The sequence below is a fragment of the Bufo bufo genome, chromosome 10 (genome assembly GCF_905171765.1).
Source record: "Bufo bufo chromosome 10, aBufBuf1.1, whole genome shotgun sequence".
Lineage (NCBI taxonomy): Eukaryota > Metazoa > Chordata > Amphibia > Anura > Bufonidae > Bufo > Bufo bufo.
In genome coordinates, this window is record NC_053398.1 from 30,515,170 (window position 1) to 31,668,602 (window position 1,153,433).

Consider the following 1,153,433-nt stretch of genomic DNA (forward strand, 5'->3'; position numbering starts at 1 on the left):
TGCGCTAATCGGCACTAATGATGCAAATATTTTGGCGCAATACGTGCAACTTCACATTTTAGCAGGTCTGCATGTATGTATTGACAGCAGAACCTATTACACTACCTAACACCCTGCACTACAACAGCTACACTATATCAGGATATAACCTACACTGACTATCTCCCACTATCTGTATTATATATATATATATAAGCTATCTAACTATCTAATGTAGTGTGGAAAGCACAGAGCACAGCAATGACACTGCTCTCTCTCTCTCAGAACTTTAAAAAACTGTAGAAAATGGCAGATGAGGAGGTTCTTATATAGTAAGGGGTAGGCAACTTTCCTATTGGTTGCTAGGGATGTTGCTAAAGACATTGCAGCCTTCTCATTGGCCCACAAGCAAGAAGGGAGGTTACTGATGGAAAAAAAATCTAGAATATTCGAAATTACGAATATATATCACTATATTCTAAATATTAGTAAATTCTTGAAGTGCCGATATTCGTGATTAATATTTGCGATTCGAATATTCATGCCCAACACTATTGATGAACCCTGCAGTAATACCATCTTCTGATATGGTCAGCCTTTGCTGGAAGATTACTATTGTTACAATGTGTTGCATGTTTGGTTTTTACTTCAATTGTTTGTTAGCCCTTGCGTATAAAGGGTTGCTGGGCACTGGTCCCTTTAAGGTGTGTTGCCATAGGTCAAGCAGCTTAAAGAGGACCTTCAATCAGTCCAAACATTGCAAGATAATTATCAGGCTACATAGAGCGGCGCCCAGGGATCTCACTGCACTTACTATTATCCCTGGGCGCCGCTCCGTTTGCCCGCTGTGCCCTCCGGTATCTTCACTGAATTGGTTAGACTAGGTGGAGTCTGCCCTGTTTCACCCTGGGCGTTCCTTCTTTTTTTCTCCCGGGCTGTGAGAAACAGGGCAGACTCTGTCTAGTCGAACCAATTCAGTGAAGATACCGGAGGGCACAGCGGGCAAACGGAGCGACGCCCAGGGATAATAGTAAGTGCAGTGAGATCCCTGGGCGCCGCTCTATGTAGCCTGATAATTATCTTGCAATGTTTGGACTGATGAAAGTTCCTCTTTAAGAACTCCCCTTTCTCAGGATCATAGAGAGAACTGTGCAGCCCTACAGTTACAAATGCACTGACATCTCGATCTCCTCCCCTGCTTCTAGGTCTCCTCCTAGAACTGAGTGCAATAAGATAGAGAATGATCGGTGTTTAGCTTCCAGCAATGAATCAACTGGAAGGTAGTGCGCAAGGGGGCATACTATATGAAGAAGTCTGTGTGGAGGCAGAGCAGTCTGAGAGGAGGGCATAGGGAGCAGTCTGTGTGTCAGATCGGAGCATGTGGAGCAGTCTTTGAGAGAGGGGGCTGCAAGACCAATTTTAGTGGAGGGTCAGTCTGTGAGAGGAGGACATGGGGTATAATCTATATGAGATCGGTGGAATTTGGTGCAATCTGTCTTAACAGAGGGGGCACGTGGTGCAATCTGTCTAACAGAGGGGGCACGGGGAGCAATCTGTCTAACAGAGGGGGCACGGGGAGCAATCTGTCTAACAGAGGGGGCACGGGGAGCAATCTGTCTAACAGAGGGGCATGGAGAGCAGTGTGCTTAACAGAGAGGGAAATGAAGAGTAGTCTGTGTAAAAGAGCAGGCAGTGACCAGTGTGTGAATGGGGGGGGGGGGGGAGGCATGGGAAATAATCTGTGAGAGGAGTCATTGAAGCAGAATGTGAGAGTGTATACAGGGAGCAATCTGTGAGAGCAAATGGACCATGGAAGCAGTTTATGATAGAGGATGGGCATGGGAGCCACCTGTGTGTCTGAAGGGGGAATGGTAAGGAAGTCTGTGAGAGGCGTAGGGCACAGAGAACAGTCATGTAAGAGGGGGTGCATTAAGGAAGCAGTCTGTAAGACAGGGGTGACCAAGGGGAGCAGACTGGCTGAGAGGGGGCCATGGTGAGTGGTTTGTGAGAGAGGTGGATCATGAGAGTAATCTGCTTAACAGAGGTAACAAGGGGAGCAGTCTGAGTGTTTTTTTGTCAGAGAGGGGCCTTGGGGAGCAGACAGTGAAGTATGGGGAGCAGACGGTGGAGTATGGGGAGCAGACGGTGGAGTATGGGGAGCAGACGGTGGAGTATGGGGAGCAGACGGTGGAGTATGGGGAGCAGACGGTTGAGTATGGGGAGCAGGCGGTGGAGTATGGGGAGCAGGCGGTGGAGTATGGGGAGCAGACGGTGGAGTATGGGGAGCAGGCGGTGGAGTATGGGGAGCAGACGGTGGAGTATGGGGAGCAGACGGTGGAGTATGGGGAGCAGACGGTGGAGTAGGGGGAGCAAACGGTGGAGTAGGGGGAGCAGACGGTGGAGTATGGGGAGCAGACGGTGGAGTATGGGGAGCAGACTGTGCAGCAGAAAGGACATCAGGAACAGTATGTGTGATAAATACAGCACGAGGATCAGTCTATCTGAGAAAGAATAAATATGTAGAGCAAAGGGAGTAGAAAGGCAAAGGGACCTGTAGATGAGAGAAGTGGGGACATGGGAAATAGTCTGTATATTCGGGCATGAGATGCAGTTTGTGAGTGGGAGAGGTGCCTGAGAGAGAGAAAGGGGCATAGAGAGGTCTGTGTAACAGAGAGTGGCATAGGAAGCAGTCTGCGTGAGAGAGGATGGCATGACAGCAGTCTAGGTAACAGAGGGGGGAGCAGTCTGTGAAACAGAGGTTCACATCACATGAACCTTTTCCCTAGACCACCAGAATTTCAGACATTAACCCCATCACTGTCCTAGACTACCAGGATTTCAGATATTAATAAACCCATTAACTACTCTTGCTAATTATTTCCATGCAGTAATGTTTATTTGCCATCAGTTTGGGAACATGCGAAAGTCAATTTGGCTGCAACACGATTTTGTTGGACCTGTTGGAGCATTTTGTTAGCCCTGGTCAAGGACTGCTCACAAAGACGTCGTATATTCCTCAATACTGTGCCGCCATGTCTGTTCCTGTAATCACCAAGTATGCTATGGCACAAAGGGAGCTTCTGTGATCTTCAAGTGTATTGTGCCATTAAGTGTGTCTTGCAGCCATCAAATGTACTTCCCCACTGTTTCCCGCTTGAAACAAATGGCCAGGGGACCAAGAATGGTGTTAAAGTCCAGCGGGGACTGGAAGCGGCAAAGAAGGGAGCTCAATGCTGGACCTGGAATGCTCTGAACAGGTGATTCTTTTCTCAAAGGAGTTTTTCAAGATTTCAATATTGATGACCTATCCTCAGGATAGGTCATCAATACCAGATCGGTGTGGGTCCACACCTTCCACCCTTGCCTATCATCTGTTTGAAGAGACAGTGGACTCCGGTGAGCGCATTGGTCTCTTCCTAGGCCAGTTCGTCGGTCACTTGGTCTAGGCACAGCTCAGACCCATTGAGTTGAATGGGACTAAGCTGCAGTACCAAGCACAACTGCTATCCAAGGTGCTCTGCTTGTAAGCTGCAACCTCTTCAGTCAACTGATCGGCAGGACCCACACCAATCTAATATTGGTGACCTATCCTTAGGATAGGTCATCGATATTAAACACCCAGAAAACCCCTTTAACTCTTACACCGTGTCCAGCCCCCTGGACAGTTGTTCCCAGTCTCGGGCAACCCCTTTAAATAAATGCTGCTGCTGCAGTAATGGCTTTCATTGTAGACGAAACGGTGAATGTACTTCCCGGCCTTCACTGTAAAATTCTTTCTGATTCTGGTTTTCTGCATAACGTAAACAAATATAAAAAAGTGCATCTGAGGAATGGTTATATGACACTTCTGAGTGATAAGAAACCAAAGTCCAACCTCATATCAGTGCATACCAACCAAGCTGGTGAAATCTACTCAGAAGCAACTGTAAAACCTCATTATTTGGTTGACATGCTTTGAAAAAGGTTGTACCAGCAAAACGCTAGAATAACGATTTTCTTGCTTTCTATCAACTTTCGCCTTGGATGTGATTAAAATCTTTTTACAATTTCAAAACACAGAATAACTCATAAAACTCATAAAAATATCTACTAAAAAGAGGGAGGAAGTATATTTGGATGAATAACTAATGCAGGCCCCAGAAAATTGGCGCTCATAACACTATATTACTAAAAAGAGATACATAAAAATATAACTAGTAATGATGTAAATCTACCAACCGTGCAGGGTGTTTGATAAGTTTGCCGCATCTTTAGCCCCAAAAAGGACTGGGACAATTTTTGTTTTTGTGTTTTTGTTTCTTCATTTCTATGCCACAACTTTTGATATTTTTTTTGTTCACATTACCATATGAGGGCTCATTTTTTTGCGCGACAAGTTGAATTTTTTAATGGCATTATTGATTTACCATATTTTGTATTGGAAAACAGGAAATAAATTCTTTGGCGGGTGAAAAGAAACAACAGGATTCTGCCACGGTTCTTTGGGTATTGTTATTACGGCATTCACTATGCACTATGAATAACATGATAACCTTATTCTGCGGGTCCGTACAAATACAGTCATACCAGATATGAATATCTTTTATTTTGTTTTATTACTTAAAAAAATTAAAACTTTGAAAACATAAAATTTTTCTTTGCATAGCCATTTTCTGACACCTACAGAGTTGTAGATGGGAAATATACAGAGCTGCTTTTTGTGGGGCGAAGTGTAATTTTTATTGGTACCAATTTGAGGTACATACGACTTTTTGATCACTTTTTATAAAATTTTTAGCGGGGAGAAGGTAACCAAAAATAACGAATGTTATGACTATTTTTTATAATTTTTTTATGGGCATGGCTAAATGCGTCTTGGACGTGGGTAAGGCATGCCGAACCTGAACTATGGCTGAGTTGTGCCGGAAGCCACGGGCGTGGGTAAGCCTAGAGAGGGCGTACCCTATTGGAGTATGTGAAAAAAGGGGTGGGAGGGAGGGGCAAGTGAGACACACCACCTGAGGGAAGGAATTGGCAGGTATATATGGGGAGCAAACGCCCTGCCCACAAATACAGGCTGAAATCAGCCTTAATACTTATGGGCATGGCTAAATGCATCTTGGACGTGGGTAAGGCATGCCGAACCTGAACTATGGCTGAGTTGTGCCGGAAGCCACGGGCGTGGGTAAGCCTGGAGAGGGCAAAAAGACAAGTACACTATGTTGTCTACACTGGTTTATTCATATTCTTCCAGCCCGCATGACCTATAACGCCAACAACTGAAAAGCTTGAGAAATTTCCCGGTGTGGATTCGGAATGTATCTGTTGAAGCAAGATGACCTCCAGCGCCCCATCGATCGAAGAACGTGAGCGGGGACTTGGTGTTTCGAAGCTGACGATGCCGCCCCGATACGTAACGAGTGACCCGAAATGGCTCCTGGGTCGTACCCCAGACCTGCCGCCAGAGAGCGGATGTGGGACGTGAATTGGTTTGAAGTGAGGGGTTTGTTCTTGAAGGGCAGGAGCAGACTGTCAGGAGGCGCTGTGTGCAACAGGGACAATAATTTATTGAGGATCTGGACTGGACACCAATTATTCCGGGTAGGGAAATATTTAATTTCAGTGGATGGCCCTGTCTGGTTTGTTTTGGTTGACGGAATGCTGAGTACATAATAGTTATAGTGCCACGACAGTTGTTCTTTGCGAAGACCGCCGGGTCTCGGAGAGCTGCCAGTGAACTCTCCTGGCAGGAGGAAGCCGTAAAAACTTAGAAACATGGCCGCTTGGATGACCGTGCTGGTCAAGGGCCAAAAAGGATCGCCGTCCAGGGCAGAAGACAAATCCCTGAACAGCTTGCCGGACACCGGCTGTCTGCGGGTGGCAGCCTGTTTTGCATTTTCCTGTATTCCCCTGAGGGCAGCCTTGATGACCTGGTTGGACAAGATAGAAGAAGAACCCGGATTACTGAGCATAAAATGGAGTTGAAGGCCTGCTAGGTATAATTTGATAGTATTATATGAGAGCTTTTGTTGGGAATGGCAGAAGGCTATGAACGCCAGTAAGTAAGATATTTCGTCGCGGCCGCCCTGAGGATAGAGAAGTCTAAAACTCTCAAACGCTTTCAACGCTTTATAATTCCTGGACATATTTGGGGCTAATGATTGTGTTATCAGATGTGTTATGGATCAGAGATTCTAATCCATCACTGGGGTGTTGTATGCCGGGGTTGTGGCACCCGTGGGGTCCGCGTCGGGCATCTCCTTGCGGGGCTTTGCCTGTTTTTAGAATGATAATGACCGGAGACGCTTCTAGGAATCTGGGGAAAACAAAGTAAACTGAATAACGTACCCGTGGGGATAGGATAAGGACCGTGAGACCCCTTGACCATCCGTGAGGCTCCTAACTAAGAACCGAGCCCGGATGGCCTGGAGTGGGGTGTGGCGGACTCAATATGACATATGGCTTGGAAACAATAATGGCTAAATTGAAGGTCCAGATGTCGCCCAGCATTTGGCTCATCCTCATGATGTGACATGGTATCAGTGGTAGCTGAACCTGGACAATCTAGGTGACATGCAACATTAAAACTCGGCCTGTACGATCCAGGTGACATACAACATTAAAACTCGGCCTGGACGATCCAGGTGACATACAACACTGAACTCGGCCTGGACGATCCAGATGACATACAATGTTAAAGTTGGCCTGGACGATCCAGGTGACATACAACATTGAACTCGGCCTGGACGATCCAGGTGACATACAACATTAAAACTCGGCCTGGACGATCCAGGTGACATACAACGCTAAAGTTGGCCTGGACGATCCAGGTGACATACAACATTGAACTCGGCCTGGACGATCCAGGTGACATACAACATTAAAACTCGGCCTGGACGATCCAGGTGACATACAACATTAAAACTCGGCCTGGACGATCCAGGTGACATACAACGTTAAACTCGGCCTGGACGATCCAGGTGACATACAACATTGAACTCGGCCTGGACGATCCAGGTAACATACAACGCTAAAGTTGGCCTGGACGATCCAGGTGACATACAACATTGAACTCGGCCTGGACGATCCAGGTGACATACAACATTAAAACTCGGCCTGGACGATCCAGGTGACATACAACGTTAAACTCGGCCTGGACGATCCAGGTGACATACAACATTAAAACTCGGCCTGGACGATCCAGGTGACATACAACGCTAAAGTTGGCCTGGACGATCCAGGTGACATACAACATTGAACTCGGCCTGGACGATCCAGGTGACATACAACATTAAAACTCGGCCTGGACGATCCAGGTGACATACAACGTTAAACTCGGCCTGGACGATCCAGGTGACATACAACGTTAAACTCGGCCTGGACGATCCAGGTGACATACAACATTGAACTCGGCCCGGACGATCCAGGTGACATACAACGCTAAAGTTGGCCTGGACGATCCAGGTGACATACAACATTGAACTCGGCCTGGACGATCCAGGTGACATACAACGTTAAACTCGGCCTGGACGATCCAGGTGACATACAACGTTAAACTCGGCCTGGACGATCCAGGTGACATACAACGCTAAAGTTGGACTGGACGATCCAGATGACATACAACGCTAAAGTTGGCCTGGACGATCCAGGTGACATACAACATTAAACACGGCCTGGACGATCCAGGTGACGTACAATATTGATCTTGGCCTGAGTGGTCCAGGCGACAGATAATTTAAGTACGCGGTATATGTGGTAACTAAACTGATCGCGCGCCACTGACGAATCTTCCCAGCCAAACCTGCGTTTGGAAAACGGGGAACCTGCCACGCGCAATTTTGTACCCCTGACACCTGCTGGCAGAGTGAATCCCTGCCTCCATGCCGAGACACAATTCTGACCTGCAGGGACCAAGTAGCTTACTGGCCCATGTGCTGTTGATTAATATATGTAAATACGCACACCAAAATTGCCCCTGATACAGGCTGAAAGCTGGGCTGCCGCAGCTTGGCGTAACGCCGGCAACAATGCCCACTGCTTCCCACCTGTGCCGCCTCTGCTATATAGCGTCTCTGCTGGGGCAATGATTTTATTATCCCTTTTTTTTTTTTTTTTTAAACTGGGGCGGATATTTCCGAATGGACATGTGGCGCGCTCATGGCCGCTGCAGGGAGGGGAAGGGGAACCCCCGTGCCTGCGACCCTGCTAGGACTGGGATGTGCGGTCCCCCAGTGCGAGCCTGGAGTGGACGGACGTGTGTGCCTTTCAAGGGGAACCTAGACTTGTACTCTTTCCCTAACTAAACATAGCTACCCCCGACTGCCCATTTCCTGCCACCGTAGGAGCTCCAGAAAGCAGAGCGAGCGGTGGACGTGTACAGGAGGGTCATTTCTTCGGCGCTCGGCTGAACATGCCTGTGGAGGCCCGGCGGTGACGTGTGCGTTCCACCATGAACCGCACGCCATCCGCGAGAAGGGGAGCCCGACCCGTGGCCGCAAGTATACGGTACGCTCCATTGGACAAGTACTTACCTGGTGACGGACCGGAAAAACACTTTAAGTATTGCACTATACCGTGTAGCGAACCGAAACTTTTGAAACAACCGTGATGCTTTCACGTGTCGGCAGCTGGATGTGGCTCCTCTTGAGAACGAAAACTTCTCTCAGGAATGTCGCACTGTGCAGAGAATCGTACTGAAGAGAAAAAACAGACGTGAAGCTTGCTGGGCAGCTAGGTGTGGCTCTTCCTACAGATGCAAGTGAGACACACCACCTGAGGGAAGGAATTGGCAGGTATATATGGGGAGCAAACGCCCTGCCCACAAATACAGGCTGAAATCAGCCTTAATACTTATACGTAAAATTTGGAAATAAGTGTGATATGAATTTTCTATATATTTTTTATTTTTTTATTTTTTTTGCTGCAATTTTTAGTCCCTATGTGATCTTCTAATTGCTTGTGCCATAGACTGAAAGAATTCTATTGCATTATATAGTATTCTGGACAGGCTGTCTGTGGTGCTGTGAACCTTCACAAGGCCCCGGGTCATCATAAGTAGCTGATCGAAGCCCCATGATTTTGCTGCAGGGGCTCTGATTGGAAGACAGATGGATCCTCCTCTCTCTATCTAACCCCATAGATGCTGAAGTGGCTATTGCCAGCGGCATCTGAAGGGTTAAATGACTGCGATCGGAGTCATCGCTAATCCAGTTCACTGCAAGCAGATGTCAGCTGTATGGAGTGAGATCAGAGTGTGAGGCTGCTCCAAACATCGCCTGTAGGCTAATGCCGAACATATGATGCTAATGGATTGCAGGGTGGTCGTAACCATGGAAACGAACAGTGTTTAATGTGATGTAAAAATGAATCCAGCCAGCAAAGGAAGCAATGTGGACAATCACAATACATTACTAAGTGCCTTGTATTAACTTTCTCTACATGATAACTTCCACTTGCTGAAGTGAGACAACCCCTTTAAAAAGCTGGAAGGCACCCCTGCCAATCAGCTGTGTGAGGATAATGCAGCACACATACGAGTGATGGGTTTTTCTTACTGTTGACCTGCTTTCCGTGCAGAAGTTTCATTACAGATCCGCTGTCCCCATTCACTTCAATGGAATGGATCCTTCGTATTCACCTGAGTGTAGGTCATTAGTATAGCAAAAGCAGACAACCCCTGTAAGAATGGGCAATTTCCTTTTAGGGTTAATTTCAGATGAACCAGAGAGAGCCCCAAAGTGATATTCAACTGAAAGTGAGACAAGAGAACTAGAAAACTCCACCGAGCTTACACATCTCATGTGTATACAGTGCACGTGTACGGTATCTCACACCAAAAATCGGTATATGTCACCCAACAGACGAATTAACTATTATATTTTTGTGCCAGGGGTACAAAAATGGTGCATTGCACCCACAAAAAAAATCACTATAGGTCACCCACAGAATTAACAGCCAGATTTATTATTATATTTCTGTGTCAGGGGTGCAAAGTTGGCACAAAACAAATAGCCAGATTCCTATCACTCTCCCTCACTTCAGCTGCCTGCTTCCTGTCCCTGCACTACTCAGAGCTGATGGGCGGGGCTACACGTGATTCAGCTTGTATAGAGGCCGGGTCACATGATGCACAGTTCAGGTTCACTCAACACTACTACTAAGATGTCGCAGAAGGAATAGATAGTGAAGGCCATGAGGCAATGCAGTCTTATTATATTTTGTATCCTTGTGTGCACTGAGAAGCCTAGCGGTCAGTAGCTGGATTTTCTCTTGTACCTTCATTGCAAAAATGCTCACCTGCACAAATTGTAAAAACCTACTGTGGTTAACAGATTTACACACAAACAGTACCACATATTCACGACAGTATCCAGAATGAGGCTAAGTTGTTAACCAGTCCTGCGCAACAAGAACACTAAGCTACGGTTTGATGTTACTCATATTCTTGGAAGTCCAGTTTTCTAGTAGAAACTCTGAAGTAGAGCGTCACACCATTGAGATTATTCCTTGGTATTTAACCTTATGACTTTAAGTTGTAATTCTCCTTTTAAAAATGTGTACAGCAACTAATACCGGTGATTGTGTTAATTATCATTTAGGGTTTTACTATTAACAAGGATCAGGGTCCAAACTCTTTGCTGGAAGTGCTGATGGAAGTGCATTTCCAGAGACACAACTCTTACTATATTTGGAAAAAACTGGATAGTAAGTGGCTCACCTATTAAACCGGAGATGGAGACTCACCCTATGCCTGTATCACAAACAAACTATAATACAGTCCTGATCAAAAGTTTAAGACCACTTGAAAAATGGCAAAAAATTATATTTAGCATGGCTGGATCTTAACAAGGTTCCAAGTAGAGCTTCAACATGCAACAAGAAGAAATGGGAGTGAGACAAAACATTTTTTTAGCATTCAATTTAATAACGAATAAACTGAAACAGGCTGTTTTTCAGCTGATCAAAAGTTCAGGACCACACCTCCAAAAAAAAACGAAACCCCCCCAAAACAGAAATCCAACTTCCAAACATGAACTCAGTAATGAGTAGCTCCGCCGTTATTGTTTATCACTTCAAAAATTTCTTTCAGCATGCTTGATGCAAGCGTTTCCATGAGGTGAGTGGGAACATTTCTCTAAGTGGTGAAGAAGGCAATCTACTGTCTGGAACTGTTGTCCATTTTTGTAAACTTCCCTTGCCATCCATCCCCAAAGGTTCTCAATTGGATTTAGATCAGGGGAACACGCAGGATGGGCCAAAAGAGGGATGTTATTCTCCTGGAAGAAGTCCCTTGTCCTGCGGGCATTGTGTACTGTAGCATTGTCCTGTTGAAAAACCCAGTCGTTACCACACAGACGAGGGCCCTCAGTCATGAGGAATGCTCTCTGCAACATCTGGACATAGCCAGCGGCCGTATGACGCCCCTGCACTTCCTGAAGCTCCATTGTTCCACTGAAGGAAAAAGCACCCCAGACCATTATGGTGCCCCCTCCACTGTGGCGCGTAGAAAACATCTCAGGTGGGATCTGTTTGTCATGCCAGTAACGTTGGAAACCATCAGGACCATCAAGGTAAAAAAAATTCTCATCAGAGAATAAAACTTTCTTTCACCTTTGAATTTCCCTTGTTTGGTGCTCTCTTGCAAAGTCCAAACGAGCAGTCTTTGAAGACGTTGTTTTTGAAGCCCTTCAGTCTCAGATGCCGTCTGATGGTTATGGGGCTGCAGTCAGCACCAGTAAGGGCCTTAATTTGGGTCGAGGATCGTCCAGTGTCTTGACGGACAGCCAATTGGATCCTCCGGCTCAGTGCTGATGAAATTTTTTTGGGTCTTCCACTTGACTTTTTTGTTCCATAACCCTCAGGATCATTTAAGAAATTCCAAATGACTGTCTTACTGTGTCCCACCTCAGCAGCGATGGCGCGCTGTGAGAGACCCTGCTTATGCAGTTCAACAACCCTACCACATTCAAATGTGTACAATGTGTAACTACCTGACAGAAAATGACAATGAATCCACATCTTTGCACAGATTTGGCCTTTTAAAGGCATGTGGTCCTAAAATTTGGATCAGCTGAAAAACAGCCTGTTTCAGTTTAATCGTTATTTTCAATTAATTGAATGCTCAAAAAATGTTTTGTCTCACTCTCATTTCTTCTTGTTGCATGTTGAAGCTCTACTTGGAACCTTGTTAAGATCCAACCATGTAAAATAAGATTTTTTGCCATTTTTCAAGTGGTTTAAACTTTTGATCAGTACTGTATGAAAGCACGGGGGGGGCACTCAATATCTGACCATATGGACAACTAAATCCGTTGATTATAAACACATCATAAAACCCCTGGCTAAAATAAATGCATTAAATACAATAAATATGATGAATGCAATAAATACAATAAATACTGAAATAAATACTAGGCTAAAGTCCACTGCTATAATGTAGCTACTGCGACCAACAATATGTAAACACAATAGTTCACTGGTATATCTTTCGATAGTGATAATCTTGCACTTAATCAAAGTCCTCCTCCTTTCATTTCATTTCCAACCTGTGTTCACAATCTGAATGTTCAATCAATAGCGATGTGTATGCAGTCAATTTGCTGAATGCAACAAATAAATGACAGCGTAAGTGTTGGTACTTTACCATTCTCTGCTCGTGTTCGGTCTTATCGTCTCAAGACTGATTCTTTCTCTTGTGGCTTGCCAGGGCCTACGCGCATCCCACGTGATCCGGCCGTCTACTTGTTGCGTCCCACGTGACGGAAGCAGGTAGCAGAGCGTATCCTCTAGGTCCTAGCTTCTTCACCGCTTCGTTGCAATAGTAAATGTAATTGGTGTGCCGAACTTCTTAATTTCTGAAAATCCACACACTACCCCTATATTGGGGCCACGCAGGTGGGTCCAGGTTCTTTACTGTCTTTACTGGCCACAGGAAGACAACCCCACAGGACATCATAGAGTACAATGCTCTAGAAAAATTAGCATAATTTGCTCAATATGTTGCATTGTTGACCAGACCCAACCTTCCAATCTAAGGTGTGGTTGGCCATTCATCTCAATGGCTACCATATAATACTATTGTATATTTGTATGTATAACAACCTACATCTTCCATGAGTGATAACAGAGGGTGTTTGGGGCTTTCTAAAGCCAGACCCATGCAGATCAGCTGGTCAACAGGGTGCCTTCAGTTTAGAAAGCGGTTGGCTTCATAATCCTTTAACTTGTTCTGACTTGTTGTACCTAAATATAAAATGCCCACTTTGAAGTTTCACGAGCACCTACTATTCTAAATTCAAAGAGAGTAAGAAAAAGTGAATCAACGATTGTTCCCAGTTCTGGCTTTAGCAGGATTTTTTTCATTCTTACCAGGAGTTGGATCCATCAACATATCAGCTCATCAGCTCCTTAATCTCCATATAACTATGCTGTCCAAAGATTAAAACAAAATATGAGATTAGATAAATGTAGATAAGTCTTACTTCTTCAGCTGGATAAATAAAGTTCACCTCAGAATATAAAATTTCAAGAAGTGTACAATACAGGCAGTTCATACTAGAGATTGAGGACCCTGCCTTATAACCTTTTGTAATGAGTATTTAGGATCTGCACATGGTGTCCCTCTCAATGACTATGGTAAAATAAGCATACAAGATAATTGAAAGAAAGTGCCTGAAAAAAGTAGCGAAAGAAACAACTATAGAGGATGCAGAGGTTGCAGTTGCTCTTGGACCTTGGTTACTGATGAAATCCATTGACCATTGTACAGTCTCTTGGAACCCATTGACCACTGTACAGCTTGTTGGAACCCATTGGCCACTGTGCAGCCAGATGGAACTCATTGACCACTGTACAGACTAATGGTACCCATTGACCATTGTACAGCCTGATGGAACCCATTGACCATTTGCAGTACCCCAGATAGGAGGCACTACAAATGAATACCTTGTGATTGTTTCTTAAGACTAGCTTTCTATGTTCCTATTTAATAAATGTCCTCCTTACTAAGTATTGTATTTATGCAGCTCATAACTTCTATTGCATGTGATGCTATGTGCCTGGTTTCCAGCAAGTGGTGTAGGTCTGGCAGAGTCCTAGAGACAAGTATGGAACTAACCATTCCATTCTTTTCCCCCCTTTGGGCAGAATATGGCTTGCCTACTTCCCATCAAGGGAGTGGTTTTTCACGGGGGACAACGGCTTAAGGAAACCCCACTGTTTTGGGACACCACTCAGATTGAAGCCAGTTATAGGAGAAATAAGTAGTAGATTGGAAACCTGCCACCATATTACATCCTGCTGAAAGCAAGTAGAGGAGAATTGAAAAAAAACCTGCACATTGATTGTATTGATAAATTCAAGTTATTCAGGTAAACACTGTTGAAACGTTCCCAAGTCTGGACTTCCATTTATTCTCCAACTCAATCTCTGCAATAGAGGTCAACCCCAGGGAGTGACAGCCTGAAGGTAGGAGCACCATGACACAAATACTGGGACACTACCCCGGGGCTCACCTGGGTTTCCGCTTTTTGCAAAATGTGCATTCTGATGGAACCCATTGACCATTGTACAGTCTGATGGTCAATGGTCAATGGGTTCCATTGACCACTGACCATTGTACAGTCTGATGGAACCCATTGGTGTTACGGCGGACAGGATACAAGATACACAGAATATCAACAAACAAGTGTCTACGCAAGAAGTTGGTCACCTCTTGACAAATCCCTACCAGCTCTCCCTAGACTTCTATGCCCACGTTCAGACCCTGAAGGTGGGAAAAAACATGTCCTCATGCCTAGGCTTAAGATTCCCTAAAATCCCTAAGATGGTGAAAGGGGGAAAGAGGCAGCCTGCTCCCTCAGACCTGGAGGGGACAGGCGTCTCTCTAACAGCCTAGACAGACAACCACAAGAAAACAACACCAACTTATCTTTTACTGAGCAGGAACAGCAAATCCTTCATTCCTTCCTCTGAGCCAGACAGAAGCTATAACCCGCACAGGACACTGGGAGTGGGCGTAATTGAAACTCAAACCAACGACCCCACCCAGTGCACCTGAAGGGAGGCGGATATAGCTCAACTCCAAAACAAAAACAAAAGGCTACACACGTGCTGCTAACTTGGCAGACCTCTGCACATAGCCTGAGCAGGGCATGACAATTGGCCACTGTACAGCCTGATGGAACTCATTGACCACTATACAGCCTGATACAACCCACTGACCATTGAAAAATCAGTACTATAAAAGGTATATGATGGTTGGGCAGCCCTGGTACAAGTTTTGTATTGTGGAGCCTCTAGCACCAGAAATGAGGCCCAGGAAAAAAGAGAGATTTGTTGACTTAAAATAGTCCCAGAAAGGGTATTGTGAAATCAAAACTACATCCAAACCTTTTCTTCATCCAGATTTAGTCTATGTCTGTACTGCAATGTGCATATAACATTCTCTCCTTGGGTAATGAATCACATTGTTCTGCTAGAAATACAATATCATAGACATAGAGGTCATTTTCCAAGCCCAGCGTATGTTTCTTAGCTGGAAGTAGAAAAAAAATGGTTGTGTTTGTCATTGTAACACGGTGAAGAATGTAGTAACAAGAACAGACAAAACAGTCCTCTTATGTAACCAAGTTTAACTTGGCTTAAAGGTCGCAAGAAGCGGCCAATAGACTTTAATAGCACAGACCTGTCTTCAGGGCCAAATCAGCAGAACTTCCCCATAAATGGAATTGAAGAGTTGCCAATAATAAAAAAGGACATTACAGGGTTTTACTATGCTCCTTGGATGTCATTGGTTGGATTTTACTGCCTTGTACTCCATCCCAGTAAAATAAGATCCATAAAGAAAAACAAATGTTGGGTCCAGAAAAGCAACGTGTATGTGAATTACTGTTTTATTTTACTAGAGAATCTCTTTAAAACACTGTGAATGAGGAGGATAAATCTGTAACCTGTTGGAAAAATGGAAAGCAACATTTTGCAAATAAAATTGGACAGAATTAAAATCATACACACAGCTGCATATGTTTAATGGTAGTGATATGGGATTTTACGGTTATTGGATCGTAAGATTTACACAAGTAACAACATTGAATGCTTCACTTGGATCCCCCTGGCAATAAGCTAGTGATGCCCTAACCTGAGGATAGGCCAACGCTTAATAAAAAGCTGGACAGCCCCTTTAAATAGGTTGTAGCTGGCCAACTAAGACCTGTCCTAGGTTGCTAGTATAGCTTATATGTGTATATAGCTAGACCTGCCAATAGCCTTAATACAAAGACAAAAGCAGAGTTATTTACTGTGATATCATATTTTGGATATCATATAACTGTTATATTTTGTGTTCACAGAAGCAGAAAAAGATAATATGCCTTTAAGATTCATTTTGTAATGTAAGGTAAGCAGTGACACAGCAGAAACAACAGAATGCATAGTGTTAATCTGTTGTTGCTGGGCAGAAGTCTAGACCAATCACAGCTAGCTTCTCACACAGCAAGAGTTTTCACCAATCACAGTCAGCCTCACACACAGCCTGTCTTGGAATTCCTCTAGCAGGAGCTGCTAGAATCATTATTCACCAGAGACAGGAGCTGAAGAGACATTCACTTCACTGAGAGCTGAGTTTTATGGGAACAAGAGGCCAAAATAGTTCCACCAAATTCAATGGCAACCATACAATTGCAAATACAAATTGCAAGCTACAAATTGCAAGCATTCAGATTCCATATTGCAATCCAAATTGCATACAGTCATACCAGATCATACTCAACCAATCTGCATATAGTCACTGCCAACTGCATACTGCAAATAGAACTATTAGTTAGACCTCAGATATATCTCTCAGAGAGATCAGTTTCCATAGAACGGCGCTAGAGGAATTACAGAGTAATAGACAGTCTGGTTAGACTAAAAGTCAGAGATATCAAAACTCTTCTAATGCCACAGCGCAAAAGGCACTTCATAGTGCTGTGCCCGCCACATAGGTATTCAGAGATTTTTTTTATGTTTTCCCTCTTGATGTGAATAACAACTTTTCCACTGGTAATCTTTAAATTTTGCCTACCGGGCCAGCGCTGTGCTCCTCTGTCAAATGATGCCCCAGGCAGTTCCTGGAACACGTGTCGTACATTTTGCACATGATTCTAACTAGTTACAACCCACAATGAACGTGTCACTCATAGCCTGCCCCTGTGCTCCATCACAACAGCACATGCGTGAGAATAAATCTCTCACTAGCACTGTGAGAGTATAGAATATTTAATCCCGTCCATCCTAACCAGGCCAGCTGAATGTACTGGCCACCATAGATATACTGTATAACTGTATCGCCATCTTCAGCATGCCAATACAATTGAATCAATGTGGTTGGACATGAGAGCCAATTGCTCCCTGCCCTGCCGTTCTCTCTCGTAGGCCACAGGAAATTAGGTCCACTCAGAAGTAGTACGGTGCAGGCAGGTCTTGGGCTGTGCAATGGCGTCATCCCGCACCTGCGCCTAGATGCAGGTGGCATGTTGACTTCAATGCCAACACCAAAGAAGCTGGGGACTCATCGCTGCTTCACTGACAGTGGTTGGAGGTCCAGTGAGTATGTTGTTTTATTTTTTCCTTGTCTGTTGGGGAAAGTATTACTGGGCAGCATGAGGGAATTATATGTACAGGAGGCCACTATAAGGTCTGGGGGCAGTACAGGGGGCCACTTTAGGTCTGGGGGCACTAAGGGGGGCAATTTAAGGACTGGGGGCATTACAGGGGGACTTTATAAAGACTGGGGACACTACAGAGGGCGCTATAAGGACTGTGAGCACTACAGGAGGCACTAGAAGAACTGTTGGCACTACAGGGTAGCAGTATAAGCATTGTTGGCACTACAGGAGGCAGTTTAAGGACTGGAGGAACTACAGGGGAGCACTATAAAGACTGGTGACACTACTAGGGGCATTGTGAGGACTGTGGGCAATACATGGGGGGCAGTTTAAGGGCTGTTGGCACTACAGGGTGGCAGTTAAAGGACTGTGGGCACTATAGGGGGCACTATGGGGGAAGTTTAAGGGCTGTGGGCACTACAACAAGGCACTATAAGGACTGTGGGAACCACAGGGGGGTACTATGAGGTGTAGGGGCACTATAAGGTCTGCAGGGACTACGGGGCAGTTTAAAGACTGAGGGCACTACAGGGAGGCACTCTAAGGGCTGTGAGCACCACAGGCGGGGCACTATAAGGTTTTGGGACACTAGAGATTACCCTTGATTATCCTTGAGATAACATATTCACTTCATAGCAGCAGTAAGCTGACATGGATTACCTTTCTATAAAGCAATTTTGTCTCTCTGTGTTGATGGCTACAGAAGGACAACATTCAATTTGCTTAAATGGAAAAAAAAAAAACATTGAAATACAGCTATAAAAATGTGTTTTCTATTAATATTAAGTTTAAAAAATGGAAGTGTCCCTTTAAAGGATCTTTGTAGAGAGTGCTGCTTACATCTGCCCACTCTGTCTCCTGATCATGTCTTTTCCATGATGTCCAGTTATTTATTGCACAGATTTGCTGATCATTACCATAACAGTTATCAGCATCAGTGATTAATAGAATAGATAACAGAATGCTTCAGGTAAAAACCTCTCTCTGCAGATATAGGACAGTCTCACATTTCAGAAAAGCCTTTTTTGGAAGCAGGCTGGATTCACAAAGTTCTTTATGTCATTTTTTGCATCTTGACATTTTTTTTCTTGTGCATTTTTTTTTGGGAAAGAACACCCACTCTAGATGATATCTAAAAGAGTGTGGGGATTTTGAAACACAATATAAACATGCCGTATTTGCTAGTGGTCTAGTTTTTTTAATCAATCGGGGTGTGCTTTGTGAGCATGTTTTTTTTTTTTTTTTTTTAACTTTCATGTTGTAGCAATAGTGGGTTTTTCCCCAGTTATTTTTTCATCAATCTGTATTGATGGAAGTGCTCATTGCTTCTGGTCCTGCTGGCAGTTGTGATGCACTGTGCGTCCTGTCTCCTTTATGTCATAGCCGACATCAACTTTTTTAGCAGTTTTTGATACATTACTGTAACTCTTCCACAGGATCAACCAAGTGGGCTAGCTTTTGCTTTCTGTCATCATCAGAAAGTTCTGGATGCCCATGACCCTTTTTTGTTCACTAGTTCCTCTGACCTCTTTTGGTAGGTAATAACCACTACATACCCCAGACACCCTACAAAATCAGCCATTTGTAAAAAGGATCTGACCCCAGTCATCTAGCCATCACAATTTGCTCAGATGCTTACGCTGGACCATTTTTCCTGCAGTACATCCTCATCACTATTTGCCAGGCTGAATGCGGTTTTGGGTTTGATCACAGGCCACACTTTACACTGCTTTCAACACATCAACTTCAAGAACTGACTGTCCACTTGCTGCTTAATATATCCTACACCTTGACAGATGCCACAAAATAATTATGAGATAATCAATGGTATTCATTTCACCAGTTTTTTATGTTATGGTTTAGGGGTGAACATGGTATACGGTTGAGTTTGTCTGCTGTTGTCTTTTATTAATTTTTTTATTTTTTTTTGTGTTTTTATCACCTGGTAAAGCATTATTTCCTGGAGTGGTAGTGGTAGTGCACCAATGAGTCTTACACTTTATTCACTTCTATGGGACTGCTGAGTACAGCGTTCGCACCAGTACCATAGAAGTGAATGGTGTGTAAGATGCATAGGCACACTACTAGGGAGTAGAGTAGATTTTTAGATTATCACACGTCCTGCAGGAGGAAACAACAAAGTTATGTACAGTAGAGGGCTTGCGCCTCTACATAACTTTGATGCTTCCTCCACCAGCACAGGCACAATTAAATCTAAATTGCTGATCTTAATAAATGTGCCCCTAAGTGTTATTAGAGGTACAATCCCTTTTAGGCCCCCAATATACACGTTATACTATTGAAAGTCAAACCCCCTGTTTTCTACAAGACTGGACGAAAGTCCAATGTCTTATGGGAGGAGGGGGTCTCAACTCTTCTCCGACAGATGATGCAATGATGTGGGAGGAAAGATGATCCAGTTGAATATAATAAGTAAAACACAATATAATAAGAGTAATAACAATACTTTTTTTTTTCATTATTAATAACGTAATGTAATTTAACATATTTAGCGAAGAATTTCAATAAGATCTTTATTCCAGAAAGTCAACATGTAACAGATCCTACTGAATTAGAGGTGTAGAACTGCTGAGTACAAAATTAATGGTTAACTCAACCCAAAAACTGCATAAAAGCTTTGGTAAGCTCCTTGCTCATCCTAATGCCTTTTCTTCTCGGTGTCCACAGTGAAGATTTCTTTCCCTAGAATTAACCAATAATGCCCAAATTCCAGATTCCAGAAATCATCACATTTGTGATTTGGGACTACCTCGTTTTTGCAGCATTGTTTTTGATATCTGCAGGCATTGGGGTGTTTTTTGCTATAAAAGAAAGAAAAAAAACAACCTCATCTGACTTTCTTGTTGGCGGTAAACAGTTGTCATGTGGACCAGTAGCCTTATCCCTGACGGCCAGCTTCATGTCAGCGGTGACAGTGCTAGGGGCCCCAGCTGAAGTCTATCGTTTCGGGGCCTCCTTTGGTTTGTTCTTCATTGCCTACACCTTTGTTGTCATTTTTACAGCTGAGCTGTTTGTGCCCATGTTCTACAGGTCAGGAATCACCAGTACCTACGAGGTAAGGACATCTTTACTTAGTACCGCCTGTATGTACAGTACTAAGCATCTTTCTAACATTACCAACAATTACTGATCAGTGAGTATGGGAAATGTTTAGATGTATGTATGAGTTGTTTTCATTTTTAAACAGTCATAAAAAATGGATATGATATTTGCTATACACAAAATTTCAATGGGGACCAGTCATAGTGAAAAAGCAGTTCAACCTGTAGGTATCAGCTTGATATCTAATTTTGTGGTAAAAGATTCAGTAGAAATTTTTATTTATTGAGCTAAATCTCTGCAAAATCTAAGCTTAGTAGTCAAGTGGCTGGCCTACTGGACTCCTAAGACCAAAATGAAAAATACTAAGGGAGACATTTACTTATCTATTTATGGCAATTTTGTGGTGTAATTAGGTCTCACATTTTGTCGCACACCATGTGCGACGTTTCCCCTTTCACTACACTTTTCAGATGTGGTGAGAAAAGTGTTAGTGCCATGAATGGGGAGCAGGTGATGCAGCAAGCCTGTCACATTTATCTTTCATCATGCCAGTTTTCTGGCGTGAAGAAAGATTTAAATCTATTGCAGCTACTAGGCTGCGTTAAATTTAAGTGTGTCGCAGGGCTAGAAGATACGCCAAAAACATGAGATGTGTGGCCTATGCATATATTTGCCCAATCCTCCAGCAGCACAGGGGTAATCAAGTTTGGCGTACAATACCTCCTTCTTGATAAATGTCCCCAAAAATCTTTTCTTCTCTCTTTCTCTTTATACATATAGATGAACTTAAAGTAGGTTATGTAGTGGCCTAATATTGATGATCTTTCAAACAGCTGATTAGTAGGGGTGCCGATTGGACCCCTGCCGATCTGATACTAATGACCAGTTCTGAGGATAGATCATTAATATTAAGCCACTTCACAACCCCTTTAAGGTCATCTTTGGTTCCACACATGCTCAGATTCAAGTCTGGGGAATTAGAGGGCCAGGATAGTACTTGGAAGTCTTGGTCATTCACTTTCAACTAATGTCAGACATTTCTAGCCATGTGTAGTGTTTAATTTTCTTTTTGGAAGATCCCATCCACCCCTGGGAAAACAATTAGCATGTATGGGTGTATGTGGTTTGCAAGGAGGGATTTATACCCAAATCGGTTGAGAGTGCCCTATCTCCCGTGTGCCTCACAGCTTATATTTCTAACCTCCTCTGTTGGCCTTTTACAATTTTCTAACTCTCAGAATCGACTCTCTATAGTCATCTCTGTCCTGAATCTCTTCCTTCTCCTGTCCTGAACTGGATGCAAAACACTATAATGACGCCCTCAGAAGCACCCTGGATGAAGTAGAGCCCCCTACACTCAGAACCTCCAAACAGAGACAAAAGGAACCCTGGCACACACCTCAAACTCACTATCTTCAGCGATGCTCCAGAAGTGCTGAACGTCTATGAAGAAAGACTCACACACCACAAGATTTCCTTTATTACAAATTTATGCTAACAACTTATAACTCTGCTTTTCCCCTCACCAAATAGATCTATTTCATATCCGTCATCTCCTCACTAGCCAATAAAAAAAACACTCTTACACTCCCTCCTCAGTCCAAAATTGCAGACATCTATTACAGACCTCTGCACTGAAGATGTGAACACATACTTCAAAGAGAAAATTGAAAATATCTGGCAGGAAATTTGCTCACAGCCTCAAGGTGTCATTGATACCCCCCCTCCCATATAAGGTTCACTTTCCACATTTGACCCAGTCACCGAAGAAGAAGTCTCCAGGCTCCTCTATTCTTCTCACCCTACCAATGCACTACTGACCCTATTCCCTCACACCTCCTCCAGTCTCTCTCCCCATCTGTATCTTCCCCTCTTATTTTAAATATTGTTTGATAACCCATTATTAAAAAAAACCTTCTCCTGACACGTCCTATCCAACTAACTACAGACATATCTGTAATCTCCCCTTCATCTTTAAACTCTTGGAGCATCTGGTCTACTCTCGCCTCATCTGCCATCTCTCCACTAACTCTCTCCTTGATTTATTTCAATCTGATTTTCGTACCCTACATTCTACAGAACCTGCCCCTACCAAAGTTACAAACAACCTCCTGACAGCTAAATGTAATGGTGATTACTCTCTACTCATTCTCCTCGATATCTCTGCAGCACTGTAGACCATCATCTCCTTCTCACCATGCTCAAATCACCATTCTCACTTGGTTCTCTTCCTATCTTTCTGGCCGCTCCTTCAGTGTGTTATTTGCTGGTTCTACTTTTCTCACCCTCTTGCTGTTGGAGTTCCTCAGGGTTCAATCCTAGGCCCTCTCTTTTCTCTCAACACAGCCCCTGTTGAACAAACTATCAGGAAATGTGTTTCTTTAACCACCTCAGCCCCCAGTGCTTAAACACCCTGAAAGACCAGGCCACTTTTTACACTTCTGACCTACACTACTTTCACCGTTTATTGCTCGGTCATGCAACTTACCACCCAAATGAATTTTACCTCCTTTTCTTCTCACTAATAGAGCTTTCATTTGGTGGTATTTCATTGCTGCTGACATTTTTACTTTTTTTGTTATTAATCGAAATTTAACGATTTTTTTGCAAAAAAATGACATTTTTCACTTTCAGTTGTCAAATTTTGCAGAAAAAACGAGATCCATATATAAATTTTGCTCTAAATTTATTGTTCTACATGTCTTTGATAAAAAAAAAATGTTTGGGTAAAAAAAAAATGGTTTGGGTAAAAGTTATAGCGTTTACAAACTATGGTACAAAAATGTGAATTTCCGCTTTTTGAAGCAGCTCTGACTTTCTGAGCACCTGTCATGTTTCCTGAGGTTCTACAATGGCCAGACAGTACAAACACCCCACAAATGACCCCATTTCGGAAAGTACACACCCTAAGGTATTCGCTGATGGGCATAGTGAGTTCATAGAACTTTTTATTTTTTGTCACAAGTTAGCGGAAAATGATGATTTTTTTTTTCTTTTCTTACAAAGTCTCATATTCCACTAATTTGTGACAAAAAATAAAAAGTTCTATGAACTCACTATGCCCATCAGCGAATACCTTGGGGTCTCTTCTTTCCAAAATGGGGTCACTTGTGGGGTAGTTATACTGCCCTGGCATTCTAGGGGCCCAAATGTGTGGTAAGGAGTTTGAAATCAAATTCTGTAAAAAATGACCTGTGAAATCCGAAAGGTGCTCTTTGTAATATGGGCCCCTTTGCCCACCTAGGCTGCAAAAAAGTGTCACACATCTGGTATCTCCGTACTCAGGAGAAGGTGGGGAATGTGTTTTGGGGTGTCATTTTATATATACCCATGCTGGGTGAGAGAAATATCTTGGCAAAAGACAACTTTTCCCATTTTTTTATACAAAGTTGGCATTTGACCAAGATATTTATCTCACCCAGCATGGGTATATGTAAAAAGACACCCCAAAACACATTCCCCACCTTCTCCTGAGTACGGGGATACCAGATGTGTGACACTTTTTTGCAGCCTAGGTGGGCAAAGGGGCCCATATTCCAAAGAGCACCTTTCGGATTTCACAGGTCATTTTTTACAGAATTTGATTTCAAACTCCTTACCACACATTTGGGCCCCTAGAATGCCAGGGCAGTATAACTACCCCACAAGTGACCCTATTTTGGAAAGAAGACACCCCAAGGTATTTCGTGAGGGGCATGGCGAGTTCCTAGAATTTTTTATTTTTTGTCACAAGTTAGTGGAAAATGATGATTTTTTATTTTTTTTTTTTCCATACAAAGTCTCATATTCCACTAACTTGTGACAAAAAAATAAAACCTTCCATGAACTCATTATGCCCATCAGCGAATACCTTGGGGTCTCTTCTTTCCAAAATGGGGTCACTTGTGGGGGAGTTATACTTCCCTGGCATTCTAGGGGCCCAAATGTGTGGTAAGGAGTTTGAAATCAAATTCAGTAAAAAATGACCTGTGAAATCCGAAAGGTGCTCTTTGGAATATGGGCCCCTTTGCCCACCTAGGCTGCAAAAAAGTGTCACACATCTGGTATCCCCGTACTCAGGAGAAGTTGAGGAATGTGTTTTGGGGTGTCTTTTTACATATACCCATGCTGGGTGAGATAAATATCTTGGTCAAATGCCAACTTTGTATAAAAAAATGGGAAAAGTTGTCTTTTGCCAAGATATTTCTCTCACCCAGCATGGGTATATATAAAATGACACCCCAAAACACATTCCCCACCTTCTCCTGAGTACGGAGATACCAGATGTGTGACAGTTTTTTGCAGCCTAGGTGGGCAAAGGGGCCCATATTCCAAAGAGCACCTTTCGGATTTCACAGGTCATTTTTTACAGAATTTGATTTCAAACTCCTTACCACACATTTGGGCCCCTAGAATGCCAGGGCAGTATAACTACCCCACAAGTGACCCCATTTTGGAAAGAAGACACCCCAAGGTATTCCGTGAGGGGCATGGCGAGTTCCTAGAATTTTTTCTTTTTTGTCACAAGTTAGTGGAAAATGATGATTTTTTTTTTTTTTTTTTTCATACAAAGTCTCATATTCCACTAACTTGTGACAAAAAATAAAAACTTCCATGAACTCACTATGCCCATCAGCGAATACCTTGGGGTCTCTTCTTTCCAAAATGGGGTCACTTGTGGGGTAGTTATACTGCCCTGGCATTCTAGGGGCCCAAATGTGTGGTAAGGAGTTTGAAATCAAATTCAGTAAAAAATGACCTGTGAAATCCGAAAGGTGCTCTTTGGAATGTGGGCCCCTTTGCCCACCTAGGCTGCAAAAAAGTGTCACACATCTGGTATCCCCGTACTCAGGAGAAGGTGGGGAATGTGTTTTGGGGTGTCTTTTTACATATACCCATGCTGGGTGAGATAAATATCTTGGTCAAATGCCAACTTTGTATAAAAAAATGGGAAAAGTTGTCTTTTGCCAAGATATTTCTCTCACCCAGCATGGGTATATGTAAAATGACACCCCAAAACACATTCCCCACCTTCTCCTGAGTACGGAGATACCAGATGTGTGACAGTTTTTTGCAGCCTAGGTGGGCAAAGGGGCCCATATTCCAAAGAGCACCTTTCGGATTTCACAGGTCATTTTTTACAGAATTTGATTTCAAACTCCTTACCACACATTTGGGCCCCTAGAATGCCAGGGCAGTATAACTACCCCACAAGTGACCCCATTTTGGAAAGAAGACACCCCAAGGTATTCCGTGAGGGGCATGGCGAGTTCCTAGAATTTTTTCTTTTTTGTCACAAGTTAGTGGAAAATGATGATTTTTTTTTTTTTTTTTTTTCATACAAAGTCTCATATTCCACTAACTTGTGACAAAAAATAAAAACTTCCATGAACTCACTATGCCCATCAGCGAATACCTTGGGGTCTCTTCTTTCCAAAATGGGGTCACTTGTGGGGTAGTTATACTGCCCTGGCATTCTAGGGGCCCAAATGTGTGGTAAGGAGTTTGAAATCAAATTCAGTAAAAAATGACCTGTGAAATCCGAAAGGTGCTCTTTGGAATGTGGGCCCCTTTGCCCACCTAGGCTGCAAAAAAGTGTCACACATCTGGTATCCCCGTACTCAGGAGAAGGTGGGGAATGTGTTTTGGGGTGTCTTTTTACATATACCCATGCTGGGTGAGATAAATATCTTGGTCAAATGCCAACTTTGTATAAAAAAATGGGAAAAGTTGTCTTTTGCCAAGATATTTCTCTCACCCAGCATGGGTATATGTAAAATGACACCCCAAAACACATTCCCCACCTTCTCCTGAGTACGGAGATACCAGATGTGTGACACTTTTTTGCAGCCTAGGTGGGCAAAGGGGCCCATATTCCAAAGAGCACCTTTCGGATTTCACAGGTTATTTTTTACAGAATTTGATTTCAAACTCCTTACCACACATTTGGGCCCCTAGAATGCCAGGGCAGTATAACTACCCCACAAGTGACCCCATTTTGGAAAGAAGAGACCCCAAGGTATTCGCTGATGGGCATAGTGAGTTCATGGAAGTTTTTATTTTTTGTCACAAGTTAGTGTAATATGAGACTTTGTATGAAAAAAAATAAAAAAAAAATCATCATTTTCCACTAACTTGTGACAAAAAATAAAAAATTCTAGGAACTTGCCATGCCCCTCACGGAATACCTTGGGGTGTCTTCTTTCCAAAATGGGGTCACTTGTGGGGTAGTTATACTGCCCTGGCATTTTCCAGGGGCCCTAATGTGTGGTAAGTAGGTAAATGACCTGTGAAATCCGAAAGGTGCTCTTTGGAATGTGGGCCCCTTTGCCCACCTAGGCTGCAAAAAAGTGTCACACATCTGGTATCTCCGTACTCAGGAGAAGGTGGGGAATGTGTTTTGTGGTGTCATTTTACATATACCTATGCTGGGTGAGAGAAATATCTTGGCAAAAGACAACTTTTCCCATTTTTTTATACAAAGTTGGCATTTGACCAAGATATTTATCTCACCCAGCATGGGTATATGTAAAAAGACACCCCAAAACACATTCCTCAACTTCTCCTGAATACAGAGATACCAGATGTGTGACACTTTTTTGCAGCCTAGGTGGGCAAAGGGGCCCAAATTCCTTTTAGGAGGGCATTTTTAGACATTTGGATACCAGACTTCTTCTCACGCTTTGCGGCCCCTAAAATGCCAGGGCAGTATAAATACCCCACATGTGACCCCATTTTGGAAAGAAGACACCCCAAGGTATTCAATGAGGGGCATGGCGAGTTCATTGAAAAAAAAAAATTTTGGCACAAGTTAGCGGAAATTGATTTTTTTGATTTTGTTCTCACAAAGTCTCCCTTTCCGCTAACTTGGGACAAAAATTTCAATCTTTCATGGACTCAATATGCCCCTCAGCGAATACCTTGGGGTGTCTTCTTTCCAAAATGGTGTTATTTGTGGGGTGTTTGTACTGCCCTGGCATTTAAGGGTCTCCGCAATCATTACATGTATGCCCAGCATTAGGAGTTTCTGCTATTCTCCTTATATTGAGCATACGGGTAATGAGATTTTTTTTTTCCGTTCAGCCTCTGGGCTGAAAGAAAAAAATGAACGGCACAGATTTCTTCATTCGCATCGATCAATGTGGATGAAAAAATCTCTGCCAAAAAAAGAAAAAGGAGGGGAAAGGCGTCTGCCAGGACATAGGAGCTCCGCCCAACATCCATACCCACTTCAGCTCGTATGCCCTGGCAAACCAGATTTCTCCATTCACATCAATCGATGTGGATGAATAAATCATTGCCGGGATTTTTTTTTTTATATATACAAAGTGTTTGCCAAAGTATATGAACACCGCCACCTCCTCAGCTTATATGCCTCGGCAAACATATCTTTTACTGCAGAGGAGAAATCTCGTCTTGCAGCGCCGCATACACCGACTTGCGTGTAATCTGACAGCAGCGCAATGCTTCTGTCCGAATGCACATCAGTGCTGCAGCTGGTCGATCGGTTGGTCCACCTGGAAGGTAAAAAAAACAAAACAAAAAAGAAAAAACCAGGCCGCAAAGCAATAACTTTATTAACTTTAGAACAGAACATATTAACTTTTTTAAACTTTTTTAACTTTTTTACTTACCGGTAATTTTTTTTTTGTTTAGTTTTTTTTACTTTTATAGAACAAACCTCTCCTTCCCCATGGGACAATGTGCAAAGCGCAAATCGCCCAAAGATGTGGCGAAGTACGTTATGCACTTTATCCCAGGTGAAAGGAGAGGTTTGCAGCAGCTGTGAGAGAAAGGGCCCTAATAGCCCTGTGTGCCTGTCCTGGTGAGATGTGATCCCTATGCTAGGTGTACCTGTGTGTGGTACTTCCGGAAACACTCACCATAGCATAGGGCAGGGTGGTCCGGACAGTCAGGACAGAAATAGCGGGTGTCACGCCTTATTCCACTCCTGCTACAGACACAACATTTTTTTCGGGGTGGCGGTTGGGTTGAGGTACCAGCAACGACACTGGGGAAATGTCGCTCGTGTAGACGGCTAACTACACTGGTGGATGGGGCCACGGAACCTCCCGGATAAATGAGGTTCTCGATGATCTCTTCCTGGAATTTGAGGAAGGATCCTGTTCTCCCAGCCTTACTGTAGAGAACAAAACTATTATAGGCAGCCAATTGAATTAAATATACAGACACCTTCTTATACCAGCGTCTGGTTCTGCGGGAAACTAAATAGGGAGCCAACATCTGGTCATTGAAGTCCACCCCTCCCATGAGCGCATTATAGTCGTGGACTGAGAGGGGCTTTTCAATGACACGGGTTGCCCTTTCAATTTGGATTGTCGTGTCTGCGTGAATGGAGGAGAGCATGTAAACGTCACGCTTGTCTCTCCATTTCACCGCGAGCAGTTCTTCGTTACACAAGGCAGCCCTCTCCCCCCTTCCAAGACGGGTGGTTACAAGCCGTTGGGGGAAGCCCACGCGACTAGTTCGCGCGGTGCCACAGGCGCAAATCCGTTCTAGAAACAAATGCCTAAAGAGGGCCACACTTGTGTAAAAATTGTCCACATAAAGATGGTACCCCTTGCCGAATAAGGGTGACACCAAGTCCCAGACTGTCTTCCCACTGCTCCCCAGGTAGTCAGGGCAACCGACCGGCTCCAGGGTCTGATCTTTTCCCTCATAGATCTGAAATTTGTGGGTATAGCCTGTGGCCCTTTCACAGAGCTTATACAATTTGACCCCATACCGGGCACGCTTGCTTGGGATGTATTGTTTGAAGCCAAGGCGCCCGGTAAAATGTATTAGGGACTCGTCTACGCAGATGTTTTGCTCGGGGGTATACAAATCTGCAAATTTCTGGTTGAAATGGTCTATGAGGGGCCGAATTTTGTGGAGCCGGTCAAAAGCTGGGTGGCCTCTGGGACGGGAGGTGGTGTTGTCGCTAAAGTGCAGGAAACGCAGGATGGTCTCAAATCGTGTCCTGGACATAGCAGCAGAGAACATGGGCATGTGATGAATCGGGTTCGTGGACCAATATGACCGCAATTCATGCTTTTTAGTTAGACCCATGTTGAGGAGAAGGCCCAGAAAAATTTTAAGTTCGGAAACTTGGACTGGTTTCCACCGGAAAGACTGGGCATAAGAGCTTCCTGGGTTGGCGGATATAAATTGTGTGGCATATTGGTTGGTCTCTGCCACGACTAAGTCCAAGGGCTCCGCAGTCAAGAACAGCTCAAAAAAACCCAGGGCCGAACCGATTTGAGCCGTCTCAACCCGAACTCCAGACTGGGCGGTGAAAGGGGGAACTACAGGTGCGGCTGAAGTTGGTGACTGCCAATCAGGGTTTGCCAGCACCTCAGGGATTCTAGGGGCTCTACGGGCCTGTCTGCGCGGTGGCTGCGACGGGGTAACTAATGCACGTGCCACCGTACCAGCTTCAACTGCCCTTCTGGTGCTCGCCACGTCACCATGTTGTACGGCAGTGCTGGTACTAGGTCCAGGAAGGGCTGCACTGCTGGTGTATGCCTCACCACGTGATCCGGCAGCGACAGCCCCACTCTGCTGCTCTTGAAGCGGATCCTGCATAACCTGTGGTCTAGCGACACGGGGCCGGGTACGCCTGGTGCTGCCAGGGACCTCCACCTCCTCGTCCGAACTTTGGGTCAGAGAGCCACTGCTTTCCACAGGTTCATATTCTGACCCGCTAGATTCGTCAGATGAGGGTTCCCACTCCTCATCCGACTGGGTCAGAATCCTGTAGGCCTCTTCAGAAGAATACCCCCTGTTTGACATTTTGGACTACTAAATTTAGGGGTATTCCCTGAGACTACCCAAGAAAAAAAGCAAGCCTGTCTTACAAAGGGGAGGCTAGCGAAGTACCGGAGGCCGCTGCGGTTGATAAAAAATATCAAAACTGATTTTTTTATCGCCGCAGTGCGTGTAAAGTGAATGTGCAGTGATCAAAAAACAAATTTTTTTTTGTCACTGCGGTGGGGCGGGCGTGGGTGAACGCACGTGTGGGCGACCGATCAGGCCTGATCGGGCAAACACTGCGTTTTGAGTGGAGGGCGAGCTAAGGTGACACTAATACTATTATAGATCTGACCGTGATCAGTTTTGATCACTTACAGATACTATAAAAGTACAAATGCTGATTAGCGATACGCTAAACAGCGAATAAAAGTGACTGCGGTGGGCTGGGCGCTAACTGACGCTAACTACCTAACCAAGGGGCCTAAACTATCCCTAAAACCTAACAGCCAATACCAGTGAAAAAAAAAAAGTGACAGTTTACACTGATCACTTTTTGTCTTTCACTAAGTGATTGACAGGGGCGATCAAGGGGTTAATTAGGATGATGGGGGTGATGGAAGGTGATCAGGGGCTAAGGGTAGTGTTTGGTGGGTACTCACAGTGAAGTCTGCTCCTCTGCTGGATCCAACGGACGAAAAGGACCAGCAGAGGAGCAGAGAAGCCATATAACAGATCATATTTACTAATATGATCTGTTATCTGGCTTCTGATTTGATTTTTTGAAAATCGCCAGCCTGCCAGCCAATGATCGTGGCTGGCAGGCTGGTGACAAAATACTTCTTTAACTTTTGCCGGCCCGCGATGCGCATGCGCGGGCCGGCAATGCACGAAATCTCGCGTCTCGCGAGAGGACGCACCGGCGCGTCCACCCAGAACAACAGGACCGCCGCAAAGACGCAATCCTGCGTACGGCGGTCCTGAGGAGGTTAATACAATCTTTATGCCAATGACACCCAAAGATACACTTCAACCCGTGACATCACACCTGCTGTACTACAGAACAACAGTGACTGTCTCTCTGCTTCCTCTAACATCACAGCCTCTCTATATCTAAAACTGAGTCTTTAAAAAACTGAACTACTTGCGTTTTCTCCATCTACTAACCTTGATAACCCCGATATCTCCATCTCAGTGTGTGGCACTACTGTCACGCATAAGCAGCACGCCCACTGTCGCAGTGTTGTTTTACACTAATCTGTCCTTTAGCCCCTATATACAATCTCTTGCCTGCTCATGCCTCCTGCACCTCAAAAACTCTCTAGAATCCACACCTTTCTTACTGTGGAAACAATAAAAACCCTCATTATTGCCCTGATACATTCCTATCTTAATTACTGTAACTCATTCCTAATTGGTCTTCCCCACCCTTCATAGCTGATGTTCACCTCTCACATCAGTGGCACGTGGTGCTCCACAGTTTCCACGTTGCTTATTCGCAATGGTGGCATTTGCCCACTAACCATACACTTTCACCACAGCAGCATGAGAACAGTTCACAAACTGCAGAGGTTCAGAAATACTGCCACCCTTGGCCCGAAAGCCAATAATCATCTTTTTTGCAACTCTGATAAATTGTCCGTTTTACCCATGACAGCAACTAGGGATATGTGAACCGACAGTCTATTGCACACCTTATATACCCACCACGCCAGCTCAAGAAACGTGAATTTCATCATGAGCTACACACTGCCGACATTGGTCTTTCACAAGGCCAATCAGTGGACTCCTAAGCTATGATTAAGCATAGATTTAGTCTTCCACTGGCATCCCATGCCCACCGGTGCCTGACTTATCCCTGTAGGCACAGGCACCATACTTCTCACCCTGCTGCCTTCCCCTCCCATCTGGGGGTCCGATCAGCTCTTTGGTCTTTCCCAGTAGGCGGCAGTCCCAGCCACCAGAGTATTCAGTGAATGCTGCAGGCTGCGCCCTACATCCTGTCGTAAAGGCCTCCTGGCCTGTTCCTTAGGGCGTGTGTAAGCCGTGTACCGGGGTGGGCTCCCTAGGATACAGTGAAGTCACGAACGAGGAAAGCAACCCCAACACCAGCTTTTGCCAGAACAGTATTTTACTTAAACGTGGCAATTAGCACAACCACAAATGCTGGGAACACACAATAAATTTACATATACCCAGCCCGAAGGCTGACACCCTTGTGATGCACAGCGCAGAACCCTCTGATGGATGCCGGAGGAAAGTGCGGTAACTTACCAACTGGAGGGCACAATTAAACAGCCATGCCTTACCTGTTATTACCCTAAAACAGGGATGCTCAACCTGCAGCCCTCTAGCTGTAGGCTGTCCGGGAATGATGGGAGTTTTTGTTTTCCAACAGCTGGAGGGCCGCAGGTTGAGCATGCCTGCCCTAAAAGATCAAGAACAACTGTTTGGGTGTGTGGTACTGATTAGCCTGCGGTGTAGCACAACAGCTTAGAAACTTACAATGCTCTACAGAATTCCCCTTCAATAACTGGTCTTGTAGCACATGCCTGAGTATTCCATCTGAGCCAAAACACCAGCCTGCCTTGAGTTTGTGGGAAGTTTATCAGCTCTCCTGTGTGAAATGTCACTTTAAATTGTGGAGTCCTTGCAATAAACAGCCAGCAACACTTGTGGCCTGACACAAAGAGAAATCCTATCTAACTAACTACAGGCCTGGGCTCAGTCTCTAGGATTTTAGGCGCCAACACTGTGATGAGGTGTGTGCACGATCAGTCTTACCGACCCGGGTCTGCTTTGTCTCCACTGGTGGCTATGAACAGAACAAAAGCTTCCCCAACAAGCATGCAGTACCACAGTGTATGTTGCTTTGCTACTCAGCTCTCATCAGCGTTTCTGGAAGCAATCCTCGCTCCTCTGGGCAGGATCACGGCCTTGGACACACTAAGCTTCACTGGAATGTAGTTCTGGTCACTGAAGGGTGCTCCCACACCTGGATGTTGATGGATCCTACTCACACACACCTCCTGGATCCTCTTCCAAGCTCTCCCCAAGATGGCTGCTCTATCTCTTCCTCTCCAGTCTCTTGTAACTCCACCTCTTATGAATATGGAACAATATGTGGTCTGTAACTGTGTTTAGGAAACAGTGCCATCTTGTGGCCAAACAGCAGAATGTCAGTCCAGATATTTAATATTTAAATTAATTTACACAAACAGTGTTCAGACAATGAGAGCCGTTTCCCCATCTCACACGTGCGTTCTCTAACTCCTGACGAAGTAAAGGGCCAGCACGTGCACATCCAATTCCTCCCCTAGCCTACGAATGGCAGTCTTCAAGAGATACGGATGTAGTAGAGTTAACACTCATGATTTATGAGACGTGTTATCTAAACTAAATGCAGAATCATAAGTTAACATATTCCCAGTATCTTCCTGTCACTATAGTTTCCACACTAATTTTGTTTCTATTTTGGTGAAATAAACCATAGTTGTTATGACTCGTCATAAAACGTATATTTATGTTTGTTTAAACAAAGTTTACCAGAAATAAGACTGATTCGACGAGAGTGTTATTAATGCATTAAGCAATACTATTGGTTCCTTGTCAGCCCTTTTTTTCACCTTAGAATTTATGAAGATACAATTTGTTCAGCTATATGGCCGCTATCTTTTCACACCCTATAATTATATTCCTTATTTAAGTCAAGTTTTTATTGATTCTTGTTTACTGATTTCTGTTTACTTCATGGATGAATTACAGTAATAGAAAGCAAATTGTCAAAGATGTTGAAATGTGAAAAACCTGAGGTTATTAGTTCTGTGGTGCTCTGCTATCCATCTCAGCAGGTATTGGGGTCTTTTTTTTTGCAATTAAGGAAATGAAGACATTGATAACTAGTTTCAAGTCTGCAATTAGAGATGAGCGAAGTTTTGGAAAATTCTATTTGGCTGCTTCGCCAAATTGTGTAAAAAAATTTGTTTTGTGGCGAATCGAATTTATCCTGAAATTCAGATCGAATTCCACTTCGTTGAATTCGATTCGCTCATCTCTATCTGCAATCACAGTTTTGGGGAGTTGTGTGCAGGTTGTTTGCTTTGTAGCATGCCGTATATCTCCTATACAATTGTAATCATGCCGTCGGCAGAACTCTTTGTACCAGTGTTCTTCAGATCCGGTTTTACAAATGCATGAACAAATCGGAAGGTTCCATCATACCAATTCTCTGTATGTATAAAATGAGTTATTTATTCATTTATTTATATTCTTATATATGTTTTAGGGTTTTTTTTTCACCAAGGAAGGTGCAAAAAGTTTTTAAAACACATGATAAATTTGGCACACGTGATGTACTTTAATTTTCCACCAGAACTCTGCCACATTTTATATACATTTGCTCTAGATTTACAGTGTATCATGCCATGATGACAGGGCCTTGCAAATCAGAGTCCATCCTTACCTTTCCTATTAGACAAGATAGCCCAAGATGAGTGTTGCAAGATGACCTGCTTTAAGACAAAATTTTATGTTAGGTCTATTTAACAAGTCAGTGAATAGCAGATGTGTGCTGCCTGTGGTCTCTATGGACCGCTCACATTCCTATTGACTTTAACATGTGTCTTCAAACATCAATGGCCTTCCAATACTATTAAGCAATACTATTGGTTCCCTATCAGCCCTTTTGCCTTAAATGATACATCATCAATTTACTTCTTGGCACTTCACACTGATGCTGCTGTCACGTCATACTATATCATTTCTATTTCTTCTTAAAAGGTATGTACACCTTTGGGGACACATGCATTTTATTATTGCATTGTACTCATTTAGATATGAAAATAAAAAAATGTATTGGTCTTTATTAAAAGTATAGTGCCCTTTTTTCTGTACAGAGCTTACCTGCTCTTGCAACACCCTTTGGATTTCCTGTCTTTTCCGTCAGAACAGGAGCAGACGGACTCCTTATCTCTGCTCTCTGACATTATAAACACTCATTTTAGCTCAGTTCTTATCTTGCTGATAAGAATGTGGCTTAAGTAAGTGTTTATAACCTCTCAGTAATTTAGAGATAAGGGTTATTAGATGACGGGCACAAAGTGAAAGTGAAAGTACCAGTCACACAGCTAGAAAAACAGTTAACCCTTTGTGATAGAACAGCTCAATATTTTTTAATAAAGGCCAAATGAAAAAATGATTTTTAGCAAAAAATGAGTAAAATGTAATCATAAAACAATTGCCTCTGAAGGTATACATAGCCTTCATGGCAAGTTTTTATTGATTTTTGTGTTTACTTTAGGGATGAATTATGACCTGCATTGATTGAAAGCAAAGTGCCAAAGATGTCAAAATTTGAAAACCTGAGAGTATTGATTTTGTGGTGTGGGACTATGTTGTGTTGCCATTTCACAGCACTCAACTTGGCATACCTGGAGCCATGAGGAAACGTAAGGAAGGACATCTCTCGACTCTGACCTCACTTTCCTATCATACTAAAACGTGGATGTTTATGACTAAAGGTCCAGAAAATTTGAAGTCCTTGTTGTGAATGAAAGGCAGTTACTGTGGCAGATTACGGCTCATGATCTTGTGTGTGATCTGGAAATCAATAAAACTATGTCTATGTCTATTGGTGTTTCATTGCTTTTAAAGCGGTATTCTAGTTATATCATGTTATCTTCTATATGCAGAATAGGAAATAACTATTAGTTCAATGGGGATTTGACTGCTGAGACCCCTGACAATTACTAGAATGGGGGCCCCATACTTATATGAATGGAGCAGCAGGTCTAACATATGCCATGGAGCTCCATTCATCCTCTATGCAGAGGCCAGAGGCCTCTTGGATTACCCCTGCATTGTGAATGTCAGGAAATAGATCACAGAGCACCAAAGTATTCAGTAGGCTTTTCCTGGGCACAGAGTCTTTGAGTTCATGCTCCAGGGCATCTAACAGACCCAGTGAAAAGGGGCATTCTCAAAATCGGTGCAAAAATGTTTCCTCCATGAATGGGCACCTGGGGCAGTGGTGGATTTCGCCCAGGTTTCAGGCATTCATGAATGACCTAAGAGGCATGCCCCCTTGGATAGCTTTCCATGACAAGACTCTGTATCTGTTGGTCAATAGTGTTAAGCGCGAATATTCAAATAGCAAATTTTAATCGCGAATATCGGCACTTTGAGAATTTGAGAATATTTAGAATATAGCGCTATGTATTCGTAAAATCGAATATTCTTTTTTTTTTATTTTCTTAACAGTACACATGATCCCTCCCTGCTTCTAGCTTGTGGGCCAATGAGAAGGCTGCAGGAGCTTAGCAACTTCCCTAGCAACCAATAGGAAAGTTGCCTACCCCTTACTATATAAGAGAAACTCCACACAGCCATTTTGTGCTGTTTCATGCAGTTGTGAGAGAGGAGTGTGATCTTTGTGCTGTGCTGAATTCCTGTGACTTCTGATACCTCATATATATAATCCAGATAGTGTAGGTTAGTGAGTGAATAGTGTAGCTGATAGGGTCCAGTGTAGGGTGTTAGGGACATTATATAGTTACCTCATATATATAATCCAGATAGTTAGTGTTAGATAGTCAGTGTAGGTTAGTGAGTGAATAGTGTAGCTGATAGGGTCCAGTGCAGGGTGTAGTGTAGGTTAGATAGAGATAGTGTAGGCTTTTGCTGTCCGTGTGAAAAAAAAAGTTTGTTTCTGTGTATTAGTGTTTCGTGTGGGTAGTGATTAGTGTGAGCGTCATTTGTCTGTGAAAAAACAAACAAAAAAACCAAACAAAACTAATTTTTCTGTGTTTTAGGGTTAGTGTTTTAGGGTTTCGTGTGGGTAGTGATTAGTGTCAGCATCCTTTGTATGTGAAAAAAAGAAAATATTTTTCTGTGTTTTAGGGTTAGTCTTTTGGGGTTTTGTGTGGGTAGTGATTAGTGTCTTCGTCCTTTCTCTGTGAAAAAACAAACAAAAAAAACAAACAAAAAGTATTTTTCTGTGTTTTAGGGTTAGTGTTTTAGGGTTTCGTGTGGGTCGTGATTAGTGTCTGTGTCTTTGTCTGTGAAAAATAAAATAAAAATAATAATAATTTCTTTTTCTGTGTTTTAGGGTATCGTGTATATTTTATTTTACCTTTTTTGCCCCATGGTCCACAACCCAATAAAGTTTGCCCAAATTCCCTCATTATTTTCCTTATATTTTTTTTTGTATGTAAAAACACAAAATGAGTGCACGTGGGCATGCCGGCAGCCGTGGTCGTGGTAGGGGAGTTGGCTACAGTGCTGGAACGTTGCCAGCACGGGGCCGCTCCTCTACCCACGGAGGGGCGGTCGTAGGTGGCAGGGGCGTCCGCCTCATCCGTGATTTTTTTGGGCATGGGTGCCGCCCCATTTCATCTCAAGACGCCGAGGCAGTTGTGTCTTTTGTGACACAAGCTAGTGGCACAGAGTCCTCTTCCCTGGCTCTGATCAGCAGCAGCTCTCCGCCTCCTGCAGGCCCAGCCCCCAAGAATTGACCCTGATGCTGTTTGACAGCGACAGTGAGAGGAACATCTTGGGGGTGGTAATGCAGGAGAGTGAGATAGAGCTTGGTCCGGATGCTCAGGACCTTTTGGAAGGGAAGTAGGAAGGGGTACCGCCCGTCAGTAAACCAGTGACATCTCAGTAACCCAGTGACCTCCCTTCCAACTGGTGTGGGTGGTTTTAGCCACAGAACCCCCACACCTAGTCAGACCCAGGCATCAGCGAGGGGACAGCAGAGCCAGGTCGGGGGCTCCACGTCTGCTGTACCCCTCAGTCAACGACTGGTCGACCTTGGGTCTGACATTACAGGGGATAAGGAGGAGGGTGACTTAGAATGGGTGCCACCTCCCTTGTCAGGTGGCAGCAGCACTGATAAGGAAGGTAGGCACCCGAGGCAAATGGTGCGCCAGGTCACCAGGGAGCCCAGTGCAGGGGCTCCATTGGTAATGGCAGAAGGAGGCGGCGGCAGCACTAGCAGCAGCAGGTGCCGCCTTCACCTGTGCGCACCGAGCCCAAACAGGCGCAAGCCAGCACCACCCCATCTGACAGGAGGTCGGTGCGTAAGTCGCCTGTTTGGGCTTAATTCACCCTGGCAGCAGACGATGTGACAATTGCCATCTGTCAGCTGTGCCATGCCAGGGTGAGAAGAGGGAGGTCTGTTGCTCGGCTGGGTACCACTACCCTTACCCAGCACCTAAGAGTCAACTACTGGCGGGAGTTGGAACAGATGCAGGGTGGTCACAGCAGCGCCATCAGCAGTGCACAGGGGACAGCAGCTCCTGCCACTGTCCTGCAGCCACCCCACCCCCTTCCAACAATGCATTCCCAATCCCCCACTCCCTCTCCTAGAGGTACTGGTCCGGCGCCAGCCGTCGGTTGCCGATGCATTTGAACGCACCCCGGGGACCGACGCGTGCGTTCACTCAATGGGCTTCTGGCAAGGGTTATCGCCCAGCATCTGCTGCCCTTCAATATTGTGGACTGCAATCCATTCCGGCAGATGTTGGAGCAGGCCCAACCCAGATGGCGTGTCCCCAGCCGCCATTTCGTTGCCAGGACCGGCGTTCCTGCCCTACACCAGCACATTGTGCAGAATGTATCCCTGTCGCTGGATCATGCTTTCAGCGACAAGGTGCATCTGACAATGGATGCCTGGACCAGCAGACATGGGCAGGGACGATACATCAGTTTTACAGCCCATTGGGTGTCCCTCCGAGGTGCTGGGGAGGGATCATCAGATATGGCGGCATCTCAGTTTGTGGTGCTGCCCCAGGGTGTCCGGGGGAGAACTGCTGCTCACCCTCAAGCCACTATCTCCACCGCTGCTGAGCCCCCCAGCAAGCGTCGCCATAGCTACGCAAGTGTGGGGCACGTCCGCTGCCAGGCCGTGCTCCAGCTTGTGAGCTTAGGGGAACAGAGATACACTGGACCTGATGTTCTGGCCGCCCTTAAGGCTTGGATCCACAAGTGGCTGACGTCCCAAGGGCTCCAGGCAGGTATGGTTGTCTGTGACAATGGCAGCAACCTCCTCGCCGCCCTCAAGGCTGCCAGTCTAACACAGGTGCCCTGCATGGCACATGTCCTCAACCTTGTGGTACAGAAGTTCCTACGCACATACTGCAACATTGTGCAACGTGTACATAGGATTGCCAGCCACTTCCAACGCTCCCCAACCGCCACCGCGTCCCTGTCTAAACTGCAGCAGGACAACAGCCTGCCACCTCACAGGCTGATTGTTGACAGAGTGACGTGGTGGAACTCCACCCTCCACATGCTGGAGACATTGTGGGAGCAGCGATGGGCGGTGAAAGAATACCTGTTGGACCAAGACACTTCCGGGCCATCACACCCACTCCCCTACATCACCAATGCGGAGTGTGGGCAGATACACCAGGTCTGCCACTTGTTGGCCCCATTCGAGCAGGCAAACAAGATGGTCAGCAGGGAGCATGTCAGCCTCAATGACGTGCCCCCAATAGTGTTCCTGCTGGACAGGACACTAGATCGCCTGCTCGATGCTGTGGAGAGTGCCTTGGTGGAGCAAGAAGAGGCAATAATGCTCCACCAAGACCAGGCCCAGGATGAGGAGGAAGAATTTGTTGAGGAGTTTGCCGACGTCCAGGAGTCTAGGCCTGGTCAGAAGGGAGAGCCGTGCTGGGGGCACCGTTAGTCCGGGGGTGGGGCGGCTCCCACAGGACGCAGCAGCAAGAGGAGGAGGACCAAGATGTCATGGTCCCATGCAGCCAAGAAGAGTCACAGCGGGCCGTCCTCTTCCCCATGGCTGCCCACATGATAAAGAAAATTAAGGAGAGAGATGATTTTTGGTTGGCCACCCTTTTAGACCCTCGCTGCAAGGGAAAACTGGAGCAGTTTATCCCAGCTAGCCGGAGGAATGCCTGTATGAATAACCTGCGGGCCAGTCTGATTCTCCGGCTGGAGCAGGCAAACCCTCAGCCTCACGCTCCAGTTCTCCCCGCCCATCTCACCCAAGCAGCTGTCACGAGGGTGTCAAGAGCCACGTCTGACTCCGTTATACCCGGGGTCAGGAAGTCGCAGCGGGTGGCTGCGCGCTCTATGTATAAAGATAGTGCTGTTTCTTTATGGTAGCTTTCTGGGTTTGCCTTGCAACCCTTTTTGGCTCACTCAGGGATCCGTAGCTTCTTCTCCTCAGCTGTTTCTTGTCGAACACTCCCAACCTCCTTATATTCCCCTCTCCCACTTCTCTGGTTGCCAGATATAGAGCTTCCTGCCTGGACTTCTATACTGACCCACTGGAGCTGAGTAGCTGAGATCCCTGGTTGTTGTTCCAGAGCAATACCCTCCGGATCCCTGTTGTGCTTTTGTTGTCTGCTGTTGTAGCCCACCTGGGATTATATGTTTTGTCTGTATTGTCTGTCCTCTCCTTGGTGTTTTCCTTTAGTGTCAGTGGTGCGGACTAGTGATCCCACCGCCCTGTTCACTACGTAGGGCTCATCTTAGGGAAAGCCAGGGTTTAGGCACGTGATCGGCGTACGGGTAAGGAACCCGTCTAGGGACATCAGGGCAGTCAGGTGCCAGCCTCAAGGTGAGTCAGGGGTCACCACCTTTCCCTCTCCCTTGGACAGGGCCTTCCCATTTCCCTCCCTTCGCGTGACGCCGGTCATGACAGCAGCTCCAGCAGAGTAGGTGATCTAATGGGAGAGATGAGGTTGTTCTACCAGTCTCCGCGACCCAGCATCAGCAGCAGTCACCACCAGCAGCTGGCCCGCATGGTGGCAGACTACATAGATTCCGTCGGTGCTTCCGACAGCATGAGCACCGATGACCCCATGGAGTACTGGGTTGCCAGGCTGGACACCTGCCGTGATCTCGCTCAATATGCGCTGGAAGTACTGTCTTGCCCCACCTCCAGCGTACTGTCTGAGTGGACATTCAGCGCGGCAGGTGGGGTGGTCACCGACAAGCAGACCCATCTGTCTACTGACTCCGTGGACAGACTGACATTTGTCAAAATGAACGAGTCCTGGATCTGCAGCGACTTCTTGGCCCCCGTCATCGGTTCCGGGCGCTGAAGGGTCCCTTGTCAATCCCTCTCCTTGGCTTTCCCTCCCAAACTTTGTTGTTTTTTAACTTCTGTATATATTTCTGTATTGATGAATTTATTTATGTATGTATTAATGGGTTTATTTATGGATTTATTTATGGATTACATTTACTAATATATTTATTTATTTATTGATGACTTTTTATTTTTTATTTTTCAAAGCTGCATTCGTTTTGTCGGGTAAGTTTACCAGCTGTTCGATGTAACTCAAGACTCCAAACTCCGCTCTGCTGGATGACAGTGTAGGTGCTCCCTTGTGCCTGTCAGCCCCTTTCTGGTGAAGTCTGCCCTGTGCTATGTGACACTACCCCCCTTTGTTTAGCCAAGCCTTGCAGCTAAAGCTTATTCTGCAGCATGACCTGCGATCAATGATCTGGGCTGCGCACTGAAGGCAGCCACTGAGGACCCTGCCAGCAGCCGGGGACCGTGACAGAGTCATCACCGAGGGGAGGGAACTGATCCCGGCGGCACAGCCGGGACACTCTCACACCCGGGCTGAGGCAAGCTGGTTCCTCACTGGCTTCCATGCTCTAACGGGCAGAGGACGGCTGGGTGCTGCCGATGGATGGAGCATGGCATGTGTGTGGCGCTGATCATGTATGGGTCACGCGATCCGCGGTAACCATGCCTCATCACAGACAAAAGGAGGATGACAGAGCCGCTGCTAAACCCTGCCAGTCCTGCTGCCCTCTGGCTTGGAGGAATCAGCACACGGCGAGGCAGACTTCGTTACCGCAGTGTTCTTCTCCGGACTCGATGTGCCCGATATGGAAACCGAGAGCAGACCGTTGCAGGCAGCTTGTGGAGCTAATGTCGTACTAATTTATTGTGGACTGTACAAAATTAAAATACAATCGATAAAACGATTTTTTCAAAGGAAAATATTGCTTTTTGTATGCATGGGAGCACATTCCTGCTCTAGATGACAAACCTGCTGCTGTAAGAGGTGTCTAAGTTAATTTTTGGTGTTGTCCAGGTCTGGTGGGGTCCCATTCCTGGAAGCACATTCCTGCTGCAAACAAAGAACTTGCTGCTGTTATAGGTGTCTAACTTTATTTTTGTTGTTGCCCCGGTGTGGTGGGGGCACCTTTCCTGGGAACACATTCTTGCTCCAAACAAAGAACCTGCTGCTGTCCGCTCCTCCTGTGTTAGGCCAAGCTATGTGTAGGCCTTAGACTCGACCATTAACATGTACCTGCTGCTGCTGTCTGTCCTGATCATGTTAAGTTATGTGTAGGCCTTATACTACACCGTTACCTTTATCTGCTGCTGCTGTCTATCCTGATCTTGATGAGTTATGTGTCGGACTTGTCCTACAGTGTTACCATTTCCCTACTGCTGTCTGTCCTGATATTGCTGAGTTAGGCCCCGCTATGTGTATGTCCTACACTACATCGTTACCATTTCCCTGCTGCTGTCTGTCCTGTTCCTGCTGATTTACGCCCAAATATGTGTATGCCTGACACTACAGTGTTACCATTTTCCAGCTGCTGCTGTCTGTCCTGATATTACTGAGTTAGGCCCAGCTATGTGCATGACGTATACTACAGCGTTATCATTTACCAGCTGCTGCTGTCTGTCCTGATATTGCTGAGTTAGGCCCAGGTATTTGTATGCCCTATACTACAGAGTTACCATTTCTCTGCTGCTGTCTGTTCTGTTCCTGAAGCAATGCACCAACATGCGTTGTTACCCAAACGGGACGCTATATTGGATCCATGCTGGTTAGTTCTTGGCCCCCTCCATTATGTTTTTAATTGGTACATCGGATATTTTAATGACAAAATTGCTTTTTGACATATTTTTTTAATCTGGAATTGTGAGGAATGAAGGAGATAATATGAATTTACATACTTTAATGGCAGTTAATAATCTCTTAACAGTATGGATACTTGTATATTATTGAATTTTTTTTCATTATTTTTTATGTTTAGACACAATACGAATTAAACACATTAAATCTAATTCAATTATTAATAGTTTTCATTAAATAATCACCTGAGTTTGTATTTGTAATTGGCACCATTCACTTTTGTCACTGCTTGAGAAAGGTCCCATTGTGTGGACTGAAACGTAGCTTTTGGTTGAATAAACGCACATTTTATTGAGACTGTGCCATGTCATGAGTTTATATAAATTTATATATATATATACATATATATATATAGAATTTTTTATTTTTTTACATTTCTTGTGGCGGGCTTTACAATCTTAAAAATTGTCAAAGGAATATATTACAATTTGTATGCATGGGAACACTTTCCTGCTGCCAACAAAGAACATGCTGCTGTCAGAGGTGTATAAGTTTTTTTTGGGGTTGCTTGAGTCTGGCAGGGGCCCATTCCTGGAAACATATTCCTGCTACAAACAAAGAATCGGCTCCAGTCTGTTCTGACTGAGTTTGGCCTAGCTATGTGTAGGCCTTATACTACACCATTACCATTTACCTGCTGTTGTCTGTCCTGATGAATGTGGTGGAGCTATGTGTAGGTCTTATACTACACCATTACCATTTACCTGCTGATGTCTGTCTGGATGAGTTTGGGCGAGCTATGTATAGGCCTTATACTACACCATTACCATTTACCCGCTGCTGTCTGTTCTGATGAGTTTGGTTGAGCTATGTATAGGCCTTATACTACACCGTTACCATGTACCTGCTGCTGCTACTGTCTGTCCTGATCCTGCTGAGTTTTGTTTAGGCCGTTTACTCCACCATTACCTTTACCTGCTGCTGCTGTCTGTCCTGATCCAGATGAGTTTTTCCCAGTACTAAAGGGGCCTTCCTGCAACCTTATAGGTTAAAATGAATTTTTTTTTTCTTGAAAGAATTTTTTTTTTTTAAACCTATATTTTTTTTACCTTTTTTACAGTTAATTTTTTGTCCCCCTCTGGGACTTCTGTATTGTAGTGCATTGGCTGTTTTACCAGTGTAATACAACAGGCTGGATCTCACAGGTCCTCCCAGAAGGCAGCCACAATGCCTAAGGAAGGCATCGGGCTACCTTCCCTGCCATCGGGTCCCCGTCCCAGCATGGCGGGGACCCGATGGACACCCTGCACATGTCTGAAGCTCGCACGTGCCGGTGTTAATGCACTGTCATCTGTGATTTCAGGGTTGAAATAATTTTCATAACTGTATATATACATTACAGAGTGTTGGCGAGAGATACAAAAGTAATGTAAGCATTCTACTTGGCCATTTTCTGTCATGGATCTCTCTGATCTGCTGCAAATTCCTTCTCTTCAAATCCAACCATTTTTTTAAATATGGCCATCCTAGGGTGATTGCCCTTAAACTTCCTCTTGAGCTCGGAACGGATCTCCATCACAATGGCCTGCTTCTCAGCATGGACCCGGGTCCGGTCATAGCCCTGCTCTAACATGCACTGCAGGATAAAGATGCAAGCATATAATCCCAAGTATTGCAAATAATGTCCTCAGCAAAACATCAAAAAGTATTTTGTCTTCGAAGGGGAAATATTAGATTTAATGTTACTGTTATAAGATCGGATTGTATTGCGACTGTATGTGTGTGGGGTCTGAGCAATTGGATATTGGCCAGCTGACCAGAGATGTACCTGTCTAGTGAAGTGATGGTACGGTATGAGGTGTAAAGCTGGTTCGCCTCCCCGTGATGCACTCTGGGTAACTCTAAATGAACCAGAAAATATTGGTGGTAAGACAAAGAAAGCTTCTCCTGAGTCCTGACCAACAGGACACAAACTCTAATCTACAGACTGTGTTTTTGTGTGTGTGTGTGTGTGGGGGGAGGGGGGGTATGTAGTGTGCGGCAGGAAAATGGATGTGCAAAGTGCATGTGAGAGATATTTCTATGCTGTCCATACGTACATGCTACAGACATAGTGCTGTGATGTTACAACAATACTTAGTGCAGCAATCAGTAATATTCACTTAGACCTGATAAAAAGTGAAGTTATATGTATCGCAAAAAAAACATTCGGATCATAATTGGCGATTTTCACAATCAAAACACTCTATCTGCATATAAAGCTATTGGTCTGACATGCATGTGAAATGTAATCAAATACACTGCTGTAATGTCAAATTACTTATAGTGATCAGGAGTTCTTCCTCACTGTCTCGAAAATTGCTTCCGACCATCTTTTCCAATCGCCTCAAACTTTGGGTAGTTTGAAAACAGTTGCTAGGACACACCCCTTTTTGCGAATGCGCATAAAGCGAAGTTTGCATTGCGATTTTAGTCATAAAAAAATGTAAACGAAGATAGCAAATTCGCGAATTCACAAATACATGACGAATATTCGGCCATATATTCACGAAAAATGACAAAATCGAATATTGCCCCTGCCGCTCAACACTATGGTCAACCTATCTGAAGGCACATTAGGACATACAGTCTCTGAAAGTTTGTCAGGGATCCCTGGTATACAAATTGTTTGCTGTAATTAGCTTGAGTCTGGCTTTTCTCTGATGTTTCAGCTGCATTGATGAAGGTCTTGCAGGGACCGCAACTGGTGCTGCAGTCCTCTGAAGTCCTTCTTCTTCTTACATACCTTTTATTGACTCTTGGCCTGATAGAAAAGACAAAACTAGAAACAACTCCCACCAGTCACTTGTCTGCTCAAACACGCATTTGTCATCCCCCCAGACAATGTAAGCCAGTCTAAACTCTGCCAGCAGTTACTTCCCTTTTCAAAAGAGCACAATTCAACTTCCAGGTGCCTGGGTTGGATGGGCACACTGGACATGAATGGCTATGTGATCAGAGAATAAGCAGGGAACCATAGAGTGCGTACACTGCAGAAGAGATAAACACAAAGTCAATCCAAGAAAGTGGAGAACTTGGGATCTGCATGGCCAAACATAGGAGTCAGTGAGGTGACCTGATACTACAGCCATTCAGACTTTGCTGTAGTAAGAGACACTGTTAAGACACTCTACACACTTGGACATGGCCTGGATACATGTGCCTTTCAAACCCCGCATCCTGCAGTGGACACTGCAGCCATTATTGTTGCCAGCCATAGATTCTACTTTGAGAGACTTTAGCAAGATAGTGTACAAAGAGGGGCATACCTGCCAGCTTTGCCAGCCTCCATACCTTTCTATCTAGGGAAAGGATTTGTACTGTGCACATACTAAACTGTTCTTCATTGTCATTGGATGTACTACAACTCCCATTTTACATAGTAACATAGTTTATAAGCCTGCAAAAAGACATCTGTCCATCCAGTTCAGCCTGTTATCCTGCAAGTTGATCCAGGGAAAGGCAAAAAAATAAATAATGTGAGGTAGAAGCCAATTTTCCTCACTTTAGGGGAAAAAAAATTCTTCTCAACTCCAATCAGGCAATCAGAATAACTCCCTGGATCAACGACCCCTCTCTAGTAGCTATAGCCTGTAATATTATTACACTCCAGAAATACATCCAGGCCCCTCTTGAATTCCTTTATTGTACTCACCATCACCACCTCCTCAGGCAGTGAGTTCCATAGTCTCACTGCTCTTACCGTAAAGAATCCTCTTTTATCTTTGTGTACAAACCTTCTTTCGTCCAGATGCAGAGGATGTCCCCTCATCACAGTCACAGTCCTGGGGATAAATAGATGATGGGAGAGATCTCTGTACTGACCCCTGATATATTTATACATAGTAATTAGATCTCCCCTCAGTCGTCTTTTTTCTAAAGTGAATAACCCTAATTTTGATAAACTTTCAGGGTACTGTAGTCCACCCATTCCAGTTATTACTTTAGTGGTCTGACTAGTGATTTGTAAAGTGGTAGGACTATGTTCTCATCACGGACATCTATGCTCCTTTTGATGCAACCCATTATCTTATTGGCCTTGGCAGGAGCTGCCTGACACTGGTTTCTACAGCTTAGTTTGCTGTTCACTAAAGTTCCTAGGGCCTATTTTACACTTATGAATGGCTTTTATTCTTCTACTTTTGGCTTGGTTTTCTGACCCCTAAAATGCAGGTTGGCCATTACACCCTACACCTCCTGCCAGGCACCCACACCAAATCAACAACATCGAGGGCACCCGAACTACAGATAGGAGACCCAAGGGAAGAAAGAGCGTACTTTTCTATCACTGCCCTGGCCTTTAGGGAGCAAAGGCAAAATGATAGACACTGTGATACATTGTTGAGGTCAGAGCCACTATCACCCTCATCCTCTACTCTGACTACTCCCGGATTGCATCTGTCATAAAGCTGTGAAGATGGAAGAAATTATGACATATTATGATATATTTGGTTATCATGGAGTGGCAATGATCTGCATAGAAGCTGTATGAATAAATTATAGGAAATTTTTAATCCATACGGTGAAAATGCCCTCAAACTCTTACATCGGCGGAAAAATAAAAAAGTTATAGTTCTTGGAGTGAGACAAAGAAAATAAAAATTGCTTGGCCATTAAGGCCCAAAACAGGTTGATCACTAAGGGGTTAAATCTAAGATATTCCCTGTATCTTCCTGTCACTACAGTTTGCACACTTGCAGACTTTTTCTTCTATTTTGGTGCAATTAAACCCTAGACTGATTGCGTGTTAGCCCTCATAAAAGGAAAGTTTATGTTTGCTCAAGTAATGGTTAACCACATGAAAGACTGATTCGACAAGAGTGTCAGGTCATTAAGCAATACTATTGGTTCCCTATCAGCCCTTTTGCCTTAACTGATACGTCATCGATTTACTTCTTGGCACTTCACGCCGATGCTGCTGTCACTTCATACTATATCGTTTCTATTTCCTCTTAAGTCACGTTTTTGTTGATTTTCGAGTTTAGTTAATGGATGAATTATAGACAGTTGACCTGCATTGATTGCAAGCAAAGCGCCAAACATGTCAAATTTTGAAAAACCTGAGGTTATCAGTTTTGTGGTGTGGGACTATGTTGTGTTCGCCGCTCTGCTAGCCGTCTCGGCAGGCATTGGGGTCTTTTTCGCAATTAAGGAAAGGAGGAAGAAGACATCAAATGAATTTCTGGTCGGCGGAAGACAGATGACATGTGGTCCCGTGGCATTGTCATTGACAGCTAGTTTCATGTCTGCAATCACAGTTTTGGGGACTCCTTCTGAAGTTGTTCGCTTTGGAGCATACTATTTCTTTTTCTTTATCTCCTATACAATTGTAATCACGCTGTCCGCAGAACTCTTTGTACCTGTTTTCTACAGATCCGGTATTACAAGCACATATGAGGTGAGTGAACTAATTCGAAGGATCTGTCACATCAATTCTATATATATATATATATATATATATATATACATTTACATGTATTTATTTTTTTTTTTTTTTTTTTTTAGATATATATATACAGTATATAAGTCCAAGTATTGTGAACAGCACAGCAATGTAAATGCGGTGGGGTGCCAGCGGCTGTGGAGGCAATCCAACACCCAAAAGATAAACAAAAAAATTCCACAACTCTCCCAAGAAGTAATTAAAAAGAAGTGGTCTTTAATACCCAGACAGCGACGTTTCAGTCCTCTTACTGTCCCAGTAAGAGGACTGAAACGTCGCTGTCTAAATCCTAAATCCTAGCGATATGCCCCCATTGTCTGAGATGAGACAACCCCTTTAAATCACTGTGTAACATTAATATTGTAACATCAGTCATTTCCTTTGAATTTCATTTTAATGAGAAATTGTCTAGAGTTAGGTCTACAGATCAATGTCCTTTTTACTGACTTTATTGAATGTATAACTGTGTTTCTTCTATAGGCAAAGAAAACCCAACAATAGTCATTTTTCAGTAATATAAAGGGAATCTGCAACATTGTACATCTAGTCCTATGACAAGTGGTCAGCATGTTATAGAGCAGAAGGAGCTGAACAGATTGATACATTGTTTTGTGGGAAAAGATTCAGTGATTTATTCATGTAAATCTCTGCTCTGTCGATGATTAGGAGTCCAGTGGGCGGTCCTACACAGTGACTGGCAGCCATCTCACTGGTACCACCTTTTGGACATGGCTCCCTACTAGCGTTGATAGCGAATATTCTAATCGCAAATTTTTATCGCGAATATCGGCACTTCGAGAATTCACGAAGATGTAGAATATAGAGCTATATATTTGTAATTGCGAATATTCTAGATTTTTTTTTCATCAGTAACCTCCCTTCTTGCTTGTGGGCCAATGAGAAGGCTGCAATATTAGTGTTAAGCGAGCATGCTCGGCCGAATACCAGTTCGAGTACCGCATGTGCTCGAGCGAGATGCTCGAGTCTCCTCCCTGCACGTTTCACGGCTGCTAAGCAGACAATAAGGTAAGATGCAGGTACTGCCCTCACTGTAATGCCAGTGGCCATGTTGGCTACTGGCATTACAGTGATTGGCTGGCCGGAACGAGTCATCGGGTGCTATAGAGCACCCGATGACGCGTGTTCAGCTAATTCGAAGTCAGGGAGAGCTGAGCGTAGGAAGGGACAGAGAGTGTAGGGAGTGTAATTGAATATTATTTCTATACAAAAAAGATTCAGAGACCCAAAAGTCCTTTTAAGGATTATTGTGTGTGACAGCAGCAATATATATTTTTAGCGCATCCTGCGCAAAATACCGTGTAATAGGCCACTGCGGACAGTTAAATTATTGGCGCCACATCTCCTGTTTAAAGTGTGCGCATCCCTAAAATATCAGTGACATCCAGTGTACTTTTTCCATAGATGGTGTCCGCTGTGGACAGGTAAATTATCTGCGCCACATCTCCTGTTTAAAGTGTGTGCATCCCTAAAATATCAGTGATATCCAGGGCAGTTTTTCCGTAGATTTTTTCTGTGACATAAAATTTTATTTTTCAATAGATGGTGTCCGCCTCTGACAGTGACCTGACCAGGCCCACATCTGCTATGTAACGTGTGGGTTTCAAAATTTTTTCTGTCACATAAAATTTAATTTTTCAATAAACGGTGTCCTCTTCTGACAGTCGGGAGTGGGTAATTTGCGCGCCCCCCCGCTTGCCTTCCTTGGATGTGATAGCCGTTTTTTCAGGCTCCCTCTCCGGAATCGAACACTGATTCCCCGTTACCCGTGGTCACCATGTTAGACGCATTAAAGAACATCGAAAGTTGATAGGGCAGACATCCAAATGGATCATCGACATCACAGGGAGGTGCGATCAGGCAGACGTTATCTAGAGTCAACAAAGCGGCAGCAGGCCCTCGCTCATAATGTTTGCGATGGTCAGCTCACCTGCAGGCCCTCACATATCTGTGACATACAGTGTACTTTTTGCGTAGACGCTGCGAACAGTGACATTACCTGTGGTACCTCTCCTGTATAACGTTTCCTCATCCTAAATACCAGTGACATTTCCTGTAATTTATTACTCATTCCAATAACAGGGCCTCTTAAGAGTCCTGTATTGTTATTTATCGTCATTACCTCCCCGAGTCAGGAGTGGGTAATTTGCGCACCCCCCGCTTGCCCTCCTTGGATGTGGTAGCCGTTTCTTAGGCTCCCTCTCCGGAATCGTGGTCACCATGTTAGGCGCATAAAAGAGCAAATAGATCATCGATGACACGGGGACGGGGACGTGCGATCAGGCAGAAGTTATCTAGAGTCAACAAAGCGGCAGCAAGCCCTCGCCCATAATGTTTGCGATGGGCAGCTCACCTGCAGGTCCTCAACCATAATTTTTTCGATGGTCAGCTAAGCAGCAGGCACTCTCCCATAAGGGTCTGGTCAACACAATCCTCACCGCCGGGGGTCACGTAACTAATTAGCACGGAGGAGTCTCGTTGGTTATCGGAATTAACCAGACAAATCGCTCCACCAACTCAGAACGGCGATGCACCCCCACCCACAGAATCGAGAAAGAGCTATCAATCTGTTAATCCTTTCCGTTTCCGGGCCGTGTGAGGTTTCCCGTGTTGAGTCAAATTAAGCCGCAGGCTCCACTCCTGGTGGTGCCCTTCCGTCAATTCCTTTAAGTTTCAGCTTTGCAACCATACTCCCCCCCGGAACCCAAAGACTTTGGTTTCCCGGAAGCTGCTCGGCGGGTCATGGAAATAACGCTGCCAGATCGCCTGTCGGATCGTCTTTGAACCTCTGACTTTCGTTGTTAATTAATGAAAACATTCTTGGCAAATGCTTTCACTGTGGTTTGTCTTGCGCCGGTCCACGAATTTCACCTCTAGCGGCACAATACGGATGCCACCGGCCATCCCTCTTAATCATGGCCCCAGTTCCGAAAATCAACAACATTTTGGGCTGAACTTGCACTTTATATACAAGTAAATATACAGGAAAGAATGTTTCCTAACAATTTTTCCTCTAAAATCGATTTCATCTTCGGTTTTGTACGTATTATTGCCAGTCTGTAAAAGTGGCGTACTAATTGAACAACATCGTTCCCAGTAGCGACCCAGATGCATCCAAACATCCTCCCCATGCTGTTCCCGAACCATTTCGGTGGTGTTTCCATCAATTTCTGACATTTTCCTATGAACCAGGCACCCTCCCCTCTTCAGAGCAGGGGGTGCCTGGTTTAATGCTCGGGTTCTCCCATTGACTTCCATTATACTTGGGTGCTCGGTCAAGCACCCGAACATCCCGATGTGTTCAACCTGAGCCCCTGAGCATCCTAGCACTACGGTGCTCGATCAACACTATGCAATATCTTTGTCAGAGCTTAGCAACATCCCTAGTAACCAACAGGACAGTTGCCTACCCCTTACTATATAAGAACCTCCCCAGCAGCCATTTTCTGCAGTTTTTTTGCAGTTTTGAGAGAGAGCAGTGACATTGCTGTGCTCTGTGCTTTCATCTGGATCCTATTCCTTATCCAATTACATTAGATAGTTAGCTCATATACAGTCAGGTCCATAAATATTGGGACATCGAAACAATTGTAAAATTTTTGGCTCTATACACCACCACAATGGATTTGAAATGAAACAAACAAGATGTGCTTTAACTGCAGACAGATTCCAAATGCAAATACCACACTTGAAATGAACTCTGGACCTTTTATCTGCTCATTGTAATTGGGATAATGAGGGAATAACACACACCTGGCCATGGAACAGCAGAGAAGCCAATCGTCCTATTACTTTTGGTCCCTTAACAAGTGGGAGGCACATATGCAAACTGTTGTAATTCCTACACCGTTCACCTGATTTAGATGTAAATACCCTCAAATAAAAGCTGACAGTCTGCAGTTAAAGCACATATTGTTCGTTTCATTTCAAATCCATTGTGGTGGTGTATAGAGCCAAAAATGTTAGAATTGTGTCGATGTCCCAATATGTATGGACCTGACTGTATATAACACAGATAGTTAGTGGGAGATAGTCAGTGTAGGTTATATCCTGATTATAGTGTAGCTGATAGGTTCCAGTGCAGGGTGTTAGGTAGTGTGATAGGCTCCGCTGTCCATACATACATGCTACAGACATAGTGCTGTGATGTCACAACAATACTTAGTGCACCAATCAGTAATATCTACTCAGACCTGATAAAATGTGAAGTTGCATGTATTGCGCCAAAAATATGTGCATCCTTAGTGCCGATTTGCGCAATCGCGAAAATAATGACTGGAGATGACGAATTCTAGAATTCACGAATTTATTGCAAATATTATGCGAAAAATTTGCGAAATATCGCAAAAACGAATATTGCCTATGCCGCTCATCACTACTCCCTACGAGTCAAAGCCTGACTTTTTAACAAGCCTTAGGCAAGTCCATCCATAGACAGCTGTTATGAGCTATTTTCTTTGCTACCGGGCTGCAAGGACCTGTACACAAGTTCCTCTCCAGAGTAACTGCAATTTAGCAAGCAGGGAGGTTAGGGAATCAATGAACACAAGGAGGAAAGTCCAGCTGGCACAGATGGAAAGGAAGCAATCCCCAATGGATGGATCCCTGCAACAAAACTGATCCAGCTCCAAATGTTATTTCAGCAGTAGTTACCCTAACACTTACGATCTTAATTAGTATTGGGAATCAGCCCAAGGGTCTTGAAAAGGGCATGGTGGCCAAAACAAACATCAGTCATTTCTATCTTGGATGGAAAACTTGCAACCATAATGGAAGCCAATTGTGATCTTTGTTATAGGGCCACCTCTCTTCCATATATGCCACTGATTAGGGTTTTCCAGAGACTGGAACTGTTGATATCGGTTTTTGCTAAAGATTATCCTTGCCTAAATAATGTGTTAATAAATGAAACATGAGATTTAGAATTGTGATTAAGGCAGTGGGAATTTATTTTTAAAATGTCAATATTTTACTGTTTTCTTTCTGTCTGTCCTATAGTATCTAGAGCTCCGGTTTCACAGAAGTGTCCGATATGCGGCAACAATTATGTACATTATACAAACGGTAAGAACCATGGATCATAAGCTAAAAAACGTGTTCTTTGCATTTCTACCTCAATATAAATGCTAGTACCGTCATGTATTTTAGAAGTTCTGCATGGTATATGGTTTGGAAATGAGATCTTTCCATAGGGAGCACTGAATATAGACAGAAGTACAGACATGCCTGCAGAGGGAATATTATTTCACTTTTAGGGATTATAGATTTATAAAAAAAATAGCAAAAACCTGCTGGCATAGCACCAAACAATAATACCATAAAATAATACCAGTGGTAGTAACAGTGGCAGCCACCAGGTCTCTATTATAACATGTAACAGTATCAATAACTCAGTGATTTCATTGTTTCCTTAAGAAAGCTACCCATAGCACCCCATAAGAGTAAGACAGAGTTCCATAATAACAGTGTCATTGCCAATAAATGGGGTTTTCCTCAGCATATGCCATTATTTTGGCAGGCTGGCACCTGAAATCAACTGATTAAAGGGGTAGGGATCATTGTGTACCACCCCCAGCTCCATACTTTAAGTAGGGGCTGTGCTTGGCATTACAATTCTCTACACTTTTGTCACTACGCCATATTGAGCAATGCAAAGGTGCCATTGACCCTTTCAAGCAGATGACTGATGGGACTGGACATCTCACCAAACTTTATAGAACCGGAAAAAACACCCTTCAATCAGTAGCAGCTAACGTCTCTAACAGTTAGCCAGTGTTGTTATTACAGTGGCAACCCCAATGTCTCAATAACAGTGCCCCTATGACCAAAACAGTTATAGTAACCTCCTAACAATGACTTCAAAAATGCTCCCATAATAATGTCAGCCATAGTGCCCCATTATAGCACCAGTCATGATACCTAATTAAAAACACAATTCCTCCGGCCCAATGCTCGACCTTTTACTGGCCCAAAGTAACGTGTAGGTGGCCTAACAGGTGGAACCCACAGTAACCCAATACTGAGGCAGATGTGATAGGAACACTCATTGTCATGTCTAATTGCTCTTTTAAAGCATTAGTGGTCAATGCTATCATAAGAGTCATCCAGTGTCCTCCAGTGCCAACCACAATATCTCAATAACAGAGAAAGTGCAAATGTAACGGAGCCAGTTGTAGTAACTCCATAACAGTGATAGCCTAAATATCCCATAGCAGAGTCAAGGGACCCCATAATAATGTCAGCCATGGTGCCCTATTATAGTACCAGTCATGGTACTCGAATAATAAAATTCCTCCTGCTCACTGCTCTCTCCTACACTACTACAAAGTTACATGTAGGTGGCCTATCATCTGCAACTCACAGTACAACTTCCTATTAACCCAGTACTGAGAGAGGAGCATTCATTACCACATCTCCTCACTACAGGGAACTCAGTCATGCCAACCTTGTGGAATCAGGGAAGGACGTCTCCAGGATCAGTTACAAAAGGAATAAAAAAAATCTATTAGTTAGACCCATTAAACTCACTGTTCACACTATTGGAGGTGGAGTTCTTCTTAAAGTTGATAAAATATGTACACATGGGGTTGCCCCAAGTCACAAACTTACCAGCTATCCAGGGGATAAGTAATATGTATCTGATTGGTTAAGGACTGCAAGGTACTGCCATTTCTGGCAGTCCCATACAGAATGAATGGGGAGGCAGCAGGTACTCGTGAGCTTCCTCTCCATTCATATATTACCCTCGTTCTCAAGATCGTTGGGAATCCCAGTGGTTGGACCCCACCAATCAGATACTTAACCCCTGTTCTGTGGATAGGGTTTAAGTGTCTAACCTGGTGCAAACCAGTCATTAAACAATTTTGCTATGCTTCTGCAAATTTTAGCCAATTGTTGAAGGACTGTAGTAAGACCCAATGCAAAACCATTGTTGATCATATGGATAACCAGTTACACATCCCCAAAGGCTACATACTGAAGTTACTTTTTCTAATCTAAAGACTTCATTCTAATTTCCATTTACAGATCCTTTACACCGGAGTAGTTGTCTATGCACCAGCTTTGGCTTTGAATCAGGGTGAGTCAACATATGAGCTGTTCTTATTCTTCTTCCTTTATGGAACCTAAAAAACAGTATCTATTCAGTTTAATAATATAGCAGCTAAAATGGCCCAAAAAGAAGTTACAGAGCCACTAAACACATGTCTGCTCTGTAAGATTAATGTCCTTTTGTTACAAGCCGTCTGCCATAAGCAAAAACACCATAGGTCCAATTTAGGAGTCATCATTATTCTTAATTAGCTCCCTCAGCTGCCACATATGGGATCTTGACCTGTGCTCCTACTATAAGGTGATTATGAGATGAATCAATCCCTGACATAAATCATGGGCGTAATTACACCTCTTATTACCAGTCCTTGTGTTCGGAGACTGCTACCTGGACATATAGTCATTTCTAAAGAGGTGTGATAGATTTTATTTGTGTGGTTTGGGAATCTCGAACAATCCTTAAATTCTTACAGTTGGAAAACATCTATGTTTCCAAATGCCTTGATATGTAAAGGACAACTGACCATAGAGGTAAACCATACTACTACTAGGTGACACCTAAAGGAGTCGTCCAGGTTCAGAGCTGAACGCGGACATATCCGTTTCTTCTCCCACTCAACTGGGGCTCTCCATGGATAACCTAGGTTGAGGCTTGCGCCTAACAGTGTACCCAGTGATGTCACCGGCACTGATGGGTGTGCTTTATCGCTGCCCTAGCTGTTTTACAGGCTAGGGCAGTGCTGAAGCCCGCCCATTAGTGTCGGTGATGTCACTGGGCTCACTGCTAGGTGGAAGCCTCTGCCTAGCTTCAACAATGGACAGCCCGGTATGTCACTGGATCTCCATAAAAAGCCTGTGCCCTGCGCGATTTAGCGCAGGGCAAGCGAGAGCATTGAAGCATGAAATTCTCTGATGCTCATGTCAGAGGGGCTGAGTGGGGGAAGAAGGGGATATGTCCGGGTTCAGCTCTTAAACCGGACAACCCCTTTAAGGCAACTTATTGCCTCATATCAACAGGATAGGAAATAGGGTCTGATTGGTGAGGATCCGACTGCAGGGGCCCCTGCTGATCACTAGAGTGGGGGCCCATGTTCCCCGATTTGAATGAAGCGTTGGTTATGCATGCTTGATGCTTCTTCATACAGCTCTAAGGGGTTGCCAGAGACAGCCAGGTGTTTGTACTCAGCTATCTCCAGCAGTCCTGTAGAGTTGAATGGAGAAGTGGACACGCATGCAGGTCTGCCCATTTAAACAAGGAGCATGAGGTCCTGATGGTCAGAGTATAAACCTGTTAACCATTTTAACACAATATAGTTAATATATAGTTTAACAGTATACTATGTATCCAGAGCTCAGTAATTGTCTACTACCACATTGTGTCAAGTGACCTTGATACAGAACACTCCTGCTCTAGCTGTCAGTGCTAGTACTTCTATAGGGCTTGAGCAGGAGCCAGAAAAGCTCCTTGTGCCCAAGGCACAAGTTTTAGAATGCACCAATTTCCTGAAGAAAATTAAAAGCTGCTATATGGACAATCACTAAATGCCTCCAGTGGGCTTCCTTCTCCTTCACTCCCTAGTATCCACATGGATAATACATGCTCCACTTTTCACTCCAACTCTAGCCTGCTGATTTTAACAAAGTACTCTCAAGGCAGAGTATTGTTTTACAGTTTATTAATGTATAAAATCACACTGCCCCCTTCTTAATGGTGCCCTATGCAGCCAACTACTCTGCCTACCCCTCACACGGCATCCACACTTGGCTATTTAACTAAGCATTACTAAACTTCATCATTACACACCAAGTACTGCCGGTATATACGGAAAAACGTACTGTAATTCCATGACCAGATGTGCTGTGTGCTACAGACATAACATCCATGTATAAAAATCACATAACATAAGAGGAAAACATTTCGGCTGCCAAGGAAACGCTCGGCCATAAAGCACAATTTCTGTTATTCTTGTAAAATCTTTCACGGCAAACATTGTAAAATCATAAATCATGCGCGCCGGTGCTGAAATGACGATCATAAAAAATCTCCTTAAATAATATACCTGGAAATATGTCAACATGTTGATTGTATATATATATGTTTGTTACATCCAATGACCCTTTGAGAATCATTATGTGGTAAGTCATCAAATAAGGTGTGAACCGCAGGATCAGTCTGACTGAAAGTTATTTGATTCTGTATGACTTTTATAGACTCTTTGAAATACTACCATGGGGCGTAGCTAAAGACTCATGGGCCCTGGTTCAAGAGTTCAGCTTGGGCCCCCTTCCCTCAGTTCTTTGTGGCCAGGGGCAGGGAAGCACTTAGGAGGCAAAAATTGAAACTGCACTTCCCCCTCTCCCCCATGGCAAATTCTTGACCGACCCCCTTTCCTCCAGCCAGAGGTGTAACTTGACCTGCATGCACTTTCTCTATTACCGGAGTCTTCTTATGCACCACAAGGGTCTTTGGACCTCCTCAGGTTATTGTGCCCGATAGCAACTGCTACCTCTGCACCCCCTATAGCTAAGCCCCTGGCTTTAGCTAATCACAAAGGTGTTGATCTTCTTGAAACCCTTTGATCAGCCATTAGGGGGCACTGGTTAAGTGAAATGAAGGAAACATTGTATACAGATATTAAAGAGAACTACCACTTTCTAACCTGACCCATATTATGGCTTTTACTTTCCTCTATGCGTCCTGTGACATGTCTCTAGAGGTGAGTCTGCGAAAACTCGTTCCTGATGATCAGCCGGTGGATGAGTAAACAAAACGCTCGTTCATTGGGTGAAATGATCTGTCATGCAGCATAATAAAACATTGTTTCTGGGCAGCAGACCGTGCTATGTGAACAGCGACCAGAAACGACGAATCTATATGAGGATCAGCGATGGCAGTAGCCCTTTTTTCCGTCCTCATGGAGTGGAGGTGATCTACTGACGAACAGGCAGTTATAGGAAGGAATGGTCCCTTCCCGATAATTGCCTGCTCTGTCGAGCAGTGTAAATGTTGCATTAGAACAGAATTGTCCATCACTGTCTGCAGACGGTAGATCTTGTAACTACCACCCTACATGATCTCAGATAATGCCTTGTATAGGCCTCACAGAGGGACATGTGGGCAAATCACAGTTAGGAGACTATAATTAGGATATATTATGTTACAAATTGTGCATAGGTTATTGAGATAGATTACTGTCATCCATCTGGGTTTTTCTATGGAAACCAGGATGACTGAGAAATACATAGGCAGGCCTGATGGATTGAAAGAAAAAAAAAAAAACGCACACGAGAGGCTGCAGACTGTTCCCCGTGCAGCAGCATGCATGTCATAGGCAACGTGTACATTTTAGCTCACTTCGGGGGGAGGTAGGGATTATTAAATAGCAATAGCCTCTCTACAAGCTCCACAGAAAGAGGCAGAAGCGCAAGCAAAATGGTGAGGATGAAGTGGGCAAACAAGCAACATATCTAGACTTAGAGGTGTCCTCATACGGAGGGGTATTTCCGACTTGTCGCTATGGGGCCCATCACTTTTATACAACTCTTGCTCTGTTTGTAACTGTTTCAGACGCCTTTTCTAATTACTGTACATTTCTATATATTTTACAGTGACGGGATTCGATCTCTGGGGATCTGTTTTTGCCACTGGTATAGTTTGCACCTTTTACTGCACCTTGGTGAGTTGTCAATTAGAAAACATACAAAAACCATAATAAATTTCCCAGTCAGATTGGATAAAATATCTGCATTGTCAGGTAGACCCAGTATAGTTCACAATCCACAAGGTTATGAGGCCACGTTTTATTTACGTTAAAGGATGGCTTTATGAAGTTAGTGTAAAGGGTAGTGGGTGTGCACCCACTGTGCCAACAAACCAGTATGACTCAGAGCTGAACCTAAGGGCGTTGTCTTGGCGGTTCCCTGGTATTAACCCTTTAACCCCCTGTACAGGGATGTAGACTTTGCTGCAGGGAACCAACCAGACTGCTACTTCCTGGAGTAGTACAGGTGTAGTTGGCAACTGTCCCATAGGGGGTCAGAGACACTGGTGCGAAGCACCAAGGGATCATGCAAAAAGTGTCGTTTGAATACAGTCCAAGGTCAGGGCAGGCTGAATATGTGCGTATTCCAGATAGCAATTCCAAGCTCAGGGTTGGCTGAGTATGTGTGTATTTCAATTAGCAATTCTAAGGTCAGGGCCGACGGCAAGAGGTAAAATCAGCAATCAAGCAAGGTATGGTGCAAAGGTAGTCAGAGATCACACATTAGCTGGTGACTAGACACTATCAAACCTCAAAGCTTAGGCAAGGAGGTGGAAAATAGGAAGGCTGATCAGCACCATAGTCAGCAACTGGACAGCACGAAGAAAGAGGAAAGGATTAACTCCAGCAGTGCTGCAAGGAATTTCACTGAGCACTAGTCCCAATACACACAGGGTGAGTGGAGCAATGCGGCTCTGACCCAGGATAGCAGGACAGAAGAGCACATGGGCACCCAGCCTGTTGGAAGATTTGTATTTACAATAGGTAGGCTGACGTTCATGCTGTGCTGAGTATTTCTCATGATTGTGCTAAGAGTCTATATGGGAAATAATCCCACTGCAGAGTATCCTGCATGATCCACACTGCCAACAGATTCACAGCACAACTTACTGCAATGTTTCGATTTAATAGCATGTCTAGGGGTTGCCACGTTGCTCTTTATGTAGAAATCAATGAAGAGGCAAAACACAGATCATTATTAGAGATGAGCGAATTTTTTAAAAGTTTGACTAAATTATTTAGTCACGAAGCGCACTTTTTTGTAAATAGCGGGCCGGGTGCAATGACAGGAAGCTGTGATAGCGCCTCCCCCCGTCAATGTACCCCTCAGATGCCGCGTTCATACATGATCGCGGCATCTGAGTGTAAGAACAGTGTGAAATTAACATTAAAAAAATATGTAATCAAACTTACCACCTCCACCTTACCACCTCCTCGCGACGCACCAGCTGCCGCCATCTTGCTTGAAGATCTGGAGCGAAATCTCGCACGCACGGGATTTCGGCCGAGATCTTCAATCAAGATGGCGGCTGGAGGAGGTAAGTATGAATTTTTCTGTTTTTTACACTATTTCAGGTTAAATCGATTCACTAACACGAAGCATAAGGAAATTCGGCTTGGAGGCGAATAGAATTTATCCTGAAATTCGGATCTAATTCTACTTCGTGGGATTCGATTCGCTCATCTCTAATCATTATGAGCTGTAAATCCACGCTTTGATTTTTTGATTGCCCCTTACGCTAGTATGTATGAAACAACCATTATGCATTTTTTTTATATACCATATCATCATGTTTTCATCATTTGCAATAACTACCTGGAGGAAAGCATGTACCTGTTTAATCTGTATGATATCCCTAGGGAGGACTGAAGGCCGTTGTGTGGACAGATGCCTTTCAGATGGTGGTTATGGTTATCGGATTTTTGTCTGTTCTCATTGAAGGAACGATTCAGAATGGAGGGCCAAGCAATGTATGGCAGATCGCTATAAACGGATCACGTCTGGATATTGCTGAGTAATTATTCTATGAGTAGCATTTGTTTTGTTATGTTAAAGCAGGGGCATGACATGAAATCCCAATACTCCTCAAGCAGGCCAAAGTGGAAACAAGTTGTACGTGAAAAGCAGTTGAAGAGGAGTTAGTCAGTCCTAGGCAGAGCCCAGACCACTTTGTGAATCCTTCTCCTCCTTCTTCCTTCTTCATGATTGACAGGGTCAGGTGAAAGGACACTCCAGGAACATGGTCCTGTCAATCAAGAAAGGGCTGGAAGAGGAAGTCAGAGAAACAACGGTTCACATAGTGGTTTGGGCCCGCCCCTAGTGCCTTTAACTGCTCATTTGTATATGGATTAAGAGTATTTTTTCTCCAAAATGAAGCAAAGGATGACTAAGTGAAAGGTATTATTACATTTAGCTGAGCTAGCCCTACAAGCCATTGTGATGACAGATTCCCTTTGATTCATTTTCCCCCCAAAATGTTTACTCTAAAAGTGAAAGAAAAGGAGAAAGAGACGTTTTCCAGGCAATCAGAGCACTTTTGAGAATCAGTTCATACCGTAGTTATTCAGAGCCGAATAAAATTTTAAGAAATTCGCTCATCTCTAATACTGTATACCAATATGTACCTTATATGTCCAAATGTTAATGATTCTCATACATCTATCATAAATTTGTTTCTCTCTTTATAAAGCTTTAGTGTGGATCCATTAAGAAGACATACATTTTGGACAATAGCAGTTGGGGGAACATTTACATGGTTGGGAATCTATGGAGTCAACCAGTCTACAATACAGAGGTGCATTTCCTGCAAGTCAGAGAAACACGCAAAACTGTAAGTTCTGTTCAGTCATTCCATTTAGTAAAGAATGTTCCTTGTGCCACCAATTTTCCTTGTTCTAGCAGACATACTAAAGAATGTTCCTTGCGCCACCAATTTTCCTTGTTCTAGCAGACATACTAAAGAATATTCCTTGAGCCACCAACTTTCCTTGTTCTAGCGGATGCACTCAAGAATGTTCCTTTAGCCACCAACTTTCCTTGTTCTAGCAGATGTACTCAAATATTTTCCTTGAGCCACCAAATTTCCTTGTTCTGGCAGACGTACTAAGGAATGTTCCTTGAGCCACCAACTGTCCTTGTTCTAGCAGGCATATTGAAGGAGGAATCAAATACATTATGGTGAATTAAATAGTTTTAAGAGTAATTCCCAATTAGCTTCATAACAATTTTATATCTCCATTTTTAAAATAGGTATTGTCTTCCAAGATGAGCGACTCTTTACTAAAATAATCAATACAAATTTCCATGGAGATTTGGATTCAAGCGAATCCGAAACTTTTGCAATTCATTTTGGAGGGATCATTCAAAATGACAGCCATCATTTTACAGTTCAGAAGAAGGCATCTGCCACCAAAAAGGGATAATTATTTTAGACCAGATTTATATTAAAATAAAAAATCTAACAATGTAGTGTGCTATGAAGCCTTTCAGGACCTTGTGATTTTTATTTTTTACTTCCTGCCCTCATGGAGCCATAACAGTTTATTTTTACATTCACAAAGCCATACAAGAGCTTGTTTTTTGCAAAACCACTTGGATTTTCTAATGGCACCATTTATTATTACACACAATGTAGTGGGAAACTGGAATAAATTCCATTGAGGCACTAAGAGGTTAAAGGCACTGGTCGCATAGTGAGTGACTTGACCCAACTTATAATAATGGGGTCCTGACAAATCCAGTTGCATACATGATGTAGGAGGAAGAGCGGAGGAAATAAAATTTCTTCATGGGCTGGTTGAGCTGATAAGCACATCTAGCCTTTAAACTTAAATAGCAAACATAGGTGACATGGGTACAGACAGTTCAATGACTTGTTGTTGACCCTGGGCGCCAATCAATCCTTTTCAGCTGTTTTTCCAGGAAGAAACTGCCTCAAAATAGCTGGTAATTTCACCAGGAAAATTTCTTGCCTAAACCAAGTGGATCAACAATAGGGTGTTCATAATCCTGTATGGATTTCTCCAAAATTCCTACATTCTGCAGAAAATGTAGCACCAGGCACGCCACTTTCATTCACGAATACACATGTGTCACATGTTAAGTAACTTAAAGCAATTATGATGTGGGGCCATAATGGTCTTGCTAGAGACTTTGACCACAATGTTTTGGTGGGGTAAACCCAAAGGAACTGTGGGGTTGTCCTAATAATATACTATACATCTTGTGATCATCTGAGAATCTACAGGAAAATGCAAGTGGCAGTATAACCTGACCAACCGGTGTCTCCCTGGATCACATAACTATGGACTTTCCTCTCGAAGCCTTTCTACACAATATGATAACAGTCGAGCTACATCTTGATGGAAAAAAATTTGTTTAGCATACAATATGTTATCAAAGAAACAATTTATGCCTCAATTTAGATCACAGCTAATTAACTCTATGAACCATAAATTGTTTTACAGATACCAGATATCTCCATGATGACATCTGAGTTGTGTAGGCAATGATTAGCTTTGATCATCTGTACATACAATTCATTTAGACCTGTGTCCTCTGCATATTTTTACCTTAAGGATCTATTTGTCTGCAACTCTGCATGTTTTTGGGCCAATTATCTGGAATTCGAATGCTCATTCCCGATAATTGGCCCATACGTATAGCCAGTCAGTCGATGGATGAGCAAACGCTTTTTTCATCAACTGATGGGCATCTTTCATCAGGATGAAAGATGCCTGATTATTGGCAGGTCAGCTCCCTTTGTCATCAGGGATGTGGTGCTGATCATCTATAGAAGTGAATGAGGGAGGAATGACTGCAGTAGCAATCCTTCATCCTTTATTCGAAGTTTGCATCTGCCTGTGTAATCAGGCTGGTGGAAACGAGTGCCGATAGATGATTATCATTACTGTTGAACGAATCGAAATAAAAAAAGTGGACTTTGATCTGAATTTCAGGAAAAATTTGATTTGTCACGAAGCCAAATTTTCTCGTGCTTCATGGTAACGAATCAATTTTCCCTGAAATGGTGGTAAAAAAACAAAAAAATACATACTCACATCATCCATTTGCTTGCAGAGAGGCCGTTGCAGCCATCTTGATTGAAGAAAACGCACCGGCCAGCTTGATGATGTGGTGATGTCATCACGTCAGTGCGCAAGAGATTTGGCACGTTTTCTTCAATCAAGATGGCTGCAACGGCCTCTCCGCGAGCAAATGGATGAGGTGAGTATGTATTTTGTTTTGCTTTTAACTCCTGATTAATCTGATTAATGTGGCTGTCAGGTGCCACGGTCAGCATAGAACGATTGACGTTTACCATCATTGCACCTGCTACATGCAATTAAATGTGATTCATGACAAAGTAATTTGTAACTAATCGAATTTATTTTTTAAATTCGTCAAAGCAGAAAAATTTAATTTTTCATAACTTCGAAGATCGGGCAGGGTAATACCACCCTTAGAGTTCTCTTATATGAGTACTTTCACATGGCCAAAGTGAAAGGGGGGCAAATGATCATTATCATGAGTGTTCATTCCTCATTCACTGTCACAGTGTGGTTCACTGCGACACGGGTTGCCGTGTTCACGTTTGTGCTCTTCATACTGGCTATGGTGGATTATGTGTAGGCTGGTTGCCAGGGGCAAAGTGTAGTAACGGCAGCCTGTGTGTACTGTTCTCTGTTGATGCATGTTCCCCTCCCTGTTTGGTTCTGATGGGGTTAATGTTCGGTCTGGGTGTGTCTGCTAGGTGGTCAGATGACCTTGTTAAACTGCTATAATGTCTATTGAGCTGTAGGTTTGGGGGTCAGTCTGTCTCCAGCTTTTCTGGGTGCAGGAACTATGCACCTGACCTGGGGATATTCCATCTGACCTGTCTGTGTGGTCACCTAGTGAGACATCAAGGTCACTTTGTCTGGTTCTGTGTCTTCTGGTGCAGCTGTCTGTTCGCCCAGGAACTAACTCTGTGTGGGGATCAGGCATCTGCTAGTCCGGTTCTATGTCTTGTGAGCAGCTCTGTCTGTTCGCCCATGGACTAACTCTGCATGGGGAACAAGCATCTGCTAGTCCGGTTCTGTCTTGTTGTGCAGTTGTCTGTTAGCCCATGGAATACTCCTCGTGGGGAACAGGCATCTGCTAGTCCGAGTCTATGCTTTTGGAGAGAGGGTTCCTGGGTTCTCCAGAGGGAGGACATCTAGTCTATGTACAGCTCTGCCTGTGACCGCCATGTGTCGTTCGGCATGAGGTCCAGATATCTGTTTGTCTGACTGTTCATGTAGCTCTGTCTGTGAACGCCATGTATCGTTCTGCATGGGGTCCAGGCATCTACTTGTCTGCCTGTTTGGGCAGCTCTGCCTATGACATCCATGTATCTGTTCCATATGTGGCAAGGCATTTGCTTGTTCTTGCTCCCGTTGGTCTTGTCTGAACTGTGTCCTGTGTGGTTTTGTCTAGTTTTTTGTGAATAAAGAATTATTTGCTTGCCTTGTTTGTTTTGCCTGAGGTATGTTCTAGGGGTTGGTAGGACCCTCACTTCAACATGAAATTCACTTTACATATGGTCTGCAGCACATCCCTTTTCTACACAGGGCAATATGACTAGAGATGGCCTTGCGGTTCGCCCGGCGGTCATTTCGCAACGAACTTTGCTCGTTCGCGATTTGCCGAACAGGCGAACATATGGCGATGTCCGCCGGCGCCATATTCTTTTGCATTGTGCAGAACTTTGACCCATGACACATCCTGATCAGGTGGGATAGGACAGCCAATTAAGACATTTTAGCACATGGACACACCCCCTACCCTATAAATAAACCCGATCTGGCTGCCATTTTACATTCAGTCTTTTGCCAGTGTAGAGAGAGGTTGCTGTGTGGAGCAGGGACAGACTGTTAGGAACACCAAACGCTAGCTAATAGGGCCACAAAATCCTTTTAAGGACTGGTATAGGTGTGCTATCAATAGGTGTGACTTACTGAGGGGTGTAATATACTTATAATATACTTTCTAACATAGAAAGTATATTATAGTGATTTGTATTGTGCAGCAGTTGTGTGCGTTTCTGCTGCGATACTGCAGCTACACGGAGTACCAAGCGCTATTGAAACAACTAATTGCAACTGGTGTGATATACAAGTTGCCCCCCCCCCAAAAAAGCTGATTGAGGCAGGGGTGTGATATACCTATAATATACTTTCTATATAGTGCATTTGTATTGTGCAGCAGTTGTGTGCGGTTCTGCTGCGATACTGCAGCTACACAGAGGGACAGACGCTATTGGAATAACTAATTGCAACTGGTGTGATATACCAGTTGCCCCCCAAAAAACTGATTGAGGCAGGGGTGTGATATACCTATAATATACTTTCTATATAGTGTATTTGTATTTTGCAACAGTTGTGTGCGGTTCTGCTGCGATACCGCAGCTATACAGAGGAACAAACGCTATTGAAACAACTAATTGCAACTGGTGTGATATACAAGTTGCCTCCCCCAAAAAAAGCTGATTGAGGCAGGGGTGTGATATACCTATAATATAATTTCTATATAGTGATTTGTATTGTGCAGCAGTTGTGTGCGGTTCTGCTGCAATACTGCAGCTACACAGAGGGACAGACGCTATTGGAATAACTAATTGCAACTGGTGTGATATACCAGTTGCCCCCCAAAAAACTGATTGAGGCAGGGGTGTGATATACCTATAATATACTTTCTATATAGTGTATTTGTATTTTGCAACAGTTGTGTGCGGTTCTGCTGCGATACCGCAGCTATACAGAGGAACAAACGCTATTGAAACAACTAATTGCAACTGGTGTGATATACAAGTTGCCCCCCCCAAAAAAAGCTGATTGAGGCAGGGGTGTGATATACCTATAATATACTTTCTATATAGTGCATTTGTATTGTGCAGCAGTTGTGTGCGGTTCTGCTGAGATACCGCAGCTATACAGAGGGACAAACGCTATTGGAACAACTAATTGCAACTGCTGTGATATACCAGTTGCCCCCCCAAAAAAACTAATTGAGGCAGGGGTGTGATATACCTGTAATATACTTTCTATATAGTGCGTTTGTATTGTGCAGCAGTTGTGTGTGGTTCTGCTGAGATACCGCAGCTATACAGAGGGACAAACGCTATTGGAACAACTAATTGCAAATGGTGTGATATACCAGTTGCCCCCCAAAAAACTGATTGAGGCAGGGGTGTGATAGACCTATTATATTCTTTCTATATAGTGCATTTGTATTGTGCAGCAGTTGTGTGCGGTTCTGCTGCGATACCGCAGCTATACAGAGGGACAAACGCTATTGGAACAACTAATTGCAACTGGTGTGATATACCTGTTGCCCCCAAAAAAACTGATTAAAGGATTTGATATACCTGCTTCCAGCAAATAATTATTAAGGGATTCTATATACCTTCTTCCACAAATACTGCTCTTCTATAAGGACTTTTTCACAGGGTCATTTTGAAAATGACATGCAGAGGAAGAGGCAGGCCATTCCACAGGTGTGGTAGGGGTCTGGCAGATGCACCAGGCTGGAGCCTAAGTGGGAAGTTGGAGAAAGTGCGTGCGATTATGTCAAAGGACGTACCAGAGTTGGTTGAGTGCCTTCTGCACCCTCCTCAATCTCTGTATCAGCACCCTCCTCACTCTCTGCTGTGTGCACCCCAAAAGACACCACCACTACCACCATAGCCCCTCAACTCGAGTCAGAGAAATTATTTTTCCATCCATTTCCAGACCTTACCGATGCGCAGCCATTCTTGGCCTCGGATGAGGAAGAGGAAGTAGCAACGGCCACCACCCAGCGGTCTGACGACAGTACCCAGATCAGCCCAAGGAGGGTGGTCCCCGCTGTTGCTGCCTACTCCGAGATCTCTAAGGTCAGTGGTGGTGAAGGTGACGATGATGACGTGTCGATGGACGTCACGTGGGTGCCCACAAGAGAGGAAGAGAAGGGGAGTTTAGAGGGAGAGATGGAGCAGCATATAGGGAGGAGAAGGAGGAGAAGCAGGCAGAACTCGCAGTGCACAGGAGGCAAAAAGCAGACTGCAAATGTATCTGGAGCTAGCCATCCACCATGCATGGTCACATCTGGCACTCCCAGGACACCGGCATATGGCTCCGCAGTGTGTGTTTTTTTTTTTCATGTGTCAGCTGCTGACAATAGTGTTGCAATCTGCAGCCTGTGCTGTCAACGAATAAGTCACGGTAAGCCCAACACTCACCTAGGGACGACCGCCTTAAGAAGGCACCTGGCCTCCCATCACCGAGCCCAGTGGGAGCAACACCGTCAGAACTCACAAAGCCACACTCCCGGGGCTCCACGTCTTGCCTTTTCTCCTTCTCCTTTTCCTCTCTCCTCCCATTTGTCCTCCACTTCACCTTCCACTGTGCCGTCGTCACGTTCATCTGGCAAAAGGCAGGCTTCCGTGGCCCAAATGTTCGAACGTAAAAAGTTGATGACGCCGGATAACCCTCTTGCCCAACTGCTGATCGCCGGCTTGTCGGAACTGCTAGCCTGCCAACTACTGCCATATAAACTGGTGGACTCGGAGGCCTTAAGAAAATTTGTGGCCATTGGCACACCGCAATGGAAGGTCCCCGGAAGGAAATATTTCTCCCAGAAGGGCATCCCAGAGCTATATGGCCATGTTCAGCGGCAAGTGAATGTACAGTATCTCTGGCACACAGTGTCGGTGCCAAGATACATCTGACCACAGACATGTGGTCTAGCAAACACTGGCAGGGAAGGTACATAACTTTTACTGCCCACTGGGTAAACCCTCTGACGGCTGTCAAGCATGCAACCGTGGTACGGACGGTGAATGAATAATTTTTGGGGCCTGTAGTCCACTGGCCTGCAATAAAATTGATATTCAATGACCGTCTAATATATCTCCAGCCACATAATCACTTCATGTTTTTTGTTCGGTGAATGCCTAATGTTTGGGCCCTGTAGTCCACTGGCGTGCAATAAAATTGATATCCAATGACCGTCTAATATACCTCCAGCCACATAATCACTTGATGTTTTCTGTCCGGTGAATGCCTAATGTTTGGGGCCTGTACTCCCATGGCCTAAAATAAAAATTTCTTGACTCCAGCAGGGCACATTTTTGAGAGTTTCCATTTGAGATGCATAAAAATGGCCCCTGATTAAAATACATATTTTTTTTGTGGGAATTTTTGCAATTGATCCCCCTCTGGTATGTCACAGTCCATGTTGTGGGACGATTTGTGCACTTCTAGTAAGTATTTGGTGGTTGCAAATATGAACTGAAGGTTTTTTAGGTTCGCCTGCCATTAAAGTGAATGGGGCCCGCCACAAACTTGCGGTTCGCGAACATTTGATCGCTTTCGCAAATCGTCCCGGCTGATGTTCGTCCATCACTAAATGTGACAATAAAAAATTACGATTTTAGGTGCTACATAAAAGATATACAAAAAACTAGAAAGTGGTGTAATGGGTATGCGTCCTCTTACACAGTCAAATGAATATATATAGGGATAGGACGCTAAAATAAAATAACAAAATCTTTATTATGTTGTCTCAATAAAATATAGGGGTGTCTACCCACACTGCACGAAGCAGCAACTTGAACCGTAACTGATTTATGGGACCACCCTCATAGTAACCACATAGATGGTGGGACCATATCGGGATGAATGAAGGGTGGATCCCACAAACTAAAACCCACCAACACTCAGGGGGGCAAAACACCACAAGGTCCTAGATGTGTGACCTGGGTGGGGTACTATATAGCTGGATAACTGGTACCAGGTGTAACACCAGGTATCACTCCTAACAGTGAGTGTCATAGCACAGACATCCACTGCATTAACATAGTACAGGTGCAGGACTGTGGCAGGGTAAAACCTTTGACTCCGTCTTATATGACTGGAGCACCGATTCCCCTGACACTGTCCTCAATGGTAAGTGCTCAACGCGTTTACATGCACTAGACATGCATTTCATCAGGAGCAACGTGCACCACAAATAGTAAAGCCCAAAGCCTCTGACATAGATGTTTGACTGAGGCTATGAACAGAAGGCAGAGGTAGGGTGACCTGCCTATCACCGAGTTCCTCTAGTGTCAGGTACGGTATCGTCGCTGGAACCTATGCTCCTGCCTAAGCCTACCACCTCTAGGTTGAGGGGCAGCGTGCTGGTGTGCAAATCTTTGATTATAGCACTAAACATTCAGATGTACTTGAGCTAGATACAGAGATTTCATTCTCGGAGGGTAAACCTGAGGCGGAGACTGCTGGTGTGAAGAGAGCAGGTCCTCAGTCTAATAGAAGACCGTATGGTGGCAGAAATAGGGGCCAGGGCAGAAGGGGACGAGGCGGTAGAGGTTACAGTAGCAGGTTTTTTTTTTTAGACAATACCCCTCCGGTATCTCAATACCTGCTACGGAACAAACAATGACATCCTCCCAATCATCCCTAACGACACCAAATATCCCAGCCACCGCCAAGAAGGATGATTTACAGATCATCAACCTATCTTCCCGTGTTCTCACCACTATGGAAACTCAAGTTTTACAGAAGGGCCTCTCGTTTGTCCCTATGCGGAGGTTTGACTGTTTCGGCTGGGTGAAAGACCTAAATTTGTTTGCACGCAAACTAAAATGGCACAAGTTTTTTGTCACCCATGACCGCAGAAAGTGTGAAGAACTGGGGATGGAGACATCTGATCTGCCGGATGTCCAACTCTTGGCTGACCTGTTTGCCGAGGGACAACGTGTTCCAGGGGATGGTCCCTTCACTAATCTTAGACTGCCATCTACCAAAATGCCCCCCATCAGTGATTGTACTCCTATTGACACATTTGTGTCTGTGGTCTCTAGCAAGTTAAGTCAGCTTGATTTCCATGAGCATAGTATGGATAATCTGAATAAACAGGAGAGAGAGGCTCTCTGGATGCTCTAACAGGACAATGAGCTGGTGATCAAATCTTCAGACAAAGGTGGAAACGTTGTGATCCTTGGGCACGAGCAATACCGCAACATGTGCATGAGAGTGCTCAAGGATAAACTCACATATGAACAACTCCCGTCTGATCCCACATCAGCTTATAGGATGGAACTGTCCTATATTTTAAACAGAGCTCTAGAGCAAAAGCTTATTGAAAAAACTGAATTAGCTTTTCTTCTACCTGCGCACCCAGTCACAGCCGCCTTTTACTGTCTTCCCAAAGTTCACAAGGGGTATGAGCCTCTAAAGGGCAGGCCTATAGTGTCTGGGACCAATTGCCTCACAGCCAACATCAGTATGTACGTGGACACTGTTTTATGCCCATTTGTCAGCAGTTTACCCTCACATGTCAGGGACACCATGGAGGTACTGGGACGTCTGAACGATGTCCATTGTGACAAGGATACATTTTTCGCCAGTTTGGACGTGGAGGCGCTCTACAGCTCAATTCGTCATGATTTGGGCTGGAGAGCGGTCCTCACGTTCCTTCAGCAAAGAGGCGAACACTGTAGGAACCACAATACTTTTGTAATGGAACTTTTGGATTTCATTCTCAAACACAATGTGTTCTTGTTTGATGGGCGGATCGTCCACCAGCTCAGGGGGGTCGCAATGGGCAGTCCCTGTGCCGCGACTTTTGCGAATCTCTACCTGGGCTGGTGGGAGAGGGAGATGGTCTTCTCTGAGGACATGGAGCAATTCACATCTGTCATTCCCCTCTGCATCAGATACATCGATGATGTGCTAGTCCTGTGTGTGGGTGGGGGGGGGGGGGGGGGATAGGGTCTTGTTCCAGGAGTTTGTTTCAGCCCTTAGTACCAATGCATTTGGGCTATTTTTTACGTCGGAGATCGATTCCAACTGCATTTCCTTCTTGGATCTCACCATTTCACTGGATGCTGGTGGTCACATCAGTACCAATGTATTCAGGAAGCCCACAGCTACTAACAACTTGCTAAAATGGGAGAGTGGGCACCCTTTGGCCCTGAAAAGAGGGATCCCAAAGGGACAATATTTAAGGGTGAGGAGGACTTGTACTCAACTCAGTGACTTTAGGGTGGCTGCAAGAGATCTTCAAAAGAGGTTCCGGCGTCAGGGTTATCCCCAGCGATGCCTGAGACAGGCGTATCAACATTCATTAAGTACCAACAGGGACCTTCTGTTATCCCCCAAGAAGACGGATATCGGTGACAATATTGTCAGAATTATTGGCACGTATGACAGTTCCCAGGAGGCCGTGCGCCAGGTCCTCTCTGAACACTGGGACATTTGCGGCCATTACAGCTCCGATTTGTTTGCACACCAGCACGCTGCCCCTCAACCTAGAGGTGGTCGGCTTAGGCAGGAGCGTAGGTTCCAGTGACGATACCGTACCTGACACTACAAGAGGAACTCGGTGATAGGCAGGTCACCTTACCTCTCCCTTCTGTTCATAGTCTCAGTCAAACATTTATGTCAGAGGCTTTGGGTTTTACTATTTGTGGTGCACGTTGCTCCTGATGAAATGCATGTCTAGTGCATGTAAACGCGTTGAGCACTTACCATTGAGGACAGTGTCAGGGGAATCGGTGCGCCAGTCATATCAGACGGAGTCAAGGGTTTTCCCCTGCCACAGTCCTGCACCTGTACTATGTTAATGCAGTGGATGTCTGCGCGCTGACACTCACTGTTAGGAGTGATACCTGGTGTTACACCTGGTACCAGTTATCCAGCTATATAGTACCCCACCCAGGTCACACACCTAGGACCTTGTGGTGTTTTGCCCCCCTGAGTGTTGGTGGGTTTCAGTTTGTGGGATCCACCCTTCATTCATCCCGATATGGTCCCACCATCTATGTGGTTACTATGAGGGTGGTCCCATCAATCAGTTACGGTTCAAGTTGCTGCTTCGTGCAGTGTGGGTAGACACCCCTATATTTTATTGAGACAACATAATAAAGATTTTGTTATTTTATTTTAGCGTCCTATCCCTATATATATTCATGCAACATGTAAGATACACTTACCCCTTTACATTGACTAATTATGAGGATGAATGGTCAGTCCCAATAATTGGCTTGTTCCTTGGCAGGTGTAAAAGGATCTTTCATTTATACTGAGATCTGCTATTCATGCACCTATACCAATTGGCTGTAGTATTCATGTCAAACTGGCCATATGCTTTTGCTAGCTGTTACCCAAATATTCATTCAGCTAGCAACTATTCCTCTGAAACACCCCCATAGACATGCTGAGCCGAGCATGCATGTGTTGTGAATGGGGAGTAAAATGCTTTCAGACATCTGTGGTGGTATTCAATTTCCACTTAGAACAAAAGGCATTAGCATCAAGCAAGTTGAAATCCAATCCTTTCCACCAATATCTACCATTGGGGGAAAATTGGAACGCTCTTCAAAGCACATTAGATGGTTGACTGCTTCTCCAAAATTGGGGGCCCAGCCCTGAATTAATCTAATGTATATGGTTACCTTGACGGTAATCATCCTTTTAAACTTGATGATTCATGAATAACTTTTCGAAACTAACCACCCATTCTAGATAATTGCCTGATCGTTGAGCAGAGAGGAGAGCTGCATTTACTTCATCCAATGGTCACAACTCTGATTGTTCGTTCCCATACAGATCCATTGTTTGTGGGCAGCAAATTTTTTTTCTGCTCCGCAGAAACACAGATTTTAATTGCTGACTGATAGCTATTATAAGTGCTGAGCGAATTGAAGTCCACAAAGTGGACTTCGATCCGAATTTCAGGATAAATTCGAATTACCACGAAGCCGGATTTTCTAAGTGCTTCTTGGTAGAGAATCATACTTACATCATCCATTTGCTTGCGACGGCCGGCCACCACCATCTTGCTTGAAGAACTCACACAAAATGTGTGGTGATGTATGACGTCACCACACTGGCCAACGTGATGATGTCATCAAGGGCCGCGCGAGATTTCGCGGCAGATCTTTACTCAAGACTCAAGATGACAGCGGCCGGCCCGCTGTGAGCAAATGGATGCGGTAAGTACGATTTCATAATTTTTTTTAAAATTGTACACTCTCTTATTTATATCAGATGCTGCGATCATGTATGAATGCGGCATCAGAAGGGTACAATGACGGGGGCAGCACAATCGCCACTCCCTCTCATTGCACCCACTACTTACAAAAAAATGTGCTTTGTGACTAAGTAATTTGTCACAAAGCAAATTTTTGGGGGAAATTTGGCGAAGCAGCCAAATCGAATTTTTCAATACTTCGTTCATCACTAGTTACGATCATCTGATTAACAAGCATTTTGCTTGCATGTCGGGTGATTGGCAACACGTGGGTCAGTTATTGAGAATGACCATTTCTGAGAACAATTATCCCAATAATTGTCCTGATGATTGACCCGTGCAAAATAACCTTCAAAAACATAATGTATTAACACTTTCCTGTCAGCTAGGTGCTGGAAGCATGTTATAGATAGAGGAAGATGCTGGGCAGGAGCATGTACAAGCAGCTCTTGATATACTTGCATCAAGAGACCCTCCTTCGCCCCCACCCACATCCTTTTCTGTATCAATGTGAATAGAAATGGGTGCTGTCCATGCATCCTGGCTGTATGAACTGTTCAATCTCAAGCAGAATTTATCACCTGTTACCCAGGAAAGTTGACGAATATTTGACCACTAGGACCACCACTGATCACATGAATGGAGGTCCCAAGTCCCGGTTTGAACTGGAGCTGTGCTCTAGTCTCTGTCTATGGGACTGATGGAGATAGCCGAGCACTATACTCATGGTGGTGCCTTTACCAGAGAACTATCATTTGCAAAATTTGCAAAATTTTTTGTATGTTTGTATATCCTGGAAATATTGAACAACTTAAGTGACCATCACAGCTCAATTGACCATCACATCGAATATTACTTCTTTTTCTAAGGGAAAAGCCTGCTTATCTAGGGTAACTTAAATGGTTTTCTTTTTTCAGAGCCCTTTATCTTAACTTGATTGGTCTCTGGATTATCTTGACATGCGCCGTGTTCTCGGGTTTAGTCATGTACGCACACAATGAAGGCTGTGATCCTTGGACTGCTGGGTTTATAAAAGCTCCCGACCAGGTATGTAATCAGCAAAACTCAGCGTACTGATAGGAAAGCGGCTGGTAGTTAATTCTGATTACACTGATCAGAAGATGAAAGGAGCCTCCAACTCTGAAACAATGTGGATTTGCTGCCATGAATTTGTTTGCGCCCTCTAAACTATCACCTACGTGCTGTGAAAAAAAGTATAGAGTAAATTGATCTTGGGAGTCAATTTTTAATTCTGGGAAGGTCAATTTATGCTGCATATTTTTATTGCATATTTCACCCTTTGCAATTTATAGGGTGAATCTGCTGCTGCCAACCTGCAGGAAAATATGAGGCCGCAAGTAACTCATGCAGATATTGGTGTGGATGACATCCCGTGTACGCAGTGGTAATCGCATGGTTATTACTGCTAATCACTGGGCTACAACTGCAGGGGTTTAAAGGGGTTGTGTCACTTTAGTAAATGGCATTCATCATGTAGCGAAAGTTAATACAAGCCACTTCCTAATGTATTGTGATTGTCCATATTGCCTCCTTTGCTGGCTGGATTCATTTTTCCATCACATTATACACTGCTCGTATTCAGGGGTTATGACCACCGCTGCAGCGGAGATACGAGGTGGCTGTGACTGGGGCTGCTGCGCATGTGTGCCTATGTGCACTTCCACTGTCCTGGCCACTAGAGAGGCTGGGGCTTTTTCCTGTAGACGACAACCACGGCCACCGTTTCTGGATTGCAGGGTGGTCGTAACTAGTGTTTAGCGATTCAAATTCACCTCAAGAAGTTCCTTGTGTTTAGTAGTAGAGAATCGATTTTCCTTGAATGGCGGTAAAAAACAAAAAAAAAATCATACTTATCTCAACCATTTGGCTGGCCGCCGCCATCTTGATTTAAGATCTTGCACAAAATCCCATTCTTGGTTATGTATGACGTCATCAATGGCTGCCCGACGTGATGACGTCATCACTGGCTGCCCGAGATTTTCCGCTAGAAGTATGATTTTATTTATTTATTTATTTTATTTTACACTGTATTATTGCTGTCAGATACCGAGATCAGCTATGAACGCTGTATCTGAGGGGTACAATCACGGGGAGCGACGAAATCGCCACTCCCTGTTTTTGCACCCACTACTTACAAAGAAGTGAGCTTCATGACAAAGTAATTCATCACAAAGTGAATTTTTTTGTAAAATTTGCCGAAGCAACCGAATCGAATTTTTGAATACTTTGCTCATCTCTAGTCGTAACCCCTGGAAATGAACAGTGATGGAAAAATGTGATGGAAAAATGTGATGGAAAAATGAATCCAACTAACAAAGGAAGCAATATGGACAATCACAATACATTAGTAAGTGCCTTGTATTAACTTTCTCTACATGATAAATGTAATTTGCTGAAGTGAGACAACCCCTTTAAATTGCAGGTGCAGCCCAGTAATTATCAGTAATTTGGTTGTGGGTTTTGAGGCTGAGCCTCCCTATGTACAGACAAACTTAACTTCAGATATAATTTCTTGTATTTTATAATTCTTAAGTTCCTCGAAATACTGAAGAGACACTTTGGGATAAATGACATTCCATGTTGGTTCAGCGGTTAGCACAGTTGCGTTGCCTAAGGCCCTGGATTTGAATCCAAGGGCAATGTTAGAGTGATTTTCAATACCTAAAAAAATTGTGCTAAAAGTGGTGGATGGTATAAATTAAGACAAATAAGCAATGTTCCCCTAATCCCTCACTTCTTAAGTGCTCCCACTCTGGTGCTCCCAGTTGTCTATGAGCCAGATTTAGCATAGCCCAGAACCTTACACCAGGTTATGATAACCAGGCGCACTGCGCCTGATTTATGACAAGGCATACAAAGCATCCGGCAGTCCGTCCCCCTGAGGAGCACCTGGTTGGCGTAGATTTCAATGTTCTTCTATGCCCTTGCCACGCCCATCAGAAAAGTGGAGAGGACAGCAGAGTAATGGCACTTGCACAAAAAATGTTGCGCTAGTGCTATTCAAAAAGTCGCAAATGTGCAGTTTTTGCGACCAGAAACATAGGCAACTGGGAGCAGCAGAGGGGCACAACTGAAATGCTGGGTCACTGGACAGGTGAGTAAAGCTTTTTTGTATTTTATAACTTTGGGGTCTCGGAAAACCCATTAGGCAGGAACATGGCCAGAAGCATTCAGACAAATGTATTGATTCTAAATACAGAAAACTGTGCAAATTTAAGCACACATCTAAATCACATTTCATTTGTTTCTTTAGCACAGTCCTGATCAAAAGTTTAAGACCTCATATTTTACATTGTTGAATCTTAACAAGGTTCCAAGTGGAGCTTCAACATGCAACAAGAAGAAATGAGAGCGAGACAAAACATTTTTTGAGCATTCAATTTAATGAAAATAACAATTAAACGGAAACAGGCTGTTTTTCAGCGGATCCAAAGTTTAGGACCACATGCCTTTAAAAGGCCAAATCTGTGCAAAGATGTGGATTCATTGTCATTTTCTGTCAGGTAGTCACACGTTGTGATGGCAAAGGCAAAAAAACTCTCCCTTTTTGAACGTGGTCGGGTTGTTGAACTGCATAAGCAGGGTCTCTCACAGTGCACCATCGCTGCTGAGGTGGGACGCAGTAAGACAGTCATTTGGAATTTCTTAAATGATCCTGAGGGTTATGGAACAAAAAAGTCAAGTGGAAGACCCAAAAAAATTTCACCATCACTGAGCCGGAGGATCCAATTGGCTGTCCGTCAAGACACTGGACGATCCTCGACCCAAATTAAGGCCCTTACTGGTGCTGACTGCAGCCCCATAACCATCAGACGGCATCTGAGACTGAAGGGCTTCAAAAACAAAAAACATCTTCAAAGACCTCGTCTCCTTGAACGCCACAGAACTGCTCGTTTGGACTTTGCAAGAGAGCACCAAACATGGGACATTCAAAGGTGGAAGAAAGTTTTATTCTCTGATGAGAAAAAATTTAACCTTGATGGTCCTGATGGTTTCCAACGTTACTGGCATGACAAGCAGATCCCACCTGAGATGTTTTCTACACGCCACAGTGGAGGAGGCGCCATAGTGGTCTGGGGTGCTTTTTCCTTCAGTGGAACAATGGAGCTTCAGGAAGTGCAGGGACGTCAAACGGCCGCTGGCTATGTCCAGATGTTGCAGAGAGCATTCCTCATGACTGAGGGTCCTCGTCTGTGTGGTATCGACTGGGTTTTTCAACAGGACAACCCTACAGTACACAATGCTCGCAGGACAAGGGACTTCTTCCAGGGGAATAACATCACTCTTTTGGCCCATCCTGCGTGTTCCCCTGATCTAAATCCAATTGAGAACCTTTGGGGATGGATGGCAAGGGAAGTTTACAAAAATGGACAACAGTTCCAGACAGTAGATGGCCTTCGTGCGGCCGTCTTCACCACTTGGAGAAATGTTCCCACTCATCTCATAGAAACGCTTGCATCAAGCATGCCAAAACGAATTTTTGAAGTGATAAACAATAACGGCGGAGCTACTCATTACTGAGTTCATGTTTGGAAGTTGGATTTCTGTTTTGGGGGGGTTTAGCGGTTTTTTGGAGGTGTGGTCCTAAACTTTTGATCAGCTGAAAAACAGCCTGTTTCAGTTTATTTGTTGTTTTCATTAAATTGAACGCTCAAAAAATGTTTTCTCACTCCCATTTCTTCTTGTTGCATTTTGAAGCTCTACTTGGAACCTTGTTAAGATCCAGCCATGCTAAATAGGATTTTTTGCCATTTTCAAGTGGTCTTAAACTTTTGATCAGGACTGTATAATGCAATTTACACAATTTGGAGACTTTTATTTAAATTGGTCATTGTTAAACAAAAATGATTATATATTCATTGCGTTAATATCGATCCGGTCTTTCTATAACTATATAGGTCCAATATTCTGTGCTTTCTTTAGTAGTATATACTGTATCTCAATTGTGGCAAATGCTCAGCATTACTTCGACTGTAATAGCCTGAAGCTACCACTAGAGGGAGCCTAAGAGCTTACTGACTAGAGCTTCAACTGTGATTAAATAATTTCCTATGCAATAAGCCTATGCTCCCCCTAGTGGTGATTACTGCAGGCAGACAAATTAAATTTTAAAGGAAATGAAGCATTTGTTACTATGAAGTGCAGACCCTGTAAAAACATACGGTAAATTGCACAGATTTTTCTGCCTAGCTATGAAATAAAGTCAAATGCAGATACGGAAATTTAAATCTCATCCAATGCATTTACCTTAGATTAAGTACTTTATAACTTTCCTCACTGATTATGTTATAGTGTTTGCCAATAAAATGGAAATGAGTGATGGTAAGCAGCTAAAATATTCATATTTGTATTAATAGATGATGCCTTATTTTGTTATGGATATATTTTCAAAAATGCCAGGACTTCCGGGTCTCTTTGTAGCATGCGCCTTCAGTGGGACATTAAGGTAACAAGACATTGAATTTAAATAATATTAATTCGTAAATGTATTGCCTGGCTAGTCAATGGTAGTTAAAGGGGTTGCACCATATGGGCATTTACGGCATATCTATTAATGTCCGATAGGTGCAGTTCTGACCCCCCGGACATACTCCTATCTTGAGAACAGGGCCCCATCTTGCAGTGCTGTGAATGAAGAGATGGCTGCACATGTGCGGCTCTGTCCATTCACTTTTATGGTATTTACAAAAATAGCTGTGCATGCTGGCTCATATCAGTGAATGAAGAGCTGTGCACGCGAGGCCACCTCTCCTTTCACAGTGGCCCTTTTCTCAAGATAGGAGCAAGTCCTGTGGATATGCTATAAATGTGTAGAGGGGAATACATCTGTAACAAAAGAAGACTCCATTTAAAGGGAGTCTTTCACCTACGCATTTTAGACCGCTCATATCATGTTATAGCACAGTTGCCCAACATAAAAACAGTACCATTATTCTGTCTTTCCCACGTCCACAAGCTATAAAAAACACTTTATCAAGATATGCAGATTAGGTCCCGCAAGTGCCCAGGGGCGGCGTTATGGCCACAAGTGCCCAGGCCCCTCTCTGATGTGCCGGCATAACAGCTCCCCTTGGAGTCCTCTGGCCCGCCCTCCTCTCCTAATTCATCCTCCTCCTCTGGCTTAGATGTCGTGCGAGCCCGGGCATCACTAGGGGGAGCAAACTGAATGTGAATTTCTACAGCTAGTATTAAATTCAATAGAGGCTGTATAAATCTGTGTGTGGTGAGCTCCCCTTAGTGGCAGATAGTTACTATCACAGTGTCACAGCTGCATTGTGTCTTCATGTAGTAGCTATGTCACTGTTCGTCTTGCTGTAAATTACTTAATTAGAGTGGGAGCCTACAAAATTAATATCTGATAGATGGTTGGCCTTTAAGAATGTCTAGCTCCTGTTTGATATTTTATACTATATCACAGCACAGTGGCCGCCAGCATCAATGCTCTCGCTACTGTCACCTATGAAGACTTTGTTAAGAGCTTTTTCAAGAATTTATCAGACAGGAAGAGTACCTGGATTAGTAAAGGCTTATGTGAGTATTGGCTGTTACAAAATAAAATAAAAAATGTATAAATGTGTTATGAGCAGGGGCCTAACAAGTAAATCATGTGCATCTGTAGCAAAATTTGGAATGGTGCCGCCTTCTACTATGACAGTAACATCACAGTAGTGTGATAATGTGCAATATGATGTCACAGCACAGGAATAATAAATAGTGATGTCACAGTTCAGAGATAATAAACATGGTGATGTCACAATACAGGAATAATAAACACCAGGATGTGCAGCGTACTCAAGTTGTGTGTAAAGGTGTTCCTGGGTGTAGTAGTGCAATAGACACTAACCTGAGACGGCTGACTCTCTGCTTAGGCAGGTGATGGTAGAAATTGTTCGTGACGCCAGTGCCAATTAAACGGTGGCACGCCGTTTGCGGATAGCAGGAATAAATGAGGAACACCGTGAGGTTAAAACAGAACTCCAACTTTAGTAGGTTTCATGGAGACATTTACGGAATCGCAGTTCCTTGGCATACAGTCGATTTTTCAATACGGTTGATGCAGGCAATACAGATTAAGTAAGGTGATTACAGAGTGTTAAACACAGGTCTTGCAGTACAGGAGCTTGCACTCTATCTCTGACTGATCCTGGAATATAGCAAATCTTCACCAAGGCCCAATAACCTAGTTCTGGCTTTATATCCTTGGTTGTAGCTTTAGAAAGTACCTCCTCTGTTATTTTGAGTACCTCTTACTTCTCTGCACTTTGCCTCTGTCCCTCTCAGCTTTCTAAGGCTCTAGAAACCTCTGAGCTCTCCACTAGACTGACTTTTGCTTCCCTGTCTGGGCCTTATATAAACTAGGGCTCCCTAGCTCCCTCTAATGACTAAGAGCTGGAATGACACCCCTAGCAGGCCTGTACATGCAACTTTCACAGTAACAGGGAAACACATAGCATTGCATAACATGACATTTTATAAAACTGACATATACCAACTTCCCATGATTAAGGAGGGACGACAGCACACCAAGTGACACTTTTGTAGTGACGGGTATTACAGTCCCCGTACACTACATACCCCACTGCTTTAAGCTGAGTACGACCTCGTACTCCATCAGGGCTCGCCCAACTGGAATCTCTACCTGAAACAGAAAATAGAAACATGCAGGCATACATACATGTAATTCATCTGCATTTACATTCACATCAGGTCCAATTGGCAAAGGTGAAGGGTAGTGACAAGGGGCGTCGTTCTCTTCTCTCAGGATAGTGAATGGAACTGGGGCGCTGACCTGGCACAGCGTAACATTATAACCAGGATAGTCCATGACAATGAATAAGTCCATAATAGAACAGCAAAATAGATAAAACAGTATAAAAACGGAACTACCCAGGAGTTTCCTGTGGGTGTATCACAGGCAAGGGCTCACGTGGAGGAGTCCATTCTTGCGCACAAATGTCAAGTAAGGTATTGCCAGTGGCAACTGTTTGGGAGGAGACACCACCAGAATAGTCAAAGTCTCCTAAACGGACTGGCGGGCGTCCCCTGGTCATCCGGGTAGACCTTCTCAAAACAGGGGTCTCCTCTTCCCTTAGCAACGAGGTAGAAGGGAGAGGAACAACAGGAGGGTCTCCAACAGGGAGATCTTGGTCAGGAACAACTGGAACAACTGGAACAATTAGATCCACTAGAGGGGGAACTGGATCCGGGGCATCTTGAACCAGCTCTTCCGGAGGTGAAGTTACAGTAGGTGCCGGAGCAGGCACCAGCAAGTTCAACTAAGGTGTCAGAAGCCAATGCATGGGATCAGCGTCATACCTCAGATTACTAACAGCCTGCATAGGATCCTCGGGCTGTATTGCTGACTCTGACACAGGATATTCAGATCCAGAACTCTCAGCACTAGGTTCTGGTGTCAGGCAGAGCTTTAACCGGTTTCGGGGTACAATTTGGGATCCCTTGTCTTCCCGGGTGATCTCATAAGTGTGAGTTCCAACATTTGGGATTGCCGTGACAACATAGGGACTTCGCTCCCACTTACTGTCCAATTTACTGGTACAGCGGTTATTCTTTAACCATATCACGGCCCCTATTGTCAAGGGTTCTGCATGGGCTGCTTGATCATAGTCTCTCTGCTGTCGGTCCCTTGCATAGTCCATACGTTCCTGAACAATGGCGTTGGCTGTATTCAATCGCCTTTGATGTTCAGCAACCCAGTCGGTGTTAGGTAATGGGTTAATGCAATCAGGTACGTGTATGTCCAATGAATGATCAGCAGGCAATGTCCCTTGGCGCCCAAACATCAAGTAAAAAGGAGTATACCCGGTGGAACAATGTATGGTATGATTGTATGTGAACATGAGCTGTGGCAACAGACTGGGCCAATCTCCTCTACTCTCAGGAGGCACGGCCCTCAGCATCTCTATCAAGGTCTGATTCATTTTTTCACATAATCCGTTACCTTGAGGATGGTAGGCCATTGTCCGGATCTTCTTACAGTTGTGTAAGCAGCACAGTTCATGGAACAGATGGGACTCAAAAGCAGGTCCTTGATCGGTGAGGATCTTTTCTGGACATCCATAGGGCAGGAGAAAGTGCTTCCAGAACATTTCGGCTGTAGTCTTGGCTGTCTGGTCTCTCACAGGCACTGCTACAACAAACTTAGTGAAATGGTCAATAACAGTCATGGCATAAGCATACCCTGAGCGACTAGGCTCCAGTTTCACATGGTCGATGGCGACAAGTTCAAGAGGACGGGTACTTACAATGGGTCTCAGTGGTGCCCTCTGATCATGGTGCTCACTCCGTTTTAAGGCACAGGCTACACACTCTCGACACCACTTCTCCATGTCTTCTCTCATGCCCACCCAGTAAAACCGCTGGCGGATAGTAGCCTCAGTCTTTTGGACCCCAAAGTGACCGGATTGATTGTGGTACATCTCCAACACCATACCTGCATCTCGTCGGGGTATGAGAATCTGGTGTACTCTTTCGTTGGACACTGGGTCTAGGCTTCTCCGTAGCAATAGGCCCTTTTGTATGAAGAGTTGATGGCGCTGTCTCCACAGTTTGATGAGCTCAGGATCTGCACTCTTACGCCGAATCCTCTCAGGGCTCTGCCACTAGTAATGAAGTCCAACAACTCACCCAGCACTCTACTTTCAGACTGTAGTTTCACCCACCTTTCTTCTTTAGGATCAGGTCTACTGGGGGGTGAAGGAACTGCAGCTCTGTTATTGGTAGCTCGAGCCTGGTCCTGTTGAGCAAATTTGTTATAGAAAGCCGGCATCTCTACATCTTCCCAAGCATCTCGCACATCATCAGGAGCTGTCTCTGTGGGAAGCCTGGATAAAGCATCAGCATTATCATTAGTACGTCCAGCACGATACTTTACAGAGAAATTATAGTTGGCAAGGCGAGAGGCCCATCTCTGCTCCAAGGCTCCCAATTTAGCTGTATTTAGATGTGCCAGAGGGTTATTGTCAGTGAATGCAATGAACGGGGTGGCGGCTAGATAATCCTTGAATTTTTCTGTCACTGCCCACACTAATGCCAGGAACTCTAGTTTGAAGGAACTATAATTCTGGTCATTTTTCTCAGCTCCTTTCAGGGAGCGGCTTGCATATGCTATCACTCTCTCTTTTCCCTCTTGGATTTGGGCTAACACAGCTCCCAGGCCTCGCTTGCTAGCATCGGTATAAAGATGGAAAGGCTTGCTATAATCTGGATAACCTAACACTGGAGGTTCGGTCAGTTTCTTTTTTAGCAATTGGAACGCTATCTCTCTTTCCTCATTCCACTCAATGGGCACAGGAGTTCTAGGACTTTTCTTGGGTTGCCCCCTCAAGAGCTCCTGGATAGGATCAGCTATTTGAGCAAAATGGGGGATAAAACGTCTATAATAGCCGGCAAAACCAAGGAAACTCCTCACCTCTTTGACGGTAGTAGGAACCGGCCAATTACGGACAGCTGCTAATTTATCAGGGTCAGGTTGCACGCCCTCTCCACTTACCACATGCCCCAGGTATCTTACTGCAGGTTTGAGCAGGTGACACTTGGATGGCTTTACCTTCAAGCCATATTTGATAAGGATTTCAAATACTTCTGCCAAATGTTTCAGATGGTCTTCATATGTTTTTGAGTACACAATGACGTCATCTAGATACAGCAGCACTGTTTCGAAGTTTTTGTGACCCAAACACCGTTCCATTAGTCTCTGGAAAGTTCCTGGGGCATTACATAGCCCGAACGGCATACAATTGAATTCGAACAGGCCCATGGGAGTGGTGAAAGCAGTCTTTTCCCTATCTGCAGGGGCCATGGGTACTTGCCAGTAGCCACTGGTCAAGTCCAATGTGGAGAAATAGGCAGAGGAGCCCAGAGCAGTTAGTGACTCCTCAATGCGGGGCAGTGGGTATGCATCTTTGTGGGTTATTTGATTAATTTTCCTATAATCCACACAGAAACGGATACCACCATCCTTCTTCTTTACAAGGACCAGGGGTGCAGCCCACGGACTACGGCTGTCCCGGATTACATTAGAGTCTTTCATCTCTTGGATCATTTCTTTTACAGTCTGATATGAAGTAGGCGGTAAGGGTCTGTATCTCTCCTTGATAGGAGGATGAGAGCCAGTAGGTATGGTGTGTTGTATGGCACTCACCTCCCCATAATCAGTAGCATGCTTACTGAACGCCTGGTGGTACTCTTTGACCAGCTGTAGGATCCCTTCTTGTTGATGTTGGGGGGTAGTCTCGTCCCCCACATGGAGCTCTTCCCACCAGGGCACTTGTGGCTGGGTCACCGGCGAGCATCCGCTGACTGCGGCTGGCGGCTTTTCTGTCACTGGAAGACGAATGATGTCTTGGAAGGATACCTGAGAAAGCTGGGCAACACGGCAATGCTTATTAAGCGCCACAGGATGATCACTCAGGTTAATCAGACGGACAGGTACTTTACCTTGGGAGACATTCACCAGGGACTTGGCAGCTCTCACAAAAGGGTAATCCTCCATCTGGATTGGTTCCACCAGGGCTGGATAGTCTCGGCCTTGGACTCCCAGGACAGCACGACACCATAAAAGAGTTTGAGAATTAGGAGGCAAAGTCACAGGCTTAATATCACTAATCCTGGCAGTACAAATTTCTCCTCTCCCATTAGCAAACCTCTGTTGGGCACTTAACACAGTAATAGTCTTTTGAATCACCCTCCTGGATGCAGAGGAAGCTGTGGGCAAAGTCTGATGTAATACAGCAAGTATTTCTGAATAACAGTTTTTGAAGACATTGGTGCCTAGAATGACAGGATGTCCTCCTCTGTCACCGGCCTGTACTACGATCACTCCCTGTTGAGGCAGGGTTACTTCTCCCACCTGCAGGGTGGGTTCCCAGTATCCATGAACCTTTACTGGTTTGCCATTGCTGGCGATAATTTCCACCCAGGATTCAGGCGGTTGGGTCAACTGGTTGGTGTCCCAGAACTTTTCAAATGCAGGCAGCTGAATAGTAGTGACTTGAGACCCAGTATCTAATAGGGCTTCAAAGGGGACCCCGTTGATCTCTATATTGATTTTAGGATGGGATCCTACATACCGTGGCATCCAATTTGGATCCTCTGGACCTAGTGTTCTACCTCCCGAGGGGTGGTCCTCAGCCTCAGGGGTTGCCCGTTTAACTGCCAGCACGTGGATTCTGTGTGTCCCAGCTTTTTGCAGTATGTACACACGGGCCGCTTGCGATCTCTATTACGCCTCCCAGGATCCCTGGGGTGAGTCTCTTGGTAAGGAGGTGGGAACGGCCTAGGAGGTGACAGGAACTCTTCTTCTAGCATTATGGGTTTTTCCCATTCCTCTATTTTTCTGCACACTCTCTCTAGACTTTTAGTGAGGTGATTTACTTGCTCTGTCAGCATGGCGTTAGTCTCAGTAGCTGAAGCTTGAACAGCTTGACCGACCTGAGCTTGGTTAGGGACAAGCGGTTTCGGTATGCTGGCTGACGACTCAGGTGGGGTGTTCAACTCTTGAGATACTGCTGACCCCAGAATTTTTATAGCCAGTTCTTTAAAGTCCAGAAAGGTACTGTTAGGGTGCTGGGCGGACAGCATCTTTAATTGGGTCCTTATTTGTTCACTAGACACCCCGTTGATAAATTGTTCCCTCAGGGTCTGGTCCTGGTTATCAGCCTCTTTGGGATCTATCTGAATTACAGCCCCTAAAGCCTCCTGAAGTGATAGGGCATAGTCACGGAGGGACTCACCGGACTTCTGTTTCTTGCCAAAGAAGTGCATCTTTATCTCTGAGGCAGTCCTAGTTTCAAAAGTGGCCCTGAGGCGGGTGAATATCTGTTCTAGAGTACTCCGCTCAGTAGCAGGCCAGGATAATACCTCCCTGCGGGCAGCTCCCTCCAGCTGCGCTAGCAGGATTTCCATTTGCTGGTCGGCATTTATGGGGTACAGTTTGAATAATTCCAGCAACTTTTCTTTAAAGTCCCTTAGGGTATGGGTCTCTCCTCTGTAGCGGGGGAACCATGGGGCCCCGAAATAGTAAGGCATGGTAAAGGGCATCATGCTGGGGGCTGTAGGATGATTAGGAGCCGCAAGCTCTCCCGGGGCCGGCTGCTCAGGCACTCCCGGTTCTGACATGGTAGTCTATTGAGATATGGCCGCTGGCGACTAAAGGGGCCGGAACAATCCCCTTCCCTCCGGTTACAAGTTCTTACCGGTATCGCCGGGTTTGCGCAGACCAAGTCTCGAGAGATTCCGGACGTCCTGAGTACGCGGTGACGTAGAAGAAGCAGGGCCGCGGCGGTGCGATGATGACGAGGGGCGGGATTCTCTGTGTCTTTGCAGGGATCCACCCACGAAGGTCCTCAGCAGCGCGGGAAACTTTACTCCAGGCGGCCGGTGGCCATCTTTAGCAAAACGCTGTCCATTCACTGACAGCAAGCAGGATTGTAAAAAGTCCACAAAACCACACTCCAATGTGGCGATTTTCTTCCTCTTGGTAGCGCAACACTGCACAGCGCTTTTTAGAGGTTTTAGGAACACTTTTGGTATGATTTTCAGTCCACAAAGTCCACTTTAAATAAACAGGCAATTTGTCACTTTGGTCACAGGGCAACTGTATAACGCACAAAGTTCACGCTTCTTGCACTAGAAAGCGTGCGTATCCTGTTCGTGACGCCAAAAGAGAGGTGCAGCGTACTCAAGTTGTGTGTAAAGGTGTTCCTGGGTGTAGTAGTGCAATAGACACTAACCTGAGACGGCTGACTCTCTGCATAGGCAGGTGATGGTAGAAATTGTTCGTGACGCCAGTGCCAATTAAACGGTGGCACGCCGTTTGCGGATAGCAGGAATAAATGAGGAACACCGTGAGGTTAAAACAGAACTCCAACTTTAGTAGGTTTCATGGAGACATTTACGGAATCGCAGTTCCTTAGCATACAGTCGATTTTTCAATACGGTTGATGCAGGCAATACAGATTAAGTAAGGTGATTACAGAGTGTTAAACACAGGTCTTGCAGTACAGGAGCTTGCACTCTATCTCTGACTGATCCTGGAATATAGCAAATCTTCACCAAGGCCCAATAACCTAGTTCTGGCTTTATATCCCTGGTTGTAGCTTTAGAAAGTACCTCCTCTGTTATTTTGAGTACCTCTTACTTCTCTGCACTTTGCCTCTGTCCCTCTCAGCTTTCTTAGGCTCTAGAAACTTCTGAGCTCTCCACTAGACTGACTTTTGCTTCCCTGTCTGGGCCTTATATAAACTAGGGCTCCCTAGCTCCCTCTAATGACTAAGAGCTGGAATGACACCCCTAGCAGGCCTGTACATGCAACTTTCACAGTAACAGGGAAACACATAGCATTGCATAACATGACATTTTATAAAACTGACATACAGTGGCGGAAATAATTATTTGACCCCTCACTGATTTTGTAAGTTTGTCCAATGACAAAGAAATGAAAAGTCTCAGAACAGTATCATTTCAATGGTAGGTTTATTGTAACAGTGGCAGATAGCACATCAAAAGGAAAATCGAAAAAATAACTTTAAATAAAAGATAGCAACTGATTTGCATTTCATTGAGTGAAATAAGTATTTGAACCCTCTAACAAAAAAAGACTTAATACTTGGTGGAAAAACCCTTGTTTGCAAGCACAGAGGTCAAACGTTTCTTGTAATTGATGACCAAGTTTGCGCACATTTTAGGAGGAATGTTGGTCCACTCCTCTTTGCAGATCATCTCTAAATCCCTAAGGTTTCGAGGCTGTCTCTGTGCAACTCTGAGCTTGAGCTCCCTCCATAGGTTTTCGATTGGATTAAGGTCCGGAGACTGACTAGGCCACTCCATGACCTTAATGTGCTTCTTCTTGAGCCACTCCTTTGTTGCCTTTGCTGTATGTTTTGGGTCATTGTCGTGCTGGAACACCCATCCACGACCCATTTTCAGTTTCCTGGCAGAGGGAAGGAGGTTGTCGCTCAGGATTTCACGATACATGGCTCCGTCCATTTTCCCGTTTATGCGAATAAGTTGTCCTGTGCCCTTAGCAGAAAAACACCCCCAAAGCAAAATGTTTCCACCCCCATGCTTGACGGTGGGGACGGTGTTTTGGGGGTCATAGGCAGCATTTTTCTTCCTCCAAACACAGCGAGTTGAGTTAATGCCAAAGAGCTCTATTTTGGTCTCATCAGACCACAGCACCTTCTCCCAGTCACTCTCTGAATCATTCAGGTGTTCATTGGCAAACTTCAGACGGGCCTGCACATGTGCCTTCCTGAGCAGGGGGACCTTGCGAGCCCTGCAGGATTTTAATCCATTGCGGTGTAATGTGTTTCCAATGGTTTTCTTGGTGACTGTGGTCCCTGCTAATTTGAGGTCATTAACTAACTCCTCCCGTGTAGTTCTAGGATGCTTTTTCACCTTTCTCAGAACCATTGACACCCCACGAGGTGAGATCTTGCGTGGAGCCCCAGAGCGAGGTCGATTGATGGTCATTTTGTGCTCCTTCCATTTTCGAACAATCGCACCAACAGTTGTCACCTTCTCTCCCAGCTTCTTGCTAATGGTTTTGTAGCCCATTCCAGCCTTGTGCAGGTCTACAATTTTGTCTCTGACATCCTTGGACAGCTCTTTGGTCTTTCCCATGTTGGAGAGTTTGGAGTCTGCTTGATTGATTGATTCTGTGGACAGGTGTCTTTTATACAGGTGACTAGTTAAGACAGGTGTCCTTAATGAGGGTGACTAATTGAGTAGAAGTGTCTAACCACTCTGTGGGAGCCAGAACTCTTAATGGTTGGTAGGGGTTCAAATACTTATTTCACTCAATGAAATGCAAATCAGTTGCTATCTTTTATTTAAAGTTATTTTTTCGATTTTCCTTTTGATGTGCTATCTGCCACTGTTACAATAAACCTACCATTGAAATGATACTGTTCTGAGACTTTTCATTTCTTTGTCATTGGACAAACTTACAAAATCAGTGAGGGGTCAAATAATTATTTCCGCCACTGTATACCAACTTCCCATGATTAAGGAGGGACGACAGCACACCAAGTGACACTTTTGTAGTGACGGGTATTACAGTCCCCGTACACTACAGATGTCACAGCACAGGGATAATAAACAGCGATGTCACAGTACAGGGATAATCTACCCAGTGATGTCACAGTACAGAGATATCAAACAGAGTGATGTCACAGTACATTTATAATAAACACAGTGATGTCACAGTAAATTTATAATAAACACAGTAATGTCACAGTAAATTTATAATAAACACAGCGATATCACAGTGTAAGGCTACTTTCACACTAGCGTTCGGGGCTCCGCTTGTGAGTTCCGTTTGAAGGCTCTCACAAGCGGCCCCGAACGGATCCGTACTGCCCCAATGCATTCTGAGTGGATGCGGATCCGCTCAGAATGCATCAGTTTGGCACCGTTTGGCCTCCGCTCCGCTCAGCAGGCGGACACCCGAACGCAGCTTGCAGCGTTTTCGTGTCCGCCTGGCCGTGCGGAGCCAAACAGATCCGTCCAGACTTACAATGCAAGTCAATGGGGACGGATCCGTTTGACATTGACACAATATGGTGCAATTTCAAACGGATCCGTCCCCCATTGACTTTCAATGTAAAGTCAGGATTATACCATCAGATCGGAGTTTTCTCCAATCCGATGGTATATTTTAACTTGAAGCGTCCCCATCACCATGGGAACGCCTCTATGTTAGAATATACCATCGGATTTGAGTTACATCGTGAAACTCAAATCCGACAGTATATTCTAACACAGAGGCGTTCCCATGGTGATGGGGACGCTTCAAGTTAGAATATACTGAGAACTGTGTACATGACTGCCCCCTGCTGCCTGGCAGGTGCTGCCAGGCAGCAGGGGGCAGACCCCCCCTCCTGTATCTAACTTATTGGTGGCCAGTGCGGCCCCCCCTCCCTCCCCAGTATTAATTGTAACCAGTGCGGCCCCCCTCCCTCTATATTCATCGGTGGCCATTGCGGATATTAAATATGACCAGTGCGGTCTCCCCCTCCCTCCCTCCCTCCCTCCCTCCCCAGTATTAAATATGAGCAGTGCGGACTCCCCCTCCCTCTATTCATTGGTGGCCAGTGCGGATTCAAAGTATTGTGATCAGTGCGGCCTCTCCTCTCTCCCCCCCCCCCCCATCATTGGTGGCAGCGGAGAGTACCGATCGGAGTCCCAGTTTAAATCGCTGGGGCTCCGATCGGTTACCATGGCAGCCAAGACGCTATTGCAGTCTTGGCTGCCATGGTTACTTAGCAACAAATAGAATCATTATACTTACCTGAAGAGCTGCGATGTCTGTGTCCGGCCGGGAGCTCCTCCTACTGGTAAAGTGACAGGTCTGTGCGGCGCATTGCCTATAGACCTGTCACTTACCAGTAGGAGGAGCTCCCGGCCGGTCACATAGATCGCAGCTCTTCAGGTAAGTATAATGCTGCTATTTGTTGCTAAGTAACCATGGCAGCCAAGACTGCAATAGCGTCTTGGCTGCCATGGTAACCGATCGGAGCCCCAGCGATTTAAACTGGGACTCCGATCGGTACTCTCCGCTGCCACCAATGATGGGGGGGGTCGAGAGGAGAGGCCGCACTGATCACAATACTTTGAATCCGCACTGGCCACCAATGAATAGAGGGAGGGGGAGGCCGCACTGCTCATATTTAATACTGGGGAGGGAGGGAGGGGGAGACCGCACTGCTCATATTTAATACTGGGGAGGGAGGGGGAGACCGCACTGCTCATATTTAATACTGGGGAGGGAGGGAGGGAGGGGGAGACCGCACTGCTCATATTTAATACTGGGGAGGGAGGGGGAGACCGCACTGGTCATATTTAATATCCGCACTTGCCACCGATGAATATAGAGGGAGGGGGGCCGCACTGGTTACAATTAATACTGGGGAGGGAGGGGGGGCCCGCACTGGCCACCAATAAGTTAAATACAGGAGGGGGGGTCTGCCCCCTGCTGCCTGGCAGCACCTGCCAGGCAGCAGGGGGCAGTCATGTACACAGTTCTCAGTATATTCTAACTTGAAGCGTCCCCATCACCATGGGAACGCCTCTGTGTTAGAATATACTGTCGGATTTGAGTTTCACGATGTAACTCAAATCCGATGGTATATTCTAACATAGAGGCGTTCCCATGGTGATGGGGACGCTTCAAGTTAAAATATACCATCGGATTGGAGAAAACTCCGATCTGATGGTATAATCCTGACTTTACATTGAAAGTCAATAGGGGACGGATCCGTTTGAAATTGCACCATATTGTGTCAATGTCAAACGGATCCGTCCCCATTGACTTGCATTGTAAGTCTGGACGGATCCGTTTGGCTCCGCACGGCCAGGCGGACACGAAAACGCTGCAAGCTGCGTTCGGGTGTCCGCCTGCTGAGCGGAGCGGAGGCCAAACGGTGCCAAACTGATGCATTCTGAGCGGATCCGCATCCACTCAGAATGCATTGGGGCAGTACGGATCCGTTCGGGGCCGCTTGTGAGAGCCTTCAAACGGAACTCACAAGCGGAGCCCCGAATGCTAGTGTGAAAGTAGCCTAAAAAAGGCAAAGAAAATGATAAATAAGATGGGCCGACCGGCCCGCCCCCTTTCCCAATCTACTTTGTGACCAAATCTGTGACAGATATATGCCAAAAATTGGCATATATCTGATAATAAATGACCTCCAATGATGTCACAGTACAGAGATAATAAACACAGTGATGTCATAGTACAGAGATAATAAACACAGTGATGTCACAGTACAGATATAATAAACACAGTAATGTCACAGTACAGAGATAATAAACACAGTGATGTCACAGTACAGATATAATAAACACAGTAATGTCACAGTACAGAGATAATAAACACAGTGATGTCACAGTACAGAGAAAATAAACACAGTGATGTCACAGTACAAGAATAATAAACACAGTGATGTCATAGTACAAGAATAATAAACACAGTGATGTCACAGTACAGAGATAATAAGCACAGTGATGTCAGAGTACATGGATAATAAACACAGTGATGTCACAGTACAGAGATAATAAACACAGTGATGTCACAGTACAGAGATAATAAGGACAGTGATGTCAGAGTACATGGATAATAAACACAGTGATGTCACAGTACAGGGATAATAAACACAGTGATGTCATAGTACAGAGATAAAAAAACACAGTGATGTCACAGTACAGAGATAATAAACACAGTGATGTCACAGTACAGGGATAATAAACACAGTGATGTGACAGTACAGGGATAATAAACACAGTGATGTCACAGTACAGATATAATAAACACAGTGATGTCACTGTACAGGGGTAATAAACACAGTGATGTCACAGTACAGGGATAATAAACACAGTGATGTCACAGTACAGGGATAATAAACACAGTGATGTCACAGTAAAATAATAATAAACACAGTGATGTCACAGTACAAGAATAATAAACACAGTGATGTCACAGTACAGAGATAATAAACACAGTGATGTCACAGTACAGGGATAATAAACACAGTGATGTCACAGTACAGAGATAATAAACACAGTGATGTCAGAGTACAGGGATAATAAACACAGTGATGTGACAGTACAGAGAAAATAAACACAGTGATGTCACAGTATAGGCATAATAAACACAGTGATGTCACAGTAAAATAATAATAAACACAGTGATGTCACAGTACAAGAATAATAAACACAGTGATGTCACAGTACAGAGATAATAAACACAGTGATGTCACAGTACAGGGGTAATAAACACAGTGATGTCACAGTACAGGGGTAATAAACACAGTGATGTCACAGTACAGGGGTAATAAACACAGTGATGTCACAGTACAGGGGTAATAAACACAGTGATGTCACAGTACAGGGATAATAAATACAGTGATGTCACAGTACAGGGATAATAAACACAGTGATGTCACAGTACAGGGATAATAAACACAGTGATGTCACAGTAAAATAATAATAAACACAGTGATGTCACAGTACAAGAATAATAAACACAGTGATGTCACAGTACAGAGATAATAAACACAGTGATGTCACAGTACAGGGGTAATAAACACAGTGATGTCACAGTACAGGGGTAATAAACACAGTGATGTCACAGTACACGGGTAATAAACACAGTGATGTCACAGTACAGGGGTAATAAACACAGTGATGTCACAGTACAGGGATAATAAACACAGTGATGTGACAGTACAGGGATAATAAACACAGCGATGTCACAGTACAGGGATGATAAACACAGTGATGTCACAGTACAGAGATAATAAACACAGTGATGTCAGAGTACAGGGATAATAAACACAGTGATGTGACAGTACAGAGAAAATAAACACAGTGATGTCACAGTATAGGCATAATAAACACAGTGATGTCACAGTACAGGGACAATAAACACAGTGATGTCAGAGTATATGGATAATAAATAAACACAGTGATGTCATAGTACAGAGATAATAAACACAGTGATGTCACAGTACAGGCATAATAAACACAGTGATGTCACAGTACAGGGACAATAAACACAGTGATGTCAGAGTACATGGATAATAAATAAACACAGTGATGTCATAGTACAAGAATAATAAACACAGTGATGTCACAGTACAGGGATAATAAACACAGTGATGTCACAGTAAAGCGATAATAAACACAGTGATGTCACAGTACAGGAATAGTGTACATAGTAATCTGACCAGAATGGGATAATAAGCATAGAAAAAACTCATTGATGTCATATGCCAGTGTAATCAATACATAATATCACAATACAGTAATAGTCAAAAAGTAATGCTGCGGAAAAGGGATAATACACAATACGGGGATTCATAGTAAAACTTAGAATTGAGCAAAATTCAGTTTTCTATCATCTCAAGTAATCACTAACTGTACTTGAGTTGAAACCATTTTAGAACTCTTATTTATCAAAGATAAACATTAAATCGACTTTGAAAATAGCCTTTATTAAAAAATCGACCATTTTGTGTCTACAGTTCCTATGCATTTCCATGGTTACAGACTACATAACATACCCTGTGTATTCTGATCCTACAGTCATACTCCAATCCATCTCTCCCTTACTTCTTGATAACATACATTTGATAGTTTAGCAACAAGCAGGGGAGAGATGGAGGAGAGTAGGACTGCAGGGTCAGACTACACCATGTATGTTTTGTAGTCTGTTACCATAGAGATGCATAGATCTGCAAAGGAACTGTACGCCAAAAAATTAGATATTTGTAATGAGGCCTATGTGAAAACTAAGTTATTTTATTGTTTATTTCTGATGTATCAGATCAATACAATAAAACTTGTTGTAAAGGCTGACAGTTTCTTTGAAATTTTGTTTTTGGAGCTAAAATTATGAAATAGTTTTAAACCTTTGGAGGACTATGCTATTTCACCGCAAGGGATGAATATTTTTATATCTTAATAATATGGGAGTTTTGAGATGCAGTGATGCTTATGAACTTGTTTATTTTTTATTGTTTATTTTTATTTTGAGGAAAGGATATGAATTTATATGTATCTACTGTATATATATTTTTAATTTTTTTAAAACTTTTTTTCTCTCTCTTTTACACTTTTTAAAAGTTCTCCTAGGGAACTTGAACAAGCGATCATCATATTGCTTCTCTCATAGACTCCTATACATTAGTATTGAAGTCTAGTTTGCTACATTCCGACGGAGCCCTGCCACAGGAACATAGCTGTGTCTACCTCAGATCCTTCAGGAGGACAGTGACTGCCTCATGGAATAAACAGCTTCCCCTAGAGGGAGCCATTCCAGCCCCGGGAGTGCAGAGCTCCCGGGTTTTTAGCACTCAGATGCCGTGATCACATTTCACCACAGCATCTGGGGGGTTAAGTGTCTGCAATTGGCATTATCGCCTGGTGGCATTGGACTGTCACTCTGGTCCGGAGGGAGTTCTATCTTTAAAGAGACAACATCTGCCGTACATGTACAGTGGATTTTGTCAAGGCGTTAAAACTTAAAGGGGTTATACCATGATTAATGTAAAAAATGAAGATCAGACATCATACTGTATAATAAATGGCAACCCTTTTTCTAGCAAAGCTAAAACCAGCCCTATACCTCACATGGATCCAGAGATCTCTTCATTCATTGTTCCAATTGCCCTGCTAAATTTATTTTAATCTGGAAGCTCAAGTGGCATGTCCTTTCTCAAAGGGCATGTTCTTTCTGCTGCAGCTCTCTCCTAGTAACTGTTACAGCTTCTAGCAGAAGATAGTCAGATGATAGTGTTGGTGGCAGTTGATGAAACTGAGCATGTGTGACCACCCCAGTTATGTTACTGAGGTGGACAGAAAAATAAAGAAAATAACAAACAGCAGACGGCACTATACAGATAGGGTTTATTGAATAACTCAATGGCTACACAACATTTTTAATTGCATGTAATTATAAAAGTATTCAGATCCAGGAGCTGGTTTGTAAAATAAACAATATTTTTGTGGGCTAATGACTTTAATTATTATAATCCTTTGTAATGTTTTAGGTGTCCTGTTTGGTATTCTATGCACTGTGATGGCAGTGGTTGCATCACTAATGGGTGGAGTTGTACAGGTTAGTAAATATTTGCTTCTTGAAGGTTATAAGTGCAGTCAATTTTTTCTTTATTTTCATGACTATGAAGCCATCAAAACTATGAATTAACACATGTGGAATTATATACATAACAAACAAGTGTGAAACTACTGAAAATATGTCATATTCTAGGTTCTTCAAAGTAGCCACCTTTTGCTTTGATTACTGCTTTGCACACTCTTGGCATTCTCTTGATGAGCTTCAAGAGGTAGTCCCCTGAAATGGTCTTCCAACAGTCTTGAAGGAGTTCCCAGAGATGCTTAGCACTTGTTGGCCCTTTTGCCTTCCCTCTGCAGTCCAGCTCACCCCAAACTATCTCGATTGGGTTCAGGTCCGGTGACTGTGGAGGCCATGTCATCTGGCGCAGCACCCCATCACTCTCCTTCATGGTCAAATAGCCCTTACTTTCAACGTTTTCCCAATTTTTCGGCTGACTGACTGACCTTCATTTCTTAAAGTAATGATGGCCACTCGTTTTTCTTTACTTAGCTGCTTTTTTCTTGCCATAATACAAATTCTAACAGTCTATTCAGTAGGACTATCAGCTGTGTATCCACCTGACTTCTCCTCAACGCAACTGATGGTCCCAACCCCATTTATAAGGCAAGAAATCCCACTTATTAAACCTGACAGGGCACACCTGTGAAGTGAAAACCATTTCAGGGGACTACCTCTTGAAGCTCATCAAGAGAATGCCAAGAGTGTGCAAAGCAGTAATCAAAGCAAAAGGTGGCTACTTTGAAGAACCTAGAATATGACATATTTTCAGTTGTTTCACACTTGTTTGTTATGTATATAATTCCACATGTGTTAATTCATAGTTTTGATGCCTTCAGTGTGAATCTACAACTTTCATAGTCATGAAACTAAAGAAAACTCTTTGAATGAGAAGGTGTGTCCAAACTTCTGGTCTGTACTGTATATATATACACTCACCTAAAGAATTATTAGGAACACCTGTTCTATTTCTCATTAATGCAATTATCTAGTCAACCAATCACATGGCAGTTGCTTCAATGCATTTAGGGGGGTGGTCCTGGTCAAGACAATCTCCTGAACTCCAAACTGAATGTCAGAATGGGAAAGAAAGGTGATTTAAGCAATTTTGAGCGTGGCATGTTTGTTGGTGCCAGACGGGCCGGTCTGAGTATTTCACAATCTGCTCAGTTACTGGGATTTTCACGCACAACCATTTCTAGGGTTTACAAAGAATGGTGTGAAAAGGGAAAAACATCCAGTATGTGGCAGTCCTGTGGGCAAAAATGCCTTGTGGATGCTAGAGGTCAGAGGAGAATGGGCCGACTGATTCAAGCTGATAGAGGAGCAACGTTGACTGAAATAACCACTCGTTACAACCGAGGTATGCAGCAAAGCATTTGTGAAGCCACAACACGCACAACCTTGAGGCGGATGGGCTACAACAGCAGAAGACTCCACCGGGTACCACTCATCTCCACTACAAATAGGAAAAAGAGGCTACAATTTGCACGAGCTCACCAAAATTGGACTGTTGAAGACTGGAAAAATGTTGCCTGGTCTGATGAGTCTCGATTTCTGTTGAGACATTCAAATGGTAGAGTCCGAATTTGGCGTAAACAGAATGAGAACATGTATCCATCCTCTGATGGCTACTTCCAGCAGGATAATGCACCATGTCACAAAACTCGAATCATTTTAAATTGGTTTCTTGAACATGACAATGAGTTCACTGTACTAAAATGGCCCCCACAGTCACCAGATCTCAACCCAAAAGAGCATCTTTGGGATGCGGTGGAACGGGAGCTTCGTGCCCTGGATGTGCATCCCTCAAATCTCCATCAACTGCAAGATGCTATCCTATCAATATGGGCCAACATTTCTAAAGAATGCTATCAGCACCTTGTTGAATCAATGCCACGTAGAATTAAGGCAGTTCTGAAGGCAAAAGGGGGTCCAACACCGTATTAGTATGGTGTTCCTAATAATTCTTTAGGTGAGTGTGTATATATATATACAGTACATACTGCCTTGAAAAAGTACTCATACTCCTTGAACTTTTACACATTTTTTTACGTAACACCCACAAACTTAAATGTATTTTGTTTGGATTTTATGTGATAGACCAACACAAAGTAGCAAGTATGTGTGAAGTGAATTTGTATTCATTCCTCTGTATTCTGATGCCCCTAAATAAAATCCAATGCATCTAATTACCTCCAGAAGTTACCTAATTAGTACATATAGTCCACCTGTGTGTAATTGATTCTCAGTATAACTACAGCCGTTCTGTGAAAGCCTCAGGGGTTTGTTAGTGAACATTAGTGCTCAAAAACATAATGAAAACCAAGGAACCCACCAGGCAGGTCAGGGATAAAGTTATGGAGAAGTTAGGTTATATAGAAGTTAGGGTTAGGTTATATAAAAATATTCCAAGCTCTGAACATCTCACGGAGTGCTGTTCAATCCAGCATCCGAAAATGGAAGGGGTTTGGGACAACTGCAAACCCATCAAGTCATGGCCATCCATCTAAGCTGACAGCCCAGGCAAGGAAAGCACTAATTAGATAAGCAGCCAAAAGGCCCATGGTCACTCTGGAGGAGCTGCAAAGATCCACAGCTCAGGTGGGAAAATCTGGCCTTTATGGAAGAGTGGCAGAAAGAAAGACATTTTTGAAAGCAAGGTATATGAAGTCCCATTTGCACTTTGCCACAAGCCATGAAGGGAACACAGCAAACAAGTGGAAAAAAAGTGCATTGGTCAGATAAGACCAAAGTTTAACTTTTTAATCAAAGTTTTAACTAAATGCAAAACGCTATGTGTTTCGGAAAACTGACACTCCACATCACCCTGAACACACTATCCCCACTGTGAAACATGGTGGTGGCAGCATCATGCTGCGGGGATGACCTTCTTCTGCAGGGACTAGGAAGTTAGTCAGAGTTCATGGGAAGATAGATGGAGCTAAATACAGGGCAATACTGGAGGAAAACCTGTTAGAGGCTGCAAAAGACTTGAAACCGGGGTAGAGGTTCTCCTTCCAGCAGGACAACAACCGTAAACATACAGCCAGAGCTAGAATGGAATAATTTAGATCAAAGCATATTTATGTGTTAGAATGGCCCACTCATAGTCCAGACCTAAATCCCATTGAGAATCTGGGCAAGACTTGAAAATTGCTGTTCACAGACGCTCTCCATCCGATCTGACTGAGCTTGAGCTATTTCACAAACAAGAATGGGCAAACATTTCACCGTCTAGATGTGTAACGCTGGTAGAGGCATACCCCAAAAGACTTGCAGCTGTAATTGCAGCAAAAGGTGATTCTACAAAGTATTCACTCAGGGAGGCTGAATACAAATGCATGTCACGCTCTCCAGATTTTTTTTTATTTAAATTTTTGAAAACCATGCATAATTTTCTTTTCACTTAATACATACGTACTTGTTACTCTGTGTTGGTCTATCACATAAAATCCCAATAAAATACATTTAAGTTTATGGGTGTAACGTCAAAATGTGGAAAGGTTCAAGTGGTTGGAATACTTTTTCAAGGTGTATATACTGGTGAAACTCGAAAAATTAGAATATTGTGCAAAGTTCATTTATTTCAGTAATGCAACTTAAAAGGTGAAACTAATATATGAGATAGACTCATTACATGCAAAGCGAGATATTTCAAGCCTTTATTTGTTATAATTTGGATGATTATGGCTTACAGCTTATGAAACCCCAAAGTCACAATTTCGAGGTCCCCTTTGCTCAGGGGGTATGGATTAATTAGCTTTCTAGAGTGTGACACTTTGAGCCTAGAATATTGAACCTTTTTACAATATTCTAATTTTAAGCTGCATTAATGCAATTCCTTTTAATTTACATTACTGAAATAAATGGACTTTTGCACGATATTCTAATTTCTCGAGTTTTACCTGTATATATATATATATATATATATATATATATATATATAATTTTTTTTTTTAATAGTATGTAAACTTAAAAAAAAAGCACAGACTAGAAAAAAACCCTCTCTATAATATAATTCTAGAGTATAGATCTTTGTACTTTCTGTACTTAGCAAGAAAAGAAGGTAGACAGAAGTAACACATGAGAGCAGGATCAGACCACACACAGGAGTTGTTTGTAGTCTGTAGCCATGGAGACTTATAGTTCTGCACTGGAGCTTTATTATACCAGCATAATAGAATCTATTTTAAACAAAGTTGCTTAATTTTGTATTGGGGCAAAAATGAGCTGAAAAAGTGTATACACCCTAAGAAACTAGCGAGTGCTGCTATTTAGTCTACAGAATTATTGATGACTGCCCTTCATTCCTTTTGAATTGTCTTATATCCACAGGCTGCACTTAGCATCCATGGAATGGGTGGAGGCCCAATGTTAGGATTATTCACTTTGGGCATTTTGTTTCCATGGACCAACTGGAAGGTGAGGTCCATCATACATGTCACAATTAAGTTTGCTTTGTCATGCAGGATTGATTGCTATATCCATAGATGTGCAATGTTCTTCATGTTACCTGTTATCTGTTCCCTTATTTCCATATCTTTTGAGATTTTCTAATTGAATAGTAATAGATTTAAGGGATACTTTTGAATCCATCTCTCAAAACTTTCTGTCTGTATTGTCAGCCATCAACGCATAGTGTCCTCAAGGTTTTTATAAAAAAAAAAATGTTCAGGAAGTTTTGGAGTTGGGAAGCAATATTTTTTCCCTGAACATGGGGCAATTGGCATCCTTATTCTGGAACAAAATGGTAGGATTAATAGTTTGAATTGATGGACCTGTGTCTTTTTTCATCTTTATCTACTATGTAACTATGTAAGGCCAATTATTAGGAACAAAAGTTCTTATGAACGCTCGTTCCAGGTGTCTGACCTATGCAAAGAGTGGATGTGCTTTGGACAATATGGAAAGTGAATGGGGGGATGAATGATAGCAATATTGATCCTTTGCCCCTTCTGCTTTGCATTTGGCCATATGAAAAACCTTGTGCTGATTAACTTGTATATCACTGATTGGAGCTCGTTATTAGCCTGTCATCAGTCTATGTAATAGATCCGTAAGATATAAATGTGATATGGCTGCAACGTACCCTTCTGTCATTTATGAAATAGGGTGCAGCTAATCTTACTAGGATTCTGTCATGATTGTGAAGTATCTGTTAGTAAATCATGTTAGTGGGTACTACTGCACTGGCTGAGCAGCACCCACCAATGCTCCCAAGGTGAGCTCCTATACGAAAAATGTACGCAATTTGTGGACCGCACATGACCAGCGCTATATAGAGAATGCCTAAGCTTGTCCATGGTTGCGGACAAGAATAGGACATGCTCTATCTTTTTTGTGGGGCCACGGAACGGAACAACAGATGCGGACCGCAAATCCATGGTGCTCATCTTAAAAGGGTCGGACAGATTTCTTTAAAGAGGTTCTCTGCTTTGGAAAATTAGAGAAAATAAACTGATCACAAAGTTAATGTTCAAAGCGGTTAATGTACTGAACACGTTATGCAGTTAAAGGGTTATTCCCATCACAGACAATGGGGGTATATCGCTGGGGTATGACCCCATTGTCTGATAGGTGCGTTGTACCACCTCTGGGACCTTCACCTACGCTGAGAACGGAGTGGGGAGAATGGTGGCTGGAGGAAGTTGGGTTTCCCGGGATCCGGCCACCGCCAGGTGCTCTCCACATACACACCCTTGCGTGGCCACCGCTCCCATTCATTTCTGTGGGACCAATGGAAATAGCCGAGCCATGGAACTTGAATGGAGGATGGCTGCGCATGTGCACCCCCCATCACCCTTCCCCACTCCGTTCTGGGTGTAGGTAAGGGTCCCAGAGATGGGAACCGCAACTATCAGACATTGGGGGCATATCCTAGCGAGAAAACCCCTTTAATGCATTGCATAATGCCCATTAAACTCAATGGTCTGTCTGTGTAATGCAGTACATGTCAGGTCCTCCAGAGATGGAGATGTTCTTTGTAACTGCTCTCACTCTGGCCAAGAGACGAGTAGCCTGAACAGTACAACCCCTCCCAGAATTTCCTAACAGAATATATGCAAAATGGGCTCTCTGAACTGTAGAATCCCTTTAAGAATATATACGAAATGGAGCACACCCTATAACACCTGACTGGCTGTGTAGCATGGAGCATACCCTATTACCGCAGTCTGAGGGTGCTATTGAACATGCTGTCTTCATGCAGTTTTTGAAGACATGGTCAAGGGAGGTGAACGTCATTTTTTGACGATGCTGCTAGTTTTGGCTTTAAAAAAAGCTGCCTCAAAATGGCATGTGTACCGTAAAAGCAGCCGGACTGCAATCAATACCCTATAACAATAATCAGTCTATATAGTGTGGACCCCCTATAACAGTCGTCTCAATGTGTAGTCTGGAGCGCCCAATCGTCAGAAGGGTCGCCTGACAATAAACTGATCACAGAGGGTGTGCAAGAGCCCTCAGCACTAAGCCATCAGTTCCCCTTCAACACCACCACAGGAGGAATAAAGTATTACATTGGCCCCTTTAAAATCAATGGGGTTTCTGTCTAATGCATTCAATGCCCTGTTCTACCTGAATTTTGAATGCCCTCTATGTAAGGGCATCTGTCAGCAGTTTTGTCCCTTTGACACTGGCTGACCTGTTACATGTGCACTTGGCAGCTGAAGGCATCTGTGTTGGTCCCATCTTCATATGTGCCCGCATTGCTGAGAAAAATGATGTTTTAATATATGCAAATGAGCCTCTAGGAGCAACGGGGGCGATACCGTTACACCTAAAGGCTCTGCTCTTTCTGCAACTGCTATGCCCTCTGCACTTTGATTGATGGGGCCAGACGGATGTAATTATGTTTTCACTGCCTGGTCCTGTCAATCAAAGTGCAGAGAGAGCGGAGCCTCTAGGTGTAACGGCAACGCCCCCGTTGCTCTTAGAGGCTAATTTGCATAAAGTAAAACATAATTTTTCTCAGCAATGCGGGCACATATGAACATGGGACCAACACAGATGCCTTCAGCTGCCAAGCGCACGTGGAACAGGTCAGTCAGTGTCATAGGTACAAATCTGAAGAGAAATACCCATTAACTTGAGGCGACCCATTTAACTGTATCTGTGCAAAGTTGATCAAAGACCTGTGAGATATCACTTTCTGCAAAAATCCCCAATTCAACAAATCCATTCTGCCTCTTATATTGTAATAACAGAGTCCACATTTATCATTTATAACAAATATTTTAATCTTTGCAATCCCTATACCTTTCAGGGGGCTCTAGGAGGATTTTTGACGGGGATCACCTTGGCTTTTTGGGTTGCCATTGGAGGATTTATATATCCTGCTCCTACAACCAAGTCGCTTCCTCTAACTCTAAGGACAGATCAGTGTAAATTGCTTAATGAGACAATCAATGCCACATTGTCCACAGTCCTTCCTACAACTCTGGCTACCATTGATCCTCCAGTAAGGTATGTATCGTATGCCCTTAAAGAGAAAGTTCACATTGTACAGTTCAAATACATTATGTACATATCAAGTTGAGCATCTGCATAAATACACTGCATTACTCATTTTGAGTTCTAGCCCTATTATACAGTTGCAAGAAAAAGTATGTGAACCCTTTGGAATGATATGGATTTCTGCACAAATTGGTCATAAAATGTGATCTGATCTTCATCTAAGTCACAACAATAGACAATCACAGTCTGCTTAAACTAATAACACACAAATAATTAAATGTTTTTATTGAACACACCATGTAAACATTCACAGTGCAGGTGGAAAAAGTATGTGAACCCTTGGATTTAATAACTGGTTGAACCTCCTTTGGAGGCAATAACTTCAACCAAACGTTTCCTGTAGTTGCAGATCAGACGTGCACAACGGTCAGGAGTAATTCTTCACCATTCCTCTTTACAGAACTGTTTCAGTTCAGCAATATTCTTGGGATGTCTGGTGTGAATCGCTTTTTTGAGGTCATGCCACAGCATCTCAATCGGGTTGAGGTCAGGACTCTGACTGGGCCACTCCAGAAGCCGTATTTTCTTCTGTTTAAAGGGTTTCTATCACTTTGTTTCACATAATTAGCTGTCAGACACTAGCGATCCGCTAGTGTCTGCTCTGCCAAACCCTCCTAATATAATTGCTTTTGGGGCAGCCGTTTTGCTAAAAAAAGAACTTTTATTAATATGCTAATGAGCCTCTAGGTGCTATGGGGGCGTCATTAGCACCTAGAGGCTCCGTCTACCTTCACAAACTGCCGCCGCCCAGCGCGTCCCTCCAGCCCACCCATCTTCTCCTGAATGCGATCCTCCCTGTGAGCGCCTGTATTCGGCGCATGCGCAGTGAATGTCTGACCGCTTCCCTGCTCAGACATCTCCACTGCGCCTGTTCCTCGGAGCACTATGACGTCATCGCGCAGGCGCAGTGGAGATGTCGGAGCAGGGAAACGGTCAGACATTCACTGCGCATGCGCCGAATACATACGCTCACAGGGAGGATCGCATTCCGGAGGAGATGGGCGGGCTGGAGGGACGCGCTGGGCGGCGCAGTTTGTGAAGGTAGACGGAGCCTCTAGGTGCTAATGACGCCCCCATAGCACCTAGAGGCTCATTAGCATATTAATAAAAGTTCTTTTTTTAGCAAAACGGCTGCCCCAAAAGCAATTATATTAGGATGGTTTGGCAGAGCAGACACTAGTGGATCGCTAGTGTCTGACAGCTAATTATGTGAAACAAAGTGATAGAAACCCTTTAAGCCATTCTGTTGTTGATTCACTTCTATGCTTTGGGTCGTTGTCCTGCTGCAACACCCATCTTCTGTTGAGCTTAAGCTGGTGGACAGATGGCCTTAAGTTCTCCTGCAAAATGTCTTGATAAACTTGGGAATTCATTTTTCCTTCGATGATAGCAATCCGTCCAGGCCCTGAGGCAGCAAAGCAGCCCCAAACCATGATGCCCCCACCACCATACTTCACAGTTGGGATGAGGTTTTGATATTGGTGTGCTGTGCCTCTTTTTCTCCACACATAGTGTTGTGTGTTTCTTCCAAACAACTCAACTTTGGTTTCATCTGTCCACAGAATATTTTGCCAGTACTGCTGTGGAACATCCAGGTGCTCTTGTGCAAACTGTAAACGTGCATAAATGTTTTTTTTGGACAGCAGTGGCTTCCTCTGTGGTATCCTCCCATGAAATCCATTCTTGTTTAGTGTTTTACGTATCGTAGATTCGCTAACAGGGATGTTAGTATATGCCAGAGACTTTTGTAAGTCTTTAGCTGACACTCTAGGATTCTTCTTCACCTCATTGAGCAGTCTGTGCTGTGCTCTTGCAGTCATCTTTACAGGATGGCCACTCCTAGGGAGAGTAGCAGCAGTGCTGAACTTTCTCCATTTATAGACAATTTGTCTTACTGTGGACTGATGAACAGCAAGGCTTTTAGAGATACTTTTATAACCCTTTCCAGCTTTATGCAAGTCAACAATTCCCAATCGTAGGTCTTCTGAGAGCTCTTTTGTGCGAGGCATAATTCACATCAGGCAATGCTTCTTGTGAAGAGCAAACCCAGAACTGGTGTGTGTTTTTTATTGGGCAGGGCAGCTGTAACCAACACCTCCAATCTCATCTCATTGATTGGCCTCCAGTTGGCTGACACCTCACTCCAATTAACTCTTGGAGATGTCATTAGTCTAGGGGTTCACATACTTTTTTCAACTGCATTGTGAATGTTTACATGGTGTGTTCAATAAAAACATGGTAATATTTAATTATTTGTGTGTTATTAGTTTAAGCAGACTGTGATTGTCTATTGTGACTTAGATGAAGATCACATTTTATAACCAATTTGTGCAGAAATCCATATCATTCCAATAGGTTCACATGCTTTTTCTTGCAACTGTATACTTCAGAGCTGCAGTCGCAATTCTGCAGAACATAAATCTCTCAGTATTTCCTGCTGGGTTATTGTCTGTAAATATGTTTCTGGGAAATTTGATCTAGGAAAACTTACTTTCCCACCACTTTTTAGAGGGTTAGCTTAACCTTTAGGGATCTGTCTGACAATGCAGTGACCCAGTAGATAACTGCTAAAGAGTTAAATGTTGTGATTGATTGCCTAAGAACCGTAATGTTTGAGTATTCTCTTTTACTTGTGCACTGTGATTTCCTAATGGTTATGTATGGGAAATAAAAATTCAAATGGCAGCTTTTTAGTGAGGTTGCTAGGGTGATGGGCTGGCCACACTCCCTGCTTAGAGAGTCTTTGCTGAGCAGACCTAGACCGAGGATGTGTGTGTGAGCTACTGAAAAGTAGGCCTAGTCCAGGGGACATTTGTCCCTGAGACTGAAAGCTGCCAAAAAAGCAAGTGAACTGGGAGACCACCCCAGAGAGAAAGAGAACATACATTTCTAAATGGTTGAGAACCAAAACTGTGCTTGATAAAGACAGTAAGGTAATACTCATTTATGGAAAGAGACTTTACTGCACCTGGAAAGGGTTAATTGCCTCCAGCATTCGCCACACTTCGAGACTGAATGGACATCTGGATGTAAGCTCTGCAGCCCGCAGCCTGGGCATTGCAGAAGGTGTTAATGAGAATGGACTTGCAGGCCTATGGTGATTTTGGAAGTTTGCAAGGTTTATTTAGAGAACTGTGCCTATGTACTGCAACTCCCGTCATCTATTCAGTAAAGAGAGACCTTATTTATTGAAAGCAAACGGGCCAGGTCATTGAATTCACTATCCATCCACCGGTCCTACACCTGTCCTCCTGCCTTTCACTCTGCCAACCATCCACCATCAAAGGTACCCAACTACCACAAGGCAGAAGCCCCCAAAAAGCCCATGGTGTGCCCTGAGAGTAGAAAGTGCAGGGCCCAGAGAGTGCCAGGGTGACAACCAACTGCCACCATGAGAGCTACCAACCCCATCACTGTCACTCAACTACTCTCCTCCTCCTGCTCTGCCCTCCCGGGCTCACCGCAACAACAAGCTTGTTGACAACTTCTTCTAATAACCAAGCTGAATTGTGACTACAACTCTGGAGTATAATTTAGGCTGTAATTCAGCAAAGTAATCAGAAAAGTAATATCATGTATATGGAAATGTAATCAATTTCATGCAGATCATATATTGAGTAGAACACCTTCAAACGCCTGCTAAGATGCTAAGATGGATGTTGAGAGTTTCCACTCTAACTTATTGACAACTTCTTCTTTTCAATCAGGTCAGTGCTGGCGGATAACTGGTACAGTTTATCCTACCTCTACTATAGCGCTGTGGGCTGCCTTGGGTGCATTATAGCAGGGCTTGCAATAAGTTTTATAACAGGTTGGTGAACTCTTTCTGTTTCTACCAATACCTATGGGTCATTTATTTTGGGTGTTTGGTATATATCAGGCATCAGCAGATACCCCCTCCCAATGATTGTGCATGTTTATGATGGAGTGTGCAAAACTAGCTATTGGGCGAAGGAGCTGGCGACTATCTTGTGATTGGACAGCTTTGTAAATTATTTGCAGAAGTTTCAGCAGCTGCATCCATGATGATCAGATGACGTCCACGGGGTTCTGCATTTAGAAAGGTCTGAAGGATAAACCCTTTAAACCGCCCCCCTCTACATTCCACCCCCCTCTACATTCCACTGAGGCCTCTTGCACATGACCGTATGGCTTTTTCAGTATTTTGCGGTCCGCAAAAAAAGTATCTGAAAAAAATACGGATGACATCCGTGTGCATTCCGTTTTTTGCGGAACGGAACAGCTGGCCCCTGATAGAACAGTCCTATCCTTGTCCGTTATGCAGACAATATTAGGACATGTCTTTGGACGGAACGGAAAAACGGAAATACGGAAACGGAAGGAATAACGTTTTTTTGCGGATCCATTGAAATGAATGGTTCCGTATACGGTCCGTATACGGAACGCAAAAAAACGGAACGGAAACGGAAAAATAAATAAATTTGTGTGCAAGAGGCCATAGACTGATCTGGGTTTATTCAAACAAAGAAGGGCTAATGTTTTGCACACGTCTTGCTTGGTCTTTGTGGCTGCGGAGGAGGGACCATTTCTGAGAGTTCTTTCTCAAGCTAGAATGCAGCCCGGACAGCTTACACCTACCAGCCTACAGTAGGGCATGATGGGAGTTGTAGTTTTACAACAGCTGGAGGGCCTCGGGTTGAACATCCCTGGTTTAGATCGTCCCAGGGAAAAGAATGACATTAACCTGTCATGTTATCTGCTCATTTTTTCCGAAAAGTAGTGAGATGATGAGAGCTTGCTCATCTAAGGGTACGTCCACACGTTCAGGTTTCTGGATGCACTATTGAAAGCCAAAACCAGGAGTGAATTCAAAAAAGAGAAAGTCCTATCTCTCCTTGGATGATCCGCTCCTAATTTTGGCTTCCAAAGCTACATACAGAATCCTGATCGTTTGTCCGTACCCTATTCAGTCCTCTACTTCTACATCTAGGTGTGCAGCCACTCAGATGCTGCACCGCTGCAGCTATGTGGTTTTACAGAAAAAATAAATAAAAATAAACAAAACTTTCCCCAGTATGCAATGTTTTATTATGGAGAAAAATAAAAAAAAATGTGCCACATCAATAATGACCCATGCGATTAATTGAACACATTACTTCACAGTAAAAAAAAGTAAAATAGTTTTGTTAAAAAAGTGTTTTCATTGTGCAAGTAGTATAATAGAATAAAAACTATGTTTGATATCAATGTTATTGTATTAACCAACATAATAAAGATTAGTTGTTATTGATACCATACCTGCAAAAAACAAAAACAATGTTGAGACGATTGAGCTTTTATACCCCTTTCTAAATCGTTTGTTAAAAAAAAGTCATACCATTATGCTGCTATAGAGTCTGTGGAACTCCTTCATATAGCTGGTTGTGCTGCTTCAGACGTAAGTCAAACAGCATGCTGCTCCTGGCTCGGTGTGCTCTCTCTGCTCTCCCCCTCTCTTCTCTTAGAGATACCAGTGTGTGGGGTGGTTACAGACCACAATGTGGAAATGGGGGTAAACATCCAAGTCTTGAGTAGTGTTGATCACGAATATTCGAATTTCGAATTTTTATCGCGAATATAGGCACTTCGAAAATTCGCGAATATTTCGAATATAGTTATATATATTCGTAATTTCGAATATTCGAATTTATTTTCCGATTTCTTTTCGATTTTTTTTTTTTTATCAGTACACATGATCCCTCACTGCTTCTAGCTTGTGGGCCAATAAGAAGGCTGCAATATACTTGACTTTAGGAGTAGTAGTGTTTGCGAATTTTGCTCTATATTCGTTTTTTTTGAATATTCGCTATATTGCTATATATTCTTGTTTTAGAATTTTACGAATATTCGAAAAAACTAAGTTATAGCAATATAGAGAATATTCGAAAAAATCGAATATAGAGCAATTTAGCTAATATAGTGCTATAATCTTCTTTGTCTAGTAGTTGTAAGTTGAAAAATTCTCAATAAAAAAATTGAATCCGAAAATTCGAATTGCGAAAATTCGCATATTACACAATCATTACCTTTCCGATTTTTTCAAGAAAAAAAAATCGCGAATTTTCGACGAATATTCTACAAAATAGTCACGATATATCGCAAATTCGAATATGACCCCTGCCGCTCATCACTAGTCTTGAGGGGGGGCAAAATAAAAAAAGCTGCGCTGTGTCAGAGCTGTGCTGTGGCAGGGGGTGAATCAATAGGGGATGTATCTGTAGAGAGAAAAGAGAAAACTGATTCTACTGGGGGAGGTGAGGAGGCAATCGAACCCTCCTCGGCATCAGTGTGCGTCAGTAGAAGTGAGAGGAGATCTCCTTGTCACGCTCCTTTCCACAAATCCTCATCGCCTTGTTGGAAGAGGTGTGAAAAGGATAGAAATGTGTGTTAAACAGGTGATAAATGTGGTGCAATGAATTTCAGTTTTTGACGCAACTTGTGGCAAAGAAAAACTGGCATGTGGTCAATAGTAAATTTGCTCCACTGTGTTTTGTAAAAGTAAACGCTATATTAAAAGTGCACACTGATATGTCTTCTATCTGTTCTTTAGGTCATGAGCATGGAAAGAATGTTAAACCGCTATTTATTAGACCGATCTGCAATCTATTCTGCTTCTGGTCAGATAAGTACAAGAAGAAGTGTTGGTGTGGCGTCCGACACGATGAAGAGGATGAAGAGCTGGTAATGGCACCTTTAGTACTACCCACATAGATAGAGGGGGTATCCCGGTTTTGTGAGATTGATGACCTATCCTCAGGATGTTGTCAATATCAGATTGGTAGAGGTACACATTTTGGCACCCCTGTCTCTCAGCTGTGTGAAGGGGCTGTGGGGATGTTATTCTGATGCCTGATTGGAGTTGGGAAGGAATTTTTTATTCCTCTAAAGTGGGGAAAATTGGCTTCTACCCTACAGTTTTTTTTTTGCCTTCCTCTGGATCAACTTGCAGGATAACAGGCCGAATTGGATGGACAAATGTCTTTTTTCGGCCTTATGTACTATGTTACTATGTTACTAGTGCGAGAGATGCATTATATTTAATGTTTACCTGCACAGAGTCTACATTGTAGTGGTGATGCAGGGTGGAATGGTCATACGGAATGCACACGGAGAAACTTCAGTTTTGTTGCGCACCCATTGAAATGAATGGTTCCGCATACGGTACACCAAAAAAAAAAAATGGAACAGACACAGAAAGAAGATACATTCACGTGCATGAGGCCTAATCCTCAGTTGGAGAGTTTTTTAATGCATATCATAAGATAAGGGTTCCTGTATTACTTATCATAGAACTGGACTTTTCCTTTGTAAAACAATGATGCTCAAAAACAGACCCAAAATACGAAACATACCCTATTGTTTTTGCTCTAAAGGCCATGCGGAGTAATAGGGAAGTTATGAAGGATATTGTCAAAACGGGAAGGGCAGATAGCAGCGATTTTTCTTTTTAGATGCATACCTAGACACTTGATGAGGTTTGGACTAGACATGATTAATTTCCTGGTTACCATTGTTTCATATAAAGAAACAGTATTTTACCAAAAAAGACGGTGGAGTCTGAAATATGGATCAATATAACATCCTCCATGGCCTTAAAGGGGTTTTCCAGGATTTTACTACTGATGACTTGTCCTCTAGATACGTCATCAGTATCTGAACGGTGGGGGTCCAGGGAGGATATCTTGTCAAGTCCAAAGGGTTACTCAGGAGGCAGAGTTGGGTTACAAATCTAAGGTCAGAAATCCATCAGAATATAGAGACAGAGGCAAACTAATAAAAGAAAACCAATCACAGGCAACCTGTGGCCAGCAGGTTGCATGTTTAAATAGGCCGCGCTTCCAGGTCACATGATGCGTCTGATGTCATGTGACCTGTGACATCAGGTCTCCTAACGTACATGCGCCACAGGGAGACCCAGCCTATCTCCTGGCATCCACATGCCGGTGGTACTGCAGCAAAGCGCGCTTGCCGGCGAGGAATATTACAGGTGGTTTGGAAGAATGAGGGACTGGGGGCTGGGATCTTGGGGACATCAGTGGTGGGGTCCCCAGCGATAACACTATAGTTGATAGGTAATAAATGTTCTTTGTAGGAAAAACCCATTTAAGAGTTCATTGACTTTGAAGACAGTAGACATAAGTTATTCAATGCAGATTGCTATGGTATTCCAAAAAAAAATTTGAATCGGTGGTTGTGCGACCTCCATCACACGTGCCGATCTCTTGATCCCAATAATGAAAAGAACAGAAGTAGCTTCTGCGTTTTTCCTCCTGCACTGCAACATTGTTCCCTTTAGGGCGCATGCAGACAACTGTGCCGTATTTTGTAGTCTGCAAATTGCAGAACCGCAAAGCACGGATGCCGCCTGTGGCGGCCCATTATAGGAATGCTTATTCTTGTCCGCGATCAGAATTGGACGCGCTCTTTATTTTTTACGGAACAATGGGTGCAGGAAGCTGTCCGCATCTTTTGCGGCCCCATTGAACTTAATAGGTCTGCACCCGTTCATCAAAATTGCGGAACAGATGCAGATCCATTCATACGGCCATGTGAATAAGCCCTTACTGAAATTAGTTTTTTTTAAATCTTATTGCAATTCCCTGAAAAATGGATGCAGAGTACCACTGGACAAAAACATTTTGTAGATCAGTGAAGGTCCAGACAGTGGAAAGTGATGGCATATTCTTTGTACATTCAACCACTTCTGATGGTGAACCTGATATATCAGTTCCTATTGAGATATGTATTTATTTACACACGCCCCTGAGGAGCACCATTCATTTCTACGGTGGTCCTTGGCACTTAGGATACGTTCACACGGCAATGCAGAACCATTGAAGGCTATGGTTCTATTCACACAGCCAATTGTTTTAATGGATCATGAGTAGCTGCCGATATAAAATGGATATATACTATTTTCACGGACCGACAGCCAACATACAATTGAAGGGGACCGTTTTTAATGGCCATTATTTAGAAAGCATCTGTTAAAAAAACTGCTGTTAAACACAGGCCGTTTTGCGTTTTTTAATGGCCATTTTTCTTTTTATGGTCTTATCAATTTACCCTTACAATGTGTTTTAATATGTTTTTTTTTTTTTTAAAGGATGATGCTGCTTTGAAGAAAGACATTAAGATGACTCCAGTTCAAGAAAAGCAAATAGAAAGCTCATTCGATAGTGACTCCTTACAAAAACGACCACTTGGTTATAATCCTGAAGAAAAATCCTATACAAACACAGATTCAGAGAAAGAATGCCGAATGTAGATAAATTATTGGTTACTTAGTGTCTTGCAGCACTAAATGTACATACAACCACCATCATCGGAAATCATTATGGCTTGAGGATCTCATTTTGCTGTCTTCTAATTTTGCTCATACACTAGAGATATTGCACAGAATTGCTGTACAGTATTTATCCTTTTTTTTTTATTCATCATACGTTTGATAATGTAATATACAGGACATTGGACAAAATATGCCATACATGCCCTCATTATTGTAGGCCTTGGAGAGAATACAACTCATGATTAATAAAGATTTCTTGAAGACTCCATTTTCAATCCATTTGCATATAAATATGAAGTTCTTTCATATTTTGTTGAGAAAACTCTAGTGGAGATCTGTCTGTGTCACCCACCTTGACAGAAAATACCAGTGGCTCTTATAGATTTGATCGTTTACTTCCAATCCACAGAGCAGGCAAAATAGTGACTGCTTTCCAGCATTTGAGCCAAAAAATAAGGTACGTTTCCAATGTGTTAATATTTTTTTTTACGGAGATGAGGGGATCCAACAAAGGGAATGCTGCATCTTGTGTACACAACAGAATTAAAATATACTACTAGATTGCAGTGTACTAGCTGGATTGTTTAGGCAAAATGTCTAGAAACTATATTCATGGAGAATGACATTAGATAGTAGATTTAGAAAAGCTGTGCCCTAGTACCAAATGGAGCTTAAAAAGAAATGGCCTTGCAAATAATAGAGCTAGGGAGTGAGTGATTTGAATAAAGAGAAGTTGAGAAAGGTGTTGTCTAGCACATAGTAGAGTTTTGAGAAGGAGTGGTCTTGTGCATAATAGACTTGGAAAAGGAAGACGTGACTTGGCACATAGTAGAGTCTAGGAAAAAGTAGTCTCCACTTTGGAAAGAGTTTGGAAAGAAGGGGTCTGGCACATAGTACAGTCTTGGAAGGAGTGGTCTGGCACATAGTATTGTATGGTTAGGAGTGATCTGGCACATAGTACAGTCTGGGTAGAAGTGATCTGGCACATAGTAAAGTTTGGGAAGGAGTGATCTGGCAAATAGTAAAGTTTGGGAAGGAGTGATCTGGCACATAGTAGATGTCACGGATCAGCAGATGTGAACCCACTGTGCCACTGACTGGCTATACTCTGGAGGGGAGTGTCTAAGCAACTACCTGGTTTTCACTAGAGCCTCAGATGGTGAGGATAGACTTGAGCCGTTAGGGCAATTGCCAGGAGCTACTCCAGAGCAGTCCCAGAGTCAGAGGCAGCTAGTCTCGGCGGACCAGGAGATATCTGAGTAGGTACCAGCAGTACAGTGTAGTCAGGCAGGCATGGTCGTTACCAGGAGCAACAGTGCAGGATCAAGGATGAAGCAGAAGCGTAGTCAGACAGGCAAAAGATCAGGGCAGGCGGCACAGGTACAGGTCATGCAATCCGGATCAGCAACAGGAGAGTCAATGCAAATAGGCAGGGAACAGATGAGAAGCAGAGTCCAGGAACGAAGCGTAAATCAGGAACTAGCAAGCACAAGGACCTTGACACTGAGGCACCTGGGAAGGGGGCAGAGCCACCTTAATACTTGCTGGAGAGCCTGGGTTGGTCAGTGAAGTCACAGGACCCAACCCTGCAGCCCAGGGAGTGATGCGTGCCACCCCCAGGGCAATGAAACCAGACACCAGCAACAAGCATGCTGTGGACAGGGCTGAATGGAAACCGTGGAGCTGAATTCTCAGCACCATAGCACGTACAGGCGACAGAGTCCAGGACAGCAACGGTGAACAGAAGAATCATCACTGAGCACGGCGCCCATGACCACGTCTGTAAATGGGGGAACAGCAGTGTACTGCAGCCGCTGTTACAGTAGAGTCTGGGAAGAAGTGATCTGGCACATAGTAGAGATTGGCAAGGATTGATTTGGCATATACTGTAGTAGAGTTTGGGAAGGAGTGGTCTGGCATATAGTATTGTATGGTTAGGAGTGGCCTGGCACATAGTAAAGTCCTGGAAGAAGTGATCTGGCACATAGTAAAGTTTGGGAAGTAATGATCTGGCATATAGTACAGTCCGGGAAGAAGTGGTCTGGCACATAGCAGAGTTTGTGAATGAGTGGTCTGGTATATAGAAAAGTTTGGGAAGGAGTGATCTGGAACATAGAAGAGATTGGGAAGGAGTGCATTGGCATATACTGTAGTAGAGTTTGGGAAGGAGTGGCCTGACATATAGAAAAGTTTAGGAAAGATTTTCTCAAAAAATAAAATCACAAAATATTCAAACACACACATGTAAAATGATAATTTATTGATGCAATTTATTACAAATCTCAATGAATGACATTATAAAAAGTTTAGCAGCAATAGATGAGATGTCCTGACAAAGATACTCTCCCCGAGGCTATGGTCCCATGTTAACTATAACTCACACAAGTATAGACAAAAGTCAATTTATAGTGACCACTATAATCGGTAGTTTACCACACTTACATACTCCACCCTGATCCTACACAAGGCATTGGGACACACATTCAGAAAGCAGCCCAAATATTCAAGGCAAAAAAATTACCATAATACACCCCACTTGGGCACCAGGCTACTGCTACATATGTGATAAAATGCCATGAAAATAGCACCAGATCATTATGAGGAGTTTCCTATACAGACCAAGAACTTGGAGAGACCACCGAACCCCGACGTGCGTTTTGCTGACGCTTCCTCCTGGGGGCGTGCCCAACCATCCTCTCCACCTCCTATTTATACCCCATCACATGAGTAAATTTACTACACCTCCCATCCCGTCTACACACGTCGTTCTGCCGGGTCGCGCTGAAGGGCACCCACGTGATCCAGCTCCTGGCTGTATCTAAAAGATTGCGATATTTTAACTGTGTATCGGTCACGTGACCACCCGGTCATATGAGGGGCGCTAGCCGTGGCCTAAAACTGTCACCTGATCAAACAAACAAAGATTTTTTGTTTTCTAAATCAATTGCGTCAACATACCCTAATATTATTTCTATTGTGTGAGAGAATGAAAACAAAATGTGCTACTTGTCAATGTGAGGCTGAGAGAAGGGGATATACGGTGCACATTGGAATTTAAATATAGGACCCTCATCCAGTGGCCTACTTAAAGTAGCAGAAAAATGACCCCACAGCAAAAATCAAAATGACCCCTCCCCATTATCCTGTCAACATTTACTATGCAAGACAGAAGGACCTGTTTTTTGTGTTACTTTCCATAACCTTTCCACCCTCATTTATAAAAATACTGACAGCAGCATATGAGGGAAGGGCTCCCTTTGTTACCCCATTGGCAAAAGGATACAATTGCAATGGTGCCAGTGGGTTACCATGGCGGTTGTGGAATGAATGAAGGCTTGACATCTTTGTACTATGGCAGAGCCTAATTGGCTGCCTGTTAGTTGACCTGCAGAATAAAGCAAACATGTAACTTACTGTATTACCTCATGATGAACGCCGTAAGAATAAAAACCCAATAGAAAGTAAATAAAAAAAGTTTTCCAATACATTATGTACACCAAGATCTTGCCATTAAAAACAAACAAGCAAACAAACAAACAAACAAACAAACAAGTCTTCCCACAATAGACAAGCTCTCTTCTGGATATGTCCATGGAAAACTAAAAAGTTTCAGCTCTCAGAATGCTGTAAAGCAAAAACAGAAAAAAATGCTGCATCCTCAAAACCAACAATAACTGCATCCTTAAGACATTCTATTATATCAGAAGCTTGCACTCCCAGCTGCCCCACCTCCCTGGGTGTGCACAGGTGCTGCTTCACTCACTTTGCTGGTAGTCCAGCAGTCCCGACATGCTGCTCCTCCTCTGCCCTCCCGCAATGGGTCCAGCCACGGGAGCCCTGTCCTCTATCTTAAGCTGCAGGCTACATTTGCCAGCCAGGCCTCTCTCACTCTGCTCATCTTGAATAGTGAAGCTACCATTAATTTAGAATTCACTAAAAGGATATTCTAAAATATCTTTTTTTCTAAACCAGACAACAACTTTAAATGGGATGGCAACATATTAATATCATGGACTTTGCCCCAAATTTGGGCTCCCCCCTCTATGTTCCAGAGTGGAGAACTGTGTACATGCATTAAAGTGTTTTGCTTCATCATTTGTCACTATTAGTGTTGAGCGGATCAAAGTGGGAATTCGATCTGAATTTAATGGAAAATTCTATGAATTTCCTCGTGTTTCATGGTAACTAATCGATTTTCCCTGAATGGCGGTAAAAAAAAAAAAAAAAACATACTCACTTCATCCGTTTGAGCAAAGTATTGGAAAATTCCATTCGGCTGCTTCGCTGACTTTTAAAAAAATATTTGCTTTGTGCTGAATTACTTTGTCATGAAGCGCATTTCTTTGTAAGTAGCGGGTGCAATGACAGGGAGCGGTGATTGCACCGCTCCCCATCATTGTACCCCTCAGATGCCGCGTTCATGCAGCGTCCCACTCAGTACACGTCGGAACGGCAAAAGTACTGTGAAACGGCATTATCCTATTGCATGTCATTTTTGTATTGCAACACCTGTTGTATCCCTGTTCATAGGCTGGTCTGGTGTAATTTATACATCCCACCACTAGATGGGGATATCACTTAGGTGATATATATACCTAGGTCAGGCCTAGTGAGACGGATTAGTTGAGAGCTGGTTCTAAAGTCATTAGTAGGTTAGTGAGAGAGTAGCAGAGTCAGTGGTTACTCTGGGGCTACACACCACAGATTAGTGGGTGAAGCCAAATACAGAAATGAGGTAGAGCCAAGGTATGAGGCGCAGGAGAGCGTTTTCCTCCTGTGACCTTCTTAGATCCTAGATCCTATAACCAGAGGATAGCGTTTTCGTCCCTGGAAGAAGTTAACCAAGCTAAAGAGAGACATCGGTGATAACAGCCATTACTAAGGGCTTAATGGGCACCTTTGCACATGGTGGAGGACAATCTAGCTACAGGCAGCCTCACCATACTTTGAAGAATGCAGATTAGCTACCTGTTTAAGGGCTTGGAAGTTACAGAAACAAAAAGGACTAAGCATACCAAATAAGTATTACAGGCAGCCTCACCAGATAGCTCTGGTTCACTAGGGACCTGAAGCAGAGCCGCCTACCAGAACTACTTCTACAGAACCTACAAGCTAAGCTAAACCCAGCCGAACCTATTAACAGTGGACCAACAGGATTCTTCTAAACTGCAAAAGACTGTATTCCGTCTGGATGTAAATGCTGCAACTGGAACCAACATCAGTAAAAGTTGTGAGTTGTATCCTACCACTGTCTACTTCATTCTTACCATTGGTTGTACCACCATTAACGGTACTGGCGTCACGACAAATACCATCAAGGGACTCAGCCGCAACAAGCACCCTGAGCACCCCTGACACCAAGGGCACCTCAACCTCCATCATGGCCGATGCTTCCCTACCACAGAGCGTGCCCCGGAGGATTTCGTGCTGTCCACCTCAACACTGTGCTGCCAGCCCAGGGAGGCTTTCTGCTAACCGTGAGTAAACTGATGAACTGTGTGTTATTGTTTGGCCCCTCATCGGCCCAGCGTGCACCTCACGTGTCGCCCCTGCGGTACTGGCTGGCTGCATTCATACATGATCGCGGCATCTTAAATACATAACACGGTGTAAAATGAAATAAATAAATAAATAAATTATACTTACCTGCTTCATTTGCTTGCGACGGGCCGGCCGCCGCCATTTTGCTTGAAGATCTCACCGTGTACAGAATTTCGGCTGAGATCTTCAAGCAAGATGGCAGTGGCCGGTAAGTATGATTTTTTGGGGGTTTTTTTTATGCACTATTTCAGGTAAATCAATTTTATACCAGGAGGTGCGAGGAAATTCGGCTTCGCGGCGAAACAAATTTATCTTGAAATTCGGATCGAAGTCCATTTCGTGGATTGTAGGGGGCTTATGAAGCTGGGCCTGCACTGATGATTTGATCACAAGGCCAGTTGCGATATAGAAAGGGTTGTTGATACTGCCCCTTTAAATACCAAAATTAGCAAGAGTAAAGAATTACAAGCACTTTTTTAAAATTGCTCTTTGCAGAAGAAAATTGATTTCATGCCAAAAAGACTAAAATTATGCATATTTATTAAAGCTGGTATAAGTGTACACGAGCCATGAGGTTATGCAAGAAAAAAAAAAGTGCCCAAAGAATATTTGAAGATTCTGTGTGTCATACAATCTTTTGACCACTAGATGGAGCGTTTTAGCCAATTTCTATATTCCTATCCAAACTACTGCAATTTACAATATAGTTGGCAAGGAGTAAACAGCACAATATTTCAAGAGCCGCCTTGCATTATTTATGTCACATTCCTATAGCGTCGCTTGTTCTCCTGCTATAAAACTAGAACTGAATAATACCATTAAAATGTGTTGCTAAATTGTTTCATGTAAATGAAATCCAAACTGTTGGCATAAGAGTTAAAGTGTTATTCCATTTTCCTTAAGTGAAGCTTAATTATTGTATAATAACAAGTTTTGCAACTTTCTAATGTTCTTTGCGTTTTAATTTCTCCCCGTTTTTAGGATTCCTGCTTAGTGTCAGTGAATGGAAACATTATTATTGACATTCAGAAGCTCAAAAGCTGTAAATGAATGCAATTTTTAATGTGATACCTTTTCCCTGTTCTTGCTCATTCTCATGCCTCCATTCTGTTGATAGAGTTGTCCATACTGGTGACCTCGTGAACATAGTATGTAAAGCGGTTCTTCCATGATTAATATAAAAATGGAAAATCAGACATCATACAGTACATCAATCTATTTCTAAGAAAATTAGAACCAGCCCTGTACTTCACATGGATCCAGAGATCTCCCCATCCATGCTCCAATGGTTAGATTTATTTCAAGTTGACAGCTCAGTGGGTGTCAAGAGGTGTGTCCTTTCTCAGGGCTCATGTCCTTTATCTGGGGGGGTGCCCTTTCTGCTGCAGTTCTCGCCCTGTAACTGTTCCAACTTATCTGTTACAGTAGGTATGGCAGGTGGCAGTTGAAGGATGAAACTGAGCATGTGCAACCACTTTAGAAATGTTTCTGAGATGGACAGAGAAATGAGAAAAAGCACAAACAGCAGGTGGCATTATAGAGAGTGATTGTATTGTATAACTAAGTGATTGTACTAAATATTTAATTCAATTATATTACAAAAGTAGGTGTTGGTTTGAAAAATGTAGAATATTTTGCATCAGACAACTCCTTTACAGTGTAACTGTCATTCTTTTTTTTTTTTTTTTTTGATTTTTCGGGGCAGTGATACTGACCATTTTTGTAATATAATTTCATTACTAAAATCGTACATTTCTATTAGAAAAATAGCTCTAAAGTGGCCCATTTTGAGCCCTTGCAACGCTTCTCTGTCTTCTGTTTACATAACAGTGGAGACTTGCTCAACATTGACCGTGTTATGTAAACAGAGGACAGAGGAGCGTTGCTAAGGCTACTTTCACACTACCATTCAGAGCGGGTCCGTCTGATGTCTGCTCAGATGGATCCGCTCATATAATGCAGACTTGGGATCCGTTCAGAACGTATCCGTCTGCATTATATTGTAGAAAAAATTCTAAGTGTGAAAGTAGCTTCAGACGGATCCGTCCAGACTTTACATTGAAAGTCAATGGGGGACGGATCCGTTTGAAGATTGAGCCATATTGTGTCATCTTCAAACGGATCCGTCCCCATTGACTTACATTGTAAGTCTGGACGGATCCGCTTGCCTCCGCACGGCCAGGCGGACACCCGAACGCTGCAAGCAGCGTTCAGGTGTCCCCCTGCTGAGCGGAGCGGAGGCTGAACGCTGCCAGACTGATGCATTCTGAGCGGATCCGCGTCCACTCAGAATGCATTAGGGCTGGACGGATGCGTTCGGGGCCGCTTGTGAGCCCCTTCAAACGGAGCTCACAAGCGGACACCCGAACGCTAGTGTGAAAGTAGCCTAAGGCTCAAAATAGGCCACTTTAGAGCTATTTTTCTAATAGAAATGTACGATTTCAGTAATGAAAGTATTTTACAAAAATGGTCAGTATCACTGCCCCTAAACATTACACAAATAAAAAAAAGAATGACACTTACACTTTAATTGTGGCACATTAGCAAATGTTGGTAATTCCCCTCCTATTGATCATGTGCTTCATAAAAAAGAATCACAGGACGTTGGATCTCAGTGAAACACTGAAAACATTGACCAGCTTTAATCTGTTAGGGAACCCAGTAAAGAGGTTCTCTGGTTTCATGTTTACATACAGTATATTGTACCTGTTTTCCATGTCAGCAGTTTCCTTCCCTGTTCTCATCTCATGTTTACATTCAGAACTTCCTGTTTTCATGAGCTTCCTGTTGAATTTTCTAACCAATCCCAGAATTCATTGCTCTTTAATGTTTAACAGGGCTTCCTCCATCTACCACAATGTTCTCTCCATAGTAGTTCCACATTACACCTCCCATTTCCATATTTCCAAGGGGAGTAAGCCCTGTGAAACATATTGTGGCAAAGAATTCTGGGATTGGTTAGAAAACTCAGCGGGAAGCTGATGAGAACAGGAAGTTCTCCATGTAAACATCCTGCCAGGATGCAGTAATGCTGAAAACAGAGGACATGGAACACAGGTATATGGGTAAAGAAATATGAAACGTTTTGGATACTCTAGGCAGATAAGAAATTAGTTATGAAACTGGAGAACCCCTTTAAGAATTTATGTTTACTGCACAGTACAAATGAAGTATCGCCTATTGTAATTAATTGGCTGTGATTGACAGACATGATAGGTCCAGATCCAGAGATGTTCTTCAGCACAACGAGCTACTATTTTTCCCCCGAAAACTTCAAACTTTCCCTCTTGCAAAACTGTTTTAACATTCAGCAATACATTGTCCCATAATCTTCTTTGCCAAAGCCAGCACTGTGATTTATGACATGTGAAGAGGTCCATCTCTCATTACTAGCCGACCGTTTACTAAAGCACCATGATCAATCTCTGAAGACAAAATGCAGAACTCTCGGGTCCTTACATTAACAAACTACAAGTCATTTTAGTGATTGTAGCTGAAATGGAGCTAGAAATAACATAAACCAAAAGGATTGATGATATTACAACATAGATTTTTCTACTGAAAGTGTATGCGGCAAGTCACATTAAGAACAAGGATCTCGGGGCTTGCTCCTGCCTGCTGCAACCAGTTCATGGGAAACTCTGCTTTTTTAAAGTGATTTTTTTTGTGTGACAACTCCTTATTGAATGGAAGCTGACCTGGCAAACAGGTGATAGCTGTGGGTCTGGATTCTCAAGGTCAGCAATCAGTGGGGGCTAGCTACTCATTTTGCCTGCAAGGAAATGTAGCATTACACATTATTTTGTGAATATATCGGTGAATATTTGCCATATATTCACGAATTTGCGGTTATTTTCTTGATTGAGAAAATCGGCAATGAAATACTCGCGTAATGCGCGCCCAATACAGTTTTCAAGCTGCTAGAAGTTTACTGAGACTGGAGATAATGGTCGGCACGGCAGAACATTACAATAGCTTTATATGCAGGTAGAGGGCCCCAATACATCAATTAATGATGCGCATATTTTTGAGCAATACGTGCAACTGGGTGACATCACAGCACTATGTATGTATGGACAGCAGAACCTATCACACTACCTAACACCTGCACTCGAATCTATCAGCTACACTATAAATCAATGTAACCTACACTGACTATCTCCCCCTAACTATCTGAATTATACAGTATATCTAAGTTAACTGTCCAATGTATATACAGCAAAGCACAGAGCACAGCAATGACACTGCTGTCTCTCTCAGAACTCCATTACACTCACGAAAATGGCTGCTGGGGAGGTTCCTTATATAGTAAGGGGTAGGCAACTTTCCTATTGGTTGCTAGGGATGTTGCTAAGCTCTGACAAAGACATTGCAGCCTTCGTATTGGCCCCAGAAGCAAGAGGGAGGTTACTGATGAAAAAAAAAAAGTTGAATATTCGAATTTACCAATATATAGCAAATTCTTGAAGTGCTGATATTTGAATATTCGCACCCCACACTAGTGAATGATTGTCCATACACAGTATAAATGCATCTGAGCTGTGAAGGTGGGAGCCATCCTTACAGACCCACTCTAACTTCTTGCCCCAATGTGTGATGTTTATATGACTGATGAGACAACCCTGATGTTTTGGCTCATATTGTGGAATTTGGACATCTTGTTGAGATGGTGCAGTGAGACCCTGAGGAGCCAGAGAATAGGATAAGAGTGGTAGTGGCCCTGATGAGATGTTGTGTACAGTGTACTCCCTCAGGCCATCGAAGTAATCAAGCAGACGTAGAAGAACAACGTTGAGTGCAAAGGATGAGTCACAGTACATCCAGCCGTTATCTGTACAAGGTGCAATGTCTCTATTCCTAGCTGATGAGGTATGGTGGCAGGCAAAATGGTGACAGAAGAACATTAGGGTAGTCTCTCCTTTTCCCTTTGCTACAGCTATAAATTGACACTCGAGGCTGTAGATGTCATCTTGGGTAGATGAAGGCTTTTAGGTTTGCCTGAGCTGTGGTATGGTGCTGGGTGTCTTAATTTTTTATCCCCTCACCTACAGCAGGATCTGTAATGCTTTAGTTGCTGGTCATCCCACTGACTGTAGCGTTGGAACTTTAAAGTATCTCCATGGTCTTGGACCTTCAGTCTCCCTGGAGCAGTGTTCCTCAAGACCCTTGGGTTGGAAGCAGATTTTCATGATTCCTCATTCCTTACTAGTCTAGCAAGCTATCCAAGCTATAACTCTCTGGAACTTCCCCTCCTGGCAGGAAGTTGGACCACCCCACTCCTAACAAGAGGGGAGGAATGGGATGGTAAGTTCCATTCCTAATGCCAACCATACTTTATCATTGCTGATGTTATATCACTAGTGTTGGGTGATCTGAGTTTCATGGAAAATTTTAAGCCAAATTTACTCATACTTTTTGGTAACAAATTGATTTTCCCTGAATGGTGGTGAAAAAAAAAAATAAAATCATACTTACCTCATCCGTTTGAGCACGAAGAGCCGACCACCTCCATCTTGATTGAAGATCCCAAGCGAAATCCTATGTGCGGTGACGTATGATGTCATCATGGGCCACACAAGATTTTGTGCTGGATCTACAATCAAGACGGCGGCAGCCGGCTCATCGTAATCAAATGGATGAGGGTAAGTATGATTTTATAAATTTTTATTTAAATTTTACACTGTAATATTGATGTCAGATGCCACGATCAGCAATGAACGTGGCATCTGAAAGATACAATGACGGGGAGCGGCGCAATCATCGTTCCCTGGCATTGCACCCACTACTTACAAAGAAATGCGCTTTGTGACAAAGTATTTAGTATTAAGTCCCAAAGCAAATTGTTTTGTAAAATTCAGCAAAACAGGCAATCCTAATTTTCCAATACTTCGCTCATCACTATATATAACATCACAATATAAAATATAAATAACATACAATAACAATACATTACATAGAACAAATGCTGATACCCCCAGGTCTGGGGTACTGCAATGGATCACAATGATAGTGCAGTGACCCACTCAAGTAACCCTGGGCCCCGCAAAGTATTTTAATTATGTGTTAATATTATGGGATACGCCTGTATTTAGTATTTTATCTCCTGTCATATTCTCTATGTCACAATGTGATTCCACCTGCAAATATCCTTTATACAGGCCTAGTCAGGGTGCACTACACTCGTTTCTCCACAGGATGGAGCAGTGTCAGTGTGTATATATAGCTTAGCTCAGACCTAAGTTAGGCTGTGCTGTTCTGTGCAGTGCAGTTCAGTTCAGTTCCTGGTTGAGGTAAATCCAAACCAGTGCAGATGAACTCAGGTAAATGCAAGTGAGAGTTCAGTTCAATGCAGTTCTCTCATGAGCCTTCAAGAAGGCAACAGCCATGTAGCTAAATATCTGGAGGGAGGCATCTTCCTAGCCTCTCTACTCTGTCCCTGTCGGTTCCATAGCCCAGGGTTAAGGCCTGCAAGTACAGGGAGTGCAGAATTATTAGGCAAGTTGTATTTTTGAGGATTAATTTTATTATTGAACAACAACCATGTTCTCAATGAACCCCAAAAACTCATTAATATCAAAGCTGAATATTTTTGGAAGTAGTTTTTAGTTTGTTTTTAGTTTAGCTATTTTAGGGGGATATCTGTGTGTGCAGGTGACTATTACTGTGCATAATTATTAGGCAACTTAACAAAAAACAAATATATACCCATTTCAATTATTTATTTTTACCAGTGAAACCAATATAACATCTCAACATTCACAAATATACATTTCTGACATTCAAAAACAAAACAAAAACAAATCAGTGACCAATATAGCCACCTTTCTTTGCAAGGACACTCAAAAGCCTGCCATCCAGTCAGTGTTTTGATCTGTTCACCATCAACATTGCGTGCAGCAGCAACCACAGCCTCCCAGACACTGTTCAGAGAGGTGTACTGTTTTCCCTCCTTGTAAATCTCACATTTGATGATGGACCACAGGTTCTCAATGGGGTTCAGATCAGGTGAACAAGGATGCCATGTCATTAGATTTTCTTCTTTTATACCCTTTCTTGCCAGCCACGCTGTGGAGTACTTGGACGCGTGTGATGGAGCATTGTCCTGCATGAAAATCATGTTTTTCTTGAAGGATGCAGACTTCTTCCTGTACCACTGCTTGAAGAAGGTGTCTTCCAGAAACTGGCAGTAGGACTGGGAGTTGAGCTTGACTCCATCCTCAACCCGAAAAGGCCCCACAAGCTCATCTTTGATGATACCAGCCCAAACCAGTACTCCACCTCCACCTTGCTGGCGTCTGAGTCGGACTGGAGCTCTCTGCCCTTTACCAATCCAGCCACGGGCCCATCCATCTGGCCCATCAAGACTCACTCTCATTTCATCAGTCCATAAAACCTTAGAAAAATCAGTCTTGAGATATTTCTTGGCCCAGTCTTGACGTTTCAGCTTGTGTGTCTTGTTCAGTGGTGGTCGTCTTTCAGCCTTTCTTACCTTGGCCATGTCTCTGAGTATTGCACACCTTGTGCTTTTGGGCACTCCAGTGATGTTGCAGCTCTGAAATATGGCCAAACTGGTGGCAAGTGGCATCTTGGCAGCTGCACGCTTGACTTTTCTCAGTTCATGGGCAGTTATTTTGCGCCTTGGTTTTTCCACACGCTTCTTGCGACCCTGTTGACTATTTTGAATGAAACGCTTGATTGTTTGATGATCACACTTCAGAAGCTTTGCAATTTTAAGAGTGCTGCATCCCTCTGCAAGATATCTCACTATTTTTGACTTTTCTGAGCCTGTCAAGTCCTTCTTTTGACCCATTTTGCCAAAGGAAAGGAAGTTGCCTAATAATTATGCACACCTAATATAGGGTGTTGATGTCATTAGACCACACCCCTTCTCATTACAAAGATGCACATCACCTAATATGCTTAATTGGTAGTAGGCTTTCGAGCCTATACAGCTTGGAGTAAGACAACATGCATAAAGAGGATGATGTGGTCAAAATACTCATTTGCCTAATAATTCTGCACGCAGTGTATTCTTCCTAGAGGGGAGCAATCCACTGCTATAGATCGCTCTTCCAGGGTGACCAATGTCTAAACTGTATGCAGCCGTGTATATAAGGAATTATTGCATTTATGCAAGACAAAGGATTAGCAAAATAGTCATTACCTGAGTACTTATTGGGCACCTTTGTATTGGGTGTAGGAGATAGCTTGAGGCATCTACATCTCCAGTTTAAATCCTGAGGACAGTCAGGCCAACTGTCGGAACAACATCGGAATAGAAGTTCCATAGCCCAGGGTTAAGGCCTGCAAGTATTCTACCTAGAGGTGAGCAATCCAATACTATAGATCGCTCTTCCAGGGTGACCAATGTCTAAACTGTATGCAGCCGAGTATATAAGGAATTATCATGTTTATGCAAGACAAAGGATTAGCAAAATAGTCATTACCTGAGGACTTATTGGGCACCTTTGTAGTAGGTGTAGGAGACAGCTTGAAGCATCTACATCTCCAGTTTAAATCCTGAGGACAGTCAGGCCAACTGTCGGAACAACATTGGAATAGAAGTTCCAGGATTCAGAAAAGCACCTTTTTATTCAAGGATTAGAATCAGGCCGGAGTTGTTATCAGTGTAAGACTTTCATTATTACCAGTAGCTTTCTTAAGTATTACAAGAGCCTGTACTTCATTGAGGATTTGCATTTCCATTTCACCATATTCATAGGAGATTGTGCTTTATGCCGGATTGTGTCAAGAGACTGTTTTAATGCCATTGGATGTTTTATCAAAAATCACCTTCAGTAAAGTGCTATTTGGAGTTTCACCCTGCTTGCCTCAGACTCAGTTCCCCTATTAACACGATAGTAAATGGTTGTACCTCCATACAAAAGGTACTGGCGTCACGATTATAAGGGACCTTGCCACTGGCACATTAATACAGACCACCAAGGGCGCCTCAAACCAACATCTGGCCTGTGTCCCTTACACCAGAGCATGCCCCAGAGAATCCTTGTGCCGTTCTCCTTTTCACTTACGCGAGCCTGCCCAGGGACGACATAACCGTGAGTAACCAGGACTGTATTTACCTCGGCCCACCTATTGCTCACACCATGACCTCACGCGTAATTCCCCTGAAAGGTCTGGCATACCGCATTAGTCTTGCTCTTTTGTTCGACCTGCGACCTCATTGAAGAGAGGACTGGGGAAAAACTTTTCAGCTGAAAATTTCATTGAAAGAAAAGTTTTTTGTGTCAGCGATAATACAGTACTTATAAAGAGGAGGGTCACCTCTCCTGACATGTCTGTATTAGTAGCTACTTGCATTCCCCTTGTGATTAGTGTTGGGCGTGAATATTCGAATCACGAATATTAATCGCGAATATCGGCACTTCGAGAATTCGCGAATAATTAGAATATAGTGATATATATTTGTCATTTTGAATATTCTAGATTTTTTTTTCATCAGTAACCTCACTGCTTCTTGCTTGTGGGCCAATGAGAAGGCTGCAATGTCTTTGTCTGAGCTTAGCAACATCCCTAGCAACCAATAGGAAAGTTGCCTACCCCTTACTATATAAGAACCTCCCCAGCAGCCATTTTTTGCTGTTTTTTGCCGTTCTGAGAGAGAGAGCAGTGTCATTGCTGTGCTCTGTGCTTTGCTGTGTCATTACAATAGATAATTAGTTAGCTTATATATATATAATACAGATAGTGGGAGATAGTCAGTGTAGGTTAGATGCTGATACAGTGTAGCTGATAGATTCCAGTGCAGGGTGTTAGGTAGTGTGATAGGGATTACTGTTTCTCTGCTGTCCATACATACATGCTACAGACATAGTGCTGTGATGTCACAACAATACTTAGTGCACCAATCAGTAATATGTAGTCAGACCTGCTAAAATGTGAAGTTGCACATATTGCGCCAAAATATGCGCATATTTAATTGTCGATTTGCGCAATCGCGAATATATTGGAGCACTCTATCTGCATAAAAGCTATTCACGAATTTATGACGAATATTCGCCCAAATATTCGCGAAATATCGCAAATTTGAATATCGCCCCTGGAGCTTATGACAAATTACTAGCAGTTTGCAAAGAAGGTCCAGTTGAAGGTGGAGGGTGGGAGATGTGCAGTCAAAATTCTGTCATAATTCTGGGAAGCTGGAGCACACCCAGGTTGACAACAACATCTGAAGGTTTATAAGTCTGACACAAAGTCATGGACATTAGTGCCGGGTGCCTACCGGGTGCCTGCTCTTTAAAACAGCAGACACCATTTTTAAATGCCCGGCTGCCAATGTAAGTTTACTGTCGGCAGTCGGGAAAAGGGTTAACCTCCAAGCCTTCAGACGGAGATTACGCCACCAAATGGGAAGAATATGATTAGGCAGAGGGTATACCTGATTTATAGCAATTTGTGACAAATTAATTCAGAACAAATTAAATTTCATGGCGAACTTCGGTGAATCAAATTTTTCAAAACCTCGCTCCTCTCTAATTCCCATACAGAATTCTCAATCAAATATGTGACCATTGTCAAAGAGTATTTTTTTACGACTTACAAATATTCACTCACTTGGAAAATAATGTCCACAATATACAAAATGCTCTGGGACTGATATTGATTTTTCAATTTCCTTTAATCTTTTCCTTAAGATACTCGCTGTAGGAGGCTGTGGTCATTTCAATTACATGGGTATCTCAAAACGACAACATTAGGAAAGAAAATTGAGAATTGTTTTATTATCGCAGTATGAAGCAAAGGGAGGAAAATACATTAGTGCCAGTGGGAAAGCACTGCTGATGGAAACACAATCTATTTGTCTCCAAAATCAAAATCTCTTGGCTTTTTATACATTTGTGTCTATAGATTCTATTGATTTTCTTCCTTAAAACATACAGTATCCAATATCTGGCAATTTGTAATCTCGTCCCTAGTGGTTTGACTATAGTGGGAGATGAGTGAAGTTCTTGAAAATTCTATTCAGCTGCTTTGGCAAATTTTTCCCCAAAAATTTGCTTGGTAACGAATTACAGTACTTCGTCACGAAGCGCATTTCTTTTTAGGTAGTGGGTAAAATGACAGGCAACGGCGATTGCGCCGCCCCATGTGTATTGTATCCCTCAGATGCTGCATTTGTAGTACCCCAAAGTGGCACTAGCATTCCTACACCCTGCTACCGTCTCTAATAGGCTAACACTAACGTCATCTGTGTATTTATTCCAGGTCCACCTACTGTACACTGTGAATTAATAATATTGCTATGAAACTGTTAAGTTCATGTAATGTGCCTGTTTCACCAACAGGTGGCAGCGGATATGGCAGAGAGATCTTTAGTAGTGTTGAGCGAACTTCTGTTTTAAGTGTGGCGTCTAAAGTTCGGCTTCTGGTTAGCGGAGAATCCCGATATGGATTCCGAATTCCGTTGTGGTCCGTGGTAGCGGAATCAATAATCGGCCATTATTGATTCCGCTACCACGGACAACAACGGAATTCGGAATCGGGATTCTCCGCTAACTGGAAGCCGAACTTTAGACGCCGAACTTAAAACAGAAGTTCGCTCAACACTAATCTTTAGATAGAATTTAACTTACCATTCCATTCTCCCCCTTTTGGGTAGAAGTGGGCTAGTCCTGCTTCTTACCAAGGGAGGGGTTGCAGAAAGCGTTTAGTCATTCTTAGTCAGTCTTAGTGGATTCTACTGTTGGAAGCAGACAAGCCAAGACGTAGCAGCAAGGAGAAGGCCCCCTCTTTCACCAGGAGTCTCTCCAGAGGGAAGCAGCTCATAGAGCACCAAAGTCCTTATAGATTAAGAGTATCACAAGGGGTCAACAGCCAAAGGCACCCCACTCTAAAGGTATCAGACCAGTCCTAAAGTCCATCTACCAGACTTATTAAAGAGAGATTGGACGAGTGCATGGCTGTTCCTACTCATTGATCATACTTGCCTTAAAGAATCCGTGATCGAACTATATATGAAGGATTATCCTTAGATGTCATAGATTTATTTATGTACACTTGATCAGCACAACTACATTTTTTTATTTTTTATTTTATCATATTTACAGCATTTAGATGTAATATACAATATTTTTTCACTCATACGATATATGTATTTTTGGGAAAAAGTTTTTTTGGTTTATTTATTCACATTGGATTTCCTATTATATATTATATTTATAATCATGGATTTCCATCTATATTATGTACGAATCACTTTATTTATAATTGTGGTATTTATTGAGATTTCTGATTGTATTTTATCACGAATATATGTGTATGTGGTTTTTGCATGTTCACCATCACTGGCACTTTTTTAGCACTGTCACTTTAAAAAAAATTAAAACATTTTTTGTTATGTTGGGCACTTACCTCTTTGCACCTATATATTTATTATTTTTCTGGGATAATGAATTAAGACTAGGATTGCTTTTTAAATTTTCCTGATGGTCGCTATTATTATAATCTGTTGCTCTGAAAAGTCGCAGCACTTTGTGTTCCGGCCTGAGACACATGGGGTGTGATCTCGGACTAAGGAACCTTGGCTCTTGCGATATTTGGTGAGCACGACTGTGGTGCACGGACCCGAAGTTAGGGTGCGTTCCACAGCCGATGACGGTCCAGCGAGGGTTAGATAGACTTCTTTTTGTATATATATTTGTTACAGTCCCTGTGAGATATATGTCTATTACTGGATATTCCCATTACTTTGTTCGATTATATAAACAAAAATGGGCCAGTACAGTGCTTCCTAACAGGAAATATCACATGACAGTTTTACTAGTATCACATGATAGTATCACATGAGAGGATATCACATGATAGTACCAGATAGTATCACATGAGAGGATATCACATGATAGTACCAGATAGTATCACATGAGAGGATATCACATGATAGCAACACATGATATAACCGATTGAGGTTCAGCCCAATACTCCCATGTGTTTTTAATTTAATTAGATGTTATTAACAGGGTATAAATAGGCACAGGAATCAGTAGTATGGTATTGAGAAAGCTGCATAGTTAAACGTATGTTGGGATTGGAGGCACTTTGGTCTATATGCTTTTGATTATTACGGGTTATATTCTGGCTTGTTAGTATGTGATGTAATTCGCTTGTTTAGCTGTCCTTTTGTTCTATTCTCTTTTTGGGACACATTTTGTTTTTACTAAGTAGTTCAACTTGCACTATGCACTTTAGACGTATTTTTGTACACATTTTGTGACCCTAAGATAGACTGCGATGCTATATTGAGATGGATGTAGCTTATTGAATAGATATAACAATTTACTGCAGTACCAATGTATCCTCTTTGCTTGCACATGTATGCCGCTGTTGTGACTGTTTTTATATGTTTACAATTTGCATAATTTAATAAAGATATTGATTTTTGGTATTTGATTGTTCTTTATTAGTGGGGGGGGGACATTCGTTCTTTTTGGTGTATAGATTAGTCTGGCCCCAATGGATCCCACTGACAGCATTAGTTGTTGGGCTCCATCTTTTGGGGCAGACTTAAGCCGAGTTTAGCATAGCAGAGAAGGATAAAGTAGAATATTCAAGTTTGCCTTCCAGTTATCCCAAAACCTGCTGGAACCAAGAGAAAGACCGAATGCTGTCTGAATGCAAGTTTATTCAAGTAAAGCTGTTGAACTTTTACCAAAACTGGATTTGACTTATCCTCTACCTCCTACAACTCTCCCCTTTATTGCTGCAGAATCTAACCCGGGGGATTGACGGTATCCAGGTACGAGTACTGTGACACACAGAGACTATTAAGGCCGCACCACGCCACTTCGCATTCCTATAAACCTGGGACACAATAGGCCCTGGGGGGGTGGCACTTTGCACGTTCATAGCTGATCGAGGCATCTGACATTAATAATAAGGTCTATAATAAAAAATAAATAAAACCATACTCACCTCATCTGTTTGATCGCGAAGAACCGGCCACCACCATCTTGATTGAAGATCTAGCTCTAAATCTTGTGCTGCGTGTGATGATGTCTTTACTTTGGCTGGCGTAGTGATGTCATTTGTCACCGCACACGAGATTTCGCGCGGGATCTACAATTAAGATGGTGAGAGGTGGCTCTTCACACTCAAATGGATGAGGTGACTATGTTATTTTTTTTACCCCATTTCAGGGAAAATTGATTTGTTACCACACAGCATGAGGAAATTCGGCTTCATGGCGAATCAAATTCGGCGGTGTCACGCTGTTCTGCACCTGGCAAACGGAGTCATATAGGCAGGGCCGTCTTTAATATTGATTGGACCCTGGGCAAGAATTTGCTTGGGCCCTCTGGATCCCGTCATCCCACACCCTAGCATGCAATCACGCCCTCCACCAAAACACACACACAAAAAAATCTACACACCTTGTAGAGTAGTAAACTTTAATAATGATGAGTGGTCACTAGAGGTGTTCCTTGGCAGCAGGGGCGTAGCTATAGGGGGTGCAGAGGTAGCAGTCGCTACCGGACCCAGGAGCCTGAGGGGGCCCAAAAACCCTGGCATTATAGACACTGGCATTATAGAAAGTGCATGCTGGTCTATTTACACCTCTGGCTGGAGGGAAGGGGTTAGGTCAAGAATTTGGCATGATGGGGTGCCCTTCCAATGTTTGCCTCTGGCAGCAGGAAGGTTATGTGCTACCCTGCCCCTTGCCAACAAGCACTAAGGGAATGGGGGCCCAAGCTGAACTCTTGCACCAGGGCCCGTGAGCCTTTAGCTACGCCCCTGCTTGGCAGTAATGTAAATACTGCCTTATTTTCCTGAAAAGGCAGTGTTTACATTAAAAAGCTTGCAGAGACATGCTATAGACACCAGAACTACTATGTTTAGCTGTTGTAGTTCTGGTGACTATAGTGTCCCTTAATATAGAGAAGAAAAAAAGAATCAGCACAAAAGTATCAAATAAAACGGCTGCTTCATTATTCTAAAAATTCAAAAAGCACAACTTGTGACACAAATATATAGTATTTTGCAGATTACTTTATTTTTTATTTTTACAATGAGCAGATAGTACTGTACTACTAACCCCTCCATCCACCCCTACATACAGGGTAATACAGCGATACATACTGTATTTTTCGCCCTATAAGACGCACCGGCCCATAAGAAGCACCAAATTTTTGGTGAGGAAAATAATAAAAAATATATTTTTAACCAAAAGGTGTGCTTTTGGTGGGTTTGGAACTAATGGTGGTCTGTGGATGGCACTATTACTGGGGATCTGTGGATGGCCCTGTTATGGGGGGATTTGTGAAGGACATTGTTATGGGGGGATCTGGGGATGGCACTGTTATGGGGGATCTGTGGATGACGCACTGTTATGGGGGGATCTGTGGATGATGCACTGTTATGGGGGATCTGTGGATGACGCACTGTTATGGGGGGATCTGTGGATAGCACTGTTACAGGGGGGATCTGTGGATGGAACTGTTACAGGGGGGATCTGTCGGTGGCACTGTTACAGGGGGGATCTGTGGGTGGCACTGTTATGGGGGATCTGTGGGTGGCACTGTTATGGGGGATCTGTGGGTGGCACTGTTATATATGTGCCATCCACAGACCCCCCCCACCCCATAACAGTGCCATCCACAGACCCCCCCAGCCCATAACGGTGCCATCCACAGACCCCCCACCCCTTAACAGTACCATCCACAGATGTTCCCCATAAAACTGTCATCCACAGATCCCCCCCCGCCGCTCCAGTGCTGCAGTATACAAATATAAAATGTCTCATTCAATTAAAAGTGATTACACATGCCCCCTCACTCCTAATATTACCTTACATCCTAACAGCTTCTGTACAACCCAGGGAGGCAGGCCGGGTGGCCGGCGCGTCACTCACTGACGTCACTTGTCTGCGCCGCCTACTTCATTCATAAAGTAGGCGGCGCTGGCACCTGTCATCAGGGAGTTACGCTGCCGCCCGCCCGGCCTGCCTGCCTGCATTCTACAGAAGCTGTTAGGATGTACGGTAATATTAGGAGTGGGGGGGCATGTGTAATCACTTTAAATTGAATAAGAGATTTTATATTTGTACAGTGCAGCACTGGAGCGGCGGGGCCGGACTACAGTCATTGCACCGCCCCGCCGCAATTGCCGGCCCCCAGCTCCTCCTCCCAGTCCCTCCCCGCTCTCGCATACATCGCAGCCAGCGATGTAAAAATGTCAGCATTCGCCCCATAAGACGCAGGGGCATTTTCCCCCCATTTTGGTGGGGGGAAAGTGCGTCTTATGGGGCGAAAAATACGGTACCTCTTACATCCAGTGATGTCTCTTTGATGCAGATGTTCTCTTTCCTCATCTTCGACTTTCAGACCTTCAGACCAGACCACCATTTTTCAGCTATTTCTCGTCTCTGCAGTTTGACAATCTTAGTTTACTACTTTTGCATCATCCTCCCGTCTTCTGGACAAATCATCCTACCACCCCTAATACTGTGCCACTGTGCTCCCCAATACTATACTGCAGAAACAGATAAACCCCCTGATAATAGTAGTACCATGCAAATAGTGCCCTTCAATAATTATTGGCACACAGTGCCATAAAATTTGTGCGCCCAGCAAATAGTGCCCCTGACACTAATAGTGCAAACATAACATCCCCCAAAAATAGTTGTGGTAAGCTGATACTGTGCCAAGGTGCCCCCACAGTAATAGTGCTCAAAAGTCCCACCAATAGGAATAATTCTCTACTAGAGCACACATGGTAGTATTAGTGCTCCCACAGTGCCCCCAATATGTCCCCACTGTGCCCCAGAAGTAATAATGCTCCCATAGTGTCCGTACTAGTAATCATGTTCCACATAGACCCCCAGTAGTAATAAAGCCCATCATAATGCCCTCATAATGTGCCAGTGCAAAAAATCCCCCTTTTAATGCCCCCAGTTGAGCTAATGCCCCATAGTACCCCCATAATTTTCCAGTATAAAATACCCCTATATAGTGGCCCCAGTAAATTTCCCCATAGTGCTCCTCTCCCCCCTTCTTCCTAGTGCCCCCCATAATGTACAAGTATAATATACCCCATATATAGTGCCCCAGTAGATGCCCTAGTGTCCCCCATAATTTGCAAGTATAAAATACCCCTTCTTAGTGCCCCCCATAGATGAGCCAATAGTACTCCTCTCTCCCCTTCCCCATAGTACCCACCATAATGTGCCCTGGTATAAAATGCCCCATATACAGAGCCCCCCATATAAAATGCCCCTTTTTTGTGGCCTCAGTAGAAGCCCCTATCGTGTTCCTCTCCCCTCTTCCCCCATATAAAATACCCCTTCTTTGTGGCCTCAGTAGATGCCCCCCTAGTGCCCCAATAATGTGTCAATAAAAAGGACCCCCATAGATGCTCCCATAGTGCCACCCAATAATGTGCCACTAAAAAGTGCCACCAATAATGTGCCAGTAAGAAGTGCACCCATAGATGCCCCCACAGTGCACCCCAATAATTTGCCAGTAAGATGTGCCCCCATAGATGCCCCCCAATAATGTGCCAGTAACAAGTGCCCCCATAAATGCCCCCCAATCATGTGCCAGTAACAAGTACCCCCATAGATGCCCCACAATCATGTGCCAATAACAAGTGCTGCCATAGATGCCCCCCAACCATGTGCCAATAACAAGTGCCCCCATAGATGGCATAGAGGCCCCCAAATCATGTGCCAGTAACAAGTACCCCCATAGATGCCCCCAATCATGTGCCAGTAACAAGTACCCCATAGATACCCACCAATCATCTGCCAGTAACAAGTGCCCCCATAGATGCCCCCCAATCATGTGCCAGTAACAAGTGCCCCATAGATGCCCCCCAATCATTTGTCAGTAACAATTGCCCCCATAGAACCCCCCTAATCATGTGCCAGTAAATAGTACCATATAAAAAAAATAAACAATTATACTTACCTCCATCAGGCTGGCAGCGATGCAATGCAGGCCTCTTCGGGCCGGTGTCCCTCGCTGTACGGCTCAGGTGGCGCGATGACATCATCACGCCATCTACACTGGCCTCTGATAGGCTGCAGGCCTAGTGCCTCCAGCCTATTAGATGAATGGGAAGGGAGATGCCTCTCCCTCCCCTGCCCCACCGCAGCACATCTATCTGTATCTCTGTCCTACAGATGACTATGGAGACGAGCGCTTCCATAATGGAAGCGCTGATCTCCCTGTACCCTGCCGCCGCCCCCCACTTTTTACCAGGGCCATCGCCTCACTTTGCCTAATTGGAGGTGCGGCCCTGCTAGCGCCCCCTGGAATTTTGCCCCCCCCCCCCCCACGCTACACCAATGGCCAGCGGGGCTCAAAAGGCAGCTGCCTTGGATCCCCCAGGAGCAACTGGGCCCGGAGCAGCAGCCCCTTTTGCCCCGCATTAAAAATGGCCCTGCACACAGAAATCGAATCCTGAAAATCTGAACCATGCTGACCTACAATAGGAAGAACATGGTGTCGGCGCTGCGTCAAGGAAGGCTGAGCCATGCGCCCTGCATGGTACACGTGTTCAATCTGGTTGTCAAGCAGTTTCTGAAGTCTTCCACCCATCTGCAAGATATCCTAAAAATGGCCAGGAAACTTTGCATGCACTTCAGCCACTCGTATAACCGCAAAGCACACCCTCCTTGAACTGCAGCGGCAGAATGGCATCCTCCAACATAGTCCAAATTGTCACCATTCGGCAGAAGGATGACTTCTGGCTCATCACCTTGTTGGACCCTCTCTACCGGTCCAGAATGGGGGCCTTTTTTAAACCCACCGAGAAGGAGGACAAACTGAACTACTACAGAGACATCCTATGTAGTCATTTGGCTGCTGCCTATCTGCGCCATCGTCCATTCTCTCGCAGGTCTGAGCAGGGGGCCCTCTGCGCTCACGTTCCACTGCCATGGCTGCTGGGGAGGGGTGGGGTGGCAGGAGCAGTACCAGCTCCATCAGCAGCAGCCTGAGTCTACAGTTGCTGATGAGTAGCTTTCTTCACCCGCATAGTGAAGAAACTACTCACCAGCAGCAGCAGGTAGACCTGGAGCAGGACCTGAACCAGCAGATGGTGGCATACTTGGACAGCACCCTGCCACCCCACATTGAAGATCCGCTGGACTACTGGGTAGCCAAACTGAATTTGTGGCCTCAACTAGCAGAGTTTGCCTTGGAAATGCTGTCCTGCCCGGCCAGTAGTGTGGCATCAGAGCAGGTGTTTAGTGCAGCGGGAGCCATAGTTACCCCAAGGAGAACTCGCCTGTCCACCCAAAATGTGGAGAGACGGACCTTTGTACAGATGAATCAGGCGTGGCTCAGCCAGGATTTTCAACCACCAATTCCTGATGCATCAGACTAGATCATCCATACAACACTTTGATAAAAGAGACCGGTTTCTTCTGACTACCTGCCTCAGCTACTTCTCTGATGCTGCAACCCGCCTGATGCCACACATCTGATGCAAAGTGCTCCTTCTTGCACCCACCTTCTTCAGCAGGTACTCATATTGCCACGCACCGCCCCACTCTGTTACCGGGTCACTTTGTGGTCTCCTGATGCAGCTGCTGCTGCCATCACCAAACTTTGTCACCTTGCCACTGTGCGGCCTCCTTATGCTGCTGCCATATCGACACTATGTCACCTTACCACCCTGTGGTCTCCTGATGCTGATGCTGCTGTTACTGCCATCTCCATATTATGTCACCTTGCCACTCTGTGGTCTCCTGATACTGCTGCTGCTGCCATCTCCATATTATGTCACCTTGCCATTCTCTGGTCTACTCATGCTGCTGCCATCTCCAAACTATTTCACCTTGCCACTCTTTGGTATCATGCTCCTGCGATATCCACACTATGTCACCTTGCCACTCTGTGGCCTCCTGCTGCTGCCATCTCCACACTATGTCACCTTGCATCTCTGTGGTCTCCTCATGCTGCTGCCATCTACAGACTCTTTCAATGTGTTTTTTTTTCCCAGTAAAAATGATTGGTGACTGAAAAACTCAGTTTGCTGTATGGACCGAATGACGTTGTGTGACATCTGAAAGTGTGAGGAAAATATATATTATGAAACAACAAATATACAAAAAGTACATGAAAACAATGGTAACCTCCTGATGCTGCCGCCACCTCCAGACTCTGTCATTGTTCCACTCGGTGGCCTTTTCATGATGCTGCTGCTGCTGCATCCGCCACCTCCAGACTCTGTCATTTTGCCACTCTGTACCCTTCTTCTGGTGCTGTGGCTGCATCTGCCACCTCCAGACTCGGTCATTGTGCCACTCGGGGGCCTCTTCATACTGCTGCCAACTCCAGAATCTGTCATTGTGCTACTTGGTGGCCTCCTCTTCTGCTGCCAACTCCAGACTCTGTCATTGTGCTGCTCGGTGGCCTCCTCATACTGCTGCCAAATCCAGACCCTGTCATTGGGCCACTCTGTGATCTCCTCATACTGCTTCCACCTCACCACTATGTCATAGGTCCCCTCTGTGGACTTCTCATGCTGTGCCCACCCTCCCTACTTCATGACTGGGCCACTATTTTGCCTTTCGGCCTGGCTGACATCATCATTTCTTTGACCTTTTATCTGATCTGTCAGAAGGAAGGAAAAATGAGACGCACAACGGATCCTGGCTGTGTAGCAGCTGTAAGGCCTGTATGGTCCCATCAGGATTATCTTATGATTTGGTAGCCAAAAGCAGGAGTGGGTACAAAACAGAGAAGACATGCAAATATTACATTCACGTGTCATCTCTGTTTTACATCCACTCCTGTTTTTTTTTGGCATTAGGAATACTGATGAATTATTGGGCAAATGCTGACTGAGTGAAGGCGTATGCTCCACAGACAGGATCCGTTTTTTGTCGGTTATTTTTCTGATGGATCAGAGGAAGGGCAAAATAATCAGTTGCGTCAACCCAAATTTACTGCTGATACCCTCTCCACTCTGTTAGGGGGACTCTACTTGTATAAGCGTTTAATAGAACAGGTTCTGTAGACATCTATGTGGAATCAGCTGACGACGGTGTAAAAGAAGTGCGCTCTTTCACGCTATAGTAGGATCTTGGGCCTCTGCACGGTTCTTTATAACTGCCGTTAACATCTACCTGTGAGGCTGAGTTCATACTTGAGTTATTTGGTCAGTTTTGGCCCCGTGACTGCCCTAATAAGTGAAGTGTGCAGTGATTCTAAGAGCGACGCCTGTCATCTGCATGTCATACTGACTCACAGTATTGTTTCACTACCAAAGCAGACTCATTATGCGTGTTACTACAAGGCACAGTGTTCTAACGCGATTCGCTGCAAATAGAGTTGGAAAGGTAATTGTCTTTGGTTATTGCCAAGAACCTGTTTCCATTATGAGATGTACAGGTTTCAGTTTCCCAGTCTATATCTGGGTAGTTGAAGTCCCCCATAATAACGACCTCATATGATTTGCGGCCTCGTCTATTTCGTTTAGAAGTAGATTTTCTGTGGACTCTGGTATATTAGGCGGCTTATAATAAACTCCTATTAGTATTTTATTATAGTTTTTTCCTCCATGTATTTCTACCCACAGTGACTCGACATGTTCATGTCCCTCTATTTGAATAGTTAGGCTGAGTTCACACAAGCGTGTCCGGATAAGGTCCGGATGCGTTGCGGCAAACCCGCGCGAGAAGGTACCCAATTGCAGTCAGTTTTGACTGCGATTGCGTTCCGTTGTTCAGTTTTGCAAACGTCCAGGGTCGTGGGCATGGAGGTTCACCTTGCCACCATCACATATGCACATATGTGATGGTGGCAAGGTGAACCTCCATGCCCATGACCCTGGACGTTTGCAATACGCCGCTCCAGTAGGACTGTGTATTATACTACATGCCTCACTCTATCACTTTTCTACCTTGCATTGAGGGGCTTTTGTTATAAGACCCCTTTTTTCTGTGATTGATAATAGGTACATAAGTAGGAGCCATACAATACTAGGCCCCGTGTCCTCTGATGTTTCATGGGGTCTTATGTTTATGAATAGCGGCCTTAGGATATGTTGGGCTGATGAAACGCGTTGGTACACGCTAACATATTGCGGGACGCGCAATCAAATTTACGGTTTGTCCTCCATGGGCTTTTATGACTTAGTTCACAGGCCTAGGGAGGACGACACCTGACAATTGTTGCCGCACCAATTTAGGTCCCACATATTTTTCTGTGTATATTCATGTTTGTAAGGGGTCTTTTATTCCCTGTCTAGGGAGAATTGACATATTAAAAGCTAAGTTTTACTTGTTACTGCTCCCCTTCTTCTAGTTGTGCTTCATTTTTTGAGCGGTATCCAGGAGAACTGCATACGCAGTCATCTATCCTGGAAAGACATTATATATTTTTTCTTTACTTTTCTGCAAAGTACCTTTATTAAATTGTTTTCAAAATTTCTGCAGTTTTGGGGACATAAATGGAAAATTGGGTCCTATAGCAAAGTTTGGAAAGTCTCCTTCCCCCAAGTGTACAGTCTGCTATATAGTAGCCAGTGCTTCAATAATGATCTAATTCATTCTGTCAGAGGGTTACCATATCCGGCATAGTCAAGATGCAGCCGTACACTGACAGGCACCACCAGATTCCTAATGACTATAATGGGATCCAACGGGAATCCGGCAGCTTTCCTGTGTAAATGCTGGCTTTCGGACAGAGGACGCAATGCTGCATGCAAAGCTGGCATTTATACTGGAAAGCCGCCGGTTCCACGTTGGATCCCATTATAGTCAATAGGTGGTATCAGGCTATGTCTTTACCTTTAGCAGAGATTTGAACATAGCCTAAGTACAGGCTCGGACTGGCCCACAGGGGTACAGGGGAATCCCCCGGTGGGCCTCTGAGCAAGGTGGGCCCCTAGTTTCCCACCACCTGCACAAGTGGCACATAACACAGTAGACTTACTGCACTACATACATATATTCAATGTACAGCACCTCAACCAGCCTATGTTCATATAAAAAAAAATAATGTTAAATTATTTATTATATTCGAATGTATCCGTAATAAATTTTACTGGTGGGCCCTAGGTACCCCAGTCCGACACTGCCTAAGTAATCCTACTCTTTTGCATCCTGTTTTCTAATGTGTATATTAAAAATAGGACAAAAACGTGATGTGAACACAGCCTAACAAAAACATGACAAGAGGCTTCATCCTATAGAAAATCCCTTCTACAATGTAAGTCACATCTCACCTGTCATTAGCCGCCCTTAGGTTGTGGTCTGGAAAATGTTGCACAAGCTTTCCACGTGAGGCACATTGTGTAACGGCAAGAGAAGAGAAGGGCGCTCATAGTACGTCATGGTAATGTATGCTCATGGGATTAAATGGATTGTCTCAAATCAGCAAATGGCATTTATAAATGAGAGAAAGTTAATATAAGGCACTTACTAATGTATTGTGATTGTCCATATTGCTTCCATTGTTGGTTTGATTCATTTTTCCATCGCACTATACACTGCTCATTTCCAGGGGTTATGGCCACTGCTGCAGAGCAGATACAAGGTGGACGGGACAGGAGCTTCTGAACATTTGTGCATGTGCATGCTCCCATAGTCCTGGCCACCAAAGAGGGCATCACTTTTTCCTGGAGTGTGCAAGTACGACCATATGAATACATTTTCTTCCAGAACACATTGTATTACTTCTCAGACATATTGATGCTGGATGATTATCTGAGCTCATACTCAGACATACAACACTATGCAACCGGATAGATCAGATCCAACATCTGATCACCACATGCGGTCACGAAGGAGTTATTTTTTCTACAATAAGAAGTTCTGCAGCGTTCTTCTTTGCATTCCTCTGGATCAGGGATGGCCAACCTGAGGCTCTCCAGATGTTGCAAAACTACAACTCCCATCATGCCCGGACAGTCTACAGCTATCAGCCTACAGCAGGGCATGGTGGGAGTTGTAGTTTTACAACAGCTGGAGAGCCGCAGGTTGGCCATGCCTGCTCTGGATCATAGGGCTTTGGCACTTACCTCAGAAGATAAGAACAATGGCGATGATCATTAATGACACATGAAGAGCAGGTTAGTGTAAACCCAACAGGGAGGGTGGTCTCCACCGGGTCTGACGTAAGAGCCACAACAATTATTATGCTTATTGTTCAGAAAATAGATAAAAACAACAAATGTTGTGTTGTCTTCTTCTGGAATTATTTGATGATGCTTGCTAAGATGGAGACTAATGATAACACCCAATGTCCAATGGAGCAAAATCTTTGTAGCCAACAACCCTTGTACAGAGCTGTTACCACCTGTCTACATTGGAACTTAATGCCACCAGAGAAGAATGAAGATTGTTGTGAAGACTTGAATTATCATAGATAGATACCTGACAGATTTTCATGACTTCAGAGTGACGACCACAGGATTAGCCTGAAATATTCAAATTATGTCTGTGACAGGTGGATCTAAAGTCCACCAAGGATTCACAACTCAGTTGCGATACCCCTGAAAGTATACCTGGCATTTAAGAAAATGACAAAGGAACGAGTAATAGTGGTTGAATAGTGAGGGTCCAGTGCTTTGACACATACACGCACCTAAAGAATTATTAGGAACACCTGTTCTATTTCTCATTAATGCAATTATCTAGTCAACCAATCACATGGCAGTTGCTTCAATGCATTTAGGGGGGTGGTCCTGGTCAAGACAATCTCCTGAACTCCAAACTGAATGTGAGAATGGGAAAGAAAGGTGATTTAAGCAATTTTGAGCGTGGCATGGTTGTTGGTGCCAGACGGGCCGGTCTGAGTATTTCACAATCTGCTCAGTTACTGGGATTTTCACGCACAACCATTTCTAGGGTTTACAAAGAATGGTGTGAAAAGGGAAAAACATCCAGTATGCGGCAGTCCTGTGGGCAAAAATGCCTTGTGGATGCTAGAGGTCAGAGGAGAATGGGCCGACTGATTCAAGCTGATAGAAGAGCAACGTTGACTGAAATAACCACTCGTTACAACCGAGGTCTGCAGCAAAGCATTTGTGAAGCCACAACACTCACAACCTTGAGGCGGATGGGCTACAACAGCAGAAGACCCCACCGGGTACCACTCATCTCCACTACAAATAGGAAAAAGAGGCTACAATTTGCACAAGCTCACCAAAATTGGACTGTTGAAGACTGGAAAAATGTTGCCTGGTCTGATGAGTCTCGATTTCTGTTGAGACATTCAAATGGTAGAGTCCGAATTTGGCGTAAACAGAATGAGAACATGTATCCATCCTCTGATGGCTACTTCCAGCAGGATAATGCACCATGTCACAAAGCTCGAATCATTTCAAATTGGTTTCTTGAACATGACAATGAGTTCACTGTACTAAAATGGCCCCCACAGTCACCAGATCTCAACCCAATAGAGCATCTTTGGGATGTGGTGGAACAGGAGCTTCGTGCCCTGGATGTGCATCTCTCAAATCTCCATCAACTGCAAGATGCTATCCTATCAATATGGGCCAACATTTCTAAAGAATGCTATCAGCACTTTGTTGAATCAATGCCACGTAAAATTAAGGCAGTTCTGAAGGCAAAAGGGGGTCCAACATCGTATTAGTATGGTGTTCCTAATAATTCTTTAGGTGAGTGTAGGTCTTCAATATTGTCCCTAATGCTCTGTTCAGTCCATGGCCCGTACACTGGCAGCCTCAACTCTCCGAGGATCAGCCAAATGAAACTCAGATGAGCCCTTCTATCCTTTTGTTGGAGTGGTTGGTGGGAGTCCCAGCACCAGACTTCTACGGATGTTGCCTCGTCCCAATAGGTGCATTTATTTATTAACATTTATTTGCTGGACCTGCAAAAAAAAGTGATACACGTGCCCCAATTTATTTACCCAAACAAGTGTATTTCATCTACGTTGGTTAGTACGTGGTCCATGATCTTTTTATTTTTGAGGACCCATACCAATCCAGTCCTGGCTGAGGTGTATTTTTAAGCTCCATATCTGCTTTACTACAAGCTTTTGTTACTATCAGTATCTCCTCCCCGTCTGTTCAGATGTCTTTATAAATATTTTCATTTCCTTTTATGATTGCCAAATGATGGATTCACTAATGACCTTTATTACTATTATTATACATGACTGAGTGATGAAAATATTAAATGAAGAAATACTTGGGGCTCAGAAGGAGAACGTGACTACGGGAATGAGTAATCAGCTCAACCGCTGCCATAATGTGCCCGGTAATTATTTCCGATGTTGCTTTAATAATGAAAAGGCTATTTTTAATTTATACTAGATCTGTGAGCAGTAGCTAAAATGGGAGGAGAAAAAAAAACTTTTTTGCTACTAGCACTGAAAGAATACACCGATCTCGTATACCCGGGATACTAAACTAGCGGACCGTGGTCCGATTCCGCTTTCAACTGTATGTATCTACGACCTCAGGATCCAGATACAGTTGAGTGCCATGGAGAAGCAGGGAAGCGTTAGCTCCCTACTTCACCTCCACTCTGTCACCCTGCAGTGACATCATCATGCCCGCCACTCAGAGCCACAGACAGCACAGCACAGAGACTAGCGGGTCTTTCTGCTTTGCGCAGTCTGTAGCTCAGCATGGTAGACACAATGACGTTACATCATCGCACTAAAGTGCAAAGATGTAGTTTGTGTTCATTGAAATTCCATTTTGTTTATGACTAGAGATGAACGTATTATTCAGAAATTTGAATCAACTGCTTCCCCGAATTTTACAAAAAAAATTGCTTCATGACGAATTACTTCATCACGAAGTGCATTTCTTTGTAAGGCCAAGTTTACACTTTAGTTATTTGGTCAGTTATTTGCATCAGTTAGGCCTCATGCACATGACGCAAACCGCGGATCTGCAAAAAACGGAAGCCGCCCGTGTGCCTTCTGCAATTTGCAGAACGGAACGGGCAGCCCATTGTAGAAATGCATATTCTTATGCGCAAAACTGACAAGAATAGGACATGCTATATTTTTTTTGCGGGGCCACGGAACGGAGTAACGGATGCGGACAACACACGCAGTGCTGTCCGCATCTTTTGCGGCCCCATTAAAGTGAATGGGTCCGCACCTGAGCCGCTCAGATGGGGACCACAACAACGGTCGTGTGCATGAGGCCTTATTGTGACCCAAAATCAGGAGTGAAGCCTACACAGGGATAAGGTATAATGAAAAGATGTTCCATTTCTTATCTGCACCTGGTTTTGACTCACAGTAACTGATGGAAATACTCGGCCAAATAACTGAAGTGTGAACTCAGCCTCAGTAGTGGGTGCAATGACAGGGCGATTGCACCACTCCCCGTCATTGTACCCCTCAGATATCGCGTTCATACATCTGATATAAATGTAAAATAAAAAAATAAAAAAATAAATAAATCATACTTACTTGATCCATTTGCTCGCAATGGGCTAGCTGCCACCATCTTGCTTGAAGATCTGGCGCAAAATCTTTGGCGGCCTGTGATGATGTCATCACACCGGGCTGCGTGGAGACGTCATATGTCACCACGCACGGGATTTTGTGAAAGATCTTCAAGGTCTCAAGGTTGTTTTGGGATTCTGATGCACTGCGGACCTGGGAACTGGCAGGTCCATGGGTCTGGAATGCTAACAGTGATGACAAAAGGTTCGGGTTTGGGTTCGGTGTTCTGTATATTTTATTATTTTCCCTTATAACATGGTTAATAATAGCATTCTTAATACAGAATGCTTACTAAAATGTGGCTTTAGGGGTTAAAAAAAATTAAATAATTAACTCACCTTATCCACTTGTTCGCGCAGCTGGCATCATCTTCTTCATTCAGCAGGACCTGCTCTGATGTCACTGTGCTCACCACGTGGTGAGAGCAATTACGTCATCAAAGGTCCTTTTGCAGGTCCTGAAACAACAGGATGAGGTGAGTTAATTTATTTTTAATTTTTAACCCCTAAATCCACAGTTCAATAAGCATTCTGTATTGAGAATGCTATTATTTTCCCTTATAACCATGTTTGAAGGGAAAATAATACAGTAGATTGACTTTTATCAATTTACTTACATCATCTCCTAGCAACCATGCGTGAAAATCGCACCACATCCACACTTGCTTGCGGATGCTTGCGATTTTCATTCAGACCCATTCATTTCTATGGTGCCTGCGGTGCGTGAAAAAAGCAGAATATAGGACATGCTGCGATTTGCACGCAATGCACAAGTGATGCGTGAAAATCCCTGCTCATCTGCAAAGCCCCATTGAAGCGAATGGCTCCGGATTCACTGTGAGTGAAATGCGTTCACCTCACGCATTGCACCCAAACTGAATTCTCACCCGTGTGAAAGGGGCCTTATAGTGTGCATGTCCTGGTTATATTCTACTAGGGAATAAAGCTTTTTGTTTAAACGGTATAAAGCTGTAAGTCTATAGGAAAGAAGTCAGAAGCTCATCCTACGAGGGGACGCCTCGCATAGGGACCTAATCAATGTTTTTCCTATCAAGACTCTGAATGCTTTTGCTGAAAAGGTCTTCCCAGATGATGTGTCGCTGTCAGATGATGTTAACTCAGTCGGTGATGCATGTACCTTCCTTCTGGATGTAGTCAGGACTCCAGATGAAGTGTTGATGTAATTGTGTATTATGTTCTTTATCCTTTGTATATACAGTACAGACCAAAAGTTTGGACACACCTTCTCATTCAAAGAGTTTTCTTTATTTTCATGACTATGAAAATTGTAGATTCACACTGAAGGCATCAAAACTATGAATTAACACATGTGGAATTATATACATAACAAACGAATGTGAAACAACTGAAAATATGTCATATTCTAGGTTCTTCAAAGTAGCCACCTTTTGCTTGGATTACTGCTTTGCACACTCTTGGCATTCTCTTGATGAGTTTCAAGAGGTAGTCCCCTGAAATGGTTTTCACTTCACAGGTGTGCCCTGTCAGGTTTAATAAGTGGGATTTCTTGCCTTATAAATGGGGTTGGGACCATCAGTGGCGTTGAGGGGAAGTCAGGTGGATACACAGCTGATAGTCCTACTGAATAGAATGTTAGAATTTGTATTATGGCAAGAAAAAAGCAGCTAAGTAAAGAAAAACGAGTGGCCATCATTACTTTAAGAAATTAAGGTCAGTCAGTCAGCCGAAAAATTGGGAAAACTTTGAAAGTAAGGGCTATTTGACCATGAAGGAGAGTGATGGGGTGCTGCGCCAGATGACCTGGCCTCCACAGTCACCGGACCTGAACCCAATCCAGATGGTTTGGGGTGAGCTGGACCGCAGAGTGAAGGCAAAAGGGCCAACAAGTGCTAAGCATCTCTGGGAACTCCTTCAAGACTGTTGGAAGACCATTTCAGGGGACTACCTCTTGAAGCTCATCAAGAGAATGCCAAGAGTGTGCAAAGCAGTAATCAAAGCAAAAGGTGGCTACTTTGAAGAATCTAGAATATGACATATTTTCAGTTGTTTCACACTTGTTTGTTATGTATATAATTCCACATGTGTTAATTCATAGTTTTGATGCCTTCATAGTCATGAAAATAAAGAAAACTCTTTGAATGAGAAGGTGTGTACAAACTTTTGGTCTGTACTGTAGATAAGTGCAAAAGAATGACATTATATCGTTATATGTATATACTGCTTATTATATTTAATAAAATCATATTATAAACCTTCCTTTAAAGTGCAGCTGTAGTTTCAGTTAAGAGTCTCTCATTTACAGAGTTTCCGAGCCTGAAGTCTTGCTCTTATCAGCAAAACACGCACCTGCTTGCATTGAACCACTAATGGCGAATGGTGAAGAAGGGAGCTGACAGAGGAGGAATGTGGGGCATCACTTTGCACTCTTTGTGTGGACACTTAAAGGGGCATCACTGTGTGGGTGTCACTTAAGGGGACATCATACTATGTGGGGAACACTTAAGGGGGCATCAGTGTGAGGGGGGACACTTTAGGGTGCATTACACTGTGTGGGAGCCACTTAAACTGACACAATTCTGTGGCTGAAGGAACTTATAGGGTTATGTGGAGGACACTAAGAGATCATAACTGTGTGGGGGGCACTTAATAGGGCATCATTCTGTTTGGGTGGCTGTGATTGGGGTATCTAGGGTTCATCCTACTTCAAGAGGGTCACTTTGGAATATCATACTGCATGAGGGGTCCAAACGGTCATCACACTGTCTGAGGAGCACTAAGGGACATTACCAGAGGGAATTCAGTGGAAAATCCGTCTCATTTCCAGTTATGCAGGACTCCCCTGCTTAACGAAACCCGTTATGCAGCCCATAGACTTCTATTATGACGGAATGAATAACAGAATGCCTCTAAAGGCATTCCGTTAAGCATTCCATCATAGAATTGCGTTATGGTCAGTGGTAATGGAATCCATAAAGCAATTCACCTTTTACCAGGAAACGAAGCGTGAACGAATTTCAAAATATGAAATTCACTCATCTCTAACTACCAGAAAAGGAGATATGGCAGTTTGGTAGGAACAGGGTTAATCAGCCTGTTCCTCCCCACTTTGGTCGGTAGTACTCATTGCCAAGAAGGGGGAGTACATTCTTGGCTGAACTGTGCAAGGAGGAGTAAGAAGGGTTCTGGAAAAGATAGCTGTATGCTGAATGATGGCTTGGCCAACAACTACAGTATTGGATGGTCTACTGTAGTCAATTACCCCCTGCTCAAATAAACTCAAGTTACCCTTCTTCCCCATGGCTATGATCACACAATGGGCACACATACTACAAATTGAGAACCAACACAAGTTCTTCCATACATAACATTTTTCAGGATGAATTTTGGATTAATATACAGAAGTAGCTCTAACTTATGCCCATGAAAACTTTAGAGGAAATGATCTGTATCTGGGTACTAACAAAGCCTGTGTGTTTAAACAACTTTCTTCAAATCCCAGTCTTTTGTTGGACTGACAGGTCAAAGAAGCGGAAGTTATGAAACCGGAGACCTTCAAGTCTCGGTTCAGTGAAATGACAAGTGTAAAGGGGAACACTTGCAAAATCTCTTGAGAGTTCTGTGATGCTTTTGACATTTAGAAGCTGTTTGTCCTCAAGAAACCTGAGATTCTTCTTGTAGATGATGCAACTTTAGTTTTTCTTTTCAATAGCATAGATACATAATGGATCAAAGAAAGTCACAAAAATTGTTTGCTCTGTATGAAACTGAGGCCAAAACAATCCCTTGATATGCCTCCAGTTTTATATATTTTTCCCCATGACTACATACCATACAGAATCTGTGAAAAAAATTGGGAAATATTCTATTGCATTTAATATTACAACACATGAGATCCTACAGATCCATAATATGAAGCCATAGAGGCTCCAGGTTCTACTGTCCAGGATGTATTCAGATGGTTTTGCTGCTGTAGATGCGTAAGAATTATTCTCCTGCATTTAGAAGGTTGAATGATGCACATGATTATGTAAAATTAAGGAAGTAGAATATATAAACCACCCCACTGTGTTCTTCTAGAGAAGTAAGGGCCCCGTAGCAAGGATCAAACCAGACCCCCCACACAGGACAGAAGGGTTTCTGCCTAAACCCCTTTCAGTGACCCTTTTGCCATTTTTTCCACTGCCTCATTTGCTAAAAGTTATTCTTTAGAGCAGGGGTGGGGAACCTCTCGCCCGCGGGCCACATACGGCCTATGGGGTCATTTCATCTGGCTCCCGACCTCCTGTCAGAGAATATAGTGAAAATGCCAATGACCGCTTCCTTTATGCTTGTGGTCATTAGCATGTGGGACGCACAGGAAGATGAGAACAGTGTTGCGCTGGCTGTACTCACCTTTCCTGGTCTTCTTCCAGCCCCGCTCTGTGTCCTGACACATATAGTGTCAGGATGTAGTGCATGTAGGCCCTCACTATGACCCGATGCTGTGCGCTGTCAGGTCACAGTACAGCGTGGCGGGAAGAAGACCAGGGAGGGTGAGTGAATCTGCCAAGTGGCAACATCGTCCGGAGCTGGAGAGGTAAGTTTATTTGTTTTTTTTTTTTAAACGTCTGATCTGAGGTCTGATTGGAGGCTAATAAAGGGTGGGGAGGGTCTGATTGGGGTCTGATCTGAGGCTGGGGGGTCTGATGGGGTCTGATCTGAGGCTGGGGGGTCTGATGGGGTCTGATCTGAGGCTGGGAGGTCTTATGGGGCTGATCTAAGGCTGGGAGGTCTGATGGGGCTGATCTGAGGCTGAGGGGTGTAATAGGGGTCTGATCTGAGGCTGGGGGTCTGATGGGGTCTGATCTGAGGCTGGGGGGTCTGATGGGGTCTGATCTGAGGCTGGAGGGTCTGATGGGGTCTGATCTGAGGCTGGGAGGTCTTATGGGGCTGATCTGAGGCTGGGAGGTCTGATGGGGCTGATCTGAGGCTGAGGGGTGTAATAGGGGTCTGATCTGAGGCTGGGGGGTTTGATGGGGTCTGATCTGAGGCTAGGGAGGGTATGCTGGGAGTCTGATCTGAGGCTGATGTAGGATGGGGGTCTGATAGGAGGCTAATGGAGGTGGAGGAGGGCAGATCTGAGTCAGTAATTAACTGTCATTATCTTGTGCCTTTAGAGGACAAGCCCTTGGCATCTCTTCTGATTGGGTTTAACATTCTGAACTTAAAAATGTGAATGCTATGTGTGGTCAAAATGGCACCTGTACTACATGTAATATATAGGGTGCAGGCACCATTTTGTGCTGCAAAAAAACAGTGCTCTTGATTTTTTTTTTATTGAACCGCAATTTATGTAACTTACCCCTAAGTCAATTATATGTTTGACCAACTATAGTAGTCAAATTTTTAAGATGAGAATTTTGTATGCCCCGCAAACGATGTTACAAAAATCCAAATGGCCCTCGGCAGCAAAAAGATTCCCCACCCCTGCTTTAGAGGGTAGAGTTCTGACCAAGTTTTTACTCCCAGTAGAAGAGGAGAGGATCCTAACTGGGCCCCCTCTTGCCCTGGACCCCATAGCAGTCGCATGGTCTGCCGATATGGTAGTTATGCCCCTGACTACAATATTGTGCTCAATGTTATGCATGAACACATTGAAAACCCATACACGTGTAGTACTTAATGGTATTGCAAGCAAAACTTATGAAGGATGTCAAATACAAAAAAATGCAGAGATTTCAACAAATGACATAATATATATATTTTTTTTACTATTTCTACATTCTTGTCTTAAAGGGGTTTCATTGATTTTGTATTAGAGTCACCAGCACACACGAAGTACTGTACTTTAGTAATTTTTTGGTGGGACAAAGAATGATGACTCTCAAGCAGTATTCTGGCGGCGCCATTTGCCTTAGCCCAGCAATGAAGCATCCATACGTACATTATGGTCCTTTCATTATAAATAGCCGTGTCATGTGTTCCCCAGTCTGACCAATAGTCAGAGTTTGCTCTCCTGTGTGGCTGACTTCATGTGAATTACAGTATTACACCAAAATCTATCAAATCCGTCCTGAGAACTCTGAGACATCTTCCCTGTGCCCTTCTTGTTTCTTCATGTATCCCCTGCTGAAGATATAATTTCTGCCTTATCTAAGAGACCAGGAGTGCAGTAATACTGTAGGTGAGTCCCTACAATGATTACCTACAGGCTAAACTCCCCTGACTCGCACTGCTCTCTATACTCTGAGTGCTGTGTGCAGAATCGCTGGTGCATTTCTGTGAGTTGCTTCACACTGCTGTTTGTTTTTAAGGCAGGGAGAACGCTATCACAGGTAGGAGACAGGAGAAACAGGCTGAAGTCGCAATATATAGAATACAATGAAACTCTGTGTTGTGAGTTAGAAGACAGTAGTTCTATGTCACTGATCTATCACTTGCCACCTTTAGGTAGTACTCCGAGCAGAGCAAGTGTAGTGTCATGAAGACTCTGCTTCTTTAGTCTCTGAATAGCGAGATGCATCATGTGAAAGGAAGGCTGCATTAGGGGAACCATATCAGAGAAGAAGAAACAATCCAAATGACAGACAAGCCATAAATGGCATATCAAGTTAAACAGATATATACAGAAAAATGAAAAAAAAAAATGCCGGAGTGCTTCCTTAAGGGCTCATGTAAACGACCATATGTTTAGTCTGCTTCTGATCCGCATTTTTGCAGATCGGATGTGGACCCATTCATTTAAAAAGAGGCTGCAAAAGATGTGCTGACCGCATTCGCACGTCCGTTCTGTGGCCCCGCAAAAAAGACAGAACATGCCCTACTCTTGTCCATTTGCAGACAAGGATAGGACATTTCTTAAAAGAAAATGGCAGCACACACAACAGCTGGGATCCATGTTTTGTGGATCCGCGATTTGCACATACACGGTCATGTGCATGAGCTCTTATTCTGACGGGTAAGCTATTGATTTGCACTTTTTCCCTGTACTGACCTCCGCTGGAGACATGTAGTACGCTATTACATGGTGGCCACTGAGTCTAATGAGCCCAGTGATCCTTAACAGAAAATAACTGTAACTTTAGGATTACAGTTTTTCCAGTTGTCATGAGATATCATGAGGTGGCCTGTGACCAAGGCAGCCAATCTATGAGTTGTCATTATAGATGGCGTTGAGAAAATCTTGTAAAAATTTGATTTGGCTGCTTCTGTAATGCCCCACTAGGGGGCATTACCACTCTTTTTTCCCTATCACTATCTCCTATGGTTGATCTAATGTCATCTTGTGTCATCTTACATATTTATTTTGATGTCCTGCATAATGTGTATATGTATTTCCTATTTTGCAACTGTTGAAGTGTGCCTGGTTTACCAGCAGATGGCGGCACCTATGGCAGTGCTAGTTTACATAGAGTGGAACTTCCAATACACTCTAGCCCTCTATAGAGAGGGAGGAGTTTTAATTAGTGAGGAGCAGTTTGTAGTAGCCCCTGTATGGGGAAGCAGCAGGCCCTCGTCCCTCCTGGACGAGACTGCAGAAGTTAGTTCAGAGCAGCCCCTGCTTGGGGAAGGCTGTGTGCCAGCCAGCAGAGCACATTCTGATAGGCAAAGCCCAAAGAAAGAGAAGTAAAGAGCTTCAGAACAATGAGGATTCATTCCCTGGATAAGCCTAAGATAAAGATAAAGACAGAGTCAGACAAAAAAAGAAGTTGCAGCAGAAAGAAGCAAAAGAAAAACTATTTAATTTAGTCAACATAGCAGAGCTGAAGAGTTCAGATGTAGCAGAGCCGAGAGGGTTTGCCTGCCATTTTCATGCTAAAGCTGCTGGTAACCAAGATAAAGTTTAGAAGAGTGTTCTTTGTTGAAACTTTATGCTAAGTAAAGCTGCAGTTGAACTTCAAACAAAGTCTGTACTCTCAGTTGCACCGCTGCGGATGACTACGCCCGGGGTTCAGGATATCCAGGTAGGAGCACGTGACAAGTGCAAAAGCCGCACTTAAGGGAACACTATAGGCAACCCTTACACCACTCCTACACCTGGGTACCACCAGTGTCAACTACTTAGGGGGACCTAGTCGCTCGTTGCTGAAATGCAACTGGCGTCATGACGAAAAAAAACTTTTAAGCACTGATAACATCTTAAAGGGACACACTGGCTGACGTCTCACCCGTGGCGCGCTGCACTTTGTCAAATTTCACAAAGAAATTTGATTTGTGACGAATTACTTAGTCACTAGGTGCATTTCTTTGTATGTAGCGGGCATAATGACGGGGACGAGCGATTGTGCCGCCCTCCATCATTGAATCCCTCATATGCCGTGTTCATCACTGATCACAGCATCTGAGAATAATAGTGAGGGCTTTCAGGGGTTACTCTGTTAATAAAAAAGAAAAATAATAATACTCACCTTATCAATTTGAGCGTGAAGCCATCTTGATTAAAGATCCCGTGTGAACTCTTGAGCGGTGCGTGATGACGTCATCATGCTGACCGGAGTGGTGACGTCGTGCAACATCATGCAGGAGATTCCGCTCGAGTTCTTCAATCAAGATGGACGTGGCAGTCTCTTCGCACTCAATTGGATGAGGTGAGCAGGCCCGGTGCTACCATAAGGCAGGCCAAGCGGGAGGGGTGGGCAGAAAAAAATGAAAAAATTTTTTTTTCTAAATAAATCAATTCACTTGCGTGCGACGGTGTGAGTACTCCGAATCCGATTAGTTCTTGCACCACAGTGCCGCTGGGCGCCCGCCCCACCCTACGCAGCTGTGCTGCATGCATGTGTGCGGCTCCGGCGGCAGCTCACTCACAGAGCAGCACGTGAGTGAGCACGGCCGGTCACGGGGTCAGGGGTGTGACTGGCGTGGCCCGCTGCGGCAGGCAGCAGCAGGGACTGGAGGGAACTGGTGGTTACTCATGCTGTGAGTCACACACAGCCAGACTGCCGACTGGAGTGGAAGGTGAGCGCCGGAGGGGGATGGTGTGCCATGGAAGGGGGGAGAAATGTGACACAATTGGGGTCATGGGGGTGATGTAAAAAGGATGGGGTGATGTGCCATGGAGGTGGAGAAGTGTGACATGAGGGGGAGAAGTGTGACATGGGGGGGGGGGAATATGACATGAGGTGGGGGGAGAAATGTGACATGGGGGGAGAAATGTGACATGGGGGGGCAATGTGACATGGAGGGCTGATGTGACACAGGGGGGTGATTTGACATGGAGGGGTTGAAATGTGACATGGGGGGCTGATGGCTGACATGGGGGCATGATGGTTGACATGGGGGGCTGATGGATGGGGGCTGATGGCTGACATGGGGGGGCTAATGGCTGACATGGGGGGCTAATGGCTGACATGGGGGGCTGATGGCTGACATGGGGGGCTGATCTGAGGCATTGGGGGTCTGATCTGAGGTCTGATTAACATTGGGGGTCTGATTGCTGGTCTGACCTGAGGTGTAATAGAAAATATTTTTTTCTTATTATCCTCCTCTAAAACCTAGGTGCATCTTATGGGCCGGTGCGTCTTAGAGGGCGAAAAATACGGTCCTCAAGCCAGCGATTGTCTGAAGCAGAGAGAAGATACCTGGGCCACGCAGAGGAGAAGCCATGCAGACGAGACCAGGGCCTGGTGAGCTGCCAGGGGGAGGGGGAAGGGGAAGGGGGGGGCAAAATGTAGCTTTGCTTGTGTTGGCAAAAATCCTTGCACCGGCCCTGGAGGTGAGTATGCCATTTCAGGGAAATTTGATTCATTACCACGAAGCATGAGGACATTCAGCTTTGCGGTGAAGTCTACGATTAGCGGATACTTTGATTAGCTCAACATTAATTATACTTTATTGTTGCAGTCAGTAATTAACTGTCATTATCTTGTGTCCTGCTTTATGAATGGGAAGCAGCTGGGAATCCTGGTGACCAAAGGTGTGGGAATGGAGGGACATTCACTTATTTTCATCCTTAGCATCTCAGCTGATTGGGTTCATTAAATCTTACACACACTACGACATAACTACATGTTGGAGCACTGTAAGTGTATGGTGCAGGTTCACACGCTGAGCTCGCTCCATACGACTGTGTAATACAGTCGGCACCGGAGCGCAAAGACCAGGATCAGAGATATCTCCGATCCCGGTCATTTAAGTTGCCTTGGTCAATAGCGATTGCAGCATGCCTGTACAACCTACAGCTATTAGGGCATGCTGGGACTTAGAATTCTGCAACAGCTGGAGGGCCGCATGTGAAGTCTCTCAGTGCTGTCGTAGCAAGCTGCCTGAAAAGCTATGCTCGAGGTACGGCTTCACAGGCAGAAAGTGAAAATTCCATAGACCGCACATTGAAGCCCCCAGAGGAGACTAAATATTCCATTTAAAAAGGTGTTCAAAAATGCAAAAAAGTATAACAAATTTAAATCACTCCCATTTTACATATCAAAATACATATACAATAAAAAATCCAAAAATGTCCGAACTATGAAAATATAGAAAATATTTTCCTCCGTGGTGAATGTTGTAACAGAAAAAAAATGTAACCTTGAGCACAGGTACTGAATGACTCTGATCCTGGCAGTTTAACCCCTCAGATGCAGCAGTCAATAATAGTCACATTATTTGAGAGGTTAGACAGAGAGAGGGGACGCTATCATGGGGCGTCCAGTACTTGTCATGTCAGCTGGGGCCCTTCTGAAGGACTCTAGGACTGACTTTGTTATATTCTGCCTCTGGCAGGGTATAATAGGCAACTTGTCACTTGTCACCCTGCTCTGTAATGCAGAAGTATTACTGTGTATAGTCCCATAAAGAGAATAAAAAATGTGAATATAAAAGCAGGTCCTTTTTTCTTGCCTCAGACAATCCCTTTAAACGTGTAGCCTGCAGAGTTCACACAACAAACCCAGACAACACGACTGTTCTTTCCAGTGTCCTGTTTATTTAGTAATTTGTATTTTCCATTTAAAATATACACAAATGCAAATATTTTGTATCCAAGAAATAATTTAAGCAAGTGTTTTTTTCAGAGTTTTTTTTTACATTTTATAATTTAATGCACAAAGTATGTAAATATTAATAATAATTAAAAATATTGTACATGAAATAGTATGAGTAACTATTGATAAATATGACCAATGCATTGCATACAGTAGATTAAACTGAAGACACGTAAATGTACACGATATAAGGAAGAAGTTATGCCACACTGCATCACTCTGTGCAACCACGTGTGCACATTTACAAACTTTGGGTCTTTTCTAGCACTTAGAAAGATATGGAACTTGGGGTACGACCACGCGGCGCAGTCGTGGCGTGTCCGGGACGTGGCCATGTTGCTACTCTAAATAAACTAAAAAGACTGCACTGTTCAGTGGGTTTGTATTGGTACGGCCTCCTGCACACAAACGTGTGCGCCCTGTGGCCATGCTGCAGCCCACAAATTGCGGGCAGCAATGCACGAACACCGACCATGGGGCAGCCGCAGCCCAATCCACCCATTCCGCAAAAAGATAGGACATGTTCTATCATTTTGCGGAACGGTAGTATGGGACGGAACCCCAGGGAAGCACTCCGTAGTGCTTAAGTAGGGTTCCGTTCCGTGCTTCCGTTCCGCACCATTCCGCATCTCCGAATTTGCGGACCCATTGAAGCGGATGGGTCCGCATCCGTGATGCGGAATGCCCACGGAACAGCGCCCGTGTATTGCGTCTCCGCAAATGCGGTCTGCAATACAGCACCGGGCAGCACACGTTTGTGTGCAGGAGGCCTAATGGCTGTGCGGTGTTGATGGGGCCGCGTGGCCACTAACAATGCAGACAGACTATAAAGTGAAGTCTTCATTAGTTAAATAAGAGCCAGCTGCGGCCTAACTGGCAGCGTGGTACTCGACAGCCGCACGGCGCCGTCATGAACACCTCACGACTGTGCTGTGCATTCGCACCCTAAGTGTTCATTACCTGATTACATTTGAGGGTGTCGTTAAAATACTGAAATAGCTCATTGTAGTTAAAACATCCCCATTTAAAATATAGTTTTTACTTTGTAATGCTTTGCTAATGACTTCTGATATGGAATGTTAAAGGGATTTTCGATAAAATGAATGACCTAACCTCAGGATAGGTCATCAATATCAGATTGGGGGAGGGGGGGGGCCTCATGCTTGAAGAGGCCACAGCGCCATCCATTTGAAAGTGGCTTTGCTTGGTATAGCAGCTCAGCCCCATTCATTTGAAAGTGTTGGTGTATGCCCTATGTAGGCATGGACATACAGATCCAAGAAAACCTTCAATAATGATCCGAAATGTCTTTTTCAGCCCCACAGCTTGGATTGGATATAAGCATAGAATCCCTTCTAAATCTAAAGCACAAAAAATTTGTAGTGTGGCCTGAAAAAGGTACTATGACCATAGAGCCTATAGTACATTATAGTGGCAATGGTCCGGTTGAGTAACAGCTTATACCCTCTATGCAAATCTTTATAGAGGTTTTTTCAAGACCTCAGGATCCCACTGATGAGCTGTTTGAGGAGGCACCAGCACTCGCAGTCCTGCCACAACTTTCGCGCAGTTTAGCCTAGGCCATGTGACGTCACATTCATCTGTCACCTGGCCTAGGTCCAGCTCAGCCCTATTGAAATGAATAGATGTTGCTATGCTTGATGAGCAGGGAGAAGCCCACAGTGCCTTCTCAAACAGCTGAACAATGCGGATCCAGGGGATAGTGCTTCAGTAGTAAATTTACTACTTGCTTCAGTAGTAAATTGGGTGCAATGCCACATTTCCCCTGTAGTGGCCACTGCAGTGGGAGTGTATAGTTGAGGCTCTCATATCAAAGGGTCGTCTGTGATGGAAACCCGCTTTAATAAAGTCAGACATTGTGCAAAAAGACAACACTACGGGGCTTATTTATCAAGACTGGCAATGTCTAAATTAAGGTGCTATGATGTTTTAAAAAAATATCTGAAACTTGTGACTTTTTTATACCAGTTTTGGGCACAGAGGATCAGAGCCAATGACTCTCTTTGTGTATAACCAAAACAGGTGATCCCAGGAATGGAGTTATGTAGATAACACTAACACACCTCCCAACTTTTTGGATGTTCAAAGGGGGACATTGGTTCATTATGTGAAAGATCCATTTTTCTTGCATAGCTATACACTTCTATAGTTTTCTCTTACGAAATAGTGCAACATTATATGATTATAGAAATTTCTAAAATTCTAATTGCATCAAATGTAATCATTTGAAATAATATACAAGGCGAGCTCTAATATGCACATAGGAACCGGCCAAAACTTTCTGGATCAATATTGTAATTGTAATATTGAAAATCTCAGTTCAAAAAGAGGGACATTTATGGAGCAAAGAGGGACAGAGGGACTTGGGTCAAAAATAGGGACTGTCCTTCCAAAAGAGGGACACTTGGGAGCTCCGTACTAATATATACTTGTGTAAGTCCTGGCTCAATTAATATTACTATCGTTTGGAGAGGTTTCACTCTGTTCTGCTGATTTGCATATTTCAGTCAGGGCTTAATGCCCAGGGGTCAATACAGAGAAAATGGGCCGAAATCTTGATATTAAGATTGTTTGTGCTATTTTGAAACATCATAAATATATATATATATATATATATATATATATATTAAAGATATATTATTACATATTTTAAAAAATGAGACATGAAATTTTTTTGGGGGGGATGAACAAAAATATTTAATTAACTCATAATTATATGGCATTAAACCCATTCAGGGTCATTATTATTAAGCAGCATTTCACTGGGAAGACATTTTTTTCTATGTGTGATGACCAGTGAACAATGCAGTTGCAGCAGCCTTAGGCTACGTCTACACAACGACATTTGTCGCGCGACAATAAGTTGCGCGACAGATAGGGCACAACTACACTGCAACATTTGTAGTGCAACATTTTGCTGCACTAATGTCGCGCGACAATTTTTTAGAATGGCAGACCATGGTGTCGCACTGCAACATGCAACAAATGGATTTTCGCCGACTGTTGCGTTGCAGTCGCAGTATGTTGCATGTTGCAGTGCGACACCATAGACTGCCATTCTAAAAATTGTCGCGCGACAAATGTCGTCATGTACACGTAGCCCAACATGGGGCTTATCGAGACTTTTATATACATGACCTGTCCTCTGCATAGATCATCAGTATCTGGTTCATTGGATCAGCTGTTTGAGAAGGCACCAAATAACAAAGGCTGTAAAACTAACCATATATGCCATGTGTGGAACCATAGTAACTCTATATACCAACCCAACTAAACCACACATGTAGTATAGAAAAATAAGCTTTATTGAACATAATCATATCAAGACAAAATATCACAAAAGCACATCATAAAATCAGCGTGTGAGAACTATGAAACCAACATCACCCCCTACACAGATGCTGTCAGCATGGATTACAAGTGCAAATAGCATATAAAGAAAGGTAGTTGTATATACCTGACAACAAAGAAACCCATGTTAAAGTGCTAATAGTATTACATACAGTGCAATCATCTGTGATGGGTCAGTAATGGAATAATATGTGAGTCTAATACCTATCCCACAGATTGCCAATTTGCATATAAAAGTCCAAAACACAATTTGGTCCAAAATTGGGGCTCCAACTTGGGAATATCTTAATAAATATCATTAATGGCAATCAAAGTGGTATCCATAACCAGATATTACCAAACCCAGACACATAACAAACTGAACCTGGTATCCGTGGAGGGGGGAAAGAGAGAACAACTCCCTGACGTACGTTTCGCCTTAGCTTTATCCAAGGGAATGCATTCAGTATTCAGGGTCGGTATGTTATATGTCTGGGTTTGGTAATATCTAGTTTATACTCCGCCCCCGCCCCCATTATAGTCAATGGGGACGGAGCGGCAGTCCGGGGGCACATGTTCACTAGCGGCAGGACGGATCCGACAGGCTGTTCACCCGACGGAACAGCCTGCCGGAGGTCCGTGCCGCTAGTGTGAAAGCAGCCTTAGCACTTTTAGGGTACTTTCACACTAGCGTTATTCTTTTCCGGCATTGAGTTCCGTCCTCGGGGCTCTATACCTGAAAAGAACTGATCAGTTTTATCCCCATGCATTCTGAATTGAGAGCAATCCATTCAGGATGCATCAGGATGTCTTCAGTTCAGTCTTTTTGACTTTTCAGGACGGAGATAATACCGCAGCATGCTACGGTTTTATCTCTGGCCAAAATTCGGGAACACTTGCCGGAATGCCGGATCTGGCTTTTTTTCCCATTGACATGCATTAATGCCAGATCCGTCCCCGAGTGTTCCCAGCAAAACAGATCCGGCATTGCGGTCTGCGCATGGTCAAACCGCAAAAAATGCATTTGTCATACGGATCAGGATCCTGATCCGTATGACAAATGCCATCAGTTTGCATGTGTTTTTACGGATCCGGCAGGCAGTTCCAGCGACGGAACTGCCTGCCGGAATCCTCTGCCGCAAGTGTGAAAGTAGCCTAACATGGGTTTCTTTGTTGTCAGGTATATACAACTACCTTTATTTATACGCTATTTACACTTGTAATACATGCTGACAGCATCTGTGTAGGGGGAGATGTTGGTTTCATAGTTCTCACCCGCTGATTTAATGATGTGCTTTTGTGATATTTTGTCTGGATATGATTATGTTCAATGAAGCTTATTTTTCTCTATTACATGTGTGGTTTAGTTTGAGAAGGCACCAACGTCGCAGTAGCACCGCGACCTTCTCGCAGCTCACCAAGCCCAGCGCTCTACTTAGTATAGTGTCTTTGGCCCCATTCACTTCAATGGGGCTGAGCTGCGCCTAGGCCATGTGACCAATGAATGGTCACGAGAAGGTTGTGGAGCTACTGCAAGTGCCGATGCCAGCTGTGTCGGACCCCCACGGTCAGTATAAAAGTTTTAAGGCCCGTTTAAATGGGCTGATGATCAGGGCAATGTAGTTGAATCTGTGCCCAGCTCCTTAGAGCAAGTTAGCACAAAACCTTACAATAAAGTCTGCTCCACCTGTATGTTTTTACCACATAGTGAAAAATACATTTAAGATGTAGCCTCTGTCCGTGACTCTATGACACTTGACCATCTTAAATTTTGAAGAAGACACATTGAACAGGACAGGGAGACTCTTTAAACCTATACTAGCTCAAGGAAACAGTCAGGCACTTTTTCCATCACTTTAGCACTTTAAAGTGCTCATCCTACACCTTAATGAGTTAATTCAGCTGAAAACAATTTTTTTCCCAAATTCCCCAAACACATGCACACTTGGTTTGGCCCAGCGTTTATGTGTTTTCAATAGGAAAACAAGAAGGTATCTGTTGCCAGACACCTCTGGCAATGATTTATCTCCCAGAAGAACAAAAAGGTCAGTCGATGAAATTCAATTCACCAAATCCTTCTCTCCCCAATATCTTCTGTCAGGTAATAGCCAGGATCCCCCATAAGACTGGTAACTGGTCCCAACAAAAACAGCAGATCCTGATGACAATGGTCTCATATTTGTGACCAGTTTTAGTAATAGTGATTATCTATTAGTAGGACTGGCTGACCATCTAATTAAGTGATCGCCAACCTATGGCTCTCCAGCTGTTACAACTTTCTTCATGCTCTGATAGGTGCGGGCAGTCAGGACATGATGGAAGTTGTAGTTTTGTAACAGCTAGAGAGCCGCAGGTTGGGGAACATTAATCTAATCTGTGTGGGGCCTCCTGACTCTTCCCTGGTGGTAGATGTTGGGGAAGAGAAGAACTGAGCAGTTGGATGTCATCATGCCTGGTCCTTTTGTTCTTGAGTGATAAGCCATGGCCAGAAGAGTGTGGCAATGGTTTCTCCACTCACCCTGCTGAGAACAGGTAAGTGCACGGAGGAGTCAGTAGAGATGACTATCAGCTGAACTAGTGTTCATCTGACAGCTAATTAATAATGGGGCTTAATACTACTATTAGGGTTTCCCCCCAACAGTACAATGCAGACTTATACTCCACCGCTCTGTGAAGTCAAACTATGTTTGTTCGTTCATTCATCCATTCAAGCCAGTCCCTGCCAAAATGGAGCTTACAATCTGGCCTCAAAGTGAACTGTACACTTACTAACTGAGAGCGACCATAGACACATAGATTTTCTGCCAAACTATAAAATTCTAAGCATTTAGTCAATAATACAATACATACATACATATTTTCCACAAATTTGAATTATTATCCTATAGAACTTGTTATAAAAATTCAAAAATGTAATATTTGGAATAAACCACATAGCAAATTATTGGCCCATTGTTGCTACCATTGTAAATTGGCAAATAATTACTGGCAGGGTTGGACTGGCCCATTATAGTACCAGAGGATCCTCTGGAGGCCCAGTCTATGAAGTCATTGTTGGTACCAGGGTCCAGGAGAAACATTTTATTTAGAGCTGCCTTTGGAATCAATCACTGGCCAATAGGGTCTATTTCGTTTCTTCAAATCCTATTAGATTTTATTGACAATATAAAAGTTTGACCCCAAAATTAATTTTATCTGGTTGGCCCAACGAACCCCAGTACAAGACTGATTATTGGGCAGCCAAGAACAATTTTGGTTCAGTTGAACGGATTGCCACCAATTTGACATAATATTCAATCAGTGCTGCCAGTGTCCGACTGTGCATGGACACCCCCCCAACTAGTAACACCTATCTGGACCATCAATGCAAACTTTCGTAAACTTTTAACAGGAATAATAAAGAAATGGCACAACATAGAGTCCTAAGAACAGATGAACCAGAATTGTTATTACATGGGGATGCAATACTACATGGGCGATCAGATACTGATGACCTACAGTATCCTCAGGATAGGTCATCTGTACCTGATCGTGTTGGTCTTCTCTCGTCTTTTCATAGGCCATAGGTCATCAGTATTTAAATCTCGGAAAATCCTTTGCGGAGAGTCTCTGTACACACTCAACATATACAGTACACTGATTGTGGAGCCCGAACATTTGCAACTGCATGCCCTACAGATACATATGTTGTACAATGACTCCCATTGTAAAAAAAAAATGTCTGCTGCATGGTGGAACGATCAATTGTGTATTATATCCAACTGGAACCAATCAGATCTGTTTTCACAATCAAGGCCAATCAGATTGGCTGCAATAGATTACAGTAAGTCATGAAATGAGCGCATTGATAAGGCCCCATTCTCACTAGGGTCATGCAATCTTCTTATTCTATGGCCAAAAAGTTTTATGTGTCTCAACATCAGCTTTTATATTACATTTGTACAAAATAATGCTTGCATAACTAGTTCAGGTTAGTGGTATGCACAGAAAAATCCATCACATTTTGAATCTGTCCATAAACAACCCAAAAATACGGCATATAAAAACAGCTGCATGCTATCCTGAAGCATGAAAAATAACCATTTGTCCTGAAGTGGTATGCATATAAGTCGATGCTGTCGTATAAAATGTACAAGACGTCTGGCTACATTCAGATAGTCACAAGAAATACAGCAGAAAATACTGTTTATGCAAGTATATAAAGTAAAAGTCCGTTAATTTGACTTTGATGGGACCTGTTAGGTGCTGGATGTTCGGATAATAAAAAGAGCGGTATTTCAAATTCACTTGGAAGGGTACAGCATATACAGGAAGAAAGCCAATAATAACATGAATACAAAATCCAAAAACCATTATATCCGCTCATACAAATAAGCATATTACAGTGCCCTTAGACCTCTATGGGGTTAAATGTATCTCGTATGCCTGCATTTCATTGTAGTTTTCTATATAAATCGAGCACGAATAAAATGCAATTTGACACCATATTACAAAGCTATTCCTGCCTGGAAGCATTATGATGCAGATCCATATGGAGCACCATATGGCGGCAAAGTGTCTACAACTCCCTAGTGCAAAGCCGCAGGGATATTGCATGTGCCAACTGTATAGACAGAGGCGTGTGTATAAATCCATTTTATATAGAGGGTTTTTGAATTGTGTTTTGTAATCTGTCCTCCACTTCTGAGATTTCTATAATCCTGTGCTGGCAAAAGTGATTTATATCAGTGTTTAAAGGGCTCCGGTCAGCAGACTTGTCCCTATGACACTGGCTGACCTGTTACATGTGCACTTGGCAGCTGAAGGCATCTGTGTTGGTCCCATGTTCATATGTGCCCGCATTACTGAGAAAAATGCGAATGAGCCTCTAGGAGCAATGGGGGCGTTGCTGTTACACCTAGAGGCTCTGCTCGCTCTGCAATTGCCACGCCCTCTGCACTTTGACAGGGCTAAGCGTTATGATGTTTACACTACTTGGCCCTGTCAATCAAAGTGCAGAGGGTGTGGCATTTGTAAAGAAAGCTGGGCCTCTAGGTGTAATGGTAACGCCCCTGTTGCTCCCAGAAGCTCATTTGCATATATATAAAAAATCTTTTTTCTCAGCAATGCGGACACATCTGAACATGGGACCAACACAGATGCCTTCAGCTGCCGAGCGCACCTGTAACAGGTCAGCCAGTGTCATAGGGACAAATCTGCTGACAACCGATTCAAATATGCCATTCATTTTAAATATTTTAGTCAAGTAATTACAAGGCATAACATAACTGACAAAAAAAATCATAAATTAGGTAAACACGTGCAAATTTGTTTGCAAATCGTCAATGTTTGTAGCAAGACATGGCAAGCCAAATGAAAGCCATTTTGAAAAACCTGGAGCAATTTTCCAAATTGTTTTCCATTTTTTTTTTTGCCTTGGAACAAACACTTTTTGCAATCTTTTAGACGGAAGCATATTGTAACACTGACCCATTCAGTGATTCAGAGGTCCCTTTCCCCCACTGAATGATTAAAAGACTAGGGCCCCCTCCTCCCAATCTATCGGGAACAAGCTTTATAACTGCATAGTTTTTTTTTGCACAGTAAATGTAATAAATATTTCATAAAGGTTCTATCTATTTAAAAAGATGTGCAAGTCATTTCTAAAAGCTTTTAAAACCAAACTGATTGGATCTTTTACGTGCAAGTCATATGTAAAGTAGGCAACGATAATCACAAAAACATTAGATCAAAGATCCAATTTTTTTAATCCAATCGACTTGAGGTGATAGCCATTAGGCTGCCTGGATGCTGAGGCTGCTTTCTGTGGATGTCCAGCACCCTACAAAATCTCTAAGCCCTCTGCATGGTCCAAGTCATGCTTTTAGATTAAGTCTTTGGAAGAGTGTCTTGTAGGTTCAGTCCATGGAGATGTTTCCAACTTCTCTTAAGGAGAACTTTCAGATGTCATTCCCTGTCTTCTGTGTTGAGATTTTGTAGAAGTACATCTATGAGATGGTCCACTTGATTTTTTATTAATTTTTAGCAATTTGCATTGCATTAAAGACCTGGTCTACTGCTCAACGTATGGACATCTCTTTAGTGACCACCATTGGTGGGAATGTAGGCCAGTTAGTATCTACAAGTCACGAGCAGCCACAGACTTGATAAATACTGTAGGACATGTTGTAGATAAAGTGCCAGGGGTTGGCATATTGTTCACGTGCTAATGCAGATATAGGTATATTCAAAACTCAGGATGTATGGTGGAATGGTTTCCGATTATTGACCTGACAGAGGTCAAACTATACTGGAAACACTTCACTCGCCATAACACTGCATCAGTTAAAAAATATTTCATTGCATTAATGCTCCAACACCATGTATATTCCAGTTTATACTGTATATGGCTGGTATGCACATATCAATATACAGTACATATATGACCATGCTCCTGTAATAGACATACATGTTCCATACAAAAAAATTTGCAATGAAGATCATACCACATAAAAAAAAAAAATATCTCGTCTGCTGTCTTATAAGTGCAAGTTTTCTTTTTCTTTTTTTCCTGTTAGGTCTCTTAAGGCCATTCATGGTTATAGTGTTTTCCATTCTTTTTCCGTTCTCGTTGTAAATGCTCCAGTTCAGCCTCGTACATCATCTCCTGGACCAGGTACTTTTCTCGTCTCATTCGGTCACATAGATCTTTTGGCATATCAGGGATGAGGTAAGCAATGAAGGATTTTATCCCAAAAACTAGGTGCTATGAAAAAAATATGAAAAGTAAAAATGTTGAAAATGGCCCAACAAGAAATATAACATTTCAAAGCCTTTCGTAGTTCTTTGGATTTGGCATTGCTGAATGTTTTCAGGATGCCTGCCGGCCTCACTAACTATAATGGGGTCCAGCAGAGATCCCACTGACACCTGGCAAATATGCCAGGATTCAGCCAGAAATAAATGTTGCACACAACGTTTTTTTGTCTGGCCAATTCCTGGCATTCTATGCTGGAACAGCCTGCTTGAAGCACTGTGCCGAAAATTTGAAAGAAGCCTTAATTGACAATTTCGGAAGTCAAGGGTAAACCTAGACTTTGTCAAATGTCTTGATGTCCATAACAGAGATGATGAAACGGATCTCCTTCCCGTCCACTCCTGATTATTCTTACTTTCCTAACTTTTTACATGTACTACTGTACATCACATATTTTTAAATAGCAGGAATAAAGGGTTAGTGGTATCATTCCTGTAGTATCCCTCATGGTCTAAAGTGTCCTATTGGGTAATGCCTGAACTAGGGCGAATACTGATATCCATAAAACATGGTGGTCTATAATGGTTATGTTTTAAAGTCTAACATCTGTGAAAGTCTATCTGTTAAAGGGGTTGGCTCATCTCAGACATTGATTGCATATTGCTAGGATATGCCATCAATTCCCGATAGGTGTGGGTCCCACCACTGGTACCCATTCCTATCTCAAGAATGAGGCCCCCAAAGTGAAGGAGTGCTTCCCATTCATCATTAGGCTGAGTAAACACGCTTGACTATTTTCAGAAATCCCATAGCCATGAATAGAGTGCACCATTTATGCATGGCTGTCTCTCCGATAGCAGTGAATGGAGGGTGACTGCACTTGCGCAGTGTGCTCTCCTTCAATTCATGAGCCCCGTTCTAAAGAGAAGAGCGGATTTTAGAGGTGGAAACTGCACCTATCTGATATTGATGGTATATTCTAGCAATATGCCAACAATGTGTGAGATGAGACAACTCCTTTAAGTGTATTATATTGAGTTCAATGTCTTCTTCCAAATTGTTTGCCCATTCAATATCATATCAGCATCCAAAAGGACTGCAATCAGAAATATTTTTTGCCTCATATGGGCAAATAGTCAGGACCTCCCAAACTCTTGTTTATGTTCATCATCCTCCAACACAGCATACGTTTGGTGAGCAAGCCTGTTATATTTCATCCCAAGCACAATGAGCCCCTGATTTGGGGAATGATATGCTCTTCATACAACCTTTCAAGCCCTCACTAAACCTGTTGTGTGTCCATGGGTAAAGGGGAACAGCATATGAACTGGGGCATAAAAAGAAGGGTACCATGTCGGGAACACATGGGTTTAGATATAACCTAGAAAATATTGTTTAATTGTATTGGTTACATTTTGTAAGTTATCCTCAGAAACTGGTGGATAATAGGTGGGTGTAGACCCATAAGTGAGTCTAGTTTGTTTTTCTTTGGCTTGGTCACAGTAGCTTTAGTACAATGATAATGGTGTTCCAGGCATAAGGTTATGAGCCAAAATGTGAACACCTAACTCAAAGCTAGGTGTAATAAAACAAAATTATTAGAAGGTGATATAACATACCTCAAAAACTATGATAAAGGCTAATCGTGCAGCCAAAACATGCCAAAACTGCAAGGTGAACTCATAAGGATTTGAGCTCCAGGGAGGTGCCCGATAATCTCGGTATCTGTGGATAAATAAAACACCGTAATACTTTTAAATAAAAAAATAAAATTCTTAGGCTACTTTCACACTAGCGTTTTTATTTTCCGGTATTGAGATCCGTCATAGGATCTTAATACTGGAGAAAAACGCTTCCTTTTTGTCCCCATTCATTGTCAATGGGGGAAAACTTAACTAAACAGAATGGAATGCTCCAAATAGCATTCCTTTCCGTTTGGTTGCGTTACCATATCGGAGAGCAAACCGCAGCAAGCTGCGGTTTTCTTTCCGCCATGGGATGCGGAGCAAAACGGATCCGGCATGACCCACAATGTAAGTCAATTGGGACGGATCTGTTCTCTGACACAATAGAAAACTTATCTGTCCCCTATTGACTTTCAATGGTGCTCATGACGGATTCGTCCTTGCTATGTTAAAGATAATACAACTGGATCCGTTCATAACGGATGTAGATGGCTGTATTATCAGAACGGAAACGTTTTTGCTGAGCCCTGCTGGATTCAGCAAAAACATTAGGGTGAAAGTAGCCTTATGCCTCTTTCACACGGTCACTATTTGGTCAGTATTTTTGCATCAGTATTTGTAATCCAAAACCAGGAGTGGGTCCAAGACACAGAGGAGGCACACATATTTCTATTATACCTTTTCTCTGTAGATCCCACTTCTGGTTTTGGCTTAAATATACTGATGTAAAATACTGACTGAATACTGACCATGTGAAACTGGCATTAGGGTGGCCATACATATTAAAAACATATCCACCAACCCTACTTAAATTTACAAGGATCATCTCACCATCTAATGTGCATGATGGTTAGATGTAACCTAACTGGGTTATTTCACAACAGAAAGGAAGAGAAGGTAGGTGATGGCACAGCGTCATCACAAGGTTTCGTAAGTTTCGCTAAAGAAATTGCCAAGTAAGGGCAACTCCCACTCTAAATATTGCCTCCCTGGACATCATCTGATAAAAGTAGGTCTAAACGCTAAGATCCTGAACTTTCTTCAATGGGAATGGAAAAGCAAATACTATACTGTAAGTCCATCAGAGTAAAGACTTTCACTGGCTCTTCACTCTGGCTATTAAGGTGGAACACAAACGTATAAAAAAAAATCATCTATGAAGTCCAAATGCCCAAATAGGATTTATGGACACAGGTTGACCTAAGTGGAAAACCTTTTTAAGCTTTATATACCATAACACATAAACAAAAACCTATTCTTAACAGCATTTGCCATATTTTATGTAATAGTTAAAGGGGTTCTGCCGATCAGCTGTTTACCGCAGGCCCAGTGTCGTCACTAGTATCAATGGCCTGGGCGGGGCTAAGCTCTGTTTACTTGAATGGAGCCTAGCCCTGCCCAGGCCATTGATACTAGTCGTGACGTCACTGTGCCTGCGGTAAACAGCGAGAAGGCCGCGGCACTACTGCCAGCGCCGCTGCCTTCTCAAACAGCTGATCGGCAGGGGTCCCGGGTGTCAGACCCCCGCCGATCATCAGTTTAAAAAAACTGCAGAACCCCTTTAATAAATTGAACATGACTCCTGTACAATTTAAAAAATGCTGTAAATTTACTTTAGAATGACTGTTTTGGATTAGTTTAATCCTTAAATTGCCCTCATGTGGCTCTCTAATTATGACTAATGAGCTAATATGCAGGATGACAAAAAAAATTATATATATTAGCCATTACAAAAGTGCTTGACATACCTGCAGTAGCCAGTATATCCCTGACCAAGCTCACTCAGATCAAATATGGATAAACTACTGTTCACGTAGCCTCGAAGGCATCTGAAATACAGCCACATATGGGTTAGTGACATAATATGGAGACCATCATACAGTATGTAGGTTTAGAAGTCAAGTATTACTTCTCATGTCTGTAGCCTTGATCCTGACACGGTCCATACTTGAAGGCATATACAAAGCGAGGGATATAATCAGAGGTGATAGCAATGACAAAGGCGTTGGTGATAACGGCCAGAACACCAATTCCTTCCAAAATTCCATACCAGATTCCTAAAAAAAATGTTGATATTTAAAATGATATACTGTGTGACAGCACAGAATTCATCATTCACAATCGGTGAATGACACAGCTCACCTCCTCCCCCTCCCTGCACAATAACATCTGCACAGGTCACCGAGCATGCCTGTAACACTTTCTCACAGAATTTAATGAACATCTCCAGGCTATAAGTTCCATGAGGCTGCTGTAAAGAATATCTCTGAATTATGTTAACAGCAAGTTGGCTGTCCCCATAATTATTTACAGAAAACAAAACTACCTTCAAAAAGTAAAACAGATCAGATAACATAAATTATGAAAAAAATATATATAGGCGATACATTCCCTTTATTTTGGATTAGTATTTTCTATAGACACAATCATACAGTGTACATAGGACTGTAAAATAAAGTGTCCAAGTAATACCTATCAGATGTCCAGGTTATCAAAGCCAAGGACACCCTTAGTAAACACCACAATTCCTTTCTATTGGATTCCCAACATGACCAAGTGGTGCCTCTTGGCCAGTTTTGCAAAAAAAGTCACATCATTTGAATTGGGCAACCACATCGAATCATACACTGAATGGAAGAGCCATCTTGCAGGTGCAATAACCCATAGATACTGTTTCTTAAAGGAGTTTGCCTTGTGTCAAATTCCCCTAAAGGCTTTCATGAAGCCAAGTCTTACTACATCTTATTGTGCTAACTCTAAGCTTTTGTTGAGATCTTGAAAGGTTTCACTACTTATTATTGGTTTTTAAACTAATGTATGAAAACTTGTATACTCTTGTGGGTTAACTAATGTCTGGGCAATTCTGAATATGTGTCATAGAAGTATTCATTGAGTGTCATACATCCAAAATGGGAATGATCCATGGATCGTCATGTGGACAACAATGGAGCTACATACCTATATCAGTCGCTCGGGCTGGCATGGGCCTTCTCCATTGCGTAACAAACTTATAAGCGTCCAGTCTTATCTCAATTATATTATTAAGCAAAGCCAGAAGAGGAGCCAGCGGAAAAGCAGCTACGAAGATTGTGGTGAATCCAAACTGTATGACTAAATAATAAAACATCATTAGATATCAGGACTCTAACGTTATTCTTTTTGATGCCAAAAATTTGTAAAACAACTTTAATTACACATGTTTGAAAAGACCACTTTTAGATCTAGCAAAACTAGAATTACTTTCCAACAATAATGACGAAGTGAACTGGCTTCCACAAGAGGAGAGGTTTATGCCAATTTGCAATAAAATGGGTATTTCTGGTCAACTTTGGATGTATTCCTTGTCGGGACTGGGGACAGGCTTAAAATGTCAAAGTATCCACTAGGTTCATTTCTGGGTTATGGAAGTTACCTAAAGATAGAATCTCTGGACCATTTGATACGGGTTAAAAAAGGTTTTCCAGAATATTGCATTGACATTGGGTTCTACCCCCTAGACTGCCACCAGAGTGCTGCCCTTTCATGATGCTAATTGCTGTGGTTTCCAAGGGTAGGACATCCACTGGTCATACATTGATGACCTATCCTAAGTACATTCATGGGATAGCTGATAAATGTATGATTGCTGGTGGCCCAAAAATCACTAGACAAAGGCACTATAAATTTATCATCTACCCTGTAGATAGGTGTTATATGCTCTTTGGATGAAAACACCTTCAAAGAACAAAAAAAAAGCTAAGCTAGGTTACATCACAAGCCATGAATCAGAGGAGGATAGTTTTATGTCGCATCTGTTGATCTTTTCCAGTTCTTTCAATATTCATCTGATTTTATATGACTGATGCCACCAATGTTGTGCCATTAAAGGGGTTGTCACATCTGGAACCTCTATGGCTTTACCACAGGATATGGATGGGAGCCGGTATTATCTCCAGAATAGAACATTGTTGCGCCCGAGCGGGAATGGAGAGGTGGCCAGGCATGTGCACATTGCGTAGCGCTCTATGTTCGTTTTAAATAGCACTTCTGAAAATAGTCAGGCACATTGTCTAGGCTGTTTTCGCAAGTGCTATTGAAGTGAATGATGACGCAAAATAGGGTCCTTAGATTCACTTTCTTATTTACCCATTTCTAAATACTCCTCCATCAAACCATGAGCGTTCATGGGCTGCAGGTTCCAGTCTTTTTCCCACTGTGGCAATGTTAATTTGCTTTCTACAGCTTGTCCTCCTTTCTTTATTTTCCTTCGAGACCACCAATTCTGAAGAAGTCTGAGACAGATGGAAAATATAATAAGACTATTTATACCAATATTAATATAGAAAAGAACCATGTGATGCTCTGTTAATCAGATTGAAATAAAGCACTACTATTAGATATAATATATATATATAGACCGGAGTGCTGCCCTCCTTTTATCATTTATATATATACACACATTCTAAAGGTATTTTTAGCATTTTGAAGAATATAGGCCAAGGGCTGTCAATGCCCTCTATATAAGCAAAATGAAATCTTCAGGTTACTTTTTGGATCAGGATGAAATCCTTCCTTTTTCAATGAGAGGAGAGGAAGATTTGTTATCTCAAACATAATTTGCTGGAAAGTCTTTATCTTCATGCACTTCAAGTCAACAGAAGCACCTAATATTGACCTATACACAGCTTGCCTGGACCAAATAAGGCTGAGTTTGAACTGTCTACCTGCAAAGCATGGACTACTATATCATAAAAGATATATACTATGTGTTACTTACGGATATCCAAGCTCCATGAAGTTATTCCACATTTGTTTTAAAACCATAATGACTCCCATTTGCAAGCAAAGATCTATTAGACAGCCACTTGGGTGACACTATGTGAAAAAAAAGTCACTCAAAATAAATGCATATATGTGAACTGTACAATAAAGAAAGAAAGAAAGAAAACATATCTAGATGCGTTGTGGTTCATTGCATAGGGTTTAGGATCTTACAGTTGCTCCCTTGCTCTTAACTGCCTCCCCTCTTTGCTATGTCATAGTCATTGTGCCTACCTGACGCTTCCACAAGGGAGTGCTCATTGCAAAGGGCAATTCCCATTGAGTTCAATACTAATTGTATGATTCCATATGCAGCTAGCTCCCCAAGTGGTAGTTACATGCAGCAGCAGTTATATTCTTATACTGTAAATGAAAATGAATCAGTAAAGAATGTTGTAGGGGAAAGGGTACTTTAATGGTGCATATTAACTACAGTAATACTGAAATAAATAACACCCCAAAAAACATCTAAAAAAAATAAATAACATTGTTCTCTGTGAATATTGAATTTTCTTCCTTGTCCTATTAGACTTGACCTTTTCTTCAAAAAGTTTATACAGATCCTAAAAACCTATACCATGACAACCTGACACTTCTTTTTCCCTTTACAACTGTGTCCAATGTTCCCTCAACTCTTGGTCAGCCACAACAGGAAATTAGTTCATCAAAGGCAAATATTGGAATTAAAGACTGATCTAAGGCAGGGATGCCCAACCTGCGGCCCTCCAGCTGTTGCAAAACTGCAATTCCCAGGATGCTCGAACAGCCTACAGCTATCAACCTACAACAGGGCATGATGGAAGTTGTAGTTTTACAACAGCTGGAGGGCCGCAGGTTGGGCATCACTGATCTAAGGAATCAAACTGATCTCATATATACACTTTTTTTCCCCATTTTTATGTTGAAGATGGCGAAAAATGATTTTCTGATTAAATGATTCACAGATCGTATTATACTGAGATGGTGGCAGAGATGAGTGAATCGATTCTAAATAAATCGGATTCAACAAGAATATTATAAAAATTCAAGTTGCAACCAAATCCAAAATTTTGGTGATTCAATTTGGGCAAATTATGGGGAGAAAGGGAGTAAGAAATTAATTAAAAAAAGGGCAAGAAAAAGAAAAACTGTGAGTCATAGGAGACTCATAGGTGAGTCATAGGTACAATTGTTTCGGACCCAAACCAAATTCAGCTGAAACAAACCCAATTCAAATTTTGAGCTAAATGGTGGCAAATCATATTTCAATATTGCATTGCCCAGATGAAATATTATGTAAATAATTATTATAGCTCAGCTTTTACATGGGACAAAGATGCAGTCTGCTTCCCTACTCCTGTATCGAAACACCCTGGCCAAAGCAGATTGTTTTTTTAGCAGCTACCTCGTATGGCACCAAGGACAGGTGACCCCACGAACTAACTTCCAGACTAAACATGGACTGTAAAAATATCACTTTTATGAGCAATGTAAGGAGCCTAGTAATTCCCTTCTCTCATGTCCTTAATCAGATAACACAATGTAATTGCATCCGGTAAACTTATTATGAACTTAACTTCATTTTACAAATGTTGATGTGTTAAATCTTTCCTCTAAAGCACTGATAATGAAAATCATCTAATGAAACAAGAGATTCCAAAGAGTAAACATAAAAAAAAAATGCAACTAGTGTTGATCGAGCACCAAAGTGCTTGTGTGCTCGGGTAGAACACTTTGCAATGCGCGGGTGTTCTACAGAGAACGCGAGCACAATGGAAGTCAATGGGAGAACCCCAGGCACCCCCTGCTATAAAGAGGGGAGGGTGTCAGGACTCTAGATCAGCTTAGGAGTCCCTGCTCTGACTTCATATATAGCTATGTCCATATATGGAGTCAGTGCTTGGGGACACCCCAGTGTATTTAAATCTAATTTAGCCTGTATTTTAGAAAAGTTTCTGCCTGGATTCAAACTCACGACCTTCTGTATTAGAGGCAAGGCACTTAACCACTCAGCTATAATAGCTGCATAGCCAGTTACTGTAAAGTACTGTACTTTTACTGAGACCTATACAGTAGAAGTATCATATTTTATTAATTTTTTTGGTGACTGGCTATGCAGCTATATACAGGGTGGGCCATTTATATGGATACACCTTAATAAAATGGGAATGGTTGGTGATATTAACTTCCTGTTTGTGGCACATTAATATATGTGAGGGGGGAAACTTTTCAAGATGGATGGTGACCATGGCGGCCATTTTGAAGTCGGACATTTTGAATCCAACTTTTGTTTTTTCAATAGGAAGAGGGTCATGTGACACATCAAACTTATTGGGAATTTCACAAGAAAAACAATGATGTGCTTGGTTTTAACGTAACATTATTCTTTCATGAGTTATTTACAAGTTTCTGACCACTTATAAAATGTGTTTCTTCCTATTGAAAAAACAAAAGTTGGATTCAAAATGTCTGACTTCTAAATGGCCACCATGGTCACCACCCATCTTGAAAAGTTTCCCTCCTCACATATACTAATGTGCCACAAACAGGAAGTTAATATCACCAACCATTCCCATTTTATTAAGGTGTATCCATATAAATGGCCCACCCTGTAGTATAGTGGTTAAAGTTCTGGGTTGTGATGCAGAAGCTTTTTCAGAAATAGAGGCTAAACTTAATTTAAACATATATATATACAGTGGATATAAAAAGTCTACACACCCCTGTTCAAATTTCAGGTTTCTGACATATAAAAAAATGAGACAAAGATAAATAATTTCAGAAATTTTTCCACCTTTCATGTGACCTATAAAGAACTCAATTGAAAAACAAACTGAAATCTTTTAGGTAGAGGGAAGAAAATATATAAAAATAAACGAATATGGTTGCATAAGTGTGCACACCCTTAAACTAATACTTTTTTGAAGCACCTTTTGATTTTATTACAGCACTCAGTCTTTTTGGGTATGAGTCTATCAGCATGGCACATGACTTGGCAAGATTTGCCCACTCTTCTTTGCAAAAACACTCCAAATCTGTCAGATTGCGAGGGCATCTCCTGTGCACAGCCCTCTTCAGATCACCCCACAGATTTTCAATCAGATTCAGGTCTGGGCTCTGGCTGGGCCATTCCAAAACTTTAATCTTCTTCTGGTGAAGCCATTCCTTTGTTGATTTGGATGTATGCTTTGGGTCGTTGTCATGCTAAAAGATGAAGTTCCTCTTCATGTTCAGCTTTCTAGCAGAAGCCTGAAGGTTTTGTGCAAATATTGACTGGTATTTGGAACTGTTCATAATTCCCTCTAGCTTAACTAAGGCCCCAGTTTCAGCTGAAGAAAAACAGCCCCTTGGCATGATGCTGCCACCACCATGCTTCACTGTGGGTATGGTGTTCTTTTGGTGATGTGCAGTGTTGTTTTTGCGCCAAACATATCTTTTGGAATTATGGCCAAAAAGTTCAACCTTGGTTTTATCAGACCATAACACCTTTTCCCATATGCTTTTGGGAGACTTCAGATGTGTTTTTGCAAAATGTAGCCTGGCTTGGATGTTTTTCTTCGTAAAAAAAGGCTTTCGTCTTGCCACTCTACCCCATAGCCTAGACATATGAAGAATACGGGAGATTGTTGTCACATGTACCACACAGCCAGTACTTGCCAGATATTCCTGCAGCTCCTTTAATGTTGCTGTAGGCCTCTTGGTAGCCTCCCAGAACAGTTTTCTTCTCGTAATTTCATAAATTTTGGAGGGACGTCCAGTTCTTGGTAACATCACTGTTGTGCCATATTTTCTCCACTTGATGATGAACTGTGGACTGTGTTCCATAGTATATCTAATGCCTTAGAAATTCTTTTGTACCCTTTGTCACGGAACCATGAACCAGACGTGCAACAAGAGATAAGAGAAAATAAGAAGGCTTTATTGAAAATAAAGCTGTAAAGCAAAAGTCCAAAACGGATGGTGAAACCGAGCAGAGTCTTTGCGAAGCCAGAGGTCAGGAACCAGAAGGGTAGTCAGACGAAGCCAGGATCAGGAACCAGCAGGGTAGTCAGACGAAGCCAGGATCAGGAACCAGCAGGGTAGTCAGACGAAGCCAGGATCAGGAACCAGCAGGGTAGTCAGACGAAGCCAGGATCAGGAACCAGCAGGGTAGTCAGACGAAGCCAGGATCAGGAACCAGCAGCAGCAGCAGTCTTAGAAGCATGTGTACACAAGAGGACCAAGCAAGGAACTGAAGCCACAGACCTCCTATATATATGAGCTAGGCATCCAGCTCCTCCCAGTGGGAAGGAGGAGCCGCAGGGTGGAAGGCTACAAGAAACCCACAAACCAAGATGGCCGCCAGCACATGTCAAACGAAGGAGAACAGCAAGAAGGTAAGACCATGACAGTACCTCCCCCTCAAGGGCCCCTCCTCCGCGGAGCACAAAACGGTTTCTGAGGGAAGCGTGCGTGGAAGGCTCGGAGCAAGGCAGGAGCATGGACATCTGCGGAGGGAACCCAGGAACGCTCCTCTGGACCATAACCACGCCAATGGACCAAAAACTGCAACCGACCGCGGACCAGGCGTGAGTCCAGGATATTGCTCACCTCATATTCCTCACGATTGCCCACTTGGACCGGACGAGGCCGAGGAACCGAGGAAGTGAAACGATTACACACCAGTGGCTTCAACAGGGAGACATGAAACACATTGGAGATCCGCATGCCAGAAGGAAGCGCAAGGGCATAGGCTACCGGGTTTACCCTGCGAAGCACTCGGAAGGGACCAACAAAGCGAGGCGCCAGCTTGGGAGTGGGCACTCGAAGGTTGAGGTTGCGGGTGGACAACCATACACGGTCTCCGACCTGGTAGGAAGGAGCAGGCGCTCGTCTGCGATCAGCCTGGAGTCTCTGGCGCTGCGCAGAGACCTCAAGGGACCTCTGGATCTGTACCCAAGAAGCACGTAGGACGGAAAGGTGATCCTCCACAGCCGGAATATCCTGGGGAGAGAATTCCTCCGGTAACACGGCAGGTTGGAACCCATAATTGGCCATGAAGGGAGACGTCCCAGAGGAAGAGTTCACCGCCGTGTTCCTGGCAAACTCAGCCCAAGGCAGGAGGTCAACCCAATTGTCTTGGTGGTCGGAGACATAGCAACGAAGGAATTGCTCCAAGGCCTGATTGGATCGTTCTGCGGCCCCATTGGACTGAGGGTGGTAGGCCGAGGAGAAGGAGAGATGAATCCCCAACTGGGAGCAAAAGGCGCGCCAGAACCTGGACACAAACTGACTCCCCCGATCCGACACAATCTCCTTGGGCAAACCGTGCAACCGGAAGACCTCCCTGGCAAAAATCGTGGCCAACTCTTGTGCAGAGGGTAACTTCTTGAGAGGAACACAGTGGCACATTTTGGAAAACCGATCCACAATCATGAGAATGACCGTATGGCCTCGGGATGCAGGGAGGTCCACAATGAAATCCATCCCCAGGTGTGACCATGGGCGCTCCCCGGTGGCTATGGGTTGCAGAAGGCCCAACGGAAGGTGCCGAGGGGACTTACTCTGGGCACAAACGGAGCATGCCGCTACATATGCGGCGATGTCGGAACGTAGGGAAGGCCACCAGAACAGACGTGAAACAGCCCAGGACAGCTGATTCTTTCCAGGATGCCCCGCGGTCTTGGAGTTATGGTAGGTACGCAACAACCGAGTGCGCAACTCCTCAGGCACAAAACATCTGCCGTTGGGTCTCCCAGAGGGAGCACCAGATTGAGCCGCCAAAATCTGCTCACCCAGGGGAGAGGTCAGGCTGGTGCGAATGGCGGCCAGGATCTGATTCGGAGGTATGACCGAAGTCGGAATCGACTCCTCCCTGGACAGCTCGGAGTACTGCCGTGATAAGGCATCCGCCCTGATGTTCTTGGAACCGGGTAGGTAGGAGACCACGTAATTAAAACGTGACAAGAACAGAGCCCATCTGGCCTGACGTGGTGTCAATCTCTTGGCCTCAGAAAGGTAGGTCAGATTCTTGTGGTCCGTCAGGATGAGAACCGGAACCACCGAACCCTCGAGCAAGTGCCTCCATTCTTTAAGGGCCTGCACGATGGCCAATAACTCCCTGTCACCAATCTGATAGTTGCACTCCGCGGAAGACAGTTTCCGGGAGTAAAACCCACAAGGAAGCAGAGGACCCTCTGGTGTTCTACGCTGAGACAGAAGGGCGCCTACTCCCGTCTCAGACGCGTCCACCTCGAGGACAAAGGGCAACCCAGGGTTGGGATGCGACAGAATCGGTGCCGACACAAAGGCGGACTTTAGGGCCTCAAAAGCTCGGATGGCCTCGAGCGGCCAGACCTGGGAATTACTGCCCTTCCTGGTCAGATCCGTGAGAGGCTTGGCCAGCATGGAAAAGTCCCTGATGAACTTCCGATAATAATTGGCGAAGCCCAAAAAGCGCTGCAGGGAACGAAGACCACTGGGCTGGGGCCACTGTAAGACAGCCGAAACCTTCTCAGGATCCATGGAGAACCCCTCAGCGGAAATGATGTAACCTAAGAAGGTTACCTGGGATCGGTGAAATTCGCATTTCTCAAGCTTACCGAACAGCTTGTTCTCTCGTAACCGTTGCAACACTCGTCTGACATCCAGAATGTGGACCTCCATGGATTCAGAATATACCAAGATGTCATCCAAATAGACCACCACACACTGTTGCAACAGGTCACGGAAAACATCGTTGATGAATTCCTGAAAGACTGCGGGCGCATTGCACAACCCAAAGGGCATAACCAAGGATTCATAATGACCGGTCCTGGTGTTAAACGCGGTCTTCCACTCATCGCCCGCCTTGATCCTTACCAGGTTATATGCCGCCCTCAGGTCGAGTTTGGTAAAGACCGTGGCCCCTTTAAGGCGATCGAACAGCTCGGAAATCAAGGGTATCGGGTAAGCGTTCTTGATCGTGATGCGATTGAGACCCCTGTAATCGATGCAAGGCCTCAACTCACCGCCCTTCTTTTTCACAAAGAAAAATCCAGCCCCTGCCGGGGACGAAGATTTGCGAATGTGTCCGCGTGAAAGCGCCTCCCTCACGTACTCCTCCATGGCCTCATTCTCCGCTACCGACAGTGGATAGACTTTGCCACGAGGAGGAACGGCACCAGATTGTAACTCTATGGCACAATCGTATGGGCGGTGCGGAGGTAGGGCAACCGCGCGCACCTTATCGAATACATCCCGGTACTCCTCGTATTCAGGAGGCAACAGAGAGTCCGAGGAAGTACACAGCAACTTGACAGGCCCATGGATGCAACTAGCCCCACACTGTGGTGACCAGGAGAGGATCTCGACCGATCTCCAATCGAAAGTCGGATTATGCTTCTGGAGCCAGGGGTACCCCAAGACCACCGAGTAGTGTGGAGACGAAATAACCTGGAGACAGACCGACTCTCTGTGAACGGCACCAATGGCTATCCCCACTGGAAGGGTCTCATGAGTCACGTGTGGCGGCAGAAGGGGTCTGCCGTCTATCGCCTCAAGAGCCAGTGGGGAACCTCGAGCCTGCAGAGGAATGGAATTGGCGGCAGCGAACCCACTATCAATGAACAAACCACCAGCACCAGAGTCCACCAACGCCTGGGTCGTCACCGAGCCCCCGACCCAGGAGAGGACAACAGTGATCAGTGGTTTGTCAACACGGGAAACCGGGGACGAGGAGACTCCACCCAAGATCTGCCCCCGACAGGATCTCAGGTACGAGCGTTTTCCCGGACGGTTCGGACATGCCAACCGAAAATGCCCACCGAGACCACAGTACATGCATCGGCCCTCGCGTCTCCGGAGTGCCCTCTCCCCCTCGGACAGGCGAGCAAACCCCAGCTGCATGGGTTCACCCCCAGACAAGTCATCCCCAGGAGGCGTGGGAGGAGAGGGAGGCACGGGTGGGACAGCAAACGTAGGCACCAATCTGTTAGAAGACCTCCGCAGGTTCTCCTTAAAGGAAGGTCTCTCCCTGAGTCTGGTGTCAATCAAAATCAGGAATGAAATAAGAGACTCAAGCTCAACTGGTAGGTCCTTAGCTGCAACCTCATCCTTCAAGGCATCCGAGAGACCATGAGAGAAAGCAGCGACCAGAGCCTCATTATTCCAGCCCACCTCTGCTGCCAGTGTACGAAACTCAATGGCGTATTCAGCTACGGATCGTGAACCCTGTCTGATGGACATAAGGAGCTTCGCAGCAGAGGCAGCACGAGCCGGCACATCGAATACCTTCCGAAGAGAAGCAACAAAACCGGAAAACTCGGCAACCACCGGATTGTTGTTCTCCCATAAAGGGCTGGCCCAGGCCAAGGCCTTGTCCGAGAGCAGCGAGATCAAGAAGCCCACCTTTGATCTCTCAGTAGGAAAGGCATGTGGCAGCAACTCGAAATAAATGCCCACCTGGTTAAGGAAACCTCGGCACTGAGTTGGCTCTCCCCCAAAGCGCTGTGGAAGAGGGGCAGAAGCGGTCATACCCCGAAACACCGCAGGCGCAACAACAGGTGTCGGGGTAGACTCTGGCGCAACAACCGGAGCGGCAGTAGGAGCGAGCCCAGGAGCGACAACCGACCCATCGGCAACGGGAGCGAAATGAGCCGTGCGTTCAAGCAGGGTTTGCAACGCCACAGCGAACCGACCCAACAGGTGATCCTGCTGATCAAGTCTGGCAACCAGCGTGGGTAGCGAGGATGGCCCTGTACCGTCAGAATTCATGGCTTGGTCCTAATGTCACGGAACCATGAACCAGACGTGCAACAAGAGATAAGAGAAAATAAGAAGGCTTTATTGAAAATAAAGCTGTAAAGCAAAAGTCCAAAACGGATGGTGAAACCGAGCAGAGTCTTTGCGAAGCCAGAGGTCAGGAACCAGAAGGGTAGTCAGACGAAGCCAGGATCAGGAACCAGCAGGGTAGTCAGACGAAGCCAGGATCAGGAACCAGCAGGGTAGTCAGACGAAGCCAGGATCAGGAACCAGCAGGGTAGTCAGACGAAGCCAGGATCAGGAACCAGCAGGGTAGTCAGACGAAGCCAGGATCAGGAACCAGCAGCAGCAGCAGTCTTAGAAGCATGTGTACACAAGAGGACCAAGCAAGGAACTGAAGCCACAGACCTCCTATATATATGAGCTAGGCATCCAGCTCCTCCCAGTGGGAAGGAGGAGCCGCAGGGTGGAAGGCTACAAGAAACCCACAAACCAAGATGGCCGCCAGCACATGTCAAACGAAGGAGAACAGCAAGAAGGTAAGACCATGACACCCTTCTCCTGACTGATACCTTTTAACAATGAGATCCCTCTGATGCTTTGGAAGCTCTCTGTGGACCATGGCTTTTGCTGTGGGATGCGACTAAGAAAATTTCAGGAAAGACCAACTAGAGCAGCTGAACTTTATTTGGGGTTAAATGATGGCAGGTGTATGCTGACTCCTATTTAACATGATTTTGAATGTGATTGCTTAATTCTGAACACAGCTACATCCCCAGTTATAAGAGGGTGTGCACACTTATGTAACCACATTATTTTAGTTTTCTTGAGTGGTACAGTTTATAGGTCACATTAAAGGTGGAAAAAGTTCTGAAATTATTTATCTTTGTCTCATTTTATTACATCACAGAAACCTGACATTTTAACAGGGGTGTGTAGACTTTTTATATCCACTGTATAGTTAGTAATTCCATATTTATTTTGTGCCATACATTATTTACAATTACTAAAAAATATATAAAATATATAAATCTAATTTAACCTCTATTTCTGAAAAAGATTGCGATGGGATTTGAACTCACAACTTTTGCATCTCAGCACAGAACTTTTACCACTACACTATGTAGCTACACAGCCAATCACAAAAAAAAAAAAAATTAGACTTCTACTGTATAGGTCTCGGTGGAAGTACAGTACAGTAGAAGTCTCATATTATTATTTTTTTTTATTTAAAGTAGCTGGCTATGCAGCTATTATAGCTGAGTGGTTAAGTGCCTTGCCTCTAATACAGAAGGTTGTAAGTTTGAATCCAGGCAGAAACCTTTCTGAAATAAAGGCTAAATTTGATTTAAATACACTGGGGTGTCCCCAAGCACTGACTCTATATATGGAGTCAGAGCAGGGACTCTGCGCGGACTGACACTGAGGGATTCTCTCACTGTACAGCGATTTTCCGCATAGAAATAGAGGCTAAATTAGATTTAAATACACTGACTCAAGCCGAACTCCGTGATGTGCTGAGCATAGCGATGCTTGAGCCGAACTGATGTTCGGCCGAGCATGCTCGCTCAAAACTAAATGCAACCTAAACACCTGAATAACAAATCTGCTTAGTTATTCTTCATTCGGGGATCTAGAAGTGAATCTGAAGTACATAACCCATGTTAGATACAGTCAGGTCCATAAATATTGGGACATCGACACAATTCTAACATTTTTGGCTCTATACACCACCACAATGGATTTTAAATGAAACGAACAAGATGTGCTTTAACTGCAGACTGTCAGTTTTAATTTGAGGGTATTTACATCCAAATCAGGTGAACGGTGCAGGAATTGCAACAGTTTGCATATGTGCCTCCCACTTGTTAAGAAACCAAAAGTAATGGGACAATTGGCTTCTCAGCTGTTCCATGGCCAGGTGTGTGTCATTCCCTCATTATCCGAATTACAATGAGCAGATAAAAGGCCCAGAGTTAATTTCAAGTGTGCTATTTGCATTTGGAATCTGTTGCTGTCAACTCTCAAGATGAGATCCAAAGAGCTGTCACTATCAGTGAAGCAATCCATCATTAGGCTGAAAAAACAAAACAAACGCATCAGAGAGATAGCAAAAACATTAGGCATGGCCAAAACAACTGTTTGGAATATTCTTAAAAAGAAGGAACCCACCGGTGAGCTCAGCAACACCAAAAGACCCGGAAGACCATGGAAAACAACTGTGGTGGATGACCGAAGAATTCTTTCCCTGGTGAAGAAAACACCCTTCACAACAGTTGGCCAGATCAAGAACACTCTCCAGGAGGTAGGTGTATGTGTGTCAAAGTCAACAATCAAGAGAAGACTTCACCAGAGTGAATACAGAGGGTTCACCACAAGATGTAAACTATTGGTGAGCCTCAAAAAGAGGAAGGCCAGATTAGAGTTTGTCAAACGACATCTAAAAAAGCCTTCACAGTTCTGGAACAACATCCTATGGACAGATGAGACCAAGATCAACTTGTACCAGAGTGATGGGAAGGGAAGAGTATGGAGAAGGAAAGGAACTGCATATGATCCTAAGCATACCACCTTATCAGTGAAGCATGGTGGTGGTAGTGTCATGGCGTGGGCATGTATGGCTGCCAATAGAACTGGTTCTCTTGTATTTATTGATGATGTGACTGCTGACTAAAGCAGCAGGATGAATTCAGAAGTGTTTCGGGCAATATTATCTGCTCATATTCAGCCAAATGCTTCAGAACTCATTGGATGGCGCTTCACAGTGCAGATGGACAATGACCCAAAGCATACTGCAAAAGCAACCAAAGAGTTTTTTAAGGATAAGAAGTGGAATGTTATGCAATGTTATGCAATGGCCAAGTCAATCACCTGACCTGAATCCGATTGAGCATGGATTTCACTTGCTAAAGACAAAACTGAAGGGAAAATGCCCCAAGAACAAGCAGGAACTGAAGACCGTTTCAGTAGAGGCCTGGCAGAGCATCACCAGTTGACAGCAACAGATTCCAAATGCAAATAGCACACTTGAAATTAACTCTGGGCCTTTTATCTGCTCATTGTAATTCGGATAATGAGGGAATAACACACACCTTGCCATGGAACAGCTGAGAAGCCAATTGTCCCATTACTTATGGTTCCTTAACAAGTTGGAGGCACATATGCAAACTGTTGTAATTCCTATACCGTTCACCTGGCTTGGATGTAAATACCCTCAAATTAAAGCTGACAGTCTGCAGTTAAAGCACATCTTTTTATTTTCATTTTAAATCCACTGTGGTGGTATATAGTGCCAAAAATGTTAGAATTGTGTCGATGTCCCAATATTTATGGACCTGACTGTATGTTTCTAGTCACACTGGTTATCAGCCAGCTATCTCTGACTTAACAATGACAAATGTGACAAGTTATACAGAAAACGGGGAGGAAAAGATATTTGTTGTCAGTCACCCAGGTTTCATGGGAGAATAAAAAAAAAAACTGGCAAAAAAGGGCAAAGGACTTACCTCCTCCAGTCTCCATCTTTGGAAAAGTCGGTTATATTTTCCAGGTCTCCCGGCAAACCTATAACCAATGAACAAAATATGTTTTAGGATCTCTATAACAGTTCAGTAAACCTGTTCGACTTCAGTACGTACGTAAGTGCATATTTAAATTGAGGAACTCCATTGCTGAGGTACAAGACACAATCTAAGATTGTGGTCATACAGGATTTTAGATTATTTTCTTCAAAATACAATCTAGTAAAACCAGTTACATGCTTTGATTTCAGTGGGAAGACATTTGGGTTGTACTAGATCGCATTGTACTTTTTTCTACATACCATCACAGATGCACTTATATTGGATATCTATCTAATGCTTTATGGTATGGGTTTCCATAGCTGAGCAGCTGCATGCAAACCTTACATCACCAACTACAATGCCAAATGTTGGATAGAGTGGTATAAAGCACATCGCCACTGGACTATGGAACAGTGGAAATGGGTTCTGTGGAGTGATGAATCGTGCCTCTCTATCTGGCAGAGTGATACATGAGTCTGGGTTTGGTGAAGGCTAGGAGAATGTTCCCTGGATGACTGCATTGTGCCAGCTGTAAAGTTTGGTGGAGGAGGGTTAGTGCTATGGGGCTGTTCTTCAGGGTTTGGCCTAGGTTCCTTAGTTTCAGAAAAGGGAAATCTTAATGCTTCAGCATACCAAGGTGTTTTAATTAAAGAATTGTGTGCTTGCAACTTTGTGGGAACAGTTTGGGGGAGGCCCTTTTCTGTTCCAGAATGACTCTTCCCAAGTGCACAAGCCAAGGTCCATGAAGGCACAGTTGGGTGACTTTGGTGTAGAAAAACTTGACTGGCCCGTATAGAGCGCTGACCTCCACCCATTCAAACACTTTTGGACTGAACTACAATAGAGACTTCAAGCCAGGCCCCATCTCCCAAAATGAGTTTCTGACCTCACAAATACTTTAGATGAATGGGCAAATATTTCCACAAACACACTACACAATTTTGTAGAAAACCTTCCAAGAAGAGTGTGAGCTGTTGTAGCTGCAAATCGGGGACAAAATCTATATTAATACCTATAGATTTATAATGGGATGTTATAAAAGCTCCTGTAGGTGTATTGTATATTTATTATCACTTTCTTACCTGCCAAGAAAAAAGGCAATGTAAAATATGGAGCTATTTAAGTTGACGAACTGGAAGAGGAACATTTTCAAAGCAAAACTGTTTTCCCATTCAGATTCCGTTCTTGGATGCTCTGGAAAGAGAACACAAAAATACTGTACATTGTTGAAACATTCATTGAACTGTTTTTCTTGTCTGCCCCGGGCACATTCCTTGGATCTTCCTCTTATTACAAGACCTTTTAAAAGTTTTATTTATTTGGTTCAATATGGATTCTTCATGGCTTTCTTTCTAAGACAGAACTTGTCAGGGATGCAAGTTAAAATATGAACCAATAGTCAATATACCTCACAAGAATGCTGAGGATAGTATAAACTAATCTTAAAAAAAAAAATGAAACCATGTTCAATGGTTTAGACAGAGTCATACTGTAGTTTGACGCTCTACCCCAGATAAGATGACAATGACAACCAGTAGTTGCTTCAAAGTCATCACACGTAGTCAACCAGAACCCTTCTCTGTGCTGCTGAGGAGCAAACACTGTGAAACAGTGCTGCCTGAAGATGGATGTCTTGGTTCTAGCTGATTTCCCTACTCATATCTCAAGGCTCTATTATGGGTTGGACACTGGCTTACAGGGTAGCTATAGAGGTAGGTGAGATTCAAGACAAATTTTTCTTTTTTCTGGAAGATAAATATTTTGCTTAGATAAAAAGTCCAGACATGCCTAAGAAATTGACTTCAAATGACCAAACACTTTAGATGAAGATTTGCCACCACTGGTGGCATGCTTGATTGCTTATGCAAATAATTCAACCAGCAATATACCAGACTGGATTGGCAGGGGACTACTAGGTAAAAAAAAATGGGAAAAAACAAAATGTTTTTCTGTAAAGAGGCAAATGATCATCTAAATTTGCCGATAACTAGCTAAAAAAAGGTCCTATAGGACAATGGATTATCAGCCATAGTAAATGTTTGCTGATAATATTAATCTAATGTGTATAGCCTAATTTACATAGAATTTAATATCTATTGAGACCAAATCTTTGACCCTCTTGGTTAACTAGATTTAACACATGTATTTCCCTGGGTTGTACCTACCAACAGTGTACTTACCTAAGTTTGTAAGAAGATAGGCAACTTTCTCGTATATCTGAAATAAAAGCAAAACAACATCTTAACCCCTTAAGGACCCTGGGATTTTTCATTTTTGCGTTTTCATTTTTCACTCCCTGCCTTCCCAAAGTCCTAACTTTTGTATTTTTCCGTTCACATAGCCTTATGAGGGCTTATTTTTGGGGGGACAAGTTGTACTTTCTAATGGTGATATTTACAGTTGCATACAATGTAGTGGGAAGCGGGAAAAAAAATCCCAAAAGGGTTAGAATTGGGAAAAAAACACTATTCTGATAAAGGTTTTTATTTTATTTTTATTACACTGTACACTATGCGGTAAAATTGACCTGTTATCTTCATTCTCCAGGTCAGTACGGTTCCAAAGATACTACACTTGTAAAATTTTTCTTGCGTTTTAATACTGAATTTTTTTTTTAAACCTTTGAGGGAAAAACAAACAAACATTTTATAACCATATTATGACCTCTAAATTTTTTTTGCAGTTATGTGTACGGGGCTGTGTGAGGGCTCATTTTTTGAGGGACGATCTGTTCTTTTCAGTGATACCAATTTTAAGTGTGTGTGACATTTTGATCACTTTTTATAAAAAAATTATTAGATAGTTGAAGTCCAAAAAATGGCAAATTGTCTTTTTTTTTTTTTTTTTACCGTTACACCATTTGTCGTATGCCATTAATATTGTTATATTTTAATTGCATGGGCATTTTCGCATGTGGCGATGCCCATGATGTTTATTTTTTTATTGGTTAAGTATTTTTATTTTAAGAAAAAGGAGGTGATTTGAACTTTTATGTTTTTTTATATTTGTAAAAACTTTTTTTAACTTTTTTTTTAAGTCACCTTGGGTGACAATAACTGGCGATCATTAGATTGCCCATTGTGTTCATTGAAGGCTAAATAGCCATCATTGAACACTTCATTTGCAATATAACAATACAGTGCTGCCACCTAGTGGCCTGTATTGGTATATTCCTGAAATATACACCGAAGCCTGCTAGAGGTTTCAGTGTATTTCAGTGATATAACAGGTTCCCTGATCTCAGCCGGGGAACGCTGTTACCGGAGCGGAAGTGCGCAACTTCCCCTTCCGGACTGATCAGATGCCGCGGTCACATTTGACCACACTATAGGAAAAAGCACTAGCCTATGCCCACTCCTGCGGTCCTGGCAACCAGAGAGGCTGGCGCTTTTTCCTATAGAGTGCAAACACGACTACTACTGATGGATTGCAATGTGGTTGTAACCATGGAAATGAGCAGTGTATAATGTGATGGAAAATGAATCCAGTCAGTAAAGGAGGCAATATAGACAATCACAATACATTATTAGTAAGTGTCTTGTGTTAACTTTCTCTACATGATAAATTCTATCTGCTGAAGTGAGACAACCCCTTGAAGAGTGGCATCAACACCATCTGCAAATCTGACAGCTATGGCTATGACAGCTGCCTTCTAATGATAAGTGATAACATCAATACTAGCGCTTATCAAATGAAGCAATATAGAGTAATTAAATTAGTATGTGCAATGCAATAAGTGGTCTGTTTAAGCAGATGTTGTCTTTTGCTATTATATTTAGTTATAGCATTTGATACAGCAGTAGACTCACTGATGCCTGAAGCAGAAACATTTGCCTTTATGAGGCATATACTCAATTGATTCAGATCAATTTTAGGCGTTCAGTAAGCAGCACCAGGGATGTCAGCTCTCATGTCGGTAATATAATAAGGAACGCAGGGCACACATTAGCTTGTTTACAGTCAATTTACAATAAAGTGCCCTGAATATCTAATGCCGAAGTGTTGATGTCTACAGAAACGCAAACTATTTCTCAGCCTCACACTAGCATCGGACCAAATGTTTGTGAAGGATGTGTAGAAACAGCCATTGGTGAACCTTACCACATTAAGGGACATGATGATCATGAAATTTATGCAGACCCCAGTGCCAGATGTTGCAAACTGCCAATACTTCTTAATGAACTTCCAGTCTAATGAGACAAACTGTTCCGTGGCGACCAGTCGATAGACGACCACTGCAAAGACTGCAGTCAACACTAAAGAGATCTAAATGGAAACATATGTAATAGTTCATGATTACAATTGAAAAGAATTCAAGAGAAATGAAAATTCAGGTTTTGACCAAGATGGAAAGAACTTCCTGTTTTTTTAGGGTTATGTCATGAGGATATACCAGGGGTTCTTGGTCTACTGAGGACCTCTGAAGGTTTCTCTAAATCCGGGATCTCCAACTAGTGGCTTTACTGTTGACTTCATGCCAAGAGTTGAAGTTTTGCAAGAGCTGGGGAGCCATGGACTGGAGATCTCTGCTGTAACTCATGAAATTCAAGTTACCTTTGTCATCCTCTGCCTTGTCATCATATGTCATAGATGTCCGATGGATGTGGATCCTACCTCTGATACTTGTTCCTATCTCAAGAACAGGGCTCTGTCAAGGACAGAGAGTATACCACAAATGTCCTCTCCATTGACTGCTATGGGACTGAAAATAGCTGTGCAAGTGCGCTTGGCAATATTTGGAAATCCCACAGCAGTAAATGGAGAGCAAGAGGCACATGTGTAGCCTCCCCTAGGTTTACTTCTATTGGAATCCTAAATAATATGTGAGCAAGCAGTGGCACCCGAATCTATCAGATGTTTATGACATACTCTATTCCACAAATATCCAAAGGCGAACACCTATTTAAAATTCCCAGGCACTTATTAGCATAAGAGTGGGGAGTGTCAGAAGATTAGACCATTCTGGTCACATGTGCAATTTATTATGGCTCATATATGTGTGGCCCCTATCGTTCTCTCTCCCTCAATATTTATTTTCTAAATTTATGGTAGACCTTTCTTTAGAAATTTCCTTAAAGCTCTAAGAATCCATCAATAAACTATGGCCAAGTCTCTTATCCTACTTTATTAGGCCTCCAACGTTACTTTCCCAATTCCTCACTGGTTGAGGAAAATAGCCCAACTGGCTAGGTTAGAGGAGCTCTCCCACCTTGAGTTTTGCTTCTACTCCAAGTATGATGTAAAATTGTGTCTTGCTTTCTGTCATAATGAGACATTCAAACCAGTGGTGTAACTAGAAATGACTGGGCTCCTCAGCAAATTTTTGAACTGACCCTTCCTTATCCAATGACCCTGATAAATCTTTGCTTGATCATATTCCATATTGTTAATGTTGATGGCTCAATATATCTTTTAGGGTTTCCTGCCTTTTTATGTATCTTCTGATGAAGAACTATTGTCCTCGCTATGATAAAAATACAATAAAAAGGGTATTTTAAAGGAAAGAAAACATATTCGAAATGTGTAGCACAACTGTAAGAACCCCAGATAAAGGTGGAAGACACTCAAATGTATAAATCAAGAAATAGCAATATGCTAGTGCCTTTCTCAACTAATTTTTGTATATTTCCAGCTAAAATAAACTGATTTATGATTGGAACCTGGAAGCATTAAACATTACATGACACATGTGCATTTCATATTGCTGGACTGGAAGGTTTTCCTTTACATTATGGTGTCTGTAATATATTTTGTAGGGGCTTATCACCAGACAAAATTGGCATATTGAAAGCATATTCAGTATTTTTTTTATTGATGTGGAGTGAGCCTTAACTCTGAGTACTCATTGATTCCTAAAATGAAGCGTTAGGTTCTGGGGACCATTGCTTTTGAGGAATGACATGGTAGATGGGCCCTCATAGTGTGAGAAGGCTTAGGTGTAGGGATTTCATGTTGCTTATGCTGGGTTGAGAAAATTAGTCATTAAGAGGGGCTGTCCTTCCCTGTAATAGGTTTAGGGCATTGATCCACAAATAAGGGAATATACAGCTAATGACTGAGTGCTCCTATGAAAAGGCTGGGTTATGAGAATCACCACAGCAGAACGGAGGCCATTGCTAGTGGAGTTGCTCGATTGCATCTCCTTATGGATAAAGAGCACAGCTTTTTTCAGATATAAAGACTGCAGAGTCTGTCAGACAGGTGGAGGCCTTCCATACATTATGAGAAGGTTGCATGTGGACTCAGGGTCAGGAGGCCTGAAGAGAGGCTGCACAAGACATGATTAAAGGTACCCCTGAATAATGAGCCATGTAGACTGTCAAAAGCAGAGACCTCATTACCTACTGGCACTTGGCCATGAATCTCTGTATTAAAGTTGTATAGCACTGAAGAACTGTGCCTCTCCATGACCATACTGTACTACCATTTTTCCAATAAACTCATTGTGTTTGCAAACCATATTTGAACCACCTCATGCACTGATTTTCAAAAAAATACTTTAGTTTATAATATAATATAATTATAATTACCATGAAGAATATTCCTGATACAGACACCATGAGTCGACTGAGCTTGTCACTGAAAGGCTGGAAGGGTTCAGGCTTGCCAGTGATAGGATTCACCCTCTCCAATTTGGAATATTTTGCTTCAAACTGTGGACGTAATTCTTCCTGGAAAGACATGGACTAGTCATTTATCACATACACACAAGTGAAGCGACACAAAAACCAGGCATAGCCTTCCAAATCAATCAGCCATTGTTCTTGCGTAAACAATGAAGGCTCCATAGCTGCAGATCAGCATCACCTTCATTCTGCCTGATCAAAAGGTTTCCTGAGGATCGGGGACATTGATGACCAGCCAATTCAAAGATTGTGCATTAGTGTTTAGAGAATCAAACTGTCCGAAGTGGACTTTGATCCAAATTACAGGGAAAATTTGAATCCCCACGAAGCCAAATTTACTTGTGCTTCTTGGTAACGAATTGATACTCTCTGAAACGGGGATAAAAAAACTAAACAAAATGAATAAGATCATACTTACCTCCATCCATTTGAGCGTGAAGAGCCTGCTGCCGCCATCTTGATTGGAGAACCTGAGCAAAATCTCGTGCACAGTGACTTATGACGTCACCACGCCAGCCGACATGACGACGTCATTTCGCGCTGAGTGAGATTTTACACTGGATCTTCAATCAAGATGACGGTGGATCAAATGGATGAGGTAAGTATGATTTTATTTTTATTTTTTTATCATAGACCTTAATATTAATGTCTGATGTCACAATCAGCGATGAATGTGGCATCTGAGGGTTTCAATAAGGTGTAGGGGGAACGGGGCGGGGGGCAGCACAATCGCCGCTCCCTGTCATTGCACCCACTACTTACAAAGAAAGGCGCTATATGACCAAGTAATTCGTCACAAAGAAAATTTGTTTGCAAAATTTGGCAAAACAGCCAAAGCAAATCTTTTGGCGAAATTCATCGAAGCAGCCGAATCGAATTTTCCAGAACTTCTCTCATCTCTATTGTGAATAATTGGATATTAAATAATTTTATTAAGAATGCTGCCATTTCACTTTACCTCTTCATCTTCCCAGTCTATGAGGTCCCAATCATAGGTGAGAACAGCTCTTCTCCTCTTCCAGAACTCAAGAAATACAGTGGCTGCAAAGACATGTTACCAAAACTGAAATTAAATTCCTATTCAACTAACATATCAACTTTTTAATGGCAACTTTGTAGTATAGTGTATGGTATAGGATGCCTTGATCCATGCCAGTCTTTGTATTGGCTCATGTGAACTCAACAGCACAAAAAGAGTGCGGACTTATTTACACAGGAGATGATCTCCTCTAATGTGATAGCATTTGACCCATCAGACTGTTTCATGCAATACATAAGCAGAGTATAAAATTAAATGAGGAAAGATCACGAGCTGAGTAAAATCATTAGGACTTGTCTGCTAGTCAGGCTATGAAAAGATAATTGGTATAGTGAGAAAGTTGTAAATCTTATCCAACAACTGGTGACCGCCAACGAAATACAGCAGTGTTATGATAGTCCTTCAAATTCACAATCAGCCTCACGTTGGATGGTGCATTGTGCAGTTAATATCGCCCAATATGATGCACTCATAGGGTATACAAACAACCACATCAACGGTGCTAATTATATAAGTAGCATACAGGGGCAGATTTAAAGGGTTTGGCCCATATTATACATTAGTGGCATATCTCTAGGACTGTGATGGCTAACCTCTGGCACTCCAGCTGTGGTAAAACTACAACTCCCAAGACGCACACTTGCTTGGCTGTTCACAGAACTCCATAGAAATGAATGAAGCATGCTGGGAGTTGTAGTTTCACCACAGCTGGAAAGCCGGAGCTTAGCCATCACTGCTCTAGGATATGCCACCAATTTCTGACAGGTGTAGGTCCCATCTCTGGGACTGCATCTGTCTGTAGAATGCACTAGCATAGCAACCTCCATTGACTTTTAAGCGAGTGCCTAAAATAACGGTTCGACTATTTCCAGATCTCCCATAGAGGTGAATGGAGAGGTGGCTGCCCTTGCATAGTGCGCTCTCTTTTCACTTTCATGGGAGTTTCGGAAATATTCAAGTGCGATCACTTGGTTCCTTTTGAAAGTAACACAGAGATGAATGAGGAGCATGCCGCGCATGTGCAGTGCTCTGTCCTTTACTTTGGAGGCCCTATTCTAGTCTTACATTGGTGGCATATCCTAGCAATATGCCACCAATGTATAAGATTGGCCAACCTCTTTAATAATAGTGTCTTAAATTTAGGCATCTTAGAACTAGACTAAATTTGCCAAATTTATCACAGTGGCTCATGCTACTGATAAATCTGGACCAAATTTTTACATGTTTGTCTCATTGCACGCCACCTTTAGACTATATTTTTGGTGCAATTTGGTGCCTTTAAGTCATGGCCACATTTTGTAGAATGCTTAATAATAAAAACGGTTTCGCACCAGAAGAAGCAGGTGCAAAACCTGGGTCGGGCAGAATTTTATATGTAAATATGATTGCGAAAGAGGAAACTCTTATAATAAAAGATATTGAATGCTTTTTACCAGCGGATCTGCCCTATGTTGATTTCCTTTTTGAAGGAATGGTGGCTGCGTTTTAATCTGGTATTGCGGAAGAAGAAGAATATACAGCCAGGTCCATAAATATTGGGACATCGACACAATTCTAACATTTTTGTCTCTATACACCACCACAATGGATTTGAAATGAAACGAACAAGATGTGCTTTAACTGCAGACTGTCAGCTTTAATTTGAGGGTATTTACATCCAAGTCAGGTGAACGGTGTAGGAATTACAACAGTTTGCATATGTGCCTCCCACTTGTTAAGGGACCAAAAGTAATGGGACAATTGGCTTCTCGGCTGTTCCATGGCCAGGTGTGTGTTATTCCCTCATTATCCGAATTACAATGAGCAGATAAAATGCCCAGAGTTAATTTCAAGTGTGCTATTTGCATTTTGAATCTGTTGCTGTCAACTCTTAAGATGAGATCCAAAGAGCTGTCACTATCAGTAAAGCAAGCCATCATTAGGCTGAAAAAACAAAACAAACCCATCAGAGAGATAGCAAAAACATTAGGCGTGGCCAAAACAACTGTTTGGAATATTCTTAAAAAGAAGGAACGCACCGGAAAACAACTGCGGTGGATGACCGAAAAATTATTTTCCTGGTGAAGAAAACATGCTTTACAACAGTTGGCCAGATAAAGAACACTCTCCAGGAGGTAGGTGTATGTGTGTCAAAGTCAACAATCAAGAGAAGACTTACCCAGAGTGAATACAGAGGGTTCACCACAAGATGTAAACCATTGGTGAGCCTCAAAAACAGGAAGGCCAGATTAGAGTTTGTCAAACGACATCTAAAAAAACCTTCACAGTTCTGGAACAACATCCTATGGACAGATAAGACCAAGATCAACTTGTACCAGAGTGATGGGAAGGGAAGAGTATGGAGAAGGAAAGGAACTACTCATGATCCTAAGCATACCACCTTATCAGTGAAGCACTCGGTGGCCTCCTCATTCTGCTGCCAACTCCAGACCCTGTCATTGGGCCACTCTGTGGTCTCTTCATGCTGCTTCCACCTCACCACTATGTCATAGGTCCACTCAGTGGACTTCTCATGCTGTTCCCACCCTCCCCACTTCATGACTGGTCCACTATTTTGCCTTTTGGCCTGGCTGACATCATCATTTATTTGACCCTTCTTCTGATCTGTCAGAAGGAAGGAAAAATGAGATGCACAAAGGATCCGGTCTGTGTAGCAGCTGTAAGGCCTGTATGGTCCCATCAGAATTGGCTTATGATTTGGTAGCCAAAATCAGGAGTGGGTACAAAACAGAGAAGACATGCAAATATTCCATTCACGTGTCATCTCTGTTTTACATCCACTCCACGTTTTTTGGGCATTAGCAATACTAATGGATTATTGAGCAAATGCTGACGGAGTGAAGGCGAATGCTCCACAGACAGGATCCGTTTTTTGTGGGTTATTGTTCTGACGGATCAGAGGAAGGGCAAATTAATCAGTGACGTCAACACAAAATTACTGCTGACACCCTCTGCACTCTGTCGGAAGCTCTACTTGTATAAGCGTTTAATAGAACAGGTTCATCTATGTGGAATCAGCTGACGAGGGTGTAAAAGGAGTGCGCTTCTTCTTGACGCTAACATCGACCTGTAAGGCTGAGTTCATACTTGAGTTATTTGGTCAGTTTTGGCCCTGTGACTGCCAAGTAAGTGAAGTGTGCAGTGATTCTATGAGCGACGCCTGTCATCTGCATGTCATACGAACTCACAGTATTAATTCACTACCAAAGCAGGATGAATTCTGAAGTGTTTTGGGCAATATTAGGCTACTTTCACACCTGCGTTCGGGTGTCCGCTCGTGAGCTCCGTTTGAAGGGGCTCACAAGTGGCCCCGAACGCATCCGTCCAGCCCTAATGCATTCTGAGTGGATGCGGATCCGCTCAGAGTGCATCAGTCTGGCGGCGTTCAGCCTCCGCTCCGCTCAGCAAGCGGACACCTGAACGCTGCTTGCAGCGTTCGGGTGTCCGCCTGGCCGTGCGGAGGCAAGCGGATCCGTCCAGACTTACAATGTAAGTCAATGGGGACGGATCCGTTTGAAGATGACACAATATGGCTCAATCTTCAAACGGGTCCGTCCCCTATTGACTTTCAATGTAAAGTCTGGACGGATCCGTTCAGGCTACTTTCACACTTAGAATTTTTTCTAAGTTATAATGCAGACGGATCCGTTCTGAACTGATACAAACGTCTGCATTATAGGAGCGGATCCGTCTGAGCAGACATCAGACGGACCCGCTCTGAACGGCAGTGTGAAAGTAGCCTTATCTGCTCATATTCAGCCAAATGCTTCAGAACTCATTGGATGGCGCTTCACAGTGCAGATGGACAATGACCCAAAGCATACTGCAAAAGCAACCAAAGTTTTTTAAAAGAAAGAAGTGGAATGTTATGCAATGGCCAAGTCAATCACCTGACCTGAATCCGATTGAGCATGCATTTCTCTTGCTAAAGACAAAACTGAAGGGAAAATGCCCCAAGAACAAGCAGGAACTGAAGACAGTTGCAGTAGAGGCCTGGCAGAGCATCACCAGGGATGAAACCCAGTGTCTGGTGATGTCTATGCGTTCCAGACTTCAGGCTGTGATTGACTGCAAAGGATTTGCAACCAAGTATTAAAAAGTGAAAGTTTGATTTATGATTATTATTCTGTCCCATTACTTTTGGTTCCTTAACAAGTTGTAGGCACATATGCAAACTGTTGTAATTCCTACACCGTTCACCTGATTTGGATGTAAATACCCTCAAATTATAGCTGACAGTCTGCAGTTAAAGCACATCTTTTTCTTTTCATTTTGTCCATTTTCCATCCATTATGGTCAAAATGTTAGAATTGTGTCGATGTCCCAATATTTATGGACCTGACTGTATATGAGTTGCTTACTGCTGGTCGGTATAGAGGTTGAAGTGATGGTGATGAAGAAGGAGATCAAGTGAGGATCGAGTTGAAAGGATCACCTGAGGAATCATAAACTGCATTTTTCTACCCAATATTGTAGAGCGGTCCTAATATATATTTATTTTTCTGACATTTTGTAAAATAAAACCCTCTTCCTTCTAAGCCACAACTTTTATCTAAGGATGAGCAAAAGGTTTCTAGGGCCAAAAACAGTCAGACATTTCCTGGACTGACCATGGTTCCTCTCAGCCAAATTAACTGTCTTAGTGACCACAGCCATGGGCGTCCGCAGTAGGGGGCAAAGGGGGGCAAGGGCCCCCCCCCTGGAATCGCCACCCCCCCTGGAAAGATTTTTCCCCCCCCCCCCCCGAGCTGCTCAGAAGTGGGGGGGCGGCGGCGGGGCACAGGGAGATGAGCGCTTCCATTGTGGAAGCGCTCATCTCCATAGTCATCTGTATCGTCGTCCTCAGGACAGCGATACAGATGACTGTGCTGAGGCAGGGGAGGGAGAGGCGTGTCCCTTTCCCTTCCTCTGATAGGCTGCAGGCACTAGGCCGGTAGCCGATCAGAGGCCGGCGCAGGCGGCGTGATGACATCATCACGCAGCCTGAGCCGTACAGCGCGGGACACAGGCCGGAAGAGGCCTGCATCGCATCGCTGCCAAGGAGGTAAGTATAAGTGTTTATTTTTTTTTGTGTACAATACTGGTGGCTACTGGCACATAATGGGGGTCTCTGGCTACTGGCACATAATGGGGGTCTCTGGCTACTGGCACATAATGGGGGGGCTGTCATTACTGGCACATAATGGGGGGGCTGTCATTACTGGCACATAATGGGGGGGGGGGCTGTCATTACTGGCACATAATGGGGGGGGCTGTCATTACTGGCACATGATGGGGGGGCTGTTATTACTGGCACATGATGGGGGGGCTGTTATTACTGGCACATGATGGGGGGGCTGTTATTACTGGCACATTATTTGGGGCACTATAGGGGCATCTACTTAGGCCACAAAGAAGGGGTGTTTTATATGGGGGCTCTGTACAGTAGAATTTTATACTGGGATACATTATGGTGGGTACTATGAGGAAGGGGGGGAGAGAGGAGTACTATGGGGTCATCTACGGGGGGCACTAAGAAGGGGTATTTTATACTTGCAAATTATGGGGGACACTGAGGGCATCTACTGGGGCATTTTATACTGGTACATTATGGGGGGCACTAGGAGGAAGGGGGGAGAGGAGCACTATGGAGGCATTTACTTTGGGCACTATATAGGGGTATTTTATACTGGTACATTATGGGGGCACTATGGGGACATTAGCTCAACTGGGGGCATTACAAGGGGGTATTTTCTGCACTGTCACATTATAATTCTACTTATTTCTACTGGGGGGCATTATAGTGGGCTTTATTACTCCCACATGGTATGACCCCCTAGTAGCAGCACCAGCCTCTCCCTGCTCTGCTATCCCTCTGCCCCTTCTCCAAATCCTTATTATGAAATCTTTCTCATTAGGATAAAACACATCACCTCCACTGAGCCCCCCAGCCAAGTGTTGAAGTGGTGTCTGAGATCCCCAAGGGCCAAGCCAAGTAATTGTAAGTTTTCATGTGAAATATGTTTATGTTATACACATATAGCCTACACTGTGCCACACAATATACAGTATACCGCTACACTGTGTAGTCTGTTCTATAAGCACCATTGTTTTGTGGCGGCGGACAGAAAATAATCTGGAAGTGCCCCTCCTGAGACTAGGCTCTGGATCCGCCACTGCACAGCTCATGCATTATTATACTTTGTGATAATGAATATGCCCCTCCCCTTCATTACATTCTCAGAAACAAGCAGAGCATGGATGTCAATAAAATTATGCCCCCCCCCTGGAAAAATTTCTGCGGACGCCCATGACCACACCTCTGCCGTGCTGTACTCACAGCATCATCTGAGAAGGCGACAGTAGTCCCTGTGGTCGGACTGGAGCTCACAGCCTCATAGATCACTATGACACAATGAGTTTGGGTAAGCCGAGCCGTGGTCGATCTGGGAAATATAGCTGTCACATACAGAACGTATATATCTGGCACATATAGTTGGGTAAATCTGACCCAGTGGGTTCCCCAAATAGCAGAACCATATAGAATAATTTTATGTTGTTGAAATCCAAAAATAAAGTAACGGTGCACAAACAATATCCTGTACAGCGACCAAGTAAATTCTACTTCTTCCAGTTACATGCTTTGCATTTTCTATTAATACGGCTATACAATTAACATTTCGATTTGATGTGGCCCCTAGCCTAAGGCCACAATGGCGGCGAGTGTTGAACCAGTTTATCAAGGTGATCCAGAGACAGCTCCTAATGCTACAGTAAATAATCTGGTAGAGAGATGCAGCAGAAGGACACGTCTGCTGAGCTGTGACAGAAGAGTGCTGCAGCAGAAAGGACACATCTCCCTGAGTTGTGATAGGCAGAGACAGCTGCAGCAGAAAAGACATGCCCCCTGAGCTGTGATAGGGAGATAGCTGCAGATGAAAGTGTATGCCTCCTGAGCTGTGATAGGAAGACAGATGCAGATGAAAGAACATGCCCCCCACAGTGTTGTGATTGGGAGAGAGCTGCAGCAGAACAACCCCCCCCCCCCCCCCCGCCCCCCCTGAGCTGTCAGTTTGGAGAAAAAAATAAAATAATAATAATAATAATAATAATAATTAGCAGAGCAACTGGAGCAATGGATGAGGAGATATCTGGACCCCTGTGAGATACAGGGCTGATTCTAGCTTTGGTAGAAAGAGATGGTTATGTACTGTATGTTGTCTGATCTTCATTTTTTTTACAATTGCCACTCTGTTGCCTCCTGATGCTGCCGCCACCTCCATACTACTGTATGTCACCTTGCCACTCTGTGGTCTCCTCATGCTGCTGCCATCTCCACACTACGTCACCTTGCCACTCTGTGGCCTCCTGATGCTGCCGCCACCTCCAAACTACTGTATGTCACCTTGCCACTCTGTGGTCTCCTCATGCTGCTGCCATCTCCACACTACGTCACCTTGCTACTGCGTGGTCTCCTCATGCTGCTGCCACCTCCAAACTATGTCACCTTGCCACTCGGTGGCCTCATCATACTGCTGCCATCTATAGACTCTGTCATTGTGCCACTCTTTCAAAGTGTTTTTTTTAGTAATATTGATGGGTGACAGAAAAAACTCCTTTTGCTGTATGGACCGAATGACATTGTGTGAGGTCGTGTGACGTCTGAAAGTGTGAGGAAAATATATATATTTAGAAACAACAATTATACAAAAAGTACATGAAAACGATGACAACCTCCTGATGCTGCCGTTACCTCCAAACTCTGTCATTGTGCCACTCGGTGGCCTACTCATGCTGCTGCCACCTCCAGACTCGGTCGTTGTGCCACTCTGTGGTCTATTCATGCTGCTGCCACCTCCAGACTCGGTCATTGTGCCACTCGGTGGCCTCCTCATACTGCTGCCAACTCCAGACTGTCATTGAGCCACTCGGTGGCCTCCTCATACGGCTGGCAACTCCAGACTCTGTCATTGTGCCACTTGGTGACTTTCTCCTGATGCCGCCACCTCCAGAATCTGTCATTGTGCCACTTGGTGGCTTTCTCCTGATGCCGCCACCTCCAGACTCGGTCATTGTGCCACTCGGTGGCCTCCTCATACTGCTGCCAACTCCATACTCTGTCATTGTGCCACTCGGCCTCCCATACTGAAGCCAACTCCAGACTCTGTCATTGCGCCACTTGGTGGCCTCCTCATTCTGCTGTCAACTCCAGACCCTGTCATTGGGCCACCCTGAAGTCTCTTCATGCTGCTTCCACTTCACCACTATGTAATAGGTCCACTCAGTGGACTTCTCATGCTGTTCCCACCCTCCCCACTTAATGACTGGTCCACTATTTTGCCTTTCGGCCTGGCTGACATCATCATTTATTTGACCCTTCCTCTGATCTGTCAGAAGGAAGGAAAAATGAGACGCACAACGGATCCGGTCTGTGTAGCAGCTGTAAGGCCTGTATGGTCCCATCAGAATTGGCTTATGATTTGGTAGCCAAAATCAGGAGTGGGTACAAAACAGAGAAGACATGCAAATATTCCATTCACGTGTCATCTCTGTTTTACATTCACTCCGCGTTTTTTGGCATTAGCAATACTAATGGATTATTGAGCAAATGCTGACGGAGTGAAGGGGGATGCTCCACAGACAGGATCCGTTTTTTGTGGGTTATTGTTCTGACGGATCAGAGGAAGGGCAAATTAATCTGTGACGTCAACACAAACTTACTGCTGACACCCTCTGCACTATGTCCGGGGGGCTCTACTTGTATAAGCGTTTAATAGAACAGGTTCTGCAGACATCTATGTGGAATCAGCTGACGAGGGTGTAAAAGGAGTGCGCTTCTTCTTGACGCTAACATCGACCTGTAAGGTCAGTTTTGGCCCCGTGACTGCCAAGTAAGTGAAGTAGGCAGTGATTCTAAGAGCGACGCCTGTCATCTGCATGTCATACTGACTCACAGTATTGTTTCACTACCAAAGCAGACTCCCTATGCATGTTACTGCAAGGCACACTGTTCTACAGCACTATAAAGGCTCTCAGCAGCCAGGAAATAGCAGTTTCTTAACGTAATTCGCCACAAATATATTCGGATCGAATTTTAAAAAAATTCGCTCATCTCTAGTTATTTCTATGGATATGTGATGGCTCATTGTTTGCAGGACGATCTGTAGTTTTTGTTAATACCATTTTGGAGTGTGTATGACTTTTTAATCACTTTTGATTCAATCTTTTAGGGAGGTTAAGTGAGAAAAAAACGGCAAATGGGCCATTCAATCTTTGTATGAGAAGTTTTTTAAATATTTTTATAGTAAGTGTGCTTTCACACATGGCTGTGTGCATGATGTTGATTTTTTTATTGTTTAAGTATTCTTATTTTTATTTTTGGGAAAGGTGGATGATTTTAATTTTTATAATTTTTTCAAACTTTTTTTTAAAAACTTTTTTTAGGTCCCCAAGTGGACCACAACATGCAATCATCATATTACAATTCACTGCTACCACCTGCTGGCCTGACTTGTAATATACAAGTAATGAACCTGGAAGTCTAGTACAGGCTCAGGCTCATTACTACAGTGGAAAGCCTTCCCCTATCTCCACCAGTGCGGAGGAGTTTCTGCCAGTGAAGCGCATGCTTCTGGGTTTCCGCTTTGTCAGGTGCCGTGGTTAAATTTGATCACACCATCTGAGAGGTTAAATGTCCTCAATCTGCATTACCGCTAGTCACGGACATTAGCCACTGGTGTCTTCTGTATTAAACCGCAAACACTTGCTAGCTATTGCACTCACTCCGCTTCGGAATGGGTGCCATCTTTAAAGACCTGACATGTCGTGAAGAGGTTAAACTCTACCTAGTTGCCATGATAGTTCCGGCGGGCAAGAATGTTTATTGGGTTAATTCGTGCCCAGAGCTTGGAAGCAGCGACCAGCCAGGACTCTATGTTAGAACATGGAGAAAGCACTGGGACGTACGGCATATCTGGGCTGTATAGACAACCTAGTGTAATGGCATAAGAAATGTCATTGTGACGGTATCATCCGTGTCACCGTCTAGTATTCCCTTCTTCCCTTGAAATAGCACCGCCAAGTAATCCACAGAGGAATAAATCGCTATTATCGCTAGTATCGCTAGTATCGCTGGTATCGCCAAATGAGTCTATACATGAGCCAAAGCTGAATGCTAGAAATACTTTACTGGAAGGCCTCACATTGAAAAAATACAATTGCTTTTATCCCCTGCTCCCATGCAAGGGAGACACCCACAACAAACATACATTAACCCATAACACAAAGGTTACAACCCACATAGACTCATCCCCTCTGCCTGTGATATAATCATGGTACACCATGGTTAACATAATCAACACAGGCAGGAGAATACACATTGCCCTCTGTCCTGAGAGACAATCGAATTACAACTCGGTTGTCTCCAGGACAGAGGACAATCGCCAATACACACAGAGAGACAATGGAACAGACATCACTTACTCAAACATACAATGTCCCACCCTTTACAATACACATAGACATTTAACACATCCCAAAATGGCACGAATTAGACCAGGAATTCAAAAGTTAGTACAAGTCTCTTTGGCCTGGCTGTACTCATGGCTTTTCTGCACAAAACCGGTGCATTCAACATGGGACCATAATCACATGGTAAGAGGCTGGCAAGTAGTCCTCTCCAAGCACTCGTGGCAATCTCAAAAGAGGGGAGTTTGTCACAGTCATTACAATAATTTAGATACAAAGCACTAGGGCGAACTCACTTCATACATTTATACTGCTCTCAAGGGTGCACAGGGCATGCAGAAAGTCTTCAGTTTTTGTTTTTACATTTTGTTACATTGTGGCCTTGTGCTAAAATTAAAAAAAGTTCAAGTTTTTCCACATCATTCTGCATCAAATACCCCATAATGAGAAAGTGAAAACAGAATGTTAGAAATATTTGCCAATTTATTGAAAAGGAAAATATAAACATATGTAGTCTTCAGACCCTTTACTCAGTACTAGTTAAAGGACCTTTGGCAGGGATTACAGCCTCCTTTCTTCTTGGGTATAATGCCACAAGGTTTGCACATCTTGTTTTGGGGATTTTCCACCATTCTTCTCTGCAGATCCTCTCAAGCTATCAGGTTGGATGGAGACTGTCGGTGGACAGCCATATTCAATGTTCCATTGAGTTCAAGTCAGGGCTCTGGCTGGGCCACTCAAGGACATTCACAGAGATGTCCCTAAACCACTCCTTTGTTGTCATGGCTGTCTGCTTAGGGTCATTGTCTTGTTGGAAGGAGAACCTTTAGCCTATTCTGAGGTGCAGAGCACTCAGGATCAGGTTTTCATTAAGAATATCTCTGTACTTTTCTCTATTCAGCTATTCCTCAAACCTGTTTACTCTCCCTGTCTCAGCCTCTGAAAAACACCAATATCATGATGCTGCCACCACCATGCTTTACTGTAGGGATGGTATTGGATAGGTGATGAGCAGATCCTGGTTTCTTCCAGACATGACGCTTAGAATTGAGGCCAAAATGTTGAGTCTTAGGGCTCTTTCACACTTGCGTTATTGTCTTCCGGCATAGAGTTCCGTCGTCGGGACTCTATGCCGGAAGAATACTGATCAGGATTATCCTAATGCATTCTGAATGGAGAGTAATCCGTTCAGGATGCATCAGGATGTCTTCAGTTCCGGTACGGAACGTTTTTTGGCCGGAGAAAATACCGCAGCATGCTGCGCTTTTTGCTCCGGCCAAAAATCCTGAAGACTTGCCGCAAGGCCGGATCCGGGATCAATGCCCATTGAAAGGCATTGATCCGGATCCGGCCTTAAGCTAAACGTCGTTTCGGCGCATTGCCGGACCCGACGTTTAGCTTTTTCTGAATAGTTACCATGGCTGCCGGGACGCTAAAGTCCTGACAGCCATGGTAAGTGTAGCGGGGAGCAGGGGAGCAGCATACTTACCGTCCGTGCGGCTCCCCGGGCGCTCCAGAGTGACGTCAGGGCGCCCCAAGCGCATGGATCACGTGATCACATGGATCACGTCATCCATGCGCATGGGGCGCTCTGACGTCATTCTGGAGCGCCCGGGGAGCCGCACGGACTGTAAGTATACTGCTCCCCCGCTCCCCGCTCCTACTATGGCAACCAGGACTTTAATAGCGTCCTGGGTGCCATAGTAACACTGAAAGCATTTGGAAGACGGTTCCGTCTTCAAATGCTTTCAGTACACTTGCGTTGTTACGGATCCGGCAGGCACCTCCGGCAACGGAAGTGCATGCCGGATCCCAACAACGCAAGTGTGAAAGAGGCCTTAGTTTTAAATCAGACTGGAGAATCTTTTTTCTCACAGTCTGAGTGTCCTTTATGTGCTTTTTTAAAAAAATTTTTTACATGCTTTCAGACATCTTTTACTGAGGACAGCCATATTTCTAGCCACTCTGCCATAAAGCCCAGATTGGTGGAGTGCTACAATGATGGTTGACCTTATGGAAGTTTCTCCCACCTGTACACACACTTTGGAGATCACCTTTCTTATCAAACCCCTTCTCCCCTGATTACTTAATTTGGTGGGGCAGACAGCTCTAGAAAGAGTCCTGATTATCCCAAAATTCTTCCATTTAAGAACTATGGAGGTCACTGTGCTCTTGGGAACTTTCAGTGCAGTAGAAATGTTTGTACCCTTCTTCAAATCTATGCCTTAACACAATCCTGCCTCTGAGCTCTACAGGCTTGTTTTATGGTCTGTTATGCATTGTCAGCTGTAAGTCCTTAGATTGACAGGGGTGTGTCTTTTGAAATCATGTCCAATCAACTGAATTTACCACAAGTGATGTCAATCAAGGTGTAGAAACATTTTAAAGATGATCAAGAGAAATGATAGGCCCATAGAACTAAAATTTTAAGCGTCATAGCAAAGGGTCTGACAATTTGTCCATTGAAAATTTTAGCTTTCCTTTTTAATAAATTTGCAAAAGTTTCTGAAATTCTGTTTTCACTTTCTTATTATGGGGTATCGAGTTGAGATTGTTGGGAGAAAACTTTTTTTTATTTCAGCACAAGGCAGCAACATAACAAAATGTGAAAAAAGTGAAACGGTCTAAAGACTTTTCAAATTTATTGTAACTACAAATGTCCCACAAGAGGTGACTGTTAGCAGTCTCTGCGGGATACATACCTTGAGCTACCCAATTAGGGAGGCTCTCAGACGATCAAGAGGCAAATACAACATTTATATTACAGCAAAAATATTACTAGATTTGAAATTCTCATCCAACTTGACAACCGACGAAACAAATCACCATGTTGTAAGGCATTGCTAAATATCAGGTGACAAGCAGCGTTGTGCAATCCTACAGAAGAAAGGTAAGTAGTTCAAATAATCACATCTAATTACTGACGTACAAATGAAGCTGGGCGTGCTCACAACTCTAACATTGTCCTGGAGTGGATTACCAGATTACACATATCTACAGAACTTCTATTTTAAGCCAAAAATTAATATGTAGATCAATTAGATATAGAAAATGTTAATAAAGTGAATGGAAGCTCTACGCCTCTGTTGTGTATTTATAGAGGAGATATTCAAAGGACAGTCACCATCTAATCAGTACTCTATTCTTCTTTCACTTAAAGTTTATAGCAGCCAAAAGTGTAATATTCAAAAAGATTAAAGCATTATTATTACAAGAATGGAAAGAGTTTCTCTTCCTGTTTGCTGATGATTTGCCATAAACATACAGCAGCGGACAGGAAGAGAGAAGGGAGATGGCACGTGCACATTGTGTGCGTCGTCTCCTCGTACAGCTGATCAACGGGGGTTCCGGGTGTCGGACCCCTGCCGATCTGATATTGATGATCTATTCTGAGGATAGGTCATCAATATTAAAAGCCCGGAAGACTCCTCCTCTGTACCACTCCCTTAATAAGTTCATGCTCACTGTACATTGTTTTATATTACAGTATCTATCCCCCTTTTTAGATGTACAGCACCTTGGAATTAAAGGGGTTGGCCTATCGCACACAATGGTGGCATATTACTAGGATATGCCACTGATGTCAGGGGCCCGCACCTATCTCTAGAACAGTGACCCCAAAGTGAACAAGGGCACACTACACAAGTGCAGCCATCCTCCACTTCTATGGGAGTGTCAAAAATTTTCCTAACGCCCATAAAGGGGAATCTATCTGACATTGGTGGCATAGCCTAGCGATAGGCCATCAATGTCTGAGACGAGCCAACCCCTTTAATGGCGCTTTCATACAAATAGTAATATTAATAATATGGTCCTCTGCTCAGAATGTACAGTATAAGAATGTATTAGCTCAAGTGCTGCAAAGAGTGGCTTCCAGTCTGGAGGACTTTGTAGCACATGGTTAGCTTTTCATGTAAAGGGCCCTTTACACGGGCCGAAAATCCACCAGATAATCGCTAATGAGCATTCATAGGAACACTCGTTAGCGATTATCTGCCAGTGTAAAGGAGCTACCGATTACCCGATGAATGAGCTGGATAATTGGATCGATGGTGCAGGCACCTAAATTGTCTCTTTTACGGCAGCAGATTGTGCCATGTAAACAGTGCCATCTAAACAGCGCGGCAAACCTGTATGGGGAGGAGTGATGGCGTTAGTGATCGCTCTTCTCCAAATTCTGGAGGAGATCGCTCCATGTAAGTGCAGCGGTCTCCTTCACTGCAAGCAGGCGATTTCTGGGAAGGAATATTTCCTTCTCGACAATCGATTGCTCAATTGAGTAGTGTAAAGGGGCCTTAATAGTACATTTCCTCTGTGAAAGTGTGCTGCCACCCACCACCACCACCACACACAACCTTCCCTTAGGGGTTTAAGCTACCACACAGAGAAGTCAAACAATCTCCAGTGGGTTTACATTAAAATAATGATACAACCTTATTAAGGAGAACATAAGAGATTATTAGGAGGAAACCTGTCAGATTGCACCTTTCCATTCTACTTCTCATATTCATGATGTTGTCCTTAAAGGTCACCTAATCCTTTATGAAGTCATGAAGGTGCAGCAGCATTTCTTAGAGCACTCTGCACCTTCAGGTTTCATTGGCTCTGCTTGGGTTTTTCAGTGTGCGGAGTACAGATCTCATATATTTTACAGACTCCACCAATATGATATCAAAGTCCTATCCTGAGGAATGGCCATCAACATCAAAGTCATGGACAACTCCTTTAAGGTCTTATATTGTAGTGGAGGGTTGACTTCTGTAATTTTCCAAACAAGTGAAGTGGAAGGATTATGAGATTTTTGTAAAAATGTTGTTTCTAAATAGCATTCATTAGATAATTAATACAGCTTAGAATGAGATTGTCCAGGATTAGACAAAGGGTTCTACTTCTATTTTCCACAGGCAGCACCATTCTTCTTTAAAGAGGACCTTTCACCTCTTTAAAGGACTATTATCCCCGGGCGCCGCTCCGTTCTCCCGTTATGCCCTCCGGTATCTTCTCTCACTAAATTATAGTAGGCGGTGTCTGCCCTTGTCCTGTGGGCGTCTCCTTCTCCTAGGCTGCAGCGCTGGCCAATCGCAGCGCACAGCTCACAGCCTGTGAGGTTTTTCTCTCCCAGGCTGTGAGCTCTGCGCTGCGATTGGCCAGCGCTGCAGCCTAGGAGAAGGAGACGCCCACAGGACAAGGGCAGACACCGCCTACTATAACTTAGTGAGAGAACATACCGGAGGGCATAACGGGAGAACGGAGCGGCGCCCAGGGGTAATAGTAAGTGCAGGGAGATCCCCAGGCGCCGCTCTCCATGTCAGCATACTTCGTTCACAATGTTTTTCCAGGTTGCTCATACCTACTTAAAGGGAATTTGTCAGGTAATTTTTGCTGCCCTGGGAGCAGGATACAAGTTAAGGTCTCATGCACTCGACCGTTGTTGTGTTCCGTGTCCGTTGTTCCGTTTTTCGTGATTTTCTGCGGACCCATTGACTTTCAATGGGTCTATTGAAAACTCGGCTAATGCACCGTTTGTCACCCGCGTCCGTGATCTGTGGTTCACGTCCGTCAAAAAAATATAACCTTTCCTATTTTTTTCACTGAAAACGGTTTGCGGACCCATTCAAGTCAATGGGACCGTGAAAAAACACGGAGGCACACAAGATTGTCATCCGGGTCCACACGTCCGCGTCCATTTTTTTCCTATCATTTGCATGGCAAACTTGACTTAGACTTTTTTTTTACTTTCCTTCATGTCTGGTGATCCTCCAAAAATAAAGGAAGACACACGGAAACAAAAACGGAAATGGATCACGGAACAACGGAACCCCATTTTGCGGAACGGAACACAACAACGGTCGTGTGCATAAGGCCTAAAAGTGGAGCAAATGACAGGACTCCTAGGAGAAACAGTGAGAGTCCTAATAACCCCAGACACTTGGGATTATTTTCAGCTCTTTCTCTGCATGAGTGTATGTATATACGCAAAGACTGTCTGTCAATCATCCAGTGTGGGCGGGGCTATCAGGACTCTTAGGGCTCATGCACACGACCGTATGTATTTTGCAGTCTGTAAAATATTGATCCACCAAAAAAAATAAATGGATGACATCCATGTGACGTCCGTGTTGCATCCGTTTTTTTGCGGATCCATTGTAAGGGCTCATTCAAACAACATTCATGCAGTTTCCGCAGACGAATGCAGACCCATTCAACTTGAATGGTTCCGTGATCCGTCCGCACCGCAAGAAAATAGAACATGTTCTATTTTTTTGTGGTGCGGAGGCACGGAGAGAAACCCCACGGAAGCATCCATAGTGCTTTCATGGGGTTCTGTGCCTCTGTTCCGCTCCGCACCTTCCGGATTACGGACACATTCAAGTGAATGCGGGCGCTGTCGGCACACGTTTGTGTGCATAAGCCCTTACAATGCCTGTCCTTGTCCGCAAAACGAACAACAAGAATAGGACATGTTCTATTTTTTTTTGCAGAACGGACATGCAGTCACAGAATGCACACAGAGTCATTTCCGTTTTTTTTTTTCCAGCCCCATTGAAGTGAATGGTTCCGCATACGACTGTAAAAAAACTGGAATAAAAACAGAAAAAAAAATATGTTTGTGTGCATGAGCCCTTACGGAGTCCTGTCATTTATTCAGTTTTTTTTATTTGAAATCCTGCACCAAATCATATACAAATAATACCGTATATCGCAGAGCTCGGTTTCTATCCCTCTATCATATCCTGCTCTCAGAAAAGGAAACAGAAATCAGTTGAGAGGTAGTATTGAGCAAACTTGTGATTTGCGCATTCGGGTTATCTAAAAATTCCGTAATGGATTCCATTACCGCGGACCATAACGGAATTCTATGACGGCATGCACCACGAAAGCCTATAAGGCTCCATTCACACGTCCGCAATTCTGTTCCGCATTTTGCGGAACGGAATTGCGGACCCATTCATTTCTATGGGGCCACACGATGTGCTGTCCGGATCCGGAAGTGCGGGTCCGCAATTCCCTTAAAATAGAACATGTCCTATTCTTTTCCGCAAGACAAGATTAGGCATTTTCTATTATAGTGCTAGCGATGTGCGGTCCGCAAAATGCGGAACGAAAATTGCCGCTGTCCGTGTTTTGCGGATCCGCAAAACACACACTGATGTGTGAATAGACCCTAAGAGGCATTCCGTCATAATAGAAGTCTTTATGGCCAGCATAGACTGCTAATATGACGGAACGGAATATGTAATGCCTGTTATAGGCTTCCGTGGTGCATGCCTCATGGAATTCCGTTATGGTCCGCAGTAACGGAATCCATTACGGAATTCTTAGATAACCCAAAACGCCGAACTTTGCAAATCGAAAGTTCGCTCAACACTACCTATAGGTTCCCTTTAAATGAGGATGAGATGCAATACCAGGCACAATCCATGAACAATAGGGATGCTGCTTTTGGGAATATAAAGGTAGAATCTTCTTTCTACCTGGATTGTTTATTCTATACCTATTCTCTAATGAATGCCAGAGAGAAACCAACTCATCCATAATCCCTCCATTCCACTTGGTTGGAAAATTACACAGCCGGACACTACGTTAGAAGACCTTCAACTAAGAAAAAGAACAAAAGCCCCTGAAATCAATGCTTTTCTACCGCTCGCCTAAAGAGCTTCTGTCCATTCACTGCAGCTAATAGACACCCAACCAGTATTTCCAGTTGCTTTTCAGCGCAGATGGGTTTCTCTCTGGATTCTGACACAAACCAGTCACTTTTATGCAGCTTTCGTAATCAAATGCGACACTCGCACTATGTACTGTAGATATCCTGGCTGACGTAAAACCCTTAGATCCAATTTTACTAAGGTGACGTCTGCAATCGAGAGTCTCCAGGTTAAGCAATGTGTATGATTACATCTGGAGGAGCAGGTCTGTCTGGTTCTCAGGTAGTCACACAGGGAAAGGTAGCCCCGCCTAATCATCTACTAACTTTATGTTCCTGTCCTGCCGCCTCTTGCTGTCATTCACCCGCTTCTCCGTACACAGCAATACACCTGCCCGGGACAGCTGAACTCTCAGGTAACAGATTTATACACTGCATGAAGAAACTGACTTAGAGATGTAGCAGGGCCGAATAGGGTATTTATCATGTCGCATTAGAAAACACCACCATGATGATGATTTTTTTTTTCCAAATGACAGACCCAAACCTGCTACATCAGATAATTGTAACGGAGAAAGATTTGGAGATAGGCAATGAAAATATATGAGCTCTCAAGTGATATAATATGCCGCACCATGGGAAATGCCTCTGGTTTCAATGAGAAAACCACTTCGTAGTTCACACATCGTTCAAAAACATTTGGCATGTAGGTAGATTTTGTCCGGTGTCTGCACTGACATTGCAGGTGACTGTGCATGAATAAGCCCCATCAGATGGCGCTAAATCCGCACGACTGCAAATCTGCAGCCTGGAATTTCTACAGAAGGATGTTTTCAACAAAAAGATCTTTGTGAAGATACCCCATGCTGTTTTTATTGCAAAAATTTAACAGAAGAAGGCTACATTCACACTAACATATTTTGTTTCCGTGTCAACTCCGTTTTTTTTTTTTGCAGATTGGATGAGGACCAATTCTTTTTGATGGTTCTGCAAAAAATGCGGACAGCACACCGTGTTCTGTCCGCATACGCACGTCCGTTTCGTAGCCCCGCAAAAAATATTAAGCATGTCCTATTCTTGTCCGTTTTTCAGACAAGGATAAGCATTGTTAAAATGGATCCGCAAAAAAAACGGATGCAACATAAATGTCACGCGGATGTCATGCGTATTTTTTGCAGATCCGCATTTTGCGGACCGCAAAATACATACGGTCGTGTGAATGTAGCCGAAGTAGAAGTCGACATGTGAGAAGAGCAGGTGGAAAATTACTAAAGGAGCCTCTTTCCTATAAATATAATTTTGAATCGAAAATGCCAAATATAATAGTTAGTGTGTTGAGCGAATCAAAGTATCTGATGTGGGCTTCGATCCAAATTTCAGGAAAAATTTGATTTGTCACAAAGCCGAATTTCCTCGTGCATTTTTCCTAAAATGGTGGCTGAAAATAAAATTATACTTACCTCATCCACTTGATTGTGGAGAGGTTGCCTGCTCCATCTTCTGGCAAACCTGCCAAAGGACCTGCGGTGAGTGTGATGACATCCCCATGTTATCACGCGGGGCACAGGTCCTTTGATGGGTTTTCTTCAATCAAGATGGCAGCGGATGGCCAGCGAAGGTGAATATTGCTTTTTTTTTAACCCCTGGTTAACCCCTGAAAGGCTTAGGGCTCATGCACAAGAGCGTATTTTCTTTCCATGTGCGTTCCGTTTTTTTTTTTTTTCGGATCGTTTGCGGAACCATTAATTTTAATGGGTCAGGAAAAAAATTGAAGTTTCTCTGTGTGCATTCCGTTTCCATATGTCTGCAAAAAAAATAAAACATGTCCTATTATTGTCCGCATAATGGACAAGGATAGGACTGGTCTGTTAGGGACCAGCTGTTCCGCAAAATACGGAATGCCCACAGACGTCATCTGTATTTTTTGCGGATCCGTGTTTATCTGAGGGGTTATGTGATGGGGAGCTGCACAATCGCCGTTCCCTGTCTTTGTGCCCGCTCCATACAGTGAAAATCTATTTGTGATGAAGTCATTTGTAACTAATTGAATTTCTTGTCGAAGTTAAACAAAGTTGCCGGATCAAATTTTCAAATCTTCAGTCATCTCTAATTGTAGTAATTTTTTTTTACTATCTTTAAATGTATGGGGAGTAGTGTTGAGCGAGCAACACCAGTTCGGCTCGAGCATCACTATGCTCGGCTCATTGCAGAGTTCGGCCGAACACCACGTGTGCTCGAGCGCGATGCTCGAGTCAGTGTATTTTAATCTAATTTAGCCTCAATTTCTATGCAGAAGATGGCTGTACAGTGAGGGAATCCCTCAGTGTGAGTCTGCGGCTTAGAGTCCCTGCTCTGACTCCATATATAGCTATGTCCATATATAAAGTCAGTGCTTTGGAACACCCAGTGGGGGAATCCCTCAGTGTGAGTCTGCGAGTCCCTGCTCTGACTCTATATATAGCTAGGTCCATATATGGAATCAGTGCTTGGGGACACCCCAGTGTATTTAAGTCTAATTTAGCCTGTATTTCAGAAAAGTTTCTGCCAGAATTCGGACTCACATCCTTCTGCATTAGAGGCAATAGAGCTATAATAGCTGCATAGCCAGTTAAAAAAATAAAAAATAAATGAGACTTCTACTGTAGAGGAATACTTACTAGCTGTGCAGCTGTATAGTGTAGTGGTTAAAGTTCTGGGCTCTGATGCAGAAGCTGTGAGTTCAAATCCTGTCGCTTAAATTCACAGTGCAGGTGGAAAAAGTATGTGAACCCCTAGACTAATGACATCTCCAAGAGCTAATTGGAGTGAGGTGTCTGCCAACTGGAGTCCAATCAATGAGATGAGATTGAAGGTGTTGGGTACAGCTGCTATGCCCTATAAAAAAACCACACCAGTTCTGGGTTTGCTTTTCACAAGAAGCATTGCCTGGTGTGAATGATGCCTTGCACAAAAGAGCTCTCAGAAGACCTATGATTAAGAATTGTTGACTTGCATAAAGCTGGAAAGGGTTATAAAAGTATCTCCAAAAGCCTTGCTGTTTATCTGTCCACGGTAAGACAAATTGTATATAAATGGAGAAAGTTCAGCACGGCTGCTACTCTCCCTAGGAGGGGCCATCCTGTAAAGATGACTGCAAGAGCACAGCGCAGACTGCTCAATGAGGTGAAGAAGAATCCTAGAGTGTCAGCTAAAGACTTACAAAAGTCTCTGGCATATGCTAACATCCCTGTTAGCGAATCTACGATACGTAAAACACTAAACAAGAATGAATTTCATGAGACGATACCACAGAGGAAGCCACTGCTGTCCAAAAACAACATTGCTGCACCTTTACAGTTTGCACAAGAGCACCTGGATGTTCCACAGCAGTACTGGCAAAATATTCTGTGGACAGATGAAACCAAAGTTGAGTTGTTTGGAAGAAACACACAACACTATGTGTGGAGAAACAGAGGCACAGCACACCAACATCAAAACCTCATCCCAACTGCCAAGTATGGTGGTGGGGGCATCATGGTTTGGGGCTGCTTTGCTGCATCAAGGCCTGGACGGATTGCTATCATTGAAGGAAAAATGAATTCCCAATTTTATCAAGACATTTTGCAGGAGAACTTAAAGAGGACCTTTCACCCATTATGACAATGTGAACTAAGTATACAGACATGGAGAGCGGCGCCCGGGGATCTCACTGCACTTACTATTATCCCCGGGCGCCGCTCCGTTCTCCCGTTATGCCCTCTGGTATCTTCACTCACTAAGTTATAGTAGGCAGAGATTTCAGTCACTAAGTTATGGTAGGCGGAGTCTGCCCTTGTTCTACTGTAGCGCTGGCCAATCGCAGCGCAGAGCTCACAGCCTGGGAGGTTCTTTTCTCCCAGGCTGTGAGCTCTGCAATGCAATTGGCCAGCGCTACAGCAGAACAAGGGCAGACTCCGCCTACCATAACTTTGTGAACGAAGATACCGGAGGGCATAGCGGGAGAAAGGAGCGGCGCCCAGGGATAATAGTAAGTGCAGTAAGATGCCCCGGGCGCCGCTCTCCATATATGTGTACTTATTTCACATTGTCATAAAGGGTGAAAGGTCCTCTTTAAGGCCATCTGTCCACCAGCTGAAGCTCAACAGAAGATGGGTGTTGCAACAGGACAACGACCTAAAGCATAGAAGTAAATCAACAGAATGGCTTAAACAGAAGAAAATACGCCTTCTGGAGTGGCCCAGTCACCGAGTCCTGACCTCAACCCGATTTAGATGCTGTCGCATTACCTCAAGAAAACGATTCACACCAGACATCCCAAGAATATTACTGAACGGAAACAGTTCTGTAAAGAGGAATGGTCAAGACGTAACAAGAGGTACTAAGGGCACCGTCCTCCCACCTGGAGATTCAAGGAACACAATCCTGGCCTTCTCCGACCATCCAAAGAAGCGGGGTGCAAGGCTTAAACAGAATAAAGTGAAAAGCAAAATGCAAAGATAAGCCGCACTCACCATTCGTGTTCACGCTTCTTTATTGCAGGGTATGTTTCGGGGGCAGACTCACATGGAGTATTAATCTACAGCGACGGTCGTTTCGCAGTGCGACCGCTTCCTCCGGCTGTTTGATCCACTCTAGGAGTCATGTGTGCGCTAGTTTATAGCGTCATATGGGGGAGGGTCAGCTGACCCATCACTCAATCACCCTTGACGCTCCACCAACTGCGCACGCATGAAACACAGGTGCATCGATACATTAGTGCAAGTTTAAAAACAATAATGACATACTGTAGATGAAACAAAATTTACAAAAAGTGACACAAAGTTAGTGAATATACCAGAATGGTATCTATACCCGTGGAAGGTAAGCTTCATACACAAATATATAAGGGATGCAAAAATTAATGCAACAATATATAAATACAAAAATATATAAATATATAGTAACTGATAATTCTCTAAGATGTACTCGCAAGAGAAACATATTCATATAGCGTCCTATTCAATAAATACTGATAAATCATTGCGTTCATTTAAACCTAAACAACCCGTGGCATTGGTTTTAATAATATACCGAGCTTCCTTCTGGAGCAGGGTACGGTGTCTATCACCTCCCTGAGTTAGTGGGGGGACATGTTCTAGGCCCGCAAATCGCAGGACGCTTGCATCTCCCCCATGTTGGCACCGTATGTGCTCAATTAGGCGAGTACGTCCCTTGCCTGTTTTAATTGAGTTACGGTGTTCTCGTACCCGCTCCATTAAGGATCTCTTGGTTTTTCCTACGTAACAGGATCCACACACGCAAATTAATACATAAACTACATACGTTGTTCTACAATTGATGAATTGATGCACACAATGTTCAAGACCTCCAAAGAAAAAATGGTCAAGAATTACTCCTGACCGTTGTGCACGTCTGATCTGCAACTACAGGAAACATTTGGTTGAAGTTATTGCTGCCAAAGGAGGTTAAACCAGTTATTAAATCCAAGGGTTCACATACATTTTCCACCTGCACTGTGAATGTTTACATGGTGTGTTCAATAAAAACATGGTAACATTTAATTCTTTGTGTGTTATTAGTTTAAGCAGACTGTGATTGTCTATTGTTGTGACTTAGATGAAGATCAGATCACATTTTATGACCAATTTGTGCAGAAATCCACATAATTCCAAAGGGTTCACATACTTTTTCTTGCAACTGTATAACCGGATAACCCTTTAAGCTTCAGTGACTACTAATTCTCAATGGTATTCCTGAGGATTCTTTACGGTAAGAGCAGTGAGACTATTGAACTCTCTGCCTGATGAGGTGGTGATTGTGAATTCACTAAAAAAAATTCAAGAAGGACCTGGATGTATTTCTGGAGGGTAATAATATAGTTATTAGATTTCTGGAGAAGAAAGGATTATTTTTTTCTGAAAAAATTGACTTGCTATGGATCAACTTTTCTGGATGGGCATATGTCTTTTTTCAGACCCAAGTTACAATGTACCAGCTGTTCAAAGGACAGAATATAAGGAGGTACTGGCAGCCTACATTGGCTAAAAACATTGGCGGACCTCAACTGCCTTTGACCGAATTTACTATGTGTTTTAGACACTTTATGTGGTTTGATTGACAATAGAGAATTCAAGGAAAGGCAAAATGGGTGCATTTAAAATATAGTATGTGCGCCAACCTATACGTATAGATGTTCCAAATCTATACATAAGCCTGGTCTGAGTCTACATTTAAATATTAGACAGGATTAATCATTTGCCCTGCTGAGTCATAAAGCAAGCTTTTACACTCGTATATACTTATTGTAAAACGTCATATGTGTCGTTGTAGTTTAGGTGTGGTATCTGGGAGGCATGCTCAGCATTCCACATTACATGCTTCTATGAAACGAGAGAAGAACATGAAAAAAAGGTCAAAAAAGGAATGTACATTTGTCACATGCTACAACCTACACCCAAAAAAAAACTATTACAATTTGAGGAGCTAAGACTTTGAAACAAAGATCTGCCCACCTTTTGTGCAAACTGTAGTGTAAAGTCACCCTACCACCAGAACCTCCTATGGTAAATCTCCAGATCATGTAAAAGTCCAATAATCTTGTACTCTTGACTGGTGCCAGAGTGAATTAATTCTAAATGAATCAAATTCGACCGAAGAGTGTGAAAGAGGGGAAATAAATATTTAGAAAAAGTGAGAGACGAAAGAGGACAAATAAAGAGTCCTAGAAGACCTCAGAGTGTCCTACACTGATTATCAGATTTGTAAAAAAAAATCTGCAGCATTAGGCCTCATACACATTACCGTATCCTTTTGTGGCCTGCAACTCATGGATCTACAAAATACGGATGAAGTCCGTGTGCTGTCTACATTTTTTGCAGACCCCCTTGACTTCAATGTGCCCACGGTCCGCATTTTGCAGACATATTCTATATTTTTGCTGAAGTGACATATGGATGCGGAAAGCACACGGGTCATCTGTGTGCTTTTTACATCTCTATATCCATTCCGCAAAAGGATAGAACATGTCCTATACTTGACCACAAAATGCGGAGCATGGATCCACTGAAGATAACGGGTCCACAAATGCAACACGGACGGTATACATATTTTGTGGATCTGCAATTTGCAGATAGCGTAATACATAAGGTTGTGTGCACGAGGCCTAATAGTATCTTAGAAGTAGACAAAAGGTAACCCAGTGTCCTAGTCTTTATTAAAACTTGGACAAGAATCTCTCTAAGAGCTGTCAAAGAGAGACCTAACCCTATTAATGTAGGGTTGAATCAATCATGAGATTTTCTGATGCCCTTACAACCAAAGAAGAAAAAACATTCAGCTCTGAACAACAAAAAGCAGGGATCTAATATTGGGTCCAGTCTGGCTATCCATAATCAGGAAGCCCAGTCTCCATTTTTCCACTCACTATTGTTCAAACCAGACCAGGAGATAATCTTAAAAAGATCAAATAAGACTATTTCACCAGATGCTAAGATAATGGGACCTGTAAGTGTTGTGCATTTAGAACTTTACTATAATAATCATATACTAATGAGGCACATAGTTTTAGAGAATCCTATTTTTTGTTGCAGGGCTTCCCTGGCCATAAGTTGATCACAAGATGTCTAGTAGAATCCCTAGTGATCATATGGTGAAATCCCCAGTGATCAACTGGTGGAACCACAGAAAAAAATTCTGAATTACACAGTACATATTGAAAAGATATATTAGGCATAAATGGTCTTCAAAAATGAGAGGCACTCTTTGTAGCTGCTCCCCACTTTTGCTAATTGGAGTGGAGCCTAAATGGTGGACATCTATGTTAACACAGAACCCCCTAATAGGATATATGACTTTCTTTTTTTAAGTAGACCACCGCGCTAACTATAGCGCTAAAATGTCTTACATGTTCCTATGTTCATGTCAATGTATTGTAGGGAAGCCAGGGATACATATGGTCTTTTCTTAACATTTCCTACTGTAAATCAACCCATTAACATGCAGGAAAGAGTTAAAAGTCGGGAATGTTCTTCTTTCCTAGTGTATGCATAAGTAGTAGCATTAGAAGGTTAAGAACCCAAGGCAGGAGTGCCAAAATACACTCTCAAGTATATCTTAGCTCAACAAAGTGGCAGCACTTACAGATTGCGCTACTGCTAGCTATGAAGGACTTTAAAGGACATGGTGTATTACTCGTACAGTTTATTATGTAGTCAAGTGCAATCTTCTGTACCCTGTAAGCAGCCACTTTGAGTTGGGCAAAGTCTCTCCTGGCTCATCAAAAATAATTTTTGAGAAAAATCTCATAAAAACGATGTCCTTCCCATTCTTCAGTTCTAAGGAACACTAGGAACATATGCTTTCTAAGTTTGAATGATATTAGCAACTAGTGATGAGCGAATCGAAGATGTGAATTTCAGGATGAATTTGATTTGCCGCAAAGCTGAATTTCCTTGTGCTTCGTGGTAGCGAATGGATTTAAATGGAAATAGTGTAAAAAGCAAAAGAATACTTACCTGATCCATTTGCTTGTGACGGGCCGGCCGCTGCCGTCTTGCTTAAAGATCTTGGCCGAAATCCCGTGCACGTTGAGGTATGACGTCAAAACACCGGCATGATGACATCATCTCGGGCCGTGCGAGATTTCACACCAGATGTTCAAGCAAGATAGCAGTGGGCGGCCCGTCGCTTGCAAATGGTTTAGGTAAGTATTTTTCGTTTAATTGTACATGTTATGTACATCAGATGCCGCGATCATGTATGAATGCTGCATCTGAGGGTAACAATGAGGGGGGCGGCGCAATCGCTCGTGCGCTTTGAAATGCGCTTTGTGACAAAGTAATTTGTGACGAAGCTGAATTTTTTGTAAAATTTGTTGAAGCATCCAAATCAAATTTTTTCATACTTGGCTTATCACTATTAGCAACTCATTTTTATAAGAAGGGCTTAAAGGGGTTGTGCCATGAAACCTAATTTACAGTTTTCAAACCACAATCAGGATCTGAATACTTTTGTGAGTGCATGTAATTAATAATTTATATAGCCACTGAGCTATTAAGTACAAAAGTATCTGTATAGCGCCACCTGCCGTTTGTTCTTTTCCTTATTTATTGCCCACCTCACTGAGGTGGTCGCAAGCACTCAGTTTAAATCTTCAACTGCCACCAGCTGAATCCTCAGTTAGAAGCTGTGTCAGTTACAAGGAAAGAGCTACTGCAGAAAGGATGTGCACCCTGAGCTGCCAGCCTGAAATAAATCTAGCAGAATTACCGAAGCAATGAATGGGGAGGTCTCTAGACCCATGTGAGGTACAGGGCTGGTTCAAGCTTTGTTAGAAATGTATTGTCATGTACTATATGATGTCGGATTTTCATTGTTTACATCAATCGCGGCATAACCCCTTTAAATAAACTTTGTACTCAAGGGTTTGTGCTCCTGAAAATGTATCCCAACACTTACATTATCATTACAGGCTACTAATTTGAGTAGCTTGTGTAATGAGGACACATTATACCTCCTATTACATCATAGTGGTGCAATCTGTCTATATTTGGTGCTGTAGCACCCCATAACTAGCTGTGCCTGATTCATCTGCCTGTTCTTGAGCTAAGACTATCCTAGGATTTTAAGGCAATGCCTTTCCATGTGATGTATTTGTGGGATATAGACATTGTGAAGGGTCTGGTGTTTGTGAAGGAAAAGGGAGACAGTTCCTACTCAGGCAGATCTGATCTCTTCATTAGCATGGCCACCATGCAACACTACATGGCCCCTGCAGTGGTAAATAAATGACTGATCAACCACCTTTAAAAAATATCAGTCAGGAAAACTCATATTTGCTTTACGCCTGGTTGTGTATTTTTAGCTCGAAATGTCAATTGTATTGGACTAAATATAGGCTTAATGTTTCCCAGACAAATGGTTAAAGAAAAAGAGGGTGTGATTGGGCTGGCCTAAGAGATATGGAAAATGCTGAGGCACTAATGGGCTCTTAAGTGCTGGGCAAATTATAAGACACTGACTCCTAAGCTGATTTTCTTTTGAGTACATGTATACTCAAAGAGATTGTCTAAAAATTTTTATTCCAATCCCCCACAGCTCCAGATACATTGTGAAGAAATTTTTATTCCAATCCCCCACAGCTCCAGATACATTATCTGTGAAGAAATCCATAATTATGTTCTCCCTAGCTCCTGGGTTGTCTTCACCAGACTTCTGGTCAACTTCCTGCATGGACTTGGTCGCATGCACTGCTGCAGCCTATGACTGGTCTCAGAGGTGATATGTCCCCAAGTAACATGTGCTGGCTCAGGTGCCATTTCAAGAGTCCAGACATTGGCTGCAGCAGTGCACACGAGCCCATTCATGCAGACAGTTGACAGACAAGGACCAGAAGTCCAATGAAGAGAGCTGAGTGGCGGGGTGCACAAGTGGATTTCTTCACAGGTAGCACTGGGTGGGGGGGGGGGGAATGGACAAACCTTTTAGGCAGTGAATGACCTCTTGCAGGCACTGTTTATTGTTGCATGTCTGCACCCTGATAGAGACCATAGAAAACAGAGAGGAGTGCATATCAGATGAGACTCAAGGACAAGGTGATAATTCTGAAAATAGCACAGGAAAAGGGAAGACATTTTAAAATTCTGATACAGAAAGCTAAAAATCATAGGTGACAAGTTCATATAGAGCCGGTATGGCAACATACTATATAGTGACCTTTAGCAATAGTAAAATTAGAAATGCAGAATAAAGTAAAGCATAGATAAGACCATTGGAAAGTGTTTACTTGGTGCACGTTCATGTTTATAAACATATTTCTTACAGAAGTATTCTTGGCCGGACTACCTGAATTATAGCAACGCAAAGATTAATGTACAGTCATTGTATGAAAATTACATCTAGTTATAATGTTTTCAAAAAAGTAGCAATTATCTCGATTACATTCTTTTACACACTGGTCAAGTGTTATTATACTGGATTCATGGAAGGCAAATTATGAAGGCATTTCTATTATCTGCACTCACTGTAAACTATTATAAAGTAATAATAACATTGCGTTCATAGTGCAAATATATTGGAGAAGTTATAAAATAACTTGGTGAAGACAGCCCTGGAATATAAATCACGCCTTAGTAATGTATAGCTGCAGAAGTCAGTGTAAGTGACTTGTCATAAGGACTTAGAATGAAATGAGTCATTCATGCCTCAAGCTATCGAGTGGTGTAATTTCATCTTGTAGGAGTCAATCTGTGTCACTTGCGCATTATTGTATAGGGTCACTTACGCATCTTTATGGATTGTAGACTCCAGGACAAGAACCCTAAGGGCTAGACAGTTGGCACTGGAAATGACACGCATCATGAATACTGCAGCCAATCCATATTAAAGGGGTTTTCCGGTATTAGAAAAACATGTCTGCTTTTTTCCAAAAACAGCACCACACTTGTCCACAGGCTATGTGGAGTATTGGAGCTCTGCCTCATTCCTCCAATGGAGATGAGCTGCAATACTAGACAGAACCTATGGACATGGGAGGTGCTGTTTTTATAAAACAATAGCTATGATTTTCTAATCCAGGACAATCCCTTAAAGGGGTCGTCTAGTTTAGAAAATTATTTTTTACATACCCTATTAAGGAATTCTAAGTTAAAGGGGTTGTCTGGGCTAAATATACTGATGTGCTATCCTCAGGATAGGTCGTTAATATCAGATCGGTGGGGGACCGACAATTGCCACTCCCACCGATCAGTTTTTTTAGGCACCCATGGCACCAGAAACTATACAGTGTACTCACTCACTTGAATACGAGCTGAGCTGTAGTACCCCTGGATGTCCACTATACATAGTAAGGCGCTGTCTGCTTACAGCTTCATTCATTGTATATTTTTCAACGCTATGGCTGCCCAAAACAGCTGACCGTGGGCGTCCTCGGTGTCGAGCTGTAACCAATCTGATATTGATGAGAGGGTAGGACATTGTGGACATTGTGTAATGCTTAGTTTCCCCTGTGGCGGCGCTGTAGGGAAACTGAACACTTCTGCCTGGTTTACCACAGAGAACAGTTGAACTCTTTGCATCCCAATAGGGGAATACTCTGGCACCTGTTTAATGTCAACAGACCCGTCTAGCAAGTAGGGATTGTTCAAAGGAGAGAACCCCTTCAAGATCAAGTTTTACTCGTTTTTGTAATGTTCTAGGGCATTTTAAGGATTTTTTTTCTTTTTTAACTGCCCTTTTAACATGTGAATGGATTATAGCCCTCATTTACACACTGCATTTATGTTTGCTGTGGTTTTAGAGAATGCTGTGGTTTCTTGAGATCACATCATGCACTAGGCATGGTGTGCTTGTGCAGATTCAATAGAAGTAAACCGCAATACAGAAACTCCATGTAGAAAACACAATAGGCAGTTTCAATAGACACAACTACAGGGACCTTATATAGAATTATTTTTAAAAAAAGTCTTTCTACGGGTCTGGACTCTGACTTTTGCTGTAGAAATTCTATGACTGTTCCCATTCATTTGAATAGGGCTTGCCTCTAAAACAATCCCATTCAAATGTATGGAATGGGTTTTGGAGTAATTGAGTAAGAGCCACTAACTGAAAGTGTAGCGGCGCATGGACAGTCCCTACTCCAGGAGCGGAAGCTGAGCCTCTGTGCTTACGCTGCTGCTCCGAGAAGCTGCCCAGGTGGGGGATTGTCAGGGCCGACCGAGATGTCTGGCCCGGTCAATCAAGTTGTAGGGGCAGCGTCCTCTGCTTTGTAGGTGTAAAACAAATCAATTTGCTCATCTCTAGTGCACAGAAAAATGAAAAGAAGAAAAGATATATAGAACATAGTGCTGCTGAAATGGCCATAGTGGAGAAGGGACTCATTGTGAGGTATGTTACGTGACCCTATGGCAGTGACGCACCATGCAACTGCTATGGGGCACCAGGAGGGAGCCCAGCGCTGAACTTCTCTCTTCCTGATGTAAAAAACACTTCATTTTCAGGCAGCCACCACTAGGGTGCAAAAATGATTACAGCAACTGCATAAAATCCTATGCACTGAGCTCCCCCTAGTGGTGGCTGCAGGCAGCTGGCTGTGTAAAAGAAGGAAAGCAGGAGATTTATATACATGGAGAAATATGGTGGTCAGAATGAGCGCCATATTTATGAAGCACCTCTTCCACTTTACTGTCATAGAAGTTGAATAAAGTAGGTGAGGCCGAGAGTGACTGTTTAGTACTATGTCTTAAATTCAAATTTCTTCAGCTTAATAAAAAAAAGTTTATTTTGCATTCTGCATTACCTGTGAGTTATTAACTCATACTCAGAAACTGGGTGAGGCAGTGGGGCCTATTCTATGTTTTGCTGTGGGGAGATCTGTGTAGGGCCCTGCCCTAGGGCTACTATTAAATTGCAAACTCATTATTAGAACATTCTTGTGACTAAAGGAATATTTACTATAGTAACATTAGATAGATAGATAGATAGAGTGATAGATATGCAATAGATAGATATATAGATAGATAGATAATAGATAGGCAATATATATATAATAGATAGATATGAGATAGATAGATAGATACAGTATATAGATAGATAGATAGATAGATAGATAGATAGATAGATATTAGTGTTGATCGAACACCAAAGTGCTCTGGTGCTCGAGTAGAACACTTTGCGATGCTCGGGTGCTCTACAGAGCACCCGAGCACAATGGTAGTCAATGGGAGAAACTGAGCATTAAACCAGGCACCCCCTGCTCTGAAGAGGGGAGGGTGCCGGGTCCCACTGAGGTCTATGCAGAAGATCGCTGTACAGTGAGGAAATCCCCCAGTGTGAGTCCGCGCTTAAGAGCCCCTGCTCTGACTCCATATATAGCTATGTCCATATATGGAGTCAGTGATTGGGGACACCCAGTGTATTTAAATCTAATTTAGCCTCTATTTCTGAAAAGTTTCTGCCAGGATTTGAACTCACAACCTTCTACATTAGAGGCATAAAGCTATAAAGCTGAATGATAAACTGTGTCAGAAAAACCTCATAGTAGTTTGTCATGTAGTAAGTATTCCTATACAGCAGAAGTATCATTTCATATTTCAGTGCAGGTTAACAAGTAGCTATATAGAGTAGTGGTTAAAGTACTTGGCTCTAATGTAGATGGTTGTGAGTTCAAATATATATTTTTTTAGTAATTGTAAAAAATGTATGGCACAGAATAAATGTGTTATTACAAAAAAATAAAATTAAAATTATTATATATATATATATATATATATATATATATATATAAAATCATACTTCTGATATATATATGAATGCATAATATGTGGGAAACTACTAATGATGTTTTTAGCCATAATATATTTACATATATTTTCCGAAATAGAGGCTAAATTGGATTTAAATACACTGACTCGAGCATCACGCTCGAGTGCACGAGGTATTCGGCCGAACACTGCAATGTGTCGAGCATCGCGATGCTCGAGCCGAACTGGTGTTTGGCCGAGCATGCTCGCTCAACACTAATAGATATATGATAGATAGATAATAGATAGATATATATGTAATAGATAGATAGAGATATAGACAGATAGATAATAGATACCGTATTTTTCGCCCTATAAGACGCACCCCCCCCAAAAGTGGGGGGAAAATAGCACTGCGTCTTATGGGGCGAATTCTGCAATTTACACTGATACACCGCCGCCGCACTGCTGCACAGCGTGGCCGGCGTGTGTATCAGCGGGGAGGGAGGAGGGGCTGGGGGCCGGCATCTTGTTTTGTAATGGCAGCAGGGCCCGGTGCAGTCACTGTATTCTATTATACCGGACCCCGCTCACTGTATAAATCATATAGGCAATGTTAAACTGTAGAATTACTCTCCAATCCAGCCTGTAGTACTTACTACAATATTCCGTAGCAGGCAGGAGGCCGGGTGGGCGGGAGGCGGCAGCGTAACTCACTACGTCACACGCCTGCTCCTCCCACTTTATGAAGCAGGCGGTGCAGGCGCGTGACGTAGTGAGTTACGCTGCCAGCGCCCGGCCTCCTACCTGCTATGGAAGTTAGTAGTAAGTACTACAGGTTGGATTGGAGAGGAATTCTACAGTTTAACATTACCTATATGATTACTACAGTAAGCGGGGCCTGGTGTAATAGAATACAGTGACTGCACCGGGCCCCGCTGCCATTACAAAACAAGATGCCGACCCCCACCCCCTGTATTGGGGGTTATTCCCTACATAGGGACACTGGTATGAGGGGGATCTGTGGATGACACATAGAATAAGATGCTATGTGTCATCTACAGATCCCCTCATAGCAGTGTCATGCCATCCCCAGATGCCCCCATAACAGTGCCATCCACAGATGCCCCCATAACAGTGCCATCCACAGATGCCCTCATAACATTGCCATCCACAGATGCCCCCATAACAGTGTCAGCCACAGATCCCCTCTATAACAGCGTCATCCACAGATCCCCCATAATAGTATCATCCACAGACCACCATTAGTTCAAAACCCACCAAAAGCTAACCTTTTGGTTCAAAATATTTTTTTTCTTCTTTTCCTCCTCAAAAACCTAGGTGTATCTTATGGGCCGGTGCATCTTATAATGCGAAAAATACGGTATATAATAGATAGATTGATAGATAGATATGTAATAGATAGAGATATAGACAGATAGATAGATAGATATGCGATAGATAGATAGATAATAGATGATAGATAGATAGATAGATATGAGATAGATAGATAGATAATAGATAATAGATAGATAGATAGATAGATAGATAGATAGATAGATAATAGATAGATAGATAATAGATAGATAGATAATAGATGATAGATAGATAGATAGATATGAGATAGATAGATAGATAATAGATGATATATAGATAGATATTAGGGAATGCAAAGGAGGAATTCTGTGTGTTTATTTAACTGTAGCGGTAAGATTTTAGAAGTCACCTCAGAGAGGTGCAGCCAGATAAGTCATTGAAAATGGTTTATTTTAGGGTTTGGATTGTATTTGAGGTGAACCACTCAAGATCGCGCACAGCTACAGCATCTAAGTGCTCACATGACTGATGAGAAATCTGAGAAAAAGCCAATGATTGCACAACAGTTTTCAGGGAACATCCACGTGTCAGAGCTATTCTTAGCATTTTATGGAAAGCAATTTATGCATGTATTAACTTGTTAATGACCAGGATATTACATTGAACAAAAATATAAGCGCAACACTTTCGGTTTTGCTCCCATTTTGCATGAGCTGAACTCAAAGATCTAAAACATTTTCTACATACACAAAAGACCCATTACTCTCAAATATTGTTCACAAATCTGTCTGAATCTGTGTTAGTGAGCGCTTCTCCTTTGCCGAGATAATCAATCCCACCTCACAGGTGTGGCATATCAAGGTGCCGATTAGACAGCATGAATATTGCACAGGTGTGCCTTAGACTGCCCACAATAAAATGCCACTCTGAAATGTGCAGTTTGATCACACAGCACAATGCCACAGATGTTGCAACATTTGAGGGAGTGTGCAATTGGCATGCTGACTGCAGGAATGTCTACCAGAGCTGTTACCCGTGCAATGACTGTTCATTTCTCTACCATAAGCCGTCTCTAAAGGCGTTTCAGAGAATTTGGCAGTACATCCAACCGGCCTCACAACCACAAACCACGTGTAACCACACCAGCCCAGGACTTCCACATCCAGCATGTTCACCTCCATGATCGTCTGAGACCAGCCACTCAGACAGCTGCAGCCACAATCGGTTTGCATAACCAAACTATTTCTGCACAAACTGTCAGAAACCGTCTCAGGAAAGCTCATCTGCATGCTCGTCGTCCTCATCGGGGTCTGGACCTGACTGCGGTTCATCGTCGTAACTGATTTGAGTGGGCAAATGCTCACATTCGATGGCGTATGGCACGTTGGAGAGACATTCTGTTCGCGGATGAGTCCTTGTTTTCACTGTTCAGGTCAGATGGCAGACAGTGTGTGTGGCGTTGTGTGAGTGAGCGGTTTGCTGACGTCAACTCTTGTGGATCGAGTGGCCCATGGTGGCGGTGGGGTTATGGTATGGGCAGGCGTATGTTATGGACAACGAACACAGGTGCATTTTATTGATGGCATTTTGAATGCACAGAGATACCGTGACGAGATCCTGAGGCCCATTGTTGTGCCATTCATCCACGACCATCACCTCATGTTGCAGCATGATAATGCACGGCTCCATATTGCAAGGATCTGTACACAATTCCTGGAAGCTGAAAACATCCCAGTTCTTGCATGGCCAGCATACTCACCGGACGTGTCACCCATTGACCATGTTTGGGATGCTCTGGATCGGCGTATACGACAGCGTGTTCCAGTTCCTGCCAATGTTCTTCAACTTCGCACAGCTATTGAAGAGGAGTGGACCAACATTCCACAGGCTACAATCAACAACCTGATCAACTCTATGCGACGGAGATGTGTTGTACTGCATGAGGCAAATGGTGGCCACACCAGATACTGACTGGTTTTCTTACCCCCCCCCCCCCTCCCCCAGTAAGGCAAAACTGTGCACATTTCAGAGTAGCCTTTTATTGTGGGCAGTCTAAGGCACACCTGTGAAATATTCATGCTGTCTAATCAGTACCTTGATATGCCACACCTGTGAGGTGGGATGGATTATCTCGGCAAAGGAGAAGTGCTCACTAACACAGATTTAGACAGATTTGTGAGCAATATTTGAGAGTAATGGGTCTTTTGTGTAGGTAGAAAACGTTTCAGATCTTTGATTTCAGCTCATGCAAAATGGGAGAAAAACCGAAAGTGTTGCGTTTATATTTTTGTTCAATGTATAAGAGTTGTCTCATGAAGACAACTCCATTTTTAAAAAGAAGGCAGCCTCAAGTTTCCACTTTTATCACCAGGGCAAGTGGCGGTTTGTCACACCTTACAACCACTCAAATGAATGTCTGTCCATGTACTGTAATGCAAAGGTGTTCCAAACACACCTCTGTGCCATGTCGGTAAATCTAGAAGAGTCCCAAGAGACCCCGCTATGATGACCATGTGGCTTGAAAAGTGACAACCTCTTTAATGACCTGACACATTTCATACTTTTTAGTAGTAGACATTATAAAAACACTATTCAGCTAATTCCCTCATTAAAGGGGTTCTCCGGGTTCAGAGCTGAACCCGGACATACCCTTATTTTCACCCAGGCAGCCCCCCTGAGGCTAGCATCGGAGCATCTCATGCTCCGATGCGCTCCCTTGCCCTGCGCTAAATCGTGCAGGGCAAGGTCTCTTTTGTTCTCAATAACATACTGCCGGGCGGAAACTTCGGTGTTCGGTGAGGGCTGCTAGGGCAGCGCTAAATCGCACCCATCAGTGCCGGTGATGTCACCGGGCTTCCTGGCAGCCCTATGGAGAGCCCCGGTACGTCACCGGATCTCCAAAAATTGCCCTAGCGCAGGGCAAAGGAGAGCATCGGAGCATGAACTGCTCCGATGCTCAAGTCAGGGGGGCTGCCGGGGTGAAAATGGAGGTATGTCCGGGTTCAGCTCTGAACCCGGACAACCCCTTTAACAATATCTTAGAGACTTCAGTCCAGGTTGTCCAAACCATACAACCTAAGCAACACAAACTATGGATAGTTAAAGGTGCATACATACTAATGAGTTGGTTCCATCGCAACAATGAAAATGTGGTCCAACTCCTGGGGTCCTACTCCTTAGATCCTACTTCTGGGGTGCTACTCCCGAGTCCTACTACTAGGAAACTACCTCTGGTTGATGTTCAGACTATAACATCTGTCTACCTTCAGATATAGTGTTTGGCCATTATCTTTTTCAGAAAATAAAGTACAGGGTTCCAGGACCAGTCCAGCATAAAACTTATTTTATTAAGTCATAGAAGATGAAAAAAGTTAAATCAGAAGCAAGACCTAAGGGTTTCAAGTGGACACCCCACTCCTAATCATGGCATTTATTCCCACCCTGCCCAAAGATGGGGAGGTCCCTGAGATTTGGGAATGTTCCCAGGGTGGGAAGTTAGGTGATTTGATTTGATTATTCAGATGTTGGTAAATATGCACATGATGAACTGTCCATTTTCCTCTTAATCTCAACATCAACCCCCATCTAGTTTATTCCTGCTAAAATTAAACCCTCAGCCTTGCCCTCCTTTAAACTGCGAGAAGCACCCCACACACACACTACACCCAGAGGAGCCTTTAATATCATTTACCATAATACCCTTATCTCAGATGGGTCTTGTGCATGTAACACTTTTACAATGTAATTTTACACGAGATGTATACATCTCGATTTGGATAACAATTGGGAAAAAATATAAACCTAAAATATGTCTTATTTCTACTTTTTTTTTTTACAGCTTTTTTGAACTTCTGCTTCACAAGGAGACATAAATAAAATGTTCCCATCATTGAGAAAAGTTGCATTATTATTACTGATTTCTCTATTTTGGGTTGAATGCGATGGCCTAGACAGCACGGGTCCAACATCAAGCAGCTTAGGTATTGATGCAGAATCTTCCCCTGGGACCACTGGACATGACACTACTACAGGTGTGAATAGCATAGGGACCTCAGTATCACCTACCACTGCTAATAATTTAAGTGGAACCTCTATTGCTTCTACTTCTGTAGACAGTACATTTATAAACAGTACCTCGAGTGATTCTAAGGTTACCACCTCTACCACAGTAGAGACCACCAATGAAAGCGTCACAAAGAGCACAACTTCTATCCCTATCTCAGGACTGACCAATGCAATGTCCACAAATTCATCTGAAGGGAACGGCACAATAAACTATTCAACAAGCAACACGCCAAACATCACTGCTTCTCCAAATGTCTCCAGTACAGCTACCACTACAGTCCCACCAGAAAACACAATATCAACCAACATCTCCATCATTACTACTACAACCAGTATGAATGAAAATGAGACTACTTCATCCATCATTACTACTACAACCAGTATGAATGAAAATGAGACTACTTCATCCATCATTACTACTACAACCAGTATGAATGAAAATGAGACTACTTCAGACATCTCCAGCACAACATCTACTGTCTTCAGCCCACCATCAAATGTCTCCTCCATGCCATCTACTGTCTCCAGCACATCATCTAATGTCTCTAGCACACCAACTAATGTCACTATCACACCACCTACTGTCTCCAGCACAGAATCTACTGTTAATGCTTCAACATACACACCCAACACAGAAACCCATTCAACAGGAAATACTGGAAATACAGTGGATATGACAAATCTGACGGAATCTACACCAACAAACAAGTCAACTGCCACCAGTGAGTCAACACAACCAACTGTACAATATACCCAAAGTACAACATATGTGGCAACCACAAACAGTAGTGTCTCAGGAAGCGAAAAAGGTAATCACATGTAGATAAATGACAAGGTGATCTTTGTGTCAGGTGTTCAATAGTCTTTGCAGTGTGGGAAAGTCAAGTGAGCCACACCCTACTGGTTTCCAGGCTATTTCAACCAGTTTATCAGTCTTGCTCAATAGTTAATCTCAGCTATGGTACAAGCTGACCTTTCTTACTAAACATGTAATATTAAGCAAACTAATATCCAAGAGAGCATATGGACTTAGGTTGTCTTAAAGAGGTTTTTCAAGGCTTGGATACTGATGATCTATCCTCAATATAGGTCATAGAAACATAGAAAGTGTAGGCAGATAAGAACCATTTGGCCCATCCAGTCTGCCCAATATACTAAATACTATGGATAGCCCCTGGCCCTATCTTATATGAAGGATGGCTTTATGCCTATCCCATGCATGCTTAAACTCCTCCACTGTATTTGCAGCTACCACTTCTGCAGGAAGGCTATTCCATGCATCCACTACTCTCTCAGTAAAGTAATACTTCCTGATACTACTTTTAAACCTTTGCCCCTCTAATTTAAAACTATGTCCTCTTGTAGCAGTTTTTCTTCTTTTAAATATTCTCTCCTCTTTTACCTTGTTGATTCCCTTTATGTATTTAAAAGTTTCTATCATATCCCCTCTGTCTCGTCTTTCTTCCAAGCTATACACCATCAACATCAGATATGTTGGGTTCCCCACCGATCAGCTGTTTCAGGCAACAGTGACAATGAAAACTATACAGTGTACGAAGTGTAAGCGAAACGCTCAATCGACTGTGTAGTTTCTGCTCATGAATGGGAGCTGAGCTGCAGTGCCCCGGCATGACCACTATGCAGTGTATGGGTCCTTCTGCTTCTAGCTTTGTACACTCCATAGTCTTCAGTGCCGGCAGCTGCTTGAAACAGCTGATCGGTGAAGATGTTAAGTTTTGGACCCCCACCGATCTGATATTGATGAAGGCCATCAATATCTTAATCATAGAAGACCCCTTTAATGAGACAACCCCTTTAAAAGATGACAGCTAAGCTCGGGTGGCTTGATATGGGAGACAAGGTTGGCATTCTGTAAGCCAGCTTCATCAAGTAAAGGGCAATTCCCATTTTGAACAGTGATGGGAGATCACAAGGAGGTGCTATCACTTTATAAGAGGGGTTCTGAGTCAGTGCTGTTGCCCCTTCATTGTTTTGCTTGCACCGGGGTGCTCCTGTTCAAAAGCGCTGCTGTATAGGTAAAAACAGTGAAGAGGCTACAGCACAGCAATGCACCCCCCCTCATTCTCAGGATTAGCGGAGGTCCTAGAGGTTGGAACCCCACTGATCATACAATGATGGTAAATCCTAGTGATAAACCACCACCACTTTATAAGATGGGAATAACCCTTTAAGTGCACTTTGAATTTAAAAGTGACATTTCTATTTCTATAAAGGTTGGCAGAATTTTTTTCTAACTGTTTTATTTTTCAATTTTGCAGATGTAGTAAACAATACTGGAGTTGTCCTAGGTGCAGTTATTGGGTCCATCCTAGGAATTGCGCTGGTGTGTATTGCAGCATACATCATATGTGGAAATAAAAAATCCAGCAACTTTTCTCATCGACGACTATATGAGGATATTAGGAGTGATCCAGGTATGCAATCTGCTTATTAATGTGGATATTGTGCATTATTATTATACATAATATATTACTGTTATCAGCTGTAATCACCGTGACAGCCCAGTAAAGAGTTTAATTTCCCTTCAGCGCCACCATAGGGGAAATAAAGAACTGCATAGTTCCCAGGGGTTCTCCAAGATTTTGATATTGATGGCCTATCTTCAAGTGAATGGGCTGCAATACAAAGCACAGCCACTATATAGTGTACAGTGATGTGCTTGGTAAACTGTCCAGAGACCACAGCACTCACAGGAGCGTCACAACCTCCTCAAACAGCTGATCGGCAGGGGTTTCGGTTGGAATTCCACCAATCTAATCTGAGGATAGGTCATCAATATTAAACACCTTGATAACCCCTTTAAAATCAATAACCTGTCCATGTGATACACAAACCTAACCAACCTGAGCTCACCAATGTGAGAGAACCTCTTGGTAGATCTTCACTTTGGCTAAAAGTTCACTCTCTTTATTAAAGAGGTTATCTTGCTAACAACACTTAACCACTACCCACAGGATAGAGAATATAGTAAGTGTGTGATCACTAGGGGGTATGACTGCTGTGACCTCCATGATAACAGGGGTCTGTAAGTCCTACCCAGTGCCCCATGTGAATGGAATGGTGGTGCACGTGTGTGACCAATGGTCCATTGGTCAGTTTCTATGGGAATGTCGCATACAGTGCTTGTGGCAGTCTCACAGAGATGAATGGAGTTGTGGTCACACAAGGGCACCATCACTCTATTCACATGGGTCACTCAGCAGCACTTGCAGAACCCCATTCTCATGATCGCTGGGTTCCCAGTGGTTAAACCCCCACTGATCAAACACTTGTCCATTATTCTGTACATAAGGGATGAGCATTATTGGTGGGGTAGCCTCCTTGAATTCTTTAATAGTATATAGGAAAATGGGTCAAGTCACCTAATTTGGTTGGACCTACGTAAGGCTATGTTCACGCTGTATAACATATACGAGAGATTGTATGCTTTAAATGGTTGATTGCAATGAATTCCAAACAATGGAACACATTACCCATACAGTCCACTTTTAAAAGGATACTTTTTTTGATTTCCGTTTTACATTCACATTTAGCAACAGTTAGAGAAGTCCTATTCTTTATCAGTGGAGAACCTAAGTGCCAGACTAAATTTCCAAGCTGTATATGTTAAGGCCTAAAAACTGATGATTTCTTTATAAGAGTGAAAAATGTTAGCATTGAAATTGTAAATTAATATGTTTTTTTTTTTTATTGCAGTGTTACGGTTGGATAATCCTGTAAGTCCCTATGATGCCAGCTATGGAGAGTCTTCATATTACAACCCTACTGCCATTGAAGAGCCTCCGTACAGGAATGGGCCACACGAGACAATCGCAATGGATGATATCAGGCCTCATTAATCTTTAGCAAAACCCGTCTGGCGAGAACATTGTTTCCACTGTTTATAGATATCATGGGACACCTGCCAGTGTTCATTGGAATGCGGGAAGGAACTAGAGTCTCTTGATTGAGAGATCAGAGGAATTGAAGCAAATGACTTATGCAAATTATATCTATGACACAAAATTTCAGGGGTGGCAGGCTGCCCCATGTTTTATTGTAACATTTTTTTAAATTAAATTTTAATGTACAGTACTAGTATCATAACCCATAACATTATCAATACTGATAGTTTTATATATAGATGGACAAGGCAGAGCTTGAGGTTGATGATGGCAGCAAAAGAGATTGATCTATAGAAAAGATTCTGCATCATCATGCAATTTCCAGTCATCCACTTCACTACAAGGTGGACGATGAGCCTAAGAAATCCCTTATGTCTATTTTCTCATAGCAACCAGTAACAACATTTTCTTTATATAACATTTCGTAGTACAAATGTGAAATATACATGAGGCCTTATATAATAAATTGGATAGACTATTGTCCACCTCGAGGATCTTTCAGACAGACCTATAGAGGGTAGCATACGTGCCTGGTCCCGAGTTCTGGCTTCTACGCTCCCCTGCCATCGCTGCCTTGCTCTGGTCCACGTTAGTCAACATGGCAGTCAATGACTAGTCGCAGCAGTGATGAGCATCTATGGTAAACATTATGCATGGGGGACAGGTCACCACTGTGGCCAGTCATTGTTTACAGTGCCCATGTTACCCAGGTCAAACAGGATGTCTACACATGGGGACCTGAGCGAGGCAGCGGTAGTCGGGGAGCAAAGGAGCCAGAACCCAGCAGCAGGGAGAAAGTAAGTTTGATTATCTCCGCAGGTATGGCCACATGGTATATGAGGCCTGCTGTAGACTCCCAAAGGGGAACAACCACTTTAATCTAAGGAACCTAAGAAATTGTTGAAATTGCTTTTATAAGCTACATGGAGTGTAGACCTAGCTCCTTTGGCACATAAGAATCCATTTGTAGCATAAATGCCCTGGTACCATAAATCGGTGGCCCAGGACCTTCAAGCTGCATCTCTGCTGCATCTATGAAAATGTATAGTTGAACAGAACTAAATTAGGACATTATAGTAGTAAGTGGTAATGTACTGTATTTAACTACTATCTAGTGCCTAAATTAGATGTCTCAACATTAGCTACATTGAGTAGTAGGCCTCAGTTGTTTTTGATCCTCAGCACATCCAGCACAGCTTGTTTCTACCAGTAGAGAGATTTGTCCCATGCATCTACTGTTCTTGAGATGGGCTACAATTACCTGGATGGTCCACAGCTTTGTTTGTACTTGAGACCCCCACAACTTGTAGATGGTAGTTTTCAAGGTCAACCAGAAAGATTAAAAAAGAAATATTTTTAATTTGAATATACTTTTATAAGATGGTGATGTTCACCAATCTGCTTCCTAAAATGCTAACTATTGGCGAAAAAATAAAAAATGAAAAGGACAGAAGCAAAAAGAGGGTGACACCATGAGTAGTATGTTTGAAAAGCAGATCATTATGGCTTCCTACAGTCTGTAGGAAATCTGCTCACCTTGTGAGAGACAGAAATGCATATGCAACTTGGAACTTGGTAAAAGCAAGGAACTGCTTGGTCAGATGTCCTTTCAACCCACTTATGTAGAGGGAATGGAGAAGTGGCATAAATTGGAACAACAATTTGGAAAACAATCCTTCATTGATGTAGTCTCATAAAGATAATGCATTCCGATACTATTTTCATCAGGTCAGTGAGACAAACTGTGTCATTGAACTGATGAAAGATATTTCCAAGACTTCAAACATTTCATTCCGTGTGGTGACAGTGCTACATTGATTTCAGTTTTGCATCCCTTTTACAAGAAATTGACAAAAAGTTGATGAAACCGCTTTCCAGGAGCATCATTAGAGACCCAAATGTAAAAATGACAACCTCTCTGTGCACTGGTTCACCATCAGCCCATTTCTTTTGCCCCCCCCCCCCCCTTCAAGAACACAATTGCTTGGGATGCACACCTGCTTCCCATCCATTGTATAACAGAACAGTGGTAGCACTTTGGGGGTTGTCCTCCCCTACTTGTTTCCAAACACTCTGGTTCCTCTGGGAAGGGAAGATCATTGCAGATTCATAATATATTAGCTCCTTATCTGCAATTAGGGGTCAGATGGGCTGATTTGCTCCTTGACTTTTAACATTCAGTCTGAAATATTAGAAGGTTCTTGATGTGTGACAACATTGTCCGTGTGGGTGATCCGACTGGTGCATATTTATAGTCCCACATCACTGCCAAATCACTTTTGCTGCCTTAGTGTAGCTTTTAAGCTTTTTATTACTACAATCTTCCGGTGGGTCTGTTATGTTCAGATCTCATAAATGTCATCAATGCTGGTTTATGGTGGCGAAGGGAACTACTTCAATAATGAACAAGTTGGCATGAAATATCCCGTCATCAACTGCCATGGCTTTCGAAAACATCAAAAGCGCTATAAGCATAATGCAGTAGGATTACATTATTATGAATTATTATGGCGTTTTATGTTGTTTATATGGTTTTAATGTGTTAATATCACAGTGGGATCTATCATATTTTACAGACTCCAAATCCATACTGACAGTATTTTATAGAATTTTGCAGGCACAGGGGCCTTTATTGATGCTCAGAGTAATTCTGACTGACATCAAACATAACTTACACGAGCTTATAAACTGAATTCTGACTGAGAGGGGTTCAAATGTACAATTTCATTTAATGCAGCACATGACGGGTGACAAACTACAATGTAGAGCAGGGATAGCCATCCTGAGGCTCTCCAGCTGTTGCAAAACTACAACTCCCAGCATGCCAAGACTGACTACAGATATCAGCCTAAAGCAGGGCATGGTGGGAGTTGTAGTTTTACAACAGCTGGAGAGCAGCAGGTTGGCCATCCCTGATATAGAGAGTAGGGTTGGGCAAATCAAAGTAGAACTTCAATTTGATTTGCCACCAAGCCAAATTTCTACGTGCTTCTTGGTAACAAATCAATTTCCTTGAAATCATCTCAAAGAGGCCGTCATGGCCATTTTGATTGAAGATCCCACGCAAAATCTCTTGACGTCATCACGCACCGCGTGGGATCGTCAATCAAGATGACCACGACGGCCTCTTCGTGCTCAAATGGGTAAGGTGAGCAGTTTTTTTTTTATAACTGACTAACCCCTGAAAGCCCTCATTTTTAATCTCAGACGCCGTGATCAGCGATGGACGAGGCATCTGAGGTGTTCAATGATGGGGGGGGAAGGGCGGTGCAATCGCCGTTTCCCGTCATTGCACCCACTACTTACAAAGAAATGTGCTTTTTGATGAAGTACACAAAGCTAATTTCTTTGTGAAATTCAGCAAATCATCACTAATAGAGAGTTAAAGAGGACCTTTCACCGATTCTTACACTATGAACTAACTATACAGATATGTAGAGCGGCGCCTGGGGATCTCACTGCACTTACTATTATCCCCGGGCACCGCTCCGTTCTCCTGCTATGCCCTCCGGTATCTCCGCTCACTAAGTTATAGTAGGCGGAGATACCAGTCCCTAAGTTATGGTAGGCGGAGTCTGCCCTAGCGCTGGCCAATCGCAGCGCAGAGCTCACAGCCTGGGAGGTTATTTTCTCCCAGGCTGTGAGCTCTGCAATGCGATTGGCCAGCGCTAGGGCAGACTCCGCCTACCATAACTTAGGGAACAGAGATACCGGAGGGCATAGCAGGAGAACGGAGCGGCGCCCGGGGATAATAGTAAGTGCAGAGAGATCCCCGGGCGCCGCTCCACATGTCTGTATACTTAGTTCATAGGGTAAGAATCGGTGAAAGGTCCTCTTTAAGTTTTAACTGTGTTAGAAGAAGGTACTGAAGATGAGTTGATCACAGGTTGTCCTGCAGCAGGAACCCCCAAAGGTCAGCTGTAATATATGGGTGACCCCGGCACAAATGTGATCAATTTCTCTGCACTGCCTCCACAGGTAAATTAAAGTATTACATGGTGCTCATTGCCATCTATGGGCTGTCCAATGTAAGCTATTGATGTGACTCATTCCATGACACATATTTTTTGCCACCGCTCTCCACTGTCAAATATATAGAAGCCATGAGCAGTGGACCTCCTGTTTGAATGGGGCTATGACAAACCTTTACCAGACTAACACAAGTAATAGCAAGCAAACAGAGAACCTGTATGTGTATAATAATATCACAAGTTAAAGGGAATCTGTCAGCAGTTTTTTGTTGATGCAAAACTGCTGGCAGCCATGAGTAGTGATTAGGGACAGGAGGTAATATATACCTTTATCCTTGGTTTTAGTGAATGCTCCTCCTGGTTGTTGTGAGTGACAACTATAGCGGTCTCCTGGTTTGACTCGACAGTTGTCAAGCGCAGCAGAGCTGAGAAACTGTGATGTAGCTCATGCACTGAACCTGAAGCACTGAAGCCTGTAGACCTGACACCGAAGGTCTTGGCGTGCATTTGCTGGAGCAGTGCCCACTGGATTCTAAGTTTATTTTTTTTTTGTACTGCATTCACTAAAACTAAGGACAGATGTATGTATCACCCCCTGTCCAATGCCTCTACCCATGTTTATCAGCATTTTTGCTTAGACAAAACTGCTGACAGATTCCCTTTAAGAATATTTTAAAATGTATAATGTAATCATAAAACTACTGCAGTCCAGAAAATACAGTATATATAAGTAAATGTATCATTCGCTCTATATGTGTAAATTATGGTTATCCCTGCTTTTTGGACACGAGAATATACATGTAAATATTTATTAAACACACATGTACATATGGCATTTCTCGTCATCTGTCGTCTTGTTTGAATAGCGCCTCTAGTGGACAGTTGTCCTTTTATAATTAAAAAAATGTGTTTTCAGTTTTCAGTTAATAATAATCACTGCAGTATATAAATCAAAAGTTCTGCAACTTTCCAACATAATGTTTCAAATCTTCACCATTATCAAGATATTACATTCACAGGCTTCATACTTTCAAAGGGCATCTGTCAGCAGATTTGTACCTATGACACTGGCTGACCTGTTACACGTGCGCTTGGCAGCTGAAGGCATCTGTGTTGGTCCCATGTTCATATATGTGCCCACATTAATGAGATAAATAAAGTTTTAATATATGCAAATGAGCCTCTAGGAGCAACGGGGACATTGCCGTTGCACCTAGAGACTCTGATCTCTCTGCAACTGCTGCACCCCTCTCCACTTTGATTCACAGGGCCAGGTGTGATGATATTTACACTGCCTAGTCCTGTCAATCAAAGTGCAAAGGACACGTCATTTGCAGAGAGGGCAGAGCCTCTAGGTGTAATGGTAACACCTCCATTGCTCTTCAAGGCTCATTTGCATATAATAAAACTTAATTTTTCTCAATAAATTACACCTCCCTGCAGCACTGATGGCATAGTACCTACAGAACGGATTGACTAAGAATTGGGTGCACTAGACCGTAATGCACACTGCGATACACTCTCCCTGCACTCTCCCTCCAGTATAACTTCAAAGCCATCAAGCGGGAGGCATATGATTAGGCGGAGTGGCCTGATTTATCATGATTCATGACAAATTAATTTGGAACAAATCGTATTTCTTGAAAAACTCATCCGAATCAAATTATTCGAAACTTCGCTCATCCAAACTCAAAATATTCTAAATATTGCAAATTCGAATATTGTCTATGCCGCTCATCACTACTAATAGACTCACGTCTTTACCAATCTGAAATGATTCCAATAATTCTGATTATTCCAGGAAAATAACGACCCAAAGGGACCTTATACACATCGGGATTTTTTTTTTTTTTTTTATGGTGGATTGACCATAACTTCTAGAGGCTCAGCTCTCTCTGCAACTGCCACGTCCTCTCCACTTTGATTGACAGGGCCAGGCAGTGTAAATGTTATCACCAGGGGCAGATTGAAATTTCCCGGTGGGCCGATGCCCAGGGTGCTGCCTGGGCACTCCTCACAGCCGGCCAGCGAAGGTTTTTGGGCATGTATTTTGTGCTGCTGGCAGTATTTTGTGATGGATTGAGTGTTTTGTCTCTGTTGGGGTGGTATAATGTGCCACAATTTGGTATTGTTGGCCCTGCCTTCCATCAATTTGGACCCAACCACAAAACGGGGCCACTTTTAGTATTTTTTCCAGGGCCACTTTAAGTTCCCAGGCTGCACCTGGTCATCATGCCTGCCTGGCCATGTCAATCAAAGTGGTCAATTGTGACCACGGCACTTGAGGCAGCTTTTCCCTGGAGCGTTGCGATCTTGGGGACCGAATGGTTCCCCCACACAGTCATTGGGTGGGGGCAGGGGTGCACCTAGCCTTTCTTCTGTCTGGGGCAAAAACTGAAACGGCGCCCCCCTCAATGCCAATTTCTTAATCTAACCCTTTTGCCACAAGGAAAGCGCTCCTTGCCTATGGCCCTTTCGTTGCCGCTCTTTTGCCCCTACCTGGTGTGATTGCCTCACCTGGCCTCATTGGGGGTGCACCTCTAGGTGGAGGGAGGTGGGAGCCATTTGTTCCTTGTCATAGCCTTGGCCCCTCTGAAGCATCCAAGGCTATCACAGCTGTAATTCCTATGGATCCCTGCCATCTGCAGGCCTCCATAGGAACGTACTGAATGTCCCATAGGCTGCAATGGTAATTCACTGCCGTCTATGGCACAACGGTCGTGTGCATGAGCCCTTAGGCGGTGCAAAGAAAAACAATATATATTTTTTTTAAAGTTTTATTTTTTAAGTATTAAAACACAATAAAAACTATATAAATGTGGTGTTGCTGTAATCGTACTGACCCAAAGAATGAAGGGAACAGGTAAATTATACTGCATAGGGAATGCCTTAAAAATGCAACCCATAAAACTATGGCAGGAGTGTTTTTGTCTTCCCAAATTCACCCTATTTAAAAAAAATAATCCAGCTTCCCACTACATCATATGCAACATTCAATGGTGCCATTAGAAAGTACAACATGTACTATAAAAATAAGCCTTTGTACGGCAATGTGAATAAAAAAAACAAAAAAAAAGTTACGTCTCCGGGAAAGGAGAGAGGATAAAACAAAATGCAAAAAATGGAAAATCGTTTGGGGCTGAAAGGGTTAAGGTTAAAGTTACATTTTAAAAACAGATTATTACACAATTCTCTCTCTATAGTGTTTAGATATTCGATACAGACATACCACGTACCCTTTAGGTGTAATTTTGCACCAGATATATGGTTAAGGCTCACCTATAGGCATGCACAACACAGTTCATTTGAGAGAGATCCTGGGGTCTGAGCACATTTTTGAGCTGTCATATTCTTTTAGAAATTATATGTCTCTGATATATTGCACAATATTTTTGGTAATATATTACACCTAGGGATGAGCGAATCCGTGGAAGTTCAGGTTCGCCAGGTTCGGTCAAACTTCAGGTCAAAGTTCGGGTTCGGGACCCGAACTTGACCCCAAACCCTATTGAAGTCAACGGGGACCTGAACTTCACTTTATTATTTTCTTTTATAACATGGTTATATTGGAAAATAATAGCATTCTCAAAACAGAATGCAAAACAACATGGCCATTTAGGGGTTAAAACAAAAACAAAACTCACTTCATCCACTTGATGGCGCTGCAGCAGCTTCTTCTATCTTCACTAAACAGGACCTGCGATGTGCGCGACGACATCACCACCTGGGAGAGTGCGGTGAGTTTTGTTTTTATGTTTTTTAACCCCTAAATGGCCATATTGTTTAGCATTCTGTCTTAAGAATGCTATTATTTTCCGATATAACGATGTTATAACTGAAAATAATAAAATCACCCGAACATCGAACTTAAACCTGTCACCGGGATTTTGTGTATAGAGCCGAGGACATGGGTTACTAGATGGCCACTAGCACATCCATAATACCCAGTCCCCATAGCTCTGTGTGCTTTTATTGTGTAAAAAAAAAACGATTTAATACATATGCAAATTAACCTGAGATGAGTCCTGTCTCTGACTCATCTCACGGACAGGACTCATCTCAGGGTAATTTGCATATGTATCAAATCGTTTTTTTTTTACACAATAAAAGCACACAGAGCTATAGGGACTGGGTATTGCGGCCATCTAGCAACCCATGTCCTCAGCTCTATACCCAAAATCCGGGTCACAGGTTCCCTTTAAGTAAAAAAGTACGTTTGCAGTTCGGGTTCGCTGATCCCTAATTACGCCATACATTTTTATTTTGCTCCAGCTGTTTTACATAGAACAGCAGAGGGCGCCAGGGAGCCACATATGCAATAATACATTTAGGATATGCTTGCACATAATAGATCCTACTTATGTGGAGGTGCATTTAGCACACTAAATATTATAATAATTATCTAAAATTATTATCATGCTTAAAAGGAGACTTCAGATTGATAAAAACCAACCATATCCTCATGGCGTCAGACTTTTCTTCCCATGGAATGTGGAACCCAGCCCTAGACAGAAACCAAACACTTCTGAAATATTGTTAACTTAAAAGAAAACAGACTTACCCCATATTGCCATGAATATAGCAAAGAACACCGTGCCTCCATTATCAAATAAATGAGTCACCTGAGAATTGAGAAGCACAAGTGTCACCGCTCACAAGTATACTCAGAGTTCTCACATTTCTGCATCGTGGTGTGACATGATATCTTAAATATGACATTTCATTTCCCAGCATTGAAGAGCCCTTGTAAGTACAGCATGTTCCTGGCACCCTGGCTTTCTCCTTTGTAGCTTGTGCCAGACCTGGAAGTCCTTGGCAAGGTATAACAGCATGGTACAGAGATAAATTAAATAGAACTAAAATAAAGTAAAAATGTTATATAAAAGTACAGTATAAAATCACATCTATACAGCCACCAATTAAATGCCATTGTCTGCAGTGACCCAGTGGATAACTGAAAAAGGGTTAAAGTCATCAAGCAGCACTGCTAAAGACTTAGGGGGTTGTTTACTATGAGAAATGTGCCTATTTTTGGTGTAGTTCTGGCGCAGGTTATTTGCACTGCAATCTACGACTTTTCCCCACTCACACCATGCCCCCTTTTTAAGATCTGGCGTGAGCAAGGAAAAGTCCTATTAAACTGGCTGACCTGTTACATGTGCGCTTGGCAGCTGAAGGCATCTGTGTTGGTCCCATGTTCATATGTGACCGCATTGCTAAGAAAAATGATGTTTTAATATATGCAAATGAGCCTCTAGGAGCAACGGGGGCGTTACCATTACACCTAGAGGCTCAGCTCTCTCTGTAACTTCCATGCCCTCTGAACTTTGATAGACAGGGCCAGGCAGGCATTATGATGTTTTCACTGCCTGGCCCTGTCAATCCAAGTGCAGAGGGCGCGGCAGTTGCAGAGAGAGTAGAGCCTCTAGGTGTAATGGTAACGCCCCCGTTGCTCCTATAGGATCAGTTGCATATATTAAAACATCATTTTTCTCAGCGATGCGGACACATATGAACATGGGACCAACACAGATGCCTTCAGCTGCCAAGTGCACATGTAACAGGTCAGCGAGTGTCATAGGTACAAATCTGCTGACGCCATGTTATCCCCTGCAGTCCGCTGTATGTTCACTTGCAGTTAAAGGGGTTATCCAAGACTAAACTTTTTAAACAGACCTCTTCAGAATCGGTGGACCCTCGGTGAAGTTCATATTTACCTGGTCCCTGACACTGGACTCCCCACAGCCGCCGCCGCCACAGGTCCCAGGACAATGGAATATTGATTTCCCAAAGACCCAGGATCTGCAGAGGTGGCCATGAAGAGATGCAGCTAGAATCCAGTGGCGAGGACCAGGTAAATATGAATCCCACCGCGGGTCCATCCACTCAGGTCTGTTAAAAAAGTTTATTTCTGGGTAACACCTTTAAATAAAGACTGAATTGGATGCCATGAAGAGATTTTATGTTTTCTTCATCCATTTGTTTTCAGTTACATATATTTTGGAGAGAGCTTGTTTTTTCTTCTTCTTAGGCTACTTTCACACTAGCGTTGTTTTAATCCGGCGTTCAATTTTGACACCGGAACTGCCCGCGGATCCGGAAAAATGTGTGAAAACGGATTACATTTGAATCCTGATCAGGATTTTGATCACAATGAAAAAATGCATTGGAAAAAACGGATCCGCCATTTATGGACTTTAACTTTTTTTCACATTTTTCGGGTTTAACATGCAAAAGCCGGATCCGGTTTGACTGAACACACGGCGCCGGATCCGGCGTTAATGCAAGTCAATGGGAAAAAGACCGGGTCCGGCGTTCAGTCAAAGTGTTCAGGATTTTTGGCCGGAGGTAAAAATACAGCATGCTACGTTTTTCTGAAAAGCCTGATCAGTCAAAAAGACTGAACTGAAGAGATCCTGATGCATCCTGAAGGACGGACTCTCCATTCAGAATGCAAGGGGATAAAACTGATCAGTTCTTTTCCGGATTTGAGCCCCTAGGACGGAACTCAGCGCCGGAAAAGAAAAACGCTAGTGTGAAAGTACCCTAAAACTCTGGAAAGGCAAATCTACTTAGTTATGCAGCAACATAAGCTAAAGTGGAGGCATCACTGCCTAACTAGGTAGTTCTGTTAGAACTGCACTGGAAACACTAAGGCTATTTTCACACTTGTGGCAGTGTGATCCGGCGGTCCGGATCCGCCGATCTGCATGTGACTGAAAGCATTTGTGAGACGCATCCGGATGCGGATCCGTCTCACAAATGCATTGCAAGAACGGATCCGTCTCTCTGCTTGTCATGCGGACAGACGAATCCGTCTTGTATCTTTTTTCACATTTTTACCGATCTGCGCGTATTTTGAATGCCGGATCCGGCACTAATACATTCCTATGGGGAAAAATGCCGGATCCGGCATTCCGGCAAGTCTTCAGTTTTTTTCGCCGGAGTTAAAACCGTTGCATGCTACGGTTTTATCTTTTGCCTGATCAGTCAAAATGACTGAACTGAAGACATCCGGATGCATCCTGAATGAATTACTCTCCATTCACAATGCATGGGGATATGCCTGATCAGTTCTTTTCCGGTATAGAGCCCCTGTGACAGAACTCTATGCCGGAAAAGAAAAACGCTAGTGTGAAAGTACCCTAAGGGGTTCATCTATTAAGCTGAAAGACTCCTAAACTAGGCGTTTTTCAGGCCACAATCTGCGACTTCTCCCCGCTCATGCCAGGTCTAAAATTGTGGGCGTGCTGTGGTTGAGGAAGTGGACAGGCCGGCGCCTCTTCATAACTTCGGCGGAACCATCACCAGCTTAGAGCTTTATTAAGACCGGCGTCTAAAATGCCGGTCTTAATAAATGTGCCCCTATGCAGGGGCGTAATGATCGAGGTCGTAGAGGTGCGACCGCAATTGGACCCGGTGGGAGGGGGTGCCCACAGCCCCGCAAGTGCTTTTAATGGCCAGACCCATACCGTCCCGAACCCACCCATACCCTCTCCGCCCGGCGCTGCGCCACCAGACTCACACACCCTGTCAATTCATTCTGTGACAGCGCGAGACCTGGCGCTAAGGTCACGGGTCTCGCGGGATAACAGGATGACGGAATGACGTGGCGCCGTAGAGAGCGTATGACGGGATTGCGCAGAGTATGACACCTCACTGAAGGCCACAGCTGGCAGCAATCGAGTACAGACCGACAGGCGGAGCGGAACAGAGTAGGTAAGTATTTTTTTTTTTTATGTCTGTCCACACCAGGTTCATACTGGGGGGAGAGGGGGCACCTGGCAGTGGTGGCATATAATTAACTACCTAACCCTGCATTCAAAAAGGGGGTTCATATGAGGGCAGGGCGGGAACTGGAAGTCTGGCAGCAAATCATTCATTATTCAGGGGGCAAAATGAAATATATGGGGGGCTAAAAAATTATATACACTCACCTAAAGAATTATTAGGAACACCATACTAATACGGTGTTGGACCCCCTGGCATTGATTCAACAAGGTGCTGATAGCATTCTTTAGAAATGTTGGCCCATATTGATAGGATAGCATCTTGCAGTTGATGGAGATTTGAGGGATGCACATCCAGGGCACGAAGCTCCCGTTCCACCACATCCCAAAGATGCTCTATTGGGTTGAGATCTGGTGACTGTGGGGGCCATTTTAGTACAGTGAACTCATTGTCATGTTCAAGAAACCAATTTGAAATGATTCGAGCTTTGTGACATGGTGCATTATCCTGCTGGAAGTAGCCATCAGAGGATGGATACATGTTCTCATTCTGTTTACGCCAAATTCGAACTCTACCATTTGAATGTCTCAACAGAAATCGAGACTCATCAGAACAGGCAACATTTTTGCAGTCTTCAACAGTCCAATTTTGGTGAGCTCGTGCAAATTGTAGCCTCTTTTTCCTATTTGTAGTGGAGATGAGTGGTACCCGGTGGGGTCTTCTGCTGTTGTAGCCCATCCGCCTCAAGGTTGTGCGTGTTGTGGCTTCACAAATGTTTTGCTGCATACCTCGGTTGTAACGAGTGGTTATTTCAGTCAACGTTGCTCTTCTATCAGCTTGAATCAGTCGGCCCATTCTCCTCTGACCTCTAGCATCCACAAGGCATTTTTGCCCACAGGACTGCCGCATACTGGATGTTTTTCCCTTTTCACACCATTCTTTGTAAACCCTAGAAATGGTTGTGCGTGAAAATCCCAGTAACTGAGCAGATTGTGAAATACTCAGACCGGCCCGTCTGGCACCAACAACCATGCCACGCTCAAAATTGCTTAAATCACCTTTCTTTCCCATTCTGACATTCAGTTTGGAGTTCAGGAGATTGCCTTGACCAGGACCACCCCCCTAAATGCATTGAAGCAACTGCCATGTGATTGGTTGACTAGATAATTGCATTAATGAGAAATAGAACAGGTGTTCCTAATAATTCTTTAGGTGAGTGTATATAAATTGAGAGAGGGGCAAAAAATGAAATATATACATTGAGAGAGGGGGCTAAAAGGTAAAAGGGGGCGAGGTAATGGGGGTGGGGGCCCCAATCCAAAGTTTGACCTGGGGCCCATAGAACTCTAGTTACGCCACTGCCCCTATGGGTTGTCTTCCAACGCTCCTAATGACTGAAGCCAACATCTCAAGGCCTTAAAGGGGTATTTAAGCCAAATATAAAAGGGTTGCAGTGTTACACAAATGATATAAAAAAATAACAGAATTGATACTAACTTCACCGATTCCCCGCTCCGGTGGTTCCGATGCTGTCTGGGTTACCGCTGAACTCCACTTCCTGCTGACATCCCGACACAGCGGGAGGTGGCTGGGAATGCCTCTCAGCCAATGAGTGGCAGAGCAGCACTGACAGACATTTCCTGCTGTAACAGCACAGGAGCAGAAAGTGGAATGCAGCGGGAGGGATCGGCAAGGTGAGTATAAAGCCTGTTGTTGGTTTTTTACTCTATTTGTATCCCCCCGCAACCCTTTTATTTGGCTGGCATAACCCTTTAAAAGAGATAAGCGAAGTTATCAAAAATTTGATTCGCCGAAGTTCACAAAGAAATATAATTCAGTGCAAATTACTTTGTCACGAATCCCATTCCGTTGTATGTAGCGGGCGCAATGACAGAGAATGTCTATCGTGCCCCCCCCACCCCCGTCATTGAACCCCTCTGATGCCACATTCAATGCTGATCACGGCATGACAGTCACATTGAGGCTTTTTAGGGGTTAATAAGAACCTCATCCATTTGTTCGTGGAAAAGCCGTCACAGCCATCTTCATTGATAAAACGTGCAAAATCTCTTGCACGTTGACGAGATGGTGTCATCACATCAGCGCGTGCAAGATTTGGCACGTTTTCTGTAAGAAAAGCCTTGTATGCTTGATAGTCAATAAATGGGTGATGTAGTGCACTATCTGGTCCTTGTTTGGGGATCACTGGGTGATGTGTACACTATTTAATCGGCCACCATATTGTCAGTGTTTCACAATATAAATATAGAAGCTACCAGGGCAGCTCCACATTTTGCAAAGATTTAGTTGGTGGAATAAACACATGGCTGTCCCTTCCTTCCTGTCTCAGAAATTTGGGAGGCTTGGAGTAGGCAAGCAACATACTATTTATTCCATATTGATTCCCATATAACCACACTATATGATTTCCATTACTGATTGTGTAAATCAACTGTTGGATATGGATACAAGAGAACTATGAGAAGATTATTCAACTGCTGGGGAAATGAAACCTCTAGAAAGAGTCTCCACAATATCTGATCAAACCATCTCTTATCGCCAGCAGAGGACATTGATCCCATTGATCACGTGCCAGTGCTCCTCTGCCTTACACAAATTGGCATATATCACTTTGCCCTACTCTAAAACCACAACCTGCAGGGTTCCCAGATTGGCGGACAATATCAAACACGAGTCTGGCCTCAGGATTTGTGAATGGGGTTGAATTTCCACTAATTGCAAAAGACTGTTCATAATTGCCAGGTTCCTTTAGCTGACACATAAAGAATTTGTCACATCAAAGACAGTCGGATTTCCTTCTCGTCTCAAGGATCTTTGCATGTGAGCGTGGAATATCTATGGCTAACATAGAGTTAATGGAGATATCCCACACATTTAAGATGCTTCTTTTACTCCTTTATCTGAACTGGACTTTCTTCTTTTATTGGGGTTGGAGGGCAGCTCACATGAGATAATCAAGCACCCGCACCTTCCACGATACACTGAAAGTACCTCTTTTTAAAGGGGGCATGCAGTGTAAAGATATTGATGCCTTAAAGGGGTTGTGACATTTCAGCAAATAGCATTTATCATGTAGAGAAAGTTAATACAAGGCACTTACTAATGTATTGTAATTGTCCATGTTGCATCCTTTGCTGGCGTGTCCATGGTTACAACCACCTTGCAATCCATCAGTGTGGCCATGCTTGCATACTATAAAAAAAGCACCAGCCTATGTGAGCTCCCATGGTAACGGGCACCAGTGAGGCCAATATTTTTTCTTATAGTGTGCAATAGTGTGCAATCACGACCACCGCTGGTGGATTGCAACTAGATCGTAACTAGAGATGAGCTAATTTCTAAAAAATTAGATTCGGTCGTTCGCCGAATTTTCCCCAAAAATTCGATCCAAATTTATTAGTGGAGAATCGCGCTAAAAAACAGCTATTTCCTGGCTGCAGAGAGCCTTTATAATGGTGTAGAACACTGTGCCTTGCAGTAACACGCATAGGGAGTCTGCTCTGGTAGTGAAACAATACTGTGAGTCAGTACGACATGCAGATGACAGGGGTCGCTCTTAGAATCACTGCACACTTCACTTATTTTTACAGGGCCAAAACTGACCAACTAACTGAAGTGTGAACTCAGCCTTAAGCCTCATGCACACGACCGTTGTGTGCATCCGTGGCCGTTGTTCCATTTTCCGTTTTTTTTTCGCGGACCCATTGACTTTCAATGGGTCCGTGGAAAAATCTGAAAATGCACCGTTTTGCAGCCGAGACCGTGATCCGTGTATCCTGTCCGTCAAAAAAATATGACCTGTCCTATTTTTTTGACGGACAACGGTTAACGGACCCATTCAAGTCAATGGGTCCGTGAAAGAACACAGATGCACACAAGATTGGCATCGGTGTCCGTGATCCGTGGCCGTAGGTTACTTTCAGACAGACGGATCCGTCTGCATAAAAGCTTTTTCAGAGCTGAGTTTTCACTTCGTGAAAACTCAGATCCGACAGTATATTCTAACACAGAGGCGTTCCCATGGTGATGGGGACGCTTCAGGTAAGAATATACTAAAAGAACTGTGTACATGACTGCCCCCTGCTGCCTGGCCAAATAAATAATGATGTCAGCCAGGCCAAAAAGCAAAACAGTGGCCCAGTCATGAAGTGGGGAGGGTGGGAGTAGCATGAGGAGACCACAGAGTGGCCCAGTGACATAGTGTTGAGGTGGTAGCAGCATGAGGAGACCACAGAGTGGCCATGTGACATAGTGTTGAGGTGGCAGCAACATGAGGAGACCACAGAGTAGTGAAGTGGCAGCAGCATAAGGAGACCACAGAGTAGCCAATTGACATAGTGTTGAGGTGGCAGCAGCATGAGGAGAACACAGAGTGGTGAGGTATCAGCAGCATGAGGAGAACACAGAGTGACCCAGTGACATAGTGTTGAGGTGGCAGCAGCATGAGGAAACCACAGAGTGGCCTAGTGACATAGTGGTGAGGTGGCAGCAGCATGAGGAGACCACAGAGTGGCCCAGTGACATAGTGTTGAGGTGCCAGCAGCACGAGGAGACCACAGAGTAGTGCGGTGGCAGCAGCATGAGGAGACCACAGAGTAGTGAAGTGGCAGCAGCATAAGGAGACCACAGAGTAGCCAATTGACATAGTGTTGAGGTGGCAGCAGCATGAGGAGAACACAGAGTGGTGAGGTATCAGCAGCATGAGGAGAACACAGAGTGACCCAGTGACATAGTGTTGAGGTAGCAGCAGCATGAGGAGAGCACAGAGTAATGAGGTGGCAGCGGCATGAGGAGACCACAGAGTAGTGAGGTGGCAGCAGCATGAGGATACCACAGAGTAGTGAAGTGGCAGAAGCATGAGGAGACCACAGAGTGGCCCAGTGACATAGTGTTGAGGTAGCAGCAGCATGAGGAGACCACAGAGTAGTGAGGTGGCAGCAGCATGAGGAGACCACAGAGTAGTGAGGTGGCAGCAGCATAAGGAGACCACAGAGTAGCCCAGTGACATAGTGTTGAAGTGGCAGCAGCATGAGGAGATCACAGAGTAGTGATGTGGCAGCAGCATGAGAAGACCAACCACAGAGTGGCCCAGTGACAGCGTGGGGAGGTGGCAGCAGCATGAAGAGACCACAGAGTGGCCCAGTAACATAGTGTTGAAGTGGCAGCAGCATGAGGAGACCACAGAGTGGCCCAGTGACATAGTGTTGAGGTGGCAGCAGCATGAGGAGAACACAGAGTAGTGATGTGGCAGCAGAATGAGGAGACCACAGAATGGCCCAGTGACAGAGAGGGAGGTGGCAGCAGCATGAGGAGACCAAAGAGTGGCCCAGTGACACTGTGTAGAGGTGGCAGCAGCATAAGGTGACCACAGAGTGGTGAGGTGGCAGCAGCATAAGGAGACCACAGCGTGGCCTAGAGACATAGTCTTAATGTAGCAGCAGCATGAGGAGACCACAGAGTGACACAGTGACAGAGTGGGGTGCCGAGGGGCAATACCAGTACCAGCTGAAGATGGTTGCTGGCAGTAGAAGCACCTGGCATCAGTTGTGGCATTAGGTGGGTGAAAGCATCAGAATAGTAGCTGAAGAAGGTAGTCAGAAGAAACAGGTCTCTTTTGTCAAAGTGTAGGTGTGGCACTATAAATGATCTAGTCTGATGCATCAGGCAAAGGTGTTTTAAAATCCTGTCTGATCCACGCCTGATTCATCTTCACAAAGGTCAGTTTCTCCACATTTTAGGAGGACAGGCGAGTTCTCCTTGGGTTAACTATGGCCCCCGCTGCACTAAACACCCGCTCTGATGCCACACTGCTGGCCAGGCAGGAAAGCTTGTCCAGGGCAAACTCTGCCACAAATCGAGTTTGGCTACCCAGTAGTCCAGGGGATCTTTGATGTGGGGTGGCAGGGTGCACTCCAAGTATGCCACAACCCGCTGGTTCAGGTAATGCTCTATGTCTATCTGCTGCTGCTGGTGAGTAGTTTCTTCAGTAGGCGGGTGAAGAAAACTGCTCATCAGCGGCTCTAGACTTAAGTTGCTGCTGAAGGAGCTGGTACTGCTCCTGCCCCCCACCTTCCCCCAGCAGCCATGGCAGTGGAACGTGAGTACAGAGGGCCCCTCCGGTCAGACCTACGTGAGGGTGGGCGATGACGCACATAGGCAGCAGCCAACTGACTACATAGGATGTCTCGATAGTAGTTCAGTTTGTCCTCCCTCTCAGCGGGTGTAAAAAAGGCCCCCATTTTGGACTGGTAGCGAGGGTCTAACATGGTGGAGAGCCAGAAGTCATCCCTCTGCCGAATAGTGACAATTCGGCTGTCACTACGCAAGCAAGTGAGCATGCATCGGGCTATTTGCTCAAGTGACTCGGAGGGACTCCCTGCCTCCATCTCCACTGCATACTGCCACGGTGTGTCTGGGTCCTCTGCCTCCGCTTCCTCATCGCCCTGTAGCTCCTCTGGCTGCTCCTGCTCCCCCTGCTCCTCCTCTCCTGTCACCTGTGTAGAAAAAACACCAATTTATCTACACATTTCTTGTGCTCAAATGTCCTCCTCCTCCTCCTCCTCTAGTTCAGCCCCCATAGGGCTCATGTCGACATGAGATGTAGTCGCCACGTCTCCTGTCTCCTGGCCAGCTATATTTAGCAGCATCTGTTTCAGGACATGAATAGGTGGAATAACGTTGTTCATCCTGTAGTCCTGGCGAATAAAGTGGCCTCCTCAAAAGGCCAAAGCAAACGGCAAGTGTCACACATGAGCTGCCACTGGCTAACATCGAAGTTACACAGGGGAGTACCTCTGTCCACCTGTATTATCAAGAAATCATTTATGGCCTTTCTCTGTTCATATAAACGGTCCAACATATGGAGGGTGGAATTCCAGCGGGAGGAAACGTCGCATATCAGCCTATGTTGGGGGATGCCGTTCTGCCGCTGCAGCTCATGGAGGGTGTGCTTTGCGGTGTACGAGTGGCTGAAGTGCATGCAAAGTTTCCTGTCTTGCAGATAGGCGGAAGACTTCAGGAACCACTTTACAACCAGATTGAACACGTGCACCATGCAGGGAGCACGGCTCAGCCCTCATTGACGCAGCGCCGACACCATGTTCTTCCCGATGTCGGTTACCATGGTTCCGATTTTGAGTTGTCGAGGAGAAAGCCAGGATTCGATTCTTGATGAAGGATGCGGAGCAGTTCCTCCCCTGTGTGACTTAGTTCTCCCAGGCAAACTAGGTGCAGAACAGTGTGACACTGCCATGCCCTGCACATGTGGTATGCTGGTGGGGCACTGTGAATTGTCCCTGCAGTGGAGGCCGAGGACACGGTGGAGGATGAGGAGGCAGAGGCGGACATTGTCGCCGGACCAACGGCATGATAACGTGGAGGCGGAAGCGGCGTCACCTGGCCAAGTTGCTGGTGTGGCTGGGCAGGAACCACATTTACCCAGTGGGCCGTAAAGGACATATATTGTCCTTGACCATAGTTACAGCTCCACATGTCGGCACTGCCATGCACTTTGGCAGACACAGACAGGCTCAAGGACTGGCCCAATTTCTCTTCTACATATGTGTGCAGGGCTGGTACTGCCTTTTTGGCAAAGAAATTATGGCTTGGAACTCTCCACCTCGGCTCATCATAAGCCATTAGTTCTCTGAAAGGTGCAGAGTCCAGAACTTGGAAAGGGGGGGACTGCAGCACCAGCAACTTGGCCAGGAGCACGTTCAGCTTCTGCCCTGTTGGATGAGTGCACGCATACTGTTGTCTCTTGGCAATCGCTTCGGTGATCGATTGCTGACGGAGTGACTGACGAGGAGAAGGAGGAGGAGCAGGAGCATCAGGACCAGCAGATAATGGGAAGGACAGACAGCTCCCTTCAGCTGAGGTGGTGGTGCCTTAACTGCATGAAATTGGGTGCGTGCCACTTGGTGATGCAGCGGTTGCTGCGGCAGGCTGGACCACCACATCAGAGTCACGGTCCTCCTAAGCCACTTATGGTGACGCTGCATGTGTTGATGCAGGGCAGTGTTGCCAACATTGACACCTTGCCCATGCTTCACTTTCTGCCTACAAATTTGGCAAATGGCCATGTTCACCTCCTCTGGTGGCCCAACAAAAAATTGCCACACCGGCAAGTGCAGGGATCTCAAGTCTCCCGGATGTTCAGGGAGTCTCCCACTATTAGATAGCGGCTCCCTGACACCCCCATGTGAGACAATGGAAAGGTTTACTGATAGCAGAGCAGAGAGATAAGAGAAGTGACAGGACAGAGTTTAGATTACAGGTTGAATTAACCCTTTAGGGTCAAATTGGCTTCTCAAGGAGATATATATGTTAAAGGCATCCCTTCTTCTGTCTCATTCAGTAGCTATATAACTATTGAGAGAGATGTATTTTTTTTAAAATACATTTACACATTTAACCCTCCATTTTAATTATATTATTTACCCCAGTGTTAAATCCCCCCCCCTCCCTGATGCTTGTTTTTTTCCTACAGTGGGGTAGATAATTACATACAGGGTTTTAAAGAATAAACTTCCTGACTCAGACCAAGAGCCGACTCAGCGAGTCAGCAAGTGAATCAAAGCATCCGCGCTTGCGCATTGCGCAACCTAAGCTTCCGTTCACTTGCTTCTTGTCAGCTCAGCGAATGAACCGATTCATGTGAAAGATCCGAACTTTCCATCTCTAGTTTACTCGCAGTAAACCTTTCCGGCAACGTGTAGCAGTGTCTCCTTCTCGGCGCGTGCGCACAGTGCAAGAAGAAGCCGATGCCAGTAGTCCGCAACGGCGCAGCAGGCTGATCCTGTGCACACGCGCGGGATCTCAAAGAAGGAGGAGGGGGAGGGAGGGAGAGGCGGCGCTGGGCACGAACGGCGATGCGTGCGGCCGGGCACCATGCATCCACAGACCTCCCCTGCTTGGGCACCTTAATTCAATGATTGACAGGTTAGTAAAACCTGTTTTTCCGCATAATAAAGCCACAAATAGCTTTTATAAGGCCACCTCTGAAATCAGAATGCTGCCCTGGACATGAGCATATGTTTAGCTCACAGGGCTTATAGGTGGTGACAGAATCCCTTTAATCATATACATAAATAGGATAATTTGGGGCAGGGTAATGAGCCCAGTCCTCCACACCATAGAGCAGAGTGTGCAGATACTGCAAATGTCTGGAAAATTTAATAAAACGTTTGTGAAAGAAAAAAAAAGAAAACCTCCCTGAAATGAGTTTTTGCAGGTTGGGATGTCTGCAAGTGTGGCATTTTCTCCCCAACACTCCGTACTGACTGCCTGCTACACTGGAAAATGGCAGAATCCAAAATTGCTGAGGCTATTTATAGGGCTGTGACATCACAGGGCTGGCTGGCTGCTGATTGGCTGCATGCATGACATTGTGGGTGATCCCTCGTTCTCAGAGTTCCTTGCTCCATGTCCTAACATGTGCAGCAGCCATTTTAGGAAAAAATGTGATTCATTACCACGAAGCATGAGGAAATTCGGATTTGGTGCAAATCGAATTTTTCCTGAAGTTCGTATCGAATTCCACTTCATCAACTTCAATTCGCTCATCTCTAGTCGCAACCATGGAAAAGAGCAGTGTATAATGTGATGGAAAAATGAATCCAGCCAGCAAAGGAGACAATATGGACAATCACAATACATTAGTAAGTGCCTTGTATTAACTTTTTCTACATGATAAATGCCACTTGCTGAAGTGAGACAACCCCTTTAAGGCCCTTATGCACACGGCCATGGCCCGTCCGCAATATGCGGGCACCGGCTGTGTGCTCCCCGCATCACGGATGCAGACCCATTCACTTGAATGGGTCTGCAATCCGGAGCTGCGTTTTGCGGAACGGAGGCACGGAACCCCACGGAAGCACTATGGAGTGTTTCCGTGGTGTTTCTGTCCGTGCCTCCGCACCGCAAAAATATAGAACATATTCTATTTTTTTTGCGGTGTTGACAGATCACGGACCCATTCAAGTTGACTGCAAATTTAGGTCCCCAATGCACGGAGCATTTGTTCGTTCATCAGGCAATCAGCGGCAGAATTAGACTGCCAGATGATTGTTAACGAGCGTTACTACTAGAGATGAGCAAATTATTCAAAAATTCTATTTGGCTGCTTCGGCGGATTTTACAAAAAAATTAGCTTTGTGACGAATTACTTAGTTACGAAGCGCATTTCTTTGTAAGTAGTGGGTGCAATGACAGGGAGCAGCGATTGCACCCCCCCCCACTCCCCTCAGATGCCGCGTTCATACATGATCGCCGCATCTGATATAAATAAGAGTGTAAAATAAAAAATAAAATAAAAAATAAAAAAAATCATACTTACCTGATCCATTCTTGTGATGGGCCGGCTGCCGCCATGTTACTTGAAGATCTGGCACGAAATCTCATGCGGCCCGCGAGATGACGTCATCACGTTGGCCGACGTGGTGACGTCATACGTCACCGTGCACGGGATTTCGGCCGAGATGTTCCTGCAAGATGGTGGCGGCCGGCCCGTCGCGAGCAAACGGATCAGGTAAGTAGTTTTTTTTTCTTCTTTTTTTTACACTAGTTCAGGTCAGTTGTAATTACACTGTGCAATCGAGATAACCCACTACCTCTTCAAACAGCAGATCGGAGGAGGTGCCAGGAGTCGGACCATTGATGACCTATCCTGAGAGTAGAACTTTCATATAAAACTGATGCTTCATACGATCCTAGCCAAAAACATAGATGTTACCTTTGCATATATGCAGCTCTCATTGAGCCTCTGGAGTGTGCAATTCTTCTCACACATCGGACACATGATGGTTTCATTTGCTTCACAGATCTCTATACTGCAGTATGAAATAAACATAAAAATGTAAGTAATTGCTTTAAAATTCATGAGCGTTTAATCTGCAATATAGACTGTACAGATGGCAAGGTCTCACAGGAAAATTGATTATTGCCTCTATACACCGATCCATCATAAAAATGTTACCAACTGCCTTATAGGTCCCCCTGTACCACCAGCATAACTCAGAGCTGTTGAGCCAAGGCTCCATAAGATCTCTGAAGATGTACTTTGGTATCTGCCAATGAGACAACCCTAAGGCCCCTTTCACACGGGCGAGTTTTCCCCGCGGGTGCAATGCGTGAGTTGAACGCATTGCACCCGCACTGAATCCGGACCAATTCATTTCAATGGGGCTGTGCACGCAAGCGGTGATTTTCACACATCACTTGTGCGTTGCGTGAAAATCGCAGCATGTTCTATTTTGTGCGTTTTTCATGCAACGCAGGCCCCATAGAAGTGAATGGGGCTGTGTGAAAATCGCAAGCATCCGCATGCAAGTGCGGATGCGGTGCGATTTTCACGCACGGTTGCTAGGAGACGATCGGGATGGGGACCCGATCTTTATTATTTTCCCTTATAACATGGTTATAAGGGAAAATAATAGCATTCTGAATACAGAATGCATAGTACAATAAGGCTGGAGGGGTTAAAAAAAAAATACTAAATAATTTAACTCACCTTAATCCACTTGTTCGCGCAGCCGGCATCTCTTTTGTCTTCATCTGTGAGGAATAAGACCTTTGATGACGTCACCATGGTGATGGATCATGTGACGGACCATGTGATGAGAGTAGTGACGTCATCAAAGGTCCTATTCCTCACAGATGAAGACAGAAGAGATCCCGGCTGCACGAACAAGTGGATTAAGGTGAGTTTAATTTTTTTTTATTTTTTTTACCCCTCCAGCCCTATTGTACTATGTATTCTGTATTCAGAATGCTATTATTTTCCCTTATAACCATGTTATAAGGGAAAATAATACAATCTACACAACCTTGAACCCAAACCTGAACTTCTGTGAAGAATTTCGGGTCTGGGTACCACATTCAGTTTTTTATCACGAGCGTGCAAAACGCATTGCACCCGCGCGATAAAAACTGAACAACGGAACGCAATCGCAGTCAAAACTGACTGCAATTGCATACCTACTCGCGCGGGTTTGCCGCAATGCACCGGGACGCATCCGGACCTAATCGTGTGAAAGAGGCCAAAAGGGGTTCTCCAGAACTTTCCCTCCCCTCCCACCCAGTGAAACCTGTGAAGAGAAATATACTCAGCTTCTCACTGTCACTCCTATCCAGATCTGTGGTGCATGGCTCTCTTCACCAGACTTTTAGTTCCTTTCTGTTAACTTCATGCAATGACAGGGCCATGTGAGCCACTGCAGCAATGGTTGGCCTCAGAGGTGACGTGTCCCAAAGGTCATGTGTTGCTTGGGCACACGTCACCACTCAGACCTATCATTGGCTACAGTGGCCCACATGACCCCGTCCATTCAGGAAGTGTACAGGTGGGTAACAAATCTGGTAAAGATAACCTGGGAGCTATGAAGCAGCAAGGCATTGGTATGTATACATACATCTGTTTACAGGTCCTGTTCGGTGGGCGTAATTGAAAAATAATTGAAAAACAAATCATGGAAGCCTGTAAATTGCAAAGACCCAAGGACAGACCCTAGAGGACAGAAAATGGCAGCTATCAATGACTATCACAGAGGGACAGCTTTTGGGTCAATATATTGTACTGCTCTTGTTCTGCTGGGATGGCATTTTGCAGTATGGGATTGCTGACCCTGCCTACATATATTGCTCCATCTTTTATTTTTTAATTTATTTTTTATTTTTTCCAGGGCCACTTTAATTTCCTAGTCCGCCCTGCAAATGTTCCGGCAGATTGAGATCTGAGAAATTTGGGGGCCAAATCAACATCTTGAACTCATTCCAGAACAAATTTTTCAGTGTGGCAATCCGATTGAGTGTCTAGGGATACACTGGTAAAACGATCCATCCATGGAGGCCTCACCTTACAACGGTTCACGGACCCATTCAAGTCAATGGATCCGTGAAAGAACACGGATGCACACAAGATTGGCATCCGCGTCCGTGATCCGTGGCCGTAGGTTACTTTCATACAGATGGATCCGAAGATCCGTCTGAATAAAAGCTTTTTCAGAGATGAGTTTTCACTTCGTATCCGACAGAGGCGTTCCCATAGTGATGGGGACGCTTCTAGTTAGAATATACTACGAACTGTGTACATGACTGCCCCCTGCTGCCTGGCAGCACCCGATCTCTTACAGGGGGCTGTGATCCGCACAATTAACCCCTCAGGTGCTGCACCTGAGGGGTTAATTGTGCATATCATAGCCCCCTATAAGAGATCAGGGGCTGCCAGGCAGCAGGGGGCAGACCCCCCTCCCTCCCCAGTTTTAATTTCATTGGTGGCCAGTGCGACCCCCCTGGCCCCCCTCCCTCTATTGTAATATCATTGATGGCCAGTGTGCGGCCTCCCCCGGCACCCCCTCCCTCCCTCTATTGTATTATCATTGGTGGCCAGTGTGCGCCCCCCCCCGCCCCCCCTCTATTGTATTAATATCATTGGTGGCCAGTGTGCGGCCTCCCCTCTCCCCCCCCCCCCCCCGATCATTGGTGACAGCAGAGAGTTCCGATCGGAGTCCTAGTTTAATCGCTCTGGGGCTCCGATTGGTAACCATGGCAACCAGAACGCTACTGCAGGCCTGGTTGCCATGGTTACTTAGCAATATTACAATATTAGAAGCATCATACTTACCTGCTGCGCTGTCTGTGACCAGCCGGGAGCTCCTCCTACTGGTAAGTGACAGATCATTAAGCAATGCGTCGCACAGACCTGTCACTTACCAGTAGGAGGAGCTCCCGGCCGGTCACAGACAGCGCAGCAGGTAAGTATGATGCTTCTAATATTGTCCACCAATGATATTACAATAGAGGGAGGGGGGGGGCGCACACTGGCCACCAATGATAACACAATAGAGGGAGAGAGGGGGAGCCGGGGGGGCCGCACACTGGCCACCAATGATAATACAATAGAGGGAGGGAGGGGGGCCGGGGGTGGGGGCCGCACACTGGCCACCAATGATATTCAAACTGGGGAGGGAGGGGGGTCTGCCCCCTGCTGCCTGGCAGCCCCTGATCTCTTATAGGGGGCTATGATATGCACAATTAACCCCTCAGGTGCAGCATCTGAGGGGTTAATTGTGCGGATCACAGCCCCCTGTAAGAGATCGGGTGCTGCCAGGCAGCAGGGGGCAGTCATGTACACAGTTCGTAGTATATTCTAACTAGAAGCGTCCCCATCACTATGGGAACGTCTCTGTGTTAGAATATACTGTCGGATATGAGTTTCACGATCTAACTCATATCCGACAGTATATTCTAACATAGAGGCGTTCCCATGGTGATGGGGACGCTTCAAGTTAAAATATACCATCGGATTGGAGAAAACTCAGATCCTATGGTATATTAACTCCTGGCTTTACATTGAAAGTCAATGGGGGACGGATCCGTTTGAAATTGCACCATATTGTGTCAACGTCAAACGGATCCGTCCCCATTGACTTGCATTGTAATTCAGGACGGATCCGTTTGGCTCCGCACGGCCAGGCGGACACCAAAACAACTTTTTTTTCATGTCCGTGGATCCTCCAAAAATCAAGGAAGACCCACGGACGAAAAAACGGTCACGGATCACGGACCAACGGAACGCCGTTTTGCGGACCGTGAAAAATACGGTCGTGTGCATGAGGCCTAAAGGACACAGAGAATCTGCAGCAAATGTTTTGGCGCCAGACTTTACAAGACACTTTCAGAGGCCTTGTAGAGCCCATGCCTCATCTCATTACAGCTTTTTTGGTGGCACTTGGGGGACCAACGCTATATAAGGCAGGTGGAAAATGCCATGTCAGCAAACACTGAGGTGGAGAATTGTCCCAAGGATCATTGAAACTGGGTTAAGTGGGAAATAATTATCAGACCCTTATGTCTTAGGTGCCAAAACTGTGCACTGTAATGGTGGCCCAGTTTGTCTTATACTATAGAGCCCCCTTTCTCCTGTGCGTGCCACTGTTTATTGAAATAGGAGGTTTTAGTTGTAATCCCTCTTACCCCTATTGAACATAGTCCAGGAGCATTTACATTCTTGTTCTCATTCCCAACAGCTCTTATTTAAGATGATGTAATTGTACAAATGGAGTCTAATTTAGGGAATAATTTGCAGAGTACTTAAAATAAATCATTGTTTTTGACCAAGACACCATGCCATTACATCGGCAGTAAACTCCACATACCTTCTATTAAAAACTCTGATTCTAAAATCCTTTTAAGTCATTAACATTGTCGCTACAGTGAAAACTCAAGACACAATGAACATTAAAGTCAATTTTATGGATCATGGCAGGCAGTGATTTAGAAGCGGACAGCTCTGGCAGACCTCACCTGACTTGGCTGGAGTCCATGGTAAATAATCCATAGAGAAAGACAAACAATCCAACCAGAGCCGCAGGAATGAGCATCCCTGTATACCAGCCCAACCATGCAAAGTACAGGCCGATCTTCTCACCAAAGTACCTCCTGTGCAACAAGTAAAACATTAAATCAAGTCAAAAAATATAAAAGAAAAATTGCATGCATGTTTTATATATTTTTATCCCTAATACATGGTTGCTTGTGGTCCAATGATCTTGGATCACATTCTTCTCCACATCACATTGACTGCGCTCACCATGGCATTCTAAAAACTACAAATGAATAACATACAAACATCAAAAATGACTAGAAAAGAAGTATTAGTAAATACATGTACTGTATTAATGAGAGTGACAAGCTGCTGAAAAGGTCTGCCAGTTCGGGGGACTCACAGCTTTTACTGGCATACACGCATTGAACATTTGCAGTTTTTACATCTATTACCTGGAACCCTCCACAAAAAACTGCTTCTTTAAAGGGGTTGTGCAGTACTACAATATTGATGACCTATCTTCAGGATAGGTCATCATTACCAGATTGGCGGGGATCCATCTGATGAACAGCCGTTAAAAGTTACTTGTGCACCGTCTCCTTTGCAGCAGCAGTGCTGGGAGTTGGACCACCACCAATATGGTATTGATGGATAGGTCATCAGTAGTGTAGCACTGCACAACACCGTTAAGGATGTGAAAAACAACGATATTCATCCAAAAGTAACAGTAACTCTCCCTTGTTTTGACAATTTACTTTCTTATTGTCAATTTATATCACTCATTGATGCACTTCAGTTACTCTGAACCCATCTTCCATCTGCTGTTGGACTGTGTTGTTATCATTGTACACACAGGACATATCATCAGTTAGATCTAACAGTTTAGACCAGGGATGCCCAACCTTCGGCCCTCAAGCTGTAACAAAACTACAACTCCCAGCATGCTTGGACATCCTACAGCTATTAGGGCATGCTGGGAGTTGTCGTTTTGCAACAGCTGGAGGGCTGCAGGTTGAGCATCCCTGGTTTAGACTAATCTCATAGAAAAGACCCTAGAGTCAAGTGATTGGCTCCAAGTCATCTCAAAATAGGTTTCCTTCTGTACATCTTTGGGGCCCATCATTATGTCATAATCTTGGATCATCGGAGGATTCTTTGGTACTCTCAAATTAGGCTGATTCTAAAGGTACTTCTTTTCTGCCTTCATCTAATTCTTTTTCAAGCAACAACATGACCTTTTTCATACCTCCCTTATCAAGCTTGGTTATATGAGGAAAGCATTGTGATGTTTGTGAACATCATAATTTACAAGATCCAATGTGAAAAGGGAACACCTCTTTTAAGGAACCTTACAGGTGAAACTCGAAAAATTAGAATATCGTGTAAAACTCTATTTATTTCAGTAATGCAAATTAAAAGGAATTACATTAATGCAGCTTAAAATTAGAATTTTGTGAAAAGGTTCAATATTCTAGGCTCAAAGTGTCACACTCTAGTCAGCTAATTAATCCATACACCCTGAGCAAAGGGTACCTCAGAATTGGGACTTTGGGGTTTCATAAGCTATAAGCCATAATCATCCAAATTATACCAAATAAAGGCTTGAAATATCTCGCTTTGCATGTAATGAGTCTATCTCATATGTTAGTTTCACCTTTTAAGTTGCATTACTGAAATAAATGAACTTTGCACGATATTAAAATTTTTCGAGTTTCACCTGTATATTTTTCTAGAAGCCCCATCCTGTCTTGAGGATGTTTACATTTTGCCCATTGTATGAATTAACAATCCAATTTGTCAAAACCAGATTCACAGCAATAAAAATTGTAAAACCCTCCTAGCAGAATCTTTGATGCTTTAAAACCTGTCCTTACAGTTAGATCGTACAGATATCCACAAATAAATTATAATAAGACATGCACACACCTGATTAAATCCAGCGGCTGATACTTATACCACATCCCCCAACGTGCCCACCGCTCATACAACAGGTGCCTGTGATTCTGGGCCCCATGGGTTTTGATTGGGTGTCTGCTCTTGTGGCTCCCCTAAAAACATAAAAATGTAATTAGACTGTTTTTATACTGTATTAAAGTGTTAAACAGCGGTACAACACATTTTCACTTCTTTGGTGAAGATATTTATCTCCATAAAGTATTTGGTCATTTTCCCTTAATATAAATTTCTCAAAAAATGTACTATTACAGGGATGCTCAACCTGCGGCCCTCCAGTTGTTCCAAAACTACAACTTCCAGCATGCCCTGATAGCTGTAGGATGCCCAGGCATGTTGGGAGTTGTATTTTGCAACAGCTGGAGGGCCGCATGTTGGGCATCCTTGTACTATTAGATGTCTGTATTAGAGATATTTGATACTGTTAAACATTTATCTAAAAATCATTCAAATTCCAAAAATAAACAGGCTTTGCCCATATTAGTTCCTTTTTGGTACTGTCATCTATGTACAAAGATAATAGTGATCTGCAGATGAAATTGTTCATGTAGGCAAATAATTGTCCTCAAACATCTACCACATACACTGTAGAGTCCAACCACATTAATATTCTAAAAACTTAAATGTTATGCTTTTTTTTGTACATATTACATTTAATTTATTTTATGCAATTTTCATGTGACTTTCCACATGCATTATCTGAGCTCCTCTGTAGAAACCTCAGACTTATTCTTTAAAATGAGAAGTCTTTTTATTCTGAAGTCCAAGCTCAACCTCAGTCTTGGACAATCTGGAGAAGACTTATAGGAAGAGGTCCAAAATCCATTCCTCCACATTAGATATGTTTACAATAGCACAGGAGGTAAATAAATTAGAGTAAATCAGAGAGCTTACTTAAAAATATTCCATGGGACATTGGTATACCACATATTGATTAGATAAAATTTCTATAGTATATTTCATATCACTAACCTTGGCATGTCATTGTTTCAAAAGGGAGTTTGTCACCTACATTTCATCTATGAAACTAACATACCATTATATTCCAATACTGTGTCTGCATCCCCCAGAAAAACAACTTTAATTCATATATAAAAATCAGGCACTGCTCAGGTGGATGAGTTACCGCCACATCCAGCTTATTCCAGCTTCTCCCCATCTGAAAGGTCCATCCCCTTTCCCCTGGCATCACCAATCTGTGAAACCAAATCTTGTGCAGACCCAGTCTATAGCCAGTGGTCCTAAAGAGCCCAGCGTATGCGCAGTAGATGCTGTGGAGCAAAAGTCCATAGTATGGATAATGGTGACTTCAAGGGAGAGGGAATGAACAGTACAGAGAATGTGGAAGTAGCTAGTTTCAGCTAGGGGCTGCGGACTTAGGCACTGTGTACGCTGTAACTCTCCCACATGGGCACTTGGTGCCTTATTTACAGGCAGTGTTGGGATATAGGAGGTCTGTCAGACTGGCTGCACATGTCTGACTTCTCTGTTTGTTTTGGTTTGGGTTTGAGCTGGATCCATCTTCCGTGTACTGGGTTTGATTGTTAGTGAGGCTATTTATCCATCCTCCCCCCAGTGGCCTGTGCGGGTTATAGTTCTTTCCTGTGAGCTCTGGATGTGTGGTGGATCGTCTACTCCAGCTCTGCTCAAAATAAGTCCTCTTCGTTATTTCCCTTTGTGTCTTTTATCTAGGCCTCTAGGGAGACGCTTGCTTCCACCGGGTTTGAGGAAGTAGGTTGCCTCTTCCCTTTTCCCTACAGCTTAGAGTTTGCCTAGGCTGTATAGGTTTAGGCACGAGGGCATGTGCATATCCACCATTAGGGTATACACATGGGCACAGCAGTTTAGGGAAAACTTTTAGGGATCGCTAGGAGGTGACCCTTTTCTCCCTAGCTTTTGGGCCTAGTCATTTGTTCTGTTAGTTTTCCTGTGTTTGGTTATTTCCCCGCTTCCCTAACTATCGTGACAATAGGTATGGTTTCAATGTTGTGTGTCCTTAAATCATTTTAAATGGGTTGTTAACCCATGGGTTCCTTCAGGCAGACCCCCCCCCCCCCCCCCCACGTGGCTGGACATGAGAAGGGAAGCATACTTGCCTGATTCCTGTCACTGGATTATGGCTCCATTGCTCCCGCTGCAGATCTCTGGTCTCCCTACATCAAGATCCGGTTTTCCATGGGTCACGTGGTCACTGCAGCCAATGACCGGCCACAGCAATCATTTGTCACCCATACATCACATAACCCAGTGACATGACACATAGGGGACATGTCACCACTGCAGTCAGTCATTATCATCGTGACTCGTGTAGGTGTGATATATAGACCACCTAGCCAAGTCAAAGAATTAGATGATCTACTAGTTGAGGAAATAGCTAAAATGACATTGAAGGGGGAAGTTATCATTATGGGAGACTTTAATCTTCCTGATGTAAACTGGAAAACCAAAATAGCTAGTTCTGCCAGGAGTACAGATATTCTAAATTCCCTACTGGGATTATCTCTACAGCAAGTAGTTGAGGAGCCAACCCGGAAGGAGGCCATTTTAGATTTAGTATTCACAAATGGGAATTTGGAATCTGATATTACTGTAGGGGAAAGCTTAGGATCTAGTGATCACCAGTCAGTGTGGTTTACTATAAGTACAGTGACTGAGTCACACCACACAAAAACAAAAGTTTTCAATTTTAGAAAAACTGACTTTTCTAAAATTAGATTAGTGGTATACGAGTCCCTATCAGATTGGAACAGTTTCATTGGAGTCCAGGAGAAATGGGACAACTTAAAAGTGGCACTATTGAAGGCAACAGAAAATTGCATTAGGCTTGTCAGTAAAAGCAAAAAAAAAGAAGAGACCACTGTGGTACTCAGCAGAAGTGGCCAAAATCATTAAAAACAAAAAGATGGCATTTAGGAATTATAAAAAAAACAAAAACAAGGATGACAGGCAAATTTATAAGATTGGGCAGAGAGAGGCCAAACAAGTTATAAGAGCTTCGAAAGCACAGGCAGAAGAGAAATTAGCTCAGTCAGGGAAAAAAGGCGATAAGGCATTCTTCAGATACATAAATGAAAAAAGGAAACTAAAACAAGGAATTACAAAATTAAAAACAAAAGAAGCAAGGTATATGGAAGAAGATAAAGAACTACCTGACTGCCTCAATGAATACTTCTGTTCAGCTTTTACAAAGGGAAATTAAGGAAAAGGACCTCAGTTAGGAAAGAAGACTAATGAATCTTTTTATGCATGTGTCTTTACAGAGGAAGAGGTTCTAAGTCAGCTGTCTAAAATTAATACAAATAAGTCACAGGGGCCTGATGGGATACACCCAAAGCTATTAAAAGAGCTCAGCGGTGAACTAGCAAAACCATTAACAGATTTATTTAACCAATCACTGGCAACAGGAGTCGTCCCAGAAGATTGGAAATTAGCAAATATTGTGCCCATTCACAAAAAAGGTAGTAGGGAGGAATCAGGCAACTATAGGCCAGTAAGCCTGACATCAATAGTGGGGAAATTAATGGAAACCATACTTAAGGAGAGGATTGTGGAACATCTAAAATCCCATGGATTGAAAGATGAAAAACAGCATGGGTTTACTTAAGAGAGATCATGTCAAACTAATAGATTTTTTGATTGGGTGACTAAAATAATAGATGGCTGAGACATCGCTTATCTAGACTTTAGTAAGGCTTTTGATACTGTCCCACATAGAAGCCTTATCAATAAATTGCAGTCTTTGGGCTTGGACTCCCATATTGTTGAATGGATTAGGCAGTGGCTGAGGGACAGACAACAGAGGGTTGTAGTCAATGGAGTATATTCAGACCATGGTCTTGTTACCAGTGGGGTACCTCAGGGATCTGTTCTGGGACCCATATTGTTTAATATCTTTATCAGAGAAATTGCAGAAGGCCTCGATGGTAAGGTGTGTCTTTTTGCTGATGACACAAAGATTTGTAACAGGGTTGATGTTCCTGGAGGGATACACCAAACGGAAAAGGATTTAGTAAAACTAGAGGAATAGTAAAAAATCTGGCAACTAAAATTTAATGTTGATAAGTGCAAGATAATGCACCTGGGGCGTAAAAACCCAAGAGCAGAATATAAAATCAGTGATACAGTCCTAACCTAAGTATCTGAGGAAAGGGATTTAGGGGTCATTATTTCAGAAGACTTAAAGGTAGGCAGACAATGTCATAGAGCAGCAGGAAATGCTAGCAGAATGCTTGGGTGTATAGGGAGAGGAATTACCAGTATAAAGAGGGAGGTGCTCATGCCGCTCTACAGAGCACTAACTAGTGAGACCTCATTTGGAGTATTGTGCTCAGTACTGGAGACCATATCTCCAGAAGGATATTGATACTTTGGAGAGAGTTCAGAGAAGAGTTACTAAACTGGTACATGGATTGCAGGATAAAACTTACCAGGAAAGATTAAAGGACCTTAACATGTATAGCTTGGAAGAAAGACGAGACAGAGGGGATATGATAGAAACTTTTAAATACATAAAGAGAATCAACAAGGTAAAAGAGGAGAGAATATTTAAAAGAAGAAAAACTGCTACAAGAGGACATAGTTTTTAATTAGAGGGGCAAAGGTTTAAAAGTAATATCAGGAAGTATTACTTTACTGAGAGAGTAGTGGATGCATGGAATAGCCTTCCTGCAGAAGTGGTAGCTGCAAATCCAGTGAAGGAGTTTAAGCATGCATAGGATAGGCATAAGGCCATCCTTCATATAATATAGGGCCAGGGGCTATTTATAGTATTTAGTATATTGGGCAGACTAGATGGGCCAAATGGTTCTTATCTGCCAACATATTCTATGTTTCTATATGACCTGTGTCAACATGGACGTTGATGTGGGGAGACTGAAAGTCTGCAGTGGTGTAGGGGTAGCGAAGGAGCCGGAACTCAGCGCTGGCGATCAAGTAAATGTGATTCCCTCAACATGTCTAGCCACTCTGGGGGTGAGTCTGCCCAAAAGGCCACCAAGGGTAAACAACCCCTTTAACTTTACTTTGAAATGTATGATTATTATTTTTTCAAATAGACATCATCAATAAAGATAAATACGGAGGGGTACAGAAAAAAAAATGTTCATCACCACTTGACCTAACATATCTCCAGTAGAGTTGAGCAAACACCTAGATGTTCGGGTTCGGGGAGTTCGGCCGAACTTTAAAAAAAAGTTCGGGTTCGGGACCCAAACTTGATCCGAACTTGGACCCGAACTCGAACCCGAACCCCATTAAAGTCAATGGGGACCCGAACTTCACTTTATTATTTTCCGTTATAACATGGTTATAACGGAAAATAATAGTATTAGCTTTTTCAGATCTGAGTTTTCACTATCGTGAAAACTCAGATCCGACAGTATATTCTAACACAGAGGCGTTCCCATAGTGATGGGGACGCTTCAAGTTAGAATATACTAAGAACTGTGTACATAACTGCCCCCTGCTGCCTGGCAGCACCCGATCTCTTACAGGGGGCTGTGATCCGCACAATTAACCCCTCAGGTGCCGCACCTAAGGGGTTAATTGTGCGGATCTCAGCCTCCTGTAAGAGATCGGGTGCTGCCAGGCAGCAGGGGCCAGACCCCCCTCCCTCCCCAGTATTAAAATCATTGGTGGCCAGTGTGGCCCCCCCTCCTTCTCTCCCCAGCATTAAAATCATTAGTGGCCAGTGCGGCCCCCCCACCCCCACTCCCCCCTATTAAAATCATTGGTGGTGAGTGCGGCCCCCCCCTATTAAAATCATTGGTGTCCAGTGCGGCCTCCCCTCTCCACCCCCCTAATTAAAATCATTGGTTAACAACCCCCCCCCCCCCATCATTGGTGGCAGCGGAGCGGCAGTTCCGATCGAAGTCCCAGTTTAATCGCTGGGGCTCCGATCGGTTACCATGGCAGCCAGGATGCTACTGCAGTCCAGGCTGCCATGGTTACTTAGCACTTTTAGCAGCATTATACTTATGTGCGCTGTCTGTGGCCGGCGCTCCTCCTACTGGTAAGTGACAGGTCTGGGACTCCGATCGGAACTGCCGCTCCGCTGCCACCAATGATGGGGGGGAGGGGGGTTGTTAACCAATGATTTTTTTTTCGATGGTTTATTCTAACAGAGGCGTTCCCATGGTGATGGGGACGCTTCAAGTTAAAATATACCATCGGATTGGAGAAAACTCAGATCCGATGGTATATTAATATTACCCGAACACTGAACCCGAACCCGAACTTTTACTGAAAGGTTCGGGTTCGAGTGCCGAACACCGTAAAGTTCGGTACGAACCCGAACTTTACAGTTCGGGTTCGCTCAACCCTAATCTCCAGTTCTCTTAACCTTCATTTACACACATACAGTCAGGTCCATAAATATTGGGACATTGACACAATTCTAAAATTTTTGGCTCTATACATCACCACAATGGATTTGAAATGAAATGAACAAAATGTACTTTAACTGCAGACTCTCAGCTTTAATTTGAGGGTATTTACATCCAAATCAGGTGAACGGTGTAGGAATTACAACAGTTTGCATATGTGCCTCCCACTTATTACTTGACCAAAAGTAATGGGACACAATAATAATCATAAATCAAACTTTCACTTTTTAATACTTGGTTGCAAATCCTTTGCAGTCAATTACAGCCTGAAGTCTGGAATGCATAGACATCACCAGACGCTGGGTTTCATCCCTGGTGATGCTCTGCCAGGCCTCTACTGCAACTGTCTTCAGTTCCTGCTTGTTCTTGGGGCATTTTCCCTTCAGTTTTGTCTTCAGCAAGTGAAATGCATGCTCAATCGGATTCAGGTCAGGTGATTGACTTGGCCATTGCATAACATTCCACTTCTTTCCCTTAAAAAACTCTTTGGTTGCTTTTGCAGTATGCTTTGGGTTATTGTCTATCCTCACTGTGAAGCACCGTCCAATGAGTTCTGAAGAATTTGGCTGAATATGAGCAGATAATATTGCACTTCAGAATTCATTCTGCTGCTTTTGTCAGCAGTCACATCATCAATAAATACAAGAGAACTAGTTCTATTGGCAGCCATACATGCCCACGCCATAACACTACCACCACCATGCTTCACTGATGAGGTGGTATGCTTAGGATCATGAGCAGTTCCTTTCCTTCTCCATACTCTTCTCTTCCCATCACTCTGGTACAAGTTGATCTTGGTCTCATCTGTCCATAGGATGTTATTCCAGAACTGTGAAGGCTTTTTTAGATGTCGTTTGGCAAACTCTAATCTGGCCTTCCTGTTTTGGAGGCTCACCAATGGTTTACATCTTGTGGTAAACCCTCTGCATTCTGTATTCACTGTGGTGAAGTCTTCTCTTGAGTGTTGACTTTGACACACATACACCTAACTCCTGGAGAGTGTTCTTGATCTGGCCAACTGTTGTGAAGGGTGTTTTCTTCACCAGGGAAATAATTCTTCGGTCATCCACCACATTTGTTTTCCGTGGTCTTCCGGGTCCTTTAGTGTTGCTGAGCTCACTGGTACGTTCCTTCTTTTTAAGAATGTTCCAAACAGTTGTTTTGGCCACGCCTAATGTTTTTGCTATCTCTCTGATGAGTTTGTTTTGTTTTTTTCAGCCTAATGATGGCTTGCTTCACTGATAGTGTCAGTGAATCTCATCTTGAGAGTTGACAGCAACAGATTCCAAATGCAAATAGGACTTGAACTCTGGACCTTTTATCTGCTCATTGTAATTGGGATAATGAGGGAATAACACACACCTGGCCATGGAACAGCAGAGAAGCCAATTGTCCTGTTACTTTTGGTCCCTTAACAATTAGTAGGCACATATGCAAACTGTTGTAATTCCTACACCGTTGACCTAATTTGGATGTAAATACCCTCAAATTAAAGCTGACAGTCTGCAGTTAAAGCACATCTTGTTTGTTTCATTTCAAATCCATTGTGGTGGTGTATAGAGTCAAAAATGTTAGAATTGTGTCAATGTCCCAATATTTATGGACCTGACTGTATATGTCAAAGACTTAATATAGGTATTCACTTTTTAAAAGCTTTATATTTAGTTTAGTGTTCTTTTCCATTCATAAGTCAACATCACAACATCACATACATAACAACATCACAGGCCCAGGGCATTATATTAGAAGCTCCCAGAGATGTCAGTGTACAGTGTACTGTAGTTGTTTCTAGTATTAGTTTTCCTGGATTGGTTTAATATATTCCACATCTTTAAACCAGCACCTGGATCTGAATACTTTTGTAATTGTATGCAATAAAAAATTTAGTATAGCTACTGGGTTCAATAAAATGTATCTGTATAGTGCCACCTGCTGTTTGTTGTTTTCCTTATTTTTTGTTCATCTCACTGAGCTGGTCGAAAATGCTCTGCTTAAATCTTCAAAGACCACCAGCTATATGTTCTGTTAGAAGCTTTGGCAGTTACAGGGAGAGGGCTGCAGAAGAAAGGACACACTCCCTGAGCTGCTAGGCTGAAGATAATCTAGAAGAGCAATTGGAGCAATGACTGGGGAGATCTCTGCACCCATGTGAGGTACACGACTGGTTCTAGCTTTGTTAGAAAGAGCTCTTCATGTACAATATGATGCCTGATTTTTTTACATCTATCATGGGATAACCCCTTTAAGATTGCAAAAATTCATGGAGATAATAGTCTTATAGATAGACTCACCTCATGGGGTGGAAAAGCTGCTTCATATGTTCCATTGCTGAGCAATCTGTTGATTCCTAAAAAGAAGAAGGTGTTAATGGAACTTTAGCCTATAGGTTCCTCTTCTCGATCTGACAGAATTGTATGGTTGTACATATACTGTATACTTATCACGAATGTAGTAGGGTAGAACACCAAAAGACAACAAGAAGGAAGGGGAAAGACAGTAGGCCTCACCGCTAGGAAAGGAAAAGGGTCACCGCCTATAAAACCCTGCTCTTGGCCCTAACTCCTATCCATATGGGCACCTCTCGATGGTAGAGATGCCCATACACAGGAACCTAGAAAACCCTGGCGACCCTTGGATGCCCTAAAGGTAATGACTGGGCAGAGACAACTCGCTCCTTCCTTAGTGAAGGAACCAGCATCTCGCTGAGGCCTAGTAAACAACCGGGGGAGGGGGATTATAAAACACAACAAGCGGAACACTTAACTTCTGAGGATGATGGATGAACAGGACTTCAACACTAACCACACTCCAGCTCTTCCAAAACCAAATGAAGCTATAAAGAGCAAGGAGTGATGGGTAAAGTCAGACTAAATAGGGAGAGGTAAAGGTCACATGATCCACACCTGAACAGGAGGTGTGTACATACCAGCAACACACAGACAAAGTGAAACCAAAAGAGGCTGTTAAATCACTTATGTGCAGTCAGTCTTTCAGACCTTCTAACACCTGTCACAGGTGTGACAATACTTGTCTGAAGTGAGCGTATATAGTAGCTTGATTGGATGACATATTAGCTATCAAGCCTTAAAGGGAACCCGTCACCCTGAACATGGTGTTTCAGCTGCATGTAGCATGTTATTAAGCAGGAGGAGTTGAACAGATTGATACTGTATATAGTTTTATGAGAAAATATTCAGTAAAACCTGTTTTATATATTTATATCCATGTTCATTCTGGGCTTTGAAGTCCAGGAGGTGGTCCTATCAGTGATTGACAGCCTCCCCTTTCTAACTGTGTGATAGGACCACCTCCTGGACTTCAAAGCCCAGAATGAGCAGGAATTCACATGAATAAAATACAAGTTATACTGAATCTTTCTCCACAAAACTATGTATCAATCTGCTCAGCTCCTCCTGCTCTTTAACATGCTACTGGCAGATTAATTCACATTTCCTGGTGACTGGTTCCCTTTAACTGGTATTTAATACAAGCCACTAGGTAAAGAAATATAAAACAGGATTGAATAAAGATGTGTCCTTCCTTATGTTTCCTCTTGGCTGGAGATATCACAAGATGAATATGATTTTGCGATAATCGGAGACGTGTACGTTATATGCTTTTATATCTGTTCTCCTTGTGGTCATGATGTGAATTGCAGCCTGGCAAGGATTTTGATAGCATGGCGCAGTAATGAATTGAATTGGTATCATGGTAGTGGAGTCCTTAATGAGATTTACAGAAAGGAAAAGGTGGACATATCTGTCTATGCCCTGTCTGAGAATGTAGCTTGTTTCTTTCACTTCTGTGAAAACTGAAAACATAAAAACTCACCCATTTTTGATTTTCCATCTTCATATTTCGTCCTCTGCAAGACATGATGGACAATGCGGCTTCTTGTGGAGTTACTAAAGAATGAGTCTTTGTTGTTTATTGTGAAGCTGTTGAAGAAAAAAACTGAATCAGATTTTTATTTTAGACTTTGAAACAGATTTCTTATGAGGAAATTCACAACTTAGTAAAAAAAAACAAAAAAAAAAAAACTGCTTAATGAGAGGCAAAGTGTAATATAAAATTGATTTTTGACAAAAAAACTCAGTGATTTAATACATTAAGCTAACAATAGCTAGTAAACCTCTTGGTAGTATATACCACAATTTCAGCTCCAGAAACTTACTCTACACAGGTGGAAGAGGATGAAAAGCTAATCTTGTTGCCTGGCCCTACAGTATTTATTGATGATTTATGTTCCATCTTGACACCCAGAGCTTATGTGCACCACAGAGGTTGACCATTTGGCTTCTATGAGACCCTTGAAGAGAGGTGGTCCAACCCTACTTAATCCTACCTTCTTTTATACATAGTGGCAAGAACCTGAGAAGAACTACTGACCCAAGGATGAAGGTAAGGTAGTGAGACAATTCTGTTCTGGATGGCAAAGTCCAACACCATAATATGGGACCCATTTTGATAATTGCCTGAAAGCTGTTATAGGCAAGCACTGTATTGTAGGCCAAGCTTGTGGTGTGTTAAAGGGGTTGAATGAACTAAAGGTGTTGATGACCTAGCCTCAGGACCGGTCATCTACATCAGGTGTATGGGTGTCCAACACAGGGCATCTCCATAGATCGGCTGTTTTTCAGGCAGTTACCAGACCTGGAAACTAAACAGAGGAGAAACCCTGAAGTAAAAGGCTTGCTATGTAGTGGCCGTGCCAGCGTACTGTAGCTCAGACCCCATTCAGCTTCTCTTCCATTCACTTTTTAGTGTCTGGCGTCAGCGGCTGCTGATAACACCTGATTGCTAGGGTGCTGGGTGTGACATGAGAACTTTCTATATATGCTAATATTTTTATTATTATAATTTTATAGAGTGTATAGTATTATAATTTAATTTTATATTTTGATGTTTATTTAGGATCCAGTGATTAAGTCCAAAGGCAGACCAACAAAAATAAGAATAGACTGCATTGCAGATTATCTTCTGAACATGCTTAACCTCTATTCTTGCATTTTGTGTTCCCACAGGGATCTTAAAATGTGTTTATAAAGGTTAAAGCAGTTTTCTAAGCACAGGGGACTGAGATGCTAAAAGATGCATTATTACTTAATTAAAAACGGATTAAACTTGTATGAACATCTGACACACAGTAGTGGAGACGTGTGGTGTAGGAGTTAAATAAATGAAAGGGGCTTTCTGACCGTTAGCAATATCTTCTACAAACTTACAAAAAAAAAAAAACTACTACTTATTTATCTTTCGGCTAGCTATATTAGCACACTGCTGATTTACTATGATACACTCCTGACCCTAAATAGCAGATTTCTTTGCCAAATGTAAAGGTACCTACACTTGGGAGCATTGCAAAAATCGATGTGTTTGCCACCAATAACCAGAGGTGCACCTAGCCTTTCTGTTGCCTGCGGAGAAAACTGATACAGCTCCCCCCACCCCGACCCATGACAATTTTTTAACCTAACCCCTTTGCCACAATGAAAGCACTCATTGCCTATGGCCCTTTCCGCTGCCTACCTCTTGCCCCTACCTGGTGCTGCCTGAGGCGATTGCCTCATTGATGGTGCACGCTTGCCAATAACAGCCTGGTTTTTACATAGAGAATGGGTTTTCAGTCCCTGGAGTGTGCTAAACTATCCTTACAGTATCTTTAATGCAATCTACTTTTATTTCCTGCATTCTAAACCCCTACAGGCTTATTTTGAATTCTTAATACAAAACTAGATCCCAGGATGCCTGTTACAACACAGAGGTTCCAGTATCCCAAAAACTCAAAGGATGAACAAAATACTGAAAAAAAAATGTAGGTAGAGATGAGCGAACCTTTGCAAAATTCGATTTGGCTGATTAGCCGAATTTTCCCCAAAAATTTGCTTTGTGACGAAGCACATTTCTTTGTAAGTAGTGGGTGCAATGACAGAGAGCAGCGATAGCGCCGCTCCCCATCATTGTACCCCTCAGAGGCCGCATTCATACATGATCGCGGCATCTGAAAGCAAAAATACAGTTTAAAATGAACAGAAAAAAAATGTAATCATACTTACCATCTTCATTTGCTCTTGACGGGCCGTCCGCCACCATCTTGCTTGAAGATCTTGCACAAAATCTTGCACGTCACCATTCACAGGATTTTGTCCAAGCTCTTTAATCAAGATGGCGGTGGTGGCCCGTCGTGAGCAAATGGAGGAGCTAAGTATGATTTTTTTTGTTTTTTACACTATTTGAGGTTAAAACATTCGCTACCACGAAGCACGAGGAAACTCAGCTTTACGGCGAATCAAATTTATCCTGAAATTCGGATGGAATTCCACTTCGTTGGATTTGATTCGCTCATCTCTAGTGATAGGTCATATGTGAGGAACTAGACCCATTTTAAAGTGTTCATGCCATGAGTGATGTAAAAAATGAAAATCAGACATCATATAGTACATGACAATCTCATATTAGTAGAGATCTCCCTATTCATTGCTCCATGATTTGCTAGATTTATATCAAGCTGGCAGCTCAGGGAGCATGTCCTTTCAGCTGTATCTCTTTCCCTGCGACCTCCAGAGGAAGATATGTCCTCAGTGAGGTGGACAAGAAATAAGGGATAAAAAACTAAGATCACGTGATGCAACACTGATGTATTTTTGAACAGCTCATTGGTTATACTAATTTTTTAATTCTAAGCAATGACACATACTCAGATCCAGGTGCTGGCTTGAGAAATGTTTTGTAGCTCCCCCTATGTTGGTTATGCCGCAATATTCATCTTGCTCGATGTCCCTTATAAATATATGGTGTACCATCAGCTATACTTCACTTTATTTTATTTTATTTGAGTTAACTGGTCCGTGGCTACATGTTTCCTAATATCATTAGCCATAAAACTGTGGGTTTTGTATCTTGCTAACACACTGCTGACATTGGTCCCGTCTGGACAGCTGTCAGGGCCTCTTTAGTATGTCTGCCACTCTTTATATTCTTTGTCACTCTGAGGAGGTTTTAAAGTTGCCTATAGATCCCCCATACTAACTTTATGGGAGACTGGTCGCATCACATAGAACTTAGCAGCGCGATCGGGAGCTTGGCCGCGGGAGTGAATCTCTGCCACTCCCTCCTCCTCTGATTGGCTGCTCCGTACAACGCCCACCCTCCTCTTCACAAGCACTCCCTTACAAAAAGAGCTGGAGACGGTGGCGCGCTCACGCCCATCATAGCGCCGCTAACGCTGCGATATACACGTGCAGCGTTCACCGCCGACTCCATGAAAATTCTGTGACTTCAGAAAATGACTCCTCTAGTCTTGCCTGATGCTCCTGATGAATAGGGGCACAGAAACGCGTAGAGCGCATGTAGGGCATTTGAATCTGACACTGGATGTTGCGGCTGCTAAGTAGTGCAGGGAGTGACAGTCCATTAGCCAAGCATAATAGCGCTCAGTCTTAAACAGATGCCTGGCTGTGATACTGTCTCACCTTTCTCCCTGACGCTCCTGGTACATCTCTAGTCAGGCCAAGGGGGCTAATATCCTTCAGAGCCTCAACCTGACATAGAGTTGTAGTGTCTAGACGGCTATCTTGTTGTAGGACCTGGTGATTACACCCAGGTTATACAAGGAGCACCTGACACTGACATTATTAGTGGTACTCACTTGTGGAAGTACAAAAGGTCCAGTGAGTTTATAAATTACCACTAATTCTCCTTTGGGAAGTCAGGGCAGAGATACAGCAGTACCGCCAGGTACATAGGTATTGCGACCATCTATCAGCAATCCTACTGCTCTGACCATTTGTAGTGCCAGTGGAACTGTGGGTATCCTCTCACACTGCTCCATTTTGGCGCTTGTCCTTTTCTGCCTAGTCCTAGTAAGGGCACATGAGCTAAGTGATTTTAATAAATTTCCTAATAAAGGCTGGCTTGAGAAATGTAGAATTTTTTTACGGCACAACCCCTTTAAGTAGTTATTTGGTGGACACTTACTAGTGGGTCATGAGCAGAGATTAGGAAAGCGCTCAAAATGCAAATCAAGTTCAAATGGAAAGTGCTCCAATTGGCCTAAAAATTTGTGTATGACAAACTAAGGTCTAATGGGGCCCATGTTTTTTTATATTGTCTCTCACTTTCTAAAAATTTTTTGCATTCATTTCTCTCTCTCAAATCCAATATGTTTAGAATTGATGTGCTCGTCTGTAGTCACGCCAGATCATAATAGATCCTTAATATCTGTCCTTTATCCTGTCATTAGAAAAAGAGCCTAAAATGTAGCGTACATAATAATTAGAGTGACCCATAACAAACAAAAATGGCCCCTGCATTATGTTGATGGTTTTGACATCCAGGATGTAAGGACCTTGCATTAGTTTTCCTCTTCATACCCTTTCCATTGCATTTGGGCCATTTCCCCACCCTCTGTTTGCTGAAAATATACTTCTTCTGGAGAGGAGAGTCCTGCACAGGCTCTCACTAGCCAACTGGGAAAAGGACCAACCAAGTTGTGGCCCCTCCCATCCAATGGCCCTATAGCACCCACAAGGTCTGCCTTTGTCTACTGTACTCTACAACCTTGGAGTCTAAAGGAAACAATAAATAAATAATTATATAAGAGTAAGGGTATTTTCACACTTACGGCAGTGTGATCCGGCGGGCAGTTCCGTCGTCGGAACTGCCCGCCGGATCTGCCGATCTAGATGTGACTAAAAGCATTTGTGAGACGCATCCGGATGCGGATGCGTCTCACAAATGCATTGCAAGAACGGATCCGTCTCTCCGCTTGCGGACAGACGGATCCGTCTTGTATCTTTTTTCACATTTTTACCGGTCTGCGCATGCGTAGACCGGAGGGACGGATCCGGCAATCCGGGATTTTGAATGCCGGATTCAGCACTAATACATTCCTATGGGAAAAAATGCCGGATCCAGCATTCCAGCAAGTCTTCCGTTTTTTTTGGCCGGAGATAAAACCGTAGCATGCTACGGTTTTATCTTTTGCCTGATCAGTCAAAATGACTGAACTGAAGACATCCTGATGCATCCTGAACGGATTACTCTCCATTCAGAATGCATGGGGATATGCCTTATCAGTTCTTTTCCGGTATAGAGCCCCTGTGACGGAACTCTATGCTGAAAAATAAAAACGCTAGTGTGAAAGTACCCTAAATCAATTCTAAAATTTGGAAATTTTACCCATTTTCTTTTAAATATTTCTGATTCTGCCGATTTTGAATTCTATGTGAATGCAAAAAAATCACGGAGAGATACCGTTATATATTTTCAGGCAATAACAGCACTTTTGATTTGGTTCAAATTGGACAGTAGAGGTGGTGGAATCAGACACAAATGTAATTTTAAAAAATGTGCTCATCTCTACCTATAACTAAGCAAATTTATTAAAATATAGGGGGTTATTTTTGACCATATATATGCCACTTTTGTGGCGTATATTTGGCACAGATTCTGTAGGATGCCATGGTGCTGCAGAATCTGCGACTTATTCACCGCTCACACCAGATCAAAAAACTGGGCGTGGCATGGGAGGGGACGGGTCAGCAGGCTCATCTCATTCATTATTTTCCACGCCTGGTTTAGATGTAGAAATGGTCTAAATGTAAGACAGCTATGAAGCTATCGTACATTTAGAAATGATGGTGGATACGCCAAAGTTATGTAGAGGCCGGCTACAGTGCTTATTAAGAACGGCGTCTAAAATGCCAGTCTTAATAACTGTGCCCCATAGTCTTTTGTGTGACCATGACCTTAATGAAACAGCTATCAAAGCACAACTAAATTTCCCTAACAAAGGAACATAGTCGTATTGTGCAAGCATTTTTGAGCAACTTTCATAACATCAGAAGTGTAAAATCTGTGCTTGGATATAAATACCTAATGGCAATAACATCCTGCTAAATATTCTGTGCGAAAATGAGAACAGCTTTCTGTGGGTGTTGTGGAATATATACGGAATGGAAAGCTAATACAAAGTATTAACTCTTTTATCTAATATTGACCGAGACTCAGAATCCTAGTCAAAGGCCTGAATTGTCCACTAGACACCAGAGGCATGTAACTTTGGGAGGTCACGTGGAGAAGAATATTCGCTATTCAGGGTCAGGACTGGCTTACAGGGATACATATGATTTAGATTTATTAAGTGAATGATTACTGCAAAGGTTGAGGTTTGAAGGTATGAAGATTGGCTTTTGGTGGGGGCTTATTTAAGCGAGGAGCCTAAGACTCAAGGCTGTTATTCAAATTATACCTAGCCTTATCAAGACTAGAAATGTAGATTAATAATAACCATTCGGTCCAGTTAGCAGTTACATTAGCTCGTAGCACATGTTAGTATACAATTCTCACATTAGGGGGGTCCTTCTTAGGTTTAAAGGAGTTGTCTGGTCTAGGAGCTAAATAACTCAATCATTGGAACCTGTGCTGAATGAAAGAAAAAAAAAAACACTCACTTGTCCACAGTCCCACTATTCCTGCACCACAGCCCGATTCCGCTTGCTTCGGTTCTTCAATCAGACCAGACGTGGCTTGGTCTCTTGACCATCGGAGACAACCACTGGCCTCAGTGGTCACATATGCTAGAAGGGCATGTCGCTAGCATGTCACTAGCAATTACGTTCTGTTTTAGCACATGTTAATGTTGAGGCCAACGATGGCTGCAGAAGTCATGGACCAAGACACTTCCAGTCCAGTGGGGAAACAAAGCGGAATGAGGTCACAATGTAGGAATGGTGGGACTGCAGACACATGAGTAGTGAGAATTTTTTTCTTTATTGAGTACATGTTGCAATTAGAGATTAGCAAATTTTTTTAAATTTGATTCAGGTCCGATTTGTCTGAATCAACCTTACGATTAGATTCTACAAGAAGTAGTGCATCCCTTTTATCCATTTGCATATTAAACCAAGCACCAACTTCATTATTTAGTCAAAATTAGCTAATTACTGGAAAACATATCCATTGTCAGCCATTTTGGAGGCTAAGGATAACTGTCTTTAGTCAACCCATCACAAATATTCCATGTCATTTTCCTTTTCCTCCTCCTATCCATTTAAACCCATAATCAAAATGTTACAAAATATCTTAGACAAGCACATATGGGGAACATACTCTATGATGAAGCAGACATGCCCACGTGCATGATATGGAGGCTAAGGACACAAATCTATAGCTTTTCATTCATGTTAAAGGGTTTATCTGGCAACATAAAAAGTTATTTTGCCATTGACATACTGTAATGAAGAGTGCTGGCTGTTTGGCTCAGTTCTTGCCTAATCTGACACAAAAAGAGAGGGAAGAAGATCTCTATCTGTGTCAAAACCACAGTGGAAGCTACACTTTGAGGACCAAGAGCGGCTCTGAAATTTGGCCAATGGTGAAGCAATCATAATTAAAGTACATTTTTATTAATTTACATTTGGAAAGCAACCAAAGAAATTTAAAGTCAAAGGACAGCCCCTTCAACGGAGACAGCAGAGAGGCAGAACACAGCTGTTCTAATACATTAAAGTATCCCTGGGGTACAACTTTTTGAAGCATGCTTTTGCATATCAAGGTTCTTGGCTTTAGTCAGGTTCAGAGCATTGTGAGTAACAGCTTGTAGCTGAATGATTGAACACAAAAATTTTGCACTTACTGGTGCATGCGAGCTCGACTGAATGGAGCTGTATAGCAATCTGTCTCCTCTAGGTCTGGAAGGGCCTCTTTGTCAAGCTTCATTGGGTTTCTAGGCAGCCAGCTTTTAAGTTGCCTCATATTCCTCTGCAAACTAAGAGAAAGAAATCTTTTAGGGCAATGAATTTTTATCAGTTTTGACCTTGGTATGAAATTCATATAATAACATCTTAGGTACTCAATGCGTGTTACTGTAGTAGACCAGATATTATGTCAACCGTCTCCTAAAGCCCACGTCAAATGAATTTCTGGCTTTGGTTATAAGAGACGGTAGACTAACTCCCATCATTTCTCATGTAGCCAAAACTCTTATTTCTGTTAAGGTAAAAAATCTAATCAAAGCTTGACAAACATTTTCAAAGGAAATCATTTCCTCTAACTGATTGTGGTTATTTGTTCATATAATGTGTATGTCTAAGGCCTCTTTCACACGACCGTATGGCTATTTCAGTGTTTTGCAGTCTGTTTTTCACGGATCCGTTGTTCAGTTTTTTTGTTTCCCTTCCGTTTTTCCGTTCTGTTTTTCCGTTCCATTTTTCCGTATGGCATATACAGAATACAGTTATTACATAGAAAAAATTGGGCTGGGCATAACATTTTCAATAGCTGGTTCCGCAAAAACGGAACGGATACGGAAGACATACAGATGAATTTCTGTATGTGTTCCATTTTTTTGTGTGGACCCATTGACTTGAATGGAGCCACAGAACGTGATTTGCGGGCAATAATAGGAGGACATGTTCTTTCTTTCAACGGAACAGAAAAACGGAAATACGGAAACGGAATGCATACGGTTCCGTATACGGAACGCAAAAGACAACCCGCAAAACAGAAGAAAAAAAACGGTAGTGTGAAAGAGGTCTAAGGCCTCTTGTACATGAAGGTTTTTTTTTTCCGTTTCCGTTCCGTTTTTTGCGTTCCGTATACAGACCGTATACGGAACCATTCATTTAAATGGATCCGCAAAAAAAAAACGGAAGGTACTCCGTATGCCTTCCGTATTTCTGTTCCGTTCAAAGATAGAACATGTCCTATTATTGTCCGCATAAGGGACAAGGATAGTACTGTCCTATCAGGGGCCAGCTGTTCCGTTCCCCAAAAAACTGAATTCACACGGACGTCATCCGTATTTTTTGCGGATCCGTTTTTAACGGACTGCAAAATACTGAAAAAGCTATTTGGTCGTGTGCAAAAGGCCTAACCTATCTGTAGATAACTTAGAATATAATTAAAGGGCATCTGTCAGCAGTTTTGTACCTGTGACACTGGCTGACCTGTTACATGTGCACTTGGCAGCTGAAGAGTCAGACATCTGTGTTGGTCCCATATTTATATATGTGCCCGCATTTATGAGAAAAATTATGTTTTAACCTCATAATAGTCACATTAAAATTGGAAAAACCCTCCCATAAATGTCACTTCTTTTATTATAAATTTTGTGTCTGCAGTAAATCTTGTTGGCGCACAACTCAGGGGACACTATTGCATTTTTAATCTCTTAGTGACATAATTCATTTTAGCCTTAAGGACCCATAATATTCTCTTCCTTTCTGTTCCTTGTTTATTTTTTCTTCTTTTTTATTTTTATTTTGTGGGATTAGTTGTAGGTTTAGTTTTTAGAAACCATTTGGAGTAAATATAGTGTAGTAAATGACTCACTGAAAAAAGTGGCCTAAACGGGTGAAAATGCTCCAAACACAGACACTGTAGCCCGTCTATAACCGGGGGAGCAATTCCTCCGCATGCGGTCCGCAGATAACGGCAATCCCCAGCAAAAAATATATGCATTTATATATTTTTTCATCTGCACAATGTATCATTTTGTGTAAGATGTCCTTGTGGTGCATGCGGTCCGCAGACAACAGCAATCCCCAGCAAAAAATGCGTACAATGGAGGATGCCGGGGCGGACCGCATGCACCACAAGGACATCTTACACAAAATGATACATTGTGCAGATGAAAAAATATATAAATGCATATATTTTTTGCTGGGGATTGCCGTTATCTGTGGACCGCATGCGGAGGAATTGCTCCCCCGGTTATAGACACGCTACAGTGTCTGGGTTTGGATCATTTTTACCCGTTTAGGCCACTTTTTTCAGTGAGTTTTTTTGTCTTTATGTGTATGGATGGAATGTGCCACTTTAATTTGTTGGTAACATTCACTTTAGCTGCTCATATCTCTGGTTTGGTATTGTTTGAAAGCTTCCATCCCAAGCTTTCAAACAATACCAGAATGACAGCATCATCTTCAGTACATTGCAAGACATCACTGCTAGAAATCAGGATGCTGTGAATGCAGCTAAAAGTGAAAGTAAAAGCAGGTTTCTGCCGCGATTATTCCCAACTCGATCTCTGACGGTGATATCTCAATCCAACCAATCAGGAGATATCAGCAGCTAAAACAGCCACTCCACTTCTGCCGTAAGCCCATCTCTGGCAGAACAGTTAAATACTTTTCCCACAGCCCGAGCTGAGCTCCTGAAGAACAGTTAGATGGTTAATATATGCAAATGAGCCTCAAGGAGCAATGAAGGCATTGCTGGTACACCTAGAGGCTCAGCTCTCTGTGGAACTGCCACGCCCTCTGCACTTTGACAGGGCCAGGTGTGATGATGTTTACACTGCCGGACCCTGTCAATCAAAGTGCAGAGGGCGCAGCAGTTGTAGACACAACAGGGCCTCTCTAATGCAATGCCCCCTTGCTCGTAGAGCCTCATTTGCATATAATTTTTCCCAGCAATGCTGACACATATAAACATGGGACAAACACAGATGCCTTCCGCTGCCAAGTGCACATGTAACAGGTCAGCCAGTGTCATAGATACAAATCTGCTGACAGATGCCCTTTAGGGAAATTAAAGGGTTTATGGTCAACTGATCACTTAGCTAATAAAATCTAAAGAAATTATAAAGAAAACTTTTTGCAGTATTTTTTTCAGTTGGAGGTAAAAACATACTATACGTCTAATTGATGCCGGCCAATCTCTTGGTTTTTATGTTAAAGATGATATTTAGTAGAGTTGAGGGTTGTAGATGATGTTAGCTTATGATTACATGAGGTAAGGCACATATGCAGAATACAAGAATACCGTATTTAGCCTTAACGATTTTACAAATGACATAAGATATTGAAACGATGAACAGTTTTTCAATATTTGACATACACATACTACAGAACTATGTGCTAGTACAATTACATTGGAGGGTCAAGGGTCTCCTAAACCGGTGAATCTTAACGGTGACCAACCTTTTAAAGGAGTTTTCTGGCAGTAGCATATTTATCAGCTAGCCTAAGGATAGGTCATCAACATCTGATTGGTGGTAGCCCGACACCCAGCACGCCTACGGATCAGCTGTTTGAAGAGGCCATGGTGCTCAGGTGAGTGCTGCAGCCTCCTCTCAGCTCACCAAGCACAGCGCTGTACATTGGATAGTGGCTGTGCTTGGTATTGCAGCCCAGGCCCATTCACTTGCATGGGACCGAGCTGCACATAGGCCATATGACTGATGAGCATCATGTCACTGTCCTAGAGAGAGGCACCACAGCCTCTTCAATCAGCTGATCAGTGATACCAATCAGATACTGATAACCTATCCTGAGGGCAGGCCTTCAATTTTAAACTCCCCTTGAACTTAGATATTATAAGAAAAAGAAACTTGTAGGTACCACTGTTCCACTGAGCATACTCGAATGCATGGCCTCCTCTCCATTCACGGTGGTGTGAGACAGGGATTCTCCCCTACTGAAAATGTATGGCACATCCTGTGGATATGTACTTACCTAATACAGGTGAAACTCGAAAAATTTGAATATCGTGCAAAGTTCATTTATTTCAGTAATGCAACTTAAAAGGTGAAACTAACATATGAGATAGACTCATTACATGCAAAGAGAGATATTTCAAGCCTTTATTTGGTATAATTTGGATGATTATGGCTTACCGCTTATGAAACCCCAAAGTCACAATCTCAGGTCCGCTTTGCTCAGGGGGTATGGATTAATTAGCCGACTAGAGTGTGACACTTTGAGCCTAGAATATTGAACCTTTTCACAAAATTCTAATTTTAAGCTGCACTAATGCAATTCCTTAAATTTGCATTACTGAAATAAATGGAGTTTTGCACGATATTTAAATTTTTCGAGTTTCACCTGTAGATGGCAAGTACTTTACCTAATATATATTTGAACATTCAAATGTGATATTTCCCTTCAATTATACACTATTGCACCATATTGAGAACTTTTGTAATTGACCAGTGTCATAGTCTGTCCTGAGGGATCAGGTGATTGCAGTGTCGGACTTAGGTTCTTTGGGCCTACCATAGGAAATCATTCTCAACCTAGTGCCAACCCCTATACCATCAATAAAGTTTAATAGGTATTGAATCAAATACATACACCCCAGTGGCAAGTGATTGGCGCCAAAGGCAGTAGAATAGTTGTTTTTCTTTTGAATATTTGGCCCCCTTTATTGCATCAGAGCCTGGGCCCACAGAAGGATCCTCTGGTACTTTCGGGTACCAGTGTGACCCTGGGTGATTGTAGATTTGCTTATCCTTGTGATTCAAAAACATATCTTATGCAGTTTATGGTTGCTTTAGGCATGAACTGCATCACTAAAATGTCCCGATAGATGATGTAACATTTTATTAATAATATTGACGACTTCTCTGTCACTAATCTGGCAAGTGACCATAAAAGTGGATACGGTCTCCAAAAATGAGAATAGGGAGGGGGCGGGAAGAATCTATAAAAACTGTCTAACAAAAAACTGACTATTGCCCATAGTAACCAATCACTGCAACAGTCATAATTTCTTACAGTGAAAGCTGACCTGTCATAGGTTAGGGCTGGTCCTCCCGAGCGTTAGGAATTCCATTATAGTGTTCTATTATAACACAGTTATAACTGAATTTTAGGACGGAATGCAAAACCCTTTAAGAGGAATTCCGTTTTGCTCCATCCTAATACATGTTTATTTGCACATATAACGGTTCCGTCTTTTTCCATTATACATGACGGGGAAAAAATCCTGTTGATGTAACAGAACCCTATAACGGAATTTATAATGCTGGTAAGAACCCGCCCTTATTATGGGCAGTATTGACAGATTTGATGCCTCTGCCCATAGCCCATTGCTAGATTAATTATGCAGAATATGAGAAAATGGTACACATTTGGAACAAAGTTACATCTTTCAGTTCCACATTGATAGAAAATTCTAAATGTGCCAAGTTTCCTTAAAGCAGAGGTCCAATGATCCCTGTACTAAACAGACTTTCTTGGCCCCCACGGAGTATATAAAAGAATAGCAAGGCATACAATAAAAATAAAAAGATTTGGTGAACAGAACATCCAACAGCCAACTTCTACCTCAGATTTGGTGATGCGGTTATGTATTGTACATGTATTAGCTATATCATGTACAGTACTGTCACCGCCAGTTCTGTGAGAAGATCTGGCAGACGTTCTTCTCTACCTCTTGTATGATGTTCTTTGTTTTGGTTTCACTTTCTTATCTTATTTCGACTAATCGTCTTCCTTTATAATCCATCCCATACTGCCTCACTTTGCGGTTTATACTACTTCCTGGATGAGGTGTTCACTGCTGGAGGCTGCTTCTGCTGTTTGATAAGTCATTTACTTTATTGTGTTTCCTTTCTGGATTGATTCTAGGTGACCCTGACTCCGTCCGTATTAAGTGTAGGGAGCCGGTGGTCGTGTCCCCTCACTATTATAGGGTTTTCAGGTGTCACACAGTATTAGGTACATGGGCATGCAATCGTCTACCATACAGACCCTTGCATGTGCATAGCAGTCAGGGAGAGCTCTTAGGGTTTTATAGGGCTCACCTATAAGCTCCTTAGTTTGGGATCAAGCCAGTCGCTCGTTTATTTATATGTTCCAGCTATCTGCTAACTTCATCCGTGACAAGTACACAGACATGAAATGATAGATTCACAGACTGTGCATACTAATGGTAAGCCAGTCTACATAAGGTTACATGCAGAGCGCAGGGTTATGTGCGAGGCTTTCACATACATGAAGGACAGGAAATACAGTGAACATATATTACGTGTTACAGTGTTCTCCACTCCACTAAGGCAAAATGGCTAGGTTCATTTGTGCATGAGTTCCCTTTTTCCCATGTATTATTGCTTCAAGGTTTATGGCTCTCATTAAGAGAAACAAAATAAGAGCATTGCAGGTATGATACCTTTTAACCCTTTTCAGTCTTTAAAGAAGGTGCCCACTCGCGAGTGCCGAGGGCGCCATAACTGCCAAGCTTCTGCTTCTTTACACAGCAAAATTCTGGGGCTAATCTCTGCAATCGGCGGTAATGCCGACTGCATCCATTTAACCCATCAGATGTCGTGGTCAAATATGAGATTGAGGTGGCCAATACTAGTAAAAACGAAAAATGCAAATGTGATCGCACACTACATCCAGCACTCTGCCCTCCATGCTGGATGAGACATTGGTTTATATTTTGGCCAAAGCATAGTAAGCCACTCACCGCGTCAAGGCTGTCTCATGAGTGGTCCCTAACTCTTGTTCCTACCTGTTCATGGGCCATGACAGCCACATAAAATCCAGGGAATGCAGGTCAGCATGCAAGCCAAGTACACTTTGCTTGTAACCCCGTCCGGTGCCATTACAGCTTTCATCGGATCCAGGGATGCAAGTACCAACATGCATGCTGAACCCACCATATACTTCTCCTGGAGCCAAATGGCTAATGGTAGGTTCTATACAAGCAGACTCAGTTTTATACTGACTTTAAAACCAGCCTCAAGGACAGATTAACTGGTCAGGTGTGCAATGACTCCAAGGAGATCGCCACGCCTCCAATATATACTACAAAGAAAAGAAAAGAATAAGGGGTTGGGTCAGCACAACCTGCCTGTAGGTGCAGATCGCTATGGCGAAATACATATACGAACGAAAAATGCAAATGTGATCGCACACTACATCCAGCACTCTGCCCTCCATGCTGGATGAGACATTGGTTTATATTTTGGCCAAAGCATAGTAAGCCACTCACCGCGTCAAGGCTGTCTCATGAGTGGTCCCTAACTCTTGTTCCTACCTGTTCATGGGCCATGACAGCCACATAAAATCCAGGGAATGCAGGTCAGCATGCAAGCCAAGTACACTTTGCTTGTAACCCCGTCCGGTGCCATTACAGCTTTCATCGGATCCAGGGATGCAAGTACCAACATGCATGCTGAACCCACCATATACTTCTCCTGGAGCCAAATGGCTAATGGTAGGTTCTATACAAGCAGACTCAGTTTTATACTGACTTTAAAACCAGCCTCAAGGACAGATTAACTGGTCAGGTGTGCAATGACTCCAAGGAGATCGCCACGCCTCCAATATATACTACAAAGAAAAGAATAAGGGGTTGGGTCAGCACAACCTGCCTGTAGGTGCAGATCGCTATGGCGAAATACATATACGAACGAAAAATGCAAATGTGATCGCACACTACATCCAGCACTCTGCCCTCCATGCTGGATGAGACATTGGTTTATATTTTGGCCAAAGCATAGTAAGCCACTCACCGCGTCAAGGCTGTCTCATGAGTGGTCCCTAACTCTTGTTCCTACCTGTTCATGGGCCATGACAGCCACATAAAATCCAGGGAATGCAGGTCAGCATGCAAGCCAAGTACACTTTGCTTGTAACCCCGTCCGGTGCCATTACAGCTTTCATCGGATCCAGGGATGCAAGTACCAACATGCATGCTGAACCCACCATATACTTCTCCTGGAGCCAAATGGCTAATGGTAGGTTCTATACAAGCAGACTCAGTTTTATACTGACTTTAAAACCAGCCTCAAGGACAGATTAACTGGTCAGGTGTGCAATGACCAGTTCAGCATGCATGTTGGTACTTGCATCCCTGGATCCGATGAAAGCTGTAATGGCACCGGACGGGGTTACAAGCAAAGTGTACTTGGCTTGCATGCTGACCTGCATTCCCTGGATTTTATGTGGCTGTCATGGCCCATGAACAGGTAGGAACAAGAGTTAGGGACCACTCATGAGACAGCCTTGACGCGGTGAGTGGCTTACTATGCTTTGGCCAAAATATAAACCAATGTCTCATCCAGCATGGAGGGCAGAGTGCTGGATGTAGTGTGCGATCACATTTGCATTTTTCGTTCGTATATGTATTTCGCCATAGCGATCTGCACCTACAGGCAGGTTGTGCTGACCCAACCCCTTATTCAATACTAGTAAAAGCCTGAGCTTGTGCAAGGCTCCCAGGCAGATTATTAGTTTATTCCAATCCTGGCCTGCATAGCATTGGAATATACTGATTCCTGTATTCTGTAATGCATACATTTTTATTTATTTTATTTATTTTACGCATTTATATAGCGCTGACATATTCCGCAGCGCTTTACAGACATTAGCATCAAGATGTCCCCGATGGAGCTCACAATCTAAGTTCACTATCATTATATGCATTACAGAATACAAGTTGCAATCTAACAATTGCATGTTATAATCAACTATGGTGACTTAAAAAAAAGTGAAAAGCAAATGTTTTAAAAAATATAAAACAAATAAAAAATATATAAATTGAAATCAACCCCCTTTTTCTAGAATAAAAAAAAAAAATTTATAAAAATATCATGCGCTCGCGTCCGAAAATCCCCATACTATTAAAACGTAAAAATATTTATTCAACACGTCAAATATCATAATGGGGGAAAAAAATCTAAATAGCCAATTCGCAATTTTTTTTCTTCAGTCCCCCCCCCCAAAAAAAATGGAATAAAATGTGATGCGAGAGTCACATGCACCCAAAATGGTGTCACTAACAACTGCAGATTGTCCTGCAAAAAATGAGCCTTCATCCAGCTCCATAGATGTAACAATAAAAATGTTATGGAGGTCAAAATATGGTGATGAGAAGAACAAATAATTTGTTTCCGAAGTTTTTTATTTTTTCAGTATTAAAACACAAGAAAAACTACAGTAAGTAAATGTGATATTGCTGTAATCATACTGACCCATAAAATAAAGGTAACATGTCAGTTTTGCCGCATAGGGAACACCGTAAAAATAAAACCCATAAAACGACAGTGGAAGTGCGTTTTCTTTTTCCAATTCCACTTCGCCATTATAAAGTACAAACTTCTCCAGCAAAAAAGTGAGCCCTCATACGGCTATGTAAACGGAAAAATAAAAAAGTTATGGCTCTGAGAAGGCAAGGAGTGAAAAATGAAAACATAAAAATTGAAAATTACCATGTCCGGAAGGGCTTAATGGCTAACATGCAATGATGTTACATATTTGAGATAACTCACGCCTCTTCCTCAGGCATAATATTACACTCTGAAGAAACAGCAATATTTATTTACAAAAAGAACAGACATGGTGTAATGAATTGACATTTGAAAAACAACAAAATATCAAAAAAAGCTTGAGAATGAGTCCTTCATTTTCTTACAGATAAGTGGTATGAAAGTTTTATGGTCTCTAAATTGATGCAAGCTGATAACGCCAAACATGGACTTTTAACCCATCAGATGCTGTTGTAAGCTGTGACCACAGCATCTGACAGGTCTTTCTCTAGGAGCGCCTGACTAGATCCCTCACACCAAGATCGAGGGAACCATTCAGCTGGCAAAAAGCTTTGGGCCCTCTAAAGGATCTGAAGCCTGCCATAGTAAAGTTCCTATGGAGTCCTGCCTGTGGCAGAGGTAGTCCCTAGGGGGACTTTAAAAAAGTGTAAGAAAAACTTAAAGTTAAAAAAAATAAAAATAAACATACATATCCGGTATGGTAAGCTCTGTAACGTTAAAAATAAATAAAAAGGGCTGATTTGCCATTTTTTGTCTCTTCACCTCGCCAAAACATTGAATTAAAAGTGATCAAAAAGTCATATACACACCAAAATGAAAACGACAGATTGCCATGCAAAAATATGATCCTTAAAACAACCCTGTAAACATAAATGTGAAAAAGCAAAACAAAAATGTATTTTTTCCCAAAAACTTTTAAGTATTTAAAAACACAAGAAAAACTATAAAATATGGTAACTCTGTAAACATACTTACAGAGAATTAAGCTAACGGCTCAGTTTATACGGAACGCCATAAAAAAAGAAACCAGTAAAACTGGCGGATTTGCATTTTTCTCCACCCCATTTGGGTTTTTGACGTCTACATCGTATGTAATATTAAATGGTGCCATTACAAAGTACAACTTGTCTGTAACGAGGAGCCGGCAACACGCTCTTCCTCCGCAGCGCTGCCGGCATCCCGCGCAGAGTGAATCTCCATGGCAGCAACGGAACGTCCTGCATCCCCTAGGAAACGAGCTGCAGCGGTACTGAGCGCCGAGAGCGATGACTCAGCGCTCAGCTGTATGGAGGTACGGGAGACAAGTCACGTGATGCTGGCCACATCATGTGACTTAGTAATCGGGACTATTTAAACAGGCAGCCTGCTGGCCACAGGTTGCCTGTGCTTGGTCTTGCTACCCTCACCAGCATATTGTTGTATCGTGTACTCTGTGTGTTTTTACCTCGGCTTTGTCTTTAACCTCGACCTTGTGACCTCCCTGGAATTGTCGTGACCTCCTGGCTTCTGACTTCGGATTGTGTTGACTCTGTTATTGTGTTTCTCCTTGTGTACCTGCGTGACCTCCTGGCTTTGACTTTTGCTTTCTTGACTTTGTTACGGTTTCCTTTTATCTTCTTTAGGCCTCTGCACGTATCTAGCTAGGGACTGGTTGTATGCCGTCGGTTAGGACGGGCCGTGCAAGTAGGTAGGGACAGAGGTGGGGGTGGAGATCAGGGCTGCACTCTTCCCCCTCTATCCGTGACATTGTCCCACAAAAAGTAAACCCTCAAATATCTAAAGCACTAGGCGACAGGGCAACTTCAGTTGTGCAATTGATAGTATGTAAAGCTGCATGATAGCCGCCCAAACGTCAATGCTGAATATTGTGTTGAAATAAATAGAATCAAGACTTGAATAGATGCAGTTGAGAATTATATTTCATAGACCTCAATGGAAATGGCCACCACCATGCAGCAGTAGCACTATGTTCCACAGAACTCTAAGGGAGAGAAGTAAGTTGTGCAACTCAAGTCTTATAATCTTTTTGTAATGAATGTTAAATGACCAAGTAGCCAAGAAGAAAGGGTCTTAAAAGATGCTAAAGGCATCTGTGCTGGTCCCATGTTCATATGTGCCCGCATTGCTGAGAAAAATAATGTTTTAATATATGGAAATAAGCCTCTAAGAGCAACGGAGGCATTGCCGTTATATCTAGAGGCTCAGCTCTCTCTGCGACTGCCGTGTCCTCTTCACTTTGATTGACAGGGCCAGGCAGTGGAAATGTCATAATTCCAGGCTGTTAATCAAAGTGGAGAGGGCGCGACAGTTGCAGAGAGAGCTGAGCCTCTTGGAGTAACAGCAATGCCCCCGTTGCTCCTAGAGGCTCATTTGCATATATTAAAACATAATTTTTCTCAGCAATGCGGGCACATATGAACATGAGGCCAAAACACAGATGTCGTTAGCTACAAGCGCACATGCAACAGGTCAGCCAGTTTCATAAGTACAAATCTGCTGACAGATGCCCTTTAATCTAAAAAAAAAAAAAATTGCACTGTTTAGGGGTCTGTCCAGGATTTTAGATTGATGGCCTATTCTCAAGACAGGCCATCAATATCTGATCGGTGGTGGTCTAACACCCAGCACCCCCGCCAATAAGCTGTTCCCGGGTAGCACCGACACTGGAACTATACAGCACCTCCCGCTGTGTAGTACTCCAGAGCGGCCACTACCAATCTTACAACCTGCTACTGTCTTAAATGCCTAACCAGTGTGTTATACCTTCATGCTTTCTGTTTCAGGGTCTGTTCATTAGGTGCTATGTAATTGTTATGCATTGTATTTCATGCACTGTGCTTGGTTGTCCAGCAGGTGGCAGTGTATCTGGCAGAAAGTACCTTTAGTTAGAATGGAACTTATCATTCCACTCTCCCCCCTTTTGGGTAGAAGTGGGCTAGTCCTGTTTCCCACCAAGGGAGGGGTTGCAGGAAGCTATAGGAGAGTTGAAAGTTGGAAGGAGACAAGAACAACATAGTGCAGTGAGGGGACGTTGTCCCCTCCTGCAGCAGAAGTTTTCCAGGGAAAGCAGCTTGTAAAGCACCATAACTCCTTGCAGTTCATAAGTAAGGGGTCAACGGCCAATGGCACCCCCCTCAATGGTAACAGAACCTGTAGAAAGTCCAGTAACCAGACTGAAGCCAGAGATTAGCACAGGAGAGAGAGCTTTACAGTCATCTACAGGAGCATTCAGCATTAATGTCTGTGCAGCTGCAGCTCCAGAAGAGCAGATGCAGGGAATATTGTTATTTTCTCATTAGCTGTCAGTACAGAAGACCTCATGAACAGACTTCCAAGATAGTAGATCTTTAGAAGTGGAGTCTATGCTTCTCTTTCATAAGGACTGTGTATATGGATAGCCTATGTACTGTAATAAACCTGATATTTCAGCGCTAGTTCCTAAAAAGAGACAGAACGTTAACATACTACACGATCCCCACAGTTTTCAAGATCTCTGCTTGCAGTCATTCAATAGGAACCTTCATTGTTTTAGTTCCAATGGGCTAAAATCTTTCTTGGTCACGCGATGGACACACGGGTGGTTCCTTACAAGACACAGCTCTGCTATCTGTACTGTATCTGTGAGTCCATAACAATGGACAGACTTCTATCCACTGCAATTAAAGGGGTTTTCCAGGCATTACATATTAATGACCTATCCATTATAGGTTATCAATATGAGATCGACAGGTCCGCCGATCTGCTGTATGAAGAGGCCGTGGGCTTCTGTGAGGGTTTAAGCCTCTTCCTAGGCCATGGGACGTAGTAGTCATTGGTCATATGGCCTAGGCATAGCCCAGTCCCATTCAAAGGAATGGGGCTGAGCTGAAATACCAACCAATGGACGTTGCTGTGCTTGGTAAGCGGAGTTGGCTGCAGGACTCATGGAAGCACTGCCGCCTTCTCAAACAGCTGATCGGCAGGGGTACATGGAGCCGATCTCATATTGACAAACTATCCTGCGAATAGGTCATCAATGTGTAAGTCTTGGAGAACCCTTTTTAACTTATAAACGTTCTCATTAAATGCAGCAACCAGAGATCTTGAAAACCATAAAGAACCAACAAAAAAATGTATGGAGAATGATAGAACTTTTCATTTTACAAAAGATAATTTACATTTTCTGTAATGAGTATTGCACTGGAGACTGCGCCACCTGTAAATCGGATATGTATTCTTCAAGGGGAGAAAATGATTGATGGAATTAGGTTATATTTCACTTTTACATGCTATATCGACAATTTGAACTGCACAGTTATTATTAACGGGGTTTTCCGAGTGTTTACTACTGAAAAGCTATTCTCAGGATAGGTCATCAGTGTCTGATCAGTGGTGGTCCGACACCTGGGACCCCCACCATTCAGCTGTTTTAAGAGGCCTCTTTCTAGGCCAGTGACGTCACATTCATCGGTCACATGGTCTGGGCACAGCTCAAATCCATACAAGTGAATTGGACTAAGCTGCAATACCAAGCACTGCCACTATACAATGTACAGCACTGTTAGCTGTGAGAAGGTGGCAGTCTCTTCAAACAGCTGATTGGCGGGAGTCGGGAATCGGACAAACGCCGATCAGATACTGATGGCCTATCCTGAGGATAGGTCATTAGTATTAGACACTCAGACAACCCCTTAAATTCAAATTACATTCATAACGTTTTATCGGTTCCCAAATGTTGTCGGTACACCCTGAAAAGAAATCTCATACAAATTAGGAGAATAGTTTGTTAAGTGGGTTATGAGATTAAGAAGGCTTCAATGTATGGTATCCATGATCCATATATTTAGGTTAATGCAAATTACAAGCCAGATTTCGCATTCTAGGATTTGCTAAGGTAAGCAGGCACAAGCAGAACTGGGTAAATGCTACAAGTAGTTGTGAATTCATACATATGCCCTATGTTTCCCTAAGAGATCAACCACACGGAAATGACTTTTATCATAGTGTAAAATACATTGTCTGCATTCAGTAGTTTAAATGTTTGCAATGCATCACATACAGTATATAGGAACAGAAGGGAAGAAAGCTTGGGATCTATGAAGAATCCACGAAGCTCTGCTGTACCAATGAATGAGCACAGGATGGTTAAAGATCTGTTACATTAACTTTATACCCCCCAAAAAAGGTTAATTACGTTCACCCTTTTCAACATTATTTATCTCTAGAGAGGTCAGGGCTCTGTTTTTGTGCTGTACAATTCCAAATCCTATTCTCCCCTTCACATGGCTGGTAAGAGGGTCAAAACAAAAGGCACCCCGTCTGACAAAGAAGAGCTGTATCCTTAAAGGGGTTGTATCATCTTGGACAATGGGGGCATATTGCTAGGATATGCTATCCCATGTCTGATAGGTGTGGGCCCCACCTCTGGGATAGGCACCTATCTTTAGATATGCTCCCAATGTCTGATAGGTACCTGTCACGGCCTTTGGTTCGCGCTGTGACACTGTTGCCACACTTGCGGTTGCCCGCGGCAACGTGTTGTTGTGAGAGCATGCGGTGGCAGTGTCTCGGCCTTCTGGGTGATTGCCGTGACATGGTTGCCACGCATGATGTTGCCGGTGGTAACATGTGGTTTGGTAAGCTTGTGTGTGCACTTTCCCTTTAAGTGGTTTCCTTCCTCTGTCTGGTGTTGGAAGGGATAACTGCCTTCCTAGTGTTCTGTGCACACTGGGTTTATGTGTGTGTGTGTGTGTGTGTGTGGGTGTGGGTGTGTGTGTGGCTGCTTGGGCTATTTAGCCTCTGCTGGATGCCTGAAGCTCAGTGTTGGTGTATGCTGGTGATTCACTGTTCCTGGCTTTTACCATCTGTCCAGTGAGGGCCACCCTTGTGGTCATACTGTCACGGTAGGGAGTGGGGGAAACCCCCCACCGTGCGGTGTGAAAGGGTAAAAGGGATCAGCCTGGCCAAAAGGAGTAATAAGGGAGCAGGTCACCTCCTACAGGGAGCAGGTCACCTCTTCCTGACTCCTCACCGTATGAGCGGACCCCGATGGTAGGACGGCTCATACTCTGGATTCCTAGAGACCCTGAGTCACCCTGGTAATCCCTCACCAAGGGAACGGGAAAAGACAACCTGTTCATCCCAGTCATGGAACAGGAGTCTCTATCTGAGGCCAAGCTGTAGGGAGAAGGGAACACATACAGCATATGGAGTTAGCAGGTGAGCGAAACCATAACACACTTACCTGCCACAAACACACTGACTGGAACCCATGCACAAGTGCTTCTGTCCACAACAACATTAAAGGACACAGCACAAACCGCAACCACACAGGAACCCAGGACAACCATAGCTGCAATAAACACGAGAAAGGGGAATGTCTAGCAAACATGCTGGACACCAAACATCACCAGCCATGTAACACCACACAAGACATACAACACCCTGAACATAACCCACACAAACCAAAAGATAGGAAGGGAAAGAGACACCATAATAACATCAAAGACCACAAGGGTGGCCCTTACTGGACAGATGGTAAAAGCCAGGAACAGTGAACCACCAGCATACACCAAGGCTGGAGGAACCCTGAGCTTCAGGCATCCAGCAGAGGCTAAATAGCCCAAGCAGCCACACCCACATAAACCCAGTGTTCACAAAACACTAGGAAGGGAGTTAACCCTTCCAACACCAGACAGAGGAAGGAAACCACTTAAAAGGGAAGTGCACACACAAGCATACCAAACCACACGTTACCACCGGCAACAGCAATCACCCAGAAGGCCGAGACACTGCCACCGCATGCTCTCACAGCAACACGTTGCCGCGGGCAACCGCAAGTGTGGCAACAGTTTCACAGCACAAACCAAAGGCCGTGACAGTGAATGGGGCTTAAAGTGGTTGGCCCCTCTCACACATTGGCAGCGTATCGTTAGGATATGCCACCAATGTCCCTCTGGAATTCGCACCTACCTCTAGGATGGGATCCCCAAAGCAAAGGAGAGTGCACCACGCATTCGAAGCATTGTCTCCAATCACTTCTGCTCTTAGCTATTTCCAGAACTTCCATAGAAATGAACAGCCACCTCTCCATTAACCACTATGGGAGTGCCGGAAATAGCTGAGCCAGAACTTGGCTACTTTTGGCACTCCCATACTAGTGAATAGAGGTTGTGCCCTTCTTCATTTTGTGGTCACTGTTCTAGAGATATCCTAGGGATATGCCGTCAACGTGTGAGATGGGTCAACCTTTTTAAAGGATTTTCCGGGTTCAAAATATTCATGGCCTGCCTTCATTATAGGCCAACAATATCAAAATGTTGGAGGTCCAGCCAGCATTACTTCTCACCACTGCCACTAAGTAGATTGCAGGAAGACAGCTCCATGTAAGCAATGAAGAGACTACAATGCTCACATGGGTCGCATTACCCCTTCCAACAGCTGATCAGTGGAGGTGCTGAGGACTGGACCTCCACCGATATGATATTGATGGCCTCTCCTGATTGATAGGCCATCTATTCTGTTCCTGCCAAAACACCTTTGAATGTGTGTCAGAGAGAATATTTATTTTTATTCATTCATAGGTACAGCAGATATTTCAGTTCTGAAATCTCGCAAATGTTTTTCTAAGAATTTGGAAATGAAGAAGATTAAACGTCTGCAGAAGTCTAGAACAGGCAAATTACTATCATTACAACTTCCATCATAAAGTCTCATTGCTTGTGCACCGTGTGGTGATATACAGTAAGCTGTATCAAAATCCAGCATAAATTCACAACTGCTGCAAGGGATTTGATTGATTGTGCAGGATGGGTATTTGGCGAAATAAAAAACGGCATCACCCACCAACCTGCCCATGGTTTTGCTCCTCCAGTCAGTGTAATAACATTTTTTCCTGTAAGAATAGTTAGAGTCAGCAAGAGAATCAATATGATCAGAACAAATTATTATGGTTTCCTATTAAGTCCTGCACCTACTGCAAGCGAATGGGACGAGCAGTTGTAACTACACTGCTCAGATTCTGCAAAGGAGATGATGCGCAGGAAATTTTGAAGAGGAAGCACTGCTGGCATGAGTGTTGTTATCTCTGCAAAGAGCTGAACGCCCGCCGATCTGATATTGATGACCTACCCTGAGGATAGGTCACCAATATTGTAGCACTGCACAACCCCTTTAAGAACACTGTACTATAGTAACCTTAGGCATCTACCGTACATCTTATTATACAAATAAATGCTTAAGTTTTCCAATAAATCTGATACAATGTTCGTGAAAATCTTGTATCTGGGGCCCAAAAGCTACAGTTTCCATCATGTGCCTGTTTGCTTTATAGCTCTGGACAGTTTATTACATGTGCCATACCTGTTATGACCAGAGGGGGGCGAGTGTGCATCACATTTTCCTCTGCCTAAATGAAGGTAACCGATATATGTACATGTGACTTTCCAACGCAGCTCATGTTGTGACAGCGATCTCAGATGAGTGAATGGATGGAAGCACTTAACAGGTAATGCCGCCCGTGTATTAAATCTTCCACTAACAGACACGTAAAAGGTACTTATGCAATAAAATTTAATTTTTGAAATGTTGGTAGTGCCCTGGTTTTACTTCTACAGTAAAGTCGCCTATTCTAAGAGCCATTAATGGAGAGAAAGCACTGTTCCAACAGTAGTGGGAAACACAACACTTACGATCATTGGTCCAAGCTCCCGAGTTGTATTTTAGTATAGTGTTCAATAAAATGTTAAATGAAAATATATTTTGAAGCATGTCATTTTAGGTTTTCATTAAATTCCCTAATTGTGAACAACCACCTAGTAGGAAGCTTTTATTTAAAGTGGTTGTGCAAAATCGGGGAGTGGAGGTTGGCTACCCCCTACGCACACACAGACTTTACTGGACCTGTAAATGGAAGCCTATTTATCTGCTTCCTGGCACTGGCTTCTCCTCCTGTGTTATGCCTTATTCATACAGCCTGGTTTTGACCGAAAACCAGGCTCTTTACAAAGAACAGGTGCAGATCTTTCCCTTATGTCCTATCTTTGTGGAGGCACCAATCCTGGTTGTGGCTCAGAATCACTGATTGAAATAAATGACCAAAACACTGATTGTGAATAAGTGTCACGGACGTTCCCGTGACAGGTAGCAGGAGATCGGTGAGACTGGCAACACGTGGTTTGATCTGACAGGTTTTCCTTGTGGATCAATAGGCGTCTGTGTTGTTTCTGGTAATGGCCACACCCCTTGCCTTAGGTGTTGCTAATGTTTCAATTTAACCTTCCTTATTTATTGTTGCTTCTCCCACAGTGCTGTGTAGTCTATAGCTTCAGTTTTAGTTGTGGATTGCTGGTGTGTGGATCTCGGCGGAGTTCCTGGTGCTTCCATAACCCCTTTGAAGTTAAGTCTTTCCTTTCTCTTTTGTATTTTGTTGGGTTCTGTGTGTTCAATTTCCTTATTGTTTGTATTCGGCCTGAAGGAGACTCCTGTTCGTCCTTCCTTTTGGAGGCACAGGTAGTCTCGTCCCTGCCATTAGTACCAGGGTTCTATAGGGCTAGATGGGACTCTAGGCATTCCTGCATATGAACACACCTACCTCTGGGGTCTGTTCATACTGGTAGTCAGTCAGGATTTGGGTTAGGGTTTTAGTAGGAGGTGTCCATCTTCCTTCCCTAGTTCTCAGGCCTGATTCCCTGTTCCCCCCTTCCCTCCTATGCTCGGTGTGGTGTTTCCCTCCCACACCAAAGCGTAACAATAAGGAATTATGGAATTGCTTTTGAACTTGTGGGAGAAAACCTTGGCTTCCTGCATTGGGGGTGTAACTCTAAGGGGTGCATAGTCTGGAGACACACCCAGCTTTGGCACCTAAGGGTCCAAAAATTCCTTCTGCTGGACATAGACCAGTAGTATAAATTCAGTGTGATACTTGGGAGGGCATGTTACATATTCTGCAGTGAGGCCCCAAAGCTTCAAACTTCTCCTCAGCTTCTAAGAATTATTTTTTTTCTGCCATTTACCTTCCTTGAGATGTTGACAGCAGATCAACTGTGGCAAATCTGCAGGGTTATTGATGGAGTTGTGTAAGACTACAAATTCTGGTAATAACATATATTATTCCATAATATGAAAATAAAATTGTCTCCAAGGTAGAACATCACTGGTAGACCATCGTTCAGTCAGAGAAGGCATTGTGAAAAGTCAGTAATCACCCAAAGACCAAAATATTATGAAGAACACAATACCAACACATCTTTCCAGCAGTAATGAGCAAATAACTGTTCAGACAGGCAAATTATTCACAAATTCAACAATTAAAGAAAGTTCGGACCCAAAACAAAGATACCTAAAAGGCATTCTGATGTTCATCCGCTCTGCATATTTGCACAAGGTGTCCCATGGACAGTGGACTTTTACAAATATAATGTCGTTGTTGGTTATAGAATTCTAGAATAAGGAGAAATATGAACATGTTATCAATAATAAACATTGTAATAAATCTATAAAAATTTAAAAATAAACAAAAATTATAGCAATTAGTTCTGACAGATGTGTGAAGGATCATGTCTTGATCAATTCTCTAAAAAATTACCTTTCTTGTTTAATTGATGAGTGAATCATTAATTACAGATCTGCATTTGAACGTTATCGGAGGTCCTGAACGTTATCGGAGGTCCTTCCTCCCAGCAGTGGTTAGGATTTATAACCTCCACTGTTCCCAGAAACCCAGTAGTGAATTTTTAAAGTAAATTCTGTGTTCTGTTTGACTTGTATTTTACTCTTTAATTTTTCGAATTACTCTTATTTTTGCTCCTGTTGTAAATGTGATTGCTGCTGTTTCACCAAAATTTCCCCACTGAGGGACAATAAAGGGATTTTCTTCTTCTTCTTCTTGTCACAATTAAGTCCATGGGGCCACCGTTATTTTATAGGTGTCAAAGATAGTTCCATAATACAAAACCTCATGAATTAGAGACAAGACAAATTTTAGATTTTCAATCATTAGAAATATTCAAGACTTTGGATTAGCCAGTTCACCAGTTCTCCTAAATTTGGCAAAAGCAAATTTCAAACCTGGCAATTTTTTTTTCATCCAGTGCATCCTATTTGCTGGTTCATTGATATTCAGTTTGTGAAATGAGCATATTAACCGCCTCCGGACTGCCTAACGCAGGATCGCGTTCCGGAGGCGGCAGCCCTGCGCACAGTCACGCATATACGCGTCATCTCGCGAGACGCGAGATTTCCTGTGAACGCGCGCGCACAGGCGCGCGCGTTCACAGGATCGGTAGGTAAGCGAGTGGATCTCCAGCCTGCCAGCGGCGATCGTTCGCTGGCAGGCTGGAGATGTGATTTTTTTAACCCCTAACAGGTATATTAGACGCTGTTTTGATAACAGCGTCTAATATACCTGCTACCTGGTCCTCTGGTGGTCCCTTTTGTTTGGATCGACCACCAGAGGACACAGGTAGCTCAGTAAAGTAGCACCAAACACCACTACACTACACTACACCCCCCCTGTCACTTATTAACCCCTTATGAACCCCTGATAACCCCATATAGACTCCCTCATCACCCCCCTGTCATTGATCACCCCCCTGTCATTGATCACCCCCCTGTAAGGCTCCATTCAGATGTCCGTATGATTTTTAAGGATCCACTGATACATGGATCGGATCCGCAAAACGCATACGGACGTCTGAATGGAGCCTTACAGGGGGGTGATCAATGATGGGGGTGATCACCCCATATAGACTCCCTGATCACCCCCCTGTCATTGATCACCCCCTTGTAAGGCTCCATTCAGACGTCCGTATGATTTTTACGGATCCACTGATACATGGATCGGATCCGCAAAACACATACAGGCGTCTGAATGGAGCCTTACAGGGGGGGTGATCACCCCATATAGACTCCCTGATCACCCCCCTGTCATTGATCACCCCCTTGTAAGGCTCCATTCAGACGTCCGCATGATTTTTACGGATCTGCTGATACATGGATCGGATCCGCAAAACACATACAGGCGTCTGAATGGAGCCTTACAGAGGGGGTGATCACCCCATATAGACTCCCTGATCACCCCCCTGTCATTGATCGCCCCCCTGTAAGGCTGCATTCAGATGTCCGTATGTTTTTTACGGATCCACGGATACATGGATCGGATCCGCAAAACACATACGGACATCTGAATGGAGCCTTACAGGGGGGTGATCACCCCATATAGACTCCCTGATCACCCCCCTGTCATTGATCACCCCCCTGTCATTGATCACCCCCCTGTAAGGCTGCATTCAGATGTCCGTATGATTTTTACGGATCCACTGATACATGGATCGGATCCGCAAAACACATACGGACATCTGAATGGAGCCTTACAGGGGGGTGATCACCCCATATAGACTTCCTGATCACCCCCCTGTTATTGATCACCCCCCTGTCATTGATCACCCCCCTGTCATTGATCACCCCCCTGTAAGGCTGCATTCAGATGTCCGTATGATTTTTACGGATCCACTGATACATGGATCGGATCCGCAAAACACATACGGACATCTGAATGGAGCCTTACAGGGGGGTGATCACCCCATATAGACTCCCTGATCACCCCTTGTCATTGATCACCCCCCTGTCATTGATCACCCCCCTGTAAGGCTGCATTCAGATGTCAGTATGATTTTTACGGATCCACTGATACTTGGATCGGATCCGCAAAACACATACGGACATCTGAATAAAGCCTTATAGGGGGGTGATCAATGACAGGGGGGTGATCACCCTATATAGACTCCCTGATCACCCCCCTGTCATTGATCACCCCCCTGTCATTGATCACCCCCCTGTAAGGCTGCATTCAGATGTCCGTATGATTTTTACGGATCCACTGATACATGGATCGGATCCGCAAAACACATACGGACATCTGAATGGAGCCTTACAGGGGGGTGATCACCCCATATAGACTCCCTGATCACCCCCCTGTCATTGATCACCCCCCTGTAAGGCTGCATTCAGATGTCCGTATGATTTTTACGGATCCACTGATACATGGATCGGATCCGCAAAACACATACGGATGTCTGAATGGAGCCTTACAGGGGGGTGATCAATGACAGGGGGGTGATCACCCCATATAGACTCCCTAATCACCCCCCTGTCATTGATCACCCCCCTGTCATTGATCACCCCCCTGTAAGGCTCCATTCAGACATTTTTTTGGCCCAAGTTAGCGGAAATTATTATTATTTTTCTTACAAAGTCTCATATTCCACTAACTTGTGTCAAAAAATAAAATCTCACATGAACTCACCATACCCCTCACGGAATCCAAATGCATAAAAATTTTTAGATATTTATATTCCAGACTTCTTCTCACGCTTTAGGGCCCCTAGAATGCCAGGGCAGTATAAATACCCCACATGTGACCCCATTTCGGAAAGAAGACAACCCAAGGTATTCCGTGAGGGGCATATTGAGTCCATGAAAGATTGAAATTTTTGTCCCAAGTTAGCGGAAAGGGAGACTTTGTGAGAAAAAAAAATATATAAATTTCCGCTAACTTGTGCCAAAAAAAAAAAATTTCTATGAACTCGCCATGCCCCTCATTGAATACCTTGGGGTGTCTTCTTTCCAAAATGGGGTCACATGTGGGGTATTTATACTGCCCTGGCATTCTAGGGGCCCTAAAGCGTGAGAAGAAGTCTGGGATCCAAATGTCTAAAAATGCCCTCATAAAATAAATGTGGGCCCCTTTGCGCATCTAGGCTGCAAAAAAGTGTCACACATCTGGTATTGCCGTACTCAGGAGAAGTTGGGAAATGTGTTTTGGGGTGTCATTTTACATATACCCATGCTGGGTGAGATAAATATCTTGGTCAAATGCCAACTTTGTATAAAAAATGGGAAAAGTTGTCTTTTGCCGAGATATTTATCTCACCCAGCATGGGTATATGTAAAATGACACCCCAAAACACATTGCCTAACTTCTCCTGAGTACGGGGATACCAGATGTGTGACAATTTTTTGCAGCCTAGGTGGGCAAAGGGGCCCACATTCCAAAAAGCACCTTTCAGGTTTCACCGGCCATTTTTTACAGATTTTGATTTCAAACTACTTACCACACATTAGGGCCCCTAGAATCCCAGGGCAGTATAACTAGCCCACAAGTGACCCCATTTTGGAAAGAAGACACCCCAAGGTATTCGCTGATGGGCATAGTGTGTTCGTGGAAGTTTTTATTTTTTGTCACAAGTTAGTGGAATATGAGACTTTGTAAGAAAAAAAAAAAAAGTCATCATTTTCCGCTAACTTGTGACAAAAAATAAAAAATTCTAGGAACTCGCCATGCCCCTCACGGAATACCTTGGGGTGTCTTCTTTCCAAAATGGGGTCACTTGTGGGGTAGTTATACTGCCCTGGCATTCTAGGGGCCCAAATGTGTGGTAAGTAGTTTGAAATCAAAATCTGTAAAAAATGGCCGGTGAAATCCGAAAGGTGCTCTTTGGAATGTGGGCCCCTTTGCCCACCTAGGCTGCAAAAAAGTGTCACACATCTGGTATCTCCGTACTCAGGAGAAGTTGGGCAATGTGTTTTGGGGTGTCATTTTACATATACCCATGCTGGGTGAGAGAAATATCTCAGCAAAAGACAACTTTTCCCATTTTTTTATACAAAGTTGGCATTTGACCAAGATATTTATCTCACCCAGCATGGGTATATGTAAAATGACACCCCAAAACACATTGCCCAACTTCTCCTGAGTACGGAGATGCCACATGTGTGACACTTTTTTGCAGCCTAGGTGGGCAAAGGGGCCCACATTCCAAAGAGCACCTTTCGGATTTCACCGGCCATTTTTTACACATTTTGATTTCAAACTACTTACCACACATTTGGGCCCCTAGAATTCCAGGGCAGTATAACTACCCCACAAGTGACCCCATTTTGGAAAGAAGACACCCCAAGGTATTCGCTGATGGGCATAGTGAGTTCATAGAAGATTTTATTTTTTGTCACAAGTTAGTGGAATATGAGACTTTGTAAGAAAAAAAAAAAAATCATCATTTTCCACTAACTTGTGACAAAAAATAAAAAGTTCTATGAACTCACTATGCCCATCAGCGAATATCTTAGGGTGTCTACTTTCCGAAATGGGGTCATTTGTGGGGTGTTTGTACTGTCTGGCCATTGTAGAACCTCAGGAAACATGACAGGTGCTCAGAAAGTCAGAGCTGCTTCAAAAAGCGGAAATTCACATTTTTGTACCATAGTTTGTAAACGCTATAACTTTTACCCAAACCATTTTTTTTTTTTACCCAAACATTTTTTTTTTATCAAAGACATGTAGAACAATAAAGTTAGAGAAAAATTTATATATCGTTAAATTTCGATTAATAACAAAAAAAGTAAAAATGTCAGCAGCAATGAAATACCACCAAATGAAAGCTCTATTAGTGAGAAGAAAAGGAGGTAAAATTCATTTGGGTGGTAAGTTGCATGACCGAGCAATAAACGGTGAAAGTGGTGTAGGTCAGAAGTGTAAAAAGTGGCCTGGTCAAGGGTGTTTAAGCTATAGGGGCTGAGGTGGTTAATTCACCTAATTTGTCCAATTCATGGTATTAGCCAGTCTATAGAATACAGTGAGAGGATTCTATTTGCCTCTGGTTTCCCTGCATTCGCAAAAGTGGATCTCAAATCCAACAAAATTGGTTTGTTCAATTCATCCTGATGATGAAATGCCACCAAATATGTGAATCAGTGCAACTGATGACATGAAAGTGCAGCGCCACCTTAGAGGTATATTCCATAAATTATCAGGTGAATTCTTTAAGAGTATTAAAAAAAGTCCTAAGCTTTCCTCTTGTGAGTAGTTTTTTTTAATTTATTTTTCATTTAGCTTTTTCTGTAAGAGAAGTGGCCCACAAGGTCTGCTGCTAAAACTTCGGAAAATTTTGCTTTTTCACTCCTACAGGAGTGAGTCTTCAGTTCCAGAACTTCAGTAAAGGCTTACACATCTGTGTTAACCTTCACTGAAGTTCTGGAACTCGAGACTCATGAACCAAGGACCTCAGCATGAATAATGGAGAGCTTGAGTGCATGAAATTGTCTATTGACAGTAAAGAAGTGTAACCGTTAAGGGGTACCACATCTAACAACAAGGACACTGCAACTCTAGATAACAAGAGTGAAGAATCAGTCACAATTATCACCAAAAAGTGATTAAAAAGATTTAGAGGGGGCAAATGTGTGATTTTTCATGGCCTTAATGGCAGAAGTGTGACTCTTTAACAGGGCGAATCAGCTACCATGTTCTATTTACAATATTGGTGTATATTTGGCAGATGGGTCTTTGGGCGACTACTACCTCTGCCCCCCTATGGCTACTCCCCTGTTTTATGGGGAAGTTTATGAGGACTTGTGACCCAAGAAAGGCAATCTAGGGGTAGACTGACCATTCACTCTTTTGGGAGAAATCTTGTAGGCCGGACAGGTCATGAGGCTAGCTGCGTCTACTGGCATCCAAAAGGGGTCAATGCACAGGGAGAAGATACTGCTGTTCTTAAGCAGCTCCCTCTGCATTCACAGAGCTGGCTGTTGGTCCCACCTCTGCATGTATCCTAGTTTGTATTATGTGACAGGGCACCTGTAGCTGGAGAGAAGGGGTTAGGTCAAGAATTTGGCATGGGGGGGGGCGGGGGTTGCCATAAAATTTTTTGCCTCAGGCAGCATGAAGGCTATGTGCTCCCCTGTCCTTGGCCACAAAGCACTGAGGGAAGGGGGGCTCAAGCTGAACTCTTGCACCAGGGCCCATAAGCCTTTAGCTACGCCCCTGGTGATGGGGATATCATATTTAAATTTTGATATTGGTGCTTCTTAACAGTTTAAATGCCACTAGGAATGCTATTTCTCTGACTATACTCTATAGTCTTGTCAAAATTTAAGATTCGGGATGACGATAGACATTAACATGTATTATCTAATAGTGCAACACAATTTGGAATATGTTTACTGGAATTTTAAGTGTATAGTATATGAGATAAGCCAAATTACAAGCTGCTGTTTGCCAACACTTGTGTTATGAAAAGGTTACGAAAAGGTTTGTTATGGCTCTCTGCGTGGTACATGTACCGGTTATCCTACATTATTTTTTATGAGGTTACTTCTAATAAGGAGAAGTTCAAACCATGGAGCATATTATCAACAGTCTTAGCAAGAGCTGTCACAGCTCCAGCTTTCAAAACCAAGTCTGCCACTTACTGAATGCAAAGAATGAGTGTCAATGTAACATTTCAGTCAGGCAAATGAAAAAATAATATCATTGGGTTCATTAAGATCATATATGAACAGCAGGGGCCTGACTCCTGGCAACCCTCAAATCAACTGTTTGAAGGGGTCGCAATGCTTTAGCACTGTACTTGTATAGTGGCTGTGCTTGGTATTGCACAGTCACTTGAGTGGAACTGAGCTACACAAAGGCCATGTCATCAATGGATATCAAAGGTCAAGGAAAAGGCCGCAATGCTTGTCCGAGTACCATGGCCCCTTCCTACAGCTGATCTATCAATTTTTAAGTTCGAGACAAACCACTTAAAATTTTGTTGTACAACCAATATCACAGAATGTCCGATCTGTTGATAATGCGGTCAGTCCTGGAGTATGATGCGTGCGGCACTTCAATACAGTTACAGATTAACCCCTCATGATAAACTTCAGACTAAGAGTGGTTGAGCACATAACAAAACCCCTCTTTTGTCACTGAGAGACCAAAGAGCCTCCCTTGGATTACACCAGTGGCCAGAGCAATTCCGAATAATGTGCCTGAACCCATTAAACACAGTGGCAGAACTGAAAGCCATTGACTATTAAGGCCAATTATTGTTATTTTTTTTTTTTACGTGTGTATAGAGGACTAAGTGATGAGACTAAGAGCTTTAGCCTCTCCCTGTAGTCTGACACTCTTCTCTATGAAAGGTATTTAATCGTGAAAAAACTACCAGTAAGCAGTAAACTATCAGTTTTTCATGACCTATTGGCACCCGTGTGTGAATCCATTTTCTGCCCATGTCACGAGGGTGTCAAGAGCCACGTCTGACTCCGTTATACCCGGGGTCAGGAAGTCGCAGCGGGTGGCTGCGAGCTCTATGTAGAAAGATAGTGCTGTTTCTTTATGGTAGCTTTCTGGGTTTGCCTTGCAACCCTTTTTGGCTCACTCAGGGATCCGTAGCTCCTTCTCCTCAGCTGTTTCTTGTCCAGCACTCCCAACCTCCTTATATTCCCCTCTCCCACTTCTCTGGTTGCCAGATATAGAGCTTCCTGCCTGGACATCTATTCTGACCCTCTGGAGCTGTGTAGCTGTGTTCCCTGGTTGTTGTTCCAGAACGTTACCCTCCGGATCCCTGTTGGGCCTTGGTGGTCTGCTGTTGTCGCCCACCTGGGATTATATGTTTGTTTGTATTGTCTGTCCTCTCCTTGGTGTTTTCCTCTAAGTGTCAGTGGTGCGGACTAGTGATCCCACCGCCCTGTTCACTACATAGGGCTCATCTTAGGGAAAGCCAGGGTTTAGGCACGTGATCGGCGTACGGGTAAGGAACCCGTCTAGGGACGTCAGGGCAGTCAGGTGCCAGCCGCATGGTGAGTCAGGGGTCACCACCTTTCCCTCTCCCTTGAACAGGGCCTTCCCATTTCCCTCCCTTTGCGTGACGCCGGTCATTACAGCCCATCTATCTATTTTTAATGTCCATTTTGCATCCGTTCTTAAAGGATGTTAAAAATATATATGTCTTAAACCCAATTCCCCTCAGTATTCATTATGCCCCCTCCACAGTGCCCTCAGTATATATAATTACCCCCATAGTGTCACCGGAATATATCATTTTCTAAATTTTAAATAATGCATTTCAATAGTGCTCCCATTTTAAATAATGCCCCCCAGCAGAGCCCTTTGTAGATCTAATGACCCCCAAGACCCATCAGTATATAAAATGGTCCCCTTTGTGCCCCCATATATAATTCCCTCGACTTTCCCCCATTCCCGCTAGTGCCGGCATTTAATTTAAAAAAAAGTGCTCACCTCACCACAGGCACTCACAGGGACACTCACGTCATACTGGAGGCAGCAGGACCTGATGCTCCCAGCATGATCATTTTACATCATGACACTAGGAGCGTAAAGGTCCTGCTGCTTCTAGTGCGGAGCACTCAAAGGTCCTTCATATACCTGTTTTTAATGGCCATTAGAGTTCATTTCTGTCTAAACGGATGTTAAAAATTGGCCCATTGATTTAAATGGGTCCATCTGGCTGTCAAAATGGGTAAAAATAGGACATGTCCTATTTTTTGATGGCCGCTATTCATTGGCCATTAAAAAAAATGGCCATGTGAGTAGCCCCATAGACTGTAAGGGTTCTTAAAACAGTCATAACATGGTTTTTATAACAATAGTAGATGGGCACTCTAATATCCAGAACCACCGAGTAATTTGTTCATAATATTTAATCAGAGTAAAACAAATAATAGCAATATCATAAAATACAATCAATGAATCCAATATCTAAAATAGGCCTACAAACAAAATATGAACAATCTTATATTAATTCTAATAGCCGCTATAGATGGGGTAGATAAAACTAGTAATAAGCTGCCACCAGAACAATCTCCGGTTACAATGGTTGAATAAGTCGGGCGGGTAATAGGCACCTGCAAATAATCCCCAAGTGATGTGTTACACAAAGAAATATATAAACGTGAAGTGCAATATAATGCAATAATCCAAGTGCAATATAATACAAATAAAACCAGGAAAAGGGGGTATAATAGAAATAAATAAAAATTATAAGATGCTGGTGATCACTTTTCCGTGAAAAAAGAGACAAAAAAGTCAATTTAGATTGTGCAATGTTGCTGTATATGAATAGGTGATAGTCAATCACTATTTAAAGTGCATATGCTGCCCGTATTCAACAAGATTTTGTAGTGGCTATTCCACAACTGTAGCTAATACCTCCGGGTATAGCTATTTTGTTCCAATGGTCTGGTCAGTGTTAAATGCTCTCCATAATCAACCAGAGAAAATGCAGAGAAAATAAAATGTCAATTATTTAACAATCGCTGCACCTTGTAGTAATACTCACGCTTGATGGTATATTCCAATCTGTAGCGTGGCTGTAAGAAGGCTTACCTCACGTATGATATAAGGAGGTACCTTGCTAGTATGTCTTGACTCTATGGTCCGTTTTCGCTGTTAACCGCAGTTGTCCAGAGCCGACCGTGGTTCCCAGGTCTCACTCTGATTGAATCAAGGGCAGAATCTGGATGCGTCTGCACTGGGCGTTTCTCACTGCTCCATGTGGTTGGTTTAATTACTCCAGCTGATTTCTGCTATCCATGTGTTACCAGACTATGGCCAGTAGATCTGGTATTAGTTTGGTGGAAGCGCTTTTTCTAGATATCAATCATCATATTGAAAATCTAGTTCTGCCGGTTTTCTGCCAGGATTAGTTTCTTATCCGTCCACGCCAGACGCGTTTCGAAGGTTGGACTACCTTCTTCCTCAGTGGCTTTGGTAAGAACTGCCTGGATATCCGGCTTTTATTCCTCTGGCTATCAAAGAGGGTTGTTTATTAACCCTGGAGTGGATCTTGTGGATCTGGTAGTCATTTAGTCATATAGTTCTTTCAATATGGTTCCTATGCGGTTTTTTATGCGGTTTTTTATTATTTATTTCTCTGGCTATCAAGAGAGCTCTTTATTAATCCTGAACAGGATCTTGTGGATCCAATAGTCTTTTGGTCAAGCAGCTTTTTCACCATAATTCCTATGTGGTTTTCTGGTGCGTTTTTTTAGTGCGGTTTTTTCTGCGTTTTTTTTCATGCGGTTTCTTACAAAAATCTCATAAATTCTTTTATAACCACACATAACTCTATTTGCAATGAATCGCTTTTGTGGGAACTGGTTATATTCTCACATTAACTCGCTTTCCCTTTGAAGGTAGGAAATCAAACATCTGAGCGACATCTAAATAATTTATATATAATTATACATATCAATGGTAATGCATAAGATGGACCCATGCCCTAGACAATATAGGATCACCTATAGATTTGGCGTATACGCCAAATCTATAGGTGATCCTATATTGTCTAGGGCATGGGTCCATCTTATGCATTACCATTGATATGTATAATTATATATAAATTATTTAGATGTCGCTCAGATGTTTGATTTCCTACCTTCAAAGGGAAAGCGAGTTAATGTGAGAATATAACCAGTTCCCACAAAAGCGATTCATTGCAAATAGAGTTATGTGTGGTTATAAAAGAATTTATGAGATTTTTGTAAGAAACCGCATGAAAAAAAACGCAGAAAAAACCGCACTAAAAAAACGCACCAGAAAACCACATAGGAATTATGGTGAAAAAGCTGCTTGACCAAAAGACTATTGGATCCACAAGATCCTGTTCAGGATTAATAAAGAGCTCTCTTGATAGCCAGAGAAATAAATAATAAAAAACCGCATAAAAAACCGCATAGGAACCATATTGAAAGAACTATATGACTAAATGACTACCAGATCCACAAGATCCACTCCAGGGTTAATAAACAACCCTCTTTGATAGCCAGAGGAATAAAAGCCGGATATCCAGGCAGTTCTTACCAAAGCCACTGAGGAAGAAGGTAGTCCAACCTTCGAAACGCGTCTGGCGTGGACGGATAAGAAACTAATCCTGGCAGAAAACCGGCAGAACTAGATTTTCAATATGATGATTGATATCTAGAAAAAGCGCTTCCACCAAACTAATACCAGATCTACTGGCCATAGTCTGGTAACACATGGATAGCAGAAATCAGCTGGAGTAATTAAACCAACCACATGGAGCAGTGAGAAACGCCCAGTGCAGACGCATCCAGATTCTGCCCTTGATTCAATCAGAGTGAGACCTGGGAACCACGGTCGGCTCTGGACAACTGCGGTTAACAGCGAAAACGGACCATAGAGTCAAGACATACTAGCAAGGTACCTCCTTATATCATACGTGAGGTAAGCCTTCTTACAGCCACGCTACAGATTGGAATATACCATCAAGCGTGAGTATTACTACAAGGTGCAGCGATTGTTAAATAATTGACATTTTATTTTCTCTGCATTTTCTCTGGTTGATTATGGAGAGCATTTAACACTGACCAGACCATTGGAACAAAATAGCTATACCCGGAGGTATTAGCTACAGTTGTGGAATAGCCACTACAAAATCTTGTTGAATACGGGCAGCATATGCACTTTAAATAGTGATTGACTATCACCTATTCATATACAGCAACATTGCACAATCTAAATTGACTTTTTTGTCTCTTTTTTCACGGAAAAGTGATCACCAGCATCTTATAATTTTTATTTATTTCTATTATACCCCCTTTTCCTGGTTTTATTTGTATTATATTGCACTTGGATTATTGCATTATATTGCACTTCACGTTTATATATTTCTTTGTGTAACACATCACTTGGGGATTATTTGCAGGTGCCTATTACCCGCCCGACTTATTCAACCATTGTAACCGGAGATTGTTCTGGTGGCAGCTTATTACTAGTTTTATCTACCCCATCTATAGCGGCTATTAGAATTAATATAAGATTGTTCATATTTTGTTTGTAGGCCTATTTTAGATATTGGATTCATTGATTGTATTTTATGATATTGCTATTATTTGTTTTACTCTGATTAAATATTATGAACAAATTACTCGGTGGTTCTGGATATTAGAGTGCCCATCTACTATTGTTATAATATTTTGGTGCTTTGAGTGCGACATCAGATAGGTGCACCTGACCATCTCAAACCAAGAGGCAGAGCCGTCCTTTATCTTGATTTTATCATAACATGGTTTTTAACTGTCGTGTGAATGCACCCTTGAGAAATAACCAGGATCAAGTGACCCCTAAGAGAGGGAACTCTAAGTCTACAATGATACCTCTGAACCTACAATATATCCATATGAACGCTAGAGACTGTAGGTCCTGATAGAAGCACCAGCAACTGTGACAAACATCTATTAAAAGGCTAAAAAAAAACTAAAATAAATTGTTCCGCAGTCATGTGAGATGAAGCAAAGTGCTCTAGACACATAAACCATCCGTCACCACGGCTGGAGCATTCTCAAGTCAGTCAAAATTGATTTAATGTTAAAGGCTAAAAGCAGACACACACAGCCTCCTCATTAATATTTTAATTCAGTGCATGCTATTCCAAATAACTTGTGGTATAAATAGTGGTATAGAACAACAAGAGTAGATGTTTAGCTGCAGAAACCCATTACAAAAGGTGCACAGCTCCGTTTATTCCACCTCATATACTAGTTTAAGACACTTACTTCCCTTTCCAGCATTAAGCCCTCGGCTCTAAGGTTCTTCTCAAAGGTGTTGCGCTTTTCGATCTGTGGGCTGGATTTCTTATAGACCAAAATGTAATCAATGCGTTTTATTCCATCTTTAAAATATAGGCCGAGGGACATCACCGAAGCCATTTCACTCTGAGGGGGTTACAAAAAATGGAAGTGGTTAATAGGATGTAACACTGGGATATACACTGCGTGCAGAATTATTAGGCAAATGAGTATTTTGACCACATCATCCTCTTTATGCATGTTGTCTTACTCCAAGCTGTATAGGCTCGAAAGCCTACTACCAATTAAGCATATTAGGTGATGTGCATCTCTGTAATGAGAAGGGGTGTGGTCTAATGACATCAACACCCTATATTAGGTGTGCATAATTATTAGGCAACTTCCTTTCCTTTGGCAAAATGGGTCAAAAGAAGGACTTGACAGGCTCAGAAAAGTCAAAAATAGTGAGATATCTTGCAGAGGGATGCAGCACTCTTAAAATTGCAAAGCTTCTGAAGCGTGATCATCGAACAATCAAGCGTTTCATTCAAAATAGTCAACAGGGTCGCAAGAAACGTGTGGAAAAACCAAGGCGCAAAATAACTGCCCATGAACTGAGAAAAGTCAAGCGTGCAGCTGCCAAGATGCCACTTGCCACCAGTTTGGCCATATTTCAGAGCTGCAACATCACTGGAGTGCCCAAAAGCACAAGGTGTGCAATACTCAGAGACATGGCCAAGGTAAGAAAGGCTGAAAGACGACCACCACTGAACAAGACACACAAGCTGAAACGTCAAGACTGGCCCAAGAAATATCTCAAGACTGATTTTTCTAAGGTTTTATGGACTGATGAAATGAGAGTGAGTCTTGATGGGCCAGATGGATGGGCCCGTGGCTGGATTGGTAAAGGGCAGAGAGCTCCAGTCCGACTCAGACGCCAGCAAGGTGGAGGTGGAGTACTGGTTTGGGCTGGTATCATCAAAGATGAGCTTGTGGGGCCTTTTCGGGTTGAGGATGGAGTCAAGCTCAACTCCCAGTCCTACTGCCAGTTTCTGGAAGACACCTTCTTCAAGCAGTGGTACAGGAAGAAGTCTGCATCCTTCAAGAAAAACATGATTTTCATGCAGGACAATGCTCCATCATACGCGTCCAAGTACTCCACAGCGTGGCTGGCAAGAAAGGGTATAAAAGAAGAAAATCTAATGACATGGCCTCCTTGTTCACCTGATCTGAACCCCATTGAGAACCTGTGGTCCATCATCAAATGTGAGATTTACAAGGAGGGAAAACAGTACACCTCTCTGAACAGTGTCTGGGAGGCTGTGGTTGCTGCTGCACGCAATGTTGATGGTGAACAGATCAAAACACTGACAGAATCCATGGATGGCAGGCTTTTGAGTGTCCTTGCAAAGAAAGGTGGCTATATTGGTCACTGATTTGTTTTTGTTTTGTTTTTGAATGTCAGAAATGTATATTTGTGAATGTTGAGATGTTATATTGGTTTCACTGGTAAAAATAAATAATTGAAATGGGTATATATTTGTTTTTTGTTAAGTTGCCTAATAATTATGCACAGTAATAATCACCTGCACACACAGATATCCCCCTAAAATAGCTAAAACTAAAAACAAACTAAAAACTACTTCCAAAAATATTCAGCTTTGATATTAATGAGTTTTTTGGGTTCATTGAGAACATGGTTGTTGTTCAATAATAAAATTAATCCTCAGAAATACAACTTGCCTAATAATTCTGCACTCCCTGTATTGTGAAGAGCAGTAGTCAAAGACCTTAGATGACCACCAGTGGACATATCTTGGTATGTTACTGGTTCAAAGGGCATTTCTCTCTAAAAGCAGGTTATCAGTTGTAGCTGAAAGTCATTGGGTTGTCCTTGTATGTCAATTTGTCATAACTTCCATACAAACAGTAGTTACAGGGAAGATGGTGGACAACTAACATGTCTTGTATTAGACTGGTTTCAGACATGACATTTTCTACAGTGAAGTTTGCAACAGAGTTTTGTAACTCAAATTAACATATATTGTGCTGTAATGTACCTCAGTTTTTCAATGTAAATTCTGCACCAAAAAGTCCAAGACAAATCCTCCACAGGTGAATATGATTTTCAAGTTCTCAAAAGGGATCTTACATGGGATAAGAAAATATTTGGACATTTTGCTTTCCACATGTTGCAAACCTGAAACCTTGTAAAAACAATCCTACCATCATTAGATATGTCTGCAATGCAAAGAAAGATGACTGACCACCTTTTGTAGTATCTGTGATGATGATGCATCTACAGGAGTGGATGAGTACATTCATGAGGATGATGTGATCGGCAGCCATACCATTTGCTAGACCAATGTTTTCCAACCTGTAACTCTCCAGCTATGACAAAACCACAACCGCTAGCGCACCCTGGCCAAGCTGCACTAAACGATGCTGAAATCTTTCAAAAAACACCATGTACAGCCTCTTGCTGCCTGTCTCAAGACTACTGTATGTGCTCCTAAGATAAACTAGCTGCCAGCTGGAGTTCCCAGGACAGACTGCAACTCGGATGAAGGGATATTAGGTAGTGCTCGATTCCTCACTATTCTGCACTCTGCCGCATTTAATATCAGGAAGTGCACGGGCAGGTAACCATGAGGAAGGAGAATTACTTTTGTCACCGAAATGCGTCAGATTGGAGTGTCCCAGGCATTGGACATCAAAGCTACATGAGTGGCAGCACTCAGCTCAGCCGGATTGTTCATGTTTCATCTCTTTTTCTGGATTTATACAGTTTATCATTCTCCGCCATGATGGACCTGTGAATTGGGATACCAGTAAGCTGCTGCATGGCAGAGTTCAGGTTAGTGGTAAATCGAGCACTACCTAATATTCCTTCATATAGATTAAAGCCTTCCCAGAAACTTCAGCTGGCCACTTGTTCATCTAAGTTGCACATATGGAGTTCTTGACACAGGCATATATTTTCCCAGAAAACAGCATTGACTGGACTACAATGCTCCTCATGCATACGAGATGGTCTCCTTAATGAGAAAGAGCAGCTAACCAGGGCAATTTTCTCTTGAGACACTATTTATTTTTTAACCCCTTCAGGACCCTGCCATATTTCACCTTAAGGACCAGGCCATTTATAGCAAATCTGACATGTGTCACTTTATGTGGTGATAACTTTAAAAGGCTTTTACTTATCCAGGCTATTCTGAGATAGTTTTCTCGTCACATATTGTACTTTATGACAGTCGTAAAATTGAGTAAAAAAAAACAATTTTTTTTTATAATAAAATACCAAATTTATCAAAAATTTTGAAAAATTAGCAAATTTCCAAATTTCAATTTCTCAACTTTTATAATAGATAGTAATACCTCCAAAAATAGTTATTACTTTACATTCCCCATATGTCTAGTACATGTTTGGATCATTTTGTGAATGCCATTTTATTTTTTTGGGGCGTTAGAAGGCTTAGAAGTTTAGAAGCAAATCTTGAAATTTTTCAGAAAATTTCCAAAAACCACTTTTTAAAGACCAGTTCAGGTCTGAAGTCACTTTGTGAGGCTTAATCATAATGTCAATGCGAACTCGCCCGAACCCCGCCCTAAATCGCTGTGTGTCGCATGACAAATTTTAGTAGAATTTTTAATATGTATGTGAAGAAGGATGTGTGTAGTAATCCAGACTGGGCGTACTTGTCATGGTCTTACCTGCTTGCTGCTCTCCTTCGTTTGACATGTGCTGGCGGCCATCTTGGTTTCTGGGTTTCTTGTAGCCTTCCACCCTGCGGCTCCTCCTTCCCCTGGGAGGAGCTGGATGCCTAGCTCATATATATAGGAGGTCTGTGGCTTCAGTTCCTTGCTTGGTCCTCCTGTGTTCACATGCTTCTAGACTGCTGCTTCTGGTTCCTGATCCTGGTTTCGTCCGACTACCCTGCTGGTTCCTGATCCTGGCTTCGTCTGACTACCCTGCTGGTTCCTGATCCTGGCTTCGTCTGACTACCCTGCTGGTTCCTGATCCTGGCTTCGTCTGACTACCCTTCTGGTTCCTGACCCCTGGCTTCGCAAAGACTCTGCTTCGGTTTCGCCATCCGTTTGGACTTTTGCTTTACAGCTTTATTTTCAATAAAGCCTTCTTATTTTCACTTATCCCTTGTTGTACGTCTGGTTCATGGTTCCGTGACATTAGGACCAAGCCATGAATTCTGACGGTACAGGGCCATCCTCGCTACCCACGCTGGTTGCCAGACTTGATCAGCAGGATCACCTGTTGGGTCGGTTCGCTGTGGCGTTGCAAACCCTGCTTGAACGCACGGCTCATTTCGCTCCCGTTGCCGATGGGTCGGTTGTCGCTCCTGGGCCCGCTCCTACTGCCGCTCCGGTTGTTGCGCCAGAGTCTACCCCGACACCTGTTGTTGCACCTGCGGTGTTTCGGGGTATGACCGGTTCTGCCCCTCTTCCACAGCGCTTTGGGGGAGAGCCAACTCAGTGCCGAGGTTTCCTTAACCAGGTGGGCATTTATTTCGAGTTGCTGCCACATGCCTTTCCTACTGAGAGATCAAAGGTGGGCTTCTTGATCTCGCTGCTCTCGGACAAGGCCTTGGCCTGGGCCAGCCCTTTATGGGAGAACAACAATCCGGTGGTTGCCGAGTTTTCCGGTTTTGTTGCTTCTCTTCGGAAGGTATTCGATGTGCCGGCTCGTGCTGCCTCTGCTGCGAAGCTCCTTATGTCCATCAGACAGGGTTCACGATCCGTAGCTGAATACGCCATTGAGTTTCGTACCCTGGCAGCAGAGGTGGGCTGGAATAATGAGGCTCTGGTCGCTGCTTTCTCTCATGGTCTCTCGGATGCCTTGAAGGATGAGGTTGCTGCTAAGGACCTACCAGTGGAGCTCGAGTCTCTTATTTCTTTCCTGATTTTGATTGACACCAGACTCAGGGAGAGACCTTCCTTTAAGGAGAGCCTGCGGAGGTTTTCTAACAGATTGGCGCCTACGTTTGCTGTCCCACCCGTGCCTCCCTCTCCTCCCACGCCTCCTGGGGATGACTTGTCTGGGGGTGAACCCATGCAGCTGGGGTTTGCTCGCCTGTCCGAGGGGGAGAGGGTACTCCGGAGACTCGAGGGCCGATGCATGTACTGTGGTCTCGGTGGGCATTTTCGGTTGGCATGTCCGAACCGTCCGGGAAACGCTCGCACCTGAGATCCTGTCGGGGGCAGATCTTGGGTGGAGTCTCCTCGTCCCCGGTTTCCCGTGTTGACAAACCACTGATCACTGTTGTCCTCTCCTGGGTCGGGGGCTCGGTGACGACCCAGGCGTTGGTGGACTCTGGTGCTGGTGGTTTGTTCATTGATAATGTGTTCGCTGCCGCCAATTCCATTCCTCTGCAGGCTCGAGGTTCCCCACTGGCTCTTGAGGCGATAGACGGCAGACCCCTTCTGCCGCCACACGTGACTCATGAGACCCTTCCAGTGGGGATAGCCATTGGTGCCGTTCACAGAGAGTCGGTCTGCCTCCAGGTTATTTCGTCTCCACACTACTCGGTGGTCTTGGGGTACCCCTGGCTCCGGAAGCATAATCCGACTTTCGATTGGAGATCGGCCGAGATCCTCTCGTGGTCACCGCAGTGTGGGGCTAGTTGCATCCATGGGTCTGTCAAGTTGCTGTGTACTTCCTCGGACTCTCTGTTGCCTCCTGAATACGAGGAGTACCGGGATGTATTCGATAAGGTGCGCGCGGTTGCCCTACCTCCGCACCGCCCATACGATTGTGCCATAGAGTTACAATCTGGTGCCGTTCCTCCTCGTGGCAAAGTCTATCCACTGTCGGTAGCGGAGAATGAGGCCATGGAGGAGTACGTGAGGGAGGCGCTTTCACGCGGACACATTCGCAAATCCTCGTCCCCGGCAGGGGCTGGATTTTTCTTTGTGAAAAAGAAGGGCGGTGAGTTGAGGCCTTGCATCGATTACAGGGGTCTCAATCGCATCACGATCAAGAACGCTTACCCGATACCCTTGATTTCCGAGCTGTTCGATCGCCTTAAAGGGGCCACGGTCTTTACCAAACTCGACCTGAGGGCGGCATATAACCTGGTAAGGATCAAGGCGGGCGATGAGTGGAAGACCGCGTTTAACACCAGGACCGGTCATTATGAATCCTTGGTTATGCCCTTTGGGTTGTGCAATGCGCCCGCAGTCTTTCAGGAATTCATCAACGATGTTTTCCGTGACCTGTTGCAGCAGTGTGTGGTGGTCTATTTGGATGACATCTTGGTATATTCTGAATCCATGGAGGCCCACATTCTGGATGTCAGACGAGTGTTGCAACGGTTACGAGAGAACAAGCTGTTCGGTAAGCTTGAGAAATGCGAATTTCACCGATCCCAGGTAACCTTCTTAGGTTACATCATTTCCGCTGAGGGGTTCTCCATGGATCCTGAGAAGGTTTCGGCTGTCTTACAGTGGCCCCAGCCCAGTGGTCTTCGTTCCCTGCAGCGCTTTTTGGGCTTCGCCAATTATTATCGGAAGTTCATCAGGGACTTTTCCATGCTAGCCAAGCCTCTCACGGATCTGACCAGGAAGGGCAGTAATTCCCAGGTCTGGCCGCTCGAGGCCATCCGAGCTTTTGAGGCTCTAAAGTCCGCCTTTGTGTCGGCTCCGATTCTGTCGCATCCCAACCCTGGGTTGCCCTTTGTCCTCGAGGTGGACGCGTCTGAGACGGGAGTAGGCGCCCTTCTGTCTCAGCGTAGAACACCAGAGGGTCCTCTGCTTCCTTGTGGGTTTTACTCCCGGAAACTGTCTTCCGCGGAGTGCAACTATCAGATTGGTGACAGGGAGTTATTGGCCATCGTGCAGGCCCTTAAAGAATGGAGGCACTTGCTCGAGGGTTCGGTGGTTCCGGTCCTCATCCTGACGGACCACAAGAATCTGACCTACCTTTCTGAGGCCAAGAGATTGACACCACGTCAGGCCAGATGGGCTCTGTTCTTGTCACGTTTTAATTACGTGGTCTCCTACCTACCCGGTTCCAAGAACATCAGGGCGGATGCCTTATCACGGCAGTACTCCGAGCTGTCCAGGGAGGAGTCGATTCCGACTTCGGTCATACCTCCGAATCAGATCTTGGCCGCCATTCGCACCAGCCTGACCTCTCCCCTGGGTGAGCAGATTTTGGCGGCTCAATCTGGTGCTCCCTCTGGGAGACCCAACGGCAGATGTTTTGTGTCTGAGGAGTTGCGCACTCGGTTGTTGCGAACCTACCGTAACTCCAAGACCGCGGGGCATCCTGGAAAGAATCAGCTGTCCTGGGCTGTTTCACGTCTGTTCTGGTGGCCTTCCCTACGTTCCGACATCGCCGCATATGTAGCGGCATGCTCCGTTTGTGCCCAGAGTAAGTCCCCTCGGCACCTTCCGTTGGGCCTTCTGCAACCCATAGCCACCGGGGAGCGCCCATGGTCACACCTGGGGATGGATTTCATTGTGGACCTCCCTGCATCCCGAGGCCATACGGTCATTCTCATGATTGTGGATCGGTTTTCCAAAATGTGCCACTGTGTTCCTCTCAAGAAGTTACCCTCTGCACAAGAGTTGGCCACGATTTTTGCCAGGGAGGTCTTCCGGTTGCACGGTTTGCCCAAGGAGATTGTGTCGGATCGGGGGAGTCAGTTTGTGTCCAGGTTCTGGCGCGCCTTTTGCTCCCAGTTGGGGATTCATCTCTCCTTCTCCTCGGCCTACCACCCTCAGTCCAATGGGGCCGCAGAACGATCCAATCAGGCCTTGGAGCAATTCCTTCGTTGCTATGTCTCCGATCACCAAGACAATTGGGTTGACCTCCTGCCTTGGGCTGAGTTTGCCAGGAACACGGCGGTGAACTCTTCCTCTGGGACGTCTCCCTTCATGGCCAATTATGGGTTCCAACCTGCCGTGTTACCGGAGGTATTCTCTCCCCAGGATATTCCGGCTGTAGAGGATCACCTTTCCGTCCTACGTGCTTCTTGGGTACAGATCCAGAAGTCCCTTGAGGTCTCTGCGCAGCGCCAGAGACTCCAGGCTGATCGCAGACGAGCGCCTGCTCCTTCCTACCAGGTCGGAGACCGTGTATGGTTGTCCACCCGCAACCTCAACCTTCGAGTGCCCACTCCCAAGCTGGCGCCTCGCTTTGTTGGTCCCTTCCGAGTGCTTCGCAGGGTAAACCCGGTAGCCTATGCCCTTGCGCTTCCTCCTGGCATGCGGATCTCCAACGTGTTTCATGTCTCCCTGTTGAAGCCACTGGTGTGTAATCGTTTCACTTCCTCGGTTCCTCGGCCTCGTCCGGTCCAAGTGGGCAATCGTGAGGAATATGAGGTGAGCAATATCCTGGACTCACGCCTGGTCCGCGGTCGGTTGCAGTTTTTGGTCCATTGGCGTGGTTATGGTCCAGAGGAGCGTTCCTGGGTTCCCTCCGCAGATGTCCATGCTCCTGCCTTGCTCCGAGCCTTCCACGCACGCTTCCCTCAGAAACCGTTTTGTGCTCCGCGGAGGAGGGGCCCTTGAGGGGGAGGTACTGTCATGGTCTTACCTGCTTGCTGCTCTCCTTCGTTTGACATGTGCTGGCGGCCATCTTGGTTTCTGGGTTTCTTGTAGCCTTCCACCCTGCGGCTCCTCCTTCCCCTGGGAGGAGCTGGATGCCTAGCTCATATATATAGGAGGTCTGTGGCTTCAGTTCCTTGCTTGGTCCTCCTGTGTTCACATGCTTCTAGACTGCTGCTGCTTCTGGTTCCTGATCCTGGTTTCGTCCGACTACCCTGCTGGTTCCTGATCCTGGCTTCGTCTGACTACCCTGCTGGTTCCTGATCCTGGCTTCGTCTGACTACCCTGCTGGTTCCTGATCCTGGCTTCGTCTGACTACCCTTCTGGTTCCTGACCCCTGGCTTCGCAAAGACTCTGCTTCGGTTTCGCCATCCGTTTGGACTTTTGCTTTACAGCTTTATTTTCAATAAAGCCTTCTTATTTTCACTTATCCCTTGTTGTACGTCTGGTTCATGGTTCCGTGACAGTACTACAAATTGTATATTGTTGTGAATTATGTATTTTATTGTTTGTTTCTGGACATAGTTCCCAGCAAGGGATGGTTGACAAAGGTTGACAGAAACAGGGTTAACCACTCTGTTCCTCCCCTCTTATGAGGAGTGAGCTGGACCTGGTCCCTGCCAAAGTGTGGACACAGAGAGGAGATGAAGCAACCTGCAAAGCTCCTGCTCCTGTTACCTAATCTCCAGAGAGAAATGTTCAAAGTGTTCTCAAATAAATCCTTGAGATTCCAGACAGCAGGGTGACCTACTGCATCTACAGACACTGCTGTAAGGTGAGGGACTACAGCCAAGCCACCCATCACCAAACAACCACTAGGCCAGTATCACCTAAGTGCTTAATTGCCACCAACTAAACTGCTTCCAAATTCCTTACTGGTGCCAAGTTTTGCACTTGAAATCTGTTGATGTTTGAATGTATTTGAAGTTCTATGTTGCACTTAGTAAAAAAAGACTTTGTTACATTTAACTCTGACCTCCTTCTTCAGTTCTATCATTCCACTGCACCGATCCCCAGGGAGCAATGGCCTGAAGGAGTACACCGTGACACAATACTTCATCAGGGCCACTACCACTCCTGTCCTTTACATCGGCTTCTCAGGTGTTCGTTGCACATGAAGACCTGGTTTCATAGCAACACCAGGACACCAAATTTAACTTTCAGTGACCGCTACAAATCAATTCCCTATGATACAGACTTTTAAAGTTTTTGTTTCATTATGCTTTATAGGTGATGAGTATGGAATATCTCCCAGTTTGTTCCTTCTAATTCATTCCAAGAGCTTGACTTTCATGGCTTGTGTTATATTGTGTTTCCATGACTTGTTTTACAATTTATTGGTCTTGTTACTCATTTAAATAAACCATTGCCGAAAGTGTATTCTCTTCCACCATCCAGGTCCTGATTGGCTGTTTCATCACCTTTAGAAAGTTATACTTGTTTAAATAAAAGCAATAGTAAGCAGAAGGCAAAGATTAGACACCTACGTGAAAGCCAGAACCACAGCTTAGCGCACGATAACTGCCAGCTACTGTTACATGGCTAAAAGCTTCTATTAATTATCTACTCTACTCATTGTAAGAAGTTCTCACATATAAGGTATCTTTCATCATTTCAAACTGGCATATAAGACTACATTTTGTCCATATTTAATTTTAAAATGACATGCCAGCTGCTATGGGGCCTTCTAAAAAGGGGTTGCTGCTCTGATTGCCCCCAGCTCTTTTGGGACAGGGAAGGAAGAACCTGAAATCTCCACTCTCTAGAGGAACTGCATGAGCCCAAAAGCTCAACAAAAAGTGTGTGGAGGGGAAAACAAATACCAAGTTATTCTGCTTTGGGTGGCAAAATCTGGCATCATACTGAATGGCCCATGTCAATGTTTGCTATGAGGCCCCATCTCTCCTACATACCATACTTCCCATTCTTCATTTCAGTCTACCATGATATTTTAACAACATGCTGTATTCCCCACCAGATCATTCTTTCCTTGCTATTTCCCAAGTCAATCTTTGAGCCCAAGTTTCCCTCTCGGGGCCCCAACTAGACTTTAACTCCATGCATAGCTATTCTCTACTGTGGGAGAGATTTTGTAGTGTAGCTCCACCTTTAAAGCTGTTAGAAAGGGAATCGTATTTCTATTTATTTTAAAAGTGGCTGTCTCACAAATAAATATTAAATTTACTTTAATCGAGGTAGATAACACATTACGCCCACTAATATTCTTTTGGTTAACGCTCACTTAATGTGTCTACGTTTATCACTAGGATATGCCATTACAATCAGTTAGGTGTGGGTCCCACCTCTGAAATCTTCACCTGTCTCCAGAATGGGTCCCTGAACGAGAAGGAGAGCACCACCACGTATGCACGGTGTGCATTTCCGTTCATTTCTATGGGAGTTCCAAAAATAGCGAGCGTGGCCACTTCTCCATTCACTTCTATGAGATTACCGGAGATAGCAAAGCAACACCTTGTCTATTTTAAGCAGTCCCATGAAATGAATGGAGGGTGGTTGCGTGTGCAAGTCTGTTCTCCACTCACTTTTAGGGGTCCCCTTCTGGAGACAGATGCGGGTTTCAGAGTTGGCCCAGAGGTGTCCTAGTGATATGCCACCAATTTCTAAGTCTCAAGACCTGATTAAAAGGTTGATCATTGACTTATAGGATAGATAACGTCTAACAGATGGTGCCAGAGGCAATTTGCATTCCTTTTTCCCAGAGGAGTATGGCATGGCTCATAGACTCTTTACCCGTATGTCACGGCTGAGGATGGGGGAAATCCTCAGCCGTGTGGAGCCCGGTGATGTTTCGGCTGCTTGGCCATGAAGACAGGATTAGGGAGCAGGTCACCTCCTAAGGCATCCCTAACCTGACCCTAGCTCCTAGCTGCATGGGCCAACCTTGATGGTAGGAGGGCCCATGCTCCGGAACCTAAAAGTCCCTGCTAGCCCTCAAGATGACCCTCACCTAGGAGCTAAGTAAGACAAGCCCACTCCTCCTAGACACGGAGGAGCAGGAGTCTCAACGGCCAAGCTGCAGGAAAAGGGGAGACATAAACAGCTCTATGGATATGGCAGGTGAACAAAGAGTTCCACCTACCTGCCACAGCCTTGCTGACTGGATCCCTGTGTTAGCAGGGTGCAGATCACAAGCGCATCCCTACACAGGGACCCAGATCCATAGCTGCACAAAATCAAATATAAAACATCACACGGACATCACACATAACTGGAAATAACTAAAGCACAATATGGTTATGACATTAAGGTTTTGACATAAAGGTTTATGACCACAGGGGTGGCTCTTACTGGCAGGTAACAAATACATGAGGCTGCTCTCAGCTAAGCATGGCTGAAGCAACCTGCAGGCCTACAAAAGCAATGAGGCTTTATAGGCCAAGAAGCCACACCCCACAGTCGGACACACCCAGTGATCACACACACTAGGAAGGGGATTAACCCTTCCAACACCAGGGAAGGGAAAACACCACTTAAAGGGGACGTGCACACAATAACATAAAACACAGTGCACACATCCACACATCACACACAAAACCGCATGCGCAGCGTAGCGAGCTGCATGGCACAGCTCAGCCTGCTACGCTGCCACATACATACTGTTGCCAGCGGCAACCACAGGTGAGGCCAATACCACAGCCCTCACCTGTGATTGAACACCAATGAAAACCGCTGACAACCGCATGCGGTTCAGGAGTCACGGTCATAGCCATGGCCGTGACACTCCCACCCCTCAAAGCCCCCCCACCAAAAAAAGACACGTGAGGGACTCAGACAAGGGGATAGGAGAAGGGGACGTCCACTCTCAGTGCCGGTTCTAAAAAGGGGTCGCTGTCAGCTGCATCCTCTCCCGGCTCACACTATCCAGTCCGACGAGGACTGCAGCCCGCACCAGCAACAAAGAGAAAAGAACCACTGAGAGATGGACGAGGGGACTCTCCACTCACGTCCCCACTCCAGTCGCTGCCAGCAGACACTCCTAACCAGCACGCAGCCAGACCACTTACGGAGTGCTGCCAGCAGACGACCAGAGATGGGAACATGGAGAGGGACGAGGGATCCCCAACACGGACACGGAAGGTAAGGTGGCGGGGAATAAGCCACCAACCGTGCCGTTAACGGAGAACCCCCAGGAACGCTCTCCCTCCGGAGAACGCGCATGCAGGCCACATTGATATGGCACTGCATGCTGCACCCTCTTTCGAAGGTATGCATACCAGACACACACCACGTGTAACTAAAATCAGGGGGAACGCCAAACGAGGCAACGATGATGGCGGGGAAACGCCACTCACCGCTCCGTCAGAGGCGAAACCCCCAGAACGCTCTCCCTCCGAAGAGCGCGCATGTACCCCTTCCGCAGACGGCGGTACATGCTTCACCCTCTTTCGAGGGAATGCATACTCCCACCCCTCAAAGCCCCTCCCAACAACAAAAGGGGAAAGTTGGTGAGGCATAAAAAACAGTGGGAGGGGGGGGAGGGGAAAGACAAACAAAAGGGGACACCAACACGGACAACGGTGAGCGAGGAATGGCGGGGAATGCCACTCACCGCGCCGTAGATGGTGAGCCCCATAACGCTCTCCCTCCGGAGAACGCGCATGCACCCCATCCGCAGATAGCGGTGCATGCTTTACCCTCTTTCGAGGGAGCGCCACGTAAGAAGCGGCTGTGGTCATACTGTCACGGCTGAGGATGGGGGAAATCCTCAGCCGTGTGGAGCCCGGTGATGTTTCGGCTGCTTGGCCATGAAGACAGGATTAGGGAGCAGGTCACCTCCTAAGGCATCCCTAACCTGACCCTAGCTCCTAGCTGCATGGGCCAACCTTGATGGTAGGAGGGCCCATGCTCCGGAACCTAAAAGTCCCTGCTAGCCCTCAAGATGACCCTCACCTAGGAACTAAGTAAGACAAGCCCACTCCTCCTAGACACGGAGGAGCAGGAGTCTCAACGGCCAAGCTGCAGGAAAAGGGGAGACATAAACAGCTCTATGGATATGGCAGGTGAACAAAGAGTTCCACCTACCTGCCACAGCCTTGCTGACTGGATCCCTGTGTTAGCAGGGTGCAGATCACAAGCGCATCCCTACACAGGGACCCAGATCCATAGCTGCACAAAATCAAATATAAAACATCACACGGACATCACACATAACTGGAAATAACTAAAGCACAATATGGTTATGACATTAAGGTTTTGACATAAAGGTTTATGACCACAGGGGTGGCTCTTACTGGCAGGTAACAAATACATGAGGCTGCTCTCAGCTAAGCATGGCTGAAGCAACCTGCAGGCCTACAAAAGCAATGAGGCTTTATAGGCCAAGAAGCCACACCCCACAGTCGGACACACCCAGTGATCACACACACTAGGAAGGGGATTAACCCTTCCAACACCAGGGAAGGGAAAACACCACTTAAAGGGGACGTGCACACAATAACATAAAACACAGTGCACACATCCACACATCACACACAAAACCGCATGCGCAGCGTAGCGAGCTGCATGGCACAGCTCAGCCTGCTACGCTGCCACATACATACTGTTGCCAGCGGCAACCACAGGTGAGGCCAATACCACAGCCCTCACCTGTGATTGAACACCAATGAAAACCGCTGACAACCGCATGCGGTTCAGGAGTCACGGTCATAGCCATGGCCGTGACACCGTACTGCCCACTCTACACAACATGAAATAGGACCCCTCTGAACTACCGCAATATCTAGACATGGGAACTTGTTCCTAAATTATTTAAGTTGAACATTTCTTATGTTTTCCATGTTCTAACAGAGTGGATGGAATTTATGGTATAACTCTTTTAATTTAGGGGAATCCAGTCTTTTCATAGTTACACCCCTGGGTTAAGGACTCCAATTTCTCATAAAACAAATTCAATACATTACAATATCACACCATGTAAGTGAAACCCATGACACACTGCAGTTCACAACACAGCCACTGGGTGGTCACACATAGATGTCTACAGGATAAACATCTTGTGACAGAGTATCACAAAATCGTGTTCTTTCCAAAAGCTGATCATCTCGGGACTGACATATCATGTCCAGCCAAGAAAAGGTAAGGAAGGACATTTCTGTTTCACTGGAGAAAAAAAAAAAAAGTTAAATAGAGTAAATGTATCTTCCAAAGTGTCTAAAGTAGCTGCTTCATTCATGGGCATAGCTACAGTAAGTTGCGGTAGTTGATAGGGCATGTCCCAGGAGGTGCCACCAACCATCCATTCGACCACTACATATTTCTGGGAATTTTTGTGCCAGGTGACCTATGCTTCTGCTTTACTGAAGTGATTTTACACTCACTGACTATTTCTCTGATGGTTGTTTGGATGTCCTGTGCATTTATACAGCGACATAACATTTGGATAATAGAGCCATAATTCAGCATAGTCTCTCTAATGTGATCAATACAATTTCATGCCTATAAACCCAAGCAATAACCTACAGCATTCATCTGAACACAGATAAAACATCTGTGGATGAACTCCATTTTACATTTTCCCCCAAATTATTAACCCCTTCAGATTTTTTTTCTTCCCACCATCTAAGAGCCATGGCGTAGTTTATTTTTTCATTTACATATTACATACATGACATATGTATGAGGTTTTTTTTTGTTTTTGTTTTTCAGAACAAGTTGTATTTTTATTAATAGCGCCATTCAATAAACCATATAAAGCATTGAAAAAGTTTCAATATTTTTGTGGGGTGGTGGTGGTTTTGAGGAGAAAAAAAAAGCAATTTCATCATTATTTTGTGGAGTTCGCAATGCAAAAATAACATATTAAAGGGGCTTTCCCATCTCAACATTTGTGGCATATCGCTAGGATATGTCATCAATGCCAGATAGTTCTGGGTCCCACTACTGGGACTTGCGCCTATCTCCATAGTGAAGAATAGCACACCTGACAACTAACTTTCTCTGCTACCTGTTCTGACCTTAGCCTGTTCTTTGTATTGACCCATTCCCACATGCCCTGACCTTGTACTTGTTTCCTCTACTCTTTTCTATTCTGCCTGCCCTGACCTCAGCCTGTTTCCTGGCTGCAAATATAGCCTGACATTTCAGTGCTTTACACCGGTGTCTCTGGTTCCCGTGGGTCAGCTATCAGCTACACTAGGAATATCTCAAGAGATAGCAGCCTGTTTATCCCCTGCAGCAAACACCAAATCCCTGTAAAGTGGTTAAGGGGTAAAAAGCCAGGGGACTGCCAGGACAACACCTCTACAGGAAGCCCAAAGCCAAACCAGTCCACACTGTGTCGTGGCTTAAGGAACAATGTACACAAAAACTGAACCAAAGTTTCGGTGCCAACTAAGCCAACTAATAGGTGATGCAAAGTTAGGCAAAAGATGTACCACATTAATTACATAGTGCAAACTGTGATCAATATTTACACTAAATATTGAAAAGGGTAATAAATCTGTTTATAATAAATTCTGTTTATCCTGGAGAGTTCCTTTCATTATTCCTTTTGCCTAATGCAGAAAGCTCCTATGACAGAGCACAAGTTAATCAGTTTCTATAATTAACAAATTACAGTAATACCAAATATAATAATATTGATTTGCTTATTACATCCAATTCCCTTATGGATTTCATGTAAAATACATGTTAAACAGGAGAGCATTGTAAATATAACATAAGCCAATCTGTAGACATCGTTTTGCATTTACCCCTTATCCAATTTTATGTCTCATATGCAAATCCTTAAAATCTTATTGGCTTCTCGATGCATCTGTTCTGAAATGTGCAACATCCATTACTGTGAATTGCTTTTGACTGGAGCTTTATGCTGTTTTTTTTTAGTGTGTTATAATTCTTGTTTTATGTTTCTTTTGGAGAATACGTGTGCAGTTTTATGGAAACATTATAACGTGGCTCATTTAAAAAGGTAAATCATAACAGAATTTCAGGATAATTGTTTGCTGTTTAGAGCTAATTTACATCTGGTATGGATGCACAGTCAGATTATACCCCTGTGGGCAGATGAATGAGTTGGAAGGGTTAATGGGGCTATTCTGGGACCAAGTCAATAGCAGCATGCATGTGTGTTGGGTATGAGAGTGCCCATGCCGCCAGAGAGTAGGGTTTACTGTAACAGGGGAGGTTAGCAATATGCTTCAGAAGACAGTGTAGGTTAGTTGAGCACTATATGGCAGTATTATGTTGTGAAACTATAGTCATATTATTCAGTCATGGTAGAGTTATGTTATTCACTCAAGGTACGGCAATATTATTTGGTCTCAGTATTATGATATTATTTGGAGGTAAAATACTGGTATTGTTCGTTTACAGCATAGAATTATTATTCAGTTACAGTGCCGCCACTTAGGGTGGGTTCACATCACCGTTATGAATTCCAATATTGCTTCCCATTATAACATGGTTATAACGCAAAATAGCGGAATTCGTAAGACGGAATTCAAAACGGAAGCCTTTAGAGGCATTCCGTTTTGATCCGTTATAATAGAAGTCTATGGGCAGCATAACGGATCCATCTGGTTTCCGTTATGTAGGACGGAAAAGGAAGTCCTGTCAACAGGACTTTCTTTTTAGTCCTGCATGAAGGACAAAAATAATATAAGACAGTGCATTTCATTCAGCCTGTTTGGTGGTAGTGGTTCAGAATGTAAAAAGAAAACAATGCAGAAAGAGAATGCAATGGAATGCAGAATGTGAACTTGGTCTTAATCTGTGCATGAATATTTTAATGGCTGTCAATGAAATCTACTAAGTGGAGTGTATTGATGTGTAGCGTTATTCGTGTCCATAAAAAAAGAGGCAAAAACTGTGATAGATAGATAGATAGATAGATTAGATAGGTGATATATAAATAGATAGATAGATAGATAATAGATAGATAGATAGACAGATAATAGATAAATATAGACAGACCAACAGTCAGATAAATAGACAAATATTTAAATATAAATCAATATATACTATAGATGTGAGATAGAATAGAAAGTTATAGATAGGTTATAGATAGATAGATAGACAGACCGATAGATAATAGACAAATATTTAGATCAGTATATATATATATATATATATATATATATATACTGTAGATTTGAGATAGATTTTGTTGTACGTATGTATAATTTTTAATCGATAAAATACTTTAAAGACAACAAAAGCCTCTGATCAGAATACTAAGAGCAGATGACTTCATAAAAAGCTTTACACTACTTTATGGAGAGTAGAAAACACTTCAAAATTCTCCTGAGAAGACAATTCTTTAATATGCAAATGTACATGTTTATTACAAAGGCAACACATCGTGGCTTCTGACGTTCTACATCAGCAAGGTTATTAATCATCCCTTGGTGAACTGGATAATGAGCGTGTAAGAAGTATTAAAATATAGACTGTTAAGAAAAATCTTACATATCGTAACCTACCATTTATATAAAATCAATTAGCTATATGGTCTAGGATTTCAAATATATATATATATATATATATATATATATATATATATTATTTTTTTTTATGTATCAAAATGAAACTACTACATTGTAATATATAATATATAATTATATTATAAATTAAGTAGTAAAAATAGAAATGACTTTATTTACTTATTAATATTACTATAGTTATTTGAATGTTGGATCACTTTAATGTTTAATATTTACTAGGACTTTTTTTTTTTTAAAGAATAAAATGTTATAGATGCATATATGTTTGTTTTAGGCAACTTTAATCCATTAATTGCATTGCAATTTTTTATAACTAAAGAAGTATATAGTAGTATATATAGAAGTATCTAAAGAAGTATAATTAAACGATATAAACAATATATAATAGCTATCAAAATTAATCTCATTTCTACACTGTATACTGTGTCTTATAATTTACAGAAACAGGTATAAAGGCTGTCCTACCATATCATTCATATCCAGCGACTCCATGCTTGTATCCAGAAGAGCTGGGAGATTTGAAAATGTTCCAAGCAGGTTAATCACCTTCCAACTAACCACAGACACACTGCTGCTTTATCCCCAGCCATGAGACTGCTGCACCATTAACTTGATGGTAGGTTTGGACAATTGACTGCAATGGGATTCGCAGAGAGTTTCTCTCCATCCCCAGAGAGACATTTATTTACCCAGCATACAGTACCTTTCTAATGGACAGAGAAAGTATATGAGCTATTACTACAAGTATGGAATATTTGGTGTGTGAGCTTTCCCTATGATGTTATAAATTTATTATCACCTGACCGCACATTAATATCTCATCTGTTATAAAGAGGGCCTCCTAGAACATGTGCTAGGCATTTGTGCCAGAAGCTCTGTGATTATAAAATGCAAGCCTCCTTATCTGTTCCCTGCAAGGTTTTATACTAGGAATGCTAAGCAGTTTTTTATTTCTGGACTTAATGCATCTTTATGTGACATCTCAATAATTCAGATCCTGGGAGTGTAATCAGCGTTAAAAAAAAAGAACATTAGGGATTCAAGAAATGGGACAGGGACCAGTTAGCAGGGTGATGTCAGGCTGAAACATAGGGCCGGTTATTTTATTGCCCTATATTGAGGACATTGCAAGTTTTCTACTTATCAGTGGAGATAAACAAATTGATGAAGAAGAATCAGGTTCGATGTGAATTTTGTAAAAATTTGAGTTGTATCTGAATCCAAATTTTACGTGATTCAGATCTGGTGAATTCTGGGGAGAGAGAAATAGACGAAGAAAGAGAGAAATAAAAAAAAATAAAAAAGTTAATGACTAGAGGAAAAAAAATAGTCCTAGGAGACCTCAGAAGGCTGTACACAAATTTTCAGGCCAATTGGAACAGTTTAGATTCAGGTTGATTCACTTCGGACATAAATCGAAATGATCAACCCATTTGGCCAAGTTGAAACTGAATCGACCGCTTACTTTATCTCCCCATTTTGAGTACATTGCAAGTTTCCTACTTATCAGTAGAGATGAACAAATTGATTCTAGAGGAATCAGGTCCAACATGAATTTTGCAAAACTTCCTATACAGCAGAAGTCTCATTTTTATTTTATTTTTTAAGTAACTGGCCATGCAGCTATATCGTGTAGTGGTTAAGGTTCTTGGCTGTAATGTAGAAGGTTGTGAGTTCAAATCCCGCCAGAAACATTTCGGAAATAGAAGCTAAATTAAATTTAAATACACTGGGTGTCCCAAAGAACTGATTCCATATATGGACATAGCTATATATGGAGTCAGAGCAGGGACTCCTAAGCAGAACTAGAGTCCCGACACCCTCCCCTCTTCAGAGCAGGGGGTACCTGGTTTAATGCTCAGGTTCTCCCATTGACTTCCATTGTGCTCGGGTGCTCTGTAGAGCACCCGAGCATCGTAAAGTGTTCTACTCAAGCACCAGAGCACACGAGCACTTTGCGAGCCATTTACAGACGTGTCCCCCTTTACCTTACTTCTAACATGGTTCATAATTCTGATTTCTCATGAAACCAGTTCAATACAACATCGCAACATGCTTCATGCTTCAGAGGCTGCAGTTCACAACACAACCACCAGGTGGCCACACATAGATACATATAGGATAGATATCTTGTGACACAATATCACTAAATCAGGTTACCTAATGCAGTTTTGAAAGCCAAAACTAGGAGAGAACTCAAAAAAGAAGAGACATTGTATCTGTCTATAATATTCCTGCTCTCTATATGATTCACTCATGATTCTGGTTTCCAAAACTTCAACAAGAAACCAGACCATGTGGCAGTACCCTTACAGCTTAAAGGGTTATTACCATCTCAGCCATTGATGGCATATTGCTAGGATATGCCATCAATATCAGGTAGTTGCGGGTCCCACCCTAGGGACCTGCTCCTACTCTAGAATCAACACCTCGCATGCATGTTGTGCTCTCCATTTACTAACATAAGAGTTTTTAAAATAGCCAAGAGAACACTATTTCCCATAGCAGTGAATGGAGAGCGTACCACATATGCACAGCCACATGTCCAGATATAGCCAAGCCAGCACTTTGCTATTTTTGAATCTCCGATTGAGATGAACAAAGGGTGGCTGCGCATGCCTTCACTTTAGGAGGCCTGTTCTAAGAATAGGAGAGGGTTCCAGAGGTGGGACCCACACCTATCTAACATTGATGGCATATCAAAGCAATTGGAATACCCCTTTAATCTATGCTGGAGTCTAGTTTTTTTCCTAAATAACTTTGTCTTCTGAACCACATGTTTCAGCGTCAGCTTAAGACATCTCATATCTTCCATTGGTTAAGTGCTTCCAATACTATGCATCATATCTGCAAGCTCAGCTCTTCCTACCAGATGCCAAGTCAATGTCTTCCACATATAATGAGGTCAAAGTCTCCCATGCTTCTGACACTGGGATGGGCGCTATTATTCCACTTCCATCAGTGAAGAGGCAAAATAGTTTCTCATTTCTTTAAAGGTCTAATGGATGAGTGTAATTTCTCAGTATCAGGAATTTTACAGAAATCTTCCCTGAACTAATCAAAGAGTACAGAGAACAGCTTACAGAAGATACCGAAACACCTATTACCGAAAGCATACAAAATCAATGCACAGTTTCTTCTATGCAGTGCACTGAACGGCAGACAAGTCATAGTGTATGAGATACACAAGGGCTTGTACTGAGGAGGGGGAGCAGAATTACTGCACATGGAGAAGACTGAAAGCTTCCTACAGTCGTCAGGAGCTGAGACCAACTACTGACACTTCATAAAGTGATAACGATAGAAACTATAATACAGGAATTTACACTAAAATCGCCTGGAGCACAGAGAGCCAAATAATAGGAAATGTCTCCATACCGAGTCTGTGCGCGACGATAACCGCCGCTTCTCTCTGTTCATTGACTCTTCTTTACACTAAAAAAGATTAAGCACATTAATTAATATTATTAAATTACTGGTATATACACAATATACAGAGATATAGGTAAATTATGTAGGATAATCTATGTACAGACCAAATGTTTGGACACACCTTCTCATTCAAAGAGTTTTCTTTATTTTCATGACTATGAAAATTGCAGATTCACACTGAAGACATCAAAACTATGAATTAAAACATGTTATATTATATACATAACAAACAAGTGTGAAACAACTGAAAATATGACATATTCTAGGTTCTTCAAAGTAGCCACCTTTTGCTTTGATTACTGCTTTGCACACTCTTGGCATTCTCTTGATGAGCTTCAAGAGGTAGTCCCCTGAAATGGTTTTCACTTCACAGGTGTGCCCTGTCAGGTTTAATAAGTGGGATTTCTTGCCTTATAAATGGGGTTGGGACCATCAGTTGCGTTGAGGAGAAGTCAGGTGGATACACAGCTGATAGTCCTACTGAATAGACTGTTAAAATTTGTATTATGGCAAGAAAAAAGCAGCTAAGTAAAGAAAAACGAGTGGCCATCATTACTTTAAGAAATTAAGGTCAGTCAGTCAGCTGAAAAATTGGGAAAACGTTGAAAGTAAGGGCTATTTGACCATGAAGGAGAGTGATGGGGTGCTGCGCCAGATGACCTGGCCTCCACAGTCACCGGACCTGAACCCAATCGAGATGGTTTGGGGTGAGCTGGACCGCAGAGTGAAGGCAAAAGGGCCAACAAGTGCTAGGCATCTCTGGGAACTCCTTCAAGACTGTTGGAAGACTATTTCAGGGGACTACCTCTTGAAGCTCATCAAGAGAATGCCAAGAGTGTGCAAAGCAGTAATCAAAGCAAAAGGTGGCTACTTTGAAGAACCTAAAATATGACATATTTTCTGTTGTTTCACACTTGTTTGTTATGTATATAATTCCACATGTGTTAATTCATAGTTTTGATCCCTTCATTGTCATAAAAATAAAGAAAACTCTTTGAATGAGAAGGTGTGTCCAAACTTTTGGTCTGTACTGTATATATATATATATCGACCATCTATCTATTCTATTAATCACTCTATCTATTAATAACTCTATCTATCTCTATATTAATCTCTCTCTCTCTCTCTCTATATATATATATATATACATATATATACAGTAAAAAAGGGAAAAGGCGGCGGCACTGGAAACAAGCAAAAATGGGTGCTATGTCCAGGGATATTGCTGCTTACCCCAGATGAACAAACACGAAGAAAGGACAGCACTCCAAGTAAAAATATGATGGTCTTTAATCACCCATGTAGATGGCAACGTTTCAGCTCCAAACAAGAGCCTTTCTCAAGCTTGAGAAAGGCTCTTGTTTGGAGCTGAAACGTTGCCATCTACATGGGTGATTAAAGACCATCATATTTTTACTTGGAGTGCTGTCCTTTCTTCGTGTTTATATATACAGTATATATATATATATATATATATATATATATATACTGTATATATATATTTATAGAAAGAAAAATGGCGGCACTGGCTCCAGAGGGAGAAGGCGGGTGCGCGTCCCAAAGGGAATGGACTGGTTTCCCTGATGGATATTATCGGAAAAATGAGCGGCACTCCAAGGATAAAAGCAGTGAACCCTTTATTCACACCGGTGGTGCAACGTTTCGGCTCTAGTCACGAGCCTTCCTCAAGCAAAACTTTTGCTTGAGGAAGGCTCGTGACTAGAGCCGAAACGTTGCACCACCGGTGTGAATAAAGGGTTCACTGCTTTTATCCTTGGAGTGCCGCTCATTTTTCCGATATTATATATATATATATATATATATATATATATACAGTGAATTTAAAAAGTCTACACACCCCTGTTAAAATGTCAGGTTTCTGTGCTGTAAAAGAATGAGACAAAGATAAGTCATTTCAGAACTTTTTCCACCTTTAATGTGACCTATAAACTGTACCACTCAATTGAAAAAGAAACTGAAATCTTTTATGTGGAGGCAAGAAAAAAAAAACTAAAATAATGTTCACTTGGGGTTTGATGACTACGAGCCCAATGACATACCCCGGGTATTTTGTCTCCTCTAACCCTATCACACATTTTTTTGGGGTTAGCGGTTAGTCTAGCCTTCCGAAGGGAGTCCACTACAGCCTGCACTTTGGGTAGGTGACTTTCCCAGTCGGTACTGTGGATGACAATATCGTCCAGGTAAGCCGAAGCATACCGGCAATGTGGACGAAGCAGAATGTCCATTAGTCGTTGAAAAGTGGCAGGGGCGCCATGCAGACCAAAGGGTAGCACCTTATATTGATACAGCCCCTCTGGTGTGATGAAGGCAGTTTTCTCTTTGGCAGCTTCCGTCAAGGGTACCTGCAAGTGCAATGAGCAGGATTTTTGTAATACGCACTGACACCAGATTATGCAATGACTGGGTCAGGTGTAGATGATAGTCTATGTTAGGTCCCAGCATGCTTTCAGCAATGGTTGGCAGGAATTTATCTTCTGCTCTATAAACCTGGATCTTGCAGGAAAGGACATCTGCTTTGTAGCTCTAAACATGTGGCAGGAATGCAGTTTCTATCTTCTGCTTTATGGGGACTGACTAGCTGAGGAGGAATATGACTTCTCCTGGGTCTCTGGACTTTACTCACAGCTATCTTCTCAGGGTATGCTTTCTTCCAGGAACTGGAGGTTGTCTGCTGTTTCATCCAGCTGAGGCTGCAGAGCTCAGGCTGGGGATTTGATCAATGTCTCAGCCGAGACAAGATCCTGGTTTTCTTCCCTATATCTGGGAGCTCCTAACACGCACAGCCTTCCATAACAGGGGTGGCTGGCACACTGCCTCTAACTTCCTTCTCCACCTAAGCTGCAGGATGTGGGCACAGCCCACTCTACTCGCAGAGGGGGAGCTAAGCTGGAATGAACTAATACTAAACTGACCCTAAGTCCTTACCAGACCATTGCTGCCACCTGCTGGTGAACATGGAATATTACAACAATAATTGTATTGAATACAGTGTTTAAATGCACATCTGTGAACGACAAAATGTAAAATTACATCAGATGACAAGGTAAGTGCTCTTAACCGCTTGTAGCGGGGCAAAAGAGTTTAGTAACACAACTCTGGGGTGTTACACAAGTACCCTTTGGTGAGGTCCAAAACAGAAAAATACTGGGCTTGTCCTAACCTCTCAATGAGCTCATCCACCCGGGGCATGGGATACGCATCGAATTTGGAAATCTAGTTTAGTTTACGAAAGTCGTTACAGAACCGTAACATCCCATCCTGTTTGGGTATTAAAACTATAGGGCTGGCTCACTCACTTTTAGACTCCTCAATAACGTCTAGTTGCAGCATCAGCTGCACTTCCTCCGAGATGGCTTGTCGCCGAGCCTCGGGTACCTGGTACGGTTTAACCGGACTTTTGCCTGAGACTCAGTGACAATGTCATGCTGAATTGTGGAAGTGTGTCCGGGGAGGTCTGAGAGCACATCCGTGTTCCTGCTGACAAACTCCCTGACCTCCTGAGTCTATTTACAGGAGAGGCTGTCAGCAATCTTCACTGTGGCAGCCGCTTCCCTTGCATCACACCGAGGGGTCGGAACAAATTTGATACATGTGATCTCAGTAAAATCTTATGTGTCCTTAAAGACATCAAGGATTAGAAAAAAAATAAAATGTTTTGTTCAGAAACAGCGCCCCACCTGCTCTTGGGCTGTGTCTGGTACTGCACCTGAAACTCATTAATTTGGGTGAGGCTGCGGGCTGTCGTCAGTACTGGTCTCCCTATCTTTCCAAGGTTTGAGTAAATTCACATGGTAAACCTGCGCCGGCTTTCGTCGCCCTGGCTGTTTTACCTTGTAGTTTACCTCTCCAACTTTTTCGATTACTTCGTAGGGTCCCTGCCACCTAGCCGGTAACTTACTGTCCACGGTCGGTACCAGAACCAAAACCTGATCTCCCAGGTTAAAGATCCAGACCCGTGCCTGCCGATTATAGACCCGACTTTGTGCTCGCTGAGCTGCCTCCATATGCTCTCTTACAAGAAGCAACACTGTTTCCATACGTTCCTGCATCTGGGTGACGTATTCAATAATACTTTTATATGGGGTGGGTTGTTGCTCCCACGCCTCTTTGGCTATGTCCAACAGACCACTAGGATGTTGGCCATATAGCAGTTCTAAGGGCGAGAACCCAGTAGATGCTTGGGGCACTTCTCGCACTGCAAACATAAGATAGGGCAGAAGGAGGTCCCAGTCCTTCCCATCCTTAAACACCACTCTTTTTAACATGTTTTTTAATGTTTGGTTAAACCTTTCTGCCAGGTTGTCAGTTTCCGGATGATAAACGGACATCCGTAGCTGTTTGATGTGCAGCAACTTACAGAGTTCCCTCATGACCTTGGACATAAAAGGGGTCCCCTGGTCAGTCAGAACCTCTTTAGGTAGCCCCACTCGGGAAAACATCTCCATTAACTCTTTAGCTATAAGTTTGGCCGATGTATGTCGCAGTGGCACCGCCTCCGGATACCGAGTGGCGTAATCTAGGACGACCAAGATGTATCTATCTATCTATCTCCTATCTGTTATCTATCTATCCCTTATCTTTCTACAATTCACAAGAAAAGCTCTCATTTCTCCAACTATGACTGCGCTCTGAATGATCTGAACATCTGCACTTCACAAAAGCTCCTAATCCAGGTACATTTTACCCATTTTAGGGCCTGAAGCAACCGGCATAAAACCCATTAACAGTGATGATACGTTCCGCAGACCCGGCTGAGTTTAAATAAAGTTATTGCTGTGGAATGAGTAGCCTGCAGCTTATCCGGCGATCTAGCCATGCTGCGATGGAATTGATTGCTCTCTGTACGTAGGTTGTGTGTACCGAATGTAAAACTTCCACACATATTGATCGGGGATGCAGATTCTGGATTACCTTTTGAGATTTCCGAGAGGCTTGTTTTTGTCTGTTGAGCTTGTGCTGAATGAGCAGAGATTGATCGGTGCGGCAGTCGTACGTTCCATGTTCCGAGTCATCCGTGTAGGTATCTCTTGTAGAATCTGAGTGGGGAACAAATTTGATACATGTGATCTCAGTAAAATCTTATGTGTCCTTAAAGACATCAAGGATTAGAAAAAAAATAAAATGTTTTGTTCAGAAACAGCGCCCCACCTGCTCTTGGGCTGTGTCTGGTACTGCACCTGAAACTCATTAATTTGGGTGAGGCTGAGCAGCATTACCATGTGCAGCCGAAGGACAGGAGTAGTGCCTTTTCTGGACGAAAGCAGCCATGTCTTTCTACCTCTTAAAACCCCTTTAGGATTCCAACCGACAGATAATGAACAGAGGTGAATTGTTATACAGTATGGTCCGTTGCAGGTGAAGGTAATATAATTGCACTTTAGAAGCTGCAGACCCAAAAGCTTGACCCGCCACCATAAACCACCTAGATATTCTGTTGGTTCACTCATGTCCAAGGAATCTTCAAAAGGTGGTGTCACCTCATCTGACATGTCTGTTTAGGGCTCAAGCACACGGTTGTAGCAGTTTTTGAGGTCCCTAAATCATGGATCCACAAAACACGGATTTCGACCGAAAACTTTTTTCCCACTCCTTCAGAAATGTCTTCTCCTCGTCAGTGTCATATTTTATCACGGGCAGCGGAACGGACCTACGGATGCAGACAACACATGGTGTTCTGTTCGCATCTTTTGCGGCCTCATTGAAGTGAATCAGTCGGCATCTGATCCACAAAAAATGCAGCTCAGATGCAAACCAAAACCATGGTCATGTGCATGAGGCCTTAGTAACTACTTGCATTCCCCATTTAATGCTATGTTGTGGTATTCATCTATTATTCCTACTTGAAGTTTATAAATGAATTGCCAGCAATCTTCAATAAAGGTACAACTGGGCAATACTAGTTGTCCCTGCAGTATTCAGTGATGCCAGTGTGGCTTCTTCTGGAGCAGGAAATTGTAAAGCCTTAAAGGGGTTGTCTTATCTAGACCCTCTTCCATTTGCTCTGTTATGGATTATGTACAGTATAGAGAAGGAGTCCCCATCCAGGACCCTCTCAGAGACACTCACAAAGAGCAGTTCTTGTGGACCTGGGTTTTCCAGTACTAGGCTTGTGTATATGAATGGTCACCATGTTATATTACATTGGATTTGTTTCTGAGTTCAAATCTTAACCCAATTAAGTGGACATTGCATTATCCTCTGAAAAACTAGTTCCTTCTACTGTACCCACATGTACGTACACCATCATTTCTGAATATGGTAAACTACAAGAAATTCTGATAGGACACATACTGTATCTACATTTGGTGGCTAGTTGCTACTGAGGATTTTTTGTTCCTTGGTCCTCTACATATTGTAATGTGACTAGAGAAAGGAGATATTTGGTCTACAGGAAGCCCAGTTCATAATTTGAAGACTACCAACACTGGAGATTGGAAAACTCCTTAATATTTTAACTGGAGAAGTCTTTCTTGAGTAACTGTTTACTTTTTCAAGGGTTGTCTAGTTTAGAAACCCCATTTTTAAACACCATATTAGGGAATTCTGGGTTAATAGAGGGGAGACATTTTTAGGATCATCATCTCTTGGCCAGAGTGAAAAGCAGTTACCCTCTGGAGGACCTGTCCTGTCCTGCATTGCACAGACAACTCATTGGATTGAATGGACACTCTGTAATGCAGAATTTCGCCTGTGGTGGCGCTGCAGGGAAAATAAACATTTACATCTTGATTTCTCTAGATGTAAATGTTTGTTAGGGAACATGTGATCTTATCAAGTTAGTCTTCTAAGAAGTAGGGATTGTGGAGTGAAGAACCCCTTTATAGAACAAATCAATAGACTATGTAAAAAAGAAAGATAAATGTCACTTGGCTACAAGGTTGAATTTTTAGTGACAGTAATCAGAACAAACACTTGACATAATGTTGTAATGCACAACCTAATGGGTTGTCTAAGATTTTGATACTGATGACCTATCCTCAAAAATTTGATCTGCCGGTTTGCCAAATTTTTGGGGAAAAATTTGGTTCGATTCGAATATATTTGCGGCGAATTACGTTAAAAAATGCCTATTTCCTGGCTGCAGAGAACCTGTATAGTGATGTAGAACACTGTGCCTTGCAGTAACACGCATAGGGAGTCTGCTTTGGTAGTGAAATAATACTGTGAGTCAGTATGACATGCAGATGACAGGCGTCGCTCTTAGAATCACTGCTTACTTCACTTATTTTGGCAGTCACGGGCCAAAACTGAGCAAATAACTCAAGTATGAACTCAGCCTCACAGGTCGATGTTAGCGCCAAGAAGAAGCGCACTCCTTTTACACTTCATCAGCTGATTCCTCATAGATGTCTACAGAACCTGTTCTATTAAACGCGTATGCAAGTAGAGCCCCCCTGGACAGAGTGCAGAGGGTGTCAGCAGTAGGTTTGTGATGACGTCACTGATTATTTTGCCCTTCCTCTGATCCGTCAGAACAATAACCCACAAAAAACGGATCCTGTCTGTGGAGCATATGCCTTCACTCGGTCAGCATTTGCTCAGTAATCCATGAGTATTGCTAAAGCCTCCAAAAAAACAGGAGTGGATGTAAAACAGAGATGACACGTGAATGGAATATTTGCATGTCTTCTGTGTTTTGTACCCACTCCTGCTTTTGGCTACCAAATCATAAGCCAATTCTGATGGGACCATAAATGCCTTACAGCTGCTACACAGACAGGATTCGTTGTGCGTCTCATTTTTCCTTCCTTCAGAAAGATCAGAAGAAGTTTTAAATAAATGATGATGTGAGCCAGGCCGAAAGCCAAAATAGTGGCCCAGTCATGAAGTGGGGAGGGTGGGAACAACATGAGAAGTCCACAAGGTGGCACAATGACCGAGTGTGGAGGTGGCGGCAGCATCAGGAGGCCACAGAGTGGCCGCTTCGTCTATTCATTTATAGGGAATATGGGACAGAACAGAAGGTTAACATTTCTCAACTTTATTTAATAATCCACGTTCTCCGGCACAAAAGGCTTGGCAAATTGATTGTCCGTGAATTTCCCTTGAAGATTGGGATAATATTTAAGGGGCGAATTTAAGTTTACTTATAATTTTAATCAAGTTTAGGCTCAATTTAATATTCAATATTTAATAAATCTACAGTATATATACAGTTGCAAGAAAAAGTATGTGAACCCTTTGGAATTATATGGATTTCTGCATAAATTGGTCATAAAATGTGATCTGATCTTCATCTAAGTCACAACAATAGACAATCACAGTCTGCTTAAACTAAAAACACACAAATAATTAAATGTTACCATGTTTTATTGAACACACCATGTAAACATTCACAGTGCAGGTGGAAAAAGTATGTGAACCCTTGGATTTAATAACTGGTTGAACCTCCTTTGGCAGCAATAACTTCAACCAAACGTTTCCTGTAGTTGCAGATCAGACATGCACAACACTCAGGAGTAATTCTTGACCATTCCTCTTTACAGAACTGTTTCAGTTCAGCAATATTCTTGGGATGTCTGGTGTGAATCGCTTTCTTGAGGTCATGCCACAGCATCTCAATCGGGTTGAGGTCAGGACTCTGACTGAGCCACTCCAGAAGGCCTATTTTCTTCTGTTTAAGCCATTCCGTTGTTGATTCACTTCTATGCTTTGGGTCGTTGTCCTGTTGCAACACCCATCTTCTGTTGAGCTTCAGCTGGTGGACAGATGGCCTTAAGTTCTCCTGCAAAATGTCTTGATAAACTTGGGAATTCATTATAGAAATCCGTCCAGGCCCTGACGCAGCAAAGCAGCCCCAAACCATGATGCCCCCACCACTATACTTCACAGTTGGGATGAGGTTTTGATGTTGGTGTGCTGTGCCTCTTTTTCTCCACACATAGTGTTGTGTGTTTCTTCCAAACAACTCAACTTTGGTTTAATCTGTCCACAGAATATTTTGCCAGTACTGCTGTGGAACATCCAGGTGCTCTTGTGCAAACTGTAAACGTGCAGCAACATTTTTTTTGGACAGCAGTGTCTTCCTCTGTGGTATCCTCCCATGAAATCCATTCTTGTTTAGTGTTTTACGTATCGTAGATTCGCTAACAGGGATGTTAGCATATGCCAGATACCTTTGTAAGTCTTTAGCTGACACTCTAGGATTCTTCTTCACCTCATTGAGCAGTCTGCACTGTGCTCTTGCAGTCATCTTTACAGGACGGACACTCCTAGGGAGAGTATCAGCAGTGCTGAACTTTCTCCATTTATAGAAAATGTATATTACCGTGGACTGATGAACAGCAAGTCTTTTGGAGATACTTTTATAACCCTTTCCAGCTTTATGCAAGTCAACAATTCTTAATCCTAGGTCTACTGAGAGCTCTTTTGTGCGAGGCATCATTCACATCAGGCAATGCTTCTTGTGAAAAGCAAACCCAGAACTAGTGTGTGTTTTTTATAGGGCAGGGCAGCTGTAACCAATCTCCTCTCATTGATTGGACTCCAATTGGCTGACACCTCACTCCAATTAGCTCTTTGAGATGTCATTAGTCTAGGGCAGGGATGCTCAACCTGCGGCCCTCCAGCTGTTGTAAAACTACAACTCCCACCATGCCCATCTGTAGGCTAATAGCTGTAGGCTGTCCGGGAATGATGGGAGTTGTAGTTTTGTAGACTGGAGGGCTGCAGGTTGAGCATGCCTAGTCTAGGGGTTCACATACTTTTTCCACCTGCACTGTGAATGTTTACATGGTGTGTTCAATAAAAACATGGTAACATTTAATTCTTTGTGTGTTATTAGTTTAAGCAGACTGTGATTGTCTATTGTTGTCACTAAGGCCTCTTTCACACTTGCGTTGTCCGGATCCGGCGTGTACTCCACTTGCCGGAATTACACGCCGGATCCGGAAAAACGCAAGTGTACTGAAAGCATTTGAAGACGGATCCGTCTTCAAAATGCTTTCAGTGTTACTATGGCAGCCAGGACGCTATTAAAGTCCCGGTTGCCATAGTAGGAGCGGGGAGCGGGGGAGCGGTATACTTACAGTCCGTGCGGCTCCCGGGGCGCTCCAGAATGACGTCAGAGCGCCCCATGCGCATGGATGACGTGCCATGCGATCACGTGATTCATGCGCTTGGGGCGCCCTGACGTCACTCTGGAGCGCTCCGGGAGCCGCACGGCCGGTAAGTATGCTGCTCCCCCGCTCCCCACTACACTTTACCATGGCTGTCAGGACTTTAGCGTCCCGGCAGCCATGGTAACCATTCAGAAAAAGCTAAACGTCGGATCCGGCAATGCGCCAAAATGACGTTTAGCTTAAGGCCGGATCCGGATCAATGCCTGTCAATGGGCATTAATTCCGGATCCGGCCTTGCGGCAAGTCTTCAGGATTTTTGGCCGGAGCAAAAAGCGCAGCATGCTGCGGTATTTTCTCCGGCCAAAAAACGTTCCGGTCCGGAACTGAAGACATCCTGATGCATCCTGAACGGATTTCACTCCATTCAGAATGCATTAGGATAAAACTGATCAGGATTCTTCCGGCATAGAGCCCCGACGACGGAACCCTATGCCGGAAGAAAAGAACGCAAGTGTGAAAGAGCCCTGGATCAGATCACATTTTATGACCAATTTGCGCAGAAATCCATATAATTACAAAGGGTTTACATACTTTTTCCTGCAACTGTATATATAAAAGGATATATGTGTGTATGTTCCGCGAAAACTCAAAAACGCAACCATCCATTTAAACAAATTTATATACACATCCCTTGCTACCTGGAAAGAAATCTTGCGGGGGTCTCAGCTCTCTAGGAGGTACCGTTCATGAGATATTCGCCAAAAATGACCTGCATTATCCAATACAAGCCTGCCAGCCTTTCACTTAAATCCTAACTGCCATACACACGGTCACATGTCCCTTATCAGCCAATAGAAGTTCACAGGTCCTACTCCAGGTTGCCATAACAACTGATCACAGGTTTTAGCAGTTCGCAGGTCCTTAAATATTCAGTCATATGACGTATGACGGCACAACTACACTGCTACATGCATGGGGGGCAGGGGCCACTATTAAACGGATGGGCGTTGTGCACTTCACTGTTAAAGGGGCGGCCACTGTAAAAGTCACTGTTAAAGGGACGGCCACCGTGAAAGTCACTGTTAGGCGGTTACCGTTAAAGGGGCGGCCACTGTGAAAGTCACTGTTAAAAGGGCAGCCATTGTGAAAGTCACTGTTAAAGGGGCAGTCACCGTTAAAGGGGAGGCCACTATGAAAGTCACTGTTGCGCCCCGTGGAGTTCACTGTTAAAGGGACGGGAGCTGTGGAGTTCACTGTTAAAGGGGCAGAAACCGTGGAGTTCACTGTTAAAGGGGCGGGCACTGTGGAGGTCACTGTTAAAGGGGCGTTCACTGTTAAGTGCACCAGTGAAGTGCGTATATTTTTTTCTTTCTGTACGCTTTCAACACATATAACTGCAGAAGTGAAGTGCGTATATATTTTTCTTGTTTGAAAAGATATAAGCCACTAAAGGCTTTTCAACATAGCACTTGCACCAAAAGAACAAATTGCTGGAATCACAGAGCTGTATAATGGCTATTTGGATAACCAATACAGTAATCGTTCCCTGCACTTGTAAATCGCTTTTCTAGCACTGTTCCTAGCGCTTTCTGATGTCTCTCCCTGCACTAAGATGCTGTGAAAGTATTCCTCCCTATCCTTTCCCTGCACTTATAAATATTTTTTTTAGTGTTTTTTTCACAATCAGGTTTTTCCAATTGCTGTCCCTAGCACCTTCTCACATCTGTCATTGCACTCAGAACACTTGAAAATGTCTGACTCTAAGATGGCCGCCGTATTTATAGGGCTGTGACATCGCAGGGCTGGCTGCTGATTGGCTGCATGCATGGCATTATGGGTGATCCCACCTTCACAGAGTTCCTTGCCCCATGTCCTCACACGTGTAGCCACCATTTTAGGAAAAATTGTGATTCGTTACCATGAAGCGCGAGGAAATTCGCATTAGTTGCAAAACAAATTTTCCTGAAATTTGGATCGAATACCACTTCATCTGATTCGATTCGCTCATCTCTAGTCATCAATATCAGATCGGCAGGGGTCTGACACCCGGCACCCCCGCCTATCAGCTGTTTGAAGAGGCCATGGTGCTTGTGGCGTCTTCCTATGCCAGTGACGTCACATTCGCCAGTCACATGACCTAGATGCAGCTCAGTCCCATTCAAGTGATTGGGCTGAGCTGCAATATGAAGCACAGACACTACCTAATGGATGGCACTGTCCTTGGTAAGCTGCAAGGAGGCCACATCGCTGACCGGAGCGGCACAGCCTTTTCAAACAGCTGATTAATAGGGGTGTCTGGTGTTGGACGCCTGATGATCTGTTATTAATCAACGATCCTGATAATTGGTCATCAGTACCAAAATTTCAGAAAAATCCCTTTAAAACAAGGACTAGGCAAATCTAAAACAGCTTTGGATCTCTTGAACATTTTAGATTTTCACTTTTCTTTGAGTTTCTGGTCATTCAATTGTTTTCAATTATTTTTTATTTACAACCAATATGTTTGGCTATTTGAAGGATGTTATTATTGGAAAATTAAGTTTGTACTTTATACCAGACATCATTTTGTTGACGAAGGTCTTCCACCTTTGACTCTGCAGACTATCCCTAATATTAATTTGAAAATTGGAAATGAAAAGTGAAGCTACTTGGATACTATTGTTTTTCAGATGTTTCTTCTTGTTGCTTTCTGGATGATGCTTGAAGCCTTGGTGAAATTATCAACTCTTCATCTTTGATGAAGTCTCAGAACCTTATACATTTAATTTTTTTAAACTTTATGGGTGAATGCATTTTAACTTTTTTGCAACATTAACTTTAGAATTTCTGGTTACCGTCTAAAGGGGTTTTCTAATCTGGACATTTATGATAAGATATGCCATAAATATCATGGATGAAGAGCACCCCATGTATGTGCAGTGTGCTTCTCCATTCACTGCTATGGGACTTTCCAAAATTTCCAAGTGAACAAGCTCAACTATTTTTGAAACTCCCATAAAAGTGAATGGAGAGGACATGAATGGCTACTGGCTACCCCTCTGTTCACCGCTATGGGACATCCGAAAGTAGGAGATCCAGCTCTTGACTATTTTTGGAAGTCCCATACAGTGAATTGAGAAAGCCGTGCATGTATGACTTGCTCTCCATTCACAGTGGAGTTTTTTTTTCTGAGAGAGGAGCAGTTCCAAGAGTTAGGACTTGCAATTATTGGGCATACATGGGATAATCCCTTTAAATGTGGTCATTTGGTTTGAATGAGTAACCAAGGGGTGCATGAGGGACTTACTTATGATACCAAAAAACACCATCCCTCAGATAAGTACTCTCAATAATTCATGAACCATGTTATGTGTACAGGTTCCATCATACAATTTTCCAGCTAGTGTGACCTATCGGTAATAATAGCTGAAAATGAAAGGGGACAAATACTTTCCTACACAAATATCAATGCAATATTAATAAGAATCTAGAGACATAGTCTACATTATCTTGCTGACAACTTGCTCTGACCTTTAGATGTTTTTGGTTTGAGGTTCACAAGCATAGTTTCCCTTTGGGATAAAACTTCATTAATGTACTTATTATGTGACAGACATTGTGGAAAAATCACAGCCCCCAAGCTGAACAGCTGGGGAATCCTGACTAACCATCTAATGATGCATCTGGAACAATTCCTCTTGTGCCTTATTTACGGTCCCCAGAGTGCAATCAGGTACAAGGATCCTTATCAACACCTCCTCTACCATGGTCACCCACCCGTTCCTTGAAAACATATTTCTGTTCTTAGTCAACAAAGGTAAAAATAATCCTCTGTTTAAATAAATACAATGATGGGATCACCGTGAACTTGTGGTGTGTCTCCGGAGTCCATATGGGGGCACAGAGTCCCTATGGTTCTGTAGTATTGAGCTGTAGACAGTAAGAACTCGGCTATTTTCAGAACTGTAGTGGTGAATGGAACGTAGCTGCACTTGTATGGTGCACTCTCCTGTATTTCTAGGGCCCGTTCTAGAGATACAAACTAGTGATAGGCCATCAATGTCTGAGATGGAAATACCCCTTTTAGCCCTGTGCCAGTGCGAAGTGGTCCAAGCAATCCATACTGTATTTTGGAAATATTCTCTCCTAGAAAGAATATTCTTAGGGATGATTATGATTAGTTCTGTAATATGGCATCAGATAGTACATGGTCTGATAAATTTGATTCATCGAATACAAAGGTACAAATCAGCTGATAATCTACCATGGCTCAGAGCAGCTCTGAGGTTATATGGCCATAGACATGAGCTTAAACTTTGAGGTGAAATCTTCTAAACAACCGAATGGAGAATATACCATCATATAATATTGATCTATTCTACATTTGTTAATAGTTCTTCCTCCTCATGTGCTTTTATGTTGTATATATTATGACACAGTGAGGAGTTGTGTATAGCAAGGCAGGTATTTTCCTCCCAGCATGTGCGGCTAGGCTGGTTTCCAGCCAGGTGAGGTCAAATACTGGACCAGAGTTTAAGTGCCGATCCGGGATTTGGCAGCACCTGGCTGTCCTTAAATAGGCAGCTGGGCTCAGCAGAGATGTCTCTGTTTTTGGGATCTGAGGCTTTGTGCTGTGCTGGAGGGCTGAGAGCCGCATGCTGGGGAAACAGGCCCCCTAAAGCCTGTTGTGGACTACTGGAGGCAGAACTGCCAGCAAGGTGACCTGTGTTATATGAACTTTCCATTGTGTGTGAATTAACACCAAGACTGCAAAGTTAAGTGCTGTTTTGTGCAATTGCCTGAAGTGTGAATAAATACTGTCGTTTGGAGTTAAGAACTTGTATTTTGACTCTGTACTGTGCCCGCTTACCCAATCTACCAGAGCGAAACCCCACAATTGGTGGAGGATGCGGGCATTAGCAGTGAGGCTGGTGTGAACGCTGATATTTTTGGTTTCTGTATTTTTCAGGCACGGTTGTATGTCGTACATTAAAATAGCTGTATTACAACCAGTTCCGCACGACAAAATGGAGGCTGTTGTGAAGGCTCTCTTGGAGGCTAATCTGAAGCAGCGAGAGACAAACCTGTAGCAACGCAAGCCTAATAAGCAGCAGCAGGAGACTAACCAGTTGCTGCTACAACATGTGATGGTTTTGCAGACAGCAGGAGCAACCCCAAGCGTCCATGATGACCGGAAAGCAGTCTGAGCCGTGATTCCTAAGATGACCCCTGCAGAAGACATTGAAACCTACCTGGTGATGTACGAGAAAGTGGGCATCAGGGAAAAGCTACCCCGTGATCAGTGGGCTGAGTTCGTAGCTCCATTCCTGGCTCTCCGATTCCCAGCGGGTGTATTTAGACTTGCCGGATGATCAAGTGGCCGACTACCAAAAAGTAAATGGTGAGATTTTGGCCAGACTGGGGGTGAATGTCTTGATCCGGGCCAAGCGGGTACATCAGTGGGGGTTTAAGCCGGCTGAGCCTGAAAGGACCCAGTATTTTGACTTACTCCACCTCTTGCAAAAGTGGCTACAGCCTGATGTGCTGAGTCCCACGGCTATGCTGGATAGACTATTGGCTGATATGTTCTGGAGGGCTCTGCCACCCCCTCTCCAGCACTGGATCGGCCAGGTGTCTCCTGGCAACGCCCTAGAAATGGTGGACCTGGTGGAGCGCTGCGAGGCTACTAAGACTGTTACAGGGGGTTCTTTTGGGAGGGGACAGTCAAACCCCATAAATCTCCATCCCAGACCCGGCGACTTGTACCAACCAAACCCACCCGGGGTGTACCAAGGACCCAGCCAGGTGAGGTCAAATACCGGACCAGAGTTTAAGTGCCGGTCCGGGTTTTGGCAACACCTGGCTGTCCTTAATTAGGCAGCTGGGCTCAGCAGAGATGTCTCTGTTTTTGGGATCTGAAGCTTTGTGCCATGCTGGAGGGCTGAGAGCTGCAAACTGGGGAAACAGGCCCCCTAAAGACTGCTGTGGACTACTGGAGACAGAACTGCCAGTAAGGTGACTTGTGTTATATGAACTTTCCATTGTGTGTGAATTAACACCAAGACTGCAAAGCTATGTGCTGTTTTGTGCAATTGCCTGAAGTGTGAATAAACACTGACGTTTTGAGTTAAGAACTTGTATTTTGTCTCTGTACTGCACCCGCTTACCCTATCTACCAGAGCGAAACCCCACAATATATAACAATTACAAGAGGGTGCAAAATAGTAGAGTACGGCGACATATTCAGGTTTCTTGATGCAGCTCTGGAAGCCAAAATGAAGAGTGAATGGTAAAAAGAGAGAAAGTATAAACGACAGATATGACTTCTCCTCCTTTTTGAATTCACTCCAAGATTTGGCTTCCAAAACTACATCAAGAAACCAGAATGTGGCCGTACCTTTGGATTTCAACAAGGCAATCATCACATTGGCTATTTTTTTTCTTATTATATGAAAATTGAGCAGATGGTAATTGTCTTATCTGTTCCTGAAACATCTTTATGAGGATGTGCTGCTTAACTCAGATAATAGAGTGCACCACTTCTAAAAATTAATAACCTATCTAGAAATGATTGTAGACGGTCTCTTGAGCCCAGATTCGGTATTTGAGGTAGGCAGAACATTTCAGTATGATGTTTATGGGAGGCATCAATAGCATTCCAGCTATCTAATGTGTAATATAATAAAATATTTGGTGTTACTCGTGTAGTATTTGTGTCAGTGCTTGCATTAATAAAACTGCACAAATTCAGCACATCAGGTTCCATGAAACTGATCCAAAAGATGCTTGAATTCTTGATGCCATGCCAAGAAGAAGAATCCCAGCTAAACGACGTGGTTTTGAGAATCATCTCAGCTTGTCAATATCAATTTGCAGGACTGATTATATGAAGCCTTGATTGTGTTCCTTTTCTAGATTAAAGGGCACTCACAAGAAATGTTCAATAAAATTGGGAGGCTGAAGGAACATTCATCCACTACCAAGGATTTTGTTTTAAACATCTTAAAAATGTAATATAAAGTGGGAAAGGAAAAGATTTTTATAAAGAAATGTATCCGGGAAATGTTCAGTATTTGCATCACTGAAGAAGGTAGAGTGTGAAGTAAGAAGGGACTTCTATTTCTTTTAGATTATATTTTTTACTTAGTAGGTGTAAGGAACCCCTTGTGTTTATTACGTACAGTACAGACCAAAAGTTTGGACACACCTTCTCATTCAAAGAGTTTTCTTTATTTTCATGGCTATGAAGACATCAAAACTATGAATTAACACATGTGGAATTATATACATAACAAACAAGTGTGAAACAACTGAAAATATGTCATATTCTATGTTCTTCAAAGTAGCCACCTTTTGCTTTGATTACTGCTTTGCACACTCTTGGCATTCTCTTGATGAGCTTCCAGAGGTAGTCCCCTGAAATGGTCTTCCAACAGTCTTGAAGGAGTTCCCAGAGATGCTTAGCACTTGTTGGCCCTTTTGCCTTCACTCTGCGGTCCAGCTCACCCCAAACCATCTGGATTGGGTTCAGGTCTGGTGGCTGTGGAGGCCAGGTCATCTGGCGCAGCACCCCATCACTCTCCTTCATGGTCAAATAGCCCTTGCTTTCAAAGTTTTCACAGTTTTTCGGCTGACTGACTGACCTTACTTTCTTAAAGTAATGATGGCCACTCGTTTTTCTTTACTTAGCTGCTTTTTTCTTGCCATAATACAAATTCTAACAGTCTATTCAGTAGGTCTATCAGCTGTGTATCCACCTGACTTCTCCTCAACGCAACTGATGGTCCCAACCCCATTTATAAGGCAAGAAATCCCACTTTTTAAACCTGACAGGGCACACCTGTGAAGTGAAAACCATTTTAGGGGACTACCTCTTGAAGCTCATCAAGAGAATGCCAAGAGTGTGCAAAGCAGTGATCAAAGCAAAAGGTGGCTACTTTGAAGAACCTAGAATATGACATATTTTCAGTTGTTTCACACTTGTTTGTTATGAATATAATTCCACATGTGTTAATTCATAGTTTTGATGCCTTCAGTGTGAATCTACAATTTTCATAGTCATGAAAATAAAGAAAACTCTTTGAATGAGAAGGTGTGTCCAAACTTTTTGTCTGTACGGTAGGTGCCAGGCTTCTTCTGGTCACCATGTCCTGATTTAAGACTGTCCAAGCCACAAGCCAGAAGAATCCATTGAACCTACCTGTCTGACGGGTGAGATGAGAGGACACTATATGTTAATACTCAGGGGCATAGCTATAGTCAAAGCAGGAGAAGCAGCTGCTATGGAGCCCAAACTCAGAAGAGGCCCACCCAGGAGGAGGACTAAAAGATTTTATCTTCAGGGCACTACAATTGAACCAGGACATTTATTGGGCCATTCATGGATCAAACTCCTGTTGTGAATTTTGCCATTAAGCTCCTTGTTAGAGAAAAGCAAATTGAAAGTACTGAAACATTAAACAGTTGGACATGTGCATTCAAAAGTTTAGAGAAGGTCACATTAAGTCCACCTGTAAAGTTTAAAGTGGATTTTAGGTTCATCCTGAAATTTCACCCACAAGCCAAATATCCATAACTTTTTGTGAGTAGTGTATGTTTGGAAGTGCTGCATATAATGTTTATCCAAATATGCCTTTAGCAGTAGGTATGGGGGATAGGGGTTTTTAGATTGTGAATATGCCCAGGAGAAGTGGGAGGCCATTTTAGTTTTGGCCTCAGGCAGCTGAAAGGCCAGGTACACACCAGTCCATAACATTAAAGGGGTTTTTCTACATAAAATATTCTACATTTTTCAAACCTGAATCTGAATACCTTTGTAATTGGATATATTACAAATTTCGTATAGCTGGTGAGGTAATCACTGAAATATATCTGTATAGTGCCACCTGCTGTTTGCACTTTTAAATTTTTTTTGTCCAGCTCACTGAGATCGAAGCACATGCTGTAGCAGAAAGGAAACTAAATCTAGCAGAAGTGAAGCAATGAAGGAGGATATCTCTGGATCCATGTGAGGTACAGGGCTGGTTCTAGCTTTGTTAGAACGAGATTATCATGAACTATATGATGTGTGATTTTCATTTTTACATTATTCTTGGGATAACCAAGTCATTTCCAGATGAAGTTGTTTTCAGATGGACCTTTGTAAGCTATAATTGTGTCAGAACCTGGGCCCACCAGAAGATACTCTGGTACTCAGGTAAGTCAGCCCAAACCAAACTACATTATAAGAATTCATAAAGCTCGACCCAGAAGAAACAGAAGTGGAAATAAATGGCCTCCTGATCGGGAATAGGAATATTCTGCTCCAGTACACAAGTTTATATGAATTCAGTTTGAAGAAATATCTAATTATGTAGTCAACCGCTAACAGCATCAGACTTTTCTCTGTGTGAACACCATTTCATAGCTGAGCACATCTATTTTCTCCCTTTTGTTTGCTTTTGCATCTAATTGATTTGAAGTACAATTAGTCAAATACAATTAGGGAGCTGTATACAACATTATAATTAAAGCCAACGCGTTCACACAGAATTAACGTAAAAAACCTGAATCTGAATACCTTTGTAATTGGATATATTACAAATGTCGTATAGCTGGTGAGGTAATCACTGAAATATATCTGTATAGTGCCACCTGCTGTTTGCACTTTTTCAAATTTTTGGTCCAGCTCACTAAGATTGAAGCACATGCTGTAGCAGAAAGGACACACCCCCTGAGAAAGGAAACAAAATCTAGCAGAAGTGGAGCAATGAATGGAGGGATCTCTGTATCCATGTGAGGTACAGGGCTGGTTCTAGCTTTGTTAGAAAGAGAAAGTCATTTCCAGATGAAGTTGTTTTCAGATGGACCTTTGTAAGCTATAATTGTGTCAGAGCCTGGGCCCACCAGAAGATACTCTGGTACTCAAACCAAACTACATCATAAGAATTCATAAAGCTCGACCCAGAAGAAACAGAAGAGGAAATAAATGGCCTCCTGATCGGGAATAGGAATATTCTGCTCCAGTACACAAGTTAATATGAATTTAGTTTGAAGCAATATCTAATTATGTAGTCAACCGCTAACAGCATTAGACTTTTCTCTGTGTGAACACCATTTCATAGCTGATCACATTAATTTTCTCCCTTTTGTTTGCTTTTGCATCTAATTGATTTGAAGTACAATTAGTCAAATACAATTAGGGAGCTGTATACAACGTTATAATTAAAGCCAACGCGTTCACACAGAATTAACGCAAAATAAAATAAACAAGAGTTTCATACAGAATTTGGGTTGCATGACGTACCGGTACAGCATGTTTCCCGAGTCCTTAAGGACCCATGACGCGGGGGTTAATCCGAACAGGATGCCGGCTGAAATCATTCAGCCGGCATCCTGTCACAACGCCGGGGGGGGTTCATGTGACCCCCCCCCCACCCGTATCGGCGATCGCAGCAAACCACAGGTCAATTCTGCGCTTTCTGCTGATTCTGATCCCCGCGGTCTCTGACCGCGGGGATCAAACTTTAAAATGCCCCAAATAAAGTTTTATTCACCCCCCCTGCCCCCCTGAATGATTTTATGGCGGTGGGTGGTGCAGGAGGGGTGTTGCGGGCGGTGCGGGAGGCGGGCGGTGCGGCATCGCGATCGCCCGCCTTCTCTTGAATAATCAGTGGTGGCCAGTGGTATACCAGAGTGTCAGCACATTGCTGACACTCTGGTATAAACATCTGACATCTGTGATGCGATGTCAGCCGTTTAACCCTTTCCATATCGCGGTCCGTACGGACCGCTGTATGGAAAAAGTTAACAGTAAGAGGGGGCTCCCTCCCTCTCCCATCGGGGGGCTGCTGTGCCTTTTCAGCCCCCCGATGGAGAGGGAGAGAGCCCCCAGACAGCCTCCAGACAGCCCCCCCCCCTTACCCTTCCCCGTCTGCGAAGTTGTGGCCACAACTGAGCAGACGGGGAAGGTTCCCATGGCAACAGGACGCCTTCTCAGGCATCCTGCTGTCCATGGTGCTGAACAGATCTGTGCTAAAGGCATGGATTTGTTCAGACAAAGTGTAAGTAAAATACAGTACAGTACACTATATATTGTACTGTACTGTATTATGCAGACATCAGACCCACTGTATCTTCAAGAACCAAGTGGGTCTGGGTAAAAAAAAAAGTGAAAAAAAGTGAAAAAAAATGTAAAAATCAAAAAACACATTTATCACTGATTAAAAATGAAAAAAATAAAATTCCCTACACATGTTTGGTATCGCCACGTCCGTAACGACCTGATCTATAAAACGGTCATGTTACTTTCCATGCACGGTGAACGCCATAAAAATAAAAAAATTAAAACTATGAGGAAATTGAAATTTTACCCACCTTACTTGCCAAAATAATACCAATCAAACCGTCATCTCATCCCGCAAAAATCATACCCTACCCAAGATAATCGCCCAAAAAACTGAAAAAACTATGGCTCTTAGACTATGGAGACACTAAAACATTTTTTTTGTTTTAAAAATGAAATCATTGTGTAAAACTTACATAAATAAAAAAAATTGTATACATATTAGGTATCGCCGCGTCCGTGACAACCTGCTCTATAAAATGACCACATGACTAACCTGTCAGATGAATGTTGTAAATAACAAAAAAAAAAACGTGCCAAAAAAGCTATTTCTTGTGTCCTTGCCGCACAAAAAGTGTAATATAGAGCAACCAAAAATCATATGTACCCTAAACTAGTACCAACAAAACTGCCACCCTATCTCGTAGTTTCTAAAATTGGGTCACTTTTTTGGAGTTTCTACTCTAGGGGTGCATCAGGGGGGCTTCAAATGGGACATGGTGTCAAAAAAAACAGTCCAGCAAAATCTGCCTTCCAAAAACCGTATGGCATTCCTTTCCTTCTGCGCCCTGCCGTGTGCCCGAACAGCAGTTTACGACCACATATGGGGTGTTTCTGTAAACTACAGAATCAGGGCCATAAATAATGAGTTTTGTTTGGCTGTTAACCCTTGCTTTGTAACTGGAAAAAAAATATTAAAATGGAAAATCTGCCAAAAAAGTTAAATTTTGAAATTGTATCTCTATTTTCCATTAAATCTTGTGCAACACCTAAAGGGTTAACAAAGTTTGTAAAATCAGTTTTGAATACCTTGAGGGGGGTAGTTTCTTAGATGGGGTCACTTTTATGGAGTTTCTACTCTAGGGGTGCATCAGGAGGGCTTCAAATGGGACATGGTGTCAAAAAACCAGTCCAGCAAAATCTGGCTTCCAAAAACCATACGGCGCACCTTTCCCTCTACGCCCTACTGTGTGCCAGTACAGTAGTTTACGGCCACATATGGGGTGTTTCTGTAAACGGCAGAGTCAGGGCAATAAAGATACAGTCTTGTTTGGCTGTTAACCCTTGCTTTGTTAGTGGAAAAAATGGGTTAAAATGGAAAATTAGGCAAAAAAATGAAATTCTCAAATTTCATCCCTATTTGCCAATAACTCTTGTGCAACACCTAAAGGGTTAACAAAGTTTGTAAAATCAGTTTTGAATACCTTGAGGGGTTTAGTTTATAGAATGTGGTCATTTTTGGGTGGTTTCTATTATGTAAGCCTCGCAAAGTGACTTCAGACCTGTAGTGGTCCCTAAAAATTTGGTTTTTGTAAATTTCTGAAAAATTTCAAGATTTGCTTCTAAACCTTGTAACATCCCCAAAAAATAAAATATCATTCCCAAAATAATTCAAACATGAAGTAGACATATGGGGAATGTAAAGTCATCACAATTTTTGGGGGTATTACTATGTATTACAGAATTAGAGAAACTGAAACTTAGAAATTTGCCAATTTTTCAAAATTGTTGGTAAATTTGGTATTTTTTTATGCAAAAAAATAAAAAAATTTGACTTCATTTTACCAGTGTCATGAAGTACAATATGTGACGAAAAAACAATCTCAGAATGGCCTGGATAAGTCAAAGTGTTTTAAAGTTATCAGCACTTAAAGTGACACTGGTCAGATTTGCAAAAAATGGCCAAGTCCTTAAGGTGAAATAGGGCTGAGTCCTTAAGGGGTTAAGGATGATGTCACACTGATAACACTGGCAGAACAGAACAACAAAAACTAAAGCTGGCCAAGCATTCAACAGCTGTCCCCTGATCAATAGTTTGGTCAACAGCTTTCACTTCCGACACCTTCATAGTCCTTACTTACTCACAATCAGTTTAGTTGAACATGTATGTTGTCAATGGTGATGGAGGGGGAAAGCCACTGTTAGATACTCTTATCTCTTGAAAGAACAAAAAAATCCCACAAAAATATTTACTTCTCCTGATCCTTTCTTCCCGACTATATCTGTCAGGAGAAAGTACCCAAACACATTAGACTGTTGTAAATCCCGACATTCTTGGTGTGTTAGACTAACAACATACTAATCACTACAGGGAACCTGTAATACATATTATATCACCAGGAGTTGACATTGCACCAATGGGTCAACAAGGCAATATACTATCAGACAAAGAAGATATCAACGGGTCACTAGAGACTGGGCAGACTGTATATGGTACATCCAGGGGTGCACCACCAATTAGGGCAGGTGAGGCGATCGCCTCACAGGCAGCACCAGGTAGGGGCAAGAGGGGGGCAGCAGAAGGGCCATGAAAATTGGCATGGGGGGGTGGCATTTCAGTTTTCGCCTCAGACAGCAGAAAGGCTAGGTGCACCCCTGGGTATATCTGGGCTGAGTGTGTTGGGGTAGCTGTCATGTGTATACATGTAGCAGAGCTGGGTGTGCTGGGGCAGCTGTTATGTGTATAGATGTAGTAGTGCTGGGTGTGCTGGGGCAGCTGTCATATAGAGATATAGCAGAGCTGAGTGTATGGAAGTACACTAGCTATCAAAGAGTCTACAGTAGAAATCTCATATTTTTTCAGGCAGTGGCTATGCAGCTCTTATAGATGTGCAGTTAGGTGCTTGCCTCTAATGCAGAAGGTCGCGGGTTCGAGTCCCAGCAGAAACTTTTCTGAAATACACAAGCACTGACTCCATATATGGACATACAGGCCGGAAGAGGCCTGCATCGCATTGCTGACATGGAGGTAAGTATAAGTGTTTTTTTTTTTTAAATACCGGACTATTACTGCCACATGGGGGGAGCGGGAGGCACTTGATACTGGCACGTGGGGGGGGGGGGGGTGGGGGGGGTGGGTGGGGGGTGTGGGAAGGATGGGAAGGAGAGAGGCACTTGATACTAGCACATTGGGAGGGGGGATGGCACTATGATACTGGCACATTGGGAGGGGGGAGATGGCACCATGATACTGGCACATTGGGAGGGGGAAGAGATGGCACTATAATACTGGCACATTGGGGGGAGATGGCACTATGATACTGGCACATTGGTGGGGAGATGGCACTATGATACTGGCACATGTGGGGGTTGGCACTATGATACTGGCACATGGGGTGGGGGGAAGGAGAGAGGCACTTGATACTGGCACATTGGGAGGGGGGAGATGGCACTATGATACTGGTGCATTGGGGGGGAGATGGCACTATGATACTGGCACATTGGGGGGGGAGATGGCACTATGATAATGGCACATGGGGAGGTGGGTGGGAAGGAGAGAGACACTAGATACTGGCACATTGGGGGGGAGATGGCACTATGATACTGGCACATGGGGGGGAGAGAGGCACTTGATACTGGAACTTTGGGGGGGGGCGAGATGGCACTATGATACTGGGACATGGGGGGGAAAGAGAGAGGCACTTGATACTGGCACATGGGGGGGTTGGCACTTGATACTGGCACATGGGGGGGCATCTATGGGGACACTTACTGGCACATTATTGGGGGGCATTATGGGGGTCCCTTTTTACTGGTACATTATTGGGGGACACTATGGGGGCATCTACTGAGGCCACAAAGAAGGAGTATTTTATATGGGGGGGCTCTGTGTGGTACTAGTATTATCAGGGGGTTTATCTGTTTCTGCAGTATAGTATTGGGGACCACAGCGGCACAGTATTGTGGTAGGATGATAGGATATTGTGGTAGGATGATTTGTCCAAAAGATGCGAGAATGATGGAAAAGTAGTAAACTAAGATTTTTTTGGTCAAACTGCAGAGAAGAAAAATGGCTGAAAACTGGAGGTCTGATCTGAAGGTCTGAAAGGAGAAGATGAGGAAAGAGAACATCTACGTCAAAGAGACGTCACTGGATGTAAGAGGTATGTGCGCTGTATTACCCTGTATTTGCAATTTTTTTCTAATCCAAATCTGAATACTTTGTTAAAAAAGTAAGGACTCTTTATTTTTTCATATTAAAATAATATTGAGTTTGGATCACTTTGTTTCTTACACCATTAACTCAATTCTTATGTACAGGATTCGTAGGATTCGAGATTCGAAAGATTCAAGAGATTTGAGAAACTTTTCGGATTCGGATTCAGATTCTAAGAAATTTAATTGTGAGCTCTATTGGTGACAGAGACACTGATGATTAATGGCAGTTACTGCACTATAGAACATGGTGCTACATACGCAACAGAAAATAAATAAAATACAGATAACATGCTTACACACACATGTGCAAAGCTGCAAGTAGCCCTCCCGATGACGGCACTACTACATTGACTGACGGTAAGCAACCCTAGCACAGAGAAATCACCCAGAAGACACCAGCCAGTATCCCATAATAGCTCACTTACAAATTGCATTTTGTGGATGGCATGTGTGGATCGAATAAAATAAGCCTTTTGGCACCTCTGCGAATACTGAATTTCTTTGAAACCTAAAATGTGATTGATTCAGTTTTAACTAAACCTTAGAAGATCTAAATTTCCACAACCTGCACCCCCTTCTGTGGGACATTTTAAGCCTCACCTGATCTTCAAATTGGGGCATATTTGCATGAGTCTGGGCAAAACTAGATGATTTGAGATATACAATCCATTGATAATTTCTTGCTCATGGCTCATTGATGTTCTTTAGGTTGGGACACTCTTGAGAGAGGCACTCTGTCGTGACTTTTTTCTCTTCTGGAGGTTATACTATGTCTGAATCACTGCCTCAGGAAAACATTAAAAATAATAAACAACTTTATTAAGAATCTCTATAAAAATGGGGACAAACCTACGACCCCTAGGCAGAAACCCCCAAAAAATAACTTACTGAAGGGGAAGGGTAAATAATGTGATGAATGTTGCCTAATAAATCAGTCAATATACACCCCAACCATGGGGTATGGCAACATCCAATATGTGAAGTAGCAATTAAATAGTCTAAAAAGCCTGCAGTCTCAGTGAGACCATCCATTGTGGCTAAAATAAATATCATGCCAGTGAATTGCAACGATGGATGGCCCAATATATACAGTGGAAGCGATATTAATATTGTGATATAACACTCTGAGCCATCATCTGGGTGGCTCTGTCAATGCTATGCCTGCACTGCGGTCTCCACTCTTGTTTCTCATTGCAGTAATCTTCTAGCACGCTCTTATATATCATGGTGACAGTTTTTATCCAGAACATCTTATAACATTGCAATTACCATTTTTCCTCCTTCCTATCAGATCCAACAAGAAACGACCGTAAGTTTTTCCCATAATTCATGGATCTGCAGTATTACTAAAGGAATGCAAGTCAACAAATTTCTTCAGACGATGGAGTCAATAACAACAGCTTCACCAATAGGAGTTCTAGCTAAAGATAATGCAATTTATGTCTCCTGAACATCCTCCATGCTAACATTTATGTCAATAGCAAATACCTGGACTTCAAGTGCAGAATACATCAACGATCGGTAACATGGCAGACAGACATTCCTGTTTCCTCAGGGCATGAATTTTCAAGTACCAAGTACGCAAATGAGGCTGAACCTAAACATCTAAACGTCTTTCCTTTGCAATAATTGTACTTGAGTTTTTATGAGTCTGACTTGGAGGCTGTATGTTTTGCAAAGTGAAACCGAATTTTTTTTTTTTATCTTGGGTGGGTCTCCATTGCAACAGTTAGAACATACTCAGCATATGTCTTTCTCTGGGCTACAGATAAAAGAACATAGCAGAATAACAGCAGAGAAGATCACACGGTCCTTCTAGTCTGCCCTGCAGTCATAAAAGTGGTCATATTAGAGGTGCGCTTCAGCTCTAATTAAGGAATTGAGGGCGGCCTTCAGTGTAGTGAGGGTTTTTGATGGGACACATGGCAGTTGGCCCACCGGGAATCTTCCAGGTACAGCATTTTGCCTATGAATAGGACTCCCCAGGCAGTTCCCTGTATTGAGTGAACTCCAGCACTTGGTTTGCACTGGAGTTGATCAATAGGCATTTTAAGAAAACTTTGGGTCAAAACAAATAACCCAGTGTTTCAATCACGGTCTCTGAGATAGGTTGGCATAAAACTGGCGACAGATTTCCTTTAAAGTGGTCATGCCAGAAAGTCAAAAAAATATTTATACTCACATATCAAGAAGACTTTCTTCCCTTTCTGTGGGTGGGCTGCAACTCTTCACATGAGACAATCAAGCACCTTCACCTCTCAGGATGCATTGCAATGAGTTCTTGTTAATCCCTTCCTTGGCCTCATAGAAAATAACCCCTCGCATAAAGCCCCCACAATTTCCTCTTGCAATGAACACATCAACCACTGAATGCAGGAGAAGGTGGACCAGAAGGATAAACAACAGGGGGTTCTACCAGAAAGGAAAATGTCATGTACATTAAAGAAAGCAAATCGTTTTTTTGTAATGGTCTTGTTCATTTCATAGTAACACTTTCGTGGGATAAGTCCTTTAATGGGTTTGACCAGAACTGGCAATAGTAAAACAAAAACGACAGCGATCTTCATAAAATATGGTGGGACCAATCAGTTCCATTAAGAAACTCAGAGTAAAGAAAATTCCAAATAGCAAAGTGACGATGAAGAGATTACAGGACTCACCATGCTTCTCTCTCTCCGTTTTCACCCTTTGCATTAAACCTAATGGCTTGTGTGTGGAGACTGAGCACGACACAGCACATTTCTTCTTCGGCCAAGAGCCATTTCAAGTGCATTTCTTGCTCTTTGAAGGCTATATGGGTGGTTTTGTGTAGCAGCTTGCATATATGCACCCACATCACAGCTGCCTCATCGGCAATTAACAATTAAGGCACTTAAATTGCACAACCTTTACTAAGGAATCAAGAACCCATTAAGCATGCCACAAATGCAATCAAGTGAATTTCATAATTAAAGTAATCTTGAAACTTTTTGTTATCAATGCCTTGTGATCCTCAGACCACAGCATGTAGATAGACTTCTCTTTGAAGAACCCTACTATATCTGTTACTGGAGATAAGCAAAATATTGGAACATTTGATTTGGCTGCTTCGCTGAACGTTACAAAAAATTTTGCTTCATGACGAATTACTTTGTCACAAAGCGCATTTCTTTGTAAGTAATGGGTGCAAAGACAGGGAACCACGATTGTGCCGCCGCCCCCTTCATTGTCATACATGCTCGCGGCATCTGAAAGCAATAGTAAAATTTAAAAAATAAATAAATAAATAAAAATCATACTTACTTGCTCCATATATGCTAGCTTTAAGATCTGGCACGAAATCTTGCGCAGCCTGAGATGACGTCATCATGCTGGCTGGCATGGTGACATCATACGTCACCGCGCACAGGATTTTGGCTGAGATCTTCAAGCTAGATGGAGGCTGATGGCCTGTCGCAAGTAAATGGAGCAGGTAAGTATGATATTTTAGTTTTTTTGCACTATTTTAGGTTAAACAGATTTGCTACCACGTCACGGCGAATCAAATTTATCCTGGAATTCGGACTTCGATTCGCTCAACACTATCTGTTACCATCACCTGGAATGGTTAAAAAGGGGCCTTTAAGGCAGAACTCCTGTGTGGCCAAACCTTCTGAGGGAATTAGACTTACCTGATCTATTCTGCTGGATTCCAGCTCCCTCGCTCCCCCACAGCCTCTTCTGTTCTCTGTTCTCCACAGTGACATGGCGCATGGAGTTTATGTCACCCATGCAGCAGCCACAGGACCCATGTACAACCGGATGCTAATACAGAGAGAGTGGAGGTAGCTGTGTGGGAGCAAAGGAGCCGGATCCCAGTGGTGGGATTCCCTCCGCAGGTCCGGCCATGATGGGGAGTCTTCATGAAAATCCCCCAGGGGTGAACAACCCCTTTAAAGGTGTTGTCTGCTTTGGGCAATCACTTTATGTTCTCAGGGTAATTCCACCAAACTGCTGGGACCCCAAGCAAAAAGCTGTAATCGGTGATGGAAACTGGTAGCAAGTGTTCAATTTTCCTGCAGCGTCACCACAGGGGAAATAAAGCATTACACAGTTCTCATTGAGATTCATTGGCTATCTATGTAATACACAGGCATGCGGGGTCCTCCAGAGGGATGGTTGTTTGTTTCATATCTGCGTTTAGCAGATCCGGCAGGCTTTTCCAGTTACGACTCTTCTCTACTAATTCAGATTTTAATTTTTTTATAAGAAATCGGAAAATGGCACTGAAAAGACAAGATCTATTCTGTGTTTGGTTTGGTTCTGGAAATTGACTTAAGTTGTCTCTGTGCATATACTCCAGACTTGAAAAAAACATAGTTGATGCAAGAGGATTTGTTTAAAGCCTAATACAGCAATGCGTTTTTTAGAATTAAAAAAGGCCGACATGTCCGTGATTTGGTTTTGATTTCATATCTGAGTCTTAACCCGAATTCTGATTGACTTTGGGTTCTGATTTGACACAGATAGTTCATTTATTTGGATGCCGATAGCACTGGTGCAGGTTTTAAATAAATGGGGGCCATTCCGTTTGCATGGATAAGGTTTATTAATAATCTTGTATAAATCTCAACGATTCATAGAGTAAGATAGTTCTTGGGCCAGTCCAGATGACTTCCAAACTTTACATGTATTTAGTTTCACACAGAGGCATAACTAATTCAAAATCTGTCACAACCCTACCCAGCACGATTTATTACACTACTGGGAATTTGGCGTGCATCGGTGCCAACAGTTCCAATAGTGACGGCTGTATCATACATCAGTCATCAGTCACCCAGTCGCAATGGCAGAGAATGGCCATTCCGGCGAACCCTGCCATTTAACTCCTTTAGATGCAGCGATCATGCAAATGTGAGGTAAGCAGAGTGATGCAGCTCTCTCTGCCTTCCAATAAGAACCCCCATAGTGAAATTGTGAGGCTCCATCCAGTTACCATGGCAGCCTGGATGCTTCTGAAGCTTTCCATGGCTGCCATGGTAACCTCCCTGCTGCACTGTGCATGAGGCACAGCTCAGCAAGGAGCGCGTCAAAATCATATTCACCCTTATATATCTCTATTACAATGGATAGGACAAAGGATCAAATTATTTTAAAATGAAAATGCAAAACCAAAAATATGCTCTGAAAACAAACCATGAAGAAATTTTAAACCAGATGGGCCGAACATGGTGGATGGATCAAACATGGCCGCTGGATTATTGCCATAGGGGACAGGAGCCTGAAAACTAGTAGCTGCCATATAACATGTTAGCCAAACAGGGGCTGTTGCTGGTATTGGGTTTGGCTGATTAGATGTGTGGCACAATATGCAAATTATTGCTGTTGTGGCCTGCAATCTCCTGGAAATGCGCGTTTTGTATGAGAATTACATAAAGGGGCCGCATGGGGCCAATAATTGACCACAATATACATTTTACCTAATAATTAAAGTTATCCTTACCTTTAACCCTTGCATCCTGAAACTACATATGAAGAGTACCTCATAGTGCAATCTCTCTCTGCATCCTGCTAGCTTTTCTCGGACATGGGGACTGCAAAGAACGATTTGAAAGAAGTAAAGCCAGCAAAAAATGAGGATGTAATCATTGAGAACTGGTCCCCCTAAGGGGTGCATAAAAAAGAATGATTTCCATATTCTACTACATACTACTTCCATAGTCAACTACATGGAAAGGGAGATAGTGTAGTACCAGCAACTTGGCCAGGTGCATTTTCAGCTTATGCACCACTGGATGAGTGCATGCATACTGTTGTCTTTTTGCAATCACCTCGGTGATCGATTGCTGTCAAAACAAGTGATGAGGAGGAGCATCAGGAGCAATAGAAAACATTGAGGTTGATGGGAAGACGTTGTGCTGACGTTGATGACCCCTGACTGTTGGAGAGGGGGTGTGGGCCGTTGGGAGATGCAGTGGTTGTTGCATCAGGCTGTAACACTAAATTAGAGGAACGGTTTTCCCAAGCCACTTTATGGTTTCGCTCCATGTGTTGATGCAGGGCCATTGTTCCAACATTAGCATTTTGGCCGCGCCTCACCTTCTGCCCGCGCATCCTGCATACCGCCATGCTAATGTGCCCAGCAACTAAAACAAAAATTTCCACACTGGTGAGTATGGCATTTTTCTCTTCACCACAGTGTGATGTCTGCCTGCTGCTGCTTTTGTGAACCCCTGTACTGCTAGTGTGTTTCTCACGGGTAGTCTTCCGAGTAGCAGATGGTGTACTCATCCTGCATTTGGCTGAAGATCTCCCACTGCTTCCACTCTGCTGTCTCATAGGCACGCTTCCACAATGCTGTCTTACGAGCACGCTGCCACCCTTGATCCCCGATGATGTCGGTGCCCTCTCTTCATCTGACTTCCACATGCAATCGGCTACGTCATCATCTACAGTACATCTGTGTGTTCGTCATTTGTGTCACCATCACTGTCTCTTGTGCATGTCCCTGACCTCTTGCAACATGTGCTCCCACCCTTCGCTAGCAGAAGAAGCAGCAAAAGCAAAAGGCAGGTTCAGGAATTTTAGGGTGAAGCCACAGAGGCAGCATGGTTTCAAAGGAACCCACTGGCTATGTGTATCTGTTGTCACTTCAGATGATTGTAAAGAACTGGATTGTTGGTCAAAACATGACCGCTGGATGACAGTGGCAGTCTGGCTTCTTGCTGTGTGCTGGCTATAGCAACATTTTTACCACTGCCTGTTACTTTGGAGGACCCAGGCAACTGTGTCAGCCATAGTGTACATTAGCTGAACAGTAATGTAGTGGATTAACCATGAATGTCACAGCAGTTGAACAAGATGCACAAGGTGATTACATTCAACCAGCAGTCTCCCTATGTTCTCCCTGTGCTCTCCCTACATTCTCAAATAACTTTCCCTACAATCTCCCTGTACTGTCTCTGCACTCTCCAAGTCTCCAATATTCTTTTTTAACAGTTTTCAGCAACATTGTTCCTAGCGCTCATCACATCTCTCCCTATACTCAGCTCACAGTGAAACTGTACAGGAGGAGGTTTGTTATAGGGATGTGACACATTGTAACATGTGCAGCTACCATTTTAGAAAAAAAAAAGATTGTTACTACAAAAAGTATGCTTTAATTCGCTCAACACTAGCTATGTTGTTATTCTTATCTATATTATATGTTGTTTATATGTTATGTCTTATAGTTATATGTTGTTTATATACATTATATGTTATCTTATGCTTATGTTATGATACTGTATATACTGATATACAGTACAGACCAAAAGTTTAGACACACCTTCTCATTCAAAGAGTTTTCTTTATTTTCATGACTATGAAGGCATCAAAACTATGAATTAACACACGTGGAATTATATACATAACAAACAAGTGTGAAACAACTGAAAATATGTCATATTCTAGGTTCTTCAAAGTAGCCACCTTTTGCTTTGATTATTGCTTTGCACACTCTTGGCATTCTCTTGATGAGCTTCAAGAGGTAGTCCCCTGAAATGGTCTTCCAACAGTCTTGAAGGAGTTCCCAGAGATGCTTAGCACTTGTTGGCCCTTTTGCCTTCACTCTGCAGTCCAGCTCACCCCAAAACATCTCGATTGGGTTCAGGTTCTGTGACTGTGGAGGCCAGGTCATCTGGCGCAGCACCCCATCACTCTCCTTCATGGTCAAATAGCCCTTACTTTCCAAGTTTTCCCAATTTTTCGGCTGACTGACTGACCTTCATTTCATAAAGTAATGATGGCCACTAGTTTTTCTTTACTTAGGTGCTTTTTTCTTGCCATAATACAAATTCTAACAGTCTATTCAGTAGGACTATAAGCTGTGTATCCACCTGACTTCTCCCCAACACAACTGATGGTCCCAACCCCATTTATAAGGCAAGAAATCCCACTTATTAAACCTGACAGGGCACACCTGTGAAGTGAAAACCATTTCAGGGGACTACCTCTTGAAGCTCATCAAGAGAATGCCAAGAGTGTGCAAAGCAGTAATCAAAGCAAAAGGTGGCTACTTTGAAGAACCTAGAATATGACATATTTTCAGTTGTTTCACACTTGTTTGTTATGTATATAATTCCACATGTGTTAATTCATAGTTTTGATGCCTTCAGTGTGAATCTACAATTTTCATAGTCATGAAAATAAAGAAAACTCTTTGAATGAGAAGGTGTGTCCAAACTTTTGGTCTGTACTGTATATATATATATATATATATATATATATAATCTTATATTTTCTTTTTTTTTTTTTTTTTATGTCCTAGTGCTAGGGTCCAATAATGCTATGATATCCCTGAGGTTACTGGTGCACAATAACATGTGAAGCTTTCAATTGCAGGGAGAAGGGGGGGGGGGGAGGTGCAGGGTTACAGGCGCAAGTGGCTTCGGAGACACTGGTGACACATCACTGCCATACAAGAATCTTGTAGGTGAAAGACATATTTGAAAGGTGTGTAATATACATACTATATTATAGAAAATAAATATCTAGTCCAAGTATTAATTCAAGGATTTCATTTTTATGACAATAGTTTTTTATTGGATTTTCAAAATAAACAAATACAAAACAATGTATCTAGTTAACATTAAAGAAGAACATCCCAAAATGATGGGTATTCCAAAGTCAAGTGGCAAGTATGCATCCAAGCACAACAGATCTTACATTTTGGTAAATGAGTAATACATCAGATTGTTGTAACATATGCTTGAAATGTATGCACACAGAGATAATGCTCCGACTAAGTCGAGTCAAATTGGAAGGTACATAATACATCAACCAAATATAAAAGAAAAAAGAAAATAGAACAAAATGAAACTAAACACTCTCAGTAATAATAAAAGATGCCAAAAGTTATTATTGGCTAGGTATAACTATGTAAGTAGACGACAGCCAGATCCGCGAGGATTCAAATCGGGGGTAGGTGTGGTTCATATAAGCGATCATCTTTTCAAATGCACATGAGGTATTTTACCAAGTCTATCACTTTTTTCAATTGAGGAATAGTTGGGGACTTCCAATATCTCGTTGTAACCAATTTTGTAGACAACAAGATATGGGCTATAACGCATCGTGACCTGGTTGGAAAATTTACTATATTATGAAACAATAGGGCCAGTTCTGGGGAGGTAATGATATGGTTTCCTGTGATGGAGGAAAGGAGTGTGAAACTGTCTTTCTATGTAGTTTGAATCATGGGGCATGACCAGAGGATATGAAGGAGGGATCCCCTGCCCCTACATCCCCGCCAACACAAATTGGAAGTGCCTGGGTATATGTGACTTAGTCTGTCAGGTGTGAGATACCATCTAAGCATTGTTTTAATAGCAGCTTCATAGTGAGTAACACAAGTGAATGTAGTAGAAATAAAAGAGAGCAAAGTCTGGAAAAAACTTACCTATCTCTTTCTCATGAAATAAATGGTGTGGACTTAAACTTTCGTTTGGAGTCAATAATAAAATAAATAGGCCTCAAGCCATTCAATGAAGGGCTTTCAGTGTTCCAGAGATCAAGGATCTCTTTACATGCCGATACCTTAAAAGGGTCTTTATTTTGGAAGAGATATCTTATTCTAGAATACATGTAGAAGTCTTTATGAGAAATGAGATATTGTTCATGTAGGGAGGAGAACTGTTTGAGATGGGAGTCTTTCAAGAGGAATGTTGCAGAGGTAAGGCTATTAGAGGGAGAATTGAGTTTTGGGAGCTTTGGAGTGAAAAGTCCTCCATAATGAAGTTGAGGTAGAAAGGAAACTTGGTAGGGATCCCAGGGGGAGTGGTGGGTCTAGAGCAGCTATGAGTAGCGCCTTTACATTGTGGCTAGGAGAGACAGCTGTAGCTGTCTCTATGTGTATCCAATGTTGTTGTACATCTCCTCTCCACCATTCTCTCAGGAAACTCGTGTGGGTAGTGTCACGAATACAGGGGAGGGGAGGGACACAGAACTAGGCCTCAAGGCTAGGGAGAGGGAGAAGGGCACCTCCTATGAAGCCCCTAAACCTGGCCCTGACTCCTGTCAGTATGTATAGACCCTGAAGGTGGGAAAATACATACGCCCGAACCTAGACCATAGGAGCCCTGAAATGCCCTAGGTAGTGGCAGGGAATGAGACTACTGGTTCCTTCCTAGGTGAACAAACCAACGTCTCCCTGAGGCCTTGTAACAACAAGCACAGGGGAAACAACCAAAGACAAAGAGCAGTACAACTTATCTTATAGAAAATGGATGAGCAGGAACACAGGTAAGGTCCACACACCAACTCTTCCAAATCCAAGCGGAGAATATCAACCCCATGGTATGAAGTGTGAAACCAAACTAAATAGGGAATGCAGTAATGACCAGGGGCTGCACCTGACAAGAGGTGTGGTCATTACCAAACCACAACACTGAGAATCAAGAGACTGTCAGTTACCCTCACGTGCAGTCAGTCTCTCCGATCTTCTAACCTCTGTCACAAAAGGTACTGTGACAGGTAGCAAGGTAGTAATCGTATATGTTGGGAAGACCTAGTCCTCCAGCTTTCCTATATTTGTTCAACAGTTTGTAAGCTATGCGCTGTAGTCTGGGAGCCCATATAAATGTATTATGAATTCTATTGATACGAGTGAAAAAAGATAGTGGTAGGGAAATAGGGACTGTCCTAAATTCGTATTATATTTTTGGAAGAGATAGCATCTGGAAAGTCTCTATGCGATCTAACCAAGATATTTCCTGTTTGCTATATTGGGCCAGATCTCTTTCTACTTCCTCAAGTAAAGGGCGATACAGGAGTTTTATCTTATTGGTGACGTTTGTACCCAGATATTGAACACTTTCTGTTTGCCAGTCTAACTTAAAGAGGACCTTTCACTACTCCTGACATTCCTGTTTGAATAGCTACATGCATTCCTCATCTAATAACAATTCTGGAGCATCTATTCTTATGGCTCGATGTTGTGCCATTACTTTCTTATTTCTACTAGAAGTTATGAATGAATTTCTAGCGTAGTGTTTGGGCCACCCCAAACCTGGTCACTGCACATCACCCATAGGCTACCATGGTAATAAATGTATACCACATGGTATACGTTGTTTTACTAGATGTCTCTGTATGGAATAGCATGGAGTTGCTGAAAAGTAAACTGGCGAACACTAACCTAATGGAGGCCAGAACATCTTTTTGATAAGTTATTGTGAAATTCCTGTCCGCTATAGATTGATATGAAACTTCAGCGTCCTTTACCAAAAGGAGGTCTGCAGCATCTGAGGTTTGTGTTATGTTGTTTCGTAGCAGAACTATATAATACACACTTCAGCTGCTGCAGAACATCTTTTTGAAGAGTAGGGGAGAGATTCCTAGGTGGCCGATATGAAATGCCCTAATCTTTTCCAAAAAGAAGATGTGCAGCATCTCTTTTGTGTTTTTTTTTTAGCAACTCGCACTCAGTACTGTGTAATATCCTCCAGCTGCTCAAGGTGCGGAAACATGTAAGTCGTTCAGGGGTCGGCACAAGAGATGAAACTCGGTACAAATGCCATCGGAGACAAGCAATGTCTATGTAGCACAGCTCATCTTTGTATAATCACCAGCTTCTGACATGAATATATATTCTATATAATTTTTAGACATGTCAATGGAATTTTTCCACTTAGGTGCATTACCGTAATATCTACTGCTCTTCATTGCCATGAAAACGAAATCTGCACACCAAGTAAGCACTGAAATAATTATAATTTGGCCAATTCAAACAGCGACACAAATTCCTGACAAAAAGAAACACAGCTTTCAAATGCTACGATAAAGGCAAACTACTAGGAAACGGAAAATGTCAATGTTGCTTCTATATGGTCCTTACAATTATCAAAGACATTGAAAAACCCTGACATATTCCTCAGATCTGTGAACGATCTGTACATATATGATTGCCTTACCTCCTATGCTGTGATATAATATCCATAAAATATTATTTTTTCGTTTGATAGGTTATTCTATTGCCGTAAAAATATAATAATAATAATAATAATATACAATTTCAGATCAATAACAAAGTCCACACACTAGAATTGCCCTTCAACTCCCAAGCCTTCTGACCTTGAATCCTATTATGTCAAGAATCAATAGGTTTTACCTTGCTGAGGCTCTGCATCGATTGCTGACGATCCTTCACTATCTGGTTGAGGCTGGACTTTATTCTGCTGGAGCACTGTAGACTGCTTGTTCAGATGCTGGGGGTGGGTTTGGCTTTGGGCTAAACATGGCATACTTCTTCTTGATGGCTTCAGTTGGTGTTCTTTATCTGTTCCGCTCTTGCTCTTAAACATCCCTAATAGAGTTAAAAAGACAATAATGTTGGCTTTTGCTGTCCAGTTTTATAAAGCTGATACTGTAGATGCAGAGAAAATTTAGAAATAACAATTTGTATAGTGCAACCTATCAAATGTAACAGGTATCAAGAAGGCAAATGAAAGCAGTTGAGATTTTTCCTTCAGCTGTTTGCTTGCTGACAGGCTCTCAATGCTTACATGATGCAATGCACCACAAGACTAGCATGGTTACATACATGTCACCGTTTGCATCTTTACCTGCTGTACATCTCATTACTTGCATGGTGACATAATGTACACCTCACTGCTTACATGGTGACTGACATACCATACATCTCAATGCTTGCATGGTGACATACATCTCACTACTTGCATGTTTACAAACACCCCACTACTTGCATGTTTACAAACACATCACTACATACATGTTTACAAACATCCCACTACTTAAATGGTGACTGACATCTACATGCTTTAATGTTTACAAACATCTCACTACTTGCATGTTTACAAACACTACTTGCATGTTTACAAATATCTCACTACATGCATGTTTACAAACACATCACTACTTGCATGTTTACAAACATCCCACTACTTGCATGTTTACAAACATCCCACTACATACATGTTTACAAACATCCCACTACTTGCATGTTTACAAACACATCACTACTTGCATGTTTACAAACATCCCACTACTTAAATGGTGACTGACATCTACATGCTTCAATGTTTACAAACATCTCACTAGTTGCATTTTTACAAACACATCACTACTTGCATGTTTACAAACATCCCACTACATACATGTTTACAAACATCCCACTACTTGCATGTTTACAAACATCCTACTACTTAAATGGTGACTGACATCTAATTGCTTCCATGTTTACAAACATCTCAGTACATGCATTTTTACAAACACGCCACTACTTGCATGTTTACAAACATCTCACTGCTTGCATGGTAACATTCATCTCTCTTCTTCCATGGTGGCATATATGTCCTGCTTGCATGGTGACCTGCATCTCACTGCTTGCTTGATTACATACATCTCGCTGTTTGCATGGTAACATTCACCTCACTTCTTGCATAGTGGCATGCCTCTCACTGCTTGGATGGTGGCAAACTACTTACTGCTTGCATGGTTACACAGCATACATCTCACTGCTTGCATAATAACATTCATCTCACTGCTTGCATAATAACATTCATCTCACTGCTTGCATGGTTACATACCATACATCTCATTGCTTGCTTGGTGACATACTGCATATATCTGTGCTTACCGCTGCCGTAAAACTGTATTGGGAAAAATCCTAAAAATCCATAGAAATAACCTATGTGCATAAACCAATGTTGAGAATCAGAGTGGGAGTGCGGCATAAATGAGAGGAGAAGCTGGCGAATTTAGTTCATTACATCGTTGGGAATTATGTGAAAGAAGACAAAGCACAGGCTCTTTGGGTGACAGAGGGAGCTGTGGGTTCTCTGGAGACCGAGAGGCTGTAATACTAAATATAAAGCAGAGTTGTCATGAAGCCTGGATGAAGTCAGATGTAGTTAAACAATTTATTGGAAGTGTCTAAGTACATCGTGGCTCCTACTATTTATCTTAGTCTGGGCCACATATGAGGTACTACAGTATATGTTTAGTATAATGATAGAGAACGGTTGGACATTAATGTCTTGGAAATCAGAAAATTAAAATTATTACCTACAAATCTTGTATGACACTTTGCTAAGACTAGCCATAACAAGCAACTAAGTGTGAACTTTGTACGTAGAGGCACATTTGGCTTCAAGCTCCTTTGCCCCAGTACAAAATCAGTAATAGGTCCACCCATCCACCATGTGTCATTCATAACTGTACTTGTCAACTCTTCCTAAATGTCCATAAGGCTCCCAAAAGAAGGGGAGACTTCTCAATCTCCCAAAAGAGTTGGCACATCTGCCGGGTGCCGCAGAAGCCTCCTGACGCTATCTGGAAAGCAGATCTAATTGCGTGCAGTGCCATGATGCTGCATCATCAGACTCAGCTCCAGCATCCAAAAACACATTGAGGTGGTGGCGCCGCATCACGAAAGGGTTGTGGTCTATTATAAAATGGAAATGTTCTGCGAAAAGTAATGTGCCAAAGGCCAAAAAAAGTTTGCCGGACCTCCAAGAGGCTACTTTATAACATTTGGCAAGGGTGTTTATAATACAGTTGTCTTCTTATGTGGTAGAGGGATCATGGGCTTCCTGAGGGCACCAGGGCCTGAATGTGACTACAATCTCTACACTCATTGTTTGTTCTGTTTATCAATTTTTTTTTCATGAGAACACAACAAGATTCACACAACTTTAGCTAAGATATGGTGCCGTTTGCTGATCAATGGGGACTGTGACACTCAACAATTGCTAAAACGCGGAGCCCAGCAGCTCCTTTGAAATTTTTTATGCTAAGGGTGAACGTACAATAGAGGCCATGTGCTTGCTCTTGGAGACTTGGTTGGTCTCATGTAATTTGCTATTTAATAGGAAGAGCCTATGTAGGACTCCCTTCTTCAGAGGAATGGAGAGAATAGATGGAGGACAAAGACTAGATCTTTAATGGGTGGCAAACCAGAAAATGCTATTGAGAACCCCTCCTTCTATTTATTCCATCATTATTCTGTGCACAGTACACTCCCGTCCCGGTGTTGTGCAGATCCCAAAATTTCCAGATCCCAGAATGCAACTGCCCTGCTACATTTCCTAATTGTTAATACTTCATAATTAGTTTCAATGATATACTGTATACCAGGGATCAGCATCAGCAACCTTCAGCACTCCAGCTGTTCTGAAACTACAACTCCCAGAATGCTCCATTCCTATCCATGGGAGTTGAAAGAACAGCCGAGCATGTTTGCATGCTGGGAGTTGTAGTTTCATAGCAGCTGGCGTGCAGAAGGTTGCTTATCCATGATATATACAATAAAATAGCCAGGTTGAACATTCTCATAACTGTAGCGGCAGGAAACCTCTGATCTGATCACGGGTAGTCATTTAAGTTGTAATCCTGTAAATTGCTGTGTTGGGGAAACTACAATTGGATTCCATACACATCAGCTTCTGTCAATAAGTCATTGAAATTCCAGACTTGTACTTTGCTTCAGGCTAGAGTTTATGGATGTTCAAGAACAAAGCGACAGTTTCTCCTCTAAACCAACTGCTGTTTTCTGAGACTAAGGCCGTATTTAACCCCAGTGTCATTTATGGAGAGTCCATAGGGTATGCCACATTGCCTAAGCAGTAAGGCTACCACCAATGAGGTCTCACTGATCATAATGAGGGTTCCTTGCTCCCTTGCTGAGAATGGAAATTAGCTGTGAAAAGCAGAGAGTTAGCATGCATGTGGAGGAACTTTAAAAGGGAATACTCCTGTGCAGGCACACAATTCTCTTCAGTTTTCACCTGCTCTCTTCACCGGCAACGTAATGTTATATATTTCATTGCCTTTGTTTTGCTAACTGCTCCGGTCCCAGTGGTCATGTGATCGCTGGGGGGGCCTAGAGTCTGTCCGAGCTGCTGGATCTTATCAGACCCAGATCAGCTGTGTAGTGATGTTATACAGCCCTGTACACCCTCTCCGGGGGGCTGTATTCCCTCTGTAACTGGAGCTAATATGTCAGCCCCCGTTACAGAAAAAACAGCAATAGAAAAAAAAAATGTAAAGTTAAATGTCCCCCAAAGGTCACCTTATGGGGGAACAAAATGTAAAATAAAATAAAATAAATAAAAAGATAATATTAAAAGAAATTCCACCACCACGCCAAACCACAGCTTCTAGTCCCACCCCCCAGTGACCATAACTGATGCATCCCATATATCAAAAGGAAAGTTCTGGAAAGGGAACATAAAAAAATATTTTAGTTGCACATTTTGCTATTAACAAAAAAAAATAAAAAAAATACATAATAGATAATCCCCTCCTCCCTTTTTTTTTTTTACATCTCTCTGGTTATAACAAAATAAGTATAAAAATGACACCAAAATAAAGCCCTATGTGTGACCAAAAAAAGGCACAACAACTATTTACATAACCAATGTAGAGAAAAAAAAGTTATGGTTTTCAAAAAACAGTGGCCCTGGTCTGGAAGTGGTTAAAAAGGAAAAGAAAAACAAAACAATGGAAATACAAAACTACAAAATATAGTGATAGGTGTGGTAGGCGACTCACCTATTTCTGGAACTCCAATAGAGCTGAATGGAGAGGTGGTGGCGTTTGCACAGTGTACCCTCATTTACTCTGGGGGTCCCGTTCTAGAGCTCCCAACTCTGTGGCCTGCACCTATCTGACACTGGTGCCATATCCTAGCAATGTGAGATGGGCCAACCCCTTTAAGGAAATATTCAGCTGAGGGTTCTACCCCCTAGGAGTAATACATACAATCCCTTTATGATGACACCAGGGGAAGATGTACCATAGCTGTAACCTGTGCAGTTGTCTACTTATCATTACAGACAGGATTTGAATGACACATATCCCCTGTTTACACAGATATCACAGGATCCAGCACTCACAATATATGATTGTCAAAGCTTATCAACTCCCTCCTGACCTCTACACAGGTCACAGAACATGCCTAGAAAACTGCCATAGAAGTCAATTGGTCAGCTCCTGTCCATTGTGTCTAAGACCCATGAGGCTGCTGTAAAGTATATCTCTAAAAGCTGTTAAAGGAGTTTTCCAGGATTTTGATACTGATGACCTATCTTCAGGATCGGTCATCGGTATCTGATTGGTGGGGGTCCAACACCGGGACCCCCACCGATCGGCTATTTGGAAGGCAATGGCGCTCCGATGAGCATTGCGGCCTTCTCCATGCTTACCAAGCACAGTGCCATACATTGTATATTGTCTGTGCTTTGTATCGCACTCAGCCCCATAGAAGTCAATAGGTTTGAGCTGCAATACCAAGCACAGCCATTATATAATGCACGGCACTGTGCTTGGTAAGCTAAAAGAAGGCTACAGCGCTCACAGGAGAGCCAGTGCCTTCCCAAACAGCTGATTGGCAGGGGTCTCGGGTGTCGGACCTTCACCGATCAGATACTGATGACCTACCCTGAGGATAGGTCATCAAGTATCGAAGTCCTGGAGAACCCTTTAAGAAGATATGTAGACGAGCTCCTAACAAGCTCTGCCTCTGATGCCACCAGATGTAAGGCAGCTATCTTATAAGTCAATGTTCGAGCTCATTTGCATACAGTCTTCCCAGAACTCCAGAGAAGCATGTATGACCTCCGCACACCGATTAAGGTGCTCTCCATAAGGAGATATAGAACCCCCCCAAATGCTGCAAAGAACTGCTCAGGCAATAGCATTAAAAAAAATCTGCAATCATAAAATAAAAAAAGATTAGAAACAAAAAGGATATGTGTTGCCAACTGGTTTTAATTGGCAGGAAAATAAATTGTGACACATTCCCTTTAAAGCAACTCTTAAAGCCCCATCGTTAACGTTTGCTGCCGTTAACAGTGTGCCCCTCCAGCCCCCAGCAGCAGCCTCCGTAGCTGTAATCACTTTTCCATTGCCTAATGACTTTGGCCGTTCCGAATAAAATCCTAGTTTTCCGCCCTGCCAGTCACTAATCTGCTTTGTCCTCCTAATGTACTTAAATCCTTCTGTAGGCATGTTATCCATGCAGAGCTAACACACGGCAGATTTACTGATTTCCTTACTGCTCGCACTTCATTAGTACTCCTGTAATATTATCAGTATTGTATCACAAGGAGCTATTGACCCTTATCCCGGCTGAGCAGAGCTGAGCAGGTACAGATGCTTCCCTCTCGGCTATGGGGAGTCGTTGGCAGTCGTACAGTCTTGCTATCTGCTCTCAAGTCGGTAAACTGAGTTTATAGAACGAGGAGCTCGCTATGTATTAAATTGTCTGCACTGATTAAAACGCAGCCGCGCCGAAGCCTCCCTCATTTGTTCTAATACAATTGGGATAGATTTCTTATTAACATCTAATTAACTGTTTGCTGAGTTTTTAGCAGATGATGACGTATGACTCAGCTAAAGTACTGCGATAACATAATTTAATATTTTCCTTTCCCAACACGGGCAGCGTACCGGTCACAACGAACACGTAATCTCATCCGCCATGAGCCTGTTATAAAGCAGGAGGAGCTGAGCAGATGGATATATTGTTTAGATGGAAAAAATTTCATTAAACTTTACTCAGTTTTAAGAGTATATTTTAATCAGGATCAAACCTTTTAAACCAGACGAAAGATCTGGTAGGGTCGATCCTGCTGATTAAAATGATCCCGGTCTTGTGAAAATCATTTGCAGAACACTAGCACTGCTCAGCCACAAACAAGACTGCTGGGAATTGTAGGTGTTTCAATAAATGGGTTGCTTCCCAAGCCTATTATTTTTATTTACGGTAGTCTTTATACTTTATTTTAAGAGAATTAAAATAAAATAAATGCAAATGAACACATCTCCATTGTATTATTATTATGTCATTATTAGGTCCAGATTTATGGAATATCAGAATTAATTATAATAATACTAGTCACAGATCCAAATCCCCTATAGAGTCAGTGAAAAAAATAAAATAAATGCTGGTTTCCTGCAGACACCACTAGAGGGAGCTCAGCATCGTACTGCATACACTTTATACATTGAACCCAGTATGCAGTAAGATGATACAATAAGAAGCACAGTGCAGTATATTTAGGTCTGAAAACATTTGTATTCAAATTATGAATGCTTTTACTAAGAATAACCTGTTCTAGGCTGTTAAAATTACTCCAGTAATATAACTCATGTGACACCTAATCTAAGACTTCAACTTCAACTTCTTGCAGTTTATATTACATTAGACCTTCCTAACATTACACGGTCTTGTTATAGTTAAAAGACTGATCCTTGTAACTTTAAATCTCCATACTTGTCAACAGAGGACCCTTGGTTAGAGCATGTTATTGACCTGACTGCTCATGTGGCTGGCTCAGTTTTATCTCCTGCGCTTTGGGTCACCACAAAAACCCAGTGAACGCTGATGATGCTAATCTTACTGGGTTATCTAACCCTACCTCAGATGGTAGGACACCCGTCTGATTTTTCAAGTCATTTGAAGGCAGTCCTGCGCCCAGGCCTCTCTCCAGCTCTGCTAGTTCACTGTTCAGTTCAGTTCCTCTGCATCAACCTTCAGCTCAGCTTTGCTACTTAAGTTCAGCTCTGCTTCATCAGATCAGCTCTTCTACACCAGCCTGCTACACTGGTCTTCAGTTAAACTCTGTTAGATCAGTTCAACTCTGATACATTGGTCTTCATTTCACCTGTGCTGCATCCAACTTACAGATCCACTATACTGGGTCTCCAGCTCCGCTACTTCTGCTCTGCTACCACTTTTCTCCAAGATCTGTTGTACAACTTAGCAGATCCACCTCACCAGGTGAGAACATAGCACTGTCAATGCACCAGCAGGGCCCAATGCTAAAGGCACCAATGGTGACCACAGTGATCTAAATTATATTTCAATTAATTAATCTGCCATGTGGTAGGCAATCAGATCTCTTGAAGAGGTATTCCCATCAAAACATATATGGAGAGGTGGCCACTATCCAATTATGCGCGACTGTCTCCATTCACGTCTAAAGGAGCTATTAAAATATATTCGGAACATAGAAATGACCGTGAGACCTCCAAATTATGGAAAAGTCTACTTGAGCTTGTCTGTTGCTATGACATTGTGCCTGTAGCAAGGTGGCTATAAATCATGCATGTCATCTCATTGATCCAGATTTAAATTTCTCACCATGATTTCAACATCTCAATGTTCTCCATGTAGCCAAAGCCTGAGGTAGATGAAGGCCTAAGCCAGTTTGTTTTGCTTGTACCATCTAAAACCTGAAGGTTTTCCATCATTTCTGTGAGAGTCATTATCTACATGCTGGGTGAGTACTTCAGCGTGATTTGTAATATGTGTTAAAGCAGTTCAGATACAGCAGTCTATAGAGTCGCCTCATTTATCTCTTTGTCATATAAATCTTCCCAGAGCTAAAATCATCCAACAAACTTTTTCATTGTGTTTTAATCTACTTTTTATTGCATTTGACATTTTTTTTTATCACATACAGCATATGGATAATATAGGCAATTTATTAAATTGGTTCCCTATCCAGTGCAAGTAGATGTTTATTAAAGAGACAGGCTGCGGAACATAAGGATGGCGTTTCATTCTACAAAGGGCATGGCCAACCACCAGCTTGTACAAGTAATAACAAATAATTTGTAGAAAAATTCCTTCTTTGTATTGGTCTACTCGACAGGTCATACTGTAGGTACGGAGAATCTGCAACGGTGATTTATTATTGACGTAGGCTAAAGGTCCCTTTAAACTGGATAATGATCAGGGAAATTATCAATTATTGGGAAGGAGTGCTCTAGGAACTCTCATTCCAGATAATTGTCCTGTCTAAAGGTACAGCTGATGAGCCAAAGAACGAGTGGTTACCTAAAGCATCATCTCTGGGCATTGAAAATTCTCTCTCTTTCCTTTAGGGCTCATGCACACGACTGTATTTTTAGTATACATCTGATCTGCATTTTGTGTCAGGTATCTGTATTTTGCAGTTGTGTGCAAAAGGCTTTAGGCATTGGATATCTCTCTCTTTAAGCATTGGATCTCTCTCTCTCTCTCTCTCTCTTTTTTTAAGCATTGGATCTCTCTCTCTCTGTCACGGGACGCCGACGAGGCGCTCGCTCTCCTCAGCGCCGCCGGCATCCCGCCTCTGTGCAGGAGTAAGGACGTAAACAGCGTCCTCGTCTCCTAGATGATAGGGGGCGGGACGGACCAGCCGAGCACGTCTCCTCCGCGCGGCCGGCGTCCTCAGTTCCCCAGGCAACCAGGGGAGGTCTGAGCACCGAGCTAGGCACTCTGTGCTCAGCTGTATTCACTAGCGTGGGTCATGTGGCGCTGGCCACGTCACATGACCCCAGCTAGTCAGTATTTAGCAGGCAGCCTGCTGGCCACAGGTTGCCTGTTAATTAGGTTAATTTGCGATTTTGTTACCTGGCATACTTACTTGTTCCTGTGTTCCCTGACGATCCTCTGCCTGCTCCTCCTGTACTGCGCTGCTCTCCTGGTAGTCCGACCCCGGCTTCCACCTGACGATTCTCTGTGGACTCCTGTGGTACTTTATTACTCTCCTGGTATTTGACTCCGGCTTCTCCTGACTATTCTCTGCTTACTCCTTTTGTACTTTGTATCTCTCTTGGTATTGACCCGGTCCGTTCACTATCCGTTATTTGTCTTGTCTGTCCTCCCAGCACGTTTTCTAAGCTAGGGACTGCTGTCCAGTTGTCCCCTGTCATCAGGACTTGCGAGGCAAGTAGGCAGGGCCAGGGGTGAGGGTGGAGCGCAGTGGTCACTATCCTCCCCCGTGTGTGTGTGTGTGTGTGTGTGTATGTGACCGTTACACTCTCTTTAAGCATTGGATCTCTCTCGCTCTACTTTTGCCATTGGATCACTCCTTTAGGCATTGGATTGCCCTCTCATGCTTTCTCTCTCTCTCTCTCCTTTAGGAATTGTATATTTCTCTCTCCTTTAGGCATTGGATCTCTCTCTGTCTCCTTTAGGTATTGAATCTCTCTCTCTCCCTCTTTTAGGCATTAGATCCTTCTCTCTCCTTTAGGCATTGGATCTCTCTCATTCAGGCATTTGATCTCTGTCCTTTAGGCATTGGATCTCTCTCTCTTTTAGGCATTGTATCTTTCTCTCTTTTAGGCATTGGATCTCTATCTTCTTTAGGCATTGGATCTCTCTCTTTTTCCCTTTTAGGCATTGGATCTCTCTCCCTCTGCTTTAGGTATTAGATCTCTCTCTCTCTTTTAGGCATTGTATCTCTCTCTCTTTTAGTCATTGGATCTCTATCTTCTTTAGGCATTGGATCTTTCTCTCGCTCTCTTTCCCTTTTAGGCATTGGATCTCTCTCCCTCTGCTTTAGGTATTAGATCTCTCTTTATTTTAGGCATTGGATATATATCTCTCTCTTCTTTGACATTGAACACCCCCTCTCCTTTAGGCATTGGAGGTGATAGTACCAAATACCAAATTTATATATTTTTTTTATGTTTTTCTACTTTTTTATGAACTTTTGTGTCGCCAAATTTAAAGACCAATAACATTTTATTTCCCATCAAGGGAGTTGTGGGAGGGCTTGTCTTTTTGTGGGATGAGTTTTCAATTGTGCAATTTTGGGGTACATAAGATTTTTTCATCATTTTGTATTGGGTTTTTCAGGAGGTGGAATGAAATAAACAGCAATGTTGGCATTTTGTTTTTGCAGTGTTCACTGCATGGGATAAATAATGTAATCATTTTATTGTAAGGGTCCTTCCAGATGTGGAGATACCACTTATGTATAGTTTTTTAAGACTTAAACAAGCAATGATCCCGATTACAGATATAATATATATATATAATATATAGTATTACTGTACATGAAAGGTGCTGTCCGAGATTTTGAAATTCACGGTCTATCCTCAGAATAGGTCATTAATGTAAGATTGGATGGGGTCTGACTCCAGGCACCCCCGCCGATCAGCTATTTGAAGATGCTGCAATGCTCTGGTGTGCGCTGCGATCTCTTCCTAGTCAAGTAACGTCCTGGTCATTGGTTATAGTCTGTGTGCAGCTCAATCCCATTCAAATGAATGGGCTAGATCTGCAATACCAAGCACAACCACTGCACAATGTACGGCGCTGTGCTTGGTAAGCTGGGAGCCTCTTCAAACAGATGATCAGTGGGGATGCCGGTGGTTGGTCCCCCGCCGATCTTATCTTTATGATCTATCCTGTGTATAGGTAATACACGGCAAACCCCTTCAAGTTAGTTAGTTTAAACATAAACTGGCATGATGCCTTATACTCATTTATACATGGCAGGCCTGGAGGCCTTTGCCCTAGCCAGTTGCCTACCGCATCTGTCTACCTGACATCTGAGACTCCACCGATCCTGAGAATACTTTTAACTCTTTCCAGCAGCCAGTCTCCCTCCAGGGCATCGCTTTGCAGGGAAATACAATGGAATGCATTCTTATGATAGACTGAGTCCTAGATGTCGGACTGCCACAGATTTGATAGAAATGGCATCAATTTATAAGATCATAAAACACCCTTAAAGAGGAGCTGTCACCTCTCCTGACATGTTTGTTTTACTGACTACTTGCATTCCCCATGTAATAACAATTCTTATGACTCTATGTTGTGTCATTCCTGTATTATTCCTACTAGACGTTTGTTAATGAATTGCCAGCAGAGTGCAATAAAGGCTTGTCTGTGTGCTACCATTTGGAGGAGTGTCCCTGCACAATCTGACCCTATCCAATAAGTGCTGCCAATGTCAGTCTGTGTGTGCAGGAACCCCCCCCCCCCCCCCCCCCCCAACTAGTAATCTGGACCTTCATTGCAGACTGCTGGCAAATTCTAATGGTAATAATTAGAGATGAGCGAATTTTTCAAAAATTCTATTCAGCCAATTCGCCAAATTATCAGAAAAGATTTGTGGCGAATCGCATTAAAAAGAAGCTATTTTCTGGCCGCAGAGAGACATTATAGTGGTGTAGGATACTGTGCATTGTAGTAACAAGCATAGGGAGTCAGCTGTGATAGTAAAACAATACTGTAAGTGGCAGCAGCACACAACGGCTAATAAGCCCCTTTTTTCCCACTAATACACGCCAAAAAGTGCACTGCACAAGGGCAAATAAGATGAAAAAATATTTCCTAGTAATACACCCTGTTAATGGCTGTATCAAACAGCACTTGCACCCCAATAACAAGAACGGTTTGCTGGAATTACAGAAGTATCATCTATTGCAAACCTGAAAGCAGCAGTATAATGGCAATTTGGATCCCCAGTCAGTGCAGCAAGGTGTAATAGGATTGTTCCTATTACCCAGGCTGTAACCTCCCCTATTGGACCTTGTTCTCCTTTTATAGTGTGGAATAATTCCTCCCTATCCTTTCCCTGAACTTCTATTCAGCAAAATAAAAGTTTGAAAGTCTTTCCTATCACTGTCCCTAGCGCCTGCTGACGTCTCTGCCTGCACTAAGTACACTGGAAAATGTCTGAATCCAAGATGGCTGAGGCCATTTATAGGGCTGTGACATCACAGGGCTGGCTGGCTGCTGATTGGCTGCATGCATGGCATTGTGGGTGATCCCTCGTTCCCAGCAGCCAATTTAGAAAAAATTGCGATTCGTTACTACGAAGCGTTCGAAAATTCAGATTCGGTGAGAATCGAATTTTTCCTGAACTTCGGATCGAATTCCACTTCGTCAACTTCATTTCGCTCATCATCTCTAGTAATAATAGAGGAATGGCACAGCATTAAGTTCTATGAAAAAATGTTCCAGAATTATTATAAAAGTAGTTCATAAAACAGACATGTCAGGAGAGGCGATATCTTTAAAGGATAAAAGAGAAGAAGAATAAACAACATCCCTCATATCTGATTAGTTACTTTTTGTTGCATACATTTTTATATCTTCTTAAAATTATTTTATTTTGATGGAGAATTTTGTGTCTAACACAGCAACAGCAATAATAGTCCACTGTATAGTGGTACAATTTACAGATCATCTATAGATATTACAGACATTAAGGGTTAGGGAAGGGAAGAAGCGAAGGGAAAAAGGAGGAAAGGGGAGGCAGAATACTTAGGCATCTGAGACAATATTATTATGATATCACAGGTTAAAAGTAACGCTCTTAAGTAATTGTTCACAAGGCCTTTTTGAACAGATTGAGTCCATTTGTTCCAAATGTAGAGATGAAGATCCAAGTTCCCTGTGCTTTGCCATCTCAGTTTTTCGAAGTGTTTAAATCTGGTTATCTCATTCTTCTAAGTAGTTTGACCCGCTTCCACTACTCGTCTGTCATTCCAGTAACACATTAGATGTGTGACTCACTGTGGTGGGTGACAAGTTGCGATCCACAAGTGACTGCACAGCAACAGAAGCAGGTCAGAGGGCTAAACAGCTGATAGCACAGAAATGTGATGGAGAACAATTATAAATTACTTGGTAGCAAAATCTGCACTGCGGAGCCCAGGGCTGCACTGCAGGAGAAATTACCATATCCAATGTCCACTATAGGAGGAGGAAAAGTTTAAGTAAAATCCAATCTAACAAAACACATCTATCAAATGGGGCCCAAAAATAAACAAAGATTGCAGGTCCAAACCGAATACCTCAACCGCTGATAAGTCAAAATGTAGGAGGTGCACAGCCGCGGTCATATATAGATGTAGATAACCAACACAAGTAAAGAGGGAAACATATAAAAAACAGTCATGGTTGTGCCCCCATAAACATACATTCCATGTATTAAAATGTACAGACCCGGATGAATGGCACCTCCACAGCTTCCTTAGGAAACACGCGTCGGGGTGCGCTGATGCGGTTTTGGAAGCCAAAAGCAGGATTGGATCATAAAAGGAGAGAAAATATAAAGGATAAATACGAATTCTCCCCTTTTATTTTTTATTCACTCCTGGTTTTAGCTTTCAAAACTGCATGCAGAAACCTAGCTAGGCGGCCGCATCCTTATTGCGCTAAAGTGCATCATGATATGTGCTTGACCTTAACATTAAAAGGGAGTCACCCCAATTTTAGACCATTATCTACAGAAATACATGAGTAGTAGTAGTACTGCAGATATGTAATACACACATCATGTGTAGGGCGATCAGAAAGAACAAGAATAGGTACCAGAGGCTGCTCAACTTCTGATGTTGCGCTCAGAGCGGGGACTGGATCGCGGGCTCGATCCCTCTTCACTCTCTCACTCTCCTAACTAGCTCTGCTCCTCCCTTTGTTAGGAAGTCCAACCAGCCCACTCCTACCAAGGGAGGAGGAATGGGATGGAAAGTCCCATTCCTGTTGCCAACCATATCCTATCTGTTGGTTAACAATAGGTCTAGCATGACATTACATTATATTGCATTACATTACAAACCATTTATAATATTAGTACCCCCCAGGTGTCACGAGTAGGAGGTCCCAGGAGAGACCACCACGTCGTCAAGCAATAAACAAACGGAAATCAGGTACAGACACACAAGAGTTTATTGCACAAACAAAAACCAGGGAAGGCAGCACAGACAAAACATGAGCTCTATGTACCGTCAACACAGTGGGAGAAAACCCCCACTGCGCCACTGTCTAGTAATACTCCAGAGGGGCATGACTAAGCAATTCCTGGTATTCACTAGGGCCCCAGATGGTAGGGTTAGGCTTTGCAGCAGGAAGTTGCCAGGGTCCACTCGAGCGGGAACTAGACAGTGACAGCAGGAACGAATGGACAACAGGTACCAGAAGGTACCGACGGCACATAGGCATACATAACATAGACAGGCAAATACAAACAGGGCAACTAAACACACAAGCAGGAGTACATAGCAAGGAAACAGGAGTGACAATGAGCAGAGAAGGACTTGCTCCACCATTAGTAAACTGGTGGCCTTGCGCATGACACTCTGCTGCAAAGAAAGGTGCAGCAAGGACTTGCTGAATAGAGACATGAATACACACAAGGTAACTAAAACATAACTGACAGAACAGATAACAGAAACACAGGAAAGAGGACGTCAATGAACAAGTAGGGAAACCCACAGAGCACAGACAGACACAGATCCCATGGGTCAGCAGCATGGGAGAGTGAGTACAAACAAGGAGCAGGACAAGACAACACACACCAGGAGAGCTGACACAGAACTGAGGAAACCTCAGCCTTATATACAGGTTCCATGGGTGCAGCAGAGAGGCCACACCCATGGAGCAGACAGAGAGGATTAACTCCTAATAGGAACACAGGGGAGTTAACCCATACAGAACCACAAATAACACACAGAAACAAAACTTCATCGAGGAGCGCCGAACGAGCAGGGACGGAATGTCACAGCCAGAGATAGTGGCTGTGACACCAGGTCTGAGGTACTACACACTTAACTGCTCCCTTGCCCAATGAGACCACAGATCGCTAAGTAAGGATACTTTCACACCTCCGGTGTGAAACTCTGGCATGGCTGTTTCGGCAGACAAGCGGAGAATCGGCCAGACACAAATCGCAGCCTGCAGCGGTTTGTGCCCAGCCGGTTCTCCGCTTGTCTGCCGTTATGCGTCCCACCTCCTCAACTTTAGGGGCTCCGTTCTCTGTGTAGGTGCGGGTCCCAGAGGTGGGACCCACACCTATCAGATAAAGTGGGCATATCCTAGCGATATGCCCCCATTGTCTAAGATGGAAAAACCCCTTTAATGGGAATGGCGGTCATTCCGTCCGCATCAAGCAGCGCCCGATCCAGAGAATCTGCCAAAATTCAAAACGGAGATGTAAAAGTAGCCTAAAAGGTATCATTACATTCAGCTTAGCAAAACCCACTGTGAATTTCCTGGTGACAGACTCCCTATAATCTAAGTTTCTAATTTGGAAAGCCTAGAATCAAATATAAAGGAACTGTGTACTCAGCCATTTCTTGCCCTGTGAACGGTACTCTTTATGTATAGAATTGCCTGACAAATGCCCTATACCATGCCCTGCATCTTGCTGAGGGTTTGCAGGTCACTGATGAGCAATTCAATACACACAGTGAAAACAGTCTCACTCAGCTCTGCTACATCTATACAGTACATTAGAGAAGGTGTTGTGCTTCTAGCAAAATAGCGATACGAGCGAGGAACTTCATGCACTTTGCCCCGTTGTTGTACTGGACATTTTCGCCCCTTTCACCGAAACGTGTTAAAATCCATTCCTCACAGCTAAAGGTTTCCTCTGAGCCCCTTAGCTGTGGTTTGGAATGTTCAGTAAAAAGCCAATCCTTTTCCTACGTGGAACGGAAGGGCAAATGGCAGCAAGCGAGGTCAAGTGAAGTCAACAGCAGCTCAATGAGATAAATGGTGGGGAGACACGTTCATAATATCTAAAAGCTATAAAGTGTTTCCAGCTACGCTGCTTCCAAAGACAATGCAGGCATCTTAACAGATTACATAATAACAGCCATTATCTCATTTCATAATCATATACAATGTAACATCCTGGGTTATATATGGATACAGCTTGTGACTATGGCCAGAATTAGGGAAAGTGAATATCTGATCCAAACAATACAAGTATATGTGACTAAGGGGCCACTAACCTCAAGAGCTAGGGTATGTCAGCTACCACACCACAGCCCATGGGGACTTACTGTGTATCTTTGCTCAAAACACCAGCGTTACACAGGATGGTATAGGTAACGTGATTTGCGTCCCACAAACATCAATCTGTTGGTTAATTTTTATTATACTATTTCTAGAGAGGGGGCAAATTTCAAAAAAATTCGATTCAGCCAGTTCGCCGAATTTTTTGAAAAAATTTGGTTCAACTAAAATTTATTTGTGGCGAATAGCGTTGAAAAATGGCTATTTCCTGGCTGCAGAGAGCCTTTATAGTGGTGTAGAAAGCTGTGCCTTGCAGTAACACGCATAGGGAGTCTGCTGTGGTAGTGAAACAATACTGAGAGTCAGTATGACATGCAGATGACAGGCGTCGCTCTTAGAATCACTGCACACTTCACTTATTTGGGCAGTTACGGGGCCAAAGCTGACCAAATAACTCAAGTGTGAACTCAGCCTTACAGGTCAATGTTAGCGTCAAGAAGAAGCGCACTCCTTTTACACCGCCGGCAGATGATTCCACATAGATGCCTACAGAACCTTTTCTATTAAACGCTTATACAAGTAGAGCTTCCGACAGAGTGGAGAGGGTGTCAGCAGTAAGTTTGTGTTGACGTCACTTTTCTGCCCTTCCTCTGATCCGTCAGAACAATAACCCCCAAAAAACGGATCCTGTCTGTGGAGCATCCACCTTCACTCGGTCAGCATTTGGTCAGTAATCCATCAGTATTGCTAAAGACAAAAAAAACAGGAGCGTATCCAAAACAGAGATGACATGTGAATTGAATATTTGCATGTCTTCTGTGTTTTGTACCCACTACTGCTTTTGGCTACCAAATCATAAGCCAATTCTGATGCAAAATAGGGACAATGTCATGCAGGCCTTACAGCTGTTACATAGACAGGATCCATTGTGCCTTGTGCATCAAATTTTTCCTTCCTTCTGACAGATCAGAAGAAGGGTCAAATAAATGATGATGTCAGCCAGGCCGAAAGACCAGTCATGAAGTGGGGAGGGTGGGAACAGCATGAGAAGTCCACAGAGTGGCCCTATGAGATAGTGGTGAGGTGGAAGCAGCATGAGAAGACCACAGAGTGGGCCAATGAAAGAGTCTGGAGGTGGCAGCAGCATCAGGAGGAGGCCACATAGTGGCACAATGACAATGTGGAGGTGGCAGCAGCAACATCAGGAGGCCACAGAGTGGCACAGTGACAGAGTGTGGAGGTGGTGGTAGCAGCAGCATCAGGAGGAGGCCACAGAGTAGCACAATGACAGAGTGTGGAGGTGGCAGCAGCATCAGGAGGAGGCCATAGGGTGGTTCAATGACAGTGTGAAGGTGGCAGCAGCATCAGGAGGAGGCCATAGGGTGGCTTAATGACAGTGTGGAGGTGGCAGCAGCATCAGGAGACCACAGAGTGACAAGGTGACATAGTGTGGAGGTGGCAGCAGCATCGGGAGGCCGCAGAGTGGCACAATGACAGAGTGTGGAGGTGGTGGCAGCAGCATCAGGAGGAGGCCATTGGGTGGCACAATGACAGTGTGGAGGTGGCAGCAGCAGAATCAGGAGACCACAGAGTGACCCGGTGACAGAGTGGGGAGGTGGGTGGCAATAACAGTACCAGCTGAAGATGGTGGGTGAAAGAAGGAGCACTTGGCATCAGATGTGTGGCATCAGGCGGGCGGCAGCATCAAAATACTAGCTGAGGTATGTAGCCAGAAGAAACCAGTCTCCTTTGTCAAAGTGTTGGTGTGGCACCATGGATGATCTAGTCTGATGCTTCAGGCATTGGTGGGTGGAAATTCTGGCTGATCCACAACTGATTCTGTAGTATACGGGAGTTGTAATACCCGTTACTACCAAAGGTCACTTGGTGTGCTGTCGTCCCTCCTAATTATGGGAAGTTGCTTTATGTCAGTTTTATAAAATGTAATGTAATGTGTGTATTTTCCTGTCACTGAAACTTGCACTTACAGGCCTGCTAGGGGTGTCATTCCTACTTCTAGTCCATAGAGGGAGCTAGGGAGCCCTAGTTTATATAAGGCCAGACCAGGAAGTGCAAGGGAGACGGAGTCTAGTTTCAGTAAGCTACAGTTGGAGATTAGACTATGTCTGAGACAAGTCCAGGCCTGAAGCCTGCTGTTCAGGAGAAGATTCCCTCCTGAATACCCATATGCAGAAGCAGGAACATCTTAGCCTAAGGGCCTGAGGAACCATTCAGAAGCTAGGAGAGACTGAGGCAAAGATCAGAGGAGCCAGAGGTACTCAGAAAGACAGAGGAGGTACTTATTAAAGCTATAGCCAAGGAGATAAAGCCAGAACTAGGTTAATGGGCCTTGGTGAAGATATGCTGTATTCCAGGATCAGACAGAATTAGAGTGCAAGCTCCTTTGCTGCAAGTCCTGTGTTCAACACTCTGTAATTACCCTGCTGTACTGAATTGCCTGCATCGACCGAATTGCAAAATCGACTGTATGCTGAGGAACTGCGTTTCCAATATTGTCTATGCCTGCAAACTACTAAAAGTTGAAGTTCTGTTTTAACACCACGTTTCCTCAAATTATTCCTGCATCCGCAAACGGCGTGCCACCGTTTACTTGGCACTGGCGTCACGAACTATTTCTACCTATACCTGCCCTTGCAGAGAGTCAGCTGTACCAGGTTAGTGTATATTGCACTACATCACCCAGAAACACCTACTGCACACAACTTGAGTACGCTGCACTTCTCTTTTGGCGTCACGAACAGGATACGCACGCTTTCTAGTGCAAGAAGCGTGAACTTTGTGCCTTATACCGTTGCCCTGTGACCAAAGTGACATTTTCCTGTTTTATTCAAGTGGACTTTGTGGATTAAAAATCATACCCAAAGTGTGTCAAAAACTTCTAAAAAGCGCTGTACAGTATTGCGCTGCACAGAGGAAGAAAATCGCCGCATTGGAGTGTGGTTTTGTGGACTTTAAACATTCCTGCTTGCCGTCAGTGAATAGACAGCGTTTGTACCTAAAGATGGCCGCTGGGCTTGCTGAATTTACTGCTGCGTCACCTTCATCCCGAAAAGGCGGGAAAAATTGGCGCCTTTCTGAGGAAAAAGCGGGAAGAAGGTCAAGGGCAGACGCCACGGCTTATCTGGACATTTGCATGTCTGCCAGCATGGACACCGCCCTCCATATACTGGAATACCTGGGGGGCGGCTCCCCAATGCAATGGGAGGAGCTGGCTACTCTAATTGACGCGACCCTATCGCTCTCCTCAGAAGGATCGAGCATGTTGGATTGTGAACAGAGCGTTGCTGCAGCGTCCACACCTGTAATTGAAAAAATGACCGACACCGGTGTAGAGCCAGAAGAGGCTCCACCGGCCTACGCTCCGGGACCGGAGCAACCCGCCTGCCGCACCAGGGAGAAAGAACCCGAGCCCTACTATGGCTCATGGAGGGACTTTTTTCAGCCATCGTTCAAATGGTCTTCCCTGATGGCGGAGATTCGAGAGGCCGCTATCAAGCGAAATACCAAGACGAAGATCGTGTATGAGGAATTGACCAAGACCATTCACGAGAAACATACGCACACCCAACCCCGCCTGGAAAGGAGAAAGGGAGTGGTGCTGTCGTTTGACAAACCCCGTGGCTACGGGTTTATTCAGGACTATCTTACTGGCAGAGACCTCTATGTCAATCGAAGGTCTGTCAAAAGAGACTACCTCCCTTCGTACCAGCACAGTCTCCGCGAGGGAGAGGAAGTGGAGTACACCCCTGCCGAGGGCCTGCGAGGCCCCTATGCGACTGCTGTGACCCGTCCGAAGCGAGGACCTGAGGATTGGGAGGCAGAAGAAGAAGACCACTCTGGCTGCGAGCGAGAACCGGAACGCTCTCCAGAGCCGGCCCATCACGCCTTTCAGGAGCGGAGCTCCTTCATCGGGCCGAACGTCTTCTGGCAGCCAACCGTGTTGGAGAAATGGGTGAGCCCCTATCCTTCCCCCGAGCTGCCTCGTCGGGAGAAGACAATATCTGAGCTGGAGCAGTTGAAAAGGACTGAGTGCTACCTTCCAGAACATCCGGATGGGACGGAGACCAGATGCAAGTCCAGAACCTGAAGAGGCCGAGTCTGCGTCATCGGTGACTGTACCTGCGCCGGCGGCGCCAGCAGAGAACAGCGACTCCGACACCGAGAGTATCGGTGAGCAGATCGTCCGGCTGGAGGAGAAGTTGCGGGAGCTGCGTAAGACCTACACCGCCAGGATCCAGACACCGCCGAGGAAGGATGAGGTAAGGGTGCCTGTCACCACCCGCCGACCGCCTTCTGTTGCCACCGCTCCGTCAGTGCCCCAGACCGGACCCGCGATTGCCGTGAATTGCTGCACCCAGAGCACCGGACCGCTTGCTGCGGCGGTACCAAGTATGTCACACCCTGCAGTGATTATGCCAGGGCCGGCACGGCCCACCAGAGGGTTCACCCCTAGGCCTATGGGGCCGATACCTATTAGGGGCCCCTTTACCCTGCAGCTACCCCCTGATACAGTCATGTGGGCCCATCCTCCTGTAGAGGAATACTACAGACGATACTTGCCAGCAGAGCAAAGTGGATATGATGTGCCACTGTAGTCAGCCTGCTAGGCCCTCGATTTATTTCTTCAGAAGGTGATGTTAACCCTTCCAGGACAGGAGTCCTATGTTGCTGGTCCTTTGTTGCAGCTGCCAGTTTGTCCACGGCTCAGTGGTAGGTGTTGACCACTGAAATCACAAAGTCAGCAAGGCCACGTTTGTTTCCAGGAACTCCTGCCTGCTTTTGTTACCCCACACCAATTTGTGCCTGTTCCTTTGTTGCACCTTTTACCCTTCACCCCCTTTTCAGGTTGATCAGGGGTATTACAGCACTTGTCTTTGCTGTCCATTTTATTGTGCAACCAGTTACCAAGGAACCGTGCCCGGAGACAGACTCAAAAGTACCTGAGCCTCTGAGATTCTTATTCTTTTAAAAGTATTGTGCCCAGAGATGGACTCCACCGCATGAGAGCCTCTGTGATTTAATGAGAAATAGCCTGGGTACGGACTCATGTTTGTTATTTGAGCCTCCAAGAACTTTTATACCGTTTTCTACTGTTTTATCATGGACTTATTCATTGTCATGGACTATCCTGGTTCTAATGTTCCGCTGTGCCAGGTCAGCGCCCCCGTTCCATTCACTATCCTGAGAGAAGAGAACGACGCCCCTTGTCACCACACTTCACTTTTGCCAATTGGACCTGATGTAAATGTAAATGCAGATGAATTACATGTATGTATGCCTGCATGTCTCTATTTTCTATTTCAGGTAGAGATTCCAGTTGGGAGACCCATGATGGAGTACGAGGTCGTACTCAGCTTAAAGCAGTGGGGTATGTAGTATACGGGAGTTGTAATACCCGTTACTACCAAAGGTCACTTGGTGTGCTGTCGTCCCTCCTAATTATGGGAAGTTGCTTTATGTCAGTTTTATAAAATGTAATGTAATGTGTGTATTTTCCTGTCACTGAAACTTGCACTTACAGGCCTGCTAGGGGTGTCATTCCTACTTCTAGTCCATAGAGGGAGCTAGGGAGCCCTAGTTTATATAAGGCCAGACCAGGAAGTGCAAGGGAGACGGAGTCTAGTTTCAGTAAGCTACAGTTGGAGATTAGACTATGTCTGAGACAAGTCCAGGCCTGAAGCCTGCTGTTCAGGAGAAGATTCCCTCCTGAATACCCATATGCAGAAGCAGGAACATCTTAGCCTAAGGGCCTGAGGAACCATTCAGAAGCTAGGAGAGACTGAGGCAAAGATCAGAGGAGCCAGAGGTACTCAGAAAGACAGAGGAGGTACTTATTAAAGCTATAGCCAAGGAGATAAAGCCAGAACTAGGTTAATGGGCCTTGGTGAAGATATGCTGTATTCCAGGATCAGACAGAATTAGAGTGCAAGCTCCTTTGCTGCAAGTCCTGTGTTCAACACTCTGTAATTACCCTGCTGTACTGAATTGCCTGCATCGACCGAATTGCAAAATCGACTGTATGCTGAGGAACTGCGTTTCCAATATTGTCTCTGCCTGCAAACTACTAAAAGTTGAAGTTCTGTTTTAACACCACGTTTCCTCAAATTATTCCTGCATCCGCAAACGGCGTGCCACCGTTTACTTGGCACTGGCGTCACGAACTATTTCTACCTATACCTGCCCTTGCAGAGAGTCAGCTGTACCAGGTTAGTGTATATTGCACTACATCACCCAGAAACACCTACTGCACACAACTTGAGTACGCTGCAATTCATCTTGACAAAGGTCGGTCTCTCCAAATTTTAGGTGGACAGGCGAGTTCTTCTTGGGGTAACTATGGCCCCTACTGCACTAAACGCCCGCTCTGATGCCACACTACTGGCCATGCAGGGCAGCTTTTCCAGTGCAAACTCTGCCAGTTGCGGCCACAAATCCAGTGTGGCTGTCAATTAGTCCAGCGGACCATCAATATGGGGTGGCAGGGTGCTGTCCAAGTATGCCACCACCTGCTGGCTCAGGTTCTGCTCTACGTCTAGCTTCTGGTGAGTAGTTTCTTGACTAGGCGGGTGAAAAAAGCTGCTCATCAGTGACTGTAGACTCAAGCTGCTGATGGAGCTGGTACTGCTCCTGCCACCCCATCCCTCCCTACCAGCCATGGCAGTGGAACATGAGAGCAGAGGGCCCCCAGTCATACCTGCGAGAGGATGGACGATCGTGCAGATAGGCAGCGGCCAACTGACTACACAGGATGTCTCTATAGTAGTTCAGTTTGTCCTCCCTCTCAGCGGGTGTAATAAAGGCCCCCACTTTGGACCGGTAGCGAGGGCCAACAAGGTGGAGAGACAGAAGTCATCCCTCTGCCAAATGGTGACAATTCGGCTGTCACTACGCAAGCAAGTGAGCATGCATCAGGCCATTTGTGCAAGTGACTCGGAGGGACTCTCTGCCTCCATCTCCACCGCATACTGCCATGGTGTGCTTGGTCCTCTGCCTCGTCTTCCTCATCGCCCTGTAGCTCCTCTCGCTGCTCCTGCTCCTCCTTTCATGTCACCTGTGTAGAAAAACCACCCATTTCGCTACACATTGCTTGTGCTCCAATGTCCTCCTCCTCCAGTTCAGCCCCCACAGGTCTCATGTGGCCGTGAGATTTAGGCGCCACGTCTTCAATCCCCTGACCAGCCAGATTTACCAACATCTGTTCCAGGACATGAAGCAGTGGAATGACATTGTTCATCCCGTAGTCCTGGCAACTGACAAATAAAGTGACCTCCTTAAAGGGCCTGAGCAAATGGCAGGTGTCACGCATGAGCTGCCAGTGGCTGACATCGAAGTTACACAGGGGAGTTCTCCTGTCCACTTAGATCATCAAGAAATCGTTTATGGCCTTTCTCTGTTCGTATAGTCGGTCCATCATATGGAGGGTGGAATTCCAACAGGTGGAAACGTCGCATGTCAGCCTATGTTGGGGGATGCCGTTCTGCCACTGCAGCTCAAGGAGGGTGTGCTTTGCGGTGTACGAGTGGCTAAAGTGCATGCAAAGTTTCCTGGCCTTTTTAGGATGTCTTGAAGATGGGTGAAAGACTTCAGGAACCGCTTGACAACCAGATTGAACATGTGTGCCATGCAGGGCGCATGGCTCAGCCCTCCTTGATGCAGCGCCGACACCATGTTCTTCCCGTTGTCGGTCACCATGGTTCCGACTTTGAGTTGTCACGGAGAAAGCCAGGATTTGATTTCTTAATGGAGGACACGGAGCAGTTCCTCCCCCGTGTGAATCCGTTCTCCCAGGCAAACGAGGTGCAGAACAGCATGACACCGCCATGCCCTGTTAATTGTCCCTGCAGTAGAGGCGGAGGACACGGTGGAGGATGAGGAGGCAGAGGCAGATATTGTCGCAGGACTAATGGCGTGAGAACATGGAGGCAGAAGCGGCGTCACCTGGCCAATTTGCTGGTGTGGCTGTGCAGGAACTACATTCACCCAGTGGGCCGTAAAGGAAATGTACTGTCCCTGGCCGTAGTCATAGCTCCACATGTCGGTGCTGCCGTGCACTTTGGCAGAAACTGACAGGCTCAAGGACTGGCCCATCTTCTGTTCTACATACGTGTGCAGGGCTGGTACTGCCTTTTTGGCAAAGAAATGACGGCTTGGGACTCTCCACCTTGGCTCGGCACAAGCCATTAGTTCTCTTAAAGGTGCAGAGTCCACCACTTGGAAAGGGAGGGACTGCAGCACCAGCAACTTGGCCAGGAGCACATTTAGCTTCTGCGCTGTTGGATGAATGCACGCATATTGTTGTTTCTTGGCAATCGCTCCGGTGATCGATTGCTGATGGAATGACTGACGAGGAGTAGGAGGAGGAGCAGGAGCATCAGGACCAGCAGATGATGGGAAGGACAGACAGCTCCCTTCAGCTGAGGTGGTGGTGGAGCCTTGACTGCCTTAAATTGGGTGTGTGCCATTGGATTATGCAGCAGTTGCTGCGGCTGGCTGGACTTTATGGTGACACTGCATATGTTGACACAGGGCCGTGGTGCCAAAATTGGCACCCTGGCCACGCTTCACTTTCCGCCCACAGATTCTACAAATGGCCATGTTCAACTCCTCTGGCGGCTTAACAAAAAACTGCTACACCGCCGAGTAGGTGATTTTACCCCCAACACTCCGCACTGACTGACTGCTACCGCCACTGCTTCCATGAACCCCTGCACCACTACTTTCCGGGCAGGTACAGTAGGCTCCTGCGAAGTGGGTGGTCTACTCCAGGCACGTTTGGCTCCCAACTTCCCACTGCTGCCACCCTGCTGACTCCCGTCACTGATGTCCTCCTCAACGGTCTCTGGATCAGGAGCCTGACCGCTTGCAACACCAGCTCCCACACCACTCTCCTCATCACTACTTGCTCACCTATCGGAGGAAGCGGCGGATGTCTCCTCCACATCTTAGCTGCCCAGTAGCTGCTGACTGTCCTCTAGTAGCTCGTCCTCGCTGTATAGTGGAGCTGAGCCCACAGTATATAATACTTCTCTGGCTAATGGAACAGAAACAGACAGAAGCAGGTTGAAGACAGGTGAGGGCACAGGGCCTGCTCCCGGGCCATGCCAACTAAGGGTTGTGTCTGACAAACCCACCGCCTCTTGGCTGGGGGTGTACGATGTCACTTGGGACGAATTGGATGACCGAGTCAGCCATTCAAGAACCGCCGGGTTGCTGGTCAAGACACGACTGCTAGATGACACCGGGAGCTCAGGCCTCTCGCTGCAACCCCTGCTGCCACGCCCCTTTACTCTGCTGCGACCTTTGCCAGAAACATTTAGGCCTCTGCCACTTCTCTGTGCAGGGCCTGGCACTTCACTGTCTGACATACTGTTAGATCAAATAAATAAATAAATAGGAAAATAAAACACCCCAAAAAAGTGTGTAATTTTCTCACTTAACCACACAACTAATAAGCCCTTTTTCCCCCACTAATACACGCCAAAAAGGGCTTTAGAACATATAACTCCACCGCTGAACGGCAAATAGGCCCTTATATTTTTTACACTTATACACGTCACAAAAGGCTTTAGAACATATAACTGCAATGCTGAACGGCAAATAATATATATTTTTGTGCCAGTAATACACACCAAAAGGGCTGAAATTTTCTCACTTCACCATAAAATGGCAAATACTATTTTTGTGCCACTAATACACGCAAAAAAGGGTTTTAGAACATATAACTGCACTGCTGAACAGCAAATAATATATATTTTTGTGGCACTAATACACGCCAAAAAGGGCTTTAGAACATATAACTGCACCGCTGGCAAGCAAATTATATATATTTTTGTGCCACTAATACACACTAAAAAGGGCTTTAGAACCTATAACTGCACCGCTGAATGGCAAATAATATTTTTTTTTTTGGCACTAATACACGCCGAAATGGGCTGTAATTTTCTCACTTCACCACACAACGGCTAATAAGCCCTTTTTACCCCACTAATACAAGCCAAAAAATGCTTTAGAACATATAACTACACCGCACAAGGGCAAATAAGACGTAGAAATATTTCCTTGTAATAAACCCTGTTAATGCCTGTATCAAACAGCACTTACACCCTAATAAGAACGGTTTGCTGGAATGACAGAGCTGTATAATGGCAATTTGGATCCACAGTCAGTGCATCAAGGTGTAATAGGATTGTTCCCATTATCCAGGCTGTAACCTCCCCTACTGAACCCCGTTCTGCTTCAATACTGTGGAATGATTCCTCCCTATCCTTTCCCTGAACTTCTACACAGCAAAATAAAAGTTTTAAAGTCTTTTCTACCACTGTCCCTAGCGCTTGCTGACGTCTATCCCTGCACTAAGTACACTGGAAAATGGCTGAATCCAAGATGGCTGAGGTTATTTAAAAGGACTGTGACATCACAGTGCTGGATGGCTGCTGATTGGCTGCATGCATGGCATTGTGGGTGATCCCTCGTTCCCAGAGTTCCTTGCTCCATGTCCTAACACGTGCAGCAGCCATTTTAGGAAAAAATGCAATTCATTACCGCGAAGTGTGAGGAAATTCAGATTCGTTGCAAATAGAATTTTTCCTGAAATTCGGATCGAATTCTACTTCATCAACTTCGATTTGCTCATCTCTAACTATTTCCTGAACTGACTATGGGGGCGGCCATCGTACCTGGGCTGTCATTAACAGCATTTAGAATGCATTAAGAAAATTGCTTTACAGCAGCCCTATGGTCCATAGACACAATGGTCTGGGAGGAGAACTCATTGACTATCTAGGCATGCTCTGTGACCTGTGCAGAGGACATTGTACAAGGAAAGAATAGATAAGCTTTGAAAGTCACCTATTGTGATCCTGTCTTAACTATACCCAGAGGTGATAGCATTACAGGCAGGATTAGAATGACAGATAAGCAGATAACTGCAGCAAAATGATCTGTACAGACCAAGAAGTGGCGCCTATTATTAGGCTTAGTGGCCAGTGCAAAAACTGCAGGATTTTATGCGTTTTGTTTAAATATAGTTAGTGACAAGGAAAATTAAAAATAACATCATCAATTTTATCAAAAATATGTTAAACATAGAAATGTGATTTAAACAATAGGCCATTTTCTGATGCCACATTCTCTTTTATGCTGCAGTGATTATGGACGGCGAGCCCTGTTCACCAGAACTGGACTACCTTGCTCCCATTGACTCCATAGGGGTTGTATGACCTGCTTCTGTAACATAGAACTAAAATTTAAAGGGCCCATTCCAAAGTCAAGAATGACCCCCATCATAAACAGAACTGTGATATAGCAAACAGCAGCGTAAGGCTTGGTGCAGATCACGTTAAGTATAACGTGCAGTCTAAAAAAAAATTCTTATTGTATGCCTATGTATGGAATAGTATGTTCTACTATACTATACCAAACCACAAAAAATGATTGTATTTTTTACTCTATAAGACACACTTTTTCCCCCAAAAGTGGGGAGAAATGGCAGTGCATCTTATAACGCGAACACTAATGAGCACTTACATTTTGGAAGCACACAGGAGGTGCAGGGAGCGGTGAGTATAACGCTGCTAGCGCTATTATTACTCAGAACTCTGTGGTTTTCTGCCAGGTGCCACGCTGTGTCCTGATAGCGTACAGCGAAGGGACATGGTGTACACAAGTGGGTCACAGTGCAGCGCTGCAGGAAGAGCACTCTGCATCTCCTGGAGTAGTGGTGCCATCCAGAGCAGGAGAGGTAATCCCAGGAATCCCCTCAAAGACCATCTGATATTCCTTTGAGGAACCACAGTGATCAGCCAGTTGCTGGGACTTCTTCCTTTTCAGTAGGAGTTGTCCATTTCAGAGCCCATCTTTAAGCACATCCTGAACTCTGCTTAATAATTTCCTTTCACAGCCCCGAAAACCTCATAAAGCAGTCAGCGGTTACCAATATAAATAATCCAAGCGCAATCACTCCTACCATGAAAGGAAGCGATTCTGATAATAACATAATACAATATTCTTCCTAACAAACTCTGCAATCAGTTTTGCAATTTAATTGCTCTCTACACTGTCCCTCATCACTTACGAAAACCCATTATCATGCCATGAGTACAGGTGTAGCAGAGTGGAATTACACTAGTTATTTATTTCTCTTGTGCACTATAACAATTTCATTGCCCTAAGAAAACATATTATGTTAAACTGCAGCTCTGTAAAAAAATAAAATAAAAATGACACCAGGGGACTGATCCGACTGATCAGCACAATAGACTCCTATGGCTACCTAAGTTCTGTTCAGTGGGGGTCTGGATATTGTAGGGTTCTAGGAGTTTCAGCAATAACACGGATGCTAAAATGTGCAGTTCCTTGTGGAGTCCCATGTAAGTATATTAAGACTAATTAGAGGGATCCAAATTAATATATACAACATTTATAGTTTTGTTCCAGTGTAGGTATATACTTTATGTACAGTATAGAGAGGATAGACCTGTTAAACGTGTTATGAGCAACAGGGGTCTCTCTTTTGCTTCATCTTCACCTAGCCACTAACTTGCAATGACTTTGGATCAGAATCTGGGTTTGGTCATAGCCTAGCTTTGCTTGAGTTGATTAGGATGGAGTCACTGATTGTTAGCCCTTTATATATACAGGTCAAACTCGAAAAATTTGAATATCGTGCAAAGTTCATTTATTTCAGTAATGCAACTTAGGCCTCTTTCACACTTGCGTTGTCCGGATCCGGCGTGCACTCCATTTGCCGGAGGTGCCCGCCGGATCCATAACACCGCAAGTGAACTGAAAGCATTTGAAGACCGATCCGTCTTCAAAATGCGTTCAGTGTTACTATGGCAGCCAGGACGCTATTAAAGTCCTGGTCGCCATAGTAGTAGTGGGGAGCGGGGGAGCAGTATACTTACCGTCCGTGCGGCTCCCGGGGCGCTCCAGAATGACGTCAGAGCGCCCCATGCGCATGGATGACGTGATCCATGCGATCACGTCATCCATGCACGTGGGGCGCCCTGACGTCACTCTGGAGCGCCCCGGGAGCCGCACGGACGGTAAGTATACTGCTCCCCCGCTCCCCACTACACTTTACCATGGCTGCCAGGACTTTAGTGTACTGGCAGCCATGGTAACTATTCAGAAAAAGCTAAACGTCGGATCCGGTAATGCGCCGAAACGACGTTTAGCTTAAGGCCAGATCCGGATTAATGCCTTTTAATGGGCATTAATTCCGGATCCGGCCTTGCGGCAAGTGTTCAGGATTTTTGACCGGAGCAAAAAGCGCAGCATGCTGCGGTATTTTTTCCGGCCAAAAAACTTTCCGTTCCGGAACTGAAGACATCCTGATGCATCCTGAATGGATTTCTCTCCATTCAGAATGCATGGGGATAATCCTGATCAGTATTCTTCCGGCATAGAGCCCCGACGACGGAACTCTATGCCAGAACAGAACAACGCAAGTGTGAAAGAGCCCTTAGGCTACTTTCAGATGAGCGTTTTTCTTTTCCGGCATAGAGTTCCGTCACAGGGGCTCTATACCGGAAAAGAACTGATCAGGCATATCCCCATGCATTCTGAATGGAGAGTAAGGCTACTTTCACACTTGCGGCAGAGAGATCCGGCAAGCAGTTCCGTCGCCGGAACTGCCTGCCGGATCAGGCAAAATGTATGCTAACTGATGGCATTAGTAAGACTGATCAGGATCCTGATCAGTCTTAAAAATGCCTGATCAGTCGAAAAAATGCATTGAAATGCCGGATCCGTCTTTCCGGTGTCATCCGGCAAAAACGGATCCGGCATTTATTTTTTCACCTTTTTTTCAGTCTGCGCATGCGCATACCGGAAGGACGGATCCGGCATTCCGGTATTCTGAATGCCGGATCCGGCACTAATACATTCCTATGGGAAAAAATGCCTGATCCGGCATTCAGGCAAGTCTTCAGTTTTTTTAGCCGGAGATAAAACCGTAGCATGCTACGGTTTTCTCTTTTGCCTGATCAGTCAAAACGACTGAACTGAAGACATCCTGATGCAAACTGAACGGATTACTCTCCATTCAGAATGCATGGGGACATACCTGATCAGTTCTTTTCCGGTATAGAGCCCCTGTGACGGAACTCTATGCCGGAAAAGAACAACGCAAGTGTGAAAGTAGCCTAATCCGTTCAGGATGCATCAGGATATCTTCAGTTCAGTCATTTTGACTGATCAGGCAAAAGAGAAAACTGTAGCATGCTACGGTTTTATCTCCGGCGGAAAAAACTGAAGAACTGTCTGAATGCTTTTTTTCCATAGGAATGTATTACTGCCGGATCCGGCATTCAAAATACCGGATTGCCGGATCCGTCCTTCCGGTCTGCGCATGCGCAGACCTTTGAAAATGAGAGACAAATAAATACCGGATCAGTTTTGCCTGATGACACCGGAAAAACGGATCCAGTATTGCAATGCATTTTTATGACTGATCAGGCATTTTGCAGACTGATCAGGATCCTGATCAGTCTGAAAAATGCCTGATCAGTTAGAAAAAATGACATGCGTTTGCATACAGTTTGCCTGATCAGGCTGGCAGTTCAGGCAACGGAACTGCCTGCCGGAACCAAACAACGCAAGTGTGAAAGTACCCTTAAAAGGTGAAACTAACATATGAGATAGACTCATTACATGCAAACCGAGATATTTCAAGCCTTTATTTGTTATAATTTGGATGATTATGGCTTACCGCTTATGAAACCCCAAAGTCAAAATCTCAGGTACCCTTTGCTCAGGGGGTATGGATTAATTAGCTGACTAGAGTGTGACACTTTGAGCCTAGAATATTGAACCTTTTCACAAAATTCTAATTTTAAGCTGCATTAATGCAATTCCTTTTAAGTTGCATTACTGAAATAAATGGACTTTTGCACAATATTCTAATTTTTTGAGTTTCACCTGTATATATATATATCCAGGCCTTACTTCATTCTGGTTGCCAGGTATAGCGTTTGCTAGATGCATTCCCTTTCACATATTTTGTATCTGTATTCTGGGATCTGTAGTTCCATGATTATGTCTTCTTCTAGTCTAGTGTGTTTTCTATGAAATATGCGACCTGTAGTTCCAAAGTTTTTCTTGCTGTTTGTTGCTGTGCTGTTTTATTGTCCTGGCTGATTTGAAGGATTCAGTTCAGATAGGGATAGTTCAGCATTGCTCCATTTCTGTTCACTGTCATGCCTCTGCTATCTTCTTGTATGTCATACATCTGCCATCAACTTCATACTGGATCATCTCCTTCATCCGTGATTCTCAGCAGTTTGTTCCTGTCATCCACCAGTGAGTTTGTTTCAGAGTCTTGTCTTCTCTAGATGTTGATACATGCATCATATATGTTGCCGGTTGTTGTGCGGTTCAGTCTTCTTGTAGGACTTGGGAAAGACGACTGCCATCAGTTGAAGTCCAGTTATGTGGTCTTGCGCAAAGAGTAATCAAAAAGCTTGCGAAAAGAAGAGTTTCTCATATACTTTGCTGAAGTTTGAAGGTGAACCCAGCATGTAGTCACCATGACCTTGAAGAAGAAATGCACCAGTGAAATCCGACTATGCATTACACATCTTTGTGATTGCTGGGTGGATTGGATAAATGTACAAATAAAAATCTCAATTTATTGAGAAGTAAGCTCCAGAGAACATGTTCCTTTCCCCACACATGCCTGCAGAGTATTTATGCGTCTAAGAGGCACTCATGTTTCATAAATGGCACAAGCCTCAAGTTCTCAAGAGGATCATACATCAAAAAGATAGTCAGAAAATAAAATCCATCATCATAATATCTGCTTTATACGATCGCTTCATTTATTCTATGTCCTGAAAGACTGATGAGTGCTGCTCAATACAATCCCAGTAAAAAAAAAACTATCTTTACTTAAAGCATTCACTACTTTGTGGTGACAAGCATGGAGAAGTGATATATGGCCGGCCATACACATGAGATAACCTCGGCCAAACAACTGTCTCACTCAGTACCCCCATTTACACGCATATCTGGCTTGTGAATGGGAGAGGGGTGAAAGCCGCTGCCAGATTCTTCTGCAAGCTGCTTATCTCACCAAGAAAAAAACGGTCATACATCCTAAAGTAGAATAAGCAAGGCCCTTCTTTCACCCGACATGTAATGATGGTGATACACAGGTGGTTGGCCGAACCACTGAAATCGGTGGGTTTGGCCAACATACATGTAATGTGCATGGCCAACTGAAGTCTTTTTGCAAAAATAAATGCATAAAATATAAACTTCATAAGCATGGGAACAAGGCTGGACTGACCCACCAAATTACTATAGGATCCTTCCATGGACCCAGGCTCTGGCTCAATAATGGATTCCAAATGTCCAGCAGATGATAACCCCATGTGGAGTTGAATTGGCGCCAATTACTTGCCACTAGGATTTTGATTTAGATAGATAGATTTCCAAGAAGCAGAAAAGAGGAAGCTCTACAAGGTAGGTGAAAGGGTTGTGAAAACACTTTATTTGCCCTATCTGTGAAGGATAGTCAGACAAACAGACAGATAGAAAGGTAATGAACTCTACAAATTGTCAAGATCAAGCTCTCAGACGAGGCCGAGCAGCCACTCGATCCGCTTTCTATATGTTTATACTCATCTATGTCAATGTACAGTTGTGTTCAAAATAATAGCAGTCAGACATCACTAACCTGATAAATCACTGTTTTTGGTAGAAATGATATTTCTACATGGCAAATAATTTACTAGCAGGTGTAAAGAGTAATAGAAACCCAACAGATCCAACAGTCATGACATGCATGCTGCTGATTCTCTGTAATTTAATCACTTATTGAAAGGGGCATGTTCAAAATAATAGCAGTGTGGAGTTCAATGAGTGAGGTCGTTCATTCTTTGAAAAAGAGGTGGCAATTATTGCCCTTATTTAACCACCTCAGCCCCCAGTGCTTAAACACCCTGAAAGACCAGGCCACTTTTTACACTTCTGACCTACACTACTTTCACCGTTTATTGATCGGTCATGCAACTTACCACCCAAATGAATTTTACCTCCTTTTCTTCTCACTAATAGAGCTTTCATTTGGTGTTATTTCATTGCTGCTGACATTTTTACTTTTTTTGTTATTAATCGAAATTTAACGATTTTTTTGCAAAAAAATGACATTTTTCACTTTCAGTTGTAAAATTTTGCAAAAAAAACGAGATCCATATATAAATTTTGCTCTAAATTTATTGTTCTACATGTCTTTGATAAAAAAAAAATGTTTGGGTAAAAAAAAAATGGTTTGGGTAAAAGTTATAGCGTTTACAAACTATGGTACAAAAATGTGAATTTCCGCTTTTTGAAGCAGCTCTGACTTTCTGAGCACCTGTCATGTTTCCTGAGGTTCTACAATGCCCAGACAGTACAAACACCCCACAAATGACCCCATTTCGGAAAGTACACACCCTAAGGTATTCGCTGATGGGCATAGAGTGAGTTCATAGAACTTTTTATTTTTTGTCACAAGTTAGCGGAAAATGATGATTTTTTTTTTTTCTTACAAAGTCTCATATTCCACTAACTTGTGACAAAAAATAAAAAGTTCTATGAACTCACTATGCCCATCACGAAATACCTTGGGGTCTCTTCTTTCCAAAATGGGGTCACTTGTGGAGTAGTTATACTGCCCTGGCATTCTAGGGGCCCAAATGTGTGGTAAGGAGTTTGAAATCAAATTCTGTAAAAAATGACCAGTGAAATCCGAAAGGTGCTCTTTGGAATATGGGCCCCTTTGCCCACCTAGGCTGCAAAAAAGTGTCACACATCTGGTATCTCTGTATTCAAGAGAAGTTGAGGAATGTGTTTTGGGGTGTCTTTTTACATATACCCATGCTGGGTGAGATAAATATCTTGGTCAAATGCCAACTTTGTATAAAAAAATGGGAAAAGTTGTCTTTTGCCAAGATATTTCTCTCACCCAGCATGGGTATATGTAAAATGACACCCCAAAACACATTCCCCAACTTCTCCTGAATACGGAGATACCACATGTGTGACACTTTTTTGCAGCCTAGGTGGGCAAAGGGGCCCATATTCTAAAGAGCACCTTTCGGATTTCACTGGTCATTTTTTACAGAATTTGATTTCAAACTCCTTACCACACATTTGGGCCCCTAGAATGCCAGGGCAGTATAACTACCCCACAAGTGACCCCATTTTGGAAAGAAGACACCCCAAGGTATTCGCTGATGGGCATAGTGAGTTCATGGAAGTTTTTATTTTTTGTCACAAGTTAGTGGAATATGAGACTTTGTAAGAAAAAAAAAAATAAAAAAAAAATCATCATATTCCACTAACTTGTGACAAAAAATAAAAACTTCCATGAACTCACTATGCCCATCAGCGAATACCTTGGGGTGTCTTCTTTCCAAAATGGGGTCACTTGTGGGGTAGTTATACTGCCCTGGCATTTTCCAGGGGCCCTAATGTGTGGTAAGTAGGTAAATGACCTGTGAAATCCGAAAGGTGCACTTTGGAATGTGGGCCCCTTTGCCCACCTAGGCTGCAAAAAAGTGCCACACATGTGGTATCTCCGTACTCGGGAGAAGTTGGGGAATGTGTTTTGGGGTGTCATTTTACATATACCCATGCTGGGTGAGAGAAATATCTTGGCAAAAGACAACTTTTCCCATTTTTTTATACAAAGTTGGCATTTGACCAAGATATTTATCTCACCCAGCATGGGTATATGTAAAAAGACACCCCAAAACACATTCTTCAACTTCTCCTGAATACAGAGATACCAGATATGTGACACTTTTTTGCAGCCTAGGTGGGCAAAGGGGCCCATATTCCAAAGAGCACCTTTCGGATTTCACTGGTCATTTTTTACAGAATTTGATTTCAAACTCCTTACCACACATTTGGGCCCCTAATATGCCAGGGCAGTATAACTACCCCACAAGTGACCCCATTTTGGAAAGAAGACACCCCAAGGTATTCGCTGATGGGCATAGTGAGTTCATGGAAGTTTTTATTTTTTGTCACAAGTTAGTGGAATATGAGACTTTGTAAGAAAAAAAAATAAAAAATCATCATTTTCCACTAACTTGTGACAAAAAATAAAAAATTCTAGGAACTTGCCATGCCCCTCACGGAATACCTTGGGGTGTCTTCTTTCCAAATTGGGGTCACTTGTGGGGTAGTTATACTGCTCTGGCATTTTCCAGGGGCCCTAATGTGTGGTAAGTAGGTAAATGACCTGTGAAATCCGAAAGGTGCTCTTTGGAATGTGGGCCCCTTTGCCCACCTAGGCTGCAAAAAAGTGCCACACATGTGGTATCTCCGTACTCGGGAGAAGTTGGGGAATGTGTTTTGGGGTGTCTTTTTACATATACCCATGCTGGGTGAGATAAATATCTTGGTCAAATGCCAACTTTGTATAAAAAAATGGGAAAAGTTGTCTTTTGCCAAGATATTTCTCTCACCCAGCATGGGTATATGTAAAATGACACCCCAAAACACATTCCCCAACTTCTCCTGAGTACGGCGATACCAGATGTGTGACACTTTTTTGCAGCCTAAATGCGCAAAGGGGCCCACATTCCATTTATGAGGGCATTTTTAGACATTTGGATTTCAGACTTCTTTTCACGCTTTAGGGCCCCTAGAATGCCAGGGCAGTATAAATACCCCACATGTGACCCCATTTTGGAAATAAGACACCCCAAGGTATTCAATGAGGGGCATGGCGAGTTCATAGAAATTTTTTTTTTTTGGCACAAGTTAGCGGAAATAGATTTTATTAATTTTTTTCTCACAAAGTCTCCCTTTCCGCTAACTTGGGACAAAAATTTCAATCTTTCATGGACTCAATATGCCCCTCACGGAATACCTAGGGGTGTCTTCTTTCCGAAATGGGGTCACATGTGGGGTATTTATACTGCCCTGGCATTCTAGGGGCCCTAAAGCGTGAGAAGAAGTCTGGAATATAAATGTCTAAAAAATTTTACGCATTTGGATTCCGTGAGGGGTATGGTGAGTTCATGTGAGATTTTATTTTTTGACACAAGTTAGTGGAATATGAGACTTCGTAAGAAAAAAAAAAAAAATTCCGCTAACTTGGGCCAAAAAAATGTCTGAATGGAGCCTTACAGAGGGGTGATCAATGACAGGGGGGGTGATCAATGACAGGGGGGTGATCAATGACAGGGGTGTGATCAATGACAGGGGGGTAATCAATGACAGGGGGGTGATCAGAGAGTCTATATGGGGTGATCACCAGTCATTGATCACGCCCCTGTAAGGCTCCATTCAGACGTCCGTGTGCGTTTTTCGGATCCGATCCATCTATCAGTGGATCCGTAAAAATCATGCGGACATCTGAATGGAGCTTTACAGGGGGGTGATCAATGACAGGGGGGTAATCAATGACAGGGGGGTGATCAGGGAGTCTATATGGGGTGATCACCACAGTCATTGATCATGCCCCTGTAAGGCTCCATTCAGACGTCCGTGTGCGTTTTGCGGATCCGATCCATCTATCAGTGGATCCGTAAAAATCAGGCGGACATCTGAATGGAGCTTTACAGGGGGGTGATCAATGACAGGGGGGTAATCAATGACAGGGGGGTGATCAGGGAATCTATATGGGGTGATCACCACAGTCATTGATCATGCCTCTGTAAGGCTCCATTCAGACATCCGTGTGCGTTTTGCGGATCCGATCCATCTATCAGTGGATCCGTAAAAATTATGCGGACGTCTGAATGGAGCTTTACAGGGGTGTGATCAATGACAGGGGGGTAATCAATGACAGGGGGGTGATCAGGGAGTCTATATGGGGTGATCACCTCAGTCATTGATCATGCCCCTGTAAGGCTCCATTCAGACGTCCGTGTGCGTTTTGCGGATCCGATCCATCTATCAGTGGATCCGTAAAAATCATGCGGACATCTGAATGGAGCTTTACAGGGGGGTGATCAATGACAGGGGGGTAATCAATGACAGGGGGGTGATCAGGGAGTCTATATGGGGTGATCACCACAGTCATTGATCATGCCCCTGTAAGGCTCCATTCAGACGTCCGTGTGCGTTTTGCGGATCCGATCCATCTATCAGTGGATCCGTAAAAATCATGCGGACGTCTGAATGGAGCTTTACAGGGGGGTGATCAGGGAGTCTATATGGGGTGATCACCACAGTCATTGATCATGCCCTGTAAGGCTCCATTCAGACGTCCGTGTGCGTTTTGCGGATCCGATCCATCTATCAGTGGATCCGTAAAAATCATGCAGACGTCTGAATGGAGCTTTACAGGGGTGTGATCAATGACAGGGGGGTAATCAATGACAGGGGGGTGATCAGGGAATCTATATGGGGTGATCCGGGGTGATCAAGGGTGAATAAGGGGTTAATAAGTGACGGGGGGGGGTGTAGTGTAGTGTGGTGCTTGGTGCTACTTTACTGAGCTACCTGTGTCCTCTGGTGGTCGATCCAAACAAAGGGGACCACCAGAGGACCAGGTAGCAGGTATATTAGACGCTGTTATCAATACAGCGTCTAATATACCTGTTAGGGGTTAAAAAAATCACATCTCCAGCCTGCCAGCGAACGATCGCCGCTGGCAGGCTGGAGATCAACTCTCTTACCTTCCGTTCCTGTGAGCGCGCGCGCCTGTGTGCGCGCGTTCACAGGAAATCTCGGCCATCGCGAGAGGACGCGCCGGCGCGTCCACTCGGAATCAATCAACCACCTCCAGGACGCGTCTGTGCGTACAGCGGTCCGGAGGTGGTTAAGGAAGGAAGGCAGCAAATGTTGTACATGCTGGTTACAGTGCATTTCTCTCTGAAATTGTGAGGATGAAGGGTCGTTCCAGACATTGTTCAGAAGAACAGCGTACCTTGATTCAAAAGTTGATTGGAGAGAGGAAAACATATTAAGAAGTGCATAAAATGATAGGCTGCTCAGCTAAAATGATTGCAAATGCTTTAAAATGGCAACCAAAACCTGAAGGACGTGGAAAAAAGCGAAAAACTACTATTCGAATGGATAGAAGAATAGCCAAAATGGCAAGGACTCAGCCAACCATCAGCTCCAGGAAGATCAAAGAAGGTCTAAAGTTACCTGTGAGTACTATTACAATTAGAAGACGCCTATGTGAAGCCGAGCTATCTGCAAGAAGCCCCCGCAAAGTCCCACTGTTGAAAAAAAGACATGTGCTGAAGAGGTTTCAATTTCCCATAGAGCACATTGACCGGCCTAAAGAGACATTTTATGGACTGATGAAAGTAAGATTGTTCATTTTGGGTCTAGTGGCCGGAGACAGTTTGTCAGACGACCCCCAAACACTGAATTCAAGCCACAGTACACTGTGAAGACAGTGAAGCATGGTGGACAAGCATCATGATATGGGGATGTTTCTCATACTACGGTGTTGGGCCTATTTATCGCATACCAGGGATCATGGATCAGTTTGAATACATCAGAATACTTGAAGAGGTCATGCTGCCTTATGCTGAAGAGGAGATGCCCTTGAAATTGGTGTTCCAACAAGACAACGACCCCAAACACACCAGTAAACGTGCAACATCTGGGTTCCAGACCAACAAGACTGATGTTATGGAGTGGCCAGCCCAATCCCCGGATCTTAATCCAATAGAAAACTTGTGGGGTGACATCAAAAATGCAGTTTCTGAGGCAAAACCAAGAAAAAGAGAAGAACTGTAGAATGTAGTCCAATTATCCTGGGCAACACAGATGTCCAGCAGTTCTCAGAAACAGTGGTTATACAACTAAATATTAGTTAAGTGATTCAAAGGAAAGCAACGTTTGAGTTTGTAAAGAAGAATACAAACACTGCTATTTTTTTAAACAGTCTAATATTCTCTTTTCTTCAATTTTTTTTAAAGGAACAACACAAATTTTATATATTTTTCTTCATGTTTTGATTTGGAATAGAATGTGTAGTGTTCCCAATGCATTTGTGTGTATGGAAATAAAAGCTATTAGAAGAATTTTGAGCTTTATTCACTTTTTTAAACACACTGCTATTATTTTGAACAGAACTGTATATACCGTCACTGTATATAACATCATTGTATAATACTGTTGAGGGAGCTCTGACAATAAAATCTTTTAGTTCTCCTCCTGGGTGGGCCCCTTCTGAGTTTAGACCCCAAAACAAGTACTTCCCCTGTTTCCCCTATAGCTATGCCCCCTGCTTAATGCACTTTTCCCCAGGGATAGATGCCTGAGCAATAGGTTTCGTAGTTCACTAGTGAAGGTGTGCTATTCTTACCGTCTGCCCATGTACTGAACCTTTGGCTGTATTACCCACTCTGACCCTCCACTGCCTGTCTGAACCTTAGCCTAACTTCCATATTGATCGATTTCCACCTGCTCTAATCTCAGACTAATCTCTTGGATATGTCTAAATTCTGCCTGCTCTGACATTGGCCTGTTACTTGACTATGAATATTGCCTGACCTCTTTGTGCTTTGCACTTGTGTCTTTGACCCCTGTGGGTCAACTGCCAACTTCATCAGGACTATGCCAAGAGGTAGAGGCCTGGTGGCTCCCCTGCAACGAAGATCAGATCCCTTGTAGGGGTTTACCCCTTTGGGACACAGCCTTATTTCACCTTAAGGACCAGGCCATTTTTTGCAAATCTGACCAGTGTCACTTTAAGTGCTGATAACTTTTAAACGCTTTGACTTATCCAGGCCATTCTGAGACAGTTTTTTCATCACATATTGTACTTCATGACACTGGTAAAATGAAGTAAAAAAAAAAATATATATATATATATATTTATAAAAAAAATACCAAATTAACCAAAGATTTGTAAAAAATTGCAAATTTCCAAGTTTCAATTTCTCTACTTCTATAATACAAAGTAATACCTCCAAAAATAGTTATTACTTTACATTCCCCATATGTCTACTTCATGTTTAGATCATTTCAGTAATGATATTTTATTTTTTGGGGATGTTACAAGGCTTAGAAGTTTAGAAGCAAATCTTGAAATTTTTCAGAAATTTTCAAAAACCCAATTTTTAGGGACCAGTTCAGGTCTGAAGTCACTTTGTGAGGCTTACATAATAGAAACCACCCAAAAATGACCCCATTCTAGAAACTACACCCCTCAAGGTAACCCTTTAGGTGTTCCACAAGAATTAATGGAAAATAGAGATACAATTTCAAAATTTCACTTTTTTGGCAGATTTTCCCTTTTAATAATTTTTTTCCAGTTACAAAGCAAGGGTTAACAGCCAAACCAAACTCAATATTTATGGCTCTGATTCTGTAGTTTACAGAAACACCCCATATGTGGTCGTAAACTGCTGTACGGGCACACGGCAGGGCGCAGAAGGAAAGGAATGCCATACGGTTTTTGCAAGGCAGTGTCACGTTAGACGCGCATATCAACTACGCTCAGGTCTGAACCCAGCCTAAACGCGCGTTTGACGCGCGTTTGTGCGATTGACTGCAGTGTCCTATGGCCACAAACGCGCGTCAAAACGCCCCAAAGAAGCTCAAGAACTTGTTTGAGCGTAGGGCGTTTTTCAGCGCGTTCAAACGCGCTGTAAAACGCTCAAGTGAGAACCAGGGCCATAGGGAAGCATTGGTTTTCATGTGTTGAGCGTTTTACAGCGCGTTTGAACGCGCTGTAAAACGCTCAAGTGTGAACCCAGCCTTAGGGTCAGATTAGGGATGCATTAGGAGGTGACCTGCTCCCTTAGGCTGGGTTCACACTTGAGCGTTTTACAGCGCGTTCAAACGCGCTGTAAAACGCTCAACACATGAAAACCAATGCTTCCCTATGGCCCTGGTTCTCACTTGAGCGTTTTACAGCGCGTTTGAAAGCGCTGAAAAACGCCCTACGCTCAAACAAGTTCTTGAGCTTCTTTGGGGCGTTTTGACGCACGTTTGTGGCCATAGGACACTGCAGTCAATCACACAAACGCGCGTCAAACGCGCGTTTACTATTGCAAAAAACGTGCATAAAAACGCGCGACAAAAACGCGCGTTAAACGCACATATAAGATGCGCTCAAGTGTGAACCCAGCCTAATTCTGTTGTCCTGGCCGAGCAGCCACTAACATCTCGTGGCATCGCACGGCTGAGGGTTTTCCCCATCCTCAGCCGTGACAGGCAGGTTTTGCTGGACTGTTTTTTTTTAACCATGTTCCATTTGAAGCCCCCCTGATGCACCCCTAGAGTAGAAACTCCATTAAAGTGACACCATCTAAGAAACTACCCCCCTCAAGGTATTCAAAACTGATTTTACAAACTTTGTTAACCCTTTAGGTGTTCCACAAGAGTTATTGGCAAATGGAGATGAAATTACACCCCTAGAGTAGAAACTCCAAAAAGTGACCCCATTTTAGAAACTACGGGATAGGGTGGCAGTATTGTTGGTACTAGTTTAGGGTACATATGATTTTTGGTTGCTCTATATTACACTTTTTGTGAGGCAAGGTAATAAGAAATAGCTGTTTTGGCACTGTTTTTATTTTTAGTTAGTTAAAACATTCATCTGACAGGTTAGATCATGTGGTATTTTTATAGACCAGGTTGTCACGGATGCGGCGATACCTAATATGTATACTTTTTTTTTATTTATATTATTATTTTTAAGTTTTACACAAGGATTTCTTTTTTGAAACAAAAAAAAATCATGTTTTAGTGTTTCTATAGTCTGAGAGCCATAATTTTTTCAGTTTTTGGGCGATTACCTTAGGTAGGGTATGATTTTTGCGGGATGAGATGATGGTTTTATTGGCACTATTTTGGGGTGCGTGTGACTTTTTGATCGCTTGCTATTACACTTTTTGTGATGTAAGTTGACAAAAAATGGTTCATTTAGCACAGTTTTTATTTTTTATTTTTTACGGTGTTCATCTGAGGGGTTAGGTCATGTGATATGTTTATAGAGCCGGTCAATATGGACGCGGCGATACCCAATATGTATACTTCACCCCCCCTATTTTTTACCAATTTTTTTTAACTTTATTTGGGGAAAATGACGTTTTTGTTTATTTTTACTTGAAACTTAAAATTTTTTGGGGGGAAACTTTATTTTTCCAACTTTTTTTTTTCACTTTATTTTTTGTCCCACTTTGGGACTTGAACTTTTGGGGGTCTAATCCCTTTACAATGCATTCAAATACTTCTGTATTGGAATGCATTGGCTGTATGAGTAATACAGTGAGTATTAGGCCCCTTTCACACGGGCGAGATTTTGGCGCGGGTGCAATGCGTGAGGTGAACGCATTGCACCCGCACTGAATCCAGACCCATTAATTTCTATGGGGCTGTGCACATGAGCGGTGATTTTCACGCATCACTTGTGCGTTGCGTGAAAATCGCAGCATGCTCCTCTTTGTGCGTTTTTCACGTAACGCAGGCCCCATAGAAATGAATGGGGTTGCGTGAAAATCGCAACCATCCGCAAGCAAGTGCGGATGCGGTGCGATTTTCACGCACGGTTGCTAGGTGACGATCGGGATGGGGACCCGATCATTATTATTTTCCCTTATAACATGGTTATAAGGGGAAATAATAGCATTCTGAATACAGAATGCATAGTAAAATAGCGCTGGTGGGGTTAAAAAAATAATAATAATAATTTAACTCACCTTAATCCACTACGTTCATCACATGGTCCGTCACATGATCCATCAACATGGTAAAAGATCATGTGACGGACCCTGTGATGAGCGTAGTGACGTCATCAAAGGTCCTATTCCTCAAAGAAGAAGACAGAAGAGATGCCGGCTGCGCGAACAAGTGGATTAAGGTGAGTTAAATAATTTTTTATTTTTTTTTACCCCTCCAGCCCTTTTGTACTATGCATTCTGTATTCAGAATGCTATTATTTTCCCTCATAACCATGTTATAAGGGAAAATAATACAATCTACACAACCTTGAACCCAAACCTGAACTTCTGTGAAGAAATTCGGGTCTGGGTACCACATTCAGTTTTTTATCACGCGCGTGCAAAACTCTTTGCACCAGCGCGATAAAAACTAAACAACGGAATGCAATCTCAGTCGAAACTGACTGCAATTGCGTACCTACTCGCACGGGTTTGCCGCAATGCACCGGGACGCATCCGGACACGCTCGTCTGCAAGGGGCCTTACAAGGGGCCTTACTCATACAGCTGGATCTTAGGCATCGCGCTGCCTTCCATGCCATCGGGTCCCCCCTACAGCCGCATGGGGACCCGATAGCACCGCCCGCCGCCAAGGTGCCTGCTTAATGATTTGAGTAGGCACCTTGTTCCGATCACATACCGGTACGTCATGTGTCCTGAAGAGGTTAAATGTTGAAAACCAGGGGATAACCAGGATAATGCCCTTAGGGATACCCCAAAGCCAAAACAGTTAGTTGGCATTTTTTTTACATACTGGGAAAGATGTATTCTTTAGATTTTCTACCTTTTGTGATGGATAAAAAATAAAATAAAAAATGAATACCCAACATCCTATTAAAACTTTTATTGACAGGATAATAAATCACTCACGCCTACATGGAGTTGGAATTATATAAATTATTCATCATGTCATCTTAGTGAACAGTTTATGCATGCCAGGCTTTTTATGGTGTTTTATATACTTTTAATCTCCTATTTTTTCCCATTGTAATAATGTATTGTTAAAAAGCGCTTTCCTTAGCACTCTTGGTTTCTTAATCATCTCCTCATAAGAAGAAAGATTTTACGAGAAAAGCACATTTATAATACTTAAAGGAGAAGTACAATTTATATGCATTGTGTCTAGAATTGTGACTAAGGGTACTTTCACACTTGTGCTAAACTTTTTCAGGAGTTCAGTCCTAGGGGCTCAATACTGGAAAAAAAAGTGATCAGTTTTATCCTAATGCATTCTGAATGGAGAGCAATCCGTTCAGGATGCATCAGGAGGTATTTTCTCTGTCCAAAATTCTGGAACACTTGCCGGAATGCCGGATCCGGCATTATTTTACATTGAAATGTATTAATGCTGGATCCGGCCCTAAGTGTTCCGGAAAAATGGATCTAGTTTTGCAGTCTGCGCATGCGCAGACCTTTAAAAATGTGAAAAAGATAAATACCGGATCCGTTTTTACGGATGACAACTTGCATTTTGTCTTCTGCATTGACCTTAGGGTCCATGTGTGTTCCATCAGTGTTCTAGTCCTTTTGACTGATCATTTTAAAGGGGTTGTCCAAGTGTTTAATACTGATTACCTATCCTCAGGATAGCTCATCATTATCTGATTGGTGGGGGTCTGACATCCAGCATCCCCACTGATCATCTGCCTTCTCCATGCTTACCAAGCATAGCTCCATACATTTCATAGTGGCTGTGCTTAGTACTGCAGCATTAGCGCATTCACTTGAATGGGATTGAGCTGAGCCTAGGCCATGAGACAGATCAATGTTACATCAATGGCCTAAGAAGAGGCCGCGGTGCTCACGGAACACTGTGGTCTCTTCAAACAGCTGATCGGTGGGTTAGTTTATCAAAATTAGGATTATTCACTTTAGAACAAAAGACGACTGAGGGGAGATCTAATAAATATGTATAAATATATCAGGGGTCAGTACAGAGATCTATCCCATCAGCTATTTATCCCCAGGACTGTGACTGTGACGAGGGGACATCCTCTGCGTCTGGAGGAAAGAAGGTTTGTACACAAACATAGAAGAGGATTCTTTACGGTAAGAGCAGTGAGACTGTGGAACGCTCTGCCTGAGGAGGTGGTGATGGTGAGTACAATAAAGGAATTCAAGAGGGGCCTGGATGTATTTCTGGAGTGTAATAATATTACAGGCTATAGCTACTAGAGAGGGGTCGATGATCCAGGGAGTTATTCTGATTGCCTGATCTGAATTTTTTCCCCCTTAAGTGGGGAAAATTGGCTTCTACCTCACAGTTTTTTTTTTGCTTTCCTCTGGATCAACTTGCAGGATGACAGGCCGAACTGGATGGACAAATGTCTTTTTTCATCCTTACAGGGATCTCAACTCTCCCGGAGGTTCAGGGAGTCTCCCGCTATTAGATAGCGGCTCCCTGACACCCGCATGTGAGACAGCGGCTTGCCCTCTTAACAGTAACATCCACAGTGCCCTCCCCTTTAACAGTGACCTCCACAGCGGCCTGCCCCCTTAACAGTAACATCCACAGCGCCCTCCCCTTTAACAGTGACCTCCACAGCGGCCTGCCCCCTTAACAGTAACATCCACAGTGCCCTCCCCTTTAACAGTGACCTCCACAGCGGCCTGCCCCCTTAACAGTAACATCCACAGCGCCCTCCCCTTTAACAGTGACCTCCACAGCGGCCTGCCCTCTTAACAGTAACATCCACAGCGCCCTCCCCTTTAACAGTGACCTCCACAGTACCCCGTCTCATTAACAGTGATTTCCACAATACACAATAACCCGCCCCCTTAATAGTGACCTCCACAGAGCTCCGTCCCCTTAAAATGTGACCTCCACAACACCCTGCCCCCTTAACAGTCACCTCCACAGCCTCCTGATTGTAAATGAGACGTTGCGGATTCCTTTAGCGGACATCCACCCATACCCTCAGCTTTATATATTAGATGTTACTATGTATGTTACTGGTGGCCTATCCTGAGGATAGGTCCTCAGTATTAAACACTCGGAGAGCCCCTTTAATCAGAAGAGTTTGCCGACTGGATCTTTAGATCTTTAGGCGCCTATGTTTTTAGAGATCATATGGAAGTCTACATACAAGAGGTGTCAGATTATTAGAATTTCGGGATTATGAGATGCTGGATTCATGGAATGTTCCTGTAAAGAGGGCTGTATCTGTAAGCAGAATAAAAAGCTTCAGGAGCTGAAAGGCGCAGAACAATCCTTGGGTAAGTGGAGCAGAATAATGCATGTTGTAATCTAATCATATTGCTGTTCTTCCGATGCTTGAGAGGAGTTTTACAATATAACGCTCTTTAGCTAGATGTTTTTTGTCATACAGTTACATTCTCTTTTAAACTAACGGCGGGCGAGTCCTATGTATTCAATTCATTTATTACTGTTAACCCCACGACTACGCAGCATTATATTTCACAGCCCGGTTTTGATGTATTTTACATACTGCTTGTCTAAGCAGCAAAAGAAGCGGGAGAAGAGTTATGTAACGACATTATACAAGAGGCTGGAAGGAGGAAAAGGGCAACACATTAACATTTAGATCTTAAAGATTTAGGGTTTCATTAAGATGTCAGGCATGTTTCTTGGCAGTGCTGCCATATACTGTAAGAGATTACATCTTCCAAGAAGATCAGGACCTAAGATACTGATAAACGGAATGCTAAATGGAACGAATGAAGATATTTAATAGTTTGAGAGGCCTTCAGAGTTGGATAGTTATATCCAGTTTGTACTCCTAGGGCTGTCATGGCTAACCTCCGACACTGCAGATGGGGTAAAACTACAACTCCCAAGATGCACACTTGCTTGGCTGTTCTCAGAACTCCATAGAAATGAATGGAGCATGCTGGGAGTCATAGTTTCACCATAGCTGGAGTGCCGGAGGTTAGCCATCACTGACCTAGGCCATTAAAGGATAACTGTCATTATTTATTTTATTTGTTAGTTTATTAGAGCTAGGCATGTATACCTGAGTTAGTCTGTCAATGATTGTCAAAGGATCAGTAATTACCTTATAATAACAGCTTTCATTAATGTCTTCTGTCCCTTTCCACTGCTCCCTAAAAAGACCATTGCTATGGCTCATCTGTCTCCGGCTAGGAAGACAGAGGGGCGGTCCTTCACACTGCATGTCTGCATTAGGCTTCAGAGTGAGGAGGCGTGTCTCTCAGTAATACAATCTGATTGGCTGGCAGGGAGCTGCTGCCTACAGCAAGTTTGTATGTGACCTGAGGGAATGCAGTTTTGGCCTCAGAGAACTGGCAGAGAAGCCACCTTGAGAAGATCCTCATAATTTAGGATTCAAAACAGCCATAACTAAGGGGAAAACTCAAGGAAAACAGTGGTAAGTGAAGAAAGTAAAGATTGCTTTAAGCATAATGCTGTTGCAGCAGTAACAAATGCTAAAATTGATTTTTTGATGAAAATATGACAGTTATCCTCTAATGTTTCATTGGGTAAGGATCTCTTAGACTCTCACTAATCAGTAAAGTGGGGTAAATAGGGTAAAACAATTACATGTATGGACAGTCCTCTACGGCAGGTTAAACATTGGAGCTATATTTTAACCTTTGTTCTGATGATGTTTGGGTAATCCTGAGGGTCACCCCCCTCCCCGATCAACCTTTTAGTCCTTGAAAACTCATGTTTCCTGCTAAACCACTAGGTTTCAGGGCATTTTTCTGACAGGTAGCCCACCAAGTATAGGGCATTTATTCTACTGGAAAATCATGTTTTACAGACTTTATTATACTATAAGACCACTAGGTGCCCATATTTGTGGAGAAGGCCAGGATCCTCTTCAACTAGAATAATAAAGATCAAACTTTGGGGACAATTTATTAAGACCGGCGTTTTAGCTGATGGTGGGTCCGCCTAAGTTATAAAGATGGCCTACCAGTCCATCATTCCGCCCCCCCCCCCCCCCCCCCCCCACACACACACACACACTTTTTTAGACCTGGCGTGAGTGGGAAAAAGTCGCAGATTGTGGCGCAAATAACCTTTGTGCCGCAATCTGCACCAGAAATGTGCCTAATATAGGTGTATTTCTGGATATTAAATTATTCCTACTATTATTCATACTATGGGACCACCGAGGGATATAACACAACTAATAACTACTGGACCACCAGGGATACAACACTATTAATAATCAGTTGACCACCAAGGATCCCATACTACTAATAACCACTGGACCACCATGGATCGCATACTGCTAATAATTACTGAACCACTGGGGATTCAACACTACTAGTAATCATTGGACCACCAGGAATCCAACACTACTAATAACCACTGTAACACCAGGGATCCCATACTGCTAATAAGTACTGGACCACTGGAGATTTAACAGGGATCCTACACTACTTATTACTACTGGACCACCAGAGACAAATGCAGTACGCAGCCCTGCAGGGTATTGCGATTGTGAGGTCACGGTTACTAGGCAAACGAGGGTTGCTCTTGGTTACTCAGTCTATAGGGAGACCCTGGGCAGGCGTACAGCAGTGATAGAGAGGCTGGCACAGAAGTCCTCTGGGGCACTCTCAGTGTATAGGGACCAGGCCGGTGGTAGGTGAGGTGCCCTGGGTGTTGCAGGTTTAATGTGCCGGTGGCAAGATCCCTTTTAAGTTCGTGACGCCAGTGCCGGCAACGGTGGCACACCGATTGATAATAGTAATAAGTGAGGTACACAGTTTGCAGTAAACCAAAACTTTCTTTACTGGAACAGTTAACTATTTACAGTTCTTTAGGTTCAGTTCTATATGACAGAAGCAGTCTCAAGCAGGCTTATACAATTTGGCAGGCAACAATGTTCTTGTAAGATACACAGAGGGTTAAACACACTCACAGATCAGGCTGCACCTTTTCCTCAGAGATCCTGTGCACCATTCCTCAGAACTCCTGTCTGTCTTGATCACAAGGCCCCTATGCCCTATTGGTGGCTTTATCCTTGGTAAAGAAACTTCCTCAGGTATATATCTCCTTGCTTTGTCTTTATCCTTCTGCCCTTCAGCTCTCTTGTTTGGCTGGAAACACTTCTGCTCTGCTCTGTGCTGTACTTTGTAGGAACTGCAGGTTTCTCAGGAGGTAACTCTTCTCCTGGTGGGGCAACTAGAAGCCTGGGCTGTCTAGCTGCATGTCAGAGCCTGCACCTAAGCTCCTCTCTGGCTAAAGGTGTTTTCTTACTTCTGACTCTATACACAGACCTCTTTCCCTGAACAGGACCTGACTATATATATTAGGGGTTCCCTAGCTCCCTCTACAGTCTAGGAGGAAGTACTACACCCTAACAGGCCTGATACACAGCTAACAGGGGAAATATGCACATAAAAGCATAGCAATACACATTAAAATGTGATGTAAAATAGAATGCCACTGTTCCACAGGAGGTGGAGAACAACATGGCCCAAATGACCCTTGTGTAGTGCCCACATCTACCTAGTGGGACACTACACAAACACTATGGATAACCACTGGATCATCAGGGATCCAACACTACTGATGACCACTGGACCATTAGGGAACCCATACTGATAATAATTACTGGACCACTGGGTATTTAACACTACTAATCATCACTGGACCACCAGGAATCTAAAACTAAAGCTCTAAGGCTTAGTAATACATAATGTAAATTGCAGTTCTTGACTTCAGCCATGTAATAAGCGGTTGCAGTAACTCCTCCAGTGTGGGACCTGCTTTTTACTGCAGTTCTCTATTTTTAACTACATTTAACTCTATGGGAATTGTAGGAAAAAAAGCCCTTTAAGACATAGGATAGGGGATAACTAACTGATTTGTGGTCGTCCGACTGCAGGGACCCCCATCAATCCCGAGAAGTAAGGTCCTGTTTCCCTGATTTGATGGAGTGGCAGGTCAAGCATGCATCCTGCCAATCCATAAATTCTCTAAGGGACCACCAGAGATAACAGAGTACAGGTCTCCATCAGACTGGGGGAACCGGACCCCTGTTTTTGGGACTGCTGCACAAAACTTTGTACAACCCCTTTATGTTTTTTTTTATTGCGTTACAAAACAAAAGTACATTGATAGCGTGAAGGTCCAGTATGCCCCACCATCAGAAACACAGCAATCAATCTTCACAGTACAGGTATCATTTTAATCAGCAGTATCAACTCTAGAAGTTGGTATGCCAGGTTTAACAGGGTTAATTCTGCTGATGGGTGCTCTTTAATGGGATTATCCCACGATTAATGTAAAAACATTAAAATCAGACATCATATAGGACATGACAATCTCTTTCTAACAGGTTTAGAGCCAGCCCTGTACCTCACATGGATCCAGAGATCTACACATTCATTGCTCTGCTAGATTGATATCAAGCTGACTGCTCAAGGAGCATGTCCTGTGTAGGGAATGTGTCCCTTTTGCTGCAGCTGGTGGCAGTTGAAGGATAGAACTAAGCTTGTGCGTCCGCTTCAGTGAGGTGGACAGAGAAATTAGAAAAAGCGCAAACAGCAGGTTAGAAAGATTACATGAAATTACAAAAGTATTCAGATCCAGGTGCTGGTTTGAAAAGTGAAGAATATTTTTCACAGGACATCACCTTTAGGCCTCATTCACACGACCGTATGTATTTTGCAGTCTGCAAAAAACAGATCTTCAAAAAATGCGGATGACGCCCATGTGCATTCCGTATTTTGCGGAACGGAACAGCTGGCCCCTGATGGAACAGTACTTTCCTTGTCCTTTAATGCGGACAATAATAGGACATATTATTTTGCGGAAAGGAAATACGGACATACAGAAACGGAATGCACACAGAGTAACTTCCTTTTTTTTTTTTCGTGGACCCATTGAAATGAATGGTGCCGTACACGGTCCTCAAAAAATACGGAACGGATTTGCTCCCTGTGGCCATCTGTGTAATCTATGGACAGGCAGCGCTCTTCTCCTACTCTTGCCTAATTGATTCTTAGGAGCCTGTACATATTCGGGTGTATCCCTCTAGGAGAATTATTATTTTTTATTTTTTTGCATAGTTAAAGTTAGTGTTGAGTGAATCTAAGTATCTGATGTGGACTTGATCTGAACTACTGGAAAAATTTGATTTGTCATGAAGCTGAATTTCCTCGCCGTTCATGGTAACGAATCAATTTTTTCTAAAATGGTGGCAGAAAAAAAAATGTAATCCCCTCATCCACTTGCTCGCGGAGAGGCCGTTCGCTTCTGTCTTAATTAAAGAAAACCCACCAAAGGACCTGCGGCGAACTTGAAGACCAAACCACCTGACCACCCTGAGTGCGCGCTGTGACGTCATCAGTGATGACTTCACAGCGCGTGCCCAGCGTGATCACATGGTGACGTCCTCACGCTCGCAGCAGTTCCTTTGGCGGGTTTTCTTAAATCAAGATGGGGTAGTGGATGAGGTGAGTATTAATATATAATTTTTTTTAACACCTGATTAACGCCTGAAAGGCTTAATGTGAGTAATCTGAGGGGTTAAATGACGAGGGGCGGCACAATGGAAAGCAATTTGTGATGAAGTCGTTCACAACAAATCAAATTTCTTGTGAAACTTCGGCAAAGCAGCCAAATCAAATTTTTTAAAACTTTGCTCATCTCTAATTACATTTTTTACTAAGGCTACTTTCACACTAGCGTTTTAGTCTTCCGGTATTGAGATCCGTCATAGGGGCTCAATACCGGAAAAAATGCTTTCGTTTTGTCCCCATTCATTGTCAATGGGACAAAACTGAACTGAACAGAAATTGCATTCCGTTCCGTTTAGTTGCGTTCCCATACCGGAGAGCAAACCGCAACATGTAGTTTGCTTTCTGTCCTGGGATGCGGAGCAAGACGGATCCGGCTTGACCCCCAATGCAAAGTCAATGGGAACGGATCCGTTTTCTCTGCCACAATAGAAAATGGATTTGTCCTTCATAGTCTTTTAATGGAGTTCATGACGGATCCGTCTTGGCAATGTTAAAGATAATACAACCGGATCCGTTCATAACGGACGCAGACGGTTGTATTATCAGTAGAGTTGAGCGAACACCTGGATGTTCGGGTTCGACGAGTTCGGCTGAACTTTCGAAAAATGTTCGGGATCCGAACTCGACCCGAACTTCATCCCGAACCCGAACCCCATAGAAGTCAATGGGGACCCGAACTTTTGGGCACTAAAAAGGCTGTAAAACACACCCGGAAAGGGCTAGAGGGCTGCAAAAGGCAGCAAAATGTAGTTAAATCCCCTGCAAACAAATGTAGATAGGTAAATGATGAGTTAACATAAAATAAATAAAAATTAAACAATATTAATTGGAGTGAGGTCCCATAGCACAGAATCAGGCTTCAAGTCACCCACCAATGGAGAAGGTCACTTACTATTATTTTGACCACAGCACCCAGACAAAGGAGAGAGGTCCCACAGCAGAGAACCAGGCATCATATCACCCACCACAGGAGTAGGCCACCATTTAGTTACTTTGACCCCTACACCCAGACGGAGGAGAGAGGTTACACAGCAGAGAATCAGGCATTTAGATCACCCACCACAGGAGTAGGCCACCATTGAATCAGACCCTGGCAACCATGTCAGATGGCACAACCATCAGCTTTATATCAATCAGCACAGGAGAAGGCGACTTTGAAAGACTTTGACCCCTACACCCAGATGGAGGAGAGAGGTTTCACAGCAGAGAATCAGGCATCATATCAACCACCACAGGAGAAGCCACCATTGAGTTACTTTGACCCCCGCACCCAGGAAGAGGAGAGAGGCACCACAGCACATATTCTGGCATCATATCAGCCACCACAGGAGAAGCCACCATTGAGTTACTTTGACCCCCGCACCCAGGAAGAGGAGAGAGGCACCACAGCACATATTCTGGCATCATATCAGCCACCACAGGAGAAGCCACCATTGAGTTACTTTGACCCCTGCACCCAGGAAGAGGAGAGAGGCCCCACAGCACATATTCTGGCATCATATCAGCCACCACAGGAGAAGCCACCATTTAGTTACTTTGACCCCTTCACCCAAACAGAGGAGAGAGGTTCCACATCAGAGAATCAGGCATCATATCAACCACCACAGGAGTAGGCCACAATTTAATGGGACCCCGGCAACCATGTCAGATGGCACAACCATCAGCTTCATATCAATCAGCACAGGAGAAGGCGACTTTGAAAGACTTTGACCCCTACACCCAGACGGAGGAGAGAGGTTTCACAGCAGAGAATCAGGCATTTAGATCACCCACCACAGGAGTAGGCCCCCATTGAATCAGACCCTGGCAACCATGTCAGATGGCACAACCATCAGCTTTATATCAATCAGCACAGGAGAAGCCACCATTGAGTTACTTTGACCCCTGCACCCAGGAAGAGGAGAGAGGCCCCACAGCACATATTCTGGCATCATATCAGCCACCACAGGAGAAGCCACCATTGAGTTACTTTGACCCCCGCACCCAGGAAGAGGAGAGAGGCACCACAGCACATATTCTGGCATCATATCAGCCACCACAGGAGAAGCCACCATTGAGTTACTTTGACCCCTGCACCCAGGAAGAGGAGAGAGGCCCCACAGCACATATTCTGGCATCATACTAACCACCACAGGAGAAGCCACCATTGAGTTACTTTGACCCCTGCACCCAGGAAGAGGAGAGAGGCCCCACAGCACATATTCTGGCATCATATCAGCCACCACAGGAGAAGCCACCATTGAGTTACTTTGACCCCCGCACCCAGGAAGAGGAGAGAGGCCCCACAGCACATATTCTGGCATCATATCAGCCACCACAGGAGAAGCCACCATTGAGTTACTTTGACCCCCGCACCCAGGAAGAGGAGAGAGGCACCACAGCACATATTCTGGCATCATATCAGCCACCACAGGAGAAGCCACCATTGAGTTACTTTGACCCCTGCACCCAGGAAGAGGAGAGAGGCCCCACAGCACATATTCTGGCATCATACTAACCACCACAGGAGAAGCCACCATTGAGTTACTTTGACCCCTGCACCCAGGAAGAGGAGAGAGGCCCCACAGCACATATTCTGGCATCATATCAGCCATCACAGGAGAAGCCACCATTGAGTTACTTTGACCCCCGCACCCAGGAAGAGGAGAGAGGCACCACAGCACATATTCTGGCATCATATCAGCCACCACAGGAGAAGCCACCATTGAGTTACTTTGACCCCTGCACCCAGGAAGAGGAGAGAGGCCCCACAGCACATATTCTGGCATCATATCAGCCACCACAGGAGAAGCCACCATTTAGTTACTTTGACCCCTGCACCCAGGAAGAGGAGAGAGGCACCACAGCACATATTCTGGCATCATATCAGCCACCACAGGAGAAGCCACCATTTAGTTACTTTGACCCCTTCACCCAAACAGAGGAGAGAGGTTCCACATCAGAGAATCAGGCATCATATCAACCACCACAGGAGTAGGCCACAATTTAGTTTATTTGACCCCTGCACCCAGGAAGAGGAGAGAGGCCCCACAGCACATATTCTGGCATCATATCACACACCACAGGAGAAGGCCTCTTTCAGTGATTTAGGCCTTTGGACCCAGACAGAGGAGAGAGGTCAGAGATTAGCTTCATATCCCCCAGCACAGCAGAAGACCGCTTTATTTGACTTAGGCCTCAGCACCCAGACAGAAGACAGAGGTAGCATGGCAGAGGTTATGGCTTCATGTCACCCGTTAGTTTAACCGGCCACTTTCATCTGGTTAGGCCCCGGCGCCCAGACAGAGAAGAGTTTCATTCAACTGTGGGTTTCATAAAATTTGTATCAAATAAAGAAGTGGCCCGTAGCACAACAAGACATGTTTTAGGCAGTTAATAAGGACTACTCTGCACAAGGGAGGGACAGGTCCTGTGGGATCCATGCCTGGTTCATCTTTATGAAGGTCAGCTTGTCCACGTTGGCTGTGGACAGGCGGCTGCGCTTGTCAGTAATGACGCCCCCTGCCGTGCTGAATACGCGTTCAGATAAAACGCTGGCCGCCGGGCAGGAAAGCACCTCCAAGGCATAACATGCTAACTCTGGCCACGTGGACAATTTCGAAACCCAGTAGTTGAATGGGGCCGAACCATCCGTCAGGATGTGGAGGGGTGTGCAGACATACTGTTCAACCATGTTAGTGAAATGCTGCCTCCTGCTAACACGTTCCGTATCAGGTGTCGGTGCAGATAGCTGTGGCGTGGAGACAAAACTTTTCCACATTTCTGCCATGCTAACCCTGCCCTCAGATGAGCTGGCCGTGACACAGCTGCGTTGGCGACCTCTTGCCACTCCTCTGCCTTCACCTTCCACCTGTTCCCCTGTGACATGTGGGAATGCTCTCAAGAGCGCCTCTATCAGCGTGCGCTTGTACTCGCGCATCTTACGGTCGCGCTCCAGTTCAGGAATTAAAGTGGGCACATTGTCTTTATACCGGGGATCCAGCAGGGTGGCCACCCAGTAGTCTGCACACGTTAAAACGTGGGCAACTCTGCTGTCGTTGCGCAGGCATTGGAGCATATATTCGCTCATGTGGGCCAGGCTACCCATGGGTAAGGACAAGCTGTCCTCTGTGGGAGGCGTATCGTCATCGTCCACCGTATCCCCCCAGCCACGCACCAGTGATGGGCCTGGGCTGCCACCCCGCTGTGAACTTGCGTCATCCTCGTCCCCCTCCACCTCCTCCTCCTCATCCTCCTCGTCCTCCAGTACAGTGCCTTGGCTGGCGACTTGTGAACCTGTCCTCTGCTGCTTAAACAAACCTCCCTCTGAGCCACTTCGAACAGACTGGCCCGAAAGTGTTAGAAACGAGCCCTCATCCTCCTCCTCCTCCTCCTCCACCTGGGCCACCTCCTCTAACATCATTGCCCTAAGTGTTTTCTCAAGGAGACATAGAAGTGGTATTGTAACGCTGATATGTCATCGCCACTGGCCATGTTGGTGGAGTACTCGAAACAGCGCAGCAGGGCACACAGGTCTCGCATGGAGGCCCAATCATTGGTGGTGAAGTGGTGCTGTTCGGCAGTACGACTGACGCGAGCGTGCTGCAGCTGAAACTCCACTATGGCCTGCTGCTGCTCGCACAGTCTCTCCAGCATGTGCAAGGTGGAGTTCCACCGGGTGGGCACGTCGCATATGAGGCGGTGAGCGGGAAGGCCGAAGTTCCGCTGTAGCGCAGACAGGCGAGCAGCGGCAGGATGTGAACGGCGGAAGCGCGCACAGACGGCCCGCACTTTATGCAGCAGCTCTGACATGTTGGGGTAGTGGTGAATGAACCTCTGCACCACCAAGTTCAGCACATGCGCCAGGCAAGGGATGTGCGTCAAACCGGCTAGTCCCAGAGCTGCCACGAGATTTCGCCCATTATCGCATACCACCAGGCCTGGCTTGAGGCCCACCGGCAGAAACCACTCGTCGGTCTGTTGTTCAATACCCCGCCACAACTCCTTTGCGCTGTGGGGCCTGTCCCCCAAACATATGAGTTTCAGAATGGCCTGCTGACGTTTACCCCGGGCTGTGCTGAAGTTGGTGGTGAAGGTGTGTGGCTGACCGGATGAGCTGGTGGAAGCAGTGGAGGAGGAAGCCGAGTAGGAGGAGGAGGCTACAGGAGGCAGAGAATGATGCCCTGCGATCCTAGGGGGCGGAAGGACGTGCGCCAAGGAACTGTCCGCCGGGGGCCCAGCCGCCACTACATTCATCCAGTGTGCAGTTAGTGAGATATAGCGTCCCTGGCCGTGCTTACTGGTCCACGTATCTGTGGTTAGGTGGACCTTGCCACAAATGGCGTTGCGCAGTGCACACTTGATTTTATCGGACACTTGCATGTGCAGGGAAGGCACGGCTGTCTTGGAGAAGTAGTGGCGGCTGGGAACCACATACTGCGGGACAGCCATGGCCATCAGCTGTTTGAAGCTGTCTGTGTCCACCAGCCGGAATGACAGCATTTCAAAGGCCAGCAGTTTAGAAATGCTGGCGTTCAGGCCAAGGGCTCGAGGGTGACTCGGGGGGGAATTTGCGCTTCCTCTCTAAGGTTTGAGATATTGAGAGCTGAACGCTGCTGTGTGATATAGTGGAGACGCTAGTTGACGGTGGCGGTGGTGGTGGTGTCGGTGGCACATCCTCTGTTTGCTGCTCGGCAGGTGGCAACATTCCTCTCGAGGCGGAAGCCGAGGCAGCAGCGGTAGAGGGAGCAGGGGGAGCCTCAGCGAGTGCCTGGTTTTTAAGGTGTGTACCCCACTGCAGTTCATGCTTTGCATGTAGATGCCTGGTCATGCAGGTTGTGCTGAGGTTCAGAACGTTAATGCCTCGCCTCAGGCTCTGATGGCAGAGCGTGCAAGTCACTCGGGTCTTGTCGGTAGGACATTGTTTAAAGAAGTGCCATGCCAGGGAACTCTTTGAAGCTGCCTTTGTGGGGCTGGGTCCCTGTTGGCGATGTCCAGTAGCAGGCGAACTCTGGGGGCGGCGGCTCGTCTGCTTTGGCCCCCTGCTCCCTCTTTGGCTTCGCTGTTGTCTCGGTCTCACCACTACCTCTTCCTCTGAACTGTGAAAGTCATCGCCACGACCTTCAGTCCATGTGGGGTCTAAGACCTCATCGTCCTCTGCATCGTCTTCCACCCAGTCTCCCTCCCTGACCTCCTCCTGTTCAGTCTGCACACTGCAAAAAGACGCGGCAGTGGGCACCTGTGTTTCGTCATCATCAGAGAGTCGGTGACTCTGCTGTGGTGGTATTCCCATGTCCTCTTCATCTGGAGACATAAGTGGTTGTGCGTCAGTGCATGGTATGTCTTCCTCCACTGGGGAAGGGCTAGGTGGACGCCCCTGGGAAACCCTGGAAGCAGAGTCTTCAAACAGAAGAAGAGACTGCTGCATAACTTGTGGCTCAGACCGTTTCCCTGATATGCTTGGGGGTGATGTGACAGACTGATGGGCTTGGTTTTCAGGTGCCACCTGTGCGCTTTCCGCAGAAGACTGGGTGGAAGACCATGTGGTGAACGTGCTGGAAGCACTGTCGGCCACCCAATCGATTAATGCCTGTACCTGCTCAGGCCTTACCATCCTAAGAGCGGCATTGGGCCCCACGAGATATTGCGGTACATTCTGCCGGCTAGTTGAGGGAGTTCGTTCCCTACTGTGTGCGCCTGGGGCCGAACGGCCACGTCCTCTACCAGCAACAGAGGCTCCACGGACACCACCACGACCGCGTCCTCGTCCCTTAATAGTATTTTTCTTCATTGTTGCGATTCAACTCGCACCACAATGAAATATATTATTTTTTATAAGCAAAATCCCCTCACTGGAATACTTTCAGTCTTTTGACTGTATGGATTACAGATGGAATGACTGTTATATGTGAGTACCGCTTTCTTTGACAGATTCTAGTATGGGTACATATATGTTTTCCCAACCCCAGCACATTAGTTTGCTAATTCCAGATGTATGAAACGCAGGCCTAACTGTATCTAGTATATTGAACGCCAGATAAACTAACTTGGCCTTTTTTAAATAAAAAAAATTCCCTCACTGGAATACTTTCAGTCTTTTGACTGTATGGATTACAGATGGAATGACTGTTATATGTGAGTACCGCTTTCTTTGACAGATTCTAGTATGGGTACATATATGTTTTCCCAACCCCAGCACATTAGTTTGCTAATTCCAGATGTATGAAACGCAGGCCTAACTGTATCTAGTATATTGAACGCCAGATAAACTAACTTGGCCTTTTTTAAATAAAAAAAATTCCCTCACTGGAATACTTTCAGTCTTTTGACTGTATGGATTACAGATGGAATGACTGTTATATGTGAGTACCGCTTTCTTTGACAGATTCTAGTATGGGTACATATATGTTTTCCCAACCCCAGCACATTAGTTTGCTAATTCCAGATGTATGAAACGCAGGCCTAACTGTATCTAGTATATTGAACGCCAGATAAACTAACTTGGCCTTTTTTAAATAAAAAAAAAATTCCCTCACTGGAATACTTTATGGCTTTTCACTGTATGGATTACAGGTGGACTGGTATTAGTAGGGGTGACACAAGCACACCCAAGTCCCTGATGTAGGATTTCTATGGCACAGACCACTATTACAAGTGATTAATGGACGTTGGGAGAGATTGTGCTGCAGCACTAGTCCCAAGATGGCCGCCGCCTATCAGCCCAGTAACATGTGCCACAAAATGGTCTGCACAACCTTTTAAAAAAATAGCCTTGGACTGTGCTGCTAAATCGCTATTGGTCTGAATCCCAGGTGTAGATGTCTGACTTGTTTGGAGCTTTGGAATGCACACTGTGGCAGCTTCTGCTGCAGCACTACAAGTCGCAAAATGGCGGCCGGCGGTCAGCCCAGGTACATGTGGATGGAAAAATCACTCTGGCCACTCTAAAAATAGCCAATCCCTATCAAAAAAGCAGCTCAGCTGCAGTTGTTCAGATGAATCACAGGTGGAGGAGAGAAATTTGCTTCCAGTTATTCAATTATCCCTGCCTATTCTCGCCCTAGCATCAGCTGCGTCTATCCCTGTTCTATTCACATCGGGAGTGAGCACGTCCCGACGTGCGCACAAGCTTATAAAGAGGCTGAGTCACATGCTGCACTTGGCCAATCACAGCCTTGCCAATAGTAGGCATGGCTGCGATGGCATCTTAGGGCAAGTAGTATGATGCATGTTGATTGGCTGCTTTGCAGCCTTTCAAAATGCGCCAAAATACATGCCGAACGACGAACCCGAACCCGAACTTTTACGAAAAAGTTCGGGTTCGGGTCCGTGTCACGAACACCCCAAAATTCGGTACGGACCCGAACTATGCTCGAACTGTTCGCTCAACACTAATTATCAGTAACGGAAGCGTTTTTGCTGAACTCTGCCGGATCCAGCAAAAACGCTAGTGTGAAAGTAGCCTAACACAGAAGGAAATGAATAAAAGTCGCGTTCACTTTAACACAAAGGCCATTATGTATTAAGAAGTGAGCTGAGTGCTTGAGATAGAAGGCAATTAAATCCACAACAGGCTTAGACAGCGAGACGAAGGCGTTCCGGCACTGAACAGCAACCTTGCACAATACAGGCAATAATCATAAAACTGAAATGTTGGCAGCCTCTGGGGATCTGATAGGAAAAAAATGACTGCTTCTGAGTTAACAAAACCTATTCCTCCCACACCGCGTCACATGTGACAATAAGACGGCGTCCCATGTGAATACTGTAATTACAGCAGCTTTTAGTCAGGTGAGCTAAAGGCACTTTTATTCTTCTTGTCATTAAAAATGTTCGGTTCGCTTTACAAAAATTTCTGATTTCTTTGCTACATTTGACACATAATACAGTATAATGACACGTTCCCTTAAAACTGTAGCTGGTGGTGGGAAAGCAGGTGACAAGTAATAAGACATTACTGTTCCTCATGACTTTTCAGTCTTCCCATCAACAATATTTAAAGGGGTTTTCCATATTCCTTAGGCCTCTTGCACACGACCGTACGCCCTCCGAGACATATGGTCCGTGAGCGGCATTGATCGTTTGCACGGGAGCACGCAGCATCATAGATTACAATGATGCTGTGCACGTCGGGTCGCAATCATGAGACCATATGAGTGCGGGACAATGGCCCTGAGGGCAGCCCGAGATGAACAGCATCATTGTAATCTATGATGATGTGTACTCCCGCGCGCACGATCAATGCCGCTCCAGGACATATGGCCCGCTCACGGACAGTATGTCTCGGTGGGCATACGGTCGTGTGCAAGAGGCCCTAGGGTGGGTCTTTAATATGAGATCCGCATGGACCGGATTCCTGACAGATTCCGATTCAGGAGCTGGTGCGCCTGGTTTAAAAAAGCGCCATTCTCTATGTAGTGGCCATGTCTGGTTACTGCAACACTGCCATTCAGTGAATTTTGTATCAAGGCATCCTGAAGGTCTTGTCCTATAAGGTTAAAGTGCATCTTCAGTTTTAAACTAGTTTTCAGATATTATATAGTATATATAGTAGAATTAAATATAAGAAACTTTGTAATATATCTTATTAAATAATTATGGTTCCTCCTAGGCTTCTCATGGTGCTTTCCTTTTCTTCCCTTTCACTCAGCCTATTATCTCTAGTATTATCTCTCCAGCCTCATACCCAAACGTCTATGGAGAGAGGAGGGATGAGGAGGCTGCTGCCAGCTAATAAGTGATTTATTATCTCCTTCTTAACAGTTGTAGAGCCTTATTTTACATCATTTAGACATTGCAACCAGCCAGCCAGAATCCTTCTTACTGACAACCAAAACAGTTGTCAACGGATGGATTTTGGCTTGGCTGTATTCCCCTGTCAAATCACAAGGCTTGCAAAAAGTTGGATTTTGACTGAAAGGGAGCCATTTTCCCAAGGTGGCACTAGTGAGATGGTTTTCTCCCTTGGGAGATACCCCTTTGCATATTCTTACTATATAGTACAGTCAAAACTGCTTATTGCAGTAGAGCAGTTTGTTTGTTTTTTCATCCAGTAGCCTCCTCCCCCTTCTCTCTCTATAGACATCAATGTTAAAAGTAGCCTGAAAGAATCAGATAGGAGCATTTTACTTTAATAAGATATATTACAAAGTTTCTTATATTCACCTGTACCATACATTTATTGTAATGACCGACGACACGCACAGGGAGGAAAACAGGGAAAGCCCTGCCCAAGGGAGAGAGAAAGGTGGTGACCCCTAACTCACCTTGCGGCTGGCACCTGACTGCCCTGACGTCCCTAGACGGGTTCCTCACCCGTGCGGCGATCACGTGCCTAAACCCTGGCTTTCCCTAATATGAGCCCTGGATAGTGAACAGGCCGGTGGGATCGCTAGTCCACACCACTATCACTAAGAGGGAAACACCAGGGAGAGGACAGACAAAACATACAAACACATACACCCAGGTGGGCGACCACAGTAAACCAAAAAGGTCCAACAGGGATCTGGAGGGTAGCGTACTGGACCAACTACCAGCGAACGCAGCAACACAGCTCCAGAAGGTCAGAATAGATGTCCAGGCAGGAAGCTCTATCTCTGGCAACCAGAGAAGTGTGAGAGAGAAATATAAGGAGGTCTGGGAGTGTTGGACAAGGAACAGCTGAGGAGAAGGAGCTACGGATCCCTGAGTGAGCCAAAAGGGTTTGCTAAGCAAACCCAGAAAGCTACCATAAGGAAAACAGCCCTATCTTAAATAGAGCGTGCAGCCAACCGCTGCGACTTCCTGACCCCGGGTATAACTGAGTCAGGCGTGGTCCTCGACACCCTCGTGACATTTATAGAAAGTTGTTTTATAACTATAAGTGCACTTTAACAACTATCCTTATGTTCTTTTAGGTGTAGCCCCCTTTGACACCTGTTCGCTGTGGCATTTTATGGCTACCAAGCACCATGATATACACTCTTAGGCCTCATGCACACGACCGTTGTGTTCCATGATCCGTTTCCGTTTTTGTTTCCGTGTGTCTTCCTTTATTTTTGGAGGATCACCAGACATAAAGGAATGTAAAAAAAAGTCAAGTTTGCCATGCAAATGATAGGAAAAAAACGGACGCGGATGACAATCTTGTGTGCCTCCGCGTTTTTTCACGGTCCCATTGACTTGACAGGTTATACAAACTGGATTCCAAAAAAGTTGGGACACTATACAAATCGTGAATAAAAACTGAATGCAATGATGTGGAGGTGCCAACTACTAATATTTTATTTAGAATAGAACATAAATCATGGAACAAAAGTTTAAACTGAGAAAATGTACCATTTTAAGGGAAAAATATGTTGAATCAGAATTTCATGGTGTCAACAAATCCCCAAAAAGTTGGGACAAGGCCATTTTCACCACTGTGTGGCATCTCCCCTTCTTCTTACAACACTCAACAGGCGTCTGGGGACCGAGGAGACCAGTTTCTCAAGTTTAGAAATAGGACTGCTCTCCCATTCTTGTCTAATACAGGCCTCTAACTGTTCAATCGTCTTGGGCCTTCTTTGTTGCACCTTCCTCTTTATGATGCGCCAAATGTTCTCTATAGGTGAAAGATCTGGACTGCAGACTGGCCATTTCAGTACCCGGATCCTTCTCCTACGCAGCCATGATGTTGTGATTGATGCAGAATGTGTTCTGGCATTATCTTGTTGAGAAATGCAGGGTCTTCCCTGAAAGAGATGACGTCTGGATGGGAGCATATGTTGTTCTAGAACCTGAATATATTTTTCTGCATTGATGGTGTCTTTCCAGACATGCAAGCTGCCCATGCCACACGCACTCATGCAACCCCATACCATCAGAGATGCAGGCTTCTGAACTGAGCGTTGATAACAACTTGGGTTGTCCTTGTCCTCTTTGGTCCGGATGACATGGCGTCCCAGATTTCCAAAAAGAACTTTGAATCGTGACTCGTCTGACCACAGAACAGTCTTCCATTTTGCCACACTCCATTTTAAATGATCCCTGGCCCAGTGAAAATGCCTGAGCGTGTGGATCTTGCTTAGAAATGGCTTATTTGCACTGTAGAGTTTCAGCTGGCAACGGCGGATGGCACGGTGGATTGTGTTCACTGACAATGGTTTCTGGAAGTATTCCTGAGCCCATTCTGTGATTTCCTTTACAGTAGCATTCCTGTTTGTGGTGCAGTGTCGTTTAAGGGCCCGGAGATCACGGGCATCCAGTATGGTTTTACGGCCTTGACCCTTACGCACAGAGATTGTTCCAGATTCTCTGAATCTTCGGATGATGTTATGCACAGTTGATGATGATAGATGCAAAGTCTTTGCAATTTTTCGCTGGGTAACACCTTTCTGATATTGATCCACTATCTTTCTGCGCAACATTGTGGGAATTGGTGATCCTCTACCCATCTTGGCTTCTGAGAGACACTGCCACTCTGAGAAGCTCTTTTTATACCCAATCATGTTGCCAATTGACCTTATTAGTGTTAATTGGTCTTCCAGCTCTTCATTATGCTCAAATTTACTTTTTCCAGCCTCTTATTGCTACTTGTCCCAACTTTTTTGGGATTTGTTGACACCGTGAAATTTTGAATCAACGTATTTTTCCTTTAAAATGATACATTTGCTCGGATTAAACGTTTGATCTGTCATCTACGTTCTATTACAAATAAAATATTGACATTTGCCATCTCTACATCATTGCATTCAGTTTTTATTCACAATTTGTTTAGTGTCCCAACTTTTTTGGAATCCGGTTTGTATTTTTTTGACGGACGGGAACCACGGATCACGGACCCATTAGCCGAGTTTTCAACGGACCCATTGAAAGTCAATGAGTCCGCAGAAAATCACAAAAAACTGAACAACGGACACAGAATAAAACAACGGTCGTGTGCATGAGGCCTTAAAGTGTCCCTGTACTTAAAAAAAAAGTATGACACATCATATGAAAGCTTTTGATTGGTGGGGGTGTTCAGTGGCCAGATCCCCGCCGATTGTTCAAATGAGTAAATTTAAGCACTCACATAGAGGGCTGTCTCTTTCCTCTCTGCAGGAGACAGGCTCAATAGAGAGGCTATGAGACAGTCTCGATTCCATCCTGCGCAGCAAGAGGAGATGGCTCACTATGTGAGCACTTCTCTCTCCTCGCTTTAGTGATAAGTGGGTGTCTAATCGCTTGGACCCCTACTGATTTAAACCTTTGGTATATTAAAAGTTTTTGGAAATTACAGTTACCCTTTATGTTAGGGCTCATGCAGACAACCGTTGTCGGTCAGTACCTGTATTGCAGCCTACAAACAGCAGGACCACAATATACAGGCACTGGCCGTTTCTGCACCGCATCACAGATAAGGACCCCTTCACTTGAATGGGTCCACAATCCGGAAGTTGCGATGAGGAACAAAGGCACGGAACCCCACGGAGGCACTACGGGTGCATGCATTTTTTGTGGTGCGCACCGTCAGATGCCGATCGCGGACCCCATTCAATTGTGAGTCCTGCGTCTACATATGGTGGCCCTACGGTCGGTGCCCGGTGTGTTTGTATCATCCCTCTGGCCTAATATTTGACTTTACTCACTTGCTGGCATATTCATTAACACCTTATTGGGGTCGTAGGTTCCGATTTGAACCTAGGACCCCAGCTCTGTATGGCACCAGTGCTAACCACTGAGCCGCCGTGCTGCCCATCATATCATTTATTCTATTGGTCATGTTTGTACAAACTCCAAATAATTCAAAAGTAAGCGATTCATTTACAAGCGATATTGACTCCAATGTAAATGAAGAGTAGCTCCAGTCTCAATAGATATGGACAGTAATCCTACAACAACAATGCTGCCCCCTACGGGCAAGAACCTGAAGTAGCTTGTAAAGTTTTTCGACATCTACATGCGTGCCTGTAATGTTTTTCTTGGACTAATTTTAATACATTATACACATTGTAATGATACATTATACATTAATACATTAATCTTCTCCATAAGTAAAGCCTTTAATCCTGGCAAGACGTGAATCTATACAGCTGGTGCCTATTTCTGGAACAATGGCTGTCAGCGCTGACAGGCTGTTCCCGCAGGATTAGATTAAACTGGATGACAGATTTTATTGTGTGATTATAAATTATTGATTGCTGTAAAGTATTGAACGCTGAGCATCACTTTCACCTCGGCTTAGACTTCGGTTTCCAGATCCCTTTTTACAATTGATCGTCATCTACTAACTTCTCAGAGCAGGTTCGGACTTTTAATTAGTTTTCCATAGCTATGTTATACTGCCTACATTACCGAAGACTGCAAGTTATAGGCTTCCCGTTATTCACTAAGGCCTCGTTCACATTTCCGTTTTCACCGGTGTGTGCTGTCCGCATTTTCCGCGGACAGCACAAGTACCCAATGATTTAATTGTGTCTGTTCACATTTCAGTATTTTTTTGCTGACCGTGGGTCACTAAACACAAAATAAAATCACAGGGACATGCACTACTTTAGTCTGTGATGCGGCCCAAGCATTGAAGTCTATGGGTCAGTGAAAACCACTGACACACATCCGTGTTGTGTCCGTTTTGCGTCCGTTTTTCACTGGAAATTAATTTTCAGCTGAGCAATGTCAGTGAATTATAGATGACACACGGATGGTAAAAAACGGACACGTGGACCAACCACGGATGCTTCACGGACGTGACACTGACACGGAAATGTGAACGAGGCCTAAGGCAATAATGATCTGTTCCTGTGTTCTGATTTCTTCGCATTGAAATGTACATTTTTTTTACATAATATGGAAAAAAAAAGTCATTGAAACTGTCTTAAAAAAATCTCTTTAGCGATTTCAAATGCAAACTATATAGGGACCATCACCAGGAATTCCAAGACTCCGTAACACTAATTATGGAGAGTCAGCATGCACACCCTAGGGGGGGTACATGCTGCAGCCTCCGGGGGTCTGCCCGGGAGAAAAAAATATCTAAGGCTGCCTTGATGTCCTGCAATATTTCATTTCTGCATTTGAGGGCACTGAGGTGTGAGCTAGAGAAAGCTTTTAAAGGCCCCCATCAAACCCCCTAGTACTAGCGTTGAGCGCGAATATTCAAATCGCGAATTTAAATAGTAAATATCGCCACTTCGAGAATTCGCGAATAGTGTTGAATATTCTAATTGTGAATTTATCGTGAATATATTACATTGCCTATATTCGCAATCAAGTAAACAATAACTGGAGATCACAAATTCTCGAATTTGCTAATTTATGGCGAATAGTCGGCCCAAAATTTGCGAAATATCGTAAATTCGAATATTGCCTATGCCGCTCATCACTACCTAGTATGGGAAGCCCACTCTCCTTTCCCTTTGTGCCTGTCCTGCCTACTGTCACTGTATTCCACCATCATCGTTATCACGGTCCTCTAATACAGGTCGTTCACGTTATTATGGAGGTCTGGGGTCTGGAAACAGGTGAGGAGCGGCGTTTGACCATTTCAGGGAGTCTGGTCTGGGGTCTGTTTTATGAGGGGTCTAATTTTTAGGGAGTCTGTCTGTATAGGAGGTTGGTATATACAAGGGGGGCTGGTATGGAGTCTGTATACAAGGGGGTTCGGACCTGGGGTCTGTATATAGCGCTGAGCTGGGGTTTGTATAGCGGGGAGACCTTGTCTATATTTTATTTTTGGAGGTCTGTATCCAATTTGGGGTCTCATAAAGAAACGTAAAAACAAAGATGGTCCGGCTCTGAAGGGTTCTATTATATCGACATTTCTTTATTGCCAAAATCTCGAACATATATAGAACAGAACAGGGCACAGAGCAGCCTTCTCCCTCTTACTCCCGTTTAGCCGACATGTTTTGAGCCGCCTAGGCTCTTAGTCAGGGCCACGACTAAGAGCCTAGGCGGCTCGAAACACGTCGGCTAAACGGGAGTAATAGGGAGAAGGCTGCTCTATGCCCTGTTCTGTTCTATATATGTTCGAGATTTTGGCAATAAAGAAATGTCGAAAATAGGACCCTTCAGAGCCAGACCATCTTTGTTTTTACGTGATTATACAAGTTTGACTTCAACTTTTGCCCTGCACGACGGAATTACAGGTAAGCTGGACTTTTGAAACTACTGATCTGGGTTTTCTCCTAAAGAAAGTCATATGTACTATGCGAGACCAGTCGTTGACGGGTTCTGAGGACAGGCAGAGCAAAAGGGAAAAAAAAGTTTGAAACGCATCTTACATGTGCAGCTTTTTATTGCGATTTTCTGAACGTAAGCTGGGAAGCATCCCACAGCAGACACTAACAGCGCCTCTGACGGGTTATACGATATCTAAAATATGGACTTCGATTCACTCAACACTAGCTACAGCATATGACCTGTAATATACCGTACATGTGATACTAATCTATCTGGGCAGATACAGGACATCTGTAGAAACAATTTTTTCATCATCTCTTGAAGTAAATCCTTCTGGTATGTATTGCCCATTTGGCCTCCAGAAGAAGGTTCTCTCTGGTTCCAGCTATGCTCCTTTGTACGTTGAAGTCCATTTTTCACTTTCTGTTTATTCTTTTCTTCCAGCGCACGCTGTGGCCGGATGATTGCCATCTACAGCTAACCCACAGCACATTATCAAGCGAGGTTCATCTCCCAACACTCACCATTTCTGAGAGCATTCATCATTGTTCTGTATAATACATTCAGAAGTGGCATTCAGCGGTATTAGAAAAAGCACGCGTACAGTAAGGCACGTCAAGTCTGGAGGCGACAATTACCGCAAGGAGTATTTAGGGATGTAAACAAGGCGCGAGTCCAAGATTCTTAAATGGAAGGCTAATTCAGTTTACCAAGAGTCTTTTTCGAAATTGATGAACTTGCAAGCTTGGCAAAAGAAAAATGTGTTATATGGATACAATAATGATAATGGCTCTTACTTAAATATAATAAGGTAGAAAGCATAATGGTGGCTATTATGGTTATTGGCGCAAGTTTTATGTTATCATGATTCTTTTTATGAGCCTCTAAAAACCACAGATATAGAAATGTAAAATAAACGTTAAGATGTCATGTCCAAGGGAGGTTTAAAGGGGTTGTCTCACTTCAGACATTGGTTTCATATCACTATGATATTCAGATAGGTGCAGGTCCCACCTCGGGGATCTGCTTTTCTCGCCTTGCATTCGTGGCTATCATTCATTTCTATGGGAGTTCCGGAAATAGCCGAGCGAGCTCGCTCAGCTATATTAAGAATTCTTATAAAAATGAATGGAGAGCATGGTGCGCATGTGCGGTGCATTCTCCTTCACTTTCAGGGGTTCATTCTGGAGGTAGGTGCAGGTCCCACCTCTTTAGACATTGGTGACCCACTCCTATCTCCAGAACGGGACCCCTGAAGTGAACGGAGGGCAGCCGCGTACGTACAGCCACCCACTATTCATTTCTATGGGAGTTCCAATTATTGCTAAGCTATGGGCTCAGGTATTTCAGGCAGTCCCATAGAGGAGAACAGAGCGGTGGCCACACTGACTTCTGAAAATAGCCGAGTGCCATTTTCTTAACTCCCATAGAAACTAATGGAGAGCATGCCTTGCATGCATGGTGTGCTCACCTTCACTTTTGAGGACACGTTCTAGAGATAAGTGAGGGTCCCAGAGGTGGAACCTGCTCCTATATGACATCAGTGGCATATCTTAGTGAAATGCTACCAAGCTGTAATAGCGGTGTGACCAGCCTCTATACGGTGTATGGATTGCATTGCTATACATATAATCGTGAGACTAATACCTGATATACTTATCCTCCTGAATACGGTGTGCAGGTTTCGATAACCTGTGGATAGGTCATCAATGTCAGAGAACGGGAAAACCCTTTTTAAGTTGGGTTGAAGTCTACTTTTTCCAGAAACTGTACTGCTACTCACAGTGCACTCAGCCTTGTACTACAATTTAGCCTTATTCACTTTACACATTTTATTTCATTGAATGAGGCTGCACTGCAATACCAGATTCAGCCTCTGGACAAGAGAGGCGCTGTTTGGTAAAGAAAAGGTCAATACAGTCTCATGAAATCAGTTTAAACCCTAGAAGAGCTTACCTTGCCATGAACACCTTGGGGTCCATTCACATGTCCACAGGTGTTTTGTGGTCCACAAATTGCAGATCTGCAAAACACAGACACCGGCCCTGTGCGTTCCGCATTTTGCTGACTGCACATGGCCAGCCCTGTGATAGTAATGCCTATTTTTGTCTGTGGCTGCGGACAAGAATAGGAAATGCTCTATCTTTTTTTGCGGGGCCGCGCAACGGAACTACGGATGCGGACAGCATACGGTGTGCTGTCCGCATCTTTTGCAGCCCCATTGAAATTAATGGGTCCACACCCGTTCCGCAAGATTGCGGAATGGATGCGGACCCATTCATACAGATGTGTGAATGGACCCTTTTAAAGTGAGTTTCCACGTCAGCTCGCACAAGATTTGGCACGTTTTCTTTAATGAAGATGGCCGAGACAGCCTCTCTGCGAGCAAATGGATTAGGTGTTTATGGTTTGTGTTTTATTTCGGGAAAAATTGATTTGTTACCACGAAGCACCAAGAAATTCAGATTCGTGGCGAATCAAAATTCTTCTAAAATTCGGATCGAATTCCACTTTGCTAACTTTGATTCGCTCAACACTACCTGTATTATATGTACCTCTGAGCCACATTGGACATTTAGATCACGTCTCATACAAAGAAATGCTTGGATAGCGACTAGGGATGAGCGAATCTACTTCGGATGAAACTTCGTTCGAGCAGGAGTTCCGTACAGTATTAGAATGTATGGTCTCCGATGAGCCTCAGTTATTGGTTCGCGAGACTTCGCGCAATAACTTCATAAATTAATTTCTACTGTAAAAAAACATTTCCCGAACTCGGGTTCGGTTCCAAGTGAGCTCATGAGAGCCAATTCATTCTAATACAGTACGGAGCTCCAGCTCTGTAAAGTATAAGAACAAAGTTTTATGCAAATCGACTTCGGATGTTTCATCGCTTATCCCTAATAGCGACACAAGACAGACAAATTGAAAAACCCATCTACGCTCCACGCAGTCATTCATCAGAGTCAGGGAAGTGATATAATCCACTAAAGGTTTTCTACGCTGTTTATTCTGTAGATATAGTTGGAGTGATTTTGCTTTTATCTGCTATTGATTTTTACGAGCAACTCCAGATTTGCTTCACCCCTAGGGGCCATAATATACCATGTATCAGTGCATTTGCATCCTCTACTGGATTTTTTAGGCATAACTTACAGATGGAATAATGTTCATAAGTAACAAATTAAATAAAGAAGTTACAAAGTTTACTAAAAATAGAAAATATTCAACTCATTTAGCTCATATTTCAATATTCTAAAATAATGTTTCAGTAAAGAAAATGAATCTACTACTGGAAAGCAAAACCTTCTGGCGATTCTAATAAGAATAAAGAAATGAAGGAGATCTCAAGGGAAGCAGATAAAAAGTCAGATGGAGAGGATAAAGTATGAGATGGGGGACATTAGAACCTAAGGTGAAATCATACAGTGAATGATGTACTACTAGCATAAGAGTAGTTAAAGTAGGGTTGATGTGAATAAAGGGGTTCTCCAGGCTTATTTTAGAACCCAACGGTTTCTTCATCCCTGAGGAAGAAAGACAAGCCGGCCATACTGCCATCTCAACTCCACCAGGGCCGTTGCTATAATAAGGCAGACCAAGCGGCTGCCTTAGGGCGCAGAGACGGAAGGGGGGCGGAAAAAAATGAAACTTTATTTTTTTTTTTAAATACCCTGTATTTTTCGCCCCTGGGACTTATGGGGCGAATACTAATGAAGCGCTTCCATTTTGGAAGCGTTTCATTAGTACCGGAGGACCGGGAAGCGGTGAAGGATCTGTTTTTTTTTTTTTTCCTTACAAAGTTTCATATTCCCCTAACTTGTGACAAAAAATAAAAACTTCCATGAACTCACTATGCCCATCACAAAATACCTTGGGGTGTCTTCTTTCCAAAATGGGGTCACTTGTGGGCTAGTTATACTGCCCTGGCATTTTAGGGGCCCTAATGCGTGAGAAGAAGTCTGGAATCCAAATGTCTAAAAAATGCCCTATAATATCTTAAAAGAACTTATTGGAATTTGGGCCCCTTTGCCCACCTAGGCTGCAAAAAAGTGTCACACATGTGGTATCGCCGTACTCAGAAGAAGTAGGGCAATGTGTTTTGGTGTGTATTTTTGCATATACCCATGCTGGGTGAGAGAAATATCTCTCTAAAAGTCAACTTTTCCCATTTTATTATACAAAGTTGTCATTATAGAGAGATATTTCTCTCACCCAGCATGGGTATATGTAAAAAGACACCCCAAAACACATTGCCCTACTTCTCCTGAGTACAGCGATACCACATGTGTGTCACTTTTTTGCAGCCTAGGTGCGCAAAGGGGCCCAAATTCCAATGAGTATCTTTTACGAGGGCATTTGGATTCCAGACTTCTTCTCACGCTTTAGGGCCCCTAAAATGCCAGGGCAGTATAAATACCCCACATGTGACCCCATTTTGGAAAGAAGACACCCCAAGGTATTCCGTGAGGGGCATGGCGAGTTCATAGAAGTTTTTTTTTTTGGCACAAGTTAGCAGAAATTGATTTTTTTTTGTCTTTTCTCACAAAGTCTCCCTTTCCGCTAACTTGTGACAAAAAATAAAATTTTACATGAACTCACCATGCCCCTCACAAAATGGGGTCACGTTTGGGGTATTTATACTGCCCTGGCATTTTAGGGGCCCTAAAGCATGAGAAGAAGTCTGGAATATAAATGTCTGAAAATTTTTTACGCATTTGGAATCTGTGAGGGGTATGGTGAGTTCATGTGAGATTTTATTTTTTGTCACAAGTTAGTGGAATATGAGACTTTGTAAGAAAAAAATAAAATAAAATATAAATTTCCGCTAACTTGTGCCAAAAAAATGTCTGAATGGAGCCTTACAGGGGGGTGATCAATGACAGGGGGGTGATCAGGGAGTCTATATGGGGTGATCACCCCCCTGTCATTCATCACCCCCCTGTAAGGCTCCATTCAGAGGTCCGTATGTGTTTCGCGGATCCACGGATCCATGGATCGGATCCGCAAAACACATACGGACGTCTGAATGGAGCCTTACAGGGGGGTGATCAATGACAGGGGGGTGATCAATGACAGGGGGGTGATCAGGTTAATAAGTGACGGGGGGGGGTGTAGTGTAGTGGTGTTTGGTGCTACTTATTACAGAGCTGCTTGTGTCCTCTGGTGGTCGATCCAAGCAAAAGGGACCACCAGAGGACCAGGTAGCAGGTATATTAGACGCTGTTATCAAAACAGCGTCTAATATACCTTTTAGGCTACTTTCACACTAGCGTTCGGGTGTCCGCTTGTGAGCTCCGTTTGAAGGGGCTCACAAGCGGCCCCGAACGCATCCGTACTGCCCCAATGCATTCTGAGTGGACGCGGATCCGCTCAGAATGCATCAGTCTGGCAGCGTTCAGCCTCCGCTCCGCTCAGCAAGCGGACACCCGAACGCTGCTTGCAGCGTTTGGGTGTCCGCCTGGCTGTGCGGAGGCAAGCGGATCCGTCCAGACTTACAATGTAAGTCAATGGGGACGGATCCGTTTGAAGATGACACAATATGGCTCAATCTTCAAACGGATCCGTCCCCCATTGACTTTCAATGTAAAGTCTTGACTGATCCGTCTGAAGCAACTTTTACACTTAGAAATCTTTCTACAATATAATGTAGACGGATCCGTTCTGAACGGATCCCAAGTCTGCATTATATGAGCGGATCCGTCTGAGCAGACCCCAGACGGATCCGCTCTGAACGGTAGTGTGAAAGTAGCCTTAGGGGTTAAAAAAATCGCATCTACAGCCTGCCAGCGAACGATCGCCGCTGGCAGGCTGCAGATCAATTAGTTTACTTCCGGTTCCTGTGAACGCGCGCGCCTGTGTGCGCGCGTTCACAGGAAATCTCGCGTTTCGCGAGAGGACGCGCCGGCGCGTCCACTCAGAATAACAGGGCCGCCGCAAAGACGCAATCCTGCGTACGGCGGTCCTGTAGTGGTTTTAAAGAAGCTTTGTCACCAGGATCCACCCTATTAAACCAGACATACTGGCTGGTAGGGCTCATCATGCTGATTAAACCTTTTGCTACCAGCGCCATACATCTCTTCCACTTCTTGAACCTTTACTGCGTGTTCTCTCCCAATGCCTGGACCTTATGTGTTGCGGACAATGGTTGTGGAACCACTACAATAACCAACCGGTTTGACTTCGGGCAAGCCCTAAGGGCATTATCCTGGCATTCCCCAAGTTTTAACTCCTTAACTCCTATACAGGAATTATGACTTCGCTGCAGAGGAGCCACCAGGCTGCTATCTCTTGGAATAGTCCTGGTGTGTTTGGCTGCTGACCCGTGGGGTCAGAGACACCGGTGTAAAGCACTGAGGGGTCAATATTAGTAGTTAGGAAAAGGCATAAGTCAAGGCAGGCAGAGTGTGTGTGAATCCATTAAACAAGTCCAAGGTCAGGGAAAGCTGCAGAGGGTCAGTATGGTAAACAGTCAAGGGTCAGGTCAGGCAGTGGAGGGTCAGAGTCAGTAAACAGGCAGAGGTTGGTACATGTGCAGACAAACAGAACAGCACACCTTTGCAGAGAACTAGCAAGCTAGACACTATCTTTTTGGGGAATATACCTTAAATATCCTTAGGCGACCAGCCGAGAAGACAAGGGTGGGCACACACCGGTCTTTAATAATTACCAGAGAGCATGCGCACCCTAGGAACAGACCAGGGAGACCTTACAGGGAAGCGAAGGCTTCCCTGAAGCAAAGAGAGCCTTGTGAAGCGCCGGTGGTCTGTTGCTGGGCAGTGGAGGGCAAGCCGGTCCTGACCTCTGGCACAGCAGAGTAAGAAACTAAATGATGGTAGGAATGATCATAGGCTCTCATACAGAGAAGATGGTTGCTGCTTTTTATTCACTATAATTGCCTGTAAATTAGCTCTTGTAAAAAGGCCTTCACATTCAGCTATTATCTCCTCTGAATGGGAACAAACGATCGCTACTGTGATCACTCCTCTCCATAAAGATTCATTGTCTGCCATCAGCACATCCCTATTTATGTGGGTTGATGTACTGATGGTAAACAATGATTTTTTTTTGCTGCATGAGATATAAGGTCACCAGATAAATGAGAGCTTGCTTGATCATCGGGTGATTGGCGGCACTTTTACAGAGAGCCATTATTGGAAACGATTGTCTGTACAAACGCTCATACCCAATTTATTCCCCTCAGCCCATATTAGGATATTTCTGATCCTCAATTCCTGCTGGATTCTGAAAGGGCTATACCAACACTAGATCGATCAACTGAAGCCTATCTACCATTTGTAAATTCTAAATATAAAAGCATATGTTTTAGATGACACATTGAGATGTACTCCTAATGTACTCTCATTTCATACATTGGTGGCATACTGTATGACTAGGATATGCCACCAATATCAGATAGGTGCAGGGTCTCCCGAATGGCCCCCGCCCCCCAAAGTGAATAAGAGCACACACCGAGCATGCACGGCCACCTCTCCATTAATTCTTATAGGACTGCCTTAAATAGCCAGGCCAGCGCTTGGCTATTTTCTGAACTCCCACTGAAGTGAATGGAAGGTGGCCGCACTTGAACATCGCGCTCTCATTCACTTTGGAGGGGCTGGTCTGGAGATTGGAGCAGGTCTCACACCTATATGACATTCATGGCATATCCTAGTGATATGCCACCAATGTATGAGATGACACAACTCCTTTACGATGACAGCGCATATAACATTGTGTAAAAAGGTCAACAGTAAAACTACTTAGGCAAATAACAGCGAAAAGCAATTTCATGAGCTTGACAGCTTTCAGATGAGCCAATTAATACCTGCATAGCTATAATTCTTACTGTTGCATGAGACAGAACACAGGAGAAACCCGAGGGAGGGCAGAAAACTCTCAAAGCAAGTGCTCAAGGTCAACATTGTCTTGGAATTTACTCAGTATTAAGGATTCTGCATGTGCAATCAGTATGTTATAAAATGGTCCGATATGTATGACCTATAGAAAGATTCATTCTTCCCTGCTCCTCGCTGTTCCAGTTCTGCCAACTGACTCCTGCTAGTCCTTATTCCAATCCCCGGCTTGCTTACTTCCAGACACGTATGGACATGGTCACCTACACTGCCGTAGACAATGACTGGCTTCAACAGTAACGTGCAGGGGCGGACTGGGAACTGGGAAAAAAAATACTAAAAGTGGCCCTCGTTTTGTAGTCAGGTTGAAATTGATGGAAGGCAGGGCCAACACAAGTAGGCAGGGCCACCAATACCATATTGCTGCACATCATACCACCCCCACAGAGCCAAATACCACGGCCAATCACAAAATACTGCTGCCTGCAGCACAAAATACATCCCCAAAAACTTCAACTGGCCACCCGTGAGGAGGACTCAGGTGGCCCCCGGGCAATGGCCCATGTCTATTGCCAATCCGCCCCTGGTTACGTGTCCCCAAGAAAAATACTGGCAAAAATACTGGCAGCCCTGTTGCAAACAGCACCTCCTCGCTATATGCTGATCAGAGCGGTCTGACACTTATTTGCAGTTCATACATTGTTATGCATCATGAGTTTTTGCACACAGTGAGCAGAATCCCATAAATTCATATACAGCACGTGCCGTGCCCATCTGTGCTGCACTGCAATTCGATGCTCCAGCATACCTCACTAGTACACAGCTTTCAGAGTTTTGAGAAATGTTTTTTCATTGACTCATTGTAGACCTGCAGATAACGGCGGGGGAAGTGGTAACCACTTTGACCATATTTATAGTGTATAAAAGTTGACAATGTCTAAAGCCCATGTAATCCCTTGTATTTCTGCTCTCTACTAACCTACCTAAACCTGATATTTCCATTTCATGGCATTACCATAAATCCTAGAGAAAACACCCGCTGTTTCAGTTTTACGTTTGACTCTGATCTTTTCTTCACCCTTTTTATTCAATCACTTTCCCACTCATTCCTCCTGTACCTCAAAAACATCTCCAGAATCCTCCCATTTCTGATTGTGAAAATAGATAAAAACTCGCATTCCTGCCCTGATCCTTTCTTGTCTTGACTACTGTAACCCATTACTAATTGTCTTCCCCTCACTAAACCCTCCCCTCTCCAATCCATCCTGAATAGAGCAGCCAAGCTCACCTATTTGTACAACCGCACCACCAGTACCTACCCTGTGCTAGTTATGGCACTGGTTGTCCATCCTCTATAAACAAAACCTACACTTCTCACCTGCAAATCTCTCCTCAGTGCTGCCTCGCCCTATACAGTATTCTCTTCCTTATCTCGGTCTACCACCCTACCCAGGCTCTACATTCTCTGAAGCCAGTTACACTGAAGATCTTCTCACGCTGAAAATGAAACATGCGCGTGATCTCAGGCGCTTCACATCTAAAGAAAAACAAAAAAAACAAAGGCGCTAATCAAAGGGAAAGAGGCAGGACAGAGGCACTGCTAGCTTCACTTGGAGCGTAAAGACCGATACCCCCTTGACTTCAAGTAGCCAATGTGCATACGGCACCTCTGATTATTTAAGGAGAAACTAGACCCCAAAATGGCACTTTTATGTTCCGTATGAAATGTAGAGAAAAAAATAAACTGTTCACTTCAGTTTCCAAAGCAACAAAGCATTACATTCCTTCACAAGTGGAGTCTGGAGTTTTGAAGATATCTCATCCATATAACACATAAGAAATTTTTTTATTCTACTCGGCTGAGAAAATAACATTTTTACAATTTTGCAGATTTTTGCAAATGTTTGGTAGCTCTGATACCTGATTATCAGCATACAAAATAGTCACTGATCTTCCAGGTTTACTGCCAGAAGAATTGTCAGGAATGGTGACATCTACTTGGATAAAGGCCACGAACTAATTACCATTCTGAAGTCACAGTAGTGACAAGTCTGTAAACTCTCGAGGCCCCAGGCCAGCATCATAATGGAAGTGGTCCAGTATCATCTAAGGGCTTTATTGTTTTTGGCCATGATGTGTATTCCCCTTACCATGTTATTATGTTTCGCTTCAGCTTGATGTCGAAACCTCTCGAGATGAATATCATTTTTAGACCACACCTTTGTATAGACCAGATTCCCTGCGACAAATTGTCATGTCCATGATATTCTGTGTGTATTGCCTATCCTCTTTGAGGGGATCACGCCTACCGAGGACCATGTTTCAATGCAATTTTAAGTGGTCATCTCAAAGTAGTTTCAGGGTACACCAATTCAAGAGTCACTTGTGCTAGTTAATTTTTGACACAATGGATTGTGTCTGTAATCTGGAAATTTCAACGCAAGATTAGTAGGAGACTTGTCAACATTTAGAAATAGAGAAATACAATAACACATTATACAGTATCTAATATAATCACTATAGGGGGAGAATTTTTCTTTGCCAAAATCTGTTTTTCATTTTTTCAGTCCAAGTTTTATCAACCCTTTTAAAACTTTTAGGATGCTGGCAAATTCAATAAATTAATCACTGGTCAGGGATTAATCTTAAAGGGGTTGTCTCACCAACCACTGCTTTTGTTAACTTTCTGTACATGATAAATGTATTTTGCTGAAGTGAGACCACCCCTTTAAGACAGTAATAACAAAACAATAGAAACCTGATCTTAAAAGCAGTCTGCCGCTATGAAATTCATTATTATGGTAAGGCATGTAGGGCTAGCTCAGCTGAATGGAATGATATATTTTACTCAGTGACTTGTTGCTTCATTCTGGAGAAAAATCACTTTTAATCCATTAGCAAATGAACAGCTAAAGGGGTTCTCCGGGAATTAAGAAAGTGAAAATAGGTAAATATTACTTTATTATAAATAAATTCCCAAATACCTTTCATTAGTTATAATGGCTCGTTTTGTCTAGGGAGCAATCATTTGGAGAAACAAAATGGCCACCGTCCTATTCGTACACACAAAACCTGTCCTAATCACACAGGAGAACAAGTTACTTCACAACACTGAGCTCAAGAGCTGCCTCATCCTCCTCTCTGCTCTACCTGTCAGGGATTATGATCCTGAATACAGTTTAATATTATATTTAGTTGAATCTTTGTGGGAATGGAGTTCATGAGGAGACATGAAGTACAGAGAGGACAGACTGTGGTAATGTGGGGCTGTAGTAATGGAGACTGCATACAAGAGCTGCTGCTCATTACCCACATCCCCACCTCCTATCTGTACTTCATGTCTTCTCATGAACTCCATTCCTTCAGAGATTCAGCTAAATATCATATGAAACTGTATTCAGGATCATAATCCCTGACAATCGGAGAGGAGGACGAGGCAGCTCTTTAGCTCAGTTGTAGGGAAGTAACCTGTCCTCCTGTGTGATTAGGAAAGGTTTTGTGTGTACTTATAGGACGGCGGCCATTTTGTTTCTCCTAATGATTGCTCCCCAGACAAATGAGCCATTATGACTAATGAAAGGTATTTGGGAACATATTTATAATGAAGTAATATTTAAGTATTTTCATTTTCTTAATTCCCGAAGAACCCCTTTAAGTGCATTGAGGGCGTGGGCCCAAAACCACTCTTGCTCCTCCTGTTCCCTCTGCCAGCCCCTACCTCTATTCCTTGATTCCTGTGTAGTCTTTGTGCCTGGCCCTATCAATCAAGGAGAGGGATTGGCTGGCAGATGAAACAGGAGGAGCAAGGATGCACATAGTGGCTTGGGCCCGCCCTCAGTGCACTTAACTGCTCATTTAAAAATGGATTAAAGGGACCTTTACTACAGAATGAAGCAATAAAAATAACTTGGACAACCCCTTTAAGGGTACACATAAAAAATGCATAACCTTTTGTCGCATTTCGATGTACAATTACAGTGCTGACATTGTGTGGGCAAAAAAGATGTGCCCATTTGATCATAAATGTAAACCAGAGTATTTTCATTCACTGACTGCAAGCAAATATCTTACAGATGATAAGAAATTGTGACTTCATATTGAAGACACCCTTTAAATGAGAAACCCTGGTATCCAGAGTGTGCAGTGTGTGATTCAGCTGTACAGGAGAAAGGCTGGTAGATCACATCACAAGTATTTCTTTTTGGGAAATGTCGCTTTGCAGAGGGTCAGGTGGGGGGATTGGTAGAGGCCTATTGTCTACTTGTTGCAGTTCCAGTTTAGTACAGTAGATGGCATCATAATCTACATCAATTTCTTTTTTTCAACTTTACATTCTGATAAATATCCAATGAAATAAAAGCCGCACGCTTAAAGACAAACATCACAATAAGAGCAGCCGTCAAGCGTACAAGATGACAACGTGACATCTGCAAATCACAAACATATGTACATCTTCATCGCCAAGCAGGTGGAGTGCTCAATATTAAAGCTGTTATACATATGATTCAGAGCAAAAATATAACCACCAAAGCGGCATTGGGAAGATCTGCCAACATATCCCTTCATCTGCTGTAATTAGATGGATTTACTAAGAATGCCTGATTAAAAAAAGAACTTGTCCCTTCTTTTGTAAGGTGACGCTCAGGGGACAAAAGATAAAGGAAGCACCTTTTACTTATTTAAGCTCCATTCATGCGACTGTATTTTTGGTCCTCATCAGATGGCATTTATGTGATGCAGCCTTATTTATTTCAAATTGACCGCAAAAGGTATTGTCTATGTATGTCCGTTCCATGGCCCACAAGAAAAATAGAACATGTCCTACTCTTGTCCATTTTGCAGACAAGAATAGGTATTTCTAACATGAGGTGGAATGTTCAGGACTGTAAAATGCGGGACACACACGTCAAGTATGCACGTTTTGCAGATCCGCAATTTGTGGACCGCAAAACAGATACGGTCATTTTAATGGGGCCTTGCCTACCTCACTGTTCACTGTTCTCATGATCGGTGAGGGGGCCCAACAGTAGGACACCCACCGATCTAATAGTTATCTCCTATCTCCTGCAATACCCCTTGAAATCTTAGTTTTCTTATATATTATGTGTAGCAACTGTAATGTGATACAACAACCCAGCTCTTCTGTAAATGAGAAACAATTGAATGTGCACAGAAATATTCAGAATGGTTGGGTGGTAGGGGGTGCCAACGTGATGGTTCCAACTGTACCCTGGTGCCTGATAGGGGCCCAAAGCCCCCTCCGAAACATAAGAAGGCACCAGTATTATAATCAATACAAGGCAAGTGGGCGCCCTGGAAGAGGTTTTGAACTTGAACCCAAGAACTTCAAGTGCATCTGACCCAGCATTGCTATAAGACGACAGATTCATCAATAGGTTGTGTTTCATGCTGTGCTGGTGGAAAGACTGGTGAACCATTTTAATGTAATATTATTCTTTTATTATTATCAAGTATCATAATATGAAGTACATTGCTTAAAGATTTAGACTGAATTTAGAAGTACTTATCTCAAGAAACCATGGCCCATTTAGGGGGTGGAGAACTAGGCCAATTGTCCAAGGTCCCCATCTCATAGGGAGCCTCAGAGTAGGAGACCCCAAGGTGCAACATGAATTTACTACTGACTCCTTCATTACCATAGACCAGCACACTTTTCTCTTCCTTTGCCCACCAAAGAGTATACAACGAACCTTTCACTATACTAGATCAGCAGGGATTTTGTAATTACAAGAAGAAATGTCTAAAAATGGAAAGTATGGGTGTTTTGGGACACAACGGTACAAATGATCTTTAGTTTATTTTAAACTGGGGAAAGTGGGGGGGGGGGTGGCAAATTTTTATACTGTTTTAGTTTTTATATTTTACAAAACTTCTTTGTTTTTCCTTTTTTAAGTCCCCTAGGTCACATGAATCATTCAAAAAATTTTAACCATACACTACTGTGCTTTAATATAGTAATGAATGGGAAATTCAACATAATCCTATGGAGTTCTGCCACATGCAGACCTCAAAAGGAATATACATGTGATAGGCCTGGTTGCTTTGCACAGGCTCCAGCCTATCACAACCAACAAACGGCTTCCCCGATCTCAGTGTGGAAAAGCAGTTTGGGCCTCGGAAGTGCAGTGCTCCCGGGGAAAGCCTCAACAGATGCAGTGGTCACCACAGCATTTGAGGGGTTAAATGTCTGTGATCAGTGTTATCTCTGCTTGCAGACATTAGCCCCGGGTGTCTGCTGTGTGAAACAACAGGTGTCTGGTGGTTATAAGGCCGATTTGGCTCCAAAGCGCTCACCATCTTTATAGAGATGACATGTATGCCACATGTTGTCATGAGGTTAAAGGCTATGGACACTTGTTTTTTATTATTGCTCTTTACTCATTTTCTGTCACCACCAAGCAGGAGGTAATTGCAGTCAGTTGCGGTTAAGCAATAACCGCAGTTTGCGATGGCACCTGACACTGTATCAGCCCAAAGGGACAGGTGAGGGAGAATGAAAAAATAAGTAAAAAATTAACGAGATAGGAGCTTTTCATAAAAATTCTGTGCTTTAGAGGACTAGAGGGGGTTATGTACCAATTGACAGGGCAATTGGAGCAACTTCGGCTGGGAATGAATAGATTCGGACCCGAACCGAACTTTTGGAAAAATTTGGTGAACCCAAAATGAATCTTTGAAGATTAGCTCATCTCTAATTATAGCTAAATTCAGTTTGATAACAATATGGCTACATCAAATGTTTATGAGGAGTCAGGAGTTCGGAGATAAAGGCTATAGATCAGTCGTCAGTGTTGCTCTCCAACAGATTTGCTGAGAAGAGGGAAGCAATAGTCTGCAGATGCGCTGAAAGTCAAAGATGGAGAGGAAAAACTGTTCACAATTCTGAAGAAACAAATGAACAAACAATGTTTTTTTTGTTGCCCAAAATGAGTAAATTGCAAAAAAAGCCCCCAAAGGTGTTATTACCTTGAAATCTATTCTGAAGATCTCTCTGGTTTAACTTCTCCATTACCATTAAATTGATCCTGCTTGTCTTACAAAGCGATATAATTATTCATCATGAAAGGTTTATACTGTATTATTCAGAAGCCCCTGAGTCCCATAAGCTATAACAGGCCCCCACCAACCTCATGCCATTATTGTACTCATGTATCTTATGTGGCAGAGGAACCTTTGCCTCCTTGTGGCACCAGGTGACTACTATCTCTGCATCCCCCTATAGCTGCACCTATGATATTATGCCAGTCAATACTGATTATTTTACATTTTAAATCAAGAAGTAAGAGAGAACAAATGCTATCAGCTGTGTGCTCTCAGCCCTTACGGTAAAATGCAGTCAAAGGAGCCAATTAAAAGTCCATGAATCACTTTCAATGCCAGAGCAATATCCAGGTAAATGTGCAACGGTCTGAAAAATCAATGTATTCTTCTGACTGAGACGGACATCTACTGAACCTTATTTGACCCACTGATAGACTTTTGATGGATTTTGCTCTTCAAATTTCATTGATGAAAGCTTGGCAAAGAGTGAAGAAACTCGTCAGCGCCGTAAAATCCTCCAGAAAATATCAACCCTATCCAATAAATAACTAAACATAATAGGATTAAAGGGCAATTCCTTAAATACCGCAAGTCTGCTCAGTCGGAGAAATCCACTATGGACCACAACCATAGAAAGCTCTTGGGTAAGTTTATTCCTGATCAGTGGGGGTCCAACACCAGGGACCAACGCTGATCAGCTTTTTGAGAAAGCCCCGATGCTTCTGTGAGCGTCATGGCCTTCTCGCTGCTTACCCTAGCCCATTGACGTCAAGATCATTGGTCACGTGGCCTAGGTGCAGTTTAGCCCCATTCACTTAATAATCGCAACATCACTGCCCTTGGGTTATCAGCGAGAAGGCCACTGCACTCACAGGAGGGGTTCCTGGGTGTCAGACTCCCACCAGTCAGATGATGATGACTAGTGATAAGCGAAGTATTTAAACATTTGATTTGGCTGCTTTGCCAAATTTTACCAAAAAATCCACTTTGTCACAATTCCTTTGTAAGTAGAGGACACAATGATGAGGAATAGCGATTGCACTGCCCCCGTCATTCTACCCGTCAGATGCTGCATTCATACATGATCGCGGCATCTGATATTAATAACAGAGTGTAAAATAAAAAATCATACTTACCTGATCCATTTTCTTGCGAAGGGCCAGCCACCGCCATCTTGCTTGAAGGTCTGGCAAGAAATCTTGCATGGCCCGAGATGATGTCATCCCACTGGAAGCCATGATGACGTCATACATCACCGCGCCTGGGATTCCAAACGAGATCTTCAAGCAAGATGGTGGCAGACGGCCCGTTGCGAGCATATGGATCAGGTAAGTATGATTTTTTTATTTTTATTTTTTCAGGTTAAATCGATTTGCTACCGCAAAGCACACACTTTGTGGACTTCGATTTGCTCATCACTACTGATGATCTATCCAGAGGAGGCAGACCACGTTAATTCTACGGGTATACTGACATGTAGGGTAGGTGTCCCAAAACATAACCATACCTTTGTTGTGAAATCTAGTCCTCTAATTCCAAGAAATGCTTCTTTTTACCACGGGTTGGGTCGCTCCATTTGGTGCAACATCGTCAGGATAACTGTTTGGTGCACCTTCACCAGTAACGCATTTAGAACTGATCTGGGATTCGGCTGGAGTTATGTCAGTGGTTTGAAATGCTGGGAGATATGAGGTTCACACATTTGCTGAAAAAAGCTACAGATTTGCCTCATTTCCTATTTTTCTCACTAATCTTTTATTTCCTCTGTCCTCAGGGGAGCACCTAGCATTTCTGCTGCCTAAGGCGAAAACTGAAATGGCGCCCCCTTCCCCAATGCTAATTTCTTAAAGGGGTTATCCAATTTCTCAACAACCCCCCACATGTGCTGGGCCCCTCACAGGTAATATACTTACCCCACACCGCCATTGCTGCTTCTCCCTGTACACGGATGTATACATCCAGTGTCGGGGGGGGAGCAGCCAATGGCAGGCGAGGACAGGGACGAGCCTCCCTAGCATCGCGGGTGACGCTAGGGAGACTCGTAAGTATATTACCTGTGAGGGGCCCAGCACATGTATGGGGGGGGGTTGAGAAATAACCCCTTTAACCTAACCACTTTGCCACAATGAAAGCGCTCATTGCCCATGGCGCTTCCGCTGCCCCCCTCTTGCCCCTACCTGGTGCTGCCTGAAGTGATCACCTAGCAGTGACTGGATAGTGTACTGGTTAAGGTCTCTGCCTTTGACATGGGAGACCAGGGTTCAAATCCTGGCTAGGTAGGATCAGTACTGATTCAGTAGGAAGTTCTTGGGCAAGACTTCCTAACACTGCAGGGTGCCCCCTTGAGTGATTTGAGTCCAACAGGAGAAAAGCGTTATACAAATGTTAGGATTATTACCTGGCCTCATTGGTGGTGCACCCCTGTCTGTCCTGCACGAGTCAACCCTGTGATCGGCAATGATTGATCCTTAATATGCACATGTAGATTTTTCCACCGGCATTGCTGCCCCATAACAAGCCCCTGCCCTGGGGGTATAGCTGAGCGTCGATGCCTCTGACCAGCTACTGCATGTTCTTTGCTGTCAGAGGATTATTGGACTCATGTCGGGGATTATGTTGTGTAGACATAAGAGGTTTAATGTGTTTTCGTTCCATAACAAAATTACAATGGAATTTTAGCCAACGAGCCTGGAAACAGCTTGGAAGAAAACACTGGCAGCTCGCTTGCGGGAGCATATCAGAGCCTTGCAAGATCTACTGGTGAATCTAATGCCACGTAAATTGATTTATGATGGTCTCACAACACCGTTTTTTGGAATGAGAATTAAACTAATGCTCAAACATTGGGTGGCTTATCTCTAGGATTTAAAGAGGTTCACGGACAAGACCCCACAGGGCTGACTTTTGTGGCTCTGGAGAGGATTGATGAACATTGGAGAGGTGGGAACCACATTGAGCGGATGTCAAGAGCGGAATCTAAAAAGATTTACGACTTTGGAAGTATGATTCCAGCAGGCCTGAACGCGGAGCTAGAAATTTTTGGCTTCCTATGAGTTAGGGCGGTGTGCCTTTCATCCAATGGGGGATCACATGTCTGGCCGTTTATTGGTACTGTGACCCCCCCTTGGTGACAGGCCCACTTCCCCATTTCTACTTGCAATACATTTGTACTACTCCGAAAATATAGAGATTTAAAGGGGAATACGTGATTATGATGGAAAGATTACGTTGATATTATAGCTCCACGAACATGTTTTTTATGAATATGGACCCTAGATAAGACTGCAGTATACTTTCCCTCTTGTGATAGATATTATCAATTTTATTGGGATATTTTTTATTTTTTATATTTCTTATATTTTTAATGGAAAGCAACCTGGTAGCAATTTTTCCTTTATCACTTGTATTAATCGCAACAAGATGAAGCAAATACATAAAAAACGCATGTGTTGCCCAAAAACCGCATGGAAAACGCATTAATACCGCAATGACGAAAATACATATTGCAGTCCAGGTTTTGAAAAGGACCTGTGACGGTATAAAAGGATGTGACGATTTAGCAGGGATATAGCCACTGAGGAAGGGGAGTGAAGTCCCCGAAACGCGTCTGGCGTTATATCCCTGCTTTGATAAGAGAATCCGGACATGATTGGGACAATTTAAACAATCTGAAAACTTGGAGCACTCCATTTTTCTTTGCTGTGAGTATAATCTCACCTGAACACCGGAACAAAGAAAACCAAATCTCGCGATATCTCTGGAGAGATCACGTGACACACACCAGAGAGCGAGGACGCCGGGAAAAAGCTACAGCCGTGCGGTGGAAAGAGGAGAGTGGGACAACTGGACTGCCGGGCATTAATACATACCGGTAAGCGATTTCCCCCCCCCCAGCACTGAGCACCAGGTGACATTGCTGTTCTCACAATCCTGAAAGAGGCGTTTGCGCACCACAAGGACCGGACCGCAAACTAATGTGGACATTGCATTCCAAATAGACGGACCTTGGGGAAATTTCACCGTCTGGATGTATATCATATTTAAAGGAACATTGCCCAAATACTAATAGGGAATTCGCTGACCATATAGTCATTAAAGCGGGACGTGGGCAACACAACCACATTCAGCTGAAAGGATCTTCACCTATTGGGCATTATATACACAGATGACCTTACCCCATACATAGGACTTTATTACCAGTGTATTGCTTATTTTACATATACTTTTATGGGAGGTTTTTATGTGTAATTATAATATTCCGGAAATTGCAATGTTTTAACAGTGTGATTTATATTTTTACAGTGTTATTGATAACACGTTTCGGCCAGCCAATCACTCTAATGCTAGTAACCAACATGGCTATGGCATTACAGTGAGGGGCAGCACTTAGCTGCACGTTTATTGGCTGCGTAGCAGCCAACAAACGTGCGGGAGGAGACTCGAGCATTGCGCTCTAGCACATGCGGTATTAAGCTGAATACTGCCATGTGCCGAGCATCAAGATGCTCGATCAACACTAGTCCAGATCCCATTACAGTCAATGAAGTTAACAACAGTTAGTGTAGCGAGTGAAGCGACACATTCAAAGTGGAATTCAGTTCACAGTATAGGAAAACTTAGATTCTAACTATACTAATGTAAACTTCCACGCGCTTCGTGGTAACGAATCAGGTTTCCCTAAAATGGTGGCTGCATGTGTTACAAAGCGAAACTAAGTGTAGAGAAGACAAGCCCAGGAATGCAAGATTACCCATAATGCTGTGCAGCCAGCCAATCTGCAGATAGCCATCCTATGTGATGTCACACAGCCCTATAAAACCCTCATTCCGCGCAGTCTCCGCCATTGTCCTGTGAGTTGAGCATAGGGAGAGATGTGGCAGCGCTCATGCACTAGGGACAGTGTTACTGAAAATGATTAACAAAAGAATATTGGAGAGGGAGAGTGCAGGGAGACTGTAGGGAGAGTGCAGGGAGACTGTAGGGAGACTGTAGGGAGAGTGCAGGGAGAGTGCAGGGAGAGTGAGGGGAGAGTGCAGGGAGAGTGAGGGGAGAGTGCAGGGAGAGTGAGAGGAGAGTGCAGGGAGGGTACAGGAAGAGTGCAGGGAGACTGCAGGGAGAGTGCAGGGAGACTTATTCTGTGTCAGTTTGATTTATTTATTCCCACATTTACTTATTCCTACGTCAGCCGCAAACTAAGATATGTAATACAATACCAATATAATGGAAGCCTTAATTATACCACTGCCAGCGTGCCTACCAATACCATCAAATCTGCACCTCTTAGGGGGGCCAGGTCCTAATGATGACCATCCTCATCTTTTACTGACTTTACTTTTTCCAAATCATCCTTCAATATGTCCATGTCCAGGGCAGAAAAGCGCTGGGGTTGGAGAAGGTGAATTAAAAGTGCCACGCGGCCATTAACATTGAAGAAAGACTATACAGTGCGGTCTTTATTATAAAATGTGGCCGTACCCTAAAAGGTGGGGCCTGGGTATACCTGACTTATAGCGATTTATGACAAATTAATTCATAACAAATCAAATTTATTGTCTAACTTTGGCAAAGTTGCTGTATCGAATTTTTCAAAACTTCGCTCATCTCTACCGCCAGTGAACGTCAGTATCTGGCTAGGCCTGGATCTGATGCTGCCAGAACAGCCCGCTGGATCCAATAAATGCAGGCGTGAAACTAACCTAAACTCTGTGTCATAAGTTGTGGGTGTCACTAGAAATTCTGACACTGTCTAATCAGTGCTGCCAGTGTCAATTTATTCAATTTATTTAGGAATAACAGAAGGACAATACAATGCAGAGCTTTACGAAAAGATATTGCAGAATTGTTATTTCATGGGGAATTCAATCATTCACTAAATCAGACATGTCAGGAGAGGGGACAGGTTCCCTTTAAGAAAGCTGTCATAGGCACAAAGTAACTAATGCATACAGCAGAGCTGGGGTGCGTGAGCTTCTGCAGCAGAGCTGGGGTGCGTGTTGCTTCTACAAAATCCTATAGTGGCATAGAATGCAAAGCCATATGGTATCCTAAATAGTGATGGACGAACATCGGCCGGGATGTTCAAATGTTCGCGAACTGCGCATTCGCGGCGGGCCCCATTAGCTTTAATGGCAGGCGAACCTGAAAAACCTTCAGGTCATATTTGCAGCCACCAAATACTTAATAGAAGTGCACAAATAGTCCCACAACATGGACAGTGACATACCAGACGGGGATCAATGGCAAAAATTCCCACAAAAAAATATGTATTTTAATCAGGGGCCATTTTTATGCGTCTTAAAGGGCTTCTGTCACCACCAAAACCCATATATTTTTTTGGGCTTGTTAAAATCCTTATTTAACTACTATTCCCTATATAGGGATCTTACCTTTGTCTGTGGCTTCTTTTCCTTAAAAAACGATCTTTTAAAATATGCATATCACTTCACTACCAGCAAGTAGGGCGTCTACTTGCTGGTAGCCGCTGCAAAAATCCGCCCCCTCCTCCTGTTGATTGACAGGGCCAGGGAGCGCTCTCCTCCTCCGGCTGGCCCTGTCATCATTTCAAATCCCGCGCCTGTCTTCATTCGGCGCAGGCGCTCTGAGAGAAGGAGGCTCGCCTCCTCAGCACTCCCTCAGTGCGCCTGCGCCGATGACGTCACCGAAAGAAAATTAACAGGAGGAGGGGGCGGATTTTTGTGGCGGCTACCAGCAAGTAGACCCCCTACTTGCTGGTAGTGAAGCGATTTGCATATTTTAAAAGATTGTTTTTTAAGGAAAAGAAGCCACAGACAAAGGTAAGATCCCTATATAGGGAATAGTAGTTAAATAAGGATTTTAACAAGCACCCCCAAAAAAGGGGTTTTAGGGGTGACAGAAGCCCTTTAAAGGGAAACTCTCAAAAATGTGCCCTGCTGGAGCCTAGAAAAGTTTTATTTTAGGCCACGGGAGTACAGGCCCCAAAAAGTAGGCATTAACCTGACAGAAAAGAACAAGTGATTATGTGGCTGAAGTTATATTAGACGGTCACTGGATAACTATTTTACTGTAGGCCAGTACAGGCCCCAAAAATTAGGCATTCACCTGACAGAAAAGAATTTTGTGATTATGTGGCTGGAAGTATATTAGGCAGTCACTGGAGTACAGGGCCCAAAAATTAGGAATTAACCTGACAGAAAAGGCCTTTTATGCCGCTGTATATACATAAGACAAGGACCATTCTTTGTTCTTTATGGTGGCGGCTATGTGTGGGCTGGCATGAGGAAATTCAATTACACATGGTCATCACAGGTGTTGAATTCTTCAGAGATCCATGCCTCATTCATTTTTAGAAATGTGAGGTAGTCCACACTGTTGTGAGCTAGGCGAGTGCGCTTATCGGTCATGATCCCCCCTGCTGCACTGAACATCCTTTCGGACAGGACACTCGATGAAGGGCAAGCCAAGAGTTCCATGGCAAATTGTGCCAGCTCTGGCAACAGGTCAAGCCTGCACACCCAGTAGTCCAGGGGTTTCTTGCTTCTCAGAGCGTCCACATCAGCCATTAACCCGATGTAGTCAGAAACCTGTTGGTCTAGGCGTTCCCTGAGGCTGGATCTGGAGGGCGGCTGTCGATGGGTTGGGTGCAAGAATGATCTAATATCATAACTAGGGATGAGCGAACCCGAACTGTATAGTTCGGGTTCGTACCGAATTTTGGGGTGTCCGTGAAACGGACCCGAACCCGAACATTTTCGTAAAAGTCCGTGTTCGGTGTTCGGCGCTTTCTTGGCGCTTTTTGAAAGGCTGCAAAGCAGCCAATCAACAAGCGTCATACTACTTGGCCCAAGAGGCCATCACAGCCATGCCTACTATTGGCATGGCTGTGATTGGCCAGTGCACCATGTGACCCAGCCTCTATTTAAGCTGGAGTCACGTAGCGCCGCACGTCACTCTGCTATGATCAGTATAGGGAGAGGTTGCAGCTGCGACGTTAGGGCGAGATTAGGCAGATTAACTCCTCCAAAAGACTTCATTCTGTGATCGATCTGCAGCTGTGGATCATTGAAGTGCTATTATTGACTTGCTCACTTTTTTGAGGCTGCCCAGAGCGTTTTTAGATCACTTTTTTTCTGGGGTGATCGGCGGCCATTTTGTGACTTGTGGTGCGCCAGCACGAGCTATCACCAAGTGTATTTAACCATCGATAGTGTGGTTATTTTGTGCTATATCCTACATCAGCTGCAGGCTGAGCCTGTGTCACCCAAGTGCATTTAACCATCAACAGTCTGATTATTTTTTGGCCATATACTACATCAGCTGCAGGCTGAGCCTGTGTCACCCAAGTGCATTTAACCATCAACAGTGTGGTTATTTTTTAGCCATATATTACATCAGGGGCAAGTTGAGCCTGTCACCCAGCGCCTAAAAAATAGACCTGACATTTCTATTCAACCAAATCTGCACAGTTTTAGCTGGTGAAGTTATTTGTAGTGACCGTAAAAGCAGACTTTTTGTTCTGGGTTGAAAAAGCATTCCCAAATTTGCCATTTTGAAAATAACTAGTTTGTGGTATTTGAGACCTACTTGAAATCTATCCCAAAAAGAAAATCTTACATTGAAGGTATTGATAGTGTGATTCAGAAAAACCTAAGACACACGCTAGCGTGCTGATAGAAGTGTCATTCTGTGATAAAACCTATAACTGTCACACAGCGCAAAAAAAAAACAGGTCTCACATCTCTATTCAACCAAATCTGCACAGTTTTAGCTGGTCAAGTTATTTGTAGTGACCGTAAAAGCAGACTTTTTGTTCTGGGTTGAAAAAGCATTCCCAAATTTGCCATTCTGAAAATAACTAGTTTGTGGTATTTGAGGCCTACTTGAAATCTATCCCAAAAAGAAAATCTTACATTGAAGGTATTGATAGTGTGATTCAGAAAAACCTAAGACACACGCTAGCGTGCTGATAGAAGTGTCATTCTGTGATTAAACCTATAACTGTCACACAGCGCAAAAAAAAAACAGGTCTCACATCTCTATTCAACCAAATCTGCACAGTTTTAGCTGGTGAAGTTATTTGTAGTGACCGTAAAAGCAGACTTTTTGTTCTGGGTTGAAAAAGCATTCCCAAATTTGCCATTCTGAAAATAACTAGTTTGTGGTATTTGAGGCCTTCTTGAAATCTATCCCAAAAAGAAAATCTTACATTGAAGGTATTGATAGTGTGATTCAGAAAAACCTAAGACACACGCTAGCGTGCTGATAGAAGTGTCATTCTGTGATTAAACCTATAACTGTCACACAGCGCAAAAAAAAAACAGGTCTCACATCTCTATTCAACCAAATCTGCACAGTTTTAGCTGGTGAAGTTATTTGTAGTGACCGTAAAAGCAGACTTTTTGTTCTGGGTTGAAAAAGCATTCCCAAATTTGCCATTCTGAAAATAACTAGTTTGTGGTATTTGAGGCCTTCTTGAAATCTATCCCAAAAAGAAAATCTTACATTGAAGGTATTGATAGTGTGATTCAGAAAAACCTAAGACACACGCTAGCGTGCTGATAGAAGTGTCATTCTGTGATTAAGCCTATAACTGTCACACAGCGCAAAAAAAAAACAGGTCTCACATCTCTATTCAACCAAATCTGCACAGTTTTAGCTGGTGAAGTTATTTGTAGTGACCGTAAAAGCAGACTTTTTGTTCTGGGTTGAAAAAGCATTCCCAAATTTGCCATTCTCAAAATTACTAGTTTGTGGTATTTGAGGCCTACTTGAAATCTATCCCAAAAAGAAAATCTTACATTGAAGGTATTGATAGTGTGATTCAGAAAAACCTAAGACACACGCTAGCGTGCTGAAAGAAGTGTCATTCTGTGATTAAACCTATAACTGCCACACAGCGCAAAAAAAAACAGGTCTCACATCTCTATTCAACCAAATCTGCACAGTTTTAGCTGGTCAAGTTATTTGTAGTGACCGTAAAAGCAGACTTTTTGTTCTGGGTTGAAAAAGCATTCCCAAATTTGCCATTCTGAAAATAACTAGTTTGTGGTATTTGAGGCCTACTTGAAATCTATCCCAAAAAGAAAATCTTACATTGAAGGTATAGATAGTGTGATTCAGAAAAACCTAAGACACACGCTTGCGTGCTGATAGAAGTGTCATTCTGTGATTAAACCTATAACTGTCACACAGCACAAAAAAAAAACAGGTCTCACATCTCTATTCAACCAAATCTGCACAGTTTTAGCTGGTCAAGTTATTTGTAGTGACCGTAAAAGCAGACTTTTTGTTCTGGGTTGAAAAAGCATTCCCAAATTTGCCATTCTGAAAATAACTAGTTTGTGGTATTTGAGGCCTACTTGAAATCTATCCCAAAAAGAAAATCTTACATTGAAGGTATTGATAGTGCGATTCAGAAAAACCTAAGACACACGCTAGCGTGCTGATAGAAGTGTCATTCTGTGATTAAACCTATAACTGTCACACAGCGCAAAAAAAAAAACAGGTCTCACATCTCTATTCAACCAAATCTGCACAGTTTTAGCTGGTCAAGTTATTTGTAGTGACCGTAAAAGCAGACTTTTTGTTCTGGGTTGAAAGAGCATTCCCAAATTTGCCATTCTCAAAATTACTAGTTTGTGGTATTTGAGGCCTACTTGAAATCTATCCCAAAAAGAAAATCTTACATTGAAGGTATTGATAGTGTGATTCAGAAAAACCTAAGACACACGCTAGCGTGCTGATAGAAGTGTCATTCTGTGATTAAACCTATAACTGTCACACAGCGCAAAAAAAAAACAGGTCTCACATCTCTATTCAACCAAATCTGCACAGTTTTAGCTGGTGAAGTTATTTGTAGTGACCGTAAAAGCAGACTTTTTGTTCTGGGTTGAAAAAGCATTCCCAAATTTGCCATTCTCAAAATTACTAGTTTGTGGTATTTGAGGCCTACTTGAAATCTATCCCAAAAAGAAAATCTTACATTGAAGGTATTGATAGTGTGATTCAGAAAAACCTAAGACACACGCTAGCGTGCTGATAGAAGTGTCATTCTGTGATTAAACCTATAACTGTCACACAGCGCAAAAAAAAACAGGTCTCACATCTCTATTCAACCAAATCTGCACAGTTTTAGCTGGTCAAGTTATTTGTAGTGACCGTAAAAGCAGACTTTTTGTTCTGGGTTGAAAAAGCATTCCCAAATTTGCCATTCTGAAAATAACTAGTTTGTGGTATTTGAGGCCTACTTGAAATCTATCCCAAAAAGAAAATCTTACATTGAAGGTATAGATAGTGTGATTCAGAAAAACCTAAGACACACGCTTGCGTGCTGATAGAAGTGTCATTCTGTGATTAAACCTATAACTGTCACACAGCACAAAAAAAAAACAGGTCTCACATCTCTATTCAACCAAATCTGCACAGTTTTAGCTGGTCAAGTTATTTGTAGTGACCGTAAAAGCAGACTTTTTGTTCTGGGTTGAAAAAGCATTCCCAAATTTGCCATTCTGAAAATAACTAGTTTGTGGTATTTGAGGCCTACTTGAAATCTATCCCAAAAAGAAAATCTTACATTGAAGGTATTGATAGTGCGATTCAGAAAAACCTAAGACACACGCTAGCGTGCTGATAGAAGTGTCATTCTGTGATTAAACCTATAACTGTCACACAGCGCAAAAAAAAAACAGGTCTCACATCTCTATTCAACCAAATCTGCACAGTTTTAGCTGGTCAAGTTATTTGTAGTGACCGTAAAAGCAGACTTTTTGTTCTGGGTTGAAAGAGCATTCCCAAATTTGCCATTCTCAAAATTACTAGTTTGTGGTATTTGAGGCCTACTTGAAATCTATCCCAAAAAGAAAATCTTACATTGAAGGTATTGATAGTGTGATTCAGAAAAACCTAAGACACACGCTAGCGTGCTGATAGAAGTGTCATTCTGTGATTAAACCTATAACTGTCACACAGCGCAAAAAAAAAACAGGTCTCACATCTCTATTCAACCAAATCTGCACAGTTTTAGCTGGTGAAGTTATTTGTAGTGACCGTAAAAGCAGACTTTTTGTTCTGGGTTGAAAAAGCATTCCCAAATTTGCCATTCTCAAAATTACTAGTTTGTGGTATTTGAGGCCTACATGAAATCTATCCCAAAAAGAAAATCTTACATTGAAGGTATTGATAGTGTGATTCAGAAAAACCTAAGACACACGCTAGCGTGCTGATAGAAGTGTCATTCTGTGATTAAACCTATAACTGTCACACAGCGCAAAAAAAAAAACAGGTCTCACATCTCTATTCAACCAAATCTGCACAGTTTTAGCTGGTCAAGTTATTTGTAGTGACTGTAAAAGCAGACTTTTTGTTCTGGGTTGAAAAAGCATTCCCAAATTTGCCATTCTGAAAATAACTAGTTTGTGGTATTTGAGGCCTCCTTGAAATCTATCCCAAAAAGAAAATCTTACATTGAAGGTATTGATAGTGTGATTCAGAAAAACCTAAGACACACGCTAGCGTGCTGATAGAAGTGTCATTCTGTGATTAAACCTATAACTGTCACACAGCGCAAAAAAAAAAACAGGTCTCACATCTCTATTCAACCAAATCTGCACAGTTTAAGCTGGTCAAGTTATTTGTAGTGACCGTAAAAGCAGACTTTTTGTTCTGGGTTGAAAAAGCATTCCCAAATTTGCCATTCTCAAAATTACTAGTTTGTGGTATTTGAGGCCTACTTGAAATCTATCCCAAAAAGAAAATCTTACATTGAAGGTATTGATAGTGTGATTCAGAAAAACCTAAGACACACGCTAGCGTGCTGATAGAAGTGTCATTCTGTGATTAAACCTATAACTGTCACACAGCGCAAAAAAAAAAACAGGTCTCACATCTCTATTCAACCAAATCTGCACAGTGTTAGCTGGTCAAGTTATTTGTAGTGACCGTAAAAGCAGACTTTTTGTTCTGGGTTGAAAAAGCATTCCCAAATTTGCCATTCTGAAAATAACTAGTTTGTGGTATTTGAGGCCTACTTGAAATCTATCCCAAAAAGAAAATCTTACATTGAAGGTATTGATAGTGTGATTCAGAAAAACCTAAGACACACGCTAGCGTGCTGATAGAAGTGTCATTCTGTGATTAAACCTATAACTGTCACACAGCGCAAAAAAAAAAACAGGTCTCACATCTCTATTCAACCAAATCTGCACAGTTTTAGCTGGTCAAGTTATTTGTAGTGACCGTAAAAGCAGACTTTTTGTTCTGGGTTGAAAAAGCATTTCCAAATTTGCCATTCTCAAAATTACTAGTTTGTGGTATTTGAGGCCTACTTGAAATCTATACCAAAAAGAAAATCTTACATTGAAGGTATTGATAGTGTGATTCAGAAAAACCTAAGACACACGCTAGCGTGCTGATAGAAGTGTCATTCTGTGATTAAACCTATAACTGTCACACAGCGCAAAAAAAAAACAGGTCTCACATCTCTATTCAACCAAATCTGCACAGTTTTAGCTGGTCAAGTTATTTGTAGTGACCGTAAAAGCAGACTTTTTGTTCTGGGTTGAAAAAGCATTCCCAAATTTGCCATTCTGAAAATAACTAGTTTGTGGTATTTGAGGCCTACTTGAAATCTATCCCAAAAAGAATATCTTACATTGAAGGTATTGATAGTGTGATTCAGAAAAACCTAAGACACACGCTAGCGTGCTGATAGAAGTGTCATTCTGTGATTAAACCTATAACTGTCACACAGCGCAAAAAAAAACAGGTCTCACATCTCTATTCAACCAAATCTGCACAGTTTTAGCTGGTCAAGTTATTTGTAGTGACCGTAAAAGCAGACTTTTTGTTCTGGGTTGAAAAAGCATTCCCAAATTTGCCATTCTCAAAATTGTTGTTAACGAGAACAATGAGGAAAACATCTAATAAGGGACGCGGACGTGGACATGGTCGTGGTGGTGTTAGTGTACCCTCTGGTGCTGGGAGAGGACGTGGCCGTTCTGCCACAGCCACACGTCCTAGTGAACCAACTACCTCAGGTCCCAGTAGCCAGCAGAATTTACAGCGATATTTGGTGGGGCCCAATGCCGTTCTAAGGATGGTAAGGCCTGAGCAGGTGCAGGCATTAGTCAATTGGGTGGCCGACAGTGGATCCAGCACGTTCACATTATCTCCCACCCAGTCTTCTGCAGAAAGCGCACAGATGGCGCATGAAAACCAAAACCATCGGTCTGTCACATCACCCCCATGCATATCAGGGAAACTGTCTGAGCCTCAAGTTATGCAGCAGTCTCTTATGCTGTTTGAAGACTCTGCTGCCAGGGTTTCCCAAGGGCATCCACCTAGCCCTTCCCCAGGGGTGGAAGAGATAGAATGCACTAACGCACAACCACTTATTTTTCCTGATGATGAGGACATGGGAATACCACCTCAGCACGTCTCTGATGATGACAAAACACAGATGCCAACTGCTGCGTCTTTCTGCAGTGTGCAGACTGAACAGGAGGTCAGGGGTCAAGACTGGGTGGAAGACGATGCAGGGGACGATGAGGTCCTAGACCCCACATGGAATGAAGGTCGTGCCACTGACTTTTACAGTTCGGAGGAAGAGGCAGTGGTGAGACCGAGCCAACAGCGTAGCAAAAGAGGGAGCAGTGGGCAAAATCAGAACACCCGCCGCCAAGAGACTTCGCCTGCTACTGACCGCCGCCATCTGGGACCGAGCACCCCAAAGGCAGCTTCAAGGAGTTCCCTGGCATGGCACTTCTTCAAACAATGTGCTGACGACAAGACCCGAGTGGTTTGCACGCTGTGCCATCAGAGCCTGAAGTGAGGCATTAACGTTCTGAACCTTAGCACAACCTGCATGACCAGGCACCTGCATGCAAAGCATGAACTGCAGTGGAGTAAACACCTTAAAAACAAGGAAGTCACTCAGGCTCCCCCTGCTGCCTCTTCTGCTGCTGCCGCCTCGGCCTCTTCTGCTGCTGCCTCGGCCTCTTCTGCTGCTGCCGCCGCCTCGGCCTCTTCCTCTGCCTCTGGAGGAAAGTTGGCACCTGCCGCCCAGCAAACATGGGATGTACCACCAACACCACCACCTGCGTCACCAAGCATCTTAACCATGTCACACGGCAGCGTTCAGCTCTCCATCTCACAAACATTTGAGAGAAAGCGTAAATTCCCACCTAGCCACCCTCGATCCCTGGCCCTGAATGCCAGCATTTCTAAACTACTGGCCTATGAAATGCTGTCATTTAGGCTGGTGGACACACACAGCTTCAAACAGCTCATGTCACTTGCTGTCCCACAGTATGTTGTTCCCAGCCGCCACTACTTCTCCAAGAGAGCCGTGCCTTCCCTGCACAACCAAGTGTCCGATAAAATCAAGTGTGCACTGCGCAACGCCATCTGTGGCAAGGTCCACCTAACCACAGATACGTGGACCAGTAAGCACGGCCAGGGACGCTATATCTCCCTAACTGCACACTGGGTAAATGTAGTGGCGGCTGGGCCCCAGGCGGAGAGCTGTTTGGCGCACGTCCTTCCGCCGCCAAGGATCGCAGGGCAACATTCTTTGCCTCCTGTCTCCTCCTCCTCCTACTCAGCTTCCTCCTCCTCTTCTTCCACCTGCTCATCCAGTCAGCCACACACCTTCACCACCAACTTCAGCACAGCCCGGGGTAAACGTCAGCAGGCCATTCTGAAACTCATATGTTTGGGGGACAGGCCCCACACCGCACAGGAGTTGTGGCGGGGTATAGAACAACAGACCGATGAGTGGTTGCTGCCGGTGAGCCTCAAGCCCGGCCTGGTGGTGTGCGATAATGGGCGAAATCTCGTTGCAGCTCTGGGACTAGCCGGTTTGACGCACATGCCTTGCCTGGCGCATGTGCTAAATTTGGTGGTGCAGAAGTTCATTCGCAACTACCCCGACATGTCAGAGCTGCTGCATAAAGTGCGGGCCGTCTGTTCGCGCTTCTGGCGTTCACACCCTGCCGCTGCTCGCCTGTCTGCGCTACAGCGTAACTTCGGCCTTCCCGCTCACCGCCTCATATGCGACGTACCCACCAGGTGGAACTCCACCTTGCATATGCTGGACAGACTGTGCGAGCAGCAGCAGGCCATAGTGGAGTTTCAGCTGCAGCACGCACGCGTCAGTCGCACTGCGGATCAGACACACTTCACCACCAATGACTGGGCCTCCATGCGAGACCTGTGTGCCCTGTTGCGCTGTTTCGAGTACTCCACCAACATGGCCAGTGGCGATGACGCCGTTATCAGCGTTACAATACCACTTCTATGTCTCCTTGAGAAAACACTTAGGGCGATGATGGAAGAGGAGGTGGCCCAGGAGGAAGAGGAGGAAGAGGGGTCATTTTTAGCACTTTCAGGCCAGTCTCTTCAAAGTGACTCAGAGGGAGGTTTTTTGCAACACCAGAGGCCAGGTACAAATGTGGCCAGACAGGGCCCACTACTGGAGGACGAGGAGGACGAGGATGAGGAGGAGGTGGAGGAGAATGAGGATGAAGCATGTTCACAGCGGGGTGGCACCCAAAGCAGCTCGGGCCCATCACTGGTGCGTGGCTGGGGGGAAACACAGGACGATGACGATACGCCTCCCACAGAGGACAGCTTGTCCTTACCTCTGGGCAGCCTGGCACACATGAGTGACTACATGCTGCAGTGCCTGCGCAACGACAGCAGAGTTGCCCACATTTTAACGTGTGCGGACTACTGGGTTGCCACCTTGCTGGATCCCCGGTACAAAGACAATGTGCCCACCTTACTTCCTACACTGGAGCAAGATAGGAAGATGCGCGAGTACAAACGCACGTTGGTAGACGCGTTACTGAGAGCATTCCCAAATGTCACAGGGGAACAAGTGGAAGCCCAAGGCGAAGGCAGAGGAGGAGCAAGAGGTCGCCAACGCAGCTGTGTCACGGCCAGCTCCTCTGAGGGCAGGGTTAGCATGGCAGAGATGTGGAAAAGTTTTGTCACCACGCCACAGCTAAGTGCACCACCACCTGATACGGAACGTGTTAGCAGGAGGCAACATTTCACTAACATGGTGGAACAGTACCTGTGCACACCCCTCCACGTACTGACTGATGGTTCGGCCCCATTCAACTTCTGGGTCTCCAAATTGTCCACGTGGCCAGAGCTAGCCTTTTATGCCTTGGAGGTGCTGGCCTGCCCGGCGGCCAGCGTTTTGTCTGAACGTGTATTCAGCACGGCAGGGGGCGTAATTACAGACAAACGCAGCCGCCTGTCTACAGCCAATGTGGACAAGCTGACGTTCATAAAAATGAACCAGGCATGGATCCCACAGGACCTGTCCATCCCTTGTGCAGATTAGATATTAACTACCTCCCCTTAACAATATATTATTCTACTCCAGGGCACTTCCTCATTCAATACTATTTTTAATTTGATTTTACCATTATATTGCGGGGCAACCCAAAGTTGAATGAACCTCTCCTCTGTCTGGGTGCCGGGGCCTAAATGTGTGACAGTGGCCTGTTCCAGTGGTGGGTGACGTGAAGCCTGATTCTCTGCTATGACATGAAGACTTATTCTGTGCTGACATGAAGCCAGATTCTCTGTTACGCGACCTCTCTCCTCTGACTGGGTGCCTGGGCCTAAATATGTGACAGTGGCCTGTTCCAGTGGTGGGTGACGTGAAGCCTGATTCTCTGCTATGACATGAAGACAGATTCTGTGCTGACATCAGGCCAGATTCTCTGTTACGGGACCTCTCTCCTCTGCCTGGGTGCCTGGGCCTAAATGTGTGACAGTGGCCTGTTCCAGTGGTGGGTGACGTGAAGCCTGATTCTCTGCTATGACATGAAGACAGATTCTGCGCTGACATCAGGCCAGATTCTCTGTTACGGGACCTCTCTCCTCTGCCTGGGTACCTGGGCCTAAATGTGTGACAGTGGCCTGTTCCAGTGGTGGGTGACGTGAAGCCTGATTCTCTGCTATGACATGAATACAGATTCTGTACTGACATAAGGCCAGATTCTCTGTTACGGGACCGCTCTCCTCTGTCTGGGTGCCGGGGCCTAAATGTGTGACAGTGGCCTGTTCCAGTGGTGGGTGACGTGAAGCCTGATTCTCTGCTATGACATGAAGACAGATTCTGCGCTGACATAAGGCCAGATTCTCTGTTACTGGACCTCTCTCCTCTGCCTGGGTACCTGGGCCTAAATATGTTACAGTGGCCTGTTCCAGTGGTGGGTGACGTGAAGCCTGATTCTCTGCTATGACATGAATACAGATTCGGCGCTGACATAAGGCCAGATTCTCTGTTACGGGACCTCTCTCCCCTGCCTGGGTGCCTGGGCCTAAATATGTGACAGTGGCCTGTTCCAGTGGTGGGTGACGTGAAGCCTGATTCTCTGCTATGACATGAAGACAGATTCTGTGTTGACATAAGGCCAGATTCTCTGTTACGGGACCTCTCTCCTCTGACTGGGTGCCTGGGCCTAAATGTGTGACAGTGGCCTGTTCCAGTGGTGGGTGACGTGAAGCCTGATTCTCTGCTATGACATGAAGACAGATTCTGTGCTGACATCAGGCCAGATTCTCTGTTACGGGACCTCTCTCCTCTGCCTGGGTGCCTGGGCCTAAATGTGTGACAGTGGCCTGTTCCAGTGGTGGGTGACGTGAAGCCTGATTCTCTGCTATGACATGAATACAGATTCTGCGCTGACATAAGGCCAGATTCTCTGTTACGGGACCGCTCTCCTCTGTCTGGGTGCCGGGGCCTAAATGTGTGACAGTGGCCTGTTCCAGTGGTGGGTGACGTGAAGCCTGATTCTCTGCTATGACATGAAGACTGATTCTGCGCTGACATAAGGCCAGATTCTCTGTTACGGGACCTCTCTCCTCTGCCTGGGTGCCTGGGCCTAAATGTGTGACAGTGGCCTGTTCCAGTGGTGGGTGACATGAAGCCTGATTCTCTGCTATGACATGAAGACAGATTCTGTGCTGACATCAAGCCTGATTCTTTGTTACGGGACCTCTCTCCTCTGACTGGGTGCCTGGGCCTAAATGTGTGACAGTGGCCTGTTCCAGTGGTGGGTGACGTGAAGCTTGATTCTCTGCTATGACATGAAGACAGATTCTGCGCTGACATAAGGCCAGATTCTCTGTTACGGGACCGCTCTCCTCTGTCTGGGTGCCGGGGCCTAAATGTGTGACAGTGGCCTGTTCCAGTGGTGGGTGACGTGAAGCCTGATTCTCTGCTATGACATGAAGACAGATTCTGTGCTGACATGAAGCCAGTTTCTCTGCTATGGCATGAAGAGACTGATTCTGTGCTGACATGAAGCCAGATTCTTTGCTATGGCATGAAGAGACTGATTCTCTGCTGACGTGAAACCAGATTCTCTGCTATGGGACCTCTGTCCAATTGATATTGGGTCATTTTTTTTTTTTTTTTTTTTTTTTAATTCATTTCCCTATCCACATTTGTTTGCAGGGGATTTACCTACATGTTGCTGCCTTTTGCAGCCCTCTAGCTCTTCCCTGGGCTGTTTTACAGCTTTTTTAGTGCCGAAAAGTTCGGGTCCCCATTGACTTCAATGGGGTTCGGGACGAAGTTCGGATCGGGTTCGGATTTCCGGGAAGTTCGGCCGAACTTCTCGAACCCGAACATCCAGGTGTTCGCTCAACTCTAATCATAACATATCTTCAAACCGCCCTCTTCTTGCAGACCCGGTAGGATTGGTACTCGCACGTGTTTCGCTGTGGGTGGAAATTCCTCTGCCAGCGCCCGTAGCATCAGAATGCAGCATCTTTCACAGCAAGGCCTGGAAATTCTGCATTCTGACAGTCCTCTGTAATGCTGGTTACATGTCTGCCATTTTGTGCTTGTACCGGGGGTCTAAGTACGTTGACACCCAGTACTGGTACTTGCCCTTATGCTTTTTATACGGGGGTCCCTCTTCAAACACTGGAGCATAAAGGCCCCTATTTGCACTAAATTGGAAGCGGTGGAGCACCCTGGCTCCTGCTCATCGCCCAGGAGAATGTCGTCCTTGGTCTCCTCCCCCCAGCCACGGACAACACCAGAATTCCCAGAAAAGTTTAAAGTCCCCCTCAAAGCCTGCTCTTCTTGCTCCTCCTCTGACTTCTCTTCAGACTCCTGCTGACTTGTCTCAGATGGAGTAGCCCTCCCATGGAATTCATTCGGCATTGCAACTTCCTCATCTTCAAGCTCCTGCTCCTCGACGGCTTGATCAATGACACAACGCAATGCATGCTGCAGAAGGTGTAAGGTACGATGTCACTGATGGCGCCCTGGCTGCGACTGACCAGTTTGATAATCTCATCAAATGGCCGCAGAAGTCTGCATGCGTCGCGCATGAGCAGCCACTGGCGCGGTGAAAAGAAACCAAGCTTCTCAGAACCTGTCCTGCTGCAGAGTTCATACAGGTAGTCGCTAACACCATGTTGCTGCTCGAGCAGCCTATCAAGCATATATAAGGTGGAGTTCCAGCGCGTCGGGCTGTCACAAATCAGACGTCTGACGGGCAGGTGGTGTCACCGCTGAATGTCAGCAAGGCGAGCCATGGCCATGTAAGATCTTCTAAAATGGCAAGAGATTTTTCTGGCCTGCCGCAAGACGTCCTGGACCCTGGGGTATTTGTAAACAAATCGCTGCATGACTAAGTTCAGGACGTGTGTCATTTTGCCCTGTTTCAGCATGCTCAGCAGATTGGCCCCGTTGTCGCACACCACTTTACAAACTGTCAAATTGAGCGGGTGTCACGGCGGGGAGTGGGGAAAACCCCACACCGTGCGGTGTCAGAGGGTAAAGGGGATTAGCCTGGCCAAAAAGGAGAGATAAGGGAGCAGGTCACCTCCTACCGCGTCCCTAATCCTCTCCCTGACTCCTCACCATATGAGCGGACACCGATGGTGGGACGGCTCATACACTGGATACCTAATATCCTGAGTCGCCCTGGAACTCCCTCACTTAGGAGCAGGGGAGAGACTACCTGTTCATCCACAACATGGAGGAACAGGAGTCTCTAACTAAGGCCAGGCTGCAAGGAGGGGAAACACACACAGCTAAAGGAGATGGCAGGTAAGTGAAACCAGTAACACACTTACCTGCCACAGACACACTGACTGGAACCTGTGCACAAGTGCTAGTGTCCACACCAACATTAAAGGACACAGCACACACCACAAACCACACAGGGACCCAGGACACCATAGCTGCAAAAAAACATGAGACAGGGGAATGTCTAGTAAACGAGCTGGACACCAAATACCACCAGACATGTAACACCAAACTAGACATACAAACACCCTGAACATAACCCACTCCATACAAATAAGGACAGGAAGGGAAGGAGACCCCGGGATAACATTGATGACCACAAGGGTGGCCCTCACTGGACAGATGGAAAAACCAGACAAGGAGCTAAACTCCAGCACACACCAAGGCTGGAGTACAACAGCCTCCTGACCTAAAGCCACAGGTATAAGAAGCACAAGTGACCACACCCAGCAAGGTAGTTAACCCTTACATCACCAGACAGGGGAAAGAAGCCACTTAAAGGGAAAGTGCACACACAAGCATAAAAAACCACATTACCACCGGCAACAGCATGCGTGTCAACCATGTCCCGGCAATCAGCCAGAAGGCCAAGACACTGCCACCGCATGCTCTCACAGCAACACGTTGCCGTGGGCAACCAACCGCAAGTGTCGCAACAGTGTCACAGCGCAAACCAAAGGCCGTGACAGCGGGGTTAGCCACTGATCGTCCTGTGACCACAGAGCTGAAAGCAGTGCAGGATCGGTGTGGCTCTTGGCTTCCAGGCACAATAGCCGCAGCATAGCATGGCAATGTCTCAACTGGCACGTCGAATAGGTTCTGGGGAGCTTGGGGGGTGCAGCAGAAGAGGCTTTAGCAGTGGAAAAGGAGGAGTCAGTCAAGGAGGAGACGGAGGATGGAGTAGGAGGAGGAGAAGAAGAGGTAGGCCTGCATGCAATCCATGGCAGTAACACTAAATCCACACGGGTGCCACGGGTTACATGCTTGATGGCCGTCAAAAGGTTTACCCACTGGGCAGTAAGTTATCTACCTTCCCTGCCCGTGTTTGCTGGACCATGTTTCTGTGGTCAGATGTATCTGGGCACCGACACTGTGTGCCAGAGATATATTCACTTGCCGCTGAATGTGCCCATATAGCTCTGGGATGCTTTTCTGGGAGAAATATTTCCTTCCGGGGACCTTCCTTTGCAGTGTGCCAATGGCCACACATTTTCTAAAGGCCTCCGAGTCCACAAGTTTATATGGCAGTAGTTGGCAGGCCAGCAATCCCGACAAGCCAGTGGTCAGCCGTTGGGCAAGAGGGTTATCTGGCATCATCAACTTTTTACGCTCGAACATTTGGGCCACGGAAACCTGACTTCTGCCAGATGAAAGCGACGACGGCACGGTGGAAGGTGGAGTGGAGGAAAAATGAAAGGAGAGAGGAGAAGGAGAAGAGGCAGGACGTGGACTGCCGGGAGTGTGGCTTTGTGGATTCTGACGGCATTGCTCCCACTGGGCTTGGTGATGGGAGGCCAGGTGCCTTCTTAAAGCGGTCGTCCCTAGGTGAGTGTTTGTCACCACCGGCCCTGGGAGAGATCTTAGAAGTTCAGATAGACGGAAGACTCAGGAATCTATCTGACAGATCTCTCTTGTTTTCATTGTTGCTGACAGGTTTCCACCCCTTCGCAGATGCTGCTCATTATCAGTCAGATGGCTCTTTATATGTTCCGCCTCTCACTTGTTTCCCTGCGGCTAATAGCTCTTCTGTGAGTGCTCGGCTTGTGTGGTGGTTCTCCTGTTCCAGTTGCTTCTCAAGCTAAGTACTTTTCCCTTTCCTATTGTGTCTGTTTTGACTAGGCCACAGGGAGACACTAGCTCCTTCAGTTTGGAAGGAGCTGGTTGCCTCTTTCCCTGTTTCCCAAGCTGAGGGTTTGGTGCAGTGTTTCAGCAGTCTCAGGTTCCGATGTATGTGCATTTCTACCTTTGAGATTTACACATGTTATTAGCAGCTTAGGGTGAGATATTCAGGGATTGCTAGGAGGTGACCTCTTTTCCCTAGGTTTGGGGCCTAGTCTGTTTTGTTGTAGTTCCCTTTGGTTGTCCATCCTTCCCTGTACTACCCGTGACAATGTTGGGCTTACCGCGACTTATGCGTTGACAGAACAGGCTTCAGATGGCAACACTATTGTCAGCAGCTGACACGTTAAAAAAAAGCCCACACTGCGGAGCCATGTACTCGCGTCCTGGGAGCGCAAGATGTGACCGTGCATGGTGGATGGCTCGCTCCAGATAGATTTGCAGTCTGCTTTTTGCCTCCTGTGCACTGCGAGTTCTGCCTGTTTCTCCTCCTTCTCCTCTCAATCTGCTGCTCCTTCTCTCCCTCTGAACTCCCCTCCTCTTTCTCTCTTGTGGGCACCCACATGATGTCCATTGACATGTCATCATCCTCACCTTCACCACCACTTACATTAGAGATCTCGAAGTAGGCAGCAACATCGGGGACTACCCTCCTTGGGCTGATCTGGGTACTGTCGTTAGACCGCTGGATGGCGGCCGTTGCTACCTCCTCTTCCTCATCAGATGCCAAGAATGGCTGCGCATCTGTAAGGTCTGGGAATAGATGGGAAAGTAATTCCTCTGACTTGAGTAGAGGGGCTATGGTGGTGGTGGTGGTGGTGTCTTTGGTGGTGCACACAGCAGAGAGTGAGGAGGGTGCAGATACAGAGGATGAGGAGGGTGCAGAAGCGGAAGGCTGAGTGAGCCACTCAACCAACTCTGGTGCGTCTTTTGACATAATCGCATGCACCTTCTCCAACTTACCACTTAGGCTCCGGCCTGGTGCACCTGTCCGACCCCTACCACCTCTCCCTAGAGAAGAGTAGTATTTGTGGAAGCAGGTATATCGCAGGCCTTAATCAGTATTTGGTGGAAACAGGTATATCAATCCCCTTAATCAGTATTTTGTGGAAGCAGGTGTATCATAGGCTTCAATCAATATTTGGTGGAAGCTGGTATATCGCACCCCTCAATCTGTATTTTGTGGAACCAGGTATATTGCAACCCTTAATCAGTATTTTGCAGAAGCAGGTATATAGAACCCCTTAATCAATATTTGGTGGAAGCAGGTATATCGCACCCCTCAATCAGTATTTTGTGGAAGCAGGTATCTCGCAGGCCTCAATCAGTAGTTGGTGAAAGCAGGTATATAGAACCCCTTAATTAGTATTTTGTGGAAGCAGGTGTATCACAGGCCTCAATCAGTATTTGGTGGAAGCAGGAATATAAATCCTCTTAATCAGTATTTTGTGGAAGCAGGTATATCGCACCCCTCAATCAGTATTTGGTGGAAGCAGATATATCAAACCCCTTAATTAGTATTTTGTGGAAGCAGGTATATCAAACCCCTCAATTACTATTTTGTGGAAGCAGGTATATAGAACCCCTTAATCAATATTTGGTGGAAGCAGGTATATCGCACCCCTCTATCTGTATTTTGTGGAAGCAGGTATATTAAACCCCTTAATCAGTATTTTGTGGAAGCAGGCATATTGCACGATTCAATCAGTATTTTGTGGAAGCAGGTATATTAAACCCCTTAATGAATATTTGGTGGAAGCAGGTATATCGCAGGCCTCAATCAATATTTGGTGGAAGCAGGTATATCGCACCCCTCAATCAGTATTTTGTGAAAGCAGGTATATCAAACCCCTTGATCAGTATTTTGTGGAAGCAGTTATATTGCACCCCTCAATCAGTTTTTTTAGGGGCAACAAGTATATCACACCCGTTGAAAATAGTTGTCCCTCTATATACCTGCGGTATCGCAGCAGAACCGCACACAACTGCTGTACAATACAAATGAACTATATACTTTCTATGTTAGAAGGTATATTATAGGTATATCACACCCTCAATCAGTTTTTTTGGGGGCAACAGGTATATCACACTAGTTGCAATTAGTTACTCCAAAAGCGTTTGTCCCTCTTTATAGCTGCGGTATCGCAACAGAACCGCACACAACTGCTGCACAATACAAATGCACTATAATATACTGTCCATGTTAGAAAGTATATTATAAGTATATCACACCCCTCATATATCACACCTATCGATAGCAGACCTATACTAGTCCTTAAAATTAGTTTTGTGGCCCTATTAGCTAGCGTTTGGTGTCCCTAACAGTCTGTCCCTGCTCCACAAAGCAACCTCTCCCTACACTGGCAAAACACAGAATGTAAAATGGCTGCCAGATTGGGTTCTGTTATAGGGTGGGGGTGTGTCCATGTGCTGAAACGTCTCAATTGGTTATCCTGTCTCGCCTGATGTGTGTGTCATGGGTCAAAGGTGGGCGCAATGCAAAAAAATATATCGCCAGCGGACATCGCCATGTGTTCGCATGTTTGGCGAATCGCCAACTTGCAAAGTTCGCTGCAAAACAACCGCCGGGCAAACCGCAAGGCCATCTCTAATCCTAAAATATTTTCTCTCCATGATTGTGCCTGTCACTGTATGATAATACAAGAAAACAAAATACGTCCCACGGCGCGAAATACCGTCAACCAGTCACCAGGATCAAGAAGGAATCTTTTATTGCAGCAATACAACGCGTTTCGGGGAATCACTCCCCTTCATCAGGTACAAAGAAGCTGCACCTCAACTGTATGATAATAGACTTTTTAGGCTATTCCATGTACACAACAGTAATAAAATCTCTACACAGTCGTTATATCTTTTGTGTTTTCTAGCTTACTTTTTTTTCCACTCATCTGATGTTCCATATGGGAGACCCAGCAACATGGAGCCGAGTGTTACTCCCACTCCTTGCATTGTGCACACATTGTCTCCTTATTATAGATTTTCATGCATAAAGTAGCATTGTCACAGTAAAGGGCTAATAAGTGATTGATGACTTTGCCTGTGCAACATGTTCCCTCCGATCAATGTCGCACAGAAAAAAAAATATATTAAAGTGTTCATGTCAGGCTATGCAATGAAAACACAGATGCTGAACGCATGCAGAGCAAACAGGTTCTACACAACATACAGAACACAGATATCCGGTTGGTGTTTGTAACTACTTTTTTTTGCCTTCCTCTGGATCAACTTGCAGGATGACGGGTCGAACTGGATGGACAAATGTCTTTTTTCGGCCTTATGTACTATGTTACTATGTTATGCATTTAAAATCAAATTATAGCAAATGGCTCTGCCGTTTTATGTCTACAGCACCTGGGCAGGCTTATGTGTCTCCATAGTTAAATGATACAAGCAAACCCTGTGTAGTATAGGGCCTCATGCACATGACCGTATGTATTTTGCGGTACGCAAAAAACGGATCCACAAAAAATACGGATGACATCCGTGTGCATTCCGTATTTTGTGGAACGGAACAGCTGGCCCCTAATAGAACAGTACTATCCTTGTCCGTAATGCGGACCATAATAGGACATGTTCTTTCTTTTTTTTGCGGAACGAAAATACAGACATACAGAAACGGAATGCACACGCAGTAACTTCAGTTTTTTTTGCGGACCCATTGCAAAAAAAACTGAACGGACACGGAAAGAAAATACGTTCGTGTGCATGAGCCCTAATCCTGCAATATCAGACACATTCATCTTCTTCTACTTCCAGCTAACCAACAAACTCTATATCAATAGGAACACATGAAGGACAGATCATAAAGTTTAGATTTTTTTGCATCCTATCACCATGGAGATGCATAGGTGCTGTACACAGACCAGTAGGAGATTTTTAATGAAGACTAATTGCTTTATTTTTTTTAATCTATGATCAAGGAAATCAATAAAGAATAGTGAAGTGTAAATACTGTATCATTATAAGCTGTAGGTGAGTGGTTACCTACTATTTATTTCCTTTAGGGCTCACTGTAGCCTGTTTTGCGGTCCACAAATTGCGTATCAGCAAAACACGGATAGTGGCTGTGTACGTTGCACATTTTGCGGAACAGAACATCCGGCCCATAACAGAACTGTCCCATCCTTTTCCAAAAATTTTTTTTGCGGGTGCAAAATAACGGACATACGAATGCGGACAGTACACTATCTACTGTCCGCATCTTTTGTGGTTCCATTGAAGTGAATGGGCCCGCATCCGAGCCGGAAAAAATGTGGATTGATTGCTGACAACAAATAAGTTTGTGTGCCTGAGCTCTTAGAGTCGGTTGCATGGCAGAAAGACCAACCTTTAGTATCTGTAGGGTAGCTGCAAGTGTTTACTGACAGATCACAGGCAGACGACCGTATTTTTGGTCCATGTCTGATCCACATTTTTTGCGGATCGCACCCTGACCGAATTATTTTTATAATGTAGGTCTGCAAAAAAAAAAAAAACATTACACGGATGGCATCAAATTATAGAACCTGTCATATTCTTGTCCATTTGGCAGACAAGAATGGGCTCTTTTTACAGGAAAAATTCGCAAGATGCACGCGGACCACATCCGTATTTTGCAGATGCGCAAGTTGCAGACCGCAAAAGAAATATATTAGCATGCAGGAGGCCTAAGGATGCCTGCTCAAGTGTGCAGAGAATCTGCACCAAAGCAGCTTAAAAAATAGACACACAAAAATCTGCACTATTTAATGTGTTTTTGGTAAATTTTTTATGCAGTTTTTGGTGCTTATTTGATGCTGATTTTCTGCATTGAAAAAAGTGAAATCTGCACAAGAAAAATGCAACAACAATTGAAAATGCTGCAAATTTCAAAATCATCAGGGCAGGTCAATTTTTGCACCCCCAAAAAAAACAAAAAAGCAAAGTGTGCGTGACGTTTGTCTAGTCTTATACGCCTTGCTGGTTTTGTATTATGCTGTGGTTTATCCGCATGAAATATACGTAAAAAAACACACGCTAAAGTTACGGCTACACTGAGACTTTTGCCTTATGACAGCAAGAAGAAGAAAAGTTGTGTGGCACAGAAGTATGCCTGGGCGCAATGTGTGTCTTGCGCAACTTACGTTAAAGTCAATGGACGAACGAACACATGCGGGCTGCCATCTTAACTCACAAGTCCGGCGATGCAGAGGTAAGCCCTTACCTGTGCCTGCGCCGTGAGCCGGGCTGAAACAAATGCGGTCACCGGGAGCAGGCAGTTCCGAGAACAGCCGCCGGGGGCCTTCATCGGGCTGTTCTCGGAACCGCCTGCTCCTGGTGACCGCATTTGTTTCAGACCGGCTCACGGCGCAGGCACAGGTAAGGGCTTACCTGTGCATCGTCAGACTTGTGAGTTAAGATGGCAGCTCGCATGTGTTCGTTGGTGAACACTGCGAACTGGCCATCACTGATTGGGAGTAGGGGCTCATGCACACGACCATACCGTGTTTTGCGGTTCGCAAATTGTGGATCTGCAAAACATGAATAGTTTTGGAAAGTCCCGCCCTATGATAGAAGTGCCTACACTTGTCCGTTTTGTTCTATTTTCTTTTTACGGGGCCGTGGAACGGAGCAACGGATGCGGACAGCGCACAGAGTACTGTCCACATCTTTTGCGGCCCCATTGAAGGGAAGGGGCCTGCATTTTTTGCAGCTCGGATGTCGACCAAAACAACGGTCCTATGCATGAGCCCTTAAGGAAGGGGTTTGACCGTTTAGATTTGGCTTGTCCACAGATCTGGGATATACTCATTCTACAATAAGATATATTTAATTTTGCAGGCATTTCTGTATTTTTCCACATTTTATCAATTTTTTATATGATGTACAGGCATATCCTCAATAACGGCTATTCTCATGGACAAGCTACATGCTGGCTACTTAGTATTTTTATATTACATGAGTCTTGGTTACTTGTTTTTACTTTCATTGTTACACTGTTACCTTAGTGTTGGTACAGCACATCACTATACACTATGGGGGTCACTTATTAAGACCGGTGTTTTAGACGCTGGTCTCAATACCCCTTGCGCTGGCGTCGGATGCGCCTAAGTTATGTAGAGGTCTCTGTACAGCATTAAAACAAATAGGGTCATTTATCAAACTGGTGTAAAGTAGAACTGGCTCAGTTGCCCATAGCGACCAATCAGATTCCACTATCCATTTTTGACAGTTCCTTTGGAAAATGAAAGGTGTAATCTGATTGGTTGCTGTGGACAACTAAGCAAGTTCTACTTTACACCAGTTTGATAAATGACCCCAAAAGTGTTTGAACGAATCGACTTCGGACTATCTATCTGTCTGTCTGTCTGTCTATCTATCTGTCTGTCTGTCTGTCTATCTGTCTGTCTATCTGTCTATCTATCTATATCTATCTATCTATCTATCTATCTGTCTGTCTGTCTGTCTATCTGTCTGTCTATCTATCTGTCTGTCTGTCTATCTATCTGTCTGTCTGTCTATCTATCTGTTTTTTTGTCTGTCTATCTATCTATCTATCTATCTATCTATCTATCTATCTATCTATCGTTCTATCTGTCTGTCTGTCTATCTATCTATCTATCTATTTGTCTGTCTGTTTGTCTGTCTGTCTGTCTGTCTGTCTGTCTATCTATGATCCAAAGCTCGGTTCGCTCAAGCCTAGACAGAAGTATAGAAGACAGGAATATTACTTCCTAGTAATAAAACCCAGTGGAATTACTTCCATCTATTGGTCCCTTCTGTCACATGATCTAATCGACTCTCCAATGAACGCTATGGATGTAATATGTACTTCAATGCTCTTGACTGGTATGTCGGGATGTCTGCTTTTAGTAATATGTGTGGCACTTTGGGTCATCCACATGTATCTGAATATAATACTAAGTAAAATACCATTAATACCCTACTAAATACTGTGTATAACATGAAAACGGTCATAGATAGACCTTCTTCCACCTGCGGCAAAAACCCAGCAAGTTGCACTAGCGGAGAGTGGTTTGTCAACCCCACTTAGAAGCTAGCATGCCTTGGTGTGTCAGTGCTATCACCAGTACTTATGAACCTAGGGGGGTCATTTATCAAACTGGTGTATAGTAGAACTGGCTTATTTGCCCATAGCAACCAATCAGATTCCTCCTTTCATTTTCCAAAGGAGCTGTACAAAATGAAAGGTGGAACCTGATTGGTTGCTATGGGCAACTAAGCCAGTTCTACTATACACCAGTTTGATAAATTACATCCTTGGTGTCTGAGAGAAAAAGATGGCTGCTATCATTGTTTTGTATGTACTATATATTTGAGGGACAGATGGTCAATCCATCTAGGTTGAGGGGCAATGTGTTGGTTTAAAAAATATAAATAAAATAGGGGGTCATTTACTAACATTTTATGCCCAAAAAATGTTGTGACTTTTTACGTGTTTTTTTTAGTGTTTTTACGCATCCTCATCACTTCAGAGTAGTGGGGTCATGGCAGTGGTTGTAAATTTACACCTGAAAAGAGTAGAATAGTTTTTCACTCCAGGTACACGGACTGTCGTAGATGCGCCTAATTTACAACGGGGCTCGCCACGCCTCCTCATAAATTATGCACATTCTCCAGCAGCGCAGGAATCAAAAACTGGCGTAAAACGCTGGTCTTTGCAAATGACCCCCATAGTAGATAATGTGACTTTAGTGGCTACCTGCACACGGAGTTCACCAAGTGCTATGGCTATACCAGCTGGACAGCGGCTACGCTCGGTATTCCGACTCAATCCCATACACTTGAATGGGTCGGAGCTGCGGGAAGGTCCATGTAATCGAGGGATGTGATGTCACAGGCGAAGGAAGAGGCCGCATCACTGCAACTTTCTTCCAAAAACAGCGCCACACCTATCCTGAGGCTGTATGCGGTATTGCAGCTGAGGTCCATACACACATGAAGCTGAGCTGCAATACCAGAGACAACCTAAGGACAGGGGCAGCATTGCTATGGAAGAAAGCCGCCATGTGTTTTGTACAACTCATATAGAGTCATTTCTGGGCACTGCACTTGCTACAAAATACAGTGTGAACATAGTTGGACTTCCTACACGCATTTATATTGTTTTGATGATAGGGTGCTTTTTTGCTTATAAAAAATGCTAATCTTATTATTTTTTTATTTTATTTTTATTTTTTTGCATTTTGTGACTTTTTAAATGGTGTCTTTTTTTTGCTGCCTATGGCACTGTAAAGGATATTTTTTTCTAGCATTAAAGGGGTATTCCCATCTTAGACAATGGGGGCATATCGCTAGGATATGCACCCATTGTCTGAAAGGTGTGGGTCCCAGCGCTGGAACCCGCACTTCTATCGAGAACGGAGCGGGGAGCGCTGTGGCTGGAGGACCCCAGATTTCCCGGGGTCCGTCCACCACCAAGCTCTAATCCCCGCTTCTACCATAAAAGTGAATGAGAGCGTGCCGCGCATGCGCGGCCCATGTTCCCATTCATTTTATACGGGGCAGACGGCAATAGCCGAGCCAGCGCTCTGCTATTTTCGGCGGCCCCCTAGTAATGAATGGAGGGCGGCTGCGCATGCGCAGTGCGCTCTCCTTCACTTTCAGGGCTCCGTTCTCAATATAGGTGCGGGTCCCGGACCTATAAGACAATGGGGGCATATCCTAGCAATATACTCCCCCATTGTCTGAGATGAGAAAACCCCTTTAAGGCTAGTTTCACATAGATGCATAGCATCCGCACTGGATCCTGACCCATTCATTTCAATTGGTCCCTGTACATGTTTTTCTGTCACGCATCAGTTCTGTGTTGCGTGAAAAAATCAGCATGTTCTATATTCTGCGTTTTTCGCGCAGCCCAGGCCCCATAGAAGTGAATAGGGCTTCAGTGAAAAACGCATTGCATCCGGAAGCAAGTGCGGACGCAATGCGTTTCCACTGATGGTTGCTAGGAGATGTTGTTTGTAACCTTCAAAACGTATAGCGCCCACGCGAAAAAACTTGACAACTGAACGCAATCGCAGACAAAACTGACTGAACTTGCTTGCAAAATAGTGCGAGTTTCACTGAACGCACCCTGAACGCATCAGGAGCCAATCCATATAGTTAGTGTGAAAGAGGCCTAAGGGAAAAATGCCAGTACCTGCTTTGTATTTTGTGCCTTTAGAACACACTGCAAACATTAAAGTAACATGTGGATGCATTAACAATGCTGAAAAATAAAGTCACTAAAAGCAACCCAAAAAATGATGCAAAAAATCCACCAAAAATGGCAAAAGTGTTCTCAAAATAAATGTTTGAAACCACAGCTGGAAGGAGAAGTAGAAGTGCTTCTTTCATATTTCTCACACACTTCTGGCTTTGGCTCAAAAAACTGCAACAAAAATGGTCACACCACCCTAAGGCCCCTTTCACATGGGCGAGTTTTCCGGACGGGTGCACTGCGTGAGGTGAACGCATTGCACCCGCACTGAATCCGGACCTATTCACTTCAATGGGGCTGTGCACATGAGCGGTGATTTTCACGCATCACTGGTGCGTTGCGTGAAAATCGCAGCATGCTCTATATTGTGCGTTTTTCACGCAACGCAGGCCCCATAGAAGTGACAGGGGCTGCGTGAAAATCGCAAGCATCCGCAAGCAAGTGTGGATGTGGTGCGATTTTCACGCATGGTTGCTAGGAGACGATCGGGATGGGGACCCGATCTTTATTATTTTCCCTTATAACATGGTTATAAGGGAAAATAATAGTGTTCTTAATACAGAATGCTTAGTGAAATAGTGTTGGAGGGGTTAAAAAATAAAAAATTAATTAATAAACTCACCTTAATCCACTTGAACGCTCAGCCTGGCATGTCTTCTTTCTTTTTTGATGAAAAGGACCTGTGGTGACATCACTGCGCTCTTCACATGGTCCATCACCATGGTGATGGACCGTGTGATGAGCGCAGTGACGTCATCAAAGGTCCTTTAGCCAGGTCCTGAAGAAAGAAGAAAGAGGAGATCCGCTACGCGATCAAGTGGATGGGGTGAGTTAAATTTGTTTATTATTTTTAACCCCTCAATGGAAATTTTACTAAGCATTCTGTATTAAGAATGCTATTATTTTTCCTTATAACCATGTTATAAGGGAAAATAATAAAATCTACACAACACCGATCCAAACCCGAACTTCTGTGAAGAAGTCCGGGTTCGGGTCTGGGTACTAAACATGCCGATTTTTCTCACGCGCATGCAAAACGCATTAAAACGCTTTGCACTCACGCTGAAAAATGGTGCATTTTTCTGCAACGCACACCGCATCTTGTCCGGCCTTCATACGCGACGCCCGTGTGAAAGAGGCATAAGGGAAGTTTAAAGGGATTGTCTGAACTTACAAAAAATTGCCTTCTGCCAGTATATGCCATAAAATAATAATAAAATAAAAAAAAATGATTGTATACTCACCTGCGTTTCTTCCATCGTTCTCAGTGTTGATGTAGAGGCATATGGCACATAACCGCTGCAGTCAATCACTGATCACTGTCTTCAGCGTGTTGTGTATGCAGCGTTTACATACTGTATACCTCTATGTCATCCCCGCAGCCTTAGGCTCCATTCACACGTCCGTAATAATGGGTCCGCATCCATTCCGCAAATTGCGGAACGGGTGCAGACCCATTCATTCTCTATGGGGCGCGCCGCCGCTCTTCCAGTCCGCGGCTCTGGAAAAAAATAGAACATGTCCTATTCTTGTCCGCAATTGCGGACAAGAATAGGCATTTCTATGGGGGTGCCGGCCGGGTGTATTGCGGGTCCGCAATTTGCACTACGGACGTGTGAGTGGATCCTTATATAACAACACCTGGAGGAGGACTGGAGCCGCAGTACTGAGCTGTGGGGGAGAAACAGGTGTGTGATGATTTTTTTTAACTTTACGGCATTTAGTGGCACGGGGCAAATGAATACGCTACATCCACTTTCTTCATGGTTGTTGCAAAATCATGTTGAAAACACCAAACGGCTCATGTGAACGCAGCATTATCCGCACGACTTGTATGTATTTTGCGGTTTGCAAAAAAATGGATCCGCCAAAAAAGCGGATGACGTCCGTGTTAAAAATATATATATATATTTTTTTAAGATCCATTGTAACAATGCCTGTCCTTGTCAGTAAAACGGACAAGAATAGGACATGTTCTATTCCGTGCAGAACGGACTTGCAGACATATGGATACTGAATGCCCGCTGAGTCATTTCCGTTTTTTTTTTTTTGCATGGTTCCGCATAGGGGCTGCAAAAAAAAAATTCATGGACGCTGACTAGAAATACGTTCATGTGCATGATCTATCTCGTAGTCTTCCCGCTAAAATTCTTTGCACTACTTTTTCAGTAATATTATATATGCTGTATATATAAATATAATAATACACAATAATATCATAGTTATAAAAATGATATAATATAATAATAATCTTTGTCCTCATCTTCATCACAATATAATTTGTATCAGTTATGCTCGCCATCTTTATACTGCACATTGTAAAACAGATAGTAGTAATCACATTTAATGCGTTTATTTTTACCGTTATCATAAGAAGCGCCCTGGTTACCGTACCGTAAATTCACATAAGAACATAATAAGAGTAAAACAGCTCGCCCTAGTCTTATTATGTCACCATGTCATCTACTTGTTTATTTTGCCATTGTTCTCTGCAACATACGATCGCGGATGGTCATACGATCACTATGAGGTCACGACCGTACTTCTACATGGACCCATTCAAAGCAAGAAACTAAGTAAAGGCACCGGCAATAGTATCGAATAAGATGAACGTTTTGGAAAGCCAATGCTGAAAGGGTTAAAGCCGCTCCCGGCACATTTTTGCAGGGAAGTGTCAGGGGGCTGCAGAACTTTCAGTGCAGTAAGTTTTAATTGCAGAATGATGCCATTGCACAACTTTCGGGGAAACCTGCAGAACAGCACAGCAGCCCCCTTTCCCCTCCACTTCCCCAGGACTCTGCAGGCTGGGAGGAATTCCTACACATCTGCATTACAAGGGCTTTCGTGCAATTATCAGCACCAGTAGCCCATGCTGCACAAGGGCATGCAGAGCTCACACCATGGGAGGGGAGAAAAGGGAAAAAAAAAATCCCACTGACCTTTCTGCTGTTTGAAGCATTGGATGGAGCCGGAGTGATGGACCATCTTCTTAGAGGATAATGAACAGGGTCTATGAAAAGGGATCCGGCAGATAATGCATGGGAAATAGAGAGAAACGGATAACCCCTTGTAGGATCCCGGGGTTTGGGGAGAGCTGGATATGGAATACGACACCTGCTTTTAGCTGAACACTTCGCCTGAAAGACTGTGCTCCCTCATGTTGTCATAGTAACCATGGAGGGAGGTCCAGCCATAGACTCCCCTTAGCGGTTGCTTGAAGGATAATTCACAGCAACGCTCTTCTTCTTTTTTTTTTTTTTTCCCCCACCGCATGCTGCAGTATGTCATCCCCACAACATTACATAGCTGGATGCGAGAGAGGCAGAAGTTGACGGACAGCGACAAAACCGTATAAAACAGCAACGTAAAAGTGAAAAAAAAAAATATAAGAAATGCAAACAAATAAATGGTCAGAACGATCCATATAATCAGAGGTGAAAAGCTTATTCATCAAGCAGGGAAATTCCTTCAAGGGCTCATTCAGACGGCCGTATTTCTGGGTCCACATCAGTTCTGCAATTTGGCGGAATCGGTGCGGACCCATTCATTTCCATGGGGCCGCGAAAGACGCAGACAGCACACCGTGCGCTGTCCGCATCCGTGGTTCCTTTCTGTAGAAAAGATAGAGCGTGTCCTACAAGAATAGGCATTTTCTATTAGGGTTGCGGCGATGTCGTCGGAATGCGCCCTAACCTAGCAACCTTCAGAAACGACAGCTTCCAGCATGCTTAATACACTTCTACGGGAGTTTCAAGAACAGTCAGGCAAAGTGTGCATGCTGGGAGTTGTAGTTTCGCCACCACTGGTTGCTGCCTCCTGATCTGGATAATCTGGCCCATCCAGAACTCCTTTCCAGCACAAAACTGCAATATACAGGCTCATGCGCACGACCGTAAGTGTTTTGCAGACCACAAATCGCAGATTTCCAAAAACACGTTATGCCACCATGTTTGCTTGTTTTTACTCCTGCAGAAATGTTCACAAATAGGACTGCTTGTTATACAGGACTACGAAACGGACATACGGATTCAAATAGCGTACGGGTTCGCTGTCCGCATCTTTTTGAGGCCCTATTGAGATAAACGGGTCCGCATCTGATCCGCCAAAAAAAAAACGCGAATCGGATGCGGACCAAAACTACGGCCGTGTGCATGAGCCCTAATTGGAAATTTAAAGGGCGTTTGTGAACACTGTGGGCCGTTTTTAACCATTTGCGTCACAAAGTAGCTCTCCTAATGTAATTTCCGAATATTTCTTTATGTCCTGATACCTCTTCTTTTGGCATCAAAAACAAGACATCTGCACAATAGTCCATGAAGAATTTCTGTTTTCTAAGGCCTCATGAACACGACCGTTGTTGTGTTCCGTTCCGCAAAATGGGGTTCCGTTGTTCCGTGATCCGTTACTGATTTTGTTTCCGTGTGCCTTCCTTTATTTTTGGAGGATCACCAGACATGAAGGAAAGTTAAAAAAGATCAAAGTCAAGTTTGCCATGCAAATGATAGGAAAAAAACGGATGCGGACGCGGATGACAATCTTGACTTGAATGGGACCGCAAACCGTTTTCCGTGAAAAAAAAAAGGACAGGTTATATTTTTTTGACGGACTGGAACCACGGATCACGGACGCGGATGACAAACGGTGCATTAGCCGAGTTTTTAACGGACCATGCATTTTTATAAATATGCAAATAAGGGCTTGTTCACACGAACGTAAGGACTCTGTGCCCGTGCTGTGGACTGGAAAATTGCAGTCCGCAATACACGGGCACTGATGGCGGGGCAGCCGCTTGCGGATCGCAGACCCATTCACTTGAATGGGGTATGCGATCCATCCATTCCGCAAAAAGAAAAAACAAGTTCTATTTTTTGTGGAACGGAAGCACGGAACGGAACACCACAGAAGCACTCCGTAGTGCTTCCGTGGGGTTCCATTCCATGCTTCCGTTCCGTTCCCCACCACATCTCCGGATTTGCGGACCTATTCAAAAAATGATGCGGAATGAACACGGCTGGTGAACCATGTATTGCGGAACCGCCGTAAGCGGCCCACAGCACGGGCACGGAGCCTTTACGTTTGTGTGAACATGCCCTAAATTATAACAGCACACCCCCCCCCCCCCAAACCAAATTCTTGACCTAACCCCTGGTCGCAGTTTAAATATTTAGAAAAACCTGTTTTTGGGGGCCAAAAGAAGAGGGATCAGGATATAGTAGGACTACAGTGCGAGGCAAATGGTTAAAAATGGGTCGCGGTGGTGACAGACTCCCTTTAATAAGACTTAGGGCTCATGGACACAAATGTATTTTTTGCCCATATCCGTTCTATTTTGTGGAACTATTCAGTTTATTGGGGCCGCAAAAAAAAACGGAAATGACTTAATATGCGTATCCGGATGTCTGCATGTCCGTTATGCAAAAAAATAAAATGTCCTATTATTGTCTGCATTCTGGACAAGGATAGTACTATTCTATTAGGGGCCAGCCGTTCCATTCCACAGAATGTGGAACACACACGGCCGGTATCCCTGTTTTGCAGATCTGCAATTTACAGACCCCAAAACAACAACAGTCGTGTGCACGAGCCCTTAGGGTACCTGCACATGGGTGTGGGTTTGAAAACTGAAATTCCGCATGGATTTTCATGCGGATGTCTGTGCGTTTCCGAGCCAAATCTGTATTTGTTACTTACAGATTTTATTGCATATTTGATACGGATTAGCTTCAAATCTCACCCATTGCATTGCAAAGGATGATATCTGCACAGAAAATTGAACAAGCAATTGACAGGCTGCAGATTTGTAAATCCGCATGGAAAATATAGAAAAATGTACATGAAGTATGTCAAATCTCATTCACTTTGGATGTACTGTATCACGCTGCGGTTTTCCCACACAAAAATCTGCCTGAAAAAACATGTGCATGTGCTCTAGGGGTGCTGTCGCACATTGTTTTTATCATGACTTTTTTTTTGGCCTAAAAAATCCCATTCAAAAACTCCTACACTTGTGAAGTGTTTTTTAGAGTGTTTTTAGGTGCTTTGTGGTATTTTTGGCCAACTAGTGTGTGACCACTAACATTTTTTGCATACCCTATATTTTTGTATAGGAAAGTGGGTATGCCCCTACCTATAATGTCACTTCCTCTGTAGGTCAATATGGGCAAAATGCATTGGTAAAAAGTAGAAACACTGTTAAAAAACACAATTGCGATAAAACAAAAAATAAAAGCCATTGAACCCCCCCCCCAAAAAAAAAATTGAAATAAAATAAAAAAAATACTATGAAAAAAAAAATTATTCTGTACTCAACAATTCCCATAGACGTCCATGAAACTTCTGGTGCTTCTGACGCCTAGCAAAAACACACTAAAAACACAAATGGGGTAATTTACTAATCTAAAATATCCCTAAATTAGGCATATTTCAGGCACAGATGGTGGTGCAACGGTTAGGTCTAAATAACACCAAAAAACACTGGGATCATTTATGAACAGATATATGCAATTTTTGCCGTATATCTGTCGCAGATTGCGGCGCAAGGGTTATTTGCACAGCAATCTGCAATTTTTACCCTTTTCCGACACTCACTCCAGGTCTAAAAAAGGGTGTATGGCATGGGAGGGGAAAAGGGCGGGTCCGTTTTATCATTGGCATAGATTTAAACAAGTATAAAGTCCGCTGATGCCTCTACATAACTACACATGCGGTTTTTAAAGCATTTTTTGAGTGAGGATATTTTTATTTTATTGAAAGCCTGAGATTGAGCTTCCTCTCACCCAGGTGGGCAAAACAAAGTAATGTGAATCACAAAAAGTGGCAAGGAAGCAGCCTATCGCATGCCTTCTTTGAAAGGTCAAAGGGACCAAGTTCCATTATTTAATCCCTCGAAAAACCAGAAGGTCCTGTCAGGGTCAAGGATGAGTCAAGTTTAGGGTGACCGATCTGTGCCCTGTTAACTTCCACCCAAACATCACACAGGGCTCAAAAGTATAGTTTGGCTCCATTAGAAGTTAGATCTTCGGGTTTCAGGCGGATGAGGAAACTAATGGACACAAACAATCCACTAAATCTTTAGGAGAGATGTCCCAAAAGGGCACAACACCTCCAAAAAGATCCCTGTGACCAACACATGCTAAGTGAACACACAAGGACAAATAAATGGAAACAGTAGTTATGCCTATAAAAATCCTCAATATTTTTTCCAAGCCTGTAGACTCAAAGTAGAGGTGCCACCGATCAGTGAGCTGTTATTGATTGCAGCAGTCACAGGATGACTACTCCTGGGGGACTTTTGGACTTTGGATTTTAATACCATTTGGCCCATGTCTGGTTACCTATGGGGTACCCTGAAGCACCCGGCTTACACAAAGCTGTTATGACTTATGAGCTTGTATAAGTCCATTGCACACATTGGTCTTTGACCACTGATAATTACAGATGCTATTTTTGATCAAAGCCAAACGACAGATATGATATGGACTTAAGGACTTAATACATGGAAGAAGGGCACCGTAATCAGATGAAGAAGGGCCACATGACCATTTTGTATATATTAGTGAATTCCATTATCATGGCCTGGGGGACTATAAGAGCTTTCTTTCAGAGATTAAGATTGCTGCCCCAGGTCTTTACCTAAATACAGTGGCCAGCGTGGGGTGGTTGTTTGGCACTGACCAGGTAACACACAATCAAAGACTGCAGCTATGCCCTTGCATAAGAATTGCTCCCAGAGCAATTCATATAATTGAAAAACATAGATTAAATGTTTATAAGGTAGTTTTCAAGTAGACAAGTAAGGATTCATCCAGAGTATGGTTGATGTTCACTCGATAGGATAGAAAGAACATGAGCTGGCTATTTCCATCAGCCTCGTAGAAGTGAATGGAGCGGTTGCTGCGCTTCATTTATTTCTATGGGACTTCCAAAAAAAATTGAGCGTGGTCACTTGGCTATTTTTGGAACTCCCACAAAAGTGAAAGAAGAGCATAGCACTCAGGAACAGGTGTGGTTTCCCAGCGGTGAGACCTGCACCTATCTGACATTGGTGGCATAGCATAGCAATATGCCACCAATGTGTGAGGTGACACAACCCTTTTAAGGAAAGAAGCCTTTGTGGTGATTGATGAATAAATATATCTGTCAAGTCAATATATAGAGATCCTTCTGTTGATCTTCTAATACAGGAATGGCCAACCTGCGGCTCTCCAGCTGTTGTAAAACTACAATTCCCACCATGCCCTGCTGTAGGCTGATAGCTGTAGGCAGTTTTTGCATGCTGGGAGTTGTAGTTTTGCAACAGCTGGAGAGCCGCAGGTTGGCCATCCCTGTTAATAGCAGGAACATCCTTTGTGTCTAGAAGAAAGACTGTATCATTGTAGAAAGGGAAATGAACCCAAAACAAGTGTTGATGGATGAGCTATGGGAAAAACATTTCTATTGTATGATATACTGAACACTAGATGTGAAGATTTCAAAAAGAATTCCACCTAAAACTACCTGACAGTGGAAGAGAGGTACTATTCAAAATGCACCTGACTTCTCACTCCATTGGTGCTAAAATCAGGCATACTGTATATGCTTTGCACCACATTTATTAAGCTTTTTAGACACTTTTTATACTTTTTGTGACCCATCTGGGACAGGAGCATGACATGGGTGAGGCTTCACACTGAAGAGGCAATTTTTTTTAAGGTGCATTCATTTTGTATTAGGCCACTTGACATCGGTTAGGGTAACAGGCCCCTTAGGTTATGTTCACTTGAGGACTTGAGGAACTTGAGGAACCGATGTGGTAATTTCCAACCAATGGTAAAGTGGATGTAAGGCACCAGCTCAAGGTCCCCACCAATGTTATCTTCTGACACATCTCATGGACACATCACAAGATCATTTACGCTGGATCTTCACACTGTTTCAGCAGCTCCCCAGTGGTTTTTGACAATTTGAAACTACTATTATTTGTCCTTGCACAAATACTGTCATAAGTAAGAACCTCGTCTCATTATAAACACTCATTATAGCTCAATCCTTCTCTTACTGATAAGAATGTAGCTTAAATAAGTGTTTATAACCTCTTAGTAGTTTAGAGATAAGATTTATTAGATGACTGGCACAAAGTGAAAGTGAAAGTGGAAGTATCAGTTACACAGTTAGAAAAACAGTTAACCCTTTGTAACAGAATGGCTCAATATTTTTTATAAAGGCCAATTGGAAATGTGGTTTTTAGCCAAAAATGTGTAATTTTACCAAATTTTATTTTTAATCATACAGTCTTTTGCAATATTTAAAAAAGTCAATACAATTACTATATCAAATATTAATCCCCATAACCACCCCCAAATGCAAAAATGGGCATTTAGGAACCTGAGGTCCTGAAGAAACCTGGACAACTATGCCTTATATGGAAAGACCACTGATGTCAGTGGGCACTGTGTAAAATTTGCTTGGGGGACCCTTCTAACGAAAAGGAACTCAACCCACTTAATAACTATGAACTATGACAGCTGCATTTTCATTATGACACAAGTTTATCAGTAGTTTCCATAACTCTCTAGTTAATCAACATTTCAGTGACAAATCCTCTTAATATAAAACCTATTTCATATGCTGCATATATTAGTACAAATGATGAAAAACACACACTGCTAAGAAAACAACATCCCTGAAAAAATCAGGAAGCAAAGCATCTGTTTAAGCTGCTTAGATTTTTATCAGCTTAAACAAGACCTATTTTTCTGTATTAATGTCACGGATAATAGGAATACAAATACATAGAGTTCTAGTAGGGAGACCATATGACATACTCTCTGACTCAGATGATGACCCCTGGAAGAGTTAGATAGATAGATAGATAGATAGATAGATAGATCCTATGCTCATTTCAAGAAAAGTAGGCAGCCCAAATTGAAGGAACAATTTTTGTAAAGAAGATCTATGACCATAAATTGATCACAAGCAATAGGGACCTAAGTTCTCAAAGACAAGATGTTCACAAATCATGGCAAAAACTGCAACAAAGCTGCTTAGTGCAAAGATCAGCACAAACTGCAGAAGGACCAGGACATGGGTACATGACATCTGGGGGTCCTCAAACCAGAAGGTATAGGAGGAAATTGTGAACTACACACTTAGGCCTCCTGCACACGACCGTTGTGTGCACCCGTGGCCGTTGTGCCGTTTTCCGTTTTTTTTCACGGACCCATTGACTTTCAATGGGTCCGTGTAAAAAACGGAAAATGCACCGTTTTGCAGCCGCATCCGAGATCCGTGTTTCCTGGCCGTGAAAAAAATAGGACCTGTCTTATTTTTTTCACGGCCAACGGTTCACGGACCCATTCAAGTCAATGGGTCCGTGAAAGAACACGGATGCACACAAGATTGGCATCCGTGTCCGTGATCCGTGGCCGTAGTTTAGTTTTTATACAGACGGATCCGAAGATCCGTCTGCATAAAAGCTTTTTCAAAGCTGAGTTTTCACTTCGTGAAAACTCAGAACCGACAGTATATTCTAACACAGAAGCGTTCCCATGGTGATGGGGACGCTTCTAGTTAGAATACACTACAAACTGTGTACAAGACTGCCCCCTGCTGCCTGGCAGCACCCGATCTCTTACAGGGGGCCGTGATCAGCACAATTAACCCCTTCAGGTGCGGCACCTGAAGGGGTTAATTGTGCTGATCACGGCCTGTAAGAGATCAGGGCTGCCAGGCAGCAGGGGGCAGACCCTCCCCCCCTCCCCAGTTTGAATATCATTGGTGGCCAGTGTGGCCCCCCCCCCTCTATTGTAATAATAGGTTGGTGGCCAGTGCGGCCCCCCCCCTCCCTCTATTGTACTAATTCGTTGGTGGCACAGTGTGCACCCCCCCTCCCTCCCTCTATTGTAATAATTCGTTGGTGGCACAGTGTGCGCCCCCCCCCCTCCCTCCCTCTATTGTAATAATTCATTGGTGGCACAGTGTGCGCCCCCCCCCTCCCTCCCTCTATTGTAATAATTTGTTGGTGGCACAGTGTGCGCCCCCCATCGGCCCCCCTCCCTCTATAGCATTAACAACATTGGTGGCCAGTGTGCGGCCTCCCATCTCCCCCCCCCCCCCATCATTGGTGGCAGCGGAGTTCCGATCGGAGTCCCAGTTTAATAGCTGGGGCTCCGATCGGTAACCATGGCAACCAGGACGCTACTACAGTCCTGGTTGCCATGGTTACTTAGCAATAGTACAATAGTAGAAGATTCATACTTACCTGCTGCTGCCATGTTCGTGTCCGGCCGGGAGCTGCCTCCACCTACTGTTAAGTGACAGGTCTGTGCGGCGCATTGCTAAATGAACCGTCACTTACCAGTAGGAGGAGCTCCCGGCCGGACACGAACATCGCAGCTCCCAGGTAAGTATGAATCTTTTACTATTGTACTATTGCTAGTAACCCGCTGCCACCAATGATCGGGGGGGGGGGGGGGGGGTAGATGGGAGGCCGCACACTGGCCACCAATGTTGTTAATGCTATAGAGGGAGGGGGGCCAATGGGGGGCGCACACTGTGCCACCAACGATTTATTACAATAGAGGGAGGAAGGGGGGGGGGCGCACACTGTGCCACCAACGAATTATTACAATAGAGGGAGGAAGGGGGGGGGCGGGGGGGCACACTGTGCCACCAACGAATTATTACAATAGAGGGAGGAAGGGGGGGGGCCGCACTGGCCACCAATGATATTCAAACTGGGGAGGGGGGGGGGTCTGCCCCCTGCTGCCTGGCAGCCCTGATCTCTTACAGGGGGATATGATAGTACAATTAACCCCTTCAGGTGCGGCACCTGAGGGGTTAATTGTGCTGATCACGGCCCCCTGTAAGAGATCGGATGCTGCTAGGCAGCAGGGGGCAGTCATGTACACAGTTTGTAGTATATTCTAACTAGAAGCGTCCCCATCACCATGGGAACGCCTCTGTGTTAGAATATACTGTCGGAAATGAGGTTTCACGATCTAACTCATATCCGACAGTATATTCTAACATAGAGGCGTTCCCATGGTGATGGGGACGCTTCAAGTTAAAATATACCATCGGATTGGAGAAAACTCCGATCCGATGGTATAAAAGGGACTCCAGACTTTACATTGAAAGTCAATGGGGACGGATCCGTTTGAAATGGCACCATATTGTGTCAACGTCAAACGGATCCGTCCCCATTGACTTGCATTGTAATTCAGGACGGATCCGTTTGGCTCCGCACGGCCAGGCGGACACCAAAAAGACTTTTTTTTCATGTCCGTGGATTCTCCAAAAATCAAGGAAGACCCACGGACGAAAAAACGGTCACGGATCACGGGAAAACGGGACCCGTTTTTGCGGACCGCAAAAAAATACGTTCGTGTGCAGGAGGCCTTACACTGATGAGCAAAAAGGTAACAATGTTCTGAACTTTTGACTTTCAGACTCCATATCTCACCATCCACTACAGATTCAAAATTTAGACTAATAGAGATGAGCGAATCAAAGTTGACAAAGTGGAATTCGATCTGAATTTCAGGAAAAAAATCCGAATTTCCTCACGCTATGTGGTAACAAATCAATTTTTTTTCTAAAATGGCTGCTGCATGTGTTAGGACATGTAGCAAGGAACTCTCGAAACGAGTGATCACCCACAATGCCATGCATGCAGCCAATCAGCAGCCATCCAGCACTGTGATGTCACAGCCCTATAAATAGCCTCAGCCATCTTGGATTCAGCCATTTTCGAGTGTACTTAGTGCAGGGAGAGACATCAGCAACCACTAGGGACAGTGGTAGAAAAGACTTTAAAACTTTTATTTTGCTGTATAAAAGTTCAGGCTAAGTATAGGGAGGAATCATTCCACGGTATTGAAGCAGAACAGGGTTCAGTAGGGGAGTGGCAATAAATATATATATTTTCCATTCAGCGGTGCAGTTATATGTTCTAAAGCCCTTTTTGGCAAGTATTAGTAGCAAAAAAATATATATTATTTGCTGTTCAGCGGTGCAGTTATATGTTCTAAAACCCTTTTTGGCATGTATTAGTGGCACAAAAAAAAGTATTTGCCATTGTGTTGTGAAGTGAGAAAATTACAGCCCTTTTTGGCGTGGCAAAAAAATATATATTTGCCGTTCAGCGGTGCAGTTATATGTTCTAAAGCTCTTTTTGGTGTGTATTAGTGGCAAAAAATATATATATTTGCCTTTCAGCGGTGCAGTTATATGTTCTAAAGCCCCTTTAGATGTGTTATAGTGGCAAAAAATATATATATTTGCCTTTTAGCGGTGCAGTTATATGTTCTAAAGCCCTTCTTGTCGTGTATTAGTGGCAAAAAAAGATATATTTGCTGTTAAGCGGTGCAGTTATATGTTCTAACTAATCATATGCTAAATAGTTGTAATAAAGTCAAATTTATGTATGAGATAGCCAAGATGATTATCTATAAAATGATGGTAGTCTCACATTGGAAGCTGTAGTGGATGGTGAGATATGAAGCCTGAAAGTCAAAAGTTCAAACAATTTTTACCCTTTTGCTCATCAGTGTATTGTGTCTGATCTGGGGGTCTGTATCTAGGAGGTCTCTATAGGATGGATCTGGTCTGAGGTCTGTATTTAAAGGTAATATATGGGAATCTAGGGGGGTCTGGTCTAGGGTCCGTATTTAAAGGGAAGCTGTGACGAGCGACCTTCTTATCAACCAGTTTGGATAGACATATTGTATAGCTCAGTTCCTGAGTTTTGATAATTTTTCTTAAATACAAATTAGACCTTTGGTTGTAATCAGGGCGTCACCATTGCTCTTGTTGCTCCTAAGCTACACTCCTTTCCATTGCCAGCCCTTCCTCACTGCTTTGATTGACAGGACCAGGCAGTGGCAAAGCAGTGAGGGAGGGGTTGACCACAGAAAGGAATGGAGCTTGGGTGCCACAAGAGCAATGGTGACTTCTTCATTGCACCAAAAGATTAATTTGCGTATTAAGAAAAAGTATCATAACTTGGCAACAGAGCCTCCGATCAACAAACAGCAGAGTTTTAATCAGGTGAATCATGGTCTGTGTCTCTGCAAAGATTGATAATGAGGTTTCTGGTGACAGACTCCCTTTAGGAGGTCTTGGATCTGAATTCATTTTGAATTCTGAATCTGTATTTAGGGTCTTTATTTATGGCTCCCTTCTGGGGTATTTATTTGTTTAAGAGGTTGTGGTGTGGGGGGTCTGTATTTGTTTAGGTGGTTTGTATTTATCCCTGGATATGTATTTATTCTAGGGTTTGGTCTGGGGTCTAAATTTATTTGTTTGGCTATAGAGCTTGGGGAAGGCTACAGAAGTGAGTGGGCAAAGATGTCTCGGCAGCAAACTACAGTCATCAGAAGTAGCCGGTAGAGATTATCGAATTTTTCAAAAATTAGATTCGGGCGGTTCGGCGAATTTTTCGAAAAAATTTGGTTCAATACGAATTTATTTGCGGCAAATTATGTTAAAAAAACGGCTATTTCCGGGCTGCAAAGAGCCTTTATAGGGGTGTACAACACTGTGCTTTGCAGTAACACACATAGGGAGTCTGCTTTGGTAGTATAATAATACTGTGAGTCAGAATGACATGCAGATGACAGAGGTCGCTCTAAGAATCACTGCACACTTCACTTATTTGGGCAGTCACGGGGCCAAAACTGACCAAATAACTGAAGTATCAACTCAGCCTTACAGGAAGCTGTTAGTGTCAAGAAGAAGAGCACTCCTTTTATACCCTTTGTAATGAAGTCAGGCGGCACAGCGTACTGGTTGAGGGGTGCTCGGTTTGTGTGGAGGTAATCCCAAAATCAGAAGAATGAAAGAAAACCGGCACTCCCAAAAATCTTTGCTGGTGATAGATTTATTGGTCACTCATATGACGCGCAGCGTTTCGGCACTCACAGGTGCCTTTTTCAAATAAGAAGTGAGCAGCAGTATGAGTGGAAGAACATGCAAACAAAACAGGTTTAAATAACCCTCCCCTGGTCATGTGATGATGACATCACGTTGCCGGGGAGACACATAAACAACAATGTGAGTGAACGCCTCCTGTTGAGTCTTCACAGAGGTCACACCCTGGAAAGTAAATTTCAGTTGCACTGTGAAGAGAAACATTGTTGCAAGTAACTAACACAAATTGTGCATATAAACATATCATGGTAGCAACATTCACTAATTGTTATATATTACAAAATTGTGCAACCAACAATAAATTTCAGTTGCACTGTGAAGAGAAACATTGTTGCAAGTAAGTAACACAAATTGTGCATATGAACATATCATGGTAGCAACATTCATTAATTGCTATATATTGCAACAGTGTGCAACCAACAGAGAGAGGCAAAAAAGAGGACTAAGCGGTCTTATAAAAGATCTTATAAGAAGCTGTTAATTGCATAGTCCCGGTTTAACCCTTTAGGAGCCAGTGTCTGTAGCCGATGGATCCAAAAAGCCTCGCGTCTGAGTAACATTTCTATACGGTTCCCACCCCGTCTAGGTAAAGTGACTTCTTCAATGATCTGAAACCGGAGTTGTGAGGCATTGTGTCGCTGCTGGTGAAAGTGTTGAGGAATGGGGAGTAGTAAATTCTCATTGCGTATGGTAGATTTGTGTTTACCAAAGCGTTCCTTCATGCGCATGCTGGTCTCACCCACATAACACAGACCGCAGGGGCACTTCAGCAGATAGACAACAAAGGAGCTGTCACATGTGAAGTGTCCCCTCACTGGGATCTGCTCACCTGTATGGGGATGTGAGATACATGCCCCTTTAATGACACTTGAGCAGTGGACGCAATTGAGACAAGGGAAGGTGCCCTTTCTGACAGTGGCAAGTGTCCTTTGTCTAATGTTTAGTTTATTGCTGCCTATGTCGGCCCTAATCACCATGTCCCTGATGTTTCTTGCCCTTTTGTAGCAGATCATGGGAGGGTTCTGGAGTTCTGCAACAGTGGGGTAAGAGGATTTAACTATATTCCAATGTTTATACATGACAGATCTGATGCGATTAATCCACGGATGATATTTGACCACAAATGGAATTCTTTTGGGGTTGGATTTTTTTGGTGTTGCATCAGTACTGTTGATTTTGGCCCTTTGTTGTAATAAAACAGAACTGGGATATCCTCTTTGTTTGAATTTGTCAGTCATCTCACTCAATCGTGTGTCACGAGTTGTGGGATCACTGACAATTCTGTGGACTCTTTTGTACTGGGAGTAGGGTAAAGATTTTTTTACTGCAGGGGGATGGTTACTATCATAATTGAGTAAACTATTACGGTCAGTCTCTTTGGTGTAGAGGTCTGTTATACACTTGCCGTCAGTCCCCTTTATAACCCAAGTGTCCAAGAAGGATATTCTGTGAGGATCCCAGTGGAGTGTGAATTTTAGTTCAGGCCAAATATTATTGATGTAGTCAGTGAATTGCTGTAAGGTTTCTACGCCGCCCCGCCATATGCAAAATATGTCATCTATAAATCTTTTCCAAAATTTGCAATTTTGATGAAAAATGGGATTTGGATATATATAATCATTCTCCAACTGTGACATATACGTATTTGCATACGGCGGTGCGGCGTTAGATCCCATCGCGGTCCCGCAGCATTGTTGGTAGTATGTGTCCTGAAATAAGAAGTAGTTTTTTTCTAGTACAATGGTAAGCAATGAGGTGAAGAAATTTTTCTGGTCGGTATTATAATGACTGTTGTCTAGTAGTGATTTAACTGCCGCTATCCCCTTTGCATGGGTTATAGATGTGTATAAACTGGATACATCATATGTGACCAATAGGCATTCTTCACCTACATGTACCTGGCTAAGCTCTTCTAGGAAATGCTGTGTGTCCTTAAGGTACGAGGGGGTTCTTTGTGTAAGAGGGGTCAATACCTTGTCTAGTAACATGGCTGGGGGAGAGAGTATGGAATCTGATGCTGCCACTATAGGTCTACCTGGGGGACGTTCCATTGATTTGTGCACTTTAGGCAAGGTATAAAACACCGGTGTAATGGGATGCTGTTTTATTAGAAATTCTGCCATTTTCTGGTCTATAATTTTTTGTTCTAAACTGTTCTGTATCAGAATTTGCAGTTCTCTTTTGATGTCATATACTGGATCGCGTGGTAAGATCGCGTATGTTTTAGTGTCCGACAATTGTTGCAAAATTTCATGTGTGTAATACTCCTTGTCTAGTACTACAAGAGCGCCCCCTTTGTCCGCGGGTTTGAAAATGAGTGATCTGTCATCAAGTAGGTGATTGATAGTCTGTCTCTCTAATGCTGTAAGATTTTGATGTAAATAGTATTGTCCTCCCTTAAACTGTGTAAGCAAGGTACTAATACCTTTCTGGACTAGCTCAATGTACGTTTCTATAGGGTGTGCAGTTTTAGGTGGCATATACTGACTTTTTACCCGTAAGCCATAAGATTTTAGTGTTAAAATGTCCTCAAATCCACCAGGGGGATCCGGATCATATGATACGGTATCTCCTTGTGTGGAGAAGTGAGCCTTCAATCGCAAAGAGCGAAAGAAGCGTTGCAGGTCCATGTCCAAGCCGAAAGTGTCCAAGGTTGCAGTGGGGCTGAAGGACAGTCCCTTCTGCAACACCTGCATCTGTAGAGGATTTAAGTTCTTAGAAGATAAATTGAGAACTAAAGTGTCTGGTGTGCTAGCCGTACCTGGGACCGGGTCAGTCGTGGTGCATCTGCTCCCCCTATGATGGCGTCGGCCTGCTCTCCTGGTGTTGGCTTTTTTTGGCGTCGTCGTCTTCCTAAAAAAGGTATCTGTTGGCCAGTAGTGGAGTCGCTGCCAGAGCCAGAGGATGTATGGCCTGCCCGGCGACCAGGACGGCGGATGGTCTGTGTAGCTGTACCGGATTTGTCCTGCCATCTGTAGACACGATTAGATAAGTAGTCCTCAGAATCCCGGATGTATTTGGTCCTCTTTGTGGTTTGGATCTGGGTCCTTAGATCTGCGCAGTGTTTCTCTATCTTCTCCTTTAGTATGTTGAGATCTTCAGACTTCAAACAATCCTGTAGTTGGGTCTCGATGGTTGTGATATTCTGCTTACATTCAGCGATGGCTTTAGAAAGGTATTCAATCGTTAGAGTGATCAGATCCAGGGAGCATTTATTTAGAATGTTCGCAAAGCGAGTACAAAACTCCAGATTATCTCCGAATAAAGTGGGTCTGAGATTGACGCGTAGGCCGCGTGGTATACGCTGTGTGCGGTAATATTCCGCAAGAGTGGTTGCGTGAAGCTCCAAGGAGATTAAATGTTTAGACTCTCTCTCAAGGTCCCGGCTGCGAAATTCACTTGATGGAACTTTGAGAAAATCGGATGAAAAATCGATCTGTGAGACGATGCGTTGAGCTTCTTCCTCGTGGTAGCTGAAAGTATTCATCTGTGTTTGCTGCTTCTGTTCAACGCGTGCACGCCCGAGAAAACTAGGAATACTGTGTAATGAAGTCAGGCGGCACAGCGTACTGGTTGAGGGGTGCTCGGTTTGTGTGGAGGTAATCCCAAAATCAGAAGAATGAAAGAAAACCGGCACTCCCAAAAATCTTTGCTGGTGATAGATTTATTGGTCACTCATATGACGCGCAGCGTTTCGGCACTCACAGGTGCCTTTTTCAAATAAGAAGTGAGCAGCAGTATGAGTGGAAGAACATGCAAACAAAACAGGTTTAAATAACCCTCCCCTGGTCATGTGATGATGACATCACTTTTATACCCTTGTCAGCTGATTCCACATAGATGTCTACAGAACCTCTTCTATTAAACATACAAGTAGAGCCCCCTTGACAGAGTGGAGAGGGTGTCAGCAGTAAGTTTGTGTTGACGTCACTGATTAATTTTCCCCATTCTCTGATCTGTCAGAACAATAACCCACAAAAATCGGATCCTGTCTGTGGAGCATACGCCTTCACTCGGTCAGCATTTGCTCAATAATCCATCATTGGTAATGCCAAAAAAAACTGGAGTGGATCTAAAACAGAGATGACACGTGAATGGAATATTTGCATGTCTTCTGTGTTTTGTACCCACTCCTGCTTTTGGCTACCAAATCATAAGCCAATTGTGATGGGACCATATGGGCCTATGATAATGTCAGCCAGGCCAAATGCAAAAAAAGTGGACCAGTCATGTAGTGGGGAGGGTGGGAACAGCGCGAGAAGTTCACATAGTGGTGAGGTGTAAGCAGCATGAGAAGACCACAGAGTGGCCCAATGACAGGGTCTGGAGGTGGAAGCAGTATGAGGAGGCCAGCGAGTGGCACAATGACAGAGTCTGGAGTTGGCAACAGTATAAGGAGAACACAGACTGGCACAATGACAGAGTCTGGAAGTGGCAGCAGCAGTAGCATCAGTAGGAAGCCACAGAGTGGCACAATGACAGAGTCTGGAGGTGGCAGCAGCATGAGTAGGCCATAGAGTGGCACAATGACTGAGTCTGAAGGTGGCAGCAGCATGAGGAAGCCACGGTGTGGCACAATGACCGAGTCTGGAGGTGGCAGCAGCAGCATCAGGAGGAGGCCACAGAGTGGCACAATGACAGTCTGGAAGTGGCAGCAGCAGTAGCATAAGTAGGGAGCCACAGAGTGGCACAATGACAGAATCTGGAGGTGGCAGAAGCATCAGGAGGAGGCCACAGAGTGGCAAAATGACAGAGCCTGAAGTTGGCAGCAGCATGAGTAGGCCATAGAGTGGCACAATGACTGAGTCTGAAGGTGGCAGCAGCATGAGGAAGCCACGGTGTGGCACAATGACCGAGTCTGGAGGTGGCAGCAGCAGCATCAGGAGGAAGCCACAGAGTGGCACAATGACCAAGTCTGGAGGTGGCAGAAGCATGAGTAGGCCACAGAGTGGCACAATGACCGAGTCTGGAGTTGGCAGCGGCATGAGGAAGCCACAGAGTAGCACAATGACAGAGTCTGGAGGTGGCAGCAGCATGAGGAGACCACAGACTGCCACAATGACAGAGTGTGGAGGTTGCGGCAGCAGAAGCATCAGGAGGAGGCCACAGAGGGGCAAGGTGATATAGTGTGGATAAGGCAGCAGCATCAGCATCAGGATACCACACAGTGGCAAGGTGTCATAGTGTGGATACGGCAGCAGCAGCATCAGGATACCACAGAGTGTAAAGGTGACATAGTGTGGAGATGGCAGCAGCAGCATCAGGAGGAGGCCACAGAGGGGCAAGGTGACATAGTGTGGAGATGGCAGCAGCAGCATCAGGAGGAGGCCACAGAGGGGCAAGGTGATATAGTGTGGAGATGGCAACAGCATCAGGATACTATACAGTGGCAAGGTCACATAGTGTGGAAAAGGCAGCAGCAGCAGCATCAGGATACCACAGAGTGGAAAGGTGACATAGTGTGGAGATGGCAGCAGCAGCATCAGGATTAAACAGAGTGGCAAGGTGAAATAGTGTGGATACAGCAGCAGCAGCAGGATACCACAGAGTGGAAAGGTGACATAGTGTGGAGATGGCAGCAGCAGCTGCATCAGGAGTCCACAAAGTGACCCAGTGACAGAGTGGGGTGGTGGGTGGCATTACCAGTACCTGCTGACAAAGGAGGGTGAAAGAAGGAACACTTGGCATCAGATGTGTGGCATCAGGCGGGTGGCAGCATCAGAGTAGTGGCTGAGGCAGGTAGCCAGAAGAAACCAGTCTCTTTTGTCAAAGTGTTGGTGTGGAACATGGATGATCTAATCTGATGCATCTGGAATTGGTGGGTGGAAATCCTTGCTGATCCACAACTGATTTATCTTGACAAAGGTCAGTCTCTTCACATTTTGGACAGGCGAGTTTTTCTTGGGGTAACTATGGCCCCCGCCGCACTAAACACCCGCTCTGATGCCACACTACTGGCCGGGCAAGACAGCTTTTCCAGGGCAAACTCTGGTAGTTGCGGCCAAAAATCCAGTTTGGCTGCCCAGTAGTCCAGAGGATCCTCAATGTGGGGTCGCAGGGTGCTGTCCAAGTATGCCACCACCTGCTGATTCAGGTCCTGCTCCAAGTCTACCTGCTGCTGCTAGTGAGTAGTTTCTTCACTATGCGGGTGAAGAAAGCTACTCATCAGCGACTCTAGACTCATGCTTCTGCTGATGGAGCTGGTACTGCTCCTGCCTCCCCACCCCTCCCCAGTCATTGCAGAGGAACATGAGCGCATAGGGCCCCCCCCGGTCAGACCTGCGAGAGGATGGACGGTGGCGGTGATAGGCAGCAGCCAACTGACTACATAGGATGTCTCTGTAGTAGTTCAGTTTGTCCTGTAAAAAAAGCCACCATTCTGGACCTGTGGCGAGGTTCCAACAAGGTGGAGAGCCAGAAGTCATTCTTCTGCCGAATGGTGACAATTCAGCTGTCACTACACAAGCAAGTGAGCATGCATCGGGCCAAGTGAGCATGCATCGGGCCACTGTCTGACATCAAAGTTACACAGCAATGAAAGATGGTAGTCACAGCAGCATATCCAGTGCGTAATTTATTGGAAGCCTTGAGTGCACACACAAACAAAGTACGAAGTTTCGGCTACACAGTAGCCTTTGTCAAGTATACTTGACATACTTGACAAAGGCTACTGTGTAGCCGAAACATTGTACTTTGTTTGTGTGTGCACTCAAGGCTTCCAATAAATGACTCACTGGATATGCTGCTGTGACTACCATCTTTCATTGCTGTTCCTGGACTGCTGTGGATCTGCGGTCCCAACGCGACTGTTGCATTCCGGTTTTGGTCTAAAGGTCCAGTTGTGCTGCTCTTCCACTTTTGTTTGTATCGAAGATACACAGGGGAGTACTCCTATCTGCTTGGATCATCAAGAAATCGTATAGTCAGTTCGTATAGTCAGTTCAATATATGGAGGGTGGAATTCCAACGGGTGGAAACGTCGCATATCAGCCTATGTTGGGGGATGCTGTTCTGCAGCTCAAGGAGGGTGTGCTTTGCGGTGTACGAGTGGCTGAAGTGCATGCAAAGTTTCCTGGCCATTTTTAGGAATTTCTTGCAGATGGGTGGAAAACTTCAGGAACTGGTTGACAACCAGATTAAATAGGTATGCCATGCAGGGTGCATGGCTCAGCCTTCCTTCATGCAGCGCCGACCACATGTTCTGCCCGTTGTCGGTCACCATGGTTCCAATTTTGAGTTGTCGCGGAGACAGCCAGGATTAAATTTCTTGATGAATCACACAGAGCAGTTCCTCCACTGTGTGACTCCATTCGCCAAGGCAAACCAGGTGCAGAACAGGGCGACACCGCCGTGCCCTGCACATGTGGTATGCTGGAGGGGCGCTGTGACTTGTCCCTGCAGTGGAGGCTGAGGACATGGAGGAGGATGAGGAGTTAGAGGTGGACATTGTTGCAAGATCAATGGCGTGAGAACATGGAGGCGGAAGCTGCATGACCTGGCCAAGTTGCTGGTGTGGCTGTGCAGGAACCACATTAACCTAATGGGCCATAAAGGACATGTACTGTCCCTGATCATAGCTACAGCTCCACACGTCGGCGCTGCCGTGCACTTTGGCAGACACCAACATGCTCAAGGACTGGCCCACCTTTTGTTCTCCATATTTGTGCAGGGCTCTTACTGCCTTTTTTGCAAAGAAATGATGGCTTGGTACTCTCCACCTCGGCGCAAGCCATTAGTTCTTTTAATGGTGCAGAGTCCACCACTTGGAAAGGGAGGGACTGCAGCACTAGCAACTTGGACAGGAGCAAGTTCAGCTTCTGCGCCGTTGGATGCGTGCACACATACTACTGTCTCTTGACAATCGCTTTGGTGATCGATTGCTGACGGAATGAGTGATGAGGAGTAGGATGAGCAGAAGCATCATGAACAGCAGACGACGGGAGAGACAGACAGCTCCCTTCGGCTGAGGTGGTGGAGCCTTGACTGCAAGAAACCGGGTGCGTGCCAGTTGGTGATGCAGCGGTTGCTGCGGCAGGCTGGACCAGCACATTGGAGCCACGGTTCTTCCAGGTCACTGTATGGTGACGCTGCATATGTTAACCCCGGGCCGTAGTGCCAACATTGGCACCCTGGCCATGCTTAACTTTCTGCCCACAGATTCTACATATGGTCACGTTCACCTCCTCCGGCGGCTTCACAAAAAACTGCCACACCGCCGAATAGGTGATTTTCCCCCCAACTGTCCACACTGACTGACTGCTACCGCCGCTGTCTCCTTGAACCCCTGCACCACTACTTCCTGGGCAGGTAGGCAACTGCGAAGCAGGTGGTCTACCCCGTGCCCGTTTGGCTCCCGACCTCCCACTGCTGCTACCCTGCTGACTCCCGGCCACCCTATCGACTTGCTGGCTTTGCCGTTGGCTCACAGGCAAGCTGCTACTCTCTTCTCCCGATAATGATGAAGCCCCTTTTGCACCCGGCTCCCAAGTGCGATCGGCTTCATCATCATCGAGTAGTGTCTGCACATCTCTGATGTCCTCCTTTAATGGTCTCTGGGTCAGGAGCCTGACCGCTCGCAACACCACCTCCCACGCCACTCTACTTATCACCACTTGCCCGCCTAGCGGAGGAAGCGGCGGATGTCTCCTCCAGATCTTGGCTGGCCAGTAGCTGCTGACTGTCCTCTAATAGCTCGTCCTCTCTGTATAGTGGAGATGAGCCCACAGCATGCAATACTTATGTGGGTGATGAAATAGCAAAGGCCAGAGGCAGGTTGAGGACAGGTGAGGGCACAGGGCTTGCTCCCGGGCCATGCCAACTAAGGGTTGTGTCTGATGAACCCACCGATTGTTGCCTGGGGGTGTCTGAGGTCACTTGGGATAACGTGGATGATCTAGTTAACCAATCAAGAACCGCTGGGTTGCTGGTAAAGACACAACCGCTAGATGGCACTCTCGCTGCTACTCCTACTGCCACGACCCCTTAATCTGCTGCGACCTCTACCTGGACCAGAAACATTTAGGCCTCTGCAACTCCTCTGTGCATGGCCTGGCATTTCTCTGCCTGACATACTTTCCGCTGAACTAAATAAATTAAATGCAAATTAAAACACCCCTAAAAGCGATGAATATATTTTTCTTATTGTACTTAAATACGCCCCTATATGCTGTCACCAAAAAATAATTGCAGAAGTGAACTGAGAATATATTTTTCTTGTAGTACTGAAATTCGCCCTTATAAGCTTTCACCGGGAAAAAAATTAAGCAGTGAAGTGCGTATAGATTTTTCTTGTTGTTAATGAAATACACCCCTAATACGCTTTCACCAGGAAAAAATTAAGTATTGAAGTGCGTATAGATTTTTATTTTTGTTACAGAAAAAAGCCCCTATACGCTTTCAGCAGGAAAAAATTAAGCAGTGAAGTGCGTATAGATTATTCTTTTTTAAATTAAATACGCCCCTATATGCTTTCAGCAGGAAAAAAATTAAGCAGTGAAGTGCGTAGAGATGATTCTTTTTTTAAAGAAATACGTCCCTATACGCTTTCAACGGAAAAAATTTAAACAGTGAACTGCATATATATTTTTCTTGTAGTAGTGAAATACGCCTTTATATGCTTTCACCAAAAATAACTGCAACAGTGCCGTGCGTATATATTTTTCTTTTTTTACTGAAATACACCCCTATATGCTTTCACTAGAAAAAAACACAGTGAACTGCGTATATATATATTTTTTTTTACTGAAATACGCCCCTATACGCTTTCACCAGAATAAACGTAAACACTGAACTGCGTATATATATATTTTTTTGTAATGGTAATGCCATTTTTTTTTAGGACTGAAATACGCCGCTATATGCTTTCAACAGAAAGGTGAAAACTCTAGCCTCAGTAAAAGGTGGGGACGACTCAGTATATCGGGTGGTGAATACAACAGCAAGGGTTAATGACATGAATGAAGATCGCTCAGACACGATAGATAAGAAGTTAGAGGATATATTGGGAGTAGACCACTAATCAATCAGTGGTAGACATAGCCGCGACGGTGACAGCATTACAGGTTGACATTACATCTATTAAGGACGACATGAATAAAATTAGGTCAAAGGTCAGAGAGGTTGAAATAGAGCTAGGTGGTTTTAAAATGGATTATAACAATATGCGCAAAAAGTTAGAAGAACTGGATAAAGATCGCATGAGGTTAAAGGTGAAGTTGACCGACCTGGAGGATAGATCTCGCAGATACAATCTGCGCTTAATAGGTTTTCCCGAAGGGGCGGAGAGGGAGGATCCTGCTGGATTCTTACAAAAATGGCTTATACAACTGTTAGGGCCCAACTACTGCACGGTTGTCATCACTGGGCAGAGGGCGACTTTCTCATAGAACTTAACTTTGAATGAGTCATAAAGTTCTAACATGGAATATATGCGAGTTGGGGGGCAAAACTAAGAGGGTTATTGTTTTTATTTAATATCTAGACACCTCCCCGCGATTGTGGGCTTGCTTGAAACACATGCGTAATCGGAAATTCCGCTATATCTTAAGAAAAAATGGGCAAAATATCAATATCACTCCTGTCTGTCCTCATACTCGCGTGGGGTTAGTGTTTATGTGCATATAGGGGTAAGCTATGAACCGCTGGACCACCTGATTGACAGAGAGGGGAGATTTGTTTTTTTACACTGTTGGTGGAATGGCCAGATTTGTATATTGGCTTTTGTATACATTCCTCCACTATTCGCCGTGACTGTCCTTATTAATTGGCCGTGTTTATACACAACAGAGAGCGGTCCCGTATTAGTCTCAGGGGACTTTAATTGTGTAATGGACCCCGTTATGGACAGAGTCTCTAATGTTATTAAACACAAAGGAAATTTGGGGAAACATTCACCACTTTATAGTTTTTGTCAGGAAATGGCGTTAATCGATATCTGGCGTGATATGAACGGGGATAGGAAGGTCTAGTCATGCTACATTAATACATATAAAGCCATGTCAAGGATTGATTTAGCACTGGCCAAAAGTGATATGATAGATCTCATCACTAAAATGAAATATGAGGCACATGGAATATCGGACCACTCCCCAATTTTGATATTTATTAAGGAGAGGGATCGAAAGATCTGCCCAGACCATTCAGGCTTAACCCACATTGGATATATATTATAAAAGATTACGACTCGATTAAGAAAAATATCAAAATTTTGGTCTCAAAGTATAGGATCAACCCATATCCTTTTTGTTTGGGACGCGATTAAAGCCTTTCTTCGTGGCCTATACTACAGTAAAATTAGAGTGAGGAGATTAGATTATTTTTTAAAAGAGAAATGTTTCGAGGAGAAGCTTAAACATCTGGAGGCATCACTTATAAAACAAAAATGATGCCCAAATTCGGGCTTAGGTTAAAATAGCTAAAGATAAATATACAAACTTCATGATGAATAAGGCACAACACAAGTTGTTTTTTCAAGGCCAGAAACAATATTGCGAGGCTGGTAAACCGGGGAAATTACTTTCCTTGATTATTGCAAATCAAAGGAGTTGTAACAAAATTAGACAGATTAAAACAAGTTCGGGGCAGATAACCCATAATCCAGATGAAATAGAGTGGGAATTTGTTAATTATTTTTAATACGTTACACAAATCAGAGATAAATGGTAAAGAGAAGTCTATAGAGTTATATTTGAAGCAGATTGATATCCCATCCCTTTCAGAACAGGAGTCAGCGATACTGAACTCCCCCATCCAATTGAGAGAGCTGCAGGAAGTGCTATCTGGGATTAAGGGGACCTCATCGCCAGGTGCAGACGGTCTGCCGTTTCATATCTACAAATGCCATGAGGAAGTGTTATTGCCCTGTCTATTGCAGGTAGTAAACAAATCTCGATTGGCTGGCAAACTGCCTCTATCGTTAATGGAGGCAGTAATTACGTTAATTTTGAAAAAAGGTAAAGATGTGAATGATATTGGGTCATACAGACCCACATCGTTACTTAATACGGATTATAAGATAGTGGCTAAGCTTCTAGCAAATTGATTGAAATTATTAATAAATTGCTTGGTGCATGTAGATCAGACAGGGTTCATTCCCGGGCGGCAAATTCAGACCAATATACGAAGAGCGTTTCTGAACATACACATTGGTGGGGGGGAGGACCGCTCCATCCTGTCTCTGGACGCCGCGAAGGCCTTTGACAGGGTGGAGTGGTCCTTCCTCTGGCAGATAATGCACCAAATGAACCTGAGAAATAGTTTTATTGACTTGACCCGGCTATTGTACTGCCAGCCGACTGCTAGAATTAATATTAATGGAGTGTGTTCACTCGGCAGGGTTGCCCCCTTTCCCCCCTACTCTTCGCAATTTTTATGGAACCTCTTGCCTGTAAAGTTAGAATGGACGATGGGATAGAGAGGTTCGGAGGAAATGGGACAAAAGACAAGATACGTTTATATGCAGATGATGTTTTATTATACTTAAATGACGGGTGGAGGGCCGTGCCCCGTGTCATTCAGATAATTGATGAGTATAGTCACTTGGCGGGGTATAAGATAAACTGGTCCAAGTCTGCACTTCATCCTTTGAACCATAGCACCTCACATAAAGATATTAAAGTGCGGGTATTGTCGCCTATGGACCATTTGGATTATTTAGGGATTAAAATTGGTACGAAACGACAAGATTAAATTGGTTTAAATGTCACCCCTATGATAAATAAAATAAAAGAGAAGATCAGGACTTGGCAGAAATTACCTCTTTCCCAAGCTGATTTGATTTTCAGAATTGCATTATTTAAAACGACTCTGCTGCCTTTGATACTTTATGTGATGGTAGCTAGCTCCATGTGGATTAATGATGTGTTTTGGAGAAACTAATTAATGATTTGATATGGGCAGAAAAAGGGTTTGAATTAAACAAAGATTTTTGTGGTTAGCTGAAACTGACGGAGGACTTGCCCTACCATATTTACAGGGATACTATTTATGTTCACAAATACAATGGTGTATTAATACTGGGGAGAGTTATTTGGTTCCGTATCTTACTGGAGAGTACAATGGCACTGTAAAGAACATTTTTAGTATCCCTGAAACTGGCCATTTAGGGGTTAGGGGAACTACCTGTCCTATAAGTATGATGCTTCAAAAAGTCTGGAACAAGACGAGAGTAATTTTGAAGGTCACTCAAGCGTTACATTTCACCCCTCTTTGGGATAATAAAAATTTTAAGGAATTTTTGGGATTAAATGAAAATAGTTATTGGAGTCGGAGAGGTATCACTAAGGTTCCTCACATTTGCATATTTGGTAAATTAAAACCTATATCGGAACTTTTTTTAGAGACGCTCAATTTTAGATATGCTCAACTTAAACATGCATGTGATTACAAGAGTAATAAAGCATTTTTTCATATTTTTGATCAACCATTTTGGGATTTTTGTTTCATTTCTGTTGGTAATAAACTTAAAATGTCACAAATTTTACGCTAGACTACAAAAAGAACTAGTGAACGTCAGTAAGTTCAAAAGTGTGTTAAAATGGGTGGGAGATTTATGGATGAGTAATTCACTTCAGTGGGGAGAAATCTATCGAAATATTAAAAAAGCCTCGTTCTCTAGTCATCATAGGTTAATACAGTATAAAATAGTGCATCAACTATATTACACTCTGGCACTTCTTTCTAAAATGTATAAGAATACGGTGAGAGAATTTAGTTGCCTGAAATCTCAGAGCCGGGAAGCCGGATATATCCACCTTCTTTGGAATTGCCCGGCTATTAATAATTATTGGCGAAGTATATTTAGGGCAATGGGGTCAAGATCTGAACTAAAATTAGAACCCACGATTGAGTTCGCTTTATTAGGTACATTCTCCTCGGATAGAAAGATATCAAAAATAGATCTGCTCTTTTGGTTAAAGGGGTTATTATTTGCCAAAGTTTTGATTCTCAAGGGCTGGGGATTGGATGAGCCCCCTGCTTTTGAAGAATGGAAAAACTAAAGGCATTTGAATGGATTAAATGTAAAGCGGAAAAAGTACTGAGTTTATAGGAGCGGGTATGGTCTGGGTGACATTGAGAGTGGCTCTGATGGTATAGACCGTGGAGGGTGGGTGGATGTTGGGGGGTGGGTACTTTGATTGTATATATGTGTAGACATTGAAACGCTTTGTATATCTGTACTTTTATGGAGAAAACAATAAAGAGTATTAAAGAAAAAAAAAAGGTCATCATGTAGGGGTAGATGCTGTGATAAAAACATAACAACCTTCAGCAGTAGTAATATTATGTATCATGAAGTCACTTCCCAAGTTTTTCAAGAAACCAATTTGAGCTGTCATTGCTCCTGCCAGGAGCCTCCCAGAGGAGGCGGTGGTCTGTCTGCAGCAGAAGGAGTCCGTCACTTTCTGTTGAGGAAATCTGTTCCCGATGTTGGTTGCTGTTAACAGCTAAGCTTGATTTCACACACAAATGCTCATATGGTGTTTACATTGGCAAACATGACTGCAGATCTGCCAATGTTGACTATTTCCTAAAAACGTACAGTAGTCTTCCAGAGATTGAGAAAATATTATAGAAAAGATCTTATTCTGATATAGCTGACAAAATTTGCTAATTACCCACAAAGGACTAAGTTAAAGGTGTTATTCCACAAAAAATATTAATGTGCATTGAATGGGGCATTTCAAATGAAGTATCGCAATAAGTATTGCAATATACATGCATTAAAAAATATTGTAATCCTTTTTTAAGTACGTCGCATTTTCCTCTCCGGTGGCGCCCCCTGCTCTTTATCTTTCTGGTCCACCTTCTCCTGCATTCAGTAGTGGACTAACATGCTCAGTAGCTTCCCTGTTCTATTTTTCCTCTCAGGTCCAGCATAATGATCTCATAGAGAAGCAGGTGAAGTGGTCCTTCATTCATTCATCCCTACTACTAAATTTATAGAATATATAGCTAGATCTCTCTAGACAGTGGAGATGGACACTGCGGGGGGCATTACATACCTCATGTATCTTTGGGGCTATATGTAAGGGGCTATGTTCTATGACAAAATAATAATTTTGCAGAGCATGAGAGGGGCAGATGCTTTATGAACTGCTACCCACCCACAGAAAGGGAAGCAAGTCCTCCAAATTTGTGTTGATCATGAATATTCGAATCACAAATATTAATCGCGAATATCGGCACTTCGAGAATTCGCTAATATTTTGAATATAGTGATATATATTTGTAATTTTGAATATTCTAGATTTTTTTTCATCAGTAAGCTCCCTTCTTGCTTGTGGGCCAATGAGAAGGCTGCAATGTCTTTGTCTGCGCTTGGCAACATCCCTAGCAACCAATAGGAAAGCTGCCTACCCCTTTACTATATAAGGAACCTCCCCAGCAGCCATTTTCTACCGTTTTTTAAAGTTCTGAGAGCGACAACAGTGTCATTGCTGTGCTCTGTGCTTTCCACACTACATTTAGATAGATAGTTAGTTAGCTTATATATATAATACAGATAGTTAGTGGGAGATAGTCAGTGTAGGTTATATCCTGATACAGTGTAGCTGTTGCAGTGCAGGGTGTTAGGTAGTGTGATAGGTTCTGCTGTCCATACATACATGCAAACCTGCTAAAATGTGAAGTTTCACGTATTGCGCCAAAATATTTGCATCATTAGTGCCGATTTGCGCAATCTCAAATATATTGGAGCACTCTAAGGCCTCTTTCACATGCGCGTCATGGATTTGGGCCGGATAAGATCCGGGTGCGTCGCGGGAAAATGCGTGATTTTTCCGCGCGAGTGCAAAACATTTTAATGCGTTTGGCACGCAAATGAGAAAAATTGGCATGTTTGGTACCCAAACCCGAACTTCTTCACAAAAGTTCGGGCTTGGGATCGGTGTTGTGTAGATTGTATTATTTTCCCTTATAACATGGTAATAAGGGAAAATAATATTATTCTGAGTACAGAATGCTTAATAAAATAGGGCTGGAGGGGTTAAAAAAAATAAAAAAATATTTAACTCACCTTAATCCACTTGTTTGCGCAGTCCGGCTTCTCTTCTTTCTTCAGGACCTGGGTAAAGGACCTTTGATGACATAACTGTGCTTATCACATGGTCCATCCAATGATCCATAACCATGGTGATGGATCATGTGACAGACCATGTGATGAGCGCAGTGATGTCACCACAGGTCCTTTTCCTCCTGCACAGCAAAAAAGAAGAAAGAAGAGAAGCCGGGCTGCGTGAACAAGTGGATTCAGGTGAGTTAAATTATTTTTTATTTTATTTTTAACCCCTCCAACCCTATTTTACTAAGCATTCTGTATTAAGAATGCTATTAGTTTCCCTTATAACCATGTTATAAGGGAAAATAATAATGATCGGGTCCCCATCCCTATCATCTTCTAGCAACCATGCGTGAAAATCACACCGCATTCGCACTTGCTTGCGGATGCTTGCGATTTTCACGCAGTCCTATTCACTTCTATGGGGCCTGCGTTGCGTGAAAAACGCACAAAATAGAGCATGCTGCAATTTTCACGCAACGCACAAGTGAGCGGTGATTTTCACGCATCATGTGCACAACCCCATAGAAATGAATGGGTCCAGATTCAGTGCGGGTGCAATGTGTTCACCTCACGCATTGCACCCGCGCGGAAATCTCACCCATGTGAAAGAGGCCTAACTGCATATAAAGCCATTTTTAATGTTCTGCCGTGCCAACCATTTTCTCCAGTCTCAGGAAACTTCTAGCAGCTTGGAAAATGTAGCAAAAGTGACCCACGCCTGTATTTCGCACACATTACGCGAATATTACATTGCCGATTTTTCGCGATCAAGAAAATTATCTCGAATTCGCAAATATATGACGAATATTCGCCCAAATATTCATGAAATATCGTGAATTCGAAAATAACTCCTGACTTTCATCAATACTCCAAATATGTGAGTAAAAAATAAATAAAATAATTGTAGGATAACCCTATTAAATAGTTAAAGTCTGTCAATAGTGTTGAGCGAATCAAAGTCCACGATTCACCGCAAAGCCGAATTTCCTCCTACTTCGTGGCAACGAATTGATTTTCCCTGAATGGTGGTAAGGGCTCTTTCACACCTGCGTTATTGTCTTCCGGCATAGAGTTCCGTCGTCGGGGCTCTATGCCGGAAGAATCCTGATCAGGATTATCCTAATGCATTCTGAATGGAGAGTAATCCGTTCAGGATGCATCAGGATGTCTTCAGTTCCGGTACGGAACGTTTGTTGGCCGGAGTAAATACCGCAGCATGCTGCGCTTTTTGCTCCGGCCAAAAATCCGGAACACTTGCCGCAAGGCCGGATCCGGAATTAATGCCCATTGGAAGGCATTGATCCGGATCCGGCCTTAAGCTAAACGTCGTTTCGGCGCATTGCCGGAGCCGACATTTAGCTTTTTCAGAGTGGTTACCATGGCTGCCGGGACGCTAAAGTCCTGACAGCCATGGTAAGTGTAGCGGGGAGCGGGGGAGCAGTGTACTTACCGTCCGTGCGGCTCCCCGGGCGCTCCAGAGTGACGTCAGGGCGCCCCAAGCGCATGGATCACGTGATCGCATGGATCACGTCATCCATGCGCATGGGGCGCTCTGACGTCATTCTGGAGCGCCCCGGGAGCCGCACGGACTGTAAGTATACCGCTCCCCCGCTCCCCGCTCCTACTATGGCAACCAGGACTTTAATAGCGTCCTGGGTGCCATAGTAACACTGAAAGCATTTGGAAGACGGTTCCGTCTTCAAATGCTTTCAGTACACTTGCGTTTTTCCGGATCCGGAGTGTAATTCCGGCAAGTGGAGTACACGCCGGATCCGGACAACGCAAGTGTGAAAGAGGCCTAAGAAATAAAAAGAGTTGAAACTGGATAAATAAATAAAATAAGCACTCACCACCTGGTATAATATCAATAGTTTATCTATTCAAATATTTAAAATTGATTATAACACATATATCATTAAAACATAATTATAAATTGGTGAATATATCTGGTAAGTATATCTGGTAGATATATCTTATCTCTTATTTCTTAATATCCGGAATAGATGTCCTAACTTTGGTGTACCTAATACATTTGTATCAAATAAGTATCAAGAAATGCATAAAAGTATCAAAAAATACATCAAAAAGTGTCCATGATGTGGCAACCTATTCAAATAATTCCAAGTGAAAAATGTTGTTTCAGAAGTATATATATATATACAATCAAAAATCAAAGTAAAAATATGGTGTCAAAATAAGAGTGTTCAATGTGATAAAATCCTCGTGCAGTAATAGGTATCCGGGCAGATAAATGAAGAATTAAGAGCTTGGGATAAACATTTGGGTCTCCCAATAACCGTCAATATTTTTCCAATGGAGGCAATCAGTATACCTTGTAGGTTAGATGTTAGTAATGGGGTTAGGTATTAGTATATAGTATATAGGGATTGCGTCTGGGGCGTCCCCCTGATGCTCACCCTCTTACCTTCCCCTGCGTGGTGTTCGCTGCTTTAGGTGGTCAGCTTCGGTGCGACTCGATGTATCTCACCGCTGTAATATGGTTAAAGTCCGATGGTTGTTCGCGGGATCTTCGGCGTTGTTAGTTTGTCTCGTGGCCTTCCTCTGACGTCATCAAACCTCGTCTGGTTTGCGTGTCATTCTCCCGGCAACTCACGTATTAACTCGCGGTATGTTCGAGCACCGCTTCCTGATTGTAGATAAGTGTATATGTCGGTCCGTATAAGGAGCGATTTGCTCAAATACACTTTCTTTAGATTTTCTTTTCTTTTAGGTTTAGATGGGTAGTTGGTCCTCTCCAAATCAGGCCAGACGCGTTTCGAGGATTAATCCTCTTCCTCAGTGGCTTAGCGTCTGGCCTGATTTGGAGAGGACCAACTACCCATCTAAATCTAAAAGAAAAGAAAATCTAAAAAAAGTGTATTTGAGCAAATCGCTCCTTATACGGACCGACATATACACTTATCTACAATCAGGAAGCGGTGCTCGAACATACCACGAGTTAATACGTGAGTTGCCGGGAGAATGACACGCAAACCAGACGAGGTTTGATGACGTCAGAGGAAGGCCACGAGACAAACTAACAACGCCGAAGATCCCGCGAACAACCATCGGACTTTAACCATATTACAGCGGTGAGATACATCGAGTCGCACCGAAGCTGACCACCTAAAGCAGCGAACACCACGCAGGGGAAGGTAAGAGGGTGAGCATCAGGGGGACGCCCCAGACGCAATCCCTATATACTATATACTAATACCTAACCCCATTACTAACATCTAACCTACAAGGTATACTGATTGCCTCCATTGGAAAAATATTGACGGTTATTGGGAGACCCAAATGTTTATCCCAAGCTCTTAATTCTTCATTTATCTGCCCGGATACCTATTACTGCACGAGGATTTTATCACATTGAACACTCTTATTTTGACACCATATTTTTACTTTGATTTTTGATTGTATATATATATACTTCTGAAACAACATTTTTCACTTGGAATTATTTGAATAGGTTGCCACATCATGGACACTTTTTGATGTATTTTTTGATACTTTTATGCATTTCTTGATACTTATTTGATACAAATGTATTAGGTACACCAAAGTTAGGACATCTATTCCGGATATTAAGAAATAAGAGATAAGATATATCTACCAGATATACTTACCAGATATATTCACCAATTTATAGGAATTTATAATTATGTTTTAATGATATATGTGTTATAATCAATTTTAAATATTTGAATAGATAAACTATTGATATTATACCAGGTGGTGAGTGCTTATTTTATTTATTTATCCAGTTTCAACTACTTGTTATTGGGTGGATAGGTGAACCACCCATAAAATATAGCACCATTATCGTACATCAGATAAGGGTGAGCCACGATATACATTTTTCCAAGAAATAAAAAGAATCATACTTACCTCATCCATTTGAGCGCGAAGAGCTGGCAGCCACCATCTTGATTTGAAGATCTCGCAGAAAATCCCATGCGCAGTGACGTATGTCGTCATCACGGGCCGCGCAAGATTCCGCGCTAGATCTTCAATCAAGATGGCGGCAGCCAGCTCTTCGCGATTAAACAGATGAGGCAAGCATGATTTTATTTTTATTTTTTTTAATTTTACATTTTAATGTTAATGTCAGATGCCGCGATCACCGATGAATGCGGCATCTGAGGGCTACAATGAAGGGGGGCAGCGCAATTGCCGCTCCCTGTCATTGCACCCACTACTTACAAGGAAATGTGCTTTGTGACGTAGTAATTCGTCACAAAGCAAATTTTTTTTCAATACTTCACTCATCTCTATCAGTCACCCCCAACTCTCATAGGTGTAGCCTGAATAATTTTTTAGTTTTGCCCTTTCGTCTCCTTGTCTTGATCATCGCTAATGCTGAAATTACAAGACTTATTGCACTCTCGTCTCAGACTTGCTTGGGTGGAAGGATTCTATTTAAACGCTGTGTAGACTAGATCATTTAAAAGGGTATTTCTGTCTCATAAAGCAATGGAATATGCCTTATTACATTATGATCAGTGGAGCCAGAATTCTGAGCCTCATACCAATTGTTAGAATGAATGAAAAGGATCCTTGACTGGTTTTTTCCTGCACGGTAGAGATCCTGGCCACCTGAGTGTGCAGGGAACTGCATTGGGCCTTATTCACTTGATTTTGAGGCTCTTCTGCAGTTCTCCTCCACAGTGAGTGGCAAGGGAGGCAGGAGGGAGCAGGACGCAGCTGAGATGAATCTGATCCTAAATAAGTCAGCCATAAATGCAAAAAATTGCAAATCGAAAAACTTAAAGAGAGAGGCATCACTGCCACCTGTCATTAAGAAGATTGCTGTATAACCCCAAACAGTTGGCCAAACCCTTGTTGAGATTGTGTATATTCGCTGTGCCTAACAGTAGAGTCACAATTAACCTGTAGATACTATATCGGCATTTGGCACCATTGTTCTCGCTGAGACATCACCTGCACCATGTAACACACTTGGGAAGTACTACCCTGAGGATTTAAACTGGCATGTTCAGTTGCAGTTGTAGTACCTGTTTTTATGATGTCCCAATGTCCCCATAGGTGTCGGTCTGCGCAAGCGCATAACTAGGCCAAGGCAAATGTCAAACGCCAACAAGCCACTCTGACTTACCAATGGTATAGCCACTAAACAACCAGCAGATGAGATTTAGGGTCCCAAACTTGCCCACAGCAAACCTATCTGTCTCCACAAAGAATAACAAATGAAGATCAAATTTACTGGGAGAACAGTCTGGGACTCTTCCATAGGCCTCATGCACACGACCGTTGTGTGTTTTGCGGTCTGCAAATTGCGCATCCGCAAAACACGGATGGTGTCCGTGTGCGTTTTGCAATTTGCGGAACGGCGCGGACAGCCATTAGTATACCTGCCTATTCTTGTCCGCAAAACGGACAAGAATAGGACAGGTTATATATTTTTTGCGGACCACGGAACGGAGCAACGGATGCAGAAAGCACACAGAGTGCTGTCCACATCTTTTGCGGCCCCATTGAAGTGAATGGGTCCGCATCCAAGCCTCAAATACTGCGGCTCGGATGCGGACCAAAACAACCGTCGTGTGCATGAGGCCATAGTCCTGACTTTGTAGGGACTCCACCGGATTTTCAGAGACAGTATATTTGTTCATCCCGGGCTGAAAATGAGCAGTAGGTGTGCTCTTGTGGATTTGGGACATTTCCCTGGGGGCAGGCCTACATGCCCTAAATTTACAAACTGCATTGACAAGTATGCTCTTCTCTAGTGGCATCAGGGGCATGTGCCTAGCACCGACGACGTGGAGGACTGTGCGCCTCGCCTCACTGCGCATGCACTGCATGTTGGGCCTTAAACCCCAGCTGCATAATTACATGCTAGTGGCTTTATGGCCCCAAACCAGGTGACAGGTTCCCTCTGAATACAAGGCTCGGGCAGCAGACTGCATCAACCCCTACCTTTCTTTATCTTTGAGAATGTAATCTGCAACATCGCTTCAGGATCATTTTCAAACACATGGGTTATTTTTGGACTGTTCAAGTTTCCCAAAGGAAGCCTTTCCCGTGGCCTAGATAAGCTTCTAATGGTCTATGAGTAGAGCGGTACGCTCAATAAGTACGTGCATGAGCAAAATAAACCCGAGGATATATCTATATCATAGATATTTCATGCTCAGCTGCAGAGTACACATGTGCTCAGTGGGGTCACACCGGCCATCCCAATAACACTACAGTATATCAGAACCTGCAGTACACTTCTCTGGCAATTTAAGAGTTATTGTGATAAAAATGATGTGTTCTGCCTGACTACCCAAAACTCAGCTCTCTTCAGTTCTCTCTGCATAAGAGTATATCATATATTCCATTAACCTTTAGCTGAGGCCAGAGTTTTGCTTATATAATTAACCTGCAATATTTATTACATCCTCCTTGCTGCCGAGTCTTCCCTATACACAGTACATTTCTCACAAAAGTCTTTAAGGGCTGACTGGAGAGATTTATGGTGCAGTGATTACACAGGTCCATGACTGGTGCCTCCATCATCACCTGCAAGTTAGTTGTCACCCCTCCTCCCAACATACACACATGCATAGACCAAAAAAAAAAAAAAAAAAAGCAGAAAGTTGATGGTCTATCTGCAGGATAGTGAATGGGATGAATATGCATGTAGATGGCATACAGGTAGATGGACCAGGGTAAACAATGAACCAATGAAGAGGCAGCAGTGCCTGCACAAACAGCTGATCGGTGGGAGTAGCAAAAGTCACACCCCTATCTGGTATGTTTATTTTTTATTGTTTATTTTTATATGTAAAATTGGGAAAGAGGGTGATTTGAATTTATTTTTTTAGCCCCCTAAGGGGTCTAGAATCTAAAATCTTCTGATTGTTTGTCCCATATACCATACAGACCTATTATGGTCTAAGGCATTCTTACGCTCTACCTGCTGAACCATGCCTCATGCACAGCTTCACAGGCCATTCACCAAGACAGACCTGTACTGTGACATCACTGTGTTTATTATCCCTGTACTGTGGCATCACTGTGCTTATTATCCCTGTACTCTGACATCACTGTGCTTATGTCACGGCCTCGGTGTTGTGCAACGTGACACTTTTGCCGTGCATGCTGGTTGCAAGCGGCAACGCGTGGTTGTCTCAGCATGTATGTGCTTTTCTCCCCTTCTCCAAGTTCCTCCCCTGTTTGGTGTCTTTAGGGTTAACTATCTGGCTGGGTGTGGCAACTGGGTTTATTCCTGCCTGTGGCTTCCAGGCTGGAGTCTGTTTTCCTCCAGCCTTGGTGTGTGCTGGAGTTGCTCCAGTTCTGGATGTGTCATCGGTCCAGTTTTAGAGCCTCGATGTCACCATGATGTCTTCCCATTGTTCCCTCTGTTCTGTACCCTTCCTTACATGTCTGGTATGTTTGGTGTGGGTTTAAAAAAAAAAAACAACACATGGGAAGAGAAGAAAGATCTGTGATTGTGACTTGCGAGCATGAAAAAATGCTGGACCCACGCTAGATACAACCTAATGGTGTTGTAGGACAGTTTAAGATGCGTATGGCAGTAAGCTAGGAAAGCCGTCATGTACGTTGTTTCGTCGAGGTCACCTCTAGCCGCAAGGCTGTTAGAACCCTGAATGTGGTTGCAGAGGATGTGAAAATTGAACTGCATGGAGAGCCAAACCAGCTTGCAAAATAGAGACAAGATTTGTGGGGATTTGGATCTGCCTTTTTCCAGTATCTCGACTACTGACTAGTTCTCGGTGATGAAGGCCACCGGGGAGTTAGCCCAGTGCCTGCCCCAGATTTGGGCGGCTGCTACTATTGGCAGGATCTCCAAGAGGGGAGAAGATCTCAGAGCTTCTCTGGACAAAGAAATCTCTGGAGGCCATGAGCTCACAAACCATTGTTTGCCACAAATCGCCGCAAATCCTCCTGAGGCGGCTGAGGCGGGAAAAAACATGGGTGATGCGGGGCTCCAACGAGGAACGAACATGGAAACGCCATTCCACTCAGACAGAAACATCTTCCACATTGCGAGATTGGCCATGGCCTGGGAATCCAAGTGAACGGGAGAATCCTGTTCGGGAGCCGCGGGAAGTAGCTGGAGCAGTCTGGAAATGAAAGCCCGGCCCTGAGGCACGACCCTCATGGCAAAATGTAGCATGCCTAGTAGGGACTGGAGCTCTGCCTTGGGGATAGTATTGGAGGACACTGCCTTGGAGATTGTCTCCTTGATTTTGGACAATTTTTCTTCTGGAAGTCTGGCTTCCATGTTGACAGAATCCAGGACTATGCCCAAAAAGGTAACTGTTGTAGCAGGCCCTTCCGTTTTTGCAACAGTGACAGGGACATTGAGCGCCCTGAAAGTTGCCAGGAGAGAGGCGAGATTTTCCGGTTTACAGCCTGGTTCTTCTACCAGGAGGAAGTCATCCAGGTAATGAACGACCATCTAACAGTCACACTGGTTGACCAAAATCCAGTGTAGTGCCTGGGCGAATTGGTCGAACAGCCAGGGACTGCTTTTAGAGCCGAAGGTTAGTCTGTTGGTGAAATAATACTGGTCCCTCCATCTGATCCTGTAGAATTTCCACAACTGTGCCTGGACCGGCAAGAGTTTGAAGGCGTCTGCAATATCGGCTTTGGCCAGCCATGCCCCTGTGCCTGCCTGGAGGATGAGCTGGATGGCTTCACTTACCAAAGAGTAGTGCATGGAAAACTCCTCGGAGGGAATTAAAGAATTTAAGCTAGGGATGCAGGAACCATGAGGAGCTGACAAATCGTAGATGAGACGTTTTTATTTGAGAATTTTTTTGACACAACTCCAATGGGGCTTACATGCCAGAAATCAAAGGGAACTGTGGAGAAAGGCCCAATTAAGAAAACCTTGAGACACTCGGACGAGATGAGTGAATCAACCGAAACTGGATCCCTGATGGCTGACTGCAGGTTATCGCCCTCCCAGGTGGATTGAGGCAGGGCAACTAGCCCTGTGTGGAAACCCTCTGTGAAACCAGAGACCAGGAACTGGACAAACTGAGGTTGGGGATGACCCAGGAGGAGGGTGGCCAGTAAATCAATGTTGACCCCGCCTAGTCAGGAGTGTTTGGCTGACCTTTGGGGGCAAGTGGACTGAGGGTGGGCTTGGAAACATGATGAGCAGATGTGGAGGGCTCTACACTTGTTGTAGTTGCATACGGCCATATTGTAGTTATTGTAAACCTGGCTCCTGCCCAAAAGAACTATGTGCCTGCCTAGTTTATCGACCGAAGGCAACTGTTTTTGGATGCCAGATGGACCAGGAAGATACCTGTCGTGGGGAGTGGGAGTGGGATGGGGGCACCATTCAGAGGAGTGAAGGATAGATTGGCAGGAAGCACAGGTTAGGGCCTTAAGCCCTGCAAAGTGGCGACAGAAAAGCTCCATGTCCAGTGCAGCCCAGTTGGTCATGTACTGGAACTGAGCCAGGGCTGCGGCGGCTTTTGCTGAAAACGACCGATGGTAATCGTAGAATGCGAAACCACCGTATTTATGTCCCAGGTCGGTGACCCTGTAGAGATTAGTGTCTAGCTCTTCACGTCTCTCTGGTTGGGCAGAACATATAATGTCCCTGAAAAGGCTGAAAGCAAGAACAAATTCCGTGATGGATAACTTCTTATTGAGTCGGGCATCTTTGGATTTGAGGTTGATTGAAACGTCACCGCAGGCGATGGTCCTGTTATCAAGTGAATCGTGGGTGGCGATGAGGATGGAGGCCAGGTTTACGTCCCTCCCAGCTAAGATGTCCTTCTTGATATTATCAGGGACAAACTGAGAAGGCGCGATGTCGGGTATACTCGAAGCCCTACCTGGTGAAAGACAACGCTAAGTGGAGGGGATTGATGCTTGTGGGCCCAGTTGGCTGGCCGCGGATGGGCGAGCTTCCACCGCAAGCAGCCTAGACTGCATGTCAGACACCGTGGAGGTGATGTTGTTGATGGCGGCATGCAACTGTATCAGAGCGAGCTCGATGGTGGACATCGAAGCTTGTTCCTCGGCTGGAGCTGCAGGCTCGGTGAAAAGCAGGCGGTATAATTCAGCCTTTCTGGCCGAGGCCGGGTGACGAATCCCCCGATGATTCAACTCCGCGATCAGCTTGGGAATCGTTCAGCTTTTTAGCGAGACATTACTGGCTCGCTCTGACATCTGGGTTTCCGGGACCGACAGCGCATCTTCTAGATCTGCTACTTGTGACATGTCTGCAGCTGCGAGGCAAAACAAGAAATTTAAAGGACCCGGGTGGGGCTCCCTCCCCCCATGGGTGAGCGAGAAGTGAAAGCTGGTGACCCGATGAAGAAGCGGGACGCGGAGCGGGTGGTGATGGAAGAAAGAACGGTGGTGAGTGGAGGGGAGGAAGAGACGTGAGCGGAAGAGGGCCGGAAAGGGATTAAGAAGCCCTAGTTACCTTGACCGGAAGGCTTTGACCTGAATAAATGACAGGAAAATAAAACATTATACTGAAACAGAATAAGCTGCGCAAATAATGACGATGAGGAGGATGTAGGCTTGGCGGGACCGGGCTAGATTGAGTGGACCGGAGATGAAAAGAAGAAACGTGACCTGACCGACATGGTAGGTGACCCAGAATGGCTCTCTACGTGACCTGGGACAGGTGAAAATTTAACAAACATAACCTGACCGAACATGGCAGGTGTCCCTGAGAGGCTTGCTACGTGACCTGAGACAGGGGAGAGTTTAACAAACGTAACCTGACCGACATGGCAGGTGTCCCTGAGAGACTCGCTACGTGACCTGAGACAGGTGAGAGTTTAACAAACGTAACCTGACCGACGTGGCAGGTGTCCCTGAGAGAACTCGCAATGAGAACTGGCAGGAGAGAGTTTAACAAACGTAACCTGACCGACGTGGCAGGTGACCCTGAGGACGCTCGAAGCATGACCTGGGACAGGTAAAATTAACAAACGTAAATTAACAAACGTAACCTGACCGATGTGGCCAGTGTCTCTGGGGTACACCCTACGTGACCTCGGACAGGTGAAAATGAACAAACGAGACCTGGCCGGACTGGCAGGTTTTTTGAGACTCATACCTTAGACCTAAAAGAAGAATCGACACCGAGAGGCTTACGTAGCCTGGGAGCAACGTATGATAGGTGAAAGGAGACCTAGTTTGCAAACCTAAAAACATTAGAACAAAGATGAGCATATGAAGTGTTACACGGTGTACAAGCGGTATGTCGTGGACTGGAGGCCGGACGGCAGAAATGCAGCTCCTTTCCTGATTTGCCAACCCGGAACTGCTGGGGCAAGAGGCCTGACCCATTTTTTTGATTATTATTATAATATTTTTTTTTTATGTTTTTTTTTTGGGGGGGGGACAGAAGCCGCATGTGGCAACATCATGTGGTAGCAAGTAGATAGTAACAAAATGGCGTGGTAGCAAGGCTGCGGAAATGGACGGTGAAAAGAGTCATTATCAGCAGGATCAACCCTACAGAACCAAGCATGCTACCTGATGGGGTGCTCGTGTCCGAATCTGAAGAGGGATCCGTAAAGGTTGGTCCTGGCCCCTGGAGCAGAGCACCTGCCTGGAGCCGGCCACGTCCCGCTACAATGGTGTGAGACTCTCTGTGGATGGCGTGGCGGTGGAGACGCAGACCTGGACTGCTGACGGTTTCCTAAGGTGAGAAATTGAATACCAAATTGATCCTCATTTGCGCCAGGTCAGGCGCAAAGAAGACAAATATGTATTACAGCTGCGATGCCGTGGGACCTGTTGCACGGCATGACTGAAACGAACTCCAGCGGCAACAAGGCTATAAATGTGGGGCGTGGGTGCTAGTGGGAGGTTGTGGTAGGACAAAGCTTGCTGATGATAGTGACGTGGACACGGTCAAACACAGAGATCCATGTTGGCCAGTACTGGCATCCAGAGTGGCCAGCATGTACAAATGACACTGGTGAATGAAAATAGAGGCCTCTGGGAACGCGCGTTCACAGAAATATCCATCATCAGATCTGGAAATGCCTGTGCTGCCGTCATGGAGGAAGTGACATCAGCTGGCAGCAAGTGTGAAGAGAACTGCACTGGGCGCGTGCGATGCTGCCGCCAGGAGGAGGCAGCGCCACGAGGAGGAAGCGGCCGGGTCTGGCGGCCAGTCTCGCGAGATCTCGAGCGCTGGCTGCCAGGAAAGGAAGACGGCGTCCCTCGGGGAGCGGGGTAGGACGAAATCGTGAGCCGGCAGGCAGAACAAGGAAGCAGATGGGGTGGCTGACTTACCCATTCGGCCGGCGAGAGCGTCCTGTGTGTGAACCGCCGGCTGCTGGGGGCAACTTACCTATGGACCGATAGCGAGGCGTGTGACGTGCTGCTTCACTGTGGTTTGGCATCGGAAGCACACGTGAGTGGAGCAGGATATGCTGTGGTTTCAAAGGGCCCTACGCCCCTCCCACAAAAGCAGGCTGAGAATCTCAGCCTGCTGGATATATCAGTAAAAACCCTTTTAGGGCTTGTTCACCGACTGTCTGAAGCCCTTGCCCGTGCTGTGGAGAGCAAATTGCGGTCCGCAATGCACGGGCACCGTCCGCGGGGCAGGCGCATGGGGATCACAGACTGAATAGGTCCGCGATCTTTCCGTTCCGCAAAAAGAGAGCAAGTTCTATCTTTTTGCTGTTGCGGAAGCACTCCGTAGTGCTTGCGTAGTGTTCCGTTCCGTTCTTCTGTTCCGCCTCTCCGGATTTGCGGACCCATTAAAATGAATGGGTCCGCATCTATAATGCGGAATAGCCACGGAATGGTGCCCATGTATTGCGGATCCGCAAATGCGGTCCGCAATATGGCAACTGGCATCACACGTTCGTGTGAACGATATGTAAACTTCAGGATCATACCAAACTTTAGGATTTTTGGACCCCGGACTCGAACCCGAACATTTCAGTAAAAGTTCGGGTTTGGTGTTTGGTGCTTTCTTGGCGCTTTTTGAAAGGCTGCAGAGCAGCCAATCAACAAGCGGTTAACTGTCTGACCTTAGAAGCCATCACAGCCATGCCTACTATTGGCATGGCTGTGATTGGCCATTGTAGCATGTAACCTAGCCTCTATATAAGCTTGAGTCACGTAGCGCTGCACGTCACTCTGCTGTGCTTAGTGTAGGGAGAGGATTCCGCTGTTGATTTCAGGGAGAGAATAGGAGAGTCTTTGCTCAAAATCTGAATCTAACTCATACATTGTGTTTTGTGGGTGCAAGGCACAATTTTTTTTATCCTGCCCTGAGCCCAGTGACCGAAAAAAATAAACTTTAATAAGTCAGTTAGGTGAGCGGCGTTGGCGGCCATTTTATGCAAGCTCAGTGCACCAGCACTGCAGCTGAGCTTTTGGGACATTGAAAATCCAAATTTTTTGGGCAATTTACAACATCTGGATTAGTCAGTGTGCAATTTAAGCTAGAAATACAGCCATAATTTTCTGGGGTTTTAAAAACACACTTTTTTGCCAAAAACCACTATTTTCAGGCCTTGCAGCATCAGCACGTGTGAAATTACAGGCTTATATACTGCTGTCAAATTCAGTTATTAACAAAAATTAGTTGGCAGCCTTTGCTGCATATGTCATTGTGAGATACACCCTTTATACATTTGGGTTATATTCAGATATTTGAAATACCGCCATTTGGTGCACAAATCTTTAATTCAGGCCTACTGTGGGTCAGGCCGTGTGAGATACACCCTTTAAATACAGGGCTTATATTCTTTCATTAATAAAACACCCTTTTTGGGGCAAAATACACAATATTTCAGGCCTTGCAGCATCTTGACATTTGAAATTCCTGGGTTATATACTGCTGCCATATTGAGTTTCTAAACAAACACCTGTTTGGGCAAAAAAAGTTTATTTGGCAGCCTTTGCTGCATATGTCATTGTAAGATACACCCTTTATACATTTGGGTTACATTCAGATATTTGAAATATCGCCATTTGGTGCACAAATCTTTAATTCAGGAATACTGTGGGTCAGGCCGTGTGAGATACACCCTTTAAATACAGGGGTTTGATTCAGGTATTTGAAATACAGCCATTTTGGGCAAAAAAAATCTTTAATTCAGGCCTACTGTGGGTCAGGCCGTGTGAGATACACCCTTTAAATACAGGGGTTTGATTCAGGTATTTGAAATACAGCCATTTTGGGCAAACAAATCTTTAAAGGGTTTCTATTACCTCGTTTTGACATAATTAGCTATCAGACACTAGCGATCCTCTAGTGTCTGCTCTACCAAACAATGCTATTATAATACCTTTGTGTGCAGCCGTTTGCCTAAAAAACGAACTTTTATTGATATGCTAATGAGCCTCTAGATGCTATGGGGGCGTCTTTTCAGCACCTAGAGGCTCGGTCTACTCACACAAAATGCCGCCCAGCGCGTCCCTCCAGCCCGCCCATCTCCTCTGGAATGCGATCCTCCCTCTGAGCCAGCAGACGAATTCTCACGCCTGCGCCGTGCGCGTCTGTATTCGGCGCAGGCGCAGTGAATGTCTGACTACTCCCTGCACAGACATCTCCACTGCGCCTGCGCCGATGACCGAGATGTCTGTGCAGGCAGCAGTCAGACATTCACTGGGCCTGGGCTGAATACAGACGCGCACAGCGCAGGCGCGAGAATTCGTCCGCTGGCTCAGATGGAGGATGGCATTCAAGAGGAGATGGGCGGGCTGGAGGGACGCGCTGGGCAGCATACAATGTGTGTAGACCGAGCCTCTAGGTGCTGAAAAGATGCCCCCATAGCATCTAGAGGCTCATTAGCATATCAATAAAAGTTCGTTTTTTTGGCAAACGGCTGCACACAAAGGTATTATAATAGCATTGTTTGGTAGAGCAGACACTAGAGGATCGCTAGTGTCTGACAGCTAATTATGTCAAAACGAGGTGATAGAAACCCTTTAATTGAGGCCTACTGTGGGTCAGGCCGTGTGAGATACACCCTTTACATACTGGGGTTTGAGTCAGGTATTCAAAATACAGCCATTTTGGGCAAAGAAATCTTTAATTGAGGCCTATTGTGGGTCAGGCCGTGTGAGATACACCCTTTACATACTGGGGTTTGATTCAGGTATTCAAAATACAGCCATTTTGGGCAAAGAAATCTTTAATTGAGGCCTATTGTGGGTCAGGCCGTGTGAGATACACCCTTTAAATACAGGGGTTTGATTCAGGTATTTGAAATACAGCCATTTTGGGCAAACAAATCTTTAATTGAGGCCTACTGTGGGTCAGGCCGTGTGAGACACACCATTTACATACTGTCGTTATATTCTACTATTAATGAAACACCCATTTAGGGCAAGATCCTAAATTCGAGAAATATGAGCAGAGCGTCAAATAAGGGACGTGGCCCAGGTTGTGGTGCTGCTGGTGGAGCTCCTGTTGCAGGGAGAGGACGTGGTCGATCTGTGCCAGCTACACGCACAAGTGAAAACCCTTCCTCAGGTGCAAGTAGGCGACAGAACCTGCAGCAGTATTTAGTCGGGCCTAATGCGGCTCTACGAATGGTGAGGCCTGAACAAGTACAGGCGATAGTAGATTGGGTTGCTGTCAGTGGATCCAGTTCCTTCACATTGTCTCCCACCCAGTCTCCTGCTGAAAGACCACAGTTGGCACCTGCAGCCGATGTCCATCAGTCTTTCTGCTCACCCCCTTGCAAATCAGCCAAGCAGTCTGAGCCCCAAGTCATGCAGCAGTCTCTTCTGCTTTTTGATGACTCTGTTAGCAGGGTTTCCCAGGGCCATCCACCTAGCCCTGCCCCAGAAGTGGAAGAGATTGAGTGCACCGATGCCCAACTACTTATCTTTCAAGATGAGTACATGGGAGGACATTCGCAGCACGTCCCGGATGATGACGAAACACAGGTGCCAACTGCTGGGGCTTTCGAAAGTGTGCAGACCGACAAGGAAGGCAGGGGTGAAGACTGGGTGGAAGATGATGTGGAGGACGATGAGGTCCTCGACCCCACATGGAATCAAGGTCATGCGAGTGACCGATGTAATTCGGAGGAAGAGGCGGTGGTCGCACAGAGCCACCAGCACAGAAGAAGAGGGATCAGGGTGCAAAAGCGGAGCGGCCGTCCTCTAGACAGTACGTCTGCTACTGCCCACCGCAGCAAGGGACTGAGCACACCAAAGCCAGCTCCAAGGAGTTCCCTGGCATGGCAGTTCTTCAGACAATGTGCCGACGACAAGACACGAGTGGTTTGCACGCTGTGCAATCAGAGCCTAAAGCGAGGCATAAAAGTTCTCAACCTGAGCACAACCTGCATGACCAGGCATTTAAGTGCTAAGCACGAGCTGCAGTGGAGTAGACACCTCAAAAACCAGGAAAGGTCTCTGGCTCCTCCTGCTTCCTCTTCTGCTGCAGTCTCGGCCTCTTCATCCACCTCTGGAGTCACAGTGCCACCTGCCACCCCGCAAACAGAGGATCTCTAGCAACACCACCATCAGGGTCACCAAGCATCTCCACAATGTCCCAGGGAAGCGTTAAGCTCTCCATCTCCCAAACGCTGGAGAGGAAAAGGAAGTACCCCCCTACCCACCCACGATCCCTAGCCCTGAATGCCAGCATTTCTAAATTACTGGCCTTTGAAATGCTGTCATTGCGTCTGGTGGAGACATATAGTTTTAAAGGCCTTATGGCAGTGGCTGTCCCACAGTACATCGTGCCCAGCCGCCACTACTTTTCCAGGCATGCCATCCCTTCCCTGCACAACCAAGTAGGGGACAAAATCAGGTGTGCACTGCGCAACGCCATCTGTGGCAAGGTGCACCTCACTACGGATACGTGGACCAGTAAGCACGGTCAGAGATGTTATATCTCCATAACAGCACACTGGGTAAATGCAGTGGCGGCTGGGCCTGAGGCGGATAGCAGTTTGGCGCATGTCCTATCACCACCGAGGATTGCAGGTCGCTTCAGTTTGCCTCCTGTTGCTTCCTCCTCCTACTCTGCTTCCTCATCCTCTACCAGCTCCTCATCCGGTCAGCGTAACACCTTGACCACCAACTTCAGCACAGCCAGGGGTAAACGACAGCAGGCAGTTTTAAAACGTATCTGTTTGGGGGACAAACCCCACACAGCGCAGGAGCTGTGGACGGGCATGGAACAACAGACCGATGAGTGGTTTGTGCCAGTCAGCCTCAAGCCCAGCCTGGTGGTGTGCGATAATGGGCGAAATCTCGTAGCAGCTCTGGAACTAGCCGGTTTGACACACATCCCTTGCCTGGCGCATGTGCTGAATTTGATGGTGCAGAGATTCCTTAAAAATTACCCCGATACGTCAGAGCTGCTGCATAAAGTGCGGACCATCTGTGCGCGCTTTCGGCGTTCTCACCATGCTGCTGCTCGCCTGTCAGCGTTGCAGCGTAACTTCGGCCTTCCCGCTCACCGCCTCATATGCGACATGCCCACAAGGTGGAACTCCACTTTGCACATGCTGGCCAGCAGCAGCAGGCGATAGTGGAGTTCCAGCTGCAGCACGCACGGGTGAGTCGCTCGGCGGAACAGCACCACCAATGACTGGGCCTCCATGCGAGACCTGTATTCCTTCTTGCGCTGTTTTGAGTACTCTACCAACATGGCCATTTAAAAAAATTAAAATACATTTTAAACCAAAAAGCAGTGTAAGCTACCTCCTCCTCCTCCACCGCCACTTCCACCTACACCGCCACATCCACCGCCTCCTCAACCTCCTACTCCATATGGACCTGGTCCTCCTAGATCAAGATTATAATTTTATATTTTTACGTATTTTATGTTATTTAAAGTCATTTCTCTATCCACATTTGTTTGCAGAGCACTTGCCATGCTCTTAACCACATTTTGATGCCAATTGCAGCCCTCTAGCCCTTTCCATGACATTTTTGCAGTCATTGTAGTGCTCAAAAGTTCGGGTCCCCATTGACTTCAATGGGGTTCGGGTTCGGGGTCAAGTTTAGGTTTTTTGTGAAGTTCGGCCGAACCCGTCGAACCCGAACATCCAGGTGTCCGCTCAACTCTATATATGAGGTATTATCTGGAGGAAGATCATTACTATGTCTGATAATTGCTACAAAGATTCTAGATATCAACATAGCAATTTTCATGTTCTCTGCTATTAAATTGACAGCTACCTAAAGAATAATGTTACCAGAAATAAAATAAAAGAGCATACTTAAAGTTATATTAGCACTATAAGAAATGGTGGCCTATCATTAGGTTTAACCTGTGGGATCCCTGTTAATAGAAATGCAACCTGAAGCTTCTGGACACCAGCTCAACATATGTAACAAGACCCCTCCCGCCACTTATTATGTGCCATTGATATTGCTGGTGGCGTATTTTCATGGTGCCTTGAAAGATGTATCTGCATTCAACTGTACAAAGGATAGAAATAGGTGGCAGAGCGCCGCCCTCAGGCACTAGGGTGCCTAGCAGTCTCTAGACCGCTATAGTTCCACCATTGCCCACTGGTTATTTTTGGCTTTTTCCTTGAAGAGCAGTGCTCCTCCTGATATGTGAATGGGGCTGTGTTCCAGTTCTGTACCATTCCTCTATTATTCCAACGAAAAGTTTATGAATGAGTTGCCAGAAATCTGCAATAAAACTCCAACTGGGTGTTGCCAGGTAAGCGCGGTGTCCCTGCACCATCTGACGCTATCTAATCAGTGCTGCAAATTTCAGACTGTGCAGGGACACCGCCCAGTTGGAGTTTTATTGCAGATTTCTGGCAACTCATTCATAAACTTTTCATTTGAATAATAGAGGAATGGCACAACAAAGACTTACAGTATATGAAAGGATGGCCAAGAATTGGTATTTCATGGGGAATGCAAGTAGCTATTAACACCCATCTGAACTTTTATTGCAAACTCTCGGAAATGTGTTAATTAACTTAAAGAAGAAATAATAAAGGAATGGAGGAGCATACAGTGATGAGAACAGATGCTCCAGAATTGTTATTACATGGGGGATGCAAGTATTTACTAAAATAGACATGTCAGAAGAGGGGAGAGGTTTATTAAGGTCTTCCAGCTTTTTTCCAAGAGCTTATACAGAGGCACAGCTAGGGGGCGCCGGCTGCTTAGGTTAGCAGTGCAGCTATTGTTCTCTGTTAAAGGGGTTTTCTGGGAGTAATTTATTGATGGCCTATCCTCAGGACAGATCATCAACATTTGACTGGTGGGGGTCCGACTCCTGGCACCCTGTCTAATCAGCTGTTTGAAGCGGTTGCGGTGGTCCGGTGAGCACTGTGGACTCTTCCTAGGCCTTGTCGTGTCACGTTCATTTGTCACATGACCTAGTCGCAGCTCAGTCCCATTCAAGGGAATGGGGCTGAGCTGCAGTACCAAGCACAGCCTATATACAATGTACGGCGCTGTGCTTGATATGCTGTCATGAGCCCCTCAGCTTTCTCAAACAGCTAATTGATGCTGGAAGTCGGACCCCCACCAATCAGATACTGGTGACCTATCCTGGCGATGCAATGTTGTACCTAGAAAACCTCTTTATATTAAAGGGGTATACCTATCTGGGAAACTGGGGGCATATTGCTAGAATATTCCCCTCAATGTCTAATAGGTGCTCTGAGACCCGCACTAGAACGAATGTGTATGTGTGGCCACCCTCCATTCATTTCAGTGGGACTGACGAAAATAGCCGAGGCGCTCTGCTATTTTCAGAGGTCCCATCTAAATGAATTGGAAGCGCACCGCGCAAATGCGTCCGCCTCTCCATTCACTGCTAATGGGCTTACGAAAATAGCCGAACCAGCGCTCTGCTATTTTCGTTAGTCCCATAGAAATGAATGGGTGGCGGCCACATATACGCTGCATCCTCTGACACCTATTAGACATTCGGGGCGATATGCCCTCAATGACCAAGATGGGACAATCCCTTTAAGATACAGCTATAGAATTAGGGGTTGTCTTATCAGGGACCACCCCTTATCAGAGATCACCCCTGGCTGGCGGGTGATCAACTGATTTTGCCGGAGGGAGGCTATTTAGCCAGACTCTACCTCTGTAGCAGCTGCAGTATTACACGACGGACATTCAGGGGCAATTCACCTAATACAACATTTTCATTGTCTTCAGGAGAAAACCCTTAGGAAAAAAAAATATATATTAGGATTTTCTTTTTAAGTGAGTGAAAAGATAAAGACCATTGTTGGAACTGGTCACTGCCATTCATAAACCATTGATATACAGAAAGCCTTAATACAGACGTCCCATCGATTATTTTATCAACGTAATGTACAGAAATTGGGTTAGTGTGTCTTTAAAGGGGTTGTCCGAGTTATTTTTTTGTTCTTTGTATGTTTCTAACTAGGCAAATGAAAGGACTTTACAATTCACTTACTTTATCTCCAGTTGCTGGTTTCTCAGATTTCACTGAGGGTCACATGACCTGTGATGTCAGCTGCTCTCTATGCTCTAATGATGTTTCATGCACAAGCCTGAGGGAGCTGATCTGTGTCTGTAGAGACGTCACTGTGCTGAGCGCAGACAAGAATAGGACATATTATATTTTTTTAGCGGGGCCACGGAACAGAGCAATGGAGGCGGACAGCACACGGAGTGCTGTCCGCATCTTTTGCGGCCCCATTGAAGTGAATATGTCCACATTCGAGCCGCCAAAATGGCCGTGTACATGAAGCCTTAATCAAATATCTCCTAAGAGCTATGAGAGGAATATACAGAAGCACTACAGCATTGATGCTGTTCCAACGTCTCCATTCGCACACCTTACAGTTTTTTTCCAGGAAAGAAATCAATGCAACCATAATAAATTCATTATTTATTGATTTCCACATTAAAATTAGGCACAGACAGCCACTTTATAGCTTACACTGGGCACCCCTCTTCTAAAACAGCTTGTGAGCCCTCTTCCATCAGTATACCTGCAGCACCTACAGCTGAAGGCATCTTTGTTGCTCCTGTGTTCATATGTGCCCGCATTGCTGAGAAAAATAGTGTTTTAACCCTTTCGCTACCAGCGCCGTATATGTACGGCGCTGGAGTGATAGGCAAACATAGCGCCCGCTCATACATGCAGCGGACGTCATGGCCGGCAGATTGTGTTTCAAATAGCAAAGACCTGCGGCTAAGGGTCCATTCAGACGTCCGTAGTGTTTTGTGGTCCGCATATTGCCGGCAGTTAATAGAGGATTCCTATTCTTGTCTGCAGCCGCAGACAAGAATAGGACATGCTTCTTTTTTTTTTACGGAGCCGCAGACCGGAAGTTCAGGGCCGCGGACCGGAAATGCGGATGTAGACAGCACACTGTGTTCTGTCCGCATCTTTTACGGCCCCAGTGAAAACGAATGGGTCCGCACCCATTCCGCATAATTGCGGAACGGATCCGGACCCATTTTACGGACGTCTGAATGGACCCTAAATGTCACGACCGGCAATAATGCCGATCGCGGTAATTAAAGTCTTTACATGCCATGATCAATTGAGAAAACGGCATCTAAATGCGCAAAAACCCGGATGCTCATGCTTCCGGAGGTGTTACCGGCATATCGCTGAAGATGCTGAGAGCATTCAAACTGCAATTCTTATTTTGGTCACCAGGTGGCAGGCCAACATAAGAAATGCGCAACAGACAGTAATAAAGTCATTTTAAAAATACATGATTGTTCAAAATTAAAAAATTTAAAATAGATTTTGTAGGCTCAAATACGAGCTTGGAAATCATTACAAAAAACAAAAAACGGTTAAAAAATATCTAAAAATGTTTTAAAAATATAAAAGTTTAAATCGCTCCCCTTTCAGTATAATAAAAATCCGATCCGTTTCCGTTTTTGTTTCCGTGTGTCTTCCTTTATTTTTGGAGGACCACCAGACATAAAGGAAAGTAAAAAAAATCTAAGACAGGTTTGCCATGCATCAGCCAAGTTTTCAACGGCTTCATTGAAAGTCAATGGGTCCGCAGAAAATCACGAAAAACGGAACAACGGACACGCAATAAAACACCGGTTGTGTGCATGAGGCCTTAGACATAGAAAAACCTATGCATATGGGGTATCGTACTCACCCAGAGAATGAGGGTCATGGGTTTTGCCACAAACGGAACGCTGTGGGAACAAAATCTGTAAACGGTGGAGGAATTGCGTTTTTTCTAATTCCATCCCATTTAGAATTGTGTTACTGTTTCCCACTACATTGTATGCCATAATCAACAACTTGTCCCACAAAAAATAAGTCATCATACAGCTATGTGAACGGAAATATAAAAAAGTTATGGCTCAAGGAAGATAGGGAAGAAAAATGAAAACTCAAAAATGGAAAAACCTCCGGTATCCCAAGGGTTAATATATGCAAATGAGCCTCTAGGAGCAACCGGGACGTTGCCGTTACACCTAGAGGCTCTGCTCTCTCTGCACCCTCTGCACTTTGATTGACAGGACCAGATATGATGATGTTTTCACTGCCGGGCACTATCAATTAAAATGCAGAGGGCGTGGCAGTTGCAGAGAGAGCAGAGCCTCTAGGTGTAACGGCAACGCCCCCGTTGCTCCTAGTCCTAGAGGATCATTTGCATATATTAAAATTTAATTTTGCACAGCAATGCAGGCAACATATGAACACGGGACCAACACAGATGTCTTCAGCTGCCAAGCGCACATGTAACAGGTCAGCCAGTGTCATAGGTGCAAATCTGCTGACAGATGCCTTTTAAATTTTAGTATTAAATTGTGCAAAAACGAGAAGCTGACAGTGATCTCCCCCGGCTACTTCAGCGGTTTGTCTCAGCAGCCAGACCTGCCATAATAATGATCATTGCTGTAGTATAGACAGGACAGCCTAACTCCCTGGGTATTTAAGGTGCACTCTCCATGCAGAGGGTGCCTGAGCCTTAGGTTCCCTGGTGACCAGGAGTTACCTGCACTTATCCTGCATTATTTCCTGCCTGTCTTACTGCCATACTCCAAGTTCTGTTTCCATCATGCCTGTGTGCTCCTATATTTCTAGTTTTATTTTCAGTTCTGTTTGTGTTTAAGTTAACCCTGTCCATCCTCCTTATTTGTGTTCCTGTTAAGTACCCAGTCGACCTGCCCTGCCTGTGTCTTCACTGGCGCCAAACCTGCCGGGTTGGTCCGGTGTCGTCATTCATCTACCTACCATTGTGTGCTGGATCTAGTAACCTGCATCTAAGTGCTTTAGTGATTGTTCAGACTGCTCCGGTTTTGGTGCATTTTCTGTATCCTGAGCTCCTGGTGCCTGTGCCAATGGGTCATCTGCCAACTACCCCAAGACTATCCCCAGAGGTAGTGGTCTGATTGCTTCTCTGCAGCGAAGGCCAGATCCCTGTGCAGGTGTTAAAGGGTGAATACCAGGGAGCACCAGAATAACACCAATTAGGGTTTAGCCGAAAGCCAAACCAGTTAACTAGCACAGTGGGTCCACACTCACTGATCCGTAACACATTTTAAAAGGGGGGTGTCTGTAATAAAACTAAAAGTAACACAATATTTTTGCTAGAATGTCACACTTTTTCACATTCAAAACAGAATGATGATGAGATGACTAAGCATCAAAATTGTAAGCAAGGGATGAGCTGCAATACCAGAAAGAGCCCACAAAGAAGAGTGGCGCTGTTTCTTAAAACACAACAGATCCGTTTTTCCAGTACCATACTGAAGCACTGCTATAAAGAAAATATTACAAGTCTTTCTAGTCACTGAGGGCTATACAGACAAAGACAAGTTTCAGGGAAAATATTAATATATGTAATTATTTCTTTCAGCTATTCAAATGGGGAAATTTCAAAAATAATGGCGATTGGAAGCTCATTTAGGTTTCTCCTTCATTTCTCATTCTGCTCAGTGCAGCAATTAGTTAGGTAGCTTAGTAAATATTTGTAACATAACATTGCCATCTTCTGGACAAATTCTAGAACTACATGGCAATACAGTTAAGCTGCAAAATACTAATATTTTATGCTATTTTTATATACTATTTTGATCTTTTTTATAACTAGACAAAGTCTCAGAAAATAAAATATTGACATATATTGACATCTCTGCACTTTGATTGACAGGACCAGGCATGATGGCTAAAGATGAGCGAAGAATTGGGAAATTCGATTCAGCTGCTTTGCCGAATTAAAAAAAAATAATAAAAAATTTGCTTTGTGACGGATTACTTTCTTTGATTTCTTTGTAAGGAGTGGGTGAAATGACAGGGAGCTGCGATAGTGCCGCTCCCCATTATAGTACCCCTCAGATGCCGCGTTCATACATGATCGCGGCATCTGATATACATAACAGGTTGTAAAATTTAAAAAATAAAAAATCATATTTACCTGCTCCATTTGCTCGCGACGGGCAGGCTGCCGACATCTTGCTTGCAGATATCAGCTGAAATCCGGTGTGCGGTGACGTAGGACGTCACTACGCCGGCCGGCGTGATGACGTCATCTCGGGCCACGCAAGATTTTACGCCAGTTCTTTAAGTAAGATGGCGGTGGCCAGCCCATCGCGAGCAAATGGAACAGGTAAGTATTAGTGTTTATCGAGCACCAAAGTGCTCAGGTGCTCTGGCCGAACACATCAGGATGCACCCTAGTATAATGGAAGTCAATGGGAGAACCCGAGCATTAAACCAGGCACCCCCTGCTCTGAAGAGGGGAGGGTGCCTGGTTCATAGTAAAAGCATGGGGAGGATGTCTGGATCCATCTTGGACTCCCAGGTCGCTGCTGGGAACAATGTTGTCCGAATAGTACGCCACTTTTACAGACTGACAAAAATACGCACAAAACCGAAAAAAAAAAAAAAGATTTTAAGGGAAAAATTAATAGGAAACATTCTTTCCTGTATATTTACTTGTATATAAAGTGCAAGTGCTGCCAAAAATTACAAGGAAGAGGCACTCCGATACAACCTGTATATCACATAAAGGAGAGCCTCATTCACATTGTGGTACAATTGTTCATGTAGTGGGACTCCTACACTCATAAAGCCTATGGACTAATTGAAAGGGCTGCCAAAAATTACAAGGAACCGGCACTCCAATACACCCTTTGTTACACATAAAGGAGGGCATCATACACAGCCTTGAAAAATTATGATTGATGGCCTGCTGGTGACCCTCAAAAACATTTTGAGCAAGGGCCTGCTGGTCTGACCATCTAAAACATTATTGGCGAGGGCCTGCTGCTGCTTTGCTGACTCTAGATAACCTGGGCCCGATCGCATTTCCCCGTGACGGCGACGATCCATTCAGATGTCTGGCCTATCAACTTTCAATGTTATTGTCAGCACAAACCATGGTGACTACGGGTAACGGTAACAGGGAATCAAGGTTCGATTCCGGAGAGTGAGCCTGAGAAACGGCTACGGCTACCACATGCAAGCAAGGCATCATGCACGCAAATTACCTATTAGGTAATAAGGTGAGGGCCTGCAGGTGAGCTGACCCTGTAAAAGATTTTAAGTGCGGGCCTGCTGGTGAGCTGACCCTCTTAAAAATTATATGTGAGGGCCTGCTGGTGAGCTGACCCTGTAAAAGATTTTAGGTGCGGGCCTGCTGGTGAGCTGACCCTCTTAAAAATTATATGTGAGGGCCTGCTGGTGAGCTGACCCTGTAAAACATTGTAGGTGAGGGCCTGCTGGTGAGCTGACTCTCCAAAAAATTATATGCGAGGGCCTTCAGGTAAGCTGACCCTGTAAAAGATTGTAGGTGAACGCCTGCTGGTGAGAGGAGCTCTTTTCGGTGCCATTCCTTGATTTGGCCCTCTCGCCAAGCACACTTGAAGAGGGACAGATCTTGTGCCCTGATTACCAAACTCTTGAGCATCCACAATCACAAGAAGATGACGGTGGGGAACGGCAATTACTGTTTAATGAGGTGGATGATGATGAGACACAGTTGCCAATAACTAAATACCAATTACTGTCTCAAGAGGTTGATGAAAAGGATGAAACACAGTTGTCAATTACTGAGGTAGTGGTTAGGTCAACAAGTCAGGAGGGTGAGAAGAGTGAGGAAGTGGAAGAGGAGGTGGTGGACGATGAAGTCACTGACCCAACCTGGGATGGTGGAAAGACGAGCGAGGACAGCAGTACAGAGGGGGAGGGATCTGCTACACCGCAACAGGCTGGAAGAGGCAGTGGGGTGGCAAAAATGAGAAGGCAGGCCACACCAAACAGGCCCGCAACTGTTCCCCGGAGCACACCCTTATGGAAATTTCCCTTGCCAAGGGGTAGGTGTTCCACAATCTGGTACTTTTTTGAGGAAAGTGCGGACGACAAAAGAATTGTAATTTGCAACCTGTGCCATACAAAAATGAACAAGGGCGTGAACACTAGCAACCTCACCACCACCAGCATGATCCGCCACATGGCATCAAAGCACCGTAATAGGTGGGGCGAACGCCTGGGTCCACAATCTGTGTCTGCAGGTCACACCACTGCCTCCTCTTCCCCTGTGTTACTTGCTGTCCAATCCCCTGTTGAAGGGGCAGGCCCAGATGCCTCCCGCCCTGCACCTGGACCTTTGCAAGCACCATCAGCGACTACATCCACTTCCATGTCCCAGCGCAGCGTCCAAATGTCCTTACCCCAGGCATTTGAACTCAAGCGCAAATACCCAGCCACCCACCCACAGGCCATAGCCTGTGGGTGGGCCAAATCAAGGAATTGCCAAATCAAGGAATGGCGCTGAAAAGAGCTCCTTGGAATATCCGAGTGTGGGATCACTTGTTTGCCCAGACTCTCCATGGCTGAGGATTGGGTTGAGCAGACTCTTGGCTACTGAGACTGGACTTTGTGGAAGACAGGGTGGTGCTTAAGCGACTGGAAGCATTATCTGCTGCAATCCAACCGGCCACCTGGTCGCACTAGTCTGACTTCAAGAGTGGTGTCCTGCGCCGCCCTCAAACTGGAACATGAAGCTAGGTATCGTGGATGAAACGTGTAGACATGAATACCCAATAAAAGCTGCCACTTTTTTGTACTGGAAGCTGGATCTTTGTTTTTTTGGATCTTCATAATAAATGTTGTATATGATCGAAAGTCTGTCACACGTACAGTAGCGTAGGATTTGGAAGTGTATGCGCTAACAAATTTAAAAAGGTATTTTGGATGTGGAAACGTCACACAGGAGATATCCTGCAGGTAATGTCAATGCTGTCACCAGCGGCTAATGAAAAATTACAGGGAATGTCACAGGTGTTTGGGATGAGGAAACGTTATACAGGAGAGGTACCACCGGTAATGTCACTGTCCGCAGCGTCTACACAAAAAAGTACACTGTAAGTCACAGATACATTTTGAAGCGCACACGTTACACTAGAGATGTGGCACTGGTAATGTCACTGTCCGCAGCGGACACCGTCTATTGAAAAAGTACACTTGATGTCACAGATATTTTAGGGATGCGCACACTTTAAACAGGAAATGTGGCGCGGATAATTTAACTGTCCGCAGCGGCCTATTAGATGCTATTTAGCGCATGGTGCGCTAAAAATATATATTGCTGCTGTCACACACAATAGTCCTTAAAAGGACTTTTGGGTCTCTGAAAAGTTTTTCAAATAAAAATCTTCCAATAACCCTCCATACACTCTCCTTGACTAAGGCCTCATGCACACGACCGTTGTTTTATTCTGTGTCCGTTGTTCCGTTTTCCGTGATTTTCTGCGGACCCATTGACTTTCAATGGGTCCGTTGAAAACTCGGCTAATGCACCGTTTGTCATCCGCGTCCGTGGTTCCAAAAAATATAACCTGTCCTATTATTTTCGCGGAAAACGGTTCACGGAGCCATTCAAGTCAATGGGACCGCTAAAAAACACGGAGTCACACAAGATTGTCATCCGCGTCCGCGCGTCCGCGTCCGTTTTTTTCCTATCATTTGCATGGCAAACCTGTCTTAGATTTTTTTTTACTTTCCTTTATGTCTGGTGATCCTCCAAAAATAAAGGAAGACACACGGAAACAAAAACGGAAACGGATCACGGAGCAACGGAACCCCATTTTGCGGAACGGAACACAACAACGGTCGTGTGCATGAGGCCTAAGACTGAGCTTTATAGCACCCGATCACGTGTTCCGGCCAGCCAATCACTGTAATGCCAGTAGTCAACATGGCTACGGCATTACAGTGCGTGCCAGCACCTCCGCGCACGTTTATTGGCTGCGTAGCAGCCAACAAACGTGTGGGATGGAGACTCGGCCGAGTACCGCCATGTGCCGAGCATCGAGATGCTGGTGTTCGGCCGAGCATGCTTGATCGACACTAGTAAGTATAATTTTTTTTTTTTACTATTTCAGCTTAAATCGATTTGGTACCACGAAGCTTGTGGAAATTCGGCTTTGCAGCAAATCGGATTTATCCTGGAATTCAGATCGAAACTAATGATGGCGTTTTCACTCAGGGGAGTAGCTACAGGGGGTGCAGAGGTAGCAGTCGCTACCGGGTCTAGGAGCCTGAGGGGGCCCATAGACTCTTGTGGTGCATAAGCAGACAACAGTATTATAGAAAGTGCATGCAGGTAAAGTTACACCTCTGTCTTTAGGAAGGGGTTAGGTATTGGCTTGGCATGGGGGGGGGGGGGGGGGGGCATTTCAATTTTTGCCTCAGGGAGCATGAGGACCATGTGCTTCCCGGCCCCTGGCCACAAAGCATTGAGGGAAGGGGGGCACAAGCTGAACTCTTGCACCAGGTCCCATGAGTCTTTAGCTACACCCCTGTTTTCACTGTCTGACCCAGTCAATTAAAGTAGAGAGGGTGTACTAGTTGCAGAGAGAGCAGAGCAAAAAAAATATAACCTTTCCTATTCTTGTCCGTTTTGTGGACAAGAATAGGCAGTTATATCAATGGCTGTCCGTGCCGTTCCACAAATTGCAGAACGCACACGGACGCCATCCGTGTTTTGCGGATCTGCAATTTGTGGACCGCAAAACACACAACGGTCGTGTGCATGAGGCCTAACTTTCATTATGTGTGAATTTCTGGATGGTTATCAGCAGAATGTCTCATTATAGTAACGTTCAGCTCATTTCCTTCTTTAACATGTTTATGCTCTATACGTCTCGAGGTCGTCATCGAGCACTTCCTAAATGCCAGGCCGCTTCCTCTCGAGATGATATGTTTACATTGCTGGAATCGTTACGTGTTTTTTTTCCCCAGTGCGATCCGTCAGCTACGGCGAGGAAGGTGGAGAGTAAGATTTCCTTTCTGATATACAGTAAGTGAGAGGATGCGATGCGTTGTGTACTGAGCTTGGCGCATTTACAATTAGCATTAGTAACAGCATATTCCATTGTTTCGTACAGGCAGTGTATATACTCACAGCAGCCAATGTTATATACCAGTAACAGCCGGCATGGAACTACAAGTACCAGCAGGAATACATGCTTCTCATAAATACTACAGGGAAGATTTATTACAAACTTTTGCCAGTTTTTTTCTCATTTTATGCTGCTCTAAGGTAGACTTGCTAAATTAAAACAGATCCTAGACTGCCTAATAACCTCCTAATAACTTAGGATCCCAAACCCCTTAACCCCTTAAGGCTGAGTTCACACGGGCTTTGCGGGAAAAGGTGCGGGTGCGTTGCGGGAACATGCACGATTTTTCCGCGCGAGTGCAAAACATTGTAATGCGTTTTGCACTCGCGTGAGAAAAATCGCGCATGTTTGGTACCCAAACCCGAACTTCTTCACCGAAGTTCGGGTTTGGGATCGGTGTTCTGTACATTGTATTATTTTCCCTTATAACATGGTTATAAGGGAAAATAATAGCATTCTGAATACAGAATGCATAGTACAATAGGGGTGGAGGGGTTAAAAAAATTAATAAATAATTTAACTCAACTTAATCCACTTGCTCGCGCAGTCGGCATCTCTTCTGTCTTCATCTTAGCTGTGTGCAGGAAAAGGACCTGTGGTGACGTCACTCCGGTCATCACATGGTCCGTCACATGATCTTTTACCATGGTGATGGATCATGTGATGACCGGAGTGACGTCACCACAGGTCCTTTTCCTGCACACAGCTAAGATGAAGACAGAAGAGATGCCGGTCTGCGCGAGCAAGTGGATTAAGGTGAGTTAAATTTTTTAAATTATTTTTTTTTAACCCCTCCAGCGCTATTTTACTATGCATTCTGTATTCAGAATGCTATTATTTTCCCTTATAACCATGTTATAAGGGAAAATAACAATGATCGGGTCTCCATCCCGATCGTCTCCTAGCAACCGTGCGTGAAAATCGCACTTGCTTGCGGATGCTTTCAATTTTCATGCAGCCCCATTCACTTCTATGGGGCCTGCGTTGCGTGGAAAACGCACAATATAGAGCATGCTGCGATTTTCACGCAACGCATAAGTGATGCGTGAAAATCACAGATCATGTGCACAGCCCCATAGAAATGAATGGGTCCAGATTCAGTGCGGGTGCAATGCGTTTACTTTCGCATTGCACCTGCGCGGAATACTCGCCCATGTGAACTCAGCCTAAGGACTCAGCCCTATTTCACCTTAAGGACCAGGCCATTTTTTGCAAATCTGACCAGTGTCACTTTAAGTGGTGATAACTTTAAAACGCTTTGACTTATCCAGGCCATTCTGAGATTTTTTTTTCCGTCACATATTGTACTTCCTGACACTGGTAAAATGAAGTAAAAAAACATCTTTTTTATTTATAAAAAAATACCAAATTTACCAGAAATTTGTAAAAAATTGCAAATTTCCAAGTTTCAATTTCTCTACTTCTATAATACATAGTAATACCTCCAAAAATAGTTATTACTTTACATTCCCCATATGTCTGCTTCGTGTTTGGATAATTTTGGGAAAGATATTTTATTTTTTGGGGATGTTACAAGGCTTAGAAGTTTAGAAGCAAATCTTGAAATTTTTCAGAAATTTTAAAAAACCCAATTTTTAGGGACCAGTTCAGGTCTGAAGTCACTTTGCGAGGCTTACATAATAGAAACCACCCAAAAACTACCCCATTCTATAAACTACACCCCTCAAGGTATTTAAAACTAATTTTACAAACTTTGTTAACCCTTTAGGTGATCCACAAGAATTAATGGAAAATAGAGATACAATTTAAAAATTTCACTTTTTTGGCAGATTTTCCATTTTAATAATTTTTTTCCGGTTACAAAGCAAGGGTTATCAGCCAAACCAAACTCAATATTTATGGCCCTGATTCTGTAGTTTACAGAAACACCCCATATGTGGTCGTTAATCGCTGTACGGGCACACGGCAGGGCGCAGAAGGAAAGGAATGCCATACGGTTTTTGGAAGGCAGATTTTGCTGGACTGTTTTTTTTGACACCATGTCCCATTTGAAGCCCCCTTGATGCACCCCTAGAGTAGAAATCCCATAAAAGTGACCCCATCTAAGAAACTACACCCCTTAAGGTATTCAAAACAGATTTTACAAATGTCGTTCACCCTTTAGGTGTTCCACAAGAGTTATTGGCAAATGGAGATGAAATTTCAGAATTTAAAATTTTTGGCAAATTTTACATTTTAATCCATTTTTCCCAGTAACAAAGCAAGGGTTAACAGCCAAACATAACTCAATATTTATGTCCCTGATTCTGTAGTTTACAGAAACCCCCTATATGTGGTCGTAAACAGCTGTACGGGCATACGGCAGGGCGCAGAAGGAAAGGAATGCCATACGGTTTTTGGAAGGCAGATTTTGCTGGACTGGTAAGTGACAGGTCTGTGCAGCGCATTGCTTAATGATCTGTCACTTACCAGTAGGCCGGACACAGACATCGCAGCCTCGCAGGTAAGTATACTGCTTCTACAAATTGCTAAGTAACCATGACAACCGGGACTGCAGTAGTGTCCTGGTTGCCATGGTTACCGATCGGAGCCCCAGCGATTAAACTGGGACTCCGATCGGTACTCTCCGCTGCCACCAATGATAGGGGGGGAGATTTTAATTAGGAGGGGGAGGGGGGAGGGAGGGGGGAGGGCCAACTTGCCACCAACGAGTTAACTACAGAGGAGGGAGGGGGGGCCGGCCGCACAGGACAACAACGAGTTAACTACAGGGGAGGGAGGGGGGCCGGCCGCACTGGACAACAAAGAGTTAACTACAGGGGAGGGAGGGGGGCCCACTGGCCACCAATGAGTTAACTACAGGGGAGGGAGGGGGGGGCCGGCCGCACTGGCACCAATGTGTTAACTACAGGGGGGGGGGCCTGCCCCCTGCTGCCTGGCAGCACCTGCCAGGCAGCAGGGGGCAGTCATGTACACAGTTCTCAGTATATTCTAACTAGAAGAGTCCCCATCACCATGGGAACGCCTCTGTGTTAGAATATACTGTCGGATTTGAGTTTTCACAAAGTGAAAACTCATCTCTGAAAAGCTTTTATGCAGACGGATCTTCGGATCCGTCTGTATAAAAAGTAACCTACGGCCACGGATCACGGACGCGGATGCCAATCTTGTGTGCATCCGTGTTCTTTCACGGACCCATTGACTTGAATGGGTCCGTGAACCGTTGTCCGTCAAAAAAATAGGACAGGTCATATTTTTTTGACGGGCAGGAAACACGGATCACGGATGCGGCTGCAAAACGGTGCATTTTCAGATTTTTCCACGGACCCATTGAAAAAAAACGGAAAACGGCACAATGGCCTCGGATGCACACAACGGTCGTGTGCATGAGGCCTAAAGCGAACAATAATAGGACATGTTCCATTTTTTCTGCGGAATGGAAATAGAGACATACGGAAATGGAATGCACACGGAGTAACTTGAAATGAATGGGTCTGCAAAAAAACGAAACGGACACGGAAAGAAACTACGTTCGTGTGCATGAGCCCTAAGACTAGAGTAATGCTGCTAATTTTGGTTGTCTGAACTGTCATTTTTTCACCTCACCTTAAACCATGTATTGCGCTGTGTGTGACAAATAAACTTGAAACGGTGAATTTTAAAAACTTTGAACCCTACCAATACAAAAACCGAAAAAATAGCTTTACAGGATACATCTGGGTCCTTTCTGCAAATGGGTTTCAGCTACGACTCTATGTCTACTCATTGTGAATGCTGAATGGAAATGTTGAATCTCTAAAGGGCCGTTGCTAAATTAGGATTTCTTCCAAGTTAATGAATTTCCCTTTAGAACGTGATTCGTTTTTGCGTAGCGGTAACTGAAATTGCCGAGGTCACAACTCCAGGACAAGAGCGCTTGGAAATGAATGTACGTAACCTCGTTAAGAGGGATGGATACATTGTACACTGTGTAATGTCAATATTTAGAGATCAGTTTAGGATTTTACAGGTGTCACAACCTTTAAGAACCGTACATGCACATAGGAATGTATACATGGCCAGACATTAAGAGTTAATGGACTTGGCCAGGGTTTTTTGACATTTCCCTCAAAAGCCTGGCATCTGTAGGAAGATAAAAAAAAAATATATAGGCAAAAAATACTGTTAAAGTGTTATTTCTCTGTTCACTGATGGAGCATCCATATTGATATCATGTGGTCACTATGATGACTAACATGGGTCATCCCACGATTCATGTAAAATAAAGAAAATCAGACTCTTTGTAACAAAGCTAGAACCAGCCCTGCACCTCACATAGATCCAGAGATCTCCACATTCTTTGCTCCATTTGTTCTGCTACATATATTTCTAGCTGGCAGCTTAGAGGGCGTGTCCTTTCTGCTGCAGATTTCTTCCTATGACAGCTCAGGGGGCATCAGGAAAGACCACCGGCACTCACGGATTAGTGGAGGAAGGGTATGTCTTTATTCACATCACAATGTTCCAAGTGACGCGTTTCAGCTCAAGCCTGAGCCTTTTTTGAACTTGCAAGTTTGAAAGAGGCTCGGGTTTGAGCCGAAACATGTCAGTTGGGACATTGTGATGTGAATAAAGACATACCCTTCTTGCACTAATCCGTGAGTGCCGGTCCTCTTTCCTGGTTCAGAGCGGGACGCCTTCCCTGGACGGCGAGCACCAGGCCGCAAAACGCACAAAGGTCGTGTGAATGAGGCCTTATACTGTAGATGTCAATTAAAGGGGTTTTCCAAGTGTTTATACAGAGAATCTATCCTCAGGACAGGTCATCAGTATGTGATCGGTGGACTCCCAGCACCCCTGCCAATCAGTTGTTGTTCTCCAGTGAGTGCAGCAGCATCCTCACAGCTTACCAATCACAGCGCCCTCCAATGGATACTGGCTGTGCTTGGTATCGCAGCTCAGCCCCGTTCACTTGAATGGTAATGATCTGCGCCTAGGTCATGTGGCTAATTAACGTGACGTCACCAGCCTGGGAAGAGCCAAAACAGCTTATCAGCGGGGGCTGCCAGGAGTTAGACTCCTACCAATCACATACTGTTGACCTATCCTCAGGATAGGGTGTCAGACCCCCACCGATCTGATATTGATGACCTATCTTAAGGATGATTCATCCAATGTAGAATTCTGGAGAACCTCTTTCGTATGTATATTGCAATTGACCTCCAGGACTCAGGACTCGTCAACGCTCGCTGATGAAGTGGATATCATTGTATCCTGTCTTATGGAATCTCTGAAGGTATCATCAGCAGCAGATCAATCCCTCTCCTGTCCTAATTGTTTGCTCCACTTACATAGTTAATACAGTTGAAAAAAGACTATGGGCCAGATTTATCATTAGCTCAGGTCAGAATAATGGAGTGAAAAAGTCCCAAACGCTAAAACTGAGCACAAATTTGCGACTTTTTTCTGCTCTGCACTATGCTCGGCAGTTTTCTGAAAGTGGGCGTGTTTTCTTATGTAAATGAATCTCTAGACAGATTTACTATTGGGACTATTTAAAAAGTCGCAAAAAAGTCGCAATTTCACTCCAGTGAGGACCATGCTTATCTTATGAGACTTTTTAATAGAACATGCGACTTTTTCATAAAAACGTGCGTCTTTTTCGTAAAGATGTGCGACTTTTGTAAAGCTGCTTACTGACGGATAAACTGCTACCGTCAAACCACATTTATTACAGTCTTAAAGGGCCGATCATAAATCTGCCTTGGCTAAAACTGACTTTAGCCATATGTGAAAGTGGAGTGAGCTGTCAGAGTAATGATAAATCTGGCCCATAAAGTCCATCAAGTTCAACCAAGGGATAGAATGTATCAATGTACAATGTATCGGCATAGATACAATGTAACAGACTCGAGGCCTGGACTGGATACAACAGCATCCACCCTCAGCTGGGAGACATTTAAAGGGGTTCTGCAGTTATTTTTAACTGATGATCTATCCTCTGGATAGATCATCAGCATCTGATCATCGGGGATCCCGGGCGTCTGACCCCCCCCCCCTCCCAATCAGATGCTCTCCTGGAGCGCTGCGGCCTTCTCTCTGTTTCCCTCAGGCCCGTCACTAGTATCACTGGCTTGGGTGGATCTAAACCCCATTCAAGTGAACGGAGCCTAGCGGCCCCCAGTCCAGTAATACAAGTTGTGACGTCACTGGGCCTGAGGGAAACAGAGAGAGGACCACGGCGTTCCTGGAGCGCCGCTGCCTTCTCAATCAGCTGATGTGTCGAACCCCCGATGATCAGATGCTGATGATCTATCCAGGGGATAGATCATCAGTTAAAAAGAACCACAGAACCCCTTTTAAGGTCTCTAAAGATGTGTTTTACCTCTGGATGAAAACAAGAATGTCCTCATTCACTGCCAGCAAGCACAGATCCTGAAAATAGTGAGAAACAGAACAGAAACTATATAAAGCAGCTGTAGAATGTTTCATGGTTACGTTTTAGGCCTCCTGCACACGAACGTGTGCGCCCCATGGCCGTATTGCGGCCCGCATACAGCGCGTCCGCAATACACGGGCACCAGCCGCGTGCATACCGCATCACGGATCGCGGACCCATTCACTTGGATGGGTCCGCAATCACAGGGATGCGAAACGGAGGCACGGATTGGAACCCCAACGCAAGCCCCACGGATTGGAACCCCACGATCCGCATGCGGCTGCCCCACAGTCTGTTCCCGTGCATTGCGGACCGCAATTTTCAGTCCGCAGCACGGGCACGGAGCCCTAACGTCCGTGTGCATGTAGCATGTAGTGGATTGTATCCTCGATCCTCCTCCCCCCCGGTTACCTCTTGTCACTTTCACTAGGCTTCATCTACACCCTGTTCTCCGACCATCTTATATTATGACAAGTTGGGCGCCGGAGTTCTTCTCTGGAGAGCCCTGAAGATGAATGGAGAGTCTCACTGTCATCTTCTGTATACACATTCTCCCGGCTCATTTTATCATTTTAAAGGCTCTTTGAAGTAGCCCCTTACTCCGCTCCGGGTGGAAACATCTTCGCTTGATTTCAGATCGCAGACACTATGACATCAGTCAGCCAATGTCATTCAAATACTGATGTGAATGGGCTATTTCTGTACCCAGTCGTCACATTCCTAGGAACACTCAACAGGCAGACGAGTTATTTTATCTTTCCTATGGGAATCACGGCCATGAATGACTTTGTAGTAGTCAATTAAGGCCTCATGCACACGACCGTATGTATTTTGCGGTCCGCAAAAAATACGGATGATGTCTGTGTGAATTCCGTATTTTGCGGAACGGAACAGCTGGCCCCTAATAGAACAGTCCTATCCTTGTCCGTAATGCGGAAAATAATAGGACATGTTCTACTTTTTTGCAGAACGGAAATACGGACATACGGAAACAGAATGCACACATAGTGCCTTCTGTTTTTTTTTTGCAAACCCATTGAAAAGAATGGTTCCGTATACGGTCCGCAAAATAAATGGAATGGACACGGAAAGAAAATACGTTTGTGCGCAAGAGCCCTAAGGCTACATTCACACGACCGTATGTGTTTTGCGGTCCGCAAATTGCGGATCCGCAAAACACGGATACCGGCCGTGTGAATGTAGCCGGCCCTATGATAGAAATGCCCATTGTCCGCGATTGCGGACAAGAATAGGACATGCTCTATTTTTTTTGCAGGGCCGCGGAACGGATCTACGGATGCGGACAGCACATTGTGCTTGAAATCTTTTGAAATTAATGGGTCTGCGGAACGGATGCGGAGCCAAAAATACGGTCGTGTGAATGTACCCTAAGAATGTAGATTCTGTGAAAACTGTAATGTATGTGAGCGTGTGAATGCAACCTCTTTTGGCCTTCCAGATGCAACATTTTATATATTTTTTTGTTCTCATTGTTCCATTTAGAGATGTTTTGGAAAATTCGATTTGGCTGCTTTGCCGAATTTTACAAAAAAATTTGCTTCATGACGATTTACTTCATCACGAATCGCATTTTTTTGGTAAGTAGCGGGTGCAATAACAGGGAGCGGCGATAGCGCCGCTCCCCATCACTGTACCTCTCAGATGCTGTGTTCATACATGATCGCGGCATCTGAGAAGATAAACTGTCTAAAAGTAACATTTGCTCACGACGTGCCGGCCGCCTCCATCTTGCTTAAAGATCTGGAGCGAAATCTCGCGCGGCCCGAGATTACGTTGTCACACCAGGACGTCATCATACATCATCACGCACAGGATTTCGGCCGAGATCTTCAATCAAGATGACAGCGGCCGGCCCGTCGCGAGCAAATGGAGGAGGTAAGTATGTTTTTATTTTATTTTTTTTACACTATTTCAGGTTAAATCGATTCCCTACCACGAATCACAAGGAAATTCGGCTTTATGGCGAATCAAATTTATCCTGAAATTCGGATCAAATTCCACTTCGTTGTATTCGATGCGCTCAACACTTGTTGCATTCCAAAAGCCCAAACTTTTTCTCTTTTCCATTTATGTAACCATATGATATGAGTGCCTATTTTGTTGGTACCATTGGGGCGCACATATGGCTTGTTTATTGCATTTTATTTTGTTGGAGATTAGGTGACCAAAAACAGCAAATTATTATTTTTATTTTATTTTTTATTTTATTGGGTGAAATATAATAATTTTATAGTTTGGGCCATTCCAGACTAGTGTTGAGTGAATCAAAGTTAACAAAGTGGAATTCAATCTGATAATTTCAGTAAAAATTGTATTCGCTGCAAAGCCGAATTTCTTGCCGCTTTGTGGTAACGAATCAATTTGTCCTGAAGTGGCGGTAAAAAAAAAAAGAAACATACTCATCATCCATTTGATCGCGGAGAGGCCGTTGCGGCCATCGTGGTGACGTCATCACGTGCGCGTTTTCTTCAATCAAGATGGCCGCAACGGAATCTTCGCGAACAAATGGATGAGGTATGTATTTTTTATTTTTTTTGCTTTTAACCCCTGATTTTTTTGTTTTTAAACCCTCAAAGGACTCAAGCTGACTGTCAAATGGTGTGCTCATTGTTGAATACGGCATCTGAGGTTCAATTACGAGGAGGACGGGCGGCGTGATCGCTGTTCCCCATCATTTGTTGCCCGCTACATACAATAGAATGTGATTCGTTACAAAGTATTTTGCCACAAATTGAATTTGTAGTGTATTTGTTTGTGTATCACTGATGTATGTATGCTTGAAGAAGGCTTAATTGTAGCCGAAGAGTTGCATTTACCTGGATTGCCACATTATGCATTAAAGACCACAGGCGGCCTATTAGGCCTGCTTCTGCTAGGCCTAATAGATATAGTAAGAAGGCAGACATGGGGGTCCTTGTCAGTCCACCAGCTGCCATGACACCCCATCAACACTCTGCAATCATATTGTGAGGGGCCTGATGGGGTTTCATTTGATTAACCAATTAAACGCTCCATTGACATTGACCGCAGCATCTAAGGGTTGAAATAGCCAGAAATGGAGCGTAATGTTTATTGAAACATAGGGCAGCTGTATATTACAGTCAGTTCCCACAGTCTCGGTGCCTGGACCAATTCTAGGAAATATATTTCCATCAGTTTACAGGATTTGTACAGTTCCCATGATTACAATACATTTAAAGGGACAAAGGGGTTGTCCAGACTTTTTTTTCTTCCAGAAACAGCACCTCGACTCTAAAAAGCCTGTATGTAGTATTGCAGCTCATCTCCATAGTGTGGCACAATTTCTGGGGAAAAAAACATCATTTGCGGACAACTGGTGTAGAATTAAATTGCAGTGCCACCACAAGGGGCTCAATGGTCTGTAGATGGACCTCATTCCTGCACCCCTACCTTTCCATTGGAGGTTCCTGTCAGGGGTGGTGCTAATGCATTGGAGTCTATTAGAGAAGCAATCAGATGATTGCTTGATCAAGTTCTCCATTGTAAATTGTAAAAAAAAAAAAATTTAAAATGAAATGAAAAAAAAATAAATAAATAAATAAATATAACGTTTCAACGCATCCCCCTTTGCCCAAAATGTATATAAAAATACATAAACAATTTTAAAAAAGCATCACGGTCATAGCCGCGAGCAAAAACGCAAGTACTATTAAAATGTAAAGATATTTATCCCATAAGGCAAATGCGAACGGTAAAAAAGTAAAAATGGCAGATTTGCATTTTTTTTGGTCACTTCACTTCCCACAATAAAAAATAAAAAAAGGGATCAGAAAGTCATACACACTTCAATGTATCAATGAAAAGTACAGACTACCACGGATAAAATGAGCCCTAAGCCAGGTCGCTACACATAAAAATAAAAAAGTTATTGGGTCAGAATATGACTAGTGATGAGCGGCATAGGCATTATTCTAATTCGCGATATTTTGCGCATTTTTGGCCGAATATTCGCCATAAATTTGAGAATTCATGAACTCCAGTCATTGTTTACTTGATTGCGAAAATTGGCAATATAATATATTTGCGATGAATTTGCGATAAATTCACGATTAGAATATTCAACACTATTCGTGAATACGAATACATAACACTATATTCTAAATATTTGCAAATTCTTGAAGTGGCGATATTTGCGATTAAAGTTCGCGATTCGAATATTCGCGCTCAACACTAAATATGACAATGGAAAGAAAAAAAAAATTTTACCAAATTTTTTTCCCCCCAGTATTAAAACACAAGAAAAACTATACAAATGTGGCATTGTTGAAATTGTACTGACCCAGAGAATGAAAGTAACTGGTCAGTTTTACCAAAAAGGAAATGCTGTAAAAACTAAACCCAAAAAATTGTGGCGAAATTGTGTTTTTTTTTATAATCCCACCCCATTTGGATTTTTTTTTCCACGTCCACTACATTGTATGCAACTGTAAATAGTGCCATTAGAAAGTTAAACTTGTCCCACAAAAAAAATCAAGCCCTCATACAGTTATGTGAATGGAAAAATAAAAAAGTTATGGCTTTGGGAAGGCTGGGAGTAAAAAACGAAAATGAAAAAAATTGAAAATTGCCCAGTCATGAAGGAGTTAAATAAAGTAAAACACATGTACCATGGGCCCATGACCCTCATGAACCAGGGCCCCTCACAACACTCGGCCTACTCCTGGTTTCCGTGGGCCTCTCGTGGTTTGGACATTTTTGTCATCTTACTTTAACACACATGAGTACAATAAGAGGATATAGAAATACCTACCTATGGAAACTGATGTTCAGAAGACTAATTGTGGCACAAAAGGAAAAAAAAATGTTAGAGTTTTTGGAGTTGTGTGAGACAACCCTCCGCAACATTCTTTTGGAATAAGGATTGTTGAACACAAGATGATGAAATATGCGATCAAACACTCGGTCTATCTGAGTTATGTCTCAGATGGTTCTGCTTCTCTGCTTTCATCTGCTCTGTAAGAATATTCTCACAGTGGCGCAGGTAAGTACATCAATCAGTGTCTCCGTCACTCTGACAGCTACATCCAGGACGATAATACAATTACTTATGTTCTGGGAAAGAGAGGTCTTTATCACTTAACAGACGGCAGGAGCTGTGGTGAAGGTCGTGGACGTGATTTACATGCCATATTAGACTATACTATTATATGTGTATTTATTTATGTCCATCATGTCAGCATACTCACCAACATTGTAGTTAGTTAATTAGGGACAAGTAGACCCCCCCACCCTAGGAATGCCGCAATGTTGAACCACACTTTTATGGGGGGTGCATAGATAAGCCCCATAAATTTTTGGCCCAGGATCAGTCAAATTGCAAGGACTGTCTCTAGAATTAGGGACAGTCACCGAAAATTTTGGATGTTGGTAATTATGTATCAGTGTATAATGTCTTGGCTTCAGAGAGTCAAAAGATACCTCTCATGTAGAGTTGAGCGAAGTCGAGTGTTGAACGAGCTGACTTCGAACCAAATTTCAGGAGAAATTTGATTTGCTGCGAAGCTGGATTTCCTCGCGCTTCGTGGTAACGAATCAATTTTCCCTGAAATGGCGGGGAAAAAACATACATGCCCACCTCATCCATTTGCGAGAAAAGAGGCCGCTGCGGGCATCTTGATTAAAGATACTGCGCAAAATCTTGTACGCGGTGACCTCTGACATCACCACACCCACCACACTGCACAAGATTTTGCACAGGGTCTTCAATCAAGATGACCGCGGTGGCCTCTCCTACAGGGATGGACAACCTGCGGACCCCCAGCTGTTGAAAAACTACAACTACAAGAATGCATGGACAGCCTACAACTATTAGGGCATGCTGGGAGTTGTAGTTTAGCATCAGCCGGAGGGCCGCAGGTTGTGCGTCCCTGCTCTACGCGATCAAACGAATACGGTGAGAGTTTTTTTTACCTGATTAACTCCTGATAGCCCTCAAAGATGCAGCAATCGGCGATGAACGAGGCATCTGAGGGATTCAATGACAGGGGGGCGGCATGATTGCCGTTACCCGTTATTGTGCCCACTACATACAAAGAAATGAGCCTTGTGACAAAGTAATTTGTCACAAAGCAAATTTCTTTGTGAAATTTGGTGAAGCAGCCAAATCAAATTTTTGGTAACTGCTCAACATTACTCTCATGTATCTCATACTATTGTTTGTACCCCAATGGCTGGATATCTGGAAGAGTCTATAAAGGTTATTTTACCCTCTGGGACTTTGTAGGGACAAAGGCATATTATGATCCTATATGTCCTTTAGGTCCATATTATCACCTTGGTAGGTTTCCATAAGAGATTGAAAGAGAAGACCAAGTGGGACATGATGACAAATGATTGTCCGCAAGTACTTTCCAATTAGATATGGCCTACTCATGTGAAGGCGTTTTCTGAATAAATATTTATGGCCTATCTTTAAGGGTCTTCTACCGAAAAGCAGAAACATGAAACCATGGTGCCTGTTGGAGTGCCATGGCCTCTTCATTGCAGTAACCCTAGTCAGTGAATGAGGATGAGCTGCAATACTAGATGACGGTTCTGTCTTCTGATGTGTGAGTACCAGGGCTGGACCTCCTCTGGTATTGCATTAATGGCCGTTCCTATAGATACTGTATGTTGTACCCTGGAAAACTATTATGCAGGTCCTTTACAGTGACAGGAAGAAGGTAGCGGTTGACAGGTGAGTGTAGTTTTTTTTATTTTTATCTATGGGATAACAGAAGAATAGCACAAAGTAAATTGTAAGAAAAGATCCTTCAAAATTATTATTTTATGGGGAATACAATTATTTAGTAAAAGTGACATGTTGGGAGAGGTGAATGATTCTTATAAAGACCAAATCAGTATGTTTCTCTGTTAAAAGAGATGAATAATAACAGAAAAGTCATAGAAATGCAGTAAAACAAATATTTTGTTACTTGCAGGGTCGTATTTCTAACTAAGCACTTGAGGGCTTGTGCCTAGGGCGCCACAGTCTGTCCTATAACAGTATGCCCAGCACAGGACTCTGTCAGCGGCATTTCATCTGATAGTGGCCCACACTGACTGTGAGATTAAATACCGCTGAAGATGTCCCACTGCACGGACCGGCTACTGTCAGAACTTATGGGGTTAATAATAACCCTGAGCTGCCGTTTGATGCGTCTAAGTTATGTAGAGACGCCGGCCTCAAAATAACTTGCTTAAATCGACGCCAGCTCTATTGCTGGCTTAGATGTAAATCATTTTCTACGCCAAAAACAGACACAGAAAATGATAACTGAAACAGGCTGGCCGGCCCCGCCCCTTCTGATGCCACGCCCCTTTCCCCACCATCTCGGAAAAGTGGTGCGAGCGGGGAAAAGTCACTGATTTGTCTGCAAATCCCCTTTGGGACCGAATCTGTGGCAAAAGTGCGCCAAAAAGTACTTCGGATCATAAATGACCCCCTTAGTGTCTGTGAGTGATGATTGTGGAAGGCACAGCAGGGACTGTAGACGGGACGCATTGCCACTAACATGTTATCAGTGAGAAGACTGTTACACGGACTGCTAAAAGAGGTATGCGCCTCTTAATAAATCAGGTGCACCTCACTCCAGTGGGCTTCTTAGTAACACTGGCGTAGGAAACCATAGCCTTAGGTCCCTTTCACACGAGCGAGTTTTCCGCGCGGATGCGTTGCGGGAGGTGAACGCATTGCATCCGCACGGAATCCTGACCCATTCATTTCTATGGGGCTGTTCACATGAGCGGTGATTTTCACGCATCACTTGTGCGTTGCATAAAAATCGCAGCATGCTCCTCTTTGTGCGTTTTTCACGTAACGCAAGCCCCATAGAAATGAATGGGGTTGCGTGAAAATCGCAAGCATCCGCAAGCAAGTGCGGATGCGGTGCGATTTTCACGCATGGTTGCTAGGAGACGATCGGGATGGAGACCCGATCATTATTATTTTCCCTTATAACATGGTTATAAGGGAAAATAATAGCATTCTGAATACAGAATGCAAAGTAAAACAGCGCTGGAGGGGTTAAAAAAATATAAAAAATCATTTAACTCACCTTAATCCACTTGATCGCGATGTCGGCATCTCCTTCTGTCCCCTTCACTGAATAGGACCTGTGGTGAGCATTAGTTATAGGTCAAGGACCTTTGATGACGTCACTCCGGTCATCACATGGTACGTCACATGATCTTTTACCATGGTGAATCACCATGGTAAAAGATCATGTGACGTACCATGTGATGACCGGAATGACGTCACCACAGGTCCTGTTGCTGCACAGAGATCAGATGAAGCCAGAAGGAGATGCCGGGCCGCGAACAAGTGGACTAAGGTGAATTAAAAAAAAAAATCTTTTTTTTTAACCCCTCCAGTGATGTTTTACTAAGTATTCTGTATTCAGAATGCTATTATTTTCCCTTATAACCATGTTATAAGGGAAAATAATACTATTTACAGAACACCGATCCCAAGCCTGAACTTCTGTGAAGAAGTTCGGGTTTGGGTACCAAACACGCGCGATTTTTCTCACGCGAGTGCAATACGCATTACAATGTTTTGCACTCGTGCGGAAAAATCGCGGGTGTTCCCGTAACGCACCCGCACATTTTCCCGCAACGCCCGTGTGAAAGAGACCTAAGTATAATCTGACCTAGTGTTTTGTGGATTTTTTATTTTTTTTTAAGCATGGCTTTCAGTTAAGCGTGCATACATATGGGGGAGTTGGGAGGAACAGTTGACGGCCTAGGGAGTGTTTGGCCATCAGCTAACTAAATTGCATGGACCTTAACTCCTTAAGGACACAGCTTTATTTCACCTTAAAGGGATTCTGTCATGACATTTTAGGCCTATAACCTAAACATATGGCCAGGTCCGTCCAAATAGCATGAATCCGAAACTGTCCTTATTAAATGTGACTGTGGCTCTATAAGCACATAAAACAGGTTTTTATAACCTGTCATTCACCTACCTAAGGTGCCCAAGGGGACGTCGCTTCATACTGGGTGCCCGGCTGCAGCCATCTCCGTCTGGTGCCCAGCGCCGCCTTCCTAGTTAAAATCGCCGCCTTCCTCACCTCAGCCCCGCCTCCGCAATCGTCCGGTCCCTCAGGTTATGCCTAGTGCACACGCGCGGGATCTGGCAGAGGGGCCTGAACGATTGCGGTGGCGGGGCTGAGGTGAGGAAGGCGGCGATTTCAACTGGGAAGGCAGCGCTGGGCACCAGACGGAGATGGCTGCAGCCGGGCACCCAGTATGAAGCGACTTCCCCTTAGGTAGGTGAATGACAGGTTATAAAAACCTGTTTTATGTGCTAATAGAGCCACAGGCACATTTAATAAGTACAGTTTCGGATTCATCCTTTTTGGACGGACCTGGCCATATGTTTAGGTTATAGGCCTAAAATGTCATGACAGAATCCCTTTAAAGACCAGGCCATTTATTGCAAATCTGACCAGTGTCACTTTAAGTGGTGATAACTTTAAAACGCTTTTACTTATCCAGGCCATTCTGAGATGAAAAATTAAGTTAAAAATAGATATTTTTATTTATAAAAAAATACCAAATTTATCAAAAATTTTGAAAAAATTGCAAATTTCCAAGTTTTAATTTCTCTACTTCTATAATACATAGTAATACCTCCAAAAATAGTTATTACTTTACATTCCCCATATGTCTACTTCATGTTTGGATCATTTTGGGAATGACATTTAAATTTTTGGGGACGTTACAAGGCTTAGAAGTTTAGAAGCAAATCTTGAAATTTTTAAGAAATTTTAAAAAACCCAATTTTTGGAGACCAGTTCAGGTCTGAAGTCACTTTGTGAGGCTTACATAATAGAAACCACCCAAAAATGACCCCATTCTAGAAACTAAACCCCTCAAGTTATTCAAAACTGATTTTACAAACGTTGTTAACCCTTTAGGTGTTGCACAAGAGTTAATGGCAACACCAGATTTTTTGGCAAATTTTCAATTTTAATCCATTTTTTCCAGTAACAAAGCAAGGGTTAACAGCCAAACAAAATGCTATATTTATTTCCTCGATTCTGTAGTTTGCAGAAACACCCCATATGTGGCCGTAAACTACTGTACGGGCACACAGTAGGGCATAGAGGGAAAGGTGCGCCGTATGGTTTTTGGAAGGCAGATTTTGCTGGACTGGTTTATTTATACCATGCCCCATTTGAAGCCCCCCTGATACCCCCCGAGAGTAGAAACTCCATAAAAGTGACCCCATCTAAGAAACTACACCCCTCAAGGTATTTAAAACTGATTTTTACAAACTTTGTTAACCCTTTAGGTGTTGCATAAGAGTTATTGGCAAATGGGGTTGAAATTTGAGAATTTAAATTTTTGGGCAAATTTTCCATTTTAATCCATTTTTCCCAGTAACAAAGCAAGGGTTAACAGCTAAACAAAATGCTATATTTATTGCCCCGATTCTGTGGTTTGCAGAAACACCCCATATGTGGCCGTAAACTACTGTACGGGCACACAGTAGGGCGTAGAGGGAAAGGTGTGTCGTGTGGTTTTTGGAAGTCATATTTTGCTGGACTGGTTTATTTACACCATGTCCCATTTGAAGCCCCCCTGATGCACCACTAGAGTAGAAACTCCATAAAGTGACCCCATTTTGGAAACTACGGGATAAGGTGACAGTTTTGTTGGGACTATTTTTAGGGTAACTACGCATTTTAATCACACATTTTTCATATACTTTGTCTCAAATTTTTGCATAAGTATAAATATCAGAATCAATGTGTATGAGAATAATAGTACAATGCATTGCAGATAAAATCCACTAGAGTGTAGCAGAGACCTGTACTCCAGCGGCCTAGTATTTATTCTATACAATGAATGCTGCCCCCGTTTACTCGTAGTTTTCTCCATCCGCAGAATCTTCTCTTCAATAAGAGAGAGTAAAATGTGCTTTAATGCCACTAATACAGTATAATAAATATTCTAAAAAGTGCTGGAATCCAGAGCAGAAAAATCCATATACATACCGTATGTGTGGGAGCCCACGGTAGATGGGAGCTACTTGGTGACAAAATGGCGAAGTGAGTAACTAATTTCAATTGGTTTGGATAGTTCTAATATTTAAAGAGGTTGTCCGACTTATAAAAAATTTAAATAGCCATTTTACTGTTCGCAGTCAATACATTATCACAACTAGTGATGAGCGAAGTATTGGAAAATTCAATTCGGCTGCTTACCAAATTTTACAAGAAAATTCGTCACAAAACGCATTTCTTTGTAAGTAGTGGGTGCAGTGACAGAGAGCAGAGATTGTGCTGCTCCCCGTCATTTTACCGCTCAGATGCCACTTCCATAGCCGATTGAGGCATCTAACATCAATATTACTGTCTAAAATAAAATAAAAAAATCATACTTACCATCATCCATTTGATCGCGAACAGCCGGCCTCCGCCAACTTGATTGAAGATCCAGCTAGAAATCTTTTACTGCCTGTGATGACGTCATCATGTCGGCCGGCGTGGTGACTAGAGATGAGCGAATTTCTCAAAAATTCGATTCGGCTGGTTCGACAAATTTTTTGAAAAAGTTTGGTTTGTTCAGAATCTCTTTGTAGCGTATAGCGTTCAAAAACTGCTATTTCCTGGCTGCAGAGCCTGTATAGTGGTGTAGAACACTGTGCCTTGCAGTAACACACATAGGGAGTCTGCTGTGGTAGTGAAATAATACTGTGAGTCAGTATGACATGTAGATGACAGGGGTCGCTCTTACTCTACTTTCACACTTGCGGCAGAGTGATCCAGCAAGCAGTTCCGTAGCCTGCCGGATCCGGCAAAACGTATTCCAACTGATGGCATTTGTATGACTGATCAGGATCCTCATCAGTCTTAAAAATGCCTGATCAGTCAGAAAAATGCATTGAAATGCCGGATCCGTTTTTCCGGAGTCATCCGGCAAAACGGATCCGCATTTATTCTTTTCACCTTTTTTTCGGTCTGCTCATGCGCAGACCGGAAGGACGGATCCTGCATTCCAGTATTTTGAATGCTGGAACCGGCACTAATACATTCAGGCAAGTCTTCAGTTTTTTTGGCCATAGATAAAACCGTAGCATGCTGCGGTTTTATCTTTTGCCTGATCAGTCAAAAAGACTGAACTGAAGACATCCTGATGCATCCTGAACGGAATGCTCTCGATTCAGAATGCATGGGGATATAACTGATCAGTTCTTTTCCGGCATTGAGCCCTTTTGACGGAACTCAGTGCTGGAAAAGAAAAACGCTAGTGTGAAAGTACCCTTAGAATCACTGCACACTTCACTTATTTGGGCCAAAACTGACCAAATAACTCAACTGTGAACTCAGCCTTAGGCCTGATGCACAATACCGTATGTGTTTTGCTATCTGCAAATTACAGATCCGCAAAAAAAAACGGATGACGTCCGTATGGCATCCGTTTTTTTTGAGGATCTGTTATTTTTGAGGATCCATTGTAAAAATGCCTATCCTTGTCCGCAAACTAGCACAATTTTTTTTGCGGGGCTACAGAACGGACATACGGATAGCACACATTTTTTGCGGACCCATTGAAATAAATGTGTCCTCATCCTATCTGCAAAAAAAAACGGAGCAGACACGGGTTAGCGTCAAGGAGAAACGCACTCCTTTTACACCGTCCACAGCTGATTCCACATAGATGTCTACACAACCTGCTCTATTAAACGCTTATACAAGTAGAGCCCCCAGACAGAGTGGAGAGGATGTCAGCAGTAAGTTTGTGTTGACAACAGTGCCATCTTAAGAGCATTATAGGCCCCCGGGCAATACAGTGCACTGGGGCCCTGTCTACACAATCACGCACTAGAATAAAAATGCAAATTATCAATAAGGCGATATTTATTGGGCATTTCCTCTTGTGGATTTTCCCCAGCAGTAGGATCAGGTAATGATACCATTGGTATTTCTGCTGGAATTGGAGTGCATGTAGATGTGGATGCTACATCTGGAGGAGCAGAACTACTGGCTGACGTTGCACCTGGATTGAGCCAAGATGTTAGTTTTGGAAGTTTGCACATTTTCTCTTTCTCCTCTGCAGCCTTTTTCCTCTTCTGTGCTCCACTCAAAACATTACGTTTCATTTCTGCACTAAAGGTTATTTTCACCAACACGTAATAAACTTTATTTTTCCTCACCTTTTTTACACTTCCTCGAACGAGTGGCAACTCTAAGATTGCTATATAAGGGGGACACATAAGATATTACAGTCAAAACTTGAGGGGCACTAATAACTTAAAGTGGATGTAAACCCAAACATTTTTTTTTTTTTGTGATGTCACAATGTAGAGTACCCAGGCAGTACACACGCCACTCCAACATTAATACCCACCAGCACCAGCAGTACCCACACCAGCATTACCCACCAGCACCAGAGTGTGTGTACATTTATATATATATATCTATATTTATTTCGTTTTTTTAGTTGTATGATTAAAGTGGATGTAAACCCCCAAGTATGCAGTATAGCACCCTATAGTATACAGCACCACACAGTATGCAGTATAGCACCCTATAGTATACAGCACCACACAGTATGCAGTATAGCACCCTATAGTATACAGCACCACACAGTATGCAGTATAGCACCCTATAGTATACAGCACCACACAGTATGCAGTATAGCACCCTATAGTATACAGCACCACACAGTATGCAGTATAGCACCCTATAGTATACAGCACCACACAGTATGCAGTATAGCACCCTATAGTATACAGCACCACACAGTATGCAGTATAGCACCCTATAGTATACAGCACCACACAGTATGCAGTTTAGCACCCCACACTATACAGTACCCCACAGTATATAGTAGAGCAGTATAGACCCCCACACTATACAGCACCTCACTGTATACAGCACCCCAAACTATACACGATACAGCCCCCCACACTATACAGTACAGCACTCTACACTATACCGCACCCACAGTATACAGCCCCCCACACTATACAGTACAGCAGTATAGCACTCCCCCCACTATACAGCCCCCCCCCCCCACACTATACAGGCCCCCCACACTATACAGGCCCCCCACACTATACAGCCCACCACACAGTATACAGGCCACCCCCCCCACACACAGTATACAGCCCACCACACAATATACAGCCCATTACACAATATATAGCCCACCACACAATATACAGCCCACCACACAGTATACAGGCCCCCACACAGTATACAGCCCCCCACACAGTACACAGCACCCCACTATACAGTAGTTTACAGTATATTAAAATAACAACCCCATGTCACCTTTTTCTGATGTAATCTTTACACAGAAAAGCTCCACAGTTAACTTCTGCAACACTCCTGATAGGACCTGTGATGACTTCATAGCCATGTGACCAGTAATTGCTAGGTTACTGGTCACATGGTAATGATGTCATTAAGGTCCTAGATCAAAACTCATTAAGGTCCTAGAATTAAGATCATTAACACAGTACGATCATGATGCCTGTGTAGCCGACAGCCTGACACCCGGGGCAGTAGCTAGCAGGGCTCAAGAGGCAGCTGCCTTGGGCCCCCCCAGGAGCAACTGGGCCCAGGGCAGCTGCCCCTTTTGCCCCTTGGTAAAGACGGCCCTGGCGGCAACGCTGCTAAATGACGGTTGGGAAGTTGGCTGGTGGGTTCACTGGGCAGGCGGGCCCCCAGGCAAGTGGGGCCCCCGGGCAACTGCCCAGCGTGCCCATTCGAAAAGACGGCCCTGGTTGACAACACTCATTATTTCGTCTATGATCCCTCAGAACAATAACCCACAAAAAACAGATTCTGTCTGTGGAGAATCCGCCTTCACTCGGTCAGCATATGGTCAGTAATCCATCAGTATTGTAAAAGCCCAAAAAAAACAGGAGTGGATCCAATATAGTGATGTGTGGCATAGGAAATATTCAAATTTGCGATATTTTGCGAATTTTAGGCCGAATATTCGCCATAAATTCGCAAATTTGAGAATTCGTGATCTCCAGTCATTGTTTACTAGATTGCGAAAATCGGCATTATAATATATTTGCGATAAATTCGCAATTAGAATATTCAACACTATTCGCGAATATGAATATATAGCACTATATTCTAAATATTCATGAATTCTCGAAGTGGCGATATTCACAATTAAAATTTGCAATTCGAATTTACGCTCTCAACACTAATCCAAAACAGAGATGACACGTGAATGGAATATTTGCATGTCTTCTGTGTTTTGTACCAACTACAGCTTTTGGCTACTAAATCATAAGCCAATTCTGATGCAAAATAGGGACTATGTCATGCAGGCCGTACAGCTGTTACATAGACAGGATTCGTTGTGCGTCTCAACTTTCCTTCCTTCTGACAGATCAGAAGAAGGGTCAAATAAATGATTATGTCAGCCAGGCCGAAAGGCAAAATAGTGGCCCAGTCATGAAGTGGAGAGTGTGAGAACAGCATGAGAAGTCCACAGATTGGCCCTATGACCTAGTGGTGAGGTGGAAGCAGCATCAGGAGGTCACAGAGTGGCACAATGACAGAGTGTGGAGGTGGCGGCAGCAGCAGTATCAGGAGGAGGCCACAGGGTGCCACACTAACAGTGTGGAGGTAGCGGCATCAGCATCAGGAGGCCACAGAGTGGCAAGGTGACATAGTGTTGAGGTAGCAGCAGCATCAGGAGACCACAAAGTGGCATGGTGACATAGTGTGGAGGTGGCAGCAGCATCATGAGACCACAGAGTGACCCGGTGACAGAGTGGGGAGGTGGGTGGCAATATCAGTACCAGCTGTAGATGGTGGGTGAAAGTAGGAGCATTTGGCTTCAGATGTGTGGCATCAGTCGGGTGGCAGCATAAGAATAGTAGAGGCAGGTAGCCAATAGAAACTGGTCTCTTTTGTCAAAGTGTTGGTGTGGCACCATAGATGATCAAGTCTGATGCATCAGGCATTGGTGGGTGGAAATCCTGGCGGAGCTACGCCTGATTCATCTTGACAAAGGTCAGTCTCTTCATATTTTGGGTGGACAGGCGAGTTCTTCTTGGGGTAACTATGGCCCTCGCCGCATTAAACACCCGCTCTGATGCCACACTACTGGCCAGGCAGGACAGATTTTCTAGGTCAAACTCTGCCAGTTGCGGCCACAAATCCAGTTTGACTGCCCAGTAGTCCATCTGATCTTCAATGTGGAGTGGAAGGGTGCTGTCCAAGTATGCCACCACCTGCTGGTTCAGGTCCTGCACCAGGTCTAGCTGCTGCTGCTGGTGGTGAGTAGTTTCTTCACTAGGCAGGTGAAGAAAGCTGCTCATCAGCGACTCTAGACTCAAGTTGCTGCTGATGGAGCTAGAACTGCTCCTACCCTCCAACCTACCACAGCAGCCATGGCAGAGGAACATGAGCACAGAGGGCCCTTCCCCCCGGTCAAACCTACGAGAGGATGGACGATGGCACAGATTTGCAGCGGCCAACTGACTACATAGGATTTCTCTATAGTAGTTCAGTTTGTCCTCCCTCTCAGCGGGTGTAAAAAACGCCCCCATTTTGGACCGGTAGTGAGGGTCCAACAAGGTGGAGAGCCAAAAGTCATCCCTCTGCCAAATGGTGACAATTCAGCTGTCATTACGCAAGCAAGTGAGCATGCATCTGACCATTTGTGCAAGTGACTCGGAGGGACTCCCTGCCTCCATCTCCACTGCATACTGCCACGGTGTGTCTGGGTCCTCTGCCTCATCTTCCTCATCGCCCTGTAGCTCCTCTGGCTGCTGCTGTTCCTCCTCTCCTGTCACCTGTGTAGAAAAGTGTGTGTCCTCCTCCTCCTCCAGTTCAGCCCCCACAGGGCTAAAGTGGCCATGAGATCTAGGCACAACGTCTCCAGTCCCCTGACCAGCAAGATTTACCAGCATCTGTTTCAGGACATGAAGCAGTGGAATGACGTTGCTCATCTCGTAGTCCTGGCGACTGACAAATAACGTGGCTTCCTCAAAGGGCCTGAGCAAACGGAAGGTGCCACGCATGAGCTGCCACTGGCTGACATCGAACTTACACAGGGGAGTACCTCTGTCCGTTTGGATCATCAAGAAATCGTTTATGACCTTTCTCTGTTCGTATAGTCGGTCCAACATATGGAGGGTGGAATTCCAACGGGTGAAAACGTCGAATATCAGCCTATGTTGGGGGATGCCGCTCTGCCGATGCAGCTCAAGGAGGGTGTGCTTTGCGGTGTACGAGTGGCTGTCAAGCTCTGACAGGTGAGCTTAAGGAAAACAGCGAGGAGGAAAACCCACTGGCAGGTAGCAGCCGGGAACGAGGTACCAGAGCACAATCCCAGAGTAGTCAGGCAAAATCCAAGGTTAAGGCGAAATGCACAGGGTCAGAAGCGGAGGTTGGTCAAAGTTGGTACACGGAAAGTCAGCAGGGAACAGCGAACAAAATGCCTAGGAAGCTTTGTATGTCTCACCATAAGGTGGAATAACTCAGCACAGAGCCAGGATCTAATCAGGTCTTTATAGCCAGAGGGTGTGGGTGTGGACTGGGAACCTCCCCCAGCAAGGCCACAGCTATTAGCTAAATATGCGCAGTAGCTGCTGGGGCGCCCATGGTTCTGCTGGGCTGAAGGGAGGCCCGTATCCAACGCCGCACCCTCCTACCCCGGGGGAGATGACGTCCCTGGCTTCCTGACAGTGGCTGACGTGTATGCAAAGATTCCTGGCCATTTTTAGGATGTCTTGCAGATAGTTGGAAGACTTTAGGAACCTCTTGACAACCAGATTGAACACGTGTGCCATGGTTCCGATTTTCAGTTGTCACGGAGAAAGCCAGGATTCGATTTCTTGATGAAGGACACGGAGCAGTTCCTCCCCTATGTAACTCAGTTCGCCCAGGCAAACAAGGTGCTGAACAGCATGACACCGCCGTGCCCTTCACATGTGGTATGATGGAGGGGCACTGTGAAGTGTCCCTGCAGTTGAGGCAGAGGACACAGAGGAGGATGAGGAGGCAGAGGTGGACATTGTTGCAGGATCAACGGCATGAGAACGTGGAGGCGGAAGCTGCCCCACCTGGCCAAGTTTCTGGTGTGACTGTGCAGGAACCACATTTACCCAGTGGGCCGTAACGGACATGTATTGTACCTGACCATAGTTACAGCTTCACACGTCGGCGCTGCCGTGCACTTTGGCAGACACCGACAGGCTCAAGGACTGGCCCACCTTCTGTTCTACATGTGTGTGCAGGGCTGGTACTGCCTTTTTGGCAAAGAAATTACGGCTTTGGACTCTCCCCCTTGGCTCGGCACAAGCCATCAGTTCTCTGAAAGGTGCAGAGTCCACCACTTGGAAAGGGAGGGACTGCAGCACCAGCAACTTTGACAGGAGCACATTCAGCTTCTGCGCCGTTGGATGAGTGCGCGCATACTGTTGTCTCTTGGCAATCGCTTCAGTGATTGATTGCTGATGGAATGAGTGACGAGGAGTAGGAGGAGGAGCAGGAGCATCAGAACTAGCAGATGATGGGAAGGACAGACAGCTGCCTTTGGCTGAGGTGGTGGAGCCTTGACTGCCTGAAACCGTGTGCGTGCCATTGGGTGATGCAGCGGTGTCTGCGGCAGGATAGACCACCACATCGGAGCCAATGTTTTCCCAGGCAACTTTATGGTGATGCTGCATATGTCGAAGCAGGGCCGTGGTGCCAACATTGGCACCCTGACCACACTTTACCTTCTTCCCACAGATTCTACATATGGCCTCCTCTGGCGGCTTAAAAAAAAACTGCCACACCGCAGAGTAGGTGATTTTACCCCCAACATTCTGCACTGACTGACTGCTACCGCTGCTGCCTCCTTCAACTATGCACCGCTACTTCCCAGGCAGATAGGCTACCGCAAAGCGGGTGGTCTACCCCAGGCACGTTTGGCTGCCGACCTCCCACTGTTGCCACTCTGCTGACTCCCGGCCAGGCTAGCGACTTGCTGGCTCACGGGAAAGCTGCCGCCCCTTTTTCCCGATGATGATGAGGCCCCTTCGTTACCCTGCTACCAAGTGCGATCACCATCATCGAGTACTGTCTGCACGTCACTTATGTCCTCCTCAACCGTCTCTGGGTCAGGAGGTTGACCGCTTGCAACACCAGCTCCCATGCCACACTCCTCACTTGCCCGCCTAGCCGAGGATGCGGTGGATGTCTCCTCCAGATCTTGGCTGAGCAGTAGCTGCTGACTGCCTTCTAGTAGCTCTTCCTCGCTGAAAAGTGGAGCCGAGCCTAGGGCATATAATACTTCTCGCAGTGAGGGAACTGAAAATGAGAGAGGATGGTTTAGGACAAGTGGGGGCACAGGGACTGCTCCTGGGCAATGCCAACTAAGCGTTGTGTCAGAGGAACCCACCAACTCTTGGCTGGGGGTGTCTGATGTCACTTGGGATGAAGTGGATGACCGAGTCAACAATTCAAGAACCGCTGGGTTGCTGGTCAAGACACGACCGCTAGATGACACCGGGAGCTCAGGCCTCTTGCTGCGACCTCCTGCTGCCATGCCCCCCTTACTCTGCTGCAACCTCTGCCTGCGCCAGAAACATTTAGGCCTCTTCCACTCCCCTGTGCAGGGACTGGCACTTCTCTGTCTGATATACTGTTAGATCAATTAACCAAATGTTAGATCAAATATTTTTTATTTTGCCACTAATACACTGCAAATGGGTCTTTAGAGTATATCACTGCACCGGTGAAAGGAAATTCTACTTTTAAACAACACAAAGGCTTTTCAACAGATAAGTGCAATGCTGGACGGCGAATATATTTTTATTTTGCCACTAATACACCAAAAACAGGGCTCTAGAATATATCACTGCATCGCTGAACGGCAATTAGGCCCTAATTATATTCTACTTTTAAACAACACAAAAGGCTTTTCAACAGATAAGTGCAACTCTGGACGGTGAATATATTTTTATTTTGCCACTAATACACGGCAAAAAGGGCTTAACATATAACTGCACCACACATGGGCTAATAAGACATACTGTAGAAATATTTCCTGGTAATAAACCCTGTTAATGGCTGTATCAAACAGCACTTGCACCCCAATAACAAGAACGGTTTGCTGGAATGACAGAGCTGTAAAATGGCAATTTGGATCCCCAGTGAGTGCACCAAGGTGTAACAGGATTGTTCCTATTACCCAGGCTGTAACCTCCCCTACTGAACCCTGTTCTACACAAATGCTGTGGAACGATTCCTCCCTATCCTTTCCCTGCACTTGTAAATAGTTTTTTAGCACAATGACGTTTTTTCTAACACTGTCCCTAGCGCCTGCAGATGTCTCTCCCTGCACTAAGTACACTGGTAAATAGCAGAATCTAAGATGTCTGCCGCTATTTATAGGGCTGTGACATCACAGGGCTGGCTGCTGATTGGCTGCATACATGGCATTATGGGTGATGCCGCCTTTCCAGAGTTCCTTGCTCCATGTCCTCACACATGCAACAGCCATTTTAGGAAAAATGAGATCTTCGGCGCGAATCAAATTTTTCCTGAAATTCGGATCGAATTCCACTTCGCCAGCTTTGATTAGCTCATCTCTAGTCATAAATATAAAGAACACAATAATCTTGTTCGGGGGTGGGGGGATTGGTTGCAGAAATTGCACAGAGCACAGAAGTGTGGGAGCAAGCAATTCTTTCCTGCTTATAAAGGCACATTATTCTCTCCTACTCATTTTTAGAAGTTAAAGTTCACCCTAAACAATAGCATTTGTTTCTTCCTGGCAATGCCTGCAAGCAGAGCTCTGAGGATGACATCTTGACAGCTCTTGAATATTCTGTCCCTGAATTTATAGCCTTGAAGACACAGCAATACCATACACTATCTCCAGATCAATCTACCTCTTATTCTCCTTACAACTCCAAAGCTGGAGAAATTTTGGTAAACGGCACATGAAAATACCTTTATAAGGCATCATGTACATAGAAGAACTATATTTACGAAGCCTGTATGAAGACATATATGGGTACCTGCAGCCTCATAGTAGGGATACCAGACATGCTATGCCCTGTCATTTGGGTCCATTCAGAGAGCAGACAATAGGCAAAGAAAAACATAGAAATATTCTATAAAACAGAAGGATAGGTAGTGAGGGAACATCCAGGGCCAGCGTCAGCAATCGGCACACCCGGGCAAATGCCGGGCCCACTGCTCCTGGGGAGTGCCCTCTGTACCCGCTCACTCCTGTAGCTGTGTCCTGGTCTTCATTAAACTGCCTGTTCTGAATTCTAGGGCAGCTTACCCCAGCAATGCAGACAATTTTCGCCATGTGCACTGCTGGGGTGGGCGGCCCCAGTACTCAGAACAGGGTAGATGGAGTTTCCTGCTGGCTAAAGGACCTTCGTGATGTCATCAGCCCTTATAACCAGTGGGGGAGGAGCCGGAGGAGTAGAGAGCTGTGTTCCTGTACAGAGAAGAGCAAGGCTTGAATGTGGTGAGGCCTAGCTGTGTGTGTGTGCCCCTGTGTGTGTCTGTCCCTGTGTGTGTCTGTCTGTCCCGTGTGTGTCTAAGGCATTGCTTAGACTCCATCCCACAGTCTAGCCAGTGACTAATGGTTTACAGTTTAGACCACCTGCTACATGTTGATAATTCCCTTTTAAACCCCAGTCCATGTCCCCTCAGTACTGGGAATCAATGGGAGTCATATTAGAAGTTAACAAAAGGTTGGAGCATAACTAAAGGTGAAATTCCCTTTTCATGTCCCCTAAAAGTGGCCACACACAATAGATAGAAGTTGGTTGACAATCTCACCATCGCATAAGTGTCTGTCCCTGTGTGTGTGTATCTGTCCCTGTGTGTATTTGACCGTTCCTGTGTGGGTGTCCCTGTGTGTATGTCTGTCCTTGTGTGTGTGTCCATGTGTGTGTGTCCCTGTGTGTATGTTTGTCCCTGTGTATATGTGTGTCCCTGTGTGTGTGTCCCTGTGTGTGTGTCCCTGTGTGTGCATCTGTCCCTGTGTGTATTTGACCGTCCCTGTGTGTGTGTGTGTATCTGTCCCTGTGTGTGTGTGTGTCCCTGTGTATATGTGTGTCTCTGTGTGTATGTCTGTCCCTGTGTGTGTCCATTTGTGTGTGTCCCTGTGTGTATGTGTGTCCCTATGTGTATGTGTGTCCCTGTGTGTGTATTTGACCATCCCTGTGTGTGTGTGTGTGTGTGTGTCTGTCCCTGTGTATATGTCTGTCCCTGTGTGTGTGTGTCTGTCTGTCTCTGTGTTTGTGTCCCTGTGTGTGTATCTGTCCCTGTGTGTATTTGACTGTCCCTGTGTGTGTGTGTCTGTCTGTCCTTGTCTCTGTGGGTGTCCCTGTGTGTATGCATCCCTGTGTGTGTGTGTCTGTGTGTGTATCTGTCCCTGTGTGTATTTGACTGTCCCTGTGTGTGTGTGCCTGTCCCTGTGTGTACGTGTGTCCCTGTGTATATGTGTGTCCCTGTGTGTGTCCCTGTGTGTGTCCCTGTGTATATGTATGTCCCTGTAAGTGTGTGTGTGTGTCCCTGTGTGTTTATTTGACCATCCCTGTGTGTGTATTTGACCATCCCTGTGTGTGTCTGTCCCTGTGTATATGTCTGTCCCTGTGTGTGTGTGTCTGTCTGTCCCTGTGTGTGTGTCTGTGTGTATTTGACCATCCCAGTGTGTGTGTCCTTGCGTGTGTGTCCCTGTGTGTGTGTCCTTGCATGTGTGTCCCTGTGTGTGTCCCTGTGTGTGTGTCCTTGCGTGTCTGTGTCTGTGTGTGTGTCACCATCATTATGCCCACAGTGTTCCTATGCCTTGACGCAGCTGCATCAGGACGTTCTGTGCGGGGCAAGAAGAAGATGGAAGAGGAGGCAGCGCTGCCAGCATGGAGTCCATGGGAGAGACACAGGGAGGCACACTAAGGACATACAGTACAGACCAAAAGTTTGGACACACTTTCTCATTCAAAGAGTTTTCTTTATTTTCATGACTATGAAGGCATCAAAACTATGAATTAACACATGTGGAATTATATACATAATGAACAAGTGTGAAACAACTGAAAATATGTCGTATTCTAGGTTCTTCAAAGTAGCCACCTTTTGCTTTGATTACTGCTTTGCACACTCTTGGCATTCTCTTGATGAGCTTCAAGAGGTAGTCCCCTGAAATGGTCTTCCAACAGTCTTGAAGGAGTTCCCAAAGATGCTTAGCAGTTGTTGGCCCTTTTGCCTTCACTCTGCGGTCCAGCTCACCCCAAACCATCTCGATTGGGTTCAGGTCCGGTGACTGTGGAGGCCAGGTCATCTGGCGCAGCACCTCATCACTCTCCTTCATGGTTAAATAGCCCTTACTTTCAAAGTTTTCCCAATTTTTTGGCTGACTGACTGACCTTCATTTCTTAAAGTAATGATGGCCACTAGTTTTTCTTCACTTAGCTTCTTTTTTCTTGCCATAATACAAATTCTAACAGTCTATTCAGTAGGACTATCAGCTGTGTATCCACCTGACTTCTCCTCAACGCAACTGATGGTCCCAACCCCATTTATAAGGCAAGAAATCCCACTTATTAAACCTGACAGGGCACACCTGTGAAGTGAAAACCATTTCAGGGGACTACCTCTTGAAGCTCATCAAGAGAATGCCAAGAGTGTGCAAAGCAGTAATCAAAGCAAAAGGTGGCTACTTTGAAGAACCTAGAATATGACATATTTTCAGTTGTTTCACACTTGTTTGTTATGTATATAATTCCACATGTGTTAATTCATAGTTTTGATTTCTTCAGTGTGAATCTACAATTTTCATAGTCATGATAATAAAGAAAACTCTTTGAATGAGAAGGTGTGTCCAAACTTTTGGTCTGTACTGTAGGTAACACTACCACATGATCTACACTAATGTTATCTGTGGTTTTACATAGGACTGCAGGTAACACTGCCACATTATCAGCACTAATGTTATCTGTGGTTTTACATAGGACTGCAGGTAACACTACTACATTTTATGTACTCAGATAGGCATCACTGTGTTATCTGTGCTGTTACATAGGACTGCAGGTTATATCTACCATATTATCTGTAGTAAGAGAGTTATCACTGTGTAAGGGGGCCCACTGAGACTTTATCGCCCAAGGACCCACATGAACCTGGAGCCAGCCCTGGGCACATCCATACTAGGTGCACAAAGTATATCTAAAGTAGTAATATACTGGGTGTCTGGAGTCGGTGGACACCACACGTAGAACCAGAAGAGCCAAAGAAAACCCCATCCGTCATCTTGAATTAAACTTGATAGTCTGACCAAAGTCCATGATTGTGGGCAGCCTCTCTCAACAGTCCGAGGAGAAATGCAGTCACGGCCGTATACTAGTAGAGTTGGCAAAAAAACACAGAAGAGTTGGTACTCAGATTGGTACCAAAATCAGAATAAACAATAGTGGAAGAAGGAAAGGTATATGCTTACGTACATGATTTAGGGGGTAGAAAAACCATTAGGTAACACTCACCCTCTTAATTAGGTCATTGCTGGTCAAAGTTTTGGATGCCGGGGGGTACCACAAAATCCTAATAGAGTACAAGCTCTTTACCCAAGCACAAGTTTGTGCTACCCCTCACCATAGACTTAAACTGATTTCATTAGATATAGCCAAACCTGCTGATTGATAGTTTATAAAAGTAAAAGGGTGCTGTCTTTGGACAACCCCTCCAAGCTTGCTTTGATTTGCCTGTGCGAACAAGCCCTGGTGTAATTAATATCTGTTCGTACCTCAGGCTGTGGGTTGCTAAAAATCAATGCCCAGTAACCTATGTAAATTCAAGGTACCGTAGCTAAAAGCAACAAATCGATATGCTGCAATGAAAAATGTAGAATTATATTCATAATCCAATTAACAAACTGACGGCTAATCAAGACAATGATTGTCTGGTGGATCCCCATAATTGTCCTTTTACAATGATAAATTATACTTGTTGTTTTAATTATAGTGCATAAACTTCTGAAGTGTATTGTTAGCGAAGCTCTAAAGGCATGGTGCACTGTCCTTGTGTTTCATTCTTTACAGTGGCATCTGTAGAGTCACTCAAGATAGGTGATCTGGTGCCAAACCACCACCTCCTGACTATGTCTTCACCATAACTATAGCCAGGGGCGTAGCCAGGGGCTCATGGTCCCTCGAGCAAGAGTTCAGCTTGGGCCCCCTTCCCTCAGTGCTTTGTGGCAAGGGGCAGAGGAGCACATAGACTTCCTGCTGCCTGAGGCAAAAGTTGAAGCACCTGCCTTCACCCCATCCCCATGCCAAATTCTTCACCTAACCCTTTCCCTCCAGCCAGAGTACTAACTTGAACATTCTGGAAAATCTATTACAGCATGCACTTTCTATAATACCGGTGTCTTCTTGTGTGGCACAAGGGTCTTTGGCCCCCCTCAGGCTCCTGGGCCCGGTAGTCTATGCACCCCCTATAGCTACGTCCCTGGTTATAGCTGACATTCGGCCACCAATTATATAGCATGTGCTGGAGTTTCATTTGTCATCATTGGTCACCTATATTGGCATAATCTTTATGCTTAGCATTTAGTCTCTTATTGATCCTGGGGACAGCACCTTGCAGGTGAAGGAGGGCGGGGGTCACATAATTTCTTTACAAACACTCACTCAAAATGTGTCTACATAGACTCTCCAGTAATGGGAACAAGCACATTGGCATGAGCAGCATATCCCATAAAGCCGTAGTCTCTGAGTTCAGTCCATGACAGTGCCATAAAAGAACTGAATTGCCACTTTTAAGGTGTCCTCTATCATCATGTATTTGTGACTATTTTGGATCCAGTCAGATTTCACGGCCCAGATGTGTTCAAATCCTTTCCACCCCTAGAGTTCCACCTCTGCTTATAATTTATATGTCATGTTTCTTAAAGGGAATCTGTCAGCTCCGAATCTATATAAGCTGTGTATAGTGTAAGTGATACCGAGTCTGGTTATGTCATTTCTATCCTCATACTCCATTCCAACGCGGTGCTCCCACAATCCAGCAGTAAAATGCATTGAGAGGACTGCTGAGCTAACACACAGGATGGAGAGGAATCAAGGAGGAGTCCTCTCAATGCATTTTACTGCTGCTTTGTGGGAGCACAGTGTCAGAATACAAGTGAGTATGAAGATAACAATGACATAATTGGACTTAGCATCACTTACACCAATGTTCCTAAACTCTAGTCCTCAGGGCCCACCCGCCAATCATTATTTGAGAATATCCCACGGAATGAATACCTGTGGTAAGTTCTGATGCATTGACACTAATTATATCATCTGCTCAATACTAAGGAAATCTTGAAAACATGACTGGCAGGTGGGCCCTGAGGACTGGAGCTGAGGAGCACTGACTTACACCATACCCTGCTTGTGCTAGTGTGGAGGCTGTTTTTGAAGTTGACAGATTCCCTTTAATTGTGTTAAATTTAATGTTAGTTTTTTAATTTATGTTTTTAACCATTATATGTAATTGATTTTATTTTTACCTGCACAATAATATATTACATCTGTTACGCAATACCTTTTTGTATTTTAGGTTTCTATTAGTTTGGCCATTTGAATATATTATATCATTATTACTATTGGAAAGCACCAAGAATTCCATGGCACTGTACAGTATATCTAGAAGGGGATATACAGTACAGACCAAAAGTTTGGACACACCTTCTCATTCAAAGAGTTTTCTTTTTTTTCATGACTATGAAGGCATCAAAACTACGAATTAACACATGTGGAATTATATACGTAACAAACAAGTGTGAAACAACTGAAAATATGTCATATTCTAGGTTCTTCAAAGTAGCCACCTTTTGCTTTGATTACTGCTTTGCACACTCTTGGCATTCTCTTGATGAGCTTCAAGAGGTAGTCCCCTGAAATGGTCTTCCAACAGTCTTGAAGGAGTTCCCAGAGATGCTTAGCACTTGTTGGCCCTTTTGCCTTCACTCTGCGGTCCAGCTCACCCCAAACCATCTCAATTGGGTTCAGGTCCGGTGACTGTGGAGGCCAGGTCATCTGGCGCAGCACCCCATCACTCTCCTTCATGGTCAAATAGCCCTTACTTTTAAAGTTTTTCCAATTTTTCGGCTGACTGACTGACCTTCATTTCTTAAAGTAATGATGGCCACTCGTTTTTCTTACTTAGCTGCTTTTTTCTTGCCATAATACAAATTCTAACAGTCTATTCAGTAGGACTATCAGCTGTTTATCCACCTGACTTCTCCTCAACGCCACTGATGGTCCCAACCCCATTTATAAGGCAAGAAATTCCACTTATTAAACCTGACAGGGCACACCTGTGAAGTGAAAACATCTCAGGGGACTACCTCTTGAAGCTCATCAAGAGAATGCCAAGAGTGTGCAAAGCAGTAATCAAAGCAAAAGGTAGCTACTTTGAAGAACCTAGAATATGACATATTTTCAGTTGTTTCAAACTTGTTTGTTATGTATATATTTCCACATGTGTTAATTCATAGTTTTGATGCCTTCAGTGTGGATCTACAATTTCCATAGTCATGAAAATAAAGAAAACTCTTTGAATGAGAAGGTGTGTCCAAACTTTTGGTCTGTACTGTACATACAAAATATAAAACAACAAAAGTATAATGACTTAGTAACAGACTGGTACAGAGGGGGAGAGGACCCAGTCCATGAGAGCTTGCAATCTACAAGGGAAAGGGAAAAGACACAGTAGGTGAAGATAAGAGCTGCTCGGCTGGGTGTATGGTGGCAGTATACTTATTGCAAGTGGTTGGCTTTCCTGCAGAGATAGGTTTTCACATTGCTTTTGAAGGTTTGGATGTTGAAGAGAGTCTGATGTCTTGGGGTAGTGTGTTCCAGAGTTTTGGCGGTGTATGTGAGAAATCTTGTAGACGATTGTGTGAGGAACAGACAAGAATAGATCAGAGAAAGAGGTCTTGTGAGCATTGGAGTGTGGTGATATATAAGAATATGAATTGTCCGAAGCCGAATATATAATTGGAGAAAAGTAGACTTGAGGGACACCACCATAGGGAGGGCTTGATGATGAGGTGGTACATGAATTGAAGACGCTGAAAGTTCTGATGGTGAGGTACGAGGAGATCCAGGAAAGGGCCAGGTCTCTGAATTCAGTGGATAAAAGGGTTTGCAACAGGAAAGTGTGGCCAACTGTAATGAGTAATGAGATTTAGCTTTTGCAGCCAGCAGATCTTTGGTGACTGTGTTTTGGAGGCTAACGAAGTATTGGGTAAACCTATTAATCATTGACTTTGTGGGTTTCATTCAGTCCAGTTGCCACAGGTGTTTAGAATCCAGCACTTAGCCACACAGTCTGCCTTTAAAAACATTCACTGAACTCACTGAATTTGAGTATTGTTCTGCAACAAGTCAGTTTGCGATATTTCTTTCCTTCTAGATATTGATCAATCTACTTTGAATGGTATTGTTGTAAAGTGAAAGTGTTTAGGAACCACAGAAGCTCAGCCATGAAGTGGAGACCACATAATGTTCCGCACAGATGTCACTGGGTGTTGAGAAGCAAAGTGCATAAAAGTTGCTTTGGGGAAGGTTCTTTTCTGTTCCAGCACAACTGTGCCCCAGTGAACACAGCACCCGGAACCACAACAGCTGTGTGCAAGAGGCCTAAGAGATAGTAGAGACACAGAATAGGAATAATGGATCCATCAACGGCTGCTTGTTATGGATCATGTTACACAGCAAAAAATGAATGTATCAATGTATGAAATATTGTGTATCCACGTTGTAAATAAGAATTGAGCGTATTTTTTTCCCCTAGAGGAATGTGGGTCTGTACTATATTGATGTCCTTTAGAAGGAAGAAAAGGTTTCTGTTGCCGGTCGGTTCAAGGATCGAGGAAGGCATAAGCCAGGAGTAAGGCCTCTTTCACACGGGCAGTGCGGGAAAAGATGCGGGTGCGTTGCGGGAAAATGCGCAATTTTTCCACGTGAGTGCAAAGCATTTTAATGCGTTTTGCACGTGCATGAGAAAAATCGGCATGTTTGGTACCCAGACCCGAACCCGGACTTCTTCACAGAAGTTCGTGTTTGGGATCGGTGATTTTATTATTTTCCCTTATAACATGGTTATAAGGGAAAATAATAGCATTCTTAATACAGAATGCTTAGTAAATTAGGGATGGAGGGGTTAAAAAATTGAAAAAAAATTATTAAACTCACCTCATCCACTTGTTCGGGCAGCCCGGCTAGTCTTCTTTCTTCTTCTTTGAGGACCTGGGCTGAAAAGGACCTTTGGTGACATCACTGCGCTCATCACATGGTCCATTACATGGTCCATCACCATGGTGATGGACCATGTGATGAGTGCAGTGATGTCACAAAAGGTCCTTTTCCTCCCAGGTCCTCAAAGAAGAAGAAAGAAGACGAGCCAGGATGCCCAAACAAGTGGATGAGGTGAGTTTAATCATCCCTAATTTACTATGCATTCTGTATTAAAAATGCAATTTTTTTCCCTTATAACCATGTTATAAGGGAAAATAATAAAGATCGGGTCCCCATCCCGATCTTCACCTAGCAACCATGTGTGAAAATCGCACCGCATCCGCACTTGGCTGCAGATGCTTGCGATTTTCACGTAGCCCTATTCACTTCTATGGGGCCTGCGTTGCCTGAAAAACGCACAATATAGAGCATGCTGCGAAATCCTAAACCAATCACTTCTATGGGTCTGTGCCCATGAGCGTTGTTTTTCACGCAACATCTCTGCGTTATGTGAAAATCGCAGCATGTTCTATATTCTGAATTTTTCACGCAGCCCTGGCCCCATAGAAGTGAATCGGGCTGCCATGAAAAATGCATTGCATCAGGATGTAACCTAGATGCAGTCCAGATGCAAAGTGTATTTCACTGATGGTTGCTAGGAGATGTCGTTTGCAATTCTTCATAACTAATTGCATCCGCGTTAAAATAAACTGAAACACTGAACACAATGGTATACAAAACTGACTGAACTTACAGTACGTGCAAAACCATCTGTTTTTGGGCCGTTCTAACACCCCTGTAGAGTAGATCCTATGATGTTGTTAGTTTCTGTTGCTGTATGATCCTCTCTGGATCTTAATAGGTATTGTAATTGAAATAAAGTTGCAGAACTTCTTTCAGAACTCTGCTTCACTGTGGCATTTTATAGCAATGTTCTTACAGAGGCTCAGTACACCAAAAACAAGGTCTATTTTATTCACTTGTTTTTGCTGTGTTACTTTACGTGGTTTGAGTGCCAGAGGTTTTACAATGATTTGAGGATAACCTGATCCTTATCTTCTGTCATTTCCAAAAATCTGGTCTAATGTTAAGAATGGGTGCAGCTGCACCATGTGGCTAATATAACAACCAAATTATAATTAATCGAAAGTAATTGGAAAAAAAAAATTTATGCAAATTTATGTGCAGTTCAGCTGATTAATATGTGGCTTGAGATGTCCCTCCTCGAGGAAGGCAAGTAAGTATCTGCACAGTTAGGCTAGATGCACACAACCGTATGTGTTTTGCGGTCTGCAAATTGTGTATACGCCAAAAAAAACGGATGACGTCCGTATGGCATCCGTTTTTTTTTTGCAGATCCATTGTAAAAATGCCTATCCTTGCCCACAAAACGGACAAGAATAGAACATGTTCTATATTTTTTGCTGGGCTACGGAATGGAGTGCTGTCTGCATCTTTTGCCGCCCCATTGAAGTAAGTGGGTATGCACCCGAGCCGCAAAAAATGCGTCTCGGATGTGGAAACAAACCACGTTCGTGTGCATGTAGCCTTAAAGTGGTTTTCTGGGATTTTGCTATTGATGATCTATCCTCAGGTGCAGGGGTGCACCTAGCCTTTCTGCTGCCTGAGGCAAAAACTGAAATGGAGCCCCCCCCCCACCATCCCCAAGGTCTAGGGTGTCACAACCTATCGCTGACCCTGACCCTGTTGTGCCTGGGGTCAGAAGGTCGCAGCGGGTGGCTACTCACTCGGTTTCAAGAGATCACTCTATGACCTAGTGGTGGGAATGGATTCCGGTCCAGGTTTTCCTGCTTAGGTTTGCGATCCTTTTTGTCCCTGTTAGGAATCTGTAGCTTTTCCTTTCAGCTGTTCTTTGTCTACCACTCCCAGCCACTATATATTCTCCCTTTCTGCTTCCCTTGTTGCCAGATATAGACCTTCTTTCCAGGTTATCTATTCTGACCTCAGGTGGTGTAGCCTGCTGGAGCTGTTGGAACCAGTTCGGTTGGATCTCCGGTTCTCTCCAGCTTGTTTCCTACTGTTTGTCATCTCCCTTCTGGGAATTTATGTGGTGTTTGTATTGTTTGTCCACTCCCTGTTGTTACCATAGGTGAAAGTGGTGAGGACTAGAGCTCCCACCGCCCTCCTCACTACCTAGGGCTTCTTTCAGGGTAAGCCAGGGACGAGGCACTTGATCGGCGTACGGGTGAGCAGCCCGTCACCACTCCGCCCTCTCCCTTGTGTTAGGGCACCTGGTCTCCCTTCCCTTTGCGCCACACATAGGCTCAGCACTGTCATCCACCCAGGAGCGTCTAAGGTGTGCAGCTCCTGGGTGGATGACTGTGCTGAGCCGGTCTTTTACGCCTAATACCATCTGAGTCTTGTGAGTATAACCTGTGACCAGGTGACACTCCTTTCTAGAAGTTACTAAACCATAGTGCGGTTTCTATTTTATTTCAGATTTCCACACCACAGTTGTGTTTGATGTAGATGGATGTACCCATTTGACCGAAGATTTACATAGAAAAGAAAATACAAGTAACTTTTGGACTTTACCATTTTAGCATACTCTCCTGCAGCGCAATCCATTTTCTTCTACTTTAAAGGGGTTGTCCGGGTTCAGAGCCCGGACATACCCATAGTTTCACCCAGGCAGCCACCCTGATGTTAGCATCGGAGCATTTCATGCTCTGATGCTCTCCCTTGCCCCGAGCTGGATCACTCAGGGCAAGGGCTTTTTTATTTACAATAACACACTGCCGGACAGAGGATTCCATTTTACAATCTAGGGAAGTGCTAAAGCCGCCCATCAGTGCCGATGACGTCACTGGGCTCACTGTTGGGCGGAAGCCTCCGCCTGACAGCCCGATGGAGAGCCCGGTTCGTCCCTGGATTTCCAAAAAATGCCTTTGCCCTGCGCGATTTAGCGCAGGGCAAAGGAGAGCATCGGAGCATGAACTGCTCCGATGCTCAAGTCAGGGGGGCTGCCTGGGTGAAAATGGGGATATGTCCGGGTTCAGGGTTCTTTAATCGGTCGCATAGCCTAAGCACAGCTCAGTCCCATTTAAGTGAATGGGGCTGAACTGCAATACAAAGCACAGCTGGTATTAAAGCTGCAGGCAGGTTGCACTGCTCACAGAAGGGCTGCAGTATCCTCAAACAGCTGATCCGTGGAAAACCATCGCCAATCTGATATTGATGACCTATCCTGAACATACAGTAAGTCATCAATATCAGAATCTCAGAAAACTCCTTTACCTTCACAAGATAAATCTGCCAAGTCTTCCAAATCAACCTGGAAATGGCAAGTAACCCAGTGGTCACTACAGAGGCCAGTGATTGGCTGCAGTGGCACATGTGACCTTATCCAGAAGTTTATATACCAGGGACTGGAAGGTGCCGGTCTGGACCCTGGGTTCAGAGCAGTAACTTCAGCTACAGCCGCGTTGAACTAGCCATAGCTAAAACGGGCGGTGAAGCTGAACCACGCTGTAACTTTTCCTAAGCAGTGGCCACTGCAGAGAGGAAGTTAAGCCAGCTGCAGCTTCTGCCATCATCACTGGAGTTCATAAGCCAGTCCCTTGGTGCTTGCGCAGAGTCCTGGCATTGCATCAATCCCATAAAACAGACCTTTTACTTCATAAAGTCAAAAATGCATAATAAAACAGATCATAGGCAGGTCCACGGTGCTCTCACGATCGCTGGCCTGACATATTAATTATGTATATTGTTCAGTTTTACTGCTTTGAACTTGGAAACCATCCAGAAGCAGGGTAGATACTGCAACCGATCAACTCAACTCCTTATAGTGCACATGAGTACATGATGAACGTACACTATAGCACTGGCATACCTCCCAATTTTTGAAAAGAAGAAAGAGGGACAGTATGTGCATCGCGCAAAACGCTTCATGGCAAATTTTAATCATACTAGGTCACGTCTCTAACTCCGCCCAAAATATAACTATACAGTACATCTCATCCCACCCAGGCCCCTAAATGCCCCCACATATTAATTATATCCCCTTTGGCACACAGTAGTTATGCCAACATTGTTCCCACATTCACAGTAGTTATGTCCAGTTACAGCATATGTCCCCTTCACAGGTTATGCCCAGATATGTGCCCCCCACAGTAGTTATGCCCAGATATGTGCCCCTCACAGTAGTTGTGCCCACATTGTGCCTCGTTCAAGGTTATGCCCAGAGATGTGCCTCCTAACTGAAGTTATGCAAACATATGCTCTTTTCACAGTATTATGCCCAGGTATGCCCCCTCACAGTAACTATGCCAGATATGTGCCCTTCTCACAGTAGTTTTGCACTGATATGTGCCCCTCACAATGGTTATACCAGATATGTGCACCTCGCAGTAGTGTTGCCCTGATATGTGCCCCCTCACAATATTATGCCCAGGTATGTGCCCCTTTCACATGAAGTTAAAAAAAAACTGTACATACTCACCTGATTCACCCGATGATCTTCATCATTACAGGCAACTGTCTCTGCGTCCTATGGAAGCAGAGACAGCGGCCTGAGAGGGGGACATACCTCAACCATTCTGGGACCACGGGACAGCCACTGAAACCCGGGACTGTCCCGCCAGAATCGGGACGGTTGGGAGGATTGCACTGGGTAAGTAAAAAAAAAAGCAAAAAAAATAATTATGACATACAACAAATATGATGATTTGAATGTGCTCTAAATACATGAGAGTCTAAAGTGGAATTAGCTCAGCTATAACAAGATCAGATTAAGCCAAACCTAGATCTACACCTACCGCATGCTTCACATAAGACCTCAGCCATTTCTATTATGTACAGTACAATAATTACATATAGCCCAAGTCTACAGATGATTGGTATAACAAAGTTAAAGGGGTGTTCCATCATAGCAGGAAGTGGCATCACTCAGCCAATCAATGGCTGAGGTGGGTCCTCGCTCCAGCAGGTGATTGGCTGAGAGGCATTCACAGTCATTTGCTGCCGCATTGGGACAGGAGCAGGGACCTGGGCACTGTCAGGACAGTAGCAAGGGTATATAAATGCTTTTAATTTTTGTACACCATTTGCATCCTTCTGGAAACATTTTTTTTTTTATATTTGGCTGAAGTATACCTAAAATTAATTATTAAATTAATAGGGTTGTCTAAGATTTTGATATTGATGGTCTGTCCTCAGTATCTGATCGGTGGTGGTCTGAATCCCGCCACCCCATTTTTGAAGAGGCCTCTAGACTCCAGTGTGTGTTGAACATCTTACTAAGCACAGCACCGTATATTGTATAGTGGCTGTGCTGGGCATTGCAGCTCAAGTCGATTCACTTGAATGGGACTGAGCTTCATATAGGTCATGTGAGTGATAAACATTATGTCACTGGCCCGGGAAGAGGCCCAAGCACTCACCAGAGTGCCACAGCCTCTGAAAACAGCTAATTTTTGGGGTTGTCAGGAGTTGGACCCCCACCGATTTGATATTGATGACCTATTCTGACGATAGGCCATCAATATTGTGCTCCCGGAAAACCCCATTTAAGACCATCCAGTACAGTTTATCTACAGTCTTATGTAAAACTATTTATACCACGCTGTGGAATCACAATGTGTTCTGCCAGATAATACCTTTCTCATTTGCAAAATATATTTAAAAAAGGAGCTTTATATGAAGCTTTTAATGAAAAACAAAACAAAAAACTAGGGAGTAATCAATGTAGCAAATGAATTTGGAAGTTTATGTAATTAATGTGAAAGTGTAAAAGAAATTAGTTACACCAGACGACAGATCAAGAATACTGCTAGAATTAAAGGGGTTCTCTGGGATTATCATATTGATGACCTATCCTCAGGATAGTAAAGAAAAGTTGTAAAGAGAAGCACCCACGGGCCTAATCGACCTTTCCGGAATGCAACAGCCAAACCACGACCGCAGATCCAGAGCAGTCCATATATCAGTAATCAAACAACAGATGATGGCAACATCTCCAGATGTTCCTTTTTATTCTTCGTACTTACAGGAATGTGTACAAACAGAGCAAAAATGCAACGTTTCAGCTACTTGACAAAGGCTGTTGTTTGATTACTATCCTTAGGATAGGTGATCAATATGACATCGGGGGGGGGGGGGGGGGGGGGTCTGACTCTGTGGCAAATTATGGTCACACTGTTATTGGCTTTCCTGACTAGGTTGTGGATGGTGGTTTTGGGGGGGTTTCTCTTCTTTTTTTTTTACTTTTCTATTTTCTTCTTTTTTCATTTTTCTTCCCCCATTTTCTCTGTCCCATTGCTTATTTCTGGGCTCTCATGCTATACCATTGTTTTGGGCAATATTTATCAGGGAGTGTTATTATACACTTCCTAGAAGTGAACTTGATATAGGCATCTACCCGTACTGAGGGATATACCCATGCATGGAGTAACAGGTAGGCCGTTTTGTGATATACATGTTTTATAGTGTATATTTTTTGGATATGGTGACACTTGACATGTGGAAGATCTTTTTTGGGGGTAATAGCAGCATAGGTCAGGTGATTCTGGCACCTTTATACATCTGTTGTTTCATTTTGTTATTACTATTATATTGTGTACATGGATTTTCATGCGATAAAGTGGATATATTTTTGACTATATTGGGTATGTCTTTGTTGTTTGTGAGTGAGCAACATTATAGATATATGTTCTGGTAAATATACATACCCTGATATGTTGTTGTATTGAGGCCTGTTTTGGTTAATCGTAGCCAATAGTCCCAAAATAATAAAATTCCAACCGAGTGGAGAAATAAATGTAAAAGGATGGCTAAGGGCCAGGTCCGTTGCTCAATTTCACATTAACACTCACAGGTACATTGCTGCACTACCCTGTGTTTCTCTGTTGTAATCACAGATATATGCTGGTTTAATTAAATTAAACAATAACTCAAAATTTTTTATTCTAACCATGTGGATATAAAATAAACAGAAACGAATGATTGAGGCCTGACACTCAAATTCATGTTAACACTCACAGAAAAAGTACTGCCCTAGCCTGGGTATTGTTGTAGAAATTATGCATATATGCTGTCTTAATTAAATTGAAGAATCCCTCAAAAAATTTAATTTTAACCGTGTAGGAAATGGAATTCATGGAAATGGACAATTGAGGCCTGACACTCAAATTAATATTAGCACTCTTAGGTAAATTCAATAAAATCCCACCTCCCACCCAAAAAAATAAATAAATAATAATTGGAACTATGTGTGTGTGTGGAGATAATAAAGAGATTTAGCCCTAATATTTCATTTTCAATCACTGATCACTAATATGTTCTTTTCAAACTAAAACAAATTAAAAATAAATCAAATTAAATTTGTGAGATGACATGACACAGAGATCACACTAGTATTCTATATGCTATGCTAGATTTATGTTTATTCCCTGCAGCACTTCCTTAAGAGCTGGCGAGCGTCACTTCCTGTGCTTTATGGGTTAGGTCATGTGACCTTGCTGACCATTCCTAGCCCTCTTGCACATATATAAGTGGCTCAGCCCCCTTCCCAGATGCCTTAGTGTCAAGGTCCTTGTGTCTTGCTAAGGTTCCTGATACCTGCTTGTGTTCCTGTGTTCCTGACTTCTACTGTATTCCTGGACTCTGCTACCTGTTTGATCCCTGCCTGCTTGCCTTAAATCTCCTGTTGCCGACCCGGATTGCCTGACCTGTACCTGTGTAGCCTGCCCTGGCCTATTGCCTGTTTGACTTCGCCTCTGCCTCATCCTTCAGTCCTGCACTGTTGCTCCTTGTTACGACTCAGCCTGCTGACAACGTCTGTACCTCTGGTACCTTGCTCAGATACCTCCTGGTCTGCCTGGACCATCTGCCTCGTGTTCCAATCCTCCTCAAGAGGTAGTGACCTGGTGTTTCCCTCGGGAAAGTCTATCCCCACCATCAGGGGTACTGTGAATATCGAGGGGTTCACTTAGACAACACCCTTAGAGGAGGTAGGACACGTGGCACAGTGGGTTCACATCCGCTAGTTCGTGACACTGAGCTGTGGTCTAATTAACATTGGGGGTCTGATATGAGGTCTGTTTGGGGTTCTGATTAACATTGGGGTGTCTGAGCTGGTGTCTGATTAACATTGGGGGTCAGAGCTAAGGTCTGAGTAACATTGGAAGTCTGATTTGAGGTCTTTTTGGCAGTCTGAGCTGTGGTCTAATTAACATTGGGGATCTGATCTGAAGTTTGATTGGGGGTCTGATCTGAGGTCTGATTAGGGGGTCTGAACTGAGGCCTGTTTGGGGTTCTGATTAACATGGGGGTCTGAGCTGAGGTCTGATTAACTTTAGAGGTCTGATTTAAGATATTTTTGGGGGTCTGAGCTGTGGTCTAATAAACATTAGTGGTCTGATCTGAGGTCTGATTGGGGGTTTAATTAACATTGGTTATCAGAGCTGAAGTCTGATTAACATTGGGGTCTAAGCTGAGGTCTGATTAACTTTGGAGGCTTGATCGGGGGTCTGATCTGAGGTCTGATTAAAATTGGGGGTCTGAACGGAGGTCTGATGAAAAATATATATTTTTAATTTTCCTCCACTAAAACCTAGGTGCATCTTATGGGCAGGTGTGTCTTATAGGGCAAACAAATATGGTATTTTCCAAAACCAGACATGGCAGGAGAGCTGATAGGTCCTCTTTTAAGTGTTTGCATGTAATTGGTTATTTATACAGTAGTGTATATTTATGGCAGTATGTATAGATTACAGATCATTTTCCATAAGTTAACTCCTATAAATAACATTTTCTTACGCAGTGACATCTAATCATAACAAGTTATTGTTTAGGAAGCTTTTTGCTTAAAAGGACTTCCTTTCTGCGGGCACTTAACCTTTTATTTAGCTCTTGCAGTGCCTTCTGGGTATCCAAAATGGAACAGAACATTAAACAAAGGATGCATGCTGTTTATATAAGGAGAAGAACAGAGAGACTCAGTTGCATTTCTCCATGCTGGGGATTGCGTCTTCTGATTTAACTCATCTCAAGGGAAGCGTCTACCTGCAGTCATGTCTCAGAATGTTAAGAAGAGACAAATTTGGATACATCTTATACTTCAGACAAAGACTTTATTTCCGTAAGCAGAACGATTGCGAGAATCATATTATCTCTAAGTACATAGTGATTAAAAAAGCACGGTATTTCCGTTTTGGGATATGATTTTCGTTACAACTCCTTGAATTAAGTGGTAATACGAAGTTAAAGAAAAAAAAGTGTTAAAATACATTGTTAAAATACATTTCTATTTACAGAAGCAGGACTACGGCTGCAAGTTCTCTAAAATTTGATTTGCCTGCTTTGCCGAATTTAAAAATAAATTTGCTTTGTGACGAGGGGGTGGGGGGCTAAGGGGCATACTGTATACTAGTTTACTACTCCATTTAATACTCATTTACAGTAAGCTCCTAAGCTACCTCTGGTGGCGGATGCAGGCAGCAAGAATTTTATCACATAAAGCTATATCTATGTACTGTAGGTGATTGGAAGCTCTGTATCTGAAATCAGTATAAAATCTATATGAAATGAATCAAGTGAATTAAAGTAGTAAAGCAGTAATTAGTCAGGAAGAATGCAGCTTAGTGCACTACTTAAGTTGTTGATAAAATGTTCCCCTGCAATGATTTGCATATGTTGGATTAACACCAAGTACATGTTTATCTCTATGGCTACACGGCTCTGTATACATGTTATATTGATTTATTCTAATGTAAATGCATATATCCTATGTGATTGTTTGTGTTGCTATTGTTTTTTTTTATGTAGATTTCATGTTACTAATTATATTTACAACATGACATAAAGCTTGTGATAGGCAAATTATTCAAATTATTCAAAAATTCAATTCGGCTGCTTTGACAAATTTTACAAAAAAATTTGCTTCGTGGCATATTACTTTATCACAAAGCGCATTTCTTTGTAAGTAGTGGGTGCAACAACAGGGAGCACCCTGTTATTGTACCCCTCAGATGCCTCATTTATAGCCGATTGAGGCATCTGAAAGTAATAATACAGTGTAAAAATAAAAAATAAATAAATAAAGGGCATCATACTTACCTCATTCATTTGCTCGCGATGGCCCGTGATGACGTCATCACGTCACCTGGCGTGGTAACATCATACCTCACCGCGCACAGGATTTCATACAAGACCCTCAATAAAGAGGGTGGCGGCCGGCTCTTCATGCTGATATGGATGAGGTAAGTATCCTATTTTTTTTGTTTCTTACACCATTTCAGGGAATATCAATTCGCTACCTTGAAGCACAAGGAAATTCAGCTTTGCGGCTAGTCAAATTTTCCCTGAAATTTGGATCAAAGTCCACTTTGTGTAGATTTATTAGCATCAAAAAGTGAGCGCTGATCCATTTCTTCTACTTGGATGAATGGGCCTGCAACCCAGGATACAAGCACCACCATCTTCCAGAGTGCCGACTGGTTATTACTACATAATGGAGCACTTGAAATGTGGTCCTCTAAGCCGGACATCACATACCCATCTGACAACTATCTTTGTTGTAATCAGTGGCGTAGGGATCGCCATAGCAAACATAGCAGTGTAGTGGGCGGGGCTTGGGCGGTCCGCGGCTCGGGCCTGGCTGAGGGGAGTAGTCACTGTCAGGTCAGGACTGGAGCAGGCGGGGGCCCGGGGCGCACTGCCGCACAAGCAGAAGATGAGGTAGGCGGTGGAGAGGGGGCCGGAACGGGGGCGTACCTGTGGGTTGGCCACTCTGTGAGCTGGTCTGCTGTAGACTAGTGTGAAGGACCTGCGAGGATGTCACAGTCATGTGATCAATTACAAGAGGGGCAGAGTTTAGTGTGGAGGCGGAGCCCGGAGGGGATACTAAAGACTGTGAGTGGAGGACCTGTGGTGATGTCACCCGGAGGCGGAGCCAGGCACCAGCACCACACCACAGGGCAGGAAAGATTATTTCCTCCTACGCCTCCTCACACAGCCAGGGAAAAGAGCTCGGGAGCCTCAGCCTTGAGTGAGACTTGCAGAAGGAGGGGCCGGGTCCCAGGAAAATAGCCCGATCATTGCCTCCTCCTTCTGCAGTCCTCCGTGCTCCTGACATGCCCCACTTTCTTCTGTGATCACCAGAGGGTGACCACTCAGTGTGTCTACCATCACTGCAGAGTTGCTTCCTGTCCTGCTTGCTGCTGGCCTGTCTTCAAACTAGTAAGGTAGTTAAGGTCCTTTTTTTTTTTTCCCCCTTCTTTTGTTCAGTTGTTTAATTTTAACCCCTTGAGGCTCATCCATGTCACAGTGACTGAGCTTTTTCCATTAGCCAAATAGTGAGTCTCAGCCAGCACCACTCCCCTCCCATGATGTCCCATTTACTTATAATTAAGACACGCTGTAAGATTTAGGCCGAATGCACACGGCCGTTTTTCACGGCCGTGAGCGGTCCATGGAACCGCGGGCCTGGATTCCTGCTGAGAGCAGGAGCGCACGGCGTCATTGGTTGCTATGACGCCGTGCGCTCCCTGCTGCCGCCACAGTACAGTAATACACTGGTATAGATCATACCAGTGTATTACTGTACTGTGGCGGTGGCAGGGAGCGCACGGCGTCATAGCAACCAATGACACCGTGCGCTCCTGCTCTCAGCAGGAATCCAGGCCGCGGTTCTACGGATCGCTCACGGCCGTGAAAAACGGCCGTGTGCATTCGGCCTTAGCATGGAGAAGTAGTACTTAGTCATGCTAAAATCTTTAGAGCGTGTCCTTAGTAGGTGTTGTCAGTAGTTACTGTCACTCAGCGCTGCTGTCACCACCAAGTATCGCTGATGACCCACCTTAGGGTCCAGTCACACGACCGTAATTCTGGGTCTGCCTCCGTGCCACAATTTTGTGTAACACTACCACATTATCAGCTCTAGCGTTATCTGTGGTTTTTACATAGGACTGCAGGTAACACTACAAAAATTTCTGTACTCAGATAGCCAGTACTGTGTTATCTGTGTTGTTACATAGGGCCCGCCGGATCACACTGCCGCAAGTGTGAAAGTAGCCTAGGTGGCTGTTTCTTCGCCAAAATGCCATTAACCATTACCACACCACACTATTAAATAATGCAGCTGCGCCTGCCAGGCTTCAGCAGGTATATGTGTGAATAGGGAAGATGCTGAGATCCGGCAGTACCTCACAGTGAGGTACAGCCAGATCTCAGTATCTTCCCTAATCCATATTCACACATCTACCTGCTCAAGCCTGGCAGGCGCAGCTGCATTATTTAACCACCTCCGGACCGCCTAACGCAGGATCGCGTTCCGGAGGTGGCAGCCCTGCGCAGAGTCACGCATATATGCGTCATCTCGCGATGGGCGAGATTTCCTGTGAACGCGCGCACACAGGCGCGCGCGCTCACAGGAACGGAAGGTAAGAGAGTTGATCTCCAGCCTGCCAGCGGCGATCGTTCGCTGGCAGGCTGGAGATGTGTTTTTTTTAACCCCTAACAGGTATATTAGACGCTGTTTTGATAACAGCGTCTAATATACCTGCTACCTGGTCCTCTGGTGGTCCCCTTTGTTTGGATCGACCACCAGAGGACACAGGTAGCTCAGTAAAGTCCCACCAAGCACCACTACACTACACTACACCCCCCCCCCGTCACTTATTAACCCCTTATTAGCCCCTGATCACCCCTGATCACCCCATATAGACTCCCTGATCACCCCCCTGTCATTGATCACCCCCCTGTCATTGATTACCCCCCTGTAAAGCTCCATTCAGATGTCCGCATGATTTTTACGGATCCACTGATAGATGGATCGGATCCGCAAAACGCATCCGGACGTCTGAATGAAGCCTTACAGGGGCGTGATCAATGACTGTGGTTATCACCCCATATAGACTCCCTGATCACCCCCCCTGTCATTGATTACACCCCTGTCATTGATCAACCCCCTGTAAAGCTCCATTCAGATGTCCGCATGATTTTTACGGATGCACTGATAGATGGATCCGATCCGCAAAACGCATCCGGACGTCTGAATGAAGCCTTACAGGGGCGTGATCAATGACTGTGGTGATCACCCCATATAGACTCCCTGATCACCCCCCTGTAAAGCTCCATTCAGATGTCCGCATGATTTTTACGGATGCACTGATAGATGGATCCGATCCGCAAAACGCATCCGGACGTCTGAATGAAGCCTTACAGGGGCGTGATCAATGACTGTGGTGATCACCCCATATAGACTCCCTGATCACCCCCCTGTCATTGATCACCCCCCTGTAAAGCTCCATTCAGATGTCCGCATGATTTTTACGGATGCACTGATAGATGGATCCGATCCGCAAAACGCATCCGGACGTCTGAATGAAGCCTTACAGGGGCATGATCAATGACTGTGGTGATCACCCCATATAGACTCCCTGATCACCCCCCTGTCATTGATCACCCCCCTGTAAAGCTCCATTCAGATGTCCGCATGATTTTTACGGATCCACTGATAGATGGATCGGATCCGCAAAACGCATCCGGACGTCTGAATGAAGCCTTACAGGGGAGTGATCAATGACTGTGGTGATCACCCCATATAGACTCCCTGATCACCCCCCTGTCATTGATTACCCCCCTGTAAAGCTCCATTCAGATGTCCGCATGATTTTTACGGATCCACTGATAGATGGATCGGATCCGCAAAACGCATCCGGACGTCTGAATGAAGCCTTACAGGGGAGTGATCAATGACTGTGGTGATCACCCCATATAGACTCCCTGATCACCCCCCTGTCATTGATTACCCCCCTGTAAAGCTCCATTCAGATGTCCGCATGATTTTTACGGATGCACTGATAGATGGATCGGATCCGCAAAACGCATCCGGACGTCTGAATGAAGCCTTACAGGGGCGTGATCAATGACTGTGGTGATCACCCCATATAGACTCCCTGATCACCCCCCTGTCATTGATCAACCCCCCCTGTCATTGATCACCCCCCCTGTCATTGATCACCCCCCCTGTCATTGATCACCCCCCTGTCATTGATCACCCCTCTGTAAGGCTCCATTCAGATATTTTTTTGGCCCAAGTTAGCAGAATTTTTTTTTTTTTTCTTACAAAGTCTCATATTCCACTAACTTGTGTCAAAAAATAAAATCTCACATGAACTCACCATACCCCTCACGGAATCCAAATGCGTAAAATTTTTTAGACATTTATATTCCAGACTTCTTCTCACGCTTTAGGGCCCCTAGAATGCCAGGGCAGTATAAATACCCCACATGTGACCCCATTTCGGAAAGAAGACACCCCCAGGTATTCCGTGAGGGGCATATTGAGTCCATGAAAGATTGAAATTTTTGTCCCAAGTTAGCGGAACGGGAGACTTTGTGAGAAAAAAATTAAAAATATCAATTTCCGCTAACTTGTGCCAAAAAAAAAAATTTTCTATGAACTCGCCATGCCCCTCATTGAATACCTTGGGGTGTCTTCTTTCCAAAATGGGGTCACATGTGGGGTATTTATACTGCTCTGGCATTCTAGGGGCCCCAAAGCGTGAGAAGAAGTCTGGTATCCAAATGTCTAAAAATGCCCTCCTAAAAGGAATTTGGGCACCTTTGCGCATCTAGGCTGCAAAAAAGTGTCACACATCTGGTATCGCCGTACTCAGGAGAAGTTGGGGAATGTGTTTTGGGGTGTCATTTTACATATACCCATGCTGGGTGAGAGAAATATCTTGGTCAAATGCCAACTTTGTATAAAAAAATGGGAAAAGTTGTCTTTTGCCAAGATATTTCTCTCACCCAGCATGGGTATATGTAAAATGACACCCCAAAACACATTCCCCAACTTCTCCTGAATACGGCGATACCACATGTGTGACACTTTTTTGCAGCCTAGGTGGGCAAAGGGGCCCATATTCCAAAGAGCACCTTTAGGATTTCACAGGTCATTTACCTACTTACCACACATTAGGGCCCCTGGAAAATGCCAGGGCAGTATAACTACCCCACAAGTGACCCCATTTTGGAAAGAAGACACCCCAAGGTATTCCGTGAGGGGCATGGCGAGTTCCTAGAATTTTTTATTTTTTGTCACAAGTTAGTGGAAAATGATGATTTTTTTTTTTTTTTTTTTTCATACAAAGTCTCATATTCCACTAACTTGTGACAAAAAATAAAAAGTTCCATGAACTCACTATGCCCATCAGCGAATACCTTGGGGTCTCTTCTTTCCAAAATGGGGTCACTTGTGGGGTAGTTATACTGCCCTGGCATTCTAGGGGCCCAAATGTGTGGTAAGGAGTTTGAAATCAAATTCTGTAAAAAATGACCTGTGAAATCCGAAAGGTGCTCTTTTGAATATGGGCCCCTTTGCCCACCTAGGCTGCAAAAAAGTGTCACACATCTGGTATCTCCGTAATCGGGAGAAGTTGGGGAATGTGTTTTGGGGTGTCATTTTACATATACCCATGCTGGGTGAGAGAAATATCTTGGCAAAAGACAACTTTTCCCATTTTTTTATACAAAGTTGGCATTTGACCAAGATATTTATCTCACCCAGCATGGGTATATGTAAAAAGACACCCCAAAACACATTCCTCAACTTCTCCTGAATACAGAGATACCAGATGTGTGACACTTTTTTGCAGCCTAGGTGGGCAAAGGGGCCCACATTCCAAAGAGCACCTTTCGGATTTCACAGGTCATTTACCTACTTACCACACATTTGGGCCCCTAGAATGCCAGGGCAGTATAACTACCCCACAAGTGACCCCATTTTGGAAAGAAGAGACCCCAAGGTATTCGCTGATGGGCATAGTGAGTTCATGGAAGTTTTTATTTTTTGTCACAAGTTTGTGGAATATGAGACTTTGTATGAAAAAAAAAAATAAAAAAAAAAATCATCATTTTCCACTAACTTGTGACAAAAAATAAAAAATTCTAGGAACTCCCCATGCCCCCCACGGAATACCTGGGGGTGTCTTCTTTCCAAAATGGGGTCACTTGTGGGGTAGTTATACTGCCCTGGTATTCTAGGGGCCCAAATGTGTGGTAAGGAGTTTGAAATCAAATTCAGGAAAAAATGAGGAGTGAAATCCGAAAGGTGCTCTTTGGAATATGGGCCCCTTTGCCCACCTAGGCTGCAAAAAAGTGTCACACATCTGGTATCCCCGTACTCAGGAGAAGTTGAGGAATGTGTTTTGGGGTGTCTTTTTACATATACCCATGCTGGGTGAGATAAATATCTTGGTCAAATGACAACTTTGTATAAAAAAATGGGAAAAGTTGTCTTTTGCCAAGATATTTCTCTCACCCAGCATGGGTATATATAAAATGACACCCCAAAACACATTCCCCACCTTCTCCTGAGTACGGAGATACCAGATGTGTGACACTTTTTTGCAGCCTAGGTGGGCAAAGGGGCCCATATTCCAAAGAGCACCTTTCGGATTTCACTGGTCATTTTTTACAGAATTTGATTTCAAACTCCTTACCACACATTTGGGCCCCTAGAATGCCAGGGCAGTATAACTTCCCCACAAGTGACCCCATTTTGGAAAGAAGAGACCCCAAGGTATTCGCTGATGGGCATAGTGAGTTCATAGAACTTTTTATTTTTTGTCACAAGTTAGTGGAATATGAGACTTTGTAAGAAAAAAAAAAAAAAAAAAAAAAATCATAATTTTCCGCTAACTTGTGACAAAAAATAAAAAGTTCTATGAACTCACTATGCCCATCAGTGAATACCTTAGTGTGTGTACTTTCAGAAATGGGGTCATTTGTGGGGTGTTTGTACTGTCTGGGCATTATAGAACCTCAGGAAACATGACAGGTGCTCAGAAAATCAGAGCTGCTTCAAAAAGCGGAAATTCACATTTTTGTACCATAGTTTGTAAACGCTATAACTTTTACCCAAACCATTTTTTTTTTTACCCAAACATTTTTTTTTTATCAAAGACATGTAGAACTATAAATTTAGAGCAAAATTTCTATATGGATGTCGTTTTTTTTTTTTGCAAAATTTTACAACTGAAAGTGAAAAATGTCATTTTTTTGCAAAAAAAATCGTTAAATTTCGATTAATAACAAAAAAAGTAAAAATGTCAGCAGCAATGAAATACCACCAAATGAAAGCTCTATTAGTGAGAAGAAAAGGAGGTAAAATTCATTTGGGTGGTAAGTTGCATGACCGAGCAATAAATGGTGAAAGTAGTGTAGGTCAGAAGTGTAAAAAGTGGCCTGGTCTTTCAGGGTGTTTAAGCACTGGGGGCTGAGGTGGTTAAAGGGGGGGGCCCATAAAAATTTTTTGCTATGGGGCCCAGTCATTTCTAGCTACGCCCCTGGTTGTAATATTGAGTTTGTGATATACAGATCCGTAAGTAATTGTTTGCATCAAGTATAAAAACTTTCTGTAAAGCTTTCTAATGGCTGATTAAAGAGTCTAAAGTCGTAAAACTGTTTATAGGCAATAAATATAAACATGGAGCGGTAACAGATTAAGCCCAAAATCAATTTTATTTCACAGGACACTGCTTTCTAAATTAACAACTCAGACAACAGCAGAAACGTATTGATAGTTGTTAGGGACAAATGTCTTTACAATATATATCTAATGGCCATTCATAGATAAAAAAAAAAGTCCTGAGGCTTTTATAACTTTATAGATTTTTTATTCATGTGACTTTTTTCCTACAGAAATCAATTGCATCTTGAAAGCTTTCTAATCTTTTATTACATTAATTCCATATTATGGATGGAAACCCAGACTTTTTAATGTGGCTTATGTGACATTTCTATGTGTCACAGTTAAAGATTCATAATATATTAATGCTACAGTTAGGTCTTCATGATTTTCATTCCCCTTTCTCTATCAATTTTAGCTACAAATTTAAGAAATGTAAATTGTACTTCTGCTTTTGATTTGAAGCCAATATTCTGTCAAGTGAATATTTGCATCATTGTATAAATTATCAAAATATTCCATATTTATGAGACCGAATTTTTCTGTATTTAAAGGGCACCTGTCAGCAGATTTGTACCATTGAAACTGGATGACCTGTTACATGTGCGCTTGGCAGCTGAAGACATCTGTGTTGGTCCCGTGTTCATATGTGCCCGCATTCCTGAGAAAAATGATGTTTTATTATATGCAAATGAGCCTCTAGGAGCAACAGGGGCGTTGCCGTTACACCTAGAGGCTCAGCTCTCACTGCAACTGCCGCGCTCTCTGCACGTTGATTGACAGGACAAGGCAGTAAAAACATCTTCACACCTGGCCTTGTCAATCAAAGTGGAGAGGGTGCAGCAGTTGCAGAGAGAGCAGAGCCTCTAGGTGTAACAGCAACGCCCCTGTTGCTCCTAGAGGCTCATTTGCATATATTAAAACATAATTTTAAAGAGAAATTCCAGTTTATGTTTTATGGGTATGTAATTTATTTTGGTGGGCATAACCCAGCATGATGTGCTGACAATATAATCTGTATAGACTTTCAAAGACCCAATTGGCCAACAATTTTTGGTGCAAAAGTATTGTTCATGTGTGGTCATTTTGCTTTAATGAACATAAAAAAGGACTGTAGCCACCCACCCCTTCATCTATATTTACATAGAAGTTCAGAAGATCCAAAGCTACATGTTAATTGGTGAACTTGAGGAGATAACTGCTTGTCCAATTGTAATTTTCCAGCTGATCTTGGGGGGGGGGGGGGGGGGGGTTATTTTGTCTTAGCATGAAAACAGCTAATCCAAAACCTACCTTCTTTTTAAAGCAGATCTCTGCTGATAACTATCTATCCTGTGAACCAGTGATAGTCCTGACCTCTTTTTTGCTTGGTAGAAGGGTATAGAGGATGTTAGGAAATTTCAGCTCTACATCGTTTATACTTAAAAAGATTGTTCGATGCAGAGGAAACCCTCGCCCATATTCCTTATTAGCCAATATGGATAACCCCCCTCTTAGGCAATGTGGATGTCTCCTTCGTTGGATCGACCACCATGAGTCAAAGTAAAGAGCCACTTATAAAAGTTCCAAGCAATGGGCTGAGCAAACAGGTAGAACTTTTCAAAAAGAGTTGTGTCAAAAATAACAAAGGATTGAAAATCCTGTACCAAACATGTTCTGAGGGAAACTGCTCATGGTGGAACCTCACTAGAGCTCAACCACAGTAACAGTCAAAGTTTAACATTTTTTTGAGGTTTATTAAGTTTTGGAAGGTCCAGCCCACGGGACTTAGGGTTCAATCAGCCCTTTCATCAAAATCTTTACTAAAACTAAGCACTTCGGCATTAAAGAGGTATTCTGGTTTTAATGGTTACATATTTGGATGTGGATCAATTTTCTAATATACATCTACAGTTTTTCTTGAAGACTTTCATTATTTCCATGCAGTAACCCCTCTATAAAGAAAAATATATGGTACAGCCCGTTTTAGTCCTGTAAAATGCATTCATAGGTGAGCTTAATTGGACTAAACATGTGTAATGCCCCGCTAGGGGGCATTACCACTCTTTTTGCCCCATCACTATCTCTTATTGTTGACCCAATGTCATCCCATGCATTTTTTCCATATCCTGCAAAAATGTGTATTTATTTCTATGAAACTGTTGTATTACCATGTAATGTGCCTGGTTCACTAGCAGATGCAACATTGGCAGAGTTAGTTTACATAGAATGAAACCTTTTTGTCCATTCTAGCCCTCTCTAATCAGTTTCTACCACTAGTCCTATTTAGTTGTCACATAAATGTGTCCTGTGTGTTCAGCCAGCATATGTACAGTATGTCATGTAACACTGAGGGGTGATGTATCACATGACTAACGCCAGGTTTCAGTTAGGCCATGAATACATGACATAGGACTGATACATGAACTATACTGCATAGAGAGATCAACTGTCTGATATAAGAAAGTTATGGATGCATGCATGTATATTAGAAAAAAATTATGATTTCCTGTCATGTAAGCAAAAAAAAAGCTGGAATATCCCTTTAAGAGAAACCTGTAAAACAAACTGCTCACCTGTGAACAGAAAGACGCTACAGAATATTGGTGCATAAGAGTTTTACAGCATTGGGAAGTTTTCATTGTAGTGTGAGATTGTGGATAAACTCTGCCTGTATAATGTTTATGTTTAAATTGTATTGGAGCTGTCATTTGGCATTCCGGGCACTAGAGGGCACTGTTTTGCAGCACAGTCAGCACATTCTGGGATCTGCATATGCAAAAGCAGATGATGACTCATGCAAGCTGCTTCTGAAAACCAGCAAGTCTGAACTGATCTGACATGGTGGATGGATTGTGCTGTGAGGGACTGAATCCGATTCCATCCTGGCTTGCGGATGACCGGCAGTAAATGGACACTCAAAGGAAGGAGAGTATCTGTTGTCCCCTGTCTCGATCCAGCTCTTTAAAAGAGAGGTTGTCCCAGCAAGACCAGTTCCAGTGTATGAACAGAAAGCCTTATCATCAGGCAAGGCCGCACGGTTGTTGAGAGCTTGGTGGCCATCCCGGGTAAGCGGCATCCTAGGGCCCAGAACGGACGCAGGTCAGTAGACCTGATTACCAATACTGTTTGGCGCCTAAAGTAACAGAGACTAGCCTAGGCCTTGTATTATCTAGTTAGTTAGGGTTATAGCTTTGGTAGGCCTTATTGTACTGGACTGCAGCACAGTAAATGACTTGCAGGCTCTGCTACCTCTGCCACCGGTTAGGTGTGTCCGGTATAGCTGCACAGCACGACTTGTAGGCTCTGCTGTGTGCGCCAACGGGCTAGGCCTGTCCCTCGGACAGGGACAGGGACGGTGACTGTGGGCCTGGGGTATTACTTATTATGTTTGTACTTGTGTTATTACTGTTTCCAAAGTAAAGTTTCTGTTCTTGCATATAAAGCTGGTGTCAGTGTCGCTTTCCTTGTCTGTGACTTCGCTGTATCCTGGGGAGCCCACCCCGGTACACGGCTTACAACTTGGCATAGTTGGCAGGATACAGCGACCGTTATGGACGGGAACGTGGCGGGAGATCGTCCCCCGGCGCCATTGGTGCCGGATCAGGACCCAGCCCAGGGTGCACAGGCGCAAGCCAGCTTGCCCCCTACAATATGGCTACCCCAGTAGGATGCATCCCTGTAGGGGCACTGCTGCGTCATCTGCCAAAGTATGACGGTAGAGCCTACAATAACCCAAAATCAGAACCTCCCTCCCCAACCTACTGCAACTTATACAACAAAAAGAGCAAGGATTTTGGAAGATAAAAAATCTCATTTTATTCAATATAAATCACATGATCATTACAGGTAAGACTCAAAAGGGACAAGGCATGGAGACTGGGCCACAAATGGCTCTACAATGTGGAGAATCACAATGGGAGATGGCGTGACCATATACAGCAGGTAACAAACAATTCAACAGAGGCTGTGAATACTAGAGTAGTTGCTGGTGCTAATGCTGATCCCTAGTAAGAACAACTACCTGGCTCCTATTCACAGCGTCTAGCCACTGGATGCTGTAGGGTATAATGGACGGTGCAATGATACTCATAAAGATGACATATGCAATTAACTACAAGCCACTCGTCCCACCCTAATCCAGGCGGCTAGATGATGATGTGGTATTGAAGGACAAGGTGGGCAAAGAACTGTCCCTGATATTGCCCTACAGGGGGGTGCTATTCTGGCCCTGATAGCCTAACCACAGATGAACCGCCCTGATAAAAGCGACCCCGTCCGGAACCTTACCCTATATAATAATGTCCCTAGTAAGCCCCTAGCCCCTAGGCCCCTGACTTCCAGGTGATCACTATATAGATCTATGTGTTTTTGACTCATTATAAAAGTATATTATAAGTATATCACACCCCTCTGTATATCACACATATCGATAGCACACTTATACTAGTGCTTAAAATTACATTTGTGGTCCTATTAGCTAGCGTTTGATGTCCCTAACAGCCTGTCCCTGCTCCACACAGCAACCTCTCCCTACACTGGCAAAACACTTAATGTAAAATGGCGGCCAGATCAGGTTTATTTATAAGGTAGGGGTTATGTCCATGGCTGAAATGTCTTAATTAGCTGTCCTGTACCACCTGATTGATGTGTCATGGGTCGAAATTCTTCCTAATGTAAAAGAATATGGCAGGCACAAATTTCTCCATATGTTCGGCGAATCGCGAACACGCAAGGTTCGCCGCGAAACGACCGCCGGGCGAATCGCAAGGCCATCTCTACTGCCGATAATAGAGAGATGGATGTTCGAGGGATAGTCTGGATGCGGGTCCGACTGTTTGGGCAAGACATCGGCAAGAAAGGGGTCGTGCTGGTGGACCATTCGTCCCGGAAAGGAATGGACGTGAGGGTGCTACGGAGGACTCCGTTGAAGATCCCACCTCGACAGGAGCGAATATTGATGCTGCCAGTGGGGTCTGGACGACGACTGATTGTACTGGAGGTCCTGATCGAGCCCGCTTATGAAGAAAAAACGCAGATTCGCCCACTGGTAGCCCGGGCCCTCTCCGTTGTAAAAGACGGATGCAGGGCCGGTACAAGGCAGGGGCCGAAGGAGCGGGTGCCCTGGGCGCTACCATTTGCGGACAGGAGGGGGGCGCAGGTGAAGTGCCAGCAGTGTACAGCTTCACTGTACCACATTAGCCAAGCGCCACTTGCTGTGCTTGCTGTGCTGAGTGCGCTCCTGCACCCGCCTACACCGTCCACACCAGCCATGTCAGCGCTGCTCCTTCTCTCCCCCTATGAATTTTGTGCCGACTGCGCTCCTGGCTCGGGCTCCCTTTCCTCCTCTGCGTTTCCTCGCCCCCCCCCCCCCCCCATGGAGGATTCATTTGGTTGATACCACCGGCGTGCGCCGTGTGACGTCACGCGGCTCACGCCGGAGGCCGCCTCCGGGAGGCGAGGTGTGAGGTGAGAGAGGGAGGACTCGCGCAGCCTACAGGGAGCTGTGTCGGCGCGTGAAGAACAAGCCACGAGGAGCCTGCCTTCACTAGCTGCTACTCACACACAGCCTGTAAAAAGTAAGAAAATAATGTAATACAAATAACAAACTAATTTTTTTATTAAAAAAATTATGGTCATCTCAGTCCAATCCCCCCCCCCCCGGGGGGGGGGGGGGGGGATTGGACTGAGATGATCATAATTTTTTTAATAAAAAAAAGCAGTTTAAAGAAATGATTTTGTGTTATTTTAAGCTTGCCTTTTCTGTAAAAAAAAAAAAAAACATTAATTGCAGCTTCACTGTGCCATCACATGCAGCCACTCTGTGCCCACCAACCGTAGCCACTGTGCCATCAATTGTCGCCACTATGCCCATCATGCAGCCACTGTGCCACCTAACGCAGCCACTGTGCCATCACATGCAGCCACTGTGCCAACACACTCAGCCACTGTGCCATCAATTGTCGCCACTGTGCCATCACATGCAGCCCCTGTGCCACACATGCAGCCACTGTGCCATCACACACAGCCACTGTGCCAACACACGCAGCCACTGTGCCACTCGTCAATTTTCGCCACTTTGCCCATCAAACGCAGCCACTGTGCCGATCAAACGCAGCCACTCTGCTCATCAAACGCAGCCACTGTACCCATCAAACGCAGCCACTGTACCCATTAAACGCAGCCACTGTACCCATTAAACGCAGCCACTCTGCCCCTCAAACACAGCCACTGTGCCCATCAAACACAGCCACTGTGCCCATCAATTGTTGCCAGTTTGCCCCACTGTGCCCATCAATTGCCGCCAGCGTGCTGCCAGTTTGCCTGATCAATTGCCACCAGTATGCTGGTGGAGGAGGCTGACTGAGGTGACCAGCACTTTGTTAATAAAAAATGGCAAATAAAAAAAAAGTGTTTGTGTTATTTTGAGCCATGCTTGCAGCCTCACAGCCTCACTATGCCACCAAACCCAGCCACTGTGCCATCACATGCAGCCACTGTGCCATCAATTGTCGCCAATGTGCCCATCAAACGTTTATATGTATACCACTATGGATGGTGTATGTTTGTTAATATTTGTAGCTTTTGTCACTTGACATTTTCTATGTAATAAATTATTGCTTCTTTACACATCACAGTGTCTGTGACTTTCAAAGTCCCACAGTCCTTTGTTCTATTGCTTTAAGTATATTCTTGTTTTGAAACAACATTGATTCTTTCTTAAAAACGGGGGGGGGGGGGGCGCAGTTTGCCATCTTCGCCCTGGGCACCAAATGGCCTTGTCCCAGCCCTGGACGGATGTGTGCCTATACGCTGCTGTAATGTTGAAGACTGCAAATTAACCATCCCCGCAAACACCCTGCTGGCCAAAGTTTATGTGTCCGAAGGGGGCATCACTCGACGAAGGGGCTTCATGCTGCAGCCGGATATGAGATCAGCCTGGACCTATGCTGTGGAGATCCATTCAAGGGAAACCCCGACAGCGGAGTGGAACGGTCGAGTGATCATGGCCCGTATGGGGGTGGCCTGCAGAACCCTGACCCCGGGGCGAACAAAAGCTGCTGGAAGAGGCCTTCTCAAGACATGATGAGGACTTTGGGTGTGCTACTGCCATCGAACATGAAATCGCAACCGGCGATGCTGCGCCGATCAGGGAACGTTACTGGCAGATCCCACCTAAGATGTATCAGGAGGTGAAAGATATGGTGGCCAGCATGTTGGAGAACCGGGTGATTAAGGAGAGTCAAAGTCCGTGGGCTGCTCCGGTAGTCTTAGTGCGGAAGAAAGATGGGAGTCTCCGGTTCTGCGTGGGTTACCGGAAGCTGAATGCTCAGACCGTCAGGGATGCCTACCCCCTTTCGCGGATTGAGGAGTCATTATCAGCCCTAAGCCAAGCAAAGTTCTTCTCAACTCTTGACCTGGCTAGTGGGTACTGGCAGGTGCCGGTGGCCAAGAAGGACAAAGCCAAGACGGCCTTCATTCTACCTATGGGACTCTACGAGTTCAACCGGAAGCCCTTTGACCTCTCCAATGCTCTGGGGACATTCCAGCAATTGATGGAACACTGGGGGACCTCAACTTTGAATCAGTATTGATATACCTGGATGACATAGTAGTGTTTGGGGCTTCCTTTGAAGATCACCTCCAGAAGCTGCGACAAGGCTACGAGACCATGGGCTCAAGATCAAGCCAAAAAAATGGCAGCTGTTCCAACAGCAGATAGAGTACTTAGGACATGTGGTCACCCAGGAGAGGGTAAAACCGGCCCCGTTCAGAAGTGGCCCGGCCAAGTACGCTACGGGAGGTATGGGCATTCGTGGGACTGGCCGGCTACTACAGGAGGTTTATACCCAAATTTGCTCATCTGGTAAGCCCGTTAAACAATTTGCTAAGAGGAATGCTGGGGGCCTGAAGAAACGCCCCATCGACTGGGGGCCCCGGCAACAAGAGGCCTTTAAAGAGGTGAAGGAGGCGCTGACCAATGCCCCGATCCTGGCTTACGCGCGGTTTGATACCCCATTCCTGCTGTATACTGATTGAAGCCTACATGGTCTGGGGGCCGTATTGTCCCAAGTCCAGGATGGACGGGAGAGAGTCATCGCCTATGGGAGCCGGTCCCTAAGAGAGTCAGAACGCAACCCTGATAACTATAGCTCCTTTAAACTGGAACTACTGGCACTGGTTTGGGCCATGACCAAAAGGTTTGCAGAATACCTGACTGGTGCAAAAGTGACCATGATGACGGACAACAACCCGTTGGCACACCTGGAGAATGCCAAGCTTGGTGCACTCGAGCAAAGATGGTTGGCCCGCCTCTCTAAGTACCAATACCGCATCAAGTTCCGGTCCGGTAGGGAGAACGGCAACGCTATGCACTCTCTCGAGTTCCAGTAGGAGTAGGAGCCAATGAGGAGTAAGATCTGGCCTCGGCCAGAAGAATGAGCCCACCCGACCCCAGAGGGTCAGAAGTTGTTAAGGCAGTGGGACAAGCTGACAATTACCCAGGGCCTCCTGTGCCGAATCATATACTTACAGTCAGAGCTGCAGTATCGGCAACAGATTGTCATTGCCATGTCGTTGGGACCGGAGGCCGCCAGGGAGGCTCATGAAAAAGGAGCTCATTTTGGGAGCAACAAAACGTTCAATTGGCTCCAACGGCTGGTATACTGTCCAGATCTGGCTGACATGGTGGCCGCGGCATGTCTTAAGCGTCGATCCTGTGGGTTGAGTAAGAGTACTGAACAGTGGGCTCCTGTGCAGACCATCCGCACCTCAGCGCCCCTAGAACTTCTGATGATCGATTATGTACAGATTGGGTACTCTACCTTGGGACACTCGTACTGTCTAGTCATGACAGATCACTTTACCAAGTATGCAGTGGCTGTGCCCACCAGAGACCAAACCGCAGAGTCGGCCGCCGAAGCTGTCTGTAAACACTTTATACAGGTGTTCGGGTGTCCACGGAGGATACATTCTGACCAGGGAGCATGCTTTCAGGGTACTTTTAATGAATGAACTGTACCAACTGCATAGGATTGAACGCACCACTCCATATCACCCACAAGGAAATGGGGCGTGCAAACGCTTCAATCGCACCTTGCTTCAGATGCTGCGGACTCTGGAAGACAGTCAAAAAGCCCAGTGGCCCGCTTACCTGCCTGAGTTGATGTGGGCCTATAACATCAGAGTACACAGTACCACCGGATACTCTCCACATATGCTCATGTTTGGACGAGCCGGACGGGAGATTGAAGATCTTCACATGCCCAACCCGATGAAGCCCCCAACGAGAAGTACCACTGCATGGGTGCAAGAGCACCGCCGCCGGCTGAGAGCAGTCCACAAGGTTGTTGGGGAGCGCCTGGGACAGGTATTACACCCTAACCCAAGACCAGTGCAAAAAGATGGGTATGTCCCGGGTGATCGGGTGATGGTCAAAGCCAAATGGCCGTCTGGGAAGTTGGATGGATGGTGGGAAGAAGTTCCATAAACGGTGAAGAGAAGGGTAGACCCCGCTATTCCGGTCTATGAGGTAGAGCCAGTAGGGACAGGGGGACCCTCACGGAACTTACACCGTAATATGTTGAAACGTTGCAATTTTGATGAGCCGGTGTGTGTGGAGGGGGTGCCTCCTCACGCTCCGAGTATGGAGGAAAGTCCCTCAGATGAGGAAGAGGAGGAATGGTGGGTTGTCCCTGCCCAGGTGTTCACAGAGGTTCCGGCTGTGACAGGTTTGCCACCCAGGTGCAATGCTGAACAGTCAACAGCTCCTCTCTTGTCAAATATGCCTGATGTCCCCAGTACTTCTGAAACCTTCAATCTGAGAAGGTCAGCGAGGCCCAATGCTGGTGTGCCTCCACAGCGCTATGCCCAGGAAGAGTTTGTATGGGGAGAGTTGCCGAGGATGACAACTTCGAGTGGGGTGGCATGTGAGATTGTGGATAAACTCTGCCTGTATAATGTTTATGTTTAAATTGTATTGGAGCTGTCATTTGGCATTCCGGGCACTAGAGGCCACTGTTTTGCAGCATAGTCAGCATATGCAAAGCAGATGATGAATCATGCAAGCTGCTTCTGAAAACCAGGAAGTGTGAGCTTATCTGACATGGTGGAAGGATTGTGCTGTGAGGGACTAAATCCGTTTCCATCCTGGCTTGCGGATGTCCGGCAGTGAATGGACACTCAAAGGAAGGAGAGTATCTGTTGTCTCCTTTCTGGATCCAGCTCTTTGAAAGAGAGGTTGTCCCCGGAAGACCAGTTACAGTGTATTGGTTGCTAAGAGCTTGGTGGCTATCCCGGGTAAGCGGCATCCTAGGGCCCAGAACAGAAGCAGGTCAGTACACCTGATTACCAATTGTACTTTACTGTTTGGTGCCTAAAGTAACAGAGACTAGCCTAGGCCTTGTATTAGCTAGTTAGATAGGGTTATAGCTGTGTTAGGTCTTACTGTACTGGACTGCAGCGCAGTAAATGACTTGCATGCTCTGCTGCGTCTGCCACCAGTTAGGTGTGTCCTCTATAGCGGCACAGCACGACTTGTAGGCTCTGCTGTGTGCGCCAACGGGCTAGGCCTGTCCCTCGGACAGGGACGGTGACTGTGGGCCTGGGGTATTACTTATACTGTTTGTACTTGTGTTATTACTGTTTCCAAAGTAAAGTTTCTGTTCTTGCATATAAAGCAGGTGTCAATATCGCTTTCCTTGTCTGTGACTTCGCTGTATCCTGGGGAGTCCACCCCGGTACATGGCTTACAGTAGCTAGAAGTATACTTTTGCTGGCCATAGATCTGACAAGAGGTTTCACATCTTATTTGATGAGACTGCAGAGGAGAAAGCATGAATATACATAGAAGACATCATAAACGAGTGGATGTTTCCTATAATTTCCCTAATAGAAATCTTTCTAATGCACATGTATTTTTTATATAATTATGGCATTTAGCAGTAATGCTATAAAAAAAAACATAAAAATGAGGACATATATCTATTAGTTGGTAACGGTTCTTTTTTTCAGTAACTCTACTCAACATTTATTAAAGGTAATGATTTAATGTGCTTAGTGTTAGTTTCAGTACTTAATCTGTAGGATAAATATTTTGCTTATTTTTTTACACCTTGTAGCTATTTATTTGTAACTTTTTTATTTATTTATTGTTATTTTTTAAACATTAAAAAAAACTTCCCTAAAGGTGGCCATTTTGGAGACACATACTACTTTCGGGCTTGTTCACACGACTGTGTGAAGCCCATGCTGTGGAGCGCAAATTGCGGTCCGCAATGCACGGGCAGCAGCCGCATGGGGATCGTGGACCCATTTACTTGAATGGGTCCGCGATCCCTCCATTCCGCAAAAAGTTAGAGCAAGCTCTATCTTTTTGCGGTGCGGAGGCACGGAACGGAACCCCAGGAAGCACTCCGTAGTGCTTCCGTAGTGTTCTGTTCTGTGTTTCCGTTCCGCATCTCCGGATTTGCGGACCCATTGAAGTGAATGGGTCCGCATCTGTGATGCGGAATGCACACGGAACGGTGCCCGTGTATTGTGGATCCGCAAATGCGGTCCGCAATATGGCAACGGGCAGCACACGTTCATGTGAATGAGCCCTAAGTCTGTGATGCCACCCAAACATGCCCATTGAAGTCTATGGATCTGTGAAAAATCACCGACACAGCACGGATAACATCAGCATTTGGTCTGCCTTTCAGGATTGTTGCTAGGAGATGCTCTTGAAATTACTTTTCAGCTGGGCAGTGTCCGTGGAATATGTATGACACACGGAGGAAAAAAACTGACCTACGGACCAAACATGGATCCTTTAAGGAGATTTTCATGGATGAAACATGGATTGTTTTTTTTTCACGGATGTCAAATGGACACAGAAATGTGAATGAAGCCTCAGGGATGAGGAAGTGACAGGGGAGATTCAGGATATACAGAGTCTTATCTGTGTTTAGCAAAAGCACTCTGCCACATCTAGGTCTCCAGCAACACAATACTGTCCTTAACTTGGGCAGTACAGTAGTTTGAATCCGACCAAGGACAAAATCTGCATGGAGTTTGTATGTTCTCCCTGTGTTTGCGTGGGTTTCCTCCCACACTCCCTACTGAAAGGAGCCTTAGATTGTGAGCCCCATTGGGGACAGCTTGAGTCTAATGTCTGTAAAGCGCCGTGGAATATGTCCGCGCTATATAAGTGCGTAAAATGAATAAACTTGCCCACCCTCTAATGACAATTGACTCTACCTAATTCTCTTCCAGTCTATATGGTAAAGCGGAGAAATAAGCTACAGGAAATATCAGCCTGCTGTTGCTTTAGTGGACAGTAGTAATATTTTCAATTTTTTCTTTGTGGATAGTCACAAAAAAAGAGACACAGAGAAAAACATTTGAAATGTAAAAAAAAAAAAGATGTTCATGAAAAACATAAATGGTCTGTAATTTTTTGACAATAGATTACCTTTAACAATTATGTAGTCATTTGTTAACAGCTAATAAGTCTGTCGACCCTATAGAGGGGATCTTTGCTGTAATCATAGTAATGATGATAATGTAGTCTGTATATGTTAAATTATATTCTATATAAAATAAATAAATAAATGATTAAATAAATAATACAACTAATAATTATTGTGATATAAATATCAAATAGTCCTCATTAGTGTTGACCAAATCCGAACCACAAAGTTAGGGTTCGAGTCCGGTGTTCGGTCATTTAATAAAGCTTGTCGAAAGGCTGCAGGGCAGCCAATCAACAAGCGTTTAAGCTGCGGGCACTTAGAAGCCATCACAGCCATGCCTAGTAATGGCATGGCTGTGATTGGCCAGTGCATCATGTGACCCAGCCTCTATACAAGCTGGATCACGTGTAGCACCGCCCATCAGCGCTGAGTAGTGCAGGGACAGGAAGCAGGCAGCTGAAGTGAGGGAGAGTGTTAGGAATCTCATCTGTCTATTATTCTGTGAGTGACCTATAGTGATTTTTTTTGTGGGTGCAATACACCAGCTTTGCACCCCTGACACAGAAATATAATAGTTAATCTGTCTGTTAGTTCAGTGGGTGACATATACCCATTTTTGGTGTGAGGCACACCTGCACTGCATCCGTGACAGGGAAATTAATATAGTTATTCCGTCTATTAGATCGGTGGGTGACATATACCCATTTTTGGTGTGAGGGACACCTGCACTGCATAAGTGACAGGAAAATTAATATAGTTAATCTGACTGTTAGTTCAGTGGGTGACCTCAAAGATTGAGGAGAGCATCAAATAAGGGACGTGGCCCTGGTCGTGGTGTTGATGGAGCTCCTGTTGCAGGGAGAGGACGTGGTTAATCTGTGCAAGCTACACGCCCAAATGAAACACCTTCCTCAGGTGCACGTAGGCGACAGAATGTTCAGCATTATTTTGAAGGCCCAATGTACGAATGGTGAGGCCAGAACAAGTAGAGGCGGTAGTAGATTGGGTGGCTGACAGTGCCTCCAGTTCCTTCACATTGTCTCCCACCCGGTCCCCTGCTGAAATCTCAGAGTTGGCACCTGCAGCCCATAGGCATCTTTTTTTTCACCTTACCCCCTTGCAAATCAGACAAGCAGTCTGAGCCCCAAGTCATTCAGCAGTCTCTTTATGCTTTTTGATGATTCTGCTGGCAGGGTTTCCGAGGGCTGTCCACATAGCCCTGCTCCAGAAGTGGAAGAGATTGAGTGCACTGATGACCAACCACTTATGTTTCAGGATGTGGACATGGGAAGACCACCGCAGCACATCTCTGATGATCACGAAACACAGGTGCCAACTGCTGCGGCTTTCTGCAATGTGCAGACCAGAAAGAATGCCAGGGGTGAGGAGTGGGTGGAAGATGATGTGGAGGATGATGGGGTCCTAGACCCCACATGTAATCAAGGTCCTGCAAGTTACGTGTGCAGTTTGTATGAAGAGGTGGTGGTCACACAGCGCCAGCGTACAGCAAAAAAGGGAGCAGGGTGCAAAAGCAGAGTACGTCTACTACTGCCCAACACACCGAGGGACTGAGCACACCAAAGCCAGCTCCAAGGAATTCCCTGGCATGGCAGTTCCTCAGACAATGTGCTGATGAGAAGACATGAGTGGTTTGCACGCTGTGCAATCAGAGCCTGAAGTGAGGCATAAATGTTCTAAACCTAAGCACCACCTGCATTAACACGCATCTAAATGCAAAGCAGGAGCTGCAGTGGAGTACACACCTCAAAAACCACGAAAGATCTCAGGCTCCTCCTGCTCCCTCTTCCATTGCAGTCTCGGCCTCCCCCTCTGTAGTGACAGTGGCACCTGCCACCCCGCAAACAGAGGATGTGGCAGCAACAAAACTACCTCCACCACCGTCACCGTCACCAAGCATCTCCACACTGTCCCATGGAAGCGTTCAGCTATTCATCCCCCAAACACTGGAGAGAAAGAGGAAGTACCCCCCCTACCCGCCAGCAATCCCTGGCCCTGAATGCCAGCATTTCAAAATTCCTGGCCTTTGAAATGCTAAAATTTCATCTGGTGGAGACGGAGACTTTTAAAAACCTTATGGCGGTGGCTGTCCCATGGTACGTGGTTCCCAGCTACCACTATTTTTCCAGGCGAGCCATGCCTAACCTGCACAACCAAGTGGCTGACAAAATCAGGTGTGTACTGTACTGCGCAACGTCATCTGTGGCAAGGTTCACATAACCACCGATACGTGGACCAGTAAGCATGGGCAGGGACGTTATATCTCCCTAACTGCACACTGGGTAAATGCAGTGGCGTCTGGGTCTGAGGCGGATAGCAGTTTGGCGCATGTCCTTCCGCCACCAAGGATTGCAGGATATTTCTCGTTGCCTACTGTTGCCGCCTCCTCCTCCTCCGCTTCTTTCTCTACCGCCTCCTCATCCGGTCAGTGTAACACCTTCACCACCAACTTCATCACAGCCAGGGGTAAACGACAGCAGGCAGTTTTAAAACGTATCTGTTTGGGGGACAAACCCCACACCGCGCAGGAGCTGTGGACGGGCCTTGAACAACAGAGCGATGAGTGGTTGGTGCCTGTGAGCCTCAAGCCCGGCCTAGTGGTGTTCGATAACGGGCGAAATCTCGTAGCAACTCTGGGCATAGCCAGTTTGACGCACATCCCTTGCCTGATGCATGTGCTGAATTTGGTGGTGCAGAGGTTCCTAAAAAATTACCCCGATATGTCAGAGCTGCTGCAGAACGTGCGGGCCATCTGTGCGCGCTTTCGGCGTTCTCTCCCTGCTGCTGCTCGCCTGTCTGCCCTGCAGCATAACTTTAGCCTTCCTGCTCACCACCTCATATGTGACTTACCAACAATGTGGAACTCCACCTTGCACATGATGGAGAGACTGTGCGAGCAGCAGGCGATAGTGGAGTTTCAGCTGCAGCACGCACAGGTGAGTCGCTCTGCGGAATAGCACCACTTCACCACCAATGAGTGGGCCTCCATGCGGGACGTGTGTGCCGTGTTGCGCTGTTTTGACTACTCCACCAACATGGCCAGTGTCGATGATGCCGTCCTCAGCGTTACTATCCCATTTCTATGTCTCCTTGAAAAAACGCCTCGAGCGATGATGGAAGAGGATGTGGCACAGGAAGAAGAGGAGGAGGAGGAAGAAGAGGGATCATTTCCATGGATATCAGGCCAGTCATTCGCAAGTGGCTCGGAGGGTGGATTCCTGCACCAACAGAGGCCGGGTACACAACTGTCCAGCCAGGACACAATTCTGGAAGATGATGAGGAGGAGGATGATGAAGAGGGGGAACCGTATTCACAGCAGGGTGGCACCCAAAGCAGCTCGTGGGCATCACTGGAGCATGGCTGGGGGATACAGAGGATACGATAAACCTCCCACAGAGGACAGCTTGTCGTTGCTTCTGGGAAGCCTGGTACACATAAGCGACAACATGCTGCAGTGCCTGCGCAACGACCGCTGAGCTGCCCACATTCTAACCAGTGCTGATTACTGGGTGGCCACCCTGCTGGATCCCCGCTACAAGGTCAACGTGCCGTCCTTAATGCCATCACTGGAGCGTGATTGGAAGATGCGCAAGTACAAGCGCACGCTGGTAGACGCGCTGCTGATGGCATTCCCACCTGACACTGGAACGTCTTAGCAGGAGGCAGAATTTCAGCAACATGGTGGAACAGTTCGTGTGCACACGCCTACACTTAGTAATTAACTGATGGGTCTGCCCCATTCAACTTCTGGGTCTCCAAATTGGGCACATGGCCTGAGCTTGCCCTTTACGCCTTGGAGGTGCTGGCCTGCCCTGCGGCCAGTATATTGTCTGAACGTGTGTGACTTTCCTTTTGCGTTCTCTTTTCCATTTCCCAATGTTTTGGGGCCTTCACAAATTTATAAAAAATAAATAAATAAAGGAAAAAAATACAACAAAAAAAACAAAAACAGTCTTGGCTATCTCCTCCACCGCATCTTCTACCTATACCGCCACGGTTACAGCCTCCTTAACCTCCTACTCCACTTTGACCTCCGCCTCCTAGTTTAAGATTATTATTTTTAATTTTTTTTATATTCTATGTTATTTTAAGTCATTTCCCTATCCACATTTGTTTGTAGGGCAATTGTCCTGCTCTTACCCCCATGTGGCTTTCTTTTTCAGCCCTCTAGCCTTTACTATGACTATTTTACAGCCATTTTAGTGCCCCAAAGTTCGGGTACGCTTTGACTTCAATGGGGTTCGGGTTCAAGTTCGGGTCCCGAACCCGAACTTTGACCCGAAGTTCAGCCGAACCCGGTGAACCCGAACATCGATGGGTCCGCTTATCCATAGTCCCTATTAAACTGAATAACAAAATAAAAAGACCCAGGCAACAAAGTCTAAACTTTTAAAAGATGCTAATGTTTGGCTGGATTAACAAAGATAAAACAGGATTCTGCTGGAATAAATCAACTGTAGAACACTATTAAAACAACTTGGCACAATATCCAAAGAAAAGAGAATTCCTCTCTGATGAATTCATGTGCACTTACACATCGATTACAACAGTAAAATATGACACTGGTCTTCACATCAAGCCTTTCATAGTGCAGAATTCAAGCACAAGTTATTTCCTTAGGGCTGCTTCAAGTTTAGAATGCTGTAATAGGCATAACCTTCACAAGTTACTCTTTTTTTAAATTGAAAGGGGTCATTTATCATTTGAGATTTTTTTCATGTCACTTTTAGGTTTGGTTACCATTGTCTGGTTGCACTAAATTTTTAGAATGGTGCACTTGGACTGGTGCAACACAATGTGTTATATGACTTGGGGGCTGCCTGGCGTAGGATGCAACTTTTTTGTGACTTTTCTGTGACATTTAAAGTGTTACAGACAGTACATGTGCCATAATCTAGGTCTAATCTCACTTTTCGCTCTTAAACATAGACCACTGGGAATGGTGGCAGGGATTACGAAATGTTGCAAAAAAGTCGCAGTTGAAGTCGCAGTTGCCATGGAAATTACACAAATGCTATAACTTGCAACTTTTTATGCAGTCAAGATAAATACAGACCAAGACAGTCCTAGATCCCAACACGTGATTCGCAGTCGCTTTCTCCCTTGAGAAAGCGACCGCGAAACACGTGTTGGGATCCAGGACTGTCTTGGTCTGTATTTATCTTGACTGCATTTATCCCCCCCATGTCATTTTGATAAAATAGCTGTGGCACTTTGCACTTTATATATATATTGACTGTGGGCTGTGATTTATTACCCTCTTTTTTACAGCTTGGGAGTTTTATTGCAAGTTATATGTATTATAATGTGACAGACCTGTGGATATTTATCCTGTGTGATTTAAAGGTGCTAATGTATACGGATTTCTATGTTTTATACAAGTGTATGTCCAATAAAAAAAATAGTGATTCTATATTACATGCTGTTCTGAGTATAGTTTTGGGTTAATACTTGCAGTTAGTTTGGACAGCAATATACCGGGCATTTATTCGCTTTGCGATTTGGGTGTGTAAAAAGCAATGTAATATGCACCATTTTTGTAATAACATTGACTGGACAAAAGACAGCAGAACTGGACATCATCTGTAGGAATCCCATTTCCTGGGTATTAACAGTGTCTCCCCGGTCCTCAGATTTTACCAGGACTTACCAGAAATACTGTATGAAGCTCATATCACAACAAGAAAGCATGGAAATAGGAACTGACCAATAGATAACTGAAACAGTTGGGGTTGGTAGTCAGAAGTGGGAACATCATTCCAAATTTTTTGAGATTTGATTTGAGAGAAGAGAGAGACATGCAAATTAGATTTTTTTTTCAAAAAAGAAAAAAAAAACTCTAAGCTTCTGGTAGCTATCCTATAAATCAATGCTCAAGCTTTTAAACATGCCTTGAATGATAATTTTAATAATACCTTAACCAGCATCATCTGTTCCAGACAGCTATTTCAGGGTGATTACCCCTAATGTCTGGTGTGAACACAGGCATTTTTCTGGACAAAATACTGCCTAATGCAGATGCATTTCAGCCTTTTTTTGTCGGAACCTCAGACGTGACCTAGCCTTATAATTGCACTGTGAGAAATTGCCAACTGACCAATTGGCCACGAACCTGGAAGAGTTTGTACCGGTTGCTGTGATAATTATCATTAGAGATTAGCGAATCGAAGTTGACGAAGTGGAATTCGATACGAATTTCAGGAAAAATTCAATTTGCACCGAATCCGAATTTCCGCACGCTTCGTGGCTGCTGCACATGTTAGGACATGGGGCAAAGAACTCTGGGAACGAGAGATCACCCACAATGCCATGCATGCAGCCAATCTGCAGCCAGCCAGCCCTGTGATGTCACAGCCTATAAATAGCCTCAGCCATCTTGGATTCAGCCATTTTCCAGTGTACTTACTGCAGGGAAAGACGTCAGCAGGCGCTAGGGACAGTGCTATAAAAGACTTTTATTTTACTGAATAGAAGTGTAGGGAAAGGATAGGGATGAATTATTTCACACTATAAAAGGAGAACAATCCTTTTACACCTTGCTGCACTGACTCCGGATCAAAATTGCCATTATACTGGTGCTTTTAGGTTTGCAATAGATGATACCTCTGTAATTCAATCAAACCGTTCTTTTTATTAGGATGCAAGTGCTGTGTGATACAGCCATTAACAGGGTTTATTACTAGGAAATATTTATATTTCCTATTAGCCCTTCTGAGGTGCAGTTATATGTTCTAAAGCCTTTTTTGGGGTGTATAAGTGGGGGAAAAAAAGGGCTTATTAGCCGTTGTGTGGTGAAGTGACAAAATTATAGCCTTTTTTGTGGTGTATTAATTTCCTTTTTATTTACATATTTGATCTAACAGTATGTCAGACAGAGAAGTGCCAGGCCTTGCACAGGGAAGGGACAGAGTCCTAAATGTTTCTGGCGCAGGGACAGGTCGCAGCAGAGTAAGGGGGCGTGGCAGCAGGGGTCACTTTGATAGGCCTGAGCTCCCAGTGTCAGCTAGCGGTCGTGTCTTGACCAGCAACCCAGCAGTTCTTGAATGGTTGACTCAAGTGACATCAGACACCCCCAGTCAAGAGTCGGTGGATTCGTCAGACACAACCCTTAGTTGGCATGGCCCGGGAGCAGGGCCTGTGCCCTCACCTGTCCTTAACCTGCCTCTGTCCTTTTCTGTCCCCTCAGTCAGAGAAGAATCATATGCTGTGGGCTCAGCTCTACTATACAGCGAGGACAAGCTACTAGAGGAAAGTCAGCAGCTACTGCCCTGCCAAGATGTGGAGGAGACATCTGACGCTTCCTCCGGTAGGCGGGCAAGTAGTGATGAGGAGGGTGGCGTGGGACCTGGTGTTGAGAGCAGTCAGGCTCCTGGCTCAGAGACCGCTAAGGAGGACATCAGTAACGTACAAACAGTACTCGATGATGATGTAGCCAATCGCAATTGGGAGGCGGGTGACGAAGGGGCTTCATCATCATCGGGAGAAGAGGGTGGCAGCTTGCACGCGGGGCAGTGGCGGAGCCAGCAAGTCGGTAGGGTGGCCAGGAGTCATCAGGGTGGCAGCAGTGGGAGGTCAGGAGGCAAACGTGCCCGGGGTAGACCACCCGCTTCACAGGAGCCTACCTGCCCGGAAAGTAGTGGTGCAGGGGTTCATGGAGCAGCGGAGGTAGCAGTCAGTTAGTGCGGAGTGTTGGGGTAAGATCACCTACTCGGCAATTGGGCAGTGTTTTGTTAAGTTGCTGGAGGAACATGGCCATTTGCCGAATCTGTGGTCAGAAGGTGAAGCGTGGCTAGGGTACCAATGTTGGCACCACAGCCCTGCGTCAACATATGCAGCATCACCATAAAGTGGCCTGGGAGTACCGTGGCTCCAATGTGGTGGTCCAGCCTGCCGCAGCAACCGTTGCACCCGATTTCAGGGAGTCAAGGCTCCACCACCTCAGCCAAAGGGAGCTGTCTGTCTCTCCCATCATCTACCAGTCCTGATGCTCCTGCTCCTCGCCATCCTACTCCCCGCCATCCTACTCCTCATCAGTCATTCCGTCAGCAATCGATCACCAAAGCGATTTCCAATAGATAAATGTATGCGTGCACTCATCCAACGGTGTAGAAGCTGAACGTGCTCCTGGCCAAGTTACTGGTACTGCAGTCCCTCCCTTTCCAAATGGTGGACTCTGCACCTTTCAGAAAACTGATGGCTTGTGCCGAGCCGAGATGGAGAGTTCCAAGCCATTATTTCTTTGCCAAAAAGGCAGTACCAGCCTTGCACAAATATATAGAACTGAAGGTGGGCTAGTCCTTGAGCCTGTCAGTGTCTGCCAAAGTGCACGGCAGTGCCGATGTGTGTAGCTGTAACTACGGTCAAGGACAATATATGTCGTTTACGGCCCACTGGGTAAATGTGGCTCCTGCCAAGCCAAACCAGCAACTTGGCCAGGTGATGCAGCTTCCGCCTCCACGTTCTCACGCCGTTGGTCCTGCGACAATGTCCGCCTCTCACTCCTCATCCTCCACTGTGTCCTCAGCCTCCACTGAAGGGACAATTCACAGTGCTCCTTCAGCATACCAAATGTGCAGGGCACGGCGGTGTCCCGCTGTTCTACACCTCGTTTGCATGGGCGAACGTAGTCACACAGGGGAGGAACTGCTCAGTGTCCTTCATCAAGAAATCAAATCCTGGCTTTCTCCACAACAACTCAAAATCGTAACAATGCTGACTGACAACGGGAAGAACATGGTGTCGGAGCATCGTCAAGGAGGGCTGAGCCATGCGCCATGAATGGCGCACATGTTCAGCAAGTGTTCAATCTGGTTGTCAAGCGGTTCCTGAAGTCTTGCACTCATCTGCAAGACATCCCAAAAATGGCGAGGAAACTTTGCATGCACATCAGCCACTCGTACACTGCCAAGCACACCCTCCTTGAGCTGCAGCAGCAGAACAGGTCCCTCAACATAGGCTGATATGTGATGTTTCCACCGTTGGAGTTCCACCCTCCATATGTTGGACCGACTATACGAACAGAGAAAGGCCATAAACGATTTCTTGATGATCAAAGCGAACAGGAGTACTCCCTTGTGTAACTTCTATGTCATCCAGTGGCAGCTCATGCATGACACCTGCTGTTTGCTCAGGCCATTGGAGGATGCCACATTATTTGTTAGTCGCCAGGACTACAGGATGAACAAAGTCATTCCACTGCTTCATATCCTAGAACAGATACAGGTACATCTGGCTGGTCAGGGGACTGGAGACGTGGCGCCTAGATCTCACGGCCATATGAGTCCTGTGGGGGCTGAACTGGAGGAGGAGGAGGACATTAGATCACAAGCAATGTGTAGCAAAATGGGTGGTTTTTCTACACAGGTCACAGCAGAGGAGGAGAAGGAGCAGCTGGAGGAGCAAGAGGTAGATGAGGAAGATGAGGCAGATGACCTAGGCACACTATGGCAGTATACAGTGGAGATGGAGGCAGGGAGTCCCTCCGAGTCACTTGCGCAAATGGCCCACTGGATGCTCACTTGCTTTTGTAGTGACAGCCAATTTGTCATCATTCGACAGAGGGATTATTTCTGGCTCTCCACTTGCTACCGGTCCAAAATGGGGGCCTTTTTTACACCCGCTGAGAGGGAGGACAAACTGAACTACTATAGAGACATCCTATGTAGTGAGTTGGCCGCTGCCTATCTGCACCATCGTCCATCCTCTCGCACGTCTGACCGGGCCCTCTGCGCTCTAGTTACACTGTCATGGCTGCTGTGGCGGTGTGGGTGGGGGGGGGGGGGTAGGAGCAGTATCAGCTCCATCAGCAGCAGCTTGAGTCTAGAGTCAATGATAAGCAGCTTTCTTAACCCGCCTAGTGAAGAAACTACTTACCAGCAGCAGCAGCTAGACCTAGAGCAGAACCTGAACCAGCAGGTGGTGGCATACTTGGACAGCACCCTGCCATCCCACATTGAAGATCCGCTGGACTACTGGGCAGCCAAAATGTACTTGTGGCCGCAACTGGCTGAGTTTGCCCTGGAAAAGCTGTTCTGCCCAGCCAGTAGAGTTGCATCAGAGCGGGTGTTTAGTGAGGGCGGGGGCCATAGTTATCCCAAGGAGGACTCGCCTGTCCACCAAAAATGTGGGGAGACTGACCTTTGTCAAGATGAATCATGCGTGGATCAGCCTGGATTTCCACCCACCAATGCCTGATGCATCAGATTAAATCATCCATGCTGCCTCACCCAATCCTTGACAAAAGAGACCAGTTTCTACTGGCTACCTGGTTCAACTACTATTCTGATGCTGCCACCCGTATGATGCCACACATCTGATGCCAAGTGCTCCTTCTTACACCCACCATCATCAGCGGGTACTCTTATTGTAAATGAGCCACTCTGTGGTCTCTTCATGCTGATGCTACTGCCACCTCCCCTCTATGTCACTGGGCCACTCTGTAGTCTCCTCATGCTCCTGCTACCTCACCACTATGTCATTCGGCCACTCTGTGGACTTCTAAAGCTGTTCTACCACCCTCTCCACTCCATGAGTGGGCCACTATTTAGCATTTTTGGCTTGGTTGACATCATAATTTTTTTGACCCTTCTTCTGATCTGTCAGAAGAAAGGAAAAATTAGACGCACAACGGATCCTGTCTGTGTAGTAGCTGTAAGGCCTGTATGGTCCCATCAGAATTGGCTTATGATTAAGTAGCCAAAAGCAGGAGTGGGTACAAAACACAGAAGGCATGCAAATATTCCATTCCTTTGTCATCTCTGTTTTAGATCCATTCCTGTTTTTTTTGGGCTTTAGCAATACTGATGGATTACTGACCAAAGGCTTACCAAGCGAAGGCGGATGCTCAACAGATAGGATTCGTTTTTTGGGGGGTTATTGTTCTGATGGATCAGAGGAGGGGCAAAATAATCAGTGTCGTCAACACAAACTTACTGCTGACACCCTCTCCACTCTGTCCGGGGGGGGGGGGGTCTACTTGTATAAACATTGAATAGAACAGGTTCTGTAGACATATATGTGGAATCAGCTGACGACGGTGTAAACGAAGTGCGCTTTTTCACGCTATAGTAAGATCTGGGGCCTCTGCACAGTTCTTTATACCTATATATTGAGTTATTTGGTCAGTTGTGGCCCGGTAACTGCCCAAATAAGTGAACTCCCTATGACTGTTACTGCAAGGCACAGTGTTCTACACCACTATACAGGCTCTCTGCAGCCATGAAATAGCTGTTTTTTAACGTGATTCGCCACAAATAAATTCGGATCGAATCTTTTCGATAAATTCGGGGAACCGGCGAAATCGAATTTTTGAGAAATTCGCTCATTTCTAATTATCATCATGTTAAATTGTCACAGAATTGTTGCTAGTGTATTAGCCATTGACATACTGCATATTATTTGCAAATAGTGTTGAGAGAATCAAAGTTCACAAAGTGGACTGCGATCCGAATTTCAGGGAAAATTTGATTCACCGCAAAGCCGTATTTCCTTGTGCTTCATGGTAACGAATCAATTTCCCATAAAATGGCGGTATTTGAGGGGTTCAATGACAGGAGGTGGTACCATTGCCTTTCCCCGTCATTGTGCACTCACAAAAAAATGTGCTTCATGACAAAGTATTTCGTCAAGAAGTGAATTTCTTTGTGAAATTCGTCGAAGCAGCCCAATCAACGTTTTGAGAACTTCGATCATCTCCACTTGCAATCCATATAATTCAATTTTGTTTTTTCAATTTGGCAATTTGGTAGTAAGAATTTTGCCAGTTAGTCATTTTTTGGTCAAATTAGTGCCCATATGTCTTAAAGCATATTGTGTAGGTAGGGGCACACACAGTACCATTGGGCAGTACCATTGAGCAGTCATCTGCTATGGGGGCGAATGGACAAGAGTGCCCAAACTCAGATTGACCTCATCCTGGTTCAGTGGTTCCCAGTGGGTGCTAAGAACTTACCAACCTGAAGATCACACTACCCTTTCCTCCTAGAAAGAACAGGATAGGATGTGGTCAAACAAGTAGTGGGTTCTTCTTACTTGACATAGGATGCGTGTAATGGTATGTGCCAGGTCTGAAGGTGAACCCCATTAAAATGTTGTAGGCTTTATATTCTATGTATGCCTCTGTGTATGCATTTACTTAATAGCCAATTTTCAAATATAAAGACAATGCAAACGGTAGTGATAACCTAAAAAAAAATTATAATATTCCTTCCAAAGTACTTACATCCTCATAAATAAACAGCCATAAGAAAACATTGTAAATCCTGAAATAATCCATGACTCTGTTGTAGTATTTGTGTTGCTCTTAAAAGCCCATGGCATAAAAGGACATCCGTCATGACTGATCCAGTATTAATCCCTCGGGTGGTAGAGAACAAAGTCTTGATTTTTGGTGCCGTACAGAAATTAAAATTAGAAAATCTGAGAAAAGAAAACTCAACACACAGTCCTTGTAGATGAATAAATAAAACAAGGTGTTTGTGTAAGAAGATGAAAGCCAAGGGTTGTTTACCAGTCGTTCTCAGTTTTTTGGCCGGACGTGCCCCTGTCTGACCTTGGGCAGTTCTGTCTTACACTGAATGATGTAAATGACATTAGTGCATAAAGCTATAGTAGGATATTATTCTTCTATGACTTTTGAGACATTATTAAAGTTTTTTTTTACTTTTTTATACTGACAAACTATCCTAAGGAGGGGTCGTCAGTAGAGATTTCTCATAAATTCGATTCGATCGGTTTGCCAGAAAAGATTTAATTTGATCCGAATTAATTTGTGGTGAATCACATTAAAGAACAGCTATTTCCTGGCTGCAGAGAGCCTGTATGGTGGTTTAGAAAACTGTGTCTTGCATCAACACACATAGTGAGCCTCTATTGTAGTAAAACAATACTGTGAGTCCGTATGACATGCAGGTGACAGGCGTCGCTCTTAGAATCACTGCACACTTCACTTATTTGGGCAGTCACGGGGCCAAAACTGACCAAATAACTCAAGTGTGAACTAAGCCTTACGGTTCAATGTTAATGGCGGGTATAAAGAACCGTGCAGAGGCCCAAGATCTTACTATAGCGTGAAAGAGCGCACTTCTTTTACACCGTCGTCAGCTGATTCCACATAAATGTCTACAGAACCTGTTCTATTACACGCTTATACAAGTAGAGCCCCCCTGACAGAGTGCAGAGGGTGTCAGCAGTAAGTTGGTGTTGACGTCACTGATTATTTTGCCCTTTCTCTGAAACGTCAGAACAATAACCCACAAAAAATGGATCCTGTCTGTGGAGCATACGCTTTCACTCGGTCAGCATTTGGTCAGTAATCCATCAGTATTGCTAATGCCAAAAAAAACAGGAGTGGATCCAAAACAGAGATGACACATGAATGGAATATTTGCATGTCTTCTGTATTTTGTACCCACTCCTAATTTTGGCTACCAAATCATAAGCCAATTCTGATGGGACCATACAGGCCTTACAGCTGCTACACAGACAGGGTCCATTGTGTGTCTCATTTTTCCTTTTTCCTGACAGATCAGAAGAAGGGTCAAATAAATGATGATGTCAACCAGGCCAGAAAGGCAAAATAGTGGCCCAGTCATGAAGTGGAGAGGGGGAGAACAGCATGAGGAGACCACAGAGTGGCACAATGACAGTGTGGGGGTGGCAGCAGTATGAGGAGGCCACCAAGTGGCAAGGTGACATAGTGTTGATGTAGCAGCAGCATCAGGAGACCACAGAGAGGCAAGGTGATATAGTGTGGAGGTGGTAGCAGCAGCAGCATGAGCAGGCCACAGAGTGCCACAATGACAGAGTGTGGAGGTGGCAGCAGCAGCATGAGGTGGCCACAAAGTGGTAAGGTGACATAGTGTTGAAGTAGCAGCAGCAGGAGGAGACAAAAGATGGCAAGGTGACATACAGATGTGTCCACACTTAACTGATCACTTATCTCAACATGTCCTGAGATGTGCGTCACAAAATGACGTTATATCTAAATTGGATAAATTGCAATACAACGTTCAGACAGCAGGTGGCGCATTATGTTACTAGCTAAATACTTGAACTTAAGGTAAAGACCTGGTAATGGAATTACAATTGTGATATTTGGCCGGGTTCACATCAGGTCTTTGTCTTACATTCAACATATATAAAAAAAAAATACAGTATATTGTATACATTAAACAAATCCCTCCAACGGATGCTCTTTTTTTTTACTGTGCAAAGATTACCATATTTTTTGACCTGTGCCATTGTTAACTAGAATTCTATATGCCGTATACTATGATTTAGATACACTTGGTGTCAGTATACAGTGCTAGTCTAGTATTAAATTTATTATATTTAAAATAAAACACACCAACCACAGTATTATACAGAGATTATTATATATTTTTAACAGTGCCATTACATGTTACAAATGTACATAATACAATTCAGACACATTGAGTGTCAGTATATACCGCAATTTTTGCATGACATTTAAAATACTTATTGATTATTGATTGTCTGCTGAGCTGTGTATCTAATCCTATCATGTGTGATACTGTCTGCAGAGCTGTGTATCTAATCCTATTATGTGTGATACTGCCTGTTAAATTGTGTATCTAAACATATCATGTGTGATACTGTCTGCTGAGCGGTGTATCTAATCTAATCCTGTGTGATACTGTCTGCTGAGCTGTGTATCTAATCCTATCATGTGTGATACTGTCTGCAGAGTCGTGTGTCTAAGCCTATTGTGTTTGATACTGTCTGCTGAGCTGTGTATTTAATCCTATCATGTGTGATACTGCCTGCTGAGCTGCGTAGCTAATCCTACCATGTGTGATACTTTCTGCTGAGCTATGTATCTAATTTTACAAGGTGTGATACTGTCTGCAGAGTTGTGTGTCTAAGTCTATTGTGTTTGATACTGTCTGCTGAGTTGTGTATCCAATCCTATCATGTGTGACACTGTCTGCTAAGCTGTGTATCCAATCCTATCATGTGTGACACTGTCTGCTAAGCTGCGTATCTAATCCTACCATGTGTGATACTGTCTGCTGATCTGGGTATCTAATACTACCATGTGTGATAGTTTCTGCTGAGCTGTGTATCTAAACCTATCATCTGCGATACTGCCTACTGATCTGTGTATCTAATCCTATCCTGTGTGATACTGTCTGCTCAGCTGCATATCTAATCCTACCATGTGTGATACTGTCTGCAGAGTCGTGTGTCTAAGACTATTGTGTTTTATACTGTCTGCTGAGCTGTGTATCTAATTCTATCATGTGTGATACTGTCTGCTGAGCTGTGTATCTAATCCTATTATGTGTGATACTGTCTTCTGAGCTGTATTTCTAATTCGGTTCTGTGTGATACTGTCTGCTGAGCTGTGTATCTAATCCTATTAGGTGTGATACTGTCTATGAAGCTATTATATGTATGTGTATAGAGTGTGATACTGTCTGCTGATCTATGTTTTTAATCCTACCTTGTGTGATATTGTCTATGAAGTTATTGGATGTATCTGTATAGGGTGTTGTACAGATACAGAGATAAGGAGCCCTGCTTTGTGTACATACTGTACACTCCAGCCACTGCTGAGAAAAGAGAGGTGGGGGAGGTGCTGATGTATTTCAGTCCCTGTATTTCCCTGTCTTGTGGATGAGGCCTGATTACAAGTTAAATAAGTTATAGAAGCCCATTCATGTTGCTATTGGAAAACATAACACAAAAAATTCTTATTGTCTTGGGTCCCTGAGGCGGTGCTTATTTTTAGAAAAAAAAAAAAAAAAAAACTTTCCACTGAGCACTACATGCCACTGGTTTTGTCCCCCTTACATATTTTTTTTTTTTGGCGGTTCGGACCTTTACCCAGTCCTCAAAAAATGTGGATTGGATGCAGACCAAAAATAAGGTCATGTGAATGCACTAAGACTAAATACTAGGGTTGAGCGAACCCGAACTGTAAAGTTCGGGTTCGTACCAAACTTTAGGATTTTTTAACCCCAAACCCGAACCCAAACTTTTCTGTAAATTTAATGGAGCTTTTTGAAAGCCTCAAGGCAGCCAATCAACAAGCGTTTAACTCGTGTGCCCTTGCCATCACAGCCATGCCTACTAATTGCTTGGCTCTGATTAGCCAGTGCAGCATGTGACCCAGCCTCTATATAAGCTGGATTCCCATAGCGCTGCACATCACTCTGCTCTTACTAGTGTAGGGATAGGATGCTGCTGCTGTGAGGGAGAGAATAGGAAGGAATCTATCTGATATCAGGACTTGTTAACACTGCGATCTACAGCAATTTTTTTTTGTGGGTGCAGTGCATTTTAGTACCCTGCCCTGAGCCCAGTGACACAGAAAAAAAGTTTTATCTGTCCGTTAGTTAGGTGGGCGTCGTCGGCCATTTTGTGCACCTGCACTGCATATGTGCCAGGGGAAGGGAAAATAATATAGGTATTCCATCTGTGAGATCAGGGAGCCAGGGGGTGACATATTCACATTTTTTTCTGTAAAGTACAATCCAAGTAAATCCATCTGTTAGATATTCTGGTTTAAAAAAAACACCCATTTTGTGCTAGATACTACATTTGCGACCTTTACTGCATTTCCGACAGTCCAATACAAGCGTTAAATACTGCTGTTATATTCTGGTTTTAAAAAAATATTAATTTTGTGCTAGATACTACATTTGCGGCCTTTGCTGCATTTCAGAAAGTCCAATACAAGCATTAAATTCTGCTGTTATATTCTGGTTTAAAAAAAACACCCATTTTGTGCATAATACTACATTTGCGGCCTTTGCTGCATTTCCGACAGTCCAATACAAGCGTTAAATACTTCTGTTATATTGTGGTTTGAAAAAAATAACCATTTTGTGCTAGATACTACATTTGCAGCCTTTGCTGCATTTCTGACAGTCTAATATAAGCAATAAATACTGCTGTTATATTCTGGTTTTATAAAAACACCCATTTTGTGCTAGATACTACATTTGCGGCCTTCTCTTTATTTCCGACAGTCCAATACAAGCGTTAAATACCGCTGTTATATTCTGGTTTAAAAAAAACACCCATTTTGTGCTAGATACTACATTTGCGGCCTTTGCTGCATTTGTCACAGTGAAATACAACCAGTCAATACTGCTGTTACATTGTTGGTTGACAAAATTAATATTTTTTGTGACCGTGAAGTAATTGTATAAAATTTGCCTGTTGTGTGACTTCAAGAACTTTTTCCTCTTTATGACACCGGCACTGCCTTACTGTCAGTGAACTTAATTGTTGACTATTGTCGGTTACATTGTTGCCTGACATAAACCATCTGTTAGTTCGGTGGGCTAACGCAAAGAATGAGGAGAATTTAAAATAAAGGACGTGGCCCAGGTCGGGGTGCTGCTGGTGGAGCTCCTGTTGCAGGGAGAGGACGTGGTCGATCTGTGCCAGCTACACGCACAAGTGAAACACCTTCCTCAGGTGTGAGTAGGCGACAGAACCTGCAGGGGTATTTGGTAGGGCCGAATGCGGCTCTACGAATGGTGAGACCAGAACAAGTACAGACGATACTAGATTGGGTGGCTGACGGTGCCTCCAGTTCCTTCACACTTTCTCCCACCCAGTCTAAGTGTCCAGGCCTCATATTTACTGCTTATGTGAAGGTTCCAGTCTCCATGCCCTGTCTTTTTATTAGCTGTTTGTTTGCTCTAACTATTCACCATTGTATCCAGATGTTTTTTGATTAGTCCCTGATTAAGTTAAATCCACCCTCTCCTCTATTGTTCACACCTAGAAGTGTAAATGGAAGGCTTTAGTTTGTCTGAGACATTGGTCTTCATCCAAAAAGCAAACTTCCTAAGTGTACAAAATCAAATTATACCAGAATTGTAACTAATGAAATATACACTGCAAACAATGTTTCTGCTTTCCACAACTATTACCCCTATTTTTCTGCACTGCCGAAAACCCCTGCACCCAGCCAGGAACTTCTTATCTCTCCCTCCATCTGACCTTCTGCTCATATCTGTTCCTTAAAGAGGACCTTTCACCATAATAAAACCTCTAAACTAACTATACAGACGTGTAGAGCGGGCGCCCAGGGATCCCCCTGCACTTACTGTTATCCCGGGGCGCCGCTCCGTTCTCCGGTTATAGCCTCCGGTATCTTCATAGTTAGGCTCCACCCAGGGGAACCTGCCGTCGTCTCTTTCTCCTATGCTGTAGCGCTGGCCAATCGCAGCGCTTAGCTCATAGCCTGAGATTTTTTTTTTCTCTCAGGCTATGAGCTGAGCGCTGCGATTGGCCAGCGCTACAGCATGGAAGAATGAGACGCCGTCAGGTTCCCCTGGGTGGAGCCTAACTATGAAGATACCGGAGGCTATAACCGGAGAATGGAGCGGCGCCTGGGGATAATAGTAAGTGCAGGGGGATCCCTGGGCGCCGCTCTACACGTCTGTATAGTTAGTTTAGAGGTTTTATTATGGTGAAAGGTCCTCTTTAACATAAATCCTTCCTCTCTAGAGGGAATTGTAAGAATGATAGAGACAGAAAAAACTGGGAATGTAAAATGAGCCACTGTTTCACACATAATAGGATTAGATACACAGCTCAGCAGGCAGTATCACACATGATAGTATTAGATACACAGCTCAGCAGAAAGTATCACACATGATAGGATTAGATACACAGCTCAGCAGAAAGTATCACACATGATAGGATTAGATACACAGCTCAGCAGAAAGTATCACACATGATAGGATTAGATACACAGCTCAGCAGAAAGTATCACACATGATAGGATTAGATACACAGCTCAGCAGGCAGTATCACAAATGATAGGATCAGATACACGGCTCAGCACAAATTATTACACACGACAGGATTAGATCCACATCTTAGCAAAACGTACACACATGATAGGATTAGATACGCAGCTTAGCAGACAGTATCACACATGATAGGTTTAGATACACAGCTCAGCAGAAAGTATCACATATGATAGGAATATATACACAGCTTAGCAGACAGTATCACACATGATAGGAATAGTTACGCCGCTTAGCAGATGGTATCACACATGATAGTTTTAGATACACAGCTCAGCTGGCAGTATCACACATGATATGATTAGATACACAACTCAGCAGGCAGTATAACACACAATAGGCTGTGCCCCTGTTTATAATTTTTAAGGATTCTCTAGAGCTGGTACTGTGCCAAGTGATTGGCGCAAGGCAAAAAAGGATCTAGGTCCTTCACAGGTAATTATAGACCAGTTAAACTTCTGTTGTGGGAAAAATGTTTGAAGGACTCTTAAGGGACTATATACAGGAATATTGAAGGAAAAGACCGGCACTCACTTAAGCTTTTGCGAATTCAATTCTTTATTCGTCACATATAAGAAGTAATTTTCTGGATGATTATTTATTGGCCACCTTTGATGTATGTTCATTGTATACTTCTATCATACATTCTAAGGGTATACGGGCTGTGGAGTGGCTTTTGTCCTTTTCCTCTCACACTGAACGTGAGAAACAATTTTTTCTGTGTTTGCTCGAGATCATTTTGAATGAAAATTATTTTTTGTTTCAGGACACATACTATCAGCAGTGCTGTGGGACCGCGATGGGCTTGAATGCCGCACCGCCATACGCAAATTCCTACATGTCATGGTTTGAGGATAAATATATCTACAGTAATGAACTGTTTAAACTACATTGTATTTTTTGGCAAAGATTCGTCGATGACGTGTTTTGCGTGTGGCGGGGCGGCGTTCGATCCCTTCGCGATTTTGCAGACTACTTAAACTCTATTTGGCCTGAAATTCAGTTTACGCTGCACTATGATGTCCATGAAATAAACTTTTTGGACACCCTGGTGATTAAGAGTGAGAATAGAGTGGTAGAGACTGATTTGTATATAAAAAACACTGATAGGAATTCTCTCCTACATTTCTCTAGCTATCACCCTCCTACGGTAAAAAAAAGCATTGCCCCATTCTCAGTTCCAGAGGGTCCGTAGGATTGTTTCTAGTGCAAGGGTTAAAGAAAATCGCCTAAATGAAATGTCAGTGAGATTTGAGAACCGAGGTTATCCCACTTCACTGCTGAACAGTGAGAGGAATAAGGTCACTTCTCTGTCTCCTAAGAAGGAGGCAAAGAAGTCACGTATTCCATTTGTTACTAAATACCATCCATGGGTTAACAAGTGTCAGCATATTTTTAATCGACACTGGAACATTTTATCCCTGGCATACCCCTCTGTTGAGGAGTTCAAGAGTTCTCCTTTAATATGTTATAAACGCAATAAGAACATTCGCGATATGGTGGTAAGGGCTGACGTGGGCAGTGGTCAGACTGAGAAGCGTCAACAAACTTTGTCTACTCCAAGGAAGGGTGCGTTTCCCTGCCTTGGATGTATACACTGTTCGAGTGTGATTAGAGGGGAATATTTTTTACATCCCCATACGGGTAAGCGATTTCCTGTTAAGGGCTTTTTTACATGCGACAGTAACTATATAGGGTATCTATTGAAATGTCCGTGTGGACTCCTGTATATGGGAGAAACTTCCAAGCGAATGAAGGATCGCTTCTCGAAACACAAGTCCACCATACGAAAAAAGAACCTGCTCTTACCGATTCCCTACCACTTTGATCGCTGCAAACATAATATCGCGCAATTGTGCTTTCAAATCATCGAACATGTGACGCAACCTCGCAGAGGGGGGGATAGGATTAAAATGTTAAAAAGACATGAATCCTATTGGATTCACACATTGCAGACACTGGAGCCCATGGGTTTAAACCGGGAGTATGATTTGCATAGCATCATGTGCATTCTATATTTTATGTATTCATTTGTTTTCTTTTTTTCTTTTTCCTTTACTCATTTCAGAAAACGTGAAGAACCCCCAACCGCATCATCTGATTTGGAAGTGTTTTCGATTTTTGGAGAATTTCTTATACTATTTAAGTTACCCAGCCTTGATCGATGCTGCTGCAGTTGGGCTGTTTCTTCACGTGTTTCTGGTTTCGCTTCATTTTGTTTAATTAATTACCATGGTTATTTGATGTCACTTCCGCCTAGGCGGTCTATTTAAATTGTGTATCTTGTATCATGTGTATGCCATATCTGTTTGAGAAAGGCTCATATTGGAGCCGAAACGCGCGTCACAGAAAATTACTTCTTATATGTGACGAATAAAGAATTGAATTTGCAAAAGATCAAGTGAGTGCCGGTCTTTTCCTTCAATATACGTGGGATTGTGATCTCGGACACGTGCACCACGCCTCTTGGATAGAGTGCCGGCTGACCACTACCTGATTATATACAGGAATATGTGACTATAAATAATATAATATGTGATAACTAGCATGGGTTTACCAAGGACAGAAGTTGTCAGACTAACCTGATTTATTTTTATGAGGAGGTGAGTAGTAGCCTGGACAGAGGGGTGGCTGTGGATGTGGCGTTTCTGGATTTTGCAAAGGCTTTTGATACTGTACCTCATAGACGCTTAATAAGTAAAGTAAGGACTATTGGCTTGGAAAGTATAGTTTGTAATTGGATTGAAAACTGGCTGAAGGACAGTTGTGGTCAATGATTCCTATTCAGAATGGTCCCAGGATATAAGTGGTGTACCCCAGGGTTCAGTTCTGGGCCCTTTATTATTTAATTTATTTATTAATGATATTGAGGACGGGATTAATAGCACCATATCTATTTTTTTCCTGTGCTTAAAATAGGGTTACTAGGCATGGTCCATCTATCTGTTGAAGGACGGAGGACGCAGAAGCATGCAGCGTGCAAGGTCAGATTACTGACAGCCAGGGACTGTAAACAAATGATTAAAGCCAGGTCCTCCCCAGCAGCTGATAACAGTGCCTGGGCTGTGTGCACTTCTCCCTGTCCCTGTGCTTGGCAGACACTCCCTCACTCAGCAGAGCTGGAGAAGTAGAGTTGAATCAGCGCAGACCAGGGAAGGGAGATCTGCCATCTGCTCAGTGTATAAATGAAAGCAACATGTGGTAAGAGGACCCCTTTGTGCTGCAGGAGATTAACCCTTTAGGGGGAGGGCTCTGGTTACTGACACTTTTGGGGGGCTATTGTTACTGGCTAGTGATGGCAGACGGGATTAGCCTCAGGGTGAGGGCAGTGGCGGCCATCTTAACTGAATAGTGAAATTGCAGTTTTACGCAGACTGGTTGCTAAGGGCTGAATCTTATTAAATATGGGGTAAGTCAGTCTAATAGTAACTGATTCTGGAATATTATGTTATTAGTAACTACATATATGAAAATTGAAATTAGGGTCTAAGTGTGACAGTTATCCTTTAAGGAGTTAAGAAATAAGCTAAATGTGGAGCACTCACCGCCCAGTGGTTGTGATGTGTATTGCAGCTTTTCAGAGTTTAGTTACAGTCTTTAGTTGCTGTCAGGACAAAATTTGACACAACTTCCAGTTTGGATATTAGGTAAGAGAGGACGCATCTGTAGTGTGGAGGTAGCAGCAGCATCAGCAGACCACAGAGTGGCACAATGACAGACTGTGGAGGTGGCAGCAGCAGCAGCATGAGGAGGCAACAGAGTGGCAAGGTGACATAGTGTGGAGGTGGCTGCAGCATCAGGAGACCACAGAGTGTCACTATGACAGAGTGTGGAGGTGGCAGCAACAGCATGAGGAGGCCACAGAGTGGCAAGGTGACATAGTGTTGAGGTAGCAGCAGCAGCATCATGAGCAGGCAATAGAGTGCCACAATGACAGAGTGTGGCGGGGGCAGCAGCAGCATGAGGAGGCCACAGAGTGGCAAGGTGACATAGTGTTGAGGTAGCAGCAGCATTAGCAGACCACAGAGTGGTACAATGACAGACTGTGGAGGTGGCAGCAGCAGCACGAGGAGGCCACAGAGTGGCAAGGTGACATAGTGTTGAGGTGGCAGCAGCATCAGGAGACCACAGACTGGCAAGGTGACATAGTGTGGAGGTGGCAGCAGTAGCAGCATGAGGAGGCCGCAGACTGGCAAGGTGACACAGTGTGGAGGTGGCAGCAGTAGCAGCATGAAGAGGCCACAGAATGGCGCAATGAAAAAGTGTGGAGGTGACAGCAGCAGCATGAGGAGGCCACAGAGTGGCAAGGTGACATAGTCTTGAGGTAGCAGCAGCATCAGGAGACCAAGAGATGGCAAGGTGACATAGTGTATAGGTGGCAGCAGCATCAGGAGACTACAGAGTGGCAAGGTGACATAGTGTTGAGGTAGCAGCAGCATTAGCAGACCACAGAGTGGTACAATGACAGACTGTGGAGGTGGCAGCAGCAGCACGAGGAGGCCACAGAGTGGCAAGGTGACATAGTGTTGAGGTGGCAGCAGCAAGAGACCACAGACTGGCAAGGTGACATAGTGTGGAGGTGGCAGCAGTAGCAGCATGAGGAGGCCGCAGACTGGTAAGGTGACACAGTGTGGAGGTGGCAGCAGTAGCAGCATGAAGAGGCCACAGAATGGCGCAATGAAAAAGTGTGGAGGTGACAGCAGCAGCATGAGGAGGCCACAGAGTGGCAAGGTGACATAGTCTTGAGGTAGCAGCAGCATCAGGAGACCAACAGAGTGGCAAGGTGACATAGTGTATAGTTGGCAGCAGCATCAGGAGACAACAGAGTGGCAAGGTGACATAGTGTGGAGGTAGCAGCAACATCAGGAGACTACAGAGTGGCAACGTGACATCGTGTGGAGGTAGCAGCAGCATCAGGAGACCACAGATTGGCACAAGGACAGAGTGTGGAGGTGGAAGCAGCAGCATGAGGAGGCCACAGAGTGACAAGGTGACATAGTGTTCAGATGGCAACAGCATCAGGAGACCACAGAGTGGCACGGTGACATAGTTTGGAGGTGGCAGCAGCATCAGCATGAGGAGGCCACAGAGTGGCACAATGACAGAGTGCGAAGGTGGTGGCAGCAGCAGCATGAGGAGGCCACAGAGTGGCAAGGTGACATAGTGTTGACATAGTGGCAAGGTGACATAGTGTGGAGGTGGCAGCAGCATCAGGAGACCACAGAGTGGCAAGGTGACATAGTGTTGAGGTAGCAGCATCATGAGAAGATCAAAGAGTGGCAAGGTGACATAGTGTGGAGGTTGCAGCAGCATGAGGAGACAAAAGATGGCAAGGTGACATAGTGTGGAGGTGGCAGCAGCATCAGGAGACCACAGAGTGGCAAGGTGACATAGTATCGAGGTGGCAGCAGGATCAACATGAGGAGGCCACAGAGTGGCACAATGACAAAGTGTGGAGGTGGTGGCAGCAGCAGCAGCATGAGGAGGCCACAGAGTGACAAGGTGACATAGTGTTGACATAATGGCAAGGTGACATAGTTTGGAGGTGGCAGCAGCATCAGGAGACCACAGAGTGACCCATTAACAGAGTATGGAGGTGGGTGGCACTAACAATTCCCGTTGACGATGGTGGGGGTAAGAAGGAGCACTTGGCATCAGATGTGTGACATCAGGCGGGTGGCAGCATCAGAATAGTAGCAGAGGCAGGTAGCTAGAAGAAATTGGTCTCTTTTGTCAAGGTTTGGGTGAGGCAGCATGGATGATCTAATCTGATGCATCAGGCATTGGTGGGTGAAAATCTAGGCTGATCCACGCCTGATTCATCTTGACAAAGGTCAGTCTCTCCACATTTTGGGTGGACAGGCGAGTTCTCCTTGGGATAACTATGGTCCCCACCGCACTAAACACCCGCTCTGATACCACACTACTGGCCGGGCAGGACAGATTTTCCAGGGCAAACTCGGCCAGTTGCGGCCACAAATCCAATTTGGCTACCCAGTAGTCCAGTGGATCTTCAATGACAGCTGGCAAGGTACACTACAAGTATGCCACCACCTGCTGGTTCAGGTTCTGCGTTATGTCTAGCTGCTGGTGAGTAGTTACTTCGCTATGCAGGTGTAAAAAGCTGCTCATCAGCGACTCTAGACTAAGGCTGCTGATGATGGAGCTGGTACTGCTCCTGCTACCCCTCCCCCCTCAGCAGCCATGGCAGTGGAACGTGAGCGCAGAGGGCCCCCCTCGGTCAGACTTGCGAGAGTATGGACGATGGCGCAGATAGGCAGCGGCCATCTGACTACATAGGATGTCTCTATAGTAGTTCAGTTTGTCCTCCCTCTCATCAGGTGTAAAAATGGCCCCTATTTTGGACCGGCAACGAGGGTCTAACTTGGTGGAGAGCCAGTTGTCATCCCTCTGCCGAATGGTGACAATTCGGCTGTCACTACGCAAGCAAGTGAGCATGCATCGGGCCATTTGCACAAGTGACTCGGAGGGACTACCTGCCTCCATCTCCACTGCATACTGCCACTGTCTGGGTCATCTGCCTCGTCTTTCTCATCTCCCTCTTGCTCCTCCAGCTGCTCCTGCTCCTCCTCTTCTTTCACCTGTGTAGAAAATTTTTCGCTACACATTGCTTGTGCTCCAATGTTCTCCTCCAGTTCAGCCCCCACAGGGCTCATGTGGCTGTGAGAGGTAGGTGCCACGTCTCCAGTCCCCTGACCAGCCAGATTTACCAGCATCTTTTCCAGGATATGAATCAGTGGAATGACGTTGTTCATCCTCTAGTCCTGGCGACTGACAAATAATGTGGCCTCCTAAAAGGGCCTAAGCTAACAGGTGTCACGCATGAGCTGCCACTGGCTGACATCAAAGTTACACAGGGGAGTACTCCTGTCCGCTTTGATCATCAAGAAATTGTTTATGGTCTTTGTCTGTTCGTATAGTCGGTCCAAAATATGGAGGGTGCAATTCCAATGGGTGGAACGTTGCATATCAGCCTATGTTGGGGGACCCCATTCTGCTGCTGCAGCTCAAGGAGGGTGTGCTTGGCGGTGTACGAGTGGCTGAAGTGCAAAGTTACCTGGCCATTTTTAGGATGTCTTACAGATGAGTGGAAGACTTCAAGAACCGCTTGACAACCAGATTGAAAACGTGCGCCATGCAAGGCACATGGCTCAGCCCTCCTTGACGCAGCGCCAACACCATGTTCTTACCGTTGTCAGTCACCATGGTTCCGATTTTGAGTTGTCGTGGAGAAAGCCCTGATTCGATTTCTTGATGAAGGACATGGAGCAGTTCCTCCCCTGTGTGACTACGTTCGCCCAGGCAAGCTAGGTGCAGAACAGTGTGACACCTCTGTTCCCTGCACATTTGGTATGCTGGTGGGGAAATGTGAATTGTCCCTTAAGTGGAGGCTGAGGACATGGTGGAGAATGAGGAGGCAGAGGCGGACATTGTCGCAGGACCAACAGCGTGAGAAAGTGGAGGTGGAAGTGGCGTCGCCTGGCCAAGTTGCTGGTTTGGCTGGGCAGGAACCACATTTACACAGTTTGCCGTGAAGGACATATATTGTCCTTGACCGTAGTTACAGCTCAATACGTCGGCGCTGCTGTGCACTTTGGAAGACACTGACAGGCTCAAGGACTGGCCCACTTTCTGCTCTACATATGTGTGCATGGCTGGTACTACCTTTTTGGCAAAGAAATGACGGCTTGGGACTCTCCACCTCGGCTCGGTACAAGCCATCAGTTCTCTGAAAGGTGCAGAGTCCACCACTTGGAAATGGAGGGACTGCAGTACCAGCAACTTGGCCAGGAACACGTTCAGCTTCTGCGCCATTGGATGAGTGCACGCATACTGTTGTTTCTTGGCAATCGCTTTGGTGATCGTTTGCTGACGGAATGACTGACTAGGAGAAGGAGGAGCAGGAGCACCAGGAGCAGCAGATGATGGGAAGGACAGACAGCTTCTTTTGGCTGAGGTGGTGGAGCCTTGACTGCTTGAAATCAGGTGCGTGCCACTGGGTGATGCACCGGTTGCTGCGGCAGGCTGGACCACCACATTGGAGCCACGGTTCTCCCAGGCCACTTTATGGTGACACTGCATATGTTGACGCAGGGCCGTGGTGCCAACATTGGTACTCTGGCCACGCTTCACCTTCTGCCCACAGATTTGACAAATGGCCATGTTCACCTCCCCCGGTGGCTTAACAAAAAACTGCCACACCGCCGAGTAGGCGATTTTACCCCCAACTCTCCGCACTGACTGACTGCTACCGTCACTGCCTCCGTGAACCCCTACACCACTACTTTCCGGGCCGGTAGGCTTCTGCAAAGCAGGTGGTTTACCCCGGGCACGTTTGGCTCCTGCCCTCCTACTGCTGCCACCCTGCTGACTCCCAGCCATGCTACCGACTTCCTGGCTCCACCTCTGCCTCACTCGCAACCTGCCACCTTCTTATTCTGATGATGATTAAGCCCCTTCGTCCCCCGGCTCACAATTGCGATCGGCTACATCATTGAGTACTGTCTGCACGTCACTGATGTCCCCCTCAACTGTCTCTGAGCCAGGAGAATGACTGCTCGCAAAACCACCTCCCACGCCACTCTCCTCATCACTACTTGCCTGCCTACCGGAGGAAGCGGTGGATGTCTCCTACGCATTTTGGCTGGGAATTAGCTGCTGACTGTCCTCTAGTGTCTCGTCTTCACTGTATAGTGAAGCTGAGTCCACAGCATATAGTACTTCTTTGGCTGAGGGAAAAGAAAAGGACAGAGGCAGGTTGAGGACAGGTGAGGGCACAGGGCCTGCTCCCGGGCCATGCCAACTAAGGGTTGTGTCTGACAAACCCACCGACTCTTGGCTGGGGGTGTCTGATTTCACTTGCGAAGAAGTCGAAGATCTAGTTAACTGTTCAAGAACCGCTGGGTTACTGGTCAAGACACAACTGCTAGCTGAACCTGGGAGCTTAGGCCTCTCGAAGTGACCCCTGCTGCCATGCCACCTTACTCTGCTGTGACATGTGGCATCAGAAACATTTAGGCCTGTGCCCCTCCCCTGTGCAGTGCCTGTCACTTCTCTGTCTGACATACTGTTAGATCAAATAAGTAAATAAAAAGGAAATTAATACACCCTAAAAAGGGGCTGTACTTTTCTCACTTCATCACACAACGGCTAATAAGCACCCCCCCCCCCCCCCCCACTAACACACACCAAAAAGGACTTTAATTTTCTCACTTCTCCACACAACGGCTAATAAGGCCTTTTTATTTTTCCCCACTAATACGCACCAAAAAAATGCTTTAGGACATATACTGTAACTGCGGCCGTGAACGGCAAATAATATATATTTTTGCCACTTATACATGCCAAAAAGGTCTGTAATTTTCTCACTTCAAAACACAACAGCTCATAAGCCCCTTTTTTTCCCCACTAATACACACCAAAAAGGGCTTTAGAACATATAACTGTGGCTGTAAATGGCAAATAAAGTTTTTTTTTGTCACTAATATACTCCAAAAATGGCTTTAATTTACTCACTTCAACACACAACGGCTAATAAGCCCCTTTCCTGCCCCCCACTAATACACGACAAAAAATGGCTTTGGAACATGGATATAACTGCACCGCACAAGGGCTAATAAGACTCCAATAACAAGAACGGTTTGCTGGAATTACAGAGGTGTTACAAACCTAAAATGAGCAGCAGTATAATGGCAATTTGGATCTGCAATCAGTGCAACAAGGTGTAATAGGATTGTTCCTATTACTCAGGCTGTAAACACCCCTATTGAACCCTGTTCTGCTTCAATACTGTGGAATGATTCCTCCCTATCCTTTCCTTACACTTCTAAGGCTCTTTCCCTGAACTTCTATTGAGCAAAATATAAGTTTTCAAGTCTTTCCTAGCACTGTCCCTAGTGCCTGCTAACGTCTCTCCCTGCACTAGTTACACTGGAAAATGGCTGAATCCAAGATGGCTGAGGCTATTTATAGGGCTGTGACATCACAGGGCTGGCTGGCTGCTGAATGGCTGCATGCATGGCATTGTGGGTGATCCCTTGTTTCCAGAGTTCCTTGCTCCATGTCCTAACATGCGAAGCAGCCATTTTAGGAAAAAATGCGATTCGTTACCACAAAGCAGGAGGAAATTCGGATTCGGTGCGAATTGAATAATTCCTGAAATTCAGATCGAATTCGACTTTGTCATTCGCTCATCTCTAGTCGTCAGTATCAGATAAGTGGTGGTACGACACCCAAGACCCCTGCCAATACGTTTTTTTTTAAAGCTGCAGTGCTTCTGTGAGAGCCACAGACTTCTTAAAGCTGACTCTAGACCAGTGACCAGTCACATAGTCCTCAGGATAGGTCATCAATATCAGGTCAGCGGGGGTCAAACACCCAACACCCCTGCCAATCAGCTGTATAAGGGACGGCCAGCTCAATGCGCACGTGTCATCTCCTGTCCCTCTTTCTGTTCGCCGCTGATGTCTATGGTAAAGACCATAGACAGCAGCAGTGGACAGGAAGAGAGAAGGGGGATGGCACGTGCGCACTGTGCGCGCCGTCTCCTCATACAACTGATTGGTGGGGGTGCCGGGTGTCGGACCCCCACTGATCTGATATTAATGACCTATCCTAAGGTAGGTCATCAATATTAAGAGCCTTGTTCTGCCCAGCAGGGTTAGGAAAATCATTACACATCACGTTAGCTAGGGTTTGGTATTTCTGTAGTGATTAATGTGGTTATAGAACCATCTAGCGGTGTTAAATTGTATTGCACCTTGTTTTTCTTGTTGCTAAGACTGCTGTATTGTGGGTGGTGCAAAACATTGTGGAGTGCAAAGGATCCTGGGAAAGAGAAGTCTCCAGGACACAGTACAGAGCTGTCCTCCTAAATATCTGCTTCTTAAATTCCACCATCCTGGTAAAAGCATATCTGATGAGAGATCTATCTTTGTTTCTGGGACATTATGTTATGCAGAGCTGTTCAGCTAGTTATCTATCATTTTACTCAGGGAAGTTGTTATAACTGTTAGATGTTAGGCATTAAGTCCTATGTTAGGCAGCCATTTTACCATGTACTTCTGTGTTATGCAAATGTTACAGTACATGCTATGCTATATACTTATTCATGTTACGGTATTTGTATTCTTATAGTTTTACCACACAAATACTCCTGTTTTGCCAATAAACAAGTTAGACTACAAAGAACAGTCCTCTTATTTGGAAGACAGGAATGGTTTATGCTGAATGTCAGACCTCACACTGTGTGAACGTGTATGAAGACAGAACAAGCCTGGACAACCCCTTTAAACCAGCCAACTCCTTTAACCAAATTAGAGCAAAGGTAAGGGTGAACATATCTATTTGCTGCATGTTATAAGGGCTTATGTACATGGTAGTACCTTGAGCACAAAGCCTGCGTGACTCCTTAGTATGGAAGGAGTCCTATACAGTCATGGAGTCTGCATGCCGCCATTAGTGTTGAGCCAATCGAAGTTCACAAAGTGGACTTTGATCCAAATTTCAGGAAAAATTTGATTCGCCACAAAGCCAAATTTTCTTGTGCTTCATGGTAGCAAATCAATTTTCCCTGAAATGGCAGTTAAAAAAAAAAAAAAAGATACTTACCACATCAATTTGAGCGCCATGAGTCCGCCGTGGCCATGTTGATTGAAGATCGCGGACAAAATCTTGTGCATGGTAACGTATGACGTCAACACGCCTACCAACGTGAAAACATCATCACGTGCTGTGTGAGATTTCGTGCTGGATCTTCAAGCAAGATGGCCTCAGCGGCCTCTTCACGATCAAATAAATGAGGTAAGTATGATTTAATTATTGTTTTTAAATTTGCAAACAGTAAAATGAGTTAATATGGATCAGCAATGAACGCGGCATCTGAAGGGTTCGATGATGGGGGACGGCACAACCACCGCTCTCTGTCATTGCACATCCTATTTACAAGTAATTTAACACAAAGCAAATTTTTTTGTACAATTCGACGAAGCAGCCGAATCGAATTTTAGAGAACTTCGCTCATCACTAGCTGCCATAATACATGTTGTGTCAGACTTAATATGTAGGGTGATATCCTTTCCTAGGGTCAATGCTTCTACGCCCACATGGTTACGTTTCTACACAAAATCAGGAGTGGATCATAAAAGCAGATAAAGCATAAATGGCAGCTACAACTTCTCTACTTTTTTTAAATTCACTCCTGGTTTTGGCTTTCAAAATTGCATGCAAAAACCAGACCATGTGGTCGTACCCTGAAGGAGAATACCTCCATAATATGAAGCCTGAGAGAGTATGCAACATTTTATTTCTGTCGGATACGTCCATATGTATAGATGTCACGCCCTGCCCTGTGGGTGTTCTGAGGAGATCTGTCAGAGTTGCTGCACGTGACTCGATCTGACAGTTTGTTTTGTTGTGGGTTTGAGCAGAATCTCACCTCCTCCCAGGTGTTGCTCTTTAGGTGATTGGTGAGGCTATTTATTCCTCCTTCTCCCTATAGCCTTTTGTGGGTTAAAGTTCTGCCTTGTGTGAGCTCTGGAAGTTTGGTGGATCGTCTGCTACAACACATCTCTAGATAAGCCCTTTTCCCTTGTTCCTTCTGTGTCTGTTTTGACTAGGCCTCTAGTGTGACGCTAGCTTCTTCGGTTGTTGAAGGAGCTGGGTGCCTCTTTCCCTCTTCCCTACAGCTGAGGGTTTGGTTCAGTGTGTTATAGACTTAGGTACATGGGCATGTGCATATCTACCATCGAGATATGCACATTGGCATAGCAGCTTAGGGAAAGTGTTTTAGGGATTACTAGGAGGTGACCCCTTTGTTCCCTAGCATTTGGGGCCCAGTCAGTTGTTTTGTTTGCTTTGCCGTGTTCTGTTTCCTTCCCTTATTTTACCTACCATGACAATAGGACCTCTATAGCAGCCCTATTATGGCTCTTTACAAAATGGAGCTGTAAAAAGCCGAGTACATAAGCTCTAACAATAGGAATGGTGCATCAAGTATCTATGGAGAAGCACAGGCCAACCAGACTGAGAAAGTTCAGCAATATCAGTTCTGTTATAACAGAGTTATAACAGAATGTAACAGAATTTTAGGGCTGAATGCAAAACGGAACCCTTTAAGAGGCATTCCATTTTGCTCCGTCCTAATGTCTATCGGGACAAATAACGGTTCAGTTTGGTTCTGTTATATATGATGAAAAAAATAGTCCTGTCGAGTAGGTTAATCGTTATTTGTCCCCATATACATGTATTAGGACGGAGCAAAATGAAATGCCTCTTAAAGGGTTCTGTCTTGCATTCCGCCCTAAAATTCTGTTACATTATGTTATAACTCTATTATAATGGAACCTATAAGAGAATTCCATAACCCACCCTTACTGGTTTAGTTAAATTACTAAGACAAATAATCAGGGCCGGCGCCACCACCCGGCAAACCCGTGCAAATGCCGGGGCCCCCTGCTCCTGGGGGGGCCCACTGTGCCCGCTCACTTCTGCAGCTGTGTCCTGCCTGTTTTGAATTCTAGGGCAGCTTACCCCAGCAATGCAGACAATTTTCGCCACGTGCACTGCTGGGGTAAGCGGCCCCAGAACTCAGAACAGGGTAGATGGAGTTGTTTCGGTAGATGATCGATCCTATGCTAGAATGTAGTTGTTAGAAGGAGGTCTGTGATATCACTGGTCACATGCTCCTTCATGGTCACATGACAAACCCTGACGGCAGCAGCAGCTTGTGGAAGGAGGAGGGGCTGTGTGCCTGCAAGATGCAGAGTGAGGTAGGATGTGCTGCTGGAGAACACAGAACTTTATGAGGGGAAGCATATGGAGCTCATATATGAGGGGGCAGGTGGAGCACTCAGGGGCAGTGGGGTTCAAGTGGAGTGGAATCTGGTGCAATTAAGGGGGTTTATCATACAGATCCAGGTGTATTCTGAGGGCCATGATGTGTGTGTCAGTCTGTCCCTGTGTGTGTGTGTGTCAGTCTATCTGTCCCTGTGTGTGTGTGCCCTTTCTGTGTCTATGGCCTCATGCACACCGGTCGTTTGCATCACGGATGCGGACCTATTCACTTGAATAGGTCCGCAATCGCTCAATGGGAAGCACTACGGAGTGCTTCTGTGGTGTTTCCGTCCGTGCCTCCGCACCGCAAAAAAATAGAACATGTTCTATTTTTTTGTGCGGGGCGGCCGGATCATGGACCCATTCAGGTTGAATGGGTCTCAATCTGTCCCGGCCGCCGCACAGACGTTGCCAGTGCATTGGGGACCACAAATTGTGGTCCCCAATGCACGGAACGGATGCATAACGGCAGTGTGCATGAGGCCTGAGGCATTGCTTAGACTCCATCCCACAGTCTAGCCAGTGCCTAATGGGTTACGGTTTAGACCACCTTGTGGTACCTGTTGATAATTCCCTTTTAAACCTCAGTCCATGTCCCCTCAGTACTGGGAATCAGTGGGAGTCATAGAAGGTAACAAAGTAAGGTGGAATTCCCTTTTAGATAGAAGTTGGTTGATGATTACACAGGTGTCTGTCCCTGTGTGTGTGTGTGTGTGTGTGTATGTCCCTGTGTGTGTGTGTGTGTGTATGTCCCTGTGTGTGTGTGTGTGTGTATGTCCCTGTGTGTGTGTGTATGTCCCTGTGTGTGTGTGTGTGTATGTCCCTGTGTGTGTGTATGTCCCTGTGTGTGTGTATGTCCCTGTGTGTGTGTGTGTGTGTATGTCCCTGTGTGTGTGTGTGTGTGTGTGTGTGTATGCCCCTGTGTGTGTGTGTGTCCCTATGTGTGTGTGTGTCCCTATGTGTGTGTGTGTGTCTCTATGTGTGTGTATGTCCCTGTGTGTGTGTGTCCCTGTGTGTGTGTGTGTGTCCCTGTGTGTGTATGTCCCTGTGTGTGTGTGAGTCCCTGTGTGTGTGTCTGTTCCTGTGTGTGTGTGTGTGTGTGTGTATGTCCCTGTGTGTGTGTGTGTGTGTCTGTCCCTGTGTGTGTCCCTGTGTGTGTGTCACCATCACCATGCCCACGGTGTTCCCTTTGTCTTGACACAGCTGCATCAGGACATTCTGTGCGGGGCAAGATGAAGATGGAAGAGGAGGCAGCACCGCCAGCATGGAGTCAGTGGTAGAGGCACAGGGAGGCACACTAAGGACGCAGGTAACACTACTACATGATCTACACTAGTGTTATCTGTGGTTTACATAGGACTACAGGTAACACTATCACATTATCAGCACTAGTGTTATCTGTGGTTTTACATAGGACTGCAGGTAACACTACTACATTTTCTGTACTCAGATAGCCATAGAAACATAGAAACATAGAATATGTCGGCAGATAAGAACCATTTGGCCCATCTAGTCTGCCCAATATATCTGAATCCTATGAATAGTCCCTGGCCCTATCTTATATGAAGGATAGCCTTATGCCTATCCCATGCATGCTTAAACTCCTTCACTGTATTTGCAGCTACCACTTCTGCAGGAAGGCTATTCCATGCATCCACTACTCTCTCAGTAAAGTAATACTTCCTTATATTACTTTTAAACCTTTGCCCCTCTAATTTAAAACTGTGTCCTCTTGTGGTAGTTTTTGTTCTTTTAAATATGCTCACCTCCTTTACCGAGTTGATTCCCTTTACTGACTGTGTTATCTATGCTGTTACATAGGACTGCAGGTTATATCTACTGTATTATCTGTACTCAGAGAGTTACCGCTGTGTAAGGGGGCCCACTGAGACTTTATCGCCCAAGGGCCCACATGATCCTGGAGCCGGCCCTGCAAATAATAGTGCCAACTGCATACAAGTGTCCATACTGTAGTGACTGCCACATATTGATATAGAACTTGTAATGCCAAACACAGTGTTATTAAAATAGTCTCTACCACCTACAGTAGCTGTACCCATTCAACAGTGCTAAGATTACAGCAGTACCTTTAGTATACAATGCTGTATGTCATGTAGAAGTACCTGTAGAGCAGCCTGTCCACCCCTCTACTGCTGTTCTCATGGGACACCCATCCAATAGTCTATTGTTGACTTTAGGCCAATAATGTTATTGATTATCAGTCCATCAATTTCAGGACAATAGAGTTGCATAGTACTAATATTTACACAGACTGACTTAATGATCACCGTTGAACATCATCTTTCATCTAAATAGGTCCAACATTTCATTCTAATTGATTTCTTATTATATCCTTATAATTGTCAGTCCTCTATTTTTCTGATATAGCTCCAAATACCTTTCATAAACAGAATTACATTTCTAAACTTTGAGCAGCCTACAGCTGCCATTGAGAAAGGGACAAAAGGGTTTCAGCACTTACTGTAAAACTTACATAACATTTTTTTCAAATATTGACATGTCATACATTTGCATCAGTATGGGCAAGGATGCTGAGACCACCACCAATTGCAAAATGAAGGGATGGAATTGCAGAGCTGAATATTGTGTCCCTTAGTATCTGATAATCCTAGCTATCCTCGGAGATGTCAGGTAACACTGATAGTTTGTGAGTCTGTACACCACTTGCTACTCTCTCTGAGGAAAGGTGAGCATAGACTACCCATAATAAGAAAAGGCACAAATCTCAGCTAAGCATTTCTGTTCCTTCATTTTAGAGATCGGGGTAGGTCTCATCATTCCACCAACTAAAAGTTCTGAATGTCATTAGGACTTGTGAAATTTATTTTTTTCTTTAAATGACAGATACCCTTTAATGCATACTGTTTGTAAATTCAGTTAGTTCACTGAGCTTTCCAAAAACTAGCGACATATCAAAGAATTTGATCAGTGGGGTTCTGAGTGCTGAGACTCAACCGATCACAAAAACAGGGAGAGAGAAGCACTCACAGCGCACACCCTCTACTCGCTGCAAGAGACGGAATCGAGGTGGACTCCGTGAGAAGAGAGAGTGTGCTATGTGAGCGCTTCTCTATCATTCTAACGATCAGTTGGGTCTCAGCACCAGACCGCCACTGATCAAACCCTTTGACATATCTATATGACTTATCAAAAAAAAAATTAAAACTCAGTGACCGTTTAAGAATAGAACAGTATGCAGTAAGTTTTCCTAGTAATGATTACAAGTAGACAGATTTTTCGTGTTTTCATTTTTCCCTCCCGCCCTTTTCGGAGCCTTTTTTATTTTTCTACTCACATATGAAGCTTGTTTTTTGTGGGACAAGTTGTACTTTCTAATGTCATCATTAGTGTTGAGTGAATCAAAGTTCATGAAGTCAACTTCGATCTGAATTGTAGGAAAAATTTTGATTTGCCGCGAAACTGAATTTCCTCATGCTTCGTGGTAACAAATCGATTTTCCTTGAAATGGCTGCAAAAATAAAATTAATCATACTTACCTCATCCATTTGAGTATAAAGATCCCACACGAAATCTCGTGCACGATGGTGACTCACTAAGTCGGCGGACGTGATGACGTCATCCCGCGCTGCGCAAGGTTTTTCACTGGATCTTCAAGCAAGATGGCCGAGGGGGCCTCTTTGTGATAAAATGGATGAAGCAAGTATGATTTAATTTTCTTTTCTTAATTTTCAAACAGTAAAATGCTTTAATATGGATCTCAGATGCCATGATCAGCAATGAACGCAGCAACTGAGGGATTCAATGACGGGGGGGGGGGAGGGGGAGGCAAAATCGTCGTTCCCTGTCATTGCACCTGCTATTTACAAAGAAATGCACTTTGTGACAAATTAATTCATCACTAAGCGAATTCTTTCCTGAAAGTCAGGGAAGTCATCATTTAATCCTGCATATGATGTAGTGAAAAGCTGTAGTGAAAAAGTTTTACGGGTTTTTGTCACTGTGGGGAGTGGGAGAAACCCCCCACCATGCGGTGTCAAAGGGTAAAAGGGGATCAGCCTGGCCAAAAGGAGTAATAATAATACTCTGGATTCCTAGAGACCCTGAGTCGCCCTGGTAATCCCTCACCAAGGAGCTGGGAAGAGACAACCTGTTCATCCCAGTCATGAAGGAACAGGAATCTCTATCTGAGGCCAGGCTGCAAGGAGAGGGGAACACATACAGCATATGGAGTTGGCAGGTAAGGGAAACCCATAACACACTTACCTGCCACAGCCAAACTGACTGGAACCCGTGCTCAAGTGCTGCTGTCCACACCAACATTAAAGGACACAGCACAAACCACAACCACACAAGAACCTAGGACATCCATAGCTGCAATAAACATAAGACAGGGGAATGTCTAGCAAACATGCTGGACACCAAACATCACCAGCCATGTAATACAACACAAGACATACAACACCCTGAACATAACCCACGCAAACCAAAAGATAAGAAGGGAAAGAGACACCATAATAACATCAATGACCACAAGGGTGGCCCTCACTGGACAGATGGTAAAAACTAGGAACAGTGAACCACCAGCATACACCAAGGCTGGAGGAACACCGAGTTCAGGCATCCAGCAGAGACTAAATAGCCCAAGCAGCCACACCCAGACACACATAAACCCAGTGTTCACAAAACACTAGGAAGGGAGTTAACCCTTCCAACACCAGACAGAGGAAGGAAGCCACTTAAAGGGGAAGCGCACACACAAGCATACCAAACCACACGTTACCACCGGCAGCAGCATGCATGGCAACCATATCACGGCAATCACCCAGAAGGCCGAGACACTGCCACCGCATGCTCTCACAGCAACACGTTGCCGTGGGCAACCGCAAGTGTGGCAACAGTGTCACAGCGCAAACCAAAGGCTGTGACAGTTTTGTTCTTACGGCTTTCCCTATGTGGTCAATTTGATCTGACATTTACATACTTATTTATGGCTATTCAATAATCCAGAATATACGAATGATGAATAATCCAGAATATTTAATAATCCTATATCATCAGGGTTCACTGGTTGTAAATTAAAGGCATTTTAATAGACATGAAAATACTCCACATTTCGGTAAAAAGTTGTCGAAAATGCCGTCTCACCGCTTTAAAGTCCATAATGAGTGTTTGACAAGTTTCACAACGGTTCTGTGTTTGGCCCAGTCATGTAATTGACGTCTCAAAAAAATCATGAGAAGTTTGTATGGCACAGCAGGAAGCTACTTGGATGTATCCGTGAAAAGAAACTTCATCCTCCATTAAAGCTCATACATCAGGTGTACACAATGACACCTCTGAAGATCTCTAAGTAGAATACGAGACAGCTCTATTGTTACTGATGTCTTTTAATCAGCTTCCACATAGGTGTGCGTGCCACTCAACCCCCCGCCTTTATAATGCAATGGCATACTTAATTATCCTTCATTCTCCCACTCATTTTATGTGTACAGCACATGAAGACATAATGAGTCTGACTAGTGGCATGTATACAGATGCTCATTATATTGTATTCACCCTGCGTTATCAATTGAGGGGATGCAGCAGAAGCAATTTCTTTAGTATATGTATGTTGATAAATATTCCGTCTTCTGCATTACAGAGCCCTCGAGCGAATATCAAATATAAACTGAACAACTCAATGGAAATCAGTGAATATGGAAGAAGCCATTAGCAGGATAGCAATCCCCATAAAGAACTATAGTCTGTGAGACCCTGGAGATAAAGACATGCAGGTTGAACATCCTTACATTTGGAATATTTAATAAAGGTCATCAATTTATATAGGATTCCAGTCTATTACCAAGTCATCAACTAATATAAATAAAGGGAATCTGTTACCAGGAAATTAAGTATTAAATCAGGCACAATGCCTTGTAGGGCTAGCTTAGATGAACGTAAGTAGAGATTAGCGAATTTTTAAAAAACGAAATTTGCCGGTTCGCCGAATTTTTCAGGAAAATTTTTATTCAATACGAACATATTTGCGGCGAATTACGTAAAAACAATGCCTATTTCCTGGCTGTTGAGAGCCTTTATAGTAGTGTAGAACACTGTGCCTTGCAGTAACACGCATAGGGAGTCCGTATGACATGTAGATGACAGGCGTCGCTCTTAGAATCACTGCACACTTCACTTATTAGGGCAGTCACGGGGCCAAAACTGACCAAATAACTGAAGTATGAACTCAGCCTTACAGGTCGATGTTAGCGCCAAGAAGAAGCGCACTCCTTGTACACCGTCGTCAGCTGATTCCACATAGATGTCAACAGAACCTGTTCTATTAAATGGGTATACAAGTAGAGCCCCCCTGACAGAGTGGAGACGGTGTCATTAGTAAATTATTGTTGACGTCACTGATTAATTTGCCCTTCCTCTGATCCGTCAGAACAATAACCCACAAAAAACGGATCCTGTCTGTGGAGCATACGCCTTCACTCGGTCAGCATTTGCTCAATGATCCATCAGTATAGGAGTGGATGTAAAACAGAGATGACACGTGAATGGAATATTTGAATGTCTTCTGTGTTTTGTACCCACTCCTGCTTTTGGCTACCAAATCATAAGCCAATTCTGATGAGGAGACCATAGAAAGGCAAGGTGATATAGTGTGGAGATGGCAGCAGCATGAGTAGGCCACAGAATGGCACAATGACCAAGTCTGGAGGTGGCAGCAGCATGAGTAGGCCACAGAATGGCACAATGCCAGAGTGTTGATCGACCAAGATACTTCTGGGGGAACCTGACTGGCATGAACAGGCCTTTAGTAGCTACAGACAATGACAAGACAAAGCTTCAAGATAGCTTTGAGCCCGGAAGAGTCGCAAAGTTCATCAAGATATTTCACTAAAGATATTACCGCATATAACCGCAGAGCTGACCGCTGAATAAATTTTGTTTTTCAACCGAAATAAGTCACAAAAGATTTTACTGCATATAACTGCAGAGCTGAACGCTGATTAAAATTTGTTTTTCCACCGAAATACATCACAAAAGATTTTACTGCATATTACTACAGCGCTGAATGCTGAATAAGATTTGTCTTTCCACAGAAATAAGCCACAAAAGATTTTACCGCATATAACGGAGCACGGAGATTGAGAGGGTGTTCCCCCCGCACTATACAGACGTCTCAGAAATGAACCGCTGCTCCCGACAGCAGCTCGTGGGAAGGTGATGGAGCGTCCCGGTCATCCGGCATCTATTCGCTCCGCTGAAGGATGATTTTGAAAGTGTGTAGAAGCCACATGGAGCCCCCATGATGCAGATTTATCATGGAGACATCATGGAGATTTTACTGCATATAACTACAGCGCTGAACGCTGATTACAATTTGTTTTTTCACCGAAATACATCACAAAAGATTTTACCGCATATTACTACAGCACTGAAGGCTGAATACATTTTGTTTTTCGACCGAAATACGTCACAAAAGATTTTACCACATATAACCGCCGCACTGACTGACTGCTACCGCCGCTACTTCCATGAACCCCTGCACCACTACTTCCCGGTTAGGTAGGCTGCTGCGAAGCAGGTGCTCTACCCTGGGCACTTTTGGCTCCTGACCTCCCACTGCTGTCACCCTGCTGACTCCCAGCCATGCTTTCAACACATATAACCGCCGACGTAAACTGAGAATATATTTTTATTTTTGTACTGAAATAGGCCAGTAAACGCTTTCAGCAGAAATAAATGCACCAGTGAAGTGCGTATATTTTTTTTCTTTTTATACTAAAATTGGACACTGAACGCTTTTACCACATATAACTGCCGAAGTGAAATGCGTATATATTTTTCCTTTTTTACTGAAATAGGCCACTAAACTCTTTTTCCAGAAATAAATGCACCAGTGAAGTGCGTATAAAAAGTTTTTGTACTGAAATAGGCCACTGAACGCTTTTGCCACAAATAAGTGCACCAGTGAAGTGCGTATAGATTTTTCTTTTTTTACTGTAATACGCCCCTATACGCTTTCAACAGAAATAACTGCAGAAGTGAACTGTGCATATATTTTTCTTGTTGGACTGCAATAGGCCACTTTACAAGTGTTCAGTGAGCATGCTGTCTTCCACAAAGTCCAGTCTCAGTAGCCAAGAGTCTGGTCAACAGAATCCTCGCCCTGATCCTCCTTCCTCCCACCATGAAGAGTCTTTGCAAACAAGTGATCCCACACTCCGATATTCCGAGGAGCTCTTTTCATCGCCATTCCTTAATTTGGGCCTCTCGCCAAGCCCGCTTGAAGAAGGACATGAGGAGATATTCTGCCCCGATTCCCAAACTCTTGAGCATTCAGTCAGAAGAAGATGGCGGTGAGGAACGGCAATTAGTGTTTCACGAGGTGGATGATGATGATGAGTTGCCAATAAGTGAGGTTGTTGTTAGGTCAACAAGTCAGAACGATGACCAGAGTGAGGAAGTGGAAGAGGAGGTGGTGGACGTTGAAATCACTGACCGAACCTGGGAAGGTGGCAAGCCGAGCGAGGACAGCAGTACAGAGGGGAGGGATCTGCAGCACCGCACAGTCTGAAAGAGGCAGTGGGGTGGCAAAAGGAAGAAGGCGGGCCACACCTAACAGGCCTGCAACTGTTCCCCGGAGCACCCCTTAAGGAAATCTCCCTTGCCAAGGGGTAGGTGTTCCGCAGTCTGGCACTTTTTCGATGAAAGTGCGGACGATAAAAGAATTGTCATTTGCAACCTGTGCCGTACCAAAATGAGCAGGGGTGTGAACACTAGCAATCTCACCACCACCAGCATGATTCTCCACATGGCATCATAGCACCCTAATAGGTGTGCCGAACGCCTGGGTCCACAATCAGTGTCTGCGGGTCACACCACTGCCTCCTCTTACCCTGTGTTACATGCTGGCCAATCCCTTGTCCAAGATGCAGGCCAGGATGCCTCCCACCCTGCACCTGGACTTTTGCAAGCACCATCAGCTAGCACATCCACTTCTGTGTCCCAGCGCAGCGTACAGATGTCCATACCCCAGGCCTTTGAACTTAAGCGCAAATACCCAGTCACCCACCCACAGGCCATAGCACTAAATGCGTACCTTTCCAAATTGCTGGCCCTGGAAATGTTGCCATTTAGGCTTGTGGACACTGAGACTTTCCGCAGCCGGATGGCGGCGGCCGTCCCTTGTTACTCAGTCCCCAGCCGCCACTATTTTGCTGGTGTGCCGTCCCTGCCTTACACCAGCATGTGTCCCGTAAAATAACCAGTGCCCTGACCAACGCAGTTATTGGGAAGGTCCACTTGACGGCTGACACATGGACAAGTACTTTTGGCCAGGGATGCTACATTTCCCTGACGGCACACAGTATGAAAGTTGTGGCGGTCAAGAACGAGTCGTACCTTGGGATGGCACAGGTGCTACCGACGCCAAGGATTGCGGGCCCTAGTTCCATCAGGATTTCCGCTACCACTTATGTTAGTGGCGGCAACCACCCCTTCTCCTCCTCCACCTCCTCCTCTACTTCCACCTCTGAATTGTCATCTTGCAGCACCAGTCAGCCATCAGTCAGTAGCTGGAAGCAGTGTAGCACTGCAGTGGGGAAGCGGCAACAGGCCTTGCTGAAAATTATTTGCTTAGGTGACAAACAGCACGCCACCGCAGAGCTGTGGCAGGGAATAAGTGACCAGACTGAGCTGTGTCTCTCGCCACTCAACCTACAACCAGGCATGGTTGTTTCTGATAATGGCCATAACTTGGTGGTGGCTCTGGAGCTCGGCAAGCTCACACACATACCATGCCTAGCACACGTGTTAAACTTAGTAGTTTAGCGGTTTCTCAAAACCTACCCCAATTTGCAGTGGAGTACACACAATCCATGGGGCCCCAGTGCAAAACTGATCCATGCCCCCCCCCCCCCCCCCGTTCTCGGGAGGGGCATTTCCCCAGGCAATAGGAGATTATGGGGCCCCTGTGTCCCCACCCGCCCTCAAACCACACACACACACAGCTCCACACATAAATCGCGCCCGTACCTCTTACATCCAGTGACGTCTCCTTCGATGTAGATGTTCTCTGTTCTCGTCTTCTCCTTTCAGACCAGACCACCATTTTTACGCCGTTTTTAATCTCTGCAGTTTGACAAAAAAAAATATCTTAGTTTACTACTTTTCCATCATCCTACCATCTTCTGGACAAAACATCCTACTACCCCAATACTGTGCCCTGTGGTCCCCAATAGTGCCCCCAATATTGTGCCAGTATCAAGTGCCAACCGCCCCGTGTGCCAGTATCAAGTGCCAACCGCCCCGTGTGCCAGTATCAAGTGCCAACCGCCCCCCCTCATTTTCCAGTATCAAGTGCCAACTCCCCCCCCTCATTTCCAGTATCAAGTGCCAACCTTCCCCCCCCCTCATTTTCCAGTATCAAGTGCCAACTCCCCCCCTCATTTTCCAGTATCAAGTGCCAACCTTCCCCCCCATCTTTTTCCAGTATCAAGTGCCAACCCCCCCCCATTTTCCAGTATCAAGTGCCAACCTCCCCCCCCCCTCATTTTCCAGTATCAAGTGCCAACCTTCCCCCCCCATTTTCCAGTATCAAGTGCCAACCAACCTCCCCCCCCCCATTTTCCAGTATCAAGTAGTGCCAACATTCCCCCCCCCATTTTCCAGTATCAAGTAGTGCCAACCTTCCCCCCCATTTTCCAGTATCAAGTAGGGCCAATCTTCCTCCCACCCCATTTTCCAGTATCAAGTAGTGTCAACCTTCCTTCCCCCCCATTTTCCAGTATCAAGTAGTGCCAACCTTTCTTCCCCCCCCCCATTTTCCAGTATCAAGTAGTGCAAACCTTCCTCCCCCCCCCCATTTTCCAGTATCAAGTAGTGCCAACCTTCCTTCCCCCCCCATTTTCCAGTATCAAGTAGTGCCAACCTTCCTCCCCCCCCCATTTTCCAGTATCAAGTAGTGCCAACCTTCCCCCCCCCCCCATTTTCCAGTATCAAGTAGTGCCAACCTTCCTTCCCCCCCCCATTTTCCAGTATCAAGTAGTCAAGTAGTGCCAACCTTCCTCCCCCCCCCCCCCCCATTTTCCAGTATTAAGTGTCTCCTCATAACCCAAGTAAAGTCCGGTATTAAAAATAAATAATAAACCCTTATACTTACCTCCTTAGCAGCGATGCAATGCAGGCCTCTTCTGGCCTGTGTCCTGCGCTGTACAGCTCAGGCGCCGCCTGCCCCGCTCTGATAGGCTGCCGGCACAAGGCCCGCAGTCTATCAGAGGAACAGGGAAGGGAGACGCCTCCCTCCCCTGCCCGGCCGCAGCACAGCAATCTGTATCGCTGTCCTGAGGACGGCGATACAGATCACTATGGAGATGAGCGCTTCCACAATGGAAGCGTTCATCTCCCTGTCACCTGCCGCCGCCGCTGCCGCGGGCCCACACCTGAGTCTGAGTGGCACTACTGCAGGGGCCAGGGGTCCACAGGCGGCCGGGCCCCCTGGAGTGCCGGGCCCGGTCGCAACTGCGACCCCTGTATGTACGCCACTGCCAATTTGCCTGAGCTAATGGTGAAGGTGAACCGCGTGTGTGCCCATTTCTGAAAGTCATCTACAGCTGCCATTGGTCTGGCAGCGCGGCAGCAGCGCTTGCAATTGCCAGCTCACCGACTGTTGTGCGACGTGAGCACGCGCTGGAACTCCACGTTCCACATGTTGGCCAGGCTTTGTGAGCAGCAGAGGGCAATAGTGGAATACCAACTGCAACATGGTTGTAGCCTTTCCAGTCAGCTTCCTCTCTTCAGAAGCGACGAGTGGGCATGGATGTCTGACCTCTGTGAGGTTTTATGCAACTTTGAGGAATCAACACAGATGGTGAGCGGCGATGCCGCTATAATCAGCGTAATCATCCCACTTCTGTGTCTACTGAAATGCTCGCTGCTCACAATGACGGCAGACGCTTTGCATGTAAAAGAGGTTGAAATGGAGGAAGACAGTACACAGGGTGATAACCAGACCACCCTCATTTCATCTTCTCAGTGCAAATTGGATGATGATGAGAAGGAGGAGCAGGAGACGGTTGCCTCCGGTACACAGGGTAGTACCCATAGCAGGTTTATTCCATCTGTTCAGCGTGGATGGGCCAAAGAGGAGGAAGAGGATGAGGAGTTTGAGAGTCATCCTCCTGATGAGGACAGCAAAGTCTTGTCTGTAGGGACTCTGGCTCACATGGCTGACTTTATGTTATGCTGCTTTTCCCGTGACCCTCCTGTTGTACGCATTTTGGCCAACACGATTACTGGTTGTTCACCCTTCTCGAGCCCCGTTACAAAGAGAACTTCTCATCTCTCATTCCTGTGGTGGAGAGGATGGGCAAAATTGTGCAATACCAGAAGGTCCTTGTGGAAAAATTGCTCCAAACATTTCCAGCTGACAACGCTGGCGACACAGTACGTAGTTCCTTGGGCAACCGAGGAGGGGAGACAAGGGGAACACACAGCAGTTCCAACAGAGGCATGGCAACACTATCCAAGGCCTGGGACAGTTTTATGACACCCTGCCAGCACCCTCACCCTAATGTGTGGCCTACTGTCACAAGGAGGGAAAAATTTTGGAAGATGGTAAAGGAGTACATAGTAGACCGTGTCTGCGTCCTCAATGATACCTCTGTGCCTTACAACTATTGGGTGTCCAAGCTGGACATGTGGCACGAACTGGCGCCCTACGTCTTGGAGGTGCTGGCCTGCCCTGCCGCCAGCGAGATCAGCCGAACAAGAGATCACAAAACCGTGACCAAATGCTGACCCGCCTGCAACAAGCAATACAAAATACAACTGACAGTGGAGCAGCCTATACTAACCAGGAAAGGATGATGTGATGCACTCATGCATTATCTGACTCACCAGTTTAGGACTATTGGTGGCTCCGTGCACTTGTCACTTTATCCTCCTGCACTTTGTACTACTAATTGTAACCGCTGCATATGTGTTACTCATTATTTTTGTCTTTCTATTAATAAAGATTTATCAATTATATATGTATGAGACTTTTTAGGTTTTCTACTTATCCACACACATATTCATTTACAAGCTAGCCTAACATCTTTGGTTGTGCCCTCCTTTATGTGTAATAAAGGGTGTATTGGAGTGCCGGTTCCTTGTAATTTTTAGCAGCCCTTTCACTTAGTCCATAGGCTTTATGAGTGTAGGAGTCCCACTACCTGAACAATTGTACCACAATGTGAATGAGGCCCTCCTTTATGTGATATACAGGTTGTATCGGAGTGCCTCTTCCTTGTAATTTTTGGCAGCGCTTGCACTTTATATACAAATAAATATACAGGTAAGAATGTTTCCTAACAATTTTTCCTCTAAAATCGATTTTATCTTCGGTTTTGTGCGTATTATTGTCAGTCTGTAAAAGTGGCGTACTACTCTTACAACATCGTTCCCAGCAGCGACCTGGGAGTCCAAGATGCATCCAGACATCCTCCCCATGCTGTTACCGAGCCATTTTGGTGGTGTTTGCATCAATTTCTGACCTTTTCATGCGAACCAGGCACCCTCCCCTCTTCAGAGCAGGGGATGCCTGGTTTAATGCTCGGGTTCTCCCATTGACTTCCATTGTGCTCAGGTGCACTTTGGTGCTCGATCAACACTACACTATATACGCTTTCACCAGAATTAACTGCACTGAGAATATCTTTTTCTTGTTGTACTGGAATACGACCCTATACGCTCTCACCAGAAACTGCAACAGTGCAGTGCGTATATTTTTTGCTTTTTTTAATGAAATACGCCCCTATACGCTTTCACCAGAAATAACTGCAGAAGTGAAATGCATATACTGTATATTTTTCTTGTAGAACTGGTATAAGATACTAAAGGCTTTTCAACATAGCACTTGCAGACCAAGAACAAATTGCTGGAATGACAGAGCTGTATAATGGCTATTTGGATCCCCAAATAATCTTTCCCTGCAGTTGTAAATCACTTTCCTATCAATGTCCCTAGCGCCTTCTGACGTCTCTCCCTGCACTAAGATGCAGTGAAATGATTCCTCCCTTTCCTTTCCCTGCACTTAAAAATCTTTTTTTCTGTCTTTTTTTTTCCACAATGAGATTTTTCCTATTGCTGTCCCTAGTGCCTTCACACGTCTGTCCCTGCACTCTGAACGCTGAAAAATTGCAGAATCTAAAATGGCTGCCGTATTTATAAGGGTGTGACATCACAGGGCTGGCTGGCTGCTGATTGGCTGCATGCAGGCATGTCAATCAGGGTGATCCCGCCTTCCCAGAGTTCCTTGCCTCATGTCCTCAGTCCTAACACGTGTAGCCGCCATTTTAGGAAAAATGCAATTCGTTACCACGAAGCGTGAGGAAATTCGCATTTGTTGCAAATAGAATTTTGAAATTCTAAACAAATTCCACTTCGTCAGCTTGGCTCATCTCTAAACGTAATGATAACTTTCACTTAGCAATCTGTTGCTTCATTCTGGAGAAAAAGTAATTTTAATCCTTAGGCAAATTAGAGGGTAAGTACACCGAGGGTGGGCCCAAACCACTTTAGGCACCATTGTTTCTCCTGCTTCTTCTTCCAGATCATCCCTCTCTTTAATTAACAGGGCCAGGTTCCTGAATGGTCTTCCAGCCTTGTCTTGTCAATAAGGAAGAAGAGGGAAGGGCTGGCAGAGAAAGCAGGGGAAACATGGGTGCACATAATGGCTGCTCATTTTTCCTATGAATTAAAAGTACTTTTCTCCAGAATGAAGCAACAGACTAAATGAATGCTAATACTACATTCATCTGTGCTAGTCTTACAAGGCATTGGGAATTTCTTGGTCCCATATACTATCATACTTTCACCTTGAAGCCACTATAGAATACTGTCTGCTTTAGTAATACGTACTAGGCCACATTCAGATGCATCAGATTTAGCATTTCTAACAGTTTCTAATGACCCAAGCAAACAGCATAGTACAAGGTGAGCCAAAAGTCTCACAAAACCCTTTTATTTCAGAAACGAAAAGGAAAAAGGAAATTTTTGAATACCCCAGCAAATAATGGATGGGGGCCTATCTTTTAGGCTATATCTGGAACATGGCCACCATTTTGAAAGGTGCCGTATTGGAACCAGGGCCAAAGGAGGTCAAAGAAGACCAGATTTTCTTGATTGCCACAATCAGTTTTGCAGTTTCTCTTGTGGTTCAAAAGTTATCAACACAGAAAGTTGCAGCAACAACCAGGAACATTCCCTGTGATACACAGCTATTTGATGTCTTCAATGTGTTGTCCCTGGTGCTGAACACAGAGCTGAGGGCTTGATCCAATATGGCAGCTTTCAAGTTGGCGACCTTGTTCCAGACATAGCCTAAAAGATAGGCCACAGCACCCATTACTAGCTGGGGTATTCAGATATTTCATTTTTACCTTCATTTCTGAAATGACTTTAGACTCACCCATTACATATCTGCCTTCCAGTCAGCCAAATAATTTAAAGCTCATAAAAATTCAGAAAGGTAAAGCTCCTATAATGCAATAGAAAAGTTTCTCATACATTAGTTGTACTGGTGCTAACACTGAACAAATAAGGACTGAAGAGAAATTTTAGCTTTCAATACTGCAGACATTTTAATGGACTTCTGGATTATAAAACCAGAAATGCACCAAAACACACAGAAAATACCATTTTGAAATATTCTTAACATAAACTCTTTTTCACTGGATTGTGCCATAAAAATCAGGACTGTGGGAAACCAGGTTGTAAATTTGAGTGAAACCAGGATAAATAGATTCCTGTAGACTGATGTTACGGAAGCAGCTGTGGATCTGCTGGGCCACTGAAAAGATTTGACTTGGGTTACTCCTAAGGGTGTTAGGAGGCCCCTGGTTTTTATCCTTTGATCTCTATATAGGGATCTGAACTCCACTACAGGGGAACCACCAAGTCGTTACTTCTTGGAGTAGCCACTGTTCAAGTGACTGCTGACAGACGGGGGTCAAGAGACATTGGTGCAGAGTCCGACCATCAATCGATTAGGCAAAATCATAGTTAAAAACAAGCCAAGGTCAGGGCAGGCATAGTTTATACAATCCAGTAACAGGTCAAAGGGCAAGAGAACTAACAAAAGGAGATCCCTAGAGGGTGAAACCCATGGGGATTTTGACCTAAACTGAATAAAAGGGTTGATAAAATGATAACCCCCAAAAATAATCCCTGTACAGGGTCACCCTTGTTAAGATAAAATGTAACTTTTACTATTTATGCTTAAAGTAAATACAAGTGTGATCCATTAAAACTTTGGGGGCACCACTATCACTCTATTATGGTATAAAGATTAAATCTATCTGGTGTTGGCTTAAAGTGCACATAAAATTCTGGTGGGGGGTTAATTCACCAGTGTTTTGGGGTGAATCTGTAGGTATCCAGATTACCCAATCCCAGGTCTAGGGGTCTCAGTGTGGTCTGGCAGCAGGGTACTTATTAGATTCTTCCAAAACAGCCAAGGAGCATTCGATTTTGTGATTGATCGCTTTTGTCAGCAGTCATACATAGGTGTGGAGAATTACCACTTCCACTCCTAAAAACTCCCCTTACTCCTTTCTTATACCACTAAACAGGGGAAGGAGAAAGGAGGAAAAGGTATGTTCAGATCACACATACACACTCCTATCAGAACCTAGGTGTGGAGAGAGCCCTCTTCCACTGCTGGGGTCTCCACTTGCTCTTTTCTTACCCCCCTAAGTGGGGGAAAGAGAAGGGGGATATAGCACACTACAGTTGCCCACAAGCAGCACAGGTTCAAATCCAGGAATCAAGCAGAAGTCAGGTCAGGCAGAAGAGGGTCAAATCCAGTAATCTGGCAGGAATAGAGCATGAGAAGCCAAACAGTATAGCAGCACACCTTTGCACACCAGTCTAGCAAGCTAGGTACTCAGAAACCTTCCCACAGGTTCTACCATGGGGAAGGGGGGGCATATTACAGGTGTACTACAGGGAAACTATTATATATATACACTACCACTACAGAGGGGCATTATACTAAGGGGGAAGGGGGGGGTGAAAGCATTATACAGTTGCAAGAAAAAGTATATGAACCCTTTGGAATGATATGGATTTCTGCACAAATTGGTCATAAAATGTGATCTGATCTCCATCTAAGTCACCACAATAGACAATCACAGTCTGCTTAAACTAATAACACACAAAAAATTAAATGTTACCATGTTTTTATTGAACACACCATGTAAACGTTCACAGTGCAGGTGGAAAAAGTATGTGAACCCTTGGATTTAATAACTGGTTGAACCTCCTTTGGCAGCAAAAACTTCAACCAAACATTTCTTGTAGTTGCAGATCAGACGTGCACAACGGTCAGGAGTAATTCTTGACCATTGCTCTTTACAGAACTGTTTCAGTTCAGCAATATTCTTGGGATGTCTGGTGTGAATCGCTTTCTTGAGGTCATGCCACAGCATCTCAATCGGGTTGAGGTCAGGACTCCGACTGGGCCACTCCAGAAGCCGTATTTTCTTCTGTTTAAGGCTACTTTCACACCTGCGTTAACATTGTAAGTCTGGACGGATCAGTTTGCCTCCGCACGGCCAGGCGGACACCCGAACGCTGCAAGCTGCGTTCAGGGGTCTGCCAGCTGAGCGGAGCAGAGGACAAACGCTGCCAGACTGATGCATTCTGAGCGGATCCGCATCCACTCAGAATGCATTAGGGCTGGACGGATCCGTTCGGGGCCGCTTGTGAGAGCCTTCAAACGGAACTCACAAGCGGAGCCCCGGACGCTAGTGTGAAAGTAGCCTAAGCCATTCTGTTGTTGATTTACTTCTATGCTTTGGGTCGTTGTCCTGTTGCAACACCCATCTTCTGTTGAGCTTCAGCTGGTGGACAGATGGCCTTAAGTTCTCCTGCAAAATGTCTTGATAAACTTGGGAATTCATTTTTCCTTCGATGATAGCAATCCGTCCAGGCCCTGACACAGCAAAGCAGCCCCAAACCATGATGCCCCCACAACCATACTTCACAGTTGGGATGAGGTTTTGATGTTGGTGTGCTGTGCCTCTTTTTCTCTACACATAGTGTTGTGTGTTTTTACCAAACAACTCAACTTTGGTTTCATCTGTCCACAGAATATTTTGCCAGTACTGCTGTGGAACATCCAGGTGCTCTTGTGCAAACTGTAAACGTGCAGCAATGTTTGTTTTGGACAGCAGTGGCTTCCTCTGCGGTATCCTCCCATGAAATCCATTCTTGTTTAGTGTTTTACGTATCGTAGATTCGCTAACAGGGATGTTAGCATATGCCAGAGCCTTTTGTAAGTCTTTAGCTGACACTCTAGGATTCTTCTTCATCTCATTGAGCAGTCTGCACTGTGCTCTTGCAGTCATCTTTACAGGACGGCCACTGCTAGGGAGAGTAGCAGCAGTGCTGAACTTTCTCAATTTATAGACAATTTGTCTTACCGTGGACTGATGAACAGCAAGGCTTTTGGAGATACTTTTATAACCCTTTCCGGCTTTATGCAAGTCAACAATTCTTAATCCTAGGTCTTCTGAGAGCTCTTTTGTGGGAGGCATCATTCACATCAGGCAATACTACTTGTGAAAAGCAAACCCAGAACTGGTGTGTGTTTTTTATAGGGCAGGGCAGCTATAACCAACACCTCCAATCTCATCTCATTGATTGTACTCCAGTTGGCTGACACCTCACTCCAATTAGTTCTTGGAGATGTCATTAGTCTAGGGGTTCACATACTTTTTCCACCTGCACTGTGAATGTTTACATGGTGTGTTCAATAAAAACATGGTAAAATGTAATTATTTTATGTGTTATTAGTTTAAGCAGACTGCAATTGTCTACTGTTGTGACTGATGAAGATCAGATCACATTTTATGACCAATTTGTGCAGAAATCCATATCATTCCAAAGGGTTCACATACTTTTTCTTGCAACTGTATATACTAGAAGGGGCATTATAATACAGGTCAGAGAACTACAGTGGGCATTATACATGTGAGCACTACAGGAGGCATATCAGGGTTAATTTTAACTATAGGGGGTATTGCAATGGGGCTTTATAAGTACTGCGGCTAGTATGTCAGACACTATAAATATTTGGAGCTACTGCAGGGGGTATTATAAATATAGTACTATAGCCACTATAGGACTGTAGGAGCCACTATAGGACTGTAGGAGTGGGACACTCTCGGTGGCCTTACTACTACTGTGAGCTCAATAAGAGTGCCTTGTTTAGGGGTCTTGTTACTGATGGAGGTCACTATAGAGGGATTTACTAATATTAGAGGCCCTATGAGGGCATTATTAATGCAGCGGGTACTGAACACAATATGGAGGGCACGCCTACCAATGGGGGCATTCTTAGGAAACATTCTTGGTATTTGGGAAGGTATTATAGGGGCCACTATTGCTATTGAGGACAGTCTAGGAGCACTATTACTGGGGGGAGAGGACTATCTGTATGGCACTGTTATTTCACAGAATAGTATTTGTGATTGGGGATAACAGCAAGATAACAAGGTTCGGGCACCAGGAGGTGGAGAATAATGGAGAAGTGAGGAATCTAAGACATCTGTGTGAAGACAAGGCACATCAATGTGGTCGGATATCTGAATGGAGAAGATGAGGAAAGAGAATGTTTACATCAGATGAGATATTACTGAATATAATAGGTATTTTGTGCTGTGTTGTTCTGTATGTTATAGTGCTGTATGTACATCCACATATGGCTTTAACACCCCTGCAAATGAGCCTGCTACTGTACTTCTCTTTACCCAATCTATTTGGCATAAATACCATTTTAAAGGCTAAACATTGACCATTCTAATTGCAAAGTTGTTATATTATAGATATCAAAGGTCCATGACTCATTGACAATTCTAGAGAGCAATACATAAAACCTAGTGGAACAGAGACTTTTCGATCCAATGACCTTAAAAGTCCATGGATGAGAAAATCTATTGCTAGCCTGCGGATGTAAAAGTATTAGGTGGGAATGACTGTTTAGAAGTAAAGGACAGCGATAAAAGAATAGATCAAAAAATATGAAGTGTTTCATTCTGGCAATATGTGTTATTTGGTATTCAAGACAATAGGCCAGGTTCAGCTTGCCCTAAGGGGTGAAAAATATGTCTGTCATATTATAGACTATAGTACTGAGATGATATCACAAAAGTCAGGATGTGCTCCGACATAAGAAAGGATTTTTTTCTTATTAATATAAATTTGGTCTTTCAGTTCCAAAACCTTAGAAACAGTATTGCTTTCATCTGAAAGATGCAATTCATTCCACAAAATTCAGAATTTAGTCTCACAAACTGATTGACATTGACTAAATAATCAATAAAAGCAAAATCTACCACTTCTATAATTGATTGTCTTATTTTTTTACTTTTTTTTTTCAACTTCAAGCTAATAAATCCACGAAAACTGGGTGACAATTCATACTCCTCATGATGCCTTGCATGGTACCCTATGTTTGACGCTTCATGATTTTCCATGGGAGATCCCTCAGGTTTAGACTCTTAAGTTTCCATTGATTTCTACTGGGAAGTGTGTGTGTGTCTGTGTGTGTGTTTGGGGGGGGGGGGGGATTGGCATCCATTTGAACTAATTTTTTTATGACAACTCATTGAATGAATACAAGAAAGTATGTATTAATATATAGAAATCAGAACAGGACTGGTCCACCAGAGTACTTGAAAATCTCTGATTAGTACAAACTCTGACACAGTAATGGACCATAAAGGTCCAGCCCCTATCTAGATGTCTGATTTTGAAAGTGGCCCCTTGCCCCAAAGGTCTACTTCTTATTGGTTAATTCACACATAACCCACCTTCACACATAACCCACCTTTATGGATGGGTCCATATGGTAGGTCCAAGGCAGGGCTGCCAACCATCCAGAAATTCCTGGACAGTCCATAAAAAATGTCCATGAAAAAAATAGATGTGTCTGTGATCTTTTTTAGGCTGCTGGTACATGGGCAGGTTATTTTTGTGGTTTATTATTATTTCAGGGTTCCAGTTAATGCTCCTAATGAGTTCTTTCCAGTATATTCAGCTATATACCTGTATTACTTTATGTTTATTATTCATTATGTTTTCCAATTTGTCTTTAAAAAATGTTGTCTATCCATTATTCTGGTATAACGTGTCCACAAAAAAAAGATAAATTCCCGTTGGCAACCCTGGTCCAAGATAACTTACATAGTAATAGATGGACATAAAGTATGGAAACTTTCTCAGAATAACATCCCAAAACAGTTGGAGGCATGAGCTCTTAGTCTATGCAGTATAAAAACTATTTGGTACTACATGGAAACCGTCAACAAACTACCGTCAATGTGTTTTCTATTTCGATCAAGTCTCTGTTCATTATTTTAATTTTGTACTGGAGATCTGAGGAATGGACGAAGAAACTGATTGGGTTACTGACTAGCGATGAGTGAATCGATTCTAAAATCCAAAATCTCTTACCAAAACCAAATTTTGTGTGGTTTGATCCTGGAGAACCTAGAGATGGAGAAAGATGGAGACTTTTCCGGGCAGAGCATTTTTTATTTGGGTAGTATTTGGACCCGAACCAAATCATACCCGAATCGAAATTTAAGAAATTTACCCATCTTTATTACTGACACACACCCTGAGGTCTGATTTAACATTGGGGGTCTGAGTTGAGGTCTAATTAACTTTGGGGTCTGATCTAAGGTCGATTTGGATTTGTCTGAGGTCTGAATAACATTAGGGGTCATTATATAAGCTTGAGAAAGGTCATGTGAGAGGACTGAAACGTTGCATTGATCTGTGTGAATAAAGTCTATTTTTCTCACTTTATGCTATGGATTGCCACTAAGTGTCCTCATATATTGTGAGCTCTTGGATCATGTTCGTATATAGTGCTGAGAGAATCGAAATCCACAAAGTGGACTTCGATCCGAATTTCAGATCGGATCCGCAAAACACGGAAGCCGCCTGTGTGCCTTCCGCAAATTGTGGAACGTAACAGGCGGCCCATTGTAGAAATGCCTATTCTTGTCCGCAAAACGGACAAGAATAGGACATGTAACGTAACGTAACATGGAGTGCTGTCCGCATCTATTGCGACCCCATTGAAGTGAATGGGTCCGCATTTTCTGCGGCTCGGATGCGGACCAGAACAACGGTCATGTGCATGAGGCCTAAATTATATTCTCCGCAAAGCCGGATTTCCTCATGCTTCGTAGTAGCAAATCGATTTTACCTGAAATTGTGTAAAAACAAAAAATATTATACTTATTTCATTCATGTGCTCATGAAGATCTTGCATGAAATCCCATGCATGGTAACGTATGACTTCACCACTCCGACGTGATGACTCACGGGCCACGAGAGATTTTGTGCCAGATCTTCAATCAAGAAAGTGGCGGCTGGCCAGTCGCGAGCAAATGAATGAGGTAAGTATGAATCGACATGAAAACAAAGAAACAATGGATGAGGTAAGTATGATTTAAAAAAATAAATGTAACACTCTGTTGTTACTATCAGATGCCGTGATTAGTGATGAACGCGGCATCTGAAGGGTTCAATGACGGGAAGCGGTGCAATCGCTTCTCCTTGTCATTGCACCCACTACTTACAAAGAAATGCGCTTTGTGACAAAGTAATTCATCACAAAGAAATTTTTTTTGTAAAATTCAACAAAGCAGCCAAATTGAATTCTGGAATACTTTTCTCATCTCTAGTCATATACACTGGCATCCCATTTCGTTTACCTGTTGGGGAAGTGCTGGCCTCCCTTTTCTATTGTATTAGAAACCATTGTAACTTCAGTCCATAACTCTATGGAAAACTGGTAATTGGTTGCAAAGCCTTAAAATATTATCCCAAACTACGTGAAAATTAAGATTCAAGAGAGATTCAGCCAGTAATAGATGTTGGAAGCTGTAGGTCACTTTCTATGATAAGGACAGGAACTTCTTCAGGGCCATGCACAGTGCACATATATACCAGAAAAATAAAATAGAGCCGCCCTCACCTGACATCGAAAAGAGCAGCTCATTCTGATACAGACAGAGGTCAGTATAGGAAATGTAGGACGCAGAGGAGCTACTAGACAGTCTATACAGGGGTTTTACCAGGGAAATGGCCATGTTGAATGGTTGGATCTGAGTATGAAGTACTGCATATTGAGTCTGGTTTCAAGTTACAATGACCAAGGAAAGACCAATTTAAGTTGAAAATATTATATCCTGAGGCCATTGTATCTTGAGGGATCACTGTATATATTGGCGGGACCTGTCCTTGTGGGTGGGGTCGGCAGTGACACAAAACACAGGCATCAATTGTTAAAAGTCCAAATAAGGTTTTATTTTCTTCATAAACACCACCGAGCATCCAAATTTGATATTCACTTGAGTGAATCCACAACAAAAATTATACATAAACACGCTAACTAAACAGAAGGTAAGCTCACCTAGGTACTTCAAATAAAAGAGGGATAAGACTTTGCACATCCACCATGGGTCATACAGTCTCCAAGCTGTGACCAGGAAAGAGCTTTTGAGGCTTTCATTTATCCCCACAGTAATGAGCACAGCAGCTACACCTGAGTTCATTTTATACTAGAGGAAAATACTGTACTGGAGTTGGGGGGAATGGCAAGTCCCTCTTCCAACCTACTCACCATTCCATAAAAATCAAGGACCATAAAAAGCTTTAAAGAAATGTGACTCAGCAAAATGCACTTTGCTGAAACAACCCAGCTTTCCTGAATTCTTTAAACCTTACCCATTTCAGCATTATGGGTGAGATATACATCCCCTCCATTACTTCATCATACATAGTGTTGCTATATATATATATATATATATATATATATATAGATGCAGCCGAGCTAAATTTGATTTTTAATGCGTTAACGCATATATATACTGTGTGTATATATATATATATATATATATATATATACACATATACACTGTATACTATATAAGATTAAAAAGAAATATCCATTTACAATTATTGCACAGTAAAAGAGTTGAACAGTATAAGAACAAATGTTTTATTCTCCCTCAATCATCAATGCTATTTGGCAGAAGACTAATGTGTTCAGAAAGTTTATTTTATTCCTGCTGTCCTTTCAGGTTTCTACTGAGTGTAAATTGGAATGTTCCTCTGGGAAATCTAGTTGCTCAGATAGCAGGTATAGTAATATTTGCATTTCAGGATGTGTCTGGTTGTAGTATTATTGACCTGGAGAAGTAAGAGCAAGTCCCACACAACTAATTTCCATTACATGCTACATCCCCAATGTGAGACGCAAGAAAACACAGAACGCTGCACCGGGCAATATATCATCACCATGCCCACAGGGAAGCTTGGAACAATACAATGTGAAAATTAGATCTTCACAGAGGTATAGAAATGGAATTTCTTGTCTGACAAAAGAAGGAAATTATATTACCAAGAAATAGACCTTTGCGTAATAAAATTGTATATATCAGTGTGTGCTGTACTGGGGCAGATTTACTAATACTGCCCAATTCCAAGCGGCAGATTTGTCACAGTGGCTGATCCTGGATGATACATGATATGGGTATGCACGGTGGCTTAGTGGTTAGCACTGGGGTCCTAGGTTCAAATCTGACGAAAGACAAGATCTGCATGGAGTTTGTATGTTTTCCCCGTGTTTGTGTGGGTTTCCCCCAGGTTCTCCGGTTTCCTCCCACGCTCCAAAAACATACTGATAGGGAACTTAGATTGTGAGCTCCATTGGAGACAGCTTGATGCTAATGTCTCTGAAGCACTTCAGAATATAGCAGCGCTATAAAAGTGCATAAAATAAATAAATAATAAATCTGGCACATCTTTAGGCTGTCTACTCTAACTCTACTGCACTACTTGTTGGCTTTGTTTTCTCAAAAACGCACCAACATTTTGATGCATTTTTTGATACGTTGCAGAATATATAATGCACAACCCCTTTCTCTTGAAGACACACCCCTTTACATCAAGTCACGCCCTCTTTTTAGACATTGGTAAAAAGTATCTTAAAGCGGGTAATGTATCAAAAAGTAACTTTTAGATTTTTTTTGGTCTGTCTTTTTAAACCCAGTTTTTTGTAAAAATGTTGCAAGTATTTTGTTAAATTAGTCACACAAATTCCCTTGTGGTTTTTAAGTCTTTAAATTATAATTATAGTTATTATAAAGGCTCAGTCAGTTTGTACTTCACTGGGGGATTGGAGTATACTTGTGATTTTTTTCAACTTTTTTTTTGCAAAAAGTCTCAATGATAAATCTGTCTGAAAAAAATAGATCTGTCCACAAACCATCTTGCCAACGCTCAGTAAACATAAACCACAAAAAAAAGTTGCAAACGCTTCATTAATTTGTTGCAAAAGTCTACTCCATCAACAAAACAGCTCAAAACACCCTACTTTTCTGGTGCAGTGGCTTTAATACATTACCCCCTAAGTTTTACTTATTCTCTATGAAGGTAATGTATTAACTTTTTGATCTCATTTTTTGGAGCGTCTGTTATGGGTTGTGTTTGGGGTTTTTCGTGAATAATTTTTCAAATGTTGCACGCCATTTGTTACATTTGTTGCACAGAATACCTATCCTCATTAAAGAAAATGTATGGAAGGATTGCGCTGCAGGAGAGAAATCTTCTCTGTGTATAAAAGTTCCCTTTATATAATCTTCAACTAATAGGACCACATGCCAACCTCAAAGTCCAACACTGGTATGGAAACCTATAATGTGATGAGAAAGCGCACTATGGTGTAGCAGGCTCCAAGCACCTAACGCACCGTGTGAATAGATTATACTCACAAGATTCCTGATTAGTGAACACGTGTAGAAATCTGGATGATATCTCCGATAGAAACTCTCCTATAAAGAAGAAAACTATAGTGTAGTATGTAACGACACTTTACACGCCTGCAAACAGATTGTACTCACAGAGCTTCACTAGTAAGGTGCGTGAATAAGATCTTGAAGGAATCTTCACAAACAGCTTGGCAGGTGGAGTAGGCGTGGATCAGAAAACATCGGTATAGGTGATCTCAAAAACCGATCCGACGGATTGAATACCACTACACCTGGATGACAGCAGACCCCAGCTTCCAAGGGTCTCATAGGAAGGAAGTCACAAGTATGGTAAGGTACGCACAAATGGGTCAGATAAAAACTATTTAATGATAACAAAAATACAGCTTAAAAACTTATTAAAATGTCTCTATATAGCCCGACCCGGGTTTCGCCGTGATGCTTCGTCTGGGGCGTTGATTATAGAGGTTTCCATCAGTTTGTATACACCAAGGGACTACAAAAAACGTACAATTATTTTCATGTAACTTGCAACTTAAAAAAAAAAAAGCTGCAATGTTAAATCTGGCTGACACTGGAGACAAACTCACAAAACATCTGGCCATCAGGCATGTCCTGGTTTGTCAACTGTCCTAAAAGTGGTACAAATGAATCATAAATTTGCCGCAAATGCAGACACCACTGACAAAACAGCCAAAATCACTCAAAAATTGTGCTGCAGCGTACATATTACCCCCTATGTTCACATATGGTGTAAACGCTGTGGATTTTGTGTGGAGGATATCCGTTGTGGATTTCACTTTTTGCTATGGATAGGTTGAAAAAAGAAACAAAATCTCTGCTGCGGAGCTGCGGCAAAATTCACAATAGACATTCTGTCGAGGAAATTTCTCCCCTTGTGGTCGTACCCTTAAGAAATAAATACTAAGTAAGAAAGAATTTACATCATGCACTATGCATGATTGCAATAGGCGCTCTTCGGCCCTCACGCAAACTCTGATGCGGCCATCAATGGCTAACAATTGTGTTCACTGATGAAAGTAGGTTCTGTCTGGGTACTAATGATGGCCGCATCTGAGCTTGCTGAAGAGCGCCTACATACTGCAGGGACACACAGGACCAACACCAGGTGTCATGATGTGGGTCACCATTAGCTACTATGGCCATTCCCATCTGTGAACAATGACCAACATTGACCAGCCTTTGGTACATCCAGGACATTTTGGAACCAGTACTAATGTATTTTTTGACTCAGAAGACATTGTTGTTCCAACAAGATAACTGCCCGCGCTATACAACATGCCAGCTCCCCTGGCCAGCTTCATCACCAGGTCTCTCCTCCATCAAGAATGTCTGGGACTGGATGTGATGACAGATCTCTCCAGCACAGCAGCCAACAATCACCTTGGCTGAACTATGGGTCCAAGTTGAAGGAGCTTTGGAGGACATATCACAGGAGGAGATCCATAATTTGTATGACCGTTACCACGCCAGAATCGCAGTCTGTATCGCAGCAAGGGAAGATGTCACCTAGTAATAATGTGACCCTGCCTCAACATATAACCTGCTGCAGAACCCAAAACAATGGGGGCACCACCTTGGTTGTGTGATCATTGACCGAGCATCACTTGTAATACCTTGTTAATCTGAGCTCAATCACATTCAGTTTTCCTGGTGTTCTTTCTCATTTTATATATATATATATATATACACACATCCACACACAGTATATGAGTTATTGGTGTTTATGATAACAGAATTTTCCCATTTACCGGATAATACAAAGAAAAATCTTACCAGAGGTGTTACTACTTGAAGCCATACATTCAGGTTCAGAGTAATCGACATCTGCTTCACTGGTGATTGTCACAATAAAATTGGATTTGAAGTCATTATCACACTCAATTTCTTCTGAGGAAAGATTATCCAATTCAACTTTCACTGCTGACATTCTGAAAACCTTTCACCTTCCAAAAAAAAAAAAAAAAAGGGAAAAATATATATCCACCTTTCAAAGGGCAAAGTTATGAAAGTGCAGAGTTGTGGTCTACAGCCACTTTTTCTTCTTTCCCACTTCAATCATCGGCTCCTTGTCTCCCATAAGATACGTTAGAAGAGTTTCTAAAAGCGGCACCACCTCGTTGCTTCAATTATTTATTCTTCTGCTAGACTTGAAGGAGTCGTTGTCTTTGAAAGTGCAGGATCCTGTCAGGGACAGCAGAGAGTTTCTGCTGGAGACTCGGATATGGGAACATATTCTGAGCAAGTTTTCCTGTCAAGTTTATGAAGACAAATACAGAGGACCTGCTGGGAGTGTCCAGCTCAGATCCCCCCCAGCAGAAGAATTCCAGAGTTTATTATTATATTCCAGTACTTTTCATTCCATGATCACATGTATCAATTTTACAAATAAAATATATACAGTTGCAAGAAAAAGTATGTGAACCCTTTGGAATGATATGGATTTCTGCACAAATTGGTCATAAAATGGTATCTGATCTTCATCTAAGTCACAACAATAGACAATCACAGTTTGCTTAAACTAATAACACACAAATAATTAAATGTCACCATGTTTTTATTGAACACACCATGTAAACATTCACAGTGCAGGTGGAAAAAGTATGTGAACCCTTGGATTTAATAACTGGTTGAACCTCCTTTGGCAGCAAAAACTTCAACCAAACATTTCTTGTAGTTGCAGATCAGACGTGCACAACGGTCAGGAGTAATTCTTGACCATTGCTTTTACAGAACTGTTTCAGTTCAGCAATATTCTTGGGATGTCTGGTGTGAATCGCTTTCTTGAGGTCATGCCACAGCATCTCAATCGGGTTGAGGTCAGGACTCCGACTGGGCCACTCCAGAAGCCGTATTTTCTTCTGTTTAAGGCTACTTTCACACCTGCGTTAACATTGTAAGTCTGGACGGATCAGTTTGCCTCCGCACGGCCAGGCGGACACCCGAACGCTGCAAGCTGCGTTCAGGGGTCCGCCTGCTGAGCGGAGCAGAGGACAAACGCTGCCAGACTGATGCATTCTGAGCGGATCCGCATCCACTCAGAATGCATTAGGGCAGGACGGATCCGTTGGGGGCCACTTGTGAGAGCCTTCAAACGGAACTCACAAGCGGAGCCCCGAACGCTAGTGTGAAAGTAGCCTAAGCCATTCTGTTGTTGATTTACTTCTATGCTTTGGGTCGTTGTCCTGTTGCAACACCCATCTTCTGTTGAGCTTCAGCTGGTGGACAGATGGCCTTAAGTTCTCCTGCAAAATGTCTTGATAAACTTGGGAATTCATTTTTCCTTCAGTGATAGCAATCCATCCAGGCCCTGACGCAGCCCCAAACCATGATGCCCCCACCACCATACTTCACAGTTGGGATGAGGTTTTGATGTTGGTGTGCTGTGCCTCTTTTTCTCCACACATAGTGTTGTGTGTTTCTTCCAAACAACTCTACTTTGGTTTCATCTGTCCACATAATATTTTGCCAGTACTGCTGTGGAACATCCAGGTGCTCTTGTGCAAACTGTAAACGTGCAGCAATGTTTTTTTTTGGACAGCAGTGGCTTCTTCTGTGGTATCCTCCCATGAAATCCATTCTTGTTTAGTGTTTTACGTATCGTAGATTAGCTAACAGGGATGTTAGCATATGCCAGAGACTTTTGTAAGTCTTTAGCTGACATTCTAGGATTCTTCTTCACCCCATCGAGCAGTCTGCGCTGTGCTCTTGCAGTCATCTTTACAGGACGGCCACTACTAGGGAGAGTAGCAGCAGTGCTGAACTTTCTCCATTTATAGACAATTTGTCTTACCATGGACTGATGAACAGCAAGGCTTTTGGAGATACTTTTATAACCCTTTCCAGCTTTATGCAAGTCAACAATTCTTAATCGTAGGTCTTCTGAGAGCTCTTTTGTGCGAGGCATCATTCACATCAGGAAATGCTTCTTGTGAAAAGCAAACCCAGAACTGGTGTGTGTTCTTTATAGGGCAGGGCAGCTGTAACCAACACCTCCAATCTCATCTCATTGATTGGACTCCAGTTGGCTGACACCTCACTCCAATTAGCTCTTGGAGATGTCATTAGTCTAGGGGTCCACATAATTTTTCCACCTGCACTGTGAATGTGTACGTGGTGTGTTCAATAAAAACATGGTAACATTTAATTCTTTGTGTGTTATTAGTTTAAACAGACTGTGATTGTCTATTGTTGTGACTTAGATGAAGATCAGATCACATTTTATGACCAATTTGTGCAGAAATCCAAATCATTTCAAAGGGTTCACATACTTTTTCTTGCAACTGTATACAAGTGAAGTTATGTAATGTTTCAATCAGTGGCGACTCTAGGAACAATATATAGGGCGGGGGCACAAAGATACCACAGTCAAAAATGGGGGGGCAAAAACAAAATAAGTATATATGAATAAGATTACAAAATACAAGAGAATTGCGGTATGCAGGGATACATTTATAATAAAAAAATTTACTTACAAAATAAGCTATTCAGTCGTCTGCTATGCCGTCCTCTGCTTGCTTCCGCGGATTCTTTCCCTTTCTTTCTGTTTCTCGTCAGTGCGCAGGCGTACTGTTATGGTGGATCTGTGGAAGAGACACTGTTATGGGGGCATCTGTGGATGACACTTATTATGCCTCTCATTAGCCCTCATTATGCCTCTCATCACTCCCATATCAGCCCCCATGCCTCTCATTAGCCCCCATATCAGCCCTTATGCCTCATTAGCCCCCATTATAAGCCCTTATGCCTCATTAGCCCCCATTATTCCTCTTATTAGCCCCCATTATGCTTTTTATCACCCCCATATCAGCCCCCATGCCTCTCATTAGCCCCATATCAGTCCTTATGCCTCATTAGCCCCCATTATAAGCCCTTATGCCTCATTAGCCCCCATTATTCCTCTTATTAGCCCCCATTATGCTTTTTATCACCCCCATATCAGCCACCATGCCTCTCATTAGCCCCCATATCAGCCCTTATGCCGCATTAGCCCCCATTATAAGCCATTATGCCTCATTAGCCCACATTATGCCTCTTATTAGCCCCCATATGCCTAATTAGCTCCAGATGCCTAATTAGCCCCATTATGTCTCTAATTAGCCCCCATTATGCCTCTTATTAGCGCCCATATGCCTCTTATTAGCGCCCATATGCCTCTTATTAGCGCCCATATGCCTCATTAGCCCCCATATGCCTCATTAGCCCTCATATGCCTCTAATAGTCTAATTAGCCCCCATTGTGTCTCTAATTAGCCCCCATTATGCCTCTCATTAGCCCCCATTATGCATCATTAGCCCCCATATGCCTCATTAGCCCCCATATGCCTCTAATAGTCTAATTAGCCCCCATTGTGTCTCTAATTAGCCCCCATGATGGCTCTCATTAGCCCCCATTATGCCTCATTAGCCCCCATATGCCTCATTAGCCCTCATATGCCTCTAATTAGCCCTCATATGCCTCTAATTAGCCTCCATATGCTTCCAATTAGCCCCCATTATGCCTCTCATGATTAGCCCCTATTATGCCCCCAGCAGCCACATTTTTTATAAAATAAAAAAACACTTACCTCTCCTGCTCCTGGACGCCGCCTGCAATTTTCTCTCTCCTCAGTCGACTGTGCTCTGAACTGGCACGCACAGCGTGAGGTCACAGAGCGCCCTCACGCTGTGCGCAGCCCTGCACAGCTAACAGCCGAGGACAAGGAAGTGGTAAGTACAGAGCGTTTACCGCTTCCTGGTCCTTCGGTACTAATGAGCGCTTCCATAATGGAAGCGCTCATTAGTATTCACCGGCCTGCTTTGGGGGGGATCAGCGGGGGGGGCACCTGGGGGGCAAAGAATAACATAGCCACTAGTTTCAATATGCTTTCTATATCAATCCCTCACAGTTTTCAAGATCTCTGCTTGCTGTCATTCAGTAGAAACCTTCACTGCTTACTTCCAGTGGCTAAAAATCATTGAACAGGGGCATGGATCATTACAGTAGAGATGTTTCTCGTAACAAGCAAGCATTTGATGAGTGACAGAAAACAGATATCTTGAAAACGGCAAATATTTAATACAAAAGGTATTTGAAGGACACCTGTCAGCAGGATCAGTCGTGTTAAAGCAGGAATACTGCCTGAAGAGGTTGATCCTGCTGATTAGGCTATATTCACACGACCGTATGAAGGAGTCCGCATCCGTTCCACAATTTTGGGGACCCATTAATTTCATTGTTCCGTTTCATGGCCCCGCAAAAAAAAATAGAGCATGGTTGTGATATTCATGGCAAAATAAAAAATAAAAAAAATAAACAAGTTAAAGCTTCAGTGCACAGAGAGGCGGGGTCTAGCCACTCAGTGCACCTCAGTCCCTCCCCTTTCCAGTCCTATAGCCCTCATTTGCATAAAGAATAAAAATACTGCAACCAATTTTCATAAGACAGGTATCTTTTTAATCATCATCTTTTTTTTTTATGATTTAGAATGTTACAGTTATTTTTCTAGCTTTTCTCATTATTTGCTGAAGCTGTATTAACATTATAATGTTCAATACAGGATGCATAACTGCATAGAACGACCCCTGGCCCAATGGAGCTGACAATCATATTTCTGTATCACACACACACATTTATTTATCTTTTTTTCTTGCAAAATATTCCCCTGTGCTGTGCAGTAAATGCCATCACTTACATCTGTCACATACAAGGCCACAATGATATAAGCCAAACAATCATAGCCATTGATGAGAATATTTGTATAAAAATATTTAAAAAAATTATATCAAATTGTATATGATGCCATGCAATGACGAAGGTCCTGCAATTCAATTTATGCAAACACTGTACACATTCAAGCCCTCGCCCAGGACTTCAGGAACTTTGGAGTGATGAGACTGACTCCTAGTGGTCATCATCTGCAGAGCACAAAATTGCTGAGCTGTTCTTTAGATGCAATACACCAAATTTCACTGAAGGAGTTGTCTAACTTCAGCAAATGGCATTTATCATGTAGAGAAAGTTAATAAAAGGCACTTACTAATGTAAGACCACCGACCACCCTGTAATCCATCACTATGAACGTCACAACCAGTGAGACAACCCCTCTAATGAAACTGAATTTCATCTACAGCACAGCTTAGCAATTTTGTGCTATACAGACAATGATCTCTAGGAGTCAGTCTCAGCATTACATGATAAATGCCATTTATTGAGGTGAGAAACCCCCTTTAAGGAGTTGTTAGTGGCTGAAAAGGTGGATAGGGTCAACGGGTTGTTTCCATCTGAGACATTGATAGGATATTGCTATGCCATCAATGTCAGATAGCTGTGGGTCTCACCTCTGGGACCCTCTACTAGATCCAGCATGCATGGGGTTATCTCCATTAACTGCCATGGGAGTTTTGAAGATAGCTGAGCGGGCACTTGGCTATTTCCAGAAGTCCCATAGAGGTGAATGAAGGTTGACCGAGCTTATTTAGTCTGCTCCCCTTCACGTTGGGGGAACCTCTTCTGAAGATCCTAGTGAAATGCCATCAATGTCTGAGATGGCAATACCTCTTTAAAAAAGTGGTAGAGACCTTCTATGGAAAACTCTATGGAAAATGGGTCTACATCATTGAAGGTTAACGTTTGCCTTCTGGATCTACTGGGGTTGGTAATTATAAAGGTTGAACTTGTTGGACCTATTGGCAGGGCCATAACTACCATAGTGGCAGACCATGCGACTGCTATGGGGCCCAGGGCAAGAGGGGGCCCAGTCTTAGTTGGGATTTTCTCCTCTTCTACTGGAGGTGAAAACTTTGTCAGGACTCTACCCTCTAAAGGAACAACTTTTAGCAAATGAGGCAGGGTCATTGAAAAGGGTTTAGGCAGAAACCCTTTTGTCCTGTGTGGGGGACCTGGTTTGATGCTTGCTATGGGGCCCTTACTTCTCTATGTACGTGAGTAGGTTACTGGTTATTCTACGGGCCCCCCACCCCTACTGTGGATTCCCTCAGCTCCCCTTTCCCTCAAAAGAAACACACAGCCACTGTTCGGATTAAATCGGCCAAAGCAGCCGTTTTATTAATAAATAAAATATATAACATAAATAACAGTAATATTAACAATAAACCTGACGAGGGAGGTCGTAGAAGCCCCAAAAAATAAACTTCCATAAACAACCACCATGGCGATTCCATCTTGCCTCCAGCCGTGTAACACCAGCTCGGAGACACCAACTAATGGACGCCTCTCCGAACCAACCAGGTGCTCAACCTATGAGAGTCCAACCCCCATTGAGGCCCTCCCATATCAATCTAAATTGTGTTTATTCTGAGCTTGAGGGTCCAGTGGGCGGTTCTCTTAGAAATTGACAACTATTTCAGTACACACACATTTACAGGAGACCACAAACTATTAAATAAATAAAAAATAACTCACTCTATAATATACTTACAGTACCTTCTGAATTCTTCCTCTTCTAACCCTATGGCTCCTGGGCAGTGCTTTTGCCTTTATGACAGTTTTCCTTTACACCAATTCATAAATCCCCCCCTCTAATTCTATATGGATGTAAACATCACAGCACCCTACGATTCTTAGAAGCCTCTACCAAGTAACTTTAGGGTACGACCCCATGTGCAGCTGACTGCGTGTGACCGAGCCATGTTCACCATGGCAACCAATGACTGGTAAATTCATACAGTCTTTGGCTCCCAAGAGTGAACATGGCTTGGCCACATGCAGCCGGTTACAAAGCATCATAGGGGAAGATCCCTGCTCCATTAACTTCTATGGGTCTACTGGAAGTAGCCTGCAAATCAGCCTCATAGAAGAGGCTGCAGCGCTCCAGTATGTGCCGTGGCCTCTTTATAGCTCAATGCAAGCAGATTATTACGCTTCTATTACAGTCAATTTTAACGGCATAAATTACTTAAACACTGAGCTCCCCCTAGTGGTGGCTGCAGGCAGCCAGCTTTGTAATAGACGGGTAGCAGGAGATGTATCAGTGTACTTATGCCAGTCATCTGGCTTGAATAAATTGAGAAATTTTTCACAGTTCTGATAGATATAGACATCAGATGTGAGGTAGTCACTGGTGTAACTTAATTATAATGTAATCACAGAGTACCTTCACCAGTGTAAAATGTAACCTTTACTGATGATCATTAAAAATCACCCAATTTGTGCCCTTAAAAAGGATTTAACAATGAGGCTGGGCAGAAAATTGACTCACCCTCCCACTTGCCCTATGAAGCTATAGGCCCTGCCTCGCAAAACGGAATGGCCACCCCGATAGCGGCGATCCCGTGTCAGGAACCTCCTCATAGGCCCTATATGTCCCTGACAAGGGATAGATACCGCCACCCGAGAAGAGGCCTAATATGACTACAGTCCAATAGCGAAGGTCATAAGTCATTGCATGTATCAGAAAATAATAAAGCTACAACAAAAATAATCACGCATAATACATATATGCTCCCAAGTAAATCAGTGGGGCCCAGGTTTTGATCACCAGTGGAAAAGAAAGGAGCACATACCATATGTTCCAGGAATGCAAACTTTGTCTTGACGTGTTTCTCTCAACCGTTTTCTGGGGTCAGTTCATCAGGTGACAACATATAACTAAAGAACTTCAAAAAAAAAATGATCCAGGAACGGAGGCAATAATATGTGTACAAATCAGATTATATTCTTGTAGTAATACCAAAATGATATTGGTAAATCTCATGGCCATAAAAAAAGACAATTCCCACATATTTGGGACCAACTATAATGCATTTGCATCACATACCAAATGTCCACAGTGCTGCTACTACTGAGACCCTTTTAAAAATCTACCACACACCATTTAAATACTGATAATCAAAGAATGGCTTTCAATAAAATGAAATAACAGCAGGATAGGCCAATCAATATAACAGTCGCTATGACAGAATCCTAGATGAGATGCCAAGCCTGGAGAGGGTACGATAAGGGATCAGTCTGAGTCAGCACAGGAGCATTGGTGGTGCAGTGGTGGCCATCTTGATGGAAAGTCTGGTCTCTGTCCATGTCAGAATTCAATCAGCGTCGATCTAAATACTCGCACGCCGAAGACCGGAAGTCACATGATCAGAAGTCGGCAGTGGAACACATGGTGGAACACATGGTGGAACGCATTTTAGAACGCAAATACAGAAAGTAAATTGCAGCTATTACTGATAATACAGAAAAAAGGACAGAGAAACTATTGGACATAAAAATAATTGTACAGATGAGCAGCCACTATACCCTATTACTACAAGAAGATTATTTGACTACTAGACATTAAGCCCATTACAATAACAGGCGCTAGAACAGCAGTGCATAAAAATTAGTAGGAACAGTCTATATTAAATGGCAAGGAAACTTGACCACACTGACTGGTAGCTGAGACTTGTGGCTGAGACTGCTGGCTGCGGCTGGTGGTTGAGACTGTTGGCACTGACTGGTGGCGGTGGCTGAGACTGCTGGCACTGACTGGTGGCTGTGGCTGAGACTGCTGACTGTGGCTGAGTCTGCTGGCACTGACTGGTGGCTGTAGCTGAGAATGCTGGCACTGACTGGTGGCTGACACTGGTGGCTGTGGCTAGTGGCCGAGACTGGCGACTGCTGGCTGCAGCTTGTGGCTGAGACTGCTAGCACTGAGTGCTGGCTGTAGCTGAGAATGCTGGCACTGACTGGTGGCTGACACTGGTGGCTGTGGCTGGTGGCCGAGACTGGCGGCTGTGACTGAGACTGCTGGCACTGATTGGTGGCTGTGGCTGAGACTGCTGGCACTGACTGGTGGCTGAGACTGCTTTCTGAGACTTCTGGCTGCGGCTGGTGGCTGAGACTGCTGGCACTGACTGGTGGCGGTGGCTGGGACTGCTGGCACTGACTAATGGCTGTGGCTAAGACTGCTGGCTGTGGCTGAGACTTCTGGCACTGACTAGTGGCTGTAGCTGAGAATGCTGGCACTGACTGGTGGCTGAGACTGGCAGCTGTGGCTGAGACTGCTGGCACTGACTGGTGGGTGTGGCTGAGACTACTGGCTGCGGCTGAGACTGCTGGCACTGAGTGCTGGCTGTAGCTGAGACTGCTGGCACTGACTGGTGGCTGAGATTGGTGGCACTGACTGGTGGCTGACACTGCTGGCACTGTGACTGGTGGCTGTACGACTGGCACTGACTGCTGGTGGTGAGACTGCTGGTAGCGACTTGTAGGTCAGACTGCTGACAGGGGCTCTTCTCTATATGGCTGATAGTGCTGTGACTGATGATCAGAAATGATGGCTAGGACTGATGAACAGAAATGGCGGCTGGGACTGAAGAACAAATGGTGGCACTCCGACCTGCTTGCCGGTGCCCGCCTGCAGGTGCCCGGTGCTTGCAGTTGGCATGTGGAGCGCCGTCTCCATATTTGTCGTCGCGCTTGTATGAGAGGTGCGGGGGGCGTGTTATTATTAGGGTTATTCCTGTAGTATAGAAATCTTTTGCTAGAGGTAGTTGTGCATTGTGTGTGTATATATTGTAAGGGGTAGCTCTCTTTCACTGGGGTCACAACCACACACTTCTTCACGGACACCAGGATTTAGGGGCCAAACTGTGCTTTATTGTGGCACATGGCATAATGAAAAAACATACAAATCCAAAATAAAACACCTTGCCCGTCTGGGCTCTACCTAAACACATAGGTTTCCCTGACTCACCTCTAAGTACCGCTTAGGGTCAGGGTCTCAGGCTCCAAGCCTTAGCAGGTTCCGCTCATCAAGTGTCAGTCCACACAGGGGAGAGCTCAGGCTTCGCATAGCCTTGTGGCCCCTCAGTCCCCTTGACTGAGACCACACACAGAGCCTCTGCTCCAGGATCACACACACTTCCCCCAGACTGACATACTTGGAGGCGCTTTATGCCAGCCTGATTACAGCAGGCCTCACCTGCGATCACCTCAGGTAGAAGGGAATACCGGAAGGGTGAGGATTGGCAGATCCCACTGCCAAGCCTACCCGCCAATCCAATTAATATCCAGCCCAGAATTAAAAAACAAAACTATGCTTTGCTGAGACCACTGCCACTCTCTGGATTTTAGTTGTCTCACCCATCTGAGGTACCTGAGTGAGACATACAGTACAGACCAAAAGTTTGGACACACCTTCTCATTCAAAGAGTTTTCTTTATTTTCATGACTATGAAAATTGTAGATTCACATTGAAGGCATCAAAACTATGAATTAACACATGTGGAATTATATACATAACAAACAAGTGTTCAACAACTGAAAATATGTCATATTCTAGGTTCTTCAAAGTAGCCACCTTTTGCTTTGATTACTGCTTTGCACACTCTTGGCATTCTCTTGATGAGCTTCAAGAGGTAGTCCCCTGAAAGGGTTTTCACTTCACAGGTGTGCCTGTCAGGTTTAATAAGTGAGATTTCTTGCCTTATAAATGGGGTTGGGACCATCAGTTGCGTTGAGGAGAAGTCAGGTGGATACACAGCTGATAGTCCTACTGAATAGACTGTTAGAATTTGTATTATGGCAAGAAAAAAGCAGCTAAGTAAAGAAAAACGAGTGGCCATCATTACTTTAAGAAATGAAGGTCAGTCAGTCAGCTGAGAAATTGGGAAAACTTTGAAAGTGCGGGCTATTTGACCATGAAGGAGAGTGATGGGGTGTTGCGCCAGATGACCTGGCCTCCACAGTCACCGGACCTGAACCCAATCGAGATGGTTTGGGGTGAGCTGTACCGCAGAGTGAAGGCAAAAGGGCCAACAAGTGCTAAGCATCTCTGGGAACTCCTTCAAGACTGTTGGAAGACCATTTCAGGGGACTACCTCTTGAAGCTCATCAAGAGAATGCCAAGAGTGTGCAAAGCAGTAATCAAAGCAAAAGGTGGCTACTTTGAAGAACCTAGAATATGACATATTTTCAGTTGTTTCACACTTGTTTGTTATGTATATAATTCTACATGTGTTAATTCATAGTTTTGATGCCTTCATAGTCATGAAAATAAAGAAAACTCTTTGAATGAGAAGGTGTGTCCAAACTTTTGGTCTGTACTGTACACGCCTTCCAGCACTGTTCACATTACCACAATATGTATATTACTCTTTTTATGAGGCAAGGTAACCAAAAAATGTTTTTTCTGGCACAGTTTTTATTATTAGTTTTTTTACAATGTTCATCTGACAGAGTAGATAATGTGATATTTTTATAGAGCAGGTCGTAATGATGCAGAAATACCTAATAAGTCTATTTTTTTTATTTTATTTTAGATTTACACAATAATTATTTTTTTTTAAATCATGTTTTTGTATTTCCATTTTCTGAAAGCCATTTTTTTTTTTTTTTTGGGCGATTGTCTTAGGAAGAGTCAAATTTTTCGCTGGAAGAGATGATGGTTTGATTTGTACCATTTTGGGGCACACACAGTATGATTTTTTGATCGCTTGGTATTACACTTTTTAAGATGTAAGGTGATAAAAAAAAAAAAAATTTGGGCACATTTTTTTTTTTTTTTTTTTTACGGCGTTGGATCACATACTATTTTTATAGAGCAGGTTGTTACGGACACAGCAATGCCTAATATGTGCATTTTTCTATTTAATTTTACACAATAAAAGTATTTTAAAAAAAAATCATGTTTCCAATTTCGGAAAGCCATATTTTTATATTTTTTGGGAGATTGTCTTAGGTAGGGTCTCATTTTTTGCGGAATAAGATGACGGTTTGATTGGTACCATTATGGGGCACATATGACTTTTTGATTGCTTGGTATTACACTTTTTGTGATGTAAGGTGATAAAAAAAAAATTGGCACAATTTTTTTATGGTGTTAATCAGATGGGTTGGATCACATTATATTTTTATAGAGCAGGTCGTTACGGACATGACGATACCTAATATGTGCATTTTTTTTAACTTTATTTTATTCACTAAAAGCATGTTTGAAAAAAATTATGTTTTTGTGTCTTCATTTTCTGAAAGCCACATTTTTTTATTTTTTGGATGATTGGCTTATGTAGGGGCTCATTTTTTGTGGGTTGAGGTCACAGTTTGATTGGTGCTAATTTTGGATACATATGCCTTTTTTAATCACATGTTATACCATTTTCTGGGACGTGCGGTTCCATCATAGTTTTCTTTTTTTTTTTATGGTAACATGATCCTTTTATAGATCAGGTCCTTACGGATGCGGCGATACCAAACATGTTTAGTTTTTAAAAATCTTTACATTTTTAACCAACTATGTGTGTACAGTCGTGGCCAAAAGTTTTGAGAATTACATAAATATTGGAAATTTGAAAAGTTGCTGCTTAAATTTTTATAATAGCAATTGGCATATACTCCAGAATGTTATGAAGAGTGATCAGATGAGTTGCATAGTCCTTCTTTGCCATGAAAATTAACTTAATCCCAAAAAACCCTTTCCACTGCATTTCATTGCTGTCATTAAAGGACCTGCTGAGATCATTTCAGTAATCGTCTTGTTAACTCAGGTGAGAATGTTGACGAGCACAAGGCTGGAGATCATTATGTCAGGCTGATTGGGTTAAAATGGCAGACTTGACATGTTAAAAGGAGGGTGATGCTTGAAATCATTGTTCTTCCATTGTTAACCATGGTGACCTGCAAAGAAACGCGTGCAGCCATCATTGCGTTGCATAAAAATGGCTTCACAGGCAAGGATATTGTGGCTACTAAGATTGCACCTCAATCACCAAATTATAGGATCATCAAGAACTTCAAGGAAAGAGGTTCAATTCTTGTTAAGAAGGCTTCAGGGCGTCCAAGAAAGTCCAGCAAGTGCCAGGATCGTCTCCTAAAGAGGATTCAGCTGCGGGATCGGAGTGCCACCAGTGCAGAGCTTGCTCAGGAATGGCAGCAGGCAGGTGTGAGCGCATCTGCACGCACAGTGAGGCGAAGACTTTTGGAAGATGGCCTGGTGTCAAGAAGGGCAGCAAAGAAGCCACTTCTCTCCAAAAAAAACATCAGGGACAGATTGATCTTCTGCAGAAAGTATGGTGAATGGACTGCTGAGGACTGGGGCAAAGTCATATTCTCCGATGAAGCCTCTTTCCGATTGTTTGGGGCATCTGGAAAAAGGCTTGTCCGGAGAAGAAAAGGTGAGCGCTACCATCAGTCCTGTGTCATGCCAACAGTAAAGCATCCTGAGACCATTCATGTGTGGGGTTGCTTCTCATCCAAGGGAATGGGCTCACTCACAATTTTGCCCAAAAACACAGCCATGAATAAAGAATGGTACCAAAACACCCTCCAACAGCAACTTCTTCCAACAATCCAACAACAGTTTGGTGAAGAACAATGCATTTTCCAGCACGATGGAGCACCGTGCCATAAGGCAAAAGTGATAACTAAGTGGCTCGGGGACCAAAACGTTGACATTTTGGGTCCATGGGCTGGAAACTCCCCAGATCTTAATCCCATTGAGAACTTGTGGTCAATCCTCAAGAGGCGGGTGGACAAACAAAAACCCACTAATTCTGACAAACTCCAAGAAGTGATTATGAAAGAATGGGTTGCTATCAGTCAGGAATTGGCACAGAAGTTGATTGAGAGCATGCCCAGTCGAATTGCAGAGGTCCTGAAAAAGAAGGGCCAACACTGCAAATACTGACTCTGCATAAATGTCATGTAATTGTCGATAAAAGCCTTTGAAACGTATGAAGTGCGTGTAATTATATTTCACTACATCACAGAAACAACTGAAACAAAGATCTAAAAGCAGTTTAGCAGCAAACTTTGTGAAAACTAATATTTGTGTCATTCTCAAAACTTTTGGCCACGACTGTATATAGGAAGGTTTTTTATGTATTTTTTTTTTTTTTTTACTTTTTTTGGACCCAGACCCACTTGGTTCTTGAAGATCCAGTGGGTCTGATGCCTTACAATACACTGCAGTACACTATATAGTGTACTGCAGTGTATTGAACTTATGGCTGGGCGATATGGCCTAAAATCTATATCGCGAGGGAGGGGAGTTAAACATTTTTTCCGCCCACTTTTTATTTATTAACTATTAGCCCCCTTAGGGGCTAGAACCCTTGTCCTATTCACTCTAACAGAGCTCTATCAGGGTGAATAGGACTTTACACTGTCCCTGCTGCCCTGTGCTTTGTGCACATGGCAGCAGGGAGCCTACCAAGGCAGCCAGGGCTTCAGTAGTGTCCTGGCTGCCATGGTACCCCAGGATTACACTTCTGGGGCTCAGAAAAGAAGCTGCCCATGCGCCACCAATGGGTGAGGAGGGGAGGACCCTGGGGCCACTTCCGCCAATGATTTAATACTGGGGGGGGGGACTGCAATTGATACAATACTGAGAAGAGGGGGAGTAGAAGGGAGGGACTGTGGACACTGCGCCACATGGTTCCAGACAGCGATCCCTAAGGACCTCGGCATGGAAGGGGTTAAACAGTTATGGAGCGCTGTGTGTGTGTGTGTAGCGCACACATGGACACAGCACACTCACACAGGGATTTTATTATTAGAGATTGAAAAATAGTATTTTGCCATATATCATTGTCACTTCATATCAGCTTAGCGGGCGGGGGATGGGGAGGTAAAATGAGAGGCAGGTTACTATCCCTCATATTAAAAGATAAATATTAGGTGCAAAATGAAAATTATAAATAGCACCCTACCTCACCCATAGATACAAATAATAACAGCTGACGGGCCGATCCAAACACATAATTATTTAAATCAAGCACGCAAAATCAATATATTCATTAAGACCACAAGGGGTAATGGTGTTCAACCTACGGTATATGTCTATCTAGCTTCTTTATGTTTCAAAATGGTGTCAAGATCTCCACCTCTAATGCCTGTCCTGATCGTCTCTAACAAACAAAAGGTCAGGACCCTGACATCACCATTATGTTTTAAAGTCACATGTCTGGAGATAGGTTTATCACGTTTGTTTCTCACATCCCCCATATGTTCCAAAATCTGTCTCTTGAATGCACGGCACGTTTTAGAGCGTTTATTTAGAGTGACGCTGATTGCATGCTGACATGGACAGAGACCAGACTTTCCATCAGGATGGCCACCACTGCTCCACCACTGCGACTGTTATATTGATTGGCCTAACCTGCTGTTATTTTGATTTTATTGAAAGCCATACTTTGATTATCAGTATTTAAATGGTGTGTGGTAGAGTTTTAAAAGGGTCTCAGTAGTAGCAGCACTGTGGACATTTGGTATGTGATGCAAATGCATTATATTTGGTCCCAAATACGTGGGAATTGTCCTTCTTTATTCGTATAAGAGCAGAATAAGGTGGCACTGCTATTACATCGAGTGGTATACCCGACAAACCCCTCAGACCAATGCGTACGACACAGCAACAAATCTTCGTATGTGGTGCTCAGCAAGCAGTAATAGTGTGAGAGCAAAATCCAATGCAACATGAAGAGAAGAAACAAAATATCTTGCGGCACGCACCGAAGTTGAAACAGTATAATGCTTTATTCTTCCTCTTTTCAGGATACTTGTGAGCGGGGTGCAGGGGCGGACAGCTGATTACAGATGATTGGCGGCTACGGCCGTTTCGCGCGCAATACCGCGCTTCTTCTGGCCACTCAAACATCATCGCGCAAACTTGCGCTTTATAGAGACAACGCCCCGTAGCCGTGACTATGAGTAAGAGCTGAGCGCGTAAATTGGTGACGTTAAAATCACATACATGAAAAAGATTGTTACATACATATTCGTACCATATATTTAATTGTGCAATAATGATTATCCTGACATATTCGTATCCTACAGTTAACTATGCGGTAATAATACTCATTCGCAATCTCCACTGGCTACTTAATGTCAGATATACGGCACTAGTGGGCATAACTATCCAGGAGGGGATCTGCCTCATAAAGAGTCCACTATCTCACCATAACAGAACTCGACATAAGTAGGTTTCGTCATTTCATAATTCATATCTTAGAGGAACACGGACATGTCATTCCTATCATTCAACCCCGCTGCTCCGGTGGCTCCAGTGCCGTATATCTGACATTAAGTAGCCAGTGGAGATTGCGAATTAGTATTATTACCGCATAGTAAACTGTAGGATATGAATATGTCAGGATAATCATTATTGCACAATTAAATATATGCTGTTTTTTACCCAATAGGAAATATAACTTGCGCTACACCCAGTAGAAAAATTCAAAGTGCAGAAAATTCAAAGTGCAGTTTTCTTGGCACAAGTTGAGGTAGTATGGTGACAGGTTGGCTGACAATGGATTAGCAATTGCCGGCTCTTGTGGGTATGGTTGTCCACTATAAGGTTCATACTTGAACTGTATATGGCCTAGTAGTGGTTTGGTATGATGGGTGTCTGAACCATAGACCCTTATCTTGCAGTAGTGTCTATAACCCAATATTTCATGCTTCACTCTGCTGTTTTTTCTCTCAAGTGCTTTCTTCAAGCTTCAAGGTGTTGGTCTCTCTGGAGAATCAAATATTGTTCTTAGGAGTAGGAGCCTTTGAGTGTGCTTCCTCTCCTCTCAGTAGCTACACTGGAACTCTCCCTCCTGGCAGGAAGCAGGACAGGCAAAACAATAAAATATATAACATTATACAATATATGACTATTAACATTGCACCTATCCCCGGTCTGAGTACTGGACCCCACCAATCAGATATTGCTGACCTGGCTAGAGAATAAGTCAGCAATATTCTGCTCCCAGAAAACCCTGTTAACCCATACATAAATGCTCAAACTTTATCCTAAAATGTCTTACATGCTTTGTATCTATAATGTTATTTTTCACTTCTGTAAAACATTTGCCGACCATAAACTCCACATTTATCCTGTAAACGACCTCTTCTGACAGTATTTCCTTTAATATAACTGCACTTCCACTGGCAGTCACAACAGTTTATACAAGTTGCTCTTTTACGGCAATTTTCCGTCGTCCTCTATCTTACACTATTTGACTGATTGCATTAAATGACCCTTGAAACAATGACTACTTTGTCATACTTGCCTTGCATGTCATTTTCACAAGAAGGCAATTCATTGGTAAGATTATAGAAATTTCTTCTAGATGTTTCTTCAGATTGCATGTGCATGATAAAGGTTCTTCGACCCATGAGAGCGGTTTGATGTGTCCACTAGACACAATCTGACGGCTGTATCTATATTGCTCTATATTTTTTTTCATAGATTTGAAGCTGATGGAGCAGTGCTTTAAGTAAAAAGCGGTAGTTGTAAACAGAGCGTCCGGCTCGCCATTATTTATGGATGACATGCCAGACGTTTGACAGTCTAGTGTATCTTGGCCTTTTTTGCCGAATAAAAGTTCACATTTCCTCCGAGCCGTAGCAATAACACAAGACTTGAAAATCATTTCAATTCCATCCTGACGTTAAGAAGTTTTTATCCTGTATTGAAACGATCCTGTACCTTTTGTGCGATGCTATCTCAGGGGGACGTTCAGTATGAATAGCGCTATTCGCTCCATCTCAGCAGAAATTATTCACCAACACAAGAGGATCGCAATGTCATGTTTTCTAAGCAATGATGATAGTGGAGAATCGGTGTAAGTGATTTGTGTTGGAAGCAGCAATCAGTTCCTTGGACTCAGGCAAAGCATTGCCTAGAAAAAACAAGAGGGAAGGAGGCGAGATGCTTGTTAATGAGGCTCCAAATTAGCTACAGGACGGAGAAGAATCCACGAAGACGCTGGACTTTTTTGCTCAAATAGTTCTGTTTTGATCCAGAATTAGAGATGAGCGAAGTTTTGAAAAATTTTGATTCGTCAACGTTGGCAAAGTTAGCCAAGAATTACCAATTAATTTGTCACAAAATGCTATAAATCAGATATGCCAAGGCCACTCTGCCTTAGGGTATGGCCACACGGAGTGGCTGTAGGCGAGCTGCAGCCATGCTGCGGTGAAGAACCACGTGAACAATTAGCCCACAGATGCCTTTCATTTATTAATGAATACTGCACTGTACAGTCTTTTTTCAGTGTTAATGGCTGCATTGCTCCGATAATGCACCTTTAAAAAGGGGCTGTTGCTAGTATGGGGTTTGGCTGGTTAGGTGGGGGCACAATATGCAAATTATTGCTGTTCTGTTAACAGTACACACTAAATATTAATCAGCTCTGACATACCCACTTCTCCAAACCCAGCGCTCTCCTGCCCTACAGGTGGGAGCCCTTCTTCTGCCTTCTGCTTTTCCTCCTTTTTAACATAATGTAATATAGATGAGAATATGTCATCAGGAACATCCAGATCCTCCTCTCTCTGCATCTTGCTGAATTTTCTAGGACATGGAGACCTTGAAAGATGATTTGGAAGAAGTAAAGCCAGCAAAAGATGAGGATGGTCATCATTAAGACCTGGCCCCCATAAGGTGTGCAGACTGGATAGTGTTGGTTGGCAAGCTGGCAGTGAAGTAATAAAGGCTTCCATCTTATTAGCATTTAATTATATATATTAGTTTATGGCCGATGTTGGAATAAGTAAATGTAGGAATAATTAAAACTGACGCAGCACTCTCCCTGCACTCTCCCCACAGTCTCCCTGCAGTCTTCTTGTACTCTTCCTCTCCAATATTCTTCTATTAATCATCTTCAGCAACACTGAGCACATGAGCACTTGCCACATCTCTCCTTATGTTCAGCTCACAGGAAAATGGCAGAGACCGTGCGGGATAAGGGCTTTATAGGGCTGTGAGATCACAGGTAAAGATGAGTGAATCAAAGCTGACAAATTCGAGGAAAAATTTGATTCTGAATGAATGCAAATTTCCTCGTGCTTTGTGGTAACGAATCACAATTTTTCCTAACATGGCGGCTAGCCGGATACAATGGTGGCTAAAATGGTGGCTACAGGTGTGAGGACATGGGGCAAGGAACTCTGGGAAGGCGGGATGACCCATAATGCCGTGCATGCAGTCAATCAGCAGACAGCCCGGTGATGTCACAGCCCTATAAATACAGCGGCCATCTTAGAGTCTACCATTAACTATCGTACTTTGTTCAGGGACTTACGTGTATGCAGGCGCTAGGGAGAGTGAAAGAAAAACTAATAGTTAAAAAAAAAAAGGAAAGAAGCAACTTACTAGTGCAGGGAAATGATAGTGAGAGGAATAATTTCACAGGCAGGGAGAGACGTGTGCAGATGCTAGGGAGAGTCATAGGAAAATCCTCATTGTGAAAAAAAGCGAAAGTGCAGGAAAACATTACTTGGGGATCCAGATAGTCTCATTATACAGCTCTGTCATTCCAGCAATTAGTTATTGGGGTGCAAGTGCTATGTTGAAAAGCCTTTAGTGGCTTTTATCTGTGGAAATAGATAAATATACTTTTGCTGTTAACTGCGCTGATATCATTTAGTGGCCTATACAATCTGAGAAATATTTACGCAGGTCATTTTTGTTTTTATTTGCGCTAAAAGCGTTTATTGCCATATATCTAGAGAAAAAGAGAAAAATAGACTTAGTTCATATTTGGTGTTATTTGCGCCTAAAGCGTTTATTGTCATATTTCTAGAGAAAAAGATTAAAATATTTGCAGTTCACTTTTCCTGCTATTTACTAAGAAATCATTTTGTGGCCTATTTTAGTCCAATATGAGAAATATATACGCAGTTCACTTTTGCTGTTATTTGCGCTGAAATCATTTAGTTGCCAATTTCAAATCCTTTAGTTGCCTATCTCAGTAAAAAAAAGTTCAATATATTTGGCGCTTTTAGGGGTGTTTTAATTTGCTTTTAATTTATTTAGTTCAGCTAAAAGTATGTCAGACAGAGAAGTGCCAGACCCTGCACATGGGAGTGTCAGAGACGTAAATGATTCTGGCGCAGGCACAGGTCGCAGCAGAGTAAGGGGGCGTGGCAGCAGGGGTTTCTTCCCGAGGAAACAGGTCCACATGTCAGCTAGCAGTCGTGTCTTGACCAGCAACCCAGCGGTTCTTGATTGGTTGACTGGATCTTCGACTTCGTCTAGAGTCGCTGATGAGCTGCTTTCTTCACCCGCATAGTGAATAAACTACTCACAAGCAGCAGCAGGTAGACCTGGAGCAGGACCTGAACCATCAGGTGGTGGCATACTTTGACAGCACCCTGCCAGCCATCATAGAAGATCCGCTGGACTACTGGGCAGCCAAACTGGATTTGTGGCCGCAACTGGCCGAGTTTGCCCTGGAAAAGCTTTACTGCCCGGCCAGTAGTGTGGCATCAGAGCGGGTGTTTAGTGTGGCAGGGGCCATAGTTGCCCCAAGAAGAACTCGCCTGTCCACCCAAAATGTGTAGAGACTTACTTTTGTCAAGATGAATCAGGCGTGGATCAGCCAGGATTTCTACCCACCAATGCCTGATGCATCAGATTAGATCATCCATCTCCACACTATGTCACCGTCAGGGCCAGCGTTAGGGGGAGGCAAACTGGGCAATTGCCCCGGGCTCCCATCGTCTAAGGGGCCCCCTGCTTAAGTGCTGCTGTTCAGCTGAAGGTCCGTGGAAGCAAACGGGAGTACAGCTGAAAAGCTGCACTTTACAATGCAGTGTAACGCCCCCTCCCTGTACACATAACACAAATCATTACCACAGTGCTGCTCTGCAAACTGACATCTCCGGACACCAGCAACAATCTGTAGGTCTGTAGGACCTGCGATGATGTCACATGCAGGAGGCGGAGCTCAGCAGAGAAGACGGGGGTAAAGGACCTGCAGTGACCTCACCATCATGTGACCAGAATAGGAGGAGGAGCTAAGCAGTGCATTAAAGTAATGAATAAGACCAGTGATGCATGGGAAGAAGTGAAGGATTCAATGTAAGTGCAGAGAGTTGTAGTCCTCTCCTCTAATACCTCCTGTTATATAGTATCAGAGTACATTACAAGAGGAGGTGTAACAGGAGAGGACTACAACTCTGAGCATCTCCAGGCCATTATTATGTAATATCAGGGTACATTACAACACCCGGGATATGCCTGGAGTTGTAATCCTCTTCTCTTATACCTCCTCTTATAATGTACTCTGATATTACATAATAACGGCTTGGACATGTTGGGAGTTGTAATCCCATCCTCTTATACATCCCCCTGTAATGTGCTCTGATATTAAATAATAATGGCTTATACATGTTGGGAGTTATAGTCCTCTCCTGTTATACCTCCTGCGGTAATCTGCTCTGAATTAGGGCCAGGACAATGGATAGGCGAGGGTAGTCATCCGCCTAGGGCACCACTTCGCTACCCATAAAGGGAGGCGCAGATAACACTGTGATCTGCATCGAAGACAGCGGCAGGGAAAACTGGAGTGAGGTGAGTTTTTTATTTTTACTAAATGTCCGCACTGCTGGGGGCACCAGGAAAGGGGAGAAGGAGATCATTATATATCTGGCACTACTGGGGAGGAATGGAGGAGCATTATATACTGACACTACAGGGGAACATTATATATATACTGGCACTATGGGGGGAGCATTATATGGAACTAGTGGGAGGCACTACAGGGGGACATTAGAGCCACTGGGAGCATTAGGCTCCTTTTAGGTCCGGGTGCGGTCCGGGTGCGGTCAGGGTGCGTTCAGTGAAACTCGCACCATTTTGCAAGCAAGTTCAGTCAGTTTTGTCTGCAAATGCGTTAAGTTGTTGAGTTTTTTCTGCGCGAGTGCAATGCGTTTTAAAGCGTTTTTCACGCGTGTGATAAAAAACTGAAGGTTTACAAACATCTCCTACCAACAATCAGTGAAAAACGCATCGCATCTGCACTTGCTATTGGATGCAATGCATTTTTCATTGAAGCCCCATTCACTTCACCCCCATTCGTTTTTCACTTCGGCCAGGGCTGCGTGAAAAACGCAGATTATAGAACATGCTGCGTTTTTCATGCAACTCAGAACTGATGCGTGAAAAATGCACACAGACCCATTGAAATAATTGGGTCAGGATTCAGTGCGGGTGCTATGCATTGATGTCACGCATTGCACCCGCGCTGAAAACTCGGTTGTGAGAAAGGAGCCTTATGGTGATATTATTACTACTAGGGTACTCTAGGGACACCCGGCACCCCTGCTGATCAGCTGGTTGAGGAGACGGTCTGCTCAAACAGCTGATCGGCGGGGGTGTTAGGTGTCGGACTGTGTTTTTAGCACATTATTACAAGATTTGGGGCCCCACTTTTGGGGCCCCATTTTTTCCAGTGCCACATTTTGCCTTAAACCGGCCCTGGTCACCATGCCACTCTGTGGTATCATGCTGCTGCTGTTGATGCCAGGTCCACACTATGTCACCATGCCACTCTGTGGCCTCCTGATGCTGCCATATCCACACTATGTCACCATGCCACTCTGTGGCCTCCTGATGCTGCCATCTCCACACTATGTCACCTTGCGACTCTGTAGTATCATGCTGCCATCTCCACACTATCATCAAATCCAATATAAACATCAGCACATCAATATGCATGGAAACATAACATAAACGTCTATTCCACACAAAAAATAATAAACATTTTTATTAAATGATCCAGAATAGGACATACATATATTACAAACAAGTAAAATTACATATATTGTAGGAGAGCAAGAATATGGAGAAAGGTCCATCCAGTTCTAGGAATAAAGGTGCAATAGTACAGCTCAACAGTCACTGTGCATAATAGCATGAACCACTTTATTAACATTACATGGTGCCAAACGGCCTCCTAAAAGTTAAACAATAAAGAGACAGTGCTGTACCCATCCAGTGGAACAACCGAATCACCTAATTATGGACTGAGAGCGATAATAGAACAAAATCATAGTACAAACCGAGCTGGAGGGAACGGCCCAACGTCTGTTTCCCAGTCGCGCTTCTTCACAGGGCACAACCCACACATCGTCCCATCCCCCTTTATATACCATCAATAATTGACATGTAATCAGTATACAGGCTAATGCAGGTGCGCGTCCTATTCACTTACCACACACCTGGACATCTGCAATCACCGCGATACCACGGCGCTTCCATGAATGACCTGTCGCCCGAAGTCTCGCGGTATTATACCAAACCTCAGTATGGGGCATATCACATGGGACCCACGTGACACGACCCAGCGCACACCACACCAGATCACATGATCATCACATGATCGGCCTGGATCGGCATGCTAAATGGACACAACTAGAGTAAGATAAGTTAACCCCCTGCTACCCCATATAAAAAATACCAACAAGTAATATATAGTACATATATGGATGGGTACAGCACTGTCTCTTTATTGTTTAACTTTTAGGAGGCCGTTTGGCACCATATAATGTTAATAAAGTGGTTCATGCTATTATGCACAGTGACTGTTGTGTTGAGCTGTACTATTGCACCTTTATTCCTAGAACTGGAGGAACCTTTCTCCATATTCTTGCTCTCCTACAATATATGTAATTTAACTTGTTTGTAATATATGTATGTCCTATTCTGGTCATTTAATAAAAATGTTGTTTATTATTTTTTGTGTGGCGTAAGATTTATGTAGACGTTTATGTTATGTTTCCATGCATATTGATGTGCTGATGTTTATATTGGAGTTGATGATAGTGTGGAGATGGCAGCAACAGCAGCATGATACTACAGAGTGGCAAGGTGACATAGTGTGGAGATGGCAGCATCAGGAGGCCACAAAGTGTCACCATGCCACTCTGTTGCCTAATCAATTGTGTCACCTCCACATTTTGTCATTGTGCCACTCTGTGGCCTCCTGATGCTGCCACCACCTCCAGACCCTGTCATTGTGCCACTTGGTGGTCTCCTCATGCTGCTTCCGCCTCCCCACTATGTCATAGGACCACTCTGTGGACTTCTCATGCTGTTACCACCCTCCCCACTCTATGACGGGGTCGTTATTGTCCCTGTTTGGCCTTCTTGAAATCACCATTTATTTTACCTTTCTTCTGATCTGTCAGAAGAAAGGAAAAATGAGACGCACAACGGATCCTGTCTGTGTAGCAGCTGTAAGACCTGTATGGTTCCACCAGAATTGGCTTATGATTTGGTAGCCGAAAGCAGGAGTGGGTACAAAACACAGAACATAGTAACATAGTACATAAGGCCAAAAAAATACATTTGTCCATCCAGTTCGGCCTGTTATCCTGCAAGCTGATCCAGAGGAAGGCAAAAAAAAACCTGTGAGGTAGAAGGAAATTTTCCCCACTTTAGGGTAATAAAAAATTCCTTCCCGACTACAGTTGAGCGAACCCGAACTGTAAAGTTCGGGTTCATACCGAACTTTAGCTTTTTTTGGACCCGAACCCGAACCCAAACATTTACGTAAAAGTTAAGGTTCGTGTTCAGTGTTCGGCGATTTTTATGGCGCTTTTTAAAAGGCTGCAAAGCACGGTGATGGATCATGTGATTGACCATGTGATGAGCGCAGTGACGTCATCAAAGGTCCTATTCCTGTGCACAGCAAAGATGAAGACAGAAGAGAAGCCGGGCTCCGCGAGCAAGTGGATAAAGGTGAGTTAAATTATTTATTTATTTTTTAACCCCTCCAGCCCTATTGTACTAAGCATTCTGTATTAAGAATGCTATTATTTTCCCTTATAACCATGTTATAAGGGAAAATAATAAAATCTACACAACACCTAACTCGAACCCGAAATTCTGTGAAGAAGTCCGGGTTCGGGTCTGGGTACCAAACATGCATTACAATGTTTTGCACTCGCGCGGAAAAATCGCGCATTTTGCCGCAACGCACCCGCATCTTAACCGGGCCAAAAACTTGACGCCCGTGTGAAAGAGGCCTTAGAGAGCTGGGCGATTTTCCATTTTTCCATTTTCATTTTTCTCTCCCTGCCTTCCCAGAGTCATAACTTTTTTTATTTTTCCATTCACATAGCCTTATGAGGGCTTTTTGTTTGTGGGGCAAGTTGTACTTTGTAATAGCACCCTTTTTAGTTGCATACAATGTAGTGGGAAGTGGGGGGAAAAATTCCAAATGTGGTTTTTTTATTTTATTTTTTTACGGCTTTCACTATGCAGCAAAATTGACCCGTTATCTTCATTAACCAGATTAGTATGATTATAGTTTTTCTTGCATTTAATACTGAAAAAAATATGTAAAACCTTGAAAACAAATATAGATTTTTTTTTTCATATTCATATTCTAACCCCTAGAACTTTTTTGAAGTTGTGGATACGGGGCTGTGTATGGGCTAATTTTTTGCAGGGCGATCTGTACTTTTCAGTTATACCATTTTAAAGTGTGTATAAAGTTTTGATCACTTTTTATAAAAATATTTTGGGGAGTTGAGGTGACAAAAAATAGTGAATAGTTTATATTTTATCGTAGTTGTGAAAAGTGTTGATCGCAAATATTTTAATCGCAAATTTATCGCGACTATCGGCACTTAGCAACATCCCTAGCAACCAATAGGAAAATTACCTACCCCAGTTATTGTTGATCGCGAATATTCTAATCGCAAAAATTTTTTCGGAAATATATTACATTGAGGATTTTTGCTAACAAGTAAATAATGACTGGAGATCACGAATTCTCGAATTTGCGAATTTATGGCAAATATTCGGCCATAAATTCGCTAAATATTGCAAATTTGAATATTGCCTATGTTGCTCATCACTAGTCACCTAGTGGCCTGTATTTGTATATTCCACTAATAGCTGACGAAGCCTGCATGAGACTTCGGGATATTAGTATAGTGTATAAAGTTTCCCGATCTGTAGAGCATGCGTCTCCCGCTTCCGGACTGCTACGATGCTGTGGTCACATTTGACCATGGCATCTGAAGGGTGAAATGTATGTGATCAGCCTCATGTGCTGTGGGTTATGGCTGGCTGCTATGGCGCCCGCTGCATGTGCGAGTGGAGGTCGTGAAGGGTTATTAGTAGTTTTTTTTAAACTTATGCTATTTATTGCTATTTATGACATATAATCTGAATTTATTATCTTTTAACTCATAAAAATATGAAAACGGAGTGTGTGAATGAAATCAATCTTGCCATGGTTCATTCCCTCACTATAAGCTTCCTCCCTCTCTCTTACCGCTTAGATAACCAAGTTAGATGAGCCGGGCTGCTGCATTCAGGATAGATTGCAGAGACGAGAGTTTGGAAAGGGTGTGTGATGTGCTCTATATCTCTCATGGCAGGGCAGAGGCCGAGATCTCCAACAGGATGTGTAGCTGACACGAAGAACATAGTCCACATGCCTTGTAGATAACCAGGGCTGCATTGCATGATATCTTAAGATCAATACAAGAGAGATAAGACCTCCAGCTCTTCTAAATGAAGCCACACATGTTCCATCTGCACAACATAAAGGTTATGCTTTGAGCGTCTATCTGACAAGAGAACAACTCTATGGAAAGGTTTATCTTGACTCTTCCCTGTTACAAATTGATAGACTATCCCACAGTTTAAGGATCTTTAGCGACTCTTTCATGTATTTTACTTTGGTTTTAGCGAACACAAATACATTATCAAAGAGATTTCTGTGTCTTATCTCACAGTTTTCTGTCGCTTCTTTGCAAATATCTGTCAGCTTTTGTCTGTAATCTCCATGGCTGTTGCTGCCTATGTCTTGTAATACTTCTAAACCCCCCCTAGAGAGGCCGTTTTTACTCTGAAGGTAGAATGATTGATCCAAATCCCCTGTGTATCCTGATTAGGTGGGATGGCAGTGCTATTTGCTGTGACAAATTCTTAAAAGTTCCTTTTTCATAAGGAGAAAGTTAGAAGAAAATAAGTTTTGGAACTTCTACAGAGAAGGCAACTACTCACCCGCCAGTAGCCTGTGAAATTCATTGTCCTTAGGCACCATCTTGCAATTGCTGGTCCGTGTAATATACAGATATAGTAGAGGAATTTTATGAATTTCCTATTGGGTTATGTCAGAAATAAAAGAAGAGCCGGTGGAGATTTAGCAGCAGAATCTTTATTGAAAAGTAATATGACACATATTGGGGTTGACCTTACCCAAGAAAGGGGTCAAAAAGCCCCTAAAACATTTTGACTTTGTATATTTCAATGAAGTATAGATGTTCTCCAGCTATTGTTTTCTCCTCAACACCAGACTCAAAAGGGTTCCTCTCCTCCATTTGTCCCAGTTCTATGACTTTATCAGGATATCTTCCTTTTGAGGCAGAGCCTCCATCAGACCACCTTCAGCTGTTTTGGTGTCTTTTTCCAATGTTGTTCATGACTAGCACATAGAAAGGAGCAAATCCGTTTTAAATTAATCGGATTCAAATTTCACCAAGATCCTTCTTCCCCAAAAAGTTTTTTCTATATCACTTACGATCAATTGTGCAAAACGGCGCCCACCATTTTATTATTAAAATGTAAGGGTAAACAAGGCAGAGAGGATAAAAATCGAGTATGATATGACCCTCAGCGGGACCCCTGTCCAATGGGCTTGTCCAAAATGCTTTGCAGACATCCAATCAGGAGGCAAGATATTGGCTGGTCTATTAGGACTCATACACACGACCATGTGCTGGCCGGGCCCATGCTGTGGACCGCAAATTGCGGTCTGCAATGCACGAGCACTGACCGTAGAACCACTGCATGCGAACGCTGACCCATACACATGACTGGGGTCCCTGATCCACATCTTACAGTAGTGCATGCACTTCCTTTTTGCGGTACGAAGGCACGGACAGAAACCAAAAGGAAGCTCTCCGTAGTACTTCCGCTGGGTTCCGTGTCTCCATTCCGCACCGGACCTTCCAGATTTCAGACCCATTCAAGTGAATGGGTCCGCATCAGTGATGTGGTGCAAAAACAGCTGGGGCCTGTATATTGCGGACCAGCTGTTTGGGGGGCGCAATATGGGCCAGGCCGGCACACAGTCGTGTGCATGAGCCCTTAGACTGTGTGCTAGTTGTGTAGAACAGATGCCATTGTGAGCTCAGCCACTGATGAAAGAGGATGTGTAACATAATTTAGGATTATAGCCAAGCCAGTGCCTCATCTGCAGACAGCTGTTTCTGGGTGATTGCCCCTCATCAGTGCAGAGCAGTAAGAACTAGCATCGGAGAGGTCTTTGTCGCAGATCTGGGGCTACTATTTCTCCATAGGAATCTCATTCAGCTAAACCAGTACTCTCTGCTCTGCACTGATGAGGGGCAATCACCCTAAAACTGCTGTCTGCAGATGAGGCACTGGCTTCGCTATAATCCTAAATTATACGTCGGCGGTAGGGTCTTTAAACATGGTGCCCACTTGGGAGTGAAGTGGGCACCATAGCCGCTGGGGTTTCTGATGTTTTAAGCAACAGACACCTGGAGGCAATGTCTGTGATTATAATGTCGTTGGCATCCATTTAACCCCTTAGTTGTCTTGTTCAATTGTGACCATAGCATCAGAGGCGGTTTTCCCTGGGAGCACTGCACTCCTGGGGCCCTAATGTCTCCCTTGAGCAGGGGAACACAATCATTCGCTGTGGTAGCCTCAGTCCCTCTCAAGTATTCAAGGCTAATGAAGCAGCAGTTCCTATGGAGGCCTGCAGGTGGCAGGGTTACATAGGAACATAGAGCTATAGTATTAATTCATTGCAGTCTGTGGGACAAGCGATCTAAGGTTATGTGTACAAAAAGTAAAAAAAAAGTTGAAAAGATGTATATATATATATATATATATATATATATATATACACATATATAAATTATTAGAATTTTTTCAAATTACCCCCTTCCCCATATAAAAAATAAATACAAATAATCAATAAAAAATAATGATCATAGACACCACTGCGTTCCAAAGCTCCATAGACATGAATGGAGAGGCTGAACATGCGTGACTACCACTCCATTCAAACAGAGGGGGAACGAGCCTTCATTCTCGAAATTGGCAGGGGACCCGGCGCTCGGACCCCTCTGATCAGACAATTATCCTCTATCCTGTGGATAGGATAGGGCAGGCATGCTCTACCTATGGCCCTCCAGCTGTTGCAAAACTACAACTCCCACAATGCCCTGCTGTATAGGCAGATAGCTGGAGTCTGTTCGGGCATGCTGCGAGTGGTTTTGCAATAGCTGGAGGGCCGCAGGTTGAGCATGCCTAGGGTAGGGAATCATTTGTCTTTATGGCACGACCTGTTTAAAAGGTGAATTTACACAGTGCAGCCATATTACTTTATTTGCCATGATTATTTCAAAATGCCTGCAGAAAAACCCAATATTGATGCAACGTGCGAATACATCCCTACCTGAAAAATCTATTATGTTGTTTGCTATATACAGCCACTCACGTTTGTAATAATTGCTGATATACAGCTTCAAACACTTGTCTGAATAATAGAGTAAGGTTAATCTTACAAAGTCACAGCTTTTTATGTGATAGTTTTAAAAGTTCTTTGCAGTATAGAGGTGCAACATATTTTTAGCCACAAGATGGCAATAGAGAGCTCTCACTGTTAAATTCACATGAAAATAAAGAACACTTATGGAGAGTAACAAAAAACAGAAAAAGTAGCATACAGTATCTCTATGTTAATTTTGCACTGGGGCCCAGGAACTTTAAGTTACGCAGTCGCCTTCGTTTCAATTCAGGGCAAAAGTTTTGTGCGTTCCCCATCACTCCTGTTGTTCCTGTTGTGCACGCTGACCTGGCATCCATAGTGCCGGCAATCAAGAAACCTGACGCCCCACAACAGGTCACAGTGATGACATTTATTTATGGGATTTATCGTTGTGCATATGAAGGACAACAGGAGCGATGTAGAAGATATGTCTTCTGGTGGAGAACCTGATTGGAATTTTTCAGGTATGGTATGTATTTTATACAGTTTTTTATTTTTCATTTTTAGATATAGTAAAACCCTGAGTAATCGGTAAGAGCAAACAGGGCGTACAGTATGCACTGCAAATTTTCCAGAGCGTAATTGTAGGTGGAGAATCCGCAGCATTGAACACTGGCAGCACCGCCACCATAAAATGTGAGTGGAGTTTGCTCAGATATTGACACGTAGTGCGGATTTTAATGGCATTTCATCTTGTGCTGAGGATTTCAATGCATAGGATAGAATTCTGAAAAAAATCTGCTTCAAAATCTATGTGTAACTCACACAGATTTCGACATGGATTTGTGGTGGATTTTGCAGCAGATCTGTGTCGAATCGTCCTGCGTTTTTTGTTTTTTTGCTTAAAGGGGTTGACTTATCTCACACATTGGCGGCCTAGAATATGGGCATCAATGTCATATAGGTGCTGGTCCCACCTGTGGGATCCGCACCTGTCTCTAGAACGGGCCCTGAAAGTGAACGAGGGCGCACAAGACAAAGCCTGACCATCCTCCACTCACCTCTATGGAAGTGCCGAAAATAGCCGAACGCTGGTTTGGTTCTATCCATAACTCCCATGGAGGTGAATGGAGAGGTGGCCACGCGTGGCCATGCCACCAAATTGTGAGATGGGTCAACCCCTTTAAGAAAACGTGCTGTTGTGTGGCTGTAAATTAATAAATAAAAAAAACTGCCATATACTCGCTAATCTTTAGTCCACTAATTGTTCAGCTAGGTTAGTGGAGTTGACCATTCTGCAAGCCTTAGGCCTCTTTCACACGGGCGTCGCGTGTGAGGGCTGGACAAGATGCGGGTGCGTTGCGGGAAAATGCGCAATTTTTCCACGCGAGTGCAAAGTGTTTTAATGCGTTTTGCACGCGCGTGAGAAAAATCGTAATGTTTGGTACCCAGACCCGAACCCGGACTTCTTCACAGAAGTTCGGGCTTGGGTTAGGTGTTGTGTAGATTTTATTATTTTCCCTTATAACATGGTTATAAGGGAAAATAATAACATTCTTAATACAGAATGCTTAGTAAAATGTCCATAGAGGGGTTAAAATAATAAACAAATTTAACTCATCTTAATCCACTTGATCGCGTAGCGGATCTCCTCTTCTTTCTACTTTCTTCAGGACCTGGCTAAAGGACCTTTGATGGCATCACTGCGCTCATCACATGGTCAATCACCATGGTGATGTAAAATGTAATGACATGTCATTTCATTTGTGCGGCTCAGTACAAATATAGCAATACCGAACCTGTTTTTGTTTTCTGTTTTACTACTTTCAAAAAATATAAACTTTTGAAAAAAAAATCTAATCTATTAGGGTGAATGGGATTTTGACACGCTCCCTGCTGAGCTGTGCCTTGTGCACAACTTAGCAGGGAGCTTACCATGGCAGCCTGGGAAGCTTCAGAACCGTTCAAGCTACCATGGTAACCAATTGAAGCCCCTCAACTTTACTGCTGGGGCTCTGATCAGAAGGCAGAGGGAGCAGCATCCCTCTGCCTCACCTCACAGATGCATCTGAGGGGTTATATGACGGGGGTCACAGCATTGTGGCCAGGTGCCTGCTGTATTATACATCCTGAAGCCAGCGCTTTTGGAGCGGGCCTACTGCAGCATCCTGCTCCATACATTCCCTCAACCTTAAGAGGTTAAACTGACTAGTTTAAATATACACTGCTCCAAAAAATAAAGGGAACATAAAAATAACACATCCTAGATCTGAATTAATTAAATATTCTTCTGAAATACTTCTATCTTTACATAGTTGAATGTGCTGACAACAAAATCACACAAAAATAAAAAAAATGGAAATCTAATTTTTCAACCCATTGAGGTCTGGATTTGGAGTCACACTCAAAATTAAAGTGGAAAAACACACTACAGGCTGATCCAACTTTGATGTAATGTCCTTAAAACAAGTCAAAATGAGGCTCAGTAGTGTGTGTGGCCTCCACGTGCCTGTATGACCTCCCTACAACGCCTGTGCATGCTTCTGATGAGGAGGCGGATGGTCTCCTGAGGGATCTCCTCCCAGACCTGGACTAAAGCATCTGCCAACTCCTGGACAGTCTGTGGTGCAACGTGACGTTGGTGGATAGAGAGAGACATGACGTCCCAGATGTGCTCAATTGGATTCAGGTCTGGGGAATGGGCGGGCCAGTCCATAGCATCAATGCCTTCGTCTTGCAGGAACTGCTGACACACTCCAGCCACATGAGGCCTAGCATTGTCTTGCATTAGGAGGAACCCAGGGCCAACCGCACCAGCATATGGTCTCACAAGGGGTCTGAGGATCTCATCTCGGTACCTAATGGCAGTCAGGCTACCTCTGGCGAGCACATGGAGGGCTGTGCGGCCCTCCAAAGAAATGCCACCCCACACCATTACTGACCCAATGCCAAACCGGTCATGCTGGAGGATGTTGCAGGCAGCAGAACGTTCTCCACGGCGTCTCAAGACTCTGTCACGTATGTCACATGTGCTCAGTGTGAACCTGCTTTCATCTGTGAAGAGCACAGGGCGCCAGTTGCGAATTTGCCAATCTTGGTGTTCTCTGGCAAATGCCAAACGTCCTGCACGGTGTTGGGCTGTAAGCACAACCCCCACCTGTGGACATGGGGCCCTCATATCACCCTCATGGAGTCTGTTTCTGACCGTTTGAGCAGACACATGCACATTTTTGGCCTGCTGGAGGTCATTTTGCAGGGCTCTGGCAGTGCTCCTCCTGTTCCTCCTTGCACAAAGGCGGAGGTAGCGGTCCTGCTGCTGGGTTGTTGCCCTCCTACGGCCTCCTCCACGTCTCCTGATGTACTGGCCTGTCTCCTGGTAGCGCCTCCATGCTCTGGACACTACGCTGACAGACACAGCAAACCTTCTTGCCACAGCTCGCATTGATGTGCCATCCTGGATAAGCTTCACTACCTGATCCACTTGTGTGGGTTGTAGACTTCGTCTCATGCTACCACTAGAGTGAAAGCACCGCCAGCATTCAAAAATGACCAAAACATCAGCCAGGAAGCATAGGAACTGAGAAATGGTCTGTGGTCACCACCTGCAGAACCACTCCTTTATTGGGGTGTCTTGCTAATTGCCTATAATTTCCACCTGTTGTCTATCCCATTTGCACAACAGCATGTGAAATTGATTGTCACTCAGTGTTGCTTCCTAAGTGGACAGTTTGATTTCACAGAAGTGTTATTGACTTGGAGTTACATTGTGTTGTTTAAGTGTTCCCTTTATTTTTTTGAGCAGTGTATATTTCCTATTAGGTAGCCAGCATGTTATCTTTTAAAGGAATATTTACATCACATAAAGTGAGGACATATCATTAGAATATGCTATCACTGCAGTCTGACCTCCAGGACCCCCGTCCTGAGGATGAAGCTTGAATGGGTCCTTTATTTGTCCCACTGCAAAAAAATCAAACAAGTTCTATTTTTTTGTGATGCGGAGAAACCCCACGGAAGCACTCTGTAATGCTTCCGTGGGGTTCTGTGCCTCCGTTCCACACCAAACCTACCGGATTGCGGACCCATTCAAGTTAATGGGTCCGCATCTGTAAAGCGGTGAGCACACGGCCGGTGCCCGCATATTGCCGACTCACTGTTTGCGGGCCGCAATACGGGCCCCGGCCGGCAACGGCCATGTGCACATGACTATATGTGCTTTGCGGTCTGCAAAACACGGATCCACAAAAAATACGGATAACACCCGTGTGCATTCCGTATTTTGCGGAACGTAACAGCAGGCCCTTAATAGAACAGTGCTATCCTTGTCCGTTATGCGGAAAATAGGACATCTTCAATTTTTTATTTTTTTTGCGGAACAGATATGCGGACATACGGAAAGGGAAAGCACACAGAGTAACTTCCGGTTTTATTGCGGACCCATTGAAATGAATGGTTCCGCATATGGTCCGCAAAGAAACCGGAACGGACACAGAAATAAAATACATTGGTGGGCATGAGCCCTAATCCGTCAGTCTTGTTAGAATTTCCCAGATGTCGAGCCTACACTGATCAGAAAGTCGTGGCATACCCCCCTTTAAATCTATAATTATGCAGAGAATTTGGAGCTCTGACCATTGACAGCACAGAATGAGAAGAATCCGTTTTTTCTATAGTCAGCCTTGGACCATGTGAATTTACACAATTGCCTATGCAGCAAATCTCTATCAAGCCAAATGAAATGCAATCTGATAGCATATTTGTAGCAGAGCACTTCCAGCAGGCAAATCTGATACCAAGCGTCTCTCTAGCAATATTATTAGGCCCAGCAGATGACAATGATTCATATTTTATGCATGTATGATCAACAAATGTCCCATTGTATTAAACAAACTGTCTTTCAAGTGTGCGCCAGCTTTACAAATGTTGGCAGCCTCTGAATGCAATCCACCTGAGAATTAAGCAGTGCTGCCGTCTGGCTGCATTCACATCCGTTTTTATACTAATGCCTAAAATTGCCTTTTCAACTGAAAATAAATGATATGTAACATCTTAAAGTGTAGGTCTTCTCTCTACCTCATTTCTCACTGTACTGGTCGTGATTTGCAATATGCTCTTGTCTTTGGCTTGTGTATTTGGAATAGTGTGATCATCTGCTGAACCAAAGTGTGCACCAGCTGATAGTAACCTGGAAGGGCTGCCTGGGCTTAGAAAAAAGTCTACTCCCCCCCCCCAGAAACAGCACCACTAATAGGCTGTGTCAGGCATTGCAGCTCAGCTTCAATGACTTGAATGGGAATGCGCTGCAATACTAGGCATAGACCATGGACAGGAATGACATGTGCTTGTGAAATAAAAAAAATGAACTTTTTTTAAATTCTGGATAATTTAGGTTACAGATATGACATTCTTTACGGTTCCATTTGACTGGCACAATATTACTTGCTTTAAAAAAAAAAAGATTTTGTAATACTCTACCACAAAATGTTTAATTTATATCTATCTATAATGTAGCCGCCCAGTGGTTGTAAATGGAATTTACAAGTTTTGCAATCAGGTTGCTATATTGTATCGAATTTGGAATTTCAAGGAATGGTTATGATAAACACATCTGTATTGCTTGTCCTGACATACATACTAACTCGAGGCACACAAGTCAGAGGTTAACAGGAGCAATGCAGTATCAGGTTGTAGGACAGCGGAGAGTCTGAAGAGTAGCTTGATTAGTTTTGTCACAGAAGATCAAGTTCAAGTTCAACATCAACAAGCACAAATCAGATTTGGGGAGTAATATATATTAATGCCACAGAGGGGAGCAGAGAGTCCATTTAAATTTGACTCACCTGTTAGATATAGTACTACTTCTCTTCCTTACTCCTAGCTACTCCTGACTACACTCTTGCTTTGTTCTTTGGATACCATGCTTGAAGCTTGTAGAACTATTCTTGGTCCTTACTCCTGGCTACTGATGACTACATTCCTGCTGACTTCCTTGTATTGTACGTCTGATTCCTGGACATCTCTTCTGGTGGCAATCCCTTGGCTCTGTTCTTGACTATAATTTAGCTCCTACCCGTCACCCTGGTGTCTATGCTCCTGGTTCCAGCCTCTGACCATGCCTCTGGTTTCTGTTCTCCTGGTTACTGCATCTAGTGTTGTTTCTGGTGTCCATGATCCTGATTCCAGGTGATGTCTTTACCCTTAGTGTCCATGCTCTTGATTGCAGTTCCTGGTCATGCACCTGGTGTCTGGGCTCCTGGCCATTCCTCTTGTGCCCATGCATATAGTCCCAGTTCCTGTTGTCCAAATTCCCGGTTCACTCCAAATCATTTTCCTGCTTTTGGTATCTCCTGGTTTCATAGGAGGCCTGTTCATGGTCACTTCTTCTGGTACCTCTTGGTTCTACCCGAAGCCTGCTCTTGGTATCTCCTTGTTCTGACACTGGCCTGCTCTTGGATACTGCTCTTGGTAGCTGCTGGTTCCTGTTGTTGGTCTTGTGACCACTCTTTAGCTATATGTTCATGCCCTTGTTTTGTTGCGTTAGGAACTGCAGCCTTGTGATCTCCCTGTGGCTAAGTCCAAACCCACCTTACCATGTCATCATTTAGACTCCACATCCTAGTCTACTCAGCATAACACCAATGTCACAATCAACATTACTGTATTAGAGATGAGTGAATTTCTTAAAATTTGAGTCAGATTCATACAAATCGGCCATGTACAAATAAATTCTACCCAAGCACGTTCTTGACTGTACATTGAATTCTCTCTTTCTCTCTCTTGCCTAAATAAATTCTAAAAAAGTAAATTAAAAAATCAAGATCTAACCAACTAAAGTTTTTGAACAATTTTGGATGAATCTTGGTTTGTTAGAATCGGTTCGCTCATCTCTATTCTGTATTTTTCAAAATTACAGTATATGATGTCCATAAAATGCCTTCATCTTATCTATTAAGAATTTTCTACTTGTTACTACTAACAACCATCTCTTATGTTTGCAATTCTTGAACTTTATATCAAATATGCCCTATTTTCTATTTTGGATGCAATGAGAAATAGAAATGTTTATGTTGAACTATTTCCAAGAGTCTGCATGGGAGCTGTTGCACTAAAAGGGTTGCTTTTTAACCTTATGTATATCAAGGTAATTAAAAACGATTGAAAGGGTGACTTTTCTCTCTTTAGGATCTGTTAATTTGTGCACATTCCTTGTTTCGGACACATTAATGCCAGTGGGGATAATTTTTTCTAAACGTTACTACGGCTAAAGGTTACTGGTATTTGCAGACTGGCGTCCTGTGGGACTGCATTAACGTCATGCGTTCTGTAGCTGTGTGTTTGATGATGGGATAATTAAGTGGTTGCTTGTTCATAATATATCAGCAATAAGGATTGCAGGGATAATTTGCGAGAATTTTTGTATGTTATATGTACTAAACATACATACCATTAGACGTTCCCAAAGATAGTGGCTAGAAGGTAAATGCATTTAACAGATAATAAAAAATAATGCAAATAGAGCGTTGGATGGATGTTTTTGAATATTATAAAAAATTAAATAAAATTGTGATGTATGAATTGGACATGTCAGCACGAGCAAACAGTTTCCATAAGATCTCAAACATACAGCGTATCATGGCTTCATATACCATAAGCTTCAAGTTGTATTAAGCTGCAATATGACATCCATAAAAATACAACATATGCACCGCAGTGTGCCTTTGATTTCATATGGAAAACTAGCAGAAAAAATGCTTGGCATGTTCTACTGCATTGCTTTTTTGAAAAAAATATTTCTATGATATAGTTGTTATATAGGGGTGCCAGAAGATGCCACATGAAGTGTCTACGACTCCATCGTGTACAGTTGTAATAATTTCATGTGCTGCTATACTGACTCATCCCTATTAATGTCAGTGCTGGGTCCTGTTTATGTGGAATATTAGGGAAGGGGCCCTGCTTTTAGACCAGGGATCAGCAACCTTTGGCACTCTAGCTGCTTTGAAACTACAACTCCCAGCATGTAAACATACTTGGCTGTTCTTATAACTCCTATAAAAGTGAATAGAGCCTTCTGGGAGTTGTAGTTTCTGAACACCTGGAGTGCCACAGGTTGCTGATGATGGTATTATACAGGGTGGGCCATTTATATGGATACACCTTAATAAAATAGGAATGGTTGGTGATATTAACTTCCTGTTTGTGGCACATTAGTATATGTGAGGGGGGAAACTTTTCAAGATGGGTGGTGACCATGGCGGCCATTTTGAAGTCGGCTATTTTGAATCCAACTTTTGTTTTTTCAATAGGAAGAGGGTCATTTGACACATCAAACTTATTGGGAATTTCACAAGAAAAACAATGGTGTGCTTGGTTTTAACGTAACTTTATTCTTTCATGAGTTATTTACAAGTTTCTGACCACTTACAAAATGTGTTCAATGTGCTGCCCATTGTGTTGGATTGTCAATGCAACCCTTTTCTCCCACTCTTCACACACTGATAGCAACACTGCAGGAGAAATGCTAGCACAGGCTTCCAGTATCCGTAGTTTCAGGTGCTGCACATCTCGTATCATCTGAAGGCAATCGTCTATGCTGTGAAGATACGAGATGTGCAGCACCTGAAACTACGGATACTGGAAGCCTGTGCTAGCATTTCTCCTGCGGTGTTGCTATCAGTGTGTGAAGAGTGGGAGAAGAGGGTTGCATTGCCAATCCAACACAATGGGCAGCACATTGAACACATTTTATAAGTGGTCAGAAACTTGTATATAACTCATGAAAGAATAAAGTTATGTTAAAACCAAGTGCACCATTGTTTTTCTTGTGAAATTCCCAATAAGTTTGATGTGTCACATGACCCTCTTCCTATTGAAAAAACAAAAGTTGGATTCAAAATGGCCGACTTCAAAATGGCCGCCATGGTCACCACCCATCTTGAAAAGTTTCCCCCCTCACATATACTAATGTGCCACAAACAGGAAGTTAATATCACCAACCATTCCCATTTTATTAAGGTGTGTCCATATAAATGGCCCACCCTGTATATACATTTTATTATATATATTATATATATTTGTAGACACTACTAGATGGGGGGGTGTCACCCACTAAAATAAGAGGGTAGAAAATTCTAGAGTCAGTCTATTTAAGACAGCTTGGAGGTTAGCTAGGGTTAGAGAGAGGAAGCATATGAGAAAATGTGAAGTTGACAGGACAGCTCATCCTAGACCTAGATCCACCTAGGATAGAGCCATAACACCTACAGAAAGTTAACCAGATGTCAGAGAGGTGTAGAGAAAGACATGCAAAAGTGGAAACATGGATAAGCAACCTGTTCAAAGAATGTAGCAGAAGAGTTATGTCTCTCATTGAGCAGAATACCCTCTGGGCTGCAAGATTTTGCTTAAAAGTACAGTAGTACTCCCCACATCTGGATGCCCAAGTCAGAATCAGCGAGTGAAGAAGCATTGATCCATCTACTATAAAGAGACACCTTTTTGGCCGATTGCTACATCTAAGGACACTGTATTTCTGTGTCAAAAAGGCTGGTTTATTTCAAGCAAGACCTGTCCTGACCTGTCTACACTTGCATTTTTCAGTATAGAACTGTTTTGTTCCACCAGTATCTCCTCATTGCTTCCTGCACTACATTTACACTGCAGGGTATTGGCATCATAAGAAAAGGGACCCTGCCTTGCACCATAAAACCATCAACACCAAGGGCACCTCGATGAGGAAGATCCCAAAAACAAGAGTAAAAGGAAGAACTGATGTGACCTTACCGACCCGAAGCTTCAGAACTGTGAGTACACACCAATCCAGCCACCCAGACTCATGCACATCCTTGCAGTTCAGTCCCCGCAGTCTAGTCCCTGCCCTATTAGTGGCAGGTAGGGTTAGTGGTAACTTTGTAGCTCTAAGCAAAGCCTCCTGGTTTAGCTGAGCAAAATGGCATTTTGTTGCAAGCAGCTCTTTCATAGGGACTGTGGGACCCTGAATTGATTTGTTTGGGAAAATGCAGAGATGATGCTCTCAGCGCTTTTAGTGAGTTTGACTGGTTATCAATAGAGATGAGCAATTGAATCTAATAGAATCAGAATTTAGTAAAAATTTGAGTTGCATACAAATCCAAATTTTGGTGAGAGATGAGAGAAATCAAATAGGAGACCTTTGGGTGTCATAGACACATTTTCAGGCCAATTGGAGAATTTTCAATTCATGTAGAATTAATTCGAACCCAAATAGAATCATTTGAATGATTCGGTCGAACCAAACCCAAATCAAATTTTTGAGTGATTTGTTCATCTCTAGTGCTCATATGTGTGTATGTGTTTGACACCAAGACAAAGTTTTAACCTATGTGTGTTGGTGAATGAAGGCTCCTAGTGAGTGGCAAAGCAAGGAAAAGTATGCAGAAAAAGGTCTGCCGGAGAGAGAGCGGTGGTTGAATGTGCAGTAACCGAACAAACGGAGCAACTGACTGGACACAGGAAGGTGCCAGGCAATAAGGTTTGGGTGATTTGCTCTGCACCCTGCACAGACAGACGATCAAGAGGGAGAGATCATAGAGACTGATTGTGGTGAGCAGTAATGATTGCTTATCACTATTACACCCCTCAATGCAAATAGTCTGACCATGTCAGAGTTTTTTGGCATTGCTCCTGATGTGATTTGCAAATTGACTCCCATATGGAAACATTTTAAGGAGTCTGTCACCAGGACATTCACTGTTAAATCAGGCACATTGCCTTGAAGGGCTTGCTCAGCTCTGTACACAGGGCTGGTGCAAGGATTTTTGCCACCCTAGGCAAAAGCTAATTTTGCCGCCCCTGACTCCGCCCATTGACCACGCCCTTTGACCCGCCCCTTTTTGTCGGACACCTATTTAATGATTGTTGCATGCAACATTTTACTTGACCAGCTAATTTTAGATATTCTACAGCAGTCCCGTTACAATCCCCCCTCCCCCAATTAGCCTTTCGACCAAATAATAAAAATAGTAAAATAGAACAGTTAATGAAAACATTTTAATTGTAAACATTTTCTCATATGTAAAACATAAAATAGCAGCATTGCAAAGCAGCACGTACCTTTCACATCCAGGGCCTCCAGGTCCTCCAATGTAGATCTTCTCTGTCATCATCTTCTCCATTCGGTGCCCCTAGCAAGAGTGGCACTCTTTGCGGTGGCCTACTCTGCTTATGGGTGGCGTCGGCCCTGTCTGTACAGTGAAGATATAAGAAGCTGCTACAGCGCGATCAAGTGGATGAGGTGAGTTGTGTTTTTTTTAACCCCTAAATAGCCATATTGTTTTGCATTCTGTCTTAAGAATGCTATTATTTTCCGATATAACCATGTTATAATGGAAAATGATAACTTCAATGAGGTTTGGGGTCAAGTTCATGTCCCAAACCCGAACTTTGACCAGAAGTTCAGCCGAACCCGGTGAACCTGAACTTCCACGGGTTTGCTCATCTCTAGTAATCAATTTAAACTCCTCAACATTGAAATTTCAACACCAAGAAGGACGAGCCATAAGGTTATGCAAATCGAAGAAGTAGCAGGTGTCGCTAAGATCTACAGATGATCATATGTTGCATTATAGCATGTGGGAGGGGCATAAAAGCCAGACCTAAAGCAAAGTTTTTTAGCCACATGTAACCTCAAAAATCAGTTATGTGAGATGATTGTGCAATGCCTCCTGTTCGTCAACGTTCCAATTATTGCAAACTGAGAGCAACCAAAGCCTTGAACTGAACGACCTTGGTTTATTACTCCAACATATAACTACAAGCTTAGGCCAAGATGCTAGCATTGTTTAGCATTGTGTGTCCTGGTGGTTGGGAGAAGAACAATCAACTGAAATGACAGCAAGAGGTGCATAGATGCGAACCTCTGCATGGATGGATCATCTGTTGGCACTCAGTAATCTTTTCTTTACTGCAAGTGAAATTGGATGTTACATCCCAAGCCTAAGGCAGGAAACAGTGTATACAAAAAAAATCTTCAGAAGGCATCTCCACGACGTTAGGCTACGAATGAGACATCCAGCTACTGGTGTTCCATTGACCTCACGCCACCGCTCTCAAAGGCTATCATGGTGCATAGCAAGACAGCAATGGAGGCCTATCCTCTTCAGCGATGCGTCACACTTTTGTCTCGGATGCAATGATAGCTGGAAATTAGGAAAAAGAAAACAGAATTACCAGAGGGAACTGGGGGAGGACATAAAAACTCCATGCAGATGTTGTCTTTGGTCGGATAGAAACCCAGGATCCCAATGCTGCCATGGTACTGCCATTTCTCCAAAGTGTCCTAGGAGCCATTTTTCAACAGGACAACACCAGGCAGCATGTTGCTCATGCTACTATAAACAACCTAAATGGCCTAAACATGCTACCATGGCCTGTAGCATCTCCGGACTTGTCTCGTATACAGCACATCTGGAACATCATTGGTTGGCAATTGCAAAGGATGTTGACAGCAGAGAATCTTGATGATTTGTGTGGCCAATTATATTCAGCTTGGCAGAACGTTCCTCAGGGAACCATTAATAACCCTATTGATAGCATGCCAAGGCATGCAAGTTACTAAATAAATTAAGATGCTTTGAATATTTTGGCGGACAGTTATTAAGACTTGCGTGGTTCCGCTCTGCCAGTTCTAAATGTAAGACTACTTCTGAGTTCTCTTACATTTAGTCCTTTTTCTACACCTGAAACAGACGTTGAAAAGGGTAAATGAGACAAGCCTGCTGGCCCATCCCCTTCCCCTCCCACATTTTTAGACCTAGCGTGAGTGGGGAGAAGTTGCAGATTTCTGCGCAACTAACAATTTTTTTTATCATTTGCATATCATTAACATCAATCCTGTGATTTCCTTAATCCCACTACTTTTCCTTCTTGGTGTTGCAGTTTCAAAGTTGAGGAGTGTATGATCAGCGAGGGTCTAACTCTCAGCTTTACAAGCACTGGTGCCAGAACCGGGCACCATATCTTCACAGTGGATGAAGATATATACTTCTGGTGCCTTGTTCTGGTGCTGGAGCTTCTGAAAACAGCTGATTGGCGCGGGTTCCATGAGTTAGACTCCCACTGGTCTGATATTGATGACTTATCTTAAGCATAGGTCATCAATAAGTAAGTCCTGGAAAACCCCTGTAGCTTGCAGTATGGTCACAGATTTCCCAATGCAGCTCTAGGCCTTAGTTTATATATCGTTTTTTTTTTTCATTTCCTCGACATTAAATTTGCTCAGTGTTAAAGTGTTGACAGCGATAATCATAACTATCTTCCCATACTGTCTGCAATAGCCATTATCCTCTAGCAGAAGTGAGATGAATACAGCGAGAAGTAGCCTTTAAGAACCCACAAGTAATAATCAGTGATAGATTGCATTGTCCTCTGCCAACATTATTACTGCCTTGTCAAGTATTGTCTGTATTATTCCCACTTCAACCGTGATAAATGGACACATTATTTTGGCAAGAAGCTTTGGTTAAATTTGTATAATGCAATTATTTGGCTTGGAATGCAGAGTATGCAGAGGAGACTTGACGTACATTTTCATATAATACTGGAACAAATCTCAGCAACTAACACGGATAACTGAATGTTAGGTTGGAGTAATCATCGGACAAGTGCAGGGATGTCCTAGGAAAAATGGGGATGCAGGACTGAAACAGTGCCACTTGACCGTACTTAAAAGGATATTCAGTTAGTTATAACTATTAGATCGGCGGGGGCCCTAACGTTGGGGCCCCCACAGATCACAAGAATGGGGGTCCTGTACCACATGCAGCCCCCTGGAATGAACAGAGCAACCAGCCCCGCATGCGTGCAGCCACTCTATTCATCTATATGGGAATTCTGGAGATAGCCAGGAGCTGTTCTCATTCTCTCGATCAGTGGGGGTCCCAGCGGTAGGACCCCCACCGATCTGATTACTTCTAGGGGATTACTTCTGACAACCAGAATGCCCCTTTAAAGGGGTTTTCCTATTAAGATAACTTATGCCCTATCCACAGCTTAGGTCAGTGGTCAGCAACCTTCGTCATTTCAGCTGGTGTGAAGCTACAACTTCTAGCATCAACACTTGCTCAGCTGTTTTTATAACTCCCATAGAGGTGAATGGAGCATTCTGGAAGTTTTAGTTTCAGACCTGATGGTTTCTGGTCCCTGGTATAGGGCATATGTGTATGATCATTAGGGAACCGACCTCTGGGTCCCCCCACCAATCACGAGAACATGGTCCAGTGCCCCCCTGTTTGAATGGGGCAGCAGAAATACATGTGTGTCTACCTCTTGATTCAGCTGTATGGGACTGCCGGACACAGCCGAGTAGAAGCATTCAACTATCTCCAGTGACCCCATAGAGCCAAATGGAGCAGTAGCCTGCATGTGTAAATGCTTCTCCACTCAAGAAACGGAGTATGAACCTTCATTGCCATGACTGGTGTGGACCCCAGCAGTCAGACCCTGCCAATCTGACACATATCCCCTATCCTGTTGTTAGAACTTATTCCCTATCCACAGAGTAGGGGATAACTATTAGATTGATGATGGTCCTACTACGGGGGCCCCCACTGACTAGGAGAATGGAAAAGCCCCTGTATTTCCAAGTAGCAGAGATGAATGGAGCAGCAGTTCCAATACCCAAACTGCACTCCATTTATTTTTGGGGGGCTCCAGGGGGTACGATCGGGGTTACCAACCGTCTGGAAATTTCTGGACAGTCCATAAAAATACACATTTTTTCCTGTGTCTGTGAAAAAAAATAGATGTGTTTGTGATTTTTTTTGAGATTGGTGGTTCTTTATTAGATTATTTTGGTGGCAATTATCATCATTTCACAACTCACAGTAAATTCTGGTAATGAGAGCCTATCGGTATATTGAGCTGTAGACGTGTAATACTTATAAACTTCATCATTTATTATAGTTTTCCGATTTGTTTGTAAAAAATGTTGGCTGTCCAGCATAGATGCCTGTGATGAGAACATAGTCCTGCCACTTTACAAATCACTAGTCAAACCACACATGGAGTACTGTGTACAGTTCTGGGCTCCTGTGAACAAGGCAGACATAGCAGAGCTGGAGAGGGTTCAGAGGAGGGCAACTAAAGTAATAACTGGAATGGGGCAACTACAGTACCCTGAAAGATTATCAAAATTAGGGTTATTCACTTTAGAAAAAAGACAACTGAGGGGAGATCTAATTACTATGTATAAATAGGGGGTAAATACAGAGATCACTCCCATCATCTATTTATACCCAGGACTGTGACGAGGGGACATCCTCTGCGTCTGGAGGAAAGAAGATTTGTACACAAACATAGAAGAGGATTCTTTACGGTAAGAGCAGTGAGACTATGGAACTCTCTGCCTGAGGAGGTGGTGATGGTGAGTACAATAAAACAGTTCAAGAGGCGCCTGGATGTATTTCTGGAGGATAATAATATTACAGGCTATAGCTACTAGAGATGGGTCGTTGATCCAGGGAGTTATTTTGATTGGCCGATTGGAGTTGAGAAGGAATTCTTTCCCCTAAAGTTAGAAAAATTGGCTTCTACCTCACAGTTTTTTTTTTTTGCCTTCCTCTGGATCAATTTGCAGGATAACAGGCCAAACTTGATGGACAGATGTCTTTTTTTCAGCCTTATAAACTATGTTACTATGTATGTCCGTGATTTTGAGATAAATAAGAAAAATTCTGGTTGGCAAACCTGGGTTCCCGTTGTCTTCATCGGTGGTTGTCCCCTATAACCTAATAACCAGAATAATCCCTGTGTTAGACTGGTCAATTGTCAGCAGTTTTCACAGAAACGCTCGTTAGCGATCATCTGGCAGTCTAATACCCGATTATTTGCCGCTAATTACACAATGAACAAGCTCGTTCATTGGGCAACCAGAATCTTTCATCATGCTTAAAAATCTTTGTTTGCTGCCGGGATATCGTGCTGTCTAATCACAATCTGCTGCCAGCAAACTAGACAGCATTGGAACAAGTATTGGTGTATTGATTGCTCCTCCCCATGCTGTAGATCGCTGCATGCATGTAATAGCAGTGATCTCCTCCTCTAACGAGCAGGCGATTCCCGGGAGGGAACATTTCCCTCCCGACAATCAACTGCAGAATTAACCCTTTAATGGGATAACTCCTTTAAATGAGGATGACCATCAAAACCAGACAAAGCCATTGGCCACCAGTGGTGCCATTTGAGAAAAATTGCACGCAACTTCTTAGCACCTGTAGATGGGCGGTAGCAATAATGTTCAAGAACGTCCACTAACTTTAACTTTTAACAATTACTTATTGAAGTCTAAGCATTAAAGTGTAACTGTCATGTTTTCATAAAAAAAATATCATTTTTAGCATATTACTGCTGCTGCAGCATTATGCATACATTGATCTCTAGTTTCTTCACATACCACTGTTTTCCTTGAGATTTTCCCTAAGTTATGGCTGTTTTGAACTCTACACTATGTGGATCTTCTCAAGATCTTCTCTGCCAGTTCTCTGAGGCCAAAACTGCTTTCCCTCACTTCCCGTACACACTTGCTGTAGCCAGCAGCTTCCTGCCAGCCAATCAGATTGGAGTACTGAGAGACACACCTCCTCACTCTGAAGTCTAATGCAAGCATGCAGTGTGGAGGACCGACCCTCTATCTTCTGTTTAAACTAAAGGAAAGACAGACAAGCCATAGCAATGGTCTTTTAAGGGACCAGTGGAAAGGGACAGGGGACATTAACCACCTCCCGCCTCGTTAACACCGATCAGCGTCAATGCGGCGGCTCTGCCAGGTCACACTAACGCCGATCGGCGTCATCTCGCGAGACGCGAGATTTCCTGTGAACACGCGCACACAGGAGCGTGCATTCACAGGAACCGGAGGTAAACGAGCTGATCTACAGCCTTCCAGCGAATGATCGCCGCTGGCAGGCTGTAGATCAGCTCGTTTACCTCCAGTTACTGTGAACACACGCTCCTGTGTGCGCGCGTTCAGTAATAACTGGAGGTAAACGAGCTAATCTACAGCCTGCCAGCGGCAATCATTCGCTGGCAGGCTGTAGATGCGATTTTTTTAACCCCTAAAAGGTATATTAGACGCTGTTTTGATAACAGCGTCTAATATACCTGCTACCTGGTCCTCTGGTGGTCCGTTTTGCTTGGATCGACCACCAGAGGACATAGGCAGCTCTGTAAGGTAGCACCAAACACCGCTACACTACACCCCCCCTGTCACTTATTAACCCCTGATCACCCAATATAGACTCCCTGATTACCCCCATGTCACTGATCACCCCCTGTCATTGATCACCCCCCTGTAAGGCTCCATTCAGACGTCCGTATGTGTTTTGCGGATCCGCAGATCCATGGATCCACAAAACACATACGGACGTGTGAATGGAGCCTTACAGGGGGGTGATCACCCCATATAGACTCCCTGATCACCCCCCTGTCATTGATCACCCCCCTTTTAGGCTCCATTCAGACGTCTGTATATGTTCTGCAGATCCGTGGATCCAGAAAACACATACAGACGTCTGAATGGAGCCTTACAGGGGGGTGATCAATGACAGGGGGGTGATCAGGGAGTCTATATGGGGTGATCATCCCCTGTCATTGATCACCCCCCTGTAAGGCTCCATTCAGACGTCCGTATGTGTTTTGCAGATCTGCGCATCCACGGATCCGCAAAACACTGACACCGCGGATTCGCAAAACATGTAAAAAAAAAATTTTGGTCACAAGTTTGTGAAATATGAGACTTTGTAAGAAAAAAAAAAAAAAGAAAAAATAATCATTTTCCGCTAACTTGTGCCAAAAAACAAAATATTCTAGGAACTCGCCATGCCCCTCACGGAATACCTTGGGGTGTCTTCTTTCCAAAATGGGGTCACATGTGGGGTATTTATACTGCCCTGGCATTTTAGGGGCCCTAAAGCGTGAGAAGAAGTCTGGAATCCAAATGTCTAAAAATGCCCTCCTAAAAAGTACTCCTTGGAATTTGGGCCCCTTTACGCACCTAGGCTGCAAAAAAGTGTCACAAATGTGGTATCACCGTACTCAGGAGAAGTAGGGCAATGTGTTTTGGGGTGTCTTTTTACATATACCCATGCTGGGTGAGAGAAATATCTCTCTAAAATGACAACTTTGTATAAAAAAAATGGGAAAAGTTGACTTTTAGAGAGATATTTCTCTCATCCAGCATGGGTATATGTAAAAATACACCCCAAAACACATTGCCCTACTTCTCATGAATACGGCAATACCACATGTGTGACACTTTTTTGCAGCCTAGGTGGGCAAAGGGGCCCAAATTCTAAAGAGCACCTTTTGGATTTCACAGGGCATTTTTTAAGCATTTGAATTCCAAACTACTTTTCACGCTTTAGGGCCCCCAAAATGCCAGGGCAGTATAAATACCCCACAAGTGACTCCATTTTGGAAAGAAGACACCCCAAGGTATTTTGTGAGGGGCATGGCGAGTTCATGTAAAATTTAATTTTTTGACACAAGTTAGTGGAATATGAGACTTTGTAAGAAAAAAAAAAGAAAAGAAAAAATACATCATTTTCCGTTAACTTGTGCCAAAAAAATAAAAATTGTAGGAACTCGCCATGCCCCTCACGGAATACCTTGGGGTGTCTTCTTTCCAAAATGGGGTCACTTGTGGGGTATTTATACTATCCTGGCATTCTAGCACCTCAAGAAACATGACAGGTGCTCAGAAAGTCAGAGCTGCTTCAAAATGCGGAAATTCACATTTTTGTACCATAGTTTGTTAACGCTATATCTTTTGCGCAAACCAATAAATATACACTTATTGCATTTTTTAGAAAAAATTATCTAGAAATGTAGTTTTATTTGAAAATTTTTACAACCGAAAGTGAAAAATGTCATTTTTTTGGCTAAAATTTCGTCAATTTCGATTAATAACCAAAAAATTAAAAATGTCAGCAGCAATGAAATACCACCAAATGAAAGCTCTATTAGTGAGAAGAAAAGGAGGTAAAATTCATTTGGGTGCCAAGTAGCAATAAACCGTTAAAGTTGTGGAGTGCCGATTTATAAAAAAGGGCCTGGTCACTAGGGGGGTATAAACCTGTGGTCCTTAAGTGGTTAATGAAAGCTGTTATTGTAAGGTAATTACAGATCTTTTGGTAATCATTGACAGACTAACTCAGGTATACATGACTAGCTCTAATAAACTAGCAAATAAAATTAAAAAAAAGAGCGTTTAGTCATTTTTCTGTTCTGTCTACATTTTTTTGGCCTGGTCCATTTGTGAACACAAATCACTGCAAAAAATGCACCAAAATGATACGCAACTGACAATACTAGCTAATTCCTCTGGCCAATGTTTTTGCTGGGGATTGCGGGTGTCTGCGGACCGCATGCAGAGGAATTGCTCCCCCGGTTATAGACACCCTACAGTGTATTTAGTGAATATGAATAAATAAAGCCATATTTTGCTCTCTGCTCCTATATGTTGTCTATGGTCGATTCTGGTATTTTTTTTTGCTTTGAACAACATAATTTAAAATCTCTTTGCTTAAACTCTTTTTACTAAGCAAAAACAAGTAAGAAAACTCATTTTCATTCTTTTTGCCCTGCATGAATAAGAGATGAGGGGAAACAGAGAGAAAAATAGAGCTGTGATGTAGAAAAGAGAGCTGAATGATAATGAATACAGGTACTATGGGAACAACACACAAAGTATTTCAACATCTCAAAATTTCGATTTCTTGGTGGTCAGAAGGGTTCATTGTAACTTCCCTGCAGATTTTAGAGATGGTCAATTTTACATTTCCAAGGGATCTATGGTATCGAATGGGTCAAAGGTAAATATAAATGTCCAAGGATATGGAAGCCCTGAGAAATTGCCTAGATTGTTATCCCTCAAAGAGGTTGTACCATGAAAAATATTCTACAACCAGCACCTGGATCTGAATACTTTTGTAATTGCAAGTCATTAAATAGTTAGTACAGTCACTGAGCTATTCAATAAAATGTATCTGTACAGCACCACCTGCTGTTTGTTCTTTTCTTTATTTCTTGTCCACCTTTCTGAGGTGACCCGGTCGTACGCGATCAATTTAAATCATCAACTGAGACTAGCCATATCTTCTGTTAGAAACTGTGGCAGTTACAGGGAGAGAGCTACAGCAGAAAGGACACACCCCTGAGAAACAACACACACCCTTAGCTCCAAGCCTAAAATAACTCTAGCAGACCAATTGGAGTGAGTGGATGAGGAGAGCTCTGTATCCATATGAGGTACAGAGATTGTACTATGTACTATATGATGTCTGATTTTCCTTATTTTCATTAATCATGGCATAACCCTATTAAATACGGCTCTGCCTGTCAATGTCTATTCATGTCTATTCAAGACCAGGAGTGTTATTTCTCGTGAGGATCCCGTGTGGTCTCCCAATCTTGTTTTTCAAAAGCAATCTCATACATAAATTGGACTTGCAACTATTTAGGATATGATTCGTTATGCAGATTCTTGTCATGTAACTGCATTGTTACTGTTTTGCTCCTAAAATTCTGAATTTTAATTTTAATTATTTTGTAAATCCACCTTTGGCTTTCAACACTGCCTGAATCCTTCTGGGCATGCTGTCGATCAGATTCAAGCATGTCTCGACCGAAATCTGTTCCCAGGTCTCTTCTACATGTTCCCAATGTTGGTTCATATCGGTCAAGTCACTTGGGTATAAATACAGCTTTTTCTTCAACTCTACCCACAATTGGGTTGAGGTCTGGGGAATGTGAGGGCCAATCCAGCACCTCTACTTCATCGTCATTGAACCATTTTTTTGCCAATATCTACGTATGCTTTGGGTCGTTGTCCTGCTGGAACACTATGTCATCCTTTTCATAACCATAGTAATTGAGTGTATGAAGTAACTGGTCTTGCAGGATACTCACATATAGCTCAACATTGAAACCACCATTAATCCAGGTCAAGTATCCAATGCTTTTGGCTATAAAACAACCCCATATCATCAGGCTTCCTCCACTGAACTTGACAGTTCCTTCAATTTCTTAATCCGTTAGCCCCCTTTTCCCTTCCAGACCCATTTGTACCCATGAGGGGCCAGTCTAATTTGAAAGATGCAATTTTTTTTAATTACCCATTTGACATAATTCATCTCATGTATTCTGGTGCTGATGTGTAATAGGTATGTACTTTATCTCTGTTCTGAATAGGAAACAAAGCACAGGGTCAGGGTGTACACTCAACACCATATTTCTCTATGCATTTACACCACTTAACTGACATTGATACATTGATAAATCTTTCCATGTAGATCTATGTCTGTGTATTATAAAATTATCTCTTTGCAACCACCAATAGGGGGCCTGGGTGCATAGTAATTTGTACACTTCCTATTGTGTGCAAAGGAAGCTGTAAAAATACATATCTTTGCACTGAGCTCCCTGTACTGTTTTCATGTCGGGAACAGGAAAAGCAGTTCAGCATGCCCCCCCCCCCTCCTCCCCCTTTCTATTGAGAGCTAAACCCTTTAAGAATTGGAACAGTATACCACATAATATCTCAACATTGCATTATACATAATTAAAAAATGTTGCACAAAATATGCAATCATCCTTATACTATAGCAGCTCAGCCCCATACATCGAGGGACACTACCATAAAAAAATATGTATTTTCACATATTGACAGCTTGTATTTGAATATTATATGTCATTTCAACCAATAAAAAAAAAAAACAATTGAATAGTTATTTGGATATCATTTTTGGAAATCTCTCCATGTATTCTACTTCCTATTCTGGCTTTTTAATTTCATCCTTTGTTTTGACTTTTAGCATGGCAAACAGTCTCACTTAATGCTCTCATTCAGATCATCACTGCAGCCAGAGAAAGCCCTTCTGTAGTGAATTAATTAGAGCAGCTCACATTACAGCAATAGCTTTCATAATGTTAGCCCAGTTCCACACCTACTATTATCATGAGGATTACCTTGCAGATAACATCTTCCCATCACAGCACAGTAAACTGTAAAAGGATTGCCTATCTATATAGAAGGTCTTATCATTTGTGTTGACTGCTACAGAAAGACTTTTGGCTTTGTCAATGGCATAGTACTGCCAAAATATCAATAAATACCTATAAAAAGCATAACACATCACTCTGGGGGAGATTTATCAAACTGTTGCAAAGAAAAACTGACTTAGTTGCCCATAGTAACCAATCAGATTCCAATTTTAATTTTGAAAAATTAAAAGTGACATCTGATTGGTTGCTATGAGTGACTAAGCCAGTTTTCCTTTACACCAGTTTTGATAAATCTACCACTCTGCTTGTCAACACCGTCAAACATGCGTTTACCCATAGCTATATATGTCAATGTCACTCTGACATTACTTACTATTGCTGGCATGGAGTTAAAGAGCTTAAAAGTGTCAGGGAGAAAGAAAAAAAATTCCAAAACAAAAGACAAAAAAAGACGAGAAGAAAAATCCTATAAGAACTCATAGGATCATATATATTTTTTCAAGCCAATTGGAGCACTTTTGATTCGGGTAGAATTGGTTCAGACTCAAATAAAAATTCTGGACTTTTTCGGTCTAATCGGACCCAAAAACGAATTTCAATAAATTTGCTCATCTCTAAATAGTATCTAAATAATTTTTGTAAAATTGTACGTTTCAGATTAGGATTAAATTCACTAGGTTCCCAAATGCACCCAGTACAGTGTGTAGGATTCAGTGGTGGTTACTGATGATAATACATCTGATCATTTGGTCATTTGACCACTAGTGCATAGCAGGATAATATCGACTTGACCATAGACGATAACTCTGTACAATCTGTAATGGTAGCGGGCACTACCATTCTTTCACCCTGCTACTGTCTTTAATGGCTAGAAAATAATGTAATCTGTGTATTTAATTCCAGGTCCTTTGATATTGTGCCGTAATAACATTCTAATGCAACTGGTGTTACATGTAATGTGCCTGGTTATCCAGCAGGTGGCCATGTATCTGGAAGAGGGAGAACTCTTCCACCTGTTCTATCAACACTGGACATTCTTTCTCTCTTGATGACCTAAATAATTTTTTTGCACAATTTGACAAAGACAATGAGCTGCCTATCATCAAACTAGCCCAGCAACCAGCTCCATCATGTTCCCTGATGCTGAAAGCACATGAGGTAGAATGGGGCTTAAGCCACATTAATCCCCACAAAGCAGCTGGCCCTGATGAAGTTCCTGGAAAGGTCCTAAAAAACTGTGCTAAACAGCTGAAAACAGTGTGTACCAGTATATTCAACAGCTCACTAGAGCAGGCCATTGTCCCCACTTGCATGAAGTCCTCCACAATTGTCCCAATTCCAAAACAGGCAGGGGTGAAGAACTTAAGTGATTATCGCCCGGGGGCTCTCTCTTATTGTTATGAAGTGCTTTGAACAACTTGTCCTCTGGCACATGAAGAGCAAGATCTGCACATCCATGGACCAATTCCAGTTTGCTTACAGAGCACATAGGTCAACTGATGATGCTGTTTCACTTGTCCGTCACACCTAGAGCAGAGAGACAGCTATGTGCAGAGGCTGTTCATTGATTACAGCTCTGCCTTTAACACCATCCCTTCCAACAAGTTGGGAACGAAACTGAACAACTTGGGTCTCAGGTCACATCTGTGCAAATGGATACTGGATTTTCCTACAAAAAGACTACAAATCGTACGCATGGGCAAGCACTTCTCTTCAGCCTTAACACTAAACACTGGGGTACCACAAGGCTGTGTGTTAAGCCCTCTCCTTTACTCCCTCTTCACAAATGACTGCAAACCTACCAATACCATTATAAAATTTGCAGATGACACGACTGTGGTAGGCCTAATCTCCAACAGTGATGAAACAGCCTATAGGAAAGAGGTTGAGAACCTAGAGAGATGGAGTAAGAACAACAACCTCATACTCAATACCAAGAAAACAAAGGAGCTGATTCAGGATTTTAGGAAGAAGAAATGAAAGGGACACCATCCCATTAGCATAAATGGTGGAAACATGGAGATAGTTCAAAGTTTCAGATTCTTGGGAGTTCATATTAGTCAGGACCTGTCATGGATAAAAAACACAACAAAAATTACCAAAAAAAGGCCTCCAGAGGCTTAATTTTCTGAGGAGTCTGAAAAAAACACAACTCCCAAAACAGCTGCTAGTCAATGTAACCATAGAATCTGTTATCACATACTGCATTACAGTGTGGTACACTGGCTGCTCTTCTGAGGACTAGTGATGAGTGGCAGGGGTCATATTCGAATTTGTGATATTTCGCAAATATTTTGTAGAATATTCGTGAATTCGTATATTCGTTATATTCTACTTTTTTTTTTTCACACGAAAATCGGCAAGGTAATGATCGCGTAATATGCGAATATTGCGTGCTCAATACAGGCGTGGGTCAAAAACGAATATATAGTACTATAGAATATAGTGCTATATATTCGTTTTTAGAATATTGGTAATTTTTTTCCTCTGAACACATGATTCATCCCTGCTTCTTGCTTGTGGGCCAATGACTCATTGGCCCACAAGCAACTTAATCAGGGAGGAATCATAACTTCAGATGGAAAAAAATACTGAATATTCTAAAAAACTAATATAAAGCACTATATTCAATATAGTGCTATATATTTGTAATGACGAATATTCGTCTTTTTTTCCCCCATCTGAACACATGATTCCTCCCTGCTTCTTGCTTGTGGGCCAATGAGTCATTGACCCACAAGCAACTTAATCAGGGAGGAATCATGACTTCAGATGGAAAAAAATCACGAATATTCATCATTACGAATATATAGCACTATATTCTAAATATTCGTGAATTCTCGAAATGACGATATTGAAGATTAAAATTCGCTATTTGCGCTCAACACTACTGAGGACAAGAAGACCCTCAAGCGCATCATCAGAAGAATCACTGGTACTCAGTTACCATCACTGGATGACAGCTTCACTGCTCGTTGCAGCAACAGGGCAAAGATTATCTGCGGGGATCCAACTCACCCTGGCCACAGCCTTTTCACTCCCCTACCCTCTGGTAGGCATCTTAGACCCCTACATTCCCGCACCACTAGGCTGAAGAACAGCTTTTACCCCAAAGCAATCAGTCTCCTAAATGCTCAGACTATTGCCCCTTCCTAAAATAGAAACTACTACAGACTGAAAGTGACTGCTGCATTCGTGACCCCATGATGATCGCTTGTCTGCAGTGGTGTCTGAATTAGTTTGTATATATATTCATAAGCACTTCCTACTTTGCTCTTGCTATTTATATGCTGTGAACTGTGAATAGTAATGCTTTCTAGTGCAATGTGTTCCTTTTTTGTATTATAATACTTTAATTGAAATGTCAGTTCTTTGTTCCTCTGTCCATGGCATCTAGGATTTCTGCAAACAACAATTCATTATATTGTGCATTGTATTCATTGTATTGTACAGTGACAATAAAGGCAAGGCATCTTATCTGATCTTATCTTATCTTTAGATCGAATGGAATTTACCATTCCATTCTCCCCCTTTTGAGCAGAAGTAGCCTAGCCCTGCTTCCTACCAAGGGAAGAGTTATATTTTGTCGATAATTGAGAATTGTAAGTAGAGCAGCAGGAGTCTCCTAAGGGAAGCAGTTCATAGAGCACCATGATTTACAGTTTACGACAGAGTATTATAATGGGGTCAACAGCCAAAGGCACCCTGCTCAAAGTTACCATAAATATCATAAAGTCCAGACACCAGACTGAAGCCAAAGTCTAGCACAGCAGATAAATATAAAGCAAGATATCCAAGTTAGCCTGCCAGTTTACCCTAAAACTTGCTGGAGCCAATAGAAAGACAAAATATTTTCTGAATATAAGTTTATTCAAGTAAAGCTTTTGAACTTTTACCAAGTCTGGACTCTTACTCCACCAACTATCACTCTCTCCTTTATTGCTAGGGAGCCTAAGCCTAGAGATCAGCGGTATCTAGGTAGGAGCACCGTGAAACACACAAAACTAATAAGGCTGCATTCCTAAAAACCTGGGACACGATCGGCCCCGGGGTAGGAAGAGTGGCGGCAATTTGCAAATCAATAAATGTAACCAGGGGAAGTGTAATAACTAGTGTTGAGTGAGCATGCACGGCCAAACACCAGTTCGGCTCAAGCATCACGATGCTCGGCCGAATACCTCGTGTGCAATGCTCGAGTTAGTGTATTTAAATCCAATTTAGCCTTTATTTCTGAAAAGTTTCTGCCAGGGTTTGAGCTCTCAACATTCTATATTATATGCCTTTAACCACTTAGCTATAAAGCTGAAGGATAAACTGTGTCAGAAAAACTTCATAGTAGTTTGTCATATAGTAAGTATTCCTATACACCAGAAGTATCATTTCATATTTCAGTGCAGATTAACATGTAGCTATATAGCGCAGTGGTTAAGGTTCTTGACTCTAATGTAGAAGGTTGTGAGTTCAAATCCTGGCAAAAACTTTTCAGAAATAATGGCGAAATTAAATTTAAACATATATATAAGTTTTTAGCAATAATATATTTACATTTGTCTGGTTTCTGTGATGTAAATAAATGAGACAAAGATAAATCATTTCAGAACTTTTTCCACCTTTTATGTGACCTATAAACTGTACCACTCAATTAAAAAACAAACTGAAATCTTTTAGGTAGAGGGAAGAAAAAATATAAAAATAAAATAATATGGTTGCTTAAGTGTGCACACCCTTAAACTAATACTTTCTTGAAGCACCTTTTGATTTTATTACAGCACTCAGTCTTTTTGGGTACGAGTCTATAGGCACATTTTGACTAGGCAAGATTTGCCCACTCTTCTTTGCAAAAACACTCCAAATCTGTCAGATTGCGAGAGCATCTCTTGTGCACAGCCCTCTTCAGATCACCCCACAGACTTTCAATCGGATTCAGGTCTGGGCTCTGGCTGGGCCATTCCAAAACTTTAATCTTCTTCTGGTGAAGCCATTCCTTTGTTGATTTGGATGTATGCTTTGGGTTGTTGTCATGCTGAAAGATGAAAGTTTCTCTTCATGTTCAGCTTTCTAGCAGAAGCCTAAAGGTTTTGTGCCAATAGTGACTGGTATTTGGACCTGTTCATAATTCCCTCTAGCTTAACTAAGGCCCCAGTTCCAGCTGAAGAAAAACAGCCCCAAAGCATGATGCAGCCACCACCATGCTTCACTGTGGGTATGGTGTTCTTTTGGTGATGTGCAGTGTTGGTTTTGCGCCAAACATATCTTTTTGAATTATGGCCAAAAAGTTCAACCTTGGTTTCATCAGACCATAACATCTTTTCCCACATGCTTTTGGGAGACTTCAGATGTGTTTTTGCAAAATGTAGCCTGGCTTGGATGTTTTTCTTCGTAAGAAAAGGCTTTCGTCTTGCCACTCTACCCCATCGCCCAGACATATGAAGAATACGGAAGATTGTTGTCACATATACAACACAGCCAGTACTTGCCAGATATTCCTGCAGCTCCTTTAATGTTGCTGTAGGCCTCTTGGTAGCTGCCCAGACCAGTTTTCTTCTCGTCTTTTCATCAATTTTGGAGGGACGTCCAGTTCTTGGTAATGTCATTGTTGTGCCATATTTTTTCCATTGATGATGACTGTCTTCACTGTGTTCCATGGTATATCTAATGCCTTGGACATTTTTTTTGTACCCTTCTCCTGACTGATACCTTTTTACAATGAGATCCCTCTGATGCTTTGGAAGCTCTCTGTGGACCATGGCTTTTGCTGTGGGATGCGACTAAGAAAATTTCAGGAAAGACCAACTAGAGCAGCTGAACTTTATTTGGGGTTAATCAGAGGCACTTTAAATGATGGCAGGTGTATGCTGACTCCTATTTAACATAATTTTTAATGTGATTGTTTAATTCTGAACACAGCTACATCCCCAGTTATAAGAGGGTGTGCACACTTATGCAACCACATTATTTTAGTTTTTTTTTGTTTTCTTCCCTCCACCAAAAAGATTTCAGTTTGTTTTTTAATTGTGTGGTACAGTTTATAGCTCACATTAAAGGTGGAAAAAGTTCTGAAATTATTTATCTTTGTCTCATTTTTTTACAGCACAAAAACCTGACATTTTAACAGGGGTGTGTAGACTTTTTATATCCACTGTGTATATATATATATATATATATATATAGGAAAAGAAATCAGGGCAGCACTCCTGGTGGTCGGGTGTGGGTGCCAGCGGCGATAAACACCTTACCAAGGTGTACAATATAGAATAAAGAAAGACACCGCAGCACATCCGTTTGGTGAAAAAAGTGGGACCCTTTATTCACCTGTGCGACGTTTCGGTCCGCTTACTGGGACCATTCTCAAGCAAATTCTTTTGCTTGAGAATGGTCCCAGTAAGCGGACCGAAACGTCGCACAGGTGAATAAAGGGTCCCACTTTTTTCACCAAACGGATGTGCTGCGGTGTCTTTCTTTATTCTATATATATATATATATATATTTTTTTTTTTTTTATTACACATTTATTTTGTGCCACACATTTTTTACAATTACAAAAAAATATATAAATGTAATCTCTATTTCTGACAGGATTTGAACTTGCAAACTTCTATATTAGAGCCAAGAACTTGAACCACTACGCTATACAGCTACATGTTAACCTGTATTGAAATATGAAATGATACTTCTGCTATATAGGAATACTTACTACATGACAAACTACTTCAAGGTTTTTCTGACATAGTTTATCATTCAGCTTTATATCTGAGTGGTTAAAGTCTTTGCCTCTAATGTAGAAGGTTGTGAGCTCAAATTCCAGCAGAAACTTTTCAGAAATAGAGGCTAAATTAGATCTAAATACACTGGTGGTCCCCAAGCACTGACTCCATACCATATATGGACATAGCTATATATGGAGTCAGAGCAGGGACTCCTAAGCTGTGGACTCACACTGGGGGATTGCCTCACTGTACAGCGATCCTCTGCATAGACCTCAGTGGGACCCGGCACCCTCCCCTCTTCAGACCAGGGGGTGCCTGGTTTAATGCTTGGTTTCTCCCATTGGCTTCCATTGTGCTCGGGTGCTCTGTAGAGCACCTGAGCATCGCACACTAGTGCTTGATCAACACTAGTAATAACCTGCCATGAGAGCCTGTTAGTAGTGACTGTAATAGGAAAAATTGGGATGACCTGCAATACATGTTTTGACCACACAATAGTAAAAGTGCTGTTTTTGGAATTAATGTATGAATACAAAATAAATAAAGCAGACCCCTTTTGTTCTAAACAACTAAAAAAAAAAGAAGCATTACATTTTAACATAACTAGAATGGTAAATCAGGAAATATAGTAAAAGGAAATAAATCACAGAAGATACTGTATATCGAATCACTGGCTTTTCACAGATATTTCACGCAAGCAAATTTTTGTAGTTAAGGCATTAGTTAAAAAGAGTCCGAAATTTTATTCATTTTACTGTGTTTGCAGCTATTGTTCCTATTTTAACAGAGGACTTCAGAGAGGTCTTGCGAAAACAAGTATTTGAAGTCGCCTTTTGCTTTCTGGGCTTCTATGTATTGTCTACAGTCGATTCAGGTATTTTCTTGCATTGCATAACAGAATTAAACATCCATTTGCTGAAAATCTTTTTACTAAGCAAAAACCCAGAAGAAAAATGACTTTCATTCTTTTTTACTCTGCTTTAATAAGAGATGAATGACTAAAGGAAAGTAAGAGAGACAAAAGGAGTAGTGATATAGAAAATAGAGCTGAATTATTATGATGAATTAACCACACAGCAAGCACGGCACTTTCTTATCGGATTCGAGGCAAGAAAATGAAGTAGCAATAAAATTAAAGAGTAAGAAAAAAATTTCGGAGAAAAAAAAAAAATCTTTTTAAAAACCCAGCTGTATTTCCGGTTCCGGCGCCGACATGTGAAGGCGGCAGGCACAAGAGCTCCGATGCAGTTGAATCACATATAGTTGCAAACTGCCTGTATTCCGTCGGAATTCGAGTGCTTACCGTTTCTGAACCAGCGACTACAACGTATGGATCGATTCCTGACTAATATGGGCAAGAAAGGGAAAGGAAAAGCAGTTTCTCCCTCGCGGTCTGAGGACCGAGCTGACGCAATAATGGCGCCTAAGGTACCTGAAGAGGGCGAAGCGGGCGAGCAGACGGGACACCCAAATGCTCTATCACAAATTGATTACAAGGCCCTTGCAGTCGAGGTGGCTACGTTGCTGGCACCTGATATGAGGGAAACCTTAGCGGCATCAGTCACCAATGTCATGCGGCAGCTACAGGAGGCGGTTCAACAGCATGAAACTCGGCTGGATGAAGCTGAGGGCCGCATCCAAGTATTGGAAGATACCGCAGAGTCTATTTTAACAAAATTGCAGGCAGCGGTGGCTGATAACAAGCGCCTATGGGAGAAGATTGAAGATCTAGAAAATAGATCCCGGCGCAACAACCTACGGTTAGTGGGCCTTAAAGAATCTATTCCCCAAGGAGATCTACTAACCATCTGTGAGCAGGAGTTACCTCAGGCCTTGGGGATAACTGGGAGCTGTAAGGTGAAGCGGGCACACAGAGTGGGTCCTCCTCGTCCCAGCATGGAGAACCAGCCAAGCAGCCCAAGGCAGGTGATCACGCGGTACCTGGACTATTCCATCAAAGAGGCCATCTTCAAGGCTTATAAAGCTCGCAAAGAACCGGTTATACTGAGAGGCATGAAGATTCTTTTGTTTGGAGACTACTCCGCTGAAGTCACCAAAAAGCGTAAAGCTTTTTCCCCACTGTGCACCCAGTTGCATCGAGGAGGAGTTAGATTTGCTCTAACCTTTCCGGCCACCTTAAGAGTGTTCAAATTGGACGGCTCCAGCAAAACCTTCACCTCACCGGAGAAAGCGGCAGCTGAACTTGAGGGTAAAATGGGCCCGGTGACGAGAGGCCAACGGAACATTCTGAAGGGTGTGCAAGACGATTTGGCACAGACTTCGGATCAACAGGAGGAATCCCGTCCCAAGAGACTGCGCTGAACGCTGGATACTGAGCTGTAAAGTATTGTTGTTGTCAGTTATAGTCTAAAGACGTTCTCTCCTGATAAAGGAGCTGGCGGTGATATGACTGATGTACACGCAGGAGGGGTGGGAGTAGTCAGTCCTGTCTAGGTATTAATTTTCTGCTTTATACTTTATTTTAATTTCAACTGTTTTGGGAGTGAAGGAGCTTTAGCGTAATAACACATGAGGAAAAAAGTGAAGGTCATAAGAGCTAAAATGTGGGCACCAGGTAGATTTGTAGTGCACTATGCTCTAGAGATGTTGTTTAAGTTGGGGGGGCGGGGGGTTGGTTTTAATGAGGGATTTATGTTGGTCACATGCGTATGCCTGTCTCAATGTTCTCTGTTTTCTCCCGCTATACAATGGTAAAACTAGTATCATGGAACGTCAAAGGACTACGTTCCCCACAAAAGCGTAACATGATCTTGAAACGTTTAAAACACCTTGGAGCCGATATAGCCATGCTTCAAGAAACCCATCTCACAGAAAATGATTTTAAACGTATGGAAAAAACCTGGGTGGGAAGAGTCATAGGCTCTCCTGCAGTGCACCATAAGGCAGGGGTAATGTTCCTAATGCATAAGAATCTGAAATATGAGGTCTTAGGAACTGATTCAGACGACTCAGGGCGTTGGTGCATGGTGCACTTGAAACTCAACTCAGAAGAAATTGAGTTGCATAACGTATATGGCCCCAATGCTGAGAACAAGATCTTTTTTGCTAAACTGGGAAGCAGAATAAATAGAGGCCTGGGGCTTAAACAGATAGTCGGAGGGGACTTGAATACAGTGCTCAACACTTTGGAGGATAGGAAACGCACGGTTAGAGGGTCAATTCCCACTCAAACGCATGTTCATGACACAGTGCTTGAACCTTTCTTGAGAGATACGGCCTTAGTTGATGCCTGGAGAGCGGCCAATCCTGACGACAGAGATTTCACCTTTTATTCATCTCCTCATGAATCTTGGTCCAGAATCGATTACCTTTTGATTTCGGAGTCTCTGAGGTCAAGAGTGGTGGATTCAAAAATACATGACATGGTGATTTCGGACCATAGCCCGATATCTATAATATTGTCTGAAATCCACCCAAGGGGCCAAGATATCATTTGGAGATTCCCGACTTTCCTATATAATGACGAAAATTTCAGGGAGATTCTTAGAGGTTGGTATTTAGAGTATAGAGGACATAATATAGCTAGTCTTGAAAATCTGTCTTTGTTTTGGGACGCAGCAAAAGCTGTCCTTAGAGGTAGGATAATAACTTATGCCAGAGGATTAAAAAAAAAAATCTCAGATCGCCTTAAGGAACTTAGTTCTTCCCTACGGAGTGCATATACAAACTACCAGATCAATATGACCCCGCGGAACAAGGAGTCTTGGATTCTTGCTAAAAGGGAGTTTGAACTCTGGTATGAAAGGAAAATGAAGTGTGACTTATCTAACTTGGAGAATAAATATTTTAGGGGAGGAAACAAGTCCGGTAGAATGCTGGCCAATCTTATCAAAAATTCCGGATCCCGGAATCACATCATGAAAATAGCTGATACGAGAGGTAAATTACATAACAAACCAGAGGAAATAGTCTCTATCTTAGGAGCTTTTTACAAGAAGCTATATGGTGATCCAGGTCCTAAGTCCCGGTTGTCTTCCTTTCTTTCTAAATGTATTAACCTACCTGCCCTTTCCTCGGCCCAACTGGATATATTGAACGCCCCTGTATCTGAGGAGGAAATCTGTATAGCCATCAAAGGACTAGGTCTGCATAAAGCCCCGGGTCCTGATGGGTTTACGGGGGAGTTCTATAAGATGTTAGGAGACGAACTAAAAGAGCCTCTGGCTGCGGTATTTAACGGTATGCTGGGGGGTGCCCCTTTGTCTTCAGCTGATAACTTGGCGTATATTAAACTAATACCAAAGCCGGGAAAGGATGCAACGGACCCCTCATCATACCGTCCGATATCCTTAATCAATGTGGACTTGAAACTAGTGGCGAGGATTATAGCAGACAGACTCTCTTCATATATACCGGGGTTAGTGTCACCATCCCAGGCGGGCTTTGTCAAGGGTAGGGCAGCTGTTTCCAATATCAGAAAGGTGCTGACGTTACTGGATGTGGTTCAGTGGAACACCTGTCCTTCTCCGTGTCCGGCGCTTTTTGCGATCGACGCGGAGAAGGCATTTGACAGTGTAAGGTGGGATTGGATGGACGAGATACTAGACAGGATGGGCTTCGGTGGTCCAGTTAGAACCTTTATTTCAGCGCTTTATACTTCCCCTAAAGCGAGGATTGCAATTCCGGGCTTTCTGTCTCCTTCGTTTCCGTTATGCAGGGGGACACGTCAGGGGTGTCCGCTTTCCCCGTTGCTATTTAATCTCACTTTGGAACCCTTAGCTCGTCTGTTAGAGGGGGGGGGAGGTCTTTAGGGGGATCAAGGTGGGACAGAAGGAAGTATTTTCATCACTTTTTGCTGATGATGTTCTCCTGTTCATGGCCAACCCCTCTGAGGACATGGAAAATGTTATCCGTCTCCTGGACTCCTTTGAACTGGTGTCTGGATTTAAAAAAAAACGGGATAAATGTGTTCTGTTGCCACTAAAACCAGGGATGGCCGGAAGTAGGTTTCCCAGTGTATGCGAGGGTATCAGGGTTAGCGATTCCCAAATCACCTATCTAGGTATTAAAATAGGAAGATCTCCTTCTTCACTCTATGGTCTGAACTATCTCCCCTTGTTCAAAAAAATTAAATCGGATCTCAACAGGTGGCAGAGCCTCCCTTTATCCTTGTCTGGAAGGTGTCAGCTACTGAAGATGGTATGTTTCCCTAAATTACTCTATCCTTTACAAACGATACCAGTACTTCTGAAACATTCGGATGTGCGTGACTTGCAGTCTGTTTTTACGAGATTCATATGGGCAGGTAAAAGACCTCGTATAGCCTTAACCAAGTTAATGTTACCTAGGGAATTGGGCGGCCTTAATCTACCAAACATTAGACTGTACAATTTGGCATGTCTTATCAGACATGGTCTAGATTGGGTGCACGAGACTAGCCATTTTTCTAACTATGATCTGGAGACGCAGATGTCTCGCCCTTGGCCCTTAGTAAATTTACTACACTCTAGGAGGCAGGTTCTACCCCAAATTTTGAAGCACTCTTTGATAATCCGAGATACCATGGTTGCTTGGAAAGAGGCCCGCAAACTATCCAAAAAACCTTATCTAGCCTCTAGAGTAATGGGTGTTTGGCAGCATCCCGAGTTTCCGCAAGGAGTGACGAATAAGATGTTTCAGGTTTGGAGGGATAGGGGCATTAAAACTTTTTTTGACCTTCTTCAAGTTAGAGATAAAAGATATCTTACCTTTCCAGAACTCTGCCAAAAATATAATCTAGATAAACATCATATGTTACCCTTTCAGCAAGTTCATTTGTTCTGCAGAGATAGGCTAAGAGATGTAACAAGCGAATGCACAGGGGCCGCTTTAATTTTCTCCTTGGGAGCGGACAAGTCCAGGCTCTCTATATCTCATATATACAAAGTGCTAAGGGAAACAGGCAACAAAGCCTCAGCCCAGTTTCTTTTTAAAAAATGGGAAAAGAGGCTAGGTATCTCAGTCACTTCCGAAAAAATCCTCCAGGGTTGGATCAGAGTGTGTAGGGCTGTGCCTTGCGAGGTATGGAGGGAGTCGCACTTGCGTTTAATGCACTCGGCCATATATGCTTTTGCTTTCCCTAAGCAACCCAATAAGACAGATTTTCTTACTGCATGTCCGAAATGTGGGGAGAACAAAGCGGATCTAGCTCATTGTATATGGTTATGTCCTCGGGTGCAGGCCTTCTGGAGTCAGGTCAGGAGCTGGCTTGGGAGAATTTGGAAGACGGACCTGAACCTAACACCTGAAACTATGCTATTTCACGATTTTGAGTCCTCTCGAAGCCCTACCCCTTTGATAGTGGATGTAGCTTTGTTGGTCTCACTGCGTTGCCTTCTTCAGAAGTGGCTGAAGCCTGAGATACCAGGGACCCAAGAGGTTAAGTCTCAGTTGACGCATTTAATGTACATTGATAAACTTGACACAGAATCTAACAAAGATAAGAAAACTAAGGGGTTTTTCAAAAAATGGAAAACCTTTATTACAAATAACTTCAAACAAGAGGTCATCAGAGAGATTATGCTGTCATTTCAATATACAGAGTGGTACAACCTGGAGGCCCTCAAAGGCACCTTGGGGAAACTAGCCATTTGATTGATTCGACTTGAGTATACAAGGTCCTATAGTAATTGTCAAAGGTCCTGAGGGGAAACATTAGTAATCTGTTGGAATTATGGGGGGGTGGGCATGCGCTGATTTGACCGAGTTGTTTGGGGGAGGGGGGTGGGAGTGGGGTTCTGGGTACTGTATTAAAATTGTAAACGGGTATTGTCACTCTACTCATGTAACTGAAAAGTCTGTAAACTATGTATTTTGGCAACACCAATAAAAAAATTATTTTCAAAAAAAAAAAACAGCTGTGATTTCAAGACTAAAAATAAAGTAATCTCAGTTAATTCTCAAAGATGAAAATAATTCAGAGGTGATTCTTGATCTTCTGGTCTCCAATGCAATATCTGCAACAACCCTCCTCACCTACCATGTGTCATTGGTAATACTAGTGTCTTCTTATGTGGCACAGTGGACTCAGACACCATGGCCAAGATGTGACTACTCCTTCACTTCCTACAGATCTTCCTTAGATCTAGATAATGAGCATACAGAGCTAGCTAAAAAGGTTGAACAAGTTCAAAAACTAAAAAGAGGTTTTCAAGGTTTTGTCGACTTTGGACACTGCATTTTTTATTAGAATGGCTCCTAAACAATAATCTAATCACGGCAAGTGTTCAATTTCCCTATAGCACCTCCAAAGGGGAAACAAAGTATTGCAGCATTGCACAGAGAGTTCCCATTGAAATCAATGGGTTGTCTGTCTAGGGGGTCCTACAGAATAGGAGAGCAATGCTAGTAGATCAACAGGGCATAGCTTTCTTAAATTATGACCCAGGAGTTTCAGATTACACCTTTGTAGACAAGGGTCCTTAATAGAAGATCATCTCTATTTTCTCTGAATTCCCTAATAGGGTACTTGAAAGTGTTCTTTCTAAACAAATCAACCCTCTTAAAGCTGGTTTTCATGTCTATGTACAAAGGTTTCAATTTGCCCTGGTAATGGTTTCTTTAGTGGCACTAAGTCTAAAATAACTAGATTTTTTTTCAAAGACTAAAGACACTTTTTCATACCTTTCCTACATGTGATAAGGCCAACAAGAGATGGAACCACTGGGTCTCTAATGAATTTCATTTAGAGCTAAACCAGAGAGCAGAGTCTATATCTGGCCTTCAGTCTTACCCCTGCAAGGAGGTAGGAACTTTTCCACAAGGAAACCCCAGGTCCCTAGCTCTGGAGTAGTCTCTGTTGGCAATACCTGAAAAATAGATTCATAGTTTGAAGTCACCAAGTTGGGGGTATCAAAGCAGTGGAGCATTCAGAAGGTGCATGGGTCAATGACAAAGTTCTGTCATAATTAATACACAGGCAGAGATTGGGACGGACAACAGATGTGGTCAGAAATACAAGTCCAATCGATAGCAAATGCAACATAAACAAACACACAGAAACAAAGAACTTATTGCTCAAGAACAATGTGGGGAAAGTTTTCTTGTACTTAGATATTGATGATCTATCTTCAGGATAGGTCATCAATATCAGTTCTGGCAGATAACTATCAGACCTGACACCCCACATCCCAACGATCAGCTGCATTGAGTGAACTAAATGAAAGGCTCCGTCCACTGTGTAGTTTCTGTCCACACTGGCGTACTTCAGCTCAGCTCCCATTCTTTTGAACCATGGCACCATGCAGGTCTTAATGCACATTACTCTGCCTTATGCATGGACACTAAATTACATATATTTTTTATATTTGATGATAGGTTATACACAGTTGTTTCTCAAACATATGATGAAATATGCATTGAAGAAAGAAATTATTTATCTTTAATGGAGGTTCATTGAACAATTTATACCACATAAGTATCTTGATGGAAGAGATTTCAAAGTAATGAAAAGTCTTAGATTAACAATGGTACTTTACGGAAAGTTTTGAGCTCTTTAATGAGGAACGGCAACATTTTTTGTTCAATACATCCATATTTAATACTATAATCATTGTAATATTAACAATTATTTCAAGTACAGAAAAATGTCCTCAAGCATTTCAAACTTGACATTTTTCTACTGTTAATTGTCAGATTCTTTGGAGAGTTAATTTCAGGCACATAAAACACTGACTTCTCCAGTCTATAAAAGATGAGAACTGTCGGCAGAAGGACAGATCAGATGCCATATGAAGTCACTTTACTGTAAAATGAGTATTTTTTTCATATGTGAAGTGCAATAGGTTTTTAGTTTTATTATGTTTTATATGTAGATTTTCTTGGGTTACAGAAATATGAAATATTCAAAATAGACTATTAAAGCTTATTACAATAGGAGTTTATTATAAACCACCTAATATACCAGAGTCCACAGAAAATCTAATACTAAACGAGATAGACGATGCGGCAAATCATAATGAAGTGGTTACTATAGGGAACTTCAACTACCCAGATATAGACTGGGAAACTGAAACTTGTATATCTCATAAAATAAACAGGATCTTTGCAATAACCAAAGACAATTACCTCTCCAACTGGTTCAGGACCCGACTAGAGGGAAGGCCATACTGGACTTAGTATTAACCGATAGAGCTGACAGAATAACAGATGTGCAGGTTGGGGGACACCTGGGAAATAGTGACCATAAAGTAATAACCTTCCAATTATCGTTCAAAAGAGCGTTTCTACAGGGAGTAACAAAAATACCAAACTTAAATAAAAGCGGCCAAACTAGAGACCGAGAGATTAATTGGCAAAAAAAGCAAAACTAACCCTAAAATGTTCTTCAATTATATAAATGGTAGGTAAATGGTAAAAAGTATAAATCTGAAGGTGTCGGCCCTCTACAGAGTGATGAGGGGGAGATGTAGAGAGCGATGAGGAGAAAGCAAAGCTATTAAATATTTTTTCTCCACTGTATTCACTGAAGAAAATAAACTGTCAGATGAAATGCAGAATGTAAAAGTTAATTCCCCATTAAAAGTGCCCAGCGGCGTCTTAAAAAGATTAAAATAGACAAATCGCCAATACCGGATGGCACATCCCCCCGTATCCTAAGAAAATTAAATAATGTCATAGCCAGACCCTTATTTATAATAATTAAGGATTCTATACTGACAGGGAGTGTTCCACAGGATTGGTGCATGGCAAATGTGATGCCAGTATTCAAAAAGGGTCCAAAAACAAAGCCTGGAAACTATAGGCCGTTAAGTTTAACAACTGTCGTGGGCAAACTATTTGAAGGTTTTCTAAGAGATGCTATCTTCGAGTACGTCAATGAAAATAAGCAAATAACGCCATATCAGCATGGCTTTATGAGGGATCGGTCATGTCAAACTAATTTAATCAGTTTCTATGAGGAGGTAAGTTCTAGACTTGACAGCGGCAAATCAATTTATGTCGTATATCTGGACTTCTCTAAAGCATTTCACACTGTACAGCATATAAGGTTAGTATATAAAATGAGAATGCTTGGACTGGGAGAAAATATCTGTAAGTGGGTAAGTAACTGGCTCAATGATAGAAAACAGAGGGTGGTTATTAGTGGTACACACTCAGATTGGGTACCTCAGGGGCCAATATTGGGCCCTATTCTCTTCAATATATTTATTAATGATCTTGTAGTAGGCTTGGTGTCACGTAGGGAGTGGGGGAAACTCCCCACTGTACAATGGCACCAAGTACTAGGCCATAGGCAGGGAAAAGGGAGCTGGTCACCTCCTAAAGCTTCCCTAAAATAGCCCTAGTCTCCTGGCTGTATGAGCCGCCTTCAATGGTAAGGGGGCTCATACCCACGAACCTAGAAGTCTAGGAATCCTTGCACCGTCCTCAACATTGTGACAGAGCAGAGACCTCCTGTTCATCCATCACCACGGATGAAAGGCGTCTCCAGTGGCCCAGTAGCTGACAGGGAGAAAGATAATGCAGCAACTGCACGGCAGGTAAGAACACAGTGTAACAACTGAACATCAAACACTTACCTGCCGCAGCAAAGATGGAAAAACACCAAAACAACCTGGACCCCCATGCGGACACCAATGCAAGGTGGCTCCAGGCAAGGCAGCATATATCTTTAGGTTCACCCCTCCGGGAAACCAATTGGACCCCCTTTCGGAGGTACAGTAGGTGTTTGTGATATTGTGCTTTTAGCACGACAGCGTCGCGCTGATACTCGGCGACATGGTGCCGAGATCTCGCACTCACTGGAATAGTGACAGCACATCCCAGCAAGCGCGTCATAGAAGCGACGGGAGATCCGACTTGGATTCCCGCCAATTCTACACGTGTGCGGCGTTTGTTATGAATCCTGAGGGGGAAGTCCACGCCGGATTTTAAATAAAAATCCGGCATGGGTCCCCCCCTCAGGAGCATACCGGGCCCTTAGGTCTGTTATGGGTTGTAAGGAGAGCCCCCCCTACGCCGAAAAAAACGGCGTAGGGGTCCCCCTACAATCCATACCAGACCCGTATCCAAAGCACGCTACCCGGCCAGCCAGGAAGGGAGTGGGGACGAGCGAGCGCCCCCCCCCCTCCTGAGCCGTACCAGGCTGCATGCCCTCAACATGGGGGGGTTGGGTGCTCTGGGGCAGGGGGCGCACTGCGGCCCCCCCACCTCAGAGCACCCTGTCCCCATGTTGATGAGGACAGGGCCCCTTCCCGACAACCCTGGCCGTTGGTTGTCGGGGTATGCGGGCGGGAGGCTTATCGGAATCTGGGAGCCCCCTTTAATAAGGGGGCTCCCAGATACCGGCCCCCCACCCTAAGTGAATGAGTATGGGGTACATCGTACCCCTACCCATTCACCTGCAAGAAAAGTGGTAAAAACACAAATAAACCACACAGTGTATTAAAATATTTTATTTTTCTGCTCCGGAGGCCGCCCCCTGTCTTCTTTATTAGCTCTTTTACCAGGGGGGGCTCTTCTTCTTCCGCTATCCCGACGGGTCTTCTCCGCTATCCGGGGGGTCTTCTCAACTCTCCGGGGTTCTCCTTCTGTCTTCTTCCGCTATCCCGACGGGTCTTCTCCGCTATCCGGGGGGTCTTCTCAACTCTCCGGGGTTCTCCTTCTGTCTTCGCCGCTCTCCGTTGTTGACTCGGCGCACCCCGGTTCTTCGTCTCGCGAGATCTCGGATTTTAAATAAAAATTTAGCGAGACGAAGAACCGGGGTGCGCCGAGTCAACAACGGAGAGCGGCGAAGACAGAAGGAGAACCCCGGAGAGTTGAGAAGACCCCCCTGTCTTCTTTATTAGCTCTTTTACCAGGGGGGGCTCTTCTTCTTCCGCTATCCCGACGGGTCTTCTCCGCTATCCGGGGGGTCTTCTCAACTCTCCGGGGTTCTCCTTCTGTCTTCGCCGCTCTCCGTTGTTGACTCGGCGCACCCCGGTTCTTCGTCTCGCTAAATTTTTATTTAAAATCCGAGATCTCGCGAGACGAAGAACCGGGGTGCGCCGAGTCAACAACGGAGAGCGGCGAAGACAGAAGGAGAACCCCGGAGAGTTGAGAAGACCCCCCGGAGAGCGGAGAAGACCCGTCGGGATAGCGGAAGAAGAAGAGCCCCCCCTGGTAAAAGAGCTAATAAAGAAGACAGGGGGCGGCCTCCGGAGCAGAAAAATAAAATATTTTAATACACTGTGTGGTTTATTTGTGTTTTTACCACTTTTCTTGCAGGTGAATGGGTAGGGGTACGATGTACCCCATACTCATTCACTTAGGGTGGGGGGCCGGTATCTGGGGGCCCCCTTATTAAAGGGGGCTCCCAGATTCCGATAAGCCTCCCGCCCGCATACCCCGACAACCAACGGCCAGGGTAGTCGGGAAGGGGCCCTGTCCTCATCAACATGGGGACAGGGTGCTCTGAGGTGGGGGGGCCGCAGTGCGCCCCCTGCCCCAGAGCACCCAACCCCCCCATGTTGAGGGCATGCAGCCTGGTACGGCTCAGGAGGGGGGGGGGGCGCTCGCTCGTCCCCACTCCCTTCCTGGCTGGCCGGGTAGCGTGCTTTGGATACGGGTCTGGTATGGATTGTAGGGGGACCCCTACGCCGTTTTTTTCGGCGTAGGGGGGGCTCTCCTTACAACCCATAACAGACCTAAGGGCCCGGTATGCTCCTGAGGGGGGGACCCATGCCGGATTTTTATTTAAAATCCGGCGGGGACTTCCCCCTCAGGATTCATAACAAACGCCGCACACGTGTAGAATTGGCGGGAATCCAAGTCGGATCTCCCGTCGCTTCTATGACGGCTCTGTCTCCATCGCGGCAAGCCAGCTCGGCGCTGGCTCCCGCGATGGGGCTCGTAGGTGCTCAATCTCGCCGAGAAAGAGAGCGAGATTGACACAAAATCGGGTTCACCTACTGTAACACACACACAAAGAATGACGTCTTGCACACATGCAGGGACAAACACCAACAACATCCCAGACATGCAACCACAAACAAGACGTACTACAAACCTCCAACTCAAACCCACACCATAAACGACACACCAGCAGGGGAAGGAAGACAAGGAGAAAACACTCAGTATGACATCGCAGATGACATTGCTAATAACCTTGATGTCAAACTTGGATGGCCCTCAGATCTCATCCAAGTACAGATCAAGCATCTCTCATGCAAGGCAGACAAACTGATCTCAGTCTCCAAGCCAGAGTATATAAGGAGATCTGAAACCACACCCAACTCACTACTTTGCTCCAGCCAGTGAATTAACCCCACACACTACACAGCAGGGAGACACTACTTAAAGGGGAATTGCACACACAGGCAAAAAGCAACAGGTTGCTGCAGACAACAGCACCCGTGACACTGCCACAACATGCCAAAACAGCAACATGTTGCCACCGGCAACAGCAGGCGTGGCAACAGTGTCGCGGTGTACACCATAGGCCGTGACACTTGCATAGTAAAATAACATTTTTTTCAGATGACACTAAACTGTGTAAAGTAATTGACATGGAAGAGGACAGTATACAGCTACAGAGGGATCTGGATAGATTGGAGGCTTGGGCAGAGAAGTGGCAGATGAGGTTTAAAGGGAACCTGTCACCAGTTTTATGGTGTCCTAACTAAGGGCAACATAAATAAGTGACTGATTCTCTTAGCAAAACGCTGGGTCACTTTCTTTAATTGACCCAGTCAATCTGCAAACATCTTGTATTGAAAAGCTCCAGCTCATAATGATGAGTCCTATATATATTCATGAGCTCCTGACTCTCCCCGCCTACCTGCTGCTGATTGACAGTTTTTTTCCATATGAATCAGCAGCAGGTGGGCAGGGGAGTGGCTATATCTCTGAATTTAAAAAAACGCTGGACTCAATGACATCACGCTGGACTCAAATCAGCTCATTAGCATGTGGCATGTGGCACCTTTGTGTGTATATTATGAGGTAACCATCTGTCACACCAGTAAGTCTAATACATCTAAGGTACTTTTTAGAAGTTAATGATTGTATATAATTAGTTAGATTATAATCAAATATCCACATGACAGGTTCCCTTTAACACTGACAAATGTAAGGTTATGCACATAGGAAGGAACGATGCAAGTCACCCGTACATACTAAATGGTAAAACACTGGGTAACACTGACATGGAAAAGGACCTAGGAATTTTAGTGAACCGCAAAGAAAGGCCAATAAGATAATGGGTTGCATCAAAAGGGGCATAGATGCCGGTGATGAGAACATAGTCCTACCACTTTACAAATCACTGGTCAGACCACACATGGAGTACTGTGTACAGTTCTGGACTCCTGTAAACAAGGCAGACAATAGCAGAGCTGGAGAGGGTTCAGAGGAGGACAACTAACTGGAATGGGGCAACTACAGTACCCTGAAAGATTATCAACATTAGGATTATTCACTTTAGAAAAAAGACTAAGGGGAGACCAAATTACTATGTATAAATATATTAGGGGTCAGTACAGAGATCTCTCCCATCATCTATTTATCCCCAGGACTGTGACTGTGACGAGGGGATAGGTTTGTACACAAACATAGAAGAGGATTCTTTACGGTAAGAGCAGTGAGACTATGGAACTCTCTGCCTTAGGAGGTGGTGATGGTGAGTACAATAAAGGAATTCAAGAGGGGCCTGGATGTATTTCTAGAGTGTAATAATATTACAGGCTATAGCTACTAGAGAAGGGTCGTTGATCCAGGGAGTTATTCTGATTGCCTGATTGGAGTTGGGAAGGAATTGTTTTCGCCTTGAGTGGGGAAAATTGGCTTCAACCTCACATTTTTTTTTTTTTTTGCCTTCCTCTGGATCAACTTGCAGGATAACAGGCTGAACTGGATGGACAAATTTCTTTTTTCGTACTTATATACTATGTTACTATGTTACTAATGGCATATAGTTAGAATGATTTATACATTCAATCTTCAGGTAATTACATAATTTAGCTAGGGCGTAAAGAGAGTGTCTACTATTAATACTGTTATAATTAGTTTTTTTGTGCTGATGAATATCTTAATATATCAATACTATACTTAGCCCTCTCCATATATAAAAAGTAAATGGAGTATTCTTGTGAGAAATATGATTTCCATATTTCTAGTGTAAAATCGAGAACTATATAAATATATACGATAAAATCGGATGGTATTTACCTTAAAATATGTATTTTAGTTAACACCTGCTGTGGCCTGCGATCTCCTGAAAATGCCCCTTTTGTATGAGAATTATATAAAGTAGCCAATAGTTGACCACTATATACATTTTACCTAATAATTAAAGGGTAACTGTCATGTTTTGATTAAAAAATCTATTTTAGCATATGTTATTGCTGCAGCAGCATTATGCATAAAGCAATCTTTAGTTTCTTCACATACCACTGTTTTCCTTGAGTTTATCCCTTAGTTACGGCTGTTTAAACATTTACAATATGAGGACCTTCTCAAGATGGCTCCTCTGCCAGTTCTCTGAGGCCCAAACTGCTTTCCCTCACTTCTCATACACAACGCTGTAGCCAGCAGCTTCCTGCCAGCCAATCAGATTGCATGCAGTGTGAAGGACCGCCCCTCCGTCTTCCTGTCTTCTTAGCCAGAGACAGACAAGCCATAGCAAATGTCTTTTAAGGGAGCAGTGGAAAGGGAAAGAGAGTTATTATAAGGTAATTACAGATCTTTTGACAATCAGTGACAGACTAAATCAGGTATATATGCCTAGCTCTAATAAACTAGCAAATAAAAAGAATATGACAGTTACACTTTAAAGTTGTTAAAACCCTTGCATCCTGAAATAATATATGAAGAGAACCTCGTGGTGCAGCAGGTGACCGGCAGTTGGATCTAACGAACTGTTAAAAGAGGAGTGAAAAACCGTCGTGGGGCATTTCTGGAGTGATGCAAGAAAAAAAAAATTAATACTGAGGCACAGTAATTCTATATATAAACTATGAGATTAACTGTGAATGTGCCAGCAGGTCAACAAGATGCAGACGGCGATATACTAGACCACCCTTTAATACTGAGGCACAATAATTCTATGTATAAACTAACAAATTAACTGGGAATGTGGCAGCAGTTCAACAAGATGCACATAGCAATTACACTCAGCGTGCACTGTCCTATGCTTTCCCTACAGTATCAAAAAACTCTCCTTGCACTCTCCCTACACCGTCCCTGCACTCTCCCTATTCAATATTTTACAACTAAAAGCTTTCTGCAACACTGTCCCTAGCGCATAAACACTTGCCAAGTCTTTTCCTATGCTCAGCTCACAGTGAAATAGTGGAGAACGATCGGGATGAAGCTTTTTATAGGGCTGTGACCTCACTGCTGATTGGTTGGCTGCATGGCATTATGGGTCATATCGCGATCCTGGGCTTCTTACTTTCACTTTGTAACACATGTAGTAGTCATTTTATAAATAATCAAATTCGGTACCATTAAGCGCGAGGAAATTTAGCTTCAAATAATTTTTCCTAAACTTTGGATCCAATTCCGCTCCGGATTCTTTGATTCGCTCAACACTATTTTTAACCATTCATCTAGGGATACCTCAAGCCAAGAAGGAACATAGGAAGGACTAATCTGTAAGTGTTTTGTTGAGTTTTACATTTAGGCAATCTCTTCTCCAAATGATAACCACCTGGAGTTCAGTTCTCCCATGAAAAGTTGCATGCGGGCATGCATTTTCCTGCATTTGAGGCTGGAGGCAGTTAAAACAAGGCACCTACTAATGTATTGTGATTGTCCATATTGCCTCCTTTGCTGTCTTGAATTATTTTTTATTTTTCCATTGCCTTATATACTGCTTGTTTCCAGGGGTCACGACCACCGTTGCAATCCAGCACATTATAAGAAAACCTCTCTGATCATTGCTTTCTGCAACAGGGGTCGTAATCCCTGGAAACAAACAGAGTATAATGAGATGCAATAATTAATCAAGCAAGCAAAGGAGGGAATATGGACAATCACAATACATTAGTGTTAGGCTGGTGGCCTGTGTCCACCGCAGTCCTTCTGTCCCTGGCAGGTGTGGGCATCACTCTATTCTCCATGCATGTATTGGGACTTGTTGAGGGAAGTGTTAGATTTAAATATATATGTATATATGCCCTGACATATATGCATATATATTTTCCCTTTTATATGGGCCTGTCCAGGTGGGGTGGATATATATACAGTGGGGGAAATAATTATTTGACCCCTCACTGATTTTGTAAGTTTGTCCAATGACAAAGAAATGAAAAGTCTCAGAACAGTATCATTTCAATGGTAGGTTTATTGTAACAGTGGCAGATAGCACATCAAAAGGAAAATCGAAAAAATAACTTTAAATAAAAGATAGCAACTGATTTGCATTTCATTGAGTGAAATAAGTATTTGAACCCTCTAACAAAAAAAGACTTAATACTTGGTGGAAAAACCCTTGTTTGCAAGCACAGAGGTCAAACGTTTCTTGTAATTGATGACCAAGTTTGCGCACATTTTAGGAGGAATGTTGGTCCACTCCTCTTTGCAGATCATCTCTAAATCCCTAAGGTTTCGAGGCTGTCTATGTGCAACTCTGAGCTTGAGCTCCCTAAATAGGTTTTCGATTGGATTAATGTCCGGAGACTGACTAGGCCACTCCATGACCTTAATGTGCTTCTTCTTGAGCCACTCCTTTGTTGCCTTTGCTGTATGTTTTGGGTCATTGTCGTGCTGGAACATCCATCCACGACCCATTTTCAGTTTCCTGGCAGAGGGAAGGAGGTTGTCGCTCAGGATTTCACGATACATGGCTCCGTCCATTTTCCCGTTTATGCGAATAAGTTGTCCTGTGCCCTTAGCAGAAAAACACCCACAAAGCAAAATGTTTCCACCCCCATGCTTGACGGTGGGGACGGTGTTTTGGGGGTCATAGGCAGCATTTTTCTTCCTCCAAACACAGCGAGTTGAGTTAATGCCAAAGAGCTCTATTTTGGTCTCATCAGACCACAGCACCTTCTCCCAGTCACTCTCTGAATCATTCAGGTGTTCATTGGCAAACTTCAGACGGGCCTGCACATGTGCCTTCCTGAGCAGGGGGACCTTGCGAGCCCTGCAGGATTTTAATCCATTGCGGTGTAATGTGTTTCCAATGGTTTTCTTGGTGACTGTGGTCCCTGCTAATTTGAGGTCATTAACTAACTCCTCCCGTGTAGTTCTAGGATGCTTTTTCACCTTTCTCAGAACCATTGACACCCCACGAGGTGAGATCTTGCGTGGAGCCCCAGAGCGAGGTTGATTGATGGTCATTTTGTGCTCCTTCCATTTTCGAACAATCGCACCAACAGTTGTCACCTTCTCTCCCAGCTTCTTGCTAATGGTTTTGTAGCCCATTCCAGCCTTGTGCAGGTCTACAATTTTGTCTCTGACATCCTTGGACAGCTCTTTGGTCTTTCCCATGTTAGGGAGTTTGGAGTCTGCTTGATTGATTGATTCTGTGGACAGGTGTCTTTTATACAGGTGACTAGTTAAGACAGGTGCCCTTAATGAGGGTGACTAATTGAGTAGAAGTGTCTAACCACTCTGTGGGAGCCAGAACTCTTAATGGTTGGTAGGGGTTCAAATACTTATTTCACTCAATGAAATGCAAATCAGTTGCTATCTTTTATTTAAAGTTATTTTTTCGATTTTCCTTTTGATCATTTTGATCACTATCTGCCACTGTTACAATAAACCTACCATTGAAATGATACTGTTCTGAGACTTTTCATTTCTTTGTCATTGGACAAACTTACAAAATCAGTGAGGGGTCAAATAATTATTTCCCCCACTGCACATAGAGATGTATGTATGCCCCCTTGGCAGCATGCATCTCTATGTGTATAATATATTTTATATGGGTGGGCTTATTGGTACATAGACATGTGTATATATATATATGTGTATGGATGTGCCTCAAGCATCGATACACATATCCTATACAAATATGGCTGCTCCCCTGTCCGGGTGCCCCCCCCAACCTCTTTCTGCATCCCTGCAGGAGACTAGAATGTCACCAGATGGCTGGACAATTATGTCCAGCGTCTGGTGACTTCAAATGGCATAGGATCAATAGAGATCCGATGCCTTTTGGTTAACTATCTCCAGCTCTGCTGGGGATAGTTAACATAACAGAGAGCGGGAAGCAAACGCCCCTTTCTCTGTTATCTGCATACCTCCGGCGCGATAATTATCGCACCGCAGGGTATGCAGATGCGCTACAGGCGGAGGATAAAAGGATCCCCCCACCTGGAAGCGCGCTCCGGGATGCGCGGGCCGGCGTGGTGATGTCATATCACCACGCTGGCCCACATGTTCTTGCCTGCAGCGCGCATGCACGCCACAGCTCGGGAGCGAGTGCCGCCGAACTTAAATAGTCCGGCGGCGCTATGCTCAGGGAGTCATTTACCAGCCCCCAGCCGGAGAGGATCATCCCCTGGAGAAACGAGCACCCCCTGGACAACGAGCATATACCGGCGGAGTATCATTAACCCTTATTCCCTGTACCACCAACGATTCCCTATACCACCAACAATTCCCCTGCATTAACCCTTATTATTCCCCATACCACCAACGATTCCCCTGCATTAACCCTTATTCCTTATACCACCAACGATCCCCCTGCATTAACCCTTAGTTATTATTCCCTATACCACCAATGATTCCTCTGCATTAACCCTTATTCCCTATAACACCAACGATCCGCCTGCATTAACCCTTAGTCATTATTTCCTATACCACCAACGATTCCCCTGCATTAACCCTTATTATTACCTTGCATTATTCCCTATAACACCAACGATTCCCCTGCATTAACCCTTCCCCTGCCCTATACCACCAACGCCCCTGTATTTACCAAAATTCACCCCTGCATCCCCCTGGTACCCCCTGCACAGTTAACCCCTGCTCCCCTGGATTCTCCCCTGTTATTTAACCCCTGTAATACCTCCCCTGGTATCCCCTGCTATATCTCCCCATCATCTACCCCTGATCCTCTGGTATCCCTTGGTACCCTTTCACTGCTGCCCTGCCTGCCCCAGCAGCAGTGAGTGTGTGTTAACCTCTCGTTACTCCATTAGGGACAGCTTAGAGCCAGGTTGGGTGGGCTGCTGATGTGCATATGAGTATTATGAGTAGTTAGATTTTGGGGTTGAATATTGGAAGTGGGATTGTGTCTAGTGTCGTTAGGACCGTATTAGTGTGTTGTTATAGTGTGTTTACTTAGATCGCTGGGTGCTGTTATAAATATATTCCCGATGATATAGATCTATATAATTATAAAGCAAATATTAGACTGTGACATATAGTATGTTAATAAATACCTTTTATTTAAGCACAGTGTGTAGTCTTTTATATTGTATCACCGCCATAGTATAGTAGTAGTAATAGTACTAGTGTGAACGCACGTAGTTCAGTAATAGAGTGAGGTAATCAGTAGTGTTTGTTTAATTGGTATAAATAGGCGGAGGCATCACTAGACGACTCACGCCTATTTATGAATATTAATTATTGAGATTTGCATAAATTTCAATAATTTATATTTCCTTTAACAGGACTACTGCTCAGTGAACCTCCTTTCAACACTGAGATAATCCTTTCCTTTTCTTGCCTGTCCTGCTAATGACTAAAGTGTTGATTAGCCTCCCAATTTAGCTGGGTTGTGGTTCCAGTTTTGCGGTTTTCTGTGTCTAGTAACCAGAGAAGGTGTGATCTCTTGTCTGACTACCTATGTACCGTACCTTGCCTGTCTACCGATTCTGCTTCTTGCCATCTGTCCCAACCGTGGAACTGCTGCCTGGACTATGCACCTACTCAGCCTACCCTGAGTTTGGACTGTGTGCAGACCACTCTTTTTACCTGAGTCCTTGGTGCTTTGCAGTGGTGTCTCTGCACATAGAATCCAAAAACGTTATTTTAAAACTCACCTAAATGCCATTTCTAATACAGGATATTACTCCATCTCCTCTAAGGCATTGTAAACTTTTTATTGCAATCATTCCCATGGTACAAAGAATATGCCAAGCTCCCTGGCGACACTGCAAGAGCAAATTATTCATTTATTAGATGATGCCATCAATGATTTAAAGGAATGCATGTTACTGATTTCATTAAATACTAAATGGCTAGTTTTAATGAGTGTAGATGTGTACCACATGCAATTAAAGTCTCTTAATTACATTCCATGAGATACACTTATAAACATATTGTCATTGGGGATGGATGTCAAATTTACATCTCTCCAATTCTGCACCTGCAATAGAATGTCCCCTATGGAGAGGAAGCTATTCCTGCCGCTTGATTGACAGAGACAGACATCTCACCTGGCCCTGACAATCTTGTGCCTGCGCCGCTGCTCTGAGCAGTGACACAAGCACAGAGGCTCTGCTTCCACTTCTAGAGCAGCAACTGTTCATGCACTGCTATCTGGAGGTGCAGTGCTGCATGCACAGTTGCTGCTTTAGAAGCAGAGCTACTAGGCTTACACCACTACTCAGAGCAGTATGATAAGTATGATGTCCAGCCTAGTGTTGATCACGAATATTCGAATTGCGAATTTTATTTGCAAATATCGGCACTTCGAGAATTCGCGAATATTTAGAATATAGCAAATCAAGAAAATCAAGAAAAAAATGCTTGGAGATCATGAATTCGCGAATTCTCGAATATATGGCGAATATTCGCCCAAATATTTGTGAAATATCGCGAATTCAAATATTGCCCCTGCCGCTCATCACTAGTCCAGCCCTGTCAATCAGGCAGCAGGGAAAGCTTCTTCACCAGCAAGGACAGACCCTCACAGGTGAAGAACTCTTGTTCACTCATCTGTAATCAAAACAAATTTGACCTGCATCGAAAGCGCTCTGATTGCCTAGAAAAGTATCTCTCTTGCTCTTACTTACTCTTTCCCTCCTTGAGTCTCCTGAATAGAATCCCCCCAAAAATCTGATTCATAAGAATCATGATTTTTGCAAAAAATTGGGTTGAATTTCTAAATTTTAAAATTGATTCACTCATTTTGCTCTTTTCTCCTGTGTGAGTGGGGTGTAAGCTGACAGACAGCTAAATGCCTTCCTAGCAACTCACACACTCTGAATTAGCTTTAAATTCAATTTTTATTGCAATGATAGGATGAAACTGAGAAACTGAAAAAAAAAATGCTTATTATCACCGATCAGCATATGGCAATGGTCTATAACACATTGCAGCACAAAGCTACGCAAACATAAACATGTGCGTGAAATACAGGTTCCAATTAGTACAGCATATCAATATACATGAATATACTTCCTGCAATGCTAACTAATAGTCTGACCCTACCAGCGATGCCATATTACATCTGGGTGAGGAGGAGGATCATAGATGCTACTTTGTCCTTCAGCTGATCTTGGAAAAGATGGCTGCTATGAGCTGAGCTGATGATGTCACCAGGGTAATGGTAATAAATAGAGTTGCTCTCATGGGACATACCAAGGAACTAAATCTTGGCTAGCTAAAAACCGTTTACACAAATTGTCATGAGATGACACTAGCACACATGCAGATAACTGCTACCGGCATGAAGCAGTTTACTATATAATGTAATTATATTTTAATATAATGTAATTTCTAGGTGCAATAATATTTTCAAAATAAATATATATTTTTAAAATATACCATCAAAGCCAGATAAGATCCCCTTACAGATTAGAGTGTCCATTAGTGCATGTTTTTCCCTTTGAAGTACAAAAGGCCGGTGCTTGTGAGTGATTCTTCGTTGAGGTCTAAGCAAGGGATGGAAAGAGTCCAGATTCATAAAGTTACAGTTCATGCTAATAAGAATATAATAGCTCCATAATCTTCATTACACTACTCATCATCATCATTTCCTTTGCAGCGGCAGAGTAATGTAAAATTACTTCCTCCATTCAAGTGCTTAGAGCGAGTACTTGAAATAACACTGCACTTCCGAGACGACCTGCAGTGTAATGAAGAGGAATTAGCATTTGCATGTAGCATTGCCTACTCTTAAAAAAGCTGATCAGAGGGGGTGCAGGGTGTCAGACCTCCGCCGATCTGATATTGATGACCTATCCTGAGGACATCTCAGACAAGAATGTTGTTAGAAAATTGCCAACAACTGTAAGATAATGCTGGCGGTTTATGGTTTATTTTGGCGCTGATAGGTTCCCTTCGAAGGTACAGTAGAAAAAAATGGAAAGTAAAAATGACATTGATAATTGTTCCTTACTTATCTTTCCTCATGGCTTGAGATATCCTGATATGAGTGGTGTGAGATGACCAAAGCTCATAATATTGCGGTACTCTAGCTTGGCTATTTCTGGAAGTCCCATAGTGGTGAATGGAGGGGTTGCCACGCTTGGATCATATCTGTTACTTTTTCACTTCTGGGGCCCTGCTCTGGATATAGGAATGGGCCTCAAAGTTGGGACTGGCACCTATTTGACATTTATAGCTTATCCTAGAGATATACCATAAATGTTCTAGATGGGACACCTTTTAATAAATGTACTTATATGTACATGCAGTGGTCTCTTTCACTGAACGAGCATCTCTCGGGAAGGAAGCGTTCCTTCCGGATAATCAGCTTTAGCTTGGCTGTGTAACCCCCACCTTAGGATTCTTATTTAACCTAATGGTGGTATAGGTGATGGGTGTCTGAGCCGTTGTCCCTCAACTTGTAGCAGTGTCTGTAAAGCTATGTTTTGCTGATCACTCTGCTGTCTTGTTATACAGAAGCTTTTTTGAAGATGTATTTTGCTGGTCTCTCTGGAGTGTTGGTCTCACAGGAGAATCGTATAGGGTACCTAGGAAAAAGAGCTCTGATGCGTACTTTCTCTCCCTTCTAAGACTACGCAAGAACTTCCTCACTTGGCAAGAAGCGGGACCAGCCTAATCCTACCAAGAGGGAAGTAACAGGTTGGTTAGCCCTGTTCTGGCCAACCTTTGCCAATCATACCTCATTTTAGGCTGAGATCACGCTTCAGTTATTTGATCAGTTATTTCCATTAGTTTATTGTGAGCCAAAACCAGTAGTGAAGCCTACTCAGAGATAAGGTATAATGGAAAGGTCAACTCCTGTTCTGTGTTTTTGACCTGCACCTGGTTTTGGCTCACAATAACTGATGGAAATAACTGATTAAATGACTGAAGTGGGAAGTCAACCTTACTGGTACACATGGCCAAAACAATGAAAAGTGCATAACATACGTGTAACAGGTCTGGGGTACTACAGTAAAGGAATCGATTATTTTGGTGTTCAGTGGTAGGGAAATTATCCAAACGCAATAGTTGAAATCACCACGGCATGCACATGAAGTCTTAATGAACACATACTTGTATTTATCTATCCAGCAATACCTAGGAAGGTGGCCAACTTTTCAGTCCTCTCCCAAAACCTTGTTCACGGCTGGGAAGATCACGCGTACGTGCGTACCGCTGCTCACACTGGCGCACACTGCAGGGTTTACCCTGTCAGTACTGTAAAAGTACTGAATGTTGGCCCAGAAGCGATAGCCCGCTAAAATCAGTAGGTCTGCCGCTATGCTATGCTGCCCTAAGTGATGGCAGCATAGTAGAGGTGACAAGTTCCCTTTAAATGATTTGGCCATCATCTGTGCATGTGAAAAATCTTACTCATCTTTTTTTGGCTCTGTAGGAAATGTGAGTAAAATTGTGATATCGCAGCGTAAATATAGAGATATCACATTACTATAACTGAAAGGTCATCAATCGTACAACAGTCGGCCCCTCTATTATTTTCTTATTGTGGAGGCTAGCTCCTGGATGTGACTGGAATGCAGTGAATGGAGCTGTTAAACATGCAGGTCACACCTTTGTAGAAGAACATGCAGAGTCGCCATAATAAATTTTCATCTGAGCATCCTCTTACTTTGGTATATTGCTACATAGCGGAAGCAGCCAGGGAATTATTTCAGCCTTGGGAGCTATATATCGCTTCATATACTCAAAGCTGAGCCTAATTACATTTTAAATAACACTGAATGAGGTAACCGATAAGGGAATTCTGACCCGGACTACACGATTCAACTTATAAATCAAAAACACATTAAAGGGAATAGTGTACCAAAAATATAGCAGATTTTAAACTCCTGGTATTTCAGTCGGAAAACATTGTACTGGAAATAGCACCACTCTGGTACTGCAGCTCGGTCCCATAAAATGAGGTTGAGCTGCAAGATTAGTCATGGCCAGAGGATGAAAGTGGCGCTATCTCGGAAAAACAGACATTATCTTTTTGTTTTCATTTTTATTTAAAGGGTTTATCCCCTGAGTAATGTAAAAAAAAAAAAAAAATTGAAAATCAGACATCATAGACAGTAGATAGTACATGACACTCTCTTTCTAATAAACTTAGACCCAGCCCCGTACCTCACATGGATCCAGAGATCTCCCCATTCATTGCTGCAATTGCTCTGCTAGATTTAGTACAAGCTGGCAGCTCAGGGGGCGTGTCCTTTCTCAGGGGGTGTGTCGTTTCTGCTGCAGATGGTGGCAGTAGAAGGATGGAACTGAGCATGCACGTCCACCTCAGTGAGCTGGACAGAGAATTTCAAAAAAAGACAGCAGGTGGCGCTATACAGATTTCAGTGAATAACTCACTGGCTATACAAAATTTTTAATTACATGCAATTACAAAAGTATTCAGATCCAGGTGCTGGTTTGAAAAATTTAGAATATTTTGTGGGACAACCCCTTTAAGCTGGAAAAAAAAACTGTCTATAGTCATTTTTTAACACATTCCGGACCTGTGCAGTACATGTATATCACAGCCGGCAGGGAGTTTAGGAGATGTGCTTGCCTGATCAAGGACAGGTGCCTTGCTGTTACTGACAGCCAGACCCCGGCTGTAACCTCCAACATCGCTGAAAACTTCAATGTCGGTGGACTAACCCCTTAGATGCCATGCTCTATGCTTACCACCACATATAAAGGGGAAAGCGGCTTGCTCTTTCTATCCACATAAACCCCTTAGTGACCAGTCTGTTTTTGGCCTTACTGACCAAGTGTTTTCCTTCCTTTTTTCATTGCTCCAAGAGCGATAACTTTTTTATTTTTCCGTCTATATAGCTGTATGTGGGCTTGTTTTTGCAGGAAAAGTTGTACTTTTTAATGAAGCCATTTTGTGGTACACATAACTTTCTGATTAACTTTTATTAACTCTTTCTGGGAGGGAGATTGGAAAAACAGCAATTCTGCCACTGCATTTTTACATTATAAATTTTACTGCGTTCATTCTTCGGTAAAAATAACATAATATCTTTATTCTCTGGGTCAGTACGATTACAGTGATACCAAATACATACAGTTTTTTTTTACGTTTTACTACTTTTTTGTAATAAACCCCTTTTTCTAAAAGGAAAAAAATGTTTTTGAATTGCCACTTCCCAAAACCCAGAACTTTTTTCTTTTTCTTTTCATGGAGTTGTGTAAAGACTTGATTTTTGCGGGACGACTTGTATTTTTCATTGGTATCATTTTGGAGTAAATGACGCTTTTTGACCGCTTGTTATTAAGTATTTTTTCGTGGCAACTAAGGATAAATGAACAATTCTGTCATAAAAAAAAATTACATTTTTTACGGCGTTCACCATAGGGTATAATTTACAGATATTTATGTAGTTCGGGTCGTTACGGATGTGGCAATACCAAAAATATGTGGGAGGTTTCTATTTTACAATTTTCAATGGATAAAAAAAGGCTTTTTTATGGAATTTTTTTAAATTTAATAAATGTTTTTTTCCGTTTTTTTACTACTTAATATTCCTACAAGAGGACTATAAAAGACTGTATTTTGATTGCTTTTAACATACAATGCATTGTCCCTATAGTGCATTAGAATTTTAATGGCAATGCTATTCTAACATTGAGCCTGCTGGAAATTACTCAAGGCTGGTCTGAGGCCTACATGAGACCCCAGTCAGCCTTCACACACATCGGCTGCCGATGGGAGACAGAGGGAGTCCCCTCCCTCTTTCATCGCTTTACATGCCGCTGGCACTCGGTGTTCATTGAGCACTATGCAGTGAATAGAGGAAGCGGCTATGACACTTCCTCTATTGGTCCCAGTGATCCTGTGATTGCCAGGTGTGTCAGGGACAGTGCAGAGCTTTAGGCTCTTAGCAGATTCCGATCAGCTCCGCCTGTGTACAATAACCCACAGAGAGCTGTTTTCCCTGTAACTGGGGCTCCTTTGGAAAAAAAAAAAAGCGACAGTCTCCCCAGGGGTCTTTTAATTGCCTCTTGGGGGACATATTATGTGCCAGAAAAAAAAGTTAAAAAATAAATTAGAACAAAATAAAAATAAAAAAAGAAGCATAAGCCAAACAAATCTGTTGCCATTATTGCTCCATTCATGCGAAGCGATACCTAGTATATACCAAAACGAATGTCACAAAATAGGTAACAAATGTTAATAATTTATTTAAAAAGTAGAAAACTATAATTTGCAAACACAATGATTTCATTTTTATTTTTTATATTTACCCCTTCAAACTAAATAAATGAATAAAAATAATAAAAAGTTTAAGGTGACAAGTAAAAAGTCTAAAAAATTATTTTGATCAACAAATTAAAAAGAAAATGTTAGGACTGTACAACCAGCATGTGCACTAAATCACAAAAAAAAAGCATGTGGTCTTTTAAGGTCTTATTTAGGTCTTTTGATTGAAGGGTTAATGCATAGACATCGACTCAACACCACAGGCTCAGATACCAATGAATAAAAATGCAGGGACGTGCTGAATGTGTTTTGTGAATGTCGGAAACTTCAAATAATTACTGTAAGTAAAGCCAACACTTTTATTAGACAGAAGAGAGCACTCAATTATGCAGAACCACTGAGCGTTACCCGCACAACAAATACATCCTTGGCAAATATTACTGTATTGTAAAAGTAAACATAATCTTTTGCCTTATCCCTTTTTTACTGTACATATAATTCTGATGGAGAGTAGTACTTAACAATAATCTCTAAACTCATTTCCAGCTGTTTCTAAAACATCTAAGCGCACTGCCACGTAAGAGGTAATTAGTGTTTATGTCCTTGTTTACCCACATCACGCCGGCACCGCTATGCACAATACATCAGGCCTGTTGATGAAGTGGAAACGGCTGCAATTTCTCACTATGTAAGCTTGGCTGATTTCAAAACTTAGCCTGTTGAACTTGAACTCCATGACATACTGTAAGTTTGCAATCTAATGATTCAGAACAAACACTTCTAACAAAGCACCTTGGACTGCTGCTAATACCGCTGAACATGAAAACAATTCTGATTCAGTGGAATTTGGGGGAAATGTACTGTAGTATGCCAATGTAATCAATGAAGAAAATGAAATAACAGTGACAATGGATCATTCATCAAGTCTTAAAGAGCTAAATGTTAAAATTCTAGCTATATGCATCTGCCACTAGGGGGAGCTCCTAGCACAACGATTTTAACAACTCCCTTCACCCTTACTGCCCAGACAAATATCAATCTGTGGCTTTAGCCACAATACAAACTTATCCTATATCCTCAAGATTAGAGATAAGTGTCTGATCAGTGGGTGTCCGACCACTGGGAAACCCTACGGATCATTGAGAATGGGATCCCATTCTCCCTCGAACATGCGCACGGCAGCTCCAGTCATTCAACTCTATTGGACTGCCCAATTTCTGTACTCAGTCTCACAGAGATGGATTGGAGCAGCAGAGTGCATGCTCTACAGTCTTTACTCATTTTGGAGGACAGTTCGCTCTATCCTTGGAATTGGTAAGGGCCCAGTCGTTGAACCCCCAGTGATTAGATACCTATCCCCTGTCTTGTGGATAAGGGATACGCTTGTATCAAGAGAAAACATCTTTAAATTAAAGGTGCCAACATACCTTCAATGGATGTCGTCCAACAGCTATCTTTCCCGATTCCCCCATATTGCCAAGTATTTATGTATTTTCAATAGGGAGAGAGGAAAAAGTATTTGCCAGATAGCTCAAGAGGCAGCTTATCAACCAGGAGAGCAAAAAGATGAAATTCAGCACACCCAGTCTATCAGGGTATAGCCAGGAACTCTCCATACACATTAGATTGTCGGTCTACCGGCAGGATCGGCTGACAGTAGTCTAATGTGTATGAGCATCTTAAGTAAACAATGCAGGCCTGCTTCACAGTATTCTTCAGAATTTTACCCATAACAATGGATGAAAAACGTGGAGGATGCTACTGGCCGGATTGTGTCAATTTCAACCGTAAGGAGAATTTATTACACTTTGTCTGTTTGGATTTATTGCACCTCCATCTGTTCATCTATTGATGCAGCCCACTAGCTTGGCCCAGGGGAGAAGACTGTAGAAAACACAAACTGAACTTTATCCTCACCAAGGAGGACAATGTTTTCTTTTAGTCTAAGAAGGTGATAACATGGTCAAAGGTGTGAGAACTTTCTCAAGAAAAATGGCTGGGGGAGAGAGGATCGAATCAGAGGAGGCCACAATAGGGCGTCCTGGTGGTCTTGCCAAGGATTTATGAATTTTTGGGAGGGTGTAAAACACCGGTGTGATTGGATGCTGTTTTATCAAAAATTCACTTAATTTACTGTCAATGATGCCATCCTCTTTCGCCTCAGTCACTATCTTCTGTAATATATTTTTAATTGAAAAAACTGGATCAGACTGTAGAATCTTATATGTCTCGATGTCATTCAATTGACCTAAAATCTCAGTAATGTAATACTCCCTATCGAGAATCACAAGGGCACCCCCCTTATCAGCTGGCTTAAATATAAGTGATTTTTCCTCCAATATACCATTCAGTGCATGTTTCTCTTCTGCAGTTAAATTATTTCTTACAGTATATGTAGAGAACCTTGTCTACAATGTTGAAGTAAAGAATCAACATCTCGTTGGACTAAATTAGCAAAGGTTTCAACTGGATGGTATATTTTCGGTGGTGTAAAATTACTTTTAATTCTTAATGAAAATTGTTGCAATGTTAAATGTTCTGGACGCTCCTCAGAACTGACATAATCGCCCCCAATTTCATCATTTTCATGAGAAACGTCATGCGATATCGCAGTTGCGATTTCAGGTTATTGAAAGCGTATCATTACCTCGTCGAGGCGGCGACAGGAATAGTTTGCTTTTAAAGCGTGAGGCCTATTGGATCCACCGGTTACAAACGGTGGATCCAAAGGGGCTCAATCGCGAATACAATATCTCTAGTTTCACTTAGTTCTTAGTTGTATAGCTTCCACTATAAAATACTTACACTATATCTATGTTTTATTTTCAGCGGACCTGATTCCTGAATTTGTCATGAATTTTTCACTTGTTATATCGATTTACTTACATTGACTTCTATGGTCTATAGTATCTTTCATTGTCTTACCTGTATCGGCTCCCATGTGGGAGGAGTTACACAGTATGATGTCATTTCCCTCTTTATTGTCACTCCTCCTTTTTTCTGTGTATATAAGAGATGAGGATAGGAGTTTATCACATAGTCTGAAGAAAGCACGTGTGTGTGCTTAAAACGCGTCACTATGCTCTATAATATGTGACTGAATAAACTACAGCATCATTGAACAATCATCGCGAGTGCCGGTCTTTTCTTCTTTATTGCAAGTTTTTGGGACGCCTCCCACCGCATATATCCTGGCAGTGCCGACCCTTCTCTACAAAAGCTGTATAGTAGCTGTCTCCCAGCCTCTCTATTATATGCAAATTGATCAAAGGCATGCATACTGTCTCTAACAATATGTACTGCAGTTGCCAGGGTGCAGATCTTAGACTGGATGGCCAATTCGTCGCAGACGTGTGAAGGGCAACATATCCTTACCACATGCAGCAAAGTGCAAAACCATAGACATGTGTTACCTTTGCTATCACACACGGTCACCGATGGTCCTCAATAGTCTGTCAATATCTGTTCTCTTTCTCTTGGCACTTGTCCTCAGTATGTAGGGATGCAGAGCCCCTGTAGCAGGTCTCACCATGCACAGACCCATGCAGCTTCTTATACTTCAGCTGCCAACTCTCAAAAACTCTACACAGTTCCTATATAAGAGAGGATAGGGCCAGCCTTCCTCCTGCTGAGTAGGGCATGTGTTTTCCCATGACCAGTTCTTGGATTTACATAGATGGCATGCAAGAGTACATTATCCCTTAATGGTATACAGTATATTAACCCTTTCAGCAGTAAATTAACTCTTTACCAGTAATCTATAGGGTCACTTCATTTGATAAGAAGGTGTTTAAAAGCAATTATTAGCAACACTACCTTCCAAAGTATGACTTGAAAACCCATAAGGTGTTAATGCCGAAAGTTACTCATCCATTACATTGGTGGATGATGCTAAACTGCAGATGTCTTGCCTGTATGAGGATATTAAACTAATGTAATTGTTCTTATAAGGAAATTTAAAAGAAATGGTGAAGTTAGTCAAAGTTAGCCAGTAGCAAAAATAACTGTAATATCACTGCTATTATTTAAAGACACTATTTAATTTGCCAGTCAAATGAAATGGAAAGGTCTGCGTCTGTAATGAAGAGATAATTTAGATACTGCTATGTGAAAAATTTTATGTAATAGAGATCCCGCTGAAGCATTTAATATCTCTAATTGAGATGATAATAAGCCGACTTTAGCGTCATACCCGAAAAGCTAATGCATTCACCTTGAGCTTCATTTCTGATGAGGAATAGTTTAGAATAATGTTTCAAGATGAATACATTGTATATAAAGAAACTTTTCAATAAGACTATTAAATGAACAGTCAGATCAGCTCGTCATGGACTCCTAGTCGAAAAAATTGAGTGACACTTTGCTGAAAGACAAGCCCGTTTGCGTCGTTAGTAATGTGCGCTTGCATTTCCATGCAGCGATCACCTCCACCTTGTAAAATGGCTACTGCTATCGCTCATTCTCATACGGCAGCAGAGTGTTGTTTAGCCAGTGTGATCTGCTTCCCAGAAACGATAATTTAATAATTTAGGTGTCCGCATGAAAGATTTTTTTCCCCCCCTAATGACGGAGCGCTTCGCCTGCACGTCATGTGATCTGAGGCACTTTTTGATGGGAAGATTATTGGCAACCAGTAGTGATGAGCGAAGTATAGAAAAATTTGATTCGACTGCTTCTCCAAAATTTGCTTTGTGATGATTTACTTCATCACGAAGCGCATTTCTTTGTAAGTAGTGCGATTGCGCTGCCTCCATCATTTTACCCCTTGGATGCTGCATTTATAGCTGATCACACCGTCTGAAAGCAATATAACACTGTGAAATAAAATAAAAATAATAATAAAATCATATTTACCCTCATCCATTTGATCGTGAAGAGCCAGCCGCTGCCATCTTGATTGAAGATCTAGCATGAAATCTTGATGACGTCATCACGTCGGCCAACTTGGTGATGTCATACAAAACCACACACGGGATTTTGATCGGGATCTTCAATCAAGATGGCAGCGGCCGGGCTCTTCGTGCTCAAACGGATGAGGTAAGTTTTATCGCCATTCAGGGAAAATTCAATTAGTTACTATGAAGCACGAGGAAATTCGGCTTTGCAACAAAATTGAATTTTCCATGAAATTCGGATCAAATTCCACTTTGTTCAGATCACTTCGCTAAACACTAGCAACAAGCATACTTAGGAACGTTCATCACCAATAATCTGCCTGACAATTGGGCAGTGCAAAACTGCCTTTAGTCTTCTGGCTGTATGATGATTCATACTACCTTTAAGGGAATGTTTCTATCATTAGAAAATGATCACCTTCTTTTCTTAAACTTATTTTTCATGTTGGTGGTGTTATTTTTAATTTCCCACATCAATATATATATTTATAAATAAATAAATAAATAAAAGCATAAAATCTTTAAGATCTTTTCACACTGACCACTAAGCCTAATAATAGGAGACACTTCTTGGTTGTATAGATGACTTGTTAGGGAGTACTACAGTCACCAACCAGACCACTGCCAGTGAACCCCAAACCTGCTACCAGCCTTCTGAAACCTCTTGAAATAGTATGAAACTGGAGCTACCCTTAGGTATTCACCAGAAAAAAATCATGAGGCAGGATGGACATAGCTGCTGGGGACCCAGGATACTCTGCAGAGATTGATAAGAGAATTTTGGTGCAGACAACCTAGCAGCAGACCTTTAAGAATGACCAGGAAGGTAAAAGAGGAGTCGGCAAGCAGGTAAAAAAGCCAGAGAGAAAAGCACAATGAATGCAGTATATGAGAGGTAAATCCAGAGACTAGCCAAAGTCAATACCAGAAAAGTAGATGTAAGCACAATCACCACAAGGACAATCAAAAAAACAAGCCAGAAGTTAAAAACCAGAGCAGTCTGTAGTAAGTTGAACAGTACAGAGCATAGGGAAGATAAATGAAATCACAGGCAACGATGATAGGAAACAGCTAGGACTGGACACAGAGACAGAAACACTGACATGTTAAGCAGCCCTGGCTTGTCTGGTCAGCATGACAACCCTCTCAGTACAGCCCTGCATAGTGATGTAAGGTGAACTCCTGACATCACTTTACTGCAGTTATCTGCTTATCATTACAATCAGGATAAAGCCTATGCACACATACAGATTAGTCTAAAGTTGATCAAAAATGGCGATTTTAAACCAAAGTGAACATTAGTCGGTTGAAGTTTAATAAATAAGGATCATTTTAGTCTCCCGATGACAGACCATTATTGTTTGAAAAGAAGTTGGCCATGTTTAATATTTTCATCTGATAATCAGATGAAAGATCTTTCATTCAAAGAAAGATCGTTTTGAGAAATGAGAATGAGAGATCTTTTTCAGTGGAGTAACTATAACTGACTGGGCCCCCAAAGCAAAATTTTGAATGGGGCCCCCCAGCAACTTCTTCGCAAACCCCAAATCACATGCAACCCCCACTCCTGCGGCTAGTCAAGATTGAGATCTCAGATGAGGCCCGGTAGCCGTCCGTGTCCTACGGTGTCACTGTAGATAATGTCATTGTATACTACTGTTGAGGGGGCCTTGACAATAAAATATTTTAGTCTTCCTACTGATGGGACCCCTTGTGGATTTGGGCCCCAAAGCAGCTGCTTCCCCTGCTTCCCCTATAGCTACACCCCTGATCTTTGTTAGAAAGAACGCCTCCAAAAAATATTCTGTCCACCACCAAGTTTCATTGAACGTTTATAGGCAGTTTGAACAAATGCAGCATCTCAAAATGACAGATATGACCTATAAATAGATGACACAGGATCCACTATTCAAAATAGGTGATATCACAGCTTATCTACTCCCTCCCAACCTCCGCACAGGTCACTGAAATTTCTCCCATGAGGTCTCCTGCTGTATATTGTGCCTATGGCTTATGGTGGCTGCTGTAAAGCCAGTGGCGTAGCTATAGGGGTCCCACAGGGCCCCCTCAAGCCAGAAGAACGCACCCGCAGCTGAATAACTAAAATAAGATTTACAGGGGGCGGAGCGGAGGCCGAGAGGAGAGGCCCTGCGTGACGCGCACTGTGCAGGGCAGCTGGGCAGGCGAAGTGAGGAGGAGGGGCCGGGGGAGCAGCTTCAATTGAGGTGCGACGCAGGACTTAGTCACGTACCTCACTGTGACCTCCTGCGTCGGATCTCGCGAGATGACGCGGTGCGGGAAGGCACAGTGAGAGAGGCATTGGTGATCGCCTGTACCAGGATGCCACAAGCTGTGAAGGAGAGAGAGGTAAGGATTAATTATTTTTTTTTTTATGTACCCTATGTTCTACCCTTATTGCAGAGGCACTGGGGGCACGAGAGGAGGACCACTGACAGTACTCAGTGGACATCATAGTATTAATAAGAGTGGAGAGACTATCATTATATTAATAATAAAGAGGGGGACATTATATTAACAACGAGGGGGACATTATATTATTAATAAAGAGGGGGCCATTACATTAATAACAAAGAGGGGGCCATTATATTAACAACGAGGGGGACATTATATTATTAATAAAGAGGGGGCCATTACATTAATAACAAAGAGGGGGCCAATACATTATTATTAATATAATGGCCCCTCTTTATTATTAATATAATGTCCCCCTCGTTGTTAATATAATGGCCCCCTCTTTGTTATTAATGTAATGGCCCCCTCTTTATTATTAATGTAATGGCCCCCTCTTTATTATTAATATAATGGCCCCTCTTTATTATTAATATAATGGCCCCCTCTTTATTATTAATGTAATGGCCCCTCTTTATTATTAATATAATGGCCCCCTCTTTATAATTAATGTAATGGCCCCTCTTTATTATTAATGTAATGGCCCCCTCTTTATTATTAATATAATGGCCCCTCTTTATTATTAATATAATGTCCCCCTCGTTGTTAATATAATGGCCCCCTCTTTGTTATTAATGTAATGGCCCCCTCTTTATTATTAATGTAATGGCCCCCTCTTTATTATTATTATAATGGCCCCTCTTTATTATTAATATAATGGCCCCTCTTTATTATTAATGTAATGGCCCCTCTTTATTATTACTATAATGGCCCCCCTTTATAATTAATGTAATGGCCCCCTTTTTATTATTAATGTAATGGCCCCCTCTTTATAATTAATATAATGGCCCCTCTTTATTATTAATATAATGGCCCCCTCTTTATTATTAATATAATGGCCCCCTCTTTATTATTAATGTAATGGCCCCCTCTTTATTATTAATATAATGGTCCCCTCTTTATTATTAATATAATGGCCCCCTCTTTATTATTAATTTAATGGCCCCCTCTTTATTATTAATATAATGGCCCCCTCTTTATTATTAATATAATGGCCCCTCTTTATTATTAATATAATGGCCCCCTCTTTATTATTAATGTAATGGCCCCTCTTTATTATTAATGTAATGGCCCCCTCTTTATTATTAATATAATGGCCCCCTTTTTATTATTAATATAATGGCCCCCTCTTTATTATTAATATAATGGCCCCTCTTTATTATTAATATAATGGCCCCCTCTTTATTATTAAAGAGGGGGGCATTATAATAATAATAAAGAGGGGGCCATTATATTAATAATAAAGAGGGGCCATTATATTAATAATAAGGTGAGGCCATTATAATATACAGGGGGAATAATATTATGGGGAATGGGGGACTATCTGTCTGGCTCTAGCACAATATTGGGGGGCAGCAGGATGAGTTGTTGAGACACCAGGAAGGAGAGGATGAGAGTAAAGTGAGGCACCTAAAAAATAATCTGTGAAACTCTGCAGAGACGAGAAGCGGCTGAAAGAAGGTGTCATGGCGGTCTTATCTCTGGATGAAGACGTTGAGAAAAGTGTACATCACAGGAGACGTCACTGGATGTAACAGGTATGGTGCGGCATTCTCCTGTAATAATATTACCCATGCACATATCTGTTTCTCGGTAGGGTAAGCGGTATATAGAATTTGACCCACACTGCCGCATCCGGCCCCAGACTTCAGGTAACACTGTGTTCTGAATTCTGGGGCCTCACACCCATCTACAACATTATCTGTACTCAGAGAGTTATCACTGTGTTACATAGGACTGCTAGTGATCTACTACAGTATTTGTTAAAAGGGGCGTGCCCGGGGTAGGGGGGGGCACCATTTTTGGCTTGCCCCGGGTGCAGGCAACCCACGCTACGCCACTGCTCTCCTATCCTGTGAGTGTGACTGCGACTGCGAGACACACTGACTGACCTGACTGACTTACTGAGGTGAGCGTCCGACCGACCGGGTTCCTGGTCCGGTCGGTCCAGTGAGTGAGTGACTGCGACTCTGTGTCTGTCCTGCGTGAATCCGGGCTCTGACCCGCCTGGTGGGAGCGCCGGTGAGATTGTGATAGTAAGCCCAGACCAGACCAGTCAATACACCCTTTAGGAAATCTCAGTATTCTCATCATGCATCATGTGACTGCAGCAGGCAGCGATCGATCAGCCAGGATTAATGTGCACAGCCTGGGAGGCCCCCCTTAGGCAAGTGACAAACTGCCCCCCCCTCAGTCTTGGGCAAGTGACAAACTCATCTCTGCTACATCTACAATGAGCAACTACAACAAATGTAATGCCAAACTGCAGTTCCTCTATGTGATGCCTGGGATAGCTTCCACTGGACTCAAAGGCTGTGTGGGTCCAGTGGAAGCTATCTAAGGCATCACAAGGAACTGCAGTTTGGCATTACATTTGTTGTAGTTGCTCATTGTAGATGTAGCAGAGATGAGTTTGTCACTTGCCTAAGATTGAGGGGGGGGGGGGGGGGCAGTTTGTCATTTGCCTAAGGGGGGCCTCCCACTGTGCACATTAATCCTGGCTGATCGATCGCTGCTGCTCTCACATCTGATGAGAGATTTCCTAGGGACGGGCTGGTGGATGAGGGCAGCCACCCGGTCCTGCCTATGGATCACCCAGTTTGCACTTAGCTATGCCCAGGCCCCATGCCAGGGGGTCCCTGATGTATTAACTGACCAATAACATGGAGATCCCAGTGCCAACTGCCTTGCTGGTGAACGATTGTCATATACTTCTGCTGTGGAGTAGGGGGGGCCCAAATTGAACTCTTGCACCAGGGCCCATGAGCCTATAGCTACGCCCCTGTGTAAAGCGTCTCTCTAAATGCTGTTAAGAACAGCTCAGGCAAGATGGTCGTCTTCATAATCATGTTCAGGAAAAATAATTAAATATGCTGCAATCAGAAAATAAAAACAGATTAGAAAAAAGATGTTTCACTATCTGGTTTTAACTGGCAGAAACGAATTCAGTGACACATTCCCTTTAGTTACTATTCAATCTGAAGAAAATATATTATTTAATATAGATGGAATAGCTACAGTATACAGTACAGTATAGTAAAATATTAATGGAAACTTGACTGGTGGTGTCACTGAAGCATTTGGACATCCACAAAACTTGATAGATAATTGAGAACCAAGGTTATTGACTCACATTATCTCTTTCTACAATCTACAAAACTCACATTTTTGTAAAGTGTATAAAATAAATGTAAGTAAAAAAAAAAGAAGAATATAAAACGTGGACAACCAGATTTGTATTATCTTCCAGATGTAACTTCACATTTAAAGAGGACCTTTCATTGGTCCAAACATTGTGAACTAAGTATCATGATCTGCACAGCGGCACCCAGGGATCTCACTTCACTTACTATTATCCCTGGGCGCCGCTCCGTTCTGCCGCTATGTCCTCCAGTATCTTCGGTCACTTGGTTATAGTAGGAGGAGACTGCCCTTGTTCTCCTGGGCGTCTCATTCTCCTAGGCTGTAGTGCTGGCCAATTGCAGCACAGAGCTCACAGCCTGGGAGAAGAAGACGCCCAGGAGAACAAGGGCAGTCTCCTCCTAACCAAGTCCCCGAAGTCTCCGCCTACTATACCAAGTGACCGAACATACCGGAGGGCATAGCAGGAGAACGGAGCGGCACCCAGGGATAATAGTAAGTGCAGTGAGATCCCTGGGCGCCGCTGTACAGATCATACTTAGTTCACAATGTTTGGACCAATGAAAGGTCCTCTTTAAGACTCTTCTTGATAATCTTAATTACTGTGTAATGGACCACTGGATGGAACTGCATTTGTAGCCTGTGTTCAAGTGTAGTATTAAACAAAAGTGCTTGCTGTCGGAACAGATCTGTGGTGAACAGGAATTGGACAAAGTCTTGTAAGTGTGTGTGTCTCCTGTGTGTGTGTGTCAAGCAGGGAGCAGAGCAGAGAAGCATGTGCTGCACTGCAGTAGAGCATATATGTTGGTTTCTTCACCCCCTGGATTGGTCAGGTCACTAAAGAGGGCCAACTAGCCAGAGACTGCAGGGATCGGCTAGTGAGTGTGAGAAGCTGCAAAGCTACTGGTGACAAGTGTCTACAGAGGAGTTCAACAAAAAGCAGGAGGCACCTGGCATACCACGGTATGATTATTAGAGATGAGCAAATCGAAGCTGAATTTCAGGAAAAATTTGATTCGCAATGAATGCAAATTTCCTCATGCTTTGTGGTAACCAGCAAAAATTTTAGTAAAATGGTGGCTACACGTGTGAGGACTGAGGACATGGGGCAAGGAACTCTGGGAAGGTGGGATCACCCAGATTGACATGAATGCATGCAGCCAATCAGCAAGTAATCACAAGATTGTAGACACCTTTATATTAGCGCCATGCCCAGCAAGTCTTATTAACATAACCTGTCGAATGGTAGGTCACGGTGACCGCAATTGCAGACACGTGATGACCACGGCAATACCGCGATACCATGATCGCGGAAGTGACGATGGCATCAACTACAAATCAGCACATGCGAGGGCCCGACACATCGCCATAGAAACCCCTAAAGCTTGCTACGTGGTGCACAATATATAAAGTTGACGGAGCAAACAATTAAAAATAATAAAAGAAAAGGGGGAAAGAAAAGAAGGAGAAAAAAAAAGAAAAAGAGGGGTTGATCATGCAAAAAGGAAAACATGAAAGTGTCCACAGCACCACACAATAAAAATAATAAAAAATAAAGATGAGAAAACAATTGATTAGTGAAAACATGATTATTGACATTATAATTGGATATGATGATAATAATAGTACATGATTAGTAAATGCTCAAGAAATATCAAAAATAGTATTCCATCATTATGCATCATAGATGACAAATAAATCCTGTAAAAAATATATATAAATAAATAAATAAAGAAAAATAATTTTAAAAAAAATGAAAAAAAAAATAACCTAATAAAAATATTAATATGAAGGTGAAAAAATATTAGTGCATGATTGCTATTCCCTACAATAATAGACAAAAAAAATGAAAAAAGTGAAAAAAGATAGGACAACTCATTGTCCTATTCAAGCATCCAAATAGGGTGAATATAAAACAGTAAAATGTGAAGTGTATATAAGTGGGTATGTGGTGTGAACATATAAATAGTACCTAAAAAAAGAAACCATGATAAATATATAAGCATCCACATAAAATCTCCATAAAATCTCAAATCACATGATTACAACAAAACTGAAAGGACGCCAATGTATAGCAAGCCAAACCCTCATTAGAAAATCTATACTTTTATATAATCATAAAAAACGTAATTGATAACCTATGTCATATGACCATAAAAAATTACATAAATTACAGATCAGAAAACAATATGTGACAAAAAAGGGGACAGACAATTCAAAATACATATAACTTCTCACAGCCAGAGCGCAAGATCGGCCAGACCAGGACATATGCACCAATATGACACTAAATAATTAGTGATGGACGAACATTGGCTGGGATGATTCGCGAACGTGTTCACGCAAACGCGATCAAATGTTCATGAACTGCACGTTCGCGGCGGGCCCCATTCACTTTAATCACAGGCGAACCTGAAAAACATTCAGGTCATATTTGCAGCCAGCAAACACTTACTAGAAGTACACAAATAGTCCCACAACATGGACAGTGATATACTAGAGGGGGATCATTGGCAAAAATTCCCACAAAAAATATGTATTTTAATCAGGGGCCATTTTTATGCGTCTTAAAGGTAAACTCTCAAAAATGTGCCCTGCTGGAGCCTAGAAAATTTTTATTTCCTATCGGTTTGATGTATACAAATGTGCAGCACTCCATCTTTTTGTATCCTGCAGAGTCCATAAAAAAAAAATACATACGTTAACGTAAAATTTTTTTCTACCATGGAACTGTATGGTGAACGGACGCCACTGTATGTCATCAGTCTGAGGCATCTGTTAACGCATACATTTTTGGTATGCATTAAATGGATGGCAAAAATAGGATGTGAACCCAGCCCTAGTGTCCGAATAAGCACCAGTACACAGCGGAGCAGCGTGGCGGAGAGAGGAGGCCGCCATGTACTGACAGAGCGCTACCTGGTCCTGGTGGTCAGGGATGAGGACTGTGTTACTCAAGGATCATTTTCTACTGGGAAATACAGGGCACAGTATGATACACTAGAATCTACTGTATATAATATAAAGATATTAGCCCTATCCCCGAATAATAATACAAATAGGTTGTCATTTATTATATAGAAATATGTCTATGTTAAGCGTATTTCTGACACAGATTATGTTGCAAAGGTCCTTAGCACCGCAATCTGCATATTTTTCGCGTTCATGCCAGGTCTAAAAAAGGATGGCATGGGCAGGGAAAGAAATACAGTTATGGCCAACCAGTTTTCGGATACCACCGCCATACATTGACCAGATAACACCTCTATACAGTGACCGGATAACACCGCCATACCGTGACGGGATAAAAGGGTATAAGAGGGCACAGTACAGGGAATGACTAGGGGCACTGCACAGGGTGTGGTAAGAGGGCACAATGCAGACTATAAGAGGGCACATTATGGGGTGAGAAGCACAACACGGGCTGGGGGGCACAGTCACATGACCCTGTGACACTAGAAGGTCCTTATGGTGAATGCGGTTCATATGCCACCATAATGAGAGGCAGAGGAGTGAGACAAGGGTGTGATCATGTGGCTAGAGATAAAAAAAATTAACTGTCGGCCAGTACAGGCCCCAAAAATTAGGCAATAGGCATTCACCTGACAGCAAAGAACTTTGGATTCTGTGGCTGGAGGTACATTAGGCGGTCACAGGAAAAAAATGTACCTCTCGGTCAGTACAGGCCCCAAAAATTAGCCAATAGGCATTCACCTGACAGCAAAGAACTTTGGATTCTATGGCTGGAGGTACATTAACCTCTTAAGGACATAGGGCGTACAGGTACGCCTTTGTGCCCTGGTACTTAAGGACACAGGGCGTACATGTACGCCCTGTGTATTTTCGATCACTGCCGTGCGGCTGGCAGTGATCGGAACCCGGTGCCTGCTCAAATCATTGAGCAGGCACCTAGGCTAAATGCGCGGGGGGGTCCCGTGACCCCCCCATGTCGGCGATCACGGCAAACCGCAGGTCAATTCAGACCTGCGGTTTGCTGCGATTTCTGCAGTTTCTGGTCCCCGCGGTCCCTGACCGCGGGGATCAGAAACTTTATATGCCTAAAAAAAGTTTTATTCACCCCCCCCCTGCACCCCCGAATGATTTTTATGGTGGCGGGAGGTGCAGGGGGAGGGTTGCGGGCGGTGTGGGCGGTGCGGGAGGCGGGCGGTGCGGCAGGCGGGATCGCGATCCCCCGCCCGCCTCCCCTTGAAAATTCATTGGTGTTCAGTGGGTATACCAGGGTGCCAGCACATTGCGATGCGATGTCAGCCGTTTAACCCTTTCCATACAGCGGTCCGTACGGACCGCTGTATGGAAAAGGTTAACAGCGCAGGGAGCTCCCTCCCTCTCCCATCGGGGGGCTGCTGTGCCTTTGCAGCCCCCCGATGGAGAGGGAGAGAGCCCCCAGACAGCCCCCCGAGAGATCCCCTCCTTACCCTTTCCCGTCTGCGAAGTTCTGAGCAGACGGGGAAGGTTCCCATGGCAACAGGACGCCTCTTAGGCGTCCTGCTGTCCATGGTGCTGAACAGATCTGTGCTGAAAGGCATAGATCTGTTCAGTGTAAGTAAAATACAGTGCAGTACAATATATATTGTTCTGTACTGTATTATACAGACATCAGACCCACTGGATCTTCAAGAACCAAGTGGGTCTGGGTCAAAAAAAAGTGAATAAAAGTGAAAAAAAAGTAAAAATCAAAAAACACATTTATCACTGATAAAAAATGAAAAAAATAAAATTCCCTACACATGTTTGGTATCGCCGCGTCCGTAACGACCTGATCTATAAAACGGTCATGTTACTTTACCCGAACGGTGAATACCATAAAAATAAAAAATAAAAAACTATGATGAAATTGAAATTTTGCCCACCTTACTTCCCAAAAAAGGTAATAAAAGTGATCAAAAAAGTTGCATGTACGCCAAAATTGTAACAATCAAACCGTCATCTCATCCCGCAAAAATCATACCCTACCCAAGATAATCGCCCAAAAACTGAAAAAACTATGGCTCTTAGACTATGGAGACACTAAAACATGATTTTTTTTGTTTTAAAAATGAAATCATTGTGTAAAACTTACATAAATAAAAAAAAAGTATACATATTAGGTATCGCCGCGTCCGTATCGCCCGGCTCTATAAAAATATCACATGATCTAACCCCTCAGATGACCACCGTAAAAAAATAAAAATAAAAACGGTGTAAAAAAAGCCATTTTTTGTCATCTTACGTCACAAAAAGTGTAATAGCAAGCAATCAAAAAGTTATATGCACCCCAAAATAGATGCCAATCAAACCGTCATCTCATCCCGCAAAAAATGAGACCCTACTTAAGATAATCGCCCAAAAACTGAAAAAACTATGGCTCTTAGACTATGGAGACACTAAAACATTTTTTGGGTTTTAAAAATGAAATCATTGTGTAAAACTTACATAAATAAAAAAAATTGTATACATATTAGGTATCGCCGCGTCCGTGACAACCTGCTCTATAAAATTACCACATGATCTAACCTGTCAGATGAATGTTGTAAATAACAAAAAAAAAAACGTTGCCAAAAAAGCTATTTCTTGTTACCTTGCCGCACAAAAAGTGTAATATAGAGCAACCAAAAATCATATGTACCCTAAACTAGTACCAACAAAACTGCCACCCTATCCCGTAGTTTCTAAAATGGGGTCACTTTTTTGGAGTTTCTACTCTAGGGGTGCATCAGGGGGGCTTCAAATGGGACATGGTGTAAAAAAAAACAGTCCAGCAAAACCTGCCTTCCAAAAACCATATGGTGTTCCTTTCCTTCTGCGCCCTGCCGTGTGCCCGTACAGCGGTTTACGACCACATATGGGGTGTTTCTGTAAACTACAGAATTAGGGCCATAAATAATGAGTTTTGTTTGGCTGTTAACCCTTGCTTTGTAACTGGAAAAAAAATATTAAAATGGAAAATCTGCCAAAAAACTGAAATTTTGAAATTGTATCTCTATTTTCCATTAAATCTTGTGCAACACCTAAAGGGTTAACAAAGTTTGTAAAATCAGTTTTGAATACCTTGAGGGGTGTAGTTTCTTAGATGGGGTCACTTTTATGGAGTTTATAATCTAGGGGTGCATCAGGGGGGCTTCAAATGGGACATGGTGCCAAAAAAACAGTCCAGCAAAATCAGCCCTCCAAAAACCAAACGGCGCACCTTTCACTCTACGCCCTGCTGTGTGGCCGTACAGTAGTTTACGGCCACATATGGGGTGTTTCTGTAAACAGCAGAGTCAGGGCAATAAAGATACAGTCTTGTTTGGCTGTTAACCCTTGCTTTGTTAGTGGAAAAAATGGGTTAAAATGGAAAATTAGGCAAAAAAATGAAATTCTCAAATTTCATCGCCATTTGCCAATAACTCTTGTGCAACACCTAAAGGGTTAACGACGTATGTAAAATCAGTTTTGAATACCTTGAGGGGTGTAGTTTCTTAGATGGGGTCACTTTTAGGGAGTTTCTCCTCTAGGGGTGCATCAGGGGGCTTCAAATGGGACATGGTGTAAATAAACCAGTCCATAAAAATCAGCCTCCCAAAAACCAAACGGCGCACCTTTCCCTCTACGCCCCGCTGTGTGGCCGTACAGTAGTTTACGGCCACATATTGGGTGTTTCTGTAAACGGCAGAGTCAGGGCAATAAAGATACAGTCTTGTTTGGCTGTTAACCCTTGGTTTGTTAGTAGAAAAAATGGGTTAAAATGAAAAATTAGACAAAAAAATGAAATTCTCAAATTTCTTCCCCATTTGCCAATAACTCTTGTGCAACACCTAAAGGGTTAACAACGTATTCAAAATCAGTTTTGAATACCTTGAGGGGTGTAGTTTCTTAGATGGGGTCATTTTTGGGTGGTTTCTATAATGTAAGCCTCGCAAAGTGACTTGAGACCTGAACTAGTCCCTAAAAATTGAGTTTTTGTAAATTTCTGAAAAATTTCAAGATTTGCTTCTAAACTTCTAAGCCTTATAACATCCCCAAAAAATAAAATATCATTCCCAAAACAATTCAAACATGAAGTAGACATATGGGGAATGTAAAGTCATCACAATTTTTGGGGGTATTACTATGTATTACAGAAGTAGAGAAACTGAAACTTTGAAATTTGCAAATTTTTCCAAATTTTTGTTAAATTAGGTATTTTTTGGTGCAAAAAAAATTATTTTTTTGACTCCATTTTACCAGTGTCATGAAGTACAATATGTGACGAAAAAACTATCTCAGAACGGCCTGGATAAGTCAAAGCGTTTTAAAGTTATCAGCACTTAAAGGGACTCTGGTCAGATTTTCAAAAAATGGCCTGGTCCTAAGGTGTAAAAAGGCTGTGTCCTTAAGGGGTTAAGCGGTCACAGGATAAAAATGTAACTGTTGGCCAGTACAGGCCCCAAAAATTAGGCATTCACTGAACATAAAAGGCCTTTAATTCCACTGTATATACATAAGGCAATGACCATTCCTTGTTCTGGGTGGTGGCGGATATGTGGGGGCTGGCATGAAGAAATTCAATTACACGTGGTCATAACAGGTGTTGAATTCCTCCGAGATCCATGCCTTGATTTAAAAAAATGTGAGGTAGTCCACACTGTCGTGAGCTAGGCGAGTGCGCTTATCGGTCACGATCCCCCCTGCTGTGCTGAACGTCCTTTTGGACGGGACACTGGACTTGGCAAGCCAAGAGTTCCATGGCAAATTGTGCCAGCTCTGGCCACAGGTCAAGCCTGTACACCCAGTAGTCCAGGGGTTCATCGCTTCTCAGAGCGTCCACATCGGCCGTTAACCCGATGTAGTTGGACACCTGTCGGTCTAGGCGTTCCCTGAGGCTGGATCTGTAGGGCGGCTGTCAATGGGTTGGTTGCAAGAATGATCTCATATCCGAAGTGACCAACACATCTTCAAACCCCCCTCTTTTTGCAGGCGCGGTAGGATTGGTACCCGCACCTGTTTCGCTGTGGGTGGAAATTCCTCTGCCAGTGCCCGCAAAAGCAGAATGCAGCATCTTTCGCAGCAAGGCCTGAATTCTGAATTCTGACAGCCCTCTGTGATGCTGGTAACATGTCCGCCATTTTGTGTTTGTACTGGGGGTCTAAGTACGTTGCCACCCAGTACAGGTCCTTTACCTTTATACTTTTTATACGGGGGTCCCTCTTTAAACACTGGAGCATGAAGGTCCCCATTTGCACTAAATTGGAAGCGGAGGAGCGCCCTGGCTTCTGCTCATCGCCCAGGAGAATGACGTCCTCGGTCTCCTCCCCCCATCCACAGACACCAGGGATCCCCAAAAAGTTTAAAGCCTGCTCTTCTTGCTCCTCCTCTTCCCCCCAGCCACCATCCTCCTTTGACTCCTCTTCAGACTCCTGCTGACTTGTCTCAGATGGAGTAGCCCCCCCTGGGAATTCATTCAGCATTGCGACTTCCTCATCTTCCTGCTCCTCGATGGCTTGATCAATGACACGACGCAATGCACGCTCCAGAAAGAAGGCGTAAGGTACGATGTCACTGATGGCGCCCTGGCTGAGACTGACCAGTTTGGTGATCTCATCAAATGTCCGCAGAAGTCTGCATGCATTGCACATGAGCATCCACTGGCGCGGTGAAAAGAAATCAAGCTTCCCAAAACCTGTCCTGCCACAGAGTTCGTACAGGTAATCGTTAACGGCACGTTTCTGCTGGAACAGCCTATCAAGCATATACAAGGTGGAGTTCCAGCACGTCATGCAGTCACAAATCAGATGTCTGACGGGCAAGTGGTGTCGCCGCTGACCATCAGCAAGGCGAGCCATGGCCGTGTAAGATCTAAAATGGACAGAGATTTTCCTGGCCTGCCGCAAGACGTCCTGGACCCCAGGGTATTAGGCAACAAATCGCTGCACGACTAAGTTCAGGACGTGTGCCACGCACAGCACGTGTGTCATTTTGCCCTGTTTCACAGTGCTCAGCAGATTGGCACCATTGTCGCAAACCACTTTACCAACTGTCAAATTGAGCGGGGCTAGCCAGTACAGAGCTGAAAGCAGTGCAGAGCTGAAAGCTGGCCGCAGAGCTGAAAGCAGTGCAGGATCGGTGTGGCTCTTGGCTTTCAGGCACAACAGCCGCAGCACAGCATGGCAACATCTCACCTGGCACGTCGAATAGGTTCTGGGGAGCCTGGGGGTTGCAGCTGAAGAGGCGGTAGCAGTGGAAAAGGAGGAGTCAGCCGAAATATTGTGAAATCGAATATTGCCCCTGCCTCTCATCACTAGATTACCCCAAGGAGAACTTGCCTGTTCACCTAAAATGTGGAGAGACTGACCGTTGTCAAGATGAATCAGGCATGGATCAGCCAGGATTTCCAACCACTAATTCCTGATGCATCAAACTAGATCATCCATGGTGCCACACCAACACTTTGATAAAAGAGATCGGTTTCTACTGACTACCTGCCTCAGCTACAACTCTGATGCAGCCACCTGCCTGATGCCACAAATCTGATGCCAAGCGCTCCTTCTTTCACCCATCTTCGTCAGTGGGTACTGGATTTGCCACCCACCGCCTGTCACCAGGTTACTTTGTAGTCTCCTGATGCAGCTGCTGCTGCCATCTCCACACTATGTCACCTTGCCACTCTGTGGTATCCTCCTGCTGCTGCCTTATCCACACTATGTCAACTTGCCACTCTGTGGTATCCTGATGATGCTGCTGTCATCTCCACACTATGTCACCTTGCCACTCTGTGGTATCCTGATGCTGCTGCCATATCCACACTATGTAACCTTGCCGCTCTGTGGTATCCTGATGCTGCTGCCATCTCCACACTATGTCACCTTGCCGCTCTGTGGTATCCTGATGCTGCTGCCATCTCCACACTATGTCACCTTGCCACTCTGTGATATCCTGATGCTGTTGCCATCTCCACACTATGACACCTTACTACTCTGTGATATCCTGATGCTGCCATCTCCACACTATGTAACCTTGCCACTGTGTGGTATGCTGATGCTGCTGCTACTGCCATCTCCACACTATGTCACCTTGCCACTCTTTGGTATCCTGATGCTACTGCCATCTCCACACTATGTCACTTTGCCACTCTGTGGTATCCTGCTGCTGCCATCTACACACTATGTCACCTTGCCACTCTGTGATATCCTGATGCTGCTGCTGCCATCTCTACACTATGTCACCTCGCCAATGTGTGGTATCCTGATGCTGCTGCTGATACTGCCATCTCCACACTATGTCACTTTTCCACTTTGTGGTATCCTGATGCTGCCATCTTCACACTATGTAACCTTGCCACTGTGTGGTATCCTGATGCTGCTGCTACTGCCATCTCCACACTATGTCACCTTGCCACTCTGTGGTATCCTGCTGCTGCCATCTCCACACTATGTAACCTTGCCACTCTGTGGTCTCCTGATGCTTCTGCTGCCATCTCTACACTGTGTCACCTCGCCAATGTGTGGTATCCTGATGCTGCTGCTGATACTGCCATCTCCACACTATGTCACTTTTCCACTTTGTGGTATCCTGATGCTGCCATCTTCACACTATGTAACCTTGCCACTGTGTGGTATCCTGATGCTGCTGCTACTGCCATCTCCACACTATGTCACCTTGCCACTGTGTGGTATCCTGATGCTGCTGCTACTGCCATCTCCACACTATGTCCCTTTGCCACTCTGTGGTATCCCGATGATGCTGCTGCTGCCATATCCAGACTATGTAACCTTTCCACTCTGTGGTATCCTGATGCTGCTGCAATCTCCACGCTATGTCACCTTGCTACTGTGTGGTATCTTGATGCTGCTACTGCCATATCCACACTATGTCACATTGCCACTCTGTAGTATCCTGCTGCTGCCATTTCCACACTATGTCACGTTGCCAGTCTGTAATATCCTCCTGATGCTGCTGCTAGCCCCACCTCCAGACTCTTTAATTGCGCCACTCGGTGGCCTCACCATACTGCTGCCAACTCCAGATTCTGTCATTGTACCACTCGGTGGCCTCCTCATACTGCAGCCACCTCCAGACTCTGTCATTGTACCACTTTGTGGCCTCCTTCTGATGCTGCTGCCACCACCTCCACACTCTATCATTGGGCCATTCTATGGTCACCTTATGCTGCCGCCACCTCCAGACTCGGTCATTGTGCCACTTGGTGGCCTACTCATACTGCTGCCTACTCCAGACTCTGTCATTGTGCCACTCGGTGGCCTCCTCATACTGCTGCCACCTCCACAATTTCTCGTCATCGTGCTACTCTGGCCTCCTCATGCTGCTGCTACCTCCACAATCTGTCGTCGTCGTGCCACTCTGTGTCCTCCTAATGCTGCTGCCACCTCCACAATATGTCATCGTCGTGCCACTCTGTCGTCTTCTCATGCTGCTGCCACCTCTACAATCTGTCATCGTCGTGCCACTCTGTGGCCTCCTCATGCTGCTGCCACCTCCACAATCTGTTGTCGTGCCACTCTGTGGCCTCCTCATGCTGCTGCTACCTCCACAATCTGACGTCGTTGTGCCACTCTGTGGCCTCCTTATGCTGCTGCTACCTCCAGACTTGGTCATTGTGCCACTCGGTGGCCTTCTCATACTGCAGCCACCCCCAGACTCTGTCATTGTGCCACTTTGTGGCCTACTCCTGATGCTGCTGCCGCCACTTTCACACTCTGTCATTGGGCCACTCTATGGTCTCCTTATGCTGCCGCCACCTCCAGACTCGGACATTGTGCCGCTCAGTGGCCTCCTCATACTGCAGCCACCTCCAGACTCTGTCATTGTGCCACTCTGTTGCCTCCTCCTGATGCTGCTGCTGCCGCCGCCACCTCCACATTCTGTCATTGGGCCACTCTGTGGCCTACTCCTGATGCTGCCGCCACCTCCAGACTCCGTCATTATGCCTCTCGGTGGCCTCCTCATACTGCTGCCAACTCCAGACTCTGCCAACTCTAGAATCTGTGGTCTTCGCATGCTGCTGCCACCTCCACACTCTATCATTGTGCCACTTGGTGGCCTACTCATACTGCTGCCTACTCCAGACTCTGTCATTGTGCCACTCGGTGGCCTCCTCACTGCTGCCGATCCCCCCACACTCTATCATTTGGCCGCTCTATGGTCTCCTTATGCTGCCGCCACCTCCAGACTCGATCATTGTGCCACTCAGTGGCCTCCTCATGCTGCTGCCACCTCAACAATTTCTCGTTGTCATGCTACTCTGGCCTTCTTTATGCTGCTGCCACCTACACAGTCTGTCGTCGTCGTGCCACTCTGTGTCCTCCTAATGCTGCTGCCACTTCCACAATATGTTGTCGTCGTGCCACTCTTTGGCCTCCTTCTGCTGCTGCCACCTCCATATTCTGTAGTTGTCATGCCACCCTGTGGCCTCCTTATGCTGCTGCCACCTCCACAATCTCTCATCGTCATGCCAGTCTGTGGTCTCCTCATGCTGCTGCCGCCTCCAGGCTCTATGTCATAGGTCCACTCTGTGGACTTCTCATGCTGTTTCCACCCTCCCCACTTCATGACCGGGCCACTATTTTGCCTTTCCACCTTGCTGACATCATCATTTATTTGACCTTTCTTCTGATCTGTCAGAAGGAAGGAAAAATTTGATGCACAACAGATCCTGTTTGTGTAGCAGCTTTAAGGCCTGTATGGTCCCATCAGAATTGGTTTATGATTTGGTAGCCAAAAGCAGGAGTGGGTACAAAACACAGAAGACATGCAAATATTCCATTCACGTGTCATCTCTGTTTTAGATCCACTCCTGTTTTTTTTTGGCATTAGCAATAGTGATGGATTATTGAGCAAATGCTGACCAAGTGAAGGCTTATGCTCCACAGACAGTAACCATTTTTGTGGGTTATTGTTCTGACAATCAGAGGAAGGGCAAAATAATCAGTGACGTCAACACAAACTTACTGCTGATACCCTCTCCACTCTGTCCGGGGGGGCTCTACTTGTATACGCGTTTAATAGAACAGGTTCTGTAGACATCTATGTGGAATCAGCTGGCGACGGTGTAAAAGGAGTGCGCTTCTTCTTGGTGCTAACATCGACCTGTAAGGCTGAGTTCATATTTCAGTTATTTGGTCAGTTTTGTGTGCAGTGATTCTAAGAGCAACACCTGTCATCTGCATGTCATACGGACTCACTGTATTACAGATGTAGCAGGGTTAGCACTCCAGCTCTTAACTCAAATTTCTTAACTCATCGTGTTATCTTGAGACAAAAGCCATTGAAAAGCAATTGAAGCTGTTTGCTTAGATTAGATAACGCAACTCGGAAATCTTGGAAAACAGGAGTGTTAACTATGCTCCATCCGTATTTCACTAACAAAGCAGTCTCCCTTTGCGTGTTACTGCAATGCACAGTGTTCTACACCCCTATAAAGGCTCTCAGCAGCCTGGAAATAGCATTTTTTTAACGTAATTCGCCGCAAATATATTCGGATCGTACCAAATATTTCCCAAAAAATTCGCTCATCTCTAGTTATTATCATACTTTGGACATCAGAGGCTGTGTTGTTATAACTGAGCACAGAGACTGTGTTATTTGAAGAACTGCAAAGATGTTTAAAGGAACCATGCATCTGAGCACCAGATTGCATACCTAAGAGCGAATCATCATGTTCTAAACCTGTTCCTGTTCAGTTTTTCAGCTGTTGCTGGTCAGGGAGAGTGAAAAAACAATCATAGACAGGCAAAAATCAATCATGTTTATTACCAGAAAAAATTAAGGGAAAGTCTATTATTACAAGAAGAAGTATTGTGTGTAGAATATGGAGGCAGAGAAGCTGTCAGCCATGCAGGAAGGAGTGAGTAACTGTGGCCGCTGTGCCTCCCAGCAAAACTGCAGCTGCTGCAGTTCAGACCTCAAAAGCAGTTATCTGCAAGAAAATACTTTCATTTTTCGCCATTTTTTTTGTGGTGTTTAATTTAATTAAGTTGCTTATATGTGTGCATATATGGTGTGGCAACAATCTACCTGTGTGTGTTAAGGTGAAATTGAGCGTAAATAGTCAGTTTACGTACGTTTAGGTTCTACACGGTCGTAATTTATATTTTTTTTGCCGGGGGTTCAAATTAAATAGGCTGCATATATATGTGATTACCCCAAGGTGTGGCAGCAATCTACCCATGTGTATTAAGGTGAAATTGAGTGTCAAGCCGTTTACATGTATTCAGTTCACAGGGTCGGAATAATATTATTTTTTTTGGGGGGGGGATGGTTACATTTCATTAGGCAGCATATGTATGTGATTACTGCATCAATACCAACATTTTCTCGGCTCGGGCTGATTCCGATGAATACACCTCGCCTTGGTGCCGGTGCCCCATCTTGTCACTGTTGCTGTCTGTCTGTCTGCCTACGATCGTGTTCTGTACGGCTGCTGCGGCCTGCGTTATGCCACTGCTGTCTCAATCGTTAGTTCATCTGTTTAAGCCGATTTTGATGAATAGACCTAGCTTTGCTGCCGCCACCTCCATTGTGCCACTGCTTCAACCTTTTTGTAAGGCTGTTGCTGCCTTCATCATGCTGCTTCCTTTCCGCCAACATGTACCATATGACTGCTGCTGCAGCCACAGCTGCCTCAGCTGCTGCTGCTCCTTGTTGTTAATCCCCTAGTGCCGCCACCATTAATGCAAAGCATCTACCACCACTATCATTACTCATACTACTATTGAAACTACTACTTATACACAGCCTTGTATGTTCCATGTTATACTGCTTCTGCTGCTGCCACTATTGCAGCCACATGCCACTATATCCGTACCATAACCTTTACACATCCACACTGCACTGCTGCTGCTCCCAATAAAAAAGGGATAATTTGTTTAGGCTTGTTCACAAGGAGACACTTTTTCTTATGAAAATCAACACTTGTGTGTACTAGCCGGCATTCTGACTCTGTCAAGGTATACATTTTGGAGGCTTCGTCCCTCAAGCCATTAAAAAAATAAAATAAAATTCCATAACACCGTGTTTGTTTAACCTCTTTAGGACACAGGGCGTACAGGTACACCCTGATGTCCTAGTACTTAAGGACACAGCGCGTACCTGTATGCCCTGTGTATTTCCGATCACCGCCGCGCGGCGGGCGGTGATCTGAACAAGGTGCCTGCTCAAATCATTGAGCAGGCACCTTGGCTAAATGCGCGTGGGGGGGTCCCGTGACCCCTCCCCTGTGTCGGCGATCGCCACAAACCGCAGGTCAATTCAGACCTGCGGTTTGCGGCTTTTCATGATGCGAGCGGTGGCGGCGGTGCCATCGGGTTCCCATGGGGCAGTAGGGAGGACCCGATGGCACGGAAGGCAGCGCGATACCTTCCTGAGACATCGCCGCTGCCTTCCTGTGACTTGCCTGTGAGATCCAGCCCCCTGGATCTCACAGGCAGGAAGCTGTATGAGTAATACTCACTGTATTACTCATACAGCCAATGCATTCCAATACAGAAGTATTGGAATGTCCAAGAGCACAAGAAAAGATTGTTTCCAGCTTCAGCGTATAAAAGTTTTCTTTATTTCAGCTTGTAGTATAAAATCCGACACAAAATTGGAATTACAAAATATGCAAGATGTTGTGATACGGAAAGCTGACAAGGGAGGAGCGGTCGTAATCCTTGATAGTGAGCTTTACAAGAATCAGATTCTGGAATTATTGAAAGACTCCAATATCTATCTTTCATTGGATTGCAGCCCTCTCCTCCCTTGTCAGAAAATACTCAATACTATTTTGGACAGGGGTCACTCTTTAGGCATTTTATCTAAAAGAGAAGTTGAGTACATATATGTGGAACATGCAATTACACCCATTTTTCACGCGCTCCCCAAAGTCCATAAACCAGGTTTCCCTCCTCCACTACGCCCAATTGTGGCAGGTATCGGCTCTTACTCCGAAAATTTATCGGAGTGGGCAGATTCCCTGTTACAACCACTTGTGCCTTTAATACTGGGGTATCTGAGAGATACTAGCACGGTTTTGGGAAATTTTCTCTCTTTTGACTGGCACAAAAATTATACATGGGTAACAGCAGACATCTCTTCATTATATACAAATATTCCTCACCAATCTGCAATTGTTGCTTTAAAATGGTTTTTGGAACATTATAGTAATTATACTTTGGAGTTGCAGGAATTTTTGTGCTCGGTCATTGATTTTTTGATGAGACATAATTTTTTTATGTTCAACAAAAAATATTATTTACAACAGTCAGGAATCCCTATGGGAGCTAAATACTCACCGTCAATAGCAAATATATATATGGCGTGGTGGGAAAATAATTTCCTTTTTTCTGACCACAATCCCTATAGAGAAGATTTTAAATGGTATGGTCGTTATATCGACGATATGTTGTGGGTATGGCAGGGGGACACAGAGAGAATAGCTGAGTGCATAGAATATTTTAACAACTGCACCGCATCAATAAAATTCACCTTTTCCAGCGACCCAGAAAAATTGTTTTTCTGGATCTATGTCTGGAGGGTGATAATCATACCAGCAGGGTGGTCACATACACCCATAGGAAGCCTGCAGCTGGTAACACTATTCTCTCTGCCTCCTCCTGCCATCCTCCACACGTCTTGAAGAATATCCCAAAGGGAGAAATGATAAGGGCCAGGAGGAATTGCTCCACTCAAGAGCTTTTTGAAAGAGAGGCTGAAAATATTGCAGCAAGATTAAAAATAAGAGGTTATACCCAAACTAATATCAATAGAGGTATTAATTTTGCCAGATCAAAAAATAGAGAAACCCTCATTTTTCCAAAAAGTAATATAAATAAGAACATGGACAATGAGAACAAAAATGAGAATGGGGATACAGATTATAGGGAGTGTAAAAATACACTGAAAAAAGAAAAAGAAAAAATTACTAACAAAGAAAAACCTATCATTTTTACCACTAATTATAGCAGAGATTATTTTAAGATCTGTAAGATCATACGCAAACATCTTCATGTTCTAAATTATAATGAAGAATGGCATAATATAGTATCCACAGGGGTAAAATGTGTAGCAAAAAGAGCCCCTACAGTGGGCCAAAAAATCAGCCCTAGCCTGTTTAGAGAAAACTCTCCTAGAACAAGCATCTGGCCTAAAACAAATGGGAACTATAAATGCGGCAGCAAAAAATGTATCTGCTGTCGACATATGTCCATTTCAAAAGAGGTTACATCCACGGCAAATAATAAAAAACATCTGCTGAAACAATATATAAACTGCAAAACAGATCATGTGGTATATGTTATAACATGTAAAATATGTAATTTACAATATGTTGGTTGTACCACCAATGAACTGAAGGTGCGTATAAGAAAACATTTGAGCGATGTCCCTCATTTTTTGTCTCGTAATGTCTCAGCGGCAACAAGACATTTTGCCACTGTTCATAAGGGCGATACCTCTGCGTTTTCTGTACAGGGAGTGGAGGTGGCCTCCACACCTGTCAGAGGAGGTGATCGCAAACAAAAACTTCTAAGTAGGGAAACATATTGGATGTTCATTTTAGACACTTGCATACCAAAGGGTTTGAATAGAAAGCATGATTTAACCTTGCAATATATGTAGTTCATCATTATATATATATACATGTATTGGCTTCTTTGTATGTGAAAGTTTTGTTTGAAGTACTGTGTCCCCACCCATATGCTCCTGGGAGGTTCTCCTAATCCAGTAGCACCTGGGTCTGGGACGCAGTCTCCAATCAATTCAGTAATTGAAGAAGGAGGAGCATATCCATTTGTGTGGTATATAAAGCTTTTGTTTTTAGTACACTGATGTATTGTCTTGAAGAAGAGCTCAATACCACAGCCCGAAACGCGTCACAATCTGTCCGTGTCTCTCCATGTGATTTTGTGTCGGATTTTATACTACAAGCTTAAATAAAGAAAACTTTTATACGCTGAAGCTGGAAACAATCTTTTCTTGTGCTCTTGGACTAATCAAGTGTGGCTAGGTTCAAGCCACTCCTTTTCCGTGCTTCACACAGGTGACTAAAGGTGAGAGCTGCTAAAACCCCTTTTCTTATCAGAAGTATTGGAATGCATTGTAAAGTACTAGACCCCCAAAAGTTGAAGTCCCAAAGTGGGACAAAAAAGAAAGTAAAATAAAAGTTGAAAAAATAAAGTTTCCCCCCCAAAAATTAAAAGTTTCAAGTAAAAATAAACAAAAACGTTATTTTCCCCAAATAAAGTAAAAAAAAATGTAAAAAAATAGGGGAAAAAAACATATTAGGTATCGCCGCGTCCACATCGACCGGCTCTATAAACATATCACATGACCTAACCCCTCAGATGAACACTGTAAAAAATAAAAAATAAAAACTGTGCTAAATAAACTATTTTCTTGTCACCTTACATCACAAAAAGTACAACAGCAAGCGATCAAAAAGGCCCACCAAAATAGTACCAATCTAACCATCACCTCATCCCGCAAAAAATGAGCCCCTACCTGAGACAATCGCCCAAAAACTAAAAAAATTATGGCTCAGAATATGGAGACACTAAAACATCTGTTATTGTGTAAAACTTACATAAATAAAAAAAAAGTATACATATTAGGTATTGCCGCGTCCGTATAGCCCGGCTCTATAAAAATATCACATGCAACAACAGAAAAACTAAAAGGGATCCTCATGCCTGAGCTAAAGTTAGCATATACAATCCATGTTGCGGCAACAGTACGAGGATCAGCCTATATACAATCACGAGTACCAGCTCCCATGAAACATACAAAACCTATAGAAGAAACGAAGCTCAATGCGTACTATTATAGTTCCAAAACATTATATACATCAGGGACATAATCATTAAAAGCCAAGTGGGCAGAGAAAAACAACATCCTGAAGGGACACAGGCTACAGGCAATGTTATCATAAATTGATATATAAATAAATAATAAATGAGTTGATGTGTAAATAATGAATAATGAGCTTCACAGAGGTAGGTCATATATAATCCCGCAATGTATATATGGGGAGCCGCAGGTGAGGAGAATCATAACTGCCGGTCCAAAAAAAGGGATCCCAAAGTAATCACCCACTTCAGCCCATACAGCCAGACAGCGTGTAAAAACTATAAGGGAGAACCTACCAGAACAAGTGCCGTGTGTCGACCAACAAGGATGGCGTTACCCCAACGCGCGTTTCGGCGTGCCTTCGTCAGGGGGTATATCACATGACCTAACCCCTCAGATGAACACCGTAAAAAATAAAAACTGTGCTAAATAAACCATTTTTTGTCACCTTACATCACAAAAAGTGTAATAGCAAGCGACCAAATTCATATGCACCCCAAAATAGTGCCAATCAAACCGACATATCATCCCGCAAAAAATGAGACCCTACCTAAGATAATCGCCCAAAAACTGAAAAAACTATGTCTCTATGGAGACACTAAAACTATGGAGACACTAAAACATGTTTTTTTTTGTTTCAAAAATGAAATCATTGTGTAAAACTTACATAAATAAAAAAATTGTATACATATTAGGTATCACCGCGTCCGTGACAACCTGCTCTATAAAAATACCCCATGATCTAACCTGTCAGATGAATGTTGTAAATAACAAAAAAAAATGGTGCCAAAACAGCTATTTCTTGTTACCTTGCCTCACAAAAAGTGTAATATAGAGCAACCAAAAATCATATGTACCCTAAACTAGTACCAAAAAAACTTCCACTCTATCCCGTACCAGTCCAGCAAAATGTGTGTGCCCGTACAGCAGTTTACGACCACATATGGGGTGTTTCTGTAAACTACAGAATCAGGGCCATAAATATTGAGTTTTGTTTGGCTGTTAACCCTTGCTTTGTAACTGGAAAAAAAAATATTAAAATCGAAAATCTGCCAAAAAAGTGAAATTTTTAAATTGTATCTCTATTTTCCATTAATTCTTGTGGAACACCTAAAGCGTTAACGACGTTTGTAAAAATCAGTTTTGAATACCTTGAGGGGTGTAGTTTTTAGAATGTTTTTTTTTGGGTGGTTTCTATTATGTAAGCCTCACAAAGTGACTTCAGACCTGAACTGGTCCTTAAAAAGTTGGTTTTTGAACATTTCTGAGAAATTTTAAGATTTACTTCTAAACTTCTAAGCCTTGTAACGTCCCCCAAAAATAAAATGTCATTCCCAAAATGATCCTAACATGAAGTAGACATATGGGAAACGTAAAGTAATAACTATTTTTGTAGGTATTAATATGTATTATAGAAGCAGAGAAATTGAAGCTTGGAAATTTGCTAATTTTTCCAAATTTTGGGCAAATTTGGTATTTTTTTATAAATAAAAATGATTTTTTTTTTTACTCCATTTTACCAGTGTCATGAAATACAATATGTGACAAAAAAAAAACATCTCAGAATGGCCTGGATAAGTCAAAGCGTTTTAAAGTTATTACCACATAAAGTGACATTGGTCAGATTTGCAAAAAATGGCCTGGTCCTGAAGGTGAAAATGAGCCCGGTCCTTAAGGAGTTAAACATCATCTGCCCCCAATAAGGTCCAATTTTTTGAAGCTTTGGAATATGAAAAAGCATGAGATATGTGCAATGTGTTTTTAAACACGATGTATGTTATCCCCGTGAAACTCATAAAACATTAAATTCATAAAAAATTAACAAAAAAAAATAACAAGAGTTAAAGTTTTCCTAACAAGAGTCCTAGGAGGCTAGAGGGAGTTATATACAACAACTTTTAGAGCAATTGGAGCAACTTTGGTTCTGCCCACACCGATTTCGGTCCGAACCAAAAATAAATAAATTCGGCAAGCAAAACCCAGAACAAATCTTGACTGGTCCTCACATCCCTACTGGCATCTCAGTATTTACTTATTCACTTTCTGCTCACAACAGCAATTTTCTTCAGCCAACTGTAAAGACACCTATCAAGAAGCAGTGTGTACACTCTAGGTATGTTTCCAGAAGCACCTACAATTAAAGAACTACAGACACTGCAATTCCAAGCATGACCTCAGCCTAGTGATGGTCAAAATGAATAGGGTGGTGGTTCACCACACAACAGGATCTAAGGATCAACGCAACTAGCATGGCTTGCAGTGAAAACTCATCTCCATTGTTACAGACCAGGTCAATTGGCTGCTGCGGTTCCCCATTAGTACTGTGCAGCCTCTCAACTATGCCAGACACTCTGGTTTTCAGTACACACACCAACCATGAGATTCAAAAAGTATCCAACTTTGTCATCCACTGAGCATTTGTAGCACCATGTTTTAGAGTCTAAACCCAGATTCACTGCAATCAAGTTGTCCACCCGGAGAACCACATATTTCACATAATAATTATCAGCACAGAACCTGCAAAGAAAAGCTTACAATGCACATTGGTACACAAGGCAAAGCACAGCAAACATAGCCCCTCACACACCACTATGACAAATAATTGTAAGGATTACCACATAAGGATTCATTTTATTTGAATACTATCAATTGAATACTTGCTACTGAGTTTAATCACAAATCACAGCTTATCCCTCGAAATCTCTTGGTGTGATCCAGGATATTACATTGCCTAAAACAGGCATAGAAACTGATGAATGAGATGGATCTGCCAGCCCATCCCCTTCCCTGCCCATGCCCATGCCCACTTTTCTCCAGAGCCAATGGTGGAAAACATCCATCCAAGTAACACTTTCTTAAAATATTGTGCACTGAATCTGCTGAGAGAGTGTTACCCACCAAGCACTGAGCCTCCCTGTAGTACGAATTGTAACCAATAAGTTTAGTGCCTCTTCAGAGTAAAGTTGACTTGCACTTGTTCAGCACTGCATCTGCCTTCCATTACTCCATGTTTAATGTTTGCCCGAAGCACCATTCCTGCAATTTAAGGTGTGGCCTGTAGGTAGTCCTTTTGAACCCTTTTAAGTCTCTATAAATTTAATAGGAATTTAATAAAATATCTCTTTTCTTCAGGTGTATTTCACTACAACATTTTCTATACTCCAGATGTTTAAGCTGCTTATGATCCTGGAGCTTGTGTCCTTTAATACCTCATGCATGTAATCACACCTTACCCAGTAGCTTATTCTCAGCTCTCATACCTAGCCATCATCCATTATAAAAATCAATGTAATGCTCATTTATCCTTGTGATCTTTTCTTGGACTTAGCCTGAAGTCGCCACTTCAAGATTCCAAATATCTGTTCACCCCATGTTTTGTAATTATTAACCGTGAATCCGAATAAATCTGCTCACAGAATCAATTTTAATCCACTTACTTCAGACTTAGCACTGCTTTTCTCAGTAGAAAATAATTGTACCCATAAGGTTTTTCGGCTTAATAATGACGTGACAATAAACCTACTCTGAAGAGAAGGCAATCGTAGATCTTGGATAGAGACGGACTGTGTGAGTATTAATAAATTACAAGATTGATTGAACTTTTGAAGTGGGAGCTGAGAACTCAGTCTGCATTTAAAAGAACGGAGTGTTTTTCTTGCTATAGGCAAGGTCCGTTCTGAGGAATTTTTCATCACTGGATTTTTTGTTTGTTTGTTTGCAATGTTGTGTCGTAGAGGATAAAGATGAGGTGTACGGTACTAGAAAATTCAGTTTGTGCAAAACTAAATCTTGACATTTTGCTTACTCGTGAGTCTGTTGATGTGTATGAGTTAAGCAAAGGGTTAAAAAGGTGCTGGTTGCTTTTCTGATGCATTAAAAATATGAAACAAGCAAGCATTACATGTTCTACATTTGAACCAATTACTTCTTGGCCATTTCCGTAACTCAGCTTATCCCCAGGCGGTGTTTACTGTAGCTATTCTCATCATGGCCATAAAAGACGCATAGTGCACTACATCTAACTTGGAACCAGAAAATACTTTAAGGGGTTTTCTGAGATTTTGACATTCATAGTTCAGGTTCAGATTGGTGTGAGTATGACTCCTAGCATCCCTGATGCTTGCGGCAAGCCGAGCATTGCCTGATGTGAATGATGCCTCGCACAAAAGAGCTCTCAGAAGACCTACGATTAAGAATTGTTGACTTGCATAAAGCTGGAAAGGGTTATAAAAGTATCTCCAAAAGCCTTGCTGTTCATCAGTCGATGGTAAGACAAATTGTCTATAAATCGAGAAAGTTCAGCACTGCTGCTACTCTCCCTAGGAGTAAAGCTGAGAAATGGGGATCATTCTAAATTCAAGTGGTACTATACCTACTATTTGGATCAATGGAAGCTCTTAGCGCACATTTTGATCAAACTTGTGTCGGGCCCATCCACCAGGCGTCAAGGTGGCTTCTCCCTAGGAGTGGCCATCCTGTAAAGATGACTGCAAGAGCACAGCGCAGACTGCTCAATGAGGTGAAGAAAAATCCTAGTGACAGCTAAAGACTTACAAAAGTCTCTGGCATATGCTAACATCCCTGTTAGCGAATCTACGATATGTAAAACACTAAACAAGAATGGATTTCATGGGAGGATACCACAGAGGAAGCCACTGCTGTCCAAAAAAAATATTGCTGCACGTTTACAGTTTGCACAAGAGCACCTGGATGTTCCACAGCAGTACTGGCAAAATATTCTGTGGACAGATAAAACCAAAGTTGAGTTGTTTGTAAGAAACACACAACACTATGGGTGGAGAAAAAGAGGCACAGCACACCAACATCAAAACCTCATCCCAACTGTGAAGTATGGTGGTGGGGGCATCATGGTTTGGGGCTGCGTCAGGGCCTGGACGGATTGCTATCACTGAAGGAAAAATGAATTCCCAAGTTTATCAAGACATTTTGCAGGAGAACTTAAGGCCATCTGTCCACCAGCTGAAGCTCAACAGAAGATGGGTGTTGCAACAGGACAACGACCCAAAGCATAGAAGTAAATCAACAGCAGAATGGCTTAAACAGAAGAAAATACGCCTTCTGGAGTGGCCCAACCCGATTGAGATGCTATGGCATGACCTCAAGAAAGCGATTCACACCAGGCATCCCAAGAATATTGCTGAACTGAAACAGTTCTGCAAAGAGGAATGGTCAAGAATTACTCCTCACCGTTGTGCACGTCTGATCTGCAACTACAGGAAACATTTGGTTGAAGTTATTGCTGCCAAAGGAGGTTCAACCAGTTATTAAATCCAAGGTTTCACATACTTTTTCCACCTGCACTGTGAATGTTTACATGGTGTGTTCAATAAAAACATGGTAACATTTAATTTTTTGTGTGTTATTAGTTTAAGCAGACTGTGATTGTCTATTGTTGTGACTTAGATGAAGATCAGATCACATTTTATGACCAATTTGTGCAGAAATCCATATCATTCCAAAGGGTTCACATACTTTTTCTTGCAACTGTATATTATTAGCACAACCTGCGCTAAATTGCATGCAATTGTTTGGCCGCTGTTGACAGTGACACAACCTCTGCTACATCTGTTGGGTTACATTTGCGCATCCTAAATATCTGTGACATTCAGAATAATTTATTTGCGCATACACTTACAAAACCTGCGCTACTGTACGTGTGACATACTTGCAAGCATATATACCATTTAATATGCTCAAGGTGAGCAGTAAGGGATGGGGAAGTGGCCGTGCTGCTGATGGTGCCCGCAGAGGCCGTGGCCTTGGGCGCGGTTAAACTGTGCCTGCTGCCAGAGCACAAGAAACACACTCATCCACGATACCTAGCTTCATGTCCCAGGTAACAGGGCGGCGCAGGACATCACTCTCGAAGTCACACCAGTGCAACCAGGTGGTCGGTTGGATTGCAGCAGATAATGCTTCCAGTCGGTTAAGCACTGCCGTCTTTCACAAAGTCTAGTCTCAGTAGCCAAGAATCTGGTCAACAGAATCCTCGCCCTGATTCTCCTTCCTCCCACCATGGAGAGTCTTGGCAAACAAGTGATCCCACACTCGGATATTCTGAGGAGCTCTTTTCAGCACAATTCCTTGTTTTGGCCCTCTCACCAGGAGATCTTGTGCACTGATTCCCAAACTCTTGAGCATCCACAGTCAGAAAAAGATGACAGTAGGGAACGGCAATTAGTGTTTCACGAGGTGGATGATGATGATGAGACACAGTTGCCAATAATTTAACTGCAATTAGTGTCTCAAGAGGTTCATGATGAGAATGAGACACAGTTGTCTATAAGCGAGGTTCTTGTTAGGTCAACAAGTCAGGAGGATGACCAGAGTAAGGAAGTGGAAGAGGAGGTGGTGAACGATGAAATCACTGAACCAACCTGGGAAGGTGGCAAGCCGAGCGAGGACAGCAATACAGAGGGCGAGGGATCCGCAGCACCACAGCACCACAACTGAAGAGGCAGTGGGGTGGCAAAAGGGAGAAGGCGGGCCACCCAAACAGGCCCACAACTGTTCCCCATAGCACCCCCTTGAGGCAGTCTCCCTTGCCAAGGGGTAGGTGTTCCGCAGTCTGGTGCTTTTTTGAGGAAAGTGCGGATGATAAAAGAATTGTCATTTGCAACCTGTGCCGTACCAAAATGAGCAGGGGCGTAAACACTAGCAACCTCACCACCACCAGCATGATCCGCCACATAGCATCAAATCACCCTAATAGGTGGGCGGAACGCCTGGGTCCACAATCAGTGTCTGCGGGTCACACCACTGCCTCCTCTCCCCTTGTAATATGTGCCCACCCACAAGCCATAGCACTAAATGCATACCTTTCCAAATTGCTGGCGCTGGAAATGTTGCCATTTAGGCTTGTGGACACTGAGGCTTTCCGCAGCCTGATGGCGGTGGCCGTCCCTTGTTACTTAGTCCCCAGCCGCCATTGTTTTTCCCAGTGTGCCATCCCCGCCTTACACCAGCATGTGTCTCCTTAACATCACCCATGCTCTGACCAACGCAGTTATTGGGAAGGTCCACTTAACGACTGACACATGGATAAGTGCTTTTGGCCAGGGAGGCTACATGTCCCTGGGCTGGAATAGGTGTTCTACGCTTAGGATTGCCGACGCTTAGGATTGCGGACTCTACTTCCATCAGGAATTCCGCCACCACCTAAATTAGTGGCTGCAACCACCATTTCTCCTCCTCCATCTCCTCCTCCACTTCCACCTCTAAATTCTCATCTTGCAGCACCAGTCTGTAAGGGATCGGCAGGTTGCGTTCCATCTGGAGCGCAGCGCCAGCTCCGAACTTCACAGCGGCGTTTGCGTTCCAGGCTGGAACGCAGCGTGCGCGATGACGTCAGCGGCTCCTCCCACACAAACAGAGCAACCCGATATAAGCGCCAAGGGAACTATACACGGCGTTCCACTAATTTGGAGTGTACGCCGTGTATGCTTCTACGGAAGCCTCTCCTCCGTAGGCATCAGATCCGAACCACAACCTTCTGGGAGACATATTGCTCACACCACTAACTTCGCTGACAATCCGGGACATTTCTTAACAAAACACCTAACCGCAAGTATCAGTCAATTCAATGACTGAATGTAGCTGGACTGTCATTACCTTTATATGAGCAATATTAACCAAGGAAGATGGTGAAGGAGTACGTAGCAGACCGTATCAGCGTCCTCAATGATCCCTCTGTGCCTTGCAACTATTGGGTGTCCAAGCTGGACATGTGGCACGAACTGGCGCTCTACGCCTTTGAGGTGCTGGCCTGCCCTGCCCTGCCCTGCCCTGCCGCCAGTGCTTTGTCAGAGTGGGTATTTAGTGCTGCTGGGGGCATAATAACTGATAAGCACATCCGCCTAGCAACTGAAAATGCTGACAGGTTGACTCTTATCAAAATGAACAAGGCCTGGATTTCCCCTGACTTCTCTACTCTACCAGAGGAAAGCGGCTGAACATAAAGGCACTTAAAATTGGGCTTTTATGATGTATTGAATACACTGTATTCCCATGCACCCCTTCCACCACAAAAAAGGGTATATGGTTCAATCTTCCTTTTCTCATCCTCCTCCATCATATCAACATGCTTATTAGGCTGCCCTCTTTACTAATGTTTTAGATGGTCAGATCGGCAGCAGGCCCTCGCCCCTAATGTTTCAGAGGGTCAGCTCAGCAGCAGACCCTCACCCCTAATGTTTTAGATGGTCAGATCAGCAGCAGGCCCTCGCCCCTAATGTTTTAGAGGGTCACCAGCAGGCCTTTCCTCCTAATGTTTTTGAGGGTTGCCAGCAGGCCATCAATCATAATTTTTCAAGGGTGTTTATGATGCCCTCCTTTATGTGTAATAAAGGGTGTATTGGAGTCCTGGTTCCTTGTAATTTTTGGCAGCCCTTTCACTTAGTGCATAGGCTTTTTGAGTGTAGGAGTCCCACTACCTGAACAATTGTACCACAATGTGAATGAGGCCCTCCATTATGTGATATACAGGTTGTATACAGGTTGTATCGGAGTGCCTCTTCCTTGAAATTTTTGGCAGCACTTGCACTTTATATGCAATTTACAGAATGTTTCCTAACAATTTTTCCTCTAAAATCGATTTTATCTTCGGTTTTGTGCGTATTATTGTCAGTCTGTAAAAGTGGCGTACTACTCGGACAACATCTTTCCCAGCAGCGACCTGGGAGTTCAAGATTCATCCAGACATCCTCCCCATGCTGTTCCCGAACCATTTCCATGGTGTTTCCATCAACTTCTGACCTTTTCCTGTGAACCAGACACCCTCCCCTCTTCAGAGTAGGGGGTGCCTGGTTTAATGCTCGGGTTCTCCTATTGACTTCCATTGTGCTTGGTTGCTCTGCAGAGCACCCGAGCATCCCAAAGTGTTCTACTCGAGCACCAGAGCACCCAAGCACTTTGGTGCTCGATCAACATTAGTAGTCTCTCAATTCAGTTGTGTTTCTCTGGCACCTTTTTAGTCTAAGGGATAAAGGTGCCCTGGACTAGGAGTAGACATGTCTTTCCTCTAGGCCTACTCAACAAAGGACTCTTTACTAGAGGGTGAGACTAGCACATCACCCAGGCAACTACACTAAAATAAATGTCAGTTTCACTATAACTATATGCCCATACATAACCTTTTGCAACTACAATGCACAACCAAAAACAGAATGCTTTAGCATTAGAGTGCTTAGTCAATAAACCACAACATTTAACTCTTTAGCAGTGATCCGGGAGTCACTGCACTGATTAGCTGTTTAAAGAGGCTATGAAACCGCATCCTCTTCTTAGACCAGTGATGCCACGTCCATCGGTGATATGGCCTAGGCACAGCTCAGTCCTAATCAAGAGAATGCTGCAAGGAGGCCGCAGCATTCACCGAAGCTCCGCAGCCTCTACAAACAGATGATTGGCGGGAGTGCCTGGTGTCTTAAAGATAGGTCATCAGTATTAAACAGTTAATTTTTGATGGCCAGTAGAATGCGCAATCAATGCTTACGTTGCTTAGCACTGCATCCTCTTCCTAGGCCTATGATGTCATGTTAGTCGGTGATGTGACCTAGACACATTTCAATCCCATTCAAATTATTGGGGCTGAACTGCAATACCAAGCAAACCCAGTATCAAATGGATGGTGCTGTCCTTAGTAAGCTGTGAGGATACTGCTCCTCTTCTGGCAGTAAGCAGAGCCACCATATCAGCTACCCACTCTGCTGCTCCTGTCTACCGATGGCCTGGATCCACCAGCATTACCCTCCTCCTTCCCATGTGACCCAGGTGCTGGAGAAGCACTGCTGGCTCTCCTCTCCTCCACATAGGCTGTTGCCTGCTTCTTCTGTGCCCATAGGGTGCATGCTCACTCTATCCATCTCTTACAGGGCCAACGCACTGTAATCTTCTCTAGCCTATGGTTGGTAACTTTGGATTACTTAAAACACTTTCCCCTGTGGGAAAGTGCCTGAGCAATAGGTTATAGTTTGCTAGTGTCATGCAAAAAGTGTGCAGTTGCTGTGTTCATCTGCCTGTGTACCGACTTCTGTCTGTTTTCTGGGATTAATTGTTTGCTACCTGACCTCCCTTTTGCTTGTGTGTTGCCAGCCTTGAACTCAGCCTGTTTATCATATTACTTGGACTCTGCTATCCTTGGTCTTTGCCTGACTTAGTATTGCCTGATCACTTGGTATCTCTTGATGCCTGTGGATTGGTAGTCACTTCAACAGAGACTACTCCAAGAGGTAGCAGCCTGGTGATTCCTCTGCAGCGAAGTGCAGATTCCTGTAAAGGGGTTAAAAGGTGAACACCGTGGATGGAAGTACTTAGATAGTGCTCTTAGGAGTAATCCCAAACCAAATCTAAGTGACACAGCGGATCCACATCAGCTTCGCAACAGGAGACCTGGACTCATATTGAATTACTCAACCAATTAAGCCAAATGAAACCCAAATCGAATGCTGAGTGATTCACTCATCTCACCTCATCTCATCCCTATCCATAATATGTACCCCTAAATAGTGGCATTAAAAATATATGATAGCATTCATAACTTTTGTATTGTGTGTATATATCCCAGAAACAAGGTAGTCAGCATGAAATCTATTCCTACAAATAATATATCAAAGTCAGTATTTATATTCACTGTAACTAATTGTTGGTTGTTGCCAAAAAAAGAGGTTGAATTATTTTAATAGGATCTCAAAATGGCAATAAAATGTGGATATTTTATTTTACAGGCAATTTGCACATTTGTTACAAGCTGATAAAACATTTTACAAATTCATTTCAAACATAAACCAACACATTGCTAACTCATAAGGAGAATAATGCAAATATTTCCCAAATGTTCTACAGTATCTGATAAACAGGTTCTCATTAGTTTTAGCAACAATCATCATAAGTAGGGATGAGCGAATCGACTTCGGATGAAACATTCAAAGTCGATTCACATAAAACTTTGTTCTAATACTGTACGGAGCAGAAGCTCCGTACAGTATTAGAATGTATTGGCTCCGATGAGCCAAAGCTATTGCTTCGCGAAGTCTCGCAATAGCTTCATAAATTAATTTATACTGTCAAAAAACATTTCCCGAATTCAGGTTCGGTACCAAGTGGTTCCGGAAATGTTTTTTTACAGTTCAAATTAATTTATGAAGTTATTGTGCGAAGTCTAGCAAGACTTTCCAAAGCAATAACTTCAGCTCATCGGAGCCAATACTTTCTAATACTGTAAGATGCTCCTGCTCCGTACAGTATTGGAACAAAGTTTTCTGCGAATCGACTTTGGATGTTTCATCCGAAGTCGATTCGCTCATTCCTAATCATAAGGAAAACAGTTTGTTTGTTTTTTTTTTTTTCAATTTTCAACAGTTGTTAAATGCAAGAAAAAGGTACTCCTAAATTTCTTCTGATTGGGAAAACATCAAGTTTAAAGGGTTTTTCCTTTTTTTTTATTTTCCAAAGGCAATAAAGGTAATAAAAATAATAATAATAATAATAATAATAATAATAATAATAATAATAATAATAAAAGTTTTATCTGAACCCTCTGCATATATCATTTCCAAAGCCCAATCCTTCCCACCTGGTTTTGTTTTCATGACTGCAGTAGTGACGTATTCATATACTGAAGGTGGCCCATGCAGCCAATTACTGGCCTCAGCAGCTTTGTGCAGTTTGCCGCTGAGGCCAGTGATTAGCTATAGTGGTCATGTTTGATATATAGGATGTAGCCAAAAAATGATGTTATGTCACAGAAGTGGGCAGGATTGGAGTAGCAGTGCCGGACTTAGCGGATTCAAAATATGCCACTAATATTACACCTCTATAACTAACGCTAAGGTGCTGGTATGTACTCAAACACTGTTTAACCACCTCAGCCCCCAGTGCTTAAACACCCTGAAAGACCAGGCCACTTTTTACACTTCTGACCTACACTACTTTCACCGTTTATTGCTCGGTCATGCAACTTACCACCCAAATGAATTTTACCTCCTTTTCTTCTCACTAATAGAGCTTTCATTTGGTGGTATTTCATTGCTGCTGACATTTTTACTTTTTTTGTTATTAATCGAAATTTAACGATTTTTTTGCAAAAAAATGACATTTTTCACTTTCAGTTGTAAAATTTTGCAAAAAAAACGACAACCATATAGAAATTTTGCTCTAAATTTATAGTTCTAAATGTCTTTGATAAAAAAAAAATGTTTGGGTAAAAAAAAAATGGTTTGGGTAAAAGTTATAGCGTTTACAAACTATGGTACAAAAATGTGAATTTCCGCTTTTTGAAGCAGCTCTGACTTTCTGAGCACCTGTCATGTTTCCTGAGGTTCTACAATGCCCAGACAGTACAAACACCCCACAAATGACCCCATTTCTGAAAGTACACACCCTAAGGTATTCGCTGATGGGCATAGTGAGTTCATAGAACTTTTTATTTTTTGTCACAAGTTAGCGGAAAATGATGATTTTTTTTTTTTTTTTTTTTTTCTTACAAAGTCTCATATTCCACTACCTTGTGACAAAAAATAAAAAGTTCTATGAACTCACTATGCCCATCAGCGAATACCTTGGGGTCTCTTCTTTCCAAAATTGGGTCACTTGTGGGGTAGTTATACTGCCCTGGCATTCTAGGGGCCCAAATGTGTGGTAAAGAGTTTGAAATCAAATTCAGTAAAAAATGACCTGTGAAATCCGAAAGGTGCTCTTTGGAATATGGGCCCCTTTGCCCACCTAGGCTGCAAAAAAGTGTCACACATCTGGTATCCCCGTACTCAGGAGAAGTTGAGGAATGTGTTTTGGGGTGTCTTTTTACATATACCCATGCTGGGTGAGATAAATATCTTGGTCAAATGACAACTTTGTATAAAAAAATGGGAAAAGTTGTCTTTTGCCAAGATATTTCTCTCACCCAGCATGGGTATATATGAAATGACACCCCAAAACACATTCCCCACCTTCTCCTGAGTACGGAGATACCAGATGTGTGACACTTTTTTGCAGCCTAGGTGGGCAAAGGGGCCCATATTCCAAAGAGCACCTTTCGGATTTCACTCATCATTTTTTACAGAATTTGATTTCTAACTCCTTACCACACATTTGGGCCCCTAGAATGCCAGGGCAGTATAACTACCCCACAAGTGACCCCATTTTGGAAAGAAGACACCCCAAGCTATTCCGTGAGGGGCATGGTGAGTTCCTAGAATTTTTTATTTTTTGTCACAAGTTAGTGGAAAATGATGATTTTTTTTTTTTTTTTTTTCATACAAAGTCTCATATTCCACTAACTTGTGACAAAAAATAAAAACTTCCATGAACTCACTATGCCCATCAGCGAATACCTTGGGGTCTCTTCTTTCCAAAATGGGGTCACTTGTGGGGTAGTTATACTGCCCTGGCATTCCAGGGGCCCAAATGTGTGGTAAGGAGTTTGAAATCAAATTCTGTAAAAAATGACGAGTGAAATCCGAAAGGTGCTCTTTGGAATATGGGCCCCTTTGCCCACCTAGGCTGCAAAAAAGTGTCACACATCTGGTATCCCCGTACTCAGGAGAAGTTGAGGAATGTGTTTTGGGGTGTCTTTTTACATATACCCATGCTGGGTGAGATAAATATCTTGGTCAAATGACAACTTTGTATAAAAAAATGGGAAAAGTTGTCTTTTGCCAAGATATTTCTCTCACCCAGCATGGGTATATGTAAAATGACACCCCAAAACACATTCCCCACCTTCTCCTGAGTACGGAGATACCAGATGTGTGACACTTTTTTGCAGCCTAGGTGGGCAAAGGGGCCCATATTCCAAAGAGCACCTTTCGGATTTCACTCGTCATTTTTTACAGAATTTGATTTCAAACTCCTTACCACACATTTGGGCCCCTAGAATGCCAGGGCAGTATAACTACCCCACAAGTGACCCCATTTTGGAAAGAAGACACCCCAAGGTATTCCGTGAGGGGCATGGCGAGTTCCTAGAATTTTTTATTTTTTGTCACAAGTTAGTGGAAAATGATGATTTTTTTTTATTTTTTTTTTTCATACAAAGTCTCATATTCCACTAACTTGTAAAAAAAAATAAAAACTTCCATGAACTCACTATGCCCATCAGCGAATACCTTGGGGTCTCTTCTTTCCAAAATGGGGTCACTTGTGGGGTAGTTATACTGCCCTGGCATTCTAGGGGCCCAAATGTGTGGTAAGGAGTTTGAAATCAAATTCTGTAAAAAATGACGAGTGAAATCCGAAAGGTGCTCTTTGGAATATGGGCCCCTTTGCCCACCTAGGCTGCAAAAAAGTGTCACACATGTGGTATTGCCGTACTCAGGAGAAGTTGAGGAATGTGTTTTGGGGTGTCTTTTTACATATACCCATGCTGGGTGAGATAAATATCTTGGTCAAATGACAACTTTGTATAAAAAAATGGGAAAAGTTGTCTTTTGCCAAGATATTTCTCTCACCCAGCATGGGTATATATAAAATGACACCCCAAAACACATTCCCCACCTTCTCCTGAGTACGGAGATACCAGATGTGTGACACTTTTTTGCAGCCTAGGTGGGCAAAGGGGCCCATATTCCAAAGAGCACCTTTCGGATTTCACAGGTCATTTTTTACTGAATTTGATTTCAAACTCCTTACCACACATTTGGGCCCCTAGAATGCCAGGGCAGTATAACTACCCCACAAGTGACCCCATTTTGGAAAGAAGAGACCCCAAGGTATTCGCTGATGGGCATAGTGAGTTCATGGAAATTTTTTTTTTTTGTCACAAGTTAGTGGAATAGGAGACTTTGTATGATAAAAAAAAAAAAAAAAAAAATCATCATTGTCCACTAACTTGTGACAAAAAATAAAAAATTCTAGGAACTTGCCATGCCCCTCACGGAATACCTTGGGGTGTCTTCTTTCCAAAATGGGGTCACTTGTGGGGCAGTTATACTGCCCTGGCATTTTCCAGGGGCCCTAATGTCTGGTAAGTAGGTAAATGACCTGTGAAATCTGAAAGGTGCTCTTTGGAATGTGGGCCCCTTTGCCCAGCTAGGCTGCAAAAAAGTGTCACACATCTGGTATCTCCGTACTCAGGAGAAGGTAAGGAATGTGTTTTGGGGTGTCATTTTACATATACCCATGCTGGGTGAGAGAAATATCTTGGCAAAAGACAACTTTTCCCATTTTTTTTATACAAAGTTGGCATTTGACCAAGATATTTATCTCACCCAGCATGGGTATATGTAAAATGACACCCCAAAACATATTCCCCAACTTCTGCTGAATACGGAGATACCACATGTGTGACACTTTTTTGCAGCCTAGGTGGGCAAAGGGGCCCAAATTCCTTTTAGGAGGGCATTTTTAGACATTTGGATACCAGACTTCTTCTCACGCTTTGGGGCCCCTAAAATTCCAGGGCAGTATAAATACCCCACATGTGACCCCATTTTGGAAAGAAGACACCCCAAGGTATTCAATGAGGGGCATGGCGAGTTCATTGAAAAAAAAAAATTTTGGCACAAGTTAGCGGAAATTGATTTTTTGGATTTTGTTCTCACAAAGTCTCCCTTTCCGCTAACTTGGGACAAAAATTTCAATCTTTCATGGACTCAATATGCCCCTCAGCGAATACCTTGGGGTGTCTTCTTTCCAAAATGGTGTTATTTGTGGGGTGTTTGTACTGCCCTGGCATTTGAGGGTCTCCGCAATCATTACATGTATGCCCAGCATTAGGAGTTTCTGCTATTCTCCTTATATTGAGCATACGGGTAATGAGATTTTTTTTTTCCGTTCAGCCTCTGGGCTGAAAGAAAAAAATGAACGGCACAGATTTCTTCATTCGCATCGATCAATGTGGATGAAAAAATCTCTGCCAAAAAAAGAAAAAGGAGGGGAAAGGCGTCTGCCAGGACATAGGAGCTCCGCCCAACATCCATACCCACTTCAGCTCGTATGCCCTGGCAAACCAGATTTCTCCATTCACATCAATCGATGTGGATGAATAAATCATTGCCGGGATTTTTTTTTTTATATATACAAAGTGTTTGCCAAAGTATATGAACACCGCCACCTCCTCAGCTCATATGCCTCGGCAAACATATCTTTTACTGCAGAGGAGAAATCTCGTCTTGCAGCGCCGCATACACCGACTTGCGTGTAATCTGACAGCAGCGCAATGCTTCTGTCCGAATGCACATCAGTGCTGCAGCTGGTCGATCGGTTGGTCCACCTGGAAGGTAAAAAAAACAAAACAAAAAAGAAAAAACCAGGCCGCAACGCAATAACTTTATTAACTGTTGAACAGAACATAGAAACTTTTTTTAAACTTTTTTAACTGAACGTTTAACTTTTTTACTTACCGGTATTTTTTTTTTTGTTTAGTTTTTTTTACCTTTATAGAGCAAACCTCTCCTTCCCCATGGGACAATGTGCAAAGCGCAAATCGCCCAAAGATGTGGCGAAGTACGTTATGCACTTTATCCCAGGTGAAAGGAGAGGTTTGCAGCAGCTGTGAGAGAAAGGGCCCTAATAGCCCTGTGTGCCTGTCCTGGTGAGATGTGATCCCTATGCTAGGTGTACCTGTGTGTGGTACTTCCGGAAACACTCACCATAGCATAGGGCAGGGTGGTCCGGACAGTCAGGACAGAAATAGCGGGTGTCACGCCTTATTCCACTCCTGCTACAGACACGACATTTTTTTCGGGGTGGCGGTTGGGTTGAGGTACCAGCAACGACACTGGGGAAATGTCGCTCGTGTAGACGGCTAACTACACTGGTGGATGGGGCCACGGAACCTCCCGGATAAATGAGGTTCTCGATGATCTCTTCCTGGAATTTGAGGAAGGATCCTGTTCTCCCAGCCTTACTGTAGAGAACAAAACTATTATAGGCAGCCAATTGAATTAAATATACAGACACCTTCTTATACCAGCGTCTGGTTCTGCGGGAAACTAAATAGGGAGCCAACATCTGGTCATTGAAGTCCACCCCTCCCATGAGCGCATTATAGTCGTGGACTGAGAGGGGCTTTTCAATGACACGGGTTGCCCTTTCAATTTGGATTGTCGTGTCTGCGTGAATGGAGGAGAGCATGTAAACGTCACGCTTGTCTCTCCATTTCACCGCGAGCAGTTCTTCGTTACACAAGGCAGCCCTCTCCCCCCTTGCAAGACGGGTGGTTACAAGCCGTTGGGGGAAGCCCACGCGACTAGTTCGCGCGGTGCCACAGGCGCAAATCCGTTCTAGAAACAAATGCCTAAAGAGGGCCACACTTGTGTAAAAATTGTCCACATAAAGATGGTACCCCTTGCCGAATAAGGGTGACACCAAGTCCCAGACTGTCTTCCCACTGCTCCCCAGGTAGTCAGGGCAACCGACCGGCTCCAGGGTCTGATCTTTTCCCTCATAGATCCGAAATTTGTGGGTATAGCCTGTGGCCCTTTCACAGAGCTTATACAATTTGACCCCATACCGGGCACGCTTGCTTGGGATGTATTGTTTGAAGCCAAGGCGCCCGGTAAAATGTATTAGGGACTCGTCTACGCAGATGTTTTGCTCGGGGGTATACAAATCTGCAAATTTCTGGTTGAAATGGTCTATGAGGGGCCGAATTTTGTGGAGCCGGTCAAAAGCTGGGTGGCCTCTGGGACGGGAGGTGGTGTTGTCGCTAAAGTGCAGGAAACGCAGGATGGTCTCAAATCGTGTCCTGGACATAGCAGCAGAGAACATGGGCATGTGATGAATCGGGTTCGTGGACCAATATGACCGCAATTCATGCTTTTTAGTTAGACCCATGTTGAGGAGAATGCCCAGAAAAATTTTAAGTTCGGAAACTTGGACTGGTTTCCACCAGAAAGACTGGGCATAAGAGCTTCCCGGGTTGGCGGATATAAATTGTGTGGCATACCGGTTTGTCTCTGCCACGACTAAGTCCAAGAGCTCCGCAGTCAAGAACAGCTCAAAAAATCCCAGGGCCGAACCGATTTGAGCCGTCTCAACCCGAACTCCAGACTGGGCGGTGAAAGGGGGAACTACAGGTGCGGCTGAAGTTGGTGACTGCCAATCAGGGTTTGCCAGCACCTCAGGGATTCTAGGGGCTCTACGGGCCTGTCTGCGCGGTGGCTGCGACGGGGTAACTAGTGCACGTGCCACCGTACCAGCTTCAACTGCCCTTCTGGTGCTCGCCACGTCACCATGTTGTACGGCAGTGCTGGTACTAGGTCCAGGAAGGGCTGCGCTGCTGGTGTATGCCTCACCACGTGATCCGGCAGCGACAGCCCCACTCTGCTGCTCTTGAAGCGGATCCTGCATAACCTGTGGTCTAGCGACACGGGGCCGGGTACGCCTGGTGCTGCCAGGGACCTCCACCTCCTCGTCCGAACTTTGGGTCAGAGAGCCACTGCTTTCCACAGGTTCATATTCTGACCCGCTAGATTCGTCAGATGAGGGTTCCCACTCCTCATCCGACTGGGTCAGAATCCTGTAGGCCTCTTCAGAAGAATACCCCCTGTTTGACATTTTGGACTACTAAATTTAGGGGTATTCCCTGAGACTACCCAAGAAAAAAAGCAAGCCTGTCTTACAAAGGGGAGGCTAGCGAAGTACCGGAGGCCGCTGCGGTTGATAAAAAATATCAAAACTGATTTTTTTATCGCCGCAGTGCGTGTAAAGTAAATGTGCAGTGATCAAAAAACAAATTTTTTTTTGTCACTGCGGTGGGGCGAGCGTGGGTGAACGCACGTGTGGGCGACCGATCAGGCCTGATCGGGCAAACACTGCGTTTTGAGTGGAGGGCGAACTAAAGTGACACTAATACAATTATAGATCTGACCGTGATCAGTTTTGATCACTTACAGATACTATAAAAGTACAAATGCTGATTAGCGATACGCTAAACAGCGAATAAAAGTGACTGCGGTGCGGTGGGCTGGGCGCTAACTGACGCTAACTACCTAACCAAGGGGCCTAAACTATCCCTAAAACCTAACAGCCAATACTAGTGGAAAAAAAAAGTGACAGTTTACACTGATCACTTTTTGTCTTTCACTAAGTGATTGACAGGGGGCGATCAAGGGGTTAATTAGGATGATGGGGGTGATGGAAGGTGATCAGGGGCTAAGGTGTAGTGTTGGTGGGTACTCACAGTGATCTCTGCTTCTCTGCTGGATCCAACCGACGAAAAGGACCAGCAGAGAAGCAGAGAAGCCATATAACAGATCATATTTACTAATATGATCTGTTATCTGGCTTCTGATTTGATTTTTTGAAAATCGCCAGCCTGCCAGCCAATGATCGTTGCTGGCAGGCTGGTGACGAAATACTTCTTTAACTTTTGCCGGCCCGCGATGCGCATGCGCGGGCCGGCAATGCACGAAATCTCGCGTCTCGCGAGAGGACGCACCGGCGCGTCCACCCAGAACAACAGGACCGCCGCAAAGACGCAATCCTGCGTACGGCGGTCCTGAGGAGGTTAAAACATGCCTTTGGTATCTTTCTGTGCATATATTATTGGACGAAAATGAAGTTCGTACTGTATGCAAATTAGACACAAAGGGCGTCATTTATTATACTGAAATATGCCTAATCTGTGACTTCTCCCCACTCACACAGGTCTAAAATGGTGGGCATTGAATAGGCAGGGAAGGGGACGGACCGACAGACAAGTCTCGTTCATCATTTTCTACACCTGGTTTAGGCATAAAAAATGGTCTAACTGTAAGCTAGCTATGAAGCTGGCTTACATTTAGACTGGCGCTGGATGCGCTGACATTATGGAGAGGCTTGCGCCTCTTCGGAACTTTGGCAGATCCACTGACAGGTATGGGGCTTTATTAAGACTGGCATCTAAAACACCCGTCTTAATAAATGACCCCCAAAGTCCAACAGGGCATTTCCAATCCTTCGAAGAGCCCAAGCCTACATATTCAAAGAGCCCAAGCCCATCTCTTCTCCCCCTTCCATTACCTCCCCCGTGTGCTCCTAACTCCTTGTGATGTCATCAATGTGCTCCCCTTTGCACTCGACATCACCTCTCCACTGTGTCCACATCCTGTGCAGGCACACACTAGAAGTCTGGCTGCGCCTGTGTATCATTGTACTTACTGGCGGCATTGGCCTTACTGTCTGTACTGCACATGTGCAGAGCCCTCGTCTTCCTCACTGCGGGACCGCCAGTAGTGGAATGATAGCCATCTCGACTGCCCCACAGCCTTTGTAGACATCCTATTCCTTATCTGTATTTGTTGCTTATAGGACAACAGAGACTAACATTTCGATCCATATTTCAGCATTTCAGACTCTGCTGTCTTTTCTGTGATACACATTGATTGTTAAAAGTATATTTGCATTGCAAAATTCTTCTCCTAACTTGACCCAGTTGTAGGACAGCGCTAAATATTCCCACCACGAACATTATTGGAATATTGATGGGAGTCCCATGTCACTCATCTGCAAAGGAAAGGTTGCTGATCTTGTGCAGTTACTGTCCATTCTACTCTATGTTTTCCTATTACAAAAAAATATATATAAAATATTCAGGTTTTCACATTAGCCACTTCTTCTGACATTCACTTTAGCATAAGGAATGCATAAGGACTTTTAATTTTTAATTCCTTTCTGTATTGATATACACATGGATCAAAATGTGAAGCTCAAACATATTCAGCAACAGTGCAAAAACTCATTGTGGTAAATGTACCATCTAAACGAGTTCATAAGTCTAAAGGCCGCTACACACATTAGTGCATTGTTGACCGATTCTGCCAAGAAGGGGGGGATCAGATGACAACCTAATGAGTATGGGGAGCTCTCGCTTCCCCTCAAGGTGGAGAGATGAGGATAGGGTGAAGTGAATTATTTTCATCTTTAGAGATGAGTGAAGTTTTGAAAAATTTGATTCAGCAGCTTCGCCAAATTTTACAAAAAATTCCTCTTTGTGACAAATTACTTTAAATTGTACTTAACTCATCTATTTGAGCACAAAGGGGCTGCCATTGCCATCTTGATTGAAGATCCAGAGCAATATCTCGTTCAGCGCGTGATGACGTTATCACATCGGCTGCATGAGATTTCAAGCAAACAAGGTGGCCAGTATGATTTTAGTTTTTTTTATTTTACCACCATTTCAGGGAAAATTGATTCGTTATCACAAAGTACAAGGAAATTCAGCTTCACAGCTAATCAAATTTTTACTGAAATTCATATCGAAGTCCACTTCATTACATTTGATTTGCTCAACACTAAACATCTTCTGTTGGAAAATTTTCAACTTACAGTATAAAGTCTAAAATGAGTAAGGAATGGCACTCCAAGCTCGATTTCAATGCAAATAAAGTTTATTATACTTTAGATTCAGCGTCAGAAAACATAGTAAAGCAGTGATTTTTCGGGGTAGAGTGTCCTTTATCAAGTTGAGGTGTGTAGATGAAGTGGGGCTGCTTTGCCAACATGTTTTTGTACTCAGGAACATCTTTGGGCTCATTCCATGATGAATTCTTTTTGCACCAGGGGTGAAAATGTTGGTTGTTTTTGAGACATGTGAACGTAGATAATGAAGCAGTTGAAAATTAAGACGTTTTTATTTTGCATGCTTTTTGCTAATGTGTTTTTGGAGGTAAGAGAGATTCTGTGCAGGATGTGTTACTCATCATGCTACACTGAACCCTTTGATCTTTGCATTTATATATAAAACAGTGACTTTATTCTGCATCTCGCTTATTAGTTCTGCTGTGAAAACTGGCACAAGGTCAACACAGTGAGGGGGATTTAATGACATCTCTATTGTTGTACTGTAAACCTAGACAAATCAGGATAATAATATTGCGTACACAAATAAAATACACACAGATTATATGCTTGTCACCTCCTAGTCTCTGGGGTAGAGGACTGTACTGTAGTCTGTAGTTTATTGACACTTTCCTGATCATTAAAGGGGTTTTTCATTACTTAGATATTGATGGCCTCTGCTCAAGACCCTTTTACACGGGCCAATGATCAGGGCAATTATCGGGAAGGAGTGCTCCTCAGAATCATTCCCAATAATTGCCCTATGTAAAGCTGCTGCCAATCACTTAATCAGCAAGCAATAAGCATGTTTAGTCCATCAGTTGAAAGCATCAGTGATCCGGTCATTTAAATAATTATTTCTGTGCAGCAGATTGTGCTGTCTAAACTAGGGTTTCCTAAAGCGATCCCTTGTCCCCATATAGTGGAGGTGATTGCTGCATGTAAATGCAGGTCTCACCTCCTCTGATGAGCAGAAAATTATTGTGAATAAACGGATCGTTCTCTACATAGTATCTGCCTGCAGTTTTGGCCAGTGTAAAGTGCCTTCAGGATAGGTCATTAATATTAGATTGGTGGGGTCCAACACACTGCCTCATTCCAATCAGTAACCGGCAGTGGCAGAAATGATACAGTGGACAGAGCCAGAAGCCCAAGGTTCTGTCCACTGTGTAGTGGTCATGACAGGGCACTGGAGCTTATCTCCCATTCAAGTGAATAGGGGCTGAACTACATTACATCGACTCTGGAAACTACACAGTGGATGGAGTTTGTGCTATATAGTTTTTAGTACTGGTGACTGCCCAAAGCAACTGCTTGGTGGGGTTGCTTAATGTTGGGACTCTCCCCCCCCCCCGTCAATCTGATATTGATGACTTCTCCTGACGATAGGCCATCAATATCTAAGTACCAGAAAACACCTTTAATTCCCTTTCATTACAGTTACCATAAAACAGATGTGGCAATGCAGACAACGCAGGAAGGGCGTGCCCCAAAAGTATCATCTTCAGGGAAGTGTTTACAAATAAAAATAAATAATTGAAATATTTGCAAACAAAATAAAAACAAATATTCTCTAGGTATTTCTCTGCTAATGCCCAACAATTCTAGATGGATACGTTAAATTGTTTTGATATTTATCGTTTTTACCGTAGTGTTAGAATATTTCAGTGGGGGTTGTGTGATGTGTTGTAGTCAGATACTTTGACACTATTAGTTCTAAGGTAGGTAGCTGCTTTAATGATTAAAGCTGTATATTTTAGATTCAGGGGGTGCACTGACAACGAGGCGAGGTGAGGTGATTGGCTCAGACAGCACCAAAGGCAGCAAGAGGTGGGCAGCAGAACGGCCATGGGCAATGAGCACTTCCATTGTGGAAACGCTCATCTCTACATTTTCAACTGCATCGCTGTACTCAGGACAGCAATGTAGTTGAATCCCATGACAGGGCTTTAGTCCTAGTTCCTGTAGCCTATCAGAGACCGGTGTCATTATTATCACGATGCCTGCGCCGGGCTGCATAGAGCTCCGGGCACAGACTAGAAGAGGTATGCAGAGACAAGAGATGGCTGAAAGAAATCGTCATGGTGGTCTGGTCTGAATGGAGAAGATAAAGAACGAGAACATCTACATCAGAGGACACGTCACTGGATGTTAGAGGTATGTGGTGCTGTGTTACCCTGTATGCTTTGAAGCTCTGTGTGTAATATTTTCAAAGTATGTCTTTAACAATAGGGCTGGAGGGAAGAGGTTAGGTTAAAAAATTGTTAATAAATGTATTATTATACATTGTGACCATTCTGTCCAATTTGTCCACAGCAAGTGAATAACTAGCAGTGAAATGTCCACTAACTTTCATGGCCAACTTTCAAACTTTGCTGATGAACGTATTTGAGGTTCTTGACATTTGGAACAATACAACTTTATTTATTTGCTATAACTAAATGCTTTTCATGCAGAACAGACAGTTAACAGTATAGAGTTTGGCTTCTTAGAAGAATAATTTAGCACCTTGCAAGTGATCTTAATTCGAAGAGACAGTGCCAGCCTAGGTGACAGAGTATGTAGAGTGAGACAAAATGCACCTTCCTGAAGTCTGAAACCAATCTGAACCCGTATTGTACAATGCATCAAAACACAGACATGTTTTAAAGTGATGGAAAATTGGCACACAATGAGTGAGAAAATAGAGTAATGGAATAATGGATTGTTGAGAACTTTCAATTAGTACTAGATAAAAAGGAAATGTCTGCCACAAAAGGGAAGCAAAAATATCCAATGTTTGAAGTTATTATTATCATTATTGTTATTATTATCATTTATCATCAAATTACATGGTCGGTACATTTCATTCACAGCAAAAATTACTTTGACGTACTTTTTATGTTTATGGTTTAATGACTTTTATCCTATTTTTGTAAACCATTTGCTGCCTGTAAAAATATTTAAAGGAGAAAACACATAGGGAGTCATTTATGAAGAAATATGCAACATTTTTTGGCGTATTTTAAAAGTCTGCAATTTTGTCGCACAATTTGCGTCTTTTTCCTGCTCACTCCACTTTTCCGAGGGGGAAGAAAAAAGGGGCGTGGTGTGGGAAAGAGGGCCGGCCTGTCTCATTTACGATTTTGTAAACCACTTTATGGCATGGAAAATGGTCTTAAACTACACCAGCAAGGGAGCTGGCATAGTTTAGACCATGTTGCATGGCAGGCGGAACCAAGCACCAAAGTTATGTAATGGCCTGTGCCTCTACATAACTTAGGCGCATCCACCGCCAGTGCAGGGCTATTAAGACTGGCGTATAAATCGACGGTCTTAATAAATGACTCCCATATTATTTACTTCAGGTTTTTACTATGGATATTCCAGTTTTCTCTCTGGATACTTTCAGAAAGGTTACATTTCCTGTTTTCTGCAGCTTGATTTTTAGCTTAGCTGTGTAGGCACAGGGAGAGTTTGCAGAGCAATCTCATACAGCTCCACTGTACTGATAGAGGCCTTGAAAAGACATGACTGCAATGCTATACTATAGTGAGCTCCAACTTGTGGTGCACCATCTATTGTGAAGCTACATCTCCACTGGCTTCCAGGGTACACTGTGATTTGTAGTTCCACAGCTGTAGGGCAGCAGGTTGGATTACACTGCTGTACACAGATTAAGCTGTGTATGCAACTGCCCAGTATTTCCCGTGTCTATGGGAATGGGACAGTATTCCATCTGGGCCTAGAAACTATTGAAACATTTCTATTCATTAACTCACATTCATTTCAGCTGTCAAAAAAAGCAAACATACTCTATTTCATTTTGTAGCACAAGTGTGAACAAAACAAAAAAATGGTGTCATGAGCTTTCCATTCAGAATGTCCTGTCATGCATCTCTCTGCTTTGCCCTTCTTGGTGCTCACCTACAGATAGTATAAACTGGAGATAGATTTGGATAACCAGAGTCAGACAAGAACTGAAAAGTGGCCCTGACACTAAACCCCCACCAGTCCACATACAGTATAACCCCTAGCTTGTTCACACAGTAGGACTTCCTCCACCACCCTATTACAGTAGTAACAGCAGGGCTACACCAGTACTTCACACTTTAGTAACAGTAGGACTTCGCTTCAGCTCCTTCACACAGACGTATTAGCAAAAAATCCCCCAACCACCTAAATCATTGGTAACAATAGGACTCCTTTCTCCCAGCCCTCTCACACAATGGTAAGAGAAGGACTACTCTAGTCTCCTCACATGGTAGTAAAAACATGACTGCCCTCTCATAGAGTATTAAGATTAGGACTCCCCTGACTCCCTCACACAATAATATCAAAAGGACTCCCTCAGCTCCTTCACACAGTTAAGAATGACTGCTTAAACCCCTCACACAGTAGTAACAGCAGGACTACCCCTGCTAGTCCCCTTGCACAGTAGTAAGAGCAAGACTATCCCATTCCCATCACACAGTACTAAAAGCATGCCTCCCTTCAGCCCCATCACATAGTAGTAAGAGCTGGACATTCCTCCATCATTCTCACACAGTAACAACAATAGTATGACTGCCCAACCCACTCTCACAGCAGGACTAACTCTGCCAGACCCCTTGCACAGTGGTAAGAGCAGCCAACTTACACAGTGGTAAAAAAAAAATACCCCCCCAGCTCCCTTACATAGTAGTATCAGCAGAACTGCCCCAGCTCCCTCACATCCAAATAAAAGCTAGAAGGTCCCCAAGCTCCATCACACACTATAACAGCAGGACAACCCTCTAGCTTCCTCACACAGTGGTAAGAGCAGGCTTCCATCAAAAATACCCACTCTTTGCTCCAGATGTTTCTTGTAACGGTCACGTACACACACACACACAGGGGGGAGGGAAGTGACCACTGCGCTCCACCCTTACCCCTGGCCCTGCCTACTTGGCGCGCGAGTCCTAATGACAGGGGACAACTGGACGGCAATCCCTAACTTGGAATAAGTGCAGGGATGACAGACAGACAAACAAGCAACAGGACGTGAACGGACCGAGTCAATACCAGGAAAGCTACAAAGTACAAATGGAGCAAGCAGAGAATTGTCAGGAGAAGCCGGGGTCATAAATACCAAGGAGCAGGCAGAGGATCGTCAGAAATTCAGCAGGAGGTAAGTACGCCAGGAAAGACCAAATCACAGGTGGAACCTAAATTAACAGGCAACCTGTGGCCAGCAGGCTGCCTGTATTTATAGTGGGGAGTGAGGGTCATGTGACGTGGCCAGCGTCACATGACCGACAGACCAACCAGTCGAACACCGAGTGATCAGCTCGGCGCTCAAGGCAGACTAGGAGCAGGGAGCCACCCAGCTAGTAAAGCCGCCCTGGGAATGAGGTCAAACACAGATCCTCATTCCCAAAGCTAAGCAACAGTTCTGCGGGCAATGGGGAGTGTGGAGTGCACCTTCGGAACCCCGTTACATTTCTCTTCAGTTATCGGCTATGGACATCAGGTCATAGTGGAGCAGCTCTCTGAGATGAAGGAGAGTATCTGTATCTAGAAGTATTTTGCCATCTATTATTTATTGGTTAAATCTATTAGATAATAATCTGATCACTCTGACTGCCATCCTGAACGAGCCTGCCCTGATTGTAGTATGCAACCATGGAGACACATATGTCTGCATAGGACCTGAATACACAAATCAGTACACTCTTAAAACTATTTGAACCTCTGCTAGCATGTATTGGAAAAATCAATAATTGGTTACACAAGTGTGAAAACTAGAGATAAACTAATCAATTCATAGAATCAAAGATTAATCTGAATTATTAAAAATAAAAATGAATTCTTTAGAATCAGAATTTCTTGAAATCCGATTTGGGAGAATTTTTCGAGAGAGAGAGAGGGAGAGAAAGATTGATTCCAGGTATTTAAAGCACTTTTGATTCGGGTACAATTAATTTGAACCCAAATAGAATATCTTGGCCACTTTGAATGAATTTGGACAAATCACATTTTTAGGAAATTTGCTCATCTCTCATGCAAACACGTTTAGTTCTCATGAGGTTTTACTATAACAGAATAGACTTATCTACTTATTATATGCATGTATTACTAGGGAAGGATAAAAATACTGTATGCAAAATATCAGCTACAGACTTTAAAATCTTCAGGCAACGTGTTTTATAAATGTTCCTATAATAAGTCATCCTAATTATATTGCTGTTAGCCTGGATCTTTAATATAGGCTTGTACGCCCTTGCTTTAATATGGCACATACCATGAGTTTGTGTGGCTTTGCTAACGTGGGATTAATGATTTTAAGCAGTCATGAATAAGCCATGCATCACAGTTTTCTAATATTCTAATTAATCTGAAGCCTGACATGCATCATAAAGCATCAGCTTAATTATAACACCTAAGGCTCTGCCTATAATTTCGGCTATCTGCATAATATGTCCTGTAAAGTAGGCAATCATAAACAACCGATTGTGTGGAATATAACTCCAGTAGAGAAAGACAGAAGACTGCCTATGAAGTGGGGACGTATAGCATTAAGACTTCAGCTACAAATTCAAAAACAAAAGAGTAAAGCCTAGGGGTGAGCAAATCCATTCAAAATGAATTTACCCAAAATTTAGGTGAAATCCGATTTTTTTGTGATTCAATTCAGATGAATTTCTCAAAATGGCATCAGCCCTTTTTCAGATCAGAGGACAGGAAAGATGAAGGAGGATCACATGACCCTAGGAAGACCGGAAGACATTTGCCACCAAAAAGCAATCATTTTTTGGACCAGAATCCTACAGTGCAGTTTGTAAAGAGGCTGTTACCACCAGCGGCCATGCATTTACCTATAGCCATATATGCTGCTGTCACTTTAAATGTGTTATCCCATGATTAATGTAAAAAAATCAAAACCAGCCCTGTGCCTCACATGGATCCAGAGATATCCTCATTCATTGCTCTGCTAGATTTATATCAAGCTGACAGCTCAAGGGAAGTGTCTTTTGTGCTGCTGCTCAAGGGGTGTATCCATTCTGCTGCAGCTCTCTTCCTATCACAGTTCAGGAGGCAGTTGAGGGATGAAGCTGACCATGTGCAGCCTTCTCATTGAGCTGGACCAAGACATAAAAAACGAACAAACAAACAGCAGGTGGCGCTATACGGATACATTTTGTTGAATAACTCAGTGGCTACGCTAAATTTTTAATTACATGCATTTACAAAAGTATTCAGATCCAGGTCCTGGTTTAAAAACTGTAGGATATTTTTCTTGGGACAACCCCTTTAACCCCTTCCCGACATATGACGTAATAGTACATCATAGCGGCAGGTGTGTTCCCGCATTTTGACGTACTATTACGTCATGGTGATCAGGGGGGCACCGGAGCGGTGCGCACCCGATCACTGCAGTGGTCCTCCAGTCCCTGATAGCTGGGCTCCTGCTGTATCTGCTGGCATCACTGTACAAGCCGATGCCGGCGGATTAACCCCTTCTATGCCGCGATCAGTGTTGACCGCGGCATAGAAGGGATTTGAGGCGGGTGAGGGAGCCCATTGAGTCCCCGCGCTGCTGTGGCGGGGACTCTATGGGTGAGAAGGCAGCCTGATGCCTCAGGCTTGGTCTCCTAGGCAACCTGTTAGTTTATTCCTCAGTGTAATACATTAACAGGCAATGCATTACAATACAGATGTATTGTAATGCATTGCAGAGGGGATCAGACCCCTAAAAGAAATAAAGTTTTTAAAAAAGAGTTTTTAATTAAACAAAATAACGTTTCAAGTAAAAAAAAAAAGAAATGCCCCTTTCCCCTGATTTTATATATAAAAAAAGAAAACACACACATATTAGGTATCGCCGCGTCCGTAAAGATCGGCTCTATTAATAGAACACATGATCCACCCGGTACGATAAACAACATAAAAAATAAAATAAAAACTGTTTTAAAAAAAGCCATTTTTGTCACCTTACATCACAAAAAGTGCAACAACAAGCAATCAAAAAGGCGCATGCACCCCAAAATGGTATTAATCAAACCATCACCTCATCCCACAAAAAATGAGACCCTACCTAAGACAATCGGCCAAAAAAAAAAAAAACTATAGCTCTCTGTACATGGAGACACTAAAACATAATTTTTTTGGTTTAAAAAATGCAATTATTGTTTTAAAGTGAAATAAATAAAAAAAAGTATACATATTTGGTATTGTCGCGTCCGTAACAACTAGCTCTATAAAAATATCACATTAATTATCCCCTCAGGTGAACACAGTAAAAAAATAAAAATAAAAATAGTGCCAAAAAAAGACATTTTCTGTAGTGTTTCTGTAAACCTCAGAATCAGGGTAATAAATGTTGAGTTTTGTTTGGCTGTTAACTCTCGATTTGTTAAAGAAAAAAATGGATTAAAATGGAAAATCTGCCAAAAAAGTGAAATTTAGACATTTTTTCTCCATTTTCCTTTAATTCTTGTGGAACACCTAAAGGGTTAACAAAGTTTGTAAAATCAGTCTTGAGTAACTTGAGCGGTGTAGTTTCTTTAATGGGGTCATTTATAGGTGAGTTTCTATTATGTAAGCCTCACAAAGTGACTTCAGACCTGAACTGGTCCTTAATAAGTGGGTTTTGGAAATTTTCTTAATTTTTTTTAGAATTGCTTCTAAAATTCTAAGCCTTCTAACGTCCCCAAAAAATTAAATGACATTTACAAAATTATGCAAAAATAAAGTAGACATATGTGGAATTTTAAATGATAAATATTTTATGAGGTATCACTTTCTGTTTTAAAAGCAGAGAAATTGAAATTTTAAAAATTGCTAATTTTTCAAAATTTTTGGTAAATTTGGGATTTTTTCATAAATAAAGGTGAACTATATTGACTCAAATTTATGACTGTCATGAAATACAATGTGTCACGAGAAAATAATCTCAGAATGGCTTGGATAAGTAAAAGCGTTCTAAATTTATTACCACTTAAAGTGACACATGTCAGATTATCAAAAAAATGGCCTGGGCAAGAAGGTGAAAACTGTCCTTGGGTAGAAGGGGTTAAGATAATTAATGCTGACATGGCATTAAAGAGCTTGAAATTAGTTGCACACATTCCTAGTAGACCCCAGAATGTCATCCATAACTTTCAAAGGCAATTGAAACACTTGAAACTCGGGTCGAATGTATTGAGACTGAAAACAATTTGAGTAGACCGTCTCGGTCTACTCAAATCAAAATCAAATCTCAAGGATTCGCTCATCACTGGTAAGGTCTCTTGTGAAGAAACATCTATTACAGTAGCTAGAGCAGAAAGCAGTACAAATCAGAGTCAGGCAATGAAGTCTTGGTTGTGGCTCTGAGCATTACATCAGAACGCTGTAACTAGAGGGGTCAGGAGAAGTGCGTTTGCTGCCACTAGTGAAGTGTCCAATCAGTCCACAACTTTAAGTTAAAGTGAACCAATTTGAACCAATGTAAAGCTACTGTTATGTTGGCCACATGGTGGCTTGGAACCACATTTGTGCAGTGTATTGTATGACGTGCATACCGCACATTAACAATCATGTGTGGTCAGGAAATGCATGAAAGGCAATGTTGCAGCAGGATCCACGAAGGCCCAGAGTAGCATCTTTACTCAATGACTAGTGTAATCTCACATGAGACAATTTGGCAGGACAAGGGTACAGCAAAGAGCAGCTTTTCAGAGACCCACAGCGGCATAACATAAAGGCCAGAATCTGACAGTCACTTTGGAGATAATCCGACTATGGTGGAATCTAAGTAGTACTGTGAGGTCCCTTGTCCTGGTCAAGGCCTGTTCAGAAATTGTTGTATGGCGGTTATGCAAATAAACAATTCAGTTTTAGGCCCCAAAAGATCTACGTTATTCCACAGAGGAGCCCCAGTTACATGCTGCCAGGTGGTGGTAAAGAGTATTGAGCATTACTTTGCTGGATAAAAGTGCTTTGTGTTCTACTGTATGCTGCTCATAGCCAAGCTTTTGTTACATAGCGCACCATTTGGTTAGTTGTGGTATTACAAGTACAATTTGAAGCTATGCTTATGTTGTTATCTCCCACTATTGTATTTTTTTTTCAAATTGACTTTGATCCAAATTTCAGGAAAAATTTAATTGGCTGCGAAGACCAATTTTCTTGTGTTTCGTTGTAACACATTTATTTTCCCTGAAATGGTAGTAAAAATAAAATAAAATACCTCATCCATTTGCACATGAAGAGGCTATTGTGGCCATCTTGATGACAGAATCAATGATATCACTGTGTCCGGCCAGCATGATGACGTGATGACGTCATTTATTTTAACTCTGATTAACCTCTGAAATGCCTATATTGTAGCCTCAGATACTGCAATCAGCAAAGAATGTGGCATCTGAGGGGTTCATTGACGGGGGGAGGGGGGGGGGGGGCGATCTCCATTCACCGTCATTGCTCCTGCTACATACAAAGAAATGCGCTTCATGATGAAGTAATTAGTCACCAATAGAATTTATTTGCGAAATTTGGTGAAGCAGCAGAATCTAAATTTTCATAACTTTGCTCCTCTCTATCTTCCACACTCCAACAATATACAGTAGCGTACATGCCTGATGTAGGGAGATCAGGCTACTATCTTGTACAGGCAGTGATTTGAGCTTATTTTCTGCACTATGCAAAAAAATAAATAGTTCTGCTTAAATAGTGAAAATTCCGTCAATGTTTACCATACTATTTTGGTGCATTATGTGTGCTGGATCTACAAGCTTGGAATAACCTCCAACTGAGATCCATATATCCATAATCTCACCATGTATAAAAATCTTCTGATCATGTCATAAATGTATGTATAATTATAGTAACAAATTGTTAGAAAACTTTTTTTTTAAATGCTCTTCTCTTCTACATGACAAAGACAAAATGTAATTATTGAAGCAAAACTGGAAAGTATGTTTTCTTACAATTTAGGCAAATCTTCTCCTAATTTAATTAGGACACATGAAATATTCAGTCTGTACTGCGAACCATGCAGTTCCCTGCTTTATTAGAATTTCTTATAAAATACTAAGGCAAGCAGCTGACAATGACAGCAAAATTCGAAAGTGCCTCACAAACTTACATTGTGGTCATGCTCTGTGACATGAGGAAATGGGGAGGAGCAAAGAAGACAGGAGCTGCCCCGATGCACTATTATGATGTGATCCTATGTTATTGGGCGCTCACCTTTCACTGCTCTCTGATTCTAAAGGGAACCTATTAGTACTACAGATGTAGCAGAGTTAACAGTCACATTTAGTGGGTTATCACATCTAGTTAACCTGTTATGACTGTGACTCTGCTACATTTATATTCACCCCCCCCCCCCCCCCATCCACAAAGCACTCACCGCGCTATATAGGTGACATACTGTAGATACCATTTTAAACATATCCACTGTTTGGGAGAGATTTGGGAAAGAGTATTGTACAGCTGACCATCATGCAGTTCTGTAATCAGGGGTATAGATGAGCGAATTTCTGGAAAGTTTGATTCGGCTGATTCGAAGACTTTTACAAAAAAATGTGCTTAGTGCGGAATTATTTCGTCACGAAGAAAAAAAAATTGTACGTAGAGGGTGCGATGATAGGGAGCTGCGATAGCGCCACCCCCCGTCATTGTACCCCACAGATCCCGATTTCATACATGATCGCGGCATCTAAGTGTAAAAACTGTTTGAAATGAACCAAAAAAAAAAATGAAATCAAATTTACCGCCTCCATTTGCCCGTGACGCCATCTTGCTTGAAGATCTGGAGCGGAATCTCACGAGGCGCGAGATTACGTCACCACGCACGGGATTTCGGCCGATATCTTCAATCAAGATAGCGGCTGGCGGCTCATCGCGAGCAAATTTAGGAGGCAGGTATGATTTTTTTAAGTTTTTTACACTATTTTAGGTTAAATCGATTCGCTAACACAAAGCACAAGGAAATTCGGCTTCGAGGAAAATTTAATTCATCCTGAAATTCGGATTATACTACTGTATAATTATACGCGCGTGTGTTATGTGCATGTAGAGTATTGGCATATAATGTTTGTACTATGTATGTACACCATGTGTATTTAATGTGTATGCATATGAAAGTCGTGTTTAATATGTATGAGCATATAGATGTGTGTAATATGTATGTATGTCTGTGTATTACTTATGAATAGTGATGAGCGAAGCGAGCTTCGGATGTTACATCTGACGTAGCGGCATTCAAAACTAAAGTTTGGATTAATACTGTACGGAGATCCGACTCTAGAATATTAGCATTAGAGATGAGTGAATCGATGTTGACGAAGTAGAATTTGATCTGAATTTCATGAAAAATTTGATTCGCACCGTATCAGAATTTCCTCACGCTTCGCATTTTTTTCCTAAAATGGCTGCTGCACGTGTTAGGACATGGAGCAAGGAACTCTGGGAACGAGGGATCACCCACAATGCTGTGAATGCAGCCAATCAGCAGCCAGCCAGCCCTGTGATGTCACAGCCCTATAAATAGCCTCAGCCATCTTGGATTCAGCCATTTTCCAGTGTACTTAGTGCAGGGAGAGATGTCAGCAGGTGCTAGGGACAGTGGTAGAAAAGACTTTAAAACTATTTTTTTGCTGTATAGAAGTTCAGGGAAAGGATAGGTAGGAATTGTTCCACAGTATTGAAGCAGAACAGGGTTCAGAAGAGGAGGTTACATCCTGGGTAATAGGAACAATCCTATTACACCTTGCTGCACTGACTGCGGATACAAATTGTTATTATACAGCTCTGTAATTCCAGCAAACTGCTCTTGTTATTGGGGGGCAAGTGTTGGTTGATACAGCCATTAACAGGGTTTATTGCAAGGAAATATTTCCACGTCTTATTTGCCCTTGTGCAGTGCAGTTATATGTTCTAAAGCATTTTTTGGCTTGAATTAGTGGGAAAAAAGGGCTTATTAGCCATTGTGTGGTGAAGTGAGAAAATTACAGCTTTTTTTGGCATGTATTAGTGGCAAAAAAATATGTATTATTTGCCGTTCAGTGGTGTAGTTATATGTTCTAAAGCCCCCTTTGGCGTGTATTAGTGGCAAAAAAATATATATTATTTGCCATTCAGCGGTGCAGTTATATGTTCTAAAGCCCTTTTTTGCATGTATTAGTGGCACAAAAAAAAGTATTTGCCATTGTGTGAAGTAAGAAGTAGGAAAATTACAGCAGTGCAGTTATATGTTCTAAAGCTCTTTTTGGCGTGTATTAGTGGCAAAAATATATATATTTGACGTTCAGCAGTGCAGTTATATGTTCTAAAGCGCCATTTGAAGTGTATTAGTTGCAAAAAATATATATATTATTTGCCGTTCACCGGTGTAGTGATATGTTCTAAAGCCTTTTGTGGCGTGTATTAGTGGAAAAAAATAAGGGCCTATTTGCCGTTCAGAGGTGCAGTTATATGTTCTAAAGCCCCCTTTGGCGTGTATTAGTGGAAAAAAAGGGCTTAATAGCAGTTGTGTGGGGAGGTGAGAAAATTACAGACTTTTTTGGGTGTTTTAATTTACTTTTTATTTATTTATTTATTTGATCTAACAGTATGTCAGACAGAGACGTGCCAGGCCTTGCACAGGAGAGTGGCAATGGCCTAAATGTTTCCGGCGCAGGAACAGGTTGCAGCAGAGTTAGGGGGCGTGGCAGCAGCAGTCACAGCGAGAGGCCTGAGCTCCCGGTGTCATCTAGCGGTCTTGACCAGCAACCCAATTCGTCCCAAGTGACATCAGATACCTCCACCCTTAGTTGGCATGGCCCGGGAGAAGGCCCTGTGCCCTCGTCTGTCCTCAACCTGCCTCTGTGCTTTTCTGTTCCCTCAACCAGAGAAGTATTATATGCTGTGGGCTCAGCTCCACTATACAGCGAGGACGAGCTACTAGAGGACAATTAGCAGCTACTGGCCAGCCAAGATGTGGAGGAGACATCCGCCGCTTCCTCCGATAGGCCGGAAAGTAGTGATGAGGATGGTGGCGAGGGAGCTGGTGTTGCGGGCGATCAGGCTTCTGACCCAGAGACTGTTGAGAAGGAAATCAGCGACGTGCAGACAGTACTCGATAGCTGATCGCACTTGGGAGCCAGGAGAATTAGGGGCTTCATCATTATAGGCAGCTTGCCTGTGAGGCAGCGACGGAACCCGAAAGTCACTAGCGTGGCCGGGAGTCAGCAGGGTGGCAGCAGTGGGAGGTCGGGAGCCAAACATTCCCGGGTAGACCACCCGCTTTGCAGGAGCCTACCTGCCTGGAAAGTAGTGGTGCAGGGGTTCACGGAAGCAGCGGCGGTAGCAGTTTTGGTGGTAAAATCACCTATTCGGCGGTGTGGCAGTTTTTTGTTAAGCCGCTGGAGAAGGTGAATATGGCCATTTCTAGAATCTGTGGGCAGAAGGTGAAGCGTGGCCAGGGTGCCAATGTTGGCACCATGGCCCTGCGTCAACATATGCAGCGTTACCATAAAGTGGCCTGGGAGAACCGTGGCTCCAATGTGGTGGTCCACCCAGTGGCATGCACCCGATTTTAGGCAGTCAAGGCTCCACCACCTTAGCTGAAGGGAGCTGTCTTTCCTTCCCATCATTTTGCTGGTTCTGATGCTCCTGCTCCTCCTCCTACTCCTCGTCAGTCACTCCATCAGCAATCGATCACCGAAGAGATTGCCAAGAGACAACAGTATGTGTGCACTCATCCACCGGCGGAGAAGCTAAATGTGCTCCTGGTCAAGTTGCTGGTGCTGCAGTCCCTCTCTTTCCAAGTGGTGTACGCTGCACCTTTCAGAGAAGTGATGGCTTGTGGCGGTGGAGAGTCCCAAGCCGTCATTTCTTTGCCTAAAAGGCAGTGCCAGCCCTGCACACGTATGTAGAACAGAAGATGGGTAAGTCCTTGAGCCTGTTGGTGTCTTCCAAAGTGCATGGCAGCACCGACGCGTGGAGCTGTAACTAGGGTCAGGGACAATAGATGTTCTTTACAGCCCACTGGGTGAATGTGGTTCCTGCACAGCCACATCAGTCATTTGGCCAGGTGACGCCGCTTCCACCTCCACATTCTCATGCCGTTGGTCCTGCGACAATGTCCGCCTCTGCCTCCTCATCCTCCACTTTGTCCTCAGCCTCCACTGCAGGGACAATTCACAGTGCCCCTCCAGCATACCACATGTCCAGGGCATGGCAGTGTAACACTGTTCTGCACCTCGTTTTCCTGGGCGAACTGAGTCACACAGGGAAGGAACTGCTCCATGTCCTTCATCAAGAAATCGAATCCTGGCTGTCTCCGCGACAACTCGAAATCGGAACCATGGTGACCGACAACAGGAAGAACATGGTGTCGGCGCTGTGTCAAGGAGGATTGAGCCATGCACCCTGCATGGCACACGTGTTCAATCTGGTTGTCAAGCGGTTCCTGAAGTCTTCCACCCATCTGCAAGACATCCTAAAAATGGCCAGGAAACTTTGCATGTACTTCAGCCACTCGTACACCGCAAAGCACATCCTCCTTGAGCTTCAGCAGCAGAATGGCATCACCCAACATAAGCTGATATGCAACGCTTCCACCCGTTGGAATTCCACCCTCCATATGGTGGACTGACTATACGAACAGAGAAAGTCCATAAACGATTTTCTGATGATCCAAGTGGATAGAAGTACTCTCCTCTCTAACTTCGATGTCAGCCAGTAGTAGCTCATGCATGACACCTGCCTTTTGTCCTTTGAGGAGGCCACGTTATTTGTCAGTAACCAGGACTACGGGATGAACAACATCATTCCACTTCTTCATGTCCTGGAACAGATGCTTGTAAATCTGGCTGGTCAGGGTACTGGAGACGTGGCACCTAGATCTCACAGCCACATTAACCCTGTGTGGGCTAAACTGTAGGAGAAGGAGAACTATGGAGTGCAAGCAATGTGTAGCGAAATTGGTGGTTTTTCTATACAGGTGACAGGAGAAGAGGAGCAGGAGCAGCCAGAGGAGCTAAAGGGCGATGAGGAAGACGAGGCAGAGTACCCGGACACACCGTGGCAGCATGCAGTGGAGTCAATTGTACATATGGCCCGGTGCTTGCTCACTTGCTTGCGTAGTGACAGCTGAATTGTCAGCATTCAGCAGAAGGATCACTTCTGGCTGTCCACCTTGTTGGAACCTCACTACCGGTCCAAAATGGGGGCCTTTTTTACACCCGCTGAGAGGGAGGACAAACTGAACTACTATAGAGACATCTTATGTAGTCAGTTGGCCGCTGCCTATCTGCTCCATCGTCCATCCTCTTGCAGGCCTGAATGGGGGGGCCCTGGCTGCTGTGGCAGGGTGGGAAGGTAGGAGCAGTTCCAGCGCTATCAGCAGCAACTTGAGTCTAGAGTCGCTGATGAGCAGCTTTCTTCACCCGCCTAGTGAAGAAACTACTCACCAGCAGCAGCAGTAGCTAGACCTGGAGCAGGACCTGAACCAGAATACTTGGCAGCACCCTGCCACCCCACATTGAAGATCCGCTGGACTACTGGTCTGCCAAACTGGATTTGTGGCCACAACTGGCAGAGTTTGCCCTGGAAAAGCTGTCCTCCCCGGCCAGTAGTGTGGCATCAGAGCGGGTGTTTAGTTATCCCAAGAAAACTCACCTGTCCACCCAAAATGTGGAGAAACTGACCTTTGTCAAGATGAATCATATGTGGATCAGCCAGGATTTCCACCCACCAATGCCTGATTCATCAGACTAGATCATCCATGGTGCCACACCAACACTTTGACAAAAGAGATTGGTTTCTTCTGGCTACCTGCCTCAGCTTTTATTCTGATGCTGCCACCCGCCTGATGCCACACATCTGATGCTAAGTGTTCTTTCTTTCACCCACCATCTTCAGCTGGTACTGGTATTGCCACCCACCTCCCCACTCTGTCACCGGGTCACTCTGTGGTCTCCTGATGCTGCTGCCACCTCCACACTATGTCAACTTGCCACTCTGCGGTCTCCTGATGCTGCTGCCACCTCCACACTATGTCACCTTGCCACAATGTGGTCTCCTGATGCTGCTGCCACCTCCACACTATGTCACCTTGCCACTCTGTGGTTTCTCCATGATGCTACCTCAACAGTATGTCACCTTGCCACTCTGTGGCCTCCTCATGCTGCTGCTGCCACCTCCACACTGTCATTGTTCTACCCTGTGGCCTCCTCCTGATGCTGCTGCTGCCACCCCCTCCACACTTTGTCATTGTGCCACTCTGTGGCCTCCTGATGCTGCTGCCACCTCCACACTGTCATTTTGCCACCCTGTGGCCTCCTCCTGATGCTGCTGCCGCCACCTCCACACTGTGTCATTGTGCCACTCTGTGGCCTCCTGATGATGCTGCCGCCACCTCCACACTGTCATTGGGCCACTCTGTGGTCTCCTCATGCTTTTTCCACTTCACCACTATGTCATAGGGCCACTCTGTGGACTTCTCATACTGTTCCCACCCTCCCCACTTAATGACTGGGCCACTATTTTGCCTTTAGGCCTGGCTGACATCATCATTTACTTAACCCTTCTTCTGATTTGTCAGAAGGAAGGAATCCTGTCTATGTAACAGCTGTAAGGCCGGCATGACATGGTCCCTATTTTGCATCAGAATTGGCTTATGATTTGGTAGCCAAAAGCAGGAATGGGTACAAAACACAGAAGACATGCAAATATTCCATTCACGTGTCATCTCTGTTTTGGATCCACTCTTGTTTTTTTTTGGCTTTAGCAATACTGATGGATTAGTAATCAAATGCTGACTGAGTGAAGGCAGATGCTCCACAGGCAGGATCCATTTTTTGGGGGTTATTGTTCTGACAGATTAGAGGAAGGGCAAAATAATCAGTGAAGTCAACACATACTATCAGTGAAGTCAACATTCCATTAATTTAATAAGAATATCAAGGCTAAATATCATTGCATGAGCACCACTACCCCAACAGCTGACTGGCTGTGGGGCCAGGAGTAGGACCCCCCACCAATGTAATATTGATGACCTATTCTTAAGATAGGTCCTCAATATCTTTAACTGCACAACCCCTTTAAATCATGAAACAAATGATAAGCAGAAAGATCACAAAAATGTAAACTCCACATATTCAACTCATAATCAGTTATCCCACGTACTGCAAGCTAGCAGTAAGTACTGGTATGGTATGGCTACAGGGCAGTTTTCAGAATCTTTCCTGTAGAGAAACCTAGGTACTACTTTCAATTATGGGAATTCCTGACTATGAATGATGTTGCAATTAGAGAAGTGGCACAAAAATCTATGGATGTATAATTATTGTGACACAATAACTTTTCTGAAGATGGATGGTGCTTTGAAATGAAGATGAAAAATATTAGATCAGTAAGAAAAACAGCACTGCAAAACAGGTTACAGAGGGAAATAATAATTTTTAACTAAAGTTGGGGTCTTATAGGTGATTCATTCAAATGAAGTTTTCATAATTATGTGAGGCAGCCTTCTCAGTTCACTGGAGAGTTTCATGTATAGGAATTGATTGTACACCATGTTGGCTTTCTGTAGGAATGATGTTATCATGGTGGACAGGAAATAATTGTGATGGCCCATCCTTTTAGGTTCATCACACTTAGTGGAGAAGTCTGGTCTTCTGCTGGACCTCTGAGGTCCAGAGTGTGGGACCCCAGGCCAGTCCTCTGATGGGTCAGTCCAACTATATTTCTTGTGGGTTGATTCACCATAACCTGTTAGTGATTATATGTACAGTACAGACCAAAAGTTTGGACACACCTTCTCATTCAAAGAGTTTTCTTTATTTTTATGACTATGAAGGCATCAAAACTATGAATTAACACATGTGGAATTATATACATAACAAACAAGTGTGAAAAAACTGAAAATATGTCATATTCTAGGTTCTTCAAAGTAGCCACCTTTTGCTTTGATTACTGCTTTGCACACTCTTGGCATTCTCTTGATGAGCTTCATTAATTTCCTGTATTTGATATTATTTTTCAAGGAACACCTTATTAAAAAAAAAATAATGAAAATTATGAAAAAGTATGTATTTCTCCTTTTTTATCAATTTGTTTCTGTTTCAAAAGATTTCAAGACAAAAAGGAACGCAAAAAGGAAAAAATAAGTGTATACATTACAGTATATCTTACACTCACAGTCTGCTATACTATTGCTAAAACTAATAAATTGTTTTTTTATGAACGAAAATGGGGGAAATTTGTCTATGTAGTCTGCCATACTATTGCTAAAACTAGCAACTATAGCTATATAACTTTCTTTATTCTGGTCTTAGGGATGCTTAAAGTGACTGCAGTCGTCTACTGACAGCGAGGTCAAAGCGTACGGCGCCAGCAGATCGCAGTGTAACTCAATGCTTTTATACAGTTACAGTTAAGAGCTTACTGTCACAAGAAATTATATTATTGATCATTAGTACTGTGTTTATTTTCAGAATGGTACACTGCTTTATATTAAAATGTTATGCCAATATGTAATTTAATTGGTATTGTAGTGCTCACTCATGACACCAGGGGTCACTGTTGCCCATTACATAAGGGCTTGCAGCAGGAAACAGGTAGGATGGCGTAGCTGAAGACACATGGTATGAGAGAGCAGGCTGCTGTAACAAGCTACTGTAAAAAACAGGTCCTTATTGAGGAGATAAATCATAGGTGGAAGGCACTTAGCTGGGCAGGGTGCAAACTGCATTGAATTCAGTATTTATAATGTGGCCTACATGCTTTTTCTGCCAACCCAAATCTAGACAGAATTTTCCTGTATTTATTTTAGTGTAGATGCAGTTTTTCCTTTTTGCTATAGACTGATGCCTAATCTGAGACAAATCTTTTGCACATGACTGAGATCCCAAGGAATGGAATGAAATAATTACCTTCACCTAGCCTGATTGATTGATTATACATACATGTTCCTTAATGTATGAAGCAAATTAACACTGAATTGATTTGCATATACTTATTCCAGTCATGGTTACTAAATAGAGAAGAAACAAAATAAAACAGTTTCCACGGCTCTTGCTGAACAAATATACCATCAATTAAAATCATTTCTTATTCTTGCCTTAAGCAAAAAAATATTCAAATCATCCTGAAAATAAATGTGAATTCCTGGCTAAACTAAAGAGAGACCAACACAGATTATAACTATGGATATTGCATTATATGCTGATGATAGTAATGTTTTTATTTTTTTTAAATGCAATTTTTATCTGTTCTCACATTTTTTATCTGTTCACAATTTTTTTTTTTTATCTTAGCAATTTCCTATCCTAATATAACATGTGCAAGGACTATAGGAATGGTCATCCATGGTCCCATGGGGCAACAAAGTAGAATCATCTAAGGTCTTTGTTACAGTCCTAACAAAATATGAAATGCAAGGTTAAGGTGCAATAAGCCCCCACACAAATCTATAGATGAAGCATTGTTCTTGCATGAAACTACAAAGCTTTGCAGAGCAATACAATAAGGCAGAGAGATCAAAGTTGTTGCTATAAGGTGCAGAGTGAAACACTAGTCACTGTTCTAGTGTACTCACCTGCCTCCCCCTGTCTTCATTTTGGGTGTGCCCTATCGCTCCACACAGACTGAGGCCTGCTTGCCAGCAAAGCCTCTTCTTCTCTGCCTTGACAGCATCTGCGCCCCCTCCAGAATTTAAAGGACCAGAATGCACCCTAATCTTCACTAGCCAACGGCTACCAACACTGGAGTATTTCAGGCACCTTCCTATGGGATCTATTGTCTGCCCATGTTCCATACTCTACCCGTTTACTGTTCTCTGACCCCCCACTAGCCTGACCTGTGCTTGTTACCTGTATTGATTCTATGCAGCCTGCCCTGACTTTGGATCAAGTCCCATTTTGCATGCTCTACCCCAGTCCTGACCTCAGCCTATCCCTGTCTACATCCCTGCCTGACCCTTCAGTGCCCTGCACAGTGTCTCTGATCACTGTGGGTCAACTGTTAAACCACACAGACACTATTGTCCTGGTGGTTCCCCTGCAGCAATGTCAAGATCCCCGTGTTGGGTGAATACCAGGGGACGGCCAGGATAACGCCATTAGGACTAGCCCTAAGCCAGATCTGTTAGTTATCACAGTGATTCCGCACCCACTTCTATAACACAGAGATAGGAGTTACACCTAGGCCCTGATAATTGAGCTTGCCTCAAAGCCCCTAAAAATAGCAATATAAATGACAAATGGTGGATTTGTAATTGGGTTCCAAGAATTCACGTAACAAGAGATATTACTGCAGTGATATATTTAAAGAAGCTGTGAGCAGGACAGACACCCTATTTATAAATTAAAATGGCATCTTGTGTGTGTATAAGTAGAATATTTGACCCTCAAAGTCTTACTACTTGTTTAGTTCCCTGTAATCTAGCGATATCTGCATATTGGCCAATCATCAGTACAAAGATTGTGAATATAAACATCAAGGAATATAATGAAGATAGAACAAAAAAAAAGTGTGGACATAACATTTTAATTGCATTTTGTGGAATGTATCCTATTTTCCTAATTGCTATCTCCGGGGGAATAGTTTGACTTACTAATAGTGTTGGGGAAACCGATCTGTCAGATTGAAGATTTGCAGAGAATCCTGCAGCTTTGCTTAATAGAGAATCAGAAGAATAATTCAAGAATCTCTGTATTTGTTAAAGGGGTAGACAAGCTACTCCATACAACTCTAGGGGGAAAAAAAGACAGAAAACGTCAAAAGATTTGACTTGTCTTCTTCTGTACCTCCCATAGAGTTAAATGGAGCAGCACACATGCTCAACTGCCTCTAAATATAACTATTCTTCTCCACAGGTGTGTTTATGGGATAGAATAGGAGACTGGGTTAGCGGGGGTTGCCAACATTTAAGGCACTAATACATATTAGTGTAATGTTTATTAAAATTGACGATTTCAACTAAAATGATTATTAATCGAGTTAAATTTGGCTGTGAACAATCATTCTAGTCGATTGTTGACTGACCATTATTGTTATAAAAGAAGTTGGATGAGTTTAATACTTTCATGCTACAGATCTTTTTCTTCAAATAAAGATTGTTCATGTAGAAACTAAAAAAATTGCCTCCCTTTTCAAAAAGTAACTTTTATTAAATACATTACAAATATATTTGAAGACCCCCTATAGATAAATAAATTATAGATAATAATAGTCAATACTAAATACACCATAAATAGAGTCAAAGTATCGGGCAGGTTATCAAGAGGTGGGACAGTGTATGTCCTTCTTACTCACGGTTTGATGACTGACCCGAAACATGTACCAGTTGTCATCCTTAGTAGTGATGAGCGGCAGGGGCCATATTCGAATTTGCGATATTTCGTGAATATTTGGTAGAATATTGGTCATATATTCGAGAATTCACAAATTCGAGATTATTTTCTTGATCACGAAAAATCGGCAATGCAATATTCGTGTAATGTGCTCAAAATACAGGCGTGGGTCACTATAGCTACATTTTTCAAGCTGCTAGAAGTTTCCTGAGAATGGAGAAAATGGTCGGCACGGCAGAACATTACAATAGCTTTATATGCAGATAGAGTGCTCCAATATATTCATGATTGCAAAATCGGTACCAATGATGCGAATATTTTGGCGCAATGCATGCAACTTCACATTTTAACAGGTCTGACTACTTATTAGTGATTGGTGCACTAAGTATTGTTGTGAACTTGTGACATCACAGCACTATGTATGTATGTATGTACAGCAGATACAGCTACACTATAGATGGATCAGCTACACTATATCACTATCTAACCTACACTGACTATCTCCCACTTACTATCTGTATTATATATATAAGCTATCTAACTATCTAATGTAATGACACAGGAAAGCAGAGAGCACAGCAATGACGCTGCTCTCTCTCTCAGATCTGCAAAATACTTAATACAAAGGCTGCTGTGGAGGTTCTTATATAGTAAGGGGTAGGCAACTTTCCCATTGGTTGCTAGGGATGTTGCTAAGCTCAGACAAAGACATTGCAGCCTTCTCATTGGCCCACAAGCAAGAAGGGAGGTTACTGTTGAAAAAAAAATCTAGACTATTCAAAATTACGAATATATATCACTATATTCTAAATATTCGCAAATTCTCGAAGTACTGATATTCACGATTAATATTCGCTATTCAAATATTCGAGCCCAACACTAATCCTTAGTCCAGGTTTATGGGAACAACATTCTTATCCCTACTGTGTCCCTGGATCTCACTCTGCCTACAAGTAGAGCACCCGCCCCGAAAGGGGCGACCCTACCTCTCGGTGGCTAAACCCTTTCTAGCACCTGCCCTAGCCCTAAAAAATGGTTGTTGTTCCAAAATTAAAATACTGATAAAGGTAAAAAGTTCCAATGCTGCGTTTCCCCAGTATTACCACTGGTTCCTCAGGGGACACTTCCCGATATATGGGAGAACCCCCGGCGGTAATTCAATGATTATGACTGCCAGCCTGGTATCTCCTCCAAATAATCCCTATTATCAGGGGATATAACCTTCTACTCAGATGTGGGCTGCTAGATTTTATGGAGATGCCATAATGGTACATAAGGAGGTTGGCACTTTACAGTGAAAACTAATGATTTATGTTCATTATTTCACTTTATTGCTGCTTGTCATGTCTCCTTATCACTAACTTTTGTTTTTGGTAGCTACAAGAGAGTTAACCCTTACACTGGTTACCTACAACTAATGTAACAGTTATTTCTTCAGGAAGGCATTGCAAGGGTTAAATACTCTGGCTGGTAGCTACAGTATACAAAACTAAGTGATAAGGAGACATCAGAGCAGTCGGAAGAGGAGAAAGATGAAGCGAGTATATGACCCATATGTACATTGACAACTAGCAGAGAGGATTTCTTCACCTGTCACGTAGCAGACCATTCCATTATCCCCACACTGATATGAAAATAGGAAAGCTCCTCACTATAATAAAAAATATAAAAATAAACATAGCAATTAGAGAGTAAAAGTGGCCATACACCTAACAAGAGTTCAGATAAGTGATGTTAAACGAGTTTGTGTCCCAACTCCCGACCTGTGAACGTAGAGGCATTTCTATATACATCACTCACAATGTGTTGTGTTCACTTGAGTGAATGAATCTTGAGGGAAAATAAGAGCTGGATGGTGCATGATATGATTTTTCCAATCATAGATACACCAAACACCGAAAATGAACTGAGATTAAACGGGTATATCATAAAAAATAAATCCTTTATTGAATAAATAACATATATAAACGAGAACGTGATACAACAGATAAAAAATGGCTACATCTGAGGAGGCATATCAGCACAGGTGAAACATAGAGGGGAGGAATGGAGCACAGGAATGGAGGCAGAAAAGGAGAGTACAATGCCTGCCTAAATATTGTGTGTACGTCCGTGACCACGATTAGTGTATAGGGGCAAAGAACCACCAACAATACTAAAGTGCAAGTGCAACTAATGAAACACCACATCAATAAATGGTCACAGACTACACCGCAACATATGGATGTGTAATGGTTCCAATAAATATGTATATATGGGAACATACAACAGCCAAAAGAAGTTAAAGTGCAAATGCATAAGAGGTCACCACATCAATGGTCAAAATACCACAGAAAAAAAGATATGTAGTGACGGCTTAGAACTCCATATACATAGTAATATGGCTGAGGTACACAAGCAACATCCACTTATGGATAACCCAAGTGGGTATAGCTAAGTACCAGAGCCAGTAAACACATCCCCAAAGATTCACCAGAGCATTAAATATCTACTTACCCATAATATGGGGATATACACCTCAGGAGAGTCAAGTAACCCCGACGCGCGTTTCAGAGGAAGGCATCCGCCGAAACGCACGTCGGGGTTACGTGGCTCTCCTGAGGTGTATATCCCCAAGGGTAGCAGTAAATGGGTTGCAAGAAGTTCTCTCATACTTAAGTATCTTGTATGAGACCAAATATCCCGCTTCCCAAATAAATTCCTTTGAGAGGACAGAGGATTAAATATCTTAACTAGAGATGACCGAATTTATGAAGAGTCCGATTCGGCCGATTCACCGAATTGTACAAAAAAATTCCCTTCGTGACTAATAACTTTGTCACGAAGTGCATTTTTTTGTAAGAAGCAGGTGCAATGACAGGGAGCAGCGATAGCGCCGCCCCCCCATCATTGTTCCCCTTAGATGCCGCATTCATACATGATCACGGCATCTGAGTGTAAAAACTGTGTGAAATTAATATAAATTTTTTTTTAATCAAAATTACCGCCTTCGGCCGCCGCCATCTTGCTTGAAGATCTGGAGCGAAATCACGCACGGGATATCAGCCAAGATCTTTAATCAAGATGGAGGCTGGCAGGCCCGTTGCGAGCAAATGGAGGAGGGAAGTATGATTTTATTAGTTTTTTTTTTACACTATTTCAAGTTAAATAGATTCGCTGACACGAAGCACAAGGAAATTCGGCTTCGAGGCGAATCAAAATTATCCGGAAATTCAGATCGAATTCCACTTCGTGGGATTCGATTCACTCATCTCTAATCTTAACAGTTATGACAGTCAACCTAACTTCACCTCATTTGTCTACTAGTGGGATTTTACATTAAGTGCTTAATAATTCCAAAATATATTTCTGTGTCATGAAGACACATTGAGATTCTTCACAGAAGTCCCTGAAGAAAAAAAAAGTCATTTTTTTCCTCAACTGCTGGTCTAGAACGCTCTGTAGACATTAGTATTCTTTTGCAGTGTCAAACCTTTGTCAGCCAATTTGCATCCTAAACCTGTTTATCCTTAAGCTCACAATGAAATTTAGCAAAAGATTTCACAATGAAAGCGGTAAACTATTCAGCCAGTGCAATTACCAGACATGAGGATCCAAAACTGATTCATCTTAGGATAAATTGTAAGAAGATATTCACACATTGCCAGTAGAGGTTTTAAAAAAGAACTTTCAATTTCCTATAATTTGATTTTTTTTTTAAGGCTTTTTGCTATTAAATGTGTAATGATATGTAACTGCTTTGCTGCTTGGGGCTATTACCAAGGGCATTATTTAAGTGGCCCCCTGGTTGTCACCATTTAGCCTAAATACAGGGATCTGGATTCAGCTGCAGGGGAACCACCAGACCGCTACCTCCTGGAGTAGTCTCTGCTCAGTGACTGCTGACCAATGGTGGTTAGGAGATACTGCTGTGGAATACCAAAAAATCAGGGAAAACTTAAATTTTATGCTGCTAGGTTCCAACAGCTCCAGCACATGCCGTACAAGTCCCCATATTCATAAGCTTATTGCTGTCCCTGCCCATCTGCCTCTGAGTCACAGTTTTTTCCATATGAATATGAAAAAAAACCTCTGATATACTGTACATCTGGGATTATACATGCATAAGTGACTGTCACATTTAGGCCAAAAATACGGCTTTTTGCTTACTGGGGTGAAAAAACCCTCTGTTATACTGCACATCTGGGATTAGACGTGCATAACTGAGTGTCACATTTAGGAAAGAAATACGGCTTTTTGCTTATTGGGGTTATAAAAACCCTCTAATATACTGCACATCTGGGATTAGGCCTCTTTCACACTTGCGTTGTTGGGATCCGGCATGCACTTCCTTTGCCGGAGGTGCCCACCGGATCCGGAAAAACGCAAGTGTACTGAAAGCATTTGAAGACGGAACCGTCTTCCGAATGCTTTCAGTGTTACTATGGCACCCAGGACGCTATTAAAGTCCTGGTTGCCATAGTAGGAGCGGGGAGCAGGGGAGCGGTATACTTACAGTCCGTGCGACTCCCGGGGCGCTCCAGAATGACGTCACGTGATTCATGCGCTTGGGGCGCCCTGACGTCACTCTGGAGCGCCCAGGGAGCCGCACGGACGGTAAGTATACTGCTCCCCCGCTCCCCGCTACACTTTACCATGGCTGTCAGGACTTTAGCGTCCCGGCAGCCATGGTAACCACTCTGAAAAAGCTAAATGTCGGCTCCGGCAATGCGCCGAAACGACGTTTAGCTTAAGGCCGGATCCGGATCAATGCCTTCCAATGGGCATTAATTCCTTGCGGCAAGTGTTCCGGATTTTTGGCCGGAGCAAAAAGTGCAGCATGCTGCGGTATTTTCTCCGGCCAACAAACGTTCCGTTCCGGAACTGAAGACATCCTGATGCATCCTGAACGGATTTCTCTCCATTCAGAATGCATTAGGATAATCCTGATCAGGATTCTTCCGGCATAGAGCCCCGACGACGGAACTCTATGCCGGAAGACAATAACGCAAGTGTGAAAGAGCCCTTAGACATGCATAAGTGAGTGTTACATTTAGGCCAGAAATACGGCTTTTTGGTTACTGGGGTTATAAAAACCCTCTGATATACTGCACATCTGGGATTAGACGTGCATTAGTGAGTGTCACATTTAGGCCAGAAATATGCCTTTTTTTTACTGGGGTTATAAAAACCCTCCGATATACTGCACATCTGGGATTAGACGTGCATAAGTGATTGTCACATTTAGGCCAGAAATACGGCTTTTTGCTTACTAGGGTTATAAAAACCCTCTGATATACTGCACATCTGGGATTAGACGTGCATTAGTGAGTGTCACATTTAGTCCAGAAATACAGCTTTTTGGTTACTGGGGTTATAAAAACCCTCTGATATACTGCACATCTGGGATTAGACGTGCATAAGTGAGTGTCACATTTAGGCCATAAATACGGCTTTTTGGTTACTGGGGTTATAAAAACCCTCTGATATACTGCACATCTGGGATTAGACGTGCATAAGTGAGTGTCACATTTAGGCCAGAAATACGGCTTTTTGCTTACTGGGGTTAAAAAACCCTCTGATATACTGCACATCTGGGATTAGACATGCATAAGTTACTGTGAAATTTAGGCCACAAATACCGCTGTCATATAGAGTTAAAAAATAAATAAATTGAGTGCAATACCCTACATCAGGGTTTTTATTGGCGGTTAATTATTTTTAACAGACTTAACCACTTTTTACTTTGCTTAGTGAACGCTAACTATGAGGCAAACATCTAATAAGGGACGTGGTCATGGTCGTGGTGGTGGTGTTGGTGAAGCCTCTGGTGCACGGAGAGGACGTGGCCGTTCTGCCACAGCTACACGTCCTACTGAACCTACTACCTCAGGTCCCAGTAGCTGCCAGAATCTACAGCGATATTTGGTCGGGCCTAATGCCGTTCTAAGGATGGTAAGGCCTGAGCAAGTACAGGCGCTAGTCAATTGGATGGCCGACAGTGGATCCAGCACGTTCACATTATCTCCCACCCAGTCTTCTGCAGAAAGCGCACAGGTGGCGCCTGAAACCCATGCCCATCAGTCTGTCACATCACCCCCGTGCATATCGGGGAACCTGTCTGAGCCTTCAAAACCAAGAAAGGGCTCAGGCCCCTCCTGCTCCCTCTTCTGCTGCTGCCTCGGCCTCTTCCTCTGCCTCTGGAGGAATGTTGGCACCTGCCGCCCAGCAAACAGAGGATGTGCCACCAACAACACCACCTCCGTCACCAAACATTTCCACCATGTCACACGGAAGCGTTCAGCTCCCCATCTGACAAACCTTTGAGAGAAAGCGTAAATTCCCACCTAGCCACCCTCGATCCCTGGCCCTAAATGCCAGCATTTCTAAACTACTGGCCTTTGAAATGATGTCATTCAGGCTGGTGGAGACGGACAACTTCAAACAGCTCATGTCGCTTGCTGTCCCACAGTACGTTGTTCCCACACAACCAAGTATCAGATAAAATCCAGTGTGCACTGCGCAACGCCATCTGTGGCAAGGTCCACCTAACCACAGATACGTGGACCAGTAAGCACGGCCAGGGACGCTATATCTCCCTAACTGCACACTGGGTAAATGTAGTGGATGCTGGGCCCCAGGCGGAGAGCTGTTTGGCGCACGTCCTTCCGCCGCCAAGGATCGCAGGGCATCAGTCTTTGCCTCCTGTTGCCTACACTTTCTACTCGGCTTCCTCCTCCTCTTCTACCCCCTCCTCATCCGGTCAGCGACAGACCTTCACCACCAACTTCAGCACAGCCAGGGGTAAACATCAGCAGGCCGTTCTGAAACAGATGTTGTCCTGTTCCCCTTATTGTGAAGAATAATTCGACATGTAGTTTACTCGCCCTTCAATCACCACACTGTTAAAGTTCCGGTAACTTGTTTAATGTGTATGATCAAAAGAAGGTAAAACTGTGAATACAGACAAAGCATAGTATCAGACCATACATGCAATGCAGGAGTGTGGATTAATACAATAACGCATACATCAAAGAACAGTGATGCATAAGAATACACTATGGAGCATCTGACATAAAATGCGTCTGCAGATGAGAGAACTATAGCATCATGGCAACTACACAGATCTAGGAGCATGTGACAGGAATCTACTAACATAGATTAGCTAACACCTAACTATAAAGCTCTAACATAATGCATGTATACAACAAAATATGCATCCTACACTGCAGATATAAGTAAATGATAAGGTTTGACATACCAACGATGCTTGGATGGCGTGGATGAAGGATAGATGCATGTGGATGCAACAGTACAGTGTGAATCTAGGAAATATGGCTGCTGGAATAAAGAACAACCTGCTTCCTGATCACAGAGAGTCTACTTCCTGCAGTGTCACATGACCTCAGGACAGAACAGAAAAGAACAAAGCAGTCTTAAAGGTGTCCACTAGGGGGAGCAGAATTCAGCAATGTAGATTAACATAATCTGGCTGTGGACAGACAGCACACTCCCCGCCTGGTATCTGTTAGAGATACCACAATTTACCAGACCACCGAAAGTTACTCTGAAGGAGATAAGAGCAAGACAAGTTCTGTTACTGGTCTAATGAACAAAGCTGAACTTCCTTCTGTGTTTACTCTCACCTCTACCTTACGGACCCTACCATCATCGTGAGGGAAGGTCTTTGTCACTCGACCCATAGGCCACTTAATCTGCTTGGTTTGGTGGTTTTTCAGAAGCACGATGTCACCCTGCTGAACATTAGGCCTGTCTGCCTGCCACTTCTTTCGTTCCTGGAGAGTAGCCAAATACTGTTTGTACCATTTGTGCCAAAAGTCTTTAGCCAGGCTCTGGACCTGTCTCCACTGTCGTTTGTAGAGGTCTTTACTATCAAATGTTTTGGACAACACTGGATAAGGTGCAATCTTTTGAGTTATTAAGGTTGCTGGAGTAAGGATTTGTGGATCTTCAGGATCTGTTGAGACTGGTATCAACGGTCTTGAGTTTACAATAGCAGTCACTTCTGCCATCAAAGTAACTAGCACCTCATGAGTAAGCCTTGAAGGTTGTTGCAAAAACATGGAGTCTAGTATCCTCTTGGTGATTCCAATCATCCTTTCCCACACTCCTCCCATGTGGGAAGCAAAAGGGGGGTTAAAAATCCAAGATACTTCTTGCCTTGAAAGAAAACTCTCTACCTTTTCATCATTGAGGTTAGAGGAGATTTTGAGTTCATGGCAAGCACCTACGAAGTTCGTTCCTCTGTCTGATCTGATTGTTTTGACTGGGCCACGAATAGCAAAGAACCTTCTCAAGGCATTTATGAAACTTGAGGCATCCATGGATTCTACAATCTCTATGTGGATGGCACGGATGCTGAGACAGGTGAAAAGAACTGCCCACCTCTTGCTGTTGGCTTTACCTCCACGGGTACGTCTGGAGCAAACTGACCAAGGACCAAATACATCCAAGCTGATGTGAGTGAATAGAGGATCTGTGCTAAGTCTGTCAGGTGGTAAGTCTGCCATTTTCTGTGTTTCACAGGTCCTTCTGAGCTTCCGGCAAATAACACATTTGAAGATAAGACTGGAAACGTTCCGCTTAGCTCCCAAAATCCAATACCCCGCTGTACGAATAGCTCCTTCTGTAATGTGTCGTCCTTGGTGCTGTGACTGGATATGGTAGTGACGGGTTATGAGGGTGACAATGTGGTGTCGACCTGGGATAATGACTGGGCTTTTCTCATCGTGCCCAAGATCTACATTGCGTAGACGTCCACCTACTCTTAGTAGCCCATCTACATCTATGAAGGGATCTAAAGCTCTAAGCGAACTGTCATTGGGGATACTCTTTTTCTCTTGAATACAGAGGATCTCTCTAGGAAATGTTTCTCCTTGCACATTTTGGAGGACGATTATTCTGGCTTTCTTGAGGAACTCAATAAGATGCGGTTCTGTACAGAGATGCCAACCATTACAGTTTTCAGGATGTTTTTCTGCCTTTACCTTGTAAAGTTGTGTAATGTGGATGAGACGTGCAACAGCTCGTGTCAAAGTATTCCAGCTAGAGAATCTGCAAAAACGTTCAGATCCAAGTCTCTTCTCTCTATATACAGTGCTTAATGTTGTCACCTCAGGACGGATGTCTGTATCAGTCGTTGGATCAACGAGGTCAAAGGCCTCAGTCTCAGTCTTTTAGGCTGGCGAATTTGAATGAAGTAGGAATGTTGACCCTGTAAGCCACATTGAGTCTTGTAGATGTGCTGTTGATACTGATCTGGTGGCGAGATCTGCTGGGTTATCCTTTGTCGGCACGTAATGCCATTGCTTTGGGATTGAACATCTTCTTATCCTCTGAACACGATTACTGACGAACACATAAAATATTCTTTCCTCGTTGTAAATGTAGCCCAGAACGATTTTACTATCAGTGAAATAGCTAACAGTATCAATGTTCAAGTCAATTTCTGTGGTAATGAATTCCGCAATGTCCACAGCAAGGACCGCTGCGCTAAGCTCCAGCCGTGGGATCGTGAGTTCTGGCCGTGGAGTTAGTTTTGCCTTTCCTAAGACGAACCCAATGTGAGCTCCTCCTTGAGCATCAACAACCTTTAAGTAGGCTACTGCTGCTATTGCCTGGACAGAGGCATCTGAGAATACACAGAGCTCTTTATACTGAGCATTAGAGCAGGAAATTGATACATAAGGTCTGGATACCTCAACGTGTCTCAACTTCTGTAGGGATTCTCTCCAATCTTCCCACTGCTGTTTCTTCTCCTCAGGTAGGGGTGCATCCCAATCTTGACTATCTGCAGTGAGATTACGAAGAAGACCTTTTCCTCTAATGGTGACTGGTGCAGCTATACCTAGAGGATCATATACACTGTTCACGGTAGAGAGGACTCCCCGACGAGTGAAAGGTCTTTTCTCTTGTGATACTTGGAATGTCAAAACATCTTTTTTGAGGTCCCAGCTAATGCCAAGGCTTCTCTGAATGGGTAATGCATCAGCACTAAAATCAAGATCCCTTAAGTCACTTGCCCGATCTTCTGAAGGGAAGGCCATCATGACTTCTCTGCTGTTTGATGCTAGCTTATGTAGGTGAAGGTTGGAACATGCCAGCATCTCTCTTGTTCTCTTCAATAGGTTGATGGCTTGTGTTGCAGTTGGCACAGATTTTAGTCCGTCATCAACATAAAAGTCTCTTTCTACAAATTCTCTTGCATCTGCACCAAACTGTCTTTCTCTTTCGTATGCTGCGAGTTTGAGGCCAAAAATGGCTACTGCTGGTGAGGGGCTGTTGCCAAAAATATGCACTTTCATCCGCCATTCGATGATGTCTTCTGCTGGGTTATTATCCTTATGCCAGAAGAATCTTAAAAAGTTCCTATCTTCGGGTCTAACCAGGAAACAATGAAACATTTGGCCAATGTCGGCCACAAAGGCAATAGCATCCTTTCGAAAGCGAAGTAATACTCCTAAGAGATTGTTGTTGAGGTCTGGACCCTTCAGAAGGATGTCGTTCAGGGATATCCCACCACACTGGGCACTTGAATCAAAGACTACTCTGATTTGCAAGGGTTTCTTCGGGTGGTACACCCCGAACAGAGGTAGATACCAGCATTCTTCTTCTATGTCAAGGGGTGGCGCTACTTCACAATGGCCATTCTGTATCACTTTCTCCATGAAAGCAAAGAAATGTCTTTTCATGTCGGGCTTCTGTTTAAAGGATTTTTGAAGAGACCTGAATCGGTGCAAAACCTGTGTCTTGTTATTTGGAAGGCGTTGTCTGTGTGTTTTAAAAGGTAGCGGAGCAACCCAGCTGTTGTCTTCGTCCCTGTAGAAGCCTCTCTTCATTATCTCCAGGAAAGCAAGCTCATTGCGAGAAGGAGCCATTTTATCATCTTCTTTGGTAATTTCAAAGGCTTTGTGGCCAAGACAGTTTTCCATACAAGAGGAATTCGAGATGGATGAGGCCTGCAGGGTCAAGGGAATGCCGGTATTGAAGCTTTCCTTCACGGCAAAGAAGTTTGGGCAAGGTGTGAACAGCGATCCCCGGCTATTATCTAAGATGTTGGTATAGAGGCTATGCACGGTGTCTGGTCTGTGGACACCACCTAGACATACATTGCCCACTATTACCCACCCTAGGTCTAATCTTTGGGCGTAAGGAGAGTCGTTTGGCCCATTAATCTGGTCCCTGACCTTGTGGATCCTAATAATATCTCTGCCTAGCAACAGGAGAATGGAGGCATTAGGATCAAGCTCAGGTATCTGAGTGGCTATTTGCCTCAGATGTGTATGATGAAGTGCAACCTCTGGGGTAGGGATCTCTGATCGAACATTTGGGATTTCATCACATTCTATCAGCGTGGGTAGTGGAACGGACACTTGTCTGTCAAGGGATTCCAACTGGAAGCCATGTACCATTCTCCCAGTAGTGTTGATCACTCCCGCACATGTCTTGAGAGAATAGGGCAATTGGTGACCTTTTGACCCAAAAAGCTCAAACAACTCTGGTCTTGCCAAAGATCTATTGCTCTGGTCATCTAAGATTGCATAAACTTTGGTAGCTCTTTCCCTATGCCCTGTAGGGTACACATTGACCAAGCAGATTTTTGAACATGACCTGCCCTGAAGATTTTCTCTACAAACTTCAGTACACATAGCTGACACATCTGCTGATAAGCTACTTTCCTGTCCCTCCCCGCCATGCTCTACCCCTGTTTCAGCTTCCACAGTCCATGGTGCGGGATCAGGATGCATAGCGGACACATGCTTATTGCTATTGCATTCTGTACAACAGATAGTCTTATCACAGTCCTTTGCAAGATGTGAAGTAGATGCACAACAATGATAACAAACATTATTTTGCTTCAGGAAGGCCTTTCTTTCAGTTAAAGGTTTTACCCTGAAGCTACGACATTCATACAAAGGATGAGGCTTGTGATGAATGGGGCAACCTTGGGTAAGATCCGCAGTCTTGGGACGGGCAGGCTCTTTCTGTGATGGTGTACCTGTAGAAGTCTCAGTCTTGTGCACTGAGACAGAGGTTCTATGAGTAGTATTCTTGTGATGGTGTTTCTCTAGTCTCCAACCATCAGAGCTTTGAGGGGACAGGATCAACCCTGGATCATTACGCATCTTTGCTTGTTGTGTGACAAAACTCGCAAAGAAAGAGAATGGTGGGAAAGACACCCGGTGCAGTTCTTTATATCTGGAGCCCTGAGTCATCCACCTCTCTTGTAGGGAAATTGGCAATTTTTGAACAATGTTGCTTATACCCCTAGCTGTATCAAGAATGGCTAGACCTGGAAAGTCACCTTCTTCCTTTGCAGCTTGCAGTTCCATTAACAGGTCTCCTAACTCTCTAAGCCTGGGATGGTCTTTGCTGGAGATTTTCCCAAAGCTGTCTACTCTATTCCACAGGCAGTCCTCTATAATCTCAGGAGCCCCATAGCACTCATCAAGTCTCTGCCATGCCATCTGCAAACCCTTTCTGGAGTCATTCACATGTACAGCTTGTATGCGTTTCACTTGCTTGCATGACTCAATGCCTAACCATCTCACCAGAAGATCTATTTCTTCTTTGTAAGAGAGATTAAGATCTGTTATAGCATTTCTGAATGAAGCCCGCCAAGCCCTATAGTTTTCTGGCAGATCATCAAACTGCACAAGTCCCTTTGAAATAATTTCTCGTCTTGCCATATATCTTACCAGATCCGACGTGACTTGGTTGTGAGCTGGAGAGTCTGGGTAGCGATTAACTGGTGGTATCATTCTTGCATCTGATGAGCAAGTATAAGTTCCTTTTTCCACTGGAGGCATAGGATAGCTGTAGCAGTCAGGTGGATCTATGCAGTGGTGTGGAGTGTCAAGTCGCTTGCTGTCCATCGCAGGGTCTTCCCTGAAGATCTGACCGCTGGAGTTTCTCATTGGAGGGGCATAAAATGATAGGTCTGCAGTGAAGGGAGGGTCTTGACAAGAGGCGTTCTGCTGCTGTGAACTTGTCTGAAGTGGAAAGCGTGTGCTGCTGTGTGGGTACTTGTTTCCATCTTCTGAGATTGGATCAGGTTGATGGAGTATCTGTGAATGTTCTCTCACATATTCTTCAGTACGCTGTATAGCAGTTTCTTGCTTTAAGTCAAGCTGGATGTCTTGTTTGTCGCTTATGTCATCATCCGTTTCTAATGCAGCCTCTAATACTTGTGCTTTTGCAGTTGCTGCAGCTGCTGACTTTTTCAAACTGAGTACTTCTAGTGAAGCTTCTATACGTGCCTTTTCTTGCTTTATCTTTGCTTCTTCTTCTGCAAATACTATTTGTGCTTTCATGGCCTCTGCTTCGGCTCTGGCTAGCGCTGCTGCTTCAGAAGCACGAGATCGATGTGAGAGTCTGGATGAGCGTGACACTCTGGATCTGGTCTTCTGTGAAACTTCAGACATCTTTGTGTTGCTAGGTGTGGGTCTGTGTGAGACAGTAACTTCAGTCCCTCTGAAGTAGAAGCTGTGGCTGCACTGCGATGCTGTGTAGTGCTGCTGTACACGGATTAAGCGCTGATCATGCTTGCATTGCTCTATCGCATTTAAGGGCCGTCTCCGTTAAAGCCGTTGTTTTACTGTCCTGTTCCCCTTATTATGAAGAATAATTCGACAGGTAGTTTACTCGCCCTTCAATCACCACACTGTTAAAGTTCTGGTAACTTGTTTAATGTGTATGATCAAAAGAAGGTAAAACTGTGAATACAGACAAAGCATAGTATCAGACCATACATGCAATGCAGGAGTGTGGATTAATACAATAACGCATACATCAAAGAACAGTGATGCATAAGAATACACTATGGAGCATCTGACATAAAATGCGTCTGCAGATGAGAGAACTATAGCATCATGGCAACTACACAGATCTAGGAGCATGTGACAGGAATCTACTAACATAGATTAGCTAACACCTAACTATAAAGCTCTAACATAATGCATGTATACAACAAAATATGCATCCTACACTGCAGATATAAGTAAATGATAAGGTTTGACATACCAACGATGCTTGGATGGCGTGGATGAAGGATAGATGCATGTGGATGCAACAGTACAGTGTGAATCTAGGAAATATGGCTGCTGGAATAAAGAACAACCTGCTTCCTGATCACAGAGAGTCTACTTCCTGCAGTGTCACATGACCTCAGGACAGAACAGAAAAGAACAAAGCAGTCTTAAAGGTGTCCACTAGGGGGAGCAGAATTCAGCAATGTAGATTAACATAATCTGGCTGTGGACAGACAGCACAGATGTGTTTGGGGGACAGGCCCCACACCGCGCAGGAGTTGTGGCGGGGTATAGAACAACAGACCGACGAGTGGTTGCTGCCAGTGAGCCTCAAGCCCGGCCTCGTGGTGTGCGATAATGGGCGAAATCTCGTTGCAGCTCTGGGACTAGCCGTTTTGACGCACATCCCTTGCCTGGCGCATGTGCTGAATTTGGTGGTGCAAAAATTCATTCACAACTACCCCGACATGCTGCTGCATAAAGTGCGGGCCGTCTGTGCGCGCTTCCGGCGTTCTCATCCTGCCGCCGCTCGGCTGTCTGCTCTACAGCGTAACTTCGGCCTTCCCGCTCACCGCCTCATATGCAACGCCAGGTGGAACTCCACCTTGCACATGCTGGAGAGACTGTGCGAGCAGCAGCAGGCCATAGTGGAGTTTCAGCTGCAGCACGCACAGGTGAGTCGCACTGCGGAACAGCACCAGTTCACCACCAATGACTAGGCCTCTGTGCGAGACCTGTGTGCCCTGTGGCCAGTGGCGATGATGCCGTTATCAGCGTTGCAATACCACTTCTATGTCTCCTTGAGAAAACACTTAGGGCGATGATGGAAGAGGATGTGGCCCAGGACGAGGAGGAGGAAGACGTGTCATCTCTAACACTTTCCGGCCAGTCTTTTAGAAGTGGCTCAGAAAGAGGATTTTTGCAACAGCAGAGGCCAGGTACAAATTTGGCCTGCCAGGGCCCACTACTGGAGGAGGAGGATGAGGAGGATGGGGATGAAGCATGTTCACAGCGCGGTGGCATCCAACGCAGCTCGGGCCCATCACTGGTGCGTGGCTGGGGGGATATGGAGGACGCAGATGATACGCCTCCCACAGAGGACAGCTTGTCCTTACCTCTGGGCAGCCTGGCACACATGAGAGACTACATGCTGCAGTGCCTGGGCAATGACAGCAGAGTTGCCCACATTTTAATGTGTGCTGACTACTGGGTGGCCACCCTGCTGGATCCCCGTTACAAAGACAATGTGCCGTCCTTAATTCCCTCACTGGAGCGTGATCGGAAGATGCGCGAGTACATGCTCCTGAGAGAATTCCTGACTGATGCCGGGGGACAAGTGGAAGCATAAGGCGAAGGCAGGGCAGGAGGAAGAGGTCGCCAACGCAGCTGTGTCAGCGTCAGCATAGCATGGCCGACATGTGGAAAAGCTTTGTCACCTCGCCGCAACAACTGGCCCCAACTGCTGATATGGAGCGTGTTAGCAGGAGGCAGCATTTGAACAACATGGTGGAACAGTACCTGTGCACACGTCTTCACGTACTGACTGATGGTTCTGCCCCATTCAACTTCTGGGTCTCCAAATTGTCCACATGGCCAGAGCTTGCCCTGTATGCCTTGGAGGTGCTGGCCTGCCCTGCAGCCAGTGTACTCTCTGAACGTGTATTTAGCACGGCAGGAGGCATCATTACAGACAGACGCAGCCGCCTGTCCACAGCCAACGTGGACAAGCTCACGTTCATTAAAATGAACCAGGCTTGGATCCCACAAGACTTGTCTGTACCTTGTGCAGAATATACAGTTCTAACAGCCTCAACCATCCATCCTTGTACTCAAGTGCACTTATTCCTTTTTTTTTTTTATATGTCCCAATATTTTGGGGGATACCCATATGTAAAAATGCAAAATAACACACATCTGTTTTGGCTACCTATTCCTCCTTCGCCGCCGCTTCCACCTAGACCGCCACGTGAGCCTACATGGCCACATCCACCCATTCACCGCCTCCTCAACCTCTTCCTCCTACATCATTCCTAATTTTTATTTTTTTTAAGGTCTTTTATGTTTTTTTTATTCATTTTCTTATCCACATTTGTTTGCAGAGCATTTGCCATGCTCTTAAGCACATTTTGCTGCCTTTTGCAGCCCTCTAGCTTTTTCCAGGGCTATTTTAGAGCAATTTTAGTGGCCAAAAGTTCGGGTCCCCATTGACTTCAGGGTCAGGTTCAAGGGTCAAGTTCGGGTCAAGTTTGGGTCCCGATCCCGAACTTTTTTTTCAAGTTCGGCCGAACCTGCCGAACCCGAACATCCAGGTGTCCACTCAACTCTACTAGTGACACAAAATTTATAGCTAAAACAGTTATCATCAAATAAAAAATGTCAATCATAGTTTATAATTAGTCAATCTTTGCAGTAAAGGATATTAGCTCGATATGCACTGTGACTTCTCGGAGAGCCTGTGCTTAAATACAGCAGCCAACCTGAATAGAACAAACTGCCCTATGAAAATATGGTAAAGGATAAAGCAGCAGTATGAACCAGTGATGAAACAGTAGATGTGTTTCAGAATACCAAAACTCCTATGCAGCACAGGATATCATGCAGCTAAGCTGTAGTCATTGATCATAGCTTAATCCTAATGAAGCACAGTAAAAAGGCAGCCAAGCAGCCATGACTGAAGAGAATAAATAGCAGGTAAGCGTCACCCATGAGATAATGACTTGCATACAATATTTTAGCTCTTCATCAGAATTCTGCATTTATTTTTAATTGGATTACATGTGAAGCAAAACTCACTAAGCAGCTGAAAGCAGGATAACAAAGGAAATTGAAAGGATATCCTAAAAAGCACACTACTAATATACTTTATGACATAATGGAGTGTTTAAAGTAAAACAGTTTGCTGAAGTTTGCCTCCCACCCACATTTTGTAGGTGGTTCATTGCCCTGTTGTGCTCTCAGTCCCTCGCTTTGTTACGATCAGTGGGTATGAAATCACTGTGTCTATCAACTGGTTTGACTTTGGGCTAAACCTATGGGCATTATCCTGGTATTCCCCTGGTATTCACCCTTTAACCCCTATACAGGGATCTAGACTTTGCTAAGGCCAGAGACATCAGCATGAAGCACTGAGGGATCAGCAAAACTATTCAGTAACAGCCTGAGGTTGGGGCAGGCAGAGTTTGTGTAAATCTCAAAACAGTCCAAAGGTCTTGGTAGGCAGCAGAGGGTCAGAATCCGGAAATCAGTCAGAAGTCAGTACACAGGCAGACAAGCAGATAATAGAACCTTTCCAGGATCTATCAAGCTAGTAAACCTATTGCTCAGCCACCTATCCATAGGGAAAGGTGCCTTAATTGCCCACAAGTGTCCATTCATTGGCTGGTAAAATTTAAGATGTACATACTGGTCTTTTAAGAGCCAGGGAGTGCATGCTCCTTTCGGGAGAAGAGAGAGAATCAGGAATACCAGAGCAGGAGCCTGCAACAGGGGACACAGAAGTCCAGAAGTCAGACCTGCTGCTGGAGGGCAGAGGAGGGCCATCAGGACCCAGCCCAGCAGCAACAGGAGGGTGACTGAGCGAGCACCCATGCCCCCCTTGAGTAGCAGGATGGCGGCAGGCATGGGGCACCCGTATAACAACTGATCCTCCAGCAAACATGGCTATCTCAATTGCTATGCAGGATACTATTGCTATGCAACATTACTCTATTCTTATGGCTAGTTTTGATGCCATATGGAGGTAAAAGTATTTGTTTAAAAGCCAGGATAAACCATTTAATTTTAAAATGGTTCTTCTATAATGCTTTTTATCTGTTAATATGTGCAATTAATTTGATCCGATGAAAAATATTCTACAGTTTTCAAACCAGCACCTGGATCTGAATTATTTTGTGATTGCATGTAATTAAAAAGTTAGCATAACCAGTGAGTTATTCAATAAAATGCATCTGTATAGCGCCACCTGCTGTTGTTTTTTTTTGTCCTGCTCACTGAGAAGGCCGCACATGCTCACTTTCATACATCAACTGCCTCCTGAGATGTGATAGGGAGAGCTGAGACACGCCCCCTGTGCTGTGATAGGGAGAGCTGAGACACGCCCCCTGAACTGCAGCAGAAAAGACACTCCCCTTGAGCTGCCAGCTTGATATAAACCTAGCAGAGCAATGAATGGGGAGATCTCTGGATCCATGTGAGGTACAGGGCTGGTTCTAGCTTTGTTAGAAAGAGATTGTCATGTACTAGATGATCTCTGATTTAAAATTTTTACTTTAGTCATGGGATAAATCCTTTTGAGTTGCATAAACTTTATGAGAAGGAAAACATTTTACTGAATTTAATTGAGACAGAATTTCCTTTTCAATCATAAGCTAAATAAAAACTTATTAAAGGATAATAAACGTCATTAGGATTAGGCACCAAATAATTTCTATCCTCGCTCTATGAAATATTAAAATCTACCCTTGTAGAACATTTTGGCCTAAACCACACAGTTAAAGTCACTAAAACATGGATGGGCATCGAGGAAATGGAAAGGGAAAACAGGAACTAATAAAGCGGATAATCATTACGGTCTTTATAGAGCGACAATCAAAAACTTAATTCACAGTACTTCCTGGAACCACACAACCACAATTATACCGTCCTTATGCTACACGGTGGGGGCGATAATTATTAATAAGTTTTTTTTTATTCTGTGTACAGCTTTTCTAGACTTTGCACAGTTGGTGGATGACGACAAGTTTGTTAGAGCCATATGGGGCTTTTAAGGTATAGATCAAAAGTAGTCAATACTTATTGTGCAACTACATATGTGGAATTTATTCAATTTGAATTAAAAAGCTTTAAATTACATGAACACTATAGAGCGGACAGGATTTCATGTTTGTTATTGTAGAACCTTGGTGAGGTCAGCAAATGTGTTGATTATCTAAACTCAACTTGTGTTCTCTTCCTCCCTCCATGGGGCTTTACTGCTACTTAGTAACCAACTCTAGTTTCAGTAAATCGTGCAATTTGTGGTGCCTTTTGGATGAAGTATCAGCTGTTCTGCCAGTATGTACATGCTGAGGTTTATTGATCAAAAACAAAGTAGTTACCACAATTTTAAAGGTCCATAGCACTTGCCAAGTGAGTGAAAAAGAAAATAATCCTCAAATTATAGAAAGTAGGAAGAATAATAAGAACAATCTATGTATTAACTAAAATAAAGGCATAGCATTCGTACAATGTTTACCAAGCCAAATGCAGAACGTTGACTCATTGAACCCTGACCATAAATATTTATCATACGAGAGGATATATTTTTTTGGGAAAAAAAATAAAAATAAAAGCAGACTCTATTTTATAAACTGCCTTAAAATCTATGAAGACGAGACAAAGTATATTTACATGTTGACCAAGCAATTAAAAGGGTTTCCCGGGATTTTACTACCGATGACCTATATTATTATTATGGTCAACATATAAACAGTGTACAGTTAGCTTATTAGCTCCCTCTAGTGGTGGCTGTAGAAAGTGCAAAATGTATCCTTTAATTCCGTGCCAAATAAACTAACTTAGAGCTTTGCATTAGATAAGATTTAGATGCTTAGATAAAATAGTGAGGTTAATTTAAATAACAGGTGGAACTTCATTTGCCAGATATCCTACAATTTTCACAATCTTACCTATTAAAACGTAGAAATAGAGGTTATGTGGTTCAGTGACTGAGTAATTACTTTGCCCATATATTTTTTTGTAATACATTAGTAAACAACATACATTTCAGATGAGGTACATACGCTCTCTATATAAAAGCAGTGATAAAAAAAATAGACATACAGGTAATACATTAATAAACAGGGTAAGGGCAAATCAGACACTAAATGTGACCTGTCCAGACCCAACATAAAAAGATATGGCAGCTAGTACTAGATGTGAGGAAGATCTGGCTGCTATATAGATGTATCCGCCTTTACCTTAGTTAAAATCTGCTGAAGGACTCCAGTTTCTCAGGTCAGTGCAATATTATGACATGCTAGAAAAACCCTTGACTGGCTAGTGATGAGTGGCAGGGGCTATATTCGAATTCTCAATATTTCACAAATATTTTGTAGAATATTCGTCATATATTCGCACATTTCGAAAATTCAAGATTATTTTATTGGATGCGAAATATCGGCAATGTAAAAATCACATAATGCAAAATAGTAGCGCGAAATACAGGCGTGGGTCACTTTGGCTACATTTTTCAAGCTGCTAGAAGTTTCCTGAGACTGGAGAAAATGGTTGGCACTGCAGAACATTAGAATAGCTTTATATGCAGATAGAGTCAAGTGCTCGAATAAATTCGCGATTGCGCTAATCGGCAGTGATTCGAATATTTTTTCACACTACGTGCAACATTTTAGCAGGTCTGACTACAGATTACTGATTGGTAAAATTGTATATCCTATGAACAAGTGTTTTACAAAGAACAATATAGTTATTACCTACCAATAAATTACAGAATTTATTAGTGATATTATTCTGCATCCAGTAATTTAAAAACTGGATGCAGAATTAATTTAATTGTTGTCTTCATATTGCTAATATTGTAAGGTCACATTCACACTAGCATTCACAATTCCCATTGTTCTACTAAGTCAGAGGAGCAGAACAGTGAAAATTATGGAAGTGTCAGATGCAGCAGATAATTGAAACAAATGGAGCTGAACAGACCACACTGATTGTAATGGGATCTGTTTATTTTTTTCTGTATGTTTATTTGTGACATTTACTGCTCCACCCACTATTGTTTGCAAATTGTCATTAGTAACATAATAACATAGTTTATAAGGCTGAAAAAAGACATTTGTCCATCCAGTTCGGCCTCTTATCCTGCCAGTTGATCCAGAGGAAGGCAAAAAAAAACGCTGTGAGGTAGAAGCCAATTTCCCTCACTTTAGGGGAAAAATTCCTTCCTGACTCCAATCAGGCAATCAGAATAACTCCCTGGATCAACGACCCATCTCTAGTAGCTATAGCCTGTAATATTATTACACTCAAGAAACACATCCAGGCCCCTCTTGAACTCTTTTAGTGAACTCACCATCACCACCTCCTCAGGCAGAGAGTTCCATAGTCTCACTTCTCTTACCGCAAAGAATCCTCTTCTATGTTTGTGTACAAACCTTCTTTCCTCCAGACGCAGAGGATGTCCCCTCGTCACAGTCACAGTCCTGGGGATAAATAGATGATGGGAGTGATCTCTGTACTGACCCCTGATATATTTATACATAGTAATTAGATCTCCCCTCAGTCGTCTTTTTTCTAAAGTGAATAACCCTAATGTTGATAATCTTCCAGGGTACTGTAGTTGCCCCATTCCAGTTATTACTTTAGTTGCCCTCCTCTGGACCCTCTCCAGCTCTGCTATGTCTGCATTGTTCACAGGAGCCCAGAACTGTACACAGTATTCCATGTGTGGTCTGACTAGTGATTTACTGCATATAGTATAAAGAAATGGTAAACTATAAGCATCTACAGTGACCGGGCCGCTGGGGTGTGTGTGTGAGAGTGGCTGGATGGGGTTTGTCATGGTTGTACTCATGGTTCTGATGCTCCTTGGGCCGGCATGCAGTGCTGCAAAGGGCACACCTTTTTTACCTTCAGTTCTGGGGGTGCCGCTTTGCAATGTAGAACTAGTGCAGGAAGCAATAAGGAGACAGTTTAGCAGCAGAATAGTGCTTTTCTGAAGAATTCAAATACAAACAGAACTGTACAGTTCTTAGTATGTAATGGACTGGCAGATGTTACATAGAATGCACTTTCTATGGATATCATAGGTCTCACAGCTGCAAAGGCAATTAACAGGTCAAGCTGTCTCTTTAAAGCAATCTTCCTTAGGGCTCATTCACATGAATGTTTTTTGCGTTCCGTAAACGGGCCATATTTTGATTCCGTATACGGAACCATTCATTTCAATGGGTCCGCAAAAGATGTGAACAGCATTCTGTGTGCTGTCCGCATCCGTTGCTCCGTTCCGTGGCCCCGCAAAAATTATGAGTCCTGTCCTATTCTTGTCCGTTTTGCGGACAAGAATAGGCATTTCTATAATGGGCCTCCTGTTCCGTTGCGCAAATTGCGGAAGGCACACAGGCGGCATCAGTTTTTTGGGGATCCACAATTTGCGGACCGCAAAAAATGGCACAGTCATGTACATGAGGCCTTAGGGGCCACGGAACAGAGCAACGGATGCGGACAGCACACTGAGTGCTGTCCGCATCTTTTGCGGACCCATTGAAATGATTAGTTCCGTATACGGCCAGTATACGGAATGCAAAAAACTTTCGTGTGCATGAGCCCTTAATCAGAACTTTGCTGGCTAACTCTGACGTAAGCATCCAAATGCGGGTTGTATATTTTAGAATTTAGATAACACAATGCCTCATGGCAGGCACACTCTTCTGCACCTTTTTTGAACAGGCTGCCTTACTTACAATACACGTCTACAAAATCCACCTTGGGATGTGGATATTCCTACGAAGGTAATCAATTTGCTTAAATGCTTATCCAGTCAATGGAGGCTAACTTCTGGACACATGTGCAGTAGAGCCTATAAGTCCCTTTCAGACAAGTTATCTCTACTGGACTTCCACTAAACCTCTCCTTTCATCTGGCTTGCTTTTGGTAGTTGTTATGTCTCTGTCCTGGGTATTACCTGGTCCAGAACAGGCTAAGTTTGTCAGCATTTGCTTCTGTTTCTTTTCTGTCCTCTAGACACTAACTAATTCAAACTGACGTGGCTGACTAGAATGTTGTTTCCTCCTCCTCGTCCTCTCTCTCTCTGTGTATATATATATATATATATATATATATATATATATATAGAGAGAGAGAGAGAGAGAGAGAGAGGGTGATACCAGCCCCATCTAATGGTGGCTATGGATATGGCCTATTAATATCATGTACAACTGCACACATATGCAGGTATTACATTTTATAGCAAAAGTACATTGGTAACCTTTTACTTTGTGCTTTGTTACATACTTATAAATATGAAAAATATACTACTATACATGAAAACTGAGCAACTTGATTCTTGATTGTAAGCGATGCCCAAAACATCATTTTCATTTATTACTATCCTATAAAATGTCACCGGGTAGTCCTTTTATCATTTGGGTGTTTAATGGATACTTTAATAAAGGAAAGTTAGTGCATGTACACTCATTGACAAAAAAAACACCAAGATAGAAATGCTGGATTGTTGTAAGATTCAGCATGCAGTTCTGTCTCAGGCAGATATGTAAATGATTACAGGTTTGGTGTGATTAGACAATGGGTCTCTATTAAAAATGCTTCCTCTGCTGCCTTACAAAGAGGCTCTCAGAAGCTACTTTTAGGTACTTTACCTCCAGGTGAGAAGATCATTGGCTGCTAGACATGCCTCTAAGACTCACTCAAAGACATTTAGCCAGACATTCAGAGGCAGAGCATCATTGTACTGAGAGAAGTAGGATGTCCATTTTGAAGAATTGCCTGACCTAGCTGGTAGGAGGTATTGGGAGCAGTAGTTACGTGAGAGCACACAGACAAAGTGAACAGGCTTCGGACAGCACAGACAGGCCACCATTAGAAAGGATCATTTCATCCACCAACAGTTGTCCACCATCCAAACACAGGTGGCACCTTCATTACATACCCATCTCTGCCCGTACCATTTCCAGGTGCTTAGCAGAAGGAAAGTTCATGTCACAGTGCCTATTAAGTGTCCTGCCATTCATAGCCAGCCACCATCGCCATTTGTTTGTAGTAGTGTTGTGAGCGAGAAACTTGGACTACTACAGACTGGAACCATATCATCTTTAGTGACAAATCCAAGTTTTGTTTGGGATCCAATGACGGTCAAATTCCAGTATGAAGGCCTCATGGTGAGCGTTTCAAGTCTTCTTTTACTGATGAGCTATCACATATGACAGTCAGTCACCCCTTAGTACTGATACGAGGGACACTAACAGCTCAGTGATATGTGCGGCCACGTGTTGCCTCTCATGGCTTCCAACTGGCATATTTCAGCAGGATAATGCTCTCCTACACAGCAAGGGTTTCCAGGATAAAGGCCGTATCTCATCTTGTGTCCAGGATAGAGGTGGCCCGACAGGTCCTAGACCTTTCAATTGTACAGTTTTCCCCAATAAACTTCTACATTAACTCTAATATTGTGATCACTTACTTTTTTGTCACTGACTGTATCTACAGAGTTGATATGGTATATACACATTATTGCCCTGAGCCCATTCGGATGCATAGTATAAAAAATGAGTGTGCCATCTTTGACAATCAAATACGCCAATGAATCTATACAGTTTGCAGAGACTGGCCCCTAAGTCTGTTTGGTGCATCTAATAGGTGGAGATGGCTCTGACCCATTAATTTAGATCTACAGTTCCATCATTTACTTTAAACTGGTGAAAAACATGAGCCAACATATAAATAGGTGGATTTTCCAAGAATTTAATTATGTAAATTTCTTGTTTATTCAACTTATTTGCATAGTTTGCATTGCTTCTGTTTCAGTACAGATGTCATATCTTGTGTATGGTTCATCGCTACCTCAGAGATCAAATATAATACATGAGCGTGAACTGTAAACATGAATAATCTCAATAGCTCTTTATTACGGAATTGAAATGACATAGGAGATGCATAAAAAAGTAATGATCCTCCAGCGAGTCCTGTAGCATCTTGACTAAAACAAATTATTTGTATACCGCAATAATATACATTAAGCCTTCTGTGCAGCATAGTATAAATTACACTAAGTGTTCTTTCTGAAACCCCTACTGGTTACAGTGGAAATAGATAAAAAATAGTGCACAGATTGTCTTCCAGGTAATTCAAAGAACAAACCACTTAGAGAAAAAGAGAAGTGCACTGGTAAATTCTAATGTCCACTAAACCTAGCCTGGGATGCAGCCATAGGGTCTTCCCCTCCATTGACATGTCTGTTTTTATTAACTACTTGCATTCCCCATGTAATAACAATAATGGAGCATCTATTCTTACGACTCTGTGTTGTGCTGTTCCTATATTAATCCTTCTAGATGGTTATGAAAGAATTACCAGCGGTCTGAAGTCAAGGTGAAGCTGGGTGTTATAGTAAAAAATTGTCTAGCATCTCAAAATCCATGAATCAGGGCTTTATTTAAAAAAAATGCCTAAATAACAAGTGTTTTAAAAGAAAAATCCAAACAAAGCCTACGCGTTTCGGACAGCTTGCATCTCCGAGATGTGTAGTTGTTGTTTGGATCTTTTGCAACCACTTCATATGTATGGATTTTCTTGAATAATTCTTTGATTTATGGAGTATGAGATGCTAGACTATTTTCTACTTTAGTTTTCCACGTTTACAAGTGGAGTCTATGCAGTACAGATTGTGGAACCACAAGGAAGGGTGAGCAGGCTAAAAATTTTTTGCTGAACCCCTGCAGAGTCTGACACTGAGAGCACTGATTGGATAGTTTCAGATTGTGCAGGGACACACTACAAACTAGTAAACCCCCAGTCGGGCCCTTTTTGCAGACAACTGGACATTCATTCATCAACCTCTAGTAGGAATAATGGAAGAATAACACAACATAGAGTCATAAGAATAGATGCTCCAGAATTATTATATGGGGAATGTAGGAATAATTTTTTTTTTTTTTGCAGGACAAGTTTTATTTTCCAATAGCACATGCTGCACTGCAACACTGGATACAATCTATGGACAGACATGGAATTAAGCAGCCCTGTTTTAGAATCTTATACAGCCCTTTTAATTGTATTCCATGGGTTGTTAGCAAATAGTTATTTTTTAAGATTTTCTTTTTTAGTTCTGCAATTGCGTTTATCTAAGGTTTACACAAGTCCCCTCCCTCTGTCAAATTTCTTATATTCTATGGCTGTTTTTGATCATGGCATCTAAGGAGTTTTCACATGCTTCTGCAATGTCACAACATTTATTTCTGTCCAGCGTTGCATCTTGTATTGGGAGATTTGGACCAATGCAAAAAGTCTTCACCAGCACATCCCAAATATTCTCAATGGGTTTAAGGTCTGGACTCTGTGGTGGCCAATCCATGTGTGAAAATTATCACTCTTTCTTCCTGAACCACCCTTTCACAATTTAAGCCTAATGAATCCTGGCATTGTTATCTTGGCAGATGCCCATACCATCGGGAAAGAAAAAATCCATTGATGGAATAACCTGGTCATTCAGTATATTCAGGTAGTCAGCTGACCTCATCCTTTGGGCACATAACGTTGCTGAACCAACTGACCAACTGGGAGGCTCTTACCTATTTGCTTATTTAGATCCAGGTGGTGACCTTTTTTTGGCCAGGCAGTGTATGAATAATTTGAACCATGCCAGTTAGGCCCTTTGACCTCATATAGCCCCAGATATGTCTGTCCTAGTCACCAAAAAGCATTTTATATGGTACTTTTTCCCATTACATTCGTAGGGAGAGTTCACATATCTGTTTTTTCTGTTCTTCTGATCTGTCAGAAGTACAGAAAAAAACAGGATCCTGTAAAAAAAATAATGTATCCTGTGCATCCGTTATCCGTTTAGTTTTTTACAGGATCCTGTGTTTTTTTTTTGGTTTTTTTCTGTTCCCTTTGACGGATCAGAAGAATAGAAAATGAAAAAGAGATGTGAACTCTTTGGTCCTTTGGTTGTTGAGTGCCCAGTGTAGTATCTTCTGTTGACACCCTCCGTCTTATGATTTAACCTCTAGTAACCATACAATGCAACCATACAATCCAAATAGCATTGACGAGCAAATTGATTCTAAACTAAACAGCTGTAACCCAAATTTTTTAATTCAAGGTAGATCTGAGACAAGACATAAAAAAAAAAAAAGAATTCTAGGAGAGCTCGAAGTGTCATACATAAAATTTCAGGCCAATTGGAGCACTTTTGATTTGGGTAGAATGAATTCGGACCTGAATCGTATCGATCAACAATTTTGGCCAAATCGGATTTTGAGCAATTTGGCCATCTGTACTGCCAGACAATTGCATAAATAACACTGCTGAATCAATAAATAAGGGAATGTAGCTAAATTCATAGCTTCAGGCATGAAGTATAGTATGTGTGATGAAAGGTCCATATATTCAGGTCATCAGAGTCAGTGGCGCCCTATTTAGAAGCAACAGATATGGTTCCCAATGCAACCAAACAGATTGCACATGCCTTAAGCCTGCCCTGCTTAGATCTTAATCCTCTTTATCAATACATGTTTAACCCTTCACCTATGACAACATTTGTATGTAATCCATTATCCCTACATGATTATGAAGTGAGGGATACCACAGCCTTACACAACGTGCGGAGAATGAATCATGAATGGCACCACAAGCAATCTGACGTGTGCCATGCTCAGTTGCAGAGACATATATCCTAACTAGTTCACATTGTTAAGCAGTTTTTAAAACCTGCAATGAATAGGCAAAGTTTAATCTCTGCAGTAATTATCGTGAATAGCAAACATGTCTGGCAGTAAATCATTCATCCACAGTCCCATCGTCAATGCCATGTAATTCTTGCCCTCTCACAATATCCTATTAATACAGTATGATGTATGTGAGGATCAAGGGACCATTACGATTTGACTCATTGTGTCTTTTTGACATCAGAACACCTTTGCAAAATGTTAGACTCCATAATTTAGATGTTTCAAATAGCTGGATAACCTTTAGTGCCGAGACACTGTTCATCCTCATGCAGATGACAATTCAGTTTTACTTCTTTTTTTTTTGTAGTCGAGGCTGGCAAGCCATTCACATGTGATAAGAATTGATTTACTCATAATTAAAAGTGATTCATACAGCGTATAGTCAATTAGACAAGAGAATTAAAGAAGAAACAGTCTTAATCTGCTGAAAAAGAAATAATCAAGGTAAGTGTCTGCTGAGTGATGATACAATTGTCATACTTTGCGGGAAGTCATTTTCGGATTTTATCTTTTTATAAATATACTCATTATACAAGTAATATTAAAGGGTACTTTTAAGATTTATTCCCCACCTTGCAGTGAAAACCTTGGAACGGAAGGGGGCCATAGCAAATAGCCAATACCATCCCCACCGACACTATCCTACAACATGATGATCTAAGGCTTGTTGCCCCAGGTGAAACCCATGGTGAACATCTGCAGTGGTTCCTCAACTTAATGAGCATACAGATTTGAAAATCTACAGCTTGATAAAATGTCCATGTGGAACTTTCCTGCTACATATAGACAACATTTTAAAAACCTTCCTATGCGTATTGTACTCTACATCCAGAATCCTCACCCCAAGTCTACAGCTAATACTCCAAACCTTCTTTATTAATGTCACGAACCAGTGGGTGTGAACCCACTTTGCCACGTGTCCTACCTCCTCTAAGGGCATTGTCTAAGTGAACCCCCCCATCGATTCTTCACCCTGATGGTGGGGATAGACTTTCCCGAGGGGAATACTAGGTCGCTACCTCTTGAGGAGGATAGGCACACAAGGCAGCTGGTCCAGGAGGTACCAGGGAAAGGTGCCAGAAGTACAAGCGTAGTCAGCAGGCGGAGTCGTTACCAGGAGCAACAGTGCAGGACCAATGGATTAGGCAGAGGCCTAGTCAGACAGGCGAAAGATCAGGGCAGGTAGCACAGTTACAGGTCAGGCAATCCAGGTCGGCAACAAGAGAGTCAAGGCTAGCAGGCAGGGATCAGATGGGTAGCAGAATCCAATAACTCAAATACGAGTCAGGAACACAGGAACACAAGTGGTTATCAGGAGCCTTAGCAGAGCACAAGGACCTTGTCACTGAAGCATCTGGGAATGGGGCTGAGCCACTTATATATGCACAGGAGGGCTAGGATTGGTCAGCGAGGTCACATGACCTAACCCATAAAGCCCAGGAAGTGACGTGCGCCAGCCCTTAAGGAAGTTCTGCAGAAAACAAACAGCAAGCATGCTGTGGCCAGGGCTGAGAGGAAACTGTGGAGCGGATTCCAAAACCTCAGCACCCACACAGGACTGCAGTGGTGTATGGGAAGCACTGGCCACAGATCACCGCTGAGCGCGGCGCCCGGGACTGCGTTGAAATCATGTGATTTCAGAAAAATGTTCCCCTTCAACTTACAGTAAATTGAAAGGGAGCAATGTAGTGTATGTCACAGCGCCCACCCGCCATCTCCACCAAGTGCATATCCCTCTTTGGCTCACATGCACAGTAACTAGAAAAGAGCAAAGTTTTGAAGAATTTGATTTGTCTGCTTTGCCGAACTTCGACAAGAATCTTGGTTTATTATGAATTACTTAATCAAAAATTGCTTTCCATTGTATGGACTAGGTGCAATGACGGGGAACACCCCCCTGTCATTTAACCTCTCAGATGCCACATTCAATGCTGATAGTGGCATCTGTTACTCACAGTCAGCTGCTCAAGGGTTAATCAGGGGTTAAAAAAAAATATACCTCATGCACTTGATCATGAAGAGGCCGTCCGCTCCCATCTTGATTACAGAAAACCTGTTAAAGGACCTGCAGCTAATGGGAGTGGACGGCTTCTCTGCAAGCAAGTGGATGAGGTGAGTATAATTATTTTACTTCCAGCCACCATTTTAGGAAAAATTGATTCGTTACCGGAAAGCGCAAGGAAATTCAGCTTCATGGCGAATAAATTTTTTCCTGAAATTCGGATAGAAGTCTACTTCGGATACTTTGATTTGCTCAACACTAACAGTAACTTTACTGAATGTGGATCAAGACGTGGCAGCAGTGCAGCCCCCCATTCCTTTTAAACTAATCTAATTTGACACAAATTTTTTATTGCTGTTGAAACCTAATTTTTGGGGCTGAGGGGCTGCACACAAATTTTCAGACCAATTGGAGCAGTTTCGATTTTGGTAATATCGTGTTGGACCCAATTCAAATCAGTCGACTGATTCAGGTGAATGGAACCCGAATTGAATTTTGAACTATTTATTGTTCTCTAATCATGGATGCAACCCATTCATTACATGTGTGAACATTGCTGCCATGTGTGAAAAGTGGATTGCCCTGTGCAAGTTCATGGAGACCATAGGAAAGAGAACAAGGGATTGCCTAAGAGTGGCCCCTGTTTAACTGACACGGGTGCCTCTCTGGAGTCTATGCCTTCTCCCTATTGACTTCTAATGTTTCCATCATGTTTATATACTTTTTTACTAGATAGGTAATCGTAGCAACAGCTATCTTATTATAAATAGAAGGTTCACCAAGCTTTTTGCCATGTAACTTTTATAAATATATTAACAGAATTTGACATTTTTTTTTATTTATTCTGATGGGAATGTTCTATTAATGCGAATCTCAGTACGTTCAAAATTCGATGCCAAATGATAAAGAGCTTTTTTCTTTTTGCATGCACCTCTTCAAATCCCCTGCAAAAACATACATTTAATATGTTAGATGCCTGATGGTGCCCCTAGAGGGAGTTGAGGAGTAGTGATGAGTGGCAGGGGCAATATTCGAATTTGCGATATTTCACGAATATTTGGGCAAAGATTCATCATAAATTTTTACGAATTCAATAGTTCGCCATTATTTTCTTGATTGCGAAAATCGGCAATCTAATATTCACGTAATGCGCACGCAAAACAGGCGTGGGTCACTTCTGCTACATTTTTCAAGTTGCTAGAAGTTTCCTGAGACTGGAGAAAATGGTTGGCACGGCAGAACAATACAATAGCTTTATATGCAGATAGAGTGCTCCAATATATATGCGATTGCGCAAATCGGCAATTAGAGATGCGTGTATTTTGGCGCAATACATGCAACTTCACATTTTAGCAGGTCTGACTACATATTACTGATTGGTGCATTAAGTATTGTTGTGACATCACAGCACTATGTCTGTAGAATGTATGTATGGACAGCAGAACCTATCAGCTACACTATATCAGGATATAACCTACACTGACTATCTCCCACTAACTATCTGTATTATATATATATATATATATATATATATATAAGCTAACTAACTATCTATCTAATGTAGTGTGGAAAGCACAGAGCATAGCAATAACACTGCTCTCTCTCTCTCAGATCTGCAAAATACTGCATACAAGGGCTGCTGGGGAGGTTCTTATATAGTGAGGGGTAGGCAACTTTCCCATTGGTTGCTAGGGATGTTGCTAAGCTCTGACAAAGATATTGCAGCCTTTTCATTGGCCCACAAGCAAGAAGCAGGGAGGGATCATGGGTTCAGATGAAAAAAAATCTAGAATATTCTCGAATACGAATATATAGCACTATATTCTAAATCTTCGCAAATTCTTGAAGTGATGTTATCTGCGATTAATATTCGCGATTCGAATATTCGCGCCCAACACTCCCGAGGAGCACACTGCATACCGTGTTATTATTGTGTTCAGTGTATAAACAGTATGCAGTGTGCAACTAAGCTCCCTCCAGTAGGAGATCGTATGGACCTTATTATCAGATAATTATGACATATATGACTATACAGTATGAATATATTTAGAAATTAATCATCAATTTTTTTTTATCTATATAAAAAAGGAACAAAATAGTATTCACGGGTGTACATTTGCTTAAATTTGGAATACAGGCTGCAACATGGTAGCCCTGAGGGTTACTCTCCACCCCTTGACTGCATTTATGGGGCAACGATTGAAGGGCCCAGAGAGCTCCTTCTTTATTCTAACTGTTCAGAAGCTGTAGTCGCCATTGACCACTGCATCTGAGGGGTTAAGCTCTCCATACCAGAGCAGGGTACCAACTGTTAATATATCTGACACCTACAAGAAATAGTTCTGGTCCAGTTTCTGAGCCTGCGCCATCACTGTGATGTTTCACACATTAAGGCCTCTTTCACACGACCGTATGGCTTTTTCACTGTTTTGCGGTCTGTTTTTCACGGATCCGTTGTTCTGTTTTTTGTTTCCGCTGTGTTTCCGTTCCGTTTTTTACCGTTCCGTTTTTCCATATGGCACATACAGTATGCAGTAATTACATAGAAAAAAATTGGGCTGGGCATAACATTTTCAATAGATGGGTCCGCAAAAACGGAACGGATACGGAAGACATACGGGTGCATTTCCGTATGTGTCCCGTTTTTTTTTTGCAGAGCCATTGACTTGAATGGAGCCACGGAACGTGATTTGCGGCAAATAATAGGACATGTTCTATCTTTCAACGGAACGGAAAAACAGAAAATCCGGAAACTGAAAAAACGGACCGTTCACGGTTGCGTGAAAGAGGCCTAACTCGCTATACTCAGTGACATATTTGGGGAAGGGTTTAAATTAGGGGTTAAATTAATAAATGAAACCTTGCTTTATGATTTCCCACAAAACCACAGTATATATCAATAAGCTCGGCTCTTCCTGCTCTGAATGCAATACATTATTATTGTGACAGGTTCCCCTTAAACATAAATCAAACCATGAGTTCCATTCAAATGCAAATATATGGCTTCTATTCTTCTGCCAGCTCATGTAACATGGGCCGTCTAAATATCTCCATATATATGTACCATTATTGCAAAAAAAAAAAAAAATCTTAGAAATAATAACAAAAAAAAATCAATGACTCCATTTATTTTCTTTAAAGACAATACAGGGGGAAGGGAGAAAAACAATCCAATAACATTTTGCTAAGAGGTAGGTGACACTCCAGAGTAATACAGTTTGCTGTCTATAACTAAAGTCTGCTGAAGGGCATTCACTGATTTTCATCCAATGCTAAGTAAAAAGCCCAAAATATATCAACAAATAAGGATTTATGATGGAAAATTGGTGCGTCTGCATCAGAAGTGAAAGTGTTTACAGTGCAGTGCATCCCCCTCCTCAATAAAGGAAGACACACAGAAATTAAGAAATAATTGCTCAAACAAGGGACATGTCTAACGGATTGAAGTGCTATAATGTATCATTTCATGCAGTCTATTTGCAATTCACTGACTGGGATAAAAAGGTATACATTTCCAAAAAAATACTGCCTAGGAAAACGTTAAAACCCAAGTGCACTTTATTCAAACTTTGTGTTAAAAATAAGCAAAGGGCAAAGGAATAGACATAACCCCAAATTGCCAGATCCGTATGACGCACAGGTCAAGGTGAAATTCTCCCCCACACCTCCAATAATATTCCAGACGCAACAAACCAGTGATGTTACTGCGTATCGTACTTAGTATGCGCCTTGGAAGAGGTGGGGTACTGGGCACAATATAGATGAAGCTGTCAGCTGAAGAGTTACAGCAGTGGACATACTCAGATAAGTGGTCCAATGGTGCAACTCTTGGGGCACTAATCCCGCCACTGCCAAGGCCAGTAGTTGGCTGCCCGCAATGTCAAATTGGATGTTGACATCAATGGAGCCCAGTGAAGCATTGCAGACCAGCGGGATAAAGGAGCGGGGAGCCAATGCCAGGAAACAGTTAAGTCATGTTCCCTTTGCAGGTGTGGCAGAATGTTTTTTTATTTTTTCTCAAAACCCCCTGATTCTTGCACAACCCCTTCAAAGTGCCCCTGTACTTTGAAAAAACTTTGAATCCAATATGACATAGTGACAAATCGAAGGTTTTGCCTGGTGGGGGGTCTATAAGCTGAGACCCTGCTAATCACTAAAACAAGGCTTTAGAAGCACTCTCTCTACACTGAAATCACAAACTGGAGACTGTCTCATAGATTTTCTACTGATCAAAACTTCAGCAGTAAGAAGAGAGGACGCTCTATCTGAGTGCTTCTGTATTTTCATTTTAGCTATTGGCAAGGGTCTCAGCATTTGGACTTCCACCAAAATCTTAGATACAGTATATCACTCTGACAAATCAAAAGTTTTTTTTGAAAGTACAGTTAATATCATTGCTCTGCTGCACAGTTTACAATGTTATATCGGCTCCACTATCCTGGGTGGGCATGGGCTCCACTCCACTCACCCTCTGGCTTTCCTTCGGCAACCAGGACCTATTGGTCTTCCTTAGCTTCCTTATGTTGGGCCAAGCCACCAGAGTCTTCTTTCTTGTCTACCTTGGCAGGCCGCAGCCTGCCCTTGCCAGCAACGCCTCCACCTCTGTATGTAGGGTGCTCTTAAAGGGCAAATGTGCACCCATCCTAATTCACAACAGCTTATGGCTTGCCACTTTTGGCTATTTAAAGCACCTTCCCCTATGGGAGGGTGAATAAGCAAGAAGTTGTCTAGCTTTCTAGTTCCCTGCAAAGTTGTGCTGTATTTGTTTCTCTGCCTATGCACAGACTTCTGCCCATTTACTGGATTCTGACCCACCGACGCCTGACCTGACTTGTGCCTGACCTCTATATTGGCTCCTTGCTGCCTACCCTGACGTCAAACTGTTTATCAAATTTCTCATACTCTGCCTATCATGACCTTGACCTGTCCCTTGACTACAGTTTTGCCTTATCTTCAGGTACTCCTCATAGAGGGTCCTTGACCCTTGGGATCAGCTATAAAACACACAGAAACTACTCCAGGAGGTAGTGGCCTGGTGATTCTCTTGCAGCGAAGTCTAGATTCCAGTATAGGGGTTAAAGAGTGACTGCCAAGATAATGTCCTAAGGATTAGCCCACTGTGAAATCTGTTGGTTGACACAGTGGTTCCACAAGCACTTCCATAAAATAGAATCATAGTGTCTTCATTTGTGTTGGTGATGTTATCTGTCTTTACCATTTACTTCCAAATATTGAGAACTTCTGAGGTATCATAAGACATTCATACAACTTTAAAAGGGTTGTCGAAGTTATTTTTTTATTCTATGTATGTTTCTGACTAAGCAAATATAATGGGTTTCGAATTCACTTACTTCATCTACAGTGGCCCTGTTCTCCTAGTTAGCTGAGGGTCACATGACCTGTGATGTCAGCTTCTTTCCCTGCTCTGATGACGTTCTGTGCACAATCCTGAGGGAGCAGGAAGGAGCAAGTCTACCTCTGTGCACGGAACATTACTGTGAAGGCTGTGCTGGTTGGAGCATGGACTGCTCGATATGTTGTCCATGCCCCCTGCACTGCCCAATCTGCTGGCTGAGTGGTCTGCCTTGTGCCCCCCCCCCCCCCATCACTGGATTGTTCTGCAAAGTTTAACCCCTTCTACCATCAGCAGCACAGATTCAGGCCTGGAGGCTCTGTCCCAGGTATTGAGCAGCTACAGGGTTTCCTCTTCTCCAGACACTGAAGAGATAAATGGTGTGGACAAGATCTTCCCTCCCTCCTCACCATGCAAGCACAGAGATGACAAAGACTGGACGAGTTCTCTCCTCTGTATTCTTCAGATAGCTGTGAAGAAGAGTCTGCAGAGCTTTATACAAGAACAGGCAGGGGAAAGGTCCTGTGTGTATCAGCAATGTACTGTATAGACAGGTCCTGTAGTCCCACACATACAACATGAGTATCCTAGCAGTCAGACTGCATACAGGGCAGCAAATTTATTCACTCCCTTTGCAGAGCAGGGGGAGAGAACGGCAGTATTTGTTGACACCCACAAATATTGATGAGGAAAACCTCAAAGATTTATGTTACACGCCCCCACAGCTCTGCAACTGCATGTCAACAAGGGGCCAGAACAGAACTAGGGAAATGAGGAAGTAGATATTTTTAAAAAAAAATTTGCCTGAACTTGCTTAGCTTGTGTATGTATTGCTGACCATCAGATTTACAGTGGTTTATTTATTTATTTTTTACATAACTCGGATAACCCCTTTAAGGGAGGAGTATGGACACCTTTAAAAATGTCAGAAGTGTTTGTTATTTCCTTTTAAACCAAAAATATATTTAGCTTGAATTTATTGTGTTATGATGTATGAAATTCTAAAAATGAATGCAACAAACTCAGTCTATTGTTAGAAAGAGGAAATTAAAGATGAAGAGATTAGTTGAAGGATGTAAAATTGCTTATTCCTTGATTGAAGAAGTGACATTTTTAACATCGCAATGTATCTAGAGATTCATAATGATAATATCATTTAGGTTTTAGTCTTTTTTACAAGATTTGACAATGTTGAGTTTGTATTTGTAAATTAGAAATTATCTGTAGGTTAAAGCTACACTTTTAATTTGTCTTACACCATGTTCCATTATAAATGTTACAAGAAAATCATTTATAAAATAACAGTTTTTCTAGATAAAAGTTTCATAGCCGGTGTGCATTTCATGGGGTCCAATAGCTAATTCAGCTCAGTTCCAGCTCCCTAAATTCCCATCAAATAGTTCACAGGGAATGCATAAGCTAAGGCTAGTGCTCCATGCTGATTTTTGGTTGCAAAGTGGCCATTGTATGGTATATCCCTTGTAGACGAACCAAGGTCACCCAAGCAAATGTTGGAAAATCCTTCAGTTATCAGCCCCAATGATGAAATCCATAGTAAAGATCTGAAAGAAATCTGTAACATATAGGGCATGATGTAGATTTTAAAATCCATAACAAGCCCTTAAAGGGGTTTTCTCCTTTTTTCTATTGATGACCTATCTGCGGTTGCGATGGTGAGCAGGTAAACAATAAAGAGAAGGAGGTGCTCATATGAGCGCTGCGGTCTGTTCACAAAGCTCCAGGAACCAGGTGTCGACCCCTGCTGAACTGATATTGATGACCTATCCTGACGATAGGTCATCAATAGATAAAAAAACAGACACCCCCTTTAATCCATGTAGACTTTTCCCCCCACTGGATGTTAATAAAGTTTTATAAAACTCTGTTCACTTGCAAAATGCACAAACAGTATCAGAGATTATAATACGCTTGAAATTTATTATGTTTTTGACATTTTTTGTGCCCATGAAGACAGCGTTTTAAGTGCGAACCTAACATTTATTTAACAAGTAAGCTATTTTGATGTTATAAATGTAAGACAACCACACAAGGGCAAAGATATAGAGTCTGCAGGGGTAGCAGACCCCATTGCCATGTAAGAAGACACCAGTATTGTAGAAAGCACTTAGTAAATGGGAAGGGGGGGTTGTTAAAGGAGTTTTCCAGGATTTGCCCATAAAGGCTCTGTTGTGTGTTTGTCCTACTGAAAGATTCAAGCTCACTTGCTATACAAACACCCCCCTCCCCTGGTCTGGCTTGTTTACTTTCATCCGTTTTACAGACATGGTCACATTCGGTTTGGACTATTCATTGGTTGTAGTCATGCAGATGACCCTGGCTGGAAGTAAAAGTAAATATCCCGGGAACCAGAAAAAGGAAGCCTGGGTATAGGACCGGAGCAGTAGCAAATTAGCATGAATCTTTCATTAGGTCAAACTTACTACAGCGCCTTACTAAAAAAAAAACATACCATTTTAATATAATAATGCATCACGGGGTGTCCAATACCTGAAGCCCTTGATATACAGTACGTCCTATTACACTGAAGTATGTTAAAAGTTTAAGATACACCTCATGATGCATTTCATGGGGCTAATCTGGCTCTTATTATAGGGGAATATTATAATATAGTTTATAAGGACAAGAGACCCTAGACATACGTCAAGGCACTTTAGAACATTATTTGCAAATAGTCATTCAGACTAGTAGTTGCCTTTTTTTCAGATGTGTCTCTTGTTACTTATTATTAAGACATAACTTTAGATTATTGATGTATAAAATAAATAATCAAGTAATTAAATCCTTGTGCACGCTAGTTACAGCTCACATATATATATATATATATATATATACACACACACATATATATATATGCATACAGGAAACCGGACAGCACTCCAAATAAAAAAATATTAGTTTATTCACCCATGTGGTGTAGGCAACGTTTCAGCTCATACAAAGAGCCTTTTTCAAGCAAAAAGGCTCTTTGTATGAGCTGAAACGTTGCCTACACCACATGGGTGAATAAACCAATATTTTTTATCTGGAGTGCTGTCCGGTTTCCTGTCTATAATATTGGGTAAGCAGCTATACCCTTGGACCTAGCACCCGCCATCTTTTCTCGTCCGGTGCCGCCATCGTGTTTCATTGTATATATATATATATATATATATAAACTTTTTACGTTTGAACATTTGGGCCATGGAAGCCTGCCTTTTGTCAGATTAATGCGACGATGGCACGGTGGAAGGTGGAGCGGAGGACAAATGGGAGGAGAAGGTGAAGAGGCAGGACGTCTGGCTTTGAGGGTTCTGACGGCATTGCTCCCACTGGGCTCGGTGATGGGAGGCCAGGTGCCTTCTTAAGGCGGTCATCCCTAGGTGAGTGTTGGGCTTACAGCGACTTATGCGTTGACAGCACAGGCTGCAGATGGCAACATAATTGTCAGGAGCTGACACGTTAAGAAAAGCCCACACTGCGGAGCCATGTGCCAGCGTCCTGGGAGTGCCAGATACATTTGCAGTCTGCTTTTTGCCTCCTGTGCGCTGCGAGTTCTGCCTGCATCTCCTCCTTCTACCCTATCTGCTGCTCTGTCTCTCCCTCTGAACTCCCCTCCTCTTCCTCTCTTGTGGGCACCCATGTGACATCCATCGACACGTCATAATTGTCACCTTTACCACCACTAACATTAGAGATCTCGGCGTAGGCAGCAACAGCGGGGACCTCCGTCCTTGGGCTGATCTGGGTACTGTCGTCAGACTACTGGGTGGTGACCGTTGCTACCTCCTCTTCCTGATCCAATGCCATGTGTCCATGTGCTGAAACATCTCAATTGGCTGTCGGTCCCACCTGATGGATATGTCATGGCTCAAAGTTTGGTGCAATGCAAAAAAATATGGTGCTGGTGGACATCGTCATATGTTACGACCGCTGTGCGAACTGCAAGGCCATCTCTACTTATATGTATTAAATTCTTGTGTAAATTGATCTCTTTTGCAGACAATCACCAACACTTTTGTCCTAAATATTGCATAAATAGAAAATCACTTTGAAGCCTTCTTGGAGCCTTAGACCTCATACACAGAATTGTATAAATTAGTACCAACTTGTACCATTTAAAACAGTATTTTGACCGTATGTTCCCATATATTATTTATTATGTGCATCATATGCATTTTGTTTCTGTATTAGTTCAATATTGAGTATTTTATTGATTGCAAAGCTTTCTTAACAGTAATTTTTACAGTTAATGCTATTTAAACATGTTGCATTGAATTTTATGGTAAAACATTGGCACCGATAAGGAGCACAACTTATTTTTTTCATGCAAGACACACAGAGGTAAGGAAATCTCCATAGTATATAATCATTTGCAGGTGATCTCAATATATTAGAATATCATCGGAAATTTAATTTATTTCAATAATTCAATACAAAAAGTAAATAGATTCATTACACACAGAGTAATATATTGCAAGCATTTATTTCCTTTAATGTTGATAATTATGACTTATATCTAATTAAAACCCAAAAGTCAGTATCTCAGAAAATTATAATATTATATAAAACTGATTGAAAGAATGATATTTAATACAGAAATGTTGGCTGAAAGTCTGTCGGGGCTACTTTAAATTAGTGCATCAATACAGCTTGGCATGGAGGCGATCAGCCTGTTTCACTGCTGAGGTGTTGCGCAGATTGCTTTGATAGAGGCCTTCATCTTGTCTACATTGTTGGGTCTGGTGTCTCTCATCTTCCTCTTGGCAATGCGGGCAGGTGCCAAGTCCTGCTAAAAAATGAAATCAGCATCTCCATAAAGCTTGTCAGCAGAGGGAAGCATGAAGTGCTCTAAAATTTCCTGTAAATGGCTATGCTGACTTTGGACTTAATATAACACAGTAGACCAATACCAGCAGATGACATGGCTCCTAAAACCAACATCAACTATGGAAACTTCACACTGGACCTCAAGCAATGTGGATTGTGTGCCTCTCCATTCTTCCTCCAGAGTCTAGGACCTTGATTTCCAAATTAAATACAGAATTTTCTTTCATCTGAAAACAGGACTTTGGACCACTGAGCAACAGTCCAGTCCCTTTTCTCCTTAGCCCGGGTAAGATGCTTCTGATGTTGTCCCTGAGTCATGATTGGCTTGACACGAGGAATACGACAGTTGGAGCTCATGTCCTGAATACATCTGTGTGTGGTGGCTCTTGAAGAAATGACTCCAGCCGCAGTCCACTTGGGAATCTCCCCCAAATGCTTGAATGTCAATTTTCTGAACAATCCTTTCAAGGCTGCGGTTATCCTTGTTGTCTGTGCTTCTTTTTACCACACTTTTCCCTTATATTCAACTCTTCAATTAATATGCTGGGATACAGCACTTGTGGGGGGTGTCAATGACTGTCTTCAGGACAACTGTCAAAAGTCTTCCCCATGATTGCTTAGCCTAGTGAACCAGACTGAGGGACTATTTAAAGGAACACTGTCACCTGGATTTCACTTACTGAGCTATTAACATCACCAAATCAGTCTCCACGATTTACATTAAAATATACTAGTATTACTGCCCTGTGTCTTGCAATTTGTCAAAAAAAAATGCTTTTATTAATATGCTAATTACCTCAATAAGGAGCCCAAGGGGCTGTCCCTTTGGCCGTTGAAGCCCAGCCGCAACACCATGAGTTTATAATATTATAACTTTTTAACAATATTGTAATTTTCTGAGATACTGACTTTTGGGTTTTCATTAGCTATAAGTCATTTTACTCTTGACTTGACGCAATAATTAATCTTCTTGAGTATAGTCATAAAAAGTTTGCTGCATATTAGTCACGTGTCATTGTGGGCTTTCAGAAAAAAAAAAGTCCAGAATAAATTATTAAAGCATAATCTACTACTATAAGACCCTCACTACCTTTCTATTGGTCCCAGATTAGTTTCCACATTATGTTGATGAACCATCGCCATATTATCAGATTTCCTGTACTAAAAAATGCCAGATTATAGGTATATACACTGCAGAAAAAAGGAAAAAAAAAAGAAAAAAATAATTGACCCCTGACAAATCTGAATTAAAGACAAGCAATCACAAGAAGTAAATGAATAATATATTGCTGTACCCAGCGAAGTAGAAAATGTGCGCTTCACGCTAATCAGTTTATTCTTGCTATTGTGGTCAGTCTGATTACTGTAATAAGCCTCCCATCGTTCAGCCAAAATCAAGGACTGAGCATGAAGAGGAGAGCAAACAACTAATTATGCACATGGAAATGGAATATCAGATTTTTTTACTCTACTAGGAGGAAAAGAATAGATTTTTATATATATATATATATATATATATATATTTTTTCATTTTTATTTTATGTTGTATTATGCTATTACGTGTTTTTATGCCCCAAAAAGTCTGGCCAAAATAAAATTTTTGTAACTAAAATATATGAGCTGAAGCTTGATCTTCCATGTATACTTTTAATGCCACAATACAGCACCGTTTTTAAATATAGATGGGGTCATTTATGAAATCAGATATGCCAGTTTTGTGGCGTAAAAAGTCATGACAATTGCAACATTTCCATGGCAACTGCAACATTTTTGTGACATTTTGTGATCCTTGCCACTTTTCAAAGTGGTCTTTGTTTAGGAGCTAAAAATGAGATTAGACTTGGGTTATGGCTCATTAATCATGGGGGTCATTTACGGACAGATATTTAACACTTTTGTGGCGTATATCTGGCGTAAATTTTGTCACACGCCATGTTGCGGCCTGGTCTAAAAAAGGGGGCATGGCGGGGGTGGGGAAGGGGACAGGCCACCAGGCTCGTCTCATTTACCATTTTTTACACCTGGTTTAGGTGTAGAAAATGGTCTAAATGTAAGACAGCAAGAAGATGTCTTACATTTAAAATCAGTGGTGGATATGCCGAAGTTATGTAGAAGCCGGGACCTCTACATAACTTCGATGATCCACTGCAGTCTAAAATGCCAGTCTTAATAAATGTGCCCCTATGTGTGACTTTTGCAAAAGTCGCAAAAAAGTTGCAACCCACTTCAAGCAACCCCTCTGGTGTACTTTTACACCTAGAGGTGTAAACCACATTGTACTCACAATAAATTACCATTTAAATTTATGTCACATGTATCATAAAATAGGCAAAAAAAATAATTTCAATAATTTTTTGTTTATCTCCATGCCCAAAGATTTACCTTTCATTTTTTTAAAACTTTACTCCATTAAATAAATCACAGCTCTTACATTAAGGCCTCAGAGTCATGCACACAACCATATCCAACCATATCCCCAAACCTTGAATTCGCAAAGTACGGATGGCGGCTGTGTGAATGCCACATTTTTCTATTAGAACTGGCTGTCCATGTGCAGTCCACATTTTATGCAGACTCATAAAAACAAAAGGGTACGCGTGTGATCCGCAAAAAATGTGGATCGGACGCGGACCAAAACTGCCGTCATGTGCATGAGGCCAAAAGGGAGCCTGCCCAAGCCATGGGCAGAATAAAATTCAACAGGCTCTCTCGATAGATACTGTAATGTTTCAATCTAAAATTCTATAGGAAAAACAAGCTTTGAATTGAAAGTAGAGTCATAGCGGTGGGTTCCTGGTGGGTCTCACTCTGCCTGGCTTGGCTTGATTGACAGGGCTTTCCCTCTACACATATTGGAAGATACTTGTCAATCACACTGAGTAAGATGGGTAGAAGCTAATTAAAGAACCGGTTGGGATTTTGTTCTGCCCATGGCTTGGGCAGCCATAAATCTCTTCACAGGTTCCCTTCAGACCTTGAGTATTTTTCCAAATAAATGAAAGCGTAAGAACTGTGTAACTTTAGGCTTGCATATTATCTAGCTTGGGAGAAACATTAAAGTGTGATGAATGTTTATTGTCTGGCTTAGCTTCTTATCTTTCCTTAATGCAAATGTTGTGTGTCAAATAAATTAATATCACAATAGAAGACAATTTATTTTTCACATAGCCTTTTCGTTAAAACATTTCAGGGAAATTCTTAGACACTGGTAACTTGTAAATGGAAAATACAAGAGCATAAACACAAACAAAATCTAGAAAACTTGGATTATAGGCAAACTAAATCTAACTAAACTAATAACGCACAAAAAGTTCTTGCCACTTAATGAGAACATTGAGAAAACCCTTACACTGCATAAAGAAAAATTAAGTGAACCAACAAATATTTGAATGTCATAACCTGTAGATCCCTAGCGGCAATCCCCTCCACCAAGCTTATTCTGCAGCTGCAAATATAATTTGAGTAAGCAGTTTTAACCCCATTGTAGCTTTCTACATTAAGGGTAATAAACCCTTAAGGCTATACAACTTGTAGTATTCTATTACAGTCTATGGGACAAGCGATCCAAAAAATTAAAACATCATCAAATAGTTGTACATACCCCAAAATGGCATCAATGAAAACTACAGCTCACCCCCTCAAAAAAGCACTCATATGGCTATGTAGACAGAAACATAAATGAGTTATGGGTGTCAGAAAATGGTGATTCAAAGAATATATATATTTTTTTCATAGTTTATTTTTTTGACTGATGTACACACAGTTTAGCAATGCATGTGTAGTCATTTTTAATATCACTTCATGCATCATTGTAAAATGCCTTCTGAGATCTTCTGAAAGAGGTTTGCATTGATGCATGGTTCATATTAAGCAAACTTTCTTGAAAAGAACAAATTTGTTTTATCTCCTTAATCGAAACACTTTTTGCCAATTAGCTCTTAAAGTAGTCATTAACTCAGAGGGTCTTTATATATATATATATATTTTTTTATAAATTTTTATTTAACTTACAAATGTTATGCATCGATAAATCTGCAATAATGCATTTATTTGGTTGGTTGTAGTTTAGAACTAGTATTGTACTGGTCTAGTAGCAGTCTGGTATATGGGTGTCTTACCTTGATGCTGGATGCAGCTGTTCACTCTGCTGTCTGTCTTCTCAATGACTTAAACACCAATAATGAATGACTCACAGAGGTGAGTACCCGTGCAGAGCCAGCACGTATGTATTTTTTATATATATTTTTTATATATTCTCTATGTATACTCTATATATTTTGTGTCTATATACTTCCATATATTTCACCTATTAATATGTTGAATACTGTAGCGCTGTATGCGGGTTTCTTTGGGTCTGTTTTTCATTGTGTCATAGGATGTGTTATGTATGGTCATTTTACATTTTGGCCCAATACACTCGGTTTTGCTTTATAATATGAGCTCTATTTGCCCCCCTATGTTATAATTTGGCTCCACGGTTCTGTTGGAGCGTCTCAGGTCATAGTTCTTTGTATTCATTACTCCTGCCGAATCCCGGAAGTAGCGCTTTGCGTTCCACCATGCGGTTCACCTACAGGAACCGGAAGTGACGCGATGCGCTCCAGCTTGGAGCGCACTCGTCTCCCTTCCTTGTGTGGCCACACATGTTTCTGCTCCCTAAGTGTCTGCAGCTGCCTCCTATTCAGCAGCTATCCTCTTGGCTATATAAGCCATCCTATTAGCCCCCCCCTCCATACACACCTCCCCCTGAAGAAGCCTTGCGTGAAACGTACGTTGGGGTTGCTGGAGCACTACACAGGTACTTTGTCCATGGCTTTACAATGAACTACTCAGCTTCTGCTATCTATGCACTTTGATATATTTGCACTTTGCACTTTATATGCATATTTTGGTTATTATATATGATACCTTTACCTAGCCTCGATAGCTTTGCCTGACTATATGTATTTCTGATATCCTATTTGGCCCATATGCACATTAGTGCTATTTTTATATACCCATTGTTTGTATTTATTTGCCATTTCAGGTATTAGTTGTGCTCCGTGTCATTCTGTGTGCTCATTTTCCACCATCTACTGTTTTCTATGTGTTTTTACTGTGATTTGTCTCATATGGAGACACTAATAAAATTTATATATTCATAATATTATTGAGTGCGAGCCCTATTTCTCTTTCTTTGGCGTTCTTCTCAATGACTTACTTGAGGCTGTACAGGTGAAACTCGAAAAATTTGAATATTGTGCAAAGTTCATTTATTTCCGTAATGCAACTTAAAAGGTAAAACTAATATATGAGACAGACTCATTACATGCAAAGCGAGATATTTCAAGCTTTTATTTGTTATAATTTGGATGATCATGGATTACAGCTTATGAAACCCCAAAGTCACAATCTCAGGTCCCCTTTGCTCAGGATTAATTAGCTTTCTAGAGTGTGACACTTTGAGCCTAGAATATTGAACCTTTTCACAATATTCTAATTTTAAGTTGCATTAATGCAATTCTTTTTAAGTTGCTTTAGTGAAATAAATGGACTTTTGCACGATATTCTAATTTTTCAAGTTTCACCTGTATATCTTTAGCTGTTATTCTCTTGAGAATCCTTCTAAGAAGCAGGAACTCCATTGTGTGCTTCCTCTCCACTCATAGACTTGACAGGAACTCCTCCTCCTGGCAGGAAGCAGGATCTTCTTACTCCTACCAAGAGGGGAAGAACAGATTGGCTAGCCCTGTTTCTTATAGATATGTAGAGAGAATCTCTAAATCGCATACAGCGATGCTATCAATCATTTGCTGTGCACTATAAAGAGGCAATTAGTATACAGTTTGATCAAAGAGCATAGGCCCACTTACCGCGACAAGGTTGCCTCTTGTTTAAGTGGGAACCTACTCTAACCATGGCGCAGAGCCGTGCGGCGACCACCACGCCTCCACACTGCTCCAGCAGGCAATGGGATCCAGCAGCCGCACAGCGGCCCCACTGTACAGCGGAGCCACCTGGGCCCCGGGTCCCATCACTCCACCAGCACGGCACAGAAGCAGAGATGGCCGCCGTCCAGCGCCGCATGTGAACTGGTGCAAAGAGCTCACCTGTTCACAGCCTCTCAGGAACTCCAACTGAGATGTGGTAGGAATTTATAGACCCTTTGCAGACTTCTGCTAATTAAAAAGCACCTGAGCCACATGTTGTTATATCAGAAGCATAGGTATCAGGATGTGCGATTTAGAGATTCTCTCTACATATCTATACAATTTATGCTACAAACTTCTTTTCCCCCCTCCCCTGAATCAGCACTCCTCCCCATGTGGCTCAGGTGCTTTTTAATTAGCAGAAGTCTGCAAAGGGTCTATAAATTCCTACCACATCTCAGTTGGAGTTCCTGAGAGGCTGTGAACAGGTGAGCTCCTTGCACCAGTTCACATGCGGCGCTGGACGGCGGCCGTCTCTGCTTCTGTGCCGTGCTGGTGGAGTGATGGGACCCGGGGCCCAGGTGGCTCCCCTGTACAGTGGGGCCGCTGTGCGGCTGTTGGGTCCCATTGCCTGCTGGAGCGGTGTGGAGGCGCGGTGGTCGCCGCACGGCACTGCGCCATGGTTAGAGTAGGTTCCCACTTAAACAAGAGGCAACCTTGTCGCGGTAAGTGGGCCTATGCTCTTTGATCAAACTGTATACTAATTGCCTCTTTATAGTGCACAGCAAATGATTGATAGCATCGCTGTATAGCCATGTTTTATCATAAGAAATGCTGATAATTGAAAACAGTTGTTATATCAGAAGCATAGGTATGAGGATGTGCGATTTAGAGATTCTCTCTACATATCTATAGCCCTGTTTCTTGCCAACCTTTAGCTAACAATTCTTTGCTGGAATAAAACAACCATAAACATACAACATACATCACAATACATAACAATATAAAACAATAACTAAACACAATATTGTAGTACACTCAGGTCTGAGCACTACACAATGATCTATCAATTACCAAGCTAAAATCCCTCCAATAGATAAATGCTGTCTGGGCCGGGGGGGAGGGGGGGGGCTTTATTTATATTTAACTTGCTCAGATAAATCTGCACTTCTTTTTATATTTAGTGACAAATGATGGGGGCCTTGATTAATGTCTCCCTAAATGATATCTGACATCAGCAGCTTACTGGTGAAGAAAGATGAAAGGTATCAGTTTAATATCTCAGTATTTCCCTTGTCCTCTCTAATTATATTCCTGTGATCATCTTTCAGATTTGTTCTTTTTTGCATTTATATTTTTATAAAATGCTTAATGATTTCTTTTAATATCGTTAGCAATTTTGTTTTTCTGTGTTAACTTGATTTCCTTTCTACATTTCTAATTGAGCTCTTTGTTAGCATGAAATTAATCTGAATCCTCAGCTTTCAGTGTTTTAACCCTTTGGCTACCGGAGGTTTTTTTCGTTTTTGCGTTTTCATTTTTCTTTCCTATTTTCGGTGAGCCATAACTTTTGAGGGCTTATTTATTGCGGGACAAGTTGTACTTTCTAATGCTACCATTAATTATGGCATAAAATGTTGTGGGAAGCGGTAAAAAAATTCCAAATGGGGTGGAATTGGAAAAAAAACGCAATCCCTCCACTGTTTTACGGGTTTTGTTCCCACGGCATTTTGTTTACTGACCAATGCCCTTTATTCTCTGGGTCATTACGATTAAAACGATACCCCATATGTATAGGTTCTTTATGTCTAAATAGTCTAAAAATAAATGTAAACTTTGAGAAAAACCATTTTCTGACCCCCATAACTTTTTTATACTTATATCTACTGAGCTGTTTAGGGGCTAATTTTTTGCAGAACAATCTGTACTTTTAATTGATATTATTTTGGAGTATGCATGACTTTTTTTTATCACATTTTATTACATTTTTCGGTAAGAGAAGCAATGAAAAAAATTTCAAATCGCCCATTTTGAACCTTTTTTCCGTTATGCCATTCACCATTTTGCCATTTTTTTTTCTATTTTAATAGTATTGCCATTTTTGGTCGCGATGATACCCATGATGTTTATATTTATTGTTATTTAGGTATTTATTTTTTAATTATACGGAAAGGGGGGGTGATTTAATCATTATGTGCCTCATATATGAGCTTATTACATTTTTTAAAATTTTACATTTTCGTTTATCAGGAATTTATTATTGGCTTATTTTGCTCACTTTTGCTCATTTCTTATCCTGGCCTGCCATCTGGTGGCCAAAATAAGAATTGCAGTTTGAATACTGTTAGCCTACTCAGTAAGGCTTACAGTATTCAGCGCAACTACCTATGTCTGGATCAAGGCATCTAAAGCATCTAATTACCGTGATCAGCATTATTGCCAGTCACAGTAATTAGCCGCAGGTCTCTGCTGTATGAAACAGCAGAGATCTGCCAGCCATGACGCCCGCTGCACATGCGAGCGGGCGTCATGTTTACACATGTATGGTGCTAGTAGCCTAAGGGTTAAACGCGTTTCAGTGTTTGTTTGTTTTTTGTCTTCTATTTAGAACATCCCAATTCACACCGGTTTTATTCCTGGATATTTTATAAGCTGAGGGTACAAAATTAGTACAGGATTCATGTAGTATATCTTTAAACATCTCCATTTTGCTTCAGTATCCCTATTCCCCTATTTGCTAGTACTTGCAAGACTTGCCCTCTTCCCATAGTCAAATGAAATTTGCTTTTTGAAAGTGTCACGATTTTTTGGCTCCCTTTTTACTGTTTTATGGGATATTATTTTAATTTTCACATATTAAATAACTTCTACCCAAGTGATTTTGAAGTGGTACATTTTGTATTGTTTCTGGTCTGTTGGAGAAGACCTGATCCAACAAATGATCTTCTCTGGTTGATTTATCTGAGAGAAATAATTGTTGGACATTCTTACAATTTGAATGGCTGCTTTAATTAATAGAACTTGCTTCCTTTTGGATGGTATTCACATTATAATGAAATATTTGTGTTTTCCACAATAATTACCCTGGCAAAAGTTTTCCTATTACAAATATAAGCATTGCATTGTAACAAGGTCACTAGATTGAGGTTATCGCATTCTCCATATAATTGTGTTAAGAGAAATTCATTTTGAATGTGGATTATATCACTAGAGGGTTGTTGTTGCATTTTCTTGCAATTAATATTTTGATTCCCTTTCTTACTTATCTACAGCTATTGCATGACCACTGATCTCATTATGTAAATTGGTCAAAGAGCAAATCATCAAAACAGATATGATGCAATAGTAAGAAAAGGAAAACGGCAAACTCTGGTTTATTCAGGAATTCTACAATATTATTTTCTCTGTATTGACGTAGTAGAGCTACATCTCTATGTCCATCACATCTCAATGTATAGGAGGCCATTGAATGGTAATATGAACCATGCCACTGGCCCCATACCAGGCAGACATATGAGTGTGTGTGAATCTAATATACAATATATGTTAAAATTCAATTTATTATTATTTATTTTATTCACTTATCTGGTGCTGATATATTCCACAGCACTTTATAGACTTATCATCACTTTCTGTCCCCAATGGAGCTCTATCCATATGTCTTTGGAGTGTGGGAGGAACCAGAGTACCTGGAGGAGAACATGCAAACTCCATGCTGTCCTTGGTCAGATTTAGGCCTAGGACCCCAGGAGTGTAAGACAATGTGTGCCCACATTATTATCACGACATATTTTGTTTAACAGTAGAGTTTCCTGAATATGATAGGGGGAGAACAGCCCGATGAAGGCCCCCGCATGGCAGCCCGCATGTGTTCGCTGGCGAACACTGCGAACTGACCATCACTGGCCACCAGATATAAGGCAGTTATCCTATAAGTCATTGTTTGACCCTTTAAATAGGCCTTGAGACATGACTAGTATAATAAATAAGTCAGCACCTCATCTGCAGACAGCTGTTTTAGGGTGATTTCACTGGGCGAGAAGCCTAGGTCAGGATTTGGGGATACTATCCCTACTTAAAGACAGCACCTTAATTGGCGTGAGGAGACCTATAGGCCATTAATGCTTCTATGGAATTCTGGGAACTAGGGATGCAAACAAGCTCTGCCTCTAATGCCACCAGACGTAGGGCAACTATCCTATTAGCTTATTTATTATCCAAGTCATGTCTCAAGGCCTATTTCCTAAGGGCAAGACATTGACTTATAGAACAGCTGCCTTACATTTGGAGGCATCAGAGGAAGAGCTTGGTAAGAGTTCATTTGCATCCCTTCTTCTATAGATATGGTAAAGCATAGAACCTGCATAGTGACACGCATAGTCCCCTACATAGTGTATTTTAAATTGCATATATAATCAAAAACAGAAGTCAAAGTAAAAAAAAAATATGTAAAATTAAATCAACCAGTGCAGTCAGTTTTTAAAGAGGCCACCAGCAGCCATAAACCATACAGTACATGACACTGTCACTTTAAGATTAAAAATATAGGTTTGGTCCTCGGAGACCCCATAATGTTTTCTACAACTCTTCAAGATAATTGGATCACTTTTGATTTCAGTCCAAATTATTCAGACCTGAATCGAATCGTCTGACTCATCCAGTCGAATCAAGCTTCAAGAAGTTCAAGTTGCTAGTGACAAATGTTGTTTTTGGGAAAACGCTTTAAAAAATGTTGTATGTTTTCTGGCCTCTTTTACCTTCATTTACCCCAGCACCATTCAGTTTTAGCCATTTAAGGAAAGTTCTGTACAGTACATACTATGAGGATGGGGGTGCTTTGCCCATGGAAGGCGCTGCCCTAAAAAGGCAGACTTTTTAAGGAACCATCTCACATATGTGCTCAGAAGATGAGTTTCCTAGTAGAAAATGTTATTCTCATCCATTCAACTGAATCAGTTTTGTGAGAAATTGCAATGTTTGGACTTGGACTATTGTGCTACATGAAATAATACTTCAGGCCAGAAAACCGGTCATTATTGTCATTTCGCATAATGGTATTTGTAATATTCATACAATATAAATGATGTGATTTTATTCCTTCTTTCTACAATGATTGTTTCACACATACGTACAATGTTTCCAATAAAACAAATACCAAACGAGCTAAAGTACCCCTTTTATCATTTTCTTGGCCTTTCCGCTGTGCTGAAGAAAACCTGTACTGTTCTGCTACTTCATAGCATTATCACATTAACATTTGCTTTGCATCTAACTACCTTGAAAAATCTGGTAAGAAGGTTGAGTACAATTTAAATTGCTTTTTCCCTCTAGCCAGCAATTATTTGTTTTTATTAAAAGGGTATTTTTTTCAATTAAAAGATACAATTTGTCGATTTCATGCTGAGATGTAAAATTCAAATCCTATATATATTTTTTCTAAAGTGTCTGATATAAAGTTGCTATGGTGATCGGGTCTGAAGTCTCCTTAATTCCCGTGGAGTTCCTTATTCCACATATTTATGTAATGAGATCTGTTGTAGCTTATGATCAGTCTTTATAAGACCTTTTATCTCCATTTTAAGTTTAAAAAAAAAATCTAATATATTAAGATGAAGTTTTAAAGTGAACCTATCTTGTTGTACATGCAGTTCTTTATGAGCAGTAGGAGCTTAGTAGGTTAATATAGACCATATTTTTCACTTTATAAGATTCACCTATAATATTTTTCTTCAGGCCTCAGATGAGACTACCAAACTTCTTCGAACCTCAGATTAGACCCGTAATCTTTATCAGACCCACAATCTTCATGACACCACAGATAAAGACCCCAAATCTTCATCAGACACCCAAATCAGACCCCCCACTCTTCAGAAGACCTCAAATCAGATACCCAATCTTCATCAGACCTAAGTTCAGACCCCAATCTTTATTAGACCTCAGATCAGATGCCCCAATCAGACCCCCAATATTTATCAGACCCCCAGTCTTTATCAGATCTCATATTAGCTCCCCCAATCAAACCACCAATCTTCATTACACCTCAGATCAGACAGTGAAATAACTAACTTGCGGTGCACACTTCTTGCACTCACTGCTCCTTGGTTTTTTGTCAGCACTGCGCTGCACTGTGAATTGACATTGCACAGTGTCAGGTCATAGTTCACACCTATATGCACTACATCCTGACAGTGCGAGGTCCGGAAGAAGACCAGACAGCTTCAGCTGCGTGGCTGTACTCACCTTCCCTGGTCTTACTCTGAGCCCCACTCTGCACTGTGTCCCGAAAGTGTACAGCATCAGGACATAGTGCACGTAGGTGCGCACTATGACTTGACACTGTGTGACGTCAGGTCACAATGCAGCTCTGTCCGGAAGATGTCTGATCTAAGGTCTGGTGGGGTACTGATCTGAGGCTGATGGGGGTTGGTGGGTCCAATCTGGAGCTTATGGAATCTGATCTGAGGCTGATGGGGTCTGATCTGGGGTTAATAAAGTCTGATCTGAGGCTGATGGGGATCTGCTCAGATTCCATGAAGCTCGGGGTCTGATGGTCTCATCTGAGACTTATGGACTTAAAGGTTTAATTAGGCTCTGATCTGAGGCTGATGGAGCTTGGGGGAGTCTGATAAGGGTGTGATATGAGGTCTGATGGAGCTTGAGGGTCTGATAACAGTCTGATCTCAGATCTGATAAAGATCTGAGATCTGAGCTTGGGGTCTGATTTAAGGGTCTGTTGAGGATTAGGGGTCTGATTTAAGGGTCTGTTGAGGATTGGGGGTCTGATTTGAGGTCTGATGAAATTTTTTTTATTTTATTATTTTCCTAGGTGCATCTTATAGTCTGGTGTGACTTATAGTCCAAAAATATGATATACTGAATCTTTTCCTATAAATCTATATATCAATTTGCACAACATCTTCCTGGTCTATAACATGCTGCATGCAGATCGGAAACCATGTTCAACATGACAGGTTCCTTTTAAGAGGAGATTCTGGGGAAATAATTATATTCAAAGTGGAGCTTTCACCTCTCCTGACATGTCTGCTTTAGTAACTACTTTAATTCTGCATGTAATAATTCATGCTAGAAGTTTAAGAAAAAATTGCAGCAGTCTGCAACACCTTCGGTGTTCGGTGGGGAGTTTCCCCCCACTACCCACCGTGACAGTATGTCTCACTAGGTGGAGACCAACAGATGCTGGAGGACAACAAAAAAAAACTCCAGGCTACCAGCCACAGGCAATATAAGCACCTAGTGACCACACCCAGCCAGGTAGTTAACCCCACAAGCACCAGACAGGGAAGGGAAACAAACCTTAAAGGCTAAGTGTACACACATGCTGAATAAACTACACATTGCTCCAGGCAACCATCATGCACGGCAAGGTGTCACCGCAAACAACAAAGAGACCGAGACACAGCCTGCTGTCAGCAGTTTAACAAGGGCAAAACTGTTGTCAGACTCCCTTAAAACTGCTGGCAGAGTCCCTTTAACATTGTGTTGAACTTTTTTCTTGATAATCATTACTGTAGATTAATTTTGTAATATTGTGAGGCATGAACATTACATATCGCTGAAAAGCAATGGAGATTAAGTACTGTATTTACTGTAATTGCTTCTCTGCAAGGCACAACAGATGATGGAGGTGTAATAGTGAAATACAAAGAGTGGTTACCTTATTAGATGTCATAGCAGTAGGCAACTCATGCTGTTGTATGGCGACGAGTTATTCAAGATTTAGATTAACTCTTACACTCACCACAAGGTAACTGTATGGTGATACCTCTCCATGTGTGACATGCTGGCTGTGTAATACAGCTGGCACCTGGCTGCATTGATCAAAGATCCCGGTCATTTAACCCTTCAGATGCTGTGGTCAATAGCAACTGTTGCTTCTGAGCGGTTAGACAGATGGAGGGGACTCCGTCTGTCCGCAGATAAGAGCGCTCTACGCCTTGGAGGTGCTGGTCTGCTCTGCCACCAGCTTTTTGTCTGAGCGTGTATTTAGTGCTGCTGGTGGCATTATAACAGATAAGCGTATCCGCTTGTCCACTGGCAATGCTGACAGGTTGACTCAGATAGAAATGAATAAGGCCTGGATTTCCCCTGACTTCTTAACTCCACCAGAGGAGAGCTGAGCTGTTTATGATCATAAAGACAATTTCAATCTATCATTTATAATGTACTCAATCTACTGTATTGTACGGTATTCCCATGCACCTTTTCCACCACAAAAAAGAGTATATGGTTGAATCTTGTTTTCTCCTCCTCCTCATCCAGATTGTATATACTTCTTCCACTCTAATTTTTTTAATAGGGTCAGCTCAAATGCAGGCCCTCAACTCAAATTTTTTATAGGGTCAGCTGAACAGCATGCAGTCGCATATAATGTTTTAGAGCGTCAGCTCACCGGCATGCACTCGCATATAATTTTTTAGAGCGTCAACTCACCAGCAGACACTCGCATATAATGTTTTAGAGGGTCAGCTCAGCAGCAGGCCCTCACGTATAATGTTTTACAGCGTCAGATCAACTGCAGGCCCTTTCATATAATGTTTTAGAGCATCAGCTCTCCAGCAAGCCCTCGCATATAATGTTTTAGAGTGTCAGCTCACCATCAGTCCCTTGCCCCTAATGTTTTAGAGGGTCAGCTCAGCAGCAGGCCCTCGCATATAATGCTTTACAGGGTCAGCTCAACTGCAGGCCCTCGTATATAATGTTTTACAGGTCAGCTCAACTGCAGGCCCTCGCATATAATGTTTTACAGGGTCAGTTCAGCAGCAGGCCCTCGCATATAATGTTTTAGAATGTCAGCTCACCAGTAGGCACTCGCATATAATGATTTAGAGCGTCAGCTCACCAGCAGGCCCTTGCCCCTAATGTTTTAGAGGGTCAGCTCACCAGCAAGCCCTCGCATATAATGTTTTCAGGGTCAGCTCAGCAGGAGGCCCTTGCATATAATGTTTTACAAGGTCAGATCACCAGCAGGCCCTCAACCATAATGTTTTACAGGGTCAGCTCAACCGCAGGCCCTCGCATATAATGTTTTACAGGGTCAGCTCAACTGCAGGCACTCACATATAATGTTTTACAGGGTCAGCTCACCAGCAGGCCTTCACCTAAAATCTTTTACAGGGTCAGCTTAACTTCAGGCCGTCGCATATAATGTTTTACAGCTCAGCTCAACTGCAGGCCGTTGCATATAATGTTTTACAGGGTCAGTTCAGCAGGAGGCCCTCGCATATAATGTTTTAGAACGTCAGCTCACCAGCAGGCACTCGCATATAATGATTTAGAGCATCATCTCACCAGCAGGCCCTTGCCCCTAATGTTTTAGAGGGTCAGCTCATCAGCAAGCCCTCGCATATAATGTTTTCAGGGTCAGCTCAGCAGGAGGCCCTCGTATATAATGTTTTACAGGTCAGCTCAACTGCAGACCCTCACATATAATGTTTTACAGGGTCAGCTCAACTGCAGACCCTCACATATAATGTTTTACAGGGTCAGCTTAACTGCAGGCCCTCGCATATAATGTTTTACAGGATCAGCTCACCTGCAGGCCCTCACCAAAAATCTTTTACAGTGTTAGCTCACCTTCTGATGACAGCGAACTCTTGCACACATGGCTGACTTCATGTTAGGCTGCCTTTCCCGTGACCCGCACGTTATATGCATTTTAGACAACACGGATTACTGGTTGTTCACCCTTCTCGACCCCCGCTACAAAGAGAAATTCTCATCTCTCATTCCTCTGGTGGAGAGGACAAGCAAAACGGTGCTATACCAGAAGGTCCTTGTTGAAAAATGGCTCCAAAGTTGATAGGGCAGACATCCAAATGGATCGTTGCCGTCACGGGGACGTGCGATCGCCTAGAAGTTATCTAGAGTCAACAGAGCGGCAGCAGTCCTTCACCTTCAAATCCAGTCTCATTAGACAAGAGTCTGGTCAACACAATCCTCACCATGATGGCACACTGGGTGAACGTTGTGGAGGCCGGGAACAAGTTGACTGCTGACACAAGACTTGCCCTCCAAAAGATCCTCGTTAACTGAAAGTGTACTCATTCCAATAACAGGGCTGCTTAGGAGTGCTGTATTGTTATTTATAGTCACTAACTCCCCAAGTTGGGAGTGGGTAATTGCCGCGCGCCTGCTGCCTTCCTTGGAATCTTGTGCTTTAATAGCTTGACCCATCCTCTCTGGGTGGTTCACAATTAGGAAAAAAAAGGGGCAAGGCAACAACAGCCAATCAGATTTAGGCCATTGATCTCCCTTGGATGTAGTATTCCTTTCTCAAGCTCCCTCTCCGGCATCGAACCCTGTTTCCCCGTTACCCGTGATCACCATGATAGGCGCAGAAAAGAACATCGAAAGTTGATAGGGCAGACATCCAAACGTATCGTCGCCGTCACGGGGACGTGCAATCGCCCAGAAATTATCTAGAGTCAGCATGCGGCAGCAGGCCCTCATCCCTAAGGTTTTAGATGGTCAGATCAGCAGGCCCTTGCTCCAAATGTTTTTGAGGGTCACCAGCAGGCCATCAATCAGAATTTTTCAAGGGTGTGTATGATGCCCTCCTTTATGTGTAATAAAGGGTGTATTGGAGTGCCGGTTCCTTGTAATCTTTGGCAGCCCTTTCACTTAGTGCATAGGCTTTATGAGTGTAGCAGTACCACTACTAGTGATGAGCGGGAGGTGCCATATTCTATTTTGCGATATTTCGCGAATATTTGATTGAATATTCGTGATATATTCGTCAAAATTGAATATTCGTAATTATTCCATTTATCGCGAATAATATGCGATTTAATTAATTGCGTATTGCGATTTTTCTTTTGACAGTATAAGGCAACGTTCCTATGACTAATTGACTATGGCTAGGCTAATATGTGTATTTTACAAATATTCTTAATATTGCTCTAACTTTGTCTTTTAGAATATTCGTAATATTCTAAAAGACGAAGTTAGAGCAATATTACGAATTTTCGTAAAATACACATATAGATTGTAATTTAGCTAATATAGTGCTATAATCCTTTTTTTTCTCAATTTTTTTTGCCTCTTCTGAACTTCAGTTTTTGAAAATATGTACACTATTAAAAAAATTACTATATCAGTATATTAGCTAAATTACAATCTATATGTGTATTTTACGAATATTCTTAATATTGCTCTAACTTCATCTTTTAGAATATTCGTAATATTCTAAAAGACGAAGTTAGAGCAATATTACGAATATTCTAAAAGACGAAGTTAGAGCAATATTAAGAATATTCGTAAAATACACATATAGATTTTAATTTAGCTAATATACTACTATAGTAATTTTTTTAATAGTGTACATATTTTCCAAAACTAAAGTTTAGAAGAGGCAAAAAAAAATTGACAAAAGAAAAAGGGATTATAGCACTATATTAGATAAATTACAATCTATGTGTATTTTATGAATATTCTTAATATTACTCTAACTTCGTCTTTTAGAATATTCGTAATATTCTAAAAGACGAAGTTAGAGCAATATTATGAATATTCTAAAAGACGAAGTTAGAGCAATAATATTCCACTTTGGCATACTGCTCCCCGACAAGTGTCCCCGTCACCATGGGAATGCCTGTGGGTTAGAATATACCATCGGATCTGAGGTTCTACGATCTCAGGGAAAACTCAGATCCGATGGTATTTTCTAACCCACAGGCGTTCCCATGGTGACGGGGACGCTTGTCGGGGAGGTGTATGCTGAAGTTGATTAAATAACGATTTTGTCATGCGCTCGGGCACACGTATTAACCATTACGATTTTTCTGTTGTAATATTCGTGAACTCGAATATTATAACCGAGATTATTGGTTTAGATTAGAATAGGACAAATATTCTAAAATCGAATATACAGCAATATATTCTTTATTTAGAATATTCGTCATATTTAGTCCATCTGAAAACGTGATTCCTTCTAGCTTCAATTTAGTTGCTTGTGGGCCAATGGCTCATTGACCCACAAGCATGAGGCAGGGAGGAATCATATATTTTAAGATGAAAAAAATAAAAAATAAATAAAAATATTCGATTTCGCGAATATATGGAACTATATTCGAAATATTCGCGAAGTCTCAAAGTTGCGATATTCGAGATAAAAATTTGTTATTCGAATATTCGCGCTCAACACTAACCACTACCTGAACAATTGTACCACAGTGTGAATGAGGCCCTCTTTTATGTGATATACAGGCTGTTTCGGAGTGACTGTTGCTTGTAATTTTTTGCAACACTTGCACTTTATATACAATTTAATATACAGGAAAGAATGTTTCCTAACAATTTTTCCTGTAAAATTAATTTTTTGCGGGGTTTTGTGCAGATTTTTGTCAGTCTGTAAAAGTGGTGTACAACTCGGACAACATGGCTCCCAGTAGCCCAAGATGCATCCAGACTTCATCCCCATGCGGTTCCCGATCAATTTCGGTGGTGTTTCTGTCACTTTCTGACCTTTTCCAATGGACCAGGCACCCTCCCTTCTTCAGAGCAGGGGGTGCCTGGTTGTCTCCCATTGACTTCCATTATACTCGGGTGCTCGGCCGAGCACACGAATATACCAATGTGTTCGGGCCGAACACCAGAACACCCGAATACTTTGGCGCTCGATCATCACTACTTAAAAACAAAACCTAAAAAAAATTTAACACAATACTTGCCCTGCAAAAAACAAGTACTCTTATGACTATGTGAACAGAAAACTAAAACAATTATGTATTTTAGAAGATGGGGAGGAAAAAATCCAAAAAGTAAAAATAGGCTGTATTCTGAAAGGGTTAAAGACAAATTATTTTTTGGAAACTCCCTGTGGACTGGGCAAGTAATGCGTTTTTCTCTGTTAAAAACTGCAATTTATTTAGGACTTGTTAAAAATAAAATTTGAATCTATTGTATTAAACTTGGCTTACTGTATGTGTTTAGATTCTGATAATTGCTCACAGTAAAAGCACCTGTCATATATGGAACAAGATAATTAAAAAAATATACAAATGGCAAAACTATAGCATATTGGCTTACATTTACTAACGTCGGTGTAGCTGGACATGGTCGTAAACTGCACCTAAATTTGGGGGAGTTTGGCGGAAACTGGAAAATTTTTGGCTCGATGTTGCACATCTAGTTCCTGAGAAATTCACTGCACCTAGCTTGACAAAAAATAGAACAGTGAGCAGCGCACATAGGTAGGAGCTCAATTAGAGGTGGTGACATGATAAGGTTGCACTAGGAGTAGTGTTGAGCGCGAATATTCAAATTGCGAATTTTAATCGCGAATATCGCCACTTCGAGAATTCGCGAATATTTTGAATATAGTGCTATATATTCATATTCGCGAATAGTGTTGAATATTCTAATCGCAAATTTATCGAGAATATATTACATTGCCGATTTTCGCAATCAAGTAAACAATGACTGGAGATCAACGAAATTAGAATATTGCCTATGGCGCTCATCACTAATTAGGAGGAGCACAACCCCCAGAGTTGTGTGTAGTTAGTGTTACTGATCCAGCCAGGCTATGTGCAGGCTGAGGAAAGGGAAATATTTGTGGGTCAATCAGGTAAGGTTCCAGATGAGGTAGACTTTTTTTTAAAATAGTGTCTTTATTAAAGAAAAGTTTATTTTTCAGGTGACAAGTTGTGGGGGTGGAACAGACCCCTTCATCAGATCAGCAAACAGCATCTTGCACTAAAATTGCACCATGATTCTAGTGTAAAATAGGCTTAAACTATGCCAAACAATAGGTGGTGTAAAGCTAGAAAAAACTGTCAAGTTAATGCCCCAAATTACCAATTTATCATCATGCCTGAGCCACTGTGCTTTCTGGTGTCATGTCTAGACAGCCTAAGTTTGTGTCATCTATAGGATAAGTAAATTTGACCCAACGTGTTAAATTACAATAGTATTACCAAAAGGCTACTATTGTGGATAACAGTTTGGGGAGCTTAAATTGTAATGACGTGTTCCCTGTAAAGAAACCATATGGGTAAGACTCAAACCTTCTGCAGGGTATGAATGGATAAAGCTGGACATTGAGTTTTAAAAAACACCAAAAAATAAATACACAACCCATAACATAGTGATTCAGGATTGCTTGTAGGGTTTATTAAGTTCTAAAGTAACACTTGTCCTGTACAACTTGATGTTCTCAGATCAGTGAGCTAACAAAACAGAACTTCCCATATGACCCTATTCCTGCCTCAAGCAGCACTAATGATAATAATACTCTGTCAAAGAGCACCAAGATCACCATCTATCTTTTAAATTGAGAGGGCTTAAGAGCCTGTCAAGATGAGGAAGTCATTTCTATGCAAATTGCCTTTAGGGAAATAAACAATAGATTAAGTCATATATTTGGATAGCCATTCATGCAAAATCTGTATGCCAAAGTATTAAAAATGACTCCACCAACAAGCCATTATTGCTTGGATAAAATTTATTAGAAGTTCTCTCAGAGTATTGTTCTCTCCATATGAATAATATATATTACACACTTATAGCCATAGCAACAGATCAACATAAAAAATGTCCACCCTCCTCCCCTTCCTAGTTACAGTCTTGCCTAGTAAAGTTGGTTTTGAAAACTCATATTCAAATACCCTTTCAAAAAAATGTATTTAAAAGGGTTTTCCAGTGGTATTGTCACGGGGCGCCGGTGATGCACTCTGCAGCGCAGACGGCACCCCGCCTCTGTACAGGAGCGAGGACCCGTGCAGCGTCCTCGTCTCCTAGGTGATGGGGGGCGGGAAGGACCCGGCCGCGCACGTCTCCTCAGCCCGGCCGGCGTCCTCGGCCCCCCCAGCAACCAGATGAAGCCTGAGCACCGAGCTGGGCACTCGGTGCTCAGCCTTTTGCAGCAGGGCGAGTCATGTGATGCTGGCCACGTCACATGACCCCTGTTACCCAGTATTTAAACAGGCAGCCTGCTGGCCACAGGTTGCCTGTTATTTTAGGTTCCTGCTGTGAATTTGCATTACTTGGCGTACTTACCTTCTGCTATTTCCCGACGATCCTCTGCCTGCTCCTTGTGTACTTTACTGCTCTCCTGGAATTCTGACCCCGGCTTCCTCCTGACGATCCTCTGCTGACTCCTTTGGTACTTCTCTACTCTCCTGGTATTTATGATCCCGGCTTCTCCTTACTATTCTCTGCTTGCTCCATTTGTACTTCGTTGCTCTCCTGGTATTGACTAGGTCCGTTCACGTTTTGTTGTGTGTCTGGTCTGTCCTCCCAGCACTTATTCCAAGCTAGGGATTGCCATCCAGTTGTCCCCTGTCCTTAGGACTTGCGAGGCAAGTAGGCAGGGCCAGGGGTGAGGGTGGGGCATAGTGGTCACTTTCTTCCCCCCTGTGTGTGTGTGTACGTGACCGTTACAGGTATTTTACAAATATGACACAAAAAAAAAAAAAACATGCTCCCCCACACTGATCCCCGGCTCATTACCAATTTCTGCTGCTCTTCACTTCCTGGTCCTGACTCATCAAGCAGGAAATGCCAATAAAGGACCACTCAGTCAGTCATTGGCTGAGACAGGTCACCACTATGGCCAATAGTTGGCTGAGCAGATATAAAGACATTTCCTCTGTGTCCAGCTAGGACCAGGAATGGAGATCCGCAGGACCAGTAAGCATCGGAATGGCAGTGGCAGGGATTTCCTTAGGACGAGTATGGCTTTTTCTGTTTGTTTTCAACCTATTGTGAGCCATATATAAAAATCTATTACTCCTGGACAACCCCTTAAATAAAGGGTCTTGAGGAGTATCCATTTAGGACCTTTTATCTGTACACTGGAAAAGAGAGTCACTACATACAATGGGGTGTAATGCAAAGCTCCTGGGCCCCAATGCAAAAACTTCTTATGTGGAAGAGAAAACGTTGAGACCCAACAAGCACCAGGGCCCACAAGCATCTGCTATCTCTGCACCCCTACAACTACACCCCAGCCCACAGAGGAATGCTTCTACCAAAAAGAGATTGCCCAAATGTAACAATTTGTTCACATACTTAAAGTGTAACTTGTTTCTTTTGACATTTCATTGTAAAATCTTGTGTGTCCAATGAAAATATCTGTATTTCTGGTCATTATATCATGTAAACCCAGCATTTATCAGCAATTTCCCTCTTCATACTCCTGAACTGAGCTCCAGGGTTTGTGGAAGCTAGTTGCTATGATTAGAGACTTTGATTTCACAAATAAATTTGGTATGTGACAAATTATTTAATCACGAAGGGGCATTTCTTTGTATATAGCGAGCACAATGATGGGGAACGGCAACTGCGCCACCCCTAGTCGTTGAACCCCTCAGATACCGCGTTCATCGCTGATTGCATCATCTGAGATAAAAAAGTTAGGGCTTTCAGGGGTTAATCTGTTAAAAAATAATCTTATCCATGTGAGCGCAAAGAGGCCGCTGCGGCCATCCTGATTGAAGATCCTGTGTGAAATCTCACGTGGTGCGTGATGACGTCATTGCGCTGGCCAGTGTGGTGATGTCATACATCACCACGCATGAGATTCTGCGCAGACTCTTAAATCAAGATGGCCGCAGCGGCCTCTTTGCGCCTAACAGCCGAATCGAATTTTCGCTCATCAGTAGTGTTGTGTTTCCCCCTCCCCCCCCCACACACATTGGGGCCCAGGAGCTTTGCATTACACCCCATTGTATGTAGTGACTCTCTTTAGATCTGAGTCTCTGTAAAATGACCACGTATTATTATCTTATCGGTAAATACTCAAAAACAAAAATAAATGAATCATGAGTTAACACTTTCCATTGAACAAGATCCCACTGACCCCATCCAGCAAGCGTCTGAAAGACTGATCCCTGCAGTGTACTTTGGGATTTTATTGGATTCTTGTCCTGCATTGTGTAGTTATTTTCTATCCACATTTAATCTTTCATATTGACCAGAATAATACATTTCCTACCAGTTCAATATCTTAGTAACCGTCTTGGAGAAAATGGGATTCCTTGCATTTTGAGAACTTTGATTCTTCCACGAACTGTAAGTCATTATTCATGTTTTGCTGAAGAGTAACTCGCAAGTCTCTAGTATAGATCGCAATGTCTATTACAGGAATTAGAAAACAATTCTCTGTCCTTTCTTTAAAGGTCAGACAGGAACGCTGTACTTTTTAAATCCAATATCCTTAAGACACTGAATACTACTTTATAAAAATATTTGATTAGTATTTTTTTTCATGAATGTCATGAAATCACTAATACGTGATTTTGGCAGGATAGTGATGGACGAACCTCTGCCGGGACGGTTCGCGTCCCATTCATTTTAATGGCAGGCGAACCTGAAAAACCTTCAGCTCATATTTGCAGCCAAGAAATAATTACTAGAAGTGCACAAATAGTCCCACAACATGGACAGTGACATACCAGATGTATTATTCGAATTTGCGATCTCCATTAATTTTTTATTTTTTTTATGCGAAATATCGGCAATATCATTTTAGTTATAATTATTTTTTCCAATACCGTTTGTCACTGTGTGTAGCACAGGGAACGCAGCAAAACCGCAAACAAATGCTGCTGTACCCAAATGCACTATATAGAAAGTTTATTATTGATATATAACACCCCGCTTCTATCAGTTTTTTTGGGGGGGAGACTGGTATATCACACCAGTTATAATTATTTTTTCTAATTGCGTTTGTCACTCTGTGTAGCTGCAGTTTCGCAGCAGAACCGCTCACCGCTGCTGCACAATACAAATCCACTATAATATGCTTTCTATATTAGAAAGTATATTATAAGTGTATTACACCCCTCAGTATATCACACCTATCGATAGCACACCTATACCAGTCCTTAAAAGGGCTTTTGTGGACTAATTTGATAGCGTTTTTGTCCCTAACTGTCTGTCCTTGCTCCACACAGCAAACTTTCCCTACACTGACAAAAGACTGAATGTAAAATGGCTGCCAGATCGGGTTTATTTATAAGGTAGGGGGTACGTCCATGTGCTGAAACTTTTCAATTGGCTGTCCTGTACCACCTGATGGATGTGTCATGGGTCAAAGTTCTTCACAATGTAAAAGAATATGGCGGGCGCGAATATCTACATATGTTCGCATATTCGGTGAATCGCAAACGAGCAAAGTTTACCGCGAACCGATAGCCGGGCGAAGCCGAAAGGCCATCACTATATACAACCTCTGGGCTTGCTCAGAATCCAGAGCTGCCATTCTGAGCCTAGCTTGCGATCTGAGAGCATGTATCATGTATGTGTCAGTTGCAGACACAAAACAACAATTTTAAAGGGAGTCTCTTTAGATCGCCGCTAGAATGTCCGCAATATACCGGTCCTATAGGGCCGTGTGCTTTTATTTTCTTTAAAAAAGGATTTTAGAGATATGTAAATTAGTCTTGTAGGTGCCCAAGGGGCTGTACGAACCTTCCTGGTGCCCAGCCACGCCCGCCTGTGAAGGAACCCAGCACCGATTATGTCCTCCGAATCTCCTCCTTTCATCAACAATAGATTGCCGTAATCTCGCGATGTGCGAGCTCGCGCATGCGCAGTTCTTTCCCTGAGGCTGATGCCAGCACAGGGAAGGAACACTATACCGGCACTGCGCATGCGCGAGCTCGCACATTGCGAGATTACGGCAATCTATCGTTGATGAAAGGAGGAGATTCGGAGGACATAGGCGGTGCTGGGCTCCTTCACAGGCAGGCGTGGCTGGGCACAGCTGGGCTCCTTCACAGGCGGGCGTGGCTGGGCACCAGGAAGGTTCGTACAGCCCCTTGGGCACCTACAAGACTAATTTACATATCTCTAAAATCCTTTTTTAAAGAAAATAAAAGCACACAGCCCTATAGAACAGATATATTGCGGACATGCTAGCGGCGATCTAGCCGTGCATGTCCGCATCTCTATAGCCCAAAACTTGGTGACAGAATCCCTTTAAAGTGTTGTAGGGACAGTATAGGGACATATTAGTTAGGTAGAGTGAATCAATAGGTAGAAAAGTGCAATCACCAAAATCCTGGAACAATCAAATTTTTTTTCTTCTGTCCATGAAACGCCAGATTCAAACAAAGGCTTTTCAATGCATTTGTATTGCATCAATATACCATGTAATTTTAGTTAATGCATTGTATTGTATCAATATATTATGCATTTTTAGTTAACACATTGTACTGCAATAACGGCATTAGTTAAACAGTTTCATTCAACACATTGGATTACGTAAATACACCATGCAGAGTTAGGGAAGGCATTGTACTGCATTAAAAGGGTTTTCCAACTTTTTTATAGTTATGACTAGTGCTGAGCAAAGTGAAGCATTTGAAGCGGAATTCGGTCCGAAGTTTAGGAAAAATTCTATTTGCAACCAATCCGAATTTCCTCGCGCTTCGTGGTAAAGAATCTGTATTTCCTAAAATGGCTGCTACACATGTTACAAAGTGAAAGTAAAAAGCCCGGGAATGCGAGATCACCTTTAATGCTGTGCAGCCTGCAGGTAGTCATCCCCTGTGATGTCTCAGCCCTATTAAAATCTCATCCCGCTAGGTCTCCGTCATTGTCCTGTGAGCTGAGCATAGGGAGAGACAAGCGCTCATGCGATAGGGACAGTGTTCCTGCAAAGTGTTTTAAAAAACAATATTGGAGAGGGAGAGAGCAGGGAGAATGCAGGGAGAGTGTATCGCCGTGTGCATCATAGTCTAGTGCACTGACATTCAGATTTAATCCTTTATTTTAGAGATACGATTACTGTGTCTCAGTACTAAAGGCAGGTATAATGTATCATCGTGTGCATCATGTTCTAGTGCACCGACATTCAGAGTTAACCCGCTATTTTAGTGATAGTTAGTGTGCCTCAGTATTAAAGGCAGGTGTAATATATCGCAGTATGCATTACATTCTAGTGCACCGACATTCAGAGATAACCTGTTATTTTATTGATACAGTTACTGTGCCTCAGTATTAAAGGCAGGTGTAATATATTGCTGTGTCCATTGAGGAGGTGGAATAGGAGTCATAGTTGGAGGAGAAAGAGGATGATGATGATGATGACACCAACCACGACCACCCAATCGTCTCAGTGGCGGACGGTGGTGGAAAAAAATGGCTCCTTGGGCATGCTGACAAGAATGGCAACCTGTAGACTCGCTTGCTTACACAGTGACAGGCAGTTCGGTGACATCAAGCAGTCTGATGATTACTGGATAGCCATGCTTTTAGGCCCTCACTACCAAGGCAAAATGGGGGAATTTTTTCCTCTGCCAAAAAAAAAAGGAAGGACAAATTACATTTCTACCAGGAAACGCTGTGTACACAGCTTGCCACAGCTTACATCGAGCAGACTCCTGCCACCAACTTGTGTGAAAGGCAGATCCCCCCCTCCCACTTCCACAAGCAGCAGAAGCAATAGCAGCAGCCATTTCAGTCTCCTCAACACAATGGAGGTGTGTCCACATGTCGTGCCCGGCTGAGGTTGAGGTCTATCTAAACTACGGCCAGTCTCTGTCACATTCCCAGTTCCCTGATCACATGGATCACATGGATTTCTGGGCAGGCAGAACACTGGCCTAAACTGGTACAGCACGCTCTTTATTTTCTTTCTTTGTCTGCCTCCAGTGTCATAACGGAGAGGGTTTTCAGCGCCGCAGGAGACGTGGTAACACCCAAATGGAACATGGTGACCTCGCTCACCTCGCCTTGCTGGAGCTGCCCTATCTTGCTACTATTGCTTTTTGTCTGCCTATTATCATGTTCTGTACAACTTCTGCGGCCTGCATCATGCTACTAGCACCTCTCAGTCGTCAGTTTACGTGTATTCAGTTTCCACACGGTTGACATTTTAAAACTCTGTATGTCATTGCTTACAGATAAAAAAATATATATAATAATAATAATAATAATAATAATAATAATAATAAATAAATACATTTTGGGGGTTGGAGGTGGTTAAATTTCTTTAAAATGTATAACATGTTTTTGGGGGGGGATTAAATTTGTTTAAGGCGCAGCATAAATGTAAGTGATCACTGCATCAATACCAGTTTGTCAATGTGCAGGTAAACCTGGGGCCTGCATCATGCCACTTATGCCTCAATCGTCACTTTCCGTGTACTCACTTTCCACATGGTTGAATTTTTTTAATGTTCTTGGGGTGGGAGGTGGGTGTTTAAATTAATTTAAGGAGCAACATAAATGTACATGATTACTGCATCAATATAGAAATCTTCTCACAGTCCAGGAAGGCCGATTGTGAACAATAGAGCTCTCCTTGCTGCGATGCCCCATCTTATCACTCTTGCTGTCTGTCTGTCAGTCTGCCTACCATCACGCTGTGTATGGCTGCTGCATACTGCAGCCTCCATCATGCTACTAGTAATGCAACTTGCCAACCATCATGTTTTGTACAGCTGTGTCCATCAAGCCACTTTATTTTTTTTAAATCTTATAGCACAGTGTGTGTTTAAATATCATTAGATAAGAAACATCATTAGATAAGAAAATTTTGGAAGCTTTGAAATATGGAAAAGCATCAAACATGTGCCAGCGCGGTGTCTTTTTAGACATATTGTATGTTAATGCAGTGAAATGTTCGTTTTCTCAAAAGCTATGTATGTCAGTGTCACTCAGACACCATTCACTATTGCTATCATTGCATGCCAGAGCTTAGGGAGGGGAAAAAAATCTATAAAAAATAAACAAAAATAAATAACAAGTTTAGAGTTCTAGGAGGCTGAAGGGGGTTATATACCAACTTTGGTTCACCCTGAACCGATTCGGGTCAGAACCAACTTTTTTTTTTTATCAAATATCTTTTTATTGATATGTCACGTTCAACAAACAAGAACATGAGAGATTTTACAAGTGTAGATAAACAAGGAAAAATATGACAACTCTTCCGGTGTGAGATAAGCGGTTAAAACACGTACAAAACAGATGCTAACAAGCTCTGGACTTGTGAAATAAGCGATTACATTACTTAATAAATCGGAATCATCTAATACAGATAGTACGAAGCAAAGTTGTCCAACTTAATGTGAAAAAAACAACAAAAAACAATAACACAATTGCTACACAGTCATAAGGAAACAATGAAGTGGTATAAATTATTACTGATAAGGAAGTCGCTCGTAGGTTGTCCCCGGGGAAGATCTTCGCCCACGATAGGGCATGGCGTTGTATCATTGACATGAGAAAGTTCATGTCTGGCGGGTATTGCTTATGGTTTTGTCTACGGTTGAATGGCTACTAACATAAGGGTAGTGCTGCAGAGAGAATGGGTGATTGGTAAAAAGTTATCGATTGCGTGAGTGGATTTTTGAGTGTCAATTAGTTTATAAGTGAGAAAGTAAGTATGTCAAAGGCTTTATTATGTTTGTATAATGAGAGATAACTTTCACAGTAGAGAGTCATTTCTCTATGTAGGTCCTATAGCAAGAGAGTCCTTGTAGGTGCTCCAAGGTCTCCATAGTCGTGAGAAGTTAGAGTGAGATCTGTTAGCCCAACTTCTCAGCTCTTCCATCAGGTAGAGCTGGTCTACTTTTGTCTGCCATTGAGCCATAGTTGGGGGGTTAGGATCCAGCCAATGTAACGGGATGAGGGATCTAGCGGCTTGAACTAGTCAAGTAATAAGGTCATAGGCTTTAGGGGTTCATCCCTCAGACGGTTTCCAAAATAGTACTGAGACAGCAGAGAGCCGAAGAGAGGAACCACATATTTGGTTGATTTTCGTTTCTATCTGGGTCCAAATTTTTAAGCATCGAGGCTGCCTTCTGGGGGGCCCGTGAGATCCAACCTCCTGTATTACACTGGTAAAACACTTACAGAAGTATTGTAATGCATTGTAAAGGGGATCAGACCAACAAAAGTTGAAGTCCCAGAGGAGGACAAAAAAAAAACAGAAAAAAAAAACTGAAAAAACATATATGTTTAAAAAAATATATACATATATAAATTTCAAGAAAAAAAATTCAAGAAAAAAAGCGTCCTTTTTCCAAAATAAAGTTAAATAAAAATAGAAAAAAAAATTTAAAAAAATAAAAGTAGATATATTATGTATCACCGTGTCCGTATCGACCGGCTCTATAAAAATATCACATGACCTAACCCCTAAGGTGAACATGACGCAACACGTCACGAAGCGATCAAAATAGAGTATGACCCACAAAATAGTACCAATGTAACCGTCACCTCATCCCGCAAAAAATTTGCCTCTACCTAAGACAATTGCCCAAAAAATAAAACAAATATGGCTCTCAAAATATGGAGACACTAAAACATGATTTATTTTGGTTCAAAAATGCTATTGTGTAATAATAAAATACTAAAAAAATAATATACACACGGTATATGGTATCGCCACATCTGTAATAACCAGCTGTATAAAAATATCACATGACCTAACCCCTTAGGTGAACACCGTAAAACAAAGAGAAAAAAAAACTGTGTCAAAAAAGAATTTTTTTTGTCACCTTACATCACAAAAAGCGTAATACCAAGTGATCAAATTTTTGGTAAATGTATATTTTTTTTAAATAAAAATTATATTTTGTAACTGAATTTTTCCACTGTCAGGAAATACAATATGTGACAAGAAAACAATCTCCTAATGGCCTGGATAAGTAAAAGCGTTTTAAAGTTACTACCACATAAAGTGACATATGGACCGGTCATTAAGGGGTGAATTTGCATTTGTTATGAGTTGTTTGTCTAAATTCTGAACATTGTGTGATTACAGGGCTTCCAGTTCCCTCTGTACGGCGCAGGCCTTCTACAGAGGATATGGTGGTGGTTGTGGTCTTGGCATTGGAGGAGGAGGAGGAGGAGGAGGAGGAGGAGGAGGAGGAGGAGGAGGAGGAGGGAGAGCATGCTGGACCCTCCCAGCGTGCAGATGCTCCACCACCACCTGATGTGGGTGAAATGGTGTAGGTGGAGGCCAAAGAAGCCGGTCCCTCTCAGCATCAGCAGCCCCATCCCTTCCCCAGCTCCTGATGAGGAAGAAGAGGATGAGGAGGTTGTCAACAGCCCCTGCCAGGAGGGTAAATATGTGCACACAGCAATATAATTCTGTATCCATAACATGTACAGAAACAAAGGGTCAAAAATGAGGGGACAACAGACACTCCAGTAATAGAAAACAACAACACTGGACACTAACTCTGTAATCTACATAAAAACCATTAACTAACCAACTAAATAACAATATACTCTACATAAATATCACAAACTAACCAACTAAATACAATTATACTCTACTGAACTAGCACTAACTAACCAACTATATAATTATCATAAATATCATTAAGTAACGAATTGTAATGTAAATCATCAATGCTTTAACAAATACTCCACACAATGCGCTAATTGCCTCTTAATCTTAATTGAAAGTCATTTTAATATTTTTTTTATTCCTAACAGTACTCAGTAAATAAATAAATAAAAAATATGATGCTACAATAGGACGACTAAAGGGCAATGCTGGAGATCAGAGCCCAGCAAAACATAATACGGGAGCAGCAAAAGATGTTACATCAGCAGCAGCATTTGGATAAGAAGGTGCATCAGCTGGAGGAGCTGCACTGTAAGGGGATCTAGGAGTTGCTGGACCTCCATAATCAACAAAAAAACTTGCCTTAAAGGCATATTTGTTCCTCAACATTGTTAATACATTTTTCTTTACGTTCTAACATGTGCTTTTGTTTTTAGATATTGTTATGTTTTTGATTAATTTTAACCTATAAAGTTGCAGGAAGGCCCCTTTTGTTCTGTGGCAAACTCATCTGGATCAGGACAGACAGCAGCAGCAGGTAAATGGTAATGGTGTAGTATAAGGCTTACACATATCTCGGCCAAACTCATCCGGACAGACAGCAGCAGGTAAATGGTAATGGTGTAGTATAAGGCTTACACATAGCTCCACCACACTCATCAGGACAGACAACAGCAGGTAAATGGTAATGGTGTAGTATAAGGCCTACACATAGCTGGGCCAAACTCAGTCAGAACAGACTGGAGCCGATTCTTTGTAGCAGGAATATGTTCCCAGGAATGGGCCTCCACCAGAGTGGGGCAACCCCCCAAAAAAAACGTATACACTTCTGACAGCAACATCTTCTTTGGTAGCAGCAGAAATGTGTTCCCATGCATACAAATTGCAATATATTCCTTTGACAACTTTTATTTAAAAGGATTTTTAAGATTGTAAAGCCCACAAGATATTATTTTTTTTTTAATGTTAACTGTTAAGAGATTGTTAACTTCCTTTAACCCCTTAAGGACTCGGCCCTATTTCACCTTACGGACTTGCCCATTTTTGTAAATCTGACCAGAGTCACTTTAAGTGCTGATAACGTTAAAACGCTTTGACTTATCCAGGCCACTTTGAGATTGTTTTTTCGTCACATATTGTACTTCATGACACTGGTAAAATGAAGTTAAAAAATTAATTAATTAATTTTTATTTCTAAAAAAAAACACAAATTTTTCAAAAAGTTGGAAAAAAATGGCAAATTTCCAAGTTTCAATTTCTCTACTTCTATAATACATAGTAATACCTCCAAAAATAGTTATTACTTTACATTCCCCATATGTCTAATTCATGTTTAGATCATTTTGGGAATGATATTTTATTTTTTGGGGATGTTACAAGGCTTAGAAGTTTAGAAGCAAAAACCCAATTTTCAGGGACCAGTTCAGGTCTGAAGTCACTTTGCAAGGCTTACATAATAGAAACCACCCAATTCTATAAACTACCCCCCTCAAGGTATTCAAAACTGATTTTACAAACTTTGTTAACCCTTTAGGGTTCCAATTAATGGAAAATAGAGGTACAATTTCAAAATTTCACTTTTTTGGCAAATTTTCTATTTTAATAATTTTTTTCCAGTTACAAAGCAAGGGTTAACAGCCAAACCAAACTCATTATTTATAGCCCTGATTCTGTAGTTTACAGAAACACCCCATATGTGGTCGTAAACAGCTGTACTGGCACACAGCAGGGCGCAGAAGGAAAGGAATGCCATACGGTTTTTGGAAGGCAGATTTTGCTGGACTGGTTTTTTTGACACCATGTCCCATTTGAAGCCCCCCTTATGCAACCCTAAAGTAGAAACTCCATAAAAGTGACCTCATCTAAGAAACTACACTCCTCAAGGTATTCAAAACAGATTTTACAAACGTCGTTAACCCTAGGTGTTCCACAAGAGTTATTGGCAAATAGAGATGAAATTTCAGAATTTCAATTTATTGGCAAATTTTCCATATTAATCCATTTTTCCCAGTAACAAAGCAAGGTTTAACAGCCAAACAAAACTCAATATTTATGGCCCTGATTCTGTAGTTTACAGAAACACCCCATATGTGGTCGTAAACAGCTGTACTGGCACACGGCAGGGCGCTGAATGAAAGGAATGCCATACGGTTTTTGGAAGGCAGATTTTGCTGGACTGTTTTTTTTGACACCATGTCCCATTTGAAGCCCCCCTGGTACACCCTAGAGTAGAAACTCCAAAAAAGTGGCCCCATTTTATAAACTACGGGATAGGGTGGCAGTATTGTTGGTACTAGTTTAGGGTAAATATGATTTTTGGTTGCTCTATATTACACTTTTTGTGAGGCAAGATAACAAGAAATAGCTGTTTTGGCACTGTTTTTATTTTTTGTTATTTACAACATTCATCTTACAGGTTAGATCATGTGATATTTTTATAGACCAGGTTGTCACGGATGCGGCGATACCTAATATGTATACTTTTTTTATTTATGTAAGTTTTACGGTGTTCATCTGAGGGGTTAGGTCATGTGATATGTTTATAGAGCCGGTGGATACAGATGCGGCGATACCTAATATGTATACTTTTTCCCCCCCCTATTTTTTACCAATTTTTTTTTACTTTATTTGGGGAAAATGACGTTTTTTCACTGAAGAAAATGCACCAAAAGGATATGCCACTGACTATACTAGCTGGTCATACAAGCAGATATTAAAAGCTGAGACTTTTGCCAATATATTCCTGTCAGGAAGATATCGGAGCCCATCATGCACCACGTCACGGTCACTCAGCATGGCACGGGGTCCTACCACTACGCTAACTGTGGTGTGAACACGGTCTGAAGGTGATGTAATCCAGCTCACAGCCAAGCTTCCACACAACCGCCCAGCAGGACAGCTAGTGCAATGTGAACAAAGCAAGACAGTAAGCCACACCCATATCAGACTGTGTGATGGAGGTTTCCAGATGCAAAGGAATGTTCAATTGCCAGATGAAGGCACATTCAATACATATAAAACATTGTATTTTCATCCGCACAATGCTCTGGTCTGTGTAGGATGCTTTTGTGGTGCATGTGGACCGCGCTGGCGTCCTCCTTTGTACGCATTAATTGCTCGGGATGGTCGTTTGCTGCGGTCCACATGCGGTGGGACTGCTCCCCCAATGAGAAACACGCTACAGTGTTTGGGGTTTGAGCAGCTCCCCCATATCTGCCACAATATTTCTGTGGTTCACATGCGGTGGGACTGTTCGCCCAATGAGAAACACGCTACAGTGTTTGGGGTTTGAGCAGTTCCCCCATATTGGCCACTGCAATTCTGTGATTTTGTTTTAACCACTTACCGTCACGCTAACGCCGAAAGGCGTCATTTCTGCGGCGCTCCCAGGTCACACTAACGCCAATAGGCGTCATCTCGCGTGAGCCGAGATTTCCTGTGAACGCGCGCACACAGGAACGGAAGGTAAGAGAGTTGATCTCCAGCCTGCCAGCGGCGATCGTTCGCTGGCAGGCTGGAGATGTGTTTTTTTTAACCCCTAACAGGTATATTAGACGCTGTTTTGATAACAGCGTCTAATATACCTGGTCCTCTGGTGGTCCCCTTTGTTTGGATCGACCACCAGAGGACACAGGTAGCTCAGTAAAGTAGCACCAAGCACCACTACACTACACTACACCCCCCCCCGGTCACTTATTAACCCCTTATTAGCCCCTGATCACCCCTGATCACCCCATATAGACTCCCTGATCACCCCCCTGTCATTGATTACCCCCCTGTCATTGATTACCCCCCTGTCATTGATTACCCCCCTGTAAAGCTCCATTCAGACGTCCGCATGATTTTTACGGATCCACTGATAGATGGATCGGATCCGCAAAACGCATCCGGACGTCTGAATGAAGCCTTACAGGGGCGTGATCAATGACTGTGGTGATCACCCCATATAGACTCCCTGATCACCCCCCTGTCATTGATTACCCCCCTGTAAAGCTCCATTCAGACGTCCGCATGATTTTTACGGATCCACTGATAGATGGATCGGATCCGCAAAACGCATCCGGACGTCTGAATGAAGCCTTACAGGGGCGTGATCAATGACTGTGGTTATCACCCCATATAGACTCCCTGATCACCCCCCTGTCATTGATCACCCCCCTGTCATTGATCACCCCCCCTGTCATTGATCACCCCCCCTGTCATTGATCACCCCCCCTGTCATTGATCACCCCCCTGTAAGGCTCCATTCAGACATTTTTTTGGCCCAAGTTAGCGGAATTATTATTTTTTTTTTCTTACAAAGTCTCATATTCCACTAACTTGTGTCAAAAAATAAAATCTCACATGAACTCACCATACCCCTCACGGAAACCAAATGCGTAAAATTTTTTAGACATTTATATTCCAGACTTCTTCTCACGCTTTAGGGCCCCTAGAATGCCAGGGCAGTATAAATACCCCACATGTGACCCCATTTCGGAAAGAAGACACCCCCAGGTATTCCGTGAGGGGCATATTGAGTCCATGAAAGATTGAAATTTTTGTCCCAAGTTAGCGGAACGGGAGACTTTGTGAGAAAAAAATTAAAAATATCAATTTCCGCTAACTTGTGCCAAAAAAAAAAAATTTCTATGAACTCGCCATGCCCCTCATTGAATACCTTGGGGTGTCTTCTTTCCAAAATGGGGTCACATGTGGGGTATTTATACTGCCCTGGCATTCTAGGGGCCCCAAAGCGTGAGAAGAAGTCTGGTATCCATATGTCTAAAAATGCCCTCCTAAAAGGAATTTGGGCACCTTTGCGCATCTAGGCTTCAAAAAAGTGTCACACATCTGGTATCGCCGTACTCAGGAGAAGTTGGGGAATGTGTTTTGGGGTGTCATTTTACATATACCCATGCTGGGTGAGAGAAATATCTTGGTCAAATGCCAACTTTGTATAAAAAAATGGGAAAAGTTGTCTTTTGCCAAGATATTTCTCTCACCCAGCAAGGGTATATGTAAAATGACACCCCAAAACACATTCCCCAACTTCTCCTGAATACGGCGATACCACATGTGTGACACTTTTTTGCAGCCTAGGTGGGCAAAGGGGCCCATATTCCAAAGAGCACCTTTAGGATTTCACAGGTCATTTACCTACTTACCACACATTAGGGCCCCTGGAAAATGCCAGGGCAGTATAACTACCCCACAAGTGACCCCATTTTGGAAAGAAGACACCCCAAGGTTTTCCTTGAGGGGCATGGCGAGTTCCTAGAATTTTTTATTTTTTGTCACAAGTTAGTGGAAAATGCAGATTTTTTTTTTTTTTTCATACAAAGTCTCATATTCCACTAACTTGTGACAAACAATAAAAACTTCCATGAACTCACTATGCCCATCAACGAATACCTTGGGGTCTCTTCTTTCCAAAATGGGGTCACTTGTGGGGTAGTTATACTGCCCTGGCATTCTAGGGGCCCAAATGTGTGGTAAGGAGTTTGAAATCAAATTCTGTAAAAAATGACCTGTGAAATCCGAAAGGTGCTCTTTGGAATATGGGCCCCTTTGCCCACCTAGGCTGCAAAAAAGTGTCACACATCTGGTATCCCCGTACTCAGGAGAAGGTGGGGAATGTGTTTTGGGGTGTCATTTTACATATACCCCTGCTGGGTGAGAGAAATATCTTGGCAAAAGACAACTTTTCCCATTTTTTTATACAAAGTTGGCATTTGACCAAGATATTTATCTCACCCAGCATGGGTATATGTAAAAAGACACCCCAAAACACATTCCTCAACTTCTCCTGAGTACGGCGATACCAGATGTGTGACACTTTTTTGCAGCCTAGGTGGGCAAAGGGGCCCATATTCCAAAGAGCACCTTTCGGATTTCACAGGTCATTTTTTACAGAATTTGATTTCAAACTCCTTACCACACATTCGGGCCCCTAGAATGCCAGGGCAGTATAACTACCCCACAAGTGACCCCATTTTGGAAAGAAGAGACCCCAAGGTATTCGCTGATGGGCATAGTGAGTTCATGGAAGTTTTTATTTTTTGTCACAAGTTAGTGGAATATGAGACTTTGTATGAAAAAAATAAAAAATAAAATAATCATCATTTTCCACTAACTTGTGACAAAAAATAAAAAATTCTAGGAACTTGCCATGCCCCTCACGGAATACCTTGGGGTGTCTTCTTTCCAAAATGGGGTCACTTGTGGGGTAGTTATACTGCCCTGGCATTCTAGGGGCCCGAATGTGTGGTAAGGAGTTTGAAATCAAATTCTGTAAAAAATGACCTGTGAAATCCTAAAGATGCTCTTTGGAATATGGGCCCCTTTGCCCACCTAGGCTGCAAAAAAGTGTCACACATCTGGTATCGCCGTACTCAGGAGAAGGTGGGGAATGTGTTTTGGGGTGTCATTTTACATATACCCATGCTGGGTGAGAGAAATATCTTGGCAAAAGACAACTTTTCCCATTTTTTTTATACAAAGTTGGCATTTGACCAAGATATTTATCTCACCCAGCATGGGTATATGTAAAAAGACACCCCAAAACACATTCCTCAACTTCTCCTGAATACAGAGATACCAGATGTGTGACACTTTTTGCAGCCTAGGTGGGCAAAGGGGCCCATATTCCAAAGAGCACCTTTCGGATTTCACAGGTCATTTTTTTACAGAATTTGATTTCAAACTCCTTACCACACATTTGGGCCCCTAGAATGCCAGGGCAGTATAACTACCCCACAAGTGACCCCATTTTGGAAAGAAGAGACCCCAAGGTATTTCGTGATGGGCATAGTGAGTTCATAGAAGTTTTTATTTTTTGTCACAAGTTAGTGGAATATGAGACTTTGTAAGAAAAAAAAAAAAAATCATCATTTTCCGCTAACTTGTGACAAAAAATAAAAAGTTCTATGAACTCACTATGCCCATCAGCGAATACCTTATGGTGTGTACTTTCCGAAATGGGGTCATTTGTGGGGTGTTTGTACTGTCTGGGCATTGTAGAACCTCAGGAAACATGACAGGTGCTCAGAAAGTCAGAGCTGCTTCAAAAAGCGGAAATTCACATTTTTGTACCATAGTTTGTAAACGCTATAACTTTTACCCAAACCATTTTTTTTTTACCCAAACATTTTTTTTATCAACTATAGAACTATAAATTTAGAGCAAAATTTCTATATGGATCTCGTTTTTTTTGCAAAATTTTACAACTGAAAGTGAAAAATGTCATTTTTTTTGCAAAAAAATCGTTAAATTTCGATTAATAACAAAAAAAGTAAAAATGTCAGCAGCAATGAAATACCACCAAATGAAAGCTCTATTAGTGAGAAGAAAAGGAGGTAAAATTCATTTGGGTGGTAAGTTGCATGACCGAGCAATAAACGGTGAAAGTAGTGTAGTGCAGAATTGTAAAAAAGGGCCTGGTCTTTAGGGGGGTATAAACCTGTGGTCCTTAAGTGGTTAAAATAACGTTTTTGTTTATTTTTACTTGAAACTTTAATTTTTGGGGGGAAAACTTTAATTTTTCAACTTTTTTTCCCCTTTTTTTTGGTCCCAGTTTGGGACTTGAACTTTTGGGGGTTTAATCCTTTACAATGCATTCCAATACTTCTGTATTGGAATGCATTGGCTGTATGAGTAATACTGTGTGTATTACTCATACAGCTTCCGGCCTGTGAGATCCAGGGGGCTGGATCTCACAGGCTCGTAACTGGAAGGCAGCACATGACCCCCCCCACCTGGCGTTGTGACAGGATTCCCACTGAATGATTTCAGCGGGCATCCTGTTCCTATTAACCCCCGCCGCAATTTACTTTTAAACTTAGGACGTACCGGTACGTCCTGAGTCCTTAAGGGGTTAAAGTATGTGAATTCATATTATCTCCTTAATTCATCACAATTCCAGATTAAAAAAAATGTCAAAAAGCAATTTTGTCATTAAAATATCCGGTGTTCCGATTAAACATAATAGAGGGGGCCAAGAACTAGCATGGATCCAATATAGAAACAAAGAAACATAGAACCATTGAATGCGTCGGCAGATAAGAACCATTTGGCCCATCTAGTCTGTCCAATATACTGAATACTAGCCCTTGGCCCTCTTATATGAAGGATGGCGTTATGCATATCCCATGCATGCTTTAACTCCTTCACTGTATTTGCAGCTACCACTTCTGCAGGAAGGCTATTCCATGCATCCACTACTCTCTCAGTAAAGTATTACTTCCTGATATGACTTTTAAACCTTTGACCCTCTAATTTAAAACGATATCCTCTTGTAGCAGTTTTTCTTTTAAATATTCTCTACTCTTTTACCTTGTTGATTCCCTTTATGTATTTAAAAGTTTCTATCATATCCCCTCTGTCTCGTCTTTCTTCCAAGCTATACATGTTAAGGTCCTTTAATCATTCCCGGTAAGTTTTATTCTGCAATCCATGTACTAGTTTAGTAGCTCTTCTCTGAACTCTCTCCAAAGTATCAATATCCTTCTGGAGATATGGTCTCCAGTACTAAGCACAATACTCCAAATGAGTTCTCACTAGTGCTCTGTAGAGCGGCATGAGCACCTCCCTCTGTCTACTGGTAATGCCTCTCCCTATACACCCAAGCATTGTGCTAGCATTTCCTGCTGCTCTATGACATTGTCTGCCTACCTTTAAAGGGACACTGACAGGCCAAAACAGCATATATAGTTATATATATCACATTACAGGTCTTATACAGCCTTCCCAACTGCCGTTCTTAAGCCCCACCCAGCTCATCATTATTCACTTCACTGGGCGGCGGCTAGAACTCTCCCCAGTCCTGATCCTGCGCCTGCGCAATTCAATCCTCCGGGCATCGTTCATGCCCAATCTTCTGCGCCTGCGCCCCGCCGTGCCGTTAGATCGCGCCTGTGTACACACACCAGCCTGCGTCTTCGAAGACGCAGGCTGGTGTGTGTACGCAGGCACGATCTAACGGCACGGCGGGGCGCAGGCGCAGAAGATTAGGCATGAACGATGCCCGGAGGATTGAATTGCGCAGGATCGGGACTGGGGAGAGTTCTAGCCGCCGCCCAGCGAAGTGAATAATGATGAGCTGGGCGGGGCTTAAGAACGGCAGTTGGGAAGGCTGGCTGGGCGCATTTTCACATGAAACGCCGCCCCTTGGGCAGATTGCTGACAGGAGAAGCAGGTTATAAAACTTTATATTTCGCTCTTTATAAGGTGGACAGGGGGGATACTTATATGCTTTTAAAAGACTGTATAAGACCTGTAATGTGATATATCTAACTATATATGCTGTTTTGGCCTGTCAGTGTCCCTTTAAGTCTTCTGAAATAATGACCCCTAAATCCCTTTCCTCAGATACTGAGGTTAGGATTGATTTTATATTCTGCTCTTCGGTTATTACGCCCCAGGTGCATTATCTTGCACTTATCAACATTACATTTTAGTTGCCAGATTTTTAACCATTCCTCTACTTTTCCTAAATCCTTTTCCATTTGGTGTATCCCTCTAGGAACATCAACCCTGTTACAAATCTTTGTGTCATCAGCAAAAAGACACACCTTACCATCGAGGCCTTCTGCAATTTCGCTGATAAAGATATTAAACAATATGGGTCCCAGAACAGATTCCTGAGGTACCTCACTGGTAACAAGACTCCATTGACTACAACCCTCTGTTGTCTGTCCCTCAGCCACTGCCTAATCCATTCAACAATATGGGAGTCCAAGCACAAAGACTGCAATTTATTGATAAGCCTTCTATGTGGGACAGTATCAAAAGCCTTACTAAAGTCTAGATAAGCAATGTCTACTGCACCTCCGGTATGTTATATCCCAGTCATTACTCCCATTGAACCATGTCTCAGTAACAGCCACTAAATCTATATTCTCAGATGCCATTATAGACTCAAGTTCATTGATCTTATTCCCTAAACTGCGAGCATTTGTAGACAAGACTCTGAGCTTGTCATTTCTTAACCTATGTGCTACTGGCATCTTCTGGCATTGTTCCGGGGGTCAGTCAGACTGCTAGATTATTTATCACTCTTTTGCCCCCCTTTCCTAGTTTAAATGCTCCTTAGCAAATACTTTGAACTGTTCACTGAGGACATTCGTTCCCTTGAGAGAAAGATGCAAACCATCTTTCTTGTACAGTTCTTTTCAATTCCAACGAGAGCTAACATGAGACACAAAGCCAAACCCTTGGTTCAGACACCATTCACCAAGCCATACATTGAATTCCATAATGTGCATCTTCTTGTCATGCTGAAGGTTATGCACAGGCAAAACTGCAGAGAATGAAACAGTTGATGCAACCTCCCGTATATCATTTCCAAGTGTGTGAAAAGCTTCCTTCACCTTTAATACCTCATTGCAAGCCAGATAATTTGTCCCAAGATGGACAATACCATCCACCTCCCTTTCCTCCTTTGCTTGCCTAACAATATTAAGGATACGTCATCTATCCCTGCTAGCGGTAGCACCAGGGTAACATCTCACAAAACCATTTTCCTCAAACTTCACACCTCTTATGATAGAATCGCCCACCAACAGCTGCTTTCTATCAGTCCTCACCTTATCCTTTTTGTCTTTGGCTGCAGTCTTGCATACTTTAGGCAGAGAGATGATTGTTCCTCACCCACTGTGCCTAAGACAACCTCCATGTTGCTCTTTCACTGCAAATGAATTATGGAGAGCCACAGACTGTGGGATATGTATTCTATCCACAACTCTAAGTCTACCAGAACCTGCAGTAACCCTACTTCCATTTCTAGGGGCCCTCTGTGGCAGTGGCATTGCAATATTTCCAGCCTGAGTATGTTTAACAGTTAATTTACAAATCTCATATTTCAAAAATGCAATTTCCTGCTGCATTATGGAGAGCTGTCTATAGATCAGACAGCATCCAAACTTTCGAAGAGTGGTACCTGAAATAAAAACACAACAATTCCTGCACAGAACCAGGTCTGCCATTTTAAAGAGGGGAAAGATTTTAAACAAACAATTCTTACTTTTTTAGATTGTATCCACCTCCAGATTACCTCCTGAGTATCTCCTGAATATCTCAGATGCACTTATAAATGCAGCACTTGAGAATGCAACAAGCTCTAATTAGGCAAGCTAATACTATGTTGCTATATATACACAAACACTCCCACAAAAGCTCCTCCCCAACAACAAATTTAACACCTTAATCACCTATGCTCATTTGCAATCAGACAATAGCAAGAACCTGTCTAACAAATTCCTTACCTGTTTTGAAGCACAGTGTCTGAGTATCCACCAAAACACAGCTGAAGTTCTGCTGTTTTGAAGCACAGTGTCTGAGTATCCACCAAAAGCACAGCTGAAGTTCTGCTACAGTGGAAAAGCTCTAAGTTAGTCTAAGTTAGTCTCCTGAATATCTCATATGCACGTATAAATGCAGCAAGCTATGTATATAGCGTCCCGTTTGGTTAACAGCGCATGTTGGTGGATTGCTTCCGCATTACATAAATAAAAATATGATGCAATAATGTGATCGCATCGAAGGAGGAACACACACAGGCCACTAGTGTCCATAGACAGGGTGTTCACATGATAACAGTTCACATGTTCGCACCTGAAAATGAACGCAAGCTGAGCCACAAATGCATCCTGTCTATGCGGTCACATGATAACAAACCTTGGAAATGATAAGAATAACTCCCAAAATGGTGACATGGATTCAAGAATATTATAAATACCACAGTTTATATTGCAGAGTGAAAAGCTTTGATTCTATAAAAATCTCATGTGCACATTATCATTTCATAGTTGTCAAGAAGTAAAATCTAATAAAAATGTATATATAGATATATACATGTGGCAATAACGCTCCATTCCCAAAACAGGATTCCTACACATGTGGAGAGGTCAACATGGAAGTCAGGCATCCAGTTCAGGACGACAGACACCACTATGTTTGAACCTAAATCCGGATTAAAATAAACAAAATAAAATAATAAAATTTTATTAGGGTCCTCAATCAGTCCTGTACAATCTTAACTGCACAAGACCTTTTGACAAGGGAAGCCCACATGCGGTCCCCACCTACTTTTAGTAAGAGCCACACCAGGGCCGTCCAAAACCCAAGTAAAGCAAAATTATAACAGATAAAATAAAATAAATGTTTTTGGGTGAATGAAGTGTAACATTGCATGATTGTATTTTATTCAAAAGAATATGGCTTCAGCTGCGGGTCCCTGCACACTCCTTTACAGGCCTCAGCACGCAGCCCAGCTCACCTCCACTTCTTACTCTCACAGCCAGAGAACACAGAAGCTCCACATTGCGCACCACACCCTTGTTGCTGGTCGGGTTTTAACCCTTCCATGCAAAACCTGGCCTGGACCGTGGGGAGACAGGCACCAGCCCGCATATCTGCCTGCTCCCAATAAGAGCCGGCCCCGGATCCGCTGTGTTAACAGCATAACCGCTGCAAAATGCACTTTTCCGGCTCTTACTCCACCGGAGCCAGGACCCCCGATGGCACGTACCTCCCGTCTACCACCACCCCAGGTACTCTCCTACAATATATATATATGTAAATATTAACAATATATGATGAACAGAGCACATGCGTAAAAAATGAAGCATGCACACCAGTTTAAGAGAATTCTAATACTCAATAGTTGATAAAGTCCAAGGGCATATAAGTGGTCCATGCTGGTAGTCCTCAGCAGGATCAGGACAGACAGCAGCAGCAGGTAATTGTTAAGAGTATAGTATAAGGCCTAGTTAGACCAAACTCAGCAGGAGCAGGACAGACTGCAGCAGGTAAATGGTAAGGCTGTAATGTAAAGCATACACATAGCTGGGCCTAACTTAGCAGGAACAGAACAAACAGCAGCAGGGAAATAATAACGCTGTAGTATAGGGCATACACATAGCTGGGCCTAACTCAGCAATATAAGGACAGACCGCAGCAGCTGGTAAATGATAACGCTATAGTATACGTCATATACATACAGTTGCAAGAAAAAGTATGTGAACCCTTTGGAATGATATGGATTTCTGAACAAATTGGTCATGAAATGTGATCTGATCTTCATCTAAGTCACAACAATAGAAAATCACAGTCTGCCTAAACAGATAACACACAAAGAATTAAATGTTACCTTGTTTTTATTGAACACACCATGTAAACATTCACAGTGCAGGTGGAAAAAGTATGTGAACCCCTAGACTAATGACATCTCCAAGAGCTAATTGGAGTGAGGTGTCAGCCAACTGGAGTCCAATCAATGAGATGAGATTGGAGGTGTTGGTTACAGCTGCCCTGCCCTATAAAAAACATACACCAGTTCTGGGTTTGCTTTTCACAAGAAACATTGCCTGATGCCTCGCACAAAAGAGCTCTCAGAAGACTTACGATTAACAAATGTTGACTTGCATAAAGCTCGAAAGGGTTATAAAAGCCTTGCTGTTCATCAGTCCACAGTAAGACAAATTGTCTATAAATGGAGAAAGTTCAGCACTGCTGCTACTCTCCCTAGGAGTGGCCGTCCTGTAAAAATGACTGCAAGAGCAAAGCGCAGACTGCTCAAAGAGGTGAAGAAGAATCCTAGAGTGTCAGCTAAAGACTTACAAAGGTCTCTGGCATATGCTAACATCCCTGTTAGCAAATCTACGATACTTAAAACACTAACCAAGAAGGGATTTTATGGGAGGATACCACAGAGGAAGCCACTGCTGTCCAAAAAAAACATTGCTGCACGTTTACAGTTTGCACAAGAGCACCTGGATGTTCCACAGCAGTACTGGCAAAATATTCTGTGGACAGATGAAACCAAAGTTGAGTTGTTTGGAAAAAATACACAACACTATGTGTGGAGAAAAAGAGGCACAGCACACCAACATCAAAACATCATCCCAACTGTGAATTATGGTGGTGGGGGCATCATGGTTTGGGGCTGCTTTGCTGCGTCAGGGCCTGGATGGATTGCTATCAAAGGAAAAATGAATTCCCAAGTTTATCAAGACATTTTGCAGGAGAACTTAAGGCCATCTGTCCACCAGCTGAAGCTCAACAGATGATGGATGTTGCAACAGGACAACGACCCAAAGCATATAAGTAAATCAACAACAGAATGGCTTAAACAGAAGAAAATACGCCTTCTGGAGTTGCCCAGTCAGAGTCCTGACCTCAACCCGATTGAGATGCTGTGGCATGACCTCAAGAAAGCGATTCACAGCAGACATCCCAAGAATATTGCTGAACTGAAAAAGTTCTGTAAAGAGGAATGGTCAAGAATTACTCCTGACCGTTGTGCACGTCTGATCTGCAACTACAGGAAACGTTTGGTTGAAGTTATTGCTGCCAAAGGAGGTTCAACCAGTTATTAAATCCAAGGGTTCACATACTTTTTCCACCTGCACTGTGAATGTTTACATGGTGTATTCAATAAAAACATGGTAACATTTAATTCTTTGTGTGTTATTAGTTTAAGCAGACTGTTATTGTCTATTGTTGTGACTTAGATAAAAATCAGATCACATTTTATGACCAATTTGTGCAGAAATCCATATCATTCCAAAGGGTTCACATACTTTTTCTTGCAACTGTAGCTGGGCCTAACTCAGTAATATCAGAATAGACAGCATCAGCTGGATAATGGTAACGCCGTAGTGTTAGGCGTACACATATTTGGGCGTAAATCAGCAGGAACAGAACAGATAGCAGCATGGAAATGGTAACGCTGTAGTAAAAGGAATACACATAGCTGGCCCTAACACAGCAGAAACAGAGCAGACAGCAGCAGGGAAATGTTACCGCTGTAATATACGACATACACATAGCAGATAAAGGTAACGGTGGAGTATAATGCCTACACATAACTTAACATGATCAGGACAGACAGCAGCATATGCATGTTAATGATCGAGTCTAAGGCCTGCACATAACTCGGCATAACTCAGCAGTAACAGACAGCAGCAGGTTCTTTGTTTGCAGCATGAATGTGTTCCCAGGAATGGGCCCCCACCAGACCTAGGAAACAACAAAAATAAACTTAGACACCTCTTACAGCAACAGGTTCGTCGTCTAGAGCAGAAATGTGCTCCCATGCATACAAAAAGCTATATTTTCCTTTGACAAAATTGTTTATCGATTGTATTTTAAGTTTGTACAGTCCACAATAAATTAGTATCGTGTTCCAGTTCCTGCCAATATTCTGCAACTTCGCACAGCTATTGAGGAGGAGTGGATCAACATTCCACAGGTCACAGTCAACAACCTGATCAACTCTATGCGACGGAGATGTGTTGTACTGCATGAGGCAAATGGTGGCCACAGCAGATACTGACTGGTTTTCTGATCCCCCCCTCCAGTAAGGCAAAACTGTGCACATTTCAGAGTGCCCTTTTATTGTGGGCAGTCTAAGGCACACCTGTGAAATATTCATGCTGTCTATTCAGCACCTTGATATGCCACACCTGTGAGGTGGGATGGATTATCTCTGCAAAGGAGAAGTGCTCACTAATACAGATTTAGACAGATTTGTGAACAATATTTCAGAGTAATGGGTCTTTTGTGTATGTAGAAAATGTTATATATTTTTGAGTTCAGCTCATGCAAAATGGGAGCAAAACCGAAAGTGTTGCGTTTATATTTTTGTTTAGTGTATAATCTATCTATCTACATCTCTCCCTGGAAGCCCTGAAATTTTCTCCCCCTCCAGACATCTGCATTGTAGAGGACCGGATTACTGTACGTTTTTCTGAAACCTACAGAATCTGATTTTCTATGTCAAGTCCACAAAGATAAAGCACAGCTGCATTCGTTTTGTGGGGTAAGTTCACCGGCAGTTCTATGTAACTCCAGAACACATCTTCAAAACAGACTACAAACTCTGCTCTGCTGGATGACAGTGTAGGTGCTCCCCTGTGCCTGTCAGCTCCTTCCTGGTGAAGTCTGCCCCGGGCTGTGTGACACTACCCCCCGTGTGTAATCAAGCCTCGCAGCTAAAGGATTTTTCTGCAGCATGACCTGCGATCGATGAATTGGGCTGCGCACTGGAGGCAGCCGCCGAGGACCCCGCCAGTAGCCGGAGACTGATCCCGGCAGCAGAGTCGGGGACCCTTCCACACCCAGGCCGAGGCAAACTGGTTCCTCACAGGCTTCTGTGCTCTGACGGGCAGAGGACGGCTGGGTGCTGCCGATGGCTGGAGCATGGAGTGTGTGGGGCGCTGATCACATATGGGTCGTGCGTTCCGCGGTAACCATGCCACTTCACAGACAAAAGGAGTATGACAGAGCCGCTGCTAAACTACACCAGTCCTGCTGCCCTCTGGCTTGGAGGAATCAGCACATGACGCAGCAGGCTGAGTTATCGCAGTGTTCTTCTCCAGACTCGATGTGCCCGATATGGAAACTGAGAGCAGACCGGTGTGGGCAGCGTGTGGAGCGCTGTGCGCCAATTGGTATCTGAGAGGTCTATTTTCCAGTATGGTTTATGTATGGAGGGCAGTGTCCAGAGATCACACAGAGGACTAAAGGTTACACTATACTAGGGCTGAAATGATTAATCAATTTAATCGAGTTATTCGACACAAAAAGCCAATGTGGTCAAGTTCCCTTGACATTTAAGATCTACTGTTCCTACTAATATTTATGCACTAATGTTCTAGCGGCCATTTTTCAAACGGGCTTAATGTGTAGTATATATATATATATATATATATATATATTTCAAAAATGTGTTAAATTAATGAATAAATAAATAAGAGGTTTGATAAATTAATGAAAAAAAAAGATAAATAAACTGAAAGATAGTGATGTCGCGAACATAAAATTTTCAGTTCGCGAACAGCGAACGCGAACTTCCGCAAATGTTCGCGAACTGGCGAACCGGGCGAACCGCCATAGACTTCAATAGACAGGCGAATTTTAAAACCCACAGGGACTCTTTCTGGCCACAATAGTGATGAGAAAGTTGTTTCAAGGGGTCTAACACCTGGACTGTGGCATGCCGGAGGGGGATCTATGGCAAAACTCCCATGGAAAATTACGTAGTGGACGCAGAGTCGGGTTTTAATCCATAAAGGGCATAAATCAACTAACATTCCTAAATTGTTTGGAATAACGTGCTTTAAAACATCCAGTGTGTGTATACGATCAGGTATGATGTTGTATCGATCAGGTAGTGTAAGGGTTACGCCCGCATCACAGACATTGACAGACCAAACTCCCCTTTTAATGCACCGCAAACAGTTCATTTGCACAACCGCAAACTCCCCATTTGCACAAGGTTGGATACCAAGCTCGCCACGTCCCGGTGATGTCATTGAAGGTTTCTTCCTCCACCCAGCCACGTACAACACCAAGGGTCCCCGAAAGGTCAATTGAATTGATTTTTCGAACGGGGAGATGGTTAAAAAAACGCTGGCTCCCTCCCCTTTGTTTTTATCCACGGTGACTGCGTCTGCGCCGTGCAATTTACTGTCACACCCGATATGAGTGGTATTTTCTGTAGTACTATTCTCATCAGTTTAATCCCTCTAACGTCCCCGACTCCCCAATCTGGGGGCCATTTATTAAACAGATTTTTCGGACGGGGAGATGGTTAAAAAAACGCTGGCTCCCTCCACTCTGTTTTAATCCACGGTGACTGCGTCTGCGCCGTGCAATTTACTGTCACACCCGATATGAGTGGTATTTTCTGTAGTACTATTCTCATCAGTTTAATCCCTCTAACGTCCCCAATCTGGGTGCCATTTATTGAATAGATTTTTCGAACGGGGAGATGGTTAAAAAAACGCTGGCTCCCTCCACTCTGTTTTAAACCACGGTGACTGCATCTGCGCCGTGCAATTTACTGTCACACCCGATATGAGTGGTATTTTCTGTAGTACTATTCTCATCAGTTTAATCCCTCTAACATCCCCAATCTGGGGGCCATTTATTAAATAGATTTTTTGAACGGGGAGATGGTTAAAAAAACGCTGGCTCCCTCCACCGATATGAGTGGTATTTTCTGTAGTATTATTCTCATCAGTTTAATCCCTGTTACGTCCCATATCAGGAATTGCCTTTTATGAAAAAAAATTTAGGCCGGGTACCTTCGACTGCCTTCACAGTGACAGACCAAACTCTCATACACTAAACTGAATTGATTTCAGGAACCGGGAGATGGAAAAAGCAGCTTGGTCGGTCCTCTTACTCCCAAATTGGGGCACTGCGCGTGCACAGAGCAATGTGCTGTGACACCCTATATGAGTGGTGTCTTAACTAGTACTATTGCTATCAGTTTAATCCCTGTTACGGACCCTATCCGGTCGAATTGATTAACCATTGTCGAATCCCCCATTGACATCCCCCTTATAAGCTGTGTAAAGCATATTTTTTAGTTTGGTTTTGAACTGCTGCATCCTTTCCGACTTTTGGTAATTTGGTAACATTTCTGCCACTTTCTGCTTATACCGGGGGTCTAGTAGCGTGGCCACCCGATCGCTTTTGGTCTGACCATAATGAAGCAACGGCCTTATCATCTGGGGTGTGGCAACATTGCCAACACACTTTTATAGAGGTGATGATGATTGCTTCATTGTGATACGCAAGCCCCTTCACCACAACAAGGTAACGATCACGAAGGGGAATTGACACTTGTATGTGCCTTTTTTTTTTGGTTTGTTTTTGCAGCCACAGTGCTGCACCATAGGACAGAAAAATTAGGCATGTACACATGCCTGAAAAATAATGGCACTGTTGCAGACGCTATTGTAGCAGCGGCCGGAAAAATTTATGTTTTCCAGGCAGAAAAGTGACTAAAACATTACGGCTTGAACCCTAGTTGGTGGTGGAGAATTCACGAAAGTCATCCGGTATGCAGACATTAAATACAGCAGCGTGGGGACCATTTTGAGGCCAAGGCATGTAATCAGGCCTTTTGTTAGTCAAACGTATCCCCCACTGTCAGTCCCTTCGGGATCCATGCCTCATTCATCTTTATGAAGGTGAGGTAATCAACACTTTTTTGACCGAGGCGACTTCTCTTGTCAGTGACAATGCCTCCTGCTGCACTGAAGCTCCTTTCTGACAGGACACTTGAAGCAGGGCAGGCCAGAAGTTCTATCGCAAACTGGGATAGCTCAGGCCACAGGTCAAGCCTGCACACCCAGTAGTGAAGGGGTTCATTGCTCCTCAGAGTGTCGATATCTGCTGTTAAGGCGAGGTAGTCTGCTACCTGTCGGTCGAGTCGTTCTCTAAGGCTGGATCCCGAAGGGCTGTGGCGATGAGTAGGACTGAAAAAGCTCCGCATGTCCTCCATCAACAACACATCTGTAAATCGTCCAGTCCTTGCCGCCGTGGTAGGAGGAGGATTACACTCACCTCTTCCCCTGTTAGATTCCCGTTGTGCTGTGACATCTCCCTTATAAGCTGTGTAAAGCATATTTTTTAGTTTGGTTTTGAACTGCTGCATCCTTTCCAACTTTCGGTAATTTTGTAACATTTCTGCCACTTTCTGCTTATACCGGGGGTCTAGTAGCGTGGTCACCCAGTACAGATCGTTCTCCTTTATCCTTTTTATACGTGGGTCCCTCAACAGACATGACAGCATGAAAGACCCCATTTGAACAAGGTTGGATGCAGAGCTTCTCATTTCCCGTTCCTCGTCCTCACTGATGTCATTGACGGTCTGTTCTTCCCCCCAGCCACGTACAACACCATGGGTCCCAGATAGGTGACAACAACGAGCACCCTGGGGTGCCTGCTGTGGTTGGTCTTCCTCCTCCTCAAAGCCGCCACATTCCTCCTCTGACTCCTCTTCCTCATACTCCTCTTCCAGCGTTGCTGCAGGTCCGGCAAGCGATGATGACAAGGCTGTTTCTGGTGGTGATGGTGACCACAACTCTTCCTCTTCCTCTTCACGCTCATCTACAGCCTGATCCAGAACTCTTCGCAGGGCACGCTCCAGGAAGAAAACAAATGGGATGAGGTCGCTGATGGTGGCTTCGGTGCGACTGACTAGGTTTGTCACCTCCTCAAAAGGACGCATAAGCCTACAGGCATTGCGCATGAGTGTCCAGTAACGTGGCAAAAAGATTCCCAGCTCCGCAGAGGCTGTCCTAGCACCCCGGTCATACAAATACTCGTTGACGGCTTTTTCTTGTTGGAGCAGGCGGTCGAACATTAGGAGTGTTGAATTCCAACGTGTCGGGCTGTCGCATATCAAGCGCCTCACTGGCATGTTGTTTCGCCGCTGAATATCGGAAAAGTGCGCCATGGCCGTGTAGGAACGCCTGAAATGGCCACACACCTTCCTGGCCTGCTTGAGGACGTCCTGTAAGCCTGGGTACTTAGACACAAAACGTTGTACGATGAGATTCAACACATGTGCCATGCACGGCACATGTGACAACTTGCCCAAATTTAATGCCGCCAACAGATTGCTTCCATTGTCACACACCACTTTGCCGATCTCCAGTTGGTGCGGGGTCAGCCACTGATCCACCTGTGCGTTCAGGGCGGACAGGAGTGCTGGTCCTGTGTGGCTCTCTGCTTTCAGGCAAGTCAACCCCAAGATAGCGTTACACTGTCGTATCCGGGATGTGGAATAGCCCCTGGGGAGCTGGGGGGAATCAGTTGATGTGCAGCCAGACGCCGCAGCAGAAGAGGACTCAGCCGAGGAGGAAATTAAAGAGGATGGAGTAGGAGTAGAGGAGGTGGCAGTAGGTCTGCCTGCAAGTCGTGGTGGTGTCACCAACTCCGCTGCAGAGCCACGCATTCCATGCTTGTCAGCCGTCAGCAGGTTGACCCAATGCGCAGTATACGTGATATACCTGCCCTGACCGTGCTTTGCAGACCAGGTATCAGTGGTCAGATGGACCCTTGCCCCAACACTGTATGCCAGAGATGCCATGACTTCCTTTTCAATGACATGGTAGAGGTTTGGGATTGCCTTTTTTGAAAAAAAATTTCGTCCGGGTACCTTCCACTGTGGTGTCCCAATAGCGACAAATTTTTTGAAGGCCTCAGACTCTACCAGCTGGTATGGTAAAAGCTGGCGGGCTAAGAGTTCCGTCAAGCCAGCTGTCAGTCGCCGGGCAAGGGGGTGACTTTGTGACATTGGCTTCTTATGCTCAAACATGTCCTTGACAGACACCTGACTGTGGGCAGATGAGCAGGAACTGCTGAAGGTGAGAGATGGAGTGGCGGGTGGTTGAGAGGGGGCAGGGAGGACAGCAGTGGTTGACGTGGCTGAAGATGCAGGACCAGGAGGAGCATGGTGGCTTTGAGTTTGTGTGCTGCTTGTACTCATGTGTTGATCCCATAGGCGTTTGTGATGTGAGATCATGTGCCTTCGCAAAGCAGTTGTACCAAGGTGGGTGTTGGACTTCCCACGACTCAGTTTCTTTTGGCACAGGTTGCAAATGGCATTGCTTTTATCAGAGGCAGACACACAAAAAAAATGCCACACTGCTGAGCTTTGCAATGACGGCATTCTAGTGGTGGCAACAGCATGCGTTGACTGGCGTGCTGTCTGGCTGACCCCAGGTGCCGATACATGCTGTCTGACTGTGCCACTAACTCCTTGCGACGACCTCCCCCTGCTTCCAACTCGTCTCCTCATTCTCTCTGTCTCCCCTTCAGAACTTTCCCCCTCTTCTTCTCTTCGAGCAGGCACCCACGTGGCATCCGTGGACACATCGTCATCATCAACCGCTTCACTTGTATCTGACACCTCAGCAAAGGAAGCAGCAGCGGGTACAACATCATCATCATCACACTGTACGTCCATGTGTGTAATCCTGCCTGACTGAGACATATCCCCGTAATCTACATCATCTGGCAATAATGGTTGCGCATCACTAATTGCATCCAACTGATGTGTAAATAACTCCTCTGACGGATCAAGTGAAGCGGCTGTGGTGGCTGTGGTGGTAGTGGCGACGGGCGGGTGCGTGGTAACTTGAGAGCAGGTGACCGAAGCTGAGTTGGAGGAGGATGGTGCGTCAAGGTTCTTAGCGGAAGCTGTTGAAGATTGGGTGTCCTGTCTAAGCCAGTCAACTACGTCCTCTGAATTTTTCGGGTTCAGGGTACGTGGCCTCTGAAAACTGGGCATTATTCCAGGGACAGTGGAAATCACAGCACCACGACCACGACGGCCCCTGCGGGGTGGCCTGCCTCTGCCTGTCATTTTTTTTTTAGATAAGTGGTACTACGCGTGCTAGGTACTGTGCCACCCGGTATGAGTGGTTGGCACTGGCAGTGGGCACACTACAGTCTGTGGAAGTGGGCCTGACACACACTGGCAGCAGGCAAGCAACTGAATTTAGACTACTGTCTAAAAATTAAATGCCTTATTTATCGGCAAGCTACTGTGCCACCCGGTATCAGTGGTTGGCACTGGCAGTGGGCACACTACAGTCAGTGGAAGAGGGCCTGACACACACTGGCAGCAGGCAAGCAACTGAAATTACACTAAAGTGTAAAAATTAAATGCCTTATTTATCGGCAAGCTACTGTGCCACCCAGTATGAATGGTTGGCACTGGCAGTGGGCACACTACAGTCAGTGGAAGAGGGCCTGACACACACTGGCAGCAGGCAAGCAACTGAATTTAGACTACTGTCTAAAAATTAAATGCCTTATTTATCGGCAAGCTACTGTGCCACCCGGTATCAGTGGTTGGCACTGGCAGTGGGCACACTACAGTCAGTGGAAGCGGGCCTGACACACACTGGCAGCAGGCAAGCAACTGAAATTACACTAAAGTGTAAAAATTAAATGCCTTATTTATCGACAAGCTACTGTGCCACCCGGTATCAGTGGTTGGCACTGGCAGTGGGCACACTACAGTCAGTAGAAGCGGGCCTGACACACACTGGCAGCAGGCAAGCAACTGAAATTACACTAAAGTGTAAAAATTAAATGCCTTATTTATCGGCAAGCTACTGTGCCACCCGGTATGAGTGGTTGGCACTGGCAGTGGGCACACTACAGTCAGTAGAAGCGGGCCTGACACACACTGGCAGCAGGCAAGCAACTGAAATTACACTAAAGTGTAAAAATTAAATGCCTTATTTATCGGCAAGCTACTGTGCCACCCGGTATGAGTGGTTGGCACTGGCAGTGGGCACACTACAGTCAGTGGAAGAGGGCCTGACACACTGACTGGCAGCAGGCAAGCAACTGAATTTAGACTACTGTCTAAAAATTAAATGCCTTATTTATCGGCAAGCTACTGTGCCACCCGGTATCAGTGGTTGGCACTGGCAGTGGGCACACTACAGTCAGTGGAAGCGGGCCTGACACACACTGGCAGCAGGCAAGCAACTGAAATTACACTAAAGTGTAAAAATTAAATGCCTTATTTATCGGCAAGCTACTGTGCCACCCGGTATCAGTGGTTGGCACTGGCAGTGGGCACACTACAGTCAGTAGAAGCGGGCCTGACACACACTGGCAGCAGGCAAGCAACTGAAATTACACTAAAGTGTAAAAATTAAATGCCTTATTTATCGGCAAGCTACTGTGCCACCCGGTATGAGTGGTTGGCACTGGCAGTGGGCACACTACAGTCAGTGGAAGAGGGCCTGACACACTGACTGGCAGCAGGCAAGCAACTGAATTTAGACTACTGTCTAAAAATTAAATGCCTTATTTATCGGCAAGCTACTGTGCCACCCGGTATCAGTGGTTGGCACTGGCAGTGGGCACACTACAGTCAGTGGAAGCGGGCCTGACACACACTGGCAGCAGGCAAGCAACTGAAATTACACTAAAGTGTAAAAATTAAATGCCTTATTTATCGGCAAGCTACTGTGCCACCCGGTATCAGTGGTTGGCACTGGCAGTGGGCACACTACAGTCAGTGGAAGAGGGCCTGACACACACTGGCAGCAGGCAAGCAACTGAATTTAGACTACTGTCTAAAAATTAAATGCCTTATTTATCGGCAAGCTACTGTGCCACCCGGTATCAGTGGTTGGCACTGGCAGTGGGCACACTACAGTCAGTGGAAGCGGGCCTGACACACACTGGCAGCAGGCAAGCAACTGAATTTAGACTACTGTCTAAAAATTAAATGCCTTATTTATCGGCAAGCTACTGTGCCACCCGGTATCAGTGGTTGGCACTGGCAGTGGGCACACTACAGTCAGTTGAAGTCGGCCTGACACACACTAGCAGCAGGCAAGCAGCTGAAATTACACTAAAGTGTAAAAATTAAATGCCTTTTTTATGCAAAGTCCTGTGCCAGCCGGTATCAGTGGTGGGCACTGGCAGTGGGCACACTACAGTCAGTGGAAGTCAGCCTGACACACACTGGCAGGCAACTAACCTTAGATTAAAGTGTAAAAATTAAGTGCCTATTTTTTAAGCAAAGTCCTGTGCCACTCGGTATGACAGGGGTGGGCACTGGCAGTGGGCACACTACAGTCAGTTGAAGTCGGCCTGACACACACTAGCAGCAGGCAAGCAGCTGAAATTACATTAAAGTGTAAAAATTAAATGCCTTTTTTAAGCAAAGTCCTGTGCCAGCCGGTATGAGTGGTGGGCACTGGCAGTGGGCACACTACAGTCAGTGGAAGTCAGCCTGACACACACTGGCAGGCAACTAACCTTAGATTAAAGTGTAAAAATTAAGTGCCTATTTTTTAAGCAAAGTCCTGTGCCACTCGGTATGACAGGGGTGGGCACTGGCAGTGGGCACACTACAGTCAGTTGAAGTCGGCCTGACACACACTAGCAGCAGGCAAGCAGCTGAAATTACACTAAAGTGTAAAAATTAAATGCCTTTTTTATGCAAAGTCCTGTGCCAGCCGGTATGAGTGGTGGGCACTGGCAGTGGGCACACTACAGTCAGTGGAAGTCAGCCTGACACACACTGGCAGGCAACTAACCTTAGATTAAAGTGTAAAAATTAAGTGCCTATTTTTTAAGCAAAGTCCTGTGCCACTCGGTATGACAGGGGTGGGCACTGGCAGTGGGCACACTACAGTCAGTTGAAGTCGGCCTGACACACACTAGCAGCAGGCAAGCAGCTGAAATTACATTAAAGTGTAAAAATTAAATGCCTTTTTTAAGCAAAGTCCTGTGCCAGCCGGTATGAGTGGTGGGCACTGGCAGTGGGCACACTACAGTCAGTGGAAGTCAGCCTGACACACACTGGCAGGCAACTAACCTTAGATTAAAGTGTAAAAATTAAGTGCCTATTTTTTAAGCAAAGTCCTGTGCCACTCGGTATGACAGGGGTGGGCACTGGCAGTGGGCACACTACAGTCAGTTGAAGTCGGCCTGACACACACTAGCAGCAGGCAAGCAGCTGAAATTACATTAAAGTGTAAAAATTAAATGCCTTTTTTAAGCAAAGTCCTGTGCCAGCCGGTATGAGTGGTGGGCACTGGCAGTGGGCACACTACAGTCAGTGGAAGTCAGCCTGACACACACTGGCAGGCAACTAACCTTAGATTAAAGTGTAAAAATTAAGTGCCTATTTTTTAAGCAAAGTCCTGTGCCACTCGGGATGACAGGGGTGGGCACTGGCAGTGGGCACACTACAGTCAGTTGAAGTCGGCCTGACACACACTGGCAGGCAACTAACCTTAGATTAAAGTGTAAAAATGAAGTGCCTTTTTTTTAAGCAAAGTCCTGTGCCACACGGGATGACAGGGGTGGGCACTGGCAGTGGGCACACTACAGTCAGTTGAAGTCGGCCTGACACACACTAGCAGCAGGCAAGCAGCTGAAATTACACTAAAGTGTAAAAATGAAATGCCTTTTTTATGCAAAGTCCTGTGCCAGCCGGTATGAGTGGTGGGCACTGGCAGTGGGCACACTACAGTCAGTGGAAGTCAGCCTGACACACACTGGCAGGCAACTAACCTTAGATTAAAGTGTAAAAATTAAGTGCCTTTTTTTAAGCAAAGTCCTGTGCCACACGGAATGACAGGGGTGAGCACTGGCAGTGGGCACACTACAGTCTGTGGGCCTGCAGCTCCTCACACACAGGCAGGCCAGGCAACTGCAATATGTATATAAAGGAAAAAAAAAAAGCAGACTAATGTTGCAGCCCTAAAAAGGGCTTTTTGGGGTGCTGTCAGGACGCTGTCCTTACAGCAGAGATCAGATGAGTCTTTCAGGACTGGAGTGGACACTGAATTCACTAGCCTAGCTATCGATTTCCCAATTAAATCAGCAGCAGTTACAGTCTCCCTCCTCTCACTAAGACTGCAGCTTCAGAATGAATCTAAAATGGATGCTGTGCAGGAGGTGGGAGGGTCTGGGAGGGAGGGTATGCTGCTGATTGGCTGGAATGTGTCTGCTGACTGTGAGGTACAGGGTCAAAGTTTGCTCAATGATGATGTATAGGGGGCGGACCGAACATCGCATGTGTTCGCCCGGCAGAGGCGAACGCGAACAAGCTATGTTCGCCGGGAACTGTTCGCCGTCGGATAGTTCGGGCCATCTCTACTGAAAGATTTGATAAAAAAAAAAAATTGGTCGCCAAAAAAATACGTCAAGAAATTCAACAATAGAGAAAAATATAAATAAAGTAATCAATAAATAAATAAAAATAAAAAAAATGCATCCAGAAATAAATAAATACACAAATAAATTAATCAATAAATACATAAGGGTTGGATACAGCCGCTTCCCCCAAGCATATCGGAATTCATTACCAGAATGAATACAGTCATAAGATTGGAAAGAAGCGTATACATGAAGCGTAATAGCATGTCGAAATTTGATACCGTTTGGGGCCCCTGGATTGACAGATCTGGAGTTTGTAGTACATGGCTAACTTTGCAAAATAGTCTGAGGATCTTCTCGGGCTAAGGCCTCATGCACACGACCGTTGTGTGCACCCATGGCCGTTGTTCCGTTTTCCGTGATTTTCTGCTGACCCATTGACTTTCAATGGGTCCGTTGAAAACTCGGAAAATGCTCCGTTTGTCATCCGCCTCCGTGTATCCTGTCCTATTTTTTTGACGGACAACGGTTCACGGACCCATTCAAGTCAATGGGTCCGTGAAAAAACACGGATGCACACAAGATTGGCATCCGTGTCCGTGATCCGTGTCCGTAGGCTACTTTCATACAGACGGATCTTCGGATCCGTCTGCATAAATGCTTTTTCAGAGCTGAGTTTTCACTTAGTGAAAACTCAAATCCGACAGTATATTCTAACACAGAGGCGTTCCCATAGTGATGGGGACGCTTATAGTTAGAATATACTACGAACTGTGTACATGACTGCCCCCTGCTGCCTGGCAGCACCCGATCTCTTACAGGGGGCTGTGATCCGCACAATTAACCCCTCAGGTGCCGCACCTGAAGAGGTTAATTGTGCTTATCATAGCCCCCTGTAAGAGATCAGGGGCTGCCAGGCAGCAGGGGTCAGACCCCCCTCCCTCCCCAGTTTTAATTTCATTGGTGGCCAGTGCGGACCCCCCCCGGTCCCCCCTCCCTCTATTGTATTAATATCATTGGTGGCCAGTGCGGCCCCCCCGGCCCCCCTTCCTCCCTCTATTGTATTATCATTGGTGGCCAGTGTGCGCCCCCCCCGGCCCCCCCTCTATTGTATTAATATCATTGGTGGCCAGTGTGCGGCCTCCCCTCTCCCCCCCCCCGATCATTGGTGGCAGCGGAGAGTTCCGATCGGAGTCCCAGTTTAATCGCTGGGGCTCCGATCGGTAACCATGGCAACCAGGACGCTACTGCAGTCCTGGTTGCCATGGTTACTTAGCAATATTAGAAGCATCATACTTACCTGCTGCTCTGTCTGTGACCGGCCGGGAGCTCCTCCTACTGGTAAGTGACAGATCATTAAGCAATGCACCACACAGACCTGTCACTTACCAGTAGGAGGAGCTCCCGGCCGATCACAGACAGCGCAGCAGGTAAGTATGATGGACCACGGTGATGGACCATGTGATTGGAGCATGTGATCTGACGTCACCAAAGGTCCTTTAGCCGACAGCTCATCAGAAGAGACTGGGAACTACGCGATCAAGAGGAGAAGGTGAGTTAATTTGTTTATTTTTTTTAACCCTTCCAGCGCTATTTTACTAAGCATTCTGTATTCAGAATGCTATTATTTTCCCTTATAATCATGTTATAAGGGAAAATAATAGTGAATAGACTGTCACCTAGCAACCATGCGTGAAAATCGCACCGCATCCGCACTTGCTTGATAGAGCATGCTGCGATTTTCACGCAACGCACAAGTGATGCGTGAAAATCATCGCTCATCTGAACAGCCCCATTGAAGTGAATGGGTCCGGATTCAGTGCGGGTGCAATGCGAACTTCGTCAAAGCTGCCAAATTGAATTTTTCAAAACTTCGCTCATCTCTAATGAGGATAATACAATAATGAACAAGAAGAAAAAGAACATAAAGCAAACAATCTAAAATTAAAATAATCCAAAACTCAAAGTACAACATTTATCAAAACAATGGAGCACATGAAAGATCCAGACATTGTGACAAGCAGAATGATTTATAAAAATTTGCTTCAACTTGTAATTTTCTTCTTACTTTCTTCTAACCCTGTAATTTTAGCTTTTTTTTTCTGTAATCGTCCTACCATCTCAGTGGTATTTGCAAGCTGTTAGATCAATATTCCACACTTCTGATTTTTTTGTAATCACACAGAGACATGAATAATTATGGCAGCCCCTGCAGTGAGCGATAGTTTACAGTATGTTCTATTTGTTGACATCCTTCATCTGCTAATTGTTAGTTACAAACGTAAATTATGGTGTAAAGATCAATAAATCCAGTGTTCCTAGTAGACAAATTAGACAGAAGACGGCTGGAAAATGGCAAATCAGCGGCTGTATGTAACATTCCTAGTCTTATATTTGGATACACTATTGCCATTTGAATATCTCAAAAACTTATGTTCGTGTCAAGTGCATTTGATATTTCTGCCAATCACTTACCCCAGATTTACTGAGACTTGTCTTGTCTGTACACATACTGGGAAAGCCTTTACACCGAACAGCCAGCATAACAAGCTGCAGCCCAAATTTTATCTTCAACATATCTGAAGGGTGGAATAAATGTGTCACTGCAGCACTATAAATATTATCACTGAAACTTGCAGTAATAAGGAGTTTAAGACAAGTCACAGTCATTATCCTAAGTATTTATTATAATTTTATCCAGTGTCTTCGTTGTAGAAATACAACCATAGTAGCATACAACCATTCGATTTGGCCGGTTCGCCAAATTTTTTTGAAAAATTTGCTTCGATCCAAATTTATTTGCACTGAATTGCGTTTTCCTGGCTGCTGAGAGCGTTTATAGTGGTGTAGAACACTGTGCCTTGCAGTAACACGCATAGGGAGTCTGCTCTGGTAGTGAAATAATACTGTGAGTCAGTATGACATGCAGATGACAGGAGTCGCTCTTAGAATAACTGCACACTTCACTTATTTGGGCATTCACGGGGCCAAAACTGACCAAATAACTCAAGTATGAACTCAGCCTTACAGGTAGATGTTAGCATCAGGAAGAAGCACACTCCTTTTACACCGTCGCCAGTTGATTCCACAAAGATGTATACAGAACCTGTTCTAGTAAACGCTTATACAAGTAGAGCTCATCTGGAGAGAGTGGAGAGAGTGTCAGCAGTAAGTTTGTGTTGACGTCACTGATTCATTTGTAGTGTTGAGCGAGCATGCTTGGCCGAACTGCTGTTCGGCGCGAGCATCGCTATGCTCAGCAGATCCAAGTTCTCAGCCGAATACTTCGGGTGCTCAAGTACTATTTAATACAATGAAAGTCACTAGGAGACCCAAGCATCAAACCAGGCACCCCCTGCTCTGAAGAAAAGAGGGTGTCTGGTTCACAAAAAAAAGGTTAGAAATTGATGGAAACCCCATCAAAATTGTTTGGAAACAGCATTAAGAGAATAGCTGGATGCGTCTTGGACTCCTATTATGTATGACATACAATAGACAGCCACACAAAGGCTGTCATAAGACTGTAAAAACCAATAGATGGCGCTATTGAGTTATGAACAGTGCCATCTATTGGTTTCACAGTCTTATGACAACAGATTAAGTTTTGTCAGAAGACTATAAAACCAATAGATGGCGCTATTGAGTTATGAACAGCGCTATCTATTGGTTGCATAGTCTTCTGACAAGAATACTAGACTATGAGTCTTATGACAAGCTTATTAGTGTCACCTTTTGCATGGAAAATTTGCTATAAAAATTAGCGATTAGAATATTCGCGATCTACACTGAGTTATTACCCAGATTTCCCAGTGTCAGATATCTTCACTGAGTTATTACCCAGCCTTCCCAGTGTCATATTTTATCACTGAGTTATTACCCAGCTTTCCCAGTGTCAGATATAATACTAGTGTAGATCGTGAATATTCTAATCACAAATTTTTGTTAACGAATTTTCCATGCAAAAGGCTACACTAATAAGCTTGTCATAAGACTCATAGTCTAATATTCTTGTCAGAAGTCTATGAAACCAATAGATGGCGCTATTGAGTTATGAACAGCACCAGCTATTGGTTTCATAGTCTTCTGACAAAACTATTAGTTAGGTTGACCTAACCCCTCAGATGAACACCGTAAAAAATGTAAAATAAAAACTGTGCTAAATAAACAATTTTTTGTCACCTTACATCACAAAAAGTGTAATAGCAATCAATCAAAAAGTCACACGCACCCCAAAATAGTGCCAATAAAACCGTCATCTCATCCTACAAAAATCATGCCCTACCCAAGGTAATCGACCAAAAACTGAAAAAAATATGTCTCTCAGACTATGGAAACACTAAAACATGATTTTTTTTGCTTCAAAAATGAAATCATTGTGTAAAACTTACATAAATAAAAATAAAGTATACATATTAGGAATCGCCGCATCCGTGACAACCTGGTATATAAAAATATCACATGATCTAACCTGTCTGATGAATGTTGTAAATAAAAAATAAAAACGGTGCCAAAACAGCTATTTTTTGTTATCTTGCCTCACAAAAAGTGTGATATAGAGCAACCAAAAATCATATGTACCCTAAACTAGTACCAACAACTACTGCCACCCTATCCCGTAGTTTCTAAAATGGGGCCACTTTTTTGGAGTTTCTACTCTAGGGGTGCATCAGGGCGGCTTCAAATGGGACATGGTGTAAAAAAAAACAGTCCAGCAAAATCTGCCTTTCAAAAGCTGTATGGCATTCCTGCCGTGTTACCGTACAGCTGTTTACAACCACATATGGGGTGTTTCTGTAAACTACAGAATCAGGGCCATAAATATTGAGTTTTGTTTGGCTGTTAATCATTGCTTTGTTACTGGGAAAAATGGATTAAAATTGAAAATTTGCCAAAAAATTTAAATTCTGAAATTGTATCTCTATTTTCCAATAATTCTTGCGGAACACCTAAAAGGTAAACGACATTTGTAAAATCAGTTTTGAATACCTTGAGGGGTGTAGTTTCTTATATGGGGTCACTTTTATGGAGTTTCTACTCTAGGGGTGCATCAGGGGGGCTTCAAATGGGACATGGTGTCAAAAAAAACAGTCCAGCAAAATCTGCCTTCCAAAAACTGTATGGCATTCCTTTCCTTCTGCGCCCTGCCGTGTGCCCGTACAGCGGTTTACGACCACACATGGGGTGTTTCTATAAACTACAGAATCAGTGCCATAAATATTAAGTTTGGTTTGACTGTTAACCCTTGCTTTGTAACTGGAAAATAATTATTAAAATGAAAAATCTGCCAAAAAAGTGAAATTTTAAAATTGTATCTCTATTTTCCATTAATTCTTGTGGAACACCTAAAGGGTTAACAAAGTTTGTGGAATCAGTTTTGAATACCTTGAGGGGTGTAGTTTATAGAATGCTTCTAAACTTCTAAGCCTTGTAACATCCCCAAAAAATAAAATATCATTCCCAAAATAATCCAAACATTAAGTAGACTTATGGGGAATGTAAAGTAATAACTATTTTTGGAGGTATTACTATGTATTATAGAAGTAGAGAAATTGAAACTTAGAAATTTGCAATTTTTTACCAATTTTTGGTACATTTTGGTTTTTTACTTCATTTTACCAGTGTCATAAAGTACAATATGTGACAAAAAAACTATCTCAGAATGGCCTGGATAAGTCAAAGCGTTTTAAAGTTATCAGCACTTAAAGTGACAGTGGTCAGATTTGAAAAAAATGGCATGGCCCTTAAGGTGAAATAGGGCTGAGTCCTTAAGGGGTTAAAATAATGGAAGGTGGATAGATAAGTATCCTTCTAAATAAGGAAACAAAGGGACAAATGTAATAATATTATTATAGATTCTTGATGGTATTGATACCGGAATACATTCAATGTGTCCAAAAATGGACTGAACACCAGTGTGTGGATGTGCCCAATAGAGGTCAAAGAAAAATGAATATATATAAAAACTGGTAATAATATACCAAATGATAAGATCAAAGACCTATTCCACTCACTTCACAAGGGGGGTCGCCTCCAGGATAAACTCAAGACACATGGGGTGATTCCCCCCTGATCCGGGATCATTCGTAGAATAGTAGAAATCCAGGTAAGTAGACCAGATCTGCAGTGAAGATGTAAAACAGCAGCCAAATCCTCTACTTCATGAAATCTCTGTTTATTGGAAATAAATCAAACTCAACGCGTTTCGGGGGTCCATATAATACCCCCCTTCTGTGCCATATTAGTCCATATGGCTCTTTCTGGCAGTTACAGTATTTCTTACTTGCCGTCACAGTTGGCTATTGGGGATGTCAGTTTCTCCACATTATTATGTTATCCAGGTCTGGGAGAACTCAGACAAGTGCTGCAGATAGCAGACTGTGGTGCTGTGTGGGGGAGGGGCGCCAGGAATCTTCTGATTTCTACTGCACCAGGCAGTGGGTCCCCTGTTCTAGGACCTCTGAGAGCTTGTGTCACAACAACAGCAGCATCAGGAGGAGGCCACAGAGTGGCAAGGTGACATAGTTTGGATGTGGCGGCAGCATCAGGAGTCCACAGAGTGGCAAGGTGACATAGTGTAGAGATGGCAGCAGCAGCAGACCACAGAGTTGGAAGGTGACATAGTTTGTAGGTGGCGGAAGCATGAGGAGACCACAGGGTGGCAAGGTGACATAGTGTGGATATGGCAGCAGCATGAGGAGACCACAGAGTGGCAATGTTATATAGTGTGGAGTTGTCAGCAGCATGAGGAGACCACAGAGTGGCAAGGTGACATAGTGTGGATATGGCAGCAGCATGAGGAGACCACAGAGAGGCAAGGTGACATAGTGTGGAGATGGCAGCAGCAGGAGACTACTGAGTAGCAAGGTTACATAGTGTGGAGATGGCAGCAGCATGAGGAGACCACAGAGTGGCAAGGTGACATAGTGTGGAGTTGGCAGCAGCATGAAGGCACCACAGAGTGGCAAGGTGACATAGTTTGGAGGTTGTGGCAGCATCAGGAGGCCACAGAATAGCAAGGTGACATAGTGTGGAGATGGCAGCAGCAGCAGGAGACTACAAAGTGGCAAGGCGACATAGTTTGGAGGTGGCGGCAGTATCAGGAAGCCACAGAGTGTCAAGGTGACATAATGTGGAGATTGTAGCAGCAGGAGGATACCACAGAGTGGAGAGATTACATAGTTTGAAGGTGACAACAGCATCAGGAGGCCACAGAGTGGCAAGGTGACATAGTGTGGAGATGTCAGCAGCATAAGGAGACCACAGAGTGGCAAGGTGACATAGTTTGTAGGTGGCGGCAGCATGAGGAGACCACAGAGTGGCAAGGTGACATAGTGTGGAGTTGGCAGCAGCATGAGGAGACCACGAAGTGGTAAGGTGACATAGTTTGGAGGTGGCTGCAGCACCAGGAGTCCACAGAGTGGCAAGGTGACATAGTGTAAAGATGGCAGCAGCAGCAGCAGACCACAGAGTTGGAAGGTGACATAGTTTATAGGTGGCGGCAGCATGATGAGACCACAGAGTGGCAAGGTGACATAGTGTGGATATGGCAGCAGCATGATGAGACCACAGAGTGGCAAGGTGACATAGTTTGGAGATGGCAGCAGCAGCTGCATCAGGAGACCACAAAGTGACCCAGTAACATAGTGGGGCGGTGGGTGGCAATACCAGCACTCGCTGATGAAGGTGGGTGAAATAGGTAGCACTTGGCATCAGATGTGTGGCTTCAAGTAGGTTGTAGCATCAGAGTAGTAACGGAGTCAGGTAGCCAGAAGAAACCGGTCTCTTTTATCAAAGTGTTGGTGTGTTGGGCAAATCCTGGCTGATCCACACCTGATTAATCATGACAAAGGTCAGTCTCTCCACATTTTGGGTGGACAGGCGAGTTCTCTTTGGGGTAACTATGGCACTCGCTCTGATGCCATACTACTGGCCGGGCAGGACAGCTTTTCCAGGGTGAACTCTGCTAGTTGCGGCCACAAATCCGGTTTGGCTACCCAGTAGTCCAGCGGATCTTCAATGTTGGCTGGCAAGGTGCTGTACAAGTATGCCACCACCTGCTGGTTCAGGTCCTTCTCCTGGTCTTCCTGCTGCTGCTGGTGAGTAGTTTCTTCACTATGCGGGTGAAGAAAGCTACTCATCAGCAACTGTAGACTTAGGGTAATGCTGATGGAGCTGGTACTGCTCCTGCCACCCCTCCCCACCCCTCCACAGCAGCCATGGCAGTGGAATGTGAGCGCCCCCCGATCAGACCTGCGAAAGGATGGACGATGGCGCATCTAGGCAGCGGCCAACTGACTACATAGGATGTCTCTGTAGTAGTTCAGTTTGTCCTCCCTCCCAGTGGGTGTGAAAAAGGCCTCCATTCTGGACCGGTATCGAGGGTCCAACAAGGTGGAGAGCCAGAAGTCATCCCTCTGCCGAATGGTGACAATTCGTCTGTCACTACACTGCGTGCAGAATTATTAGGCAAATGAGTATTTTGACCACATCATCCTCTTTATGCATGTTGTCTTACTCCAAGCTGTATAGGCTCGAAAGCCTACTACCAATTAAGCATATTAGGTGATGTGCATCTCTGTAATGAGAAGGGGTGTGGTCTAATGACATCAACACCCTATATTAGGTGTGCATAATTATTAGGCAACTTCCTTTCCTTTGGCAAAATGGGTCAAAAGAAGGACTTGACAGGCTCAGAAAAGTCAAAAATAGTGAGATATCTTGCAGAGGGATGCAGCACTCTTAAAATTGCAAAGCTTCTGAAGCGTGATCATCGAACAATCAAGCGTTTCATTCAAAATAGTCAACAGGGTCGCAAGAAGCGTGTGGAAAAACCAAGGCGCAAAATAACTGCCCATGAACTGAGAAAAGTCAAGCGTGCAGCTGCCAAGATGCCACTTGCCACCAGTTTGGCCATATTTCAGAGCTGCAACATCACTGGAGTGCCCAAAAGCACAAGGTGTGCAATACTCAGAGACATGGCCAAGGTAAGAAAGGCTGAAAGACGACCACCACTGAACAAGACACACAAGCTGAAACGTCAAGACTGGGCCAAGAAATATCTCAAGACTGATTTTTCTAAGGTTTTATGGACTGATGAAATGAGAGTGAGTCTTGATGGGCCAGATGGATGGGCCCGTGGCTGGATTGGTAAAGGGCAGAGAGCTCCAGTCCGACTCAGATGCCAGCGAGGTGGAGTACTGGTTTGGGCTGGTATCATCAAAGATGAGCTTGTGGGGCCTTTTCGGGTTGAGGATGGAGTCAAGCTCAACTCCCAGTCCTACTGCCAGTTTCTGGAAGACACCTTCTTCAAGCAGTGGTACAGGAAGAAGTCTGCATCCTTCAAGAAAAACATGATTTTCATGCAGGACAATGCTCCATAACACGCGTCCAAGTACTCCACAGCGTGGCTGGCAAGAAAGGGTATAAAAGAAGAAAATCTAATGACATGGCCTCCTTGTTCGCCTGATCTGAACCCCATTGAGAACCTGTGGTCCATCATCAAATGTGAGATTTACAAGGAGGGAAAACAGTACACCTCTCTGAAAAGTGTCTGGGAGGCTGTGGTTGCTGCTGCACGCAATGTTGATGGTGAACAGATCAAAACACTGACAGAATCCATGGATAACAGGCTTTTGAGTGTCCTTGCAAAGAAAGGTGGCTATATTGGTCACTGATTTGTTTTTGTTTTGTTTTTGAATGTCAGAAATGTATATTTGTGAATGTTGAGATGTTATATTGGTTTCACTGGTAAAAATAAATAATTGAAATGGGTATATATTTGTTTTTTGTTAAGTTGCCTAATAATTATGCACAGTAATAGTCACCTGCACACACAGATATCCCCCTAAAATAGCTAAAACTAAAAACAAACTAAAAACTACTTCCAAAAATATTCAGCTTTGATATTAGTGAGTTTTTTGGGTTCATTGAGAACATGGTTGTTGTTCAATAATAAAATTAATCCTCAAAAATACAACTTGCCTAATAATTCTGCACTCCCTGTATGCAAGCAAGTTAGCATGTCATTTGTGCAATTTACTCGGAGGGACTCCCTGCCTCCATCTCCACTGCATACTGTCAGAGTGTTTCTGGGTCTTCTGCCTCGTCTTCCTCATCGCCCTGTAGCTTCTCTGGCTGCTCCTGATCCTCCTCTCCTGTCACCTGTATGTAAAAACCACCCATTTTTCTACACATTGCTTGTGCTCCAATGTCCTCCTCCTCCTCCAGTTCAGCCCCCACAGGGCTCATGTGGCCGTGAGATCTAGGCGCCACTGACCAGCCAGATTTACCAGCATCTGTTCCAGGACATGAAGCAGTGGAATGACATTGTTCCTCCCGTAGTCCTGGCGATTGACAAATAACGAGGACTCCTCAAAAGGCCTGAGAAAACTGCAGGTGTCACCCATGAGCTGCCACTGGCTGACATTGAAGTTACACAGGGGATTACTCCTGTCCGCTTGGATCATCAAGAAATAGTTTATGGCGTTTCTCTGTTCATATAGTCGGTCCAACATATGGAGGGTGGAATTCCAATGGCTGGAAACGTCACATGTCAGCCTATGTTGGGGGATGCTGTTCTGCCACTGCAGATCAAGGAGGGTGTGATTTGCAGTGTACGAGTGGTTGAAGTGCATGCAAAGTTTCCTGGCTAATATTAGGATGTCTTGCAGATGGGTGAAAGACTTCAGGAACCGCCTGACAACCAGATTGAACACGTGTGCCATGCAGGGCGCATGGCTCAGCCTTCCTTGACACAGCGCCGTCGGTCAGCATGGTTCCGATTTTCAGTTGATGCGGAGAAAGCCAGGATTCGATTTCTTGATGCATCACACAGAGCAGTTCCTCCCCTGTGTGACTACGTTCGCCCAGGCAAACCAGGTGCAGAACAGCGTGACACCGCCAAGCCCTGCACATGTGGTATGCTGGAGTGGCCCTGTGAATTTTCCCTGCAGTGGAGGCTGAGAACATGGTGGAGGATGAGGAGGCAGAGGCGGACATAGTCATAGTACCAAGGGCGTGACAACGTGGGGGCGGAAGCGGCGTGAACTAACCAAGTTGCTGGTGTGGCAGTGCAGGAACCACATTCACCTAGTGGGCCGTTAAGGATCTCTACTGTCCCTGACCGTAGTTACAGCTCCACACGTCGGTGCTGCTTTGCACTTTGGCAGACACCGACAGGCTCAAGGACCTTCTGTTCGACATACTGTATTTGTGCAGGGCTGGTACTGTCTTTTTTGCAAAGAAATGACAGCTTGGGACACTCCACCTCGGCTCGGCACAAGCCATCAGTTCTCTGAAAGGTGCAGAGTCCACCACTTGGAAAGTGAGGCACTGCAGCACCAGGAACTTGGACAGGAGGACGTTCAGCTTCTGCGCCGTTGAATGCGTGCACGCATGCTGCTGTCTCTTGGCAATCGCTTCGGTGATTGATTGCTGACGGAATGTCTGGCGAGGAGTAGGAGCATCTGGACCAGCAGAAGATGGGAAGGACAGACAGCTCCCTTAGGCTGAGGTGGTTGAGCCTTGACTGGCTGAAACCGGGTGTATTTCACTGGGTGATAAAGCGGTAGGCTGGACCACCACATCGAAGCCACCGTTCTCCCAGGCCACTGCATGGCGACGCTGCCTATGTTGATGCAGGGCCGTAGTGCCAATATTGGCACCCTGGCCACGTTTCACCTTCTGCCCACATATTCTACATGTGGCCACGTTAAGCTCCTCTGGCAGCTTAATAAAAAACCGCTGCCTCCGTGAACCTCTACACCACTACTTCCTGGGCAGGTAGGCTGCTGCGAAGCAGGTGGTCTACCCCGGGCACGTTTGGCTCCTGACCTGCGAATGCTGCCACCCTTCTGACTCCCAGCCATGCTGCCACGCAGCTAGCTCAGCCATTGCCTCACAGGCAAGCTGCCACCCTCTTCTCCTGATGATGATGAAGCCCCTTTTGCACCATCAAGTAGTGTCTGCACTTCACTGATGTCATCCTCAACGGTCTCGGTCAGGAGTCTGACCGTTCGCAACACTATCTCTTGCACCACTCTGCTCATCACTACTTGCCCGCCTAGCGGAGGAAGCGGCGGATGTCTCCTCCAGATCTTGACTGGGCAGTAGCTGCTGACTGTCCTTTAGCAGTTTATTCCTCACTGTACAGTGAAGCTGAGCTCACAGCATACAAAACTTCTGTGGCTGAGGGAACAGCAAAGGACAGAGGCAGGTTGAGGACAGGTGAGCGCACAGGGCCTGCTCATGGGCCATGCCAACTAAGGGTTGTGTCTGACGAACCCACCAATTGTTGGCTGGGGGTGTCTAATGTCGCTTGGGATGATGTGGATGACCGAGTTAACCAATTAAGAACCGCTAGATGACACCGGGAGCTCAGGCCTCTCGCTGCGACTCCTGCTGCCACGCCCCCTTACTCTGCTGTGACCTCTGCTTGCGCCCAAAACATTCAGGCCTCTGCCACTCCTCTGTGCATGGTCTGGCACTTTTCTGCCTGACATACTTGTAGCTGAACTAAACAAGATAAAAGGAAATTAAAACACCCCTAAAAGCGACAAATACATTTTTATTTATAATTTTTCTTTTTGTACTAAAATAGTCCACTAAACGCTTTCACCACAATCAACTGCAGAAATGCACTGAGAATATATTTTTCTAGTAGTACTGAAATATGCCCCTATATGCTTTGACCACAAAAAACTTAAAGAGTGAAGTGCGTATATTCACTCAGCTAAAGAATTATTAGGAACACCATACTAACAGTGTTGGACCCCCTTTTGCCTTCAGAACATCCTTAATTCTACGTCGCATTGATTCAACAAGGTGCTGATAGCATTCTTTAGAAATGTTGGCCCATATTGATAGGATAGCATCTTGTAGTTGATGGAGATTTAAGGGATGCACATCCAGGGCACGAAGCCCCCGTTCCACCACATTCCAAAGATGCTCTATTGGGTTGAGATCTGGTGACTGTGGGGGCCATTTTAGTACAGTGAACTCATTGTCATGTTCAAGAAACCAATTTGAAATGATTCGAGCTTTGTGACATGGCGCATTTTCCTGCTGGAAGTTGCCATCAAAGGATGGATACATGTTCTCATTCTGTTTACGCCAAATTCGGACTCTACCATTTGAATGTCTCAACAGAAATCGAGACTCATCAGACCAGGCAACATTTTTCCAGTCTTCAACAGTCCAATTTTGGTGAGCTCGTGCAAAGTGTAGCCTCTTTTTCCTATTTGTAGTGGAGATGAGTGGTACCCGGTGGGGTCTTCTGCTGTTGTAGCCCATCCGCCTCAAGGTTGTGCGTGTTGTGGCTTCACAAATGCTTTGCTGCATACCTCGGTTGTAACGAGTGGTTATTTCAGTCAACGTTACTCTTCTATCAGCTTGAATCAGTCGGCCCATTCTCCTCTGACCTCTAGCATCCACAAGGCATTTTTGCCCACAGGACTGCCGCATACTGGATGTTTTTCCCTTTTCACACCATTCTTTGTAAACCCTAGAAATGGTTGTGCGTGAAAATCCCAGTAACTGAGCAAATCGTGAAATACTCAGACCGGCCCGTCTGGCACCAACAACCATGCCACGCTCAAAATTGCTTAAATCACCTTTCTTTCCCATTCTGACATTCAGTTTGGAGTTCAGGAGATTGTCTTGACCAGGACCACACCCCTAAATGCATTGAAGCAACTGCCATGTGATTGGTTGACTAGATAATTGCATTAATGAGAAATAGAACAGGTGTTCCTAATAATTCTTTAGGTGAGTGTATATTTCTGGAAGTACTCAAATACACCCCTATTATGTTTCACCAGAAATAACTGCAGAAGTGAAATGCGTATATATTTTTCTTGTTGTACTGAACTACGCCCCTATATGCTTTCATCCGAAATAACTGCAATAGTGCAGTACGTATACATTTTTCTTTTTTTAGTATAATACGCCCCTATACGCTTTCAACAGAAATAACTGCAGAAGTAAACTGAGAATATATTTTTCTTGTTGTACTTAACCACCTCCGGACCGCCTAACGCAGGATCGCGTTCCGGAGGTGGCAGCCCTGCGCAGAGTCACGCATATATGCGTCATCTCGCGATGGGCGAGATTTCCTGTGAACGCGCGCACACAGGCGCGCGCGCTCACAGGAACGGAAGGTAAGAGAGTTGATCTCCAGCCTGCCAGCGGCGATCGTTCGCTGGCAGGCTGGAGATGTGTTTTTTTTAACCCCTAACAGGTATATTAGACGCTGTTTTGATAACAGCGTCTAATATACCTGCTACCTGGTCCTCTGGTGGTCCCATTTGTTTGGATCGACCACCAGAGGACACAGGTAGCTCAGTAAAGTCCCACCAAGCACCACTACACTACACTACACCCCCCCCGTCACTTATTAACCCCTTATTAGCCCCTGATCACCCCTGATCACCCCATATAGACTCCCTGATCACCCCCCTGTCATTGATCACCCCCCTGTCATTGATTACCCCCCTGTAAAGCTCCATTCAGATGTCCGCATGATTTTTACGGATCCACTGATAGATGGATCGGATCCGCAAAACGCATCCGGACGTCTGAATGAAGCCTTACAGGGGCGTGATCAATGACTGTGGTTATCACCCCATATAGACTCCCTGATCACCCCCCCTGTCATTGATTACACCCCTGTCATTGATCACCCCCCTGTAAAGCTCCATTCAGATGTCCGCATGATTTTTACGGATGCACTGATAGATGGATCCGATCCGCAAAACGCATCCGGACGTCTGAATGAAGCCTTACAGGGGCATGATCAATGACTGTGGTGATCACCCCATATAGACTCCCTGATCACCCCCCTGTCATTGATCACCCCCCTGTAAAGCTCCATTCAGATGTCCGCATGATTTTTACGGATCCACTGATAGATGGATCGGATCCGCAAAACGCATCCGGACGTCTGAATGAAGCCTTACAGGGGAGTGATCAATGACTGTGGTGATCACCCCATATAGACTCCCTGATCACCCCCCTGTCATTGATTACCCCCCTGTAAAGCTCCATTCAGATGTCCGCATGATTTTTACGGATGCACTGATAGATGGATCGGATCCGCAAAACGCATCCGGACGTCTGAATGAAGCCTTACAGGGGCGTGATCAATGACTGTGGTGATCACCCCATATAGACTCCCTGATCAACCCCCCTGTCATTGATCAACCCCCCTGTCATTGATCAACCCCCCTGTCATTGATCAACCCCCCTGTCATTGATCACCCCCCTGTCATTGATCACCCCCCTGTCATTGATCACCCCTCTGTAAGGCTCCATTCAGATATTTTTTTGGCCCAAGTTAGCAGAATTTTTATTTTTTTTTTCTTACAAAGTCTCATATTCCACTAACTTGTGTCAAAAAATAAAATCTCACATGAACTCACCCTACCCCTCACGGAATCCAAATGCGTAAAATTTTTTAGACATTTATATTCCAGACTTCTTCTCACGCTTTAGGGCCCCTAGAATGCCAGGGCAGTATAAATACCCCACATGTCACCCCATTTTGGAAAGAAGACACCCCCAGGTATTCCGTGAGGGGCATATTGAGTCCATGAAAGATTGAAATTTTTGTCCCAAGTTAGCGGAACGGGAGACTTTGTGAGAAAAAAATTAAAAATATCAATTTCCGCTAACTTGTGCCAAAAAAAAAAAATTTCTATGAACTCGCCATGCCCCTCATTGAATACCTTGGGGTGTCTTCTTTCCAAAATGGGGTCACATGTGGGGTATTTATACTGCTCTGGCATTCTAGGGGCCCCAAAGCGTGAGAAGAAGTCTGGTATCCAAATGTCTAAAAATGCCCTCCTAAAAGGAATTTGGGCACCTTTGCGCATCTAGGCTGCAAAAAAGTGTCACACATCTGGTATCGCCGTACTCAGGAGAAGTTGGGGAATGTGTTTTGGGGTGTCATTTTACATATACCCATGCTGGGTGAGAGAAATATCTTGGTCAAATGCCAACTTTGTATAAAAAAATGGGAAAAGTTGTCTTTTGCCAAGATATTTCTCTCACCCAGCATGGGTATATGTAAAATGACACCCCAAAACACATTCCCCAACTTCTCCTGAATACGGCGATACCACATGTGTGACACTTTTTTGCAGCCTAGGTGGGCAAAGGGGCCCATATTCCAAAGAGCACCTTTAGGATTTCACAGGTCATTTACCTACTTACCACACATTAGGGCCCCTGGAAAATGCCAGGGCAGTATAACTACCCCACAAGTGACCCCATTTTGGAAAGAAGACACCCCAAGGTATTCCGTGAGGGGCATGGCGAGTTCCTAGAATTTTTTATTTTTTGTCACAAGTTAGTGGAAAATGATGATTTTTTTATTTATTTTTTTTTTCATACAAAGTCTCATATTCCACTAACTTGTGACAAAAAATAAAAAGTTCCATGAACTCACTATGCCCATCAGCGAATACCTTGGGGTCTCTTCTTTCCAAAATGGGGTCACTTGTGGGGTAGTTATACTGCCCTGGCATTCTAGGGGCCCAAATGTGTGGTAAGGAGTTTGAAATCAAATTCTGTAAAAAATGACCTGTGAAATCCGAAAGGTGCTCTTTTGAATATGGGCCCCTTTGCCCACCTAGGCTGCAAAAAAGTGTCACACATCTGGTATCTCCGTAATCGGGAGAAGTTGGGGAATGTGTTTTGGGGTGTCATTTTACATATACCCATGCTGGGTGAGAGACATATCTTGGCAAAAGACAACTTTTCCCATTTTTTTATACAAAGTTGGCATTTGACCAAGATATTTATCTCACCCAGCATGGGTATATGTAAAAAGACACCCCAAAACACATTCCTCAACTTCTCCTGAATACAGAGATACCAGATGTGTGACACTTTTTTGCAGCCTAGGTGGGCAAAGGGGCCCACATTCCAAAGAGCACCTTTCGGATTTCACAGGTCATTTACCTACTTACCACACATTTGGGCCCCTAGAATGCCAGGGCAGTATAACTACCCCACAAGTGACCCCATTTTGGAAAGAAGAGACCCCAAGGTATTCGCTGATGGGCATAGTGAGTTCATGGAAGTTTTTATTTTTTGTCACAAGTTTGTGGAATATGAGACTTTGTATGAAAAAAAAATAAAAAAAAAATCATCATTTTCCACTAACTTGTGACAAAAAATAAAAAATTCTAGGAACTCGCCATGCCCCTCACGGAATACCTTGGGGTGTCTTCTTTCCAAAATGGGGTCACTTGTGGGGTAGTTATACTGCCCTGGTATTCTAGGGGCCCAAATGTGTGGTAAGGAGTTTGAAATCAAATTCAGGAAAAAATGAGGAGTGAAATCCGAAAGGTGCTCTTTGGAATATGGGCCCCTTTGCCCACCTAGGCTGCAAAAAAGTGTCACACATCTGGTATCCCCGTACTCAGGAGAAGTTGAGGAATGTGTTTTGGGGTGTCTTTTTACATATACCCATGCTGGGTGAGATAAATATCTTGGTCAAATGCCAACTTTGTATAAAAAAATGGGAAAAGTTGTCTTTTGCCAAGATATTTCTCTCACCCAGCATGGGTATATATAAAATGACACCCCAAAACACATTCCCCACCTTCTCCTGAGTACGGAGATACCAGATGTGTGACACTTTTTTGCAGCCTAGGTGGGCAAAGGGGCCCATATTCCAAAGAGCACCTTTCGGATTTCACTGGTCATTTTTTACAGAATTTGATTTCAAACTCCTTACCACACATTTGGGCCCCTAGAATGCCAGGGCAGTATAACTTCCCCACAAGTGACCCCATTTTGGAAAGAAGAGACCCCAAGGTATTCGCTGATGGGCATAGTGAGTTCATAGAACTTTTTATTTTTTGTCACAAGTTAGTGGAATATGAGACTTTGTAAGAAAAAAAAAAAAAAATCATAATTTTCCGCTAACTTGTGACAAAAAATAAAAAGTTCTATGAACTCACTATGCCCATCAGCGAATACCTTAGGGTGTGTACTTTCAGAAATGGGGTCATTTGTGGGGTGTTTGTACTGTCTGGGCATTGTAGAACCTCAGGAAACATGACAGGTGCTCAGAAAGTCAGAGCTGCTTCAAAAAGCGGAAATTCACATTTTTGTACCATAGTTTGTAAACGCTATAACTTTTACCCAAACCATTTTTTTTTTACCCAAACATTTTTTTTTTATCAAAGACATGTAGAACTATAAATTTAGAGCAAAATTTCTATATGGATGTCGTTTTTTTTGCAAAATTTTACAACTGAAAGTGAAAAATGTCATTTTTTTGCAAAAAAATCGTTAAATTTCGATTAATAACAAAAAAAGTAAAAATGTCAGCAGCAATGAAATACCACCAAATGAAAGCTCTATTAGTGAGAAGAAAAGGAGGTAAAATTCATTTGGGTGGTAAGTTGCATGACCGAGCAATAAACGGTGAAAGTAGTGTAGGTCAGAAGTGTAAAAAGTGGCCTGGTCTTTCAGGGTGTTTAAGCACTGGGGGCTGAAGTGGTTAACTACGCACCTATACACTTTCACCAGAAATAACTACAACAGTGCAGTGTGTACCGTATTTTTCGCCTTATAAGACGCACCGGACCATAAGACGCACCTAGGTTTTTGGGGAGGAAAATAAGAAAATTTTTTTTTTTTAACCAAAAGGTGTGCTTTTGGTGGGTTTGGAACTAATGGTGGTCTGTGGATGACAGACACTGTTATGGGGGAGATCTGTGGATGACGGACACTGTTATGGGGGGATCTGTGGATGACGGACACTGTTATGGGGGGGATCTGTGGATGACGGACACTGTTATGGGGGGATCTGTGGATGATGGACACTGTTATGGGGGGGATCTGTGGATGACGGACACTGTTATGGGGGGGATCTGTGGATGACGGACACTGTTATGGGGGAATCTGTGGATGACGGACACTGTTATGGGGGGATCTGTAAATGACGGACACTGTTATGGGGGGATCTGTGGATGACGGACACTTATGGGGGGATCTGTGGATGACGGACACTTATGGGGGGATCTGTGGATGACGGACACTGTTACAGGGGGGGGATCTGTGGATGGCACAGTTAAGGGGTGGGGGTCTGTGGATGGCACTGTTATGGGCTGGGGGGGCACTGTGGATGGCCCTGTTATGGGGTGGGGGATCTGTGGATGGCACTGTTATATATGTGCCATCCACAGACCCCCCACCCCATAACAGTGCCATCCACAGTGCCCCCCCAGCCCATAACAGTGCCATCCACAGACCCCCACCCCTTAACTGTGCCATCCACAGATTCCGTGTGCCCCGAGCCTCCCGCCCCCGCCGCATACAAATATAAAATGTATTATTGAATTGAAAGTTATTAAACATGCCCCCCTTACTCCTAATAGTACCGTATATCCGAATTTCTTCTGTATAATGCCGGCAGGCGGGCCGGGCGGCCGTCGCGTTCCTCAGTGACGTCACTTGTCTGCGCCGCCTGCTTCATTCATAAAGCAGGCGGCGCAGGCACGTGACATCAGGGAGTTACGCTACTGCCCGCCTGTCCTGCCTGCCGGCATTATACAGAAGAAATTAAGATATACAGTACTATTAGGAGTGAGGGGGGCATGTTTAATAACTTTTAATTCAATAATACATTTTATATTAGTATACCAGAGTGGTGGGGCGGGGCTATAGTACAGTGATCGCACCTCCCCACCGCTATTGCCGGCCCCCAGCTCCTCCTCCCAGTCCCTCCCCGGCCCCCGCTCCGTACATCGCGTCCAGCATTCGCCCCATAAGACGCAGGGGCATTTTCCTCCCATTTTTGGGGAGGAAAAAGTGCGTCTTATGGGGCAAAAAATACGGTATATATTTTTCTTTTTTTACTGTAATACGCCCCTATACACTTTCACCGAAAAATAACTGCAACAGTGCAGTGCTTATATACTTTTCTTATTTTACTGTAATACGCCCCTATACGCTTTCACCAAAAATAACTGCAACAGTTCAGTGCTTATATATTTTTCTTGTTGGACTGAAATCGACCACTATACGCTTTGACTAGAAAACAATAAAAAAGTAAAGTGTGTATGTATTTTTCTTAGAGTTCGGAAATTCGCCCCTACACGCTTACACCAAAAATAACTGCAACAGTTCAGTGCGTATATATTTTTCTTTTTTTAATGAATTACACCCCTATACGCTTTCAACAGAAATAACTGCAGAAGTGAAATGCGTATATATTTTTCTTGATGGGCTGAAATACGCCCCTATATGATTTTACAAGAAATAACTGCAACAGTGCAGTGTATATATATTTTTCTTTTTCTAATGAAGTATGCCACTATACGCTTTAAACAGAAATAACTGTTACAGTGCAGTGCGTATATATTTTTGCCTTTTTACTGTAAATCGCGCCTATATGCTTTAAATAGAAATAACTGCAACAGTGCAGTGCATAAATATTTTTATTGTTGGACTGAAATAGGCCACTATACGCTTTGACTAGAAAACTTTAAAGATTGAAGTGCGTATATATTTTTCTTGCAGATCTGAATTACGCCTCTATGCACTTTCACCAGAAATAACTGCAACAGTGCAGTGCACATATATTTTTCTATTTTTAATGAAGTACGCCCCTATACGTTTTCAACAGAAATTAAATGCGCATATATTTTTCTTGTTCGATTGAAATACGCCCTTATACGCTTTCACCAGAAATAACTCCAGCAGTGTAGTGCTTGTATATTTTTCTTTTTTCACTGTAATACGCCCCTATGCGTTTTCACAAGAAATAACTGCGTATATATTTTTCTTTTTTTAATGAAGTATGCCCCTATACGCTTTAAACAGAAATAACTGCAACAGTGCAGTGCGTATTTATTTTTCTTTTTTTTTTAAGAAATATGCCCCTATATGCTTTCAACATAAATAACTGCAACAGTGCAGTGTGTATTTTTTTTTTTTTACTGTAATATGCCTCTATACGCTTTAAACAGAAATAACTGCAACTTTGCAGTGCGTATATATTTTTCTTGTTGTACTGAAATACACCCCTATACACTTTCAACAGAAATGACTGCAGAAGTGAAATGCGTATATATTTTTCTTGTTTTGCTGAATAAGATACTAAGATATAAGCCACTAAAGCAGGGATGGGCAAACTCGGCCCTCCAGCTGTTGTTAAACTACAAATCCCATCATTCCAGGTCTGCCTACAACTATCAGCCTACAGCAGGGCATGATGGGAATTTGTAGTTTTAAAACAGCTGGAGGGCCGAATTTGCCCATCCCTGCACTAAAGGCTTTTCAACATAACACTTGCAGCCAATAACAAAAAGCTGGAATGACAGAGCTGTCTAATGACTATTTGGATCCGCAAATAATAATTCCCTGCACTTGTAAATTGCTTTCCTATCAATGTCCCAAGTGCCTTCTGACGTCTCTCCCTGCACTAAGATGCTGTGAAAGGATTCCTTCCTATGCTTTCGCTGAACTTATAAATCCTTTTTTTAGTTGTGTTTTTAACCACCTCCCGTCCGCCCATTGAATATAAACGTCCGGGAGGTGGTTGTCTATCTCCTAATGGACGTTTTAAAACGTCCTTTCAGAGATCGCAGCTGTACGCTAATTGTGCAGCTGCTGATCAGGTTGCTCGCTGTCAGTGACAGCAGGGCAACCCTTAGAGAAGGCAGGGACAGTGCCCAGGTGTCCCTGCCTTCTAGATCGCTGTATACACAGCTATGTATATACAGCTGTGCGCTTCCTGTTCCGGCGGTCATGTGACCGCCGGGACCGGAGAGTGCAAGAGCTGTGTGAGGTCTTTCAGAGACCTCGATCAGCCCTTCACTGAGGCTTTACAGCGCTGTACAGCCTCTCTGGGGAATGCAGTTCTTCTGTAACTGGGGCTACTATGTCAGCTCCAGTTACAGGAGAAATCAACAGTGAAAAAAAAAAGTGAAATCAATGTCCCTCAGAGGTCTTGTATGACCTTATGGAGGATGCAAAGTTTAAATAAATAAATAAATAAATAAATAAAGTGTTAAAAAAAAAATATGGTTTCACATGTAAAAAAAATAATTCCCCATGTAAGGAATAATAAAAAAAAAATTTAAATAGAAAATTAAAATAAAATAGACATATTTAGTATTGCCGTGTCCGTGACGGTCGGCTCTATAAATCTATCACATGATCAACCCAGTCCAATAAACACCATAAAAAATTAAATAAAAACTGTGTCAAAATAAGCCATTTTTGTCACCTTACATCACAAAAAGTGCAACACCAAGTGATCAAAAAGGCGTATGTCCGACAAAATGGAACCAATAAAACCGTCACCTCATCCTGCAAAAAATTAGCCCCTACATAAGAAAATCGCTCAAAAAATAAATAAAAATAAAATGCTAAGATTGTGTAAAACTTAAATTAATAAGAAAAAGAATACATATTAGGTATCGCCACGTCCGTTATGATTTGCTCTATAAAAATGTCACTTGACCGAACCCCTGAGATGAACGCTGTAAAAATAAATAAATAGAAACTGTGCTAAAACCACCAATTTTTTTGTCACCTTGCCCCATAAAGTGTTATAATGAATGATCAAAAAATCATATGTACCCAAAAATAGTACCAATAAAACTGGTACCTTATCCCCTAGTTTCCAAAATGGGGTAACTTCTTGGGAGTTTCTACTGTAAGGGTACATCAGGGGGGCTTCAAATGGGACATGGCATCCAAAAACCATGTGGCGCTCCTTTCCTTCTGCGCCCTGCCGTGTGCCCATACAGCAGTTTATGACAACATGTGGGGTGTTTCTGTAAACCGCAGAATCTGGGTAATAAATATTGAGTTTTGTTTGGCTGTTAACCATCGATGTGTTAAAGAAAAAATTGTATTAAAATGGAAAATCTGCCAAAAAAGAGAAACTTAAAAATGTGATCTCCATTTTCCTTTAATTCTTGTGGAATGCCTAAAGGGTTAACAAAGTTTGTAAAATCGGTTTTTAGTAACTTAAGGGGTGTAGTTTTTACATTAGGGTCATTTATGGGGGTATCCATTATGTAGGCCCCACAAAGTGACTTCAGACCTGAACTGGTCCTTAAAAAGTGGGTTTTGGCAATTTCCTTAAAAATTTTAAGAATTGCTTCTAAATTTCCAAAATGATGCCAATATAAAGTAGACATATGGGGAATGTTAAGTAATAAATATTTTATGAGGTATCACTTTCTGTTTTAAAAGCAGAGAAATGTAAATTTAGAAAATTGCTATTTAAAAAAAACAATTGGTAAATTTGGGATTTTTTCATAAATAAAGGTGAAATATATTGACTCAAATTTATGACTAGCATGAAGTTCAATGTGTCACGAGAAAACAATCTCTGAATGACTTGGATAAGTAAAAGCGTTCAAAAGTTATTACCACATAAAGTGAGATATGTCAGATTTGCTAAATTAGGCCAGTTCAGGAAGGGGGCAAATGGCCCAGATGTGAACATAGAGGTTTTTCCAATTGCTGTGCCTAGCGCCTTCACACATCTGTCCCTGCACTCAGATGCTGGAAAATGGCAGAATCTAAAATGGCTGCCGTATTTAAAGGGCTGTGACTAGGGATGAGCGAACCCGAACTGTATAGTTCGGGTTCGTACCGAATTTTGGGGTGTCCGTGACACGGACCCGAACATTTTCGTAAAAGTCCGGGTTCGGTGTTCGGCGCTTTCTTGTCGCTTTTTGAAAGGCTGCAAAGCAGCCAATCAACAAGCGTCATACTACTTGCCCCAAGAGGCCATCACAGCCTTGCCTACTATTGGCATGGCTGTGATTGGCCAGTGCAGCATGTGACCCAGCCTCTATATAAGCTTGGGTCACGTAGCGCTGCACGTCACTCTGCTATGATCAGTGTAGGGAGAGGTTGCAGCTGCGACGTTAGGGCGAGATTAGGCAGATTAACTCCTCCAAAAGACTTCATTCTGTGATCGATCTGCAGCTGTGGATCATTGAAGTGCTATTATTGACTTGATCACTTTTTTGAGGCTGCCCAGAGCGTTTTTAGATCACTTTCTTTCTGGGGTGATCGGCGGCCATTTTGTGACTTGTGGTGCGCCAGCACGAGCTATCACCAAGTGTATTTAACCATCGATAGTGTGGTTATTTTGTGCTATATCCTACATCAGCTGCAGGCTGAGCCTGTGTCACCGAAGTGCATTTAACCATCAACAGTCTGGTTATTTTTTGGCCATATACTACATCAGCTGCAGGCTGAGCCTGTTTCACCCAAGTGCATTTAACCATCAACAGTGTGGTTATTTTTTGGCCATATATTACATCAGGGGCAAGTTGAGCCTGTCACCCAGCGCCTAAAAAATAGACCTGACATTTCTATTCAACCAAATCTGCACAGTTTTAGCTGGTCAAGTTATTTGTAGTGACCGTAAAAGCAGACTTTTTGTTCTGGGTTGAAAAAGCATTCCCAAATTTGCCATTCTGAAAATAACTAGTTTGTGGTATTTGAGGCCTACTTGAAATCTATCCCAAAAAGAAAATCTTACATTGAAGTTATTGATAGTGTCATCCAGAAAAACCTAAGACACACGCTAGCGTGCTGATAGAAGTGTCATTCTGTGATTAAACCTATAACTGTCACACAGCGCAAAAAAAAACAGGTCTCACATCTCTATTCAACCAAATCTGCACAGTTTTAGCTGGTCAAGTTATTTGTAGTGACCGTCAAAGCAGACTTTTTGTTCTGGGTTGAAAAAGCATTCCCAAATTTGCCATTCTGAAAATAACTAGTTTGTGGTATTTCAGGCCTACTTGAAATCTATCCCAAAAAGAAAATCTTACATTGAAGTTATTGATAGTGTCATTCAGAAAAACCAAAGACACACGCTAGCGTGCTGATAGAAGTGTCATTCTGTGATTAAACCTATAACTGTCACACAGCGCAAAAAACAAAAACAGGTCTCACATCTCTATTCCATTAAATCTGCACAGTTTTAGCTTGTCAAGTTATTTGTAGTGACCGTCAAAGCAGACTTTTTGTTCTGGGTTGAAAAAGCATTCCCAAATTTGCCATTCTCAAAATTGTGGTGAACGGGAACAATGAGGAAAACATCTAATAAGGGACGCGGACGTGGACATGGTCGTGGTGGTGTTAGTGGACCCTCTGGTGCTGGGAGAGGACGTGGCCGTTCTGCCACAGCCACACGTCCTAGTGAACCAACTACCTCAGGTCCCAGTAGCCAGCAGAATTTACAGCGATATTTGGTGGGGCCCAATGCCGTTCTAAGGATGGTAAGGCCTGAGCAGGTACAGGCATTAGTCAATTGGGTGGCCGACAGTGGATCCAGCACGTTCACATTATCTCCCACACAGTCTTCTGCAGAAAGCGCACAGATGGCGCATGCAAACCAAGCCCATCGGTCTGTCACATCACCCCCATGCATATCAGGGAAACTGTCTGAGCCTCAAGTTATGCAGCAGTCTCTTATGCTGTTTGAAGACTCTGCTGCCAGGGTTTCCCAAGGGCATCCACCTAGCCCTTCCCCAGGGGTGGAAGAGATAGAATGCACTAACGCACAACCACTTATTTTTCCTGATGATGAGGACATGGGAATACCACCTCAGCACGTCTCTGATGATGACGAAACACAGGTGCCAACTGCTGCGTCTTTCTGCAGTGTGCAGACTGAACAGGAGGTCAGGGATCAAGACTGGGTGGAAGACGATGCAGGGGACGATGAGGTCCTAGACCCCACATGGAATGAAGGTCGTGCCACTGACTTTCACAGTTCGGAGGAAGAGGCAGTGGTGAGGCCGAGCCAACAGCGTAGCAAAAGAGGGAGCAGTGGGCAAAATCAGAACACCCGCCGCCAAGAGACTCCGCCTGCTACTGACCGCCGCCATCTGGGACCGATCACCCCAAAGGCAGCTTCAAGGAGTTCCCTGGCATGGCACTTCTTCAAACAATGTGCTGACGACAAGACCCGAGTGGTTTGCACGCTGTGCCATCAGAGCCTGAAGCGAGGCATTAACGTTCTGAACCTTAGCACAACCTGCATGACCAGGCACCTGCATGCAAAGCATGAACTGCAGTGGAGTAAAAACCTTAAAAACAAGGAAGTCACTCAGGCTCCCCCTGCTACCTCTTCTGCTGCTGCCGCCTCGGCCTCTTCTGCTGCTGCTGCCGCCGCCTCGGCCTCTTTCTCTGCCTCTGGAGGAACGTTGGCACCTGCCGCCCAGCAAACATGGGATGTACCACCAACACCACCACCTGCATCACCAAGCATCTCAACCATGTCACACGGCAGCGTTCAGCTCTCCATCTCACAAACATTTGAGAGAAAGCGTAAATTCCCACCTAGCCACCCTCGATCCCTGGCCCTGAATGCCAGCATTTCTAAACTACTGGCCTATGAAATGCTGTCATTTAGGCTGGTGGACACACACAGCTTCAAACAGCTCATGTCACTTGCTGTCCCACAGTATGTTGTTCCCAACCGCCACTACTTCTCCAAGAGAGCTGTGCCTTCCCTGCACAAACAAGTGTCCGATAAAATCAAGTGTGCACTGCGCAACGCCATCTGTGGCAAGGTCCACCTAACCACAGATACGTGGACCAGTAAGCACGGCCAGGGACGCTATATCTCCCTAACTGCACACTGGGTAAATGTAGTGGCGGCTGGGCCCCAGGCGGAGAGCTGTTTGGCGCACGTCCTTCCGCCGCCAAGGATCGCAGGGCAACATTCTTTGCCTCCTGTCTCCTCCTCCTCCTACTCAGCTTCCTCCTCCTCTTCTTCCACCTGCTCATCCAGTCAGCCACACACCTTCACCACCAACTTCAGCACAGCACGGGGTAAACGTCAGCAGGCCATTCTGAAACTCATATGTTTGGGGGACAGGCCCCACACCGCACAGGAGTTGTGGCGGGGTATAGAACAACAGACCGACGAGTGGTTGCTGCCGGTGAGCCTCAAGCCCAGCCTGGTGGTGTGCGATAATGGGCGAAATCTCGTTGCAGCTCTGGGACTAGCCGGTTTGACGCACATCCCTTGCCTGGCGCATGTGCTGAATTTGGTGGTGCAGAAGTTCATTCGCAACTACCCCGACATGTCAGAGCTGCTGCATAAAGTGCGGGCCATCTGTTCGCGCTTCCGGCGTTCACACCCTGCCGCTGCTCGCCTGTCTGCACTACAGCGTAACTTCGGCCTTCCCGCTCACCGCCTCATATGCGACGTGCCCACCAGGTGGAACTCCACCTTGCACATGCTGGACAGACTGTGCGAGCAGCAGCAGGCCATAGTGGAGTTTCAGCTGCAGCACGCACGGGTCAGTCGCACTGCGGATCAGACCCACTTCACCACCAATGACTGGGCCTCCATGCGAGACCTTTGTGCCCTGTTGCGCTGTTTCGAGTACTCCACCAACATGGCCAGTGGCGATGACGCCGTTATCAGCGTTACAATACCACTTCTATGTCTCCTTGAGAAAACACTTAGGGCGATGATGGAAGAGGAGGTGGCCCAGGAGGAAGAGGGGTCATTTTTAGCACTTTCAGGCCAGTCTCTTCAAAGTGACTCAGAGGGAGGTTTTTTGCAACACCAGAGGCCAGGTACAAATGTGGCCAGACAGGGCCCACTACTGGAGGACGAGGAGGACGAGGATGAGGATGAGGATGAAGCATGTTCACAGCGGGGTGGCACCCAAAGCAGCTCGGGCCCATCACTGGTGCGTGGCTGGGGGGGAAACACAGGACGATGACGATACGCCTCCCACAGAGGACAGCTTGTCCTTACCTCTGGGCAGCCTGGCACACATGAGCGACTACATGCTGCAGTGCCTGCGCAACGACAGCAGAGTTGCCCACATTTTAACGTGTGCGGAATACTGGGTTGCCACCCTGCTGGATCCCCGGTACAAAGACAACGTGCCCACCTTACTTCCTACACTGGAGCGTGATAGGAAGATGCGCGAGTACAAGCGCACGTTGGTAGACGCGCTACTGAGAGCATTCCCAAATGTCACAGGGGAACCAGTGGAAGCCCAAGGCGAAGGCAGAGGAGGAGCAAGAGGTCGCCAACGCAGCTGTGTCACGGCCAGCTCCTCTGAGGGCAGGGTTAGCATGGCAGAGATGTGGAAAAGTTTTGTCACCACGCCACAGCTAACTGCACCACCACCTGATACGGAACGTGTTAGCAGGAGGCAACATTTCACTAACATGGTGGAACAGTACCTGTGCACACCCCTCCACGTACTGACTGATGGTTCGGCCCCATTCAACTTCTGGGTCTCCAAATTGTCCACGTGGCCAGAGCTAGCCTTTTATGCCTTGGAGGTGCTGGCCTGCCCGGCGACCAGCGTTTTGTCTGAACGTGTATTCAGCACGGCAGGGGGCGTCATTACAGACAAACGCAGCCGCCTGTCTACAGCCAATGTGGACAAGCTGACGTTCATAAAAATTAACCAGGCATGGATCCCACAGGACCTGTCCATCCCTTGTGCAGATTAGATATTAACTACCTCCACTTAACAATATATTATTCTACTCCAGGGCACTTCCTCATTCAATACTATTTTTAATTTCATTTTACCATTATATTGCGGGGCAACCCAAAGTTGAATGAACCTCTCCTCTGTCTGGGTGCCGGGGCCTAAATGTGTGACAGTGGCCTGTTCCAGTGGTGGGTGACGTGAAGCCTGATTCTCTGCTATGACATGAATACAGATTCTGCGCTGACATAAGGCCAGATTCTCTGTTACGGGACCTCTCTCCTCTGCCTGGGTGCCTGGGCCTAAATGTGTGACAGTGGCCTGTTCCAGTGGTGGGTGACGTGAAGCCTGATTCTCTGCTATGACATGAAGACAGATTCTGCGCTGACATAAGGCCAGATTCTCTGTTACGGGACCGCTCTCCTCTGTCTGGGTGCCGGGGCCTAAATGTGTGACAGTGGCCTGTTCCAGTGGTGGGTGACGTGAAGCCCGATTCTCTGCTATGACATGAAGACTGATTCTGCGCTGACATGAAGCCAGATTCTCTGCTATGGCATGAAGAGACTGATTCTCTGCTGACATGAAGCCAGATTCTTTGCTATGGCATGAAGAGACTGATTCTCTGCTGACGTGAAGCCAGATTCTCTGCTATGGGACCTCTGTCCAATTGATATTGGTTCATTTTTTTTTTTTTAATTTTTATTTTAATTCATTTCCCTATCCACATTTGTTTGCTGGGGATTTACCTACATGTTGCTGCCTTTTGCAGCCCTCTAGCTCTTTCCTGGGCTGTTTTACAGCCTTTTTAGTGCCCAAAAGTTCGGGTCCCCATTGACTTCAATGGGGTTCGGGTTCGGGACGAAGTTCGGATCGGGTTCGGATCCCGAACCCGAACATTTTCGGGAAGTTCGGCCGAACTTCTGGAACCCGAACATCCAGGTGTTCGCTCAACTCTAGCTGTGACATCACAGGGCTGGCTGGCTGCTGATTGACTGCATGCAGGCATGTCAATCTGAGTGATCCCGCCTTCCCAGAGTTCCTTGCCCCGTGTCCTCAGTCCTCACACATGTAGCTGTCATTTTAGGAAAATTGAGATTATTTACCACGAAGCATGAGAAAATTTGGGTTTGTTGCGAATCGAATTTTTCCTGAAATTCTGATCGAATTCCACTTATTCAGCTTATATTCGCTCATCTCTGATAGTAGCTATAGAATATGCTGTAGGGACCAGAGGCTCATCTTCAGGTAACCTCTGTTGTGCTGACCAAATCAGACAACCTCTTTAGAAATGTTTTTATTGGATAATAATTACTTTGAGTTCTTCCTTCTGCTGTGTTTCAGATTTCAGTGTTTTCTCAGCTTGGAAAAATGGAGTTGTAACTGTTACTTTGATAATGGATTACTGTACTTATCAGATAACCTATTTAGCTCCTCACTGACTGACCTACTTCTGGCTAACATGCCAATCTAAGACACTATTTTAAAGACCTTTCTGTATTGCCTCTGGCTGAATATGGGGAATGACAGGGAAAACTTTGCTAGGTGCCTGTAAATTATTTGAATAAGATTTCAATAGAAGAGACAGGTGAAAACCGAACATAAACTGCAATATGCTCAATACTAGTGTTGATCACGAATATTCAAATGGCTAATTTTTATCGTGAATATTGGCACTTCGAGAATTTGCGAATAGCTAGAATATAGTGCTATATATTTGTATTTGCGAATATTCTACATTTTTTTTCATCTGAAACCATGATCCCTCACTGCTTCTTGCTTGTGGGCCAATGAGAAGGCTGCAATATCTTTGACTTTAGGAGTAGTGTTGATCTCGAATTTTCGTAATCAAGAATATAATGACTGGAGATCACGAATTCACGAATATATGACTAATATTCACCCAAATATTTGCAAAATATCGCAAATTGGAATATTGCCCCTGCCGCTCATCACTGCTCAATACTAGAGTTGAGCGAACCCGAACTGTAAAGTTCGGGTTCGTACTGAACTTTATGATTTTTTCCACCCTAACCCGAACATTTACGTAAAAGTTCGGGTTCGGTGTTCGGCGATTTCTATGGCGCTTTTTGAAAGGCTGCAAAGCAGCCAATCAACAAGCGTCATACTACTTATGTAACATCCCAGAGTATGTCACTAAAATTCTATCACCCAGTTTCATGATGTTAAGATGTGAATGTGTTAATATCTTGTGTATCCTGACATTGTATTTATATTGTGTGCCTTTTCTATGTCTGTATTGAATGTATTTGCTGTAATTCCAAATGTACACCAGAAGGTGGCAGCAGTATGTAGCAGAACCAGGCAAGTTAGTATACCTAGACTGGAATATACCATTCCAGGATAGCTTCCCCCTATCTGAGGAGGAGTGGAATGTTCCCACACCCTACTTCAGAGGGAGGACAGAAAGTTCTAGGCAGTGTACCAGCCACCCCCTGTTGGGGTAGGCTGTGTGAATAGGAGCTCCCAGAAACAGGGATCCCAACCAAGGATTCAGACCTAACCTGAGGCCCAAAGCAACCTTTCCCAGCCTGAGTTCCTTACCTCAGATGGATGACAAAGAAAAGCAGCCATCTTCAGAACTACTAGATCTCCAGGAAGAAACCACCATTCCCTGCGAGCAGTCCTGTAAGTACAGATTCCAAATACAAGGAGAAGATAAGTACCTCCATAGCTAGTCAGGCCCAAACCGAGCAGAACATAGACAGAGCAGAAGACAGATACCTGCCAGATTCTTAAAGGCGTATGTTCAGATGCAGAATATATATATAATTCCTGCCACATATTGCCAACACCTGCTGGGACCCAAGACTATTGCTGTAATATTGTATGGATCTAGAGCTGCATAAGATAACCTCAAGTAAAGACAAGTTGGACCCTATTCTCTGTGTGGAATTCCATCATTCCTCCATTACTCCTATTTACAACACTCAATTTGTTGCATGTGAGCCAGGATACAGGAGTCCAGCCGTACCCAGGTAGGAGACACCTTTGACACAATACAGAGACAATATCCCCCTCTGGCATTCCTCACCTAGTACGTGTGCTCATACCATCTTAAAGGGCCCTTCTACAGTACCTGCGCAAGCTGCAACTGGCGTCACAAACTTAGTTACACCTAAATCTGACCCACTGCATAGCAGCCCCAATGACCCAGTGTCCTGCTCATTGAACTTACCCCAAGAGGCCATCACAGCCATGCCTACTATTGGCATGGCTGTGATTGGCCAAGTGCACCATGGGACCCAGCCTCCTTAAAAGCTGGAGTCACGTAGCGCTGCACGTCACTCTGCTCTTCACTAGTGTAGGGATAGGTTGCTGCTGCTGTGAGGGAGAGATTAGGCAGGGAGAAATACAACGAAGTCCTGAAATTCTACACAACTACAGCTGAGAATCATCGACTTTTGTGGGTGCAGAGCACACAGGTTTTGTGCCTGTCCTGAGCGTTTTTTTCAGACACTTTTTTCGTCATCGGCGGCCATTTTACCGCAATTGCAGTGCACCAGCACAGCATTATATGATCTGACGCTTGTCTTCAGGCCATACCGCTCTGAACTAAAGCTATTTTGCTGGGAATCTGTACTTTTAACCAGCCCATATATACCGCTGTGACTCTATCTGTGTGTGACCAAACCTATTTATAAGTAGCTGAACTAAAGCTATTTTGTTGAGAATCTGTCATATTAACCAGCCCATATACACCGCTGTGACACTATCTGTGTGTGACTGAACCCATTTAGAAGTAGCTAAAATAAATCTATTTTGCTGGGAATCTGTCATATTAACTAGCCCATATATACCGTTCCCTTTATTTTTTTAATAAGGGACGCGGTCATGGTCATGGTGGTGGTGTTGGTGGAGCCACTGCTGCAGGGAGAGAACGTGGCCGTTCGGGCCCAGCTACACATCCTAGTGAATCAACTACTTCGGGTCCCAGTAGGCGCCAGAATCTCCAGAGATATTTGGTTGGGCCTAATGCCGTTCTAAGGATGGTAAGGCCTGAGGAAGTACAGACAATAGTCGATTGGGTGGCTGACAGTGGATCCAGAACGTTCACATTATCTCCCACCCAGTTTTCAGCAGAAAGCACACAGGTGGCGCCTTAAACCCATGCCCATCAGTCTGTCACATCACCCCCATGCATAGCAGGGAACCTGTCTGAGCCTCAAGTCATGCAGCAGTCTCTTATGCTGTTTGAAGACTCTGCTGGCAGGGTTTCCCAAGGGCATCCACCTAGTCCTTCCCCAGAGGTGGAAGACATAGATAGCACTGACGCACAACCACTTATGTTTCCTGATGAGGACATGGGAATACCACCTCAGCACATCTCTGATGATGACAAAACACAGGTGCCAACTGCTGCGTCTTTCTGCAGTGTGCAGACCGAAAAGGAGGTCAGGGAGGAAGACTGGGTGGAAGACGATGCAGGGGACGATGAGGTCCTAGACCCCACATGGAATGAAGGTCGTGCCACTGACTTTCGGAGGAAGAGGCAGTGGTGAGACCGAGCCAACAGCGCAGCAAAAGAGGGAGCAGTGGGCAAAAGCAGAGAAGCCGTGGCAAAGACAGTTCGCCTGCTACGGGCCACCGTCACCAGGGACCGAGCACACCAAAGGCAGCTTCAAGGAGTTCCCTGGCATGGCACTACTTCACACAATGTGCTTACAACAAGACCCGAGTGGTCTGCACGCTGTGCCATCAGAGCCTGAAGCGAGGCATTAACGTTCTGAACCTTAGCACAACCTCCATGACCAGGCATCTTCATGCGAGACACAGTAAGCTGCAGTAGAGTAAGCACCTTCAAAACCAAGAAAGGGTTCAGGCCCCTCCTGCGCCCTCTTCTGCTGCTGCCTCGGCCTCTTCCTCCGCCTCTGGAGGAATGTTGGCACTTGCCACCCAGCAAACAGAGGATGTGCCACCAACACCACCACCTCCGTCACCAAGCATCTCCACCATGTCACACGGAAGCGTTCAGCTCTCCATCTCCCAAACATTGGAGAGAAAGCTTAAATTCCCACCTAGCCACCCTCGATCTCTGGCCCTGAATGCCAGCATTTCTAAACTGCTGGCCTTTGAAATGCTGTCATTCAGGCTGGTGGAGACGGACAGCTTCAAACAGCTCATGTCGCTTGCTGTCCCACAGTACATCGTTCCCAGCCGCCACTACTTCTCCAGGAGAGCCGTACCTTCCCTGCACAACCAAGTATCCGATAAAATCAAGTGTGCACTGCGCAACGCCATCTGTGGCAAGGTCCACCTATCCACAGATACGTGGACCAGTAAGCACGGCCAGGGACGCTATATCTCCCTAACTGAACACTGGGTAAATGTAGTGGCGGCTGGCCCCAGGCGGAGAGCAGTTTGGCACACGTCCTTCCGCCGCCAAGGATCGCAGGGCATCATTCTTTGCCTCCTGTTGGCTCCTCCTCCTCTTCTACCACCTCCTCATCCGGTCAGCGACAGACCTTCACCACCAACTTCAGCACAGCCAGGGGTAAACGTTAGCAGGCCGTTCTGAAATGCATGTGTTTGGGGGACAGGCCCCACACCGCGCAGGAGTTGTGGCGGGGTATAGAACAACAGACCGACGAGTGGTTGCTGACAGTGAGCCTCAAGCCCGGCCTAGTGGTGTGCGATAATGGGCAAAATCTCGTTGCAGCTCTGGAACTAGCCGGTTTGACGCACATCCCTTGCCTGGCGCATGTGCTGAATTTAGTGGTGCAGAAATTAATTCACAACTACCCCGAGATGTCTGTGCGCGCTTCTCATCCTGCCGCCGCTCACCTATCTGCACCACAGCGTAACTTCGGCCTTCCTGCTCACCGCCTCATATGCGACGTGCCCACCAGGTGGAACTCCACCTTGCACATGCTGGAGAGACTGTGCGAGCAGCAGCAGGCCATAGCAGATTTTCAGCTGCAGCACGCACAGGTGAGTTGCACTGCAGAACAGCACCACTTCACCACCAATGACTGGGCCTCCATGCGAGACCTGTGTGCCCTGTTGCGCTGTTTCGAGTACTCCACCAACATGGCCAGTGGCGATGACGCCGTTATCAGCATTACAATACCATTTCTATGTCTCCTTGAGAAAACACTTAGGGCGATGATGGAAGAGGATGTGGGCCAGACGGAGGAGGAAGAAGAGGGGTCATTTCTAAGACTTTCAGGCCAGTCTTTTAGAAGTGCCTCAGAGGAAGGTTTTTTGCAACAGCAGAGGCCAGGTACAAAGTTGGCCAGCCAGGGCCTACTACTGGAGGACGAGGAGGAGGAGGATGAGGAGGAGGAGGATGAAGCATGTTCACAGCAGGGTGGCATCCAACGCAGTTCGTGCCCATCACTGTTGCGTGGCTGGGGGGATACGGAGGACGCAGACGATACGCCTCCCACAGAGGACAGCTTGTCCTTACCTCTTGGCAGCCTGGCACACATGAGTGACTACATGCTGCAGTGCCTGCGCAACGACTGCAGAGTTGCCCACATTTTAACGTGTGCTGACTACTGGGTGGCCACCCTGCTGGTGCCGTCCTTAATTCCCTCACTGGAGCGTGATCGGAAGATGCGCGACTACAGGTGCACGCTGGTAGACGCGCTCCTGAGAGCATTCCCGACTGATGCCGGGGGACAAGTGCAAGCACAAGGCGAAGGCAGGGGAGGAGGAAGAGGTAGCCAACGCAGCTGTGTCAGTGCCAGCACCTCAGAAGGCTGGGTTAGCATGGCCGACATGTGGAAAAGCTTTGTCATCTCGCCGCAACAACCGGCTCCAACTGCTGATATGGAGCATGTTAGCAGGAGGCAGCATTTGACCAACAAGTTGGAACAGTACCTGTGCACACGCCTACACGTACTGACTGATGGTTCTGCCCCATTCAGCTTTTGGGTCTCCAAATTGTCCACATGGCCAGATCTTGCCCTGTATGCCTTGGAGGTGCTGGCCTGCCCTGCAGCCAGTGTACTCTCTGAACGTGTATTTAGCACGGCAGGAGGCGTCATTACAGACAAGCGCAGCCGCCTGTCCACAGCCAACGTGGACAAGCTCACGTTCATTAAAATTAATCAGGACTGGATCCCACAAGACTTGTCTGTACCTTGTGCAGAATAGACAGTTCTAACAGCCTCAACCATCCAACCTTGTACTGAAGTGCACTTATTCCTTTTTTTTTTTTATATGTCCCAATATTTTGGGGGAAACCTCTATGTAAAAATGCTAAATAACACACATCTGTGTTGGCTACCTATTCCTCCTTCGCCGCCGCTTCCACCTACACGGCCACATCCACCCATTCACCGCATCCTCAACCTTTTCCTCCTAGATCATTCCAAATTTTTTTTTTTTAAGGTCTTTTATGTTATTTTAATTCATTTCCCTATCCACATTTGTTTGCAGAGCATTTTCCATACTCTTAAGCACATTTTGCTGCCTTTTGCAGCCCTCTAGCTCTTTCCAGGGCTATTTTAGAGCCATTTTAGTGGACAAAAGTTCGGGTCCCCATTGACTTCAATGGGGTTCGGGGTCAAGTTCGGGTCAAGTTCGGGTACCGAAACCGAACTTTTTTTTAAGTTCGGCCGAACCTGCCGAACCCGAACATCCAGGTGTCCGTTCAACTCTACTCAATACCACTCCTTGGACATTCTCGTTTTTAATGAAATCCAGGTAGATGAAATCAGTGAAGATCTACAGTCGTGGCCAAAAGTTTTGAGAATTACATAAATATTGGAAATTGGAAAAGTTGCTGCTTAAGTTTTTATAATAGCAATTTGCATATACTCCAGAATGTTATGAAGAGTGATCAGATGAATTGCATAGTCCTTCTTTGCCATGAAAATTTACTTAATCCCCAAAAAAACTTTCCACTGCATTTCATTGCTGTCATTAAAGGACCTGCTGAGATCATTTCAGTAATCGTCTTGTTAACTCAGGTGAGAATGTTGACGAGCACAAGGCTGGAGATCATTATGTCAGGCTGATTGGGTTAAAATGTCAGACTTGACATGTTAAAAGGAGGTTGATGCTTGAAATCATTGTTCTTCCATTGTTAACCATGGTGACCTGCAAAGAAACGCGTGCAGCCATCATTGCGTTGCATAAAAATGGCTTCACAGGCAAGGATATTGTGGCTACTAAGATTGCACTTCAATGAACAATTTATAGGATCATCAAGAACTTCAAGGAAAGAGGTTCAATTCTTGTTAAGAAGGCTTCAGGGCGTCCAAGAAAGTCAAGCAAGCGCCAGGATCGTCTCTTAAAGAGGATTCAGCTGCGGGATCAGAGTGCCACCAGTGCAGACCTTGCTCAGGAATGGCAGCAGGCAGGTGTGAGCGCATCTGCATGCACAGTGAGGCAAAGACTTTTGGAAGATGGCCTGGTGTCAAGAAGGGCAGCAAAGAAGCCACTAATCTCCAAAAAAAACCATCAGGGACAGATTGATTTTCTGCAGAAAGTATGGTGAATGGACTGCTGAGGACTGGGGCAAAGTCATATTCTCCGATGAAGCCTCTTTCCGATTGTTTGGGGCATCTGGAAAAAGGCTTGTCCGGAGAAGAAAAGGTGAGCGCTACCATCAGTCCTGTGTCATGCCAACAGTAAAGCATCCTGAGACCATTCATGTGTGGGGTTGCTTCTCATCCAAGGGAGTGGGCTCACTCACAATTTTGCCCAAAAACACAGCCATGAATAAAGAATGGTACCAAAACACCCTCCAACAGCAACTTCTTCCAACAATCCAACAACAGTTTGGTGAAGAACAATGCATTTTCCAGCACGATGGAGCACTGTGCCATAAGGCAAAAGTGATAACTAAGTGGCTCGGGGACCAAAACGTTGACATTTTGGGTCCATAGCCTGGAAACTCCCCAGATCTTAATCCCATTGAGAACTTGTGGTCAATCCTCAAGAGGCGGGTGGACAAACAAAAACCCACTAATTCTGACAAACTCCAAGAAGTGATTATGAAAGAATGAGTTGCTATCAGTCAGGAATTGGCCCGGAAGTTGATTGAGAGCATGCCCAGTCGAATTGCAGAGGTCCTGAAAAAGAAGGGCCAACACTGCAAAAACTGACTCTTTGCATAAATGTCATGTAATTGTCGATAAAAGCCTTTGAAACGTATGAAGTGTGTGTAATTATATTTCACTATATCACAGAAACAACTGAAACAAAGATCTAAAAGCAGTTTAGCAGCAAACTTTGTAAAAACTAATATTTGTGTCATTCTCAAAACTTTTGGCCACGACTGTATGTACATATTTATAAAAAAATATCTATTTTTTGTGAAGTCATAAAGAGTAAAAATTGATTAGCATATGTGGTAAATATTTTCCAGATGCCATAACATATCCATCCTACATAATGGGTCCAAGGTATGCCAAAAGTTGGTACACAATGGGTCTTTATACTTTGTTCACCACTGTATTCTCGATTCATTTTTTACTCCCTGTCCCTTCTCGAAGCCATAACTTTTTTCCCACCCACATAGCTATTTGAAGGCTTGATTTTTGTGGGAAAAGTTGTACTTTTTAATTGCAGGAATGAGATAGAGGGATGATATGAGTAAGGGTCTGTATTAAAAGAAAAAGGAAAAAGTCTGGTACCGTGTTAGCCAATAAAAAACTAGTTTAGTGCTCTCAATAAGAGCAACAAAATAATTAATGGCTAACAAAAATAGAAGTAATGATGTTACATAGCGAGCTTTCGAGAATTACGTCTGATGAAGGGACTGGTGATGTCTCGAAAGCTCGCTATGTAACATCATTACTTCTATTTTTGTTAGCCATTAAAACGTATCAAACCTGCAATACTCTTATTTTGTTTCTCTTAATGAGAGCACTAAACTAAGGGTCTGTATGTAATGAACAGAGACACATATACACTGTTGTCTGTGTGTTTGACTTTTTATCTTTTTGCATAAATAAACTACATATTTTCATGGAAGCTGGATTTCTTAATATTTTAGTGTTAACAATACAGAGGAAAGCTGGAAAAAAAAAAACGGTGTGGAAATGGATAAAAAAACTCTGACACAGTTTTGTTTCTTGGGTTTTGTTTTTATGGCGTTCCCTATATGGTAAAACTGACCTGTTCCCTTCTATTTCTGGGTCAGCACAATTACTGCAATACCACATTTATGTACTGTATGTAATTCTTCGTGTTTTAATAGTGAAAAAATGTTTTTTGGGAATATATTCTGACCGCAACAACAATTTTTTTTTTATGGTTAGGTCTATGTAGTTGTGTTAAGGCTCAGTTTGCAATCCTGGACACAGCTATAAAGAAAAAGTATTATGTTTTTTTTTAACACATTTCTTTTTATTGAAGGCTTTCATAGTAAGAAAATTACAAACAAATGTACATAAATACAAGCTTCATATAACATGACTTACATTATTGAGCAATTTATACAAGTATTGTATGGGGGGGGAGTTGAAAGGGGGGAAGGTGGGGTCTTTGGGGGGGGGAGAGGAAAGGTTAGGGAGTGTAACCGGCAAATAGTATTGCACTGCAAAATGTATTTGGTGAAAAGCGGATGCTCCACCCCAAGAAGGTGGATCACCACTAGACAGTGCAGGACTGTGAGGGATAAGTAGTGTCAAGAGATGTATAATACAAAATCAATGATATGACTCAGTTATAGCAAGTAAAACAACAAGAATATAACCTAAAAACGAATCCACCATCTGGAAGGGGACTTATGGACGCCATATATAATTGAGATAAGATAAATCAGTGATATATGGGAAGTGGACGTAAATATTAGATCCGATTTGGTCCTCAAGTGCGGTCAGAGGTGTGAGGGCGGCTAGCATGTTTATGAAGATAAGTAGGGTTGACCGGACCCGAACCCGAACTTTTCAGTTTCAGTTCAGGTTCGGGTTCGGTGTTCGGCGAGTTAATGGCACTTTTTGAAAGGCTGCAGAGCAGCCAATCAACAAGCGTTTAAATCATGTGCCCTTAGAAGCCATCACAGCCATGTCTACTAATGGCGTGACTGTGATTGGCCAGTGCAGCATGTGACCCAGCCTCTATATAAGCTGGAGTCACATAGAGCTGCACGTCACTCTGCTCTGTTTAGTGTAGGGATAGGATGCTGCTGCTGTGAGGGAGAGAATAGGAAAGAATCTTTAATCAGAAGTGCTTAACTCAGCGATCTACATAGATTTTGTTTTGTGGGCGCAGTGCACAATCTTTTTACCTTGCCCTGAGCCCAGTGACACAGAAAAATAACTTTTATCCGTCTGTTAGTTAGGTGGGCGTCGGCAGCCATTTTATGCAAGTTCAGTATAGCATATGTGCATTTGTGACAGTAAAATACAAGCTTAAAATACTGCAAATATATTCTGGGTTAAAAAAAAAACACAAATTTTTGGCAATACCCTACATCTGGGGCCTTTGCAGCATTTATCAGTGTGAAATACAAGCTTCAGGGAGATCATGTCAAACAAATCTTATAGATTTTTTTGACTGGGTGAATAAAATAATAGACGGTGGAGGTGCAGTAGACATCGCATATCTAGATTTTAGTAAGGCTTTTGACACTGTCCCACATAGAAGACTTATCAATAAACTGCAGTCATTGAGCATGGACTCCCATATTGTTGAGTGGATTAGGCAGTGGCTGAGTGACAGACAACAGAGGGTTGTAGTCAATGGAGAACATTCAAAACAAGGTAATGTTACCAGTTGGGTTCCACAGGGATCTGTACTGGGACCGATTTTGTTTAATATCTTCATAAGTGATATTGCAAAAGGCCTCGCTGGTAAGGTTTGTCTTTTTGCTGATAACACAAAGATATGTAACAGGGTTGATGTTCCTGGAGGGAAACGCCAAATGGAAAAGGATTTAGGAAAACTAGAAGAATGGTCAGAACTCTGGAAACTGAAATTTAATGTAGATAAGTGCAAGATAATGCACCTGGGGCGTAAAAACCCAAGGGCAGAATATAGAATATTTGACACAGTCCTGACCTCAGTATCTGAGGAAAGGGATTTAGGAGTAATTATTTCAGAAGACTTAAAGGTGGGAAGACAATGTAATAGAGCAGCACGAAATGCCAGCAGAATGCTTGGATGTATAGGGAGAGGTATAAGCAGTAGAAAGAGTGAAGTGCTTATGCCGCTGTACAGAACACTGGTGAGACCTCACTTGGAGTATTGTGCGCAGTACTGGAGGCCATATCTCCAGAAGGATATAGATACTCTAGAGAGAGTTCAGAGAAGAGCTACTAAACTAGTACATGGATTGCAGGATAAAACTTACCAGGAAAGGTTAAAGGACCTTAATATGTATAGCTTGGAAGAAAGAAGAGACAGAGGGGATATGATAGAAACTTTTAAATACATAAAGGGAATCAACTCTGTAAAGGAATAGAGCATATTTAAAAGAAGAAAAACTACCACAAGAGGACACAGTTTTAAATTAGAGGGGCAAAGGTTTAAAAGTAATATGATGAAGTATTACTTTACTGAGAGAGTAGTGGATGCATGGAATAGCCTTCCTGCAGAAGTGGTAGCTGCAAATACAGTGAAGGGGTTTAAGCATGCATGGGATAGGCATAAGGCCATCCTTCATATAAGATAGGGCCGGGGGCTATCCATAGTAATCAGTATATTGGGCAGACTAGATGGGCCAAATGGTTCTTATCTGCCGACACATTCTATGTTTCTATGTTTCTATGAAATACTGCAATAATATTCTTGGTTTAAAAAAAACACCCATTTTTGGCAAAATACTAAATTTGCAGCCTTTGCTGCATCTGTCCGTCTGAAATACAAGCGTTAGATACTGCTATTATATTCTGTTATTTTAAAAAACACCCATTTTGGGCAAATTAATAAATTTGCGGCCTTTGCTGCATCTATCAGTGTGAAATACAAGCTTGAAATACTGCAATAATTTTCTGGGTTTTAAAAAAAAACACCCTTTTTGGCAATACCCTACTTCTGGGTCCTATGCTGCATTTGTTAGTGTGAAATACAAGCTTGAAATAATGCAATAATATTCTGTTATAAAAAAAAACACCCATTTTGGGCAAAATACTAAATTTGCGACCTTTGCTGCATCTGTCAGTGTGAAATACAAGCGTTAGATACTGCTGTTATATTACATTTTTGGCTGTGATATACCCCTGCTCTACCTAGTAAACAGGTTAATAAATTTCACTAATTTGTCTGTTACATTGTCGGGTGAAATTCCTAAATTTTTGTCTGTGACATACCCCTGCTCTACCTAGTAGACAGGTTTGTAAGTTTCACTAATTTTTCTGTTACATAGTTGGGTGACATTCACCATTTTTTGGCTGTGATATACCCCTGCTCTACCTAGTAGACAGGTTAATAAATAATCACTAATATGTCTGTTACATTGTCGGGTAAAATTCCAAAAATTTTGGCTTTGATATACCCCTGCTCTACCTAGTAGACAGGTTAATAAATTTCACTAATTTGTCTGTTACATTGTCGGGTGAAATTCACCAATTTTTTGCTATGATATACCCCTGCTCTCCCCAGTGGGCAGGTTAATACATTTAATTTATTTGTCTGTTACATTATCGGGTGAAATTCCAAAATTTTTGGCATTGATATACCCCTGCTCTACCTAGTGGACAGGTTAATTAATTTCACTAATTTGTCTGTTACATAATTGGGTAAAATTCACCTATTTTTGGCTGTGATATACCCCTGCTCTACCTAGTGGATAGGTTAATAAATTTCACTAATTTGTCTGTTACATTGTCGGGTGTAATTCCAAAATTTTGGGCTGTGATATACCCCTGCTCTACCTAGTGGACAGGTTAATAAATTTCACTAATTTTTCTTTTACATTGTCGGGTGAAATTCCAAAATTTTTGGCTGTGATATACCCCTGCTCTCCCTAGTGGACAGGTTAATACATTTCACTAATTTGTCTGTTACATTGTTGGGTGAAATCCCAACATTTTTGGCTGTGATATACCCCTGCTCTACCTAGTGGACAGGTTAATAAATTTCACTAATTTGTCTTTTACATTGTCGGGTGAAATTCACCAATTTTTGGCTTTGATATACTCCTGCTCTACCTAGTGGACAGGTTAATAAGTTTTACAAATTTCTCTGTTACATAGTTGGGTGACATTCACCAATTTTTGGCTGTGATATACCCCTGCTCTACATATTAGACAGGTTAATACATTTCACTAATTTGTCTGTTACATTGTCGGGTGAAATTCACCAATTTTTGGCTGTGATATACCCCTGCTCTAACTAGTGGACAGGTTAATAAATTTCACTAATTTGTCTGTTACATTGTCGGGTAAAATTCACCAATTTTTGGCTATGATATACCCCTGCTCTACCTAGTGGACAGGTTAATAAATTTCACTAATTTGTCTGTTGCTTTGTCAGGTGAAATTCACCAAGAAGTAATGTGTGGGGGGCACTCAAATATCAGGACCACATGGACTATCAAACAAGTAGAAAATGTATTATTTAATGTAATCTACAGTATAATTAGACATAAAAGGCACCACACAATAAAAAATTATAAAAAATCACCAAATAGTAAAGATAAAACCAAGATAAAAACCACCAATAATAGCAGCAATAGAAATATATCAGTAGCAATCCTATGCGCAGTACAATTGTAAGCAGCAAAAAAAATATCAGCAGCAAAAAAGGGGGAGGTAAATGTCCAGCAGTGGAAAAAATGGAATGTCTACCTATGTTCAGACCGTATTAAAATGTTAATCCGCTCTTATAGTCAGTATCACTCTTCGTCACGTATGTCACTACTTTTCCTTTTCAATAATTTCATCCAGAGATAATCTCTATATTATGTATTGCGCAATATCACATAAGGTATCAATGTGTGCGAATGTACTTTATCACTCCACGCTGTATGCAGCTTCTCCGGGGTACCTCTTCCTCTTTGACCTGCTAGGACCTACACGGCGTCCCACGTGATCCAGCCGTCCTCTCGTGGCGTCCCACGTGAAGGCAGCAGGAAGGAGGGCGTGCTTTCTAGGTCCTAAAGCTCCTCCGCTCCGCTGTATTGGAAGATATGATGGTATAATCGATAGTTTTGAATTTGGATAACTCCTAATTGCCCCTGTATTTGAGCCGCATAAGTCAAGTGTAGATTTGTTTGCTGTCCTTTCACAAAATGCGTTTCGGGGCTAACAAAAACACCTCTTCCTCAGTAAACCACTGCTAACATTTCTTATGTAGATCTTATTACAGTGCTTGGCCTACTGTACTTTGAACTTTGACCACTCTTTTTGGATTAACCCTCAGTAGATTATTATCTATGCAGTGATTATTGGTTAACTCTCTACTCCTGGTATGTGTAGTACTTCTAGTTCTAACTCCTGGCCTGTTCCTGACTGTGCTCCTGATTTGACCACTGGGCACTGCACCCATCATCTTCAACAGTTTCAAGGTCTGGGCAGGCGGCATGGCACAGACAGGCAAGGTATGGTGTACAGGTAGTCAGACAAGAGATCACACCTTTGCTAGTTACTAGAGACTAGAAAACCTCAAAGCTCAGGCAGGGGGTGGTTCCACAGACCAGCTAAATAGTGAGGCTGATCAGCACCTTAGTGAGCAGTTGGACAGGGAGCAAAAAGAAAGAATTAAGGCTACATGCACACGGCCGTTGTTTTGGTGCGCATCCGAGCCGCAGTTTTTGCGGCTTGGATGCAGACCCATTCACTTCAATTAGGCCGCACAAGGTGCGGACAGCACTCCGTGTGCTGTCCACATCGGTTGCTCTGTTCCGTGGTCCGCCAAAAAAATATAACCTGTCCTATTCTTGTCCGTTTTGCGGACAAGAATAGGCAGTTATATTAATGGCTGTCCGTGCCGTTCCAAAAATTGCAGAATGCACACGGACGCCATCTGTGTTTTCCGGATCCGCAATTTGCGGACTGCAAAATACACAACGGTCATGTTCATATAGCCTAACTCTCAGTGTTGAAAGAAAGTTCACTGACCATTAGGGACAGCAGAACAGCAGCGGACACAGGCTGTCAGCCTAAAAGGTCTATTGATATCAGAGGACACATTCAATTTTAACACAGGTTTACAATTGTATTCATTCTTGTATGCAAATTGTAGATGTAATTACAAGGGAATAATAATTCTATCAAGGTAATTTCTACTGTTTAAAGTACATCTCTACCTCCAGGCATTTATTCACCTTGCGCATATTCCCCTTGCATATAATGAAGAACACTTGCTGCACACCAGTTAATCATCACTACTCTTGTCAATTAACCTTTATCCGATTTGTCCTCAAAAAAAATTGCTGAACACCCTGGTCATAGAGGTCCGCTCTGCTTAGCTAATTTGGCTACCTCCATCTGGAGCCATTACCCAGTTCAAAATCCTATATTAGATTGACCTTATTAAGTTTGAATTTATATTCATTTGGTTATAATTAAATAGCTTTGACATCTTGCTCCTGAAGTTTGTCACACATGGTTTGCAAACAAAGCAATAAATACCTAAACTGCAAAAGTAATTGCTGACCAAGAAGATCTGCAGACACGGTAATTGCAAATACAGACAGTTTTTAAAAAATCTGAAGAAGGTTGTGAGCTGATTATCTTTGTAATATTCCTACATAGAGGTCAGGGCTTTTTTTTCTGAGACTGAGCTTTTTATCAGCAGTTTTCCTTCATAAAGTTGAGTTAAAAGATAAAACTCTGACTTCCTGCAGCCATCACTAGATGGAGCTATGTGCTTACAAAGCTATGCTATTATCAATGACCTTAGTGTAGAAAGTTCAGTCCATCTAAAAAAAAAATTGATGGCTTGTGTAAAGACTGCAGTTGTTCAGAAGACTGCAAAATTGGATTTTATCTATAGCAATTGCCTTTCCTGAAAGCTATCTGTGTCTCTCTGTACTCAAATGCCCCCAGAATTTACAATAGGGCCGAATGACATCCACATGGTTGAAAGAAAAATATATGAAACACATAAAAACTGGAAGGCAACAAATTAAAGCCTCATACACATGACCATATTTTTTTTATCTGTGTCCAATCCGTATTTTTATTTGCAGATTGCACATTGATCTATTTATTTTAATAGGTCCGTAAAAAAAAAGACCACTCGTTTGTTGTCCACATCCTTGTATCCATTCCGCAAAAAGATAGAACATGTCCTATTCTTCCCCACAAAATTCAGACCACCGATTCATTGAAGTCAAAGCGGGTCATTTATTAAGACCAATGTTTTAGATGCTGGTCTTTATAAGTTCCTGCACTGGCAGTGGTCCTTTGAAGTTATGTAGAGGCACCGGCCTCTACATAACTTTGGCGGATCCACCACCACTTCAAAATCTACGCCAATTCTCTTGCCGGAATAGATTTAGAACATTTTCTACACCTAAAACTGTAGTAGAAAATGAAGAATGATATGGACCTGCCCATGCCACAGTCCCTTTTTTAGACCTGGCGTGAGCGGGAAAAGTCGCAAATAACCTTTGTGCCACAATCTGCGCCAGAAATACACCTAATATAGATGTATTCTGATAAGTAAATGACGCCCAAAGTGTACGAATAGGAAGTAGAATACATGGAGTGACTTAAGATTATTTTTAGGGAATACATTCCACAATTTTTTGTAAAAAAATAAATAAAATACATGTAATATTCACATATAGGTTATTAATAAATGTGATTAAAATAATGACAGAAATGTCCCTTCAAAGCAGAAATTGTTTTCAAATAAACAATTCTTTATTGTAACTAGTAACACAAAGCCTGGCACAAAATGTGTATGATAATGATTTAAAAATGAAGATATGGCTGATGAAAAATATACTGGTTATTTCCCTTTCATTTCTGTCAGAAAAATACATTGTTTCCTGAGGCTCTTAATTCAAACTACTGCAGAAAGCAAAAACAACAAAAAAAAAAGGAAAAAAGAAACGTGCATTGCTCATTGCAATTTAATACATTTAATGTGTCCATGAAAGCACTAGACTTGCTTAAAAGCCTGATAAATAATATAGAATAGCCGTTCACGTAAACATAAAGCAGACTGATGTAAAAGGGAAAAAAAATAATCTTCAAAGGATTAGTGGTGAAAAAAGTAAAATCTCACAAAACAATATGTCAGAAATATATAACTGCACTAAAAGGAATATGAGGGGGAAACAAAGAAGATGTAGAGGATGCGTCGTGTTTTACTACTTAGAGAATGATGGCCGTTCATACCGGGCTGTGGGCAGAATATAAAAAGGGGGACTAAGTGCACTTTACATTTCTTTATTGTTGCCTACAGGTATAATCAATGTTCTTCATTTACTATGACATGAAAGGCTATTAAAAACATAAGCAAGGATACTAATTTGAGTATTATGCGTTTATGTTTTTGCTCATATACTGAGTATGTTGAATATAAAAGTTATCCAATTTTAGGAACTATATTCATAAAATCATTATGCAGCCCCATGTGGTTTTCTGGTCCAGAACATGGGAGTAATAGTCTTTAAAGGTTAATTTTTGAAAATGTACAACTAAGGGGGTTGTCAGAGATTAGAAAAGCAATCTTGTTATGGAGTAGTGTCAATCGAGGCTCACCTGAGTCTGAGGACACCCGAGCTGGAAGTATGGAGTCCAGTGGCAGAGGCCCACAGAAGCAGGAGGCAGGTAGCGTGGTCGATCAGTCCGGGTCGGCAGCAGAAATGGCAGCGAGATAACAGCAGGAGTAGACGGAGGCGTGGTCGGTGGTAAGCAGTGAGTCAATGCAGGCGGCAATTCAGCGAGGTCAAAGCGGTCCGGGTTGGCAACGATGGTAAATCAGCAATAGTGGTGGCGGAGCAGAGAGGAAGCTTGCTACAGGCTTGGAGGCACAATAACCAGCAAAGGGCTGGGTTATTATAGGGAAGTAGCAGGTGCAAGAGATTGGAATAATCAGCAGGTCAAGGCAAGGACAAGAGAGGTAGTTAGAAGTTAGCTAGAGAACAGTCCAAGGAGAGATGGTAGCCTAGTGGGTAGAGCTACCGCCTGGGACATGACTGGTCACAGGTTCGAGTCCTGAAAAATCTGTTCTTGTCCCTTCTACAGGCTGTGTTTAGTCATGTCCTTAGGATGCCAAGAGATGGTCTTCACTTTATCCCTACAGTATGTATGTAAGGGGCAGTCGGAATTGCATGGAAGCGAGCTCCACTTAGCCTTTAATAAAATAAAGGGGTTTTGCGGTACTTAACAAGTCCACATGAGTAGTAGAAAGTCAACGTGCCAAGACGCTGGACAGCAACATTTTGGGGGGGACACCCCTTTATAATGACTGCAGCTGCCTAAAACAGCTGATTAGCGTGTCGTACCTAAACCAATCTGAGATTATTGACTTCCTCAAAGGATTGCACACACAGAAGAAGTTCCTTAAAAGGGTTTTCCAATACTATATGCCCCCCATATGCCGGGCCCATCACAGGGAATATACATACCCCACTCCCTGCACCGTTCCTGGTCCCCTCACCGCCACTGCTGCTTCTCCCTGTGCGCTGAAGAAAACATCCAGTGCCGGGGGGAGCAGCCAATGGCAGGGGGGGATGGTGAAGAGTCTCCCTAGCGTCACCCGCTAGGAATGAAGACAACTCTGTGCAGTATTTTCTCCACGCATTCTTCCATCAAAAAATAATCAAGAAAGATGGCAAAAAAAATAAAAAATCACTGTATAACTTGATTTCTTTGTGATTTAGCTATGTGAATGCACTTTTTGTGCCATTAGTCGCTTTTATGTGTTATTTTCTATAATTTAACAAACTTGAGCCCATCTGAATAACGTTGTCTAGAAATTCCTTTTATTCTAACTAAATACTGAAACCTCCATTATTATTCCTAATAATTGCTGCGTGTTGACAAATGGTTAGAAAATTTCTAGAAAACGAACACGTAATCTCAAGGGATTTAACATTATTTCTCAACTATTTTATTATTAGATTTATTTAAAAATCTATGTTACAGATAAGTACAGTAAAATGTAATAATATTCAACAATTTCAACCGTTACTTTGTCGAATGTAAAGTATACTGTAGCCTAGTAAGAACGACAACTTTCAGAAAAGACAGATGATGTTTAACACTGACAAATGTAAGATTATGCACTTAGTAGGGAATAACGTAAGTCACTAGAGATGAGCAAAGTTTTAAAAATTTCTCCAAGTTAGCCAAGAAATTCGTTATGAATCGATTTGCCATGAATCACTATAAATCAGGTATACCCAGGCCACTCTGACTTATGGTACAGCTACACAGAGCGGCCGTGCTGATGGTGGGTTGCGGGTTGTGGCCATGCTGTGATGAAGAACTGCGTGACCAATTATCCTGTAGCTGCATTTCATTTAATAATGAAGACTGCACTGAATAGTCGGTCTTCATTGTTAATGTCCATGCAGCACCTTTAATGCACCTATAAACAGGGGCTGTTGCTGGTATGGGGTTTGGCTGGTTAGGTGGGGGAACAATATGCATATTATTGCTATTCTGGCCTGCAATCTCCTGCAGGTTATTTGACAGTAAACACAGAATATTAATCAGCTCTGGCATACCCACTTCTCCAACCCCAGCGCTCTCCTGCCCTACAGGTGAGAGCCCTTCTTCTGCCATCTGCTTTTCCTCCTTTTCCATCATTTACATCATCTAATATCGATGAGAATATGTCATCGGAAACATCCAGCTTATCCTCTCTCTGCATCTTGCTGACTTTTCTAGGACATTGACACTTTGAAGGATGATTTGGAAAAAAGAAAGCCAGCAAAAGATGAGGATGGTACAGACTGGATGGTATTGGTTGGCACGCTGGCAACGGAATAAGAAAGGCTTCCATCTTTTTGGTAGTAAATTACATTTACGGCTGATGTAGGAATAAGTAAACGTAGGAGTAAATCATTAAAATTGACGCAGCATAAGTCTCCCTGCTGTCTCCCTGCACTCTTGCTGCAGTCTCCCTGCACTCTCCCTGCATTCTCCCTGCATTCTCCCTGCATTCTCCCTGCATTCTCCCTGCACTCTCCCTGCATTCTCCCTGCATTCTCCCTGCATTCTCCCTGCATTCTCCCTGCACTCTCCCTGAATTCTCCCTGCATTCTCCCTGCATTCTCCCTGCACTCTCCCTGCATTCTCCCTGCATTCTCCCTGCACTCTACCTCTCCAATGTTCTTCTTATAATCATGTTTAGCAACACTGTCCCTAGCGCATGAGCGCTGCCACGTCTCTCCCTATGCTCAGCTCACAGGACAAGGGTGGGGACTGCGCAGGATGAGGGTTTTATACGGCTGCAATATCGCAGGGGATGGTTATATGTGGATTGGCTGGCTGCATGGCAATATGGATGATCTTGCGTTCTTGTGCTTCTTACTTTCACTTTGTAACACATGCAGCCACCATTTTAGAAAAAACGGATTTGTTAACATGAAACATGAAGAAATTCGAATGAGTTGTGAATCAAAGCTTTCCTAAACTTTAAACTGAATTCCTCTTCGAATGCTTTACTTTACCCAACACTACAAGTCACCATTACATACTAAATGGTAAAACACTGGGTAACACTGACACGGAAAATACTTAGGAAATTTAGTGGACAGCAAACTATGCTGTAGAAACCAGTGTCTGTCTGCCAAGGCCAATAAGATAATGGGTTGCATAGATGCCTATAATGAGAACATAGTCATGCCACTTTACAAATCACTAATAAGACCACACATGGAGTACTGTGTACACTTCATTGCTCCTGTGAACAAGGCAGACATAGCAGAGTTCGAGAGGGTTCAGACGTGGGCAACTAAAGTAATAACTGGAATAGATGTACTACAATACCCAAAAAGATTATTAAAATTAGGGTTATTCATTTTAGAAAAAAAAAGTACATCAGAGGGCAGTACAGAGATCTTTCCAATGATCTCTTTACACCAGGGGCTGTGACTGTGACAAGGGGACATAGTTAAATAGTTACATATAGTTACATAGTTAATACGGTTGAAAAAAGACATGAGGCAATCAAGTTCAACCAAAGGATAGGTGGGGACGCGAATCCCAGAAGGAAGTGAGACTCAGATTTCTACACTTTTTCATAAGCATTAATGTTGTTTACTTTTAAGAATTAATCTAAACCTTTTTTAAAACTGTCCACTGTTCCTGCTGTGACCACTAGTGATGGACGACCATCTGCCTGGACAGTTCGCAAACGCAATCACGCGAACACGATCAAATGTTCACGAACCGCTTCTCGATGGGTCCCATTCAGTTTAATGGCAGGCGAACCTGAAAAACCTTCAGCTCATATTTGCAGCCAATAAATAATCACTAGAAGTGCACAAAAAGTCCCACAACGTGGACAGTGACATACCAGATGTATTATTCGAATTTGCCATCTCCATTCATAATTTTTTTCAATGCGAAATATCGGCAATATAATTTTTGCGTACGCGCATGCGCAAATGCACTACACAGTACCCAAATGCACTATAAAGAAAGTAGATTGGTATATAACAACCTGATTCAATCAGTTTTTTGGGGGGACGACTGGTATATCACACCAGTAGAAATTATTTTTTCCAATAACGCTTGTCCCTCCATATACCTGCGGTATCGCCGCAGAACTGCACACAACTGCAGCACAATACAAATGCACTATAATATACTTTCTAACATAGAAAGTATATTATAACATTGTACAAGGAAGGCAATCCATTAGAATATACATAAAGATAAAACGTAACCTTTAATAATGTTACTATGAGGGTCCCTTCACACGCCTATAAGTGTTTTGCGGATCCGCAAAACACGGACACCGGCAATGTGCATTACGCAATTTGCGGACTGCACATCGCCGGCACTAGAATAGAAAATGCCTAATCTTGTCTGCAATTGTGGACAAGAATAGGACATGTTATATTTTTTGGCGGAAACGGAAGCACGGATGCGGAAGTGCGGATCCGCAAATGTGGATGCGGACAGCACATTCCGGCCCCATTCAAAATGAATGGGTCTGCACCCGTTCCGCAAAATTTTCCCATTTTGCGGATGTGTGAATGGAAAAGTTATCCCTCAAAATGAAAATAAATTAAATTATTAAAGTTAAGCAAAAACCATAGATGTGGTAGGCAATAACAAGTGCTCGGCGGCACTAAATCAGGTGCTCGGCGGCACCAAATCAGAAACCATATGTCCTACCACAATCCGGGGGGTTCCAGTGCACATCCATGAATCCCAGAGAGAAAGCAAAGAACATCTATCCCTGGGCTAGATGATGATGTGGTATTGCAGGCCAGGGTGGGCAAAGAACTGTCCCTGATATTGCCCTACAGGGTGGTGCTATTCTGGCCCTGATAGCCTAACCACAGACCACCCGCCCTGATTAAAGCGACCGCGTCCAGAACCTTACCCTATATAAAAATGGTCCTAGTAAGCCCCTAGGCCCCTGACTTCCAGGTGATCACTATATAGATCTATGTGTTTTTGACTCATTATAAAATATTAGGCTACTTTCACACTTGCGTTTGGAGTGGATCCGTCTGGTGTCTGCACAGACGGATCCGCTCCTATAATACAAACGCTTGCATCCGTTCAGAACGGATCCGTCTGCATAACTGGTTTTTTTCAGATCTGATTTTTCACTTTGTGAAAACTCAGATTCGACGGTATATTCTAACACAGAGGCGTTCCCATGGTGATGGGGACGCTTCAAGTTAGAATATACTAAAAGAACTGTGTGCATGACTGCCCCCTGCTGCCTGGCAGCACCCGATCTCTTACAGGGGGCTGTGATTATTGTGCGAATCATAGCCCCCTGTAAGAGATCAGGTGCAGACCCCCTCCCTCCCCTGTATTAAATGTGACCAGTGCGGCCCCCCTCCCTCTATATTCATTGGTGGCCAGTACGGCCCCCCCTCCCTCCCTCCCTAGTATTAAATGTGACCAGTGCGGCCCCCCTCCCTCCATATTCATTGGTGGCCAGTGCGGCCCCCCCCTCTCCCACCCCAGTATTAAATGTGACCAGTGCGGCCCACCTCCCTCTTTATTCATTGGTGGCCAGTGCGGATTCCCAGTATTAAATGTGACCAGTGCGGCCTCCCCTCTTCCCCCCCCCTAATTAAAATCCCCCCCCCCATCATTGGTGGCAGCGGAGAGTTCCGATCGGAGTCCCAGTTTAATCGCTGGGGCTCCGATCGGTTACCATGGCAGCCAAGACGCTATTGCAGTCTTGGCTGCCATGGTTACTTAGCAATAAATAGAAGCATTATACTTACCTGCGATGTCTGTGACCGGCCGGGAGCTCCTCCTACTGGTAAGTGAAAGGTCTGTGTGGCGCATTGCTTATAGCACAGACCTGTCACTTACCAGTAGGAGGAGCGCCCGGCCGGTCATAGACATCGCAGCTCGCAGGTAAGTATAATGCTTCTAAAAATTGCTAAGTAACCATGGCAACCAGGACTGCAGTAGCGTCCTGATTGCCATGGTTACCGATCGGAGCCCCAGCAATTAAACTGGGATTCCGATCGGTACTCTCCGCTGCCACCAATGATGGGGGGGTGATTTTAATTAGGGGGGGGAAGAGGGGAGGCCGCACTGGTCACATTTAATACTGGGAATCCGCACTGGCCACCAATGAATATAGAGGGAGGGGGGCCGCACTGGTCATATTTAATACTGGGGAGGGAGGGAGGGGGGGCCGCACTGGCCACCAATGAATATAGAGGGAGGGGGTCCGCACTGGTCACATTTAATACTGGGGAGGGAGGGAGGGGGGGCCGCACTGGCCACCAATGAGTTAAATACAGGGGGGGAGGGGGGGTTTGCCCCCTGCTGCCTGGTAGCACCTGCCAGGCAGCAGGGGGCAGTCATGTACACAGTTCTCAGTATATTCTAACTTGAAGCGTCCCCATCACCATGGGAATGCCTCTGTGTTAGAATATACTGTCGGATCTGAGTTTCACGATCTAACTCAAATCCGATGGTATATTCTAACATAGAGGCGTTCCCATGGCTTCAAGTTAAAATATACCATCGTATTGGAGAAAACTCTGATCTGATGGTATATTAATAGGGGACTCCTGACTTTACATTGAAAGTCAATGGGGGACGGATCCGTTTAAAATTGCACCATATTGTGTCAACGTCAAATGGATCCGTCCCTATTGACTTGCATTGTAATTCAGGACGGATCCGTTTGGCTCCGCACGGCCAGGCGGACACAAAAACGCTGCAAGCTGCGTTCGGGGGTCCGCCTGCTGTGCGGAACGGAGGCCAAACGGTGCCAAACTGATGCATTCTGAGCGGATCTGCATCCACTTAGAATGCATTGGGGCTGTACGGATCCGTTCGGGGCCGCTTGTGAGAGCCTTCAAACGGAGCTCACAAGCCGAACCCCGAACGAGTGTCAAAGTAGCCTTATAAGTATTCTCAGCCAGTCCAACCACATTGCAACACAAGAAAGAGCCTTGCCCACCTATCAGACAATGTAAAGCTTGGCTTTCAATACCGATATTTCCACTCTTACCTTAGCTCTAATTTGGTTAAAGACTCCAGTTTGTCCTGAAACCAATTCAATCCATTATTCCGTTGACATGCAAGGAAAACCCTTGAAAGGTTGCAATTCACAATGCAACCACTGAGTGGCCCCAAATAAAGACATGTAGAATAGACACCTCATGACAGAATATCACAAAATCACATTTTTTTGAAAAGCTGGTCATCTTGCGACACACATATCAGAACATGTATAGTCATGGTAAGGAAAGACACGTATATTTCCGATTAATCATTGTCCAAAATTGTGCAAATGTCCCAGCCATACATATGTAATAATACTGAGGTTTTATTAATATTAATATCATGGCTTCTGTTTTCTACACTATTTATGACACATTTGATGGATTTTAATACAATAAATTTTAATACAATCCACAGAAATCCTATATTATGCCAATTAGACATTTTAAAGGGATTGTGCACCTTTGGGGGAGGGGGGGGGGGGGTTGGCAATGCCCCATCTTGGGCAAACCTAGGAAGAGAAGCCTACTCACCTGCTTACTGGTTTCCAGCTTCTTCTCTCCCCAGCCTTGACTGATCCTCTGTGCTTCCAGCATGTAAATTTCTGTTTTGAAACCGCTGCAGCCAATTGTTGGCTGCATCAGTGACCTGCTCCCCTTGCTTAATATGACCATTTGACATGATGCAAGAGAAGCAGGTCACTGCTGCGACCAGCGATTGGCTGCAGCAGTGTCAAAACAGAAGTTTGCATCCTGGGAGCACAGAGGAGCAGCCAAGGCTCGGGAGAGAAGGAACGGGGAGCTAGTCCGGGGAAACAGGTAGGTATGCTTCTCTTCACAGAACTGCAGAATAGGGGGGGGGGGGGGTTGCCAAACACATCCCCTAATGGTGTACAATCCCTTTAAGCCATCAGGCATGTTCAGCACCTTCATGAATAATGAATAAATAAAAAGAACCAACCATAAAAGGCACACATAAAAAATACATCAACAAAACACTCTGTTGTATTACTTGATTAATACCACACTATATAAAGATAATCTTGGTACAAACTTGCTGAAACGCCATAGAAAACCTACACAAAAAAAAGAGCCCCCAATAAGTAAAGTAAATCTTTCATTTTATATATAGATGGTATAAGGAGAGGTGGCAGAAATAACGCCATCCAAGACCTACACAGAACACATAGGGCTTTATAAAACTGTGACTGATAGCAGAGACACTGGCACCAAATAAATGATTTCCATAACAAGACAGCTTCATGTAAATCTTAACTCAAACACTTATATACCAGTATCAAATAACAACAACAAATAACAAGTGGAGATATTTGTAACTCATCCATGGAGTACGTGTGGTCAGGGATGGCGATACCCCGACACGCGTTTCGGCCGAAGGAAATCATTATGGAAATCATTTATTTGGCTAAAGTGTCTCTGCTATCAGTCACAGTTTTATACAGCCCCATGTGTTCTGTGTAGGTCTTGGATGGTGTTATTTCTGCCACCTCTCCTTATACCATGTGATTTTATTGACTTTTTAACTATCTATATATCATAATAAAGATTTACTTTACTTACTTTTTGGGCTCCATTTTTTGTGTAGGTTTTCCTTGATGAATAATGGTAGAATACAGTAATGTGTTCCAAACTCCCATTTATGAATGCGTCAAATAGTAAGCTGTCAACTCATCATTTTAGTCAATGTATCTTTTAGTTTAGCATACAGATTTATAGCCTGCACATGGTCTTAACTATTTCTTTGGAGAAGCTCAATCATTGTCACTTAAGGGAAAATCCAGAAAAAAATGATATCCCAATCATAGATACATGTGAGGAGATCACATCTATGAAGTTTATGATCTTCGACCACAACCGATTTCCAAATGAAATGGCACTATAGAAATATCAGCCCATTACAATACTGATATTGAATTTGACAATACAAGCTGGTCTTCTCGAAGCCTTTGCTTTCCAGCTGTTTCAAAACTATAACTCTAAGCAAGCCCTGAACAAAAGTGCTGGGAGCAGTAAACTTGCCACAGTTGGAGAGCCACAGCTTGGAAGCAACTACTCTAAGAAAAGGGCTACTCAAATCAATATTACTGTGCCATCTGCTAAAAGCAGAAGGTGCATCCGTGAAAATACATAGTATAACAGACACCAGCTGACAAGCTTCTACATACTATATTGGTACAAAATGAATACAAGTGCATCATGGCTGCAACAAGTAAAAGCAAATTAGAGCTACCACTGACCAAATTTTTACAATGCTCTGATCACTAAACATCTTCAAAACGTTTCAATGTTTGTGTGGTTCTTAAAGTTGTCATGTAGTCCCAGCCTTATGTATGTAGCCATGATCAGGAAAAGGAAGGGGAGAGATAAAATGACTGCCTCCAAAAAAAAAAATCTAGAGGCATCACTGTGGAGACAGTCCAATAACTGATAAGGGTCCACCACAGGGTCGTCTCTCCTAAATGACCAGCAATGTGTATTGTACACCGTGATTGGGATATCAAAATTTGAGATGAGCGAATCGAAGCTGATAAAGTGGAATTCGATCCAAATTTCAGGAAAAATTTGGTTCGCAACGAATGCGAATTTCCTTGCATTTTTCCTAAAATGGCAGCTACACGTGTAAGGACTGGGGACATGGGGCAAGGAACTCTGGGAAGGCGGGATCACCCAGATTGACATGCATGCATGCAGCCAATCAGCAGCCAGCCTGCCCTGTGATGTCACAGCCCTAAAAATACGGCAACCATTTTAGATTTTGCCATTTTCCAGTGTTCTGAGTGCAGGGACAAAAGTGAGAAGGCGGTAGGGACAGCTATTGGAAAAACCTCATTGTGAACGAAAAAACGAGTTATAAGTGCAGGGAAAGGATATGGAGGAATCATTTCACAGCATCTTAGTGCAGGGAGAGACGTGAGAAGGCGCTAGGGACAGCAATTGGGAAAACCTCATAGTGAAAAATAACTGGAAAAAAAAAACGATTTATAAGTGCAGGGAAAGGATAGGGAGGAATTATTTCACAACATCTTAGTGCAGGGAGAGACATCAGAAGGTGCTAGGGACAGTGCTAGAAAGCTATTTACAAGTGCAGGGAAAGATTATTTGGGGATCCAAATAGTCATTATTAGTGATGAGTGGCAGGGGTCATATTCGAATTCGCGATATTTTGTAGAATATTCATCGAATATTTGCAAATTAAAATATTTGTTATATTCGAAATTTTTTTTACTCGAAAAATCGGCAAGGTAATGATCGTGTTATATGCAAATATTACGTGATCAATACAGGTGTGGGTCAAAAACAAATATATAGCAGTATCGAATATAGTGCTATATATTTGTTTTTTAGAATATTCGTCATTTTTTTCAATCTGAAGTCATGATTCCTCCCTGCTTAAGTTATGCAGGGAGGAATCTTGGACTTCAGATGGAAAAAAATTACAAATATTCTAAAAAAACTATATATAGCACTATATTCTATAGTACGGGGGGCACTAAGAAGGGGTATTTTATACTTGCAGGGCATCTACTGGGGCACGATATAAGGGGCATTTTATACTGGTACATTATGGGGGACACTAGGAGGAAGGGGGGAGAGGAGCACTATGGGGGCATTTACTGGGGGCACTATATAGGGGTATTTTATACTGGCACATTATGGGGGACATTAGCTCAACTGGAGGCATTACAAGGGGGTATTTTTTGCATTGTCACATTATAAGGAGAATGATTTCTACTGGGGGGCATTATGGTGGGCTTTATTACTCCCCCATGGTATGACCCCCTAGTAGCAGCACCAGCCTCTCCCTGCTCTTTTATCCCTCTGCCCCTTCTCCAAATTCTTATTATGAAATCTTTCTCATTAGGATAAAACACAACATCAGCTCCGCCGAGCCCCTGACCAAAGTGTTGAAGTGGTGTCCGAGATCCCCAAGGGACAAGCCAAATAATTGTAAGTTTTCATGTGAAATATGTTTATGTTATACACATGTAACGGGGTTTTGGGGGCGCCCCCTAGTGTCTATGGGGTCCCTAACCCTAGTTAACTCACTATGCCTGACAGCCGGATCCTGAGCCTCTGCTATCTGGGAGTTGGGGTACATGTCTGCTGCAGTGCCTCCACCCAGTGGAACATCCGGGGTAGGGATGTGAGGCTCCACTGGGAACATACTTGGTGCAAATGAGACTGACACAGCCTAACTGGAATTAACTTTATATAGTGCGTAACAAAATGAACCAACATACATAGGAAAATACAATAGCGTAACACAAATAACAGGGTAATGTGGATTCTTCCTCACCCACCCACTAGCACACCTGCGTCCCACCCCCTATCTTCGCCCTAATGGCCGTTGGTGCACATAGGAGAGTTGGGGCCCTTATAAGTCCTGCTCCGCAGGGTCACTGAAGCAGCCTGAGCTGTGTAATGTCCGTCACTGGACCTCAGAGTCTTTATTGTAGTGAGGAGACAGGTGCCCTGTGGTGATACAGGGAGAGGTTTGACTTACCCTCACAACACCATTTACCAGGCCAGTCCGCAGCAATCTCCTTTCACTGGATTCACCAGACGTCTGGACTCAGTGCTTGTCTTTACCAGCGGTCACTCTCTCAGCAGGTGTGATCTTGGGTGAAGTAAGTTCTCTCCGCCAGGTTCTGTCTCTGTGCTGCAGTCTCTCAATGCCAGACACATGTCCTCTCTCTGGCTGAGCAAATCGTAGCTTCTCCAAACTTTTCCAGGACCTTCCTCTTTAGAGCTGTGCAGCAAGCGTCGTTTTAGGACCTGCGATGATGTCACTAACCATGTGACTCATTTCAGCCAGTCATGTGATCAATGCTCAATGTCTTATTAACAACATACTGAGTCCATCTACTGGGCATTTCAGATAACGCAGCCGGTGTAACTTCACAGGGTTAAATGCTCCCCCTTGAAAAATACTTGCCTTCCACTGGCAAGTCCGAGCCAGGGGGCTTAACAAAAATTCAACAGAAAAATGTTTAGCATACATACAGTACAGTTGGCACAGTAATATCCTAGCTAGCTATTTATTTAGGGTAAAGAGTCACTAACATTTACCACTTCAGCTAGTGCATGTAGGAAAGTGGCCATTTTAGATGCTGCTTGTGTCAGCGGGGCATAACTGGGCTCTCCTATATTATCATAAACTAAGGCCCTAGGGGGTTGCCGCACTCTGGTACTGTGTCTCAGTTCTCGCTGTGGGAGAGGATCTTGGGACATCAACTGTGGGACTTCGACTCCTGCCCTCGAAGTAGAGTCTCTAAGGGGAGTTCCAGGCACAAAACATGGACTTTCTGGATTCAACCTTGGAGAACTTTGTGACCCAGGAGAGGTTCCGGGACTTTGTGGAACCACCGGAGTTAAAGGAGGCAATTGCTGTGTTTCTTCTGCGGGTGATGACCACCACTGATCCTCTGCACTGGGAGTTCCCGGGGTCTCCTCTGCCCCATTTCCAGGACTCTCTGCTGGGTTTTCCTCCAGTTCTTCACTACTCTCTTCCTCTTCATCAGCATACACAACTGGAAGCAGATGGTTTCTATGCCAGCCTTTATTCGGCCCTCCGGGCCCCTAATGTTGTACACTGGCAGTCCTTCCAGTTTGGACACAACCTCAAACAGGGTATCTTTCCATCTGTCAGCCAGTTTGTGTTTTCCAGGCACACCTAGATTCCGGAGAAGAACTTTATCCCCTGCTTGAATCTCCCGATATCTCACCTTAGAATCATACCTTCTTTTGTTCCGTTCTTCCATTTTTGCTGCAGCTTGGGTGGCCAACTCATAGGCCCGATGAAGGTTTTGTTTGAGGTTCCTTACATATTGAAAGTGTGAAGTTGAATCTGTTCCATCAGGAGACACTCCCAAACGGACATCTATCGGTAATCGAGCTTCTCTTCCGAACATTAGGAAATAGGGTGAGAACCCTGTAGATTCATGCCTTGTACAGTTGTATGCGTGGACCATGGCTTCCACATGTTTACTCCAAGACCGCTTCTCGACTTGCTTGAGAGTCCCTAGCATATCTAGGAGGGTCCTATTGAACCGTTCTGGCTGTGCATTACCCGCCGGATGATAAGGTGTGGTTCTGGACTTCTGCACCTGCAACATGTCCAACAGCTCCTTGATCAACTTACTCTCAAAGTCTCTACCTTGATCAGAGTGTATCCGATTGGGTAGTCCATAGTGAATAAAATACTTCTGCCAAAGGACTTTGGCTACAGTCACAGCTTTTTGATCTTTAGTGGGGAATGCTTGAGCATATCTGGTGAAATGGTCCGTTACCACCAGCACATTTCCAATTCCCGCTGTATCGCTCTCAATGCCGAGATAGTCCATGCACACAAGATCCATGGGTCCCGTACTTTTCAGATGACCCATAGGGGCAGCTCTCACAGGCAGGGTCTTCCTCTGGATACACCTCCTGCATGTCTTTACATGTTGCTCGACATGTTCCCTCATGCGAGGCCAATAGAACCGATCTTGTACTAGGCCATAGGTCTTGTCCACCCCGAGATGCCCATGTTGATCGTGGAGAGCTCTCAGGACCATTCCACGGTATCTGTGGGGTAGTACCAATTGTTTTCTGTCAGGGTGATCATGATACTTCACGACCCTATAGAGTACTCTATCTTCAAGATGTAGTCGGCTCCATTCTCTTCGGTATAATTCTCTTTGACTCACAGGTAGAGAAGTCAGCAATTTAGGATTCTTAGTCTTTATTGCTCTGATAACTATCCCAATATACCAGTCCTGCGCTTGAGCCTTCTTCTTGTCTTCTGTGGTTATACTGGACCACTGTTGAAGCATGACTGGAGCATGGAACACCTCAGGCACGGCTTCTGGAGAGTGGCTAATGGAGTCTATCCCCCTTAGCTCGGCAAACTCTTCTTGTCTCTCGGCCACCACATACATCTGACAAAAGGCTCCTACCCCCGGCCCAGGGATCTCTTCTCACTCCTCTTCTTCAATGTGAGGAGGGAGTCTAGGTCTGCGGGACAGGGCATCTGCGCTGACATTCTTGGGCCCAGGCTTGTACTTCAGGCTGAAACTGTACCTCGACAAGGCAGCCAACCACCTATGTCCTGTGGCATCCAGCTTAGCTGTAGTCTGAATGTAGGTAAGTGGATTGTTGTCAGTCCTTACTTCGAATGTTGCTCCATACAAATAGTCATGTAGCTTATCCACGATGGCCCACTTGAGTGCCAGAAATTCCAATTTATGGACTGGATAGTTCTTCTCTGCACCTGTAAGACTTCTACTTATGTAAGCCACCGGCCTCAATCCTTCTGGATAACTTTGGTGCAGTACACCCCCTAGACCTTCCATACTGGCATCCACATGGAGGATATATGGTTTCTCAGGGTCTGCATAGGCTAAAACAGGAGCTTCTGTAAGTCTCTTCTTCAATGTCAGAAAGGCATCTTCACATCCTGAAGTCCATTTCTCTCCAAAGGGGTCTTTAGGAGATGGTGCCTTAGCACCCGTTACGTCAGAGGTAATCTTCAGTAGGTCATGTAACTCTCGAGCAATCTTTGAGTAGTCTTTCACAAACCTTCGGTAGTAACCACAGAATCCGAGAAAGGACCGCAACTCACTGATGTTATCTGGTCTTGGCCAATTCAACACTGCTTCAATTTTAGCAGGATCTGTGGCTACTCCTTCAGCGGAGACTATATGCCCCACATAAGTGACAGAGTTCTGGGCAAATCGGCATTTGTCCACTGATAGCTTCAGGCCTTCAGCTTGAAGTCGATCCAACACCTTTAGCAATCTTTGTTCATGCTCCTCTGGTGTCTTCCCGAAAACAATTAGGTCATCTAGATACACTAGACACTCTTTGGGATTCATATCCCCCACAGTTTTCTCCATCAGCCTCTGAAAAGTAGCAGGAGCTCCTGTGACTCCCTGTGGCATTCTGGTAAACTGGAAAAACCCCAAAGGGCAGATGAAAGCTGTCTTTTCCTGATCATCCTTCTTCATGGGTACCTGATAATATCCAGACCTCAAGTCAAGCACACTGAACCACTGGCTGCCAGATAGGGCGTTCAGAAGATCCTCTATCCGGGGCAAGGTGTACTGATCTGGCACAGTCCTCTTGTTCAAAGTACGGTACTCCACACATAGCCGAACTGAACCATTCTTTTTTCTCACTACCACAATAGGTGAGGCATAGGGGCTCCGAGACTCTGTGATGATGCCTGCTCCTTCCATCTGCTGGAGTATGTCCCGGACATCTTCCACATCTCGAGGGGGTATTCTTCTTGACCTTTCTCTGAAAGGAGTAGAATCAGCAAGTCTTATAGTATGGGTGGCACTCTTAGAACACCTCACGTCCATCTCTGCTCTGGAAAACACTCCCTCTCGGGTGACCAGTTTTGAACGAAGGCTGTCTTTCCACTCCTGTGGTAGAGGAGAATCTTCTAGATCAAAATCTAAAGGTGCTTTCACATGATCCTTCTGTTCTGCACTCACAGACATGATGGACGAAACTTGATCTAAAAGGTGTATCACACCAATCTTCTGATGACGATCAATCCGGATTTCCGTGGGGGTTAAATTCTGTACCATCACAGGAAAGCTCCGACACCACCTTTTCCGCCAATCTTTTACCTCAGGTATGAGAGTCCACCCCTTCTTCTGATCCTCTTCAGGCAGAGACTCAATAAGGTATTGTCCAGTTCCCCCCAACATTTCATGGTGCATTGAGGCTATGGCTCGTAAGGTTTTGGTCTCACCAGGCTTCACAAATGCAGGTTCTGTTCCTGAATAGTGGCACGACCCTGGTTTTGTTTCAAGGGCTAGTCGTCTACACTCTTTCCCTAGGACAGGGCTGACCTCCATCAGTCGGTCTAAGGGGACATCTCCCACTTCTGTCAGATAGGCCTTGAATACATCCTGTACCATCTTTGCATTAGTGCCCAATATTATTGGGGCACACACTTTCCTGGCTGCAGGGCATATTAAAGCTTCCATCTCCATAGGACATATTATCCCGGTGTTTAACTGGGGAATAGTTATGGTCACTTTTATGCATCCCTCCACAGGTTGAGCTTGAGAACCAACGCCCCATAGCCCCATGTTTCAAATGACGTTCATAGAAGTCTCGGTAGATAATGGTGACTTGAGAACCTGTATCTAGCAATGCTGAAGCCTGAATTCCTTCTACTTGCACGTGTATCAAAGATTTAGGCCCAATCTTGGCTCCTACAGATAACCCATATGTAGGCCGGGTCTTCCTTCGCTTGTAAGACCTGGTCATTTGAGTCTCCTCAAGCTCGGTTGCCAGCACCTCCACATCCACCTCCATGGAGTTCGCAGGGCACTCCCGCTGAAAATGCCCTGACTTTCCACATTTAAAGCAATCCCCTCGGCGGAGTGAATCCTCAGGAAACAGTTTTTTCTGAGTCTTCCTGTGTTGCCCCCCACTTCCAGGGGGAGGATCTGCTCTCTCTGGTGGTGACTTGCATAAGAACTCCAATTCAGCCACCTTCTTCCTAAGAGCTGACAGTTCTGTATCCTCTTTCTCCTTCTGTAGGGGCGGACACATCTGGTCTTCCAATCTCCTGGCTGTATTTATTAAGGTGGAATAAGGCAGGACTTTATCATCCAACTTGGCTCTCAGCAGAATCATAATTGGATTATTGATTAAGCCACCTCTCTGAATTTGCTTAGATAGCCGAGCATCCAACTCATTCCTTTATGGAATAACTTTCCAAGCGATAGCTGTAACCGGTTGATATAGTCAGTGGCTTTTTCATGCTCCTTCTGCTTAGTGGCTAGGAACTTAACCAGCAGATCATCCAAATCTTCTGATTTCCCATAAGCATCCTGCAAAACTTGTAGATAGTCGTGCACAGTAGCTTGCCCATTTACTCCCTTGGACAGTCTTATCATATCTGTAGCGGGAAAACGAAGACTCTCCACCAACCGCTGTTTCTTTATGGTATCCGTACAAGACCATTCCTCCAACAACTGCATAGCATTATCCTTCCAGACCTCAAAAGGCTCTTCTCCTGAAGGAACAGGCTGATTCCCAGAAAACACCTTTAGTTTGCGGTAACTATGGGTGTGGTTTGCCGTCACTATGGCTTCTGAGAGTTTCTGCAGTATGTCCGATACATCACTACCTCCTGTAGGCGGGGTGCGGACTTCAGGGTTGTCTGGTTTCAGTAATGCTGTAGATGGATGAAATTCTGCTTTAGAAGTAATCATCCCCTGTTCTCTAGGAGGATGGGCAGCTTGTTTAGGAATGGCTCCGGCCTTTCCGGAGATGGGAGTCAGGAGCTTAGAATAATTTTCTGTGACATAATCTCTCTGTTCTAATTTAAAAGGTTGTTGCAGCGAGACCCTTTCTTTCTTATCAAGGAGAGCGTACACTAAAGAGCATCCTTCATCCGGGGCTCCATATAAATGAATGTTGATAGGCATCTCATGGTCTCCCAAGTCCGTATGACAATATATTAACATGTAAGTTTGTCCTTCAGAATCCTGCAGGATATCCCTGACGGTCGCCATTCCTATTCCCAATCGAAGTTCTATACACAAGATGACGTGATTCATCTCACAGCAGGATGGAACTTTGCATAACATCACAGCTTGCTGCAATGGTACATTTCTTTGCTGGGCCCACTCTTTTGCAAAGGAGGGAGTGGCCTGAGGATTTAACCTATTCTCACTGGTTGTACCCCAATTGATCTCAGCAGTGCCTCCATATGTAACAGGGTTTTGGGGGCGCCCCCTAGTGTCTATGGGGTCCCTAACCCTAGTTAACTCACTATACCTGACAGGCGGATCCTGAGCCTCCGCTATCTGGGAGTTGGGGTACATGTCTGCGGCAGTGCCTCCACCCAGTGGAACATCCGGGGTAGGGATGTGAGGCTCCACTGGGAACATACTTGGTGCAAATGAGACTGACACAGCCTAACTGGAATTAACTTTATATAGTGCGTAACAAAATGAACCAGGAAAATACAATAGCGTAACACAAATAACAGGGTAATGTGGATTCTTCCTCACCCACCCACTAGCACACCTGCGTCCCACCCCCTATCTTCGCCCTAATGGCCGTTGGTGCACATAGGAGAGTTGGGGCCCTTATAAGCTCTTGCTCCGCAGGGTCACTGAAGCAGCCTGAGCTGTGTAATGTCCGTCACTGGACCTCAGAGTCTTTATTGTAGTGAGGAGACAGGTGCCCTGTGGTGATACAGGGAGAGGTTTGACTTACCCTCACAACACCATTTACCAGGCCAGTCCGCAGCAATCTCCTTTCACTGGATTCACCAGACGTCTGGACTCAGTGCTTGTCTTTGCCAGCGGTCCCTCTCTCAGCAGGTGTGATCTTGGGTGAAGTAAGTTCTCTCCGCCAGGTTCTGTCTCTGTGCTGCAGTCTCTCAATGCCAGACACATGTCCTCTCTCTGGCTGAGCAAATCGTAGCTTCTAGAAACTTTTCCAGGACCTTCCTCTTTAGAACTGTGCAGCAAGCGTCGTTTTAGGACCTGCGATGATGTCACTAACCATGTGACTCATTTCAGCCAGTCATGTGATCAATGCTCAATGTCTTATTAACAGCATACTGAGTCCATCTACTGGGCATTTCAGATAACGCAGCCGGTGTAACTTCACAGGGTTACACACATATAGCCAACACTGTGCCACACAATATACAGTATACCTCTACACTGTGCCACACAATGTACAGTATACCTCTATACTGCACCACACAATGTACAGTATACCTCTACTCTGTGTAGTCTGTTCTATAAGTACCCTTGTCCTGTGGCGGCAGACAAAAAATAATCTGGATGTACCCCTCCCGAGACCAGGCTCTGGATCCGCCACTGGACCGCTCACAGGAGTGTACATTTTTTCTAAACTGTAATCCGTATGCTTTGAACTGCAGAAATCAGCACTCGTTCGGTAACAACCAACAGGCAGTGCCTGTAGGCTGTAGCCTGGCCCTGTTACCGAAGCTAGCCGAGTGGTGTAAGGTTAAGGTACTAGTAGAGATGAACGGCCGCTTAATCCTGATTTAAAGTTAAAGTTACTGCAGGATATGGATTACAGTTTAGAAATGTCAAATGTACACTCCTGTGAGTGGCGAGGAGGGGGATCTGTGGATGACACTGTTATAGGGATGGGAATCTGTGGATGACACTGTTATAGGGAGGGGGATCTGTGGATGACACTGTTATAGGGAGGGGGATCTGTGAATGACACTGTTATAGGGAGGGGGGTCTGTGGATGACACTGTTATAGGGAGGGGGGTCTGTGGATGACACTGTTATAGGGAGGGGGATCTGTGAATGACACTGTTATGGAGGGGGAAATGGGGATGACACTGTCATGGGGTGGATCTGTGGATGACACATATAGCATAAGATGCTATATACGGTATGTGTCATCCACAGATCCCCCCCATAGCAGTGTCATCCACAGATCCCCCTCCCTATAAAAGTGTCATCCACAGGCAACTAGGATATGTTGAAATCTGAGTGATTGTTTTTTTTTTTTTAAACCACAGACAGCAGGACTTTTCTTCCCTGTTGCAGTTTTAGGTATTGGGTAAAGTATCGCAGCATTTCTAAGCGTACTTGTGTAAATGTATCGTTGTTATAGCTGCCTCCCCTACTTTTGTCCTGGGTACCAGTGTGCCCCCCTAAAATTTTAAAGCTAGAGACGCCACTGGTGAAGTATGCAGTTATTCTAAGAGCGACCTCTGTCATCTGCATGTCATTCTGACTCACAGTATTGTTTCACTACCAAAGCAGACTCCATATGCGTGTTACTGTAAGGCACAGTGTTCTACACCCCTATAAAGGCTCTCTGCAGTCCGGAAATAGCCTTTTTTTAATGTAACTCGCTGCGAATAAATTTGCATCGAACCAGATTCTTCGGAAACATTCGTCAAACCGGCAGAATAAAATTTTTGAAAAATACCGTCATTTCTAATCAAAATAGTTCTGCAATCAATCGCCCAATCAAGCAGGAGCAAAAGACGCTAAAAGCAGAAAGGGAAGCAATTTAGTTAATACGGTAGATATATGGTAAAGGGGCATAACTATGATTCATAGGACCCCATAGCAAAATAAGATGTGGTTTTCACCACCTAGTGTAAAAACATTAAAACAGCAGCATAGGTAGCAAATCTTATCAGTATGCATAATAGCACAATATATCAGAAAATCCACATTGTAGCAAAAAGCAGAAACCATGCCGCCGCTTGCAAAATTTTGGTGCCAGTGTCCACACCAAACTTCCACTGACATAATGTCATGTGAATGGGCCCTTAAGTTCTAAATCAGTGGTGTCATGATGCTGTGAGATAAGCAAATCGTTTCTATAGTATCAGAATTAAACCCGAATTTTGGAAAAAAACACCCACACTTTATTTATCTCTTTATGCATTATACCATATTCTCAGCCCTTTATAGGCTTTCATCATTGGTCTAAGTCTTATCCTCATGTAAGCCTAGTATTTTTCTAGTGCCTAGAATTCCCTGTATTATGGGAGATTAGAAAATGGTACCCTCTTACATTTTTCTCTTTCATATAAAATACCCTTACTTAAAGGGGTTATCCCATGAATGATGCAAAAAATGAAAACCAGACATCATACAGTAGATGACAATCTCTTTCTTACAAAGCTTAGAACCTGCCCAATACCTCCAATGGACCCATAGATCACCCCATCCATTGCTCCAAATGTTCTGCTAGATTTCTTCTTGGCAGCTCAGGAGGTGTGCCCTTCTCATAGGGCATGTTCTTTCAGTTGTAACTCTTTTCTGTCACAGCTGTCATAGCTTTTAGTATATACAGTATGGCTGGTTAAAGATTCAAACTGGGTGTGTGTGACCACCTCAGTGAGGTGGACAAAAAATAGGAATAAGAACAAACAGCAGGTGTGCTATACATATTCATTTTATTGAATAGCTCAGTGGCTATCCAAACTTTTTAATTGCATAAAATTACAAAAAGTATTTAGATCCAGGTGCTGGTTTGAAAAATGTAGAATGTTTTTATTTTTATAGCACAAGCCCTTTAAGGCGTATATTAGTACAAGAATAAGGGACTAATAGGGTACATGACCTTAGATTTGTCTTTGTCCTTATACATATTTTATTCTGAGAGGATAATACCTTTTTCAGTTGCATTTTGTGTTTAAGTGGACATTTTTGTCTTTAATAGGATCATGAACTTCAAAATGCATGTAATGTACTTTTTCTCCTACTGCCCTTTGTGTGAAATGTGATTCCCAACCAGAGTAAGTTAATTGAATTCAGCTCTTTATTGTTTGAACCTCAGGTTGAATCTACCGCAGACTCAGGCTTTAGCACTTTGTAAAGCTTTACCTTTAATAATAAAAGATATATAGCACAGAGAGAAATATGTTTCTCACAATGGTTTTCTTTGCTTCTTTGTCACGAACAACATACTGTATGGTCCAGTATTTATACCAGGAAATAGTTAATTCAACCTATCAACTACTTTTCTCTTTTTACTAAAAAGATGTTCCACATCATATGCAATAAATGTTTCATAGGTGAAGGATAATAAGGAATTTTAGAAACAAGCAAGTTTAAGTTTGTGTTGGTGGTCATGGGAAACTCCATTATGGAGGTCTATGGCTTGTTAAAATTATGTTTTTAAAATGGGTTGTCCTGATAAGAAAAAAATCAAACAACATTAGCAATGAGCAAACCAGGCAAGATATTTTAAAAAATTTGGTTCAGACACAAATCAATTTGAAGAGGGGGAGAGAGACCTTGTATAACTCAACAATATGTATGTGTTGTCTAAAGGGTACTCTTTCTCATTATGGAGATCCCTAGTATGCAGAGTGCATGTGAGTAGTATTGCAGGCCATTTGGGTTTTTGGGAAAGGTATTCAAATTAGCTTTCCTAAACCTATCCGATGCCAGCAGATGTTAGACATGATCATTTGCATATATTGTCCACATAAATCAAGAAGAGTGTTGTCTAGCTTACAATAGTCATCACTTATATAAACCGGTCTTCATAATGGAAATATTATCCATCCAGAGGTTCCCCCTACGGCCTCGCAAATAGAAAAGCTGCTTTACTCTAATAAAGGGCTTTTGTCCTGAAATAGCTAGTTGCTGATGTGAGGCTGGCTTAGCTATTTTTCTAGCTTTGCTACATAAGCATGTTTACTGCAATAGGACAGCTCCTTTCTATTCACCTTAGGATAAATCAGTATAGCAAAAACAGAGAACACCTTTAGCAATTATATTTAATCATTTTGATCAGCCTCAGATCAACCTGAGAAACCTCCAAAGTAACATTCAACTGAAAGTGAGACAATAAAATTGCAACTTCTCAAGCTTACACCTCTCTCAATGAATTATGCAACCTAATTATCTTTCTAGAAGGACAAGAGAAACTTGTCTTACTTGATTAACTGGCCTTGTGGGGGGTACTCTTTGGGGTACTCTTTGGGGTACTCTTTATCATTAGGGAGACCAAAAAACATGTATGAGTATTGTATGCCAGGCGGCAAAACTCTTGGTTTCTAGGAAGACTATATGCAAATCGAATATCTTCATTTAGCTGGCATGATAAAAGATTAGCATTAGGGATGAGCGAACCCGTGGAAGTTCGGATTCACCGGGTTCGGCTGAACTTTAGGTCAAAGTTCGGTTTCGGGACCCGAACTTGACCCCGAATTCAAGTCAATGGGGACCCGAACTTAACTTTATTATTTTATTATTATAAAATGGTAATAGTGGAAAATAATAGCATTCTTAAGACAGAATGCAAAAGAATATTGCCATTTAGGGATAAAAAAAAAGAAAGCAACTCACCTCCACTTGATCGTGCTGCTGCAGTGTCTTCTTTCTTCTTGGAAAAGACGCTAATTTGAATAGCAGAACCAGTTCGTTCATCCTTAAAGGGAACCTGTCATCAACTTTATGCTGACCTCACTGAGGGCAGCATAAAATAGTGACAGACTTGTTGATTTCTGCGGTGTGTCACTCATGAGCTAAAAGTAAGTGGTTGCTGAGAACCAGCATCATAATCATTGCAGCCCAGGCCTTTAAAAGAGTCAAATCTACCTGAGAAGAGTCAGAGTTATTCCTAATCTCCTGCTCTCCCCGCCCATCTGCTGATGATTGGAAGTTCTCTCCTAGACAGAAATGGAGAAAACTAGGTAAAAGACTGTCAATCATCAGCAGGTGGGCAGGGAGAGCAGGAATTTATGAATAACCATGACTCTTCTCAGGTGGCCATGACTCTTTTCCAGGCCCAGTCTGCAATGATTGTGATGTTGGTTCTCGGCAACAACTTACTTTTAACTTTTAAATGATAGATTGCTGAAATCAACTCACCTGTTTCTACTTTATTCTGCCGTTAGTATGGACAGAATAAAGTTGATGACAGGTTACCTTTAAATAACATTATTAGGGAATTCTGAGTTAAAAGCGGTAGATGCTTTATATAGACTCCTTATCTCTTGGTGCAGGGGAATGTCTTGCCATAAATCACATAGACAATTTACTGATGTGTGATGCTTCAGTTCCATGGTGGTGCTGAAGGGACATTCAGTTTACTGGCAGCCTTTCCCATAGATTACATCTGACAACTGAGTGTGCCAGCCCAAGGTGGACAGCCCCTTAAAGGGAATGTGTCATCTGAAAATGACCTATTGTTTAAATCACGTTTTTGGTGACAGTAACATAGACTGAAAAAAGACATATGTCTATCCAGTTAAGCTTGCTATTCTGAAGCGAAAGGCTAAAAACCTTCATGAAGTAGAAGCAAATTTTCCTCATCTTAGGGTAAAAATTGTTTCCCAACTCAAATCAGGCAATCAGAATAATTCCTTGGATCATTGACCGTTCTCCAGAATTCTAGTAACTATAATCTGTAATATTATTACACTAAGTGGGGATTTCTTTTTCTATCATGTCACTAGCTATACAAAAAAATATTTAATCCTGCAATTTTCACCCTGGCTGCAAAGCTTAAAATAAATTAAGGCTTCATGTCTTCTAAGAGCAGCTTCATGAGCCATGGACACAATAGACAGAAGCTGACCCCATTGACTTATACTGTATGGGAGAGTTTTCTATAGTGAATTGTGTGTTATATATGTAGATGTGTTATTTGTTATTGTAATTCTGCCTGTGGTGATAATTATTTTCTGCAGAATGGCACAGAACATAAATTAATGACCAATTATTTTTGCAGGATTACATACTTTTTTTAAGTATATATAGTGACATGGAAAAATTATTAAACAAACCACCAACATTTCAAAAAAAATATATACAGTACAGAAACACCTTCTCATTCAAAGAGTTTTCTTTATTTTCATGACTATGAAAATTGTAGATTCACACTGAAGGCATCAAAACTATGAATTAACACATGTGGAATTATATACATAACAAACAATTGTGAAACAACTGAAAATATGTCATATTCTAGGTTCTTCAAAGTAGCCACCTTTTGCTTTGATTACTGCTTTGCACACTCTTGGCATTCTCTTGATGAGCTTCAAGAGGTAGTCCCCTGAAATGGTTTTCACTTCATAGGTGTGCCCTGTCAGGTTTAATAAGTAGGATTTCTTGCCTTATAAATGGGGTTGGGACCATCAGTTGCGTTGAGGATAAGTCAGGTGGATACACAGCTGATAGTCCTACTGAATAGACTGTTAGAATTTGTATTATGGCAAGAAAAAAGCAGCTAAGTAAAGAAAAACGAGTGGCCATCATTACTTTAAGAAATGAAGATCAGTCAGTCAGCCGAAAAATTGGGAAAACTTTGAAAGTAAGGGCTATTTGACCATGAAGGAAAGTGATGGGGTGCTGCGCCAGATGACCTGGCCTCCACAGTCACCGGACCTGAACCCAATCGAGATGGTTTGGGGTGAGCTGGACCGCAGAGTGAAGGCAAAAAGGCCAACAAGTGCTAAGCATCTCTGGGAACTCCTTCAAGACTGTTGGAAGACCATTTCAGGGGACTACCTCTTGAAGCTCATCAAGAGAATGCCAAGAGTGTGCAAAGCAGTAATCAAAGCAAAAGGTGGCTACTTTGAAGAACCTAGAATATGACATATTTTCAGTTGTTTCACACTTGTTTGTTATGTATATAATTCCACATGTGTTAATTCATAGTTTTGATGCCTTCATAGTCATGAAAATAAAGAATACTCTTTGAATGAGAAGGTGTCAAGATGTTTAGCAAAGAAAATGGAATCCCCATTGTTGTGATCAGATACCTTTTCCTTAACCTGGGGCTAGAGGATACATTTGTATTTTGGGAAAGCTCCTTTAAGTTACAATATACTACAAATGTGATAACATTAACATGTAGATGGAAAATGCATGTGAAGTGAGCTTCAGAGGAGCCGATACAGTGGATGGAAGTGGTAGTGGCCCTGATGACATATTGTGTCACAGTGTACTCCCTCAAGGCATTGCTCTCTGGGGATCAGGGCAGTGGTAATGTTGTATTAAAGAACAAGGCCAGAATGAAACCTATAGAAGTCCTAGTTACTAAATGCAAGATAGAACTTCAATTACATTCAATAGCAGCTGATTTCAAGTGCAATTCTCTCTGCACCAGTAAGGAATATGGAGGCTGGGTGGCTGCAGTTTAGCACTTAGGTTATACTGGCCTTGCATTGTTCTGGGTCATGGGTTTCTTAGCCATAGTCTCTCACCTCATAGCAATGTCTTTAAATACTGAATGTAGCTTGAGGCTTAAGATAAAGTTATTATTTTTTTAGACGTTTGTAGCAGGAGCTCCAAGGTGTGCTTCCACTCTAGTGTAAGACTGAACTAACGCTCTCATTTCTGGCAGGAAGCAGAGCTAACTCACTCCTACCAAGGGAGGAGGAACAGGGTGGTTAGCCCTGTTCCTTGTTAACCCTTGCCATCATATCCTCCATACAGTATAAAACAATACATAATACAATACATAATACAAAACATAATACAAAACTATATACAATGGTAGTACCCCCAGGTCTTGGGTGCTACATTTGTTTGCCAGATTTCAAATGATAACTCTTCCACACAATTAGTCTCTTAACATTTAGGTGGAGTAGTAATATTTCAAGGGATAGCCTCCGTGCTTTATGAACAAGATGTGGGTGTCTACAGGACGGTAACCTTGAGTAATTGAGTAGTCTCAAAACAGATGTCTTTGTACACTCACTTTCTTGCTTTCCGGACCATCTCAAAGCTGGATCATTATTGCCTCTATCACAGCACTCATAGCAGGTCCCTCTGTCAGCGGTAAGCTATATTCCTCACACTTCCAGCTATTGCCTATTAGTACGGTATAACCTTCTCTTGACTCTTCCTCACAGTAAAGCTGTCAGTGCCGCAAGGTTGCCACTGTATAAGTGTCTGACCAAGGCTAATGGTGATGCCGAGCTCCTCACCCCGACTTAAAGCTAGGAAGGTCAATCTTATGGCAATCAGTAATGACATAGCTTTTTGTCGGTAACCCTCCTTCACAGCAGCCAGATGAACACAACACAAAAAATGTGGTTCAAATAGACACAAGGGGACAAGCAAAAACATACATAATATGGGTGGCAAGGGTCACTTTCCTTACAATTTGTATGCTCCTGATGATGGTGGTAGTGGTGCTGAGGCTCCTTCTAAACATTGTGATCAGCTGTATTTCATATTTTGCCAGTTTCTTTAGAAGAAGCATTGATAGTTGGCGGTTTAGCTATATGACAATGAAACAGCAAGAACCCACATTAATTTGATTGATGCATTGATCACATCTTTATCCCTAGAATGAAGGAAGGCAATAACCTCATCATTTTGATATTTTGCTCAAAGGCAACATTTATTAAGTATCAGAGACTCCTGTTTTCAAAAAAATAAGATGTAATTAAAGTAAGAGTTCAAGTGTGGAATGACTAAAGAGAAGCATGCCGTATTATATCATCCCTGCTGCTTATTTTCTGAAGAAACTACACTGTTTACTTGTGATTCAAATGAAAACCTCTGTAGAATTTCTTTATCTATTAATCTTCTTAGTGTCTTGAGGATGGATGTGCATTCAATCATGGTACTTTGCAACGCAGGAAAAATAAGCCTAAAAATATTTCAGATTAAAAGCAAGAAGAAGTTAAAGTATTTGTCATTAGGAATAATAGCTCTAAAATAGCTTAAAGCGGTTGGCCAGCTTTGGTGGAAGGGGGAGAGGGTCTGCACTCCCACTACTGCAGCGACCGAGCCACAGGGTTGTAATGGTTGAGTGAGTGAGTGTACTAGTGATGAGGTGCTGAGGATAGTAGTACTCACAGTTCAGTTGTCCCCTGGGGCCGGTGTGCAGTGGATGGGAAGACAGCACGAAATCCTCCGGGGCACTCTCGATTGCAGGGAACACCAGCCGATGGTGGTTGAGGTGCCCTTGGTGGTAATGGGCATTTAAGGTGCTTTGGTGGCTGGGCGTTCGTGACGCCAGCACTGTAAGGTGCAATCAAGAGATGGAGCAGAAGCATTAGGAATGAGGCAGTAGTTAAACCAAACAGTAACTTTACTTGTCAGATATAGAAAGGCATCCAATATTATCACTTTGTCTTGCATATAGATGGCATAACGTGTAAAGCTGCAAATCTAAATTAGCAGGCTCCTTATGGTCAATTGTAGAGGTTAACTCCAGCTCACTTTAGTAAAGGTTATGTTCTTTTGCTTTTATCTCTCAAACTTTCAGTAGTAGTTCAGATCATCTGTAAATAAATATTCTGACAGATGGCCTTTCTGTCCTTGGTTATGGTGGGGCAGCTTGAAGCTTAGAATCTCTCCACCTGATGCAAAGGTGACTAAAACCTGATAAACTGCAATTATCTTCCTTCGTCTATATTCTTTAGTTCAATTATCCCACAACTCAAGGGCGTTCTTCCTCACGGCAAGCAAACACTCTGCTTCATTATTTGAACAGGTTGTGGTCTTCAGAGTAATAATCCACTTGATACCCCGGAAGGGTGATCTACAGTGTAGGATCATACAGTCCCAATCTTGGACTCAATAGTTGAGGCAAATTATTTCCCCTGGGCTAGGCCCAGGAGGACGGAGACAAGCCTGTCTCCTCTCCTTCCTCCTAACTCCTCCGCTCAACTCAACTCTTCATCTCTATCTTGCTTCCTGTGTCTGCACTATATACGGTTGCAAGAAAAAGTATGTGAACCCTTTGGAATGATATGTATTTCTGCACAAATTGGTCATAAAATGTGATCTGATCTTCATCTAAGTCACAACAATAGACAATCACAGTCTGCTTAACCTCTTCAGGACACATGATGTACCGGTACGGCATGTTGTCCTGGTACTTAAGGATACATGACGTACCGGTACATCATGTATAGTTCCGATCACCGCCACCCGGCGGGCGGTGATCGGAACCCGGCCGGGCACCTTGGCTAAATGCATGGGGGGTCACCCCCGTGTCGGCGATCGCCGCAAACCGCAGGCCAATTCAGACCTACGGTTTGCGGCTTTTACCTGTGGTTGCGTCAGTGATCAGAGGTGTCATGGGTCCCCATGTGGCTGTAGAGGGGACCCGATGGCATGGAAGGCAGCGCGAAGCCTAAGGAAGGCATTGCGCTGCCTTCCGGTGATGAGCCTGTGAGATCCAGCCCCCAACTCACTGTATTACTCATACAGCCAATGCATTCCAATACAGAAGTATTGGAATGCATTGTAAAGGATTAGACCCCCAAAAGTTGAATCCCAAAGTGGGACAAAAAATAAAGTGAACAAAAAAAAGTTGAAAAAATAAAGTTTTCCCCCCAAATTAAAAGTTTCAAGTAAAAATAAACAAAAACGTAATTTTTCCCAAATAAAGTTAAAAAAATTGGTAAAGAATAGGGGGAATAAAAAAGTATGCATATTAGGTATCGCCGCGTCCGTATCGACCAGCTCTATAAACATATCACATGACCTAACCTCTCAGATGAACACCGTAAAAAATAAAAAATTAAAACTGTGCTAAATAAAAAAAAAATTGTCACCTTACATAAAAAAAGTCTAATAGCAAGCATCAAAAAGTCATATGCACCCCAAAATAGTGCCAATCAAACCGTCATATTATCCAACTTCCAAACATGAACTCAGTAATGAGTAGCTCCGCCGTTATAGTTTATCACTTCAAAAATTTGTTTCGGTATGCTTGATGCAAGCGTTTCCATGAGGTGAGTGAGAACATTTCTCCAAGTGTTGAAGACGGCCGCACGAAGGCCATCTACTGTCTGGAACTGTTGTCCATTTTTGTAAACTTCCCTTGCCATCCATCCCTAAAGGTTCTCAATTGGATTTAGTTCAGGGGAACACGCAGGATGGGCCAAAAGAGTGATATTATTCTCCTGGAAGAAGTCCCTTGTCCTGCGGGCATTGTGTACTGTAGCGTTGTCCTGTTGAAAAACCCAGTCGTTACCACACAGACGAGGGCCCTCAGTCATGAGGAATGCTCTCTGCAACATCTAGACATAGCCAGCGGCCGTTTGACGCCCCTGCACTTCCTGAATCTCCATTGTTCCACTGAAGGAAAAAGCACCCCAGACCATTATGGCGCCCCCTCCACCGTGGCGCGTAGAAAACATCTCAGATGGGATCTGCTTGTCATGCCAGTAACGTTGGAAACCATCAGGACCATCAAGGTTACATTTTTTCTCATCAGAGAATAAAACTTTCTTCCACCTTTGAATGTCCCATGTTTGGTGCTCTTTTGCAAAGTCCAAACAAGCAGTTCTGTGGCGTTCAAGGAGACGAGGTCTTTGACGACGTTTTTTGTTTTTGAAGCCCTTCAGTCTCAGATGCCATCTGATGGTAATGGGGCCGCAGTCAGCACCAGTAAGGCCCTTAATTTGGGTCGAGGATCGTCCAGTGTCTTGACGGACAGCCAATTGGATCCTCCGGCTCAGTGCTGATGACATTTTTTTGGGTCTTCCACTTGACTTTTTTGTTCCATAACCCTCTGGATCATTTAAGAATTTAAGAAATTCCAAATGACTGTCTTACTGCGTCCCACCTCAGCAGCGATGGCGCACTGTTAGAGACCCTGCTTATGCAGTTCAACAACCCGACCACGTTCAAAAAGGGAGAGTTTTTTTGCCTTTGCCATCACAAGGTGTGACTACCTGACAGAAAATGACAATGAATCCACATCTTTGCACAGATTTGGCCTTTTAAAGGCATGTGGTCCTAAACTTTTGATCAGCTGAAAAACAGCCTGTTTCAGTTTATTCATTGTTTTCATTAAATTGAATGCTCAAAAAATGTTTTGTCTCACTCTCATTTCTTCTTGTTGCATGTTGAAGATCTACTTGGAACCTTGTTAAGATCCAGCCATGCTAAATATGATTTTTTGCCATTTTTCAAGTTGTCTTAAACTTTTGATCAGGACTGTATATACCCACATATGTACACAAACATCAGTATGGAGGACATTATAAAGCAGTATTGAGCAGTATAGCTTTGAATCCAGCACTGAGGTGAGAAAGTAAAACACTTGGTACCTGGTACCTGCAGCCTCTCTGCAACTTAGTCTCTCGCCACTCCTCATCCCATCTTCTCCATACAATTCTATGGGCGGCAGCTGTAACCTGATGACTCACTAAAACTAAAAATCTATTTTAACTCCGCTTTTCTTCCACTTGAGAGTGAATAATTAGTACAAGGGCAGGATAGACGTGTAGCAGAGTCTAGTAAATGGATAAGGAGACATTTTAAAATATATTACAAAGTTTCTTATTGTCATATTTGCTATTGATTTATGCAAAGTTTGTTGAAATGACAATGCCCATTTAAGGGATACCAATGCATCCTTCCTAAACTCTGCTGTTGGAACTGGATATCCTGAGGTGTGTGGTATAAGATAACTAAATTTGAAAAATAACTTGAGTTTGCAACTGTATCATGACATGTATGTGCTATAAACATGCCTATGTTTGACCCCTTGTTGGTTGTGATGTGATTTGCTAACATGTTGTGATATTACACTAACCTAGTTCCAAGAGCAACAGAAGTCCTTAAAGGGCGTTGTGTAGCTTTAACATATTAATATCCTCAGGATAGGTCATCAATATCTGATCGGTGGCAGCACCCCTGCCAATCAGTTGTTTGAAGAGGAGGTAGCACTCGTGCGAGCGCTCCTTCCTTGCCAAGAATACACCGCTTGTTGACTTGATTGTCTTGGCAGTGCAGATTAATTGCAACTAGAGTTGAGCAAACCCGAACTGTAAAGTTCGGGTCCGTACCGAACTTTAGGGTTTTCGGCACCCGGACCCGAACCCGAACATTTTTGTAAAAGCTCGGGTTGGGGTTCGGTGTTCAGCGATTTTTGAAAGGCTGCACAGCAGCCAATCAACAAGCGTCATACTACTTGCCCCAAAAGGCCATCACAGCCATGCCTACTATTGGCATGGCTGTGATTGGCCAACTGCAGCATGTGACCCAGCCTCTATTTAAGCTAGAGTCACGTAGCGCCACCCGTCACTGTGCTCGGATTAGTGTAGGGAGAGGCTGCAGCTGCTGTGAGGGAGAGATCAGGGAGAAATCTTATCAAGAACAGTTTTTTGTACTCAGCGATCTACAGCAAAAGTGGGTGCAGTGCACAATTTTTTTAAGCCTACCCCGAGCCAACTACTGCTGAAAACGAACTTCTTTTTCTTCAATTAGTCAATATCAATACATGATCGGCAGCCATTTTATGCAACAATAGCGCACCAGCAGAGGCTATCTGCACAGGCTACAGCTTTGGCATACTGGGGTGAAAAAAGCCTCTTATATACTGCACATCTGGGATTACACATGCATAAGTGACTGTCACATTTAGAAACAAAATACAGCTTTTTGGTTAGGGTGAAAAAAAACCTCTAATATACTGCACATCTGTGATTACACGTGCATAAGTGACTGTCACATTTAGGCCATAAATACAGCTTTGGCATACTGGGGTGAAAAAAGCCTCTGATATACTGCACATCTGGGATTAGACAAGCATAAGTGACTGTCACATTTAGGCCATAAATACGGCTTTTTGGTTACTGGGGTGAAAACAGCCTCTAATATATTGCACATCTGGGATTACACGTGCATAAGTGACTGTCACATTTAGGCCATAAATACGGCTTTGGCATACTGGGGTGAAAAAAGCCTCTGATATACTGCACATCTGGGATTAGACAAGCATAAGTGACTGTCACATTTAGGACAGAAATACAGCTTTTTGGTTAAGGTGAAAAAACCCTCTAATATACTGCACATCTGGGATTAGACAAGCATAAGTGACTGTCACATTTAGGACAGAAATACAGGTTTTTGGTTAGGGTGAAAAAACACTCTAATATACTGCACATCTGGGATTAGACAAGCATAAGTGACGGTCACATTTAGGCCAGAAATACGGCTTTTTGGTTACTGGGGTGAAAATAGCCTCTAATATATTGCACATCTGGGATTACACGTGCATAAGTGACTGTCACATTTAGGCCATAAATATGGCTTTGGCATACTGGGGTGAAAAAAGCCTCTCATATACTGCACATCTGGGATTTCACGTGCATAAGTGACTGTCACATTTAGGACAGAAATACAGCTTTTTGGTTAGGGTGAAAAAACCCTCTAATATACTGCACATCTGGGATTAGACAAGCATAAGTGACTGTCACATTTAGTCCATAAATATGGCTTTTTGGCATACTGGGGTAAAAAAAAGCCTCTGATATACTGCACATCTGGGATAAGACATGCATAAGTGAGTGCCACATTTGTGCCACAAATACCGCTGTCATATAGAGTTTTAAAAAAAAGAAATTGAGTGCAATACCCTACATCAAGGTTTTTATTAACGGTTAATTATTTTTAACAGACTTAACCACTTTTTACTTTGCATTGTAAACGCTAACTATGAGGAAAACATCTAATAAGGGACGCGGTCCTGGTCATGGTGGTGGAGTTGGTGGAGCCTCTGGTGCAGGGAGAGGACGTGGCCGTTCTGCCACAGCTACACGGCTGAAACTACTACCTCAGGTCCCAGTACCCGCCAGAATCTACAGTGATATTTGGTCGGGCCTAATGCCGTTCAAAGGATTGTAAGGCCTAAACAGTACAGGAGCTAGTCAATTCGGTGGCTGACAGTGGATCCAGCACGTTCACATTATCTCCCACCCAGTCTTCTGCAGAAAGCGCACAGGTGGCGCCTGAAACCCATGCCTATCAGTCTGTCACATCACCCCCGTGCATATCGGGGAACCTGTCTGATCCCCTGTCTGAGCCTCAAGTCATGCAGCAGTCTCTTATGCTATTTGAAGACTCTGCTGGCAGGGTTTCCCAAGGGCATCCACCTAGCCCTTCCCCAGGGGTGGAAGACATAGAATGCACTGACGCACAACCACTTATGTTTCCTGATGAGGACATGGGAATACCACCTCAGCACGTCTCTGATGATGACGAAACACAGGTGCCAACTGCTGCGTCTTTCTGCAGTGTGCAGACCGAAAAGGGGGTCAGAGAGGAAGATTGGGTGGAAGACGATGCAGGGGACGATGAGGTCCTAGACCCCACATGGAATGAAGGTCGTGCCACTGACTTTCAGAGTTCGGAGGAAGAGGCAGTGGTGAGACTGAGCCAACAGCGTAGCAAAAGCGGGAGCAGGGTGCAAAAGCAGAGCAGCCATCGCCAAAACAGTTCGCCTGCTACTGGCCACCGTCACCAGGGACCAAGCACACCAAAGGCAGCTTCAAGGAGTTCCCTGGCATGGCACTTCTTCACACAATGTGCTGACGACAAGACCCGAGTGGTTTGCACGCTGTGCCATCAGAGCCTGAAACGAGGCATTAACGTTCTGAACCTTAGCACAACCTGCATGACCAGGCATCTACATGCAAGACACGGGCTGCAGTGGAGTAAGCACCTTCAAAACCAAGAAAGGACTCAGGCCCCTCCTGCTCCCTCTTCTGCTGCTGCCTCAGCCTCTTCCTCCGCCTCTGGAGGAACGTTGGCACCTGCCGCCCAGCAAACAGAGGATGTGCCACCAACAACACCACCTCCATCACCAAGCATCTCCACCATGTCACACGGAAGCGTTCAGATCTCCATCTCACAAACCTTTGAGAGAAAGTAAATAAATTCCCACCTAGCCACCCTCGATCCCTGGCCCTGAATGCCAGCATTTCTAAACTGCTGGCCTTTGAAATGCTGTTATTTAGGCTGGTAGAGACGGACAGCTTCAAACAGCTCATGTCGCTTGCTGTCCCACAATATGTCGTTGCCAGCCGCCACTACTTCTCCAGGAGAGCCGTGCCCTCCCTGCACAACCAAGTATCGGATAAAATCAAGTGTGCACTGCGCAACGCCATCTGTGGCAAGGTCCACCTAACCACAGATACGTGGACCAGTAAGCATGGCCAGGGATGCTATATCTGCCTAACTGCACACTGGGTAAATGTAGTGGCGGCTGGGCCCCAGGCGGAGAGCTGTTTGGCGCACGTCCTTCCGCCGCCAAGGATCGCAGGGCATCATTCTTTGCCTCCTGTTGCCTCCTCTTCCTACTCGGCTTCCTCCTCCTCTTCTACCACCTCCTCATCCGGTCAGCGACAGACCTTCACCACCAACTTCAGCACAGCCAGGGGTAAACGTCAGCAGGCCGTTTTGAAACTGATGTGTTTGGGGGACAGGCCCCACACCGCGCAGGAGTTGTGGCGGGGTATAGAACAACAGACCGATGAGTGGTTGCTGCCAGTGAGCCTCAAGCCCGGCCTGGTGGTGTGCGATAATGGGCGAAATCTCGTTGCAGCTCTGGGACTAGCCGGTTTGACGCACATCCCTTGCCTGGCGCATGTGCTGAACTTGGTGGTGCAGAAATTTATTCACAACTACTCCGACATGTTTGAGCTGCTGCATAAAGTGCGGGCCGTCTGTGCGCGCTTCCAGCGTTCACATCCTGCCACCGCTCGGTTGTCTGCTCTGCAGCGTAACTTCGGCCTTCCCGCTCACCGCCTCATATGCGACGTGCCCACCAGGTGGAACTCCACCTTGCACATGCTTGAGAGACTGTGCGAGCAGCAGCAGGCCATAGGGGAGTTTCAGCTGCAGCACGCACGGGTAAGACGCACTGCGGAACAGCACCACTTCACCACCAATGACTGGGCCTCCATGCGAGACCTGTGTACCCTGTTGCGCTGTTTCGAGTACTCCATCAACATGGCCAGTTGCGATGACGCCATTATCAGCGTTACAATACCACTTCTATGTCTCCTTGAGAAAACACTTAGGGCGATGATGGAAGAGGATGTGGCCCAGGATGAGGAGGAGGAAGAGGTGTCATCTCTAACACTTTCAGGCCAGTCTAGAAGTGGCTCAGAAAGAGGATTTTTGCAACAGCAGAGGCCAGGTACAAATTTGACCAGCCAGGGACCACTACTAGAGGACGAGGAGGAGGAGGATAGGGATGAAGCATGTTGACAGCGGGGTGGTATCCAACGCAGCTTGGGCCCATCACTGGTGCGTGGCTGGGGGGATACGGAGGACGCAGACGATACGCCTCCCACAGAGGACAGCTTGTCCTTACCTCTGGGCAGCCTGGCACACATGAGCGACTACATGCTGCAGTGCCTGCGCAACGACTGCAGAGTTGCCCACATTTTAATGTGTTCTGACTACTGGGTGGCCACCCTGCTGGATCCCCGTTACAAAGACAATGTGCCATCCTTAATTCCCTCACTGGAGCGTGATCAGAAGATGCGCGACTACAGCCGCAGGCAGCGGAACTGACGCCAGGGGAACAAGGTGAAGGCGAAGGCAGGGGAAGAGGTCGCCAACGCAGCTGTGTCAGCGCCAGCACCTCAGAAGGCAGGGTTAGCATGGCCAACATGTGGAAAAGCTTTGTCACCTCGCCGCAACAACCGGCCCCAACCGCTGATATGGAGCGTGTTAGCAGGAGGCAGCATTTGAACAACATGGTGGAACAGTACCTGTGCACACGACTACACCTACTGACTGATGGTTCTGCCCCATTCAACTTCTGGGTCTCCAAATTGTCCACATGGCCAGAGCTTGCCCTGTATGCCTTGGAGGTGCTGGCCTGCCCTGCAGCCAGTGTACTCTCTGAACGTGTATTTAGCACGGCAGGAGGCTTCATTACAAACAGACGTAGCCGCCTATCCACAGCCAACGTGGACAAGCTCACGTTCATTAAAATGAACCAGGCTTGGATCCCACAAGACTTGTCTGTTCCTTGTGCAGAATAGACATTTATACCACCATCAAACATACATTCTTGTACTCAAGTCAAGTGCAATGATTCTTTGTTTTCTTTTTTTTTATTTGTCCCAATATTTTGGGGGCTACCTACCCCAATAAAAAAAAAAAAACATTGTTGGTTACCTCCTCCATTGCTGCCTCCACCTACAACACCACATTCACCGCCTCCTCAACCTCCGACTCCATATCCACCTCTTTATCTGAGTTGCAGGTTAATAATTTTTAATTTTTAGTTATTTTCTTTCATTTTAAGTTTTTTCCCTATCCACATTTGTTTGCAGAGCAGTTGCCATGCTCTTAAGCACATTTTACTGCCTTTTACATCCCTCTAGCCTTTTCAAGGACTATTTTAATTTAAAAAAGTGCCAATTTTAGTGCCCTAAATTGAAAAAAATCTTATTTTCAATTGTTGGGAGAAATTTTAAAATGTTTGGCGTATACAAACCCCTGCTGTGCCTTGGTGACAGGGGCCTAAATCTCTCAAAATCCTCTGTTGTATTGCTGGGTGACATGAACCCCCTTTTGCCGTGAATGAACCCCTGCTGTGCCTGGGTGACAGGGGCCTAAATCTCTCAAAATCCTCTGTTGTATTGCTGGGTGACTTGAACCCCCTTTTGTCATAAATGAACCCCTGCTGTGCCTGGGTGACAGGGGCCTAAATCTCTCAAAATCCTCTGTTGTATTGCTGGGTGACATGAACCCCCTTTTGCCGTGAATGAACCCCTGCTGTGCCTGGGTGACAGGGGCCTAAATCTCTCAAAATTGTCTGTTGTATTGCTGGGTGACAAGAACCCCCTTTTGCCGTGAATGAACCCCTGCTGTGCCTGGGTGACAAGTGCATAAATCTCTCAAAATCCTCTGTTCTATTGCTGGGTGACATGAACCCCCTTTTGCCGTGAATAAACCCCTGCTGTGCCTGGGTGACAGGGGCCTAAATCTCTCAAAATCGTCTGTTGTATTGCTGGGTGACAAGAACCCCCTTTTGCCGTGAATGAACCCCTGCTGTGCCTGGGTGACAGGGGCCTAAATCTCTCAAAATCCTCTGTTCTATTGCTGGGTGACATGAACCCCATTTTGCCGTGAATGAACCCCTGCTCTGCATTGCTGACAGGGAACTAAATTTAGTGAAAACATCTGTTACTGATCGGAAGATGCGCGACTACAAGCGCACGCTGATGATAGCATTCCCACCTGACAGCGGGGGCACAGTGGAAGCACAAGGCGAAGGCAGAGGAGGAAGAAGAGGTCGCTAACGCAGCTGGGGCACCACCAGCACCTGAGAAGGCAGGGTTAGCATGGCCAAAATGTGGAAAAGCTTTGTCAGCCTTGGAGGTGCTGACCTGCCCTGCAGCCAGTGTATAGTGTGAACGTGTGTTTAGCACGGCAGAGAGCATTATCACAGGCCGCAGCCAATGTGGACAAGCTTACGTTTATTAAAATGAACCAGGCATGGATCCCACAAGACTTGTCCGTACCTTATGCAGAATATACATTTATACCAGCCTCAACCATCCATTCTTGTACTCAAGTGCACTTATTCTTTGTTTTATTTTGTTATATGTCCCAATATTTTGGGGGATACCCCAATTTAAAAATAAAAAATAACACAAATCAGTGTTGGCTACCTATTCATCCTTCACCGCTGCTTCCACCTACACCGCCACATCAACCTACACCGCCACATCCACCCATTCGCCGCCTCCTCAACCTCCTACTCCTAGATCCAGATTGTTATTTTTTATTTTTCTGTATTTTATGTTATTTTAAGTCATTTCCCTATCCACATTTGTTTGCAGAACAGTTGTCATGCTCTTAAGCACATTTTGATGCCTTTTGCAGCCCTCTAGCCCTTTCCAGGACTATTTTAGAGCCATTTTAGTGCCCAAAAGTTCGGGTCCCCATTGACTTCAATGGGGTTCGGGTTCAGGGTCAAGTTCGGGTCAAGTTTGGGTCCCGAACCCAAACTTTTTTTTCAAGTTCGGCCGAACCTGCCGAACCCGAACATCCAGGTGTCCGCTCAACTCTAATTGCAACTGCTCATCTCATTCATTTGAAAGGGACAAGCACTAGTAATTACACTGCGATGCCGTCATAAGCTAGAGAACCCACAGTGTAATCACAAGGGTGCCTTCTCTACAAACAGCTGATTGAGAGTGCATGCAGTAGGACCCCTACGGATCAGATATTGATAACTATCATAAGGATAGCTATCAATATGTACTGGTTGCACAATTAATATATACACTCTAGCAACCATATAATGTCTGATTTTGTCCGTTCATGAACCTTCTCAATTTTAAAGTGGTGCAACATAAAGATTATTACTATTACAATTTTATTACCTAATAAAAAAATGAAGTTTCAAAAGTTTTTCTAAAAGTCTTAAACAGTCTACTATTTTATGTCTTGCAGCTTCAGTTGAGCTCTATGTGTCTTCATACTGTAATTAAAGATTGAAAAATGGTAGTAAGACGGCTCACTCTCTATATTCACGGATAGGTGCCAAGGCCTATACTGAATCACCCCTTCAAAATCGGTAAATAATGTATATTAAAATAGACCGGCATTCAGACATTTGGGTTCATGTAAGCGACTAGGCAGGTAGATGTTGAATAAAATATAGTGCAATTTATTACAAATATGACATAAAAACATACATTGACATAAACAGGGATAGGCAAATTCCTATGTGGGGTCGTGGATATGCTATCTTGTAGATAGAGTCCGCAATGACGCAGGTTAATATGTGCGTTGCAGCTGGTTGAATGGTATCGAGTAATATAGGAATAACGTCCCGCTATATAGGTAAGTCCTATTATGCTGGTAGGTCCTATTTAGTATAGTTCGTAACAATCAATCTCATAATATTACTTGTTTAGTACTCACTGTTTGATAGTGCGCATACTTGTGGCGTCCCACGTGTCAAAACGCTTACCTCGGTGTAGATAAAGTCAGGTACAAACGGCAGAAGTAGTTGCTTACTGATAGCATAGATCGGAGCTCCGATGGATCGCTCCTGTTCTCGCGAGATGAGCTGTTACCTTTCTTTCATAGAATATGTAATACAGACTCAAAGTCGCAGGATGAAAGTCGCAATGAATCTTCGATATTTTTATCACTGAAATCGAAGTTTGCCTTACTTTCGTATATTGCTATGGATAATTTGCCGTTGGTAAATTCGATCGCCATTGAGTCTTCATTCGTGCTCTCGAAAATATATTTTCATCGGTATCTTTCAACAGTGCATGGCCATGCTTGAAGTTTCGGACTCTTTATGAATAAACAATAGATCGCAGACGCGTTTCAAAATAGATCCCTATTTCTTCCTCAGTGGATTTATTCATATTAAAGAGTCCAAGTCCTTTTATACCTGTCTGTTGATTGCTAGGGCGGATCCCATCAAATTAAGGAAGGGCGTAAAACATGGGTAAGAAGTGGAATGGTAGATCCTACATAGCTCTTTTCTCTATAATGCAGTATTGCGGCAATAATGCGTCTTTGCTGCGTTTTTTCGAGTACACATGCGTTTTTTGGTAAATAATTGCTAAATATAATGGCAATGACAGCCTATGTTTTCAAAACACTTGCCACTTTTAAATTAAAAAGTATATGTAAAATAAAATACAATTGTGTATAGTACACATAAAATATGATAAAATATGTCAATAAAATATATAAAATAAGTGCACAATATAAAAAAAAAGCTGTAAACTTTTAAATCTAGGATGAAATTCCAGATGAATTCCCAGATAAAATATGAGCTAGAATATCAGATGGAATATCAGATGAGATATATGGGGGGTTTGCCTATCACCAAGGGGACATCCCAGTGCTGATAAACAGCCAGACATGGGATATCCCATCAGTAAGGGGCACTCCCCCCAAATAATACTTTTTTTTCACAGAAAGCCAAAAATCTCCAGTTCAGCATTTAACCCTGCGGCGATAGGCTGCCAAAGTCAAAAATTCATCTTGACTCCCTCCTTGACATTTTTGCAATGTGATTGCCCCTCCAGTGTCTTATCCACCTTCTCAAGTGCCGCAAATGCCAAACCTCTATAATCCTGATTATGAAAAGTGTTTAGATAGAGGATGGTTTGTCATTCCTTTTTTTATATTGTTGATATGTTCGGCTAAGCGTACCCAAAAGAGTCGCTTTGTTCTGCCGATGTATTGTGTTCAGCACGGACACTGGATGATGTAGATGACACTGGAGGAGTTGCAAGTGAGGCATTCCTTTTTTTATTTTTTTATTTTTTTATTCAATTTTTTCCTTTACAACACACAATTAAAAACAACCAGAAAATTTGACAATGCCGGGTCTGAGTACATCAAAGCAGGTTCTGCCAACATAGCAGATATATCACGTTAAGCAAAGAGTTGAATACAGATATAATACATATTCCATCCTTAAAGAAACTAACAAACTTCCTATTCAGTTCCACATTACATTGAGCTCAGATCCCCCACTGTCTATCCAAGCAATATCACCCCCCCCCCCCCCATGGTAGTCATCTCAGTAAATTTACTCCGTTTCTTTAGAAACATTTTTTTCTGATAAATTTTTGGACTCCTATGTATGTATCAAATTTATCAATATTGACCGTTGGGGCAAATTTAAGACATTTATTGAGCAGTGTAACTTGGGCTTCAGTCAACATTACAGAACTCAGGTTGACTATTGAGCTCAAGTTATGATCTAGTGATATTTTTTGTGGTCTACCCTTTTTTCTCTGTCCTCTCCTTGTCTTTTTAAGTCGTGATTGTGGTTTAGGTAACTTTGGTGATATCTCCTTGAGTCTGACCGTGTGCGGTTGGGTATTAAGTGTGGCGGTGGTTGATAAGGTTGAGTATAATGATATCTCTCTCTCCTGATCTCGATAGGTGTTCTTTTGTCTTAAATTGTAAGGGTGTGTCGTGACGACCGTACATAGTGGTCCAATTGTGGTGAATGTGTTGATCTGTTTCTTATACGTGTCTTGTGGTGTGGCGGGGTCCGGTCTAAAAAATGTTGCTCAGATAAGGTCTCATATTTATTGCTTACTGGTACATTATATTTATTTTGAACATATGGTTTATCTCTTACTTGTGTAGTTGTCTCACTTCGCTTTTCGCTTAAGCGTTCTGTCACATTAGGGTGTCCAGGTCGTTTATCAGTTTGTTTCTGCGGTAAATCTGGTTTAAAATTATGATTTTTTTTGTTTTTTTATTAATTATGTCTAATTCTGTTTTATCCAAACCTTTACATAATCTCTCCTGCCAAAAATCATATTCACAATTTTTGGGTAACTTGTCTATCAGGTGTTTCATTTGGTCTATTTCAATACCCAAGTCCTCTTATATTTGTGATCTCCTGTTAATAATCAGATTAATCAAAGCAACTGATTATGTAAACAATAATGCTTACTATTCTTTGTTAAAAACCTTACTACAGAGGTCTTGTGCAGGGTTTTTTGACAACATGAGGCCTTTTGGAATTTTTCCTTGTTCAATATATTGTTTTAAGGAACGTATCTCCCAATATTGCCGCAGTTGTCTTTGTAATAATCCTTCTAATTTTCTAAATAATTCTGACATAGATTTTTCTTTCTCCATAGAGTCAGCGGCAATTTCATCCTTATCAAAAAGAAAAGTCTCAGCTATTTTGCGTTTAGTCTCAGCGTGACTCCATGATTTATAGATGGGGAGCTCTGTCTTACAGTTGGGTGAATAAGCAAAACAAAATAGAAAAATGGTAGTAAGACGGCTCACTCTCTCTATTCACGGATAGGTGCCAAGGTCTATACTGAATCACCCCTTCAAAATCGGTAAATAATGTATATTGAAATCGACCGGCACTCAGACATATGGGTTCACGTAAGCGACTAGGCAGGTAGATGTTGAATAAAATATAGTGCAATTTATTACTACTTGGACTCTTTAATATGAATAAACCCACTGAGGAAGAAATAGGGATCTATTTCAAAACGCGTCTGGGATCTATGGTTTATTCATAAAGAGTCTGAAACTTCAAGCATGGCCATGCACTGTGGAAAGATACCAATGAAAATATTTTTTCGAGAGCACGAATGAAGACTCACTGGCGATCGAATTTACCAACAGCAAATTATCCATAGCAATATATAAAAGTAAGGCAAACTTCGATTTCAGTGATAAAAAGATTGAAGATTCATTGCGACTTTCATCCTGCGACTTTGATTCTGGATTACATATTCTATGAAAGAAAGGTAACAGCTCATCTCACGAGAACAGGAGCGATCCATCGGAGCTCCGATCTATGCAATCAGCAAGCAACTACTTCTGCCGTTTGTACCTGACTTTATCTACACCGAGGTAAGCGCTTTGACACGTGGGACGCAAGTAATCACACTACCAAACAGTGAGTACTAAACAAGTAATATTATGAGATTGATTGCTACGAACTATACTAAATAGGACCTACCAGCATAATAGGACTTACCTATATAGCTGGACGTTATTCCTATATTACTCGATACCATTCAATCAGCTGCAAGCCACATATTAACCTGCGTCATTGCGGACTCTATCTACAAGATAGCATATCCACGACCCCACGTAGGAATTTGCCTATCCCTGTTTATGTCAATGTATGTTTTTATGTCATAGTTGTAATAAATTGCACTATATTTTATTCAATATCTATCTGCCTAGTCGCTTACGTGAACCCAAATGTCTGAGTGCCGGTCTATTTCAATATACTGTAATTAAAGATTGCAGACAACCCTGGCATAGCCTTATACAATAATATTTCAAAGTATTACATTAGTAGCCAAAAAATATAACTAGAGTTGAGCAAATTTCCTCATGCTTCGTGGTAGCGAATCGATTTAACCTGAAATAGTGTAAAAAAAACAAAAAACAAATCATAGTTACCTCCTCCATTTGCTCGCAACATCTTGATGCGTGACAACGCCATCTTGGGCTGCGCAAGATTTCGTGCAGATCTTCAAGCAAGATGGTGGTGATCGGCCCATCACAAACAAATGGACGAAGTAAGTAATTTTTTTTTCTGTTAATTTTGGACTGTTTTTACCTCCAGATGAATCATATATGAATGTGGCATCTGGGGGAACAATGATAGGGAGCGGTGTTATCGCAGCTCCCTGTCATTGCACCTTCTACTTACAAATACATGTGCTTCGTGATGAAGTAATTTTCCAAAACTTTGCTCATCTCTAAATATAACGTATATATCCCCTAGAGGATTTTTTTTTCCATTAAAGTGCTTTGATTAGCCACATGGACACATGGGTCTGTGCACCCCAAAATTGTTCCAATGTGAACTACTATTTGACCCACAAAATTAAAAGCTCTCATGAACCAACATTGACTGAAAAATAAGAGGTTCTTGGAATGTGGTGCCATAAAAGGAAATTACATATTGTCCATAACTAATAAAGTTTTTAAATACACATAAGTGTACCCGCAAAAGTGTGGATAAATGTGAAAAAAGGCAACAATTTGAGGTGCTCCTTTTTGGTCACAATTTAGGCTGTGTTTCAGTTGCCACCCTGTGTGTGGCTGAGCATCTATGCCCCCCCAAAAAGATTTGTTACGGCTTGTTTCACATTGGCATTTGCTGATCTGGCAAGCTCTTCTGGCCGGGAACAACCTGTCGGATTACTGGGGTCCAGCGGTGATCCGGCCACAATCCGGCAAATATACAGAGAATCGGCCAGATAAATACTGCTGCACATAGTATTGCTCCCCAGCATTCTATGCCGTAACAGACTGCTGGCAGTGTGAAACCAGCCTTAGTAATTGAATTAGTATTGCAGTCATTAAAAATACTGAGTCATATAGTATATAGCATACATGCTCAACCTGCGGCCCTCCAGCTGTTGCAAAACTACAACTCCCAGAGTGCCCTGATAGCTGTAGGCTGTCCAGGCATGCTGGGAGTTGTAGTTTTGCAACACCTGGAGGGCCGCAGGTTGGGCATCACTAGTATATAGTATTCTTAAAGGGCTTCTGTCACCCCACTAAAGTCATTTTTTTTTTTGGGCTACTTAAATTCCTTATACTGCAATATATCAATCTATACTGCTCTTACTCATTTTCGTTCAGTAGTTTAATCAAAAAACGGACTTTTAGAATATGTAAATTACTTGCTGGTAGCAGCCGCCCCCTCCTCATGTTGATTGACAGGGCCAGCGAACACGCTCGTCCTCTGACTGGCCCTGTCTGCAATTCAAATCCCGCGCCTGTCTTCATTCGGCGCAGGCGCTCTGAGGGAAGGACGCTCGCCTCCTCAGTGTGCCTGCGCTGATGACGTCTTCTCTTTCGGTGACGTCATCGGCGCAGGTGCACTGAGGGAGTGCTGAGGAGGCGAGCCTCCTCTCAGAGCGCCTGCGCCGAATGAAGACAGGCGCGGGATTTGAATTGCAGACAGGGCCAGTCAGAGGACGAGCGCGTTCGCTGGCCCTGTCAATCAACATGAGGAGGGGGCGTCTTTATGAGAGGAGGATGCGGCTGCTACCAGCAAGTAGCCACCCTACTTGCTGGTAGAGAGGTAATTTACATATTATAAAAGTAAGTTTTTTGATTAAACTACTAAACGAAAATGAGCAAGAGCATTATAGATTGATATATCGCAGTATAAGGAATTTAAGTAGCCAAAAAAAAAAAGACTTTAGTGGAGTGACAGAAGCCCTTTAAAGTCCCTTTAAGAATAGAATGGCAAGGTTGTGAATAGAGTTGAGCGGACACCTGGATGTTCGGGTCCGGCAGGTTTGGCTGAACTTGAAAAAAAAGTTCGGGTTGACCAGAACTTGACCCCGAACCCCATTGAAGTCAACGAAAACCCGAACTTTTGGGCACCAAAATGGCTCTAAAATAGTCCTGGAAAGGGCTAGAGGGCTGCAAAAGGCATCAAAATGTGCTTAAGAGCATGGCAACTGTTCTGCAAACAAATGTGGATAGGGAAATGACTTAAAATAACATAAAATACAGAAAAATAAAAAATAACAATCTGGATCTAGGAGTAGGAGGTTGAGGAGGCGGTGGATGCGTGGATGTGGCGGTGTAGGTTGATGTGGCGGTGTAGGTGGAAGCGGCGGTGAAGGAGGATTAGGTAGCCAACACTGATTTGTGTTATTTTTTATTTTTATATTGGGGTATCCCCCAAAATATTGGAACATATAACAAAATAAAACAGAATAAGTGCACTTGAGTACAAGAATGGATGGTTGAGACTATAAATAAATGTCTATTCTGCACAAGGTACGGACAAGTCCTGTGGGATCCATGCCTGGTTCATTTTAATAAACGTAAGCTTGTCCACATTGGCTGCGGCCTGTGATAATGCTCTCTGCCGTGCTAAACACATGTTCACACTATACACTGGCTGCAGGGCAGGTCAGCACCTCCAAGGCTGACAAAGCTTTTCCACATTTTGGCCATGCTAACCCTGCCTTCTCAGGTGCTGGCGGTGCCCCAGCTGCGTTGGCGACCTCTTCCTCCTCCTCTGCCTTCGCCTTGTGCTTCCATCGTTTTTTGAGAGATTTTGAGAGATTTAGGCCCCTGTCACCCAGGCACAGCAGGGGTTCATTCACGGCAAAAGGGGGTTCATGTCACCCAGCAATAGAACAGAGGATTTTGAGAGATTTAGACCCCTGTCACCCAGGCACAGCAGGGGTTCATTCACGGCAATAGGGGGTTCTTGTCACCCAGCAATAGAACAGAGGATTTTGAGATATTTAGGCCCCTGTCACCCAGGCACAGCAGGGGTTCATTCACGGCAAAAGGGGGTACATGTCAGCCAGCAATAGAACAGAGGATTTTGAGAGATTTAGGCCCCTGTCACCCAGGCACAGCAGGGATTCATTCACGGCAAAAGAGGGTTCATGTCACCCAGCAATGGAACAGACGATTTTGAGAGATTTAGGCCCCTGTCACCCAGGCACAGCAGGGGTTTGTATACGCCAAAAATGGTGAAATGTCACCCGACAATTGCAAATAATATTTTTTTTCAATTTAGGGCACTAAAATTGGCACTTTTTTAAATTAAAATGGCTCTAAAATAGTCCTTGAAAAGGCTAGAGGGATGTAAAAGGCAGTAAAATGTGCTTAAGAGCATGGCAACTGCTCTGCAAACAAATGTGGATATGGTAATACCTTAAAATAAAATAAAATAATAAAAAAATAAAAATTATTAACCTGCAACTCAGAGAAGGATGTGGATATGGAGTCGGAGGTTGAGGAGGCGGTGAATGTGGTGTTGTAGGTGGAGGCAGCAATGGAGGAAGAGGAGGTAACCAACAATGTTTTTTTATTTTATTGGGGTAGGTAGCCCCCAAAATATTGGGACAAATAAAATAAAATAAAACAAAGAATCATTGCACTTGACTTGAGTACAAGAATGTATGTTTGATGGTGGTATAAATGTCTATTCTGCACAAGGTACAGACAAGTCTTGTGGGATCCAAGCCTGGTTCATTTTAATGAACGTGAGCTTGTCCACGTTGGCTGTGGACAGGGGGCTGCGTCTGTCTGTAATGACGCCTCCAGGCATACAGGGCAAGCTCTGGCCATGTGGACAATTTGGAGACCCAGAAGTTGAATGGGGCAGAATCATCAGTCAGTACGTGTAGGCGTGTGCACAGGTACTGTTCCACCATGTTGTTCAAATGCTGCCTCCTGCTAACGCACTCCATATCTGCAGTTGGGGCCGGTTGTTGCGGCAAGGTGACAAAGCTTTTCCACATGTCGGCCATTCTAACCCTGCCTTCTGAGGTGCTGGCACTGACACAGCTGCGTTGGCGACTTCTTTTTCCTCCCCTGCTTTCGCCTTGTGCTTCCACTTGTCCCCTGGCGTCAGTCGGGAATGCTCTCAGGAGTGCGTCTACCAGCGTGCGCCGGAAGTTGCGCATCTTCCGATCACGCTCTAGTGAGGGAATTAAGAACAGCACATTGTCTTTGTAACGGGGATCCAGCAGGGTGGCCACCCATTAGTCAGTACACGTTAAAATGTGGGCAACTCTGCAGTCGTTGCGCAGGCACTGCAGCATGTAGTCGCTCATGTGTGCCAGGCTGCCAAGAGGTAAGGACAAGCTGTCCTCTGTGGGAGGCGTATCGTCTGTGTCCTCGGTATCCCCCAGCCACGCACCAGTGAGGGGCCCGAGCTGCGTTGGATACCACCCTGCTGTGAACATGCTTCATCACCATCCTCCTCCTCCTCCTCCTCCTCATTCTCCTCCTCCTCGTCCTCCAGTAGTGGTCCCTGGAAGGCCAAATTTGTACCTGGCCTCTGATGTTGCAAAAATCCTCTTTCTGAGCCACTTCTAAAAGACTGGCCTGAAAGTGCTAAAAATGACCCCTCTTCCTCCTCCTCATCCTGGGCCACATCCTCTTCCATCATCGCCCTAAGTGTTTTCTCAAGGAGACATAGAAGTGGTATTGTAACGCTGATAACGGCGTCATCGCCACTGGCCATGTTGGTGGAGTACTCGAAACAGCGCAACAGGGCACACAGGTCTCGCATGGAAGCCCAGTCATTGGTGGTGAAGTGGTGCTGTTCCGCAGTGCTGCAGCTGAAACTCCACTATGGCCTGCTGCTGCTCGCACAGTCTCTCCAGCATGTGCAAGGTGGAGTTCCACCTGGTGGGTAGAGATGTCCCGAACTATTCGCCGGCGAACATAGCTTGTTCGTGTTCGCCGCGGCGGGACAAACATATGCGATGTTCGGTCCGCCCCCTATACATCATCATTGAGCAAACTTTGACCCTGTACCTCACAGTCAGCAGACACATTCCAGCCAATCAGCATACCCTCCTCCCAGACCCTATCAAAAAGTAAGGACAGCATCCATCTTAGATTCATTCTGAAGCTGCAGTGTCACAAATTTGACTAAGTTGTAATCGCAATGCGATTAATACAGGTTATATTAATTGCATTGCGAATTCAACTTAGAGCTGGGTTCCTAATGGTTGTATTGCTAGAATATAACGAAGATTGAGAATATAGTGCTATATTCTTTATATTCGTCAATTCTAGCAATACAACCATTAGGAACTTAGCTCTAAGTTTAATTCGCAATGCGATTAATGCAGGTTATATTAATCGCATTGCAAATTCAACTTACCACACTCTGCGTCAACTACGTAATTTTCCATGGGAGTTTTGCCATGGATCCCCCTCCGGCATGCCACAGTCCAGGTGTTAGTCCCCTTGAAACAACTTTTCCATCACTTTTGTGGCCAGAAAGAGTCCCTGTGGGTTTTAAAATTTGCCTATCTATTGAAGTCTATGGCTGTTCGCCCGTTCGCAAACATTCGCGGAAGTACGCGTTCGCCGTTTGAGAACGGAAAATTTTATGTTCGCGACATCTCTACTGGTGGGCACGTCGCATATGAGGCGGTGAGCGGGAAGGCCAAAGTTACGCTGTAGAGCAGACAGCCGAGCGGCGGCAGGATGAGAACGCTGGAAGTGCGCACAGACGGCCCGCACTTTATGCAGCAGCTCTGACATGTCGGGGTAGTTGTGAATGAATTTCTGCACCACCAAATTCAACACATGCGCCAGGCAAGGGATGTGCGTCAAACCGGCTAGTCCCAGAGCTGAAACGAGATTTCGCCCATTATCGCACACCACCAGGCCGGGCTTAAGGCCCACTGGCAGCAACCACTCGTCGGTCTGTTGTTCTATACCGGCACAACTCCTGCGCGGTGTGGGGCCTGTCCCCCAAACACATCAGTTTCAGAATGGCCTACTGACGTTTACCCCTGGCTGTGCTGATGTTGGTGGTGAAGGTCTGTCGCTGACCGGATGTGGAGGTGGTAGAAGAGGAGGAGGAAGCCGAGTAGGAAGAGGAGGCAACAGGAGGCAAAGAATGATGCCCTGCGAACCTTGGCGGCGGAAGGACATGCGCCAAACAGCTCTCCGCCTGGGGCCCAGCAGCCCGCTTTTGCTACGCTGTTGGCTCGGTCTCACCACTGCCTCTTCCTCCGAACTCTGAAAGTCAGTGGCACTGACATGTGGGGTCTAGGACTTCATCGTCCCCTGCATCGTCTTCCACCCAGTCTTCCTCCCTGACCTCCTTTTCGGTCTGAACACTGCAGAAAGACGCAGCAGTTGGCACCTGTGTTTCGTCATCATCAGAGACGTGCTGAGGTGGTATTCCCATGTCCTCATCAGGAAAAATAAGTGGTTGTGCGTCAGTGCATTCTATGTCTTCCACCCCTTGGGAAGGGCTAGGTGGATGCCCTTGGGAAACCCTGCCAGCAGAGTCTTCAAACAGCATAAGAGACTGCTGCATGACTTGAGGCTCAGACAGGTTCCCCGATATGCACGGGGGTGATGTGACAGACTGATGGGCATGGGTTTCAGGCACCACCTGTGCGCTTTCTGCAGAAGACTGGGTGGGAGATAATGTGAACGTGCTGGATCCACTGTCGGCCACCCAATTGACTAGCGCCTGTACTTGCTCAGGCCTTATCATCCTTAGAACGGCATTAGGCGCGACCAAATATCGCTGTAGATTCTGGCGGCTACTGGGACCTGAGGTAGTGTGTTCAGTAGGATGTGTAGCTTTGGCAGAACGGCCACGTCCTCTCCTTGCACCAGAGGCTCCACCAACACCACCACCACGACCATGACCGCGTTCCTTATTAGATGTTTGCCTCATAGTTAGCGTTCACAAAGTAAAGTAAAAAGTGGTTAAGTATGTTAAAAATAATTAACCGCCAATATAAACCCTGATGTAGGGTATTGCACTTTTTTTTTTTAACTCTATATGACAGCGATATTTGTGGTCTAAATGTGCCAGTCACCTATGCACGTGTAATCACAGATGTGCAGTATATGAAAAAATGTTTTTTTTTCACCACAGTATCCTATATGCCTTATTTGTGGCCTAAATGTGACAGTCACTTATGCATGTCTAATCCCAGATGTGCAGTATATTAGAGGGTTTTTTCACCCCAGTAACCAAAAAGCTGTATTTCTGGCCTAAATGTGACAGTCACTTATGCTTGTCTAATCCCAGATGTGCAGTATATAAGAGGGTTTTTTCACCCTAACTAAAAAGCTGTATTTCTGTCCTAAGTGTGACAGTCACTTATGCACGTGTAATCCCAGATGTGCAGTATATCAGAGGCTTTTTTCACCCCAGTATAGCAAAGCCGTATTTATGGCCTAAATGTGACAGTCACTTATGCACGTGTAATCCCAGATGTGCAATATATTAGAGGCTTTTTTCACCCCAGTAACCAAAAAGCCGTATTTCTGGCCTAAATGTGACAGTCACATATGCACGTCTAATTCTAGATGTGCAGTATATTAGAGGGTTTTTTCACCCTAACCAAAAAGCTGTATTTCTGTCCAAAATGGGACAGTCACTTATGCACGTCTAATCCCAGATGTGCAGTATATCAGAGGCTTTTTTCACCCCAGTATGCCAAAGCCATATTTATGGCCTAAATGTGACAGTCACTTATGCACGTGTAATCCCAGTTGTGCAGTATATTAGAGGGTTTTTTCACCCTAACCAAAAAGCTGTATTTCTGTCCTAAATGTGACAGTCACTTATGCACGTGTAATCCCAGATGTGCAGTATATGAGAGGCTTTTTTCAGCCCAGTATGCCAAAGCCGTATTTATGGCCTAAATGTGACAGTCACTTATGCTTGTCTAATCCCAGATGTGCAGTATATCAGAGGATTTTTTCACCCCAGTATGCCAAAGCTGTATTTCTAGACTTGCAGATAGCCTGTGCTGGTGCACTATCGTTGCATAAAATGGCTGCCGATCATGTATTGATATTGACTAACTGAAGAAAGAAAAGTTCATTTTCAGCAGTAGTTGGCTCAGGGCAGGCTTAAAAAAATTGTGCACTGCACCCACAAAACACTTTTTCTGTAGATCGCTGAGTACATAAACCAGTTCTTGATAAGATTTCTCCCTGATCTCTCCCCCACAGCAGCTGCAGCCTCTCCCTACACTAATCGAGCAGAGTGATGGGCGGCGCTACGTGACTCCAGCTTAAATAGAGGCTGGGTCACATGCTGCAGTTGGCCAATCACAGCCATGCCAATAGTAGGCATGGCTGTGATGGCCTTTTGGGGCAAGTAGTATTACGCTTGTTGATTGGCTGCTGTGCAGCCTTTCAAAAAGCACCAAGAAAGCGCCGAACACCGAACCCGAACCCAAACTTTTACGTAAATGTTCGGGTTCGGGTCCGGGTGCCGAAAAACCTAAAGTTCGGAACGAACCTGAACTTTACAGTTCGGGTTCGCTCAACTCTAGTTGTGAGCTAATTTTACTGAAGTCTTTTCCAGTTTGAGTAATGACAGAGATAAGGGAGTTATGGAAGACAATATAGAAATTGAAGTTTCAAGCAAATATTACAGAGGGATGATATATTGGGCTATTTCTTAATATATCATTTTATTCATTGCTCATTTTGTCATTTTGGCCTGTAGTTCATATCTGACATTAATCTTACCTCTCAAAGACATAGGTTAATTTGTGAAAAACATAAAATGTTTATAAGAGCAAGAAAGTGGACAGAGATGGTACTTTAATCTATGTTCCAATACATGTTCCATTTTATGTTCTTATAAAAATATACCAAAATACCAATAATGTATGTGGCTGAATGAGCAGCAGATAATGCCAGAATATATGGACACTGTACAGTACCACTTCACTTCTCCTGTATGCTGGGTGAGACAATTCTGCAAATGCCACATGGGTCGGTGCCAGAGTGGGCCATCTGCTCCGGGGGAAACACTAGGCCAAAACTCCAGGGCTTGGGCCCTGAATTTAAGTTTTACCCGACAACTATATCAGCCCCAGTATTCACTCTCATAGGCCACAAACCAATAGGCCTGAAGCCTATGAGGCATCGTAGGCGGTTATGAAGTGATGACATCATCGCAACCACCTGCGCCTCGTCTCAGGTGGTCGCAATGTTATTGAATCAGGACACAGGGATGCGGGCAAATCAGGCCACAGGACAGAAAAAATGCCTGTGGTCTGCTTTGCAGACTAAAGCATGGAGCGGGAGTATTTTTTTTTTCCAGTCAATTTTGGGGTAATACAGAGAAGGCAATACACGGAGGGCACTATAGAGGGCATTATAACTACTAGGGGCTCTTTAGAGGGACCATATTTCTACTGGAGTTATTACAGGGGGATATTATAAGTACTGGGACAATTATAACTACTAGGATCACTACAAGGGTGCATAATAACTACTTGGACACTATAAAGGGCATTATAGCTACTGGGGCAGCACTATAGATGGGCATTATATTAACTGTGTGCACTCTAAAGGGGGCTTATTACTACTGAATTTTTTTTTAGTATTACTTATTACTACTAGAAACACTAATTAGAAACCTTATTACTACTGTGGACACTTTTGAGCACCTTATTTCTACTGGGTGTACTTTGGGGAGCTTTATCACTACTAAGAGCACTATGGGGCATTATTCCTACTAGCGGTACTGAAGGGGGATATTATTATTAATTCATCCTGCAATGAAAGTTACCAAAAGCACAGTGACCTATTGGAAGAAGTTTGGAAAACCAGTACTCCTAGAGCTAGCCAATAGTGATGAGCGAAGTTATAAAAAATGGAATTCGGCTGCTTTGCCGAATTACACAAAGAAATTCACTTAGTGAATAATTACTTCATCACAAAGCGCATTTCTTTGGAATTTGCGGGCACAATAATGGGGAATGGTGATTGCGCTGCCCCCCGTCATTAAACCCCCTCAGATGCCACGTTCAGATCGCGACATCTGAGATGAGTATTGAGGGCTTTCAGGGGTTAATCCAGTAAAAATAAAAATACTAACCTTATCCATTTGATCGCATAGAGGGCGCTGCAGTCATCTTCTTTGAAGATCTTGCGCAAAATCTCGGGCGGTGACGTGATGACGTTATCATGCCAGCTGGCATGGTGACATCATACATTGAATTTCTCACGGGCTATTCAATCAAGATGGCCACGGCAGTCTCTTTGCGTGGAAATGGATGAGGTGAATATGACCCCCCCCCCCTAATTTTACGGAAAATCAATTTGTTTTCATGAATCACACGGAAATTCGGCTTCACAGTGAATCAAATTCTCCCTGAAATTCGGATCGTAGTTCAATTCGGATACTTCAATTTGCTCAACCCTACTGGCCACCATGCTAGACTAAGTTATCAGAAGAGAAGGGCCTTGGTAAGAGAGATGACCAAGAACCTTACGGTCACTGTGAATGATCTCCAAAGATCCTTTGTGCAAATGGGAGAAACTTCAACCGCTTTCCTCTGGTGGAGTCAAGAAGTCATGGTCAATCCAGGCCTTTTTCATTTTATAAGAGTCAACCTGTCAGCATTTTCAGTTGACAGGCTGATACGCTTATCTGTTATAATGCAACCAGCAGCACTAAATACCCGATCAGACAAAACGCTAGCGGCAGGGCAGGCCAGCACCTCCAAGGCGTAGAGCGCGAGTTCGTGCCATGTGTCCAGCTTGGACACCCAGTAGTTGTAAGGCACTGAGGGATCATTGAGGACTCTGACACGGTCTGCTATGTACTCCTTCACCATCTTCCAAAATGTTTCCCTCCTTGTGACACTAGGCCGCGCATCAGGGTGAGGGTGCTGGCGGGGTGTCATGAAACTGTCCCAGGCTTTGGAGAGTGTTGCCCTGCCTCTGTTGGAACTGCTCCCCTTGTCTCCCCTCCTCAGTTGGCCAAGGAAGTATGCCGGCAGCGTTTGTCAGATGGAAATTTTTGGAGCAATTTTTCAACAAGGATCTTCTGGTATTGCACTGTTTTGCTTGTCCTCTCCACCAGAGGAATAAGAGATGAGAAGTTCTCTTTGTAGCGGGGGTCGAGAAGGGTGGTTAACAATCGGTAATCTGTGTTGTCTAAAATGCGTATAATGCGCGGGTCGCGTGAAAGGTATCCTAACATGAAGTCAGCCATGTGTGCCAGAAGTACCAACAGGCAAGACTTCGCTGTCATCATCACGAGGTTCACTCTCAATCTCCTCATCCTCTTCCTCCTCTTCTGCCCACCCACGCAGAACAGGTGGAATTAAACTTCCATGGGTACTACCCTCTGTAGCGGAGGCAACCGTCTCCTGCTCCTCCTCCTCTTCATTGTCCAATTCGCTCTGAGAAGACGAACTGAGGGTGGTCTGGCTATCACCCTGTGTAATGTCTTCCCCCATTTCCACCTCTTCCACATGCAAAGTGTAGTCCTTAATTTTGAGCAGCGAGCGTTTGAGTAGACACAGAAGTGGGATGGTTACGCTGATAATAGCGTTATCACCGCTCACCATCTGTCTTGATTCCTCAAAGTTTCTTAAAACCTCACAGGATATCCATGACCACTCCTTGCTTGTGAATAGAGGAAGCTGACTGGAAAGGCGATGACCGTGTTGCAGCTGGTATTCCACTACTGCCCTCTGCTTCTCACAAAGCCTGGCCAACATGTGGAACGTAGAGTTCCCACGCGTGCTCACGTCGCACAACAGCCAGTGAGCTGGCAATTTCAAGCGCTGCTGCAGCGTTGACAGACTGGCTGAAGCTGTCGATGACTTGCTTAAATGTGCACACATGCGGCGTACCTTCACCAGTAGCTCAGGCAAATTGGGGTAAGTTTTGAAAATCCGCTGAACCACTAAGTTTAATACATGGGCTAGGCATGGGATATGTGTGAGCTTGCCGATCTCCAAAGCCGCCACCAAGTTAAGGCTATTATCAGACACAACTATGTCTGGTTCTAGGTTGAGTGTCGAGAGCCACAGCTCAGTCTGGTCTCTTATCCCCTGCCACAGCTCAGCGACGGTGTGCTGTTTGTCCACAAAGCATATCAGCTTCAGCACAGCCTGTTGCCGCTTCCCCACTGCAGTGCTACACGGCTTCCAGCTACCTACTGATGACTGACTGGTGCTGTACGCGGATAATTTGGAGGTGGAAGTGAGAGAGGAGGCGGAGGAGGAGAAGTGGGGGTTGGAGGTAACGTAGATGGTGGCGGAAACCCTGATGGAAGTAGGGCTTGCAATCCTTGGCGTCGGTAGCACCTGTGCCATCCCAGGGTACGACTCACTCCTGGCTTCCACAACATTCCCCCAGTGTGCCGTCAGGGAAATGTCGCATCCCTGGTCGAATGCACTTGTCCACGTGTCCGTGGTTATGTGGCCCTTCCCAGTAACTGCGTTGGTCAGGGCACGTGTGATGTTACGGGACACATGTTTGTGTAATGCGGGCACGGCACGCCTTGAAAAATATTGATGGCTGGGGACTGCGTAACACGGGACAGCCGCCAACATCAGGCTGCGGAAGGCCTCAGTGCCCACAAGCCTAAATAGCAACATTTTCAGGGCCAGTAATTTGGAAAGCTGCGCATTTAGTACTATGGCCTGTGGGTGGGTGGCTGGGTATTTGCGCTTGCGTTCAAATGCCTGGGGTAAGGACATTTGGATGCTGTGCTGGGACACGGAAGTGAATGTAGTCGCTGATGGTGCTTGCGAAGGTCCAGGTGCAGGGCGGGAGGCATCCGGGCCTGCGCCTTTGACAGGGGATTGGCCAGCACGTAACAAAGGGGAAGAGGAGGCAGTGGTGTTACCCGCATACACAGATTGTGGACGCAGGCGTTCGTCCTACTTATTACGGTGCTTGGATGCCATGTGGCGGATCTTGCTGGTGGTGGTGAGGTTGCTAGTGTTTACGCCCTGGCTCATTTTGGTGCGGCAAAGGTTGCAAACTACCATTCTTTTGTCGTCCGCACTTTCCTCAAAAAAGCGACATACTGTAGAAAAACTAGGGGGATTTCCACAAGGGGGTGCTTAGTGGAACAGTTGCGGGCCTGTTTGGTGTTGTCCCCCTACTCCCTTTTGCCACCCCACTGCCTCTTCCAGCCTGTTGTGGTGCAGCAGATCTCTCCCCCTCTGTACTGCTGTCCTCGCTCGGCTTTCCACCTTCCCAGGTTGGGTCAGTGACTTCATCGTCCACCACATCCTCTTCCACTTCCTCACTCTGCTCATCCTCCTGACTTGTTGACCTAACCACTACCTCAGTGACAACTGTGTCTCATCCTCTTCATCAACCTCTTAAGACAGTAATTGCCATTGAGTTATTGGCAACTATGTCTCATCATCATCCACCTCATTAAACAGTATTTGCCGTTCCCCACCGTCATCTTCTTGTGATTGTAGATGCTCAAGAGTTTGGAACTCAGGGCACAAGATCTATCCCTCTTCAAGCGTGCTTGGCGAGAGGGCCAAATCAAGGAATGGTGCTGAAAAGAGGTCCTCGGAATATCCGAGTGTGGGATAACTTGTTTGCCCAGACTCTCCATGGTGGGAGGAAGAAGGATAAGGGTGAGGATTCTGTTGACCAGACTCTTGGCTACTGAGACTGGACTTGGTGGAAGACAGTGTGGTGCTTAACCGACTGGAAGCATTATCTGCTGCAATCCAAACGGCCACCTGGTCGCAATGGTCTGACTTCAAGAGTGGTGTCCTGCGCCGCCCTGCAAACTGGGACATGAAGCTAGGTATCGTGGATGATTGTTTTTCTTGTGCTCTGGCAGCAGGCACAGTTTCACCACGCCCAGGGCCATGGCCTCTGCGTGCACCATCAGCATCACGGCCACTGCCCCGTCCCTTACTGCTCACCTTCTTCATATTAAATGTTATATATGATTGAAAGTCTGTCACACGTACAGTAGCGTAGGATTTGAAAGTGTATGCGCGAACAAATTTAAAAAGCTATTTGGGACGTGGAAACGTCACACAGGAGATATCCCGCAGGTAATGTCAATGCTGTCACCAGCAGCTAATGAAAAATTGCAGGGAATGTCACAGGTATTAGGTAGAGGTGGGATGATGAATCTTTCGAATCCACAAATAACTAGAATTTTGCTGTATTTGTGGGAATCGTGAACTCGAATCCCGATGCAATTTACAAAATTCGAATACGACGAATCCCGCCGCGACGTTACGTCCCCGCGCCTCCCAAGACCAGTGGCGTCGCCATGGGGGGGCCAGAGGGGGCCACAGCCCCCCCTTACATCATGCTGCTCCCCCCATGTGCTCCCCAACTGAAATGTGCCCCCATTCATTTTGACCCCTCACAGAAGTGTACATTTCTTCTAAACTGTAATCGGTATGCTCTGACCTGGTCCTGCAGTAACTTTAATTTTAAATCAGCGCTCGCTTGGTAACAACTAACAGGCAGTGCGGGCAGTGCACCTGCTCCTCCCACTAGGCGGTGCAGGCCCGCGACATCACTCTGAGCGCCGCAAGCGCACTGCCTGTAGGCTGTAGCCTGACCCTGTTACCAAAGTTAGCTGAGGAGTGGTGTAAGGTACTGGTAGAGATGAGCGACCGCTTATTTAAAGTTAAAGTTACTGCAGGATATGGATTACAGTTTAGAAATGTGACTGTCAAATGTACACTCCTGTAAGTTATAGGGAGGGGGATCTGTGGATGACACATATAACATAAGATGCTTTATATACGGTATATGTCATCCACAGATCCAGTGGCGTACATACAGGAGTCGCAGGGGGTCGCAGTTGCGACCGGGCCCGGCACTCCAGGGGCCCCGGCCGCCTGTGGACCCCCCTGGCCCCTGCAGTCAGTGTTCCCTTCAAGCTGTGTGCGGGTGGGCGGCCGCGCAGCAATTATTGTGTGGCCCCGCTCACAACTTTATAATCCTCGCTCAGCCATCGCGCCGCTCAAGCAAAATCCCAGCAGTCAGTGTCAGAAACATCTCCGCCATGCGCCTCCTGCCCCGTCTGCCTGCTCCTCCCACTTTATGAATGAAGCAGGTAGGCGGGGCAGGAGTCACATGATGGAGGAAGAGATGTTAAGCTCAAGCTGCCGGCGGCGAGTCTGCATGCCACCCTAGTTAGTAAGTCAGTACAGCAGTTTTTTTTTTTAGCTTTATGAATATACTTTACAGCTGTGTGCGGGGCCGGTGTATTAGAGTAGAGTCACTGCACCTGCCCCGCCGCCAGTGTCCCCGCCTCCTCCCCACTGACACATTACAACAGCAGGCCAAAATGATCGAGGGAGAGGAGAGTGAGGAGGGACTCGAGCAATTGCTACGCTTCTTCCCAGGGCCGCTGTAACCATAGGGCGAACCCTGTGAGATGACTCAAAGCTCTTCTATTCCTGTCTGTTTCAGACAGGAATAGAAGAGCAGGCCTGACATAGGAGACCTGACCTGGACGCTCCTCAGAGTCTCAGCTTCCCTTGTGTGCGCTCTTGTAGCTGGCCTCCGGTCTAGGCTCCCCCTACCTCCTTGCCATTATCCCCACTGCTCCCAGTTACCCCATACCAGGCCTGGACTGGTCATATGGAGTCTGTGGCCCTGTCTTCTGTCCCTAGAGCACTGGCTCCGCCCCCTGTCTTCACCTGCCGGCAGAAGTTCTTGTGATCTGCCTCCTGCTGAAACCTGAAGCCTCGCAGCTACATCCCATAATGAACTGTGGAGTACTAGATTGACACTAGGTAGGCACCAGCAAGCCTGTATAATACCCATAACAGGCACAGTGTAGCAGCTGGCTGGTCTGCAGGACATGGGATAGTGTGAGGTGCAATACTCTGCACAGCCTGCAACTGCTGTGGTCAGGGGAGGAGAGGGTGCACTGCAGACACTGAAGGATTCCTGATTGTGTCCTTCCAGTAATGGGAGGCAGGGGAGGCTTATTCACTTCTTGGTATCTGGGATAAGTGGCAGCTGATAACAGACAATGAGGTATTTATTAAAACTGGTGTAAAGGAAACCTGGCTTAGTTTCTCATAGCAACCAATCAAATTCCACCTTTCATTTCCCAAAGGAGCTCTGAAACATGGAAGGTGGAATCTGACTGGTTGCTATGGATAACTAAGCCACTTTTCCTCTACACCAGTTTTGATAAATCTCCCCCAATGGCTATAGTGTGCACAGTGCTACAGTTACTTCATACACAGGCCAGTGCTTCCATTATCTATGGAAAGTAGTCCTGTGCATTATGTCACACCTTGTAATTTACTGACCCTAGGCTGGATTAGGTAAACCCTGGTACTGTTTATGAGCGATACAAGAGTCTGGTGTAACAGTGTGCACAGTACTACTACATGAGCAATACTTCTGTAATCCCCTGTAGTATATTATCTCTGCTCATCAAACACAGCGCTGTACAGTACATGGTATAGCGGCTCTACTTGGTGTCACAGCTCAGCGCCATTCATTGCACCTAGGCCATGTGACCAATGAATGTGATGTTACATGGCTTAAGAAAAGCTGCCAGAAGGCCGCAGCGCTACTGTGAGGTGTCGGACCCCCACCGGTCAAATACTGCAGACCTATCTAGACAATAGGTCATTAGTAAAAGAGAAAACACTTGGGAAAACCTCTTTAAACTGCTATAGAAATGTCCTATCCATGTTTGCAAAACGGACAAGAATAGCACATGTTAATTTTTTTTTTGCGGTCAGACCGAACGTACAAAGGATGCGGACAACACTAAGTGTGCCGTCCGCATTTTTGGCAATCGATTGAAATGAATGTCTGTATGAATAATACCTGGCCTGCTTGGAGATTTTATGTCATGCAACTACTACAACCACATGTGGTCTGCATGTGCCCTCCACAGATCCCCCCATAACAGCGTCCTCCACAGATCCCCCATAAGTATGATATCCACAGATCCCCCATAAGTGTGTCATCGACAGATCCCCCATAAGTGTGTCATCGACAGATCCCCCATAAGTGTGTCATCGACAGATCCCCCATAAATGTGCCATCGACAGATCCCCCATAAGTGTGTCATCGACAGATCCCCCATAAGTGTGTCATCGACAGATCCCCCATAAGTGTGTCATCGACAGATCCCCCATAATTGTGTCATCGACAGATCCCCCATAATTGTGTCATCGACAGATCCCCCATAAGTGTGTCATCCACAGATCCCCCAAAAGTGTGTCATCCACAGATATCCCATAACAGTGTCCTCCACAGATGGCAGTACAGCAGGATTGCCATCCAAAATCTGCCTGTCCCGCACAAAGCGGTACTGTTGGGAGGCATGTTGGGTGAATGGTAGGGGAGGTAGTGGGGGGATGGAAGCAGGTTGGGGGGGGGGGGCGGCGGTGGGTTGGGGGTTGGGGGGGTTGACGGGGAGGGGGCCCCATGAATCAGTTTTGCACCGGGGCCCCATGGATTGTGTGTACGCCACTGCACAGATCCCCCCCATAACAGTGTCATCCACAGATCCCCCCCCATAGCAGTGTCTTCCACAGATCCCCCCCATAGCAGTGTCATGCACAGATCCCCCCATAGCAGTGTCATGCACAGATCCCCCCCATAACAGTGTCATGCACAGATCCCCCCATAGCAGTGTCATGCACAGATCCCCCCATAGCAGTGTCATGCACAGATCCCCCCATAGCAGTGTCATGCACAGATCCCCCTCCATAACAGTGTCATGCACAGATCTCCCAATACAATTCTTATGTATAGGATTCGTAGGATTCGAGATTCGAAAGATTCAATATACAGTGATGGTCAGTTTGCAGTGTTTGCCAGCGAACACATGCGGGCTGCCATCTTGACTCACCCGTCCAGCGATGCACAGCCCTTACCTGTGCCGGGAGCCGGTCTGAAATCAAATGCGGTCAGTTCCGAGAACAGCCGCCGGGGGCCACAGAGGTGCCTGCTTACAGATGACTCCCGCATTCATAACACATGCATGCTCAGCCATGCTAAGCATACATGTATGCGAGGGATTGGGAGAGACAGCTATTTAAAGTTTATAGCCAGTTTAATACCAGGATGAAAAGTACCGTATATTAAACAGTACGACTTACCGTAGAGTTGAATTAAAATGCCACTTCATGGGTTTAATACTTACAGTAAGTCAGTGTATTTTGATCCATTGATCACGTTGTATAATAGCTCTTTCTCTTTAAATTTACTACTAAGAGTTCATTTCCTTTGATCCACTCGCAGTTGTACAAGTAATGCACTTTAAAGAGCAGAACATTTATTTTGTTTTCATTTGCATTGAAGATATGTAAAACTTGTGCTCGCAATGAATGCTGGAGGAATAAAACTCGAATAAAAATTGCTTTCTTCTCCTCTCTGTGCATTTAATTACCACAAATGCATTTCTTCAGATCTCACCTAGACAAATGGCAAGAAATATAATGTCAGCAGCCCTTTAAAGCAGCGCAGTGCTGCTGATAAGGTGAATAATGCTTAGCTTCTCATAACCTGCTTTTTAATGCTCACAGATGTAATCTTCTCAGAATGACACAGCCATAACTGCAGAAGATAGCAATTTTGTTTAATTGCGAAGAACCGCTGATGTATTTCTTTTGCTTGTACATAGTTGGCGTAAATAATACAATAGTAAATTGTGCTAGTAAAATTATTTAGCCTCCCATCTAACAGTCTTGTGCCTCTCCAATCTATCCTCAACTCTGCTGCCTAGTTAATCTATCTCTAGCCTTGTTTCTCCTCGGCCTCCTCCTTCGTTTCTTCTCGGCCTCTCCTTTCGTTTATCCTCGGCCTCTCCCTTCTTTTCTCCTTGGCCTCTTCCTTCGTTTCTCCTCAGCCTCATCCTTCATTTCTCCTTGGCCTCTTCCTTCGTTTCTCCTCGGCCTCTCCCCTCTGCAATTCCCTTTAGGCTGGGTTCACACTTGAGCGTTTTACAGCGCGTTCAAACGCGCTGTAAAACGCTCAACACATGAAAACCAATGCTTCCCTATGGCCCTGGTTCTTACTTGAGCGTTTTACAGCGCGTTTGAACGCGCTGAAAAACGCCCTACGCTCAAACAAGTTCTTGAGCTTCTTTTTGACGCGTTTTGACGCGCGTTTGTGGCCATAGGACACTGCAGTCAATCACACAAACGCGCGTTTACTATTGCAAAAAACGAGCATAAAAACGCGCGACAAAAACGCGCGTTAAACGCGTATATAAAAAACGCTCAGGTCTGAACCCAGCCTTACTGGCTCCCCATTGCCCAGTGAATTCAGTTTAGAACATTAACAACTACATATAAGGCTGTCCACAACCTGCCCCCTTCCTAAAGTTCTGACCTGCTTTTCCGGTCCCCACACATAATCTCCAATTCTCACATGACCTCCTTTTTTGTTCTCCTCTCATCTGTTCCTCACTCAATCATCTACACAATTTCTCATGTACATCCCCTTACTCTGGAATAGTGATGGACGAACATCTGCCGGGACGGTTCGCAAACGCGATCAAATGTTCGCAAACCGCAAGTTCGCGGCGGGTCCCATTCATTTTAATGGCAGGCGAACCTGAAAAACCTTCAGCTCATATTTGCAGCCAAGAAATAATTACTAGAAGTGCACAAATAGTCCCACAACATGGACAGTGATATACCAGATGTATTATTAGAATTTGCGATCTCCATTTATTATTTTTTTCAATGCAAAATATCGGTAATATAATTTTCGCGTAGGCGCATGCGCAAATGCACTATACAGTACCCAAATGCACTATAAAGAAAGTTTATTGGTATATAACACCCCGCTTCAATCCGTTTTTTTGGGGGACGACTGGTATATCACACCAGTAGAAATTATTTGTTCCAATAACGCTTGTCCCTCTATATACCTGCAGTATCGCAGCTGAACCGCACACAACTGCCGCACAATACAAATGCACTATAATATACTTTCTAACATAGAAAGTATATTATAACATTGTACAAGGAAGGCAATCCATTAGAATATACATAAAGATAAAACGTAACCTTTAATAATGTTACTATGAGGGTCCATACACACGCAATTCTGCATTCCGCAATTTGTGGACCGCACATCGCCAGCACTATAATAGAAAATGCCTAATCTTGTCTGCAATTGCGGACTAGAATAGGACATGTTCTATTTTTTTGCAGAAACGGAAGCACAGATGCGGAAGTGCGGATCCGAAAATGTGGATGCGGATCCGCAAATGTGGATGCGGACAGCACATTCCGGGCCCCATTGAACATGAATGGGAACGGATACGGACCCATTTTGCGGACGTGTGAATGGAAAAGATATCCCTCAAAATGAAAATGAATTTAATTATTAAAGTTAAAGGGGTTCTGCGCTTTGTTTTAACTGATGATCTATTCTCTGGATAGATCATCAGCATCTGATCGGCGGGGGTCCGACACCCAGTACCCCCGCCGATCAGCTATTTGAGAAAGCAGCGGCGCTCCAGCAGCGGCGCGGCCTTCTTACTGTTTACAGCTGGCCCAGTGACGTCACAACTAGTATCAACTAGCGTGGGCGGAGCTAAGCTCCATTCAAGTGAACAGAGTTGATACTAGTCGTGACGTCACTGGGCCAGAGGTAAACAGCGAGAAGGCCGCGATGCTGCTGAAGCGTCGCTGCCTTCTCAAACAGCGGATCGGCGGGGTCCCGGGTATAGGTCCCCCGCCGATCAGATGCTGATGATCTATCCAGAGGATAGATCATCAGTTAAAACAAAGTGCAGAACCCCTTTAAGCAAAAAGCATAGATGTGGTAGGCAATAACAAGTGCTTGGCGGCACTAAATCAGGTGCTCGGCGGCACCAAATGAGAAACCATATGTCCTACCACAAACCGGGGGGTTCCAGTGCACATCCATAAATCCCGGAGGGAAAGCAAAAACCATCTATCCCTGGGCTAAATGATGATGTGGTATTGAAGGACCGGGTGGGCAAAGAACTGTCCCTGATATTGCCCTACAGGGTGGTGCTATTCTGGCCCTGATAGCCTAAACACAGACCACCCGCCCTGATAAGAGCGACACTGTCCGGAACCTTACCCTATATAAAAATGGCCCTAGTAAGCCCCTAGCCCATAGGCCCCTGACTTCCTGGTGATCACTATATAGATCTATGTGTTTTTTACTCATTATAAAAGTATAAGTATATCGCACCCCTCTGTGTATCACACATATAGATAGCACACCTATATTAGTCCTTAAAATGACTTTTGTGGCCCTATTAGCTAGCGTTTGGTGTCCCTAACAGCCTGTCCCTGCTCCACACAGCAACCTCTCCCTACACTGACAAAACACTGAATGTAAAATGGCGGCCGTATCAGGTTTATTTATAAGGTAGGGGGTTTGTCCATGTGCTGAAATGTCTCAATTGGCTGTCCTGTACCACCTGATGGATGTGTCATGGGTTAAAGTTCTTTAAAATGTAAAAGAATATGGCGGGCGCGAATTTCTCCATATGTTTGCGTGTTCGCCGCAAAACGACCGCCGGGCGAACCGCAAGGCCATCGCTACTCTGGAACTCACAACCCCAGCACATCAGACTCTTCCCCAAACCTTCAAAAGCAACCTGAAAACCCACCTCTTCAGGAAAGTCTACCACCTGCGATAAGCATGCTGCCACCACACAACCAGATGAGCCGCTTTTGCCCTAACCTAGTGTCTACTTCCCCCTACCGTTGTAGATTGCAAGCCCTCACAGGCCAGGTCCTCTCTCCCTCTGCACCAGTCTTTTAACAAGTTCCAGATTTTTTGTAGGTTTTGTTTTATATTATGTATCTATATTCCCTTTTAGATGTACCTCACCTTGAGATTCATGGCTCTATCAAATAAATAATAATTTTTTAAAATAATATTTCTTGCGGCAGTTATGTGCCCCTGGTTAATTGATATGTATGTCATAAGGATGGTGGATCAGTGGTTATCACTGGTGCCTTGCAAGCTGACCAGGGACAAAATCTGCATGGCATGAAGTTTGTATGCTCTCCCCGTATTCGACTAGGCTTCCAGGTACTCTGATTTTATCCCAAAATACGCAGATTGGCTTCCTACAAAATTGATGTTAGTGTTGGGGTTGAGCGCCTATATGGAGCCACCGACTTCCCAGGGAGTTGCCCAATCCACACAACTCTCCTGGTGAGAAAAGTCCATTAAGAACTTTGGTCATAAGAGTGTGTTAATCTGGGATAGATTTTAAGTTGGGGCTTATTGACACACAGTAAATCACAGACATGTTCTGTTCATGTTCTCCATAAACAGCACATGTATCCATTGGCTTTAATGTATTTATTCAGTCATTCCTTTTCCATTGACTGGAAGAACAATGGAGACATTCACTGCTTTGGTCAGTGATGTGCACCAAACATGCCATTTGAAGCCTATGGGTACATGAAAACCACTGACAGAAGGCAAATGGCAAATATGTGCTTTTCATTAACCATCGTTAGTGGAAAGTCTAGTCTTAGCCCAGCAGTACTCATTCGAAATGGAAGACACATCGAAGATAAAACATTTATATTCGGTCCAAACACAGACCCTTCACGGACATTATCATGGATGAAAATCCCTGTCTTTTTGAGGATACTCCCATGAACATGGATGTGTAAATGAGGCCTTAGACCTAAGGTAGAGTCCTACATCTGGCCAAAGGCAGCCAAGACATGACCATCTGCATCAAAAAATGGCCTCACGATTTTACCACAAAATTGTGGGGAGGGTGGTTGCTGCAGGTGGGCTTCCAGCCAGCTGCACCCTCTGGCCATACCATATGTGGTTCTGTCTTATAGATGTTCCAGAAATCTTCAATACATTGACCATATTGGTCAGCAGAAGCAAGCTGCAGTACAAGACACAGCAGACAGTACAGAAACTCATCTGAATATTTGCACGCACTTGGTTTTCTGCAATCCACATTCAGGTGAACCTTGTAGTTGCAGACATTTCTGCATTTAATCTGCCATCTGTGAATTCAACCTAAGGTTATGTTCACATGTGTCAGATAAACTGCAGATCTTCCACCATAGAACTGCAAACGAAAAATCGGCAGTGCTGCATACCGTAGCTAGTGATGAGCGGCAGGTGCCATATTCGATTTCGATGAAATTCGCGAATATTCGATATAATATTAGTTTCATATTAGTCGAAATCGAATATTCGTCATTATTCTAGTTATTGCGATTAATATGCGATTTAAATAATTGCTTATTGCGATTTTAACTTAAAGCTACTTTTCTATTGGTTTGATATCTAGAATTAGCGAAGACGACGAATATGACGAATGTATTTTTCATATTCCTCAAAACGAAGATAACGAAGTATTCTCCATCTTCGTTTTAGCTCCATATTCATCAACTTCGCTAATTCTAGCAATCAAATAGGAAAGTTGACTATAGAGACGGCTGTGTTTAATTCGCTATGCGAATATATATATATATTATTTTTTATATAAATAGAATAAATAATTATCAAGTATTATAATTATTCTATTTATTTAAAAAAAGCAAAGTAATATAATCGCATAGCGAATTAAACAGCTGTCTCTGTAGTCAACTTTCCTATTTGATTGCTAGAATTAGCGAAGTTGACGAATATGGAGCTAAAACGAAGAAGGAGAATACTTCGTTTTTGCGGACCGCAAAACACATACGGTCGTGTGCATGTAGCCTTACCCTGGGCTATGGAAGTACAGTCCCATTTAAAACTAAGCAGTGTGCTCCGAAACGCGTATGGTGTATTGCGTTAGCCATACTCAAACTAGCTAGTGACACCACAAAGGATCCTAATATTCTAAAGCTCCGGAGCAAACTTCTCTTTCAAAGTCTGCAAAGTTTTCCCGCCAACAGCCTCCACGTGGAATGCCGACCATAATCAAGCGGGAGAGCGTGCGAGCGGAAGTGACGTCACTGGAAGTGACGTAAAGCCGAAGAATCACCAGGCAGAGCAAACATCCCCACGGGCGGGAACAATACACGTGGACGCCATCCTCCCGCCAGGAGCCGCTCACCAGCCTACTATTGGACACCAGGAGGGTAACGTACTTGCTACCATTAGCATCGATACCTATTAATACTTACTATTGCTGGATTACAAATAAGAGGGCTATTTGACTAAAATTGGACGCTACCTTACTAGCAATTTTTTAAGAAGGTACTTATCTCTTATTTAATTCCTGGATACCATATCATTGGACTGGACATCTACACCTACCTTCAGTAGGTCTATCAGACTCATTTTTAATATTTTTATTCTGGATCATATATTTTTAACCTCTTTATATTATCCTTCATACTATTGTTCATTTAATATTGTTGTATATCCTAGGATCTGCTACTATTATTTATTTATTTACTATTTTTATTATTTCACATCAAGGTTATTTGGCCCACTTAGCCATCCTCTAATAAATAGCTTCCTCCATGCATAACATATGCCATCCCTTTTCCTACACATCTATTTTCCCCACTACAAGCGCCGGGTATGCTTCGTCTGGATTGAGCACCTTACCCCATTCTTTCAGTTACAGTGAGCCGCCCTACATATACTCTATTCCATTTAAAACTAAGTCCGGAAGCCTGGTGAAGGGCATTACGATGTTGGAAACAGGAATTTCCGTAGAGGAGCGTCACATGGCCGGGTACCAGAGCAACGATCAACACAACTTTGAGACAAACTTTTTTCTACAGGTGAGTCTTGGGTAATTAAGATAGGTTTGCGGGCCCGCCGGGTCCTGGGAAACCCCTTTGAGTTACGCCTCTCCTTACAGAACATACATTGTACAGAGAGATTTTTTGCTATATACCAACCCTATTAATGTTCATTTTCTTTTTCTGAACTCCACATGACTATAATAACACATTATATTGTGATAGATTGTAGCAAAAATGTTTAAAAATAAAACCATAATAAGGGCACTGAAAAATATGCTTTGTGAAAATCATTACACACAATGAATAGCTGTTTCAATCAAATAAGAGGTTTCTTAAACTAAAAATTGCATACAGTATATATGAAACTCTATAAAATAGACTTTCTGTATCATCAGGCCCTAACAGGAAAAAAAAATACAGGGAAAGTCACAAAATGTTCCTTGACGTTGACTCCTTTTGTATTTATAATGTCCCTTTAATCTGTCACATACCTTTAATGTCATACCTCCCGGTGAGATACAAAATAAAGGGTAGAAGTAATGAAATTCTTCATATTTGTGACTCACTGACTAAGAATATTGCCCAGCCTGCGCATCTTCTTTATTCTTTTCTGATGTCCCTCTCATTGAAATGCTGAACCTGGTGCGGGATGATAAAACTGACAGATGTCCTGATTGAATCTAAGCGCTGATATTATTTTCTATCCATTAATCCAGTGATTCCCTTAGAGCGCAAAAGAATGGGCTTTAGCCAAAGAGGCTCGCTTAAGGATGATCGATTCGTACTCTTGAAATACAGTTTAACAAAATGTACTTAAATTAGTGCATTAAATAAACCATACCGGATTCTATGATGGCTACATCTCTAAGTAGTTGTGGAATTAGTGCTGGGAACAATGAGGCATTCACTGACAGCAAGCTGCCATTGACTTTTTCAAGAGGAATTGAGTAGATGTTTCACCCTGATTTAAGCTGCCAATCAATGGAAAGATGGCTGCTTGAAAAAATGCAATTTGAGGGAAGTAACTATCGGATCGCTCATCTTCAGACTGTTTGGGAGGAATGTACAAGTTCACTGTTTCAGAACAGCAGGCATGACTTTTACTAACTGCATTATTGGAAGAGATTCCTTGTCTAACTTTACTATTAAACCATGGCTTTCTAGGTACTCTGGATGCAATAGAGTACAATGTATCTGAAGAATCATCTACAGTAGAATCCTGAAATATCTCCATAGTGCTTTGCAAAATGACCCAAAATACACGTATTTTGTGTACTCTCTAGAGATTATAAGATTATAATTTGGAAATAATTAAGATTATTGTATAGAAGACAGATCAGGACCTTCTATCATCATTCAGCAGGACCTGTGGTGACGTCACCGCAGGTCCTTTTGCAGGTCCTGAAGAAAAGAAGATACCAGCTGCGCGATCAAGTGGATGAGGTGAGTTTTTTTGTTAGTTTTTTTAATCCCTCAATAGATATTTTATATTTAGCTTTGCGCTCATGGCCCTGGCGCTCATCTCATCATTTTGAATTAATTTTAAATCAGATGATCATATTAATTATTATAAAATAACATTCAAAATTCAATTGGGATTGGGACCTACCCTAACAAGTCCTGACCTGTCCAGTCCTGACCAAGTCTGCCGAGTGCCGTCTCCTGCGCTGCTGCTGGCTGCCGCCTGCCAGAGTGCGTCTGTCAGACGGTCTGACTCTGCTGAATATATATGACTGACTGAATGAATCATCTGAAGACTGATCTAATCTGATGATAATACTGATTCAATTTCTTGGCGGGCACGGGCCGCGGCTGCATGTGTCTACTCACGCCCCCCCCTGTGCAGGTGACTTGTAACTTGTGGCAGCCAGAGCGGCGCGCTGAGCCAATGAATGAATCTATGATCATTACAGGGGTATATTAGAGACATCACCGATGTACTGAAATACATGCATAACTGTACATGGTCAAATCAATACACATGGATCACACTAGATGTTGTGGCACTTTATCCTTCTATCCATCACTCATTTGCCCTCCTAGCACTCGAATATAATTTACATAGATACAGTAGCTTCTCCGAAATATTCATTGATTATGTGTTGGAAATTACTTCTTACCTTCTAACGCATAATTATTTTGTATTTGATGAAGCTTTTTATGTTCAGGTCTTGGGAGTTTCTATGGGGGCCAAATTTTCCCCGTCTCTGGCCAACATATCGATGGCCTTTTGGGAAGAAAAATATATTTTCTCGGTTGATAATCCCTTTTTGTATTTTGTCTGGTATGGCAGATACATCGACGATTTGCTCCTCATTTGGAGGGGTAATGTGTCTGCCATACCAGACTTTACTAATTATTTAAACCATAATACATATAATTTAAAATTTACTTGTGTTCAACATTCTGAAACCATTAATTTTTTGGATTTGAAATTGACTGGAATCCCTGACCAGATAATATTGACAGAAACGTATCGTAAAGAAATTTCTGGAAATACTATTCTAAAGGCAAATAGCCATCATCCATCACACACAATAAAAAGCATCCCAGTTGGTGAATTTATAAGAGCTAGAAGAAATTGTAGTACGGATGGAGCCTTTAACAGGGAATGCACAAATATTTGGAAACGTCTCAAAATGCGAGGGTACCCCCAATGGATGCTCTACAGGGGCTTTAAAATTGCCAAAAATAAATCTAGATCTGATTTATTAGGCCTCAAACCAAATACGAAAACCGAATTATTAATTAAGGATAATAACCCTCTTATAAATGGGAAAACAAATGAACCCAATAAAAGATACACTAATCCAGACATTATCCATAATAATAATAATATACCAACACTAGTACTTACTTACAGTAGACAATTTTCTGAAATTAAGAAAATTATTCAAAAATGTCTTCCCATCTTGTATGAAGATGATATTTTGAGAGAGGTTTTGAGGGATGGCTGCCGTGTTGTATCCAGGAGATCCAACACCCTGGGTAGAACACTTTCGCCCTCTATGTATACCCCAATATATCCAAAAAATCCACCCACTTGGTTAAAGTACACTGGTTTTTCAAGGTGCGGAGGTCTAAGATGCAAAACATGCAAAGTCACTAAAAATACTAAAGAATTCTATAACTCAACGCATTCTGAGACCTTGCCTATTAAGAGCTATATCAACTGCAACACAACAGGAGTTATTTATATTATCACATGCACGTCATGTGATTTAATATACGTTGGTTGCACGAGTAGAAAATTTTAAGACAGATTACGTGAACACCTTAATTACATCTCCAATCCACTAACCACAGGAATTTCTAATGCAGCAAACCATTTCATAGATGTTCATAACCGTAATATAAATACCTTTAGTACTTTCGCCTTTGAACGTGTTACATTATCACAAAGAGGCGGTAATATAAAACAAAAAATCCTCCTCCGAGAAGCCTTCTGGATTTCGAGACTCAATACAAGATGTCCACTTGGTCTCAATCTTAAAAAAGAATTAATGTATTTATATCAAAATTAACATGCAGCTTAACCATTTTTTCGCTTTGTTATTATATATACCCATATATGAATTTTACTTATATATGGTTATTTTTAATTCCCTGCAGTTTTTTTTCTTCCTCACCCTAGGATCAGATTACCCACATTACTAGGGCATTTCCACAAGAATATACATGCACTCTGGGAATATTTCCATAATTTACGCGTATGACCTAGCTGACATCGGAGTGTCGTGGAAGTGTATGTATATTGCCCTGCATCCCTATATTTGGTTCATGCGCTGCAGCATGTGTGTACTCTCTTGATACCCTGATAATAGGTCAATGTGAGGGTAGGCACATATCACATTGTACTCTGCATATAATTCCCTGACATATAAAAACGGTATTCATACGGATATTAAAAAACAAAAAATATATTAAAAAAACAATCAATGTACAAATAATTTATAACTGCATATATTGCTAAATAAATAATATCAGAATAATAATTTAATAATCATACACATAGGTACAATGTAACAGTTTTAAATCCCAAATACACTCTGGGCTATGAAAATTAAAATACTATTATTATTGCGTAATAGAGAACCCCTGTGAAAGAGAAAAATGTACATGGTTAGACAAATATACCCACTGCATTTTCTATCATCAATATTATATATAAGATATGGAGGAGAAATTCTCTTATCAATAACACACTTATATATACTTTAATTATAGTTCTTTAGATATCATCATGAATTTTCGGAATGCAGTGATCAATATTATTCTTGTCTCCCCCTCTCTTTTTTTTTATATGTTTTATATATTTTGTATGTTTCATTATAACCAACTGATCAGTTTGCATTTCCGGACTTATGTCACAGTAAACATTACACATTATGTGATTCCTCCTAAATAGGACCATAATGGAACTTGGAAGATAATGCAACACATCGGGGAAAATCACTACAGATAGCAATGACTGATTGCATTGTGCCTACCACAAATTTTCTCTGAGTGCCTGATATGTGTGGATCTCAGCCTTAGCCCACACCATGCGACTTCTTTATCAGCATGGAGCTGGCTAATAATGACATCACAATGGATGAATATGTTATTTTACCAACTGACTAGTATATGTCTCCGCGTCCATATCACAGTTCACATTATGCGATCTTTTATGAACATGATGTTAATGGGACTAGGAGGCTAATACAACGCAGCTGGGGAAACTAGCATGGACAGCAAACCTTGAGTGCATCGTGTTTACCACAATCTCCCTGACTACCTTATATGTATAGATCTTGGCCTCTGTCCACACCATGCGGTATTTTGCAAGCAAGGTGCTGACAGAATAATTACCTCATTCTGATCTATTTTTAGGAGATAAAAAATATATTTACTACTGGTAGAATTATATCAAACAAATATCAACTGAAATACCATTAAAAAAAAAATATATAATAATAATAATAAAAAATAAAAAATAACATAAAACACGATGCAACCAATCATTAGCTGAATATACCTCTATGAAACTATTATTTTAGTCCACTTCTTATAGGTATAATTAATGTAATCTGTACTGTGTAGGGTTTTTATTTTTATATCTATACCAACTTAGAAAAAAACTATATGGTTCTATGTATCATACTTTATATACTTTGTATTATATATTGCAGCACTGCTGGGTATGTTTTTGTATGTCACGGGTGAAAATGTTTGCACAGGTGTTTCACGTGAACCTGACTGATTTTCTGTTCACCCTGCCTCCCTTTGCTCCTCCTTGGGGGTGGGAACGCCGGAGATGAACCCTATTTCAGTTCTGAACATGTCAGACACCTTGGATCATGACTAAGAACAATATCGTTCGAAACGCGTAGATCTTTGGGAATAAGTGGGAGCCAGTGTGACTGTTTGCTGTATCTACCTGAATTTTGGTGACGAATAAAGATCGGGATTATTTACTACGTCCATGTCTGGTGCTGGAGCCTTTCTTCTATTTTGTGGATTACTTTTGAGGACTGGCTTGAGTCCGCCCCGTGCACCGCTACACAGGACAAGAAGGTGAGCTGGCTGTAACCTTTTCTATACTATGATCATCTATCTCTGCCTATGTTGCCCTGACTACGACGGCCGGCCCGGCACAGCCGCTTACACACACGCAGGCTGGGGGGGCGGGCGGTATCTGTTGCCCTGACTACGACGAGCGCCACGGCCGCCGGCCGGCACACGCAGGGCTGGCGCGGCAGGTTCAAGTAAGTTAAAAAAAAAAAAAAAAAGCATTCATTCATTCTTCCGCCCTGCGCAGGCCGCACCCTAAGGCAGCCGCTTGGTCTGCCTTATGGTAGCGCCGGCCCTGCTTGTGTAAACACTCCCCTATGCATAGGGCAGGCTGGTCAGGATAATCAGGACAAAAAACTGTGGTGTCACGCCTTATTCCAGCCCTGCTACAGACACAACATCTTTTTCTTGGGGAACTCTGAGTTGGGGTACCAGGATAGACACTCGGGAAGTGTCTGCCATGTAGCCAGATAACTACATCAGGGACTTGGGGCACGGACCCTCCTGGATACAGGAGTTCCAAAATGATCTCTTCCTGGAATTTTAGGAAGGATCCCGTTCTCCCAGCCTTACTGTAGAGAACAAAACTATTATAGACAGCCAATTGAATTAAATAAACAGACACCTTCTTATACCAGTGTCTGGTGCGGCGTGACACTAAATAGGGAGGCAACATCTGGTCATTATAGTCCACCTCTCCCATGTGAAGGTTATAGTTGTGGACAGAGAGGGGTTTCTCAATGACTCCAGTTGCCCTTTCAATTTGTACTGTCATGTCTGTGTGAATGGTGGACAGAAGGTAAACGTCCCTCTTTTCCCTCCACTTCACCGCAAGCAGTTCTTGGTCACACAAGGCAGCCCTCTCCGCCCGTGCAAGTCGGGTATTAACGAGCCGTTGGGGGAAGCCCCGGCGACTAGGTCGCGCGGTGCCACAGCATTGAATTCCAACTAGATGTAAGTGCCGAAAGAGGGCCGCGCTTGTGTAAAAATTGTCCATGTATAAGTGGTACCCCTTGTGGAGTAAGGGTGACACCAAGTCCCAGACAATCTTGCCACTGCTCCCCAGGTAGTCAGGACATCCGACCGGCTCCAGTTTTGAGTCTTTTCCCTGATAGACCCTAAAACTATATGTCTAACCTGTGGCCCTTTCACAGAGCTTATACAGTTTGACCCCATACCGGGCGCGCTTGCTGGGGATGTACTGTTTGATGCCAAGGCGCCCGGTAAAATGTACTAGGGACTTGTCTATGCAGATGTTCTGATTGGGGGTATACACACCTGCAAACCTGGATGACAAACGGTCTATGAGGGGGCGAATTTTGTGGAGCCGGTCATAAGCAGGGTGGCCTCTCGGATGACAGGTTTTATTGTCAGTAAAATGCATAAAGCGCATGATGCACTCAAAACGTGCCCTGGACATAGCAGCAGAGAACATGGGCATGTAATGTATTGGGTCTTTAGACCAATAGGACTGCAATACATTTTTTTTAGTTAGACCCATGCTGAGGATAAGGCCTAAAAATATTTTAAATTCGGAAACTGTGACTGGTTTCCACCGGAAAGGCTGGGCATAGAAGCTTTCCGGATTGGCGGTTATATAGTCTGTGGCGTAGCGTTTGGTTTCTGCCACAACTAAGTCATAGAGATCCGCGGTGAAGAACAGCTCAAAAAACTCGAGGGCTGATCCTAAATGAGCTGTCTCCACGTGAACTCCAGACTGGGCGGTGAAAGGGGGCAATACGGGTGCGGCGGAAGCAGGGGAGTGCCAATTTGGGTTTGCCAGTACCTCTGGGAGACTAAGGGCTCTATGGGCCTGTGAACGTGGTGGCTGCGACGGGGGAGTTACTGCACGTGCCACCGTACCAGCTTGAACTGCCCTTCTGGTGCTCGCCACTTCACCAGGGAATACGGCAGTGCTGGTAGAAGGTCCAGGATGTGCTGCGTTGCTGGTGTATGCCGCATCATAAAAAAGATCAGCGCTAGCACCACTCTGCTGCAAATGAGGCTCATCACGCGGGGTATGCAGAACACTGACATGGGATCGGGTACGCCTGACCATAGCAGGGACCTCAACCTCGTCATCTTCGCTAGCGGTTGTCTACAGGTTTATATTCTGAACCACTGGATTCAGCGGGTGAGGCGTCCCCATCGCTTTTATCCATCAGGGCCAGAATCCTGTAGGCCTCTTCAGCGGAATACCCCTTGTTTGACATTTTGGGCTAACTAAATTAAGGGGGTATTCCTCTGAGACTACCCAGGAAAAAAAGCACACCTGCCTAGTAAAAAAGGAGTGCTTGCGAAGTAAAGCTGCGATCTCTAATAAAGATCCAGAAAGCTCAAAAGGGATCTTTATAGAGCCGCAGCGATTTTACAGTGTTTTTCCAGTGATCAGAAAAAAAAAAATTCTGTCACTGCGGTGGGGCGGACTGATCGGGCGAACACTGCGTTTTTTGTAGAGCCTAAGGTGACCCTAATGTACTGATATAGATCTGATTGCGATCAGTCTTGATCACTTACAGATACTATATAGTACTAGTGCTAATTAGTGACAGCGATGACGCTAATCAGCGACTAATCAGTGACTGCGGTGCAGTGGGCGCTAACTACCTAACAAGTAGCTAAGTAACTGGTGGTGATGAGGGACCCTTACAGGGGGGTGATCAATGACAGGGGGGTGACAGGGGGGTGATCAGGGAGTCTAATATGGGGTGATCAGGGGTTTATAAGGGGTTAATAAGTGACAGGGGGGGTGTAATGTGTGTGTGTGTGTGGTGATTGGTGCTACTTACAGAGCTACCTGTGTCCTCTGGTGGTCGATCCAAGCAAAAGGGACCACCAGAGGAGCAGGTAGCAGGTATATCAGACGCTATTTGCAAAATAGCGTCTGACATACCCATTTCATTGGTTATTTTAAAAATCTACAGCCTGCCAGCCAATGATCGCTGCTGGCAGGCTGTAGATGAACTTGTGAACTGCGCGATCCTGTGAACGCGCGCTCCTGTGAGCGCGCGTACACAGGAAATCGCGGGTCTTACGAGATGACGCCAATAGGCGTCGCTGAGCCCTGAGAGAGCCGCCGCCCGGACGCCTATCGGCGTTACGTGTGCGGCAAGTGGTTAAAGTGGTATTCCCATCTTGCTATTTGGGTCCCCTCATGCAGCAAAAGTCAATAGAAGGCATTTACCAATTGCAATGGAAGTGTTCCAAGTCCTGGTTCCCCATTCTCCTGGTATGTGTTGTGCTCTTTGCTAGAGGATATGGCCACTACTTTGATCTTGCAGCGGTAGCCACACTTGCGCAGTGAAATAGGCGAATAGGCCAACTTGAATTTTTCAAAACTTCGCTCAGCTCTAGTAATCACATAAGCAGATGCAGCCAAGCTAAACTTGATGGTTAATGCATTAAGTAAAGAATGGCAAGAAAATATCAACCACATTTTGCAATGTATTTCAGTGGCTTTTGTCACCAGATAACCAAGATAACACTGTGATATCTGTTATCAGAGTCAAATTTTGCTCTTCTACATCTGTTTGCTGGTTTGAATAATTTGAAGCCCCCCACCCACCAAAAAATAAATAAATAAATGGAACCGTGTAGAGACATAAATAAATAGATTTAGGCCTGCCGTCTAATATCACGTTATCACTCACAGATAATGTTGTGCGCTACCCTGTGAATTCGTGTAGTAATACCTAAATAATAATAATAAAATTTTTCATAATATTGCTGTAAAACATGTGCAGTAAAATGGCGCTGCTTGCCGGTTTACTAGATTCGTCCGAAACAAACTTGAAAAGGTTCGGGTTCATCAGTCATCCGAAAAATCTCAAATTTCATAACAAACCCAGTTTGTTACGATCTGGTTCGCTCATCTTTAGTTTGGATGTGAGAGTTAACTTTGTTTTTTGCACAATATACCCCCAAAAATCTTTCATGAGATGGTTGGAAATGGCCATGCAATATGAAGCTGGGGTTAGGCGGTTCTTATCTGAATTTTCCAAACACACATTCATATCTTCTTTTACTGTGCTTTCTGATTGCTCTGTTGGCTTTTTATCAACTTAATGTTGCAAGCGCAATAAAAAAAAAAAAGTGTATTCCTGACTTTATACCAGCTATTAACCGCGGGGTGCTTCAGTTTTTTTGTTGCCTGTAAATGATGGTGAAAATGTATATTATATCATTCTGTATACCTACTGTTTTATTATGAATTAAAGGTCCTGTTAACTTCTGTATATATTAATTTAGTGGAATCAGGGGATTGTACTTCAGAAACAATGTCTCTAGGTAACTGAAAATAAATTTGCATGCAAATGGAATCTGTTCTAATATAGATTAGTGCTGCCTATTTGAACCCTAAGGACCTGACCAGAGCAACATAGCAAATTCAAAGAGGACTAAATGCTCGTTTGTTTGTCTTATCCTTTTCATAGTCCTCGGGTTAATTCCCTTCATCCTTGGTTGTTAGCAGAGGACCTAGGTACAGGGTATCCCTGGATAGGTTCTCACTACTCATCAAAAGAGAGGAGTCCAACCTGGCCTAGGTCTACATTTTACTCCCCTGCAACAGCGGAAGAAGCATTGAAAGTCGGGCCTGCCACAACAGCCTCCATCTTAGCACTCTCTCCAGCAAGGTCTCCCTCTTGCTCCCAGAGGAAAATGGTAGGGGTTGATCGGTGAGAAGGTCTGTGAGGCGATTACGAAGCCTCCGGCTCGTCGGACAGGTTCTCGTCGTTGATCTGACAGGCCCCCAGTAGAACTATCCTAAGAAGGAGTGGTACCTGTGAGTAAAAGCAAGTGTAGGACTCTCAGGTCTCCAGATAGTCAGTGTTGTTGAGCCATGGAGGAATGGAGGACATGAGCGTCAACTAATGGGTTGGCAGGGAGACCTCCATGGTAGAAAAAAAAGAAAGCCAAAATATGACAAAAATATTGGCTTAATTAAGGACAGGTCAGCAGTGGTTGGGTCCACTACTGCTCTCAGCCAGGAGATACCCCCATTATGCTTGCGTTAGACGCTGAGAAGTGAGAGTGGGAGTGGTGCTGGATATATTCCATATATTTGGGCATTTTTTTATCTTACTAAATGACCTCTATACAAATCTGATAGCAAAGGTGCACTCCTCTGGCTTTTTATCCGCAACTTTTCCCCTTCAAAAAGGCACTCAGCAGGTATATCCCTTGTCGCCACTTTTGTTTGACCTAGCATTAGAGCCCTTGGCCCGCCTCTTGGAAGATTTGTATTCAGGCATCATGATTGGCAAGAAGGAAGTCAACTCAGCACTATACGCTTATGAGCTCCTGATTTTCATGTCCCAACCCGAGCTTCATATGCGTCCACTAATAGACTTTGGTTCCTTCTCAGGCTATGGTATTAACTCCACTAAGAGTGAAATCCTTGAATTGCAGACCAAGAATCTCCCCCTCAACTGTGGCATGACAATTGTTTTGCTCCCACTTCCGTTTAACAGCACATAACTTATTTGGTTTTAAGATAGGTAGACTACCCAGATCACTATACAATCTGAATTACCCACCTCTCATAGGGAAGATAGTGGCAGAAGAGATGGCACTCACTCCCCTTGTTATTTCCAGAAAAATGCCACTTGGTTAAAATGATGAGTTTCTCCAAGTTGTTATATCCCATTCAAACCCTTTGTATCTTGATTAAACATGTGGATGTAGCCACTCTTAATACGGCCTTCACTAAGTTTGTCTGGTCAGGTAAACGCACCCGTATTTCATTACAAAAGCTGATGCTGAGGAAGCCTTGGCCTGTTATGAGACATATGGTGGATTGGCTACATGAGAAAGAACACTTTTCGAACAGAGATTTGGGACACAATCTGGTGGCTCCTTGGGGTCTGGTGATTTCCAACTTAGGGTACTTTCACACTTGCGTCAAAGTTTTCCGGTATTGAGTTCCGTCATAGGGGCTCAATACCGGAAAAAAAAACTGATCAGTTTTATCCTAATGCATTCTGAATGGAAAGCAATTCGTTCAGGATGCATCAGGATGTTCTCAGTTCAGTCCTTTTACGGTATTTGGACGGAGAAAAAGCTGCAGCATGCTGCATTTTTCTCTCCGGACAAAAATCCTGAACACTTGCCAGAATGCATTTTTTTCTATTGGAATATATAAAAATTGGCGCATTGAAGGATCCGGTCTTACGGTCTGCGTATGCGCAGACCTTTAAAAATGTTTAAAAAAGATACCGGATCCGTTTTTATGGATGACACCGGAGAGACGGATTCAGTATTGCAATGCATTTGCGAGACGGATCCACATCCGGATCCGTCTACAAATGGTTTCCGTCTGCAACAGAACTGCCTGCCGGAATCCAGCAACGCAAGTGTAAAAGTACCCTTAGCAAACCTTCATACAGAAGTCAAGAACTAAGTGTTAGTAAAGGACACTGTGGTGGCATGAAAAATGATCAGGAAGGCCTTTGGGCTACTCTTTATCGAAGCAGATGCCGCTTTCGGAACATCCTGAGTTTCCACAAGGGAGACACGTAAAGTTTTCTGGGGTCTGGCAGGAAAGAGGGTAGAACATCTGATATGGGGGAGAAACGCTGGTATACTGTCCAGGAACTGAAGAAAAACTACCAATTACCAGACTCCCATTTACTTATCTAAGGGATTTATCTAAGGAAGCACTTACGACTACCTTTGATAAAATAGTGGGACCTACTTTGCGCTTGGTCACTCTCTCGGGACTCTATAGAGCCATGTCTAGCAACTTTTTGAAAGTGTTGGCATTTAAGCCTTTTGTTAAGTGACAAGGGATTACTCAGAACACAGAGATTAGGAAGAAAATTCTAGAGGGGTGGGCACAAATTTGCTCCTGTGTTATTAATCAAGAATAAACTACAATAGCTACATGCTCAGAGCCATATGCAGTGCCCATGAGGTGCAATGTAGACAACTTCAAAGAAAAAATCAGCTGTTAAGGGGTTGAATACTTTTCATTTAATGACTGGTCCTTCCTATTGATATGACCTTCGATAGACACAAAATATGCAGTTTAGTATGCAGTACATAGTGATCATGAACTTATTCTGCTTAGCTTTTGGGCTGACTGAGGATAATTTAGGCTGCTGTGCTTTTGTCTGGTACTGTCAATAAATTCCTGATGAAGGTTGTCTGGCCAAAAAGCTGCATCACTGGATTAAACACATAACTGACAATCATCATTGATACGTTTGCTGTCTTCCCTCTTCCTTTACTTTGTGTACTATGGACATCAATGTATTTTTGGCCAAACCTGTCGAAAATAGCAGGTTTGGTCAATAACCTAATGTGTGTGGGGAGCTCCTGACTCTCCACATTCAGATGATGTTGGGGGAGACAAGGCTCGAGGGAAATGAATATTTTCGACCAATCCTTTTTGTTGTCACGGGATATAAGTGGCCTCCAAAAGTGTCTGGCTGCTGCTTTGTCTTCTTTCCCCTTAAAAAACACACATATAAGTTCAGCCAAGCTGAATGTATATGTATATAGATGAGCAGGGAGGGAGTACGGAGAGATAGCTCTTGGCTGAAAGATTGTTGAGCCGAAAGATATTCAATGTGTATGGTCGCCCTTAACCCACTGGTGTGCGTTCACAGAGGATTTTTTTCCCTATATCTCTCTTGGGAGTGTTCTCCATGCCACCAAAAAATTGTGTGAAGCCTTAGGGAAAATGTGCATGCTGCCGATCTGTTGCAGAAATTTCTGTTACAAATCTGAACCTAAACCTTCAAACAAGAGAGCTATGCATATTTCTCCAATGGCATAGCCATAGGAGGTTATAGAGCTCGGAGCTGCACCAAGGACCTGGTCCATGGATGGGCCCAACGTCCCTGAATCTACAAGTTTTGTAAATGGCACATGGTACAAAAACTCACTGAAAAAAGTGGCCTAAATGGGTGAAAATGCTCCAAACCCAGACACTGTAGCGTGTCTATAACCGGGGGAACAATTCCTCCGCATGGGGTCTGCAGACAACGGCAATCCCCAGCAAAAAATGCGTACAATGGAGGATGCCGGTGCGGACCGCATGCACCACAAGGACATCTTACACAAAATGATACATTGTGCAGATGAAAAAATATATATATACACAAATCACTGAAAAAAATGCACCAAAATGAAACACAACTGACAATACTAGCTAATTCCTCAGGCCGATGTTAAAAGCTGAGAACTTTGATAATATCTTCCAGTCAGGAACATATTGGAGCCCCTCATGCACCACGTCACGGTGTCTCAGCACGCATGGGGTCCTACCACTACACTGCCTGTGGTGTGTGAACAGGGTCTGAACAGTGCAATTAACTCACAGCCAGGCTCTCACCTGCCTCCATAGTGGTATCACCAATGCACTGTGAGGTAGAATAAAGCTGTGAGCCGCACCCACAACAGACCATGTGACACAGAAGCTACCAGTGAGTTTTTGTCCTTATGTGTATGGAATGTGCCACTTTATTTTGTTGGTAACATTCTTTTGCACCTGGTAGCTTCTGTGTCACATGGTCTGTTGAGGGTGCGGCTTCTGTGTCACATGGTCTGTTGTGGGTGCGGCTCACAGCGTTATCCTACCTCACAGTGCATTGGTGATACCACTATGGAGGCCTGTGAGAGCCTGGCTGTGAGTTAATTGCACTGTTCAGACCCTGTTCACACACCACGGGCAGTTTAGTGGTAGGACCCCATGATTGCTGAGACACCGTGACGTGGTGCATGAGGGGCTTCGATATGTTCCTGACTGGAAGATATTGGCAAAGTTCTCAGCTTTTAACAGTTGCGTATTATTTTGGTGCAAATGGCCTCTCCATTCCTTCTCTGACTGGATGCACTGGCCATATCAGTAAGAGGACTTCCATCCTCCCAATACTTAGGATGTCAACTTATTAGAAAGGTGGATGTGTCATACACATCTCAGATGGTGAAATAGTGCTTTTACAAAATGTCTTGTCTGAGATTTTATTCAATACTAGCAGAAGGACCCGGCTTTGCACGGGTATATTTCATCTATTTTATTTAATGTTTGTGTGTCGTTAAAATATATCAACAGTATTCCCCATAATAGTGACCTCTACAGCACCCCACCCTTTTAACAGTGAACTCCACAGTCACCCACCACTTAACACTGACCTGTGCCCTGCCACTTTAAAATAGGACCTCCACAGCAGCCCATCCCCTTAACTTTGACCTTCATAGCAGCCCGCCCCTTTAACAGTGAGTTTCACAGCACCCCACTCCCTCGACAGTGACCTCCTCAGGGGCTTGCCTCTTTAACAGTGACCTCCACAGTACCCCACTGCCTTAACAGTGACCTCACAGTACCCTGCTGCCTTAAAGGGAACCTGTCATGTGGATATTTGATTATAATCTAACTGATTATATGCAATCATTAACTACTAAAAAGTACCTTAGATGTATTCACTTACTGGTGTGACAGATGGTTACCTCATAATATACACACAAAGATGCCGCATGCTAATGAGCTGATTTGAGTCCAGCGTGATGTCATTGAGTCCAGCGTATATTTAATTCAGAGATATGGCCACTCCCCTGCCCACCTGCTGCTGATTCATATGGAAAAAAACTGTCACTCAGCAGCAGGTGGGCGGGGAGAGTCAGGAGCTCATGAATATTCATGACTCATCATTAACAGCTGGAGCTTTTCAATACAAGATGTTGGCAGATTGACTGGGTCAATTAAAGAAAGTGACCCAGCATTTTGCTAAGAGAATCAGTCACTTATTTATGTTGCCGTTAGTTAGGACACCATAAAACTGGTGACAGGTTCCCTTTAAAAGGTTTCTGTGATCAGAAAAACTGTTGTGTATCTGGCTGACATAAGCGATGTGCTAATGTCAGCAGAACATAACTGTATGATTTTTAACTTCCTGCCTGTGCTGTTTCCTCAAAATAAAGACTTTAATAATATGCTAATGAGCCTCTAGGTGCTAGTGGGGCGTTGCTGCAGCACCTAGAGGCTCCGTCTTCTCACCCTTTGGCACGCCCATGTCCAGTTGATTGACGTCCTAGTTCTCCTCAGTGCCCCGTAAATCCCGCGCCGGCGCCGTCCCGGTTAGTATACGGAGCAGGCGCAGTGAGCGAAGGACGCTCTCCTGCTGCCGACTTCACTCACTGCGCCTGCGCCGAATACTAAACGGGATGGCGCAGGTGCGGGATTTTACCGGCACAGAGGAGAACTAGAACGTCAATCAACTGGACATGGGCGTGCCAAAGGGTGAGAAGACGGAGCCTCTAGGTGCTGCAGCAATGCCCCACTAGCACCTAGAGGCTCATTAGCATATTATAAAAGTCTTTATTTTGAGGAAACTGCGGCAGGCAGGGAGATAAAAATCATACAGTTATGTTCTGCTGACATTAGCACATCACTAATGGCCAGATACATAACAATTTTTCTGATGACAGAAACCCTTTAACAGTGACCACCACAGCAGTTGCCCCTTTAATAGTTGCCCCTGCCCCTTTAACAGTGACCTCCACAGCGACCTGCCCCTTTAATGCTAGGGCTACACGACGACATGTGTCGTGCAACATTTTGTCTCAACAACTTTTATAATGATAGTCTATGGTGTTGCACTGCGACATGTGACATGCTGCAACTGCAACACATGTTGCAGTGTAGTTGTGCCCTATGTGTCGTGTGACTTTTATTGTCGCGTGACACATGTCGTCGTGTAGCCCTAGCCTAAAGCTGACCTACAGCAGTGAATAAAAATGGCTGGGTTGTTATGGAAACCTGGAGTAAAACTATGTATATGCGGAGACTAAGGGCCTGCGAGCTTCTATTGGCTGATAAGGGTCATGTGACCATGTGTAAGGCAGTTGGGATATAAAGAGAAAGACTTGCAGTGATCGCGGAACATACAGTACATACATACAGTACATACATACATACATACACACATATATACGTCCTTCTTTATATATATATAGATGCTACAGGTATGGAGGTTTTAGCTTGCTCTATAACCATGGTCTCGGAAAATCCATTGCACACAATCTAAGATGTAATATAAACAGAATGTGCTAAATCTTGTTTTTTCTTCTCTATTTTGTTCCTCATTTATCTCTTTATACATTAAGGCTTCTTAATTAACTGTCTGTAAAGAGGGTTGGGACTGGTAAGTTGCTTCTTGAAAGCACATCAAAGCGCTCCATGGAAGCATCCATCCATTTGTGTAATAATTAGAGATAATGGAGACTGACATACCACTTCAACATTAAACCAGAAATCTCATTTGGAGGTCACCTTTCTTTGATGGGTCTCCTCTGGTCATTAGCTGATTCGAGAAATGTAGCTTCTATTATTCTTAATTGCAAAGAAGGAATTGCTCAAAGGAATTGTGTTATAAGTTACTAAACGTATATCAAGGTAAATGAGTTATACATTGTAATATGTTTTGCATTTTAAATACAGTAACTGGATTGACAAGTCATTAAAGTTAAAAATTAATTTCCATGTCTTCAATTAAAATTACATGCTGCCTATTAACCATTCCTCAGAAACCCTGAGCTGAATTTGACACTAGAATTATGATGTATATAGATAGACAGACTGAAATACAGTCAAAAAATTTACTAAGAATTGAAGGGTAAGAACCAATTAAAAATCTTGTTTGATAGATAGATAGATAGATAGTTGGACTTACTTTTGCGGTTATAACACACTCTTGTGGAATGGTTTTCCACAACATTTACCAGTGTGCCACATCAGCCAAACAACTGTCTTGGTGTCCAAGGTAGGGGCTTCAGAAGGCAACTACAACCGACTCATCCTCAGTCTAAAGTTCACCAGGATTGCTATTAGATAGACTATTCACATGTATTCATATTATAGGGTCTCCATATTGGACCACCACCGGCAAGCTCGAAATCTGCTACCTATCTTTCCTCACCACTATGATTAGAAAATCTAAGCATACCCCTAGGTGTTCGCCAGAGCCCACCACAAGGCCAGTTGGACTTAGCTTCTGGGGACTTAAGTTATGCCTGTGGAGTAAGGCGGCAGAAAACAAGTGTGAGCTTACAGGCAGCAAATCTATCAGATGTCAAGAAGTGGCAGAAGATTAAAACAAACCAAAGTCTAAGCTAGGAGAATCAATAGAGGCCTAAAGCCTTATTCAGACATCCGTGATGATATTCGTGAGATGGTCAGTGGTTCATCCGTGAATGTCAGTTTTTTGCCCTCCATGTGTATTTCATGCACACTGCTAAGCTGAAAATGAATGGACCTGAGCCCTGATACCATGCACAGCCCCTTTCAAATGGATTACGCTGTGCTTAGTAAGCTGCAAGAAGGTTGTGGCACTCACCGGAGTTCCAACGTCCTCAAACAGCTGATCGTTGGGGGTGCCCCTTTAAATAATCAGCCCAGTTTTTATATGATCCACCACAGTTTTAAGTGTTTTGTTTTTAGGGCGTTCCTTGTGCAAGAAAACGGACATGTCCCTTCATTATAACAATACCACATTCATATAGTCTTTCTTGTGTTTTAATTCTGAAAAATATTTTATTTTTATATTCATATTTTTATAGCCAATTAAGACATTGGCTATTTTGATGTTTATTTTCCATTATGCCGTTATCTGTATAGGATAAATATTTTTATATTTTAATAGTATGTGCGTTTTCATCTGCAGCAATTCCTAAATTTATTTATTTTTTGATAATTTCTTTTTACATTAAATTTGGGGAAAGGGTGATTAGAATTTTTATGTTTGTAAAAACTTTTATTTTGCTTTTTTTGGCATTTTTATTCACTAATGGATTTTGATCCATTACTGCATAGATGATTCATTAGGTTCCAATGCAGTGCTGCCACCTGCAGGACTGCATTGTAATATTCCTGTGATAGGCCTCGGAGACTGCAGAAGGCTCTGTCCTACCATTACAAGGTAGCAGCTTCCCTTATCACTGTGAAAGGAAGCTGTTACTAGTGTGCGACCTCACTGGCTCCTGAATTTGCACCACATAATTGACTACGGCATCTGCATGGTTAAATGTCTGCAATCAGCACTATCGCCGATCGCATACATCAGTCCCGGGTGTCTGCTATATGAAACAGCAGAAACCCGGAGGCGAATGCAAAGAGCGCCACAGTTAAAGTGACAACTTCTGCCGTACATTAAGGCGGTGGTCTCCTAAGGGCAGCTCTGTACCATGACATCCCTTTACAAATTCACAATGGATATTTGTCTCCTTTTTGATGCGTTAAAAGTTGAAAGTATTTTTATGCTGCACACAAGAACAGCTGCAGAGGAGTGAGTGGGGAGGTTGCGTGTTTATAATCATTTCTGGAAAGCTATTGCATATCTGTCAGAAGTGACAACTACTTGTGTCCCTCTTTACATGCAATGATATCTGTGACAACTCTGAAAAATGAAGCGCATCACCCCTGGAATGAGAAATGATGATAGAACTGGGTCATTAGATATATTGCATTGTCAGACACTTAATTAGAGATGAGCAAGTCAGTCTCATGGAAAAACAAACCACCTTAAATCAAGACATCAACATGGAAATATTTTCTACTTTACAGCATGAGTACATGCATGACAATTTGCCTCTTGTGATTTATATTTTTGTTCTTCTTTTGTAAGGCATTTTTCCTGTTTACAGAATTACAACATTTTTGCCTCCAGAACAAAACAAAAAAAAAGAAAACCTGTAAATAAAAAGGGGATGCACAAAAACAGCACTTTAAGTGCTTATAAGTGTCTGATATTAGATGTGCCCTATTCTGTTCAATGAAGCTGAGCTGCAATACCAGGCACAGCCTATGGACAGGAGTGGCACTGTTTTCAAAAGAAAGAAGCCATGTTTTTCAAACTCTATATCCCTTTAAGGCTGATGTGAGTAAGCAATGTCCTCTCTAAAATCAACACAGAATTGTATCAAAGTTATATAAATACCCAAATGATGCTTTTAAAGAGAACCTGTTGCTGCTCGTGATATGTCTATTTTATCAAATGCTCAAAGTGACCGTTTTGGAGCGCCTTTCAATTTTTTCATATAACTTTACGCAATTCCTCTGTTATTCCTTCTAGAATTTTTTTTTTAAATATCAATTGACAACTGGACGTTACCACTTCCCTTGTCACACAGGTATGTGCCTATGCAATCTGCCATTTTTTTTTTTTTTTTGTGGGTGCAGTGCAACATGTTTGTACCCTGCCCTGAGCCCAGTGACACAGAAAAATAAGTTTTAACCGTCTGTTAGTTAGGCGGGCGTCTGCGGCCATTTTGTGCAAGTTCAGTGCACCAGCAATGCATATGTGCCAGGGACAATAATTTAATTCTGTTCTTTTAGTTCGGTGGGCAACATATACCCATTTTTTAAGTGCACCTGCACTGCATATGTGCAAGGGGAAGGGAAAATAATATAGGTAATCCGTCTGTGAGTTCAGGGACCCAGGGGATGACATATTCACATTTTTTCTGTAAAGTACAATGCAAGTAAATCCATCTATTAGATTCTGGGGGGACAAATAAAAATTTTTTTGCTAAAAAGTACATTTGCGCCATGCATTGCATTTGTGATATTAAAAGAAAATCTGTTAAATCCATCTGTTTCACTGTGAGTGAAAAAATATTATTATTTTTTTTTACATAAAGTACCTTTGCGGCCTGCACTGCAAATCTGATAGTGAAATAAATCCATCTGTTTCACTGTGAGTGAAAAAATCTTATTTTTTTTGCCAGAAATAACCTTTGCGGCCTGCACTGCAAATCTGATAGTGAAATAGAATCAGTGAATACAATGGGACATTGTGGGGCAAAAAAACAATTTTTTTTGGCCATAAAGTACCTTTGCAGCCTGCACTGCAAATCTGATAGTGAAATAAAATCTGTAAATCTGTCTGTTTCACCGTGGGTGAAAAAATCATATTTTATTTTCTATAAAGTACCTTTGCGGCCTGCGCTGCATTTCTGACAGTCCAATAAAACCGTTAAATACTGCTGTTACATTGTCGTTTAAAAAAAAACACCCATTTTGTGCTAGATAGTACATTTGCGGCCTGCGCTGCATTTCTGACAGTCCAATACAACCGTTAAATATTGCTGTTACATTGTCAGTTGAAAAAAACTCACTTTTTGGCCATAAAGTACCTTTGCGGCCTGCATTCAAATCTGATAGTGAAATAAAATCAGTAAATCCATCTGTTTCACTGTGGGTGAAAAAATCTTTTTTTTTTGCCAGAAAGTACCTTTGCGGCCTGCACTGCAAATCTGATAGTGAAATATAATCAGTGAATAAAACTTGGACTTTGTGGGTGAAAAAAACTGTTTTGTTTGGCCATAAAGTACCTTTGCGGCCTGCGCTGCATATCTGACAGCCAGGCAAATAAATACAGTAAATCCATTTGTAGGATTGTGGGGTGACATTTCCACGGTTATCAGGAGAGTCATTCACAAGTGGCTCGGAGGGTGGGTTCCTGCACCAACATAGGCCAGTTACACAATTGTCCAGCCAGGGCACATGTGCAATACATAATTTTTACACCCCGGACACAGAAAGATAATTTATCTGTCTATTCATTCTGTGGCTGACATTCCTACAGCAATTTTTTGGTGGGCGCAATGCAACATCTAAAATAAATATTAATAATTTAATACTTAAACCGTCTGTTAGTTAGGTGGGCGACAAACCAAATTTTGTGTGAAGTACACCTGCACCTGCATATGTGCCAGGGACAATAATATAATTAATCCGTCTGTGAGTTCAGGGATTGACATATTTGCATTGTTGGCTGCTTTATACCCCTGCTCTACATAGCAGACGGGGAAATAATTTAAAAAAATTTGTCTGTTACATTGGTGGGTGACATTAACCAATTTTTGCAGTTCAAAAACCCCTGCTCTGCATACAGTAGGTGACAGGGACTGAAATTTCTAAAAATCATCTGTTCCATTGGTGGGTGACATTAACCCATTTTTGCCGTTTAAATACCCCTACTCTGCATAGGTGACAGGGATTTAAATTTCTAAAATTCGTCTGTTCCATTGGTGGGTGACATTAACCCATTTTTTCCATTGAACAACCCCTGCTCTGCATAGGTGACAAGGACAGAAATTTGTAAAAATCGTCTGTTCCATTGGTGGGTGACAAAAACCCATTTTTTGCCATTTAAAAACCCCTGCTCTGCATAGGTGACAGGGACTGACATTTCTAAAAATCAACTTGGGGTTCTCTCGTCACAGAGTAGACACCTCAAAAACCAAGAAAGGTCTCTGGCTCCTCCTGCTTCCTCTTCTGCTGCAGTCTCGGCCTCTTCATCCCTCTCTGGAGTGACAGTGCCACATGCCAACCCGCAAACAGAGAATGTGGCAGCAATGCCACCACCTCGGTCACCAAGCATCTCCACAATGTCCCATGGAAGCATTCCCAAACACTGGAGCGGAAGAGGAAGTACCCCCCTACCCACCCGCGATCCCTGGCCCTGAATGCGAGCATTTCAGAATTCCTGGCCTTTAAAATACTGTCATTTTGTCTGGTGGACACGGACAGTTTTAAAAATCTGATGGCGGTGGCTGTCCCACAGTACATTGTGCCCAGCCGCCACTACTTTTCCAGGCGAGCCATCCCTTCCCTGCACAACCAAGTAGGGGACAAAATCAGGTGAGCACTGTGGCAAGGTCCACCTAACTGCGGATACGTGGACCAGTAAGCACGGCCAGGGACGTTATATCTCCCTAACAGCACACTGGGTAAATGCAGTGGCGGCTGTGCCTGAGGCAGATAGCAGTTTGGCGCATGTCCTTCGACCACCTAGGATTGCAGTGTGTTTCTCTTTGCCTCCTGTTGCTTCCTCCTTCTACTCCGCTTCCATATCCTCTACTGCCTCCTTATCCGGTCAGCATAACACCTTCACCACCAACTTCAGCACAGCCAGAGGTAAACTACAGCAGGCAGTTTTGAAACTTATCTGTTTGGGGGACAAACCCCATACCGCGCAGGAGCTGTGGACGGGCATGGAACAACAGACCGATGAGTGGTTGGTGCCAGTGAGCCTCAAGCCCGGCCTGGTGGTGTGCGATAATGGGCGAAATCTCGTAGCAGCTCTGGGCTTAGCCGTTTTGACACACATCCCTTGCCTGGTGCATGTGCTGAATTTAATTTAATAACTTGTACTACATTTCCGCCCGATTACATTTCAGCCATTGACCTCCCTTGGATGTGGTATCCCTTTCTCAGGCTCCCTCTCTGGCATGGAACCCTGATTCCCCGTTACCCATGATCACCATGGTAGGCGCATAAAGGAGCATCAAAAGTTTATAGGGAAGATATCCAATTGGATCGTGGACGTCACAGGGACGTGCGATCAGGCAGAAGTTATCTAGAGACAACAAAGCGGCAGAAGGGCATCTCCTGTATAACGTTTCCAAATCCAAGATACCGCAGTGATATTCCCTGTAATTTTTTATTATTCATTCCAATAACAGGGCATCTTAAGAGTCCTGTATCGTTATTTATCGTCACTACCTCCCCGAGCCGGGAGTGGATAATTACAGCGCGCCCCCTCCTTTACTTGTATGCTTCTGCTTTAATAACTTGTCCCACATTTTTGCCCGATCACATTTCAGCCATTGACCTCCCTTGGATGTGGTATCCCTTTCTCACGCTCCCTCTCCAGCATAGAGCCTTGATTCCCTGTTACCCATGATCACCATGGTTTGCGCATAAAAGAACATCGAAAGTTGATAGGGAAGATATCGAATTGGATCGTGGACGTCACGGGAACTTGCAAAATGGTGTAGCAGTATGTGTACACACGCCTACACGTACTGACTGATGGGTCTGCCCCCTTCAACTTCTAGGTCTCCAAATTGGGCACATGGTCTGAGCTTGCCCTTTACGCCTTGGAGGTGCTGGCTTGCACTGCAACCAGTGCATTGTCTGAACATTTGCTTAGCACAGCAACAGGGGGTTATCACAGACGACCGCAGCCACCTGTCCACAACCAATGTGGACAAGCTCACATTCGTTAAAATGAACCAGGCAGGGATTCCAAAGGACTTGTCCGTACCTTGTGCAGAATAGACATGTATACACCGGCCTCACCCAGCCATTGTTGTACTCCAGCACACTTTCTCTTTGTTTTATTTTTTATATTTCCCAATGTTTTTGGGTCTAAAAAAATAAAATAAAAACAAAAACAAAAAACTGTGTTGGCTACCTCCTCCCCCGCCGCTTCCACCTACACCGCCACTTCTGCCGCCTCCTCAACCTCCTACTCTATATGGACCTCCTCCTCCTAGATCAAGATTATTATTTTTTATTTTTACATATTTTATGTTATTTGAAGTCATTTCCCTATCCATATTTGTTTGCAGAGCATTTGCCATGCTCTTAACCACATTTTGGTGCCTTTTGCAGCCCTCTAGCCCTTTCCATGACTTTTTTAGAGCCATTTTAGTGCTCCAAAGTTCGGAATCCCATTGACTTCAATAGGGTTCGGGGTCAAGTTCGTTTCAAGTTCGGGTCCCAAACTCGAACATTTTTGCGAAGATTGGCCGAACCCAGCGAATCCGAACATCCAGGTGTCCACTCAACTCTAGTCAACACTGTTTAGGCAGTCTCAGCTTGTGTAGCAACACACCATATTGACCAAGGGAATAGAGTATTACAGGAGGAATATAAAGGATCACATTTATTAATTCAAAATGGAAATAATTTTTTTTCAATCCAATCAAATCCAGGTCTTGTTTTATGTTTCATACTATATTGAGGGCTCATTTTCCTGTCGTATATGTCATAGATGGGGAAATAATGTGCCCTACTCTGATGATTTCTAGATATTGACACAAAATATCCTACACAATTATCGCAGATACATTTTAGGATAGAAAAATAGTTTATAGGGGTTGTCTGAGCTAAATAAAAGTGGGTTCCTCAAACCCACCTTAATTACAGAGAACACAACAGTAGGAGAACATTGGTCATATATAGATTTGTTATGAATTTCAGGAAAAATTCGATTTGCATCGGATGCGAATTTCCTCGCGCTTCGTAGTAAGGAATCACATTTTTTTCTAAAATGGCGGCTGCACGTGTGAGGACATGGAGAAAGGAAGTCTAAAAAAAATGATTTACCGTATTTTTTGCTTTATAAGAGGCACCTGATAATAAGACACACATAGGTTTTTAAGGAGGAAAATAAGAAAATAAATATTTTGAACCAAAAGGTGTGCTTTTGGTGGGTTTTGAACTAATGGGGGGATCTGTGGATGACACACTGTTATGGGGGATCTGTGGATGACACTGTTAGGGGGGCATCTGTGGATGACATTGTTATGGGGATCTGTAGATGACACTGTTATGGGGAATCTGTTGATGACACTGTTATGGGGGGATTTGTGGATGACACTGTTATGGGGGGATCTGTAGATCTTATGCCATATATGTGTCATCCACAGATCCCCCCCTTTAAGTGTCCCTGTGTAAATAGTGACTCCACTTTTGGGGGGGGGGGTGCATATTATAAAGCGAAAAATACGGTACAAGTGCAGGGAAAGATTATTCAAGGTGTAGGAAAAGGATAGGGAGGAATCATTCCATTGCATTTCTGTTGAACAGGGTTCAGTCGGGGAGTTGACAGCCTGGTTAATAGGAACAATCAGATTACACTTTGCTGCAATGACTGGCGATACAAATTGCCGTTACACAACTCTGTAATTCCAGCAAACCATTCTTATTAGGGTGCAAGTGCTGTTTGATACAGGCATTAACAGTGTTCATTACAATAAAATATTTCTACATTTTAGTTGCCCTAGTGCGGTGCCGTTATATGTTGTAAAGCATTTTTTGGCTTTTATTAATGGGGAAATTAGTCGTTGTGTGGTGAAGTGCGAAAATTACAGCCCTTTTTTTGTGTATTAGTGTCAAAAGTAAAATCTACAGTTGCAAGAAAAAGTATGTGAACCCTTTGGAATTATGTGGATTTCTGCACAAATTGGTCATAAAATGTGATCTGATCTTCATCTAAGTCACAACAATAGACAATCACAGTCTGCTTAAACTAATAACACACAAAGAATTAAATGTTACCATGTTTTTATTGAACACACCATGTAAACATTCACAGTGCAGGTGGAAAAAGTATGTGAACCCTTGGATTTAATAACTGGTTAAACCTCCTTTAGCAGCAATAACTTCAACCAAACGTTTCCTGTAGTTGCAGATCAGACGTGCACAACGGTCAGGAGTAATTCTTGATCATTCCTCTTTACAGAACTGTTTCAGTTCAGCAATATTCTTGGGATGTCTGGTGGGAATCGCTTCCTCGAGGTCATGCCACAGCATCTCAATCGGGTGGAGGTCAGGACTCTGACTGGGCCACTCCAGAAGGCGTATTTTCTTCTGGTTAAGCCATTCTGTTGTTGATTTACTTCTATGCTTTGGGTCGTTGTCCTGTTGCAACACCCATCTTCTGTTGACCTTCAGATTGTGGACAGATGGCCTTAAGTTCTACTGCAAAATGTCTTGATAAACTTGGGAATTCATTTTTCCTTTGATGATAGCAATCCGTCCAGGCCCTGAGGCAGCAAAGCAGCCCCAAACCATGATGCCCCCACCACCATACTTCACAGTTGGGATGAGGTTTCGATGTTGGTGTGCTGTGCCTCTTTTTCTCCACACATAGTGTTGTGTGTTTCTTCCAAACAACTCAACTTTGGTTTCATCTGTCCACAGAATATTTTGCCAGTACTGCTGTGGAACATCCAGGTGCTCTTTTGCAAACTGTAAACATGCAGCAATGTTTTTTTTGGACAGCAGTGGCTTCCTCTGTGGTATCCTCCCATGAAATCCATTCTTGTTTAGTGTTTTACGTATCGTAGATTAGTTAACAGGGATATTAGCATATGCCGGAGACTTTTGTAAGTCTTTAGCTGACACTCTAGGATTCTTCTTCACCTCATTGAGCAGTCTGCACTGTGCTCTTGCAGTCATCTTTACAGGACGGCCACTCCTAGGGAGAGTAGCAGCAGTGGACTGATGAACAGCAAGGCATTTGTAGATATATATTTTTTAACCCTTTCCAGCTTTATGCAAGTCAACAATCGTAGGTCTTTTGAGAGCTCTTTTGTGCGAGGCATCATTCACATCAGGCAATGCTTCTTGTGAAAAGCAAACACCAGAAATGTGGTGTGTGTTTTTTATAGGGCAGGGCAGCTTTAACCAACACCTCCAATCTCATTTCATTGATTAGACTCCAGTTGGCTGACACCTCACTCCAATTAGCTCTTGGAGATGTCATTAGTCTAGGGGTTCACATACTTTTTCCACCTGTACTGTGAATGTTTACATGGTGTGTTCAATAAAAACATGGTATTTAATTCTTTGTGTGTTATTAGTTTAAGCAGACTGTGATTGTCTATTGTTGTGACTTAGATAAAGATCAGATCACATTTTATGACCAATTTGTGCAGAAATCCATATCATTCCTCATGCTGCTTCCACCTCATCACTATGTCTTAGGGCCACTCTGTGGACATCTCAAGCTGTTTCCACCCTCCCCACTTCATGACTGGGCCACTATTTATCCTTTTTGGCTTGGCTGACATCACAATTTATTTGACCCTTCTTCTGTCAGAAGGAAAGTAAAATGAGATGCACAACGGATCCTCTCTGTGTAGCAGCTGTAAGGCCCGTATAGTCCCATCAGCATTGGTTTATGATTTGGTAGCCAAAAGCAGGAGTGGGTACAAAACACAGAAGACTTGCAAATATTCCGTTGATATGTCATCTATGTTTTGAATCCACTCCTGTTTTTTTTGGCATTAGCAATACTGAAGGATTAATGACCAAATGCTGACTGAGTGAAGGCAGGATCAATTTTTTGGGGGTTATTGTTCTAACGGATCAGAGGAAGGGCAAAATTATCAGTGACGTCAAAACAAACTTACTGCTGACACCATCGCCACTCTGTCGGGGGGCTCTACTTGTTTAAGCGTTTAATAGAACAGGTTCTGTAGACATCTATATGGAATCAGCTGACGACAGTGTAAAAGGAGTGCGCTCTTTCACGCTACAGTAGGATCTTGGGCGTCTGCACGGTTCTTTATACCTGGTGCTAACATCGACCTGTAAGGCTGAGTTCATACTTGAGTGATTTGGTCAGTTTTGGCCCCGTGACTGCCCAAATAAGTGAAGTATGCAGTGATACTAAGAGTGATGCCTTTCATCTGCATGTTATATGGACTCACAGTATTATTTCACTACCAAAACGGACTCCCTATGCGTGTTACTGCAAGGCACAGTGTTCTACACCACTATAAAGCTTCTCCCCAGCCAGGAAATAGCTGTTTTTTAACGCTATTCGCCGCAAATTAATTCAGATCAAACAGACTTTTTCTCTAAAAATTCGGCAAACCAGCGAATCGAATTTTTGAAAAAGTTGCTCACCTCTAGTCATATATTTACTGTTCCAACGATGTGTGGCTCCATCTTCTGCCGACGTCACTTCTATTACCATATTTCCAGCCTGGACTATAATCGGGATATCACTCCCGCTCTTAATGAAGCATGAACTATTCTTCTCCCTTGTGCGTCTTGGAGAAGAAAAGTTCTGGCCCTGTTCACAGTGTAAGTAATGACCTACCCTGGAAGCCTGGTAAAGGACATAATGTTGGCAGAAGCTGGATTTTCAGAAGAGGAGCTTAGGTGACTGGGGTCCTAGAGGGCTCATCAGCTTTGAAGAAGTAAGTATATGGCAAATTTTCTCCTTGCTTTAGGAGTGTGCTATGTAATTAAGACTGCAGGGGAGTTCTGGGGAAAGGAGGCGGGAGAATTGGAATTTTTTATTTTTTGTATATTAAAACTTTTTTAATTATCCTAGGTGACTATAACAAGCAATCATTAGATTGATACTTGTATTCTGTTATCAATATCCATCCATTACAGAATGCAGGATTCAGTATATTACAATGCAGTGCTGCCACATGCAGGCTTGCATTGGAATATATTAGTAATAAGCCCGGAAGCCTTGTACAGGCTCAAGCCTATTACTAGTATGGGACACCTTCCCCGATCTCAGCCAGGAGAATGTGGCCCAGACTATGAATGCAGCTCCTGGTTTTATTGCTCCCAGGGTTAAATGTCTGCAATTGGCTTTACCACCGATCTCAGACATTAGCCTCGGGCCTCTATTGGGTAAAATAACAGAAACTCGGCAGTTATGGTGCCCCCTGCACTTACGAGCAGGCACCATGTTTAAAACCCAGACTTCGACTTTACATGTACAGTGGAGGTCCAGAAAATGATAATTTAACCTGGGGAACTAATGTATTGTGGTTCAGAAAATTGCAGATGGCTATATATACAAAATATATTCTGCATCAAGTTCACCTTACTGTATGAGTAGACTCTTTGCGCAAACACAAAGCATTACAGTGAGTGAAATTAGGTGTAAGGCAATAAAAGCGAATGATCTTCTGGTAGCCAGCTGTTCATGATATTAGTGCCTTATAACAACATTCCTATACATTTCATTAACAGCAAGAGATTCTAAGCATTCTTGAAATATCACTGATGGCTTTTCTGTAATTTCATGGATCCTACATTCCAGCCACCTGCAGATCTGGCACACAAGTGCTGCTATTCACTGGAATATCACATGTTGGACAGATTCTTTACTACTTTTGAATATTTCATTTGTGGTGAATTCCATTTAGAGATGAGAATAAGCAATCACGAAATCCCTACTGAACATTGATAATGATTGTTTGTTAGTCATGCTGTAATGGAGTGGAAGAATATGCTGAAAGCATCGGTTTATGATAACAAGTGAAACGGTACAAATTCCCTCAATCATAGATGATTACATGTAGGATGGCAGCAATCTGTGTGCTGTATTAAATCTGCAAAACCTATCTTTAGATATCTATATTTCTTCTAGCTTTTTAGCTTCAAACCTTTGAGTATACAGTTACAGAAATAAAATAGGACAGGGGAGTAAAGAAAAGCAAAGTGGCCCCATAACAAAGTGAAATGGGTCCTCTTCCGATGCTGGTTCAAACTACCACACTTCTAACCTTCCTAAGGTAGAAGGACTTGATGCTTGATTTCCCTATCTCCTTTCCATGACCCTTAGATTAGTCCCCCACACCTTTGATTGATAGAATGATAGGGCATACATGGAGGTTTGGAGGTTACTATCCAAAAATGGACACCAATTTCATTGGATTAATTAAATTATAATGACATGAGAATGATTTTCCAATTAGATCTATACAGTTATATCTCCTCTCTAGCATCAAATTCCCTATGTAAAATGTTTATCTCACCTACTTTTAATTTTTTTCCTTTCTCAATCGAAACACGTCTCATTAGGACTTGGCAGATGAGACATCATCATCTGCAACAAGCGAATTGGACAATGTCATGCCAGGGTTACAATCTGTATGGTGTATTTGAGTGGTCAATAGGATGGAAAGAAGACAAGGTGAAGGAGCGAAACCCTGGACAATATGCCACCAAAAGGAGGAGTGGAGAGAACATAGGGTACATAACATTTCTAAGTACTGTATTTTTCGCCCTATAAGACTCACCAGCCCATAAGACGCACCTAGGTTTTAGAGGAGGATAATAAGAAAAAAATATTTTCCATTACACCTCAACTCAGACCAGCAATCAGACCCTCAATGTTAATCAGACCTCAGCTCACAGCCCCAATCAGACTCCCAATGTTAATCAGACCTCAGATCAAACCCCCAATGCCCTCAGATAAGCCCCCCATGTCAGCGATAAGCCCCCCATGTAAGCTATTAGCCCCCATGTCAGCCATCAGCCCCCCATGTCAGCCATCATGCCTCCATGTCAGCCATTATGCCCCCATGTCAGCCATTATGCCCCCATGTCAGCCATCATGCCCCCATGTCAGCCATCATGCCCTCATGTCAGCCATCAGCCACCCATATCAGCCTCCCATTGTCAGCCATCATGCCCCCATGTCAGCCATCATGCCCCATGTCAGCAATCATGCCCCCCATGTCAGGCATCAGTGCAAATAAAATAAATAACTTACCTCTCCTGCTCCTGGACGACGCCGCTCCTCACCACCAGCACTCTCTCTCTTCTTCCTGGTTCTCGGCTGTCAGCTGTGAAGGCTGTGCACAGTGAGGTCACATGGTGCGCAGCCCTGCACAGCAGACAGTCGAGCGGAGGACCAGGAAGCGGTGAGTAAAGATCCTTCACCGCTTTGCGGTCCTCCGGTACTAATGAAGTGCTTCCAAAATGGATGCGCTTCATTAGTATTCGCCCCATAAGATGCACTGTGTCTTATGGGGCGAAAAATACGGTAGTCACTTAGAAATGTATGGGCTGCCACAAAAAAAGAGAGAAAATATTTAATGCCAAGATGTACTGCCAGAGAGATTAAAAAGAGAGAAAATTCCAAACCAGCTACTAGAGAAACTCAAAGCTGTGCAGGGAAAACAGCTCAATATTTTTAATAAAGACCAATTGAAAAACTGATTTTTAGCTCAAAATAAGTACAATGCAATAATTAAAAAAATGCCACTGACAAAGCGGCTTTTAATTAAAGCCTTTAAGATACACTCTGGTGCTCTGAATCAAAGTACCCCCCAGGGGTTAGTATCCACGTGTGGCTGAGAGACTAGACGCTGACACATAGATAGTCAATGCAATCTCTACTTTATTACAGAAAGTAAGCAGTATATACAGTACAGACCAAAAGTTTGGACACACCTTCTCATTCAAAGAGTATTTTCATGACTATGAAGGCATCAAAACTATGAATTAACACATGTGGAATTATATACATAACAAACAAGTGTGAAACAACTGATAATATGTCATATTCTAGGTTCTTCAAAGTAGCCACCTTTTGCTTTGATTACTGCTTTACACACTCTTGGCATTCTCTTGATGAGCTTCAAGAGGTAGTCCCCTGAAATGGTCTTCCAACAGTCTTGAAGGAGTTCCCAGAGATGCTTAGCACTTGTCGGCCCTTTTTCCTTCACTCTGCGGTCCAGCTCACCCCAAACCATCTCGATTGGGTTCAGGTCCGGTGACTGTGGAGGCCAGGTCAACTGGCGCAGCACCCCATTACTCTCCTTCATGGTCAAATAGCCCTTACTTTCAAAGTTTTCCCAATTTTTCGGCTTACTGACTGACCTTCATTTCTTAAAGTAATGATGGACACTGGTTTTTCTTTACTTAACTGCTTTTTTCTTGCCATAATACAAATTCTAACAGTCTATTCAGTAGGACTATCAGCTGTGTATCCACCTGACTTCTCCTCAACGCCACTGATGGTCCCAACCCCATCTATAAGGCAAGAAATCCCACTTATTAAACCTGACAGGGCACACCTGTGAAGTGAAAACCATTTCAGGGGACTACCTCTTGAAGCTCATCATGAGAATGCCAAGAGTGTGCAAAGCAGTAATCAAAGCAAAAGGTGTCTACTTTGAAGAACCTAGAATATGACATATTTTCAGTTGTTTCACACTTGTTTGTTATGTATATAATTCCACATGTGTTAATTCATAGTTTTGATGCCTTCAGTGTGAATCTACAATTTTCATAGTCATGAAAATAAAGAAAACTCTTTGAATGAGAAGGTGTGTCCAAACTTTTGGTCTGTACTGTACATCTTCAGAAAAGGGCAGTACTTTCTGAGGCCCAGGCATTATTTCATTGGCTCAAAAGGAAGATGAGATAAGAGAAGAAGAGATAACACTCTAGCATCTGCGCACTGTGCACTATTTTGGAATGTGAACTAATGTAAACATCTGGTTATCGTCGCCATGTTGTAATGGCGTCTATCCTAACAATAATACTGCACATGTCATATATGACACTTCAAAGATGCGTTCTTCTATAGGCAGTGAGTAATATGTGTGTATCATATTCATCCAGCCAAGGGATTGGATTTGGCATCCTTTCACACTGCCCACAGCACAGTTCTCTGCCCCCCCCCCTTCTTCTCCTCATAGCATTGCATAGAAAGAGCTTGACTAACAGCAGAAAGGGGAGGGGGGAGGATCCTGAGATACAAACTTCTTCTTAACAACTTAAGATTAACCAGTTACAGTCCTAGAGATACAAAAAAATATAGAATAAAATTCACACACCTCTAACACCACCAAAGGTGTACATAGCCTTTAAAGCAAAGTTAAATGGGTTCTTATCTGATAATGATTCACACTATTAACTGCCTAAGATAGGAAATGATGCTTCATTGGTCTACCTCTTTTCCATGACCTTTGGGTTAATACCCCCTCACCCTTGATTAATAACATAATAGGGCATGCATGGAGGTTTGGAGGCTTCTAACTGAAATTGGACATCAATTTCCAGGAACCATATATTGATGACCAGTCCATAGGAGAGATCATCAATATCAGATGGCTGAGGATTTGACACCTGCTGTCTCCGCCACCATAACTAGTACTTTGAACAGAGATCCATTTAAACTGTAGTGGCTGTTCCATTCAAGTGAACCCCTTTAACCCCTTAGTGACCACACACATTTTTTTTAAATTGCATTCCAAGAGCTATAACTTTTTTGTTTTTTCATTAATGTACTTGTATGAGGTCTTATTTTTTGCAGGACAAGTTATAGTTTTTAATGCACCATTTTAAGTACATGTAATGATTGATTAAAGCAAGCTGTTTAGCTAAAAAAAACCTTTGTTTACGTCAGTAAAATGGTGAGTTAGAGGTCACTAAGGGGTTAATGCTTCTTCATTGCTGGCTTGTTATTCCTTTTAGAAATTTTCATTGCAGATTGAAAGAAAAATAATTCTACATGCAAAACTATGTTCACCTCATAGGAAACTGACAGGCTCAAATAAAAGCAGTAACTACTACTATTATTTCTCATTAGCAACCACTTCTCTCTTATGACAGTAAACATTTTCTAGCCATTCTCCCTTAGTTAGTCAAAATTTTTAAATTGAAATGCACTATAGAAAGTAAACTCTTTTTTAAAATACAAAATACTGATATATATTGGAGGAGAAATAAATAATTCATGATTGACTTTCATTTGTAGTTACCGTATTACATACAAACTCAATGACATTTAGATATTACTGGGGTCGCATTTATGTCAGTACATTCACGTTTCTATAGCAGCAGTAATTATAGCGAAGTTCTGCTCAGTATATTGCGGCTTATTCCTCTGAACAAGCCAATGAGACAGGTTTAAGAACTGTCTGATTCTTATCTTCTACAACTCCATTAAATGTCAAGGTGCATGGCTTTCAAAATACATTAACTGAAATTCACCGGATGGTTTAGTAGATGTGAAATTTATTGCATTTCTCTGCATACTAGCTGATTTCTGTAAGGACAAGAAAAGTATCAAAAGGACAAAGACTTAAACATCCTCTACCGAGATCTGTTTTTTTATATGGTTGATTTACTAGAACCTAACTTCTATTAAGTTATCAAAATACTTATGGTTATGGAACTATTCAGGGCGGTTTCTAGAGCTGGGCGAGGGGTGCCACCGCACTGGGCGCAGCACATCAACAAGCAAAAGGGGGCGCTGGTCACTGGTGTTTACAGCTGATCAGCAGCAGCGCCAGGACGTAACTAATGAGCGCTTCCATTGTGGAAGAGCTCATTAGTAGAGGAGGCTGAAGGAACAAAGAGTACTTCGCTCCCAGCACTAGCTGTACTCACTGCTGGCCCTCTTCTCTATGGCTGCGGTATTTTTGGGGATAGAGCAGCCTGTGCAGTGTGTGTGAGGGAGGAGGAAGGGCCTGTGGTAGCGTGTCAGGCAAGGAGGCGGGGCCAGTGTGTAAAGAGGACAAGGCACTGAGGGCTGTGTGGAGCTGCATGAGGAAGGAGGAGGAGCTTATCTGGGGAGGAGTCAGGTAGCTGACCTGTGAGGAACTTTCTTCACAGTGAGTACAAACTATAATGTAAATGTGCTGGAGCCTGTGCATTAAGGAATGTTCAGTGTATTAGGGGAGGTGGGGTGGAAGGTGCTCAGGACATGAGGGGAGAGGCTGGGGGGGCTCAGTACATGAGGGGAGAGGCTTTGGGGGTGCTCAGTACATGAGGTGAGATGCTGTGGGGTGCACAGTACATGAGGGGAGATGCTGGGGGGGTGTTCAGTACATGAGGGGAAATTTGGGGGGGTGCTCAGTACATGAGGGGAGATGCTGGGGGGGTGTTCAGTACATGAGGGAAGGTGGGGGCTCAGTACATGAGGGGAGATGCAAGGGGGGTGCTCAGTACATGAGGGGAGGTGGGGGGGGCTCAGTACATGAGGGGAGATGCTGGGGGGTGCTCAGTACATGAGGGGAGATGGGGGGATGTTCAGTACATGAGGGGAGATGGGGGAATGCTCAGTACATGAGGGGAGATGGGGGAATGCTCAGTACATGAGGGGAGATGGGGGAATGCTTAGTACATGAGGGGAGATGGGGGGATGTTCAGTACATGAGGGGAGATGGGGATGCTCAGTACATGAGGGGAGATGCTGTGGAGGATGGGGGTGTTCAGTGTATGAGGGGAGATACTGTGGAGGATGGGGGTGTTCAGTGTATGAGGGGAGATACTGTGGAGGTTGGGGGTGTTAAGTGTATGAGGGGAGATACTGTGGAGGTTGGGGGTGTTCAGTGTATGAGGGTAGATGCTGTGGAGGATTGGGGTGTTCAGTACATGAGGGGAGATACTGTGGAGGATGGGGGTGCTCAGTGTATGAAGGGAGATGCTGTGGAGGATGGGGGTCTTCAGTGTATGAGGGGAGATACTGTGGAGGATGGGGGTGTTCAGTGTATGAGGGGAGATACTGTGGAGGTTGGGGGTGTTCAGTGTATGAGGGGAGATACTGTGGAGGTTGGGGGTGTTCAGTGTATGAGGGTAGATGCTGTGGAGGATGGGGGTGCTCAGTGTATGAGGGGAGATGCTGTGGAGGATTGGGGTGTTCAGTGTATGAGGGGAGATACTGTGGAGGATGGAAGTGCTCAGTGTATGAGGGGAGATGCTGTGTGGAGGATGGGGGTGCTCAGTGTATGAAGGGAGATGCTGTGGAGAATGTGGGTTCTCCGTGTATGAGGGGAGATACTGTGGAGGATGGGGGTGCTCAGTATATGAGGGGAGATACTGTGGAGGATGGGGGTGCTCAGTACATGAGGGGAGATGCTGGGGGGGTGCTCAGTGCATGAGGGGAGATGCTGGGGGGGTCTTCAGTACATGAGGGAAGGTGGGGGGCTCAGTACTATGCTGGGGGGGCTCAGTACATGAGGTGAGATGCTGTGGAGGATGGGGCGGCTCAGTGTATGAGGGGAGATACTGTGGAGGATGGGGGTGTTCAGTGTATGAGGGTAGATGCTGTGGAGGATGGGGGTGCTCAGTGTATGAGGGGAGATACTGTGTGGAGGATGAAGGGGCTCAGTGTATGAGGGGAGATACTGTGGAGGATGGGGGTGCTCAGTGTATGAAGGGAGATGCTGTGGAAGATGTGGGTGTTCAGTGTATGAGGGGAGATGCTGTGGAGGATGGGGGTGTTCAGTGTATGAGGGGAGATGCTGTGGAGGGTGGGGGTGCTCAGTGTATGAGGGGAGATGCTGTGGAGGATGGGGTGCTTAGTGTATGAGGGGAGATGCTGTTGAGGATGGGGGTGCTCAGTGTATGAGGGGAGATGCTGTGGAGGATGGGGGGGCTCAGTGTATGAGGGGAGATGCTGTGGAGGATGGGGGTGCTCAGTGTATTAGGGGAGATGCTGTGGAGGATGGGGGTGCTCAGTGTATAAGGGGAGATGCTGTGGAGGATGGGGGTGCTTAGTGTATGAGGGGAGATGCTGTTGAGGATAGGGGTGCTCAGTGTATTAGGGGAGATGCTGTGGAGGATGGGGGTGCTCAGTGTATGAGGGGAGATGCTGTGGCGGCATTAGTGCTGCACTATGTCTTGGCAGCGCACAGCTCCAGGACGTATTGCACATAGGAGCACACTATGACCTGGCGCTGTGTGATGTCAGGACATAGTGCAGCACTGATGCCAAAACACAGCGCTAAGCCAAGAGCAATGGTGTCTGGAGGAGAAGCAGAGAGGGAGTATACACCATATATATATATTTTCTAGTCTGATGGCTGCATTTAATGTACGAAGGAGTGACGTGGAGGTTAGAGGGGGCAACAGGGGTCTGAATAAATTTTAGGCCTGTATACATTTGTGGGCTGATCTGTATGAATTTGGGAGTTGTTCTGGGGTCTGAATGGATTTGGGGCTGATCTGGAATCTGGATAGATCTTGTCTGGAGGTCTGCATCATTAATTTTGGGATATTATGTGGGCTCTGTGTTAAGAAGGGTTTATCCAGCCATGTAAAATTAATTTTCTAAAACTGATTTGAATGTGATAATAAAAGTAGTGATACATATCTGATCCGTGCCGCACTCCTTTCACTTCTTCCCGTGTCTTTGCTGGTCTATGCACTTCTATGTCCCCCTCCACTGAGACATGAGACCACTGCAGCCAGTGATTGAGAAGTAAGCGGTGGGATCAAAAAAGTTTCACTACTTTTATTATTTTATCATGTTCTCAGCAGTTTTAAAGTAAACTAATAGTGTTGAGCGTGAATATTCGAATAGCGAATTTTTTTAGCGAATATCGGCACTTCGCTAATTCGCGAATATTTCAAATATATAGCGCTATAAATTCGTTATTTCGAATATTCGTTTTTTTATATTTTTTTATTGTTAGATTTTTTTCATTCCCACTTCCCAAAAGTAGTTCTTACCTGTTCTGAGGATTCCTGGCTTCCTGGCTGCTCCAGTCAGTGCCCGTTGCCGCTTCTGCCGACTTCCGTGCTCATGGAGCGTCCCCATCACCAGGGGAACGCCTCCATACTAGAATGTACTGTCGGATGTGAGAATTAAGTTGAAATCGCAATGCGATTAATATAACTTGAAGTAATCGCATTGCGATTTCAACTTAGAGCTGTGTTTCTAATGGGTCTGCTTGCTAGAATTAACGAAGTTAAGGAATATGGAATATAGCAGTGCTAAGTTGAAATCGCAATGCGATTACTTCAAGTTATATTAATCGCATTGCGATTTCAACTTAGCACTGCTATAATTCCATATTCGTTAACTTCGTTAATTCTAGCAAGCAGACCCATTAGAAACACAGCTGTAAGTTGAAATCGCAATGCGATTAATATAACTTGAAGTAATCGCATTGCGATTTCAACTTAGACCTGGTTTACTATGGTTGGCTTGGTAGAATTAGCGAAGATGACGAATATGACGAATGTATTCGTCATATTCCTCAAAAACGAAAATAACAAAATATTCTCCATCTTCGTTTTAGCTCCATATTCGTCAACTTCGCTAATTCTAGCAATCAAATAGGAAGGTTGACTATAGAGACAGCTGTGTTAAATTCGCTATAAGATTATATTACTTAGCTTTTTTTTTTAAATAAATCAAATAATTATAATAATTATCAAGTATTATAATTATTCTATTTATTAAAAAAAAAGCAAAGTAATATTATCGCATAGCGAATTAAAAACTTAGCTGTCTCTAGTCAACTTTCCTATTTGATTGCTAGAATTAGCGAAGTTGACGAATATGGAGCTAAAACAAAGATGGAGAATAGTTTGTTATCTTCGTTTTGAGGAATATGACGGAATATGTGTGCTTCTGGAAACAAACTCAAAAGAAAAGGAAAGTGAACTAACTAAGATCTGTGGAGACTTTAAACGTTAATTGGGCGGCGGCCCTTGGATTGTTCGTCCTGTTGGCAAAATTCCCTAGAAACTGCCCTGGAACTATTATATACTATTGCCTAAAGCTGAGATGTCTCCAGAACACATTTCATTGGTCTAACAGTAACGTTCATCCAGTGATGCCATCATTTTATTGTACTGATTGTTTAATGGTTTTTACAAAGCTGAAGATGCTGCCAATGTTAAAATATAAGTAAAGGGCAAATTGAAGTTGAAGTTAAGTCATCTGTACTATGGTAATGGAAGTGTAGGCTTGTCTATTACAAAGCTGGGTCAAGATTGTGAAATGGTATTATAAAAAGATATATTGGATACGCGACTTATGAGATTTCCAACCCGTGGCTACAGATTTTAGACTCTATTTGGTGCCATGCTTCTTTTGGTATCAAGAATTCAGACCCAACTAGTATGAGGAATATAATCTTACTGATACAAGCTCCCATTCTTTATTGTAATCATTTTTGGAAAGACTTTTTGTCAATGCAGTTTTCATGTTCTAGGGGTCAACAGAACCCCTGAACATATCATGAGTAGTGTTGGGCGCGAATATTCGAATAGTGATTATTAATCGCGAATATCGGCACTTCGAGAATTCGCAAATATTTAGAATATAGTGATATATATTCGTATTTTCGAAAACAAATAAAATAAAAAAACCTGAACCCATGATCCCTCCCTGCTTTTTGCTTGCAGGCCAATGAGAAGGCTGCAACGTCTTTGTCTGAGCTTAGCAACATCCCTAGCAACCAATAGGAAAGTTGCCTACCCCTTACTATATAAAAACCTCCTCAGCAGCCATATTCTACAGTTTTTTAAAGTTCTGAGAGAGACAGCAATGACATTGCTGTGCTCTGTGCTTTCCACACCACATTAGATAGATAGTTAGATAGCTTATATATATATATATATATATATATATATAATACAGATAGTGGGAGATAGTCAGTGTAGGTTATATCCTGATATAGTGTAGCTGTTGCAGTGCAGGGTGTTAGGTAGTGTGATAGGTTCTGCTGTCCATACATACATGCTACATACATAGTGCTGTGATGTCACAACAATACTTAATGCACCAATCAGTAATATGTAGTCAGACCTGCTAAAATGTGAAGTTTCACGCAATGCGCCAAAATATGCGCATCATTAATTGCAGATTAGCGCAATCGCAAATATATTGGAGCACTCTGCATATAAAGCCATTTTTAATGTTCTACCATGCCAACCATTTTCTCCAGTCTCAGGACACTTCTAGCAGCTTGGAAAATGTAGCAAAAGTGACCCACTGTCATGCCCCACTCTGACGATGTGCGGAGGTCGGCCAGGATTGCAGCACGAGTTTAGTGTTTGTTTTGGAGTTGTGCTGGATCCGCCCCTCATCAGGTGTACTGGGTGAAGTCATTAGTTTAAATAGCTCCTCAGCCCAGTGCCCTGAGCGGATTATACTCATCATTGTGGTCTTGGAAGCTAGGAAGGAAGGTTGGCTGTCTGTTCCAGCTCTGGAAGATAAGTGTTGTTTCTAGTTGGTTGTTTTGTGTCATCTTTCCCATCCAGGTTCTGTGCGAGCAGGCTGCTCCTATTTCCCACTTCACCATCTCAGGGAATTCAGGGTTTTGTCAGCCCAGGCACGGGGACACCTCAGATCTACCTTCAAGGTCTGTAGGTGGGCTGAGCAGTGCAGAGTAAGAGGTCAGGGATTAGCTAGGAGGTGACCCTTCCCCTGTCTCTCGCCCAGAGCCTGGTTGGTGTGTTATCTGTTATACTGTGTGCACGCCCGCCGTGACACCCACGCCTGTATTGCGCGCGCTTTAAACGAATATTACATTGCCGATTTTTGAAATCAAGAAAATAATAGCGAATTCTCGAATTCTCAAATATTTGACGAATAGTCTACAAAATGTTTGCGAAATATTGCAAATTTGAATATTGCCCCTGCCGCTCATCACTAATCACGAGCATACAAAATTCAGGCAAACGGATCAGAGAAGACAAAATGAGACTTTATAAAACTAGTGATGAGCAGCAGGGACAATATTCAAATTTGTGATATTTCGCAAATATTTGGTAGAATATTCGTCATATATTCGTGAACTCGAGATTATTTTCTTGATCGCGAAAAATCGGCAATGTAATATTCGCGCAATTCGCGCAAAATACAGGCGTGGGTCACTATAGCTATATTTTTCAAGCTACTAGAAGTTTCCTGAGAATGGAGAAAATGGTTTTCACGGCAGAACATCACAATAGCTTTATATGCAGATAGAGTGCTCCAATATATTCGCGATTGCGAAATTGGCACTAATGATGCGAATATTTTGGTGCAATACGTGCAACTTCACATTTTAACAGGTCTGACTACTTATTAGTGATTGGTGCACTAAGTATTGTTGTAAACTTGTGATATCACAGCACTATGTATGCATGTATGTATGGACAGCAGAACCTAATCTCCCACTAACTATCTGTATTATATATATAAGCTAACTAACTATCTAATTTAATGACACAGGAAAGCACAGAGCACAGCAATAACACTGCTCTCTCTCAGATCTGCAAAATACTGCATACAAGGGCTGCCGGGGAGGTTCTTATATACTAAAGGAGTAGGCAACTTTCCTATTGGTTGCTAGGGATGTTGCCAAGTTCAGACAAAGAGATTGCAGCCTTATCATTGACCCACAATCAAGAAGGGAGGTTACTGATGAAAAAAAAATCTAGAATATTCAAAATTAGGAATATATAGCACTATATTCTAAATATTCGCAAATTCTCGAAGTCCCGATATTCGCTATTAATATTTGCTATTCGAATATTCACGCCCAACACTATATAAAACATGACCAAACACGAAAGACATAATCCTGGACAAACAGGCAAGGTAAACAGTGGCTGATGGATCACCATTGGACCAAGTCGCACCGATTTGATTTGGGGCCAAACCTTAAGGGTGTTATGTAAGTAAACCCTGGATCTTCACACTACCCCTCATGGTGGGGATAGACTTTCCCCTAGGATTCACCAGGTTGCTACCTCCTGGAATGGTGCCAGTGCACTTAGTCGAAACCTGTAAGATAACCAATGCTGGTGCATAACACCAGCGGTCTAGGTACAAAAACAAAACAGGAAATGGAACCCAAACAACCAGAAACATAGGACACAGTTCAGACATAAACCACATACTGAAACACAAATGGACAAAGACAGATGGCCTGACCCCACGCAGAAAGGTGGTTACAGACAGAGCTGCTCAGACATAAGACAGGCAGATGTCTAGACTCCATGCAGAATGACACATTAAACCTACATGAACAAAGAGCATACAAACACAGGAGACAGTTCACACTAGGCACAGAACACCGTAGCCAGCAAGCATCACAAGCAACACGCATACATGGGAAACGCCCACAGCCAGTACACAATATCACAGGCAGCTAGCCAACATGGCAACACAGAAAACTGTCCTGTGATACAAACACAGGGAACACAGGCCCACATTCAGACACAGAAGACCGTGGCCAGCACGCAGTCCCAAGCAACCAGCATACACAGGAAACAGCCTACAGGCAGTATGCAAGAGTGCCTGCAACCTGTGACAACAGCTCATTGGGAAAACATTTTACAATATACATTGCATTCAGAAAGTCTTCCAACCCTTTCATTTTTTCACATTTTATTATTTTGAGGTCTTGTGCAAAAATCCCCCCCACACAGACACACACAAAAAAAAAATAGTTTTCACCATCAATCTACATTGAATACCCCAATGAAAAAGTGAAAACAGAATTTTAGGAGTTTTTGTAAATGTATTAAAAAGGGAAAAAAAAAAGTTTTGCATCGATATTAGTGTTCTGACCCTTGACATTTAGCTCTGGGAGCTTCCTATTTCTCTTGATCGTGTTTGAGATGTTTCTATGCCTTCACTGGAGTTCAACCATGGTAAATTCAGTTGATTGGACATGATTTGGAAAGACATATTAGACCTATATAAGGTCCCAAGGCAGGTCATGCATATCAGAGCACAAAGCAAGCCATGAGCAGGAAATAACTGCCTGTAAAGTTCAGATACAGGATTGTGTGGAGGCACAGATCTTGAGAAGGATACAGTGGCGTACCGCCCATAGAGGCAGACCACGCCATTGCTATGGGGCCCGCGGCACTGGGGGGCCCGGAGCGCAGAGAAGGCCCTGCCCACACTATTTGGCCCCACCCACTCATGGCAGCCTATAGCGCTATGCGGCTGCTCTGCTTTTATGAGCCAACTATTCTTAGATCCTGACCTCCTCCTGACCTGCTGATCCTGACTGCTGTCTGCTGTGGAATCAGACAGGATCAAACCAGCCTGCAACCAGCCTGGCCAATCAGCACAAGGCAATTCTGTTGAGGCAGCTGCTGATTGGCCAGTGGCAGTGTGCGCAAGGGGGGCGGGAGAATTGGTTCGCCGTCGGCCGTCGCCAGTGTGCCTGAAAGGAGATGAAGAAGGAAGAAGCACCCTGTCCCTGGCTGGTCTGAAGAACCGTTCATCCGTCCTGACTCCTGCCTGAATGCTGCCGTGTCACTGCCTGGCTCTGGCTGCCTGAGACGAGTGAGACAGAGAGAGAGAGCAGACTGACAGTCAGCACTCAGCACTGCAGAGACTAGGTATGATCGAGTCGATGTCTTGATAATGTCAGATACTCAGATTTTACCTGACAGGCCAGGCAGCAAGAGAGAGGAGGGGTGGGGAGGGAGGGGGACAGCCAGGACAGGGTGGGACATGCTTCAATCCCACTCCAGTGAGTCCTGTTGTCCTCTATGACCCCCAAAATGCCCATGGGGGAGAAGTAGGAAGAAAGCACACTGTCCTGAGATTTTTGGGGGGGCATTAGGGGTTGGGGGGGCTCACAGAGGACAGTGTGCTTTCCTCCTACACCTACCTACTCCTTTCTAACACCCCCCCCCCCCCGGGCATTTTGGAGGGCATTAGGGTTGGATGGATATTAACCCCTCTAACTCCTTGCTGCTAATGCTGAATGTGCATACTCAGCATCAGCAGGAAAGAGTTAAAGGGGTTTAAAAGAGTTAAGGAGTTTAAAGAGTTAAGTTTTAAGGAGTTAAAGGGGTAAAAATACATGTACATTTTATACGTTACTGGTTAATAATAAAATAATTTTTTTATCCCTAACAGTTTCAGTAGGTCATGTATAAATTTATTTAATGGGGGTGTGGCATGGGAGGAGCCAGGTCAGGTAGTGGGAGGGGCCATGGTGGGTAGTGGGCGGGGTTAAGGGGCCCAATTCAGATTTTTGCTATGGGGCCCAGTGATTTCTATGTACGCCCCTGGAAGGATACAAAAAATTCTGCTGCCCTGAAAGTTCCCAAAAGCACAGTTGCCTCCATAATCTTAAGTGGAGGAAGTTTGGAACATCCACGACTCTTCCTAGAGCTGGTCACCCCACCAAACTAAATAATAGAGAAAAAAGGGCATTAGTAAGAGAGATGTCCATAACCTAATTGGTCACCCATGGATCCTATTCCTGTCTCATCTATACACAGAGGTGAGGCAAGAAGTGGTGCCTATTAATAGGCTTAGTGGCGAGTGCAAAAACTGAAGGATTTTATGTTTTTTGTTTAAATATAAAAAAAATAATAATAATATTTAAAAATATATTAAATATAAAACCATATAAAACCATGATTTAAACACATGGTCTGGAAAAGGATGAACTTGGACCTGTGTCTTTTTTCAACCTCGGTAACTAGTGTTACTAATGATCTTGACAGGCGTCATTCCCATATGAGTGACCACCAATGTATTTGCCAATGATTTGTCTTCTATAATAGTCAAGACTGTGAAATGGCATCATGATAAGAAATGCAGAATGCACCAAATATGTTGTCTTCAACCGGGGAATATTAGAGATACCTGCATTATACTGAAGTTCTTGATGCTGTACTTATTTGGACTTCAAAAATACTGACCTATCTTTAAAGAGGAATAGTATAACCTTTGTAATGCCAGTTCTCCTTCTACCATTTAAACCAATGAGCTGTAAATTCCAGGTCTGATCACTGTCCTGGAACTATGGGAACTAAAAATTTGGCCAAATCGACGGATCCAATTTGAGTCCAAATTGATTCTACCTGAATTAAAAGTGGTCCAAATTTCTCTCTCTCTCTATCTCTCTCTTTCTTTAGTTATCTCCAAAATTTGCCCAAAATCAAATCTCCAAAAACCTGGTTTTGGAACTCTACTTAGAATATTTGAAATTTTCTTAAAGGGGTTGTTTACCTTTGTACACATTTCTACAGACCCCACAACATAGCTGGACCTGCGGTGGTCATGACTGGCAGAAGACTTGATTTGTAACCCATATGGCACGCTGGGACATGTGACGCATGTGTGAAATGTAAATAAAACAGCTGTGGCCAGTAATTAGTTGCAGCAATTACGTAACCTGGCATCAAACCAGATGTTACGTGACCCAGCACCAACAGATCCAGTGGGACAGTAACTGAACTGGAACCCAGCAGGAGGGATCAGGTAAGTATGATTACACCCGCAGGTCCTGCCACGCTATGGCGTCTCGAGAAAAGCTCTACAAAGGTGAACAATCCCTTAAAGTTTTCATTGCACAGTGAATATGTTTCTTTTTTTGCTGAAAGTCACCTCTATGATATATATAATATATAAGCAACTGATATAATATTTTTTTTAACAACTATCCACAATCACCAGCACAACAAGACTTAGATATCACCAAGAAAGGCTTCCACGGAACACCAGCAGTTAAGATAAACCAGTCTACAGGATGGTGTTATATTTTATTGATAGACTTTTTACCCTGTATGTTTATATCAATTATGTCTAAAAAGGCAGCTATAGCAAAATAAATAGAAAATAAATTATACAGCTATATTACATGGACAGGACTGCAAATTAAATTGAATTCTCCTTCTAACTCTTAAAAATCCACACATATACTAAATGAATTTGTGCAGCGTTATGTGAGAGATCTTAATAACCACAGAGTTTTCTATTTTATTAGTAATATTTCTGGGAGAGAAATATTGCATCTTGGTATGTAAGAGCCTCAGGAACTTTAGCTAAATTATTTAGCTGCACCCAATGCTAGACTCACTGTTTTCATGTATCACAATCTGTCAGCTGCTAACCTTTTGTTGTAGTTCAGAGTCTGTACTTTCATCTTCTGCACAGGCAAAACAATATGCTCACCTTTAAATGGGTTGTACTAGAATGAAGAATGGCTGGAGTTTTAAAGGGAAACTTAGTTACCTGTTTCCTGGCGCAGGCTACCAGCTCCTTTTTGTCCCGGCCTGCTATGCTCTGCTGGGGTCCCTAGATATCAATATCTGGTTATACATCATGGCATCCAATTACTGCCACAGCAGAGACTGGATACCGTTGTGTCATGGGTCACAGTCACAACCTGTAATTGGCTGCTGTGATTTAAAAATGGATGCTGACTAGTGTTGAGCGCGAATATTTGAACAGCAAATTTTTCTCGCGAATATCGGCACGTCGATAATTCGCGAATATTTAGAATATATTGATATATATTCGTTAAAACAAATATTCTTTTTTTTTTTTCATCTGAACCCATTAGTGATAGTAAATGTAATGGGTTCAGATGAAAAAAAATATAAAAAACAAATATTCCTATTACGAATATAGCGCTATATTCTACATATTCGACAATTCTACCAAGCCAACCCAATAGGAAAGTTGCTTAACGCGCTTACGCGATTCGATTAATGCGCATATTTAATTGCCAATTTTTTGCATAAGATAAACTATATTAAAGAATATTTTTATTCAGTATTGACTAAGATATTTAGCCTTCTCACATTGGCCCACAAGCAAAAAGCAGGCCGGTAATGGACCATTACTTGTGGGCCAATTTAAGAAGGCTAAAATACCTTAGTCAGTACTGAATTAGAATATTCTTCATTATTTAATATAGTTTATCTTATGCGCACACAAATATTTCAATGACGATTTTTCGCAATAGAATCGCATTGTACGAATATAACGAAGTCTCGAATTAGCGAATATATCACAAATATTTAGCAAAATATTTGTGAAATATCGAAAATTCGATCATGGCACCTGCCGCTCATCACTAATGCTGACATTGAGGGAGCTCAGTGGAGCATCGCAAACTGGCAGAAGAAGGAGTGGGAAGCCAGCACCAGGAAGCAGGTAAGTAAGCTTCCCTTCACAAGTCTTGGCAAATGGGTCGGGATTAACAAACCTCCTATTCTTGCAAACCCCATTAAAGGGGTGAAAAACAATTGTTGCAATCCTATGATGATATTGACCCCTTGCAACCAATCTAGTTCAGCCTACCATTACCATAGCTTTAAATTGGTTAGGGATTGCAGTTTCTCACAAAACACATTCAATACAATATGATGATATGTTAGCAAAACCCTTGACATACGGTACTGCACTTCACATCACAGCCACTGGGTGGCCACACACACACATATAGAGTAGACATCTTGTGACAGAGTATCACAAAATAATGCGGGAGATTCACCACGCAAAAAAGCATCAGTTTACTGGGGCTATTTTCTCTAAAATACTGGCGTTCATGCTGGAGCGATGTGAAAACATGGCGCCCGCTTGCACGTGCTGCGGGAGTCATGGCCGGCAAGTCTCTGCTGTTTCAAACAGCAGAGACCTGCAGCTAATTACCGTGACCGGCTAAAATGCCAATTGTGGTAATCGAAGGTTTTAGATGCTGTGATCAAGTGAAATCACGGCATCTAAATGCGCAAACACCCGGAAGCTCGAGCTTCCGGGCTTCCTACTGACATTCCCTGCGGCCAATGAGGGCTTCGGTAGTTGCGATGAACACTATGACCCTCGCTGAAGAGGCTCATAGTGCTCATGCTGCAATTCTTATTTTGGCCTCCAGATGGCAGGCCAGGATAAGAAATTAGCAATTTTCTGTCTAAACCCCATTTTAAAAATCCCTGATAGTAAAAAATGTAAAATTAAAAATAATAATTTATAGGCTAATATATATGGTTCAGAATCATCACAATAATTTTTTTTTTAAATATATTTAAAAATATATAAAAGTTTAAATCACCCCCCCCCTTTCTGTATAATTTTAAAATAAATACCTGAATAACAATAAATATAAACATCATGGGTATCACCGCAACTGAAAACACCCATACTATTTTCAATATGGCGAATGGCGTAACGGAAAAAAGGGTCAAAATGGCCAATTTGCCATTTTTTCATTGCTTCTCCCACCCAAAAAAAGTCATGCACACTCAAAAATGGTATCAATAAAAACTAAAGATTATCCGGAAAAAAATAAGCCCATAAACAGCTCAGTAGAGATAAGTATAAAAACGTTATGAGGGTCAGACTATGGTGAAATAAAAAAAAAAGTATCAAAGTTTAAATTTATTTTTACACTATTTAGACATAAAAAACCTATACATATGGGGTATCATTGTAATCATACTGACCCAGAGAATAAAGGGCATGGGTCAGTTTTGCCGCAAACTAAACACCATGGGAACAAAACCCATGGAGGAATTGCGTTTTTTTTTCCAATTCCACCCTATTTGGAATTTCTTTACCGCTTCCCACTACATTTTATGCTAAAATTAATGGTGGCAATGCAAATTACAACTTGTCCCGCAAAAAGCCCTCATACAGCTATGTTAACAGAAATATAAAAAAGTTATGGCTCTAGGAAGAAATGGAAGAAAAATTAGAAAACGAAAATGAAAAACACCTCCGGTAGTGAAAGGGTTAAGTGTTTTAGACACTTTTGGAGCTGCCTTCCAATTTGTGCAGCAAAAAGGTGTGAATAAGCAGGGAAGGGTGTGGGCTTCCAAAAAAGGGGCATGGCTTTCGATGTGCCAAAAAATGCATCAGATTTTCTCTGCAAATGTAAGATGGAAGTCAATTCTGTAAAAATGGAACCCAATCCGGAGAGCAGAGAGTGCCATAGGTTTTTGTTGTTTTAAACAGCAGACACTTAGGGCTAATGTCTGTGATCAGCAATAATGGTCATTGCAGACACTTTACCCCTGAAAATCCATGTCCAATTGTGACCACAGCATCTGAAGTGACTTTCTCCAGGAGCTTTGCTTTCCCGGGTCCCGAACGGCTCCCCTGCATGGCGACCGCGTGAGCCATTTTTTCCTTGTGGTAGCCTCAGTCCCTCTGAAAAATCTGAGACTACCTCAGCAATACTTCCTATGGAGAGTGGCCTGTGTCAGGGCTCCATATAAACTCATTGAATGGCCCATAGGATGCAATAGATATTAATTGCAGTTTATGGGACAAGTAATCTAACAATTGCAACTTTCAAGTCCTGTAATGGGACTTAAAATACACCCTTTTCTGTATTATAAAAAAATTTAATAAGCTAGAAAAATGTAGATTTTTGCACAGTTGTATCCTAAAATGTTCATACTATTAAAACAATTTTTTTTTTTATTTCTTTTAAGTCACTTCACTGGACTTGAACATGCAATCATTAGATTGCTTGTCCTATTGATTGCAATGAGTTACTATTGCAGCCTATGCTATTGCTGTGGTTGTCTTGGATCTTTCAGAGGAACTGAGGCTACCTGAAGGAATGAATGGCTCCCCCAATCACCTTGAGTTGGAGCCATTCAAGATCTGGGAGCACAGAGCTTCAGGGGAAAGTAGCCTCAGATGTTGCAGTTGCACTGCATCTGAGGGATTATATGTCTGTGATTGGGTTATCTGTAGTGTTGAATGAGCATGCTCGGCCGAACAGCAGTTCAGCTCAAGCATTGCTATGCTCGGTACATCGCAGTGTTCGGCCAAATACTGTGTATGCTCGAGCATAATTGAACACATATAAAATCAATGGGAGACCCCAACATTAAACCAGGCTTCCGCTCTGAAGAAGAGAGGGTGTCTGGTTCACAGAAAAAGGTCAGTAATTGATGGAAACACCACCAAGATGGTTTGAAAACAGCATAGGAAGGATGTCTGGATGCATCTTCGACTCCCATTACCTATGACATACAATAGACAACCACACAAAGGCTATATGTCAAAAGCCAGGTATGTGCAAGCCAACAATCTATCCATAAGACAGATGCTATTAGCATAGCTTACAGTGGTAGCCTTGTGCACTATTTTTTTTTGATTGAAACGTCTTTATTACGATCAGTCATCATACATACATACTTTAGTACTGTGACGCAGCACAGGCCATGAAACAGTACATAATAAATTACTTACAATCGTCTTTGCGAGCATGGCATTGTTATGTAAAGCACAGGCTAACCTACACTATACATCGCAATGAATGCTACACTAGCATACCTATTCAATCACAAAACCTTCCAACAAAGCATTTAGACAGTGATGAGGGAAGGGGAAGTGGGAAGGAGGGGGTAGGGGTGGGGGATCACATGCCCTTAGCTTTATTGAGAAGACAAATACAAACGGGGGGAGAGGGGGAAGGAGAGGGGTTTATTCCTCTTCTTCTTTGTCGACGTCCGAGATGTTGTAGTCCTGCAGCATACTATGGATAAGTCTGCGGCAGTCCTGGACGGACTTGTTCTCCCTCCTGAGAATAAGCCGGTTCCTAGCAAACCAAATAGCGTCCTTAAAACAGTTCATAAGGCGCCAGGCCTCCTGGATGGCTCCAACAGTATGAATCCCAGGAAATAGTCCGTACAGCACCGAAGTGTGTTGCAGGCTGTTCCTGGGCACTGAGTCTTTGAGTTCATGTTCCAGGGCATCCAACAGGCGCTGTGCAAAGCGGCACTCCCAAAACAGGTGGTAAGATGTTTCCTCCACGAAAGGGCACCTGGGGCAGTACCGGGTTTTGCACAGGTTACGGGCATGCATGAATGACCGGATTGGCAGTCCGCCCTGAATGGCCATCCATGACAAGTCCTTATGCCCGTTAGTCAACCTGTTTGACGACACATTAGTCCAAACTGTCTCTAGTGTGTCGTCCTGGATCCCTGGAATTGACTCGACCACGTCCTTTGCTCTGATGAGTTTGTGGATAGTTTTTGGCTTCCACAAGTCGGGTTTGAGGCCCTCCAGCTGGTGTTCCCTCACAAACCTGACGACGTCCCCGTAGAACCAGGGAGCGTGCCAGTTGTAAGGGATGGAGCTGTCCCACTTGTCCCAGCCCAGACCCCTCCAGAGGGGCAGGAGGAAAAAGCGAGACATAGCCTTGCCCGCAGAGCCGTTAGCAGTTCTTAGAGTCCGACGAACGCTGTCACAAACAAAGGCAATCCGCAGTAAAGTGGGCAGGTCCGGTATGCCCTTTCCGCCCTTGCGGGGCTCTTTGTACATGATGGCTCGTTTCACTCTGTCCATCTTAGATCCCCAGATGAAGCGAAACACTGTCCTGGTGATGGCCCTGGAAACGGTGGCAAGAGGGGGCCATGCCTGTGCGGTGTACTGGAGCACAGGCAAAACTTCATTTCGCAGGACGACTGCTTTACCTTCGATCGTGAGGTGTCTAAGGCTCCACAGTCCGATTCTTTGATTCACCTTGGCCAAGCGTTCTTCCCAAGACTTGAGGGCTGCGCCTTCCTTCCCGAACCAGACTCCCAGAATTTTGATGAAGTTTGGTTTGATGGTAAATGGGAAGGGGGCAGAAGAGGCCAGTTGCCAGTCCCCGAAGAGCATGGCTTCTGACTTGCCGCAGTTGACTTTGGCCCCTGAAGCTTGTCCGAACTCCTCGCAGGTCTGGACGAGAGTAGTCACCGAACGCCGGTCAGCGCAGAAGACGGTCACGTCGTCCATGTACAGCGAGCACTTGACCTCGTAGTGTCCAGGTCCTGGTGCGGTGATCCCTCTGATCTCCCCGTTCTGTCGGATAGCCTCCGCGAAGGATTCTATAACACAAACAAAAAGGAGAGGTGAAAGAGGGCAGCCTTGCCTGACCCCAGAGAGGACAGGGAAGGGGTCGGTCTTCCAGCCGTTCACCAACACCGTGCTGCAAATGTCAAAATACATCAGGTCAACAAAAGAACAGAACCTCCTGCCCAGACCTAGCCTGCGCAGCGCCTTGCCCATAAATTCATGAGAGACCCGGTCGAATGCCTTCTCCTGGTCCAGGCTGACCAGGGCGGCATGAACACGGCGGTCCTGGATGTAGTGTACCGTGTCTCTCACAAGGGCGAGGCTGTCTGCGATCCTGCGGCCTGGAATGCCGCAGGTCTGGTCCGGGTGGACGATTCCGCCGATGACGACCTTCAGCCGATTTGCCAGTACCTTGGCGAGGATCTTGTAGTCCACGTTCAGGAGAGAGATGGGACGCCAGTTTTTCAGGTCACATCTCTCCCCCTTCCGCTTATACAGGATCGTGATCATTCCTTCCCTCAAGGATGGGGGCATTGTACCCTCCACCACCATCTCCCCATAGAGTTCCAACAGGTCCAGACAGATCAGGTCCCCCAGCGCTACATAGAGCTCTGCTGGGAGGCCGTCACTGCCCGGGGTCCTGCCGGGCCTAAAGGATCTAGCGGCAGAGAGCACCTCCCCCACCGTCAGAGGTAGCCTTGTGCACTATGAGACATTCCAAACCAGCCAGTAAGCCTCAAAGTTGCTTCATAACTGTTGGATGGTTTGCCTGGACCTGCGCACCTAGATCATTATCATTAGGGTGACAAAAAGTTTTCTGATTGTCCTAACATAATATTAAATAACCTTTCTAAACAGTTTTGTCATGTGAAATCATTTGCATAATCGTGGGCATATGCAAATTAACAGAATTTGCTTGTTTTTCAGCTGATACACTATTTGCATGGAAAATTTGCGATAAAAATTTGCGATTAGAATATTTGCAATCAACACTACTCATGAACAGCGCCATTTATTTGATTAATAGTCTTACGATAAGACTATGAATTCAATAGATGGCACTGTTCATGAGTAGTGTAGTTCGTGAATATTGTAATCGCAAATTTTTATAGCAAATTTTCCATGCAAATGGTTTTTCAGCTGAAAATCAAGGCAATTCTGCTAATTTGCATGTCTTTCCCATATGACCATGTTTATGCAAATGAGTTTACATGACAAAACTGTATAGAAAGATTATTGAATAATATGTTAGGACAATCAGAAAACTTTTTGTCACACTAATGATAATGATCTAGGTGCACAGGTCCATCCAAGCCATCCAACAGATATGAAGCAACTTTGAGGCTTACTGGTTCTCATGAATGTCTCACATTGCACAAGGCTGGCATTGTAGAATGTGCTGACTGTATCTGTCCCATGGATAGATTGTTGGCTTGCGCATACCCGGCTTTTGGCATATAGCCTTTGTGTGGTTGTCTATTGTATGGCATAGGTAATAGGAGTCTAAGATGCATCCAGACATCCTTCCTATGCTGCTTCCAAACCATTTTGGTGGTGTTTCCATCAATTTCTAACCTTTTACTGTAAACCAGACGCCCTTTCCTCTTCAGAGCAGGGGGTGCCTGGTTTAATGCTTGGGTTCTCCCATTGTTGACTTCCGTTGAGCACCTGAGCATCCCAATGTGTTTGGCCCTAGCACTTTGGTGCTCGATCAACACTAGTTATCTGCAATAACAGACATTAGCCTCGGGTAACTGCTGCTGATAACAGCAGGAACCTGGTAGCTATGGCGCTCTCTGAGCTCTAGAGAATGGTTTTCCATGATAAATCTAGATTGGGTGTCATGGAAGGGTTAATAATGTGCTTTAATACTGAATAGCTCTCCTTTAGACTTTCTTAAACCTCAGAGGGTCAACAACTTAAATGCTCTATGGTGATATTGTCCTTCAATGGGCTTGCAAGGGTCCTTCTTTGTACCCGTATGGTAGGAGAAACAACACATCAGATTAAATTTTTACTTTGGATGAAAAATAAAAAAATGTACCAACTCTTCAGAGTGTGATATTAACAATAACGCTATTCTAAAAACTTAGAAGAAACAGTGAGCTAACTTGCCATGCCTCCGTGGCTTCTGCTTTGCTGCCAACAGTCATGTTTAACGTTTTTCAGGACCATTCTAATTTTAAATGGCCTTGAGCCTGAGGTACAAAGTGATAAAATGTGTGATCAAAGCAGGTTCATACATGATATATGATGTAATATTGATATATAGATAATGATATATTCAACTAATGATGCATTATGAGTGATTGGTTAAAGGGGTTGTGCAGCAATATATATTAATGACATCCTCATGATAGGTCATCAATATCTGATCAGTGGTGGTCCGACACCCGGCGCCCCCGCCGATCAGTTGTTTTAATAGGAGGCTGTTCTCCATGCAAGCATTGCTTTCTGTTCATTATACTGCCAGTCGTCTCAGTAGTTTCCGCAATGCAGTGGAATGACAAGTTCTCGTTCCATACAATTGAATGGAGCAAGAAATTGTAATTATACTATGCCACCAGTCCAGAGAAGATAACGGGCAGTGTAATGAAAAGTAAGCAGCACTCGCAAGGAGCACCGCTTCCTCTTCAAGTAGCTGAGCGGCAGGGGTGCCGGGTGTCGGACCTCTACCGATCTAATATTGATGACTGAGGAGCATAGTAAGATTTGGATGCTACAGCCGAAGTCTCTTTCAAATCAGATTAATACGGTACAGAGATCCGTCTCCATACAGCATTAAAATGTATGGGCTCCGATGAGCCAAAGTCAGTTATTCGTGAAGTCACATGAGACTTCGCTGGATAACTTCAGCAGTTGATTTTTTTTTAAAGTGGAAAACCATTTAGGGGGAGTGATTAAGTTTAATAGTGAACGAAAATGGGCACTAGAAGTGGAACCCAACGCTCTAGACTGGAGATGCATTTATAAAAGTATAAAAAAAAGTACAGTATCGAGTAATTTTAGACTTATACAGTTCTTTATTATCCATCGTACCTATATCACCCCATGGGTACTGAGTAGGATGTATAAAACAAGGGACTCCAGATGCTGGAAGTGCACGATGGATAATGCGGATTTCACCCACTTGATCTGGTACTGCCCCCTAATTCAGGATTTTTGGACTCAGGTTTTTCGGGAGCTGACCAGATCGACTGGGTGTTCTGCTCCACTGGAGATCTCTATAGCGGTGCTTGGATATATCAGGAAAATAGGTTTTGATAGAGAAATCGAAATGAAATGGGCCAAAGGATTAATGCTGGCGCGGGTTGTAGTGGCTAGAGAGTGGGGGGCGGACACACCACCAAATATCGAAGAATGGAAGAACTTATGCGGGAGGGTGCGCAGATATGAATATGCCTGTACCAAAAAATAACAAAAGGAAAATAGTAAGGAATAGTAGAAAAGAGGGGATTTAGGAGCAGGAAGGAAGTGATAAATTAACGATTGAGATATGAGTGAAACCCCTGATATGAGATCATGAAATCAATTTCTTCTTTTTTTTTTTTTTTTTTTTCTTTTTGTGGTAACCATCAAGACAACCATGGGGGGGGGGGGGCAAGGGGGGGGGTCACATTTGCTTATTATATAGGCATGACATGAGAAAAGAAATAGGATAGGGATAGAATCCTGATGTTGAATGATAAGTGAGTAACAAATGTATGATTATATACAGGAAATATCTTCGCTTATGTCCTTATGTATTATTGTTTATTGTCATGTCTTTTTCTCTGAATTTTTATAAGATGAATTGGAAAAATAAAAATACTCTAATTTAAAAAGAAAAAAAAAAAAAGTGGAAAACCACTTTAAATCTTGGAAGAGAACTCGGCTTCGGTTCTGACTGGTACCTCAGAACTGAAGCCAAGTTCAGATCCAAGTTTTAAAGTGGTTTCCCCCTTTAAAAATCAACTACCAAAGTTATTCAACAAAGTCTTGTGCAATTTCGCGAATAACTGACTGTACGGATCTCTGTACAGCATTAATTCAAAGTTTTGAACAAAGCAACTTTGGATGTAGCATCTGAAGCTCTTTTCGCTCATCACTATTGATGACCTATCCTGAGGATGTCATCAATATATATTGCTGCACACCCCTTTAAAAAAGCAAAAGACAGCTCCTTCAAGTGCATTAACAATGTACATGGAGTAAGACAAAATAATTAAATTAAATTTTGCATATTGCAGATGTGATCATCTTTAAAGATCTCTACTGTGGCTAAAATAGGAGGATCTTTAAGAAAATCAAATCTCTAGTAAGATATTTGAAAATTATTATTTCCTTTAATCATGTAATTTCAATATTGTGTTTAATATACTGTATGCTATTTCGCTATGTACAGTACTTCAGTCCTATTAATTAAATGTATAATGAATCCAGTATGCTTGAAAGAAGAAATAAAAAGCTTGATTAACCATATTAAAGGTCATTTATATGGCGGCAAAAAGAACTACGAAGATTGCTTTGTGGACGGATGTGATACTACAGTTGCGTGATTCAGAGATTTATTCCCTTTCCTACGAAGTATAAAGATTTGTTCTGTTTCTCTTTGTGGGAAGCCACAGAACTGGCATAGGGATTTAGGGCAAATAAATACTTACAATCTACCTAGGATGAAGTCCCAGCTGGAGTTCCCTAAATGTATATGTGTCACAGAGTTTAAATCTTTTCGCCCCTCCTCCAGTGTGCAGCATGCATGTCTCTGAGATCACTCAGGAATGTGGTCTTATCACCACAATGGGGATGGGTACTACATTACAAGGCACATCATTACACAGAATGTTTAAACATGACAGAATGGTAATAATAAAAGGGAACAGATTTAAAAGCACAGAACTAATCAGTACTTAAAATACACTTACAATACAACAAAATACACAATAATTGACTTCAGTAACTATCTATCAGATGCCATATTATTATTCTCTCTTAGAAACATTGGAGGGAATATATAAATGACAATCAATAATTTTGCATTCACAGAGCACAATATGGCAGTAAATGGAGTTCATACAGCCCAATATAGTCTCTTGCGCATCACTTTGGTTAACAAATGCTTTGCTGGATAAATTTTCTAATCCTGGGTACCTGACCAGTTTTATCTCTGTAATACTGGGGCAGCTTTACTAATACTGAAGTGTGTAGATCTGCACCAGATTTTTCACAGTGTCACAATCTGACACTATCCAATCAGTGCTGCCATTTTCAAACTTTTTACACAAAACTGGACCTTTATCGAAGACGATTTGCAATGTATTCATAACTTCTAGTAGGAATAATGGAGGAATGACACAACATATTGTAATAAGAATAGATGCTCCATATTTGTTATTACAAGGGGGAAGCAAGTAGTTACTAAAACTGACATGTCAGGAGCAGCGACAGCTCCTCTTTATAGTGTTGAGTAGATGATAAGATAGGAGGTTTTTCAGTGTTGTAATTAAAGAACTCAGCTGCCTAAGAGAGCATGTGAACAGAAAAAAAGGGATTACACGCTCAATGGCTATATATTGACATAAAAAAAAGACCATTAATTGAACTTACTAATGAAAAAGCATAGATAATGAAATCACCGACACTGCAGACGAGCCAGAGGCATGCCATAAAATAAAATAATTGGATTAAGGAGCCTGATTAAAAGGAATGCCTGACTAAATGTTTAAATGTGATCTTAGATTTTTAAATACTGTATAACAGTGGTGCCCAACCATTTTTCGTCTGAGGGCCGCACTAGACTTGGTATAGATTTTGCGGGCCGGAACCAGGTAGCTTTGCCAGAAAGAAATGCAAACGCTGTGAGGGGGCACGTGTGAGCATTACTACTGTGAAGAGGGCACATATCTGGCATAACTACTGTGAGGGGGCACATATCTGGGCATACCTACTGTGAGGGGGCACATATCAGGACATAACTACTGTGAGGGGGCACATATCAGGGCATAACTACTGTGAGGAGGCACATATCTGGGCATAACTACTGTGAGGGGGCATGTGCGAGCATTACATCTGTGAAGAGGGCACATATCTTGGCATTATTACTGTGAGGGGGCACATATCTGGGCATAACTACTGTGAGGGGGCACATATCAGGGTATAACTACTGTGAGGAGGGCACATATCAGGGCATAACTACTGTGAGGGGGCACGAGTGAGCATTACTACTGTGAAGAGGGCACATATCTTGGCATTATTACTGTGAGGGGGCACATATCTGGGCATAACTACTGTGAGGGGGCATGTGTGAGCATTACGTCTGTGAAGAGGGCACATATCTTGGCATTATTACTGTGAGGGGGCACATATCGGGGCATAACTACTGTGAGGGGGCATGTGTGATCATTACTACTGTGAAGAGGGCACATATCTTGGCATTATTACTGTGAGGGGGCATGTGATGTATACATGTGTGTAATGTATGTAGTGCAGTATGTGATGATCACACACTGCACTACATACATTACACACATGTATACATCACATACTGCGCTGTCACCTTCTTCTGCAGGTCTACCTTGATGTCTGGTCTTTAGGCTTCAGTCAGATCCTCCACCGCCATGCTTGCGCCATGTGCCCGACACCACCAGGAGCTGGCCCCTCCTCCTTTCATCTCCCGTTGGCTTATCCTACAGCAGGGCGCTCTATCGCTCCAGTGCCCACCCAATCTTACCAATCAGGGGCGTAGCTAGAAATGACTGGGCCCCATAGCAAAAAAATTTATGGGCCCCCCCTCCCGGATCTCCCACCCCCACATACCTATCGGACCTCCCACCCCTTCCAGAGCTCCCACCCCAACATCCCCACACTGCTCCCTAGATCCCCCTCAGTGTCATCCCCAGATCCCCCCTCAGTGTCATCCACAGATCCCCAATCAGTGTCATCCACAGATCCCCCCCTCAGTGTCATCCACAGATCCCCCCTCAGTGTCATTCACAGATCCCCCCCTCAGTGTCATCCACAGATCCCCCCTCAGTGTCATCCACAGATCCCCCCCTCAGTGTCATCCACAGATCCCCCCCTCAGTGTCATCCACAGATCCCCCACTCAGTGTCATCCACAGATCTCCCCTCAGTGTCATCCACAGATCCCCCCCTCAGTGTCATCCACAGATCCCCCACCTCAGTGTCATCCACAGATCCCCCACCTCAGTGTCATCCACAGATCCCCCCTCAGTGTCATCCACAGATCCCCCTTCTCAGTGTCATCCACAGATACACCCCCCCCCTCAGTGTCATCCACAGATATCCCCCCCCCACCCAGAGCCGCTTCCTAGCTAATTTATTCACTGCACTTGCCTTGCCTCTGTGAAATTGAAGAAAAGCGGCGTAATCTCGCACAGGCGCACTGGCAGAGGCCAGGAAGACGGTGCATGCACACTTCAATGCCTCTGCCAGTGCGCCTGTGCGAGATTACGCCACTTCTCTTCAATTTCACGGAGGCAAGTGCAGTGAATAAATTAGCTAGGAGGCGGGGCTGGGCGGGGAGATTGCAGGCACAGGCAGCGCTCCCTGCGCTGATAAAGTCCGGTCACTGCGTGGGCCACATGACACGGATTCGCGGGCCGCATTTGGCCCATGGGCCGTAGGTTGGGCATCACTGCTGTATAACAACAAACAGGAAAAGTATATAATAAGTATAAAACTGTGTTTCAGTGGGAAATTGTTAATCATATTTGAGCTTTACATCCAAACCACTAAACTAAATCGGGTTTAATTTCCTCTAAAGGAATTGATTAGGGGGCAAAATAAAATATTTTCTGAAACAGCATCACACTTGCCCATTGTTTAAATCTGGTAATGCAACTTAGCCCTGTTCATATAAAAAAGAGATGAACTGGACAAGACTGGTGCAGCCCATGATGGTAGAGTAAAAAAAAGTAAATAGACGTGTATTCGCTCACCCTTTATAGCAGTACCAAACCTCTTGGACCTCCACAGTGCTCCAGAGGAACCCAGGCTTGGCTATGTCAGTTAAGTCCACCCTTTATACTGTGAATCCTGGACAAATCTTCTGGTACTTGCAGTTAAAAACGCCAATACTTTATTTCAAACACATAAAAACATCAACTTGCAATACAAAAAAAAACATAGAAAACCCATTATGCACTTCTCTTTTCTCTACAACAGCTCCAGCACCGCTCCCACAATGCCCAGCTAGTTTATAGCTCCTCCCACCCCGCTAGTTACATAGACACTCCACTATCAAAGCCCCTAACAAGACCTAGCTAGTTTATAGCTCCTCCCACCCAGCCAGTTACATAGACACTCCCCTATTACAGCCCCTAACAATGCCAGATAGTTTATAGCTCCTCCTATCAGCTAGTAGTGTTGATCACGAATATTCGAATCGTGAATATGAATTGCGAATATCTGCACTTCAAGAATTTGTGAATATTTAGAATGTAGTGATATATATTCGTAATTTCGAATATTCTAGATTTTTTTTTTTCCATCAGTAACCTCCCTTCTTGCTTGTGGCCAATGAGAAGGCTACAAGGTCTTTGTCTGAGCTTAGCAACATCCCTAGCAACCAATAGGAAAGTTGCCTACCCCTTACTATATAAGAAACTCCCCAGCAGCCATTTTCTACAGTTTTTTTTTAAAGTTCGAAGAGGGAGAGCAGTGTCATTGCTGTGCTCTGTGCTTTCCACACTACATTAGATAGATAGTTAGTTAGCTTATATATATAAAACAGATAGTGGGAGATAGTTAGTGTAGGTTATATTCTGATATAGTGTACAGTCAGGTTCATAAATATTGGGACATCAACACAATTGTAACATTTTTGGCTCTATACACCACCACAATAGATTTGAAATGAAACAAACAAGATGTGCTTGAACTGCAGACTGTCAGCTTTATTTTGAGGGTATTTACATCCAAATCAGGTGAACGGTGTAGGAATTACAACAGTTTGCATATGTGCCTCCCACTTGCTAAGGAACCAAAAGTAATGGGACAATTGGCTTCTCAGCTGTTCCATGGCCAGGTGTGTGTTATTTCCTCATTATCCCAATTACAATGAGCAGATAAAAGGTCCAGAGTTCATTTCAAGTGTGCTATTTGCATTTGGAATCTGTTGCTGTCAACTCTCAAGATGAGATCCAAAGAGCTGTCACTATCAGTGAAGCAAGCCATTATTAGGCTGTAAAAAACAAAACAAACCCATCAGAGAGATAGCAAAAACATTAGGCAAGGCCAAAACAACTGTTTGGAACATCCTTAAAAAGAAGGAACACACCGGTGAGATCAGCAACACTAAAAGACCCAGAAGACCACGGAAAACAACTGTGGTGGATGACCGAAGAATTCTTTCCCTGGTGAAGAAAACACCCTTTACAACAGTTGGCCAGATCAAGAACACTCTCCAGGAGGTAGGTGTATGTGTGTCAAAGTCAACAATCAAGAGAAGACTTCACCAGAGTGAATACAGAGGGTTCACCACAAGATGGAAACCATAGGTGAGCCTCAAAAACAGGAAGGCCAGATTAGAGTTTGTCAAACGACATCTAAAAAGCCTTCACAGTTCTGGAACAACATCCTATGGACAGATGAGACCAAGATCAACTTGTACCAGAGTGATGAGAAGAGAAGAGTATGGAGAAGGTAAGGAACTGCTCATGATCCTAAGCATACCACCTCATCAGTGAAGCATGGTGGTGGTAGTGTCATGGCGTGGGCATGTATGGCTGCCAATGGAACTGGTTCTTTTGTATTTATTGATGATATGACTTCTGAAAAAAGCAGCAGGATGAATTCTGAAGTGTTTCGGGCAATTTTATCTGCTCATATTCAGCCAAATGCTTCAGAACTCTTTGGACGGCGCTTCACAGTGCAGATGGACAATGACCCAAAGCATACAACAAAAGCAACCAAAGAGTTTTTTTAAAGGAAAGAAGTGGAATGTTATGCAATGGCCAAGTCAATCACCTGACCTGAATCCGATTGAGCATGCATTTCACTTGCTGAAGACAAAACTGAAGGGAAAATACCCCAAGAACAAGCAGGAACTGAAGACAGTTGCAGTAGAGGCCTGGCAGAGCATCACCAGGGATGAAACCCAGCGTCTGGTGATGTCTATGCATTCCAGACTTCGGGCTGTAATTGACTGCAAAGGATTTGCAACGAAGTATTAAAAAGTGAAAGTTGGATTTATGATTATTATTCTGTCCCATTACTTTTGGTTCCTTAACAAGTGGGAGGCACATATGGAAACTGTTGTAATTCCTGTTGTTCACCTGATTTAGATGTAAATACCCTCAAATTAAAGCTGACAGTCTGCAGTTAAAGCACATCTTGTTTGTTTCATTTCAAATCCATTGTGGTGGTGTATAGAGCCAAAAATGTTAGAATTGTGTTGATGTCCCAATACTTATGGACCTGACTATATCTGTTGCAGTGCAAGGTGTTAGGTAGTGTGATAGGTTCTGCTTTCCATACATACTTGCAGACCTGCTAAAATGTGAAGTTTCATGTATTGCGCCAAAATATTTGCATCGTTAGTGCCGATTTGCGCAATCGCGAATATATTGAGGCACTCTAACTGCATATAAAGCCATTTTTTATGTTCTGTTGTGCCAACTATTTTCTCCAGTCTCAGGAAACTTCTAGCAGCTTGGAAAATGTAGAAAAAGTAACCCACGCCTATATTTTGCATGCATTACGCGAATATTACATTGACGATTTTTCGCGATCAAGAAAATAATCTGGAATTTGCGAATATATGACAAATATTCGCCCAAATATTTTGAAATATCGCAAATTCGAATATAGCCCCTGCTGCTCATCACTATCAGCTAGTTCCATACACACTCCAATATCACTGCTCCTAACAACACCCAGTTAGTTTATAGCTCCTCCTACCCAGCTAGTTATATAGACACTCCCCTGTCTCTGCCCCTAACAACACCCAGCTAGTTTATAGCTCCTCCAACCCAGTCAGTTACATAGACACTCCCCTACCACTGCCCCTAGCAATACCCAGTTGGTTTATAGCTTCTCCCACCCAGCTAGTTACATAGACACTCCCCTATCACCACCACTAAAAAGACCCAGTTAGTTTATAGCTCCTCCCACCAAGTCAGTTCCATAGACACACCCCTATCACTGCCCCTAACAACGCCCAGCTAGTTTCTAGCTCCTCCCACCCAGCTATTTACATAGACACTCCCCTATCACTGCCCCTAACAACGCCAAACTAGTTTCTAACTCCTCCCACCAAGCTATTTATATAGACAATCCCTTATCACTGCCCCTAACAATGCCCAGCTAGTTTATAGCTCCTCCCACCCAGCTGGTTACATAGAAATTCCCCTATCAATGCCCCTAACAATGCACAGCTAGTTTATAGCTCCTCCCACCCAGATAGTTACAAAGATACTCCCCTATCACTGCCCCCCAACAACGCCCAGCTAGTTTCTAGCTCCTCCCACTCAGCTATTAACATAGACACTCCCATATCACTGCCCCTAACAACGCCTAGCAAGTTTATTACTCCTCCCACCCAGCTAGTTACAAAGAGAATCCCCTATCAACACGCCTAGCAACACCCATCTAGTTTATCGCTCCTCCCACCCAGCTATTTACATAGACACTCCCCTATCACTGCTACCTACAATGCCCAGCTAGTTTATAGCGCCTCCCACCCATATAGTTACAAAGACACTCCCCCTTCACTGCCCCTAACAACACCCAGCTAGTTTCTAGCTCCTCCCACCCAGTCATTTACATAGACACTCCCCTATCACTGGCCCTAGCAATACCCAGTTAGTTTATAGCTCCTCCTACCCAGCTAGTTATATAGACACTCCCCTGTCTCTGCCCCTAACAACACCCAGCTAGTTTATAGCTCCTCCAACCCAGTCAGTTACATAGACACTCCCCTACCACTGCCCCTAGCAATACCCAGTTAGTTTATAGCTTCCTACACCTAGCTAGTTACATAGACACTCCCCTATCACCACCACTAAAAAGACCCAGTTAGTTTATAGCTCCTCCCACCAAGTCAGTTACATAGACACTCCCCTATCACCAACCCTAACAACACACACTAAGATTATAGATCCTTCCACCCAGCTTTTTACATAGACACTACCCTATCACTGCCCCTAACAATGCCCAGCTGGTTTATAGCTCCTCCCACCCAGCTGGTTACATAGAAATTCCCCTATCAGCGCCCCTAACAACGCACAGCTAGTTTATAGCTCCTCCCCCCCAGATAGTTACAAATACACTCCCCTATCACTGCCCCTAACACCGCCCAGCTAGTTTCTAGCTCCTCCCACCCAGCTATTTACATAGACACTCCCCTATCACTGCCCCTAACAACGCCAAACTAGTTTCTAACTCCTCCCACCGAGCTATTTATATAGACAATCCCTTATCACTGCCCCTAATAATGCCCAGCTAGTTTATAGCTCCTCCCACCCAGCTGGTTACATAGAAATTCCCCTATCAGTGCCCCTAACAACGCACAGCTAGTTTATAGCTCCTCCGACCCAGATAGTTACAAAGACACTCCCCTATCACTTCCCCTAACAACACCCAGCTAGTTTCTAGCTCCTCCCACCCAGCTATTTACATAGACACTCCCCTATCACTGCTCCTAACAACGCCCAGCTAGTTTCTAGCTCCTCCCACCCAGCTAGTTACATAGACACTCCCATATCATATCTCTAACAATGCCCAGCTAGTTACATAGACCCGAAAAGCCTGCGGACCTGCTATAAATGCACAGTATAAGTGCACTACTTACTATTACTTACTAAGTCTCGTATTTTTTCTCTCAAACACCAGCATAGAGAGAGAGACCCACATGTAATACTTCTCTGAGAGAGACATGTGTGCCAGTTGTCCTTACCAAAGGACAAGAATACTTAGTGTCGCAAGAGAATGTTGTTTTGCCATCATTATGGAAATGGCATACAGAAGTAAGCCTGGCACATGTGTATTATCATGAGATCTGAGATATGGGAAAAAAATTGACTTAACATTATTAGGGTGTATAAAGGTTTACTATACTATTATAAAATATATATATATACATATACACTCACCTAAAGAATTATTAGGAACACCATACTAATACGGTGTTGGACCCCCTTTTGCCTTCAGAACTGCCTTAATTCCACGTGGCATTGATTCAACAAGGTGCTGATAGCATTCTTTAGAAATGTTGGCCCATATTGATAGGATAGCATCTTGCAGTTGATGGAGATTTGACGGATGCACATCCAGGGCACGAAGCTCCCGTTCCACCACATCCCAAAGATGCTCCATTGGGTTGAGATTTGGTGACTGTGGGGGCCATTTTAGTACAGTGAACTCATTGTCATGTTCAAGAAACCAATTTGAAATGATTCGAGCTTTGTGACATGGTGCATTATCCTGCTGGAAGTAGCCATCAGAGGATGGATACATGTTCTCATTCTGTTTACGCCAAATTCGGACTCTACCATTTGAATGTCTCAACAGAAATCGAGACTCATCAGACCAGGCAACATTTTTCCAGTCTTCAACAGTCCAATTTTGGTGAGCTCGTGCAAATTGTAGCCTCTTTTTCCTATTTGTAGTGGAGATGAGTGGTACCCGGTGGGGTCTTCTGCTGTTGTAGCCTATCCGCCTCAAGGTTGTGCGTGTTGTGGCTTCACAAATGCTTTGCTGCATACCTCGGTTGTAACGAGTGGTTATTTCAATCAACGTTGCTCTTCTATCAGCTTGAATCAGTCGGCCCATTCTCCTCTGACCTCTAGCATCCACAAGGCATTTTTGCCCACAGGACTGCCGCATACTGGATGTTTTTCCCTTTTCACACCATTCTTTGTAAACCCTAGAAATGGTTGTGTGTGAAAATCCCAGTAACTGAGCAGATTGTGAAATACTCAGACCGGCCCGTTGGCACCAACAACCATGCCACGCTCAAAATTGCTTATATCACCTTTCTTTCCCATTCTGACATTCAGTTTGGAGTTCAGGAGATTGTCTTGACCAGGACCACACCCCTTAATGCATTGAAGCAACTGCCATGTGATTGGTTGACTAGATAATTGCATTAATGAGAAATAGAACAGGTGTTCCTAATAATTCTTTAGGTGAGTGTATATATATATATATATATATATATATATATATATTCCAGAAAAACGGGCAGCACTCTGAAAAAAATAAATGAAAAAAAGTTTTATTCACCCATATGGAAATGCGACATTTCGGCTCAGTACTAGAGACTTCGCTTGAGGAAGGCTCTAGTGCTGAGCCGAAACGTCGCATTTCCATATGGTGAATAAAACTTTTTTTCATTTATTTTTTTCGGAGTGCTGCCCGTTTCTCTGGACTTTATATATGGGATTTGCTTATCCCCACTAGGGCTTTTTGCACCCATCTGTTTATTGTTTTGACGGTGCCGCGATCTCTCTTCCTTATATATATATATATATATATATAATGTAAAAATATGGCAGCACCAACCAAAAAAGGGAAAAGTGGGTGCTAGCTCAAAGGGAAAAGCTTACCCAAATGTATAGTGAAAAAATAGAGCAGCACTCCAAAGTAGCAGTAAAAAATTGTATCTTTATTCACCCATTGGTGACGCGACATTTCGGCTCCAACCTGAAGCCTTTCTCAAGCAAAGCCTTTGCTTGAGAAATGCTTCAGGTTTAGTGATGAGCGGCAGGTGCCATATTCGATTTTGACGAAATTCACGAATATTCGATAGAATATTAGTTTCATATTCGTCGAAATCGAATATTCGTCATTATTCTAGTTATCGTGATTAATATGCGATTTAAATAATCGCATATTGCGATTTTAACTTAAGGCTACTTTCCTATTGGTTTGATATCTAGAATTAGCGAAGATGACGAATGTATTCATCATATTCCTCAAAACGAAGATAACGAAATATTCTCCATCTTCGTTTTAGCTACCTATTTGTCAACTTCGCTAATTCTAGCAATCAAATTGGAAAGTTGACTATAGAGACAGCTAAGTTTAATTCGCTATGCGATTATATTACTTTGCTTTTTTTTAAATTGAATAGTTAAATACTTGATTATTATAATGATTCTATTTATAAAAACAAAAAGCAAAGTAATATAATCGCATAGCGAATTAAACACAGCTGTCTCTATAGTCAACCTTCCTATTTGATTGCTAGAATTAGCGAAGTTGACGAATAGGTAGCTAAAACGAAGATGGAGAATACTTCGTTATCTTCGTTTTGAGGAATATGACGAATACATTCGTCATATTCGCTAATTCTACCAAGCCAACCATAGTAAACCAGGTCTAAGTTGAAATAGCAATGCGATTAATTCAAGTTATAATAATCGAATTGCGATTTCAACTAAGCACTGCTATATTCCATATTCGTTAATTCTAGCCTAATATGGAATATAGTAGTGCTAAGTTGAAATCGCAATTCGATTATTATAACTTGAATTAATCGAATTGCAATTTCAACGTAATTCTCAAATCCGACAGTACATTCTAGTATGGAGATGTTCCCATGGTGATGGGGACGCTCCATGAGCACGGGAAGCGGCAACGGGCACTGACTGGAGCAGCCAGGAAGCCAGGAATCCTAAGGACAGGTAAGAACTACTTTTGGGAAGTGGGAAAGAAAAAAATATAACAATAAAAATAAAAAAAATGAATATTTGAAATATCGAAATTCTAGCACTATATTCGAAATATTCGGAAATTAGCGAAGTGCCGATATTCGCAAAAAAAAAAACGATATTCGAATATTCGCGCTCAACACGAATAGAAAGTAACAGTCACCTGTTATCATTCATGAACAAATGAGTGAGCTCCAATCTATAAGTGCCCAACATGGCAACCAGTTGACACCCATATGATAAAATAGGTAATGGTAGCAAAACACATTTTACCCTGATGATAGCTTGGAGCTGAGCTCTTTGATACACAGCTAAATATTTACTAGTCTCCTGGTACATTCCAAACAGGTCAGAATGCATGTATAGTTAGTAGTGATGAGCGGCAGGGGCAATATTCGAATTTGCAATATTTCGCGAATATTTGGGCGAATATTCGCCATATATTCGAGAATTCGCGAATTAATGATCTCCAGTCATTATTTTCTTGATTGCGAAAATCCGCAAATAAAAATTTCTAAAATTTTTGCATAAAAATTCGCATGAACTGGCATTTTAAAAAAAATCAAATATTCGCGATTACGAATATATTTTGCGATATTCTAAATATTCGCGAATTCTCGAAGTGCTGATATTCGCAATTAAAATTCGCAATTCGAATATTCGTGATCAACACTAATAGTTAGTTCATACTTCAGGGACAAGGCTGGGTATCAGGCATCACTAATAAACTACATTACAAAGAATTAAAGAGGAAAGGGACACTAAATACCTTGCTATACAGGATGATACAGAAATTATGACACATATAATACAATTAAATGTGATAAAATGTTCTGTCTCCAAAAGCTTAAATTCATTGTTTGTTGCTCCCCAAGCTTAAGTTACTTTTAGCTCTATTATGTGTATTGTAAGTGTTTTTTCTATTCTAGATAATAATTCATCATTTAATAAGCAGTATTACATAATGCAGCCTGAATTCATGATGATGAGTAATCCTACCACACAGAGTTTCTAAAACTGCCGAATGAGAATACTGAGTAATGTTATGTATGTACATTGTGGCTGGCATTTTGTATGTGGTAATGGGTAAAAATGTTATAAAAGTAGCACTTTAGGAAGCATTGTTTGAGGCACACTGTTGGTGCAATTGTTATAGTTTGTAATCCACAGAAGACTTTTGTGTGGTTATGCTAGACATGAGCAATATCAATTAGAGAACAGTATATACGGTAGTTCTTCACTGGACCTCACTGCTGTCTTTGTCTCTGATGTTACTTGCCACCAGCCATAGGTGAAAGTGTTTACAAGTCGTCCCACCACCATGACTGTTAAAGCACCAGCAGGACAGCTGATAATATAAGTAGAGATGTCGCAAACATAAAATTTTCCGTTCGCGAACGGCAAACGCGAATTTCCGCAAATGTTCCCGAACGGGCGAAACGGACAAACCGCCATAGACTTCAATACGCAGTCGAATTTTAAAACTTACAGGGACCAAAATAGTTTCTGGCCAAAATAGTGAATGAAAAGTTGTTTCAAGGGGAATAACACCTGGACTGTGGGATGCCGGAGGGGAATCCATGGCAAAACTCCCATGGAAAATTACGTAGTTGACGCAGAGTCTGGTTTTAATCCATAAAGGGCATAAATCACCTAACATTCCTAAATTGTTTGGAATAACGTGCTTTAAAACATCAGGTATGATGTTGTATCGATCAGGTAGTGTAAGGGTTACGCCCACTTCACAGTGACAGACCAAACTCCCCGTTTAACGCACCGCAAACAACCGCAAACAGTCCATTTGCACAACCGCAAACTCCCCATTTGCACAAGGTTGGATACCAAGCTAACCATGTCCCGTTCCTTGTCCTCACTGACGTCATTGAAGGTCTCTTCCTCCACCCAGCCACGTACAACACCAAGGGTCCCCGAAAGGTGACAACAAGCCCCCTGGCACGCCTGCTGTGGTTGGTCTTCCACCTTCTAAAAGCCAGCTTCCTCCTCTGACTCCTCTTCTTCAGACTCCTCTCTCTGCGTTGCCGCAGGTCCAGCAATCGACGACGACAAGGCTGCTTCTGGTGGTGATGGTGACCACAACTCTTCCTCTTCATGCTGATCTACGGCCTGATCCAGCACTCTTCGCAGGGCACGCTCAGGCTAAGAGTTCCGACAAGCCAGCTGTCAGACGCCGGGCAAGGGGGTGACTCTGTGACATTGGCTTCTTACGCTCAAACATTTCCTTGACAGACACCTGACTGTGGGCAGATGAGCAGGAACTGCTGAAAGCGAGAGGCGGAGTGGTGGATGGTTGAGAGGGGGCAAGGAGGAAAGCTGTGCTTGACGTGGCTGAAGATGCTGGACCAGGAGGAGGATGCGGCTTTGAGTTTGTGTGCTGCTTGCACTCATGTGTTGATCCCATAGGCGTTTGTGATTTGAGATCATGTGCCTTCGCAAAGCAGTTGTACATAGGTGGATGTTGGACTTCCCACGACTCAGTTTCTTTTGGCACAGGTTGCAAATGGCATCGCTGTTATCAGAGGCAGACACACAAAAAAAATGCCACACTGCTGAGCTTTGCAATGACGACATTCTGGTGGTGGCAACAGCATGCGTCTATTGGTGTGCTGTCTGGCTGACCCCGGGTGCCGATACATGCTGTCTGACTGTGCCACTAGCTCCTTGCGACGACCTCCCCCTGCTTCCAAATCGTCTCCTCCTCCTCTCTGTCTCCCCTTCTGAACTTTCCCCCTGTTCTTCTTCTCTTCGAGAGGGCACGCACGTGACATCCACGGACACATCGTCATCATCAACCGCTTCATTTGTATCTGACAACTCAGCAAAGGAAGCAGCAGCGGGTACAACATCATCATCATCACACCGTACGTCCATGTGTGTAATGCTGCTTGACTGAGACATATCCCTGTTATCTACAGTCGTGGCCAAAAGTTTTGAGAATTAGATAAATATTGGAAATTGGAAAAGTTGCTGCTTAAGTTTTTATAATAGCAATTTGCATATACTCCAGAATGTTATGAAAAGTGATCAGATGAATTGCATAGTCCTTCTTTGCCATGAAAATTAACTTAATCCCAAAAAAACCTTTCCACTGCATTTCATTGCTGTCATTAAAGGACCTGCTGAGATTTCAGTAATCGTCTTGTTAACTCAGGTGAGAATGTTGACGAGCACAAGGCTGGAGATCATTATGTCAGGCTGATTGGGTTAAAATGGTAGACTTGACATGTTAAAAGGAGGGTGATGCTTGAAATCATTGTTCTTCCATTGTTAACCAAGGTGACCTGCAAAGAAACGCGTGCAGCCATTATTGCGTTGCATAAAAATGGCTTCACAGGCAAGGATATTGTGGCTACTAAGATTGCACCTCAATCAACAATTTATAGGATCATCAAGAACTTCAAGGAAAGAGGTTCAATTCTTGTTAAGAAGGCTTCAGGGTGTCCAAGAAAGTCCAGAGGATTCAGCTGCGGGATCGGAGTGCCACCAGTGCAGTGCTTGCTCTGGAATGGCAGCAGGCAGGTGTGAGCGCATTTGCACGCATCAAGACTTTTGGAAGATGGCCTGGTGTCAAGAAGGCCAGCAAAGAAGCCACTTCTCTCCAAAAAAAACATCAGGAACAGATTGATCTTCTGCAGAAAGTATGGTGAATGGACTGGGGCAAAGTCATATTCTCCGATGAAGCCTCTTTCCGATTGTTTGGGGCATCTGGAAAAAGGCTTGTCCGGAGAAGAAAAGGTGAGCGCTACCATCAGTCCTGTGTCATGCCAACAGTAAAGCATCCTGAGACCATTCATGTGTGGGGTTGCTTCTCATCCAAGGAAGTGGGTTCACTCACAATTTTGCCCAAAAACACAGCCATGAATAAAGAATGGTACCAAAACACCCTCCAACAGCAACTTCTTCCAACAATCCAACAACAGTTTGGTGAAGAACAATGCATTTTCCAGCACGATGGAGCACCGTGCCATAAGGCAAAAGTGATAACTAAATGCTCGGGGACCAAAACGTTGACATTTTGGGTCCATGGCCTGGAAACTCCCCAGATCTTAATCCCATTGAGAACTTGTGGTCAATCCTCAAGAGGCGGGTGGACAAACAAAAACCCACTAATTCTGACAAACTCCCAGAAGTGATTATGAAAGAATGGGTTGCTATCAGTCAGGAATTGGCCCAGAAGTTGATTGAGAGCATGCCCAGTCGAATTGCAGTGGTCCTGAAAAAGAAGGGCCAACACTGCAAATACTGACTCTTTGCATAAATGTCATGTAATTGTAGATAAAAGCCTTTGAAACGTATGAAGTGCGTGTAATTATATTTCACTACATCACAGAAACAACTGAAACAAAGATCTAAAAGCAGTTTAGCAGCAAACTTTGTGAAAAGTAATATATGTGTCATTCTCAAAACTTTTTGCCACGACTGTACATCCTCTGGCAATAATGGTTGCACATCACTCATTTCTTCCAACTGATGCGTAAAAAACTCCTCTGACAGAACAAGTGAAGCAGCTGTGGTGCTAGTGTTGGTGGTGGCGGCAGGCGGGCGAGTGGTAACTTGAGAGGTGCCCGAAGCTGAGCTGGAGGAGGATGGTGCGTCAAGGTTCCGAGAGGAAGCTGTAGAAGATTGGGTGTCCTGTGTTAGCCAGTCAACTATGTCCTCAGAACATTTCGAGTTCAGGGTATGTGGCCTCTGAACACTGGGCATTATTCTAGGGCCAAAGGAAGTCAGAGCACCACGACCACGACGGCCCCTGCGGGGTGGCCTGCCTCTGCCTGTCATTTTTTTTTCGATTAGTTGTACTATGCGTGCAAGCTACTGTGACACCAGATATGAGTGGCACTGGTGGCACTGTGCACTGGCAGTTGTTGGCACAGTACAAGCTGTAGGCCTGACACACACGCTTGCAGGCAACTAACTGCAATTAGGTTACAGTGAAAAAAGTTTTTATTTTTTTATGTAATCTACTGTGACACCAGATATGAGTGGCACTGGTGGCACTGTGCACTGGCAGTAGTTGGCACAGTACACGCTGTAGGCCTGACACACACGCTTGCAGGCAACTAACTGCAATTAGGTTACAGTGAAAAATATATATATTTTTTTATGCAATCTACTGTGACACCAGATATGAGTGGCACTGGTGGCACTGTGCACTGGCAGTAGTTGGCACAGTACACGCTGTAGGCCTGACACACACGCTTGCAGACAACTAACTGCAATTATATTACAGTGACATTATTTTTTTTTTAATGGAATCTACTGTGACACCAGATATGAGTGGCACTGGTGGCACTGTGCACTGGCAGTAGTTGGCACAGTACACGCTGTAGGCCTGACACACACGCTTGCAGGCAACTAACTGCAATTATATTACAGTCAAAAAAGTTTTTTTTTTTTTATTGTAATCTACTGTGACAGCAGATATGAGTGGCACTGGTGGCACTGTGCACTGGCAGTAGTTGGCACAGTACACGCTGTAGGCCTGACACACATGCTTGCAGGCAACTAACTGCAATTAGATTACAGTGAAAAAATTATATATTTTTTTAAATGCAAGCTACTGTGACACCAGATATGAGTGATGGCACTGGGCAAGTGGGCACAGTATATGCTGTGGGCCGCCTGACACACACGCTGGCAGGCAACTGCAATTATATTACAGAGGGGAAAAAAAGAAGACTGATGTACTAGCCCTAAAAAGGGCTTTTTGGGGTGCTGTCAGGACACTGTCCTTACAGCAGATCAGATGAGTCTTTCAGGACTGGAGTGGACACTGAATACACTGGCCTAGCTATCGATTTCCCTATTAAATCAGCAGCAGCAGCAGCACTCTCCCTCCTCTCACTAAGACTGCAGCTTCCGAATGAATCTAAGATGGATGCTGTCCTTGCTTTTTGCTAGGAGGTGGGAGGGTCTGGGAGGGAGGGTATGCTGCTGATTGGCTGGAATGTGTCTGCTGACTGTGAGGTACAGGGTCAAAGTTTGCTCAATGATGACGTATAGGGGGCGGACCGAACATCGCATATGTTCGCCCGCCGCGGCGAACGCGAACAAGCAATGTTCGCCGGGAACTGTTCGCCGGCGAATAGTTCGGGACATCTCTAAATATAAGTGGCAGCTGCTATTCTATCATGGTTGATCTTTAAATATGGTACATATTCCCTTTCTCCTTGAATAAGAAATAAATTGTTTGTGAAGATCAATTTAATGTCATAGCAAATTGAAAATATTATCAAATAATACACAATTTCAAATATTACACCATATTATGTCATGTATGTTTAAGTGCTTGCCATATACTGTAGCTGAATTAATTTCCCATAAAAATTAGAATCTAACAAACCCAAAATTCTTGTGATTTATTTTAGGTACAATTTTACACACAAAGAACCATGCATAATACTCAGCTGGAAACGAGACATAGCCATGTTCTCCTTTAAAAAGAATAGCAGGTCCCGGTATTACACTTCCCTGAATGAGACATGTATGTCTCAGTTCTTCTTTTAGAAGAGCAAGAATACTGAGTATCGTAAGAAATAATTGCCTTGATTAGCTGAGTGGCCTTGGGGGCAGTGTTCCCTGTAAGCTGCGCGGTCGCACAGCTTCCTTTATGCCTCCGCTAAGGACCTCTGCTTGCCTGCTCACCTCTGCAGCCCGGACTTTATGTAAGGGGCTCGGGGCCTCTCTGTGCAATTTATTTTTATAATGCCTACAGTGTGGTTGGCTGGCTGCACTACCGGCGCAGTGCACACATTAAATAACCCATACCCACCTACCCATACCCTCTCCGGTGCTGCGCCACCAGCTGTGACAGCGCAAGACCCAGCGAGGAGGTCACAGGTCTCGCAGGATCACTCTGGATGACTGAATGATGGGATTGTACTGACAGATGGCCAGAGCGGAGCAGAGTAGGTATTTTTTATTTATTTATGTATGCACACACCGGCTTAATACGTAGCAGGCAGTGTGACACAGTGGCCCGCCACAGTTGAAATCAGAAAGGGGAGTCCGCGCCAGCCACATGAGGGCAGGCCCACTGGCAGAAAATCCTTAATTATCATGAAATATATACAGAGAGGGGCAAAATAATGAAATATATAGAGAGAGGGGCAAAATAATGAAATATATACAGAGAAGGGCCGTGTAGGGACACGGTGTAGGGGTTATACTGTTTATTGTACAGCATGGCACAGGGGTTAATGATGTAGCAGGGTTAACACACAAACTCTTAACTCAAAATTCTTAACTCATCGTGTTATCTTGAAACAAAAGCCATTGAAAAGCAATTGAAGGTGTTTGCTTACGCATTTAGTTTAGATAACACATCTCATAAAGCATGAGTGTTAACTCTACTACATCCGTATATTGTCCGGCATGGTGTAACCTCCATACTAGTGTTAAGCGAGCATGCTCGGCCGAACTGCTGTTCACCTAGAGAGCATCGCTATGCTCGGCACATTGCAGTGCTCGGCTGAATACTGCGGGTGCTCGAGTATAATTTAATACAATGAAAGTCAATAGGAGACCCAAGTATCAAACCAGGCACCCCCTGCTCTGAAGAAGAGAGGGTGTCTGGTTCACAAAAAAAGGTTAGAAATTGATGGAAACCCCATCAAAATGGTTTGTAAACAGCATTAAGAGGATGCCTGGATGCGTCTTGGACTCCTATTATCTATGACATACAATAGACAGCCACACAAAGTCTATATGCCAGGTATGTGGAAGCCAACAATCTATCCATGAGACAGATGACAGGCTTAGTCAGCACACCCTACAATGGCAGCCTTGTGCACTATGAGACATTCCAAACCAGCTTTCATCTGACTGAGAGCCAGTAAGCCTCAAAGTTCTTTCACATCTGTTGGATGGCTTGGGTGAACCTGCGCACCTAAATCAATATCATTAGAGTGACAAAAAGTTTTCTGATTGTTGTAACATAATATTCAATAACCTTTCTATACAGATGTGTCATGTAAAAACTCGTTTGCATAAACATAGGCATATGCAAAATACATGCAAATGAGCAGAATCTGCCTTGTTTTTCAGCTGAAAAACCATTTGCATGCAAAATTCACGATATACACTACTCCTGAACAGCGCCATCTATTGGATTCATAGTCTCACAGATGCAGAGACTGTTGGCTTATCCTAGTAGTGGTTACCTGACCTGTCCTGAACCGAAAGTTGCTCTCCCGGATAGAATATCGGGGGGGATTGATAATTTTATTCGGTTCAGGGAAGCGTGCAAATGGTACTTTAAGCTGCATCCACACTCATCTGGGAACGAGAGCCAGAGAGTGGGTGTGATTATTTCATTGCTTAAAAGGGATGCCCAGTCTTGGGCTTTTTCATTGCCAACCGGATCACAGTCTCTCCAATCAGTAGATGCATTTTGCGGAGCTTTAGGTCTCATCTATGATGACCCGGACTGAACCTCCCTGGCCGAGACTAAATTATGCGGCCTGCGTCAGGGATTATCCAAGAGGCTGAAGGACGCTTTGGTCATTCATGAGAATCCTGAGTCTTTGGAAGCCGCTATGTCTTTGGCTGTACGTATTGATAGACGCCTGAGAGAGAGCTCTAAGGGCCCGCTCTATTAGGACGTTCTATTACATAAAGTACAGTATTCCTTTGACTCTTTGGGTGAAGAGACTCCTGAGCTTATACCTGGGGATAAACCCATGCAATTAGGGCGAGCGACTCCTGGATCTGCTTGCGAAAGTAGAAGTGGTCAGCAGGGAGTATGTTTTTTCTGCAGTCAAAGGGGACATTTTGTCAATAGATGTCCAAGCATTCAGCGGCAAAAAGAGAAACAAAAAGGGGTGTCTAAATCGCATCTGACTATCGGAGGGGTAAGTGGGGGGTCAGAGAATGTGCATTTGTCCTTTTACCCGATTTCTCCTGACTGCCGAGGTGGCGCTATAGTTAAAAACAGTGGGAATTAAAGTATTTATCGAAAGCGGAGCCGGGGTGAACCTGATTGATGCTCAGTTTGTACGCATGCATGGGTTATCAGTTCACCAAGTACATTAAAAAAAGACATTCCTGTATTTGCTATTGATTCTGCCCCTCTTACTCAGAGGTGCTTGTCGCAAGTTTTGCATGATATTAGATTAAGAGTGGGTGACTTCCATCAAGAAGTTATCTCGTGTTTTGAGTCAGATCATTTTTTATTATTGATTGATTTTCATGACCATACAAGTTATACATTAGAAGTTTACAATCCAACCAAGATCACAGATTACATAACAGAGTCAAAGTAAAATCATTATATCAAGAATGTAAATTGTCATTACATACAAACCCACAACAATACCCACCCACCCCACTTGAAACAAATTTAGTACAGCATAGAACATATTCCTAATTGTATGGATGTAATAACAACACAAAGGACCCATAGAAAGCCTAGCAGCAAGAGTGAACCCGGGCATTAACACTCCCCAGGGGCTGCAGCAGTATATCAGCATTGTCACCCCCTGCATAGGCAGCATAGAGTACATCACCCCATGCTACCCCCGATCCCTCTATTAAGAGCTAACCAAGGGCTACACACTCCAGATCTATCCATCCATAGGCCCCAGATATTCTCAAATTTCGAAAGGCAATTACACTTAAGATACACCCCTCCTTCCATCCGTATTATAACATTTAGCCTTGCAATAAACTCAGAAGCACTGGGAGGAAGAGGCTGTATCCATCTAGCAGCCAACGTTTTACGTGCCTGATACAGTATTCTATTGATTCCGGTGTCAATAAAATCTTGTAGATTATCCGTTTCAAAAATGCCAAGCAGGCACATTCTGGAATCAAGAACGTACTGTGCACTATATATCTTATTAATTAGATTTATTACATCACTCCAATACCGCTTCAGGGCACTGCAGCTCCATAACATATGGAATAAACCAGCCTCTTCCTCTCGACATTTCGGACATGAGGAATCCCCTCTATATCCGATCTTCCACAGAAATATTGGGGTTTTATAAATCCTGTGTATCATATATAACTGTGATAATCTAGCCGCTTCACTGAGGGACAGAGTTGGGGTTAGAGCCAATGTTTCCTTCCACTGGGTATCAGTTATTGCTCCCACATCCTTTTTCCCATTGCATTTTTACCTTAAGTGGGAATTTTTTCAAATGTTCTCCAAGGAGCTTTTGATAAATAATCAAAATAGCTTCTTTCACTGAGCCAACCTCCACTATCTTGCTAAGTATTCGATTAGAAGTAAATTGCAATGATAACACTTTGGATTGTGACTCAAGAGCATGTCTCAATTGTAGGTACTTATAAAAATGAGTGAAAGGTAGATTGAACTCAGAGGATAATTGCTGAAACTGTTTCAGAACACCTTGGGATTACAACTGGCTAATGCTCCAGAGACCTTTCTTTTCCCATTGGGAGAAACCTTCCAAGCAGGACAGCTCCGGCAGAGCAGGGTTATGCCATAGAGGTGAATTATGCAAGAATCCTGTGATTCCTAATATCTCTTTAACCTTCCCCCATACCTTCCTCATAAGCCCAACAATCGGGAGGATTTCAATTTTGCATCTACAGTTGTGGCCAAAAGTTTTGAGAATGACACAAATATTAGTTTTCACAAAGTTTGCTGCTAAACTGCTTTTAGATCTTTGTTTCAGTTGTTTCTGTGATGTAGTGAAATATAATTACACGCACTTCATACGTTTCAAAGGCTTTTATCGACAATTACATGACATTTATGCAAAGAGTCAGTATTTGCAATGTTGGCCCTTCTTTTTCAGGACCTCTGCAATTCGACTAGGCATGCTCTCAATCAACTTCTGGGCCAATTCCTGACTGATAGCAACCCATTCTTTCATAATCACTTCTTGGAGTTTGTCAGAATTAGTGGGTTTTTGTTTGTCCACCGCCTCTTGAGGATGAACCACAAGTTCTCAATGGGATTAAGATCTGGGGAGTTTCCAGGCCATGGTCCCAAAATGTCAACGTTTTGGTCCCCGAGCCACTTAGTTATCACTTTTGCCTTATGGCACGGTGCTCTATCGTGCTGGAAAATGCATTGTTCTTCACCAAACTGTTGTTGGATTGTTGGAAGAAGTTGCTGTTGGAGGGTGTTTTGGTACCATTCTTTATTCATGGCTGTGTTTTTGGGCAAAATTGTGAGTGAGCCCACTCCCTTGGATGAGAAGCAACCCCACACATGAATGGTCTCAGGATGCTTTACTGTTGGCATGACACAGAACTGATGGTAGCGCTCACCTTTTCTTCTCTGGACAAGCCTTTTTCCAGATGCACAAAACAATCGGAAAGAGGCTTCATTGGAGAATATGACTTTGCCCCAGTCCTCAGCAGTCCATTCACCATACTTTCTGCAGAAGATCAATCTGTTCCTGATTTTTTTTGGAGAGAAGTTGTAACGGGGTGCCGAAGGCACACTCGGTCTCCCATCAGCCGCAGACCTGCTGCTTAGCTTCGGGAGCGAGGATCTGCTCCTAGGTCTGCCTTGAGCGCCGAGCTGATCACTCGGTGCTCGACTGGTCGGTCTGACGGTCATGTGACGCTGGCCACGTCACATGACCATCACTCCCCACTATAAATACAGGCAGCCTGCTGGCCACAGGTTGCCTGTTAATTTAGGTTCCTGGCAGTTGTTGGATACCTGTGTACTTACCTGATCCTGTTCCCTGACGATCCTTTGCCTGCTCCTCCTGTACTGCGCATCCTTCCTGGTATATTGACCTCGGCTTCCACCTGACTATTCTTTGCGGACTCCTTTGGCACTTCTCGACTCTCCTGGTATTTATGACCCCGGCTTCTCCTGACCTTTCTTTGCTTATCCCTCTGTACTGCGTTGTCCTCTTGGTTTTGACCCGGTCCGTTCACTATCCGTTATTTGTCTTGTCTGTCCTTCCCGCATGTATACTAAGTTAGGGACTGCCGACCAGTTGTCCCCTGTCATCAGGACTCGTGAGGCAAGTAGGCAGGGCCAGGGGTGAGGGTGGAGCGCAGTGGTTACTATCCTCCCCCTTGTGTGTGTGTGTACGTGACCGTTACAGAAGTGGCTTCTTTGCTGCCCTTCTTGACACCAGGCCATCTTCCAAAAGTCTTCGCCTCACTGTGCGTGCAGATGCGCTCACACCTGCCTGCTGCCATTCCTGAGCAAGCTCTGCACTGGTGGCACTCCGATCCCGCAGCTGAATCCTCTTTAGGAGACGATCCTGGTGCTTGCTGGACTTTCTTGGACGCCCTGAAGCCTTCTTAACAAGAATTGAACCTCTTTCCTTGAAGTTCTTGATGATCCTATAAATTGTTGATTGAGGTGAAATCTTAGTAGCCACAATATCCTTGCCTGTGAAGCCATTTTTATGCAGCGCAATGATGGCTGCACGCGTTTCTTTGCAGGTCACCATGGTTAACAATGGAAAAACAATGATTTCAAGCATCACCCTCCTTTTAACATGTCAAGTCTGCCATTTTAACCCAATCAGCCTGACATAATGATCTCCAGCCTTGTGCTCGTCAACATTCTCACCTGAGTTAACAAGATGATTACTGAAATGATCTCAGCAGGTCCTTTAATGACAGCAATGAAATGCAGTGGAAAGTTTTTTTGGGGATTAAGTTAATTTTCATGGCAAAGAAGGACTATGCAATTCATCTGATCACTCTTCATAACATTCTGGAGTATATGCAAATTGCTATTATAAAAACTTAAGCAGCAACTTTTCCAATTTCCAATATTTATGTAATTCTCAAAACTTTTGGCCACGACTGTACACTGATTCCCCTAATATACAATCCTCTTGCATATGCTTTCATTGTGTCCCATACTATCGATAAATTAGCCGAGCCAACATTAATGTCGAGGAATTCTTTTAAATTGGCAGATATTTTGTCACCAGTATCCACCAGCTGGAGCCAGAATGGGTTCAAGCGCCATGTAGGCCCCGGGCCCTGTCGTATAGCCCCCAAATCCAAAACTACTATAGCCGGGGAATGATCAGAGAGGCTACGGGGAAGATAGGAGACTTCACGTACCTTATCTAATAACATTGCGGAAGCCAGCATCAGAAATCAATTCTGGATAATGAGTTATGTGAGGAGGAGTAGCACGAATACTGCTGCACCCCCGGATGTTCCGTCCTCCAAAGATCTCATAGATCGATTTCCACAAGCAATCTACTCAGCGAGGTGGGTGACAGCCTCAGAGTACCACCTCCTGGATGGAACTTATCAAGGGACTTATCCAGATGCATATTAAAATCGCCCACAATTAATATGGGGACACCCGGAAATTTGGCAGTAAATTTTAACACTTTCTTTAAAATCTCGCCTGAATACGGAGGGGGAATATACACAGTGACCAGTATCAACTGAAACTGAAATGTGGAACAATCAAGACATATTAATCTTCCCTCAGCATCAATGCATACTTCATTGGAAGTAAAGGGAAGACTTCTATATACAAGAACACTAACTCCCCTCGATTGAGTGGAATATGTAGAATGAAATTCATGCACCATCCATGCTCTATGTACAAGGTGAGTCTTATCAGAAGTAAGGTGAGTTTAAGACCGACAGAAAATTGCAGGTTGATGTCTTTGCAGAGCATGGAAGACAGCATGACGTTTAGCGGTCTGACCCAGCCCCCGTATATTCCAAGCTATAAACTTAAGGGTACCCATCATCATACCAATACCAGAAATGTAGTCAACTGCTGCTACACCCCCCTGCGAAGTTGCTTCTAGGCCCCATACACCACACGCCACTTGTCTCAAGATCCCCTAAGCCCCACCCCTCCCCCCAACACAAACATACAAAACAAAAAGACATTTCTCCTTACAGTAGAAGAACTGGGGTATAAAAAATACCTCAACTCTGATATATCAACTAGCTGAAACTGTCAAAAAAGCAACTATTACAGTAATGACACTCGGTTTCAAACCCTGGCATAGCATATTTTGTTTCACATCCCTCACCCGCATTCAACCTAACATAGTAACATAGTACATAAGGCCGAAAAAAGACATTTGTCCATCCAGTTCGGCCTGTCATCCTACAAGTTGATCCAGAGGAAGGCAAAAAAAAACCCTGTGAGGTAGAAGCCAATTTTCCTCACTTTAGGGGAATAAAAAATTCCTTCCCGACTCCAATCAGGCAATCAGAATAACTCCCTGGATCAACGACCCCTCTCTAGTAGCTATAGCCTGTAATATTATTACACTCCAGAAATACATCCAGGCCCCTCTTGAATTCCTTTATTGTACTCACCATCACCACCTCCTCAGGCAGAGAGTTCCATAGTCTCACTGCTCTTACCGTAAAGAACCCTTTTCTATGTTTGTGTACAAACCTTCTTTCCTCCAAACGCAGAGGATGTCCCCTCGTCACAGTCACAGTCCTGGGGATAAATAGATGATGGGATAGATCTCTGTACTGCCCCCTGATATATTTATACATAGTAATTAGATCTCCCCTCAGTCGTCTTTTTTCTAACGTGAATAACCCTAATTTTGATAATCTTTCAGGGTACTGTAGTTGCCCCATTCCAGTTATTACTTTAGTTGCCCTCCTCTGGACCCTCTCCAGCTCTGCTATGTCTGCCTTGTTTACAGGAGCCCAGAACTGTACACAGTACTCCATGTGTGGTCTGACCAGTGATTTGTAAAGTAGTAGGAATATGTTCTCATCACGGGCATCTATGCCCCTTTTGATGCAACCCATTATCTTATTGGCCTTGGCAGCCGCTGCCTGACACTGTTTTTTGCAGCTTAGTTTGCTGTTTATTAAAATTCCTAGATCCTTTTCCATGTCAGTGTTACCGAGTGTTTTACCATTTAGTATGTACGGGTGACTTGCATTATTCCTTCCCATGTGCATAACTTTACATTTCTCAGTGTTAAACCTCATCTGCCACTTATCTGCCCAAGCCTCCAATCTATCCAGATCCCTCTGTAGTAGTATACTGTCCTCTTCAGTGTTAATTACTTTACACAGTTTAGTGTCATCTGCGAAAATTGATATTTTACTATGCAAGCCTTCTACAAGATCATTAATAAATATATTGAAGAGAATAGGGCCCAATACTGACCCCTGAGGTACTCCACTAGTGACAGTGACCCAATCTGAGTATGTACCGTTAATAACCACCCTCTGTTTTCTATCATTGAGCCAGTTACTTACCCACTTACAGACGTTTTCTCCGAGTCCGAGCATTCTCATTTTATATACTAACCTTTTATGAGGTACAGTGTCAAATGCTTTGGAGAAGTCCAGATACACGACATCCATTGATTTGCCGCTGTCAAGTCTAGTACTTACCTCCTCATAGAAACTGATTAAATTAGTTTGACATGACCGATCCCTCACGAAGCCATGCTGATATGGCGTTATTTGCTTATTTCCCATAAGATGCTCTAACATAGCATCTCTCAGAAAACCTTCAAACAGTTTACCCACAACAGATGTTAAACTTACCGGCCTATAGTTTCCAGGCTCTGTTTTTGGACCCTTTTTGAATATTGGCACCACATTTGCCATGCGCCAATCCTGTGGGACATTCCCTGTTAGTACAGAGTCCGCAAATATCAGAAATAAGGGTCTGGCTATGACATTACTTAATTCCCTTAGGATACGGGGGTGTATGCCATCCGGTCCTGGCGATTTGTCTATTTTGATTTTTTTAAGTCGCTGTTGTACTTCTTCCTGGGTCAGACAGGACACTTTTAATGGCGAATTTATTTCAGCATTCAGCATTTCATCTGACAGTTTATTTTCCTCAGTGAATACATTGGAGAAAAAAATATTTAACAGCTTTGCTTTCTCCTCGTCGCTCTCTGCGACTCCCCCCTCATTACTCTTTAAAGGGCCGACACCTTCAGATTTATACTTTTTAACATTTATATAATTGAAGAACATTTTAGGGTTAGTTTTACTCTGTTTGGCAATTAATCTCTCGGTCTCTAGTTTGGCCGCTTTTATTTGTTTTTTACATGTTCTGTTTTTTTCCTTATAGTTTTTCAGTGCTTCCGTGCTACCCTCCTGTTTTAGGGTTTTATATGCTTTCTTTTTGTCATTTATTGCTTTCTTTACAGTTCTGTTTATCCACATTGGTTTCTTTTTGTTCCTTAACCTTTTATTCCCATACGGTATGTACCTCTCACAATGAGATTTTAGGATGTTTTTAAAGATATCCCATTTTTTGGCTGTATTTTTATTTTTGAGGACTTTGTCCCAGTTAGTTAGGCCTATGGCCTCTCTTAGTTGGCTAAATTTAGCTTTTTTGAAGTTTGGTATTTTTGTTTCTCCCTGTAGAAACGCTCTTTTGAATGATAATTGGAAGGTTATTACTTTATGGTCACTATTTCCCAGGTGTCCCCCAACCTGCACGTCTGTTGTTCTGTCAGGTCTATTGGTTAATATTAAGTCCAGTATGGCCGTCCCTCTAGTCGGGTCCTGAACCAGTTGGGAGAGATAATGGTCTTTGGTTATTGCCAAGAATCTGTTTCCTTTATGAGATATACAAGTTTCAGTTTCCCAGTCTATATCTGGGTAGTTGAAGTCCCCCATAATAACCACCTCATTATGATTTGCCGCCTTGTCTATCTCGTTTAGTAGTAGATTTTCTGTGGACTCTGGTATATTAGGTGGTTTATAGTAGACTCCTATTAGTAATTTATTGTTGTTTTTAGCTCCATGTATCTCTACCCACAGTGACTCCACATGTTCATGTCCCTCACTTATATCTTCACGGAGTGTGGGCTTTAGACAAGATTTTACATAAAGGCAGACCCCTCCACCTCTCCGGTTTTGACGATCCTTTCTGAACAGACTGTAACCTTGTACATTAACTGCCCAGTCATAGCTATCATCCAGCCATGTCTCAGTTATTCCCACTATGTCATAGTCCTCCTCACACATCACTAATTCCAGTTCACCAGTTTTATTAGTCAGACTTCTGGCATTAGTATACATACATATGAGAGGTTTATGTATATTTTTTACCCTACACCTTTCCTTCTGAACTGTTCTTGTCCCTCCTTCCATTTCTCCCCCAGTCCCACTACCTTGCCCCCGGTCTCTATCTGCACTATCTTCCCCTTCTATAGTGTAATTACCCTCCCCCCCAGTCCCTAGTTTAAACACTCCTCCAACCTTCTAGCCATCTTCTTCCCCAACACAGCTGCTCCTTCCCCATTGAGGTGCAGCCCGTCCCTACGATAGAGGCTGTAGCCGACAGCGAAGTCGGCCCAGTTCTCCAGGAACCCAAACCCCTCCATCCTACACCAGTTCTTGAGCCACTTGTTAATTTCCCTAATCTCCCGCTGCCTTTCTTGTGTGGCCCGTGGTACCGGTAGTATTTCGGAAAATACTACCTTTGAGGTCCTTGCCCTAAGCTTTTGCCCTAAATCCCTGAAATCATTTTTAAGGACTCTCCACCTACCCCTAACTTTGTCATTGGTTCCGATATGGACCATGACCGCTGGATCTTCTCCAGCCCCTCCCAGTAATCTGTCAACCCGATCCGCGATATGTCGAACTCTAGCGCCAGGAAGACAGCACACTGTTCGGCGATCACGGTCTTTGTGACAGATTTCCCTATCTGTTCCCCTAATAATTGAGTCTCCCACTACCAGCACCTGTCTGGCCTGCCCTGCTCTCCTGGTCCCCTGCTTACCGGAGCTGACATTCCCCTGACTGGCAGAGGAAGTGTCCGGCTGCGGCAGTGCCGTCCCTGGACTGACATCCCCCTCATCTGCCAAACGTGCAAACTTGTTGGGGTGTGTCAGATCAGGGCTAGCCTCCCTGGCACTCTTCCCTCTACCCCGCTTTCTAAATGTTACCCAGCTAGCTACCTCACTTTCCTCAGCCTCCTCTCTGTCACCCTCTCCCTCATCTACCCCAAAGAGTGCTTGCTCGGTGAGAAGCAAACTTTTTTGCAAATTGTCAATGCCTCTCAGTGTTGCAACTTGCCCATTTAGAGACTCGATTAGCGATTCCAAACGGGTAATTTGCTCACATCTTGAACAAAGAAATTCACCCTGGAACGGCTGTTCCAGGACTGCATACATCATGCAAGATGTGCACTGGACTGCGTTGTCAATTGTGCAACACATACTAAATGGGGATTACACCACAAAAGAAAAAAATACAATACAATGTAGTAATAATATACAGGCTAATTGCAGTCCCCCTCTGAAGTCCCTGAATCTAAAGTCACTTAATCTTAAGTCACACACTTACACAACCACACTTAATCAACCACGCGTCGCGGTCAAACTCGCGTTATATATCTGCTTATATTAATATAAATGCAGCTCACTGCACCAGCCTGGTTTGCTTCCCCTCTGGAATCAAAAAGGCTGTGCTGTTCTTACTGCTGAGTTTTTAAAGTCTCCTAATTAGACAGCCACACCCTAATTAAACAGCCACACCCTAATTGCTCACCTGTGCAACCCCTGGAGAAAGAAAAAAAAAGTGTTATCACAGCACAAAATACAGTCAAACACAGCCACTCATCAATGTCCACAAATTATTTAGCTCTCAGATACTCCCTCACTTAATCTTAAGTCACACACTTAATCAACCACACTTAATCAACCACGCGTCGCGGTCAAATTCGCGTTATATATCTGCTTATATTAATATAAATGCAGCTCACTGCACCAGCCTGGTTTGCTTCCCCTCTGGAATCAAAAAGGCTGTGCTGTTCTTACTGCTGAGTTTTTAAAGTCTCCTAATTAGACAGCCACACCCTAATTAAACAGCCACACCCTAATTGCTCACCTGTGCAACCCCTGGAGAAAGAAAAAAAAAGTGTTATCACAGCACAAAATACAGTCAAACACAGCCACTCATCAATGTCCACAAATTATTTAGCTCTCAGATACTCCCTCACTTAATCTTAAGTCACACACTTAATCAACCACACTTAATCAACCACGCGTCGCGGTCAAATTCGCGTTATATATCTGCTTATATTAATATAAATGCAGCTCACTGCACCAGCCTGGTTTGCTTCCCCTCTGGAATCAAAAAGGCTGTGCTGTTCTTACTGCTGAGTTTTTAAAGTCTCCTAATTAGACAGCCACACCCTAATTAAACAGCCACACCCTAATTGCTCACCTGTGCAACCCCTGGAGAAAGAAAAAAAAAAAGTGTTATCACAGCACAAAATACAGTCAAACACAGCCACTCATCAATGTCCACAAATTATTTAGCTCTCAGATACTCCCTCACTTAATCTTAAGTCACACACTTAATCAACCACACTTAATCAACCACGCGTCGCGGTCAAACTCGCGTTATATATCTGCTTATATTAATATAAATGCAGCTCACTGCACCAGCCTGGTTTGCTTCCCCTCTGGAATCAAAAAAAACCTCAACTTATAAACAACAGAACAGACAGTTGGAAGTGGTTCCCATTCACACGGGACTACCCCTCACCAACTGCACAACCCCCCCCCCTATTAATGCAACAAATTATTGAACCACAGAAATATGTGAACCATAAAGCAATATAAGGTCCATCAGCTCCTGCAGGAGAAAGAAGGCAAGTAGCAGACATCACTGAAGGAACGCTGTCATCTTAGGTGTTGCCATGCAGATCCTCTTCATTTGCATCCAGCCACTGGCACGCCGCATCAGGATTATCAAACATATGTGTTTAATCTCTCGCTACCACCTGCAGTCTGGCAGGGTATAACATCGAGTAAGGAAGCTGCAAGATCCGCAGCCGTTTTTTGACATCAAGAAAGTGTGCTCGCTTTTTTCTGGACTTCTGCAGAAAAGTACGGAAATAGAGAAATCCGGTTGCCATTTATAGTAAGATCCGTACACTCTCTTGCACCTTTCAGTATAGAATCCCGATCCCTGTAGTGCAGGACTTTAAGAAGTAGAGGTCTCCGCGGCGCTCCCGGTGGTGGAGGGCGAAACGGTACACGGTGTGCACGCTCAACAGCAAAAAGCGGAGATAACTTATCCTTTCCAATTTTCTCCACCAGCCACTTCTCCACAAATGTAACTGCGTCTGTTCCTTCTGCACGCTCAGGCACACCTATCATACGGACGTTGTTACGCCTCAGCCTGTTTTCCATATCGTCCATTTTGGATATAAGCAAAGAAACATTGTGGATAACAAGCTGGAGGTCACGCTTCACTGGCAGCACTTGATCTTCTAATTCACTTACACGGCCCAGCATTACTCCGATCCTCTCCCTCACTTGTTTCTTATCCTGCCTGATAAGCCCAATATCTTCCTTTAGGCTTCCCATGTGGGTGCTGAGTGAGGTAAGCACTTTATTACATTGCATCACAGCTGCAAACACATCTTTAATGGTAGGCTCTGTCTCTGGAGCAGCCATCCAGTCCAGTAGCGCACTAATCTCTTGTTCTTCTGCTACTGCATGAGCGACTGGCTCAGCAGCTTTCTGGCCATTTGCTGTCTTATAGGCATCCAGCTCCGGACCAGGTATAGAGGGCGCCTTTAAATGCGCAAATCTCTCCAAGCGTGCCGCCACCTCCGTCATCTTCACAGAATGCGTGGCGCCATTTTGAGTCACCGGTGCGGCTCCTCCAAAGTCCTCAAAAAAATTTGCAACGCCACACTTCGAAAAGAAAGTGGTAAATACAACCTTTATTAAATGCAAAATATTACAATACAATACATAGATAATTATTTAAGACAGCAGCCATAACAAAATGGAGGACACAAAACTAAGGAGGAGGCTGAGGGGTCAGCACATGAGGGACAGCACATGAGGGACACTGCGAACAGCATGAACAGAGCAGGCATCCACATTCACCTGTCAGTAAGGTGCATAAGCTCCCGGACAAAACCAAGGAATAAGGAAAAAGCACAAGTGACATGTGGAGAAACATAAAAGTAGTAAATACCCGCCGTGTGCTGGCTCCTCAGTCACCGCCTCCGTGATAACTAGTTTAGCGACCCTCGGCGGTGAGGATTGTGTTGACCAGACTCTTGGATAGTGAGTCTGGACTTGTAGGTAAGGGCCTGCTGGTGAGCTGACCATCTAAAAAATTATATGTGAGGGCCTGCAGGTGAGCTGACCCTGTAAACGATTGTAGGTGAGGGCCTGCTGGTGAGCTTACCCTGTAAAACATTATATGCGAGGGCCTGCTGGTGAGCTGAACCTGTAAAAGATTTTAGGTGCGGCCTTGCTGGTGAGCTGACCCTGTAAAACATTTTATGCGAGGGCCTGCAGCTGAGCTGACCCTGTAAAACATAGTAGGTGAGGGCCTGCAGGTGAGCTGACCCTGTAAACGATTGTAGGTGAGGGCCTGCTGGTGAGCTTACCCTGTAAAACATTATATGCGAGGACCTGCTGGTGAACTGACCCTGTAAAAGATTGTAGGTGCGGCCTTGCTGGTGAGCTGACCCTTTAAAACATTGTAGGTGAGGGCCTGCTGGTGAGCTTACCCTGTAAAACATTATATGCGAGGGCCTGCTGGTGAGCTGACCCTGTAAAAGATTTTAGGTGCGGCCTTGCTGGTGAGCTGACCCTTTAAAACATTGTAGGTGAGGGCCTGTTGGTGAGCTGACCCTGTAAAAAATTATATGCGAGGGCCTGCAGCTGAGCTGACCCTGTAAAAACTTATATGCGAAGGGCATATATGTGACGAATAAACATGTTGATATGATGGAAGAGGAGGAGGAGGAGAAAAGGAAGATTCAACCATATACCCTTGTTTGTGGTGGAAGGGGTGCTTGTGAATACAGTGTATTCAGTACATTATAAACAACACATTTAAAGTGCCTTTATGTTCATCAGCTTTCCTCTGGTGGAGTCGGGGGGTCATGGTCAATCCAGGCCTTGTTCATTTTTATAAGAGTCAACCTGTCAGCATTTTCAGTTGACAGGTGGATAAGTTAATTTATTATAATGACCCAAGCAGCACTAAATACCCGCACAGAAAAAACGCTGGCGGGAGGGCAGGCCAGCACCACCAAGGCATAGAGTGCCAGTTCATGCCAATTGTCCAGCTTGGACACCCATTTAGAAGTGGAGGAGGTGGTGGAGGAGGAGAAGTGGGGGTTGGAGACACTAACGTAGGTGCTGGTGGAAACCCTGATCGACGTAGGGCCCGCATTCCTTGGCGTCGGTAGCACCTGTGCGATCCCAGGCTACGACTCGCTCCCGGCCTTCACAAAATTCACAGAGGGTGCCATCAGGGAAATGAAGCATCCCTGACCGAATGCACTTGTCCGTGGTTAAGTGGACCTTCCCAGTAACTGCGTTGGTCAGGGCACGTGTGATGTTACGGGACACATGTTGGTGTAAGGCACAGCACACCTTGAAAAATAGTGGCGGCTGGGGATTGCATAACGCGGGACGGCCACCGATATCAGGCTGCGGAAGGCCTCAGTGTCCACAAGCCTAAATAGCAACATTTCCAGGGCCAGTAATTTGGAAAGCTTAGTGCTCTGGCCTGTGGGTGGGTGGCTGGGTATTTGCGCTTGTATTCAAATGCCTGGGGTAAGGACATTTCTAAGATCCACGGAAGTGGATTTGGTCACCGATGGTGCTTACGAAGGTCGGGAGGCATGCACACATGTTATACTGGAGATGTGGCACTGGTAATGTCACTGTCCGCTGTGAACACAGTCTATTGAAAAAGTACACTGGATATTTTTTGGATGCGCACACTTTACACTGGAGATGTGGCACAGCTAATCTCACTGTCAACAGCGGGCCAGCTAACATAGGGGAAGAGTAGGAGTGGTGTGACCCGCAGACACTGATTGTGGACCCAAGCGTTTGGCCCACTTATAACGGTAATTTGATGCCATGTGGCGGATCATGCTGGTGGTGGTGAGGTTGCTAGTGTTCATGCCCCTGCTCATTTTTGTATGGCACAGGTTGCAAATTACAATTCTTTTGTCGTCTGCACTTTCCTTAATAAAGCACCAGACTGCGGAACACCTACCCCCCCTGAAAAGGGAATTTTCCGCAAGGGGATGCTCCGTGGAGCAGTTGCAGGCCTGTTTGGTGTAGCCCGCCTTCTCCCTTTTGCCACCCCACTGCCTCTTCCAGGCTGTTGTGGTGCTGCATATCCCTCCCCCTCTGCACTGCTGTCCTCGCTCAGCTTTCCACCTTTCCAAGTTGGGTCAGTGATTTCATTGTCCACCACCTCTTCTTCCACTTCCTCACTCTGCTCATCACGTGCGGGGAGGAGACTCGAGCATTGCGCTCGAGCGCATGCGGTACTCGGCCGAGTACCGCCATGTGCCAAGCATCGAGATACTCAAGCCGAACAGGTGATTGGCCAAGCATGCTCGATCATCACTAGAATTTTCCCTTATTTTTCTTTTTGTTAGGAAAGCTAATATGCATATATTTTGGTTTCTGGGAAAGATACTTCAATTATATTCAAGAATTGTGTTCATCTTCAGTTTACCATTTTTTCACGGTATGAAACCCTGAGAGATGAAAGTTGATAGTAGAAATGTGGTAAGATCCCTTCTGCCCTTGTTTAATGCAATGTCTGTTTCAGTAACTACTTGCATCCTTGGTGTAATAAAAACTCTATTCTTATGTCTCTCTGATTCCTCCTAGAAATTATGAATGAATATAATTAAGATGTGAGAACCTCCGTATTTGCTCATAAGGTTACTGTTACTTTTGTGTCTCCCATTCCCTGTAAATTGTCTTTCTATTAATAATATTTAAACTGTCAATGAAAAAATATGTCATGAAGTTTAGCACATAACGTTCTACATAGCTGGAAGCAAAGCTGTCAACATATTCACCGAGCACGTCAATGTGTAAGTTATATTTGTTTAATACAATGGTTAGCACCGGAAGGAATGTATTAATTGTTAGGAAATTAAGAATAATTATTTTGTATTTCTCTTCTTAAGTGTTGGAATGAGGTTTATTTGCTTGCTTTTCTTCAAATTGTTTTAAGACATAGTAAAGCTGTAGACATTGTAATCATATTACCGTACATGTATTTTGGAAGTCTGTTTCTATGGTAACCAATTTTGTAGAAAAAAAAAATATGAATATGGCTCACTTGTTTTTGTATTTTCAGACAGTACAACACTTAATTAAACTTGGCGTTTTAAATATGTAGAAATAATTATTTAAAAGAGTTTTGTAATGAAAAATATTCTCTATTTTTCAAAACAGCACTTGGAACTGATAACTTCTGTGGTTGCATGTAATTAAAACTTTAGAACAGCTGAAGTATTCCATAAGATCTATCTGTATAGCACCACCTGCTCTCTGTTCATTTCCTTATTTCTCTGTCAATTTAACTGAGGTGGTTACATATGCTCAGTTCCATCCTAAAACTGGCATCAGTCATATCTGCGGTTAGAAGCTGTGACAGTTACAACAAAAAAGCTGCATCAGTAAATATATGTCCCCTGAGTTGTCATAGGGGAAGAGCTGCAACCGAAAAGACATGCCACTGACCTGCAGAGTGTTTGAAGCAATAAATGGGGAATCTCTGGATCCACATGAGGTAGCAGGCTGATTTTAGCTTTGTGAGAGATTTCCATGTACTACAGTATACACTGAAATGCAAAAGGGTAACAATGTTTTGAACGTTTGACTTTCAGGCTCCACCATCTCACCATCCACTACAGCTTCCAATGTGACACTACCATCATTTTATAGACAATAATCTTGGCTATCTCATACATAAATTGAACGTGCAACTATTTAGCATATGATTAGTTAGGCAGATTCTTGTCATGTAACTGCATTGTTGCTGTTTTGAACCTAAAATTCTACATTTAAATTTTTATTAGTTTGTTTGTATTTTGTCAAACCACCATTGGCTTTCAACACTGCCTGAATCCTTCTGGGCATGTTCTTGATCAGATTCAAGCATGTCTCAACTGAAAGCTGTTCCCAGGTATCTTCTACACGTTCCCAATGTTGGTGCATACTGGTCGACTCACTTGGGTACAAATACAGCTTTTTATTCAACTCTACCCATAAGTGTTCGATTGGGTTGAGGCCTGGGGACTATGGGAGCCAATCCAGCACCTCTATTTCATTGTTATTGAACCATTTCTTCACCAATCTCAACGTATGTTTCTGGTCGTTGTCCTGCTGGAACACTATGGTCATCCTTTTAATACCCATAGTACTCGAGTGTACGAAGTAACTTATAGTTGCAAGAAAAAGTATGTGGACCCTTTGGAATGATATGGATTTCTGCACAAATTGGTCATAAAATGGGATCTGATCTTCATCTAAGTCACAACAATAGACAATCACAGTCTGCTTAAACTAATAACACACAAAGAATTAAATGTTACCATGTTTTTATTGAACACACCATGTAAACATTCACAGTGCAGGTGGAAAAAGTATGTGAACCCCTAGACTAATGACATCTCCAAGAGCTATTTGGAGAGGTGTCAGCCAACTGGAGTCTAATCAATGAGATGAGATTGGAGGTGTTTGTTACAGCTTCCCTGCCCTATAAAAAACACACACCAGTTCTGGGTTTGCTTTTCACAAGAAGCATTGCCTGATATAAATGATGCCTCGCACAAAAGAGCTCTCAGAAGACCTACGATTAAGAATTGTTGACTTGCATTAAGCTGGAAAGGGTTATAAAAGTATCTCCAAAAGCCTTGCTGTTCATCAGTCCACGGTAAGACAAATTGTCTATAAATGGAAAAAGTTCTGCTCTGCTGCTACTCTCCCTAGGAGTTGCCGTCCTGTAAAGATGACTGCAAGAGCACAGTGCAGACTGCTCAATGAGGTGAAGAAGAATCCTAGAGTGTCAGCTAAAGACTTACAAAAGTCTCTGGCATGTGCTAACATCCCTGTTAGTGAATCTACGATACGTAAAACACTAAACAAGATTGGATTTCATGGGAGGACACCACAGAGGAAGCCACTGCTGTCCAAAAAAAACATTGCTGCACGTTTACAGTTTGCAAAATAGCACCTGGATGTTCCATAGCAGTACTGGCAAAATATTCTGTGGACAGATGAAACCAAAGTTGAGTTGTTTGGAAGAAACACACAACACTATGTGTGGAAAAAAAGAGGCACAGACACCAACATCAAAACCTCATCCCAACTGTGAAGTATGGTGGTGGGCGCATCATGTTTTGGGGCTGCTTTGCTGCATCAGGGCCTGGACAGATTGCTATCATCGAAGGAAAAATGAATTCCCAAGTTTATCAAGACATTTTGCAGGAGAACTTAAGGCCATCTGTCCACCAGCTGAAGCTCAACAGAATATGGGTGTTGTGACAGAACAACAACCCAAAGCATAGAAGTAAATCAACAACAGAATAGCTTAAACAGAAGAAAATATGCCTTCTGGAGTGGCCCAGTCAGAGTTCTGACCTTAACCCGATTGGGATGCTGTGGCATGACCTAAAGAAAGCGATTCACACCAGAGAATATTGCTGAACTGAAACAGTTCTGTAAAGAGGAATGGTCAAGAATTATTCCAGCGTTGTGCACGTCTGATCTGCAACTGTAGAAAACGTTTGGTTGAAGTTATTGCTGCCAAAGAAGGTTCAACCAGTTATTAAATCCAAGGGTTCACATACTTTTTTCACCTGCACTGTGAATGTTTACATGGTGTGTTCAAAAAAAACATGGTAACATTTAATTCTTTGTGTGTTATTAGTTTAAGCAGACTGTGATTGTCTATTGTTGTGACTTAGATGAAGATCAGATCACATTTTATGACCAATTTATGCAGAAATCATTCCCAAGGATTCACATACTTTTTCTTGCAACTGTATCTTGAAGGATACTCATATATAGCTCAGCATTGAGATGACCATCAATCCTGGTCAAGTATCCAATGCCTTTGGTTGTGAAACAACCCCATATCATTAGGCTTCCTCCACCGAACTTGACAGTTCCTTTAATTTTTCGATTTGTTAGCCCACTTTTCCCTTGTTTCTTCCAGACCCATTAACACTCGTCAGAGCCCAGTTTATTGAGTTTCAACTCATCGCTCTAAATCACCCATTTCCAATATTCTACTGTCCACTGTTCGTATTTTTTTGCAAACTCGAGCCGACAATTCTTATTAAAATATTGAAGTTCTAGCTTCTTCACCTTTTTTCGGTCCACCATTCCAGACTTGTGTAATGCGTGTCACACGGTGTTTGCACGGACGTCTGTGATCTCACTATTATGAAGCATATGAGCCACCTCCACTGCTGTGTTCATACCAAAACTGATAGACCTTGTGATGAGCCGACTTGTTGACTCTGATATTTTGCCTAGACGTCCACCTCTCGGATTTGGAATGGATGGATGGACTTCCTTCGTATTCTACCAACTGTCCTGGCACTCACATGATGCAGTTACATGACATGAATCTGCATAATTAATTATATGCTAAATAGTTGCAAGTCCAACTATGTATAAGATAGCCAAGATGATTGTCTAAAAAATAAAGGTAGTTTCACATTGGAAGCTGTAGTGGATGGTGAGATATGGAGCCTGGAAGTCAAAAGTTTAAAACATTGTTACTAGTATTGGTCGAGCACCAAAGTGCTCGGGTGCTCGAGTAGAACACCTCAGGATGCTCGGGTGCTCTACCGAGCACCCGAGCACATTGGAAGTTGATGGGAGAATAGAGATGTCGCGAACATTAATTTTTCCGTTCGCGAACGGCGAACGCGAATTTCCGCAAATGTTCGCGAACGGGCGAACTGGGTAAATCACCATAGACTTCAATAGACAGGCGAATTTTAAAACCCACAGGGACTCTTTCTGGCCACAATAGTGATGGAAAAGTTGTTTCAAGGGGACTAACACCTGGACTGTGGCATGCCGGAGGGGGATCCATGGCAAAACTCCCATGGAAAATTACGTAGTTGACGCAGAGTGTGGTAAGTTAAATTCGCAATGCGATTAATATAACCTGCATTAATCGCATTGCGATTACAACTTAGATCTGAGTTCCTAATGGTTGTATTGCTAGAATTGACGAATATAACGAATATAGCACTATATTCTCAATCTTCGTTATATTCTAGCAATACAACCATTAGGAACTCAGATCTAAGTTGTAATCGCAATGCGATTAATATAACCTGTATTAATCGCATTGCGATTGCAACTTAGATCCAGTGGCGTTGCGAGGGGGGTGTGGTGGGTACGGGCAGCACTGGGTGACACCAGTCTGATGGGGTGTCACCCGCGGCCTGCCGGCGCAGGAGTTCTCACTCACAAGTTCAACTTCTAAACTTCACAAGCAAGCAAGCACGTCGCGCCGTCACGTGGTAAAGGGGGATGGGGGTGTGACTCACTGCAGCCTGGTGAGCGGTGGGGCGCCGCGGCAGCTGCCCTGCATGAGTCTCTGGTGCCGGGAGGAGGAGGTAGGTAGAGCGGTTCTGACTTTATAGACCAAATTATTTTAATAATACCCCAATAATAGTAAGTTAATAACCTAACCCCATTCATAAATTACTGGTTGATTATTATAGAGACGGCCCCAGGCCAGGAGACATAAAAGGTTGTGTTGAACTGTGGGCTGGGGCCACCCGGCCACATTTACTAATCTTTGCTCAGGGGGGCCCTCATAAATATAGACCCACATGGTGTGGACTGGTTATTTTTACTAAGGAATATAGTTTAAACGTTTATGTGCAAAAAAGAAAATATGAAGTCTGCTCCAATCAGATATCTGCACATAGACCTAGACTCTGGGTCTATGCAGATATCTGATTGGAGCTGACTTAGTGACTTCTTTTTATTTCTCTTTATCTCTTTATTATGGCTTCGGGGAAGGGGGGGCAGGGGTGACACCATTTTCTACTGCACTGGGTGACACCAGCCATAGCAACGCCAACCATTAGGAACCCAGCTCTAAGTTGAATTCGCAATGCGATTAATATAACCTGTATTAATCGCATTGCGATTACAACTTAGTCAAATTTGTGACACTGCAGCTTCCGAATGAATCTAAAATGGATGCTGTCCAGGAGGTGGGAGGGTCTGGGAGGGAGGGTATGCTGCTGATTGGCTGGAATGTGTCTGCTGACTGTGAGGTACAGGGTCAAAGTTTACACAATTATGACGAATAGGGGGCGGACCGAACATCGCATATGTTCGCCGGCGAATAGTTCGGGACATCTCTATGGGAGAACCCGAGCATTAAACCAGGCACCCTCTGCTCTGAAGAGGGGAGGGTGTTTGGTTCACAGGAAAAGGTCGGAAATTGATGGAAACACCGCTGAAATGGTTCGGGTACAGCAAAGAGAGGATGTCTTGATGCATCTTGGTCTCCCAGGTCGCTCCTGGGAATGATATTGTCCAAGTAGTACGCCACTTTTACAGACTGACAATAATATGCACCAAACCGAAGATAAAATTGATTGTATATAAAGTGCAAGTGCTGCAAAAAATTAAGAGGAAAAAGCACTCCGATACAACCTGTATATGACAAAAAGGAGGGCCTCATTCACATTGTCGTACAATGTTCAGGTAGTGGGACTCCTACACTCATAAAGCCTATGCACTAAGTGATAGGGCTGCCAAAAATTACAAGGAACTGGCACTCCAATTCACCCTTTATTACACATAAAGGAGTGAATCATACACACCCTTGAAAAAATATGATTAATGGCCTGCTGGTGACTCTCTAAAACATTAGGGGTGAGGCTCTGCTGCTCAGCTGACATCTAAAAAATGTTGTGGGCAAGGGCCTGCTGCCGAGCTGACCATCTAAAAAATGTTGTGGGCAAGGGCCTGCTGCCAAGATGACCATCTAAAAAATGTGGGCGAGGGCCTGTTGCCGAGCTGACCATCTAAAAATTTAGGGGTGAGGATCTGCTGCTGAGCTGACCTTCTAAAACATTATGGTTGAGGGCCTGCTAGTGACCCTCAAAAACATTATGGGTAAGGGCCTGCTGGTGAAACTCTAAAACATTATGGGTGAGGGCCCACTGCTGAGCTGATCCTCTAAAACATTATGGGAATACAGTGTATTCAATACACCATAAAAGCCACATTTAAAGTGCCTTTATTTTCAGCTGCTTTCCTCTGGTGGAGTAGAGAAGTCAGGGGCAAGCCAGGCATTGTTAATTTTTATAAGATTCAACCTGTCAGCATCTTCAGTTGACAGGCGGATGCGCTTATCAGTTATTATGCACCCAGCAGCACTAAATACACGCTCTGACAAAACGCTGGCGGCGGGGCAGGCCAGCACCTCCAAGGCGTAGAGCACCAGTTCGTGCCACGTGTCCAGCTTAGACACCCAATAGTTGTAAGCCACACAGGGATCACTAAGGATGCTGACATGGTCTGCTACGTACTCCTTCACCATCTTCCAAAATGTTTCCCTCCTTGTGACACTAGGCCGCGCATCAGGTTGAGGGTGCTGGCGGGGTGTCATAAAACTGTCCCAGGCCTTGGAGAGTGTTGCCCTGCCTCTGTTGGAACTGCTGTGTGTTCCCCTCATCTCCCCTCCTCGGTTGGCCAAAGAACTACGTACTCTGCAGCCAGAGTTGTCAGCTGGAAATCTTTAGAGCACTTTTTCCACAAGGACCTACTGGTATTGCATCATTTTGCTTGTCCTCTCCACTACAAGAATGAGAGTTGAAAAGTTCTCTTTGTAGCAGGGGTTGAGAAAGGTAAACAACCAGTAATCAGTGTTGGCCAAAATGCGTACAACACGAGGGTCACGGGAAAGGCAGACTAACACTATATAGAAAGTATATTATTGGTATATAACACCCCTGCTTCAATAAGTTTTTTTGGGGGGCAACTGGTATATCACACCAGTAGAAATGATTTGTTCCAATAGCTTTTTTCACTCTGTGTAGCTGCGTTAACGCTGCAAAACCGCAAACAAATGCTGCTTCCACAAAATACTGATTGAGGGCTGTGATATACCTGCTTCCACAAAATACTGATGTATTTTGTGGAAGCAGGTATATCAAAACCCTTAATCAGTATTTTGTGGAAGCAGGTATATCACACCCCTTAATTATTTTTTTTGCCACAACAGTTATATCACCACCTTGTTTATTTGGGGCAACAGGTATATCGCAGCACTCAATTAGTATTTTGTGGAAGAAGGTATATCGCACCCCTCAATCAGTTTTTTTGGGGGCAACAGGTATATCACACCCGTTGCAATCAGTTGTTCAAATATTGTTTGTCCCTCTATATAGCTGCTGTATCGCAGCAGAACCGCACAAAACTGCTGCACAATACAAATGCACTATAATATACTTTCTATTTTAGAAAGTATATTATAAGTATATCACACCCCTCAGTATATCGCACCTATCAATAGCACACCTATACCAGTCCTTTAAAGGACTTTCGTGGCCCTATTAGCTAACGTTTTGTGTCCGTCCCTAACAGCCTGTCCCTGCTCCACAAAGGAACCTTTCCCTACACTGGCAAAACATAGAATGTAAAATGGCTGCCAGATCGGGTTCTTTTATAGGGTGGGGGTGTGTCCATGTGCTAAAACATCCTAATTGACTGTTCTGTCCCACCAGATGGATGTGTCATGGGTCAAAGTTTGGTGCAATGCAAAAGAATATGGTGCCGGCGGACATTGACATATGTTTGCATGTTCGGCGAACTCGCAAAGTTCGCCACGAAACTACCTCCGGGCGAACCGCAAGGCTATCTCTAGAAACAGGTATATCGAACCCTTAATCAGTATTTTCTGGAAGCAGGTATATCGCAGGCCTCAATTAATATTTGGTGGAAACAGGTATATCGAACCCCTTAATCAGTATTTTGTGGAAGCAGGTATATTGCAGGCCTCAATCAGTGTTTGGTGGAAACAGGTATATCTAACCCCTTAATCATTATTTTGTGGAAGCAGGTATTTCATAGGCCTTAATCAATATTTGGTGGAAACAGGTATATCGAACCCCTTAATCAGTATTTGGTGGAAGCAGGTATATCATAGACCTCAATCAGTATTTTGTGGAAGCAGGTTTATCAAACCCCTTAATCAGTATTTTGTCGAAGCAGCTATATTGCAGGCCTCAATCAATATTTGGTGAAAATAGGTATATCTAACCCCTTAATCAGTATTTTGTGGAAGCAGGTATATCATAGCCCTCAATCAGTATTTTGCGGAAGCAGGTAAATCGAACCCCTTAATCAGTATTTTGTGGAAGCAGGTATATTGCAGGCCTCAATCAATATTCGGTGGAAACAGGTATATCGAACCCTTAATCAGTATTTTCTGGAAGCAGGTATATCGCAGGCCTCAATCAATATTTGGTGGAAACAGGTATATCGAACCCCTTAATCAGTATTTTGTGGAAGCAGGTATATTGCAGGCCTCAATTAGTGCTTGGTGGAAACAGGTATATCGAACCCCTTAATCATTATTTTGTGAAAGCAGGTATATCGTAGGCCTTAATCAGTGCTTGGTGGAAACAGGTATATCGAACCCCTTAATCATTATTTTGTGGAAGCAGGTATATCGTAGGCCTTAATCAATATTTGGTGGAAACAGGTATATCGAACCCCTTAATCAGTATTTTGTCGAAGTAGCTATATTGCAGGCCTTAATCAATATTTGGTGAAAATAGGTATATATAACCCCTTAATCAATATTTTGTGGAAGCAGGTATATCATAGCCCTCAATCAGTATTTTGCGGAAGCAGGTAAATCGAACCCCTTAATCAGTATTTTGTGGAAGCAGGTATATTGCAGGCCTCAATCAATATTTGGTGGAAACAGGTATATCGAACCCCTTAATATGTATTTTGTAGAAGCAGGTATATTACAGGCCTCAATCAGTATTTTGTGGAAGTAGGTATATTAAACCCCTTAATCAGTATTTTGTGGAAGCAGGTATATCGTAGACTTCTTCAATATTTGGTGGAAACAGGTGATTATGACTAGTCCATACATTTTAACTAGTTTCCTTGCGGTCAGAAGTAATGTTTGACATACAGCATTTGCTGGTTCATTTAGCGTTACCCAGGGTGCACCACGGGGAGGCGAACCAGTTTTACACCCCATGACGTCCCGTCACTCCTCTAGACAGGTACACCACTCCTCAGATGGCCCGTTGCCATTAATTAATAATCTAAACACATCGATGTTTAATACTATTCCAGATTTTGTTAAAACTCCAAAGTAGCCGACATGTAAAGTAGTGCATGGGGAGGTCGTCTGACCATTCCAGGAAGGTGAACAGCCTGTCAGCTCCGTACTGCCGCTAGGTCACCTAACCCCCCTGAATGACGCTTTGTCCCCATTGACCACAATTTATTTGGTGGCAGGTTTGCCGGCGAGACAAAGTTCTGGTTATCATTTTGTTTTATTCTTGGTGAACCTCCCGCCGATTGCCGCCGCTCTGCTGCCTTTACTTTGCTATAGATACCATTGTTTGAACGTTATTGCAATAAAATTATTTAATAAATATGAATCTTAGAAGTAGAAATATTAGATTTAATGCTACCATTATAAGATGGGATTATATATTTGTTCTCTTGAACTACTTTGCATGTTGCAGTGTAATATTGTATTCAAGGTTAACGTTATAACATCAGAATCTTTTTTTGTTTTGTTTATTTTTCATACAACAGCATATGCTTCAGCGGGGGTATGACAACATTTGCTCCCACAAGATGAAGAGGCGAGTGGTTAGGCAAATTGCCTATGAACTATGGCAGGAGCATGATGGCCGTCATAAGAGGTTGGCCATCCTGAAAAAGTGGTCTGATCTAAAGAGGAGGCATGCGGCGAGGATCAGACAAATACGGGACCAAGAATTTCCAGGTATAATGATAACAGAGTGTTGGTGAAAGATACAAAAGTAATGTGAAGCATTTGTTGTAAACAGTTGTACATCTCATAATTTCAAAACTTATTTTCATTTCTCTATTTTAGATGTACCTATGCCCTCGGTGAGGCATAGGCCTCCAGCAACAGAGGTGTGGCATTCCTCTGATTAAGAGGATGAGGAGGCTGGGCCCTCTGGACAGCCACCTGCCCCTATCCCCCAGGAGGAGGCTGTGTAGGAACCTGAGAGTGGAACCGCACCCCTAACAGATTCCCTCCTACAAGAGTCAGAAGAAGAGGAAGATGAGGCCGAGCTAGCCACCACCCCCCATAAGGAGGGTAAATATGTACTATGGCTGCATCTAATCATTCAATTTTCCCACACACAAAAGTAAACAAACTCAAAAGTATAGTAGAACATAAAGGTATACAGTATCATACACAACCCTAATACAAACTATATCATTTTCTTAATTTTCTAAAATCACATCCAATTATAAATGCAAAATATAATACATTAGAATTAAATGATAGAATTATAGTAAAACCTAATAAATATGTACATGCAATAATAATATAAACAGGAAAACATATACTCAGAACCGCTATTAATCAAAAAAAAAAGGGAAAGAAAACGTATGCAGATTGAACAACTATATGGTTAAAATAAGATTTACAAACTTTTTCTATACAGTCAGGTCCATAAATATTGGGACATCGACACAATTCTAACATTTTTGGCTCTATACACCACCACAATGGATTTTAAATGAAACAAACTACACTGCTCAAAAAAATAAAGGGAACACTTAAACAACACAATGTAACTCCAAGTCAATCACACTTCTGTGAAATCAAACTGTCCACTTAGGAAGCAACACTGAGTGACAATCAATTTCACATGCTGTTGTGCAAATGGGATAGACAACAGGTGGAAATTATAGGCAATTAGCAAGACACCCCCAATAAAGGAGTGGTACTGCAGGTGGTGAACCACAGACCACTTCTCAGTTCCTATGCTTCCTGGCTGATGTTTTGGTCACTTTTGAATGCTGGCGGTGCTTTCACTCTAGTGGTAGCATGAGACGGAGTCTACAACCCACACAAGTGGCTCAGGTAGTGCAGCTTATCCAGGATGGCACATCAATGCGAGCTGTGGCAAGAAGGTTTGCTGTGTCTGTCAGCGTAGTGTCCAGAGCATGGAGGCGCTACCAGGAGACAGGCCAGTACATCAGGAGACGTGGAGGAGGCCGTAGGAGGGCAACAACCCAGCAGCAGGACCGCTACCTCCGCCTTTGTGCAAGAGGGAACAGGAGGAGCACTGCCAGAGCCCTGCAAAATGACCTCCAGCAGGCCACAAATGTGCATGTGTCTGCTCAAACGGTCAGAAACAGACTCCATGAGGGTGATATGAGGGCCCGACGTCCACAGGTGGGGGTTGTGCTTACAGCCCAACACCGTGCAGGACGTTTGGCATTTGCCAGAGAACACCAAGATTGGCAAATTCGCCACTGGCGCCCTGTGCTCTTCACAGATGAAAGCAGGTTCACACTGAGCACATGTGACAGACGTGACAGAGTCTTGAGACGCCGTGGAGAACGTTCTGCTGCCTGCAACATCCTCCAGCATGACCGGTTTGGCATTGGGTCAGTAATGGTGTGGGGTGGCATTTCTTTGGAGGGCCGCACAGCCCTCCATGTGCTCGCCAGAGGTAGCCTGACTGCCATTAGGTACCGAGATGAGATCCTCAGACCCCTTGTGAGACCATATGCTTGTGCGGTTGGCCCTGGGTTCCTCCTAATGCAAGACAATGCTAGACCTCATGTGGCTGGAGTGTGTCAGCAGTTCCTGCAAGACGAAGGTATTGATGCTATGGACTGGCCCGCCCGTTCCCTAGACCTGAATCCAATTGAGCACATCTGGGACATCATGTCTCGCTCTATCCACCAACATCACGTTGCACCACAGACTGTCCAGGAGTTGGCAGATGCTTTAGTCCAGGTCTGGGAGGAGTTCCCTCAGGAGACCGTCCGCCACCTCATCAGGAGCATGCACAGGCATTGTAGGGAGGTCATACAGGCACGTGGAGACCACACACACTACTGAGCCTCATTTTGACTTGTTTTAAGGACATTACATCAAAGTTGGATCAGCCTGTAGTGTGTTTTTCCACTTTAATTTTGAGTGTGACTCCAAATCCAGACATCCATGGGTTGAAAAATTAGATTTCCATTTTTTTTTTTTGTGTGATTTTGTTGTCAGCACATTCAACTATGTAAAGAACAAAGTATTTCAGAAGAATATTTAATTAACTCAGATCTAGGATGTGTTATTTTTGTGTTCCCTTTATTTTTTTGAGCAGTGTAGATGTGCTTTACCTGCAGACTGTCTGCTTTAATTTGAGGGTATTTACATCCAAATGAGGTGAACGGTGTAGGAATTACAACAGTTTGTATATGTGCCTCCCATTTGTTAAGGGACCAAAAGTAATGGGACAGAATAATAATCATAAATCAAACTTTCACTTTTTTAAAACTTGATTGCAAATCCCTTGCATTCAATTACAGCCTGAAGTCTGGAACGCATAGACATCACCAGATGCTGGGTTTCATCCCTGGTGATGCTCTGCCAGGCCTCTACTGCAACTGTCTTCAGTTCTTGCTTTTTCTTGGGGCATTTTCCCTTCAGTTTTGTCTGGGGCTAGTGAAATGCATGGTCAATCGGATTCGGGTCAGGTGATTGACTTGGCCATTGCATAACATTCCACTTCTTTCCCTTAAAAAACTCTTTGGTTGCTTATGCAGTATGCTTTGGGTCATTGTCCATCTGCACTGTGAAGCGCCGTCCAATGAGTTCTGAAGCATTTGGCTGAATATGAGCAGATAATATTGCCCGAAACACTTCAGAATTCATCCTGCTGCTTTTGTCAGCAGTCACATCATCTATAAATACAAGAGAACCAGTTCCATTGGCAGCCATACATGCCCACGCCATGACACTACCACCACCATGCTTCACTGATGAGGTGGTATGCTTAGGATCATGAGCAGTTCCGTTCCTTCTCCATACTATTCTCTTCCCATCACTCTAGTACAAGTTGATCTTGGTCTCATCTGTCCATAGGATGTTGTTCCAGAACTATGAAGGCTTTTTAGATGTCATTTGGCAAACTCTAATCTGGCCTTCCTGTTTTTGAGGCTCACCAATGGTTTACATCTTGTGGTGAACCCTCTGTATTCACTCTGGTGAAGGCTTCTCTTGATTGTTGACTTTGACACAGATACACCTACCTCCTGGAGAGTGTTCTTGATCTGGCCAATTGTTGTGAAGGGTGTTTTCTTCACCAGGGAAATAATTCTTCGGTCATCCACCACAGTTGTTTTCCGTGGTCTTTAGGGTCTTTTGTTGTTGCTGAGCTCACCGGTGCGTTCCTTTTTTTTAAGAATGTTCCAAACAGTTGTTTTGGCCGCCCTAATGTTTTTGCTATCTCTCTGATGGGTTTGTTTTGTTTTTTCAGCCTAATGATGGCTTGCTTCACTGATAGTCACAGCTCTTAGGATCTCATCTTTAGAGTTGACAGCAACAGATTCCAAATGCAAATAGCACACGTGAAATGAACTCTGGATCTTTTATCTGCTCATTGTAATTGGGATAATGAGGGAATAACACACACCTGGCCATGGAACAGTTGAGAAGCCAATTGTCCCATCACTTTTGGTCCCTTAACCCCTTAAGGACATAGGGCATACAGGTACGCCCTTGTGCCCTGATACTTAAGGACACAGGGCGTACATGTACGCCCTGTGTATTTTCGATCACTGCGATCACAAATCATTGAGCAGTCACCTAGGCTAAATGCGCGGGGGGGTCCCGTGACCCCCCCATGTCGGCGATCGCGGCAAACCGCAGGTCAATTCAGATTTCTGCAGTTTCTGATCCCCGCGGTCCCTGACCGCGGGGATCAGAAACTTTAGTATTCCTAAAGTTTATCTGTATCCCCCCCCCTGCACCCCTGAGTGATTTTAGCCCGGTGGGAGGTGCAGGGTGAGGTTTGCGGGCGGTGCGGGCGGTGCGGGAGGCGGGATCGCGATCCCCCGCCCGCCTCCCCTTTAATAATCGTTGGTGGTTAGTGGGTATACAAGGGTGCCAGCACATTGCTGACACCCTGGTATAAACGGCTGACATCTGCGATGCGTTTAACCCATGGCAACAGGACGCCGTCTCAGGCATCCTGCTGTCCATTGTGCTGAACAGATCTGTGCTAAAGGCAGAGATCTGTTCAGACAAAGTGTAAAATACAGTAGAGTACAATATATATTGTACTGTACTGTATTATACAGACATCAGACCCACTGGATCTTCAAGAACCAAGTGGGTCTGGGTAAAAAAAAAAGTGAAAATAAAGTAAAAATCAAAAAACACATTTATCACTGATTAAAAATGAAAAAAATAAAATTCCCTACACATGTTTGGTATCGCCGCGTCCATAACGACCTGATCTATAAAACGGTCATGTTACTTTACCTGAACGGTGAACGCCATAAAAATAAAAAATAAAAAACTATGATGAAATTGAAATTTTGCCCACCTTACTTCCCAAAAAAGGTAATAAAAGTGATCAAAAAAGTCGTATGTATGCCAAAATTGTAACAATCAAACCGTCATCTCATCCCGCAAAAATCATACTCTACCCAAGATAATCGCCCCAAAACTAAAAAAACTATGGCTCCTAGACTATGGAAACACTAAAACATGATTTTCTTTGTTTCAAAAATGAAATCATTGTGTAAAACTTACATAAATAAAAAAAAGTATACATTTTAGGTATCGCCGCGTCCATATCGACCGGCTCTATAAAAATATCACATGACCTAAAAGCAATTTTTTTGTCATCTTACGTCACAAAAAGTGTAATAGCAAGCAATCAAAAAGTCATATGCACCCAAAATAGTGCCAATCAAACCGTCATCTCATCCCGCAAAAAATGAGACCCTACTTAAGATAATCGCCCAAAAACTGAAAAAGCTATGGCTCTTAGACTATGGAGACACTAAAACTTTTTTTTGTTTTAAAAATTAATTCATTGTGTAAAACTTACATAAATAAAAAAAATTGTATACATATTAGGTATCGCCGCGTCCGTGACAACCTGCTCTATAAAATTACCACATGATCTAACCTGTCAGATGAATGTTGTAAATAAAAAAAAGAAACGGTGCCAAAAAAGCTATTTCTTGTTACCTTGCCGCACAAAAAGTGTAATATAGAGCAACCAAAAATCATATGTACCCTAAACTAGTACCAACAAAACTGCCACCATATCCTGTAGTTTCTAAAATGGGGTCACTTTTTTGGAGTTTCTACTCTAGGGGTGCATCGGGGGGGCTTCAAATGGGACATGGTGTCAAAAAAAACAGTCCAGCAAAATCTGCCTTCCAAAAACCGTATGGCATTCCTTTCCTTCTGCGCCCTGCCGTGTGCCCGTACAGCAGTTTACGACCACATATGGGGTGTTTCTGTAAACTACAGAATCAGGGCCATAAATAATCAGTTTTGTTTGGCTGTTAAGCCTTGCTTTGTAACTGGAAAAAAAATATTAAAATGGAAAATCTGCCAAAAAAGTGAAATTTTGAAATTGTATCTCTATTTTCCATTAAATCTTGTGCAACACCTAAAGGGTTAACAAAGTTTGTAAAATCAGTTTTGAATACCTTGAGGGGTGAAGTTTCTTAGATGGGGTCACTTTTATGGAGTTTCTACTCTAGGGGTGCATCAGAGGGGCTTCAAATGGGACATGGTGTCAAAGAAACCAGTCCAGCAAAATCTGCCTTCCAAAAACCGTATGGCAAAAACCGTATGGCATTCCTTTCCTTCTGCGCCCTGCCGTGTGCCCGTACAGCAGTTTACGACCACATATGGGGTGTTTCTGTAAACTACAGAATCAGGGCCATAAATAATGAGTTTTGTTTGGCTGTTAACCCTTGCTTTGTAACTGGAAAAAAAATATTAAAATGGAAAATCTGCCAAAAAGGTGAAATTTTGAAATTGTATCTCTATTTTCCATTAAATATTGTGCAACACCTAAAGGGTTAACAAACTTTGTAAAATCAGTTTTGAATACCTTGAGGGGTGTAGTTTCTTAGATGGGGTCACTTTTATTGAGTTTCTACTCTAGGGTTGCATCAGGGGGCCTTCAAATGGGACATGGTGTCAAAAAACCAGTCCAGCAAAACCTGCCTTCCAAAAACCATATGGTGCACCTTTCACTCTACGCCCCGCTGTGTGGCCGTACAGTAGTTTACGGCCACATATGGGGTGTTTCTGTAAACGGCAGAGTCAGGGCAATAAAGATACAGTCTTGTTTGGCTGTTAACCCTTGCTTTGTTAGTGGAAAAAATGGGTTAAAATGGAAAATTAGGCAAAAAAATTAAATTCTCAAATTTCATCCCCATTTGCCAATAACTCTTGTGCAACACCTAAAGGGTTAACGAAGTTTGTAAAATCAGTTTTGAATACCTTGAGGGGTTAAGTTTATAGAATGGGGTCATTTCTGGGTGGTTTCTATTATGTAAGCCTCGCAAAGTGACTTCAGAGCTGTAGTGGTCCCTAAAAATAGTTTTTTTGTAAATTTCTGAAAAATTTCAAGATTTGCTTCTAAACTTCTAAGCCTTGTAACATCCCCAAAAAATAAAATACCATTCCCAAAATAATTCAAACATGAAGTAGACATATGGGGAATGTAAAGTCATCACAATTTTTAGGGGTATTACTATGTATTACAGATGTAGAGAAACTGAAACTTTGAAATTTGCTAATTTTTCCAAATTTTTGTTAAATTAGGTATTTTTTTATGCAAAAAAAAACTTTTTGGACTTTATTTTACCAATGGCCTGGTCCTAAGGTGTAATAAGGCTGTGTCCTTAAGGGGTTAACAAGTGGGAGGCACATATGCAAACTGTTGTAATTCCTACACCGTTCACCTGATTTGAATGTAAATACCCTCAAATTAAAGCTGACAGTCTGCAGTTAAAGCACATCTAGTTTGTTTCATTTCAAATCCATTGTGGTGGTGTATAGAGCCAAAAATCTCAGAATTGTGTCGATGTCCCAATATTTATGGGCCTGACTGTAAATATGCCTAAGAAAGCTATATGTACACTAAGATTTTATATGAAAAATACCACTGTCAAAACCGTGTTTACAAAATACACACCCATATATGTCTCATCATGCCAGTGTACCAATTTAGGCCTTTTTCCGATACGGATAATTGTCTCCAATATTATAATTGGCTGCTACCACCGTAGAAGGTTGACATTATCCTAGAATGCTGTTACTTAATTACAGAGAATTATTATATTAGAAACAAATATTTACATACCAATATGTGGTTTTTGAAAAATAAAAAAAGATGAAGATGTGGACAATGTTTTACAAGATGAATACATTACTGAATAGATGCAGGGGTTGTGTGGCCTACACCACCTGCACTAGTTGGAAGGGATTTAAAGGGGGTATGTAATGGCGTTACCACCCCCTCCTCCTCCTCATTATCCCCCATCCCTTCCAACAAGTCCTGCCCTTCTGGTGGGCTGAACTGTAACTCCGCCTCCTGCAAAGCCTCCCTCAGAATGTCCTGCTCACTGTCCCTATGTTCGAACATGAGCGGGGACAATTCTGAGGGAGTGGGGGTTGCTTCAACAGGAGACAGAGATCTGCTGCTGCTCCTGCTGTTGCTGCTGCTCTGGACCAGGGCTGAAGACTCCGTGGCACTGGAGTCGGAAACAAGAGTCATCCTCTGTGTCCTGGGATGTGATGGGCCTTGGACGACTGCCCATTTGGAAGAAATCACGGATCAGACAGACGCCCCTGCCACCTGCGCCCGCCTGTCCGTGACTGGAGAAGCGGCCCGTGCTGGCTGTGGCCCAGCGGCGGAACCGACTACCACGGCTGGCTGGACGGCCTGTGCCGCTCATATTTATTGTTTTTGTTTAAAAAGAAAGGTTAAAGAACCAAGAAATACAAACCGGATTCCATAAAAGTTGGGACACTAAGCAAATTGTGAATAAAAACTGAATGCAATGATGTGGAGATGGCAAATGTCAATATTTTATTTGTAATAGAACGTAGATGACAGATCAAACGTTTAATCCAAGTAAATGTATCATTTTAAAGGAAAAATACATTGATTCCAATTTTCACGGTGTCAACAAATCCCAAAAAAGTTGGGACAAGTAGCAATAAGAGGCTGGAAAAAGTAAATTTGAGCATAACGAAGGGCTGGAAGACCAATTAACACTAATTAGGTCAATTGGCAACATGATTAGGTATAAAAAGAGCTTCTCAGAGTGGCAGTGTCTCTCAGAAGTTAAGATGGGTAGAGGATCACCAATTCCCACAATGTTGCGCAGAAAGATAGTGGAGCAATATCAGAAAGGTGTTACCCAGCGAAAAATTGCAAAGACTTTGCATCTATCGTCATCAACTGTGCATAACATCATCCGAAGATTCAGAGAATCTGGAACAATCTCTGTGCGCAAGGGTCAAGGCCGTAAAACCATACTGGATGCCCGTGATCTCCGGACCCTTAAACGACACTGCACC

At 43.6% G+C, this 1,153,433-nt stretch overlaps 3 protein-coding genes across 5 annotated transcripts; 2 read left to right on the forward strand and 1 right to left on the reverse strand.

The window, feature by feature from the left end:
• Positions 1–20,282: 20,282 nt before the first annotated feature.
• Positions 20,283–114,129, forward strand: SLC5A12 (solute carrier family 5 member 12). Its single transcript, XM_040410425.1, has 15 exons — positions 20,283–20,679; positions 53,748–53,813; positions 55,776–55,827; positions 59,409–59,476; positions 61,202–61,356; positions 62,032–62,172; positions 75,296–75,425; positions 79,757–79,845; positions 80,818–80,930; positions 96,971–97,038; positions 101,395–101,481; positions 104,324–104,523; positions 108,282–108,385; positions 111,125–111,255; positions 113,681–114,129. The coding sequence occupies exons 1-15, from the start codon at positions 20,323–20,325 to the stop codon at positions 113,840–113,842; spliced, it is 1,923 nt and encodes a 640-aa protein (XP_040266359.1). The 5' UTR covers positions 20,283–20,322; the 3' UTR covers positions 113,843–114,129.
• A 52,177-nt stretch (positions 114,130–166,306) lies between these two features.
• On the reverse strand, positions 166,307–675,353 carry ANO3 (anoctamin 3). 3 transcript variants are annotated; one of them, XM_040409380.1, is made up of 27 exons: positions 674,926–675,353; positions 374,262–374,456; positions 341,765–341,889; positions 336,776–336,832; positions 315,354–315,512; positions 302,332–302,432; positions 299,842–299,886; positions 282,867–282,998; positions 275,060–275,166; positions 273,520–273,575; positions 264,819–264,940; positions 262,871–263,005; positions 258,300–258,396; positions 244,377–244,437; positions 194,167–194,249; positions 193,113–193,253; positions 190,684–190,848; positions 188,763–188,799; positions 187,665–187,776; positions 186,526–186,583; positions 174,276–174,373; positions 173,645–173,790; positions 172,478–172,630; positions 171,429–171,576; positions 171,268–171,348; positions 169,454–169,559; positions 166,307–167,843 (listed from the first exon to the last, which is right to left on the reverse strand). In XM_040409380.1, exons 1-27 carry the CDS (start codon positions 675,077–675,079, stop codon positions 167,661–167,663), a joined length of 3,057 nt encoding a protein of 1,018 aa, XP_040265314.1. In that variant the 5' UTR covers positions 675,080–675,353; the 3' UTR covers positions 166,307–167,660. The 3 variants fall into 3 exon arrangements, with proteins under 3 accessions (XP_040265314.1, XP_040265315.1, XP_040265316.1); XM_040409381.1 differs by lacking the exon at positions 299,842–299,886 and having other exon boundaries at positions 167,661–167,843; XM_040409382.1 differs by lacking the exons at positions 374,262–374,456; positions 674,926–675,353 and adding an exon at positions 363,644–363,794 and having other exon boundaries at positions 167,661–167,843.
• On the forward strand, positions 212,696–236,525 carry MUC15 (mucin 15, cell surface associated). Its single transcript, XM_040409383.1, has 5 exons — positions 212,696–212,757; positions 231,713–232,317; positions 232,366–232,748; positions 234,219–234,374; positions 235,657–236,525. The coding sequence occupies exons 2-5, from the start codon at positions 231,752–231,754 to the stop codon at positions 235,797–235,799; spliced, it is 1,248 nt and encodes a 415-aa protein (XP_040265317.1). The 5' UTR covers positions 212,696–212,757; positions 231,713–231,751; the 3' UTR covers positions 235,800–236,525.
• Positions 675,354–1,153,433: the final 478,080 nt, after the last annotated feature.

Excerpts from the sequence above, each read along its gene's own strand:
- SLC5A12 (XM_040410425.1), top strand. The coding sequence starts at position 20,323 with ATGCCCAAATTCCAGATTCCAGAAATCATCACATTTGTGATTTGGGAC. Across the intron at positions 55,828-59,408 it reads AGCTTTGGCTTTGAATCAGG|TGACGGGATTCGATCTCTGG; the intron begins GTGAGTCAACAT and ends TATATTTTACAG. Across the intron at positions 111,256-113,680 it reads ATGAAGAGGATGAAGAGCTG|GATGATGCTGCTTTGAAGAA; the intron begins GTAATGGCACCT and ends TTTTTTTTAAAG.
- ANO3 (XM_040409380.1), bottom strand. The coding sequence starts at position 675,079 with ATGTCAGCAGTGAAAGTTGAATTGGATAATCTTTCCTCAGAAGAAATT. Across the intron at positions 302,433-315,353 it reads GCTTAATGCTGGAAAGGGAA|AATTCTATAACCAACAACGA; the intron begins GTAAGTGTCTTA and ends TCCTTATTCTAG. Across the intron at positions 258,397-262,870 it reads ATGGACTCCAGCCAAGTCAG|TATAGAGATCTGTGAAGCAA; the intron begins GTGAGGTCTGCC and ends TTCATACTGCAG.
- MUC15 (XM_040409383.1), top strand. The coding sequence starts at position 231,752 with ATGTTCCCATCATTGAGAAAAGTTGCATTATTATTACTGATTTCTCTA. Across the intron at positions 232,318-232,365 it reads TCCATCATTACTACTACAAC|CAGTATGAATGAAAATGAGA; the intron begins CAGTATGAATGA and ends TACTACTACAAC. Across the intron at positions 232,749-234,218 it reads TGTCTCAGGAAGCGAAAAAG|ATGTAGTAAACAATACTGGA; the intron begins GTAATCACATGT and ends TCAATTTTGCAG.